Here is a 1,153,433-nt window from a genome sequence, read left to right on the forward strand (position 1 = left end):
TTTCGTTTATACCTGTTTCTACCAACGTAGATTAACTTTAATCTCGGTTAAAATTAAACTATATTTATAGAAACGATCATTAGAGCTTCAACTTTAACGTTTATTGAAACGCGCAATCTGTATTGAAAAATCATGACAAACGGATGTAATAAATATCGATTTTACAACGTTGATTCGCATTACAAAGTGTGTGTTGCAAATCCCGGAATCGTGTTCGTGCTTCTCCGTACACTAGGATCACATCCGCGGGTGCGTCTTCAGAGAGACGGCCGGACGGCCGCGGCGGCGAGGATCAAAAGACGCCGCCACGCGCGGGCGGTCGTCGTAGAAATGCCACTGTCTCGCTTTATCATCTGCCGGCGGTCTATCCGTTCATCTCCACGCACGCACGGTGCACGGATGCACGCATGTACGTCACGAGCGACAGTTGCCGTATTATGCATTTGCCTGTGCGTATACGGCGGTGAGTCATTAATGCGACAAGCGTCGACGGTTCGCACCTGTATCGGAAACGGCACGTCACGTATTGACTATCGCTCGAAGAAATATCAGGAAGTGAGAATGCTTTCGATGCCTTTTCGAGAGAATCTCCCCACATTGTATCATATACGATTTCTTTCGTTTCTTGCTCGTTAACTACTGTGAGCCTTTGCTTCGTAAGATACACATTACTTTGAGTTACCTGAATAGCAAATCTATAATAAACAGCTGTAAATCTACAATATAATAAACGGCTGTAATTTTAAGTCTTTAATGGTGTTCAAATGAGATATTATAGATTCTAAGATTTACTTAGGAAAATTATTCATAGAAATCATAAGTGAAAGTAGCGGGAGATTTAAGCATATCCATAATAATAGACCTTCGCAGTTTATATCGCACAGTCGGCTTAAACAATTAGATTCCCGTTACCGAGATAAATCTCGATTTTCAGCGCTTAAGTGACAGCGATGACCATTAATCTACTCGATCGGTGGAATCACGACACCGATCTCTTCCGAGCTTCTAACGAGCGGGCATAATGCCAGCCTTTGCTTGCGAGGAGTCATTCGTACTCTCACCTTATTCCATAGAAAAGAGACTTTGAATAAATATCGTTTCTTTTGCACATAGCACTTAAATATCTTATTGTTATATTAGTCTATAATAAATATAATCAATGAAAATTTAATTCCAACTAGTAATTTTTCAGCTATTTTATGAAGTATATACAGATTTTTTAATTTATCTTTTCATCCCTATTCGATTTATATATTCTTTTTTAATTATAATTCAATATAAATTGAATATAAATAAAGTTTCGTTCTATAACTATGGAACATAAATTTCTAATTCTCTCGATCATCAGCATCGCATGTAACTTCGCACATGCAATTATAGATACACGTTCTCAATGCACATACATGTGTCGCACACCAGAAAGCGAAAAGAAAGGGCAGATCTGGAGGGTAGTTGTGTGATATCTGCGAGACGGCTGGCTGACCAGCCAGCCCTGTGTATAACACCGATAACAGGCGACTGACTATTACAAACCCTCGGTTTTCGCTCTTAAAAATATCCCCTGTTCTCCCCTCACAAGTATTCTCCACCTAATTCGAAAATTTTCTACAAGATTAATCATCTTCTTTTCTCCCTTAATTTATTCATCTACATTTGCTTGCAATTGATATTCAGAATCTAAATATAAAAAGGAAAAAATATATGAGAAAGAATCAAACAATTTACAAATCTTTTTTTTAAATTATTCACCGTTTTTGTGAACAAGTATCTATTTTTCTTACGTAATATTATTGCAGTTTATGTCACTAATATTAAATAATTTTAATAATAGAAAGCTTGAAAATTGAAAATAAATATTATGTACGATACAAAAACTGTGCCGCATTAATAACAAAACTTATAGTTAAAAGTTGCCGTAATGTTATCATCAAGCGCTGGTGTACGAGGGAAATTTGCTCCTTCCATTAACGTTTTAGTTTACGCAAGGCCGTGGTTTCTTTACGACTGTCCTGCACACGTCGATAGCGCAATCCTACGTCCCGGAGAAAAAAAATTCCCAACATCCCGGACTTTACGATCCTCAACATGTCGTATAAGCGTGCCGTAGCTCGACCACGATGGCGTGTCGTGGGGATAAGTTAAGGGTGGAACAGACATTCGTGCATCCAACGCAGAGACTAACAACACTAACACGTAACCAAAGCAATTATTACTTCGACGATATATAACATCACAATGTGTAGCCGATGGTTAAGTTGTCATTTTGATTTTAAGACAGAATTATTGTTTTTATAACCAACCACTGTTGGTGATTGTCGACGTTGTAACGATCGTGGACCGGTGTTTCTGTTGCGACCTGACGACTTCCATCCGACGCGACGAATCGTTATCGCCAAGATTGTGCGACGACGTCGCTTCTAGGTTTATAGAGGATCATTGTGGGTAATAATAGATTTTCAACCCGTTCTTACCTTTACGAGACCCTTACATGACCACCGCGCCTATCTGTTGTATATATACATGTGAGATAAAGCGAATGTAAGCACGAATCAGATTTGAAATCGTTATGCTTTTTGCGATTAAATTTCTCTAAATGTGTGCTCTCCGACCGGACACGCGCGATCTGGGTGGTAGCGACGAGTATATGTAGTATGAACAGGTATCGATCGCGCATACCTTGGACATTGTCGATGGGTATAGCGTTTCTTAACCCACGGTGGTTTCTCCCCACGACTAATGCAATTTCAAGAAAACATGTATACTTCTATTTGTATACTGCTTTGAAAAATTATTACGAAAGATATAATAATATATACTTGTAAGAATGTAAAAAAAAAAAAGAAATAAAAAGATATATAGTATTATATATAAAAATAGTTCCTATATACAAATGCTTCTCATAATGATAGTTTCTTTCCTCAAAAGAAACATGCTTTAATTAATTTAATCTAAGTTGCTGTTAATTTAAATAATTTAGAATTTAACAAGCAATTACTAATTTCTTACAAACTAATCTCTAACAAACTATTTTAACTCTTGCACTTTGTTCTTGCAATATTAAAACAATATTAAGCAAATATTATTTAAATCATTGTTAAATGTATTATGCATAATTTGCATAATTCCAATACAAGAAATTAAATTGATATTTGAGAAAGCTTTGATTGCTCCGTAAAAAACTGCTGCGAGTAATTATTTAGATTTTGAAATTGACTACATAATACATTCGTAATAGAACGTATGTAGGTTATATGGACGAATATACCGTATATATGCACTAGTACGCGTTCAAGTGTACGTAGAAATCTGTCCTACTACTCGTCTCGATGGGCGGAGCACGTAGTAAAGACTTTGCATACTCAATGAACATCCCTGGTGGAGGCGGCAGTTTGCATACGGTTACGGTGGTGCAGCCTCTCCATTGGTCCAGAAACATCTCGCTGCATCTCCCTACCGCTACCAGCACGCTATCTTTCTCTCCCACTACTTCGCCCCTTCTCTCGCTTATCTCATCCAGCGTCTTGGTCCAGCGCGTTCGCGGCTTCAGCGTACAAGTAGCGATAGATTGGATCCAATCTCACGGGATACATTTCATACAACAGTCAACTATTGCAATACAGGACGACTTTTTGCATTACGACTACGAAACTCTCAGTTGCATCAATTTTATTCGATGTATTGTATTATTGAATATATGTATTTTGTTACGTTTAGAATTCTTATATCAATTATATTTATCAATCATATATGCATAAAAAAACATGAAAATTATTTATATATAAATATTTCTTACACATATATAATTAACTATTAATTTTTATATTACTAAGTCCTTGAATTTTATAAAAATTTTTGGACATGTTCTAAAATATTCTTTATATGTAAAAAAATTGCTCAATATTTTAAATATATTGATAACTAATGATAATTCTACTGTGATATTCAGTTCAATGTTTGAATGGGTGCATTGGGTAGATGTCTGATTCAGATCACGATGTGTCCATGACCGTCGCTACGAGACGGCAGATAACATGTCATCGAAACGAGCCGACCGAGAGAAGAAGGCGGGATACCGGGATAAATACGAAATCGATGATAAACTGGCCAGTCCGTCGAGGCTAGCTCGAGGTAGGGGTAGAACGACACCTCCTTAGAGTCGGAATAGCCCTGTATATACAACGACCTATCGTGGCTCGTACGGGTTCTCAAGCTACTTTTTGTTTCCCACGGTTCTGGATCTCTTCGCTATCGCAGCTTCTACATTCCACGGGACAAGTGCACGGACTACGTGCGTGCAACTACGTAGAACAATCTAAGCAAGCGGAACTGCGAATGGACTCGAATCGTCCGAAATATCGCACGCATCACACTTCTTTCTCTTTAGATCGATGCGATTTAGATTAATGCATTTTATTGTGTCTCGCGCAAATGGTATTTTAGAAAATAGTTCAGCCACACAAACACACACACATACACACACACACACACACACACAGAACAATAAAAACACATATATACCGCAGAAAATAATTAATTACACAAATGTAATGTAGACCCATTACATCTAAAATCTATTCTATTTAAAAAAAATATTACTTTTTAATAATAAAATTGTGTGTGTGTGTGTGTGTGAGAGAGAGAGAGAGAGAGAGAGAGAGAGAGAGAGAGAGAGAGAGAGAGAGAGAGAGAGAGAGAGAGAGAGAGAGTACAAAGGACATAATAAATAAATTATTGTGTCGTATTGACAAGTTAAATTAATCATAATAAAGATAAACGACAGGATGTCACCAAAATTAATTAATTTATCAATTATAGTCGGAGATGTTCACAATAGCATTTGTCGAAATGACGATTGACAGCTAATTACTCTTATGTATCCTATGTAAGCTCCTTGATAATTACTCAACGTAATTCACTTTCTTTAACCAATTCAAGTGATTGCGTGACTTTTAAACATCTTTTAAGCAATCTAACAAAAAGAGAATCTAGGTAGACCATAAATCAATTTATCCCCTAAGCTTCAGTTTGATCATCTTCGGCGCCACTATTCGTGTAATTTGATTGTTTCATAGCATTCAATAGAAAATTCTTTTATAATATTTTGTATCTTTTTTGATAATAATTTACAGTTTTTGTACAAATGTCTTTACTTACGATAGAATTATGTTTCGAAACTTTGATTGTAAATTAAAAATAATAATTACATAATATACAAAATTTATTGTTTTTTTCTCTTTTAATATAACAATGCATTATTATCCATTCTGAACCTAAATAATTTCAAAGTTACATAAAAAAGTAAATTAATACTCGTTTTCACTAATGAAAAATTAATTCTAATCTTACATCATCTTTTTCTAATATGTAATTCTTAGTGAGATCATAAATTCGAACATTCGTAAACTGAAGTAGTTACTTGTATTTTTTAATACATTTTTTTAATTTCATCAACATTATACATTCGCATTTATTTTTTATAATTTTTTTCTATACTACGATCTTATCAAATTGAAAGTTAAATTATTAATATATAGTTTCGTTTGATCAAAACATTGTCTTAAAGAGGTCAACAACTCTTTACCTTGTACACATCATAATTCATTAAAATTAAAATTAAAACTGAATGAAATTATAATAAGGAAGAGTAGGAAAAGGAATAAATACAAGATAAAGAAGAATAGAATTGCAAGAATAGAAGAAGAAAAGTCAAACCCCTGATGTATCAGTGGGGAACTACTAAGCGAAAAAAGGGACCCAGCTCTGGGTCCCTTACTTTACAATTAAGAAGATCCACGATCCCAGTCGCCTTCCCTCCACAACCTACGGGACATATTAAATAATTTATAATTGTTTTGCTCGGTGATACATGTCGGCGAGTCGTTTACACAGTGAGATACAGCGCAACTTTTTGCGGATGCATCCCGGGAGCACACTGACAATGATAGATTGTTCGATCCGCGATTATGAAGTCACGATGCCTTATGGCGTCCTTCGTGTTATCACACATCATTGGACCGTTTCAAACTGTGTACTTTCCGATATTGTATTTGCATTAAAGAATTTGTATTAAAGAACAAATTTACAAATAAAATAAAAATTATACGAATACACACTAAGTAAGAAATGAAGTCTACAACGATCAAAGTAGAATCTTAAAATACTTTAAATAATTCCATTTGAATTTATATCATATTTCTAGTCTCTTGAATTGCGCGCCGAATTGGTTTTTCAGACTTACAATTAGAAACGAAACTATTATAGTAACATCACAAATTAAATTGACAAGCAATTTAATAATTTGATGCTCAATTGGCATCATTTTAAAGAGATCTTCATGCATAGAAAATCTTTAAATAAAATATCTCTAATAAAAATTATATTATATTCTGATGTGCGTATACAAAGAGAGAGTTCTTGGATTATATAACAAAACAACACCGATTCTTAATTTTATTTGTATCAATTTGAATCAAAGAACCAATTTCTTTTAATTAATCGCGCGATAATTAAGTCTTCATGAAACACGAGGTATGTACAAATTCGCTTCGATTAAAGAGAGCAACTTATCATTTTCTTTGTCTTTTTTCCTCTTTTTCTCTTCCAGCAAACATATTGAAAGATCTTTGTAAGACGATGCAGCGATGTGAACATTCTCGCAGTAATCATGCGCGCAGCTCGTTAGACGCATTCCTAGCTATCTAGTTAACACGATATGATGTAACTGTTGTCGGATCTGACGCAATATGTTCTGAAGGACCAGAGGATGCAATAAAACGATCGCGAAAGTTTTAAACTTAATGAAACGCTTGAATGGAGAAGGAAAGAATTTCAACTATCAGCTTATCTCAAAATATTCTACACCAAATATTCTACACCAAATGTGATCAATATTTATCAAAAAATCAGTCATATCCATAAATCATTGTTCATTAGAATTAGAACAAACATGTACGGAAGCAATGTATAGAGGAAATGAGGCGGTTACAGAATAAGTGGAAGTTGGAATACCACGATATCTTGTTTGCGCTGCACATTCTGGGAGCGACTTTTTCACAGTCCACTTACAATTAGACGTTATACACTGATCATTAGTGTTTACTGCTTTGTCGTAAAAGCTGCATTTATACAAGTAGCAAACAATTTTTTAAATATGTATTCTTTAGATAATTTTGAAAAGTATGTATTAATATTTTAACTTCAGTTAGCCTGGAAATTTGAATGTTAAGCTCTCATAAAATGATGTAATTCAATTAAACATTTGGCACAAATGCGTCTGACGTATAAAATTATCTGGTTAATATAATAATTCAAAAAATTTGATCTACAGTATAATTGATATCGTTCTTTGATTAACAAACTTGTGTCACAAAAATAATTATACATGAATATCTATAACTGAGCTATCTCAGTACAACAAAATTATGTTCCACAATCTCCTTCCTTTTTTCTTATTACATTACTTTGTTAATTTTTTATTGGAAATTTTCACTAGTAAAAGATGTTCGCGTCCTTTCGATATATTCGCAGAATCTAAGGAAGGATCTTTTTCTTGCCGGCCATGCGCGGTGGTACAAAGGATCCCAAGATCGAACGCCATACAAATTCAAAGTGCTCCTGTGACGCGAGCGCGTCTCTCTCCTTTTTCCGCTCCGCGTCACGACATCGATCTATTTATTTGCCCGTCGTGTATGGGATTCGTCGGTAGGTGAGAGACCAACTAAAATTCCAGCGGCGTGTCGGTCCATACATATCGATGAGAAACGAACGCTGTTTAAGTAGCGATCGAAGCGTCGCGTCGGTGTCGTTCGTACAAGTTAAAGGACGTGTCCGGAGAGAATAGCGGGCAAGAAGGATCGATTTCTTCGAGCAAGAAAGACGACGGGGGAGAAGGAGATCGCGGCAGTCTTCTGCGTCAAGGATGACGTATGGCCCGGCTATCAGCTGTGCCTCTTTCTACCGCAACACTTGCTAAGCCGGCATAGTTGGTATTGTTCTTTAATTTTGTTGTATAATCCAAAAACTATACGCACATCAAAACTAACAGTATAATTTTTATTTCATACTCTCTAAATTCAATTCTTCTTTCAAGTGAAATCTCATTCTGAAGAGTGAAAATTGAGCGGCTCAATTTTCAATCTTTAAGAGCGAGAGATTTCGCTCTTCAGAGTGACAGTTGTAAATTTATTATTTGAAAATCTACGAATATATAATCTTTAACATTAATTAACATTAATCGATTAAAGTTGATTAAAAAATAAAAATTCTCGTAGACCTTCAAATAATAAATTTATAAACATCTAAAATAATTATGCTATTAGTTTGATGTGCGTTTGATTTAATCTAATCAGATTGAATCAAGATATTATTTACAAATATACAGAGATCAGTAAAAATTCCAAACATGATGGTAGAAATCGAGTCCAAGTCTGTTATTATTGACTGAAGGATAGAAAAATGTACATGTTTTCTTGTACATGCACATATAATACTCGTATACTCGCATACAGACACAGTATCTCCACAACCAATACGACGTGCAGGATCCTTGGTAGCGGATCGTAAAATTATGCAGCAGCCGACGTCGGCGGACAGAGGGGACACCTGACAACCCGTTTAACCTCGTGGTCGTCTCTTGTTTATGATAAAAAGAGGAAGAACCCAACAGTATGGCGCGTCCGCGGATTATTAAAGATGGCGACTGAACGTCGCGCGTACTCGCCGCGTTTCTTGCCGGACTAGAACGGCAATACGCACCATATTTAAATGCATCTTATGTACTTTTGCGACCAACAGCTTTTTATTATAAAAATAGACGAAAAAAGGAAAGAAATTGAAATAAAAACGATTTAAAATTGAAGATATCCGAATATCTATGTTTAAATATCTAACAATATCGTAGCCATCGGAACCAATTTACTTGGAACGCGTTTACTTTACGCGTGTCATTTTTGTAGTATGTCATTCTTGTCGTTCGGGGACTGGCGTATCAACTTGGATGTCTAGCGTTGTCATCCAACGGACAAGATACTTGAGCAAAGAAAGAAAGAGAGAAAGGGGACGAAAGCGAATGAAGAGGAAGTGGCATTCGGTTGTCCTCGTGCCTGACGTGCCTGCTGACGTCTCGTCGGCTTGAAACGCATGCACGTCCGACGTCCAACGTCCAATGTATATAATTTATGAAGTATCTGCATTCTCCTCAAAGATAAATCAAGTCGCCACCCCGATAGAATCCGCGGACATTTCAGATGACCGACGATTCAGTAGCACATTGCTCATATGTGTGAATATTGCTAGTACTATCTAAAATCTTTGGAATCTAATTCTAAAGAGTGACAAAGAGTAACAATTTAGCCAGTATTGAAAAGAATGGCTCAATTGTCAATTTTTAAGGGTGAGATTTTACTCTTTAGAATTAGATTCCACTCCAAAGATTTTTAATGCCGGTTATAAAGACGATTATATTACTCCTAGGATGAAAATGACATCGACTGAATTGTCATTTCAATCGCTATCTATTTAAAAGATAAATTTTAGATCTCTCAATTTTTCAACCAATAACTCGCCCTATTACGCCCTATTAAAGTATGATTTGTTATACATTTCCGTACAGTACAGATCATTCCAGAAATATTGCAGCAACGTTTCACCAATGTTACAATAACACTGAAAATGTTGCAGCAATGTTACTGCAAATCTCTGTGCTATATGAGAAATGAGCTATTTGTGAAATGACTACAAATTCAAAATAATTCATTAGCAAAAATTTAACAATTCTTCGTCATTCCAGTTTTCGCTGAATCAGCTGAAGAGATTCATGTTGGCTTTGGCATGACGAGCCGACGCAATGGCGACTACTATAATTGAGCTACAAATTCCGCGGTGATCAACTGGTTGCGCCGCGTCTCATACGAAATCAGCCTGTTTCAGGTCGATGGCAGTCGATAACAATCGCGAGGACTGCGAGGCTACCATCGAGATACCCAGGACGATTCAAACGCACCGCCGTCCCGACATTCTCAAGGGGCAAAAACATAGCTCGTGCGTGTTCACGTACGAGCATGCAACGTCGCGCAACAAGGTGCATCTGATATGTATTCATACTCTTGATGCCGTTCGAGAAGTTAAGGATTTAATTGTAAGAAAAAATTAGAAGCATTGCTTCAGTTGCTAAAAAAATACGTCTCGTCTACTATTATTTTTAAAATTATAAGACCAATGATCTCGTTTTTTTTATGTAAAAGTATTATATTGTACTTACAAATAATATAAATAATTCAGCAAAATATAGAAGTTTAAATTAAGAATTTGTGCACGGAGAGAATTTTCTTTTAAAATTTACCCTAAAAATATGGTAGTTGTGGTGCAATGCAATATTTTAAAGATTTTTATCATGCACTTCGGTAAAATTAATCAAATTTATTTTATACTTTATTGTAGTTTTATTAATGAATGAGAGAGATTTACATTAAAATTGTTCGAAATGCAATGTTGTCCTACGATTATCATATTTTCAGGGGTAAACTCTAGAAGAAAAAATTCTCTCCGTGTGAGATAAAGATTCTAAAAATTTCATCTTATAATTCTCTTAAGCTAATGAAAGTTTCTAAATGACAAAGACTATCATTAATAATTCCCTTTATCACTCCTATTTCTTCTGTCACGACGACCAGATTGGAGTTACGAGCGGCAAATCGCAAATGACCTCCGTCATGCACCAGTTAATCGTCCCCGCGCGACGAATCGTTGACAACGAGCGGAATCAGCCAGCGGCAGGTGAAAATCAGCTGCGTTTCAGCTGGGAGAGAAAGACAGAGGCGCCTTTGACAGCGCGCCGACTTGATAGAGCGGAAAGGTAACGGCCGCGAGGATCGCAAAACGCACGCGTTGCGTCCCGATACGGCCATTTCTGTCGCGACTGAATCGAGAAGCGCCGATGGAAAATACCGAGCATAGCTATGAATCCGACTGCAATGATGACGACGAAGTCGTCGACGACCATGAGCGGGCTTATAACTGCCACTGTACCTCGTCACATCTAAGGATGCAAGCGGCTCGTTGTGACCACGAGTTCCCTCGGCTGGTCAGCATCAGCCTGGACCGACCGGCCAGCCATGAGTGAGTTGAGTTGATACGATTGTTTTTACGGGCGCGCCCAATGCGCAAGAAACTGTCCTTCAGCAGTGACGCTCACTGCCGCGCCTTCGTCATTTAAATTTGCAGGGACGATCGTTTTTTCTGCCACGAAAAATACTTGCTAATGCTTGAATGGCAGATGATAAATTTTAAGTCTTTTTATCCGTTACGCGACGAAATTTAATAATTTATGCTATTCATTGATTTAACAGCATTGCGTTGATGAGGATGATTAGAATTTTTTAGATATATTATTTATATAGTAAATCTTTAAAATTGACATGTTACTTGAAAATACGCGACTTTGATCATTTATATTAAAGAAAATTAAAAGAAGTAACCTGTTTATACAATCATTCATTAGAAATAAGAATCGGAATATTTTATCTCGAGTAAATATTAAGTATTATAAAAAATTATAGGAAAATAAATCTTTAGGTATTTATCTTTTCTCTGCAGAAGCAATTATGCGAACCACTGGGGGCGAGTTGGCGGGAACGCAGCTGCTACTCTGCCGGTGGATGTCTTTGAGTGCTTCGTTGGCTTCTTGAATTGCATTCACATATTTATGCGCGCTATGTAATGTTCTCATACTTTTTTTCTTTTTTGAGACTTTGACTTTAATGGCAGCTAGGTGTAATTCAAAATACATTCGTTATCTGCGAATATCAAAAGGTTTTGCTTTTCGATATATTATTGTACATTGTTGATTTTTGCGACATTAATTAATTCATCTGGTATTACATTTTCAGAACTAAATTTAAATTTGATAAATGTTAAATAAAATAATGTTTTACAAAATATTGCAATCGTAATTGTATCAGTTTGATACTTTAATGTGATAAAATAATGTATGTCTTTAAATCAGGCACAGTCCTTGTTATTATCTCTGTTAAATGTGCAAAAGAACATCGATATTTTTGTTGATAAATTGTTGAAACGATTTAAATTATAACTTTGGATTGATTAATCCTTGATCCGTTGTATCATAATACAGACACGTCTAGTTACATGCATGGTCGAACGAGCGGAAGAAAAGACTCTCTTCGCGAATACAGGCAATGTCTTCCGTAGAAGAAGCAACGAACTCAGGAACCCAAGTGCGAACGGAATGCAGTCCAATCCATTCGCGGAATCTGATCTTGCTTTAGTAAATCGCAACCGCGGAAAAAGCGCGCCGAATAATGCGGTCCCGCGCGATCGACGACGACGAAATTGTCGCACGATCGTCGGTTTTCGGACGGTTCTCAAGTCTCTCTCTCTCTCTCTCTCTCTCTCTCTCTCTCTCTTTCTCTCTCTTTTCTCTCTTTCAAACAGATCGTCACCTCAGCGAGCGAATCGGAAGGCAAACAAGGAACGGACCGATAATGTGATTCCAGAGCCACAGCAAATTCGCGATTGCGGTTTGTGCTGTGGTTTTTCGGCTTTTTTCTTCGAATCTCGGAGATTGATATTAATATAACCATCGCAAATTTGCATAGGCGTAAGATCCATCCGTATAATACCGTTTGTTTTTGTGAAATATACAAAAACAATGGATTTGCTGAAGTAAAATTTAGACACAAATCTAAAAATATAATAATTTTATTATATTTTATCAAAATAATTTAGTATGTAAGACACTCAAGCTCAATGATGAGCAACGCTGCAAAAAGTTTTGATATTTTAGATTTAAATTTTAAAAAAGTTCAAAATTTTAAGTAACCAGCTTGAGCATCCTACATAATTATTTTGATGATCTACAAAATTACTTTCAGATCTATATCTAATAATAGCTACATTTTCAATTACTTCAGCAAGACCATTCTTTGCGTGTGTAGAAATAGTAAACTAAGCAGATTACATCTTCTATAGACATAAGACACAAATCAAACAGCTTTTAGCGCTAAAATCGCTGTGACCGAGTGACATACTTAGCATTTATCCTGCAGTGCTATGTTTGATCTTTTTCGATCCATCAAAGTGTGACTCTAGACAGGTTCGGTTGGAGTTTCCGCGATGCCCACACGTTTTCACGTCATCACTAATCATCGCGAAGTAGTGTGACACCAGTTATAACAAGCTTTTAGAATTTTTCCCGGATACAATAGTTAGCCGACTTCGACGGGCGAGAAGAAAAATATGAGCTAGCTTGATCGCGATTTTCCCTCGTTCATCATGGGCGTTCTTCGTTCCACGTTCAACCTGTATCCTACGACGACGACGATAGGGTGAACCGCATACCTACAACGCGAACAATTTGTAGCCGAGCAAGACAAAAAGTGACCAATTAAGAGAAACTCTCGTGAGCGGAGCGGTCCTTCGCGGTGTCAACGTGTACGTCTTAAATGCGTGTGTATCTCTGTGTACGCAAACACACATCGAGATGGACCGTGGTTCACAAGCTCTCGACTCTCTCCGAGATTTTTAATGAGGCTCCGCCTGACGCTTAGACCACGAATTATTCTGTCACGGTGCATTAATGTCACCTATTTTCTTCATTGCAATTGTCGCTTTAGTTACGAGCTGCTAATGAGCCGTGTACTACGATTGGCTTCGTTAAATTTCGCGATCGTAAAAATGACGACTTCATGCCGAGCTACGCACTACCGCAGACGCTTGTTAGTTTATAAGAAATGCGATGGATGTAATGGATGCGATTACGCGCAACGCAGTTAGTTGTTAGTGTTATGTAACGATCAGTTGACCCACTTATTTTCGTGAAGCAAATTAAGCTACTAAACTATTCTACATTATAAATTGTTCGATTAAGAGCAAAAATAATATGTAAATCTCATACACCTTACATTGCTCTTAAGTCTAATTTATCATTCATTATTATTGACTTTAATAATATTTATTTTATTTTAACATGTATTCAGTAATGTTAAAAATATCTTATCTTGTTTTAACAAAGTGCTAAGTGATATCAAAAATATTACAGAAAAGATTTATCATCACGATTAAATACGTGGTATAATTGGTTATGCATTAAATTTTAACAAGCACGTGCTGGATCTAAATTTAAACATTCCCAATTGCGTATCGTTTCCATTTCCGCGCTACGATGCACCCATCGTGCGATAAATTCTCGCCGATTTCACAGCTCCTTGAAGCAGAGCGTTTTCCTTTTTTCTTCGTCGATGCGGTAACCGGTGCGTTGTTCTCGAGGCCCCACCGATGTCGTGGTATTTTATTTTTACTCCCGCCGTTTGGCGGACGTGCACATTTGCATGGTGCAATATCGTACGTTCTTAGGCGGCCAATTACGCGAGTCGATTCTGGGTCCGATAGGAAGTCGTGTCGGGCCCTACCGAACCAGACGCCACACGGATATCCCGACATAGCTGCGTCCAACGTTCCCCTTTTCATGATACATTGCGAGTGCGCACGCTAACCGGCGATGCTCCATATGTTGCCGCGGCCCTATGGGCCTGCATGGCTGAGGTGAGGCCCAGAACGGAAAGGTTAACACCGAGGGACCGAAGGAAACGCGTTCCGCGCGATCATTAGCATAAGCAGGATGTTTTCATGGCGCACGCGAGTCTATTCTATAAGCTTATGCTTATATCATATGTTACATCGTGTATAATTAGCGTCTGACAACTTCTCCCTAGAACTGCTTAAATCACTGATAACAGTGTTAAATGTAATAATTTTATACATAATAAATTTTTACATTTAAAACTGTTAAAAAATTAATTATATATATTATATTCGTATATCACACATAATAGACGCTTAATTATGCGAAAAATATATTAATATAAGATTTCGATGATATTTTGCATCTCTACATATATCATTCAATTACATACGTTGCTAATCTTTTTTATTTACTACGAATGCATGCTCTTTACCCGTTGAGAAGGAAACGAGATCCCGCAAAAATATTGTTGAAGGAAGGAAGTATACACAATCCCGTGAGATCATCAGCATCGGCAGGAAACGCAAGTTTCATGGCACACGCGAACCGTACTGGCATTCGCTTTAATAATATAAATATGAGCTACGCGAAAGTATCTTAATCGGCTAAATATACATCGAGGGATGTATATAAATTTTGTATCCTTACATCTCATCTTGCTATAATATTATCGGTACGAAAAACACCCAAAAAGTAAATGCAAAAGGACATGATATCCGTGTATATATGTGCGAAATTATTTTATATCAATAAAAATAATTATTATGTATGCGATATAAATCTTCATAATACATTTGGAATAATATACCACAGTTGTGAACATGATGTTTGCGAATCAGTTCACTGCATAAGAAAACAATTTTGTTATTGCGGATAGACGAAGAAGAGGTCTCGTGTCGTTAATTCGTTCGCAAAGCCGTGAACGGGCAGACTAATTGAAAACGGAGCACGCGCATATCTAAGCTCAAATATGAAAATAAACTGTTCACAAGTCTTTAACATTAGTTATAATCTGCAGTTTTTGTATTCTTTTAGATTCTTATAGAATTTTTCTTAAAGAAGAATTAAATGAAAAAAATTATTTTGATGACGTATTTTAAATATTTAGCTAGATACTAATTTAAAAATAATTTTGTTGAACCATCAAAATAAATAATTACGCGCGTAAGAAATTCAAGCATAACGAACAATGTTACAAAAAGTTTTGATATTCTAGTTGAAGCATCTTAATTATTTTGATAGTCCAACCTGATTATTTTCAAATCTATATCTAAATTTTTAGATGTTTCAGGAAATCCGTCCTTTCCTTTCATGTATCATCAGAAAAGTAATTATATAGGAAGCATTTTAGGAAGAATTATCATTAATTACAACGATAACTTATGAATAATCCGTTTAATAAATACTAAAAATCAAAGTATGCGATAGACTCTGCGTAGCAAAGTCACGTGAATCAGACAGCTACGATAGGAAGGTTGATGATCCATACTTTCGAGAGGATCTAAAATCGCTATTACAGTCAACGAGGTGCTTCAGGTGCTTGCCGTTTCACGGCAGGAGTAAACGGTCGTCCGGTTCAGGCACACGCACAACGCGCACGTAAGGGGCCAACGTAACGTGACGCGTAGATAAGATCCTCGAAACGAGGAGTGGTGAGAAGGATATCGTGGCGATAGTAGCAGGCGAAACGTATGCAGGAACACGTAAAGTTAACTCGAGCGAGCCTACCGATCGACCGACCGGCCAGCTAGATCTCTCTGAGAACTGGCGGGTGTAATTGGCCGGGGCCGGAGAGATCCTATCAGTATACAGAATCGAGATCCTCGCACCCGCGACTACGGACACGCTGCGATCGCACGACCGCACCCGGTATGCGCACTTGCAGCCTCGCGGTACAGCACAGGTGAGCACAGGTGAGCACAGATTCAGAGCAGGCGTTTGAAACGTTCGGAAAGAAATGATATATAATATCGCTCGTTTGATGAGCCAACAGAATTATTTTCAGATCAATATCTGAAGCTCTAGCTAAATTTTTAGATACTTCAACAAATCCGTCTTTTCAGTGTACAACAGTGACTCAGAAATTGTTATTTTTTTTTTTTAATTAATTGCGGAAAATAAATAAAAACATAAAAAATATATATACTTTTATTACTCTACAGTTATTATACTAAAATTACATTTTAAAGTTAATATTTCAAAATTTTAATCATTCAAAACGTTCAAATTTATTTTCTGAAAAACTTCGTTTTCAGAGTTGTATCATTGTTGTCGCAAATGAGTGATATATATGTGATCAAAGTTTTGATTTGGTATTACTGTTTTTATGGATTTAATTTTCCCGAATCCATAAAAATCCATAAAAGAGGGAAAAATTGCATCTTGAAGCATTCTCATAAAAAGAGAAAATTTTTACTGTTTTAGAAAGAATGCTGCTCTTTAAAAGAAAATTTACGATTATAGGCAATACCGTAGACATCGCATTAAAACAGAGAGTGTATAATATATACGTGAACTTACAACGTAAACCTACTATCTAGAGTAAACTTTTCGCCGTGAAATAGGGCGCGGTCCTGATATCGGCCGATAGATATTCACGTTAGGAAAGTCGTAACTACTTCGGATTTCAATACCACCCAACGAATAAACTGGTTCTACGCCACGCCAACACAATAGCAGTATCGCGTGCGATGGGTCAATGAGGTGCTTGTTATGGCAAACGCGAAAATACTTTACATACACCGTAAATGTTCCTCGATCAGGCATGCGCGATGAAAATCAGAAAATGTGCAGATTTATAAGTGGAAGCGAGACCGATAACATGTAACACCCACTACGATAACACAATGCTTTGATTAGCTTTTAATGCATATTTCAAATCAAATTTCTCAACTTACTACACATATAAACCAGGATGAATGAAAACTCCTTTCTCTCAGTAATCTAAACTAATTAATTTTATGCTGCATGAAAAAATTTCATTGGTTACGTTCAGTAGAAAAGTAGCTTTGCAACTGTTGTAAGATTCTTTAATATGATTGATTTATATATTTAAATCCAGTGAGGAATTAAAGAGAAGACCAATCATATATATATATTAAAGAATTTTACAACAGTAATTTTGTATTATAGTTGCAAAGCTTCTTCTGTTAAACGCAATCATTTTGCATTTGTGTTGTCGAATTGACAAAAAAAACTTTAATTGCTCAATAAATCCTTTCGTAAAACAAAAAATTAAATAGAATATAATTAATAAAATAATATATTAATATTATTAGGTAAACTACTCTGATATATTGAAAAAAATTTACCAAATTTTAATAAATATTTGTTTGAATAATATTAACTGAATTTATTTACAGCAAATAAATATTTATCAATAAAAAAAATAACACTTAAATTAATAGTTTCGTATCAAATAAATATATGTTCATATTGTTCACATTTAAAAGTAAATACAATATTTAGTTGGTATTGTGTGTTGAAACAAATATTTAATTATTAAAATTTAGTGAATTTTTTTCAGCGTATTTAGAAATGGCAAAGGTGAAAAAGCGACGATGTCTTGATGACTTCAAATGCAATTGTAAAGCTTCGGAGGCAAATTGAATTGGGCCAAGTCGATGCCACGGAATTTTCACACGTAGTCGCATCAAACTGCGTCTCTCTCTCTCCATCTATTCCATATCGCGAGCAAATGCCGCGAGTTCGTGCGAGTCTCACCGCGAAGTTACCGGTGCAACCCTATATTACGAATGTTTGTCGATGAGCGATAAACGTACGCATCGTAATTATGCACGTAATTCACTTAATTTGACGTTTCTCCTTCGTTATACGGGACGTGCGTGTTCCCTGAAGTAACGAACTTTATTGGTAAGAGCGATTTATCATTCCCTCCGATCTCGCACGATTTCTGCCTGCTTCTGCGAGAAGTGGCATATACTGTTTATACGGAAACGAGAGAAGCGCGCGCCTAGCGATTTGCCTGGCGATTCGCTAGTCTTAAATATCGATAAAACTTGTTTATAGTTAAAATAACGATATTGATATTTTCCTAACGATTAGCAAATTAGCATCGGCAAAATCGCGTAGTGATACTAACTAATCACATAAATAAACGACTCACACCTAGATGGAAAATATTATCTTATCTTATAGGCAATAAAGAACGTATCCACTTAGAAGATACGCAATTGTACGCGGGCAAATGATACGGCGCACTCGATTAATAGGTATTACTTTCTAATGGGCATTACTATATTCCCGCCGATTCCCGCGGTTCTACGACCAACTAGTATCTGTTTAAGAGTTAATAATCCTTGACGAGATTACAAAGCCCGCTGCTTATCGGACATCAGCAGGAGAACACCAATAGTATTACAATTGTAATGCACGTTATTTCTTCGGTTCGGCGAGGCTGCATATCGCGCAAGGTGTTATTTATATGCGCGCCGTGGCGGATGAGCGTCCGATAATGCAGCACGCAAATATTGCATCGAGACTTGATTCATGCTGCACGGCTTTATCACGCGCTGATATTTCTTTCTACATAGGCGTACTTTTCATTCTATTAAGTATAGTCGTTAGTACATCGATATAAAGATAGAAGATATATATATATATATATATATATATATATATATATATAAAAGTAATAATAAGATATAAAGATTTAATGAGATATGCGAACATGCTAATCATAAATCAGATTTTTATCCAATACCCATATATTTTCATTATTTAAAAAATAATTAAACCTAAGGAAAGGAAATCCTCTTTCTAATACACATTTTTATAAGAATATTAAAAAAATTTTTAAATAATATTAAAGTTGAATTTTACTCTAGTCCATTTTTTATATACAATGCTTTTGCATTGCGATACATTGCTGAAACACGTCACGAAGATTTCGCATAGTCCGGAGTTGGTAAAGAAATCTTGCTGCGGATGAGCGTTAGTCACGATGTATTCGTGCGTGTGCAAATGCACGCACACGCACGCGTTTATACCTATCTACCTGTGCACCCGCACTGACAGCCCATTCCCGCGGGCAAAGTTCAATGTTAGGGGCTCCTTGTTGTTTTATGTACCGGATTACGCCTCGCCTGCTTCGGAAGTCGCAATCTCTCTAGAGGCCTACGAAGCTACTGGCGAAAGAGAGTGCATTCGCTATGATCACGAAGGCTTTCCCAAGCCAATGGAATAGTATTTTTGTTACTTTGCATTATATTAATTACTCACTTATTTAACATAATCCCAGTTATTAATTATAATTATGAAACTCTCGATGAACAACGTAAAAAAGCGCATTGCATCTATATTACTTTTCGGTACGTTATATTATTATAAATAACGCATTTTAAAATTGTAAATCAAGTACACAAATTTTCACGTCTTGCTGAAGTATCTAAAAAATTAGCTACGTACACATAATCCAAAATAATTATGTGGGACGCTTAAATTCTCTCTGATAATCAAAACTTTTTGTAGCACTTCCTACATAATTATTTTCAGATTTATATTTAACTATACTTTTAAATATTTCAGCAAAATCGTTCTTTCCATACTTAAAGACTTAAATATACAGGTGAAAATGCTTTTCTCGCGGTTTTATGAGATGATGTTTCATAAACGATGAATTTTGCATCGAAGAAGACAAAGAAGCAAAGAGAGCCGACTATCATTTCTCACGCGGCTGAGTCCTTTCCCCTTGGAAGACACGACGGGCGTAACTCATCTACGCGTCGAATTCGATTGCGAATTTATTCGCAATCATCGCGCCTTTCGACTACCGGCCTCTCGTCGAACGAACGCTTGATCCTCGCAGGTGTTAACGTAGCGGGAGACGTCGCAGTAACGAGGATCGAATGGATTACACGTGCGCGTAATGATGCCGCTGTCGCGGACGGTTGGGTTCTTCTCTCAACGGGACGCGACGGGATGGGACGGGATGGGACGGGACGCGACGCGACGCGACGCGACGCGGCGGTAGCGCGACCGGTAGCCACACGCTAGAATTGAACCCTATCAGCCGAGGGAACCCCGCGGACGAACCGCGAACGAAATGGCCTGCGACGCGAGGTTAATAGAGATCGCGTCAGTCTACCTCTCCCTGACCGTCTACATGTATAATATTCCATGGAGTTAACTGATAGGTCGACGCTGCGTTACTACAGGATTCCTTCACGGCTTACAAGATATTCCCCTTGTGAACGAGTCATTATACTGGATGAGACTAATTATTACACGATATTGCCAAGTGCATCGTAATGCATTTCGACTTTTTTTACGTTTTTTTTTTCTAGAAAGTGCAGTAGAATTACGAAGACCATATCATATTAATTTTCTTTCGCGAGGCATCAGTTTTCGAATTTAAAAGTTTAAAAACAAGTTGAGACTTTTAAGAAGAAAAATTGTCGAGAATTATTAGTATTTATTGGACAAGGTAAAATTGTATTCTGTACTCCAATTCTTATCTGTCAAAGATATCGGTGAATTGCGTTGAGTTAATCCAATCGATCGATGATTTACTTGGATAGGATAGGATGAATCACATAGACAATAACGATGTTTCCGACAATATTGTTGACTACTCACCTGCAAACATCCGTATTAAACGATTTAGCGCGATGTAAGGATAATACAAGTACGATGGGTCGTTGCAATTTGACGGAATTCGAACTATATTGCGCTTTCTTCCTCATCTTTCCCCTGGATCGTTAAGCAGTGAATTATCCATTAATCTAATCGAATCGATCATAACGAGCTTTAATGCGAAATCGAATTTACGGACGATTGGTAACGGTAACGAAATTATCCTGTCCACACCGATGATTGCTAATTGGTTTCCAATTATGCGTTTTCTTCGATCGTATTTTATAAATCATTCTTAACAATTATCAAGAATTTTTTTTCAAGTATACTTATAATTTTTATTAAGCACAGAAAACTATATCTTATTAATGAAATATCTTGAAGGAATACCGTAACAAGAGATTTTTGCAAATAAATAAACCACAATTTGTAACAGGAGTAAACACGAATATCTACATCTATCTAATTTTTTTATAAGCTTGACAAGTTTTGATAAGTTTAATAAATATATCGTTTTCAGTTGACTTTTGAACTACTATAAAATGCAATTTTAAATTTAATACAAACTTTATACAGATCTAATAAAAACTTTTAATAATTCTAAACGATATTTGCTTCTATTTATTCTTACACGAGCTGATTCTCTCTCCTATTTCTTTTATTTTTCTTTGATTCCGTTCGAGTCCGCTCGTTCCCAACTAGCTTATTATCATTATTTTGTGATAAAGATACGAAATTATCCAGACGTTCCACTACACTTATCCTCTCAAGGAAGAAAAGGTGAAGAAGAAGGAGAAAGATAGGGAATATATATCTAAGTGCTGGGTATGATACTGATGCCGATACCTAATAGATCGGGATCCAATCGAATATCATGGCTAACGAGCTGTCACGCCTGCCTGAACACGCTCTCTCGAAATCATCATCTTCCTCGTGAACGAGATCCTTCACCTTACGCCCTTTCTTACTCGTTTGATGCACCACGTTATTTGTTAAGTACATACAGTTGTTTATAAAATACAATTATATTTCTACGAGTTCTACATATTTTTTTCGTATAAATATTGAATAACTGAGCCGTCACTTCGTTATAATTATATCAATTTTTTTAGTCAGTTTTTTAATATCATTCTTTACATCAATTTTTAATAGCAACATTTGTACATAGATATATGTATTTTGTTGTTAACAAAGTAAAAATCTAGCTTCTTTGAGAATTGTTGCTTTTAAATTAATTATTAGAAATACAATACCTCCGAAACTTATTAATATTAATTAACAAATTTCAGATTAACTGAATAATCAATATGTAAATTACAGAAGAGTCAAAGAAATGAACAAGTTGAAAAGATGCACCTCAGTGAAATGAATACCGACGCATTCAGCTGCTGCAAGAAAATTGTGATAGTTCGCGATCTTAAACGTGATGCAAAAACGTCTTTGTCGACTTTGGTGTTAAAGATCCTTGGCGGAGGTGGGACGACCAGGATAGCTAACGACGTGGGAACAGACCTGAGAACTACCTTCCATCAACCTACCGAGCAATCCGCGAAACCTTTTCATCCTTCCACCGCTTCGTTCTAGCTAAGGTGACATGATTGCGCTTATTGGCGCGAGATTCCACCAACGGTTTTACTCGAGTTTACTCTCTCGTCCGCTCTTCGGCTTGATTGGGTCTGGTGCTCTTGCGTACAGTGAAGATGTCGTTCCTTGGAAAGAATAATGAAGACCAAGTACATCAAGAACAGAAAAATCAAAATCTCTGTCTATATTGAACGTACGTTAATTAGAATAATGACCAACAAATAATAATTAACGTGCTATACAAAATCTTTAATAATTAAAGATTGTTTCTTCAGAGTTTTGATTAAAGAGTTTTATTTTAAAAAATAAATGAAGACAATAGAATGAATTTGGATTTGCAATAGCACGGTAGATACTGTCCAAGAGTCATTGAAGATAACGGCTGAAATTGCCATATATTAGCAAGAGATTGAATTGATTTGAAGTGCGTGAAATCAACGCAAAAAAATTACTTTCAAAATGAAGATCACAGTTTACGTAGACCCGCTTAGCGAAGAATGATTTCGCAGAAAACCGAAGATTAGTGTTAATTCTACAATAGTTGCGCGCTTCTTGTCGGCGACCGTGGTTGATACTGTAAAAGCAGGTAAGATAGCTGCGGAACGTCGCAGTACAACGGCAATACCGTTTATATACAACAGACGGTGTAGGTCCCGTGCCGTTCGCGGTCGGGTCACCGTATACGGCGGAATATTACCGTCATTAATCAACGACAGACCGACGCTGAGGTGACGACAGTCTGACAGTTCTCTCCCGCGGCGCACGCCTCTTTGCGCCCGCGCTTCGCAGGGAATTCCACGTGTTCTCGCGGAAAGAGGCGGATTCTTTGACCAAAGAAAAAAGATAAACGAAAAAGAGTAGCAATTGCACCGTAGGAACAGATACCGGCATTGTACAGCTACGCGATGCCGCGAGACGAACAAAACGCGGAGGTGAAACTGCACTCGTCCTCGGCGCGAGAGATTGGTCTCACTGGTGAAAAACGAGATTTACAAATTGCCGCACTTTTACACAGTGATTTCATTTGACACATTTCACTGCGTGAAAAACGTCGCGATTATGGTCGCAATGATTTTCAACGGATGCGAAAAAATTCTTAGCTAGGTGATAAATTCAATAATTGCTGTTTAATTTCTAACGTAGCATAAATTGCTCGGTAACGCACGACTCTCTAAATTCTTTGGAATGGAATCTAATTCTAAAGAATGAAAATTGAGCCAAAATTGAGTCTTGAAAAAGAGTGGCTCAATTTTCAATCTTTAAAGCCCAGTTTCACAACTCACGGTTAACTCTTAACCGAGATTCAACTTATTCATTGTCTCTTTTCAATTCTAGAATTGGAAAGAGATGAGAAACAAGTTGAACCTAGGCCTAAGAGTGAGATTTCTCTCTTTAAAATAAAATTTACTTAAAAAATTTTAGAGAGCAATTAAGCAACATTACATCAATATTAGAACTTCCCACTCGAAAATATAAGTGTAATATAGCACATATTATACAGTTACATTATGGATTAAGATATTATAACATTATGATGCTATTATTAGTTAGTGCAGATAACTGGAGACATTGTTCGCAAGTATTTCATTTTTATATACATACCAAACGTTCTCTGTCTACAAATAAAAATTTCAAATCTTAAAATTATGTTTACAATTAATAGATTAATGAAACAAAATTTTAAGGGAACTAGGAAACTAGGAAAAATTTACAGTTACCAATATTTTAATTATTTTAGTATATTTCTAACACAATATTATTCCAACGTATTTATATTCTCGGCTGCACTTGAATAAAATCATAAGTTACAGCCATGAATCTTCGAAACGACCAACATGCCTTTTATCTCACGACGACCGGAGGGTTCACGGTGGGCACCTTCGAAAAACAGTTCACCGACGCGGAAGATCGGAGACAATGCCCGTCGCAATAACTTGCCATAGCTTGCGAGATGTGTTTTTAATTCCGCATAAGTCTGCTCAGTCCGGTCGATGGCAGGGGTTGGTTTTCCCCGGGGAGAAGACGTTATTAGCAGGGGCATTAATCAGAGCACGCCTAGCCAGTCTAGTCCAGCGATAAGAGAGAAAGAGAAAGACAGGAAGAGGCCGATGAAAGGAGAGCGAGTTGAGATATGAAACGAAGGAAAACTTAGCAAAGAGCCACCTTCTCCTCCCTATCCAGTCTTTACCTTGGACTGGCTTTCTCTTCTTCCGCTGTTTCTTCTGCCCTCTCCTCTCTCTTCCTCTTTCTTTCTCCATCATCTTCTCTTCACCATCGGAAGATCCAGAGGAGAAGGGCAGCGCCTCGACGTGGCTCACAGATGAACCGTTTTAATGAAAAGATGGCGTCTTGGCGAGGGTAGGAGGGAAAAGGAAGGGCGGCCTGGGGAGGAAGCGAGAGGAAGGGCCGGCAGCGGAGGAAGAGGGTTGCTTTAGTTCGCTCATCAGAAACCACTGCATGAGTCGAGGCTCAAATGAAATTGCCGCTATAAAAATGATGCCCGTGTATATGCCCCGGGTATTAGGTAGCCGGAAAGGCCGCGGGTATAAAGCCTCCTCAGGATTCGTTCGACGCGGTATATGATACACGATACGTCTTTTCCGCATAACATTTTTTAAAGTCTTTTCTTAATTAATCCAGTTCACAATATCGATTAATAAAGCGCGCAATAATAATCTAATTAATTTTATGGAAGTTATCTATAGGAATAATGCATTAATAATTTCTAGTAGGCGGTTTGCTTTAATTGTTTTCACAATGTCTATATATAAGATTCAACAAATGAGTCTTCTACGGTATAAAATAAGCAGAAAATACGCATCAAAGGAATACGAAAAAAATATATATATAAAATTTGCATTTTTCTAAATGGATGACTTTTCACAATGTTGACGATATATACCAGTAACTCGTGATCCGATTTTGCTTTATATACAAGATCGCGTTGATTTCCGGAGGATCGCTGATCCCGACGCGTGATATCAAACGGAGGAAGATTTTCTGGTGGTGGCGACGCCACCTGCGGCAACCACGGTGGTGGCACCCATACACCGACACCCCCCGGGAGAAGAAAGAGCGCGCCTTCATTTTTCTTTTACATTCGCGAGCGCGGAAAGAAAAATCACCGGTTCTCATTACGCTCGACACGTAGGCAGCTTTATGAGTCTCTCCCCTGGTCCCTCGACCTTCGCCATATCTCCTCCGACGTTCTCCACGACCCCTCCCCCTGCTCTCTCCTTCGTCTTCCACCCGTTCCCGAGTCCCTTCCTTCGCTACCCTCCACCCCTCGACGAGCGGCGCGAGAAGAAGATATTATTTATTTCGTAAATTAACTCCGGCCAAGGTGAACGTGACTGGAAAATCTTTCGTAGTTCTACACCGAGTTTCGCCGCTTTTATTAATCGGCACCATTCGCCGGGCTAAGAACGGCTTACTCCCGTTCGCACCCTAGAAATATCCCTTGTCTCGACGTTACATAATTAAGAGTACGACGAATAATCTTGTATCCGACGATGCACTTGATGACAAAACAGATAATAGTTGATTTTTAATAAATTCTAAGATGCAATTTGTCCTTTTATGCAAGATTGATAATTTATTGTACAGAGTAAGGTGGTACAATTTCGAGAACATAGTACAATTCGAAGGTCTGAACGAAATTTCGAGGTTCAAGTTTGGTAACTTTGATCTCGTTGAGGGTAAGTACTAAAGGGTACCATCAATTGCAAACAGAAAGAACCAAACTTAAATCTCGAAAAATGGATTCAAATATATCGTTCAGAATTGTAGGTGTGTTCATAATCGAAATTGTATCACCTTAAGCTAATGTTGATTCAATGATCGTTATATTTTCTGAGAAATTAAAAAAAAACAGAAATGTTTTCGCTTCTCTTTTACTGTCCAGAAAACAGAAACAGAAAACAGAAAACAGAAAATAATAAAGCTTAAGCTCTTTCCTCCGCGATTTTCCTATAATTATTCCTCTGTTTCTCGCCTATCTATTCACCCCTCGTCGTGATTCGACGTGGCATATTGCGTGCGTGACGTGCGAGCCAAAGATTGGTCCGCCATTCCTCATTTATATTTCGCTGATTGCCGTTATTCCTTCCGATTCATTAACTTCGACCGCCTACGTGAGCTTATCGCTCCCAAAGAGCAAGACGGTAACAGAGAAAAATCGAGGTAAGAAGCGAATAACCGCCGCGAGAAGAGATGGTACGTAACTTAATTATCGATATAGGCGAAGAAGAATAAAGGAATAAATGACGAGGAGAAGATATAGCCGCGATTCGTAACGTCGCGAAGAGCCGCGTCAGTGTGAGAATATTAGTCGCGCGCATTGCGCTGCAATTAAAAACGATAATAATCGGCGGAACGAGCATCGCGCAGCAATAGTTTACCACGTCTCACGTTAATCACAGTTAAACACATTAGTTACAAGTATTCACTCGGGCGCACTGTGTGTCTTGTACAACTATTAATCCTTATCGCACGTGATCGTGAATTGTATCAGATATTCCGAACGTACGCACAGCACGTTATTACTTTAACTTATCAGCTGAAATGATACGCGTCGCTTCAACCCATAAATCTCTTGTTTGCTCGAGTAACAGATATGTGATTACACGTGAATTTTTATTCTCCCCGCGGTAATGTGAGAAATACGATTTCAAATTACATTTGTAAAACGCAGTACATTGCTTAAATGAGAAATCGAAAAAACAATACGATTTCCATTTCATTATCTCAATCAATATGACCTTTTGTTTAAAATCTAATATATTCTATTTAATAAAATCTAATGTTAAAATTATGTATTTAATTATGTTAAGTCCACTTTAAACGATGTATAATTCGCGACAGATTCTCTATTTATTAATTTTAATATTCTTTCGTTGCGTTTCTCTCGAGACGCAGCAGAAAATTAATGTTAAAAAATTGAAATCATTTAATAAAAAAAACAAAATTATAACAGTAGAGCGTAAAGAAAAGGATATCACTGAACGTCTTGTACTATTGTGATAAAAATCACAGCTAGTAGAGAGAGGAGGGAGGGAAAGAAGGAGAGAGAGAGAGAAGAGAGAGTTTACGATCAGCCTTTAAATTGTCGATATCTAACCGTTCGTGAGAGGAACCGACGAGAGAGGCTCGAGGGACGCAAGGCGACTAGCGACGTTTTATATATGCGATGCTTATCTACGGGACAGAATGTAGCGCGTTCGCTGTCATTGGCCATATCGTTCGCCTTTTGTTTCACTTATTTTTTTATCGTGATCTAAGCGCACGTGCAGATACACGCGTGGTTGAAATCTTCCAGCCGTTTATCATTTCATTTTTTTTCTTACTTAATTTAGAACGCGAATTGCTTGATATAACCAAGGGAAATAATTGGAATGAATTTACATAAAAGTATCATTTTTCTCACAAAAGTCACGGGTAATTATTCGGCTGGAAAGAGAATTGCACGAATTGATATGATTCCACAGAATGAATTAACATATCGCCACCGAAGGGAGACGGGGGGAGGGGGAGAAGGGGAACAACCATGCAGGGGCAATATAATCACGGACCGTTCATTGGGATCAGCGCTGTTATTACTGTCTGAGCCGTGAAAAATGGTTTCCCCAAACAAATTTCTGGGAGGAAAGGCCGGCCCGATTAGGTTTAGCTCCTACGTCGTTGTCTCGTCATAATTATCGTGTTATCTTAAATGCGGTGTCCGGCAATTATGACGAGCCAGCCGGCAGCGGTCACCCCTGGAAGTGGGCCGACGATGATACCCCCGCATCCTAGAGATCCTACATATCCTCGTAGATATTCGGGAAATTGTTGGGCCGCGAAACAGCCTGCGGAGCTATCCTGTACAAATCATTCCTCGACCTCGGCCTATACTTATAGACACGAGTCGCTATGCTCTTGCGACGTATACAAATCATTCTCTCGGCCTGTACTTTTTAAGACAGCCGTCAAGAGAACGATAAAAGTCGGCGGTCCCTCGGCAGAAGGAGCGCCCTGAGCTAGTCCAGTGGCCTCAAAGACGCGTGGGGGAGAACTGGTTATTAAGCCAAGACGTGCATTGGCAACTACGACAAGCGAGGGCAATGCGATTCTTAGAACACGACATCAAAACTATGCATTCTTATGTCGCGACCTGCCATCAAATGAATTGCCACGGATTAGCGCAATGAGATTAATTTCGAGGAAAATTCAATTTTACCCTGTAAACGTATTGTCGCTACAAGGAAAAAGTTCAACGAGAGAGTAAAAAAATGCAAGACAAATATAAAAAATTAAATTTTTTTAATATACGTTTAATCCGGGAATAATCACCTGGGGTTTTATCCCAACGGTGAAAAAATTTGTTGTAAAAGATTGTTAATGTTCAACATATTTTTTTCTTTTTCAACAACTACTCTTTACGAAATTTCTTAAATATGCAATTCCATCGTAAAAGAATCGTCATTAATTAAAATATTTATTTTTGAAGAAATATTATTATCATGCTTTTTTTTTATTTCATTTGTATTTGTTTGATTTCAATTTTTTTACTTTTTTCAGAAAACTGTGAATAAACCCATAATGTCTTCAAATATTTATAAATCGAAAAAAAAAACAATAATTTACAATATATTATTAATAATAGTGTTTTTCATTTAAAAAACTACTTCTGTGTTAATCTTAGTAAACATCCAAAGGCTGAAAAATTGAACAAATATCATTGCTTGAAAATTATTGCTTTTAAATTTAAAAGAGAAAGTATTTTCCAATGATATAATAACTGCAGACTCGTCAATCTCAACCAATTTAAAAATAGACAAGATGCGAAATTGCATGGCGCAACATGTTTGCAGATTCGCAATTGCAAATGCCACGTATACCGAGGATAAGTGAACGTAGTCCAAGTACACATCTAATTCGCCGAATAACGGAACGGCCAATTTTCGCTGACGATCATCGATATGTTCGTCGTTGCTGCCCTTTGATGGGCTGTTCTTGTCTATCCCCTCATCTGCCTGTCCTTACCTTACGAAAGAACTCCCCTTTGTTGTACTTCATTAATCGAGTAGGTAAAATCGTAAGAATTTATTATTTACGTCATTGTTCTCAAAATACGCAAATATAAATATTTCATTGTTAATTATAATATACGTCGATAGAATAAATATTAAACTCAGACTAATTCAATAATCTTTGTATCTTCTATTATATAGAGAATTAATAAGAAAATTATTGCCATCATAAATCTCTTTTTCCACGCATTTTTCTCACATAAAACATATTCTAAAAAAGTAATGTTAAATAATACAGTAAATTAAAGCCTTTTCAAAATACTCCTCTTTAACGATAGATACTTGTAACAAGATATAATACTTTGGCAGTAAAAAGTATAAAATTGATGGATACTATGTTTCCTAGTCACGTCACTGCGGGATGCTATTACCCGCGGCATAGGAAGTTTAATAATGCTGGCTGGAATTTTACAACTAGCAAATACGCCAAGTAAGAACATGCAACCGCGGCAAGCAGCAGTGGAACATTGAATTGCAAATATGATAATTTAATAACGTTAACGGCTCTGCGCCGACCCTCGTAGGGGTAAAAGGGAAACGGCGATGGTAATGCTTATTATTTCTTCAACTCTGAAAACGTGCGCTTCTTCTGACTCTCAAGATTTATAGTTCGGGATCATGATCGACGGGATCAAGATAGCCTCGATTTATTTATCGCATGAGAGTTGCGAGTCGCTTCTGCATTATTATCCGTGCCAGTATGTTTAGATCGAATTGTAATTCGTTGCAATGTGATATTTCAAGTCTCAATGATAGATTGCTCTGCTCTTCTTCTTAATGAGACTGTGAGACGCATAACTAATTTCAAATGCTACAACCTACATTTCTAAAGTGTATAAAGAAAATGTTAACTTGAATTTCAAATAGCCTGCATTAGAAATTTCTACTTTTCCGCTTATCTCACTTAAATATCAACATATCGCCAACGAAAAGGACGGTTTTGTTCAAATGTCTAAAAATGTAGCTATAATACATTGAGAGACTGATTGAAAATGGATGAACCAGAAAATTCTGATTTATCAACTAGAATTCTGATTATCTCAACGAAAATATTATAATAGATTCTGCCAGAAAATTTTGATTTATCCATTTTCAACCAAAATTCTAATTAATGAAACCAGACTTTTTCCGGAGATCCAGATTTGAATGAATTTTGTTGGACCACAAAAATAATTACATTAAGGACACTTAAACTTGTTGTTAAAATGTCAAAACTTTTTATATTATTATTCATTATGCTTGAGATTTCTAATTTATTTTAATTTATTTTAATAGTCCAACAAAATTATTTTCAGATCTGACTAAATTTTTAGATTTTATTAAGACTGTCATGAAATTAAATACTAAGTATAAACATATTCAAGCCTTATAGGCCAACCATTATAGGCTTGAATATGGCTTATACTTTGTATTAAATTTTTAGACTTAGTTATTATACTTTAGCAATCATTCTTTTCGTGCAATTTTTGCGTTCAACAAATCAAAATGTACAAATCATCTCAACAATCGTACATATATATATATATATATATATATATATATATCTCATCACGTTATCAACGCACTGCGCCGAGCTTGCGAATTCAGCGAATTATATATTCGTACGTCGAGAACCAATAATTCGATCCGAGAGAGCATTTCACCGAGGAGAGGCAACTGGCAACGGTAACGATCCCGAGTGATGCGAGATGAACCCCGGCTGCCGTGGTGATTCAGGACGATCCTGCTTATTAAGTGGAGGCGAGTCCAGGGACGTAGAGGTCCCGGTGTATTATGTTCTCGGCGAGAGTGGCGGCGGATGAGCAGATGGAGATAGGTAGGTATACACTGAACCCCGTCCGCGCGCGCGGCTCACCCGGACGCTCCACAAACCGCTATTATTTATATTAAGTTTAATGCAACTACGTGACTGAATCCTCTTCGGCCAGGCCGCCCCGCGTGGCCCCCCCGTATCATTAGTATACGCCTATTATTGCATTACTCCGCGGTCGGGCCGACGCGCGGCCGAGTATTACAACGAGATGTGAGCACAACCGAGTAGACGATGACCGCGCGCCGCTACGAAAAACCGGACTCTCTCTCCCTCTCTCTCTCTCTCTCTCTCTTGTGTAGCATTACGATCGGGAGGAGCAATCGCGCGATCCTATCGATGGAATTCGCTGCGTTCCTATTCGTGGATACCCATTCTCTGTTATGCTAATGACGATATAGGATGACGCGTCGAACAAATCGAAACATTCATTCTCACCTTACACCCATTCTCCTCTCCTTTCTTTTTCTTTTTACGGGATATAACATTATTTTTTGCCAAGGTTTTTGCTAGCTTCTCATTTTTAAGATTAAAATCGATCACTCTGATTACTTTAAAATTCTACATAGTATACTAAATGATACTGTAGTTGATATTCATAATTCTTCGGTTCTTATATTTAAGACCGCCTTAAGTATAATCTTAAAATATCATAAGTCAATCACCAGCCGGTGTTCAATCTTATTTAAGACGATTTCAAGTCTTGATATGGACAAGCCTTAAAACATTACTTAAGACAGTTTTAAAATAAGAATAAATTATGAATACCAGACAGAATGTATTAGCACTTTGGAGTATATCAAAATTTAAATATCGCTACTTATAGTCATAGTTGATTCTTATTTTAAGACCATCTTAAATAAGATACTTACTTGAGATGATCTTAAAGTAAGAACCAACTGTAAATAGCCCGCCCATATGATACTAAATATAAATGCAGGTACAGAGCTATACAAGTTTTACATTCACAAGGTGCAAATTGTACGTTTCAAACTAAAGACGTATATGATTTTCGCTTATTTCTTCTGTTCTCAGCTTCGCGAATTAACCTCGTCTAAGCAGGTAATAATAAAGAAAATTTGTATGCCTACAGCGAATCTCAAATTGCCTATCATCTTCTTGTTAACATGGCGTGAGTACCACTAGTTTTATTAAATGCAGATTGTACAATCTGTCCGATTACGAATTCATTGTACTTTTGTTCGAGTACTTGAAATGTCTTTAATCGTGTGAGCTTTGTAATATACACCGCGAGAATATGAGTAGCATTTATACGATAGAAATTATACAGCATGTTGTAAAATTGCGCGTTGTAAAGTCGAGGCGTTGATATCTACGAAAATCAACAAGGATAAAAATTATTCATATTTAACAATGTAACTATTCTATTATTATTTAATGAGAAATATTTTAGTAGAAAAATATAAAAAATATATATCGTAAAATTAATTCTAGTTTCTCTATGTTGTCAACTTATTTACATGGACATGTACTATATGTAACTTATATTTATTGTGTTATCATACTATCATGTGTCAAATTACAGGTAATACGTTATCTCAACATGAAGAGCGCGATTTTATTCAGCTTTCGTGAATTCATAATAGCTAGGATGCTCAGATTCGCGGTATCAAGTTTCACTGGACAGGATCGCAATAAGATCGGTTCATCATCGCAACCAAGATCATCTCGCGTGCTTTACTTCGCAAACAATAGCTCGTTCCGCGTACGATTGAGCGAGATCCAGAACTTCGTTGGAAACCGAATCTTACATTCTCACAAAATTGTAAAACGCATCAATTTTCTTTATAATTATTATAATAATCTCACTCGGAGCAGAAAACATATGCGATGCACTTGAAACACTTAATTGAATATTCGTGCTTAAAATGTAGATCAAAATTAAAAAGCTAAATAATAAATAAAATATAAATTGTAAAAGAAAAAACTATATAAAATTTTTATTTTACCGTCTGCTACGAATATATTGCTCATAAAATTAAAGATTCTGCATATGCGAGAATTAATCGTTTATATGAAATTGATGAAATAATTATTTCATTTAAATACATCACGAATATCACAATCGTGAATCAGGCATTTTCGTGATACTCGGTCGTTTACTGTAGTCGAATTCCACCTGAATCTCGTTAACACCCGAGGCATTGTATTCCGCGTCGTTCTGGACGATGTTTACGTGACTGGAACGGTTTTCATTGTGCAGTTACACCTCGCGCGAGACTTAAAAAACATCCCTGACCTCGTCCAGGTGTTCCTGGAACCACCAGCAGCTTTTACGAGCCACGTAAGTCACGGCGTGATCGTTTTCCTGGGGGATCAACGTGCGACTTCGCGTCATTCATGGAATATTTCTGTCGTATCCGCGATAAAATACTCTTCATTTTAAGATGCAGTTATACGTCCAGAAATCCTTTATGCACGAAAACTCAAAGAATACAAAGAATAACTCCAATACAATTTTACGTGATGCAAAATACAATTTCAAAATATTAAAATGCAGTATTTTGCGAGTTCAAAATAAAAGTACATTCAAGTACTAGTAATGTTTCAATTCAAATAATTCTGTATAAGAATATGCTATGATATATTTATAGAAACGATTTGTGTAACAATGTCTAAGTCTTACACAATTTTTATATAATTCATCATATCGCAAGACCACCCATGTAACACCGATTCAAGGTCATTTTAAGAATCTCTTTCGTCTCGGTGAGCGAAGCCTGGCAGGGATTCGTGAGAAGACGCGGTTCTTTTGGCCGGTGGGTAATTTAGCGTGCGTATACTGACGAATTTATGAATGGCGGAAAATATTTGAATGTTGCCAGGAGGGACGGCTCGCGTCTAGCCGCTTGCCCAGCCAGAGATATTTAGGCTGAGAGATTTAGAACTAGTCTAGGCCGACTCGAGTCTCGCCGGGATGTAAATCATCCGAAGATCTCTAGCGCCACCCCTATAATCACTCGGTCTTAGTTATGCCGCTTCCTCGACTGGGGATCTCTCAACAAATTTGCGTCGACTTGCTCGTCGAAAGTTTTCGGTACCGCTTTCGTACGCTGGACCTCCTTCGAGATTGTTTCAATATTTATGACTCGCGCGTGATCAAATATTTCCTAAATTACTTCAACAAATATTAATTTTGACCTATTTACAAAAAATTATACGTAATTTAAACTTCTTTTAATAGCAAACGCCCCCTTTCAAATTTATTACCAGTTTACTCTCTTTTACTCTCTTTTCGCAATAAATCTTGCGAGAATAATTTTGTAACATAACACTTGTGTATTTTTGCCTTTATATCTTCGTCTCAATATAGGTTACTATTAATTATGCAAACTTTCGAGCAACTGATCATAAACGATTTTGCGTAATAATTCGGCCAAACGCACCGTTTTAAAGGCGCAGGGTGCGAAGGCTGTCGGTAAAATGGGCGAAGGAAGGGCTTCGAACTGGGTTAGCCAAATTACAGCTTCCATGTCAGGTGGGGTGATTGATGCTGCTGCCCCCAGAAACCGCCGTGGCGTTTTCCAGGAAATTAAGTAGGGCCGAAAGATCAGAGGCTGCCGGGCGCGGATTAGAGAAGGACTAAACGAAGCGTTTGTGGGATCTTAAAAGATTCGAGGCTGAGTGCATTTTAGCGCGTCTTTAACGTAAAGTGATTACTGTTAACTAAAGTATACGCAAATAGGGCGCTAATAATGCCATAATGCATTTTTCCTCAAAAACGCGAAATAAATCTTAAGATTTTATGACAACCAACAGACTTGGTTTTGTTACAATTTCTTGTTTCGTCAATCATATATAATTTTCAATGTTTAATTTATCTCTCACATATTAAATAAATATAAAAACTATGTGTCTTTCCAATAAAATATAAAACAATTTTCAAAAGTAATAAATTTCATTTGTCCTTCAATCATTCGTGCCCGATACTTGCAACCATGTTTCCTATCTAAGATGTTATCGATAGCAATATAATAGCACAGATAACGGTTTATTCGAGTCGCAGGATACCGACAATGTAAATCGTGCGTCATGAATAATATTCAGGTCGCTCGTGATGAACGATGTGCTCGGTTGAGAACCCTTCCCCTTTCCTGCCCGAGATTCATGAGCGCTTCTGAAAGTTCTAAAAGTGCAACGTGCCTGGGCCTGATGCACCGTCCCGACGCCGCGGTCCCGCCGAGAATCGTGATGCAATAAAATAGCGCCACCCACCGGGCCGTCGCTATCTGCCGAGGATCTCCGTAATGCCTCACTTCGGGGCCCATGGCTTGCACGGTGTCCTGAAAAGACGCAGGTCTCGGCCTATGGAGGGCAAGGGTGCATAATGAACTCGTTAATTAACTATCAGGAAGTTGGATCGAATCTGATAAGAATCCCTGCCACACGACGCGCCTTTCTATGTCCCTGCTGGAACACCAGCAGCATGTTCCGGTATTTTACTGGTTCTCCAGTCTTCAAATGCTACGCCTGATATTTTTCCAATAGTTTACAGTTAATAAGAAGTTTATAGCTGAGATAATTTGATTTCTGCACGAAATAACGATTTTGCTGAAGTATCTAAAAATATAGCTAAATAGAAATTTAAAAATAATTTTATTGTATCGTAAAAATAATTGTATAGAACATTTAAAATAATGAGCAATGTTACAAAAAATTTTGACACTTTAGCAATCAGCTTGAGTATCCTATATAATTATTTTGAGATATAATTACAAAATTATTTTGTAACTGAATTTTTAGATATTTTAGCAAAACTGTTTTTTTTTTCTGTGCGGAGATGGTAAAATATATCGATTGTTGCAAGAAAAATTAATTAGGTTCCTTTTAAACTTTGTAATAATGTTACATATATTTAATTTCAATATCTTCGAAAAGAAAAGAAAGCGAATTAAAATAGCTATATTTGTGATCTTATCAGAACGTTTCTGCAAAATAATAATATACGCGATATTATTACTTTTTGTATTTTTCATTTTATTTATTTCCATTTTTATAATACTTTTATTTAATTCTTTATTATTATGATTCAATTCTTGATTAATTTTTTTGATATAACATGCGATAGCTGTTATATTATCTAGTAATATTATATTATTTAGGAAAGCTTTTACCACGTTATTTCACGTTAATAATAATATATTATTAATATTAATGATATGATATAGTATAATTAATTATACCACATAATATTATTTTACATAACGTTATTTTACATAAATAATAATATACTATCATTACTTATTATACTACTTATCGTTTATCTCTTATATATTACACATTGTTACATTTGCGCCCACAACATTTAACGCGGCAATTCTCTGTTGCGTTTGTTGCATCAATACTTAGTAACACTTGACGAGTTATGCGCATTTTTAAATTGCGGTTCTACCTATACGGACTATAATTATCCCCACGATAACATATTCGTACCGCGTTGAACGTTCCATCCTAAGCACCGTATCATCCGGTTGAAGATGTAGGTAGCGTGGAAGGGAAATTGGAAAATCAATTCGCGTAGTCCATCTATTTTACAATGTACAGTTCTAGTATATGCATTCGCGTATTAATATTTACATTTGCTATTCATTAATTATTATACGCAACGGAAAGTTAGCGTATCGCGGAAATGTAAAAGATCTATGTATCATAACTTTTAATGAGCGGCAGATCCCGACACCGAAATCGTTTAAAAAAAAAACCGTAAACGATGTAACGAACGATGACGTGAGCGCCAAGAAAAACGTAATAAACGCCGTTCTGCTTAATCATCGCATTGCTCATGCAAACGATGATCGTCCATTACGACGCAACCGACTTTCGTGACAAGATCTACGTGTAAGATATGTGATGGCAATAAACCGATTGAGTGATTGCAAATGTTATTCAGAAAGAATTTAATATTCTCGATCTCGTGATTAAAGTAGTCGACAATTTCTCATGTTACGACTGATCGTACCATTCCGAAAACTCACAAAGCATCAAGTTTATCGTTCGGGAACTCGATCAAATTCGCGCATCATTGGGGCCATTATTTCGAAAGTGTTTGATCTTCATTACTCGCGAATTAATGGAACGACTTTGGTGTCCAAGGTCGAATGTTCAAAATCGGAGGAAGCGGTCGATAAATCAAGCGGGACGCATTTAAAAGCGCATCAAAGCGTCCACTCCTCCTTTCCCCGCTCCCTTCATACAGCTGATTGATATGCATTTAATAATAGAGATTCGGCGCCGCGAAAGGCGCTCTCATCTAGGAAGTTTATGGGTATTATGAGAATATATTAGCCTTTCTCCTACTCTTTTTCTATCGCTCTCTTACTCAACAGTTCTATGCGTGTGTGTGTCTACACTCTATCTTATTTCAATCTCTTCAGATCGGCACGACAAAGAAAAACGATCATATAATTGACACCAGAGCAACGGAAGATGTTAAAAAAGAGGTAGATTTTTGCCTAAAAAGATGTAAGGAAAGAAATAGTGTTTTTTTTTTATATATTCATTTTGCCCTCCCAAATATAATAAAGTAATTAAAATTTTAAAGATGGCAAATTTTAATATTCTTATTCAATTTTCAAAGTAATCCTCAAACAAGCTTTTTTCCCTGTTACAAACTTTTAATAATTTTATCGTATTCAGAAAGTAAAAATTTCTAAAAAATATTATTTCTTTTACTTTTACCTTTTTGAACGAAAATTGACTCTTTTAAATTCAATTTTTAAAATTCGATTGAAAATGAATGGCGATGTTCCACGTCGCGATAAAAGTTATTCTTAGCTGAGTCGTTCGTTTAAATTACGAGAATTTGCTAAATACATCCACTATTCATGTCACGTAAAATTGCATTAAAAAATGCATAATATATGAAAATCGTATAAGCATTGATATAACAGGCGAATTATTGCGAAAATTTAATTGTATCATTAGTTAAATTGTTAATCTCCTAATAACAAAGCATTTATGTATTTTAAAAAATGATTACTTTTTTAAAAGAATATTACTTAAAATGAAATGTGATTATATAAATAAAATTTTTATTTAATATTTGTATGTACTTGCAAGATGACTTGTCTTTCGCGGTGAATTATTATTACGGATAGAATTGAAGAGAGATTCTTGGGAAGAATAGCAATGTTTGTGATTATGTGACGGCAAATGGAAATAGAAATTGAAACGAATGCAACCTCGACGTTCTTCCGCAAATCTACGGCGAATCAACTGAAGAAGCGGCTGGCTGTATCGAAACGCGTTACGAGAAATTCTACCACCAACGAAGATATAATTCGAATTAAAATAAAATATAAACTCACCGATACGATGCGCAGCAGCGGAGTTGTATTATATTACGTCGATCTGTAAAATATAAATACATATAAATTATAGTAGTGTGTAATATTATTTATACTGAAAAAATTATTACGTTTTCTCGAACTGACTATTACGTTCTATACAATCTGTATACGCTATATTAGTCTTTTTCATGTTAAATACTTAATAAAAAAATTATACAATTTAAAAAAAATTCAATAATTAATAACAGTTCCAATAATTATATAAATTAAATAATATAATATAGGACTACGAACCAACTCGAGATAATTTTGTGAGTAACATTATTATTATAACCAATCTAAAAACATACAGGCGTTTCGATCTCTATCGGGTCCTTCTCAATGTTAAAAAATAAATTTTAATGTTATCGGTAACTGCGCAAGATGTTCAATATATAAAAATCGTATGTATATTCGCATGTTGGAAAGAATAATTATGACAAGATACAGCCTAGATTCAATCAGCTTCCCATCGGAACTTGTTAGTCTATTCCAGAAGTCACATAATCGTATGAAGTCTATAATACCATAAACTTCCTCTCAAATTTACAATAGGTCGGTCCGTTTGTACGTTTTTAAGTTGCTTACAATAATAATGTTACTCACACATTATCCTGAGTTAGTTCTTAGCTCTATATTATATTGTTTTATTTCAAAAAAATATTTTTCTTAACTATAATAATCTTTTAGTTAATTAGAGAGAAGCAAAAATTTAATTTCTGAATAATTTAAATAATGTGCATTTCAAGCATTCCAAAATTATTTACATGTCTATAAATATTTCATTGTAAAATTACGTAAAATAAAACTCATAAAGTATTTATTAATGCTAATCGATAATATTTTATGTAAATTATATTATGTATTAAATTGAAACGCATATCACACTGAACCTGATCCCATCGCTGGGATGAACGATTTAAGTCTACTAGTCATAAATAAATAATAAATTACTTACACCTTGGTTGTTCCGCTGTTACCCGATGCCTCCCTAGGCCTCCTCCTCCTCTCAGGATAGGTTATTGTATATTCCTCAACGGCACACACACTCACACACATACACATACACATACACATCACATACACATCACATTCACATACACATACACATACACATACACATACACATACACATACACACAGAACACTCGCGATAATATATGATTAATTACTGTATACGAACTAATAATCAAAATCGAACACGATAATCGCACGGCACTCCCGATGTTAGTCGGACGCGATGCGTCCATTTTGTCGAATTACGATGGAAGTAACACGCACGATCAAATTACACGCACAAGTCGCGATTTACTCGACACTCGCGTCAATTCGCAACTCAGGATGCATTCCACTTGGCATTCACAACGCTCGCGAGCATCATTTCATTCCCGTTGTCAAATGTTAAACAAAAACGAAATGATATGCACGAGAGCGTTGCGAACGTGAAATGGAAGGACACTCGACTAACGGACAAATCTTGAACGCTTGCGATTCCCAATCCGCGCCAACTTCACTTCGCTATGCCAAGCTTGACCGATTAAATTATATAGGGCGCGGCCAGAAATTAGGTTTACCGACCGCTCGAACGATCAGTTTCGATCGAATATATTTCGCTACTTGTAGATTCTTGTGAATAACTAATATACTGAATTTACGTCACGCGAAAACATCGAAATATAGCGTTAATTATGATTCTATTACCTCTTTTTTTCACTCGACTATTACTCGACTCGACCTGCGTTGATCCGCCCGAAACGCACGGCGTATTAATTGTTGCCAACTGCAGAATTTTATATTTTTGAAGTATTTCAACGACTGCGTTCAGCAAAAAAAAAGGCAGCTTTGCAACTGTCGTGAGGTTCTTTAATATGATTGGTTTAAACATTCAATCCAGTGAGGAATTAAGGGCACAATCATGCATATTAAAGAATTTTACATCAGCAAAGCTGTTTTTTCTGCTGAATACAATCCTAATAAAATATAAACGAGGGTCAATTGCATAGTTCATTAAGACACGACGAATCGTTCGAAAAAATACAATATTCATAAATACCCGCATAATATATTCTAAATGCAACAATCCTGCGAAATATTCACATATTATTGATGAATGGTTAAATCAAATTTTATATCAAACTTTAGAAGTAACTACGACTTGTACTTTCACGACAAAATAACTAATTGCAAGTAACTTTTGTAATCTTATTCCCTATCGCTTCGAGTTTTATTGTAAATGGATAAATCGCGCAAAATATCTTTTCCGACAAATAGTCGTAGCGAAAGTTAATCAACTGAGCAGGTAGATAAACGCTAATTGCAGTAATCATACGGAATAATCGCGTTCGGTGTTCCGCAGTATCTGTTACGATCACGGCTCGAAGGTAAATGCGACATACACAGAACGGCTCGCGCCGCTGCCTAACTGCTCGAGTCTCGCCATGCGAATGACGTACAATGACGTAGCGAGCCAGCGAGGTGACCTTTTGTAAACATCGCGCTCGGTAGTCTCTGTACGCTGCGCCGTAGTTGTATCAAAAACAAAAAACCGTCGCACATTCCAAGAAATACACGTTATATTATAACGTGTAACGTTTCTTTTGTAGAAGTATTTTGCTTTTCGATCTATAGAGACCTATTTCTCGCGATACCGTGACTGTGGTTGTGATAAAAATGTATTGCTTGATAAATATTCTGCTTCTTGTTTTCCTAATTTGTAATGAATAAATTATTATATCGCACATCAAATATAATTGATCGATAATGAATAAATTATTATGTCGTGTATGTCTAAATCTAATTATTTTTATTTAATCTATAAAAAGTATTTTTGCTTTAATCGAATGTAATCGTGTAAATTAACATATATTTGTTTAATATTAAACAAAGTGTCTTTTAAAATTATAATGTGAATACACAACAAGTAAGAAAGAAAAATCTTAAATAGTCGAACTGGATCTTTGGTGCTTAAACAATTCGATATTTTATATACATACATATGTTCAATTCTATAAATTATGTGTTAAATTTAATTTTCAGTTTTGAAATGTAATCCAAACAGAATTAAACCAGTAATATTACATATTATATTAAAAAACAATTGCAATGAATAAATTATTATATCACATATCTCAAATCTAATTGAAATCGAATACGATGTTCGAATATTCGATCGCTTTTCTAATTAATATAAATTAATAAATTGTTATGTCGTATATGTATAAATCTAATTATGTTTATTTAATCTATAAAAAGTACTTTTGCTTTAATCAAACGTGTAAATTAATATACATTTATTCAATATTAGCAAAGTCTTTTGTGAATAAATAAGTAGGAAATAAAAATCTTAAATAGTCAAATTGAATCTTTAGTAAATAATTCGGTATTTTATATACATACATAACAATTCTACAAATTATGCGTTAAATTTAATTTTCAGTTTTGAAATATAATCCAAACAGAGCTAAAGCAGTAATATCACACATTAAATTAAAAAGCAATTAATATGTTATATTTATTGTTATATCTCTCACATCTTTCTTTTTATTTTCACTTGATGTGTCTATTTAGTGCATGTGATTCTTTGATGCCTTTACGAAGATGACTTTATGAAGTACTAAAAAAAATCAATGTTTAAATTATATTGAAATTATTTTTATACGTAGAAAATTTATTTTTTACAAACAATAGTAAAATGAACGAACGAGTGAAAGAGGAAGAGAAGAGAGAGAAGATAGAAAGAGAAAGAGTGTGTACGAGAGTGTGAGACAAAGAAGAACCCACATCTCAATTAATTATAATCTCTATAAGATATTAATTATAATCTCTATCCTGTTGATACAGCTCAGTTTGTGGTAAATTTTTATTCGTGGATATTTCCGACACCGGTATCGCCTTTGCCTATCTCAAATGTCTTTCTCGTCCTTTTTTTCATTCTTTTCATATTTCTACTTTATATTCAAAAATACGGAAATTATGATATATATTATAAATACAATTGTTTATATTGTTTGACAAATAAAATAAGGAATTGTGTTATAAAATCGTTATCTTATAGTTTCACAGAATTTTATTTAACTCACATATTCATAAAATAATTTTATATAATACATACAATACTCTTTCGTTATTGTAAAGTGTAAAATTCTTGTTACTTGAGGTGATTAATATTTTATGCTATTTTCTGTACGATATTTCGCAGGATGATTCAAGGAAGACCTTGGACAAAGAAAAAGTAGGCCCGGCAAACCTTGTAGCCTAATTGCTGCCACGTCATTTGCATAGTTATGCAAATTGTAGGCAAGACAGTAAAGCGCGTGTTTCCCCACCACTTTTCGCCTATTTACTTTGCGAGGCGGAACATAGGAAGTATTGCCAGACAATGAAATTGGCAGTGAAAGTTTACGACATTATCGCGACGTACATGGTGCGACTAAATAAAAAAGATCACACGTTTGTGCCATTTGTCTTACGTAGTTAAACGGTGCAATAAAAAGCTATCTCAACGTGTAATCTATAATTGCACGATTAGAAATGGTTTACGCAACAATTATTCATATGTTCATAAATTTTATTATTCATTAAAGGTGAGATTCTATTTTAAAATCTTTCCTTGGTAAGTTTTATTATTTCATTGATTTGAAAATAATAAGTTATACGAGCTGAATATTTATTGCTAGAAATTTATATGATGATTGTAATAAACAATGAAATATGATAGAGATATTTTGATCTCTATCTGGTCATTTTCAATGTTAGTCAAAACAAATAATTTTGAATGATGCTTAACACGAATATCAAATGATAGTTTAAAATATAAAAATTATATCATTATACTAAAATAGTCATAAATTCTGCTGAAGTGTTACAAAATCTCGTAAGCTTCAATAAGTAGATCACAAAAGTATAAGTCATATATAAATTAAATAAATGCAGATTATATGTTCATTCATATTAAATCAAATCAAAGTATGATATTCATTCTTTTGTTAAATTGTAGTTGAAAAAGAGTCAACATAATCCTGACATAAATATTAACAAAAATGTTCAAATGTAGACAGTTTCATTATGATTATCAAATAATTTATCATTTCATTGTACCCTTTCAAAAATAACTCATTCAGCATCACTATAATGGCTTTTCTGTTCAGTAAAGAAATTAATTTTAATTATCTTTAAACTAAATACGGTGTACGAAAATAATAATATTGAGACGTACTAAAATATTTCCTTAACTACGAGTGTATTACGAAATAACAAAGAACATTGCTATCGACTCGTTTGTCAGGAATAAGGCACGTTTATTTCAGTCATCGTCGAAACCGAACGTTGTGCATGCAAATCCGTTTAAATGTCGTCGTGGTGCCTGAATGGAAATGAACTCTCTCGCTGCGTGCTGGGCGCGAATATATTATTACGCATTCAAGACGTAATTCGTTGAAAGTCGTAGTGATCATCACCTGCTGGGCGCGATCGATGGCCAAACGATCGTTCATGCATTCGTGCACGACCGGTGCAATCGACCTCTCGCTAAGGTAAGCGATGTATTTTTGGTATTAATAGGAAGTGCCGGAAATAACAACTTTATCGATCTGAGGAATTATTTAATATAGATTTAATATATTTATAAAATAAATCGCATTCTATGATAGTATTTTACTTCAGGAAATAGTTAAGATTGCAAAAAATAAAGCATTAACCATAACAAGATTCTAAGTAACGGACATGTTACGTGTTAATGACATCGAAAAGCAGCCAGCCATTATCTTATTATTTTCTGTGCAAGAGAATTCTACCAATTATCATGTTACATGCGAATTTAACTCAACACATATATATTTAATTGCGATAACTGTTATACATTCCACTAAATAAGCCATATTGCTAATGACGTGTGCATGACGAGTTAAAACTGCGTACATTAGATATAAATCAAATAAAAATATATCTGGAATAAAAGGAGAAGGAGAATAGAATCGGTGAGATCTTCCCAAGCAGGGAAAGCCCCGGAAAAAAAAGGAAGAAAACGAGAGTACTCCGCGCGACCGGAGTTTCTTCCCTCGTTCCACGACGGAATCTATTCATAGACGTGAGCCGGAATAAATAAATAAATTGGTTTTTATTTACGTGCGCTATTGACGTGCGAAAGCCCTCGCGCTTCTTTATATTATGTGCATGTACGTGCATTTTGATGTGCGCGATCGTAACTCCGACCGAACTTCAGGAATTTCTTTATCGTAGAGAATTCTTCCGTGATTTTTACATAATTGTTATAAGTAGAAATATTTGCAAATTATTAATGCCATAATTATTTACGCTCGTTGGCTTACTTTGTTTTTTTTTTACTACTTTTATTTAAAAGCTAGAGAAACGTTGAGAAAAATTACAAATAAAGAACGATAATATTGTGAATTGTTTTTGCAATTTCAAAATTTCTTCTTTTTTTTTTCTTGGAACTGCCGTAAATTATAAAAGCAATTTCACTCGGATTGGTTCATATTAATTATAGTTACAGCTTTAAAAAGAAGATATGCGTGTTTTACGAGCGATTTTATGTAGGTATTTCTCTTCAAGTATGCATTTTCCGGCACACAACCATTTCATCTAACAATAAATAATTGCATTAGTTGTTTCTTACATTGAGTTTCCGCATGGAAGGTTGCCAGTTGATTTTCATGTAGATAATGACGGTGTGAAAAAAAATAGATAATTGTTATAATCGTTATAATTAACATAATTGTATATATCTATATTGTTTACTTCCGATTCTATGGTTTGTTTGTTGATTACGTTCCGTAAATCAACATTTCGATCTCATGAATTTAAATGGTTCGGTTAAATGATATGAGCTTTTTCTTCGTATAATACTCATATTTAACGCTTCGAGGAAGTCGAACATTAATTTATATTTTTTTACATTAATAAAAAATGATTGCAAATCGAGTTGATTTTGCAAATCGAGATACTTCAATGACTTAATTAAAATGATAGAAGTGCGTGCTTTAGAATATAATTTTTTTGTAAACGTTATAATTACTTTAGTTAGAAACTATTTCTTTGTTATTATTATTTAATAACCTTTTTGGTTATTGATGAATTAAGTATCTAAGTTAAATGAGCGATACCGTGTTTATATACTTATTAGACACTTTTGAGAAGAACTTAACTTAAATTTTGAATTGAATATAGCTACAATCAAAATTAAAAAATTACCAGTTAAAATTAAAAAAAAAATTATACATTAAAAATTGGAGAAAAGATTCAAGACTTATTTCTTAATCTTTAAATACTTTTTTGGGAAATTATTTTATCCAATACTTTTTCCCATTGCTTTTTATTAATAAAATTGTTTGATATTTACTTGAATAAATCGTTATGTTTTATAATATCCAATGTTTTAACTAAAACATAATTTTTTATGGTATATTAATTTTTATGAAAGTTGTAAGCAATAGAATTGAGTTGGATGACGTACACCAATGTGTTATCTCCCCTTAATAATTAATCTAATAACTTTGAATTTGATTGGACTCATTACGCGCACTGGTATACATATTAAAGTCATTGTATCTAATTTTAATATAAAACTGATATGCAAATATCTTGAATTGAATGATACAATTGAAACATCCAATACATGTTTTATGAAACAGCACAATAAAGTACATCGAGGACTTGAGGTTTAATATACAATTGTATCAAATATGCATTTGTGTATGACGGCTTTAATGTGCATTAGTGCCTCCAATCGAATTCGCTATACGTTTAACAAATGTATAAGTTTCAATCGAATTAACACGATTACGACACGATTAGTCTAATTCGCAATGTATTGCGTCGTACGCCAACGTTCGTTCCTGCTTAGGATAAATACCACTACCGATTGCTACGGGCCGATATATCCGTGCTCGGAATGCCACGTAAACGCATTAGGAAACGGCTTTCAGCTTTTATTTGCATCGCAGGCATACTGGGTGGTATTTGTATATCGGCATCGTGGCTTATTACGCATATTGATCGTCCGAGAGACATTTATCGGGGTATCCAGCGAGTGCAGGGCACGTACACGCACCCCAACCGCATCTAGAGCAATCGAAACATTAACGCGTCAAGATGCGTTCGCTGTGAACATAAAATGAAATTCCGTTATTCCTGAAAACTTTCATTCAAACGCGAAATGTAACAGGCCATTAATATATCTAAAGTAAGAAACGTAGACCTTTGCATAACGCATAATGCGTAAAGCATAAAAAAATCTCAACCAGAGTTTTTTATTTCATAGAAAGAAATGCGAGAGAAAAAATTTATTACGAACGTTAATCCTGTGCAAATTTCACTTGCAATTATAGAGATCGCAAAATAATTATTTATTTATAATATTTTAATATTATTATTATAATATATTATTATTTAATATTAATATTATTTTTTTTTGTATTTACTACAAAAATTATTTGCAACAAATGCAAGATTTTTGGCAAGTATACAGATTTGTTTGCTATAAACAGCAAACAAATTTGACAATTAAATTTTGCAAGCACTTTGTGTTTATAACAAAATCTTTCTTTTTTTGTAAAGAAAATTAAGAACTATGATTAATTGATTTATTTTTTATGTGTTATGCAAGACTCTAAATTGCGGAATAAAAATAATGGCTTTTTGGGAACGAGGAAACGCTATATCGTCTGACGAAGAACGCTATGAAGTTTGAGCATGATTTTTAGCAATTCGTGCGAACCTGTGAACTTGGCGAGTATTCCGATGTTGCTTCTCCTAATAAGAATAATTCCTAGCCTCCCAAGTAATTTCTTCACTTCATGTCTGCACGGATACGTACGTACGTACGTACGTTATAATTGAGAAAATTCGAAAGGAGGGAAGTGGTTTCCAAGAAAACATTCTTGCTATCGGTAGGATCATGAGCAATGTTAATAAGCTGCGCGGTATGGTGAGTACACAAAGAGTTACTCGCTCGGAATTGCGTGTTACCATTTCGTCCCTCGTCCGGCGTACATTTATTTAAATAATTAAGCGCGAATTTTACATCCTTCGTAGTATAAACGGTAATGAGGTTCAGGTAGGAATCGTGACTTCTTATCGTTGAAAGTACAGATCCCGCCATTTCCAAGTAAATTTTTAATGAGCAAATATATGTACAACAAATCAGTTGATTATTTGTTTTTGTAATTTTTTAATTATCTGTGCTTTAAAAAATTACTTAAAAATTACTTAAAATTCTTCGCGCGTTTCTTTAAATTAAAGTTGAAATCATCATTTTACACAGAACTACTCTGAGAAAAGTGTCCTGTATTTATGACTGTAATTACATGATGAAATAATTATGATTAAGAGCTCTAATTTAATTTTAGAAATTATAGTAATTTGCAAAGTTAACTATATATATTTTCTTAGTATATAAAACTATATATAATACAATTATTATTATTACATTATAATATAGAAAATAACTATAAAAGTGGAACTTTTAACCATAATTAATTTATCGTGCAATTATAGTGATAGATACAAAATATTCTTTTTTTCAATGCATCATTTATCTCCTTTTATTGATACTAAAAGTATCAAACGGACATTATTGACCGTTTTTTATTATTTATAAATTAATATTATGTTTATTATATAAAAGATAGAATTCCGAAATTTTTTAATTTTTCAAAATGTTGTAATTATCCTAAAACAGATAAAAATAATATAATTAAAGAGGCGACAGAGATTTTCTAAATGTCATAATACAACATCCCATCGAAATACTTTGTATGCGCGTCATATTGCCTTGTTCCTGTGGTGAGGTCAGTTCTTTTGATTAAGCGGTATAAGGTTGACTAAAGAAAGAAGGTGGGGACGAGTGCGTTTGCATGCGATCGAGCATTCTGAGAAATTCTCGCATCGTTCGCGTATATACGCGTATGCGTGTACGTACGTACGGATGTCGTGAATCTATGCATATATATCGCCCGGCAAAATCAGTTGGCAGCTTCTTACGAGAGACAGGTAAGCACGCGCGTATAATACGGAGTGTATTCACCTGGCCGCGTCGTTACCTGACACATACATCGTGGGTAATCGCTGAGAAATTACAAGCTTATTGCTGCTCCTTTTTGCGCTACAAACAGTCGCCTACTTTTTTCGCGCCTTGATTTCGTCCCTGATACCAGCTATTATCATCGCCACCTCGCGTTTTCACAATATAAAGTTGACAAAATTAAAAGAACTCGACGTTACATTTTAACACTAGAATTACCAGCGTTTCTTAGGATATACATTAAAAGCATTAGGCAAGTAAATTATTTTAAAAAGAAAGTGAGAAAGTATTTTGTTAGTATAAAAAACATAATTGTAACATTTTGAACAATTAAAAAAGGAATTCTATATCTTTTATATAATAAACATAATGTTATTATAAACAATAAAAACGATCGATCGATAAGAAGGATTGCTTGATAGTTTTAGTATCAATAAAAGGTAGAAAAGAAGGAAACGAGATAAATAGAATTAATAAAAGTAGGACGAAGAGAAACCAAGTTTAAAATATTTTTTTAAATACGTTATCTTGATTGATAAGTGAAATGAATGATTATGATATTTTTTAAATAGCAAATGGAAAGAACGGTTTAAAAATTTAGCTAGATTTGAAAATTATTTTCTGAAGATTGTTGAAATAATTATTATTAGGAACTTAAAACTGATTGCTGGAATATCAATATTTCTTGCACATTGCTCATGCTTGATCGTTTTACACAGCGTTTTATTATAATTTAATTTTGATAAAAAAAAAATTATTTTTAAATCTATATTTAGTTAAATTTTTAGATATTTCAGCAAAATCGTTTCCGTGTATTACCTACAAAAAATGATTGATTCTATCAGTGTTAGTGTAAAAGATTGTTGTCTTGAAGTAAATTGAACTACATACATCAAGTCACACTGTGAAATCTTACAAAATTGAAAAATACGTTTCCAGTTGTCGCACACGAGCGTTTCAAGCGACGCGCAACTCCGAAGCGCCTTACGGAATCAGAGAGTGTAAGCAGACTGTTACTGACAGAATAGGGTAATTTGGGGTTGGTACGTTCGCCGAATGTGGAACGAGGGCCGTCATCGTGTCTTCCTCGAATGTCGAGTTAAATCGTGTCTCTTTGCCTTTGCACCAGAATTCCGCACGCCCAATTTCATCATCGGTAAAGAACCAGTACAATGTTACGCGTTCGCATTTCTACGTTAAAATAACTGCGTTCACGGTATATTCGTGTTCATATATCACATCCATATAAAATTACATTATTTAAAATTACATTTATTGTATCATATGACACATTGTTTTATGTACCTTTTAATTACCGATCGTTGTTAATCAGGAAGAAACTTTTACGCCTATTGTTTGTAATTGTATATACTAAACTGGACTCTAATGGGTCGAAAAACGTTTATAGATTATTAATGTACTATTGTATAAATTAAAGTGCACACTATCATTCAGTGTTGGCTCTTATAAGCACATTTAATTCTGATTTGAATTTTAAAATATACTTTATCACACTCTAAAAATATCGATATGGAGTTTAATACCCATGCAATGTCTAATTAATAATTAATAATTAGTAATTGAGGGGATGGGCGAAATAAAGAGCTTATTACAAAATCTTGATATTAATAAAAATTAAAATAACTTTCTAATTTTTTTATTATATACATAAATGGATACAATATTAAATGAATTTATGTAATATTTTTAAGAAGTTGCATGTTATAAATCTTCTCTATTAATCAATATTACATCATCAATATTACATGAAAAAGCTAATTGGCGGAAAAGGGGCCTAAGTAGAATTGTGCTTTTATTCCGTCCATCCCTTCAATTGATTTAATTAATAATAAATAATTCTAATTAATAATAAATCTAATTAATAATTAATAATAATTTTCACTGTGCCGAATGTGTCAATATTTTACTTCTGGTGTTTATGAATGTTAATTGAGTGAGGATTCAGTGAGAATGGACAGCGGTATTTTGTAAAGTGGACATATTTGGAGGTAAATTTTTCTCCAAATTAGTGTATAAATGTCTTCGCTTAGACAGCATTGTGCGACGTGCGTCGGCGTGTATGCAGACGCATCATATAAATGCGTATCGGGCTGCGCGCTTAATGGCAGTCGGCGTGAGTGCCGCGATGAATATACGGCCGCGGCCCACACAAGCCGCGAGAGCGGACACTTGCCGCAATTTTATCGTCGGGAAAGAAGCCACCGTACATAAACGATTGGCCGCTGTGCACTCGCTTGCCGACTTCGTACGCACCTGGCTGCGAACGTTCGGCTGTAAGTACGATAGTCACTGTTTCTTCATGAAGAACCGGAGGAACGGAAGAGGGTGACTAATGCCCTGCCGTGAAGCAAACGGAGATCAGATTCATTTGCAATTTCCAATTGAATTTCACCGGGGAAGTAAGCGGTTCTCTCGGAAATGTTGATCGATGCGCGAACATGTTTTATGTATCTTTTACGTTGTTGCAACAGTGATCACTCATCGAGTAATGCAAATCCAATAATATATATCTTTATTTTTTTTTCTCTATTTGTTAAATAAGTAAATCTAAAAATATATAGTACGCATATGAAAGCAAATAGATTAGGAGAAAGTAAGAGTATTGAAAATGTAATCCTCTCACGTATTGTTCTATCCTGATTGCAGCTTCAATGTAATAACAAAGCGCTGATTAAAATTACGGAATTATAATAACAAGCAATCGAGAGCTACACGGTGAGTGCAAAAATTTTTATACATTTTTGGGGAAATTTTTATAAAAAAAAGTTGATTATAAAAAGTAAATATTAATTTTATGTAATGAATCTGTTCTATTCGAATTTAAACAAAAGAGCTTCGCGTGTTCTTGGTTTTATACTCAGAAACTGTATGAATATTTTTAGTGAATCTACATTATAATTTTTCATTTTCAATTAATCTAGGATAATGTATATTTTAATGACTACACAGTTTTTTAGATGAAATAATTTTGAGAAATAGACAACTTATTTAATTCGTTTTTTATTAATAAATTGCAAATTAATTTATTTTTTAAAAGAATTTTTCTGTATGAATACTTTTTGCACTCATTGTAAATATATATCTTATCTTCATCTGTAAATTAACACCCAGTGTGTATGTTAACTTTTCTGTGTGTGTGTGTGTGTGTGTGTGTGTGTGTGTGTGTATGTGTAACTCATATAAAGCAAACACCTGCAGTACCATTCAAATAATTACTTGTACATCATAAAATTTAATAATCAATTATAACAGTTATCAGTTGCGCGACGAAACACGACATACATACGTAAACTATTTCAAAAAGTAAAAAATATAGATACTTCTAGCAATACATTCGTATTTCATGCCGAATATACATCGAAATAATCCTACGAAAAAGACATTGCACGTTCGTAATACGTTACACATTTTTTAAATGTGCGATGATTTTTTTCGGTACAAAAATGACGCAGTGTATTAAGCCTACGTTAATTGCAAGCTGATCGCAAGTTTGTTGCGACAGCCAATCTGAAGCTTGTATTTTGAAATCAACTTGCAACTAATGTAGAAACGGTTTTACAGCGCGCTATGTTTTTATAAAAGGTCACCACGCTCTTATTCGTAACGGCGTAGTGGCGCGTCCCGGCCGGCGAAATTCTTCGATCGCGGGGTGCGCGGCGTAATACATGGATCAACTCTTCGATTGAGCGGATCGAGCGGATCGAGCAGCGTTCATGACAGGTACGAAAGGATCGAATCAGTTATAATTAATACCGTATCGTGGAATTTTTAATCGCGTAGCATAAATTCAGACTTTGTGTATATCGGTTATTCGTTAGATTGCCGTGGCGAGATGTGTGTGATCGAAATTGATCGTACAAGCGGGCGGTAAACCTAACCTAATCCTAATTAATTCCCGATATGTATGTACATAGCCATAGGTACGATGAAAATTTCATTGCATATGTTTTGAAACGTTTGATTGATCAGTCGGAGAAAAGAATTGTATCTACTAATTGACTAATCAAAGAATGCTTTAAGGCATTCATAATTTGTAGCATCACGTTGACCGTTCTAATCCTAATCGATTGAGCTTTTCATGAGTGAAGTTGGCTACGTTAGAATTAATTTTGAATATGGCGGAAGAAATCATGATTCGGATGTGTGTTGTTTAATGTAAGTTTATGTGCAGATCGCGGTTTCGTGTGATTTCGTTTATTTTGTTACGCAGTTCCACCGTAACACGATAAAATGCGTATGTGACGCCGGGAGTCGTACAAAGTGCCGAACGATTACTGTATTCTGATGATTACGTGCGTAATATAATTAACTATACCACCGCAGGTGTTGTTGCTATATGTGTGAGTGACATCAAGGATTCTAACTTGAGAGGAGGAGGCGGTCTAGGAGCCATCGAGCATTAACGGAGCAATCATGTGTAAGTAATTTATATTATTTATTTATGACTAGTGAGATTAATTGTTTATTCTAACGGTACGGTTTGTTTTCATTGTGCATTTTAATTTTATCTTAATATATAATTTCATAAAACATTGTTGATAACAAGAAATGACAGAAAGTCTTTGGGACTGTCAAGCTGAATCTCAAGTGCTTAAATAATTCTATGTAAATTTACTAGGATATACTATTTACTTAATTTATTATATAGTATATACCTAAATATATTATTTAAATTGTTGATTAGCTTACTAGATACGTTACGAACTTATTTTACATTATTTAATGCTGAAATAAAATATTTATAATGTTTAATATTTATAGATATATAAATAATTTTGGAATGCTTGAAATGCATAATTATTTAAATGCAAAATTATTTAGAGTCAGAAATTAAATTTTTGTGTTATTTCTAATTAAGATATTGTAGTTAAAAAAAATTTTTTTTTGAAAATTGTATAATTTTTTTATTTACACAATCTCTTTCTATAATTTATATGTATTTATTTTACAGATCGCCGTATAATATAATACAACTCCACTGCTGCGCATCGTATCGGTGAGTTTATATTTTATTTTAATTTGAATTATATCTTCGTTGGTGGTAGAATTTCCTGTAATGCGTTTCGACACACCTGCTTCTTCAGTCGATTCGCTGTAGGTTTGAGGAGAGTTCGAGGTTGCATTCGTTCCGCTCGCTGTTTCCACTCGCCTTGGCATTATCGAAAACATTGCTGTTCTCCCCGAGAATCGCTGAACAATTCACCGCTAAAGTCAATTCATCTTGCGAATACAGAATGGGGGCTTGCAATAAAAATTTCAGTTATTATTCGAGATTGTGATTTATATGATAGCTTTTCGACAAATTTGGATTAAATGCTTAGTTACTCTTTAAAACTTTTACAGTAAATTTCACTCTGAAGAATAAAATCTCACTCTTATGCCCGTTCTAACTATGTAGATTAATTTTAATCTCTTCAATTTACTTTTCATTTTTTTTTCTAATTTCAATAGATGAAGAGTTAGTTGAATAGAAATTAAAATGAAACTGCATTGATAGAAAAGGCATTAAAGATGATAAAGAACTGCATTGAAAATTGAGTAACTACTCTTTTCAAGACTGATTCAATTTTTATTCTTCAGGTCCGATTTTTCATTTTCTGATTAATTCATAATTAAGCTTGATCTGATTCTTTATCCAATGGGCTTCATCTATGAGAATGTCATGGATGAAATCTATTGGGTAAAACATCAGGTTAAACTTAATCATAAATCAATCAGATAATGGAAAAATTAGATCTTAGAGTGAGATTCTCCACCCCAAAGAATTTAAGAGTCATAATAATAGATTATAAAAATAAGAATTAATAACTAGACGCAATATTTGTCAATTATACTGATGCAACGCACGTATGTATGCATATGATTGCCACACATCATACGTATCCTCGCATAATCACGCATCATAGTAGATGGATGCGTTTCACAGGTCTTCGTAATCCGGACGAATGAGTCGGATGAAAGCAGCCTTCAACGGCGAGATCACGTTGGGTTACCATTTTTATTTCCCATAGACTCCGCCGGACCCTCAAGAACTGTTCCAGGCACGTGCGCGACCGTGACGCAATCGGACAATGACGAGAGAAGACCGGAGAGTTAACGACGCTCCAATCGCGTGAAATGTATGTGTTACGATGAATTTGCTCTCGAGTGTCAATCGAGTGATCACTTTTTTTTGTAGTACCGATATGCAAAGGAAATAGTGTATAGATATATGAAAAATTATTCAGAGAAAGAAAAAAGATTAGGTTAATATTTAGGACAATATTTAGATTATTATTTAAAAGTTAATATTTAAATAAGATATCAAAGTTTTGGAAATTTTAATTCTTTATTTAAACATTTAATTATTTTTTTAATTATTTTTATTTCTTTAAATGTCAAGTGGATGCTTCAGAAGGATGATTATTTCTATTTAAAGACGAGAAATAAATTGATTAAATAGTAGAATATTACAAAATGAATCAAATATAAATAAATTGCTTATATGAGCTTTTAATATTCAGTTGCTATATATATATATATATAAAATATATTTATAAAATAATAAAATATAATTTGCAAACAATTAGAATGTACTTATTAATGAAACTGCAAACATTTCGTTTGAGTTCTGTTCAGGATATTATGTAATTATTCGGAAAGAATTTCGATCGATGTTATTCAATTATTCTCTAGATTTCTACTGTTTTCTGGAGAAAATAATTTCAATTGGAAACCATATTTCGATTTGTTCCATGACAAGTATCTAGTACGAAAGTCAAATATATTTTATAGCAAAATGAAATTTTAAAGTTTCATTAAGTCGTTACATCACAATTCGGTACTTATAAAATACATTAACGTTTAAAGAAGGCTTGCTGCTTGTTTCTTTGGCAAATTTCAGAAATGTGCGTTTTGATTGTCAAATTTATAACCGCTATTTATATACGATGTACTTTTATAATGGCCGTATAATCTACAGGTAGCAAAGATTACTGACGGTGCGGCACGGTAATGTCACAAAACCGGTGGCTTTACGATTCATTAAAATACCATTTCTTATGCAGCGCACCTAATTACCCGTTGAAAAAATATTGTAGCAACACCCTTTTACTCTCCTTGTTTTCCGTCTCTTCTCGATGTATCCCTTTCTCTCTCTCTCTCTCTCTCTCTCTCGCTTATATCGTGCGAAAACGCATCGTCCGGCCAGCTGGTTCATCGTAATGGTTCATATTATGGTAATGTAAGGCTTGAATCCCGTGTGGTTAACTGTAAAGCCGTAAACGAGTCTCATGCCGCCTATGAATAACGTGAAAAGCTCCAGCGATATAATATGTTTGAAGAACAATACCGACATGTCATTATAAATCATGTCGGCAGCTTTTCACGAAAATTTTTCTTATCTTTAGTGTCACCGCCATTACCGCCACCGCCATATTAATTCGTCATTGTTATGAGACGAGAGCTTAAGATACTCTTCGCGTATGCATAGAATTCTTGAACATATTCGAAGAGCTGAAGTGTTAACACTTAACCTTCCTTCTGCAATGTAAAATTCTCTCTCTTCGTCCGCAATCTGAGTCTTCGAACTTTAGCGCAGGTTTATATATCGTTCCAGACTGTAAATCTGAAAAATTCTTGTATAATTTTGCTGAAATGTCTGAAAAAAAATTAACTTAATTAAACTGAAAAAAAATTTACTAAATCTTAATTTCTTTGAATAGTATTAAATAAACGTTTACTCATAGAAAATAAATATTTATTCTATAAAAAAAATGATAGTTAAGTTAATAGATTTGTATCCCAAATAAATATATGTTTACGTTTAGTAAATATTTACTTAGAATTATTTAAACAAATATTTATTAAAATTTAGTATTCTTTTTCAATTATATAAATACAGATTTGAAAATAATTTTGGACCATACAAATTATTATATAGAAATCTCAAGGATGATAAGAAATATTACAAAAAATTTTGAGCAATTAATTTAAACAAAATTATTTTCAGATCTGTATTTAGGTGATAGCTAAATTTTTAGATACTTCAACAAAATTATTCTTCCCGTATATGAAGCAATAATGAGTTTTCGTTATAAAAGTTGGATTGTATTTTACTTACTTTTTGTAGATTAAAATATGTCTATCTTTTTTATTGACAAAATTGACAAAAAAAAAACTGCATTTAAAATCCAACATTATTGATGGAGAGTTAAAAAGGGGTGCGTTCCAATCTCGCCGCGTTCATTTTCACGACGGGAGCATCTATTTTTCGCGGGCGATCTGTAAGATCGCATTATTTCCGAGGTATCTGCAATTAATTCCGGAATGAGAAACGGTGGCGAAGTTGTTTCACACCGGTCCCGATCGGCTTCCAAATACCGATACCCGATCCGCGTTAGCTTCTTTCGTCACGCTCGCGAACAAAAAAGCGTGGCCGCCCCGATGGCAGAGATACTATAAGGCCGGGTGCGCAAACGCGTACGCTCATCCGCCGGATGAATTTTCGAGGTGCTCGCTCGCAATTACAGTCGGTATATCGCGAGTAATAAAGAACGATGGCTAACTCGTTGCACGATCGACTACCGAGTATCGCGTTAGTCCCTTTTAGTCACGGTCCGTAGAGAGAAAAGTGCGACGGCGTGCCGCCGGGCTAATAAAATTCCCGTCGGTGCATAACTTGCAAATTCGTGGTGTTAGCCGAAGATAAACGGCCGTTCATTCTCGCCGTTTTCAAACGCCAAGAGACGCGCTAGGCTCGTTTTTACGATCGCAGCAAATTCCCCTAGCTTCATGGCTACGACGATTATTTTTCAGAAAAAAAGGATAGAGGAAACAATATTTTATTCTCTCTGAATAATAATCATTTATTTATATGGACGCAAACTATTGTATTATTAAATATAAGTAAAATGTCTGTATGAGCCTCCACTTATTTTTATTGTTATTTGTGTGTAAATTATGTATCTATATTTATATAGCGATTAGATAAATATAATTTGCGTATAATTGGAATGTACTTACTAACAAATTTGATTCTGGATTTAAATTTTCTTTAGTGCGAAAGTAATAGTTGTATTTAGTTGCAAATTGTATCTTATCGCCTTATAAATATATTATTTATGCAATTAACAATCACGAAGATTCATAGACATCTTGCCTATATTTGATTTATTTCTTGAAGCCACAGAATTATTTCTATGATATTGTACTTTTATTCTTGTAATAAGTATATCTCTGTTTTTCCTATATCAAACTTTGCAAGAAACGAGTATAAATATTTTATTAAAATGATAATTGTTTAAATTATTTTATTTTATTTTCTTTTTACGATTATGCTTATAAGTGCATATCGAGGTGACGCGTGATTAACAAGTAGAGAAAATATGACAAACATGAATCTCGGTTTCGTAAATACGCTTCTGGTCTCTCCATCGCGAGTTATATGGTCCTCGTAACTGTAGCTCATTTTATACCTGCTTGCAAAAATAGAATAAGAAAAATGGAGAAAGAGAGATAGGAAGAAGGCGAGACAAAGCGGGAATAAGATACAGGGTAAACGGGAAGGGAGAAAGAACTCCGAGGACAAACGGAGAAGACGAGGAGCGAGTGCTCGTCGAACTCGATGCGTGGCAGATTTGGTTCTCCAATCTTCGGACCCGAACACTTTCAGGCTCACCCTCTTCGGCCTCTTCAGACTCGGCCGCCGCCGCGCATCGAACTGTCCGTGCAAATTTCAATTTTAACTGCTAATCTGCCAGCTAATAGCCCCCTGCTCCTCGTCCTCCTCCTTCTCTCCCGCGTTTCTTCTCCATCGGCAACTTCCATTTCAATGCCGATTCTTTCCAATCCTGCAAGTGCTCCTCTGCCGTTTTAACTTTGAAATTTAGCACTTTGCCCTCACATCATGTTAAATACAATACATGTAAATTTATATGTGTACCCAATGCTTTTATTCTTTTTAAATGTTTATTTGATTTGATTATGTTCTATAATTCTATATTTTGTTGCTATAATATTGTATTTTCTTTCTTCTCTCCTGAAACAGGATGTCCACATAGGAGACTCTGTACAGATTCTTCTCTGAATATAATAAATTTCATTTTTTCCGTCTTTCTCTCATCTCTTGTTCGGTTTTTCATTCTTGCGAAAATCGATTGTACTAGATACCGATTGAAGGGGCTAATCGCCCATCAATTTTAACCGCTGATCCGATCGTTAAATGGCTAGTCCGTTAGTTCTACGTTTCAGTCATCTTCGCTCTTATTCTTGCATTCTGTTCCGTTCGGTCAGTAAATATATTATTTTTGTATATTTGGCCTTTATGCGTAGCGACGCACAATTCTCGGATAAACCGTAGTAATCATTCACGGAATATAGGGGACCGCAGTTCACTGCTGAGATAATTACATGTCTCGGGAAAGTCGAACAAATGTCGACATCGCCGGTTATATAAAGGGAATCAAAACCGTTAAAATCGGGATTCTGTAACGTATAAATTATTCCAAAAATTCATGAGCTAATTCTTAAATACATTAAAGATGCTATATTTTTTTAATATAAAAAATTTGAAATTTATTAAAAATATATGTAGAAAGTATTATAGATAATTCTACGTTGTTTTAACTCTCCTTTACAGGAAAGCCACTGTAATGCTGAAACAGTGTCATATTTCAAAGCAAGGAATACACAATGAGACAAATTTTATTCAAAAAAAAATTGTAAGATTTAAAAAATAAATTCCCATTCTTTGAAGATTAATAGAAGTATAATGCAATAATTCGGGGAAAAGTGAAAAGCGATAAATAAAAAGGACGTTAACTAATAGACAATGTTCACTTATTATCTCCAATTTTTTTAAATGATTCTTTTCAAAACAGCATAAACATCTCAATATATCTGCCTGCATAAACATCCCCTCATTTCTCATCTTGTTAATAACGCGAAGATTAATATTACTCTTTATGAAAGACGTCGGCACTCGTGCAATCATCAGTCTCTTAACTTAACCGTGGATCGAGGCTTCCGTTTATTCTCTCTGTCTTTCTCTCTCGCTTCTAACTCTTCTTTTCTTGTCGTCTCTCTTTCCTTATTCGTAGCTGCAACGATGATTTATTGCAATATTTTGACGTGAAATATATATAGGAAAGATGAATTGACAGGCGACTCTTTATGGCCAAAAGTTTGCCACCCTCCTTGCCAACAACCCCTCTAGACACAGCCGACAGTTACCCCCACCATCATCGTCAGAGTCAGCAAATGCTACGGGCGATTAGCTATTTTTTCAAATTTGGATATTAATCATGTTACGATGGAACAAGGGTCGTAAAGTTATGTCTAAGAAAGTAGGAGGCGATTTTCAAAAAAACAATTTAAATATTTTTATACAGGAAAGATATAATTAATTGTATCGTAAAATTAAGTAACTTTGATCCAAATGTTCAGATAGCATGACACACGTCAAAATCGGGACATAAGACGTCTTAAGAAAGTTTTAACGATATCTGGCCAAAGTTACTTCATTTTACGGTATCGTTATTATATTGCATTATAATCAATATAATAATGTAACATTATAATTAATTTAGATATAGTGTTATGATATGTTACCTATTATTATTCCGATTACAAACATTTTAAAAGTAAGATATTTTTCCTTTATTGAAATTATAATTGAAAAGTTATAGATATACAAAGGTGAAAAATTCAAACGGGGAGAGAGCAATTTTCGCATCGATCGACGACCCTTCGCGCTATTCTCTCATTACGTGCAGCTTATGCGTCTTACGCGAAGCACGCCTACGCATCTCTTCAGCTAATCATCCAATAAAACAACATTTAGTCCGCGCTGTCAGTACCCACGTTCGCGTGCATTCGACACTGAGGGAGGTTCGTTGTACAGAGGTCGCGAAGTCGCAATGCTATTAATGCATTATACTTGGGCGGTGCATTGTATTCAGATAGTCAAAGAATTCTGATATCGTACGTTCCGCTACCTAGATACCACTGAGCAAGCCAGCGATGCGTACCCTCATTTGACATTCATAGGAGTGTAGGAATGTGATCGTGCCTGTGCATTACAGCCACGATATGCATGCGCATACCATGGTTCAAATGTTCTGCTATTATTGATACGGAAACTTATATATAAATAGCTATACTTGGAATAATTATTATACGTATATTTGTATAGTAGAAAGTAAATATTAAACAGGAGGAAAAACTATAACCTTTTTAATAGTAAGGTCACAAATGTGACTGCATTTGATTTCGTCAAAATGGTTTTCGTTTTTTTACTGCAATTATTTCTGTTTATAAATTTTATTAAATTTTTTGTTTGAAAATTGTAAGATTCATTCAAAAATATTATTGAGCACCAATATCCATTTTGACTTAATATTTTTTTGCTTGCAAAGTCTTATTTCTTTTTTTATCTATAAATAAACAGAGGAAGAATTTTCGTATTATTATTTATTTATATAATATACTCCGAAATTTTAGCATTACAAGATTAATTGATATGAATATATTAGTTAAATAATATGAAATATAGCCTGCTTAATTTATTCGAAATTGCTGTCATTGATCGTTAACCATGTAATTGTATCATAATTTTTTAATATAATACATGATTTTTAAATATAATATATAACGAAACACATTTTTCGTGCACGAAAAATCATTCATCATTCTTTGATATTTTCTTTAATCTTATTACTCCATACAAAAACTGATTATTACAATGTTTTTCTCTGTGCAATTATTCTCCGATTTTGTAATTTCTACAAAAAATACCAGAGAGAAAGATCACTTTCTGAACTATCCTATGAAGCATCCGTCAGCTGATGCGTTTCCGTTGTAAGCTGAAAAACTGGTGGGATGGTCTCGATAAGGCATCGAGTAATTACATTTGTCACGTTCTTACGTTTTAATCAAGCGAAATCGATGAGGAACGAATGGATGAAAAGACAGGATCACTACTGCGTAGCGTTATCGTGATAAGGGAAAAAAAGACGATAAGAAAAGTGGAGCGAAATAGGCGTGCAGCCCTACGCAACTTTGATTTCGTGAGATCGGGGGACTCGAATGTGCGCTCAGTGCATTATCTTATTCGACATTTTGGAAATTACAGGCCAAATGTGCCTGGCCAACTGTCAGCTCGTAAAGTTGGAAAGAGAAAACGGGAAAAGGCCAGAGTGTGAGAGAGACAGGAAAAGAAAGGGAACGCGTGTAGGGGACAAAGGAAAAGCAAAAAATAGTATTGAAATGACCGGCAACCAGCTATGCTTTGTGTTAGATATGTAGATGCGTCGCCTAAAAAAAACCTATTAGTTTTTTTTTTGGGCTTTTGTTAGGAAAATCAATATTTGCATAAAATTACGACTAGTTTAAGAATCCGTGACAAATGGATGGAATGATAGATGCTTCCTAGTTTGCATTTCACAATTTTTGTACGATAACGCAGGCGAATACAAAACGATTGCAATTTTCATGGCATTTAATTTTCACTGCTTTAACAATAGGATTTGTTCGAAAATTATTTAATCAATTCTTTGTTAAATAATTTTCTTATTTTATAACAATTATTATATATTCCGGAATATTTTCATACATAAAACTTAACAAGTTTTTTCTTATATAATAATATTAATACTTATCGTCTTTATAAATTCGTGCATGAAATTTATTTTACTTCGAATTAATATACACTTTTACATCTTTTGCTTGCTGTTTCTGAGGCATGGTGTAAAATAATTATAGTGGTAACGTGTGGTAACATGACTTCTAGAATCATTTCGAACAGAATTGACGATGTCAATGTAACTTTACTGGCGCCATTCGTGGCGAGTTTAAAAAATCTGATTATTATTTTACTTAGAATGTTAGCGGGAATCGTTCATATCTTGACAAGCGTGCTTTATATCTCCTGCTTAATGCTAGCACGACACGCGAAGAGAATTATCCATATGCTTGTTTTGTTTCGTACCGACTCTCATTTCATGGAACGATGTGTGACTAGTAATTCTCTTATGAAATCGTATCGATATAATTATCTATTGTTTTTTCTTACATTTATCATTATTTTTAAAGATTTTGAGTAACTTTTCCTTCTTTCCACCTCTAAATCGATGAATACGATTGCTGTCTTGTTCCTAAAATATTGAATCATCGACTTATGTATATTCTTTAATACTTTTATACAACACGCGAGCTAGAAAAAAAAATCCTGCTTTTAAACTTAAAACGGCATGTATTAATGCTTAAAAGGGCCATGTATTTAAAAGTTAGTTAAATTTAATTCTGCCGTGTGTATTACATTTATTGCTATATCTTAAGCCGTGCCATATCCTTTACGATACATTATAATTTATGGATAACTCGTTGCAATAAAGTTCCAACTGCAGAACGACTCATACCAGAAAACGATTATTTCATTTACGCGGCTCTCGTCCATGGCGGGCTCGTAAAAAACGAAATTAAAATAAGAAATCGGTCCCTTTATGGCGCTCGGTGAACATCGATCGCGTTATATTATCATGTTGCGAAAGAAAGAGAGAAAAAGAGAGAGAAGAGAGAGAGGCGATGAGAGCCTCTTGCGCGTTGAACTTCGTTCCTCTGAGAAGATATGCGGCCCGGTTCTCTTTCTCCGACCGTGCTTTTGCCTCGCTAATGTGGAAACTCGAGGACTTTAAGTGGCTCAACTAGACGACGCCTCTTTGATGTTCACCGCACGCTGCGGTGCGTATACTCTCGTGCCACGCAACTGCGTAACACTTCGCGTATGATTCCTTCGTCGGTCGCAACTATCTGTATCAGTGATGGATGTTAGAGCACTAGGGACCCCAAACGAAATGATTTATATGGGTTTTTCTTGTTAGGTAGATTAATATATGCAGGTTGCTGAAATTTAATACCTATTTATAGTTATAAATTTTTATGAAATGAATAGTTGTAAACAAATAGAACGATTTATCATTGGCGGATCCATAGTAGAACTATGGAGTCTTCTTTTTTAAAAATATTTATGCAAAATGTTATATATTTTTTTATATTTCACAAATATATTTCATGAAATGTTTAATCCAATTTTTATTCCAAAAATATTTTTTTAATTTAAGAAACTTCTATAGGTATAAAAAATATACATAGATTCAATTATATTATTCTTTTTTTTTCATTAAATTGTAAGTAAAAGATTTTATGAATTATACATTTAAATAATACTTTTTCAGTTTAATGTCAATAATAATTTAAATATTCTATCTTTCCATATTTGACTTTAAAAAAATTTCGTTTATTGCCAATGGTATCTATCTTGACAAATTTTGTCAATTCGCATTGGATTGACCAATGCGAATTATTCTTATTAGCGACCGGGGGCTTCAGATGATTGTCTAGTTTAATGAATCCGTCACTGGTCGGTATTATCGCACAACTCGTATAACACAACGAAGTCTTTCCTCTCTTCCCTTCCTATGAACAAGTCGTACACGCACGCGACTGTATGCCATTCCTCCAACGCCACTTACCATTTTTTCCACGAATCTCGTTACCATGACCGGCAAGAACGGCAAGAACCCGGTGAGGGGTTGCTTCAATAACGCCCCGTCGTTTAATTAACATCACTTTGTAGTCGATCGTGAGACGCGCATCCGTTGCGCACGCTTGTGATGCCTTTAATTGTTGCTGTAACATCAATACGTTTACTATATCAAAGTTGCCATGTGTGTGTTTTACAAATTTTATGAATTTTATATAACTTTATTAATAGAGAATTATGATTATATATTTTTCTGCATGCTGTTATTATTCTTATATTTTCTTCTTTTTTGACTATTTAAAATTTAATTTTTCTTCCGTCATTTTTTTTCAAGCATTCGCTGCATTTATTCAAAAATTAAAAAAAATAGTTAATTATATATTTTAATTGTAATTAACTACTTTTTTTAATTTTTGAATAAATGCAGCGAATGCTTGAAAAAAAATGACGGAAAGAAAAATTAAATTTTAAATAGTCAAAAAAGAAGAAAATGTAAGAATAATAACAGCACGCAGAAAAATATATAATCATAATTCTCTATTGATAAAGTAGTTATATATAAAAAAAGTAGCTTTGCAACTGTTGTAAAATTCTTTAATATGATGGGTTTTGCCCTTAGTGGATCTAAATGTATTATATAAACCAATCATATTAGAGAATTTTACAACAGTTGCAAAGCTGCTTTTTCTGCTGAACACAGCCATTGAATTGATATATTTATGATCGTTGATGTACACAGAGAACAGAAATATATTTCGCATTTATATTTAAACAAGTTTCGACAATTTATAAAATTCTGGAATTTTTTTGATATGCGTTTGACATTCTCTGTTGTCACCTGATTTTCGATAACGATCGCGAAACGCGCTTTGACGTTGAAATTAATCCTTCCGGCCATTAAAGTGCAACTCGTTAACTGTGACAGTGGCTGGCAGCTGGATTGAATTGAGGCGCGTGCTATATTACGCTTGATATCGCTGTGAAACTCAACACCGCCGGCTCAGACCTCGACCTCTTAGGTCGCGTCGCTGTTGCTACCGCTTTGGGTCTATTACCAACGAAATAGTATATCGCCAAATACCGGTATTTCATTCATCCATCTCTGATTTATTTCCAAAATATTTTACGTTGTCTTCTATGTAATTGTTATGCTATTCATTTTGCTACAACGATGTAAGTAAAAAATTGCTATTTTTTAGTCGATTGCAAGAAAAGAATGGAAATATAAAGAGAAAAAGAAGCAACGTATTTGAAAAGAACATACTTTTATTCTTCTACAATCAGTTAGGTATTATATTAAAATTACATTTAAAAATTAATATTCCAAAATTTTAACGATTTAAAACGATTTAAGCTCATTTTCTGGAAAGCTTTTTAAGTTGTCAAATGTTGTAGCAAATAAAACGATATCTTTTCATTTCGAGCATTACTGAAATTAGGTACTGTTTGAGGTTTCACTGAAATATTTTTCAGCTGATATTTTAATATCTTAAAATGTTTTGATAATAGTGATTCTTCCGTGAATAAACATATTTCTTTTGAAATAATTATTAATTGTACGATTAATATACGTTCAAAGTTTGAACAACGGGATCGCTTTGTGATAAACATTTTTGTTTGACTAATGTAGTCACGCATTCATGCCACGATCTTCGGTTGTAGATTTCGTTTTTTATTGTAATATAATGCAATATTTAGGTACCAGTTGATATAACGGCATTATATTCGCGTTCTTCGCTATTCAGGACAAAATTGAGAGATTATGTAAGAACGGCGCTCCGCATGTCTCTTCGATCGTTCTCACGCCTTTACGCGCGCGTCGAGCGTAAAACGTGCATGCACCCACGCAGCCGCGCGAGCTCGTGTACAATTACCTTAATCCGGTGAATATTCCGACAGATAAAAGGGCCGCATGCACAGAAGAGGGGCCGCGGGGAGGGGGAAGGGGGATTGAAGAGAAAGAGGGAACGAACGTTGGACAATTGGCAAATCGCGAGACCGAGCAAGAAGTCACTTTGTGCTCGCGTCCGCGAAACATTATGCCACAGGAATGCGACCCTACTCATTATGCAGCCTTCGAGATGAAATTTGTTTTATGTCGGATATAATGAGACAAGCCTTTTGTGAAATCATTAAGTTAGCATCGCTGGAATTTACTTTTTTAGAACCGCATAACAAAATTCGACAGATTGCAATATCTTTTTATTTCGTTAGAAAGTTCTTTTGAATTGTTATAAGTAAAACACAGAGAAAATGTTTGATATAAATAGTTATTACTTTGTCGATATGTGAATTACAAATCTTTCTTATTTTTTAATGAAAAAATTGCATTGTTCTGATCAAATATTGTAACAAAAAAATTGACTAGAATAACAATTTTTTAATTAAAAAAATAAGAATGTTTTTATATAATTCACGTATCATCAAAATAACGGTTAGTCATACCAAACATTTCTCCCAGTGCATGAAATATGATACTCTGTTTAATTACAATTTACTCAGTGAAGTAGGATAAGATATACTCTTACTCAGATTAATTAGTTTCTTCTCTTATGAGTTAGTAGAAATTATATCGATTAAAATTTTCTTTTATATCTTAATTTTGTTATAACTTTACGAAAAAAACGGTTTTGAAAGTATCTGGAAATTTAACTAGATACATCTGAAAATAATTTTGTTTGTTATCATCAATTATATAGAACGCTTAAACTTTGATAACAATACTGTAAAAAGTTTTAATATTCTAGCAATTAGTTCAAGCATTCTGTATAATTATTTTGATTGATTCCAAACGACATTATTTTTAGATTTATATATAAAATTTTAATTTTTTAGATATTTTAACAAAACCATTTTTTTCAAGTTTGTATTAAATATGTATTAAGAATTTTTATAGAATTTCTCAAGATAGAATTATTCGATACTGCATTAATGTGCATTAATACTATGTTTATTTAACGAGTATAAATTATAAATTTACAAGTCTACGGTCTATCGCAGTCATGTGCGCTGCGAGAAACGCATATATCCCGAGAGTGAGATAATTTTTGTAATCATAAAATGGTAAGTAGATCATCGCGTGCTGCGCTCGTAGCTAGTGTTGCAGCTCTAAGCGCGGCATCCTCTTATTGTTGCAGTCTTACGTTCGCGCGGCATGGTAAATGAGCGTGTCCAAGCTTTCGTGCTGCCATCAGCAGCAGTGGTGACTACGCCACTGGCCCTGTCGATCCACTTTGTGTGATGTATATAATACTGCACCGCGCGCGCTATCCTGGAGGTGCAGCCATAACGTCACTCTCCCGAATTCGTCCCGAGGCCGGCCTTGATCCGTTAATTACCACAAAAGAACCCGCTTATTTTGTAATCGCGCTCCCTCGCACATGCGTAATATGCCAGGAAAATTACTGCGTTCGTTCCTTCTCCGTAGTCTTTCGTATCGTCGTCACGCGCGCTCGGCATCGCGCGAGTGCATGACCGACCGGCTGCGCCGAGAATTGAGAGTTCCGTTTCCTTTAATGCGAAACTTCCGCAAAGCGAGGATAATCCGCTGGTATGGACCAGTTCGGTGGCGAACGATACTATGTAAGTCGTGCTGAGGTTGCTTGAGAAGCGAATAAACATTTGAATTGTTATATTGAATTGCTTTCTCAAAACCAATTTACTTTTTTATGCAAGTAATGAATATTATTCTGAATTCTTCCTCGTACAGATTGAGATTTTTATTGTATAATTGGAACTGCAATATGATAGACAAAATTTATTTATGTTAAATCGATCTGTGTGATAGGGTATTTCTTATAATATTTTTGACTGATTTTAAATCTATTTGCCTTTATAGGAACAGGATTTTTTAATAACATGTATTTGAAAATTCCTCTACTTTTTGATCTGTTTTGTTTAGACATAGTAAATAAATAATTTATAGCGAATAGCTGAGAATTTAACATGATTTTCTTTCATTTGATAAAAAAATAAATTATTTTAAATAAGAAAGAAATTATATAACGAATTGTTGTTGGCAAAATGTATAAGATTAAAAAAAATGTATCAATTATAAAAAAAAGCAGCCCGCAGAATAAATTTTGATCTCATTTTTAGAAATCAGCATAAAAAATACATAAGAATCAGTTAAAATTATCCATTTAACAAAATCATTGTCCACTGTGCAATTTATAATTTATATTATATTCAAAATTAGGAGTTATTAGAATGCTTCAAATTTTCTTTTAGTTTCGAGTTATCCTATCTATTTAATTTATCCGTCATGAATAATTAATGCAATAATTGTTGCAAATCGCTCTTGCATTCAAGCCAAAGCATCACTCGAGATCAAAAGGAGATCAAGAATTTGACAGAGGTAAATAAAGAACCTCCACCCTCGCAATTGATGGAACGGCGGCATTTATCGTCCCTTCGTGTAAACCGTGTTGTATGTTAAGAGCAGAGCGTTCCGGGATATTTTCGAATGTGGAAGGGTGGCTGACCGTGTTTCGGTGGAACGAGAGGTGGGCCATCCGGAAAATAGAAGTCGGAGGTGTCCAAAAGGGGCCTTAAAATTGCGAGAGACGATGTGGCGGCCACGGGTCGGTTTTCTTTGATCTCCCTATATGTATACTAGAGCTTCGAAACCGAAATCTCATTATTTTCTCCGCGGGTTGAAAATCTGTACCTGATACATCCCGTGGCCTTCTTGATTTCACGCCCGTGGCGCCGTACAGATTAATCGTTTTCCGAAATAACGCCCACAAAGTTTTCCACGTGTCAGCGCGATCGAACGTTCTCCGCGGTGACTCTTCGAAATCATGCTGATTTCTTTAAACTCCATGGATTTGTTTAAACTCCATGTTTTTTGGACAGACGAATGAGTTTTTTTCTGATAATTAAAAACCTAGTAGTAGTTGACCATTGTTGAAACTGCCTAATTATACATATTTATTTTTATGATTGACAATAAATATAAGAGTATTCTTTTTTAAAAATCTCTAAAGCTTAATAATAATATAATAATAATTTTTAATTAAATTATTTTTTAAATGTAATCTTTAATATAATTAAAAATTATTAAGTTTTAATTAAAAATATTCTATATATTATATTTATTTCGAATCATAAAAATAAATCTGTGTTTAATTGGCAATTTCAACAATGGATTACATTAATTGTGAAACGAAGGATTATAAGGTATATTTTGTGAAAATTAAATAAAAATATTAAATGTAATTATTAATCCTTACCCTACAAGACGGGTCATTAGTGATCTGAGTGATTCCTGTTCGTGTAAATTTCTTTGAGTCTTTTGGTAATTATAAATTATACTACATCTTATTATTTTCCAAAATGAAGTTCCAATATTTATTCTAGAAAGTATGTTGGTGAATTTTTAGAAATTTTTTCATTCTGAATAGGTGAAAAAAACGGACGGATTCTAGTGGCATAAATTATACCTTTGTAGGGTAAGAGTTAATAGTAAATTTTTATTTTGCTTTTTATCTATTGTTTGTTCAATACTACGATATCTAGGAAAAGATACAAATTCTTACGTATATTTATTGTCAGTACGTTAAAAAATCGGTTTCGAAAAAGGTTTCACAAATTTCTTTTATGTAAAAAACTTAAAGTCATTCTTTATTCATAAGGTTACTTTTTCCTAAATTTATTAGGTGAACCGTAATTAAAAATCTAGATTATGCATGAAGTTAGAAAAAAGAAAGCGCTGCCAACAATACCAAGTTTTTAAATCACAAATAAAAATCTAATTTATTCAAATTTGGTCTTAAAGCCAAAAGAGGGACATGTAATTTTTTTGTATAATAAATCCAAGTAATGGCAAATAACAATGCTAGTCAGTACAATACCTTGGACATTTTTATTCATAGTACATTGTGATTTATTTTTTTGTATTTTAAATTACGACTTTCTGTACCTATGAATCCACCAATGAGATAGAGAGTAAGAAAGAAAAAAACAACTTCTGATTCAGAGAAAATAGTACGCCACTAAAGTTCTGTCTGGCTCTCTCAAAAACTTCTCCGCGTGAGAAGTGCCGAGAACAATCGTGCCAGAGTTCGTCACGAGTTTTCATGAGTACGTGAAGAATTTAAAAAGTACCATTGCGCTCACACATAGAAATAAAATTAGCCCGTCCGCGCATGGAGAGGATTCATTGAATTCGAGACGATAAAACGAAGCTACGACGCAGAGCGTTGCAGATTATAATGCCGACAAGTGTTTTTCTTTTCATGTATTAGGTGTTATAGATTTAATGATGTCGGAACAAATTTATATTGCGAAAGACTTGACCCGTGACACTACTAGCCCAGTTTATTGCGCGTCTATCGTGAATTCAGTAAAAAAATTTGTTTGGCCCACCTGGCCTTTCTAAGACTCTCACTGTGCACACTAAGGGGTGGTTAAAATGTTCGTGGATAAAAAGGAATTTTTTCGTTTTCTGGTGTGCGAACACTCGACTGGGATCAAACCCTCTAATTTTGGTTGTAATGGCTCGTCTTTATTGCTACTGGAGGGTGGACCCTTGCCGAGGAGTCTAAGGAAACTCGTAGGGAGTTATAGAAGGATCTCACGCGGCGAGCTTCAGATAAGTCTCGAATATCGGTTGTTTTCTTTTTGGAGATTTTTAAGAGTCGAAATTGCTGTAACGGCGTAAACAAGGAAGTGCATTTCAACCGGTGTCATTCACTCTGTTGAATAGAATTGTTTAGGTAGCTACACTTCAAATAATGAAAAACGTTTCTTGGTCTACAGATGTTACACAATGCGACAAATTTTAATATTCCATATGAAATATATAGTACATTAAATTCAACATTTTCGAAATATTCACAAATTGCGACATATTAAAATATTAATAATATAAGTTAAAATATAAAGAAATTAAAAAAATATTTATATTAAAGATATATGTTGATTTTATAATACAACATAGAAAATACGGTTATGGTTGTCACGACCAAAAAGTTGTCTATGAATACATTTTTTGGTTATAAGAACTATAGTATGATTATGATAGCCGTAGAGATTGGCATATCTTAACGGTTATGGATATAAAAATACGTCCATCTTACGGTTACACTGAAAAAAAAATCTTAAAGAAATATCTCTTTGTTCATATTCAAAAAAATTATTTCTTTGGATCTCTCAATGAAAATTTATTTCAAAATACAATATCTTATTTCTTTGAAAGTACTATATCTTATTTTTAAAGAAATTTTCATTGATTTAAAGAAATAATTTTTTTGAATACGAGAACAAAGAGATATTGCTTTGAAATTAAGATTTTTTTTCAATGTGCAATTAACAAATGTATTGATAAGCGAGAATTATCATTATTTCTGGTGACAATTGTAATATTTTTTCTGTGAAGTTTTTTTATGTATAAAATATATGTATGTATACATAGATGTTTCTACACATTTTCCGTCCATATATCTAGAATATGCTAGCTTTAGTTACAACTTGTTAATCCAAGTGAATTGTATTTCTTTTTTTGCAAACCTGCCAAGTTACGTTATAAAAGTTATAAACACAATTTTGTGAGGGGGGGCGGGAGAGGGAGAGAGAGAGAGAGAGAGAGAGAGAGAGAGAGAGAGAGAGAGATAATTTATAATATATATATATATATATATATACTTTGATTATAAAGTGCATCATATGTTATATTAAAATAAATTGATTTTCAAATAAAAATTCAATAATTTACAAGAAATGATGCGAAATTGATGATTTTGGAAAAAAATCACCTGTGAATTAGCGTTTATATGGATCCACCTGTCAATGATGAATCGGTGGCAAGAATCAACCCTTCACCATTGTGAAGTGCACATTATCGGACAGGTATCTATCTATTTCCATATATAGACTCTCGTATTGAATATAAAAAAGGGGCAACTTGACACCTGCTGTCTGTAGATGGGTCATGCAAATACTTGTACATGATGAATAAAAAAGAGGGTTCGTAGCAAAGGGAAAGGGTTCACGCTGCCTTATTCAGATTAGGGGCCCGCCTATGGCATTTGAATGCGACCCTTCAGTAATGCCACTTGATCCTCTTGATTTTACACAGCAAGTGTTTTCACCCTTCATCGCCAGACGGAACCTCCACCCAGGGAGCGATCCTTCCAATCCGGAACGGACCGGCGTGCCACGGTACTTTAATAATTCATGTTAATAATAAAAGACAATCGACGCGACATTATAGAATAGATATGTCATCGACATAACATTATTGTGACATTACAAATATATTTCGAGAATAATTCTCTTCTTTCTTCCTTGGAGCTCTTGCAAGTTTTCTCGTCAAACATTTTGTTTTAGCATTTCGCCAAGCATTATTAATAATTACACACATATAAACTAAACATTTTAAGCTAGATATACCCATAAATTTCTGAAAAATTTTATTTGCACGCATTTATAATAACTGGTTATTAGAATCAAAGCGCGTACGTATTATTCGCGCCTCTCTCGTGACTTCGTGTCGGTAGGGGCGTCATTAAAATCAATACCGGTTCGCTCTCTCCTCTCCGCTTCTTTCTCTTTCGTTTTCCTCACTATCGTCGTCCTTGTTCTCTTATCATTACTGTCCTTGTTGCACTACGAATGCGAGGGTGGAATCGAGGTAGGGGTTGCCCCTTCCTATGTATCCGGTCTGGCATGCGAAGCGAAGGACGAAGCCGTTGGTGGGGAATAGGACGAAAGAACGAGAGAGTTGGCAGGAGAGAAAAAGCACGAGGAAGACGAAACTTTGGGGAGCAAAGGGGGAGGATAGCACGATAAGAGGAAGGCTGCGTTTGTGATGTGAGGTACGTGGTACATGCGATAAAGAGTGGGGGATAGCGTTCCCATGGCCAATAAGAACCTCTTTAAAGCGCCCTTTTTGCACGGGACTGCGCATGCCGGATTCAAATCTGGGCGAGCTAGGTATCGAGTGGAAGGTAGGGGTGGAAGTGAAGCGACAATGGTAGTGGTGGAAGAGACGTAGTAGTAGTGACGATAGCGGTAGTGGTGGATGTCGGCTGTATGGAAATATGATAGCGCGATAAGAAAAAGAAGAAAGGCAATGACGCCTATGTGTGTGCAACGCGAAGGGGATAGGCGTGGGTAGGGGGAGTGCTATGGTTCTCGCGACCAATAAAAGGGCCAGTTTAAAGCGCCTTATTTTTTGCACTGGCACTGCGCATGCTGAATTCAAATCTTGGGAGTGGTGAGGCTGGATGGATTTGTATGGAAATATGATAGGTGAGAGGTACCCTCGAGTCGACATGGCGGCCGATAGAAAGGTTTATTAAACTAGGTTTATTCCACTTTCTCGTCAATATTTCCGCGACGTATTTTTATAATATTATCGCTTCTATAATTGCAATTAATATTTCAAGTAAATAGAAAGTGCATTAAATCTGTGAAAAAAACTGATTGAAATATTCTGTTATTGATTTACAGAAAAATGTGATAGATAAAGTAAATCATTCGAAGGATATATCAAGCATAATGTACGCGTATTATCGATTATAATATTATATTATTTTGAAGAGTAGAGTATATCATTTCTATTATAGGTTTATTTATTTTCAATTATCCAAAGAAATTATGGCAATACGAACTTTAGATTTCAATATAAATTTTGTATGTATTCATTTGCTGGAACTTACGTCAGTGACAGAAACATTCAGTAAGCACAATAATCACGTTCGTTTTTATAATGTATAATAATCACATTGTTTGGTAGATCGCTTTCTTGCAATCTCAACCTGTAACTGTACCCACCTGCTGCCATACCTATCTCACCGGTGTCAATCGAACCGTAATGCTACGAGCTCTCAATCCCCGGGTATATCAATCCTAAAGATCTCTAAAGAAGAAATCTCAATACATTTATCATCAGCTCATCAGTTCATGCAAGTTTTTAATATATTTTTAAATATTAGTTAAATAATTATGAAATCAAATAATCGATTCTTTTTATTTTGAATCTTAAGAATAATTTATTCACACACATATACATAGAATTATTTGCGAAATAATTTAATGAACACTGATTTTTAGAATTTGAAGTATTAAACTAATTACTTTGAGAAAGGTCATTTATATGATATCTAATTTGAAATATGCAAAATACTTTGTAAAACACTTGACTTCCGACGAATAATCACAGTAGTCGAAAAGAACAGGAATTTGCGTGGGTGGTCCAGCGTGAGAGGCTTCTTGCGAATTCTCCTCTAACTAATTCCATCTCCGACTCTTCTTTACGTACATGCTGACCGCACTATCTTACACTATCTGCGGTTGTACATCGTGTGCGTCCACGTGATATTTCCAAGATGTTTAAACGGATATACCGCATACGGTGCATTTTCACGTTCAGCGCATTTGGTTACCCTCAGTCTCGTCTGGTTCCCATTAGAGAAAACCGCGAAGAAGCATGCGAATCGAACCGGTCCGGTGCAACTCGCCACCGGATTGGCTAGCTTCGGAATCAAGCCGAGTTTAATTCTTAAGCATTGGTCACGGAACGGGTCTTTAAGTATCAAGGTCTAATCGTCATCATCTCCAACGGGTAGGGCAGGTTGCTCGGCGATTGGTTGTAAGAGTTGCATATGCAAATTCGTTTGCTTGTTCTCTCTCTCTTTCTCTCTCTCACACTCTTATTTCTTTCTCTTTCCTTTCTCTCTCTTCGACTTTGCGAACAGCAGCCGATGTACGCGAGATGAAAAAGGCGCGCTCGCGTTCGCGCGAGTTCCGCGGCCGGAGAACTCGCCTCTGGCTTGCCGGGCGGAGCCGCGTGCAATCCGCGTTTTCATGCGATTGGAGGCGGCGTTCCCCACCGACGCGTCGACTGCCCCCACTTCGGCTATCATGCAGACTGTGTTGGACTCGGCCACGCTTTTCGTTCCATACTCGGCTCTCTTTGTCCCGCTCTTGGTTGCTCGAGGCCGCTGATGTTCTTTCCTTGTTGCTCTCCCGGCTTCTCCTCTTCCTTCTCTGAGACCTAACAACTCCCCCACTTTTGGTTACTCCGTTCTACAACCGTGTTCGCCGTGGCCGGTAGGCGGCCAAGCGAACGTACATGAGTCCTCTAGTGTAGCTGCACACATGCACGCGACAGCATCTGACCGCTGTACCACCAGCCGCCGCCGCCGCAGCCGCAGCCGTAGCTACCGCCGTCGTAGCGCGTCGCGTAAACTCTCGTCCAAGTGTGTCTTTGATCACGCCGAACGAGAAGGACGCGTCGACAGGTTGACCTGACTCATCTTGTTGATAGGTCGCAGGTAGTTACTGTCATTGGCACTCTTTAACCGCATTGTCATCGGTCGATTTGATACGCTGCGTCGTAACAAATCGACGCTAATCATCGCACGTGTTATTTAGGATGACGTGATTATCTAATAAATAAGATACGACGAAGAGTGGTAAATTAGTGTAGTGACTTGGCTGAGCTAGTTGAAATCTCGTTCATTGATGATGTTGGCGAGATAGTGTTCGTTGGTGAGTTCATCAGCAAGTGCTCTTATCTCTGGCATCAATGACACTTGCAAATTATACTGCCGTAAAGACTTCTTGCTGATCCGAGTGTTTGAAATGAATACGTGTCGTCTGTAAAGACAACTCGGATTGAACTTCAGTGAAAACGATTGACTGTTTGAGCCAGTGACATTAGTGCCGGTGCTTTATGTGTTTTGCGGCTAATATTTTAATAGTCATCTGACAGAAGCGATGCGATCAAGAGACCTATTATAATGATACGTTTGTGATGAAGATAAAGATTGTTCTTGTAAATAACAACGATAATCAGGCCTTAGGTATTTTATGCGGTAAACAATTCGTGCATTGGATAGTTACACCTTAAACTGGAGTACATCGCTATCACAAGAACGTGAACGTGACTGTGAGACTTCTGAATGAGTGTAGTGCATTCTTAAAAGTACTGTGTTTTCAAGAACTCGAAGACATTGACTGGATCTCACGCATAGGAAATTATGTTGACTAGCACGCAGTGAATGTCTTTCGGTCTTAAGGTGTGATTTCTGTGTTAAGACCATTAGAAACAAGCAATCGTGGATGTTTTTTAGTTAATCGATTGAATTGAATTCAAGTACAGTATTTTTGAGACGGTATTTCGTCTTCAAAGCGTTCTACGAGCGATGATAGTCGACGCAAGCCGCTAAGTTAGCAGCGAACGACCTCCCACTGTGTGGTTCGGTGCGATTCCTTCGTCGAGAGCAGAAACCAGCAGGTGACCACGTTGGATCTCGCGGCGTTGACTGCCTACGGGGGCGTTTCGGGACCCAGGGTCGCGGTGGCGGGCACCGGGGTCCTTGCGCTGCCCCGCTTGATACCCGACAAGGGTTTATCATCGCCCGGAGGCCAGTCGAAGTCAAAGTCCGCAGGGCTGGCGGGTCTCGACAGCGAGGCGGTGCGCCGGTGGGTCGCGGAGGCCTCGCGAACCGTCCGGCAGTTCCCGCACCCGGTGGTCGTGCCTGTGAGTTCTCCGCAACATCAACAGCAGCAGCAGCAGCAGCAGCAGCAGCAGCAGCAGCAGCAGCAGCAGCAGCAGCAGCAGCAGCAACATCATCGTCAGCCACAACAGCAGCATCAGCACCATCATCATACTACCCACAGGCAACGTCAGGAACCCAGCCCACCGTCGGTGGGACTGTCCCCCTTCGTTCTACCAGTATCGATGACGCAAACTCCCAGTATGCGTCTGCTGGAAAATAACAACTTGGTCGAAGTTGCCATGGCCCAGCAGCAACAACAACAGTCTCAGCAGGCGACACAGAAACAGAAGCAGACAAGTCCCACAAATAATAACACCATAGAAGCTTGGAGATCGATTCAAGGCGGGCATCAGTGGTGGAGTCCGCCCAGTAGTATTCAACAGGAACAGCAGCAGCAACAGCAAGTACCGTCGATCGCACAGGTTTCTCAACCGCAAAGTCTGGTGGCCGGATCGGTATGTGGTCAGGTGCAGAAGCATCAGCCGCAAGTGCAATCGGAAATCGATCAGCCGCTCGACTTCTCTGTTGGCTCTTTGCAGCAGCAGAGGCTGCATTCGCGCGTGAGGACTATGCACGAGAGACTTCAGGGTAGGATGCATGACAACAACAACGGAACGAGCGGCCAGAAAATCACCAGGGGAGACGTTAGCAGGCGAAGCTATAGTCCCAGTGAAGCTAGTACTAGCAGCAGCGAAGACGAGGGTGTCTCTACCGGCGGCAGTCCTACGGGACCTCTTCGAGGTGCTTCGGGTGAGTGTCAATTAAATTACACATTTCGTTAGAGTCTGAGATATATATTCAGAGTCACCATGATTCGTTAATTTGTGATTATGAAGCTTAATATATGAAAGAAGGAAAGGGAGAAATTACTCCATTAATTCTCTTTTTTTCGCTTACGTGTTTATTAATTTTAAATTTATATAACAGCTATTTATAAAATTTTTATGCATTTATGTCATTAATTCTTTCAATTAATTATTTCCGGAAACTTTTAAAACAACAATAACCAACAATAACAACAACAATAACAACCATTAATAAATCAGCATAACATAATCGTTATATTAATAAGAATTGAACAATTGATATTGTCTCTTTCAGTAAACGTAGATTAAATTTTATTTATTATTTTTTTTCTCTCTTTTTTCCTTTTTTTGTCTCTCTCAAAAACAATTATTTTATTATTAAATGCAAGTGATAGCATATCGATGAAGACGAATATAAGCGAATATCTCTCTATCGCAATATAAGCAAGTATCTCTTTATCGCAATTTCTCGGTTCACTCAATTAACAGAGAATATTGCGCGACAGTTAAACAGTTTGCCATTATCAATACTGAATCGCGGACGTATGTTAAACAATCAGAATTATCTGATTAAATGTAGATTAATATGTTCATATATCACTACAAACAACGGCAAGAATCAAGCATTTTGTGGAAAACGTTATGTTTGTCAGCTGCCAGTGCAATCTGTGTTGCATTCTCGACGCCCCCGCGTTGCATTGTTGCTTTTCATGGAAACATTGTGCATCGTAGCATTGTATCGGGTCATGTGGTCCCTTCAATCGCGAGAAACGATTTATCTGAAACGACCGGATTTTGCATTAATGCATCTCGTTCATGCTATTCTGTGCACGGAACGCGTGCCAGTTGAACTTGGGGGATTAAATTTACGTTCAGAGGGTGAATTTATTTTAAATGGAAGAATCGCGACGTGTGCTTGTATTTTTCACGAGAATAGACTATTGTTCATGACGCTATTTTCAACATCTGGAATGATACATGATCATCTGATATTTTATTTATTGCTTCTAAAAATAACGCACAATAATCTTGTGTTAATGTATAAAATACTTAGATATTGTATAGATTATTATGAAAATGTTACGACGTTCTCATCGTCATCATGACGATGACTAATCGGTACTGATTACGATTAACGATCCGCTATCTTGTCAACGCGTATTTGTAAATTTTGTTTGAGTGCTAGCTATGCTAAGACCGAATTTAAGAATCGGTATCGAGCATTAACAGATAACTGAGTCACCATCAATCGCTTTAACGATAATTTTCATGCCGAGACATCGATAGTGTAATTTCAACCAATGTTGCTCGCGTCAATTATTATTTATGATATATACTTCTTCACCTCGTCTTTGGACGTTATTAATTAGGTGCAAAGTTACACACGCGGGCTTATTAATAATCGCGGTGCACGCGCCACACGTTTCTGCTTTCAATTCAGAATTACCGGTTTCTGATAAACGTGCGATTTACGGCTATACACATGTCGTATGTAACGTATCTCTTTCGTCAACAATCGCAACGTACAGATAAAATCTTGAGTCGCACCAGTATCGCGAGATAATACATATAATTAATAGTTGCTGGTTGGTATTATAATAGACGCATGTTGTGTTCTATGAAAGTGTTTTGCTAAAAACTAACTCTAGTTTTCAAAGAATTTATAAAGATCGGTAAGAAACACATGTTTTGAATCATTAATTTATATTATTATTGCTTACATTTTTATAATGATATTGTCGTAACAGTGTAGTTACTTGTCAATAAAATTCATTAGGAATTGCGTTAATAATACAGGTAATCACGATAAGAAAGAAAAAAAATATTGATCAAGGTGAATAGGCGTTAGATTCTGTCGAGAGAACATAATATAATTTTTACACAGCTGTCTCTATTAACTGCGATATGCGACGCGATAAATTGAAAATTAATAACGTTGAAGATGTTGTTAATGTACGTTGATTAGCTGCGATAAGCATTAGATCAGAGGGATAAGCAGAAAAATTACAAACCAATTGATACTATTGATAAAAATGCGTATCGCTTTAGCCGGCCCGGTGTTGTCAATCTATGGCAATTACGTGACGTCTATATATTCCTCGTATTGAAGCACCTGATATCGAAGTTATATGATAAGTTCTTCCTCTACATAGTTGCACTAAAATTAAATAAAAGTGCAATGGTAAATACAGTGCTGCGTATGTAGGAAAGAAAAAAGACCGTTATCGTATCAGTCGATAACGTCTTAGCTCTAATACTTGTTTGAATAAATATTCCACGTAGCCGCGTGATTGCATGGTTATTTTCGGCATACGTTGAAATCATGACGCAAAAATCTCGCTTACTAAGTTATAAATTGATCAACATATTTTTATCTTCGCCAGTCGATCGACAAATATTCGTCTCGTGTAAAGAGAACAATCATTAAATAAAATATCGATTGTAATTATCAATTATTGATTGTTGATAATTATCAATTATCGCCATAAGGGACATTTAAGAATCGATTAATTGTGTTGAATAAAAATAAGTTTAATTAACCTGAAATGAATATAATAATCAAACTTTGTTGAAATACGTTTGATCATAATTTTGGTTAAAATAATTATTTATTATTTTATAATTAATTAATTATATTATATTAGATAATCAAATTTAAGATTATTTAGTTAAAATAATTAAATAAATTTGATTGCATGAATTCTGATAAAAAATAACAAAATTTTTGATAAAAATATCACATTATTTAATTTTCGATTTAATTAATCAGAAATTGTGATAATCAGAAATTCTATTTATAATAGTTCTATCAATACTTCTTTAACCATATGTATCACATTAATCTAACAGCATTTTTTTCTTATAATTATAATGACTATAAACTTAGATATTATATATGCATTTACCAAAAATTTATCTAAATGTTTTGATTCTCTGAACGCAAATATTGGTAATAATCAAAAATTCTGTTTATCTCTATCAAAATTTGCTTAATTAAACATATCTTGGTAATACAATCACGATTATTTTTTTCCGTATGATATAACTGTTTTGGTAATACTTAAGAATTTACATGCATAATAAGAGAGGATTATTCAAAAAATTAATATTTCTAAGAATTATAAATTATTTTGATTATATCTATTTCCATTTAATAGTATTCATAATCAACGATGATGATTCCGCATCTCGTCCCTGATGAAAGTACGCGCAGAATATGGGCAGTCCCAGGTACACGTTTCACAGGGCTCAAAGGACCTGTTCCCTGCTAGTCCGGGTGTATTACGATGTAACCTGATACACGTTTGATTCTATGTTATTTACGAGCAGGTGTATCGGCGCAACAATGTTTATCGGCGTAATTAGATTCTATACCTACGTAATCTTTATCACACGTCGATGAGTTGTGGCACAGCGAAAATCATGCTTTCAGAATGCGCACGATGATAATAATTTTCTCGAACACCTCGTCTACATTGATTTCGATTGTCACGCCTTCGAACTGCTTATTGATCAGTGAGCGGCAAGATGCATGATTTCCTACAAACTTATTAAATATTTATAATATGAAAAGTATTTGATAATAAGCTAATTTAAACATACATTTTTATATGCCCAAAAAAATTAAATTATTTTGTATTAAGTTTATATAATTAAAATACTTATTATACAAAATGTAAATTTGAAAATGTATGTACATTCAGATTGAAATAATTTTCGATTATCTGGTCACATAGTTTATTAATAAAGTTAACATATTTACAATTATACTGATAATATCATATCAGTATAATTAAAATAATTACATTTTTTCATTGAATATTTTAGACATATTTTAATATAATAATAATTAATCATCCGTTTCCGTTTATTTGTGATTAATTTAATCTAAAGTTACATTTTTGTTTGATGTAGAGCAAACGTTGATAACAATTCGCAATTACCGATTAGAATCTTCATTGAATTTATCTTTTTCATCATGATGATCATTTCTAACTATCTCCAAGAATCATCCTGTTCCTTCCTTCATTAACATTTTCTGTGATTCGTCCAAGTTCATTCGAGTGCCGTCGGATTACTCGCGTGCGGAAAATTAGACGGCCTTCCGATTTGTAAGAGTACTCACGAGGTACACGCTGATCCCTCTCGTGCTACTCGCTTCATGATCAGTGATCTTCGAGCTTTGAATGTGTCGACGGAAATTCTGCGAAGTCCATTCTCGTTTTTCTAAAATAAAACCCAAGTCTTCGAAGGATCTCGTTATTTAGGTAGTCATTTTCCTCTTGATGTGTTTGAAAGTTTCTTTGCTTTAGGTTGTGTTCAAAATTCGCTGCCAGCGCTAAAAATTTATAATTTATATTACTATAAATTGTACTATAATATAATTTACATTACTATAAAGTGTACTATAAATTTCCAACATTAACAGTGAATTTTGAAACACAGTTTTAAGCACATAGCGTAGAGAAAAATATAAGATATAAGCAGTAAGAGTATCAATCAATCATAGTACACCGTTAGATATCAAAGGAGTAATGGCAATAATGCTATGAGTTAAATAATACTTTTAATATTTTTAACTTCCATATGAATGTAAATTAATTCATTTCTATGGTTGAAATCCTTAATTTCAAAGTAAATCACATTTATATTACCGAATGCAGTTAATAAATTAATAGTAAACTAACTTTGAATCATTTAACATATCTCTTTAGTTAAATTTTTTAACCTTGTTGTTTCAGTTAAAAGTAACGCTATATTAAATAGGAACGATGACGAAGACATAAAAATGATTAAAAATCGCTCAAATTGGGTACAGATATTATAAATTTATAATAGTGTGAAAATGTAGACAGTAACATAAATAGTAGCAAATCTAAAATATTGATTTGTTTATCACTTGTGCTTTATTATTTACGTTTTTTTTTTGTATGCCACTGAATAGCATTTATTTTTTAATTATGTTCATTCCTTACAACGTTTATTCTAAAAATCAATATCTGTTCGCTCATGCGAACTTAAATATTGACAAATGACATTTGACTATTCGCGTTGATACGTCTGCGACAGTTGCTGTCGTAGCTCAAGATTATTTAATTGGTCGAGATTATTAATCAAATCGTTAGCAAGATGCACTAATTAATTATTCTATTATATGTTGAGTCGCAGCGTCCAATTAGAAAAGTATCTGATCGGATGCGCGTCTTATTTTTATTCTGTTTTATGCTGGTACCTGCGCATGTCATTAACTTGTATGATTTGCTGCATAAAATCGTATCGATAAAAAAAAAACGTATATCGATATGACCGATGCAGCGATGAAGCGCCGTATCAGCTAACATTTCGTTGGGATCTGTTCGACGTCGGCAATCGATGACGGATAAAATCGCATTTATTGACTCGCGCCAGATTAATCGCGACCGAATAATATATTTATCTTTACTGCCCGGAATCTCTACGGTCGTACGAGTGAAACGTCTTTTATCGATCACCGATCTCTCGCTCGCGTCACTCGAGAAACGAAGGCTTGGCTCGAAGATAAAAAGCCGACGTGTTAAAGAGGCGGCCGGAAGCGCGTACCTTGCACGGCTAATACGCACAATGACTATGAATACATAAAGACACGTTATCAAATGGGATTTGTTCAGTGGATAACGCAGTCAAGGCAAAAGTTGCGTGTATCATAAAAAAAAAAGTTAGTACTCAACAGTGACACCTTAAATTTGTGTGACACCTTAAATTGTTTTTTATTTCCATAATTTCTCCAGAAAATTACATAAGGAAAAGGCCATTCTTAAATCAATCATAATATGCTCATATATAAGCAAAAATATTCCTAATTAGAATATTTTGCTTAAAAAATTTTACTCTTGACTTTCGAATTTGTATTATCTGTGTGATGCAAGATTTTTTATTAAACAAATTTTGAATTGAGTGTAATACTTGCATCAACACAAATTCAATCGAATCAAGACTAAAATCTTTAAAGCAAGCATCTTACAATAATAATATTTTGCTTATAAATGAACATATTATGATGATTTAAGAATAGTCTTTTTTTCATGTAACATTAGTAAAGTATATTAATGCTAGCAAATGATAATGTAGATAATCTTTTATGTCTATTAATTTTTTTTATGTTTATTATGATTGCTACTAGTGATTATTTGTATGCTTTTCTTAAGGCAATTATGACAATTATGTCTTATATTAGAATTTTTTGTAGACATCATTATAAAATCTTGCTGCTACGTTATATGGATACAATTAGTCACTTTGAATATGCAAATAGTTACACGGTTATATCATTTATCGTATTTTTTAATCGTAACCCGGAATTCCAGGAAACATGAAGTAATGGCGGATATGACTGATCATACCGAAAAATCTTGACATCGTACGCTGAAGCATGCTTTGCTTACAACAGAAAGCTTTTGTCGCAATAGGTATTCTGAGAATTTGTATATGATGAATTTAATTAATCTATAATTGGCATTCTGTCAGAATTCATGTAATCGCGAGTTTCATGGTGATCAATTCTAAATAATTGTAAAGAAAGGAACGTGCAAATACTAGCGATGTTCTATATACCTCTCATAGTTTATTAGAATCGCCTCAATTACACACAAGATTTCTAGAATTTCTAGGATTCTTTATAGAAGAACTCAGACTCTATCAATTATATTGAAATTTTGAAAAAGGGTGCTAACTTCATAGATGCCATTAGCGATTTCAGAATTACCATCGTTCCCTCGTGAAGATTGTCTAGAATAATCATTGATGTGCGTGCACATGACTGCTATGGTCGAATATGTGATGATACGATGATATGATTTTAATGAAAAACTCGCGCTGTTCCTAGAAGAAGCCGGAAGCGCCCAAACCGTTTGCGTTGCGTCATCAGCAGCATGGCATGATGCTTATTTGCATTGTCCGTCGGGTTTCCGATTATACCCTATACGACCCTCGAATTAAGGCCCCGGCCCCGTAACCTGCCCGAAACGCTTCAGGCTAATACACCAAATCCCGATTATTACGTTGAGACATACACAGTGCGCCTTCCGAAGACGATCGTCGACACGTGACTTGCTGGAGATCCCGTCACTTGAATGGACCATTGGAAAAGTACTGCCGGTTTTTAACACACAAACTTCACGCTACTTGCGTTTGTATCTTCCGATAAACTTGATGAATTGACCGCAAATTTCTATAACATCCGTTAACGTGAATAATATTTTTTTTTTTTAAAGAAAAGTCTTTTTGATATGAGAAAGAGAGTTTTAAAAGAGACACGAGAGAATTTTTTTTATTGAAACTAAAATTATTTTGCGCGTATGAACTTGACAATTATTTCTAAATAAATCACTATTTGAATTTAAAGTAATAAATTGATTAAAATCGCAATGAACTTATTGTATTTTTAACAACGACGATTTGGACGCATAACGCGATCATTGCTCTAAAAATCTTACCTGTTACCTTGAAAGGTACACGGACTCGTCGCACGGAAAAGCTTGAGATACGTGACTCGTACGAGTCGAGTGGGTGGTGGGCATAGGGAGGTCAGTTCGCGGGAATGGGAAATAGCAGTGCGGGGATTCGTAGTAGATAGGCAGAGGTAGTAAGGAAGGTACCTATAGAGCTCATGGCAGGTAAAGCCAATGGATAAATCTCACCTTGGATAGGTCAGGTTGGGTCGGGAGGATTCTGTCGAGAAGGACCGTGCAAGGGTCACGTGGCTACTCCTACCTCTTTCTTTCTTCGCTTTGTGTCTCCTTCCTCCCTTTCTCTTTCATTGTCGTTTAGTGCTCCTTTTCTAGGATACGCGAAACCCGTAGGCTTTCTAACCCTTACTGAAGATGCATTTCGGCCCTGGCGCGACACGCGTGCGGTGTGATACGTGCACGTGTGCGGGACAGCCGGGTGTGTTCATGTACACGCGACGACAAATCACTCGTGCGACGTGACACGCGCCAGACTTTCTCGCCTTATTTTAGGCCTAGGAAATATCGAGATTTTTTTCTGTGTAAGATATCTTAAATCTACATTTTCAGTTTTTGTTTATGAACTCTTTCTTCAACCAAAACGTTGAGGAAAAACCTAAGTTTTCAAGATAAATCTTATTTTTAATTTGAAGTGTGATACTAATAAGTAATATTGTATTTAAAGTGATGCGAGTATAAGCAATGTTGTATCTTGTGATTTAACTACCAAGATCTTTACTAAAGATTAGTAGAGTAACGAAAAATATATTAATAAATTAAAAAAAATCCAAAGATCAAGAAACTTGTGATAACTTAATATTGTTTTGTCAAGATACTTTGTATTTAAGATCAATAGATTAACAAAATATATTTTAATGACTTAAAAAACTCCAATTCCAATATTAAGAAAAAATTTGTGATATATTTTTTCGTGTATTCAGTCATACTGCTAAAAAAATAACAAAGTTACATGAAGGACACGCGAATGTGGCGTCGATGGATATGTCTCGCTCGCAACTCGATGCGATCGTAATCACCACTAATCCCTGTCCCGCGTTTTACCGATGCCACGCCATAACTCTTCGTTACAACGCAATGCTGGACGCGACATGCAAATTATGACTCGCATCGTTACTACGTTCCGCGGGGCGATCGATATGATCTCTCCCGTCGATGACGGATGTACTGGACGGATGCGGCTGCTCGTCAAGAGCTCGAGTAGAGGTGCACGGACGACCTTGCCGTCTCTCGGAAAAGGAAACGTACTTCTCATAATGAAACCTATCATGGCACGTACGCTGCATAGCGAGATAATGCGCCAAGCAGGCTGTACCGACACGTAGAGACACTACACACGCTCTGTAGTTTTAAACTTCGTATTCACACGTACTCATATTCAAAGATTACCTAGCTTTTTGTAGTTGAAAACTATGAGGCGCGATGTTTATCGTGTATAGTTATAGACTTCTTAAAATTTGCTTATAGTTGATAAAATTCAAGATCTGTTTTCTATGGGAACGAAAATTTAAATTTTGTCTTTGATACATAGAAAGAACAATTTTGTTGAAGTATCTAAAAATTTAGCTACACACAGATCTGAAAATAATTTTGTTGGATACTCAGAATAATTATGTAGTTCAAACTGATTGCAGCGTGGCTCATCATTTTTTATATTCCTATATAATTATTTTACTAAGCTAACAAAATTATTTTCAGATATGTGTTTAGTTAAATTTTTAGATACTTCAGCAAAATCATTCTTTCCCTGTATAGATTTCACTGTAAAATATTACCTAAAATTCAGATAAAAGCTGAAGGTTTCTACAATCACAATGTGAATTTTCGGTTATTGTCTGAGTTTTAATAATTGTTATCTGAAATTAATCATAGTGTTAATTTTTAGCCACATTCTTCGGAATTTCTACCTAGTAGTTGTCTGTATATCTAACATGTCTGAAATATTATTTTTCTGAATTTCTAACCTGTTGCCTGAATATTTCTGTAGTGTCTGAACATTTAGATATGCCTAAAGATATGGCTTTTAGATATGCCTAAAAATTCAGATAATATTCTGTCCGAAAATTCAGACAATGTGACTAAAAAAACTTCACTTTTTATCTGAATTTTAAGCATTTTTTTGTAATGTTGATTACAAAAAACAAGAATTTGTTTATAATGTAATTTGTAGTAATACTAAAGTTTATATAGCAATACTATAAATATAAAATACAAAATTAAGTCTTCAATAATTATGAAATAATAGAGTGTAAAAAATCTGTACAAAAATATTTTATATTTTTTATATATTTTTAGATTGATTAGTTTAGTAGCTTTATTAAAATTAAAGTAACAAAGAAAGTCAATAAAGTCCGTTATTGATATCGCTTTTTATCCGAATTTTAAGAATACGTTTTTTTTACGAATTAATTTCAATAACGTTTCTCAACATCGCAAGATTGTAACGTGTACGCGCGTTGCGTCTCGCTCGAAGGATCACGGCAGATGCGTTTGCACCTAGCAAGCTGGATAAATGATGGAAATCACCATATTCATTGCATTTGTCGGCGTACCGTTGCTGAGCCATACCATATTTGGCGGTTGCGTATGCTAATTCACCGTCGCGGACGATTGGCAGTCTAGGTTGAAGCAGCGGTACGTATACGAGTTAAAAGGACAAGCTGTATAATCCCGCGATCTTGTTGATTCGTCTTCTCTCGAGTGAATTTATTCCTCCAACAAAATCGACCGTCTCGGATTGAAAACGCGCGACAAAGTGTCCATCTTGAAATGTTAGAATTGTTAACGAGAAACGGTGAGCCATAGTTAGAATCGTTATAAGAGAAAATTCTGCAAAAGGGAACGCGATGCATGTCCTTCGTCGCGATGATCCCAGCAAAAGTAATGAAATAACGACGTTACTCACCTCAATATGCATCGGATTGATCCAACGGAAAATGGTCTCTCTCATGATTATTGATTATGACTTGTGCGATTTGCACGATGCAGCGTCGTGTATTGTACGATATGTGCGGTAGCTGAGAGATGCGTGAATCAGAATAATACACGCGCAGATTGCGCCAGCTTCTGTGATTTACCCCACGGGAAGTCGGATCGTTCTGGATCATCGGCAAGGAATGTAAGGACGACACGCGAGAACGTCGATTGCCGGATTCCAATAGGATTGTGAAAGTACTCGGTCCACGTCATTATGGATTCTTTGCGACTTACGAAAATCCGAGATAATCGATTCTCCCTCTCTCTCTCTTTCTCTCTCACACTTACGAAACTTTGCAATCGTGTGAATGAAGTCTTTATGTATTATAGAACTTCTTAAACTGAAGTAATAGTTAAGACAGCTAAATTTACAAGAGATGGCTGAAGGAAATAAAAATAAAATTGCAAGAGGTGGAGAGGGGGGGAGAGAAAGGAAATAGGGAGGGAGAGATTACGATAGATAGACATACATGGAAAGGTTTTGCTGAAGTATCTAAAAGTTTAGATACTGATCTGAATAATTTTATTGGACCATCAAAATAATTATGTAGGATACTCAAGTTGGTGATTAGAATGTCAAAACTTTTTGCAGCGTTGCTTATTATGCTTGAAATTCTTACGTAATTATTTTGATAGTTGAACAAAATTATTTCCAGATCTTTATCCAATCAAATTTTTAGATACTTCAGCAAAATCGTTCTTTCCATGCAATCGTTCTTTCCTTTTAATACATCTTTTTACTTGATTGTTACATTGAAAATGATTCACGATGCCTGTTTATTCTAAACTTGTGATTGATTATGGGATAGAATAATTTACCTTTCAAAATATTGCGATTACAAAGAGACCGTTCCTACCGAATGTTATACAATTGAGGCTCATAAAAGAACCGATCAAACATGCTTTTGAAAAATACGAGAATATCATGCCGGTAAGCCCATTTAAACCGACATTCAGCTTGCTTAAATTACTTCGCCAGTCATTGCGGTTCCCGCATCCTGCTGCAATTTTGACCTGCATGCCGCTTAGAATTTCATACGGTTCGCATGCCATATGTTCGTATGCAAATTGTTCCTTTTCTATTCAGTAAATTTCGGTACAGATAATCATAATATCGTCGATTTGATCGGCTAAATTAGACGCATTAAGCATATCGAAGCCAATTAAGGATTTCACATTAAACTTAGAGTTGCGTTATTCGACGAATATAAAATTACAATCCCAATAATAGTTTCAACAAGATAAAATTTATATTCTCACTTATGTATCCACCAACGCATTTAATTTGACGCGATTCTTTGCGTGGAAATCTTCCGACTTTTCTCTGTACGTTGAGTAAAATCTGCATAATTCGCGAGCAACATTGTGTAAAAACGCGTGCGTAAATTAATTGGCACCTAAGAATCCGGCACGCATCGACGGCATTTTAATTGCGTCATTGTCTCGTGAGATGTTTTTGCGCGATTAGTATATAATTTGAATAATCAAAAGGAAATTTTACGCGCAATAAGATGAATGGACGATTTATCGGTGCATATTTATCGCATAATGCATCGATTTGCGATTTAAACGGGATTGAGGGAATTTTTTATGCAACAGTATAACTGTATCTGTGATTTTGCATTCTATTGCACTCGCATATAATTTTATTATAGGTGCATATTCTATGTGCATATTCTAATTTGCATTTTACTAATGACTTTTTATTCTCTTATTACTAATAAAGTATTTTTATTCTCATTGTTTCTTTATAATTTCATTGTTGTTTCTAACCATTTGATGTAGTAAAGTAATCTATGTTAATATATAAGTCTAATAATGCATGTAAATTTTAAATGTTAATATTAACTTTAGAAAATAAATAGAAGATATAGAAAATGTTAAATTTGAAAAAAATTTACATAATGAGTATATCTATTTTCTTACAATAATTATTAAAGTAACTGTACTCAATATGATCTATAACTTGCTGTTTGTAGGTAGTTACATGGATATTCAAATCTTTACTATATTCATGTAAATATTGAAAATATCTCCATATTTTCAATTAATGTTCAGAAATATTTCCTATTTTCAATTCAATCACGTTTTTAGTGTTGGGTTTAACAAAAATCACAACGCTTAGGCTATGAGAAAATATTGCTGAGAAAAAAGTTTTTGGTATTTGTGACTAATTTCATGTTAAAATATTATGATTATGAATTACATTTTTACACACAGTTACTAATATTAATAATATAATTATTATAGTTCTATACCAAAAAGAATATATATAATTATTCCTAAAAATGGTTATAAAATTATATTAAGAAATAAGAAAAGAATATATTATACTTATTAAGAAATTATATATATTAAGAAAAAAATATATATTATCTTCAAAAACAATTAAAATTATAGTTGTTTTCGGAGACAACCGTATATTCTTTTTGGCTTATTTATTAAACTATAATATAATTATTATTGTTGATATTATAACAGTAATAACTATAAAAATGAAACTAAAAAGTAATAACTATAAAAGTAATAACTATAAAAATGAAACTTCTAACCTAATATTTCGTGCAATTATAGTCGCAATATCAAAAACTTTTTGCTCAATGTACGTACAGTTCATCTTTTAATTTTGACGATTGTTACATTTATTTGGAGTAAAATTTTATTGGGAATGCAATGCTATCTAATGATCTCTGGAAGAAGACGCGCGGGAGGTCGTTTTAAATTTCGCACTATTATGTGAGTCAGCAACAGGGTGATAGTAACATAGTCAGAGACGGGATGGGTCGTTTTAAGTAAAGATAATGACAATGTACACAGGAACATGCGTGCCTAATGCCGACACACGTCCCCGTGGCTACTTGCCGCTTCCTGCCTCATGTATTCAAATTAAACCACGTAACATCGTCATGGAGCTTGTATAATGGTAATGATGATGGTAAATGAGAACCATGGACGCCTTCGTTCATCGCCGCCAGATCTCGGGAAAGCACTATGATTTCACGAGTCGCATGACGATGCACAGTCTTTGGACGTCGCGATAATTTGCAGCATTCTGCCGCCGCATTCACGGATAATAATTCATTCTGGAAATTATGCGAAAAATTACATATTTCTTCAATTATAATAACCAATCCATCAACATCGCGATAATTAATCGTGAAATTATTTCTTGATAAAAAGTATGGTATTTTTGAGGCGATTTCAAACAAAGAACAAGATTAATGTATTCAATTATTATCAATGCCGTAGCAATGAAACGAGGAAGAGATCATTGTCCCGCTTAAAGAAACTAATCTGTCCTCGGGATCGTTTCGTGATTCCTTCGAATCTGCTTTCTTTGTGCCGTCTCGTTTTTTTCCTCACGTTGAGTCTAATAACCTCTTCCGGACCTACATCTCGTGTTTCCTCGAAGGTTTCGTTTCACGAGCGACATAATTAGCTAGGAGACGCTTAATGTAATTTTAATAACTAGATAAATAAACATAAGCATATAAACAAGGCGTAATTTGAATCCGGATGTGCCAACGATGAGCGGCTTCGATAAAGCACAACGTTAATGTCTCACATAGAGAGATACTGCATACTTCGTCCTGTCCTTGTCGCATGAATTGTGCTTGGTCTCGCCTCTCATGCCGTTGCGTGTGATGCGTGCGTGCGTACGTGCGTGCGTGCGTGCGTGCATGGTCATGTTATTTCGTAGTTTATGCAACGTATGTTAATTCGACGTAGCCGCGTCGACCGTTCCCTAAATAATGAATAATCAGAATCACAGACCTGTTGGCTGCGTTAGCTAAACTTTACAATACATCTGTTAGGCATAATAGTCTCTTTTAGAATTGTGTAGCTAATTTATTAAATGTCTATTAATTACAATATTTGAGACTTTTAAAATTAAATATCATAAATATTTCTAAAAAAAATAAAATAATTGCATGTATATATTATATGTATAATATTTTTATTCTATCTATTGTTATCAACTTAAAAGCTATAATTTTTTATTACAATAACAGCGTAACTTATTAGATTGCTTTACTATCGATTTTTTTCTTCAACGTACCTGCAATAATTTTATCATTAATTCCTAGTTTCGTAGAAGGAGTCAGGTGAGAGAAGAGATAATCAGGTTTTTTCACATCTACTTTTTCTTCATTATTCTATTTATAACGTACTGATTACAATATACAAACAATTAGATATTCAGATCATCTTCCCTTACATACAACCTATTATAGCATTTATGACGCTCTCTTGGATGTTTCAACTGAAATTAAACACGTTGTGTTTAATTATATTAAAATACTTCTAATGGTTATGCACGAAGTTCTTATGGAAGCAGGTGTTGAAAAATGGATGTAAAAAGTTATCTTTCTTTCATCTGACATATCTGAAACGATCTAAGGAATAGAGGAGCGAGAGAAAATTCTTACGTATCCTCTAATAATCTAATAAGTTTTTTTTAATATACGAGAATATTTAATTATTATCGTGCCACTTTAAATATCACAAACATCATTCTTAATTTTAATTTATTGCTAATTTTGGTCTTCCGAAAAGGATCGTCATGAATTTTTATGGGCCTGCACTCAAGGTTTTTAAACTGTTTTCGTTGTAGTTAATAAATCGCCTGTCGTCATGCAACGCGTACAAATTTGCAGCAAAGTTACGAGCAGAGATATCGTCACGTTAACTCGCGCAGCCGCTACGAAGATTGATGGAACGCAAGTCGCGGGCACGATCGCGGCCATGAGAATGATCTTACACCCTTGTCAGCGTTATCTAGATAGAGACTCAAATTCGTCATTCAGTTAAACGTATCACTATTAATTAATCATACTATCCCATGTGGCGCTCCAATTTGAAACGAGGCAATCGCTATTAGTAAATATCTTACGACCTAACGATTTACTGATCATAATAATGCAAATTCTTGGCCTCTTACCAAGTGTAATTGCAGTGTAAGCACAAATTAGCACATCTAACAAAATGTGTAACCAATTAGCCGCGTTGTATGAATCAATGCACTCCATCGTGATCACGATCTAAGCCGTACGCAATTTAAATGTTTAAAAATCTCTACCGCTTTCTTTTTACATGATGTTATAAATAAAAAGCGATGATGATATAACTATTAATCTGAAAATCTTTGTCCTGATTAAGTTTTTTGAACGGTTTGTATATAATATATTTTGAGGAAAATATTAAATGGGATTGGAAAATATACGAGTACATGTATTTAACTAAAATATATTGCAAAATATTTTTATATAGTTACAACTTCATATGCATTATACTTTGTAATGAAAGTTGTACGGATGCGTTTATTTATCTATCGCCATCGGTTAGTGATAATGGCAGCACACGCATGTCGACACCTTTGTCAGCCGTTATTATACGATGAGAATGCATATTTATTAGCGAGTAAAACATTCTTATTAATTGGCAATATGTCTGCGTCACGCATGACCTGATTAAATGTACCTTTAACTAATTGCAAGCTTTTAATCCTTAAGGCAATATGTATATGTAGATACGATTACTATATTATCGTACATGTATACTTAACTACATACATTCAATATGAACGTAATTTCTCTATAATGATCTAAATGCTCATTGATTGGCTTAATGTACGTATATTTTAAGATTACATAAAAAGTGTTGTTCATAAAATATCCTAATATGAATATAAATTCTTTCTTTATAAGAATGACGTTCTTTTTCTATGAGAATAAGAATAAACGCTATGTTTTCAATTGTAACTTAAATCGCGCGGCAGATAAATTTAAGGAAAGAGATTAAGGTTTTACTAAATCTTCAATTTAAGTATATATTTAAGTATATATTTAAGTGTGTGTGCGTGTGCGTGTGCGCGCGCGCGCGCGCGTGTGTGTGTGTGTGCGTGTGCGTGTGTGTGTGTATACATACTTCTAATTATTTTAACTCTGATTTTCTAATCAATGTGTTATTAACGAAAAAAACGTTGGAAAAAAATTAATTCTTTTTTCTGTTTATTTAATGGAGGAATTTCTTTGATTCTAAAATATTTGATAGATACATATATAATATATTTATATATTAAACCTACTCACGTATGCTTTCGATGTTCAAGACGAAAGAACAAACCCTTCCAAGTCGACCATTGTTTACGGCTTTAATTAGTTCGCTAATGTGACCGGGATAAAACCATCAGTCTCTTATCTGATATGTTTCCGGCGAATCATGGGAATTATTTCCGTACATGCAAATACCAACGAAAAGGCAAATCGAGTTGCGCTTCCGGAACGATCTCATCGTGTGATAAAAACGGCCACGTGTGACTAAGAATAGATTACTTTATTTATTATACATGATATTTTTATATATAAAAATTGCTTAAAATAGGGAATATTTTTTCGGGAAGGAGATATCTAAGATATATCATTATTTTTAAATATTACCCTTCTTATAAAAATTACGTTTTATTGAAAAAAGAGATCACGTGCTTTTAAAAACAATCATTATTCGAAATATCTTTTTTATTCAATCTAATTTAAAAATTTCCTGTTTTTGACATTACGTCATATGTTAAAATTATTACAGTCAAGCGTGACATTATCTTCTACAATTATCTCTCTTAGCCACGATATCTCGAGCCAACTATATTTACAAGCGATCTACTTGTAAATGATACGGATCAACGTTCTAAAATCGGTCATGTTATAACTTTAATCGTGTGGATAAGTAAAACGCGAGCCATTAGAGGTGCTTATATTCTTTCACACTTGCGATTACAAAGTGCCTAATTACATGTATCTGCAAACGAGAGCTAAATGTATTTGAGGTATTTTATATACTTACAGGAAACTCACACGAGATGAATAACTTCCAATCACAACTAACGATCGCTAATGGCACGTAATTGTCACGGAAAATCGAATGTTAATTATATTTGAAGAGAACAAAACTCAGTAATTACAATGGTGCGAGCGCACGAAACGCGAGGACGTTCCTCTGGGCGATGATCACATTTAAGGATATCTCACGTATGTGATGGTACATATTAGGCGACTTAACGAGTCAAGCGTGCTTAACGGCGCGTTGAGCAGTTCCTCGGGATTAACTGGCCGTGCCTAAACGCGTTAATATATTATTGTACCGGGCGCGTACAGAGAAAGACAGAGGTAATTAACCCTCGCAGCCTCGTAAGCAACCATATTTTAAGGTCCACTTGCACGTGTCTCTCTGGTGACTTCTTAATCGTCCGTACGACTTCATCACGTCGGTGATTTCATTCCGACATTCTCTTTCTTTTTCCTTTTTAATTGCTCCGGGTGCGAGTTCGCGGTCGTTAGCTTACCGAGAGCAAGGATCAAATTGTGCCGCGTTCCGAATTTTCCACTTGTGCGATTTGAGTAAAAGTATATGTTCGTTTTAATTTCGATAGTGTTTGATTGTTTATTCACTAAACAAGAATACTGCGTTGATAAAGGAATGTAGTAAATACATATTTTCTTATTTACTTGTACGAGAACTATCTGATTAATTGAACGATAACATTTCAAATTAATTAATGACATTGGTATCTCTTAATTGTTCGGGAAAAGTCACTGGAATGTGCTTATATTCCAGTGATAAAATATGAATCGTTATGAAATATTGTTTTCCCTTTGGATAATGTTTAACACATTTTCTTTTTTAAATATTTTGTACGAACCTTTAAATATTCCAATAAAAACCTGCAAATAAAAAAAGATTGTTTTAAAATATTTATTTTTTAGAAATGTTATTATAATAAATTGCTTAATATGCTTATTTAATATTTTGTTTGATTTCTGCGTACTTTTTTCAGAAAATTTTGATTAAATTCATATCCACAGTATTCCCAAATATTAATAAAATGGAAAACAGTCACAATAATATACAATATATTAATAATTATTATAATGATTAATATTAATAATAATGATTTTAACTGGGATGTAAAAATATCTTAGTAAAAATAATCAAATAGTGACTTCTGAGTTAATCCTTTCGAAGTGATGAAAAAAATCGGTATTTAGTTTCCTGCGAGGTTTCATGGCATTTACGTCTATTTGTTAAATGGTATGAATTCTATGTGGGTGATTCATAATTGCATGCGTACATTGTGTGTGTGTGAGTGAGAATAGTTAAGGGTAGAGTATTCCAAAGTGGACAATTACAGAATTTTCACGAAAAAGAATAACTTAACAGAACAATGAAAAATAACGAAAAAATACTTGGAATACTTTTTCGTGAAAATCAAAATTATTCCTTAACATATTTCATTTATAATTCTATTTTCATATTTTATTATACAGAAATTAAAATGATTGATTATATATTTGTCATAATGTTTTTTGTTAAATATGTAACTCTTTTTATAAGATATTATAATATTATTACACTTTTCTAACGTTGTACATTGTTTTATTATCGAATTAAAATGAACAAATGATTTAACTGTTATTGGATGAAAAATTCAATAATACTTAAATCATGTGTATAATGAATTTGAATTTGATTAGCTTAATTTAAATTCATTAAAAATCATTGTTAGAGAGAGAGAGAGAGAGAGAGAGAGAGAGAGAGAGAGAGAAAGAGAGAGAAAGAGAGAGTCACGCTAATCAGCGGAACATTAATCAATGCTATTAAAATTACTTTTGGTGTTCAGCGTAGCATAGAATTTTGCAATTGCATAAGCAAATATCTCTATAAAATTTCTATTGTGTACAAATCTAAAATGCAGAAACAGAATTTCTTTCCGCGTAGTTCTGAAAATCATATTGTATTATAAATTCCGCCGTCAATTTATTCGGTGTCGTAATAGTCAAACGGACTCTCGGACTTCTCGATCGGTTTTTTTCTTTTTTTTTTCTCGATGCTTGATCCCAGCTGTAACTATCATCAACATCGAGATTCTACTGAATCTTAATATCGATTTATCGATCGTCGACTTCCGCGAAATATCATAAACCTCCGCCCGTTAAAGAGGCGCGGTTAGGACCGTTCGCCGATTTGCGCGATGCAGGAAAACCGCGTACATCCTTTTTTCGTTTGCGTTCGTTCTCATTGCGCCGTGAATTACCGCGGCTTCTCGCGCAACAGAGAGGAAATTAATCCCAAGAACACGGCTTTTTGTCGATGTGAACACCCAAGTGGCCACGACGTGTTCTAAACGTGCAAGGTACGGACGAGGCAATTTGCGTCACTTTAGTGTGTTGATATCCTTTCATTGACTTTTACTTATACCTAAAATAGAAGGAGTGAAAGAGAAAGTTTGAATTTATCGTAAAGTAAATTTTAACAAATTTATGAAGCAATATTAAAAAATTGAAATAAAAAATAGAGTGATAAATCTGTATTATCCGATGGATTTAAATAGTGTGACGATTAGAATTGATACTATTTGTCATCGTGAAATGCGAGCTAATACATTCTTACGGAGTAATATTCTTTTTTTTTATATCCCTAACCTAATTAGGCTGGCTAGCACGTTCATACTGTTTTCTCTTTCATTTCATACTCAAGATTGAATTTGAATTAACGATTTTCGCTATCGGTATGCAACTTTGACAGCGTAATGTCGGAGAAAGCTGTTTCAATCTAAGGAACGACAGCCAGGATGACAGTGTATTAGTAAAAACGGCGGTAAGAGGTTCAGAGATGCTACAAACAGGCCCCCCACGTAAAGGAGGGCCCGATTCGACAGGGATAAAAATGCTGTAACGCGCGCACAAGACCCGACTTGGTGGTTCAGCGGCCAGTTTACGAGTCGCTGCGAACACGGTCGTAAAGTTTACCATTGCGCGCATAAACCGGCGCGATAATGATTACTACTTCCGCGCGATGTGTCCCTCTCCGCCGAGAGGAAGTCGACGTTTCGCGGATCGCCGTATCTCATGATCGGCCGTCGTTCAAGCTTTTGTTCGCGTCCGAAGCAGGCGGGCCCCATTGTCCAACTTCTCTCTTCGATGTTCTCTCAAAGCCCTCGCTACCTAAACTCTCTCTCGGCACGAAATGCGTGCCTACCACCGCGGTCGCTTACTTTTTTGCCCACGTAACTCTCATTTTGATCAATTTGAGTTTTTTGTCGGGGCGGCAACCGTTGACTTTACTACCGAGACCTCATCTCCACTCTTCGCCCGCTCTTCGTCCCGTCCTTTCTTCGTCTTCCTTTCGATTCTCTCTCTCTCTCTCTCTCTTGTGTTTCCCTTCTCTCTTTTTCCCTCGTCTTTCTCACTCCCGCTCGTTGATTACCTTTCTCGGCCATCATCCGTCTCTTTCTCTCATACGCACGCATGCATTAAATCTCATCTTTTGTCCCACGTGCTCCTTCCATCGGCATAGTGATTCACTCGCTCGCTCATGTTGAGCTTCCGTGACGTCCGGAATCGTCGCTAGACAGAGAAGGATACAGTGACGGATTGTTAGCCGGGGGCGGATCTGATAGTTGGCACTCTTCTTCTGTCCTTAGAACCGCGGCGGAAGTGCCTCATACTTGCCGTAAGTTTCGTGTTTCATGTGTCTATAAATGAACGAATCGCGACGATTTCGTCTTCCGGTCAAATATTGCTTTAGCCGAGATGATTTAATATTAATCATTAATTTAAAAACTGATCGATTCGCCGATTTAATAATATTTAAAGCTGTCTGTTAAATTTATATACATATAATAGAAACATACATGTAGGGCGATATAGGGAAAACGCGAGATAAAATCTACCTACTGGTAATAAGATTATATTTCTTGTTGATTAATGTCTTGTAAATTACATATAAATTGCGAAGCGCGTTGCTTTTGCTTTTAAATGTTCAGCAAACTGGTCGAATGATGCCTCTCGTCTGGCTAATCGTAGAATCGTACGTGACCGATCAAATGATCTTGTCGATTCGTGCTGTAAAGCATACCGTGAACGGAATCGTGAAGACCGACGCGCGTTGGACATTCTCTATTCGCTACGGTCAGATACAGAAGAACACGTGTTTCGTGTACGTTGCTACCATCATACGTGAAAGAATAGTTAACAGATTTCCCTGAGTCAATCATTTTTTTTTTCGTTTGTTAATATTGTATTTGTGCGGTTCAAGATGTAATTTAATTTATATTTACATGTTATATTTATAAAGTATAAATTTTCTAAGTTCAATATAAAACATATTTTCCTTATTTAAATATATGTGGCATTTATGTTTATTAATGTGAGATTTGTAATTTTCCCGAAGCTCTTTTTTATTCAAATGAATGTCCGCATCGCAAATTATTCAGAATGCTTAATAGTTTTGCGACATATTTGCTCTGTGGAAGAAAATACGATATACAAGATCGCCGAAACGAGACTTTCCCATTATCCAGTGAGAGAATAGACGCTGGCCTCGAAGCAACTGCAATAAGTCACGGAAAAGAGTAGTCGATGCTCCCGGAAGTAGAGTTGGCGGCGAATGAGCTAACGGATGGACACCGCGGACTATTATTTAACTCTAATTGATGATAGCTCGCAAACTGTTCCACATTGATGGTCATCGATAATCGCTAATGATTCCGATCTCTAGCGCACTGCTGAGGGGCACCGCGAAATAATCCTCTCGTTACTCTTTATCTCTATCGTACGCGTGAGCATTCGAGGCACACGCAAGTGTGCGATGATCGATATTTCGCATGAGAAGTATTGATATTCGGCATAGATATTTCTCTGTTCCTTTAACGGTATCGAATTTAGGCTTCTCACGTCTCTCACGACCTAGTTTAGAAATGTATGGGTTCATTATAATATCCAGTACAAAAGAGCAATCGCTTTCTTTTTACGTATATTTATGTTATATTATTATATTCATTTATTATTAAACTTATAACTTTTTAATAATATTTTATAATGCTTTAATTTATTAAATTTAACTTTTTTAATTTATTACAATATAAATTTAATTCTATTATGTATTCTCTAAATTTCTCGGAATGAAATCTCATTCCAAAAAAGTTAAAATACTGCTATTATTGAAAAAGAACGAAAAATTTGTAATTTTGAATAAGAATGGCAGATTTTAATTTTTTTTTTTTTTAATGAGATGATCACATTTTTGCAATGAAATATACTCAAAGAAAGAAATGAGATTTTTTCTTTTGGAATGAATCTCGCCTCTAAAAGAATGAAATTTGCCATTCTTATTCAAGAAGGGAAATTTTTCACTCTTTTTCAATAGTGGCAGTATTTTAACTCTTTTGTAGTAAGATTTCATTCTAAGAAATTTAAAGAGAATGGAAGATATTTTAAATTTTAATATGTATAGAGAAACAAACTTTTTTTTATTACTAAATTTTTTTTTACTATTAACATTAAAAAAACAAAACAAATATATTAACACGAGTAAGATATTAATACTTAAAGATATTAATACTTAGCGACACAAATCAAATATTAAAATACTTTCGAATGCCGTATGCGTGTCCGTATAGCGGCTTGCGCGTTTTATAAGTATGAGGTATGAGACGTCTTGTAACTCGCCACTCGTCGAATAGTGCAAGTAATCGGTTAATCGATAGATGGTCGCGCGATATGTCGCCATGAGAAGTGGAATTCGCATCGGGCAAACGAGATTGTTACGTTGTTTCTGCTATTTCGTGCGCGGGTGGGGAAAGGTGAATGACGTGTTACGGAGGTAGTTAACGGAAGAGTCCTCAGGGCTACGTATGTACATACGTACGTTCAGACTTAGTGATCTTTCTCTCTCACGATGAGAACGGAAAAAAAAGGATGAACGTCGGTGGTACAAACGCACCCGCGGTGATGATTAACAGCCGGGCCCAGCGCATATCTCCGGGGCCTGACCGGAGAGGGTAATCGATTAATACACGATATCGAGCCCGTGCGTCTCTCGCGGCCATTGTTTGTTGTTAATTACACTGATACATCTAATCGACAAGCGAGGATCGGACTCGACTATGATTCGGCGATTTGACCGGTCGCGGATGCGAGCACGAGCTCTCCGACCCGGTTCTCTGAGATGTAAATGTTCCTTTAATGCAGATATCGACGTCGCTGTACCGCGACGTCGAGATACCGGGCCAACGGCGGCATTGTTTGGTAACATTGTAATGTTGCACCGTTCGTTTATCTGTGGCCGGCATCGAATCCGGCATTCTAATTAATACAAGTCGACGCGTCACGGCGACCGGTTTCATTACGGACACGGTACGAAGCTGAGAGTCCGCGTTATGACATTTATATGCGAACATATACTTCGTACTAATACAACGTGTGCCAATTTAATCAGACAGTTCGTTAATTTTTTTTTAATTAGACCAAGAATTATTATAGTCATGAGAATCTTGTAGATTACATTGAGATTATTGACATTATTAATTAATTTAATCCACTATATATATATATATATATATATATACACCTTATAAAAAGTTTTTCGCGATTTGAATATAAAATTTCTACAGGAAATTATGTTTTTATAAAAATGACAAATATATTGTATTATTTGTCTGATCAGATATAAATACGTAAACATGATTATCATACATGTATTTAATATGTCAAATTTTTCATAATATTTAATAAATGTACCTTTATACATAGTTGATATAATCCAGTTTTTATGTTATAAAAGACCAAAAAAGAATAGTAAATTGCGTAAAATATATTAACGCATATTAAACAATATTAATATTCTCGAGTGTACGAAAGTATAATAATATATTAGTTATATATGCACTCAAAGAAAAGATTGCTTCGATTTAAAGAAATTTTCTTTGCTATATGATTAAAGAAAAAATTTCTTTGATTTGCGAACAAATTTCTTTGATTTAAACATTATCTTTTAAAATCAAATAAAATTTCTTTAAATCAAATAAATTTTATTTGATTTTAAAAAATAATGTTTAAATCAAAGAAATTTTTTCTTTAATCATATAGCAAAGAAAATTTCTTTAAAGCAACCTTTTCTCTGGGCATGTTTAAATGAAAATATTGATGAAGGCTATTGTCGATAATGTACAGAAGTTATTATTGATAAATGTTTAGATTGATAACATACATGCTGTTGATAAAACTCAATCAGTTAAGTTTAGTATTGCTGAAATAGTGCTGCTGGAAATACTCTCGGCAGTGACTTTATCTTCGAACTTATGATTTCGAATCAATGGAAAAAAATGATTTCATTCAATTGTTGAATGAATGCATTAGTAAGTAAAGCCACGTATGTTTTTTGCATATATTTGTTGTATAATTAACTTTTCTCTTATTGCTATTTTCTTGTCGATTTATCACAAAAATTATTAATACGTATGTGTAAAATTTAATTTAATTGTCAAATCGCATATGATTGTATAATATTGTGATTTTATGTATAAAATATTATAGATAGTGTCCTACAAAGTATACGCGAAAAAAGAAACAATCATAGTCGAATTAACAAGATATGTTTAATTAAGTAAATTTTGGTAGAAGTAAACTCTCCCTCTCTCTCTGAATTTCCTTGTTATTAAAATCAAATATTTTAGTATGCAACCAGAACATTTAGATGTGATATCGGTTAGACTTGGTTAGTCTGTATATATCAACCGAAAGTTATTATTTTCATTAGAATGCACGCGACCAATATGTGTAGTTACAGTAATCAAAATATTTTAATCAAAATTATGAATCCTTTATATATATCCCCAAATAATAGTCTGGTTATTATATACGTATTTCAGATTAATTCAATCATATTTTCATAAAGCACAATGAATTCATTTTAACATCCGGTTCGTCTCCCACCTGCTCGAAGTTAGTTGTTAAATCGCCGGTTAATTGCGCGCGGCCGTTCGCAAGAACGAGCCATGTTTCGCCGATGATGCGTGGCCGGGTTCCAAGTGTCGCGTTAATTACTGAACGTTAGGCAAGCTCCTCCCTCCCGACACGTATAGGTAGATGGATGGATTACTTAACACTTGTCACGCCTCGCTAATTAACATTCAGTCATCTCCCTCTCGGAAGTGCTTCCCCTGTCCCTCCTCGCCGCAACGATGACGACGCGACAGGTGGAAAGTCGTTTAATATTTATCGACCATCGCTCCCGACCCCGTTGGCACCTTTAGGGCTCGATACACGCACCCGGCCACGGCCCCGGCCCCGGTCACAGCTCAATCAGAATTCGTGATGGCGCGCGACGCTTCATGGAAAATATTAGAATACGACGTCGTGATCGCCGATTAACGACGGATAAATGGACGGGTGCGGAGTATTTTTTTTTCTTTCTTTCTTTTCTCATTCGCGACTGTCAATGATGCAGGGTATCGACAGGTTCTACGGAATTTCAGATGCAGGACGTTTCGTCCCATTGAATGTAATCTGCGCATTCGATCGCGACCGGGTGTCGTCGGAGATGTGCACATTGTTGAATGCAGGCGTGCGTATATATGATAACTAATGAAACTTAACACATTCAATGCCGTGGCATTGCTTAGCTGACTCTAATATTGACGATGAGATTCTTGGAAGACCGTCACGAGAGATGTTTTATTGGTTGGAATTTTTGTTGGCTGCTTATCTGGATGAGAAACGCGCATGGTCGATGCAGATGAGGCAAATCGAGTGCATCTTATTTTAGCAAATAAGTGTGTGCGTGTAAATGCAATACTATCGTACCCATCAAGAACGTCTATTAGTATAAAGATAATAACAGTAAATTATTTCCAAGTTCTCCATCTATTAGATCGCAAGTTATCTTAATTCCATTGCTGACTTAATTCAGTGCAATTTTGCTTGTAATTAAAGTTACGAGAAAAATGTTTCAATCAAATAAGTAAGGAAAAGATCAATGTGGTCGAGGCTCTTAGTGTTCAATAATATTTTTATATGTAAATTATAAATACATTTTTTAAGGTTTTAGACTTTTTTGGTTTCTTATGTTTTGATTAACTTGTGATTAAATTTAACCTGATAATTAAAAAATTATTTGTAGTGAGTAACTTTTACAGTTACCACAAAATCAGTAGTTTTATGATTAATCATAGCTAGAGAAACAATTTTTAAATTATTATCAAGTTAAGAGAGGTTAAAATTAAACCACAAGTTAACCAGAAAATGGAAAACCACGCCTCAGTTATGTAAACTGCGCACTGCTTACTGCCGACTTGAAACGCAATCCTAAACTGAGACTAAAATAATATCACAATTAAATTGTGATCGAAAAATGTTTTGAATATATACCATTTTTTTTTATGTAATAAAATGGATTTAACAATGTAACAATTTCCATGTTAAGATGCGAAAATTGTGCATATAGAGAAATCGCATTTCCATAAAATAATGATAGTTCGGTCACACGTTACTAAATTTGCTTGTAGAGTTGAGAGGTTAATTAACAAACTTGAGCAACATTTGATATGGTCAATGTTTGAATGGTTGACAGCCTGGGAAGACCGTGTCCCATTGGCGCTAATGTTGAGGCTAATGACTGTAGAAGTCGATGTCATAATTGAGAGGAAAAAAGATAATGCTGGTGTATCCTACATGAAGAACGACATTAGAAGAACGGTTATGACATAATTACGCAAATACATCGTCTCATTTCACGCGTCATTCATTTACTTTATCCTTTACTTCGGCCGGAAATTAATGGTTACACGTTTATGATTTTATAATCAAATATATTTAAAATATAATGACAATAGAATTGGCACACCTGCTAAGTTAGAATTCAATTTTCGTAATTCTTTTGTAAATTCTCCTTTCCTATAATTCCACTGTACAAACAAATTTGTCCGTCTAGTTATCTAGTTAGATGAAGTCTATCATTTACTCATAATGATAACTAGGCGCAGAAAAACTTGTTTATATGGAATTAGGAAAGGAGTTATTTAGCTTGCCATTGAGTTTACAAAATAATTATGAAAAGCGGATTCAGAGGATGACATAGTGGGAGATTTCAATGATCCCGATCGATCACGGTACGTACGCCACTGCGACGCGATATCTAATGAGGCTATTAACACGCTCCGCGCCGTCGAGGAAACTTGGACGAGCGTGCGTTTATGACAGCCGATGACCTACCTAGCGGCTTCCATTAGAGCCGCGTACGAGCGCCTTGAGTGAGACATTTACCGGCTCCCGCCGAGCCGATCCCTCGGCTTTAGCAGGTGCCCGGCCGCCGAGGTACCATTTAAAACTTCCTCGCTTTTACGCACTGTAGGCTGTACGCGCGACGCGTGCCTCCAGGCATCCCGATCCGATCCCGGGCTCAAGACGTACGCGACGACGCTATTAGCCAGCTTGGCGCATTAGCGGGCAATGCGCGTGAGGATTACCGACGTTACGTAAGTTCCCCATTACAGTGCGAATTATAAGCGACTCTCGGCGGCCGGTTAGAAATCACTTACGGCGATCGGTTCACGGTGGTACTCGCGGATTGGATAAATTATCGCGGGAATGTTCTCTCTGAACGTATGCAAATTATGAGCGAGAAGAAAAAAAAGATAGCCTGTTCGCTTGAATAGATCCGCCGTCGCGATTGCGTCGAGATTGCGTCGATTATATCGGGTATGAATCACGATCGCGTTGCACACACAATCGTCATGGATGAACGAGTGTGTCGATGTGCGTAGCGCTAACCTGTGTCATTGAGCGGATGAGAATTAAAAATCAACTGCAAAATTATCCGCGGAGGCTTCCTCTATGCGACGTGACGCGTGTAATTTAATACACATTGTTTCCTTCGATGTGAATTCACTCTCGACTCTCGAGGCTCCCGATATGTACGTGTGTACGTGTATTTAGCCTTGTTGACTGGACAATCCTTGCGAAATGAGATAGAGATAGAGTTATTACTCTGCCGACAGTAATAGATAATTATTCGAAATCATGACAATTGGAAACCACGATGATAGTTCCGCGTGTATCAACGCATCGTATAATAGATCATCAGGTTTACATCTATCATGAATATTATTATCGTAATGAAACAAAGCTACTATGGATAGTTTTTTTTTTCTCAGACACTAAGTAATTCCAGAATGTTATTTTCACAAGTTCTTTTTTATATCAGTTTGATTTTATCCTGTCTTACATTATATCATTTATCATACGTAATTAATAATCGCGATACACTCTCTATGGAAATACAAATTATGCGATGTTCTATCTTGATCGCAGCGGGTGACTGAGAGACCCAAAAGGCTGGCTAATATCAAATACGAATAATTAATCGCCCCACTTACGGTTGCAGAGCTATGGCTAATCAAATGCGAATGCTTTCTGTTGCAGATTCGTGCGAACCCGTTGCGGAGCGACCTTACGGTGAGTGACTCACGATCTCAATTTCCCAGAGATTACAAGACCGTACTTATGCCACGGTAAAAATCGTCGCGGAACCTTCTATTCAGTATCTTCCGTGAAAAAAATATCCTCCCTATTACGCAGTCTGTGCGCTTCGAAACGCGTTGACTCGACTCGCGCAATTCGCTTCCATTCAGTGCCTCATTCGCCGTTGATTTCATACAGCATTGCGAAACGCGATGTAACGCCGCTGGGTGCCTGTTCTCTCTCTCTCTCTCTCTCTCTCTCTCTCTCTCTCTCTCTCTCTCTCTCTCTCTCTCTCTCTCTCTCTCTCTCTCTCTCTCTTTTTACAACGCACACTGGCCCGATCGTGTACCTATGCAAACGCGTAAATTAGATCGAATTCTCGGAATAATTACTTCAAACGGAAAGTGTTGGCTAGTTTTATATCGTAGATACACCAAACCAAAGCAAAAAGCGGCTCGACTTTCAATCATAACAAGATATACTTACATTTTCATAGAAATTGTGAGAATTTGCTTGACCAATTTTTCATACATTTACATATATTATATAATGTATTAAGTTTTTTAAAATAATAATCAGCTAATTTTTATAGCCATGTTCTGATGTACATCAGTAGTGAAAATCTATAGTATGTAACGCGAATTATAGATTTTTAATAATAGCAGTGTATATTGGAACACTGCTTGTATAATAACGTTATTTGTTAGCAGATTAAAAAGCCAATTTTTAATATATTTTTTGTATCTCTTCGTGAACTTAATTCTCGACTCTACAAGACTGACGTTCTTCTCTCTTTTAGTACCTTCCTGCGTCAACACTTTCATATTCGAGTTCAATGACGGCGAATCCGACAAGCGAATCCAACGACGGTCGGAAAGACGTTTCGAAAAGCCGTTCATCTCTGGGCGTGATATCAAGTCAGGGGCTGTTAGGAGAGCATAAAAAGCCGCGTTGCATCCGGTCGCATCTCCTCTATGCCAGAAGTCGTAAAATTCAGCGTTATGCGATTCGGGGCCTGTGTTTTGTCCCCCTTTCGAGATTATGATTATCCCAGCAGTGGCGGCAGCCACCGTGGCTAATATCACGCAATAAGCACGCCGGAGCCCAAGAAAGCAACAGTCTATCCTTCTCTCTTCCTCTTTTGCCTTCTCTTGCTCTCTTTCCCGCTCTGTCTCTGCCTTTGGCTTCGTCCGTCTTCCTCTCTTAACCTTCTCTTCTTCTGTTTTCTTCCTCCGGTATATAATATGTGCCACCAAACCTGATGGTGTAAACGGTCATCCAGTGGAAACACGTGGATGGTCCAGGAGGCCATCAAACGAACCGCGTAGCTTTGCGAGAGCATTCTAACTTTCCTGAAGCGACTCCATCTTCACGGTCTATCGTACGTTTGAGAACACCGAGTCGCGGTAGTTGACTAGGTGTTGCGTTGCTAATGGTGGCGGAATGCCCTGAGGACTGTTGGATCGTTCATATCTTAGTAGGCACTGAATATTCTTTGATAACAAAACCACTTCTCTTCTATTTATTACAACTTTTCCTTTTAACTTCTCTTTAAAAGAAGAAATCTTATCTTTAGATGAAATCAAGAATTATTCACAGAGCAAAGTATTTCTTGTATTACTTGAGCGAACGTTGAAGAATTCTTGTTTCAGCGGGTAGTCGAGATATTTGAGATTTTCGGGGGTTGTCGAATCAACAGGTTTCGGTTATGAGAGTGTAAAGCGTTTTGAATCTGACCCCTCGAGGGGCATGAATCCTCGGGCGCGAATCTCGATGTAGGAGAGAAAAAAAAGGGCGAATCTTGTCCGTGGGGGGTCGTGTCAGGCGCGGTTGCTCTCCCGATCGGTGAAATTGCGCGCGTGTGTTACGCGCGCGTATGTATTAAATGGGGGTAGTCCGCCGACCCCACGCTACGGGGGTGGCTGACAGGCCGATTAGGGCAAGATGGGAGAGAAGCCGAGGGCCCCCACGGAAAACTTAAAATAACATCGCTCGATCATCCGGGTGTCTTCGCAGACAGCCGACGACGCCGTGCTCCGCCATTCAAACGTTTACCATCCCGTCACCTTCCGCTGCTTCCTGCTTTACCCTAATCTTCGCCTGTGAGTGTTCTATGTCGCGAACCAACCTGTTCTCGTTTAAATCAAGTTATATATTTACATGTTTACAACACATGTACAATAATCACCTTTCATTAAAAGGTTGCATTACATCAAAGGAAGTTAGTCATCTAGAATTAGTATTTTAAAGTCTATATAAATTACTTATAAATTCATAAATTCTGTCATTTATCTTGCAATTTATTTATGGAACAAAATTAAATATTTTGAACATTTTTATAATTAAAATACGAGTGTTCTTATTTATTTTTTATAAGTGCACAATTTATTTATGTCGATTTTAATTCTTTTATTTGAATGTGTATAGGTATATATGCGCGATAGATCTTTAATATTGTTGAGAGAAAAAATTTTAAGTGAAACTTAGATATAGCATAAGAGAAAGATATCGTCGCAAGATTTTTAAGTTGCTTTGCCAGGGAAATTTACGAAACAGTCAGAGGTTGAGCACCTCTTCGATGCTCATTACAGAGCGTCCCGCCCCCGGCGGCGGATAATCAGGGTGTATGGGGGAATGAGGGGGGCGGGGGCGGCGGGTGACCTCGCCCGGGGCCTTTACTCTCCTCTTCTTCGCCCTGCCACTTCCACGTCTCTTTACTCTGTTCTTCCTACCTGACGGAGTATGCCTTTCTCTCTCCTTCCTCCTCTCTATTCTCTTATCTCTTTTCCTCTCGACGGTATCCAAGTCCTTTCCTTTCGACGCTTTCGTCTACCAACTACCTGCGAAGGTGACGGAGCAGCAGCTCAGCTTTACGAATTGCGATCTCGCCGGTACTTTGCATTTGGTGTACATTGCTATCATCCTCATTGCTTTACCCTCTGTCGTTCCTTTTCCAAATTAAGTTCTCTAAATTTTATCTGAATGTATTTCATGGCAATGTCTGAATTATTCTATTTAATATCTTGCATGAATAACAAACAGAAATATTTATATTATTTTTTTAAAAATAATTTATAAATTTCAATCAATTTTTGATAGCATATTGGATAATCTGTAACCTAAAAATTTTACTTATAACTAACTGATACTCATTTATTTTTATATTATGAATATTATATTATGAAAATTTATATTATCACGAAATGATTTTATAAATATGATACTTGTATTAGAATATCCACGATATTGACTTCGATATTTCTGAGATAAGATTAATCAATAGCGCGAGAGAGAAAGAGAGCCACCGGCTATTTGGCTGCGAATAATAATGATTATGGGCAGGTACTCTTCGCGAACAGGAAATGGCGTTGGTGAACGTCGGTGGAGGTAGAAGGTACAGTTTTTTGATTCGTCGGTTCGCCTGGGACGACAGCAAACCGTGTGGTTGCCTTCCTTTTTTGTGCTTCATTATCTATGCAGAGACTAGTGAAGAGAGCGCGGACAGATGGGACAGAAGAGAAGGAAGGAGAAAGGTCTGGGGTCAGGATTCACAAAGAATTGAGAGTTTCGGGACACGCCGCTGAATAATTGGAATCCAAACAGGGGACTCCACTCAGTGCTCCATGCGGATTCTCAACCTGTGGATCTACTGTTATTCTTAGAAAGAATTTGTCCGCGTAAGGATTAACGTTACGGCACACGTGATAGTTTCGATGCATCGAAAAACTTGTATCGTATGAAAGAGTCTCGTAATCTGAACTCGATCTAACTTGCAAAGAGCACACGAGAACGGACCCTCTCTACAGAGGGAAATATTACGGTTCTCGTAAACGCGATCAAAGAAATTTCTTCCGCGAACACGATAATTCCACGAGTACTGGTAGGAGCTGCTCTCGTCTCTGCTCGAGCTTCTCAAAAACTGTATGCACGCTTCTCGAGCGCGTTTCCAAGAAATTTTATATAACCAACCGTCATTGCCTATTCACAGTACTTGTTCTCTCAGGTTATGTCCAGTACGCAATGTACGCTCTTTTCGCCGTTACGTATTGGAATGTGACGGTACTACGATGATGCTCAATCGCCCGTTTATCCCGTTACGAGATTTTTTCTTTCCCTCGCGAACGCATCAGCCACTGGCCTGTGTCTCAAACTCGTTCGATGGGTGTGCAAGAAAATGTTGATGCCACTCGTCTTCGAGACCCCTCACGCATCCTTTTTCTCTAAAATGGTCAAGAAGGCTCAACGGGCCGGGGAGGTAACATGCGGTCGAGATTCTGCCCCGTTTAGGGATTGACGAGATTCACCGTAAATTACTGATCTCGATGACTGGTGAAAGATGGCTTTACACATTAACTCCTTTTTTTTAAGGAAATGGAAAATCGATTAATGTTCCCAATATTTTAAAAAATAATTATTCATCATTGTGTCATTAACTCTCCATCTGCATATTATATTTTTACTTCCTCTGTCTAGCCGAAGTTTCCTTTACTGTTCTAGGTTTTCAAAAAATGTGAAAAATTTCAGGGTTAAATTTCAACATCTCTATTTACATTATCAATTTTTAACAAGATATTTTAGGAGTATATTTTAGGAGATATTTTAGTAGTAACCGGATTCCACTTTCCTTCATTTCGGAGAAATTTGAGAAAAAGCAGATTGCAGACGGAGGATTAATGAATATAATGAATTTTTTTTATCTTGAAAATAAATTAAGAATAATATTTCGCCGACCGAATCACGTTTTACATTCGAGAAGATATGTGAGGTTTGAAAACTTGCACAATAACTTGCTTCAAAATGGCCTCGTTCATAATTTCCTCGTAATTATCCCCTCTTATCTGTGCGTGCAAATTTGCATATGCGACCGCAGTTAAGCACACAGTACACGTTATTCAATCTCTCAGATAGCGGCGAAGGAATGTAAGAATTTCCGGAATCTGTTAACGAATGCATATGTGAATATGAGAGACGGCGTCATCATTCGTTTTATCGGACCTATCTTTGGGGCGAGATGTCCATTCACCTTCATCACCTCATGTCAGAAAACGCATTGTGACGTAGTTCATGGGCAACATCCAACACCTGCGGACGATGTTGGGTCTGCCCTCACTTTGCCGCGAAAACGGTGGCGCCATTCAGGCAATCCTCCCATTAAAGAATCCAGACGATCCCTCCTGAAAAAAAGGCAAAAAGGACAAGGAAAAGATGATTCGACAGCCGCATTAATTCCCACAGTAATAATTGTCTATGTCCTACGCAAATTCCTAGATTGCTGCATTTCCTGGAAACAGGCTGACAGAAGCATAGATGTACGCATCCGCGCTAATTATTTTTTCCATTTCCGCGAGAAAGAAAAAAAAGGCAGGATAAAGAAAGTGCGATTAGAGAGCTAGACGAACAGAGATGCTTTTTTTTCTTTGAATATTGTTGATGGAACGGCGTCACCGTTTTATCCGTGAACTAGCGTCCGTCCAGTTCGATAGAAGAAGCTTTATCGCGCAAAATTGACTGTTCGGAAGTGAGGGCAAAATTTTAGTTCGTTCGATCGATTCAGGATTGCACGACATTACGTATATGTCTTTCTCGAGTGTGCGAGGAAATTGAAGCTTCAACTGAATCTCACGATATACCTAGAGCGCTAATATTTAATTTAATCTTTTTTTAACGCAAATTGCACTGTATAAATTGAATTAATAATTTAATTAATAATTTCTAATACAAGAAAAGAAAGCAGCTTTCTTTAACACATTTTTCGGCTGAATCTACCGCTAGAAAAATTCCATCAGATCGAGTTTTTAAGATGCATTGAGAGAAATGTTTTGCATGATATATGACTTACAAAAGTTTTTTTACCTTTTAAAAATTTTGATAATGTGTAATGAAAATTTTTGAACTTAACTATATATTGGAGAAAATGTTTTCTCTTAATATTTTAAAAACGGACCCGATGCAAATATTTTGATGACAGATTCGGGCTCAATGTTGAAAATTATCCTAAAAACAATCTTGCATAAAACCTCATAAATTATAATATCATTATAAAATCAAGCCTATCGTCATCTTTTCCGATTATTGTTAACAATTTCATTCACATAAGATGATGTATTAGAAAGGAATAATTATCGGACAAATTTAATTTTTTTTTGGGGGGCCTAAATCGATCTAATGCGTGACTGTATCGAAGAATTCTTCATTTAGATCTATTATTCTTCATTCGATTCCGGATCGCGTTCGACTACATCGCGGCGCGGCTCTAAAAGCATTCGGATTCATGAATGAACTATGTGGCGAGCGGACGACGGCCCGACGGTAGCACTATTATTTAGCATAGCCACTTTTTCGGGTCGTCGTCGCTCTTCGCGGCGGCGCGGCGGCGGCGGCGACGTTGTCTCTTTTGTATCGTGGCGAGCCGCGAGCGATGACGCTGCAAAGACGGGCGCGTTCCGATTCCCAGTGGATCTGGAGCAGGTTCGTTTCTTCTCGAAGATCCTCCAACGTAACTAATGGACGCCACTTCGCCTCGCTAGGACACTTTATTATCGTAATTCGACTTCTATTAGCGCGCCGGCTGAAATTGTTCGCCATGTCGACGGGACTTCGCACGTCGAGTGCTTCAAAACTACGTCAGCTGTATAAATTCACACTCTGACTTATGCATTAAGTTATTTGCGTAGTCACGAGCATATGCAGAAATGTTCCTCCTGCAGGGATATATTCGAAACATACATTTCCAATCGTCTTGTATGTTTTATTATATCATGTGCTTTATATTTTAAGAGTCCCGTAATTTTACGTTTGAAATGTTTTTTATACGTTTTTATTAAACTCCATCTCACTAAGTACAAATAATGTAGCACAGCAAGCATTGCTTATAGTGAGTATTGCTCACCACGTTGGTGAAATGCTTTCTTGAACTAATTTTCCTACAGAAAAACAGTTTTATTTAAATATTTAAAAACTTAGGTAGATAAAAAAATCTGAAAATAATTTTGTTCATCATCATTCATCAAAATAACTGTATAGGACACTCAAACTATGTAGTTGTTAAAATGTCAAAACTTTTTGTAGCCTTACTCAATATATTTGAGATTCCTACATAATTATTTCGATGATTCAACAAAATTATTTTCTGATTCGTATTTAGTTACATTTTTAGATACGTCAGCAAAATCATTCTTTCTATGCATATTCCCGCTAAATAAATGAATTAAATATATGAAATACATAGATATGTATTTTGCAGTATTTGCATATTGTAAAATCGTTTTTACAATCTTTTAAACGTTCTTATTTTTTGGATGCAGGTACATCAAAAACGAATAACAAGAGAATTACTCCTGCCTATAGCTCTGGTGCACGGCGAGTCTAATCGCGGCCTGATAAAAGGCAAAGCACAAGCGAACGTCGTAGAGCTGCCCAGAAGCAATCAAGCGAACAATGACACCGACATTGGAGGCAACTTCACGCGCCGAGTCGCAATGCGGTGGACATTGTGCGTAGGATTAGCTTCCGGTCTGACCTCTCTCTCTTTGTGGGACCCAGGTGGAGTAGGGACCCAAGTACGTTGAGTCCCGTTGAGGCGCGAAAAGTGAGAGAATCGAAAAGAGTGACCGCTGCACGACGACGCGAAAGTCGTTACAGGCCCTTCAATGCACCCGGTGGACTTGCATCGGAAAGTCTCGCGGCGTTCGCGCCCGCTGTGTTTTGCCGCGTTATTGCGCCGGATGACCGTATTTACGACTTGCTGGAAGTGCCGTAAAAAAGTGAACGTGGCTTGACGGCGGCAGGCCCTCCCCGCTCACGTGAGAACTCTCGTAGGGCCTGCACTCGTGGACGCGCTTTCCCTTCTTTCTTCTTTCTGCTCCTCTCCTCTCGATCTCCTTCCTTTTACACGATCGTCACACCCGACGCCTTATTAAATTCGCAACAAAAAGTTCATCGCACCACCGCCGAGCCGAACCCTTAACTGATTCCTTCGCCGAGCTTCTACGCGACCTCCTTTCTGACCGTTTTTTTTTATCGCCCCTTTGCATCCCTTTCGCACGTTTCTTCTGCTCGACATCTTCTTCATTCTTGCCCAGTTTTTGCCACAATCATACGATACAGACACGTCTTCCTGCGGCTAAGTGCAAATATCTCGCTCATAAATTCTAATTAATTCCAGCAAATACTGAATACAACTGCCATATAACATAGATGAAAATAGAGTAAAAAAACGTATGCATATATGTTATGTAATAATTATCTATTGGGATCGATTTCTTTTACAAAACGAAAGATATTTTTGCAAGGAAAGAACGATTTTGCTGAATTATCTAAAAAATTAGTCAGCTATTCTACTTTTAGAATGAATTTTATTCTGAAGAATGAAAGTTCACTCTTTAGAGCGTGATTCTCCAAAGAATTTAGAGAGCGATCTGAAAACAATTTTGTTGAACCATCAAAATAATTAGCAGGAATTATAAGCATAATGAACAATGCTGTAAAAGGTTTGATATTCCAGAAACTAATTTTAGCGCCGAACAAAATTATTTTCAGGTCTATACTAAATTTCGAGATACTCAGCAAAATCATCTTTCCTGTGTGGACGTATTCGATATATTGAATTCTCACTGCAGATGCGTTGAAAAATTAGTTCGAGGAGGCGTTTCACCAACGTGATGAGCAATACCCACTGTGAGCGATGCTCGCCGCGCTATACTATTCGCACTTAGTGAGGTGGAGTTTATGAACATAAATTACGACGCGAACGGGGCTTTAAAGTGCTTGGTCGGCGCGGCATCGGTCGACGCCGCCGATGCCGCCGATGCCGCGGCATTGCCGACGTGTTGCGGTTTTCGGGCGATCCGATCCCGAACCGCAGAATGGTCGATTACCGGGTTCGGTCATCCGGCAAACGACTATTAATGATATTTCGTGTCGGATCTGCATGCTCCGACCTCGGCAAAGGGAGCCGACCGTACCCGAACTTTCCGTGCATTACCGGCGAGATTTTTACGCGTGTTCCGCATGTCCGAACGGAATAGCGATCGTAACGGGGAGAGGGAGTCCCTCAACATTTCGAGGCCCACGTCTCAATATAATGCGATAATAACGCAATAGAGGATTGAACCAAGGTACCTTTCGTCGCGGCATCTCTTTCCGTACGCGGGACCACCTCGTCTTCCTTCTGCCGGCATTCTCTTCTTCCGCAGAAGAATATCGCTCCACCTCCGCGCGGGTGAGAGGTGCAGAACATTTACCGACCTGCCGGCTATTTATTGAGGCAGAGATTCTCAATATATTCGAGTCGACGTTGTTCTTTGTGCCAACATATTTATTGTATTCCTAAAATGATTACATTTTCGAATACCAGTTTTTCTAACAAAAGGAAAAGAAAAAATAGGCTTTTCATCATCCTCTAACATACCTTAAATATTTATTTAATGTATAATAGAAAGTAAAAATTCTGAACGATGCTATGTCTTTTCATACAATTTTATTTTATTAAAATGAAAATAGTTTTTTGACTCTCAGAATATATAATAAATATAAACAAGGTGCCTGTACTTACTAATAAAGGAATGAACTTATTAATAAAGTTAACTGTTTCGGCTCTGGATTTGAGTGCGGAAGTTGAGGTTTTTCAAGTTTGCCATCATTCATAATCCATTCGATATATAGTTCAGATACCTTCGGTATCTTTCAGAAAGTGAGAGAAAGTAAAAGAAAGAAGGAAATAAAGAAATACAATAGATAACTATCCGCTTTTGCCTAAACTATTATTATAGGATCTCTAGTTACAATCAGTTATATATTATGTTCTTGTATTAAATTGTAATTGAACAACTTGAGAATTATCTAACGCGATTTCACATTATCGATCAGAAGACTCAAATTCATTCGCGATGGTGAAACGGCAGGTCACTTGCAGTTATGCGAAACAACGTGCCACCATATAACGAACTTTTCCGCGTGTTAGCGGTTTCTCACGGTGCCGGAGCGCGCGTACTTTAGTTTTTTTCTCGTAGCATACACTTGGACGATTCCTTTTACTTGCTCGCCGTTTAATTCGAGTACCGGTACTCCGGACACCGCGCAATAAAGCTACGCGGGAACGAGGTGGGTGGATTGCGTAATGCAGTTTTAAGTAACGATCAGATGCGATTCTCTTCGGCAGGCCTGTGCGTCACAAATGCGAAATGCAGGACCCGTCAGGATTAAAAATCGGCTTTGGCTTTAACGGCGGATCGCACGAACGCGAAGGCAGATACACAAATCAGGCCGTAAAGCCGATCAATTAAACGGCAGGCCGCCGATCTGCCGCGCATTATAACCGGTAATTATCTGTAATTAAATATTGGCCGCGGCCGCCCAACCGAACATTTCGAGGGGTGTGTTCGGATCCGTACTCATCTTCTCCGTCCTGTTGCCCACCTCATCTTCTTGCTCGATCGCCGCTTCTTTCTTTCTTCGCCCCGCTCTTTTACGCACCACCCTCGTTCCTCGCTCTTTACAAAAGGAGCACCTTGCGTCGCGACGCAAGTCGCGATTTCGGGTAAGAAAGATCGAGATGCTTTTTTTTTACGTCGCGATGAAAATATCTTTCAATCTCAATCAGCATGTCTTGTCTTCAGATAAGAAACGGAAAAATTATTATATATTTCAATTACAATAATTATATCTCTGCTTACATTAACAAACATTAACAAACATTAAACATTTTTTAATTCTAAACAAACATTATTTATGTTAATTAATGTCCGTATGGGGAAAACAAATTTGCAAACAGTCTGTTCCGACATTGTTTTAATAATTTATTCTGTAAGGAATTAATACTTTTAATTGCACATCTGATTGTAACATATCACTTGCGGTACATTAAATCCTGAGAATCGTACATTGTTATAATGTATCTATGTCAATTATATTTGATCATCCGCTCTTCTTTTATGAGAATAATTTGTGGTTTCTGTTTCGTGCGCGGATAGTCACAGCGATATATAAATAAAAGATGGCCTTCACACAAGGAAACCGTGCTCTCTGGCGCCGGAAAGCAAGTGATGCTCGCGTTTCCTTAATTGCGAGACTTCTACGAACTTGTTAAAATTACGGCGACGCTTCTCGTCAGCGGAGGAAAGATAATGATAGTGCCGAATGGCGTGTCTGAAATTTATGTGGACGCAAGAAGGTGGGTGGTTGCAGCCACCGGTAGGTAGGTAGGTAGACCAAACGTTTGTTCGTTTCTCGAGGGAACTTCTGCATCCAGACACGAAACTTCGTTCATTGATTTATTCCCTGACGTTCTGCCGAATAGAAAATTGTTTGGCCTCTAATTAAAGGACGCGGGAAAAGCGCCGACAAATGATATACGAGATATTTTTTTTTCTTCGCAACGATTGTCCTGTATTAATTAGATACAGGGAAAATGCGTAAATTAAAATATATCTTTGATGCTAATAATGTTAATTATGCTCGCTTTCGCTGGTAGGAAAAATATTCTTCTTTAGCGGGGAGACAGCCGGAGCATTCTGTCGGCGTTGGCATTCCATTTCGGAGCCGAAGTCTCCGTTTAGGCATCGCATGACGTTCGTCTATTTATCAAGCAGTATCATCATTCGCCTTTCTCTACCGCGATGCCGCCCCCTACGGCGATTTAATCTAATTTGTATCGCCCTTTGTTAATCGCGGCCGCGTCGTTAATTCGTTCGGGCCCGCAAACTGGGGCCCCATCGCCGCCCAAATAAACTACCGTACGTCCACGCTCCGTCCAGAGTCGTCATAATAAACGTAAAGGGGACAAAGGGGACAAGTATCATTTTTTTTTCTTTAAAGAAGCGGAACGCGCGGCATGGTCCGAAAGGATAATACTGAAGGGTAACATCGAGCAAGGAAATTGCAATATAAGAGGATCATCAGACGGACGATCGCTAAGCCATCATAATTATTAAAACATGTATAAATATTTTAATTCTGCAAAATTTTTATTTGTTCGTTTAACAATTAGAAAAAATATTGCAAATATTTAATTTTCTGTATTTATTTCCGGAAGGAATGGTTTCACTCAAAATATCTAAAAATGTAGCTGTACAGATCTGGAATTAAATTTTATACTAATAATTATGTAGGATGCTTGAGCTGGTTGCTGGAATATCAAAAGGACTTTTTGCTTATTATACTTTAGTGTCCTACGTAATTTTGATAGTTTTTGGACAAAATTATTTTCAGTTTCTAGCTAAATTTGCAGATATAAAATTATTCTTTCTGTGTATTGCAATCTGATTTAATTTTCTATATTTATTTATTACTACGAGCTGCCACTGAGCTTTCATCTGGGTTATATACTGAAGACTAGCACGATATGAGGGTTGCAGATTTCCAGGCACATATTAAGCAGGATTATTTATTGACTCGGCGTGCGAGCCCTTGATTTGATTTAACAAACAGCGCGCGGTAACAAATTGATAAGCGGTTGCGGTCGGCGAAGATCAGAGGCTCGGTGCCGGTAAGAGAAAGGGGTGAAGGGGGTTGTATTTCATGAAGGTTCGGGTCAGGGCCGAACGAACATATCGCGGATATAGCGCGTCTTTATCCGTCTCTTTTCCTTTCTTTCTTTCCCTTCCTCTAGTCTTCGTGAGAGGACGCCATTAGCATAGGGGGACCCCCCACGGCGAGTGCAGGGCCCGCTGGGCCCTGCACCGGTACACATTATATAGGTGAGGCTTGATATATAAACTGACTTCATTGATTTATGGATCGAACGATTCCTTTAATTATAATACGATATTTATTCAGATGAGCCGTGTGGCCGCTCGGAGTCACGCTGCTATATGATAATACGCGCTTTCTGCTATAGTTGCCGGGTTCTTACCTCCCACTATTGACTCTTTTTTACTGGATTCGTTCGACTTTTTCTCCTTCGATAATCTCTATCTTTTCTTTGCTCTATACTGCCGATAGCACGTTAACTCTATAGCAGCTGTATCAGCGAAGACCAAGGTACATAAAAGCGCGCTTAGAGCTGCGGCATGATATGTTCATAGTTAAAAATAGCGTAGATATATAGGATTTATTTATCCAAAATATCAATAACTTAATAATTTTCGAAATCTTTTAATATTGAAATTAAAATGTCGATTTTCCGTTGCTGTTGATGTATCAGCGTAAAACTCTAATAGTGTCTCTGAGGTCTTAACACAGATTGTACGTGCAAAATGTACTTTGCAATTCTGAATAAGATACATATATTAGAATGTGTGTATTTGTATATTTGTGACTACAATGGGTCCATTTCCATTGTATCGGGTCACGATTAAGACCATGCTGATTTCTAGTACTCACGTAACACTCGGAAGAAACAGTACTGTCCTCCTTACTAGACGAGTAAGAAGAATTGAAATATATTCCCTTATTACGAACGTATATATTTCGGCCGTAGTTGATATTAGAAGACAAAAATGAAAAGTCGAAACGGCGATCGGTGTGATGAGGCGATTAGCGATCTGAAGGAGTAAAGGATGGAAAGAGAAGAATGGAGAGGATGGTAGCGGGCGAGGATGAATCCGAATCGTGTTCCCACACGTGGAGGCCGGGCGTACGATCGGTTCAACTCGGTAAAACACGTGTAGATAATTACCGACATGCGGTATGAACTCGTGATATTAATCACGATTAAGCCGATTCCGAGGCGTCCTGGTGCACGCCACACGCTACGTGGATCCAGTTTCGCGAGACTCCTTTTGTTCCTTTTCTACTGCGATTTCTTGTTCTCCACCCACGCAAAGTCGATCATTACTCTTTTCTTCTGTGCATTATCATCACATTTAATTATATGTATATATGCATGAAAATTTATATACATTATTACACACAAGCGATAGTTTTTATAAAAATGATAAAATAACATATTAACGTTATAGCTGCATATATATTATTTTCCCAAATTGATATTTATAAAGTTTATTCAGATTTTATCAACGATTAATTTTATCATTTTGGTTTCGCTAATCTTTTCAATTTTTTCTTTTTTGTATTAGATATACAATTCAAAATATTGAAAGTGATAATTTATAAAATAATTTTTTATTAATCGAAAACAAGGACAGAAAATGATCAAATTGGCACCTTTGATGATTCTTGTAAAGTCACCGGCAGTTCTAGTGTTAAAGTCTATATAAATCAAAATTTTTATTATCATTTTTATTCTAAAACATGATTCATGAAATATCAAAAACTTTTAAAATTTTTCATTCATATTATTATTAGGTACACATCATTTCTAAGATTGAAAACTCGCAGTGCTTTAGGAATCATCTCTGTCACGTTTGTTTCTTGCTTACGACCCGTTCGGATTTCTCATGTGTTACCTTGACATATTTAAGATTTGCACTGCCATACTTCTGTCTTCTCATATCTCCTTTCCTTTTTTTTTGCTTCTCTACGTACACGCACGTGTGCATACGAAACCCGCGGTATAAATCAAATGCAATTCCGCGCATTCCTTCCGTGGCTAAGGATCGATTGGCATTTCGGATTGCGATACGATTCTCAGAGGATGACAATGGTAGATATTTTAATCGTAGTCTTCAAACGTGGATCATTCTATCTTTTTTTCTCCATACGTCCAATTATCTTCAAGCTAAATATACAAGTTTTCAGACATACGTTACGTAATTTATTCCCAAGAATAAAATTAAAAAAATTTTTTTAGAGTTCACCGGTTCCATGATATCCTTCTATTACTTTTTCTATTAACAATGTCCCTGGACTAGTTTGACTAAACGTACGTTCCAACAATAAAGCGTGAAGAAAGTCGGGAAGAAACGAAGGGTGAATAGGTACTTATTACGTGTGGTCACGTGTGCATAATTAGAGGCAAACCGATAACGGCTCGCAACGCTTGTCAAGCAGTTAAGTGTTACCCGAGGCCGTGGCCAGGTGGACTAATGATCTCCTGGGGCATCCTCGGCGTATCCTCGGCGCATCTTCATCCCTTCTCTCTCTTTCTCTCTCTCTCTCTCTCTCTCTTCTTCATCCTCTCCTCTCTATCTCGTCTTCTTCATCCATTCACGACGATGCGGGACGCATTATCATTGCGCTCATTGTTACCACTCCTCGCGATACGACTTCATCTCCCTGCCATGCGGCCAATGCTACTACCACTCAAGCGCCTGTCAGTACCGTCTGATTACCGTGATAATCTGCAGGAACGGCAACGGCTTTCGGCCGCGGATATGAAATCATTACTGCGCCATACAGCGTAAGATACACGCACGCTCTCGCTGGCAATTTCGATTTCGTTGGTAATTGAACCGTGGAAATTATCCAGGAGCGTTCTGTACAATCCGGCATTTCCATGTATCTCCTTCGGAGAGCAGATGCTTACATACATGTGTGTTCGACTTCATAAATTAGATTATCACTGACTATTAATTGTTTACCAGTGTTATTTGTAATCACAGCGAACGAGAAGAGTGTTAAAAAATATACTCCAATGACTTTTCGTAAATTATTCTTAACACTATATAGAAGTACCAACATTTCTTATTCACTAAAAAGACCAAGTGATTAAAATAAAAGGTGATAAAGAACCAAATACTTTTTCAGTATAAAAAAACTTATTAAAAAGCTTCGAAACATGTCAGAATTCTATCTTTTATACAAGAAATATAATATTAATCTCTAAAAAATAGAAACGGTCAATAATAACCGCTCGGTACTTCTAGTGTTAACTAGAATGCTATCGTACATAAATCTTACGTGTAAATAAGCGAGGTCATCAGCGCTAAGCTATGTCTTCAATGGTCATCAAGAGGTCCAATCTAGAGCCCTGCTAGAGAATAAGTCAAGCGGGAACAAGCTTTTAAAAATTCAATCCGTTACATATCAATTTGAATTCTTTAGTAATCAGTATTACAGCAGAGAATCTGATAAGTAGTTTCAATTTTTTGACAGTTTTGTGTACTTTATTGATAACTATTATTAGAAGATATTGAACTACATTCTTTATGTCTATTATTTTAAGATTAAATTTGATGATGTGTTATTATTATTATTTAATTATTATTATTTTTTTCTCTTAATAATTATATTATTTGTGATTGTAAAAGTCTAAATTATAAATATTTTGTCATTAAAATGTATGAAAATTTTGTATTATTATATATTATTATAATTAAGAGCCTATTTCATACATAAAATTTACTATTGTCAGTACTACGAGTATAATTAATTTATTGTTGTCAATAACAATACTGTATAATTCAATGTCGATAGCATTCTAGGATTAATTCACGCAGTCATATTTCGCGAAGAAACTCGCGAAGAAACACTTCTCGACCCTTCATTATTGCGTTCAGCGGTATCATCGACATCGTTTAACATCTCTTTGCGAAAAGAAAAAGGAAAGAAATATTAGAGAACATCGTGAGCGATTTTTAGCGTCTTCCTCTCTGTTTCCCGCCGCGCGTGAATCGCGGGGAATTAACCGAACGCACGCGATACCAGCGTGTATGCCGCGATATCGTAATCCACGCTGCAGTGCTGCAGAACCGCCGACGCAGCGTTACGTGCGTCTCGCTTCGCTCGCCGGCCGTGTTTCTTCGTCGCTTGCTCTCGGATCGCACTCGTCATGCACTTTTCGCCATTCTGCGAGTCCTAACAAGGATTCGAGTGTAGAATTGAAACCGATACCGCGTAAGATAGCTTCTTCGTGTCTCTGCCGAGCGAAACGTCTTTTAACTTTAGCATTTTTTACAAGGAATCGATCGTTGTGCTGAATTACACGAAGATGTTTATATATTATTATGTTTTCTCTATTATGTTGTTCAGATTAGTTTCATAACATCTGATATATATATATATAATTACTTTTAGATTATTTACTTGAATTAAACAATACGCGGATCGAACTATTTTGCTGAAATATGTGAAAACTGAAGTAAATAATCTGAAAATAATTTCATTGGATCATCAAAAGAATGATATTACGAAACTCGAGCATGATGAGCAATGAATTTTGATATTCTAACAAAGTTATTCTCAGATCCGTAAATTTGTAGATACTTCAGCAAAATTTTTCGTTCTTTTTAAATATGCTCACTTTATATGTAATTTATTATTCTATAAACGAGCATAAGAACGAAAACTCCATATTTTCATGTTTTCCGATTATAATAATGACGAAGAAAAAATAATGGCGAAGTCTCGAAAATAATCACGCGGGTATCGAAATGAAAGATATTGTATTAACAAGGGCGGTTGCAGCATTCTTTAGAAAGGTATACGATACTGATTGATATGTTTGCGGGGCGGTTACCACGTGGTTAGACAGTGAAGCCACTACATCCACTCTTACCTGATGATTTAAGGGCCATATATTACAAGTGGGCTCTTGGCACCACTTGTAGTACTACTCGCGCTTCGGTACCTGTATTATTGAGACGTCCTTCTGTGTGTAGGAGAGACAGAAGGGACGAAACATCAACAATATAATCTCTTTCGCGATTAAACATTAATTGTGGACATCGAGATTTTTGCTCTACACTAGAAAAAAAATTTTGTTCAGTCAACTTTAGTTAAGAAAAAATTTTATTTAATTGAATTTAACCGTAATCTGCTTAACATTGAACAGCTTAAGCAGACTACGATTGAATTCGATTAAATAAAATTTGTTGAATTAAACAAATCTGCAAACAACTAAATGTGTTTAGTTAGTTGAACAAATTTTTTTTTTTCAGTGTATTCTCTATATTCTTATTTAATAATAATGAATTCATAAGTTTTAATTCATAAGTTCTTGTAAAATTTATACGAACACGTACATAAATAAAATTACGGAATAAGATTACAAATTGTTCAAGAACAATCTTAACTTCGATAGCCTTTCGAGTTTTATAATAACAAAAACAAAATTTTCATTAAACTTGCTGTTTATATTTTATCTATTATTTATATATTAGGTGTTGGAATTAATTCGTAGCGTTTTACAAGTGATGGGAAGTACTTTCATTAATGTATTTTTTAATGCTCATGTGAAATAAATAACATTCTTTCATTAAAAACGCTACGAATTAATTCCAACACCTAATATATAGTATTTATATTTCTTAACTTGGCATTAGTATATGAATCAGTAGATTTAGATTATATTACTTCCGCAAAAACTAGATTATTTTTAACTGCAAGTCTTGATTTGCGTTTTTTGACCATGATTAAGCGTAAAGTCCGGCCAATTGCTCATTACGCGCCATCTTTGATAATGCCGCGCATAAAAGATCATTAACGTACGTCTCGTTAAATATAAGAGTGAGCGTATTAAGAATCAGAAACAGGTAATGGTTGTTATTGCAATAATGCAATTTTTCAAGCTACGAGTGCAACCATCGCCAAGCCCAACAAATTATCTCTCGGATTGTATAAAACCACCGTCATTATATACTTATATACTTAATAAATAAATAGCTGTTTTCTTATTCTAAAATTATCTCTTAAAAAAGAATATTAGTTACAATTAATTTGTATGGAAAACAAAGTATATTTATAATAAACGTATATTAAAATAAATATTATTTGTGTAAATATTACACAAATAAACTTAATACATTTGATTTGATGTATTAAGATGTAAATTGTTATTATTTATGTACTTGACTTATGTAATTAGGTACAAAGATGAATTATCTCAAATTTCACAAGGAAACAGATCTAAGGTAGCGGTGACTTTTATGATACCGAGTGAGCATTCGACGCTTTGCAATGGTGCGTGCAACATAAACGTAAAACGCTACGTAAAAGCCTCGTATTTTCTGTTGGGCAGCGATTTAAGTGCATTGTTAAAAAGTGAGAGCGATTTATTTGACGAAAATGAGGTCGCGTGACCAACGTTCGAAGACATTATCGCGACCATGACGTAGTCCAATTAAGAAGGTGCTGACTCGTTTCGCGGAAACGAATAAACAGGTAATAAAGCAGCATCATCAACTTACCTTGGCAAATAAACACGGCGGGTATGCGAGTTGGCATGCAAAGCCCAAAGAGTCGTCGAACCCCGCTGTTTTTTCGCGCAACACCGGAAAACAATAAAACTCACGCACATCTTGCATATGTTATTATATACATGCAGCAACTATATATTGATATTTTTATAATTGTTGACCTCGCATCTAATTCTAACATATTCTACATCGAAGTCTTAAAATACTAACTGACAGCGATTCAGTCGTGCAGCAGAACGCTTCAACAGATCCAATTCATGTATGATTATATCAGCTAAACCTTTCCATTTAATATTCGCTCAGTTATTTCTGAACGAAGAATCAAAGAAGGATTTCGCTGTCAACCTGGACTGCATTCAAAAACACTATCCAAATTTCAAGTATTATTTTATTCTTGTCATTCACCGAATATTAAACAAGGATAAAGTGACACTCGCAGGCAAGTAATGTTTTTGAATGCAGCACTGTAATAAAAATATGTATAATAATATAAGAATTATTTAGATGTCTATTTTAAACGCATTCCTTCGAACGCATCATGAAATCGTCACAGACTTTGATAAAGATAATAACCGAAGTAGCCATACAATTCTGGAGGTGGCAACGACCTCAAGATCAAATCGTATTTCCGACAAATCACGAGATCGGCGAGGAATCGATGAGGAAAGCCGCCGCCGCCGCCACGAGGCTATTTCGAGCGCGTATAACGTACGAACACTGGTACCCCTGCGGAGGTATCGACGTAAAGGTCGTGACGCTCGCGAAGGTTATGACACTCGTAGGAGGACAGACGAGGTTGGGAACGTAGGTTGTTCGCTCCCGGAGGTTGATGGATGATCTCGGGTGTCGGAGATATGAGGCCGCGATTGGCCGGCCATAAAGCAGGACGGGGAGCACCTATACGGATCCTTCTTCGTGTCTTCACTCGCGATCGCATAATCCGTCCACCTTCGCGGGAGTCCTCGATCAGCCTTTATCGTTTGCCCCCATCCCCTTCCCCCCTATTCGATTGTGAGTTGATCTGCCGGCGATTTGTTCTACGCAATTCATTCCCGTGGACATCGGCGAGGCCGATGAAAAAAAGATCGCACATCCGTGAGAATATCGCTATCTATGTTTGCGATTGGTTATACATAGAAGGGTTTTGCTGAAGTATTTAAAAATTTAGCTGCTATATTAGATCTGAAAATCAATTTTGTCGGATTTTCAAAGTAATTATGTGGGATGCTTAAACTAGTTTCTAAAATGTCAAAACTTTTTGCTACATTTCTTATCATGAGCTTGAGTTTCCTAAATCATTATTTTGATATCTAACTTATTTGCAGATCTACCTAAGTTTTTAAATTTTTCAGCAAAATCGTTTTTTCCGTATACATAAAAATCTAAAGATTTAGTAGATTTGATTCTTTGAATTGATATCGTAACTAAATTGACAAAATCATTCATATTCACGAGGCTTACGTGAATAGGCGAGAATACTTGTTAATTAATTAATTGCCGGCTTGCATTTATTATGTTATCTGATATTTTCTCGATCTGAATATGTGATCGCGCGATTTAATCTGTCTGGATTCCGGAGATCGGCCCTGTGCTCGCAATGATTATGATGAACTGATGCAAAGTGCGAACAAATTCGATCATATTGTTAACTGATTATTGTATTATCTTCCCGGTTTTCATATTCGTATGATTACACGAGTGATGGGTTCGAGAACCTACCTTGTAGCAGAATAAATCATGTTACGTGGGTGGTCATGGTCGCTTCTGTGATCACCGATCATTTCTCGATATATTCGATCGAGGCGGTATCTTATGTTTCTTCGTTTATCGCTACATCACGTTAATACGAACGATAAACATAACTTTTGATACAACTAGTTTGATGATGATTCATCATCTTAATAATGATCACCATGTATATATTAATTCGTATAGGTCAATGATCAGTACTAGTCTTGTGCCCGTTTCTATCACAATATAGTTTAATCTTAATTTAACTTTTTATCTTTTTCTATTTCAATAATTTCAATAATTAGAAAAGAATAAGTTGAACCAGGGTTAAAGTTAATCTATTGGATAGAAATGCATTCTGACTTAGACTTTCTTTTTAGAGTTATAGTATTTAATTATGACATTAATTTGCTCGACATACATAACAAGCGATTTAAGAAATTAATCTATTGATTATGTAATGTATATCTCTCAGATTGCACTGCGTATTATTGCTGACTGCAGTGTAATTAAAATAGAATATTACAATTGTAATTGCAACAAAATATTAAGTTGCAATAACTAATTTCTAAGAGTAGCTTTATTATTCTTATTGCACAATATCTCGATGTTCATTATTCAACATCTCGTGCAATTATTGGCTTACTAGTTATAATACGAATCCAGCATGCAGATTTATAGTGTATCCACGTTAATTATAAGTAACGTCTCCGCGGTAAGAGAAAGGGTACAAAGTTTCACGACTTGTGGAATACGCTGCAATTTCTTATGTAAAAAAACATACTTATAAGCCACATCGGTTAGACATCGCCTGTGGATAATTAACACCTTCGCGGATTGTACGTGACGTTTGCAAGCAAAGTGCACAAAATCGTTATGTAACGCTGTTACGTTACGACGCGACTTTTATGTTGCATGCTAATTAGAACGGGCACCGCTTATTATATAGAAATTTACGAGGGAAATCCCTGATGGAAGTCGGGGAAGTTTCGCAAACTCACAAAACGTAATATTTCACGCTAAGCTCTCTCAATTAATTAGCGGATTTGCATAATTAATTAATCAAAAGTCTATCCGATGCCGACACGCGTAACACTTCCTGATAATGAGTGTACTTTGCATAATATCCATTGATTTCATTATGACGCATTACAAAACACTAGACGAGATTAGCGTGTGATAAGCAGATTTCCGAATCTTGGGCAACAACTAACTTTCTCATATTCCGTTTAAAACAATCCGTTAATCAGAAATTATGACCGATTGCTAAACATGCTTGCTCTAATTATTAGTTTAATTTTAATTTCGTATTATTCATTATTTTACATCACATGGTAGATGCAGAAAATAGATGAGTTTTGTTTAGGTCTATCAAAACCTAATGCTAAATCGAAGGTTCAGGAAGTTTGCAAGGTATTCTTGTTTCTCGAGCGTGTGATAAAATAACTAGAATAAATAGCGGATACACGAGGCAGGATCAACGATGGAAGGATGAAACGTAGGACGTAGGACGAGGCCGGAAAGGACATCACGTGCGGGACTGTTGGCAGTTGCTTTCTCTGATCGCCTTTCTTTTTTCCTCCTTGCTCCATTTTTTTCCTGCTCGCTCTCGCATGAACTCGCAATCTTTCTTCTCTTTCGCTGCGCGCAAAGTTCAACGCGAGCAAACAACTTCGGAATTCGCTGGTCTGATGAAGAGGTCTCGTTTGTTTAGTCCCTATATTCCACCATTTCTCTCATTCGTGCCATTTCTGCGATATTTCAATTCGCAATATAATGATATATGCTCAATATCGCATATCGTTCGCATAAACGTAAATCTGAAAATATTTATCTCTATATTTGTTATTGTATTTTTTCTTTTGATATATATCAGATTTTGAATATTTGTTCTTTATAAGTATAACTTTTATGCTGTGAAATCAACGTTTGCAGGAAGCATTTTTAAGGTATGGATAAAAAGATCCGGAAAATATAAGATATCTTATCGAATATTACAGTGCAGTGGATGTAATATATGTGTATTTCGCGCGCTCAAATTCAGGATTGGCAAATTCCGACGATCCGATTCCGCTGTGTACGTCCGGCTTCCAGGGCATGCCGAAATTTCTAGCGGAAATGAAAGAGGCGAAGGAAGCGAAGGACAGGAACGAGGAACGCTCTGCTGGGCTCCCGGGAGACCTGCCACGAGCAAAAGGTCACGTTATTTTCCATCTGAGCTGCTATCCGCGAGGCGAGCTCCTTCGAATAATTCCGTGGGAGAGAAGTCGGTCCGAATAAACGGAAATTTTCCCTTTAAAATGCGGAATGGCTGAGTGAAGCCGGTGGTCGATATAACGGGAGGGCGGCCGCCCACCACCTTCTTTCGAGGACCCTCTTCCATTGAGTCTCGCAAATAGCTCTCGTTCCTGAAAGACCTCTTGCCTTCTCTTCCTCCTGCTGTATCTCGCGTACGCACGTACACGTCGCGTCTGTTTCCATCTTGTGAAAATTCGTTTCGCATGGCGACGACTGCTGTTATCGTAAGTTACACTAATTCTGATGTAACGATACAATCTATCACTATCATAAATAATATTGAGGAGAGCACAGAAATTTATAAAGTGTTTAGAAAGTTTTTGTATATAACAAATATCTTTTAGAACACTTCAGTACATTATCTTCAAATTACGCTTATATCATCGTAATTCATTCAGGCTTCTGTTCACTTATTACCACTATTTCAGATTGTGACATTAGAAGAGAGAAAATATATGATAAAAATTTTTGTAAATATTAATATATTATGGAAATATGTTTCAATAAAACAATACCAATAAAACCGACAGAAAACTTTTTTTTTATCAATGCGCACCTCGCCCTGATGAAATAAAAGTTCACGAAATATTGACATTAACAATGGATGAAAACATGGCGATAACCCGCAAACCCTTTAGTGTCTTTGAAAACATTTTTTGTGTTATTAATTAATAAATTATCATATATCTGGAAATAAACTATGCATAATCAAACAAGCTATATTTACAATCATAACTAAACTGCGGATATTTTTGCAAAATACTTAACTATCTGTATATTACCATCAGACAGTTTTAGCAGTCAATCGTTGTTTGTTAAAGAGTTTATTAAGAAGTAAAGTAAAAAGATTGAGATTCTATAAATATGCAATTTATAAATCTATAAATATGCAATTTATGCAAAATATGCATTTTATGCAAAATATTCAGTTATTTTGCATAAATATCCGCAGTCTAGTCATAACAAACTGTTAGATTAACTTGTAAAAGACATCTGGCGAAGGTGTCGAATTTGCACCAGGCATTTTTAATGATATCTTCTGAAAATTATTATAAAAACGAAATTAAAGTACCTATGTAACCTATGTTTTTTAATGTAAAATTTTCTAACCAATTGATTGATAATATTAAATTTTCAAAAAAAACAAAACGTTATTTATTCAAAATGCGTGGTAAGCCCAATCAATTTTCTCGAATATCCACAAGTTGGAAATTTTGCTGGTGCGAATTCGCAGCCAGATGTCATTTACGGATTAATAACATATATAGAAATAAATATGATTTAATTTCATTTAAAAACAAGAAAATAGTTTTTAATATATTTTAGAAGTCTATTCTATCGATTGCAAATGTTGTTTTGTTAAAATATTTCTATGCACATATTTGCAAGAAATTTTATTGTGTATTTTCTCGCTTCTGATGTCATAATCTGATAAATAGTGATGACTGGACAGAAGCTGTAAAATTTAAAAATATAAATTAAGAAATAATTATATTGAAAATTATGTTTAAGTACACTTTGATGTTTTTACGTTCATACACGCGATTTTAATCGTCTTCAGATTTTTCTTTAATAAATATATTTTGCTCTCAATCTTGTCGCACAAAATTTCCGCACGTATCCAAGATTGTATCCAAGAGGAAGGAAAGGAAAGCGCGCCGTGTATTTGCTTGGAATAAGCCAGAACCCAATTCAATTACACGTCGTGGCCGCACTCGAGAGGGTTGGTGGCAGTCTGGCGAGAAAGGAGGTTCCACAGTTTTCTGACAACTCCTGTAACAGAGAGACGAGGTCAGTCTCGTGCAACATGTTTGAAATGATGCCAATGACTATTAGAATCAGATGCCAAAAAGAGACATCTTTCTTTCTAGAAAAAAATTATATGTAATACATGATGTAAAATATATCCACGATCAAAAAAGGTTTAATTAAGCATACATAAATGAGATATTTTATCTTTGCGCAAAAGAGAACATATCTTTTTTCAAATTATTTTTAAAATGTTAAAAATTTTCTTTAAATATAATTTTACTCAACAATTTTTTAAATAATTTTTTATATATAAATTAGAATTCTACTACTAGTCTGCTTTTGGCTTAAAAAGAAAAATTTTCTACATTTTGTAAGAGATCGATCAAAAATCTCATTCCTTATCTTCATTTTGTTGTTAAGAATGGACCTTTTGCGCAAATACGAATGATCAAGAAATTGCCCATTTGCCGGTAGCTCGAAATATTTTGAAGTAATATTTACCTTCAAATCATTTACCATGGAAATACCGAGAGTAAAGAGAAAGAAGCTAAAAGAAATGCATAGGAAGGGGGCGCGAAAAGTGGAGACAATCCCTTTATTAGATTATCGGACGAGTGTCGCAGCATGGGCACTCTTTGAGTTCTCGACGACGACCCTCCGGGCTTATTGTCTCGTTTCTACGGGCCTTACCCTCGGCCCTCATCCGTGGGCTACGCCCACGTCCGAATCTATTTATTTACGCACTTTTAAAGCGCCACCACCCTGCACTCAAAGACTCCGTAAATTGGCTGGAAATTGATTTCACCGACATCACTCGACGCTTCCTTGTTTGGGAAAAAGCGGGAAAAGCCGGACTTTGTAAGTAATTGAGTGGGGATGAACTTAATTGTTCGATTTAATTTTACAGAAACATTTCAAGAAGAGTACTATATATTTTTTGATAAGGAAAACTACTCTATATATTATATTTTTATATAGTAACGTACAGTTTCTGGTTTGTAAGAATTACGATGACGAGGCCCGGTAATGATGGAACAGCTGCATAGAGCGCATCCATTGTTCGACGTGAATTCACCCTAACTGAATTTTGAAAAGTCACATTTACGTTTGCCGATCGCAGCACGTGCTGTGTCGATTGCGTTGATTTTTTTAGACATGGAAAGGGACCGAATTTATCACCGTTGTGTAGCATAAAAATGTTTTCATTATCTCCATACACATTTTTTTAAATATTACTCCACTTACAATTCTGTTCGAGTCTCATGCTAATCAAAATTTTAAAAAACTTTGTAAATTTTAATAAATTTTATCGAATTGTACTAATCTTTTCATAAAATTAATTGGTACTTCTTTTATGCAACAATCTTTCAAAAGAGCTTAATTTCCGATAACTTCCGATAACTGTAAATAATTTAAATACTTTTTATGACTATTCTCTAAAAATTGATTGTTATCCTAAAATTAATTTTGTATGTATTTACAATCAATCTCATAAAGACTTGTTCAAATCGTTGCACATGACGCATCGCGTTGCATCGAAAACGCGGAACAAATCCTCGACGGGATCCACGATCTCACATCCCGCGTCTTTGATCCAGCTAGTCTTTAACGCAACAGTTTCGTATAAAGAATGATGCGGGAAGGAAAGCGGGACGTCTTCGAGTCCTTGATCCTGGCTTAGACGCGACGCACCATACCAAGGGAGGAAAACGTGAATTAGGGGTGGTTTATTTTTTTTTTGTGAGGCAAACCAAGAGCCGCTCGTGCATACGTGGCATATATGCACACATATACATAGCCATGGAAAAGGCGGGGGATGACGAGTGAATGACAGGACAATGAGCCCGGTCTGATGCACGCGAATGCTTTATGACGATTCAATATGTACGTCGAGAGGGAGCGGTCGCTAGGTTGCATTTTCAATGCATCGGGAATCTATGGAAGGCTCGAATTTCTCTGTCCATACACGGAAAGATTCCTATACGTCGGCATGGTTTGATAGAGCGATCGAGGGATCGATATTTAAATTCATCATGATATGTTCCGTGATTTTGGACGGTATATGATCGCCTCTTCCGGAAGTGCCGATCTCGATTAGGTTTTCGATTTCTCTCGTATTTGTAATGCTCGTGCTCGACGTATTCCTAATTAACTGTTCCTCCTTTTTTATTTATTATTATTATAGAGTAATAGAAAAGTTTAGCCACAAAGTTTTGTTTATCAAATCATTACAAATAACAAGTTGATGTTATTTATCGTCATTTTGACGCCAGCTTGTTATCTAAGTGATAACTCATATTTAAAAAAGTTAGGATATTAATTACATCTTAAAAATTAGACTGCACTATAAAATTGTCGTCGATAAGTGAACTGAAGATCTATTGGCTGCTTGCTAAAATTTATTAATAAAAAGATGTGCAGTCATTTTTTGTTATCTTGACATATGTATATTTTTATATACGAGAAAAGTACGTCTGGACGTCTACTGGAATATTACAAAGCTAATAAAATATGTTATTTTCGAAAAAATTAACGCATTTAACTTTCCCGAAATAGAATTTACGAAATTTATCTCTTTCAACTTGTCTAAATTTTTTAGTGGCAGCTAATTATTATTGAGGGTGGCAATTATGGAATTCTATAAAATAATTGCAAATTTCTCTCCGTATTGTGTCTTTGAAGTAATTACAGTGAGCTTATCCCAGGCTCGATCTTGCTACTCGCGTTGTTTCCGTATTTGCTGTCATGATAATCATGGTAATAATCTCACGGCGTAATTAACTGACACTGCACCAAATGTGCGTCTAATTATAATACAGGTATATAATATAGCGCTGCGCCAGGGACAATTTTGAATTCACAATACGTAGTTCCTCGTCGCGTACAATGTGCTACTGATCGCTATCATGCCCGCGATTGCACGCGAATGAACATATGAATATGTAGTTTATACATGCGCGAATCTAAACGTCAGTGGTTCGCAAAATTGTTTACCGTAATGTTACTTTACAATTCAACCGTACCGAAACCTTCAGACACATCTATTTGCTCTTCAACTTCCTCCAATTTCTTCTATATTTATTAAACATTTTGAAGTCGCAATTCTTGATTCCTGTCTTGATTTCTTTTTCTCACAACAAGATTTTATCACTTAGATTTTTTTCATTGCACAAAATTCACAATACACTAAATTACTAAAAAGACAATTCGCTAATAAAAATTATGTAAAGCTTACATTTTTTATTACAAAATTAAAATTTCTCTACATAGATGCTTATATACACTCTGTTTCGTGCAATCATCACGAAGCTACTGCTTCACTTCCAAACATTTTTATTTTCTGAGAAAAGAACCCTTTTCGGGGTATGAACTGCGCATTAATCGATCGAATGAGCATAGGGTCAGATCGAGCAACGATGAAGGAAGATTCTAAAAGCAGTGCCGGGGTAAAGAGAGAGGGGACGAAGATGTAAAAGAAAAAAAAAAATCAGTTTCCAAGATCGGGGCAACGCGATGCATTCATCGCAGTATCTTCCCATGACCCAGAAATCGGGAATTCTAAAGAATCGTCGGATTTGCGTTCAAAAAACAGACGGTTTTACCCGTTGCGGACCCTCCTTAGCCTCCCCCTTTCGAACTTTTTACAGTGAATAGCTTCTTCTCCCGCTTTTTTTCTCTCCACGGTACCCTGCGATTTACGAAAATCCAGTGAATATGCAGGATATGCATCATCCCCGCTTCTCCAATTTGCCCCTTCGTGCCATGTGCGCGTATGTGTGTACGATCATCGAGCGGTGATCTTCCGAAATCACGAGAAAATTTACCTGCATCCCGCTATACTTTCGCGACGGCCCCGTAGCTTCTCGTCACTTTTTTCAAATAGGGGTTGCTGCTTGCGAGAAGAAAAAACGGCCGCATAGTGTCGGATTTCATCCCGAAATAACGCTTTTTCACACAGTTTTTGCGCGTTTGGCCTAGCAGGGGGTTCGAATGACGAAAAAGGGGGTTGTGCGCCTTTTAAAACGTTGCGATGTTACGAGATAGCACATTTTTAAAACGTAACGAAAATTCTCATACCCGACTCATCCTCCTAAAATTTTATTCAGCTCATGAATTATTCATAAATTGACATTATCACTTTTTTCTTTCTTTTAAGTCTAAGAAATCATTTTAATCAAAGTAGAATAACTTACAAAATTTTATTAAAAGAGTAATATTTTCCGACAATTTTTCAAATATTATCGGATCTGTTTAAATTTTTCTTTGTCGAATCAATTTTGAATCTATCATATGAAAAAGATTTTAATCAAATAAAAGCTACTATTCGCAGTAATGCAAGATTAGAGCAATCGTATACCAATACCCCTGAGAGGTTTCTATTTTTTTGTTTCTTTGTTCCGCTGTGGCCACACTGTAATCGCTACATAAAACTTTCGTTCACCCTCCGCTTAGCTGATATATCAGTTAGTAACACAAGACGGACGATACTAAAGAATCTAAACTTGAATAGGGAAAAAAATTAGAAACACTGAATCAATTTTCCAATATCGATATGATATCGCTAATTTAGTTCAAGCTAATCTGAAACCCGATAATTTTATTTGTTGAACTATAATCATTAATCATTCAATATCAATAATCGATTATAGATAAGAAAGTGTCAAAATAGATATTGAAATTGAGATTAATAGACTATAAATAAATGTATAATATGTACATAAAATATTGATTTTTCGAATAGACCGAAGGTGAAGAAGTGTAAATTGTAGATGTATAAGTAGGATAAATAGGATGTGAGTTTATCTTCGGATAGTGTAGAGAGAGGCCTAACATTATCTATTTCACTTAGAATCCAGAAACTGCTCAGATAATATGCATAAATATTTTGAGGCATATAGGTATATTCAAAAAACATCATAAACATATCTTTTAAAGATTGCATGTTGCCTGGGTTGTTGTATCATCATAAGTATACGATATTCAGATATCATAAATTTTTTGTTCGATTACAGATGTCAAATAAAATTTTAAAAAATTGTTTATTTTATTTTGAAGTAACAATTATTCCCTATATATAACTGTACGAAAATTAGAAAAATAACGTCTCTCTCTCTCTCTCTCTCTCTTTCCCCTTTCATCATTGAGATTATGCGTGAGCTTATTTTTGGAGCGTATTGCTTTTCTTGGAATTGATTCGAGTTAATCTTATTGATTATTAAACATACATTGACTGTAAAACCGTTAGACATTATCTTGTGAAAGCCAACTGGATGATTCATTGAAAAAACGACGCGCATATTACAAAATCAACGAATGCCTTAATTATCTTAAAAATCTTCAAACTTCCGACCAATTGATAGTAACACGATAATACGAAAGCATGATAAAAAGCGTGATAGAATATTTCTTGTTTCAATATTTGTCAATACTTGTTAGATATTATATTTACGCTTAACTGTTTGAATTTTAGAATGTCTAAGGCGTGGCTTAATTATCATATTCGAAATCTCGCGTGTGTAAATGAATAACTAACACAGCGCGTTTCAGGAATCTTTTATTCATTGTGATATAACGTTAACGTCACGCCAATTACCTTTCGGATTGGACGACAGACTAGCACAGCATATACAGAATATGGAAGGAATAATCATTTCGGAATCGAATAATTAATGTTACATATATTTAATCGTATGTATATATATTAAAATTAAATCGAAATTAGAACAAATGCTTGTTGGAGAACATTTAATCAATAAGTAAACGTATGAAACACATCTTATGAGGATGAGAAATTCTGAAGAAAAAAAGATCTTGTTTCCGCGACTGCGCTCATGCAAATAAACGGAAGCATCTCACGCACAGAGAGAAAGTGCTTTAAGAAAAGCGAATAATTTGCCAGGAAATGTTGAGTTTTCTTGTGCTCTTATCATTCATATTATACATATAATGAAAATCACGCTGTTAATGCTAATCAACTATACACGGAAAATCCTATGCATTATTATTATTAAATTTAATCACTAACGCGATTTTAATGTGACTCGTACACGGAAAGGACGATTTTGAGGACGATTTCTAAAAATTTAGCTATATACAGATTTGAAACTAATTTTATACGATCATTAAAATAATTATATTGGATACTCAAACTAGTTGCTAGAATGTTAAAATTTCTTGCAGCATTGCTCATCATGTTTGAGATTCCCATATAATGATTTCGATGGTTCAACAAAATTATTTTCAGATTTAGCTAGATGTTTAGATACTTTAGCAAAATCATTCTTTTCGTATAACTCCGTATAGAAGCGGTTGACTTACAGCCGGCAAATCACGTGTCCGATACTCTTATTCCACATATGCTTTTTAAAGATTGATCAAAGAGTTAAAAGTTTTGAGTGAAAAAGTATGAGATTGTCATAATATGTAATCCGTTTCAAGAACAATAAACTAATACATACTTGTACACTAATACAATGTTATCTGCCGTCGCGAACTAACACATAAAAGACTTAACGCTGCGGAAATGTACGAGAAACGAGAGAGTTCTCAGTTCAGTGTTCGTAGTACCGTCTTCAGGATCACCAGGAGGAGGACTCGTTGGACATCTCAGAAACGTCCTCTTCCATTCGGTCATTTCTTCGCCTCCTTCTTTCTGTCGACCGCGGGCCGTGAGAAAAGTCCGTCCTCCCTCGATCGACATCGGGTCGCTGCTCGCCACCCCTCTTCTCCCCCTCCCCCCTCTTCGTAGTCCCGCCGCCCCGTTCGTTGCAAAAGTGCAACAGGACGATCGAGAGAAGTCGTCTCGTATCGGGAGAGAAGAGAACGGCCCCGCAATGGCAATGCGAGCGACTGGTCGGCTACCAGTTTTTGCGACGATTCCGCGATGCCCTCGTATACGGGCACGCACATTTATATGTGCGTGTACGCATGCTCTTACATATCGACGCGCGCCTACACGCGAGGCGCATTACGCATGCACGCCGCCGTTGCGCGGAGATGCACCGCGCGCGCCGCAAGTCGCGCTCTCTCGCGCTCACACGCACGCACGCACGCACGTACGCATATGAGTGCGTTGGGAGAGACGGTAGACGCGATACAGCGAATGCATTCGCGGAGAGAGCGCGGTTGCATTGGCGGCACAGCCAACCAATCGGGTTATCGAGCGACGAATTCACCCCTCCCGATCGCCGAGCTGAGCTTCTTCGAGGCGGGCAGTTTGCTTTAAGGATCTCCGCGTTGGCTTTTTTTTTTCATCTTCTTGTTCCCTCTCCCTCTTTTCTTCTTCTTCCTCTCGTCCTTCGGTTTCCCTTCATGCTCGTCCATCAGTCCGTCCGTTCGCTTTTGCCTCTTCGTTGTCGCCTCCTTTTCTACGCGACCCGTAGCGTCTGCCTCTTGGAGACGCAGCTGCTCTCGCGGCCGGAGATCGAGCGGATCGAAAGATAGCTAAAGGGAATATTAACAGTGATAAAGGGAGGGGAGGGAGGGCTAAAAAATATTATGGAGATTTATATGAAAATTTTTTGATTCTACGATAAATTAAATTATTTTAGAAATGTAAATTTTATTCACACGGTCTTGCGGCATGAAAAGAGCAGATGCACATCGCATTTTCTTTCTTACCCACCGTAATTTTTAAAATTCTAAATTATGAATTATATTAAATCATTCCGTAGCCAACAAATTGCTTATGCATCTTATCGTATCGTCATTGTAGTCAAATCTCTCTCTCTCTCTTATTCATTGCACTATTCTTTGCTTACTTTTCGTTATTACAATTTATTTTTGTTTTACCATTATTTTTTTGAATTTTATATATTGTATTTTTCCTATTTTTCTTCTGCTTACTTTTTTTAAAGAGCTTGCTCCAGAACAATAATAAATGCTTTTAGCTCTCTCTTTAAAATGCATTTTGATATTCGCGGAAAGTCGAATGCAGCCAATAATGGAAATATCAGAAAATATTGCGCATTTGACTTACAAATTATCCTCCGATGCACTTACTCCGTCGCGCCGGCATACGATGGGCGTTTATCGCGTTTATCATTACATTCGCTCATTCTTCGTGCGATCTTCTTCACGTGGTATCGCAAAGTATCGATTCCATCGAAAGCGCGCAGGGGTATATCGGTGCCACTGATTAATATGCCGCACAATCGCGATCCGTGTACCGTCCGACTAAGGAAAAGCGCACGCGGAACGATATACAGGCACCGGCGGAGAGATTAATTAGCCACCGGACGAAAAAGAGAGAAAAATCGAGGGAGGCTCGAGATGATCGTCGGCGATTGGTCGAACGGAGGAATTTAATAAAGTCCCCACCCAGAATGAGAGGTATATCTCGTAGGGCGCTATCGACGATTCCCACGTGCACTCGCAATTATTCACCGTGAATGCATAATAAATGCATCGCGAATACACGGCCTACCATCTACCCGCGGAACATGATTTGATCTCGAGGGCGCGCTCACGCATGTATACGGACTGTGCGCCGTAAGTGAAACTCAGCGTCCGGCGTTTGAGCTCACGCGGCGCGTCTCGACCGAAACAGAATATCCACGGTATTACCATAGTTAATCACCAGGACTCTCGTTACTCATTAAACGGTCATTTCGTTGTGCATCGTACGCGATGCCGCGCGCCGCTGCCAATTAGACTGGTGAAGGCTGCAGAGCGATAGTGAATTTCCACGAACACGGCTTGCTCGCTAGACCGCCGAAGGAAAAAGCGTGAAAATTCCAACGCCCTTAATTAGCATTCGCTTTGATAATTGTTTATTCTTAGATTGGGACGTTGCGTTTCTCCGAGACGTCTTGGAAGTACTCGAGTTCGATGAACATAACTTGGGCAATTATGAACAATTATACATTATATTTTATGAGAGACATACATATATAATCAAAAAAGAATTTAAAATTGGTATCTCGAGGAAGCTCAAAAGAAAAGAATTTCCATGTACAGCACGTTAAATATTGTATGTTATGCAAATTGGTATATTATGCGATCGAAACGCTTAAGAAAGAAGGGTACAATATAAAGTTTTATATAATATTGTAACATACGTTATAATGTATTAACTGATGCATTAACTATTTATGATGTATTATATTTCTGTCATTCCGCTGTTAATAAGTTCCAATTTCTCAGCAGGAAGCGTCCATTGCTGCTGATTATCAAGATTGAAATTCCAAATATCTACCGAATTATCATAGCTAATTACTCAGTGGTAATGATTGCAATTCTCATTACTCGTTAATAGTTGTTTCGATCTCCACTGTTGTGCGCTGCCGGATACATACGAATACATATAAGTACTTACCAATTAGAACTAATGAATGTTAAATGTTCTTGACTCTCCAGAAACGCGCTGCGTTTCCTGTTTCATTTGGATAAATAAATATGTATCGCGAGTATTCCTTGATGTGCAATTCTATAACGCTGATTTGCAATATTGTTTTGAAATATGAATGACGTGTAAAATAATAACTATACAAAATACGATACGAATAGAATCGAGCACGTTTGGTTCTGAACTGTAATTTTCAGAATGGTTACAAAAAGGAAAGCGAGCTATCTAACGATCGAAAGTCAAATAGACAGTTTCTAACACAAATCACTTCCCAATACTCCTAGGAATCACCCGCAACGAGGGGTAGCTTTGCCGCCATCCGACATAGCCTATTAAAAAAAAAAAAAGTATCGTAACGGTAGAGTAACATAGCGGGTCGCTACGTAGCCCTTTTCGTCGCAGACTCGCTAAGCGTCGTTAAAGCGTAGCCGTGTACAGAGGGGGTTAGGAAAAAAGTTTAAAATGTTTGAGGAAGGGGTGGTTGATCGCCCCTCCTCACCGCGCGTGCACTCTACGAAAGGTGCCGTCGGCAGGGGTTGTGTTCCTGTAGATTCTTTGGAAACGCGTGCTACGTCCGTGCCACGCATATACATAGCGTTCATGTGTGTGCGTCTCTATGTGTGTGTGCACGCGAATGTGTAGCTCTCACGCACTCACGCACGCGCTTGAGGATCCGAGGGCTCGTGTCTCCTGCACAGGCAAAGATTCGAACGCGCAGTAAACGCAGATGCAACGGCAGGAGCGACGCCAGCCGGTGGCTGAAGGGGAAGGGATGAACGGATGGATAGACGCCGACGACGTGTGTCTGCCATTGTGATTTTAAAATCGCTACCCCGACCACCGTCCGCCCCTATCCCTCGTTAAAGCTCCACCTATATCTCGGAGTTTCGAGGTTTTCACCCCTTCGAGTGGTCGCGTCAATGACGGTAGGTCTGCTCCGAGCGAATGCGTTGCGTAGACTTTTTATCTATTAGATCCGATTGTCGAATTCCTTTTCTTATTGCGTGATACTTTTTGTAAGCGTTGGATAGTCTAATGATTTGTTTTATTTAAATTTTAGTTTCACATATTAAATGTTTTTAGTAGAATGAGAATGATTTTCCAATCTCTTTGGAAATGGAATATTTTCTTAAATATTTATGTATTTGCGTAATTTTTTTTAAATTATTAAATATTTAATATAGCCTGCTACATTAAAGTGCTAATATTTATACAGGAGAACTCTTGTGTTTCTCATTCAGCTGCGGGAACGTAAAAGCGCACGTTTTTAAAAACTTCATTTTCTTAAGTCTATTTGATCGGTGCGTAAGGGATATTTGACATACAATATCGTTTTCGATTCACTGAGTTATTATACTCAGCTGTGCTTACAGAATTCTGCGTATAGTCGAACAGCAAAAAATTCTGCTTTTCTACGTAATACAATACAATTTCGAGTATAATTAATAATTAGCTTTTGATAATTGATAATACCTATCTCCACTTATTTGGCTACTTCCATCGTTATTTATCCGATATCAAAGCACAGGATTGCACACTTCCACCCCTCCGATTGTAAACTTTACTCAAAATGGCGGCCCGTGTCGCGAGTTACATGCAGATTGGCTGGGTGTCGGTGGAAAGGAGTTATGCCGTAGGGTGGTATCCGACATCCCTCGTTCGCGGGGCGGTTTCGCGCTTGCGCTTACAACCCTTGCCGCGTTTCTTCAGCCCCTTCTGCCTCGGCGGCTTCTTTATTATTCACGTTTTTTATTGGACGAGGCGAGGCCATCTATAGGTCGCGTAACGTAATGGCGGTCGGCTGAGAAAGATAAATATGAATTATAAAATCTTGTTTTGCGATTAATTTTGATAGCATTTTACTCTCGAGCAGAATTATCATTTAGTATCTGTTTACTCATTGAGAATTCTGATATTGAATTGTAAAAGAGTTGAGGAAAGATAGTAGTTATCTATGTTTTTTATTAAGATGGTATATTAATCTTGAATTAGTCAATAAATCTCTCGATATGTTAAGCAAGGGTGTGAATTTAGGGACACTCAAGCTTATGCGAGTGTCAAGATACCCAGAGTGCACGGTAGGGGGGTAGAGGGTCAGCTTTATCGATCGTTGTTCCGACAAGGGCAACCAGCAAGAAACAGGGAAACTCTCGACGCGAACGTTGCTCCTTTGTCTTTTTCTTTCATGAGCAACGAATTTTCATCAAGTCTGGGAAAACAAGGAATTAAAAGATAATTAAATGTAAAAGAAAGAATAGGAAAATAATTGTGCGTTAAAGAATACTAAGAGAAATTCTTTTATACCGTGTATATTATTCGCTGCGATAATTGTCAATAATTTTAAGAGATTATAAGTGGTAGTTACCTGTAATGTCATTAAGTAATACTGGTTTATACTGGACTTTACTCTGATTCGTAATTTTATCACAAGTGTGCGTCAACGGGATTGAAATGAAAAATTTCACGCCTACAAGTGTATGGTTTATTCAGTTTGTTGATAATATATGACGTAGAGATTTCTTATTTTTTAGAATATTTTTACAAATCGTGTATTAGTATTATATATTTGAAGAGTGCGATAAAGCTGTTCATAAGTTGTTGATATAGATAAGAATATTTTATTAGCTATGAAATCAACATAAATTTTCCACACTATTATAGATAAGAATAAAAACAAAAATATAAGAACAAATTAAGTAGTCTTAAGTAAAAATTTATAACATTATTTGTTATTAGTATTGAAGTAAATATTCAATTAAGTATTATTAGTATTGTATTTTATAACTTTATAACTACTTAAAAAAAATACGTACGTTATTATTTTATTTACATGACTTATTGATTTACTTAATCATATTGACAGATAATACAATATTAGTAATATTATGAAAGAGTTAATCTCGATCGATGAGGAAAGACATCATTTTGATGGTTAGTATTATATGATTTATATTATGATGTTGTTTCGTATAATCTGATAATGACCGATTAAAAGTCATTCACACCTGTTTTAGTTAAGAATCGAGACGCTCTTTAGACTTTACCCTTCTCTTATTTTGCATTATCGCAGCATACTTGAGTGATTTATCGATAGTTTTTCTATAATCCTACTTTGTTTTCTTTAATTAATTTATATTTAACAGTTACAGATAGAATGTGAGATAATAAGATAAATGTTTTTATATTCTTGTGCGTATAATATAATTAGTGATACGCATAAAGTAGAGTAAATATTTTATTAAATCCATATCTTTGAAGTTTCTATTTTGTATTATATTTGACATTGGTAATATATATAAGAGAGTGCTTATATAAAAGTGCTTTGATTAGAAATGTATTTAGCTTGAACGAAATATTCTTGTTAAATAATTTTCTATGGAAAAAGAAACCAAAGGACACAGAAATAAGATAATCGTGCAATTACTTTCGGTATTCGTCGTTACAAATCGGTCGGTCGATTTTAATCCGTACGTTCGAGCTGAAAATCGGAGACCTACGGACGGTCGGCGATTTATTTATTGGAGAAAGGGCTCTGGGGCCGGCTCTCGCTCGTCCTCTCGTTCTCTCGACGCTTCTTCTGTCCTAAGCAGGATTCAATTTGGCCACTGCCCACGGTTCTACCTTCAAAGAGGAATCACCATTGCTTTCGTGTATGGCTGAACGGTCCTCGACGTGCGCGGGACTGGTCGGCGGCCTCTAGCATTAATCTTATATCGAACGCTTTATCCGCGTTCACTTCCTCGTCCCGCTTCTTCGTCTCCCCAGCCACCGCCCTCTCCATCGTCGACCTCCTCAACCCTTGGACGAGCAGGAATTTTCAATTCTTTCGAGAGAAAAGCAGTTTGCTCGGGGCGTGTTGTTCTTCCGTGCTACTGGCCGGTACCCGGAAGCTGAAATCAGCAAAGGTGGCTCTATCGTCTTTTGTTGGAAAAGGAGATGGAAATATGTGATTGGATAAAAATATTTTAGACATTGAAATTAATAATTTTTTCAGAAAAATTTTGAATATTTTATATTTTCTAATTTATGTCACTGATGTGATATAGAGTTTACAGTTTGATGAATATTTGTGTATTTAAACGTTTAATTTTCTGTCTAATATATAAAACTGTTTTCTATTGCGGCATTCCCAATTTTCGATATCCCTGTTCGCGCGACATGCGATTAATCGTACGCAGGAATGGTAGGACGTGGAAAACGAGCGGCTTCGTCGACGCCGCAGTCAAGAACGGAGCTGCTAGCAGGACATTGGCCAGGACGAATAAGTAATGTAGAGGTCCATTATGCCGAAACGGTGAAGGGTCTCCGGTCGGGGTCAGCCAATCCCCTGGAGGGCCGTTAAAGTGAAATACTCCCGAATGCAAGGTGGCTGCCCGTCTTGCCTTCTTCGACGGTCCTGCCATGAGGCTCACCTCGTCCCTCTTCTCTGGCAACCCCACCAGACGCACCCTCCTATCCTCCCGAAACCTAACCCGTAGGAGTTCGTCTGTAGGTAAATCGTTGTTATCTGGACAGTGATAAACCCGTGAATGGAGTTCGCGCCGAGTTGGACGAATGGACGAGGGAGAATGCAAAGGATGAAGAGGGGGAAGGTTCTCTGCAAGGCTTACGAGGGGTAGAAGGAGCGAATCGCGGAATGGATGGTTCTGTTTATGCGGACTGATTTCTGTTCGGACATAGCTACGACCCTTATTGCGAGAAAGAAAGGAAGGGTACTTTAGGGACGCGTAGATGAGACTGATGAACGAAGCATCTATAGTCGGATGAGAGATTAGTCGTGCTTTTTTTTTTATTTTCTATTTATTCTTCGTCAAGAAATTATTTAAATGCGTTTTTCTTTGTATTTTAATTCAAAAAGACATTCGATTTTTGCAGATTCGCATAATTGAATTTTCCACAAACTCGCGTGTAATTTTACGTCAAGTTCACTAGCCCTTTAGGGTATACTGACTTTGATTGTCTCTGTGGGGTTGAGTAAAATCTGGGAACCATGCAAACACCACGAGATTAAAGAAAGCCTCTATACTATGGTTGAATCGTAGCCTCAGGCAAGCTATCCTTGTGGAAATGACACTGAGGCGACTCTTAATATCTTTCTCTGAAAGTTCGTAACCGACTAATGGATCATTTAATTAAAATTTGATATTATCTTGACATAGAGAGAATGTTGGCTAAACTTAACGAAATGTTATAATTATTATTGAAAAAGTTTTGAAACAATGATACTTTTATATAACTAATAATTATTAGTAGTAAATATAATATTGTGATATTGCTACATTTTGGACGAAAGATTTTTGCAATTTATCATTTCTGGAAAAACGAATCTTTTTTTGTATTCGCTCATGCGACTCATTGGAAAAGCAGGAATACTGGACAATGGTCGTTCTAGCGGGGTAGATGGAGGTCAGCGGCCATTCTCTGATGATATTGATTAGCCGACGCCCTTAGTTAGCGCCGGCTACACTTTCTTCAGCCCCACCGCTTTTCCCGCCTCTCTTTTTCCTCTCGATAGGAAGAACGTCCTTTCTTTCTTTCGCGAAACCACGGGCTCCAGTTACCACCCTCGTTCTATCTTCGCCGCTTTCCTGCATTCTGCTGTGAACCACCCGTCACTCCCTATTCTCCTATCGTCTTCTAGTTACTGTATTTCTGTCTCTGGAGTAACGCGTTTCTCCGATTATCGTTAAGAGGTAGAGAGAACGAAGAAAGGTTAGTATTCGGTTAGGAGAGAGGTGATGGGGAGTGCGAGAAAAAGCAGAAGAGTAGGGGAGAGAGGTGATGGGGAAAAGCGAGCTAAGTATTTCGGGCTAAATCATTCGTCAAGCAAATAATACCGAGTCTGAGTCACGTCGCACGCATGCGGGGGCGATACGGTATTCGCGTGTTCCATAAATCCGAGATCTCTGCCAGCTACGGGGTGCTCGAAAAGATACGGCATATCCGAGACTTTGCACGCAACATAACATTCGTGAGGCATAATAATAAATTTATTTATGTGTGAACGCCGATATAGTTTAAATCCGAAAAGTGGATTTAATAAATTTCTTATGAATACAATTCTCATAATATTTGATTGATTATTTACATATTAATATTTTAAAAAGATTTTTATATTTAACAGTTGCTAAATGCGAGCACTAATTGTTGTTAAAATGAATTATATATTATCGACAGCTTAATAAACATTTTTTGTTAATCTCGTTAAATTTTGTCTTTTGATGGCACTGATAAATATTTATATGTTTCGTTCGCATTTATAGACACTTGGATGTATCTCATACATCGCCCTTACAAATTTGGGAAGGAAGAGCTCGGTATGCCCCCGTGTAATTAGACACTGCAGTCTGGAACAACATCCAGAGCCAGGCATTGTTCCCAGAAATTAAGGGAAACGGGGGAAAACCGGGAAAACTGGTAGGAATAGGGGATTCGGAGGGTCGCTAATTACGACGGTTTCTATCCGGGGGAGAGAAGCCATTTTCTGCACACGCATAGTCGTTCCGGTGTGCGTTATATTAATACACGCACGAGGCATAGAATTTATCTCGAGAGCCTCTTTTGCAATTTGATCTTCCATCGTTGATATTGCTGTAGCAAGGGAGATCGTGCATACTTTTCTCTCGTTTATGAAAGACAGTATATGTGCGTGCGTAGCATTGATTTCAGTATTAAAAATGTTGAGAAAATATTAAATGTTTTGCATTTTATATATTTATATTTCAAGACGGTAATCATTATTTTAAATTTTGTGTTTCTTCATCATTGTATTTTTATATCTAACTTTACATGACTTTACTTGCGTAGGTAAAGTCTGGATAGGTGACAATGATGTCTCGTGGCGAACAGACCAGTCTTTCAAGAGGACATCACCTTTAAATCCCTGTGCCACAACGACTACCCCGACGACGACAAGCGGTGGGCCACTGACACATCCCCACCTGTCGCCACCCGTAGCTGCCCCTGTTACCACCCCCGATCACAGAAGCCCCAGTAGCATGCATGCGAAGCTTGGCATCTCACCCGGTAAGTGAAAGCCCAGCGGAACGAATTTCTACATAATATAGAGAAATATTTTGTCTTGTGAGGGCAATTATAGAAAAATGTTTAATTAAGCGTGCAATGTGTGATCATGCAGCATTAAAAATATTTTTTTCCTCGTTTCTTTTAATTTTTTGTTTTTATTTTAATTATATAACGTCATGCTAATCTCGAAAAAATGTCGAATTCGTAAAACATGCATCTTCATGATTCATTCATGGATGCAATCTTCAAGTCTTGCTACAAATGCTTTGAAATATTTGATTGATTAGAAAAAAGAATGTTACTAATTTTGATCAATCAAAGAATGCTTCAAAGTATTTGTAATATTACATTGATCGTATTCTTTGAAAAATCTAACTTGTGTTATCAGTTTCGACAATCGTGGGTTAGATTTAAAGTAGTCCTAAAACGAAGCTCTTTAAATAATGCAATAAGCTTGATGTCATTTTGTCGGACAATGGCGGGAGTTTCTTTTGAAAGATTCAGTAAAATTGCCTTGCAGGTGCTTCACGACAACTGCTCCACCAATCACGACTCGGAAATTCGCGACGCTTGTCGTGCTCTGCTTCTCGTAATTCGCCGACGATAATGATACTAGAACGATTTACAACTTTACATGTCACATTGAAACAAAGTTACGAGCAATCTGGAACTGTATACAACATCACAGCATTACGTTTAGACATAACAGTTTCACGATATAAAATATAGTTTAAACTTAAACTTGTTCTATTTCAACACTGTATTATAACTTTATGCAACTATTTATGACAAAATCCTAAATGATTACTATTCTTTATATGCAAATCAACTTGAAGTTGACATCTGTGTTATTATCTTATTTCTGATCAATTACGCGAATTTGTATTTAAAGGATGGAAAAGCATCAAATTATTTTTTTCTGAAATATGGAAGATAATATAGTAATGATGAGTATTATGTATTTAAATAATTTTTTTTACATGTTATACAAAGATTTAAAGATTTAAAGGATGCACAAGAGATAAGAAGGCAGCAGTATTCTTATCGTTTTGAAATAGGAGCATTTAATACTGCAATTGTTTATTTTCTTTATATCGAGGAATATATAAAGACCGAGATTAAAGGCCGAGGACTAGCGAAACCACGATGGTTCTTTTCATTTGCCTAAATAAACATAGCTTGAACAATGCAAGGGCGATTGTACTAGGGCCCGAAGTTCATCGGTTATACGATCAGGCCCTAGACAGTCGAAGGGAGCACTTTTCGTCTTTCTAGAAGAAACAGGGGGATTACGATCTTGCGGGAGGGAGAAGGAAGTACTCGGCGTGGCATGTTTAATGCATCGCTCAACATTTCCATGTCAAACATCGCTTTGACTCGCGGAATTTAAAATCGTCTCGTTGCTGCGCGCACACATACTCGCGATTATGTGTGTGTGCGAGAGAGCGATGATGGGGAAACTATTCATCTTTATTTACTGGATAACCGTTGCACTCGACGAGGTGCGCAAAGTCCATGGTGCGGTCGATAAGGGTCGAAGCTTGAACTTAAAAGCTATGGGGGTGAAACTGGAGACTGAATGAGATTCCATTTTACAAGGTAAATGACGTTTCGGCGGCGTGTCAGGCTTCATAAGATACGTTTTACAACTTAAAAGGATGTTAAAGCCAAATTTCTTTTCTTTATTACTTTAAAATGTAAAAATAGTAGAACTAAATTATTTATTATTATTTTATAATCTTAAATTTTTATATAATTTTTTATGTAATTGATGCAGCTATTTTTGAAAGCAAAATAAAAATTTATGAAACTTTGTGAATTTCTCGTTGTTAATGAAGAAGTTAATGATTGAATGAAGGTAAAATAACAAATAATTAATATAAGAAGAGAGGAAATTTATTTGAAAATATACATATGTACATTGTCATAAAATTGATTCAATAAAATAACTGATACAATAACAAAAAAACAGTTTAAAATCGCGTTTATAAAAATGCCTACAAAAACAATGATATTGATAAAACTTATGATGTTAAGACACTAATTCTTTAAATATTATAAATGATCATAAAATCTTGTTTTACTGCGAAGTCAAATTTAATGAAGCAGTCTCATTACAACTTACGGTACTTTAAGAAAGGAGCAATTTCTCAGTCAGATTAAACCAAAGGCGATTCCGTTACGAATACATCACTACGTGGCAACGTCTAATTAAATTCTAGTGTAACACGAATCCTACAATACGCATGCATAAGTTGTCTGCGAGATAAAACTTAGCAATAGAATTATTATAATTTCTTTTTATTATATTATGCGGAAATAATTTATTTCCAGAAGCAAGCAATTTATCTTTTTCTATCTTCATACATTATAATTTATAGCGGTCTTTATAGCTTTTTTCACAATTGTTGTTATCAGCGTCGAGCATGGTGTCGACTTTAAGGAAGGAAAGATATTTCCCCTCCCTAACGTAGGGTTTTTTCCGAAGCTATTTGCCTCGCAAAGCCGCTCTGGCCTAGCTGCCAAGTGTGTTTATTCGGTATATCAATAAGAACGAAGTGGGCGAGAGCGAGGACGTGGTCCCCCGAGGTCCTCGTTCTTACGTGGCGGCGATCGGTGGCGGCTCTTTCTGGACAGCTTGATAACATTATGTCGCCTACGTCGACATATGCACTGGCTAGTTTTTAAAGAACGAGGACCACGAGGGCTCCCTAAAATATTACGGGCTCGTGAACACACTCTCGTAAAGACACATGTGTTACAACGATGTGTTACAACGATCCTTTCGTCTGAAAACGGGAACCCTTAAACTTAAGTTTAATACAATGTACCTAAAAAAATAGTATCGATTGATAAATCACTCATTTATATTTACAAGCTGATATCACATTTGTCAGTATCATTCTTTGAATTTTTTTTTATTTTTAAGTGCAATGTAATGAAATTTTAATTTGTAAAGTAGAGCGCAGGTTTTTTTTAAAATATAAAAATTATAATCTACATATCTTACTTAATCAACGAATTTACAATTAAATATTAATTACTGAATATATTGAATTAAATACCACAATTATTAATTCGTGAAAGAATCATATAAATGAGATATGACATATATTATATTCAGAACGATACATACATATCGAAAAGATTAGCTAATAGAAGGGGATAAAGAGAAATGGACTAACAAGTACCTGTTAGAAAGTAATCTTTGAAGTTGCGTGACGCACTCTATTCTCGCGCAAATTATACTTGTCGTTTACAGAAGGATTCTCTTTTGTCGGACTTCAAGAATCGTATTCCTCCCTTGGGACTATCACTCTTCTGTGTGCTCTTTGGATCGCTCTCTTTCCTCCAAAATATGTAAATGCCGTTTATTCGATCAATCCCAACGAATTATTTTTACATCTCTAAATACTATTATATTTGAAGTACAAAACATTTAAAATGAATAATTAATCCTCAATTATTGAATATGTATGTTGAATTATACTTATTTTTTCTAAAATAGAGAGAGAGAGAGAATAGACAGTTCTTTATCCTATCCTTTTTACAAATGTTTGTTAGCCAAAAAACAATGACAAAGCGTTTATTCTAAACTTTGTTGAAACACGCAATATATTCATGATTGAAATTTTTTAGGAATTAATTTTGTTTTTTGAAAAATGTCAAGCATAATTGCATTTATACCTTTATTTTTCTGCAGAATATAAAATATCGAGTGATGTCCATATGCGGACCAATAACTAAGGCTACGTATCGTTGGTGTACGAACGCCATTCGTGTGGAGGTTGGGGACGCGCAGGCGAGAAAGGGTGGCTTGAAATATTGGCTACATAGATTTCAACCATTATTGCCGCGTGTAAAACACGGCGACATTTGGCGTTAAATCGATCAGGATGTGCTATAGCGTCGTATGAGCATCGTTTCTTCTCGCTTGGCGAATAAATACGCCGACCGATTGTAAAATGCAGCATAAACTCTTTTCAACGAGACTGCCCGAGTGCATTTTTATTACGTACGATATCTTTACATTTGCACAGTTGTTTTAAGTTTTATTGACTCATTTCGAAAAGCTTCTCAGGTGTTACGTCATTTGTCAAGTCATAGTATTTTATATCTTTGCTTAATTTTTCTTTAATTGACAACTTTTGCATAAAATATTTATTTCAATATGATTAACTATCTGTATTTTTCTGATTAGAATAGACTTAAAAATGATTTTTCTGTATATATAGAAATAATAATTTTTATTTATTCAACATTGGAATTCTTTTATCTACGTATTTCTCTTGTCCATAAGATTTTTTTAGCGATGCGATATTCATATTTTACCATTTCTGTATCAATCAATACGTGTAGAAAGATATGCGATTTATCTTCATGCAGTTTAAGGGACTAGATTTACAGTAATCGAGAGATTGCACACTGGTTGTTTTAAGTAACTAAACGAAGTTTAGTTTCAGTGACTGAACTTATTTCAAACTGACGAATATCTATTCTTTTAATTTAATCCTTTGTTTTTCTTATAATAAGTAAACATTTGTTTACGGTAAATGAATATTTATTCAGTAAAAAAAATAACAGTTAAATCAAATTAATGATTTATGTATTAAATAAATATATGTTTACATTTAGTAAATATTTATGTAAAACTTATTAAAACAAATATTTATTAAAATTTAGTATTTTTTTCAGTGTGTACAGTTTTAATTAAATATACAATTTATGTTTTATTGTTCGTATAACGATCTATTTGGAGAAATCATTCATCCATTCAGTAAAAACACGCACGTTTAACCGTTTACTGAGAACGAACAAATGTGCAGCGCGATGTAATTGCAATGATTACAAAGTAGGGAACATTTGTGCCTTCGTTGCATTTGCCGAAAAGCAGGTGTACCGCAAATTAGCATCGGGCTGTAAACACTTCATTCACAAACGATTCATTGTTCCGGCGGTCCGACGGTGGTAATTGAAGAGCCAATTAACTCGCGTTAAAGTCAACCGCTCCGATCAAAATCCATTCGTGGCTGAGTGCCTTCGCGCCGGAAGTGTTCATTTGTCATCGCGTTCAGGTGTTTCGTGCTCTTCCAAATTCATTACGATGTACATGCATTGTGTGTGGCTCGTCAACCTGTTAAAGGGTTCATTAAATCGTAGTGATGTTTATGTCAGTACGTGGAGTGTAAAGGTCAAATTGGCATGCAAAATTCAAAAAATTATTCACTCAGTTATTTACAAATTACTAGAATCTTTATTATAGCTCTTACACATCCCAAACGCAACGAATAAATTTTGCGTTCCGAAGATACGTAATGAACGGCGGATCGAACATCGAGAATACACTACGTTAAAAGGATGCCTCGCGTGGCTAAAAAGGTACCAATTAGCTGCGAAATTTATAATAATACGCGATTTGCCATAATTAATCGACTACGCGCGCGCACTCGACCTCTCGCGTGCAACGCAACACACACACACACACACACATATATAATACACATGCAGATGTATCTAATATACACACATAAACGCGCACAAACGGTCGTGCACTTTTTCAGATTATAATTTTAGATAGGCTGGTTCTCTCAGTTCCTCGCTGACGCAAATGGCGGCGTGTAGGCAAATTGAGGTGAGATTGGAGGTCAGGATTGCTAACCGGCCGTTACTGCATCGCGTTATTCACATTGCCGTGGACGGCACAGAAGCGATTTGCAAGTTAGTTGCTATCTGTGCACGATCTAAATCTAGGAAGGGCGATGCGTGAAAACGAGAATTAAGAGGATCTTACCGATTACACACACACACACACACATATACATACGCGCGCTTGCGAGCAGCAAAGCTACATCGCTGACTTGTTGCGGGAAACTACCACGATCGAGACGCGGTAAATTTCTTCCGACGCGACGGTAGCTTGGTGGATTAGATCCAATCTAGTATATCCTAGAAAGTAACAGTGATAAAGCCAGAATAGCGATTTTGTGCACACCATTGATACGTGTTGAGTTTTACTGTCGATTATCGCAATCTCTTCAGTATAAAAATTTCGAAAAATTTACTACTTGATCTATTATGTAATCAAAGTTAATCTAGTAACAGATTCAAGATTTTTATATACCATGTCATTTTCCTTTATCCTAGTCAGAGCTTGTAATATTCTATATTACGAGAAACTGTATTTGCTTGATCAATTGTGTGAAAGTTGCAATGAGAAGCGAGGGTCTATTACGTAGATCCCTGTATCTAGTTCTGGGATTAACTATGTACTTAACGAACAGTAATTTTGTAATAACTCCATTGTGATTACGAAAAGCCCATTAGGAGATCATTACGAGAAAATTCGATCTTGTATTCTGTGTGAAAACGCCAACATTATTGTGAGCAGTCATGTATCTCTCTGTATAAACTCAGAACCCACTACTATCGTCTAAAAGGAAACATATCTAACCAAACGTCTAATTAGAGACACGTACCTGGGATATTCGGTACGGTTAGTCTCCATCGACAGTCGATAATTCTTCTCGTTTGATAATAAACGAGCCATGGGTATTTTCTTCGAAGCGAGAGATAATATTTGTGTCATCCATCAATGTCATTGACACCAGGATCAGGGAAATATTAATAACGCTCGCAAGCCAATAAGTGCAAACTGTGCACAGAGAGAATCGCAGAGAAGCGGACCGCATCTCTTGCGATCTTCTTTGTCGATCTCTTATTTTAGCTGTGAGAGAGAAAGAGAGAGAGAGAGAGAGAGAGAGAGAGAGAGAGAGAGAGAGAGAGAGAGACCGCCGTTATCTTTCGCCAGCTGCACGTGAATACGTAACGACTTGAGCACTTCGCTCTCACGTGCTTCTTCATCTTCCGAGGGATTCGCGGTCTGAGAGGAGTCGAGGGAACGATTAAGATAAACCAAACCACTAATTAAGGGGGAGAGGCCAGGTAAGAGCTCTACGCCATGTTCTAGGCCACGCATCTCATACGTTCAAGCGTGTAACAGCTTCTTCGCGCAATCAGCCAACCCGCTCAGCCAAATGTCAACTGACGTCTCTCTCGCGTATACGCGGTCGTCCGTTTGCATCTCACCGAGATCGATGCGCCACGATAAGTATCGCACGGATGAATGCCTCATGCGAAAAAAATATTTGCGATTAGCGCGGAACTGTTACACTGTGCATAAGACCGCACAGCCGCTCGAGATTGGAACGCGAGCGATTTTGATGTGGCAGGCATCTGGGATATACGATGGAAATTAACAGACTTTATAACTTTCAGAATATTATGAAGGTAATATTATTCTTTGATGGAAGAACGTATAATATGCGGCGTTAGGTGGAACATTTAAAATGAATGTAGAGATACGCGTGTAGATTTTATGCAAAATTTCTTTAGTATCATAAATTCTGACATTTCAAGTTTTTTTAATAAAAAAAAGGTAACTGTATTCAATATAATCTAAATATAATTTACATTGCGATTATGCTGAATCCAATATTGAAAACTGGTGAGGAGAGAATAGTAAACATTTTGAAACATTAATTGAAAATATAAGGCTTTTTTAATATTTATTTGAGTGCACTGAAAATTTAATTATCCATGTAATTACCTAGCAACAGAAAGTAAGCCATATTGAATATAGATACTCGATCACATGTCTATCGAGGAGGAGGGTTGAAAGGTTCAATCTTCACCCCAAAATTTACAATTAAAAGTTATGATTGACAAAACGTAACACTTTTCCTATTTAAAATCAGGAATAAGAAGAAGACATTCTAAGCTATAGAATAAAACAATTTATTAAAAATCCTCCCGAAAAAAATCCTAACATAGCCCACACTGTATACTCTTTTATCTTACCTAATAAAATCAAATCTTTCTGAGAAAAGCACACATGCGAATTAATAAAATTCTGAATTATTCCAATTTTTCTTACACCAATTCATGCATCGCGCCATTTCGAAGGCGTATAAAATTCTCGACATCACCCGGTATGTGAATTCGCGCGAAGCATCGCGTAATACCAAGGGATCACGGTGGACCAGCTAACGTGATTATTATAAAGTCAATACGTTGCTAACTCATCAGCCGGCTCCGCCCTCTAACAGCCCGGTAATATGCACCGGCCAAGAAGTCAGTTACGCTCTATCAGTGCTCGCTCTCGCTCCCTCTCGCCATCTCCTCTTATCGCGTCTCTCGCGTACCTCGTCCCTCGCGTCTCCCTCTCGAGCGCGCAGCCTCCCTTAAACATAAGTGTGTCTACCTACGTGGATAGGTAAGTGCCTACCTACGCGTGTAACCTACCGACATACGTGCGGCACATCCTTCCCTCTCGCCTCATTGCCGTCTCCCTTTCTTCCTCTCTCGTTGTTTCTCTCCGCCCGGCCGGCCGGCCGGCCGGCCGCACTACCTGCACACGTGCAATACAGCGTTCCGCTGTACAGTCCGCCGGTATCTGCCGGATCTGAACGAGCTGCACGAAATCGCTGCCTGCAATTATCCCTGAGAAATATATTACTTAAAGGAGCGCTGCGCGCCATAAGAAAACGAGCCGGCGCAACTATTTTCCGTAGTCGCGATCTCAGCTGCCTTACGTACACGTAGATACGCGTCGAACATTATCGGGATTCATTGCGCCGATTTTTGAGAAAATCGCGAGGAAATGCGGCCCGCAATTTACTCTCTCCGAGAGCTGTGTTATTTCAGAATGGTTCGTTACGAGACGAGTATAATGGAAGTTTCGCGCGAAGCGATTGCTTTTATTACAAAGGGATCGCGTTGTCAGGGTTGTTTTGAGAGATTTCTTTTTTTTTGCGTATTTATTATAATTGAATGGAAATCGTTATTACATCTATAGAACGACGAAAATTTTTATATATAATTATTTTTGTTTAAATTATTATATTTATTTATTTGGATTTCAAAAAAATACAGACTCTTAATTAAAAGAATATTCTTTCGGGTTTCTTTATCACAATGTCATATTTTTGTTGTGGATTATTATCACGATATCCGAGCGTGTTCCTATTAACTTTCGCGCGGCAGGCGAGAAGCTCAGCATGTAATTTCTAGGAGCATGCTCATTACTCTGGAATAGTTCGTTACAAGTGAATTATGAAAGCGAGGTAAATCATGGTTAACTTTGTCGAACAAGCAAGAATCTTCTTAACTACATTTCGATTATTTTCGTCAATATTTCGTTACTTATCATACATCTCTTACTTATCGTACACATCGAAAAAATTCTACCATAACCAGACTTTCAATAAATTTATTATTTGATGCCCAATACTTTAATATAAAATATACATTAAGAAAATTAAAGAAAATATAAGGCCTATAATTTCTAACGTAATATAGAAAGTTGTGGTCAATCAATAAGAGGACTAGCAGCCAAAAACGATAAATGTATTAAATAATTTATTATACATTAGTATATATAATAATATATTACAATATATTATATATATTACATTATATATTATTATATTATATATTACATTATTATTATACATTGTTAATTATTATACATTTAAAGGTATCCTAATGTGAAGTAAATTACTAACATTTTGTAATTTTAAAATATCTTTAAATTAAAACAGAATTGCACAATTCTCGTACACGATTAAAGTATGCATAAAATAAACGCAAATACAGATAAAGAGTAGTAAAGATGAATAATATTGCATGTTAGCATTAAGTGCCGGATCTTGCAAATGATGGCACTGTAATATGTTAGATAAGAATAGATGTACGCGTTTGAGTGAGACAGATAATATAAGAATATAAGAAAGTAAATTAAAGATACTGTTATCAATATTTATAGTTTGGAAAAATCTATTTATCGACATCGTTGGAGTTCGGCCTTTGCTTTAGGATCTTCTTAATTAGAAAAACCGTATTAAATATAGATGAATTGATTCAAGGGCTGAAAAATTCTGGATAAAATATCATCGATCGATGTTAGAGCGGCGTCAGCAGTTTGCGAGATTAATATTACGGAATTACCTGTGCATTCTTTCTTAGGAGAAGGCATAGCGCCGCGTGCATCGGTGATCTATGAAAATTATCGATACTTATCGCGCCGCGGTTACTCGCGCATGATAAATGCACGCACTAACGCACGTTCGCGCGAGAGAAGGAGGGAGAGTACTGGCGAGTCCGCGAGGAGTAACCGATAACGTAATACGGGAAAAGGGAAAAGCAAAAGGTGCGTACCCACCTCGCCGAGGTATCTGTTACATGCCTTATGGACAGCGCGGAACGCGTTATTACAGTCGGGAGGCGGTACGGGAGGAATCGCGCCTTTTTTTCTCGGCGAGCGAGTTCAAGGTCAGGGTTGGGCCCGGGTCGTTTCATTCATTCGTGTGAAAAGTACGCGTGTGGAGTCGGCGCGCACTCGCGCCGCGAGTACATACGCAGGTAGGTCTTAATCCAGTGTCTCGATCTCTCGAACATGGTTACGGAGCCGTAGATGCGTGATTGCTTTTAGATCGAGTGTGTGCATAGCGACGCGTTTCCCCTCCACGCATCTGAAAGTAATTCGCGATATTGTATCGGATGAAGTATGTATTCAGAGACTGAACGGGCTTCTATCCTCGGCGAGCGTAACTGCTCGTTAAGCTTAAATACTTGGTGGAGAAGTAGCTGTTGATACAGTCATTTTAAATTGCTTTCATTCGCGAATTTTCCCCTCGCAGGAACGAGTGCATACAGATCTCGTTTCTGTATATGGACCTTGAAGGGACGTATAAACCGCGATGTCGCGTTGGTGACGTGTAAGGCCGAGTTGTAATGATGTCGTTACGTCATCGGCGAGCGTAGGTGCTCAAGAAATGCGTCCCGAGGTGAAGTCGTTAAGGCGCGACTTAAACTGAGACTTCTCCGTTGAAGGCACGGCCGAGTGTTCACACGTCCCGGGTGCGTCTCGACTGATTTTCGTTTTCGAGGCTAATTTCGGAGGGAACGTGGACGATCGGTTTCTTCACCGCGGCACGTGAGGATGCCCTTTGGCATGCGTGTGTATGCATGCATGCAACATGCACGTTGCAATGCGAGCACGCGTAGCGCGCGTGCACACACACATGCGTGTCTATGTATGCGCGTCTCGTGGGTTTGGGGTCAGAGGTTAAGCGGCGTGATTGAGTCTTGCTTACAAGGAGCCGCCCTTCGTTGCTCCTCTCGGGCCCTACCTCCTGGGGAAGGAAACCATAATGCAATTTAAGCCATAATACTTGACTTTAAATTGAAAAGATTGCCCGAGGGATGCGAGGGAGCCGGGCGGTGCTTGTCGTCGTGTCTGGTAGTGGTGGTGGTGGTGATGCCGGTGATGGTGACCGGGCTTGGAGAATGAGGCGGAGAGGTGACCAGAGTGGAGTCCACGAAGGTCGTCGTAGCACCTTGCGCGCATTTACGTCGATGGGACATAACGCGGTTGCACGTGTCGAGCGACGTAATCTTGCACGGGATGCAACGGGATGTAACGTAGATAAACGATCGGCACCGATATCACGCCTACAACTGCGCTAAACGCCCAGCCATACGACCTTTGAGCCGTCCTCTCGCCATCTATGTCTATTTCGATCACCGCGTCTCGCCTCTGATAGCGATTAGCAAGAATCGCTACCTTCGTATCTATTCTTCCTATCGATTTTCTCGCCTGGCTTGCTTGTCGCTCATCACATCGAGAAAATCATGCGTCGTGTGCTATAATCGAAATGTGTATAATCTGGTGATGATGCTTCATTCTCGAATGCACGTAATACAAACTTGTAGTTAGGTAGTACAAAAGTTAATCGAATTATGTATTATGCATTGTTAAATATTAAAGTATTAAATTTGAATTAATTCTTTAAATTAAATTGTTATGTTTAATAACAATCATATCTAATCAACATATTTCTATCGTCTTACTTAATTCCAAACGGAATTTTAAAATAAACAATTCATACTAATATATGTATATTCACTAAATAATAAATTAAATTTAAGTCAAATCAATACATTTTCTTTAATCGTTCAACCGTTTAATTCCATTGCAGTGGTTCTACAAAAATGATGAAAAATAATTCAAATCAAGTATAATTTAACATTATGAATTTAACAATGCAGTAACATTGAAAAAAAGCTTTGCTATTTACGACGCAAAAGTTTTTTGTCAATATTTATCTAAATTGTAATTCTAAAGCAGCACAGACTGTGCATAGGAATAAATCGCGATGTAAAGAGTTAGAACGTGATCGGCACCCTAGACAGGTGTTAAGTTAAGACTGCAATCAGCGGACGGGCTGGGTATAAGGTTGCCAGTCTCGGTGTGGCTCAAACGGAAAGCAGTTTTCCCAATTGGCGAGTTTCTCCACGCGGTCGTGCTGACCAGCGGCCATCTGTCGGTCCGTACCAGTGCTGATGTCCTATTCCCCCTGCCTCGTCCCGACATCGTCTCTTCTCCTTCACTCGGTCCGCCCTGCACGCTCTCTGGCTTACATTTCCAATCAATAACCGATTGAACAAACCCCACCCCACTCTACTCCACCCCCATCTGCCTTCCCCAACGAATTCCAACGAACTAACAGCCAGCCAATTCCGCGTTTCGCAGTACAGATGCCAAGTTTATCGTCATTCGTAATCGCGAGCAATTGTTTGGTACAATGCGAAAAGAATAAAACTCATTTTAATTTTGAAAAGTTACAGAAATGACGACTTCTTACACAAACAAAATGGTTTTGCTAGTATCTATAAATTTAGTTAGACATAGATTTAAAAATAAATTTTGTTGTATTTTATATATATATATATATATATATATATATCTATATATATATATATATATATATATATATATATATATATCAAAATAATTATGTAGAACGTTTTAACTGATAAAACATCAACATTTTTTGCACTACTCATCATGCTTGAATTTTCTACACAAATATTTTGGTGAACTAACAAAATTATTTTCAGATCTATGTTTGCTAAATTTTTAAGTATATATTTTAGCAAAATCTGTATACAGTGTTTTATTACCAATTATGAATGATCAGTATTGAGGATATTCTTCAGAATGAAATAAAGAAATAATATAATTAATTACAAATATATATTTAAAATCAGTTATTATTCTGTATGTGGCTTTGAACGCAACAAGGGAAGGAAGAATGCTAAAATGTAATAAAAGTGAGTAAAGGCACCCTCGGACTTTTGCAAACCCGAGTAGGCGAATTTCTTTCGCCAAAGAGATTCAATTAACTGATAGTTTAATCTGCCCACGAAAATCGTATTTTTCCTGCTTTTTGTTTCGCGCGCGGCGTTCGAGTGTCAGAGGGAGGCTCCACGATGACCTGGCGCACGATAATTACTAGCGAGAAGTCTCTCGACCAGTTTCTTTAAGAAAAGAAACGCGCGGCGGCTACAGGGTGTTCCTGCGGGACGGTCGAGGTGGAGGAGAGCCCTTCTCTTCATCGGGAACGCGAGATGATAAATCAGATAGGTGGCGGCAGCTGGTCCCCGGGAAATTGCCTCCCCATTGTACAAGGGACGTGTTATTTTGGAAAATCATCTCTCGGCTCTTTGCCTGCTAATTTCGCCGTGCCCTACGCTCGAAATTACTACCTACTTCCTGGGTCGCGGACCCGAAGTCGGTGAACGCGAAGTCGGCCTGGGCATATGGAATGCGGTTTATGCGCTCAACCTATTGGCTCCTACTGAAACTCGTTTCGGTAACGCATTAATCGGAAATGCATGTGCATTTCGTCGATTTCATCTTTGATGATGTCTATTCGGAGATACCTGACTTTCTTCAAAAGTTTCTTGGTGATATTAAGAGATATGTAGGAAACACTATTGTACACAGTATATAACAATTTTAGTGTTTTTCTTGTAAATTATACGCATATAATTTTACGCCAAATTGAATGAAGTTATTTTAATGTTTTTCGTCTATTGATCTTTTCTGAATATAAATATTCAGCTAATTTGTGTACGCCGATACGAAACAGTTAGTCACGATTTAGAGAATTATGTTGTACAATTATACACACACAAACACTAGAAAAATATTTTTTTGAAAAACGAGATAGAAAAAGAAAAATTATTTTAATTTTATTGCTATTTTAGTTATTACCTATTTAAACAATTTTTTTATTCAAATTATCTTGATCTTTCGAGAAATATAAAATTGTAGAAATTTTTTTTTAAGTAAAACATGCTGATGGTCTAATAAAAGTATAAAGATACCGACAAAACTGTTTATTGCATTTTCCAAATATAGAATGCATAGATATGTAAATACGTGTTCCATAGGTCATCAATAGAAGAGATATAAAAAAACCTTGAAAGTCTAGGAATGTTGAAGCACGTATCGGAAACGTGGGACTGAATTTGAGAAGATTCTTAAGAACCTTTTCAGATTTGCCAGCGGTCTGGCATTAGTATGTCGGAAAATATTCTGTTTCACAGCGAGGACACTGACAACAAGCTGTTAGTTCTAGTAATTTTAAGAAACGAGAGAATTTCTTTGACCTTTCTTCGAATAGTTTCACGGAATAATTAAAAATAATTTAAAACGATTATTTATTTTAAACAATAACACTGACGGAATTGTAATTTTGTTGCTGATATTGAAGCAACATAAAAATAGAATTATTAAAGTTGGGATAGAGATGCACATTTTCCATGTTAATTTAATACAAAAATTAATATAAAACATTAGAATAGATACACATATATTTACCCATTTCAGTGCACATTGCGATTTTTTCTCTTTACCTTCTAGTTCTATTTTAAATTTATCATAATGAGATGTATAAACTGCCCCAAACGAATCATCGAAAAGGCGACCTTTGACCCGACTGACCCTTGATGGTCACGACACACGCGACATATGAGCAATATCATTATACAACGTACAACGACACAGTCTACTGCACCCTAGACCGATCTAGCTTGACCCCCGATCTCTCGCTTTGTCGCTGGACAATACGGTTCCTCCCTTAGAATATGCTCATACCACTAACATTGACTACAACTATGTGTTATTACTCTAAAAATGTTTTAAATTTTTCAATAAAATCTTTAAGAGGAAAAAATAAGATCATATTTTTTCTTTTGTAATAATTTAATTTGAAAGCATTGTCTGTCAACATAGTATATCTTACTCTACGATAATCAATTATACCGAAAGTTCTCTGTAAATCACATGAGGTACATATGTCATTTCCGTTCTTAAATAGCATTATTCCCAGCATTCGAATATGGTATTAACGAGTTTTCTGAAAACATTCAATCGCTTCTAATTGGCGGATGCGACTGGATTGCGCGTGGCGGCGTCACGTCAAATCCCTTGTTCGTAGAGTCCCAGAACGTTTCCCGCCCGGAAATTTGTCCAGCCTGCCCATTATCGTGCGTACAATTAAAGCCAATAATTCACCGCGCGGCGATGGGGAAAAGCGGGATTGCACGGACCGATCTGGCACGGGTCAAATCGAATGAAAGGACAAAGTGTCCGCGCTCCACATTTTCGAGTGTGTCCATTTCCCCGGTCGAACCCACACCGTCGATCACGGCTGCGACGGTGAGACCGCTATCGTGGCCCTACACGCGTAGGTAACAATAATGGCCACTGACCATCGGCCATCCCTGAATATTCCGCCCCACTCTACGATGATTCAATCTGACAATGGCCCATTCCTCCGGACAATGCTCTGGTCAAATGCACTGCTGTCGGCGAGAAGGGGTGGTTGCAAAATAGGGGCGCTCAGCGACCTCTGACTCTTCCCCCTCGGAAAAGCGTGGGTGAGATCCTCCCGCTTTTCAATCGACGAGACAGTTTTCGTGCGGGTGCCTTTTCCCGTGCTTCTCTCGACATCAGAATGCGCAGCAGAGTGATTTTTGATGTTAAAGTTTTGATATTGAGATATTATTGACATTTTGATATTAATATTTCTATATCACTTTAACTTAACCTTGTATCTATAATTTGCGATGATTGTTATTGATTAAAGATACTTGAAGAAGGACGTATATTGAAAGAGCAATTTTGTTGAAGAATCTAAAAATTTATTTAGATACAGATCTGAAAAATTTTGCTAAATCATCAAAACAATTATGTAGGACGACAAAATTGATTGCTAGAATATTAAAACATTTTACAGCATTGCTCATCATGTTTATTTTGATGGTGCAACAAAATTATTTTCAGATCTGTATCTAGCCAAATTTTTAGATTTTTTAATTATTCTTTTAGTGTACCAATGAAATTCCTGAAAAGTAAATATAGATCTGTAAGTTTCTTGAATCTATGAAAAAGCTACATATAATTAAGTATATTTATAAGACTTTATTCTCGAGCGCATAATTTTTCGATTATACAATTTAATAACGATTGGCGAACATACCTGATGTCTAAAAAAAATGGGGTTAAAAATATTTAAAAAATCCATTAGTCACACATTGATCAGACGGTATAGAGAATAAAACATAGAAATACACATCGCGATATCTGCTGATACACATTGCGCGCCAGAAACGTGATAAGCTTTCTCATTCGAGTAATTACTGTTTTTGTATACTCTTTTGCAGATTTACCGCACATGCGTTAAAACGAATAGCGCGAATGCACTCTCAGCTTGATGCACGAGTCTGCCATTACACGCACTCAAGCGTATGAATAATGAGGGATGGGCGTTTAATTATTATACTCATCGTAACGTATAATATACGGTGCATCGGAGCGATATCTTTTACTTGTATGCACGGTATACGCAGATATATTTTCTCGGATCAATTATTTTCACGCGCCACTATGCGCGATCATACCGGCAGGTAGTGGGCCTCGCTTTTTTCGTGTATTTTTATTTTCCCTTAGGGAAAAATCGAATACATCACTTATGTATCTCGAAGTATCGGCGTGATAGTCATCCACAACGAAAAATTTCGTTAACATACTTAACTTGTTCGGACTGAAACACGGATCTCTAAGTTCTGCGTGTCAACAAAGACGATTCATCATTCACCAATGGACCATGTTTGGGACAGATTGTAGCGGACCCCAGCTGGCCGCGTCTGTTTCCCTATTTATACAATTCCTCCCTCGTTATACATCTCTTTCTCTTTCTCTCATCCTTTTCAAAATGTATACATTTTCTCGCTGGACTTACTTTCCTCATTACTATCCAATAATATACTGCAATATATTCCAAAATTTATTTGAGGAAATTCTTAGATATATAATAAAATATATATTATATCATGATAATTATATATTTTATAAATTTTATAATGTAAATTTATTACAGTTGATTTTTATGGTTATCTTAGCCATTTAAAATTAAATAAGCTCGAAAAATTGACAAATTATTAATTTAAATATTATAAATTAATTGAATGCATTTTTTTATACTTAAATCTTCATAATCAATCTAATTCATGATATTCTTCGAAATTTATATCATATATAGAGAGAACTAAAAAATTTATATAATAATGCTTTGGCAAAAAGATAACAATAAATTACAACAATTGGAATCAAAGAGGAAACCATAACTCGATTACAATCAAGCGGCGCATTTAGAATGATGAAGGCGCCTGTAGGTATTCGTTATCGAGTCAGACCGGCAATAATTAAGGCAATTGATTAATTAACCAAATTAGATAATCTGCAGATCGATCTGGATGTAAAAGTAATTGAGCACCGATGCATCATTCTTTTTATGCAGGCAGACGTTTTATTTATATCGTAACCCACATAAGACCATTTCCAGTTAATCAATCGACATTTACAATCATTATTAGTAGCATAGTGCAGTTGAATAAAATTTATTTTGGATGTATCGTGCTCAGAAAAATTAATTATGCCATCGTGTTACGTGGTATACTTAATGTTATGATAGTGAAATTTTGTATTTTCTTTGAAAGATGAGGCAGCAATCTGTTTAAAAAGAACGTATTTCTAAGATTAAGTAAGAATATTCTTAAGAATGAATTTCTAAGAATATTTTTAGAAACAATTCTTAAATATTTCACTTCTTTTTAAACGTTTCGAACATATTTTTCTATCAACGTTGAATTTGAAATATTTGTATAAATATAACATAAATAATTGATAGTATTTTTTTTGTCTTTTATTGTGAAGAAGTATTGTTTCTTTCTTTTCTGTTTTAAAATAAATCTATTTATCAAAATTTATCACATAATAATAAGCGTTTCAATCTTTTTCTATTTTCCTTTTATGACTTTGTGAATGTTGAAAGGATCAAAAGAGCCAAAAAAGAAATATGTTAATATTTCTTTTGTTTCTTTCAGGGTTAGAAACTTTCAACATCGACACAGAAAATAAAATAATCTATACACAAAATAACGTGTTGTTACAAGTAAACATTATTATGTACATAAGTGATTCTTTAACAGTATTTTTAACAGCACTCAAGAAACTATACAAAATTTGTAAAACAAAATATAATATTATTAATTAATAAATAAGAATTAGAGAATGGGAGGAGAGAGAGAGAGAGAGAGAGAGAGAGAGACGAGGGAAGGGAAAAAAGAAAATAAAATTAATTATAACTTATGTAAAATATTATTTATAATAAATAATTAAAAATTAATACGATTGAAAGAGAAATATGTATGTAAAGTATTTATCCAATTGTGGATTTCAAAGAAGCATTTCCGAAATAACTTCGTAAATTACTAGTTGGCAAAATTAAAAGCTCGCGTCTGTCGATACGCACCGTCAAAGAAGAGAGATAGGAGAGACGTTTCTATAATTCAGTGCGGTACCTATCGAAACGTTGGTTGAGCGGGATCGGGGATCAGGGGTGGATAATGTATGTACCCTTGGCCGTGCGATAGGAAGGCCGTGCGGGTGTTCGGAAAGCACGTAGGGGATCTATATCTCTCTCTTTCTCTCTTCTTTCCGCTCTTTTTCTTCCTCTCACTCTTTTTCTCCTTCTTTCTCTTTTTCTCTCACTTTGACGCTTTTGAGGGCATGCGGGGGTGTACTTCCTGAGAGAACTCCAGATGGGGGAAGAGAGGCAGTGCTGACCATTGCGAATGGACAGCCTTGGCTCTCACCAGTAGGAACGTTGCGTCCGGCAAGTTAACTTGGAGTAACTCTGAAAGAAAAGAACTAAAAATGTTCCCCGCTCTTGCTCTCATAATGAGAGTTAACGGAGAAGCACATGACGATTCTAAGATAGTATATAGAATTAACAAATCTTGATAAAACCTTTTCGATCCTAAATATTGCGTCCGAATTGTGCAAATGCAATGTGTTGAACAAGGTGTTAAATTTATCTGAAATATTGTATTTTCAGTTTTTTTTTACTTGAAAATCAAATTGAGACGTTAACTGATCGATCTATATTTCTATGTTTTCTTCGAGTTAATTAAACTAAATAATTTCTATTAATTGTATAACGAGCAAAGAAAGTGTTGTTGACGAACAAGTGATAGGCAAGAAAGTGTTGCTAATTCCAAAAGGGGAAACTTGAAAGGATGATATTTCTGATGATATTTTCTGTGATTTTACACTTTTGGATTCTGGAGGAATATGCGCAACAAAAGAAAGAGCTGGAATATCTTCCGGAGGATAAGTACGAATATTTTAATAAAAATATTTAAGTTATTTAGAAAAGTTGTTTTACATATGATTTTATGTTTTAAAATATCATTAATTTTAATTGAAATCCAGCATCTTGTATAGCTAAATTATTATGAATTTACATTTCACATAAATTTTTTATTTTATGGGATATTTTATATACAATCATCTTTGAAATCTAAACTTTACATATTTGTTTTTTATTCGTCAATTACTTGTAATTTCACGTTGATTATCCCGAGCAACACTACCAGCATAATTCAAATTGTCTCGTCAATTTCGAATTTTAACGACAAAAATTATCTCCCGCATGCATCGTTTTTTTAAATTAGCCACCATGCCTTTTCACACGAAATTTTAAAGTATAAAAAATTTCTATTATTCAACCCCAATGCCCACATTATAACGTTCATCTGGTCGCCTTACTGAATCATCTTTTCGCTTTTCTATTTTACTATGCAGCATCGTTTTCGCACGATCCCCAACGCGAACATATATTATGCAAGTCGCATTCTCATTGGTTCTGCGACCCGATAAAATTTCGTCGCTTAATGTCCATAGTATATGTTTCAGTATCTTTGTAATAATGTTCTCCTTTGCAATGTTAACGTGTATCTGCAACCCAGCTTAAAACTAAACGTTGTACAGGTGATCAGTTTGATACTTTTAAACTGAGATAAAAGGAATTAATTTTGTGACATTATCATTGCGTATGGTCAATAATTATGCCGCGGTAGGAGATTTAAAATGTAAAACCAACCCTCTTTCTGTGATTAGAGCAGCGTGCGGCGATTGGGGTTGCTTTTAGTTCGTGGGGGTATGACCACGCTATTTTAAAGGTATGGTCCCCCTCTACGTTTTTGCTCCAAACTCCGGTCACCCTATTCGCTTTGGACAATCTGTAGATGCACTTGAATTACTCGAGTTCTCGTCACTCTCGCCTATTCACAATAGGCGATCGTCCCATGCGATAGTTCTTTTCACGAACATTCCTCATCTTGTCGTTGTATATTATGTCAGATACTTAGATGATTTAATTTTATGCCTTGCAAAAGATGAAGAATAAGCGAAAATCTTTTTTATCGGTAAATTGAATTGATATTCGCTTCTGCTCTAGGAATTTTGAGATAAGTAAATAGTCTACGAATTTAAAATTTTAATAAAACGTTAATGAAGAGATGGACCACATTTGTTTCTATAGAGGATAGGCTTAAAAATTCAATAGGACTATATCGTGAGAAGTCGAATGACAATCACGCTTTGCATTATCGATCAATATTTTATGTCTATCAGATGAAAGAAGATTATAAAAATGAAATCGAAGTGCATATCTTGTAGCTTGAGATAACCTAGGAGATTCTATGCATAAGTTTGTAAATCTTTAATTCTTAAACAAACATATATTTATTAAACAAAATTATTGCTATGTAGTTTAATTAAGGAATATTATTTGCTTAAGGTATTTTTTTTTGATTTTGTTCTTTATCTTTTATGCAACTTATTTTAAATTTTTTAGCGATAATAAATTTATCATTTATATTTGGCATACGAAATTATGCAACGTTGATGAATTTAACATATTTTTAGACCTTTTCATATTTATTAAACATTTTTATTTTGTATTGTACATTATTACAATTTTATTTTATTTTATTTATTTAATACTTTTAAATTTATCTAAAATCTTTATTATATTTTATCTAAAGATCTTTTTCATGACATAAAAGTTATTTTAATAAGATCGAAGTTAATTTGGTCAGAAAATATATTCGTGACAACATGCGAAGTTCGTCTCTTTTCCTTTACAGTGCATGTAGCTTCTTCGCGATCTGGGGAGAGCGGTTTATCAGATCGTTATCAGGGGATCTGACCGCGTTCTTGCTTCTGGGCCAGTCACGATCAGGGCCCGATCGCTCCCCTCGCCTCACTTCTCTCGTTCTTACTTTGTACAGCACCTTAATTAAGCGTTATGAGTTGAACTCCTCGTTAACGAAAGACTATATTCTCTGTGTATGCCTCGGACAGGTATGTAGTTAGTTACAAAGCTAGTGTACATCATGAATAAACTTGACGCACTGTATCTAAGATATTAAACAAGTTTTGTTAACAAGTTGTTGCCATATACAATATATAGCCAATTTAATATCACGTTGACGTAGTCGCAGATTAGGAAATATGCACAGAATTTAATACTATCGCTACAGAAAGAACGAATAGCGATGGGCAGTTTTCTCTGCGAAGGTACAGATTAAGAGGGAACTGAAGCCGCTTAATTTCCTGCCTTCTCTTCCGCCGCGATGCCCCGCACCCTGAAAATAATATTTCTCCGTTCGGCCGTCAGTAGCAAGATGGCGTTCTCGAATTAATTAATTACATCCCCGCCGGCGTGCTGGTACCTAACTCGATTTCGCGCAATTGAGTTGTTCCTTTCCAGGCGTGATGCCCGGCCCACCGTCTTACCTTCGTTCTCCACCCGTTTTCCTCTTTCACGTCGAGTTATTATCGATATTTGCACGCTACGATAATTATTGGCCAATTCCATTCGCGGCTTTATCCTTCGCATTCTTTTATTGCAAAATCCTAACATTTATTCTTTTCGTCTTTCTTACTCGGCATTATCCAGAAATGTTATCGCACAGTGAAAATTAATGTGATTATAATTTTTTCTTTACAAAAGTATTACATCTTGGGAGGTTTTACAGTAAATTACATATTTTAAGACGTTTGTAAAATACGTAGAAATTTGGTTAAAATGATTTTTATCAATCTTTCAATTTTCACGAAAAGAATGATTTTATTAAAGTATTTAAAATTTTAACTATAGCTAAATTTCTGTATCTATAGATACAAAACTGAAGATAATTTTGTCGATCGAAATAATTATGTAGATTAATTACGTTAAAAGAAGATGATATTATAGATTGGATTGTGTTTTAATTCTTTTTTGACAAATTTAAATTTATCTACCAAAACTGACAATTAAAAATTCATGCTTTTAAAGTCTAACGTTGCAAAAAGTTTTAACATTTTAGCCACCAGTTAGAGCGTTCAACATAATTATTTTAATGATCCAAGTAAAATTCTTTTCAAATCTGTCTCTAACTAAATTTTTAGATGCTTTAGCAAAATCATTCTTCTCATGTAATATTAAATTTTTATTGTAAGTCTCAGTTTATATATACATAATTTTACTTAATGCGTTACTAAAGGATATTGTAGTAGTCGCCATTGATGCTGACCGACAGCAGTTTAACAAAGTTAAAAGTTATTTCAGTTGAATCACCATTCACGGATAGTAGCGACCGAACTAATCGGTGTGAACGCGGCAAGAAAATTGCCGCACACGATGTCTAAATAAAAGTCCCGGTGGAAAAATCAGTCCTTATTACCTAATGACCAGTCCTCCCTCCCGTTCTCTATCGCCATGAAGAGATATGTTGCACGTACGTGCTCGTTACATGTATATCACGAGTTCCACCGTGTCGTGTGTGCGATCACCTCGATGGTCGTTAACTGTAGCCTGGGAAAAGCACACGATATGAACGCGCGTGAATGCGCGGAATATGTCCGCCGTGGATACACGCGAATCCAACGATGACTATCTTTTTTTCACGTCTTCTCTTCCGCGGAGCGCACTGCCTTTACCGGTGTATTGCAAACCGTGCTACAATTATGGTTACCTTTATTGCGATTTGTCATGGTACACGCGGCTCTTCCTGGGTATATAGGTTTTTAGAAACACATATTTTTCCAAAGTTTTCTTAATTACTCATATCTCTAATTCCTGCGTGTTTTGTTATAACATTTCAATTACATTAAAAACAGTGAGGAGTAGCTTTTTATATAATGCCATCATGGAATTCTGTTTTTCCAAAGTTGCTAAGGCCGAGTCTTACGCACCAGCTTCCGGCCAACGCCAGGAACACTCTCGGCAGTTATAATGTATGGTGCGGATTAGTACTGGCTCTCTTATTGTTTTCCACTCTTGCGAGAAGAACGAACACTCCTCCGCCGTTACCCCAACCTATCCTATTCCGCGTTTCCGACCACCCCCGAAGGAACCATCTCCATCGTGCTACGCCCACGCTCGCCCTTAGTTATAACTTAATTACAAGAAAAGCTGCTCGCAGAGCGCCGGCGAAACCTCCGGTTCGAAGCGATATATATTAGATTTTCTGTCATTAGAAACTTCTTGCCCCAGGAAATTATATCCCGGTCCGAGGATGGGGATGGTGAGGAATAGACGAGACGCGGATAGAAGAGGGAAAGACTGGTGAGAGAAACGATGGCGGGATATTCGATTTCTTTTGTTACCGCGCGGGAGACAAGGCGGGGTGGCGAGCTTCCGCGCGCGCGGACTTCCGGTCGATGGAACAATTAACGGCCGAGACACAAGGCTCTTCTGGATCGGAAACTTCCAGATATTTCAGTGCCTACGTGCCTTACGTGAGAGATAGAAGTGCTCGAGCGAGTTATGAGCACGAGCTTTGAAAATCAATGGCGTACGAATAGTTTTTGTTTGCGAGATATCTATTTATCATTTATTTGTTACATTACACGAAAATGACGTTAAAGTATCTAAAAATTTAACTCGATACAGATCCAGAAATAATTTTGTTGAATCAAAATGATGTGTACGCTTAAATATACTATCAAATTTAATCTAAGTTGCCACTACTCTTACTCAATACATCGTTATTTTATAAAACACTGAATAAATTTATCAAATTTATCCAGTGCTTTAGTATAAAAAATAAATATATATATATATATTGAATTAGATTAAATTTAACACTATATGTAAATTTAATAGTGTAAGACGCTTAAACTGATTACTAGAATATCGAAACCTTTTGCAGCATTGCTCATTATACTTAAAATTTTTACGCAACTACTTTGGTCCAATGAAATTATTTGCAAATCTAAATTTTTTAATACTTCGTTCTTTTTATGAATTTACATATAATATATAATTTTATTAAAAATCTCGTGAAAATGATCGTTTTTCTCTTTTTGTCTTTTAGCTTCTATTATTTTTAAATGAGAGTAAAGTTAATAATTAAATACAATCCATTTATTCTAACACAAATTACATAGTAGAGAATGAAATGGTATTTATGGTTATTGAAGACATTCGATATGCTATTCTAATAGCAGTCAAAATCAATGGAGAGTAAATAAGTTATTTTGTTTTCAAAATTTATTAATTTGTACTATGCTGTACAAAATAAATGCAAATGAATCTTTATATGAAAGGAGACAATGGATCAAAATTCTTTATTCTCAAGAACTGGCGCCAGAGATCTGGGTGGATCAAAGGGGAACAGCGATACTGACCGATACCGCGCGGCGACGCGACGATATTCAAGATGTTAATTGCCGACAAACCTCTCTAATTACCGCGTAATTATGAGCAGCAGCGTGCGCGAGAAAGGCTTGTATACGCACACAGGATCTCCCGCATATCGCGCTTAATTGTCAGGACTATACGGGGATTATTCCTCGGCTCGGCTATTGCGCCAATTAAGGCGAATTTCTGTCGCTATTATTTTTTAATGGTTTATACACGCGCTCCGCGCGTCTTTGCATTCAATGAATATTTCATTCATGCGGACGATCTACTTAATCAGTAAGATCGGTACGAGCGGCCATTAATTAAAATCGATCAGCTGAACAGATCGGTTTGATGAACTTGCGATATTCACAGTGCTGGTGTACGGATCTCGATGAAATGCAAAATACTTGACAACGATTAATAATCTTAATAACGACATTGATATGGTAATGATGATGATAAAGATAACGAAAAAGTCGTTTTATCACTTCGGCTATTTCGCGCTTTAGTTCGACTTATTTTGCAAATATTAATATATATAAATATAAATAACAAATATAAATAATATTTATAAGACGATAAGATATAATTCGTAACTAATTAGAATGTATTTATTAACGAAGTTAATATTCTGCAAACGTTTTGACTTTGTATTTAAATTCTCTTCAATTTGGTCATATTTGTTATATCCTTGGAGTCATAAAATTATTTTTGTTTTAATAAAATATTAATATAAAATATTTTGATCATGCTATAATGTTAATTGAAAATATTAAACGTTCTTTCTAATCTAATTATAAATTTTATTATAAAATAATATTTTCGAATGAGATCATTCAGGAATATGAAATCTTCCTGAAAGTAAAATATGTAGACAAAACGTCTTAATGCATCGAACTTTTTTTGATATTACACCGCGAGATCTAATTTAAAGCTCATTAATCACAATCTGTCACAATTCACGGCGATTTACAACTGCTATCAGAATACCGTGACGCATCGAATTTCCTTGAGTCTGCATGACGAGGATTAGCCACGTACTATGTAATCTCAGACTTATTATCGTTTTTATCATATTGTTAAAGACGATATATACTTGTTCTCCCAATTATTCAAATATCTATGCATAATGTACTATAATCAGGATATAGACGTTTGATAACAGTTATATTAGAATTTATGTAACACAGAAAATAATATTATGAAAAATATTTAAATGATTTGTTGACGTATGCGAATTTCTCAATTCATTTCTACCATTTTCTCAATGTAGATTAATTTTAATTTCGGTTTAACTTATTTTTTATCTTCCGACTCCAAGAATTAAAAAAGATAAAGGATAAATTAAACCGACATTAAAGTTAATCTATATTGGTTCACAGAAAGGATGATTTTGCTGAAGTATAATATAAAAAAAATTTAGCTTAGATGCAGATCTAAAAATAATTTTGTTAAACAGTCAAAATAATTATTGTTACGTCTAATGTTGTTGTTGAGATTTTCTCCGTTTTTGAGTCAATGTATTTAAACAATTTACTCGAGGATCGAAGATTAAGTTGTGCGGTTAAGGATGCGGTTCACTGGGAAGATTCATATATGTATATGTACTTGTATATAACCGATTAGAGATTTAGAGATTCCGTCGATAGATTCGATTCAATATTTTCGTTTGTTGAAATAAGTAAATGCTATAAGTAAAACAATGAAAAGGGAAAGTGAGATTCTGGTGGAGCGCGAGGATAGTTCTCACCTTGATTGTACTGTAACTGTAGCTGTAACTGTAATTAAGTAACTAACTGACTGACTCTCTGAATAACACACATCGACTATTTCTATTTCTGTCTTTGACAGCTCCTTTTATATTCTGAAAATGAGTGTGGGAGTGTTCTTTCAGAACTAATCGACACTCAAAAAGTTTTGGTAAAACCTATACTCGCGCTTTCCTTGAGATAAGGCAGCAAGGCTTCGCGTAAGTCTTACTCCCCACTCTACAAGTTTATTCTTAATAAGTAATAGTTGAGTTTTAACAATTTGTAATAAAAATTCGGTTTTCCTTAATATTCTTTATGCGAGGCGAATTCGCTACATTCATGTTTAAAATTAATTTAACTTTATTAGAAAAAGAAAAAGGGAAAAAAGATATTCGTTCTCGCACTCAGGAAGATTTCTATTTTACTGCTAATTACTTAATCGTTAAACGCTAATATAATATACATTATTATTAATGTTAATGTACGCTTTTATATTTGTTATTTTATAGGAGGGCTTCTTTGAGAAAGATCATGTGATATTCTTAGATATTCTTTAGAATAATCTGTAGATAATTTGTATGACGCATAAAAATATATAACGTGATCTATCTGTTAGTTTGAATATTTAAATAAAGAAACTGAATATACCCTATAATGTATATTATAAAAGAGAAAAGGAATTTTCGGTTTCAAAATAAAGATAAAATAGGGAAATATTATCCTAGCGATAAGATAAAAAATAAAGTATAAATCGTATATCTATGAAGAATATCTATAAAGAATGAATGAATTTTATCATTATGTAGCACGTTCAAATTGATTGCTATTATTGATACCGTCTTTGCAGATGTAGAATTGCTCATTATGCTTGAGATTCTTTTACTAATTATATTTTGATGATCTAACAAAACTGTTTTCCGATCTGCAAAATCTAGCTTTTAGAATTTTTACATACTTTATTAAAATCGTTTTTTCGTAGGAAGGAGTCAATGAGTTTATATAAAGGGATTTCTCCAGAGGAGTTCAATATTAGTACGCTCTTCGCTCTAATGAAGTAAACGGCAAGGTTCACGAAATGTTACATTAGCAATGAGATCACGACACAGTGATAATTCGCAAACCTTTTAGTATTTCTAAATGAGTCAACATCAATGAACTTTTAAGTAGTTGGGATGCTGAGAATAACCCAAACAAATTTTATTTTTATACTTATCTATTCAATTAGTACATATAGAATTACAATTATAATACTATAAATTTACGTTATTTATATCTTTATAAGACGGATAAATGTAAAAATGATTTAAGACTTTTGGGCAATACTTTTTTTTTTCCAGAACAAGGTTTTTAAAATAACTATGCGTGAGGTGCTGCAGCCACCTATCTATTTAAAGGTTAGGGAAAATTTTCTATTTCGTAAATGAATCAAGCTCGGTATCGATCTTTCGTTCGAACGATTCTCGCTATCGCCCTCGATGCTTCGAATACTTCACCGTCTTCGTCGTTGCTCCCAGCCAAGGAGTTTCTGTGCAGAATAAGTCGGCTCCATTACTTCGCCGCGTGAAGCACTTTTCTCTCCCCTTCCTCTGCTCGGATACAGTCCATGCTCTCCCCTCGAATCCATGGAAAACCACCCCCACGGGCGACATGTTGGTATATGCGTCCCTGTTAATGGCTTCTCGTTCTCCAGCGTACGTGCAAAGAAACGGGCGCGGCGTGGACATGTCTGTGCACTATCACGGTAATTCGAACGAAAAGACGATAATATATGTGAAGTACGTCGTGAATTGATTATTGTAAGAATTTTTCATGAAAAATCTCATTAGCATCAAGTGACTTGTGATCACTTAAATCTATGGAATGCTAATTCTATCAGCATTAATCAGCGGAATAATTTTTGAACTTGAATTAAATAGAAAACTAATTATTTACTAATAATTCGGTCTGTTATTGATTTTTTTCCGATTGAGTGCACTCAGATCCTCGTTGGAAACAAGATCGTGCACGAGAAGACAACACGCTTGGAAGAATAGCTCGAGGGATAAAGCGCAATAAAAAGGGGTTGGGAATCCTTTATGCATTCGAGGTGCGGCACGCGACACCCCAACCCTTCTAAGTCGCGATAGACTCATCAATTTCAAATCATTTCTCTCCCGCGCGGAAGATCATTCTCCTCTTTTTCTCCTATATCGTCTCGTTTACTCGCGACACCCCGTAGCTGTTACGCACCACCGTCCATCATCTGCCAAAGGGCGCGAGTACATCCCCTGCTAACCCCTCTTTTTTTTTTCATGTTACTAACAATCCGACGAACGGCAATTATTTCGGAATCTATCAGTTCCTCCGGATTAAATTCAAGAACGATTATCGTATGGGCCGATGATCGATCGAGTATGCGTCTACTGTGGCTGTTTTAGACACAAATGTTACTACATATGAAAAAAAAAAAACGATTTTTGAAAGATCTAAAGTTTTGTTGGACCATTACAATAATTTTTGGAAACTCAAAAATGATGGATGATGCTGTAAAACAACAAAATTTTCAGATCTATATCCAGTAAAATTTTAGATCGTTCTTTTCGTGTAATGGCATACATATTGCGCAGTGACAGCACGTATTGTATAATGTGTCGTGTAATTACGTAATCAATAATAATACACTTTTAATTATGTAAGCTGATTATGTAATTACAAATAATGCGTTAATTTAGTCCTAAGAAGCGGAGAAATGCGTTCGGCACACGCAATACCCGCATAGTGCGCTTGATGTTTCATGGAATTCGAGATATACGAATATTACGACGGATCTCACGGATCATTGACGCAAATTCTCGGAAAAAGAGTAATCGGTTACTTTATGCGATGATTATTATCGTTGTTATGCATAAAACGCTTGTGGATAGGCTGCTCGACCGCGTTACAGCAAATGAGAAATACGAAAAAAAGAAGGAAAAGAAAGTACTATTGTCCGCTTCGCAGAAACGTCCAATGCGTCCACGTTTCTTATTCGATTGTATCGTAATTTGCAAGTATTAACAATATTTATTTATTTATTATTTACATGATTATTATAATACATTATATTGAGTTATTATATTATATATAATTTATTAATAAATGTAATTACTTTGCATTGTCTACAATGCTATTATTATATATATTTAGTTTTATTTGGAAAGCATATTAATTATATACAATTCACTTTAAGATTTAACGCAAAAATCTTTATTTTTATATTAAATTTTAAAGTATGGATTGTATATTAAAACGCGCTGCATTTAATGCAAACAATAGCTGAAATTTCGAAAATTTCAATATTACCTAATCTGTCATCGAAAACAAATTTGTGTGGTATACTTTGAATTTTAAACTATACTCTTGAAATAGTATTTGGAAATTGTTCTAAGGTGTTGCAATCGCGTGTAGAAGACATCAGCACTTAAGTGTCTCGCATAACTACATTCGTTTTTAACGGCTTCTGCTTTCGACTTACCGAGATATCATTAAATGTGTGTCCTGAAAGCGTCCAGCCACTAAGGGGGACGTAAAAGGGAAAGAGAAATAGAGATAGAAAGAGAAAGAGCGACGTTCCAACCCTTCCGCTCGGGTGGAGCAACTCTCATAATAAGAGAGAAGGTTCGCAACCACCACCACCACCATCACCACCACCACCCCCACCGGTCTCAGTCGGCGGGGGTTCGTTGGACAAGGCGGTCGCCATGGAAACGGAAGATCAAGTGGGTTACCAGCGTGGCTCGCCGGCGGAGTGCGACGGGGTGGCTGTGTGCCGGGGTGGGTTGATTTCTTCATAACGGCCGCCATTATCGCGCCCTCCGACCGTGCCTCTCGCTTCCTCATTATGTCCCGGGGCGGAGAGGAATATTCTTGTTTCAAAAATAATCGCCGCCGACCAGTTCGCGAATGGCGCCGTTTGTAATTGGAAAAAGTCTCGGCTCGCGTACACGAACTTCCTTCTCCTTTTCATCCTCTCTCTCTTTCTCTCACTCTCACCCCTTTTTTTACGACGTTTCTCAGCCGGTTTCTTTTCTCTTCCGCCCGGAAAGTTTCGAATTTAAAGTCCCACCTAACCCGCGGATTTTTCCGGTACGCGCGTAAAACCTGTTCTCGTGGTTCTTTCGATGTGTGTGTCTACGTGTATATGTCGGTGTAGGATATTATGGAAGTTGATAGTTATGTAATCGTGTTTTTGCGAACTGCTGCGCAAGGCCTTTTCGATAGGCATTTCTGAAGTTTTTCTCCTTCTTTCCGATAATGTAAATACTTTAATATCCGCGAAACTCGAAGTTTTCCAATTACAGCCTATTTCCATGTCAATGCATACTTCCGTTTTAAAAATATTTTAATTCTACAGGACTATGATAATAAAAATATTTATATATTCATTTATATAAGCATTAAAATCCATTTTGAAAATAGCTTTTTTTCTCTTTTATTTGTATTTAAACATTTTTCGATTTATTTCGTTTAATATCGTTTAAAAATATTTGTCGTCTGATTTTCTTCTCCAATAACAATGTTAAATTGAAGATTTTGTCACAAGCGGGTATGGTCGTAATATAGTCGCCCAATCAGCTTCCGGTGCGAGTGTTCCGCCGCGATTTCTCATCACTATTCACGCGCATTGCAGGACGGCGTATGATTTTCCGTGGTGGCTGGGTATATGGGTATCAGCCGTGGCGGTTGATCGGTCGACCAGAACGTGGTTTCCATATCGGTTATCGGCGTCGGGGTGGCGGTGCATACATATCGTCCGAGCGCGGGTTCTCAAAAATTGATGAGAGGGCTGGATCGCCGCCACGCGAGAACTAGATGTATCCAGGTGCCGCATCTTGTATTCATGGTAGTTCGCGTGGGAAAGTAAAGGCGAGCAGAACCAGTGAACCGAGGAAAAAAAAATGGAAAATCAAGTATCGCTACACAGACAGATCATCGTAAGGACACCGCGAAAAATTGAGTCACTAACACTACATTCATTCGCACGAAGATGATTTCTGGCAATCCTTCTTCATCGCTTTGCGCGCGTATAACGATATTACGCAATACAAGAATACGCTCATAATAATTTACACGAATCCGTGTGAATTTAGGTCAATTAAAAGAATGTAAAAAAAAATACATTTGTTCAGAACATTTTGAATAATATTGTATGCATCGAAAGAAAGAATCTAGCTGTAGCTTCCAAATGGAATAATTTCAAAATGTTTAGATAATATAAAAATCAATTAGTTTTAACTTTACAAATGTTAGTACCGTTTGATAATAATCACTAAATATTTGTAAAAATAAAATTATGGTCATATTATCTAAATATTTGGTTGAAGTTATTTTACTCAACATTTGATAATTTTTATAACCAAACTTTTTTTTTTCAATATACTTCGAATGACAGAATTTTACATTGATAAAATAGTAAATTATTCTTATTTTAGATAATAAATTATTCTTATTTTATATATGGAAAAAGATTTATTTGGACTTGAATTCGGACATCTATATGCTACGATATAAATCATAAAAAAAGAATTTCATATGCATCATTATCATTGCATTACTATTTACTATATGACACATACAAAATGACTATCTTAGCTTAATATAAGGTATGTTAGTACGCAATGTAGTTATCTTGTACTAAAAATTTGAAATATTCATAAATAAACACAAGTCCTTTCTTTGTAGGAATTTAAAGTTTAAAGTACAAACATTACAATGTTATGAATCAATCGAAAATGTCAATAACGCATTGTTACTACCATCGCATGGATATTTAAAGCATATGTGGTATCTATACTTTGAACTTTAAACCTTAAATTATTTAAATGACTTATTAAGTGTGTAAGTTGCCTAATTGAAATAGAATTTTATTTTGTAAATTCTTTTAAGATTCTTCTAAGACTCTTATTCCGTTTTATTTTAAAGATCGATATATCGGTTGCAATATATGGCCATACGTGACGAGATTGGCGTAGTCGTGGCATAGCGTCCCTGTCGGAAAGCCGCATCCATTAAAGCGAGGGGCTGGAGTGTGGTTAAACTACCGCAAAGCACCGAAATGTCAGCATTAATATTGCAACCGTCTCTTGCAACCGCCTGCTGGCGGTCGCTTCTATGCTTATTATACTTATTGTATCGTGCTATCGAGCTTAAATATTAAAATCTCGTTTCCGTCCATGATACGTATACCTACATGGATGCACAGAATTGATCGAATTTTATGAATTAATCGATTAACCGAAGGCATGGAATTTTATATTGTTGAGTAATTATTCAACTTCTATGAAATAGTTGTATCGAAATGATTTGAAATTGTTGCTTTGAAATTATTTTTAACCTACGTACAACTTTCCCAAATTTTAATTCAATAAGTGTATGTTTGAATTTTTAATAAGCAAGCTCGGTATTCATTTTTGCGTCGCTCATTGTTTATTAAAGTCCACGCGGTCTAGCTGATTGCGATAAAGGAAAAGGAAGAGATCGATCCATGCAATCGATAACCGGCCTTTGGCGAAACGAGATCGTAATCGCGAGATAATAGTGGTCTCGACACGCTTCCGTCTTCGTGGTCGTATGTCGATTGATGAAAGCACCTATCCGCGGTATTGAAGTTATCGGCACAGGTGTCACGTATACATATACGTTAAATGGGGGCTGCTGATTGGTGTGCGCTTTATACAAGAAGGTATAAGCCTGCCCTTTATGAATACCAAGATGTATCCGGGACGGTAGCCGCAAACACGCGATTCCGGCTGGCGTGGACGTGTCGAATTAATAAGTGAAAAAGTGAGGTCCGACAACGCCGTGACGTACTTCAGAATTGATGTCTGGAAATCTCGACGCAAATAGTTGAGTGAATTGACTGCTTCGGACAAATAGAGAATAAAAGAGAGGAATTTTTTTTATTCGTATTTTAGGACGAATTTTTTAAATTATGTGTAAGAATGCAAAATTAATAATAAGAACTTTATAATGCGAAAGGTGAAACATGAGAGTGTTAGTGTTAATAAGAAAATGTATATTTATTGAAAAAAATGTTGTGATTGAACTAACAAAAGAACTGAACAAGAGTGGCATTTAAGTGAGACCGAACATTTCTGGTTGTGATAATCTGTCTTCATCAAAATATTGCTCTTTTGTTGATTTGATTAGAACATTTTTCTCAGTATTAGAATAATGCGTTGCTATCTATTGTATTTCTTCATCTATTGTATTTCTGCTATGTGAGAAAGATTGCACTGAGAAAAATTTCTGTTGGAAAATAGACGAACCAAAAGATTCTGATCATGTAATATCAATTAAAAAATTCTGATTACCTCAACTATAATTATAATAGATTTAATCAGAAAATTCTGATTTGTTTATTTTTAACCAGAATCCCAATTAATTTAATCAATTTTTTTTTCTAATGAGAGTTGCATTGAAACAAGAATTTATCAGTTACCATTTGACACTCAATGTTTCATGAAGATTTCACTGAGGCTGATTTTACAAGGTAAAATTATATACGCTGATTAATAAATAATATGAACGCATAATTTTTATTTTACGGTATGACAGCAAACAGAGAAGGAAAGAGAAAGCGACATGGGGTTATAGTCGTTCGCGTGATATGTGCAACGGGGCAAAAAGTGCATGTGCAAACCGTAACTTCTTTACGGCCCTCCGGAGAGTCGTCGAACGACGAAGGTGCATCGTATTTATCCGCGTTCATTCCTATTTAAAGGAATGGGTGGGCGTCCTTTCGACAGCCGGTATTTCATTTTGATAAATCGTCGCGTTCGCTGATGTCTACCATTAAACAAGAATTTTGTGAGGCTTCTGTATAAAAGAGTTACATGGATGAATGATTTTGCAGAAGAATCTGAACATTTAGTTAGATATAGATCTGAAAATAATTTTGTTTGACCATCAAAAAATAATTGCATAATATATATACTTCAAGCACTTTCTTACGCTTGAATTAAATTCAAGCAACGAAAAACAACTACAAAAAGTTTTAACATTCTAGTACTCAGTTTGAATTACTACATAACTATTTCAATGGTCCAACAAAATTATTTTCAGATCTGTATTTAACTAAATTTTTAAACATTTTAGCAAAATCATTCTTTCCATACACGCGAACGCGAAAAGATTGTCTTGATAAATATTAAAATATGTTGAAAAATCTATGTATATATTTTTTTTAATTTTTATGCGCTAAAAAAGTTTTGAAAATTAATGCGCATAAGTACGATTGATAGAATTAAACGCGCGTTGTCGCTCATGAAAAAGGATCTTGTCATCGATGTTCTCTAATATCGGTCGAACAATCGATCGTACCCCGCTACTGAATTATGCATCGTATCTTCCCTTCTTTTTTTTCTACAAAATTGTAAGAAAGATTGCCTCAGGCATTATTACATGCATGCATAAGAGAGAAGAGCTCGAGCTCTGGCTTATAAGGTCGCTCTTTATATTTAATTAATTAATGTAAACGCGTACTAGTTTCTAGGAGTCCTTCGCTCGATAATGAAAACGGTTTTGTTAAGGAACATTGTTTAATTTTATTATAGCGACCTGAATAACTTTAATGAAACATATTATCGTCGATTAAGCAGATATTGGTGGAAGATATAAATATACAATTTGAAATAGAGCATAGGAAATATTTTATCTAATTGTCATATTAATACGCGCATCTTGAATTAAGGACAAAGGAAAAATTAAATGCAAATTACCGATCAATATTAAATTCATTATATGAATAATTCACTGAGTGATCTTCCAATATGTACGATGATATGTACGAAATGCGAGAATCAAGACTGAAATCTTTCCCATCCTTTTTACTTCTACGTAACGTCTACGTACTACTGTATGTAGTCGTTACTCTCGTTATTATTTTCCACGTAGTGATCACGTATATCCGCCCATATTTGTGGTGGGTTATCCGGTGAGAGCATGTATTGAAATGTCGTTGCGGGCAAATAAGACGGAGAAAAGGAAAGGTGGGATTATCTGAATACAGTCGTTTCAGGGGTGAGTTGCGACCCCCTAGGGGGTAGTAGGTGGTCGCCCCTGGGGTCTGCCGGACCCCCACGAACTCGTCCCTCTCGTCGTGTGACGTACGGTGGTCATCCTCGCCCCGAATTACCACCATCTTCTCTTTCTCGTCCTCCTTGGAAAAAGGTCTGTCAAATAGATTATTTGAATATCGATCGATCGCATTTACGGCAGGATAATGGCGAGCCGCCCTATTTTCGAGAAATTGTGATCAGCGCAATTTCCTATGCGTCATGATCGCTCGAGTTTTAGCATAATTCGGCCCGCAGCCTGATTGATAAATGCGATGTACTCTGATACTATCTGAACCATTCAGTTCTCTTGATCTCCCGGTTTTAATCAAGACAAATGTAGGTTTCTATCGAATAGAATAGAACTGTGACATAATACATTTATCAGATCATTGAGGAATATTGAGAAACATTCACTGTCTTTAATAGAAAAGGCAGCTTTCCAACTGTTGTAAAATTTCTTAATATGACTTATACATTTAGTATAATTTTTATTATGTACACATTTATTGATTCCATTAAGAAAATAAATGCAAGAATGAATTATATTAAAGACTCTAAATGCAATTATTGTTTAATAATTAGCAGACATAATTTAATGTAAAAATAGTCTAACATTTATATATTAATTTAGATATTAGTTCTATTTGAAATTTAATCTTTCTTATTAATTTTATTAAAACAATAATATGAACGTCATAACAAATATTATTTGAATATGTATAACAACACCGAGGATTGTTTCTCTTGTATATTATATATATATTTCTCTCTCTCTCTCTCTCTCTCTCGCTATTCTTTTATAATTATATGTACTAAAATTAATTTGAAGAAGACGACAAGGCTGCAGTTTGCAAATATAAATCAATGTCTTCGTCATTGTTTCTTCTGATGAAGAAGCGTGCTATTATCCCCAAAGGAGTAGGTTATAAGTAACCTTAATGTAATTAAAATAAAACTACAATGTTTGCCGATTCGATCAAAGCAAAAAGTATTCGCGCATGTATCGCTCACGGAAAACGAATGATTTTCCCGATCGGCTTATAGTATGGCGTCACTAACGAGGGTTTGGTTGCGCTTTTTGTTTCAGGTAGCGACGCACTCGGTCGAATCGATAAGGAGCCAACCTCGCCGGAATCCATACAAGGTGAGTTTGCAGAGTTGCTTCGTATATTCTTGATACGATTAACGTACGATGCCATTTAATCTTCGTTTACGGTAGACATAAATTTCGTACAGAAATAATACAGCGATAGAATGATACGCGCAAAAAAAGAACGCCTCGTCATGATAATGAACCCGCACCGCCAGTTTTTTAATGTACTTTTATCTGAGACACTATCGTAATCAACAATGTCACTTGAGTTGTCAATCTTAATCAGATTTTATTTTTATAAAACCTTATTTAGATCTGTTATTTATGTAATTTTTACTCGTACAGTGAAATCCAAAACTTATATATATGAAAAAATAGGCTTTTGAAAGTTATAAAAATATATTATTGTATATATAATATAATAATATTTGATAGAATAAAGTGACACAATTTCAAGTATAATATAATTTTGAACGAAATAAGATTTGAATTCAATTTTTGAAGTTTAAGTTTCATTTTTCCTATTTGGTGGTTCAGTACCTTCTATACAATGAGAACAAGGTTATCAAACTTAAACTTTGTATTTGGGTTTAAATTTTATTTTATTCAGAATTGTATCATGTTTGAAATTGTACCACTTTATTCTAATATTTGTAATATTTATGATAATAAAATAAAAAATGTTTATAAAATAAGATATAGATAATCGATTATTTTACAAAAGGTCTTCCATGTCGGAAACATTAGCTAATTTTTTTTCACGTAAAATATATCATAAAACCAATTACGTTCGGCAAATGCCGCTTACACGCAGCAGTTTATCATTTGCCTCGAGGAATTCTTCCGTGTCATATAATCGGCCTTTTAACTTTGGAGAATCGTGTGCATCCATTAGATTTTTCGTTAGGATCATAAAAGAATCACTAAAATATCTAAAAATCCTTTGCGGACGGTCGACTGAATCGTCAATGATTTTCAGAAAAATTTAGTCCCTTTTTTGGGATCCTTTTACGATTTTGACGAAGCGGAACGACTTAGACGAATTTTGAAGTGCTAAAATTGCAAATGGCAACTTGACTCACGCGACACCTACTAAACATAACAGAAAGGGAAGCGCGCGTGTAAATTTTTAGCGTTATATTATCATATCGTGGGAAAGTTTCGGAGCTGCGTGACCATTGTCAGTAAATTGAAATTAGAGGAAACCAATTGGGAATATTATTCTGTAATTTGTCTGTAGATTCCATAGCACGGAAAATTTATATAACTATTTACCAATTATCATAAATTTATTTCATGTTTACGATTTTTTATAATTAGACATATGTTCTATTATAAAGCTCACATTCACTCAGTAAACATGAAAATATTAGAGCATAGTATAATAAATACACTGTTATAATCTAACAGACGACCTTTAGTCCTTTAGATTCTTGCGTGTTTAGCAAAACAAACTTTTATATAACAGACCTAATAAGGAGAATTGTTAATTCCATGAACGTGCGTTTCGAGAACGACGGGACCAACTCGAAGGGTGTCACGCGTCACGAGATCTGACATAGCGTGTATCGTTCTTCGCAGAAAGCGCGATAATGAGGGAGATGACAGAACGTAATGGATGCCGCCAAACGACTGCATCTGCAAAACTAAGAAACTTATTTGACGTGCGTAATAACGCAATCCTGCGAACATGCTTATAATAGTTATAATTATCGGTACATAGTGGCCATGCGACATCTTTTTTATAGTTTCAATATTAATCTGTTATTACATTTAAAAATAATATTGACAGAAGTATTACGTATTGTTCTTAACATCAATGTTGTATTTTATATAAATATTACAATTGTAATATTGTATAATACATTGAGACCATTAATACATTATTGACCGGACGTTTTATGCAAACATTAACGTCTATGGCCGACTATTTTTTTTATAAAATTTCATTTATAATATATAAAATATCAGAAAGAAGCAAATCACGACAAAAAATGAAGACTAAACACAATCACTAATTTTATAATAAAACATTAAGATCCCCCGATATTTATAGTCTGTTCTTATATTTAAGATCGCTTTAAGTATAGTCTTAAGATGTCATAAATCAATTCAAACAGAATCATATTGACATCTCTTTAAGGTCTTGAAATAAAAACAGATTATGAATAATAATTTTAAACTCTAACAACGATTTAGCAAACAACCCGGCTTGTTCAAAACTTAGAGAGCTAAACGCTCCCATTTCTCCAATGTCTCGTTGAATGAGATAAATAGAAAACAAAAAAGATAGAACAGGCAGTCATTTGACAGAGAGAACTCTAGCATCTATTCTTTTTATTTTCCTTTTCGCTCAACGAGACGACAGAGAGAGAGGGAAACGTTCAGTTTTCAAGTTTTGGACAAGTCTGATTTAATACATATGTTTCTTTAGAAAGAACAGCTCACACAAGTGAACTTGTTTTAGTTTTGAGTGAACGGTTGTAACAGTTGTTCAGTCAACAAAACGCTAACTGATACGTCCATGTTCAATAATGTGTTAATTGTGTAATTAATTGTGTAATTGAGATAAATGAAGACTATGCGGTGTCATCAAAGAAATAAACATGATACGGGTTAAAGCTCGATCTCGTCGATGGCACATCGAGCTATCCTCTCAAGATAAAATAAAACGAACGAATGGACAGAAACTAACAAAGGTGTAGAGCTAGCTGACAAAAAATCTGTGGTTGGACCGGCCTCTCGGAAATGCCGAACCGGTCGTAAACAGAGGGGCTCGCGCCCCTTCGCGAACGGTGCTCCTCGTAGAAGTATCACAACGAAAGGAGCGGACCAAGTTCGAGCCAAGAAAGAAAGAAAAAGAAACGATTGGTAAATAGAAGCGAGGTACGAGGGGCGAGAACGGGATCCGATAGGACTTGACCGGTGGTAGCGAGCGGGATGGGGTGAAGGACACCGTCACCGACCTGTGTTTTACTTTATAGCATTTAGTCCGTTGTTTGTCTTATTGCTATTAGTCTCCGTCAATTAGTAATTGCATTTTTAATGTCGATTCTGTGAATCGGGTCCACCAGTCCGACGCGGTGAGCAGCACGGGGGCCCCAACCTTGGTGGTTCTCAAGCGGGCCCGGGCGAACGGCTTAGTGGGGAGAAATCGTGCTCTTTCCTTGTGTCGGTCGGTAGGCACCGGACGCTGCTGTCAAGAGGGGGGCATGTCATTAGGAGTCATTAATATCGCGGACCTCTGTAATTTGACACACTTCCGATCGCCTAGCGCCACCACTACCATCGCCACCACCCGCTTCATTTTTCTCTACCTCCACGTCTTCCGAACGCATTTCGCGACCATTCGCCCCGCGGCCACCTCATCGGCTTCTCCTTGTCTTCCTTTTTGCGCTTCCCTGCGAATCACCATGTCAGGAACGATGAAACTGCCGACGAAACGTCGTATACTCTGCGGCATGTTGTTATTCGTGTCATTTCGCGTGATAGTCAGGGGTTATTATTCTCACGAAAGAAATAATCGCATGTTTGTCTCAGATTTTGTTGAATTTCGGAGAGATGTCGCGAGAGTTTAAAATATATATATACGGAAAGAACAGTTTTATTGAAGTACCTAGAAATTTAGCAAAATACAAAATGATTTTATTGGACTATTAAAATTATGTAAATAGAAACATTATGTAGTAGCTTAAACGTTTGATGATTATACTGCAAAAAGTTTTAGCATTCTAGTAATCCTACATAATTATTATAAATAAAATTATTTTCAGATACTTATATCTAGTTAAATTTTCAGATGCTTCAACAAGGATATTCTTTCCGAATTTAGAACATAATTTTTAGAAATAATATGTAATATATTATAATATTTAAATCTAATTATTGATACAACTAAATTTATAATGATAATATTTTAATTACGCTATTAAGAATTCTTCAATAACAAATGAATGATATATCAATATTAATTAATCTAAAAAATAGTTTGTCGCTTGTTGCATGCTTGATTATCGATGTTAGATCGTTTATGCGCTTATATTATACTTGAGGCGCAATTACCTCTTATTAAGCCGTCAAAGCGAATCGAGACTTAGTGCTCGAAGCCGATACGTGTCCGATTATGAAATCGTTCTCGAGCGGATGCAATCGCTTGGTAATGCAGCCGCGATTAATATGATCCGCGGATGCTAATCGAGATTCTAATCGTTTATTCTCGCATCGTACCCGCACACCTGTTCGACCGATATGGCTAGACTAGGGATTCTTTTAACACAGACTTCTCCGAGATCTTTCGAGCAGTCATGTTACTTATCATACTTTCTAATGTTGCTAGTACAAGCTTTTTATTTTCATAACAAAATGATGTCAGCTGCCATTAATTACAAGTAAAAAAAATCATAAATGTCACTTTGAACTGTGAAATCAAAGAGAGAGCAAACAGTCACAATACTTATTTTATTTGATTTGTTATTTGTGACAACAAATGGCAACAATGTTGCTTTTTTGTGAATGGTAAAAGAAAAACATTGGATTTTGCATTTTTTCTAAATATTCTTTTATACTATGATTTTTTTAATTGCATCTTAAATCTTATGAAAATACTAATATATATATTTTTTAATTAAAGCACGTTAAATATTAATAGTCGTTTCTTACAAATAATTCAAGATTACAGTCATCGTTTTTATATCCTGTGAGTAATTGTAAGAATGATCGATCGAAGCGCATCGCTAGCTTTACATTTGAAGAATCGTCTTTGCGTTTGCATCTCGAATCAAAGTAAACGACAAAAGTCGATGACGATGGAAATCCTGAAGAACTGGACGAGGATCGATTTCGCTTGGCATGCAAACGATTCCTGCGATAAACTCGTCTGAAGACTGTTCACTCATGCAGGCACGGACGATAGTACATCTTCTTGGTGACTTTGTTATTCAAATCGTTCGTCGGGCCAAGGCTCGATCGTGGAAAATCGCTTTTGAATGTTAAAATACTTTTCCGATTTCTACGAAGGAAGTTCTATTCTTCACACCTTGGCCCAAAACCGCCAATTGTCACGTCAGTCACGCATTAACTTGTGAAAATTCATCTGTCTGCAACTTTTTCCGTTTTTCTCTTTTGTTCTTTATTTATTTTGGAAATCATCAACATTTATAATTACTTAGTGAAAAAGTAATAATTCTTATTAATCCTATTGATTAATTTTGTTTTATGTAAGGTCTTCTTATTAACATAAAATTAAATTACCAAAAATTTTCTTTTTTATTATAGCTTATAATTATATTTTTATTTGCTATTAATATTGATTGGTAAATTGAAAATAAATTTGATGAATTGGAATGATAATTTCTAATCTCTTGGAATGATAAGAATTCACTTCTTTGTTTAAAGAAAATTGTGCTCGATGCTAAGACTGTACTGATCTTTATAACTTGATCGAACTAGTTCACTTTGTTATTCGAATCGGAGGGATGAAACGAGAGTCTTCCTTTGAATATAAAGAAGCCCTTCTTTTCGAGCTTTTCAGGATTCATGCGTCACGATCGCAGCTAGACGGAGCAAATTCAAATTCCGCGATGGGATTTCTTGGGGATTTTCAGATTTTTATCGTTGGTATATCCACCGGTGAATGTCTTGCAAACGGAGTATGCTAATTCTGCTGGAATGCTGACTGCGGTGTTGACTTCTTTCTACTTGCTCACATTGTTTTTCTAATTGAAAATGAACGAACCAGTAAAATTCCGATCATATTAATCAGAACTTCGGTTATCATAATTGGATATCTAGTTATCTTAAATAGATTTAAAATCAGAAAATTCTGATTTATCTATTTTCAATTGGAAATTTTTCTCAATGAAGATATTTGACTCACGCGGCTTAGAAAATTTTGTCATTTATTTTTATTTCAAGTTCTATACTTCATTATATATTCTCGGAATTATAAATTGCAACTTTAATTAATTTTAATAGACTATTTTTTAAAATCTGGAATGTTATATCGATATATAACAGAAAAATATCTTCAAAGTATTCTACGTATAAAAATACGCGGCAAGTTCGTGCGAGACGCCAGTTGTGATACCTGTATGCACCGTGAGAAGTCTAATCGCGTAAATGGAAATGAAAACAAGTACAACGATCCTTTCTAAGAATGAAGGATCGTGGGCTGAAGATGTGAGCGGAACCGCGGACGAAGAACCGAGAAGATTCGCGATTCCTCTTTCGCGAAGCGAACGAGCTCGGCGAGATGTTTTCTCCCTTGGCCGGTGCGCATTTCTCACGAGTCGAGGACGACTTCCGTCCTCCGTTCTTGTTGCCTCCTAGAGAACGAGCAAACGGTCCGATTCGATCGCGCGGAGAGATTAATTCGCTCGCCCACACTCCGAAAATTAAGTAAGTGCCGCGGAGAAGCAGCCGTGAGAAATTGTACAGTCGACAGAGAGGCGAGACGTTATTTATGAAAATAGCGTTGATCGACGGGTGGGTGTCGGCGCAATTGTCGTTACACGCGGCGCTAGAAAGGGAACCAAAGAAAGAGGCTAGCAATTAGCAATTTAACCAATAACTCTGCAATTGGTGATTCCATTAATGGGACGGCCGTTCCCACAAGAAGACGCAACATTTTTCATTGTTTTTCTGGCGCGGGGCTGCTCCTCTTTCACGGAGCCGTGTAATTGCCTCGTGAACGTATAATTATTGCATTAACGATTAATCTCTCTCTCCTGCAGTTACTCGATCATCGATAGGGCCTGCTTGGCGCTCGATTGATTTCGTGCGGTACGATATGTAACTCTGAAGTTGAGTCATTTTATTTTTCAAACTATTCAGGTAGCTTTACGCACTTTCTTTTGTACACTCAGAGAAAAGTTTCTCCGATTAAAAAAAATTTAAGTCAAAGAAAAATTTGTGCATTGCATATATGGTTAAAGAAAAACTTCTTTGATTTGAATATTATTTACGATACAATACAGATATAATACTGTAAGAAATTCTAACAATATTTACATGCTATTACGTACAAAAAAATATGTTTAAATTGAGGAAATCATTTTTCTTTTGTCGATTTTTTGACTTCTGGGTTAAGATTTATTCTGAATTTTTTAATTAAAAAGGAAGAGTCGTAAAAAAAGCGTAAAATTTGTTTCGATACATCTTTTTTTAGTACAAATGAAAGAAGAATGAAAGGAATGTAAATGTAAAAAATTTTACAACTTGCAATTTAAAAGTGAAAGTGGAACACAATGAGAAAAGAAAGAAAATTCTAAAATACTTCTTTTTAATCTGTCTTAAGAGTCTCAATGATTGAAACAGAATCTAAATTAGTGATGTAGGCATAACATAGAAAATATCATACTCTTTGGAAAGTCATTGTCTCTGTTATTTGTGGCAGTAGGCAAGAGACAATTAAAACAGTCGAAAGCTACGCGTGACTACAGAAAATAAACCGTTAATAAATTCGTGCTGTGCCAGTGGGCGGACAAATTGACTGCCGATAGCGCGCAGGCTATATCCCACACGGTCGATTATACATTAATTAAACAATCAATATTTATTAAGCTTATTATTGGACATGATCGCGCGAGCCCGAGCATTAATTCGATTGTGCGTACGCGCAGTGAGGTCAGGCGTATTTCGTTTAATAGGCGCCGTATTGTTCATAACGACGCAATAAATATGGACACGGGCAAATGAAGACGATAAATTATCGAACGCCCCCGTTGTCAGCACCGGGTGTCTCCCGTTTGTCTTTCTAGCCTTTCTACTTTGCTCTCTCAATTATCGCAGATGTTAAAATAAAATTTGTTCTCAAAGAATACAAATTTTGTTTGTTGTAAAGTATTATTTGATTATTATCTGTTACTATATTCTTGTGAAATTGAAATAATAGGATTTAAAAGAAGAAAAGCAAATTTATTTGAGCATAATATTAAAACATATTCAAGTAAAATAATATTGTTTTCTAACGGTTTTATAAATATTCATTATATTCAAATATTCATTAAACAATTTTGCATTATTTGCAAAGATTTTTGTTAAATTTATAAATATATATAAAATTTATAAAATTTATAAAATAATGGGTCGTAAAAAATAAATACGGTGAAATTGAGACTCCCTACAAAATACCGGAAGTAACAACTTAACTACTGGATGACCATTTAAACGCGGTTTCAACCCCTCGATATAATCTACGATTCTCAACCCCAGCCTTGCTTCCGCCTTTCCTTCCTTACCGCTTATTATAATCAATTAGCGCCATGTTATCTACCAGCACGCAATTGTACAGATTGTCGATACGTATACACCCGCTGTCGAGGGGTGCAACCCTCGTAGTTTTTTATATACACCATACATTCGCGGGGGTGGGCCTGCAACAGGCTGATGAGTAGCAAGATCTTTTTAGGATCCCTGTTTTTTACTTGTCTTCCTTTTTTATACGTAATGCAATGTATGTTAGCATGCTTGTAAAACGCTCTATGTATAAATTTTTTTAGATTATATTGAGCATCGTCATTTATTGCAGACGATATTGTATTGTTCTTAAAAGCAGATTAAAGATCTTAATACGATATGGAGGGTGAAGAGAAGTTCATAAATTACTTCATACTCTCGATATTTTTGTAACCTTGTATTCACATGGGATCTCAGAGTAGTTTCTATCAATGGCGGAATTAATGATATTGTAAGAAAGACCAGCCTCTCCCTTTTCCCCCGAGAATAACGCAACGATGGACGGATTAAATTGCGCGAGAAATACGAGACGTGCGCGTTTATCTTAAGCATCGAATTGTATGAGTCAGCTGACACACGGGAACTCAGTCTGTGTAAGCTACGGTATGTACGATTCGTCGCCTGTAGGTTTCTCGTTTACTCGCGGTAAGGGTGTATGCACCGGCAAACAGGAAAGAGTGCGTACAAGGGAGCAGGAAAAAGAAAGGTGAGAAAGAGACAAAGAGAGTGACGAAGGCAGCGCCTATCGCTCTTTCCGCGTCTTTCCTCGAAGATCTTTTACGCTTCTGCAGAAATCCGATAGCCCTGTCAGCCATTAAGCCAGAGTCGTGCCCGGTGAAAGGTTGGTAGGGAAGGCGAAGGGCGAGAACGGAGTCGGTAACAATCGGGGAGGAAAGAGAGAGGGAAGTTCTCTCTCTCCTCGTCAGCGCGTGGAGGAAAGGGGGTGGTAAAGTACAGAGGGGCTCCGGAAAAGGGAGAAAAAGGCACACCTCTGTGTGTGCAAGAGGCTGCCTCCTCTACGCAGAACCTCGCGATCATCTCAGTAAGGATATAACGCGAATGCGTTAACGTCGACACAGGTATTGCCGTGTAACCGTTAAAAGATGGGTTCGATTTACCCCTCGGACATTATCGAGCGATTTTTTAATCTTTCGACATTCTTCGCTCATTGTCTCGTCCACGTTTCAAATATATAGTTACACAATGACTGCGTTCAGCAGAGAAAGCAGCATTCTCAGATATGATTGGTTTAGATTCAGTGAGGAACTAAGGGCAAGAGATCAATCATATTGAAGAATTTTACAACAGTTGCAAAGCTGCTTTTTCTACTGAACGCAGCCAATTATAACAGTTCATTGAAAAATAATATAAAATAATAACAATAATATAAAAAGAATATAAATTTGATAATTTACAATACTTATACATTGTTAAATATTAAAAGAGCAATGGTTACCTGATCTCCTGAGTTGAAAATAATATTTTTTTATTTTTTACTTTTATGTGTGTCAAATGTAAATAAATTAAATTTGAACAAATAATAAATTAACTTGAATTTAATTATTTTCTAGAGTTGAATCGTTTAACTTCATTGTTTTAGTTAAATTAACAACATATTGAGTAAAGCAGTGATGATCTATAGAAATGATTAAAAATAACTGAAATTAGATATAGAAATGATTAAAAATAGCTCAAATTGGATATAATTTGGCATTATGAATTTAACAGTGTAACTCGTAGTCATAAATCGTAGCAATAAATCAAAATAACATTGACGATGTCACCAAATTTCAGCACATAACTCATCCATGTCAAATTCGATGCAATAATTGATATGGAAATAATTTCTATAAAATCGGAAACGAATCCTTAACTTTATCACGAACATATACGAAGAAATGAGGCTACAGCAGGAACACTATAGCTTTCAACAACTGGAACGTTGGTCGTTTAACCGAGAGAAACGGTCAATGAGACGATTCTATTGCCAAGTAATTGTCATTTCGTAGAGGAACAGCGGTCGCGTCTAGACGTCGGTAATTGTGACAAAAGGACAAAAGACGATACGCGCAGGTAAACGTCACCGTTATATTCTTACCAAGATGATCACCTTCGAAGCAACCGGAGTCTGCGGTCTTCGTCGTCAAAGTGGCGAGACCCCGGAATAATTAAATCTATTACGACCGCCTAATTCTGATCACCGTAGGGACCAAAACTCATAATTAGTTTAATCGTTCAGCCAAGCGACTTTCGCTAACAAAGAGATGATGAGTAAAAAAGTAATAAAAAGAGAGATTGTTATAAATATTCAAGATGGGAAGGAGAATGTATATCCGTCTGGGAAAAAATGGATACATATTCTCTCATTAGTCTATTGTACTAATGTTATATAAATTTCAGAGTTTATTATTTACATACATATAACTATATCGACTCCCATTATACTAATTTATATCAAGAAACGGATTTATTTGCGAATGTAATGAAAACTTGAATGTAGGTTAATATTAATAGATTTACGATGTATTAGTCTCACAAAGCAATTTTCTCCGTTCTAATTTTTATTCCCAACGTTTCGGAGCGGAACTGTTTTAACAACAGGCGTAATTATACGTGATATACATTGGTATTCTTCAGCAACGGAGTGTGACAGATGAAAATAGACTTCAAGAAGTATAATCTTAAATCAATGATGATAAAGCACATTTTTCATTTTTTATCCTATCGCTCTCTCAATTATTCCCACAGGAGAGAGACTGACCTCTTAATACATTATTATTACTATCTTTAGTACACACGATGATTTTCCAGTCCTTTACTATACACGATGAGTCATTCACAGGATTAGTAAAAAACATATTTTAAACGTGTTTTAAACAGTTTAAAACATACTTAATTAATGTTTTTAATATGTTTTAAATATGTTTTTTTTATAGTACTATTTAAAGCATATTTGAAATATTAAAAACATATTTAAAAAAAAACACAATATGTTTTATTGGGAGGGAAAAAAACCCATTAGTCTTTACCACACACAACCCTAATTCGTATTCTAGATTAAGATTTTTATCACTTTAATAAATATACCTACAAAAAATATTAAGTCATTTTTTTTACATATACTTTAACTTTAGAAAGTATTTATAAGATTGTGTTTTTAATAAAGTTATATATAAATGTTACAACTAATTATTTGATGTTTCTAGTTTTTTTTTAAGAAAAGAAATGTGCAGAACATGAATAATCCAATTTGTTTGTTGAACCAATGTTTACACTAAAAATACATCACTCGTTCAAAATTGTGTCCGCTCTCACGCAAAGTTGTATTAAATTCGATCAAGTGAGGAGTAATTCTCAACAAATGGCACTGTCTTTTATTCTGAAAAAAACTGGCATTGTTTTCAGAAAAGACGCAGAATGTGCGCGGCCACGTCGACGTGAGCAACGATCGGCATGAGATTATTAAAGAGAAACTTCTGCGGGAGCTTGATAAGCTTGGGGTATTTCACACTCGGCCAGATCTTGTATCGCGCGGGGTGTTAATGTAGCGTTATTTAACTCGGTTAGATGGTCTCCCCTCGACTGGACGGTCGCCCGTTTCGCGGAGAACCCCTGGAAAAATCTGGGGGTGCTCGTCGTCCCGTGAAAACACCGCGGGGCAGTGACACGCATAAAATAGCCAACTATTCCGCTTAAAGCACGTCAGGTGGTAGGTGATCACGTGTTGAAAGTTGCTCTTCGTTCATCGTTTGTTTATCGCAGTTTACATATAGTTTACATATAGGGGTTGTGAGAAATTTATATAATTTTATTTAATTTGGACGTCGAATAAGTATATAAAAGTATAAATAATTAATTATTCTATTTTATATATATATATATATATATATTTATATTTATATTTTTTATTTATCTATATATTATTTATATATTAGGTGTTGGAATTAATTCGTAGCGTTTTTAATGAAAGAATGTTATTTATTTCACATGAGTATTAAAAAATACATTAATGAAAGTACTTCCCATCACTTGTAAAACGCTACGAATTAATTCCAACACCTAATACGTAGTGCAATAAATTATGTGAATATTATAAGAAAATAAACATCACCTAACACTAGAACTGCGGCTGTGTTATTTTTAAACCATTTGATATATTCTTCTTTTCAAATTAATTCGAATTTGCACGTGGAGTTTTAAATTTTGTTGATTTTTCATAAATAATCATAATTAATTACAAGTAATTTTACTTTTATGCTGACAACTCTCTCGTAAAAAAACTAGATTTACCTTGAATCGCAATTAAGTTAATTTAGACTCATAGTTCTATTATTAATTAATATATGAATCAAATAAAGGTTACTTGTATATTAATTAAGTGATGTTTATCTTGTCTGAACATTCATCGCACACTTTCCACGTCACGTACCTATATTAAATATATCAAATATTAGATAAAATTGCTTCTTGACATCGCTAAGATAATTTTTTTCCCTGAACGTAATTTTATGTGAAAATGTAATGCATCGAACACGACTTATAAATTTACTATCTGGGGAGCGTGGCGATCGGTGCTACTTTAAGGACGTCGATAAATTCTCATTCTCACAGAAGATGAATATCGATTCGGTAGGTAGCACGTGCCAAAAGGCAATATCTGGTGAATATGTTAAGGAAGTCGCATACATCGGGGTCAGTACAGCGTGAAAATAGAATGTAAAGTGCTTGCAGGCCTTCCCGCTTATGCTGACCGGCCGCGGGGCGGCCTTAGGCGCAATAGGGTGGTTTCCACAGGGGGTTGGTTTGACGTGTATGACGTGCCGGCCACGTGACCAGCTTGCCAAGCTCGACAATCACTGCCCTGGACTACGCAGGGCGAATCTTAAATATGGGATATTTAAATATCTAACCTCGACGTTGCCTACTCGCTCTTTTTTTTTCGAAGAACTGACAAAGGTTTGCTGTTCTCATGATTAATGATAATTTCGCGATCATGTAATAAAATTTACATTAAAATGGGATTGAAAGTAAAGTAACATAGAATACTGTAACTGTATTCCGGAAAGAAAACTGCAATTTCCTGCGCGCTTAGTAATATCTATCACCCCAATCTTCAGCGATTTAAAATTCTATTGTCCAGCTCTTTGCCCTCGGAAAAGAGATCTAGAAATCAAATTTCGCCCAATACGCAGGAAAGTTGCTCGTAAGAGAGTGGGAGTGGTTGGTCAGCATGCAGGTCTACCGCACCATACATCACTGCCAGTCGAGCGACAAAGGGTGCCAATGCGAAATAGTGTCGAGGTATCGTCGCGAAACTTTCCCTCTTCGGTAACGTTCTTCTTTATATGCATAGTTTCATTTCCTTATCGGAAATTTACAGCGAACATAGTGAAGGCGAAATGATTTCCCGTTCGCGTTCTCACCACTATTTCTATGAGATCCCTAATTATAATTCGTTTTTACTTGCTATAAAAATTATAGTGCAATTTTATTCGTTAAACATTATCAAATGTATTCCTCTGAAGCTTTTGAAATATTCATCAAATTCTCTTTTCTGAGTTACTTTTTTTCTTAAATGCAAAATTAAATCCTTTTTTTTTTTTACAAATTTAGGATTGTAAAATTCTTAAATTATTTAAACTCTTAAAATGTTCAGTATTTAGATCAATTGCCGAAACATTCTATCTATCTGCATCTGAAGGACGGCTGCGTTTGATCGAGTAGCACGTGTCGAAGGGCCCGCACATTGCCTCTGTCTAACGGTATGGCCGCGTTGATGATGACGAGCGATGACGGCAGCAGCCTAACTGTTATCCGGTCGACTGTTTACTGATCCCCGCATCTGCCGCGCGATCGGCTATTTCGTTTTCATCGCGCTGTAACCGCGGTTAATGGCGCCATGCGTCCGAGCATCTCTCGCTGCTTACCTGACCCTTAATTTGGGGTTTCGCCGGTATAAGCTCTGGGCAACAATGATCATCGAATTTCGTCGATCAATAGCTTCGGGCCCAAACTCACCGTGGCCTCCGAAAACAGACGGAATAAATTAAGTTCCATTCGCCGGCGGAATCCGTAATACCCATTTAGAGATTCGTTGCGCGCGTGATGTTGACAATTTTCTCACATAGATCGTATGGTTGATTAGAAAATGGATCGAAATTTAATTCTAAAAGATCAGTCTTTTACGCGCCATAATAGAATCAGCTTTAATATCATCGTTGGCTTTATTTTTAACAAAAATTCTACAATTGTTTAGATGAAATTAATGTCATGATAAGAATTTAAAAAACAAATATTAAAGAATAAATTATATTAAGCTCAAATAGATTAAAAATTCGTCTAAAATTCATCCAAAAATTGGCAGTTGCAGCCAATTAAAAATGCTATGCCATATTTTACCATCTAATTTGTAGCAGCCAATCTTTTCTTTCAGTGTACATAAGAATATAATCATGACACATTATCTCGCATTTAATGCTTAAGAATTCGAGTACAGAAGTATCCGTACATCTTGTCGCTCCTTGTTCGGGACACATATGTGCGCGTGCGTAAAAAAGACACGGGAGAAAAGGGGGAGGAAGAGAGGAGAATGCAGCCACGTGCCTCCGGTAGCACGCGACCAACCTAACGGTTTTAGACTCACCCCACACACGTCGAGCTCGGAAACCAGTCCACCCCTTCTCTCGTCACCCTTGCCGAGCCGCCGGGCAATGCCGGTTCAAAACACGCCAGACGAAACACTGTTATTCTATTGGCCCTGGTATCTATCCCCCTATGGTGCCCTCCCCTTTGATACGCTTCTCTCGTCGTCTACACTCTCGTCGCGGTAACTGCAGCGATTTTCGTCAACAACATCCGGACAATACTTATGCGACTCGTAGACTTTCCCCGCTAGGAATTCTGGCAGATTCTCAATCATGATTTTTACACACGAAACTTGTCTGAGAAAATATTTTTGGGGCAATATACTGTGTAATCTCTTTTATGATCATCTTTTACCTCTTGATAATTTATGAGATCTTAGAATATTTCATATAATCGGAGGATATTAGTTTGTCATATACTTGACACTATTCTGTTCTTTATAAAGAATTCCTGAATCACAATACGTCACCTTTAGCTATATTTTTTTACATGAAACAGTCGTAAAGCTTCGCAGTGTTAAAATGCTTCAAGGTAACGATGTAGAAACCGATCGGATCTGATCTGTTATGTCGGACGTTTCCTCGCGGTAGTCTCGGGGTCCTGCTCTGAATGAAAATCGGGGCCCGGCCAAGCATAATCGAATGACGTAAGGCCCTAATAAAATCGTAAGTCGGTTGACAGGCGGTGCATATACCTCGGGAATAATACCCGGGGAATTTCCTCCCCCGTAACCCGGGCCGGGTTGCATTGTCGTTGCCTTACGTAAGAATGGCGACGAAGAAACGACGCGGAGGGCAGATGCTGCTTAGACATTCGGTCGCGTTGCTACACGACCGAGAAAGAAGAACGGCTGGGAGGAGAGGAACCCGGCTCTAATGCGATCTGCCATCTTAGAGGGGTGTGCGTCTTGCTGAGATGCGAGTAAATCGGGGAAAAAGGAACTCTATAACGATGAGAAACGTCTACTTGCTGTCGTCGCCGTTTCAGAAAATGTGCAAGTAATTGCGACATTTGCGACATACGGATAGGAAAAAGTTGATATGATATCGGATATCAAACTGTTGTTAAATTTTAAGTTATATTAAAATGAGAAAGTGCTATAATATAATTATAGTAGAAATATTTCACATTAATTAAATTTGAAATCTTGTCTAATTAATGCTGGGCATTGCAAATCCAAGTAATAAGTGTCTTCATATATGTGTGTGATTTAAAATTTTCTATGTAAAACATTAACATTATGAAGGCTATTCATTTAGTAACACAAGTCAGCAAATATTCTATTTTTCTTAGCATTCAGTGAGTAGTAAAAATAGAACGAAATTTGTATTGTGTCATTAAATGGAAGGCATACAACACATTTAAATGTGTAAATTCATTTTCATTGCAGTACAGTGTGTTATTTTTACATGAAAAATTAAAACACACACACACACACATATAAATGCACTTATTACACATTTAGAGTGTGATCTATTTTTAACGGATTTTATTGAATTTTCCAATCGGAAAATTCTCTTTTTTTATCGATCGAACAGAACTGACGTGCAATGGTGTGGCAAACTTGGCATTAATGCATAAAAGTTCATGTCAACTCGACCCTGACAGTAAAAGTTCTACGAATCACGATTCCGATATGCCGTAAATTAATTCTTAAGAAATCATTCGCCATCATGAACAAGTGGTTATACCAATTATTATAAGAGTTCTTAGATTGATGAAAACAATGAATCCAAGAATATATGAAAAACTTGACAATTTTTAGGGCCAAGAAAGGTCGCTTCTGCAGAAGAACATTATTTTTCATTTGACAATCGTTTACAATTAAAAAGAAATAAAAGTTATAATCGAATTTGTGTATGATTTTATTAATAAGTCTTGGAAAAATCGCGAAAGGTTATGAAGAAAACTGATCGATTATAAGACTACCATGGAACAAGAAGAAACAATACAAAGAAGTAAAAGGGCAGGAAATCAAGTAAATCGCCGACGAGATGATCGCGAATTCGCGGGTGGATCGGCAATGTAAAAGAGAGGGCGAGGGGGATTAAACGGGGAGAGAATGCGGGACGCAACCGCGAAATCGGACCGAGCCGTGAAAATAACGATTTCTCTTTTGTGACGCGTTCCGTATACGTTAAAGCGAGAAGGACCGGCTTCAGTAGGAGGGATTCATCATCGGGCCCGCGTGACTCGCCGATATTTTTCCCGGGACGCGGCTCGAAGAATCGATATTTTATGTAGATCGCGCGGAAAGAGCAGCACGCCCTCATCGTCGGTGGCTATTCTCGCCCTGGCGAACAAAAACACTTTGAGTCAGAGAACGAGCGGAAGAACGAGAATGAAGGAAATAGAAGAAAAAGGGACGAAGAGAATCTCTGGAAGGGAAGATGAACAGAGAGTAAGAGAGAGAGAGAGAAAAGAGATTGCCGTTTAGGAAGGGATTCTGGTTGCACGGTGGTGTGGCCAGAATTCATCCAGAAAATGGAACTTTTTCATGGCGATTCCTCGCTCGCGAACGGAGAAAGCGTCTGTCGCTATTCATCGGCCGAGTCCGCCAATTTAGATGGGAATGTATACGCTACTGTTCGGTAAAATCGAAACATGATAGAATCGATCCAGGTTGCTTGACTCTAATATCAGATTTGTGATAAATGATTCTCGAATTCATTGATTAAATATGTATTAAGAACTCGCGCAATTTGGAAAAAGAAATTAATGCAATTCGTAAAAGTAAAGTTGGATTCTGGCATGTTGGCAAAAAGTAGTAATAACACTTTAAATTATTAATAAGTGTTGCAGTTATAATTACATTAACGTTAATTAATAATAATTGAGTTAAAAGTCATGTCAACCGAATCTAGAATTTATCATGGTTCTGATTTTACCAAATGTTACTTACATGCTTTTACACATTCGTTCGGACTTTGACTTCGACGAATTAGTTCTGGGAAACTTTTGTTATATTCTGATGTATGCAATATTCATGAGAAGCGGTATATAATTCAGACATTGATTTAGATGGATCTCAGAGAACATCGCTCACATTGTGTTACTTCGTATTGTGTGTATTTCTTGTATTATAATTTAGAGTAACTAGGAAATGTTCATGTTAAAACACGTAACAGGACGAAAGACTTGTTCTGGTAGAAATTATCTTCCTTACAGTATATTCGCAACGTTTAATTTCACGAGTAAATGCGATGTTTGCATTTTATTAATTCAAAATACCATATATTTATAAAATTATATATATTTCTAAACTTATTTGTATCAATATACAAAGGACATCACACATTTAAATTAATAATAAATTAGTCCCAATAAGTTGTCGAGTTCATGATTTTTTCAGTCTAACTTTCCGATTCAATAAACAGGAGATTAATCGTCACTAGGAGATTAATTTCTTTGCTATTTTCTTTTCAGACATAAGTTTTGCCAAAAATCGCCTAATCTTCAGTAGCTTTCAGGTGCGCTATTGTGCATCGTTTTATCACCTGACGGACGTGACTCGCACGCGGTGAACACTCCTGATCTTGGAGGTTGCTCGTGCTCGGGTCATCGGCCACGTAGTTTTTCGCCGTAAGTCACGCGAGGAGTTCTCTTAAGGGACGAAGGCGAAGGTCGCCATCGCAACCTCGCATCTTCGACCTCTCGTAAGAGCAGCACGTATAACACGAGGGCTGCATCCACAGCTGCATCTCCCCACCGACGCCGCCCGTGTGTATCATCGCTTGCGTTCGTCCTACTCCGCTCGACGACGATGTTTTCGACGTCGCATTCGTACGAGTGTGCGTGGGTGATGGATAGACGGTTACCGTGTCACTCGTGCAAAGCGCTAAACGGACTTGAATGGCTCGAAATTGCATGGGCGACTGCATTGTGACCGCGTCGACGGCACAATGGACGGCCGTGCGATGAGCGCGCGAGTGTGCGTACGTCGATGTGTATGCAGATGCGGCACAAAGAAACGTCGAGGATCCATCGGGAGATAACGATCTTCCAGATGAGCGACATTCTTTCGTACAGCTCGATATCGAATCGATGCCGGCTCGAGATCGGCGGGTGGATCGGCGATCCGAATGGCCGGTCCTTTCATCCGATTGTAGAGTCGCAGGTGTGAATTTGCTGGTAGTTTGAAACTAATAGCGAAGTCGTTATACTTTATTTGTTAATCGCGAGAGGAATGGCATCAAAGATATTTGCAAAAGAGATAAAGAGAGATAGAGGAAGTTAGAGTTCTTAATAAGAACGGTTTTGTTGAAGTATCTGAAAATTTAACTAGATACCGATCTGAAAATAATTTTGTTGGACCATAAAAATAATTATGTAAAAACTGATTGTTAGATTAACGAAGCTTTTTGCAATATTAACATCTATATCAAATATATAATTATTTTGATGGTTACCTATATAATTATTTTGATGGTTCAACGAAATTATTTTCAAATCTGCATCTAACTAAACTTTTGAATAATTTAATTTTGCTCTAGTAAAATCGTTCTTTATGTATGCTCCGTAACATTTTTTTAAACTGTAATAGCTTTCCAAAATCCTTTTATATAGAATGTGTTCTTTGTATCTAAAGATCTATCTCTTTCTAACGCGATGGCGCACGAGACTTTATGAAATAAAAATCCGTTAGCGTTCACATTCACGTCTCTGTTCTTCATCTCTCTCTTTCGTACAGATACGAGTAACGTGTCTATCCTACAAAATTTATCGTGACTATCCGTTGAATTTTTTTTTTAAACTATCGCCTGTGATTCGTCGAGAGCGAAGCGTCAGTTATTCGCGTACTGGAAAAAAAAACCGAAAAAACCGTCGCTTCCTGTCGCATTACCTCCCCTTCTTTCTTCTTCTGTCTCTAAATACATGTGCGTTTGTATGTGATTTTGCACGCGTGTATGTTGGAAAGAAGTAAAACCAATCGGCGGTAGTTTCATCCGCGAATCACTCTCTCTTTTTCTGTTATCAAAGACGTTACACCTGGTACATAATACCGACCGCCATCTTTAACGCGTCGTTCGTCGTAACGTACAAAGGAGAGCAAGGGTAAAATCGAAACTGGCAGAAATCACCCCAAAAATCTTGGACCCCTTCTTCTATCTCCCCACTACCAGCACTGTCTTTACCGTTTGCGAGGAGTCTGCGGAGGGGCTCACAGATTCTCACGGAAAAAAAGCGTAATTTTCGATGAAAAAAGGGAAGGGACGATGCAAATTCATGGGTGAAAAAGGAAAGCCTCGTGTGAGTCGCGTATGTACCTGCCGTAATATCCTGCGCGTTAGAAAGAACGAGGAGTAGTAGATACGGGGAGTAATGGGTCGCGCGAACGAAGGAAGAAGGGCCCAAGATACACCCAGATGGGGTAGAAACGTGCCGAACGGAGCGAAATTTTATAGAGAATCCGCTCCAATGTTGTGCGCCAGTTTCCTGAAGGTATCCTACCTGACCTGTTGCGTCTTTTTTCTCCCTTTTTTTTTTACGATTTCGGGGGAATCCTCCCGTCAGGTAACGCAGATGGAGAAGCGAAAATCGGGTCGGGGCCCCCGAAAAGTGACGCCGCGTTCTAGCAGGATATTCACTGGATTTTGAATTCCTTCACTCTTCTTCTTCTATACGTTCCTATAACGATCGTTCCCGTAGCCCCAGTAGCACCTCGATGGACCCGAAGGATCTAGTCCCCCACCTGCGTTGCAGCGGAGCGTTTTTACAACGTTCTCGCGAGCGTTTATCTCCATTTTTGGTTTCTCTTCTCCAACTTTTATCCTGGAATCGGGAGTCGATGGGAAAGTACCACGAGAAAAGTGGCTCCAAATGGCTAAGCGACTTCTACTTTTTGGCATTGCTGACCCTCGTCCCCCCTCGACATTGTCTCTCCGCGGTTTTCGACTTTTCCCACAAGAATGTGAGGGAATAGCTTCTTTCCTCGTCTTTAGTTGCGGCTGATTGCTCGCTTCAGTTTACGTGTTTTTACGTTTACCTCGTAAACGCGAAGGATCGTTACAAAGTCTATAAAAGAGTAATGTGTAGATGTAATGTGTAGATAATGTTGTCGAAACGATGATGAAAAATATTAAGATCCATAGTGTCATTAATAAATATAATTTATCAAATTTAATTTAGTATAATTTACGAATTCTGTAAATATCAGGAGACATGATAATATTAAATCAATCATTTGTTAAATTGATTCTCACGATTATATTATATTGCGTACCTATATAATTTTTATGATTACATGATAATGTTTGCACATTTATAGAAATGTGCTGAGAGATTACGTTTATGTAACTTCATTACTTATTATGTAAATTTAATAATATCTGTAAATAATTTCTAGCTTCTTTCTTTCCAATTCGACGATCTATATACCTAATGACTTTCTTTTTAATCTATGATTATCACAAATTTCTTAAAATTCCATAACTTTTCTTTGATTTCTAGACAAAATTTCATCCTGATGAAATTTTTCCTGATTTTAACATATAATAACAATGTAAATTATTATTAATATTGCTGACACTGTTTGCATTTTTAATTGTTAAGTTGCTAGTATTTGAAAACTGCGTAGATGTGATATACATATATTAAACTTTGTTAAAGAATTTTTATTTTTCAAAAAATTTTGCAAAATTCTCTTTTTCCTAATTTTCTGATCATTTTCAATTCCCTGACAATTCCTTAATTTCTTCAGTTTTGTGGCAAGTCTGTAATCGATTATACATATATCTACATCTAATATATTTTTTATAACTTGCACAAGTTCTTTTGCGATCAATTAATGTAAAGTTTGTATGAAACGAAATCCTAAAGTTTATTGCTTCCGATAATGTCCATAGAATCTCATTGCTGCGACAGCAGCCCTGAACGCGACATACGTTGAATGCTATAAATCCCCTTTCAAAATAGTATATCGGCGTATCGAAATAATTATTAAAAATCGCGCGAGCCAATCGTGGTGTATAAGCCCGTGTTCTCCGAATCAGCGAATCGGTTCCATGCCATTATTCGACAACCCCGGCGCGAACGAGATGAAGGAGGCTCTTAGTAAAGGGGTGGCGAGGGAGAAAGTAGACATAAGATACGATGATGGATGCTCACGAAGGGTTGCTGCTGTACTGTAGTAGGGGGGGAGGACACACCGAAAGGGCAAAAGGGTTCTCCTCGACCAATCGGCCTGACGTAACTGATGAGATCGACCAATCCCGGGGCCCAACAGGGTCATGTAGTAGTGGGGAAGATTGGTGCGCCTTTAGGGGTACGGTTTCGTTGCGTCATTCTGACATTCGCTCTGTATCAGTTCGTCGACGAAGATCAACAGTGACTTCTAGGACTCGAAACGATCTCCGACAAACCAGTTTCTTCGAAACCGTTTTTTTTTTTATGGGTCCTTAAACTCGCGTCAATCGCTGTGCGATCCGCATAAATATTAATGAGGTGTTAACGATAATTAAATTTCAAAGACGTCCGTTCCAATTATCGCAAACTTAATTATTTTCTCAATCAATCGTCAGTTAACATTGCGCGAAGAAACGTGAACAATCGGTGCGTTTTTTTTTTATCGGAGTGCACAGCTTTTTTTGTCTCATGTCTTCCGAAGCGCAATGGGATCGCGCCGATCGATAGATCAACGTGGGATCGCCGAGTGCGATCCCCTTCGCGCGAGAAATCGTTCGCCGTGCTGGACCTCGAGAAGCGTCCCAATGTAGGGACGACGAACGAAACGGACGAAGCTATGATGGTCTTCCTGGAAGAGTCCAGGATGATCTTCGCGGATATGCGTCTTCATGCCACCAGCACGCCGACCAGCATCCCCACGCGATATCATCATCATCAGAAGTATAGAGCGCAGAACAATAACGATTGTACGACAATAGCGCAAATTCTTTTCTGACGAATTTGATAATAAACTACGGAGTTAAAAATATAAATATTTTAAATTCTGAGTCTTGCAACGTCAATGTTACGCTACATCTTGAGTGCTTAATAAGAGTAAAAACAGAGATTTAATTTTAAAGATTTATCAGGTATAAAAAATTTAAACAAAAAAAATTTAGATCGAACAAATATTTAAATCAAAGTTGTTATTTGTTGCAGATGCAGATTTGCATGGGGATGTCGATGGTCCTGAACTTAGCGGAGATGACAGGAGTATCGCAAGTGACATCCAAGATGCTACTGAGGCGCATCTTGATAATGACTCCATGGACTCGGACAGGGAAGCTCTCAATCTGGTAAATAAATTTTGATCTAACTCTATTTTGATTTATTCTTTTCGTATATTTTTTTTATATTCGCGATTATAATATTTTTTTAATTGGTGTTGAAATTGAATTATTTTGTTAACGAAGATTTCTCTTGTTCCTGTTCAAGTTAATATTTTATAAATGATGTAAAATATATTATTCAATACTTTATGAATATATGATTGTGATTAGAAGACAAAAAGATATTGACTATATGTTTGTCATGTATTATTGCGCGTTATTAATAATTATCAGAAATGCATACAGAGTGCTGAAAGCGCTTTTAGTGCCGCGAGCAAAATATACGAGTATAATTCGCAAATAATTTGCACGGCATCTTGCGTGCATGAAGTTGCAGACTGCTTGTATAATACGCGCGAAATTAGTCGCTCTTCGTGTCAATGGTTCTATTAACATCGACACGTCTGATATATGTTCTTAAAATTAATAACGAATGACAAACATTTTTACGATTTCAATAAATGATTATTATTCATATACACGTTATTGTTAAAAAATGTAAAAACGTGTAGCATCTTCGGTTCGTTTATTCAATCAACATAAAACATTTTTATGAACAAATATTTTAAAAAGTTACATACTAATATAGTGAATGAAGTAATCCGTGTGTGTGTGTGTGTGTGTATATATATATATATATATATATATATATATATATATATATTTAATTAAAAAGGTTATATCAAATATTTTTCTTATAAATAAAAATATTTTTTTTTAATACATAAATAATCAAATCAAATAAAAAATATTTTATATGTAAATAAATAATATTTTTTATTTATTTCCGTTTGTTTTTGGAAATAGTGCATGTAATATTTTTATGAGAATCTCTCTTTCGATTAATCAATCTTGTATTTTGTTTATGCTGTTATTATTGATAATTAAATGTCTTCGTACTAAACTTGTTAATAATATTTACAAAAGATGATTTTCTTCAATAACTTAACTCTTCAATGGTATTTTCTCTACTTATTTTGACGAAAGCGTGCTTTGTCATGTCACCCATTGTCATCTGTTGCCTGTGTGCGTTGCTTAAATGTATCAACAACGTTACCAATCCCATTTGCGAGCATAATATCAAGCGTGCTTTCTTTCGAGAGGAACGTTCCCGGACCGTGTCTTCAATTTTTTTTTTCGTACAGGACGCTCTTGACGGGCGTAAAAAGCGCTCGCGATCAATATTTGACAAATAAATAAAGGAAGCCACTAGCGAGATGGACGACAAGAAGGGACGACGTAGGGAGAGTAGGTTTTATAAAACACAAAAGCGCAGGATGGACCGTAGTGACCAATATCCTGACCTGGCCGAGTGTAAACATAGCTTTGTTCGACGGCGAATTTACTCTGTAATATTAGGGAGGGTGGCCCTCCTCGCGCACGGCCCGACTGATTCTTCGTGTTCTCGGTCCCACGTTACAGCGTGAAATGTCGTAGCCCGCATTTTAGGGGAATCAAAGATTGTCACTTGATAATATGAAACGATAAACTATTTAGTTGTTGGACACCAAAAATTGTGCATAGCATCTGACTAAAGTTTCTCAGAAAAGATTTCTCTAACGAAACAAAGAGTATTCTTGACATACTTTAGCTTTATGCAATATAAAAATAATACAATATTAAAATTAGATCAATATTTCCTATTCTTTTTCCTCAAATTAAATAAAGATTCTCTATATAATTAAATAAGTCCTTATATCGATCCTATTTTGTGATAGATTGAATATTATAGCATTGAATTCGGAAATATTTTCTATGGATATAGTAACGACTATTGATTGGCGTAATATTGACTCTTAAAATTGGACAGGATGTTTACTGAAATTTTGTAAAAACGTTTCCTGCGAATTCCCGGATTTTTCAAATTATTTTTATTCAAAATTCCAAGTAATATTAGATAATTTTTTAATGCAAACAATTTTGAAATAAATTGAAATGCAAGCAACACAAACAATTATACATATCGAAAATTAATAGAAGAAGATTTTCACGAAATTACATGTATCTATTATTTGTTATAATCAAAGTTGCGAAAGAGGATAATATATAGCGAAGACTCACTACGATATAATATCAGTAAGCTATTCTCTTTTGCTGAGTATATTTTACTGTTACTCTGACTTTTTAAATAAAAATTTTATTGTATATTTTACTGTCGCTCTGATTTTTTTAAAATAAAAACTCGCGAGAATGTTTATGTGAATATTTATATATACGCGAACGTGTATGCTATTATATAACGTATGAAAAGAAGAGCATAAAAAAATTTTTTATGCTCTTCTTTTCATACGTTTTGAATTATAAACCACGTTCGTTTTTATGATGTATTTTCAATATTTTAAAATTGAAAATGAGTGTTGAGCGTCAGTATGAAAAGGCACTTTTAATTTCAAAGTTAAAAAAGAAATTGCCTAAAAATCGTTTTTTTTTTCAGGTATTTTAGATAGTAAACATCCTGTGGAAATATATCTTCTAGATTTCATTCAGAAACATTACTTGAATACCCACGTGTATCGTCCTTGTTGTTCACCCATGTTAAACAAGGATAAGACGATACATGGGAGCACTTAGGTGATGTTTCTGAACGAAATCTAGAAGATATATTTCCACAAAATGTTTACTACCTGAAAAAAAACGATTTTTAGGGAATTTCTTTTAGTTCTAGAAGTCCTAAAAAATAAATATATGTATATCTTAAAATATATCTACTAATTACACATTTTTCACACAATTTTTGTTGTATATTTTTAGTTAAATTTACATTAGATTTATTAACACAAAAAAGGTCGAATTGATATAAATTTGAGATGTTGCTTCAGGTCACGGATGTCTCGCAACGCAACAGTAGCAGCGGTACTAGTGGCAGTGCGTCCTCACCGAGTTCCGGAATCAGCAGCCAGCTCACCGGCAGTCACCAACAGCAGCACACGTCCGGCCAACAAAACAATAGCAATTCTGCTCTGGCGACCGCTCAATTGCTCAGCCAGCAATTGCTGATGCATGGTGCATTAGGGACCCAGGATCTCCAAGCGCTCGCTTCGACGTTGCAACATCATCAACTACAGTCGCTACAACAACAACTACAGCAATTCGCCATGTTTCAGGCCAATCCAGCTGCGGGACAGCTTCCACCGTTCTTCTTGCAAAATCAGGTGGGTGATGAACAATGAAATTTATTCTATATAGATCAGAATCTATTAAAAAATAATATTTCCGATTTTCGAGTCGTTTTATCGATAACTACTTTGCCGAATTACTTATCTACTTAAATCACAAATTGCATTTCGTATCATTGTGATTCGTCAGCGGGATCGGATCCGATTGAAGCGGATCGTCAAAGCAGCGACGTTCGGCAGTGCTATCTGATCAGGGTGCAGATCAAGCGAGAGCGAACGTCTTATTCTTCACGTATTCGCGATTCGACGTCGAGATAGCTGTCTGGCAACGGCACAAAGGAAATCGGGGTGCTACCTCCTCGTTTAGGCTTGCTCTCACCGATGCAAATGTATACGAACAGCGCCTTGCAACCGCATCACAGCTGAATTTCGCGCTCCATTACATCGCATTAAAGTCTTCTTAAACGAGTAGTCATCGAAATAATCCCGACGCAATCTCTAATGGAATTTGCGGTGTCCGTTTATTTAGTCCCATTATACGTATCTATTGCTTCGCATTGATGAAAGCAAAAAGTGGAATGCAATGCAATGTAATTTATCGCAAAAGTAATGCTAGTAAAAGCTGAAAAATCTTAGATATAAAATCTGTTGTGCAAAGATAAAAAAGATATTACTGAGGAATCTGAATTTTAAAATACACCCGATAGCATCATAATAATATAACAATACAGAAAACGCTTACAAAACGAATAATAATTGAAGATTCCCCGGAAAAAAGCATACAAAGCGATTTCCTGATTTTCCTCGATAAATATCACGTTTCGAGTATGCCTTAAAACCCGCGCCTGACGATCGCCGAAAAAGAAGCGACATATTTATCAGTCGTCTCGCAGCACGCATTCCTCCTCCGATGAAAGAAGCGTTCCACGATTTTCTCACTATTTGTTCGTTGGATCTTTCGGATCGACAGAAGGTGGAGGAATCGATCTACGATATCCGGGGATACGTTGAAAAACGATCCCGCTTCCTGGATGCGCTCCCTCTCCCTCTTTTTCTCATTTGTGCGGCTCTTCTCGCGAGCGATCTGAATGGACCGGGCTTTGCATTTACGAAAAAAAAAAAAATGTCTATAGAATCCATCACGACGTGCGCGTACAACTATAGTCTCCGGGAAAAATCAACAAAACGACTTCGAGGTTTAGCACACTTAATGGGCAGCGGCGTTCGCATGTATTATATATTTATTGTGCACGCACACGTACATGTGTATTTGCACATAGGGCCCTAGATATTTCCCGTCTGTATCAGAAGGTACCGCACGATGCAACAAGGTGGGCTTAGAGCCCTTCGGCACCTTGCCCCGGGGCGCCTTTTGTTACCTCACACGTGGCCAGGATGTTTCCTTTTTTCACCGCGCTCCTTCTCTTTCTTAGCTACAGAAGGACCTTCCTTCTCCGTGTGTTCTTCCTTTCTTTTTTTATTCGTATGCAGCATTAAGACAGGCACACGACCTTCTCCATTCGAGAAAGCGCTGCGCCGAGTACAACCTGCCCCTTTCAACCCCTTCGCGGGCGGTTACGCGTGTGCGCCACGTGAGGACTTTTATGGCTTATCTGCCGCAACAAAGGTTCAATTTCTTCATTCAGAGATCGTTTAGGGATCTTTTTCTACCTTCATTTTAATTACTGTAAAACGATCTTTTTTACTCTGAATAATTGTAAAATATTTAAAATCATTTTTAGATATAGAATAACATGTATTTATTTTTGACATGAAATTTTTTATATGAAAATTTGAAGGATTTTTCGAGTAAATTAAAGTAAAAAGATGTAATATATTTAGATACACATACAGGTTACAAAATATTTTTTATACTTGTTAAGTTTCGCAAAAGTTACCTGCATGCCTTAATTTTTCTATCAATTGTTCCTCTCAGTAGAAAAATGCTTGATTATTTGTAGCATTTCTGTAAATATTTTTAAATCTGTGTCCTGTCTCTTAAGTACTAAGAGATCAACTCCGCTTAAAGTTAAACACAACTGTCTTTCGTAGACGATAAACCTGTCGCGGTTGATCCCGCACGTGGCTCAACTCGAGGCATTTCCGTAGGGTGTCTTCGCGGCCACAATGCGCATAAACTAACTGCTCGTATGCCAGCGACACGCGACCAACCCTGAACCCTTTCCGACCCGGGATACCGTACCCTTCATTCTCATAATCGAGTATCGCATGGCTAAGGAATAGATGAAGATAATCGATCGGACTGATTCAACCCTTGGAATATATTTTTCATACCTGTACACGCGCTCAACACGTGTCGCGTTTCATAAAAACACTAAGACATTTATTTTCGAGATTGACGGGCGCAAAATTAGCTATAAGTAACGGTACGTAGCTGTATTTTTGAATCACAATGCTCGTTTACAGAAATTTAGGACTATAGAGATGTGACGAATCAATTAAAAGCTGTATTTCATTTTGAAATGCATTTTAAAGATACCGTGGAAATGAATTTCTATTTTGAATAGAAATGAAATGCAGGTGACCATTATTGATTTTTACCAATGGTCGTCAACGTCTTGCAGGGGCTGTTGCAGAGCGGTGGCTACCCAACAAGACCGAGTCATCCGCGCTCACAGTCCATGCAGGTACGATTTAGGAGAGAGTTGTATCCAGGCATTGTTGATTGCAAAATTTATTTACGGACGAAAGCATGAACATTATTTTGTAATAATAAGGGTTAAAATTCCTTTAGAAGTGATAAGAGCATATTATAGAGATATCTAGATCACTTTTAAAAGGCTCGATACAACTTTAATTTGCATGTTTAAAACGACGATTATTATCCTTAAACATCTCGTGTGTATTTTTGAATAATTTAAAATTGATAAGAAAAACTATAATTGTTAGGTGCAAGCGGCAGCGCAGTTGCTACAGAAGCAGCAAGTTCTTCAAAATAGCGGCAATTTAGTCGGGCGAAGTTTGGCGCAAAGATCATCGCCACCACCGAGCACACCGCCAGCAATAAAACCGACGAGATTAGAACCTTCGCCGGAGGAAACAACGGACCTCGAAGAGTTAGAACAATTCGCCAAAACCTTCAAACAAAGACGGATCAAGCTTGGTTTTACTCAAGGAGACGTCGGACTCGCCATGGGCAAACTTTACGGCAACGATTTTTCCCAAACTACGATCTCCAGGTAAACATATTTTTTGTGTAAGCTTTAATTAAATAAATATAATTTTCAAATGAATATAAACGCTGTAATAATGTTTAAAAAATATTTTTATTCGGAGTTTTTGAGTTGTTTTCTTTTTCAGACTATTAAGCTTATATATTGTTTAAATTATTTCTTTTATATATAATAGAAATGGCATATAAAACAAAAGTAGTTTACTTACATCATTTTAAAGTTAATGAAATAAATGATTACTGACACTAAGCTGAGCAAAATCAATGGTTATGCAGGTTTGAAGCACTGAATCTTTCCTTCAAAAATATGTGCAAGCTGAAACCACTGTTACAAAAGTGGTTAGAGGATGCCGATAATTCATTGAACAATCCTAACTCTCTGTCGAATCCACTTACGACACCGGAAGCAATTGGCAGACGGCGGAAGAAGAGAACGTCGATAGAGACCAGCGTAAGAGTGGCTCTCGAAAAGTCTTTTATCCAAAACCCAAAGCCCACGTCCGAGGAGATAACCATACTGGCGGATAGTCTTGCGATGGAGAAAGAAGTAGTTCGTGTGTGGTTTTGTAATAGGTAAATATTAAAATTGTTAAGATATACACATAGCCGTATCCAGAATTTTTTTAGAGACGATTTGAGTCAATGTATATCATATAAGTAGTAATTTTTTGCGTTAATGAGTTGCTTTTTTTTTAAATATTTTAGAGTTTGAAATGTTTCTTTTTCAAAATTTATTTTGAATTAGAAAAAATAGATCAATCATAACTTTTAATCATAAATTTTAAGAGAAAATTTAATCTCCCCTCTCTCCCAGATACATTCATAAAATATACATAGTTGGATATACACAGAAAGATCTTTATTTTTTTTCTTTATGACGATAATAGATTGTGAATTTTGCATTAGTTTTCTTTCTCTTCAAGCAATATGTAATTATATTTCAGGAGGCAGAAGGAAAAGAGGATCAATCCGCCAACAGCTGCAATGGGCAGTCCAACAATGACATCGCCTGCACCTTCGGTATATTCCCTCGCCAATTCTATCTCTGGCAGTCCTTTAGCGCTTACAACGCATTCCTCCAGCTCTGGCCACTCGCATCCTCATCCAACACCCATACCTCTCGCTTTAGTGACTTCGTCAGGCGGCAATTATCATCCGCTGAACAACAAGTCCCACGAGTGACACCAGCAAGTGACCCATCAAGGGAACACTCTCTACCATCAACATCATCAGCAATCACACCAACAGCAACAACATCATCATCAGCAACAAGCACGACGCTTGTGCAATCTACCAGAATTCTATCATTAGCCATGATTTGATTTCTCGAAGCTATTAATCGAGGTAATATTCGGAATATCGGATCTCAATGATCTCTAAGTCTGCTTATTTTTTGTTTATTGGCATTGAGTTAATTGATTCATTCATGACTTCCTCTTTAATCCCGTTTTATATTTTAATATTTTGACTGCGAAAAGAAAGTCAAGAATAGACAAGTTAACTCGGCATTTAATTTTTACAGCTAATATCACTGATGAGACTATCAAATGAAATTCAATAATAGCATCAAGAAATAAAAAATTCATGAAGAAATCACAAAGGAACCCAAAGAAAGATGTAATCAATTTTATAGACAATTAATTGAGGAGTGATTGAACGAGAGGATGTAAATTAAATGAAATATAAATAAGAGAAATCTAAATCCATGTTGATGATTAAATCCCGCAGTTGTAAGCATTTAAAGGGTATACGAAGACACGCTGCGTATTATATACAGTATGAATATTAATATGCATTTTTAAGTATACGGAAAATTAATAACTAATTCGGTTGAATGTATTAGTGTGCACTAGTTCACATTAAAGACTATTGTAAAAAAAATTGATAAACACGTAAACATAGTATACATAAACAGTTAAACTAGCTAAATGTTCAGCATAAGTTATATTTTTATGTCATATGCTGTACATTTCATCAATCGAAAATGTTTATGTTTATTATATTTACACACCTAAATATATAACATATTTCTTAATCAGTAATAGTGCAAATTAATATATTCAACCGCGTACAAATTTGTTATATAAGTTTTTTATCTGTACATGAAGCAATGAGAGATTATTGTATTATTATTAGGACAATTTTTTTAATGGAATAGCTTTAATTTTACGTAATTTTATACGTTTCAAGCGTATAAAGTGAATCATATTGGAATGTATTGTTTTTCTTTCTCATTTGAAAACTATTCAATGGCGAAGAAATTGCATTATCTGCGAAATGAACTGACTTTAACACTAGAAGTATCGAGGTCATCTATCTATCGGTCATTTATCTTCCTATATTTTATGGATAATTTAGATTAATATTATCAAGAGACACGGTAATATTTCTAAAGGCTCTAAAAGTGTAATAACGTCTAGCGATAGCACGAGACCAATCGTGTATTGTTATGCGAGCCGTCAAGTTTTTGAATAAAGCGTTATTAGATTTCAATAAGAGAATCGATTATATTCTTTGTATATTCAATATTTTGCACTCAGGTTGTATATTTTTTATGTAACAGATAAGATTTTGAAATTTTTTCTTTTACTTATCGATAATTATGTCTTTCATATTGATGAATATTTGGTTCTTTATCATTTTCCCAGACAACAAAAAGTCGAATCAGAAGACGTTTTTTTGCGTCTAAAAGACTACTTAAAAACGTGCTTCATAATTTTAGACTTTGTATTGTTTGGATTCTTTATTTTCATAGTAATTTATTAGGTGTAGTAAAAAGAAATCCATTATTTTTCCAATAGATGGCTTTATTAGTAATCTGTATCTCGTCTACACGTGATACAGATATATATATATATATATATATATATATATATATATATATATATATATATATTTAATTCTTTTAGTGAGTAAGAAAAATATTCGTCGATACTTCTAGTGTCAATGCTTGTAAATCGTGTGTTATCAATAATAGAAAGTTTTACAATTTCTAATTGCAACCTGATTGGTGTTCATAAAAATAGATCAAATTATATAAACACATATTCTACATATGTTTATATTAACATTTTTATAAATTACTCCTGATATATTTCAATTATTATTTCAAAAGATGATTGATGATTTTTTATTAACAATTTTTTTTAATATCTTTGCATATACTAATTTACAAAAATTAGTCATTGACGAGGAAATACTTATCACTTATTATTTTTTATAAATTCAATTTGGTTGCAGCATTATCGAAAATTATAACGAACGAGTTATATCGAACACTAACTTCATTAATCTATTTACACATATGTTTGAATGATTCAGATCGCAATAAATGATGCAGAAAAAATTATTTCACTCATTTTTTTTTCTTTAGTGTTGATATCTTTTTTTGAAAATAATTTTATTCGAGGATGTCTTTACTTCCCTGCGACAAACCGAGCTATAGCGTCTCAATGATAAAATAGCGAGATCCGACAATACAATTGTACATACATAGATATACGTAGGCGTGTCTGTCATCGTATCGTACATATCTGTGTCACAGGGCTGTATATATTATACGATTTAAGTCCATCAAATGTTACCGAGGATGCGATGCAAGACGATCACATCTCCCGGCGTCGCTCTCCCGCGTGCGTAGCAACGTTTAGCACTTGCATCCTTGATGAAAAAACTTTTGACAGTCACGAGCGATTAGTTAGCAGTAGTTAGAAATACTGTATATAATGCGGTACCTAGATAATACGTAATGTATATATGATCACGTACATTAAATGGCGAGCTATATAAAGCGTATACACTCGTATATCGAGATAGACGCAGTGGAGATTCAGACGCTTCCGATTTTTACGTTGTAGTTCTTATTCGTTATATTCTTATTCGTAAAAGTACACAGCATGATATGTCATGTATTTTTTAATACCAGTGATTTAATATATTTTAATATATATTTTTCGTTGTATATAGGCTTCTATTGGTATATTAGGTAGAAACTTTTTGCTCTCCGCTGTGACTCGATTTACGCTCGCTATGATCAAATCCGTTTCCCGCGAATACTTTCGGTGATTAATTAAGGGCTATGATTTTAGATTATAGGCCAGGAAACGTGATATACCAATCATATACTTATTCCTGAAACTCATGCGTGTGTATAGATTTCATTATCAACGTGAAAAATTTACGTAAGAATGTATACATATATAAATATATATAAATACAGTAATTTTATTGTAATATCACGTAAGTTGTCGACTGTGCATCATAGTATATACAAAATCTTTACGTGCATCTGCGTATACATATGCACATATAAATATAAATAAATGTATAAACGGACGTTGTATATAGTAAAGATTTAATAGGACAAGATTTAATAGCAACATGTACTATTATCATCATTATCATTGTCATCATTATCATCATATTATTGAGATTGGTATGTAGTCAATACGTGCTACTGTTGTTAATGTCGCTTGTCGTGTACATTACCATACGACTTTTTATGTATCTGACAATGTTTTACGTTTCTAACTGTACGTAGTTACACTAGGAAAGCTCATGCTGTCATTACATGATTCAATAATTTGCACGGTGCCACCGTATTGTTACGTTGCGCTACAAAATAATTTGAAATGTAACAACAGTATTTTGATATATGTGGGAAACTTTAATTGCGTAATTTTCTTTTAAATTATTTTAATGAGTCCAATCACGGAAGATTAATATTGCATACACGCGTTAGAAAATTTCTTTACAGTGAGAGTCGGACTAAACTGTTAGATCACGAACAAGTAACATCCGATAGCTTCCTATCGTCTCATTTCATACTTCATCTCATTTCTATCTTTAAACCTGAACTCCCAGAGTCGTGGACCAAGCTGTAGCGAAAACACATTCTCGACAAAAACATGCGCACGAGACAGAAAAGCGAATTATAGTAAGATAAAGGGAGAAACGCGAATAAAAAGAGTTCCTAAGGTCGCACATCCGTTGACAGGTACGCGGACGACGATGAGTGAAAAGAAAATAGGGAGGTAGAGAATACAATACCTCGGAAAGAAATTGAAAAAAGAAGACAGTTAAGTAAAGAGAGTCATAAAGGCGGGGAGAAGGTTATCGATTTTTGTTCGTCAGCAATTTGTAAATAATTAATATGATAATGATATAGAGATACGATCCCCACTCCTCTCTCCTCGCTACGGCATCATCGTCGGCTAATTATCGTTCGATATGTTGTAATGCGTTTAATAGACGTAATGCGCAAACGGATAGACATTTTATTGTATTAGTTACATCCATCAATTATTATTAGTTATTATTATTTCATTATATATATTTTAACTTTTATTATTTGAGAATAAAAGTGCTAGAGAGCTTTCAGTTACAGCAGCATTTTTTTGTTTGATTTTCTGTAGTTCCTCGCTCCTTCATTCCTTCCAAGTTACGATTTTAGTTTATGTTTGTAAAAAAAAAGATATATAGGAAGATATTTTTTATGATATGGATCACTTTCGAGATGACAGATATATCTATATATCTTAATTTTGAGAATTTTTTTTTTTATTGTTACATTTGCAATGTCGCGTTAGAAATGTATTTTTCTCCTACCGTCCTGTCATTTTCATCTGTGTGTGTATATATTAACTGTATATACGATTTAGTAGTGAATAGTAATACTCGATTTGCTATATATAAATGCGTTAAAGCCAATCTACGATCAGACGGGATAAGAAGCAGGATTAAATACAGGATTAAGATGTGAAGTAATTCTTAATTATTCAAACATTTTTGGCAATGCCAAAAATCATAATTACCGGCTATAAATGAGTAAAATTTATTTGTATAACAATTTGTGAATTATTCAAGCAACATATTTTGAATTACTAAATTAACTTTGCGTAGAATCATTTTTTATAAAGCGCGCATTAAATTTAAACGAACAGAAATTATACGATCTTTTGCTTTTTATTTCCATCTGCGTCATAATTGGCTTAAGGCTATTCTAGATGTTCTCAGTAATTAGGAGAAAACGAAGCTACAAAGCTCCAGGTATACAATTAGTCGACTACTTGTAGAAGAATTTATACTTTCGACGCAAGACGCGCAATTGGATACTTTAAGTTTAGAGCTAAATTACGAAAAGTTGAGTTAAAGCTTGATTTTAAGAAACATTAAGAAGAGTACAATTAATCTTTCTGGAATTAGTCAAATTATGCGTAAATATTTGCGGAGTGTACTTAAAGTGTCTGTACTTTAATCGAAAATAATTTTACTTGTGAAATTGGATAGTAGAAAATCGTGCGAATTTTTCAATTTATAGCATTTTGCATCTTAATTTGAAGTATCCAATTTTTCGACGTCTTCGTGGAAAATTATAGAATTATCATAGGTTTTATTAACGTTCGATGTGTAATATGTTATCACGAGGCGCATAATCGTGTAAGGGTAATACGCGAAGAGCACGGTATGACAGTTCTTAAAACGTTACGACGATCGGAAACCCGTTCAAATAAGAACGATAAATCGTTTAAATATTTTGTACTAAGAATTATCGGAGCGATCATGAACGACGGTGTCGCGATTCGTAAATTTTTCCGTCGACGGACTGTAATAATTATAGACAAATTTCCTGCTAATGCATGTCTGCAGCTATCTCCTCTCATCTTTTGATGAAAGGATGATTTTTGCGGGACTGAAAGAGAAAAAGAAAGAAAGAGAGAGAGAGAGGAGAGAGCGAATGAGAGGGAGAGAATGAAAATGAGAGGAAGAGCGAATGTATAAATAAAATCATATCAATCATAAATAGTTCGTGTTATCTAGATATACTACGATTATTACAATTATTATTTATCACAGTATAATTATAGTGAAGGATATTGTAATTGTATAATAAACTGGATCATAGATAATCTTTGTTGTTCCATGATTTCAAGATGTGTGTGGAAAAGTTCGATTATATATTTTCTAATCCTACATTCAATTGATTTTGAAAATTAATTTTAATAATGTTACAGCAAGATTTAGTACCACAACTTATAAAATATTATTTGTTTCAAAGGTATGTTATAATAAAGTTATAATGCAAGAATGAGAAATAAAATGCTTTGTGAAATATAAGAAATAAACATGTGATTATTATATAAATTTTTTTGTAAAATAGTTTCGTGAAACAATAAATTATTATATTTTAAGTTTTAACAATAAAAATAAGTAAGAATACATTTATTATATATTGAGTTATTATATATTGATGCTTTCCATTTAGCGGCATAAATTTTAAAGGTAAATATATGTAATAAAACATTATAAAGTGGAACAATTATTAAAAGTATATAATGATATAATTATACATATAGAAACTAATCAAATAATTACATTGACTGATAATAAGTTAAATATACTTTGGTAGTAGATAGTAGTATTTTACCGTCTGTGAGTATATATAAATTGAATAAAATTTATACAGTCAAATTGAAGACCAGCTGTAGATGCATTACCTGCCAAATACGTATGGAAATATCCGTAGTTATAGTTCAAGATGCACGTTTTATGTATAGAGGCACTAGTCCATAACCTATAAACGTAGTTTATAACCTAACCTAACCTTTACTAGAGAGATATCTATCAAAAGATTTTTATCTGAAAATACAATAATTAAGTGGGTCATATCATCCTTTTGGTTAATTTCTTCATCTCTAGACTATGGTTTATCTATGGCTGGCTCGGGACAAATTTTCGCGATTATCAATAAGGCTCCAGAGATCAGGGAATAATTGAAGAACGGTGACATTATCGATAATTAATATAAAGGAAGATACAAATTTTTGAGGGTTTCGTAACCACTTAGTGATTGTTTTATTTTTATATTTTTTATGTATTTTTCTTCGTTGAAATCGAAAATAATTATTATAATAATAATTTTGCTTACTTTTGAATTTCACACCAGTTCTATTCAGTTCTTCCTCCACTTTCTTTACGTAAAGATTGTGGGGATTTTTACCAAGTTATTTTTTTTTAGAGAATTGTAGGGATTTTTTTATGGCACGGATAAATTCCCTATCATAAAAAAATTCCTACAATTCTCTAAAAAAAAATAACTTGGTAGGAAACTAGGAATAAATGGTAGTTTCGTTTTGACATCACTGCTCGACTGTTCTCAAGTTTCAGAAATCAACACGACTGCTATACATAACCTAAAAGGTTACACATGTTATTGTGAATAACTGTGAACTTTTTAAACGTCGGAAATCCATCCAAGAAATCAAGAAGAAAAACTTAAAAGGAAAAGTTAAAGGCATATTAATTTCCTTTATTCGAAAAAATACTTCAAAAGAAAAAAATCAAACGCATTTACACTAGTGATTGGATTCTCGATCATCCTTTGAATCGCATGAGAATGAGTAGCTCGAAGAAATCGGAAAAAACCGGACCGATCGACAATGCGTGGTCGTTGAAAATACCAGAATTTAAAGAAGAGGATAATCCACATCGTCTTCTCGTGGAGAGCTCATTTGCGACTATGTTTCCAAAATACCGCGAGCAATATTTGAAGGAACATTGGCCTCTGATTCAAAAAGCGTTAGATGAGTACCACATCAAGGCTGAGCTGGATCTCATTGAAGGAAGCATGACAGTGAAGACTACCAGGAAGACTTGGGATCCATACATCATCATCAAAGCACGTGATGTGATCAAGCTCATGGCTCGTTCGGTTCCCTTTGAGCAGGCTGTTAAAGTTCTCCAGGATGACATCACTGCAGATATCATAAAAATATCCTCTTTTGTTAGAAACAAGGAGAAGTTTGTCAAGAGGAGACAAAGACTTATTGGACCAAATGGATGTAATTTGAAATCCATTGAACTGCTAACTAATTGTTACGTCGTGGTTCAGGGCCAAACTGTTTCGGCACTGGGACCTTATAAAGGTGTACAGCAAGTGAGAAAAATAGTACAAGATACTATGAAGAATGTTCATCCAGTTTATAGCCTCAAGACATTGATGCTTAAACGAGAACTTTCTAAAAATCCAAAATTAAAGGATGAGAATTGGGAACGATATCTTCCCAAGTATACCAGCAAGAATATAAGTAAGCGCAAAGAACCAAAGAAGAAGAAGGAGAAGAAACCATACACTCCATTCCCACCGCCTCAACAAGAAAGTAAAATTGATAAGGCAATGGCGTCTGGTGAATACTTCTTGAAGGAGGAACAAAAGAGGGCAAAGAGAAAGAAGGAACTGGAAGCGAAACACGAAGAGGCAACCAAGAAGAGGCAGGAACGTAGAGCACAAGCATTTGTACCGCCTGAAGAAAAACCTGTTGAAAGTGAAACTGGAAAGACTAATATAGATATTGCTGAAATAAAAAGGAAAGTTCAACAAAGATTGAAAAAGCATAATACAAAATAATGTGTTTTTTTAAACATTAATGATACAGTATGATGTATAAAGTAATATAAGAAATTAAATTTTGTCACACAAATATAAATTTACGGAAATACCCCGTTATTTTATTAAAAAAACTCATTTTTATATAATTATTGTATTATCGCATTCTTAACATGTATATAATTATTTTACATTTGCAAAATATATATATAGAGCAGAGGAAATTTCAATTTAACATTTTGAAGACAAATATACCTAGAATTTTTCAATATTTTTTCTTGCTAAATCTTTTACAGAATATATTCTGCATATTTTAAAATATATGAAACAGAATTTTAAAGGATAATTTCGAAAATTATTTACCATACTTTTCTGTTTCTTTTTCTACTTTCAATTCTGCTTAGTTTTGATGAGGATATTTTATCCCAAGTATATAACATCTTCAATATGCACCTTGCGTGATTCAATGCAAACGCCATTTCAAATCCTACAGCAAAATTATTGTAATTTGAAAATAGCGGATGCCGAACTGACGCTTGTTTCTTGATATCTAAAATTGTTCTTATCAGATAAAATATTGCATTAACGCATTGTATTTATATATGACAAGGATGTAAATGCTCGTTCAATGTACAGCGTTCTTATTTTATCGACACCACAATTTCGCTTCTCGAGTATAAATTTTCATATTACTGGACACATGAATATTAACATTGATTGGTTATCCGCTATATATATATATATATATATATATATATATATATATATATATATATATACTTAAAATTATAAGATCGAGAGTCGCCCAGTATTTTACATTTTTATCGATCTTGGAAGTACGCGACATTCATTAAGTTGTTCTTATATATATATATATTGTAAATATATGTATATATAATTTTTATTTACAGATACACGAAATACGATTGTATGTGGCGATTCTTTTTTTTACGAGAAATGCATGGAAGCGATATATAAGTATTCACATTAATAGCGAAAGAAGCTATTCGAAATATAGCCTTGTCCAAAAATATTAAGCATCTATATATTTTTTTTATTTATATATACATAAGTTTAAAGGATTCTCGAAACAAAAGTAATTTACAGTAAAAATCATAAATCCATTTTTTAAATTAAAACTTTAAATAATGATTAATAAGCTTAATATTTTTGGTTAAGGCTGTAAGTAGGACGGGAGGGAGATAATGAAATATACATAATTATTTACAATGATTCTTAACAATTCTTACGGATTATATGAAATATAATTAAGTATCAAGGATGTCTGCATTTTTATCCAGGCGTGCACACAATTCGATATCCTATATTGTTTTCCGCATATTTTTTTATATATAATAAATCAAATTAAATAAAATTTTTGTCTTGATAAAAATGATATTAACAACTATGAGTTTGAAAGCGCAATTTTATTTAGCAGTTAACGCCGAAAGCACTGTAACTTTCTCTAATTGTCAGATTTAATTGCCAAGGCATTTGATATTAAAAGTTAAATATTCCGTTAATTAAGCTTGAAATTATTTCTCTATTGAGCGAAGTCCGTCTTAAAATTATCTGGAAACAAAGTTTCTACGTACGCAGCTGAAGCTAGGTACGGCAAAATCCTTTAATTCCAATGTTAACTAACTCCGTAATTATACCTCCTTTTCAATCTCGCACTAAAGGAAAGTTGACTTAGTCGGAATCCTTCAAAGAATCTGCAGTTGAAAGGAAACGCGATAATGATACACATATAGAGATATCCCGTGTACATATTTACTATCTATATATATATATATATATCGGTGTCAGCTGATGATTAAAGAAAGACACTCTAAAGACATTCTTATTGCAATAATAAAACAATAAAAATCAGTAAATTTTCTTGACATTTTGATTTTTAGAGGCGACTCGAGATTATTATAATATCGCAATCGTTTAATTAGGGCGCGACCAATTTCATTGATCATATTATATCTACATGAAAAGTATATTATCATTCTACGCATACAATATCGATATCAAAAGAATGTCTTAACAGATGATTTTGCTATAACAGCTAGCGTAGATATAATATGGATGCCCGTGTGTATTATACAAAAGTTTATATATGATATTATTCATCTCACTTCGCGATATTTATAGTCTCAGCGCGAAGAGACGGCAGTAAGACATTATCGTCGGAAAGTATAAGTGTACAAAAGACTGTGTCTGCTAATATGTATTGCTATAATTAGTTACGTTATCAGCTTCGATCTTGATTTTCACTTAACATGTTGTAGACGAGTAATAGATTCATATGAAGCTGCAATTTTATTTTAGATTCGGTTTATTTATTCTCTTAGGAAAGAATTTTCGATTTTATAATTTAATTTTTACCAAAAAATCGAACTTCTAATATTGGCTGTGATTAAAGTAAGCGTTAAATTCCAACGTTGGAAAAAGATATTTAAGTTGGAAGATTTGAGAATTAATACACACACACACACACATGCTTTTAAAAAGTAGAAATTCACATTTTTGAAATGGTATTATTGAGCTACAATATGTTAAGTATTCACATACATCCCGCGATTTTCATTTATTCGCACAACCAAGTAAATATACAGTTAGTTACAAAAATAAATCTCTTTTTTACGCATGCTTTTAAAGGGAAAGCATTTTGTCCATCGCGATTTGTTGTTTGATTGAGAAGAAGAATATTCGCGGATTTTTAGATGCGCCGTGTATATTAAGATTAGGTAAAAAAAATACGCATTGTATTGAACCTAGCATGATTTTGGGCCCGATCAAAATAGCGATTTCAATCGCTGAGAAGCTTCTGTGCTTCAGTACAATTGCAAAGCGTCTTTCAAATTCTTTAAGTATTAAATACAGAAATTATGTGTACTTCATTAAAATTTATTAAAATTAAATATTTTTAATTAAACGGTGTGGTGTACATCAATAACGCAATATAATTATAATTGGTTCTGCGCGTATATTCCCGATTAAATAGCGAAAAACTTCTCCGCGCGATTTGCATAAAAGCGTAATCTCAAAATGGTATTTGTGATAAAACTATCAATTACTTAAAATAAATAAGGCCAAGTGTAAAAGCTTTGGCTTATTTATTTAAAAAATTGCACGTAAATAAATATATAAAAAAAGAACCTCGATTAGACACTCGAGTACGTAACCGTATTAAAAATAACTCGATATCATCGATAGACTTTATTAAATCTTTTTTTATAGATTTAATAAAAAACATACACACGAAAGACTTTGTCAGCTTAGATTGCACTGAAAAATCAATTGAATGTTAAAATTCTGTTTTGAATGCCCGAATTTCTACTCAACTTCTTTATTCCATGAATCCTCTCTTGTTATTTTTTATTATACTATATAAAAAAAAGAAGAGATAATTCGATTTTTGTATTATTCTTTTATCACTCCTTCAGTAATGATTAAATTTCATTAATTTCCATTAAAAGCATTAATACCGTTTTATAGATTTGTTTTCAATCCATTCTTTCAATTTCTAATTTAGTTGAAAATTAATGATATAATAATTCTAAATTGAATTATTACATAATTCAATTGAATATATAAATTTTATCAGCAAAAATTCTAAGAAAACTCTGTGTATAAGTACTTATGTCTATATTGTGTATGAATTTTGAGAAAATATTATTTTTGAATTGAAGAATTATTCACCCACATGTAATACTTTATATTTCTTTCAATCTTTGTGTAATCTCTTAGAGAAATGAATCATCTGGTAATTATAAAATATAAGGTATTTCATCGCGTATGCACAATTATTTTTTAAAAGTTCAGTTTTTATAACACCTTGTACTTTAAAATTAGAAATTTTTGTGCCTTATAGATTTCTTTGAAGCTAAAAATGTTAAGAATGGCTATATGATTTTCGTTTGTTTAAATCAATCGTACAATGTACAAAGTACCGCAATTTATAAATTCGATATTTGAAACAGTATGCATAATCGGATTGCAGTACCAAAATCTTACACAACTTCCATTTGCATCACCGTTCATACACACGCTTCCATATTTTTTATATATTATATTATAAATAATTTTACACTTATACATCGATCGCGAGACATCATCCTATCAGGTTAATCGTCATTGTAAAAGTAGGATGACCTAGTGTCTAAGAAAACGATTGGAAGCGATAGAATTCTTATAGATGTAGAAACTAAAGATTGTTGATTAGAGTCACATATATCAAGCAGTCTTAAAACAGTTTTTTCACTTTCTTTTGCGAAATTATTTTCGTTTTGGTTAGCGTGTACCACTTTTTGTAGCATCAATAGAGGGAAAAATTCCTTCTATTCTCCTCAAATTTCTTCTGTATATATCCAAATGTATCATCATCCGAGCCTTAACTCACGAACGTAGAAGTCAGGTGGTAAAATAGGATTCTTCATCGATACCACATAAAAGAGATCGTGAAGAGCCATAATTGCGGTTCACGAAGATTACGTCGTTACGATAAGTAACTGAATCGATGCGATCCGCTCGCACGCAATCAGTCCCAATATAATGCACTTTTGACATGGAATTTCATTATACGGTGATCACATCATGACGTGTAGTGATAAGAGAGAGTCTGCGGGTGAACGTGTTCACCGCAACCATATCAGCTAGTGATTGTGATTGTAGAGATGCCACCTCTGCGTTTCTGCGTTCGAATCGCACTTCTCCGCCGTGATACCACGTTGCGCGTGATATCGCGAATCCACGCACACGGGGATTCTAGTATGGCGTATCAGACCACCCTCCATGTGCCGCCACTTCTGGTTTTCGCTGCCATCACAGATTTGCATTAGCAGCGTCGTACCTTTGGCGTACACTGGTAAAGTCAGGCAGAGATCGTGATGCTTGATCAAGCCATCCTTCGTGAGGCCCCATTCCTGCGAAACGTGTTGGTTTTGTAAAATAATGTTTAATTACTTAATAGGCAAACTGTTAGAATGCCAGCAAATCGGCAGCAAATTCAAAAAATGCGGAAAAATTCAGCATTTGGTACCATTTATGTCCATATTAAGCTCGTGTTTTGCCAGTAGAGCCTGTCGACATACAACTTGACAGCAGAACTTGACAGCAACTTGGCGACAGAAATTAAACAGAATCTATCGAATGCAAGTTCTACTCGATTTCTGCTATCAATCTGTATGCTCAGTTTCTATTACCAATTTCAAGTCATGTAAATAAATTCTGTTATACCTATTCATTGTGGCATTCTATTCAGCATCCAATATAACAGCGTCAAATTTATAATCTTTCCGCTGACAAAATTTATCAGCAGACGTTTTGCAAAATTTGTTCAAGCACACTTGACTGACTGGATCTCAATTATCATTCAATCTCATTTAATCTAATTAAAAAATACTCACCTGGTTACCACCAGTATCATGACAAGGATAAAGACCGACGTTTCCATCGAGAAGATGGCCCATGCTGTCTAGACAAGCGGTACCCTGTTTCAGAGATCCTCCTGGACCACCCTCACTCGTAGGTATAACTAATTCAGGGTATACGTTCTTCAGATACCAACTGAAAGGCTTGCAATGTAGTTTTCGTTTCAGTTCCATTCTATCCTGTATGCTGAAAGATACAATTGTTCATGATTAACATAATTTTGTATCCTCCAAATAAACACTCTATATTGTCTTTAACAAATATGCCTAGACTACAATTTAAAATTAAAAAAAATAATTGTTATGCATATCCATGTGTTCGATCTATCACAAACTTTAATGTGGCGTTAAACAATAGTTACGATTAAATGGAGGAAAATCAGCTAGAGTATTGCTTAAAGTTTAATTGAGACGTCAGTGCGCATCCAGACTTACTTTCCATAAGGGATGTTTCGTGCTAACGGTACAGCATTGTAGTAGAACTGCTTGTAGTCGTCCATCCATACTTCGGCGGCGCGCCTCGTGTTTCGAGCAAACACGTTTCCGCTGCCTCCGGGGAACGAGTAAGGATGACGTTTACGAAATACATGGCCCACACGTGAGCACGGGATAATCTCCAAGCTGCCACCGCATTGCCACACACGGAACGATATTTCTGAAAGAAAGTTACAAGTGCACGCAGTAAGTACAAATGTTCAACGTGAGAACAAAGATGCCAAGAATATAGAAAGAAAAAATGCATAAACTTCCTTCTCATATTGCCTCATATTATTCCTTTCGTGGATCGTCTTGTGTTACAGATTAAATATTAAAAGAATGTTAAAAAAATATCTATCATTTCTATGTAAAATAACAATTATATTATATTCTATATAAAATAAAGAGTTATACTATTTTATATTTCATATAGAACATTTCAAAAGTGGTTGATTCTAACAAAAATCTATATAAAATTACATTTTAAAATATTTATTTGCAAAGGTTTGCTAGCTATTGAAAAATACTATTTTAATGTAGAGGTTTCATCAAAGTTATGCTAAACTGAAATAGCGTTAGACTTTTCCAAAGAAACTCAACAATTTCTCTTCTGTCCGAAATGGGGTCGCAGTTATTTCTAACTTCACACTTCCGACATATATTGGTTTGCTTGCCGTGTTTTCCACAAAGTTCTTACAAACTCCACACAAGATGGTAGTTTCTGTCAAAGAGTTCGTTTCCTTCGTATTTGAAAAGTATAATAATAGATACAACACTTCTCTGACAATTTTCAAATAAAAAGTTTTGTGACACACATTAATTTTGTATTTTAAATGTATTATATTTTAATTAAACGTTTAAATATAAATCTTATTTAAAATTTAATTTTACAGAATAAATTTTAATATAAAATTATCTCTTAAATTGATTTTTTATAAAAAATAAAATTAAATAAAAAATTTTTATTATGCGCTATGAATAGAAATTATATTGAGGAAGCAACAGCAATTCTCTGCGAACTTTTGAACTGAATTATTTTCAAGCATTTATTTGCACAGCTGTCTGATGCAGTGATGAATGAGCTAATATTTACACTGGTATGATGCTTTTTAATAAAATTTAATGGGAAGCACTCATTAAAACTTGTTGAAAAATTATAACTTTCGACTGTATTGATCCAATAAAAAGTTTATTCTGCTGCAAAATATTTATCATGAGTTGCACGTGCCTTGTAACAAAGTTTTTGTAAAAGTACATTGACCACAATGTAATATCTTTCAAAGCATATTTACAATTTTGTTTTAAAATAAAATAATATTACCTTTAGAAAATGGGTATGAATATAAATATACATATAGTGCTGATGCAAAAATATTCAGACAAAATATTTTTGCATATTCTGTAAAAGAACAATGCGGTTGAAAGAATTTAATTATACACAAGAATGTGCGTGTAATTCTGTGAAATTTCCAAATACTTTGTACATAAAACTGTAAATAGTCCTACCGAGATTTTCACCGCCCCAAACATCCATCTGAGTATCGTATTTGCCGAGTTTCTCAAAGTACGCTTTGTTGATCACAAACAGTCCGCCAGCAATCATAGGGGTTCTAATGGCTTGTGTCGGATCCTTTTGTCTCGCCTGTCGTTCCGTCTGGCTGAGATATTCCCATTTAAAGACTAAACTCCAATCGAAACCACCCCTAAGATCGGCGGAAGCTCCTAGAAACGAGATAAAATTGTCTTTCGTTTAGATATTTCAAATTATTACAGCATGAAAGTATAAATTATCATTATACACGCAGAAAAATGATTGAGAAATTTTTATTTTACAAGACTAGTAAAATTTTTCTGGCTATTTATTTTTGATGAATTTATGACAAATTTCACTTGCCTGAAAGTAAAAATATCGAAAGTAAAAAGTTACAGTTATACATTACAATTATAGTAAATCATTCAAGTGATTATTACCTTACAATAAAGTAAACCATGCTATTCTCAAGACTGTACAAACAATTCTCAAAATTTATTTTACGAAATGTAAAAAGTACCTTATAATATGGCTATACGACGATTACTGATTTACCAGAAAAGTAAAATAAATTTTACATAAGTGGCGTCCCTGTATGGCGTCCCTATATGGATCTGCCAATTCCATAAACTTTACTAAAATTTTATATGCATGTTATTTTACATTTTTCTCCATGTATAAAAAACATATGCAATTTTAGAGAATGTCGATTTCCATTGGTACTTACCGATATATTGGAAAGTATCCATGCTGATTACATCGATCACAGGACATACCACTCGGGTTGGGTCTTCAGCTACCCTTTCCAAAAGTGGTTCGAGCCAATCGGCGTTGCATTCACAATGCGAGTCTAAAAATGTTAGCACACTCGCGGTAGCTGCATCCGCACCACGAACACGCGATCTCATTAGGCCTTCTCTTTTCTCATTTCGGATTACACGAACTTTATGGATTCGCGATAACTCCTCGCCATCCTCGGCTGCAAACAAATCACTCAATCTTTATTCTATATTCTTGCTGTATAACATTTTTAATTTTACATTAATTTAACTCATCTTGCATTTCATTGTAAAATATTTATTGTTCTGAAAATGTTGTCATCTATTTATTACTCAATCAAAGCATCCAAATAATTCTTTATTAGCAAATATTAACTTCAAATTGAAAGTACAATATTAAGCATGTAAAAGAATTCAAATTTCAAAATCATTATTTAATGACACTTTGTTTAGAGCGGTAAACGTTATAAATGATGAAATAGTCACAAGTTATCTTTTAATGACATTAAACATGATATGAAATGTAATATTGAACAATTTTCTGAAATTGTGTTTAACATTACATTAAACATAATTACGTATAAATATACATATAATTAACATTTTAATTACATCAAATTATGTTAAATATTGTATGCAGTATTATCTTCATAGCGGTTTGATTCGCGAGTAATTCACTCACTCCTAATTTTGTATATCAGATTTTATTACAATTCATTTCATATTATATTTATTGTACATTATAGTTTATGAATTAAGTAAAGAATTTAAAAACTGTTTAGAAGTAAATAATTTTACATTTTTCGAAAATTAAAACTAATAAATTAATATATAAAACTACTTACGATGATCACTGAAATCGTCCACCAAAATGATTTCCTTGATTAAATGTTCGGGACTTCTGTTCAGCACACTAAAAGCAAAAGTAAAAACTTTCAATTTAAAGTTAAATATTAATTTTTTCAATACATTTACCAATACTGCTATGCCATTTTAACCTTTTTATTATTTTATAATTTCATAAATTTTGCGAATAGCAAATTAAATATGAGAAATGATACGCAGCAACGCTTTATCATTTTTTTCATTATGTACATTTTATGTTAATTACGAAAATATTTTAAATGTTAATATTGACGTAAGATCAATTTTTAACATAATATACTTTTTCTTGAGATTTAATTTAAAAGCCCGATATGCCATTTCTTTGCTGAATTACTATCATTCACTTCTATATAAATTTTTCCGGTCGATTAACGTCGAATAAACTGAGATTAAGAGAAGAACAGAAGCTTCGGGAATTGTCCCATTGAATCTTTTATCAAAGTTTCGAAGACTTAGTGCACCACTTGTCCCTTGTTTGAACGTTCTTGTATTGCCCCGTCCTATTCTGAGTTTAGAGTTAAGAGGATTGTGTGTCGCAAATAATTAGAGTTCTTTCCACTAATTAAAATTATATTCACATATATTGATGAAAAAAGTTTAACTTTATGATATTATTTCTTAAATTAATCGTGAATGTCAATAATTTTACCGTGATTGTATCGATAAAATAATAAAATATTATTTTATAAATTTCTTCTCAGTATTGTTAAAATATATCGTATAAATCGCTCTTAAAGTTTGAAAAAAAACTTTGACAAGATGTGAAATCGACCACGCAGAATTTCACACGTCGCATCGAGATGGTGGTGAAATGTGGCCTCGTCGTGGTAATTAAGACTTCCTTTTAATTTCATCGACCCAACGCGATAGGGCCGATATATTTTCTTGACGCCATGTTACGGACTTAAATAAATTTTCCGACTCTTGCCTGCTTCCTTCTTCCGGTTCGACGAGAGAACTTCGAGCAACTTTTGCACGAAGGTTACCTCCGGCGAGTAATGTGGCTCGTACTTTCCTTCAGCGGGATGTCGCGTAGTAAAAAAAATACTTTAATTAATACAAGGAATTATGAAAAAAATGTAGAGATTTATGTCTCTGAATAGACGATAAATAATACTAATAAAATGGACAGAATCAGTTAAAAGTACAAAACAAAATATTTTAATCGCTGAAGAATAAAATTGGAAGTACTGCATTTTGCAGAAAACCAGCAAGAATTAAAACCATAAATTTCTGAAAAAAAATCTACTATTCTTTTCATTTCATTTCTTCTTTATTACATAAAAAATGCGAGATGCTTTAGAAAAATATAAATACAAGTTGAAAGTCTCATTTGTAATTTCAACAAATTAAAAATTTACTGTTGAAATAAAATTAATTAAATCATCATTAGTCAACTTTTATATTATCCGTCAGAACAAAGAAGCAAAATGATATTTCTTCGTATTCTGACATTCTTCTTACATCGAAGATCTTTCGAATTCTTCGGTTCGTCACGTCCTTGTGTACGAGCGCATAATAAACATGAGGAATAAAACGATGGAACGACGATTAGAAAATTCCATTGCTATCGCCCACTTTCGAATTGAGAATCCTCACGCGCTTCCCGCAACGGGAAGTTGCTGCATCGTTGATGCATCGAGAATTGAAGATCGCCATGCCGTACGTACCAACTATCTGTACGCGTGAGAATTTGCTCATGGACAATTACTTTACATTTGATTGCAGAGATATTCGCATATTAAATATATACTTTATTCGCAGAATTTATTTCATCCTTTTGTTTTTACAAAATGATTAAATAATCGTTATTTATTTTATATAATTATTTTCTATTTTATACTTATCCATTTGCAACAAAAAAGAAATAAATGTGCAAATTTCTTTATCTATTTACGTACAAAATATATAAAATAATAAGCTAAAAAATGAGATTAGATTTAAATGTTGAGCGTGATTGTTTACATTTTACATAAAACAAAGTTGTTTCTAACTTACCTGACGACAGTTCTGAGTAGTGTAGATCGTGCCTCGTTGTGGAAAGTAATTATAACGGAAGTCGGTGGCAGATCCTGTCTCCATTGTTTCATCCTACACCTGTAACGAGAAAATAGCATAATTATAGTAGTTGTCTGGATATCATAGATAAACGTACAGATAAAAATAGATTTAGATATAAATTAAGATTAATGAATAAATAACAAAACTCTATTTATCACATTCATATTATTTGCGTAACACAGATGCTGTTCTTTAATCTTTCAATACAGATTTATTGAATATACAAACAACAATAAATACAGACAATCATTAATCGCGTATAAAATAAAAATGACAAGCAATTTCTAGAATAAAATTGTAAAAATCTGTAATTTTGTCGTGAGATTAACGTTATGTTGTCTGGCAAATGGCCAACGTTTCCATTATCGCGAGACATAACTGATTTTTCAATGCAATATTAGAACCAGCAATATCGTTTAATCCTCAAACTGCTTCAGTAGACCATGTTTTTGCGCGCTAACGTGCTTATCGATATGTTCTACGAAATTGTCTTTCAATTTTATGATTAACAACAGATAACGTATTAGTAACGTATCAATATTAGCTATTCGATTAATGTAACGAGTTATCAGTAAACATTGATTGCTTATCAGTGTTTATACATGCATTAATTTCATGCGAAGTTTACATAAAATCAAATGACTATTCCCGGGTTAACGATTAATTAAAATACAATACAGTATTTGAAAAATATTGAAATTTCATATTTGCTCTTATTTTTTTATACTTTTCATCAATAAGGCTGTAATAGAAATAGAAAGAAAAAAAATTGAAATATGATAGACGTGGACTTAAGAAGTGACTTAACTGTTAGACGTTACGTTTGAGCAGAAGAAAAAAGAAGCAGAAGAAGAAAGAACCAAAAGGACGATCCCATTTGGGGTACTGAGCTGGCGCGCAGAGAGGGTACATAAACGCGGCCAGACGACCAGAACGATCCCAATATGTCAGCCCCTCTTTGCCGAGATAAACTCGCGGGACGTGCGTTGAATGCAGTTACCTCAGTGCATAGGTGCGCGAATGCACTTTTTCGCGCCGTCGCGCGTCAAACGAGATCGCGAAAATTTTGTACCACCGTCAGAAGCTACCACCTCGTATGCGAGACATCGCCGTTGGATGGGAAGATGACCGGTAAACACGTGACTGCGATTTATCCATCCCCAAAGAGAGTCAGATACGGGCTTTTTGAAATAAACCAACGCGACACTTTGTGTGTTGCAAGAAAAATACTATTATTTTGCACTGTGTAGAGTGGCATTAAGATTTCTTAGCTATAAATTATTTTATTGATCTCAACCTTCTGTCTGTAATCAGGATCTTTTTTATCTGGTCTCAGTTTTTTTTAATGTTCTGGATTAGATTTTTAAAAAATGTGGAAAAATTTAGAATTATTTTTCAATGTCTCTATTACGAGATATTTTAGAAGATTCATTCCTTCTTTATTTCGGAGAAACTTGAATAAAATTTTCTCAGAACAGATTCAAATTGCAGACGGAGAGTTAATCAGCTTTCACTATAAATAATTTTCACTGTAATCTAATTAGCCATATTTAACAAGTAATTAGTACAGTTTTTAATTTATAGCAAACCATTTTTACCGCTGTTGTCAATTATCACTTCACTGAATTACAAGTCAAAGTTTTATTCATCGTTATACTTTTATTCAAGTGTAATCAAGCGACTCGAGTGACGGACAAGTTCAGTAATAAGTAATTTAGATATTCATCACCGTAGTTATCCTCTTTCAGACGCCTCCGCTTCGTCGCTTCGCTTTCCGAGACGGTGCAGGAATCGACAAATTAATTCGGGAGACCATAATTTCACATTAAAGTCAGTTAGTCTCTACGGCGTCATGTTTGCCGACAACAAAATTGTGCGCGCGAGCCTTAAAGCAACTCCGGCAGATGAGACGAATCATCCGGACGGTTTAATTCGAAACTTCAATTTGGGATCCACTCCACGCTATTATTCGCTAAAGTAGATAACGCACGGCCCCGTCTGTGCGATTTTATTGAACACTCGATCGCATATACGGTGTTTCACGAGCACATATGTATGTACATGCTTGCGAATTGACCATTGTCAGAGAATGCGTCCTACAAGAAAGAAAGAGAAAAAGAAAGAGAATGGAATGCATCTGTGAAAGCAGTACGGAGTTGCAATTAAAATAAATCGATAGTAGTTATTATCCTGTAAAAAATGACTAATCTGAAGCAATAATATCGATTCTCCAGATAAATTTATATAATGCACGATCATTTTTCAAAATAATTCTTAACAGCAGGGTGTATTGAGATTATTTTTGTTGGGAACTTGAATCTATTGGATATAAATAAAGAAGTTTACGTTCTATATTAGCTTTATACCAAACGCAATAAATTTTTATTACAAAAGTTATAGAAATATAATATTCTAATTTATTATTAGAAATATAATATTATAATTTATTATAATTTATAATCTTGTATTTCTTGCACTCTATTAGAATACTTACAGATTAAGATGTTTGTGCAAAAATGGCAACTGTGAGCGTAAAGAAAAAGACAAAAAAACGCATAAAGGACGCAAAACGAAATTAGGACGTAACATTTCGGCAGTCTACGGAAGTAGAGCCTTTTTTCCTCGAGAAACCTTCGTACGTTGCTCGCTTCGTGAGCGAACTCGCACGGAACTGGATATTAAATTTTTAATCCATCACCGAAGTGAGAACGAATATTCAGGGAATAAAAAAGCAGCACTAAAAATGCGACAATTGAGTTTCTGATTCCAATTCGATTTTAGTGATTATTTAAGTGTAAGTTATTTTCGTCGTGATCTCTTCTTTTATAAAACAGCTGCATATTAATCCTAGTAGACGAAGATGAAATATACACACATCGGAAAATAATATATGATTTATATTATTTAAAGCTTTTAAGTGCAATATTATTATTTTAATATAACGTAGCATCAAAATAGTTACTACTAAAAGGGATTATAGAGATTAACGAAAAGACATTATAAATAATTAAACATTTAATATTGATGTACTATTCCTAGATAGACAAAAATCGTTGAATTCTTAATTTAATCCTCCGTCTAATATGAACACGATTAAATTAAGTAAGCTTATTATTTATTGTGACAATAATATTGTGACAATAAATCATAATAGGCAAAATAGAAAACGTTGCACTGATCAATGTCAAATGAAAATTAATATATTAGTATACAAATACGTGATCTATTACTAACGTTGCAAATAAGTATTATATAAAAAGTATAATTTTGGATCATTATAATTTTGTTGGAAACTCAAACTGATTATTAAAATATTTTTTGCATCATTGCTCATTATTTGATATTTTCCACATAACATAATTATTTTGATAGTCTAACAAAATTATTTTCAGATCTATATCCAGTAAAATTTTAGATCTTTCAGCAAAATCACTCTTTTTGTGATGGAGAATATTGAAATATAAAATTGTATACGTGCAATCTTATGTGCAATTTCAGGGATTTTTAATCGTCCTTTTTTCATCGTTCATTATAAACTCTGCTGAATTCGCACTGATTTCATCGCAAATTCGATGTGTTACATTTACAGATATTCTTTTTAATACGTAGATAGAAGTTTAATGGGGCGACACATTAATCGCGCGTGATTTTGTGTCGCATTGCAAAACGCATTGAGCGGCTTGGCGAATCGCGCAAATCGCGTTATCGCCAAAAATCATGTTACTCCTGGACATTGCGCGCTTCCGAATCGTGTTTTGTCCGTGCGATGAACGTTAATTTCGGAAAATGCAAAAAGCATTCCCATGCTAGCTGCAAAAGCGCGTTACCGATGGGATTGCATCCTATGAAATCAGAGTGCATCGCGCCCTGGTTTACAGATCTGTTTGGTGTCACGAAAAACGAGGAGATGTAGGAGAAAGAGGAGAAGGAGAAGGAAGAGGTGGTACGCCGCACAAAGTTTCAGACGATACATTGTTGTTGGCTACAGTTTTAACGCCGCTCCTAATGGATTACACACGTCTTATGGACAGCGTAAAATGACAAACATTTTATACAGCACTCGCAAGAACGCACACTCCTCCTTTTTTTCAACTACACTTTGTACGATGAGTTCCTGAAGAAGATATGGACCATATACCATATTGAGAGAGAAGACATACATGAATGAAAAATACGATCAAGACGGTTCTTCGTGCCTAATAATATTTCTTATAAATATGGACCAGGATATGAAACAAAAGCAAACTAAATATGTCGATAAAATAATCCATTAATGACATCCTTTAACATTGTCAACGTTTCTCGAAGATTTGTTTTGCTCCATTTCGCGACAATCATTTCTGAAAGTGCCGAATATAGATTTCCTCTGTTTCTGGAAATTCTGGGCTCAATAAGTCTCGATTCTCGTGACGTATTGAAGACATCGCTGATTGCTTTTCCATTTGCGGGTGACGGGCTCGAAATACGCGGCGTAACTCCCGTGAGTGCGAACCACCCAAAGCTAACGAGTTGCTCGTCGTCGTTCTCTGTCATAGGAGACCACTCCTGCATTGTACGACACGCTCGAGCGGATTGTGCCGGTACGCAAATATTATTTTAACGAAGTTACGGGGCTATCGAACCCATTGGCGGTCCGGTCACGCGAGTGTTAGTATCGATTTTCTCTTTCGTTCGTATGAATAGTCTGTACAGCAGCCGTTTTTAAAACACAGACGCACTTACGAGAAAACATTCTGCACATCCGTTTTTCGGACAGTTTCTGAAAACATTGCGCAGTAAAATAAAAGATATTCGATTTTTTTATATACATACTTTATTTGTATAACTTTTATGGGTTGGAAAAACACTCGACGCCAACATGACATGTATGACATATGCAAAACTTGACGTTTTAAATGCTTTTATAGATTTTTTAGGAAGCGTCGACACAAATCTTTTTCCCTTTGTTTCAAAAAAATTTGTAAAACGTGTAGTACGGCTTAATTTTTACATTTTTGAAATGCGCAAACTTAAGAAGGATGTAAAATACGGTAATTAAAATAATTCATTTCATTAAATGCAGTAATCTAGGTTAAACAAATTTTCAATTTGCCATTTGCTAAACAATATTACAATTTTATGAGACATATCATGTTGACAATATAAATCGATAATACAAAATAAAACTGATAATATTGAATCTGGCATTTAATCAGAATTCGGCAACAAACATATATCATTTAATTGAGCGTGATAGCGTCGATACGTGTCAATTCACAGCAGTGTCGTTAACGCGATCGGAATAATACGAGCGGAAGGGATTAATTTGCAGCAACTGATCAGTCGTTTAAATTCATGTATCAGATTATGAGTTCGAGACTTCGAAATGCGCACAAAACGAGTATAAACGTAATCATTTTGGTGGTAATTGAATGTTTAATCACACTGCGTGAATGTGTATGCCTCGTCGGTCAGGTGTCACAATAATCGATTTTGTTGGTAATTACGAAGGATTGGGTGCTTCGATATACATAATTGACCTCATAATTTAAAAGAATAGTTCTGGAAAAATGCAGAATCGTCGTTGCCAATTAACTTCACATATGAGTACGAATCATAATTACCCAGTGGACGCGTAATAGCATTATGCAATTCTGTTTTATATATATTAACGCATATCCAACTTCACGTCGAAACCAACGAATAATGTTTGCGACCCATAGTGGTAACTACATTTTGTTGCAATAGATTGTACTCGTAATTGCTTTTTAAGTAATCAAGTTTTCCATAACATGTTTTTTTCAATTTTTGCGATACACATTGCTGTGTTGAAAAGTGGATTTCACAAAAGCCTCTTAATACCAAAAGCTGTTATCGTACTTCAAAACCATATGTTTATATATCGTGCCATTTTATATAAAATGTAAATTTTGTCATTCACGGTGAATTTTTTTATTATTTTATTATTTTTCTATATTAGTTAATTTGTTTTTTTTTTAAACGATCATATACATGATCGTTAGTTAAGCTTTTTACCTTACGAAAAGTTTATGCCCTCATTCCTCTTGTATGCGTAGCGACTCTAATGCAGAATTAGAGCGCACACTTTAACTGGCGGAGATCATAAATTTCACCGATGTTATCGAGGAAAATTTAGAGACACTATAAAACCTCGTCGAACGTAGACGTATGCATATATGCGAATATATCGGTATGGCAAGTTTAGTAGCACATTAATCTGTCTACGATATTCGAAACACTTAAACACAGTGATAGGATAAGGACTTTAAGTTTTGAATTATTTGCAAAATTCTTTTTCCCTTTCTTTTTTTATATAAATCCAATGTCTCTCTCTCTCTCTCTCTCTCTCTCTCTCTTTCTGCGTAGATTAAGAGATATCTAGATTTATATAAATTAATACATGTGATGTAAAAAAAAAAACAAAAATTTAAAAGTATTAATTAGCAATCGAATTAAATCCTGTTTGTTGCGTGATTACTAGTATGAGTGATTTACGATTGTTCGTAACTCTTTCTTTGGTTGTGATACATGACCGTAAAAACCCAATCCACTCAGTTTTCATCAAGAATTCATCGGAACATCGATCTTTCTCACAGTTTCACAGTTGTAGCCGAATTGATCTAGCAAACATAAATGCAATGAGGATTTAATGCTAATCTATAAGTTCTTTTTTATATAATTATAATTTAATTTTTTATTTTAAAAAGTTTCCAAAATATGCGAATTCTTTAAAACATTGTCAAGTATAAAAAATTTTTGACAACACACATAAAATAAAATATTATTTTATAATAAAACAAATAGTCATTTTATGCACAAAAAAAATAAATTAACTAAAAACTAATTAATTAAAAACTAAATTAAATTTTATATTAAAAATAACAAGTATAGAATAAGACCCTTTCGCAAAAGAGATTATGTTGTCAAATCTCATATTCCTCGCAGTACAGGAAATGATTAATTAACTACAGAATTGAACAAGACAGTTTCGAGAAATCGCTTAATGAAGCTGCAGAAGAGCATCGCATTGCTCTCGGTTCGCCGAATTGGCTAGTAAAGTGATGCGAGCCGTCCTTAAACCTGTCCATCCGGACGCGTCAGTATCATTATTCAAGTCCTGCCCGGGTAGACTCTCCTCCGGAAGGCTTTGAGACGAAGAGGAAGGTACGGGTCGATGCGCACAGGTGGATGCGAGACACAATGAGGACTGGAGTCACTACTCCGCTGGACTAGCTACTATATATCGTGGTTTCACGATGGAACTCGAAACTTCCCTCGTTCTGGCCGTCGTGGAACTAGCTACTTAAGGTAACGGGAGTTCCGGCGGACGATCCTCGAAGGATCAACACGATCTAACTTTCTGACCGGCGGAATGTACTGTATTATACGAAGAGAGGAGAACGAGCTGCGTGTTTCATGAGCAATTATGCAATTCTTTCATGTTTCAGCTCCTTGATCCTCAAACTATTTACAGTTTTAGTATAAGGAAACTAGCTTCGAGTGAGGAGATTATCCCAATTAGAGGAATCACATAAGTGGTGAATTCCTCTGCGATTAAACAATGCTACATTCCGTTTCCAGAAGAGAAATAATTCTATACATCAAGAAAGGCTAAAATGTACGTCATGATGTAAGAAATAAATCTTATCTTTAAAGATTATAAAACAGTCAATTAAGTAATATAAATGGAGGCCTGAATTGTTTCTTTAAGTATGCAGGAAGCAATTTATTTTATTGTAAATCACGAAGAGATCCAATTGATATCCTGGAGAATGATTGATGCTATTTTTATTTTAAATTTTTATATCGCTTTGAAAGAATAATTTGTCTCATCGAAATGAGCTTTTCAGGAAGAAAACATAGACTAATTACTCTTTTAGCAAGAAAAAAAGAGACTAATTACGTTTTACACATGAAAGAGTATCGTGATCATACGGTAATAATACGGATGAACAAATTATTAAGGTTTCACCTGATGGTAAATTACATCTGTCGTTACACTTTACATTCATCGCTTCCGGCAAGACGGTATATCGGCGTTTGGCCCCGCAGGGAGAAGAGTCGCGATCACATCAAAACTAGTCAAGAATAACGGACAGACCTGCTAAACATTCGGGACGTCGAGCAATACACAAACACTCTCTTTCTCCCAGCTATTGCATCCTTTCTCTGATAAATTGGAGGGGAAGATTGACATCGCATTTTCTCCTTCGGGACATGGAGAAAAGAAGATAGAAGCAGGTAAAAGCGGCAAACATTAGCGGACAAATCGATGGATTAAGGTCGATCCCCAGGCGGTGCATTAGAAACCATAGAGTTTCGCTTTGACTTTTACGCTATCTATCTCTTTCTACATGTTCTCCTTCTCTCTCTCTCTCTCTCTCTCTCTCTCGCTGTCCTTATTTCTTGCTAATTACGACGTATGAGCTCTCTCGGCGAATCGTATAGTCTACTGAGTCACGAATCGAGTTACTGATAATGACCCATCAATTACATATATCTTCAATTAAAACAGTTGCTTTCAAATCTTCTTCACTTACGGCATTCGAATTAATCATTTCGCGAATTACAATACTTATTCCATATAATGTATGCAGGATATTAAATATAACTATTTTTTTTTATTTTTTCTTCATTTATATCAATTTATGCTTAGTAAATTATAAGTTTCAAAAAACAAAAAAAAAGGAAAAGAAACATGGAATAAATACCGAAGTCAAAATTTTAATGATTAAAATTCTTATGTCTATTTTTATGAATAAATTAAAAAAGATGTGTCACAACACAAAATATTATCAAAACTATAAAAAAAATTAGATAAATAATAGATTGTTCTATTATTACGTTTGAGCATCTGAGTAAATTTGAGCACAATTCTTTTATATTAATTAAAAATTTATTTAATTTTTTTGTTTGTCTCGATTCTAAAATTATGTTTTGTAAATTTGATGAAGAAATAGATTTTTTTTTTTAATCAAATTTGTTACATATGTTAATAAAATTCTAAATATTTGTGCAGAAGTTGTATTGTGGATCCACTTACTCGCTTAAAAATTATTTATCTAAAACTGCAGCAAAATATGACAATGAGCTGTATAAGCTATTAAGTCAAATAATTTGTTTTGTTTTTTATAGGTGGTTGCAGGGTGTATTTTTGATTGGCGGATATTGGCTTTTTCGGTTAATTTTTGCCTGGCATTAAACAGTCATAATATCCTTAATTTTAATATCAATTCAATTCACTCTTGAGTTACCAACTTGCTATTGTGGTTACTTACACAATTAACATCTTCATTAATACATGCAAAATATTGTTTATCAACGCAGTGGATAGAAATTTTACGCTGAAAAGATTGACATCATGTAGCATCGTGCTATCGAGCGTCAAGTCACGCGGAGCAACATCTCGGGAATCGGAAAACGTGGCTTTCCATCATTCACCTGTCCAACCAGCCGCGACACGCGCGCACGGCCGACACACATTTATCTCCACCCCCGTTGTTAAAGCGTTCTCCACGAGTGGCAAAATAACCGAGCGGGTCGAAAGAGTGCGATGGCGGTCCATTGTTATTCACGGATATCCGCGGCGAACGCACGACGCAGATAAAAGAAGAGCCGGAAACTACGGCTCTGCGTCTAACTCTGTGTTCCACCGCTCTGGACGACGGCTACTCGATGGATTATAAATTGCTAGCCGAGAGCGGGAATTATGGCCAGTCCGAGAGCGTGGTCGCCAACTTTTCGTGCGACCGTGCGATTTACGATGCCGTGTTTTCCCAGTAACGTTTTAGGTGTTCTCCAAAAGTAGCTGTTAGGAACTGGCTGTGCAAAAATGTGCGTTTGCACCTCTTTGTGTTTTTAGGAGAAGAGAAAGACATTCTGTTACAATACGTCATTTTGATAACATCTAAAGAGTCAAAAGAATCTTTCTCTCTCTCTCTCTCTCTCATGGCGGAGACTGCATGATCATCGGATAGAGGCTTTACTTGGGTAACGTGAATTCGCCGATCCTGCGGTGAAGTTTTCTGACCGCAACGTGTTTGAACATGGCATTTCAACACTTCAATTGTCAGCTGTGATCCTATCGGAGGCAAACTGTCCTTACAGGGACAGTTCGAATTTCCAGCTCGTTCTTACGCGGCGAATACGCAGCTATCTAGCGATTTCGTGGCTTTCTACAGTTCGACGCTAACCAAAACTTTGTTCACACGAGTGCAAAAACACTTTTCTCTTAGTCACGAATGGCTCTTGTGCATCACGTAGAATGTATCGGATCTGGATAATCCTATTGACACGAATAAAGCCTTGCGTTCACGATGCTAAAAATTATTTCGAGATTTTCCGAACAGAGAAAAAATTAACAAATTACATTTAAACAATTCGATCACTTAATCAATGCGATTGATCAATTCTTTTCTAATTGAAATCTCGGTCTGATTTCTAGCATCGCGAGCACAAGGCTTAACACATACAAATATCGATTTCCGTGGGCTTTCGGTGAATGCTCCCAGTACAAGCAATGTCCAGGAACTTGCGTGGTTGGTAAGTGCTCCGACAGCTACTAAATTGAGTTAGGGATACGCTTGTTCGCGCAAGAGAAGCGATAGCCGACTAAATTTGACAGTATCCTATGATTGTTCCTACACAAATAGGAGGTTCCTATTCCACAAATTTCCCAAGGAAATATAAACGAATTACATGCGCATGTAAAGAATTTCGGCCATTCTTTTTGTTAAATTTATTACAATGTTAGAAGGATAATCATTCTGCTATAGTACAATCGTATTCACAATGGTATCCTGTTTACATTTTTCACGATGCATATATTTCTAAATATTTCAATGGAATAATTATTTGAGAACAATGAGTATATTATTCTTTTATTCAAAAGTAGATATATAGTATAACTAAAAAGAAATGAAGTTGTCAAAAAAAGGGGAAAATTATTTTTCAGCTTAATAGAAAATTATTAATTAATAAAATAATATCGACAAAAGAAATATAGTCCTACAAACATGATCAAATGTGATTTTATTATTTTCATATCACAACCTTTAAAAATCTAACCTTTTTGAGTTGTAACAATTTTGATATCTTTTACAAAATTATAATAAATCCAGAATAATCATCAAAAGTGGCATAACTCGAAATATCATTAATATTTTATATTTATTTTGATCAGCTAAAGTGACTAAATTCAAAATAAAACAATTTCATTCTTCAAAATTATCATAATTCTAAATGTTCTTTGTAAAAAACTCCCTTTTTTATTTATAAAAACAACAACTCAAAATATCACTCTTGTAAGAGGTATTATAATCTCTTTAAGAACCTGGAGGACATAAATGCTATTTAGCGGGCGGACTGTGAAGTAAATTACTTTTCATAATTGATAGAGTAATCTTACTCTTAATCCATTTATAATAATAACTATAAAATCATATTTTTTATTTGTTATTTTTGAAATAAGGGAGAGAGGGAGGGAGAGAGAGAGAGGGGGGAGAGAAAGAGAGAAAGAGAGGGGGGGGGAGAGATTATCTATATACACTTTTTAATGAGATTTTGTATTGCAAAAAAAAATGAGTAATTACAATTCATGTCGAGAGATCGTCTTGCTGGTGATATTAATGTATAAAGGGGCACGTAACTATTTTATTATATTATTACTTAGTGATAAGCAGGATAGGAGAAGTTATCACAGATTATCCTCTATATACTCGCGATGTTATGCAAATTATCAAACCCTCCCGGCAAACTCCCAGGCGCCAAGTTAGAGGCTTCCGTCTTCCATTCCCGAATGCACCCGCTGTATCCACATACGTCTTTGTATATCTACACGCTTATATACACATCTACCGTCTCAAACTCCTTTATTTTGTGTAACTTTCATGTTCTCGTTCATAAGTCAAGATAGCTACAGAATATATTACATCGCCATTATTTATTAATTAATAAGTAGATGTATGTAACAGATATGCAATATGAATGAGCGCGCGTGTTAATAAATATTATTATTCTATCTATATTTGAAATACAATGTACGACTTGATTAATGATCGGGGGTAAATAATATTTTGCGAATGTAATAATAATATCGAAGGCAGAGTCGAGTTACTGCGAGCTCTGATACGCTAATGCAGCGGACTGTAATTTTCCAGGATCCGAACCTGAAATGTATCTGCATACGCTGTTTCTATCCGGACAAAATTCCACCCCCGGAAGATCCCTCTCGCGACAGTTCGAGATCACCGCAGAAAATATCCGGTTTCACTTTATTATTCTTTATTCCACTAGAAAATACCTCGGTCTTCTATTTTCGCGTGACGGCACCACCGCAAACAGCCTCGCAGCCCGAGAATGCCCCTGGGAGAAATGGCAACGTGAAACTACCCTATTAACATTTTTTCGGTATAATACTGCTGGAATAACCAGGAGAGCTTTTCGCGGCTTTAAATTTCTGGAAATAGCGTGTAATAAGAAAAAGGAAAGTCTTCTAAGACAATATCTTCTTTTCGCATAAATTGGCATTAATTGTACGCTGATGCATATAATTTCACGCAAATCCATCTCGTGATCGATTGTGTGCGTTCCAAATCGTTGAATAATAATTTTATTTTTTTTTTCATAATTTATAGAACATTTCACGGATCTATCATCGGGTAATTAAATGCAGGATCATTATTATCCACAAATGCATTTGATCGTGCATATGTAAATGTTCGCAACGTATTTATTTGAAGTACAATCAACATTATTGTTCAAAGTAAGTAAATAGCGAGCTATTTTTCTAGAATTTTCACAGTACCATTTGTGACGGATATTTTCCGTTGCGGCACTGAACGTAAAACTATGGAAACGCGGGGAAATTGGCCGAAGGCTCCAGTTTCGTTGTACTCACGTATATACACGTACATACAATGCGATAAACAAAAGAATAGCGCGCGCGCACCGTCCTGGAAATATATGTTTAAAGGAAGAAGACCAGGGTGTCTGTACGAGGAGAAAGAAGAAAGAGAGAACGAGAGAAGAAGGGGATGTCTCTATGGGATTCTAGTGTGGCGAAAGTAATGCGGCTATAACTTACACGTACTCCCCCCTTGGTTTTCACATTCATGACAAGGCTTTGGATACGGGCGAAATAAGCTTCCTCTTTCTTGCTTGCCCCTCGTGTCACTCTCCGTTTCCGCATGTTTGTATGGCCTCTCTGCCGATATAAACACGATTTCTCCGCAAAAGCTTATGATGAGATTTATTAAACTGATATTTCCCTTTTCGCGCATTTACGCGCGTAATGAGACTGCGAGATAGTCTTTAAACTTTCTAGCAGCAGCTTCAACGACAGTCGTTTAACCCTAATCTTGGCACTTAGCTAAATATTTTCTCTCTCTAACTATATTGTAATAAAAATGCATGTGCATAAACTGTTTACGTAACGATAAGCAAACGTAACTGAAGTGTGTAATAAAAAGTTTTATTATAAATTTTAAAAACGAAAAATGTATTTATAAATTTGCGTATAAATATTATTAAGTGTCAAGATCCGTTTAAATAGGACTTTTTCTATTATTTGATATATTTTTATCGGTTAAATTTTCATTTATAATTATAAATTTTCATTTGTTTTTGATTATTTCTTAGATACATAAGTTTGAAATGATTGTACTCTACTGATGATGTGGAAAATACGAAAACACAAAAAAGAAAGCAGCCAGATCAAGCGCGCATGATTCTCGATTTTCGAGGATATTAATTTAAGCGTCAGAAATATTTGACAAATCTTCGATGAACAACCTTGTTGGGAATGCCGTGAGGGATGCCACTTCATCAAAGTCAATATGACATCGAGGACAGTCAACTGACCTGCGCAATTCGAAGTCATATAAACTGCTTGATTTAATGCCACTTTGTCAGATTGCTGCCAAAAAGCTGTCAATTAAAATCTGATTCGCAAAAATAAGACCATGATTGCAAAATTAAAAATGTAATTTAAATTTACGTACGTATTGTAAGATTAACAAATAATCGTCTTATTTCCTTTACAATTAGCAGAATTGTGACGTGTTTGTTATAGATGAGATGATTAGCTTTAAAATACGTATTATCACATTTTATTCAATTCCACAATATTTCAAATTATATATCGGATGTTTACCGTAATTTATACTTCCATTGATGGCGTTAAAATAGGTAATAAAAATGCCAGTTGCAGTCGACATAAATTTGTTTGAGTCCAAGCTATACATCGAGATGGGTATATTCATATTACGAAGTAATTTCGGTCTTCTCTTATAATGCTCTGATTTTGTAACTACGATACATTTTACATATTACGATATTTACGCGATGCAAATTTACCGCGAATTTATATATTTACATTTTTAAGCTACAGCCATGCGTTATACATTTATAGCGTAATTTAATCTGCTCTACGCTATGAGTTTTGCGAATAATTTTTATTAAATCAAATTTTATCAAGTTTTAAATTTTGACGCGATATTACTCTAGCATTTTATTGTTCAAAATGCTATGTTACACTCTTTATTGTTTATAATCCAAAAAGTAATATATAATTTTACATGTTTGTCGATCCTTGAAATTATTAATCTAAAGGTTAATTAGTTCAAGAACTAAATTCTGCCTTCTCAGCAGTGGGTTCAATTGTTAGCTCATAGCATGATCGAAAACCGTATTTCACGGAGATCAAGAACGATCGCTGAGTTGTATAGGAGCAGGTCAACATTTGACTTGGCAGAGTTGAGTTGCTACCGCAGCAGGTCGGAGACTTTTGTTTAACAAGAATAAAGGATTTTGATTGTTTCCCCGCCAATGTTACTCACGAACAAAAGTTACTTTCGCAGAATTTTATCTCTTTTTTTATTTTACGTGAAACATGAAATATAACAATAATAAAGTATGACAAACTTCCGAATTATTTGACGTTAATTTTATGTATCAAATATTTAAACAAGATATAAAATAAGTAAACCAATAAATAATAACGACTAGCAAGCAAACGGAATAAAATCGATTCTTATACACTTCATTGAAAGATTCAATTAGTATGTTCACTTGGAATGGATAATAATTTCACACAAAACTCGTAATTGCTTTGTGTGAAATTATTATTCATTCGGAAAAGAAGGAAAAATATATGATATACCATTCATTATTCTCTTATTTTTATCAGAAATATTTAAGTGTGTTATTTTTAAATGTAAATAATATTTGTTTGAAATTAATATTTTGTTAATGATTATTAAATTGTTTTATTATTACAACTCCGCACGTAAAGTGGACGCATAAATATGATGTACTAAAATAAAAAGCTTCAATGAGAATATAGTTATATTAACTGTAAATGTAATCAATTCAATTCTGCAGCTATCTCTGCTGATTTTGATAACAATTGATATCGATAATCTTGATATTATTTGTAATATACCATTATCAAGATCAACATTTAAAATTCAATGTACATACATGTTTTTCGCAATTGAAAAATTTATAGGTTTTGTATTTTTTAACATTATATATGGGAACATTATATATGGCTTTATTTGGGAATTTTATTATTTGATAGATACAATCGGTACGGTCTCAGCGATATTGTAAAATGCAACCAATTCGGAGTATGTTGGAAAATTGCATTATATTCGTGACAATGCGATAAGGATAATTTCACGTCAATATGGATTGTTCGGATTTCTCTCAGCGGAAATTTCATATTGCCATAACGCATGAGAGACGATTTAGGTTTTCGTATCGTTAGTGTGTATTGTGGAAACGGTTAACAACGATTTTTAAATAAAAATTATTTTACATTAAAAAACAAATCCTTTGCGAAAAAGTCAAAATAAAGCTTTTCAAGTACGTGCTGTTATCATATCATTGTGTACGTAATGTTATATATTTTTTCCTCTTCCCTGAATGTAAATACATATAAAAAATCCATGAATAAAGAGAATGCTAGTTTCAACAGACCATTTATGTAGAATATGTAGATGATGCCGATATTCTGTTCTCTGCGTAGAGTAGCGCAACGTGGTAAATTATGCAAATAAGAAAAAGCGATTTTGCTGTTGGTTCGCTGGTTCTGTGCATCGCATTGTATATCGCCTATCCGTCATCGGCTATGACAGTGTGTCCACACATCGACAATGCCGTCCGATGCGCAGCCGTAGAAAATTCGAAAACTTCGTTTTTGCTCGAATACACGTTTGATGGTGCCGCTACCGAATTTGTCTGTCCTTTAATCTCGTTAAGCTGGATTTATTGGCCAGCATTGGAACGCGGTACAATTGCCAAATTACTCTCGCATGATTTTAATGCCTTTTAACACTCTCGTCATGAAAGTTATAGTCTTTAGGTCTCTATTGTTTCAAATGCGTGCAAATCGAATATGCAGAAAGGCATGTAACAGAAAAATAAAATTTTGTGAGAGACGAAATTGTGCAGTTTGATATAAAATTTAGTTTGAAAGCACATTTTGCGATACGTTTCTCGAATAAATGTCTTATAAATTGAGAACCGATGGAGCTTTATAAATATCCATTGTGTGTACAGCTGCTATCTAATCTGGATATTTATCATATATCTTATAACGTTGCAAATCCGTAAGATCGCCGGCGGTGAAATATCCACAAGCAGTTATTTTTCGCGACTTAGTTTCGTGATTTCAATTCGCACCCAGCGTCGAGATAGTGCACCAACCTATAGGAGAATGTAAATAAAGCTGAGTGGTCGCAGAAGAGATGCAGAGTGACTTTTTTTCTTCTCATCGTACCTTTCCTTTCTCTTTCCCGCCTGTAATCCAGCGAAAGGATTGCATTCGCTTACGGCTCGTCGTAGCAGCATTTCTATTTTCTCCGCAATTTGGGATGGCGCGATGAAAGAGAGAGAGAGAGAGAGAGAGAGAGAGAGAGAGAGAGAGAGAAAGACTGCGAAATAAAGAGAACAACGGTTGTCGCTCTGACCAGAGAAATTGAAAACCTAATTTCGTATAAGTTTTGAGAGAGGCGTTGTTTCATTTCTCTCTGGGTGTCCTCCTTTAAGCTCGTAATTTCTGCGAAGCTGCCACAATTGCACCCTTCCGGCCACGTTCGTTTTTCCCATTTCACCGTCTCATTCTCGTCTTCTTACGTATTTCATCTCATTCGCCGTCTGGATTTAAACAACCGCGGTGAACATTACATTAATTATACGAACGAACTGCGGCAAGGGATATGTAGTGTGACTTTTATTGCATCGTTACGACGACGCTCGCATCCAAGAAAAGGGAGACATAAACATCACTGGGTTATGAATAGACAATGATAATGTTTCGTATACCATGAATTTCTTTCTCAACGACCACTTATCTATTGTTTCTGCCACTTGAATCAATTTATATTTGTTCCATGCATCGTACACAAAAAGAACAGTTATGCTAAAAAAAATTTATTAAATCTTAATATATATTTCTTTAAATAATACTAAAAAAACATTTACTTACGGTAAATAAATATTTACTCAATAAAAAAATGATAGTTGAATCAATAAATATAAATATATACATTTACATTTAGTAAATGTTTACTTAGAGCTGTTCAAATAAATATTTATTAAAATTTAGTTTTTTTCTCAGTGTGAAATAAAAATTAGTCGGGTATAAATCTAAAAAGAATTTTGTTTGGATCATCAAAATAATAATTATGCAGGACACCCGAATTGGATGCTAGAATTGGATGTTAAAACTTTTTGCAACATTGTCATTAACGCTTAAACGTTCTACACACATTATTTTGATGACTCAACAAAATTATTTTCAGATTTATATCCAGTTAAATTTTTACTTCAGTAAAATCGTTTTTTCTATGAATACATTATGCAAACCTACTTATATACTTTTAGCCTCCCAAACTAGAAAATCACATTGAATCGATCATTTTCAAAAAAATATGCAATTAGATATGTGATCCATCAGATCGCATTAAATCGTTCTAGATAATAAAAGATCGTCGATATATGAAAGTTTTACATTGATATTGATTTTGCGATGCAAATGAAATGAATCTCACCATATAATGATCCCTTCAAATGCTATATATGCCATTAGTAATGAGTTAATAACCTTCGTATACCTTAACGACGAGTGAATATGATATATGATGACATATCACGTTGCTATTTGATGCTTTCTCGTGGACCAATATGAGAATCGATGAATATAGAAAGGTTCATCTCGCATTGATTAATGCCGCGTAGTTATGCTCGTCATAAAGCTACGCAATGGAATTACACGTCGGAGATTACGGGGCTATCAGTCAAATTTACTCCACACGTTTCCTACATATCGCAACGAAATATCTAGCGTTTTCTAGACGGGAAGCATTTTACGAGGAACGTGCGCCGCAGTTCGTCTGCCCGTGCGGAGTTCACGTATTTCCACTAAAACGAGAGGATGAGGCAAAAAGATCTTCTGAAATCGACGAGATAGAATCGTGATCGGGGGTGGACGCAGTAGTCGGCGGAATAAGATGCGACTCTCTTACGTGGGATCTCACGTGAAGCTCCTTACGTGAGGGAAGATTGAGTCACGTTGCGGACACGAAGCGAGACCGAGATAAATGAGAGTCGTCCGAGAGATCGGCGCATTAAGAAGACACACGGTACATAGATAACGTGCACACGTGAGAGAACTTTCCCTCGGTTCAGCAGGAAGAGCATCAGTGCGTGCACGTATATTGGAAAATGTATAGTACAAAAAAAGTTTTAAATATCTGGTTAATACGCGTACAACAAAGTTTCTTTAAACTATTTAAACTTGTTGAGAAAAAATTGATCCAGATGTGATACAGATACTCAATTTTATATTCAGAATTTTTTATACGCAAAAAGAATTGTTACACACTCTGATTTCTTACAGTGAAATCTCACTCAAAGAGAATGAAAATACAACCATCCTTGAAAAAAAATTGAAAATATTTCACTTCTTGAAAAAGAGTGACAATTTTCACTCTTTTTGGAATAAGATTTCACTCCTTTGAAATGAAAAGTTGTTTTTTTATTTTTTTGGAGTGAAATTTTACTGCAAGAAATTTAGAGCGCAATTATAAGAATTATTAACAATCTTGTATAGAATTTATGTATAATAGATATTGTTATTATTTTATGTTATTTTTGTGGGGAGAGAGAGAGAGAGAGAGAGAGAGAGAGAGAGAGAGAGAGAGAGAGAGAGAGAGATTCACGTTGATTTTATCTCCACCGTGGGAATGGAGAAATGGAGTGTGTTCTCAGTTAATTGCATGCGAGAGAGAGATCCCGAACTTGATGTGTAATAATTATGGACGATTTACCTTGCATCGAGTTCCGTATCTTCCTCATGCAATTAAAAAGTGTGGGAGAGAAACGATGTGCTCTTATCTAATTGCGCCAAGAAAATGTCGGACTTAACGTTTAGTAATTGGCGGCATAACATATACAAATCACATCTTTTGCGATTGAACAACTGGAAAAATCTCGCGTGTCAGAAGTGCATAAAGAACGAATAATAGTTCAAATGTTACGAAAGCTTTCACCGTGCATCGATCAGTAATCATGCGTTGAGTGGCATGCTAGATAGATTCGATTTAAATCATAATAAAAGTCTAATAGAGAAATAAAATAATGAATATTGCGTAAATTAATGATATTAAAGACAAAAAATTTTTCTGAAGTATCTAAAAATTTAGATACAAATCGAAAAATAATTTTATTAAACCATTAAAATTACGTAAAAATTTCAGGCATGATGAGCAATGCCGCAAAAACTTTTGACGTTCTAGTAACCAGTTTGAGCGTTCTATATAATTATTTTAATGATCCAACAAAATTATTTTTAAATCTATGTCTAGTTAAACTTTAGATACTTCCATCCTTCTGTATACAATAGCAATTTTTACACTTGTGATAATTAAAAAGAGACAAAGTTTAAAAACACAGTTATTCTTTGTTTATGCAATATACCTTCGTTAAAAATATTTATTTAATTGAGTCTAAAATATGCAATATAAAAGAGAAAATGCTCGAACACCATAAATAATAGTTCAAATTCTGCGTCCACGAAATGTACAATGAAAAGTGATGTATCGTGACTCGTATATAAATTTTCGGTCGATAACCTGCAAAGCAGCCGCAATTATGCTTAAATTATATTCATTTTGTATAAGCCGAAAACTTTTCTCAATTATAAATCACTATAAAAGCGCAATGGCTCTGCGACTTCACGCGCGGTTGTTGAATTGGCATTTCGAGACGCGAGCCACAGAATTTATTCAAAGCGACCGGCAAAAAGGGCGTTTAGCAATTCTTAATGTGAAACAAAGTACCTCGTTCTGAGCACGAGAAATCGCTCGTCTTTTAAGCGAGCGACTGGATCTTAAGGATTACCGTGCGGAAAGACGACGGAATAATTGAGTCGCGTAACTTTTTTTCTTCCGTGCAAGTTTTTTACGGCGATGATATAGCGAGATAGAGGCTCTCTGGAGAAAATTAAAGTCGCTGCATGGCGAAAAGGGAAAACGAGGAAAAAGCAGATTGCATCCCAGGAAGCAGAGTTTATATACTTATTACATGTATGCGGTATATCCAGTAACTTAATATGATATGACTTAAGTGTATGCAGTAATTTAGATGTTAAATGATGTGAGTTAATTTTTAAGTAAGTAGATGATTAAAAAATGCAAGTAGGTAGGTGAGATTTTTAGAAGAAAATTGAAAATTGAGCCTTTTTCTGAAGGCTGACTTATTTTTCACTCTTTAGAATAAGATTCTACTCAAAAAGAATTTAAAGAGAGGAAAAGACAATTTTCTTGAAGTATCTAAAACTATATACGTAGAGATAAAAATAAGTTGTACTATTAAAATCATTATGTAGAACACTCGAACTGATCACTAGAATGTCAGAACTTTTTACAGGATTTTTCATTATGCTTGAGATTCTTATACAGTTATTTTAATAGTTCAAAATTATTTTCCGATCTGTATCTAACTAAATTTTCAGAACAAAAATAATTTTCAGAACAAAAATAATTTTCATATATTTTTATAGTTGTATTTTTTATTAATATATCATGCAGTTAAATTTACATTATATCCTTATGAGATAGAATATTTAAAAAATGAACTTTAAGACTTCTGGACATTTATACAAAACTTTCAATTTTTCTTTTTCAAAAAAAGATTTTTTTTAAATTTTGCTTGAAGTGCTGCGGCTGCACCATCTATTCGCGTAAAAATTAATATTAACTCTGGAGATGTGGATGGCAAAAGAAATTTGTGTAAGATAAATACATTAAATTTTTAAATAAGAAAACTGTTGCTTTTAAATTAATATTACTTTAAAAAGATTATTAATTCTATCTCAAATCGGATCTTTATTTAATTTAACTTGTTATCGCATTGAATAACTTTTTTATTTTTTGCTCATTGTTGATATTTTATTTTGAAAAAATTTGACATATTAATATCAAAATTTCGCAAATCTCAAACGACAGCAATCAGATCTGCAAATTGCGAAAGCGGAGAGTTAATAGTTAATATCGGGTTAACAATAGTCATTATTGCGTGTATACAGAAAAATGAAGGCCATTGTAAATTATCAGCGGAAAAGTAATCTCTTGCATAATTACGAGAAGGGGCATTAATTGGACCGCGTAATCGTTTTTCACCGCTTTCACTCTAGTGTCATATGCTCTCGTGTTGCGGAAGACTGTTGTATATATAAAGAAAGGTGTTATCTCTTTCTTTCTCTCTCTCTATCTTCCAGAGATAAAAAAAAATGGAAAATGTGGAAGAGAAAGGGTGACGAGCCTTGAAAAAAATGGTCGTTATAACACGAAGTGGCAGCTGTGCGCGTTTAAGTATTCACACGACTGGCCCTACCGGCGCGAACGTAGCTGTTGAAAAAAAAGACGAAAAACGACGAGCAACTTTTTGATTTTAAAAGCGGTTTATGTATTATTCAGCAGAAACCGAACTGTAGCAATTCAGCTTGTGGATCCAGAAAGGATGGAGAGATGGCTATTTTGTGGGCGGAGGAGAAAAAAGAAATTAGAGCGCCGCAACCTAGGAGGTCCTCATACAGAAACGATTAATTAGCGCTAATTGACCCGGCCGAATTTAAGGTAATTGAGGTCTTTTTTCGTCCAACCCAAATCGATAGTCCTGAATAAAGAACACCGCGCTGTTATGAGTTCAATAATTATCGCGGCGAAAGTGCGATTTAAAGTTCCTCCACTGACCGCAATTTCGTTACGAATCATCCATTCACCGAGAAATGCACCTTAATTTTTCGAGTTCCAAATGTAATGACACGAATGGGGAAACTTCTGCTTATGAACGTTTAGAGAGAAAGTAGGAAACTGTTTTAACATCTTTTGAAGAATTTTTGAAAAACACTTCTAAAATCTTTTTATTTCTTTACTTTAAATTTATACTAATGTCTTCGTTCAAAAAGCCAAGGATTTATTAGTAACTTTTTAATACTCGTAAAATATTAATTCCTTAATATTCCTTAATTCGTTTTTAACGAGTTTGCGTTCATACTTGAAATGAATTGAAATGACAGAATCGGATGATACTTCAGAATTATTTAAATCCGATATACATATAATCAAGCTATGCAGAGAAGCATATCGGCAAATTTCCGTAGCAATATCAATGTTACTGAGATTCAACGAATTTCAATCATTAAATATGTGGCTCGCCGAGCTCTTTGGGTAAATCAATCTGATTCATCATAATGTTTAACACATAAATGTTGAAAGTAATCACTGTATAATAAATGTGGTCGTTAACTGCTATTTTCCGCAAATGATAATGCTGAAACATATATAGATACGATATTAAAAAGCAATAATAGTTATTTCATGCGTGTATAATTGAATGCTCTCTCTTTTATTACAATTTAAATGCGTAAATAAGTTTCTTATTATCTTAAATTAGAAAGTTTTAATATAATATAACGTAAATATAACGTATTTTTAATATGCAATTTTAGAAATCATTGCTTTAGATAAGTCATTTTTCAAATTATATTATATTAATAAATGACATATTAAGTGAAAATGGAGAAATTCATAAGTGATGAGAATCGTATCCGGTCAAAACGGATCTTAGTGCCTAATAACATATATTCATATTATGTATTACTATAATTTGTATAATTTTACAATAGTTGAACTCGAAAATGTAAAAATTTATTTAGTTTATATTAATAATATTAATAAAACTTAATTATATGTTAAAGATTAATTTTAACTATTATATATAACGAATTTTATTTGATGGTCTTGCTACGAAGAATTAGTTAGCAAAAGTCGAATCAAACTATTAATGCGTTCTAAGACAGTTTATATATTAATAAATTTCACAGAAGTCACGATATGCAAGAACTAAAGTTTTTAATCTATTTTTACCACGCAAAACAGCGGTTTCATCGATTCAATGAGGAAAGATCGCGTTATTTGCATCAGTAAGACGAACGAGATCCCGTCTTCGCGCTATTTTAGATTGTCTGCCTCTCGTAGATCAAATCGTGAAACTTCTCCATCAGCCTTAATGGCCCGCGTGGGATCTCGGATCGAGACATTCCTTCGTGTCCCGTAGACGGTAGCTAACGGGAGAGAAACACGAGCGATGGCCGCGCGCAAGTGAGCTTCTTTCACCTGGGCGTCTTAAAAAAGTTCGATCGCACACTTTCCCCGAGAGAACCCGATCTATTGCCGTTCCGTTTCCGGTATATCTGTGGGAACGCATCATCCTCGCGGGAAAACGCGCGGGCATTGATCGCGCGCGATTCAGAATTGAGGCGACGATCGTAATGATTGCGGGATGATGTACCATTAATTGCCATATGCGTCGCTCATTAAGGTTCACGCCTATACAACTAGAATAATTATTATTCGTATTACAAACTCACGTATATAATGCATGTTTGTGTGCGTACATCTATACATCTCGTCGATCTATTTAATATGTTGTGTTAAATACACTTTAATATATAATACGTATTGTCATTAATATACTCTAAATCTATAGTGTCAATTTTAACCTAATTTAAGTCGCTATTACTTCTATTCAATATATTTTATACTAAAATGATGGATAAAATAACGATTTGAGTAAAAGCAGTGGCAACTTAAATTAAATTAAAATTGATAAATTAAATATAACAGTCCATAAATTTAACAGTCTATTGTCTTTAAAAAAATGAAATGAATAAATGTCATAATAAATGAAATTTATAACTAATACTTACACGTTTAATCCCATCTTTCTAAGTTCTTTAGACATAAGAAAGAACTCGCACAAATTCCTTTGGAATTTATAGCGAAGGCAAATCTATCGTTTCTTTACTTCGATCTCATTTAATTTTCCCTTTCTTCTTCGTCCCTTTCTTATTCGATTTTCCTTCTATCAAAGTCTCGTCTCGATAGTTTCAATGCCCTTGCACATTCCTCCAGAGGACATTATAGTCTATATTGAAATTGCAAGTGTGATACAGATTTCGAAAGATCATGCGATTCTTATTATTTCATAATAATGTGTTACACACTTTTTATATCTTTAGCAATTATTATTTAGTGGTAATAATTGTAGTAATATTTGATAACGTAAAAAAAAAAATATATTTACAAGGTCTTGTTGAAGTACCTAAAAATTTAACTAGATAGAGACTTAAATATAATTTTATTGAATTATCAAAATAATTAAAAGAATATTCAAATTGATCGATAGAATATCAAAAGTTTTTAAAGCAATGCTTATTATGCATAAATTTCCCACATAATTATTTTTATGGTCTAACAAAATTATTTTCATATCTGTATTTACTCAAATTTTTAACAGCAAAATCGTTCTTTCCGTGTAATATTCTTAAAATATTATTTTCTTCAAACTCTCTCACGTCTTTAATATTAATAATAGTTTAATTAATGCACCGCAACAGAAAATGGATATACGATTTAAATGGACAATTAAGAGCATCCGATTGCTGTACGAGATACAACGTCGAGAAAGGAGAAATGACGATGAAAGGAAGGAAGAAGGAAGATACACGCCGTAGAATGGTAGTCTGATGGCAAGCTGAATCTGGAGACGAGTTAGTCTGAAAGAGAAGCTAGGATGCAAACAGATGTGCAAACAACTTAAATGGAAGGCAAACACAATTATCCCGCAGCAGTAACCGGAGATTAGTTTTCCAGGTGCGAACCGACGTACTCGCATGTACGTAGCGTGTGCGCACATTTATTTTCGCGCGTGTAAACTAAGTAAGCGAGCTGTAATGCTAGGACGAGACAAGAAGCGCGGCATTACACGCGTCTGATTGGATATCTCGTGATGAGTGTGTTGTTGTTTCTACCGAGAAATTTCCAACGAGATTCTGCGATAAATCTGTACCGCGTGTGAGAGTAGAGCTGCGCTTTTACGTCATCGTACGACGTATGAGAAATTCGAGCAATAAGAAATGACGAAGAGTAAGCTCAATTTGTTTGTCGATATAAAATTCCGTGGAGAGAAATAAAATTGTTTCAATCAAATGAATTTTGTACACAATTGTAACACAGCTATTTAATCGTATACATTTTCAAAGAGGATAACAAGAAGAACCGATAGGAGATGACGGATATGCGGAAAACTCGCTGCTAGCTTTTCCATTATCCGGCTTTAGTCTCGCCGAGATGGGTGCCATGTCGACGAGATCCTCTCACCGGAAAACTGAAAAGGAAGGCTCCATCTACTTCCGCACCGGCGAGGAAACGCGAGGTCAATATAACAGATTTCCGGAGTTAAGCGGACCACTAATTCCTTTTCTTTCTCTTTTCTTTTCTCCCCGGTGTGCCTCTACTCATTCTAACTCGTAAGTTCCAACCGGCATGCCGCTGGAGCGCGCTATTTACGAGCGGCTTCTCCTAATTACCCGCAGTTCCCAACGTTAACAGCGAGTCCTTCGTAATGACTGGTTCCTCTGTGCCACGACGGAGTTTTCCGGTTCACCCCAATGGCAAGTGGTGGCAAGAAATGGGTGCTGAGAAACTTTCCATTACGGCGACGTAAACGTCGCAAATCTAGTTGCGTTTGACTATTTTAAGATCTGCATCCATCATTAACTCGAAAATAGTCACCTGAGGTGCTTTTATATCTCAGCGACGAAAAAATGTGAATTATTGTAAAATGGATACTGTTTTCCTCTTTCTCAAAACATTTTCTATCTTTTTTAATAACTACTTTTTATAAACCTTTAAATATTCCATTGAAATTTCGTAATGCAAAATTTAATATTAATTAAATTTTTATTTTTTTTAAATAAAGATGTTATAATAAGCTTAGCTCAATGTGCTTACTCCGTTCAATATTTATTTGATTATTGCTTACTTTCTTCAGAAAATTGTGAGTAAATTTATATCCATAAATATTCTCAAATGCTAATAAATTAAAAAATAATCAATAATATACAATATTGTTAATTATCTTGAGTAATTTTAATTGATGCATTGTATAAAAACACTATAGGTTGTTATATTAAAAAAATGAGATGACTTCCCGAGTTAATTATAGGAAAAACATCGAATATTATTCAATACGTTATGGTTAATTAAATATTATATATTAATATTTAATATAAAAAAATATATATTTTGAAAAACAGTAAAATTGACATTATAAATATTATAAAATAAATTGATTCAACAGAAAAATTAAATCAATCTATATAAAAATTTATTAAATTATATCATTGAACAAATTTCATTGATATACATTTTTATAAATAGGATAAGTGTTGAATACTGAAATACTAAGGCAGATGTCACGATAAACGTTATTCGTAAGGTGTCGTTGAATGAAATGTCGGAATAAGAAGATTTAGTAAAGATCACGTATCTGGATATATACGTATATGTACATGCCTTGGAGGTAGAAATTTCCATATTATGTGTAACGCAAAGATATATGACGTAAAGAGGAATGCTAGGATATCGCCGCGCATTATTCATATAAAATATCACGCTACACATAGAATCGTAGACATTATGAAATGAGATTTGGAAGGTATTCTGGACTCTGAAAAAGATGGTTACATCTTCCTATGCTCATATCAAAAGAAGAAATATATCTTTTATTCTTTCTGACATTCCTCCTTCAAAGAAGCTGCACTTGAATTCACTTTGCAAATAAGATGTATATATACATAGTAAAGATCTGTATAGAAATTATTTACATTTCTTAAGATACAGAGCATTAATTTGTCAAAAAATCATCAATTTATACAAAAGAAGATATATGATGTCAAAATAATTAAGTAAATATTTTCTTTATTAATCTAGCCCACTCTATATAAATTAATAAATAATTAAGAATTACTTTTACGTTTAATGTACACCATTCTTCTTCTTATTCTCTATTAATACTTAATTGTAATTAACGGCAACTTCTTTAATTAAATCTTTGATACTTAAATACTAGTTCTGTGATTTAATTAAGATCATGAACTATGTAAAGCTGAGCGTGGAAACGAGAATTTACAGAATCATACTAACTGATATTCTTTGGGGAGGTCAGTGGATACGCGTCGTAAACGCGGTGAAGTTACAAAATGGAATCCAACTCGAGTCCCAAGTGATTATAAGAAAGCTTCCACGTTGTATGACCATGGTTATTGTAAAAGTAGCTACCAGCGTTTATACAGGAAATTGCCAGGAAGCAAAGGATATAGATACCCCTTGGGATATTTCCAGTCGTAGAGACCAATTCGTATGGCGACAGAACTAACTGTTGCAATGTCGGAGAATACGATGTTAAGAACTAAAAGATACGCTTGTTGGAAACAATGTTTCTCAATTGAAAAATATAGCTAGATCGCATCTACCTTCTGATTCACTTCTGCGTAAAAGATTAATAAAGAAAAGATTATTATCTTACGAACTGATCGTATTAATTTTGTTATTTTAAGCAATATTAATTATTTTTAATAAATATATGAAGAATTTTACAGTACAGGCTAATAATAAATAAATTAAAAAGAGGTTTAATAATAATAAATAAACCGTTGCAATAGATGTAACAAAGAAGTGCAGCGAAAAAATTTGAAAAAGATGAATTGTTTGATTTGTTCTATATTACTAAATTTTGACACTTTTATAGTCTGATTTGATTAATTTTTTGGCTTAGAAAAGGTCTTTGGATATCTATTGTCAAAAACGGAATTATTTGAAAAAATTAAGTCGTAAAAATTATTAATTAAAATTATTAATTATAATTTCAAGAAATTATGTAGGCGAACAAACGGATGCATAGCTAGACCAACATTGTGAAACTATGTGATATTTGCTATGTTATATTACTTGATAAATAAAAATTTATAGTTTATTGATTCTAATTTGACTCTCTCTCTCTCTCTCATTTAAAAATCAGTTTCAGAGTACGGCAGTCCAATTAATCTTCACATAAATCGATATGGTTATTACATATGTATGTATAAGCAATGATGAAGTATACAATGATCAAAATGAAATTTTTTATTGTGTTAAAACCTTTTTTTTCTCCGCAAACCATAGTATAAAAAAACGATAATTGAATGAAAATCTAGAAACGCCTTCAATATGCGAAAAATACCATATCATAACAGCATTAATGTAACGTTGGAATGGTACGATCACTAGAAACGTTTCCACAGTGATTCTCGCACAGATGGGAAAAAAATGTGTAGAAATCCAATAATGAACCCGGGTTATCCGATAGTTTCCATGAGAGCATTTTTAATATCTTCCGTCAAATTTTCAGCGCAGTAGAAATGGTTGCCGCCGATCTCTGATATCACTCGATATTCTATCGCGCGATGGAATCGCAGAAGCGCTCATTTCCGCGCGAGAGATTTTTAAATAATTTTTACTAACGCGTTCTCTGGGAACTTTTCATGATGAAAATCAATGACGTAATCGCCGCACGATATTACCGATGGTACTTCAATAAAATGTCGTTTTCCTGAACGTATAACGTAAATGATTTTCAGTCCGTAAAAAGACTCACTTGACGAGAACGAGAAAGTTGGCTGTTTATTGCTGCCAAATTGATGGTCAAATTGATCGCGGAAATACTTATTTTTAAAATGCTTTTAAGATATTTTAAAGTAAAATAGTAGTTCCTCTTTTGTACACTAAAGGGACATAAAGAGCGTCAGTAGGTGCAATGGTAAAAAAAAAGAATCGCAAAGACGAAGAGACGTGAAGAGGGTCATTCTCAAGTGTACTGAGGACTCTGTCTTTACCGATAATAAAGTTTACGAGGATACTGGTAGATCTATTGTTCAAACCTTTAGAAAATTGATAGCTCTTTAAATTATTTTTATTAAAGGTATTTTCAGTATTCCCGATTTGCGGTTATCAAAGGAAAAATTAAGTTAAATTGATTTTTTTGATGATTTATCAGGCACTCTCTCATAAATTTATAGAATTTTATTAACAATTGTATTGAATTTTATACTATTTTAAAATTTATTGATATAATTTATAATATATTAGTAAAGTGTTACAGCTACAAATCTTTATTTCATAAAAAAAACGTGAATATGTTTTAATAAGAATTATAACGTAAAACAAGATTGTGTGTTATTAAAAAAATATTTTATATTTTCTATTAAGTTATTTTATATAAAAAGTATGCAGTTAATGCTTTGTAGAGTTTATATTATGCAGTAAAAGGAATGGCAAATGAAATAGACAGTATTGTGACATATTTTGTCGACTATATAAAATTAGTATAAATGGTAAAGTTCCAGTAAAGGGACAACGTCGTCCGATAGAAAAAAACTCCATCGAATTTACTGTCTGAGCGTGACAGTCACTGTATCGGACAGTTGTAGCAGTCGTTGCGGAAGTCGTGCGTCGGACTCTATATTGTGGAAGGCGAATCAGCGTTGGAGAGCTTCCGTGGCACGCCAATACCGTCACCGCACACCAAAGTGGTTATAGAATTTTTCAGTTGAAAAATCCGTTTATCCCGGACTCCGCCTTATCTGAAAATGGTGCCTTAAGACGATATTCGCTACAATTCTTCTGAAACGTAAAGCGCGCAAACGGTCTGACCTGGAGTAGTGACTTACACACATCCAGTATTCATCTGGACATCTGTACACGCGCGGATTTTCTTCGACGGAATTATTTTGTTTTACGTTAACATTTTCGTAAGAGACAAAATTGTAAAACAAAGACTCGAGGCCATGTAAATCGGAAGGATATAATAGAAACGTTTTTAGATGAAATCTATACATGTTCGTATTTCTGATTAGACATTTACATACAATATATAAATATTTACTCAATAAAAAAGTAGTAAAATTAAATTAATGATTTTTATATTAAATGAATATATGTTTATATATTTAGTAAATATTTATTTAAAAATATTCAAACACATATTTATTAAAATTTAGTATTTTTTTCAGTGTACAATAGGTATAATATATTTTTAAGCTCGTATAGTTATGTATCATACAGACGCTGTCAGCAAAATTTCTTATTTCATAATAGATCATAGATAATAACGACAGAGAGGATGAGAACGCATTAAATTTTTATTGGTCTCGTGTACATGATAAAGGTACGATACGACGATTTTAAGCGTAGCAGAAACGCGCTCGGAAATAAAGTTGGAGTTTATGAAACGGCCGCAATCGCGACGCCCGCGAATCCCGGCGCATTCGAGTATCGCTCGAGAAGTCGGAATCGCCGGCAAAATTGTTTCTATCGGCGTCGATATCGCGGAACGAGCACTTTCCCACAAGCTCGAAATGGCGGCGGAGTTTTTCGACTGAGAAATCGGTTTCCTCGTGATGCCACGTTATCGCGGAGAAAGGAGGAAGAACGCGGAGATTCGTTTCGCGGACCATACTCCTGCGGGCACGTTGTGTTTTCGCACACTCTGTTGTAAGCGAACATCCCGAGCTTGTTTCGGGATGAACGGAATCTCGCACCATTCTGCACCGTGTCATACATTTGCCAAGCGATGCGGTTATGCAAGTGCTGACGCAGACGGTAACACTTCGTACGGTTAGATAGAGACGAAACTTCATTGTGTCAGCCAAGTGCATCGGACAAGATAGCATCTTTTGTCGCGGATCTGAGAATTTTCATAGCCTGCTGACGTGATTCGACTTTCTCCGCCACACGAAGCTCTCACAGCATCTGCGAGACTCGGGAAAATTCGTTTTCGAGAAATTCTGCACTTCAATCGCAATTTGTCCGGATACTTTTAGCAAAATGCATGAGTGTCGCGAGGATATTAAAGTTGACTGTATTGGTGGCATCGACAGACGGGGGTCAAATCCTTTGTCGTTATTATATAATTTAGGAATGAGAGCAAAATATATAAAAGGCAGTAACATCAAACGATATCATACAGCCACGTATCTTTCTTTATAAGAAATAATTGAAATTGATTTCCGGCGAATCGGGTTTTATAAATATTAACGAATTTCCACAGTTATAAAATTAAAAAATAAAGGTCAGCAAAGTAATTTGAATTGCAGAGTCGTCAAAACAAGTCCATTGATACGAATATACCAGAAAGATCGGATTCATCGCAAAGTTCGCTCGTGCATGGCCAGCCATTGTGCAATTCAGGATGGATTGGGCAAGATAATGTCCTTTGTCGTACCATCGACGATATCAGCAGCATAGTGAATCGATCCCATTCGCCTTTTTCAAGTAAAGCTCCCTGAGACACCGCCAGATTTACTTGAATAACTTCAAGTATGAACTTTATCCTCGTGGGTGCAGTGACGTAACTTGGCTGTAGTGTCCTCGTTGCGAAGTACTCTTGAGGCATCATTTTTTTTTGCTGAATTGCACAAAAAATCGTAAAATAAAACGCGTTAATTAGCAGATTAATTTTATCAAGTAACTTTTTCTATCGTGTAACGAACGACGAACAGGTATTTCCACTTTTCACCACTCTAACGTGTCAATAGAATAGGGTCTCTTGAAAAAGAAGCGGCGCGTTGAAGTTGTTGCATAATGCACTCGTTTCACTGCAATGCATTCGGGAACATCGCAAACGGAGGAATTAAATATTTCTATGCCTGCAACGGCAAAGAAACGGGCAACGGATCGATAATGCAGGAGACATAAAACAGCCGGTGCGCAAAATGAGGACCAGAGAACCAGCAGGTTGGCCGTTGCCCGGCCATACATCAAACGACAACGCATATCTGGCCCTAGGAGATCTCATAATAGAGTACAAAGCTGCCCTCGTTATAATTCATGACCGCGTACTGAGGTATCCTGGGGCTGACCGAATTATTACTTCATAAGAATAGGGAGGAACGACGACAAGACGCACTGCTAGATTCTCTGGAACTACATCGCGTACAATCAATCTTGCATTGTATGTACGTAGCACATTTTATAAAAGATTTTATCAAATCTGAATAACAAATAATAAGGATTTCCATTTACGTAAACTATACATTGATAAGTTACAATATGTGTAGTTTACGTAACACATGATTTTCGTTAAAATTAATTAGTGTTATATTAAACATATCTTTAATGCATGCTTTTTTTCATTTAATCGCAAATGAATAATATTAATTGAAAATATCCATTAATTTTGGCATACATTTGATCTTTCAAAAGTAAAATGTGATATGTGACTGATTATTTTACATCAGTTTACTACTTTGATTACTTTGTAATAAGAATTAATTTATGATTAATTAATCAAATTAGTCTACAGTTAGTCATTAATCAAATTACAGTTACATACATAAATCAAATAATTTGTAGAGTTAATTATGTAAATGCTTTATGAAATCATTGTGATATACGGAGAAATTATAATATTATTACATCAAATAAAATTCTTAATATTAATATGTATGATCCGAAATTATTGTTGAAGTAAATTTATTTGCAGCAAAATATGCAACGAAGCATATTGATTATAATTCAATTATGTGTAAAACACATTTCAACAAGTTTCATTCAAGTAAAACATAAATACACAAAAGAATTAATCTGTTAAATTTTTTAAGTAAATATATGGAAAATTTTAAATTTTGTTTCATACTGCAGAATAATTTTCTGCAATTTCTAAAACTGTCGATAAATCGATTCTTTTCTATGTCAAGTAGATCGCACGTGTTTATTGAGCCAGGAAGTAGTAACTGCGAGTACGATCAGACTGCGTGCAAGTAGCGAAATCTTGTTACGTCAGCCAGAAGATACAGGCAAATAGATAGTTGCATCGCTCCCCCGAAATACATCCGCAACTCCGTAACGTTTATTTTCTCCTATAATTTTTCTCCTGACATTTTGTTCTATGGAAGTTGGTATTTTCGACGTGGCCATAATTCTTCGCATGACGACAGCCCAAAGTCGAAATAAAAATCTCAAATCTTATAAAATATATGTGTTATTTTTGGAAAAATAATACTGGCAACTGTCTATGTGTAAGATATATTATTTTAATTTTGTGTAAAACTAAATAAACCAATTGCTGATTGTAATTTACGTAGCTAATGCCACTCTATGCTCGCATATGATAACACAGGACCACAAAAAAATTTTCGGAGACAAACTTAAACCAGAGTAGATATTTTTTACAAATTTTGAATAATACTTAACATTAAAAAAGCAATTTTTTTGTTTCTTATACTATATTTAACTTATCAAAATATATTTAAATCAGTGTCGCAACCGCATTTTAATGTAATATTTACTTTTGCTCTTTCCTCAAAGTTTTAATTTTCACGGATTTTTTATTTTTCTCGACTATGTAAAAAACTGAATGTGATGGAGCGGTTTAGGAATTTAGATACAACCAAAATCTATAAAAAAATACCTATTCTGGTTTGAGTTTCTCTCCAAAATTTTTTTTATTCCTGTGTAATTTTCAATATGTAAATCTTATTCTCAATATGCAAATCCTGCAAGATTTTCTTTGTAGACCTCTTTAAAGTTCAATCACAATGGTGGATTTACAAACATATATCACACGTAAATCTCTCCCAGGATCCTTATCTCGACACTCGCAGCGCATTGATATGTTTAATATATATCGATGGGCATACCGAGTTTCGTGATGTATGCGGCATGCAAATAACGTAGATCTTCTAGTATCGGTAAATATAATGGAAATTACAAGAGGAAGCAATCGATAACGAATATCGTGTTTGCGGAACACTATGGTGACTTTGTAAGTTCAATTCGTACGCGCGCAGTAGTTCAATGTTTGAACGATGGTCGGAGAGTCAAATATTATGCACTATGTAGCAATGAGCGCCATGATCGAATGAATTTCTCGATGACTTTCTGTGGTCAAACATACATTTCTGATGAGAATTTTAAGTGTGTAATAAACGGCTTTGTGCAGAGAGCGATAAAGTCCGGCAAAGCTGGCCTCTGATTAATCAATACAATCCGTTCGCGTTACAATCTCATTCAATGGAGATCATATAACATTTACTGTTTCTGGTATCGGCTATTGAATTTCTTGATTGCTGCTTAAAGGACAGTACAAGCGAATGTGAGTGGATAAATATCTATTTTTATCCTCCGTTACGTCATTTTTAAAAATATTATTTATACACATAACGATAACATAATTTTTACTAATAAATTTTGTAAACTTTCTCTTTGAATGCGAGCAAACGTACATGTATTTATTTTCAATACTTCTAATACAAAAATATCCATGACGGATATTACATATATAATCTCATCAGTCACCGTTTATATAGACCTCAGACATCGCGTTGATTCTCTCGTGATTCATGAGGTCATGCACCAACGCAACTAACAGAATCTCCGCATTGCCCCGTCAGGAATCAAGGCGATTACTTGCCCAGCACGCGTGTGCCAAGGAGAAAACGAAGTTTACGTCACGGATCGTATCCGATAACTCATGCGGATCCGAATTCGTCCCGACAGCATGTTATACAGAATTAATCAAACGGACGTAAACTGATACGAATTCCCTTTTGCTTTGAAGCAAAATTAATGACATCTTGCATAATATCATCTATAGTTAGGTACGAACAAATTAACATAGATAGTAAATTATAATCATTGAGAAAACTTTGCATTTAAGGAACTTCGCAGATAAAAAATACGACATGATCGCATATAATGAAAAAGAAAAATGCAGAAACTTATTAGTTAGATCTGGTGATAAAGGCAAGAAGCCTCTTCAGGGTAAGATTGCCTGAGAAAGAGTGCAAATGCATTTTAAATGCGATGATACAAACACTTGGCCTTTCGATAAACATGCGTTTGATATCAAAGTACAATAAAAACATCTAGTTTTCAATTTAAAGTTTCTGATTTTGCTATGGATTCTGAGATCAATGATCCGTGAGAAGTGAGAAAATAAATACATAATGGAAATTCTTGCAAAATATATTAAAATAAAAATAATGTTCAACACAAAACAATATTTGCATTTGATAGAGTACTCTTATAAAATATATCGAAAACTCTCCTTTTACTTCAAAATACAATAGAATAAAATTATATTTATCTCAATTCGAAAGCTCATATAACTTGTTTCGTTATCTGGTTAGGCATAATTCAATTTCAAATATATAGTTATTTATTGAATCACAAAGAAAATTTTTATATATTTTATCTGTCGATTGCAAATGTTTTTTTTATAAAAAAATACATTTAATATTGTTTGCAAAAATTTTCTTTATACATTTTTCTCGTTTCTAACATCACAATCTAAGCTCTGCAAAAGTATGCAGGAATCTTATTAGCTATATAATATAATAATTTTTTTTTCTAAAAAACATGTATTAAGAAACCGCAAATATCATAATATCATAAATATAAGAATAATTATTTTTATTTAAAAATAATTATACAAAAAAAAATTAAAAGATAAACTTGGGATTAACATTTAGAATATTTCAATAATCCTATAATGAGAATTAGGATATTAATCGTGTATTTAGTAACAATACGATATTATTTATTGTGAAGTATATTGTGGCAGATTCAATATTAGCTGCATTGATAATGAATTAATTAGTTATGGAATTGGATCATAGTAGTATAGTTTCTCTGATCAAGATACGTCGATCCGTATAATATACTGTGACAATGAAATAATTATACTAATTTGCGATTATATTCCGGATATACGATTGTTATCGTACGTGAATAATTAATTATAAATTCTATCGTTTCAAAGTTCGTTTGAACAAAGATATTTCCACAACAAAACTGTTTAAAGTCCTTTTTGATTAATTAATCTTGACTTCATATGTTGCCAAGTGTACTTCGTTATACTATTGTCAACCATATATAGAGACTGAAATTTCGAATGGATAGTACTTTCATACGCTCAACGAAAGCGATGAGAGTCAGCCTATGTTTTATTAGCGGTATATTGGACGCATAAGGTAACAAGAGCAGGCAATACTATTAAGTGCGAGAACCACCCATAAAAAACTTTGCAAACTTAATTCTATTGCTTCCCCAATTTCCGTCGTCCCACTGCTTCTTCCTTGCGGGTTAACCGTTAGAATCGAGTCGAAACTCTTTCACGACCTTCGTCTTAGCAAAAAGTACCATCTCTTTTTCATCTAAAACGCATAACTTCGCCCCGGCTTTGACTTCCTGTATTTTCATGACGTCACATCTATCTGCCAAGCAAGGAAGCGCAAAAATTCATCTTGCGCAGAATGCGTTGCAGAGCATGTTCCTGCGCCGATTTTCCTGAAGCAGGATTTACCTCATAGCGTGATATGTACAGATTCACAATATTTTTCTATCCATTCGCAGAGACATTTTTCATCATGTTTTTCAGAATAATACACACAGAACTAACTTTACGAAGAATATCAGCGATATAACATTTGCAATAAAAGAGCTTTTCATCTTTATAGTCGATATAAAATATGACATTTCATCTTTCTAGTAGAAAACATAGAAAATGCACAATTTTGATTATACTAATTATTAATTGTAGAAAGAAGACAGTAATGCTACATCTGAAAATTTTCATAAATTATTTGTTTGAATAGTACCAGCTAAATATTTATTAAATATAAAGATATATATTTATTTTTTTTTTACAAGAACCATTAATTTGATTAACAATCATTTTTTTATTGAGTAAATATTTATTTACAATACTATAAGTAAATGTTTAGTTGGCACTATTCAAATAAATATTTATTAAAATTTAGTATTTTTTTTCAATATATAAATCTCGATATCCGTTTTATATTTTAAAAGGTGCTGTATATTTATTATATATGTGTAAAAATACGCGAATCATATGCCATAATATCCACATAATATGCACTTAACTAATTACATTTTAATAAAGCATACACGGCAATGAGAAAATTAATGTACACATGGAAATGCGATTTATTGCAAATAACATCATGATACTAATTACCAATATATTATACCGATACATTACAGAGATAACCGATTAATCTTTCTGACAAACAATCGATCCTCGCATGATTTTCAGCGACAAGATATAACAGCAGATATCGCGACAACTATAATTTATATTCATTGCAAACATTATACAATGACCGTAAACAGGGGAAATGTACATACCCATAGTTTCACGCGAAACTTTATACATGGATGAGTTTCGGGCGGCTAACAACGTTTGACATGTAACAACGGTACCAACGATCTATGTGTATCAGTAAGAATTTATGATCGCGGCTTTATCGCTTTTCTTGGGAGCAACTCAAACTCCTTGATGGTTTGAATGTATTGGAACTTCATGCTGCCTTTTGAATTTTTCATGATATAAAAAGAAGTATATGTGTGTTCGTGCATGTGTGCGAGTATTATGTCGGAGCGTACGAGAATAGATTGCGCCTAGGTGGATCAGAAGAATTACAACAGGTATATATTTTGCGATTCTATCGTGCAGAGGAATTGTCAATTACAGTTTTACATTCGAGCCTGTGCAAAAAATGTTTTGATGTTACGCGTTTATGTATTTGAATGCATTTACATATTACATTTATAATGCAATATAAAAGATTGATTTAAAATGTAGAATTTCAAATTCCCGAATATTTAATATTTCGCGATATATACATATATATATATGTGTGCTATTACTTTTTCCAATGAAAGTAAGTACCTGATAGGTGAAACGAATGTCAGATTGATGCCAGATTCGCTTCACAGGAAATTACTGGAAATATTCACGGTAGCATATGCAGAAATGGATTTCTTGTACTTTGATCATGCATATGTTAACAAAAAAGCGTATAAAAATATGTTTCTTCTTTAATAAATTAAAAAAGCCTGTTTATAATAAAATAGAAATGTTTAGATATTCGCTACGAGAAATTACGTATAATCTGTTTCCTTTCATCATCAATTTTCTAGGATAATTGAATGAAAGTCTTCACAAATGACTACGTACGACTATCTTATTGTACTTAGACTGGAAGAAATATTACTTCTCAGTATTTGCGAGATCTTGCTGCTTTTCTTCGGCGGAATAACTGCTGTTTGGCGGCCTGAATGTATGGCAGCTTGTCATGATACCGCATGAATTTCCAGCGGTACGCCGCGATCTTACCGATCATTTGCGAGGAATAATATCCGCCGAGAGAATCACGTAGCTGCCAATAGTAGTGTATAAACGGGATGATCGACCGACAGGCCAATTTCTGCGTTCTTTTATTTCTTTTTGCCGTCTTCTTGCTCATCCCGAAATGCTTGTCTTGTGAGGAGACTGTCTGACAGTAAATCATATTCACTGACTGTACTGATACATTATTTAAAAAATGAAAAACTTATTCCGCCGCCTTTCACGAATACACGAATCGAGAATTTATTTCACGAGACAATTTTAATTCTGAGCAACTGTCTTCGATGAGTCTCCGACGATTTTATCAATGAATAATGCGAAGCGAATGAATATTGCGATGGATTGAGAGACAAGCGACAATAAACCTCGATCATCTTTTATTATTTTATTTAATTCTGTTAAGCTTATTTTTTACACACATAATATAGCTTTGCTTTTTAAAATAAATAATTCGTATATTGCTCATTTGCTACAACAACACATGGAAAAAAATGAATAGTCTTATAAGTCTAATAGTAAAACTATTCTGGCTATTTTTGTCGAACTTATACTTACTTGCAAACAAACTTTACTTGGCTAAAAATAAAAAATACCGTAAAAAGATAAAAAGTATGTTACAATTATAATAAATCCATTCAAATGATTTTAAATAAATCATATTTTTCTTAAGATTAAAAGTATGGACAACTCTCAAAACTTTATATTTACACTTGTATTTTTTACTGCGCAGTAAATCTTGTTAGCGCAAAGGCAAAAAATACTCGTTGATAAAATACATTTTATTAAAATGTATGATTAATATGTATATAATGAGATGTATATAATAATTTATAGATTAAGAAATAGTAACAAATTATAGTAGTATAAAATTTACTTTATAATATGGTTGTATGACAATCGTTCATTTATCAGAAAAATAAAGTAACTTTAAATGGCTGTTTGTCCCTATATATATCTGTCAATTCCATAAAATTTACTAGAATTCTAGAGCATATTTACATTTTTCTCCTCAAAAAGCAAAGATTTTCAGAAAATATTTCAAATAATTAAAATTTTGTTATAATAACTTTAAAATGTAATTTTAATATAATTGATTGAAAAACTCAACTAAAAGAACAAAAATATGTTTTTTATGTTCCTTTTTTTTCTTTATATTTATGTTCTCTTTCTGTAAGTAACTAAAAAATAATAATTTTTTAGATATGTCGTTATAATAAAATGAGCAATATATATGCTATATACATGCAAATAAATTAGCAATATATATATATTGTTGTTATGATATATATATACATGTAATCTATACACCTATACAGGATCTAATCTATAATATGTACATCCAATCATGTGTCTAATTATGTCTAATGTACATGTTCAATATTTAACATATTAACATATGTTTAATAGTTTAGTACTTGTTTAATAATAATGATAATATTTGAAGATACACAATACATTCGGATAACGTGTAAAACACAAATATAATACATTGACAAACGTTATATAATAAACTACTTACATGGCGCTACGTGTATCAGGTATATCACGATTGCTCGGAAGACCGTCGGAGGCTTCCTGATTGAATTTATTCCTCGCGTATGGGTCCTCGCCTGCACGTAGACCACCTCTTGAAACGTACCTGTTGCACAAAGAAAATTATTGCCGTTGAATTTCTTGTTATTTTTTCTAAAATCTTCCGTCAAACCTGATATTCAGGTTTATGTATGTTTATCGTGTCGAAATAATCGCGTAAAACGCGACGTCCATCGTAACGAATATAACGGCACGTCAGTTATAATAGCGGATAGCAATGTCGATGAATGACGTGGATAATGAAACATTCCAATGTAATATAGCAATAACACGCGGATATGTCCAAACAATGCGCGATATGTTGCAATTTCTAGTCTGTGAAAAGTTAATGGATCGTTGCAAAAGAGTCCCGAAGATAACAGATAATGTTTGTGTTGAACGTGCGAAATAATTAATGCCAATGTTCCAACTTCGGACAGAAGTCGGAAGTCTCGCTGCAGCCGAATCAATATTACACTCGCAAATGCGTTCTGGAATGTCTAAGAGCGTTCGAGCCGACACTGAAAATACGCTCGCGAGTAAATGATGTTCGAGGTGCATATCGCGGAGCTAATAATAGCGAAGGAAGATCGACGTCCAGACTCACCCCTGTTCGTCAAAGTAATTCCACGTCACTCTCGGATCCGGAGTCGGTGCTGGTAGAAGCTCGGATGACATTACAATGGCCGTACCGTCTGGATCCATGTAGCCGCCGGAATTTCCGCTGGCGGAAAGCGCCAGAGACGCGGGTTCTTTCAGCCGTAAGGCTCTGTTTTCATTCTGCTGAAAGAAAACATTATTTTCAATTAGAACTTGTCACATTCGAATTACTATAGACGTCGCGTAGCTATTAAAAATTACAGTTTAATAGGTTTTTCAGAACTTTCAATAATTCCTAACTGATCTAGAGTTGTTGCATCAACTAATCGTATAATAATCGAATGCGTCTTGAGGGATGCATACTGGAAATTTGCATTCAATAAACGTTCTATAAATAAATTTTCATTAATTTAGGAAATTCCACTCTACGCTCTTCAGATTGTACTATCGATACGTTCGAAATACGGTTAACTATATTTCGCAATATAATACAGTTAGATGCATCTCCATTCTCGTTGAACACATCCTGCCGTCTAAGCAATTTCGAGATCGACGGGACAGGACGACCCTTTGTAACACAACCTCGACTCCTTGCTTGGACCACTTGGCTTCGGCGCAGGAGTGAATTGTAAGGCAAGACGGTCTGCGTATTGACACATCATCGATATATCGCCATATTGATTTCGAGTCGCTATGGAGTTACGAAGGTCTTCGTATCGCAGTTGCATTGTGCCTTTGCCAGTGGATGTGTATTGTAACGTCGCGATATATAGGTCATTGAACTTCGCTCATCAGATTTCCAGGGACGCACCCCGCGCGGATTCGTTCCCTCGCGATACCGGAGATTTTCCGCGACATTTCTGGAGATAACAGCGAACATTTTCACGGGCATGACGCAGGCACGTACGAGACTTGCGGGGTTACGTGAACAAACTTAAAATCGCCCTCGTGTTTCCGGGAGAAAATGTAAACGTGGCGATCGGCAAACCGCTACCGCGGTACACCGACCGCTTTCAGTCGGATTACTTTCGGTCGAACACTCGTAGCTTAACAATGGACGTTTGTAGAATATTCGAATAGACGATAACCAGCTCGCTTGTTATTCAACAAGTTTTTTTTCGAATACACGCTATATTAATTTATTTTTAAACAAAATCTATTGTCTAGAATTTTAATGATATATTGAAAACGTTTCGTGATTGTGCAGTATTCAAAGGACTGAACTGCGCGATTAAACAACGGAGGTTGTCGGATCAATTGTCGAATAGCAGAATGGACGCAGCAGCCGGAGAAGCGGTAAGCGCCTTGAGACCTATAGAGAGTAAGCGTGATAAGTGCGTTTTGCACTAGAACCATTAATGCATTGCATTGTACGCTGAAGCGGGCGAGCAACCGTTAATTTCACCGCGATTCTTCTCCGTCGGAAGCACCTCCCCCGACTACAATCCAAATGGCAGTATTTTCCGCGAGCACGGATCGTTAACCTTACGACGTCGATCTCACGCGCGAAAACATCCAACAAAAGGAGGGCGAATAAAGCGAAGAAGTATAAAACGTTGGGCGTGACAGCCGATGAGGCGCCGCTGAAATGAGGATGAGTTAGAGGGTAGGGAATCTAGCGTATCGAGGCAATGCATCCGTGATGAAATATTAATTCACGGGTCACGGATCGAATTACAACCGGAAGCACACTTGGATGGTCAGTCTGCGGCAAGCTGTTGCATCCGGTTCCACAGCGGTTGAGTCCACGTGACGTCAAAGGTGACCCGCGTGTTGTTGCATAAAACTCGCATGAAGTGTCCTCATATGATCCAGTCTCCAGTCGGGTTTTAAGCGAAAGTGTGAATCAATATTTTCAAATGAATCAATTGTTTTCATTTATATTCTTTTCATCTTTTGTCATGCAATCGAATTCTTAAAAGCAAAAAGAAGATTTTATATATCTAATTAATTTTAATTGACAAGGATTTATATAATCGCGCAATTGCGTAACCGAATTCAATTAACTGTGACTTCAGTTTATATGTTATAGTTATGTAATTATCGCGTCACACCGAAATTGACAAATTCATGCCAGCGACGTATTGGCACTATTAGGATTGCCAGTAATATTGGATTCCGGTAAAGGCAATCTAATAACGTTGTACAGGTTTAACCGTGCATGTAACGTAATACTATAATACTATAAAGACATCCTATTGAGATGATTTAGAATTTAATGTTTTTGGTTTAAAAGTTTGCATTCAATCGGGAAAATCATAATGCAAAATGTTCCTTTTAATATAATGTATGTAGAAGAATGATGCGTATAATTGGATAATTTTTACTCGCAATTACATTTTGATGTGTACATATATTGTATATGTATATTTAAATTAATTACATTCAGTAATTTACAGTTTTTAAATTTAATAATTTGAGTAAAGTATTATTGAATTAACTGAAGGCAAAACTAACTTCTGCGGAATTTCTCGAAAAATAAAAATATTGACATTGCAATTATGTACATACATTGTTCTGCGCACATCTCTTGTTTTATTTTTATGTTATGAAGTGCTCCGATTATACAGTGAACTAGACAGACTTCTACAACTAAGTCTGTGTTATAAACAAAATATCATAAATTTAAAAAATGTATATTTATATATATCGCGAGATTGTTTTTTATTCTCTTTTCCGTATTTTCAGAACGAATTGTTCTTTTGTCTTTACAAGCACAACTGTTAGCGTCGTGGAGGTACTATTTCTTGTTGCGGGACAAAACGATGAACGTGACTCCCATAAAATTCATTGCACATGCACCGATGCAATGATACGCGAAACCGGAAACGCCTTCTGGTGCATAACGGTCGGACAATAGCTATACGCGATCACACGCTTGTCGCAAACAAATTCGCGGTGGAAATATAAAAAAATGATATAGAAACACATAATAAAAAGAAGAAGCGACAAACAGGGCATATCGAATTAAGGCGGATTCGCGGATCGCTGCGGCTTCGAATAATAATTAATTAGACTTGATTTATACCATTTCCCAGTGTAACAACACTACTTGCCGTCGCAGAGTCGCATATAGTTTAACGGTTACTTGATTACTTGGTTCTTTTATATTCTGTCGTCGGGAAATGTACTGCATGCAATGTACATTAAACATTCTCATTTTATTCGGAGGGAATTCTCTGGAGATTAAGAGAGTTTAAGAAGCAGCTTGGAAAGCAACAAGAAGACACTTTCTTCCTCGCCTCTCCGTTAAAGAAACCAAGTTAAAACTTAGCCAGTTAGCATCCGATAATGCTATTTACGCGCGTAATTGCCGCGAAACTTCGTAGCGTCCGTTGTTGATCGACTTACGTCGATTTGCACGCGCGCCCTTTAGAGCTTCTTTAAATATGCATTTGCTAGAGAATGCCATGATTTGCGTACCGCACGTTAATTTGTCATTGTCACGACACTTTCCCAACTTGAGTGCGATGTACTTAGATATAGTTCGCTAAAGTTATGTTCTGAGATCAACAGGCAATTAACGTCGATAACATGATGCTAAGTTTCACGCGTTTTTATCAGTTTGAGATTATCAATCAATTTACGTTGGAATTTTTAATACATAACAATGCAAAGATCTTCTTTATCTTATTTTTCAGCTAATCAATATGTTACAGATTTTGTGCGCGTTACTTCTTCTATTTAAAAATAAAATACAATATGTTATCGATACATTTATCTCTTGTCATTAATTACAAACCGGTCTTTCTCGAAATATTAAGTGCGCAGAAAGGTTTTATCGACATTCGAAGAGAAGGACAACCGCCGATTTTATGTTTGAGTGAGGTAATAGCGAATATGTCATTCCCCATTATTGTTCTGTATTATCTTGCCGAATAACCGAAATCGATCGACGCAATATTGCCAAGGTACGTGATTTCACGATTATTATCGACGAGGGTGGCATTATTAATGCGGTTATTGCCATGGAGCATGTGTACGCTGTAATGTAAGCCAGTTACTGACATATTATTATTAGGCAGCTTTGATATGAGCATATAAATTGATGAAAAGGGCTTCATCACATCGCGAATGATAATCAGGCATAAGCGCAAAGTCACAGAATTATTTATTTATAAATGTTTGATTAATTGCGATTTAGATATGTAATATTTCAATTTATAAATTGTTCTTTGGCGAAGATAATTATATCATTGTGGGAACTACATCATTTTAATTGTAAAATAATTTGAAGAATATGTGACATGTCATGTCATTTTGCACAAATAAAACTAAATCTCTAAAAAGATTTTATGTGTCTTTTGACATCATTTTTGTATGTCTAATATAATTTAATTTCTTAACTTAAAAGTAAAATTTCTGATATTTGTAACTATTTAATATTTGTGTGTAATAATTATATGTTAGCCTATGAATTACAATTATATATTACTGTTATAATTATTACTGTTATGATGTTAGTAATAATAACTGTATGTATAGTTCCATCAATAATTATATAATTGACATTAAAAGATTATAAATTAGAATTATTGTTACCAAACAAAAACAGTTGCAATTATTTTATTTTAATTATGATTTGTATTTTCAAATATACAATATATGTATATATATTTGTTGATAGAATTATACTACATAATCTTTACTATATCATAGCAGTGATAATCATAATTATGGTCAACATATAATTATAGTCACAAATATCAAACACTTTTCTTTCAATTTAGAAAGAGTGATATTTACAAAAATACAAGTAGATAGCTACAAGTTAATTATTAGTGAAGAAAGAACAGTTGTAATATGCAAATGAGCGATGTGAACATCATAAAACGAAGATACATCTTCTTACATTCTTAATTACAGCGTACCATTTTTACATTTCTATTAATCATACTTTAAGTTTTATCATATTTATTATACTATACAATATATAATATAGCTATTGCTCTTCGCTGTTTTGCTATTTATATATTCATATCAAAAAATCGAAGTGCTCGAAGACAGTCTTTTTACAATCTATTATATTTATCGAAGATCAAGATGAAAATTTCAAGAGACAGCAATACATTTCCTCATGGTTACTTTGTTTATAAGAAAAGATAGCTTATATCTCGGCTTATATTATTCACAAGATAGCTTGTCCGATTCGCTTGTCTGATACACTTCATTTCCCGAAAACATTTTAACCGATGCCATTTTCTTTTATGTAATCCTAATATACACTATATCTAATACTATATAAAATAGACGTATTAAAACTAAAAAACGCAAAAAATAGATCATTTCTTATTATAAATAAATAAAATTATTCAAATTTAAAATTACATTTATGCTGTTCAATAATAATAATAATGTAAAATATTATATTATTTCGTCTCTCAATGAAAAAGCTGAATTCGTTATAATTTAATTACAACTTATGTTGTAAATAATATTTTAATAGATATAAATAATTATATTTATTTATAACGCAAAACCTTTTAAATTACGTATATCAGTTTTTGCGCATTATTATTTTGAGATGATATCAGTCGTCTTTGTTTTTCAAGATAAGGAAAATGTTTTATACTACTGATTCAAATGGATCGAATACGGTCGCCTATTTACGTGCAAGGAAGATAAAACTGATAACAAACAGTCCACTCGAAAAAGAAGAAGGTTCTGTCTACGTGCCGTCCACGTGAAAATATGGACTGTAGGAGTTCGACAGCAACTGTTTCTTTCTCAATACACGCCCTATCGTAATTTTGTCAAGGGCGTGGAATTTTCTGCAATTTCCATCTCTGGAGGGGTGCTCGTCGACAGGCATTTCGAATCGACGGAGTGCGAAGAAAAGGAAGGGTGGAGAATAGCAGGACAGCAAGGGAAACGCGGGAATACACGACAGAGAGAACACTGGACCCGTCCGATATGTTTTCGCTGAGTTATGAGTAGATTTGCATATAGAAACTGTCCGTGGCGGCGGAAACGGATTTGCCCGCAAGACAAAGTAGGAGAGATGACACTTGGACACGACTGAACACGACATCGGTATTAAATTTGCGGTGTTGGCCGATCTGAGATCTCGGGATTAAATATTGTTACGTAAAGGATCACGAAGAAAAAGATCTGTTCCCGAATCCTGCAATGACAATTCACTAAATTCTTGGCGTGAATGAAGGAATATAGGCAAGAAGATTGCGTATAGAACTAGACTATCTATTCTCATGTCTGTTAATCTTATTTAGAATATGTAGCTGGATGAAGCTGGTTAAAGTAAGAAAGTTTAATATGGTTGGGAAAGTATTTTAAGAAAGACGGAAACTCGGCAGAAAGAGAGTAGATGTACCGAATACTTGATTATTCTTCTCGGCCAATTTTTAACACGTAATGATAATATCAATCTGAAAATAAGAGACTTGACGCAAACTCGAGATAACGATATGTAAATATGCATTTTGCGAGCGGAGTCTAGTTTTTAACGCGAATTTAACGCAGATCGAATATACGTGTATTTGGTTTTCAGTGAATCAGTCAACGTTATGCGCGTCGGCAATTAAGAAGAGTGTATTAACGTGTGTTATTGTTACAAAGGGTTAATTTTGCAGCAAATTCGACTGGTCCAAATCTAGTTATTCGATGGCTCATTTCAGTCCTTCATGGACCGACTATCCTGTATACACTGAGCTCTTGCGGTTAATGGTCGGCTCATCCCATGTCACCTGTGGCAGTTCGGACGATTGCAGAGTGGACCGTGGGCTTTCACGTAATTTAATGTTTCCGCAGCAATTTACTTGTCATCGTAATGTAGATTTCTGCCTTAATCGAATCTAAGATGCATTTCATTTTGTCGCGTTACATTTTGCCATAAAAAGAATGTATGTTGAAGAAAACAGACGAATATAATTAATCCTCCGCCAAACATGAATTTTAGCTCTTTTATCAACAACAGAGGTCTTCGAAATATAGAAAAAATTGTTTATTGTTCCGGAATATATAAAAATCTGAAAAAATTCTGGTACTTGTCAAAAATTTTAATAATGATTTTTTTATCATCATTGGATTGTATTTTAATTAAGTATTTGTACAGATTTAAATTTATCTACTAAAATTTACATTGAAAATATCGACGGTGCATTTAAAGATCCCATTTGTCGGCGGACGGTTAAATATTTTTTTTTCACTTCAATTTCTTTTTTTCCCTATTTTACAGTTTGAATGTATGTACATTTATCTGTTTCACTCATTGTCAGTTCTACGTAAATATTAATTGAAATACAAAATTTTATGATATACTAAAGGAAAAGTATTTAGTATTTGTGGACTAATTGCATAGTAAAATAATTATAGTTAGAAGCTCTATTTTTATGGTTATTACCATAATGTTATATAGTAATAATAATCACATAACATAGTTCTCTGAAATATGAAAAAAATATACTACAAATTATGATAATTTCAAATATTTAATATAACCAAGATATAAATGTAAATAAAATAAAAATATATAATATATAAAATATATAATAAAATAAATTATGGTAATTGTAACCATTTTTTTTTCTCTTGTTAGTATAGGATAATTTTAATCAAAGCTGTCAACACGTTAATATAATTTTGCACTAACATACGTCATAAACGTCATTTCAGTAAAGATAATCTTCAACGCTTTAATTTTGTACATGTGATATGTAGACTTCGCCGAGTATAAATTACAACTTTACGACTGCATATTCGCAAATGATATTACCGTTTTGCCAATAATCGTAACAACTTCAATATGCTGCTTCGCACGAAAGAATGAATGTAGATAACAATAAAATCGTTGAAAACATGAAATATTGAATTACGGAAGTTATAGCATTTAAATCATAGAGATCGATGGCGCATATATTGCAACATAATCCTTTGTTAATAATAAATTTGTTTGGCATATTGCCGCGCATAACAGAAATTTATTTATAATTATTAGTCCTTCCTCTTCTCCCGCGCGTTTATTTTTTGATACCATCTGCATATTGTACGGATTCCGTAATCAAATTCTCCGTTAAAATTCAAAATCGAGGACCATCGACCGTAAGCAAACTAATAATAAACATTTATTTATAAAATGTATAGCCAGATGAATATTTATTCATTGAATAATTTATACACACACACACAACTTGATATAACTCTTTAAAATAAAAAATTGATGCTACAGCGACACTGATATAAATTTAGTTATTTGATCTACTATATATTTGGTCCAATTATTTCCATTCGTAAATATAATATCTTTCGTGTATTTTAAAAAATAATATCAAAACTGTAGTTAAATTTACTATAAAAAAAAATCAATAAAACGTTAAAGTTCTTATTTTCTGCTTCTTATTTCCTGCAAAAGAAGAAATTTTTCTATGTGTACAATCTAATCGCGCGAGTTTTCTCCATCTTCGAGGGATGCGTAAGTCTATACAGAGTGCCTCAATTCTGGTACACAATACGTCCTCGATCGTGCTCGAGTACACGACGAATGAAGAGAGGATGGAATACGAAGATGGGATGGGGAAGTAAGACGCAAGGAGCTCCGGTAAGACGGGAGGAATTGCTTAATCTTTCATCAATTCCCTTAATTAACTGGCAACAATAGCAGCTGCCTCTTCGATCCTTTCTACGAAAGGAAGGCCGACATTCTGCGGGATGTACTGCCGACAGTGAAATTCGATGTCATGTACAGAAGACTATTTGTTCGTGGAGACTTCGATTATCTTCTGCATTATTTGAAATAAAAGAAATTCTCTTTTCTCTTTCTTTCCCTTTTCTTATTCTTCTTGTGCACCATATTGAGTGAAAAAAGTGTTAGCCATAATAAAGTACATCATTGCTAGTCTTATGAGTCAATTTTAAACTATTTTACAGAAAATTTGATAAAAGCAATAATGATGTCAATAATATTAACTATTTGTACAATTTAATTTTTTTTCTATTTAAAAAATTTGGGGGATACATTACTTATCGTTTATCGACAGCTATGGTGTAGAGTAAACTGAGATTGCGGCGCTCACAAAATTTCTCTCGAAACAAAACCCATTGTGCGCGAGGCAAAGACGAAGAATCCAGTGCGAGCATTAGTGTCCTCGATACCGACTCGATGCCACCAACTGGCAGCGAAAGGGTTGAGTAAACCAGTCCCAATAGATACGGGAACAATAGTAAGAACCCAATGAAATGACTGTCATTTCCACCCTCGGCCTCCTTTGGCCATCGCTAGAAGGCTGAAGCGACCTCGACACTTAACGAAATTCTTATCGATCTTCCTGTTCGCTCGGATGTGAACAACCGTACCGCGATGCGCACCGCGATGGAGAGAAACCGAGGATATAACTTGCTCCATCGTTTCCTTTTATTTTTCGACCTCTCGCTCTCTTTCTCTCTCTATTCGCCTTTCTCTCACACCGTATGAAACTGCACGTAATGGTATCGTGGAATCACGTTTGCTAACTCGCGGTCTGGAACCCTTGAGAAACGGTGAATTTTTTTTCAGACACAACCAGGTCAGCGAAAGATAACTCACAAAGTTCGGCGATTTTTTATCTGCCGCAGCAGCATAAAATGAATTTTTTTTCTGCAGATGATTTCTGCGATGGACGATAAAAAGCTCAAGCCTAAAACATTGCATTTTAATAAAGTTAGACATTTAATTAATGTTTCTTGATGATTCCTTTCGAGTAAGTTCGTTTTAATGAAATATTGGAATATTTCATGATGTATTATATATGTATGAAGTTATTTTTCGTTTATAAATCCGAAAAATCAATTCCGTGCATAATTCAAAAGACGATAAATATAAATTCACACGAAATTATTCAAAATACTTAAGATTTAGTTTCGTCTGTTATAAGTGCGTTCTTATTTATTATGCATTCATGGTCCTAATAAATCGTTTATATAATTATTTTCCTTTTATTTGAGATTTATAAATATATAAATGTATGTTTTAATTAAAGCGTCACTCTTTGATTAAACACAAACTGTCTCTTATAATTTTTACAGTAATTAACCTTCAAAGAACAAGAGTCAGTTTTAAAATTTTACAGCTTTTTATTTTTAGAAAGGCACCGTTTCAGCATTACTATAGTGATTTCCTCGTTCTGTAAAGAATAAGTATATCAATTAAATCCTATTAACTAAACTATGACAAGATCAAGGCTTCATGTATAATATATACAAGAACTATTCCTGATTCTTTATTTAATAATAAAAGGCAGTATCACATTTGATGTTGATTAAAATTTCGCGAAACGTGCACGCACAGTATAGATCCTATTTTTAATATCAGATTCAGATATGCGGATCCAGGTAGAGAGTGCCACTCGTGTAATCCACGTGGTTGCAGTTGCGTCTAGCGTGACCTGTATGCTAAGCTTCACGTCTACAGAACCACATGCATCACGCTGATATAGGAGACATTAATGCCACGTCGTACGAGGTACACGTGCCATCCCGTTTCAAACCGTGCGGTCGTCAACCTGGATTCTTCATCTTTATCTCCGGTAGAATTCCATTTATCTCCGTTACCATGTAGTTTTGCGAAGTGCGCCCGGAATATTTCGTAGCGCGACGACTATCTCATTATCCATGAATGCTCGATGTAACAAGTTACTCATCGACCGTAAAGGATATATTTATGATCTTATGTCATGATAAATTATGTGGTATCTTCCTTTTCGAGATAACAATTTTATGACATGTTTATCGCGAGTTATAATGATACAACGTTCATTTCGTATTTGCATCAATGTCCAGCATCCTTATATCATCTTATATAATGAATTATATTGTATGTTATTACATTATATTGTAGATGAAATATATAAAATTAGACAGTACTTATTAATAAAGTTAAATAATTACTGTGGATCATAAGACTTATTTGTTATTAAATATGTAATAAAAATATTTGCAAAGTAATAATTGAGTGTAAAATCTCAATCTTTTTTCTTAAGTGTGATACATATGTACATAAATCACATGTCAATATAAGAAGAAACGCATTGTATAAAGATAGAAAATGTGAAATACAATACGCATCGATAGCTCATAGCAAGGAACGGCAAGTCGATACCAGACGAAGAGGCGTGAGGAGCTCGAAACCAGAAGAGCTTTTCCGTGTCCTCAGCAGTCCTCTCTAATGTAAATTTACTGTCGGGCTGTTACTCTTAGCAGTTTCTTTCTTGAGGAATGTACTTTTGCATCGCGCGGTGGCCCAATCGCACTTTTTAATCGGCGTGCCGCGTCGTCGCCGTGAAGTATGAGCGTATTTATGAGGTCATAAAGATCGAAGATGAGAGAACAGCCACGGTTGCCAGAAGATATTCATTTTTTTAGCTAAGAAAAAAAAGAGAAAGAGTTTCTCTTCTCTGACGGCCGTCGCTTATCATTGGAATCGTGAATCTGCTGACAAGATCATGAGTCTGCTGATAATATCGTGCTTCCATCATGAGAAGCATATATCGAATAGAAATAAGATACAAATCTTATATATAATGTTCATAAGCGTTGATATTAGACTCACTATAAAGTATTTTAATAATATGTACACACATATATAGATTTGTACATTTAATTAAATAAATAAAAACATATAAACCTATAAATATGCGTGGTATAAAAAATTTTTATGTTAATACTAAAAAAACTGACTATTATAAAAATGGAAATTTTGTTTCTTAAATCAAATCTGTATTAAAAAAAAATAATTAAAAACTTAATTCTATTGTCTGAATTGATGTCTGTTTTCCCAATCACTAAATTCAACTTATTAATTGTTTTCAATTAATTGTACACGCGCATTAAAAAAAATCATTAAGTGAAATGTTTGAACGCAAATTACGTATGGCGTGAAAGTGATGTGTTCTGATGGAAATTGATTTTTACGCCGTGCAGAGACGTGACGCGTTATTTCTCGCATGTTCACGCATGAATCGATAACAGTGTAATTTATCAACGAATGGAAGAGAGTCGTCAAGCGATCGACACACGTTATACTCGATGGCCGCGATAGCGGCGAACGTGTTATGTGTCGATCGCTTTATGACCTTTATGACAGTACACAGTCTGCCAATTCAAGGAAGAAATGTGATGAAAAAAGAAGAAGGTTTATAAAAATTAATAATACGATTTTATGAAAACGCTATGATTATAGGAAAGATTACTTTCTATAAGAAAAATGAAATGTTCTCGCAAGTCTATACTATAAAGATGATTTTTGAAACAGTTGGTATTACTCCTAGTTTCTAATGCATCTTCGATATTAAATTTTATATTATCAATTCTTTTGATTTTATGTATACTACATAAAAAATAATATCCTATTTGTGTGTGTGAATAATTATTTTAAGAATGACACAAACTATGAGACTAAATTTTAGAGATTAATTACTTTACTAAAGAATTATTTTCTTCCAAGTTTTGTAAGTTAACAACATCTTTAATATAAATGATATAGTAAATGTAACATTAATGCATCAAACCTTCTAAAATATAATATTGTTAGAATTGATGTATTTTCTCACATTGAAAATTCTTCTGTAGCACTTGACAAAAATATGTGCATATATCATCTTTCCCTAAAGTTGCGACGCATACAAATTTCTCAGAACGTTTTATTGCTGCAAAGGCAAATGAGGCACAAAAATTTCCCTCACTTAACTATATTTGTTGGACTTGCAATTTACGCTGATTGCAGCGTGTGCTGGTTTGCAACTTTTTTTTCACAACTACCCCAGTCTACGTGAAGACGAATCTTGCGATGCGTGTTCGCATAAAGTCACGCACGAGTCGCACGTCCTGAGAAGCATGGCAAGGATGGGTAAAAGCGATTGCAAGAAAGTGCGACGAGGCGAAGATTAAGAGCACCCATGGGACGAATAAAATGGAGGGGAAAGAAACGGGAGGCTGCAGACGGAAAGGACGTTTCGTCGCGCGTTTCGCTTACATAATATCTCTCGTCGACTTTGAGTTCACCAGAGGAAGAGAGACAGTCTTCTCGACTCCACTTGAGTAGACAGCAGATTCACAACAAGAATAACGGAGTGTAGTGTATTTACAAGTACAGCCATGGTAAAAAATATTAGACACTTTATTACTCATTATTTAAAGTTTACGTTGAAAAATTGATTTATGGCGTTTGCTGTAAAATTATTTTTGTTTCAAGAATCCTTTAAACTTATATATTATATGATGCCGGTAACAAGTAACAATGCAAGTAAAAGAATTTCAGATAAGTGAAAAAAAAAATGCTTGATATTTTTTGCCAAGGCTGTATGCTCCTCAAAGTTTATCTTCGTTATCGATAAGATTAACGAAGCGTCATCATCGATAGCGATCTACAAATGAAGTTCATTATAAGAATTTATCGAAGATTGCCATTCTTTTCAATCATACGCATAATACTTCTATCAGTTTGAAATATCAATATATTTAATAAAAACATTGAATATTTTATAATTTTATATTATATTGAATAAAATATAATAAAAAATAATAAAAACGTCATAAAAAATTATATGCGTGCAGGTGGTTGTAAATATTGATTCGATGATCGCTTCTAAAAAATTTATGCAATGATATATTTATGATGTAAATTTGCGTGTTCGTTCATATGTAAATATACGACAACTATTAGGTGTTGGAATTAATTCGTAGCGTTTTACAAGTGATGGGAAGTACTTTCATTAATGTATTTTTTAATGCTCATGTGAAATAAATAACATTCTTTCATTAAAAAACGCTACGAATTAATTCCAACACCTAATATTTATTCCTCATTTTATTATCTTTTCTACCTCCTACCAATTTACTATAGATGGGAGAATTAAATTTATCCTTTAAGTGAGTTTGTGCGAGGTTAAGGAGATTTCCCTCATTTTCCACTCGGCACAGAAGTATTTTTACATCCTGACGTCGAGTTCCTTTAATTCCAGCTCGAGATTGAATTAATCGAACGGTGGGATTGCCGGAAGTAATAGCTGCGTCGTCGTAGGATTCGTAAAGACCACGTCATGTCGGCTCGATTCGGAATTCGTGAACCAACAGAAGATTTCCACGACGGCGTTTCTAGGCGGAAGTGAATAAGATTCCTGAACGAGGAACAATGCAATTTATTGATGCACGACAGGGAGATTAACGATAAGTTTTCTGAAACGTATTTTGAAAGCAGTCGTTAATCGAATTTGCATTATTCAGTAGCAAAAATATTAAGATACATAACGTTTTAAAAACTATTATGAATACAAAGACATTTGCTGCTTATATCTTAAGCAGTTTTTTAAAATTTCGATTAGATATCCAATTTCCTGTTACTTGAGAAATAATTACATTTTGATTATTACGTTTTCATCAAAATTATCAAGAATAATTTGTATCAATAATTTTGGGAGAGAAAGACATTAACGTGCATTATCCGCAAAAATATTTAGTTAAAAAAACATACGTACATGCGAAAATTATTCAGAAAAAGATTTACATTAAATAGTAAAAGCTTTGTTTTGAATTTATTCTTGATTGAGACTTAAATTGAAAAGAAAGCATTAATTAGCTAGTAAAGAAGATACAATAAAAAGAATTAATAAATACAATCGATATAAGGCAACGTGATTAATTAATACGAGAATATAGTTTTTGCAGTAAAAATGCTTTTTGTTATATTGTTTGTCAGTATAAACTCCGTTGTTTTTAATCGAAATCTAGAATGAGGTCGAACCAATATTATGGTAGAATGGATAATGGGGCACGTTTTTAATTTAAGATGGAAACAATTTTTTCTGTGAAATTTTTACGGCATACGCGTGCAAAGTCGCTGCACATTCCACGAAAAATGATTCTCACAACGCTTGGGAATCGGAGTAGGTATCGCTGCTGGCGTGCTAGTAACCATAACGCTTTTTTTTTTCAATTTACAATTTCATCCCCTCAGTTTTACGGCGGCGTAAAGCGTTCATAAATTTTGCGAGACGTATCCATCGTCCGCTATGACCACTAGCACGATTTTTCCTTCGCGATAAACAACTTCGGTATGAAACACTGGACAAGTAATTAATGACAGGATACGTCGTAAGCTGTAGAGCTGTTGATCTAATTTTAACTTGTCACAGTCGCGTTATCGTACGATGTAATTTGTTGGAAAAGTTACAGAAATGTAGAATACTGCGATAAAAAATATCCACTTTCAGAAAAGTTTTTTCAGCCGACAGCAATGTTTTATGACATATATATATATATAATAATTAGATTCTGTAATTGGAAAAGGAAATGAATTATTCTATTTGCTTGTAGTACGTGCTGGAGTTTCAGTTCTCAATTAAAAGAAAAAATTATATTAACTTTTAAGTAGGTAGGAGATTTAAATAGATGCAAGGTAGAGTGCTCTGAACATCTAAAAAGAATTTTAATTTTACACTTTTACAGTTATATTTTTACTAATATATTATGTTATAGTTAAATTTACTTTATATAGTTATATTCTTATAAAATAGAGGAATGTAAAAATAATGAAAGGCTTCTAGGCATCTAGATAATTTCTTTTTCCTTCTTCTCAGAACAAGGTTTTAAAGAAAAATTATTCTCTTAGAATACTGTGACCATTCTACGCGATTTGCTTAAAGATTCAATAATGTAAAGGAAAAAAATGATTATTCCTCGTATTTTTCTTGAAAGTTAATGTTTTGTTTCCAATGAATTGGTTCCGAATATTAGACAATTTGACGAAATGATAAAAAAATGAAAGAAAACGTTAATGTTAGTTGCGTGACGGAAAGCCATACGGTAGTCACTGAATGATTCGATCGCTCATGCGCTGGAATGCCCGTCATTAGGGTGATAATGGTATGGAACAAGGCGATTTCGTGAGATATTAGCATTCTGAGCTGGCCGAGATTGTCGATCGGTCTAGACGCGAAATGACACCCTGGATTCACCACAAGGACCGCATCGATTGACTCGGCATTTCCCTAAAGATCAATTTCCGATCAATTCATAACGGAAATTATGCGTCATGGATATTACGTAAAGTCACAGCGATATTACTGAAGGCTCGGTGGTGTCATGTCTTGGGTCACAGCGTGAACGAATTTTTAAAGGGAATCCGCTGCTTCAACTGTACGAAGCACGTACTTTATGGTTCACCTTCAAGGAAAGAACAATTTTGTTCAAATATTTAAATATTTAGCTAGATCTGAAAATAATTTTGTCAAAATATTTATATAGGAAATTTAAACGTGATAAGCAATACTGCAAAAAATTTAGATATTGTAACAATCAATTTGAGCGTCATTTTGACTATATTATTTTAATAGTTCAAAATTATTTCTATATCTGTATCTACACTCAGAGAAAAGATTGCTTTGATTTGAAGAAATTTTCTTTGCTGTACGGTTAAAGAAAAAATTTCTTTAATTTGTGAAAAAATTTCTTTGATTTAAACATTATTTTTTTAAATCAAATTTAATTTAAATTCCAAGAAATGACGTTCAAATCATGATTTCTTGGATTTGAACATAATTCCTTTAAATCAAATAAATTTTATTTGATTTTAAAAAATAATTTAAATAAAAAAAATTTTTTCACAAATCAAAGAAATTTTTTCTTTAACCATATAGCAAAGAAAATTTTTTTAAATCGAAGCAACCTTTTCTCTGGCTGTAGCTAATTTTTAGATATTATATTTCAGAAAATTGTTCTTTTTCGTATATTTTAATGTTACTGTGGAAAAACATCAGAAAAAAAATTTTGACATTAAAGAGCTGAAAAAGTAGTAAAGGATAAACAAAAGGACAGACAAAAAAATATTTCGAATAAAACTGAATTATACTAACAGCACTTTGAATTATGTTATTGTTATATTATTATATATCATTCATGTTAAGGAGATTCTCTTTCAAGGAAAGACTTCTATGAAGGCTAATATCGTTCATCGATAGAGATTATCTGATTTATACAGGTGCCATGTACCTAATCCCGAATCGGCGTTCCGAACAACCGGGCCGGTTTATACGTAACGCATCTGTCGCGCTGGATTGGATCCGATTAATTAATTTCCGATAACGATTAAACGCGTTGCGGCAAGGTGTGTTGAAGTATTTGTCAATGTTAAATAGGCACTCACTTATTTAAAGTGACGTTATGTCCGACGAGCAAACGTAGTCTGGTAGTGCCCGATTGTTGTTGGCGTAGGTCAGCTTTAAGCCCTGCACATACGTAGATATGTACGTGCGCTTTCCGGACTAACCAAGGATCACTGGGGGAGGAGATGTAAGACGATTAATTCCGGTGAAATTGAATCGCTGGCGCTAATTCCCAAAAGACTCGTATTCCCGTCGAAAGTACGAGCGAGAGCTTCGAGAAACGTCACGGGCGAGAATCGTATCCGCCATGACTTTCGAAAGTTTGCATGAGCATTAATTTCAGTCGGCCAAATGCCGACTTAATTTCTCCGAACATGAAGCAACTGACTCGCAAGATTGAAATCGGTCAGAATTCAGTTCGAATGATTTTAACTTTCACGAAAAGCGCCAAGAGTAAATAATTATTCTTCGCCACACAGTTATTTTGCTATCTCCTGTATTTCTATTAAACAAATATTAATGTTGAGTCGTAAAGTAAATTTTGAAAACATAAAGTTCAAAGTAACTGTATAATAATAACGTGAGGAAGAGAAGTGTCTCATATGTAATCAAATATAACATTCGCTAACGAGATTCGCGTTCTCTCGTTTCATTAAACATTATCGCGCGTCTTCTCTTAGTTTCAACATGCGTAAACGATATCTCCTGCAGAATCCAGAACTTAATTAAAGTAATCATCGTTGGCTAAACATCCAATGGTTCTACTGCAATGAAATGCCTGCAGTTCACGAATACGCTGAAGTGAACAAAGGAAAACCGTGTATATTTACTCAGAGCACGTAACGGCGATCAAAGAAGACTACCTTTCCAAGAGTTAATAAAAACTATACTTGTAAGAAATTGTACTTGTAAAAAAACTATTAAGGAATAATATAAAACTTATGTATTAGCTGACGGATTCAATATTAATAATCTTTTAACAAGAGATCGACGACGAAGTCATAAAGAAGACGTATGTTCGTAATTTGATCGAGATCAACAAGCGGAATCTACTCGATTCGCCGAGTATCAGAGTCCTTTGAGACTCGCCTTGATTGGCTTTCAGTCCGAGTCTCGGCACGTTACGATATCTCCCAGTTGCAGCTTTCAAACGAACATCCACAAGCGGAGGTTCACGTTTGGCCTTAGGATCGACTCGCGTGATCATGATCAATAGACAGACGTCGAACGTCCTTGTATATGACCGCGTTCAGCAAGCGGGCCGCCGATTGCTCGAAACTTGGAATTGGGACAGACATATTGATATCTGCCGACGAGCAAGCTGCACGCCTACGTGCATAAGCCCGCTGAACTGGCAACCAAATCGTTTCAGCGCATCCGGCGCAGCAACTGCAAGGAGCTGGCCGACATACGCAGAGTGTTCAGAGAGTAAGGAAAGATCCTTTCAGTTTAAGTGACAGTCGTTTAAAAATGGAAAGAATGTTTTGTTAAAGTTATACGTAAAATTTAGCTAGATGCAAGTCTAAAAAGAATTTTGCTTGGACAATCCAAATAATTATGTGAAATACTCAAATTGGTTGCTAGAATGTCAAAACTTCTTGCAGCATTGTCATCAATGTTTAAGCGCTCTACACAATTATTTTAATGCTCAAACAAAATTATTTTTAGATCTATATCTAGCTAAATTTTTAGATACTTCTACAAAATTATTTTTTCCATTTTTTTAAAGACTTCCACTTATAAAATTTATATATCACAGGCAAGCTGCAAAATGTATTTAAATTATTATGAAATATTTGAAGAATTTATTAAAAATTTTAATAAAAGAAATATGTATTCGCTATTATAATCCTTCAACATCTTATACATTCATATCGTCAAATATTTTGTTTAGTATTAAAAAATGTTGAAGACAGTTAATGGAGAAGTCTTTGTCTAATATATTAATAGTTAATGATTACCATTTTGCAGAAAGTTCGACTTCTCCCATTCAGATATTCTATATATGGTATGAAATACAAGGAAGCAACCGGTTGGTAGATCCTAGATATAATCGACTATATATCGAATTGATCGTACATACATTCGCAAATCCGACGCCATTACATTGATGTGCGGGGACTCTGTCATTCGCAAAGTGATACCTCACGTCACGGCCGGTCTTGTCGACGCCTCGTGAGATCGTCAGCAATGCGAGAGCGCGATATCCCGAGGTGCCGAGATACCGTAATGCGGAAGTCCGAGACCATTCCGCGACGTCAGTTATCCGATGTCCCGCGTCTGTAAGATAAGCATGGTAGATTGTTCCGCGGATTTTTCGCGAATAAAATGCTTTTCATGAGATTGCACGGAAGCGACACGACGTGTAATAAAGATGCGTCGATAAATCTGAGTACTTCTGAGGGAGAGAAGTGTACGTCAAAAGTTCACCGATTGTAAATTAGCAAAGATTCGATACAAAGGTGTGTATTTGAAGAGCCTAATAGCGGAATTGAAAATTTACAACATTATCATTAAAATTTATATTTTCAATATTATTTACTGATATATATATTTAAGTAATATATTAAAAAGAATTTTTTTCATTTATAAATTAATGAATAAAGAAAGAAATAAATAAATAAACAAAATCCTTTTATTCTGGTGAAAATATTTTACCTCAAATACATGAAACTTTCGGCTCTTATAACAATAATTAGTTTCAATCATTTTTAATAATTTCAAAGATTAATTAATCCCAAAATAAATAATTTTAATAATTACTGGTTTGTTGGAAATAATTTTATATTCATCTACAAATTATAGATGACTACCATTGTATCCAAAAAAGTTTAAATAATGAAATAAATTTTTTCCTCAAATAATGAAAAATTATTTAATTATGTAGGAGTAGAAGAAACATTAAAAAATCATGAGTGACAGAGCAATCTCTATTTTTTTTTTTTCGTTTTGGTGCACTTTTGAAAGTGGCAGTCAGTTAGATGAGATCTAGCGAGGATGCGAGCAGATGAGTAGGAAGCAGACTGGAAATGTGAGCTGCCTTAACTACCTTCAAGGTAGTTAAGAACAGAGACGAGCCTCGAGATTCGTAACTTTCGATCAGATTCAGAGTTGTCGACGCTTGGCCTGAGTGTGTACGTTTGTAACAGTACGTATATATATGTGCCTACACCGCATTCACTCACGTTGTCCAAACCGCTAATTGAGTAGAATTGAGGTCGCGAACGGATGATAAAGTACCAACTTAATCGATAATTTTAATAAATTCGCGGAAATTGCAATCACAATCGTGCAATTATGAAAGTATTTCTAGTTAAGCCAAAAGAGTGCAAAGAGCGTAACACTGAAAATGGCGTATCAAAGTTGTCGAATTTTTTTTTATTATTAATCTTGGCATTAATTTTAATATCTTGGGTTATATATGTAATCAATACATAATAAATTTTTGTATTACGATAATATTTCAAACAATCATAATTACGATATCTCTTCTCATGGCAGTAAACTTTAAATCTGTCATGCCGATCCGACGTAAATTGAAGCGAAGCTGACTAACGCTACAAAGAAGAGGAATCTCATGACAGAAATTTACGAGACGTGCCTTATTGAATTATCGTCGTCGCTACGAATTCTTCGACGTGTCTTGAACGACGGAAGAATTCGCTGCGACGTGGAGCTTCGAAAATCAGTTCAAGTTTTTATCAACAGGATTGATGAGATACGAGAAGATCAGCTGTCACGTTTAGGAAAGTAACAGAAGCGCATTTTTCTGATTCGAAGAACACAGATGAGAATGGGTCAGATAAATTGATAAATAAGAAAAATCTTATCACCATCAAGACAAGTGAGGAACGTGTATAGGAATAAAAATTGAACAGATGATGGGATAAAAAATGCGCTATCTTTAATTAAATTGAGACGCATAGACTTTTATTACCTATAATTTATATTTTTATCATTTTTTATACCGTATAGGTACAATATTACTTAACTCTTCGTCGACTTTATGAAAGTTTACTTTTCATCAGTAATCTAGATTTTTTAACTTCAGAACGCATTTTAATGTTGTTCTGTGTATAAAAATGGACTATATAAAAATCTGAAAAAATTTATGCATACTTGTAGAAGCTTGAACAACTAGTTTTTATTATAGAAGTCGGATTATATTTTACTTATTTTTTACAGATTTAAATTCATCTATCAGAATTCATAATCAAAATATCGAGACTGTATCTTCAAACTTCAACTTAACTGATAAAGAGTCAAATTTGCTGAATTAAGTCCTTTCGAGCAAGAATTAATACATTTATCGTATTGTATATATATATATATATATATATATATATATATATAAAACTTCAAATTTATAATTTTTTTTTTTGAAACTTGATTGAACACAATCGACTATAAAGCGTCCATACAACTGGAATATATTAAACATCTGTGTGTGTGTGTGTGTATCTCTTCAACTTTGTTCCTATAAAATAACCTATGCAATTCTACTTGGTGGAAGCATTTCGGTAGCCTCGGTAGAGTCGGCGGGACGTTAAACTTCTTAACAGCAGTACTTTATCGCGTCATCGATAAATTCTAAACATCCACGTAAAAGAATTCGGAAGTTGCACGCGCCAACAAGCCTTTCGACTGAAGATGCACGCGTGCGAAAGAGTAGAACTTCGCAACTAGTTTTTCGCGAGTTCGAAGGTAGCGTGCCGAGGAGAAAGTTGCGAAGAGCTTCAGCATTTTCGAGAAGCGCGAATCCCTCGTCGCCGAATTGCTTTCGAATGTCTGCCATTTCTCGTACTTCTCTCCCGTTTCGCGAGCAGGCACCGTCATTACTGCTTAACGAGAATTAACGGCCGTTCTCTTCCCTATTCTATCGATCCCATCGCGTTACAAGACGCGCTAAATACGCTTTCTATAGCCGGATGCTCAATTAAGGATAATGCATGACTAAATTCGCTAAAGTCATCTCCGTATCGGTAATACGGAAATCTTGAAATTATTTTCGTCGTTTATCCAGCTCGAGCATGAGATTAATTAATTAGAAGCTCTTTAACTATTATAAATAGAGCTTCATCAATAATAAGTTTTTCATTCTACAAAAAATATTTAAATATAAAAAATTATATCACACAAAATATCAATTACGTATTTTAAAGTTCGTTCGATTAATCGTGCTATAGAAGCAATCGTTTCAAAGATACATTTAAGTTTATAAATAGTTTAACTAAATATAAGGAAATTTATTTAATATCAATCGTGAGTATATTGATTTAACTTAAAGGAGTGTATTGAATAAACTTTAGTACTTCTCCGCAGTTTTAAACGCACAGGCCGAGTGGCACTTGATGATGAATGGATGCTCAAAAACAGCCAACTAAAATGAGAGAACTACGAGAAGTGGCAGAGAAACTGATAGAGAATTATAGGGGATGCATCCTTGGCTATGTCGTTCGTATCTATTACCGAATTTTCAAAGAGTTTCACTTACAAGTTCCTTCCTTTATTTGACTTTGATGATAACATGAAGTATAGATATGATATAAATATCTGAAATAGTTTTTATTATATTTAGGTTTAGATATTGAAATAAACATTAATTAAGCTTCTATTTAATCGGAAATTTCATTATATTCTTAATTATTTTCTAAATTGCAAGAGTAATAAATATGTCAATGCAATTACAACTTCTTGCATATTTAAATGTAATTTACATTTGCAAAAATGATTAAATCTTTGAGAACATTTATTTACGATTTATATTTTATTCAACTAAAGATCACATGTATTACAAAATTAATTTAGCTTAAATAAATTGAAATTGCAGAGACAATTAAGGAGATATGCATACTTAATGTTTTTTGTTAATTTTAATGCATTCCAATTTTTTAAGTAATGAGGCAAAATTAGTTTTGTGGGAAAGCATAGAGTAGATGAAATATGATTCGATCATCACAACGTTCGCTCTCTTGAAAATGAACAAAATGGTAATTGCCTGGCTAAAGCAGAAATATTCATGAATTAGTAAATTAATGAAGCACTTCGTCATCGTGCAGTCGCAGTATCGATGGTTTAATATGTTCGCGATAAGTAACGCTAAGGGATGGAGCTGTTAAAAGCATCCATAAGATAATTCAATATTTTGTCTTTCAAACTAGTATACGATAAATTATCGTAATAAAATTCTTATGCTTGAACCCTCCATTTTGTGACACTGTTACGAATTTGTATGGTTTTATCGATATGGTACGAACAATACAAGTAGGAAGTGATTAAAAATAATTCAAAATTATAATTCGATATTATTATATTTTAGATTCACTATCAATTATATTTAGGATTCATAATACTACGGAAAATGTGTAAGATTTTACATCGTAATGCCTTCTAGTTACTTTCATTATTCACTTTCTTGATTAAACAATTTTCGTTGATTAAACAATTTTGATTTTTCTACTAATTGTTCTATCATGTTATATCAACAATTGATACACAAAAATCAAATTTTCAAAAATAGTTAAACTGCTCGAATATGTATTAGTAACGAAGTAAATAAACAAAATATTGATGGTCAGATGTCGATACGTTAATTTTCAATAACGTTGACAAAATCTCAAAATTTTATCTTAAAAATTACAGATCATGGAAAAATGTCCAATCGAATTTTTATTAAAGAAAACTGAATGTATAGATTGATTAAATAATTCGATACAATGAATATAATACCTATCGTAGGGGCTTTAACTAACGTGATTAACATCGCGTACCGTATTGACGAAGAGATCAATAACATTTAACATTTTATGAAAGAGGGCGATAAATTCTACGGGTGATCGATCTTCGGTAAATGCACAATAACGTTCACAATTCGGTCTCCACCACGATTTACAATGTGTCGCACTCTTTTTGACTGCCTGTCGAGACATCGCTTGCATGCAAACGCACATCATGTACAGCCGCACATTACAAAAGCCTGGTGTAGATAGCATTGACATGTATTCACCTGTATTCACTGATATGGAGTACAATTTCGTCATTCAAGATTCGTTACCAAACATATTTTATCAAATGTATATCTGCAAAGGATCTGATATAATAACCTTTTAATCACTACAATTTTGAGAAATTAATTAATACACAGGAAACATTAGAAAAAATATTAAAAAATTTCTAATTATCTACATTTAAGTAAATTCACAAATAGCCTCGTTTTTATTACAAAGATTGAGATCATTTTTAAATTTTTTCCAACACAAAATTATAAACTTTTTTCAATAAAATTTTCATGAAATTGAAAAATGAAAAGGATAATGAAAATTATTTAGAAACTTTTTAAAAAATAGAAGTTGCATATATATAATGAAAATATAATAGATTGCGTCTAACAAAGAAGCGTTGCAAATTGACGATCTCTTAAGTCTTCTCATTTATAACACACTTTGATCCTCGTAGCACCCCTCAAGTTACCCTGTCAGTGACCTGAAAACCAGGCTTTGTTAGTAACGAAGGTACAAAGCGTGACAGGAAGTCGAAAGGAAGTTGACTCTCTGAGACTTGATGCATATCCGTAGAAGACATTTGTAACACCTCTCCAGCAAAATTAAACACGACTTAGAACGGATATCCTTTGCATGCTTCGCGCGTTTGCAATGACGCAAAAATAGTGAAAATTTAAAGTATTAAAAACAATTCTGCTTTTATTAAGAAACGAATTGTATATCTGAAGCTAATAGGTTTTAATATTTTTATTGCATATATCGGATCGCACGTTATTGCATAAGTAATATATAATCCGATTGTTATGATAATTTATGTATAATAACGTAACTCACTAATTATGAAATTGGCTTTCTTGAAATATAATTAATTAAAAATACATTTAATTAGAAATACATTTAATTGAAAAAATTAATACTTAAAATGTTTTTATTTTAATGTTAAAATTTATTTTATTAAATAAAATATTAGTATAATCCATAAATTAAGTAGGAAACATTATCTTCAAAATTTCGTAATTAAGTTATGTGCAGCAAAGCAATGACAAAAGTCAGCTGTAGTTTCAAGCGTCTGCAATGACAAGAGATATCTTCTCAGGCGTCGTTACAAGTACTGACGTGCACATTGGTGCGTGTCAAGGATATTTGCAATTTGAGTGTCGCGTTTGTGACATCTTATTTGCATATAAGAATATATACTGTTGGTATTCTACAAAGCATCTAAATCTGTTCAAAAGCAAAACGTTTATGACAATCACATATTTTGGATGTACTATTATTTCATCACTGTGCCTCCAATTTGAGTATTTAATTATCAATATCATTAAACACTCTCTCGTTTGTTATTATTATTAATTTTGATTAAACAATTTTTTTTAATATGCATCAAGCAATCCGTAATATTTCTCAATTTTCGGAAGTTATATAAAATTATATTTATGTCGTTGATTTCCGCATTATTAGCCCCCATAAGTTACATTAAAATGTACTTCTTTTCTGTTCCTCTTTTTCACCATTGTACGCCAGACGCGATATTATTTCGCGTAGATCACGGCCTGGGATTACGCCCTCCCTTGATCCCTTTGACAAGTTTATGTGAGACAGAACGTCAGAAAAAAAGTTCTTTATAATTCCTTTAAATCCAATTTATGAACTGGTAACGCCACTACGAATGAGGACAATACATTCATTAAGTTTGCAGATTTTTTTCGATCCCGATAAAACTCCATCCTTTTGTCGCGTCGAATTTGCATCTACACTTTTTTCTTACTGCAATATGAAATTTAATATGCTTTCTGCAAAAACTAGAATGTTTATTAACTTTTTAATTACAATATGTGCATCATGTTATATTTCTTTAATTTTAGAATTCTATTGATATGTAAATTTTACATACAAGTGAGCGAGGTCATTGAGGACTAAGGTAAGCCCTCCGTGGTTAGCACGGAGTATTAGTACTTTCAAATGTATATATGCTAAAAGCTAACAAGGGAACCTCTCGATGTATACAACTTTGATTTTAATAAAACTTTTATATATAGATATATAGAAATTATATAAATAAATTATTTTAGAAAATATGAGTACGAGCAGAAAAATGATTTTAAAATGTGAAATCACTCTCTAAAGCGGTTTTTAGCTTTTTTTTCGTAATATTTCAAATTATTCAAGATATCAAAGAATATTTAATACAAAAGTCTTATAATAAAATTGACTCCATTTATCTGTCAATAATATTTTTAAAAAATAATTTTGAAAATCTGAATTTTGAAAAAAATATTGTTTGAAAATATTATTGACGTAAATAAATAGAGGAAATTTTATGTGATTTATTTCTTTGTAGGTATTCATAAAATTTACATATCAATAGCAATACTGATCACGATATACCGTATCACTCAATAGCGATAGCGTTTTTATGATTAAAAACTAGATTATAAGTATCTAAACAATAATCTGGATACGTATTTTATCAATAGCAAACTACTTCATTTTTCTTCTGACAATCTTCAGTATTGCTCTATAAAAATAATTTTCGCCGCACCGCGTCCATTTCCGAGCAGCTATTCGGATTGCCCACTCAGACTGGTCGCAAAACAAACCACCAGCCGCGAGATCCTCAAGTGACCTGCTCGCAATGACGACAGGACGATATATCTCAACGGGATTTTTCTTTTCGCGCGCGATGAACGCTTATTCCCATACGTACTCTTTTCGCTCGATTTAAAGTTATTAACTCGCTTGTATCATATTAAAGCCTGTCTTTCTTTTCCTGGGGCGGATGTATTTCCGCCCCGTTTCCCATCTCGCATTTCTGATATATCGTTTTCTGGAAAGTCGCGGGGAATTACGGGGTTGCGCGGGAATGGCAGTTAAGAAGGAGGACAGGAGATCGCGGGAGCCGACACAGGGATGCCTTTTCTAATTTCCTCGAGAAGATAAATTCGGTGCCGCGAAACGAAAGTCGTCTGTGCATGGGCACACGTGCGCTTCAGTAGTCGTGTATACGCGCGGCTTGCACGTTTGCTGGCGCTATAAATGTAGTCGGAGAAAGAAACGAAGATCTGATTCGATTCATGGCTTGCACGCTCTGGTATTTTCTTAATACACAGGCGACACGTGACATATTGTGACGTTGGAAAATAATTGAAGCTCGACCCAGCCGCTCCACGCGCTAGAAGCTCGACTGTAAATGTAATGCTGGAATACGGAGCGGAACTCGCAAGCGGTAAATCTATGTTGTACTCGACATTCTTACATTTGTCGATTTTCAATTTCTTGCCTTCTTCAAGCAAGAAGTTTCCCTTCCCACGCCTTCGATTTTCATATCTGTCGAAATATTCAATGTACGATGGGAAAACGAACTATCGACCCATGTTGGAATATTCAAATAAAATGATAAAAAATAGAAGCTGTACTAAGAAATCAAAGACTGGAAAAATTCATAACAACGTAATTTTTCCAAAGTAATATTAAAATTGCCGATGATGTCATTTTAACTTCGCTAATCATGTAAATTTTTTGTTTTTTTGTATATATTAAATATACAGTACTGAATATTGAAAATATGTGAATGTACGATTCAAATAATTTTATAATAATAAAAAAAACAATACAAAAAAATTTTAACAAAGATATGAAATTAATGAATTGACACTTTTAACAATTCTAGCGGGATACCATTGGTGATTCTAGCTTAAGAGGTAACATTCAATTTTTATTTCAAAATATAATAACATATAATAGTAACAACATTCAAAATATCTGCTGCGAAATACGTAGCTTTTCGTTTGTAAGTGCCCAATTACGATTGAGAATAATCATAAGAAAATTTACAAAGAAAAGAAAATCTGCTGAATAGCGAGAAGAATAAGCGAGCGACGAACGAATACAGAATAACGATATATTTCGGTGACGACAGTTCGATTACTTCTCGCACCTTGCGGTTCACGATATTACGTGCTCGTATTTTAACCGACTCATTATCATAGGATAGTTAATGGCCAACCATTTGGCACTGCACATTAGAATGGCAACGATAAGGCTCTCGCGTGCGATGTGGGCGTATTACTCGACTTGTACTACTGGAGTTTAGCTTCAGTAGTTACTGACACACCTATGGCATCGTTCAAGGTACTGACGTTTGCGAGAAGTTTAATATTATCTCAACTTTAAGGTTGAAATGAAAAAGGCATCTTATATTCTAGAAATTAAATTAATAAAAAAAATCAAGTTTATTTTAAATAAGATAGAGCGGGGCTTTTTCATCCATTTCTCACGGTAACGTTTATGTTTCTGGACAGAACATAATGATTATTTAAAGATTGTTCCCTCAAAGAACAATCATAATTGTAATTATAAACACGTCACTGCAAAGAGATATTGTTTGGTATCGTAAATTTTTGTATTAGGTACTTTAAAGTTGAAACCGGAGTAACCTCGCCATATCTTATTAATTTTTGTTGACATCTCTAATAATTTTATTAAAGTTACTTTGCAGGGTTAACATAAAATAAAGTTAAGCGCATTAAATCATAATTTAAGGTATACACGCATTGTTGAATGAGTCGAGTTTAATGAGTTTATTTCCTGTTGACACGTTAGCATAAAGCACGTATTCGCATGTATGTATGCAGCAACGCACGAAACATCGAAGTTTCCTAATTAACCACAACTTTTCGTAATTACGTTCCGTTCTGCATATACCAGAAGGAACAATAAAATATTTGAAACTTAGCGATGTTTCGTATTCTCTTTGAAATTTGCGACATCATCATTTCTGTTTATATATCATTAAAATGAAATCTCTAATGCAATGCACATATTTTGTACTGTAATGCTTCAAATGTTGAAGTAGCATGATATGTTGTTAAATTCATAATGTCGAATTACACTCAATTTCAGTTGTTTTTAATGATTTTCAAGTTGCTCCTATTTGATATGTCGTTAATTTAACTAAACAATGAAGTTAAATAATTTAATTTAAAAAATGTATTAAATATTTGATTCAAATTTAGTTTAGGGATTGTTTACTTTAAAATAAATCACAATACATTTTGACACATATATATAGAGAAGTTAAAAATAATATGTTATTTAACTGAAGAAAATTGAGTTATTGTTCCTTTGACATCAAACAATGTAGGATTTCAATTTCCCGAGATATCATTACAACATGCACAATTTGGAATACGATGACATGTTGATTCATTTCAGTTGAATTAGAAGCAATTACGGCGCACATTAGTATTACCGCTCAAAGCCAAAATAGGAAGATTATCAGCGACGCACAACGCGTTAATTGATAGGCGCATTTCGCATTTGATAATCACCCGCGAATTCCGTTTGCGGTAAGCCTCAATCTAAATCCTATAACAAACGGATCTCTGCTGCCTGACATTGCCGTTCAAATTTGCCCTACCCCCCATTGGATTATCGGTATTCAATGGAACGTGAGGCATTTAATGTCTCGCAGATAGGACAAGGCACATAAGGGCTACTTTTAGATATCGACTTGTCTGAAAATATACCGGAACTTGGAAACTAGTGGCAAAACTCATTATACCAGTAGCATTCAATATTTTACTCGACAGTTTTTAGATTGACACGGTTTTTATTAAATATTGGGATCGATTTCACTCATAAAGAAAAACAACCAATTTTTTATATAATGTACGTTATTTCAATTTGAATATTAATATTTCAATCAATTTGAATATGAAGTAATAGAAAAGTCTACAATATGATTCAATAATATATAAAAAATATCACAAGCGCGATTTGTAAATCCGAATCTTAATCCCGTAAAATATAATCCCAAAGATAAATCATTCTTAATTTTAAGATTACATTACACATAAAATTTTATCTTCTTATTATTTCATTCAACAATAATAAACAATAATAAAATTCAACAATAATAAAAATAAACTTGGCAATTGAAATAAAACAATTTTTAAATCAAATTTTAAATTTAAATAAAATTTATCACTTTAAAGTAATAAATTCTAGAGATAAATTTACCGAAACTGAAATAGAATAATACAATCTTGGTGACAAACGATTTAACGAACAAATCTCAGTGATCTGCAAACTGTGCAAGATACTGGAGTTGTGTACTAGTCGCAGTTTATCGGGAACGAGTATGTTGCTTAGTCTGAATTGTTTCGAGGCAAACTGCGTTGCTCATAGTTACGTGTATACAGCCGGTGCACGATTATGCGATTTCGTGGTTCCGATATAGTCCCAACGTTATGACGTTACATTCCGAATGTAATAGCATCAAATACAATTGCTCCGATTTAACTGTATCGCATAGAGCTTTCAACACTTACTGATCCAGTATCTTTGCTGTACGATAAATATTTCATGGAAACGATCTAAATTATACAGCAAATATAAGTTATAAATTAGAAATCGTAATAGTTTAAAAAAATTTTATACGAAAATTTTATACGAATATGACGTAAAACTAATTAAAAAATTATTAATTATTGCTTATGCGTGTAGCATTATATTAGTAGTTATTAATTATGCCAACCTAGTATAGCAGTTATTATTATGTAACAAACTCTTCTTGTGATTTACGTTCAATGTTGCAATAACATTTAATTTCACTTCGCCGAAGAGAATAACAACAAAAACTTGTTAACATTTGCATACCGTCACTTTCTGTAGAATACGCTTCATATTTTTAACAGAATTCAACTCGCACGTAATGAAAATTACGCGATTACGTTCTGTAACCCTTTTCTTTAGAGATCCTGTGCCTGACAGCTACAATTTACTATGGAACATTCGTAGAGGAGAAACGCGAGGGAATAAGGGATGAAATAAAGAGCAATGCTTTAAAAGCCGGTAAACGTGACGCTTTCAAGCTGTATGCGCGCCCATCAAGGTTTATTTCTCGTTTTCATCGTACACGTTTTCGTGTAAAGTCGACACGTGGAGAAGTAAAACCTAAAACACAAAATGTTGGTGACACTTCGTCACTTTTAATCTCATTCCAATCTGTGATAAAATAAACAAATATATATACGAGATAAATAAATAATATGCATAATCTCTCTAACAGAATCAATATTCAATGTGCAATTGTTTATAATACAATAATTTTCATGTTGCAATCTAAAAATATAATACATTTAAAAAATTGTCTATATTGCATCCTTTTTTCTTTATAAAATATTGTGTTGTTTTATTAGGTGTTGGAATTAATTCGTAGCGTTTTTTAATGAAAGAATGTTATTTATTTCACATGAGCATTAAAAAATACATTAATGAAAGTACTTCCCATCACTTGTAAAACGCTACGAATTAATTCCAACACCTAATAAAATAATTATTAAAAGCACAGTTCTGTTGACTGAGTTTTATATATTTTTTCACTTGTATTTTCATATCAGTATAGATACAATGAAGCAATAAAACATAAAAGAATAAAAAAGTTTTGGTCTTTGCTGTTACACTGATCCACTGATCCTCGTTTCGCGTCATGGTGTAGAAAATGGCGTGTGACGACGGCGACGGTGTGAAAACGACGAGAGATGGCTATGGAGGGTGCGCGATCAACTGACAAATGTCTACGAACCGCAAACAACGAAGGTGTAGGGTTAGGTGTTAGGGACGTCCTAACTTTTCTTTACATCGACGTTTTTTCCCCGGTAAAGGGTACAGTTCGCGCCGAGCTCAATGTTCCAAAACGACAAATGCAGCGGTAAAACTTTACGGGTGAGCGAGCGACATTTATAGTTCGTTCGTCGGACAATGCCGCTCAAAATCAGTCATTTAAACGCCGTTGTAAATTATTCATGGCATAAAAGCTCTGTTTAATTTACGACGGATCAACCTGCGGTACAAGACAAAATCGTAAACGACTAATGCCCTGACGACTACGTGCTCTGCATTGAATATCACGTATAATCTCCGTGTTTTGAATTCGATGATTTTAGAGCAGTTTAAGTTACGTGTGAAAATTAAATTATCACGGATTTTAATATATTATTAAAATAATTAATAAGTCAAGAACTTTTTTAAACGGTTATAGTTATTTATAACATAAAATTTGTTTTTAATTAAATAAGTACAATGCTATAAAGTTCTTCAAACGTTTCGACTTACAAAGTCTACCTCAGTGAAATGCATAACAATATATTTTATATAATCCCTTACAAAGTCAACTTACAATAACACAATAATAAAAATTATCGCTCTAAGCTAATTTTATATATCTTATTTCTTCATTTAGATATTACGGATCGAAATAGGTATCTAGTTTGAAGTTCAAATTATAAAAGTGTGTTTTACTAATCCTCAGTTATTATCGAAAAATCCAGCTCAGTCAACGATTTCATATAAAATATACGACAGTGAGAAATTCGAGAAACAATTGAGAATTTCTTCAACGATTGTTCTAATATATTCTGAATAATAAATGTCAATTTATAATTAAATGATTAGTATCAATTAATTGAATAATAATGAGAAATTATGTTTAAATTTACGTTAATTTATATAAAATAATTTATTAAATTAAATCAAAGCAAAAGACTATGTCATCGTGTATAATAAAACAGCTCTTGCTTGTTAGACATTTTAAAATAGATTGATATTATAGGTCAGAGAATGTATATCGTTAAGTCATGACATAAACAAGTATGTTCGAAAATGTTACAATCTTAATTAGCGTATGTCGTCAAATATGTTAAAATAAGATCCAACAACTCAGTATCCTTTATTAAATTTATACTTTTTTACCCTTTTATGCGAGTCATTTCTCGATCGGACTGTCGTATATTTTTTATGAAAGCGTTGACTGAGCTAGATTTCCGATAACAACCGAGGATTAGCAATACACACTTTTATTATTTGGACTTTAAACTTCTGACTAGATACTTATTTCGATCCATAACATCTAAATGAAGAAATAAGTATGTAAGAGCCTAGAGAGATAATTTTTATTATTGTATTATTATAAGTTCATTGACTTTGTAAGGGGTTATATAAAAATGTTGTCATGTATTTCATTGAGGAAGACTTTGTGAGTCGAAACGTTTGAAGAACTTTATAGTATTGTACTTATTTAAATAAACGAATTTTATTGAATAACTATAATTGCTCGTTTAAAAAGGCCATGACTTATTAATTATATCACGTGTACATGTACGTGATTCTATTTTTCTATACATTATTAAAATAATTGAATAAATTGAATATTAACATTTTATGAAAATTAATATCATCAAGTAATAAAACAAATAAATTAAAATTATTTTAAGAAACTTTTTTATACATTATCTTATTATTTCTAGATAAATTTTTTATTAAATAATTTTTTTTTTAATTAATAGAAAGTAATATATATAATATATATAATTATTTTTGCTTAAAAAAATTACAATTTACGTCTCAATGGTTTTTATTTAAAAAATATCGCAAATGTTCTGCGAATAGTTAACGTTGTCGTCTTAGCGTAAAAAATTCAGCATTACCATTTTATCGGCATATATATATATATACATATATATATATATATATATATATATATATATATATATATATATATATATTCAGACTGGCGAGGAATTCTTTGGTACGCGCCTACGACACAAAAGCGATTTTGATTCCTAGCGAAGAGAAGTTTAAAGGCAAAATCGCGTATGTCGAGATTGTCGAGGAGCAAAAGGAAGGAAATATTCCGATTGTCGATGAAGGTGGCGCGGTGGATTCAGAGGATAGAAAACGTCCGGCTACCCCACGGAATGTTCTGGAATAAATTCTCGCATTCCAGTGTTGGCAAACGTGTTGGCAGAGGTCGAGAGGTGGTCGTCCAATCGAACAGACCGTTGCCCGCCATCCTCTGGCCTTTAACCCCCGAGAGTCGACCGATGCCGAAGGGTGGTTGCAATAAGGGATGACATTCTCTTACGTCTGGAACAAAGGATGGGCACGCCACGCCGTCCAAATGTCAGGAAGTTCCATTATGCCTTGCAGAAACCTTGTCTAGCGAAGCGTATATAATAAACGACAACGTAATTGTGAAGCGCATGCACTCGCGCGCAACAATACGGAACTTACAGAATTTTTATTTTAACAAAAGGACTAAAATATCGATTTAAAAAAAAATGGATATTATTAATGTTTCATTTAATCACTGAATTAAATCGTTTCTCACAAAATCCGATGAACTGTACATTTCGCAACATCCGCAATTATTCATTATCGATACGGGAAATTTATTGAATATTTAGCGGGGGCTTTTTAATTAAATAATCAAGCGGAATTTCGAATATCAGTAATATTTTACGAACAGAGATGTTTTATGAATTTCAATGAGTATCCGGCTAGGAAGCTAAAATATTGTCGCACACAATGATTTGTATTACATTTTACAAACAGATCATTATTAAATTTTTATGACGTTTTTATACATATACATATAACTTACATTACTCCATTGTATTTTAAATCTTGTTAAGCATTTCTCTGTGTATAATTAAAAAATTAGAATGAAACGATGAATCTAAATCCTCTGTACCGAGTAAATGCGATGTTCCAGTTATTACTTTTTCGCGCAAAAGAAGTGGGAGAAGGGTTGTAAATTGCTAAATATTAAAAAAATATGCTGCGATATTTAAGGAATATTCCCGGCGGTAGTATCCGGCGGGAGAAAATCTCGCGAGAAATTACGCTCGTAGCGGAAAGATAAGTAAAAGTTGTTTTTGAAATAAGACTTACGAGGCCTCCGGTTGTTAACGGCAGAAAGTGTTCAATTAATCATTAATATTGCCGTCGCGGCGGTGGCCGCCGCGCGGATACTGGCGCCTCCGTTAAGTAATGACATAATTTGCAGCTGCATAAACAAGGCTTACTGTGATTTAGATGCGCGCGGTTTTGCAAGCGAAATACGTGCGTTCTCGCTATACGCCGGAAATGCATTGCGGTGCGCTATATGGAAACGCGTGGAAATAATATAATCTCATCGTAAATTGATTTGAATAATACTCTGCAAAATGCGGTGTGTTTTGTAGCATTTTATTTTTATAAACATTCAATAATGTTTGTTTTCGCGTTCGTAATATAATACGTTAATTTTACACAAACCAAATGTATAAAAATTTTCGCGACATTTAATTATTTACAATCCTGAGGCTCGTAAAATACAATATTATTTTAAATAAATTATTTTATCTTTTCTATCGCTTTAATGTGAGAGTGAGAGAGACAAACATCTAAAGAAAAAATTAAATATAATAAAGCTAACAATTATAGAAATGTTATTCAAAAGAGATACTCCAGTTATTTGTCTTTAAACTATAATAATTGACTTTCATATATTATTGATATAAACTGCAATTTTGAATAAAAAACAAACGTTCGAAGCTATGCCACTACATGAGGCAATGTTGAACCGGGTTTTGTTTTTGTTTAAAATTATAGTTTATATTAATAAAATATACAAATTATTATATTCTTATATTGTATACTTTAAAATCAATATCCTTTGAATATATATAAAAAATTGTACAATTAATAATCATCGGCTTTTAACTTTTCCTTTAGATATTCGTAGTTTTTCATTCCTACGTTTAAAATATATAATAAAATTTATCTTGCAATTAAGTAGCATTCTAAAGTCACAGATTATAGCGTAATACTAAGTGCATATCAAACTATCGGAGAATGCGAGAAGTGAGTTATAATCATTACTCTAATAGGTATATCTACTGCAATAGTTCACATTTATCCCGTGTTCGCAATTCCTGCACTCTCTTGTACTCTTTCAATTTGCATGGAAATAAATAACACACAATTCTTGTTCTTAGTAATTGCTGCGTGTGTTCCTCTATTTATACATCTTGTTTCTGTAAATGTATTACTACGCGGAAGCACTATATATCTATGCTGCAACATGGATGCGAATTCAATCACCATCTGTGTCCGCTCTTTCATCGTACATCTCATTTTTTTCCCCAGAAAAATCCTGCAAAAAGACTTTTCCGCGCAACGCGCAAACATGTAGATCAGTCCGTTCAACGAATAAAATGCGAGTTTGACTTACGGTCGGAAACCGCGCAGAACGCAATCGGGGGTGAGGAGGTGGCAAAGGCAAGAGGGATGGATAAAAAGAAAACAGAAAACACTCGTTCCTTCGGAACTCCCGCTTCCTACGAATTCGACAATCCGTTTCCCGGGCTCTAACGAGCGCCAATATTTGTATCCGTAAATCACGTCCCAATATTTGCTTCTGTGCTAGCAGCAACATTCGCCCTCTCCAGAAAGTTTTTCGCGTTTTCTCTATCTCAACTTTTACTCTTTTTCATCTATAATAATTCTAAATGTCAATAACATGTTTATTTCTAAATTTATTTATTTTTATTACGCCTCGACGTATTCTTGTGTTTTCGTATTTGCTTTTCACATTCGTAACAATTTTATTAATTTTCTGTACATTAATTTTACAGTGAACTACTTTTACAAATTATGTTAATTTTTTATTTTCATTTTTTTAATTTTTTAATATTATTATTTTAATGTTATTTGATTCAGATTAATCAGAATAACTAATTAAGTTTCCTTCCTTTTTTTTTCGCTTCATATTTTTCATCGGAAGCTGCTTAATCAATTAGATATGCATGTAGGTACTTGGAATTGGAGTCGCGTGCCGCGCTATCTACGCCAACAAAAAATCTGAATAATTTTTCATGCAAAACGCTGAACAACGGAAAAAGTTGACCCCGTAGGATGGAGGCAGAAAAGATGGGAAGAGAGATGAAATTCCGTACGGTCAAAGACGAACTTGGAGAAGAAGGAAGGGGATGGCATTATTAATTATTCTTGGCGTAGTTTGGACTTCGGAGAATGAAACAAGGGACTCGTCTTAGATTATCGCCCCGACTGCCGACGAGACTTCTATCCTACGATCTTCTTTTTGCCATTCTCGGGCTTAATTAACTTCGAATCGCGAGACTAAGGAACGAGGAAGCGAGAAGGTAGATGGAGGATGCGGGGGGGGGGGAGGGGGAGTTATGAAATTTCGATGACGTCGCGTCTACCGACGATTTCTCGAAACCTAAAGGGCAAGGCCCTTCATCTATCGTCACGAGATAGGCTTTAATGGTCGATTGAACGTAGAATGGCTGATTACATTAGGGATGGCAATTACAGATCGAAAGTTTTCGAGGATGCGCGTCTTATCTGCAAGCCGATGAGGGGAATGGAATTCGCCTTTGTCCGCTTCACGGCTATTGAAATCTTTTAATTACCTACTTAAGATCAACGATGATCGCGATGGCTAATTATGAATCTCCTCCATGACGTGTCTTACCTGAAACACAAGAAATAGTTTCGGTCAATGGAAATTGATTTTAAATATTTAGTGGAAGAAAAATTATGTTATCTCAATGCGCGCTTTGAAAAGTTTCAAAAGCGCAGGGTGTAAAATATTTATTGAAAGATATTTTTAATAATGCCAACGTTTAGTATGGTGGTATTGTTCAGTAAGTTATTCGTAACGTTTCGATTATTATTATTGTCAAAGGTTTTATAAATTTTTATATTTCTTCAAAGCATATACTAGGCATATGCTTCTCCCAATCGTATAAAGGCTGGGGGAAGAGAAACGTTTATTGTTACTGTTGAATAAATAGCATAAAGTTTAACACAGTCACGTGCACATATTCGATTTAACAATTTCGCTCAACATGTCAAGTGACTGCTGTAAAAGTGTAAAATCAAGTTTGTACAACTCGAAGAGTTTATACATGCTATTTATTTTATTATCTATCAATTCTGTATGATACATTTTCGAATTGCACGCGTAGAATTTTCATAAAGCGTTCTTGACGATAATATCTGATTTTCATTTTTCGTTCCATCATACAAATATATTAAAATTATCAATATTTCCTTTATAATTACATACATATATTTAAAAAATAATTGCAAATATTATATAACCGTATTAAAAAATAATTATTCATCATTGTAGAGTTAATTATAAACAGAATACAGACAAAAATGAATATAATTGATAGCGATCTCAGTCCTATCGATGTGTTAAATCCCCTATTAACAGAAATAATATAATATATTTATAAGGTGATAAATGGAAATTAAGTCAAAATGGAGATACAAACAAGAGGACGATACGGTCGGGTAAGATTGCTCGAACTTAAGGTACGGAGTGGTATATATACGTAATACCCTCTGGGGTTTAATAAACCCACGAGTGCTCGTCTCTTGATTTCTCATGCGCTACTGTGGAATAATTACTTCAAGAAAATTATAAAGGCGGAAAATTATAAAGCTTCCATATTTGGCGATAGGATATTTTTCAACATTATAACTCTACAAAATAGATAATAAAATGAATATTGAAGGTATTCTACATAGAACAGGTAAAATAATTTCTATTTTTCTGTCAACTAAATATAAAAATTTTTTTATGAATTTAAATATAAATATATTTTTTGAGATATTTTATTATATTTTTTATGTGAGACTAATTATATATTATTGATTATCTAGATATAGAATATCAATTCTAATTCACGCATTCCTATTATTATTTAAAAAATATATATTAAAAATACATATTAAAAAAAAATCGCTATATAAAATATTGAGAATTTTTATTAACTTTTACATGTAATTGGCATAAATATAAATTTAAATACATCAATACGCATTCATGAATTCTAGTATAATATAAATGCATATAATAAGTACAATATAAATGCATACTCACGATGTTTAAGATACTATGATTTCACTTTCTTAGATTTTAATTAAAAAATCTGAAATCTCGTTGTAATCCTTCTCTAGTAATCCACATCAAAGTGCAAAGCTTGTCACGGGGAATAAGAAAAAAATGGGAAAAAAGGTAAAAATAATATCCGCCTCTCTCTAGCGCAATCAACAGGAAATCTTTGTGTCCTTTCTATATTCAAGAGCGTAGTTTGAAAATGACAGATGAGGGTAGCTTTGAAGTTCTTAACAGGGAGATTTTTACAAATCATCGATGTCGAGTTAATCTGACTTTGAGCAGCTCCAAAAGAAAGAAAATTGTGAAAAAGAAAGGTAAAGAGAGAGATCAACTGTATAAGGCTTTGGATGTAATTGAACTGTGCAGAATTAAACGCACTCCAGGTCATTTTAAAACCATATCCACTCGCGAGAAAGATGCCAAAAAAAGTATAATCTTTCCACGACTTCTTCACTGAGTGAACGTAAGCGTTTTCTCTTTCACGATGTGTATCGTCACGATGTCCGATCGACATTTCCGCTATTGGTCGCGTAAACTGCTTCGATGCAACATAGCTTGATAGCGCACCATTTGTGAGATCGATGTTCTGCTCTAAAAAACGTAGAAATCAACCTCGCGTATAAAGCACGAATCATTCTTTACATAATGTAATAAATATAACCGACTTCTATCATGGATACATTTAATTTATGCTAAACCGTGTAACCTTTGCGTGTTAATTATATAAATTAAAGCTGTTGTAGGTAATAAAAATAATGTAAATATGGTCGACATGGCAGAGAAAAACTCCGCAGTACTTATAAGTTAATTTTCACTTGCATATTATTATATGTGTGTCAGTTAAAACAATTTCACATATGAGGAAATTATATTCATAAAATTTAGTTGAGAAATAATGTTTTAGAGTTATAGTTATTATATGTGTATAATAGCAAGAATAGTTTGCGTTGTTTATACAAAATTATCTTTCTCAATAATAAAATAATTCACAATAATTATAATTTATAATTGTTTCAGGGTTTTGTTTATAATTGTTTTATAAAACAATGTTTATCAACAATGTATGTGCTATGTATTAAAAATCATTATGCTCTGAAATTTCGAGAACACGCTGTCTCGATGTTTCTGGATTACCATAACATAATGCAAGCGTTACCGTCTTCTTGCTCATTTTCTTCGCAGTTAATTTAATCGTTCCCACAGAAGATTCCAAGCTATTCTCACGTAATAGTTCAGTTCTCGTGAAAACGGCCGTTTCAAAAAGAAATACGACGCCAGTCGTGAGAAACGTCTTCCCATTTTACGAGCATTCGGGAGACCTTTGATCGTGTCTCCTAGACCTCGATAATGCATTTGCTTGCTGCCGACACGACACTTCGCATCCATGTATTTTCAATGAATAAGGAAAATAGGAAGATCTTCGCGGAACGGAACGCATCTAATGTCCCAACTATTTTCAGTCAGAAAATAGTTTGATAAGCATTTCTAACTTCAACAAGGTTTTAAGACTATATAAATGCCACAAAAAATATCAATAAGTTTCTATTGATTTCAGTATCAAACTGATAGGGAACAATCTACACGATTCTATTCATTTCCAACGTCAGAGATGCCTATTTTTACGTTCTCATATTTTTATTTCCTCGATCGTATTCTTTGAAACTCAAAATGCGTTGTTGCGACTTGAGACAAAGTCTAAATAAACGAGATTAGATCCATAGAACAATGCTTTGTCGAAGGCTCGACGTTGAACTAAGAATTCGATGTTGAGAGTTATCTTCAATTAAGTACTGACTTCGGATGATTAAATTAATGTTATGTAATTGTAAAAGAATTCGTGTACGTCAAAAGAGAATGACTTTATTGTGAGTATATACGATATAGTACTGTAAAATTATTTTTATGTAAATATTAATTAATTTATGTTCTTTTAAAACAATATATGTATTAATGAATTAATCAATTAATTGATTTTGAAATGGTTCAAAAAATTTACCGTAAAAATTAATTTTTTTTTCATCATCTTTACTAAGATAAAAAGACATGTCTGTAAATGGACGACACTGTTTGATCTTAAAGCCAGCTGCTCGAGTGAAGTCAAACTCAGCTTAGAGTACCTTGCGGGTGGCAAACTTGAGCAAGAGAGAACCTTCCACTTAGTAAGCATGCCAAAAGAAACTTCGTCACGGACGTCGAAGTTTTTCTAACAGAGTGGAAGGCAAAATGACGTAAAATTTCTTGGTTACAAGTTTTACGATTAATATGATTTTTTTTTAATATTAATGCTTTCCTTTTTCTTCTAACTAAATTAAAGAATTAACTGTATTAAAAAATGTTCATGTATTATTTTAATATTTTGATTTCAATTTTAGCAAAAAAATCTCAATTTACATTTCCCATGGAGTATATTTAAAATTTTCAATTATATTCTATTTTATCATAAAATACATTTTACAATTATTTAAATAATAATTCTCAGAAAGTTAAAAATTTATAAAAGTAATATAAAAATACTGTTAAAACAGAACAAAAACTAAAGAAAAGTTGAGACAAGGACGTCATCTATTACTACTTTTTATTTGACTGGAAGGATTCGGTTTATCTGCAGTGCAATCAACGGAGACGACAGCGAGTATCTCTTTTGGAATTAAAACTTCAGAAAAGATATCTTTCTAAATGTTTCGTAATCTTTGCCAACGGTAAGAATTTTGTTGAATTATAGAATACTTTGTTTTTATTTTAAATTATATTTAAGTGTTCGTACAGATAAAATTCAAGATTTCCATTTCGCTGATATTGAAATATAATAAATAAAACTATAATAATAAAAAACTACTATACTATACTATAATAAAAAACTATAATAATAATAACATATAAAAACTAATAAATAATTCTCTATTACATTATTTTAAATATTATATAATGTTGAGGAAAGTAGTTCATTAATAAAACTTAACTTGGAAACTCTATTAATAATAATAAGATATAAATATAAAATATAAATAATAAGATATAAAAAGCTCGAATGACGTATTTTATTAACATCATTCGTACTTAATAACAAATCAGAATCGTGAGGGTAACGTGAAAAAATGTTTGAGGAGATTGTGAGATTTGGCGTGAGTTAATTTGTTCCCTCAGCTCTCATCCTACTCTTGCGAATAATTGTTGGAATGCGTGCAGCTTACAGACTGAAAGTGCACGGAAAAATGGGGCGTCCTCGCTCCTTGCGGTTAGTGCATCCCTCCCTGAACTCGTTGTAACGCGGATATAAAGCTACCTCTTTAATCTCCGCCGTCGCACGGAGTCAGGGGTATACTTTATAGGGCGTTTATTGTCGGAAATGACACGCGCACTGTTAGGACACGTAACTCCCTTGTCGCAGATCTGTAATACGCTTACATACGCATATGTTCACGTCACAAATTTTACGGTAAGTCGACTGTCGTTCACGCAAAAGGTCCTGCGAAAAATTTATCCCACAGGGAGTAAACCGCCAACTTTTTCCGCAGCTGTGGCGGAACTGCAAAGTTTTGCAAAAGTGTAGAAAGTAGCGGACACAAAAAGGAATGAACGGATGAATTCTAAAAAGAGGATTGCGCACTTCAGGGTGGTTTCGAAAGGGCCAATATTGTGGCCTTCGTTTTTATTATAATATTTTTATTGCACCAAGTTGGAAAGCAAATTATGTAGATGTACCGAAACTCTAAAATATTTTGCTTTCTAATTTATACATATAGAGAAAGAAATTCTTGAATTGTACCTCATCGTTTATGTTAATATGAAATATATGTGATATGGCATAATGCCCTTTTCTACAGTTTAGGTAATCTGTGATTCGCTATATGTTTATGTCACTAACCATACAGATTATCATTTGCGTGAATATCAATAATCGATTTTTAATACGCGATTAATGATTAAACGTATATGCGATCTATGACCGCATAATTTTGTGTATAGTTCGAACATATAATTAATATAGGAAGCGTTATGCATGATTAGAGAGGAATACATGCCTCGATAATAAAATTTTAGGCACACAGGTGCATACTTGCGGTGGAGTTTAATCATGCATGGTAGTCGCGCTATAAAAACAACGCCATACGGTGCATGAAACTACAATTGCAGAAATGCAGTGGCATACACATTCACCCGCAAACAGACACTCACACAGGTTATTGGTCCTTTAAGGATAAACTTTATGTACAGAATTTTATTCCGACGTGCGGGAAACACTATAAAAATACTGTAACATATTGTGAGCTTCTTTTTGTTGAGACATGGTTTAAATTTATAACTAAAAGAGAAGAGAATTTTTTAAAATGAAGATAATAAATATCTACGAATTACGCGACTTTGTATATTCAGAAATCTTTCGCCGCGGGGGAAATACCTAGAAAATCTTATTTCGTATAAGACGTCCGATCGATATTTACAAGAAGTAGCGGCAGTGCCTTACTGTAAGCGAGAAGAATTTTTTCCAGGCATTCAATTTGTATGCGTAATTAATTTTCTTATAAAATATTTGCAATATCGGTGGAACGTGATTATCATAAGTCCTTCGGTTTGGAGAATTTGAAAAATTTCGGAACGTTCGTCTTTTTAAATTTCAGCCACGAATCATGCGGAAGGCGAAGAGATCGTCCTGAGAATTAACGAGATGGGCGGTGGATTTCTCGAGGAAAATTTTATTACGTGCCAGTGCTGTAATATGTCTCACTTCGTTGAACGCCGCGATGTTCTTGTGTCAGGTATGGTTGCTGTTTAAGTACTTATTTAAGCAGGTCTGTATTAATATCACAAGTTTAATTAATATCTGTAAAGCTGTGTAGTTGTAAATATATTTTGTTAAAACCAGTGCCTTGATACCAGGTAATAAGTATTAATCTAGTAGTATATATTAGCGCAGGGTAAATATTGACGTAATATTCGTACTTGGAAAAGCAGAGAAATTCATCAAACAGTAGAATATGTATTCTAGATCTAAATTTGATCTAAATGGATCGGGATATAATTTAATAACGCAAAATGAAAGTTGTACCAGGGTGCTTTCCCTTGTGATCGATTTATCTTCGTGTCATAGATCGACGCGCATTGTCGAACAGCACGATTCCCGTGGGACATACTGTAGAATAGAGGCGGTAAACGAGTCGAAATTTTTCACGGTCAATGGACACCTTTTTCCAAACGGGCGCGGCAAATGGCACGCTAACGATCGCCAGTAGAATCGAATCGGGGATGCGAACAGCTTTGTCATTTAGCTACTACGATAGTGAAAATGGGAATCGCTTAGTTTTAGGAAAACTTAACCAGTCGACGGTCCAACGCACAGAGTGATCCATTATTTTCTGCTTACAGATTCCACGTGTATCGCGATGTTCGAAAATTTGACTAGAGAATATCAAGAAGATATAAATTGTTTGTGAGTTTGTAAATTTGAAGCTTTTTCTTTATATAAATTCTTTTATTATAATTCAATTATTTGATTATAAATAATTTTTTCATTTATTACGAACACAAATAATATAAGTATATTATTGTAAGTATTTTTTAAAGATATGTATTACTGCGCAATATTTTTTCTCCATATTTTCGTGAACGTTAAAATATTTTAAATATCATATTTTGTTTGACCTAGTTTGACTGAACCTACTTTATCTACTTGGCTTTCTAAATAATAGGATTAAATTATAAATTTTATTACTCGATTCTTTTAAATGTGATTCCTCTCATGAAACATTATATTTTATTATTTTATCATTTTTCATCATATAAAAAAATTATAAAATTATATTCATATGCAGAGTTAGTATCAATTTAAATGTTAATCCTAGTTCTTACATTTTCAATATGATATATATATATATATATATATATATATATATATATATATTTAATGCATATAATAGCTTATCATTTTTTTTTAAGCAATCATGGATTTTGACATCAAAAGGCTTGTTAGGCACGTGAAAAAAGGCTGCGTTTTCCAATGCAAGAAATCGAATGAGTAAAAACTAAAAAGTTATATAAAAAGGAAAAGATTGGGGTGGCAAACATGATAACAATGTGCCTTTTATTCGTCAGAATGGTTCTGTGCGAAAGCTGCAATATCCGAATAATCCGTGGGATGCACGCAGCCAGTCGAAGCGCAGGAGGATAGAAAACACGGCGATGGGGATGAAAGTTACCGTGGATACGCGTGTTCCTCCCTTGCGAGGGGACACGAACGTGCGGTCGACATAGAGGGGTTGTGTCGGGACGAGTTAGCGAATGTAGGGGACAATCGACCGACTTTGGCAGACATCGCAAAATTTCAATGGACACATTGGCCCAGAAAACCGATTGCAGTCCATCTCCCCATTTCACTTTTGTTGTTTTTTTTCACTCTCGTGTTTTAAAAAGCTGGAAGGTCGGGATTTTTAGCCCATACGCGACACGTTGTTGCGGCTCGAAGAGACCCTCTACTAAATGAGTTCCGCTTTGATAATGATTGTAAACAGCTATGTTTTACAAACTTAATTGTTTAAAAAATGTCTACTCAGCTGTATTTTAAAATAAATTGTTATACTGGATCCATTCAATTATATCTCTTTAAAGCTGATGGTGAGTCTATAGAATTCTCAATTATATTCCTTATGTTACATCGACAACTTTGAATTATTGTTATCAAAATAAACTTCGTATTTATTCTTTTTCATAAGATTGTATGTCATTTTATGTCCTTAAATTACTTATTGCATTTAAGTCAATTTAAATGAAATCCAGCGTTAGTAACCGCACAAAAAGTTTTGCTGAAGTCTAAAAATTTAGTCAGATCTGAAAATAATTTTGTTAGACCATCGAAATAATTATGTTGAACCTAGTTGCTCGAATGTAAAAACTTTTTGCAATATCGCTCATTATGCTTGAGATTCCCACGTAATTATATTAATACTGCAACAAAATTATTTTCAGATTTATATTTAACTAAATTTTTAGATACTTCAACAGATAAATACTTCAGCAAAATCATTCTTTTCGTGTGTTATAGATTTTAACGTCAATTCTGGTGGGTTAAACGTTCAAAGAACACAACATATAGAAACGCACACATGAATACAAAAACTTTTCCTCTCCCTATCCTCTAGAGAGATCTAACAGTTTCTATTTCATCGTATACTATTATTCATAATCGAGGCGCTACATAACACTCGTAGCTGTTTATTTATTCAAGACAACTGTCAATAATTATATATGAATATCCTCTCATACGTCAATTCTTACTCTGCTGGGACGTCATTGCATGCTTCGATGCCACTTATGTAATCACTATGCATCGTCGCATTACCATACAAATATGCTCGCGAATATACGTCGGGATAAGAGAGATTCCGTGTCTCTTTGCGTTCAATCACTCAAAATGATCCTGGCTGCTTCGTCAAACTGTCACATCGTCGTATCTACATGACAACCAGTACGGTACACGTCGGACGCGCGTGTTTGCAGTGTAAACGACTTATCTGCTTATGTGCTATTGACATCGTCAAGTGGCTCTGGCAAACATGTACTGGCATAGTCCATACGGAAATTTGCATTCGACACCTTAAAGATTTGCGGAGCAAAAGTCGACGAAGGTAAAGTCGCTTGCCGATGCAGCTTTAACACCGTGAAATTTTTCGGAAATAGCGAAAAAAAGCAATATGTCGAATAAAAAGGCTGTAATAATATTAGAGTAAATAATATCTGATAAATAAATTTTTCTATATATATACTAGATATAAGATTTTATAATAAGATTCTATACTTATACTAATTCTATAGATATAATTTTTCTTTCTAAATATTTAAGTTCTTGCAATTTTCTTCAATATTGAACTGATTTTCTTTGTAAAATAATTTTTACCTTTGTGCGTTAGAAACTAATTTTAGGATGGTAATTAGTGTAATCTTATTAATTTACAATTCAGAGCTTAATTTCGAGCACAATTTCAATATAATGCATACACCAAAATCTATACTAATAATAAGCGAAAAATCTTGTAGAATATACTTATTTTATATAGGTCATAACGGTAAATTGCTTCATTGAGGATCAAGCATTGATCAAAACAATTTGCATTGCAACCTAATTAGTTTTGTTACTTTGTTCAATCCTTGTTAATCCGTAATGTTTTTGGTTTGATAGTATTACAAGAATCGAGCTCGACTGGAAAAATTTCTCAAACAAGAAATTGAGTTTATAGAATAATTCATACGTAGAAAATATTCGCGAGAGAAATGAAGATTTACGAAACACGCTAATATCGTGCCAAAATGGAAAGGATACGTTCGAATGGCGACTGATATTGGAATAATATGTAATTCCAAATCGATGATCATGTTCATCAAGAGAGACGGGTATAGTTACATATGACATTGATGACACGTTTTCCTATCTCCAAAATTGATAGCGATAACTGTCAATGAGGTAATCTCCCAAAATTGGGAATTATCGAATACGAGCATTATCCATCAACAACTGACGATGAACATAATCGGTACGCTGGGAGCGATTCTCAAATACTAAATCGAAAATTCAAATACATGCAAGCAACAATACATGTATACAACAATAAACATTAATATATTAGCATAATATCAATCACACAAACAACATTCATACTCTCTAAATTTTAGAATGGAATCTCATTCTAAAGAATGAAAAGTAAGTCAGTTTCGAAAAAGAGTGAGACTCGATTTTCAATTAAAAGAGATCTCATTCTTCAGAATAAGATTCGTTCTAAAAATTTTAGAAAGTAGAATATAATCCTAATCCAAACTGTATGAAGAATCTAAAAAAAAAAACATAATTTTTTAAAATATAGGTTTACTCAATTTTCTTCAAATTTTAATTTCGCTATTACAGAAAAAATATTTTTTAAAAAAGTTTTGAATATAAAGATCGTTCGATACAAAGCATTATTACAGAAAAACTAACCCACATTGTAATCACAGGCACTGGATCATTTACTGTTAACACTATTATTTGTCAAAGTTAAACTGGTGACGAATAACGAAAAACTATTAAAACAAGCTGCGACCGCACAGAGTGAGGGAGAGTGGACTACTAAAACCGACTGCTACCGCAGACTACAGAGAGAGAGTGGACAGATGTAAAAATTGGCTGGTAACCGCAGGTCGACCCGAGACGTTACTGCCTGTCAAAACTGACCACGACCGCAGGCGGTGAAAGACGTTACAATTTGTCAGAGATGATCGTGACCGCGAATAGTGCGAGATGCAACCATTCGTCAAAACCGACTGTTGTCAGACCGATGATGAAATATACTACTAAAACCACATTATCTCCATATAGTTCTGAACATGTTATATAATTAGATCAATTTTGTGAAGGTTGAATTATATTTACAAACAAGTAATTTTCATTCTCCGTATATACGTATCAATCAAACTTGCACTTGTGTTTAGCTCTGATGTCTACATTTAAATAAGATTAATTTTATAATATTGAAAAAGTGCTCAACAAAAGTTTCTACAAACGACTCACTAAATCGTATTTGCTGTCTACAAATGCAATAGCCGGAACGGAATATTAATGATCACCGGAAAATATATTCTGTGACTCCGACAACGTCGAACTAAGATGATAAATTGTTACGAGTCCGGGATTATTAATCCTTGACAGTCGGGTATTATTACTTATCACAGTTTTAAAACTGTAATAAGTGTATCATTCCTATTTCGCAAATATATTAGAGAATATAAATGTTGTTGTATTCTCAAATGAATATAAAATAGGGTAGACCGGGATTAATAGACTCATTTTTTAGTTTCGAATTTTTACAGACGAAATTAAGAGCTTATCGAAAAAATGAATTCTACTACATACATTTGACTATCTAATAATATTTTAATAAGAGGAAACTGATAACTAATATAAAAAAAATGCATTTTTCTAATGCATTCCATCTGATTCAACTAGCCTCGGGACCGGGGTAATTCGATTAATAAGATTATTAAATTAAAGATCAATATATTTCAAGCTACATCTTTGGTTACATATTAATAAAAATATATTTTAAACACAAACATTCACTTCGCAGGGCAAAACAATGCTTCTTTTTGCAAAATTTGTTTATTTCGTGAAAAAACACGTCGCCTAGTTTTCAAAATTGGACATGAGGGAGCTAAACTTATAACATTTACCACTGAAGAAAATCTCTTTAAAGAAATAAAATTTTGAGTAAGTACTATAAGAGTCGTCACTAAATCAGTCATATAGTTCCATGTTGTGGTTAGTCTACTATCCCCATCCGTTCATTTTTTAGAAACATTAACAATATACAATAACAAAGACACATAAACGAAAAAAATCTGTTGGACTTCATTAAGTAAGAACTACACTTACTATCTATAAGTAAAAATCAAATATCTCAGACAATCATATACGATTGTAAAATAAAACTTTAAGAATAAAAATATTTACTTAGGTGTACGATTTTTTAAAATTGTGCCATAACTTCTATCATAGAAGTGTTCGGACAAGATGATACAACAGATTTAGCGGCAATCGTTGCTGCGTGCTCAGACATGTTTACGCGTGTTTCGTTATTTTATTTTTAATGTAGCCTCGATTATTCTACTTACCCCTATAGTCTACTGACCCCGGTCTCCCCTATTGTTTTAAAAATTGGAATATTTTAAAAATTGATTATGCGATGACACATTATTTAAAAGCAAGTTGTCCAATTTTTTAAGTTAAGCTCACATGCTGAGTAAGTACAATCAATTAATTAAGTTCCTATCATCCATACTTTTACGGTGAGTAATTTCGGCGATTGCTAAAAGTAACTCCAACGTGTCTTTTTGCCCGTAGTCAGCGATAGTAGTTTAACGGCAACGAAGCGGCTTGAATACGGCCATTGTGTGTCTCGGGCAGTGCACGCCAACGAAATGCACGAAAGAGGACGAAAGGCAAAAAGAGCGGGCTATGTTAACGGGATAAAGGTTTGGGCGGGTAAGAGACGAAGGACGACGATGCAAAAGCCACAGCGTGCGAGGGTAGCCCGCGGGAATGTTTCACAGGAAGAGTAACTTCGTTAAAACACTAGCCGACACTCGCCTTTATTAACGCCCGCGTAGCGACTCTTTCAAAGCTGACCGAAGTGCAAACTTCATGAAATCTGGGACAATAAGCCCGTCTGTCGGTTGTTGCCTTCGTTCCAACACTTATCCGAAGATCGTTGAAGTGGTTTTCTCCTATTGTCCACTTTAGAAAACGAATACAAATTGTGTCTTGCTACTGCAGTTTTTTTATTCAGTTTTATTTAGTTTTTCATTATAATATCCTGAAAGAATATATTGCAACAATATGGTATTTTTTTTACGTTGTTTAAGAATATTAATTTTAGTATAAATGAAAATTATCTTTTTCATATTTAATCTTATTATTATGTAATAGTAATAGTTAATTAACTCCTCAAAAACAAAATTGATGTGCTACTTTTTAAAATCTGACAAAATTAAGAAAGTACTTTTGTATGTGTAAGCTTGAATGAATTTCGTCAAGATTATCTCTTATTCAAAAAATAAGTAATGCTAATCAGATATTTGTTGTTTACTTTTACTTAAAAAAATTTTGTAATATAGTTATATATAAAATAAAAATACATTTCTAGCTATATGTAAATAAACTCAAGAGAGTATAAATTTTATTTCTATATTTAATTTTTAATATTAAATTAATATTAAAGACGTATTAAATAAATTTTAGCATTACACGTTTCTTTTCATATTTTATCTCCGGATGTATCACTGACATCATACATCTAATTTAGCTAATTTGCCATCAAATTTAAATTTTTACACCAATTCAAGTTTTCGCTCAAAACAAACACGTATCGATGACATACGATTGCAATGTACCTGACGAACATTTCGGAGATGCAACGGTGAACCACGACAATCCATCAATGTCCAAAGCAAAAGATAAAGTGAGACCAGTTTTCTAGGTACGTACATTTATCAAAAATGCCCCAGACCTGCTGTGAAAATATTTTGCTATTAATATTAATGCACTCCGCTCTTGCCACGAAATCTATAACGCGAATTTTCAAAAGAGTGGGAGACATAGTAGACACAGAAAACGCATCTGGATTTAGAGCAATCCCTCGCTATCGATTTATTTTGCTGTCAGATTAGTGGAGCAAAGCGGATTATTTTTGAAAAGGAAGGAACTTTGAAGAGGAGCAAATATATAAAAAATATAAACGATACAAACGTATAATATAAACGTTTAAAATAATCTTACACTTGAAAATTATTGTAGTTTAGATTATAGAATTATAAAAGGTAATTAGTGAGATAAATTAAAAATCCGGATATATAAAAAGCGATAATGTGGTCCTTCATTATATAAATGTTAATCTTTGATGGAATAAATTTCAAACATGAATTCCTTTCAATAAAGCTTACTTGTTGAAAAAAGTTCATGTTACTAAATGAAATGTGCACGAAAGGTCGTATCACTAAATGAAACGTACATAAATTGCATACTTTTTATCCTGCGACAATCATATGTTGTAAGCGTCCGATAAAAATTCAAAGTATAATAATTGATTACTTCAATTTGCATAAATAGAATGCGTGCTTAGAGACATTTAGATTTAGTCTCTTACATTATGCTAATGTTGCAATCAGAAGAAAAATTTTACTGCATAAATTTATGCAGGATAAATAAAAATGTAGGCATTGCAAAAATAAACGTCACGTTCTTCAAAAAGGAATAAAAATAAAGCATATTTTTTCTTCTCACAGTTTGAAAACGTTTTGCATTCGTATTTCTCAAATAATAATAGTATAAAATGAAATTGCATTCCGTTGTCGTTTGATATTTCAACAAAACGATACTCGAACTTCGCGAAATGGATTACAAAATTGTAAGCTAAATATTGCATCGCGGTTAAGCGTGGTGGTTAATTTTACGACAAATATTAAATGACGAGATTCTCGCGCAACGTGTGGCGACTCAACGAATCGGATGTAATTTAACCATCCTTGTGTGCTACACATGTAGTCCAAAATAAATTTAGCATTTTGTTGTATCTAATTATCCGATTACAGTAGCTGTGTCTCCGCCCTGCGACAATTTCATTCCGTATTATCATCTATAGTTGTAAGTGCTTTTAAACTAAAATTGTTCTAAATATATTCCTGCATCTCGTCTCATCTAATCATATTCAAATATATGCAACAAGTACAAATTAAGGATATTTTAAAGATGTTAATTTATAAATTTAAAGATATTTTATGTAGAAAATAAAACAAAATAAAATAAATTTAAATATTCACGCTCAATTAATTAAATTTAATAAAATGAAAGAAAGGGCTTAGAGCTTTAATAAATAGATGTTAGTTGCTATATTTTAAAACATTCACTTACAAAATAAATGTTTCGACCTTACATTAGGTCATTTTCAATGTTCGATTAAAAGTAAAGTAATCGTTTTTACTTTTAATCAAGCATTGAAAATGACCTAATGTAAGGTCGAAACGTTTGTTTTGTAAGTTAATATTTGAAAATATAATAACTAACATCTAGCTCTCTTGCTCTAAGTCTTTTCTTTCATTTTACAAAATAAAATGTTAGGCACGGTATAGAATTAATCTGATGTAAAAAATTCATTTGACGTAAAAGATTTGGAAACAGTAGTTTCATCATTCTGATCGCCATAATGTTAATTCGCATCGGTGGCGTTTTCGAGGAATTTTCCAGATTTGGGAATGTCATCGACGGGATGAGGGAGGGTTGAGGGGGAGGGATAGGGACGCAGGGAACGTGTCAGCTCGTGGAGCTCGGCAGGAATTCTGTTAATTGAACGCCCGGCGGATCCCAGGCGCGGTTGCGAGCGGTCGCATTCGACGCTCGGATAACTGCCGGATCCAACTTTAATCAAATTACATCCGTGACTCGCTGTTTTCGCTATGCTAGAACCGCCACTGATCGCAGCTCTTCCCTCCCGCACGGGTTGCGCGACGTGCGCGATGACGGAGAGATAGAACGGGGTTTTTTAATTAAAAATTTACTCCCAACGATGTTCTCCCTTAACGATGGATCGTTCATCCGCGATTCGGTCAATCGATCGTTATGTCAGCATAATACATAAATAAATTTAAATGCATCAAAAATACATTCTTCATCTGCATTCAATTAAATTGAAATTATAAAATTTCAATGACGTAAATATGATATAATGTAGGTAATATATCGTAACAGAGAGAGATGTAATAGAAATTTTTCTTAATAAATTCCTTTTAATAACGCATGATATTTGCCCTTTAATATTGTTCTTCTCTAGACTTTTGAAGACGAGTGCATCGGAGCTGTTTTGACTTATTATGCTGATAAGGGCAAACTTCATTTAACTTGTATATTTAATAATATAATTAATAATCCTGTAATTAATAATCCTTTGACAAAAGAGTTTATATCATATCTTCTGTCTAAATCTGAATCAGTGGATAATCCTAAGATCAATCCTATGTATGCTACTGATAATCAATAATATAAAAGGTGGAATCTCTAACTTAGCTACCTTGCTTCAGTATATAAATTGAATATATATAATGATATTGAAAGATTGGAACTGACGTGCAAATATAAGTATTTTAATTATATACTGCTCAAACTTTCTTTTGAATTTCTCTTGGTTGAATTTCATTCATTACCCAGTATGTCACTGAATAATCAATAAATTATTCACTGATTCAGATTTAAAGAGTTATTATATTTTAATGACATTTACTTTATAATGATACATATTATATCATCTAATAATCTAATTTTTCAATGGGTAAAAACTTATTAATTAAACTTTGTAAAGAGATTTTACATTAAAAAACATCATTTTAACAAAAAATATCTTTATATAATAGGCCGAATAAACAATTCATTTTTCTCATTCAGCGACTATAAAATCATGGCCTTGTATGAAATCTTTACATGTTTAATATTATCGAGACACCGACTGAGGGAAGTGACTGAATACAAAAGCGGGTTTACGCAAGCGAGTATCAAATTTTAAGAGGTGGTTACTAAGACAGAAGAGCCTTAGTGAGGAGTCTCGCAAGAAGAGCGTAGTACAGGAATCCGGTAATGTGACACTGTTCTGATTACATCGCCGAGGTATCTTTTGTCAAAGGTGCAAGAAATGAATTGCGGGATAAAGTCTGCTTCCCGCTGACTTTAAAGTGCTGGTAACTAACTAAAGCGCGTACATCAGCTTTCGTGAGCTCGAGTTTTTATTTCTCGTTGGTGGAAAACGCGGTGTGTTTTGTCCGCGAAAAATGTGACCCGGAACAATTGACATTGTAACCCTGCCAGTTTGTACCGTGGGCCGCAATTTATGAAGTTGGACTAATCCGCGAGCAGCTTTTCCTGGCATTAATAACGTGGCGGCGGCCGCGATTTTTCTCCGCCTACAATGGCCTCGTTCGGCCATTGTCCACACCTCCTCAATAACGAATATTCATCGATGCTTTCATTCATGATCTATTCATCCAAAGTATCCCTTTGTTCCAGCACGTAATGAATGCATAATGAATGGGGATAGAGCCAATAAAAAAAAATCTTCGTATTCTTATAACAACGTCACATACCAACGTTATTTCGAATTCCATTGCATATGCAAATCTGAAAAGACGATGCTAATTACTCTCGAACAAATGATGTGTAGGACGGATCTTGGCATCGCAAGATACATACAAATATCGATTGGCTCACTTATGCCATGTACATATAACCTTATGTATTGCATCTAATCACCGCGATGACCAGACGAACGCGGTGAAAAGGCGAATGAGTTAATTGCAATTAGTTACGTTGCGTGGTTGAGTACGTATTGGGGTAGAAGGATGAGGGAGAGGGATGAGATGGTAACTTTGTTAATTGCATTCCACCTAATTGACAGAAGCCAAAGTTGGTGGGGATCCGACACACGTGAGAGAAAGTGAGATGATTGTCTCTATAAACTTGCCATATCATCAACGAGTCGAGACAATGTCGTCGTATCGATCATCGTCTCCTTTAACGATTTGCAGCAATCATTGTAGATCGTAATGATTGGGTATCTCCGTTAATCACGAAATATCACTTAGTTCCTAATACTACTTAAAGTTATCGTGGTGATAGATCTCTAACGACGTAAAGAAGGATAAGCATTCGCTATGCTAACCGCGAAATAATATCGAATAACAATATGAGATAAATAAAATCTATTAAGATCATCTTTTATGCAGACACGACACATTTTGCATAGGTAATAATAAGATGGTAGTTGCGTTTGGAGTAAATGATGAACGAGCGAGCATCGCATATTTTGCGATATACAAAAAGTCAACTATAAATGTACAATTAAATTTCGAATGAAACATTACATACCGTGTGATACCATACGAATATGACTACGTTGCATTATTGGAATAGCTTGAAGTCCTCTTACAAGCGTAATAAAAGACGAGTCTTGCATAGTTTCAACGTGACGCGGATTGTCCTTAATTTTCTCGAATTCCAGTTAAACATGAGAGGATAAAATTCGAAATAAGATACGTGACAAACATGTATGTAAGCCAAAATATTATCCTGTTTTATTGCAATATTATTGCAAATTATCTTCATAACAAATTAATGGAAAGTAATAATATAAATGGCGGGTTAATAAAAATCTTTTTTATTAATTTAAATACAGCTAGTAATTACTGTCAACAAATGGATCTATATTATAAGTTTAAAATTTATTATAGTACAATTAATCGACGATGATTTAATAACGTTAAATGACCACGCCGGCAAATAATAATTATACGCACTTCGGCGTCCGGTTTGTCGATAACTGATGATCAATCCCGTATTTACCGTTTCTCATTCCAATGTGTACGATATATTTGGACAACCACGAAACGCACGGCGTATCACACTCTCATAGTAGGTTGAAGCTGAATCGGTTTCGAAACATTGTTCGGATAGTTTGGAGCGTTTGCTAGGGTGACAAGTCTCGCGCCTCGACGAATAGTTTAGTACTTGCAGTAGTTATACGTTCGTTATGCTATTAGCGTTTTCAGTTGTCGAAAACCAAGAAGTGAATGCGAGTTCGAAACAGTGCTCAACACAATGGACTTTTTGTTACTTTTGTCTATAGGATATGCACATAATTGGATTACTTCTGATTTATACGTGTTTTAGGAAATCTGGAAATCGAATAAAATCTCGTATAATAAATAATTTAAAAAGAAGAAAAAGCAAATGTATCCTTCTTGTTTTACTGTTGTATTTTCTGTAATTAAGTTGTAATTAAGAAAAGCTATTTAATAATTATTTAAGATTATGGGATTTAATGATACAGCATCACGCGTACGATATGCAAAATCTTGCTATCACAGCTTGAATCTAGATTACTTTGAACTTTCATCGTCGTTATCCATCTTCAGATATGCGAGAATTTAACTTTCTTCAAGAGTACTCCACACGTCTGGGAGAAATAACTTGTGGTGTACCTCTATTTCTATTATATGAAGCTACATTGCGGGCATGATAAAATGTTGCTTTCTACGGAAGCATGTGAGATGACACTCTCGTGAATTCTCGTAAATTGTCACATGCTGTGGCACATTGCGTATAACCCGCTTATTCGTTTATGTTTCTCTGTTAGTATTAAGGAAACGTATCGCAAATCAGAAGCGAATGCATTAAAATGACTAAAACAAGAAAATGTATCAACCCTCGCGTGCCACTTTCGAAGTTTAATAAAGTTTTAATTAAATATTTCAGAACATTGAGAAAGTCGCGCAATTCTCCTCGATTACATATTCTTCGGCGAAGTTATAATATTAATTTATCTCAGGGAAAATTTTATTGCGTTTCTTCTTTAGGGGAAACTCCTTATTTTTAATATTAAATTTCGTACAATAGTTATTTAGCAGCATTGGTAGTCGCACGACTCCAGCTGCAGTGAGATTCGTTAGCGAAATTCTAAATGAGTCGACGACTGTTTACGTCGAGACTGATTTATGTACCTCGCACAGTCGAGATAGTCATCGTAATTTATATTCTGTATAAGTCCGCATGCGAAATCGAACGTGAATGGAGCTTCCGAGAAGCAACGAAACATTTTCCGAGCGCCGACTAAATTCAGCTGGTTACACCTTAGACGAACCGCAATTTTTGAATGAATATTTCCATATACATTTTTTCCCTCAAACGCACAATTTGCAATTCTACAGGTATTTTCTATCACAACGTTATTCAAAGATAGAGAATTGTGTGAATATTGCGCGAATTGTTATCCGTGCATATGTGCATATGCATAGTATTGTAGTTTTTGCATTAATATGAATTATAATATATAGCTACGATTTTTAGTTTTAATAAAAAATCTATATACGCGTACTATATATATATATATAGAAAATACTTTCTTCAATAAATTAATTTCGACCAAATTATTGATAAGAATTAATGACGTCACATAATAATCAAAATTAAATTATTATAATATTAAATGCAATACAACGATCATATATTTGTAATATAAAAAAAATTTAAGACGTCTGATTCTTTATTTCTACACTTGACTGCACTAGAACTTTCATTTCAGCTTTCGCCAAATATCGAAAATATCTCACTTTTTTAGTTTCAAAAATGTGTAACTAGTTCAGTTATAGGAAACAGACTTTAAATCACCATCACAAATTCATGTTGCTGAAAAACAGATAAAAGTTGCATCGTTGCGAAAGTGGTGGCTTAAATGAATTCAATAATCAACTCAGGAGGAGGACAGTTGCGGCCCTGAGTGGCCCGTAACATCCTTTCACTTGCGTTTAACCTCATCTGACAGAAGAGCAAGCATGCGAGCATACCATGGAATAAATCAGTTCCTGGTTTTAAGATAACGGAATTTTTTTTGGACTATTCCTTTCACAATACGCTTTGATGAAAATTGTCGCCGATAATGTCGATTCTTCTGTAATAAATTTAAAATCGAACCTGTCGATCTTACTTAACGGGTACCTGTCCATAAATCTAGCGACCAAGTCGATATTTCCGAGGACGGATAAGAATACATTAGTTGGGCGACATGATTTACTGGCCTAATTTAGTGCGCTTCCGAAAACGTGAAGCAATTTGCATTCGTACAATTTAAAATTCTAATTAAAATTAATTCTATTCAACATAGCAACAAAAAATGGTAAAAATACATTTTACGAGAGAGCGATTGAATAAGTAGAAGAAACAATACTTTAAAATTATGTAAGAAAGAATCAATCGTAATAAATTTGCAGTAAAATTTTTTATACATTCGATATACAATATCCATTTTAATAGCTCAAATTATTATTATACGTATATTCATGAGAATACAACCACACGGATTCAGTATAAAATGTCAAGAACTTTAATAACAATAATAACCTTATATCTCTGTCACCAAGAGAAAGGAGTCTGTGTGGAATTTAACATTAATAAAAGAAAAGAGAGTTATGAGATATAAAAATAATTATACAAAATCTAAAAAACTGAATATATATATATGTAACTGTAGCAATTATTTTCTAATGCATAAAAAAAATTTCGTGCAAATAGGAAGAATTGTGGCTGTAAAACGTTCAAATAGGAACGTATTGGATTTTCGATTCGCAAGTGCCATCGTGCTCTTCGAGATTGAGAAATACTTTTATATGGAAAACATGCGCGAGATATTGCCTGCATATGCATGTATATGTGTGTACGCGTGCATATATTCACCGTGACTTTCGTGACGATTTTTCAATTGATTTGTCGACGGTGATGGCGCAAATGTTACGCCGTATGTTCCCTTCGTCACGTTGCGCCGCTCCGTGCCGTATCGATGTCTGTTTCTACTATGAGTCGTACGGATAAACAGGACGGCATTGTCATAATGGCGCAATGTCATTTTTCGGATTCTTTTAAAAATTAAAAGGTTATTTAATATTTTTAGCACGATATAAGACGTTTTATATTTTTTCATGAGACATTTTATAATCGCAACTTTTTTCAAATTTTAAATGGATAAAGATGAATGTTGACTGATCAACAATTTTATTGATAATTTTTTACAGATAATTTTGATTGATTTTAATAAATTTTTTAATGCTGATGCTGAAAATAAAATTAAAACTTATTCTATGGACTCCAATTTTTTATAACTGACATATTGATATTTCTTTTTAAAAGCTTATACATTTTGCTGACAGCAGCTCGTTGTATGAAGTCTTTTCTTAATTAAAATTTAAAAAAATTTTTTAATCAAAATTTTTTAATTAAGATTTTTTGTTTGAAGTCTTTTATAATAAAAAATCACATGAATGTCAAATTCAGTAGCTATTTTTCTTTATAAATTATTTATTTATGTTTAAACAAAAGAGATAAAAGTCGAATTTTTTAAAATGCATGCTATAAAAACCTTGCTCTCTTCATACATTTGACAAATAGATTTAAAATATTTTGTCGACCAGCGTAATTAGCTGGTCGAATTCTATAATTATTAACAAATAATAATAGAATTTGTTTTAAGATAATATATAGAAAACTAATAAAAATATCGACAAATTTTTTGTCTTATTTACATTAAACGAAAAATTTATGACAATAGTTTCTGCATTTCCGGTCTATATTAGAAAAGCAACATTGGTTACAATCTATTTAATGAGATAAATGATATAAGTATGTAAAATAAATTCGTATCTGACAAGTTTTACTCTCAAGTACGTGGAACATTATAGTAGAAGTGGAGCATCTAATTTTAACCATCTTGATACTTTAACCGTCTGAACTCACACTGTCAAATCGGTAATATACCGTTAGTGCCTTATTGCGGTACATAGAATTACTAAACGTTTTTATTACGCTTACTTGTCTTGGCGATAGTCTCGCTATTACAGCTGGCCTCCAATTCCAACTTTATCCTCGGCGTTATTCGCGCGCCGCGTATACATAGTCATACATTCGCTTATATCGCTTTGCAAATATACGCGCGCAAAACACTTGTGTGCACGGAGGAAAATCTATGACTGTTCGCGACAAGATGAAAATATCAAAATACAGAGGATCTCGACCCGCGTGTGCCGCATTGAGAATCCAGGAATAATGCACCTCCTCCCTCATATAAGCTCGATGCTTTGAGCAAAACTCGAGGTATACGCATTTGGTAGCTCGTGAGAAAAACACGACGGAGCAGATAAAAAGAAGAGCCTTCACATAATAGAGGGCTCCTCTTGCGCTCTTTATGCTGCATGAAAATTTCATTCAAGCACATCGCAGCAATACAGCACACCATAAAACTGCGTCTTCTTTTCGCGGCTTTCAGCGACACTCTATTATACCGATGATAAAGACAGGGTAAAAGTACAGAGAAGAGACAGTTGATTTACTTCGTTTGCGATTTTTAATATTGGGAAGAACAGAAAGAAACCACTTATAATAAATTTTTTTAAAGCTAATCCAGAAATCACTGAAACTGTTTGGAATTGCACAAATAGACTTTGGATATTATGTATCATTAATATGACTGAAATGTTGTAGAAAGATATCAAAATTACAAATTGTGTTCTAATAATTATTGCGTAAAGTAGCGGTGTTAATAGCTTCTTATACGTTTCCCTTGTGAGCAGAGCAATTTCGTTTCCGTGCTATTTAATCTGCAATGTAACGGCAGAAGTCAGTAAAAAGGAAAATAATAGCAGAATGGAATGTATTACGTTGCCCTGGATGCTTCTCGACGAGGATCTCTGCACTGCATCGAGATCTTAAAAAGTGGACCAATCAAACGGGAACTTCAAGCGCTTGATATCGCGTGCAGCAATTAACTTTATACTGCCAGTGTTTATGCGATCGTTATGAGCATTTTCCATTAATCTCCTCAAAAAGATGCTGCAGACGTCATATAATTTCGCGTTCCAACTTTACACAAACAATACAATTAAGATTACATTCAGATAGAATATGTAATTAATAAAATACCTTTGTATCTAAATATCAAATACAAAATACTTGCTTATTTATGTGTTTTTCTAGAATTTTAGATAACTGTCATTATTCAAAAAAATTGAGTGTAAGACGATTAATTAATAATAACATATAATGTAAAAAAAAATAATCGTAATTTTCATTTATAGTTTCAAACAGATATTAATTCAAATCATTAGAATGAGAACACATTCACTGTCAATTCCATTTTCACGTTTATCTCGTTATTTAGGTTGTACGTTATGAAGTTTGCGCACTTCAATGAAACATTCCACTTGTGGAACCGCAATACTTAACGTAATAAACTCGGTAGTCGAGGGTATATAGAGGGACCGTGTTAGTCGAGAGGCTCGATTAGAAATGTCGATTGAGTAACTTTTAACTCGTTAAGTAACCTTATCTGGAGAGTGGACTCAATTGAGTGTCCACCTTTCACGGATTGCTATACGTTTCCCTTAGCGGAGAAGCAACGTAAACGCACGTAAAAGCAACAAAGTGTGAATTGACTAGCACTTATTACGCGTCAAATAAATGTCAATACATCTTGATAAGAAATATTGCAATCAATATTCTAATTACTAATATCATAGGTACAATACAAATTTTAAATATTTTTTAAACTTTCTTTTTTGTTAATACACATGTTTATATACTTAAATGAATCATATAGTTTCGCGTATATATTTACTAAAATATTGATGAAGATTTCGCTTATAATCGACTCATCATTAATAAAGTCCATCGGCAAAAAAGAGCGAATCTTAATTCAATTTTTTTTATCTTTTCCCGTTTATCTAATCCTGTAAAACATTGCTTATTAAATAATGATAAAAGATCGAAGTTTATGCTTTTATATTCAGTCTGTTACATTAGTGTTTTTCTAAATTGCAATTTAAACTTGTTATGTCAAAAATATCATAAATTTTATTATATTTTAGTAAAATGATAAGAGAAGCATAAATAATCTTATTTAAATAGATAAATATTTAAATTGAATCACATGCAATGTTTACTACGCATAAAATTGAAAGTGGTATAAGTCCTGCTTGCAGCTAAACTCGATAAATTACGATAGATTATGCGCACGACGTCATTACACACATTACATATAATACTATTATTTTTAAATACTATTATTTTTAAAATGCAACAAAAATATTTATAATAAATAATGGATTTTATAACTATATGGCATTTATTTTAATTAAAAAATACTTTGCCTCTCTCTCTCTCTCTCTCTTTATCACTTATTTTCTTTCTCCGCTCGTACACGTGTATGTGTGAAGCTACAGTTTAGTTAAATAATGTCACGATTTATGCCTCCTAAATGAGGAGAACATCTTGTCGCTGCGACTTGATTTAATCTCGTACGAGGTGATGCATCACGGACTAGTGAGAAATCAGTGTCGAGTCCTAAAAGCGTAGTCACTCTTATCCATCGTCGCCGCGTAATCTGCTAAAAGCGTATCAACGGAGAAACGCGCTTTATGAACGTTTCGCAGTGTTAGACAGTCTTCCCTGGCACTCGTCGAAAAGTGAAATGAAATTTGGCGACGCGAATAGGTATTGATGGGACGTAGAATTGAACGCGACATTGTGCTTTAGGTATGTTGTGCAGTGCGCATCCTATTTTATTAAAGCTTCATGTTATAAACTGAAATTACAGAAGATATCGTCTCATCGATAGTAATCTTCGTCTATCGCTATCGATATCCACAGGTGTCAGATATACGAAAGCGCACCAGACAGGTTTCCTAGCGGAAATGTTGCGAGGTGTAAATAATGTACCGTACTGTGTAATGTATAATCGGTGCAGCTTCTCCACGCATCGTGAGAAATGCGGCAGTGAAAGGATCGTTCTTTCGCAGCAACATTCGATTTGCTGAGAGCTTGATCATATTCTGCTTAAACGTCTCCAGTGAAAGGGGATCCTTTTACAGTTAAAATCGTGGGACTTTGAAATTTATTTTCACTGCGAGGCGATTGTGTTTAGTGGTCCTGAACGAAACAGCCATTGGCCGTTACCTTTTTGTCTAAGGTCAGATCGATTTAAAGCGACCACAAATTGTCTTCCGTATTTTTAGCGACGAAAGTTCTTGAATTATACGATAAATAGAAATAGATTACCTGTGATGTTTCTAAATAGAATTTCTTTTTATTTTGTGCTGCTTATTATTATCTTTAATCTCTTGCAGTATTAAAATAAAATATATTAAAATAAAATATCTTTAAATTCCTTTAATGATTACGTATGTGATTATTGTAGAAATGTAAAATTAAGTATTATTTTTTTGTCCGTATTTTCTCCAACCTCAATTGTTAACATTACTTTTATGTAAATCAATTATTTTACGATGTACGAGAATATATTTTAGCACTAAAAAAATATTTTCCTGCTTAAAAGCAAATTCTCGTAGTAAAATAGATCGTTCACGATTGCTTCATCTCTTATCCGTCCTCATATTTCGTAATCAATCACTTTAAGCAATTTCGCAAGCACAGGGCACGATCGTACAATATCGTGTCGCTCTGAATTCCCCGGTACCACGAGATTAAACCGCTAAATACACAGCAAACAATCGTTTGCGGCTCGTCAACGGCGAGGAAGCTCGTTTTTCTTATCCTAGAGGTGAAAATGTAATGTCGTCGCGAGGATATCGAGTGTTAAATTATGCCAGCGCCGCGGCGAGCAGTCCATTCCGTAATATAATCGCGCATAAGCCGGTCGTCTCGCCCGAGAGAGAAAAAAAAGAGAGAAGGAAAAAGGAAACGGAAAACGGCGGAAAAGCGCAAAAAAAGGAGCAAAAACTCGTCCTGCGTGTCGATTAAAAGAATAGCGGAGCGAAGTATTTCTTTAATAATGTCGGAAAAGGAAGGTGTGCGAGCTCTCTCTCGTCTCTCTTCTCTCCCGCGATGCAGATGGTGCTGCAAAATTGATTTTTAAACGAGACTACGAGGCCAGTGTCCGAGGAGCGCGCTATAAATTGCATCGGAAAATTGCGCGCACTTGGATCAATGAAGAGACGATATGAACTTTCATCGAGATATTTACCGTTAAGTAACCCTTTCGCCAAAGCTGACATTCCGACGAAATCACGAAGAGTATTGCGAGGAGAGTAGCTCATCATAAATTGCTTAATTATTATGCTTTTCAACGTGTACGATTATTGAAGAAATCAGTTTCTCCTTCAGTAAATCGTTACGTCATCCATTCGTCTTTGCTTTACATTGGGTCATTTAAAAAGTATCCGCGGTTTTTTCATTCAAAAATTGAACAAAAAACCGCGGATACTTTTTAAATGACCTAATATTTGCATCTTCCGTCAACAATTCGGGTCTTTGAGCTTCAATGTAGATTTTTATATTGTTTCTAATTGTATAAATATTTGAAAAAATTAATAAATTTAATCACTTTTGAATATATATGTTTCTTTAAAGAATATGCAAGAGTTCAGTTTCTAAAGGCACAAATGCATCACAAATCAATCAATATTTTAATCAAAAATTAACAAAAAGAAGAGCATAAAATCACAGCACAAGACATTCTTTGTGATATTTAATATATAATTATATATTTAATATATATTATATATTTATAAATATCACAAAGAATATCTTGTGCTGTGATTTTATGTTCTTCTTTTTGTTAATTTTCGATTTATAAACCACGTTTGTTATAATTATACAATTTTTTAATTCCTCTTCATAAATTCCAGACAATTAATTCACCGCAAGTCTATGCCTTCGCTAATTTCCGCTCGAGCACACAATCTTATGTGGCTCAACGGATCGATATATTGTATTGCAGAAGCAAAAACACATAGCAAAATAGCAAGTGGTCCAGTTACATTGACGCAAGGAAAAAGGATTGGCACAATCATTCGTTGAATCAGCTTGCGCGTTCTCGAGAGGAGATCAAAAGAAAAAAAAAGAGTGAAGAGACCGAGGAAGAAATAAATATTCTCCCAAGCGTAACGGCTGCTAAATGGTAAAACGTAGCTGGTCTCATGGTGGATATTCAGATTCAACGATGCACCCTTCTACCCGGATAGAAGGAGCTATTGTATGGCAGACAATCGATGGCGCTACTTATTCAGGTTTGCTCGCTCTCTCGTCACCAGGAGAAGAGAAGAGACGAAAATACGACGAGATAGCATTCAGCAAAAAAAAAGCAGTGAAGTTAAAGAAAAAGCGATAAAATGGTTCTGCCACGATAAATAATATTAATAATCTCGTGGTAACAAATGTCCATCATTCGTAAATAAATCATGTAAGTGAGCTATTTTTGGACTTCGTCAACGTTAATCTTCCTGTTTTTGTGCGTATCTCGTGATATCCAAACTCATTTTTCTTAATAATAAATATTTCTTTTTCCGAAAAAAATAAATTTCGTAACGGTGTTTCAAAAGTTTTTTTTCTAAATTTTGATGAAGTGTATCATATCGGAAATCCGAATCATGATACTGAAATCGTATCGAATACAGTATCGAATACTAATCCGTCTAATTGTGTAGATTGTGGATCGTTAATGGTGGATATTTCCAATTAGACTGCACATCATCATCGTAACTGACGCACGTGCCCATTATAGAATATAAATGAAATTACAGAATATCTGTCTGTTTGACGCGAATACAGTGAACGATTACGAGATTTAGCGCGGCCGACGGAATCGCGTAATTTCCGCGTATAACCTGCCGTGGTCGCGGATTCCGCGTGTGGCAGCTGCGTGACCCGCATACTTCACGTCACGCGTGTGACACACACGCGATTGAAATTTAATTAAATCTACATGCGTGCGAGCGAGAGAGAGAGAGAGAGAGAGAGAGAGAGAGAGAGAGAGAGAGAGAGAGAGAGAGAGAGAGAGCACGCGCTTCTGCCGTTAATTGAAAGCCAGCCTTGATTAATATAAATTAAAACAGCTTGACATAAAGACTCTCTTCAATTCGATCTCATCAGGAACGATACGATCGCAAGGAAGTCGCAAAACTTCAAAATACTTCGAAGACTCGTGACAAAGTACCGAAGTCATGAGATACTATCCGGCACAAGTGAGATTAAATTATTTACTAATTTCTTACTTCGTAACTGTGTAAAAGAACGCTATTCAAATACCTTCGTTCATTTCTCAGTATCTGCGCGGATAGAAAAATTTTCGTGCTTTTTCCGTTGCGGATTATCTCGTGTAAATTAAATTTATAAGAATATCCCGCTCGTTTCTCCCAGCTACCTTTACGAGAAGAATATCCCGCATGACGCGAAATCGATGAGAAGTATGGTTATTGAATTACGAGAGTACCGCCAATTTCACGAGCTTACGACTGTAACTGATTGCAGTAGCCGAAGGAAGATGGGATCTTCTTTCTCTCTCTCTTTATGTCTGGCTACAACTTGTATCGGACAGTTGAGGCAGTGAGGCGCCTCGTATTCTCTACAAGCTTCTATCTATTTTCTACCTATTTTCATGGTAGTCGTACAACACGTGATGCGAAACCGATGAAGGAAACGAGATTGGAATTAATAATAATCTCTGTGTATCATTCAACTACAATCGATACTTCATCCGGAAGTGACTTGACAAACAGATTTTCTATGTAACAACAAATAAAGATGTGTGTCTACCTGTCTGACTTCTGTCATTTCCTGCCGATTTCAAATACTAAAAACTTCGCGTCAACATCTTCCAATTTTGATCAAGACAATCATGTAGAAAGTAAATAAGGTGTAGCTAGGGAACTATTTCTCCGTCAAGGAATAAATTTCTAATACTCTCCAGCTCTCTCGAGAAATGATTGCAAGCAACGCGAATTAAGTGGCACACGTCCTTAATTCCGCATAATAGTTTTCAAGCAGATTTCATTGGACGTTGTCACAGAGCGATTGCCCAAATATCTCAGAAATTTCATGTTTCAAAAAAACGAATTTCACGTCGCTTTATAAAAAATTATATGTTGATGAGGAAAAACGAGTCTCGTGTCCTCTCTTTTTTTTTTCTCTTGGGCACGAAGAATTTAGTAGGCGTTTACGGACTTTGTAGGATGTGAGGTATCCTAGTTGCGTTAATAATCTTTAAGATTATGGGTCACGCTTGGCCTTGTTCAGAACTCGTCGGCCTTGACGCGATCTTGCATTCCCGTGCACGCCCGCTGCACTAGGTGGGGTGCTGGCCACTTTCGCGCCGTATTGTACGCGACGAAATCAGTAGACTAGACACGGAGATGGAAACGCTGTTGCATAACGTTGACAGCTCGGCTCTATAACAATTATGAACGTAATGTAATAATGGCAACGGAACGTCGCACTTGTCGGTCGAATGATTAGATTGTCATCGCAATTTCAAGCTGATTGAGTGGATAATCGTATCTCTATTGAAATTTTCTCACAATGATTTATTTAGGAATGATTTATATTGTATTATTGAAATGAACGTAATCTAGATATAATCCAATTTGTTTAATCCAATTTGACTGAAAGCTTCACTTTTGAATCAATTTACGGTATGCGTTTACATTTTGACCATTTTATTTGAGGATTCTTTTTAAGAAAAAGATATAACTATACGTAATAAATATCAAGCACAGAACAAAAGAAAAAATATTAAGGAAAAATAAAGAATATTATTTCTTATTTAATCACATAAAAAATATAACATTTAGTTTTATTATCATTATTACGCGTTGCAAAATTTAATGATCGTTTTTAATCGCATTACACTTTAAGTGATACTTTCGTCACTTCCTCGTATATACCAGAAATCTATTTTATTCATGACACCTCCACAAATTATCATCCTAAAACTTTTGCGCTCAGCCACCGGTCGGGCCATCGCGCCATCCGCTTCATAAATACTTTTAAGCTTAACAATTATTAATTACAGTAGCTTAAGCAATTAACTCGACGGACTAATTGCAATCGTAAATCCCTCCGGATGCGCGACGACGCGGATCCTCGTCGGTATTTCCGAAGGGCGTCGCCGTAGCTCCCGACACTCGCATAATTATTATGGCCTGTTGCAGCGCGTGTGCATATAGTATCGGCGACAAGCAAGAAAGAGAGAGAGACAAGTGCAGAGAGAGAGAACAAAAGAAAGAGAGAGATAGGAAGAGAGAGGATGCACTGATGCGGCATTTAGGGGAGGTTTTTACAACGTTTCAGGGTCGCTAATGGCCCGCGTACAGGCTGCCTGTGCTCGCGAGACCATTAATCAAAAGCCGAGAAAATATCTTGCGCTTAAAGTGCGCGGCGCACGCCGTCGGCGCTGATATGCACGAGGCTGCATGAGTAATGCGCATAAATATGCGGCCCGGGGGTAAAAGCTGAGGCTATACACGCGTACCACCCCCGTTCGGACCCACATGCATACGCGTGCGTCCACGCTTACGTATGTGCGATTACACGACGGGATCCCTGGTGGGATCCCTTGTAAGCATTCACAAAGCTATTATACGTTCTACCGTGGAATGAAATGCGAAATATGTTTGCTAATCTCTGTCTTCGCATATTAATATTGTTTAACAAAGTTTACATATGTGTATTGTAATACACTCGGAGAAAAATATAGTTTTGACAACTACTTAATTAACAATCTAATAATTTAAGTACTTGCAATTAGTTCTACAAAGTAAAAACTAGAGTAGTATTGAATACTAGATTTTTATAGTACAATAATACAATATTTTTTTATAGTATTCGGTACTATTTTAGTTCTTATTACTTTTTAAAACTAGTTACGAGTATTTTAAAATTTTAGAGTTGTACTTTATAGTTGCCATAACTATTTTTTTTCTCTCAGGGTATACTTCATAAAATATGATAAACATTGATCGATAAACGTACAATCTCTTCATGAATTTTACGTCATTACTGTTAATAATTAATTAATTATTTTTATTTATAGTGTACAGTGGTAATATAATATAACCGCGGATTTTATACCCATATAGACTAGTACTCAATACGATCTACTCGCTATTTATGAGTAATTACATGGTAAATTTAACAGATAGCATTAGTAAGTTATGCAAGCTGTCCATCTGACTCGATTGCATCAGTTTATTGCTCAATTTGTTCATTCTGTTATTATCAGTAAAGCAAAATGCAGAACATTATGGTTGTGATGTAACATTTCGTACGTAAATAATTACTTTCTACAACTATCAAGAGATAGTTATTATTATATAAATTTTCATAGTTCATGTTATTGTAGCTTTGTATTTAAACTTTGCAACATTATATTAGTATTTATTTTTTGTCATAATTTATTTCGTTTATAATAAAAAAAATAAAATTTCTTGTTAGGTAGACTATACTATTTTTTCTTAAAATCTTCATGTAAATATTTGAAAAGTCTAATATTTTTTTTAATGTTCAGGAATTTTCAATATTCAATTTTTAAATTTGGAGCAAAAAAAATGAGAAAATAATAAAAGCTTAGGTAGACTATACAGGGCCTGGTTACTTTACATTTTCAGATTTACGGTTTAAAAATTGTTGGTTAGGCGTAATCGATTCAGATTGCCCGTGCAATAAAGGTAGTTGCTGTGGCTGCACTTACTGCATTTCGTTAGAGCATTGCATACGTAAGTCTTACCGAATAATTTAAAATCGCATTAGTTAGAATCTTAAAACGTTATTGCATGTTATGCGTTATTTATTACGGTCGAGTTCATGGACGAAGGGATTGCTAGTCGTTGAAGCATTAAGGCCTCGAATAATGTGCGCGACGATTAATCAAAGTACACGAATATTTGCACAAAACGGTACATAATCAAGGTATGATGGAATGATCCAAGTCCGGCAGATATCTCGCAGATAAGTAATCTGGGTCGTAATGCTTTCACATTTTGATTATATGTAAATTACTTCAGATTGGCGACCGCAAGCTCGGAGAAAGACACGTGCGTGTATAACTTATACTCGTAATACATGCGTTTCTGCGATTATGCAAATGAACTAAGTCGGTCGGCGTTATACACGGAAGACCATAAAATCGACTGTCAATAAAAATCTCGATAAGTTTGACGTTGTACCGTAGAATTCATTATATCATATATTTCACACATAATATATATAACTGTGCGTATACAAATTGCTTCGAAAAATTCTAAGGCAAAAAAATGTACTTTTACAATGACACGTACTTTTATTCGGAGTTTTACTCGGCAATAAGAAGTAATAAAAATGTTTTGTAAATCACTCTGATATTGCCGTTGACGTTAAATAGCCCCCTGTCGCGAATGCTGCGCATAGCAGTGCAATTATAGAGGCGATAAGCCGGTGGTACTCGCGGAGAGTCGCACGGTACGCGTCCGAAGTGTGCAACATGCAAATTTTTATGTCGGACGGAAGCGAAAAGCGCGATTACCCCCCGCCACGAATAATCGAAATGCTAAAAGCGTGTTGCGCCGCACGAACATCCGCGTACGGTAGAGGTAACATTCTCGCTACCTGCCGCGTCGTATCATTATTTCCGAGTTTACATTCTTGCGTACACGAGGAGGCCCCTCGCGAATACGGCCGCATGTAATTACGATAAGCGATAATATACATGTGCGCGCGTGCCTTTTCAAAGGTTTTAACGACGGCCCGACGAATCGCTGCAGTGCGGTTGCCGCATTGGCCGGTCTGCTTGGATACCAGAACCACCGCCTCCAGCCACCGATCGATCAGCGAATTCCGTTCATTTGACTCTTCTGGTGTCGTTTTAAGGTGTTACCGAGCATCCCTTACCGATTTGCATCAATTCATACCTGGTTTTGCTGTGCAAAAGTCTCATTGGTGTTGGAAGTTATTGAAGTAAATCATTAAAATTATGATGGTGTAAATAAAATATTATACGTGAATTTAAACTTGTACATTTAGAAAAAAATTACTAATATATTTCTTTGTCAGTACTAACTACACGTGTTTAAATAGATTAACTTGATCATTTAAAAACATGGTAGTTAAATCAATCAAATTAACGATTCTTGTATCAAAATAAATGTATGTTTAGTAAATATTTAGTTAGAATTATATTATTCAAACAAATTTTTATTAAAATTTAGTATTTACATTTCTTTTATAGAAATAAACAATAAATTGAAAAAATTCCAATAAGAGAACTGAATGAATGTGTGTATATGAATGCGTTTATTAAATAGATAGCATAGATAGCATAGAAATAGATTTTCCAATCTAGTTTGGATTTTCCTCAATATATAAATTGAACATATATTCATAATTAAATAAATATAACACAGTTTATGTAATATATTTGATCATTTGTAGCAGGATATGCAAGAATTTGTTAAGATACTTTTACCTGACAATATGTATTTTTTTGGGCAAATATATTTTATGATTAAATCAATTATCTAATTATATACCTCATTTTTAAGTTATTACGGCAGTTCTCATTAGATTTATTGTATAAAAAAAGATGTATGCACATGTGTACTTATGTTGCTTTATCATTCAATTTATACAATATATTAAGGTAAATCCAAATTAGAGTGAAACGTTTGCGTCTATGTAATAAATATCTATACATTTAATAAATGCGTTTATACACACGCTCATGTTGGCTATTATTGGAATTTTTTAAATTCATAAAAAAATAAAACGTATAAATAAATAACAATAAATAACAATAAAGTGTCTGGTGGTTTTTAGAGGTAAATATGTATTTATAGTTTACGCTTTTGCAGCCGTATTTTGAATTGAAAGCTGATTCCGCTTAAAAATTCCACTTAACGAACGACTCGTCCTCAATTAGCAATTAACGAAACAAGTGTCCGTATTCACCTACGGGAAGAGCAAACACGAGAGAACGATGGCAAAAATAGTTATTTAGAGCGTTCTAGGTATTAACCAGCTTGAATTCGCTCGCCACGTTAATACCAGATTATTTCTATTACACGGTTTACACGGCTTCCGCTTAAGTTGAACAAACGGTTGAGCTCTAATTATTACAGTTGGGATGCGACCTAGGAGAATAGACAGCGGTTTCTTATTTTTACTTTCTCTTTCTCTCTTCGCGTGTTTGCTTTCTCTCACGTATATAAACGAGCATTTCTCTCTCTTGATATAATAGTACGAGATTCTCGCGGGAAAACAAACATAAAACGGCACTATCCATATAGTAGATGTCCAAGAGACGTTCTGAAGAGCATTCTGAGGATGTCCAAATGTTCTGAGAACGTTCGCAGGAATATATCTCTGGGGTAAAAATGTGTGCTGTATGGATAAGCAAGAATATATAAAACATTCTATGAATTAAAGAGTTTGTAGGTAGATTTGAGAGAAATGTTCCATTTTGTTCTCTCATTTGTTCCTCTTTCATATATTTTACTCTTGTCTTATTTAAAGTAAAATTAACACATTCCTCAAAGTATGTATAAAAAAAAGCGAAGCATGTTCTGTATACATCAATTTTCATTAACCTTTCATTAAAGTACATATTTCTTCTTTTCCTCGTCGTTATCTATTAAATACCACGTCACGCGGAAAAAGAAGATAAGAGTTTCTTGTGCGATAGAAAAATCTCATACGATATAAGAAGCGGCAATTAATTACATTTCCATTTGTCATGTCGGAGCTGTTTGAGAATGGTTCATGAACGTATACTCCAGAACGTAACGTACAGAAGTATAAACGTATCAAAGCATGAATGTGGCTTCGAGCAACGAGGAAATTAATGACCTTTCAGGTCCATCTTCGGTGATGCATGACCGTTCTCCTCGTTAGAGATTAGAGGAATCACGGCGGAGGAATCACGAAGGTAAGTTTCAGCCGGATAAAGGTCGACCTCCAATTATCGCTGTAAGAAAACGGGAGAATACAACTTAGACGAATCATGCCTTATGGCCTTTACTTTTTTCCCTTTCGTACTTTCTTCTCTTCTTATCTCCTAGTAATCTGAATTTAATTACCTTCGTCCAGAAACGTGGACGAAATAAACAAAAAATAATAGATTGATGAAAAACTCGTGGACATTGCCATCATTATTGTTAGGATTTGATTAAACTGGCTCTCTTTCTAATGTGGACAGTGCCTCGCGCGAGCGCGAGGATACTTTTAAGTGGAAAATGGAAATATAATTATGATTGAGAAGGAAACGTGTGGCATGGGAAACGGCAATTTCCTATACTTTAACTGCAATTACCTACTTCCTCGGTTCACACCAACGATGTATCGATCGAAATAAACTTGTTATAAAAGAATATAATGAGCACGGAGTCTTTTTAATCGATCCATTTAAATGCGGTTCATTTAAATGCGATTTAAATCATAGTTGAAGTGCGATCAAGATTGCAGACTAAATAATGTTATCTACACCTTTTAATGACCCTAATTAAGTTTCTAAGTTATGTCTAATGGTTCACTTTTTTCTATTAGCATTCGTATGTTGCACAAGCTGTAAAAATAAATTTCACGATAAAGTACAATGACTTATATCCGCATTAATTAAATTCACCGCAATGTTCAATAAAAGTTGCATAATTATAGTGAAAATGAAGGACGTATGGTCATTATCTTTATTTTAAGCCGTTTACATATTTGTTTTAATTCAATTGCGCAATTCGTTCGTTAATAATTATGAAACTGGAATAACAAATGATTTGCAATCAAATTTTCCGTGTGCGCTATAATATTATATCAATATGCACAACAACGGACGCATCATATATTATCATAGCAATTTTCTTTCTGTTCAGTCATTTTTCTCGATTTTCTTTCCATTTATTGCATCTAACGTTTCCGCCGCCGTAAGATCTGCAGGTACCACTTGGGATTACATGCTATATGCTAATGCCTAGTCTCCGTGGCTACACTTTCTAATTATCGCAGTTCATTCGTAACATCCTGTTACAACGTGGTGCAAGTACCACGCTGGAAACGTGATAATTGCACTGGTAATGATAATTACTGCACGCAGTCGTGGCCTTGCTAATGGTTCGATGAGGAAGAAATGAAATTCTTCGCGCGCGCATATTTTTTTCCTCTCAGTGAATATGATAAAAAAATATACGCTCGTCACTGAATATTTTCAGCTAAGTTAATGTAGTTTAGTTTTTGAATTCATTATTTATAATATCTGTGTGATTTATCATACTTTGTAAACTGGATATAATAAAATAAATGATTAAAAATAGAAGAATTAGCGAAACGATATTGCTTTCAGAATACGCGACACATCTTCCTAATTTTTCTAATAAATTCTAATTTTCTCTGGCAGATTGGAAAATTTATCGAATATTTGCAGGCAGATCCATTATTTTTTGATAATTAACACAATTCATGCTTAAAGCGAGATGTACTTTTAGGAAGTAATGTAAATTAAAGAAGAAAAGATAAAGATCAAGTTTGCCGCGATAATTGATAGCATTACTTCGAACACGTATGCGAGCACGTTCCTTTCACAATGCTTACTAACGCTCAGTCCTTGCCGAATAAAACAGGACAGCCGAAGTTACATAGTCCTCGGGGAGTAATGCAAAGCAGGATAATCTCCGGGTGAGACTACAACGAGTTTATAGCGCACGTTTAATCAGTGATGTTAGTTATAGATAGTGAGGTAATTACGATACATACGATTTATGTAATCATTGACTGGATTATTCAGTGAATAGTTTATGGTACATTAAGTGCTCGTTACGAAGAAAATTGTTCGCTTACGGGACATTGATATCGAATTAAATACATGAAAAAATAGGAAAACAGAACTTAATTAATTAATTAATTTTATTTTTAAGCACAACACGATTATATTGAAATTATATTTGTACGATTATATTGAAATTATGATAATAACTTAAATAACTTATTTTTAGAAAATCCGTTTCTAAAAATATCACAAGATCTCTGTAACATATACACTATTAAATCTATAGTGTAAAATTTAAATCGTCACTGTTCCTAATCAATATATCATTGTTTTATGTTAAAACAATGGCTGCTTTCAGCAGAGAAAACTAATCAGTTAATGTTTAATAATTCTTTAATACGATTGGTTCCTACACTAAGATTTAGCGAAAAACTAAAGTTAAAAATCAATTATTAAAAAATCACTCAGCGCTAACTAATTAATTTTCTTTACTGAACGCAGCCAGTAAAGTTGAATAGTTTAAAACAATTTAAAATTCGATTAAATTTGACACTATATAGTGTAAAATTTATTCATTGTTTTAGTTTAAAATAACGATATTGAGGAGCAGTGACAACTCAAATTAGATTAAATTTGACACTATAAATTAACAGTGATAGAAGAATTATATAAAATAAGACAGACAATTATAAAGACCTTTTATACAAATATTTATGGAAATAATTAGGTAAACATTTGTTTATTAAAGTTATCGTTCTAACAATAAATAAGCACTTGAATTTGTCCCAAAATACAATCAGAGATCGATCAACCAACAGATAACTTTGAGCAATATATGGACATACTATGTACGATTCTCCAATTCCATTAACACAGTTTGGAGTATTGGACTAGCCAAATCAACTGTACCGCCCTAATTAATCGAGTCAGTCGAATTAATTCGATCTTCCTCAAGCGAATTGAATACGATTAAAGTGATCGTCACATTATCTCAAGGAAGATTCTTCTAATTTATTTATAAATCATAGAATTTGCTTAAAATAAGCAATAATCTGTGCGTATGCAAAATTCGCGTGTAAAATAAAAATTAATCAAATGTTCGCAAATATTAAAATATTTGTCTTGAAAATTTTATCTCTCTCGAAAAAAAAACAACTTCCAAAATCAGTTATCGCGTTAATTAAAAAAAACCACTCAACTTTAATTATTTCTCACTTAATTTCAAATTCCATGTTAATGAAATATTAATTTGAAGCTTAATTACTATGATACTCAGTAGTGGAATACTTTAATATTATCCAATTCTATTTTCATTGAGAAAAGTTTTAATCTTAAATTCATGACAAAATGCATTCCTGCGGTACGATGCAAGTCTTACGAAAGCTATACTGTACTGCTATTTAACGTTTTATTTCGCGACAAAGACGTCAGACGCGTTTAAAATTTGTGTCGTTTTCACTTCGAAAGAACAATGAGCCCTCGTTCTTTCTTCGCGCGTATTACATAAGAGAGCTCTTTCTCTTCCGCCCTGAATGAACGCGTAGCATTGCGAGCACGTTAATGTAATCGTCGGAATCGAGTCACGACGCCAAATTACTTTCGAGGAATACGTCCATGCTTCCGCGATTTCTCGCGAGATATCCTCGTGCTCGTTAATCTCGGATGTATCCGGTGAAATTTGGCGAATCTCAACGCTATTCAACATCGCCTGCTCCGCGTTGTAACTGTTGTCGAGTTTCGTTACGATTCATCATCATAAATCACGCTCGGCCCAGCTAGACAAGATTGGGGATTGCAATTAATACCGCATAGTTACGCGTGTAGATATCTTTCTTGAAATCCTTGCAATTTCATCCAAATATTATAATTGGATATGTCAAGCGAATAATGGTATCGCGATGTCGCTGGAAATTGTGATTACGAGCTTCAAATCCACGTTTTCAAATCCACGTTTTCAAATCCTCTTTTTTTACATCAAAACCCATCGCCTATAAGAATTAAAAGCGTTTGCTCATCATATTTGATAAATAGTACGCTCTACAATTTGATAATCGCTCGTATAAAAATCTGGAGATAATGAAATCAATTAACTATATCGTTTTCAAAAGAAAGCTTTGAAATAGTAACTTGGTACTCGCGTCTCGCTCCGTCTTTTCCATTAAATTTTTCCCCTACTCTTTTTTTTCATTCGTTTTTCCTAATTCCGTTCGTTGCCTTTTTGTGTTTTCCCAATGCTTTTTTCCAAGCCCATTTCAGTTTCTTTACTTAAGAACGCGAATCTAAGTTCCACGAAGCGAAAGCAGCGTGGGATTTTCGCGGAATTATTGGTTCATGAACTCGATGAGAGTTTGTTCGTGAAACACGATTGGCCATACTTTCTCTGCTTTATTTTTGCCGAATTGATTGAATGAGTCCATCGAACGTGTATCAGATCTAATCTGCTGATCACACATTTCAGCATCACACATTTTGCTAACATAACAATTCTATTGGCTGTGCTCAGCAGAAAAAGCAGTTTTGCAATTGTTGTAAAATTCTTTAATATAATTGGTCTTAACTTGTCATCGGACTTAAATGTGTAAATAATTATATTAAGAAATCTTACAAGCGTTACTTTTTCTGCTGAACGCAGCCATCGATTGCGCGCGTTAATCACTTTTCTACAAGTGACGAAAGATCCACATCGCGGGCTGGTTTACGTTCATATCTCACACTCAGACAACTCTGCGAAATAATATTCCCAGGTCACGCAGCGGCGATAAACGCGAAAGCGAAATGCCGATCGCAATCTACAAGACCGTCGTGAAACGTTAGATTTATGTGTAGCGTGGAGACGCAGCAACCAAACTTTCGCAAGAATATGCTACGTACTTGCGATGTGTCTTGCTTAACTTACATAATTATTCAAGCGTTAAAAGCAATATATTCTTTACCATAAGCATCTATACAGACTACACAAAATATCCAATTCGCCTGGAATAAAAGCGAAGCGTGCGGATGAAAAATCAGTGGGAAATTGAAAAAGTAGCACGTTCTCGAGTCATAGTGTCATGCATTTTCTCTATATGGCTGCAATCTATTGCCACCGTACTTCGCTACGCTGTCGGAAATCAGTATTTCTCAGTTTCTCGGTATGAAATTTGTGCAAGTACATCTCCTTTCACTTTAATGTCTATATAAAAAAAAGTTATGAGTGAAAAACTTTAGAAATTTAAAATAGAATTTTTTTTCTTTTTTCTTTTTTCTTTTTATACAAATGCCATGTTAATAATAAAAACATTAATGCTCTTAATTGCAACAACCGTGTATAAACAAACAATATTTTAATAGAAATTAAATGCTTATAAGAGAAATTAAATGTCTCGAAGCTGGATCTTTAATCTTTCTTAAATAATTCAATGTGAATTATATGTATATATATGTATATGCATATATATATATATATATATATATATATATATATATATATATATACTGTATCATAGTAATTCAAACTGCGCGTGGAATTGGTTTTCCAGATTTATAAACGCAATTAAACTACTGTAATAATATTACAAATTAAATTAAATTGGTAAGCAATTCTTAATAATTTGATGCTCCATCAGACATTATATTAGAAAGATGTTAATGCTAAAAAACTGTAAATAAATTTATTGCGAAAAATATTACCTCGGCCAAAAGTTACCCGGATCTCTTGTATTCCGTACGAGCGTCCTAAGTCTTTAAACTACTGAGGCTGTAAATATTTTAGTACTTTAGTATATGCAATATGTAATAATGAAGAGATTACAAATGCTTTGAAAACAAGCTTGTGTATACACTCATTCTTTTTTGTAATCACGGACAAGTTGGCAACTGTGCGTTGTATAGGATTTCACTTTTTAATATCAGTAAAAGCGTAAAGCGTATGAAAAAAAGTCAAATGTATTTTGAAATGGTAATTTTCCATTTTTATTTCTCTCTACATGGCAGCTTGTCCCAGCGACAATGTGCCTCGCGGAAGTTAATTATTTTTCAATTTGCACACGGAGTTATTTTCTATATTAAACGCGGATTAAAAGAGCGTGCGAGTTAGAGCGAAACAAAATTCCGCAGTAATTTAATGTCTGTCCGCGACAGAAATGACATATTTTCTATGCCAGCAGAAGTCGCATGGGGCCTATGTAACACAAAGACCGTGAAAAGCCTGCGTAATTTCATCACGTAACAAGGCTGACGGCAAAAAAATTGGCGCATTTCCCAACTTTGGCGACGAATGTGTGGACGATATTGCCGTGACCAGACGCGGAAACTGTGCTCCCGCGTGCCACGTAATTACGATAGGAAATCGACGTGCCATCTGTAGAATGGGGCTTGTTTGTTTGCAATCCCGGTTGGCTTCTTTGCGGATACCGTAAATCGGATTATTATCGGGGTCCACAGGGTTCACATTGGACAGGGAAATTGAATCAACGTGTAAATTGAACCAACTGAGAGGATGAATGTGATTATTGTACGGACTCGCACTCCTACAGGAGATTTTCAAATGTAACGTAAAACGCAAAATAACTTACCAATATCAAGTTACGGATTTTGTCGGAATCATCGGTAGAAAGATAAAAACTAACCGCTAGACCATTCACTCACCTGTGAAAATAAAAGAAACTCATTATTATGATTATTATATATCACAATTATTACTATCAGAAAAAAATGATTAAGTTAAATGATTAAAGTAAAAATTTAGGTAGACAAAAATCTAAAAAGAATTTTGTTGGTCTGTCAAAATAATCGTATAGAAAATAATTGTATAGAAAACTCGGGTATAATGAGCAATGCTGCAAAAAAGTTTCAACATTTTTAACAATCAGTTTGAGCATATTTTACATAATTATTTTAATAATCCAACAAAATTATTTTCAGACCTATATCTAGGTAAATTTTTAGATACTTCAGCAAAATTTTCTTTCCGTGTAAATTTTTGTTCTTATTTCACATTTTTTCTTCTCGGAATTATGAATGAATCATTTCTATAAACCGAAATATTTTGCAGCTTTATTAGATCATTTTTTTATGTAGAGAAATAATTAAATATCATAACTCGTAATTATTATCGAACCGCACTGACCGGCAAATGAAATAGTGATAAGCGAAAAAAAACAAAAGATATGAGAAGATGAGTAGCGAATTAAGTGGGAGAATTCCCTTGACACAGAAGGTTGATGGGCACTCAGCGATTGATCGTTGGTTCCGTGTGAACGGACCTTCAAGAGCAACGTGCTACGTGAATCCCTCTTGATGCGTCTGCGATTGAGACGTCTCCTCCCTTTTTGGATCCCTCGTTAAACCAACCTAATCTACCCTTCTCGTGGCGTGCCTGCCAGCATCATCTCTCCGCTCGAGACTCGCACTCGTTTTCTTTCGCACTCGTCAATTCCACGCACGCGTTCTTATATATATTATCCAAAAACTTCGCTTCAAATGTGAGTCAACTTCTAAACACTGGTTTAAGAGTATCCCATAATTAACAAACACATAATATTATTTTTTTATAGAACTCAAAGCTGATTTCCTCTAAAAACATTAAAACCTTTTTTCATATTGCACTTCAGATATAGATCAGTATAGATTTTTTTTAATACTATGCGGTGTCTATATTATTTCATCGTGTTGGTATTACCGTGTTAATGTTAATATTAACACCACTTAGAATAAAAAACTTTTTAATTAAAAGAACTTAATAAGTTAATAATTATAACGATCACCTACTATATCTCGTAACAACGTTGAGAGTTATAATTTATAATTGCAAATTTATAATTGCTTTACATGGCAATGTTAAGACTACAAATTTACTTTTGGTAAACTTCTTTGTGATAGTATCTTCATGTGTAAAACATGGTGATAAGACGAGGTGACGGACACAGACCACAAGGACTTGCGAGGGAGACTGACATATCCCGTTACAAGGTAAATGGGATTCCAGTCTCGCGTTCAAACTACACTAAGGAGACTCAGACTAAAGGTCGCCAATGGATCAAACTAATTTCGTCTACTTTTGGAATTTGAAACTTTAATCAGATAGACGAAGCTGAACGCCTACTTAATTTAGCGTTACAGGTTCCGGACTTAACGCTCCGAAATTTGCTCTACATTTAGTAATATCACTGTACTAGTGATTGATGCAGAGGCCTGATCGGGAAACTTTTCGTGAAAGAGAAATCGTACGGAGGAAGTTTCACCACCATATCCAATTCCGTTTTCCCTGGGGTGTCATTTAATCGATCAGACCAATGGATGGAACAAACTTAGAACGTACGTATAGCGAAAACGCTCTCATCACAAAACGATGTAGGACGTGAAATATATTACGGATATTTAATGTATAAACAAATATAGGTATTTCAATCTGTCCATATTTAAGCATTTTTTATTAGAACAGAAGCTATGTGTGCATAAAATTTAAGACCGGTATTTATAGTCGGCACTTATTGCAAAACTAATTTAAGTAATGTTTTAAAATACTAGTACACTCTGTAATTTGATATCTTAAGAATGTACTTAAAAACAGTTTTAAATATAAGAAGCGACTATGAATACCGGCCTAAGTATGTTCTAAAATATTTAACACTATGTTACTCTAGTCAGAACTTTAGAAAAAATAATAATTTCTTGAACATTAAAAAATTCATAAGACTATTTATTTATAAAAATTTTGTTGGTGTGCGTACTCTTATATAAGCTGAAGCGTATATAAAACTTTTTAATTTCAGCCAGAAATTGTAGCTTTGTGACAAACTAATAACGTTGCTTCTAGTATCCTGGATATGCAATAATGCGACGCATTCCGCTACTCTGATAACTTTGAAACTTGCAACCTTCCCAAAAAAAAAAAGAAAAATATTATCAAATTTTGTCTCCCTACGCTCGTCGCAAGAGAATACGGCGGAAATAAAACGTTTGATCCCCGAAAATCTGAACGATATTATTTCCGAAACATAAATTTCGACAGAGACAGACGGTACGGCAATCCATCCAGAAGAAACTCGAATTCTTCTACAAGCAATTTTGGCTCCCTTGACGTCGCGTATATACGGAAGGAAAGAAATGCGCCTTTGCGACTTTGCGTCTCGACGCGTACAGACGGAAGTAAAGAGAGGAAACACCACACCGCAGTAGAGCGGTTAAGCCTCGGAAAATTGAGTGCGCCTCCCGAAAGAGATGCCGCGAGGTGGCTTCAAAACTTTCGTCCCTCGCACCCATGACCCTTTCATCCTTCGAAGGGCGCTTATTCTTCTTCCGTCTTCCTCGACCGAGACGAAAAGTCTTCACAAAGTTTCAGTACAACTATCCCCGGTGAACTTTCGTGAACCCTCAACCTAATGCCTTCAGGATTATGTTTCTTCGTTGCTTCATGTTTTCATGAACTTTCTCCACCGTGCGTTTGTTTTACATGATAAGACTGGAGGCTCATTAACATGTTAAAGAGACAGCATGTTGATGTATTTATTAATTATACCGATTAAAAAAAAAACAAAATAAAACGAGACTTAAATAGATAAAAATCAATTAATAGATCAGGGATTATGAGTGTAGCTAGATGTAAAATTTAGCAATGAACATCTAGCCTAATCTATTAATTAATTTATATTGATTGATCTATTGTAGGATGATTCACTATTGTCAATTTTTACGTTACATTTATTTTGTGGAGTATCGCTATTAACAATGTACCTCGTCACAAGAGTCGTGTAAATAATACTCGTATCTCCACTGGGAAATTTTTCAGGCTACGAAAAAAAAAAAAAAAAAATTAAACTCAGCTAGAGGGAAGAAGAAGATTTAACCACTCAACTCGCAGAGTCGCACTCCCGCGGGCACGCTTTGTAAATTGCGCGAGAACACTCGTGAAATGATCAGAATAAAAATAAAAATTCGTCGTAGTTCCAACATCATAACTGCACCGCTATCGGTCGCATACAATGAGGTTGAACGACAAATTGATGACATACCGACTAGATATTTGTAGAATAAAAGATTCTTAAAGCAAATAATAAGGAAACATAACGGGTAAAAAATAATGCAAGTTATTGGCGTGATGCAGAAGCGTAAGCAGGTAAAAAAATACGAAATAAGAAAAGAAAGTAAGGATATGTGTATATCTCATTTGTAAGCCTTATTTATTCGTTGCATGTCGACCTCCATTCATTGACGATGCAGGTAAGAAAGTGTCGGAAAAAACAAGTAATAACGAGACTGAGATAAAGACCAGTGATTACGTGTGGCCGTGCTCCACATTACCAGATATGACGTTTATTTTCAACTGATGTATGCTAATATATTCTCCACGGGACGTCCGTTAATTATTCGCTATGTAGTAGATTCTATATAACGCGTTTTATTAACGCGGCACAAAGGTTTATATATGCGCTCTATTTAGAAGAAGGTACACGATAGGGCGTCTAAGAATAGTATTTTCTTTCTCGATTATATCCGTATAAGTCCACTCGAGTAAACGTATAGTATGTATAGTATGTACTATTGATATTTTTACGCAGAAAAAAAAAGCTGAAAAGCTTGATTGCTTCAGCAAATCATTACAGTCGTAATATACGGAATCAGTTTTCTATGTTGAAGTAACAAAATTGACAGCACTAGCGATTTGTTAAACCAAACCTTTTTAGACGTTGAACTCGCGCAGTAAGCTTTAGCTTTGCTGTACCATTCAACCTATTTTTTTTTCCATGTATGGGCAAATTTAAAAATCCGTTCCTTTGTAAAATTGTGAAAAAAGAAACGCATTGTAAGTGTACGCTTTGAGAGCATTCTTCCTGCACAATCCGCTTTTCGTGCTCCCTAACAAAGAGATCGGTGTAGAATCAAATACTCTTTCGTAAGTTTGTTATATTTCTCTCCTTTTTGTGTTCATTCGCGCATGGAGAAGGGGAGAATGTCGTACAAGCCGTTTTAATGAATACTTCAAGCGATTCCACGAAATTAGTTTCTGCTGGATCCGTTCTTCATGACTGAAACCGTCGTCGGTAGCAATCCCGCAGTGTGACGTAACATTGTAAGAGGATCCTAAGAGAGCTCCGTGTTTTACGGAGGCAAATACACGCGACCGAGCCGCGACAAGTATAAATATTCGAGCTATGAATGTGCGCGATTGCAATTACCGTGCGACAAAGCAATTTTCGCAGTGGCACTGCATTTCGGGTCGCGTGAATTCCCGACGGTAGTATATCGGCTTGTCACCCCGATGATAATACAAAGTAGACGTTTCATAAACAAGCTTTTTTGCCTCGTTTTCATACGACATATTTGCGACACTGTTGCGCGAGCATGTGTTTCACGTAAATTCAAATAAAATATTTGACGAGTATCGAAATTAATCCCGTTTTCATTATTTTCGAATAACTGTGCGATAATAAGAACAGTTATTATCAAAAATGTTATAAAATGTTTTACTTTTAAAAGGATATTATTTTTTATTAAAATTATACATATTATACAATATTAAACGTCGTTTTGATAACTACTGCATAATTTAATAAAATTTTTATTTTTAAATGCAAAATTCCTATTAACATAAATTAAAAATTAAAATGTAATATTTTATCTTATACTTATTTCATTAAAATTTAAAACATTACTTAATATTTTACGTATTATATAATCATTTTATAATACACAGGATGACAAGATAGTTTGGTCATAAAGTTTTATGTTTATGAAATCATTGCCCAGATAGCAAAACATCATTCGTCATATTTTGATGTTAAAATGACATTAAAGATGTCATTGTAACATCATTCTGATGTCACTTTACTTTGCACATTTACAAAAAAAGAATTCTGTTACGTCTTATTAAATACCAAAAAGACTTTGCATCAAAAGATCTTCATCGGTTAGTGAACTGAAGATCTATTGGCTGCTTGGGAAAATTTATCCGTAGAAATATGCACAGCCATCGTTAATGTGAAATGCTATAAAGCTTATATTAAAGCTTATATCAAAACTGAAAATGACTATTTGTTAATATTAATTATTTGTGATATTTAATAAAATTTAACTAACAACCCAACATTTTTTTGCAAATATACATTACTAATGATTGGAAAAACGCAAAACTTTGTGACCAAAATTCCCTGTCACTTTGTATATAATTATATATAATCAAAAATCTTTGAAATTTTATTTTAAAAAAGAAATTACAGACTTTTTTCAAGACGAATATTCTATTCGTTCATATTTTTTCTAGCTTTTCATAGGTAACAATTACATAATGTCATCTAAAAATGATTGACGGAATGCTGAGGCTGTCTTTCCTGCGGGCCATTATTTTCCGTAAGGCTCGAAATCTCAAGGGTTACGCTTCGACGGCAAACACGGTCCACCGGCCATAATTGAACTTTGCCTTTTAACGAGATAACTATAAGTAACTGTGGGCAGAGTTCAGAGAGTAAAAGAGAGAAAGAGAAAGGAGAAGGGAAGAGAGGAGAGGAGAGAAGAGAGAAGAGGGAGGAGAGAGAGAGAGAGAGAGAGAGAGAGAGAGAAAGCGAAAGCCTCCGGGAGGCACGTAATCCAAGAAGCACAAAGCACTCTACTTAGGAACCGTACTGCCCGTCTCGATTCTCCATAGGGAACGAGTGTTCCTTTGACGACAGGCGAGGCTTTGAGGTGTCACGATGGAAGTTGTTTTACTACGATCCTGAGCGAGTGAAACTTCCGGTACTCATCAACCGTCCGCCCGATATCTGCGGTGGATTCGACTGGGACAATCGACGTGATCCAGTTCACTCGACATCTCTCCTAAGCCTCTTCGGAAGGGAAATTGCTCTGATTGCGTACACTCGAAACCGCAATGCCGCATGAGATCCGCACGTATCGCTTTCGTGATTCACGAGATTACATTACGGATTTATTCCCGTCTAAAGCACGGTATCTCAGTATCTTGCATTGCGTAACTGTAATCTGTCCCTTATATTCATGCTTAATATCATTTTATCTAATAGCAAGTTTAACATAATTATTGTAATAATAAATAAAAAAAACATTAATTGCTAACTAATATTAATAGTAAAATAACTAAATATCATAAAATATGAACTTGCTCGTTTACTTATTTTAATTATATCGCACGTTAAATAGCATTATCGCTTCTGTTTCTATGGCATTTCACTTTACGCATTTATCTGTCAGCAAATATCGCAACTCAAGTGAAATATTATAGATAATAATGTCATAATCGTGCACTTTATACAGTTATAAGCGTAATGCTCGCGGCATTAAAACTGAATGCAATCCACGGCTCATCACGCACGAGGGAGCACAAGAACTTTCCAATTCCTGCAAGAGAAGAGAAAGACGTGTTATATTTCAGCAGCTAGCAATTAACGCACATCGCCTAATGAAACGTAATCCGTAAAATCGCACATTCTCGCGTTGTTATCACGCCTAGTATATAGTGAAAGAGATAATGGTTGCAATTTTTGATAGAAAGTTACCCATCGTTGCAGATCACGCGCACTATTAAGATCGCATACATACGCGATCACCCACTTTCGAGCATGTTTACTAATGCTCTCTGGTGAAAGAGAAATCGATATATACCGCAAGATGTGCGGTGTACGATCCGCGTGAAGTAAACTCTAAAGAGTAACTGGCTACGTGGAATGGCCAATGTGTAAAGTTCTTCTTAGGTATACCTATCGAAAGTTAGATTACTTTCGTGTAACTTACGGGCAATGCGGACCACGGTTAGTTCTTCTTCGGCTGATATCAAGCTCGGGTTCTGCGACAGTGCTTAAGAGCAAAGAGATAAAAAAAAAAACGATAATCAAAAACAGGTGCGAATTATAATAGACATGGAGTAATGAATGATATAATTTGTATAATAATTTGCAATATAAAACAAATTATGTCAAAAGCTTAAAGCGTTAAAGTTGAAAATTAAGTTTGAAAAGTTTTTATTTTTTCAAAATTAGATTTGATACTATTTTTTTAAAATAATTTATGAGTGTCCAGAATTCTTTAATATCTAATCTAAAAAATTGTATTACAAAATCTTTGGATTTTTTAAAATTTAATTTAGTGTGCCCAATAATGAAGTTTTTTTTAGATAAAATCGTTTAAAATTTAAGGATACTTGAAAATATCTAAAAAAAAAATACGAAAGAGTAAAGCTAAATATCACTTAATATCTTTTATAATTGTACACGTTTCAAATTTTTTTACAATATTATTCAATGTTAAAGCAATAGTATTTTTAGAAAAAAATACAAAAAATTCAACAAAACCGTGATCAAATTTTAAATCATCGTTGTACGCAAATATAAACTTAATACAATAAAATTTCACTCTTGCTAAAATTGCTAGTCGCGCTCGTTCGCCCAGAGCATTTTCAGCCCAGCAATTTCGATGCAATTGCAGAAATTGAAGCAAACTTTTCTCATCAGCCACTTAGATCACACTCTGATTGGAAAACTAAATGGATCCGATTCTCGAATTGCTCTTTTGTTTACGATAATTCGCGATTTTTGCCACCATTCCAAACCATATAGACATTCGAAGGAAATCAAGAAATATGAATTTCTAGGAACATCACGTTCAAACCCGCATGGGAAAAAAATATAAAATAATACGTGCTAGAATTCTAATAAAATGGAATTAGCAGGTCCATGGTAGGGACAAGCGCCCACTTATGTAAAATTTACTTAAATTTTCTGATAAATGAGCAATCATCCTGCATATTAAAAGGTACTTTTCACATTTTGTAAAGTAAATCTATAAATTGTCGTACATTTCAATAAAATTTACTTTATCGACGAGTATTTTTTGTCTCAGCGCTGACAAAATTTACTTTATTGTGCGGTAAAAAATACAAATGTGTAAAGTCTTGAGAGTTGTTCGTGCTTATCAGTCTTGAGAATAATGATTTACTTTACTGTAAGATAATAACTACTTAAATAGATTTACTATAATCGTAATGTATTTTTTACTTTACGTTTCCAATATTTTTACTTTCAAGCAAGTAAAGTTTGTCATAAGTTCGACAAAAATAGTCAGAATATTTTTACTAGTCTTTTAAGATAAGAATTACTCAACCATTTTTCTCTGTGCGTCTTTCGTTCACGAGGAAACAATTTCCTGGCATTTGTCAGACAGAGGATTAAGAATAAACTCATCCTCAACCTTGAAACGGATAAAAGAAAACGGATATCCTGAGGATAAGCACTAGAAAATGGGAGAATGGAAACTTATTCCTTGTTTCGATTCTATGAACAAGCCAATTACAATCATTTAACATTTGAGCAGTGAACGTGTATTATTTTGTACATTTTCAGCATTAAATCTAAACATTTCTATTTAAATGAAATAAATATAGATAGAGATTGTCTAACTTCTGCTTACGATAGACATCGCAATAAATTTAAAATATATGGAATTAAAACAAAATATGTATAACTTTGCGTACAACATTAATGTGTAACATTTAGACGTCGTGTTTAATTCAATTTAAATTTAAATAACCGGAATTAGAAATGCAGTTTTTGACTGCCTCACACGAAATTACTGCAATTTAAATGATTACCGTTGGGTGATACGCCACTTACTAATTTTCGCGAGCACAGCATTTGCCTTCGTGCACAAATGGCGCATTTAATGATACTGTTCATCGTGATTGCTCATATCCATTCATCATACAAACGTACGTAATTTCGTGCGCGGAACACCGCTAACATACCTGTTATACAGTGTAATCACTATAAGTAATAAAATCGTATTGAGAAATCGAGAAATTGTTAAAAATAAACAGCGGACGGACTGTAAATATATTCTTTCTGCTGTGTGCGATTTTTTCCTCGATCAAGCGAATTCCATTTCGAAAGTCCTACCATCCGTAAGGAGAACATCGCACGTGCTTCCCATCGATAAACCTGACATTGGTCGGATCGGGTAAATGCCGTAAAGCGCGATGGCGAGCGTTTCGGCGAGTCGGACATCCGCTCGGCGAGTTCCGAAGATGCCCGCCGTTTTTGCGGAGAAGCTCGGAATATAGCGGCGGCGGCGGCAGTGTGAGTGCCTTATGTACCACGGGGAATCCCTCGGTTTTAACGGCATTGGCCGGAAGATTGCCAGGCGCCGTAATTGGACGAGCGCGACCGCCATTTCCGGTCCAATAACTACCACAGTTATGACGAGACGGTTGGCTGGGAACTCTCGAAGCCGGAGATAAGAAGAACCAGCAAGATATGTACTCCAGTTGCCAGGCATCGTCTCTTCTCCAACGTCGTTAGAGCACACGACATAAGCCGGCGATGCGAATGCACCTGCGCCGTTCGCGAAGTATCTCCGAGAATTGCATCGGATGTTATCTCGTAACGAATGCTTATTACTATACAATAAACGCCTCGGGCAATGCATACGATAAGCTTTCGCTCGATACAATATCAGTCCTTTAAAAATTAAGATAATCTGTAATTCGCAATCAAATTATCTTTTCTTCGCAAATAAATTTGAAATTCGGAGAAGAGACTCCGTTCCAGCCATTCGAATTAAACGAAATTTAGTATCACGGTGAGAAATTTAGTATCAGGTCGCGGTGAGATCACGACTTATATTTGCTCCCACGTATTTTCAATCAGACCGGTTGGCAGTCAACCTCGCAGATACAAGTGAGAAGATACGAGGGAAACCTGGTTCCGGTCGAGAAAGCGTTGAATCTCGTTACCTCGTCGTGATTTTCCTGATCGTTCGCCAGAGATTCGCGACACGAATGATTACGGTGGAACCAATCAGGTTTCTTCAGATGGCGTCTACGAGTATACGACAGGCAATAACAATCAGCATCGATGAAATGACTCGATCCTTTATTATCACGCGCGCGTGTATATGCGCGTATGTACATACATGTAGGTACATCGCATATCGAAACGACGACATTTGAGCATCTTCACTAAGACCGCATATGCGTGCAAAAATCAGAATCGTCTTTTGGTATCAAAAAACTAAGCGTCATCTTATAATAATAATAATTATTATTATACTGAAAGAATGATTTTGTTAAAGTATCTAAAAAATTACATTAAAAGAGCAATTTGCTGAGGAATCTAAAAACTTGATACAGATACAAATCTGAAAATAATTTTGCAGGAATCTTGATGAGCAATGTTGCATGTATCTAGCTAAATTTTTAAATTCTTCAGCAAAATTGCTCTTTCAATGTAGCTGTATAAATCTAAAAATAATTTTGTTGGGCCATTAAAATAATTAGATAGAAAACTCAAGCTGATGAGTAATACTGTAAAAAGTTTTAACGTTCTAGCAATCAGTTTGAGCGTTCTACATAATTATTTTGACAACAAAATGATTTTCAGACCTGTATATGTATAGTTAAATTTTTAAATATTTCAGCAAAATCGTCTTTTTCGTATACCCTATCTATTTCCAACTTAAATATTAACTTCTTGTGTTGCATGTATTATATAGTGTATTATCAACGGATAATTTATGCCTTCGTAACTTTACCTTAGGTTCTTTAATTAATTTGGCATAGCAGGAGCATCAAATAATTTTAATGAACAGGGCAACGTATCAAAGACGTCAAGATCCCGCTATAAATTCATACTGATTTTCGCAGAAAATTGCTTCTCCATCAATGGAATTTTTATTCTGACGATAATTGCATACAGCTTTTTTCGAACGCGTGCAATTTCACCATTAACCCGTTTCATCGTCATATACGAGAATTTTTTTATTACTTTTATAGAGCTCATATAAATTCTTCACACATTTATGAAAATGTCGTATGTTAAAATTAAATGAAAATCATTTGAAGTAAATGAAAATAATAGTCATATAAATAGTTCATCATTGTTTCTAAATTAGTAATAAATTATCAATTTTACAAGATTTCTGAAATAATAGCTAAAAATTTTTTATCCTTAAAAAGATAATTATATTATATTATTTATATAATAATCTTTTAATAATATTCTATTTAATAATAATCTTTTATTTATATAAAGAAGTAAGAATAAAATTTTCAAAGTTAATTCTAAAATTAAATATGCATTTAATTTCTGCAATATATGCAAAACAATATTTTTTTATATAAATACGATAAAATATTATAAACTTATAAAATTATATTATTGTTCAATTAATCCTTATAAAATAAAATAACGATAGGGATTACGTATAAATTTGTTGGCTAAACATATCGATAAGCGTAATGGATATTATGCAATCACTTACAAAATAAATTATTCGAAATAATCAGGACCAAATTTATCGTAAATATAACTACTTTGTAAAGATCAAAAATTATATTTCATTTATAATTTAATGTCTGCTTAAACAGAACATTCGTATTATCGATATAAATAAAAGTGCTCTAACATCATCGAATTCTTGACAAAGCTATTGTATGTCGTAACTATGGAACAATAACAAATTATTGAGACATTTTATTCTTACGCGGCGATTATCTAGATTCGACGGGGAATCGAAAGCGATAGACTCTATCGCGTACCAGATATTCTCGCAATGGCTAAAACGAGGGATAATGGTGAAACTTCGCCCATCAAATTTGGCTAACTCTCGAAGGAATTCGCTGGATAATGTTCTGGAACAATGTGACAGATTGCTACCGAAACACTTCCGAGCAGAGATAAATTGTTTATCTATTAGTTTCATGAAATATCTGCCTCGGCAGAAAACAATTATATTACAAGCAGAGTTTAACAAACAGATTCAGAAACTTGGTTAAATGGTAAAATCATAACAGCTACCTACTATATGTATATATAATTATATCAACAAAAATTCTTAACTAAAAATGAGATATTCGAAAAATTTTATGAAATGTTTAGTAAAGATTTACAAATGAATTTATCACGTTTCGTTTTATATTCAATTCTTTACGAAATTTTTCAGTTACGAATTGAATAAACGATCAATTTAAGAGACTGTAAAGGCGCTGTTAGTTTAAAAACATTTTAACTTTTCAATTGTTCGATGATGAGAGGGGTGGCTGTAAATTCTTGATCAGTCACAAAAGAACTATCTTTTCGCACTGACAAAACACTGAGAAAGGTCGAGAACCTTCTCCCTTTCTCGTCCATGGACAAGGGGATTCTGTGGAACTTCGTGTACCATCGACAAGATTCCAGACACTCAAACTTCACTCGTGTCGAGGATCTATTATTGGATTCTCATTCTGACTGTCCCGAACGCCTTGGTCCTGCAGAAACTTCGAAGCTACTTGAAGCGGTGATTGTAAATCGGATTCTCTCCGTGACATTGCATGTCCAAAGAAACACTTTGACAGAATTCGTAACTTGCCATTGACATGGCCAACGATCATCAATATAACATATTAAGACTATTACGCTAACATTGCTCGCACAGTTCAGACGATCAATTAAGAAAACCATCTATCTCTGTTTACGCATACAACTATAGTGAAACTCACTTATATATTTAATTATCTTTCGAATTTTAATCTTTAATATGCACGATTAAATTATTCGTAACATTAATTTTCTTTAAAGTAATAAAAACCTCTATTTAAATAATAATTTCTAGTCTTTCTTTTTTTTTTTTAATACAACTTTATGAATATTTCGTATAGATGTTAAGATATATGTAACAACACGAAAAGAACATTGCTAAAATATTTAATTTAACTATATATAGATCTGAAAATAAATTTTATTGGACCGTCAAAATGATTATGTGGACGCTCAAGCTGATTGCTTGAAGAATAACAAAATTTTTTTAAATACCATTGCAAGTATCATCGTGCTTAAGTTTTAATAAAATTATTTTCAGATTTGTATCTAGCTAAATTTTTAGATATTTTAACAAAACCGATCTTTCTGCAATTAATTGCTTAATAATTTTTATACAATTGTAAAAATGATGAAAATTATCCTTAGACACAAATGTATGTAGTAAAGGATTGAAAAATCATCGTGTGTATTAAGTGTTAATTGTGGATCTCTTTAAGATAAAATAAGATAAAAATAAATAATTACAAAACTTATTATTATATTACTTTATCTTTCATCACATAAATCTTTTAAAATTATACGATAAAAATACTTGTCATTTGCTTTAGAAGGAATAAATTCAGACGGAGGGTTAAGAATGCATTAGTCAGCCATAAAATCTTCCGTCGACTTAACTAGGACAGGCGGCAGACATTGACATGATATCGATGAGTATATTAAAATCGTTACGTTAGAAGATAAAATTTCCTCGAGACTATTAAGGCCGCGCATTGTCGATAAGGGGTAACCGTATTCGACAGATCGCCGAATGGCCATAGAATGTCGTTCCTTGACGTCCCTCTTTTTCCGGAGTTACCATCATCATCGTCAAGAAAAGCGAGATTCCTGCTGAAGTATTCTACGCATCTATTCTCATTCTTTGACGAGAGGCCGGAACACGTCGTTATCGTTAACTTGCACCGTTTTCGTGGTAATAGCGTCGCGATAAATGCTAACTGCGATTCTACGAAGAATGCCTTAGGAGGATCATTTTCATGAGCGCACGTGGTTTTATCGAGATACTGATTAGGTAAGAAGCCACAAATCAATGCATTGCGGAAATTTTGCTCTAATACTTTCTATAAGCTATTTTGAATAAAATATCAACTACTTCGAGAGCATTTGAGCATACCTATATAAGCAATGATGAATTAATGTTTAGCGCAATCTTTAGATTCTCTTAACTAATTTTAGATTCTTTTAACTAATTTTTCGAAATTTCAATATTACATATAAAATTCGAATACTGTATTACGCGATAAATCTCTATTTAAAATGTAATTCCTTACATCGTTGGATTTCGTTGGAAAATATAAAGGTCATAAAAGTTAAATATTTTAAAGATAATAAATTAATTTAATCTACAATATTAAATATTAATAATTATTTTAAAAGATTATTTATATAATATTATTATTATTTTTTGTGTAATAAAAATTTTTTCAAATTCTCCGAAAATATTATTTATATATATAATTACTATGATCAAAAGCAATGAAAAATGAAGTGATGCGTCATTTGATACAAAAAATCGTATCGATTCATTCATTCGTTATCAAACGAACAGTCGGATACGATATTTGAAAACTTTTATGCTCTAGCAGAGCTGCTATCGCACAGTGACTTTTGGTAACCACAAAATATTACCTAAAAGGATTTCACGCTTTTATGAGTACGATGATGATCGGGTACATCCGTAGTCATCCATTCTATAACACCAGAGTCACAAGATCGATGAAACGTTAACACCAACCGGACACGAAACTGTGATTTAGTTACGGAAAGTTTCATGTTATCAAACCCGCAATGCATCAATTATTCGATTAACTGTTGGCAGCCGTCACTACATTTTTTTAACTTTCAATATGTCTCATTTTTCGTTTCTTTTTGTGGTCTGTCAATTTTTATTTTTAACTTCTCTTTTTTCTTTTTTAAAATTAAATTAAAATTTTCTCCGAGTCAAATAATAGGTATTATAAAAACAAAAGATTCATGGGAAATATTTCTTCGAATTTTTTCAGATGTTTGTTAGAATTATCTAAAAATAATTGAATTCTACAAAAAAACCAATTAAATATATATAAAGTACATACATTGTTAGATATCAAAGGAAAAATGGTAATCCAATCCCTTGGATTAAATAAGATTTTATTTTCAACTCTACGTGTATCAAAATATAAATCAACCAATTTCTGTAATTGAATTGCTTTCAAATTAAATGACATCTATATTAAAGTATGTACTCTTCGTAAATATTGAACTAAATTTAAGTCAAATTTAATACAAACTTGAGTTAAATTGTTTAACCCTATTGTTGTAATTAAATTAACGGCATACTAAATAGGAGCAATAACTAAGAAATGATAAAAAATAATTCAAATTGGATATAATAACAGTACTCTAAATTTAACAGTACGAGAGAACGTCTGACATTTACATAGAAAGAAAGAGTACGGCGTGAAAATTAATTAATCTCCATCTCCATGCATCTACTCATAATAAGTCCGTCTTCCGGTGCTTAATCTCCCGGAATCTTCCCACGCTTTCTTTTCGCGCGCTATCGTCCCTGACATTCGACAACGAAGTACCCTGTCACGATACTCGAACAATATCCCGACAATGCTGCAGTTTTGATATTCCACTTCATGTGTGAGTTATAAGTGGAAAGAGAGAGAGAAATAGAACAGAGAAACCATGCGACCCCGTTTTGCGGCGCTTTTGAAATTATTAATGCCAATTCCAGTCCCTCGACGACCACTCACGAGCAGACCACGAATTTTTTAAAGCAACCACCGTTTCCTGCGAGTTTCTATCTTCCGACTATGTAAAATATTTCTGATCGTTTGTAGGGAAATCCTCAGCGAGCGGTGAACTCGTTCCTTTTACCAGGAAAGATGTAAAATTCTACACCCAGACGTCTTAACAGAATTCCATTTCCGACGTGTGCACTCGCGGAAATTATACTCCCCGTTAGAATCGTCGCAATCGCGAAAACATAGTCTGTAAATTTCAGCAAATCGACCGTGACAGCACGCCCTTTCTCGCCTTTTTCTGTATTCCAATCGGCTTATCGTTCGAAATCTTATCTAAAATACGTTCACATCGGAGTCACGATCGAAAAGACATCGTGAGACCAAAAGTTTAGACATTTCGGGATCGAGGAACCGATATCGAGGGTCACGTTTTCGGCGACACGTCGTGTTTGCGTCCCCGGATTCCCGAAACGGAATTTTCACAGATCGATCCGAGGGAATCGGTGAGACGCGATGATAAATCATGGCCAAGCTTCGCTAACGGTCGCTTGAAACACGAACCACGCGTAACCGTCTCGCGTGACGCGTACATCGAATGTACAATTCAACATGTACTGAGCGAAACGCACGTACATGACGTGCCATTAACTATTCTAGCAACGAGACGTATCGCGATCACAAAATCAAGTTTGTTTTCAATGAACTGATTAACTTGGAAAAATAATTTCCGAAATTTTTCCGTCTGTTTTCGCAAATGATCCATTGATTCTGAGAGATTGCAGTGACACTAGCAATATTACTCTGGAGACGAAATAAGAGTCTGGATTCAGTGTTTTCATGAGACAAATAGCGACAGAGGGTATAAAGTAGATCACGTAAAGCTTATATATAGAAGCCTATATTATATCTGCAATAAAAGACCTGTTCCTTTTATCTGAACTTCTTGCACGATTTACTTTTTTCCTTTTCTCTCTTAACGTTAAAAAAAAAGAGAAAAGATGAACCGTTCAAGAAGTTCAGCTAAAAAGAACAGGCATAAAGAGTCAAATATTGCCGCTATTTGTCTCGAGTGTCAACTTTATTCCTTTTTTGAAATCAGTAATAATCAGTAAAATAATCAGTATTTTGATATTAATTCTATTATTTCTTGAATAACGTATAGATGTGTAATTTTGATAAATGATCTGTATCACAGTGCAATAAAATGTATCGCATTCCTTGCGATCCAACATACCATCAATATGCATTTTACAAACGGTTCACGTAAACGTGATAATTTATCGTTTGCAGGAAACTTGTCATTTTTGCAAAACAAACATTTACGCACATCAGATATCTGAAATTGCGTAATTTTTAATAACGAATTGAAGCGCATGCTTTCGTTATCGATCACATTAATAATAAAGCAGAATTACGTAAGCAGTATAATGATATTTAGACGCATTAACACGTATATATCACGCGCATTTCGCAACGTCAGCTGTTATCGGGTGAGATCCAGTTCTCCGCACACGCTCTCCGCGTCACGATTCCCAAATCCTTGGAAAGTTTCGAGTAAGCGTCCTCGAGATTATTCCGGATTCTACCGTCAGATGTGTGTAGTTTTACGCGACATCTTGCGCAAACTCTGATATCGAATTCATAGGGAATTCCAATTTCTTTTCAAAAGCACGATGCCCCTTGGAAAGATGCGGAAACGGAAAATGACATGGTGAACTTAAACGGAAATGCGGAACTACGAGACGAGACTCAACGCGAGTTGATCGAAATGGCGTACAGATGCCACATGCGAGATCATCTTCCGAGGCAAGGGATTGCGTGTGCGTGCATACGTAACGTACGAGTGGGATACGTGGATTCAATCTAAATTTTCAGTGAATAGCAAATACGATATTGCAGCCACGATTTATACTTTCCCATTCATTGAATAAATATTAGTTGAAAGTCTAGCCTCACATCGCAGACGAAAAACTCGTAACATCAAATTGTCCTTTAATGATGTTTTCGTGAAAAACGATTTATCTTCAAATTCATTAAAGTTGCAGGGCCACCCTCTACAGACCTAATTTATCAAAGCCAATGTATCACCCTACAGTTAACCACTTAACTCGGTAATAATTTATCATAAACAGGCAGCTCCGAAAGGACTTTAAAATCTTTTTTATCGTCATGAGCGCCTTCAATTTCCTTATTATAATCAGTTCGTTATGACACTAGTCACTTTATACTCGCTATATGCTGCACTTTCCATGCTTCCGGTTTTCTCACATACAATATAGTGATAGTATAAAGGAATCCTAATGCGTAAAACGTGTCCACGAACGAATGTGGATGAGAGAAAGTCCAGACGACCGGCCAGAAGACTCATAGTAAATGATTTACCAATTTAAAGGTAATTTTGCTCGTGCAACATTTAGCAATTCGCGTTTAATTATTCATCGATTGCCGTGTACTGGAAGACAATCTGTTTAAAGTGTAATACTTTTCTTATCAGTCAGTTGTTCGTTCAAATTGTTCTTCGCTTGCTTTTCATTTATTCCGAATATGATTTCTTTTTTTTTTTAATTTTAATATAAAATTACGCAGAAAGAGAAAGCGAAAAGAAAGAAAAGAGATCAACAGAATCGATTTAATTTTTTCTAATCCAACAATACTATTTTAAATTATTGCGAATACACGTCAGAAGATTCATCGCCCAATAATAAATATTCACATAAAACGAAGACAGTTTTTAAATCGACGACGAATTTTTTCGAAAGTAGCAATTTAAAGTGATTTGTGACAAACGAATATGTCATTATAAATATACGTATTTCAAAATATAATGAAAATTACATCATCCTGGATGCTAGTAATAACAATTTTTTCTTAGGAAAAGTAACAAAACCGATTTCCACAGAACTCAGTTTCAAACTACTAGATCTGGAGCATATAATTTAGAGAGAAATAACAAGCTGAGAAAAAGTAAAATGACTACGTAATACGTGTTATTTAAAAATGAATGTCCTTGACACGTTTTACAATGCGTGCGATATAAAGACAGTAAAAAATCGTCGTTATTTAAAATCCTATTATTATTAATAATATTATTTAAAAGTATTAATTTTGTGAAAGTACGATATCATTCCCTTTAAAAGTGACATAAAATGAAAAAAAATTGAATTTTTCAGAAAAGAAGAGAAACTATTTTTCAACTTAATAGAAGAATTAATTAAATAATATTGGGAAAAAGCTTATACTCTTAGAGGCATGATTAAATGTAATTTTTGTTATTTTTGTTTCACAATTCTTTATACAAAAATCATCCTTTTTATGATGATTTTGATATCGCACGAAATTGTAATAAATCCGAAATAATTCATTAAAAATAATATAATACTACATTTACTTAACTAAATTAGCTAAAAAAAATGATTAAATCCAAAATAGAAATGTCTTCTTCAAACGTCTTCAAACAAGACTCTCTTGGTAATCTCTCACTATTCTTTATAGAAGATTCTTCTTTTTATTTACAAAAATGATATAAAATTCATTCTTGTAAAAGCTATTACGATTTCTTTGAAAATCGTAAGAACGATGCAAGTGCCATTAAGCGAACGGACTGAAATTAAATTACTTTATTTTTTATAATTAATACAGTAATCTTTACTTATTCATTTTTTATTTTTACCTAACTCATTCATAATAATAACTCGAAAATCACATTTTTTTGAGTTATATCACTTTTAAAATAAAGGAATAATACTTAATTGTATATAAGGAGCGATAATTCTTTTAAATTCTATTTTCTACAATTTCTGGCTTTTTAACCAATAAATAAAGTACTATATTTTTTATTCTTTTTTTTTAAATCACTATTGGAGCAAAGATTGGCGAATTTGAGTGAAAGATCGCTATATCGTAGTTGGCAAGCGCGGTCAGTGGTCCGACAAATTTACCGCTGATTAATTTCGACTCGTTCGAGACATATGCTCGAAATTCCCATTGAATTCAGGCTGTCGCGGCATGCTGTAACCGAGCGTGTCCGAAAAATGAATTACTCTCGACATCGATGCGTCATATTGTCGTTTATTCGACGCTGCGGACGTGAAAAAAATAAAGTGCAGCTTGACGTGATAGGGAAGGGCGATAACTACCGTTGGCTGTCGGCAGCTCGTAAAACTGATTATTAATATTTTATTTCCGATCCGCGCATCTCGTCACGCTTGCAGACGCGTATTGGAAAACGTATCAAAAGCATATCGCAGATATACACATACTTTTTGCACGTACGTATATATCTAATGGCAATAATCCGTATCTATAATCTGTAGAACCTTTTAAACTTTCTTTATGCTCGTAATCATATAAATTAAAAATAATTTATAATAAATAGATATAAACGCTGATAAAACGGAGAGGCAATCATGGTTAAAATGTTATTTTGCACTTATCAAAAAGACTTATCAAAGAGGTATCAAAGTTCATTTATCTAACACATGAGACAATAACCGCGCAAACATCTTGCGTAGGCAGTACAGAGAGATTACGTCAATATAATTTTGTAGTTTCTACAGCAGAATCTTGTATATATATATATATATATATATATATATATATATATATATATATATATAGGCATATATGGTTGAATATACGTATTTCATAGAAATAACTAAATTTAAAATAATTGACAAAAATAAATTATTGACACGCGACATTATTTATAAAATTATGAAGAATAATGCACGCACGTGTTCTATCGATCATTCATTAATCAAGTCCAACAAGATATATCACTAAAAGAAAGATCAAATTTTAATTGAGAACTGGAATTCTAAATCGCGCTGGAAAAGAGTCAAATTGAATAAACATCTCTTCGGAGATCAAAAGGATATGATATTAAGAGATATTGCAAAGTTGAACTAACTTCCACTCATATCATGTAAAACAGACTTATGAAAAAAACATTAATTTCTATATTACGGTCTGTCAGAGAGTTTGTAATAAAATCTTTTATAATAGACTTAGATCTAGAATTCAGATTCTTCGCAACTTTTCTTTTCGAAATATGCTGACTTTAATCAAATATATTTCCAATTCTTTATATTTCGGAAAGATATATTTTCTGATAATTAAAAATTATTAAAAAAGCATTGTTCGATAAACAAATTTTGATGCATAATAATAATAAAGCATTCTATTTCTTATGAGATAATATTGTACAACAACTGAATTGGAAATTGGTGTCAGTAGTTTCCATTATTTCCAAATAATTATATTTACTGTAAATTTGTCTAATCGAACATTAAACGAATTATTGTATTCTGTCAAAATAAACAAAATAAAAAACAAATATCTGTGTTAATTATACATTAAAATATTTAGTTGCAAAATATAAAATTGACATTAACTCATAAATTAATTACCATTGTAGAAATACAATCCAGAATTGATTTACGATAAACGTATTACTGAAACGTTATTATGTATTATGTACAGCACTTCAATAACGTTGACTGTTAAACATAGCACAACGATAAAATCCTTTTAATTAAAATACAAAAGATCAAGTGTATGCTACGTTGCAATGGAGTTACTCGATAGAAAGTTGATAATAAGGACATGATTGAAATGTCAAAGTAGCTCGTTAACTCGCTGAACATACCTAATTACAACAAAGTGTCAATATGGCAGAAAATGTTTTTTATGGATTGTTGCGCATGATTCAAAGAAACTAATTTTCAATAGCATCTACTACTGACATCCATGTTCTTTTATAGCTGCTATGAATTAACTCTATGTATCTTTCCTTCAATATTCAACTCGTACACGGTCAAATTATGCAAATAGTGACTTATATGCTTCTCTATATTCCGCTACTCTTTAAATATAAAGTTTCTTTTTACCAGTCATGTTGGAATTACACGAGTAAAACGTGTGTCAGACCAGTGGCACGCGTCTGTCAAATGTAATAATTTTTATGCAAAAGATATCCTTCCTTCAGTTCTTTGTTAAAATTTGTGAATTTTTCATTTCGGTGTATAAATTAAAAAAAAAAAGAAAAAGACAGCAGTGATGCTCTCGCAAAGGGAAACTCTTGGTATTAATTTTAGAATTTTATATATATACTATACAATAGATTTAACTAGAAAATTATAATTTGTTCGCATTTTCAACGGAATTCAAATTACTGCAACCAGACTCTTTTTCCAGTATATATATATATAAGTATATATATTGTACATACGCAAGCGACCGAACGAACTAAAACGAATAAAAAGCCGCAGAATCGCAAAAAGTAAGTAATCTGACTTCCCAACTGTGCTTCCGCAATGAGAGTAAAGTATCGAAGATTTGGAAATAATGGGAAGAGAGAACGCGCGGATCGATGACCGCAAGAATGACCATTTCAGTACGTACTTTTGTCGAAAAAAAAAAAGACAAATCATGACGAAGACAAAAACACCAGATTCAAGCATCACTCAATCATTTAAAATCTCAATCTTTATATCGATAAAATACAGTACACGCGGAATATTTTCGAGCAAGCGACAAATGTTAGGAACTGACGTATGATATGTCAAATATAATGCATTTCGCACGACACTAAATATTCTGTACGTATAATAGACGTAATCATGTATATAATAAATCAAAGTAAATTGTCCGTTGCTCAATTCGAAATTCCCGACATCCGTTAGCACACGATATTCATTTCTGACGAACTAAAGCTGGTATTCATAGTCGGATCTTATAATTAAGACCGTCTTAAGCACAGTCTTAAGATGTCATAAGCTAATCTCAGAACAGTATTAGCATTTTATGACATTATTTAAGACAATCTTGAAATAAGAACCGATGAATACCGATCTAAAAGGCAAAATCGCAGAGCTTAAGTTATTTGATGAGAACGGCTCGCTGGTCACTCGTTGAGTATTTTTCGAGAAGAGAGACTAGTCGCGACGTAAATGCGAGAGAGGTCGAACGAATCATTTTCGAATCATTTTCGAAATCTTAATCTTTATATTAACAGAATACAATTATATCGTATCAAATATAAATAATAAAAAACAAATAAACCGAAGCGATCATCCGTTATTCAATTCAACACTCCCGACACTAACATATTCGATATTTACTTCCGACTAAAGTACATTTGTACTAATGTAGATTAACTCCATCAGTTCGACTTACTCTTCATCTTTTTTTTAATTCTTAGAACTGGAAAAAGATGAAGAATTAGTTGAACTGAGATTACAGTTAATCTACATTGATAGAAACAGGGATTAAAGATTGCGGAGCGTAAGTTGATGGAACGATTTATTCGATGCCACTTCGATGCAAGTACGCCTTCCGAAAAAGAAATTAGCCAACGTACTTAGGTAAAACACAAGCGAGACTTGGGCATTACTTCTAAAAATTTAGTTTTTCTAAGGATAAAACAAAAAATAAATCGGGCAAGCAATGAACATTGAAAACATGAAAAATCAAACGCGATATGATATACGCGATAATGTGAAGTATTTCGAAGAACTAACTTACGTCTATTTCGAATGTTCGTGCTTTAGAAAATTCCATTCTATCTTTATCTCTCATTATACGTGTTGAAGGAAGATAGAATAAAGCTAAAGTTTACAGCACGTAAGCACTCACCAAATACAGGGCAAATAGAAAAAAATACAGACTTATGAATCATAAATCCATCACTGCGATAAGATTGAGATATGAAAAACTTAAAAAGAATGGCTGTGTTCAACAGAAAAAAACTGATTAGTCAGCTCAATGATTCTTTGATATTAGACTTTTTATTACACTTAGATTCAGCGAAAAACTAAAGGCAAGAACCAATCATATTAAAGAATCACTAAGCATCCAGTTCTCCCTGAACGCAATCAATGAGAAGAAAGAATGGTTCATCGATTATCTTAGCGCAAGCGCGACTTTTGAAAAAAATAGACTAGTGATATAATCATAATATATATATAAACATAAGAGGAAACTTAAATGAGGCTTTTAAGATCTTATGGACTTTTTACAAACTGGTATTCATCACTTATATCATACGAATGGTAGATAAGTCAGAATTAAGTAATCACTTTTAGGAATCATACATCTTAGGAAACTTGAATCCAGAATAAATCGTATTAGATCATTGCATCGTAATATTTAGCCACTCTAATTATGTCAGGCAGTTCTGATCAATTCTCTTGATAAAGATGGCAGACACATAAGTATTGCTTTCTTTCTTCGTATATTAATGGTCAACCTTCGTATATTAATGATATATTAATGGAATATTAATGGTATATTAATGGTCAACCTTCGTATATTAATGGTCATTACATAATCTAAGTTTTAAATCATAAAAAACGGAATTTGGCCATTTTCTCTCAGTCACTGACTTATTATTGCCTTATAACACGCTATTAACTCGCTTTTGATTTCTGACTTATTTCTGATTAACAGTTTATTGTAGAAAATCTATCAATCTTTGTAAGAATAAAACAGAAAAACAAATTATTTTCGAGCAAATAATGTTGCGAAATTAAATGCGATATGCTGAATGTGACGCATTTTGAGGAAGTTAATAGAAAAAAAATGTAGAATCATGAATCACATAAATTCATCACTGTTTCCGCGATAGAACTGACAATGAGATACTGAAAATTTAGAAACACTGAGAAGAGGAAACTTGCGGACTATCTTGGTGTCAAGTTAATAGGTGCGCGCAATTTACTGCGAACACTTTGCCGTCCTCTATCACAATTCGAAGCTCTTTCTTTTATTCGCAGTTCTGGTTTCTTTGGGGAGGTCGGCGACGTCGCTACTGACGTCGACAATAAAACACATTCTGACGGTCGTCGTTACTCGCTGCCCCGTTGCTGCCGACAGTGATAATAAATTTTCTCGTTGTAACCGAGAGAAGCTGTATTGGCGTCACACTGCGTAGCGCAACGTGCGTTGTCGGTTACAACGATAAAACCATTGTAAATGCGCAATATATCTGGTGAAATGTCTTTCACCGTTGCACAACTCATTGCAGATCGAACGGAAACGAGAGAACAGAATTTTGATGTAAAGAGACTCACATTGTATAAATATAATTAAATTACTATACAGAATCGCATTATTAAATATTACAATCAAATGTAATAAAGAAAATAGAATATATATTAGGTGTTGGAATTAATTCGTAGCGTTTTTTAATGAAAGAATGTTATTTATTTCACATGAGCATTAAAAAATACATTAATGAAAGTACTTCCCATCACTTGTAAAACGCTACGAATTAATTCCAACACCTAATATATTTATCCTATAAATATCTACTAAATAATATCCATTAATTTTTGGAACAAATAATTTTCTTTAAAAACTGAATTTAAAAAATGATAGAAAACAAATTAGAAAAAATATAATTACTTTAATATAAAGTTATTAATAATTTTTATAAATAGACAAAAGATTCAAGTTACCTTTTATGAAAGAAGTTTTAAAAAATTATCACTTCTTGCTTAAGATTTTCCTATGAACATTTTTTCTTTATAAATTCAATAAGAAACACTTTTTTAATATTTAATCAATAAATAGCTCCAAAACGCTCAAAGCACTCCTGGACAAACTTCCTCTACCGTGTTCCTTCTAAAAAGTTCTTCCCTCATCAGGTTCTCGTAAAAGAAAATAGACCTCCGTGCGCCAAGAGGACCGACCTTTCGCGATATTTTGAGTTTCTTTCAAGTTTCGAGCGTGATAGAGAACGTAGATGAGTTTAAAGATTTCCACAGAATCCCCAAAAGGAAACAGAAACCGCTCGTTAGGATGACCCATTCAGGGAGCTTTAAACATCATTATCGGCTCCTCGTTCGACAGGTTCGGGAACTGCGAAACGAACGACGCGAGGACGAAGAAGCGGGGAAACTTTTCGTGTCGAGCTCCTTTTACGACGGAAACTTTCCGTAGACTCTCGCGGTTGGCGATTGCAAGTCATTCATTCTGGTCTGTTCTCGCGTTCGTGCGAGGTCTAACAAATTTTAACTTCTATAACGAGAAATAATGGTCCTATCGGTACAAGTGGAACCGGTTGAACCCAATTTACATAGTGATGTATAACTTTCGGCCGCCACGGTAAATCTACTTTTAACATTGCACCGACTATCTGAGTATTTCCGGTAGCCCTTCTTGTAAAGATATTATAAATCATTATCATCTTATTGTTATTTTTAATTTTCATTCCTCATTTTTGTATCATTTTCTTACTTCAAAAGTAACACAACTAAAAAAAACGTGATTTTATTATTACTATAAATGAGTTAGGTAAACATTATCCTGGGTATCAAAAATAAACTAACTTAACTTCATGAAAAATTGTTAAAATATAAAAAATGATATTTGGGAAACGAAAATGATATTTGAAGAATGTACATTCTTTTTGCCGATATAGATAATTTGATCAATCAATAAATTTCTGTGAAGATGAGAAACTAAGAAACAGTTTTTCCCTTTTCCAAAAATTTCGTTTTTTAAGGTATGTCAACTTTAAAGTATGAGAATGATATCTACAGGGTGGGCCATCTATTGGTACGTTTTTGAATTTCGTCGTATGGCAACACCGAACGAGCTACAGACCCGAAATTTTGACAGTTTATTAGTCATACCGTCCGCGGCACGAAACAACATGTTTTCTCTTGAAGAGCGTTTTGAAATTTTAAAAACTTATTTTCAAAGTCAGTGCTGTGTCGCCGAAACTGTACGAATTTTGAAAAGAAATATGGGTCGTGATAGAGCACCCACCGAAGGAGCTATACGCAAATTGGTGAGGAAAGTTCGTGAGAAAGGGATGTTAGTGGATGACATTATATTACGACTGTTTTGAGTGAAATTGGCGCCGAGGTAGTCCAAAATGTCATTAATAATTGGGGTGACCGAATGGCATACTGTAAGGCCAGTAGAGGGAGCCACATGAACGAAATCGTTTTTCATTCTTGACGCGGATACTTTTAGCTTCACAACAACAAAAAAATTAATAAAAAATATCAATGTATGCTCATTTGATCGCATTTTTAAAAACGTACCAATAGATGGCCCAGCCTGTATATTAGTTTTTGACATAATGATAACAGTCGCCCACCCTTAATATGATACATTAAAAATGCGACCAACCTTTACTGCACATTGCAAAATATATTAATGTGTCTTTTGCACGAAAACTTACGTAATGTATTAGATATGAATATTAATTCTTACGTGAAACTTTCAGCGCACTTCACATGAGTATTAAATCGACCCTGGAGTATCTTATGCATAAAGATGATAACCTCCGACATGCCGCTATCTCTCTAAGTATGCAAAGTAATTCGGGAAAATTTTAACCTCTCTTTCACCTCGAAGAAATGGGCGGAATTTTAGAGAAATCAAATACTCACAATCAGAGAGAATAGAGAAGTGAAAGTGTCTTATGAGCATTTCGAAAAATATGGAATTCCAATAGATTAGATAAAACTTTATTTTTCTACGAGATTCCAGAAAAAAATTATTTATACTTTGAATAATAACACAACTTTCGAGTGGCACTAAAATAAAATTTCTGCATAATGTTGCTTTTTTAAACGCATAACAGACAAAGAGAACTTAAAAGGATGAAGTTACTAATGAACTAATTTCTGTATTAATACGGTACATGTATGAGATGCGCTGTAACATATTCACCGACTACGCCCGGGAAAATACTACAATAAATGGCGAGTCAAGATGCAAACAGGTGTGAATGTTTGCAATTAGCAAACATCACCCGTCGAGGCAGAAAGTTCGTTGACGATTCGCGTAACATCCGGTGATTGCTGCCGGAAGTCGAAATTCGCGTCTGCAAAGCCTTCTAGGGAATAGAGACCTGGCACCGACAGTCTCCGCTGCTCGTCCTAGCCGCAGTCAGTGTTGTACTTCCGAAACAATTGCGGATCTTCCGCAGAGTCACGATAAACCGGAGAGGCACGATACCAACCTGCCGCAGAAACTGTGCAACTGCAAGCTACGTGATCTTCTATCGAAATCCAGACGAGAGCTAAATCTAACGATTAAACCAGGCGACGTAGCGTCAAGTTACACTCGCGAACGTTATAACAATTAGCTTAACAGTATTACAAGATGTGAAGGGAAACAGTGACCAATCCATTCGGTTCGAATCCCAAGATAATATTTTTCGCAAGAAGTTATTTACAGGTTTTAAGATAGTTATTAACATCAAATTATTAACAGCTGTCTAAGCTGTGAACACAAATTAAATTGACAAGTAGCTTGCTAAATTGCTTGTCAATTTAATTTGTAACATTACTTTAATTTCGATTTAAAATGTATTTCAAGACGCGACAAATAATCGCACAGTTTGCTTGAAATAAAAATTGTATTAATTCACAAGAAATAATATTACGCACGAAGAACCACCTTGACCAAATATGACATTTTTCACTCATAAATGCAAAAATTGAATTGATCGAAGTTCATAAATGAAAACGTAATGATTCTCTTTCAGAGATATCTGTTTTACATTATGTAATAATACTGCGCATTAACAAAATTTAATCAACGAGTGATTTTAATAAAGGCCTATGAAAAGAATGGTTTTGCTAAAGTAAAAAATTTTAATTAGATACAGATCTAAAAATAATTTCGTCGGATAAAATAATTATGTAGAACTGGTTGTTGGAATATCAGAATTTTTGCAGCATTGCTCATCATGCTTCTGTGAATTTCCTACATTATAATTATTTTAATGATCCAATAAAATTATTCTCACATATACCTATTTAAATTTTTAGATACTTCAGTAAAATCGATCATTTCGCGTAATAAATGACAATATTGATAGTAGTTGGCATTTCGTGTAAAGATACTTCTAATGACAGGTTTAACAGAGAAATTTATATGAGGTATGCGAAAATATCAGCTATAGCCAAAGAAACATGCTACTTTGACATGCAAGGCTTCTGTAATAATTAAAGTGCGTTCCACGCTGCCAAAGCGACCCGTAGTAATTACGACAAACTCGAGGGTCATTTTGCTACGAGAGCTCACGGTGCTTCGTTAACGTTATGATCAAAAGCATTGCGTTGCTCAATTAATAATTCACAACGCAACGCTCAGGTAACATGTGATATAATAATAACGTCCGTCCCATTGCGTTATACAAAATATTAGCCAGAATGAAAAACGAGTCTCGGTGGACAATTGCATCGTGCAGATCGATTAAATATCAACAGTTTGAAATTATATTTTATCACGTCAAAGCGACGCCCATTAATCGCAATATACTCAACGGTCATTTCGCGGGGAATCTTATTAGCGTTTCGCTAGGTTTATGGCTGAAAGCATTTTGTTTGTTAGTTTGCAACGCATACGTAATATCAGGCACGCGCGTCAGCTAAACACTTCGCATGAAATTCTAACATTAATTGGCACGTGCACTGTAGTATGCTTCACGCCTGTTGGAGCACGTTGTTAAATAGCTCGATTAAACTAGATGATCGAATAATAGTTGTTTCATCATCATCTCGAGTATACGTTTCTTCCACAAAACATCTTGTGTACATTTTAATTATATAATAATTTAATTACGCGATATCTTTGATGCAATTGCAATAGTTATTTTGCGACGATCCGTAAAATGCAACAAATAGCAAATTGCGAAGGAACGAATAACTGTAGAGATAATCAACTTTTTCAATTTTCAATTGGACGACGACAAACAGAACATTTTAAAAGCTTTACTTGTAAACTGAACAAGACCAGCATACAAAGTAGAAATCGAAATTCGTCATGTGCTGTCCAAACGCAGTTTTGCCAACGAGCAAATGTATTTGCGTCCCAGCAATAACACTTGATTCAACTGAGCGACACGATAACTAATAGATAATAGCAACAGAAATAATTAAGTCACTTTGTGAATGAGCTGAGTATCAAAGTTTTTGATAATTGATTTTTAACTCATTTGAGGTAGTTGAGATACTGCATTTGCGATTTTATAATACTAATTCTATTGAAATTTTATACAAAATTTTTATTATAAAAAACAATAATGACAAATATGAGGAAAATAAGTCGTACTTTAAAGAACTACTTGAATGATATGAGAAATTATGTGCTAATAATTTATCATTTGTTATAAGAAAATAATTAAAAAAATGACAAATACGAATTATTTGGAAAATTCTCACCCAGAGAGGACAAACCGTTTTGTGTTATATAAGATTCTATTAGCTGCGTTCCAGCTCTGAGAAGTGTATGTCAAGTACAGAAGACCAAAATCTCTCAGCAACTTCGACTGCAAACTGACATCGGAACTTATCTCGGTCTGGTAATCAAGAACTTGTATGTAACACGTGTTCTTACCTACAGGCATCTAGTTAACGGATGCATTCATGTTTGCGAATGTTGAGTGCCTTTTGAATGCGTCTCGCTGCTTATTAACCGTAGTTAATTTCAGGATGCCATTCATGATAATCTCATACAACTAATTCTTGTAGTTGATTCAATATAATTACTATCTGAAGGGAAATAATATTCATGACGAATGAATTAAATATCACATATAAGTGTGTAGCAATAAAAAAAAAATAAATCAGCAATATTGCAAAAAGACAGAATAATGAAAAAAAAACGTGCGTATAAATCAATCATTGCGTTATAATAGTGCTTTTCATTGTAGCCTCGAGACAAGAACTAATTTTCTCAAGCAGCAATAGTGGCAGTTGCTGTGTCTTTCATCTTAACATTTTTCATTTGGATCAAAAAAAGGCGTCGGAAGTACACGTCAACTACAAGAACCGTGGAAATATCGAAGTTACTTCAGCTTCAGCTTCGTATTCTATACAGAGCCATGCGAAACTCGCGTTGGAAACCGAGAAGTACGTACATAGTACGTGTACAATTCGGACTACCTGTCCACACTCGAGTGGCTCGGAAATGAGTTCCGCGGCGTTAACCGCGATCTTGACCGCGGCACGAAAGCGCGGTATTACTACAATACTGTGGTAGACAGACGAGAAAATGACCAAACAACATGTCAAATTAACAAAACTCTAATCTACACGTTCTGCTGACTTTTATCAGGAGCAAAGAAATATCGTATAATAATGTTAAGAGAAAATTATAAATATTTTGTAATTAATCTTGTTACATTCTTTTTTAATTAACCTTGGTGTAATTGTTGTAATATAAATTTATTTTTACAAATAAAAAAATTGAAATCTCCCATGTTTGGAAATCTTCCACTATTAATCCTTAGTACATAACTGAATATAACTGTGTATAATAAAGGAACGGAAATCATCGTGTGTATCAAAGATTAACAAAATTTTTCTTACAAATTTAACATGAGTTTATAATAATTTCTTATTCACACACAAATCTGTCATAGAGATATTATTTTATAAGATAATTTGCCACATGTGCAATTCCCCTCGAAATCGTTATTCATATAACGATTTGCAAATTTACGCAAACCATTCGACCGAGTTTATCGCTACCGATTTATCAATAAACCGCCTCGCTGCTCTATTTAAAGAGAATAGAAGCATACAGAGTTTCAATTCCCAGAACTTCTATTTAACGGGATATTACACTGCATACGCGTGAAACAGCAAAGTTATCTTATTATGCATATAAGCCACAACGTTAAGCGTAAGTCGTGCTTTGTTATCTGTAAATAAACCTGAAATATGTTGGAAGCAGAGTACGACTTGACGAAGAAAAGAGAGAAGATAACGCGTATACTATGCGCTATCGTAATTTACATCGCACATTTAAATATACCAAAGTTGTCGGAATAAATGAACGTTTATCGTTGTGACCCCGGAAGAATATCCCATAGGATTTGTTAATGTTATGAATGGCACGATAAATTCTCTGTCGCGATAACGGTTCGATGAACGCGATACCGTATTTTAAAACGTTACAAATTCGTCTGGGATATTTATGTTCCGTCATTCGTTTATTCTATTGATCAAAAATAGTATACCTACTGAATTTTTTGCAAAACTAAATAACATGAGAATGCAATAAATTATTACAAAAGTTATTTAAAAGCGTTTAATTAATTATTTTTTTAAACAATTGCTGCTTCAAAATATAGAGAATAAAATGTTTGGAATATTAAGCAAAAAATCTTATTTTTGAATTTTTCATCATTAAATAAAACAATTAAACGAGCGCGCAGCTTGTGTGTGTGGTGTGTGTGTGTGTGTGTGTGTGTGTGTGTGTGTGTGTGTGTGTGTGTATCGTGAGACAATAACAATGGGACTGGTCATAGCAGGGTTAAAATAATAGGTATGCGATTATTGTCCCGCAAGGAACAACTGTATATCTGTTATATAGCATTCAAGTTCCGTGAAGGAATACTGACCGAACTTAATGGTTACCTGAATAATAACGGCGGAAACGATGGCAGATCCCACAATAATTGTAATAGATACTTGTATAATCATCACATAAAATCTACTTGTTTTAAAAACTAGATCGTTACATATGATGAAACATATTTTAATAATAATCTTGTAATCCTAATCTAATAATTTTGCAATATATCCTCCACACATTATATATATAATTGTGCAATATTTGCTACCACAATTATATTTCTCTTTGTGCGCAATTTGTTTGTGAATATTTGAATGTTATTAAATAAATATATTCTAATAAATTATCGCTAAAGCATTTTTAAATATTCAACGAGATGTGTGATATTTATTATCTATTAGAGAATTAATCATTGATAGATATTCTGTTAAATCATGTGTAAATGATTTTGCAATCTACACATAAGTTTAATATTTCGTTTTATCATAGAAACATTGCTATAAAAATAATTTATTATTTCATATTTTATTAATTTTTTAAAATCTTTATTTATTTACGAATTTGTATATTAATATAATTAATCAAAATTCTAATTTCGAATTAAAATAATAATTGTCTAAATAACACACAATATGATACATATTTATATATAATTTGTGTTTTATATATATATTTTTTATAATCTTAAAAATCTAGAAATTTGTGTTTGCTTCATTTGTAAAAAATTCTCTTCTATCACGAATCACAATCTATAATGCTGTAACACTACAATACGGTATCAGTGATATATCCCGTCCATTTGCAGTTCGATCTAATCGTATTTCAATTCCTTCCATCGAATCGGCCAGAATGCCCGACGTAAGCTAGTGCGAAATGCAACTCGTAGCTACCATAAACTACAGGAAAGAACAGAAAATCGAACAGCCACTCAGACGATCGGATATTACTCGTCGAATGCCATACAGGTATTCTACACGTAACCGCAATATAACGATGATCTTCTCTTTACAAAGCTTCATTACGACACACTATCATGCATAATTAATCAGCGTCTATAGTGCCTGATGCATAGGATAATCCATTTAAAACGCAGATCGATTACAGGCATTATATTGATAGAATAAAGGGAAAGTCTCTTAAGCATTTTCAATATAATTAACAGCAAGAATTATTTTTAACGTGCGATCTATAATATATATATGTGTATGTATATATGTATATATAGGTATATCTTATTTCTATGTTTGTAATATGTAGAGCAAAGCATTTATAACAAATCGTCGGAATATGTTAAACTAGATCCGATAAACAAAAATGTTTTAGACAAACAAAGTTGTAATTTAAAGGAGGACAAATATTGATAAAGTTGATATTGATTAATATTTAAAAAATAATGTAAAAAAATAGTTTTATATGAAGGTTATTTTTTAAAATAAAAATATGATTTTTTTTATATAATATGACTCTTCTATATAATTATTCTTTATATAAAAATACTAAAGTAGAGATATCGAAAAATCAATAGTTATGAGATAGTATATACTTTATTCAATGAAATATTTTGACATGAAATATAAAATATCTTGTAAACTATTCATTTTTTGATGATTTAATAATTCATTCACATAATTCCACTTTAAAAAATGGTCATAAGTTTTATATGATCATAAAAAAGAGATTATTTCGAAAATTAATTTTATCATTATTTATTTCCTTTCAAACCATACAATTTCGTTTAAAATATTTTTACCAACCGAGTTCAGTTTTTGACATATTCCAGCGATTATATACTTCACCCTGTATATATTTATATTATGGCATATATATCTCTAATACTGTTCCTGATCTGTTCTATGAGCCTTTAGTATTTAGCCTTTAATATTATATCAAATTACATAGTTGCGTTTAATAAAGCTTTGTTAAAAGTTCGTATTTTTCGTATTACAAAATTTTCTCACGATGATTTGCCGCAATTTTCCTAACAAAATACCTCGCGCCTCATTTCTTCAAATTTTAACTACGACTTCTCTTACAATTTCTGTAATAGAATTGCCTTTTATAGTACGTGTCAGTTCACCAGCTAGTGCTGGAGCCAGGATAATAAACACCCATTACCGGGTAACTCACTCAATATTGCAGCTTACCGTGAACCTCCGGATCGGTTACGTAGTGCCCGAATACGCTGTAATACAATGACGCATTCATTTCTAATAACGCGTCTAAATTACTATCGGCTTTCAAAATTTGGTATCGAATGCCGTATACTTTACGCCAATACGAGTTCAGTATTGCAGCGATATGGATAGGATCAATGTAGCGTTTGGGAGTCGTGTCGGGGATGAACGGAGTTCTTAACATAAGCCGAGAGAAATCATGGTATTACGCGTTCCAAGCGCCGGCTTGTCCAAAGCTTAAGCTAGTCGCCAGGATGAGCGTGAAACTTTTAGCTATGATCGAAACTAATGGTTGATCAATTACAGTGTTTAAACATGACGTTTCCTAAAGAAACACGACATGTTACATTTGCGCGTTTATCTTCTCAAATAAAAAAATTTTTTTGCGTTATGTTACTTTCTTTAACGTTATTTATTAAAATTATAAAACTACATTTTTTCATTCTTGATTTGTAAATATTATATTTATATTAAAATTTTCATACTAATTTATATTATTAGATAACTATTCAACACTTTATTTTACCGAGATTGTCACTCATGCGATTTTTTTCTGACAGGATTACAGCGAGATTGTGTAATTGCAATTATGTTTTTCTACAGCGTTAACAATCGTTAACGATCTTGCAGCAATTAGGTTTTTTCGTAACTTCAATGAATAATTCATGAGTGCCCTGTTGTACTGAACAGTTGTTTTATAGCATTACACTCGATGTATGTATAGCAGGCGCTTAAATTAGTCATGATAATGCAAATTACGATAAATTTTCAAAAAATCATAGCATAGTGAAGTGAAACAAGCAATTTAATTTTAAAAAATTATAAAATTAAGTATCTCGAAATTGTTTCGCTATTGCAACAATAGCTATTGCAATAAATAAACCATTATAATTAATTAATTCGAATGCTTTGATTCTTGTTGCGCACAAAATTGCAGTTCGAAATTCTGTTTTTTTATTGTCGCAGCATGATATTTTTCGCTCGTGTAAATTTCTGTGTAATGTTTTCTGCTCGACTACTTCTTGAATGAACGCGGAAATCATCCTACCGAGAATTCAGAATACGCAACCGATGAGAGTACTGAGCGGAAGTACGAGATCCCTGGATTTCGGAAGCGCCAATATATAGATGTGTACATAACAGTAGGCACTACTTCGTAGCTCGACCTGTCTAAGCAACATACATCGGCGAATGGAATTTAGATCGAATCTGATCCTACTCGTGAAAAAGTTCAATCTAACTATGCCCCGAATAATTTTCTTAATAAAATTCAATTTATTTTTGTTATTAAAATGGCATTTTTGAAAACAAATTTCACGGTCTAATGTAACTTTCAGATTTGTAATATGATATTGTTGTATAATTATAATAATCTTTTCAAAGAATTCGTTGCAAAAATTTTTTAATAAAGATTCACGCACAATATTAATAACTTTTTATAATGTAATTAAACAGCGTAAATTTTATTTGCTAATATTAAAGAAATGATTCTTTAATATTACTCACGATATTACAATTCTAAGAGAATAAATACTTCGTGCATTGCTTTGTGCAACCGTGCTTGCTCTACAAAACCTACTAAATTCTGCAGAGGAAGACTAAAAACTCCGCAGAGAAAACACAATATTAAAATACTCGGCACGGAGGATCGAGGAGAAAAAGGAAACTATGCACAAAGGATTAAATCCAGCACAGACGCGTTCAACGTGCGATTTTTATTCCTCATCGAGGGCGCCGCAGTTTTATTCTGAAGCGTAACTCGCTTCGCAGCTGAACATGTCTTGTACATCTCGGGAGCAGGAGCTCCGACCCGGTGGTAGTTTATCACAAATCAATCGCTTGTATCCGGAGCGTAAAATGAATTTCCACTCGCGATCGTTAAATCTCTTCAGGATTATTGCATTTGGAGTTTGCTGTTTCTTGCTCAGAATTCTGACATCTACGAACAATCAACGTACATGTGCACCCGCATATAACGCATAGAACACACAGCGATTCAAGAGGAATCAGTATCTTTCGAAACACTCCGTGTTATACGTACTAAAGGCTTCAGATGTATCCTTCCGTCTCTTTATTCATGTTCTCGTTAATCATGTAATTATGTTGGGGATGATAGGTGCAATTAGCTGCAACGCCGATTGCTCAAATCGACGGATACATAAGCCGTGGTGAGATTTAGACGCACGCGTGTATGTAACAAGCATGTACACAGTGTCGTGTAGGTAATACAGACAATGTACATGTACGAGCAAGTGGATAGCGAACAGATTCGTTACAGCTATATCTATATAAGATTAAATTGCTCTTGTGCAATTTTGACAAGGAATTGAGCAACGCACTGATGACAAGTGCATTTATTCAATCTCTAATTACATCGGAATTTTTACGGGAAGTAAAAATTTTAATAATAATTATTAAATATTATTGAATATAAAAACACAAATAAAAAACGTCCAAATATCACATTGAAAAATAATAATAAAAAATAATAATAAGTAATAATAAAAATATAATAAAAAATAAATTATAATAATAAATAATAAATTTAAAGAGAAAAAATTCTCTGTTTGTTAAATTATATACATAAAATTATAATTACGATCAAACTTTGTGCACATATTACACTGATTTATAATAAATAAATGTTATACTCTCTTCTCTCTTCTCTTCTCTTTAATTTTACGTTTTTAAATAAATGAATATTATTAGGTGTTGGAATTAATTCGTAGCGTTTTTTAATGAAAGAATGTTATTTATTTCACATGAGCATTAAAAAATACATTAATGAAAGTACTTCCCATCACTTGTAAAACGCTACGAATTAATTCCAACACCTAATAGTATTTATGTAGCACTATTTTTCAGAATATCATATCGATTGAATTGAATCAAATGGATTCGTGTAATTAGAAGAAAAGTAATTACAAGGGGTGTCGAACGAAATCATCAGAGCCGCGTCATCGCGGCAATCGATTTAGGATCGCGCAGGTGATCGCCGAAGAGATTTAATCCCCGTTTCTAAGATTTAATTATCGCGATCGTGGATAATTTGCACTCTGAAATAATAAGGTTCGAGGTTTCTCATTACCAGAAGGCGCGAGGACTCGCTTCGAGTCTCGTTAAGGCCTTTAAAAGAACGGGAAGGCGGAAAACTTCGAAGATCTCCTCGAGGGTGAGCCGAGGGTGAGTTCGCTGTCTGCCACCCACCGCTCGGTCATCCCACACCACCTCGTTATGGTATTATGAGGAGAACGCAGCTGAGCATGAAGCGGGCGACGAGGAAAAAAGGAACGGAGAGAAGAAAAGAAATGGGAGGAATGGAAAAGCCCTTAACCGAGGCATCCTACGATTTAAGTGCCGCGGCGGTACAAAACGCGCGAAATAAAGATTTTTATCGCGTCCGCCTCCGCAGACATCGAACTTTAAAAAGGATTTGTAATTTCTGGGAGATCCCGTTAACGCGCCTCTCAATGCACCCGACCGTTCGTACGGTCTTTATTAATCTCTTCTTTCCGACACCGAGATATCCATTAGCGATTCTGTGAGATGACGTGATTTACTCTTTATGCCACTGATTAGCCTTTGAGGATCATCTTCTTGTTCGTCGTTCCTATGCTATTAAAACGATTAGATGATATCCCATCTTTGCTTTACAAGTAACACAACGAAAAAAATTAAATTTTTCAGAAAAAAAGGTAAAACTATTTTTTCAATTTAATAGAAAATTATTGACTAACCAAATAATATCAACAAAAAAATATATTCTTAATATGATCAAGTATCATTTGTCAGTTTTGTTTCACAACACTTAAAAAGCTACCTTTGTTGAGTTGTAAAGATTTTTTTTTGATCACTCTTTTTTAATTGTGACGATTTTGATGATTTTTTTTCTGAAGTTAAGTTTATTTACTTTTGATGATTGATACAAAAATTTAACTTATTTTTGGTAATATTACGTTTCAACTTTCTCGAGTTGAGTCACTTTTAAAGTAAAGGAGCAATACGTATTTTAATATTAATCGTATAGACTTGCGCGCTATTTCATACATAAATTTGTAGAATATTGTAGTATACAGATATTTCCTTATAAATATTTCATTCAATACTTCAATTTATCTAACCAATAACTTATCATCTCATTCGAAATTCGTTTAAGAGAAAAGATAATGTCAGTCTATAAGAAAGTGTCTTGTTTTAAACAATAGTTCTGTCATAGACAATGAAAAATTGTGTTTATCAAGGTGCTGTTTGCTTTTTGCTGTACACCTCGCACGTAGATAGTTCAAACATTCGAAGTGTCACGGAATATTTGAATTTGAAATGAGTTCTTCCACGGACAACTTCGGAAGCTCTCGGTATATACTCGGTAGTATACTCAGATATACTGGAAAAATCTCATACACCGCAGAGCTTCAAAAATAAAAAGAAGATTTCTAAAGTTTCGATATGCAAACGACGCGCATTAAATATTGTGGAGTTACGAGATACTTGCTAAGAGACTTTTTAAGAAATAAATCAGAAGTTTGTGCCACAATAATATGTATTCTAAGCGTATTTCTTCAATTTTTAATTAAAACCGTAAAAGTTTACACACGAATTTACTTTTTCGCATTCAAAAAGTGAACTCCATTAGAAACATGTTGTCGAAAGTCCACAAGACTGAAACCTATTGATTCCAACCAAGTTATCGGTTTTTCAAGAGAGAAAATCCACTACTTCGAGATTCCAGCGATTGCAAACTACAACGATTTCATTTAATCACTCTTTTTAGAATTGCGATTAAATTACAATCCAACAACGCATGTCGAGAAAAGATCGTGGCAAATATACTAATTACAAAATGTAAAGAGAGGGACTGCTACAAACCGACATGAAATTTTTTTGAACGTGTTTAACAGATTATTTCCTAAGTAATTGCGTGCTAAAAATAATTTAACAGATAACTTGAATGTTTTATATTAAACATCCAGTTTTGAATTTATGATTGAATACATGCAGTCAAATATATTCGAACGATAGCTAAATTTTCAATCAAGGCGTGAAATATGAATGCATCTCGGCGAGCAAGCAAAGGTTAACAGCCTAACGATGAAAGAAGTTAACGAGATCGCGGAACCCATTTCATAAGCCAAGAAACGCGCGCGTGATCGGAATCTCGATGCGCTCAATGTGAACGCTTGCGAACACCTTCACCGTTCCCGATTGCATCCTGATCTTAATAAGACAACGCAGGTTAAGCCAAGTCCGGAAGATTTCACGTACCTCGTGAGGATTCACGTTTAGCACCGTTTCGATCAACGACAAAAAGGACACATCCTCGCCAGGAGACAAACATGGTAATTCTACGCTTCCCAAGAATGGAACACTTCCGTCTACAATGGAAATAAACGCCCACGGAGAAAGATACATTCTAATTTGCATGCGTGCAGTTTCGCCAAGTGCCCGAGTAATACGGAGATACCTCTAAAGGTCTTGATGTTATTCCAAGATACATGCAAGTTTGAACTTAACCGAGCATGGGCGCGTGCCCACGGGGTAAAGCAAATAATTACACGGACTGGAGAAATGTCAGGCATGACGGATCACTAAGAAACCACGTCGGACCTGCGCCAGCGTGCATACCGGTAGTGTGATAAGCAATGGTGAACCCGATAATTAGTACACGGAAGTTTGACCATTGTTACGCGAGCCTGCGTCACGCGATCTATAGCAGTTGTTAGTTATCAATACGATCTTGATTCGGTAAATAAAATTGGGTTGAAATAAATTTTTTGAGATAAACTTTCAAGTAATGATAAAACATAGAGAAAAAAGATTGTAAATATAACTTTCCGGTATATACAGTACAAAACTCTAGATCTAAAATCTATTACATTGAAAAAGATTAGCTGCTGCAGCAAACTAGATGGTAAAATATGGCACAGTAATTTTAATTGGTTGGAACAGCCAATTTTTGGTTGCTGCAATCAATTGCTGGTTGTATTAGCCTATCTGCAATGTCAGTATAGAATTTCGATTGGCTAACGCAACCAAAAATTGATTGCTACAGACAATTAAAAATGCTATGCCATATTTAATCATCTAATTTGCAGCAGCGACTAATCTTTTCTTTCGATGTAGATCTAGGTCAAAATTATACTAGTCATAAATCAATAAATCATAAGTAATAATTCATTGAAAGTCTCGATTATTGCTATTATTGAAAGTTTTCTCGGAAAACTTTCCTTTGTTCAGTTTAAACCAACTAATCGAATAACACTTCGGGTGTAAGAGACGAGAACTTACAAGTACTACTAATTGCTTCTAATGTTTATTTGTTTGTTTTTCAATTCTCGACGTTTATGGCCATTAAACTTTGGATTTACGGTTTAGCTCTTTCTGTGCGCACTTTAAGCGGTTAAATGATATACAAACAGACCCGTTTAGATATAATTATAACCTTAAAAATGATAAATCATCATTTGCTTGCCATAATATAAAAAGATTATTAATATATAAATACAATTAAATTTTTATTAGTTCAATATACACTCTAAACTAAAATATACAGTACGGATTTAAATCTCTTATATCAACATCGTCATAGTGTGGATTTAAAACCCCTGGTGTTAAATCCACATCATATTAATATTAATATTAACACAGTGAGAATTATATGTAGGCATATCCTTTTTTTAGATTATATTTTTTAGATTGTATGTTAAAATTGTAATTAAATCTTTGTTAGCTTATATAAGTTTGTTGATATAAGTTTGTTGCTCCAATGTATACAATACCGATACAAAAAAATTATAATATTTATGTATGTCATAATAATGAATATCTTCATATTTTTCACGTAAGATATGTCAAGTCCCAGAAGCATTCGAGCGCACTAGTAAATGACGCATCCCTATCGTTCGCGTTCCAGCAGCCGATTTCTCGCTCTCCCGAAGCTATATAACGAGAATGACAAACGAGGCTATTGGAAGCACTCGTCGCGTTTCGTATGGCTGCGTCGTGTCTAAATATATTCAGCAGTTCGCGCGTTCTTCCCCGATGGCGAAGAGATGGAACAAACACGCAGATGTATGCAAATGTATCTCTCGGCATACATCTCGACTGTGTAGCGTGTGGACAGTAGATAACAGTAAAATTACAGTTGTAATACAAGACCTGAGAATGAATTTTGGAAATCTAAAAATTCATTAATGTTTATATCTAGTCTAGAGCTAAATTCGTTGTCGAATTAAAAAAAAAAAGCATTTTTCTGCATATTGCAGCATGAATGAACACATTCGAGAATCTACTGTTAAATATTTTAAAGACAAGCTCTGATAAATTTATAGATAAATAACAGTAATTTATAAATAATAGTGTATCATATATACGCATATTTTCAGCTGAGTTTATTGCTATAAAATATAATCAATAAATTCTAATCTTCGAGAAAAGATTGCGTGAAAATTTATTTTCCAATTAATTGTTAATTGCGATTCCTTAAGAGTAAACAGAATAGCTGCGTTCAGCAGAGAAAATTAATAAGTTAGCGCTTAGTAATTTTTTAATATGATTGATTCCTACATAATCTATAGCAAAGAATTAAAGGCAAGAAAGCACTAACCGATTAATTTTCTCTACTGAACGCAGCTATTCTGTTTACTGTTAAGGAATCGCAATTAACAATTAATTGGAAAATAAATTTTCATGCAATCTTTTCTCGAAGATAGTGAAAAGAATTATAAAGATTAGTAAATAATCATCAGAAAAATCGTAAAAATATCACGTAAAAAAACAACCCAAAGTATAACAAAATTCTTTTTCCTTTTTGTGAGGTATATAAAAACTATGACAGCACGATCAAATGCAAGTAAAAATACTGTTTGTCTGTCGCTGGCAGATTGTTTAAATTTTAAATGATAAAAAAACTCTGGAATTTCCATACTTTTTTTTTATCAAATGTGATATTTTAATACGTGAACAAAGAAATTAAAGTATAACTAAAATAATTAAAATTAAATTTGAGGTCTTGTTACAACACAAATATTATAACTTCATAATGTAATATTTATTTTTAAAAATGTTATATATATATCTGTATATTTCTTAAAACTTTTCAAACTATTTATTTAAATTATTCTTTTGAAATATATCAAATTACAGCACACAGTTTGTGTTCTGCTATATTTTTCGTCATTAGTGAAAATTCGCCAATTAACATATTTCAAATGGAACTTTATATGTTGTTAATGGGCATTCTCATTCAATACTATTTACTTGTCTGTTTCATGCGCGATTCAGCTCGTGCGCAGGTAAACACGTTTCACAGACCTCTAACGAAGAACACGAGCCAGGTTGTGTACTTAACTGATTAACAGAGTCGAGCTTGTAAAGTGCGCTTAAAGCCGAACACACGTCTTTCATTCTACAGTGTGTAAAGCTGTCCTCGTTCCTTACTATTACTGCTACTATATTTTGCTCCTTTTGTTCATTACAACTGTTACGTAATTTAATTAATGTTGCCGCGTTAATATTAATCTTACAATTATAATTTCTCCTCTAGAAATTATATGTACTTCTACACTTAAAAAAATATATATGTGTAATTATAAAATTATATTATTTCATTATTACTAAATATGTTTACCCTAATATTAAGAAACAGTAGCAGATTTGTTATTATGATACAGATATGTTATTACTTACAATCCTATTAGCAAAGATACTAAACAGTAATTATAAAATTGCTATTTAATAGTATAATGATAATCTTTGAATGCATTGTACACATCTATTCATAATGCAAGTGTAGTTATTAATTGTTCTTATGATCGCGCGTATGACTGTCAACATCTTCGCTCGTCACGCTATTGTGCTACTTCACAAATGCATAGTAATTTGTTAAGAGGAAGAGAGAAAGAGAATGCACAGTCACGCGACATTATAATCTTATAGTATAGTAGCAAATTATATTTGCGTGTAATGATATTCTTAAAAGAGCAAATTTAAAAATAAAAATATTGGAATATTTATTGTAATAAGTACTTTTTTAATTTTAATAAAATAATATATACTAAATAAATTTTATACTCATTTAAAAATCAAGTAAATATGTAAGCAATAAACTTAATGTTCTTATTGCTCCACAACTTTTATTATAATTCATGATAAAATATTGTTCGGAAGAGATTTGATTAATGTGAACACCAATTCGTGCTGGCTTAGCATGCAATAATGATCATGTTCTATCCACGAGTTAGATACTCAGGACTGATGTTATATTCGAAAGCATCATTAATATGTCAGTAATGTGTATATATACACGTATACACAAAGCTCTAAAGCAAGAGAAACTATTATGCTTGTCACATTCAACGAGGAGCCAACGGCCGCAACAACGAGTTAGTCAATTGCATCTTTTATAACAAGCCTGGCATTATGATGATGCTGTAATGATCATTAATTCGTTTACAATCGGAAACACCTGCTAATATTTGTGCTTCAAAGACTCAACGTGCGCAGGAAATTGGGAACCGCGAGTTAGCAACTCAGTTAGAGTAAGCAGTTAAACGTCAAATTAGTTTACATAGCGAATTGTATCCCTTCACATCGAAATTCTGTTGTTATTCTGTTACGATGCTCGATTTTGGTATTGTATAATAACAAAATCGCAAATACGTAACACATTAAAAAATAAAACGTACAATAAAGTCATCACGTGTAAAATTGTATCACTTTGATTTTATAGAAATTTTAGTTCTTCTTATTACTTCCATATTTAAAAAAGCATAAAATGATTGACTCTGACACATTTATAATCATAAATAATTACATTAAATAGTCCAATAAAAATACTGTAATTTTATGTAAATAAATTATCATTACAGAGAGAGATTTGTTTGATCATAATAAATTATATGAATTACATATAAATTTTCGCGTTCATATTTGTCGTTTCATTTTGATTCGTTTGAGTTATTCGCAATCATAGAACGCGTTCCATGAAAAGAAAAAGAAATCACGCAAAAGAATGCTTAATTCTTTCTGCTCGATGTATTCCTTTCCTGTTGTCCGATCCGTCACGCGGCGTTTACCACTGATCTCGTTAAAATTTGAAGTCAACCCGAACGTCCTGTGCAAGCGAAGCTCGTATCGGTTTTTCCCTGTCACCGACCTGGCGAATAAGTGCGATAAATTTTTCACGTTCGCGAAACATGGAAATGAGCCATCCTCGCGCGGTAGCGTAATAATAAAGACAGAAGGTTATCTTCGAAACTTCAACAAGCGCTGAAATCAGAGGTTTGCGTGTCCTGAATTTTCATCAGCATAGAGATCTCTCTCCGTGTCGCGTGACGAACCGTTTGCACAATGAAGCGTAATAAAAATATGTCTTCCATAAAAGGAATGTAAAAAATTTTACAAGATATGGACAGCAAAATGGTCATAACGTGTCGCTTTATGTACGGTAATATTAAATAGTTCAGCCTTGATCAAACTGACACCACGTAATATCGATGTACTTTTACAATATACGATATCAAAGCGCGATAAAAAAAATCATATGCTTTAAAAAAAAAAAGAAAAAAATAAGCAGCAATAAAGAGTAAACTCTACGTCATACATGTTGCTGTTTATTCCTACATTTTTATTTACTTTTATGTTTTTGATAAAAAATTTTAATTTTTTGCAGTATGCGGAGTTTATGAAATATTGCTATATATAGTTAATCTTGGATAATAGTAAAAAATTGCGTGTATATCACATTTTGGAGTTTCCAATATCCCTCCCTGTATTTCGAGATTATAGTTGCAAACGTTCGCGTCGTTGACAGGACTGATGCACACTTCCCGTTGACGTAAAGCACGAAGATAGCGAGACAGACAGATAAGAAGAGCGAAGAAAGATGAGGCGCTCACGTAATACCGACCCGGCGTCAATGCTTCGACATGATCAATCGCCCCCACGTACCGAGTAGAAAACGTGATCCAGGAACAATATTGCGGCGGTGTTCCTACTTCGACCTCGCAATTTCCCACTCCTTGGTGGTGCTCATCGCCCGTCCGTACCCTGGATTCGTTCCTCCTAGAAGAATTCTGCGTCGCTCCGTTCCGTTGAGATGGAATCCTTATGAAAAATCACCGGGAAAACTTATGCCTCCTACCATCTCCTTAGCAAACCGAGAAAACCTGAGAAATAACTTCGAGTTGTGGATCTCGCGGTTTCCGATGATGTAACGAACTTGATGTTTGCGATAAGAAAGAAAGGAGAGAGAGAGAGAGAGAGAGAGAGAGAGAGAGAGAGAGAGAGAGAGAGAGAGAGAGAGAGAATTGTAACAATTATTTATCAAAAAGTAATAGAGCTAATGGGAATCAGCGCTGTATAATGTGCAAATTATTTATAAAAACGTTTTTTAATAGCTTAAATATGACCTTAAAATACAAAAAATACGTTTCAATTAAACTTGCATCGGAAAAAAGTGTTAGCAAATATTTTTTGTATTTTTTTTTACTTTCAGAAGAAGAGAGCTTCACTCTCGCACGAGTTGCATGACTTTACACTTCTCGGCACTCTTTCATTCTCAACGTCGTTGGCTTTTGTCGATCTCTCATCTGATTCGATATAATCTACCTGCTGTCGCTCAATTATGCGTTCAATCTCTCATCATTGGTAGTCAACTTGACAATGTTCCATGTCTACCACATATATGATGCTGTTATCAGGCGTATAATCGTTTGTTTATAAACTAACGCATACGATATAGATCATTTACACATAGACCCCATGCGTTATCAACCGTAGTAATGTAAACAAGTCATTGCATTAATACGGTTTGCTTGTATAACAGAGATGGAATTAATTTGCGGGAAAGCTCGAATACTAATACGAGAGAAGCTAATTAGAAATTTATGAACGTACGATAATCAATTATTTCTTTTGTAGGAAAATATTAGCAACGTAAACAAATCAAGAGAGAGAGAGAGAGAGAGAGAGAGAGAGAGAGAGAGAGAGAGTTGTTTTCAGCAGATGATCTTCACCTAAATCAACATTCCGAAGTAGAAGAGAGTCGAACGAAAAGGTCCTTCTGCTTTAGGTCCATTCGAAATAAGGGAAACGAGTGTAAGATAGTCGAGGCATGACGAGTTTTAAATTTCCCTCGTCGTTCCGCGGTCGGGTATCAGCTGGAGGGTCGTAATGCCAGCAAAAATCCAATATCGCATTCAATAAGCCGCGCCACACGAAAGAGATTCAACCGCCTCCGAGCCTCGGGATGCTGTATGATAAAATCACGAGAGCATCTTCGACGCCTTCCCTGATGACTTTTACTGGTCCAGAAAGATTTTTCATTGTCCTCCGTGAATTGACTGGGTTATTTTGTCGGCGAAATGGCTCATCAAATACCGAAAGCCACGGGACTTCGGTATCACACGATGGACGATTTTATTTCAACGGAAACGAACGACGATGACGACTACGTAGTCGTACGCGTAACGGAAATAACGCGGAAACCACAAACAATGGTGAAGGGAAATTGAGAAGAGAATTGAAGAGGCCATTCCCGTTCCTGGCTCGATATTTCTGAAAACGATTTATTGAAAATGTTTTTTCTGCGAAAAGTTTTTTCAAGTTTTCATATAGTGACCATCATAGAATTTGTATATAGTCATAAATACTGAATCAATGCGGGAAATTTTTTTGTCTAAATACCAGAGATCACAATAAAAATTGCCAATCCTTCTGTGTCGTTGTAGTAAATTATCAAAAAGGATTTTATTCCATTAATCTATATCTTCCTTTCCTATTTCTCTTTCCGTTCTATCCTCTTATTCAAAATGTTATTTCATTGCTAATTATATAATTTTATCTTTTGAATAAATACAGAATGCGCTAGATAATCACTAATATCAGTCCTAAGTATGTCTGGTCATGATGAAACATGAAGTCGCTATCTAGCTAATTTTGTTTTAGTGTATAAATTCAATATATATGTGATATTGGAAGATTGAAACTGATGTGCACATATTTTAATAATGCTCAAACTTTTTTCTTTTTTAGTTGAATCTCATTCCATGTATGCCACTGAGTAATGAGTGATTATCCATTGATTTAGATTAAATTTAGATTTAAAGAATAAGTTAAAAAATCAAAAATTATTATAAAACGAGGCATAGCACTGAAAATACGTCGGTGTGTCAATACATCGCGCACATTAGATTAGTAAATTGACAGGTAGAGAGATCAACCGCTTGTAATCGACTGCACATATCAATTAGCTCATATCCATTTACGAAGTTTAAAGAGCCCCCTTCTCGATAACGCACAGTAATAGAGCAGTAAAACCAGGGTCGAGATTATTGCGCGATATTTGGTAGTCAGCCATCATTAGGATAGTCATTGGCAATCACTGACAGTCATATGTAGCTATGTTATTATATTATGACTATAATAAACTTAGATAATTAAATGTCTATATTACGTGTTATTCATATATTCAACGCACATGATATATATAAATATTACAAAGGTATTTGCATCCAATAAATTCACATAACCAAATAAAATATGTATATACAGACATTTCGTGCCTTTTCTTTGCTAATTTATTGCTATGTTGCTCCACTTGTTTCGTTAAAAAAGAGACATTTTAAAAGCATTTATGTCAATCGACTTCGGAAGTTCAGAAAGAGCAATTGCAAGAGAACTAATACTTGTGAACCACTATTACTGCAATTCCAACAATAATTGAAGAATACAAGTAAACTATATCACATACAACCTATATGTCTGAGTTAAAAAGTCGTTACTTCTATCCAATAACGCGTAGAAATGCCAGATAGTTTTCAACGAGGCCGTCTTAACGTGTTATAGTACAAAGTCACTTAAGAGTTGAAATTACGTTCAGATCTCTGTACTTGAGACAAGCTCCCGGCTGTTATCTTACAAGAGAAGTACGTCTTATTCTTGGTTATCGATCGAGAAACCATTACTCATCTACGTTGTCGAAGACAAGAGAAAAAAGGGCTGAGAAAAACGAGCGTGAGGATATAACCTGAGGCTCGATCCATCCGTACAAGCAAGAAGAAAGCGTTCTATCCTGTGTTCCGTATCGTATAACTACTACTACGCGAAGTATTGTGTCTCGTCAATGAAATCGATTCGATTTGATTTTCCCGTGCAACGGCAGCGCGACTCCTCTTGCTTCGTCGGCCATGAATGAAGGAGCAGCTCGCTCGCTCGCGCTTTGTCATATTTTACGCGCCCATGCTCTTGTGACTCCGCTTCACCGAGTCTTGATGCCAAGAATACAGAAGCAAAAAAGTCAAAATGAAATTTCTGCACACCCAAGCGAGCCGTACAAAGGGTTCATTGTGCGTCATACGCGTGCCCCGCTGCACTGCATGCGCATCGGAGCAGAAATTGTGTTAAAGGAGAAAAAGTTATCTTCGGTTCTTGAGAAAGCGGCGGCAAGAGATTTGAAATATCGACTATACGCGCCATCCACGAAGTGTTTGTTTGAGATATCGACTGCGTTTGGCGCGGAAAATATCTGCACAGTTTCATATTTTCAATTTTGTTTTCCGCTATTGGTGCGCATTACTTTTGAAAAGAAAGAATTTGAAAAAAGCAAAGCAACGTAAGCATTCATTTTCTGAAATCGAAGTGCATTTTGTTGTTCTGATATACACTTTTTATTCGAAGAAAATCTTTGCAAGAGAAACAATTTATATAAATTTGGTTTTCTTTCCTTTTAACACGAAAGTATCCTGCCATAGATATTTAATTTCACGAAATGTTTATTCTCTAGAATTGATGCAATAAACAGATCAAATACCGAAGTTCAAATAACGAATATACATCATATGTATTTGATGAAAGCTACTGCTTTAATGTGCTATGTTCAAGACACGTCTCTCCATTAATAGAAGCATCAATGTCGGACACAACATGTTACGTGCAATGTCTGATGATAAAATGGTGCATACATGTCTAACGTAAATATTGGTAATCGATTTTCACCAAAACGTTTGAAGCGAATATATTTTCATAAAATCGTGTATTAGAACACGAACGTTTTCTCCACCATATGGCGCCGCTCATGCAGTTCTACTGAGTTTCCGAAATTTTGCTTGCTTGCTCCCCTTTTATTTTTGCTTTTGCACGAATTGCAGGGTTACGGGAAGTAATGGACGGCAAAAGATGAGGCCATAGCGAAATAAGGCGATCACTATGCATTCGACGCCCGGTAGCAGCGGCTGTCTCCCAAACGAGGGACATTGAAGAGGATGCTGTCGGGAATGTACAGCGGTGTATCACAAAGTTACTTGATTTCATCAGTCACAATGTCCTTCTTTAATAAGAATTTCAGACAGCACGTCTTGTGCGTTAAATTGATAGTATTCAAGAATCAAACCATTAACTCTTTTGAAGATTATTCAGGTAAGATAAGAATAATATTTTCGTGTAGCAGAAATTTCTGTCTTCTTTATAAAACTAATATTAATATTACAGCAGTTCATTAACCAGCAGCATATCTCCTACATTTCTCATATTAAATGCCATATTTTTCTTATCATGTAACGCGTAATCAAATATCGGTCGCTCGTAGCACGGCATACTGATGCGATAGCATATACAAGATATACAAAACTGGACTGTAGGTAGCAATAAATGGTCGCCGGATGCTACCGGCATTTCTCTTTATTTCAGCATCAGCGATCGGCCAATGGCGAGCACCGTGAGGAATTGTGTCAGCTTGCCCGAAGTTAAAACGGCCCTTCCAGATGCGGAAACTCGTTTGGCGAAGAAGCAATGTTTCGCTTCACGACTGGCCACGGACGCAAGAAATAAATGACAGTTTCTTTTGCGACTTCAAAAAAAATTCACGCCAAAACGCTTGGGTTATATGTGTAAAAATATATGCTATTGAAAAACTTCTATTGTCGATGAAATTTTTCAAATATAAGATTTATGTAAAAAAAACAAAGATCAGCAGATTACCTATATTATGCAAATATATATTGTGCGAATAATATTTCTAATATTTATGAGATAAAGAAGATATTATACATATAGCATCAGGATTTCGGGTTATAACGTGCTAATCCAATGGAGAACAAAACTGACAACCGAATAACTGAAATAAATCATAAATCTTGGCAATCTTTCAAATTGTTTGATATAAAAAAATTTGTATATAGAGAAGATCAGACATATAAGACGTATATTCTATAAATTTAAGATATTATGTAAATTTTAATATATAGTAAAAAATAATATAGCTATATATGAATATCTTTAATTAAATGTGATATATTCCCTTCATCCTATATCTGCCTATAAAGCCTTCAATTTATGTTCCCGATAGAACAAACTTTTCTATGTTTCCTTTTGACAAAGAATAACGTACAGCGAGATAAATGGAAGTGATCCGCGTATTTCATACGGAGAGACGTGATCGTACTATGTAATTGAAGCGACAGTCAAAATACAGAATTATACGTAGCAAACTGAATATTATGAAGAGGAAAATAAAATATATGAAAACGCGAGGAATATATGAAAACGTGAGGATTATTGTATTAATTTTAGTGGACTATAAGAATCAGTCAGATAACTATGAAAGAGTCAGATTCGACTCGCTATCTATTTTTTTCTAAACGATCGTCATTGCGATATGATAAATTGTAACAAACTACTACTGAAAGTTATACGTAAAAAGAAATATATGTAGTCAGACGCTCTATGTATAATGAAAGCATTTTTCGTTATACATTTCCAACATCGTATAATAGATCAAAGTTATTTTTTCACTTCGCAATTAACAGATGTATTGAAACCAGCAAATTAAAACTTTTCTACGGCGCTAATATTTTTGCTAATTAAAAGCTGTATATATTGGCAGGATTGATACTCCATGACTATCAATGTTGACAGCAATACCTGTCTGTCCCATGGCATTAGATCGAAATTTATCACGCGATAGAACGCGACGCGGCAAAAATCGTTCTTGCCTTTTTTCCATCAAGCTTCTCACGTAACACCGCAACTCGAGCGCACGATAATTATCGCCGCGGCCACTCGCGCTCGCGCGACATGTCGAGCGAAATCAATTAACGGGGATGGGTGGTGACCGGGACCATCGATCGATGAAACAAGTCGCGAGATCGATTGTATCGTGTGTCGCGATCGAGTAATTAATGACTCGCGGCACCGCGATTAAACCTCCCGCGTTCACAGTCACCATGAATTACGGATGTTCGACGCGACTTGGCGAGGACGGAAAAAGCGGAGAGATATCCCAGAGGGGATGAAACTCTTATTAGAGCGACACATGTCACATCGCTGCAAATAAAATCTGCAAACTCAATTATGACTCTATTCATAGAAATATTGGAGAACACAATCATATTATATACCTATATATATATATAAAAGATAAGCATTAAACAATTAATTCTACTTAAACAATATGATTACTTAAGGATGATGTACTGTATGTATTTTTAATAAAATGAAAAAATTATGATAATTTACCAATTTTTCTACATTATATTTGAAAGTAAAAAATTTGATGACAAAAGAACTTGGATCAAAAATTATTTCAGTAAGTAGACATATTTTCAAAAAATAATTAATATAAAATAAGAAAATTTACGTAAAGTATAAATTTCCAATTCCAGTCATATTTTTTGCAGATATACTTGATATATTTTTACGTAATTTTAATATTTTTAAAATTACTCATTACTTACATAAAACGATATATGTTTCAACGTATCTTGTACTGTAAGAATTAATATATTTTTTATTGTTTCATAAACAATTACTCTTTCGTTAAACAAAAAAAAGATATTATCTAATTGCAGGCACAATCAGTAAACTTTAATATTCTGCACAATCAGTGATATGCCATTACAAATCGTTGTAATTTGCAAACGAGTCTTTAAAGCTGCGCAATTTCAACTATATATCTTGAGTAAAAGAAATGCGTCGCGCTTAAAGAGGGTGAGATACCATTCTTTCGTGGTGTCTATCAGAAGCAAGCACAGTCGGCTTACTGCCCTTCGTATTATAGCTCTTATACGTAAAAGTGGTTAACTTCTGTCGCTCTTTTCTTCCCCGCTTTATCTGGAAAGCAGTTCTCGCAAAAATACGGACAGTTTCGCACGATTTCGCGAAACGTTGAAATCCCGTCATCTTCATTAAAACGATCTTTCCCTTTTAATGCGCGACTGCCGTTCGTTTTCAATTTAAATTCTATTACCCGGCGACTTATTCGTGAAGGTGGGATTGCAAAGCTTGCGAAAGAGTTCCTTTTACTTTCCATATTTAATGTAACGTGACGGAAAGTGTTTGAGAAAATAAAAATTTATTCCAAATTAAATTATTCTAAAAAATTTCTGTTTCCTTCTCCTCTTAGATTTTCTTACTTATTTTTTAGCAATCATATCTTCAATAATATATTAGGAACGTATATACATATATCACATTCAATCTATTATATTTTATATTTTATAATACTTTGACGATTTCATTACAACAAAAAATAATTTGTATTAAATTTATAAAAATAATAAAATAAATCATATTTAAACCAATCTTGCCGCATTAAAAACCGGCGAGAATATCTAAAAAAAAACTGTACACATTTCTGTCTTCCTTTTTTTATCAACAACGTTAAAGTCATAGGGCAAACTGCGGATTACAACAAAAACGAAAAATACCATGATGAAACTAACTTCAGTTTGTTCGCTACTCATCGGAGAAAGAAGTATATGTACGAAACTCATTAACGAGCCTGACCTCAGGCTTATAATAATTTACATTCCTATTAATTTTATGAGATGTTCTATTTTTTCTTTATTATTACATGTTTGTCAACTTTCATTAAATTTTTTACAAAGCACACAATAATTTAATTCAATGAAACTTTCAATAATTTAGCAATTGTTTTTATATTTAATGCATCACCTTTTAATTTTCATAACAATAGTTTATCACGTCCGTATGATATATATGACATATGTTTCCTAAATAGATCGTGATTACATTCATCGACATGTCAAAGTAATATAATAAAACAATAGAATATAATGCCGAATTTGTTTCGCAATTTCCAGATTTCGTAATTTAGCCCAGTTGTTCCACGATCTATATTCCGTTTTGGGAATAACGTTTTCAAAATATTTTTCACGCGTATTTACCAGAATTTCATATTTGGTCAGCATGATTACAATCATGATTATAATATCTAAAATTGTTTATTTAAAATTTCATGCATTAATATTTTGTTGTATAATTAAATAGTAACATTGTACAATTGTTAGCACGATTCAATAGTGTACCTTTTATTCAAACTATTGGATCGAAAAAGTCATCGGAGTTCGCCGCGCCTTATGCTTCTGTATGTGCGCATTCAAAAGATCTCCCTGGACACCGTTTTTATTCCGCGCAATCTTACGAGTTCACTAGGCAAGTGGAACGAGCTGTCTTCAATTTCTTGAAATTCAAGAATCTCGAACAAATGCGAGCACACGTAGCAACCGTAGAGAATTCTAAATAAAGGTAGTACAGACGTTGCATCGTATCGCTCGAGAGATCGAGATAGTACCAGCTCTTTCCTCTTAGAAAGATTCTAGCAAAAGGCACACTCGTATCTATTGCAGATCAAAAAAGAACATCAAGGATAGATTTAAGTTTCACGTCGTGAATAAGCAAGTGTATGAAAAGATCCAATTTTATAAGCTTTGTATTACCTTTTTATTATACCTACATAACTTTAAAGGATCATCTTGATGTATCGAAAGCTTCGTTCTGTGTAGTTTTATGCTTATTTTCATAAATTTCTCATTATAATAAATAAAATTAGATTTGTCATAATGTGGAAGTATGACTTGTACATACATCTTTCATATCATTACAAAAAGCAAGAATAAGGTCGAAGACTTTCCTGCGCATTCATTTCTCTTAATCTTACACTGGCATTAATGGAATTCCACAGTGAACATTATTTGGCTGCTGGTTCTTTTTTTTTTTTTTTTTTTCAAAGAACGCTACAATCAAGGACATAATCTTTACTTTCTATCAATCTATATTCAGAACACCGAGATAGAATGTTAATGAGTATAATGACTATCGCACCGCTCGTTCCAATTCCTCGATCGCTCCCAATTGAATTTCACGCAAGTGAATGCCGTATCATCGTCTCTGACCAGATCTCTCATTTTACGTAAACATGCTTGCGTGTGTACATGTATATATCTTACACGACATGTGCGTGCGAAATCTGGAGACTTCTCGGGGCGCGTAACCCTGAAGTGGGTCGTCCGCGACCCTGAACCGGAACTAAGAACGAAAGTGATGCTTGTCGACTTGAATCTTAAACCCGTTTTACGCCTCCACATCGTTATCTTGCCGCAATGTCGAAATTGTGCAATCACGATCGCGAAAGCACGCCGATAGAATATTCATAGAGCTATCGAAACCGCACAGAAAAGACAGAGAAAGTGGACCGCAAACTGTTCGAAAAATCCCATGCTGAAATAGATTGATTGAAACGGTATTCTTTTTCACATTTCGATTAGCTGTTCGGTTTTGGTTTATAGTTCAGTTTTATATCTACAAAACGATTGTGATCAAACAAAAAACATGAGTGATCGTTTATAATTTTGGCAGCTTAATATTATAAGGTGTACGTCGAATTTTGAGAATTAGCGAAGTCAAATTTTTTGCAAAGACTTTACTCGTGATTTAGGAAGAAATTCCAGGAAGTTTACGGTTATAATGAATGGATATTAGAGCCACGAAGAAAAAGTGCTGTTACAAAATTAATATCTATCGACGAAACTATAACATTGAAATAAATTGATAAATGAGAAGAGTTAATATGCGTTCTACTCAAATATCGTAAAATATACCTGCCAGAAAGAATTTAATAACTAAAATCTAAATTGTATTTGTAGTTTTAAATGTACAGAAAATAGTCCACTTATGGCATTTATCATTTCGATCAGTAACAAACAGTAACAGTATGTGAGATGACTAAAGTTTAAAGTTGAGTAATTTTGCATCAATCAATCCGTGTGCGTAACAAATCGAAGAAAGTACATAAATGCATTAGAGAAAGAGTAGAAACCGCGAATAACGTGATCACCCGCGTCATTTTCTCGTAGACTCATTCCCGTATATAGTACTAGGAAAGAAAGTAAATCATTTACCGCATGAAATGCAAAGCTTCTTCATTAGACCACAGCGAGTTCTACATGATTTATAAAGGTGCGTATAAAAGTCATATAAAACTAGAAATCATGAGAGATGTGTCCTTCCCAAATTAATTTGCAGCCAATAAAGTTGAGTAATTAACGCATTTTGTCTATATAGTTAATTGTCTATACGCTTAATTAATGTCGGCTTTCTCTAAGAGAATGTATTTGTAAAGAAATTTAATGGCTGGCTTTTGTGAAATCACAAAGGAATTATAAATACTTTTTAGTAAATTTTTATTTCTTCTACTTAAAAAGAAGATTATATTGAATTATTTTCAATAATTTTATTTTTTGCTATCACAGAGATAATTATACATACGTGAAGGTTTTACAATACAAAATCGTAAAAAATATGTGAAAAGAATATAATTTGGCGAACATCCATTAATAAACATATATTATATGTGTATAAATACAAATTAGCATCTGTCCAGGACTGAGAGTTTATGTTTACGATCTTAGTATCTTTAATATCATAAAGGTATATTTTAAACAAAATATGCCAAAATTATTAATATATATTTTAATTCCAGATTTTTAAATTTTCGTAATATAGGTCTCTAATTATAATCTTTTCTTTAAACGGCTAATATTACGGCTAATTTTATAAAAGTTGGGAAAGATAAATTAATATAGTAACTTCTTTTTATATCCTTAGAGAAGACAAGGATCTTAGCACACTCTTCACAAAAATGACGGTAAGAAAGCAAATCGTCGTCGCGTAAAATGTGAAACTATGTGTCTCTCTTATGCTTCGTTGTGACGAATTTCACGGGACATAAAATACTGCTGAGCAGCGGCAAATAGTAAAGAATAAGAAAAGAGATCCTGCAATGAGGGTAGTCTAAGATGTAAGACGAATCAATTTAAACAGTTCAGAAAAAATAAAATTTAAAAGATTCTCTACAATCAACATTTCTGTACCGATTAGTAAAAATTAAAATATTAATATTTATTTGAAGATATAATCTCTTTATCCAATTATAAATATATGTTATTAATTCTCAATATCATTGATAAACGCAATAATATTGTATTAAAATTATATTAAAGTAATGAATCGATATTTTATTCTAATTATTAACTTGCATAAACCAGAGCAATCATTAATTAAATTGTGCTAAGTCACATATTTTTATAAAAACATGAACAATTCAAATATGAATTATTGATTTTTTTCATGCACGGAGAGAATTTTTTCTTAGAGTTTACCCTGAAAATATGATAGTCATGGGACATTGCATTTCCAAGAATTTTAATGTAAATCTCTCTTATTTATTATTAAAACTACAATAAAGTATAAAATAAAATTGTTTTTCGATTTATTAATATCTGAGAACATTATGGATTTGAACAATTTGAGCATAAAGGCAATTTGATATTTTAATTATTAATTATTAATTATGGATTTATTTATAATTTTCTGGAAAAAATAAGTTGGAATCAAACAAAATATTATAAACGGAATAAGAATGTTAAGTAGTAATTTGTTATAAAGGTATTTTTTTAAATAAATATATATTTTCGTCAGATTATTTAAAAAATCGTAAAGAATAGTTATAACAAAAAAAAATGAAAAATTATTAGAAAATAAGGAAAATATTAAATAATAAAGTATTACATAATTAATATATATTATTAGATATTATAAATATTAGATAATAAATTATTAAATAATAAAGAAAAATGTATGTTAACATATTCATTTTATAACACTTCACATTTTTTTCGTCACTGTTTTCTAAAAATACCCCACGTAACTATTCGCTGTTAAATGTAACTGATAAATAAAATATAGGAAAATTCATTGCAGCGAGAATTCAATGTCGAAGAAAAGACGGGTAGATAAAAATGTCTGTGACAATTACGGTAAAATTTGCCTTAAATAAATGCAGTGATGCGTATAATTAAGAGCAGCAACCATTGCCTCTTCGAAAATGTATGTCTCGGCGTATTTTCTGACACACCAGTTTCCGGAGAAATCGCTCGAAAAAAACGTGATAGTGGGTAAAGAGAAAGAACAAGATCCGACAGAGATTGGCTGCTTGCACTCAGAGCTCATACATCTTGCTCGTAGCAAGATTCCACCTCCCTTTCCGGCACCGCTAACGTTAACTCGGGAAGAAGAAATGGGAAGTTGTACATATATCTCCCTCTCCTCGCAGATATCCCACCGAAAATTAATTGCATGTTGCGCGGAACGTAATTAGTAATTTTGTTCTAATTAGGGGAAATTACTCCCGAGAGTGCACAGAGGAAGGAGCCCTCGTTGTTATTTATACAACGAGCCGCGAACTGTACAAATGCGAAATTGAAGATTTGCTGTAATTAGTTTTCAATGAGAGAGAGTTGAACTTCACAAATAGAGAATTGTATTAAAATGATAATTATTGCAACTATGATGTATACTCGGTAATCATAATTGAATAATAATTATCATTAAAAAGAAAATCCCTGTAACGATTCAACATAATAACATGAAACTTATTACCTTTACAATTAAAAGATTTCATTACAAAGATAAATCGATTCAGAAACTTAAACAGAAATTAAATTAGAACTAATAAATTAGCATAGATACATTAAATTTTTTAATGCATCTCCCCCGTGAAAGAATAAATAGATTGTATCAACTGCATATACAACTTGATTACTTGGCTTATAAAGGCGTTTGGTTTTTCTTACTTTACAAAAAGAAAGTGTCAAGTTTGACACAATTTTTCTGCATATTTACGAAAGAACAGTGGCCTAATGTTTCCAGCACGACTTTGAATAAAAAGACGCCCCGCCGTTCTATGATTTATAGAACGTGGATGACGCTTGTAAAGCGACCATTGTTCGATCCTTTTTACAACGACAGTTCCCCGCGCAATTGTTCCAGGACGAAGGGTGCATACTATTTTGAACGTAGCCTGTCAACGACCGAAAATCAGCGAAGAGAATGGAAAGGGTGCTGATAAATGACTAGTACAAATGCGTACGGCGCGTTCGCGGCTATATAAAGACGCATTACTTCTTGAATTATGCTGCTAATTAAAGATAATTGCCCGCGGTTGGATAATTATAACGTGTTTCTAAATCTATATGTTCTGCATAAGAGTAGTCTATAATCATCTTTAAAAATATTAAATAGAAAAGACTGTGGAAGCAAATAAAATCATTAGAAAAACAGTTAAAAATCTTTTTATTATATATTTAAATGTAATAAATGAAATGCCACGATTATTATGTAATTTTTCTTAATTTTTTTTTTCTTTCCTAGGAACTTAATATCTGTAATTATGGATTTAATATCTGTAAATTAAATTCTCTCGTAAGCAAAGTACTTATTTAAAGTATTTATTCAAGTATAATGTAACTAATACATTAATGTATAACACAAGTAATTTGTTGATATTCAATAAATATTTATATTTAGAAATGTCATAATCAAGATCCATTAACTTGTGAAGCGGAACAAGTTGCGAAGCAAATAAATCCAACGGAAAAGAAGAAAAAATTCCACATTTTCAGCTTTGGAGCTTCGTTGCGCTTTAATTAAACAAACTACGGGAGAATATATATTACTAGTAATGTATACGTTTGGCTTTGTTTTTTAATCTGCGTGTATGAATCTCGAATGTCTCCAGCTCGCTCTGATAAATGCACACAAAACCACATCAGTATGTACACGGTACACATAGAAAAGGCGTACAAGTACGATCGTGCGCGATTCGTAGCCAAAACGGAATGGGAAAGTGCATTTACAAGAAGCTTCGGCGACGATCACGTTGAATTTTAATTAGATCGCTAACAGGCATTTGATTCAGTGGCTAATTTAAACTTTTGTATTTCGTTCAGAACGTCGCTTGAAATCTCTCAAGAGGAATACCGCCATGTCGTCGTGCCAATGCGGAAAAAATAAACGATCGAGAGAGGGAAATTGAGTCGCAACGACAATATAGCCTCTCGGGAAGAGATATTATTCTACGATGGCAAAAACATCGATCAGCCAATTTCCGAGGATATCGTTACGCATAAGCCCTGGTCCGGGGGTTGAAGCATTTTTCTCTCTTTTTATAAGCGCGCGCGCGCATTGCACTGATGCACATTTTGCGAAAGCATATACAAAGCGTGGTTGCGTACAGAGCGACACACACATACATACATAGAGCGTTGGCTTAACAAAGGCCGGCGCGATAAATCTCTTGGTTACGAGGGGGGTTAAAAATTAACCCGCTTGATGCTATCCGGCAACGCCTACCGCGTCTCGGCTATTTGTCATGATCTACGGTTTATTGTCCGAAAGGAATTTTCCCGGCAAGGAAACTACGCGGTGGACGGGGTGTGCACCGTGCATAAACTCGCGTGGAATACACGCGAAGGTTCCGTCGCGGAATTTCCAAAATTCCTTGGTGAATGATAATGATAACATTGGATTCCGATTCGAAAAATTCAGTTTATCTTATGATATTCATATAATAATTTCTTCTTATATATTTCCGAAACAACACATTTTTCGTATATTTCTGATACACATGGAAAAACAATCATGGTTGGAATTAACAAGGTAAGTAAATTTTGCAAGTAAACAGAAATTCTGATTGTTATAATCAAATATTTAACGCAATCAGACGCATAAAGGAATATTGATGAAAATAAACAAAATTTCTGATTATTATCGATAAATAATCTGATATTTCAAAAGTTTTATTATTTTTACTAGAATTCATGCAATCAAATATATCTGGTTACCACAAACAAAATGTATGCAATTAAATTTGTCTGGTTAAACTTGTCTGATTATATAGGTCTGGTTAATCAAAATTATGGATCGTACATATTTCACCAAATAGTCTGATTATTACATATATTTCAGGTTAATTCAACCAAATTCTTTTTTCGTTAATTCTTTTTTCCAGTGCAGCATATTTCTTATTATGTTTATACTACAGCACATCTGCAGAATAAACATACAACTCGAATTTTTTATAAAAATTTTCACTCGTGTAAGCAAGAATCAGACTGTTAAAATATTTTTTTCAAAAATCTTGAATGCGTACTAATTAAAATTTCTTATATTTCTATTTATCCACAAAAAATTGCGTCCTTTTTGAGTTTCACCGCAAGCGTTTGTTTTCAGACACAAGCGAGTCGTATATCAAAACTACCATCCTCAACATCACTAGCTTTTTGACGTTTTTTTTCATTTCATCGCGCAAGCACCATGAAAAGCTGTGCGTTAAAAATAATAAAAAGAGAATCTACCGCACAGAGTGGTGCCGTCTACGAAGCGTTCTATCTCGAGACCTCTCCAGACCGGAAATACTCCAAACTCCTCGATCTTTTTAACGAGAAAGGACTCCCTCGATTCAAAATTACTCGGAAACGGCTCATAAAATTTGGAATCTTTTTTCCCGACTACCACATAGAGGCAAGAGATCCTATTTAATCGTGATTAACGTACATAAGAGATGAAATAAAATTAAAAGGAATAAATACTGCGCACTGCAGTAATTCTATACGTTTTCAGAGATAGCTACACATTTACACTAATCTACAGACCACTATGTGGTATCTCTCTTCTCAACCCTTTTCGAGTTTTATCTGAGACCATCTTTCTCATTTTATTTGTACTTTGCAACATCTTCTGTCACGACCTTGTTACTATTTGCTGAAACCACCTTGTTACTATTTGCTGAAACCACGTCTGCGTAACGATAGAAAACTCACGACAAGTGTTCGAAGAGTAGTAATGATAATTTGGAGAATACAGTTGCGTAGACGTCAGCCAAATATTTTATCAAGCGAAATATTTTTTCGGGGAATATCGCGTTAACTGCACGAGTGCCGAATGGTCGAGCTGGGATAACAGCGAAAGCCATTACGCATTCGTGTAGTTGAAGAAGAAAAAAACATGTAGTATATACACATCATACAGCATAACACGTTGCATATATCATATAGTTGTTTCAGAAGTTAGACTCGTCAGACTGTTGTACGCAAGTGTGACTTTAAACATAGGAAACATTTCGTAAGTCGTAGAAACAACTGAAAAGTTGGAATTCTTATTAATATAATATAAATAAAATGATATCAATTCTTTTCTATTTTTTTCTTGATTAGCTTTGTTGATTTGATAATTCCCTCTTTTTCTTACTTATTATAAATCGTTTTTATAATCATTAGTCTATTGAGAAATATAGTTGCAAATATTCAACTTAAATGTCACAAATTTTTTAAAAATATTTTGTACGCGATTGTTATATTTTTTTGGTATATAATAAAAGTATATATATATATATTTGTATGACAGAGTAAAAAATATTTTTCACGATAGAAAATCAACGGGTTGAAAGCACGAGAGTTTTCTTCCTTTCAAAAAGCATACATACGTGCAAACCATAAAAATCCAAGCGGGTATAATATCCTTAACAAAAAAATAACAAATCCGTGAAACATTGCGCGAATAATCCTATAAAAATTGAAACTGCATATAAAATAAAAATTAATAAAATATTTTTATTTTCCATTTTATGATGTTTATTATTTTAATTACAAAGTTTTAATTTCTCCAATTATCAATGTGTATTCTATCAATACCTTTATTTATTTTCTTCAATTCGTAATAATAATCAATTGGTAATTAATTAAAAAAAAATTGTTATAAAAAAATAATATAATATAGATATCTTGTTATTATTTTTTAATAAGTTTTATCTTCACATTCATTCCATCATCGTGCATCACAGTATATTGCATTTATCATTTTTATATTTTCTTTTTATTTTCCATCGTATTTGGGACGATAAAATATAAATTGTGACAAACAGGGATTTGGCGCGTAAATCACACTCACTTTCGCGATTTGAATCATACGGAAAAAGGGAAAAAGCAGATGATGCGGGTACCCATGCCGTTCGTGTCTGTGAATACAACCTGCTCATTACGCGGCATGTTTACGCGTGTGCACTAACGCTTTAACACTATAATATAATCGCCGAGCGGTGAATCCCACGGGAAAGCGCGAAAACACCGTGGGGCAAATCTCATCCGCGTGGCCGGACCAATTACGCTGAAACGTTGCCACAATGCTATGCTACGAAATGTACACCCACGAATATCATGCCCAGAATTATAGCAGGTATTAAGAGCATTAGGTAGCTATTGTCGCGTGGGCGTGCAACGTGCCGTACCAAATGCCCGTGTAATTGTTCACCGTCGAATGATCAGGGATCGTCGAAGCTGGCCTGAAACTTAACCATGTTGTCATATAGGTATACGTTTTAAGCAGCGATATGCGCATCAAATTTCGCTTAAATGAAAGTGAGCAAGACTTGTATATTTATAATTAAAACATTTATATGCAATACGATGAAAGATGACAACATAAAAGTTAAAAATATATAGTAAATTGAAGTTATACATATAATAAAAATCATAATTGCATTTTTCCGTTATACAATGAGAGAAAATTGAAGCGCACATTATTACAATAAACTTCATAAATGTTAAAAAACTGTACATTTAACAGTTGCACATACTAATTAGAATAATTTCTATGTAAATTATATAAAGACAAATTATATATTTTGCATTATATTCGTTATTAAAACCGGATGAATAAGAGCTGAAGAAGATATTAAACTCTTAACTTTATTCTCCTTCAAGAAAATATTAATATATGACTGTACTTTCAACTTGGCTCATAATTTAATTCGCACCGGTACTCATTGCCCTGCTGTGCCGAACTTTTTCTTACGTTTCCCATTTAATTACGCTTCTATTACAACGGTGCGGCCAGTGTTAAGCCGATCATCGTAATAATGCCGGAAAAGGTAGTTTGATAAAAGGATGTATGGCAAAAGCCGATGAAAGTTTAGAACAGTATTTTCTCCTCATCGTATCAGTTATAGTCCCTTGGAAAATTTCATTTTGGTAGCAATCACAACAAATCGGCTTTACGTTTATGCTTGAAAGAACACTAATATACATATATCCCAGTGCCATCAGTATTTGCACGAACGGAAAAGACTCGTTCTTTGCAAATAACATTTTTTTAAGATAATAAGCCGCTTAACTGGACAGCGTTATACGATAATATCTACAGAAAGATTGTTTAAAATATTTGATAATTAAAATAAAAATTAAAGCAAACGAAATGCAGCTAAAAATTAAAAGACAGAAAAATTTTATGAATTAATGAAAAATAATTTTTCTAATCTCTCTCTAATTGCTTTTAAATATACGTGTCTTAAAATAAATATTAAGCTCCTCTCTTATTATTCTTATAATTTTTTTATAATATTGATTTCTAACTATAGCATATTGCACGCAAGCGAGATAAAATTCTTCTTTAAGAACACGTGCTGTGTTATAAATGGAGAGTCGCCGGAAGGAAGGGCGTTTGCACCGAGTAAAATAGTTTAGTTATGCGAAGGAGAGTTCAGTGAGTACCGTCGAGCGAAAGAATCGAGAAAAAATATATTTGCCTTAGCGAGAACTCGTGAGGCAATGCAGAATTCTGAGGAGTAGCAAAGAAACAGTTCGCAAAGCAAATGAGTTACTTAACGAAGGCTCAAAAACTTCTTGAGAGCCACACAAATATTCAGAAAGAAAGAATTAATTCAGACTACTTCTACCTTGCAATAGCATTTTCTCTTAAAACTTGAATTTAAAAACACATATTCATGCAATCATAAATGAACATTATGTAATCAGAACTCAGCTAATTTTTTTCACAATTTAAATCAGAATGATTTCTACCGATTTAAAAACAACTGTTTTAGTAAAACAATGTTTTACTACATCACATTAAATTTAATTTTTTCGTTTAAAATCAAAAATAATCAGATTAATTCACTTCATATCTATAATAAGATATAATATGTGATCATATTTTATGCTACAATCAATTCTTTCTTTAATTGCATGGTATTGTAGTTTCTTATCGAATGGCAAGCAAGTTCAGGCGATTTTGAGTGAAAATATCAGATTAACTGTAATTCATCACGCAGAAAAAATAAATGGCGCTTTGTGAAACTTCACGACAACGCTTATCAGCATATCACGCATTAAAATTACCGACTCATACGTATTCCCCAAAAAATCTGTGCTAATATAGGGCCGAGTTCACGTCGGCAGACAGGTATGCGGCAGCTGGCAGAAAGAAGAAAAGTACAATTAAACCATTCGTCGGCGCGCACGTTTTGCTTTAATTAGTCCAGATTTCTCTTAGCCTCGCGAAGAATACTAAAGCGGCTTCAACCCCTTTGTCTGGCGACCTAATAAAGTCCTTGGCACATTTATTTCAGAGAATGTCTTCTGCTTAAGAATCAGCCGTTACATCATGCCTTCATGCACTTGATACGTGTGACTTGTCTCAAACAAATCTAAGACACGATTTCACGATATTAAAGAACAAATCAGCTCTGAACGCTAGCAAACTTATTTATATCAAGAAACAATTCTTCTTATTTCATTTATTCTTTTTTAATAATATATCATTTATAATACAAAATTCAACAATACAATATTCTTACAATTATTTTTGATAAATCAAATTCAATAAAATAATTCTCGTCGTTCAAATATACTTAACAATACTTTTAATATATTTATAAATGTGTTTTTTCATAGCAGTTATTGCGATTACGCAATATAATTATTTTATCTAACAATGAAATATTTTCAAATATTTAAATGCTTTACAAAAATGCAATTTAAAGGAAATCAAATATCTTTCCAATTCATCTTTCTTCTTGCATCAGCAACTATTTCTATTACAATAAAACATATAAAAATAATTATTATTTGTTTTATAGCAAGACGCGATCAAATTTTTCAAATAACTTCGAGAAACAGAAGTAAAAAAATTTTGTCTGAAGAGTTATATAATTAAATTTATTGAAAAATTATTCAAGCATAAAATGGATGCGAAGTGAAAAGTGTTGTATGAAATTGTTTACGTTTCCAAGAAGAAAATTTCCGTCATAAAGTTTGCCAACATTCGTTAGCTACTCGATGAGAAAAGCAAATAAACTCCACAACGCTTTCTTTTGCTTTACTCATCTTTTATGACGCCCTTACTTGTTAGAGAAAAAGGAGAGTCGAAGCAGGGTGCCAAGACGTAAAGGACTCTTTTTCCTCTCTCGTTTCACTAATATCATCCACAGACATGCTGAATAACGGATGAAAGATAACTCAAGAATAACTGACAATCATTATTTAGTAGTTTAACTAGTCAAAGTGCGTAATATTCTTTAGGCAAACAATTCTTCTTGAAAAAAATTAAGTGTCAAATAGATACTTAGAAAATCTTACTTATAGCGTAAACAATAATTGTCTTTGCTTCTTTTTTTATCGAAAACATAACTTCTTCAAGAATTAATACTTCAAAAGAGCGTTATATATCCTTAGTGGAATGTTTTTGGCATGACAGTATAAAAGGTTTCAAAAAGAAAGGCAAAGGTTTCAGAAGATAATTTAGTACAACGCGGTGCTTAATATGAGAGTTACGTTCTGGCGATTTATCGATATAGCCTATTTTATAGCCTAACGCGATGAGGAAGGATGATGGCGTTGAAACGGATGAAGTGCAGAGTGACATTTCGGAAATTAACGATTTCTAGTTGCTGACAAAGCCGGATTTATGACCGAGCCTGTGCGCGTAGAGTATCGAATCGGTCGCTTTAATGAACCTCCGGGCAATCCTCCGTTTAACCCTCGTGTCGCGTACATACGTGCGTTTCAGCCCCAGGACTCAGCACTGCAACGCGATACCGATTTCTGACAAGCAAGCGGATGCGTACAATTTCACCGAAATGCATTTCAGCGTGCGGAAATTATGACAGCTACGAATTTTCGTATTTTATTGCATGTACAAAATATTTTTTGATCAAAATCAAATTTGTTAAAATTCTTATTATTTTTCTCGATTTCGTAAACATAAACATAAAGTAATTCTAAAAGTACTTTCTTCTAGCAGATGATATGACTCAGCGTTAAAAATCCGAAATGATAATTCAATATTTAAAAACATTAACAGTTTCGTAAAGGAACCTGAGTTTGTCATTTTCCTTAAAAAATAGTTATAATAATAATTATTATAATAGTCTCTCTCACTATTATAATTAGACACGATGTATGGTTCAAAAAACAAATATAATATAAAAAAATATATGAATAAAGAAATGTATATAATATATATATATATGTGTGTGTAAAGATAAAATAAAAATAATGCAATTTATAATAGAATAACAAAACGATAGTAATTGATGTTATATAATTAAATATTAATATTAAATATTTTCACATATTATTATATTGTTTATAGAACATTAAATATTTCAACATTTATATTTCGTAAGTTCCTATACAGAGACTTCCTTCAAACTTCCGCCACTGATGCTCTATATGCGGAAACCTCGACACTCCAACGTCCACAGTTTCGCATAAAGTCGTGCAATTTCCGGTTACTTAGCCAGGCGGTGTGTTTTCGTGATGGGGCGCAATGGAAAAAGGATCACGTGGACGGACGGACGAATTCACGTATATACGCATTCTGCATCGCTTTATAGAACGCCACGGAAATCTGCTGGAAACGTACAGCTTGATGCAAGAGAGAGAACGACGCGCTCGCACGGACCAGTGCATGCATATGCAGATTTGCGGCGCTTCGAGGACCACCTTGTTACCGCCGACCGACCGACAGACCAGACTGGTGCAAAGGCCGTAGGAGAATCCCGCATGCCGGTTATAGACATTAACTAAATATTTGCCCGAGCCACAAGCAGAGAATCGCTGCGCGAGAACGTCTAGGATTAACCTCAGGCGATGGTACGTTAACGCGATGTAGGAGGAAGGAGATTGCTTGTACGCTAGATGCAAAGAGAACAAGACGGACGGTAAGGGAACTTACTCAGAGGATGACAAGCCGACCGGAAAAGCAGAGGCTTGATTCGAAATTCAAGGATGAAATGCTAATCTCACGCGATTGCACGTCTAAGGCAACCTGGACTGCGATTAAAAGGAAAACAGGGATGCAAGACATAATTGTTACACCTATGATTTTAGAAGATTATTCAATCTTTTAATGGCCTGTATAAGTACTTTTCCATGAAGATTGAATTAAAAATCATAATGCAAATGTATAGAATAATTTTCAGGTCTGTCACAATAGTTTTCAAATTGTATGCGAAAAAAACTAGATCTATTATTTATTACTGATTTTTTATATTTTAGATATTCATTTTGTACACTATAGTAATCAGATAATATTGTGATAAATTAGCCAATAAAATAAAATTTTATACATGAATAATTTAAAAAATGAAATCAGAATAAATAAAATAATAAATATATAAATAGATTATGACAGATTAGAACAAAAATTACGACAAAAAGTACAAATAATAATGATCGATGCGTTTCTTTCATTAAACAAATTAGTTAGAATGTATTATGTAACTCGGCATATTTATAACATACTGTAAGATAACGGAATTCTGAATAAATTTGTATCTTGTATCAATTATTAATAAATTATTACATGGCTTTTTACTGACAATTCGTGTATCATTCTACACTTCCAATCTGAAAATCGACACATTCAGCGAAGAAATTATTAATCGTGTGACGCGGAATATTCTGATTCAAGCAACGTTATAACCATTCTCGTGAAACAATAAAATCTCATGAAACAATAATGTACAATTCATAATCGCTGTCGCTTCAATTCCTACTTCAACTAATTAAACCACGCGAAATAATTCTCAATAAATAACCACCGTTCGATATGCTTATATACATTAGTTGTGAGGGTTAGTTAATTGTACAAGCTAATGATCGTTAATTGTTCAATGCAAATAGTCGCGATCGCGACTCGAATAGTAATGCGACGACACACGGAGAGGCACGTGCCACTATCTGCTTGTTCGAATTTCATTGCATGAATGATAGCGCACTAACCACATGTTTACAAAGCTACAACAAACAAGGATGCAGAGATAAAAGCAAAATAGAGAGTTTTACACAAAGTAGTTTGCAATTTTTTTTAATGTTTAACTTAATATTCTATTTTCTGACCAAAACAAAGATGAACTTTATTCTTTAGTTTAGATTTGATTGTATGTGATTTATATTCTCGTTTCTATCGATGTGGAATAATTTTAATCACGATTCAACTTGTTCTTCATCTTTCTCTAATTGTTATAAAATAGAAAGAGATAAAGAGTTAGTTAAATCAAAATTAAAATTAAATTACATTGACAGAAACGGGCATTAATCATTTTTTCCAAGTGACACAATTAATCAATTATTTGTTCTCTCAGTAAAAGAGGGATTAATTTACTGTAAAGGTAAACGATAAAAATTTGTTATTAGCAATTAAATCAATATCAGCTAATTGCAAAAACATATATGCAATATTTACAAAATCAATCGAGTAAAATCCTTTAGACTGTGAAAATGAAAAATAACAAATAACAGATCAATACATATGTAAATGTAATTATTGAACGCTACTCGAAAACGAACTTTACATGATATAACTTTGTTCGGTCATTTTCAAATTAAATTATAAAATATATACACATATTAAAATATTATGATGTGTGTGAAATATTTTATATAATTTATGTTTACATATCTTAAATTACGTGAAAATCAATAATTGCAACCTTTTTATATATTCCCAATACTTTATAATTCTATAAATATTATATGTATGTTAATTTATAAACGGATACATACAAATTATTAAAGTAATGATCAAATCAATAAAATCGATTTCTAATAACAGGGCATATTCATAACTTCGTTAAATAACAAATCTGTTTACTAAAGTATCACTGAACGCTTATATCAATGACTATCTTGTTATCTACCGTTGTCGCAATTGTGACAGATCGATCGAATGGCTATTAAACATAAAAGCGAATTTAAACGACTGGATGCAATTGTTTAACCATTTGCAAATAACAAATGATCGTAGATTTGCTAAAACTAAAGATTGATTATATAACAGTAGTTATTCATAATAAATATGACAAATATATAATTGTATGATAAATACATATCGTTAATTTCTGATTTTCAAATTAAGAAATGAGATAAATAATGAAAAATATATTTTCCGCTTTTCAATAAAACAATATGAGATTTCCTGTTCGCCAGTATTTTCAACGAAGTAATTCCAGAAAAGTCTCTCTTTCTGTCTGATTGAAAGAGAACGTTATCCGGATAAGGTTTAAAAATTCCCAGAAAATCCCGGGATTTTACGATTTGATTCGCCACGGAATATGGATCGTTTTATTTATTTTTTTTTTGTTTCACTTTTGACAACCGACCATGGATGTCATTCCACCGGGCGGGAATATCTGGCATACCCGATATCGCGACGGCATGCGAATAGTGCGGATGCACGTGCGTGTCGTAAGACACGTGCACGCATACCAGCGACGGTGTCGACCACGCTCACGCGAGAATCGGGTCACCGGAGAATGGCACCCATTTCAAACCGGTCCTCAAGAGCAAATCACCCCTATTTTACGGACACCCGCGTGCACGCACACGCAGCTGTACACGCGATCGAGGCGACCATTGTATACCCATGGAGCGAGAATTTACAATTATTACCGACCATATGACTGTACGATTTTATGTAGCACCGGCGTGGCGACTCTTGACAAATCTTGAATAATCGGTTGAACAAGTTCATGGCCTGAATGTCGTTACCAAATATATCGCGTTATTCTTTTTCACTATCGTGATAAAAAATTTATTTTAAAAAATGTTACACAATCTATATACAATCGCAAGAAATTCAGAACATATTCGACTTGTTAGAAGGTTAAAACTTTATAGATTCTTTATTGAAATAAATGTATTCTTTATTGTAAAATTTTTCATTGAATAACGTTTATAATGTGTCGATTTTCAAACAACGGAAATCATCAAGTGGGTGTCGATATCTGTATTACATTTCACGTCTGTATATAACTGACTTTCGCTGGCGCGTTTTGCTTATTGCAAACTCTGATGTCTGTACTTATATATATATATATATATATATATATATATATATATATATATATATATACATATATATATATATATATATATGTCCGTGAAAATGACGTGCACGTATGTTCATGAGTTACGCGTATGCATTTTCAGCTCATAAATAAGATACATTCTCGTTGAAAGCTTCGCTGATAATCGCTTATATATTTTAACGGAATACTGGCACACGTTGCTATTGATTAAGATAAAAAGTATATACTTCAATATGTATTTAACATACCTAATGTCCAACACAATTAGTTTCGTCAATATTTCCATATAATTTTTCTCCCGACTTTGTTATTTCTATGATTAATGAATTGAATTTTAAAACGTCGATTTTTTTATGCTATTACAAATTAGTTTGATATTAAAAAGTTTTCTGCAAGATAATTAAAAGGTTTATTTAAATGTACATATTTCGGCAGAAAGTATTTTTAAATTGTTAGAAATTAATTCATTAATATGAACAAATTCAACTATAAATGTGCTAACTACAAATATTATATATGATTTTCAGCATTTTATTATAAATTCATTTAGTAATATGTGTGTGGAACTTATTATCGATTAAATTATATGTATCTATTAGTGAGAGGATAAAATAATTTACCTTGTTTTCGATTATTAAATAAGTGGAGCAAAACACAAGTTATAATCTGAACATTTCCAATATCGGAAGCCAATTATTGAATATCAATTTGTTGCACGATAATAAATAATATGGCTAAAAAACCAGATTATTGCTCGATATCGTGAATAAATAGCACGAATAAATACCAATTAACTGAAATCTACACAAAACGTCGATAAAACCGATAAATGAGCTCGCCTGATTAGCTGCGGTAAAATTTGTCAATTACTGTTTAATCTGACATGCAACGTGCTTCCATATTTCATAGCTGGAAAATACGGGCCCATCAATGTAATAAAATAAGAAAGCTTAACTTGTGTGCGCCTACATATAAAATAATCATAAAATTTAACGATTCATGTATAAAAATTTCGAGTCTAAAAATTTTGTAACAACACTCTTTTCATTTTTACGAATTTTAGTGAAAATGAGAATATAATGCAATTGCAAACTGATAAGAATATAATGTAATCATAAAACTGATAAGATTAATGTAATTCTCTTGTCTTCTTGCATATTTGAGCTCATTTATTACATTATGCGCCAGAATGTAACGCTGATAATTGGACAAATCAAATTACTCATGTGCTCTACATTTACTCATCGTGATAATTAACATCTCCTGTCGAGACGGTAATGTAATATAGAGGATGTAGTATGCAACGCGAACAAAGCGTGAGAACGTATGCGAGTATGTCTTCTCAATTTACAAGCTAGAGGAAGAAAAGCGACAATAATATCATTATATAATAGTTACAGCAATTTGTTTGTCGACATTAGTCTCTCTCATTTATGTATCATGTCTTCTTAATAAAATGAACATAACTGTCTTTATAATATTATAATAATAATAATGTCTTCTCTTTGATATGCAAATTTTCTGAGACGCGCGATCAATAATATTGAAACTGTACAGCTGAAGAAACGACAATGTTCCATACTTTTATTCTTTCGCGAAGTAAAGTAAAAGGGTCTATTTGCATGAAAGATCGAAAAGGGAGAAAAGAGCGATATGACCTTCGTGACGAACTTATTCGAAAATGCGCCATTTCGTTCAAGTACTGCAGTGCGTTTTATCGAAGCGACGATGATTTGATCGCTTCTTTATGCCACGTTTTAGATATAAAGTAGTACCATATTTGACAGAAATCCTTTTCTTCAGTGAGTTATTTTAGTAAAAAAAAAAATAGAAATTTAAAATACCCATTGAAACAAACACGTTTTTTTTAATAGTTTGATTATATTTTTAATATTACTATGTATGAAATGTAGTATAATTAAATAATATTTGTATAAAATATAACATGAACTTAGAATAAAATAAAGTTCTTGAACCGGCATGCTGGATCTTTAGTGCTTAAATAATTTAAGGTGAATTTTATACATATAAAAGCACTAAAGATCCGGCATGACGTTTAAGTCTTTCATTTCCTAGTTATTGTGTATTCACATTGTGATCTTAAAAGATAAATAAATAAAAAAATAAAGAAAGGAAATGATGTATCAACAGCATCATCTTAATTCAAAATAATTTGGTTAATTCAATAATAAACACTATTAATGAAACAAATATTTATGCTCTTGTTTTAATAAAATTGTATTTATTTCATTAATACTGTTATTAAATCAACAAGATTATTTTCAATTAAAATAATGCTGTTGTAACAACATCGTTAGATGAAGAGTGCTGAGCAAGTGCTAAGGAAAAGTATGATGGCTAGTCCATTGTATGAGATAATCGACAAACATCGAGCCGTAATTTGACATGAGCACAGCACTACTATTCACGGGATAAAGCACAGTTTCGCGACAATGCGTAAAACGGACGTTTCGGAATGGCACTCTCACTTGAGCAACGCTCGTGATAGGAGCAGCTACGCGTGACACGAGAAACAACGATGATTTAATCAACTCCGCTACGAAAGCAGCACTTGGCTTCGATTGTGGCTCCCGTGCTTAACGACCGAATCGTTTCCTGCAGGTTAACGCGATTAGTACGCCCCATTAGCACGTTCGCGTTGCGATTACGGGACGAGTCAGGTCAGTCATTGAACATGGTCTTGAATCCACTCTCCCTACGAGACACTCAATTTTAACGGTTGAAAAATCGGTTCCCAACTGAGAAAAGATGACAACCGTGAAGCGACTTCGCTCAGTGAATTTTACTGCGCCATGCGATAAGTGTGCGGAGACACGGATTCCTCCGTCGCCGATTTTCGCGGTAAATGGCGGTGGCAAAATTTATAGCCTTCGAGAATAGTCCGTCCCTTTAGACGACGAGATTTCGACGATTCTGCGATTTCGCGTTAGTGTTCAGTGAATGGAACATCGTACGAATAACGTGTTACACGATATTATTTGACCATTTTAATTTATTTCATTTTACACCAATATCATTTATTTAAAAGCTGATGGCATGTCGGATTCTCGCGATGCGTTGAATGCTCGATTATATCGATTCGTTTCAAGTGATTAGCGGCAGTTAATGAACATCAGTATCGGAAGTATCACGATTTGCAGATAAGCAAGCGGCCTCCATCATTCAGGAAATGTAAATGCTCACAGTTGCAAAGTGAAATCAATAGTAACATCGGCCACTTGCTGATGAATGTCTCTCAAACTTCTTAACATGCTGTACGCGATCGTGCAAGTAAATCACGATTTCACCGGTAGCATCACGTACGATGCACTTGCCCAAACGCGCCCGCCAGACTGTGGTTAATGCGTAAATGTGTGGCACGTAATGTCATATTGATACGCGACTCTAATGATAACGCTTAGCGGTTAAAGGTCAACCAGTTCACCAAACATCAGGGTTTACCACTTATATATCACCGAATTTGCTTTTTCGCTTAATTCAAACATTAATTGCTGCAGTAATTATTTATTCGTAAAAATTAGAAAGAGGGATAGATAATCTCAATTGCTTTTTCTCGAGACTGATGTTATTAATTAATAAAAATGCAAATAATATTTCTCTTATTTGAGATAGTTGATAAGAGATATGATAGGATAAGAAATTTTTTAAAGATGTGATAAACTTTGTAAATAAAAAATGTAATATATTATCTACTAATCAAGAATGTTTATTTATTTAGTATAGTTATATATATTTTATCATAAATTTGTAACTGATAAATTATTTTCACAAAATAATTCGTTAAACATAAATAAAATTGTAAAATTAGAACAAATGCGATTCATTTTAACAAATAAAAATATTATCAAAATTTGATAAACTTATAAATTGTTTAATATCTAAGAATTCAATTAAAAAATTTGTTTACAGTGTGTTTTCTCACAATTGCGTTAAAACTACGGAAAGAAAGTTAGTAAGAAACGATTACACTGGTCGACAATTCTGAGATAATATTACTGGTAAACAATAATATTGTTTAGTGAGAGATAGTACTATTCAACGAGACGCTCTGATTGTAAGATGGAAAGAAACAGAACAATTCTCAAGAAAAATAGAAAATCCGTATGAAACTTACAATGCCTCGATTGATCTTCCGTAGTTTTTTAACAACAAACAGCCCTAGGAAAACAACCCTGCACCATTCGTTTATATTATCTACTCGTTATTCGCGTTTTATTCTTCTTAATGCTATTCATATTTAAGATAAATGGATGTAACTATGCTAAAATCCGACCAACGTCAATTTTCCGGAAGACCGAATAAACCTACATATTTTGTTTGACGAAAAATACATAAATAATATTACTTCTAATATAAAATTTAATTCACTTTTTATTATACATATAAAAGCTCTTTAAATTTGTCTTTGAATGAATAAGATAAATAATTGTATCTTGATTTTGATCTATTCACCACGAGCTGAAAATACATACGTCACAAGTCTCAACGTTCTCGAAACAGAATGGCTTGATGTTTACGATTAAATGCAACTCGACGCGTATCACGTCGCGTATCACGAGTAGCTCGGACATTATGCCAGCTGCCGCACTGCGTATATGCTTGTATGTGGTATGGCTGTCTTCACGTGTCATGAATGAAACAACCGTACGCTCTCGTAATTACCTCATTTTTCATGTAGTAGATTAAATTCCACGGGTCAAGTAATTTTTATGTATTTGGAAAATACAAGAAAATAAACCTGTTGTCGTACTTTGTTTTTTACATTTTTAACCCTAGAATGCTGTCGTTATTGAGTACAGTATTGTTATATCGATATGTAAATTTTACGTACTGGAAATAAATCACTCTTAATTAATGTAACATAAGTTTTTCGTACACTTCACATTTTTAATGGCAAATATTTATAATTTAGACTACTATTTATAAATACAAATAAGTATTAGCTTAAAGAAAGAATAAGCACACTGTCAATTCAATCTCGAAATGATATGGAATATATAGTCTAACTTTGTGTGTGTTTCCTTATTCGTTTAAATAAAATATTTAGATAATAACAAAACTGCTTAAGAATTTATTACGCTCTGTTGTAATATCGATCACCAGAAGAGCCAAGCCGGTATGTAATGGACGGAATTTTTAAAAAGCTTATTTCCGCATATCCCAGCTTTCAGCATGGTAGATTAGACTTCCTAATGATCACTAAAAGCATAACTTAGTGCTCAATAACCTCGTTCACTTATACGTAAAATTTACGTATCGATAATATTCTAGAAACTTCATAATTTCGGAGGAAATACACCGGAGGAATTAAGGATTATGTATAAGTTAAGTTTTCATGGGTATCTGAAAGTTTGCTATTTCTCTCTCTCTCTAGGAAAATGATCTACTAGACCGCATATGGCATCGCAGACAATGACTATAAATAAGTGCTCGTGAGATTTTATGGTTAATTTGATGCTTGCAGAAACCGAACACGGCAGGACAATATCGATGGCCACGCGCATATATACGTGTGGGCGTACAAGTCCATTCAGCAATGACGAACATATACGTCAATCGCTGAATCGCGTCCCAAGATAAATGGTTGTGCGTGTTAATATGATTTTGTCACGAACAGGCATCCGCCGCCATCGTGAGTGCAAAAGGGATCACGATTCTTGGGGTGATCGACCGCGGTCTTGGCTGATGTACAAGTAAAATACCACAGCCCAGAAGTAGCCTCTGACAATGTATGCCAAATTTTGGTGAGCACGCTTTTGGCAAACAAAATAGAATTTCTCAATAAAATTAGTATAAGTTTATTGACTCTCAACTATCCAAGCAGAAATGCTTGCATATGTCTCATTATCAGTCTAATAATTATTTTGTGTCATAACTTTACTCACTTTTTCATATTTTATGTGCAATATTATATGAGAGAAATCTGGAAAAGCTTACAAAACCGATGTAATCGTTTCGTACATGGTCTTGAAATTTAGAAGAAGAGTTTGAAGAGACGACGTGTTCTCTTATAGATTAAGTAATTTGGAGCAACTTCTCATAATTATGTAACTCGCTGGTGCAAATTGAGGCATAACTTCGCATACTTAATTGTAGCTCTAATCTATTCTAATCTAATCCAAGTCGCTCTCGCACAATTTCGAGTTATGGATGGGAGAACGGCTTGTAAATTAGCGCGTATAAATTTCATTATATAAGCGACACAATACTAATTATTCGTACGACAGTTCCAGATTCAGTTGACAAATTGCGACCCAAATTTTGCATCAGTGTAACGACTGCGATTTATACTCTAATCGAAATATATATCTAACATACGTATATATATTTAATATCATAAAACAAAAACATTTAAGTATGTGACATCGCAATACGAGAAGTATATTTTATGTACTTTTATAACAAATGGTTATACTGGCGTTATAATAAATAATAATTTCATAAACAAATTACCTCGTTATAGAAAATATTATACATCTATATATATATATATATATATATATATATATATATATATATATATAAAATTAGTGTGCAGTTTTAATCAAATATTTAATCCATTTATATATAAAATATATCGAATATTTTGCTGAAGTTCAACGAGCTGATAGCGACAAAAAATCCGCAATAATCCGAGTTTGTCCGATGAAGTGTCCGCATTTTTATGTTGGAATACAAACGTGTACAACTGCTCGTGTCGCACGCGATCACGCGAGAGTAGCCAATCGAAACGGATACCGTGGCAGAGGCCACCGCACTCCGTCATTATTCACATCATATTAAGCATTTATTATGTTTAACGTTACGTTTACCGCGAGCTTCATTCGCTTCTCCAATTCGATGTAACATGTGAATGCATCGCTTGACCACATCAGATACTAAGGTACCAGAATTGCGACCATGCATTTATATTGAATAATGTTCTATGCAACAAACTTCAAAGGTTATTAATTAATTCGATTATTAAACCTTTTGTTTTGATACTACAATCCTTTTGTTCAATTCCACCTTATTCAGCATATTATTAGTATTTATGCATATTATAAATTTGTGCATCAAATATCTCGCATTTACAATCGCGATTTAATTGAAGCTCTTACAGTTTGTCTTATAACTCATCCATTCATGTTTATTGATAATTTAATTTTACATCACGAAAGAAAGACAAATATTTAATATATATAACGTGAAATTTAATAAATCATCCTATCGAGTGCGTTAAAATCTGAAAATATTCTACAATAGTCGCACAATATTTCAATCAGATTTCATGGAGGTAATCGTATTGCACAATCAACTGAGCTTATTCTCAATTAATCTTTCATCAAAATGTATAGAACTGATATTTATAATCGATTCTTATACTTGCACTGTAAAAATTAAATATTAATTTTAACTTAAAGACTTATAATGAACTTTCTGAGACATGCAAAAATATTAACATTAACGTTTTATAAAGAAAAATATTAATTATTACATGTCTCAGAAAATTCACTGTACGTCTTTAAGTTAAAATTAATATTTTATTTTTACAGTGTAAGACTGTCTTATACTAAGATTGTCTTAAGATGTCATAAACAAATCAGAGAAAACATTACTTACGATTATTATCTTAAAACAAGAACTGACTATAAATATCAGTCTCGGACTGTCAAACTGTATTTTAAGATAAGTTTAAGAGTATCTTATCAATACACTTTTAAATGCAGTATTCAACAATGTAATGAACAGACCTGAAAGAACAGAAAGCTCAAGTTGAATTACAGTTCAGTTGTAATGTAATTTGATTATCGACAAATAAAAGCACTGAACATCGAAGGACGGAGATAATTGATTTTTTTCCCCTATGCTGCGCATTCTGTGATATTATTCCACGCGGAACATGTGGAAGGTGATACCGTAATGCGAGCATGGGGCCGACATATGTCGCTTGGGATTTAAAGTAGAACGAAGCTTATTTTCATATAAATAAGAACACACGTAGAACGTTAGAAAAATTTTGTCTAATCTTTTCTAGAAAGAGAAACTCAATTGAAACTCATTCACAATTAATATGCGACGGCACATAATTAACACAGTCTATTATTTTCCGAAAAAGAGATATTGCAATAATATATAATTAATTTGTTTTTTTTCCGTATGTTGTTTCGAATTAAAAGCAGAATACAACTGAATAAATGTTAGAAATCATTTTTATTCTTGAAAGTACGATAAAAACTGCAACAAAGTTTACGCAACCGTGCTCGCTCGGCGCATGATATGTTTAAACTGCACATGTTAAAAGTCTGGAGATGAAAATCCCAGAAGCGTAAATACAAAATCCTTTTAAAAATTACACGCAAACCGCAATGAAAAATTTAATGAAAATATACATATATTTTTTAATGTCGTAACATGCAATTAGTTTTTTTATTTCACAAATAAGCGTTTTTCTCTTTTTTCTCACCTTTTCACAAATTAGTTACACAAAATTAAATATGCTAAAATTTATCCATAAAATGTATTCGAATCATCCATGCGTATATTTGAAGATTTGAAAAAAAATTTGAAATGAAACATTTGAACGGTAGATAATCTACGCGCTATTAAAAAATTCAAATTTATCTTTCGTCATGTAGTATTTTTGGGAAGCCAATTTACTGTATTATACTACCAACACATTTTAATTGCAATATTTAAAAAAATAACTGCTCTTCTTTATTGTGCGCACATTAAATAACATTCAATAACACAAAAGTAACAGAAACTTCAACACGCAAAACGGAAGCCTCGCTTACACTCTGAAGTTGCGTGCGGAAAGCGGAATTCGATCGTTGCGAACGTTACGTCGACAACCAATAATTCGATCATCACGCTCGCGCTGATCCAAAATTTCTCGTCACAACGATCAGCTGATAGTGAATGATACCTTACCTTGGTGTCCCTGGATGTGTGGTAATAGTAAACAAAGGCGAACATCCACGCGCATGACAGGAGTAACGCGATCTTGACATTCCGCCGCATGACTGCTCTAGTTCGTACTTATTTCGCGTCACACGTTTCCGGTCCGCCCGGTCGATGCCCGATGATGCGTCTTCTAGCCGCAAACCGCAAACCTCGTCCTTCTTTCTCTCACGAAACAGAGCACGCACACCCGCGACGAGAGCGCAGTGCAATATCACGGAACACCACTAATCCACACGTACCGGCAGCCGAAGCCATACTGCCGAGACGCTGAGAGGCACCGAAGCTGTCCGAATACGGCGACTATTGCGCTTAACGGCAGGTTGCTCGACCGTCGCCATCTGTTGGCGGTGTACTGAACTCGGTTACGCCTATGCTCTAAAAGGCGCCAAATTTCGGAGGAATTAATAATTGTTTGAATTAATAAATTGGAAGAAAAAAATTTAATTTAATTTTTAATCTTATTCTACTCAAATCGAATTTTAATATTTTTTTAATATAGAAAACAATTGACTTCTAAATAAAAAAATAATGTATTAACAAGGTACCGACTTTGATCTCTTTTTTAATAAAAATTGACTGATATATAAATGACATGATCGAATAAATTAAAAGAAAAAATGAAATTTGATTTTCAGTCTCATTTCACTTGAATATTTTTTATATAAAAATAATTAGGCTTTTAAATAAAAGAATAATTTGTTAACAAGTACTAACTTTGATCTTTTTCTAATGAAAATTGATTGATATGTGAATAATACAAATAACGGAGAAAAAGAAACAGAGAGAGAAAGAGAGAGAGAGAGAAAGAGAGAGAGAGAGAGAGAAAGAAAGAGAGAGAGTGAGAAAAAGAAAAAGAGAACAATATTTGATCAAGATTTTAATGCTTAAGAATATTTTTTCGTGAATTTTACAATATGTGCTAATTGTAATTGTATAAAACATAATCAAATCAAAATTAAATTAATATGCAATATCACAAATTAAATGAAAAATATAGAATTAAAATTTTTTTCCATGATTAAAATGCACATGCTAATGTATCTGGCTTTATATTTTGTGTTCAAAGTAGAAAAAAATTTAATGCAGATTTTTAATGCAGATTTCTATATCTATTTTTATTTCAATTATAGCGACTAATGCTATCAATTTATCAAAACATTTACTTCATGGAAAGATTATGTAGGTTATATGCTTGAAATAAAGGGAGTCAGATAAAATTAAAAGGGAGTCAGGTAAAATTAAAAAATAAATATATAAATCGTTAAAATTAAGTTTAGAAGCTCAAAAACATTTTAGTATATTTATTTGTCGATGCTTGTAAATCATAAGTCTGTTCTTTTTCATAAGGCTGAACTTTTACACCAGTTCGTCTTTCTTCCTTTTCTTTCTAGAAGGAAAAGTTCAGCCAAAAAGAACAGGTCCCATGTTTGCATTGTAAACCGTACGTATGTAAGTCACATTTGAGCAGTAAAACAGGACAACACCAACACCCCTTTAAAGAAAACTCTAAAAATTTATTGCAAAAAATATTTTAATCAATTTGATCGTTAAAACGTATGTAATTAGATGATTAAAGAAAATCAAAGTAGGTTAATTACTTAAATTTCAGAAAAAAAATAGAAACTGTAGAATTTTATTCAAGATATATATATTCAAATATATCCATGTATATAATATATTAATTTATAAATTTATGTACTTTTCATCATTTTTAATAAAGTATATTTATTAGAATAATTTTTAATATAATAGAAAAACAAGAATGAAGAGGGAAAATAAAATTCAAATAAAATTCGAAGTCTATATAATAAGATAATAACTCATCATTAATAATATAATCAGTCTATTAGATATTATTGAGTCTGTTGAAAAATGAATTAATTACAAATATCAAGAAATAAAGAATTATATTATCATTATTTTAGATAGTATATATTATTATATAGTACTATTGTTATGGAAACATGCATATTGTTAAAAAGTTAATGATGTTATATTAGAACGTTAGGTTGTAATATAAAACTAAACACAGAAATTTTATAATATAGAAATACATTACTCTACATAAAATTATATATGTATATATATATTTATATGATTATATTTATATAATTATACAAACAATTCGAGTAATAATTAATATGCACGCTAAAAGTTGAATAAAATAAATTAAATTCCAATAAATTGATTATTAGACGAATGTTGTACATAATAAACGATATATAAATAATTTTATATGTCATAATTGTTTATTGCGGGTTATGATTTGTTTCTTATATTATATATCTTTTGCTTGGTATATATAATTTATAGCAGTTGTAAACCGATATTGGGTGGATTTCGATAAACCTCTCAAATACGCCCATTCGGAGCTGCAGACGCCCGTGATGCCGATCTTACGGATCAGTCTGTTATGACCTGTCTTTTCAGTAAAAGTTCCGTGAGAATCCAACAACATATAACAGAATAATATTTGGTTTACTGAGTTTTAAGCTGCTGTTGATATGGCTTTAGCATCGATGTGGTTCCTGTTATTATACCTTTATTTATGCGACGCATGGATGGATGAGAGGTATATTTCTTAATTAAAATATAACATATATTTTCCTCGTCCAATATTATTTTGCATTTGTATAATATTAAATATCGAACGAAATTGAAAAAAGTTACATATTTAATATTTTATACACAATTGATAAATATATTTCTTGAAAATATAAGGATCAATAGAATATGTGATAAAAAAATACTTAAGATATAATCGAATAAAAAATGCTTGATGTTAAACTTCATTAATATTCTATAAATTTTTTTCCGCAATTAGACTTTCATATATAAATAATTTGCTCAAAATTTAGACCTGTTTTGGAGTCACGAGATGGACATCTCATAATCTCCAGCGCGAAGGACAGAAACATAACGCTGAAGATGATAGGGGATGGTTACATGAACGTCAATGAAATCAATCTTCTTCACGTAGCCTCAGCGGTAATGAATAAATATTTGTATATAAATCCAGCAATTGAGACAATTAGTTTAATGGATTATGTGTGTGTGTGTGTGTGTGTGTGTGTGTGTGTGTGTGTGATACATTTCAGGCGCAAAATGCGACGCGGGTCATCGACAGGTGGCGGATGGGATATTTGGCTGAGATGGAGAATTCGCTTCACCAACTAACGACTATAGTGACGGGCACTACAGGTTTACAGAGAAGAGTTGCTCTGCTTGAGAGAAGTATCGACATGAACAATACAATTCGCACAGAAAACAGATCACGTATATATATACCGGTAAGAATGCACAATATTGAATGAACAGCTTGCGATGATATATTTTTCTATATCCCAGTATCAAATTATATCAATATGTCAATAAAAAAAAACGTAAGTCATTTATGTTTAGAAATAAGAGAGATTGTATAATAATAATGTATCTATAAATAACACTTCAATAATTTTTATAACGTTCAGTTATTATTCATTTCTTATTAGTTTATAATTTAGCGTTTTAAATAGAGACATAAAGTTGTATTAATTGTGTTTTTATAAAAATAAAAAAATTTGAATTAAATGTGGAATTAAATGTATTAAGTTGTTCTTTAAATAATATCTTTTTAGAATTTTAATTCATTGGCTTTAGCCAGAAGCAGCAGCATTCGTCGTATCAACGTCCGAGTACGTAATACGTGAATCTATTTATAGTGAATGATACATACGAATAAAAATCTGTATAATAAAACTAAAAATAAATAAAATGTTTTAAGCTTAAAGCATTAGAAGACTCACTGAGAGCTATGCAAACATTACTCCGAGAAAATGAATGCCAAAGTAACCCGTGTCAAAATGGTGGTACTTGTGAAGATCTCTATGATGCCTATCAATGTCATTGTCCATCAAACTGGGAGGTATGTAAGCGTAGTACTTTGACGAAAATAATATTTTGTGAGAATAATTACGATTATTTCAGGGCCCAAATTGTATGACGGATGTCAATGAGTGCGCAAGATTTCTTGGTACGGATCTCGGATGTCAAAATGGAGCAACCTGTCGTAATTTGCCTGGGTCTTATCGGTATGCAATATTAAATTTTATTACCTTTCTATTACAGCAAGTAGAAAAATATACTTTCGTTTAATTACTGATATTTTACAAATTTACAACTGACCAAGTTTTAAATCTTTTTTTTAATTTAAAAAGATATGTTTTTTTTATTTAATTTACAAAACTATAAAATATTTTGTAAAAATAGTTTCAGTAATTTTAAATTCCAATTTAAATTAATTCTATTATAAATTTCTATTTTTTTAAATAATTTTAATGAACTTCGCAAGTAGCCTTGATATGATTTCTTGGATATACTGTGCAAAATATGTCTGTATATACCTAATATTGATTCGGATATTAGATGCGACTGCTTGCCGGGATGGTTTGGCCTTCATTGCACGCAGAAAACATCGATATGTAATACGGAAAATTCCGAAGCTCTTTGTGGCGAGCATGGTGTATGCGTTGGCAAAAGCGGTTCTTCACTTGGATATATATGCATTTGTGATCAAGTACGTTCTACTTTTTTTTCATAAACTCTAGTCGTAAATTATTCAGCTAAATAAGACTTACGCACAACCTGCTTTTGTAACTTATTTATAGCAAAAGCGCTTCTTTTTTTTTATCGTATCACCCTTTAGGGATGGGAAAGTGACGGTACAAGTCCAGCTTGCACCAAAGATGTAGACGAATGTGCAGCAGCTCATCCACCTTGCTCCGTAAATCCACCGGTACCATGTCGTAATACTCGCGGTTCATTCACTTGCGGTGCATGCCCGCATGGCTATAGCGGCAATGGTTATTATTGCACTGACATTGATGAGTGTCTTATTAACAATGGCGGCTGCAGTACCTCGCCTTATGTACAATGCATAAACACAATGGTAATATATTACATATTAACATAGGTAATATATTTACATAGCATAAAGTAAAGTTATGTTTGTATCATATTGGAGATTGAGACTGAGATTGGGATTAAATTTGAATTTGACCAATCAAAGCAAAGCTTATTAAACTTGATACTGATTTTCTTTCTTCAGATTGATTAATTTCAAATTAATTTCAATTTAATACAAGTTTTACATTTATATAAAAAAAAACGTTATGGTCTTAATAATGTCTCTTATTATTTTTGTATCATAAAAATAGATTTTTTAATTAAAAGTAAATATATGAAGATAAAATATAGTGAATAGAATAACGCGTTACAATTCGCTGTGTTTTATTTTATTACAACGATTTTAATTATAGGGTTCTAGAACATGTGGGGCTTGTCCTCCAGGATACCGTGGCGACGGCGTGAGTTGCATTTTTGTCGGTGGTTGTGCCATCAACAACGGTGGATGCCATCCATTAGCTACCTGTACTGAGAATCCATCGCTTACAAGTTCTTACGTGCTATGCCGTTGCCCACCGGATTACGTCGGAAATGGAATGGGACCAAACGGTTGCCAATTAGCTGATGTATCACTTAATACAGCGTGTTCTAGCAACCCCTGCGTTCATGGTACATGCGTGCCAAACGGTGCAAATGGCTTCACTTGCAGATGCAACTCGGGATACTCAGGTATGTGTATTAGGAATGAAAATGAGAGAGACGGGGGGAAATAGATTCGTGAACCAAGTCGTGTATAAATCGTAACGCTCTAGTTCTCATACGTGACGAATAATAAGATATAGAATAAAAAGGTTGAATGCTCAATAATCGTAATGTTAATTTTAAGTAAAAATTATATTAACTGAAGTTTAAATTTATAAAAAAGTATTCATTCTCGAATTTTTAATTTATTCTTAACAAAAATTAAAAACAGTGAGAATTACACGTATCGAGAGAAAAAATAATGCAACTATTATAATTATAATTTATAATTATTTTCGATGCCAATCATTTTTTTGTACAAATATAAATGTAATTATTATTAATATTATAATAGTAATAATGGAACTCGTACAAATATTAAACACTTCTGTTTCAGTGCATGCGATATATATGTATATCACTGCGTTTTTTATTAATTTTTAGGACTTACATGTAGTATACCGATCGATCTATGCACGCCAAATCCTTGTCGAAATAGTGGAATTTGCACTGTTTTAAACGGACAAGCGACATGTCAGTGTACTACTAGCTTCACAGGAAACAGGTGTGAAACGCCACGACAAGCGTGTGGCGGTGTGTTACGGAATCCCATGGGAACACTTCAATTTCCCATGGGCGGTAGCACTTACCAGCATGGATTGAGTTGCGCCTGGGTATTAATAACAGAACCCTCGAAGGTTCTGAATGTCACCTTTACGTCTTTTAATCTTGAGCAATCTACAGACTGTAAATTTGACTTTCTACAGGTGCGATTTGCATATTTAAAAAATGTGATTAAAAAATCATATATGCGATTCTTTCATTAAAAGTTTGTAAGAACTATTAGTTTTATAAATTCTTGTAAAATTTTTATTTTTCTTTATAGTATAATACTGTAATTTGTATAGTCTCTTAAAATGTATGTATTTTTTAAATCCATATTAAGGAGTTGTATATTTTTTAGTGCTCTCTAATACTGTTTAAATTTCTGTATTCTTAAATTTAAAAATGGAAAGAATTGAAATATGAAGAATAATAGAAATAAGAAAATCATTCTCTTTATAACAAGCGTATATACACTTTTAGATTCACGATGGCAGAAATGCTGGTAGTCAAATGATTAATAGATTTTGCGGTCACACGTTGCCTAATGAAAATGGGACAATCATCTCGTCTCACAACACTCTCTATTTGTGGTTCCATTCGGACAATAGTATATCTCACAACGGATTTACTTTCCGTTGGAAGAGCATCGAGCCTATTTGTGGAGGTGTTTTAGAAAATAATTACGGCACCATTACGTCTCCAGGTTCACCTGGAAGATATCCTCCAAACAGAGATTGTTTCTGGTCAATCATTGTTGCTGCTTCAAAAAGAATTCAATTTCATTTTGGTCAGCTGATGCTCGAGCAAAATTGTAACGACTATGTGGAAGTAAATACTTCATGAGTTAATTATGATCTATATAAATATTTTATATTATTAAATTTTCTAAATCATACAATAATTATCTATGCTTTAGTATTCATTATCGATTTTGATTCTATATCTGGCGTTATATAGATTACCGGTGCAGAAGAGGAACGTTTAGAACTTTTTTGCAATCACACTCGTCCATCGCCTCTGATTACACCAAGTTCTGAAGCGATGGTTCATTTTCATTCTGACGGTTTTAATCAAGATGCTGGCTTCCAAATTCATTATTCGATAATTGAAGGTATACTGCAATGAGAGACAGCTTGTTTATACGATTTATAAGTGTATCAATTAATTACGTTATTTATTTAAAACAATTGGTTTAGAAATCTTATAATTTTATATAAATTATATTAAATATATGGTTCAAATAATTTGCAATATTTAGGTATTCCTGGTTGTGGTGGAATTTTCACCAGTGCCACTGGACTAATCAATTCACCAGGGCACTCATCGTTGTATCAGCCAAATATGGAATGTGAATGGAAGATACAATTGCCGGCAGGCGAACGAATCCGAGCATCATGGCTGAGATTTGATCTCGAAACTTCCTCCAGTTGTCAATTTGACTTTGTCGAGGTGATCTCTCCAGCTTTTATTATTATTGTTTCACAGAAAGAATGAAAATGTTAATCTTTGTACTTTTCCAGATTTACGATGGACCTAACATGCTTTCTCAGTTACTCGGTAGATATTGCGGCTCGGACTTGCCGCCAGCGATCAAGTCAAATTCAAACAGTTTAGTTGTAGTGTTCAAATCTGATTGGTCTTACGAAGGAGAAGGTTTCACACTATCGTACGAAACTTTATGCGGTGGCGAATTCCATGCAGATACTGGAATTATCAAATCGCCCTTCTATCCAAATCCTTATCATCATTCAAGAACGTGTATTTATGAAATCATACAACCATCTGACAAAGGAATCGTATTAACTGTAGAAGATATGGACATCGAAGGTAGAGATCAGAACTGTTATTACGATTACGTCGAAATTTTCGACGGTGATAATGAAAATGCAACGCAACTTGCCACATTATGTGGCGATGAGGAAAACATGCCCAATACTCCTTACTATTCCACGCACAATTTTATGTACATAAAGTTTTCCACCGATAGCAACATCAATGGTCGAGGTTTTAAACTGAACTACACAACAATTAATCGTAGTAAGTAAGATCTCTTTGCTGCGGCAAATTATTGTATAAATGTAAGGTTTGATGTGAACGTGATTGATTCATTTTACGTACAGAACAATTTAATTTTTGTGCAAAAATAGACAATAATAAAATAAACATTAACGTCATTGTTTTTATTAAGGATGTGGCGGATTGCTAAAAGAGCCAAACGGTGTGATTCAGCCTCCCCATCAAAATGGAAGTTACTTCGATAACGAGGAGTGTATCTGGACTATTCAAGCACCGCCAGGATATATAATACAACTCAATTGGATGTCGTTCAATTTAGAATACCATAATGATTGTGTCAATGATTACGTCAAAATTTATGAAAACTATACCTCGCGTGACGAAAACATAATAGCCACGTATGATTACTAATCTCTTTTATTTTTAACGATTTATTATATAAACAAAGATGATATTAGTACTCCAATCATTTGAATTACCAAAAAGCTATTAATTATACTATTTAATATCTATTAATTTTATACATATTATAATATTAACGTATTGAAATTATATTTTCACATACATAATTTAACTTTTTTGATTCATTATTAGCTTTTTGAATATATCACAATTATATGTTTCAGATATTGTGGTAGCACCAAACCACCCGAAATAACGTCGCAAGATCATACACTTACCATACTTTTCCATACTGATATAACTATTACAAACGAAGGATTTGTTGCTTCATATATTTTCATGGATACGTCGAAGGTTTGCGGTGGTCATTATTCAAAGTCAAACGGCATTATTAGATCGCCAAATTATCCCGATTATTATCCGAACAAAAAGGATTGTGTTTGGATTATTGAAGCGCAAAACCGACACAGAATTATTCTCACCATCAATCATTTTGAATTAGAAAGACAATCATCTTGCTCATTTGATTATTTAGAAATTAGGTAATAATCTTAAATTTAATTGTATTACTTTTTCAAATTGCCATTTTATGTTTCTCATATTTTAGGAATGGTGGATATGACTCAGCGCCTTTAATTGGCAAATTCTGTGGCACGGACATACCTACTGAAATACCGAGTCAAGCAAATCAAATGTATATTAGATTTGTTTCGGATTTCTCGAGATCAATGGCAGGTTTTGAAATACAGTGGGATAGCACCACTCAAGGTATAAACATACAGAAAATTCTAATTACGTTCTCTATTTTTTCAATTCTTATATTTATGTATTTGTCTTCAGGATGTGGTAGCTCAATAACCGCGGTAACTGGAGATATTATATCTCCAAATTATCCTGAACCTTATACAATGAACGCAGATTGTTATTGGAAGATCGCTGTGGCAGCAGGTAGTTTAGTGCAGATTATAATAGTGGATCTCGATCTTGAACATCATCAGAAATGCCGATATGACTTTATCGAAATATATGAAGGCATCAATCATCTCACAAATGGAAGACGTTATTGCGGCATCACGTATCCGAAACTTATTCAATCCAAATCCAATCAAATGACCATTCGGTTCCGTAGCGACTACAGCAATGCCGGCCGCGGTTTCCATCTGAAATACGAAACGCGTACGTATTATATGTATTATTAAATCAAAATGTTAATTAAAACTTTAATATTACCAGTATTATCTTTAAAAATTATAAATTACAATTATTTAAAAAAATGTGTTACATAGGTTAGTAGAAATTTTCACTTTTTTACTTTTAAACATTTATAAACCTCTTTCTTATGTATTATTAAATATTACTCTTATTGTATGTTATTATTATATATTATTATTGTTCTTTTTTTTTAATTTGAAACTTTTTGGTCATATTTTTTAAGAATTTGAAAATTAATATTTATTTTTAATTACTTATTGTAGAACTATTTTTTACTGTTGAATTGTTATTTTTATGATACAGAATGCCAAAACAAATTACGCGGTTATTACGGTGTGATAGAGTCACCGAATTTCCCCAATAAATATGAGCACTCGACAAACTGCAGTTGGATCATTGAGGCACCAATTGGTAACACGATTAATTTGACTTTCTCGCACTTTGATCTCGAGGGAAAAATAGAACAGTCGCAGTGCATATATGACTATCTCCAAATCATGGAAGGCGACGATGACATTCCCAACAACATGCTGGGTCTATTCTGTGGGACTATCGATCTCCCAATGAAAATTAATTCAATACAACATCAAGTGTTCGTAACGTTTGTTACGGACTCCTTTATTGCTTACAATGGTTTCAGGCTTGAATGGAAGGTGCATGGTTGTGGCGGGCATTTGACTAAACCCTATGATAGTTTTACATCGCCTGGATATCCGTCAGCTTATCCTATGAATGTTGATTGTGAATGGCTGATCGAAGTAGATTACATGCTCAGTATCGAGCTCACATTTTACGAAGTAGGTATAATCTAAAAAAGTATTTGCAAAGATATATATATTATACAAAAATTAATACAAAAGAAGTGCTAATGTGAAGATGCTGTAATGTAAAAATGGAAACATTTGTCTCTCAGGTTAATACTGAGAAACGTAAAGGTTGTTATTTTGATAAAGTCCAAATTTATGAGGGCGAAGATGCAGATGCGCCAAAACTGACTGAGCTTTGTTATTCGGAGAAGCCAGTAATATACACTAGTCATGGAAACAAAATGTTTGTCAAGTTTCACTCGGACTCATCATACGCTAGTCGAGGATTTAATGCTAGTTACAGGACAGTTCCTATTATATGTGGTGGTAAATTTACAACAATTTCTGGCATCATTCATTCAGCTAATTATCCGCAGAATTATCCGCATATTGTGAATTGCGAATGGCTGTTAGAAGTCGACAACAACCATCTAGTAAATCTCACGTTTTTGGACTTTGATGTTGAGAACAGTAAAAATTGCAGTGATGATTTCGTTAAGGTACGCTATAATTTTTAAATTATATCACTTGTAAGAATATAATTTTAATTAATTTTTTAATTAATTTTACTAACAAATATTAACAGTCTTACCTCGTATTTTTGTAGATTTTTGATGGCTCAACGAAAAATGACCCATTATTGGGAACCCATTGCGGCAATCAGCTACCACCGGTCTACGTTTCGAGTAGTAATCAAATGTTAGTAGTCATGCAAAGCGATAGTATAATTTCAGCCAAAGGTTTCAAAGCTCAATACAGTAGAGCCTGCGGTGCTCGTATAATTGTGAAAGATCACGGTTTTCTCACACCCGCGACGGGCAATAGTGATATACATGATGAGAACACTAATTGTACATGGACATTGATAGCTGAAAATCCAGGTAATTAAACTTTGTTTTAATTCATATTTCGCCCATAGATATTTACATTTGTTTTTATTTTTTTTTTTTAACGATTCTACTCTTTATATTTTGTACTTTATTGCAGGCGATCATGTAACTATTACTTTTACACATATGGAGATGGACCCAACTGATGCTTTGACTCGATATGAATCACAATATCACGATTCAAGTCCATGTTTTTGGCTCTCCCTCCAGGTATATGAGGGTGAGAGCACAGATGGACCATCTCTAGGAAAATGGTGCAACAATGTCGCACCACCGCCCATTACGAGTACCGGAAATTCACTTACTCTGCGTACTGTTTTCTATGAGTTCATAGGTCACTTTGTCGCTATGTACTCCGTCCTGAATACAGGTAAACTGGATTAAAATATATAAAAGATGCACGTTTATTAAAAAATGTCTTTAATTCCATTTGTATTTTTTAGCATGCGGAGGAAACTACACATCCCAACAAGGAATAATTACCTCGCCTAGTTATCCAAATAGTTATCCCCTGAACGCAGAATGCGTTTGGATTCTGAATACGTCCCCCGGTAATAGGATTACCCTCATGTTCTCCGAGTTCGATATCGAGTCGAGCGAAAATTGCGATCTGGACTATGTCGAGGTACGGGAAGACAGTGGAATAGGAAAGCTCATTAGTGTTTCTTGTGGCAAAGATGCCGCGGAAATTACATCTTCCAGCAAACTATGGATCAAGTTTAAGAGCGATGATTCAGGCACTGCTAAGGGTTTCAAGGCTGAATACAATATCATCGGAGGGAACGAATTGGAAGGACCTACAGGACGCATTACCTCGCCATTGTATCCGTTACCGTATAGACAACCTGCTGCGTTCTCATGGCGCATCACTGTTGAAATGGATTGGCTTGTACGTCTTGTATTCACAGATTTACACATAGAAAACGTTGGTCAATATTGTTTCTCGCATATTAATGTAAGTATCTTTGTCAAAGATGTTACAAAATATAAATAACTACAATTTAAGGATAAACATATAATATAATATGATTCATGTATAAATATAGTTATGTGTATATTTAACAATATATCAACAATATATATTATATGCGCATATTGTTATTATTATAACGCATATTGTTATATGCGTTATATACATTAAATTAATAATAAATATTGATACTTAATAGGTTTTTGTAGTATTTATATAGGTTTTTGTAATTAACGAAATATTCATGTGCCATTTTAATTATTAAGCAGTTTTATCCATTTTTCATTAGATATATGATGGATATGATAATGAAGCACCACTTCTATTTAAAATGTGCGGCTACACTTTGCCAGAACCAATAGATTCATCCAGCAATGTGATTTATATTACGATGACGTCAGAGTTTGTCAGATTGGGACATTGGTTTGATCTCACATGGCTTCAAATAATAAGAAATAGTTCCGAACAGACGACTAACAAGGAAATTAGATGTAAGATTCAATTTTTATATACTTTGTTGTTATAAAAAATAAATATATTTAAATAATGTAATTTTTTATGATTACTTAATATTAACTTAATATTAATACGAAAGCTAATTTGAATGCTATTATGTATCCATTTTTAATTAAATAACTTCTATAATATAAATGTGTGAGAATATATATCGAATGTAGTAAATAACACATAAATAAATTATGCTGATGTTAAATATACATACATATATATATATATATGTGTGTGTGTGTGTGTGTGTATGTGTGTGTGTGTGTATGTATATGTATATGTATACACACACACACACTCACACACATAATATATATATAATACATTTAATTACAATTTATTTTATTTACCTGCAGTATCAGAATGCAACAAGGAAATAGCTCTAATGGGTGACCGCAACAGTACATATTCCTTCAGTTCTCCTGGTTGGCCGACTGGCTATGCTGCCAATTTGCATTGCAATTGGGTCTTCACATCGCCACCTGGAACACATTTAGTATTGAGAATAATGACTATGGATTTGGAAGAAACTAGCAATTGCGAGGCGGATTCGGTTTCTGTTTATTCGGGAAATGCATTGACATCGACAACTGATGCTCATTTGGAAAGTAAATTGTGCTTGGCTAACTCCAGTGCGTCTTTGATCAGCGGGAGCAATGTGATGACTGTGAAATTCGAGTCGGACGTGTTCGACAATAAAACTGGTTTCAGCGCATATGTATATCGAGGTTGCAAATACCCTATTAATCTATTAATAAAATCATAATTTTGATTATAAATATACGTAAACGTTCTCATTGATGTTTATAGATTGTGGAGGTCAATTAAGTGGACGGCCCAATGGCGTAATTCAATATGACAATTCTTCTTTTGTAAGGTCAATTCGCACGTGGCACTTTACCTGTGAGTGGACTGTGACAGTGAAACCCGGCAGAACTATCAAAGTTCAGATTGAGGAAATGTCAATACAAGAAATGCCTGATCATACATGCAGTGATAATTATTTACTGGTTAGTACTTTATATTAGCAGACTTTAGAATCAATATAATTATAAACAAAAAAATAATTACGAAAAAAAGAGAGAAAATTTAAAATTAAAATTAAAAAAGATAATTTATATGTATATAATTTTAGTTAAAAAATGGAGAAGGAATGCTTTCGCCTTTGTTAGGCACCGGAAAGTATTGTGGTAAAGTATTACCAGCGGAGCTAGAAACTACCGGAAATCGTTTTTATATTAAGGCTACGGGTGTTGGTCTTAATTTTGGCTTTAAGCTCACTTACAGGTGATTTTTACATAATACATAATATATAATTTTTTAAATTGACATTTGTTTAATTTGCTGAAACATTAATTTATTTTCTATATTTTAGAGAAGTAAGCATGAGCTGTGGCGGCGACTTTATTTTATCAAACAAACAGAAGAAATGGGAGATAACATCGCCCAACTATCCAAACATCCCTCCAACTTATAGCGAATGTATTTGGAAAGCTACTGCTCCAGCTGGCGAAAGGCTCACTATCCATTTCTTGGATAGATTTGATTTGAGTCAGTCCGAGAAGTAAGATACGATCATTGCAAAAAAATAAAACAAATTTCTGAAAAAAATATTAAAAATACATTTTAGTAAATACATTTACTAAAATATTGTTTCTATACATACCATATAACAATTTCTTTTTAGTTGCGAGAGAGAATACGTTGAAGTAAGAGATGGTGGAACCGATGGCTCGCAACTCATGGGAACATTTTGTAAAGACGTAGCACCTAGTAGTATGAGTACTAATGGCAATATGATATATGTCCACTTTTATACAGATGTGCCAGAACCTAAGAATGGTTTCAAAGCTGTAATTACTTTAGGAGGTAAGTAAAACGAATATTTTATATAAGTTTATTTTAATATTAAAACTGATTATAAATAGTTAACTTTTATTAAATAAAAAAATATATATTTATATTATATAATATAATAATAATAATTTTATATTAAGAATAGAAATATTTCATAAAGTATACGTATTTGTATAGAGGTTTGTGGTGGAATTTTGCGTGCTACTAAAGGCACTATTAAATCTCCGAATTATCCGCATTCGTATCCTACAAACATAAACTGCACGTGGTTGATAGTAGCGCCGACGGATCATAACTTGAAATTAGAATTTCGCGATATACAGCTTCCTGGCTTACGTCAATGCCGTCTCACTGATCATGTTAAAATTGGAGAAAAGCTCGTAGAAAATAATACCAGTAAGTAATGACTGGCAACGATTGATTTGGTATAAGCTTTTCCATTATTATGATGTGACTGAATGAAAATATTTTTCCATAGCTTCAATAATTGGTTCTTATTGCGGTCTTCATAAACCGGACGTAATCGAATCATCATCAAACGAAGTGTATGTGTACTTCCAAAGTAATAACTTAGCGTTCGTTAGTTATAAAGGCTTCAATCTAAACTTCACTGCTAGCCAAGAAAGTTAGTAAAACAAAATTATATATTAAACTATATATTTAAATATGTCTTATTGCACATCACAATTTGCACGTTATTTATATAGTTTTGACTTACATAAAAATATTTTAATTATATATTATCTATTTATATAGCTTGCGGTGGTTCAATAACCGCACTAAATGGAATAATTAAATCACCTGGATATCCTAATCCACGCACAAAGTCAAGGTAAATTTCTTTTTAATAAAATTTTTAAACAATTAGTAGAATATTTTATTTATTGAATTTATTTATATGTATTATAAAAAATAACGTATCAATAATGTATTTAAATTATTTTACATTTAATATTTAGATATAAAAATTATAAATTAATTAATTATTTAAGTGAGCATGATAATAATATAGTACATATATTTTTTGTATATTTAACATTGGAGCAATATTTATACAATCTTTACCTAAATATTGATAATATTTAGATAAAGATTATACGAATTAATAATACCATAGGTATTGCGATTGGCGAATTACGTTACCGATGGATTATCAAGTTGTGGTGAATATTATGGATATAGATGTTGTTAACGATCCTGGACCATCACACGTGGGATATGCACTCACGGTAAGTAATATCACGTCAATAAGATATAAACAATATTTATTCCGGCAAAGGAATACATAATGAAATTTTCCTTTCCTGCAGTTTTATAACGATTTCCGCTTTAAATCGAGGATTAGGATCTTAGGACAAGGGAGAACAAATATAGAGGAGATAAGAAGTTCCAGTAATACTATGATTATCAGTTATTGGTCCTCCGCCGGACATCGAGGTTTCAAGCTTCGATATAGAGCTGAAGCTCCGGCTCGTAAGTTTCAAAAGCTATACTATCATTTCCATATCCATATATTTTATGTAACAATGCAATTTAAATAGAAATACATTTTCAAACTATATTTAATTTAGTATACCAACTTTTATTTAGTTAAAACGTACAATGAAAAAAAGATTTTAACTAATTTTTATTGTAGCTTGTGGTGGAAGTCTGAGAGCAATTGAAGGCAATATAACAGGTCCTACAAGTCCACCTTTTAATCAATCTTCATATGTTTGCAACTGGAAATTGGAACCACCCGAAAATATGATCAGTTCTGTTGGGGATAGTCGCTTGACATTGACAATAAAAGTCACCGGTATTTTGGGCGGACCTGAGCATTCTCAAATTATTAGAAGAAGTTGCATTTATCCTCAATATATTGAAATTCATGGTAAAATAAAAAACACTAATATAATTCGTTATTCTTGCTCATTGATAACAATTTTTAGAAACAATACATAAAAATATTTTAATAAAATAAATTACAAAGCATGTAAATTACAAAGCAATTAATATCTATTATAAATCGTGAATAAATAAAATATTAACGTTAAATATTGTGTAGGTATTGGAATAATTTGTGGAAATATAACAGAACCGAGATATTTGAGAAGTCCAAAATTAATAAACGAATTAACGGTAATGTGTTCTTAATATTTATCTTATCACTCATATGTATATAATGGATAAATAGTTTCAAGAATCTCTACACAAATTAAAGTTATTTGTATTTGTATTAAACGTAAAAAAATAATTTTATTATTTCAACTTTTAGATAATGAATGGTACTTATGGAAAACGTATGGATTTCAATTTACAATATCAATGGCAACCTTGTGGTGGTGTTTTGCGAGAATCAAGATACACTGTCAGATCACCAACGAATATTTCCTATCCGATAAATTGCGTTTGGCATGTAGATTATCCTGAAGGAGAAACGATCAAACTCTCTTTCAAAAAACTTGAGCTTGAAAGTAACTGTAACAGGAATTACCTTATTATCAAGTAAGATACTTTTGCTCAAATTGGAAATTGTAGAGTTTATACAAAAATATTATTAAATCATAATCTGCTTTGATTGGCCTTCTTCACTCATTTATGTTGAAGATGTTTTGTATTATATATCAAATTATTTTTTATTTAATGTATATTTATCGTTCATCATCAGGAATGGCGGAGCGACAGCACCACAGATCGCAAAGTACTGTCTTCATACCACAAGTGAACTTCAAAAATATAACATTAATAGTATATCGAATCAGCTATGGATAGAATATTTTGCATCTGAGGGTACAGGCAGCTTCGAGTTTGATGTAATGGTTGCCAGTACAGGCTGCGGTGGAGCTTTACGTGGTCGCAGTCGCGAAATCGCGTCTCCAGAGTAATTATCTTAAGATAATAGAAACTATAATAACACAATTTTCAAAAAAGATGATTTATTATAGACGATTAATTTCCGCTTCCCAATTTCAGATTTCCCAAACAATATCCAAACAACGGCGAATGTACATGGGAAATAATAGGTGAAAATGGCTATCACTTAGGTTTAACTTTCGTCGATCGGTTTAGCCTGGAAACTAGTCCCAATTGTGAGAAAGATTATGTGCAGGTCTGTGATTATTATCATACTTATGATAAACATTAAATATTTATTTAAATTAATTTGCTTTGTAATTTGTTTTATTCACTACAATAACATTCACAATGACATAAAAAATATGAATATAGAGAGCATTGTAAATTAAAGAAATAATAATAATAACGTTACAGATATTTGATTGGATCGGAGAAGAAGGAAATTATAACAATGGTGAATGGAAGAGTCTCGGAAAAGTTTGCGGCAGGAATACACCTGCGCCCTTTAACTCGACATCGAATCGCATGAAGGTGATTTTCCATTCGAATGAGGCAATACAATCGGACGGTTTTCATGCCATCTGGAGTGAGAATTGCGGCGGTGTTTTTGAAGCAACTGAGAAAGTTAATATCATTCAATCGCCATCGTATCCAAATTTCTATCCATCTAGCATTGTCTGTAATTACACCATTGTTGCGCCAAATGATGACATTGTCATCGAGTTTACTGATTTCCAACTCGAACGCGGTAAGTTTTAATAGTCATCACTATCTTTTCAGATCCTGTGAAATACTAAATAGTATCCTTTTTATAATTATTATATCTCCATGGAACTTTTAAAAGTTTTAATATTCTCTATATATTATAATATATACAGGACATATATGATAAACTTCCGTTATTTTTAAATAATAAGAAATAAAAATAAATACGTATATATACTTTTAACTTTTTTATTGTAACGAACAACTAGAAAAGAAATTTTTACAAAAAATTGTCAAACTCCCACATGTTATCAAACTTTCACGCGCCTTTAGCGCGAAGAATATATCGAGTTTTCGGTATTTCACTTCACCAGATGCGCTGCAGCATGTCGTTAGTCATTGTAACAATAGCGGTCGCAATTCGATTGCATAAGGCATTCACGTTTGGCATTTTGGTGGAGAAAACTATATCTTTGATATACCTCTAGAAAAAAATTTAAAGAAAAGATATCAGGAGAATTAGTGGTCAGGAAATGGAACTCTTTTGTCTAATCCAAATATAAACTTGATACAATAAACAAAAAGAAATTTACGTTACCTGATTTTTAAAGCAATATTAAAACCCCGGAAATTCATAGTGTATACCCTGCAAGCATAATGTAATGCCAGATTTTTTTCATAAAACTACGACAATATATGTTCGTGACATAAATTAATTTTATTATCTCTAAAGCTTTAAAATAAAAAATATAATGAAAATTACAAAATTAACAAAAATTACTTTTAACAGCTCGTGGAGATTGTCGTTTTGACAATGTCACTACCATATCGGAAAGTATGTATATGGCAGAGGAGGTAGAAACTTATTGCGGTAACAGCAAACCACCACTTTTAAGATCCATGTCACGAATAGAGATTATCTTCATGACGGACAAATATGTGCAGCGGAGCGGTTTTCAATTTAAATATTTCCTCAATAGTAAGTCTCTTCGAAGTTTCTTGTATATTAATGACAATTGCGAAAATTAAAATATAAACAATGATATAATTGTTAGAAAATATGATAAAAAAATATACAGATTTGATATATTGAGGAAAATTATAAGACAATTAAAGAAAAAAAAAATGAAAAATCATAATAAAACCGTTGTAACTAACAGGATGTGGTGGTATTATCACAAAACCCACTGAGCTTAAGCCTTTGATGCATGGAGAAGAATACTTTGGACGTATGAATTGCACTTGGGTCATTAAAGCGCCTCAAGGCAAGAGTGTACTTGTGCGCTTCGAGAAGTTTATTCTAGAGTTCAGCACAAAGTAAGCTTTTCACAAATCTATATTAAGTGAGTTTCTATTAAAAATTTTATTAAACTTTTATCATTAATTTGCAGTTGTTATTTCGATAACGTCGCTGTTTATGAAGGTGATTTTGTTAATCCGGACAAACGAACTGCTCTGGTTTGCGGTAACTTGACTGATAATTTACCAACATTTAAATCCGAGTCTAATTCCATGGTCGTTAACTTTAATGCCGATAGTTCAAGGCATTTCGAAGGTTTTACAGCCAAGGTACAAAGTCTGTTGTATTAAATATCACTCCAAAGTTATGTTTGATTTAATAATAACAGAATATTATAATAATAACAGTAGCCTTTTCATACAATTATCTACTGTCTCTTTTACAATGCACTTTATTGACATATTTTCAATTAAATTAAAAATTATAACTATAATTATAACTGTAATAATAATAATAATGAGCTTTTTTAGGTGCTATTCACGACAAGTCCAGCCAGCGGTTGCGGAGGATTAATCAATTTAACTTCGATTCAATCTGAATCGTTTAGAACTCAACAGGAGGCAACTTATCAACCATTCGAAGAATGCCACTGGACTGTAGTGACATCTTCAGCCAAAAGTATATTGTTTACAATTAATAGCATTGATATCAAGAACTCAATTAATAATATTACTCAACGTGATAAATGCAGCGGTGATTATCTCGAGGTAAATATTTGCGCCTACGTCTGATACGTCTACGTCTGATAGAATTTTTTTTACAAATACTGATAATAAGATTTTATTATACTTTAATGTGAAAAAAGAATAGACGGAAAATATTAGTTCATAAAATTACGATTATATTAACATATAAGAATAATGTGCATTTTATTGTTCTCAGGTTCGAGATGGCGGTGGACCTTATGCCGATCTTATTGGTCAATTTTGCGGCAATTCAGTGCCATCTCCCATGATATCTACTTCAAACAAATTATGGATTAGATTTTATACTGACGGTGTTACTGAAGGTGCCGGTGCAATAGCCACATTGAATATTGTCGATTGTAAGAAATTTTATACTTTATCAATTGTCCTAATATCACTATATTGTATAAAACAAAATGTACCTGAATGTATCTGTTTTTACGATAAATTTTATTTGTATATCTACAAATTCATGTCTCTTTTTTATTGAAATTTTTGTAAAACACTTTTAACAAATTTAAAACATAAATGTTACAAGGATAAAACTTTCTTGAATTTTTATTTAAATTTTACTTTATCAATGTTCTTTCTTTGATGACTTTTTTTGTGTGACTTTCTTGCAGCATTGTGCAGCTTAAGTACTCGATTAGTAAACGAAACAATTCATGTACTTACTTCGCCGGATTATCCAAACACACATTTAAGTGGAACACTATGTCGTTGGACTTTGCAATTTGCCGATAGATACAGTGATAGAATGCGAATCCGATTTATAGATTTTGATTTGGCGGATTCCAACAAGTGTGAAGATGAATATTTAGAAATTACTGAGGAAAAGGTAAATACTGATATAAGTAATATTTACTATTAATATTATATATTAAAATAATTATTCTAATGATTGATAATAATATCATTTTAAAAATATAATTACTCTTAATATTAAAAAATAAATATTTCTACAAATAATACAAAATTAAACTGTCATCTTTTTTTAACAAACAGAAATATATAAATGAAGGATTCGGGACAAACTTTATTTATAGTGGCGAAAGAAGCCACCCAATTACCGTCGAGATGGTAAGTTTTCTGCATTAGGAACTAGTGCGTTTCATTTTGCTAGTAATCCACCATTTATATTACACACATAAAATATCTTATTTTATGTTATCTTTTAGGGTAGCCGGTTACCTTTCGCCTCATACAGATATTGTGGCAGCGAATTACCACACGATTATTACAGGTATCTAAACTTATCTCCATTAGTTCATTACAATGATTTTTAAGAATTATTTCAAACTGAATGTTCTCTCTTACAGTTACAGCGACAAGGTTAAAATAACATTTAGATCAATGTCCAACAATCACAAAGGCTTTAAGCTGGAATACAGTACAGCGAATTGCGATCGAAATTACACGAGCGAGCAGGGACGAATCCTTCATAATGGATTTACAAGCTGCTGGATCACAATCACCGTTCCAGCAAATCGTACCATTTCTTTGTACTTCAATCATTTCAGCATTTACGACTTAGAGCAGTGCACGCGCAATGCGTTGCAAGTACGTTCCTTTGCACTTGCTAAGGAAAACGCGTTTGAGAGGATACAGAAATTATTCAATTTACTTTGAAAACCCGAGTGACGTAAAACGTGTATTGATACGCGTTGTAAGTTCAAGTTTCTAAATAGATTTATATATTTCAGGTACGCGAGGGTGACTCAAGTGGACCGCTTATAACGACGCTGTGCAGCACGGCAATGCCAAGCCCGATTTTCAGTTCTGGCAACAAACTCACTTTGCACTCCTGGACCGAGAGCGCCAGCTCTTATCAAAGTTATGACATCATTTACACGACCACGGATGCAGGTAGGACGCGTTCGTGGCAGCGTGCACAAGTCCTCTCTCATTGCATCCGATTAATGTACGCTACCAGATGCGGAGAAATTATAACGCGCGGGAGATGATTTACGACACTGCGGCGCCTCGAGATACGCGCCATGTGAAATGTTGCGGTTTATTTTCGCGGGAGACCGCACGAAAATCCGATTGCGATCTCGCGGCATTGCTTCAGACACCGCGCGAGTTATAATATAACACAAACGAAATGTACACGCAGATCGGCCCGCAGCGTCGTTTTCATATAAAACATCTCAAAATCAAAATTGCGCAGGTCGAGGTTGCGGCGGTCGTATATTCAATTATGGTGGCAGATTCACCTCGCCATTGTATCCCCGTACGTATCGCAACAATACCGTATGCACTTGGGACGTGAGCGTACCGCAAGGTTTTAAGATCATTCTTCAATTCCTTGTCTTCGACATCGGCACGAAGAAGAACTGCAGCAACAATAATCTCAAAGTTTACGATGTCGTCCCTAGCGGAGAACTTTTACATAGCACGTATTGCGGTGGAGTGAGTGATTTCGTAAAATAATACAATACATTTTCAAATATCACTATCGACAGATTCTATCACAGATTCTTTCACTGAAAGAACTGATTAGAGAATTTTTTTATGAGAATCTGTTATGCATAATAACTACGATTTTTTTATTTTTAATTATATTTTAAATTATATTTCAAATGTTTCTTAAAATCTTATTTTCATAAGATATATAATTAAATATATTCTTACAATGTATTTAGTTATATAAAATTAAATATATTTTAATTACGCAAGTATAATTAAAGATATTTTTTGTATAGGATGATCCAGCGAGACTTGAGGCTGATACCAATCGAGTTCTTGTTAAATATACTTCGACAGTGAACAATATTGGATCAGGATGGGTAATTGTATTCATGGCACAATCAACTGGTAAGCATAAACGTTTGCCTTTGCACGATGAGATATTTAAATTCTTTTATGGAAACCACAAGTCACATAGATATGAGGTAAAAGATAATAATTACGAATTATGTTTTCAGTGCATCCCATCGACGTAATAGAAAATTTATAAGGGAGACATCAAGACTGCAAAAAGTAATGTTTTTAAATTTAGTGGAAGATATTCTAAAATTTATGTATATTTACTATAGATATATGAAATTAATAAATTTGCCCGCTATAGAAAGCATTATATTCGAAATCTTCATAATATAATATTATTATTAATATATAAATATTTATTTAAAACCTTCATAATAATATTATTATTAATACATGAACAATATTATAATATTATCATTAATATATGAATGTTATTATTTTAATGCTACACAATCTTCGTCATCCATAGATCGTATACCTGGATATGCCCTTCCTTGTAGACAGAGACAGTAAATGACAGATTGTATTTTCTCTCCTTCGTTGTACCAAATGTACGACGAGCATGCTCGAACAAGACATGTTCTCTGACGTACAAGACATGTTCAACAGTTTCAAATGTGTCATGCAGTGTCATTTTAATCTACAGATTTTAAATCAATAACTTTAGCAAAAATGATAAAACAATGTGATGTGTATTGGAGTAAAAATGACAATCTTTCCTTTAATTTATAAGTACTTAACTTATGATTTCGCTGATAAAAAAATTTTATTTAAATTATTTCACGTTTCGGAACACTTTTTTTAAACAAAATTTTAATATAATTTCAAAAAATTTAATTAAATTTGAAAATATCACACACTTTTTTAGCTTTTATCAATTGATTATCTATATGCTTCATCATTGCGCCGATGTTTGCGCAGTGATTTCATTTTAACAGAAGGATAGAAGATTATATTTTCTCGCTTTATCAACTTAGTTCTCTGAGTCAGAAGGCGTATCCAGATACGTGAGATCTATGTCATCGTTAGTTGGAATTGAAAGATTTTCTTTATATTCGTTCTCATTTGTTTCAATTTCATTTACATTGTCTTCCTCTATAATAAAATTTTCTTTCACTGGCTCTTCCTCAGTTTCTTCTTCTTCTTGCACTATTTCACGCTTTTTTTTATTTTTCTTGCACTCCTTTGATGTTTCCTGAGCTTTATCTTTTTTTGTTTTATCGACAGTTTCTTCTTTCCCGGAATCTGCAGATATTACATCAGCTTCCTCTTCTTCTTGCACTACTTCACGCTTCTTTCTATTTTTCTTGCTTCTCGTCGATGTTTCCTGAACTTCCTGTTTATCCTTTGTCTTGCTCAGAATTTTTTCTTGCTCGGAATCTGTAGATGTTACATCAGCTTCGACTTCTTCCTTTTTTCCTTTAGATTCTGTGTTCTTAGATACTTCTACCTTTCTCTTTTTCTTATCGTGTTTTGTCTTCCTTTCGTTTTTGTGAACAGCATCGTTAACTTGTTCAGAATTATCTGATTTGGAGTGCTTTGTTTTCCTTCTTGAAACATCATTATTTGGATTTTCTTCTATATTTTCTACTTCCTCATTATTTTTCGATTTCTTCTTATGTTTCTCCTCTTTTAAGCTTTTCTTCGATTTTTGATGGATTTCAGATCTTTGAGGATCTTCAAGTAATGTTTCGGGTTCTTTCGATCGCTCTTTAGCATTTTTGTCTTTCTTATTTTGCGTTCCTGTTTTATCTTTCAAGTATTTTAATTTCTTTTCGATATTTCTATTTCCTTCTTCATTTATCACTTCACCATTTTCTTGACGTTTGGTCCGCTTGTTTTTCCATTTCTGTTCTGGCTTATAAGAATTTTTCTCATGTAAATGTTTTTCGGAAGAGTCTTCGTTGTTTCGTTCTGAGCTATTTTTCCTTTTCTTCTGCTCTTTCACATGTTTATCTCTTTTCTTGGACTGTTTATCTCTAAAAAATATTTCAATTATATAGAAATTTAATTATACAGAAATTATATAGAAATCAATATTTCTATTAAAAATGCAAATTTAAAATAAATAAATAACAAACATTAATCGAAATGGCTAATTTAAAACTAATGATTTATTTATTTAAATGTTTGTTTAGACGTAAATTTATGCATTTATAAAGCTTATTCAAAAGTGATAATTAAATTTACTACACTGAGAAAATAAAATAAAAATGTTGAATATATGATGAGAATTTAAATAAATGTTCCTACTCTGTTCATCGTTGCTTACTTTGTACGATATTCTACATCGACCTTCCTCTCTTTTTCACCATCGTTTCTTGATTCCACATCCTTACTCAATTTTTTTGCAGAAGTTTCCGCAACGAGTATTGCGACTAACAAGAATGCAGTCAATAATATCCACAATCTGCACAGACAAATTTAGTCTTATTTCATATTCTTATCAGTAATTTTGAGACGTGAGAGATTAAAAATTAATTCTGTCTGTTCTAATTTATTTTTCGTAAACAAACAAAAATTAAACATTTTGTTCTGAATTAAATATAATTAACAGCTCTATACAATGATTAATTTATACTTTTTCGTAAAATTTGAAAATATTTTAAAATCTAGTTGTGTATAGTTTGAAAAATCATAAAAGATCGTCACATAAAGAGCAAGTTAAATGTCTGTTTCATTATTGAATTAGTTTTCAAAAAACTTTTTTCTTACCTCATTGTGGTAATTGTCTGTATTTGATCGCACTTTGATTTTCTTCCCGCACGTATCACGGTCTAGCATAACACTATCTCTGCTCAGGTATTACTTGCCCCTTATATCTCATATGTTGTGTATCAAAGATATCTTGATAAATATAACGAATGTGGTACACGTCAATGATTTTGCGAATTCGATATCACGTGTTATCTGTATGAAATCTTCTGAGAAGGAGAATATTTTAACGTTAACGCGCAGCGAGATTCAAATACGAATATAACACTTTGATTAAGTTCGCATATAATCGCAGACATGACCTGAGTGTTTTAAAATGCTAAGAGATGATAAGTACTATTTTCTCACATATCTATACTTCCATTAGATATATATATTTTCATGTAATACATCTAACTTTCATAGTTAGAATTGTATATAATTCATATTTCAATCGCGGTGGATCTTCTGCGGATATCTAATCTAATGTTAACAGCAAAATCGGCTGATAGTACGCAGCTTCTGACGTTAATAAGTACTCAATGCACACGACAGTAAAGGTAATAAACAACTTTTATGTGCTCATTTACGAGAAGCCTTGATAAAATTGTAATTTAAAAAATATCTTATGACGTCTGTAAATGAATTAATACTGATAAATTTGAGTGTATGATAGTTATAATACTCTCTTAACAAAAGCTACATAATTTGATAATGCTTTTTTTAATGATAAATTTCAAGTGTTACAAATATAAAATACAATAATCCTATAATCTCTTTCCTTTCTTATTAAAAATTGTGTGCCTTTTTTTAAATATCTGTCTTAAAATTACATCGCATCGTAAATTGTTAACTGGTTTTTTTGTCGAAATTATTATTTCAAATAAATAATGAGCAATAGTTATAACACACTTCTAAACAACAACGTATAATATACTTTTTAAATTTTCTCATTACCAAATTTACTATAAAATTTCTAGTAATATAATTATAAGATCTCTTTGTTTCTTTTCTGTTCTTAATAAAATTATATTTCAGTTTTATCAAAATTATAAATAAATTAAATATATGCATAGAGTTAAAGTAAATATATAACAAAAAAAGGAATATACAATATATAAGAATCTATAAAAAAAATATCTTAAAAAAAAACCTTAATTTTGAAAAATAAACATTAATTAACAATTTATTAACAAAAAATAAAATTGTACATTTCTCAAAATCATTTTATCTAACAACATGTGTAATAATGAAAATGTATTATCTTAAAAATAAGCGAAAATAAAAAATTATATTATTTGAACGGAACAAATATTTGTAGTCAAGAAATTTAACTTTTAAGATCATGAAACGCAAACTTCTTTTATTTATATTAGGATAAAACATACTCGTTGTATAAAATTGTTATTTAATATTTATTTTTTACAAATAAAGGTTTTTCTAAATAAAAAATTGCTTTAACGAATACTTTTTGTACCTACTGTATATTCAAAATAAAATTTCAAGTATTAAATCGTTCCAATTATAGACGTGTTATTACCTGTTTTCACTTTTTATATCTTTATAATATCTCTGAAATCGTGTGCTGTTTTGTTATTCATTCACTTATTTATCAAGCAGATGACGTCTTATAACGACGATTTAAATTCACAGATTCGAAACTGAAATTCTCGGCATTCTCACTTTAGTAATTCTTAAATAGTGCAATCAATCTTGCGTCTTTGTTTTGTATAAACTGAAATATACGTCTTATTTCTAAGAAGAAATTGTCAAATTTAACAAAATATCCTCAACTATTCTACTGGATACATATAAAAATTTAAATAATATAGTCACTACATTTTTGAACATTTTTAGTTGGACAACAAAATGAATTTTACAAAACTCGAAATGGGCCACGTGAGAGTATAGTTCATTCATGGAAATTAGGTACCATTTATTATCGAAAGACAGTAATTAATTACTTATTTGGAGCACTAAAAATCCTCCATGAATAACAGAGCCTTTAATATTAAAAATACATAATTAATTACTGTTTTTTAGTATTGGCCAGTATATTATTTCTGTAAAAACGGATAGCATAGAGAGTCATAAAAGAATTCTATTTTTCATGATTCACCATTTACAAAATGAATTTCTGTTTCGTTCCATTTCTGTTCTAAAAGTATTGAACGAGAATCAATATTTCGCTTTTATGTTGCCAATTGTGAGTTCTTTTTCACATATTCAAAATATATCTATTTTTTTTCCAATCAATCCCTTTCTATTTCTTAATTTTATATGTACTTTATTGTATAAGAATAAATCATATTTTGCTTTTTATACAAATTAACCATTACTCTTATTACAAGTAGCATTTACACAAATATCCATATAAAAATACATATTTATGAATTCTTTTCTAATTCGTTAAATAGATTACGCTAATTTATAATTACCATGCAATATTGCAATGTTTCAGCAATCTTTCTGTGCTGTATGGGAAGGCGAATACTTTCCGAATTTAAAATGGATCAATTGTGGAGCTATTTGAGAAAAGAAGAATTGAGAAGGAATAGAATATTCGGAGAGAGTTAATTTCTTGGAAAAATATTTTTGGAAACGACGAAATAAATCGACGGTTGATGCGCGACCTTGTTTGTTTTTTTTTACGGCGTACGTGAGCGCGGGGTACTGCGTGACGTCACACCGAGCCGTGACTGACGACTCTACCATTTGCGCGGCGTAGCTCGAGCGGGTAGGTAACGACGCATATCGCTCCGTGAATTATTAATTCCCTTCAAATATCACTCGTGATCATTGGCTACGAACAATGTTCTTATTCTCAAGACGATTACGAGGACGATTAGATCCCCACGGCGAACGATCGTATGCGTATTGAGGTGAGGTATTTTTCGTCATTCGATCATAAAGCAATCTTGATGAAAATAAAAATCGGAACATAAATCGGATGTAATGGAAGAGCAACAGAAGCGTGAACGAAACTTCTAGAAGGCGAAAATTGGAACAATGAAATGTAAAAGAAGCATTTATACTTCTTTTACATTTTGATGTTTCAATTTTCGCTTCCTAGAAGTTTCGTTTATGCTTTTGTCACTCTCCCATTGCATTCGACTTACGCTCTGATTTTTATTTTCATCAGGGAATCAAAGGGGATAGATTATAGAAACGTTGAATCATTGTTTCGCGATCATATCTGTATTCTGTGGGCAATAATCGTGTCTTTGCGGTACGCAGAATTATCTAAATTCCAGAGTATCTCGCGTTGTGCCAATAGAACTGCGAATTTCGACCGTTGGCCAGCTCTGTAACCGACCGTTAAATTGACTCGCGTGAAGTTAGCTATAGGTGCCTTTGAATTCGTCGGCCATTTGCTAAACGCCGCAAGTGTGAAACGGATCGGCTCCGAATTAAGGCTCCCATATTCCTGTAACTTTTAACGACCGTAACGATATCGTTGTATTGTTACACAGTTTTTTTACTCTGTATAAAATCTGCGCAACGAGACAATTGTATGATATCGGATTATATATCTTCCATTTAGTGATACAAGTCAATTCTATCTTTCTTTGCATGAATAACAAAACAACGATATTTTTATTGATTTTGTCGTTAAAGTGGCACCCATTGTTATTGCCATTAAGGCCTCTATCCTGTAATTTTTAAAAGCAGATAACGATATCATTACGTAAGTAAAGAAATTACGCAATAACGATTCTGTCATTAAGAGTTACAGAATATAGCCTAAAATAAAGAGTTACGGAATAGCCTAAAGTGACGTGCCGTGCAGTTTAATTAGCCGCAGTTGATCTGCCATTTCGATAATTCTCCATTATGCAACGTGAATTCGGAGTGCCGCGGTAACTCGAAAGCATAGAATTCTACACCGCTCGATGCTCTTCTACTAATTCCATTCCACTAATTTACGAGACGTCGCGAACTGATAATAGCTTCATACGATCCCATATTTTACCGCGTCACTTTTCCGTCGTGACACAGATATGCGCGTCGCGTGTCATCAATTTGGAAGTGTCGTACCGTACGATTATCGTATTTTGCTAATTAATATATGCCATCGTACGTAATTAACTATAATTCGCGAGTGAGTGTTGTGTGAATATTACGAATCTGAAGAAACAGGAGAGTTTGAGAGGAGGACGAGGCCCGGGGAGGCATTGGGCAACTATAGGGTGAGTAATTTATGTATTGCTGTTCTTTTTAACTGAATTTCTTTAATCTTAGATAGTTCACGTTTTCTCTTTTCCTCTACATGAAAAGAAAAAAAGGAAAGATGAATCGTGTAAGAAAAAGACCTAATAATTCATTATTTTTTATTTTGGTTAAAAATAACAGGCCTTATCATTTTGCTTTTAAATTGTAATTATTTGCATTAGAGCATTATTGTAGTAATATTTCGCATAATATTTCGATATCAATTATTTTAGGCGTTGTGATAATTTGGACAAATTTGTATCTTACAGATCGACGTGGTAATGAAATGCAGTTACAACTCTGCCGCTGCGCATCGTACCTGTAAGTCAAGTTTCTTTTCATTTTATTTGAATCTGAAGGAATGGATCAAAAGAGAAAATGTATGACAAATAAATATAGCCATCTCTTGCGGATTCATTGCTTCAAAATTGATTGATATATTTAATTCTGGAATATGTGACATCGTTCATGGTTCGATTTATGGTACATAGGAAAATGCACAATAATGAGATTATAACATAGAACTCGAAATATCATTTATTCTCATAAATTCTATGACAGAATATCTTTTATGATAGAATATGTAGAAGATATATTAGACTGTTAAAAATTCATAGAACAAATTATGGATATAAATAAGAGGAAAGATAAAAAATATTTTACAAATAAATCAAACTTGGTGATTAATGCTAAAGTGATTAATGCTAAAATAATTTTTGCAAGAAATTGTTTTTAAATTTGATGAATATTATCTGATATTATCATCTTTTATGTTTTTTAACTAAGCTTTCAAGATTTTTTTGAGATTTATAAAAATTCTAGATATATTAAATTTAATTAAATCTTTAAGTTGATTAATGAAAGCATGAAGAGAAAAAAAAGTAAAATTCAATTATAATATATTTTTACAATATAATACTTTTACTTTAAGCTTTTCGTGGTATCTAAATACACTTCATAAATGGTAAAGAAAATGAAAGAAAAAAATTATTAGATTGTTTAGATGTGGCTTATTTTATTTTCTTTTTTTCTTCTCAAAAATTTCAGTTGAATATGAGATTTGTGTTTGATTTTTATATATTGTCTCTCTTCCAGAGTTAAATATTTATAAACTGATGCACACATAAGAAAGAGAGTATATAAACATTTTAAATAAATATATGGCATACAAAAGTAAATAGAATAACTGAAAATTTTTAAATACAAATATTCCAGATAATTTAATAAAATTAGCATTATCTACTAATTCTATAGATAAGAAACAAGCTAATGATTAATTGCATTCATTCCTATAATGTGCTACATTTCGTCTTTTTCTCTTTTTTGTAATATGTTTATCCACATATTTATTGATAACTTGATTTTGTATTATTTAAAATGATGTGAGACTAAATATATTTGGTCACCGCATAGAAAAATTATTTTACATTAAGGAAATTATTTATTACATTAAGGACAAAAATAATTATGTAACTAACTTCGTGAATAAGAAATCTGTTGCATTTACGCTTAGCAGAAATGAAATTTATTCTTTTCATTTATCACTGTTTAATAATAGCAAACCAGTTTCTAACAAAACAATATTTATGTTATGTTATCAAATTTAAGCTATGTAGTATCGAGTATCATCAATTGTATTCAGTGGACATTATATTTATCTAAATTTAGAAAATTGAATATATACAACGCGTAATATAATCATTTTGCAATTTAAAACAGAAATGGGATGGTTCAAAGCACAATAAAAATGCAACAATTAATAAAATTATATATGCTCATGTATTTTGAATTAAATCGCATATTTGCATTGTTTAATATTTGTTAAACTCTCACGGGGAATTCAACATTTTTTATCGCATAATACAGTATTGTACTATTAGTATACCTATAAATTGTGCACAGTATACTATTGCTAATCTATTATATTTCTTTCTCCTGGTCCTTTACTTTATAAGAAAATGCTAAAATTTCATGAATTTCATATGTTAGTTATGATGATAAATGAATAAAAAAGAAAAATTAACGTGTTATACTGTTGGCATTATTTCGTTACACATTAATTGAAAATGCTTTCATAAATATTTTTTAAAATATATTTTATGTCAGAGATTGCGTTTATACATAGGATATGAAATAAGAAATGAACTGATTATGTTAAAGAAAATAGAATAAATTTTTCTCTCTCCTCTAATTATTTTTTATCAAGATTATTTATTTAATGTACTATAGTATTTTTGAAATAGTAGATACATTTAATAAACTTTATATTAAACGAAACATATGTAATTTAAAAGTAAAACATATATTTTTTAAAATTATTTCTAATTTCACTAATCATTTATGATACATATTTCAGACAATAAAAACAAAAGCATTTTCTTTTATGTGTAATATTCAGTTTCTACAAGTATATTATACACGATAAAGATATCGTAAACGTATACGTGTATAAATATTACGTAGACACAATCACAAAAATTATATATTTACGTATTAATATATTTGAATTATCAACATATAAAATATCTTATTTGCGAATAATAAGATAAAATTAGAAAATCAAATTGATTTTGATGAAAGCTATTTAAATATTAAATTTGTAGCATTCTCACTATTTTCTAGAATATGTGCATATACACGATGACTAACGAAATCGTTGCATATAATACATTTATAAATATAAAAATTTGTAGAGAAATAAAAAATAATCGGCAATATAATTTTTTAAATCGTTTATAGAGTTGATATTTATTAATATTTATTAATATTTATCTTAATATTATATGAAATTAGGCTCTTAAAAATTTATTCGCTTCATATGATTTTCATGACATTATGCAATAAATATTCTTTTGCATTCCTCACGATATAATGGCAAGTTAGAATAATTTTACAAAAGTGAACATTTTGTTAGGTGTTACGTAAAAATCTACACTAATTTGTAAAATCTAATATATTATTAGATGTATCAAGAATGCGTTCAAAAACACTATATGAGTGTTTTCGAATATAATTTTATTCTTATTTAAAATTTTCGATGAACAACAAGGATAAGATGATACTCTGATAGTATTTTCGAATGCAGCAAGAAAATTCTATTGGAATTTTATTAAACTTTAAAATCTATACGTACCACAAGGCACTGATAGTAAAAAGTATAAGTGCCAATAAAAATAATCTTAATTCATGATTTTATTTAATTCTCTCTAATGGATGATCATTAAAACTGTATTCTATTCTAGAATTATATTATAATAAAAGCTTAGTAAGTGTATATTTTAAGTATCTCTTTTTAAACTTGATAAGTACTTATTATTCTCGCATATTTTAACTATATACAAGCGCATATATATATATATATATATATATATATATATGTGTGTGTGTGTGTGTGTGTGTGTGTGTATGTGTGTGTGTGTGTGTGTTTGTATATATGTTTAAACTATTAAAGAGTTTTACACTACCGTCAAAAAGTTTCCGGACATGAAACTTACAATTGCATAATATTTAGGTCATCGTAACTCAGTAAAGAATCATCACAGCCAAAAAAAATAAAAAAACATTTTAAAGCTAAACATTTTGAAACTTATATTTTAACACGCTTTTGACTGCTTTTCAAAAAAATTTTTTCTTTACAGTTCTGTGTAATAAATATCACGTTGTTGTATTTTTTAAAACGTACATTTAACAGTGCGCAATTTGATAGTTTTTTTTTTCAAAAAGTTCAATATTTTCGAAAAACAGTACAAAGATTTATCTCCAAAATGCTTTTTTAAAAATTTTCTTATGATTTTTCTTGATTAATTACGCAATATTGAAGCTATATTGCTAAACCAATGATGAAATTTGATAAAAAATAATCACTAAAAAAATTTTATCTTTTCAATTCTGTAGAATTAAATTTAAAAACGATCAGAAGCTTATTAAAGTACAAATTTCGAGCTTCAAAATACTTCTTTAATTTTTTACGATAGTATTTCACCAAATTTTAATGTTGGTTGTAAGCTATGTAGGTTTAACTTTAGTAACGCGTAATTCAGTCAAGAAAAATCATAAGAAAAATTTTAAAAAAGCATTTTGGAAATAATCTTTATACTGTTTTTCGAAAATATTGAACTTTTTGAAAAAAAGAAACTTCATCAAACTACGCATTGTTAAACGTACGTAATTTTAAGAAATACAACAACGTGATATTTATTAAGATACAGAATTGTAAAGATAAAATTTTTTTTGAAAAGTAATCAAAAGTATGCTGAAGTATAAGTTTCAAACTTTAAAATGCTTTTTATTTTTTTGCCTGCGATGATTTTTTACCAAGTTACGATGACCTGAATATTATGCAATTTTAAGTTCCATGTTCGGAAACTTTTCGACAGTAGTGTATATATAAAATTATCATTGCTCTGGAACGTACGCACACAACTAAAGAAAACTAAGTAACTGTTTAGCACTCTTGTGAGATCCATTCTCATGAATCATTCTTAAGTCACTGAGGAATATTATATGTTATTTGTCACTAAAAGAAATTTGTGAGATTTCACATTGAATTCTATTCGGGTGAATAAAATATGTGCTTTCTTAAGATCGTCAATAATAAAATAAAAAGATTGCTTTAAGCTTGAGCGATGATAATACGCAAAATCAATTGCGTGTGGTCCACATCTAAATATCTGGAGATTAGCGTTGTTAAGAAAACACTCCACATCTTATTACCCGATTAGGATTGCGCAACACATGTGATATCTTACAAATGTGCTCTACTTATTATCAATTATTTCTTTGAACATTTGTGCACAATCTATAACATGGTACAATTTCCAACATTATTCAATTTTAAACAAAATAAAATCTGATTTTTAAGATTCAAATATGCTAATCCTCTCTTTGTGTGGAGGGTACTGAACGGTACTAAAGATTTTTATCAAATAAGAAAAAAATCAAACTTTGAAAATTGGATTTAAATCTTATTTCGTTTAGAATTGTACGATGTTCGAAATTGTATCATTTTATCTTATATGAATATACTATTATCAGTATAACTGCATAATCTGTGTTAAATCTGATTTGAAACATTTTGTCATGTACCTGAGGTAATCATTTCATAAAAATATTTTTCTTCATTATACATAATACCCTGACAACTATATAATTTCTTTCATATCAACAATCAGATCTATTTACAATGATAGAACGGTATTGAAAATAGGTATTTTTCGTACATATATTCGACTGTATTTTGCGTGTTAAAAGACTTAAGTTTCAATATAAGGAATGGCAACAGCAGGAAAGTAAGAAACCGAAATAAAGATACATCGCGCTTATTCTGACGGATTCTTTCGGCTCGGAACAATCTTGCTCTTTTTCTTTGACGAATCATTTAATAGGCATTCTTCTTGAATAGATTGAGGATATTTTTGATCAGGATAGTTCCACGCCTGTATATCCGCTGTACCAAATATTTGATAGGCAATATATGTACTGCAAGATACACCCGCAGTAACGGCAAATACTCTTCTCCACGAATCGAGAGATTGCTGCAGAAAACGTAACGTTATTTTAATTTTTTAGAAAGAGATAGAGATAGAGAAAAATAAAAGAAGAAAATATAAACGCTTACGCTTTCTTGTGTGAGCAGACCAGCTGCTATAGGAGATAGGAAACTGGCGGTCATGTGAATTGTCTGCGCGAACGCTAACACTGGTCCTGAAAATAATAAATATTGATTTATAAATTCATATTTCTTACAAATAAATATATTCGTACTAAAAATACGCGCACTGACCAGCAAAATTGGGTGCGATGTCGACGATGTTGGCCATTGCGCCCGCGTAACCGGCTGTTATGAGAGTAACAGCTATAAACCACACGATCAAAACCAGGATAACATCGCAGCCCAAGTATCCAATTAAGACCACAAGAATTCCGGGAACCACTTGAGCTATAAGCAAAAAAAAAATCAATTGCTTCAATTTATCTTCCAAGTATTGATCAATTTAAGGAAAGTCACAAATGAACTCACATAGTGCAGTAAATATCTTGCGCACAGTGATTAAAGTCATGATTTGCCGCGTGACTAGGAGATCCGCAATGTAGCAGAATACAACGGAGCTTAAGTAGCTACAGATAAATGGTGCACCTGACAGAATACCATTCTAAACGAGTTAATAACGTTTATTATTATGTGCGTTAGCCATTATATATTGAAAAAATTTAAAAAAGAATATTTTCAAATGACATACCGTTTGTATACTGAATCCTAATACCGTTTTCATATACATCGGGCCGGGAATGATAAAGACATAATGTATCCATATTCTTCCGAAGGTTGTAATACCGATAGCCCACGCTGACCAAGACGTGAGTATAGATTTCCAAGGAACGGGCAGATCCTTTAAGAGAAAAAAATATATGTAATTACATGCGTTCTAAGAGAAGATATTTTTTAAATGCGTTTTCACTATGGTATACTAAACTTCTTTTCCAATATTTTTCTATTGCTTATAACTTTTTTTTATTAATAAAAATACATTTGCCTGGAACCGTTATGTTTCTTAATGTCTAGCGTTTCGATTAAAAAGAATTTTTTTATAATATAATCATTTTATAATATATTCATTTTTATGAAAGTTATAAGCAATTGAATTGGATTGGGTATGCTGTACTATTAGTGTAGTGTACATTTGTTCCCGAAGTGAGGGATGTTTAGGAGTTAATAATCATAGTTACTATGAATCACTTTACCTCGTCTGCTCCGATAACTTGATTTCTAACGCATTCCTGAATGTATTGAAGTTCCGGCTTAGATATTCGAGGATGCAAAGCAGGTGTGTCGAAGGCGCAAAGATACCAAAAGATACACCAGACGAGACTGATAGTGCCAGTCGTGTAGAACACAATCCTCCATCCGAAGTGAGCGATGATGAACGCGCACAACGGATAGGTCAATCCAATGCCGATGCTGAACCCTGAATATAGACAATCTAGATGTTAGGAATAGCTCACCCTACGATCCCGGAAGGAAGCTGAAACATGATGCTTGTCGAATGGTCTTCATCTTGATTTGTTACGATTCATGTGTGGTGATGATCACTCTTCAGTTGAGGTGTATCGTATCTCACTCTGTAAAGCGATTCAAGTAAAGACTTAGTACGCAGGGACGATGATAGGGCATGATGAAGCTGTTAATAGTGGGACAATGAAACTTCTTTGTCTGCAAATAATAAAAGTTTAAACTCGTTCTACCTGCAAAATAAGTGTCACTCTTCTTACGCAGAGAATCACAAAAAATATATCATATCATTGAAAAAATGAAGTTATACGCGTATAAGTCAAGAAGAAAATGCAGATCTTTATTTCCATAATAGCATTTCTTTTGTTGCTGCCTTATGTTATTATAAATGCATTCGTGTAAAAATTTACGTACGTTCATAATTAATTTTTTTTTAATATCATAAAATATTATACTCAAAATGGTCAAATGACATTTGTTTAATGATCACTTTAAACGATTTATAATTCATGTCAGAATTTGAGATATTTTTTATAATTTTATATGCCATATATAATACGAAAAAGAAACATTTACAGAATTAGAATACAATAAATAAAATATATATTAAAAAATACACAGCATATAAAATCAAACTAATTTATTCTTAATCATTATACTTAAATCAGACGCGAATTATAGACCGTGCAAAACGCATTGAAAGATATATGAAATAATATTCGATATTTTGTGCTGATAGAAATAAAGTCTAATAAAAGATAGCTTAGGTGTAATAGTTTAGAGAGTAGAAAAAAATTAACGCGCCACAGTGTAAATAAAACAAATGTACAAAATGAAACTTGTGGTCCGTCTCTGGAAAAGTTTGAGTGAGAAAGATGATTAGATTTATTAATTGCGCGCGCGCGCACGTACTGCAGATAAATGAATGTAGTCAAAAGATAAAATTTGTACATATAAGAAAGACAAGTATATAGAGACCATATACATGTTCGACGAGTCCGGCTGATTCTACCAGCTGGAAGTATACTCGGCCTTTCTCATGCTGTTGAGCGGTCGCTGTTGAGTATACCCCTCGGTCCGGCGAATGCAACCTCGTGGAGATGAACTATTTCGGGATCATTAACAAGTGATCAATTCTGGCGCAGATCGATGCGCAACATTTATAGAGAATTATTTTCATTTTAGCAAGAGATTATTTTCTTGATCCGGAATTTTGACTGAAACAATAATATAGTAGTTTCTCATTCGAACTTCCGTATTCCATTCTGAAAGAAGCGTGCATTAGTATTCACGTGAACACAATCGAAAGAAATATGCGAGTTTTACGGCATTATATACTTGCGACTGTAATATGAGGCTACGCGCATAGTTTTCGCCTAATTTTGGATCGAACGTATCGAAGTTTCACTGTAACACACGAAAATCTCTGTTAGCCGGTAATTTGTAACGTACCTTGAAAGGAAGACATGAAGCGTGAGCGTTCCACGGGTGGAATCCAGTGTCCGATTACGGCGTACATCGCGGGCCACGTGAGTCCCTATTTTCAACAAAAAAAAATCAACATAAGTCACAAAAATCTTTTTTTGCTATCCTAATCAATAGATAAATTTCAATAATATTTAAAAGATTGTTCTGTCCAAAAGATTTGAAATGTCTTTTAGTCTTTATGATATTCTTTAAATATTTATCTTGTCTAGATATAAAGTTCATCATATAAAGGATTAAAATTATATATATAAATAATATATGGCAAATTAGGTGCAACGTTTCACATATATTGTAGCTTATAATATGGCGAACAAAAATATTACATACGCATGACTCAAAGCATGGATAATTCTTGAATTATGGTGTATCAAAGGTAATTATGATGCTCCGCGAGCACCAGTTTTACTCTTTTACTACACCATAAAAACTCTGTTATTCAATTTTGATCTTTTGATCACACATATTATAAGTTCATCATATGTAAAAACTAATTCATTTCACTGGGACCTAATTTTCCGTTTAATTATAGTGCGGGGTTTTTTATTCGATGATTAGTGACTTACACTGGCAAAGCCCTGTATACTACGTAACGCTATTATAGCCCCATAATGGATCTCTGCGGCAGTCGGCATAAGCAGACTGCAGACGGCAGTGATGGCTTGAGATCCGCCGAATATGATTTTAGTTCCGAAATACTGAGTGAGAACACCGCCGAGCATTTGCGAAAGTATATAACACCAATAAAAGGAACTAAGAATGGTTGATTGAATAGTTGGACTCCACTCGAACTCGCCAGCGTCCTGTTTGTAAGAATGAAGATATGATATTATAGTGCAGTATATGCGCAAATTGCGACAAGTTTGAATTAAGAAGATTAGCTTTCATCGGATTGAAAAATGGGGAGGGAAGGTTAAATTTATTAAAATTTATTGAGAGTCCAAGGAAGTGTTTAATAAGTATTAGTTTCAAGTTTTCTTTGTCACAAATTGTTCGTTGTTTTCCTAAAAATTATAATTCTAAAAAAATAGAATAGGGAAAGATTTATAGTTTTTAAGAAAAAATAAATAAGCGGTATAATTTTTAATTTAATAAAATTTTTCTTATTTTGATGATTGTTTTTCCTCTTTATTAATAATAAAAATTTTTAGTAACTCATTAATTTTACTAGCTTGAATTATCTTATAAAACAGGTGATGAAATTATTTCCATAGCAAAAAAAGTTATGGTAATATGACACAATAAAATCAAGGTGATGCGCAATTGTCCGCTTTGTCACAGATTGATATCGTTATGACATTAGTATGAAACTGTGATAAAGATTGTCACCTCACTGTGATATTGTTATGACGTACAGATTAAGATAATGTGATATCACACACTATGAGTTTTTAATACACAATGACATTATAATTTATTTATGATTATTGTGAGTGAATGTGATATTTTTTTGTTATGGTATATAATAACATAATTTGCTTTTAGAATCACTTACTTAATTTGCTATTGAATTTTTTTTGCTATCGAATAACTTTGCTTCGTTTTTTTATTAAAACGTGTATGCTGAATATTCTTTAAAGAAATTTTTCTTGGTTTGACGTCAATACGTGAAATACATTTGTATTATATTTACATTATATATTACGACACACAAAGTATCAATATCGCATTCATTGTATTCAAAGAGATTATCCCGATTTAATTTTGCCAGTCCACTATACAATAAAGTATTCCAATTAAAATAAACCTGTCTGCGACTGAATATTTACTAATATAAGTGCATTCAAACCTCTTCAGACCTGATTTTAATGGAATTATATTAAAAAAACGTTTTTAAAATTCAATTCAAGGGAAGTTTATTAAGTAATTTATACTAAACAATTAATTTTTTCAAAATTTTAACTATTTTTTAAACATATATATTCTTATGGACAGCTGCTCAAAGATGAGGTCGACAGAATTAAATAATTTTAAAACATTTTCAAATTTGATATCCATTATAACATATATAGGATTTGAAGGAATTAAGCAATTTAATAAAAAAGATTTGTATAAAAAAAATTTTTCTCTGCGTAGATTGAAAAGTTCCTTTTTTGTCAGGGAAATAAAAAAATTGTTATTTTGAGGATCTGACAAAATGAATGATACATAGATAAAGAAAGAAATAATGCGCTGTGCATTATGTAATCGTACCTCTGGTCTGATTACAGTAGTGTTCTCTAAATATGATGTATTTGATATTGTGTAGCACTGAGATGTTACCACGGCGGTTTCATTGTCTGATGTTGACGGCAACTTCGCCATAGCCACCATAGCGATATTAATGTCCGTTCTCATCATGAAAGATACGAGGAATCCGGAAAACGAAAGCATGTACAGCACGACACGTGCTGGAATCATATCTGCAATAAAATCAATGCAATCTGGTTATTAAGAATCATATAAACCATATCGACTTGCAGTAGAAACTTGTAGTGATAATACAAATTGTCATTTTTTTCTTCCTTTTTTTCCAAACAAAAAATTGTTTTGTCATGTTGGTATATTACAAAGAATATTACCTCCCAATTTTCGTAAACTGCACGGTGACTGTTCCGTGTACATATCGGATCCTCGGATCATATCCTCATATCTGTAAAATAAAATTACTACTATGATATGCAATATTTTTTGAAGTAAAAGTCGTATTTTTCAAATAAAATTTTCAATTTTTTTTAGCTTATAAAGGAAGGATTAAGTAGCATTCGGATTTCACCTAATTTTAAATAAGTTTGGTATTTTCCCCTCACTAATTTATAAACAAATGGCACAACACAATATTCAAGTATTTGCGAAGAATTTGAAAGTTTTAAAATTTTTTATTGAATTACGAATCGATATTGTACGTACGGTTGCAGAAATTAATGTCAAAATATTAAAATGTTTTAATTATAAAACGACAATTTTTTTATTACATGCGTTACTTAATCATTTACTTAAATGCAAATTCTATAAGAATTTACATAAAAAATACACGAGAAACTTTTGATGCAAATTTCTTATGCATACTTAAATATTATTTATCGCTTGCTCATGAATATGAGAGAGCGAGAGAGAGTACTAATCATATTTAAAGTTAATAATCATATTTAAAGGCTAAATCTGTGTGTACATTACTTGACCGTTCTCGGGTTAGAGAATAATTTAATATCTGTGAGTGAAGTAAAAAACTAAAATTTGATAAAATAATCGTAACAAGTTTCTTAAAAATACAAAGTAGTATCGAGTACTTATCTATTTAAAATGTTAATAAAAATAAAAAACTATTTAAAACGGATACGTACAACAATTACAAATAAAAAACAATTACGAATAAAAACAAGAATATATTTAAAATCTGGTTTTTCACCTTTGAGATTCTTCCATTCCTTGCGTGGAGCTTTTGATATTTGAACAGAGAAAAAACGAATCTGTTGTACATAAAGATCACCTTGGACTCTGCAAAATAGAGAGAATTGATCTAATTTAATAATTATCACTTTATAAAAATGAGTTTTTTAAATTTTGGGACATGTCGGTTTATGAGTTTTCATGGTATTTGAACTATTGCATCAAGGTCATAATTTATGCGAACAGAATGAAATTCCAACACGAAACTCATATCAACATTCTTTTATCGGACAAAACACCTCTACAAAAATTTATTTATAAATGTGCTGTTCCATTAAGAATTCGAAAAAATTAATTATAAAAAATAATTACTCTCTTTTGACTTTACAGAGCTTTCTACACGATAGTTTTTCTCTTTTAATTATTAAAAGCGCAAATCGTGGTTTTGTTACGATATTAATAAACTATAAGCAATAGTATAATTTCCATTATTTTTTTCGTGCCAATTTTTGTTACATACATGAAGCTTTTGTATTTTATGGAATATGCATAAATAGTTTTGTATCATTTATTTAGTTTAACGTGAGTTAAATTTATTCTACAATTGCGCAATTGTAAGTGATCGTAGTTGTAAAAATTCATCAATTACAATTGAATATGAGAAGAATATTTGACTGTGATTGATCAATTCTTACAACTACAACCATTAACAATTACACTTACGCAATTGTAGAATAGGTTTTACTGCGATTATTTAAATTACAATATAACGCAATTCCAACTAATAGCGAATTCGATTCGACGTACTCAGTAAGTACTCAGAGTGCACTTAAAGCCGTTATATATTAAAGCCATCGTACACAAGTAAAGATATGTGTTTAATACAAATTTAAAAACGAATTAAACTGTGAAATTCTCAATACATTTTATTGTGCTATTATAAGTAAAATCTATATTTTATAATTCAAAATATTTGCATTTTATTTTTATCCAGATTAATATGCACACTAAAAAAAAATAAAATGTTAATTTAAAATTAAAGACGTATATTGCACTTTCTGAAGCATGCAAAAATGTTAAAATTTTTGTAATTTAACATTTTTACATACCTCACAAAGTTCATTATACTTTATTCTTTAAGTTAAAATTAACACTTCATTTTTTACAGTGCACACTAATGTGCAAACTAATGCATGCAACCGAATTCGTTATAAATATATACAATGTCATATGATAAAATTATCACATTTTTTTCTTTTTACAAAACAAATTCCATACTTATCAAAACAGCTAGAAAAATGCTATTATTAGGTGTTGGAATTAATTCGTAGCGTTTTACAAGTGATGGGAAGTACTTTCATTAATGTATTTTTTAATGCTCATGTGAAATAAATAACATTCTTTCATTAAAAAACGCTACGAATTAATTCCAACACCTAATATATTTTCAATAAGTTTAAATTAGATATCAAAACATCGTTTAAAATATTTTGCGCACAATGAATTGTATTTAATAAATTTCTATACCAATTCTATATTTCTAATAATCTTTAAATAACATGTTTAATTATTCTTTTCCGCTATTTAGATAAAGCACAAGAATAATTAAAATTGTATGTAAAATTATATACTTCCGCAAAAACAAAAATTGTTGAAACAGTCATTTATACATATATATATAGAATTGAAGGACAGCTTAAGTAAAAAAAGAATACAATTATTTTTTCTTGAAAAAAAAAAAAATAAATTGCACTTAGAAAATTTGTGTTAAGTTTAACACGTATTTCGTACAGCCCATTCATATTTCTATTTTATTTTTACATAAGGTGAATATTTCATTAAAGTAATACAAATCTTATGTAAAAGAATTAACACAAAAATGTAAAACTGATAATTTGTAAGTAAATTGTAGAACTATATTTTTCAGTAAAATTAACACTTTGATATATTAAATTAACACGTGTATTTATTTATTTAACCTTGACTTTACATTTTGAAATATATTATTTTCCTGTTATTTGTTTATTTGTTCTTAAATTGTATTCTTTTGATATTAAGAAATGTTAAATATCATAATGTAATATAAAATCTACATTAACAAATAACATAATCACATTATGTTAAATTAGCACTCGGATATGTTAAATACTTATTTCTGAAAAATAAATAAATAAATAAAATCTCTAAAAAATATAAATTATATAAATTATAAAACTATATAAACAATACTAAACAAAGAGTATCTAGGACCGTACATGTGAACGCATAACAGGAAAAAAAAACCTTTAACAGTCAAGTTGAGTCTTAAGTGCTTAAATAATTCTATATAAATTTATATACTACTTATGTAATCATTTAAATTGTGCGCCAAATTGATTTTTCGGTTTTGAAATGCAAATCAATTGAACTATTAGGTATTGGAATTAATTCGTAGCGTTTTACAAGTGATGGGAAGTACTTTCATTAATGTATTTTTTAATGCTCATGTGAAATAAATAACATTCTTTCATTAAAAAACGCTACGAATTAATTCCAACACCTAATACAATAGTAATACTCCACAAATTAAATTGCTTAGCAATTTACTAATTTGATGCAGACATTTGATAAAGATCTTATTAATGCTGGAAAATATATTAAAATTTGTAAATAATTTTATTACAAAAAATATAAAATTATATTAGGTGTTGGAATTAATTCGTAGCGTTTTTAAATGAAAGAATGTTATTTATTTCACATGAGCATTAAAAAATACATTAATGAAAGTACTTCCCATCACTTGTAAAACGCTACGAATTAATTCCAACACCTAATATAATATTGAGTTAAAAATTTAATTCAAAATTTTAACAAAACTTAAGTAGACCGGTAATACTTAGTGTTTTTGATTGTGTGTACAAACTTATCAGGAATACAGAAAGAAGATGTATTGAAAAACATACCTATAAAAAATACTAAAGTCGACACAGAAAAACGAAGTTTGACCGATGAGACTAATAATGGAAATGAAATTGAAAAACATACAAAAGCAAGGTGACAAAAGCAAAGCAAATAAATGAAAAAAGGGGGGATTAATATGTAGAGGGAGAATGTATAGGATGTTGGGAAAAATTAGGTAGGAAACAAAAAGTTAAGGAGGGATAGGGAGGGATGACTTAAACAGTAATTCCTTGTGATTTTGCTAAACTCATTTTTGTTTCCTTATATGCACCATTTCAGAAATTAATCTTTTATTATAACTTGATTCGTTGTTTGAAATCTGCAAGTCATTATACTTGAAACCGTGATTAGTTGTAAAACTGCGGCTGAATACAACAGGAGAACCACTTTTCTTTTTGAACGTTAACAATGTGCTTATGGACTTTAGTTTTAACATATATCATAATAATGACATGAAATTTTGTACGCTATATATTGAGTTGATTGTGAGATATAGGCTATTCATAGTCGATTTTTATATTTGAAACTGTCCAAATATAATTTTAAAATGTCATCAATCAGAGAGCCGTATTAGCATCTTAAGACTTTGCTTAAGATGGTCTTAACATAAGAACTGATTATATATTGGCCACAAATTCTAAGACAGCCTTATCAATTTTTATGTATTTTTTGAGGATAAGTAGAAAACTTTCTGAGATGATATCGATATAAAGAACAGTGACGTGTTTCTCTTTAATGATGGAACAATTATCTACCGGAGAAAATGGATTTCCGTATAAATCCAATTACAAATTAATTTTTTTAATAACAAATTTATTTAAAAAAAAATTACAAAAAAGGAATGAAATGTATAAAAAAGCATAAATTTATCAACAAAAATTTTAGCAGATAATTATGCAAGAATTCATCATAGTCAAAAAAATAATTTGAGCATTGTATACAGATAAAACCTATTTCATATATATATTTATTCTCTATAAAATATATAATCTTATTAACAGAAAAATTTTAGACTAGATTTAAGATTTCAGATTTAAGTTGCAGCTATGGTGCTTTTTTTATTTTATTTGCATTCAGTGTTTCAAAGTATCGAATAATTCACTGAGTAATAACATTAGGTCTGTTCGCATTACTTGAAAAAAATCCTTCAAAATTTTTAAACCTAAAATGAGACAGATATTTGAAGAGAGAAAGAGCGAAGATACTGAGTTCATAAAGTACAAATAACGCGAATAAAAAATAAATCTTTTATGTTATGATGATAAATGTGCATAAAGTAAAAAATATATATAGCTAAAGTTTACATAGTATTTTTACGTGATGAATGAAGCATTTTTATATGAAAATTATCTACATTCAGTTTAATAGAACTTTTTATCTTATAAGAAAGTTATATAAAATCATCATAACGTTATCTTCATTTTTCCAGAAAGAAATGGAACGCTCTCGGAATATAAGTGATGAGACATTGTATAAAATAAAAAAATTGATATAATACACTTTAACTTCTGAATGAAGAATGAATAAAACAATGTTATTATTAAGGATATTATGTTATATTAATATTTTAACGATAAAGAACTTATATCATTAAAATGATATTATATTAAATATTCATGAAAATAAATTATTATTACATTTTTTATTTTCCGTGTGAAAAGAAGTACGCTAGTATGACAATGCGCGAACAGTTTTTTTTCCAAGTAATTATACGCATCGTTAGCTTCAATATCGAAGAATCATGTCGATGAAGTGATGTTGAAAAGTTAGTATAAATTCATATAGTTCGATGTGAGAGGGAATGTAAGAATATTTGCTAGCGAATGAAGAAATTTGCATCATATTAGCATATTTTCTCGTTTTCCGACAGTCATGTTGAGTGAGAAACGACTTCGATATATCGATGCATCACAACTGATAAGAGCTAGCAAAGTATAATAAATCATAAGTTACAAATGAATAAATTCATGAAAAATATAAAAAAATATCACATTGGCCTCTGTTCAAAATGTCACTTACGTCGAAGATAAAGTTCCGAGATATGTAGAGGAATTACGACTTTACGAAATGCAACAGGCGCGACTCGAAGCGTGTGGTGAACGGAAGAAATCGCGATACGCGATTGACATGATTGCAGACAGAACGAAGTGTCGACACTGAAAGGCGACCGAACCAAGGCGTCGAATATCTTCATTGACCCCACCATTGCGCCGGTTTTCGTTCTTATAATACGAGAACAATGTATGGAATATTATATTACTATACTAGGGCTAAAACATGTGACATTTTTTAATAGTCGATTATTACTGACAGTCACATGCTATAGTCGAAGTTTTAAATGAATGATTCATCTGTTCTTTATCGATGAATTGGTGTATACCAATACAATAAGTTAAAGTAAAACAAATATAAATAGTGTTTCATGTGCACTAGTTTAGAGAAACAAATTAATTAATATCTTTTTATTATTTAATATAAATCTAAATATATCTTCTTCTTCATTATTTATTATATTTTAGTTAATTATGTAAATATTTTTTATTTCCATTTTTCCAGTCTACGTATAACTGATTAGTCATATCTTTTCTTATGTAATGAATGTATTTAATAAACCTGTTTTTTATTGATTAAATAATTCGTAATTAAAAAACAGATTTATTCAATATATTCATTACATAAAAAGAAAATATGAATAATGAGTTATATATGTATAGACTAGAAAAATAAAAAATATTTACTTAATTATTTTTTATAATTAACTAAAAATAATAAATAAGGAAGAAGATATTTAGATTTATAATAAAAAGATATTAATTATTTTGTTATGGAAACATTAGCTCCACTTGATTATTTTTAAAGCAAATATGATAAAGAAGTAACGCTGATGTAATCATTGACTTAATAAATTATCATATTCCCATTATAATCAAATCTGTAAGATGTAATTAACTGAGAAATAACTATTGTTTCCTTACAAGAATGAATCTTTGAAATGATCATGTTATATAATAATATCGAATAATACGTTAAATGGATATAATTCAAGAATGCGTTATATCATCAGTAATAGATTTAATTAAGTGTATCATTAACAATAGATTTAACAACTCGTGCATTTTCCTGTATTGGCGAATATATCAGCAATGATATTTCAGTTCAAGGAAAAACATTTTCTTTTATATTACTAGCCTTTGCGCATCATAAATATTTCATCATTTTTTCCACACAACTGTCAATACAAAGCACACGCATACTCATGAATTATTTCACGCTCTCGGTTGTAATATTTTTAAGTATATTCTGCGGTGAAATATAAAGACCGTTCTTTGCTCGATCGATAGTTTGTGTTGTATTATGACGAGAAATGATAACGTGTAATATCTGTTTATATTTGACCTTACAAGTTCCAAGGGTCTCTTGAAGTATGGATTATTTTTCCGATGATATATGAGTTAATAAAATATGTATAAATTTATAGTCCAAATGGAGTTGAAGACCTCACAATTGTGAAGTAACATTTTATTCGATCATTATTATCATAACGAAGAAATTTTTTTTTTTCGCTCGCAATATTGAGTTTAATTATCTCTTAGTTGACCTTATTAGGTTCACAAATAAGACAGATCATACAATTCGATCAATCAAATACTCCGAGCAAATATAAAAGTGATGTGCGTCATAACAGTTACGTACATAACATTCATAAATGTGTATAGAATTTTGCTTCCGTTTGTAAAAAATAAAGTGTCATATTTTATGTATTATCAAAATGTAGTTTACTTTAGTTTATCAGCTAAACATAATACAAATTATTACGTTTAGATAATAAATATAATACTTTGTATTACGTTTGTTGTGTACAAAGCAAAGTATCGAATAGGAAAAATGATAATACAGTGCCAAAGAAAATTAAAAACAATAAATATATTATTTAATATATGTTTAGAATATATGTTTAATATATATATGTTAAAAATATATGTTTATTTTAAAAACTAGAATTGTTTGAATAGCAAGAAAAGTAAAATAATATAGTGAATTTAATTTAATATATTACGATAGTTGTAATTATGTGCCACAAATATATATCAAGACAAAACGATTTCTCACATCTTTACAATTTTCTGGTTGTGCAACATAATTAAAGAAACGTACTAATTACTGTAAGAAACCTTAAGAGTCTGAATTCAATTTTAATTAACTTCGGTTAAGAGACATAGATGGTTTCTGATGTCTAGTAACATACATATGTAACTTCTTAAAGCTGAGCATTGACAAGTTCATTATTACTGTTACTATTTGTTTAGTATAAATTATGATGATGTGTATGTGATGGTCTGTTTCGTATGTTTAATAATAATGGAACTGCAATTCTTAACAAGAAAAGTATACTACTATATTATATTGTTCTAAGTTCCTAAATTTCTAGAAAATTTTCTTCACAGATTGATATGCTTAATGTGATTACCATTCATTTGGTAGATGACTTATAATGATTTTTGGTAGCCAATCCCTAATGATGATTAAAAAGAACTGCAGTTGGTTTCTTCGCTGATGAATATTTTAATGTATGATGCTAAAAGAACTCTTCTAAATCATGTTATTTATGATGATCAATTTTTGAAGAAATTTCAATTTTTTTTATACATTAAAGTCACACACCATTAAATCACCTTCAACTCGTTCCTGTCCAAAGTAAACAGATTGATTATACTCATAAGTTTTTACATACAGTAGAAATATAAATATTTTTTAACTAAATAGAAATTTATTTCTGTGCATTGCTGAAAAGAAAATTTCTCAGTCATTTTGGACAATACATTAAAATCTCAATATTTAAAATAAAATAAGTCTTGAAACATCTGTCATGAATGTTACGTATTATTTTCATCCGTGCTACACGATGTTCTTGCAATTAGTCATATCATAATTGAAGGTTACTCGAACGATATGACTTTGCACAAATCGCGCAATTCTATAGAATTAGGTTAACATAGGTTCGATAACTACCGTTTGAAGAAGTATAATATAGATAACATTGGTGTGAATGATGGACACTGGCTGATTTGAGGTTAAACACGCTGATTTCTGAAAACGTGCTAAAAAGCACGTGGCCTATCATAACTGCCTTCGAAAGCAGTGAGTCACAAGGATTGCATAAATCGAAGGACAGCCGATGGGGACTCACTTTAGCAACGTTTCTGCGTTCAGCGGATGTCTCGTGTAGCGTGGATGCTCTCTTGCGCGGCATTTTCATCCACGCGGCGGCACACGCGACAATATCGGCGCGTGTTCACCCACGTTGCCTGAGAGAAGCGCGTTGCTTCACGATAAGTCAAAAAAGTGGAGACGACGAAGGCAGGTATGACAAAAGTGAGACAAGGAGAGGCGAACCAAACCGAAGCGCGAGCACCGGTAGAATGCGGGGAACGCCGCACCAAATGTACGACTGCTGCCAGCTGCCGACGCAAGCGTTACGTCGGCTTGCGTCGGCTCCTTTGATGACGATAACTACTGTCGTGATCACGTGACTCAAGAACGAGCGGTGCCCAACTGCCCAGGCGATCGATGGAGGTTTACTGCGCCGACGCGATGCAGTATAATATACTATTACGCGTGAAATGCAACGTAACACTTTAAAGTGCTGAGAAGATAGAAAAACTATCTTCTTGAATAACTTCACTCAGCACGATTTACAGGCAAAAAGATTTCAACTTGATCAAATGCAATACTATGCTTGTTGTTAGTCAAAGTATAATCTAACCAGGGCTTGGGCATGTATTTGAAATACTTTTATTTGAAAAACAGTATTTGTAAGACAATTATATTTTGTATGGTATTTCATGAGAATATATAAAAATATTTTATATTTTAGTATTAATATTGAAAGATTGAAAATATTTTATATTTCAAAGTCGTAAAATCAATCTCATTATTGCACAACCACATTATTACAAAATACAAAAACTTTTAATCTTTTGATTTTAAATACAAAATACGCAATACTTTCATATGCTTCGCTGAAATACAAAATACATTTATACTGCACATACTGTGTTTTAAATAAAAGTATTTCAAATACATATCCAGTCCTGAATAATCTAACAGTAAGTATAGTGTATTTCCATTCGCTATAAATTATAGAAGAGAATTGAAAGACACTTACAATAGTTCAATCAAGAGATGAATCTTTACTTAAGATGGGCAGATCCTTGTTAAGATAATTATAAGCAAGAGCACGACATGTTTTAATATAAAAAGATGATTGGTTTTGAAGATGAAATTTAGAATTGCTGTGGAAAGGATAACAACTAGCTGAAAGAGAGTCTCAATATTTAAGAAGAAAGGGATTCGTTACATAGGATTCCTATCACAGTTGTGGTGGATGATTTCGGGGAGAAGTTTAGACACTCTGTTTTTATTTTTACAAAATTGCAATACAGATAATGGGATAAAGAATTTATTATAAAGGAATATAGGAATATAAGATTAGACATTATTTGTTAAAGAATTATTTTAAAAAAGTTATTTATATCTAATATTCAAGAATATTAGAAATTTTTAAAATTCTGCGAAAGTAGTTGCCGCGTAACATAACGTACGATGAACAAGTTAGATATGATCCCTATGACTCATTTACGAGACTGGTATCACACCCTTATGTGTGCCATTATTAAATTATTTCTTTATTAATAAGTCTTTAGGAATTGGTGTTCCCTGATATTTAAATATTTATTTGTTAAAACGTATTTTATGAGATATGTATTAATGATTGAAAAAATAATTTGATATTTATTTTGCGTATTTGAATGGTTTGTAATATTGGAAGATTTTATTCTTATTTTTATTGTATATTTTAAGATAGAATATTAATTCTTTTATACATATTGTAACATAAAGGCTTAAAATCTATTCATAATAATCGCAATTGTAAAATAGCGCGCAAAAGTTTGTTGTTAAACATTAATAACGCGGATGTTTAGTTAGTTCGAAAAGAGAGAAAAATTGATATAGAAAAAGAAATCGAACATGAAATAATATAAGTGAAAGTAAGTAAACCTAATATCTCTCTAAAAACAAAAGTAAAAATAGACTGATATTAAAATTAAAAAGAAAAAAAAATTGTAAAATATTTCTACTGTGATACTGTATAGAAATCGTTGCCATTTTTCATATTGAATTCTATTTGAATCGACTTTTCTTACGTCGCATAATGTAAACACAACTTCGTGCGAATAACTACTTTTTGGCGACGTAAGAAAATTCATGTAAATGTTGTCGAACTCATTAATTAATGCCATCATTCATAATATGAATCAAGGAAACTCTTCAATTCAGCCGAAAAAGAAGATTTCAAAAAATTCCTTGATCCTGTCACATGACAACAATTGCAAGTAGGTTATTTTATGATGTTATGGTTATAGTGACGAAAAATATGCATTTTTTTTAACAATATATCAAGAAATAATAATATAATATTTTGCTAGATTAAAAGCATTATCTTCGTCAACATGTATATCAGATTTTACAATGACGGATTTAAAGACAGATCTATCGGAAGACAACAAAATTATGCTTGGTTATGGAAAATCTACTCACACTAATAAAATGGTAGCTGTGTAACATTTATATCATAGACATAAAATATTAGACAAAATATGTTATGTCAAATTATATAATACGTTCGGATATCAGGTTTCCAATGCAAATGTTTCCGCAAGAAAATTGTGGAACAATTCGTTCAAGATGACCAGAAATTCCATTGCTATAGATGACGTAATCGAAGAAGGTTTTGTACTTAAAAATTGTGTACTTTATAGAATTTTGTATAATGTAGAATAATATTTTGATAATATAGAACTACTGGTTGGGAAGAAATTAAATTAAAAGTTGGCTAGAATATTTTAATACATAACAAAATTTATTATAGTAGTTTTAAACAGAATGTTATATTAAGCATTTAAAGCAATTGTAGATTTTGGCGTTACATATCCGTTATTGCGTAATGTATTGATTTCAGAAAGTGAGCTCATTGGCATGTTGACGAAACAGTTGCATTTAGCTGAGTCACAAATGCGAAAAATGCAATCTGTTTTGATGAAAGCCGAGGAAGGCTTGCGAACTAAGGATCAGGAAGTTGGACGCTTAAAGCGGAAGGTTCTCTGTACGCTTTTTTTAATCTAAGAATGTAGTATTATCATTATATTCATAGTTAGTTTGGCAGAATTAATTTTCAAGTTGTGTATTTGCATTGCGTGTTTATTACATTTAGTTATTTTACAACATCGAATACATTTCTTCATGTATTCTATTTATATTTTTCTGTACTTTTGAATGATTTTTACAATTTTTTTTATGATATATTATTTTGGTAGATTAAAGAATGGGAAGCTAAGTACAAAAGTCAGGAACTGCTGCGAAAGAAGGAGCAACGAAGTCAAGCTAAGAATTCTGAATATTTTTATCAACGATGTCTAATGCTAGAACATAAAATTAGCGAAATGGAGGTTTAAATTTATATTTCAAATATGTTTGTTTGACGTATTTAAAACATAAATAAAAATTAGCAATTATGTCGTTTTGCAGAAGTTCTTGGCTGATTATGGATTAATATGGGTGGGTGATGCCAAAAATATGATAAACGTAGATAGTAGCAAGTAATTAAAATAAATATTTTATTACTACTAACTAGAAATAAAAATAACAATTCTAATAATTAGTAATAACTTCGTTATAGTAATTATATCAACATGTGCTATGAACAATTAGTTACGAATATCGATCAATTGAATCTAACTGCGGGAAAGGGTGAAGTTCACATTCATCATAATGAGAAAGGAGGAGGAGCGACATTCAAAGTAATGCTCTAGTTTCATAATACGTACTTTTATAGCATGTAAATATAATATAGCTTATAATATAGCTAAATATAATATAGCTTTCATAGCATGTAAATAGAATATTACTTGCAAGACTCCATGAAATCCATGAAATTACGTGAACTTTTTTTTATATACGTCACAAATATATCAAAGATATTAATTACTGATTAATTGAAATTAATATATTTGCTAATTAGTAATTATTTATATCGTCAATCAGCATTTTTTAATGCATTTTAACTAAAGACTCTTTCCTGCATGGCATTGAAATTTTATAAAAATGGTATGTGCATCAATGGAAGACCATTGCGATCTTATCATGATTCGACTGCAGTCTCGTTTATCCGTGATATTCTGGACGGATATTTTCCATCTGAATTGCAACAAGAATATCCCGATGGAGTGCCCTTTGTGGTAAATGTAGAATAATAGAATAGAATTTTAAGATATACGAGATATTTTCCGCATTTTTTTAGAATCTTTTTTAGAATCTGTGAGATTAACAAAAATTTGGTTAGAGAGAGAGAGAGAGAGAGAGAGAGAGAGAGAGAGAGAGAGAGAGAGAGAGAGAGAGAGAGAGAGAGAGAGAGAGAGAGAGAGAGAGAGAGAGAGAGAGAGAGAGAGAGAGAGAGAGAGAGAGAGAGAGAGAGAGAGAGAGAGAGAGAGAGAGAGAGAGAGAGAGAGTCTATTATTTTTTCCAATTAATATTTTGACTTACGCTTGTAGATAGAAGATCATAGAACAGAATTTTATATAGATGATTCTAATAATTTTCCTGGTCAAGGATATCGTTTGGGAAAGCAATCTTCAGTGGATAACTTGTTATCGACAAATTTACGCAGATCAAATAATTTCCAAAGATATGCTCGTGCAAACCCTTCACCGAAAGATAACACTTCCGAGAACATTCCGTTTTTATCATTTGCAAACCGGTATTATCACTGCTTATTTAAAACACACGCAAATATTTAAGTACTTACAATATTGTAATATGCACTCTTTGACAAAAAGGTTTAAATCTATATATAACTTTTTTTTTTATCAAAGAATGTATATTAAATTATAGTAAGTCTAAACCAGTGCTTTTTTGTTAAAAAAAAATATATATATATAATATATAATATATATGTATATTCCAGCAAATTAATCTTATAATTAATCTCATAATTATGAAGAAATTAGTAGCTAACTATAATTATGTAATTGTTAAAAATTTTATAATGCATCTTCATATCGCCCTATTAGTTCATTGGATTCCAGAATTTCTTCAGAATCGCCTTCTGTCGATATATATTCTTTGAGATCGCAGATTTTGGCTTCGCATAATAATATTTGTTCTAGTTCTCACATTCAGTCTCACGTTAACGCTGAATTAGCACGAAGTAACTTTTCTCGACGAGAAAAAGTAAATCATTCATTAAATTTTCCGAATTTAATATTATAATATGAATAAATTATATATTGTATATATACTATTGTTTTGGAAAAGAGAGAATTGGCTACAAAAAACATAGAATATGATATGTCGATGAGTGAACAATCATCCAAGTCGAAAGATACCTTAAGATCCACAAGCAGCAGGACGAAACACCATAGCTTTTCTGATAGATCGTCATCAAGGTTTTCTCATATGAAGTAATCCTTATTCATTTATGTATTGAAATTAAATACTGAAATTAAATTTTCCAATAGGTCACAAATTATTGATAATCGCTTTCGGTTACGTTCGAAATCTGCTAGTTCGTCCGCAGGGCGATTAGGTATAAGCATACCTACGCAAAATGCATCGGCATTACGGTCGAAAGCATTAAGCACAGCAGAAGTTAATAATATTGGTGAGATTACCAATCCTGTACCTGAATATTTCGCGACGAAATATCCTCGGGGTTCAAAATCGGCTACTTGTGCAAAAAAGAATACAGTGAGAAATATATTCAGATATCAACAGAAAAAGACAAGATACATTATGTACCTAAAAGTCATGTCCAATCATGATCTACTTAAAAATCCATGTTTTACTATTTCAGCCTCCAATATTACGTCAGGTTAATGAAGCGACTGGAAAATCTAACGAGTTGCGATTGAAAGTTAGATCATTGACTGGTAGTACTATATATTTGGTACACGTGTTAGCCGACGAATCGGTGGCGAAATTATATGAATTACTTGATAGAGCTATACAAACAACCGGGTATAGAGGGTATAAAGTAGTATTAAGCGGGTGAGGAAATATCTGATTCTTTATAGACTATTTTTTTAATTTACGAAATATTTTTACTTTACACAAATTATTTAATCTTTATCTATTTTTGCTTTCAACTTTACAATTAATATTATTGCTTAAAGATATTCGCCGAAGAGATTGCAACGTATAAGTACATCCTTAAAAGAAAACGGAATTAATAGAGATTGTGTTCTCCATCTTGTGAATGATTGAATGTTTGTTGAAAGTAGATTTTATATTTCTATATGTTGTGTAAAGACAAGTATGTATAAACCGTAAAAATTTAGAATCTTTAATATATAAATTTGCAAATAAAACAAACGTATAGACAATTTATATATTGCATTCTATGTTTTTGAACTTTCTATGGAAGTAATGTACTAAATAATTAATCACAAATTAAATATCAAAAAATTAATAAAATAACAAAGAAGTACAAATATGATTATTATCAAAAATAGATAATTGGTTTTTATTACTTTTAAATACTATATTTTCAATTAATTCAATATAGATTTATCAATAATATAATTTATTAGGTGTTGGAATTAATTCGTAGCGTTTTACAAGTGATGGGAAGTACTTTCATTAATGTATTTTTTAATGCTCATGTGAAATAAATAACATTCTTTCATTAAAAAACGCTACGAATTAATTCCAACACCTAATATATAATAAACGATTACTTTAATGAGATAAATAATAGATAGAGCTTTAAAAATTATAGTAAATATCGAATGATGAAACAGGTTTTATCTTAGTACGATACATACTCTGATATTGATTATTTGTTAGCTTAGTTTGCACACAAAGTGTATAAGGAGCAGAACAGATGCACCTTCGTAATAGTTAAACTTAGACTATTGTTCCATGGTTTAGGTTTGTAATTACACAGTAGATTAATTTACGATTTTGTTACCAGTTATGTATGCGAGAACACACAAAGATTTAAAGATGAAAGTACTTAATATTATATTTTTTAAAATCTTTTTTTTTCATTATGAATGATAATTATTTAAAATTTTATTCTATGATATTTTATAGAATATTATTAAACGTGTATTTAATATTTCGATATTAAATTAATTTCAAATTTATTAATTTATATACAAAATGAAAATGTTGCAGAATTAAAAGTTTCAAAAATAATTGTAATAATTTTATAATCAGTAAATTATTTTCATTACATTATTATTCATCTGATTGTGTTATTTTGAAATTTGAATCGAAGAAATATCTATATAAATCTTTAGAAAGCAATATTTTGTATGCAAAACCATTTTTTCTTATTTTGTTGCATTTTTACTAAATAAATATAATAATAAAATATAATATGTTTTTATCAACTGTTTCTGCTAATATATACTAAGATTTTCTTGCTTTTATTAATATCAAATCTATTCGTTCCATGTGCATTTAGATTTACACTCGGATTTACACGTATATTAACAAAATACGTAATTAGATGTTCAAGGGATTAAGTAACATATACTGGGTAGTATGAGTACATTGCGTACGTCAGGAAAATTATGGAATTTCCTATCATCATCAACGCAAATCACGCCCCGATAGCTCCGAGCTCTATCAATCAACGGGATATGACTCGCGTAGATTTATCTATGAGCTTCCGTCGACGGATCTGTCAGCGGATGCTTTTCGATCAGATATTGCGGTGGAACGGTTAATAAGAGGTCCTGTTTGTCAATCGATATCCAAACTAGATGACACTCCCCTAGGAAATTTCTGGCATATTTCGCTCGTAAATTTCATAAGCACTAAACGACCCGAGCTTCGCTTAAAAGTATAATTATTAAAAAAATAAAGTACGCAATCAACTCGATTGAACGTGTAAAATATAAAATCAAAGGGAAATCTTGCTTTTGTGTATCAAATTTTATGCCATTTTCTTGTTACATTAAATTAAAAATTAAGTAAAGTTCTCAGACTGTAGAATAGTAATATCTCTGTCAACCTAACAAGAATAAATGTGCAGAATCGAAAAACATTTACTGAACTATAATATTTAATGCTCATTTTATGTTGATTTGTGCTACAAAATATAATTTTGTACTACATGCCATTTAGAAGATACTCGTGGCACTGCTAGCTTAAAATTAAGTTAGAATCACAAGATAAAAAGAAAAAAAATAGTAAATATAATTTGTATTGATTTGAGTTATAAAACATAATTTTATATTATATCACACACTAGATAGAAGAAATTCGTGGTTTCGAGAAGGTGAGGCGGAACACACTACCTCCACGCATATACTTTTTAATGCAAAGTGAGGTTTCCACATGGGGTTACAACTTTCCACGTGAAGCGAGGTTTCACATAGGTTTACAACTTTCCACGAAGCAAAGTTCCATATAGGTTTACAACTTTCATATCAAGTTAGCAAAACCACGAGTTTCTTCTAAATGGCACGTGGTATAAAAAATTATATTTCATAGCACAGATTAGCCCAAAATTATCACTAAATAATTCAACGGATTTTTTTCGATTTTATTCATTTGATTCTGCTAACTTGATAGAAATAATGATAACATATACATGTAATAGTGATATATGTTTTTATTTCGAAACACTTGTTTTTGCAGTACCAAATAAAGTTATGTTATTATGTAGCTATAAAGTGATATGTGAAGAGCAGTTTATATCGGATAAAAAATTGATATCTTGTTGCTTAACTTTTATTTTTTTTGTGATATTTTATTTTTTACTTTTTGTAATATTTTTAAGCAGTGTTATCACATGATTTCACATTTCCAATTAACTTTGCATATAAATTTACCTCGTTTTATTTCAATTTGTGTTATTGCTATAATAAATCTTGTTTTACTTGTGATTTGTTAACGAACCGACTAAAGAGGAGTGATTGTGTCAAGATAAAGAAAAGCAAGGACATCTATTTTAAAACATTGGACATTAATGGATCTTTCCATTGGTTTTAGTTGTTTTAAGAGATAAAAAATAAAAAGAAAACGAAAAGAAAAGGAAAAAGACAATGAAGCAAAAGAATTATTTGTTCTAGAGTCTCGTTAAGTAATATTAAAATTTTTTTGTTTGAATCTCGTTCGTTCAATAAATTTGTCTAATATATTTTGTAACTTTAATACATACCGAGAATTAGAGATGCAATTTAGACGACAGATATGAGTGTAATTTTATTATAATACAAATATAAAAATTAAAAGAAAATTAAATTTTATTAGGAAAATTAGGAAAAGGTCAAGCAATAGAAGTATTAATATATTAAACATTAAACAAATTTATTTTTATTTATTAATTGTGTCTCCATGAAGTACATTCACCGAGAAATATTTCGAGGAATCGACTATAAAATTCCGTGTAATGGTTAGCTGCTCCGGAAAGTTATCAAAGCTTCACTTCAGATGATTGCGTTCCATGTATCTTCCTCACATTTTTTCACTATTCTCAAATGTCGGGGAATGACCTGGATTTTAGTGTACTCTCTTTGATGCACATGACTAAACGAATGCAATTTTCGATGGCGTAGCTGTAACGTCATTTTAGTCTTTTTCTAACAATTTAACGTACGAAATGCATGCGATGGAAATGTAAAATTAAAGATATAATATTTCTGAAATTTATTTATTTAACAGTATTTTCCTCTTTTTATGTTGCATGACATACATTGCGATTTTGAAAAATGATTGCAAATATAATATAACAAATTAATGTGGCTTCATAAATTTTCTAATAATCATAAGATATGTAGAATTCATTAATTATTATAAATATTTGTTATTTATGAGAATAATATTATAGTAAACGATAAAAATTACTAATTTTTCATTCGATAGATTCGGTAATGGTTAAGTTTTTTGCTATGAAAGAATTTAATATTTATGTTACGAAATAACTCAGACAATTGAAATTAAAATAAAAAATTTTTATATAACTGAATGAATCTTTTTGAGCGAAATGCTAGAGCTTATTCTATTCGTGATTTCTGCTCGAGTTATTGTTTTGTTGGATAAATTGAATCTTTGACTTGATTAGAGAATTTGGGAGATGCACAGTCGCTCAGTCGTGCGTATTTCACCGATTGCTAGCTTTATCTGCTTTGTTCTATAGATATCGGATTAGATACGATTACGGATTTGCGATGTAACAATTTCCTCGAAATCCATTGAATATAGTTGCTCTGTCCCGCAAGTCGTTGAGAGCCATTGGATACGCTTTTGGGCCATCTAAACGGTACTTGTCGAGAATTGCAAATCAAATTAGCATAAACTTTGTAGTGATAGTGGTGGATGATTGATGAAAAATAGGAATATTCTCTGAAATATTTTATTCAAGCGTTACTTGTGATTGACAAAACGTTTGTATTGACTTTTTGTTTTGTCCGTGAAATGTTGTGCTGACAGAATCATTTGATGAAGTAGGTACAACTGTAGAATTAGGCATATACTTGCATAAACATTCGGCGGATATTCTTCCGAAAGATTGGTAGCTACATTTACTGTTTATAAAAAACCTATATAAAGAGACAATCAAAAGCTGTCATATCATTGTGCGATAACGGAATAAATTGAATTGTATAAATAAAAGAATTTGCGAAAAAAGTAAAAATAAAACATGTTCCATTGAAAAATACACTAAAAAAAGGAAAAAAATGAATTGAACATATTAGCTTTGCAGTTTTTCAGTTTGTTATCTATTAATGTTGTCATGTGAAAACATTTTTTTCTCAAAAATCATGCTTTTATAAAATAATATTAAAAACTACAGGATTTTAAAAGTTTAATTTTTTTTTTTTTTTTTAGTGTAAAGACATTGTCAATTTTACGTCCCTTTTTATGTTTAATGTTTCAATAATGAATTATTTTTATTTAAAAAAAAGTTTATCTTCAGCGCTAACCACGGAAATTTTACATTACTATAATAATAGCATTGAGGTAAGAAATATGTTTTATGTTCATAATTTTATATACAGATTTAAATTTTTACGATCGTCGACAAAATTTATTTCCTGTATTACTAAAAACTGTACAATCAGTATTCAAATTTTTTATATTTCGATGTAGAGAAAGTACCCAATTGTTCTCGCTGATGATAAACATTCATAAACATCCCTTTTATATAACTAGACTTTGATCATTTACGCGCCGATAAATCATTGCCAGCTTCTACCTTGAGCAGTTGCTTTAAATTTTTAGATCATTTGTTTTTTTTTCATTTTCATGCAACAAAAAAATAAAGCTTAATTTTGTCAAAAAACGTAATAATCGTAGATATAGTATAACAATAGTCAACTGTTTTTGGAAGTTTCAGAAAATTCTCACGAAGATGAGAATATAGAAATATCTCTTATGCAAGAATGGAAGTAGTGTGTCGTGATTTTCTTGTTGCACACATTTTGATATAGATTTGCTCCACTGAAAATTTATATATTATTCACACATATATACATATACAATCGTCGCCTTTTTTTGCTAATAAATTCCATGATGAATATTTAACGGTCTCGATGATTTTGACTTTTGCTCTTTAATTGTATGTTGTGTGCAATGTGTATTGTGACCGTATAAATGATGGAATTAAGACTGTGTGTCGCGAATTATTTGTTATAAATGGCAGTACAGATTGTTTATTTTTGTGTTTTTTATCTCTCCTTTTTTTTATTTTTTTCGTAATGTTAAACGTACACACTCGCAGAATTGTTCTCACTCTTTCTTTTCCAACAACAGTTAGTAACGTATCAATAAATTCGCTGAACGATGTTCTCTTCAACAAATAGCGGTACACGTAATAATATGTTCACAATACGGAACGTCGCAATGTATAGCTAAAAATTGTCAAACAGTTAATTGGGTTACCTCTTTTACTTTTTCGTGAAAAACACTGTACACGCGCCAGTATAATAATAAACTATTCGATTGTGTCAAAATATGACTAGGTCTTTTGTTGCATTTGCACGCTTCACGGATTTCCTGTTTATCGCACACGCGCGTAATATGTATACACACACACACACACACACATATGTCAACGCATACATACATATACAGATTTATACATACATTAAGTGTATTTATAAATTACACATATATAAAAGATTTAGAAATCTTTTTTCAACAATTAGCGTACTATCTTATTTATAATACAATAAGGAAGAGTTTGATGCCAGTGATCGTATTCTTTTACTCATCATTTGAAGTATCTTACGACTCAATTTCTGCTTGATTTTTCAAATTTTATAGAACTGCTAATATTTTTTTTAAGATTAATTTTACATTAACATACTTATTCACTACTTTCCATGTAACAAAAGAAATTTCATATATTATGTGTCAAATGCATACGTATATTAATTATTATTAAAGATTTGTTGGATTTTGTTATAACATAAAATTAAAGATCGTTATTCATAGTCGATAATTATATGACAAATAATCATTAACAGACAATCATTTACAGATCATGAATCATAAAAATAGTAGCAGATTTTTCAAATATAGATTCACATAAAACAGAAATTTTTTTGAAATATTGATCTAATAATTGAATAACGATTTATAAATATGAATCTATAATTAATTATCTATAATTAATTCTGGATCAAATATCGGAAATTATTTACGAATTATATTTGCCATGAATCCCAGCCTAAATGTTCGTATTTGTCTAATTAAATAAATAATTTCTGAAATAAACAACAATATGTAAAATATATTTTTTATTAATTTCGAATCTTGTATTTCTTATTAATTATATTTTATATATTATAAATTTAGAAATAACATTTAAATTATTAGTTAATTTTGTAAATTTCTTTGTAACAATAAGCAGTTCTTGTATTCACTTTTTGTAATTTGATTTTTGTACCTGCATGTTTTTATTCGAAATTATTGGACGCATGAAATTTGTTTAGGCTAAATCCGGCAGTGGTTACTAATTTGGTCCAAATCATATATGATACAGCCATCCATGTTTAGTTATACATGCAATTTTTTATTCAGCCGTTTATAGCGTACGATCAATTTATTTGTCTATTGGTTCTTTCTGTCTTGCATTTTTGAGTGAAAGATCTAATTTTTCGTGAATATTATAATTGCTGCAAAATTGCGGTCCGAAATTATTGTCACTGGAAATTGTATTCCAATAGACATTGGCATCGCATTAACGTGCAACTATGTCAGCGATCTTGCCATTGACGCTCTCTCGTATTCACACATAAAGTTGTGTAAAATCGGAATGAATATTATGACTGTATTCTGTATTTTCGTACATTAATTACATATTACTGCCGAGTTGAAAGAGAATGAGAGAATGTTTATTTAGATATTTTGCAATGGATAATTTGATGTTTTATAATTTATTGGTTCCCGCGAATAGATTTCAGTCTACGAATCGCGACATGAATGGAATACAATTTTATATGTGAAAACCAGTCGATTTAACAAGCTTCATCAATTTTCTAAATCCGCTTCGATATGTTTAACTTGAAATTCGGCTATAATATCAGTTCGTGTTCCGTCGTGGTGTCGCGAACGGTTTCTGGTCTGTTCGGTCGGATACTTTGAACAAATATCCGGTTTTCCACTCGATTTTACCGTTGCCTCGGGGAATTTCGAAACACCGGCAATTCCTGGTCAACTGGCATTGCGCGTGATATTTCATTTTCCATGCAGTTCTCATTATTCCGATTGATCCGTGACATTCACGCACTGACACTTTTTAATTTGATATCTCAATTTTGGCTTCAATTTGTTGATCAAATATATGGTCGGTCAGACGCATGAGGAACACGCATTGTTTGCGAATAGCATTCCGTTGTCTTTATAGACCGGTAAATTTGATAGTTTCCAGGATCCATTCATTCGATGCTGCCTAGACAAACAGTTACACATGAGTAACTAGGTAGTTTCCATCCATTATCCCGATTAGATACACATCCTTGCATTAACATCGCTTTTCTCGATACCTTCGGTATCGGGCATACAAGGGAGGATCATATGTGCCAGCATATAATCTTGATTTTACTCAATCTTCAAATATCGAGCTAGTTGTATCACACGTCTATTTATCATAGTCCCATTGAAACAATAGGAGAACGCATCTTGCAGGAAATACTAATTCTAATCATGACATTCTCGTTCAATTGACCTCAGTCTCAGGTTCTCGTTTGCATGCTCTCGATCGATGATTTGCCGTCGTCGTCGGAGCGGGATGGCCCTCGTTGCGGTTTACCAACCCACCCCGGCGACTATATGTGCTATAAGCACGTCTCTTTCTGATCTGTAATGTTGACGACCACGGAGGCCTGCGTGGGTAGTTCCTTTTGGACAGGTACACCTGTTGGCACCTCTTCAAGTATTGGTCAAAGGGTCGTGGTTCTCGAGACAGTTGCCGAGGGTGGCGGTGGCGGCGGGGGCGGCGGAGAAATTACTACGTCTGGTTCACCCGCTAGATCGCAGTCGAATCTCCAGAGAATATTCTCAGGGTGGTCACCTCCTAATACAGTACAATAGTTTATAATTCATTGAATAAAGATAGATTAAAAAATAGACTTTAAAATATAGATTCTAGAGTCAATATGTGGATTAATATATTATTATATTAATATATATACAATTATTTTATACCTTTTAGGATACATTTATAATACCTATATACATATATAAATTTATTATTGCTAATAATAATAATAAAAATGAAGAAAGATATTTAAAACATAACGCAAAAAAACATAAAAGTTTTACAATAATAATTTCATTTTGTAACAAAGACATTATTTTTTTCCATATTTAATATTTTTGGATAAATTGTTAATATTCTTTCGATTTCGCTGCTTTGTAACTATAAAGATATTGCAAATTAATTATACGGAAAGAAGAATTTTATTGAAGTATCTAAAAATTTATCTAGATATAGATTTGAAAATGATTTTGTTGGACCATCAAAATGTAGAAATTTTAAACATTACTGCAAAAAGTTTTGACATTTTAACAATTTACTTGAGCGTCTTGCATAATTATTTTAATGATCCAACAAAATTATTTTCGGATCTGTATCTAGGTAAATTTTTAGATACTTAAGCAAAAGCGTGATATCTTTTCCGTGATATGCGAACGTATATAACAATAATGATCAATACATCACTTGACTTAGTGAACATAATAGGACGGGACAATCTCGTGGCAGATAGATGGTTGTACCTTGACCCAAGATGATGCCCGAAGAGCCCCGTCTCTGTCTCGGCGGAGGTGCTTGGTGTTTGTGCGAGTGATGGCTGTGAAGATGTGAATGTGAGTGGCAGTGCGTGTGACGCGTGTGCGTGGGGGTAGCTTTGCACGGTGGCGGTTGCTGTTGTTGTGATTGCTGCTGCTGTTGTTGCTGCTGTTGAGGACGAAGATGAGGACGAAGCCTGTGCTAGGTGTTCCCGCCATGGGACACTTGATCGAAGCTCAATGATTTCTTCATCTCCGTCATCGACAACGCACCACCCTCCTGCTGAGAGATAAATAAGCGCAAGTGTTAGCTATATCAGGTTGACTAACAGAGAACAGAGTTTGGCGATGAGACAAGTGAACAGAGTTATTAAAAAGTTGTGTAAGAAGTTGTTAAAAGTTTTTAAAGATAGGCAGGAAGATTATCATTGGGCCTCCGTGCGCCAACGTTGATAACTATATTTTTAGAGTTGTGTTTGAAACGACCAGCACGTGCTTCGCGAAACGATCTTTTTTTACGGGAATTCCGGGATATGGTAGTGCCGATATGGCTTTCGGATCACGTTTTCAGAATGGAGCGAGGCGTTCACAATATACACGCAGACATATTGCTGGTTAAAAGACTGCTATATGAAGGTGAAGCTTGCGGTTAATAAAACGAATTTTTCTGCGAATAGTCTAGATTCTAGGCAGATCGATCTTACGTAAATAATTAAAAATGACTAGTCTGCATTAATACAATTCAACACTGAAGAATTTTAATAATAATACGAACAAGATAGTTAATATCAAATACATTTTAATTTGACATTTTATTTGATTTTTTTTTCTTTGCGTTTGTATAAAATATATATGTGTAGATGTTAAATATGTTAAATATATTATATAAATTTTACTTGAATGGGGAATGATCTATTGTACTTATTGTATAAATCAGCGCGAGAATCATGGTTTGAGAAATGATAATGTGACAGATAATGAACAGAGAGTACTCGAATAGTGTAGACGGAATAATGCGGTCAATGTGGTTTATTGGAATTCAGAATTTGCGCGGAATTTGCTGGAATACAATTGCATTTTCTCAACAATACGGATGTCCCTATTTATAGCGTGTATTACGCATCGACAAATGGTACATTAACATTGAGTTAATTGCTGTTGGATAGTATAGAAGTATATGTTACGATACAATACATTCGAAGCGGATACAATACATTTTAAATCGTAAATACTTTACGGATTTTCGATCGTATATGGGAAATTGTGCATCATTTTTTTGTTTTAAAGTAATCATTCCTTTATCTCGAAAAGAACGAGTGCTGACAATGATTGAAGAGTTTGAATGGTTATAGGGTCGATTCTGCAGTCTATCACTTTACATTATCGTAGCAGTATTTGGCAGGTGGCATTTCAAAAGATACATCACGTATTTTCATTCAAGAGAACTAGAATTTGAAGTAACAGTTATATTTGACTTTGAACTGGTCGTTCAGCTTTGATGGAATTTAAATGAGTTTTTAATTATATCACAGTGCGATTGTAATTAATTTTAAAGCAGCTGAAAAAGTCTGTATGATGAAAGAGACATGATATGACGGAAAGAGGTAAAACGAGAGAACGAGAGAAAAACACGTCGCTTTTATCACATGGAAATTTTTTTCCAACAGCGTCAGTGATTCATAAATTTGTGAATGCTAATGAAAAGTGTTAATTCGTATCATCTCTATGATACAAAGTGATTTAAGTGCTTAGTCTTTAGAATATGCATGTAATTCTTTTAAAATTTTCTAGCAAATTTATGATTTTTTTTCTAATTTGAAAATATTTTACAAATGATAAAGAGATCTTTCTGTATGTAAAATAATAATTTTTACTCAAATCATGTTATTATTAATTTTAGAAATTATACGATAATTTATTAAATTTATTCGTTTTTGATTTATTGATAATTCTGAATTTATACGTAGAATAAATAATTTTTTTATTTCAAAATATATATTATAATTTAAAGTTTTTTATTCAATGGATTTGGTATACATAAAGAAAAAAAAATAATTAAGAGAGTAAGTTTAAAAAAATTACTTCCGTATTATGAACTTTTTTCGCACATCACTTGTTCATTTAGATAATGAAGTATTTTATTCTTTGAACATTTTTTAGAACTTATATTTTTAAGGTTAATATTTATAGAATACTCTTGTATGTGTTTTTGTATGAAATATTCCTGATAGGTTTGCATTGAAAGATGGCTCTCTATAAAAGTGTAACCTACATACGTTCCTCTCAAGTTTTCAAGAACATGATCGGCTCATACGTTCAACGAAAAAGATAAATATACGATATTGATTTTACTCATCATGTAATATTTGCATCATGAGACTAAACCATTCTCTATAGAAATTTCATTAAATATCGCTCGAAGGTATAACGCGCAATAAAGCGCACACTGTTATTGTTGCAAGTTTATGCATGCAATTATGTCTAACGTACAATACTGCAATTGTAAGCGTGTATGACATAATCCTGCATTGTGTGTGTGTATGTGTGTGTGTGTGTGTGTGTGTGTGTGTGTGTGTGTGTGTGTGTGTGTGTGTGTGCAGGCAGTTCATTAACTGCGAAACATAAAACGTGCGCAAACGAAAAAATATTTTATAATGAATTATACGCTTCATAATGTGCACTCGCGCCGTGAAGTAACCAATCTAAAATCAATACTTAACAGCTATCGTAAAAAAAAAGAAAAAAACGTATACATTGTCACAACACTTTACAAATAGACGTGGGGTGTACAATAAATTCGTGCGAAATCCGCGTGGGAGACAACTGGCTTTTATAATACTCCCTTGTCAAATGATGTGCGGAATCTTTCTCGAATATCCATTATTTCTCTGAATTCGAGTTTCTATAATATAAAAACGAGAAATGTTTAGAAAAAAGAGGGGCTTTTGGAAACTGTACTCTCAGCACGGTAATACGAATCGCGAATCTTCGACCAATATCACATGCATATTGATTCTCAGGAATAGTTTCTAACACAAAGACGAGAAAAATCCAGAATCCACGTAATTGGCTCTGTTCGACGAAATTGAATTACCGTGGAATGAGTATCGCTCCGCGCGACCAACAATCGGCTCTCCTCGGAAAGCTCTCGAGTAATCTGTTGCCACGTTTCTATCTCTGCTGATTGTTTTGCCACTTTTTTCTTTGAATATGTACGCCAATGATAATTTGTTCAAGTCCGTTGCAAGTGTCTGAGCAGAATTCTTAATTGTGTCGCGCGATGCAAGTTGTTTAAGTCGTCGTTATTATTTTGAAATTTAATTGAAGATAGGAAAATATCGAACATACAGTTTGCAAACTGTACTATAGTATCCTCGAAGAGATGCCGATTGCAAAACTTGATCGCGTGCCCGTCATGTGGGACAAGACTTACACCATTTAATCGCGGAATCTCGATGCTCGGTATGTAGGTCGTCTCCTCGTGTTCGGAGGAGCAGAGTCGCGTCCTTCTCCTGGAAGAGCGCGGGCTGCAACGGCCGCATAGCCCGGCGGCCGCGGAATTGCGCGATTTCGCAGCGGGCCTCTGCCTGGAGCCGCAGCGGACGGCAAATCGCAATTCCGAGGCCATCTCGGCGCAGAGAGACTGTCGAGCGGTTAAATGATGGTCGATGCGTAGTAGATGCATGTGCGTGTTTACCATCCGAGAAGTAATCGTTGACGATGCAGCAGATGCCGATACGACAGGTACAACATACACCAAGAGACAATACACGAAACGATCATACGAGACCTGAATGCATGCAAGGCTGACTTCTCCGTCGCGTGAAGCCGTCTGTTCATCAAGACGTTCTTTCGAATAAATGCTTGCCACGGATATATATTGCATTAACATTCAGTCTATATGCATTTAACTTACATAAATCAAATTGACGTTAAGGTCACCGTAAATGAGAAGGCAGATATTTGATTTAAATGTACGAAAGGAATAGAAAGATTCAGGCAGGATTAACTTTGCAGCTATATGAATTAAATTCCTTGTGTGATTATTCTTCTTGCACTATTGTATTTTTTTCATTCAACTAGAATTTTATTCATTATATTTTGTATGCATTCTGCCTTTTATCGCTTAGTGTAAAGCAATGCAATAATAATAATGCAAGGTACTGAGAAAAACGTATTAAATTTTAATACCTATTTGTAGCTAAATATAAACATACATTTATTTGTACCATAATTATTAATTTGATTTAATTATAATTTTTTTATTTAGTAAATATTTATTTATTGTAAATAAATATTAAGTTAGTACTATTACTATCATAATACTATTCAAACGAATATTTGTTAAAATTTAGTATATTTTTTCTCAGTGTATAGAAAATAATAAGTCGAGAAAATCATCACGAAAGTCAAAAAGATGACAGAATTTTGAATTAATGGTAAGATTCAAACGAACCTCGTCCATCCATGAGAAAGTACAACTCATGCAACATGTTCACATAAAATTCTATATCGGCATCTCTTTTAACTTACCCTGTCCGATTGGGCATTCTTTTTGGAGTTCCAACAGAACTCGAGGATTGCCACCAGGATCGCTAGTGCCAAACCGCAGAGCAGTACAACGAAGACACCGCCTGAAATGACAAAACCGAAAGCTCATTATTTTAATGTCGGCGGAGCCGCACGTTTTTCTCTAATTTTACCGCAAACGAGACGCCGTTGGCAGCCACGAAGTACGATGGGGCGTGTTTGTACCCCATCTCTCGAACTTTCTTCGTGACTTCTTCATCCTTTCCCCTCCTCTACCACCCTTTGTAGCACTGGTTTGGTCGAGGAGCAAAGAAAAGAGAAAAGAAATACGGCGAAAGAAAAAAGGCTCCGCAGCGGCGGCCGCGGAAAATCGTGCGCGCAATATCTAAGCGGAGCGTGCACTTTCAAATCGATCGCATTATACTTTTTGGTCTGTTTCATGGGGAAACTTCGCGATGGAGTATTCGCGGGTAACGACCGTGAGTAGGGCGTGCATGGAAACGTATATACTGATAAATGGCGAGGTGCTTGTATTTATTGCGATGCAAGAGTCGTGCGAAAACAGTGAACTCTGGAAGGATATTTACGCTTGGTACGAAGTTTAGCTTACCTCTGATAAAAACGAAAGGATAGGAAGTATGCGAAAGTTCAAGAGAACGTTGCATTTGAAATTAATGGCTGTTTCCACAATGATTCGTGAGATTATTCGCAAAACCGGAACTTTCTTGAACACGAGTCATGAACTAATATATGCTAGTTGCTTATGAGTTGCTACATTCCACTTGCCTTATTTCTTCAAGTAGAATTCAATATTTCGTATAATTATCGACTAAAATAATATTTGAACAAATTTTTAAAGAGTTCAGAAAAATTGTTCCATATTTATTCCGTATTTTATTTAGGAGCTAATAAAAATTTAATGAGTAAATTTAATGAGTGAATATAACGGGATTTAAAATTTGAGATTAGCAAAAATAAAATTTGAGCAAACTGCTTTGGTAAACACTTTTTCGCCAATATTTCTTCGTACGTAATCAAAGATGAGTTTCCACTTTATTGGTCGAAAATACGGTATACGGAATCCATACATCGAATCGGTTTCCATGCAGTCAGCAAATTTACCTTCTGGGAACTTCTCAATTTCTCGAGTTGAGTTATTAGTAATTGATCACCGTCTGCAGTTATTCTCTATAATACATACTATAATTTTTACTAAAGATCATCCTTTTATGTAATTAAATTTATGAGATGTTAATTATTTTCAAATAATTATAATTAAATTATTTTTAATTATACGTAAAAAACAACCAATTATTTTAATTTATATAAAATAATTATTAAACCTGACAACAATAAAATAGAGAAAAATTTGTGGAATACATTTGCTTATGCTGCTCTGGCAAACATTTTTTACCATGAAACTTTTAGCTATATATTTCAAGACGAAAGAATGGGGAACAAAGTATGGAGGATGGAGAACGCTTTTGAACAGGCTAAAAAGTGTCCACTTATCGTTGACGGCAAGACAACCGAGCCGGGATCTCGGGGGGGATGCAAAGTAGATTTGCATAACTACACCGACGTGATTTATGATGACAGTCCGGACGTTTCACCGGAAAGACGAAAGTTTCTCGCGCGGGAGCCTGGATATCACCGGTGTTTCACGCCTATTTCGCAAAACGATATCAAGAGCTAGGTCCGGAAAGAGGTCGTGCGACATTGTGCGCCTACAGGCTGATCCAAGTTTCGCGGCGGGAAGTTCTGTTCACCGAGCTACAGGATATATGCCTAAGTTTTCCGTGAGACGGGACGGACTTTTGCCAAAACACTTAGGCACGAACCGAGAATTATTCAGAGCTCACCGTTCTCCGAGAGATTCTCACGCTAATTCGAAAACTCCGCAGAGTTAGCGATATTCTAAGGCAAATGAGTAAAGAGAATGCAAGGTCGCGCTAAGTGGATTCAAGCGAATTTCCGATATTATCGTCTTAATACTATTAGAATACGTTTATCTTTTGCTTCATTGGTCAGTGAATACAATATACATAATCTTAAATGCAGCAACGATATTGTATGACGGAATATATTTTTTATATAGTAAATGATTGGTTAACTTTGATTGTATTTTATTTCAGTTTATTTTTATTTATACTTTATACGTTTATTTTTATTTAGATCACAGGGAATCCTTAGCTTGTTTTCCTGCTTCTTTTTTGTTCTTTTTTATTTTAATTTGAGAAAATATAAATTGAAGTTGAAACAACTAACGTTAATGAAACTTATTTGATGTTCTATATTTGATGTTCTATTTTATATTCAATCTCTTTTTCTTCCTTTTTTATTTTTATATATCACAGACACTATGATTAAAATTAACGATTATTAAAACATAATTAAAATCCTTTATTAATAATTAATATATTAGGTGTTGGAATTAATTCGTAGCGTTTTTAATGAAAGAATGTTATTTATTTCACATGAGCATTAAAAAATACATTAATGAAAGTACTTCCCATCACTTGTAAAACGCTACGAATTAATTCCAACACCTAATATAATAGATAATTTTTGTTAAATTACTTATCTAACATTATTTACAAGAAATTATAATTATTAATAAACTCTGTTATTTAATTTTAACTATATTATCAATTTTAATTTTGATGATAAATTTTATCATTAAATTTTTTATCAAAAATGCTTTAAAACGTTTATTATAATCAAATTAAATATTCATTTTAAATAATTCACAAGAATTCAGAGACTAGTTCCATGAAAAGATTCTCTACATTTTTTAAAGCTTCCGACAAAGTGAAAAAGCCCATTTAATTTTACATTTCTGTCTCAATTACTTTAAGACTACTGAAAGCTTTTTTCCTCGAGATGGTACTACTTATTCTTATAAAAATAGCACGATAAAGGTCAGTCGACAACGACCGCTTTTCTTATGGCAAATAATCAAGAGACATTGAAAAGAACAGAAAAATAGCAATTCAACTATAATTTCGCGAGATTTTTGCATCTCACTTGAGACAGCTCGTTCTTTTTATCTGTCTTGTCGAGTACATTTACACCGTCGGTAAAATGGGTACTTATCCAAGTTACAAGGCGGTAAAGAAACGATGACGAGGAAAGGGAGGCAAAGTAGGTAGATAGCCCGAGAGTTTCTGCGAGCGAAAGAAAAAAAGAAAAGAGCTGAATCAAAGTAGGGGGGAGGGGGGAGAAAGAAGAAAACTTGTTGTGACTTCCATAAAAATTCGGAAGCGGTTTCCGAAGAGTTCGAAGAAAAATTCATCCGCGAACTTTATGCAAGATTCCGCAAGATTCCGTCGCGCTTGAAAACCTTCTCTTTTCTTAAATATTCACTTTGTCCACTTCGTGGATTCAACCAAATCTCATTGTCCTTTATAGTAAAAAATTAACTTTTTGACACTGAAGACAACTATAATATTTATGCGCGATATTTCTGTCTATCGATATTTATTTATTTTAACATCTAATAAGTTTAGCTTTAAAGACTTTATGTATGCACGTACAAAAAAAATATTAAATCCACAAATTGTTCGAAAATGAATAGATAATTGACTTTTTATAATATTTTATTTAAAATCTTTTAATGCGTAATGCGACTTATGTTTATAATTTATTTCTTATCATTTTCTTTATAAGTTTTCTTTATAAATCTCTAAAGCTAGTTGTTAGTTTTTTATTTTTGGATTTAGTTTTTTTTAATACATTAGTGATTTATACTGCTGTACAACGACATGTTTACAACTTTTTTAAATGTAAAAGCAAATAGAATAGTAAAAGTGACTGAAACTTAAATAGACACATAGGAAGAACACGCGGAAGTTATGACCATTACAAATACATCCCTTTTGTATACGAATATGCATATAATACGAAATGTCACTAATGCCGCAGCTGTGACGAAGATTTATACGTTAACATGCAAATATAACTGATAGGTTCCATAATCCAAATTTGTTGTGCTATAATTAATGTACGTATAGTTAATGTACGTTATGAATGAAATACAGCTTCACAAATTCGTTTTGCTAATATATTATTGAATATACTCATGCATGCGTATCGGTAAACATGATAACTTAATTGATTAAGCAGTTATTCAAACATCGTGAAAGCAATCATTTTCGTCATTCAATTTCATGAAAATTAATGCGGAAGCCTTTGATATACTGTGTTATGTAATCCGTTAATGAAAATGGCTATCTTGATATTATTTATATAGTCTGATGTAAACATTCATTTTAGATATGATTTAAGAATAAAAGAATTTTCTTATTCTCCTTAGCTGGTTCAATCTTTTCTATTGTTTCTGTCTACATTGTAAAAAATAAAATGTTAATTTTAACTTAAAGACGTTTAGTGGACTTTCTAAGCATGCAAAAATTTTAAAATTAATATTTTTGCATATCTCAGAAAGTCACTAAACATCTTTAAGTTAAAATTAACATTTTATTTTTTACAGTATATAATTTCGATTGATAAAAAATATGATTGGCTATATAAACATACCAATATTTTCAACTCCAAGGGCATTAGCTTTGCTCTCTTTATTCTTGTCATCTCTGTTGCATACGTCACCCGTATTCTTCCACCATTTATCATAGAGGATCTGTATTACACCTTTTTCCTGCAGTTCCAGTATAACTAGAGATATTTTATCCCTCCAGGGCGAACCTGCATATAAAAAGCCTTCGTTAGGCTGGCCAAGGGCTTCGCAATTTCTGCTTCTACAGCATAATCTCGAACGTAACTTTGCCATTGCACGTTTTGCACGTTAGATATATGTCGAATATATTATTAAATAATATACGTATGTTAAATATGCGGTTTAATCTCATAGAACATCTTCAAATTTTTTCCCGTTTCAAGGAAATATATAATCTTTTTGGTAAAATTATTTGACTGCTACAAGCTACATATTTCATGAACAAAAACTGCGTACTTTTGAACTATTCGTTCTGTGCCGGCTAAGAAAGCCAATTTTTCTTTAGCAGAAATTTAATTGGATACCATCCATTTCAGAAACTTCTTACCTTTCAATATTAAATACGTTGGCAATTACTCTTTTCAAATATGACTTTTATTTATTGCTATCTTTATTCATATTTACCTTTTGGAGTAGCAATTCCATATCCTTTGCTATCTAACAATCCCCCTATTTGTGTTAGATTACAATCGCGTTGAACTGCGTAATCGAGCATAGTCGACTCCATTAAAAATGCGTAGTCGCCTTCCAGAACTCTCTTCACTCCTTCTTCGTAGGTTTGAACGAACACAGATGGACTCTTCGATTCCATAAATCTCCACATCTTTTGATAGATCCCAATTTTTGAATCCTGTGATTAAATTATTTAATGCACAATGAGAACGATTTTTCAGAAGTATCTAAAAATTTAACTATGATACAGAGTTTATTGGATTATGAAAATAATTATATAGCTCCAGCATACTAAGCAATACTGCAAAAAGTTTTAACATTCTAGCAGCTTGGACGTTCTGCATAGTTTGACAATTTTACAAAATTATTTTCGTGTATCTGGTTAAATTTTTAGATACTTTAATAAAATCATTCTTTCTTTCTATATGCAAATTTAATTGTGTGATGCTTTGTGTTCAGTTTGTGTTTTGTACTCCACAGTTAATTTTAATCGAAAATTGAAGTTGAACATGAATTCCTGAAATCGTGAAAAACGAAAAAGTTAATGTTAAAATTGAAAGAATCTGCTTTTATCTGTGAATTAATATCAAATGTTTTTATTGAGCAAATGGTTCAGCTTCAACATTGTCAATATTAAAATTAAATTCAGGAATTTTTTGTTCATTACTAGCCAACTAATTTGCTCATTTTTCTGAAGGAAAAACGTTTCACTCAGAGAGAATGGAGTTTACAAAAAACGATATTTTTGTTTAACGATGTTTTCTGTTAAAATTTTACAGTATGATATACGATATTTCTAAATGCATATCACAAATTGATCAACCATTAGTACGACATCAGCAGATTTATTTGATATATATATATATATATACATTCTTTTTATTTCAGAGAGCGAATTCATATAATGAATTAAATAATTCATTATATGTATTTTTACGTGTATCTTTAATATTTTATTAAATATTAATTAAAAGATCAGAGATCACGTTATCTATTATAACTTATTATTCTAACACCAATATTATATTTTGAAAATTTTTATATAAATGATTTTTTAAAAATTATACTATAAACAAGGAGTACGAAAATTGTAATATTATGATATTGAAAATACATAAAAGAAAATTGTTAATACTTAAATACATTGTAATAATCATATATATTGACATTTTAAAATATACTATTAAGTTGCACAGAAAATGTAAAAGCAATTCTTTTTCTGTAATTTTCTGCACTTACTCTGAAGAACGTCTTCGTACTTCCGCCCTCTAAAGTGCCATAAGATATCTCGGTTTGTTCCGCGAGATCAGCGACATTCTCGATCGGCGTTATCATCCTCTCCACCGTTAGAAAAGCAGCCAGATTTGCAGTATAAGAGGAGATGATGATTAGCGTGAAGAACCACCAAATGCCGCCTACTATTCTCGTACTAGTTGCCTGATAATGAGGATTTATTTCGTATTCATTTTGAATAATCTTAATAAATTTTTTATTTAGCAAATTTATGGATGTTCTAATTTGACGACCAAATTATCAGATAATACCAAATTATCTGGGAATTAATTTCAAATTATTTTCTGCTTTGCAAATGTTATCAATTTAATCCGTATCATTCCTTTATAAAACTGCATTATGGAAACACTAGTTTATTAGTCAATTGAAGAATTTAGAAGTATAAACATAAATTATTGCGAATAAATGTACTGATTAATTTTAATAATCTCTTTAACTTCTTATAATTTTAGAAATGTATACGAAAAAATCATTTCGCTGAAATATCTAAAGATGTAGGTACAAATCTGAAAATAATTTTGTTGGATTATCGAAATAATTGTAGGAATTTTAAGCATGATAAACAATGCTATAAAAGACATTCTACAGTTTGAACGTTTTACATAATTATTTTGATAGTCCAACAAAATTATTTTTAAATCTGTATATAGCTAAATTTTTGGGTACTTCAGCAAAATTATTCTTTCCGTGTAAAGTTTTTTTATAATGGTATCAATATACAGTTTAATGCGTTTTCGAACAATCAAGTGATATGTATTTTCTATGTGTTCTTAAAATAACGGAGATTGTTTAATTCAATCAATCAAGTCAGTAGTTCGAAATCAAATTGTTGCAAACATATAAGAGAAGCATCCATTTAAAATTTAGGATTTCTCACGTGTAAATCTTTTGATACATTTACACTGTGAGGTAGATATTTTTTCTTCTGTTGCGAAGGATTGTAAGGAGATTCAAAAGATCGATTGAAAACGCATTAGGACGTATCAAGGTGATGAGGTCAACAATAATTCTCGAAAAATTTCTCGTAGCATTCGAAGAATGCAATACGGGATCTCGTTTAGATATCTCGGGATATTTCGAGCCATTAATGGCGAGGCCAACGTGAAAACGATCGCCGAATGTAGAACACCCATGAATGATTTTCTCATTCTCGTATTACGCAGCATCTGCCGCTCGGGAATTGAGCGAATGGATTTAATTCTACTGCGCGGTAATATCCCGCGAAAGAGTTTGTACGGTGTAATCCACGTATTCACGTTGTGTAATGAATGTGTATAATTCATATGTCGAATATAATTTCATGTTTTATGAGTGACTTTATGTGGAATGGCTCTTTTGGCGACGCGTTAAAAAAAACAAGTTTTCTTATCTATCGAGTTTAGTTTAAATCGATGAGAGAACAATTTTTTGCGCGTGCATAATATTACGCGCACATTAATATTATTTGCAATATTACACTCGCTCTGAATGCTCAAACCGCGATTCTCGGCGCATCTGGCTGACATGAAACATAATTTCCCGACACTCGAGACAGTCGCAACGACAACCCCGCATGTACATACGTGCCACCAGAGTCAATTGGCATTATATGATATACTATAGATATTTCTATGTGAGATTCTACTCTTTAGCTGTTTCATATATGTAGAAGTTTTTAATTTCTCTTATTTGTTAAATAGATTTTTCAAAGTTTTACGTGTGTAAGCATGCAATGTAGCGATCTAAGATTTATTTCAACATTTGTTAAGCGTATAATGTATAGTTATACAACGAGAAATTGATTTAGCTCAAGAAATCAATTATAACAGTTGATCTAAGTCATACATGCTTAGCATTGTCTTAAATCGGATTCACAGACTAAGTAAACGAGAGCGAATAAACATGAATAATTTAATACTCGCGATACTATCGAAATAAATCATTCGCATTTGTTTGTGCTCATGTTTGCTTGATCTGAATCCAGCTTTATATGTATATTTCCACATCTTTAAAATACTATTATTTTGTTCGCTTTTCATTTGGAATGTATTTTAAAATTCATACGTCATGGGATATGAGCGAAAAACTGTGTTCGATACGTATAAAAAAACAATGTGATATTTCGTGATTTATAAGTTTAAAAAAACTGACATTACGTCGCAATGATTTAACGACATGACAAACGGATATATCTGCAAGATAATGTTTTGTTAACGAAGTTATTATTCGTATTAAAGTTGATGTATATACTTAGTCATGATGTATTTATTTAGTCATCTTTTCTACTTATGTAATGTATTCACATTATTAAGTCCTAATTTTATTTTTTTAACCAAAATAGTTAACTCGTTCAAAAATAGAATTTATACTTGAATCAGATAATTAATTGCGAATAATTGATAATCTCATGTAGGAATGTGATAGGAAATTAATCATCTATTTGATTAAACATTACATCTCAGCATTAGTATCTTCTGTTATTTCTAAATTTTTGATAGTCTAATCTGATGATATCTCGCAACAGGTATATCAAATACAATATATGATGCGTATGTAGTTCGTATTTGAGTAATTGCTTTTGCCAGTGATAATAGAAATGGATGACGAAGATGCGGAAGATCATGAGGTATCACGAGGAACATTATCAGGCGAGATACTGTTGAGGACATGTAATTGTTTTCACGTGCATCGCAGCTTAGTGTAAACAAAACCTCCTTTCTACCATGCCGTTGGCATTGTCGGAGAAACAACACTAACTCAAATCTCACTGTGAAACCTAACCTCGCGAATTTCCATGCTCTATAACAAATGATCACATAAGCAGCATGCATTTATGCCGCTGTATTTCTAGAAAGTTTTCAAGAGAAGCAATTAGCATTTAATACAGATAAATATTGCAATGCAATATCTATTTTTTTTATAGAATTAGTATTATAAAAGACAATTAAAACGATTAATATGATATGTAATAAACATGTATACGTCTTTAAAAAATAATTCATAAAATACGATTTGCAAATGTATTTGTAACAAGAAATACATTTTTAATTCGCTATTTATTATTTTAAATATTTTGTTACAATTTAATAATAGTAGATTGATAAGAATTACAATAGATCCGGAATGTTCTTTCTATCAGTTCTGCTTTTTAGTGACATATTTTCTTGCTTTTATGTGACATGAAATATGGAGCAAGTAAGTTCAGAAAACACCGTTCGATGCTGCAGGAAGAATATCCGCAGCAGTCATTCGTGTCATAAAAGTGAAGAATCGAACGTTGAATTTACTACCAAGAATTTACCAAAAGCAACTTTTATCTCACGCTTCTTGCATATAAAGTTCATTGCTCTTTAATCCATTTTAGTATTACATAGAACTAAAATCTCAAGGGACATTTATTTATTATTTAATTATTGTTACAAAACGTTATGTACTTTTATGTTAAAAATAGGAGGAAAATTATTTCAATGTAAATTATACGCCTTAATTACGAATATACAAAGTATTATATAGAATAACATCATATAAAACAATAATGTGACTTGTAAAATAAAAAACTAATTTGAAAACTACTGCAAAAAAATGAGTCGGTTGATATTTTAGTTAATTACTAAAACAATAAAAAATTGCTATAATAACAAAGACATAATTGAAAAGCATTTTGACTTATATGTGCATGCAGGGCTGATATTCGTTTTTTTAATTAACTTTTTTTATATTCACATTCATGTGGATTGTACATATAATAATTTTATAAACTAGTTTACTCTTAAGTTTTGTTTTCATTGACCGAAAATCTAAGCTTGAATACAATCAATATTTATTTAATAATTCATGTGCTTGTAAAGGTTGTATTTATTAATTTATTATCTTTGGAATTAATAATTTGTTAACACATATTTGATTATTATATAACGTGATAAATTATATTATTTAACAGATTTTTAAATATTTACACAATGCAACTAATAATTGTGTTGCAAGTAAAATAAGATAAAATTTTAAGAAAAAAGCTTTACTTGAGCAAGCTCCATTTTTTTTAATCTTTGTAAGTACGGCAAAAAAAAAAGAAAAGTATGGCGTGAATAATGACGTAGTTTCTTTCCCTCCGAATGCTTCCATTGTCCACAATAGCAATGCCGGTGCCGTCCCGAGTTCATATCTCGCGGATACTTTTCTCGCGATTGACGGAACTCTATACAATATTGCACGTATTATTCGACAACTAGAAACCAATTGCGCACTATTCTGCACCGCTGACATTCTTCATTCCATTCCCATCGTATTATACGCAGTGGAAGTAAAAAATCAAATATTGAAAAAATTTCTTGGAGCAGATTTATATGAAGACGAAGAATATTATAATTTTTTATAAGAGATATCTTATAACCAGCATGTATTACTTTAATAACGCATTCTGGATATTAATAAAATTAAAAGATAAAATAATGATTATAATAGTATTTGAATTATAAAGATCAAAGTTGACTAAAGATATTGTATAGAATTCATATACAGTGCTTTCATTTTGTTTGTTATTTATGATTAATTTTTCCAATTTATATTAGTGTTTTTATTTTAAACTAGTAATTGTGAAATATTTATCAGTTGAAAAGGAGAATGTTAAAAAGAGATCAATTTCTATCTAAAATAGTATAAATAAAAGGAATAGTGTTTTTTGTAAATTTTTATTTTGTTGATACGATAAAGTTATTAAAGAATTCGTGACATTTGAGGAACATCACGAAAATTAACCAAAACTATTGAAATTTATATAAATATATTATGTTCGTATCGTTTGTGAGAGTTGTTCAATTTTGTTGCTGAATAGACAAATTTTATATAGATTATTTAACAGTTAATTTTTAACATCTAAAATACGCTATAATACTGTTATAATTTATGAAAGATGTACGTTACATAATATCTTATTAAGGGTACCTAATTATAATCTGTGTATTTATCATTACGCGAAATGTAGTTATTTCTTTTGCTAAAATTAATATGCTTTTTTATATTGCTGTTTTGTAAAAATAGTAAATTTATTGTGATTGCTATATGCATTTCATGTATTTAAAGTCTCTCTTAGTTTTAAATTCGATGCTATTTATCTTCCATAATTGTTACGTATAGCGTACTTATATGGTGCCTTTGTGCATCTGACATTTATTTGTTTTTCGTGGAGTACACGTTGAATTTCGCGTTTTATGCAAGTAAAACCACTTAAAAATTTAAGTGAGATTTGCTACATTTTATACGCGTAAAATACGACAGCATATTTATAAAACGGACATAAAATGTTTTTATTAAAACTTATTTTTGCAAAAGCAAGAATTTTTTAAAAGCAAAAATTAATAATGTACATATTCTTTTTATCACACACTAACAATAAGGTATAGATCAGTTTCAATTTTTCATTCACGTAATTTTCTAAATTAAAGTAAGATATTTGGAATTAATAGTAATTTTGTAATGATGGAAAGTTTACTTCTAAGAAAATATAAAATACGGGTTCTTTGAGATATCAGAACAAATTTCTCTTAGCTTTATTATTTAGGTCGTATATTTTTTATTTTCCGCAAAATATTCCCAAATCTAATAAAGTTCTCTCCCTGTTCGGGGCATACTTAGTACATAACTGAACTACAGCGAGTAATTTCCAAGCGTACGTATATATGTGATGGCTAAAAAGAAGAAAACTGCTTTCAGTAGAATTGACTTGCGCGGGTTAAGTATAGATGCGAAAAAAATGGACCGATAATGCGAATGGAAGGTTGTGGCGTTGTAATTATATATACGTGTGTGTGTGTGTGTGTGTGTATGTGTGTGTATATATATATATGTGTATGTATGTATATTATATACTGTATATAGTATATCATATTTCATATATATATATATATATATATATATATATATATATATATACTCATACTTCATGAATAAATTTAATAATCGATTTTTCATTGATGTGTTAATATCCTCGATAATTAAAAGAAAAGAAAAAGAAATAAGAACATTAACTCGCAGAAAAAATGTAGATGGTAATAATTATTTACTACTTTATAATATATTTATTAAACATGAATTAAATATAAATATTTATATTAAATATGTGTGTTATATATGTGTATTTTGAATAGATTAAATATTTTATAGAAAAGTATGTGGCATTATTATGTGTACTCTTGACAAACTTTGTATCTTTTACCTCGTTAAATATTTATATTTATTATCAACGTTAAATATTTGCATTAAATTTTTCAAGCTATAATTTTTTAATGCGTCAAATGAATATTTACAGATAAAAATTATTTCATAAAAAGAAAATTCCTATAAATTGTTGTAAAAATTTCTGAATCAACATTCAGAACATTACAGTATAGAAAAATTACCTATTTTACTTTTCGATTCGAAATTTACGTGAGTCGCGGTAAAGTAATTACCATTTTCTGATTTTGCTAATGTTCTGCTTAAGTGAATGTTTTATCGCCGTAAAAATTTTAAACGAGTGTTTAAAGTATATTACGCTTTTTAATCATACGGTCTTTTTTAATTAGTGCAGTAAAAGTTAGTCGTTGAAGTAAGTATTTTTAATATGAATTTCTAGAAATCCAACAAGTTCTGCTAAGAATATTCATAAATGCACATATGTTAATAAAAAAAAGGAATGTTTCTTGACACGCGTTTGACTCCGTGGTGGCACGTTTACCTTAGGGTTGAGGTCGCTGCCCTGTTGCATAAGTGTGCCGACTGTAAACCAAAAACTGTTGGCCAGGCTGAACTCGTTGACAGTTCTCAGTAGAGGAATGTCGTCGCTGTCCGGATCCAAGGCGCTCACGTGACTGCCCTGGTGACAATGTGATGAGCCCCCCGTCGAGTGGTGCAGTTTTAAAAATAATTATACTAATTCTACTTAACTTATACTTCTTACATGCATTGTATATTTTTTAATATTTTTTTTTCTACACTATGCAGACATGGGTAATGTTATGAAGGACTGAAAATATAGATGTGGAATAACTCTGAATTTTTTTTTTTTTAGTAAACAGTATTTTCTTTAAGAAATACAGTTTTTCTTTTTTACAAAATATCTGTTTTCTTGCGTTATTAACGAAGAATGCTACATTAAAACATATGTAATTTCACATTCATATTAATTAATTGTTCTTTCTTTATCTAATATTTATATATCTTGTAATATGAACTCAGGAAATACAAATAAAAAATAAGCTTTGTTACAAAATTATATGAAAAGTATTATGAAACACTTAAAGTAACAATTTTTTAAATGATTGAAGAATAGTAGATACCTATTTTATTTTAATTAAAATATAAAATTACATAATATTTAAAAAAGCACTCTGCATTTTGTAATTTAAATACAGTCCATCGATCGCACCACTCGACGTGAGCCTACCTGCAAAGGACATTTGCAGCTTGGACAGGGAGACGGCTCCACCCACTCGAAGGGCGAGAATCTTGCCACTATCCATATCGTTAAGGACACCACCACGTAAGCGCCTAGCAAGAACAACCAGATCTCCATGGCGAGGGGAGTCATGAACGAGAAGAGCCGCGGTGGCGTGCGTTTGGTTACCTGAAGCATTGACGTTTGTTGTTACTAATCTTCGAGAATTGATCTGATCGACCTGATACGATATCGAAGATAAGATGTAACTTCATGAATGCAACAGTGCATTCTTCATGTCCAACCATCATATCGCGTTCCTTGCTGAAAAATAATTTGAAGACGCGAGATATAACTCTCGCATCGCTTCCTTGCACAACATTCAGTCTCTCAACGTCGAAAGACGATTCTTTATTTCGACGGAATTACGGAAGCGTATTATTCTCCGGCGCGCGTCGAGCAGAACACAATGGCGGTGCACTCTGAGTGCAATCGCCGTATGTGCTGCTTCTTTATTTTTTAACGAGAGATCGCTAACGTCGCAGGAAGTAATTGAGATTGGATTGTAAGACGCATAGTCCATTGATAAAAATGTAATCAGGTAGCGTATTCTAAATAATTTACTTTGAAAATGTTAATCTCTATCTTCATGTTAATCTTTGATTATATACAGAAGATTGATTGTATATTCTTTCTTCAATGATTAATGCAAATTAGAATAATGCATTACGAGCTTTAGCTCTGAAAACGAAATGGGAAAGGGGGGAGATGCGATAAATGCTTTAAAAGCAGATAAAAGATTTTACGATATAGTAACAATATCGCTCCAAGATTTGCTCGCAGATTATTTTACTCGCAGTGAGCATCCCTGTAATATTGCAAATATATGACTCGCAACATAAACAGATATAAACGAATTGACGTGTGCCCTGCAAACAGACATCTACTGTTTGCACTCTAGCGAGATGATGGATTTATGTGCGCCTCGTGAACGGGTACTGTGCAGCGTTCGGGGGCGGTGAACGTGAGAGAAACGGGCGGGCATGTCGGATGAAGGATGTCCCGACGGTGCGGGCGGTGAGTACGCGAAGGAAAACGGTAGAAGTAGTCCAAGTGGTGGAGCACCTCGTTGAGTGTACCTTAGGGTTGAGCCCGCTGCCCTGTCTGAGGAAGGTACCGGTGATGAACCAGAAACTGTTGCTGACGGTAAACTGGTTCTCTACCACGTCGCTCTCGGCCACACACGGATGCGGATTGTTCCACTCGTACGGGCTGAAGCGTGCCATCACGAAGAGGGTGAAGCTCACTAACATGTAGGCGGCGAGCACGTAGAGCCAGATCTCGACCGCCAGCGGATTCATGAAGGAGAAAAGCCGTGTCGGCTGACTGGACGGCACCTAAATTACGTCACGCTACGATTTTAATTAAAACGGATCTCGTTTCGTGGTGCGACGCGACGCGACGCGACGCGACGCGGCACGGTACGGCGCGGCGCTGCAGGCCGAGTCAACTTTTACGGCAATCCAGGATATTCAAAGGCTCTTTTCGCGCGTGCACGTTGAAGAAAGAGAATTTGTGAGACATGCAGATTATTTGATAAATTAATTTCTCGTATTTCTCATATTTAATTAAACGAATTAAAATCTCCTTGAATTATAATACATAAATACGTCTTGCGTATTTGTGACTGATATTATCGTAGAATAATTAACGTATCTATTGTGTTTCTCTCATTATTTAGTATAATAACGTGCTCGTATGAAAATCACTTTTGTTAATATGCTAATGCAATATGCATATTCTGAAATATAATCAAGAATTAAATATTAGAGACATAAATACGTACTTTGATGGAGGGATAATAAAATATTAACATTATGTCGCATACAAATGTAATTTTAAAAGAAATCGACAGCACGGTGTTAACTCACCTTAAATAAAATTCCAATTCCGAGATTCATAAACGGCTTTGTGAAGTCTATTACGCTTTCTCTAGCATAATTAATCGTCATGGAAGCAACTGCCAGATCCGCTCTCTGAAAGAATTAAGTACTCAACAGAGTTAAGAGAATTCAATTTCTTTGATAAAGTTGAAGTCGAAGTCATATAAAAATAGAGATGCTTATAACATCATGAAAGACAGTAGGAATTAATAATCACACAAAGAACTTTTATTAAAGAAATATTTCCCGTTCACATTTCATAGAATGCTTTCTCTTAAACAGATAAAAATAATTAATACGTATCGCGTAACATTTACATCAAGCAAATGTATTTCTTAACACATAAATGTATCGTGAATGAGAGGAATAAAAATTACTGATAAGTTTTCGTTTACTCTGCGAAATCGTGCATGAATTCTTTACGAACGTGCGAGCGTTGCGGACTATGAGACATCATTTATGTCATCCTCTTGACCTTAGAATATCCACCTACGGTTTCGTAGGTTTCCAGGTTAAGGCATCGTCCCTTTTCACAAGAAGCAAATTGCTTTGCATGTTTTATAAACTGCTGATCTTCGGTATTCAGAGAGTACGCTGAAACGACTATTGCGAACTTTGTGCATGTTTTCTCCGTCTCTTTGCATCTCATGTTTTAAATTAACGTTAGCAAATTTTTAATAATAATTTTTAATAACAATTATGGTTTTTTCACGATATATTGTAATGATTAATTTTCGAGAAAACTAAAGTCCTATATTAAATTATTTTTTTTTCCTCGCTTCTTTTTTCCTTATTATGCTTTTAAATGCGATATAAATAAAAAAAAATTTTTAGTTGCTAAAGAAATGATTAATATATGTAAAAATATTAAAATAAAAAGTTTTATAGCTCCAATAAATAAAAAGTAAGTAAATTATATGAGTCTCCGAGGTTGTTAATATATTAATAATATACAATATTTATAAAATGATAGAATATAATTAGCAAACAATTAGAATGTATTTATATTTGAAATAGAAATATCTTTATTACTTTATACCTTACATTTCTTATGCATAACAAAATGTTGCAGAATATATAGATATATTTATATCAAAGGCTAAATAGTTTATGTATCACAGTCACTAAAATTGGTTGTAGAATGTCAAAAGCTTTTAGCAATCGTGTAAATGTATATGCAATATGTATGTGATATTATCAGCAACAAATGCTTGAATTATCTATTGAGTAAAAACAAAACATTATCTCAGAGAGAGACGCTTGTTACATGCGTGCGATAAAATCAATTCAGCTAACTGCATATGCGCAGTAATAATAATATATGTATAAAATAAAATAATTATTCGTATAAAAATTAATATGCTTTGGGAAACGGTATATCCATTTACTTTGTCCATGATTAAAATATCATTGCAGATATTAATTTTTTATTTGGCTGCTAATGATTCTTTTTTAATATAATATATTGTATATATATACATATCAATATATCAATACTTGAATTGTACTATCGTCAAAAATTGTCAGTATTTTTAGAACCACAAAACTCGATTCAGATTTACTCTTATCAATAATATTTTTGCATAGTAACTATATGTGCGACTTTTCCACGAATAATATACGATTTTGTTTTTAAATATGCATAAGTCTGTTTTATATATCGCGCTCTGGTGCTTTCATTTTGTTTCGATAAAATTTCAAGTTCTATAAGTATTCTTTTTTTCAATTTCTGCTTTCTAATGCATTAATGTTTACGGGATAATATTTCCATTTTTCCTTAAAAATTCGCGAGTGAACATGTATTTTCTCTTCCTGTTAATATCGGCTACATAGATGCGATCGCGAGGAAACAGGAAACAGTACGAGTGGAGAACTACTTCTCCCCTAGTAACGGAAAGACAATATTTACCTTACTCTGGATATATACAAGCGCAGAAAAGTCAGAATTTTAATCAAAATTTAAAGAGAAATTGTTGATATTAGAAAAAGTTTAAAGATTTTTTGTTCTAAATGTTTTATTTTAATTATTAATAGATTTTTTGTTAATACAGGAAGTTAAAAATAAGTAATAAAAAATTGGAATAACAGAAAAATGAATAAAATAATGATTAGTAGTTTTATTTTTTTATGTATATATATTATTGATTATAAAATAATCAATAAATGAGGGTTTCATAAATTTTGATGTATTAAGTTACATTATCTGAAGCAAATATTAATGGTAAATTTTTATAATGTAGATGTTTATTAAATAATGTGAAGTTAATAATATTTTGAAAACATAAATATTATTAAATAAATATTTGTATGTCTTGTATTGAGAATTCGATTGCAAATTTGCATTTTTGTAGGCATTTCATTTGTAGATATCTCATTGTCCCAGTGGAATCAAACTTCGAATGAAGTTTAATTATATAATACATGTAAAACATTTTTTTTTAACTGAAATCTTTTCTAACTGATTAAAAATGAAGCGTACACCTGCTGAAATATTGACGCAGTGTTAATTTGCAGATTTATATGTATATCACGTTTCAATTTAATAATTGTGATATTGTAACAATTAACAGTAAATTTCAATTTATTGTGTAAATTATGCGAACATTGCGTATGCGCCTACTCGATCATGCAGACAATAATGGATTGGCGGCACAGATTAAATTCGAAAGATGCTCGGAAGTGCATGTATAAAACTTTGACTTTAATAACTGCACAATTTTACAATTCAAATGACAAAGTGCAACATCTGCGAGCTGATCTATGAATCGAAATATTAAATATTGTCGTTTGCTCATGGGAAAAATAGTTAATCCAGATGATTCTTGTATCCGACTACAAGCGTAATGAAATTCCTCGTGGGATGGATTTATTGCGACACGTCTGCGGAAATTTACTTTGCTTTGCATATAAAATCGGCCTCTTGGGTCGCGTATACCCATTCTCGTCTACCTCGATATTTCTCCTAATATACTATGTTTGTGCAATTTCAACAACATTATTAACACATTGCAATCGAAATTAGTTTCGATAAAGAAAATAATATTTAATATTATGTTCATATTTTCATTAATACAATAATCATATTTTTTAAATTAATAATAATTTGAAAAATGAGGTTTACTAGCTTATTATACGATTATTCGTTGTTTCTATTATTTAAAATAATTTAGATACTATATCAGATTCACAATAATATAGAAATGCAGATGTTTAATTAATTTACATCTTAATTACTTTTTATCTCGTGATATTCATTAAATTTTTTCTCGATTCGCGCAACATGTTGTTGATAATTCAATTTTTTAATTTTAATTTAGCGCATGTTAATACCAAGTTATCTCATTTATCGTATAACGTTTATTTTATTTCTTATAATGTTGTCATCGTGCAAATTATTGAAGGAAAACACAGTCTGTGTACTCTGTCTTACCTTATCCATTAGTTCACGCACGATTCCGTTCCACTCTTTCGTCTCGGGATCGTACACTCCATACATGTGATCGGGCACCAATTTGATTGCATATTGGAAACCGACTTGGTTGGCGATCGACTTGAGCAAATCGATGCAGAAGCCTTCGAACCTCGCGTTACCAGTCAAATTCTTATTTTCTTTTACCATGACGTAGGGTCTTTCCTGTGGAAGATTGGATCCCATTGATAGATCGTAGAATTGTGCTCATCGTGACAGGGGAAAGGCAAAGGCAAATCCTTAAAAATTCTTATTTCCGCGTGAGATGGTTATATAAAAAAAAAAAGGTGGGAAAGAAGCCGCCGTTCCATGCAAATATATAGCATTTTGATCGCTTGCCCCTCAAATATTTCCTTTTTGCAACACAGACATGAATTTTTTATTTTTCCGAGAATACACAATAACACCGATAAAACGTTCCTTCAACCAAGATTTTTCCTTAATATGACAATTCGCGATTCTGCTATTTTTTCTTTTTAATATTCTCTCTAAAGCGTCTCTGAATTTTTTTCCTTACGAAAACGTTACGTTACGTTACATTATATTTTTTCCTTACGAAACGATAAGATAGTAATGAATCAAATTACGTATTTGAATATTTAACATAATGATAAAGATAGAAACGAGAGTTTAGAAATCAAGTTTTCTAATTTCTATATATGGTATTATTTGTCTCATTATTTTAAGATCAATTTAATATGAACATACCGAGTAATTTAACATACTTTTGTGACTCATAAATTGTTAGATATTATTTATAAGTACATATTGAAGATGCTATGTGGCTTAAATGTGTGGACACTATCTCTACGCGGCATAACAAACTTACCCGACCCCATTTAGAGCTGCTTTCATAGCTCCATACGATCCATACACTTGCAGTATCCTGCTTAATGATTAATTCTAACGCTACGAGGTCGCAAACGTGACTAAATTGGATACAAGGTATCATTACCTCTCTCGTCATCACCACGAGCGTAATGTTGGTCGTCGTGGTCTCGTAAAAGGCGTCTAGATCCGTGACATTAATACCAGACCCGGATTTCCACTCGCCGACTTTAACAAGCTCCTCTTTTTTTAGTTTTAAGAGATCCAACTTGAAATTGTTTCTCTTTCCTTCATTAAATTCAATATGTCCGGTTAATCCATGTAAGCCTGCCTGCAACAGAAACACTCGTATAAATCTAAATCCGTGTCGATTAGGTTTATTCATTAGTTTGTTGTAATAAGTAATAAATGATTGACATCCTTCATTTTATGTATTACAAATGTGTTACTATTAATATTTTTAATTACTGCAGAAGTATCATTTAAGCTTCTCTCCATAGAGCAAAAATGTAGCGGTTAATTTTTTATTTTTAAGGATTTTTTATTTTTATGATAATGTATGTAGCTCGTATAATTCTTCAAAACTTTGTATCTCTACTATTTAAAAATAGATAGGATGTGAGAAAAATTGCACTTTTATGGTAAATAGTGGTCTCTCATGAAGAAGATAACAATATTTCGAAGTCAAATTTTAATATGCTAAACGTTACGAAATTAAATATTACCATCCAAATTATCATTAAATAAAATACGAACATCGAAAAATAATAAAACTTTTATACGCAACATTATACTCATAACTGTTTAATAACGAACAGCCGGATTTACTATTCGTTAAATCATGTGCGCGTCTGATTCTGATTAAATTTATTTTTCCTCCGTGTCCAGTAGCTCACAGACACGCACACACGTATACACGATTCATTGCTGACGGCCTACATTTCCGGTGCATACAGTTGGCGAAATTTTTCGCATTAATTACCGTTTGCAGTCTACCGGCGGTTTGCGCATAGTTTATTTGATTTATCTTTTTCCTTTTTCAGTATATGTTAGTTTGTCGAGTTGATAGAATATTCATCCAAAATGTGCTTCTTTTTAAACTTGATCACTTATTCTATCAGTACAGTAAGATAAATCCTACATTGAAAGAAAAATTTTTTGATATTTGTGTTTAATCATAATTATAGTTATTATTGTTATAACAATAGTAACAACTGTATAAAATAAAATATACACTATCAACAAATATATGTATACATATAGCTGGAATCGATTAACATTAATTATAGCAGTAATAAACGTAATGATAGTAATATATAATTATCTATAGTCACAAATACACAAAATTTATCTTAGTATCTGTATAATTTTTGAATTTTTATGTAAATATTTTTATTACATTATTAATCAACAGTATACTCAATATAATTAACAGTATTCTCAACTTAGTATTCTCATGATATTATTTAATAAAATATTATTGTTCGTTGTCTTTTTAATGCATGAATATTTGAATATCGAAGCCTGATGCATGCTCATATAACTTTGTGGACGCATCTCGTGTTTCATTCTATTTGTAATATGAATTTAATCGGAAATGATAACTGTGTGGAATGCGAGTGAGTTTATTATATTAAAATGATCGATATCTCATCTACATTAAAAGAACGGATTATTCGAACGGATTTTTATATGAATATCTCGTTCATATTGCTCAATCCACTACACAATAAGAATAAATTCCTTAAAAAAGGAAAATTTAATTCCATTAAAGGAAAATTTAATTGTTATATACAGATTTTTATATTTTTTTTGAGAGACCTCACAGATAAAAAAGACTGTTACTGAAAAATTTTAACAAATATATACATATATAATTTTTCTATTTTTTAAACATAAATATGTTATTAACGGTCCATGAAAATCACTATAACTGTGAAAAGTTATTACATTATTTGAATTATCTTAGCCAAGAAAAAAGCTTTTAAATCGAGTTACAAAGTTTTACAAATTTGGCGCAGTTGTTAACACGATTTGGTAAAAGCCGGTGCATGTACAAAAATACAATGGTTTTCACTCGTCCGTGCTTGAGGTAGTTATCTCCAACGTATTTTTACAACCTTTATGATTCCATGAAACGTATTGTCAAATTATTTCGGAAAAAAGAAATCTTCTTTCATCAACCCGACAGCTGACGCGAGAATTTTAGCAGTGATTCTACGGTCAGGATTTTTATCGGGCTGTCAGCAGCGATATTGCGAATCGTACGCTGATCAATAAATCTCCGTCGTGATATCTCGTCAGTCGACATCGACGAGCCGGTTCGCAAAATCAAAAATACGCCGATGTTCGCGAAACAAATGGTAAGCGCGCCGGAAGTAACCTGGGCACCGCCACATGTATTTTCGGTACTCGACGTGCTCTCCATCCGACGAATACGCACGTTAATTACGCTATGCGTGCGTCGATGCATCACGCGTGTAAAACCATTACACACGCGTACATTGTACACAACAGAAAACGCAGCTCAGGATATTTTGCGGAAGCATGTCGCTATGTACGAATAGTTTAAAAAAAAAGGTAATAAAACGCGAAACTATCATTTGTAAAGGATTGATACGGAATATCCGGATTGTTTACAAAATAAAATTTTGTAAAAATAGTGTAGGGGAAGTTGCTGCGGTTGCTTGAATTGTTTTATATATATATATATATTAGGTGTTGGAATTAATTCGTAGCGTTTTTAATGAAAGAATGTTATTTATTTCACATGAGCATTAAAAAATACATTAATGAAAGTACTTCCCATCACTTGTAAAACGCTACGAATTAATTCCAACACCTAATATATATATATATATATGTGTGTGTGTGTGTATATGTATATATAAATATAAAATATTGATGAATGAAATATAGGTATATCTATATTTTATTACTTAATATAAGTAACGTTTAATAACATCAATAAAAAATAAATGAGTAATATAGACAAAAATTTAACAGATTACATCTTATTTTTATTTTAGAGGAGTATAATTATTATGTATTTCTTTGCAAATCGGGATTCTTAATTGCTGTCTTATACTTCGCCAAAATTACTGTATTTCATGTTATGTAGTTGTACAGTATTTGTCTATGAAAACTAGTACTAGCATTCCTCGCTAACTTGCATTCATGTGGGTACACGATGGTGAATTGTATTCCCGTCGTCAGCACACATAAATCCATTTGCTAGCGTTCAGTAACGAAGTTGCGTTGTTTCTACGTCCAGTTGATATCAAAACATATTAGAAATAAGACATTGTTATTATCATTGTTACATTGAAATAAAGAGCATTTCTATGATAGTTATTTTTACAGCACGCGTAATATTAAACACATATATTGCACTTGGCTGTTAATTATAATTTTGTTTTATCATAAGAATATTGAATTTCGATAAATTATTTAAACCTGTAGAATAAATAGTCAAGAGGGTAAGTTTTACATAATTTATAATAATTAATTCAGCATTTTTATATGTATTTTAAATTGGAGAACGACATAAATTTTAATAGAATTTAAAATTGAATATGTATACAAAATTGAATTAAACTTCTGAATTTTACATAGCCATTATTAAATAATTTAAATATTGTTTAGTAACGTACGTTGATAATTTTAATTAAAACAGAATAAAACGCATGACGTATTATTACTTTTTACGCAATACATTTGTAAAAAATAAACAATATTTTTTTGTTTTAATAAATATATTTTACTTATTTAGAATTTTTCTACATTTTACGTATATTTTAGTAAACTTATGCATATTTTAATTGTTATTAGATTAAAATCTATTTGTTAGCTAAAATATGTTAAAATATGTAAATATATGTTTTTAAAAATATGTAAAACGTAGAAAAAAATTTAATTGCGGCTGATTAATTATTTTATACTTTGGATAAATCAATTGTTTCTTATTCACGCACATTTGCTTCCCTTGTGTTCTCATACATGTTTCCACACCTTTAGAGTGTGGAAATAGAAGTGTATCTGAATAGGCAAAGCTGCAAAAACCGCCTATACTTGCGGAGGTACATTAATCTTGCCGCTTTTATAACGAGTTTTACCTTTCAGTACTCAGCTCAAGTTGCTTAAACGATGTAAGGTTTGGGAAGATTTTTAAGCGTAAATTAATATGTGAAATTTGTCAGAATTATAAAATAATTAATATCATACACATATATTATTACATTTTACGGAAAACTAAAATTATATTACAGTCACATGATGTATAAATAAACGTGTGTGTGTGTGTGTGTGTGCATGTATATAATATATGTTACATGGAAAAAGAATGTTGGTGATAAAAAATTTAAATCGACAGTTAATTTTTTTGTAATAAAATTATTAAACGGTTTCCTGTTTAAATACTATGATGGTAATACTGGCTTAAAATGTTAAGCTAGTCATTATCCGCTCAACATTACCTAGAAATACGTTCGCATTGATAATTTACCAGATCGCTCATTTATTTACACAGTTTATTCACAGAACGGCAGAAATGGCGGACACGATTATTTCGTTAATAGGATATGGTCACGTCGGAAGCTGCCAGTTTACCGTCGCACAGGATTTAAATGCATACGCGGAATGTAACCGCGATAGTGTAGTCGCGCACGGTATATACTATCTCTTCGCAGCACGCTATTTATTTCGGATTTAACATGAAAGGAACGTCGATAACCGATACGGTGCAGCGACGTTTCGGAAAGTACCCCAGCCACGAGACGAGAACGCGTTGATATTTACGAACAAGTAGATACTACGTGAAAGGAATAGAGTAAGCAAACTTACCAGGAACTTTCATAATTTCTATGGCAAAGTTCTTTTTCTCTTTTTTTCTTTTTTCTTCTTTTTCTTTTATTTTGAACCTATTTTTATTGCCTGATAACATTGTACGTCTTAACCGAAACGCAGTGCATCCAGATAATAAAAAGATAGTAAGAGACTAAACGATACTCAAGATACAGTTTATATCGCCATATATCACACGTTTCCTTGTCGCTGACAATTGTCGAAGATATACTGCTAAAAATCTGTGACTGTATAGCGACAAAATTTTGAAAAATTGTCACGACTTATCGATGTAGCCTTCTTTCATTTTCGCACGTTTTCGATTATTCCGGAGATTCCTGGACTTTTCTACAAACTTTTAATTTTCTTTGCCATCATAGAAAAAGGGAAACTTTATAATACCGCGTAAGAAAAAATGTTACAGGAATTATTTACAACACAATTAGAAGCCGTCTTTGTGTAAACTTATATAAATTTCTGTGACACATGAAACGGTGCGCATCGTTATGCTTCCCATTCCGATAATGCAACTGTTTTTTAAAACTCGATGTTATGAACTTAAAATATCGGATTTATATTGATACGTTAAACGTAATATCGTTTGTAAAACACTCTGCGAAAGATAATACCAGATTAAAAAGAAAATTTAATAATTTTCTCGAAAAGATATTTAAAATTATTGTGATTTTATTAATACTCTTAATTCTATTATTTTACGTAATAAATATTATATATATTTTACATAATACATTCAATAATATAATATTAATGAAAATGCTTTTGTAGTTTATTACATCTTTTCATCAAAATGTTACGGTTGCTATGTACTTTGTACTTGAGTTAATGTTGTTTACGCATTATTGTATAAGCAGATAGCTGTGAAAGAGATATCAGTCTTTTTGAAAATAATTTCGCAATATGGCAAGCATTATTTATTATATATTTCTATCATTTATCGGAAAGGAGGATGTTTATTTTCCATGATGTCCATTAGTTTGGTCCGAGGGGATAATTACTTAATGTAATCATGAGACACAGTCCTTGTGAAAATAATTATAAAATTCATATAAAATCTTTATGTATAATCTGATAATTACATATGCAATCACGAGAAGTCATTGTGTATAATATTAAATAAAATCGTATATTTTATCAAATGACTTCATATGCGTGAAAAAAAATTATTTGTAATCAGATGAAATGATATGAAATCAAATAAAATCATGTAATCTGTGGGACAACATTTCAATTAGTGGTTGAATTATCTTCTCGGTTCAGCCCTCGCCGTTACACAGTAAACTATAATATCATTTTATAAAGTTTATAATATAATTGAAGGTGTACACATATATTTTTAATAGAGAAAAGTTTCTTATTATAAGTATACCATAGAATTTTAGTCTTAATAAAAAAAATAATCACATCAATGTTGGGAAAGATATCTACATTGGCACGCTTTAGTACCTATAACAGCTTTTTGTAGATCTTTTAATGAAAGCAATATGGACAATACGGTGGAAAATCAACGTTTCAATTCCGTTTTAGTTTAATTAAGCCAAGTAATCTTTATTTACTTTTAATTGAATAAAGAGTAGTATTGAATCGCTTTTCCTCCCTGCATCACTATCAAAACGCGATTTCTGCTTTCCCTCAACAATCACTTCACCGTAAAAGTTCAAGGACTTTCTTGTTTAAAGATTTAAAAGTCTCGTATCTTGTAATATTCCAATTTACGAATTTCAAATAAATCTCTGCAAATATAAAGAGAGATCCCTCTTTGTCCAGATTTTTAATTTATGCATAACGTCTGGATTTTTTATTCGCTGATATAATATTCCAAAAAATTTAAGAATTTCTCGACTGATAAGAAAATATTCAGATACGAAGCTTTAAGCTCTGCTTAATTTGTCATTGTCGCATCTAATAGGGAAGTCCTGTGTCGGTAGCACTCGGGTAATAAAACTTAGTGTTACACGCTGGATCTAAGTCATGGGCAGCACGTACGCGCGAGTTTACGTACGTGTCTCTCGTATGACGCGGTCGTGCATTCGGGATGGTCGCCATGCATGGAAAGCGCAACCATAGTGGCTAAAGGAGGAGAAAGCCCCGAGGTGAGGCTTTCGGGACGTAGCTATTTGCTAAATACGTTGTTCAATTATTCATGTGTCAACGTTGCTTTCCTTCCATTGCCTTCTGCATATATGTTTGCGGTTTATCACTGGACGACTACGAATCTCTGAGAGGCAACGAAGAGCAATTCTCGATCATCAAGATAGTAGCAATTTTTTATTGTTTCCTTTCGTCTCAGTGAATCGTAACTTTCCGTGATGTTGTAATAAAAGATGTGTGGCAATTTTGAACTTTAACACGTGTATTTTAATACTTTGGCTGGACTATAATTCTTTAAATTTGTAAATTATAAGAAAGAGACTTGTTTTATTCGTGTAAATATTGTGTAAATATTACGTTTATTTCTGCATCTTTAGATTTTTATGAATTATGAATTTTTGTCATTTGTGAGCCAAAAGATTATTATTGAATTTTAAAAGCTTAAAGAGATCTTAAAAGCAAAATGGAGTATAAGTAGCTTTAATAGTTCCTTAAGTACTGCATATATGTAAGTAGAGTTTAAATTACTTTAGAGCGTTAAGTCACGTTTAGTCAATCAATCTGTGACAGAAAAAAAAGATATTTGATGAAACTCTTGAAAAAGCATTTTACTAAGAAATCAGTATATCCTTGTAAACTTTTTTAACATTAACATTAATTAGAAATCTGTAAGATAAAATTTAATAAGAAGTAATAAATTAATAATTAATAAATTAAATTGAATTTTTTAAACTAACAAATTAACAAATTTTAACTATTTATAGGTTGAATTACAACTCTTAAAATTATAAAATTTCATTATAAAATTGTATTATTATATTATGTATATTCCTTTTTTACTTTTGCTACAATTATTCAGTGACTCGCAGTTAGTAAAAATAGCTGTGCAATTAAAAGATTTAATTCATCGTTCTCTATTTTTGAAAGGATTAGAAATATTTTTCTTGCGTAAAACAACACTACCTTTAAAGCTTGCAATGCATGTTTTCGTTTAATTATTCTAACCATGCAATACATTGTACTTGACTTAATGTAAAAATTTTGAGAAAAATATATTTTTTTCTTTGATAATGCAAATTTGGCTATTATCAATTATATATATAATTTTGATTAAAAAGAAGACTCGAATAAATATTTGTTGTTTATACATTTCGGATTGAAATCAAATAACGTGGAAAATAATTCGGAATTTCCGTATTTATCTTCAAAAATATCAAAATATAAAGACTATGCAACTATGTGCATAGCACATCATGATCGATTATTTTGCTGTTTTGTTTGCGGATTATTAACGTTAAAAATTGAATTCAAAATTTTTTTAGTAATATTGATGCTGTTTGAAATATTAATTTAAATATTAATAAGTAGTTATTAGTAATTTTATATTAATAAGTCCATTTTATTTATGATAAAATTTTCAGTTGATATTTAGATTAAGATTTTCTTTACAAACTTATAATATATATTTTTACCTTTAATTTTTTGTATAAATTAAAAGTATTAACTATAGCCAAGTTGGTAGGAGAAACTACATTTCATTAAGCGAAGTATAACACAAAAGTCCATTATTTTTCAATAAATAGATTTTGTGTATCTGCAGTAAAATTTTCAATTATTTTATTACATGTTTTCTCTCTCTCTCTCTCTTTTCTAAAGAAAAGAATTTAAGATATTTCTCTGAAATAATTGCATATGAAAACTTGCGTCACTAGCATTAGTTGTCTGCCTAACGGCTCGCTTGAAAATTCACAGAACGTACGTACGGCATTAATATAGTTGTAGAGTGATAAACCGTCGTCCCATGGTTCCTCTTTCTCACAGGACAGATTTGCTGGTCTTAAATCGTGACTACGGTCGAGAGCTGCCAAACCGTGCGCGAAAACCTGCACGCTATCGTACACCAAAGCTGGTTCTGCCTGAAACATACGTTTCCTTTTGACGAGAGTTTGTGTTTTGTGAATTGAACGAAAAACTTTAGTTTCAACTTTCGAATTGTTACATGGACAAAACTTTTGCCAGCACCTACTGATGCAAATATAGATTGGGCTAAATTGTGATTAAATTTTAATTAGACTCATTTTTAATTCTGTAGCTTAATGATTGGCCGATTATTATTCATACTTGTTAGAAATCAAAAATTCTGTTTCATTTTACAGTCAAAGTTCTTGTAAGATAGAATATTAAATGTATTCGATATGAAACACTGATCTTATTTAAAATAAATTATACAAAAATTTGCTTTTTGTAATTTAAAATTATAAATCGATATATTTTCAATTTAATAATTGTTGAATTTAAAATTTGGTAATATTTTGAAACAGCTTTAGTGAGAAAAAAATTTACGAAGGAACAAATTTAAATATATCGATTTTCTCATATTAATATATTAAGGAGGGAACTCTGGGGAGTAAACTCTGGGAAGTAAACTTAGCTATTTCAGCAGATGGTTGGCCATCTTCGAAGTCCTTGAGAGAAAACCGTGCTTAGTGCACTCAATTGATCCGAATTAATGACATTGCGGCGCTGGCCGCGAGCGAAACTCACTTAATTACTGAAGGGCTGACAAAGCTCGAACTGGACAGAGCTCTGCTGACCAATTCGGTCTATTCGACTTTTCAATTCCCTTTGCTTTTAGTCTATATTTGTTCGAAGCTAGTTTGTACCATATAAATTCATCTACTATTTTGTACTCACACAATTAATTGTTATTGCAAATCTTGGAAATATTATGCTCTTAAATAATATTCCGTAGCACTCACTTGAATCTTAAGTCTGTTTTAAATAATGTATATTTTATGTCAGATTGGAGAGAATAATGTTTTATTTTTAATTTTACGAATGAGTTTATTTTCAAAATTTTATAAAAATCTCTGTAACGCGTTGTATTATATTATAATAATATAACAATAAGTTAGTGAAGAAAGTATTTTAATTCTTTGTTGCATTGAAATTTCCACCAACCTGAATGACTCCCGTTTTGTTCAGAATGGCATGTCCAATCGCTGGTTGGAAACGTTCCATTTGCTTGAGTATTTCAGCAACTTTAGACTCTTCGAGATCCACTAAACGAAAGGCCGTCATGTTCACGCTATTATATTTGAAATCTTCTAGATCAAACGTTTCTATATCCTGTAAAAATAAATGTAGAAAAATGATTTGTTTATTTTATCCAATTAAATTCAATGTATATCCGTAAACTTAACTTTAATATATTTTATAATATCTTTATATTTTAATGCTAACTAACTGAATTTTCGACAACAAGTTGCGTTAATATATAATAAAATTCAATAAATACACAGTTAATTATGTTAAAATTAATGACACATTATTTTTAACATCAATAATTTCTATTAATTAGATTTAATAGATTAATAAGTAATAGATATTTTATAACAATTAAATTTTAATCTCAAGTATATATCGAACACACTGTGCTAGTTATTAGTAATATTTTGTAAAAATTGTAAAAAAGGAATTTCTTGTTTTATATCTAGATCAATTTAACTTCTGTAAATACATAAAGCTATCAATTTATTCACCATCTTTAAATGATAAGGAATTCGACCGGACACGAGATATTTAAGAAAATGTAACTGGGATAAATTTTTTCCCGCTCGCGGCATAGTTATGGGGCAAGTCGACTAAATTGAAGAAAAATGAGGCAGTTCCAGCGATTTCCGTCATCGTCGTAATTGCAATCGTTATAGCGTAACCAATCTCAACCAGTCTTGCCTAGGAAGCCTCGAGAGGGTATGATTTATAATTATACGGTGCTGCAGCGTTTACGACGTAGATCGTTAAAGTAAATAACGCGACTTCTCCATAGGGTCATTCACCGACAACTACATAGCTGCATAACATAGTCGATCATGGCAGATAAAGCTTCGTTCTTAAGCAGTTTCTTTTTTGTCCCTTTGATTTTATGTCTGTTACTCTTTTTTTTAATCCCATTTTTTAATCCCACCTCGCTGTGTATCCGACAAGGATTGAAAAGTTAATTTTTAAAAATAACTAATTGTCCTTACTCGTTACCGAGTAAAAAACCAGTTAACATTACTGTTATTTAAAAAGTAACGATTTGATTGATATTCATGAAATTTGTTATTCTTATGCTGTTCTGTGATTGGTTTATGGCATTCTAAGATGTTATAAACCAATCATAGAACCGTATTAACATCTTAAATTACTTAAAACGATCTTGATGTAAGAACAAATTATGAATTGAAGATTGAAGATTAAATATACAAAAATTATGTTATAAATATTTGAAATATAAAAAGTAATGATAAAAGTAATTGTAAAATTCATTACCGTTACCAAAAAAAATGTAACTACCATTACAGTTATTAAAAAAAAGAAGGTAACATTGCTATTAATCTATTATCAAGAAAGTAACTGTAACGGTAAATAACATTACAAGTACCGAGTTATTTTCAATCCCAAGTATCTGATCTACCTCTTGAATCACGGTACCATTTACTGCTGCGAGAAAGTTACGTAACATCTTCTGAAAATGATTTATTTAGAAACGCGCGGATGTACTCACTCCTTGTACAAGTCTAATGGGGGATTCGCATCCCAGGAGTGCATTAAACCTTTTTGCGAGATTGCACGTGGCAGTGGATATTTACTGAATTATTTGATCATAACGGAGCGTATTTTTTATTCCATTAAATTAATTGATTGTTTATTAGAATATATTTCAAAGTTTCTTTGAGTTCAACAATCATGTTTTATCATTATTCTATAATTGTTATAGCATTTGTATAGTACGTATATATTGTTTTGTGTAGCTTCATTTAGCTTAAACTATCTGCAATTTTAATAAATTTGATTAACTCGCGTTCATGAATTGCTATATATAGATTATTATTTGCTTCAAGATGAGAGTACGAATTTTTATTATACATGTACAAAATTATTTATATTATCTTAAACACGGTTGAGTTTCCGATTTTTGTTTACTAAGATTTTTTTACTCTTGTCAGTATGATATATATTATTTACAATATAAATGGTTTCTTTAACATATCCTATATATTTATTCTATTTTAAATCTATAATATAAATATTATATTATTAAATATTTCTACAATATAAATATTATATTAGGTGTTGGAATTAATTCGTAGCGTTTTTTAATGAAAGAATGTTATTTATTTCACATGAGCATTAAAAAATACATTAATGAAAGTACTTCCCATCACTTGTAAAACGCTACGAATTAATTCCAACACCTAATATAAAAAGATATTAGATTAGTTAGGATTCCTACACTACGCAATTGTTAACCGCTAATAATTGCTCGCAAGAAATGAACTCTGCAAATAACTCTACTGTATGCAATATTGTTTCACAATTAGATGCATACATATGTACATACGTATCTTTCAACATACATATATGACATATCCCATGCTATTGCCTACTAATGGAATATAGGACAATCGATATTTGATTAACGATAAACGCGTTCGTGATATGAGTTTCCGTACTATAATTATCTTGTTGCTAATATATATATTGATCTCTGACTAATAAACTAACTAAATGCCTGAATGTAACAGTTGTATCAACGGTAATATTTTGTTGTTCATTCCTCCCCCTCCCCCGTGTTTGTATTTATTAGTAGTACGAATTAGCCCATTTCCTGCAATTAAGAATTGATTAATGGAAGTCAGTTAAATCGAATATATTGCTGAAATCATTTTATGATGTAAACATCACAGTCGGATGCGTTGTAATCATTAATTAATCTTGACATATTTGTAGAAAAAATTACAGTATCTAACAGGAATTCGGTTCCGTGTACTGCTCCGTTGTTACGAACCGCAAAATTCGAAGGGAACATTTGCGAGACATGTATCACGCGTGTATGCATGTACGGAATGCATGTGTATACACATACGAGTGCAAATGCATCAAGCAAGAATGTACAGTTCTCCGTCCTTCAGCGAATGTACACAGTCTGCAGCTTGTGTTTGTACATTATACTTGGGCTAGCCGCGGGGTTTGTATGCGCTGTTAGCTCCATTTAAGATAGAAATTTACGCTGAATGAGACGACGGATTGGAATTTCGCTTGTGCGACTCAAAAGGTTGGGAGGTGATATGTCAAAGAAGAGCGTACTGGCCAAGAGAGAAACGCGTGGCGACACGAGCTTTCTGTGATCATCAGAGGAATACATGATATATGCGCCGCCTTGCTCATCCGTGGGAGGTCTAATTCCTACCACTGTCTATGTTCTAGGACGAATATGAGATAATACACATAATAAGCTGCACGGAATGTACAAAGAGAAGTGGGATCGACAGGAGCGCGAAATATGCCGGTTATGAAGATGATGAATGGTACACAGAGTCTCGTCTACAATATTCCCATATGCGTCTAAAAGAGATACTTTTTTTTACATGTTATGCTATATTACATGCCCAATAAATGGCATGTCGAGTGAAATAAATCTTCAAAATATACAAGTGCCATTATGATCATTTAGCTCATAATCAATGAGCTGTTCAATGATTCTATAGTAATACATTTAATTAAACTTGATGTTTCATTATAATCGACAGATGTGCAAGATTTATTAATTACTTATTAAAATTACATTAATTCAATATTTAAACGCAGATTGAATCGAGTTTCGAACCTAAATGTAATTCTGATTATATTAATATGAGAATTGAATTGATAATGAAATTATATAAAGAAAGCATAATAATTTAGTTTGTATTTTTATATTAGAATATGAGAGAGTCTATTTTATTGAGAGGATATTAACAATTGAGATTAAAATTTTTATTAAATTGATATTATAACAATATTGCCGAGCAAAAATAGAATAATCTTATAAGTGAAAAAAGACTGAGAAAAATAGATCAAGTAAAAGAAAGAATCTTATTTTCGATTGAAACGAATGTGTTTAATAATATTCATATGCAAATTTATGAATACATCTTTCAGTTCTGCAAATTGCTCTTCGATTCGGTTTATCGGACGCAATCATAAACTGAAGCTGGAAATAACATATTACATTGGTCATCTATTTTAATAATGGTGCTAATAAGCATTTTTTAGACATTTCAAAGAACTTATTATTGCAAAAAATATCGCCTCAGCAAGGATTTAAATCTGAAACTCCTTACTTTCCGGGACGTTTCGGCCGAAAATAGGATTCTTTTTATTACAAAAATAATTTTAATGTTATTATAAGAAAATTTGCTTTAGCTAAGGATTTTATGCACACAAGCTTAATCTGAATAATTTTAATATGCATTTAAATGTTTTCTTCTTTTGTCTTTGACGAAACTGAATATGAAGATGTACTTACAAAGGTTGTGAACATGTAGTGGTATCTGTAGTCATTCATTTGCAGTTGCAATATCTGTAAGAAATTAAAAAAAAAATTATATTTAAGAGATCTCTCTTCCAATTAATATAAATTATACTTCATCGTGTCATATATAAATATATATTACGATGCCATTAAAAGTAAATTTATCTTGCCATATTTTACTCCTATAATACTGTTTCGTAGTACCAATATTTTGACAATGTGGTTTTGTGGCGTTTTGGATATAGATCTGCACACATACTTTATGTATACATTCCGCGCTATCAGTATATATTGCAGTATGAACATTTGCACAACAAATATTATATTGCATATTGTCATTTCACTACACACGTATATTGATATTGCACCCTTTGTAGTTCGATAATTCGTCGTTTTTCATTTTTCGCGGTAAGGCCACGGCCATATGTATAAATCGATCGAGCTGAGATGGAAGCGAGTCAGATAAAAGAGGTCTTGCGCGGATCTTTCCGTGGAAAAACCTCTTCGTGGAAAGGAAAAGCGGATGGGACGAAGCGGGCGTGCGAGGTTAAAAGGATATACGAGACCCGTTGCATGAAAGCATGGACGTTTTTTGATTACTCGACCGGTTGAGGGTTATCCTTAGAAATTCCCGAAGGACGTAACATGCAAATAACGGGTTTGCTTCGACCGCATCTGAAGCAAGATTGCTTTCCGGAGTACCGCTGACAAGATTGTGGAAAGGAACAAAATCTAATCCCTCTTGCTTTCAATGTATTTACAGTCTTAATCTTTAGATTGCGAATAAGTTTTTCTACATTTCCTGGATTTGAATACTTTTCTATAATGCACAATTGTTTTACTTTTCGTTTTATATTTGATTGTAATTATCTGATAATCTCGTAATTACTTCTTTGTTCATAGCAATTTGCTACATGCGTATAAAATGATTTTTTTGTTTACTTTATACACTTTGCTAATTAATTATATGCTATTTAATTTATTACAGTAAATTCTAACATTCTATCCTTTTTATATCAACATTATTTATATGGAGGTCTGCATATAATTGCATTACATATATTATGCAGGCTCAATTGAATGTAATTTTATTTTGTATTTATGTTACACAATTCATTGTAAATTAAACACTGAATAATTTATGCGCTGTTGTCTCATGTTTGTTATGTACATAAATTACGGGAAGTCGCGTCTTTTCTTGTATCTGTGAAGTTAACACGGTATTTTATTAATTTTCAAAAAATAATGATTTGGTAGTACTTTCCACTATTCTACTGTTTGTTCAAAAATAACAAAATGTTCCGTATTTTTAATATCAAAAAATGAAAAATAAAGAAATGCCTTGATAATTTTACGTTCTAGCATGGCATAACTTCCTTTAAAGTACTAGATACCATCGAATATTTTATTCTTCTATTAAATTTTGAAAGAACAATAGAAAGTGCCACCGGAATAATCATTATTTTTTGAAAATTAATAAAATGCCGTGCTGATTTCACAGACACATTTTTCTCATGATATTGATTGTCCTAAGTTATAACGAACAAATTTTATCGTTTTTTGCAATATTATCTTCACAACTGAGAAACGAGTCGATAACGCGTGTTTCAATAGTGAACAACCGAGGCGTGTATTTCCGACACGTTGATCACTCGCCCGATTATGCAAATTTTTCTATTTGTCGGCCGTGCACGCAACAGCATTTCCAAAAGTATCGGGAAAAACATCGAGTGCTTTTATCACTTCAAGCGAGCGTGAAAATGGCATACGATTTTCATGAATTATTTTCACCTTGTTTTGTTACCACTAACAAGTCGTGCGATTTAATTTCACGATTTGCTGATTTGCGTCATGTGTTTGCAAATAGATGGTTAAATATTACGAAGCCATTGTCATCGTGAGTGTCCACGAATATAGTGGTCTATATAACTCAAAAAATTATTACGTCATTGAATATAAATAATAAATAAACTGTATAATATAAAATATAAAAAGACATTAAATATGTTAAAAGTTTCTACATCTTACAAGCATGAATTGATATTTGTTATTTATTAATTATTTTCAAAGCATTTAAAAAGAATTTATTAAATATTTCAGTAATCTATTAGATATTTTCATAATGTCGTTAATTTTTATTATCGTCGCTGTTATGAATATTATATATTTTACATAATACAAATATTACTCAAAATTTCTAAAAGTTGCTTTATCTGTTATAATATAATTCAATATATAATAATTTAAATATGAGAGATTTTTAAAATATAAATTATAAATATAAAATATAAATTAAATATAAAATATAAATTAAAATATAAAATATAAATTTATTCTACTTTTCGATCTACTTATATTATATTGTATATCGCTTTAGGATACATTAAGAACATTTTTTGAACACTGCATTTTCATTTTGAATCTAAAACTAGAAGGCAACAAGAAGTGTTGTTTTAGAAAGAAAAACTGCAACGTACAGTCACCATTAATCCCTATTGCAAAAGTCCTTTTAATCTCCGAGCAACCGAGTCCCTTTGCATGATTCTGGAAAGTTATTTATGAGTTGCGATGCGCCCCGTGTACAGATTTCTGCTTGTTTTCTCTTTTTCTTTCATTTTACATCCAGTAAACAACATGTTTTCCGTCTATACAACCGCCATAAGCTGTATTTTTTACTTATTTTCAATGCGATTCTAACGAGTCCATCGATATCTAAAAGAGATTTGGACAGATATTAAATTAAAGTTGGACAGGTATTAAATTTTCTCACAGAGAAAGAACAATTATTCATAATTACATGTGCATCACGTCACTTATATCAGATGCATTGATGACAGTTTTCTGCGCGAATTTCTCCTCTGATTTTTTTTTTTTCAAATAAATACTAATAATTCGGAAAAGAACAAAATATTTCGCTGATGAATTCTAATATTTCTTCTTTCATGAAACAAGTCTGGGAACATTTTGTTAACATGCATTAGTTTTGTTTATTTCAGATTTTCATATTTATAACAAGATACATGTTCAAATTTTGCAAGGAAAAGGGGAAAGTAATAAAATATAGAAAGACATACAAAATAAATATATTTATAAAATAAGTTGTGACTATAATAACATAAATCTGGTAAAGATTTTATATTTGAATGATTTAGGTTTGCAACTCTTTTATAATATTTCGTATTTTATTGCAAAAATATAGTATCTATCCGAATAAAGCAACTTGTCAGATTTATCATGCAAGAGATTAACGGTGTGAAAAAATATAGCAAGAGGGATATATGTGCGGAGGGGGGAGATACGTTCGTACTCTGATTTTCAAAATGTAATTTTAACATGATGAAAAAAAGGCGATGAATGTACAATATAAATGGAGATTGTTGGAATCTTTTTGGAGGTGCATGAACGATATCAGTATTTAAACATTCAGATTTTGTGAAATGATGCCAAATATCGAAACATTTAAAACTCACCGCTCGGAAGAATTGCTGCATGTGCGCCGGATCTGTGTCAACAATCAACTTGAAGATCTCTTTGTGTCTGACCTCCCGCAGGACCTGCCTGTAGGATGCAGGGCCCGCCTGACGAATGTACATTTCAGTTCTCACGGATGGCGGGGATTTTACGAGATCCTGCAGTTTGAACAGCCCTGCAAAAACAGAAGAGAGGTATTTTTTCGCGGCAAATTGGTCCTCGGCGTAATGCCAAGTTTTATCATTGCGCGTGCTTGTTATTTCTTTTAATCCTTTCCTTTATGAAACATTTAAAGTTACGTCACAACAAATATTTTTAATTGATTGGCATTGCTTGTTGCAATTATCTCAAATATCTACGTGAACTCACGATTTATCTTGTCAATTTTATATCGTGTATTAAACAGAAACAAAATGAAAGTACTTTTTCATGAGTTAGGACAAAGTTTTTCAACCGGTGTGCTACGGCTGACTAACCGCAAATAGTTTTCAAATATGCTGTGAAAATTTTAGCGAAGGTAAAAAAAGTGGAAAAATTAAAATTTATAAAAAAGTGAGTAAGACGCAAAGTATATTTTAAAAATTGAGATAATGACCTAAATTATATTTTGTTTACTTTTATTTTAATCATAATAATATCGCAATAAAATTACAAAAAATTTGAAACAATCAAATAAAAAATAATAATATTAGAATTTCACTGTTTATTATTGAATATCGTATTGATGATATCTGATAAAAGACATATGATATACGTTAAAGCTTGTACACCTAATGTACCTCGTCAAAGTTATGTAATATGCCTCGAATTGAAAAACGTTGAATTACTGCAGTAATGAAACATTTTAATTATTTCTGAAATTAACATTTTTTATTCCTTTTTATTTGTCAATTATTTTAACAGAGATGGAAATAGCAGGTTTATTTTCAAATTATACTGTTAGCGAGAAATGAATAAAATAATACGAAACAATGGTATAAAAATTCGAGAACATTTCGCAAAGCGTAATAAATGAAACAACCAATTTTCTGGAATGGTAATAGAAGTCTTCCACAATCCTCCATTCGTACAATGTAATCTAATCAACATCTAGATTCTTATGATACGTGTTATTTTTACGTAATAGGTATGGGTTGAGACATAATGTAAGAATGGGTTTTTGCATGACAGAAATGGATGAGTTGATAAAATACTCATCGTTTGCCATCTGTGGCAAAAGAACAATGTGGGAACATAAACTTGTTAATTTGATTTACAGAGAGAGATTTGCGATTAAACTATCAAGACCGTGACTTTGGTAGCAAACTTTTCATAACTACTTTTACAGCGTTAAGAGGGTTTGCGAAGATGTAGCTAAAAAGGTATCACGACTTTCACAATTTACTTCCATCCGATTGTTCTTCGACTACTTCTTAAGTTGCTGTCGACTCGAGATTTCCGTCGCGTGCACGGAATCCATTACATACGTATACGGTTACGTTCGCCCGCGGTTCATTTTCTGCGTCAATTCGATCGACATTAATTAATTTTAATCACAATTTGATTCTTATCCTTTTTTTTTGTTTTAATTAAGAGAAAAAAGTATTATTAATATACAATAACTTATTGTTACAATAATAATTTATTAAAAATTAATTAGTTATATAGTATTTGAATAATTTAATTGATAAATTAATTTATGGCTTCATAAGAAAAAAAACGCTGTAGAAGAATGAGAAAAATATTATCGTTGATATTATCGTCGATTTATTGTTAATGTATTCAGCACATTAGACCCTTTCAATTTCCAAGCGGCATGTTTTCTCTGGACTTTACTCAAAGATACAAATCTGATAAAGTCGCAAGATCTTCAGTGCAATCCTACTTTTCCGTATTTCTGAAAGAGACTTCTTGGACAGATAGGTGCCTCCAACTTTGAGCTTGCTAATTACTTCTTCGTAATGATTGCAACGAATAGAGCGACGGCAGGAAGAAGATCGATAAACAGCTAAAGGATGGTGAAAGAGAAGCAGAAGAAGATAAATTTTCTGGCGCGTTAACGAGCGCAGCTCGCAGGAGAGCTGGCACTTTCCGCAAAATGTAAAAATGAAAAATGGTAAACTTCACTTTCGGAACAAATCGAGCAATTACGGCCGCTTGCATACTTCTACGCTTGTACACAAGATGCTTTTAGACTCAAGAACTTAATTTCACTGACAGTTTTTTTTTTATTTATTAAGGCGTTGAATTTTCCCGTGTTGAACCAGATTCTCTGACAATTTTCTGACATTAATAACTTGCTTATTATAAGCGATTGAAAGTAAAGTAAATTTTACGAGACTCTTGATATATAGTAAATAACTTTGTAACAAGTTTATTAAATAATAGAATTATGTTTACGTGTATTTAAATAAAGTTTATTGAGTTAAATTTCTGTAAACAACTTGGAGTGAGAGAATGGAAATATCTTAAATAATAAAGGGTTGTAATGAAGATCAAGGTTTTCTTAGAGTATTTGATATATAAAGGACTACCACGAGCATTCCTGACTAAGAAACGTGTAAAAGGGAAAGTAGGAAAATTGCACAGGGTAGTCTGGTTTACAAAATTAACTCAGTAGATAGCAGTAACTATATACAGTGTTATATCTGGAAATTTATGATGGCATTATACGATACAGAGAGAAACAGTTCAGGAAAAATGTACACTAGTTTTGCGTTCTCTCATCTTATCATTTTGATGATATAAACGAACGTTTATGTGCGAGATTTCTTGACCTCGTTGAAGTCATAGATACAACACCAATGCAGATAGTGCCAAATACTCATTTCTGTGTAAATTTTTTATGAAACGATATAATTTTATTATACGAGTATTCTCTCATTATTATTGAAAAACTGAAATCTATAAATTATTTCAAAATGTTCAGAGAATAAATAGAGACTTTTAATAAATAAATTTGATAATTCCGTTGAAAAACATTTAATCTCTTTGAGAACTTTTGAAAATTTTTTAAAAATTGTGTTAAATATTTAAGCATTTTTTAATGATGAGTAATATTATTAAATTTGACAATTTAATTTATTAGACGTTAAATTTTTTTTTTTAGGAAACAGGGAGGCCAGTCTAAATGAGTACTCAGTTATGCGCGTTGCTTATTCGATTAAAGCTGATAATTAATTATTCGAAAATAAAAGTAACTAATAGTTTCATACATCGCGCTATTACATATTTCTGTCTCAAAATCACGTTTCGCTCGTTGGCTCAAGCGTCTCGTCGTCACGTTAAACGATTCATTATTTTATGCCGAAAAACGAAACTTTTCATACTCGATAAAGTTTTAACGAACTGCGAAACTATTTCTCCTATGACTATGAATAACTAAATGACAACGAGTGACGCAGGGGGCTTGCCAAATTTGTAAAGTGCTCGAGAGGTTTATTCAAAATCTCGCAGCGATTCTCATTATACTTGAAGCTCGCTAATTAAACTTATTAAACTATAATTATCGTTTGAAAATTTACAAATCACTACGTTCACTGAAACTTCAAGTCGTATCATTCCCAATTGACGTTGACTGCTTAATATTTAATGGTGTTTAAGTGAGCGACTGTCTTTGCATGTTGAAGTTTTAACGAACTCGTGAGACGCGAATTTTCTCGACTAATGAATATTTAGGTGATACCAGGTTGGGGATGTTACATTTCTCCTAGCGAGTTATAGTTGAAACGTTTTCGACACGCGTCGCTTTTACGACGGGGAATTTTGAAACTCCTTGTCTTATCCCCTTGTCATGGATTTATGGTAGGCCATAGAAATCAAGGGGGCAAAAAGTGCGTTCTTTCCGTTTCCTCTCTCGTTTTATCGCTAACGGCAGCGTCCTACTTTGTGCTCCTGTTATACGCCAAGTTACATCGTCCAATCAAGAGCGGCAGTTTAGAGAAGATAAGGTCGGAGACCTCCCACTTTTTCCTTCGCAAGAACTATAAGCGAAAGGACTCGTTTCGTAAATATGCGATAAATTTGCGATATCTAGAATTATTAACTTTAAAAATGTTAAGAATGGGGAATAAAATTTTGTTAGTGCGTTCAACCGAATTCGCTGTAAGATCCATGGCTTGAATAGCAATTACCAATGAAACAAACAGCGACTCTTTGGATACGTCAAATCGATAAGTTGTATAAGTGGGAGAAATTCTCCTTTTCATTTCCAAATTCTGATAATACAAATCGTGATGCTTTATAAATAATTACTTGACCATGACGATTGCGGTTTCTCCGTCGAGGCAAATAAATGTAAAGGCTTTTCCCGGATAGACGGATATGGATGAAAGAAATATGGGTGAATTCATACATTTTCCCGGCGATAGTTAAAATATACTAATGCGATTCGAAAAGAATGGAGATGACAGGTGACTTTGGCGTGGATATTATGCGTCAACGCCGCGTCGGAATTTCGATGAGTTGCCGCGAGTGATGCCAGCCCGTCGCGGAATGGAAATGGGCGCCAAGAGGAGCCGCGACCGAGGGGTTAAGTTGATGGCAAAAAGTGGCGAGGGAGTGACAGAGAGCAATCTCGTGAGCGGTCGTCGCGAGTTTACGTCGTCGTATGTAAACGCGTTACTTCTGCGTGCGAGTGACAAGCCGACATTTTGGACGGTAGCGGGATTCCACTTCCGGTGTCTGATTCCGACGTTCTATTTGCATAGAGACGCATCGCCGACATTGCGGAGGAACCAAAAATAAAATGAAATAAAATGAAATAAAATAAAATAAAACGCATCTGCGTAATGAACGCGTCGACGGTGTTAACGAGATCGCCTGTTCCGTATATCCATGGAGTAGTTTCCATGGAATAGTTGTTGTTATACATATACGAAGTCCGCTGGTCGCGGTAAAATGAGTTCCATGCGGTCGGGAAATCTTTTTAACTTGGATGTCGTGTGTAGCATTGTTCGCATGTTCGTGCTCACAGTCCATTGCATACCGCGTTCCATTAGAACCATTCTTACCGTTCTGTACGGAAAAATATATACCGATTTAATCCTGTACCATCCGAGTTGATTACTGCGCGATATATAACAAATTAACATTACATTGTGAAAATAAGATTAAAAAATGTAGATATTAATGCGAAGAGAGAGAGAGAGAGAGAGAGAGAGAGAGAGAGAGAGAGGATAAACTCTTGTAAAAATATTCTTGCTAATAAGATACATTGAACATTTATATGAGTTTGTGAGGATTTCAAAGATTACCGCGACAATTTTATTGTTCTTCACTTACCATAATCTTCTTCATAGATAATAGCCACTCTAGTCCAATTTAGAAAGGAAATAAGGTCCTTGAATGCTGTGTTAAGATGATCTTGTGCGGGATATAAGTTAATGCTGAACTCTTTGAAAGTGGGCTCGAAATCGACCCTCGCTTCAAGGTGAGGAACGTCCAATGCTTCGCATATACTTTGTATATGAGCACCTAAAAGTGGGTCAGACGGTCCGAAGATGCCTTGTACCGATCTGGATAGTTGCTTGCAGGCTGCAATGAAAATTAAAAGACTTGAGCAATTTAATAGCAAAATATGTACTGACAATAATTACTATTTATATTATAAATTAATTTATATTTATAACTTTTGCCTATAAAAGTTTAGTTGTTTTATTGAAAGTTTAGAACTCTTGTAAAAATTTTGATCGGTTTTTTTTAAATGAAATATTATAAACGTATTTAGAAATATTATATTTTTTATAAATTTATATATTTAGAAAAATAAACGCAGGATCTCTTTTATAAGTATTTCACTGATGTGTTAAATACTGTGGATGTGGTGTAATATATATATAATATTGTAAGATGAGCGAGGAAGACGTCAATGGGAGCATGAGAGTGTGCTAAAACGGAGATTGGAGAATGGAGACTGGCTTTGACATATCAATTTCATATTTCTAGATGAAGCGTACTTGGAAGTTCTGTATCAGCGAAAGCTGCAGTAAATTGTCGACAGACTCTTTTGATCCTCGCTACTGTTCTTTCGTAATCTTGTATAATAAATTACTATTACAAAACAGCTTTAGAATTTTGAAAGACTTTAACGGAATTTTGAAAGACTTTAACGGAATTTTGAAAGAATCAATAATAAACTCTGAAATGTTTCCTTTATTGAATTCAATAAAAATCACTATAACATAAAAATTTTAGTAATTTGCGCAATTATGTAAAAGATCGTAAATAATAAAAGAGAATAAAAATATGACAAATTGGATTTTTACAAATCATAAAGAATTCTTTTTCAATAAGTTTTAATTTTCAGGTAATTTTCAGTTGTAAAATGTAATGTAACTGTGTAAATGAGAAATTTTCTTTCTACCTTGTTTATTAATTGCACATTTTATTAATTTTTTACCTTTGTAAACTCGATTGTGAAATTTATTAATTTATAATTATAAATAAACGGTAGTTTTAATTGAGGTAATTAACTTACAAAGGACACACACACACACACACACACACAAAATAGATAGGTTGCCCATAACAAATCGATAACTTGTTATATTACTTACGTTATGCGTTTATTTATTTAAAAAATTAACATATCAGTACCTTAATGAAAATGGATTGATGAAGTCAGTTTAAAAGCAAAATGCAGAAATAGAATCGAATAATATGATTGAAATGTAATATATAATAATGGTCAATATGTGATATATTGGATGATTTTATCGGAAATAAATGTAATATATGTTTTGCAATCTTTCGATGTACGCGTTTTCTAGTGAGCAGACAGGGAATTGATACATTCTTTTAAAGGCTCAGTTTTCTTATCTATTATCCTTGAAGGAAAAGCCCTCCGGACTACAGCTTTATTTTTCCTTACATCGCAAATTATTCGTGGCACGCTTGTGAGAAGTGCATTGAAGGATGGATAAGTTTGATTTTGGTAGTATTATGACTAAGAATTCTCGCTGGCTGAGTTTTATCGCTATCTTGAATTCAGCGTTTCTTTATTTCCATTGTGGAAATTATGGTTTGCGACTATATTGAATTTCACGTATGCTGCATCACGTAAGCAGTATTTGTTCTCACGAAATTAACTTTTCCATTTGTGCATTTGTCTATATCAAATTACTTATTATTCGATAATATTCTTGATAATTACAATATTTTGTATTTTATCTATTATGTGATTATAATTTATTATTAAAAATATCTAGTTAACTTGGATAATAATTAATTAAAAAGAATGTATTTCAAGGAAATAATAACGGAATGAGAAATACTTTTTGTATAGCAACAGCGTTAGAAGGTTCAAATAAAATGGATTCGTGATTTCCTTTGGTGAAAGAAATCATGGTTTCTTTTGTTGAAAGAATCCAGTATAATTGTAATGAAATACTTTGGGAAAGAATACTAACGATTTTGATTAAATATTCTCAATTGTTCTCTTACATAAAAAAGATTATCATAGCATTATTGTTTAGAGACACGTTGATACAATAATTTTATATAGTCTACTTTTACTATCTATTTATTTTGAATTAATTCGCCTTTGATATAAAGCGTATCTGAGACGATTACTCAGTAACAAAGAATATTATATTATACTTGCTGTGTGCTCGCTTAGCTGAGATTTTCGCTAATTTGTTCCTTTATAATTCTTTTGTATTCTTATAATACTTTTGTACCATACATATTCGCCTAATTAAATTGTCTACACAAAAAACATTTTCTACTATTTTAAAACTTGCCTTTATTAAAATTTTTGTGTTTTTAACATGTTATTTGGATATTTTCTGTTAAATTAATATTTAATTGTTCTTAAAATAAGACAATTTATGATTATTTATTAAGTGAATAAATAATTATAAAAAAAGATAATGTAATTTTAAAACGTAAATTCGAAAAGAAATGAATATTTAACAAATAATAAATTTTTTTAAAGTTAATTTTATTAAAGAAATATGTTCCCACAGTTTGTTTTTAAATTGTATTAAAATGTTACATTTTTTATGTTAATTTTTACATAGTATTATGTTTATATTATTTTTTATCTTATGTCAAATTAACATAAAAATTCGGCTGGGATACATGAAAATGTGTTCAATTTAACATTTTCCAATTGTTCTAAGATTTGTAAAAAGGCGCAAATATATGACACATCATTTTTTTGGAATGCACATTTCATTGTTATGAAATTATCTTATCATGCTATTTTATCGTTGATTAAGTCGAGCCGAAGTAAATAAGAATCGTCACCTCGTTATATCGCAGTTTTGTTTAACGAACCGATATTTATCCTTTTTACGTTTAATGAGTGCGACAGTTTCCGCACAAAGAGCGTCGGTGCTTTCTTATAATTTTTATGAGCTTAATATAATACACGATGCGCGATCGCAATTTTACGAATTATCGCAATTAAGATGATGATATTGCTATATATAGTTTAAAAAATATGCTTTTTTTTAAATTACTACAGACATTTAATTTATTAAATCAGTAATCATTTGGAATAATTAGCTTTATTCGAAATTAATGGAATTTATTAGAGTAAATCTTTGTGTTCAATTAATTACTCGGAACAAAGAATACAAATTATAGTTTTAAATAAAAAAAGTATAAATAAAATATATTATTACATAAGATTTTTTTGCATAACTGACAGAATGAAAAAAAAGCATTTTTTTATTTTATTATATGATATTTTAAATCAAATCTGCAAAGATGTAATTAATGCAAACGCTATGTAATTGCGATACACTCTTTGTGATCATCGTTGTAATACGGTTAAAGGATGATCCGGTAAACGTTTTCGTTTTTCATCGCTAAAAGTTGCATAAGCAACTGTGTATTCGCATGCTCGCGAAGTTATCTCATACAGATATATGGCAGCTTGAATTATTAGGATTAAGCCGACTGACAATGACGAGCTGCAAATCTCTTTAAAAAGCCATTGCGAAGTCGTTAGGGGAATAGAAGAGGACGGCGGACGGGTAGGATGAGATTGTCTATTAGAATTACGAATGCAATGTGCGAACGGAGTTTTCCCATAGACACTGGGAAATAAAATCCTGCAAAATAATCGCTTCGTCATTTGGTTAGCTGCACGCCATTTCTGGCCGTAGCTCTCGTAAACGGAACTTGCCATTAAAGTGTTCCGCCTCGGTGGTTCGGGTCGCTGCTCCTTAAAGTTATCCAATCAATTTCCCTGGTTTAGATCTCTTCCGATTTCTATCTTCCTTTGTTTTCTATTTTCGCAGTGAACGAATTACACCTACGACGTAAACTTGAAAAGAAATTTGTGTGATGTCCTATTTCCATGCGAGCTCGAGGAAATGAAATTTTTTTTTTTTTTTTTGCGAAATTATTAAAGTAGTATACAGTTTTTTATCATCGAGAGAGTAACTTACTTTATTCTTTACAATGTAAGAGCATGAAACGAACTTTATGTCATGTATCCGTGATGTTAGGAAGAAGAAAACTTCTTTTAACGTAGCAAAAGCATGAACTTTTACTTTAAAACTTCTTGTTATTAACTGTTTTCGATAACAACTCTATGTTTCTCTCTAACGACTTAATAAAATTTCATAAAAGTAAATTAAATTTTATTAGATGCTGCCTTTTTATATTTTTCTTTTTTAAAAATACTTATTGATTGATTTTCCGATAAAATTTCTGTTGAAACAAACAAAATAAATGAAATACTTTAACTAAGATAAAGGTAGCAATAAAATATATTTATTTAGTTGTGTTTAATGTATTGTGTCTTACTTCGTGTCTTACTTTATTATAGAAGAAGAAAAATTGTTTGCTCTCATCTTTTCTTCGAGAAATACAATATTATGCTCTTCTGATAATTGCTTTACCAATTGACATGCATATAATGCGTTCTTCCGACAGTAAGATGTCACAATACCTTGTAATCCGTACTAGATGCCCTGAAAAATTCATACAGGATTTTCTCTCGAGTTGAGTATTTCGTCGCGAATTCAATTTTCTATCGAGGCTTTGTTCTTCGTTTCTCGTCCTGGAGAGCTCCGACATAACTGTGCGGAAAATAAAGAATCCTTATGTAACAATTTTCCACAGAATAACAAAAGAATCCTGCGTTGATTCTCTAAAATGCAACTTGTCTATATTTGATGATAAAATTTCTCTCTTCGATAAGCCCGACTATACGAGGAGGATTGTTTAATTTATGATTTAAATATTCTGTGAATGAAAAGAAAGAGAAAAAGAATAACGTATATTGTTGTTTCTCCCCTTCCCCCCCCCCAAAAAAAATTATTTTTTAGTCGTTAAACGTATTGAGGAAAAATGATATTTTAATTTTTCCATTCAGGTTTCATGATACATAAATATTCGATTCTGGCTCGGTAGGAGACGATTTTGCGCATGATAGAGCAGAGCGGAGTTTCAAATCCGTTTGAAAACTTTTGCATGAAGAAATACAGATCGTGGACACATTAGGCGAAGATAACACAAACGGCGCGAGCATCAGCCGCGATTACTTTTAGGCGAAATGCATCACGGCATAGTAGGCGCGAGTCAACTGAATTCGCGCGTACGCAACATTAAACTCGCGTAGAGATGCGCAAAAATGAGAAAATATATACAGGCACCTATCCCGGGTGACATGGGAAATTTATCGCGGGGTGAGCCAGTTTACAAAAGAAATGTTGCAAAAGTTGCGCCGTTCGACACGGTTCAACCCCGTCCGAGAGAGGAAACGCAGTAGTCAGGACGACCGGAAGGGATGCGGAGAAATCTTTCCAACCATGGATATCATTTTAAGCACGCCGGAGGAAAAAAATACATGGATTCTTGTTATACATAATGGGATTCTATAGGCATATTTATGGCCAAATACTTTCCGCTTGAGAAAATTCAAGAGGGTGCAAATGATCGCAAGATTCCCCTCGATGTTTTGAGAAAAAGCGCTGATAAATGTATACTTCATTTATATGTTACTTGGATATATATTTGGCTATTTACAGATGAGGCTTGAATAGTTTCCTTATAGCAGAATTTCATGAAATTTATATTTATATATCTCTATTCATTATTTTCGTATTTGCCTTGGGCACCACCCTAGTTGTTATATGTATAGCCATTTATTGTTCTATTCTGTAAAAAAGACTCTTAAGATATATGTTTTAGTGAACTTGGAATTGGCGACATAAACACGAATCTCATTCTTTTACCTCGCTTGTTTAGTAAGTTGAAAATCTTCGCCACGCACGATTTAAGAAGAAAATTAGATGTGCTCTCTTTATTAGTTACATGCTTGCATTTAATCATTGTACCATATTCGCACATATATAAGGTTTTTCCAACTTACACAGAATCTTCTTTATATAAAGAAACTTTTGCCTCACTGAACGTCGATTGTACGCATCCTCGTCGCATCATACTAGAATTTTATTAAATCGTGAGTATATTTATTTCTTTCGGATAATAACAAAATGGCTTCTTTATTGTGTTCTTTATTGTTTGCCAAAGATAACTTGAGAATCGTGGGGTTAAACCAAACAAATGGAATCTCTACGCAGTGTAGAATTTTGTAAGAAAACACATTTCGAAGAGACATTGCCCCATAGCGAATTCATAACTGGTCGAGCTCGTCGCACTGAGATTTATCCGCCGCGCTTGCGATTGCGCGAGAGACATTGTTATGGTTTCGGCTCTCGGAGTCGATCCGGTTTCGTGTTATTTTACATAAATCTGAAGCTACATCATGTCGCGTGCGACGTTCTCGCGCTGTAATTCACTATAGCCGATCGCTAACTGAATTGCTTTCACTAGGCTTCCTGCCAACTTTTAAGCTCGCGTGTCAAAAGCGCTCCAATGACAGGAGATTCACGTCATACTCTAACTACCAGTCTTTTGAGCATATTAAAATGAAGGCTAAATTAATTAATTAGCTGGTTTTAGCTAGTATGTCACTGTTCACAATCACTAGCTGACACGTGCTAGCGAAGCAGGTATATATTTTACATTGTATAAATTGCACGGAGTAAATATCTTTTAGTCTATATTCGTATACTCTCGCATTTAATACTGCACGTAAAATATGAATTCAGGTTTATTTTACACTAGTTGAAGTATTCTTGTAAATACATCATTTTAAATTCAATGAATAACATGCTCTGCATTCTATATATTATATAGAATAATTCTATTTTTTATAGATATTTTGCAAACTTAATTAAAAACGCACAAATTTCAAAGTAATTCAGAGAACAAGTTTTTCATATAACAATTTAATAGAATTGCTATACATATTTTTAACAACATAATTAATAGAAATTTCATTCATCGACGTTTTTATTTATATTTCTGATTTTTATTTCGCAATATGTTTTCAAGTATTAGTCTAATTTTTTAAATAATCTATTTTCATATCTTCAAGTGTATAGTTTGTTGAATAAGCGACGCGAAGCAATTATTTAAAAAGTGACATGGTTTTTTTTTAGTAGATATGACGCAACTAAGTCCAAATTATCAATCATTCGGGATATGTTACATCAACCATACTTTTTTTAATGTTTAAATTTTTTTAGAAAATAAATAAAAATCATAATAAAATTAAAAAACAGTAATAAAATTGAAAATTTAAAATTATGAATTACTTAAGATGTGTTATTTTAATGTGACATATCTTAATATAAATCTAAATATTAATATTTATTATACATATTTTTGATCAAACCGATGATATTATGCAATTGATATTGCTAAGTTCAATTGATGTCTGAATTTAAAATATCTTTCTCTTCAAATAATTTTTAAGAACTGTTTTTTCATGAAAAAATTATTGACGGATTTTTTTCTTATCATTACACAATTATAGTCAAAATTAGTAGATATATTTTTAATTACACATTATTTACAAAAAAAAAGAATAAAAGTAAATTGATTAAAAAATAAGAAGATTGTGATATTGTAAAGCTGTTACGTTACAATTAATTACTATCAACTATATTAATTGTATATTTGCGATGCTATCAATCATTGTCGCCTTCCAAATTATCGCTGTCGTGTATCTTGTAGGTGCAACTTATAAACAATAATTTAACGATATAAGAAAATCACGTCTGTCATTTTACCTAATTGTTACTACAATATTTTACTTTTTATGATTATGATTTGATTTTAGTTATTTTACATTAATTATGAATTTTTATTAGCGATATAACGATATTACAATCTATTACATAGATAGTATATCATTAATAAAGAATTTTCTCATTTATTAAATTTATTTAAGAGGAAAATAATATTTGGAAGCACTCTTAATTTACCTAGATAACAAATTCATGCCTTCTCAATATTACGACGCATTTATATGTTCTCATAGAATAAAGAGGGGTAAATTGAATAAGTTAAAAAATTTTCGAAATTAAAAAAAAATTAAACTCACTTTTAAATAAACTCACACAGTGTATTTAATCAAATATACAAAACGTATGCCGTATAAAGTTTAGTTACCTTATATGTTGACAAAAGCGAAGATTTTAAATCTGACTTGAAACTTTTTTTTAGGAAAAAATAAAATGAAACTTTATAATGTAAAAAGTTGAAATTAATACATTCTAGAACAACGACCACAAATAAATTGCTTCTTTCCTTCAGCTTTAATATAATGTTTATACAACTACACTTTATATTTTTTTTTAACAGCATTTTTCGTAATTAACAAGCGTGAAATTGTAATTATCCAAAATGCTCCGCTATATCTTACAGAAATTATTGATTGCAAGATACAGACACTCTGGAGAAAGACGAATAATAGATGATTAACTATTTAATAATTAGTTCTTTCAAGATAACACGCAATAGATGATTCAAATAATATTTATTTGCCATTCAAATATATATAATATTTAAGATAATCTCTCAGAATAATACTGTTTATATACTTTTACGAGGTTATATTGATTATTTTCCTACCTTTCTTGGACGTGCGAAACGAATCGTCCTTAGGCACATATTGAATATCGTAAACCAATGTCGTGTTCGCCAATAGAGTCTTATCCTTGTTGATTTTGTAAATGGCGTATTTGAATGCCAACTCCGACGGACTATCCTTCTGATCCTCGGTGAAGATCGCTCCTGCAACAATTTAATAATATCTTTTTTAAACATTAAAGTTTTTATCTTCGAAACTATACAATATTATAGTCATGGATTATTGATGTTAGATACCATCCAAACAATTTGTGCACTGATAAAATATTATTTTCAACAATGCCATAATAAATATAATATTGAAACGTAAACTTCTCTTTTTTTAGGAAGATACAAATATAAGATTTGTTCCAGAAATTTATTTCAGAATTATTGTAAGAATTTTATTTCTCTGTTCAAAGGGATTAGGAGATGATAAAATTTATTTAAACATGTATTTTTGATATAGCAAATAAATTTTGTGGTTAATTAATTATATTTTTTATTAATTTATTATAATTAATATTACATATCATCCAGAGGAAAATGAAATTAAATTTGATCAAAGTGATTTTATTTGCAATTTAATTCTCTTATAATTGGATTTTTTATCTCACAACTTTTGGTAGCTGAATAACAAATTTTAATACATTTATTAATTGCTTATCATTTTACTAGTGACAAGAAAATATAGAAATTTATTTCAGAATTATGTTATACTTGAATCGTGAATAAAATTCCCGGGGGAAATGCGTCTATATCAGAAGCAGAGATGAAACTGGTAACACAGACAAATCCGAAAAGAAAATTCCGGCATCACTAAAAGAAACTGAATTCATTGAAACTTATAACCGAGTTCGTGAACTTGCAATAACGATCTCTTCTGTATCTGTCGTACATATCTACCTACATATACAATGGTAAGGTACTACGCGATTCGCCCCTAAATTTAATTAATGACTTTACCACGGCATAGCTCACTTCGAATGCGAGTTTTAATTAAATTCGAATAATTACCGCGGCCAAAACCACGGTCGCGGTATCAGGAAGTACTTCAGCAGAAACGTTCTCGTATAGTAAAGCGTTGACTTTGCGTCAAAAATAATCAACACTGAAAATTGCGTTTATGCAATCAACAAAACTTGTTTGAAATAAGCTAACAGATAGCTTAGATTGATAAAACATTCAATTGATGAAAAAAAAATTCAATTGATTCAAAATTAAATATCCATGTAAATATTATATTTTCATCCTATTAGATGAATTGTTTTCAAAATAAATATATATAGGAAATATTGGTTAACAAATGCGAATTAATAAAAAAATATTTTTAATTGCTTATGAGGAACAATATTTGTCTCTAAAGTTGCTTGTTTTTCTTTTTTTTCGCAGTAATGATATGTTCGGCGAATAGAATGATCGAAGCTTTTTTTATTTTTACCATTACATCTACAAATCGAATAATTATGCTTTTTAATATTTTCCTGTGCTGAAAACTAATATTTTCGTAAAAATACTCAAGAAATAACATGGAATCGTAATTGACTAATTTTTATTTTGTATTACCCTTTACATGAAATTCCAGGAAATCTTCAGTCGTTTAAAAGCAGCTTAAATAAAGGAGCTTTACTGCTAAAAAATCACTTAACTAATAAATGCATTGGTACGTCGGTTTTCCGTTCTTTACATTACTACCGTTTTCATGACCCCGATAATTAACTTTACTTCCTTTTTTGTTCGTAAATTCATCAAATGAAATTCTTTTTAAAATGATACCATTTTCTACATCAGCTTTATTGCAACTAATCCATTTTGAAGTAATCCGACCGTTAATCTCCAAAAGCACTCTTCGTTCAGTAACTTCAATTTTCCAGCTCTATCTGACAACACGTTGCCACTGCAACCTTTGTGGTTTTTACACGAGAGATCAATTTTTCTTTTATGAAAAGGATCATGTATTTTTTTTTTTATAAAAGAAATCTGATCATTAATTATATTAATATTTTATTAAAGATATTTTTCATGCTTTGAATATATTAAAAATTCGTTGTTTATAATAATTTACATAAAATGAATTATTTATTCAATGTACGTATTACTAACTTAAAGTTACGTAAAGTTAACAATTCAATTTAAAGTCTAATTATTAGTTTGTTAAATAGATTAGTAGAAGTTTACGTAATGATGCAATTCTAGAATAATTGTCCTAATTAGAAACGTTTACCTCTTGTTAAATCAGATTCCTTCTAATTATCTCTCTTATCTCATCAAACTTTCAAATATAGCGTATATAATATTGTTTTGCAAAATTTAATGTTATCTTAGATTTAATTCTATATATTATTCAATAATATGAGAAACTTGCATTAAATCATAACTTGTGGACATGTAAATTTATCTTCGTTATGTTCGTAGAATTCTCTAAGGAATTAAACTCTTTCGTCAAATCAATCTTCGTCACTCGCTTGGAAGGAAATCAACGATTCCATGTAGCCAATTAATTTAAACGATGTCACTGATAGAAGCTATTTTATGTGAATTTAGTTTGAATATTTTTAATCTTTGGGAATTTATTCTGTCTGGATATTTTACGTGAATGTTCACTTTGAATATTTTTAGTCTTTGTGGATTTATTCTGTCCAGATATTTGATTATAGATGATTTAAAATTATTACATAGGATATGAATTTGACATTACAATAAAAGAATTCTTTGAATTCTCTTGCTACGATGTAGCATTTTATATTAATCGATTATTCTCATTATATCTATTTAAAAACTTTTGCATTAATAATTCTTATGATACTTATAATTCTTATAATTTGTTAATCTGCAAATCATTTTGAAAGATAATGTGTAATATACAAATAATTTATTAAATATTTATAATAATATATATTTATAATAATATATATATTAATATATATTTATAATAATATAATCATAATCATTTAATAAATTTATTTGTTTTATGTGAAACATTGAATTATGCATATAATTTGTTGCATTTATTTTGTTAATAATATTTTAGCAACATTTGGTCGAAGTTTATATAATAAGTAGATATACTAGCATATAACTACGCAGCAGGTGTTAATCTAGTCATATCTGGATTCTCTCTTCAACTACATATACTAATCATGCCTACTCTACTCAATAGTTGCATTGTTCTCTCGGGTGTCGCTGAATACACGGATAGCCTTCATATTTCGATGACGATTTCACCGTTAGGAGCGATCAACATGAATAGCTCTCTTGGTGATTGTTTTGTCTCTTCCTGTGCTAAACATTTTTCTTTCATTTCTTTTATTTTTTTTTTATAACAATTGCCGCTTGCGTTGCAAAATTGATTCATAAAGTGTAAGAATATAGCTACAATATATACAAAAGGTATATATATATATATATATATATATATATATATATATATATATATATATATATATATATATACCTTTTGTATATATTGTAGCTATATTCTTACATTTTGTATATATGTACATTTTGTATATATGTATATATATATATATATATTAGGTATTGGAATTAATTCGTAGCGTTTTACAAGTGATGGGAAGTACTTTCATTAATGTATTTTTTAATGCTCATGTGAAATAAATAACATTCTTTCATTAAAAAACGCTACGAATTAATTCCAACACCTAATATATATATATATATATAATTTACATATCTTCTTTTAAAAAAAATATAGATATTTTGACAAAAATTTCAAGCTTATGTTTTTCTTTTACAGTGCATGAAGTCATCATATTTTAATACATAATGATTGTAATAAATATTAATTATGCAGTTGTTCAATTCTATATGCTTTGCTAATATAATTTATTGAAATTAATTGGAAATATATAAAAGAGAATTTATTCACGATAAATATTTTGTAAAGTATTTAAATATTTTGAGACGCAATTGTGTGATTATTCTGATAATTAGCAATGATTCGTTATTTATTAACATTTGCGATAATGATTCGTAAATGGATTAAGGCAATAAGCATTTATCGAGGCAATAAGCATTATCAGGCTTTCGTATGAATTCATACGAATAGATATCCGAATGATAGGATAACGATTGTCGTTATATTATGCGATAATAGCGAATCCATTTTTCTTTATTGGCTTTAAAAAATTATATCTTTTTTATTTTATTTTATTTATTAAATTTTATATTATTTTATATTTAATTTTTGTTCTCCATTTAATTCTGTATTTAATTCTAATTTAATTCGTTCACTAATTTTCAATTAAGAGCATGAAGTAATGATGTGATATAAACTATATATAAACGCTAAATGACAAACATTAAAAAATATTTGATAATGGCTCATTTATCAAAAGTTTCTTTCTGAAAAGTAAAGAAAGGAATATTCGGCATTTATTTATGTCTCTTCATATAGGAAATATTTCATGGAAATGACAACTCAGTTAGAGCATGTGGCTTTGGCGTCTGTTTATGCGGCATATAGCACACAGTGTTTACAGTCGGTCGTCGTGCCATCATTCGTACGGTAGTACTCGAAAGAGCAGACAGTATAACGCTAACCACTCTGTGTATTTCGCATTTCATCTCGAGACGCAATTGCGACAAGTATGAAATGCCAAAAGCATTCCCTACGAATAAATACGTTATTAACAGCACGCGCAATTAATTATCAATTCCTGTAATTGATAATTTATAAGCGCATCGAGATGACGTCTACTGTTGAAAATATACATTTTAATATCGGATTTAATTAACAAATACATCGATCATTTATTAATCTTACATTTATTTGAGATTCATCCATTGGGTATAAATGAAATTATAATTCATAACTTTTGGTTGTATTTCGTTACAAAATTACATGTAATCATCAGGGATTGCTATGGGATCGTAATTAATCATGTCCTTTCAAATTGTATCCTTATAACGAATAAATCTGAATATTTAAATATTTTTTCAGGATTAAATATTATACAAGATAATACAAAAATAAGATTGCTTTTCAAATACAAGTACTTGTATGTTATGTACAGATAACATGGAACATATTTCATAGTCACACATATATTTTAAATTAATATATTTAATAAAAACCACAGATAATTATGTAATTATTATTATGTAGTTATATTATTTGTGTTTAATTTTTGATAGACTGTTCATACAAATTTATTAATAACTGCCTTCTTTAAAACACAAAAATAAAATATTGTAAAATATTTTATTGCCTTTGTTGTAAATTATTGTAAATTATCCCAGAATTACATATGAGTTATATTAAAATATTCAATAATATATGTCTTTCTCTTAATATATTTTTCTTAATGTATATTCGAAATAATTTATATAGTTTATATAGGAAATCATAATAGTAAGATATTTATTATTATAATTATAATAATAAGATATTAATGTATCATATTGTTATTATTATTTATATTATGAAAGCTACAGATAGAAACATGTGTTATGAATATATATAAAATTCATACCAATAGCAATATTGCTTATTGTATGAAAAGCTCATTATTGCGTTATCTCGAAAAACGCAGTCATCCTTTGCGAATAATTAATTTCATAATAAATAATTTATATACATCAAAGTAATATCTGTTTGTCGAAAAATATTTCATGCGATTTCTTTATGTAAAGTAAAAATCGGAGTAACTTATACGGAAATTAAAACTTATTTCTCTGGAACAAATCATTCGAATCTTTATTCGTTAAATATTTCGTATAATAAAATCGATTGGTCGATATGGTTTCAGCACAAGTAGTCATGCCGCTCCATGTATTATCTTTCGAAATGATTATATCTCGCGATAATTCTCACGACAAGAAGCAATTATTCATCATATCTTAATTACTTTCAACTTCGAGAGTAATATGTCGTGTGATCAACCTAACTAACTCCGTTTTCGTCTTTTTGTATAGAATGAGTGCACCGGACTTGGTAACTTAATCTCAGAATGAGAGGAAAAGAGGAGCAGGAGAAATAGGAAGAGGACATCTAGAAAAGGCATTGGATGACAATGAAGAAATCTTGGAGTAAATAATCATAATTTGCATATTATTTATTATATATCAATCATCGACTTAGTTACTTATTTAATTTATTTAGATTAAAACAATTATTTTGACTAAATTTTGTTCAAGTAATCATTAAACTTAATTTACAATAATAGAAATTTATCAAAACCAATTTGGAATGCAAGAAATATTTAGATTAAATGCATTGAAACATTTTAAATATTTCGTAACGAGAACGACTATAATATACGGCTTCAATCCTTTACGTTCGCGTCAACATTCAAACGAGAAAGCGGCGCCGCGGCAATCACGATCGTTCCTCGCGAGACACGATCGCAGCTAACTTCACGTCGTAAACGATTCGCATCATGGCGGCAGTTACTTGGCGCAACGTAGTCCTGCAAAGAAAGCATCGGAGTGATACGGTATTTACGGAATTATAGAGAACAGAATATTTGGTATGTATATTTACTACTTCGTTACGCGTATTGTAGACGTTTCTGGGTAAACGTTATCAGCCGGTATGCGGCCTTGGCGTTTGTTTATTTGTCGCACGGCGCGTCATACGGCTGTTTACGCGGGATCGCCGCGCAGTCATTCGATATGGCGACATTCGGGCTGCGTCCCACTTGCTGTTCACAGTGCTCTTGGAATTATTTCATCCTTGTTATCAAATATTAAATAAAGACAAATGATGCCCATAAGCGCCAAATGGAACGCATCCTCGGACAGTAGGTAATGCCGCCGGCACGAAACCTCTTCGTGTATTTCGCGTTACTTTTTGAAAAGCGATCGGAACAATTATGAACAACTACTGGACACGAGCATTCTCTACGAATAATTGTGCAATTAGCAACACACGTGAGCAATCAACTCCCATGATTGATGTGATTCACAAGTGTATTGAGGCAACATTTCTTTCTTTTTTCATAGTTTGATTAGTAAGCGTTTCGGATATTTGTTACAATTTCCTTTCTTTTCTTTCTCTCTCTCTCTCTTTCTCTCTCTCGTCTTTTGTTTTCTCTTCTCTCTACTCTCTTTTTATTTGTGCTGATATTCGTTCCTTCCGTTAATTCGCGAGACGTTGTGAAAGCAAAATATAATAGACTACATTCAGCAGAAAAAGCAGCTTTGCAACTGTTATAAAATTCTTTAATATGATTGGTTTTACTTTTAGTTCACTGAATTTAAATATATAATATAAATCTATCATTAAAAAATTTTACAATAGTTGCAAAGCTGCTTTCTTTGTTGAATATAGTCATTGTGTTTTATGACTATTGTATTTTTTCTTCGCGTTATTTTTCTCAAAATAACGTTTGATTATTGAGAATATATACAAATAATTTGAAGTACCATGAAATTCTAATTAATCATATTTTTATGAATTATGAATATATTATAGTTATGTATAAGATGAAAAAAATCTAGGCATAAACAAAATTTAGGTGAAGTATGTGTAAGCCAAACCTGGATGAAATTGGCATCAGGGACGGATTTATCAGGCAAAATATAAAATTGTTTAATTAGTATTCTTTTATGCAATTATTAAAATTCTATAATTAGTGCAGTACATACAGTAGTCTTGCTTAATAATTTCTTATTATCATGCATCTTTCGTAACATGATATGATTGATGCATATGTCTTAAGCAGCTCCTAGAATCTATATCATTTTGTACAATATATTATTGATGCCCCTTTTAAACAATTTAAAACAGTAGATGCTCTGGAAGCTCAATATAGTCTCCTAGATGATCGTAGATGAGCAATAATATTGATCGTCTAGAGGCTTAACATGAATAATGTTGTTTATTGACAATTGTGACGATTATCCGATAATAGACATTTATTTCCTTTTTACCGATTTCTAGTGAAATGGAGTTAAAACCGATACGACAAGAAACAACAAAAGGTCCAATCTAACTAAAAAAGCATAATTAAGTAGAATGCCAATATCGACAATGGCTACAAAATACATAAAATAATATATGTAATATAATATCTTTTATCTCTCTAAATTTTTTGGAATAGAATCTCACTCTAAAGAGTGAAAACTGAGCAAGTCTTAAAAAACAGAACTCAATTTTCAATATTTTGTAAGAATGAGATTTCATTCTTCAGAGCGAGAGTCACTGTAAAAGTTTTAAAAAGTACATTTATTTTATTTATAATGAGAGAAGAATTATTATATTACGTTCGATCAAACATAATTGAAAATTAAAAGATTTCGTCAGATTAAATTTTAATCATTCTCGGATTAAAATCTTAAGCGGTCATTAGACCGCTCCCAGATTTCTGGATTAGTCCATCTAATATCTGGATGTCTTCATCTGAGAAGTTATCATAAATTACATGTCGTAATTAATCACGATTACATAGGTCGTTACATCAGAGACACGAATTTGTAATAAACTTACGTATATTTTATCATTTATTTTCCAAAGTATTGAAAAGTACTTAAAAATTGCATGGATAAAAAATTAAATTTATTTTTACAAAAATAAATATAGCTAGGAACAATGTGTAGTATGTTATTTTTAATTATAAATTATAAATTAAATTAAATTATATGATTTATTAACAGCACACGGTATTCTTGTAAGTTTTTTTGTTTTATAAGACGGAAAGCTCTTTTATTTTATCAGCCCTCATGATTAACTTTTGTGATTAATATATCATAAGAGTATCTAGATAACTTGAGTACTATTGAAATAATTATTATGCATTTTGTATTTATTTAGATAATAAGAATTGAACGGATTATGATGTGATAAGAATTCTTGTTTATATATATATATATATATATATATATATATATATATATAGTTTTATGGTATCTATGGATAATAATTAACCACATCTAAATCTAAATATTTCTTACGTTGCGCCTAAAAGTTTCCGCTGATTTAAATATCATTTTGCCTATCAATTTAAGTATAAATGACTATTATTTTCGGATTGAAAATGCAGAATAATATTTTTTATAATTATTTTTTTCAGATTCTTCTGACCCACCATCGCTGATTTAATTAAACAAATGAACCGCAGCTGATTTGTCGCGTACATTTGTTTTCGGGAGTGCCGTTTAAATTATCGGACTAGTGGATATTTTTTTTAAAGTTTATTTGTTTAAATCCGCGTTCGAAGTGGAGGAATCACATCTTCGACGTCTTGACGATATCTATAGAATCGCATTGAGGCATTGCTGGATGGTCACAATCATTACAACAATATTCTCACACCAAGTGCTTCGGGCACGAGGTGATGCTAGCCGCGTAATGTCATGTACTTTGCAATGTTACGCGGTTTAGCAATTTATTGTTGCTGTTGACTGATTGAGAACACGCTGTCTGTTGGCAAACGGTTCGGTCCTAAACGGTACGAGTCCGACCAATTGACTTGGGTTCGTCTCTGGGTTGTCCATTTCTCTGATCTTGTTTACCTATGTCAACCAACACTCTCAAAGCATATTGAATCGCGTTTAATCTGACTTGGTCAGAGCCTAGCGGTCGGTTTATTTTGTGACGAGGAGTTGGATCCCATTTCTTGAATTGTCTAGGTTAGACATTAGCAATGGGACTTTCTCTTAGAGACTCTCGTCACGTCTACCCTGCTTCATCGATATCGCTTGTAGTACAGCTCACTTGAACTGTAGCTAGGGTGTATGCTTAAGTTAATTTTAAACACGATTTGTGAATACAGATGACGAATTCAATATAATCGATTCCGTTTTCTTCCGCGCGAATCTTAACCTTTTGTTTGAAAATTATTGTATTTGTCCTGCATATACTCGGCGACTCGAGGATCTGATTCCATCGAACTGAAAATTCTAACATTTTATAAACTTGAAATGTCATAGTATCGTGCGAAAGACTTTTATTAATAATTAATCCGCGTGCGATTGTAGTGTACGTATTATACGCGAGTGTGTTTTGTGAGTGTCCTGTATGAGAGGAGAAGGAGACAACTCAATCTTGAGAGGAGGAGGAGGTCTGAAAGAGGCGTCGGGTACCGGCGGAGCAATCTTGGGGTGAATACAATTTCTTACTTACATACAATTAATTGTTTACTTGAATTGTTTTATCTTAATTTAGAATTTGTCTTGATTTTCAAATAATGATTAGAGAAAAAGATAGAATTTCAAATTTTATAAAAGTTTGTTCTTATAGAGATTTTTTTTTTAAGTATGTGATTAGCAAACATTTAATTGAAAAATAAATGAAAAGTTTAATGCATAAAAAAGTTTAATGATGAAATATTAGTTATTTGAACGTTGTTTTAATTAAAATTTTATATGTTTATGTTACAGTATCATCGTAGGGCTAATAACTCATCGTAGAGCTAAATGGCTGATAACTTCGCCCGTTGCGCATCGGTGAGTGAAAGCAAATTTTTTTTCATTAAGGTCATGGATCTACGATAATCTGAGATATATATTAAATTCATTCAGATACATAAATTATCAAATTATAATAAAATTAGTACAGATTAATATTACATCTTATAGAGAGATCCATTGCCTTAAAATGTATAAATGTAATATCTTAAATTAGTTTGAGATAAATATTTAATTTTGGAATCTCTTATTATTTTATCACAATTATTTACTACGCTTGATATATTCGCACATATGCACGAAGCTTATAAAATAAAGTTTATTGAGTTGCGTCAAATTATATTGATGTTTATTACGTTTTGCACTCTTTTGGTATCTTTAAAATTATAAATATAGGAAAATAAAATTAAATAATAGATCAAATAAGAAATAGTTTTTAAATGTATAATTTTATTCAGTTTTTATCAATAGAATTTTGTTATCAATATAAATTAATGATTTATTTCTTTATTTTTTTATCTCTTTTTCGAATAATAAAATCTTAGATTCTTATAAATAATATTAGGTGTTGGAATTAATTCGTAGCGTTTTACAAGTGATGGGAAGTACTTTCATTAATGTATTTTTTAATGCTCATGTGAAATAAATAACATTCTTTCATTAAAAAACGCTACGAATTAATTCCAACACCTAATAAAAATAAAAATAAAAAAACAAGATAGTTATATTTTGTATTGAAGAATTATCTTACAATTTGATACAAAAAATTATGGAAGAAGCTCTGGAACTATTATTATTCTTTTTCTGTTCTTTTTAATTTTTTAATTCCAAGATTAAATATTAAATATTAAATGTACAAATTGGTTTAGGAAAGCATTATATATATCCACTATTCATACAAAAATTTTTTTAGTATATTGTATATATGTGTGAGAGGAATTTATTATCTCTTTTCCGGATCTCGTGCCATTTATTATCCTATTTTTTATCTGAGTTGCTTTTGGTGAGATTCGGTGGACATTACATTGCGTGGATTATGAACAGCGTTATATGCGAAATCATATTCGAGTAACAATAATAACGGATTTAGAGTCTTTAATTCACTTTGCAATTTTTATTATCTTTAAATATTCACTTTCCGTTTATATCGAAACATTTAATTCTTGATATTTATGAAATACATTTTAGTATTTGTAATCGAGTTCGTTCTTTTTTTCAAGCCTAAATATAGTGTTGATTGTAATAGAAATTCGTGTAAAACAAAAAAACGCGAAGTAGTTGATTAAAATTCTCGTTTATTCTAATATGATTCATGCACTTAATATTTTCGATTAACTAACAATAAGACAATTTGTACGAATTAATATTCTTATTTAATTAATTATTTATTGCGAAGCATCGTGGTATGATCGACGCATATGTATAACGATCGAGCATACATGGAAAAATCGATTTTGTTGAAGTAACTAAAAATTAGTTAAATATACATATCTAAAAATAATTTCGTTGGATCATTAAAATAATTACGTAATAATCAAGCATGATGGGTAATGCAAAACGAGTTGATTCTAACAAGTAATTCAAGCGTTCTACATAATTATTTTAATGGTCTAAAATAAAATTATTTTTTAGATCTGTATCTGACTAAATATTTAGATACTTCATCAAAATCTGCTTTTTTGAACATATTATCTATTATAGCCGACAATGATAAACCAGTAATAATAGATCGATAATGATAGTCTGTGATAGAAAAGTTTAACGGATAAACGGAGTTCTTCTCCTTTATCTTTGGCTGAAAAGCTAGAATGTGCGATTAGGAATAATATCAACAAAAAGATAGGGTCAATTGAAGAATCTTTGTACAGCAGTATAAATAAAATCTATATATTCCATAAATAACCAATATTATCTAATATATAGTATATAAAACACAAAGATTACATAAGCAATTTTGTTATACGTGCGCTGGCACGTAATTAAAGACAATATAATATACTAACTTATATACCTATTATTCTTAAATTAATATTCTAATTTACGTAATATATCCCTTACATTTTGAATGATTACGCAAATTATTGATTCTGTTGAATCAGTCAGCGTTTTAAAACGTCTTATAAGTAGCGTCATGTATCTGCGTATGTACGTATTCATATTATAATTGGTACACTAGATACAGATAATAAGCATATTTTTTTTTTTTATAATTTGAATAGATAGACGTATACTATCATCCGGGTAGGTACACATATTATATTTCGGATAGGTAGGGCAGCTATCATTTTTCTCGGGTGGATAGAGTAAAGTTATCATAAGTTTCTGCTACCTTTTCAAGTTTGGAAAGATAATAGAAAGATTATACAATATTTTTATCTTAAATTTATTTTAAAAAGTCGATACAAGGCCGAAAATTATATTAAAGTTAATAAAAACCAAATAAACGTTAATGTAAATTAAAATTATTTATATAATAAATGTAATACAAAAATTAAATTAAATTATGTAATATTATTAAATCTATAGTGTCAATTTAGCTTAATTTAACTCGCCATTGTTGCTACTCAATGTATCGTTATTTTATACTAAAACAATATAATTAAATTTGGCACAATATACTATCAAATTTAACCATTATTTTAGTATAAAATAACGACATATTGAGCAGCAACGCAATGGCGACTTAAAATAGATTAAATTACATTATAGATTTAACAATGTATATTCAAATTACGTAATAAAAGTTACTATAAGGATGAATTAATTAACAATGATGCAAAAGAAAATGATGAGATAAATACAGCATATTTAATGAATGTTTGTTCTTAATTTTTTAATTTTAATTTTTAATGTTAAAAAGTTGTTAATAAGGGAAGTTCTTAATCAAACCATTTTATGTGTGTTTAAAAAATTATTTCACTTTTAACAACAATTATTTACTTTTGATATACATATAATAAAAAAAGATTTTTTTTATAAGAATGTGAGATTTGGATGTGAAATCAACGATCAAATATTGATTCTTCATTTCTTAAATTAAATTTGTTTTGAGATATTATTAAACCAAAAATATTTGACGAAGTTATTGTAAAATTCGATTCACTTGGATTCGATTCACTCGGCAATTGTAAAATTCACAAAGTAGGATATATTATTGTGTTTCCAATTTAAACATATTTATGAATTTCACAAATTTCAATATTTATATATTCAATATTTGACGAATGATATTGCATTTTATAATTAACATTTATTAAATGCATGACGCAATATCACTTATATTCTTTCCATGATCTTGTCTCAATGAAAAGTCTCAATGAAAAGTAATGTCTTATCGCTGTCCTTCATGTCAGGTGGACGCTAGCAAATGCTTGTTTCGTACCAGCGGGAAATCGTAATGTTCTTCATCATGAAGAGTTATTTCTTGTCCATGAGATCCATCCATGACACCTAGTTTCGTTGAAAGCTAGAAATTACTGTTGCATGGCAAAAATTAAACCTGAATTTCTCAGAGGTTCCCGGCAGTAATGGTTTTAGCAGTGAGTCAACGACGATCGCCATACATTTTCTAAAGACAAGTTATACAAAGATAGTTATATTCCGAGAGAAGATTTTTTTCCTCTTTAAATATTCTCTCCTATAAGTATTAATTTTAACATTTATGTTATTTTAGTAACAAAAAGATGGTACAATAGATATAAATATAGAGAGTTATAGAATAATTTGAATAAAATGAGTAAATTTAAATTTAAATTAATTGACAGAAAATGCAATTACAAATAAATATATTTTTCAATTTTTAGTTTTTTTTAAGAAACCATTTTTAGGAGATCCGCTATCGAGAGGACGTTAAGACGACATCAAGAAGACATCGAGATTAGCTCTTAAATAATTTAACTATTCTGTAGTGTAAAATATATGCGCAAACTGTATTATTTAACAATTAAAATTCTAGATTTTATTGATTTATAATTTTGTGAAAAAGATTCTTACTTTTCTTTTTAATAACTGCATGAATATAATTAATTAAAAATATGCAGATACATAAAGAATTCGGGACAAGTCGAATAGGTACTCCGATATTAGTAGAATAGACAATTCAACTTATTATTTGATATGTAGATAAATTTTACTTGAATGTTTTTCTAAATGTGAATTTTAAATAAAAATTTTATAAGTTTTTCGTTACTAAGTATATTTTAAGTAATACATACATTATAATTTTAAAATTCTACTATTTTCGGATTCGACTCTCCCGAATAGACCCAAGAATATCGCTTGTATTTGCATATAATTAATTACAATAAAGGCGCATGTATTTTACAATATTATAATTAAATATATTTATTTGTAGTCATTTCTTTTTAAAAATCCTGGCCATGTAATAAGAGGAATGTATTTTCTAATAGATAATGGGAAAACATTTTTTTTGCACAAATTTTAATATTGTGTCTTAAAGAATACATAATAATTGAATACGGATTAAAATTACTGCGAAAATATTCGGAAATTGGATAATATGTGTATTATGTAAAAATTAAAAAAAAAAGATTGTTGACTTGCTGCCGTAATCATGCATCGGGAACAATCTAGAAAATTCAGGATTTGTTCCCTCCTGTAGCGGGCTCTCTGATATTCAACGGGTCGTTTAACTTTCCTTCGTGAATCGATTTCACAGAACTCGACATAGAAGCAAGGCACATTAAAGTCGCTCTTCACTTTGTGAACGTGGGTTCTTCATTGTGTTGATTATTAACATACTACTCGACGCGGACTTTGATCTAGCCAAATTGTTGAATCAATTAACCTTCCTTTAAACGCGTGGTAATTTTAGTAGTTTTGTAGTTTTGTTAAAACTTAAAAGAATTAGGTAGTAAATATTATTAAAATTAATGAATACAGCGTATAATTAATAATAATTTGTTGATTATAGACATAGTAAAAAAAGATTAATTTTCTTTTATCACATTTCGGTCGTTTTCGTGTAATTTTATATATTATTAATTTATTATATATTTTAATATTACTAATTTTTATTTTTTAAATATATAGAATGATTTCTATATTTAAAGTATATTATATTTAAGAAAAAAGGATCACTTTAGAAATTGATTTATTTTCGCCAATTGGAAACTTTTGGCTTAAACAGAAATGGTAGCCTGGTTTAAAAAAATTTAATGATTTAGCTAATACAATTAATTGCAATAAAAATGGGACATCGTATACAAAAATATAAAATTATTAATGTCACTTTTTTTGCTGATATGAGAAATATACTAAAGATTTCCATTAACAAAAAAAATATAATTGTTCTGCTGATAACTATTCCAACATGTTCGTATTTAATCAGTTTTTAATTTAACTAATATTAATATTTATTTTATTATTTATTTAAACAAATTTTATTTTGATTTATTAAAGTTACAATTTTATTTTTCTTGAAAAATTTTTGGCATAAATATAATAAATAATAAATAATAAAGTTAATTAATATTTAACGCATAGTTGCGAACTCGATTGCGAATATAGCGCTAGAAAGCTAAGGAAATATATAAAAAATATAGTTGACTTATCGATATCATGATACAAGATATATTTCAGTTTAAAGAGAGAGATTTAATACTTTGATTATTCTTGTCGTTTAATATTAGATTGAAATTTTATATACACAATTGTACGATATAGTTAATAATTATTTCATTCCATATACCACTAAATTGCATATAAAACAAGCGCTCTGCTCTGTTAAGATATTAATAAACTTTATTAAATTTAGTGATATTAAATTTCCATTAATCGCTATTATTATTAACGAAAATGTTTTTTAGATGAAATATAAATAGAATAATTGAAAAATTAAATAATTAATACAATTAAAATTTCATTTGCGCATTATACCGAATTTATTTCAATATAAAATTACCATAAACTTATTTAGTCTATTAATATCATAATAATTTATAATATTGTAAAATAATGAAGAACGGAAACAATTATGATAAATAATAATTTTGACAAAGTACTTAGCGTGCATTATTTTTTAATTACGTATTATATAATTCCATGAACAACACAAACTATAATGTAATTAAGGAAGATAACAGTAATTATTGAAATTAACAACAGCTTACGTATTAGATTAAATGAGTATTTTATTTTTTCGTCTAATTAAGTATAAAGGAAATATAAACCATGATAAAAGATACACTAAAACTTGTAAGATCTACTTTATTCGCGACTGTTAGGTACAACAAAATGGAAGAGGTTAATATATTCGCACGAATTAATATAGATGTAATATGACACTAATCAAATTAAGCAGATCTTGATTGTCTTGATGCAGTTAATCACAATAAGTTGTCATGAACATTCCGACAATTTCTGTAAACATCGAGCCATTCTATAAACATTAACATACTGTAATTTTATATTATTAACGCCCATCATTAGCAACTCCATAATACTTGCGGTGAACGTTACAGGCAATCCATTTCGCTATTATTTCATCTAATGGATAAAATTTTAATATATTTACAATATTTATGATATATGTACAATATTTAATTTATAATCCATTTTCGTAATTGTTTGTTCAACTGTTTGATTTTACTGTTCTCTTTGTATGCACGTATTTTTTTTTATAATATAAATTTCGATTAAGGATATTTTGACTTACAGTACTAGCTAAAAATATCATCTAAAAAAATCAGCCAAAAAAGAAAAAATTAGTCAATCTCAATAAAACAAATTTTAAATTATAAAAAGATACATCTTGAAAATAACTTTAAAAAATAAAATAACGAATTATTTTAATGGCTTATACAGTGCAGTTATTACATTTTGCTTAATTTTAGATAGATAACTTTTAAATGAGTAAGTGGATTCAACAGAACTTTTGCACGAATATTTATTAAAGTTTTATTAGTACATATTTATTAGTATATAAATTATTTATTAGTATATAAGTTTTATTAGTATATATTTATTAGTATATAACAAAATTGATTTAATTTGTAACTTCCTCATCAAATTGGATATTATAAAATGCTATTTCACATAAGAATTAAGCAAACAAAAAAATTAATTAACTTATCAAATGTAATAATAGAACAATTTATGAAATTTTTATAATTTTTGTAATGCTCTGAAATATGACTACATACGGTCTTAAATATTGAACGTATGTGCTACGTATTGTACTATAATTTTGGTTAGATAATATTTATGAGTGATCATTTTAGAAACTCTGCATACGTGATAAGTTAAAAGCATTTAACGTTTATCATAAGAAGCAGTGAATGATTTATTGCTTGATAGAAAGTTATGATTTCTAATGTTCTTTGAAATAGCTTTTATATATATAATTTATCTTAATTATTATGATAAACGAGTTAATTAAATTTTCAATTTGGAGAAGTTGGAAATATATCTTCTCATACTCGCTATTCATATCCCTTTTCACTAAATTATTAACGTTGCTATGATTTCCGCTCCTCTGGTGAGACTTCTCTAGAAGTTGATGATGCAGACTCACCCGTCTGCAGTTTCGTTTATAGTACAGCTATTATCTTTCGTTATCGCTGCTCATTGATCCGATGCGGCGAACTTAGTAAACTTCGGATAGCTGTCTACACCCACGTCGATCAGGCAAATCGGTAGAGTGCTAGCATTCAGAGGAGTGACTTCGTCTCTCCACCCATTTTCGGTGGTAGGTTGGAGTCAGTTCTGGCTAGTGAGGGTGATATGGCGCCTCCTCTTGGTAACGCAGTCGAGCACTTGATTAAATTTGTTTGCTCAACATCTCTCTTAGCGTACATTCCATTCCACAGATAGAATGCGTAAAGCTGACTATTAAAATAGACGATGTTGATTTCGTGGTAACAATAAATGTACGTCCGATTACTTGCACGTTACCGATTTATTTTGACAGATTTTCTATAAAGTAGAGTGATCTATAAACTTAAATATCTATTACACGCGCACACACGCACACACACAAAGAACGCTTTTGTTCTAATATCTAAAAATTTAGTGAGATACAAATCTAAAAATTTTGTAGGACATTTAAATTGATTGTTAAATTGTACATTTTACTTGAGCGTCCTTTATAATTATTTTAATAAATTTAGCAAAATTATTTTCAGATTTATATCTAGTTAAATTTTCTAATATTTTAGCAAACATTGTTTTCTCGTAATATATCATATTATTTATTTATTACATGTTTTGTGTAAGAAACAAGAACATTTTGATTTAATCATGGCTTTTACAAATAAATATACTTAATCGTTTTATCATTAAATATTTTAAAAATATTTTCAAGCTCTATACTATTTATATAAAATAATCTTGTAATACTTTTGCAATTATGGAAATAGTGAGATATAGGATACTCGTATATCTGAATTTTCCTGTAATGCGATTAATTGTACAAGAAATATAATAAAATGTACACGTATATTTTAAATGTTATTTATCAACTTCATTGTATTTCCTCCGCTCACTGAAGCCATTCATGCCACTCAGAATATTATGCGCATAAGAACAAAAGCTCTTCAACTCGAACCTTTCTTCATTTAGCTTTCCATGAGACAGCGAAAAATCTCGGTAGCGTTTGTAACGAGTAATATCTACAGATTCATCTCTTTACGAAAAAGTAATTCGTACTGAAATGTGCGCAAATAAAAAGTAATCCTTTAATTCAATTAGTAGCTGAAAGAATTCAGCAATTCTTTTATTTCTGAAATAAATTAAGTTTTTCTTTATTAAAATAATATTGTATGTTCATTTTTTTTATTAAAACTAATGCTAGAAAATACAAAAAAGTTGTGTGCATTAGGAAAGTGAATTAATAAGATTATATTTTTGCTTACGTAACTAACTATTTGTTTTTAAAGGGTTAAGCAATTATTTGCTATGTTGCTAGTAAATATTTTATCTTTCTCAGTTCTATTTATTTTTCTAATTATTCTGTGGTGTACTGGTATTCTTAGTACAAAATATTCTTAACGAAAACGTGTTTCTTCGTTATGCTGATAGAATATATCTTTGTTTCGATCAAATTAAATCAGTATTAAATTGTCCAAGAGTGGCCAAATAGACAACAATAAATAATATGAAAGTTTTATTAAAATTTCACGAAATAAAAGTTTTTATTAAAAATTTATCAAAACATTTTTACTCCGATTATCTAAATGTTTTTCATAAATTAAAAACTGGATTTTTATTTGTATACAAATTTTTATTTTTAAATATTGAGTTAAAGATTTATTTTTAAATAAATGTAGAGTGAATAGATTGTTCAATTATTAGTTTGTAAACCTGAAAGTTAAAGAAGTTAAAAGTAAATGAAACATTTTCTGCTATCCGTTACTGCTCGGAGCGAGTTTGAGATGCATTTATCAATGTTCAGTTGCCGGAGATGAAGTTCAGCGAAGACTTCCTCTTTCACGTTTGGTCAGTCATATGCTTTTAGCCGCCGAACACATAATCGCAATTGACTTTGAAGTGCGATGATTTACAGTTGATGTCCATTCTTGATGGAAAAAGATATTGACTAAATAGGACGTTAACTCGATTGCTATATAGAGAGAGAGAGAGAGAGAAGGAGAGTGAGAGAAAGAGTGTGTATTACGAGTGTAAATTTAATCTTTAAATCTCAGTTCTTCTTTTTATTAAATAAGTCTTCTCTTAAATAATAAATATATATCGAATATAATAAGAAAATGTTTTTATTTTTTACCTAATATTAAATATTTCTACATAAATAAGTTAAAAGTTAAATAATAAATAGAAAGATACTCTTTTTATTATTTTATATCGTACGTTTTTTTATAAAATGAAGAATTCTTTATTTTGTATAGTGGAGTTTGATCTTTAAATTTAAATTCAATGAAGTAAAATATTTTTTAAGTTTAAAGTATCAGATAATCGCGCGAGATTCACAATTCCAGCATTAATGAGACCGCATTTATTTATTATCGATTATTTAGATCGGAACAAAAACGAGCAACTCAGATACCAACTGTTTGGTGAGACAATACCTTGAGCATCGACAATTGGTGCGGTGTATCCATGGAAATAATTCTCCGGGAGAAACCCTTGTATAACGAGATCTGAATTATCGCAGTCCCGACGTAGCGCCCAGGGGAAATACGGGACGCAACCGGAACCGATAATACACGTCCGGTATAAACGCGGGTAGATATACCCACGTCGTTTCGTATCGGCGGCGGACCGTCCGCGTACGCGAATTTATCACCGAATCGACGGGTTATTGTTCGATGGATTAGTAACTTACATCATCACGTTACATACTATGCGAACACCTAAATCGATATCCGCTATCTATTAATGTAATTTAAGCCCGATTTAGACGGTGCCTACTATAATCTGAGATCGAATTACTTGATCAGAAGCTTAATGCGGTATTGTATTGATTTTGAGAGTTAATTTCAGAATTTAGACTCTACAATTACTACGTTAACCAAAACATAAGCCTCTTGATCATTTATGCTCCTTATTATTCCTTTACTTCAAAAGTGACACAACTAAAAAATATAATTTTCACCGTGAATAAATTAGGTAAAAAGATTACTCTGTTAATCAGTTAATGATTAAACTAGCTTAATTTTCAATATTCGCCAAATATCACTTGTGTTGTTGTTAAAGTTTTTAAGGAGGTCGTAATATCTTCTACACGAATGGTACATTTTGAGTTGCGTCGCTTTGTCAATAAAAAGGAAAATTTTTTCTGCTCTCAGAGAACATTTAGAATTAAAAAACAGTTTTGATCGAAATTTAAAGAAATTGTTTTATTTTAAATTTAGTAGCTTTTAGTTGATCGAGGTAAACATAAAATATTGGTAATATTTCGAATTATGTCATTTATTTCTAAGAGTTTTTAAGATATTATAGTCTTTTTGCTGATATTATTTGTTTAGTCAATAATTTTCTATTAAGTTGAAAAAAAAGGTTTTTCTCCTTTTCTGAAAAACTTCAGTTGTTGAGTTATGCACTTTTATCGTAAATGATCGATGTATGAGGTAGAAATTTGCAATTTTGTCATGAAATTGAAGAAATCGCCGCGAAGAAGACACAAATGGCATCGAATGGCTAGCAATTGCAACGAAATTCAACTGTGTGACAACAGAACTTAGCGATCACGGGAAACGCGCTAATTAATGCGCGTGATTACTCCAAGACGCGCCGGAAAATTGTCAGATCTCGTATGACTAATGAGCGACTAAGTAGCTCAAGATGATCGCGCGCGGAACTAACCTCCGGAGAAGGCAGAACGAAGTGCAATGGCATAGCGATAAGAAGTTCTCATCCGCGTTAAACTTGTTAGCCCCCGTTTTCTCGGTGCAATCGCGATTCTCGCCCGTTGCACGGGATTATCGTGCAGTGGCAAAACCGCCTACGAGGTTAATTATTCACATTTATGATGGTTTATTAACGCTTCCGCATGATAGCGTCGCCCGTTAGTTTAGCCAACTCATGAATTCCGGGTTTTTGGTTGGAAGTGATTTTTTATTCCAAGCTCAAAGAAAGAACAAAAGAGCGCTACATTAAAGTAACTGAAGTAAAAATTTAAATTTTTTAAATTTAATTCATGTGCATTTTAATAAGTAATTCACACTAAACAATTAATTTTTTTTTAAGTTTTGACTATTTTTTCAATATATACATTATTATGTACATCAGATCTCAAATGATGTCGATAGAATCAAATAATTTCAACGAATAATGTACTCAAATTTTTGATGTACATTATACGGAATCTGAAAGGGTTAATAATATCGAAAATATTGATTTATATTAGCTGCATTCAGCAGAGAAAACTGATCAGTGAATGCTCAGTAATTCTTTAATATGATTGGTTTCTACATTTTTTTCTAGATTTAGCAAAGAAGCAAAGGCAAGAATCCAATCATTTTAAAGAATTACTAAGCGTTCACTGATTAGTTTTTTCTAATTAGTTTCTTGGACGTAATCAGTGAAAATTGTTTTTATTAAAAGTATTGTACAAAATAATGCAACGTTAGCATTATACGTCGCAATTTGGAAGATTAATTTAGTTAATTGCAGAGTGCATGATCAAATCAAGTGAGATAATTCCGACCACGTTTTGCTCACAAGAAGGTGTGCGACGCGGCTTGAGTCTAGGAAAAATTTAATCCGGAATTAACTGGGATCTTTATTAGCGACACGTGCAAAGCGACGATAAGATCCCATCCTTCAGTCGTTACGCGACAAAAAGATAATGTGGTACCTTCCACGATTAGCATTCGCTTAGTGAATGTAAGAGCAGTATTTTCGGCTGCAATTAACGTCCTGCCAATTTGCGGAATTGGTCCGCGTTTTCGCTTGTACGTAGACGCTGACAAATTAATACATTTTCTTAAGTTTTCAATGGCGCCTCTCTCGGGACTGAGGTGAAAAAAGTCCTGAGAACTCTCTGTCCTCTCTGTTCTAGATGTGCGACGTGAAGCTCTTCAGAGAGGCAACTTCAATAATTGCGACCGTAACTTATCATTGTCTTTAATTCGACTGCCTTCCTCCTCAGCTTCTTCGACTCCTCCGACGATCCGCAGGCAAGATTCCGTTCGCGAAACTTTCTTGTTCCTTGATTACGTTCTCTCCTTCTCTTTCTCCTCCGTGTTTTTGCGCGCGTACAACTTGTGCGCACCGGAAGCGAAGTAGTCTCCAAATAGAATACAGCGCGTCTCTTCATAGAGATATAATTATTTGTTTGTCCACAGAGTCACGTCGTCGACGTTACGTCGGTTGTTACCACACCTACCAAGTTATATTACACTTCACAGACCTCGTTAATCTCTTGCGCTTAAGGCTAAAATAGCAGAACGGTTTTCATAGGATCACAATTAAAACTTTAGTGTTGTCTTTGAGATATTTATCTTTTTGGAATTCTTATCTTCAGGTTTTTAGTTAGCCCGAAATTACATTCTTCCTTCTTGATATACCTACATTGTAGTATTTCGCCGAGTATGCTCGTTAATGAAAGTTATACTGTAACCAATCAATATTAACTTATTTGTATCCTAATGGACTTTAAAGTATTCATTGTTTATTATCGGACTTTATCGTAAATTTTTTCAAGATAACACCCTATCGTACGTCGCACTATAATGATCATTTTATATTTATATTTATCTGAGGACTGCAGTTGCAGATCTACGATGCGTTTATGTATTCCTTCAGCATTCGCGTCTCAGTGATGACCGATAAAAATGTCCATTTGGAAGCTTACGAGCATTTCGTCCGACAGTTTGTATCGAATAAGAACTGCTGTATGATGTATGCGTCGCTTAAAGTAGTCGTACGTATCAGCTTCACGTATGGGATGCGAATCCAGCATGTACTATGCACTGAAAATGCCAGCACCGCAATATTGGCGCGGCGGTTATATCGGGGAAGGCGGTCAGTGCGGCGCATCCACCAAGATTTATACGCGAAATTGTGAATTTGGTTCCGCGAGGATGCTCTGCGGATAATAGTGCATGTATCATAGGCTACAACTTTTACAGCGTCATACGTTTATCTTTATGACAATGCACAACCTATTCCGTCCGTATTTGTTGTATCTTTCTATTTCATGCTGCGCGATTTCAATTGAGAAACAATGCTCGTGATCTAATGTGATTTTGAGTATTTTGCGATGACTCGTGCAACTCGAAACGTTTAGCTGTGTATAAAATAAATTTATCACCTGTGTAAATTTACTCGACTGTTAATCCTCTAACATTGGATGTGATCTACTGGACGCTCGCAACGTTCATGGAATCATTTCATCCTTGTTCATAAAATTAAACAAGGACAAATGATGCTCGCGAGCATTGTAAGCGCTAAATGGAACGTATAGAGAGCCTGAGTACCGTCACTGATCACATGACCATTGCAGCTATTCTGTGATGGGTCTGTGTGTTTCTTGTTCTCATGAACCATTGATTACGTTCAGCAGACTCAACAATTGAGTGAGCTTTTTGCTATTGTCGTATTCTTCTAAAAGTTTGATGTAAAAGTCTGATTGAATGGTCTAGAAAAAGACAATACAGCGAGCGCTTATTGTTGATTATGCTGAACGCAATCATATAATGTAAAGAACTTGTATTCTTAATAAGCGCCAACTGATCACGTCATTCTCTATATTATTGGATGAAATAATTTTTGCTCAGAGTGTGATTAGTTGGCACCTCTCTTCTAGGTTTTCTATTTTACGGTACGATAGATTTTTAGTATCTTATCAAAATAGGAATATCGAATGCGGTCTAATGCTTTGTTTTGTTCATTTTTTATTTAATCGATAGATATTAAAATAGATAAATAATAACATGAAATTTCTTCCTCTGTTTGGCTGAAAAAAAATACAATATTTACTTATACATTAAAGAAATAAAATTTTCGAACTGAAAATAATTGCGATAAAATAAAAATGCAGTGATTGACTAATTCGTCACATCTAACATATCTATCTCTCTCATTAGAGGATTAATCTCATATCTAGAACAAGTACAAGTTCTATGTGAATCTTCACGATTGTTAATTTTATGTAAATTATATGTATATTTATTAGGTGTTGGAATTAATTCGTAGCGTTTTTAATGAAAGAATGTTATTTATTTCACATGAGCATTAAAAAATACATTAATGAAAGTACTTCCCATCACTTGTAAAACGCTACGAATTAATTCCAACACCTAATATAATATGCGAGCGATTGGAATATACTTACGAAGTTAATTAACTGCAGACGTTTCGTTTCAGGCGCTACGCTTTGAGCGCTATAAGCTTCATTCTATCTTCCTTGTAAATGAACGCTTGTAATGAGCGGTAAGGATAGAGCGAAGCTTATAGCGCGTGAACGTTCAAAGCTAACGCAGCCTGAAGAAGTAGTTTTAGTTCTCCTTGTGTTGTTAGAAGGTCGAGTACAAATTGAAATGAATTTAGTTTGTACTCAACCTTATCAATTATTTAGAGTCAAATGTCTGCAGTGAATTTTATTTTGGTAAGTACATTCCAATTGTTTATGAATTATATCTTATAAATATATAATTTATATACTAATAACCACTTATACATACACAGACATTTATTTTGTATTAAATTTATTCTTGTTGCCACATATAAATTTATTTTAATTTAATCTCATATCTCAAGCAGACCAAGTTATATATAACGATAACATCAAAATGATATTATAATGATTGAAAAATGACTTTTAGTGCTTATTTTGGAGTCATTTTGACATTATTTTGACTTCATGCATGATGATTCGTGTTCTGCTTGAAATTGTACCTAAAATGAATTTGAATTATTTTCCATTATCGAATTTGATTTGATCATCGCACTGTGCTTGTGATCGGGAACAAAGACTGTGGTGTACACAGGCTTTGACACCGGAATGAGTGCGATTCTAGAGGAAGAGCGATTCAGTTACGATAATAGTAATGACCATTCTTCGCCCATTTCGTATCGTATCTCGAGGCTCCAAAGTGGTATTTACACGAGGCGCATTATTTGGCCAAGTACACTAGCTTTGTGCTATCATCCGCTTTTAGTTACATTCTGTCTAGTTACATTCCTTCGCTTCTATGTTTGTACGGCTCATTTCTACTCAAATGCATCATTACGAAAACGCTGGTTGTTTCGGCTCATCGTCACGTCTCTCCCTTTCTCAGTACGTATGTTGAAGGCTTTTGAGAGTTTAGCAGGTATATGTCGTTTCGTCTTCTCTTCTGCATGTCTGTCGCGAAAAGACAATCGCTTTTGCTCATTAAAAATAACGTAATTATCATTATAATTTTGCATATATTCACGACTTATCTTTCCTGTTTCTACCACGCGCGTACAATCGAATATATTTTGAGAAATTCCCAAGCTAATAAAATTCGCCGGTCGCTTTCTGCGGATTTTCAGACGTAAGCTCTGAGATCAAAAGACGACGAAAAGGATTATCTCTTTATCTGAATTTGACTAATTCTCTTTCTACTTGAATAATTATCTCTTTGTTTTATTTAAAACGATTATTTTTAAAATAATATTCTGGTTTTTTAAAATAAAGTCTCGATTAAATTTTTCAATGTTATATTTATGTAATTGCATATTCTACATATTTAATTACTATAAATATTTTATTATCCTGTTTAACTAAATACATAAAATTTTTATATGTCTTTTGTATGATATTTTTATAAATATGCGCTATATCCATTAATCGATGAGGTCGATGAACTCACTCTTTCCTTTTTCGCGCAGCGTAACGTTATAAAAGAGTCGATAAAAAAACAAATGAAAAAAGTATTCATCGATAATCGGAAATTAATGTTCAAGAAATTTTCTATACACAGCTGCAGCTGCTGTTATTATTCATACTTTTTTAATCTTTTAATACATGCAAATCAGAGTCAGTTGTGTTCTATACGTGTGCTAAGATAAGCACACTGTGTTTTCTTTTTATTTCAATAATATATTTTTATTGAAAGTTAGAAAGGTAAAAAATAACTTCGAGCTATAAAATACAAGGTAGGTAGTCGACATGAAGTGTTATAAGCTATTTTCTCAAGAAGTGTTAGCGAATACTTTTTTTTGATATCTTGAAGTTCGTTGAGACTATTTATAAGACAAATGGGGTACCGTTGTCAGAACTTCCGGATGAATTCCCCTCGTTTTTTTCAATAGGGTGACATACATTTTTTACGTTCAATATATGATATAATGTGAACTATAACATATATAAAATATCAACAGCAATAGCTTATATAATGAATTACGGTACATTGTATATATATTGATTTATCTGATTAATATAACACAACACGCATTCTTTTTGCTATTGGCAAAAAAAAGTATTTTTGTCAGAACCTTTGGCTGTTCATGCACGATGATATGGATCGACTGTCGGATCATGAAGCATTATTGGGCAACGATAGGCAAAGAGGCAAAGAGGTACATCCATGGATACGATACGCATAGCGGTGAGATGCAAATACGGATGCAAATATGGAATAAGACAAAGGCGACGCCGCGCAGCTATAGGTATATAAAATACCATTTTATCGGTTTTCATCGTTCTGGCCTCCGCGCTCTTTTGGAATTCATACCTGCGTTCCCCGTCGGATTTCCTCGATCCTTCCTTCCTTCCGCATCCGTGACGCCAAGAAACTCAAATTTCCGTTTACCTTCTCTTGCCACGGTTCGGATCTTTTGCGTTTGAAGAATCCCTTTCGCGCTCCATGCGCGTGCCTCTCATATCTGACACGTGGCACGTGGTGAAGGGGCACGTATTTTCAATGCACCTTCCATCTTTGGCATAGGATTATTGCAAAAGTTCAACCAGCAAGAACCCGCGAAAACTTTCGAATTTCGAGAGTATAATGTTGCAAAAGCTTAGGATTCTAAAAATTTCTAAGAATCATAGAACGAAAATAGAGAGAAAAACTTAATAAACTTGAAGTTTAAAAAAAAACGTAGGAATTTATATAAAAAAAACTAATATTCCCGGAAAATTCTTGATAACTATTCTCGAAAATTGGAAAAAATCATGTTGTTTTATTTTTTAGAATAATCAATATCTAATAATATTTCGTAACATAAATTATACGAGGTATAAATATAAATTAAACGAATAGAATTTTTGAAAAATATAAATGTTTTCTTACGTTTTTTTATTCATACTACACATTTCGTGATTATTTTCTTCATCTAGTTTCGCATGAAAACGTCGAGTTTTGCAGCATTACTCTAAGATTCTGATAAGAAAGGACTATGCCCAATTTGGGTCCCGGCTAAACAGCATTGAGACCTAGCTAGGATTGTAGTGCATAAAAAAAGGATTAAAAAATTCCATATGCACAATTTTGTAAAATAAGTCCCTTGAGTGCTACAGCTGTTCATTATTCGTTTAAACTACTAAATTTTATTAACTTAAAACATTTCGAATTATATAAAGCATCCAAAATTTTAATTCATAAAATCATGACGGTTTCAAGTAGAAAAAATTGTGTTTTGTATTTACTATCATCTTATTCTCAAATAAGAGGAATATTCAATTGCAACTTTTACATATAAGAATATTACAAATTGTAATCTATATCATCCACATGACCTTCAGGGAACACTGATTGAAACCATATATCATTTGCCCGGTTTTACAGTAAGCATCGAAATACTTGTATAGACCTTAGCTATTAGCTATAGCTAATTGTCTTATCACACGCTTTTGCACAGTCAGTATGGCCAACGCATGTTTTATAAAAAAATTATAAACAAAGTGGCGTCTTCCTCCTTGTGGCTCTCTCTCTGCTCGAATCTTCCCTCAAATTATATGATTGCTACACATAAACATAATTGATACTTTAATATTTCTATTTATGCAATTTAATTACGAATATGCAATTACGAAAAATAATTTAATATGAATGAATTGCATCGATGAATGCATAATCAAAATTTTTCTAAATTTTGTATAACTTGTTTCAAGAAAAGTAATCTTACGCATTTGATTCCGTACTCTCTCTCTCTTTCTCTCTCTCTCTCTCTCTCTCTCTCTCTCTCTCTCTCTCTCTCTCTCTCTCTCTTTTAAATGACTTCTTACAATTTTCCGTTCCTTTGAATGCTTTCACTTCGTTTCTGTCTACAAGTTGTCATCAAGGATAAATAAAATCGAGAAAATAAGAGGGTACTAATTACTACAGAGCTTAGAAAGGTCCTATCTAAAGTATTTTTCATTTTCAAACTAATGACTAGACTCAAATAACACATTGAGAAGATCTAGTATATTTGATAAGAATAAGAAACGAGAGAAAATGATGCAAATAATTTAAATGAATAATTTCTTGTTAATATTGATGACTTAGTACAGTGAAATCTTAAGGATTTGAAGAAAATTGAAGAATTTATGTTATCTAACAAAATCCTGAGAACTATTAAAAGTTAAAATAACATTTATAGAAAATGTGTATACGTAGAACAAAACGATAAAGAAATATTTTCGCTGATGTAAAAAGAGATATTGGTTATTATTTAATGATAATTTATGTTATGCTTAAATATAGCAATTATGTGATATGACTGGTAATAGGGTCTGATAATAACATTTGATATAACATAACGCATTATCAAATGTTAACTCAGGCAATTATGCATCATTATATCATGTGCCAATTTGTGTAATGATGTAGTGAGTCGCGTAATGAGTAGCATCTCTCCATTAAAGTTGCTCGGTTCGATTTTCTATTCCGCGCGTTACCGTATCGTGAGTTTCATTGCTGAAATTTCGTTTCGTGATGAGGATTTCCGCTTTTGATCAAACAGACTATCGTCAGAAACTGCTTTTATACATTAGCTTAATTATTTGCTTGTATGAGTATACAAACAAGTTATACATATACACATTATACGCAATAGCACGTTTATCTGGGATTTTAGAACTGTGAAGTTCTAAGGCGCTTAAGCGTCTGAAGTGTCACAGCTTTAATAAATTAGAAAATTAGGTAATTTAAATGATTACGTCTGTGCGATTTTGCTAATCGTTGAAATTATAGATAGCGATTATCGTTAACAGAACATGTACTTGGCGAGTCGCTTTCTCAACAAGATATGATTAATGATATGATTAACATAATATTTATTATCAGTAAGATTAATATCTTATCGATGTATTTATAAATCTAGTTATGATCAGAGTATGTAAAGAGTTGTATTTATTAAAGTGGAGAGAGAAGGTGCTAAATTTAATATTAACACCAACATAATATGGATTTCAATCTTCTTGTGTTTCAACATCATCATAGTGTGGATTTAAAACCCACGGTGTTAAATCCACGTCATTTGTTGTTAATATTAACATTGATACAATGAAAGTTATAGAGACACCGTTATTTTTTACAGTGAAATAAAAGAATTACTGGAACTGCGTTTGCAGCTTTGCGAGCAAATTTAAGTTCCGTAAAATGATTTAAAAAATTAATTTCTATGAAATATTTTTAAATTTTTCTGTGTATATTCAGGAACTAAACGAGTGACGCATACAAATATTGTATGCGTACGTTTCAAATAACTAAGTAAATTGGCTGAATATTTTACTACTCCAAGGAACGAATTTGCATTACGTTGCGTAAAAATATGTATCTTAGAAACTAATTATTTCACAAATTTTATATTTATTTGCGATACTTTTTATACATTTTAAAACATTGATTCATATAAAATTGATTTATATAAAACTGTACGAAATTATTTATAACAATCAAATATTTTCTCTTCCTTGGCTATTTGCAAGAGAGAATTGAAAATATTTTTTATTATTCTGAAAATGGAAATAAATGGAGATAAATTTCGCGAAACAGATGTATTGGACGAAACATAGTAAAACTATTTAAATAGAAAAAAATCTGTTAGCAATAGATTTACTATCTGTTACTAAATAGAAAAAAATTGGTTATCAATTCATGGGATAAAATATATATAAAATAAAACAGACAAAAAGAGTTCTAACTAACTCTGTTAAAATTTTAACAAAAAAATTCAGTTGAAATTTGAATTGGAATTATATATAAACGTTCAGTGACCTCAAATAGATTTAGAATAATTGTAACTTATATTATAACATGTTTCCGAGAAAAAAAAGAAAATATATAATAAATAAGAAAATTTCAAAGATAGATAGATATATGTCAGCTGTCGGTAGCCCAGTTACGACAGTTGGACGTTTTACGTGGCTTCGACATCAATGTATCGATTGGAAATGAACCGTATAAGCGTAGGAGGGAGGAATCGTCAAATCTTCCTTACTCCACATGACAACTGGATATTCTCAAACAGAGTAAGTTAGAACATCGCACTTTGATAGTCGAGTACTTGCGTAACCTCGGAAGCGCACGTCAGGCGAATCGCCTGCGAAACGAGAATGTAAGGATCGTTCCCGTTTTCGTACGCTCGCTCTATTCTTGCTCGATTCTCGCACGGCTTTAAGGGACACGAGAAATACGGGCGACTCTGGGATCCCCAGGCTTAGTATAATCGCGAAAATGGAGCGCCGTGTTCGCGCGATATTTCTTTTCTTTCTTCTCTTTGTCTCTGCCACAAGCCGATCCCTGCGCGCGACGGTCTGGCTAACGCGTACGCAACCATTTCTAAAATTTAGAATTACAAGAGCGACGACGATGATGACGACGACGACACATGTATGACTCGCATGACTCACCCGCACAATTGAACGCATAGGTAGTAAAAGATATGGCCGTTTCAAAAAGATCTCCTAATGTTTTAGCCAATGTGTGCTACGTGAGTCGCATACTCGATTATATGATCTTTATTTTATATTCTTGAGAGTTCTGGAATCCGATTTCTTATATAACGAGGTCTTGAAAAATATAATAACATTGAAAATGTATAATGTAATCGACCTGTAAAACGGCAGATGCCCGTTGATTCGGATGAGTTATATTTTATTTAATGGCTTTATTATTCGCTAAATTATATAGTGTTATTATAATTTAACTTTCATCAGCGATAATACTGAATTATGCAGGATTCATATGTATTAGAAATAAATGTGAACGTCTTGATATCGAACATTATATCTTATATATTATGTTTTGCTAGCATGTAAACATTATTTAATAAATATATCTAATCAAAACGTAAGTTATCTCTTTAACATTAAAAGTATTGATCGTTATTAATCTATTTTTTATTTTTTTATTTTTTAGATTAATATTATATTTCTAGCATAAAAGATAGGATTCTAAAATTTTTTGATTTTTCAATAATTATGCTCTTTATATGATGAAATATTAGATTTTTCATCACCTTTTTACTTTTACAGTAATTTATTCACTCGCTCCTTTTTCTAGTGTTGATATTATTTCACATTTATTTTTAATGTATATGAATTCTGCATAATTCACAATCAGTATTATTCGCGATAGAAGTTAAATTTTGTAGTAACACACTACATAATTTAACGTAATGATGTCATTAAATAAAAATATGACTCCTCTGATTTAACGTACAGTTTTACTGTGCGATTTCGTTATACATTTTCAATATCAATCTAGAAATGCGTTGATGTATGATTTAATCCATTTGATGGAAGTTACGCAGAACGGGCAGGAAAAATTCACAGTATGGAATAATAAAGTCATGGAAGTAAAATCCATGCAAACTCTCAATAAGTTTTCGATAATTAAATTGAACATTCAGTTTTAACCGGCAACTTATATTCTATTTTTACAAGTTATATAACATTTTACGTAACGATTGCATTTGGATTTATATATATATTTATGTTATGTTATATTTTTTATATTTATTATTTGTTATTTTATTATATTTATTTATATTTATATCAATATTTATCATGGGACATAGTATGGTTATATCTATTATTGCATAACTTTTGTCGCACTAAATTGTCCTTACTTAAACGATCATCATCGTGAAAGCAAATCGAATTACCACTCTTATCAACATATTGATATAAATGTAGAATATTGCACCACTTCATGCTGAATTAGATTTGCTATGCAGCTTGTCGTCCATGTAATTGCAAAAGTGTTTGCACAATGACGTTTGCTGTGTGCGACAAAAATCCGTCCGTATGAAACGTTAACAAAACGTTGAGAATTTCCGCAAAAAGCGTTAATTACACACGTCTAATTTCTTATTTAACAGCACTTCCTAGTGGCTTGGATAAATCCGCGGTCGAACGTTGATAAATATAACATACTCACACGGGGAATTGCATGCTGCTCCTAGCACAGTGGAAACTATCGGTAGGGTCAGACACGAGTGAAGCCGGGGAAGCCTTTCATCGGTGCGATTAGTTAAGTCGACGTCCACCTACATAAAGCGTTCCATGGTAGATCGAAGCTTTCAGTGGTACGACTCGAATTTCTGTTAGACGAAACGTGACTCGTTATTTTTGTTCAACGAAATATTGCACCACTTACACCGAATATTGTGTTACAGTTGACAGTGTATGTATCGTTCTCACTTACAAGACTTAGCTGAGAATTCAGGAATCAATATAAACAATATGTTTATTAACAGCATCAGAATCATATCGTATATTATTATTAATTAATCGTATTAATTATGTGTAGTTGAATTAATTTGAATTGATAAAGATAAGATGAATAATTCGTGCGTTGCAATAATATTAATCCGCTTCTCTGCACATATACTTTTTCTCTTGGCAATATAAATTCACGCTGGTAAAAACGGGGAATAGGCGGAAAAAACGAGATAGGTCGTTATCGTGTCCAGAGATTCGCTTCACCAAGCGAATAGCGCGTGCACATAGAATAATGCATGAGACGGAAACAAATAATCGAAGTCTGAACACGCGTTGCGGAAGAACACTTGCGCGAGTGAGCAAGTATATAGTTCATCAAATGTGTGCAGCTTAATCACGTAAATGTGCAACCGCTATTACGTTGCTTGCTCGTTTTTATTTATAATTTATTTTATACCGAACATAAAAAGTCCATAAATGCGAGAGAAACAATTTTAATAACATTTTTTATTTATAACGTATTCTATTAATATTTTAATCATATAAAATATTGCTGGAAGATAGATTTGGTCAGTGCTTGCAATCATTTTCACCATTTATTGGACACGAAACAAATATTTTTATTGGATTTTATTTTGTGCAAAACGTTAGAGTGTCGTAGTTCTGAAATAGCTATAGTCAGCAACAATAAATATTTCGCCTGTTTTTCCACAACAAATATTCAAACACCTGTCTCCGACAGGTTTACTGAGCGACATTCTAGGCCGGTGTTATCTAAAAATATCTCTACATTGTACTTTTGTTTTCATCTGTCTTATTCAGTTATACAATTTAATTTCTCTGATTGCATGTAAAAATAGTAAGGTAATATGGAATATTTAGAGACAATAAAAAAATGTTCTTTTTTTCTTTTATAAATTGATCCACTTTCTTCGCGTAGTTTATTTATAATCTTTTTTTATAGCAAAGAAGGAACTTGTGGAAAAGTTTCTTTCTCTTTTTTATTTTATTCCAGTATATTTTTCTATGAATAATATTATAGATTACAATACTAGATAAATTGTATTATAGAATTTGTCTTTCAAGTTTCTGTTCTTCTCTCAAATAGAACACTTTGCATAAATTGTGCATTGGAAAAAGAGTACGGTTGTGCATTAATTATAATTCTGATTGAAAATAGACAAATCAGAATTTTTGGATGAATTTATTATAATTCCATTTAAGAAAATTAGAATTCTAGTTGATATAATCAGAATCTCTTGGTACATTCATTTTCAACCGGAATTTTTCTTGTATGGAGAATATTTGATGAATTATAAGAAAATTCCTTTAGAATCTTTAGAATATCAGGTTTCCCGAATGTCGAGATTTCTCTAAACGGTTCCGTACCAAACTGACTTCGTACTCACGTGTGGATGTACGATTCATTCGTACGCAAAGCCGTACAAGATGCGCGGCAAGTTACTTGAAGTAACTCGCATTACGAGACCGCACTCTCAAGAGTACTCTGTCCAAGTCCAGTCGGTTTCGCATGTAACGGTAACGTACGAACTATCCTGGGATCTTGGTATGCGCCTTAGGAATTTAAGCCGGAAATGGTAAGGGTCCCTGTAACAGGAGCACCTGTCAGTTGCAGTCGCCGCCGGCGGGGCGAACAGGCTCGAAGTGCATTCGAATTCTGGATGCAGTTGCGACGACGATGAGTGGAAGAGTCGGATCGACGAAACGGTCCCTTTGCCAATTTACGTTCTCGAGGACGCGTCCTTGTTAGATCGCATTGCTAGAATTTAAGCCCCTTACACGTAAATGGATATACATCAGAGATGAGAATTAGACGCTCAGTCAGCTCTAGTTGGACTACATTGATTATGTGCCATTGTCTCAACCACATCTCGAAACTGAGCTATCCATTTGTCTGTCTTTTTCTCACGACTCTGTCGGATAGGTATCTCATTTATTATCAGCAACGGTTTCCAGCCATTGTATTTCGCTCTTTTTACTAAATGTATTTGATTACGTGTGCCACAATCAATTACATTTATTATAGAGCTTTATTTTATGAGCTTCTTTTGTTGTAATCTAATTTTCTAAAAATATATGTTTAATTGAATACTAATAAATTTATGTACGTTATATTATGAACGTTATAGGTTTACAATTACGTATTGCATATTATCTATTAATTATTATCGCACAGAAAGTAGTAAATAATATTGACTATGATGAAATGCACAGAAATAATTATTCTTTTATTAAATTAATCTTTTATTCCACAAAATTGATTCAGGTGACCCTTTTGTCGATTGATTATTATCTTAAAATAAATTTGTTTCGGTTTTCAGCGATATTCTTGTTTTGTTTGATTATATAGTAACACTATTATACTCGATTTATTAGGCAATTCTATTGCATAAATGTAATTCAATCTGTCATTTCCGTTTGCTTTGGAAATTCAGCGCATTGATAATTCTATAAATTGATTTTATGGTCATTATTTTGTAAAGATTTGAATTGTAAACAAAAGAACAAACTAAATACGCATTCATACGCAACATGCATATATGGGTGATACAAAAAGGAAACAAAAACGAAATGGCTAATGTAAAAAATTCAAAAATTTATTTAAAGCTGTTACAGTTTGAAGAATTAAAAGAAATGTATTTTAATAAACAATTAGTTTTTATTTAAAATTTAAAAAAAACTTTTTATCGATTAAAATGTTAAAATTACATTAAAAAATAAGGATTTCTAGATTCAGATATATACACTTTATATATGCATCGTATTTGTAACGAATAAATGGCGACTGGAATTCTCGAAACGATGATCTTTTCCACTCCATGGATAATTTCCTGACAAGAAATTATATTATCTCGTCATACTTTCATCACCGATGTCTAAAAGCTTATTCTAGAGATGTCTGACTCATTCGTGATTCAAGAGAAGGCTTTAATACAATTTTGTTCTACCGCGATTTCAAGCTGGCACGTTTCGTGCCCAAATGTTTTCATTGTTTCCTTCTTTGTCTGTGACGTTAAATGACGTTTATGTAAATTATGGCAATATTTTTGAGAAAATATTTAATTAAAATTTTATGTGTTTTTAAACAACGAAAATGCTTTTGCTCTGTACGAATTTTTACTCCGTAAATTTTAAATATTACAAAATTGCATTTATCTTTAATTTGATCATAAATACATATATACATATATTTTTGCATTATGAATGCATTATTTATTTTATTATCTGATATTATATGATATTTTCATGGAAATATTTTCAGTTTACATTAGTAATTGAAACAGAATATAATTTTTCATTAATTATGAATCTTATTGATTATATATTTATTTACATTATTGTGACAAGTTACATATTGCTACACAATATTGCACATATGCATATTTAAATTTAAAATATAATAAACTTACTGCTTTATTTTTCGAAACTTTTTTGTTTAGCTGTTTATCTGTTCAAAACAATATTAGAGTCGTAATTTACATAATTGTTTAACAACGAGCGAATGTTTCGTTTAAATACGCTATGTTATTACGCGATTATATTCTGTTCAATACAATATGACAGAGCGACAGTAATATGAAATTCTAGTGCTACGTTGTATAAGTGAATCCCAATTTCCGCAACGACCTCGTGTGCTATTAGGCGCGAGTGCATCGTGTTAACGAAACCATGCGGAAGTTCGTGCCAAATTTTGCCATTTGTTACGCGACGGATGTCTATCGCATTATCGAAGAGATAAAAGAAAACAGAGCAAGAAATAAGGTCATGCTTGCGTGCGTTTACATTGAATCTTTTATTCATTGTCGGTGTAATACACTATTAAATCTATAGTATCAAGTTTAACCTAATTTATTATAAATCGTATCTAAAATTAACACAAAAATATTATTCACAAAATTATTTAAGGATTAAAGATTCAGCTCCGACCGTTAGGCATTTAATTTCTAGTTTATCGATTGTATTCACAAAAATATTAATTTTAATATTTTTACATGTCTCAGAAAGTCCACTCTATGTCTTATGTTAAAATTAATATTTTATTTTTTACAGTGTATTATGTCAATTTGATACTATATAGCATCAAATTGATACTATACAGTGTCAAATTCAACCGTTGTTTTAGTATGAAATAACGATATATTGAGTAGAAGCAGTGACGGCTCAAATCAGATTAAATTTGACACTATAGATTTAACAGTGTACGTTATCGCTAACTGTCTTGAGATCAAACATGGTTGTCTTGCGTCACAAGCCATGAGTTGAAAGCAGAATCACGACTAAAAATGCCACGTAGATGGTATCAGTCATGATCCACGCTGAATAATGCACACGACGAGCGGGAGAGATGTTACTTGAGAGCGCGTTTGATGGAACTCGCGGTCGTTTCCGGCACTTTGACCGCACCGGAAAACTGCGTAAGCGTGCATAAAACGTGCCGTGAGAGCACCAACGTTGGTTTAGGATCACGTCAGTTTTACAGGCCTGTTTACCGCGTCTTCACCGAGAAATTCAACCATGCCTTAAAGTTTAGATAGTAGGTGTCCGCCGTGATACGTCCGGGATCTCCTTAGGGGATTTTCGATGCGGCACTGTTGAATCTCTCCCGGAAGCTGGTTGCAATCAGTGTGTTACAAAAGCACGCTGTCGGAAGCTTCAAACATACCCGAAGGAACGTTTATAATGCATCGGTATTTGTACGCGTAGCGATTATGTTTAAACTGAAGATATTTTATTCATATAAAATATTTAAATTAAGATTAAAATTAATTTTTTTATTTAATGTTAATTGATTTTGCATTAAACTTTAGAAAATGGGCAGATTTATTTTTCAAATCTTAGAGCTCTTTAAAGTAAGATTTATTATAATTCATTATATTCCTTCTCTCAAATACTGTTTTAGACCTACTATAGTGATTTTCCAGCCGTTACGTAATGCTAATATTTAAAAACGGACAAATCTACATTGAGAGAAAATGTATTTTAATAAATATTAATAAATATTTTAATAAATATTTATTTAAATAATGTCAACTAAACAGTTACTTACAATAAATAAATATTTATTCAATTCAGAAATAATTGTTGAATTAAATTGATGATTCTTGTATCAAGTAAATCTTTATATTTAGTTGATATTATTTAAGCATAAATGATTCATTAAAATTTAGTATATTTTATTTTAGTGTATTAAAAGATTTGTTATAAAGAGTTTTTGTGCGATCACTGAAATTCAAATTTGGTATCCGAAATTTGAAATTCGAAATAGCAGTTTGGCAAACGAAAAAATAAATAATTTTCGTGAAATTAATTAATATTTTTGATGTTGAAAGATAATATTTTTGATGTTGAAAAATAATAATCGAAAAGTATATATAAAGTTTGGAGAATATGTGAAATAAATTGAATAAGATATTATATGTATAAACTAGCCATGAGAAAAATGCGGATAAAATTATTAATCTATAAAAATAAGACAAAAGAAATTTTATTTGCGATTATACAGGGTTGGCCATATTCGACGGAAAGATGTTTTTTTTTTCAATCATGGGAAACGTCGTTACTCGATCTAACATCTCTGTCAAAAGTTACAGTGTTGCCAGATCTTTCCATCGAATATGGCCAACCCTGTATATAATATTGGTAGTTATGTAATGGTTAATTTTAGTTTGGCAGGACAAATATTAATACGGGCAAACATAGAAATTACAACAGCAACACTATAATGTCGCTCCCGTGCTGCGAAAGTTAAGCTGTATATTAATTAATTACATAAACGTATAATTAATTTGCTTTTAAAAATATTATGAAAAATATATACACAGTGAATATATATTTTTTACATTCAATTACAGAAAAAGGATTTATATATATAAATATATTAATTTAATTTTAATTGATTCGACTTGCTGTAGATATACCTAATAATACATAAAGAGAGAGAGAGAGAGAGAGAGGGGGGAGCATATAAATCACATTATTATTACCTGAAAATGAAAGGTTTGATTCCCTATAGACAAAGTTCATTTCTGTTAAAGTTCTATATCTGTCGATTCACATTTGCTGAGATGACTGATTCACACAGTCATTTGCGCTTAATAAATCCGAGCTCAATACACTGTAGATACTCATGTACACATCATATACATTTATATGTAGATATTTTTATATTTGGGGCGATAGTACAATAAATTTTTTAGGAGAAAGTGGAAACAAGTTACAACTTAATAAATAATAATCGGAACGATAAAGAAAAAATTCATATACATGTTGAATGTGGGAGAGAAAGTTTTTCTATTTATATTATTTAATTTAAAAAAATTTAAACAGTGTTGCATAATAAATAATGATAACTGTCATATTACACTACGTAATAAAATTTTAATGAGCGAATATTTTACTGCGTATTAGACGAAATTTATTTATCATTTTATTGTGCAAAGTAATATTATATGTTATATAAATCTGTAATTTCTATACATTTTTATTTTACCATTTTATTTTGTATACTATTATATAAATACGTGTTCGTTCATATATGTGATTAATTTTTTCTACTCATTTCACTTATTACTACTTACTTATTTTTAGGTAAATATATTCGATTACTTGATAATTTGTGTAGTTGTTCTAGTAGTTGTCAGAGAGCTACAACAATCAAATCATTTCTGAATCATTTCTAAGCTACGACAATCAAATCATCCGATAATAAGTATGACAATGTTGATTAAATACTTCGAAAAATTGTAAGTATATGATGTATTTCTCTTTTAACTTTTTCTCTCGGTTATAGTGGGCTATTTGTATTCCACTTGCAAACATTATTCAACTTGCAAACGCAAAGTTTAAATTCCACTTGAAAAATTATATGTAATGTTATCTACTTTGTAATTTATGCGCGGAAATAAAGTGGAATGAAACTTTTGACAATTATAATTAGGAAATACTTAATCTTTTTTTTTTTGAAAAAGTGTATTAGTTGTTATGTGATTAAATACAATTAGTTTTTATTACGATAATGATTTTAGACGAATGAATGAAACGTTATAATTTATATTCTTTAAATGAAAATATATACTCGTTTGTCATCGTTATAGTTTGGAATTGTTAGAAAAGATGAAATTGGCGTATCGAAAGGTAGACACGGACAGACAGTTACCGGACGCGTCACTCTAAATACTGCTGGTTTTGTACATCAATTTAAAATAAAGACGGTTGTATAACGCGAGTTGACTCCAAATTATTTTGACAATGAGAGATCTTATCTCGGGTGCATCGGCTGCGGAATTCCTGGCACTATACGCATCATTATTAAACATTTATTTCATATATATTTTACTTTATCAGTTTTTATAATTATCAAAAAATTTACAGGTAATTACATTTAATTAAAAAATTTTTTTGTGAATTTTGAGAGCGCATAAATAGCGCATTATTATATAATTTATTCATTAAGATTTGGTTAAGTGGGGGGAGGGGGAGAGGCAGCTAGGCAGACAATTGCATAGAAAAAAAATAAATATTAGATTATCGTAAGTTTACTATTTTTCTTAATTTGCTTGTACCGAGTTTATATAATAATAAAAAAAAAGTAATGTGATATATTAAGTATACTTATGCATTTTTATTTCTGAATGCTTATCTTTATATTGCGCATATTATATTATTATAACTTTTGGAATTGTGTATTATTTGCTGGTCTGTTAGACATTGATTAATCACTCATTGGACACAATAATCTGTAGATCAATATCTTTGGTTATTTGTATATTTGTTTAGCCTATAAATATCCTAGTAATGGAACTACTCATATATCTAATTGTTGTAAAATGTTTGGGAATACTTACGTCAGTTATTATGTAGCATCTTGATGAGACATTAATCGTAAAAAATTTTTAAATTGAACTGAAAATTGGTTTAACAGATATGGGTAGTTAAAATAATTGTAGTTTAAAAACATTAGCTCATATGCTTTGACGTATGAATTTTTATTAGTCTAATAATTTAATTAAAACTTTGTATCCCTGGAGGTTTTGCTGGCTGTAACGAATTTGAAATTAATTTTTGGAACTTTAAAATGGCCGATTTAACATAGCGGATCATATATCATGTTTAAAAAAATGTTTTTCATTTTTATGAGAAATTAAATTACATTTATAGAAGTTTTTTTTTGCGTAGCTGATTATAAATCTGAAGTCAGATCTTTAGAAAAAAATGACTGACTCAGTATGGTGAACGAAAATTAAAAAACTTTTCCGTTTTTATGAAGATCAATATTCAGTCTATTAAAGTTGGCCGACTAAATAATTTTTATCAAATATTTCTACTATTTCTGTGGTTTATATTGTGCTGATTGAAAATCTCAATTCAGATTATAACAAATAAAAATAAATGAAGGTTGCATGCTCGGTCCACAATATATGGTTGCCGATATTAATTATTTTCATTTGTTATATTTAAAAAAAACTTTTTTACATAACTTGAAGAAATATGTATGACGAAAGTTTTATGCTTTTATGCAGTAAAATGACCTTACTTATATACCTTATTTATATTACCTATATTACCTACATACCTATAGGAGTAAAAAATTTTCGATTATTGGATCACAATGATCCCGTTTTCTACTTTTAAAGCAGACGTTTATTAATGTTATTAGAGGAAGCTTTATTTTGCATGAAATTAAGAATTTTCTGTTAAATTCCAGAAACTGTTTCGTGTTGTAGCGTGATTTCCACTGAAATGTAATGAGATACGACGAAAGTCCGCGTGATAGATCTATCAATACAATTTAATTAACAGAATGGCGTTGTTACATCGAGGAGTTAATTTTGGATACGCTAAGCCAGTGCAATAGTTTGGTCGTCCGATCAATTAAGCATGTGATCTGCATTTTCTTCATGTCTACAGATATCCTACTGTCGCTCGCGCGAATGTCCCGAGAGTCCAATAATGAAATAAACATGGGCGCTGTACACAGCGAGTAATTTAATTCTACATGTGTTTGACCACGTGTTGGTTCGCACTGATGCCTAATGCCAATAAATTGTCTATAAAGCGTATGGCAAGATAAAATGTTGACATCCATACCTGCTTGAAGTGCAAATTGAAACATTATATGACTATTGTCGCGCAATTAAAATAACGCGACGTCATATACGTAACAATTATTCGCTCATTTCACGTTTAAATGATCGATCCTCATCATTCGCATAAAACACACCAGAATCCATTATTTCGACGTTGCTTGCACATCACTTTAATTTCAAGTAAATTTTTGCAAAAATTCAAATACATAATTTGACCCAGAATTTATTAGAACAAAGACTATTTTTAAGTATTCTCAAAAATAGTCTAAAAATTAAATTCTAAAATTGTATTTTTTCTTTTTTATCTCACGTAATTAATACTTTGTTTTAATTAATATATTTGTTTTAATTAATAATTACAACTAAAAATCAGATCGCTTTAAAATTATAATTTACCTTCTTGAAGGTATTAAAAGATTTATTATGCGTAACAAAAGAATTTTCACCTTCGCGAAACGAAATGTCACATTTGCTCGACTAGACACGAGCCATAGCTGACATTGCATATAGTATGAGGAGCGTCATGTAACACTTTAAACACTCACGTAGCACTTGACAAGCAACGCCAGTTACCTTTTGTAACTCGCTTGACTTTAACGTAACTTGAGAACTTTTGACGTATTCTGTTAATTAACGATGCAATTTGTAATCCATCATTGCGGCCAACAGCAAATACAGTTTTCTAATGTGGAGTTTTTTTTGTTAAAAGTTTCTTTAAAAATTTTATATATTTAATTACTGCATATACAAGATGTTTTTAGAAACATTGCGATTCCTTCATAGACGCTCTTCCTCGCAAAATTCTGTCAGATTGGAAAGAATTTTTAAATTTTAAAATTTCTCTTTATTCGTGAAAGTATTTGTGTGTACAATTTTTGGTCTTTTGAAAAAATGGTTACTTAACGTCGAGTAACTTGTAGGACGACAGCACGCGGGCTCGGATATATTGGATATTCATATGTAATGATTCGTGTATACCTAATCTAACGGTATGTAGCCATTGGTGATCAATGCAATCGCGGCGGTACTGCCTGTGTTTGCGAAACGCATACCACCTCTAACCATCTAATTTATTCATATGTAATTATCCAGACTACTACATCTTATTCGCGTACCTTGGATAACGTCGTAAATATATTTACACGTATACGTGAGATGTTATGATTGGGATGAACGTGAGACCTACGACGATCTCCAATTCTCATGACATCACGGAAATTCTCGATTAACGATACGTCCGTTCGATATTTCAAAGGAACTGCTAATTCACGATTCGGATTGCACACGCCTCGTACGATCGATCTGAGGAAAGTGTATAATAACGCGAATTAAAGTAAGCGTATTATTATCTCAATCGAGTATTATTAACTGTAATCTCGATAAAATTTAAACACATAAAGTAAAATTTAAAATTAATGTAAACTTAGGTTGCCTAATATTGAATTCGATTGGACGCACTCGGTACGTTATAGTATATTAAAGCTGTTGTACATAAATTGTCATAAAAATGTTTAATATAAACAGTATAGAAACAGGTTAAACCGTTTATAAATTATAAAATCCTCAGTACATTTTATTGTGCTATTAAATAAAATATGTATTTTATAATTTGAAGATATTTTATAACTTGCATTTTACCTTTACATTTTTAATATGCATTAGTCCAATTGGTGTAAGTTCAAATAAATGCAGTCTTTTGATTTTGCACTATAAAGTGACTTTTTATAGGACTTAGATCAATATTGATGATGAATTGATTATGATTATGATCAATCTTATTTCACAAGAAGTAATTGATTGCATAACATTATTGATTATTTGGAGGCTCAAATAGTCTTCGGATAATCTATATTATTTAATATTAATTATTGTACAATAATATTCATCATAATCATAATCATTTGATCGACAATAATATTTATGCCCTAAAAGTCACTTTATGGTACATATGATCAATCTACATTTTACTCCGGTTTATTTTGTATGAGATACGTCACGCTTATACATTAATTTCTTTATTCGGATGGTTTAAAAATAAATTAATTTTTTTTGCTAAATGAAATATAAAAACAAAATAAAAATAACCAATGAAATAATGTCAAATGAAAAATAAAAACAAAATAAAAATAACGATATATTTATAGAAATCCCGCAAATTATACTGTTACTGAATTAATCACGGACATTGAAATGGGACATTAAGATACTCAACTGTTGAGACATATGGAAACCATAATGACCGCAACGGTAGCAAACAATTAATTCTGTTCACAACAGAAAGATCACCACAGGAATAATTAATCCCACTTTCAGAGAACGGACCGCAATGCTCATTTGTGTAGAAAGGAACGTCCAAGGTATCAATAGAATCATTAGAAAGAGAGAGGGGGGGAGGAAGAAAGAGAGGGAGAGAGAGAGAGAAAGAGAACGAACCGGTTGTTCATGAGAGAAGACAAATGTCGTGCCTCTTTCGGCAGACTGAAACAATTTCAGCCATTTGTCTATCAATGACTACATCCGGTGCTGTATGCACATTCTCGTAATTCTTTCGTCCACGATCTCGCATTCCGTTTTCGCCGAGGTTTTCGCTTTCTTTCATTTTTACATTTTACTGAAACTGGCCCCGTACCAACTGAATAGCGCATATCCGGCGCATATCTCGCGCTTAGGAACAGGCCGATTATCTGCTAGATATAACTAACGGCTGCGGTCGTAGATGCAAAAGTCAATTCGTCCGCATATTTCCGCGCTATGCGAATAGGTTAGCACTGTGACTTGTACTCCGACTGCGGTTTTACCAGCGCGACACGATGGCTCCTTTTCTTGAAATTCTCTCCACGGTGCACTATGCAAACGGGCTGATGTAAGCACAGCTTGCCAGATAAGTTCGCTATATTACAAACGTATTTCTTTCTGTTCTGATATATATCTCAACTGGACTGATAATTTAATAACGTATACGCCTGTACTTTCCATTCCCTCTGTAATATACATAGTTATATATATGAGAAGAATTATATATATTAGGTGTTGGAATTAATTCGTAGCGTTTTTTAATGAAAGAATGTTATTTATTTCACATGAGCATTAAAAAATACATTAATGAAAATACTTCCCATCACTTGTAAAACGCTACGAATTAATTCCAACACCTAATATTTGCAATGAAAATATTTTTTATGATTAAAAATGGATCGATTACATTCATCGTAGCGTTAAAAGTTTACATGGAAATAATGTAACCGAGAATATAATTGAAATGTGAACCTTTCCGTAATTTTCATACGATCGATTGAATGAAGAAATGTTACTGTGTAATTAATTGCGTGACAGATAATACACCATGTATTTCATTTAATGCAGTATACGGCATGATGGTAGAATGCATTCTATAATTTAGTTTGCTTTGTCAGCCTCTGTTGCCTTCATATGTTGTTGTAAAGAGAAAATCCTATGAGCGTAACGTTTCATCGGACAGAAGTAGAACAGAGTTCTGTATTACAGCAACTTTGTTTTAACGTTTATCAATATTAGAGAAATACACAGATTCAAAAAATCTGAAAATGTCATGTTATTAACATGTATCTCTTGTATTTTTCTCGAACTGTGTATACGTTTTCTTTTTTTCAATCTATTTTTCAACTTTTGTGTATTATTTATTTAAACATACGAAGTAGATAACGCTGAAACATGAAAAGCATATACCTTAAAATTATTATGTAAATTTTGAAGTAACGTCTGATTAATACTACGGAGAATTTCCATATTTTATTTTTTGCATATTAATTATTACGTATTGCTTTGAAATAAGAAATATTACGTCGCACATCATTGGGTAGCTTTTACATTAAAAGAATTGAGTGCTTTATGTTCAGAACTCAATAATAGACTGCTACAGTTCCTTTATTATAGAAATGAACGCGATGGTATTTCTCATATCTATTTCCAACGAGACTCTCTTTTTATATCATATTTACTGAGACTGCCAATTATATCGTATTGCTTCATCTTTTTTTTATTTTCGACATACAGACGGTTTTTAATTTATAGTACGTCACAAACGTTATAAAATTACAAGCTAGCCTGGATTCATGGATATAAATTATTTTTCACCGTCGACCATTGCGAACACCGAAAGCGTAAGGATCGCAATAAATCATCCGGTTTGGAAGTAACTGCCCGATTAATTGAACACAGTTGATTCCGGTGTAAATTCGGTGCCAGCCGTTTGACAGGTTCGCATGACCTACACTTGTCTCGTGGTTTTATCGTGCACGATATATGGATTGGTCGCGAGATCGCTGTTCGTCGGGATAACGTCGATAAAGCGGAATTGTCGGCCGAATAGGAAAGGGCAGCTCGATCGTTTCTAGAAAGAAAAAAATGGCCCATTACTTCCTCGATTCATGACGGCGTGCGGCGGCGGAACCATGCTTCTCGATCTTTTACGGGCCGCTTACTCTCTCTACAACTGTCGAGCCTACGACTTATTGCCAATTTTGCAAGCAATGGTGTAGTCTCCATTTGCTTGACACTATTCTGGATGACTTATGATTACTATTTGTCTCTTTCTTTCTCTTATTTATTTTATTATTTACTTTATCACTATTGCACAACAATTGAATATTTTCTTTTAATTTATTATAATTTTCGTGAACTTTTTGATGGAACTTAACAATGGAAAATAATACTTGATTACTTGGACACGACATAACATTTTAGATTTTTTAAATTGTTTATTTTTCTTATATAAAACAGAGTATAAAATACCCGCGTTTGAAAACTTGGCAAAAATAAAGTCCAAAGTCATTGTCTTGTTACGCTGTTGTTTGTAAGATACGATCCAATAAGCGATAAGCATTTAGAACTCTTTAACAGTTCACATAGGATGATGTCACCCCTGAAAAAGGCCGATAAATCAAGTCAACTGTAGAGAATGGATTTCTGATAGCGACGTTGATGGATAGGATTTGGAGTTGATGACGTGTATTACACGACGGTTTCAGTTACACGATAGACATGAGTACACACGTGTTGCCTAGAGTAATCTGGGAAAGCCATTCAATTCCAAGTGCGTCTATATGAAAATCATCTGGCTTGATTATACATATTGAAATTTAGATAATAATAAAATAAGAATTCTTGGTAATTAAATTATCAATATTTTTTCATAAATAGATACATCTCTCACCAATTTAAAACAAAAAAAAATATAACATTAGAGTCTTTTTATAAAGTCTTTTTATAAATATTCTGATTTTAAACAAAAGAGATTTTGAAAGAAAGGGACCTTTAACAGAAAAAGAAAAATACAATGAGAGGCTAGAGATTTTTAACTAAGATAGAGATTCTTTAACTTTTCATAAAATCAAGAATGCATGCTACTATTCCGTCCAGACGTATTTCTTCACCGATTTCCATTGATCAAATCCACTTTCAATACTGGAAGTTTCGACTTCACTTTGACGGATTTTGATTAGCTCGAGCGACCGGTTTTCTGTAACACACCTGGAGCAGCCGCGGGCCATTGGAAAAATAACATTCGCTCGGTGCAACGTTGTGTCGTTCCCGCGACAGCTTTCGTTTCATTTAACGAAATTTAGCCAGAACGTGACACCGGTACATCGCGTCGCGCGCGGGTTACATTTCGCGTTGGTTCTGCGCGTCCTGAATTCACAAATCCCCTTCGACGATCTCTTATTTCATTGACAGAGAAACAGTAGGTTTATCCCTCCTGTATGTGTGATGTAGAATCGCCAAGATTTAATCAGTTGGACGGATTCGTGTCGAGCTGTCTCTCCGACGCGATCTCCGAGACGGAGATGTATAAGGAGCCGGGAATTGGTTTACACTACTCGGCGGGTACAAACGTTGAATGAACGCCGCCGTCAGCGGGGAAAAGGCCGAGGGACAGGGAATCTTGCCGCCGCCTCCTTAAAATTCGTTGAGCGCAAAGAGGGAGCTCGCTAGTCTGACCCCCTTCTTCTTTATCTACTTGGCTTTGCCTCTTGAAGGCCGCCAAGAGCTGTAGCGGAAGGAATTGAATTGATACTGAGAAATCGTATTCGAGATGGTAGCCTGAGAGTGGAAACAATAGCCAAGATACACTTCCGATTACATTCAATTACTTAACGTCCGGTGGATCTCTGTTTTCTCTTCTTACAAGATGCAATTCCATTGCATACGTCGAACGGATCGCTTTAGCTTCATCAATATTATTCATTCTATCGACTTATGCATCATAAAATTTAAATTGCAATATATTAATATTAAATCACGTTTGTGGGCTCATCAATGCGAAACGGAACAATCCTTCAAAGTTTTATGTATGAAATAAAATGTGGCTTTTATGAACGATAGTACACAATTTTACATCAATCTTATATCGATAATTCGATATAAGATTGGAATGTCTATAAAACGATGATCACTTATTGGTCTGTTTTAAGTCTTTTATCAAGACGACAACTCTTGAGATGAGAGTACATTCTTTTGTATTATCTCAAAGTAAGCCACTGTGCGAGAAATGAGACCTTTCTGTTCTTAAGATAAAAGAAATTCGTGCGAGCTTGACCTATAACATCTTTCTTTGATCAAACTTCAGCGAAACTAAATTCTCAGCCAAATAACAAAACAATATATAAGTTGTTACCAAAGGTATTACCAACTAGAATACAAAAATTTTTTTAACTTCTAGAGTTTCTAGAGTTTTGAATCGCAAATATCTAAGTTCCTAAAAATCGACAAAGTATGACGAAGATTTAAGTGATATGATTCAGAATTCTGAGTATTACAATTTTTTAAATTAAAATTGTATTTATTATATTTTTTCTTTCTTTTTTTTTAAATTATGATTATGAGCAAAATTCTGATTTAGAAAGAAAAAAATTAATATTTATTGCTACAACATACTCAATCTTAAATCTTATATTAGAATCGTTACTATTATAGGCAATAATACGCGAAACGAACATATTATACTTATTATACTCATTTATTAATCAACAGACCAGAAGTAAATTTAATTTTTCTATTATATATGATTAACCTTCCATATTCTCGTGTAATTTATTCGCGAGATGTAATATCTAATTTCTATGTCATTAAAGGGGTTGTAATTAAAAAGTTCAAATGCAAATTTTTTCGTCTTATGCAAATTTATGCTGAAGAAGATCGAAAGCGTAAATTCCTTGAATTGAAAGGATCGTACCTGTGGGAAATAAAGCGTCGTTTGATATTCAGTCTGGAGGGCATAGAGTCCTTGAGATTTCATAAGCAATCTTAGCATACCTCTTTGCAATATCTTCCAATAATATCTGCGAGATTCTCTTTATTGGGTTTTAGCGAAGCTAATGAAATTTGTGAATCAATGGAGAAAGACTTTGATGTATCTAATGCTGATTTATTATCTTATTCGCAGTCTATATACATAATTATATACATAGAAAATTTGTAGACTGATAGAAATGAAGTGAAAATTCTATTTTGTTAAAAGTTTAAGAAAATGCACGTTATTTAGAAAATAATTTGCATAATTTACAGTTATTTATTTTTAGAAAGTAAATATTGATATGCGAAATTGCTTAATTTCACGTAGATAATGATTTCATTACTATTTGATTATTATTCTAATAACAGAAAATAACGAGTTAATGTAAAGGTAATGTGTAAAGGTAATGTAATTATACAGTTGTCGAAGATATTGTCGAAATCTGATTGTATTACACAGTGTGTAACGAACCGGCTTAAATTGGGACGACTACAATGACCCTTTGGGAGTAAGTGAATAGCTTTGGGCAGTTCGCATGCTGTTTATCAAGGCTCAAGTGGAGCGTTCATCGATTTACCAAACGGATCGGCAGTATTCACGGTACATTAGGCTAACTGTAGAAACCACGTGTGATTCCGCAGAGAGTAAGAGACCTAATTACAACTGCGTTGCGTCTCAAATCATGATTTACACCTCGCTTCAACACCGTGTTTCATGTATGCATCATTAGTGGGAGGTATCCTGTAATAGAATAAAAATCTAAGGAGAATAAAAAATTCCCTTTGTTGGAATTATTTAAATCGAAATTTTTACACTTACGTGATCGCGTTGAATTCGCAAATAGATATTTATTTGCTCATAATAAAGATTAAAGTGAACGATCAAAGCAAATATCAAGAAATTAAGTGAATTGTACACATTACAAAAACATTACAAAATATTAACGTATATAAATGTGCACATAATTACAGTAGAATACGTATATTCCTTTTTTTTTTGCATATAAAGCATATTTTATGCAAAATATAGAGAATTCCAGTATTTATATCACGGGATTTACGCTGCAAAAGTAAAAAAAGTAGAAAAAATAGAGATAATTTGCACTCCGTTATACGTTTTTATGTTACATTAGTAAATACTGTATTATAATTTTAGTTTTAGCGTTAATATTATATAATAAAATTATAATTGTCAATTGAATTTTATTTGTTAACGTAGTAATCAAATCATTGTAGTAAATTGAAATATTTTTTATAACTAAAAATATATCGTAAATAAGAATACCATCTTGAACATTAAAGATTTTTTTATATTAAAAAACATATCTAGATTTTATTAGTTGCTTTAATTATCGCTTCAATTTAATCGCTTTAATTATGTACACCGAAAAGAATTCACTATAATTTTACTTTTGATACGGAAGATAAATTTATGGCATGTTATATAACTATTACATTTATTGATAGGTTTACAAAATTGTTTAGAAAGAGAGAGAGAGAGAGAGAGAGAGAGAGAGAGAGAGAGAGAGACATGTTTCAAGTTATCTCGCTTTTTCTAAACTGATAATTTTATAGGAATACGCAATCTATTCTTATTACGTCTATGCACTAAGAGAAAGGATTTTGTTAATTTAACAAGCCATCAGTACCTTTAACCGGTGATCGGTAAATATATGATAACAAATTTTGTTGTTGTGGGTGGTTATTGCTAGTCTGCTATACCAACCAATATTATTAGTAATAGAAACAAACTATATAGAATCTAACCTATCTTGTGGATAAACTTTAGACTCATTTACATAGAATTCGTAGATGATCGTGAAGTCGTAGGAAACCGACCAAACACAGTCTAATATAATCTAATATATTTAAATACTTGACTAGAATTGGTCAATTTCTTATGATTTGAGATCTTGCAACCATCTACGACTTTTATATATATAAAAGCCTTTTATTTACTAGTTATTGATTATTTGTTACACAGACGAATTAATTTACAATCGTAACAAATCGATCGTTTTTTTAGGAACGAATCAAGGGAAACAAATATCACATTTGCTTTCCCTTGATTTGTTCCTATAACAAAATCATTTCTCTCAGTGTGGTTATATCGTTTCAGTACAAAACGCTGGCACAGGCGAATGTAAAATAAGAATAATATAATCTGACATCTGCAAATTCTGACATTCTCTCTCTCTCTCTCTCTCTCTCTCTCTCTCCTTTTGATAATTTTTAAAATAAACATGTGGAACATTACGATTACATAATGCATTACAATATTTAGCTTTGTACGGATGTATAATACAGAGAGCACATAAAATGTATAAAAAATATATGAACATTTTTACAAATTTCTACATTTACAGATGTTTAAATATGTCCGTTGGTCCTCTCTCAATTAGAAAAATTTAAACTTTACTCAGAGTATTACAACGTTAACGCCATATTTTCCAACTCCACCGTAGGTTAAAATGATCGTAGGTGACCATAGATGTCCGGTCGTTCTAGTTCTTGCTGTACTATAATTATTACCGTCGTGATGTATTGCGGCAGCCAATGCGGGCACTAGTTCCGTTTCGAGAGTTCTTGTCACACCTGCCGATGTGTGCTTCTACAAGCATAAGTTTTTTTGGCGTTGCTCGTTACGTCAGAAAAATTGCATTCCTCTTTTTCGTCCATTACGGTCGCTTTCTAAGCGCGTTTCGGCGCAAATAGGAATGTTGTACGTTCATTACTCTTCTCGTTAAGCGTTCTTACGTGCTATTTGAGGTAAAGACAATATATTATTTGGGCTACTGTGTTCCTAAAGCTCTGCTTCTTATAACTACTGCGCAATGGAGTAATCTGAGACGTTCATTAGTCGTTTTTGATGATGCACGAAAATTTAACCGCACAATTTAAAACTTACACATGTACATTGCACATACGCTAATTTAATGCTTTAACTTTTAGCTTTTAAGTAGGGTAAGATAGCCACAGCACCCCAGGTAGTTTTCCTTAAAACTTTGTTCTGGAAAATAAAAAATATTGCTCAGAAACTTCCATTAAGTTCTTTATTTTTACATACCTCTATCTCACAGTATAACTAATGTAAACTTAACGTAACATAATATGCTAGTAAAAAATTTAATTAAGGAATTAAATATTTTTGGAGTGTTCTGAACTCTCTTACTAACCTATATCGTGTATTATTAAATTACCTACTTACTTAAAAGTTAAAAGAGTGTGTTATAATTATTTCTTATACTTTTATTACATATTTATATTATAATAATAGAAACAATAGATTTCTCATTATTTATTATTGCAAATTCTTAAGATACGTTTAGATCGAACACTAAGCCGAAATTGAGTCACAAGCATTTCGGTGAACGTTTTATTGAACATTTTAGTAAACATTTTATTGCCGAGCTGTGATCACATGCTTACTGAAATGTTCGTGTACGGAGAGAATTTTTTCTTAACGTTTACTCTAAAAATATGGTAGTTCTGGAACAACATTGTATTTCAAAGAATTTTATGTAAATTTTTCTCATTCATTAATAAAACTACAATAAAATATAAAATAAGTTTGACTAATTTTACTGAAGTGCATAGTAAAAATCTTTAAAATATTGTATTATTTACAATTACTATGTTTTCAGGGTGAAAAAGATTTAAAAGATAATTCTCTCCGTTTAAGATTTGGTTTGATAATCTGGACATACTTTTATTTCTCCTTAATATTGACATCGTGTATTTATTAAACTAATGATTCGAAGTATACATAAATCCGTGACAAACCGAGCAGTACTTCCACAAAATTATTTTAACATTTATAAACGTTGTTGGAATATCGCGCCAGGAAAATATCAAATTTATTTTAAAATATCAAATTTATTTTACACATTTCACTTAGACGGGTATTAATTGATCAAATTACACACACTGTAAATCCCTCAAAACTATGCGGATAGTCCACAGTTTCGCGGAAACTTGATCTCATGCGTTGCGCAACTGGCAACTTTGGTCGGGAAGTTACTTTCTCGTAATACGCGCTCGTGGGGTCGTCCAACTCCGCACTCGGAAAATCGAATCGTTCCGAGACGATATGTTTACGTGAGTGTCGAGTCTCGAGGCGCCGAAAACGACTGCGGCGTAATATAAAGTTCCGAGATGGATGTCGATAGTTGTCTTTTGATTAAAGAACTTTCCTCGCAAATTCAGATAGATAGGTATTTAACGTTCTCCAGGACGAATTTAGTATTAAACGTAAAAATCCTAAATTATTTCATGTAACGTGAATTACAAAACAGAGCACATAATTAATAATAAATTAATTTGGACCACTATATGAATAAATCAAATTAAATAAAAAAAGAGCCAATATGATTGAGATCAGATTTAGCCTAATAATATTTTTAAATGTAAATTCTAAATATTTCGGATATAAATAGTGGCGTTTGTAGCTTGAAACGCCATCATAAATTGAAGCTGAAATAATAATCGTAATTAAATTGATTATTGATTTGATAATAATGCTATATCTTAAGACAGACTGTAAAGAACTTATTGCGAAAAATATCCTGGCTAAGATAATATTTTTTCTCAATAAGTTCTTTACGAATGTCTTACGAAGTTCTTTACTAATATCGTTATGAAATTAATTTTATGATATTATTTCAGTTTAAAATTATATTTAAAGTTTGACACACCACTACAGTAAGGATAATTTATATAATTGAAAGATATATTTAGAATGTGTATATAAAAACGCCATGCTCTAGCTTTGATCGTATTGGCCTTTCTCTTACTTATTTGATTGACGTAATTTTTATGTTAAATATCACGATGAAAACTTCAACACGAATTTTTTAAAATTTATGTATTGATTTTATGCCGGTTTATACGGCTTTCCATCACGGTCGAGGTAGGATGCATCTACGGTTGACTTAAGTAATAAATGCGGCCGAGCTCTGTCGGATGCAAGCCGCGCATATACTTGTATTCGCTATATTGTGGCGAACAATTGTGGTGTTATATCAGTGACCAAGAATACGAGACCTCGGGCCCTTCGCATGAAATACGAGCGGCGTCTCAACAAAATACGGACCAAAGAAGGATTTCCCAAAACTTTCCCTGCTGCAGTATGCACTGTGAGTGCATGTAACAAACGAGAACATTATAACTTTTAATAGTCCGACATTTACATCAAAACAGATTACTGCAATCTGTTATACTGTTGGTTCGTAATCCTCTAGTGCGTTCAGATAATTTTGAAATTCACCTCCCGATTGTTAGCTTCACTTACACGCGTAGTTCGCTGTGCCCATTCTAAGGATGTAAATAGGATTAATTTTCCTATTATCGCTGCTATTAAACCATTTATATATACCTCATCGCGTCTCTCGAGTCCCACACTTGTGTTTGTGCTCGCCATTCGTCCGCATTCCTGTGTTTTAGAGTATAAGTAATCAGCATCGCGATAACTCGAATCCTGAGTACACTCGGGCATTGTATACCAAGAAGCGGCAGCGGTAGCTTCGCCCGTGAGGATACATTACCGGAGATTATGGCGCCGCGAATACTAAATCTTCGAGAGAACGGCGAGCGGCTCAAACCGCGCTAACGAGAATCGTGATTTACGCGACGCTGACAGTTTTCGTCTCCTCCATGTCCTCCTCCTCCTTCTTTTTCCTCGGTATTATACGTTCATTCCTTGTATATCGTCGTGTATTATTCGCCTGTAGTGCCGATGTACACACGAACAAAGGATAAGATTTGATAAGCGCATTCACCTCTCCGCAATCGAATGAAGAAACAACAGAAGTCATCGACGTTACGAAACTCTGTTCCTGAACAAGCTTGAAACGTGTCGTGCATTCGAGAGCGTGCGAGGTCCAAGCGGACGAAGTTCGAGCATGAAGAACGTCGAGAACTCAAGATGGAGGTGCAAGGGTGAACTAGTGGAGTTAAAAAGTCACGTCAACCATCCGGGAAATTGCAGGATTTGTCGGACCAGGTCCGTGAAGACTATGGCGCTGCTTGCGAACCGAAAGAGGAGACAATTGGGAAAGATTGGAGACAATTTCGAAGTTCCGGATGAAGCTCACCACCGCGCCGCGCGTGGCCCTGCCTCGGTCATTCCCTGAGTTACTGTCCTCAGGGAGTACGACGATTACATGAACCACCCTACTCTAGCAATCAACACTCTCGCGCCTTCTTGAGCGCTTCTAACGTGTTGCATCGAAATATGCAAATATTTCTATAATGAGAGTCGATAAAAAAATATACATGATAGATTATCGGAATCGTAAAAAGATGCTAAACAAGTAACATTCTTCTTTGAGAGAAAATATGATTAAATACGATTAAAAATAATTTGACTTTTCAATTTTTGATTTTTAATTCGAATAAAATATTATTAAATTACTAAAATGTCCTAAAACCGTGATTTGTACATACAATATATAAATAAATAATGAAAGAGCGCGTAGACATTATTAAATTTTCTTATACAGACCAAGTTTTGCGATTGAAAATCGAGCGAACAGTTTATCAAATAAAAGGATGTGATCCCTTGAATGGAGTCATCAACCGACAAAAGGTTATTAATTAATTATGAATTTGTAAGATAATTAATATTCATATCTGTTCTATTGTTTTGAAACTTTATTAAAGTACGGGAAGATAAATAAAAAAGCTAAGGACATCCAATGAGTAACTTTAATGTAACGTGCATATAATTTCTCAAAACTATTCACATAGTGTGACATTTACGAGAACGTATACATTGTAGCTAATAATAAATGGAAGATAACATCGTGTGTTACTCGACAACGAGCTTAACGAGTTATAACTGCAGTATTATATATTTGCTCCGACTAATCAACTAATCATTTTACAAAGCATACCCTATCAGTTAATTAACGAGTTGAGAGATAACCGGAGCAGAGGGAGAAACAAGAACCTCAAGAGATGTACCATTAATCCATGTTCTAATTCACGGACCAACTTAAATCAGTCGATGTACAATATATTCACGGTTGACCTACCTTTACATCGAACTCGAGGATTGTACACCAGAGGAAAATACTAATTCCTTGAGCATGCGCTTCGCGTAATTATATCATGGCTTTGGTATAAATCCCCGCGAGTTAAATGTTCGCGACAGAAAGTCCGATAAAACCGAACATTTTTTTATTTCGATAAACGAATTGTTTATGAAGTTATGAGGCATATATCTTTTCGTATTCTACTGAAAGCTTGATAACCAGCTTTGACCATAACGAGTGATACTGTGATATCACTGTCTCAGGACAATTTTATACACGAAGTACTGTAATTTAATATCCGTCATGGATGTTGTATGAAGTTGGAAAAGGTTCCTTGTTTTAATTACGGGATAAATTGTATCACAGATCCTTTCTTACGACAATATGCTTTTACATTGTTTGTACATTATTCTGTGAATTGTAATTAAATCCAACTTGCTTCTATAGATATTACGCAGCAAATTACTTTTATATATTGTTCTTGAGTATATCTATTGTTATACATATATAAAATGTATTTTTACAATACTATTTTAATATCAGAGATAATCTTTTTATATTATCGCATCGTATTATTTATTAGTGAAATTAACTGGTGAAATTAACTTATATTCTATTACTCGGCGAAATAAAATTACAGCTATAATTTTTTAGTTAACACATTACAGTTTACATTACAGTTTATTTTTACGGATCGGTTATAAGACAGTTTTTGCCGATAAATATTTTAATCTCTAAAATAAGACATAAATAATATAGATAAATTAAAATAGCACAACCTTTGTCTTTAACTTTGCAATGTACAACATCAATTATCGTTAATTATATCCATAGAGAATATATCCAAGAATAGAAATATTGGAAGTAATGGGACTAATATGCATGTTATTAGGGATATACTCGGAGGAATACAATAAACCTCTCAAGTAATGGTCCACTTGTGGCAGAATTTCTGAAATAATAAGCGTTTACCCATGCGAAGTCTCGTTCCCGAGCCAAGCTTCATCACGACTGTTTAACACGGCCGGCAAACTTCGCTGGACTATCAGAGGATTAGCGCAACCGTGAACCTGAATCTCATAATGGGCTAATATCAGTCTGTACAAGCTATGCAAATGAAATATCGGTTCAGAGACTCAATGTTCTAACTCGAGGAAATTTCCTGCCGCGAAATCACCGGTAACGGGGCACGAGGGCATCGAGAGCAGCAGGAAGCCGGAGAAGAGCGAGGCAAGCGGGTGGGATTAACGTTGCGGCCATCTTTAGGACAGGTCCAATGACCCGACGGTATCACCATCGGGATTAATCGTGATTGATTTAGGTAAGGCAAGTGCAATCGGAAAGCGGTGGTTCATACAGTTCATACTACGCACTGAAGAACCCTTGCCGCACATGGAATATTAATTCTCTCAGGTTGTCTCGACTACCTTCCCTTTTCTTCCTCGTTTCCCTCTCACTGCTGATTCGTATTTCGTAAAAATATCTGTTTGTTGTATTATTTTTGATACCAAGATAGAAAAATTTCTTGAAAAATATTATTTCTAGAAATAATTTTTAAAGAGAGAATGCTATCTAAAAATTTTGTTTCTTTCAAATACACGAATCTAATTTATCATTTAACGAATTTTAGTAGGAAGCCTATAAAAATTTTTATGTAAATTTGAATTTATGATAAAAACATAAATTCAAATTTTATGATAAAAACATAAATTCAAATTTTTTATATGAAAACATACATAGAAAGTTAAATTTATTTCAAGCACTTGTAGAAAAGTTATTTGTAACGTTCTGTAATTAGTACATTAATTATACACTTAACACTAATTGTGAATGTTTGATTTTTATTTTATATTTATCGTGCGATTATCAAAAGCGATTTTGATATTAAGCAAGTGAAATCCATTAGCTGTATTTAATGTAAAATGCATAACGGTAGTATTACTCTGTCTCTGCCTCTTCTCTCTTTCTCTCTATCCTTATCTCTCAATATATCTCAAGCATCTCATGGGATTTAGACGAATTGCCGCGGTGCGGAATCGTTCCGGTCATCGATTGGCAATAATTTTCTGCAGAATTGGGGCGTTAATTCGAAATCACTGTCCGCAAGACAAGGATTTCCGTGATCCGATTTGTGTTATCTCTCCTCGAAGTTTCCCCTCGAAATCTAGCGCATTGGTTAGCCTTCGACTGTCCTTCAATTTGCAGTAATTATCCGCGTTTTGGACGCAGGTCATTCATTACTATTCATCAAGCAGGCGTGATTTATTGCTTATCAGTGCCTGTACATGTTTATGTAAATTAGTAAATCTATATCACGGGAGAATATAGTCTGTGAGAATAGAAAAGTATATAAGTTACATTAAATACATTCGAAAATGTATCACAAAAATAAATATTTATAATAATTAATCTTTAATAATTAATTAATCTTTCATATTTCAATACTTAACAGTTGATAATAACTAACATAATATTTGAATATCTTGAAGTAACAAGAACTGAAATATAGATAATAATATTTATGTGAAGATATGTATATATTTAAGGAGAATTACAAATAGATTTTTATGGGAATTTTTTTCTTATAATTCTAATTTGCGAAAGACTTAACTCATGCTCAAAGTAAAATGCAGATAGATAATTTTTCTGTTTTATTATACATGACAAGGAAGCACAGATTTTAGTTGACCAAAATAACTTGTTATTATCTACGTTAGCATAGTTCCCTCGAGCCATAAACCGGATTTGGACTTCCTGCGCAAGTACAAGCACTAGCTCGCAGGCACTAGAGAGCCTTTCATGCGTTGCGAAACTTGCGCGAGTTGTAATTCTAAACTTTTCGTGTCACTAGAGACGGTGCGAAACGCAGTGGAAACGGATATCTTCCTAGTAAGTTACATCGCATTATTTTCACATCACACATTCGCGTATTAATAGATCGCTGACACCGCAATGCTTTTTTGTATCGAACGAAAGAATATGACGCGACAGTAATATGAGAAATAAAATGAGAATACAATTCAGAATTCCTGATATTTCATATACAGTTTACACACATTAATAGCTTTATTTTTTTAGTTACATTTAATAAAATTTTGCTTCTGTTATTTTATAATAAAATATTTTTTATGGAATAATATGTTTTATATACCTACAGTTTTTTATGACAGTTGCTTATTGAGATGTATTAATAAATAGTCGTACACGTAATAAGGAGAGTATAACCACTTGCCTCCGGCCTCATTATTAAGTCCATAAACATCGTTAGGATCGATCTGTGCATTGTGCTATGCCTAAGTTGATTCCAGTAATTTACAATGCTGCCACGCTATAATGGATGTATACGAAATATTTTAGATCTACGATTCAATTTTAGTAATAGTTTCTTTGATCAAATGTTTTTGATAAAATTACAATAATTTCTATGTAACGAAAACGCTCATTGATTTTTAAATCTTGGAAAAACAATTAAGCATTCGAGATTGTCTTTTGCAAATTAAGCATTCGAGATTGACTTTTGGTAATAATTCTGTGCACGATTCCTATATGGGGTATCATATTAATCAGAAATTTATCAAATTAACGGTGTTCTTACATGACGTATTTATATGCGGAGGTATCTATTCGATTTTATGAAAATCTATTCACCATTTGTCTATATAGCTATTTGGATGATGAGAGCGACAATTTTTTCAGATCTTTGTCGCGATTTAATGACTTACATAAAAGATCCATTTAACTAACCATTAAACTAATCGTTATCTTCATTTTCACATTCCTTTCTATTTCTTTCTTCTCTTTATCGAGATCTGAACTTGCAACTTTGATACGATTTCTTATTACTTTATTTTCTCTATAGAAGATCATAAAAATGTAATTATGAGAAAATGAGCAATCTTACGACATATCTTCATTTTTTATTATTACCTGTTCATATTTAGAGATTCTCTCTTTCTTTTCTTTCTCTATCTATCTGTCTATTTAGATAAAATTTTTTAGATAAAATTGTACTGATTTATATTATATATTAAAAGATGCAAAGAAAAAAGACATTTAAAATAATTTCGATTTATAATATTTATTCCAATAGAAATAAATAATTTGCACGGACTAGATATTTCATTAAATATATTTCCGAAGTATAATAACCGCTCATTTTCAATTTTATTCCGTGTTTCGATCACACAAATTTATAGTTTCATAAAATATTTATGTTCAATTAGTGGAATATAATAGATGACTCGTAAGAAAAGCGCGCACCATCTGCACCAGCTACCATCCACATTAACGCATGAAAGTTCGTAATTACATTCCTTTAGAATACTCTGTGTGCAGTGAAAAAAATTCCTAGTTTCTATCGTCCGTTTGACTTTGTTCGATTGGCGTACGCCACGTGGAAATTCAAAGCAAGGCCCTCGGCGGCGAGTCGATCGATTGGCAGTACAGTCAAATCGGTTCCTATCAAGAGAAACGATTAAACTTTTGCTGCTAATTAATCGGAGCCATGGAGCTTGTAGCTTCACCGCAAGCGAAACCTATGCCAAGCCGAGTAAATAACTTCCGCTCTAACGACGAGCCGAGAAAAGACGTGAGGGTTGCGAGGGCAACTAACATCGTCAGAGCCACTTTTTACATGGCTATTCTTTTTACGGTTCTCTTTACGGCTCTTTCATTTCCGCCGTCAGCCAAGAACGGAGATACTCTCTCCTCTCTTCTTTCTCTTTCTAGCCGAATACAGTACTGTAGGCTTTCTTTCTTCTCCTTTGTGTACGAAAAAGAGAGAAGATTTCTTTGTTATCTCGGTCGATTATTCAGCACCTCCGTGAGACGCTGATGACGGTCCGACATAACGTCGTGTTCTGTCCCGTCGACCAGGAATTCACTCAAGAGCGACGAAAACTTTAGCAGTTTTAAATCTGAAACAATTCGTATGTGTCATTTGTCTTGATTGTGTTATTCGTGACGTGCAAGCTTGGCCCAAACAAGTTCGTGCAGAGAAGACAACGCTATAACTTTACTTCTGCATTTACTCTTGGAACGAATCCACAAGTTGTGAAAGCTCTGTCAACTGTTGGCACACTACGTATCTACATATATATATTGAGTAATTTGCAGTTGCCATTTGGATTTTTAAATTTAGAATAAATACAAAGAGTCAATGAGAAATCAAAATCAATTATATATATATATATATATATATATATATATATTCTATAAATAAAAGGTGTAATTATTTCTCGTGAAAGTTCCATAATTACATTTCGTAAATGTATTAAGTGGTCAACTGCAATTCCATTAATTTCATGAAATTTTAGAATGTATTACTGCACGCATGTTCCATACTGGTAATTTATTGAATTCCAATCGGGGCAATGTCGATTTCGAAATTCAATGGAAGATATGTTTAAACGAAAGATATGCGGACGTGTTCATTAATTAAACAATGTAATTATTTAATATGATGCGTTGGTTTCATCCGTTAAATGATTATTGTAATCACTTGTTGCGAAGATTACACCTGTTTACAACTGTATATTAACATTAGAGCCACTGATAATCCCATTTTAGATGCTCTGCTAATCACTTTAATTTATTTTGTATTAGATAGATTCAGAATATTAAAAATATAAAACAAATAATTGTAACGATACAAATAATGTCAAAATAATTTTGTACATATTAATAAAAAACAAGGATAGGAAATTATTAAATTTATTAAATTTAATTATTAAATTTATTAAATTATTAAATATATTAAATTTTTAATTATTATAATTTTATTATGTCGATTATTTTATTATGGCAATTTTAGCGTTAATATATGTATATTTCTGATAGCTTCGGAAACTACGCGATGTAAAGGAAAAAAAGTATTATATCTTAAAATACTTTTTGAAGATATATTCCATCACATGTTTCAGACATTTTTATTGTAATAAACGACGATGAAGTGCTACATTATCGTTTAGTAACAAGTCATGATAAAGTTAATATAATTTCGCAACACTTTTGTAAAATACACGTGATTGAGATAGATAAGTAAACATTTTTCCCTCGCACCTCTTGCGTGACGCAATGGTTTTATAATGTCTAAGAAATGATTTATGATTTCCTTCTGCGATTATTTAGGTTCCCAATTTCTCTACCTCCGATTGCGTTCCATTTTCTCTCTACACAACTTGTGCATCTTGCATTTTATCCGTGTCACCGGAAGGATTTATCGATCTATAAATCCTTAAATCAATGCACAAATATCGCGCGTGGTATCTTTCTGAAATTCGCTGTTGATAATAGAATCTGTTTCGCCAACTGCGCTGCAAGAAAGGTCCTTTTTTTACGGTTACATCGCAAAAATTCTTTGAATATTCTTTTTCATAAAATTCTCGTTGTTACTAAACTTCACGACGGATATTCATGGCTTAAGTTAACTCCATTCGTTTCTGCATTTCTTCTCACTCTTTTCACAATTTATCCAATGTCATTTATCTCGCGTGGCTGCGCCACGTGCATTTTTCTTAGGATATACACTTACATCGTATTATTTTATTTTAGTTAACGTTTCGTAGATAATAAATTCATGTAATTATTGAAAGTATCGGAGTGTACGACGAATGCTGTTAACTCATTCTACTATGCCATTCACGATGCAATGCGTTTGTAATGTTCGATCGGACGAGCATTCAATCGATTGTGCACTGAAAATATTGTAAAACTATTGTTAGTATTCCATTTTACAAAGCCATTTTTCGCGGGTTATTTGTTTAGATACAGTTGTTATGCACAAGTTTAATCGAGTGTACAATTTTACGCAGCGGCGTAATACGTAACATTGTGCATTTCTATCAGATACTTGTCGGTACATTGAAGTGAGATAATGTTCTCCTTCATCTATATAGTATTCTGTACTATGTATTTATTTATGTGCATACACAATACTTACCGTTCCACATACTACCCATGGGTGCGATAAAACAATTTTATGAATCGACGAGGGTTCATGCCGTACGGAAAGAGCATACGTCGGATAACGGAGATAAAATATAAATTATGAAACCTATCTCTAACAACGATAACTGTTTGAACGAATAGCGTTCTTGCTTCTGACGAAAACGCGCAAAATAAGGTAAAATGACTGCGATATCGAACGATGAATATGCCATGCTATATTTTTAAAACATAACATTATGTTATGACTCATTGTCGATGATTATCTTTCTTTTATATTTGTTATCTTCGTATTCTTTAATTTACGAGTCATTCTGAGGAATGAGAAGAATTAATTTTCAATAAATCGATATTAGAAATATAAGAATAGAATTTCAGGGGTATATTACATGTTCGCCTTTTTATCCGTTTTACATTAATTTTACGCCTATCAAATACCGATTAAACTATTATTTCAAAATATCTTAAATTTTTTAAATAACATCGAAATTTCACTTTCACCAAATATTTGGTGTGAAAACGTACACAACTCTTTTTGAGGAATAAACACACATTTAATGAGAACAAACTTCTTGAAATTTTTTTGAGTGTCCACTTTCTCTGTTATTGGGCTGTTATAAATCTACTCGGAATGTAGCTACTTCTCAAAGGTTCCTATTTGTATGCAAAATTTTGTCTTCCCACTAGAGCTTTCTGAAAGTGGGTCGCGAACTTTACATAGTGAATAACTCTTTCTTTTTTTATTCAATAAATGCGTATTGGATTCTTCCGCAATTATTTAGATGTATTTATTTTACCGGTTTTGTGATTTTAGGGAGAAATTATCACAATTTTATGATATTGAGAGAAAGAGATAGATACATGGAAAAAAAATATTTACTAATATTTTAGGACAATCCTCTAAGAATATAAAAATTACAAGTAAAAAGAAAATAAGAGAGAGAGAGAGAGAGAGAGAGAGAGAGAGAGAGAGAGAGAGAGAGTATGCAAACAAGAATTACATATATTGTTTATGATAAAATGCTTCTGTTCATTAATTATTAATACTTATTTTCTATTTTCTTAACTTGATTATTTATCTTAACTCAATTATTTTACCAAACTGAAATAGGATTATTTTTCAACCAGTTTAGATCATACGAATAATAATTTGAAGTATTTATTCGTTGTTTGCTCATTTTGTTTGTCGTTTGTGGCTGATGCAAATTTGCATTATATGAATCGAAATACAACGGAAACGCGGATGACGTATGTTTACTCTTTCTATCGATAATATCGCTGAATCTCGTTGTAACTATTGATTCATTAATCTTTTCTTTGAAACATGACCTTTGACCAATAGAATGGGAGAGCTAATAGCGAGGGTGTAAATTTAATTCCCGCAGGGAATGGAATGACTGATCCCCTCATAGTCATTTGAGTTTAGCGAACGCATGGATCCGAGCTCAATACGCTATGGGCATCACATACATATACATTACATATTATGGACCACGTACATTTACATACACGCATTTTGATAATGTAATGAACATTTGAGAGGACGTAGAAGCAAATTACAATCTAATTAAAAAATAATAAGAGGAATATGTGAGACTAAAAATGAGACTTGTCATATTTAATGCAGATAAAGATAAGAATAGTGAGAGCTAAAGCTTGTCTTTTATTTATATCTTTTAATTTAAAAAATATAAATTTAAGCTAATTAGTTTTGACTTCGACTTTAATATATTTTAATAACTCTAAATGATTTTGATTATCTGTTCAGATACTCGAATGAGGCTTAATGGATTAAAATATCTCGCGGTACTTTTAATTTTACTGTTTTTGACGATTACATGAAAAAAAAATTTTTCTCTTGAGTCTTGAAATCTTAGCATATTTTATATTCTTTTAGATACTTATTTTAAATTACAATACTTTATAATATCGATATAAAATCAAAACATGTTTTATAATTTGTAAATTATAAATTATTAAAAATATCTAGGTCTAATGTAATAATTTTTGTTTGTTTTTACAATTAGAGATTTTAAAACATACACAATAGGTCTGTCATTAAAAGCAGCTTCCTGTTAAGTTGCAATCGTATGCAAACGCTGAAAAAAGCACCACGAGTGCAAAAAACAAGCGAAATAACCCAGAAAACACTTGGTCGCGTTTGGTGGATTTATAACGGAGATAGTATAGGAAAGAAGGTGGACTCTTAAATGCGTTCACGGTCTACGAATTTCACTATCTCTGCTGACGATTACATAGTCGGGAGTTGAGATTCTTTTATCCTTAAGCCGGCAAAGAAGAATGCACTCGTTTCGTTCCCACGCGAAGACTGATCGCGCGCTTTAAGATCTCGCGGCCGATCTCGGTTTTTAAGTACAAAACTTTTCGCGGGATGAAAATGAAATAAAAAGAAATTAAATTGAGTTTTAGCGAAATAAAGAAAATTATTATTCTCTTTCTATTAGTGCAATTTCCAACAGAATTGTTTTTTTTTTTTTACAATGGCTGTCTAGAATGCAAAAAAAATTGTCATTCGAATAAAAATGTGTTAAAGCTGAGGAATATATGCATGTATGTATGTAGGTAAAACGGAGGGATATATGCAGCGTAGGTTGCATAATAGGAGTGAATATTTATCGTCGTACAACGGAAATAACGTCGTAAATGCAAACGAATTTTATCTACAATTATAATGTCTTGAGAACAATCGAAGAGTCTTTTTATCTTGTAGTACGATTTAGACGAGACAGATTTATTTCAAGAGAATAATTTATTTTTAATAAATATTTATTTTAAGTATTAATAATTATCTCTAAACTAACGGCACCTTATGAAATATTATTTATAATCAAATATTATAATCAAATTGTTCTCATTAGTTTGTGTACCTTTAATTATAATGAGAAGTACTATGATCTCTCAAGCGCTATCTCGGAAACTGGAAGTATGAGATAATTGTTTTTGATACAATGACAATATGGAGTTTCTTTTATTGAGACAAAATAAAAAATGAAGCAGAAAAATGTGTTTGGTGTGAGAGAAACACGATCCTTTTTTTTTACTTTACTTCCTGAAAGGTGTTACTGCCAACTTAGAAGGACCTTTTATTGGGTTTGAGATTACCTCAGGTTGCTTTCAGAGTTTACTTTTTCCTCCTTCAAACACTTCATTTTCCACTAGACGACCAAAACTGTCAAAGTGTCTACTTGAAAGCAAGATTTAATTTCATAACATAATTGTTAATAATTAAACTTTATTTGTTTACGCTTTATTAGTATTATAAATGCTTAACGTTTGTTTTGGAAAATAAAGAAGAGCGTTTTTTTGATATATTTATGAAACTGTATTAATTTAATTAATCTTATATGTATATAAAAATTTATATTTTAAAGTTATAATTATGTAATTTCTATTAATACTATTCGATTACGTAATCATTAATTAGACTATAAGAATTAATAAAAGGTGCGAAATTTGGAGATGATTTACATTTTATATTATCTTCATTAGTTACCTAGATATTTTGAAGATAATAATTTTCCTTAAATCGTGAGAAATACTTTATTTTCTTTCAGAACAAAATTTCTTGACGATTATGTATACGATAAGTACATTTGATCAATGTAAGAAATGATTTAAATAATTAGAACGAAAACTATGACAACCATGAAAGTGAAATGAGTAATTAATGAAAGAAATATGAAAGTATGACTTGTGTCGATAGTGTCGCACGTGGAGTTACTTTTTCTTTCTAAACATATCTATATTCACAAAATCACTTATTCGAAGTATTGCCCTCTCAATTTTTAAAAAGAGGAGAGTTATATTTCGTATAATTTTTATTTCTTTAAAATTTTCGAAAATTTAATGTTTTTTAAGAAAGAATCTAATTTTAATTAAATTATTTACTTTGTATGAATGTTAAAGTTTAATACAATATGAAATTAGTTTTATGTAAGATTGAAATTATTTATTATTTTAAAACAATTTTAAAACTTGCTTTTGTTGCTTTTGCTTACATAAAAATAATGCCTCCGGAAAGCTTTTCTATAGGTCGCAGACTTAAGTCAGGGATAACAAGCAACATAACGACGTGTCACTCTGATGCCAATTTTATATTACGTTGACAAGCCAACGATACTAACAAGAAATGAAAATATAACATGACAGTTCATCTTATACTGTCAATATCATGCATTCCATCGAATTGGAAAGTTTGCTTATAATACAAACACGTTAAGAATATTGTAACTATTATGTGATGTAGATTGTAGAAAAATAAATTGTTTTTTATTATAGATACAAATCTAGTAGAATTTAGTTAGAACATTTATAATAATTTTTTTAGTCAGTATATAAGAAGAAAGGAAATAAAAAAATGCATATATATATAAGAAGAAAAAAAATTAAATTGCATATAAAATTTTTTTTTTAAATATATTTTATACATATAAACGAAGTGCATTAAATATAAAATACAAATTTTCCGTTTGCGTAATCTGTAAGAATTACAGTGTAATGATCTGGAATACTTAATATTTACGTTATCAATTTGCATAAGCCCTTTCTAAATTACAGCACATTTATAATACAACAAAATATATTACTTTATAATTTTCCAAGATTTAAGTTTTTCTGCAATATTAATTCAATTAATTTGTAGATTGGTATGTTCCACAAATATATATATATATATGTATATATGTGTGTATGTGTGTATATATGTGTGTGTGTGTGTATGTATATATATTTAAATGAATTGCACTTTTATAAAATTCAGCGTGAGTGATACATAAAATTGTGTAACGTAGGTACGTGAAACATTTGATTTTTATTTTTTGCACTACTGCACGCATATGTTCATGTTACGCGTTTTGAAATATTCAGTGACATGTGGATCGCTGTCTGCCTCATGTCTCTTTACTAGTATTCCAGAATATAGACTCATTCGATCGTCATTTGTATGTCGCAAACAATAGAAAAACATCAATCTATAAATTCTATATTGATGCCAATAACTCTTCAAAATGTACCATTAAAATTTTGTTAATTATTTTTGACAATCAAATAAGTTTGTTATAAAATCGTTGCTTTTAAAATTTTTACAACTATATGCAAGTGAACATTAAAGTTTTTTTTATTTTTTTACTTTATTGCTATAATAAATTTAATATTGAAATTTTGTGACAAATAAATATCTTATTTTTAGTAATAAAAATTTGTTCAGGTTATATCTCAATAATATTTAATTTATTAAAGAATTTCTTTTATTTAGAGAATAATAGTATTCTTTCTCAATATTTTCACTTCGTAAATCGCTTGATAATTTTCCAAACTTCGAAAATATAAAGGAAATGTAGCCGTTTATATATATTGCATTATTGTCATTCGCGTCTACGCGACAAACCGAGCGGAATTTTTTATGTTCCCCGTTGGAGCGATTTTCTCATCGCCTCTGATGACGAGGAAGTTCAAGGTTTTACGAGAGGCGGCTCAGCGTCGCGACGCTGCCAAGTCAGTGACATGACGTTACTAAGGCCAGAAAACCGTAAAATACAGAAAAGGAGAACGAATCTGGACGGTAGTCGAAAACGTGATGTAGAAATTGTCGATACCCACGAGAATTCAGCTACCAATTGAATGTGGAGGGACTCTGTGCCTCTATAACGATTTGTAAGAATAAAGCTTCTGATTGAATCGTCCGTACAATCGTCGCATCGTTCGTTGCAATCAGGAAAAAGAGAAATATTCCTCTATAAGCACCGTAAATACCATAGTGAAATATGGTTTATAATTAGGAATATCAATGAAATAATTATAATCTTTGACTGAACGGCGGATAATGAATAGAGTCATGCATAATCTTTAATTAAAAACACAATTGAGGAAAAATAATGTGTATTACCTTTAATCTACTAATATCAAAAATGCTCTCTTATGCATAATATTTATAAATTCTTTTTAAGCCACTCTAATCTTCATATTGTGTACCTATAATAAAACGCTATTTCTGTCCGTTATTTTTATATAAATTGAGGTTGCATATAATAATTTGATCAAAAATAATGAGTTCAACAAAGCATTTTGTTGATGTTTACGTTGATTTTTAACTTTTTGTACTTTAACTTGTTGATTATTACTTTTTATTATCGCTTTTTGTTATAAAGCATAATCGTATCAAGCGAGATTTATTTCGTATAAAATTATAAAAAAATTTATAATATTTCATTAACGTGATTTTAATGATGATTTTAACGTTTATTTTATTTGTTTTATCAACGAATTAAATAAAATAAATTTAAATTTTTTAGAATTTAATTTTATGTCAAAGATTTTGAATTAAAATACTATGCTATTTATATTTCTAAATATAATTTTTCGTCATTATAGTTTTTTTTAAATTGTAATTATTTTTTCTTTCTTATTTTATCGGTTTTAGGAACTAAATATTTTTACGCATAGATCATAATTTGTCACTTGCTTATGGATCGATGGGTTTTCCATTTAGCGGAACATCACGCATTTAATTAAACACAGTTATTCATTACAATTTTGAGATATAATATTCACGGTTTATTGATCAGATGGGACACGCTGCCATTAATTATGATTAATAATTATTATTGTGTCTGAGTATTGACGTCGCGATGCTGAAATATGAGAATGCGAAAAAACTTGTGTGAAAATATTTAATGCATATTTTATGTTTTAACGGATACATATGTGTTCGTAAATTGGAATTTATCCGGCATTGTGGTTCTGCCATGGCAGTGCACTGATTGCTAGGCGCACATTTTATTAAACAATCTCACTTGCTTTAATATAAATATGTATGTTTATCGATCAGCGCGTTACCGTGAATAAATTTAATTCGGGTGTATCTGTACACACCTTCGCATTCACAAGCACGGCCGATATCGAGTATCTTTATTAATACTGCATATCAAAATCGAGTTTCCAATATACCACATCCGGTTCGTAGATAACATTGTGAATAACGAACGTTCAAAATTTATTGATTTCTATGATATATACGAAATACGTTTCCGTGCTTCTTTTATTATACAGTATTGTTAGCATTCGTTCCACATAAAAAACCGTTGCTTAAAATTACAATACGTCATATGAAATTATCAAGATGTAAAAGCGCAAATGAAGGTTATTTTATACACCTTTGAATGTTGATATGAAATGTATGTTACAAATTATCAAATCACTCTTTAGCAGTTTTGCTATTTTCATCGCATAAAAAGATTATTGTATTATAAGTTCGCTTACTTTAAGAGTCCTAACTAGTCGCTACGGCCACGTTGAAATCGTGACATCATAAGTAAGAAATGACACGTTGATGTTTCATACATACCATTTGTAAATAAAAAAATTTGAATAAAACAGAGATCGCCTTAAAACATTTTTAAAAACATTTTTAAAATGGGCAGAAGCTATTCTTATCCCCCCCCCCCTCTCCTCTTGAAAAGTCAGTAAATATGCGTAAAATAGGTTTTAATCCATTTTCACTTCACATGCCTTTTACGATTGGCAGACTATTTACTGTTCATTTTTACAAGTATTTTAAAACGATCTTATTATTTTACTTTAACCAAATTCTCTTTATGTATTGATATAGCATGCAAGAAACTTCAATGTTTATGACATTATTCGTTTATGACGCCACAATTCTAATATGGCCTCAGTGACTAGTCAGGGGCTTAATAATAATTAATTGATTGTCTTGAGAATCACCAAAGAATACGCGAATTCAAAACGCGAAGTAATAAATTAACTCCGGAGCCTTAATCTCACTTGGAAAGCTACCAATCGGCTGTAACTAATTAATTATAGCGATGGGAATGCGAGACGCATAAATCGATTGTCGCAGTTCCGCACTTTCATTATTGCCTCGGTCTTTTAGTTTGCATCTAAAACTACCGCTACATCAATTTTAAGAGCTTAACTGGCGACGGCGTGTGTAATTAAAAAGTATCGGAAGCAACTCCGATGAGTAACCGATTGGAACTTCAGAAAAAACCATGAATTGCGAATATAAATAATAATATCGATGCGGCGATATTATAACTCATGAGAAATTAATCGGTAGTATTTCATTTTAAAAACGCTACTTCTCTTGAATTATATCTGATGAAGTATGCATCTTTTTAATAATTAAAAATAAGAAATATTAATGAACTATTTTGTTAATTAAGCACTTATACATACATTAATTAAGCACTTGTACATATACAATAACACGATATAAAATAATAAAGTACAATAATAACTAATTTACAACTTTTTATTTTATATTTAGTTGAGCATATTTTTAAATTTTTACTTATATATTTTATACGTATTATTATATGCAAGAAATATATATAATACGTAAATCTTTTTATAATATAACCATAAATATTATAAGCGTAGATCAACCTTAATCCAGTTGAGTGTTGATATATACGATTCGACACATAGATAAATGATATCGCTTATGTGAAACAAAGCTGAATCGTCTCAAGACACATAGCGCTGAGATAACGCGAATTTGCTGTGTGCTACTACTAGAGTTTCCCTCTGTTTAGCCGATTTTGTTGGTGCGGAAGAAAATCACCGAGAAACACGAAGCGCTAACTCAGATGTGTAAGCATCTGAGAGAAAACAATGTTAATCGCTTGAAATGTAGAAACTGTGCACACTTCGTCAATGAAAAATGCTCCATTTTTTTTCGATTGAAATAAAATAGTATCAGTAGAGAAAAGAACTCCGAGAATAAATCTAATACAAATAAAATACTTGTAGGAGCTTCGCAAATATTGATGCATGTGTGAATTAAATGTTCATAATCTATAGATATATTATAATTCGCAACTAATTGAGATGTATTATTTACTAAATTAAGATTAAATACTTAAAATTTAAGTTAAGGTAAATGCTAACGTTTTGCTTCTGGATTTGAATTCTTTTTAGTGCAAAAATCAAGTACAAACTTCATCTTTTTTACATTTCATCTTTTTTAAGGTAAATGCTAACGTTTTGCTTTTAGACTTGAATTCTCTTTAGTGCAGAAATCAAGTATAAACTACATTTCATCTTTTTTATTAAAAGTGAGTAGAACGACAAGAACAAAATACATTTAAAAGAATTATTTCGATATATAAGCAAGACAAAACATAATATACATTTATTTAACAGATCTACAAATGCGTATATAATAATGTATTTCAACTTTAATATATTTTACAGTGAATGTAGATTTATTGCAAATAATAACTGAATTTTTTATAATTTGATAACTACTACGCTTTTATTTATTTCGCCACTAAGTAAAAATGTAAAAATAATTCTTATGTGCTTGTGGCGAAACGCGCGTTCATTTTAATATGAAAGAGTTTGGAATGAACATCGTAGATTTATTGAAGAATTCTGTAATGACAACCGCACGACGGAAGCAAGAAAATCTTCGATGCAGCACGTCGCCGGAAATTTAAATTCATCTGATAGAATGTTAGAATGGAAAAAGATAGATAGATAAATAGAAAAAGAGATAGAGAGAGAGAGAGAGAGAGAAAGAAAGAAAAAGAAAAAGAAATCGCAAACTTAGTCGAAATTAAAACGTTCCTTCGTAAACGTAAAGCGTAATTTAACTTTCTGAACGGTGGATCAAAGTGATAGTCGCTCCGAGCGTCTAATTATGGATTATACGGAAGACGGAAGACAATGGGGAACAGGTGTTCACCGTGAATAATCTCGAAAGTGAACAGTTTCTTCGATTGTCTCTTATCTTTCAAGACCGGAAAAATCTACGAGCAGGATAATATTCCGATAATACGTCCAATCAGCTTGAAAAAAAGTACAGTGCAAGATGTAACTTAATAGCCGTTCCACCGATGTCTAATAGGCTCTGAGGCTCTTATTCACATTCTGTAAAAGTGCACGAGAATTTTTATTAAATTGTACGATAAATGGAGGACTAATGAATGGGATTTATAACAAAAAGTCGAATAAAAATTAAAATTAAAATATAATATTATGTTCATTTTTGTTATTGTCGATTATTTATTTCAAAATTAACTCACAGTAAAGAGAAAATAATTTATAACGCAGAGAGAGAGAGAGAGAGAGAGAGAGAGAGAGAGAGAGGGAGAGAAATATAAACTTTTGTTTTATAATATAAATATATAAGCGATAACTTATTTACAGTAATAGTAAAATAAAATTAAAATTTATCCAGAGAAGATCACAAGAAGCATTTTTATGAATATACATTTTTATATTTTATTTAATTAATATCTAAATACAGTCAAAAACATACAAGCGAATATCATACGATGAATGAGAAGTCAGGAATATATTTTACTTGGATGAAACTCTTTTTTGATAACAGCCGCGAACTATATCATCTATCATTTTTCATTATGATGAATGGTAAAGAATCCCGAAGCGTATTTCTCAGCATACGTCGATCGCCGGTCACTGATCTTAATCAACCCTGTTAAACGAAGTAAAGAAATGTCTGTCGTGGCACTTGGACGATCCGGACAAATAAAATACGGCGCAGGGTTCGACAGGCTGATCTCATCGCCGAAATGACTACTTCTTCCACACCCCGCCCGACAATATCAGCCTGCTAACCCTGTGCCCACACTTTGATGAAATTTTATCCTCCAGATTCAGGATGCATATGTCCTTATTCTCCCCTTGGTATTTATATATTACATAGTAAATAGCAGTTATGTGTTAATATTTCAGTGTATATAACACAGCCGCCGGATATTGACTCTCACATAAATTCTCGTAGGAAGCAAGAAAGGAAATAGACAGCACAATATTTTCGTACTTGCGGACGTGGAAGTCGAGACAAACGATATCTCTGAAACCGAATACGGTGAGGTTGATATTTATAGAAGTACCGTTGTGCGCGAATTTTACGGAGTTAACCGAAAAATGAGATTGGTTTGCTGTCCTTCGTCGGTGATACTTCATCGCGATTTTTCGGCAAATTTGACGCATCCCTGTGCAATTTCCGGTAGCCTATTTTTTCCGTAGCTGCAATTTTTGAACTTCTATCACTGTCAGACGAATCGCAATAGTGATTACTTTGGAGTATAATCCAGATATTTTTCGTTCGTTTTGTATATAAAATCGTTTATTCATACGCTCAATATCTATCGATATTTGCAGTTATCTCTTGCGGCAGTAAAGTACTTCCAACACAAACGTTCCACTCGGAAAACGGACGAAACTTGGTCATCTGGAGCACTTCCTCTTCGGTTGAGCACTATAGTTTGATGTATGCGACAGTCTGTTATAATTACTAGAAATTCAGGGACGCAACTGTATGACTTGCAGTTCACACGAACAACCGACCTCTTTGGTTTATCAAGGTTCTGCATATTTGTAGTATTAATATCTGCGTGATCTTCATCTTAACAATTTTGTTAACAAATCGTTAACAAATATGTAATTAATACGAAATGTTAACTTCATATTAGGCGGAATAAAAACCAGAATAATTTCACAAGGTTTTAAAACAAAATGAAAATTCAGGCTAACGTAATTTCGTTAAAAGATATTTAATTAACATATCGATTCGAAATTTGTATATAATTCGTGACAAATAGAGTACATTTATAAAAATTAATCGAATGCACTGAGAACAAAATACTGTTAATTCAATTAAAGTCTATATTACAGGCTGTCACTAACATAAGTGATTCATGTATATTTTTATTGACATAAAGGCCTTGATTATTGAAACATTAATTTATACCTTTATATCAATAAAAATATACATGAATTAATCACTTATGTAGTGACAGCCCGTAATATATAGACTTTAATTGAATCAACAGCATTTTTTTCTCAGTGTGAGTAAAGTTTTATGTAGTTTTAAAGAAAGATAAATTTATTTATATATAATTTAACAATATATCTAAACCTCAAAATTTAATAAATGTGAGTAAGGAATAAATTTACAACTACGTTGAGTGTAACGGTTTCACGTCCTGCTACATGTTATAAACGCGACTTTGTTCTTCTTTGTAATGCTGAAGACACTCGGGTCAGGCACGTAGCCAGAAACTCACAGCAAAGAAAAATGGATAGTTTTGAAAAGTAGTTGGCATTTCTACGTACTTTTTTATGAAGCAGTCTTTTCGTCGTAATCAGTAATGTTAGTTTTGTATAAGAATTTATTTATACAAAAAATTTATATAACAAAATATATAAGAAATTTATTTTATTTAGAGAAAAAATATCATATATATAGAAAGAATATTTTAATATTGTGTTTTATAAAAATTATTGCAAATAATACAGTGATTCTTAACATTTAAAGCTCAAATATATCAAATACCACACATTTTCTGAACATTTAGTAGAAAAAAATGGCTTTATATAATGAAAGAGTAACATTTATTTTTCTGTCGTAACAATTGACTTGTTTAATAGATTCAATGATCCTTTTATTCATGTTACGCCATTGAAAATTTGTACAATTGTAACAAATCCGTAAGCGCGTTTCGCAGAGATTTGCAAATCTAAGAGATTCCCCCGAGGAGGATTATGTTCGCCCGCATCTGGTTATCAAGTTAGGCTGGATTCATAGCGTTCATAGATTATCCTTCTTTTTTCGCTGATATTTTATCTCACCGCCATTTTCGCCATTTCTCAAGATCTAATGGCTTTCACAGTTTGATCAAGCTCACTACGTATATACAGACATGTGCCAGATAGACATTTCACGCAAGCGGACACGGATGTGTGTACATCATGTACACATCCGTGACTCATGGCATATCGCGAGTTTTTTCCACGTAAAAGTCAGTTTTATCGGATTTGTCGCGGGGCAGAAGTCACGGAAAAATTTTTGACGCTATATAAGATTTATGGTCTCTATCTCGAAGAGAACTCGATGAAACGACGAAAAACAATAAAATATTTATGCAAATAATAATAATAATTTTTAATAAAATTAAATCTTTAATTTAAAGTGAAAATAATTAGAATTTATATTTTATAATAATTATTTCATAATAACATCAATATTACAAAACTAATCATATTTGTAAAATAATATTGTGAATAAAACTACTTAAATTTTAAAATTAGAAATCTTTTTAGAATAACTTTTCAAAGTAAAAATTGTGCTTTAATCATAACTTAAACTTTACGTAGAAAAATTTGCACTTCATTACATATAATATCTTATCAGTACGAACCATTTGCTCGAGCATTGCCATCGGTTATCGCGATAAGCAAAAGGAGCTTAAATCACGACAAATGTTTCGATGGCTGGCGATGAAACTCTTGGCGCCATCGTAGATTTTGGCCAAGACGTCGTGACCCTTAATGTTACGAAGTAGAAGTCAAAGTATCTGCATTGGCGTAAGATACAATGTAATGCAGTACGCAATCGCAGCATGTCGCTATTAGGGGACATTTTGAATATCGCATGAAAATACACGAAATAAATGTAGGTCGTTATCGACGAAAAGCTTTTTTCCTCCTCGAAGAAAAAGTAGCGATAATTGACGAAACACATCGCAATATTTTGTTGAAATATTTTACATGATTCAAAATATATATATTATTGATTGCATATATTTATTGCTTCAGTTTTCTTATTTCACACTTTCTTATTTTAATCTCGATTGTTGAAATACATAATTGCGAAAAGTGACAAAGTTACAGAAGATTTTGTGAATTATTCAAGTTTTAATGTTACACATACACAAATGTATATTTTATAATTTGTTTTATTTGATATATTTAGATTCTCGACAAACACCGGAAATCAACGTAATTAATGTATTTGTCTTAAATTGTAATTTTTTTCATTAAATAATACAATCATATTTGTACAAAGAATTTTCTCTATCTTGTGTTTATTTATTAACATAGTGCATATTACATGCATTTTTTATTGAGAAATAATAAAGGATATCCACCTTCAGTTGTGAAATTGAAAATTTTAATATTAAATTTTAATTAAACAGAACTGTTTAATTAAATTGTTAATTTATGGATGGTCGATTCATCGTTTGTATTATCTTTAATCTTTTTCTATATTATTCCGACTTTAAAATACACGCGAATTATACCTAATTATTAATTTAATTAATATTTTAATCCATATATTTTAATCATGCAACCTATTTTGTAATCTCTTTATTGCATGTAATTTGTTTTATTACCAACAAATATCGAAAGTCGCGTTTTATCGAAAGTTATCCATTGATATTTAAATATTACTGTAAGCTATTCGATAATAAAAGAAAAGTGCTCTTACATCATGAATTAGGAAACTCTTAATAAGACTGAACTTTTAAAAATATTAATAAGCTCGACTTTTCAGTTAGAACGATCGAAATAGTTTCATTTGTAATTAAATTTGAGATTAGAGAAAACAAACTAAAATTTAAACATTAAATACAGGAATGAACATAAAACGGATCATCATTCAATTATGCAAATAAAACATACGTGAAAATAACTTAATCAAATAATGTATACAATAATATATTATATTTCTTTTTGTCTGTATAAATCGAGAGATTCGAATAATTGTCCGATTTATTCTTTGCCCAAAAGTTCAAATTCTTGCTGCAGAAAAACAAATCAGTTTTTGTTGCAAAATACTCGTCCACACCATTTATATACGCTACTACGGCTTTGAATATAGTTTTGCGCGTATCACTCGTTATAGACAACAACGCGATGCAATCAAGCGCGTACAGGATATGGATCAAGGCCCGATACTTGCTCGCCAAACATTCCAATATTGCAACTCAGCGTTTTACACTTTCGTATTGATTCTTTCACCTTTTCCGCGTTTACTTACATATACATAGCATATGTACTGTCATGTACACATTTGTATATTATCGAGGAAAAGTAAAATACAAGTCGCTACGAGATTCGATAAAAGGACAACGTCAGCAAATCATGCAAGAAGATATGGTATTTGCATGAAAACTATCGCATGTTTGATTACTGAGATTCTGGGTCAAAAACTGAATTATGCATCGTGTTGTTTTATAGAAATATTTAGTCATGCATATATTTGAATTTTCTCGTATCTTCTGTGGTTTATAAAATGTTATTTAATATGTGCATAATTGATTACATTTATTTTTATACGCTTTTTATTCTTGCTTTAGTATTATACTAAACATCTTTTTTTAATGAAATGTATTTTATAAAAATTTCTCTCTCTCTCTCTCTCTCTCTCTCTCTCTCTCTCTCTCTCTCCTGATTAATAATCTCTGTTTTCACAATTTGGAAGTTTGTCCATTAGAGTATTGTTCATTAGAGTATTGTCCATAGAATATCTATGAGAATAAGTCCTGTAATATCATTGTATCACTTGTTTCATATTCTCTTTGAGTGCAAGGGATTTGATCATAATTAGCAAATGTACCGTATGGATATTATCATTTAACTGCACAGTATTGATCGAACTCATTGCAGCTAATCGGTTATCTGCATCGCCCGATTTGTCAGTTAATATTCTTGAATAGTACACTGAGAGAAAAATATTTAATATTTGTAACTATAATTATATACTATACATATATATATATATATATATATATAAAACTATAATTATATTTGTAACTATAATTATGATTATTATTGCTATAATAATAACAATAACCCGCATAGAATATTGTTTGGGATTAGATTAAATAGAATCCAGTCGGATTTCCCAAAAAAATTATAGATTCTGGTTAGGAAATCTATGAAGATTCTGATGAAGTGTAATGTTTTGTAAACTAGATCCTAAATGGGAAATATAAACAGATACTCGAATTTTCTTCTAATGTAAAAATGTATCCTATAAATTTAATTAAACAAAAATGCGTTTTACTATGTTTAAATTTAAAAAAATGTAAGTCAAAACGAATATTCGTGTTTTCTTTATTACATTAATAAAATGATTACAATTGAATTGTTACTTTTTGTTAATTATTTATAAATAAATCATATAATACTGTCTACTAAATTAATTTTATATTAATTCATGCACTTTTCAAACAAATCAACGTATAGTACATAATTATACTAAATATATATAATGCTAATACAGTTAAAGTATAATTTAAATAATATTATTGCAATCACAATATTATTTAATTCTAAAATAAAAAACAAAAGGTAGAGTTACTAGAGGTGACAATGAGGATAAATGCGACATGCATTTGAATGAAAAACAAATTTTGGGATTATTTTTATCAAACATAAAAATTGTTGATTACTTTCAATGTATTTGATAAAAATAATCCCAAAATTTATTTTTTATTCAAATATTATTGTACGTCACATTTACTCTCACAGGCACTCCTGTTACAATTACCCCTAGTGACTCTATACAACAATATAAAAAAGAAAGTTACGTACATCATTAATCAATATTTATATATGTATACAATTTTTATTTTTTATTCTATTGCAATGTAATAAATTCCATGTTTAATAGATAATAAAAAAAAATGTGATTTTTCATTCTATTTCATATATATGTATAAAACCGCGATTTTAACTAATGATACAAAAAGAACCATGTGAATTTCTGCATTAATCTATTCCGATTCTAAATAGAAAATCCAAATTTGAGATAAAAATAGATTTCTTAATTCGCAGTGCGATTTATCTATTTGGGACAAACGTGAATTTTCCATTCTATTTCCATATAAGAATGATACAATTTATTTTGTGAAAAGAAGGAAATACGAATTTCTATATTGTTTCTATTTCGATTCTAAACCCGATAGAAAACCCAAATTTGAGATAAAAATAGATTTGCTAATTGGTATCGCGGTGCGATTTACTTATTTCTAATCAGAATCTAAGATGTTGAATCTAATAAGAATCTAAGATTTGGGAAGATTTTGGAAAATTTCTATGCGGAAACTATGTGTATAGTTCTAGCAACAAATGTATATAGTTGGCAACTTAAAATGATTACAATTATAATTATTATAACCATAATACATTAATATATACATTTGTTGCTAGAACTATACGCATAGTTACTGTTTCATTATTATTCTGTATTATTATTATAGCAATAATAATCATGATTATAATATATAATTATAGTTACAAATACCAAACATTTTTCTCTCAGTATAATAGGTATTTGTATATTATGATTTTATACTTATTTTTCTGAATTAGTTTAAGTTTTTGAATTTTTGAAGAAATGTGTGCTCTACAACTTTCATTGTTATGTGATAAATTGTTTACAAATTTTTAGCACTATATCGAGTGATACTATCTAATGTAAAAAATATAATAAAATAATTTTTTGTTGTTTTTAAATAAAAGTAAGAGATAGTATAAAATAACAACCACCTATATGTTACAAAATATATATACAGTTTCATGAAACGTCTAAATTGTGTAGGAATATTTTGTGAAATTGATTGCAATAGTTCCAAAACTTATTATAATAACCGTTTTTGTGTTCAGAAAAAGAGTAATAAAAGTAAGTTTTTAATCTGCATTTACATGCCTTAAAAATTTATTATTATTCTTGATCGTAAGAATAATAATAAATTTTTAAGGCATGTAAATGCAGATTAAAAACTTATTTTTATTACTCTTTTTCTGAACACAAAAACGGTTATTATAATAAGTTTTGGAACTATTGCAATCAATTTCACAAAATATTCCTACAAAAATTAGTTTCACAGAACATATGTTTAGATGAATTTTTCGTCTAACATAGTGCCAAATTAATGAAATTTTTATTTTTCTTTAAAATGTTCAATATCTAAACATTAAAAATTTTTTATTTTTAGCTCTGAATTTTTTTACTTTTTAATAAATGAATAATAAACTTTTTTCCAAGATTTCCTACTAGAATTGTTTACTTGTAAAGAATCTTGCATATACATATTAATTTCAATCAGTAAATAATGATTTTAAAAGTTGCAAGGTGTAGTTGTATCACAAATGTTCTAAAGTAGCATATAGTAAATGATCGCAAAATATACCGTACTAAGAAATGGTAGATAACTGCAAACGACTGCGAAAACTCTCAGTTCTCGGTTGCTGCATTTGTTTATCGTCCTCTGCGTCATTCTAGTCTATCGTAGCTCATCTCGCGACGATGATAAATACGTAAATAAAACGTGCTTGTGACATGAAGTTTACGATGCGATGTTTTACGTAAGCACCATAGATCGCAGGCCAGCAGACATTCTGCGGTCGTCTTATGATCGTGTCTCAAATTTATATTATAGCCTATATTACCTCTCGTTGCAAGAAATTGTAGGTACCATGGTCGTGAAAAAGAGTATTATGCGTACGTGCCTGCTGACATCTCGAATGCATACGCATGAATCATCATCGATCTTACTGTGTACTAAGTTATCTCGTTTCTCTGTTACGAGTAGAACGGTGCGAAAGTCTTATTGTTGCAAGCATTTGGAATAGACATTCAGGTTGAATGGAAAAATCGATACTCAGACTATTCCAGCAACTGGAGAAAGCAATGATATGACCAGAAATTTTGGAAGCAAAAGAAATTTGTGAAAAAATTTAAGATGAAATCTGAGCTTTAATTTTTGCGAGACGGACAGTAAATAATTTCTAATATTTTATCAATTATTTAAAAAGAAATAGATGCTTGTTTATATTTTTATTTAGTAAGATTAGAAAAAGCTTTTAATATCAAATTTTCTGATAGTTTTCTTGAAATAATATATATTTTTGTAAAAATTTTTAGTAATAATTTATTTTTAGTTTAATTTTATGTGACCTATTATATTTTTGAATTTTTATATTATAATACGGATATACACACACAAATAATAAGCAAAATGCTTCTTCAGAAAGTAACATTTTTTCATTTGACAGAGAAATGATGAAAAATGAGAATAAGTCAAAGCTGTTGTCTAACTTCTCTGAAAAATCTGTTAGGAAATTGATTAATTCATCATGTTTTCAAATAGTTACGTGAAGCATATTTCCGTGCAAATCGAAGAAACATTTGCTTTAAAATTCTCAGTACGGGATTATTATTTCTCTAACATACTTTGCATGTTATGCATATATGTTGCTTACTAAGTATCAAAGCAACAGATAAATATATAAAATGCAAAGATACCTTAATTGTTACATACGCGAAATATCCGAAGCACAAAATAAAGCTTAAAAATGAAGTGATCTTCTGTTACTAATATATTCGATTAATGATCTATCGAATTATCTCATTAGCTCAATAAATTTTTCACTTTTTCTTTTATCGCTTCATTGAAGCGATCGCATTGGTTATTTATTTTTTAGCGACACTTATGAGAATTAGCTTGCTGACACAAAAGTGATGCGTAAATGGGAAGAGAATTAAATACGATGAAATTATTGATAGCACGTTTTCATGCCAGGCATAGTCGCAGTACACGAACCGTTATTGTACTCCGGGGAAATTGAATGCGATGGTCGCCGAGAAAATAGGATACGGTAGAAAACTCGTTACACGACATACAAAAAGACACCTTACTAAATATTGCATGTAAACCGTGAATTTGGTCAGAATAAGACAGTAAAAATTAGTGGAAATGAGGTTTAATCGAATTTCTTATTTTTTCATTAGTTATAACGAAATTATATATAGTAATTATATATAGTAATTTATAGAAAGGGATGAGATATTTTTTACATAATATGACATTATCTACGAACGTTTTTGTTAATTTATTCAGTTTTGAAAATAAATCAAAAAAATGATCGAAAAAATGAAAGAAAATTTTGTCGCATATTAATATTTTGATGATTTGTTTCGGACTGTACGCGACCGAGCGAATTATTGTGAATTCTCAACTCTGGAAGTGCGTACGCAGCGCATTTCATAGCGAGCGAGCGATATTGTAGCGCGATCTTATCGTCGCTTCATAACGCGGATTAACTCAAACGTATCTCGTCGCATAGTACGGACGCATTAGCGTCATAAATTATGTCTTTCGATTATTCCAGTTTATGCTTATATGTACAATGGATAGTATCATCTAATTTACGTTCGCTGCTAATTATCTTTCCTCATCCTTCTCAATTCTCAGATGTTTTAAAACGTCTATGATTATTATTAGGAAGATTATTATTTCAATCTATGATTATGTTTCAAGTCCGAATCGACGCACAATCTATACAACTGATAATTGTATTTGTATATTCATATATATGAATATTACTAAACACTAAGACTATTCATAGTCAATTTTTATATTTGAGACTGTTTTAAGTATAGTCTTAAGATATCATAAGCCAATTAAAACTATATTAGCATCTTAAGACATTATACTTAAGATGATCTTGAAATAAGAATCAATCGAATACCGAAAATGACTTTCTTCTCTCTTATTTGTGTTTAAATACTTTTTCGTCTATTTCACTTAATATTGTCTGTTAGAAAGAATTTTTATCTTCTACTAAGACTCAGTAAGAAAATATCGTTCACGCGCAATTTAAATTGTATATTGGAAAATTCAGAATTGACGACTTCATTTAAATAACAAATTTCTTAAAGCAAACGTTAAAAAACGATCGTTAAAAAAATACGATCTCTTGACGAAAACTTGGCGGATAGATAATCCTGATGATCTCCTTCAGATATCTTAATTGATTTCACAGCTTTCTAGCGATTGTTCTTCCGTTTCGTAAGTGCGAAATCGAGCGTGGCCGTTGGTGAATTGAGCCCTAGCCGGAAGCATTTACGTCCGTTGAAGTTCAGACGAGAAAATTCACCCGTTGCCTCCCCATCGATTCTCGAGTTCGATTATCGACGAGCGTTCGTCCGAAGACCGGAATAGAGAAGTCAAGGGAAAAAGCACCGGAACGCATAGGACGAGGATGCGAGAATTCCGGTTCTTTATGAAAACTACTTAGCCAAACGATAGGATCTTGTAGAGTCGCTTCAAGTAATTTTCGCCAGGCTTTAATGGAAGAACCGATGCTGGCTACAGGTAAGATGCCTTATCGACTTATTCGTAGAAGCCTAATGACTTTAGCGCCACGCTATTGTTGATATCTTTCAACGTTAAAAAAATAATAAAATTGCTTTTTCGTAATTTCTTTACCATATACGTTATTCATTGTACCCAATTAGTATTATTATTGTGCATTAATTAATATTCTAATGACACGCGTTGCGATATTACCTACTGCATTTAGAGAATTTAAGCTGTGCGCTTTGTGAAAAAAATATTTTGTAAACTATATTGATTTTTCAATAGCTTTACCTTAATATTTTATATGCAGAATAATTAGAGGAATCATACTGTACAAAAAAATAATCATATGATTTCATTTAACAAATTATTATAACTTTCATATGACCTTAAAAAACTGATTAATTAAAAACTTTTTAAAAATTGATTTTACTATTATTTACACTACTTTTATTTATGTAAAAAATAAGTCTTGAAACGTTTCCGTATCTTCCACATTTTTCGAGATATTATGTTTGAAATTGTTTACTTTTTATTAGAAAGAATTTTTATCTATAATATGATATAACTTATTCCGCTTACAGGAAATTGAGCGGGCAGCATGCTTTGACGAAAAAAATTGTATCTGCCACGTTCGTTATTATCTCTTCACGTTTCAATGTGACGTGACATTCAATCTCTGAATAAATTCTCAGTGACGGATTTCAACTCCAATTTTTTAATTTCTAGCGATACGTGATAAAATACGTATTATACAATATATATTTGTGTGTGTGAATGTAGGAAAAGTATTAAATCAGTATTAACGTCTAATGTTTTATATTCGCGGAAAAGCCAGCGGGGAAACAATTTAATTATGAAATGTGTCTGCAATAAAATATCCTTTCAGTCTTATTAACTGTGCTGTGGAATTGTGTATGAAACCATTCCTGCAATATCATACTTGAAAATTTATCAGAATGTATGTTTACGAGCGATGGTGAGCAAGCATATTTGACTGCAAGCTTCCAAGCACATTATGATTCTTCCTTGCACGCGCGAGCAAGTTATAAATCTTTAATGCTGTCAACGCGATGGCGATTTACTTCCGCTCACTTCCTGCTAGAGGTTTCGTGAAGTTTATTAAGCTCGTTTATACTCGCATTTGCAGGCGTAAGTTTTTCTTCTCGCCATAAACTTACAGGCATGCACCACTCTTTGCGCTAGTACTTTTTGATTTAAAAATTTTCGTCATGTCGAGGGAGCAAAGATGATAATACTTTCGAAGTGTCTACATCTACCAAGTGGCTTTGCATTGATAATTCTCGAATATACGAGCATAACGGTGATTTATTAGCAAAACACGTGGCATAGTTGCGGAATGGATTCATGAATTTGCTATTCAAGAAATGCTTTGTATATACGTCTTGGATAAAAATAGAAGAAAAAGTAGTCATGAAATTGCAAGCTCATGTTTTTACTGCGTATTATTTTGTAGAATTCTTATTTAAAAAAAAAACTAGGAATTTTAAGGCGCCTTTCGTACCGTAAATGGTTTACGTTAACGCGAAGATATTGTGCTCCATCTTATACACAGAAAGATGATACTCGTAGTTTTTCTCAAATATTTAATTAGAACGGATCTGAAAATAATTATTAGATTATTAAAATTATTATGCAGGACGCTTAAACTGATTGCTAGTAAAAAATGTCAAAATACGAAATATTTTTTTTATAACATTGTTTATCATTTTTGAGATTACTAACATTTTATTTTTAGATCAGTATCTAATTAAATTTGTAAATATCTAATTAAATTTGTAAATACTTCAGAAAAATCAAATTTCCGTGTAAAGTTAAGTTTAAATTCGTCGTTTAATTTTCATAAATTGCATGAAATAGGACGTTTTACTTGCAAAAAGCAATGAATCGTAAATTATCGAAATTATGAATAATTCATGTGCGTTACAAAATTTATTATAGTTGCAAGGAAAGCACTTGTCGAAAAGTGCAAATCTTTCACAACGGCTGAGTTAACGTTGCATGCGCAAATCACATGTCACGCTGTTACCGTCTCTCGGAATACGAAAGCGGCTGGCATTTACGGTTCCATCGTTTCTAGCGCGGTGTTTGCCGAAGATATCTTGATCGTTATCGAGTATTCGCTCCCGTAACCTTTTCCTTTCACCGTACCGCCCGATGCCACCGAGGATTACATTAATCTGTTCGCTTTGTACACCCTGTGTGTTCGTAAAATTTGCGATCAATGAAACTTTTTACGACACTGGCTAGCGGTTAGTGAATTGATGGCTTCACTATATATGTAGTGTGATAATAAAGTTTAGTATGAGAAAATAAACACCACTAAATTAATGTATAAATGATCTTCATTATCCTTCAAAATAATCCTCCCTAAAGACAATACACTTCTGATAACGTTCAGCTTGCAGAAACTCTAATATGAAAAGTCATTTTTGAAAAGTCATATCGTTTGAAGTGTTGTTGTCACACAGTTCTAAATGTCCGAAATGTAAATCGAGTTCCTTCCTCCTCCTTTAATTTAGAGAATAAAAAGAAGTCTGTGAGAGCAAAATTGAGAGAGTAGGAAAAGTGATTTGAAGTGATAATGCAACGCCTTGTTTGAGTCAAGAACTGTCATACACGTTTTGAATCAGAACTGTGTATCAACAAGACTTACGGCGATATCCAAGAATGACTTTTCACGAAATTTTCGCAAGCTGTACAAACGTTGTCAGACGTATTGTCTTTAAGGGAGATTACTTGAGATAATAAAGATTATTTGTATATTAATTGAATGATATTTATTTTAACTTTATTGCCACGTACGTATCTGCATATTATTTACTGCACATAATGCTGGTGCCAGGAGCCAAGATGTTCTTCCTAATCCTGACAAAGAACCGAGCGTAAATGCAACGTAACGATTGTATGTTGCATTGTAGACCGCATCGACCGGATCGAAGATCATGCGCGCGAGATGTAGATGTGCACGTGATAAAATTTATAATCACGTCTGCTTTTGACGGCTGGTTTTTAGCGCGACGTTAGGTGACTTGCATTTTAATCGAATACGATGCACGAGAAGGATACGTAACACGAGAAACTCGCGTATCCCGCAGGGATGGCTGATCCGCACAGTCATTTGGGTTTAGCGAACCCACGGACCCGAGCTCAATACACTGAGAATTCTCACGTATATTAAAAATTATATATTTACATTCATATTTCCAAGTTTTGTGGGCGATAATGCACTAATTATTAGAAGAAAAATGAATGACTACGATACGACTTAAGAAGAATAGGAATAAGTATAAAAAAAAACGTATACATTTGAGAGAGAAAAATAATAATAGTAAAAATTAAAGTTCATGTTTTTACTTTTTTATTTTTTAACTCGAAGAAGCTCATACGTAATGTATCTATATTGATTGCGCAATTATTTTTAACAAGCTTCATTTTCGCGAGGTAATAGTTTTCGCTCGGGCGAGTGCTCGTTTTCCGAATGGATTATTGATAGCTTGCGGTTGTTATTCAATATTGAGATAATTACTGCATAAAATTGCATGTGCAAGTACAAGTCAATTAAGTATTAAATCTGAATAATGTTACGAAACTTTGAAAAATTAGATAGTTACTAGATAACGATTTTACTCAACAATTTTAATATAATTGTGTGTGAAATTGTTTTTTGCTTTGAAATTTGATTAAATATAATTGAAAAAATATATTTTATAAATTAACAAATCATATTTTTATAAAAATATTTCAAACGATGCAGCAATACGACAATAAAAAAACCATATATTGTGTGTGTGTTATTATATGGAAAACTAATTATTGATTAACTTTTATCTCGTCGAGAATTAATATATTGATATACATGCCTTTATTACTGTTATAATTTAAATATTTATAAATTATATATATATATATATATATATATATATATATATAGTTTGAAAGAAACAAATTAATTTTTTAATCACACAGAAAGAACTGAAAAATTTGAAAATAATCTTGTTGACTCAAAATAATTATTAAAATCATTATTTTATAAAGTGCTTAAGCTGATTGCCAGAATATCAAGTTTTTTACAGCATTGCTCAGCATTCTTGAATTTCTTACATAATTATTTTAATAGTCTAAAATTATTTTTAAATTTGTATCTAGCTACATTTTTAGAGATATTTCAGCAAAATTATTTTTTCCGTATATCATCTATTAATTTTACCATTTGTATTTCCATTGTCATTACACATCCACTTTCGAATGCACTGTGCGAGACAGATATTGTATTTCAATTAGTACTTTCCAAACACGAGGAAGATTATTGTTTGGAACAAATGAATACGCTATATCCTCTATATTTTCTTCATGATCTGGAAAAGTTTCCGCGATTCGAGACGCCAGAGCCTTCGTCCTTTGGGGACGCCTTACTTTCTTTCGGTCTCTCATTCATCTTATATATGTGGACGTTCACGTCCCATCTTGATAAGCCTGCTCGCCTTATCGCCCTCGCTTCATTCTCGCCGACATCATAGGAAATTGCGGACAAGTTTCCCCTAAGGCGGTGGCCTCACAGAGAAATTCAACCAATTAAATCGATGGAAAACTTTCCTATCGCAGGGCTTAACCGGTGAGCAAGCAACCTCAAGTCCTGCTCTTCGCGTCATGGACGCGTGTATACGTGCGTGCCTGTTCTGAACGGATGGTGTGATACGCACGGCCCGAAGTCGAAGCTCGGCATCCCACGCACGGACACCCACGCGAACGCCCCGGGAATACCTAATGAACCCTATACTGATGAAGACAGTGCACGGTGAAGATTCGATCTCTACGCGTACTTAGCGGCGGACTCTGTAATTCCAAACCGCGCGTGCATCTACTTACGCTACAGCGAAGTGTAATCAAGCGATAGAAAGTTTCGGACAAGTTTTGCGGTCCGCGTAGCGGAAGAAGCCAAAGACAATTCTCTATATGCGCCGAAGATCGTCTCCTGGAACTGATTTCCAGCTGCCGCTCTTGACAACTCCGTTGAATATAATGCGCGAGAGAATACGAAATTATTATTGTTTTGCAAGTTGTCTGAAACGTGAAATCGCGAAATAAAATTTGACTGCTAATTCTTACAAATATTATGAGTAATTCTTGTAATTTCGAAGGTGTGTTTAATATACATGATATTAGAGGAAATAATGTCTTCGAAGGTTTTTTATAAAAATATAACTTTTTCTAAATATTCAAGAATAACTCATGTATATTTAATTAAAATTTTTGAATTAAATACGAAATTAATTTCATTATTTAATTGATGGATGTATTTTTTACATGAGTAAAATAAAAATTTTTACACGAATAGTTAAACTAATTGACAACTTACAAGCGAATTATGCTGTATGTGTACTAATATACATCGTACAATATTTATGCACGAATGTTTTGTATAAATTAATGACGTGCATGATAAACCGTAAATTATATGAAAATACCGATTGAAAACGACGAGAGCATCACTGCATATTATATAACTTAATTTGAAAAAAATATTTTCAGATTTGAGAATGTTCAGTGAAAATGTTCAAAAATAAAAAAGAGATAGAAATAAGACAGATTAAATTCTTAATTATAAATTTTACATATAAAATAGCAAAATGGATTTTTAATTACAATGTTCGTTTAAAACATTTATTGCGTAAAAGGAAATAATAATTCATCTTTAATTACAATATTTTATATAAATGTGTAGTCTAAGTAATGCAAAATAATGTATTATGAGAAATGTGATTTTCAGTTATAGTAACCCATAATTAATTAATTATGAAACAATTAAGTTATACTATTATGCATGAGAAGGCATATTAAATGATGGAGCCAATTGCATTAATTATAACTCCGTGCATAAGTAATTGAAAGTTAACAGACTCGATCGATATGTACTTACCGATTCTAATGACCGGCGGAAGCGACATGGCAGTGGTGATCGAAACGACGATTATGACGAACAACAGTGCCATTGTGTCTAACGTGAAAATAATTCGCACTTGGACGACTATGACATCGTTCGTGCGGATTTTCCGTAAGTCAAAGTGCGATGAAGGAACGGAAAGGAAATCATAGATACGCGAAGTTGCTTCGATTTCACCGACACTTTAACACCAAACTACACATCTTCAGAAACTCGTTGCACATTGAATGAGATTCTTAAACGACCATCATCTTCCGTGCAGGCTTGATCTGAAAAATAAAAAGAAAAAACTCGTAATACAACATCAAAACAGATGATAATATTGAAACGCAAAACTATGAGATTGCATGATACTCATTTTAATTAAAAAAAAAATTAGAATACAGAAAATATGAGTAAAATTTAATAAATAAATTTCATTTTGTGACATTTAAAATATTATATTACCGCAACTTTTTTATTATACGATATAATAATAAAATACTTTTATTTTAATTATTTTTTAATTTTCAACTATACGCATACAAAGAAATAAATTTTTTGTAATTTTTCGTCATTACACAAGTATGCCTGCAAATCACGCAACATTACTCATATTTGTTCATTGATATAGTTTTCTGATCAAATGGACATCTGCCGGGAAAACAATGCAGGCGTAAAATAACTGACCTCATAAAATCAGGACCTGAACAAACCAGCAAAATGCAATCTGCCGGAGGCCGTGCTTTTTCGCTGGTAAATTAATTGCTTAAATGGCTAGTACGGTTTTATATGGGATCGTTTGTTGAAAGTAACAACTAGTAGGTTACGATTTATGAATTTCGTCCAAAACGAAAAATATAAGCTTGTAAATATCATTAGAAATGTGAAATTGGTTGAAATTCATAGCTAAATAAGAATTTAAATATATAGAATTTACGTATATTGTTTCTAGTCGCTTGTTTTCCTTTCTGCGTTTCAAAAGAAAATAAATATTTATTTATAATTACCTAAGAATAGTTAAAAGATAATTTTTAATTTATTTTATATTTAGTTTATAATAATTTTATATTTAAAAGATGATTTTCTAATTTAAGTTAAGCCTTCAAGTATATACAAAAAATATTAGGTCTTATTTCAAGCAATATAATCAAATTAAAGAAAAGTAATTAACAATGCACGATAGCATCACTTATATATAACACTAATAATAACTTTCTAAAAGAGAGATTGTGATTTGAAGGGCATTCTTCTTTTTAATATAATCTGTTTAGTATAATCAAAATTATGATTTAATGTAATCTGTGAACACATATCAACAATGTTAAAACATGGTTTAGTTTAGTTTTATTTAGTTATATTTAACCTCGGAGAGGCGAGAAAAGGACTAAAGTCTCTGGAGTGAAATCAGCAGGGGGCCCACGTCTCCATTCCCGGAGGTGCATTTTCCGGAGGGATAGATGGAAAAAAGAGAGTTCGACCTTCCTAGTAGATACGACCTCCATTACGCTGGTGCCGGAGATACCAAGGGAACAAGAGAGTCCCTTTATTTCCGAAGCGATTCTGAAGTTTTTGGATCTGCCACGATAATGTCTCCACGCCCGATTCTACCTCGACCTGCCGCATTGTGTTGCGCGACAGTCTCGTTCCCGTAACTTCGATCACGCTAACGCGACAGATAGAGTTCGTACTTAAAACTGTGTTACGAGAAAAATGTAGTTGAATCAAGCGCTTTCGCAGCAAGCAAACTCCCTCAATTTCAACATTCCGTGGAGCAAACTACAAGAAATACCGCAAAATAGCGACGAGAGACACAATAACGTTATAATTTCTACCGTGAAATGTTTAACGGTGGAAAATTTCGTGAATTTGCGTGCTCAACAATTTTGTATTTCATGTTCGATATATTTATTATTATTCTTTTTTCTTGATGTCTGAATGTATCTATATAGAGAAAGATTTTGCTGAAGTTTCAAAACTTTAGCTAGATACAAATCTGAAAATAATTTTGTTAGACCATCAAAATTTTTAGATAGGAGATTCAATTGATATTCTAGCAATCAGTTTGAGTATCCGATCAAAAATTTTTTGATGGTATTACTCTAAAGAATTATATTCAGTTCTGTATCTACCTAAATTTTTGAATATGTCAGCAAAATCGTTCTCTCTGTGTAGCGAGTATCATTGACATATAGTTATTATATACATATGATTATACCAGCGCACAATATCTGATTTTTTAGTCTATATTAATCTTTAATACCTTAATAATTAGATTCCTGCGCATTTCTTTTCTTTGAAATACTAAGGGCACCATGTAATTAACTCAAACGACAAAACAAGCCATTATGTGCAGTAAAGGTTTATATTAATTAATTACATACTCTATATTTAATTAGGTAAACATTTGATTAGCAAATATCGCTTACATTGTTCTCATTACTGATAAGCATATTTTAATCAACGTAAAATTATTTATTTATAATTAAGTATATAAAAATCCTCTAATAATTTCTATATACGTGTAAAAATGAGAATTGTGATAAAGAGCCTTGGAGATAAATAATCTATTATGTGTAATAAAGGGTCGGAAAATCATTATATATGTAATAATCCATTATATGTACTAAGGGTTAATATTACATACTTAATTACTTAAATATTTGATTAGCAATTCGCTTATGTTCTCATTGCTGATAAATACGTTTTAATACGTGAAATTAATTATTATTCGTGCGAAATTAATATTATTCGTGCGATAATCTATTTTGCTGTGATATCTCATTTATTTGACTAACTACAAGTTACTTCGTAACCTCTATGATTATTAATATCATAGATATAAATTTAATTACACTAGTATCTGTCGATAGACGTAGGTACATGTCGTTACATGATATAACATATAAATGTCAAATAACGCGAAATGCAAGGCTTCGATTATGCGATTCGAATTACTCGTACACTGTGCGCAAATGTGAAGAAGCCAATTAATTACATTTCCGTTATTAATATCAGTTAAATTATCGGTTAAAAATTTTTTTATCTATTGTAACATTGACCTGTTAGATTCTTTTCATGTGGTAATGATCTACGCTGTAACGTACGATGCGTAAAGTGGAAGCGGAAAGCTGACTGGGATTAGCCCTCGGTATCAATATTTGATGTTCAAAATGCTGGTCAGGAGAGTAAAGACCTCGCGCATACCACTCGTCGAATCCACCCTCGCGCGGACGACTGACTCTCAACAGAAGTTTGGTGTCGATACCGCATGCGGCTCACGCTTTTGCCATTAGAGTTAGCGTAAACGGATTTCAACTAACCCAATTTAGTCGGGGGTAACTTTGCCTCTCGCTGCGTGTTTGTTTGCTGAATGGCGCGGTTCTAAGCGCGCCGCTTGATTACGTAGGTGCGTTCGTTGCGTTTGAAATTTGCCTTTTTTCGTTCTGCCGTCTTTTCCCCGTCGGCGATTACGTGTGGCGTTCACTCTCCTTTCTCTCGCACAGTTCTCTTAGTGACTCGAGGCAGATTTTTGCCCTTAGCAAAATCGTCATCCTAATTTTTATCAAGTCAATCAAATCATGATGAAAAATATATCATAAAATTATGCACATTTTTAAAAATTTATTTTAAAGCATGTGCGTTAAAAACATGTTTCAACGAAGTATAAAAAAGATAAATGCAAATGTAATTTTTTTTGTTAATTGATGTTTATTTATTAATATTACTAATAAATGATTTATAGTAACATTTATTATTAATATTATTAATTAATAATTTATGAGTAACAATTACATACATTTAAAGAATTAAATGTATGTTCATTATAATTATGCAATTCATAATTTATAGTAACACAGTTACACATATGTTTAAGGAATTGAATATATGAAGAAAGAGAACACCCTTTTTTGCGGTAGTGAATAACATTCGCAGTGCGTTTTATCGCCGATAAAAATTGCATTACACCTGCTCTTTATAGGTTTTACGATCGAGAGGGATTAACTTGGTAGCAATGACCATGTCTATAGATCGTAAAAAATTGCTAGTAACTATAATTCTGAGGAAAAGTTTTTTCTTTTTTCTGAAGAATTTTTTTTCTTTTTCTTAGTATTATTTAATTCTACAATTTACTTTATTCTAGTTTGAGTAGAATGTTTCAAACTATTTGATATCGCGTCTTTATGTTACGTTTCTAAATAAATTCTGTATAAATCTTAAAACCGTAAATTTGTAGCTTACGGAATAATGCTGTAAGAAACTGAGTTATACTGAGTTTTACGTAAACTGCAATTCCATACATTTGTACATATATCCGTACCGTATGTTATATATTCGTATATGATGAGTAAGTTCATTGAGTTGTATACTGCGCTGTTATTTGAAAGTGCATGAAAGGAAGGTTATCAAATTATTTGAAGCATGAGGTATTTCGATTGTTTTCTTACCATAATTTTTAGAAAGTTGGATTATATTACTTCTTGTTTATATATATTTTTCTTTTTAAAATTCCAATGTATGTGTAATATGTTTACATTGCAAATGTATAAAAAGTGTTTTCAATATATGTGTATATGTATGATTAGTTTGCCGCGTAAAAATAACATATTTATTGCATATTATATCCATATTGTATGTATAATGTGTTATTTTTATACGGAAAACTAATCACATATACACACACAATATTGAAGCCATTTTTTACACGCTTATTTTTGTAGTATATATATTTTTATTATGATGTTCATGAATTGATAGTATAACTGGGAAGGAATTTTATATGAAAAAAATAGACAAAAAAAAACAAAATCTTTTCATATATAGCTTTGTTTTCGAGAATATCGGCTTTAAATATTTGCCGGATATTGATTTAATTGATAAATTAATGCACCAAAATACGTTAAAAAGCATTTATAGAGATTTACTTCAGAAAGCAGAATTGTATATTCAACAAAATGGGCAATATTTTCAACAATTTCAACAGAAAGTAATAATATTTGCCATGCGTGAATATCTTGTTTTATTGTGTATTCTCAATTACCTAATATAAATAATAAACACAAATATGAGTAGAAATAATAATCTCCCTTTTTGATTGTACCAATTTACAAACATCCTGTATAATAATACTGACAATATTAAATTACTAAATACTATAGATATTAAAAGACTAAATTCACGAATCATAACTTTACAAATGATTTCTTGCTAGAGAAATAAAAGTTATAAGAAATTGTAGATATTTATAAATGGTTGTGTACATCTCTAATAAAATTACATTCAATCATAAATTATTACAAATTTTACAAGAACAAATTCTAGAATTGCAGCATATTTTATCATAAGAATGTAAAGCATTACGGACAATTGATAAAAATTTTAAGATTTGCTTGTCAAAATTAATCAATCAACGAAAGTTTATTAAAAAACTAAAATTATCTCTGTATTAATGTTTAATACAGAGATGCAGTTCTTTGAACTGAAACTGTATGAACAAACGTGATTTTACAATACACACAAATTCAAATATAAGATCCATAACTTCGATTAATTAAACACTTCAAAATTAAATAGATAGTAAATCAATTATTAAGTCACAAATAATATTTATTATAGTTCGTAAAATCCCTATACTTATATTTAAAAAGAGTTTTAAATATACGTTATCATTTGATAGAAAATAAATCATGAAATTCAAAAAAAGATACAATATTATAAAGTATTTCTGATGTGTATACAAAATACAATTTCAACGCGAGGATTTAAATAACTTAGTTTTATTACGAAACGCGGGCACAGAGAAGGAATAGATGGGACGTAGCAGATTGATGCTACACGATACCACAACCACAACCACAATCTGGAGAGAAGTTGTGAAGCAAGTGGTATAGGAGGTGTAAAATCGACGCGCATTGTCGAAATAACGAATCACCAATCAAGCTTTAACGGCTAGTCAAGACACACGATATTTCCTGTGAAACGGATGTAAACTTCCGAACCTTCACGTTTCATTTTCTTTCGCTTCGAATGACCGCGATCGACTGTAATAAATTTCTAAAAATTATTGGAGTCTCTTATAGTCGAAGGAAATACATCGCGATACATTGCGTTGCGAATGAATGCTCGATGGGTAGTTATGTAATTAATAACACGACGGTGTCAGCAAGAATTTCATAACTTCCATATTCTCGGAGGGATTTAGGAAGAAAGTTGACGCGCCATGGTTGGGCGAGATTTAATAATCTAAGAAACGGTAAATGGTTAATCGATAATTCTACCGTCGCTCGTGTGAAATACCTTTGCAACATGTAGATAGATAAATCTACGATCGAATACGAATCAAAGAAATTAATCGTGTAGTAACATGTATGATATATTAACTGATATTAAGCTTGTTTATGACATTTCAATTTACATCTTTCATTTTTAATCTTAGAAAATGAGATTTTTCGGGCAGCTGTAATAATTTTTAGCTTTTTCCTTGAGAAATAAAGTTTTTTTAAATGCCTTATTTGTGTATAAATAAATTCTCTAGAGTATCAGTAAATAATGGCAAACCGAAAAATCACGAATTTTTCAAATATTTAACATTAATAAATTATAAAATTAATATAGAACATATATATTTTTATTTTTTATAAAAATTGATATTAATATCACCTTTGATTAAATACATGTATTTTACATGTCTTTTAGCTCTGTCTTTTAACTCTGTCTGAAGAAATTACGAAATTGAAGAGAGATAGAAATACATAGTACGAAACAGCTGCATAAAGTTGTTTGAAATAAATGCAGACTGGAAAATTATGAATGTCTAACACGTAGAGACATTTTCAGGAAATGTATGCTTTAGAAATATCAAGCTGCAAGGAAGGAAACATTTGACGAGCGCATTTCCCGTTTGTCTCGATTACTTAGAGACTAGGTGTAACCGCGCACACAGGACGCGAGTCAAGAGGAAAGATGCTTAAGGCAGGAGAAAAGAAGTTATTAGGTACGTTATCGTATTATACAATGCAATGTGCCACATTTCCACGAAACCCGCTTTACTCACGTGGAAGCCCAACGATGCTCTTCGGGAGCTTCTCTTTGCGAATAGGAAGTATGCATATGGCAAAAAAGGACACTTAGTATATCTATTTTTTAATAAAAATTAGAAGTGCGATGTAAAAAGTACACGTAGCTACATTTGCATTTGTTATTACATTTTAATAAAAACGTAGTATATTTTTCTTTATTGGAGTTACATTAATTATTACAATTTGTAATAATTATCTTTTTAGTAATAAGTTATCGGATATATAATAAAGAATATAACTAAGGAGAGAAAGATATTGATTGCTAAATAAGATATTAGGTGTTGGAATTAATTCGTAGCGTTTTACAAGTGATGGGAAGTACTTTCATTAATGTATTTTTTAATGCTCATGTGAAATAAATAACATTCTTTCATTAAAAAACGCTACGAATTAATTCCAACACCTAATAGAATTTATTTAACAAAAAGATAAAAATATAAATCACAACGACATCAGCGTTTTGTTATAAATTAATTTTTATTACTAAATTGAGCAGTCATACCTACGATTTAATTATTATAAATATTAAATCTGCAGTTTAATATTATATCAGTAACACTGATGAGGTGAGAATCTGAATTATATTGTGAATATATTAATTAGCGATGAAACCTTCTACATATATGTATAAATATATATATATATATTTATATATGTATATATGTAATGAGTATTTGCAAACTAATTAACAAGTATTACACGCGCTTTTTAATAATACTATTAATGAAAATATTCAGAAAATATTCGATAACATTTTTTTCGATAACAAAACTCATAAACAATTAAAAATAAATAATTTTAAACTATGTGAGCCATATATGAGAAATTTAATTGCTCATTCTAATATAATTATCAGTTTTGAGTTCTTAATATTTTAATTTGAAATATAATTAGCATCAATTTTAATGCCAATATAATAAAAGTAAAAACTATCATTTATGTAAAAAATTTTTAAATATATCTCTATTAAAGTTAAAATCGAGATTTACGAAGCAGTTAGCTCAAAATTGTATATATATTAAATAAAGTTCACCGTGTATGTATTAAATAAAGAACATTTTAAAGCCTTTTCTAAAATATTCCTGAAGGTTTATTTAAACTGATAATTGTATATATAATAATATTGTATTAAATAACTTAACGTATCTATATATATTAAAGTAAAAAAGGCTGTTGAAAATTGAGTAACCGTAATGCAAAAGTTATTGTACAAAAAATGAGATATTGTGAAACTCTTGGATTTTTTAATATTTTGATTATGAATTAAAATTATTTAAAACTTTAAATTATGTAAAACTAATTATGAATCCTAAAATCAAAGAAGAAAAATGGATCAAGTTACACCAAAAGTTTAAATCTTTACTATGTATTTTATTTAGGGTTATTAACTCTTTTATTTTCATTTATTATTTTTTTATTAAATTTGTTTTATCAATTTTTCCTTTATGTTTAGTATTATATTTTATTTTTATTTGAATTTAACATAAATATAAAAAAGGGAAAACATTTTTAAGTGTTGATTATTACTTTTGCAAATGAGTGACCTCAATTAAGATAAGAGGAAAAATAATTACACTTGGAATATCTTTAATGAGAACGAGTTCAATTAATTGAATAATACTGGTACATATGAGACGAAAGGAAAGGGAAAGCGAGAAAGAGGGTATAAGTAATGATGATATTTGAGCTATCGTATTCATTAATTATCGCTCGGTTGGAAATGATGTGGAATTTACGGATATTATCGCGTTTCAAAAAGGTTTCGAAAAGGTCTAATAATGTTATTAATACATCTAATTGTGTAATTGATACGTTGTGATAATAACTATGATTAATGATTATGCTGATTATTCTAATCCGTACAGATTAACAACAACTTCATTATATATTTAGCTCGATATTAAGCAAACATTTCGTAAACAACAATAAATTTAGATACGTTTAGTTTAAGAGCTATTCAAAATGCATCAGTATTTCAGTTTTTATTATAATATGTATATAGTTTTTTCTTTAATATAGTAACTTCTTTATTAAATTTCTTAATTCTTTCTCAATTATTTTACAATATATTTACAGTATATTATATTTTTTCCTTGTTGCTAAAAGTATTTTATATACAGCAAAAATTTACCGGACAATGAAATTAATTTATATAAATCCGAATAAATTTTTCTTATATTTGAATGAGTTTTATATATTAGCAAAATTTATAAAAGTAAAAGAAATAATATTAAATTGAAAGTTTCGTGTTGTATATGAATTATATAAATTATACAATACTAATTGCACAATAAATAAATAAGTTATATTTCACATATATGATCCGGTGATTATATGAAAGTTTTTTATTTATTGATACAAGAGATTATAAACAATTATTGCAATATTACTACAGTACAAATTTCCGGAAAGATAATATATCATCGATTATTCAATATGCCGCGCTTAACAATCGCTTGCGAAAGTTATAATCCTTTGGGAGTTGCGCGAATCCTTCGTATCGTGATAATATAGTCTCAAAATTTCTATGATACTCGAAATTGTACTTATGAAAATAGGTATTACAAACCGTGTTTCTGGTTATTTTGAAATATTCGGATACTCGTTAACAAGGATATGCAAGCAGACAGCAAAAGGGTTGACTGATCTTCTTTATGTGGTATTAACACTATTCATCGCGTTCATCTCTTCGTATACCACCATTTTCACATTGTGTGTGTGTGTGTGTATGTGCGTGTGTGTGTGTGTGTATCTAGGTGTGTTCATATGCGTATTTGTATGTGTATGCGCGCGCGCGCGGGTGCACATATAATGTTTCAAGAGAAAAGATTTTATTGATATAGTCTAAAGCTTATTAGTAGAAAACATTTGTACTATATCATCATACGAGCATTTTAACGAGCCTTCCTGAATGAATAATAACTAACGCGTAATCTCACATAACTTATCTATTACTCATTTTAATTAAATATATTATATTAAAGTATTATACAATTTCATTAAATAACGCCTAACATCGACATTTATATTTTAATATTTTATATTTTAAGTTTAATTTCTTAAACTCATTATTTATTTCTTCTCGAGAAGAATTGAACGAGACTAATTTTAGCTATATACTTTTATATCACTTTTTACTTAAAACTGTTGAATTTATTGACAAGATTTGTATAATTTTTTATTATTTGTATTTCGAAATGGCCCTTTGTATATTTTTTTTAAATATCTAATTTTTTTTACAATTTGAACAACAATAACTGATAACTCTTATACGAGATAACACTTACATTCGTCTATGCGATGTAGAAGATATTGATGCATCTCCCGAGACTCATCCCGTACAACATGATTGCCGACAACGATCCTCTAGAAAGATAAAAGATAAAACTCTTCTTTCGTTCACTCGACCTGGTTCAGAACAACCGTGACGCCCTTAACATTCCGACGCGTCTCCTTTAATCCTTGATATGCTCTATCATTCTCGCACTGTTTTCATAGAATTACCGTGATCTTTTTTGCTTTCTCATCACACAATTGAATTAATTGTTCTCTCCATTTTTTTAAAACCACTCATATGTTTTTGTTACCATGTCGCTATATCTCATCTTCACTTTATCATTATCCGCGTTTAAAAGAAGTAAGAATTCAAGAATGTACTTCTATGTTCAGGTCCACAATGTATAATTCCTTGATTTCTTATGTTAAAAAATCGTGAAGCTTTCTAACAGCTTGTTTGAAGTTAAAATCTTCTTCCGTGAGAGATACTGCGTTAATCATTCGTGCGATGGATCCTCTTCAAGTTTCGCGTTCACCGATCACCGTCTAACTCCCCAAAGAATTTCAAGATCGCTGATCGAGAACTGACTGATCCCATCGTCGAATAATCGAAAACATTCCCTCGAGCTCTCCGTATCCACTCGCAGGAGAACATCGAGCCTATTTCCGACGCATTGGGTCACGCGATTTTTCTCAACCGGCTTGCGAAAATTCACACGCCAAACATTCGCACGCGACGACGACGACGACGACGAGAACCTCCCCGTTTTACGTACGCGCGGTCCGACGATCGCGAGAGACGCGCGGGCACTGGCTGCGCGAGAACTTACCGCCACCCCCGGATGAATGCGCGGACAGGCAGTGCGGGGTAGTGGGTGGCCTTCGAGGGGTAGCTCGAAAGGGGTGCTTAGTGAGTGATAGAGAGAGATAGATAGAAAGAGGGAGAAGAAGGGAAGGCATAGTGGTTTGAAAGAGAAAGAGATTCGAGAGGAGAGAGAAAGATACGAGACGTGCAGAAGAAAAGGATGATGTGTGCGCACGAAATACACAGAATCCTCATTCGACATCCTGCGCGAGTGCTGAAGACAACTCCACAAAGAAACAAGCCTGCATTCATCTATCTGGGTTAGCGGATTCACGCGACCCTGACCATTTTGTCGCTTACGACACGGGCGTGTAGTCGTCAGGGAGTTACGAAGTACAACTGGAAATTCAGATAAACTGTACATTTCGAAATTGCGATAAATTTACACATGAAGTCTCGCAAGAAACTGTATTATTACGACAAAGTTTAGGAAAAGTTTAAGGAGAATTATATGGGAAGAACAATTTTGCTGAAAGATTTAAAATGATGATTTTATTGACAGATCTAAACAGAATTTTGTTGAAAATAATTATTAGGAACTAAAAAATGATAAACAATTCTACTACAAAAAATTTTGATATTCTCTAATAATCAGTTTGTTTTTTTTTTTTTAGATAAAAATTGTTTTCAACAAAATTATTTTTATCTAAAAAAATCTAATTTTTATTTTATTTTATGTATAACGTATATATATATTATCTGTTTCTTAAGATAAAAATCTTAAAACAGATTTGCGATGCACAATGAGCAATATTGAATCGATAGACTTGAAGAGCTTCATCCTCGCAATATCTTGTCTCCTCGAAGGCTCACTGCAAGAAACAGAATTGCATCTTATCTGGATTACCGAGTTTCCTCGACACTGACCACACTTTGGCTCAAAGTGTGAGATCTACTTCTTGCGGTTTCGCAGAACGATCGCAACTCCGCCAATCCAATCTGGCGCTATTACATAGGCTTTGGTGACATGGTTTAAAAATTGCTTTCTCACATAGTCTTACCACGCGAAGTACCTTTAGAAAGGAAAGATAGGAGTTGAAAGTAGGAAGAGAACAGGGCGAGAATAGTACACAGGGCATCCTCCTTTCGTTTTAAGTATATAAGGCAGTTCTGATGAAGAACCGAAATTGCTTCCCACCTGGATTACTGGCTTGTCTTCTCTGACCATGCTCCCAAATTAAGCTCGTATATTTGACAATGTTCGCGTCGTATGTTTTGCGGAAAGGAATTAAAGCTTCATCTCGCAGGATTTACGTGGGAGAAGCAGGTTTCATGTGAGAGGAATCATCTTAACCGCGCAAAGATTATTAATATTCTCTCTCTCCCTCCCCCCCTCTCTCTCTCTTTAGAGATAAATTCCTAATTATATTACAAGATATAAGAGCTATGAAAATTCTAAATATTTACATCCTTCATGCTGTTTGCAGAAGATAACGCGGTATAAAATGATGTTACTAAAACTATGAAACTTAGCGGACAAGAGCATACAGAGATTTTAAGGGGAAGAACGGAAGGAAATTCCGGAAGAGAGAGAGAGAGAGAGAGAGAGAGAGAGAGAAAGAGAGAGAGAGAGAGAGAGAACGAAGTAGGAAAGAAAATGAAGTATCTACGTTGATTTTATACGTTTTCTGGAAGAACATAGATAGAAGACTATAAAGTGAAGTGGAGTCGTCTTATCCGCGTTAGTGAACAACGACCCTGACCACTTCCTATGCAAAGAGGATTGAGATAAAGTTCGCATTCATCAACGATTTGATGTCTTCCTAAACGGCCCTTTTCTCCTCCCGTCATCAGTTACTCGGACATAAATATTCTTAAACTGTCACATTTTTTAACACGAATATTCCCGGTATTCATTTATTTCTCTCCGGGATTATACTGAATGTCACTTCCTTCAGCAGAGATTTGTTTGCACAAATATCTATAATTTTGTTATATTTCTTATTTTATATATATATATGACTAGAAATAATTAGAAATAAGATTTATTTCAATTTTTTTTTTTCAGAATTACCATACCTTTAAATATTTTAACTCTTTTTAGAACGAAAACCGGTGATTCTCTATAACAATTTTTTAATTAATAGATTATCTTTTATATATTTACTTATCAATTATTTCAGTTTCTATTTACATTTTAGCTTTTCAATTAATTTTTCCATTTTCTAGATTATCCTTCACTGTAAAATTGCTAATGTTAACATTTTTGAATGGCATTGAATATAAACGTGTGTGAAAAATGTAAATTTTTAAATTTTAAGCTGCGCTTAAAGTTATGGTTCTTGTCATGATATACAGAGTGTTCTCAACTTTAGTAATAAGAATTATGAGATGTTATAGGACGATAATATATTATGTCTTGGATCTTTATAATGGCAATGACTTTTCAAGATGTCACTACGACTTAACAAGACCCTTCTTTATCTTTTTTATTGCAATCAATTTCTTTCTTACATTACCAAGTAATTTTTCATTATTGCTTACTAAGCAATTACCATAACCTTCACTAAGAAAAATTTCTGGTAAGAAATGGACAAACCAGAAAATTCTGATCATATTAATCAGAATTCTGGTTATCTCTCAATTAGAATTATAATAGATTCAACCAGAAAATCCTAATTTGTCCATTTTCAATCAGAATTCCAATTAAAGCAAAGACTCTTCTTCACCAAACTCTTTTAAAGTGCTGTTATATAATTTTAATTATGCAAAAGACATTTGCAGAATAATAATAAATTTATCAACAATTATTGTTAAAAGTTTTTATTTTATCGATAGTATATATTGTAAAATTTTATGTACTTCCACAATTTCTGATTTATTGATTTGTACTTTCTTGTTGAATATTATGATTTAAACTAAGCTCCTTGAAGAGCAGATAAAATGTAAGAAAAAAAGAATGTTTTCATGCGGATTAAATTGAATCGAAATGTCACGGTTTACTAAAAACTAATGAATAGTTTATTTTATTTGCCCATCTATCGATCAATGCGGAAGTAAAGAAAAAAAATTTTTAATGAGTTTCTCCACCGCCGAGGATTCCTGCTGACTATTTCTTCAATATATTTTCTCCGTAGTTATCGGAAAAGACGATTAAATTAAGATGTCTGTCACAGCGGTCGCACTATATATTTCTTTATTATTGTTCTATACACATTCAGCATATAATTCTTCAGTAGAAAAATCGTTTGTTCAATTATCATCAAACGCTATCGTGTCGCGATATCTCGCCGTTCCATGGTGTCCCGATGTCTCTTTTTAGTAACGTATAGTGACACTCTGGCTGAACACCAAGAAAACTGCTGACAAAATTTTCACGAAAGCATGTAACTCAGCCGTCGTGATATCCTTTCTAATGGGATAATAAACTGTTCGTGACAACGACATAAAAAAGTAGACTTCCTACACGCAAAAAAAGGACTTAGTAATATCAACTAAATATCAGTTACTGGTTCAAACTTTGCTGTTATTGATAAAAGTTGGCTATTGAAGATAAAATACATTTGTTGTCAACATCCAATTTTATTAGTTAAAATTAAAAGCGTGCTTAACATAAGTTGTTAAGTAAGTGGCAACTTATGTTAAACACGCTTCGTCACTATCTTAGTCACGTAACTGAACATTCCATTTGCAATTCTGAGACATTGCTGATTATCATTTTATTCTAGCAGAGAATATTTTTCACTGCAGTACCTAAATTTTAGTAGTTAATAAATTAAGCTTTGACAGCAACGACAATAACTGTCCCTATTATAAAGACACGTTTTAATTGCCACAGTTCTATTTTAGCTGTGTTGATTAAATCTTTTCTCTACTTGTATTATATGTATGTGCGATAACCGTGATATATAAAAAGCGAATTTGTTATCTATTATTGATGACTGTGGTATAACAATATATTTATATAACGATCATGTAATAATAGTATAATGAATTTTATTGAGATAATGTGGTATAGATTTATTTTTTAATGTTAAAAAAAATGTATGTAATAAACAAGAAAAAGCGTTGTATTTAGTAACACGTAAAATTTAGTCATCCATTTCAATAAATATTTGCGTGACGATTTCCTCTTTAGTAAAATTAATGAAATATCAACGAACACGCGTAATTTCATCTCTTCTATTTGCTCTCTCTCTCTCTCTCTCTCTCTCTCTCTCTCTATATATATATATATATATATATATATATATACACATATATATATGTACATACCTATATGCGAAAGAACAATTTTCTTTTTATTTCATATTACAATTCGGTACGTGATGTCATACGTATAAATATAAAGAGCATATATGATAATGGTTTGGACAATAGTAAATAGCGGCATTACAAATTTGTTCGCTTTTGTATATTTCGTATTGGAGTATGTACATATTTGTAGTTTTTATTTAACAACAGTAATTAAACACAAACAATATTGCAATTTTGTAAAGCACAAACATTTATACGGAGATAACTGAAAAAATTTAAAATATTTGGAAAATAGTTTGGATCGATCCTTTATATTGAATTTGTGTTTTGAATTTTAAAAAAAATTCGTTGCTTTTTATTGCTTAATTGCCTAAGCAAGACGAATGTTCAGCAGCTCTGAAATAATCTCTATATTTTTCTGAATTTTATTTAAAATACTTTTGACTTGAACATTTGAGCGATATGTACTAATATTTTTCTACACAAATCATCCCTTTGCTACAATTGCATAAAACAATTTTCAAAGTACCACACGACCGCGATCTATTCGTATGTACCACAATAGCTGCGGATTGAATTTCAACGCAAAAGAGATAAAGTAAGTTGTTCACTGGTGCAGCGAGTGCATTGCATACGGACATGGCAGTACGCAGAAATGACTTTTTTCTTTCCAGAAAAGCTATACGGACATGTCTATACACGCTTACAATAGATAAATCAAGCACAGAGCAACTGCGACTTGACAAACGCTCTTTTTTGTAAATGAATGTCATTGTGTTTGATGCTTTTTCATGATGCTCCTCGAACTTGCGTGACAGAAATCCGCCGTCGCGGACGACAAATATCGGTCAGTAATCCTGTGTAGCATTGTGTTCTTTTCCTCTTGACTTTTTCCTCAATCAAATTATTCGAAATATAATGTCCTGGAGCTTTGTAACATACTTCTGCATCCGAACGATCGTATTTCGCATAGAATTCGGTATTCTCAACGCCAGTGTCTCGTTCGGCTGCACCTTGATTTCTTTCCACGGACAGAATTAATTACGGGCTTTGTCTTTCTCATATCTAGTTGATGCAGTGAAACCCATTGTACATATACGCGACTACGATCAAATGCGGTTCTTTCCTTATTGTATAAATTAACTGAGTTAACAAAATTATACTTCGTTTAAATGAAATTTTTTAATTTATTTTATAAGTAAAAAATTGTAAAACATGGAGAAGATCGTTTAAATTAATTAAAACGCTTGTTAAATTTGCAATGTAATCAGTAAGAAAGAGAAGATAAACGTGTAATGTTAATAAAATTTATTCATTAATGAAAATATAAGAACATTGGACTCTATTAAGTCTTCATCAGTTTTCTCTTTTCAATATAACAAAAAATGTAATTAAAATTATTTAAATTAAAATTCAGAAAAATATAATATTCATTATAGAGCTGTTAAATATTGATAAACCTATTAAGTCAAACCAAATAATATAATATAAATTAAGACAGCATCTTTCGTACAAAACAAGAACATATAATAAATATTAATTACATTATTAAGACTGTTTAAATTATGAAAGCATTTATTATTTTTTATATTATTGAATATATTATATCATACATATCATAAATATATGTGGGTGATTCAGTAAGTAACCTTAATTTTTACCACATTGATTGTTAAAAGCAAAATTAAAGTTACTTATTGATGGATCTATCATATAGTAACATTTAAATTATGATAAAAATCATCTTATATATACACTTTAAATATTTTGATTTTTAATTACAGCATCGTAATAAACAATTTGTTGCGCATTTAGAAATATATATATTTTTTTGATAAAACTTTTTTATCTCAATTGACACAATTATTTTCATAAAAATTTGATTATGGATGGTCGAGCGCATCGCATGTTGGAAAAATTTGGTCAACTCTGAATTAAATCATTTCTTTCATAACGCAATGCATGCTATGCTATGCGTGCGTGAATGATTATTTATTTTTTTATTAATCCATAACGAGATTTGATCTAAATTGTTATAAAAATTTTAGTAAAATTTGTTAGTAAAAAGTAAAATATTCTATAACGAGATTTGATCTGAATTGTTATATACTAAAATTTTAATGAAATTTGTTAGTAAAAAGTAAAATTTTAATAAAATTAATAAATTTTTTAAATAAAATAGTAAATCAGTAAATCAATATAAAGACGTTACTCGAACTTGTCTTACGCAATTTTAATTTAGTTAAATAATAATTTTAATTGATAGATTGTTTTGTTTTATTGTCACATAATAATAAATTGTATAGTCCCGTTTATTTACGATATTCATTACTTCTCGTTATTGAAAGCATTACAAATACACTTTGAACAGAGGTATCCTCCTGTGAAAGCTCACAGAGCAAACAAAATATTCTTACTGTGAAAGCATCTTTTCTTACAAAATGTTTGTTCTCCAGCGAACTCTGGAAGCGAGTTACATATATATTAAACTTGCTTGAGTCGCTGAATCGAAATTGTATGGCCCCGTTTATTTGCGGCGATATTCGAGTCCATTGTTCATAAGCTAGCGCGTATATATCGATTGCCGGTGCCTTGGATCCTCGCCAGATCGTTTGGTACCCAACGAGCCAGCCACTACGACTTTCATCCTTGACTCTTCCTCCTGTCGCTTCGCTATATAGTTTCGTCGTTCGTGATCGTTTTTCAGCTATACGCGTATCATAACCATATTGTGAAATTTATTTATTTTTAATCCACGAGATTCACTGCAAAATCTTTACGTTGATTTTCAATAAAGTAGCAATTTTATATTTTAGTATTAACTTTAAAAAATTTGTTGCAACTCTCTCTCTCTCTCTCTCTTCCTTTCTCTTTTGTAAAATTGTTGCATAATGTGTCTCCGTGTCTTTTATGAAAATTATAAAGAATTTTAGAGATAAAATTCTCTCAGAATAATCATTTTCACGTTAAATATAATTTTAGCATACTTCATTTTCTGCAGGCACACGATAAAAAAATACATTTACACGAAATAAAAGATATCTGGTTTTTTTTCTAACACATTTACGTTTTTCAATTATGTTCCGAATAATTTATTATTTGGAAATACACGAAAATTACACATTAATCGCCATACATAGTAACGCAATCTTAATGACATCTATTTTGAAATGCCACGGCAAATTTTGTACTATAAATTTCACTAAGTGATTAAAATTCAATTTTCATATTGCCAATAAACATTTAGAGCGGAGAAGGAAGTTTGTCTGCCATGTAAACTTTAAAGCAATAAAAGTCGACAGCGCGACGTTTTGTTAAATCTGATACACGATGCGAACAATTTAATAAAAGTGAACTCCTCTTGAGTTATAAAGAAAATTTTGTTGTGCAGTACAATTACTCTTTGCAAAGTCGTTTCTTTGGTCGTTTCGTTTAGATATCAAAGTAAAAATATCCAAAGCACAACTTAACCGCGAATGTTTGTAATACAATTACGAGTCTGCAAACTCTTATCTGAAATGAGAAACAACCACTATCGATCGTTCGCGACGTGATCACATGACAATAGAATATCACAAACAAATTACACTTGAATATTTAACTGGTGAATCTTTAAATAATGTCAAAGGAGCATATAAGAATTTACTTTAAATCTATTCTTTTTAACCATATTTTTTACATTTTTTTTTGCTTCTTTTTTTTCTGTTAGGGATCCGAATATTCAATATTTAAAATTCAACCGAGCGTGAGCGTGGCATGGCAGACAGCGCACTGGTCTATCATGTCAGAGGTCCCGAGTTCGATTCCAGTAGAAATCAAAATATTTACGCTCGTGTCTCGGAAAAGGCCGGCAACCTCCGGAGAGTATCTTTGCCCATAGGCATAATAACGGATCAGATAACTACTCGAGCTTGGATATGGAAATCTTGAATATATCTGTTTAGTACAAAGTTGCCACATCTTTATGCATATGAAAACATTGTACCAAATTATTATTAGATATTGATATATCCAAGATTTTTTATTTTCATAACAAAACATCAACTCATTAAACCTCGGTAGTCTAAAGGCTTTGGACGCTCGTACGAAATATAAAAGATCTAGGTTCGACTTCCGGCCGAGGTAATATTTTTCCCAATAAATTTATTTACAGTTTTTCAGCATATTAACATCTTTTTAATATGATGTCTGATTGCGCATCAAATTATTAAAATTGTCAATTTAATTCGCGATATTACTACGATAGTTTAATTGCGTTTATAAATATATTAGTTTGGAAAAAACTAATTTGGCGCGCAATCCGAATACTACAAATATGGTATATATTCAAGTACATATATATATATTAGGTGTTGGAATTAATTCGTAGCGTTTTACAAGTGATGGGAAGTACTTTCATTAATGTATTTTTTAATGCTCATGTGAAATAAATAACATTCTTTCATTAAAAACGCTACGAATTAATTCCAACACCTAATATATATATATATATATAGTATATATAATAATTCAAATTGAATTATTTAAGCATTAAAGATCTAGCTTTGACCGTTACGGTCATTACTTTTATTTCTTATTGTTCAATTTTCAAATGTACGGTTCAGTAAAATTCTTATTGTTTACAATTATTTTATTTTAAATGTCAAAGAAGAAAATATTATGAGCTTATAGGTATATGAAAATCATGGAACTGCTGGAGAGTGAAAGTATAGGATATTATTCGTATGTATCTATCACACTTATTCGTGTACAATGTGAAGAATTTAATTAAACGAAGCTGAAAAAATGTATCTATGTATGTATTCTACATCTAACATAACATTTTCTAAGCGAGTTTACATGAGTAGTTAGTTTTCTATAGATATAGATATATATTCATGATTTATAAATTCATTACATGAGTGCGCAAAACAAAATTTTATAAAAATATTTAAAGCATACATCTTCTTACTCTGCTATTAGCAAAACCATTAATTAAAGTGGCAAAAACCAGCGTTCAGAAAAACGAAGGTGATAAAAAAATAGACCTTAGAAGTAGAGAACAAGTTGAAAAGCCAGTTCATAGCACAATGACCATCTCTATCATGGCTATAATCCTTTCCTCTTTCCCTCTTTCTCTTCTGGAGAGCCCTTTTCCCTCATCCTCGCACCTCTATAGCATATCTCTGCTCCTCTTCATCTTCCTTCTCTGCTTCCTGACGATAGAAAGGTCCACTTATCATGCCAAAAATAAATCCAGCTCGGTCGGACCGGAGATAAATTCGGGCAAACGCATTGGAGCGCGAGGTGACTAACGATTACTATCATTCACTTCAGGCTTTCTTTTAAGGGCGGGCTAAGCGCGAGCCGGCACCTTCGAGGCAAGACAGATCCATCCTTAAGGCGCTGGTTCAAAATTAATTAAGCAGCGCTTATACGGCTCTGTAGTTTATCCTTCTTCCCAAACCCCAGATAGTCGGTAGCGTATCGGTTGACACGCCGAAAGCTGCTCGAGGATACAACCTCTGGATATTTCAGAATACGAACATTCATAATTAAAATTTAACACACCGGTGATTTTACATCCATCTGGATATTACCTCGCAGACGAAAACCTGAGAGATGATATTATTAAATGACAAAATCTTATATTCGCTTTGCTAAATACATAAGTCTTCCAAATTGCTTAGAGCTATTTTAAATTTTTAGAAACTTATAATTTAATAATCCATTTAAACTCGTAATACTTTAAAGACGAATTACTCTAATGTAAGCATTTAATCGATTATCATTATTTTCTCATAATATTTAAATATTTACTATTGCACAATATTTTCTGTATTTAAAAATTAAGAAAATTAATATAATGTGATAGCTGAATCAATTTATGAATTCTTGCTGTCTGTGATTTTTTATGATATCAATTTCAACGGTAAGTCGAAAAATTTTAACTGATAAAAGAAAGCTTTTTTTCTAAAAAAAAAAAAAAAACTTTATATTCTATAACGATATCGTAGTAGCTATTGTTGTTTTATTCAGAAACTGTCACATCAGAGAAAGTTTTACCAGCTTATTCCGTATCTCTCCGTATCTTTAAAGCTATTTTGTCGGAACGAATTTAATTAAAGGAGGTACAAATTTAACATTACCTACTTTGCGGATTTTATGTTGGTAATTAGAACATTTTGCACATAACGGACACATCCAATTAATGTCTTCTCTTTCGTTTTTTATTTCCAATTTGGTCATTTATTTATTTATAACTCATCTTCATAAAGTTATAAAATAGAAAATATATACGTTTGTACAAAATATATTAATAAAATTAGCAGCTTCTAATAAGAATTAATTTACGATATTATTTATATATTTGCTATAAATTTTACTTAAAATATATATATTTGTTTAAATTTCATATTAATTAATACATACATACATACACGCATATACAATTTTTCTCATGATTCATATGTATAATATATTATTACTATATAATGATCTGCAAATTAAATTAACTATACAAAAATTTGTAACTTTATGAGCATCTTTGGCGGATCGATTTTGCAAAAATGGAGTTTACTGTTTAAACACCGATAACATGTCATGGTGAGCACCATAATGGTGACCATTCGCTTCAGTTCTCCAATGCTGTGGGAATTGCTCGGGCGTGTCGGGCACTACGCCTTCACTGCAAGGTTATATATGACCCGCAACAAGCCAGAATCGCACGATAGAAAAGCGTCGTAGGTGGAAATCGATATACCGCCAACTGCAACACTCCGGTCTTGAATTTCGCGGGCGAAAGGCGAGTTGGATTTTGTCCAGTTACCAAGTCGGTCGAGACGTTTCGTTCCATTTTCGAGTCGCAAGGCCGAGACGCGATGAAAAGTACGAACAAAGCAAGAAATAGTATATTAATTAACGCGCGCAACTTTCTAGAACTTGAGCCAAATTTTATGTAATTATATATTTTTAGTGTCAGGAAATTATATGTATCGCGTTACGAAATATTATTCAAACATTGATTTCGAATGATATTATTTCGCTTAGCAAAAGGAGATATTATTACAACATATTTTATATAGTACATTAAATTCATTAAATTTTATATTCGCATTGTAATAACATTGTTATCTTTATGCATTTTTAAATAATTTCTGGATTATTTAACTTATAGTAACATTGAAAATATAGGTCGGTCATATTTTTATTACATATTTAGAACGAAAATTCAACTTTATCGATGTACTGATATTATCAATACATGAAAATTTTGATCAATTGGGTTGCATATTGTTAGCTTATTGTTATTCTGTATTGCGAGAGAATCAGAATGCAATTTAGGAACAATTTATTGTGTAAATCGATGCAAAACGGCTGCCCTATTTTCACTTTGATAGTCCATTGTCTTGATGGGAAAACGAATACTTTGCGGATGAATTGATTGCCCTTTCGTTGAATTAACAAGAATTCTTGTAACCGCTCTTTATCGTCTTTCATTAATTTGCTAATTGATAGTCACAATTTTAGCGGAATTATTGAAAGAAACACTTTAATCGAATTCTCAATTTTCTTTCTTCAGTAGAAAACAACTCAAAATTAACTTTTGGTATAAATTTTCTATAATTTATTAATACTAGTAATGTAAGTGTTTTAACCTCACTAGTTTCAAATTTAATTCTGAGTTTTAACGTAAAAATAAAATTCACATTCTTTTAATAAAAAATCTTTTGTAACTTTTTTTCATTTTTTTCTTGATACACTATATGAGTTTTAAAAAAGAAATCTCAATCTATAATAAAATTATAAAACTATCTGGACGTATAAAATCCAATTTTTCATTTATTTATTTTTTTTTTTTTTAGATAATATTACGTTTTATTATATTTGTTTTATAAAAAATAATATAATTATAACAATATAAATAGACAAATTGTATTTAATGTTATAATATTATATTTAGTAATTTTTGCGTTTTAAAAGTAAAATCACTACTGGAAAAAATAATTCAAAATAGTATAAAATGATAGCAAAAAAATTGCATAATAGATTAGGAAGAATTGCATAATTCAAGTACTGATATTTTTATTTACTGATATTTAAAAACAATTATTAAAAATATTATTCTTTTACTATAAATTTTTGGAATAAAATTGCACTGCAAAAGTTTTAAAAGTGTGCCATTCTGGCAAAAATGAATTTTTTCACTCTCAGACAATTACTTCAAGCTAGAGTCAATTTTCAATCTAGTCTCTCTCTCTCTCTCTCTCTCTCTCTCTCTCTCTCTCTCTCTCTCTCTCTCTCTCTCTTTTTCTCTCTCTCTCTCTCTCTCTCTCTCTCTGCGGAATGAATATAATTTCACTCTCCGAAAGGAGAGACTGAGATTTCACTCTGATAGAATGTTAAGGTTAACTCTCTACATTCAATCTTGACGAAATTAAGCTCATTCGACGATTCGACGTGTTTTTAAACAAAACAAATGAATTTGGCAAAAAAAAAACGTTGCTATGCCTATGCGAAGCGAGATATTAATCGTTAAAATTAATCTTATTAAATTAGAAAAGTCACACCTTGAAAGAGTGAAATGAAATTCATTGTTGCTGGACTGGCGCAACTATCACTTTTTTTTTGGAGTAAAACTCCAAAATTTCACTCTCAAAATTTAAAGTGTTGGACAATAAAAATTACTATTTATTTTATATTATTTGTTGTCATATTATTTACTTTATCAATTTTTACTTTATTTACTTTATTTATTATTTAATTTATTTTGTCTCTAATTACGAATGTGGAATTTATTTTAATTTGCTAACTAATAAAATTGTTTATTAAATTACTAATACGTATGTAAAGAGTATAATAATAATTAGAATGTAATAAGGAGACTTCCGTTGCGTGATTAATTAACTAACATTCTAAGACAGTGTAACATGGCTGAGAATATTTACTACGCATGTTCATGATTACGAGATCGTTCATTAAACTCTTTACTGTGCTTCCTGTCACTACACCATGATCTAATGTAGCCGTGGGCCGCGGGCATATTTTGATTCAAATTACTGCCATGTAATTTTTTTCGTTTTTAACTTTCATCTTTTTTTTATATTTACATTCAAATGAATAAATTTTTTCTTGTGTCATCATTCTTTGATAATATTAAAATTAATTCTACTAAATACATTTTATGTTTCAAAACATGGGTCTTGAAAAAATATTTTAAACAAAATAGATTATGTGAGAGATATGTGAATCAATTACAATTGAAAGTTTCATTTCTAAACGTCTACAACACAAAAATTACGATTTTTTTTATATCAATTCTATAACGAATTCACAAATGATTTTTTTTCTTGAGATATTTCAAAATCTAAAATGTAGTTTGAAGATTGCAAAAAGATAGTATTGATTTAACATCGTTCAGAGATTCCTCTATAACGTATGTGAAATAGTCGATCACGTTAGATGGACTTTAAGTTAAAAGGCAGTGAAAGTGTTCTTGTGAAGCATGACGAGAGTAATGACACTCACACTAACGCAGCTACACCGAGGTACACTAGGTTGAACGTATGCCGATTTGCTCGAGCTATTGGCGTACGCCATTTCTCCCCATCGTGCAGTCACTATTTCTGTTCTTCTCATTGATATGAGATAAAAAGGTAGTGATTTATGTAACGAATATATACTGTGTATGAAATCTCTCGTAATATCTATAATAATATTTATAATTGTAACAACATCTATAATAATATCTATAATTGTAACTTGCTTGTACTATTTATTATTGTAGATATTCTGAACCCATAATATGTACAATAATATCTATAATTATAATTATAATTAAATTCTATTGAAAAACAAATTAGAGAACTAGAGAACTACGGATTATCACGATTTTGTGTATAGAATCACAATGAACGTAAAGATTTGAATTTTTGGAAATTTTTATCCATGTAATTTTAATTAATATTTTAAGATTTTTTAATTAACATGTTGTCAAATTGCAATCCTGAATTCTATCATGCTGCATAATCAAATTCACTGTAGATATCTAATCAGCAATCGTTTTCGGCTTATGTTTCTAGGCCGTTTAGAAATTCGATCAGTCCATCGCGATTTTCATTAGTGAAGCCGATCTAATTTGCGGCGGCAATACTTCCTGCGAAGATGGAAACGAGAACAGGCTACAGAACGGGAAAAGGCGTAGACACGAGGTCCGGTTTATTACGAGAACTTAACGCAACGCACGCACACGCACGAGACGCGTACACATATATATACGACGAAACGACGTACATATGTGCATTTACGTGCGGCGATGCACGTAACGATCGCATTCACATGCCACGTGATTACCATTCGGCATAGAAATTTACCACACGGATCAGTCTCGTATTTGGCGTGTTTGTCACTATGTGCAATAAAGAAATATTATCGTAATTGGAATTATTCTTAAGCAGCTGGTTGCACTATTGGTTGCACACCGGTCGATTACTACAATTATTGTTAGAAATACTTTACACAGATTTTTCTTTATGATACTCGACATTGTGCTTTTGTGTTTCATAATGTGTTAAATCGTATTACTGGAAAAAGGATTCAAGTGGCCTAGTTTAGCGATATGAAAAGTGTTAAGCGGAGATAGAAGGAAGAGGAGAAAACGCGAGAAAGAGGGGTCTATAATGCGCGAATTATTCGGACAGAAGATACGACATGGACCAGCTGTTGCTTATTGCTGGTACTCGCACACGTGGTGCCGACTCGTTACGTCGCACTTGTTATAGAGCGAAATTTACCTTAAACCATGCATGAGCAATGCGAATAAATAAGCTAACAATTAGCGATAAAACTCGCAAATGATTTAAAGAATTCTCTGGCTCTTTCTTAAAATGCTCAAAAAATAATTATGCAGAGAAATTTTTATGTAGTTTAGAGAAGTAACCGAATAATTTGTAGAAATTCATAGAATTCTATTTTTTTTTTACAATTTTACGAGTGGTTACATATCTAACTTTCTTTATTTATAGAATTTTATTTTATTGCTGATAAAAACATGATTATGATATTATATCACACGATCTCTATTTCTCGTAATTATAAAACATAAAATATTACTAATGTGTTAACTATTATTAAAACATACATGTATTAAGTTTATACAAGCAATGATAATTTTATAAGAAAGAAGTTATACATCGTCTAGATCATAATTTCTAATTTAATTATGAAATTAGTGATTAACCGTGTATTAAAATGTTTAATGTGTTACATATTAATGAATAGATGTACGATAGTGAAATAATAGACATAATTTTTTTTAATTATAAATATCATTAATCTATTTATTATCAATAAACGTCAATCTATTTTGAAGAATTTTTTTTTATTATTACTATTTTTCTTCTTTGTGTGGTAAGATAAGCAAAATTGTTTAAACTTAAAGTAATCTAAGATATACAATGAATAATGGGATTATATCGAAAATAAGAAGTTTTTAAATAATGCATTTTTATCTCACACACATACACACACACAAAATGCTGTTCAAAATATATTTTATAATAAATTATTCTTGTGAAAAGCGGAAGCTGGATTATTTTTTGTATTTTTTTTCCTTTCGTTTGTGATAAAATCATGACAATAGCATATTGTTACGTATATTAAATAAGAAATTATTGAGAGAAACGATTTCATGCGCTATTGCCTCATCAAACGAATTTTAATCTTCGACTGATAAAAGAATGGAGACAACGAATATTTTATATACAATGTCATCTTCTCTCTAAAAATATAGCTGAGTATAAAGAGACGATAAGTAATTTTTTTAAGGAAATTCACTCTTTCAGTATTCTAGATTACATTTTAGATTGCCTACCAGGTTTTAACCATTTAGACGGGCCTTCTTTTGTGAATTTCTTGTCTCAGAAATTCACGAATCTTTTGTATTGATCATACCCTTTCTATTTTTTTCCTTCTTTTTTCTATGTTCATTCTGCTCTCAGTCTTCTTCTTTCATGTTCGTATCACGGAATCGTCATTTAAGGCAACTGAGATCCCTTGTACTCTCACAAGCTTTCTCGAATTGTCGCAATTTGCGACTATTTCTCTCTCATGTTCTTACATCTGTTTCTTCTTCTTCTTCTTTTTTCATGACGCCCTTACTAACTTTATGCGTCCTACAAATTTACAAACAAATGCATTGCAATGTTAAAATTCATTTATTTTGATTTTACATTGTCGCAATTTGTTATTGTACTAGCGTTTGGAAATGAACACATTTCCAAATTCAATTAGAATGATAAATATTTTTTAATCGTTTTATAATTAAAAATCTCACACACATGTACATCATCAATAATCTGTCCATATATTCTGGTTTTTGTTTCGAATTGATCTTCTATTGCCTGCAGAATCAATCCGACGTATCAATGCGCAACATAAAAAATATTGTACTCTAATTGAATTTCTATTTTCCCAAAAATAAAAGGATAGACATAAAATTATTTCATTTATTTTTTTTTACTTAATAAATAAATTAGCATTTAAATTGTTTTAGAATATTATCGTCGTTCTCTAATCTCTCACTGGTTACATTTTTGTGCCGAAATTGCGAAAGAGATTGAGTAAGGAACGGAAAATAATGAATAACGGAAAAAATGAAAATGCGTTAATTCGAGTGCGGATCTTATAGCTGGAAATATATTGGATATCGGACTGACAATATATTATTTCGTTGCATATTCAGAGGATGCCGTCACTCACGCGATTTATCCTTTCTCTCTTTTTATCCGAATCTCTGCTCCGAATATCGAAAGCTGAGAACAGAAAGGCTTAGATACCTTCGGTTCTCGTATAGGCTCCTCGCGGTGCAACCTAGAAGGGCAATTTCAACGCGTCAGAATTGAGTTATGCGGCTGTTGTTGTGTCACCACCGCTGTTACGGTATCGCAATAACCAGCTATAATATTATAATAACGCGATTATCTCGCAGTTTTAATATGTAGTTTCATTGTGATTAGCCGTATGATTAATTTGCGCGTCGAAAACGCTAAAATGACTTTCTTGGAAATTAAATTTAGTACAGACGAGAGATAGAATTGAAAAATCGAAGAGGGACACATTTTTAACATATTTTTGTATGATAAATTAAATTTAATTAAATGAAAATATATATCAAAAAAGATTTTGAATTTATCAACAGTTTACAGATTTTTATTTATTTAATCATTTAATTTGTAATATTTATATGTTGGCTGATAACTAATTCAGTCTGTATGATGACTCAGTCTATATGATTTCTCATGCACGTATAGAATTGATAGTGAAAAATTTATTTCGTCCTAATTTTTATATAATACGAACAATTAATTGTACAACTGCAGATGCAAAATTAATCACATATTACATTGCAGATGAATCGTGTGATGGAATGCATACCTCACACTTTATTCGATCCTAATACACATAGAAGAGAAATATCTCGCGAAATTGTATGATAATATATGGCGGTGGATAATGGTCTTGGATATTGAAATACCGTAAAACTTTATGCGTCTCCTTCGCATATTCTCTCCGCGCCTATCGCCAAGCGAAGCTTCTTATCATAAAGTTGCATGTTGCAATTTCGATGAACATATTATCTGCGGGAAATTTTATATAAATGTTTTAACTTCCTAAATACATTTAGCTATCATTTAAATGAAACAGTATTAGTTTCTTTTTTTACTTTATGTTTGCCAAATTTGCAAAAGTGTATATGATATCTTGTCTAATATTTAATGTGTAAAATATATCATATTTATTATAAATAATATACTATAAAACATACTATAAACATACTATAACATACTATAAAAATAAAATTAAAAAAATATATATATATAGAAGAAAGGCAGATTGTAAATAATAAAAAAATAAATTTAATTATTTAAATATAAGTATTATTAGAAAAAAATATTAGACAATATAATAAATATACTATATTATATACTAAATATATTTAATAAATATAGTATATTTATTGCATATATGGATATTAAGTAAGTATATTTATTGTGGTAAGTATATCTAATAATTTTCTTCTAGTAATATATTCAAATAATTAAATTCATATACTTCTTATACATTGTTTATGTTCTTTTTTTCTATATTTTAATTTTATTTTTATCGACCCTATTTTTGTAACTCAGTCACGCATTTGCATTTAAAAAATCACGGACATGTAAATTCCCAGGTCGCTTTGCGATAAAAAATCAACTCATTTATAATCTAAATTCAAAATTTATTTTATTGAACATGCTTAAACTTTTGCATAAGTATATTCAGCCTCAAAAATAGATTACTGTAACGTTACAATAAGCTATTTGTATGTATTTTTATTCTATTGGTACACTTTTAAACTTATTGATGTAGAATTGGAGAGAATATACGGCATTTTTCTCCTAATTTATACAATGAAATATTTTCTATCTAATATAATGAATCACTATAACACACGTCTATTTTTTTACGATCCATTTTTTTACGAGTGAGTATATATTAGATAGAAATATTTCAATTTTGAAATAAAAAAAAATATATCTTCTCTTGAATTTAATTTTATGTTGATAAGTTTGAAAAGAATACACGTAAAGTGAAAGTACAAATAGCTTATTATATTTGTTATTTACCAATCTTGTTTATTTACTAAATAATTTGACGTCAAAGAAGCTTACATATAACATAAATAAAAGGATTGTTTATTTAGTTAGATAAGTTAGTCATCTCGTAGATTTTGTATCTTTAATTTTCGAGTGAATACCTGCTCTTACAATTTACTAAGTAAAGCTAAGGAGTGCAGATCTGCCGGAACCACCGAGTCTATGAATCAAGCATGATGGCCACAGTTTGCCGAAGGAGCGAGGACGGTTTCGCTTGACGAACGTCTTAGTGTTGGTAGTATAAGCAAACGGACGTTGAAGCTCGCCGTTTACACTGGTATAAACTGTGCACCACCGTGGACGGGCACGAAAATTTCACGGATCACCAATACGATCTATCTCGAGTACTTTGCTAACATGGTACAAACGTCTTTAGCTCCTTCATTTCCAAGAGACGCTTCACACAGCATTCGGTACTCGCTTTGACGCGGTATCTATTTCCTTCTGCGACTTCTTTAAATATTTTATGATCTCTAACTTTGCCGCGGATTCATTTACTTTTGAAACCTTGATGTTCTTTTCCTTACTTGAAGTAAAGTGCGACAGTGATAAGAAAATAAATTTATTGTATATTTATAAATATTCTAATTGTAAAAAATTATTAAATAACACATATGTATATATATATATATATATATATATATATATATATACATATATTGTTTCTTGTACAAATCACACTGCACATCACAATGTGAAATCATGTTTATTAGCAAATATTCAAGGCAATTATGATATAAAAAATATCTCGTCTACCTTCGTGTTGAACGTGATAATCGTGTAAACTATGTCAAGTCAATCAACGATGCATCTCTGCTTCGCAGAGACGTGACTAAGAAATATGCAAATATCAGAGTAAATAATAGAATTAGGAGAGATGAAATTGTACAAAGTAAAATTATAATTTGCAAGAACGAAGTACTCGAATTCGTGCGTGCGTTCGTCAGCGTGTACGTCTGGAATTTAGTTAAACAATACGAAACTTTGTGAGATAAATTTCGAATTTAGAGACGTTATAAAGAGGAAACGCTGCTCGTGACCTTGCTTTGAAAAGGAAACATATTCTAGAAGCAACGTAATGTATTTTCTGCTTTGTCGCTATATAAAATCTCATGGATTAATAGACATTTAAATGGTTTTGTAGAAAAGGATTTGGATTCTGTGAATAATCTTAAGATTAAAGAGATTTATTAAGAAATTTATCCAATACTAGAAAAAAATTATATAATATTTTAATATAGATTTTTATGAGAACAGAAAAGAAAAATGCAGAAGAATACATTTTAATTCTCTTAGAGAATTACAGCTAGAAAATTTTGTTTTTATTAATTGTACAAATCGTTGTGCGCAATATAATATAAAATATTTAACATTGTCATAAGTGAAATTCATATTTATTTTTTATATTAATAAAATATCATTGATATCAAAGATATGAATTTGTTTTGCTATTAGCAATATTATTATAAATATTTTAAGAACATAGCTATTTTATATATTTCAATGAAACAATGCATAATGTTTTTTGTTTACACTGCATCACATCGATTATTATTAAATTAATATTATATAATATTATTAAATCAATGGATTTTAAACGAACAAATTTTTTAATTAGACGAATCTGTTTTTAATTTAAAAAGGATGTGCGTTACATATATTTGACATATTTTAAATTTGAACGAATTAAATTATTTTTATATTTTTTGCTAAAAGATATAAATTTTTTTCATGAAATCTTAGTTTTGTTTCTGCTTCTCTTTCTATGACAGATTTAATGATTTCTATGACGAAATTTCTTCAACGTCAAAGATTGAAAAATTGTTGAATGGCCTTATTGTAGATTTCTTTGGAATTTGCTTATATGCCCCGCGCATATTACGCGTGAAATCACGTTAGCGTAACGTTAGCTTTTATTCCGTCGCGCGCTTATTCGAACTTACAATTATATTCTATATGTCCTTATCGGCCTTTCAAATCGGTGTACTCGATACAGACACAGCTAATGCACGATAATTGCAAAATACATCGCATTCCACGACCCCACACTTAACTATGCGTATATTATACACATGCGCGCACACATGCGCATACATTAGTAAGTTAAATTAATTGCAAGTACGTTGCAATCGCTTCAGATCGACATAATATAAAATAAATGCCGTATATTAAGAAACAAAATTACGAAATGTGTAAGGTTACCCATAAATTTATAACACTGCACACTTAACGCATAATAACTACCGGCATTAATTTATTTATTCGATCTGACGATAGAAAGCATAATGCTTGTTTAAATTAATTTTTCATGTCTGTAATATATCGCGAATTTTGCACGGAAGCAATTCTCATCGATAGACAAGGGGAATGTGCGCCACCGGAAATTAATGAAGCGCGTAATTGACTAAAGTTCAGAGAAGTGAGGATTCTCTATTGTTAAAGTAGCTTCGGATTAATACTGTACACACTAAAATCCGACCGCGAAGTTTAATAATCTCGAATCTTTAATAGAACTTTATATGACACACATCTTTAAACTTGAATGCAACGCAATTAAACCGCTTACCTATTCCTGGCAATTCAGAGAGCGCGAGATACGATTTAACGGGTGGAACCGGCCGTAAATTTCCGATGAGTTGCATAATCGTTTATTTTACAACTTACTCATTAACCGAACACTAATCTTTTCGACGAAACATTAAGAAAATTCATGTATTTCGTCCGCAAAATATTTCAACTACTTTTCTCCATTGCGAATCTCGACCATTATTCTGCTGCCTTTTCATAACTTTGTCCTTAACTTCAATGCATTAACAGCGAATTCTGTTTCAAAGCGTTGTCCATTAATGTCTCAAAGTTTATATTTAACTACTTGTCTGACTAATTGTCTTTACCCGAGAGAAAAAAATCTCGTGAAACAAATCATCAAATTTTGTATAGAATTAACAACGAAATAATTGAATTAACTAAATATCCTTTGACACACTGGCATACGAATTTTATTTGATATTAGTACATCAAATTTTCTAGACTGTTTCAAAGTTTTGAAATATCTAAGTTATATAAGTAGTAAAATATGCTTTTCTTGTTAAGAATTCGTAAATAATCATTTGAAGACATTCGCAAAAATAATTAATGTCGCACAAGAGCAATTAGTACAAATAGTATTTTTTTTTAATAAAAAATTGTGCTCGCGTGCAGTATCTAAATTTTATTTTACCGTCACAGAAGTTGTATAAGTGCCGAAACAAGTTGTGCGCAATTCGTTTAATATTACCTTTCACTTGCCTTAAGAAAAGCGCGATGCACGGCTCTTTGTTTTTCCTACCGGTATCGTCAGGACTCGACAAAAAGGACTCGAGTGCTCTCCACGACTCTGCTCTTGGACATTTTTCCATCAATGAAATGAGCGTAGTCGACGAGCAGTCAAGTTCGATGATCTCAGAGACGCGGAAATGAAGTGGCGCCAACGCGGCGCGATGCCGCCAACTATGAAAATTCTCCAAGTATTCGCGAAATTTTCCGCAGATATTCGAATACTCTGAATGTTCGCGGACCAAAGAATGTTGCTAATTGATAATATAATAGTTATTTGAGATTACATACAGCTATTTATTGGGCATTAATGGGCTATAATTAATGTCGAATATACATATAATAAATGGTAAGTGCAAAATGAAAAGATAATACAAGCCTGTTTGTAGATGTAATTCGTGGATTATAAATTTTAGAAACAATTAAACAGATTAAAATTACCATTGAGCGTTAATTACTTAATAAAAAATATGTCTATTATTAATGTTTATAAAATATATAATGTATATAAAAAGAAATAGAACATGTGTATTGCATTTTCCAGTGACAATGTGCGAACTTGGAAAAATCTGAGCAAATTACAGTCTTAGTAATAATAAGCCTCGTGAAGCTAAGAATTCTTTTGGAAATGTTTTTATTCTCAGCCTTTGCGGCAAACACGCCTAGTTTGCTGATAACTTAGCATAACAAGCTGTAAAAAAGATATTTCAAAGCAAAGCGATTGGGCACACTCGTTCAGTTTTTGTTTCTGTTCTTCCAACAAATAGCATTTGAAATTTTACATAACGCATGAATTATTCAAAGAATTTTAATTGTTTACATGATCACAAAAGCTAAAAAGATATTAAATAAAAAATAAAATATAATATTATATTAAATAGTATTATAATGTAAAAATATAATATTAAATAATTTTTTGTTTTAAAATAAAATGAAGACTTTCAATAACGAAATTAATTAGAAGTGATAGTAAACTCATAAAAAAATAATAAATATTTGACTGAATTGTAATAAAATAACTAAAAAATAAAAATTTACACAAATATTTTATTATAATGTTTGTTTACTAATAAAAGGTAAGGTAAGTGCTAATGTAGAAATTCAGAAATTTAAAATGTTTTCTCAGAATATCACGAAACGTTACGTTTATGGAGCAAGAATATTGCTGATAGTATGTGTTACCAATACAGCCGCAAGCGATAAGGATCGTCGAGAAAATGCAGTTCGTTTATTTCGCACTTTTCTGTTTTTCTTCAGCTACGTCGCATCGGCGAGATCCCGATACATCTCGTTAAGGCGCATAATTAAATTTACTCCACTAGTACTTTCCCTGTGGCTCCGTGAAAAATGATAACATAATAACAGGCCAGGCTGATAACGTAATGCACTGAGGTGCTTACGCAATGAATTCCCACCTGCGTGGTGCGCCAATCGCGTTTCTCCGTGTTTCGCCATCGCGCTCGTACAGCTCATAAAAGTCAATTGAATCAAAGGAACTTGCTATTCGCACCCTCTCGCTCGTCTTTTTATTATCTTCCCTCCCGAGTATTCGTCGACGGCCAGTTAATTGAAATCGTGCGTATCGAAATGCCGGAAATATCAACGCGAAGTACATACACGCGCAAGACAGAGTGAAATTCATAACGTTACATTTGACTTTCTTTCAATCAGTATCCATATGACTAATGTGTGGAGTAAAGCTTTCACTATTACTGAGAAATACTTTAGAGACTATAGCATAGGAGAATGACAACGAATATGGTCGATTAATGAAATTGAAGTGTGTCTAAACGTCACCATCTCGGTAATTTTTAAACAACAGTTTTAATCACGAAATATATATGAAAATGCGCGAATAAAAAATATTTTTTTACTTTCTTGTTTAAACTGCAAACATTTGCTAAATGATATACGCTGTGCGGATTTAAACACGCGGATACGTTTATTCATACTTACTTACTTTTCTGCGAATTCTGCAAAAATTCCAACTCATGTTCCGCATCGGTAGAACTCGCATTCGTACAATACATGACAAAAATTTACGTTATTGTATTTACAATATAATTAATAAATTAAGTATTAAAGCTCAGTTGAGATAAATCAATACAATCAATTAATATCTATTCGAGCAAACGCTGGATAACAATGTGAAAATAATTTATTAAAATAAACATAATTATAAACGCAATAATATGTGCGTTTATAATTACGTTTATTTATACGTATTTTTATAAATTATTAGGCATTAAGTTATTGTATTTGACATTTTCTTCATTTGATTTAGATTAAATACTACATATATAATCAAAAACGTACACTCGCGGTGCTCTCCGTCTTCTTGTTGTTTTATTTTGTGCCACAAACTGCTTGATTTAATCCTTTTGATTACTTTATTTAATTACTTTACTAAATTGACGTTCTCCCGTTTGTCCATGGACGCGCTCTGCAATTTTAAACTCTTAACTTTGCTAAGTACACCTTTGGCATCACAAGGGAGCAATTACTGCACTTTTTTTTTCAAGGCCGAGCTACGTGCCAATTGAATTAGCTTGTCCCGAAAAGTATCAAATTTTTAAATGAACAATGGGCCACGTGCTTTATTTCTACATATTATCGTAACATACGTCAAATATAATTGTAATAGACATGATGTAAAAGATTATATATTTCAAACGTATGATGGGCTCTGACATATTCAAGAATTTTCTCGATTGAACCTTTCATTGCATTAATGTAAAAGAAACATGATTGACATTTCTTACTCTATCTTTTATTTTAATGACATTTATTCTTTTATAGCCATCCATTGTTTGAATTATCATTACATCATTTTTGTAATCGCAATAATTACATTATCGCGCAATAACGTTAGAAACCCGTAATACATGTGTTATTCTTTTCTTTTGTGCGATATTGCAATAAGCTCAGACGAAGGTTTACATTACGCAATCGATTTCTCGGTATATTATGTTATAATAAACCAAAGTTCAACGAGGAGAGATGCACACTCTTCTTTCCTCACCGGAAAATAACCATAGTATTATGTAAGCTATTGTCGGCATCTCCGTAACAGAAGCATCTTAAACAGATGATCGCAGGCATTCTGGCATGAAGCGTGCATGGTTAGCGTTATTTTTATTAAATCAAGTTATCTGTCATAAATGGCAATCGGCACGTGGGAACGAGAAGAAATTAATCGCCATTTCTCACGAAACAACGCGCTCGTGGTATTACCGCGGATTATGTTTCCCTTTAATTCCTGCCACTATCAAATCTCACACGTTTTAATTATTTATCATTCATCGATTGGATGTAATCTCGCAAGTTGATGTTTTATTTCAGCGATATAAGCAAGAATTATACAGAAACGCATTATTTGAACTCCAAAAAATCCCGATATAGATTTAGGACCCATGGTATGAAATCCACATCATGTTAATATTAACACCAATATAATGAGCATTATATAGACACTGTATGATGTTAAATCCATACCAATATTTTCTAGAGAGTAAATTATTTTTTTTTTTACAAAATGTGAAAATTGTTCAATTTCTTGCGTCAACTCGATGTCTGAAATATCTCTCCTATTTCATATTATAATTATTTTCCCTTTGTACGAAGTACAAAGTATCGTTTTAGCTACGGTGACCAATACGAGCAACTGGCGCAGTAACCATCTATCAGACGGTAGGAAATGCAGGGCTTTAGGAAGGAAAAATCTGACAGCGTATTAAAACCGCAGTTCCAGCAATCGCTGCTGTTGCATGCGTCTGGAACTATCGCATTATGCAACCGCGGATAGCATGCATCGTTGACTGCACAAGGTCCCGCGACCGGATTCTTTCGAAGAGGAGTTAATCGAGCGTGGATAAAGTAGCCCGGAGAAGAAATTATCCCAACGTCTCTGCGGAAAATGATAGAAAAAAAAAAAGGAAACCCCAATTCTCCGCTTCTCTCAGAGAGAACTCGTATCCCCTTTCCCTTCTAAAAATCTATCGGTGTCTGCCACCCTCTTTCGTCCGCATTTGCTATTTGATGCCCGCTCTTTCTATCCCTTTATTCATTTCCGTCTTTCTCCCTTGGAGAATCCCTTTCGTATCCTTTCATCCTTTCCTCTCTACGGAGCCGACGGAAATTAACGACTCGGAAATTCTAATTCAATGGCAAGGCTGCCGGCAGGACCCTAGCTCGCACCTTTCTTTCTTCCACACTTCTTGTGGTTTCCCGTTCTCTTTCTCTCTTTTTTTTTCTCCCGAGACTCATCCGGTGTTTTTGTTACACGTTTCTTCCGCCGACCCGCAAAGCCGAAAAGGTCTTTCTTCTCTGACCAGTTGAGATACAAGAGGTAGATAAAAAAGGTGCGGACTCTTCACGATTAAAATGGTAACAACTGCCTTATCGTGATAATGATGATGCAAAAGAGGAGGAAAAGTGGATGCGGATGCAATCTTTTTCTGTCAAAAGTGTTAATTTTATAGTTATAAATATAACTTAAATGAGCATAATTCCTAACAATTATTATTATCATCATTTCGGTGGAATAAATTTATTGACGTATTATATCAATGAGATTATTATTTATTACATAATTAATCATAACATAATTAATGAGGATATGTGATATTAGAATACTGATATATTAAATTTAAATAACGAAAATACTTTAACACTGCGTTCTTTGAACATGTCAGAAATGAATTTGTCGAAAATCGATTGAAAAACCAATATCGTGCAAATATAATTGATGTTCCCTACTCGCATGCCGCAGTAAATAAGTAAGATAAAACTGGAATTAAGTACGATTTCTCGAATTCAGGGGATTACTGCATCTGAATCGTGGATTTTTGGAGTCGAATTTCTAGCGTATATTGCGCTGTGCATTTTTGAAAGGCTTTAGCCTCGGATACCAATTCACGCTTTTCTGTTGTTCAGAGCACAATATTTCTGCAATAGCAGCAGTAAAGCTATCGACGATAGTTATCTTTTTATTATTTAGATGCCTTAAAAATTCGGCCATTACGTTGGTAAGGAAAAAATGTTTTGCAAACGATATTATTTTATAGAAACGTTATTTGGAATAATTGATCGTATATTTATAAATATTTATAAAATATCAATTTGTACAATAGAAACTCCATTTAGTTCAATTAAATTGATTTAGTTCAATTAAACTTAATAAATCATATATTTATTAAATAGCAAAATTTGTACATTTATATTGTATATCCTTCGACTTTCAAACTGTATGTACAATTTTGTATACAAATATTAATCAAATTAGCCATTATGATAATCGATGAATTAACGAAATTTTAATAAACAACGCTTAAAAGCAGATCGCAGAGACCCTTATTGAGAGTATTCGCTCCACGTGTGCGTAATTAAATTCCTGGTGTTTACAGCATGCCCGATTGAACTAATAATGTGATGATCAGACCGTGAAAATCCTCACGTTGTAATCAGATTAACTTTCCCGTGAATATGAAAATTCACGAAAAATACAGATAACTCGCGATCAAGTCTGCATTTGATATGTAATAGAGCTGGCACAATCACAGTATTCACAGTACCGTGAAACGTCCATGTACGACGAGAGAAGTCTGTTGTTGGATCCATGTATGAATGGATTCCGCGTTCTCGCGAATCGATGGAGCCAATGAAAAGGCTCGAAATAACGCTGGCAGCGTACTATCGTTTCGTCACCGAAACTATCGCAATGAATCGGAAATATACACGGTCCTCCATGTTTATCCCCGATGTGAGAAAGGTGCGATTTTCGTAAATCTGAATTTCCATCGAAATCCGACATCAATCTACACGGAGTGTTAATCGAGTGCGACTCCGATAAGCTTATTGCGAATGTATTTACATGGAAGTAGATAGCGGGAATGGCGAAGGAGATTATCGGTCCGATAGAAAACGTGATGGGGATAAACTGTGTTCATTGAAAATTTTGTTTACCGGATTATCGCTCGAGCGCGGCTTGTTTTACATAGCAATGTGAGTTTTACATCAAACGCATTTTATGTGGATAAAAGATGAAGAGAAGCTCTTTATTTATTTATGTTTTTTTATTTAAAAAAAATATTGAAAAATATGTATTTCGATTAATGCTGAAATAACACGACGTTACATATGGTTTGCATCCAATTTTCACACGGCGCGGCGTTGAGGAATTTGTTGGTAATCGCGCGCGTTCGCTAATAATGAAGTTATTGAACTTTGATTTCCGCTTTATAGCATTCAGTCCGATTTCACTTGTGGTCGACATACACGCTTTTATGTAATACGCGTTATGTGCACGCCGCATAAATGCAAATGTTTTATTTGCTAGCTCGCCCGATTTTATGCAACGATTTAAAGACTGTTTTATTATATATAAAAGTAATCTCTACAGTAATTTGTCCACAAAAGTACAAATTGCACTCAATTTAACATAAAAGATTGAAAGTTATTGAAATCCATGTAATTTCAGGTTTCGGATTTCGATACTGTAAATGTACAATATTTGGAACTACGTACGATACAAAGTTTTAAAAGTTATTAAAATATATGTTTGAATAATGGAGAAATTTAAAAGATTTAGGACACGTTTTAGGATACGTATATGCGCATTTCGAAATACAAAGCGAATTAAGAGGCCCGTCTGCGACGATTGTGCGTGAGAGCGAATATTTCGTGGGGAAAGCCAGGAAACTAAGCCGGCTGGACACTAGTGAAATCTCGTGTATGCACATATGTCTTTTATTTTTTTAGGTATAAATGCATCCCGACCTCGATCAGTGTTGTACGACCGACCGCATGAATTCCTCGGCTCGACTTCCGCCGCCTCGCGTGGTGTTACTACAAGTGAAGTAACTATAAGGATTTTCTCGTAACAAACCATGCGTGTGACTACGTAACTCCATCGACTTTCTGCATGCCGCATGATTATTTGGTCATTTATATCTAATTTTCATTTCTCTATCAAAATGTTTTTGGAATTTTTCTATACCATAACTAATAATATTATTGTATAAATATGTTAATTAATTTAGGCATGAAATAATTATAATTAACTTTTATATTAATTATTTAAACTCGTAAGATAATAAGAAAAGGATGTATGTGAAAGGAAACGTGAAATTGGCATTTTATACTTTGAATGTCTGTCTTTTTTATTTAATCATCAGAACACCTTCCGAAATGTATTAGAAATTCTAGAACTTCTTCTTGGGAAAGAGTTGAAACCTATCGGTTACGAAAACCTCAGAATGTATTAATCTTATAGAGATGCAATTATAAGTTGTGATTATGTTCTATGTAATGTATACGTTCCTGGTATATAGAGTTTCTGAGATGTGGCAAACTTTGAACACGTATTGATTCTTGGATCGAAATAAGTTTGTATAGGTTTAGTTTGAGAAATACATTCTATCCGAGAACATCAATATGATTGAATCACATATGTTTTTATTATTTTATAACACATATTTGCCGCTCTTTAACAAACAGTGTGAAATTAAATTTGTTTTATTAGTTTGCGTTATGATAATGATACATGTTTATTATGTAAATTGCGTTTAGATTTAAATAATATTTTGAGAGAAATAGTTTTATTTCGCAAATATTCTTATAAGTGCATCTCCTGGCGCTCATATTCTAAAACCTTTTCAATAAAATTTACATTATATATGCGCGCGTGTGTGTGCTATACAAAATATCATGTACGATTGTAGCCATTTCTTTTTCAAAAATATTCACAATAAAGATATGTTAAAATCAAGCGGTCAGAATTGAATGCGTTTCCAAAATACGAATCGCAAAACGCTGTATCGCTGTATATAATAACATTGCAGAATCCTTTTACATGTACATTTGCGGTGATACGAGCTTGGATTCGCGCATGGTGAGCACGATTGGATTTTGCTGGCTGCAAAATTCAAAACGATCTTGACAGTTTTGTAAAGCCAATTCGCCTCGTTAGTTGCAGTGAATGACAATAGTTCTTTTTTTACATTTTAAGCGGGTAATATCCATGCAATTGAGTTGCATCGATGGATTTTCATTAGAGAACCTCTCGAAATTCTTAACAGAATTTAATTTTCTATAAGTCTTGAAATTTAATGGGAATTTTTTAAATTAAAAGCGAATCTTTTTTAAAATATAGATATGACACATTTTGTTAATGAAACGTATGTCAAATTAAACAGAAGAATTTAATAAATATATATTTTAATTCTTTGTAGAATAATTTTATTAATAATTTAATTTTCATAAATTTTTTAAATATTATATTATATTTAATAATATATTTCTCTTGCTTCCCAACACATTTAAAATTAATTATATCATTAGCGCTAAAATAAATTTTACAAATTTTCTATAAAATAAATTTTTAGCATACTTAAATATATTTTTCAACATATCGTTATTTAACAAAAGAATAATTTAAAAATACATAAAGTGTAAAAAGCATTTTCACGATTAATATCGTGGTAATGGTCAAGGTGAGCGATCTCCTTGAAGAGTGAACGCAGTGAAAATGCCGCTACCGGTGTCTCGTTACAGATCAGGAGCGAAAAACGCGCAGTGCTAAGAAAGCCGCGTAACGAAGCTTCTTATGGCATATCGGAATTTTTCCGTGGCCTTCGACATGAACGATTACAATCAAACCTTCCTTTCCTTCTCGTTATTCTTGTGCCGTAATTTAACGGAATTAAAAGGAGAAACAGAAAGAGTGAGAAAAGATAAAAAGTTCTTGAACAATTGGTAAGTTTTTGCGATACAATTTACCTTCTATCATTTTATCTGCACGCAAATACTCGTGACATTTGACTTTTTCCTCAAAAACTTGAATTCTAACTCTCGATCGCCGTGCCCGACTTCTCGGATCGCAGCTACAGCCGCAGTAGCAAAGCAAGACAGTTGAGACCAGCTCCGGACTTAGGCGTGGTTCTTGCGTAACGCAAAAGCGAACGAGTAACCAGCCTGCGTTGTACGTACGTACGTGTGTGCACCGTGCACAGAGATACATCAACCTAGTGGTAACTATCTAGACGCATATGGTTTCAGCAGCGACCTATCGAAAAAAAAAAATCCATATTCACCCGCAATCAGCCTCCTAAGGACGGTCGATTCTCGTAAGCCAGTAATGGAAAGTAGAAAGCCGCGTATGACACGCGTAAATTACAGCCATCGACCTTCGATATATTAATAGCAAAAAACTGTATAATTGTTGTCGCTGAGCGAAAGTCTAGTCGCGAGTCTCTAGATTGCCAATCGGCAAAAATTGGCGCAAGAAAAGGCAACATTAGTAGATACTTGTGTGACTCGAGAGTGAATAGAGTAATTGAAATTATTAGTGAAATTCGGTTCATTCTGTAATGACAAAATAATAGCTAACTTGTTTTTGCTTTTCAGTTGCTTCCATATATCTTGATATTTATGAATAAATATCGAGAATTTGATATTTGTATTGAAGAAAAGGATACAAAATTTGATTGTATGTCCGATTTTTTGTTCGGTGCATGCATCAATGGCATCAATATTTTTGTCTTTTAAATATAATAGAATTAAAAACGCGGACATTATATATATATATATAAATATAAATTATTAATTCAAATATATTTATTATAAGAATTTAGCAATAAAAATATACCAGTTTATAGATTATTAAATAGTTACAACAATTTGACTATGATAATCAGATTAACTGTAAAATTGACTTTGCTTTTTCACAAAATATTTTAATTATACATTAAGTGCTTTTTATTTTATTTAATTCATTTCATATGTATTATGTGTGTGTGTGTATGTATATAAACAATTTCCGTATAGGGAAGTTCAGTTACGAAAGAGTTACATCCCTGTTCGCGTTGTGTGAGCACATTTTATGCATCACATAAAGCTGTCATGCAAGACCACAGATAACGTATATCAATTCTCACTAACGCAGGATATTCACGTCGTCGACGCTTGCAGTAATTCTCTCAGAAAATTTCTTGATACTTTTGTAAAGCGTGCAGGACTGGATTTATTCGTGAAAAGTCATCTTTTTATCCTCATTAACAATGTTTTGAAATTGCATATACTATAAAAAATTCTGGACACGTTCAAATCTCATTCGTCGCAAATCGTAAGGAATATGGAATTTTTTTCTGCATAATCTCTCGAATCTTTTCTAACGGAATCGTGAAACTCTCAGGGGAAATGAACACATAAATGCTTGTTTCTCTTCTGTGTTAATAAAATTCTAATTAAACGTCGGGGGTACGGATGATCGTCGCCAACTTCTTCTGTAATTGCAGTTTCGGAAATCCCCTCCGAAGAGAGATCTCGCCAGGTCTCTCTTCTGTACAATAATTGGGAAAGGAAAAAAAATACGGCGGAGGGTAATAGCCGCGTGGGACGTAATTAGGACACTTAACGTTATCATCTCGAATTCTGAACGGACGGAATACAGCTACCGTTTTCCACTTATAGGAACACGACTTGTGCAATGCGCCATCGAGCGAATTTACCTTGCTCGTTACATGCTCCGGATATTCTATAAGAAATGTTAAAAAACGGAGTTTTCCTATTTCTCGTATATATCCATTCGTGGATTATCAAATAGTTTTATTTGATTAAAAACATGGATTAGATTTTCAATACTTTTAATTTTAAATCTTCACGGTTAAATTTAATGAACTGTTTCTATTGATTATTACTAAATTATATAAGAATCTTTTTAGATTTTGAAATGATTACAAAAGATTAATATAATATTAGTAAAATATAATTATAATGTATTTCGCTATTTATAATAGTCGTTATTTTTTAAATATAATATTTTTAGGCTAAAAGTTAAAAATAATAAGTAACATGAAAAACAACGCTGGGAAGTCTTATATCAGCGTTTTATTTCTTATATCATATTTCGGACTAAAAAAAAGGCGTCTTATAAAAATCTAGGTCTTATAAAAAAGGCGTTGCTAGGAAAAAGATTAACCTTGTTTCACAGAATAAAATTTAAAATTTTCTCGACCTCTTTCAATGTATCGATCACTAGCATCGATCACCATACTTATAAAACTTTTTGCATATATGTAAATATCACATTACCCGGCTCCGTGATTCGATCATAAGAACCTGCGTCTGCGTTCTTTTTCTTTATTGCGGTTTGTCATTTCTATGCAACTTATTGTGATGTTTATTTTTATCAGTTGTAATCTATTACGACAGTTAACTATTCGCTCTTTGGATCTGTCGAAGTTTTAAATATGTAAATTTTGATGCGTCAAGATAATTTTAATTTTAATCTTTTACGATAATTACATTAAATTATAGTTGAAATTTCTGCGATTAATATTCTATATATTATGGAATTATCTGATGTATTTTCAATATCGCGTCTTTTATTTGGAAGCAAAATACATATGTTATACATATTAGGCGAGGATAATTTTCATTACATAGGAACGATGCCAGCTATACTAGATCACACCAGGGAGGAAATAGACAGATCGTCGCCACCTCGATGTAATCTTGCAGGAAACCGCCGCTGTTAATTCCGAGAGTCATTCGAAGAACATGTTAGACATCTTCTCTGTCGCAAGATAATGTTCATCCGAATCCCATCTCTTATTTCAACAGAAGTTGAATTTGATTTCTGACAAATCATTGAATCTGCTTGTATAACCACTTTCGTGGTTTATATTATCTAAATGTAATGTAATCTTTATTGTTTATATTATCTAATGTATAATTTTTAATTAGATTTTTTTAACGTGTTCACTGAAAGAGCAATTTTGCTGAAAAATCTAAAAATTTGGCTAGATCTGAAAATAATGTTGCTGGACCATTAAAATAATTTTGCAGGAATCTTAAGCATGATAAGAGACGCTGCAAAATGTTTTGATATTCTAGTAATCAATTTTGGTGTCCTATCTAATTGTTTTGATAGTCCAATAAAATTATTTTTCAATTCTATATCTAACTAAATTTTTAGATTCTTCAGCAAAATTGCTTTCAATGTCATTATGATGAACGAGTCTGGCAAATACAAATTATTTCCGTAGAAATACTCCGGATTAATTTTCTACATGATTAAAAAACTATCTATCGTCTGTATTGACTGCTCAACAAAAGTCGTAACACATAACAAAAATTAAGAATTCGTTGCATTACAATATACTACACAGCGAACGAGAAATTGATACAACAATATGCGTATATAATAATCCGCGAGATAGGTTCATGTCGGAGGTTGCACTCGAAAAGCCATGCCTTGTACATCCGACAGGCACGTAACAGGGCACTTCGGAAAAATTTACGAGCGCAGTTTTCACATTCACCGATGTCTCGTACCGGTACGCGCGTTCCACGGATTCTTCTTCGCACCTAGTCGCACGCATGTACGCACGCATGCACGTACGCACGAATGAACGAACGCTCGTTAATTTAACGGCATCTACGTGTTCATGGATAAGAAAAGGCGAAAATACGCGGCAATTAACCTGACGTTAAGATGCACACCGTGATATCGAGTTGCCTGACTTTGCCTTAGGTGCCTCGAAGAATCACGAGCGCGATCAGCGATATATCATCATTTCCGCGCGTTGGAGAAAGCGGACTTTTAAAGCGCAATCTCGTGGCGCAAAAAGAAGGCGCATGCATGCATGAAGCTTTTGCCTTTCGAGAAACATGCTGTGTCTCATGAGACTTTCAATTTTTAAACGTTTCGCAACTGCGACTTTCGACTATTGTTCTGATCTTTTTGGATAATGTGTGCGACGTTCATTGTTCTAAACAACCCAAATATTAATTTACTTTGTAACATTTACTTTGTAACGTTAACCAGCTTTAGTTTAGGATTGTGTCTCAAGATCGACAATAATCGATGCGCAGCTTATTTGAACTGGACATTGTAGAATTCACACAAGAATATTATTAGACATTGTCTTGATTGAATATGGCCTTCTTCATTTACTTGTATCTAAGTATTTTTGGATCTACGATTCATAAATATCTTTATAGCACATTTATGTTTTATAAAAATGGAGATATATTTCCATATAATAAAATTATATTATATAAAAAATATTATGTTTAGAAAATGTTTTATCTCGATTTCTTGGTTTATCGAGAAATTTCTTTCTCGATTATAAAACTATCGTGAACGTTTGTTTGCTTTCTTCCTAATTCTTATTTGTAACCATTATTTCCAGAAGATAACTTTCAACAACGCATATTATGCACCGCATTGAGCAAATTATATGTTCCGGTGAAACCGTGAAATTGCTCCCGAACTCTAACGCTAACAACTTCCTCGGTCAAAGTATAATTTTACGAAGCATTTGTTCGAAAGTCGATCGCGCGCATTAATTAATGACAGAGACAGCATCGGTACTGTTGCATAATGAAACTCAATAATTTTCATTAAACTTTGTATTTGATTTTATTATTAATAAAAAGAAATGAGAATCACAGATTGATTGCATCAACTGTTTCATATATCATAAAACTGGTACATATTCTCATCGTAGATCTAATTACGTTTGTAGACAAGATATCCTCGTAATATTACATTTTTTGAAAGTCTGATAATTCATCGTTTCATCAGATTGCTGTTTAATTTCAAAATTAACCCAAAGAGTTTTGTGCGAAGTATTGAAACTAATAATGAAATCAAAAAGTTGCTGCTGTATTTCTAATAAGTTATTAGTCGTGCATCAATAACAGAATGATCAATAACTCTATTAGCATAGTATTTTTCTGTATCTACTTCATGGTGTCTCCGCCTTTCGCCGCCTACAAATAACGAAGTAACTCTCGCGCACAATAAGTAGGGATTTAAATCTCGAATACATTTCGAAGTATTACAGTTACTTTTAATACTTATAGTCAGACAGTCATGGCTTTTAAGGATTTCCAAGAATCTAAGGAAACCACGAGAATCAAAAGAAACCCGATATAAAATCAAGATTCAGAGAGCATCAGAAAATGAATAATATAAATATTCTGGAATAAAACTGAGCATTGGAATGAAATATTAGTATTTAAAGATCTTTAACTACGAATATAAAAAAGTAGATAATAGTAGAATGAAATTTTTTTGTAGGTCGTAAATTACAAATTTAAAAAAATTTCTTAAATAGATATTAAAAAATTTCTTTTAACTTTAGATACCTTATTTTTGTCCTCTTTTTGACTGTATTTATATTACATTTTATATAGAAGCAACGTATTTTCCAGTTGTACAAAACGTCTTCCAGTTTATCTAAAATGCACATCGAGTAAAGCCAAAGAGACGGAAATGCTCCCATATATATCTCTTTTCGCCCTATATCTAACGTTTGATAATAACTTGGCAAACAGACTGATTTGGGTTAAATTTCGTATCAACGTCCGACGTACTTTTCATGCATGGCCTATGCACGTTACACGTGCCACGGTTTATGGCAAGCAAACGCTTCCGTAGACATTTCTCGTCAGGTTTGTTCACGTTGCATAGTTTAAGGTAGCACCGTGATATTTACAATCTTCAAGTAACGAATCACCCAGCCGCAGCTTCCGGTCGTGTGCAAATAGGGCAATTCTTGCGCTACTCCCGAAGGCATCACCAAGTTATAAACGCGGTAACGCCTTCGGCCTAGATTCTAGAGCATGAACTTATCGGGAGCGAGGCGGTAAGTGCGCTATCATTGCGCAAGCAGCGGCTCACAATGCCTTTAGATCGGGCAAAAAGTGCACGGTGAGCGAGCGAACGAGCGAGCCAGCAGCAGACCGGCCTATTCCGCCGATCGAATTATCAAGGGGATTGGTCGCGATCGGTCTGGTGTTACCTGGTCGTGATATAAGCGAGAGTGGTACTACAACTTTGCCGTGAAAAGGAAAACGGCTGATGAAAATCCTAGTTTTGATTGCTGCACTCTCCTATCACGCGTTGCGTATCAAGGCCAGGGTTGGATCCTTCGTGATATTATACTTAATCGTCTTAATATTATACTTAATATATTAATAATAGTTTGGATCCTTCTGAATGTCTAATCCATAATTTTTAATCTTTGATATCTCAAGAGATTAACAAATTTATAATGTAATTTTTTCACATTTACGTTATAAAATTATTACATACTTTAGACGATATAATTTTTATAAAAGTACAATAGTAGTAAGCGAAAGCGTAAAATTACGTTTTACGGTTTGTAGCCTTGAAACGCGAGGTTTTTTATAAAGTCTATAAAATTACCAATTAATATATAATGGATGATTATATATACTTGTGAGATTTATTAAATTATTTGATATATACGCCAGTCTGAAATAGGATTGTCCTTAAATACGTTATTCCTTAAATATTCCTAAAATATACATGTAAAACGATGTTTTACTAAAAAATAAAAATAACTTAAGCTATGTTTTCTTAAAATAACAAACATATTTTTCGAGTAATATTTACTCTCTGTTGTTGTAGTTTTATTACAAACAGTATAAAATAATTCGTAATTTTCACGAACGAAGTAACAATTCTGAAAATTCAACTGAGAAGAATCTTTTTTAAACTCATTGTGCATACATTCTGGGTTACTAAAATCGTGGAAAGCTGTATTAATTCTATTATAAAGTTATTTGAAAAAATAACATAATCTTATTGAAAAAAGGTAAAAAATTCCCTGAACTCTTAATAAAAATAATATGTTTTTGAAGACATTTTTAATGACTACAAAATGTAGAATCAATTTTTTTAGAAGAAAATTCAAAAGTTATCCCTCCCAATACTATCAATTTGTGATTTTATCGCTAGCATATGAGGAGATAACATTTGAAAATCTTGATAAAATATTCTTAAAATGAACTTTCTCTGATCTATGAATTTATACTGCACTAAACAATAAATTAAGAAGATAACAGAACATTTTTCATTGCCTAGTTTCGATTTCTCTTTACAAGAGAAGTTTTGTCTCAAAAAATTTTTTAGGGATTGATTATACAAAGGAACAAATTTTAATAAACTTTTTGTTTCTGAGCAAGTAAGGGATGTTTTTTTGTAGAGCTTTTAAACTGAAAACGAATAAGTTTTTAAAAGAGTCTATCAATCTTCAATTTTTTGAATCTCTGAATTTTTTGAATGTTTTAACATCAATTCGCTTTGAATACAATAATATGAATTCATAATATTACAACAATAATAAAGATCAAAGATTTTTTAACTTTGCAAATTTATATTATATAAGTATAAAAACATCTATTTATTTTCCACGTAACGTTAAATCGAAATAAAATATCTATTCCAAAATTAAATTGAAATAAAATATCTATTCCATGTATTACATGGGAAAAGAATTATTTTCAAATTGTATTTAAAAAATGAAAAATCATACCAAAACAAAATAAAATATAATATTTTAAAGCTATAAATTGATATGAGAATTGCTTTCGCGTGGCATTAATAAAAATTTAGAAAAAATTTATTGTCAACAACTGCTATCATAAAAATCCTCAAAGTCGTAATTTTGTCTTCTTTAACATTATTTTTAAATCTATAATTGATAGAATTTTTTTAAACCTTATGTCGTTTTTCAGCAACTAAAAGTACATAAGAATCACCATTTAATTTTATTGAAAAATAGAAACCTTGTTCCTCAATGTTCCTTATGTTCCTAGAGAAACCTTCCGGCACTCTTAAAAAACCCGAATTTACTAGCTCGATTCGCCGATTGGAAGAGCAGTCTCATTCCTAAGAGCAGTCTTATTCCTAAGATATCGTATAGTGAGAAAGTACTAAAAAGCTCTCTATGTCGACCGGAACCCGAACCGCCATATAATAGATATCCTGCCTAATCGCGAACATTATCGATCGTAACCAAGGTATAGGGGATACTGGTCGATCGAACATGCCGTTCATTACTTATCGCTTTTGCTTGCAACGGCAACGGCGCGATTGCAATGCGATTGGAGTTGAAAGGGAAATCGACCACATTTACGCTCACGGGCGAAAATCCATGGGAAATCTAAGCCATATAGGCGCTTGTAATGCTTGTATCTTCGACATTACGAAGCGACATTCGTCTTAATAACTCACGACGACGATATCAATTGTGATTGCATTATCACGGTAATGAATTTTCTTTTGTGAGTAACCGCCGTTGTTTTTTCTCTTTTTTTTTTAGGGGATACATCAGCGAAATGGACAATTTCCGGCAGTCTTTATGGATCGTAATGCGTAAAATATCGTCCTACTCTGGGAAGTAAAGCTGAGATTTTGTCAACGCGCGACGGAAGTAGCAAAGAATGAAAGATGCCGTCAGTGGCGGGATGGCAACTGCCGCTTTTGCGAACGCACAAATACGTCCATTATCGGCTTCTGAGCCTCATTACACTGGAAAGTATTGTTACGAAAGAAAAAGAAACGAAAGAGAAATACACTACAAGCGGCTACGAATGAATGATTTTGCGCATTTTTAAAAAGCAAATAAGCAAATAATAATTATATTTTTTTTCAAGAATCATGCATCGTAGCGTTATTTTAACAAATACAAAAGAATATTATTTATAATCGGATCATCACCGTTTTGTATTGTAATATTATAAATTATGTTCAATTAAATATACAAAAGGATACAATAAATAGAAAGAGCCTCATTTGATGTAATTTCCTATTTTGAATGCTTCATTTACTTTATAGAACGATAATATTGTACGACAAACTGTTCTCGTAGTTTCAGCAAATTGGGAACGACTCGAACACACCACGTCAAAAGTTTGTGCATGCCGGGAAAGTTTTGCGGCACTTTAAAGCGTCGCGCGGTTATGTCAGTAGAAGCGAGCAGAATGTTCCTCAACGTATCTCCCTATCTACTTGCAAGTAGTTAGAGCAATGCAATTTTTGCTTGGGATTTTATAGCTTGTAATCGTCCGGACGTTAGGACTCTAGTTAGAATAGCTATTACACGACACGAGGAATTTAGGTTTCTCGTGCTTCTGCACTGTCTACCTGCTGGATCCTGCCACTTTTGTTTCTCTCGATTGTAGCAATTATTTATCCTGTCTCGATTCATTCAGCGTAACATGTGTTTCTTCTTTAATTGAATTTGTCTATTACACGTACAAAAGTAATAAACTATTTCATTATCACATTTATGGCAGTTTTTAAATAAATCTTCTATTTTTAATGATCCAGATATTGCCTTATATTTTTAAGTACAGCTTTATATTTTTTTTAGCTATTTATGTGATGCTTAAAAATTTGTAAGATGCTCATCTTTTATAAAATTTGAGCAGCAAGCTATAGCTTTACTTAAATTATCTAATCTATTTTTATTGTCTGTGTTAGCTTTCTTTATCAAACAGAATTGACTTGTTAATCTCAAGAAAATATTTGTTATTCTTTTTAATGTAAACGTCGTATTACTATCGTTTAACATGTGAGAAGGCAGGCTAACGTGCGTTAGTGAAATTGCAATGCGGATAACTGACGTAATATTACTGTCAGCCGAAATGTACATTACTTAGCGCCGGATGCTGCGTTACAGGAAAGGCAGTTTTAATGATGCAGTAACGGCCGTCGCGGATCGTAAAACTGCGAAATTAGTTGACTACCGCAGTCGTTTCCTTACGCGGCATTACGGAGAAAATCAGATATGAACGTGGAATCTTGTGCGATCGTAAACGGGTAGGCGAGAGTGGACAACTGAGCCTGTGATTCTTAGTATACTGCAGCTCCTGTTCTACAAATAGCAATATGCGTAGGAACATACACGCGTATTCGCGTATTGCTTTACTTTATGGCGTTATTATCATGAAAAATCTATTTTTTCGCAATCGCAAAAGGCGTTCATGGACATTTTCTGTAAAAATATCCTTTCTCTAGACTTCCATTTTTTTATTTTTCTTCTTTAAAAAAAATGAAATTTTTTCTACACATTATATTGAAAACTTATGAGTTCAATCTTAAATTTTTATTGTTGTAGCATCCAACATATTCGTGCAATTTTTTTTGACAATCTTTTTATTATCTTGATTTATTGGATATTTTTGCATGGAAGGAAAAGATTTGTTAGAACAATTAAGAATTTTACTAATTCAGCAAATCTACAGCCGTAATATATGGACAGTCAATTAAAATAAAAAAATTGTACAGCTGAATAAAATCAGCAATTATAGACAATCATATTTATAATAGCAGAGCAACTTTGTCAATACAGTAAAGATTATTTTCAATGAAAAATCAATTCAATATATAGATCAAAATTTTTAACAAATATGCTATGATAGCGTATACTTTTGCTACTTATAATGAAGGAAACTTATTAGTAATTTTCTGTTGCAAAGAAAGTTGAATTAACATACTGAATTGCTTACAAATATAATTTGTTAAACCATTAAATTATTTTAGTTGTAGATGCTGACTCGCGCAGCAGGCTATACTTACACTGAAAAAAAATTTCCTGAATTATTATAAATATTTGTTTCAACAATACTAACAAAATATTTACTTACAGTAAAAATTTATTTAAAATAAAAAATTTATGCTTAACTCAAATAAATATATGTTTACATTTAACAACTATTATTATTAATATTATTGAAACAAATATTTATCAAAATTTAAAACAATAATAATCATAAACATAAAGTAACAATAAGTAAATAAATAATATTTATTAAAATTTAGTAAATTTTTTTTAGTGTAGCTTTGCTGAATCACTCAATCTATTTTTATCGTGTGATGTATCAAATAGAAAGAATATATCGTTAAATTAAGTATATATTCATTCTGCAAAGTGATTTTGATATTGTGCAGCCAGCTGTAGAAGCATGTATGTTCCGTTGGCGAGTGCACCGCATGTTCTCGAAATTTATCGGTTTCCACTGTATTTCACTGTGTCGTCTCGGGAAATGGCTTCCGCTTCACGCTCTATACGAGTCTTATCTTCGACATGAAGCGGATAAAAATGTCTAGAGACGTCCGAAGGATGAGACTTGGACATTGCCGTTAACCCTCCACTTCGATATCGTCGTCGATGCAGTACGCCCTTCTCGTTAAGAGAAAGTAAAGTTATAAAAAGTAGTTCTTATGGCGTATACGTGAGGCTAAAAAACATCTAGAAGACTATTGACATCGGACTTTTAGAAAGAGTGCATCCTCATACTGTGACACCTCAATTACAAAAATTGGATGACCGAGTTCATCTTTTAGAAAAATATCGCATTATTGATACGAAAACAATCGTTAAAAAGTGAATTTGTTAGAATTTTATTTTTCCAAGAAAGAATTACAACGATTTTTTCTATGATGATTTTACTTGTTAAAATGCTTGTTAAAATAAAAGGAATTATGAAGAATTAATTTATCACTAGAAGTATCAATGTTTCTTACTCACTAAGAAGAAGACCAAGCGAATAAATTACTGAAAATAAAGGAAGTGATGAAAAATCAAATATTCAGTATAAAGAATTATTGAACAGTCAAAGAATTTTAGAATACTGTCTTTTACACGAGAAATATAATATTAATCTAATATGAATTTAACAAATTCAAACAGTCAATAACAATCGCTCGGTATTTTTAATGTTATAGGACACTTTTTCACAATTTTTTCTTAACTTTACATATATCTTTATAATTGATGAAAATTAGTAAAAAATCAATCATGAGTAAATAAAATATTCCGGGACATTTCTTGTGTATCCTAACACGATTCCTAATTGGTACTTTCGCGCTACGTATAGACCGGAAGTGATGAGAAGCAAAACGCGAATTCGTCGTTGTTACGGTTTGCACGACCAATATACCTTCCTCGGTTATCCTGCATCAGTAATATATATGTACCAGTGTCCACACGCAACGCTATGTGCTGCTCTCATGCGTGCATATGCACGCAGCGTGCGCTTACCAGCACATAGACCAAACCGACCAGCCGGTGCAGTGTGCGGAATGCAGTTATTATTCAACGTTTACGCTCGCCTGCTCGCGAACCAAGTCACCCCGCCAGAGTCATTAATATGCGAGCAGGTATGTGAGAGAATTGTAGCGTATCCGAGCGCGGAACAGTGCCGACACCGATTTGTTAACTGATTTGTAAAAATAAAAATTGGGAACGGGCGAGCAAAGCTAGACGAGGAAAATTGGACATTGGGTTGCACTTGAATTATGCAAAATCTCGAACTAGAAAATTCAGAGGTATGAAGTTTAACGTTCGAGGTTTAACGTCCTTTTTATTGCATATCTTATAAGGAATAATATTTAAATGGCAAAAGTATTTGGTATAGGTATGAAAAACTTGAGATCAATTTTAACATGAAATAATTGTAATGTTTATATGGAAAGAGAATTCCCGTGCAGGAAGATTTTACTAAAAATTTAGCTAAATGTAGATCTGAAAATAATTTCATTTTGATTTCATCAAAATAATTATGTAGAAAATTCAAGCATGATGAGTTATGCTGCAAAAACATTTTAACGTTCTAACAACCAACTTGAGCATTCTATATAATTATTTTGATGGTCCAATAAAATTCTTTTCAGATTTGTATCCATCTAAACTTTGAAATATTTTAGTAAAACCATTCTTTTCGTGCAGGATAATCTGTAATATTACGTTGTAAAATGTACGTGATTTGCGTAATTTATTGCATAGAGCGAACGTTGTATGTGCGTGCTACATAGTATTCCCGTTAATGAAGAAATTTTTGAGAAAGTGGAAGATATATTTAACGAGGGGCGTATGATCATTATTTAACGCCATATCTATATTGTGAAGCATGTTGTTAGCTGCTATATATAGTCATAAATGGAAAATTAACGAAAACAACCGGCATTCCGACCATACCGTTGGTCGTTACACATGCCTGTACTTGAATGCTCGAGGATTTATTTCGCATGGGCGTTTAATGAGCAGAAGGAGATGACGTTTCGAATTGTTCCGTTTTTTCTACGTTTTAGCCACTCAGATGGAAACCAGAATAACGTGCTATATCCACGAGAAAGTCCCACGGACTTGGCACCTCTATTTACACGCGTAACCTCGAATGCATAATGTAATTTCACATTTATAAATGTCACACCACTGATAAGTCATCTCGTATCCATAAGATACACCCGCTTTTTTCTCGCTTGAAGAGATTGAGATATGAATGCGAGATACATATACGCGAGATGTATCGCTTCGATGAACAAACGTGCCGCCTGTAATTTGTGCCAAAGCGCAAAGTAAGAATCAGTAAGAATGAAGAATTTGGCTAACATTTAATTTGGCGTACGTTCGATAAATCCTTGCTCCACACTCGGTACTACCGCAATAATACCGCACATCAAGTGCTAAACACGTCTGGTCTTGATCTCCTGTTAGCATTAAGCGCGATCAGAGATGAGTATGCCGGAGTGCGTACCATCCGACAGATTGCAGCCTCGTTCCCATTGTGTTACCTTCGCACGTAACACGTTGGTTATAAATGGAGGCCAGTAGATCCAGAAAATCAAGTCAGGATGTGCCGGGTGAAAAATATAACGTAATCGATATTTTCCAATCGTTACAGCCCGTTCGCCAGACGATTATGGTACTTGCGGATTAATAATTGCGTAATATAACAGCTATCAATTTCTGTCTCTGCTTATGTAAACTACGCGGAGATCATAATCGCAAAGAACTCATTCCTAGCATACTTTTCTTAAATACATGCTTATCAGAAAAGACTTATTAACGCGTCGTTTCACGTACTGGTTTGCCCAAGTGATATAACCGGAACAGAGCAATTATCTGCCAATTTTATCCGTGCCCGGCATTCGCCACGTTAAAATTACGCGCTATACCCGCTGTGATTTCCTGTTTCCTCGCAAATTAATCCGGCTGACAGCGAGCGAGGCACAATGAGTGGGCCAAAACGCGGATTTCCTAATACAGTTAATGAAAGCATGCACTCCGAAAAACTTTTTCTCGCCGGCATTGCTACAACGCTCTTTCCTGCAACGTGACTATGAATTGGTAATTAGCTACTAAATTGCTTTGCGCTTTATGATCGCGTGATGTCCGCCAACTCGCGACAGCCGTATAGGTAAAAGTGTATTAATGAAACTCTTGATTTTTTCTTATAGAATCTGCATCTAAAGGTCAATGCATACATAATATAAATTTTATATTTAAAAATGAATACATGCTAGAGGGAGAGGGTAGATCCCTGATGTGCTTCGTTATATTGTATTATATATTAAAATTATATTACTTTAGGGGCAAAAAATTTTACGAGCTACATTTTAATAAGATGCGACAGATAATTATTTCTTATATGATTTTTTAAATATCAGATAATATAATATTGATTTTTATCTATTTTTAAATCTCTGTACGATTGCAATGAATTCTTGCATACTTTCATATCTGTGCTGTGCCTGATTATTAACATGTATCATTATGTTATAAATATATATATATAGAGCGATATTTAATAAGTCTTCATATAATTTATATAGCTCTATTATCTGTCAAAAAAAAACAACCAAAACTGAATTACAAAATAATAAAGCTGTTCTATATAAAGATACAGTATAGATATATAAATTATTCACTTACTGATAAATTTCACATATCTCTTAAGAAAATTTATCATCAAGATAAAATCATAAATAGAACAAAATGTATTTTTGAACATTTTGACATTAACATATTTTATTTTAATATTTCTTTTTATTAGCTTTGCAGTGTTTTTTTAATATAATCATATTATTACTTTGCTCAGAACGCAACAAGTAAATTATTTGATTGATAGTTGTAATCATAAAATAGTAAAATATTTATACATGCATCTACTAAATCTTCTGATTAATAATGAACTATTCTTTGGAAAGTATCTCGTGCGATCAAATACAGATGGATTGAAAAGATTGTTATGTTCTCATTGTTCTTTGCTTGAGCATACGCTTTTAGTTAATGAACAACTGCAAAGGTTTTTATATATTAGGTGTTGGAATTAATTCGTAGCGTTTTTTAATGAAAGAATGTTATTTATTTCACATGAGCATTAAAAAATACATTAATGAAAGTACTTCCCATCACTTGTAAAACGCTACGAATTAATTCCAACACCTAATACTTCTGGAAATGTATTAATTATTTTAGATTTTTAAATACCAATTTATATTCAAGTGGAATTTTTGAATTTCGGAAAGTTTTCCCTCTTGTAAAATTTTGTATATGGAAATCTTTCATTAGCTAATGAAATAAATATTAAACAATAAACTTCGATTTTACAAAGTAAAAATTAATTTAAAACGTATTACTGTTTCAAACAATATTTATTATATGCGAGTAAATACACGTTAAATAATACACGTTAGATAAGACGTTAAATTTTTCATAGGAAATATGATTTTCATGCAGTGACAAAATAATTTTTCAATCTTATGATAAAAATGTCTCAATTATGCCAATTAAATTCATCGACAGTATCTTCAAGAATATAGCTATAAATATCTTCTTACAAACAGACATATATATCTACGCCACTGTAAGAAAGCTAAACTTACAGATCGTATAAAAAGATAAACTGCAGCATTAATCTTAACGCTAAAGATGTCGGACAACAACTGGGCCGGGAGAATAACGACTGTTGGGTCAGGTACAAATTGTCGGCGGTTGTTACTTCGGGAGAAACGTTTAATCCAGAAGAGAACGAAACAAGGAGTCCCACGACAAAACTGGCGTCTAATGCAACTATATGCGTGAATATGCGTGACTGTGCGGCTAGTAGAACACGGAAATTATAGCCTGGTCGCCGCTGTTGCACGCCTCTACTAAGGACCGTTCTTTTCAACTACACTTTCTACGCTAGTTTTCTTTTCTTTTTTTTTACATTTGCAAAACGAGTGTACAGACTGTCGCAATATTCGCACTCATACGTCAATTTATTCCGAGTAACTGTTAGAAAAGTGTAGTTGACACGTTGACAGATCCGTCGTTATATCAGAAATTGTAAGTGTGGCTCAAAGTGTTAAACGTTATTGGGCCTCGGATTTCGTCGTCTTGTCCATTCCGATTGGAAAGCGCATCGATACGTTCGTTAAAAAATTAAATTATCAACGCTTCAGATGATTTTTTTCTCTCGCAAATTTGTCCTACACATGCAACGCGAAACCACTTTCGTCGACGACACAGATTTTTACATGTAACAACGATCTCGATTCGACGCTCTGGTCGGTCAACTGAGCTTCCATGCGGTTCTACCGTGGATACGATAGAAAAAACGAACGTAAAAAAATGGTAACAGGTAAACTTTTTGTTTTCAGCTTCTCCTGAATTTACGTTCCAATTTTGTGCGCTGTATGAAATAAAGCAAAAGGGAAACGTATATGAGACTTTTATTTGACTCAACCTAGTGCTACTACAGCGTTATGGAATTAATGTATCTCCATGTATTTTTTCTAAAATGATAGAATTTTCTTTTCTCTGATAACATGCCATCATCTTTAATTCCTAACGGTTGACTTAGTCCAGATGTAATAGGTAATAATAATCGATAAGAGTACACGGAATCATGTTCCTCATTTTTATTATTCGATCGTAGAAAGTATCAAGTGGACCTATAAATATTATTAGTAAGAATTTCTTAAGTTAAAAAAAGTCTGAATGCTTTCGTCTCACTGTTCTTCGTCTTTCTTTTATTTTAATTAATATTACGAGTTATTTACATTGCATAAAATATAGATGCATATTTATAATATATTTTGCTGAGTTTTTAATAAGTGCCGCAAGTTAAAATCACTGCGGCAGTTTATTTATACTACATTTCACTACATTTCTTTTATAGGATCAAATCATTCTTGCGCACTTTTCTTATAAAGATCTTAATTAAGATCCCTTCTAATCGATCTGCTTTTTGAGTACGCAATTTCACGAGAGCACACGCCACTATTGCTCGACGTGAACAGGAATCTGACGCAAGCAATTAATCCGGTCGATGATATCCTCGAACGAGACGTCATTCACGTGTCAAAGGAAACATCAAATCGATGGAGCAGCGACTCTAGCGGACACATTCCGATCGTCTGTAAAAATGCACAACGAAAGCGATCAGAATGCACTGTGTATTCAATACGGCGGATATTCACATACGAGCCGGCGCGTTCGAATCAATGCGCTCACGACCGAGAGCGGCTAGCAGAACACGGAAATGATGGGCAGTTCTGTGCTGAAACACGGCGATAGCCCAACACTATCCCGCTCCACCTATTGCGTAAGACTACTTTCCTAGCCTGGGCGGCGGTGTGCAGTAAAGTGCAAGAAGGCATGCGTCGCTCACGCTGATCCATCGTCTTTTGAGTCTTCCATTTTCCTTTCATTCTCAACGGAATTCTTTAATATTTCCTCAATTAAAGTTTTCTAATTACAGATTTTTTTTCCCCTTCCTGAATGAAGCTGGCTTTAAAAACTGTGATACGACTGTCTTGATGTAATATCAGCGTGTTTGCTTGTTTTCATTTTACAATAAAAAAACCTATATAACTGTATAATTATGTATTAAAATTGTATAACCGTTCAACTCGTTCGAGAATTGTGATCTGCCGCCGGCGGTAAATCGATTCGAGGTTCACTGCGGAACGCGCTTAATTTTCAGCATCGAGCGCATCCTCGCCAAGTTTGTTGGAAGTTTATACCTGCACGAAGACGTAGCGACGTTGATGATACCTGCGATACGTGACTGAAAGTGTAACAATACCGCGCTCAGTAGAGTCGCGCTGTAACGCTCGTACTTAAAACTTAAGCGCGGCTTATAAGAGTACCTCTTAACGTCAAAGAGCGCGAACGTTGTCGGTTAGGATAAAATTTAATTTGTACTTAAATTTTAAGTCGCTACTTCTGAAATGCACGCGTTAAACTCTTCTTTTTCTTCTTTTTCTTACGTTAGGCCTCTGTCTGGCCTCTGTCTGCGTTAAACTCAAATAAAATATAATTTTAAAAATACCATATTTCCGCGGAACAATTTTTGCACTGCAAATCCAAGTGTATAATAGTTAGTGTCTTCAAATAATATTGTACTATATTGTATACAAAAATAGATTTAATAATAATAATAAACTTTATTGACGTGTAAGTTATAAACATGAAACGCAATGTAAATTAAAGTTGCACCTTAAAAGATGAGAGCAATAGTATTATCAGCAATAGTACTATTCGTAAGCCTAGACCTTGTTAGAATTAATTATATTTAATTATAATTAAGTATAAACGTATAGAACGAAATATACAATTGAAAAAAATACAATTACGAATAATGACGTACACGATAGTGAGCAGAGATTTTGCATATATACAGAGTGATTATTAAATGTGATGTATGATAAATGAAAATGTAAAGTGAGATGAACGTAATGTATTAGATTATAAATTGGAAGCGATATAAAGAGAAGCAGCTCTTTTGAAAATAATGATAGACATAAAAGAACGAACGTCGCTAAGTAACGGATTAAAATATTTGAGGCGTAAGAAAAAGCAGCCTGGAATTTTGCTATAATAGGAGAAAGTCGAAAACGAAATGTACATATTTAAACGTGTAATATAGTGTTATTTTTACAAAATTAAATGACACACATATATTGGTACTTATTACACACTTGGATTTGCAGTGCGATGGAAAACCGAAAGAATACGATGCACTCTTCGATGTCACAATTGCGGTTAAAACTGTAGAATAGGAAGACATTGTTAGTGGTTTCCACTTATCGCGAAAAACATGTGTAATCGTTTAATACAATAATATAATGTTTTTGCTATCCGATAACTTTAATTCTGACTTTAACTTTCTAATATGTATTTTGATTTATAGCGGGATAGAAAGCTATCAAAGACCGAAATACGAATACGTCAAAATTAAAGCAATCGAAGTTTCCAACTTAGTCTTGAATCAATTAAAGTTAGTACATTAAAGGGGCGTTGCGCGTTAGAGTTCTGTGGTTAACCGTTCCATTACGCGTTATATTATAGGAATTGACATAAATTGCAATTATTCGTACCTCGCGCATTATGTCAACATAAAATGATATCTGGATTCGAGAGACCGAAGTTACTGACACAAACGGGAATAATCTATTTTCGATGATCACGAATTGTAGGAATGAATCCTTGTTGTATAAATTATATAGTGTAATACAGTATTTTAAAATTGTGCAGTTCATTATAAATCTGATTAAATAAACATTATCGGTAATGAATTATTTACTCTTCTGATTGTACGAGATATTTGAAAAAAAAATAAACGAGTGTATCGATAACATCTACTTAATAAATCATAGTCGTAATCATGTAATTGTAATAACTTTCCTATGTATTTAAGCGACGCAGTCTCACTTGACCTAAATGACGCAGTAAACAGCATAATTAAATATACATCGTTTTACCGCTGCTCTTTCCTTATTTCATAGCTCGTTGCGAAAGTGTTTTGCAAATTAAATACTGGAATATGGTCGGTGCCGAACGTGTAATCGCTGTTTCAGTAATACGCGCAATAACAGTAAGCAAATCGATCACCCTAATATTACATACATTCAGATGGAAATTCAACGCGCGGGTTTAAATCTAAGAACGGAATTAGATTAATCTTGATCCTCGACGCGTTATTAATTCGAATCAATTAATGAATCAATCAATGTAATTAGACTCGTGCTGAATCCACTTAGCCAATTGGACCTGAAAACGATTGGCTAACGATTGGCGATTATTGTCGCGAACTCTATCGCACCTACTAAAATCCTACTTTACTGTAAAAATAATTTGTTCCAATATGTAAGAACACAATTTCTTTGTTTTTTTAAATGTAGCCAAGCGTTGCAAGAGAGCATACAAAGTTAAGTCTATTCGATTAACAATTGTGCGACACGCTGTTACAGCATCCATGAACGCTGTTGTAAGCAAGGTGATACAGCGATTTTCCGATACGGAAAACAAGCGATCCGAATATAGCGTGTATGCACAATTGTTTTTGTGCGCTCGCCGATGAGCCATCCTTGTTTACAGTTAGCGGCAACACACCCGAGTGCTGCACCATCACATTACATAGAAGGAAGTTGCCTCATGGATCTTGTATCCACGCGCATCGCGCGCTTTGTTTCATGAATAAAATTTCTCCAATTTCACATTCTCGTGTTACGTAAAAATTGGAGTAAAAGAGCGTCGCGCATCACCGCGACGATGGTAGCGAAGTCGCGACGTCGCTTTAGAAATGCAATGTTGCGGGAGGCCCGAAAGCCGTGTGCGAGGAGCGACGTCATCACCTTAGGCGAGGAGGTATTCTTCGCGAAAATTGAACTGGCAGAGCTGGATATGTAAGAATAGAATACATAAATCTACATATACGGCAAATGCGTCGCCCGTGATGTTACAATTCTTGATTTGAATAAATAAATAATATAATATAGCTGAGGGAATGAATTGTGTGTGTGCGTAGCACTTGACACGCAAGAAAGATGTGTTATAATTAACTTTGTACAATTACTTAAGTAAAGGAAATATTAACAGAAAGTAAATTTATTTATAGGATTATTCATTTCAAATTCGTTTACTTTCTCGATTTGAAATGAAGAATAAAATAGTGATGATATAAAAAAAAATAAAGAAAAATTAGAAAAAAATTAAAAATGATAAATTTGAGAAAAAAAATTAAGGATCATACATTATTTTGAAATCTGTTGTCGCGCAAAAAAAGCATTGTGTTTAATTAATTTTATAGGAATTTCTTAATTTCTAAGTAATTTGAATTAAAATGTTACATGCATAAATATTACCTTGAAAATTATTATAATTGATTATTATGTAATAAATAATCAATAGTTCGATTAAAGATTTAATTGTTTCTGATTTGTTAATTCAAATGGACACAAATAAATGATGAAATAATCGATATAAATAAAATAAATGGTAGATTAATTTCTTATATCCAGGTAATTCTATATCGCGTATCACCATTCAAATAGAGTAAATCTCGGTGTCTCCATTTCGATTCGATTCACGGGTATATCGGATCTGCACATCGCCGAGAAAGTCGTTTTATCACAGAAGCGTATCCCTGAATATTGACCACGCGAGCCAATCGATACTCTATCGATCCGTGAAAATCGCTTAATAATTCAGAACGGTCGCGGAACTGGATTCTGGATTCCAACTCCGATAGCAAAAGCATGTAAAAGTCGAGATTGTGAAGCGCGATTGGAATTAAGCCGCGCGATTGGAATATCGCATTTAAAACGAGACAACAATTAATAATTGCTTTATATCCAGCGAAATTCCGAATGAGATCGATAGGATCAATTGATCGTGGATAACTGATAAGCGATAATTACGGATCTGTTTTTTCGATCGTTAGGAACGAAGTACGTCGGGTCACTGCGCGAGATAAGACTCGCCATCGATTAGATAATTGCTCGATTAATCGGCTAATGAGGCAATTAATGCGCGAAATGTTATCGAAGTCGACTCGTTGAAGGGTGAGACCAACAAGAGCTAAATGCGGTTGCCATGCATTGGATTTATATATTCGAAACCGGTCAAGAGTATCGAACGAGAAAAGATTGCGCGGGCGACTTTCGCGATAGCTCGACATTTTTCGCGGGCGCCAAATAATATAATGGCTTTCACTTCACGTACCGTAGAAGTCGCGGCTCGTATAATAAGCGGGGCATCACACTCGAAAACAAAAAAAATAATGAATTGGATGCAATTAGCCGCGTTTCGGCGCGCTGCACTTCAATACCTTTAAGGTTGAGATTAGCAACTGCTCATCGCTGAAGCTTACATTGTTACGTATATACGAATTATGAAAAGCGTATGCTAAAAAAAGAAAGTATATAGGAAATATGTGTAGAACGTGTGTATGTGCAATAATCTTTATAGAAATCTAATATACATGTACGCGGACGAATTACTTGTTCCTGACTACATTTAGTTCAAGAATAGTCAAGTAGGGTGTTTTTTTGTACCCCAATAACGAGAAAATATGAATTGTAAAATATTGTTTTATGTGAATATTGTTTAACATATTTTTGTTTAATAATTATTTTTTACGAACCTCTAAATACAATTCTCTCGAAAATCTGCAATAAAAATATTATAGGAATTTAAATTTTTATTTTTTAGAAACTTACTGTTATGATAAACTACATAATAAGTTTTATTTAATATATTTGTTTAATTTCTTACTGTTTTCAGAAAATTATGATTAAATCCATATAACGTTCTTAAATTAATAAATTGGAAAAGAGTTAGTAATATACAATATAAATTGTGAATGAGTTGTGAATATAGTGATTTTAATTGGAGCGTAGAAACATTCTAGGTAATTGTTTAAAAAACAATGAGGTAACTACTCTCGGAGTAAACAATTTTTTGCATGCTTATAATGCATGCATAGATTTTTATCCTATTCTTTACTTATTCAACTTTTATCCTATTCTTTACTTATTCAACTTTTTTATAATGGCGCATTTCCATCTTTTTATAAAATATAAACGATTGTGCAAATTAATACAATCAATACTTTAAATAATACTTTTATGTACGCCTCAGTGCAAAATAAATATAAGATTAACTGTAATACAGCATTTATAGATTCCTTGAAATAATAAATAATGCAATTCGAAAACGATCAAATTTGCGAATTGTCGAGTATCATCTCAGACAAACGATGATCATAATTCAAATCGTTTACGATAACAGACAACTCACCCATTTCTTACGTTTTACGATTTTATTTCCAGTATAATGTACTATAGCAGTTGGAATTAGTAGGTTGAGGTAATAAGTAACGAGCGAACTGCTGCGGCAGCGACGGTAGGCAATCTATTTAGAAAAGAATTCAGGTCTTTCTGTCTTTTTTTCTTTCTTAAGGCCATTCAGCGACCCGTAATTCTAACTCTTTAGAACGATTTAGCATTTGCGCCAAACGTGAAATTCCTGTTCGATACGAATGCCCCGTTTTCTAACATAACGAACGGGCCGTAATCGGGATCGTGCTTCGCCATTTTCGGATCTCCTTTCTTTCTTTTTTCAGACAGGACGAACTTTTCGTGTGACAGGCTCTCGTGTCCGAATGTAAACTTCAGAGTTATCGTTTCTACTTCTCGGACATTGCATGGATAGTAGTTTTCATGAATAGTAATAACTTTCAGTTATTCGAACATTGTTGGCTTCTACTTTTTCCCATCCCACAAAAAATTATTCAAATAAATATAAAAAATTAAAGTTGATCTGTCTTAAAGTGAAGACTATTGAAATAAGCGCATTATGCGGCGCTATTAATTAATCGAAGATCCGTGTCTTGACCTCGAGGTCAGGATGTCATTTTCAACGATCGTGACTCTTCATCAAATCGCCTCTTCAGATTTCGCCTCTTCAGCATTGAAAGTTGCAACAAAAATAATAACTTCAAACTGTATTAATTTATCATACACAATACTGTCAAAATTTTTATCAGTTATTAATCAGTTAACAATAGTGTAGTAACTATTACATCGTTTTAGAAAAAAAATTTGCTTGGACCAAAAGTTGTCAAAAAGAAAAATATTTGGATTTACAGTTTTCGATCTTTTCAAACATTTTCAATAATTTATCATTTTTTTCTTTATATTTACCATAACGATAAATAAAGTCACTCTAATCTTCAATTGATTTTCTTGAACACTACAGCCTCTTATAAAACTCCTCGAAACTTTGCCGACGAAGAGTACTTGTTCTATTATCTAAAAGCCTACGTGAATCCATTCCGCAATAGCAAAACAACGATTTATCACTGTCGATGGTTGCCCAATTAATTAAAGTGATGATCACTCTGTGCTATCATTCTGCTGCTATTGGCACTGCACCTGCGCCGTCTACCGTAACCGGAAAGGACTCCGCCGTCAACGTTAGCCGTGAGAGCTGTGCAACACTCGTGTATGCCGAGCACCACGCCTGCGAGAAAGAGAGTTGTATCGTAGGTGACCAGATAACCCGGGTGGTGCTCGATTGCACTTGGTGTGGCCCGTCGCATAGAAGCCGAGTGTGTAGGCCAGCACCGCCGCTGGTGGGGCAAGAGGAGTAGGAGGTTGTGGCTGTTAAACGTGGACATAGTCACCACGAATATAACCCACAACGGGCAACTTCTATCTATCGCTGCACCATAAAGGGGGGACTCCCCTTCGTCCCCTGAACCGGGTGGGACTACGCTGCCGCGGATTACAGCCGCTTGGTACGCGGTACGTGGATTATAGTTTTTCTGGAGGGAGGGTGGTGGAGCGCCTTGCTTGCTTTCGAAAGGATGGTGATTGTGGAGCGTGTCCAGAGTAGAGTTAGGCGTATATAAGGCCCGCCGGCCCGGCCCAAGTCAGTCATTCACCGGACTACCAGCCCAATACACACACCAAACATGAAGGCCTTTGTGAGTATTCGCAACGAGGGTTGGTGAGGTGTTCGCGAGGTGTTTAACTCGTAGCCGCGGTACTTCTCGCGCCCTTCGATTAGATTTTATTGAATTTTGCTACTTTTATTCTATCTTTCCTCGCGACTTTGTCCCTTTGACTATTCATTTATTCTCAAAATCACATGTTTTTTTTTTCGAAATTATTATAGTTTCTTGATTGGATACATATCTTCTTCGCCGTGAATAAACAGTGTCGATTTGAAAACTCTTTGATTCTTGGAATAACATTGAGTCCTTATAATAGAATCTCATAAAATTTTGCCCTTTCTTATAGTCACTGCGAAACTTTATCTCTGTAAGCGCTTATTTCCGTAATGTTTTGTTCTGGCGCTTCTTAATTGAAACCAAACAAGAAACTAGGTTAATGCAAGATTGCATTTGAACACGGTGACATATCTGCAAACGGAAAGTAAATACGATCGTTTTGCAAGCTCAAAAGCTCAAAAGCTTCCTTTCATAAATACATACGTCGATAATACATCTATTAATGTCTCCATTGTACTTTTTCGTTTCTTCGCTTCTTATTGAGTCCGCGATAAAACCAACGATGATTCAATGTCACGGTTAGGATATTCTCTCGCTGTTTTTCTTCATAGGCAGATAGACGCACAAACAGACGAACCAACGACTTTCATTCATAAAGCAAAGAAATCTTACCGCATCGCGAAACCGGTTGTAGGTAGTATCATCATCGTCATTGAGTGAGCGGATTAACACGCGACCGGTTCTATTCCGCGTAGACGCATCTTCATTCACGAATCTCGCGTTCTCGGGATTGCACATACCTTGCGATCACTCTTGCATCCTCCGCCGTTGCATTTCTCGTGACTTTCCCCGTCATTTCACGTCACACAATATCCATTGAATTAGAACAACACCGGAATTCTGCCTCGTACCGTCCTGCAAACGTAATGCGCATTAACTAACGTTTTATTTTTGTGATAACTGTAATTACCTATATGATCAATAACATTGTCGATAACGATATCTTAACCGTTGCGCCAGACCTCGGAATGCCTTTGCAATTTCTCAGGGCCGATGGAAATATACTCGGCGCTCAATCGTGCTAGGCGATTTTGAAATCGGCACGTTTGATCCTTTTCCGATCGCGAGGTCGCGGGAACGCTCGGTCGATCACGTCACACGAGCACGGCCGCGAGATAGTCGTTCATTCCGCGTAAACGGGATGTGAAAGTTTCGCGTAGTCGTTAGATATGCATAATTCCAGGCCACGGTGCCATTTAAGTTTGCAACGGTCTCAAACCGGGCGTGACACACGCGCCGTCTAATACCGCTCGCACGCGATCGCGAAATATCGATTACGTATACACCGATATATCTAATCAGCCGATTGCTCGACAGTTCTACGATCGCGCGAAACACTTCCTTTCTAAACGCCGCTTCCCGTATTACGAGCCGCAAGCGTTACGACTTTGAACGCCAGGTACATGACGTAACTTGTTGAGATTTGTCTTTTTTAATCTCAGAAAATTCTTACGAATTCCGAGAACTGAGATCCAATTTAATTAAAAATCACGGATTTCTTTTTTAATTATGAAAAGTTAAATCTCTTAATTTGAATAGCGAATGGTCGATTTCAGATACGCAAACTCGCGGGATTCAAATCAAGGGATTTAATTTTTTACAATTAAGAGAAATGAATATGATCGGTTATCGGTTAATTATGAATCGCGTGCAATATTTCATGTTTATTCGTTCGCGCGGATTTTATGCAATCGCGACTACTTTTTTTTTTACGGTCCGACGATACGCGTTGCGCGTGCAACGGCCTATTAACGGGTCTAGAAGAATTTTCCTAATACGGTAATCAGAAATGGTGACCAGAATAACCGACACGAAGGGTAGGGACGGCGCTATCAAGTTGATTATGAAATGTTACGGCGCGTAGTTACGGGTATCTAATCTCGTCGATTTTTCCGTTGATGCATTCGGGCGCTTTCTCATTGCGTTTTCATTCGCGTAATCGTTCCGCCTTCGCAATAAAATAGCACCAATCCAACTAGATTTCGAGATCATCTCGGCGATCTAGAAACCTCTCGCGCGCGAGATTGTTTCCGTCGTTTTGGAGTTCGCGAACCGACGTTTACGGAAATCGAAAGTGAAAGCCGCGATATTGCACAGATCTAGCAGTAGTCAGACCCGGTAATCGGCGCCAAGCCAATGGAAATCTAGATTCGTAACAGCGATAGTCCCAACGACGTGCACACGTTAACCGCTTCCGTAAATCGAAACTCGAGCTCACGCAATATTCATCGTTTAAAGCTTTCAGCAATTTTAACAGATTCAGTCGAATATCGGATTATCGTCGTGCTATCGGCGTCTTCGCTTCCAGTCACGTTGAGTGACGTCGCGTGTTTCTTTTAGATTGTGTTCGCCTGCTTAGCGGTTGCGACGGCCCGCGCTGGAATTGCGCACGGCGGATTAGGAGGAGGCTATGGCGGCTATGGCGGCTATGGTGGTGGCTATGGTGGTGCCGGTTTGGCCATCACTGGACACGGACTCCGTGGTGGTGCCGGTCTGAGTGGTGGACTCGCCGCTGGTGCTGGAACCGCTACCTCCCTCCAGGGTGGTGCCTCCAGCTTGGGATCTGGCGGTCTTGGTGCCAGCTATGCTGCTGGTGCGGCGGCGGCGGCTGGTGCTGCTGGAGTTCAGCAGATCGTCTCTGGTGGTGCGTATTTACGTACCAAATCTATATTCTATTAACTCAACAACGTAGGATATATTGATGCTGAACAATCGCTCGCTCTTCCCGCAGGAGTCATTGGTGGCAGGTCTGACATCGGACCCGCTGAGGGACCCAAGGCCAATGTAGGACCCCAGACCGGACCATCTGATCTCGTAGGACCCCAGGAGGGAGCCAAGTCCGTTGGTGGACCTCGTACTGGACCCGCCAGTCTTGTAGGACCCGCTGCCGGCCCATCCACCCTCGTTGGACCGTCCCAGGGAACCGCCACCCTCGTAGGACCATCCCAGGCTACCGCTAACCTCGTTGGACCCAGCTATGGAGGTGTTGCCTTCTTTGCCGGATCTGGTGGTATCAACGGTGATGATGGAAGCTCTGGAGTTGCTGCTGCTGCCGCGCCTGGTGGTGGACTTGGTAATACACATTTTCTATCAAATAAACAAATTACATATTTTAATCATTTCTAATTTTAAGGTCTTCCCTCATTTTTCTTTTTGCGCTCACCAAGTATTTGAGCCTCCTGCTAATGATATTTTCTTCAAAAGGTGCTGGTTTTGGCGGTGCCGGACTTGGCTTTGGCGGTGCTGGTCTTGGCGGTGCTGGAATCGCTGTCATCGGAGGTGGTGCTGGACTCGGAGGTGGTGCCCTTGGTGGCCATGATGCCGGAATTGCTGTGATCAACGGACCGTCTGGTGCCATCCATGCTGGACTCGGTGCTCACGGAGCTGTCATCCCCGCGCCCATTGGCAAGTGGTAGACGTTTTAAGACCCCAGCGATCTCGGCTCGGCGACGGCGGCAACCCACCACAGTCACTTACCGGTCTCGAACGATCCTCAAACGCGCTCAACGTCTTCTTCCCAAAGTTTCGTCCAATCTCGGAGCATGATCGGAGCACCCTTGGCGATAGTGATATGATTCAAACACTTGGAATACACACAGAACGGTCGATCGGTCGTACTTACGTACACCACGAGCCGAAAAAGCACGATCCGGAAGACAGACGGATAAGATTATAAGAGGATGGCACTGAGATTTCGGCTACACGTGATCCGCGGCCTCGAGTCATTTTTCTCCCAGTCTCGACCCGCTACAACCGGGTAAAATTTAGTCAATTACCGTTCATCACGAGACCAATGATAAAGGAAGCTCGACACGGGCCGCATTTTACCGATTTCTCGACACACGAACATCTTGCTGCTCCTCAACGAACTTTCATCCATAAATTAGCGAACGTCGTTTTTCGGACATCACAACAATACATACGATGTGCATTTCCGAGTTGCAACCGTGTGTCACAAAGCCACCCCGTGCACACGCGTATCACGCTGCACCATCATGAACCTAGCAAGTGGACAAGCTTTGGCACTTCGTCATCGGACCAACCGGATCTGTTCTGTTTTCTGAACACCTACCGTTGCTCCGGCTGAATCTTCTTCTCTTACGTCTTCCACCATCCGTAAGGCCGCCGCTCTTCACGCACATATCTATTTCTCTTTTTTTTCACGGGTCGATCGCATTATGCGCACGTTCCCGGCATGTTGTTATACTTACCGCCGCACCCCAAGCATACATATTATTATTACTCGCGTTGCACATATGTTCTTCTTATATATATATGTATACATATTATTACCTATTACTTCCGCGCATATATATATGTATATATATATATATATGAACACATTGTCCACGCGCGCACACATACACATACACTGTATTTCTATATGTGTACTCGTATATATTCACACAATTACACATATATTATATAATCGTGTTATATGTTAGTGAAAAGGAGAGACCGGTTGATTATGGTAGGTCAGCCTTTCTCATGAGTGAATGAATGTAAATAGATGGCTCGCCGCCGCCGGCCCCCGACCCCGCCCGCCCTCGTCATACCCTTTCTTTGCGATCACGACTAGCACCCCACCACCACCATAGATAGATACCACATATTTATAGCGTTTATACATTTATACAATACTTTATATAAAATAAAGCATCAGTATTTAAAACTCATTCGTGTCTATTCGCATACCTTTCACCATTTAGCAAATAGATTATATTGTCAATTATTTTTCTCTGCATTTTAGGCCGCCTTTTTTATATAGCTTTTAATCTTTAAATCTTTATTGCCTTTTTAGTATCAGCCAATTAAAATTTAATTATTTCATTTATAATTAGCATTTATAAATAATTATTATAATGACAGTAAGAGTGTGATGAACGCATACAAGAAATATATGTGAAATGCATAGCAAGAATTATTAATCATGTTAAATATATGACTTAAACTTGTTTTTTAAACAAGTTGTGTATCAATAATACGAGATTTATAATATATACATTGCTTTAGCTCTGCGAAAGCTAATATTTATATTCAACGAAATATACTAAATTATTTGTTTGAATAGTACTAAATATTTACTAAATATAAAGATAAAGATTTATATTTGGTACAAGAAACCAAATTAATTTGATTCAACTATCATTTTTTTATTGAATACATATTTATTTATTATAAGTGAATATTTAGTTGACACTATAAATATTTATTAAAATTTTTTACATTTTTTCAGTGAATCTGATAATACATGTGAATTACTGAATTTTAATTGTTACAATCCAATTAATTAATTATCTATTATTAAATCGTCTGACATGAATTATGTGAGATTTCAGTATACAAAATGATTAATTGAATTAATGCATAAGACAATGAATAAGCCAAGAAGAGAAAGAATAATGCGGACTTAGAGTAATTGATTGTTTTACTTAAGACAATTGATTCGCAACAAAGAAAAAGGTAAAAACATTTGTATAATCAACAATAATTCTTAATAATAGCTTTTAATTAATTTCTTTCATTTTGTTTTATTACATTTTTGTACATATCAACATTCCTATGCACACATCAACTGTAAACTTCGTAAAAGATGGCTATATGAGTGGTTTTGCAATTGTAAGTATTGAACTTACTTTTAATATAAATAGGAATTTATATAATGGTTAATAAGATATCATTTCCTTAGTTTGAAAGTGATACAGTTAAGATATTACATCAAATTTCCCAGAAAAGGGAATTTATGTATTTGAGTTATTACATAAATAACTTAGATAAACAGTATTCTATCAATCATGAAAGTAAACTAATCATATTAAGAATATATTCTTGTTGTCGATATTTGATCAGTCAATAATTTTCTGATAAATTAAAAATTACTTTTTTGCCTTTTCTGGGAAATTTAATTTTTTAATTATTTCACTTTCGATGTGAGGGAGCGATTAATGAAAATATGATTAATGAACATTTTAAATACATTTAATATTGAAAATTTCAAGTAATATTAATCAGAAATTTTGTATACTACTTTTTACTGAAATATAATATTATGAAAACTTTATAACCATGATTATTCAATTACATATTAATAAATTTAATTTTTTCAGATGGCTGCGGCATAACAAACGTTGTAATATGTGTACAATTTATATAACTACATGTATCGAATATCTATAATTAATACTGATTTTTATTGAGACACCGAATGAATATTGCAACCGGTTTACGAGGTTAAATGTTCTAATTGTCCAGACTTGTGCACGTAATTAATAAATTTATTCAATATAATATTCTGTAAAATATTGAAGATTATAAATGTATAATACAACTAATGAAAATTCTAATATAAATTGTTAAAAACAACAATATCAATACTAATTTAGTATTTTTATAATACGTATATATAATGTTCTTTTTTGTGGCATAAAAACAAACAGTAAGAAGTAAGAATAAGAGGAGAATAACAGGAGAAAAAATGAAAAGAATGTATAATATTCTTAATTTATGAATTATTTCAAAAGGATTAATTATTTATTAAAGAACTTGTTAACTCGTTAACATTAAAACTTTGTACTATGAATTTTCTGTTTGTATGAAAGATTTTCTTATTTTCCTTATTTGCATGTAATTGCTCTTATTAAAATGTGCTTAATTATGAAACACAGATTGTAAATTATTTAGTATTTAAAGTATGCTTTATCTTTTGTAACATCTTTTTAATAAGTTTGTTTTAAAATTTGTTAGTGAATTTTATTCTTTTTTTCTAAGTGAAAAAGTTAAATATAAAATAATAATTACACTTTACATATTATAGTAAAGGAACATAATATAAATGTATTTAGTCGTTAGCACGTTAAAGTTATTTCTCATATAGTTATTAGTCATATATTCACTATTAAGTTACCTTAATTCTGCAGAACAGAAACACTAGATCAAAAACCTTCATTTAATAAAACATTAGGTTGCAAATGGACCGCCTGTTGCGTTAACCTTCTGTAATAAAGAAATTTGTTTTGCTAATGTTCGCGTTAAAAGCCGATATGATCTATTTCAAAGTTTCACTATTTAATTTGTGCTAATAGAACCACAAAAAGATACTCGCTTGGGTTACATAAAACATTTTTTTTTTATCAATCACAGTATTTTCTTACTTGATTATATTCAATTATTCGGAGAGACATTATAATGAAATAAAATCGATAAAATTGCAAATTTATAATTACACATTAATACTACATTCCTCTTATTATCGTTTTACGCGAAATGTTCATTTATTAAAGGATAAAATACTATCTAAAGGTATAAGCTTCGTTATTTCAACAGATTAATCGACCAGACATGTCGTCTAGGTATTAGCTTTGATATGAACGAGCGCTAACGATGCCAATTAAATCAAATTAATTACAAAGTCGTCAGGCCATGCTGGCTTTCTCCATTAGAAGCGGATAATTCTCGCTTAAGCATAGAGAGCTTCTTGTGAAATTGTGAGATGAATATGATAATTTGAAAATGAATAATTATACACGAATTATGCATATATATGTACAAGATAATTTCTATTTTTTACATATAGTTCATATAAATTGAATTGATCATTCTATTGCAGTATGCTTATTAAAAAACAAAGAGATCTCACTTTGTTAAATTTGTCATAAATTCTCATATCTACAAAAGACTTATAAAATTTTTCTGAATACTGAATACATTCGACTGCTTTTACATTTTTCCTCAACGTACTACAAATAAAATAAAAAGATTAAGTGCACGTGCTAAGACATGGAATTGAATAGAATCTCTTCAGCGAAGAGAACATGGACTGGTGATGTGGCGGTGAGCATGAAATTTGAATACACTAAGATGCAGACTCTTTTTTATATTCTGATTTTTTTACCTTTTATTTTTCCACTTTATTTTGCGAGATAAAAATAGCATCGATTTCCAATCTCGCTCGACACATGGAAAAAGTCATATTTTCTCGAGATGAACACTTTGGTTTTTCAAATCTATATTCGGCGTAAAATTCAAAAATAAACATCGTAAAATTCAAATGGTACCAGTTTCTATTTTTTATAAAACACTGTGCATTGAAATTTCTAACTTATTGTTGCGGCGAATAAAAAAATTAAAACAAGTGCAAAAAACAATTTTTAACAATGTAACTTTTTCAACGATTCATCTCTCTATTTAACGATTTAACTATTTTTAACAAATCCGCAAATTGGGTTGTCTATAAAATATTGACTTTATTTGCGTAACAAAAATTGAACGGAGTAGTAAATTTAGAATGTTATTTTCTCGAAAATAAGAATTATAAAATTTTGTAAATGTTTTTTTTTTGTTTTGCGTATCATTATTTTAAACATTTATTACATTTGTCATTTCGAGACAATTGAATGTATAATAGTTAAACGAAATTTTTTAAATTAATAATAATTAATTGGATTAATAATATACGCAACAATTGCAAAAAAAAAACAAAATCATAAAGAAATAAGAACATTTTCTTATTATTTTTATTAGATATAAATAATAAAAATTTTTCCAAATTTCTCGCTCTCTCTCTCTCTCTCTCTCTCTCTCTCTCTCTCTCTTTCTCTCATAATTACATTTAACAAATATATCAGGAATATAAATTATGAAATAAAATACCAATTTAACCTGGATTGAAATAATTTCGTATGATGCATAAAGGAAAAAAAAATATGAAGGCGATTATGATATTATTGCGAAGCGTCATAAGTTGTGTCATGGAAAATGTGCGTTTCGTAACGATCGTCAAGGAATAATTAGTGGAGATGTTAGAGTGCCGGATACGAAGAGGCGCGGTCCTTTCACTCTCGGGGGTGTGCAGTGATTATTGCACGCGTTTCTCAGAAAAACCTTTTTTACAAAGCATTATAAGATTGTTCCACTTTTACGGTCAAGGTTGTTTCGCTTTTAGAGAATTTCTGATATTATATATTACAAGCCTTACACGTTCATATGGATTGTAATAAAATATAAATTTATGTTGAGTTATTGATATTTTTTTTAAGAATTTTCACACTCCAGAAGATATAAGTCAGACACATTTTCTAATACTCTTTAGATACCTACATTTGCGAGATCTTTCTAAAATTATTTTTATATATGATTATAATCGGTTTTTTTCTTTTTTCGACAAATTGAACTTTGACTAAAATAAGTTTTACACTTCCCATGATTTCACACAGAGCGGCGAGTAGGTTGCATGCTCTCATAAACATCGCAGTGCATTGCATCCGCAGACAATAACTGCAAATGTCAGTCTCACCATTAGCACTGATCACGTTCAATCGCAGCGGAGTAACCATACCTCCTTTGATCGTAAGTACGAATTTTCAGAACGTGATGTAGCGGATAAAGTCGTATTACGGCGCAACACTTTGTGAAACATTTACAGACGCGTAGTGCAACTTAAGCAGAAAAGATCATACTTAAAGGTTGAATTTTCGATTTTTTTCAAGGATGTACGCCGTTTGCCTTCTCTATTCATCTGCTAACAAATTTAAAGTATCTCTTTAATTTGCTTTCATTGCATATTTTTGCATGATCTTTAAAAATGTATTTGTGCATAGTTTTAGATTCGTATTAAACTTTATTATAGAGAGAGAGAGATAATTGTATTTTAAAGAGCAGGTTTAAATACCAAAATATTTTATGCAATAATGATGTATATGAGATTACTGTAATACTTAAGTTTACATATATATTTATAAATAATATATACTTATTTATAAATAAATATATAATTTAGATATCCAAATATTACAATATTCTCTTTTTTAATTATATTTATGTAAGCATTTTATGTTTAAGTGAACATATATATTTAATAATGGCAACATACAAGATCAATTTTAAAATCAATTGTATAAATGATGTTTTAAAAGTAAATTTTGCACTTTTACTTAATCACTTATTATAAAAAAATATTTTCTTCAGTATAGAACAGTGAATTGCAAGAGTAAACGACATAAAGTCACAAAAAAGATTTCTTTATACAAAAATCATTCTTTTCGCAAGACAATGAGTATATGGAAAAATCTCACGGTATTCAATAACTTTTATTTGAATACCATAATATTCTCGTGAAATTAGAGCATTCGAGTTCACGTCTCTTTCATCGTACCCGTTAAAGGTCGAGTGCGCGATGTCGGTTGGCTTCATCGATTATATATCGCATTGAGAAGCCCATTAATTCCTGAGAGCGCAGCTCTTTCCCAGCTAGCCTGTTCTCGACAAACACGTCGATTCACCTTGCACATCGCATAAATTGCAACCTAGAACTTCGTCATATTACTGCATTATAGCGGTATTCCTCATATCGTGTTACATATACTTATAAAATAATTATTCCCTCTATATATCAGTATGCAATTAATGTACAAAACGAGAAAGGAATTTAATTTCAGGCAATGGATAAAATTCGAAACGGTCAAAATCGTAAAAAGAATCTTTTTGTATCAAATCTTGTTATACTGAATAGTTTCATGTAACTTTTTATTCAATTTATATTGAATAACAAACTTTATTAGTGTTACGCACGTAAAGTAAACGAGTGTAATCACAAATTGCATAAAAATTTTATCTACATACTATAATATGTGGCGCATATAGCATGATTATTTGTGATTACACTTAATGCTCATAACGTGACTTTATGATCTTGAAATATATGCACATTCTCATAACGAGCACAGTTAGCATTAGCGTATGTAATCACATTTATTTTGACGTTGCCTGAAACCTCGCATAATTATAACGCTGCTGAATATGTAAGATGCATTATATTTGCAGATTAAATATGCGTAACATATGCGTAGAATCAATTCCTTGTATCATATTTTGACACATCTATATTTTTGCATCTGTTTATGATGTGTGAACTCTCTTCGACACATTTATTTCATTAATATTTACGTAAATTTTTATTACACGTAAACTTCTTATACTAGGAATTACGAGGAATTTTTGATGAGATTACAAAACCGTTTCTATGTAATCTCCGGGGTTAAGGCTCGATTACCCTTCTCCTGAATGACTCAATCGCGCGATTGACCTATGCTGCTACGTGGTCACGCAATTGAGATTTGAAATCCAAGTAGCGAATTCTTCAAAAAAGCTTATAACTCTCATCTCGATCAAAATTAAATTACTTTGCTCTCAGTATAACGGTTGAAATGATTTCTCTGATGTGTTTTATTAACTGATGCAATATGTACCTCTTTGATTTTACAGTGTAATTGATACACGTTTATGGAATACCAAGAACATAGAACAGCAATTAATTAAAATAATATACAATTGCTGCCAATTTGTTTGTAATAAAATATAAATTATGATACAATTAAAGTAATAATAAAAAAAAACAATTCAATTAAATATGTGTAATTATTATAAACAAGTTTCTTAAAGTGAACTTCATTAAAGTAATCTTCACAAAATTATATTAAAAATTATAAAATTATAAGGTATTGGACATATTTGTGTTTATTACAAAAAGATTGTTTGAATTTATCTCACGATCTAAAATTTTCTCCTTTAAAATAGCATAGAAGAGCTTCAAGCAATTTGTTTACTAAAATGTGTGATTCCTGATATCTTCCGAAAACTTACTTTCGTCACCATTTACCTTCCGCGCATAGAGATGAAAATCGATAGGTGGCAAACTTTAGACGAGAGAGAAATATTTTTCGAAGCTCCGGCGTCGAATGAACTCATTTTAACTTTTTCCCAGGGTTTCATCCGTGGAAGTCATTCGATGAGGGTGGGTGTGTCAAATGCTGATCTTGCACAATGCATGAGATTCCATTGCAAAGCGTGATTTGAAAGGATAAACCGAGTCATATACGTGAAGATTGCATGTACGGATGTTTAATACGTGCAATTATGACAAAAGAAGTGAGAACTTACTGAGATTACATATTTGTTTCTACATCTATTATCCAACTTTTTTTGCATATTAAAGAAGAGAAAGATTAAAAAAAATATATGAAAGCAACTCTGTATATATTTTCATGAAGAAGAAAAACGTAAGAGAGATTTGCAATCTCAACAGTATACAGAGTGCATATTCAGAATAAAGTATTTAAAAAGATACCTTGTTTCTTTTGATGGTGAGAACAAATATTTTTCAGAGTAAAGTTTTGTATCGACTTCAAGAAAGATAACAGAAAAAAAATTAATTACAATTTCACAACTTTATTTTTATTGATATTTTCAAAACTAAAAAGATATTCGAATGCTCTTTTAGATTATCTCAAATTTCTAGAAGTAAATGAATTATGAAATATTACATATATAAATTAGTTAAAAAATAATCTAGTCATGGAAAAAACGAGCGCTGAAGAATCTGATAAACAAATCGCATAAATTCCAAATCTCAAAGTATCGCAAGATAATTGCACGGTGTGTAACGATTGCGCTAGTCAGCAAGTCTAATACGTACAGATCAGACAAAGGAGGTTGTTTCTGAAATTTCTAAGCCAAGAGTTCCCAGCGAAGGTCACGTAAAGGGTCCATGTCCAAAGGTGGGTGGGTGTGTCGGATAGTGACCTTCTTACACAATGAACGAGAGGCTAACATCATCAACGGATATGATTTGAAGGGATCAGCGGGGGCGCGGTCGGAGATCCTAGAAGATGTATATAAAGTCTGCTGAAGTCGATTGTAGGCACATTCAAGCAATCGCCGGTCTGCACGATGAAGACCCTCGTAAGTATTCATCGTCGGAAGTGCGCGCTCCTGTCTTTCTTTCTTTTGTTATCCAAGTAATCAACGTGCCGCAATCGGACCGCTGTTCTTTCAGCGGAACGATGGAGTGACATAAAGTGACAAACGCGTTGCGAATACGTAGTTCATTCTTGTCGAAGAATTAAGCAAGCAGTACAATAATCGAATAATTTTATCGCGCGGGAGTTCCGCGATCTACTCACTTGGCATCATACAATAAATATAGCTTTAATGTTAAATTTTTTTGTGGTGTTTCCTTCCAAAATCAAATTTTTTAAATCGTTTAAGTGGAGAAACACTTGGTGCAATATTGTACCGAGCTATGTAATTTATTACTGGACTCACCTCGAATTGAAATTCTCTATCTCTAGTTCATTTCGTTTGCCCTGTGCGCCATTGTTGCTGCGTCGCCTTTGAGCGGTCACGGATATTACGGTGGCCACGGAGGTTACGGTGCTCCCGGAGCTTATGGAGCTTACGGAGGTCTAGGCTACGGCGCACATGGAGTAGCTGTTACTGGACCAATCCTTGGAGCGGCGAGTGTCACCGGTCCACATGTGGGTGCCACTGCAGTTTCTGCTCCAGCGATAGGGCCTGCTCGTTTGTCCGGATCGATGGCTGGTCCCGCTCACGTGTCGGGCGCCGTTGCTGGACCAGCTGTTGTGACTGCATCGGTCGCTGGTCCAGCGCATGTAGAAGGCTATGGTGGTCCATACGACGGTGCCTATGGTGGCTTTGGAGATGGTGCCTATGGTGGATATGGAGGTGCCTATAGTGGTAATTATGTCGGTAAGTAATTAACTAATTATATAAAATTGTCGCATGAAAGAAAAAATCTTTTAACAATAAGTAGTTACAAAAGAAAGAGAGGTTCTAAATTAGAAATAATCTAAAATAAAATAAATTAAAAAAATGTACAGTACAAAAATGTGATTTGAACAAATTGTTAAATAAATTTACATGACTATTTTATATATTTATATCTTTATAGTATATATATATATATATATATTTACATTTATAAGTTATAGGAAGAGTGCTGTAAAGTACTCTTACATAATATTATTAATACATAAGTAAAAGAACTATTTTTTAAATTTGCAAATTATTTTTATGTGGGTGCATGTGTGCATTCTTAAAAGTAATTGCACTAATTGTACTGAAAACAACAATTCTATCCGTTTTTCTAATATTATCCTATTTTCCTATATTCCTATTTTAAATATTATTTTATTTGTTTTCAGGAGGTTACGGATATGCGGCTAGTCCTGCTGCTTATGGTGGTTACGCAGGATATGCTGGCGGTCACGGAGGGCATGGGGTAGTCGTTGCTGGACCAGCTACTCATGGCGCGGTTCTAGCTGGACCTCATTCCGGAAGCGCAGCTGTTTCTGGACCGCATGCCGGTTCGGTGGTGATTGCCGGTCCTTCCGGAAAGATTACGGCCCACGGAAGCGGTTACGGTGCCGCCATCCAGGCCGGTCACGGCCACGGCCACTGGTAACGCGCGCACAACCATCTACAATAACATAAAAGAAAAGAATCTCTCTGAATTATCATCGAAAAAAAATAGAATACCGTTTCCAACTCCTCCCTGGTTTTCTAAAAGAGATCGAAGAATTATGGGGGGTATAAAATTGCTGCAACATGATGACGTTCGTCGTGCTCGATGCTCTCGGTTTATAGCGTGCGTATGGGTACTTACATCTCTTTTCTGTACGAATAAAATCCTCTTCTTTACAAAAGAAGATATTCATGTAATATAAAATAACCTAGAGAGTGTATTTATATATATGTATACATATAATGTATTGCCTCGTGTATCTCATAAATTTTGATCTCTCACATCTATCAAAAATTTACATACTGTACATTATACGTGACGTACTGTTTTTGTATTGTATATTCTTAAACGTAATTATTTGATTAACATTCTTAAAGAAATTATTAAATCGGATTGTACGATTATGAGAGTCATTGTTTCAATTAATATCTAAGAAATTCTTCGGAAAATCGTGTAGAAACTTTGTATTAAATTACTAAGATTAAAACTAAAAAGCCAGGCCAATTATCTTACACAAATTACCACGGCAATTTGATTAACTAATCTAACCTTCTCTTCTATCAGCAAAGCTGCAATTATTCATGACGAAAGCAATAAGTGATACGGCACGATTATATTTGACTTTAAGTCTTGAATAGTTGTTTGCTATTTAAGCAAACCATTACTGTTTCAATTTTTCCATTTATCATGAAAATAAATAGTGCATTGCAAGTTGACATCGTACATGAAATACACATTTATATTTCAATAAAATTAAAAAGATATACATAATTTATAAATGGTACTAAGATAAAATCGTGCTGAAGCTTTAATACTTAATTTTATCACTTGATGTTCATTTTGCGCTTATTTAATTTTAGCATGCTGTAATCTTACATTAATAATAATGAATAAGTATTATAAGTTACCTAATTAATTAGGATTGACAGAACTTCATCTTTGCTTATTTTTTTCTCACAATTCATATTTTCCGTCCAACGTAACTCACTTAATCTAAATTTCTTTTTTGCTCGCTACCTTTTATGCACTTGCACTTCGTTATTTAGCATATTTTATCGCAATTTTTGAACATAAATAAGATATGGAAATAGTGATACATTACAATCGTTCGTACTTCATACACTGATCAGAAACGCTACGCGTTTCACATCATCATTTGACTAAATAGTTATATCAGTGGCACTGATTCATATCGCTCGGTAATAAATCACTTGTGGTGTCCGTCGAGCATAATCACTAAACGCAAGGAGTTGATGAAACTGACATAGATCCAGTGTGTACTTTAATGCAACGCGTAATGATCGTTATAAAGGGTAAGGTCATCGCGTGACTCGATACAGATATGTTCGCCACTCATAAGCTGAACATGAAAAGTCACGGTCAGAGAGAAAACCAGATAGAACGTTTGTTGAGACATTAATGTAAATTAAAAATTATATTATTATCCAAGACAATTTCATTGATACGTTAAGACAAAAATCAGTTAAATTTTAATAAATATTTATTTGAATAGTACTAACTGAATATTTACTAAACATAAACAGAGTGTCCCGAAATTCGCGAATTAAAATATTACGATAAGAAAGTTTTCAAAAAATTAAGTAAAATAGTTATTTGTAAATTTTTATTTTAACATTATATGGCAATTACTTTCTCTCCAATTACAGACTATGTTTAGACGAACTACGTTGAAATGATGAAGTGCACACGCTTATTAATTTATCACACGCGCGAATGAACAGGTGGCTGTCCAAACTTAACCTTGGCTATATTTAAACCTTTATGTCTTAAAAATTACTGTTTGAAATAAACTATTAATAAAGTTATATACACATAACTTTTTCACTTAATTTTTCGAAAACTTTCTTACAATGATATTTTAATTCGCAAATTTCGGGACTGTATTTATTTGGTACAAAATCATTAATTTAATTTAACTCATTTTTTATTTAGTAAATATTTATTTACTGTAAGTAAATGTTAAATTAATATTATTCCAACATTTAATATTATTTAAATTTTGAAAATTTGGTACATTTTTTTTTAATGTAGTAATAATTTCATGTTTTTGTTTAATATAAAACTAATTTACAATATTGTGTACATCGTGATACATGATGTATATAACAATAATCTATCTGAAGATCAATGTTAAAATAATTCCTGTATTGTTAGTTTGGTGATTGCATATTTACGTATCAGAATAAAATATATAATTTTGATACGATCCATTAGTAATTTTTTGTACACTCGAAGGCCGCGTAATGAATTACGGATGAAAATATACCAAGAAGATATCGGACATAAATTTGAGTATCGGTGCATCTAGCGAGAAATTTATATAGGATTTGCACAAATTCAAGTATAAACCGCGATTTACGATATCTATTACGCGCGTAATTTATCGTGCGATTTACAATCCAGATCGTCACATGGATATATATTTAATCTTGGATTTGCTTATGTCTTCGCCTTTGTCCACCCCTTTTTTCTATAACAAATTGCTATCGGAAAATGATATACTCCATACTTTGTTCGTGCGGCGAGCACTCTCGGACGGAATATCGAGCGACTCTCGATATCTGGCCTTCGTCTTATGGGAAAATCGTGGCCCGAACCACGTCTTGGCTGAGATCTCGGCGACTACGTAATCCCGCGCGTTTCATCATCGCGATGGTAGTTGCATTGTGAGAATGCACCGAACCCTCGCAAATTCCGAAAGGTCACCCACTTGTAATCGGCCGCCCACCGTCTGCGAACGAACAGAATAAGAAATGGGTCGCGAGCAACAGGCCGCGCAGAAGACCATACTGTGTTTTCATGACAGGCCAATAACGTGCACTGTGCAAGGACGTTAATTGCTATGCGTTGACACTGGTGGGCGATAATCGATCGTGAATTAGCGGGCGTCCATAACAGCCGCATCACTCGCAGGCGGTACAAGTTAATGGGCGTTAGCAACCGTGAGAAGATATTGTTCCAATTAACACTTGAGCTTCTAAGATTCACTTAATAATATTGTGCAGCAAGTAAGATTATCGAAGAATTCTGGAAATATTATTTAAGAGGTCACATAATAATTATTACTTAATCCGAATATGAATTCTTTTAACATTTTGCTTATAAGTAGAATTTAGATACTACGAATAGTGCTGCACAAATATAAAAAAATTAAGAAAACCTAGGATCTAAGCAAAAGAGATATTTTAAATAAGCAATAATAATTTTTGTACTATTTCTAAATTATTTTATTGATTTGAGAAAATTTACATTTTATTTTATATTTGTAATGAATATTTTTTTAAATTATACGTGTTTATGTTTTTTAATATATTTTGTGATATAATAATATCGACTATATTGATAAAATAAATGTTTAATCTATTAGTTGATTAAAAGATAACATAACTAATTATTTTGCTTAAATCAAAGATAAGATAATATTTAATAATAAATTTTATCTAAATTAATGAGGTAGATAAGTTTGACACAAAGTAATTGGATAAATTATTAACTTTTCCTCTTAACGTATTTGTTACATAGTTTTACTTTATAAAAATATTTCTAAAATTAAATAATGCAGCTTGCATTTGACGAATGAAGTCTTTTGAGTCTCTGAATTTTCGTAATAAGAAATTAAGTTTGCAAGCGTATAATTCTTATAATATTTATAATTCTTATAATATTTATTTCAAAGAGAAATTTCCAAATTTTGTACACCCAATCTCTTTAAAAAATCCTTAATTAAAAAAATCCTTAATTAAATTATTTAAGTACAACTAATAAAAAACTTGTTAATATATTTAATATCTAAATAAGTAATTAAAATACTCTGTTAAATATCCGAAATTATATTTACCGAGTTGAAAGCTATCAAGAAAAGTAAACGAGTTCGTGCAATTTACATGCAGTTGAATGGACTATCATACTATATCAACTATATATCTAACAATTTTGACAAAACGTCATTGTATTCACGCTTTCTACGAACCGCATTTATAAGGGTTTGAAAACGACGGCTTCCGCGTGTAAATTCGTCTTTGTTGCCGCCATAAATCACGAGTCTTGTCGCAAGTCAGAGTTACGACCGAGACCGATCGTCGTCAGCTACCGGATAGCCGGTGGCATTCCTGTGGAGATCGATTTGGGGAGAACATAAAGCAAGAAAGCCGGATTGTTTTCTCTTGGCAAACTCATTCTCTTTCTCTCTTACCCCCTCCGCGTTATACGACAACTACGCGAAAATGGTGTGAGGCGTGGCTGATAATAATGTGATGAATAGGGCGTGTGTGAAAGATCGTTAACAAGCCGAACCATAGAGAGTCGCTGTAGATCGTGCAAGGTCGATCGATAGATCCTTCGACAGTCGTAACAGTTTTGGAACGCAGATCCGCGAGCAAAGTATTTCATTTTGAATGCCTGCGAAGAATTAAAAAAAATATATTAATTTTGGAGATTAAGAATATTAATTGAATAAATATCTAGTGAATTTTCTGTTAATTATTATGATTAAGATAGGAACAGTTTAATTACACATATTTCCGACCACGAAATTGAAAAATTTTTTTAAACTGAAAATTTTAAAATAGAGCTGCTAACGCGATAAAAATATATCTTTATACAGAAATTAATTTTTCCAAAAATAGACTTTTTTTTTATCAAATTAATTCTACATTTTGATTGATATTGCAATCGAGTATTTTCGTGAAAAATTTATGAAAATAAATCAATCTCTGCCACATGTATAGTTGACAGTTGAAAATATTGAAATGTTATCTCCCTTTTTTTTATTATCAATTTGGAAACGTTTTTTTAAACAAATTTATTATTAAAACAGCAGTAGCGCATAATGTCTCCAATAAAACTCCATAAAAAGGAAACTTTCAAATCGCGCCAAAATGTATACGCACATCAGATATATATTTGCAGATATATTATACTACCTATATTTCTCAACAGTTTCATACTCTTCGTGAAAATACTACTCACCTGAATTGTAAATATTTCAAACACCAAACGATTGTGGAAATCTCTTTAGTGGAAAGTTCCGAGCCAGAAACTATGCAGGATCATCGTTGCTTTGCCGCCTTTCGATCCCATCGATATCGAATTTTTTCCCTCTCTCATTAACGCCATGCCAATTGACCACCGCATAGCGCGTCTCCATCGATGATGATGGAGAATGCTCCGATGCAGCGACTTTCCACCAGCCATCACAGAGGAACATTGCCGTGCAAGCTGATGCTAAGTGAGCTTTTATAGCCGGGATACAACGGGCATGTGGGACGGTGAACTTGCGACGACGGGATCGAGGCGGGGCTCCATCGCTCGAATCTGTATTCGCGTCCTGGACCCGCGTGACAAGATTTTGAAAAAAAATTAAGTTAAAAGAAAGAAAGCTCGATCAATTGGATTGAAAACATACGAGGTTACGACGCAACCTCGAACCGAGTCGGTAAAAGCGACCGCGCCCAAGCGAGTAGGGGTGAACAACAATTCAAGAAGTTGATTTTATCACTTTCGCAACGTGATGTTTATTGGCGATTCGTTGTCGCGATTGTATTCACTCGGAGATGGAAGGGATCTCCTTGAATGGTATTGTAAATCAGTGCTACAATAAACTGCTCGGTATTTAATGTCATAGAGAAAATACAATCGAAGGTTGTACAGAGAAGTCTGAAATAAAAAATAGTCGATATGTAACGATGTTAAAATAATCGTTGCTGATATTGCTGAGCTGATAAAATAGAATATCTACATGTATATCACTACAAAGTCAAGATATTAGAAACTTTTTCGTAATAAAACTATTTGCAGTTGTTTTGAAATTTTTATTAACATCTAATTATTCTTATAAATATGCTTATTTGCATCAAAAATTATTAAATTGTTGATCAATTTAATAAGTAATATTACTATTCTAATTCTGCTCATGATCGCGTTTCAAGACTGAAAAAGATTTCGACGCGCAGATTGCAGAATCAAATATGTATATAAATTCACACAGAAATATTTAAGCACTAAGATTCGCTTTGGTCTAGGAATTAATCTTATTTAATCAAGGTAGTAGATTATAAATAAAATAAATCTATAAGTATAAAATATTATATTCGTAGATGAAAAAAAGAAGAAAAAGTAACACTCCGACAGGACAGAACACAGCGATCTATTGCGTTTGGCAGACGAGTAATTTGATCTCACGAACGATCAATCTGAGTCACGCGCACATTGAAAACTTTCACAATAAACGATAGGCCATCGCATTCTACAATGCTTGAAGTAGAACTCACTTGACAGTGCTCGGTGATTGATGATGTACACAGCTAAATATACCGTGATGCCAGTGATCACCATGATGAAAATGTGTAACATTGCAGCCGACCACTCATCCGAACCATTAGCTGAACAATAATCGATTAATGCTCGCGATATGCAAGCTAAGCAACTTTGATCATCCCTTTCCTTTATGTTGCGTTTCGTGTTTTGTAATTACAAACCAAACAGTTACAGAGGGTATCAGCGACAAACATGTATAGCCAAAAATTTATTCGGCCGCTCGCATTTTGGATATGCTTTGATAACTAAAATAGAGAACTAATAATACAAGCTGTAAGCACAGTAACGTATGCTTTATGGAATTAATTTACAGAATCTCTACAGGAATAATAATAATAATACAATGAATTATAGAAATTATCCAAATTATAAATTAATATAACTAAAATATACTGAAATATACTGACAAATTTTTTACAATTTATTGAAGATTAGATGTCTCGTTTGATTAAAGCGGTTCCAGAAAAATACATCGCTGGAGTCTCGCCAAATTCTACTCACAAAAATGATTCTTAACCGAGAAACTTTGAAGATCGCTGATCTACGTCGTAACATAGTGCACACAATGCATTTTCCATTTCCTTGAGAGAAAGAAATCACGATGGAGGAAATTGACGGAATGTCCAAGTTAATAAACTTCGCATTTATTATTTTTCAAACACATCGGATGCAGTTTTTTTGAATTTACCATTCTGTAGATGAAATGACGATGGAAAAGAAGAATAGTGAAAGAATTTCCGTATTGCTCGATCAACAGTCATCTTTGCGTTCGAGGCTGCGTATGACGTTCGATAATGGCTCTGCAAACGTTTCCTGGCACCACGTCTGCAATCTGCCGCGAACCTGATAATATCGTCGCGCCCGGGCACGCACACTCATATTCGACAACAATAGAAGAGCCCTCATTCCTGGCGACAATCTGTAAAGCCCGGATGACGCGTGGGCAATGCAATTGTGCCTCGCCTAGACGAATGCACAATACAATACGCAAGGTAATCATTCTAATGGCGACAGACACGTATTTGCCTACTGAGAGAAAGCAGGAAGAGGACACGCGTAAAATAAAAATCGAATCGTATTTAGTCTCAAGGTTACAGATGGCTCATGATGAGTAGCCATCTTATCTTTTTCCATGCATGATAATTAATATCTATATTTTTTGTCGTTGATGATCTTTTTTATGTAGTCTTTTTTTATCATTCATGGTGTGCGCTTTTAAAAGAAAGCAGATAGAAGATATGAAATAATAGAAGATATGAAAGTCTTTAGAAATCAATGCAAATCATTGTCCAAATACATTCTGTTATTCGCTTTAGCACAAGATATGTCAATCACACTCATGATTGTACCACTTTAGCATACTAAAAGTAAATATTGTACCAAGATATCGATTCGATCTATTGTTGTTGCTACTACTGATTGCGCGAACAGATCGAGGCAAATATAACGCACGAGACCATAAACGGATGTGTTGAAATGGAGCAGCGCGACCCTCGAGCTGCATAGCTTGACTTGGGGCGAGGTGAGACGCAAGGTGCACTCTGGTGTCACTAACACGATGACTTAATGCTGATAAATCGACGAAACGTCACCTCAGCTTGCGGAGAATGTTTGGCGTGTCCTGTGCCCCGCCCGTAGGGTTGGCGGGAGCATTGGGGCCCCTTCGGGGAGATAACATGGGAGGGGCCCCTTCGGGATCCTCGAACGACCCTATAAAAGCGTAGTGAACACCGATTGATGGCAGCCACATCCACCTCAGCCATCGAGGCAAATTTTTTTAACATTGTACCTATCAATTAATTATTCTCCTTTTCGTCATGTGCTTCCTAGTCGCGATTCTTTTCGTAGCGGCTCTATCGGTAACAACCGCGGCGCCGTCAAGTTACTTGGGTCATGGTGCCGCGTTAGCTGGACCAATCTTGGGACCTGCAGTTCTTGCAGGTCCTATTAATGGACCGTCCGCACTCGCTGGTCCAATAGTTGGACCCGCGCGCATATCTGGAGCGGTTGATGGTGGTGCTATCGTTACTGGTGCTGTTGCTGGGCCGTCAGTCGTTTCGGGTAGCATCCCTGGACAAACGGCGATTGTCGGCTCAGCTCTTGGCTATGCGGCACCAGCCTTAGGATGGCCAGCTTATGGTAAGCCATTGATTTGTTATTATCAATAATAAACATTAGTGAGCTTTGAGACGTAAAATATTAATTTTTTATTGTTAAAAAGATTCTATTTTGAAAAATCTTAAAGAATTTTAAAATATAAGTTTGATGTATATGGTAGTAGTGCGTGTTAAAACATGATTTTAATAGTTACTGTCTGCGCATTCATATTTTTTATTTGGTTCTTGTGACGGTGAAAATTATGATAACATCCACGCGTGTATCATTTCAAAAACGACTCTAAGCTAACAGAAACACAGTTTGATGCAATAAGTATAAATTAAAAAAAAACGACCAAACCTTTGTAAGTACTGTCGTTTGACAAAATATAAAAGTATACGAACATGTGGCATTAATAATAGCAAAATTAATAACAATATTGGAAGACTGATTCCTTCTGATTCCTATCATTTAGTGTTTTTTAATTAAATTTAAAATAGTTGACAGCCTATTATAGATTTTATAGATATATTTTTTTTAACATTTTTTCTGCATTCAAATTGTCTATAAATAAATAAAGGTAGCCAAATCCTTACTCCGAGAAACAGCCCCAAGCGTGCATCTTTACCGTGTGTTTAACGATTCGCTGGATAAGTTTACTGGTGGTAGTATAAGATCGTTGAACGAAGGTATCGTTGATAGAAGGTACCTAAAAGGTGTTTCGTCCGTAAAGATTATTTTGCTCCAATCGCGATCCTTATTTCCTTTTGTCCAAGCGAATCGTGTTCCATATTTTTCCGTTAGCATATACTTCTTTATTTGTTGCATTAATTATAGTATTTATAAGTTTGTTAAAAAATTGTTTTGTTTTTTCCTTAAGTTTTGAAAAAGAGGTCAAAGAGGCTAATTCTTCAAGATATCCTCGTTCATGATCTTCTTCATAGTCTTCTTCATCCTCTTGATCAATTCCTCCATTTCCATTGGATGCTCCTTTTTCATATCCTCTTTGTACTGATCTTTTATTGAATGTATCTGCAAAGTAAATCAATACTATTGATTGATGCATTTTTTATTGTAAATATATATATATTTATTAGATATACATACGTCTTTCTATTGCTTGCTTATCTATTCTTAGAACTGTCATAGATTCAGCATAATGATGCACTAGCATCATTATTAGTAAGGAAAATACGACCTGAAATTTTTAACACAGATCGTAGTTCGAAGTACGAGGGCCAAAAAGTTTTTGAATTTAGCCTTATAATTTTCTGAATCTCACTTGCAACTTATTTAGCTTTGTCAAAAATATCGAAATACTTTCTTCCTCGATTTATTGAAAGAGGGGTATCAAGTATTAACTATATGAAAGAGAATATTTCGAAGGAGACAGAAATAAGTAAGAAAATTCCAAGAAATTATAAAAACAAAAGAACTGTTTTAATTTGTTTTAATAAATTTCGACATTGTTATACGTGCAGAAATTTTAACTACAGTTAAGACACAGAAAGTTAAGCCACAGTTACTGAAAAAATTTACAATATATTTTAAGGAAGCCATTGTTAAGGATTCTTTTCAGTATCTTTCCTAGATTTTCTGATATAAACCATAAGAAATAGAGAGAAATTATTATACATTAATATATGTTAAACATTCACATATTAAACATTTCGATTTTTTAAATATTTACCTGATGTATGTTACAAAGACTACTAGCTGAGAAACGAATATTTACTGTTGTATGTTATGCGTTTGCAAAATCTATATATAGTAATGATAACATATTGCGGAAGTATAATATAAATTATATTTAGTACAGAATTTTCGATATCTAAATTACTAGGACGTTATATATATGAGTAACTGCAAAGGCGAACAATTTTTATTTTAAATATACATTCTTCCGGTATGTATATGTGATCAAATAATAATTGTACAAAGTACAATCACCAAAAATATTTGATGAATATGTCATAGGCGTTTTCAGGGAGGGGATTTTGGAGATTCAAACCACCCTCGAAATTTTTTATTAATTATTTCATTTTGAGAGGATTCCGTTAGTGTACATCCCGATAGCACACAGCCACTCACATTGGTCTGTGCCTAATAATTTTTCACTAATTTACTGATGTGAATATTTTATTTTGAATTGCATTATATTAATTAGCAAGGTACTTTATCGAATTCCTTTCTTTCATTTTTAATTGTAAAAAACATACAAGTTTACTTTTGAATTTATATGAGCTGATATTTGCTGTTACATAAAGTATTTTTTCTTCTCGTCATAAGACTATATAAGTAATTTTTAATACTTCTGTTACTTCGAGCATACAATAACAATATTAAAGAATTGGATACTTTGCTTGTAGTATCTAACTGTATTATCCTTCTTTTAAAAAAAGTCTTTAAAAAAATAAATAATAGTTGCATGATGTACAAAACATAATATTTTTCCTCTTCAAAATGAGATACAAGAAGACATTAAAGCTGTAAAAATATACAAATGAAATTCATTTTTGTCATGAATTCATTAACGTCAAAAATTGTTAAAAAACGTCACAAAATGGTGCAGCGACAGCTTTTCAGTAATAGCAAAATTCCCTTCCTTTTTTAGTCCTCAATCCGGTTGACGCATGGTACACACCCCTGGGTTGATAAAAAAATCTTCTCTGAAAAAAATTTCACGGTACAACTATAAATATATTTATATATTGGTTGTCGTTTTTCTTTCTGATTCAATGTTATCAATTCTGAAATCTTTAAAGAATGGACAAAAATATGGGCAACAGTTTTGTTTGAAATATTACTTGTACTAACTCTCTAACACTACACAGAATTTCATCGTTGTAATGATAGTCATCTCGATCAGTCCAGAACTTCAAAATCAATCTGTCTGTAATCTCAGACATAATAGCGTAATTATGCTGCATATTTTAGGAAACTATATATTTCAGAACCTCTATTTGCATCTATTGTGTGCAGTTATTGTGATTACGTAAATTTTATTCTCTGTCGTCGTCGGACTAACAGTTGAGTTTTGCAACTTTACTCGGTTTATTTGTGAATTCCGTAGCTCTAGCTGGATTTGCAAGTCCTGTGATTTCGGTCGCGAAATCTGCCATTTACAGATTTCACGACCGTAATCTGTTTTGTTACACGTTTAATAACAATTGCTATGAAGATAATGGCTTTTGAGCCTCAAGTAATTCGAAGTATTTTTTTTAAGATATAGAAATTACTTTTATTGCCAATATGAATAATTAAAAATCTCAATACATTATTTGCTGCTGCTAAATTTGCGGGAGCGGTAATTGTTCCAGCAGCTATGATTGTTGATGAAATTATGGTCAAATTCATGTGACGATACAATTACATATAATAAATATATAGACTTATTTTTACAAATAAAAATCACATTTTTTTCTGTCTCAAATGATTATTGCTTAAATGTCAACTAAACATTTAGACAACATTCTTTCATTTACAGAAACCTAAATTTAGATTGTTTTATAAACAATTTTAACTTGTATTTTATTTTGCTTTATTTTTTGTTACTATTACAGATATATTACATTTGTCGAAATTCTTTACAAGTTTCTGAAAATTATATATAATTATATAAAATTACTATTTTATGACACAAATACGTTTTACTGATTATATTTATTAAATTTTTAAAAATAATATTTTGTCTCCAAAATATATATAATAGAATAATATAAATAAAATATATAGAATTTTGGAAATACAGTTTTATTTAATATTTAATTTAGACCACGCCTCTAATTTTCAAAATCAATGTGAATAAGATTTCAAAAATTATGAAGTATTGGTACGTGTCTGAAAGACGCTTATCAATACTTTACAGTCCCTGAATTTGTTTGCATCGATGGCTTTACGTTTTCGCTCGGAGTTCAAATTGGACAGGCCTGATTTAGACGAAACTTAATTGTATGTATAGTATACAAAAATAGTAGAATTTTTGTTTATTTGACACGTTCTAGAGAATTCAGTCTTTGAAAAAAATTTTTATTTGTAATTTCTTTTAAAAAAATTTGTTTTGTAATTTCTTGACTCAAAAATATTTCGTTATAACAATAAGAGATTTAATTTGGATTTCCTTTAACAAATTATTCAAATATATTTCAAATAATTATTTTAACAATAAAATTTATTTTTGTTTCCAAAAAATATATTATTTCAATCATAACCACAGAAATGGATCAAAATAATTATTTGTTTATTCCGAATTTGCCAATTTAAATATATAAAAATGTTTATTTACTGAATCATTACATTTATGTTTAGAATATTGAAAATGCACATATCCCTCTTATTTTGTACGTATTTCAAATGAATAAATTACAGTTTTTCATATTTCTTATACAGGTTCGTATGGAGCTGTACTCTCTGGTCCTGCTGCAGGTCCAGCGGCTCTCGCTGGACCTATCGCAGCTCCAGCTCTGATCACTGGACCATCCGGTAGCATTTCTGCTGGACACAGTGGATTAGGTAATATCGTTCGTGGATATGCACCTGGACACTGGTAATTCACGTCATCTGGCAACATGAACTAGGACCTCTGCAATTGATCTCTTAGACACACAATCTCAATCACGATCTGCATCACGATCTTCGTCATTCGGCGTATTATCCATCACTGTATTTCTTATATGTGTACATAACAAAGTTTCGTATATAACGTTACATTTAATAATAATAAATGCATGGCACTCCTGGAAATTTTTTGTCTGTTGCCTTTCCTACACGCATTTGTTATAGCTGGTTTATATGTAAATATATATGTCTTCAGTAAATCAAAATCTGTAGTGTCCCTAAAGGAAAATTTTCTTTTAATGTTAAAAAGAAAAAAATTATCAAGGAATAACGTCTTCTCGTACATTCTTGTTTTATATTTTACAATAAATAATATTAATATTGATTATAAATGAGCTGATGTTAAAGAAACGATATAATATTTTCCAATTGTTTTGAGAATTTATTATACGGCAATATTAGCAAACAAATAAAATTTGAGTGAGCAGGAGCCATTGTTTTGACATGTATAACATCTACTTAGGAACTAATAGAATTTGGCGCAGTCAGTCGACAACTTCTGTTTCGCAGTCATCCATTGCAGTCATCACTAATGCCAAGGTTTCTATTGCACGATGATACTCATCCTCCTTTGATAATTTTTAGAAATTGCTTCAACGCCATATCAATCAGTCGCGTATTTTATTTCATAAAGGACATAGGCGTTTGCGCGGATATCGAAGTATTTTTTTTCGACTTGCTAGTTCAATGCGCAGTTATGCTAGAATATTTTACGCATATTGGTTTTTTAATCTCCATTTTTAATCACGATCATTTTTAATCAGACAAATGCGAGACGCTGTATCATAATAATATCAGTACATCACCGTCTGCATGCTCGTATTTTGTATTGAATTTTTGTGGCTGCGAAAATAATGACGATATTCACGCTTCCACACACGTATTTCGAAGACGACTGTACGCTTATAGAAACAAAGTTTTGTGCAACAAATATAAATTCTTAAAAAGTAGACCAGATTAAAACCTTCGCTGCAATATGTTATTATATATAAAATAGAAAAGGTATGGGATCAAATATGTGATACTTCTTAGTACACATTAATTCTAATTTTCCGGTTCTTTATTCTACGATGAATCATTTGTCCCGGGTTAATTTTCATTATTTTAATAACAAATATACAAAAATTAGTAAGCTCTTCTTATATGTACTTGTAACATCTTAGAAAGTATTTGTAAGGTTATGTATTCAAAACATTGTAAATATTATAATTAATTTCTTAATGTTCCCCTTTTTTTTGAAGAAAAGAAATATGCAGGACACGTGATCTAATTGTGTCCTGCATGTTAATATTCATAAAATTGATAAGAATATTTTGTTGATGGACTGATTCCTTTTGACACCTTTTAACTTTTTAATTGATTTTAAAAAACTTACCGCATATTGTGGATTTTAGAATAAATAATAAATTGACTCTTCTAGAAGGCAATATTATTTTTTAATTATTTTTTTCGTATTGATTTATGACCGTAATGTTGGACTCTCTGATATGTATAGTCAAATATTTGCACACTTTGCTGTTTCATATTAAAGTAACAGTGCCATTAATTTTTTGCTCAGATTGGACAATGTATTATATTATAATACTACTGCAATAGCGATGACAAGCAATTTTTGTTTTAAATGTAGATTCGTCTGTGTGTAGATTCATCTGTATGTGATAAAATAATTGTACAATTTACGTAGAAAATTCAAGGAAAATAGATATAAGAAAATTTAATTTTCTTTATTGTCGATTAGAATACTTTTGTGTATCTAATCTTATAAATATTTCTGTATATCGGTTGTTGTTTCTCTTTTTGATTTAATAAAATCAATTCTAAATTTCTGAAGAAAGAATGAAAACAAAGAAAATAATTTTATATTAAATATTTTAACTATTCTCTTATGCTACATAAATTTTTGTCATCATTCTAATGATAGTCATTTCGATCAGTTCAACCTCACTCTGTTGGTTGAAATCTTGGACATAATGACGCAAATATGTTGGATATTTCAGAAAACGGCTGTTGCAAAACCTGTTGTACCTGCGGTTGCATCAATTTTACCCTCTGTCGCCGTCGTCGAACGTGCATCGAGTTCTGCGATTGTAATCGACTTGTAATTTCCGTAACTGCAATAGTTGGGTCCATTGCAGGACCCATAACTTGCTTCAGCAGCAGTGACTGAGTCACCTACAAATTCCGCGGCCGTAATCTGATTTGTTACAGATTTTGTGGTTCTTGTTACATATAACGACTTTTAATCTTAAGTAATTCGAATATTAAATTTTTTATAGTTTATAGAAATTATTTTTGTTGCTAATATGAATAAATAGTAATCTCAAAATATTATTACGTCGTGTATTGTAGTTGAGTCTGCGAGAGCGATCGTCGCACCAGCAGTTACGATTGTTAATGGAATTATAGTCAAATTCATCTGGCGATCAAAGTACGCATTCGTAATAAATATATAAACGACTCTTACAAATAATTAAATTTTTCTGTCTCAATCGATCATTTTAAGTTGTTGTATAAATTTACACAAAACATTTTTTGTATAATTATTTGTTTATTTCAAATTTGCCAATTTAAATATATAAGAAGTTTTCTTTAAAGAATCATTACATTTATGTTTAGAACATTGAAAATGCGCATGTCCCTTATTTTGTGTGTATTTCAAATAAAGAAATTATATTCTTTATATTTCTTATACTACTATACATTCAGCGGCTCTCGTTGAATCTATCACAACTCCAATTCTGATCGCTGGCCCATTCGACAGCATTGCTGCGGTGGATATGCATGAATGATATTATCCATCATATTCTGTACACTGGTAATTCACGTCATCTGACTACATGAACTAAAGACCTCTGAAAATGATATCTTAGACACACATCTCGATTACGATCTCCATCATGATCTTTGTCATACAGCATATTTCTCATTATTATATTTCTTATATATGTGTACGTAACAAAAAGTTTCGTATAATATAACATTACATATAATAACAATAAACGTATTACACTTTTGGAACGGAATTTTTTGCTTGTTGCCTCTTCCTACAGCTCGTTTATATATAAATATATATGATACGTCCACGGTAAATTAAAATATAGTACTCCTAAAGGAAAATTTTTTTTCTAACGTTAAAAAGAAAAATGTTTATCAAGAAATTAACATTTTCTCATACATTCTCGATAAATTTAACATCTTACTATAAATTATATTAAAATTGATTAAAAACGAGTTAATGTTAAAGAAACAAGAATTTTTAGTTATGTTGACAGTTTATTATGCACCATAGGATTGTCAAACGAATAACATTTGAGTAGTCAAGAGCTATTATTTTAACATTTATAATACATTTTAAGAGCTAATAGAGTTTGACTCGGCCAGTCAACGACCTCTATTTCGCAATCCATTGTATCACCATTGATACCGAGGTCTCTATTGCGCGATGATACCTGTCCATCTCCTCCGGTAATCGTCGGAAATTGCCTCAATGCCATACCAATTACTCTCTCTAAAGGGAATAGGCGTTCGCGCAAATATTGAAGGATTTTTTTCCGTCTTGTTAGCTCAATGCGCATTTGTTTTGTGACATTTTACGCATTCCTGTCCTTTAATCTCTATTTTTAACCACATTCAGACGAAGGCAAGACGCCGTCTTATATAATATTACCAGCGCATTATCATCTGTATGCTCGTATTTAGTTCTTTTGTATTTAGTTCTTATGGCCGCGAAAGTTATGACAATGTTCATCACTATTTCAGAGGCGCACAGATTATTATTTCAGAGACGACTCTTCGCATACAGAAATATGGTTTTGTACAACAAATATAAATTCTTTAAAAACTGATCATAAGCTGTCTTATGTCAATACAGAAAGAGTATCATGTGATACTAATAATAGTAAAATAAATAATAATGTATCGTTGACTGATTCCTTTTGAAATTATTTAGTGTTTCTTAATTGAAATTGCTTAGTGTTTTTAATTTCTTATTTAAAATAGTTTACAGCGTACTGTATATTTTACAAATGAATAGTATAACATTGATCCTTTTTAGAAGACATTGTTATTTTTTAATAATTTTTATTATACTGATGTATGAATAAATATTGGACCTATTGGACTTATAATCGAATGTTGTATTTGCACTATTTTATGAAGAGACGATATCACTAATTTTTTCTGGGTTGAATAATGTATTGTAGTATCACTGCACGAAGAATATATCATTGAGATAAGTTTGGAATATCAAGCTTAAAGACATCTTGAAAAATACGCTTGGACTAATCTTAGTAATATTGATTTTTTTCGCGATTCTATATTATCTGCTTTAATATTAAATATATATATATTAATGATTATATAATTCTTGAGCATTTTTTTATGATCTATAGTTTATATGTTATAATTTAATTGTAATAATAATAAGATTTTTAAGATTAAATTTGTGAGAGATGATTAATGTTTCAGATAGATGCGTTGAAAGTCTGATAGTAATGGCGCGCAATCATATTTATGAGATAAATCTATTTAAAGAACACATATATATATATTAGCTCAACATCTAACTTTGACCATCAAGTGGCGCTTCTCATATTTAGATGAATTAATCATAATAATTAGTTTTATTATGTAAAACGAAATAAAATTAAGAAAAATATTTTGCTGCTAAATCTTTTATTTTATTTTTACAATTAGGTCGTTATTAATTTTTTTTTAAATTATTTAATTATAAGTGCATTTATATTATAAATAATCATATTTTATTTAGTGAAAGATTAATGCTTATTTTAATATTTATAGTATTTCATTAAAGAAAGATATAGATTAGAAACAAAAATAATATTTTCTTAGTTAGTTTATATTCCAAATTAGAATATAAGCTTTCTAATAATTATTTATCAAGGACTTATATATTTCTTTAGTTGTCATTTGGAAAGGCGGGTTCTTCTGGTTCTTTTCTTCTGGTTCTTATATTGTACCAGTTGGTGTCTATTTGCTCTTTAAATCATTCTTTAAATCATCTTTATCTCCTTTATCCTTTCCGTCATTTTTTACATTTGGTTTTTCTGTATTACCTGACTCACATTGTGTATCTGGTTCCATTTTTTTATGTTTTATTTCTTCATTTGACTTTGATGAGCTACATTCTGAACTTTTTCCTGAATCTTCTGGTTTTGGAGTTGATTTAATTGGATTTTTTAAACCTACAAAATAAATCAATATTAGTAATTGATATACTTTCTATTGTAAGTATACAGGATATCCTTAAATTGGAAGATAATATTATTGTAACGCGAAACTTTGTGAAAAATTAGATAATAAAAACATAAGCTATTTTTTCCGTCAAGATAATAAAAACATAAGCCATTTTATTCGTCAAGCAGTCTTTTTATGTATAACCGTTTAAAATTTTATTAATCATAAGTTAAAAAGTTTGCCCATGTGACGTTTATGATTAGTCAAACTTTAAACATTTATATTTAAAAAACTGCTTTTCGGAAAAAGTGACTTATACTTTTGTTACTTAATTGTTCATGAAGTTTAACATTTCCCTCGAATTTTGGGATACTCTGTAGATGTATATTTAATAGATATCATAGAGATATACTTTTTTTTATCTCGTCAATCTCATCTTGTGATGAAACTGTCATAGATTCAGCATAATGAAGCGCTAACATCACTATTAGTAAGGAAAATACGACCTGAAATTTTTAACACACAGCATATTTATTTCAAAAGTGTGATTTTGTTTAAAAAGTTTGTGAATTTAGCCTTTATAATTTTCTGAGGCGTATATTTACAAGGTGCGTCCCAAAATTTTCCCAACTTTTGAAATAAAACAACAACGGTTTACTTTTTTTTTCAAATTCAAATTGTTTATTCAAAGTAGTCCCCGTCGGACTCAATACAACGTTTGGCACGATCTAAAAGCATTTCAAATGAGTATTTTATGTCGTTCAAAGGTACGTCCTTCAGAATAGTGGTACAAGCCCTTTGGATGTCTTCTACGTCCACATACCGCTTTCCTTTCATGGACAAATGCATTTTGCCGAATAGGTAGAAGTCACAAGGTGCCATATCAGGCGAATACGGGGAATGGTTGATTGTTAAAATGTGATTTTTAGTCAAAAAATCAGTGACAAGTGTCGAACGGTGAGATGGCGCATTATCGTGTAACAAGCGCCAACTTCCTCCTTCGCGATATTCTGGCCGAATACGACGAATGCGGTGCACCAAACGCTTCAAAACGCTTACATAGAATATAGCATTAACTGTTTGGCCTGCTGGAACGAATTCTTTGTGCACAATACCCTTGGAATCATAAAAACTTCGATGGAATTTTCGTTAATTGTCGATTTTGGGCGACCTGTATGTGCGTCGTCATTTATGTCCTCACGACCGTTCTTGAATCGCGTATACCACTCATAAACACTGGCACGGGCTACACAATTATCACCATAAACTTGTTTCATCAAATTATGGGTTTCGGTAAATGTTTTACCAAGTTTAAAACAAAACTTAATATTGGCTCTTTGTTCGAAGTTCATTCTCGTACCGATGTATACAACATACTGACACTTGAGACGCCATAACTTCGTTTCCACTGAACCAAATGTCATGAAATTTTTACTGGAAGTCAGCTAGGGATGTACCTTTCAAACGCGCAATCGAACACACGGATGGCGCCACCCGACCTATCCCTATTGAAAAAGTTCGGAAAATTTTGGGACGCACCTTGTATAATTTAGTTAATCTTGTCGAAAATGCTCTTTGAAATGCTCTTCTCTCCTCCTCGATTAAAAGAGAGATATCGACTAAAAAGGAGAATATTTCGAAGGAGACAAAAATTAATTGTGTGTGTGTGTGTGTGTGTGTGTGTGTGTAAAGAAACTCTAAAAAATTATAAATATTCAAAAACTTTTTCAATTGACCTCGACGTTATTAATGTACAAAAATTGTAAGCGATAGTTAAACAACCATTACTGAATAAAACTTACGTATTTTAAGGAAGCCATCGTTATGGATTTCTTCAGTATCTCTTTCCTTGATATTCTAATAAAAACTATGAGAAATAGAGCAAAATTGTAATACATTATTATGTATTAAACATTTACGCGTAAACTATTGGTATAATATATTTTCAAAAATATTTACCCAATATATTCTAAGAGGATTGTAAGAAGGTAGCTCTGAAGTGTAAATAGGGATATTTACTATTGTATGGTACTCAGTTGCAAGAACTATATATACTCATGTTAACTTATTATCTATATCTTATGTAAGAGAATAACAGAGTAAATAAAAATAAATACAGAATATTCGATATCTAAATTACTAGAAAATTATATACAGAGTCACTGCAACAGCGATAACTAAATATATATTCTTCTGTGTGTGTACATGTGTGATTAAATAATTATATAATGTACGTAGGAAATTTAAGGATAAATAAAGAAAGTCTAATCTAATCTTTTCTTTATTGTTAAAAATATCTGATGAATATATCTCTACGTATTAATTGTTGTTTCTCCTTTTGATTTAATATTATTAAATATTATTTAATATTATTTAATATTATCAATTTTGAAATCTTTGTAAGAATGAACGAAAATATAGGCAACAATTTCATATTAAATATTATGTATTTTAACTATCCTCTTATTCTACACAGATTTTCGGCACTATTGTTATGATAATCATTTCGATTAATTTAGAATTTCAACGTTACTCTGTCGTTTGAAATTTCGGACATAACGTGATTGGATATTTTAGAAAATCGTATAGCCATTGTGGAACTTGTTTCACTGTGGCTGTTGTGGATGCATCAATTTTATTTACTGTCACTGTACTCGTATCAAGTACTGCGATTGTAATCATTTTGGTTGTGAAGCCCATAGCTGTGTTGGATCCATTGTAAGTGGACCTGCTTCAGTAATAGTTGGGCCATCATAGATTCTACAATCTAACTCGTTACAGGTTTTGCAATAGTTATGTCGTAAATAACGATTTTTGAATTTTGATATTTTGAAATATTAAATTTCTTATAGAAAACAGAAGTTATTTTTATTATAAATATGAATAAATAAAAATCTCAAAATGTTATTTAATTCAAATGGCTGAATTTGCCGAAGTGGTCAAATGGAATTGTTGGGATGTCGTATATATATATATATATTATTTCACCCAAAATTATTATTAAACAATTACTAATTTTTAATTTGATCTTTATAACATACATCACTCTCGGACGATTTATGACTTATTGAAAAGAAATTATAACATTTTTATGAATTTATGCAAAATTGATTTTATGATAAAATATTTTTATCATAAGATAAATGCAGATGTGACAATTTAATAATTGATTAAATAAAAAATAAATTAAAGCATATATGACTATGAGTCACAATAGCGAATTATACAATTTTAGGCAAATATTCCAAATATATTTGAAAGCGGACAAGGTAGAATATTTTGTTATATAACATTGAGTTATGACTCAACGTTATATAACAAAATATTCCATGCAGAATGGTAAAGCGCTATGCCGATCATTATTGGGACTAATAATTGGACACGCGTTCGTATTGTCAGCAAATAAAATGCACTGTGTTGCACCTATCTTTATCATCATTGTGGTTAATTGCCTGCATTTAACCACTATTTAACCAGTCGCTTATCGTTTGGCGGTGACTATTTTGTATGCGCACTGCAATTATTACTATCTACAGTTACAAACGATTGCCTTTGTCTGATGTCAAGTTCAAAATAAGACTACAACAGAGCTAGCCTGCAAAAAACTTGTTCTAACATTAATTGTTTTTTTAATATCTTTTTGCTTGCTGAGTACAAATTTATTTTTCAAATTTGGCTATCATGTCAATTTTCGAAACTAACATCAAAGAGCAAAAAACGATAATTTTGAGTTCTTATGTAGCATCGATAACAAATTTTTTTTTCAAAATTTCTAGTTAATACTCGTGAGAACACATTCGTATATAGAAAATAAATTTTGTATTTCAATTTTTTCATATCCAGTTGAAACTTGAATGATTTTGTCCATGATCATTGTATTTGTTTTGAGATGAGCTACAATTATATTGTAGATGTTCGAAAAATGGACAATATTATTTTAAAAAATAAAAATGATTTTCATATTATATTTTTTTGAAGTCTTCATCTAGAAAAAAAGGAGATCAAAATATTTCCTCGAAATCGTTTTATTTTCGTCTGAAACTGTCTTTTTGTATTATCAATAATTTTGGAGAAAATTGACTGATTAAAATGAGACACTATATACACAATTGTTATTATATTAATTATATTATTATTTTACATAAACGTATTGTAAATTATGTAACTACAGAATATTCGATATCTAAATTACTAGCAAATTATGAGTCTTCTAATAACAATAAGAAGTAACTTTCGTCTTAAGTACTACTCTTTTGTATGTACACACGTGTACAAAGAAATATGTAAATTTGCGTAAAAAATTTTAAAACTTTTTCAAAGTAATATCTTATTTCTAAGCAAATTGATAGCAAATTTAATTGTTATAGTGCGCACTAGTGCATATTGAAGTCGTTGTACACTAATTTAATCTGTGTAAAAATAAAATGCAAATATTTCGAATTATTATACAAATTTTATTTAATAGAACAATGAAATATATTGAGGATTTCATAATTTATATATATATATAAAATATGAATATAAAAATGGATTATATATATATAATATATATATATATATATATATATATATATATATATATATGTAATCCATTTTTATATTCATATTAAACACATATTTTTAAGTTTTACGACGGTTTTAATGTGTACTGAATGCGTTTAAAATTTATTACAAAATAAATATTAGGTGTTGGAATTAATTCGTAGCGTTTTACAAGTGATGGGAAGTACTTTCATTAATGTATTTTTTAATGCTCATGTGAAATAAATAACATTCTTTCATTAAAAACGCTACGAATTAATTCCAACACCTAATATTAAAATTAAATCATAATTCATACATAACTTTAATGCATAACTTGAATATTTTCATTAAAACATAATACAAAGTTCATAAAAGTTTTATATTTAATAATTATAACTTATAACTAGAAATTAGACCAATGAGAATATAATATTAAGAGAAATCATTCTATTTTTGATAAAAATAAATCTTGGCTTAAAATATTCATATGCAAATTTTTGCAAATATATTTTTGATTTTATAATCGATGTGGTTATAAAGTCGACGATTCAGTTTGTCGGACTTGAAACGCAATCGCAACCTGAAGCTGAACTATTAATATCTCAAATTATATTGAATCTCAATTTAATAATGATGCTAGGTAAGCATCTTAAAAACCTGCAAAAAATTTGTTATAAAAAATATCACCTTAACAGTGGTTAGAATCTCTTTGAAAAAATGACGTTTTCTTACTAATTACTATACACTTATTGCGATAACTATGTCTCCACGTGTTTCGGTAGAATTGGTATGACGCCTGTTCTGGACAGTCGGAAATTTAAAATTCTAGCTCAAGTGATATTTTTCACAATAAGTTCTTTGTAGATTTTTTAAGATGCTTATTAGCATTATTATTAAATTGATCAATCTAATTTGAAATATTAATATTTTAAATTCAGTTTGCGATTGTGTTTCAAGTGCGACAAATTGAATTGGCGCGCAATTTATAAAATTGAATTTATCTGCAAAAATTTGCATATGAATATTATTTATTAAACACCAAAATCTGTTTCGACCAAAAATAAAATTACTTTTCTCAATTGTTTTTTATTTAACTATCTAATACACAATCAAATTTTAAAAGTACTATTAAAAATTTTAATAATTTTTTTCAATTTGTTCATCAACTTCATTTCCAGAAATTTCTATTTAATTTTAAACACATTGCGCTTATTTTGTTGTCGCGATTAATTACTTTTAATAAGTCGCTTATCATTTGACGACTATTTTATGTTATTATCATTTGCAATTGTAGCCGATTGTCTTTATCCGGTTTGAAATGTGGCAATAATTTAACATAAGATTAAAAAATAATGATAAATTAATACTAATGGCATAACCTTTATATCGAAAACGTTCATAAGTTTTACAGTTTTATTTCTGAGATACATCACAAGTAACCTTTGTATTTAAGCTGCAATAGGGTACTTAATGAAAAGGGTCTAAATTAACTGAATATTTTATTGAATATTATCCAAAATTATTAACGCAATGTTTCGTAAACTAGTTCAATTATCTACTTAGAAGTAGAGTGATGAGAGATTAAGCCTGATTAGATAGCGAAAAAGATAACTAAAAAAATATTTTGTAGTCTATATCTAAAGAATAAATTGTGAATATAACAATATTTTTTTATATCTAGCGCAGACGTAGAATTATTTTTAGATTTTTATTTTTAGTATAGTAAATGTATATAGTTACATAGTTTATAATCTGTGGTTTATGTCGTACAAGTATAAATATTTTTGGATGTAATATATCTTTTGATAACAAATGTGTCTCATTAAAGTAATTATAATTTTATTATAATAGTTTTATATACGTGTGAAGAATAAAATAAAATTGAAAACAATGTTATACCGATTAATTTTTTATTTAAATTTTACATAAGCTTGTCTTTTACATCACTTACAATTAGTAAAATTCTCAAACATAATTTAATCATAAATGCATAGCCATTTCCATATTTTATAGTTAGATTAGTGCAGCAAAATATTTTAATACTTATAAGATTACATTAAAGGAAGATTAGACGTAAAAAGTAACATTTTATTAATTATGTATTTTATTATATTAGGTTCCGAGTCCAAGTTAGAAGAAGCTTTCTAATAATTATTCATCGATGCTTGGAAACTTGTTTTATTTTTTTTATTTTATGGTGCATTTACTGATGCATAAAGCATTCTAGGTTTAATTTCAGGTTTATCAGTTTTACTGTTAACAATTTCGTCATCAGATGGTGAAGATGTCGGTTCGAATATATTATCTGGAAGAGGCGACATTTCAGGATTCCCTATTGTAAAACAAATTACACATATATACAATATTATTAACAGTGTTCGACAGAAAAAAAAAATACTAAAACGAAGTTAATCATTTTCTAAAGTTTTTGGATGGTCAATACTAATCGGGTTTCCAAATCACATAATTTTGTGAAAAAAGGAAAGTCAATAAAATCATTTTTTGTCTCGCCCAGGATTTTCAAAAAATAATTTTTTTGTTTATAACCATTATAAATGTCACAAACAACTATTAAGTGAGAAAAAATTCGATCCATTAAGTTTAATAATAATTTAATTAATTATTAGTCTAGATACATTATTATGGTACCTACGTTCTATGGTACCTACCATCGAATTATAAACATTTATTATACAAAAAAATACTTAAAAGTCATAATTGTAATGTTTGTTTAATACGTTCAAAAAAATTTAAAATTAAAAAATATAATTAAAAAGCAGAATGAAAAAATAATAAAATAAAAAAATAGAAAATATTGAAATCTTTATAATGATTATAATCTTAACGCGATATACAGGTAGAGCATGTAGGCAATTATTAATGATCTGTTTGTTATGAGCCATATGTCAAACAATACAAAATTTTTAAAGGTTTGAAATTTCAATACTTCAATACTTCAATCTTCAAAGCTTTGAAGAATAAAAATTATATAACTATTAATTTAATGTAATTAATAATAACGAATATATTTTCATGAAAAATACATACATATATTTATGAACATGTATTGCGAGATATTTTTATATTATTTTCTAATCACACAAATATTTTTAAAGCTTCAAATGCACCTTAAATTTTGACAGTTCGAAGTGAACTTTAAAGATTTTAATTTTTTCGAAGCTTCGGAGTTGTAACAAAGTAACAGTATTAGACTTTTTAAAAATAGCTCTCTTTGCAATTTTAATTACAAATTTCTCAAAATTGTGACATGATTAAGTAATTCAATAAATAGATTTGTATTCAATATCCAAAGAATGAAAGAAAATGATCAGTCTTATTCCGATGTTCGAAAAAAATCAATTTATGTCAAATAGTGTGTATATATATATATAAAATTAACGTTTTTTATTGTAAATATATAACTGTTAAATATTGTTAAATGAAAAAACGTACCATTCTCATGGTGAGCATTACAATGCGCCAGCATCATCATTAATAAGGAAAGTACAACCTAAAATTTTTCAAACAAGTAGTTTGAAATTTATTCAAAACATTCCTGAACTTTACTTTTAAAATTTTTTTAAATTTTTTAGGGATTATTTATAATTTCAGTTTTGTCAAAAATGTTCTTTGAAATACTCTGTATTTTAGTCGATTGGGAAAGAAATGATTTGAAAGAGAACGAGAATAAATCATAATAAGAGTAAGCCCTAAAAAATTATTAGGTGTTGGAATTAATTCGTAGCGTTTTTAATGAAAGAATGTTATTTATTTCACATGAGCATTAAAAAATACATTAATGAAAGTACTTCCCATCACTTGTAAAACGCTACGAATTAATTCCAACACCTAATATAAAGATAGAGTCAAGAACTTTTTCAACAGAGACTTTGATTTTATAAACTTGCAAAAATTGTAATTACAATATAATTAGGTAATAAATAGTTAAACAACAATTATTGAATCAAACTTACGACGCATTTCAAAGAAGCCATCTTAACGAATTCGTGTCTTTCCTCGTTCTTCCTCTGAACTATACGAAATAAAGCGAAATTGTAATACATTAATATATTACAATATAATTCGAATTCATATATTAATTGGTATTTTTAAAAACAATATATTTACCTAATATATGCTAAGAAAACTCCTGACTCAGAAACGCAATAAGAAGTGAATATTTTCTATTGCACGTTATTGCTGGAAGAACTATATATACTACTGTTATCATATTAATTATATTGATTAGGCTTTTGTAAGCGTAATGAGTCATTTATGAACATTCATCAGGAAGTTCGATATCTAAATTACTAGAAAATTGAATATCTGACCTTGTAGCATTCCAGTAGCAATAATAAGCAATTTTTATTTTAACTCTTGCTTCCCTCGTCATTTTTTGTTCCTTATATCTGCAATCGAAGAATCATTCGAGTTTTATGCTTCTATTAAAAGGTTACATTGTAACAAGATGATTTAATGTTACTTAGTTTCAAGAGTTAATTATATTGATATTATTTGAATTACATAAGAGGCTTAAAGTTTCTTTTATAATAATATTTGCTTCAATATTTTAGAAGGTTGGAACATATTTTAGTATCTACATCACTTTTTTTTTTCATTATTGGAAGTGTCTTTTAGATAAACTCTATAATAGAAAGAATTGCTTATGAGAAAATCGGTGAGATTGCAACTGGCAATCCGTGGAAAATCCGCGAAAGAGGATTGAAAAAGTCACCGTGGAAATACAGTCGTCGAAGTTGTCCGTAAGCACGAGCAAACTTTATTGTACTTCATCAACCGAGTGGTCGAAGGGGAGCTTGTTACGTCGGAAGTAGTCGTCGCCGCGTGCTTGATGAGAAAAGTTTAATCTACTAGCCGTAATGCGTTTTTATGTCACTGGTAAAATATGAATCGAGTTGCATCGAACTGTTTTTGAATAATGTTGCCACCGGTCATTTTGTATTTATATATTAATAAATATACGGAGAAAATTTTGATTTAAAATTTACCTTCAAAATATGCTAGTTACAATATGGTGATACAATACAATATTTTAAAGATTTTTATCATGCACTTTAGTAAAATTAATCAAACTTATTTTGTTTAAAAGAATATATAATGTATTATTTGTAACATCCCAAATTTGACCGATTTTGGCTTTCTTTATCGTATTTGATGTATTCACATATACGATCTGCTTAAAATTCTTAATATGTTTATTTTGTATAATTTTATTGTAATTTTATTAATGAACACGAGATTTACATTAAAATTCTTGGAAATACAATGTTGTCCCATGACTATCATATTTTCAGGATAAACTTTAAGAAAACATTTTCTTCGTGATAGCAAGTTTGTATAAATGTACTTTTAATTTTTTATAAATCTTAATTTTTGTATATCTGATTCCAATAACTATTAAAAACCTAATGCAAAAGTATGCAAGCGTAGCTGTTTCACACATAAATTTATACATAATCATACATAACGTTTTTACTTTTTTACTATTGCGAGTCGTTTTTTTGTTCCGTTTTCTAAAAAAAAGGAACTGCATAATAACGCTACGTGAAATCGCATGACAACGCCAACCATCGAGCTATCCATGCACCACACGTCCGAACCGAGTTATGCAAATTCGTGTACACGCAACTCTGTATCCGTTCTCATTGGTTCGGGACGAATGCATCGTTGATATTGTTCTCAAATCACTCGATGTGCTGACATGGAACACGAGAATAAACGCGCCGTGATAGTAGCCGACGATAACACGCTCGATACGATTACGCTCTCGAAATGATACGATCCGATTGGAAATAGATTGATTTATTGTGCGTTCAGCAATACGTCTAAATTACTTGCATGATTTTGCATGAACAATACATCATATTATACACAATCACATATACAAATAATGTGTGTGTATGTGTGTGTATCTATCTTTACACCTTTTAAGCTTAAGTAATTACAGAGTAACATTATTGAATTTGTCATTCCCTAACTATTAGGTGTTGGAATTAATTCGTAGCGTTTTACAAGTGATGGGAAGTACTTTCATTAATGTATTTTTTAATGCTCATGTGAAATAAATAACATTCTTTCATTAAAAAACGCTACGAATTAATTCCAACACCTAATAATTTTTTTCTGAATATATATACAATACATTCTGTGATAGATATTTGTCGTATTATTTATATTGCCAATCATTACCAATACAATTAATTTGGCTTTTTTTATTATATATTATAAAAAGTGCCAAATTAATTATATTGATAATGATGTTGTTTTATAAAATACGAATTAAAAAATGTATAATATTTAAGAATAACAGGTGAAAGCATATATATATATATATATATATATATATATATATATATATATATATATCCGTGATAATTATTGCATAATTTTGTACAATATATTCAAGTATCCATTACGTTACTTTATAATGATTTTGAAAATTTCGACTTCCTTCAAGCCATTAGCAAAGGGAAATAAAATAAAAAATAAAAAATAAAATTAAATACAATATAATTAAATTGAATATTAATTATCATTTGTTATTAATAGTAATTTTTCCTGTGTCGTTTTACGATAATACAATAATACGGATAATACACTTAGTAGTAAAATGTTTGCAAATAGCCTACATATTGTATCCTATGTAAAAGCAATATGCATTAAATTTCTACAGTACGTGCTTTAACTGTGATTGTAATTCGAATATGGTTTGACCATGGTTGGATCATCATTGGCTCAACGGATATCGTAAATAATGACGGTGCAACTATTATATTTCATCATTATCAGATTTCTTAGTCTATGTATGTATTCATGACCGCTAACAAAAAATTTATCTTAAATTTAATCTTACCTCTCCAAAAACAACTACAGTTGTAAATGCTTGTAATAAAATGTTTATTATATTATTATTTAAATAGAAACGTGCGTAATTCGTAATGAAAAATATTATCCAACAAATGTAGAAATACTCTTAAGAAAAGAAATTCTTTTATATAGAAATAATGCTATCGAGGAGCTACTGAAATTAAACATTTGATTCTTGTTTGATGCTGCTAAATAGAAATTCCCAACATTCCGTAATCCTCTTCAACTATTAATTTGATCGTGTCGTAGAGGGAATGTGCTAACAATGAAACTTACTGAAATTGAAATTGCATTTGACTTATAAAGTGACAATTGCCACGTTAATTGTTACGTAACATTATTTTGATAATTGAGTTATCAATTACAATGGTGTTTGGAAATTATTATTACATTTCTTAAAAATTCTTTACGAGTAAGAAATCTGATCATTAAAATAAAACTATTGTATTTTTTTTAAAGCAGTGAAAAGTAAAGATAAAAGTGTCAAAACTACATATTTATTTATTCATTTATGTTTGTTTATTTATATTTATGTGACTAACTACGATTGGAACACGTGTCAGGAAGACACGAATGATTCATAGAAGATGATAAAATAGCGATACCACTGACATTGAAAATTGTTAATTACTTTCCTGTTTGTTATCTTCGGCAATATACCTAATTGTCGCAGTACTTATGTCAATTATAATTTAAATGGTCATTTATCTGCCATTTTCGTTCAAGGAACAAAATGTTAATTTTCTGTTGCACAACGCTTCTCATTAAACTAATTTATTGCTACATAATTTATATAACATTGTAACAATAAATCAAATTATTTGCATACATAATATACATAAAATAAACAGACCTTAGTACCTACGCGTTGCAGATAATTATACGGTAAATTCAATATATGGCACTAATAAGTCATACAATTTATCTGTCTAACTCGATTGCTTCAATTTTTTGCGTCATTCTATTGTCAGTAAACCAAAATGTAGTTATAATGTAATATTTCGTAGGTAAATAATTGCTTTCTATAACTACTAAGAAAGTGTTATTAATTTTCATAGTTTATATTATTGTAACTGTATATTTGTATTTTTGTCACAATGTTTTGTTTATAATTTATTAAAAAGAGGAAACTCTTTGTAAGTCCTAGCGAAAATAAAAATAGGAGCGTCGAATTTAAGGAAAAAGTAATAGAAACATCTTGGAAGCAAAAATTGAGACAACCGAACATAAAAGAAATATCTTTTTTACACTTTGTTCCAATTTTCACTTTTTAGAAATTTCGTTTACGCTTCTGTCACTCTCCTCTTACATTCGACTTACATTCTAATTATTATTTTCTCCAGAGAGATGACATTAATATTACCAATCATAGACATATTAAGTATACACATGTTGATTATAACATTTTTTCCTACTGTTATTATTTTAGACCATGGATTCCACTTCACTTGCTAAACATTGTGGACATAAGTAGATAAATTGATTGTTTATAAAACAATTCTTTGTGTATTCTTACATATCAATAAATATATCAATAAACTTATAATCTCATACAAAAGTGACATTGGATCATTTTATTTTCCATTTTTTTAATATGTTTTTACGAAAGTAAAAAACATGTACTCTTAAGCCATATTAGATACATACGTAAATGCGTATTTTCTTAAAATCTTAATCTTTTTAAAATCACTGTATTTCTATAAATATTTGGAAATGTCACATTTTTGGAAATGTCATATGTTTAGAAATATTTCCTTTTTTGAACCTGATCATTAATTTTTAATTTTGGACTTACAATCAGTAAAAAATTGGAAAACATTAGAAAGCTTAAGTAGGTAGGATATGCAAAGTCTGTTATTTTAATTTATTAAAATTAATTGCATTATTCCACGTAAATAGCACGTAAATTATATGCAAATCAATATAATACGAGCCTAACATACAAGTAATGTAAAAACTTTACACTGGAAACTTAATTTTCGACGTACTCTGCTTTTATTAAGTAAGTATATTCTTAGGCTGGTTGAATTACTTTGAGCCTTTACACGCGGTGCGAATTTAGGATTGTTCATCTCTTTCAAGTTTGAACTCTTTCTAACCGCTGTAAGTAGAAACAGCACTCCAGTATATACATTTGCGATTTTTCTTTACTATAATCTGGAATTTTATTTCTGACATATGCTAAGGCAGAATGTGCAGATTAATTTAAACATTAAGAAGAATATATTTAAATTTATCACATACGATACGTGAGATAAATAAAAAGGTACGTAAAAAAATCACTCATCATTTATCTTTAAACACTCATCATTTAATTTACCATTATATATAGAAAAGAGAGTTCATAAAAATTTTGTCGTTAAATGAGCTTGTATTAAATCATAAATAAAGAAGTATGAGTAAAGTTATTTTATAATTAGGAAGGCGTAATTTGCCTACAAAATAAGTGGTCTATAGCTCTATTTGTGCATGATCGTATTGCACAAATGACTATATGCCATTTTGTGCACTGAACCATGTATTGCGCGCGCGTACACGTGTCACATTGCGCATATGGTCATATATGATACATATGAGGAACACATTTTGGATATAATACATATTGGACATGTAAAATAAAAAAATTATACTCTCAACTTATACGCATGTATTTATGATTGCTTATTAATAAAATAATTATTTTTACATGTATTACATAAGCGATTCTGTATCTATATCTTTAATGATGACAAATATGATGAAATATATAATAAACGCAATAATATCTAATTTTTTGACAGTTCTAATCTTCTGTTCGGTTTTTGTAACATTTTTTTTAGCATGTTTATAATACAACAATTTCTATCTATTAGATAAAACAGCAGACTATGTTCGGTTATTATTGGAGTCTACGAACATAGTGTATATGCAATACTGCACATATGACAGCAATGTGCATAAGCGCAACACGATCGTCTACACGACACGATTATATGCACAAAGTTATACGTGTATAAGAGGTTTGAGATGCTTTCCAGCAAGAGACACAGATGCACAGTGTAACACAGTAAATCATTACATTTATATTGTTTGTTAATGTTAAACGAAGATGATCACTGTGACATGTCACATTGTGTCACTTGCTGGAAAGCACTATTAGTGTGCAACGTGACACATACGCATATGGTCGTGTCCAATATGCTGTGCACAATACAATCGTGCATACAATGTGTTGTGTGCGTTATAGTTGTGTGTGTGATGTACTGTATGCAATATAATTATATGCAAACGAAGCTGTAGGTAATTATTTTATAGGCAAACAGGAGCCTCCTTTTATAATTCCAAAATGATAAATCTATCGTCAATATCTATCGTTGACATAAACGGGTGACCAAAACTTAGAGAACTTGAATATTCGGATGTGTGGTTTCAACAGGATGGAGCTACGGCTCATACGGCAAGAAGGACAATGGACGTTTTAAGGGAAATGTTTCCAGGACGCGTAATCTCGTTACGTGGAGACGTTGGGTGGCCTGCGCGTTCACCCGATCTTGCCCCATGCGACTTTTTCCTTTGGGGCTACCTGAAAGCAAAGGTTTTTCAACACCACCCCCGAACCATTGACGAATTGAAAGCAGCAATACGCCAAGAAATTACAGGAATATCGCTTCAAATTATTGCTCGAGTGATGGAAACTTTTAGAAATCAGCTTCGAATGTGTATCGAAAAAAATGGTCGCCACTTGGACTTTGTAATTTTCAAAACTCAATAAAAACAAATGGCATAGCATAAATTTTCAGTTAATAAAAATAAAATCTAAATAGCATTTACAATGGCGTTTTTATTAAAGATTAAAATGTGGGAGATCATTTTGCCGGATCCTGTATTCGAAAAATATAACTCATTTATTTTTTTGTCGTTCAGATTACATATCCTATCAAACGCAAATATATTTGGTTGACGATAAATAAATGTTTAGTTGTTTTATAAAGAAATTTATTTATTTTTATAGTTATTTAAAAATAATAAATAAATTGAAATTAAAAGACACACGTATCGCAGTTAAAAGTTATACTTGTATCAAATTAATGAGATATATATATATAATTATGTCAAATTAATAATATATATCGTAAAAAAACAATATTTTATTTTTTCATTTCAAGAAACAAATATTACAACTATATTGTTTAATTAACAAACGTTGAAATTACATGTTGCTTATTTCATTCTATTATTTCGATGTACTTAATCAAACTTACTGACAGTAAGTATATTAAGGACTTTGTGTAAATCTTGTATTATATATTATGCATTAATTGTTAGATAATATAATAACTGTACAGCGTCGATATTTTACAGTGAGTTGCGAGCTTATTACATAGACGAGTACTTTGCTAATCTTCTAGATGCAGCGGAATTTGCAGCTGCAGCGGAAGCAGCACCAATACTATCACCAATGCCTTTATAATTGCCTATAGGACGTGGCGGTATTATACGGCTAGGAACAATCGGTGCTGGATTCGCAACATTCGGCCATATATTTCCATGCGTGATACGATGTAATATAGAATATTCAGGAATATTCATACGTTGATTAAAATTAGTAAGTAAGTTTTCAATATACGTTTTGAAGCCATTCAAAGTACCAGTTGCTGATGTCACAAAATTTTGAGGTAACTCACGAATGGGTATACCTGCAAATTCTGAAATACCGTTTTCGTGAAACAGTCTTGATACAATTCCTCCATGTATTATCTGTAAAAATTGTGCAAAATATTGTTAACAAATACAGCACTACATCAGAAAATCTATAAAAATATATATGATAGATGAGTCATTAAATAACTTCAAGTTTACTTTCAAAAATCTCAAGGTGGAATATATTAAGATTACTCATTAGTTCACTTATATAAGTGTTCATAAAAAAGCATTTAACGTTTATAGATAGTACATATTATACTGACAATGAGTAAAAAAAAATTATTAAGGCTTTTTTATTCTGTATAATGTGTACTGCCATATAAATCCTGAATGTTTTTTTGTAAAGTCTGTATATGTATATTTAGCATAAATTTTCTGCATATGATATTACGAACAATAATGTTCTTTTCTATTTAATATAGTTTTACAATCAACGAACAAATCGCTGTTATTATATTTTACATGATTTAAATTAAATTTAAATGTATTGAATATGTAACTTTAATTTATAATATTAATTTAATTTACAATTAATTTGTGTATTTTAAAATATTGTTTTAGACGTGATATATTTACGTACATTTGCAGAAATGAGTGTCAGGAACATCGCAGAAATGATGTGACTTCGAGCCATGATAAGAAATTGGACTCGAATAATGTGTAAATGCGAATGACTTTAGAACTGAATTGTTAATTGCACACAACTAATTTTTTTTTGTTTTAGAATACCCTTTTATATGCAGAAATGATGTATTTCTTTGCGCAAAATCCACGTCTCGACGAATCTTCAAACATTGATATGTCTCGTTTTGGCAATTATTGGTTTTGAATATGTCGCACGATTACGATTGCAGTACCAATGCGATAATATAAGCAAGATTGTCTTAATCGGTCTCACGTACGATGATCTCATATTTCGGCGTGTCCTTGAAATACGTATGAACGAAATGCAATCGAATTGAATTTAAGTAAGTTGATATATGTAAACTAAACATACCCGAATAAAAGGGAGAGAGAGAAATTCAAAAATTTAATAATAATATACATACATAATATAATTTTCGTAATTAATAGCTTTGTAAATAATTATTTATTTAATATACTTATTAATTCATTTTAAAAGAAATTGAATAAAATGGTTATAAGTTCTTCAGTGAACAATTACAGACGACGATATATTGTATTAAGAAACGTAAAGAGAGAGATAATGATTTTTAAATAATTTTTTTATTTTGGAAAGCACACCAAACAAAGTCTATGAAATTTTGATATTTAAATCGACAATACAATCTCATGACGCATATAACATACGGAAATTATTACAAATTTTAATTAAGATGAAATTACTAACTAAATTAAATATGTTGTCTTTTCTCTCTCTCTCTCTCTCTCTCTCTGTGCAATATTACAAGCATGAAATACATACATGCTTTATCGTGTTGATCAAGTGTAAAGAAACATTTCTCTTCTTCTCTTCATTTAATTTTAAATTAAAATAAATTAGAAATATAACACATATTTGTAGCGGCTCATAAATAGATACAATCTTTTATCATATTATACAAAGTTATTTATCTTTTATTAATTCGTCTTAATTATTTTAACAAAGATTGCTCATAGAAAATCATAGAGAAACAGCTTAATGTTGTTTTATGCAAATTTTATATTATTCTTGATATTTAATGTATAGGATATTTAATATTGCAAATTAAGAAAATGTCTAAAATGAAATTTTTATCAAGATAAAATTTAATCAAAAAGAAATCTATGAAATTTTTTTAGCGTTCTATGTTTCTTTAATATAATTTCTCGTATTATATCTTTTTGTTACCAACGCCATTTTATATATTTTAATATATTATTGTTTGAATACGTATAGAAAATAATTACGTCATTATAAAAAATTATAAGTAATAATTAATTATTACAAGGATGCAAGATATAATGATGTATGTGTATTAGGTGTTAAGTAATTTTTACAGAGCTACGCATTAATATGTGAGGATCTGTATGCGACGTTGCATTACGGAAATATCGAAATTCGTTTAGTCTCAAACTGCATTTGTATCATTGTCATCGAATACCTCAGTATTGTTATCGTGATAACAAGGCCATAAATGAAGGCAATAATGTGGAAAATGTCGAAATGCAACAAATGACAATCAATAGTCGAACAAAAATAATTTGATGACATGAATAACTTCTACTGTGGCTGTAAAGTCACATTAATTTGGAATCAACGATTTAATCGATTTGTTTATTCATTTTTAGTATCTTCGAGAATATTGTTTGTATAATACTATACTTATTCGCGTTTAGCAATTAATTATTGGGAAAAAATACTTTAAATACATATATTGTTTTGTTCTTTTTATGTATTTTTTTCTATCCTAAAGTATTAATATTATTAAGAATATATTCGACAAATTTTTAATCATGTATAAATACTTTTTTAAATTGAACAACAAATAATATCTATTATTTATAGCGTTTCTAAATCATTAAGCCTATTTTTCTTATTTTATTTATTATATAACAAAATTATTAACATAATTAATTATAACATAATTAATTTCGAAATATTTCATAGTATTTACTTATTCTCAAAGAGATTTATTAATCACAAATAAATTATTGAGATAAAAAAAAATAAACGTTTAAGATATATTAATAAATTTTGTTATATGAATAAAATGACAAATATAAGCTCGTTTGTAATGATTTATAAACGCTGGTTAATAACGGAATATTATTTATCATTCACAAGGTAAATAGGTTTATTTTCCGCTAATGTTTTGATACGTCCTGTATCTAAATATTGAATTGATAAAACGTTCACGTGGATGTGCAGACTCGTGATTTTTTTATCTCGCTTACAACGAGGCACGTAAAGTTAACGAGCAATTCCGTAGAACACATCGGCGTATTTTTCTCGGTGCACGCTCACAGATGCAACAAACCGCGCGGGGTAACAATGAAATACAATTAACCAGACAATTTTACGCGAGTGCGGAGAAAAACAGGAGAGGTATTTCCCGCTAGTAATCCTCATAATGGCATAACGCAACAGACCTGATGCACTTTGCTCTAATGCACTCAGCATTGCAGCCGTCAACAATGTACGGGATGGAACGCTTGAAATTAATATCTCGTTGTAGAATATCGTTGGAAATTCTGACGGACAATAATGAGAATGTTAAAATTTGTATATATTTTTTTTATATTTCCAGTCTCTAGGACGGTTTTATTCTATTTTAAACGTTATTATATAATCTAAATGTTTCTCTCTCTCTCTTTCTCTCTCTCTCTCTCTCTCTCTCTCTCTCTCTCTCTCTCTCTCTCTCTCTCTCTCTCTCTCTCTAATATTCGATAAAAAATGTATAATTCAAAATGTGTATTATTTGTACAGGATTGCGAAATTCATGCTTATATCTACTGTATTTCATTTTTGACAAGAAATGCGAATGTTTAAGAGAATTCAAGAGTGTTTATTAAAAATCTCAACTTAAGATAGGCTGCATGCGCGACTGCATGTTCTCTTTAACAAAACCTTCTGCAAGATAACGATATATTACGAAGAAGAATCGCAAGCATTCGTGAGTTTTTCAGCAGCGACGGCATCACCGATAATGTCTTTAATTTCACGCCTACATGCCGATAAACCTGACAATTTAAATGCAGCGTCAGACGAATGTCCGAATTTGGATTTATTCGTTCATAGTATCCAGCCAAAATGGATCGTCCCGTAATATGCAAACAATAGCATAAAAGATCTCGCAGCGTTCTGATATTGGAGATTTTCAGAATGAGAAGAAGAGGAAGATTCGATAACGTCATACAATTAATGTAAAATATTCTCGCCACAAAATGATTAAATCTTGACTATCTCTGACGGTAATTACGTTAATTCAATTTGTATTTAAATCTACATTTGATATCTACGAACCAATAATTTTTCATAATTGCTCACTCGAATAATTAAAGAGAAAGATAAAACATTTCAAAGGCAAATGCGTATATTATACGAATTCATCTTTTAGAAAGTAATTAATTATTTGTTTGACTTATTATCAAGACTTTCTTTGAACAATTATGTTCGCAAAAAATTATGTTTCTTAATTAAATTAAATATTCAATTTAAGACCTAATCTCTTGACGGTAATACTAACTTCAATATTAAATCAACTATCTTTAGAGGACTTTATATTATACTCGTCGAGAGACTCTTTTAATATTTGCCTTTCCGTTACGCCACTACGAAAGATATAGAAAGAATCTAAGAAGGGTCCTAATCTGATGGCAAAGGACGACGCCAGACGAAGATTAATGGTCCCATGATACTGGATCTCGCCAGACTTCTTCATACAATTTGTACGAAACTTGCGATCATATTTTTCAACTATAAAAAATATCTCGAATGTTGGAATATTATAGAATATTTAGCTGGGAACAATTTAGAAACTTTTTGAATAATTTTGATAATTTTCTGAGATACATTAAAATATTCGTATGTGCAGAGTCTCAACATTGTTTAATATTATATATTGTATCAAATGCTAATAATTTTTTTCTCTTCAAGTACTATAATATCAAGTACTATAATATCTTCATTACAAAAATTGATTTTCTGCATGTCGTAGGATTTGTTAGTTTTTGTTTCTACTTGAAATAACTTTTTTTGAATCTATTTTTACGGCAATAGGCAAGACGCAGTATCGTATTAAGATCGTTACGTATTGAGTGAACTGTAGTCCACGGCGGACAATTTTAGAGATATTTTTTTTAAGTTAAGTTTATTAAAATAATATTATTCATGATTTTTAAAGTCACTAGACAAAGAAGATGATTCATAATACACAATTCATAGCGAAGAAAGACTAAATTCGCTTTCTATTTTTCATATATTGTATCCGAAGTTAATACGAGTCGATACACTTATGACTCATAATATATTTATTATATTCTTTAATCTTTATATTTTTGTTGTGTGTTTCTTTTTGCTATTTTTATACATCAAATACATGAAGGATTTCTTAAAATAAGTATTGAAAAAATTAATTTTTAAATTGACATAATATAACTTCTGAAAAAATTTTTAGGTAACATTACATCATATAAAAACGTGCTCGAAATATTTCAGCTTATGGACGTGGATTAATGTGGCTCTGATAGACACACGAAGCATTCTAATGGTCATTCTTTTGTTTGTTGAAAATAAAACTGAGGCCAAATTGAAAAGAATGGTAGCCATTTGGACATCAAAATGTCGATAGTTACAAAGTTATTTCACATGGAGAATTTATTCTGAAAAAAAGACTTATTTATTGCGAACAAACTCCAGAAGTAAAAACACGTAACAAAAGTCTAATTATAATTAATTTTAAAAATATTACGTGAGAAAATTTTTATTTAACACATTTATATTAATAGATTTATTAATAGAATATAATTTGACAAATGTAGAAATTCGATGCATTAACATACTTTTACGTACATTAGAATATACAAAGCAGCATTTGTGTAATGTATGAAACATAAATCTCATTGAAGTCTGTTATTTCATCTTTCCAAATACAACATGATACATTGATGCAGAATAATAATATTTAAATAAATGCTGGCGGATATAAACTCTCAGTCTATTAAATTATTAAAATTGTATTAACGGAAACATTAGAGAGTTATAAGTGTCTTCAAATGCATTTATAAATTAGATGTAATAATTTCTTATTATTATCATATGTATATGTGTTATATGTTATTTGTTCTTTAAAAAAATGAGAATTGTTACAATTAAATATAATAGATATTAGAAGTAATTAATTTTTTCAAAATGAACAATAATGTAAATAATAATAAAATTTAATAAAATATAGATTAATTTATAGAATAGAAAATTTGACTGTATAGACATTTTCCATAATTTTTTACTCGTTCTATGGACATGATCATTTTATTTTTATCTTATCGATCTCAAGAGGTCCTACCATTGGTTTTCCATCTATTCTCGTTACGATCGCATCCGTTTTCCTATCATCTCTGTAATCTGCTTCTCGCATACATATCGCGTCGCCCAAGGCCATTATCAAACAGTTATCAATTTTAAATTTGATCTTTGTGACGCTCACCGTCTCGGACGATTTATGGCCCGTTGAGGAAAAACTACGACATTTACGCGAATTCGTGCAAAATTGGTTTTATAATAAAATATTTTTATCGTGAAATAAATATAGATCAGATGCGATATAATAGTTGATTAAATAGGAGATACAATATTCATAAGAGAAAAATATTATATTTAATCAAGACTTGTGATTTTATGCAATTGCCAGTTCATACAAAGTAAAAGATAAAATAGGCATGCAACTTTGTATTATCACAGAAAATTATACAATCTTAGAAAATACTTTTAGAAGCGAGTGATAAACTGTAATATTCTATTATAATGGAATATAACATTAAATTATAATTTATTCTGGAACAATAAAACATTATGTCGATCATTATTGCGAGTGAGTAATTGGATGCGTACGCGCGTTCAAATATAATTCAGCAAATAAAATGTGCTATGTTGCATCTCCCCTCCCCCCTATTTTTGACATTATCGCTGCGAATTGCCTGCACTTAACCAGTCGCTTATCGTTTGGCATTTGTTTTACATGGCCATCATTATTATTACAATCAGCAAGTATCATAGCTATTGTCTTTGCTTGGATGCAATTACCAGACGATTATACTCTTCTCGCTATATTGTATTTTCTCAACTTGAACGTAACTTTTAAAAATTTCCAAATCTCATCGTTTTTCATCTCTTTAATGTCATTTTTTAGATGTGATAGCTAATTTCGAACAATAGATTTATATTCAATAGACATAAATACATCGAAAATGATTATTTATACTTGTGAAAATGGTTTTCGACAGTGTAATTAGTGTATCTTTTGTTATAAATATGTATTTATTAGATATTTGAAAACATACTTATCATTTCTGCTACTCGTTTAATTGTAATTATTTCAGTGCCAGCATAATTATGTTTGCTAGAATCATCATTATTAAAACACTGAAAAGTGTCAACTTTTAATATTTTTAATATTTTATATCAATATGTACCAGAATATATATAGTTAAATATCTCGTAAACTACTAGTTTTCTAATATCTATCTTATTACATTTACATATAAAATTATTTGAGAAATCATATTATGTAAAAAAATTACATAATTTTATTTAAAAAGTGGAGGGGACTTTCGTATTTTTTGCCGTTTCCACCTAGAAAAAAACAATATGATCAAAATATTGTACGTCCCTCGAAACTGTTTCACTTTTGTTTGAAACATTTATCTTCTAAATTTTCAAATTATTGATTTGTCTCACTTTACGTGGGCTATCCATATACTGTTGATATCATACCTATTTATATCATAATTATATCTTACATGTGCATAAAGTAGATTATGGTTACTTAAGATAATATATAAACGCATAATATTCTATATCTAAATTATTAGAAAATTATGCTATATATGAGTCATCGCAATAGCGATAACAAACAATTTTTATCTTAAGTGTACACTTTTTTGTGCACATGTGTGCAAAGAAATACAAAATACGCCTTGAAAATTAAAAAAAAAAAGAAATAGATATTTTTTAAAAGTAAAAATCTTATTTCTGAGCAAACTAAATATTAGAATTATTTCTCTCATTTTTATATATTACAAAATTCTTAAAAATTATAAATATCTTTGCACATAATTAAATTTTAAAATAACTAATATATATAAAAAATTCTAATATTCTTTTTAGTTTTGTCATTAACTTTATTTATTTTCTAAAATTTCTATTTAATTTTAATTATTTTAAACAGGTTGTACCTATCTTTATCATCATGACTAATTATTTGCATTTAATCTACCATTTATTAAAATGGAGAAATCGTTACATAAATTAGAATTTTTTAAAATTTAAAATTTTTGTAAGGGCATATGTCAATTTTGTTCTCATATGCGGATAGAATGAATTTCAATAGAAGTATATAATGATGAAAAATTGAATTGAATTAAAAATGTGCTTTTTTAAGAATACAAAGCTTTATTCGATTATAATAAACTTATTATATTATTTTGATATTGTGATGAAGGAAAAATATTAATAAAAAAGGATATTTTTCACATGATTTGAAAAAATAAAGTTATCAAAATATCAAAATGAAAAGGCAATTACTTATACAAGCATAATCGAAAATAAAATAAAATTAAAAAGAATACACAAAAATAATTACTAATTACATTGTTCAATAAAATTTGTAATTTTTTTCTTGTAACACGAATATGAATTCCGACTTATTTTTGCCTGCTAAACGCATTGTACAAATTTGGTTAAAATTTCGAGAAAATTTTGAGAAAAATGGTATCAAAGAAATAAAAACGATAATTTTGAGATTCTCAATAGCTTTTTACAAATTAACAAAATACAGTATGATAAGAATATAATATTCTTGCTATGTTGTATTTTGTCAATTTTATCGCTTTCTAATTTAATAAGATCTGCTTATGCTAAGTATAAAGTTACTTACTTTCCATATAATACGATTAAGTTGAAATGTCTTTCTATCTTTATTCCTTAACCTTCTTCTAGTACAAATCAGTAACCAAAAAACAATAGAGCGAAATTATAATGCATTAACTTGTGTTAAACATTTATATATATATATATATATATATATATATATATATATATCTGACTTTTGAGAAACAATATTTATCAAATATATAGATATACTAAGAAGATTGTTAGCACAAAGACAGAACGAGAAAAGAATATTCTGTCGTATATACATATATGATGTAAGAACTGTATATATACTATACTATTGCTACCATACTAATTATATCATTTTCTTACGTTAATTACATACTAATTATATTATTACTAACGATAAGCATAATGTAGGAAAATATATAAGTGCGGAACGTTTAATATCTAAACAACCAGAAAATTATAGAGTAAGTCTAGTATTTAAATGAGGATTTACGCCACAGAAGTCAGAAAAAAAATAGAAAAAGAGTAATTTGCGCGCAACCACTCTGTTATATGACTTTGTGTTGTGCAAGATGTTCTAGAAATGTGAGAAGTTATTGAAATTAAGCTGTCATTTTGAAATGTATATAGAGAATAGGAGATAGAAAATATTTTTTGATCGATGACATAGTAGTTTTATTTATATATAAAGTAAATTTACAGGTATCCTTGAAGAACATATTTCTATTTCTAATATTTTATTTATTCTTTTTTAAAACATTATAATAATTTTTCAAAGAGTTATCCACTTCTTTCTCAAAATTGATTTCTTCTCAAAATTGAATAATTTACATTTTATCATATTACGAAGAAAAATAAATAAATATAGAGAATTTTAAGCTGAAATGATATTAATTGTGTACAAAGGAAAATGTCATTATGAGCCAACACAGGTTAATCATGTGTAAATTATATAAATTATTTAGAAGAATATCGTAATAAATATTTCAACTCATTATCTCGTTAAATTATTCTCTACATATTTAATGAAATCAATGATCGTTGATTCAATATTATTAAGGAAGGAAACAAAATCTTTTTCCTAACTGCAACAAGTATTGTACTTTCTAAAAATGAATCAGTAAATATTTACTGAGGCACAATAAATATTTACAGATGATTACATAAATTATAAGTGTAACACTGAAGTCATTGATTTACTTTTAGAGAGTACATCTTAAACAATAAAAAAACTTTGAAAATTTAAAGTTTACACTTTAATTTTCCTTTTGATAAAATAAAATTTTTCTTTCTATAATAATTTATTTTCAAATTAAACAATTTTTACACAAATAAAAATTTTTTTGAAAACGCTATACCTAATTATTTTTAAAAATTGTTAGAAAAATGTTTAAAATATGGATTTGAAATGGATGAATTTAAGAACTCCTACATTTTTATTACCTGGAAGCCGACTCTTCTGAACAATAGTTAAAAGAAATTTTTTTTCACTTTTAAAGTCTTTAATGTTCCTCATTTGTAAAACATTTTTTGTAATACAATTTTAATTATTTTTGCTGACAAGGAAAATGTTTAAATTTTAATTGAGCTATTACTCATTACAATAATTTTTTATTGAATTTTTTATCACTATTGAAAAATGTTAGAAAAATTTACTAAAATTTGATAGTGCATTTTTTGCGAGTGAATGCATGAATCATTACAATAATGATAACAAACAATTTTTATTTTAGTATATGCTTTTTTGTACACATATATACAAAGAAATATATGATTTGTGTAGAAAAGAATTATTATTTTTATTATAATAAAATATTCTCTTTTTTCAAAAATTAGTATAATCTTATTTCTGAGTAAAATAAACAAACATTTTCTCTTTGAAACATATTACGAAGTTTTTAAAAGTTTTATATTTAAATATGCTGGCATAAAATTAAAATTTATATAGAAAGGTACATAATTAAATATTAATAACTTTTCAATTTTCTTATTAAATTTATTTATTTCTAGCAATTTTTATGTATGTAATTGTAAAAAACGTTACGCTTATATATATCTTTACCATCATTGCAGATAATTGCTTGTATTTAATTAATCGCTTACGTTTGAGAGCGATTGTTTTATATCGCTATATCGCATCATTATAATATTTGTAATTAAAGATGATTTGTAATCGTCTTTGTCCAGATATCAGATTCAAAACTTGGCAATAATCTAACACACATTAAAAAATAATAGTAAATTTAAAAAATCGAAATCGTCAAATTGCCCATAAATTTTATAGCAATTTCTGGTATAGGTAACACTTGCATTTGATAAGGTGTTTAAAAAAAAAAGTTAAATTAACACTGAACGTTACTAATATTATCCAGAATTATCCACGTAATGTTACATGAATTAATTGGAAGTAGAGTGATGGCTAAGTTCTATTGGATAGTGAAAATACTTTCATATAATCTAGATATGAAGGACAAATTGTTGATACAACAGTATTTTTCAGGAACTTTTATATTTACTTACATCTAGAACTTTTTAAACTTTTATTATAATAAATTATATGTTATTTACATTGCACACGATTTGTGGTTTATACATGTACTTATCGCACAAGTACAAAACACAATTTTGCACATCTATCGATGATATCAAATTAATTTATGTGCACAAACAGATATATGTATGGATAATTATAATTTAATTACAATAATTTTATATGTATAGAACAAAACAAAATTCAAAATAATGTTATGTTGATTTTTTTATTTTTTTTTTTTATACAGTAAGCCCATTGCGTAATAAAGTTTCTAAACATGATATAAATGTGCACAAAAATGATCACATTTTATAATTAAAAATTAGTGTAACAGATACTTTAATACTTATAAGATTGTGTTCAGAGACAAATAGGCTAAACGTTTACTTAGTTCTAGAGTCTATAATAAAATAAGCTTTCTAATAATTATTCATTGATGTTTGAAAAACTATTCTATTATTCACGTTCGAGGTTGGGGAGCTTCTCCTGAGGGTGGTATGGGTATGGGTAAAGGTGGAAGAGTTTGTCTGGTGGACCCGTTGCCGGAAGAAGTGGACCTGGTCTCGGGAGTAGTGTTCCCTAAAGGTGGTAAAGTTGGAAGAGTTTGTCTGGTGGACCCGTTGCCGGAAGAAGTGGGCCTGGTCTCGGGAGTAGTGTTCCCTAAAGGTGGTAAAGTTGGAAGAGTTTGTCTGGTGGACCCGTTGCCGGAAGAAGTGGACCTGGTCTCGGGAGTAGTGTTCCCTAAAGGTGGTAAAGTTGGAAGAGTTTGTCTGGTGGACCCGTTGCCTTCGTTGTTTCCGTTGCCTCCATTGCCTCCGTTGCTTTCGTTGCTTTCGTTGCCTCCGTTGCCTACGTTGCCTACGTTGGCTACGTTGCCTCCGTTGTCTCCGCTGCCTACGTTGCCTCCGTTGCCTCCGTTACCTCCGTTGCCTCCATTGCCGGAAGGAAGGGACTTGTTTTCGGTACTAGATTCGTTGCTTCCGTTGCCTCCGTTGCCTCCGTTGCCTCCGTTGCCTTCGTTGCCTCCGTTACCGCCATTGCATTCGTCGTCTCCGTTATCGTCCTTGCAATCAGTAGTAGTGGGTTCGGGCTTGCATTCTTTCGGAGGCTTTTTATCAAGCATGAAATTATTAATATATCCTGACGCTTTCTCATTTTCCTCTTCACAAGGAGGCTTAATTTCTTCTTCAGGTTTACATTCCTTATCTTTCTCCTCAATTTTATCTTCTTCATCTTCTTCCTCAGATTTATCTTTCTCATCTTCCTTCTCAGGTTTACATTCTTCATCTTTTTCCTCAGATTTATCTTTCTCATCTTCCTTCTCAGGTTTACATTCTTCATCTTTTTCCTCAGATTTATCTTTCTCATCTTCCTTCTCAGGTTTACATTCTTCATCTTCTTCCTCAGATTTATCTTTCTTATCTTCCTTTTTGGGTTTACTTTCTTCAACTTTCTCTGTACATTCCTCAATCTCCTTCTCAGTAACTTCCTCAGTACATTCCTCCTCTTCAGTAACTTCCTCAGTACACTCTTCTTCAGAAGCAGGAGTTTTCTCACATTCGTCTTCATTAGTAGTAGGCATTTTTTTATAATTTAGTTCTGTAATATGAATCAGCATTAATTGTCCGACACAATTTGGTCTTTTTTGACTCATGAATATAAATAGTCGTATTCAATATATTTTTGCCTGCTGAACACGAATCCGTTATTCGAATTTCTATCATGTATAATTTTAAGAAAAATTACGCATACAAATAATCACTATCGTGTATAATTTTAAGAAAAATTATGCCAAAGATGTCAATACACAATTTTAAGAGTAGACGTTATAAGGCAGCAAATTTTTTTTCTAAATTTCGTTAGTATCAAAATCTTTTTATGATGCATTTTACTTCGTTTCAGTATAATTTTTTGTTTTAGAAATACAGTACAATTTAAAAATAGCTTTCTTCCTATATAATACACTAAAAGAGTATTTTATTCCGTCATTTTTTTTTAAATTTAAACATAATAGTCAAATTTGAACAATGAATTTGTGTTCAATAAGCAAATATACACATTATTATTCACACTTGTGTTGCACAATAGTATTCGAGCAACTTTGGTATACCCTTTACTGTATATGTATTTATTAGGTAATCGGAAATATACGTACCTTGTTCTATCATTAGCATGTCTGAAGATGGAGGAGGACGAGCTCCAACATTATTATATGCCAGCGTCATCATTAAGAAAAATGTGATCTAAAAAGGTTAATAGAAATCGTAGTATCTTCCAAGTATTTACAGATTATTATTTGAAAAAGTTGTAAGAACAATCACTGAATAAAAACTTACAATGAATTTTAAGGGAGCCATTTTTTACAGGATCTTTTTCAGGTTTTTTTTGATTTTATGATACAAATAGATGATTAAAAAGAAATAGAATGAGAGAGAAATTATAATATATTACTTTATCTTAATTCTAACTGTATACGTGTCTTGGTTTTTTAAATAATATAACTAATTTAAATAATATGTATATCTTTCTGATATATGTCAGAGAGGCTGTCAATATAAAATGTAAAGAGAAACGAATATTTACTATTGTTCAGTTGGTAAAAACTACATATATATACTGTTGCTATCATACTAATTATATATATATATATAAAATATATAAGATAATTATATACATTATCTTACGTAAATATAATGTAAACTGTATGTAAATGTAGAATATCCTATATCTAAATTGCTAGAAAATTATATGTACTTATTCAACTTTGAGTATAGAGGAGTTCTCAAGGTCAACTTAAAAATTTTTTATGGAAGTTTCCACTTTTTATCTTTTTATTCTAGCTAACATTGAGATCTTTTCAAAACATTACAATGCTAATTAACTCTTTTTGGTCAAGTTTTTTTCGAGATATGTCAAATTTCAAGTATCGCCAGCATTAGCATTATCCAATTTGGTCGACCTTGGTTCGGCTAAAATCTCTTATAAATGTTGTTTAGAGACATGACCTTAATAAAATTTCTTGAAGTCCAAAACCATTGCAGATTGTTGTTTTGAATTTTATTTTTATGTGAAAAAATAGAGCAAAATTATAACACAAAATTATAATATGTATATATGTTTTTACAAACAATATACATATTTATCTAATAGCTAAGAATACTAGAGATTACTAGCTCATAAATAAATACTTATTGTATGTTATGTTGTAAGAGAACTATCTATATATATATATATATATATATATATATGATAGCAATATATATATATATATATATATATATATATATATATATATTGCTATCATATTAATATATTATTATCTTGTGTGAATATAATATAGGCTATACAAAATTTTCGAAATCTAAATTACTAGAGAATTATATATACGAGTTATCGCATGATAAGTAATTTTTATCTCTCTTTTGTTTGTGCATATGTGAAAAATAATCTATTTTATTCAAAAAAATTCGAGAAATAGGAGAGGTGGAGTTCATTAGCACAAGAGGCATTGCGTTTTATTTATGTATTTAAAAAGAGAGAAACAATGGAAAAGTTAAAGAAAAACATTTTTCTTTATAACATAAGTACTTTTTCCTAAGTTTTTAATTAGATCAAACAAATATTACAATAAAAAAGAAATATTTGATTCAAGTGAAAATAAATAGATTTTTAAATGTATATAATTTTATATTAATATTGTTCAGGTTGAGAAAATAAATTTAACATGAATGTCGTATTGTTAGTCAAAAGAGGAATTATAATACTTTAATTAAAAGAATGGCTATGATATAGCATGTTACTATACGATATACTATTTTGAGTAATAACAATAATTTGTTATTCATAATAAAGATAGAACTGTTTCTTTTACTGTTACTGTCTATAATGATTTAGTAATGAACGTTGTAATTTATTGTAACGTTTACGATAACTAACTAAAAGATTGAGAAAATTATTTTGAAATGCAACTTGTTATTTACAGCATTACTTATTGAAAAAAATAACTCATTATTTGTAACGCGTTGTAACTTATTTAATTCGTTATAAGTAATGAATTTATTTTATTCAATAGAAATTATTTTTATTCAATAGACGCACAATGGACAAGTTACTTTTCAAAAATGACTTTTCCCTAATCTTAACTTTCAGTTAAAAATATCATTACCATCATAAAAAATTACAAGGCATTACCAAATCATTATTATAAACAGTAACTATAAGCGGTGCGTTATTTACTATTTCCTATTCCTATTAGTAAAATGAAATTTTACGTACGTTGGGATACATTGGCTTGTTTTAAGAACAATTTAAGAAAAACTTAGTTTGACTTACTATTATATCATACGCCACGCGTGTGAACATTGAATTACAACTTAACTGGACGAAACGCTTTATGTTTAATATTTTTATATTAAAGTAAGCTACAACTAAAATAATTTAAATTTTTTTTGTAATAATATTTTGCTATTTGATCATTACAAAATATCATTACAAAACTTCAAAAGATATAATCATTAATAAGAATACATGTGTGCAGTCTGTTTTTTTTATATCTATTACATTTTTATTAATTTAATGTAGAATTTATTGTATAGCAACTTACGTCGTGATATTAATTTACATCACTATCAGGATAAGTTGACTATAAGCCTGTCAGTTTATTTATTGCAAAAAACTATACAATACTATACAGTTAGAATCGTTTCTGGTATGAAAATATAGAGAAATATTTTTTTTATCATATTAATACATTTTAATCATAATAATTACAATACTTTAAAAAATTTAATGCCAAAATTGTGAAAACTATCAACAAGTTCCGATTTACAATATATATTGTTTTAATAATATATACCTTATTAAATAAATTAAAATATTACAATTATTTCTCATTGAAACATATTATGAAGTGTTCTTTTCTTAAAAGTTTGATATTAAAATTATTCTCACATAATCAAATTTTATAATATAAAGTGAAATATTAAATTTTAATAATTTTTTAAATTTTTTAATCAATTTTATTTTTAGAAATTTCTATCTAATTTCTTATATACGTTGCGTTGCATCTATTTTTGTCATCATTGCGGTTAACTACTTGTAATTAATTATTATTTAACAGTTTAGCGTTTGATGGCGATTGTTTTCCATGCCATTGCTATTATTACCATCTGCAATTGTAAATCATCTTTGCCCGGATGTCAGATTCAAAACATGATAATAATTTAAGCAATTTAAGATAAAGACGAAATAATACCGAGAGAATAGCTTCCAATACAAAACCACTAATAAATTTTACAGCGTTATCTGAATAAATTGTAGGTAACTCCTATATTCGAGCTTTGATAATATTTAATGGAAAGACATTGAACTGCTCGAAAATTAGCACAGAATATTGTTAATATTATCCAGAATTATTGATGCAACGATATATATAGATTAGTTTAAATGAAAGTAACTATAATCAATTATAATCTGATCGAACGTGTTTTCCAATTTTGTTTCAATTGATTACTTTTTCATCATAATTTTGAATAAAAATAACACATAACGAATAAATTATTCATCATTCGCCTAATTCGAATATATTAAATAATCTACTTTATTTATTATTTTTTATTTCTTATGGAAAATTTTGCTCAACACTCATATCAAAAATATCATTATCTTACGTAAGCATAATGCAGAATAATTCTAAATATGTATAAAATACTCGATATCTAAATTATTAGAAAATTATATGTATGGGTTATGCAAGATAAACAATTTTTATCTTAAATGCACACTTTTTTGTGTGACACGACAAAAAAATGTTTAATTGTGCAAAAAATTCAAGAACTTTATATGTTTTTAAAATGCATACTTCTTGCCTTATTTTTGAGCAAACTAAATAAATGTTAGAAATAGAATTATCGTTCGTTGAAGTATATTATATACGAAGTTTTTAAAGTTTTATGTTTAAATATTTTGGCACATAAAATTTTACATAAAAATATTATTAAATTTTTATGTTTTTTTTAAATTTTCTTAATAACTTTTTTCCCTTAAATTTTGTTCCAATTTTAATTCTGAGGAAATGTTATTAATTAATGCAAAAAAGAAAGAAAAAACGTATTATTAAATTCAATTTTGGAATGAAATGGATATGTTATTTAATAAAACTTTTTTCATATAATTATATATTTTATTACTTTCTATACTCATCTCAGCAATCATAGTTTCTTCTGATATTTCTTACATATTTTTTTCTAAACATATAGCATGTGATTCGTCATTTTTCTCTTTTTGTAAAAGTTGTATTTATATGGACCACCTGACCATGAATAGCTCAGTGATCTCTCTATTTACACATTAAAGTTACGTATCATAGTTTAAGGTTAAACAGTTTGCATTGCGCTTATTTTTGTCATTATCGTGCTAACTGCCTGTATTTAACTGCAATTAGCGCATATCATTTGATGATGTCTATTTTATGTGATCACCGCTATTATTATCGCCATTAGTTGTAATCACCTTGCTTGGATATCACCCAAATAACAGCAGCGCTTGCAAAACGCTAAAAAAGCGAATGAGCTTTTTTAACACTTTGTTAATGCTTTGTGAGTGCTATGTACTTGAGTAGACTCAAAATACAATAATAATTTAAGCCAATTTAAAAGTGTAGCTGAAAAAATATTAAAGACGTAGTTTTCGAAGCTACCAATAAATTTTATTAGCGATTTTCAGGATACCTTACAGAAAACTTCTGCATTCAATAAAGTATTTAATGAAAAGTTATTGAACTACCTGGAAATTAACATAGAATATTATTCAGAACTAATATTATCGGCCAGAATTATTAATGCAACGCGTGGTGTAAACTAATTTAATGGACAGTACAGTCATGAACGATCGATTCTGATTCGATCAAAATGAAAAGGATAAAAATATTCTTGTAGTCTAGATTTAAAGGATAAATTGTAGATATAACAATTTTTTAAGAAACTTTTGTAATTAATGCGGATGTAGATTTAATTTTTGCTTTTACCATGATAAATTGGACGTTATTTACACAGCTTACGATCTATGGTTTGTATTGCATACATATGAACGCAATATTGCATATTGACATATATGTTACTTAAGTAATTATATAAGTTAATAATACAATTTTATTATATGTAATTTTATTATATGTATGTGGAAAAAAATACATTTCAAAACGATATTATACTGATTAATCTTTTACTTTAGTTTTACAATTAGTCCTAATACCTAGTAAAGTTATGCTCCCAAATATGTTTTAATGTGTGTGTGTGTGTGTGTGTGTGTGTGTGTGTGTGTATGTGTGTAAGAGCACAAAAATATTTTATAATTAGTGCACAACCCCTTATTTTAATATTTATCTATAAAAGCATTAAAATATTATCTATAATAGTATTAAATAGTATCAGCATATGTATTAAAATATAAAAATATTATAATACTTATTCATAAAAATTTTAAAATGAAAAGTGTAGCGAGAATTAAATTATATGCAATTGATGCAAAAAGTAACGTTTTATTATAATTAATTAGGTTTAGAGTTCAAGTTAAAATGAGGTTTCCGATAATTATTCATTAATGCGTAATCTGTTCTATTTTTATATTTTGCATATTTGGTCTTGAAGACACACCTGGGCGTGTAATTTCTCCAGACTTTATTTCTATAAAAAATAAATCGGCTTTAATAATTAGTAGCGATCATAGCGTAGAGAGTTGAATAGTGCAACTCTGTGTACCAAAAATCTAATTCATTCAGAATACACATCAGATTTTATTTGATCATCCCTTCTTGGAAGGCAACGACAAACCACTGAGAATATCTTCGTCATAACAATTTCTTCTGATAAGCCGTTCGGATCTAGCATTAAAAACTTATGTATCAGTGGATATATATATAGAAAAAGCCACTACGTCTCTGACAAAAGATGACGGTCTGAGAAAGAAAATAATTAGTACATCTCTTATTCTAAATATTTATATATTTATTTAGTATCCAAATACGCACGAAACTGCACTATTTTCTGCTATTTGTTTAATTATAGTTCTTCTAACTGAAATTTCCTTTGGAATTGCTAGAGTAACAACAAAGGGATCTCTGCTTGGTCGTAAATAATATAATTTTCTAGTAATTTAGATATCGAATAATACATTCAGATATTTACTGTTCTCAAATAAGATAACGATGTAATTAGTATTAAAATACGACTTGAAAAAATTGACAGAGATCATTATGCTTTCTAAGTATGTATATTCAATTTGGAATCCATTTAAAAAGATTTTTTTCCTTTTTCTCTGATTTTTTAATGCAAACCGATAATCAAAAAAGGTAGAGCAAAATTACAATAAATACATTAAACGTTTTTAAAAACAATATCTGTATATATTTATATAATATATACTTGAAAGACTACTGTCTCAGAAATGCAAACGAGAATATTGACTGCTGTATATTATCTTTTTGTAAAAATTATATATACTATTGCTATCATACTAATTACATCGTTATCTTATTTGAGAACTGTAAATATCTGAATGTATTATTCGATATCTAAATTACTAGAAAATTATATTATTTACGACCAAGCAGAGATCCCTTTGTTGTTACTCTCTGCATATTAGGAATAGAGAGAAAATCAATCCCTACCGACGACGCTAGACGAGCCATTCTTTGGAATAATAGCGATTTATGTGAGTCATTTTGGGTAGCAAATGTGCCTGTGTACTTCTCTCGAATATTATCATATAACGTAATATAATAAATCCAAACCGTTATGTTTTTTAAATGGAGATTTTATTACGCTTGAGAGAGAGAGAGAGAGAGAGAGAGAGAGAGAGAGAGAGAGAGAGAGAGAGATCAGGAGACGCATGAGTTTATATATTTATTACGTCTATAGATGAATGTAACAATATATGTGAATTAGTATAATAATAATTATAAGCAAATTTTATCTTAAGTTATATATTCTTCTATGTGTAATGAAATGAATGTATAATTTACAAAAAAAAATCAAAACAATTTTATATATATATATATACATATACATGTTATAAAAATAATACTCTATTCAAAAATAAATTAGAATTATCTTTTATTAAAACATAATGAAGTTATTAAAAGTTGTACTTAAATATTTTGAGGACAATTAAATTTTAAAAGTATTATTAAGTTCTATTATTTTAACAATTGTTTACAATTATTAAATTTTTTTAGTTTTCTCATTAATTTCATTAATTTTTTTAAATGTACTTAAAGTAGATACAACTTAAATTTTTTTTAACTTTAATTGACTGTGCACACAATGATCTCAATTATTAATAATATGTATATAATGTATATTAGCAATACAATAGCATTATGATCATTCATTCATATATACAATGACATAATTATGCCTTACGACGATAAATCTATAGGTATTGGATATTGTCCAAAAATTTTCTAATGTAAAAGCTCGGTGCGATCGCGCGACATTCCACAAGACGTCTCTGTTCGACAATTTCTCGCGGTTTTTCCTCTCGTGGGATCGACGTCACACCCATTCTTTTCGATCCCTTTTCTACGTGGAAAATGTTCTAAAAATGAAATCGTAGAAAATTCATTCTTCATTCATTTCACTTTAAAATTTAGGGTTGACTTTAATAAAATAACTTTTTAATAAAATATATAAATATACATACGCAGTAAACTGAAACTTTATGAAATCAAGTTCAAACATTTACATAATATTATATATTTTTTCAATAAATCAATTACAGCTATGCATCATGTTATATCAATACAGTACAAGCTAAATAGAAAAGTTCCTCAACAAAGCGAGATTTGTAAATACCTACAAATGTAAAAGTTTTCCTTGGATCTCAGAATTTGCAGAATAGTATTAAGCATTCCAAAAGTAAAAAATTCTGGAAATGGAAAGTTCTCAACTTATGATTGTAGATGATAAATGTATATATTTTAAATACGAATGCGTATTTTAAAACTGTTATTTTTACAGACATTTTTATAAAATGTTTTAACTTTATGTGAAAGACATTGATATTCTTCTCGTTTCCCGACGTTTTCCTGCAAATGTATAATAGTAAAGTAAAATTCTTACACATATAAGAAGAAGTTGAGAGACGGCCGTCATGTCTGATGATAATAAATTCCTCTCTGTTATTCTCCGCGCGTTTGGTGGGTCACGGGCGTTTTTCACTGTCGGTGCATTTGACCGCATTCAAAGTTCTCCATAGCGTTCAGAGAGGAGTGCAATTCTCCGCCTCGTGCTGTCGATGCGAGTGCACCGAGGAATTATTTCTCCGGAATAAGGATGGGTTTCCTGCTCGGGGCTCGATGCCATTAGTAATGGTTTTAATTTGTACGGCTGAAACTTCACCCTCCGCCGGCCTCCGATCAGCGCGGAATCGATGACGAACGAGTTAGGAACGACCGCCGTGTCGCCCCGGAAATGGATTCTCCGGGGAAAATAGTACCGGATCGGATCGTTCTCACAAAAGTTGCACGGAAATCGAAGAGAATTTTATATTGTTTCTGCGCGGTATGATTGTGGGTTCATTCGAACGCGAATAATTATTCGATCCATGCACTAGGTATACGTATTTTATTTCAGATACTATTACGTAATCGCAACGTTAAGAAATGTTATATTAAAATAGTTTTTTGCGTATTTGAGAAAAAATACTTACAATTGACAGTCCTCTTTTTTGCGTTGTATATTTTTTAAATTATTTATTATTTTATATATAATATATGATATACCTTGAATGAGTCTTACAAAATATGCATTCAAAATGTACGCCAAATCTATATCGCAATTGAAAAAAAAATTATATTCTCGTTCAATATCTATGTTTCAATAACGTCGCTAAAAATGGTTTATTTTTGTAGATGATAGATTCTCCTTTCTAGGATACGCAGTAATACGTCTCACTCATTAAAGAAAGGACTTGACGAAAAGTATATTTGGCGCGAGATACTACCGCGTCTCCTGATACAGCAGAAATGTATCATAAAAAAAATAAAAAAAAAATAAATAAAAATAAAAACATAATATTAGCAACATCGAGTATACTGCCATCCTCCGGATGCGTAAGCAACTATTGCGCCATGTTCGACTGCAACTCCAGCCAAACCACTTGGAAACTCGACTTCAATCCATCATGGGGTTCATGTCTTGGCTAACTCATACTCTTAAAAAATGTAATAGACGTTCTTCTAAAACAGTTTTAATTGATTTTACTTGATATTCTTTTGAATATGTCTTAAATAAAATGAGCTTCCATATTTTTACGTTCGATAAATTCTTTGATATTTTAAGAATACAATGATAAAAATGACTATAAATTAACATAACTATATATTTTTTAATTGTATTTATTATTACATTTTAGTTTAAGCAACATCAGCTTTTGCATAATCCTTGTATAAGAACAAGTACCTTATCGTTGTGCGTTGCGTTCGTAAAAGTTGTTATCGCTAATGTTTCAACTTTCCAAAATCACCATTTATATGTGAAAGAAATGGAGTGCACGTCTGGGAACATGAAATTTATAATGAAAAGAAGTTTATGAAGCGATGCAGAGCAACGATCCCTGCGTTCGTCGCCAGCAAAATTGCCATAAAAGTCTTTTAAGTTTACGGCGCGTGTAGCCGTGCATGAGAAGCATGAAAGACCTACTAAAACAGGTAGTAGCTGGTAGAACTTAATATGGCGGCCTCCAACCCCTTTATTCTACCCTATGATGCAACTTCGCGTTTTGTAACTTTTTCTCAAGCGATGGAAGTAATGCGTTAAAATAAGATGTTTCATCTATGTTTATAAATTTTTGTATTTTTATTGTGAGTACGAAAATCTCTACTCAATAAAATTTGTATTATATTGAGAAATATATAAAGCGGTGCATATAAAAATCGTTGCACTGATTAGTAGAGTCTTTTAATTGAAAGTTAATGTTTGGTTACATTTTTGATTATTGTGTAGAATTTATCTCGATAATATACTCTTTAGAAATTTTAAAGTTTCAATGCTGAAATTCTTGTACCAAAAAGTCGCAGCAAAAAAAGAAAAAACGATTCAGTTATTGCCATGTGCTATTTTTTATTCAGAAATAACGAAAATATTAGTTATTAATTTTATTAAAAGTGCTTGTATAGTATTAATCATGATGCATTTAAAAAAAAATATATATATATATATATATGAATTAAATATTGTAATAAATATATAACAATAAATTCAGAAGAATATAACATGACTTTTTTGTTAGATCGCACGCGATCTAATAAATTATTACTAAAAATTTTGCGTCTTGTATAGTGTATTTTAGTAATTTATTAAATTGCATGCAATCATGAAAAATTATATATTCTGATTTTGTTGTTATTATATATTTATTACAACATTTAATTCGTTTCTTTTTTCATCTCTTATATTTTATTTTTTTTTAATCAAGCACATCGTGTTTGATTATGCTGTAACACTTTTAATCATGTTGTATTTTTAGTTTTATTATTAAATGATATATTTAATGATACAGTTCATATTGTATATTCATTACAATATTTAATTTGCATTCTTTCCTATCTGTAATTGTATTTCATTTCTTTTAATCAAGCATATCACGATTGGTGCTCTAAATGCACTATTAAAATATTAATATCTCTACATTATTTCTGAATTATTATAATAGCATAGCAATAACTAAATCATTCTTCTTTTCTTAATGTGACTTTTTTATGCGACTATTACTGAAACTTCAAAACTTCCAAAGAATTTATAGTCGAGAAAAACTGCAAGAAAAATCGCATCGTGTGCCTCTGGCTGAATGTTCGAAACAGCATCTCGTCGATTCGTTTCTTCGAAATGGCATCGCATTTAAAAGCGTCTTACTTCAAAACGGAGCAATGGTATTTAAAACTCGTTGCTCCGTAAAGGTAGCAAAGCGCGCGCTAATCGTTCTCACATGGTCTGTTTGTACGAGCACGTGGGCCAGCGCAAGCGTGATTGGCTGGCGAGCACGTGGCCGCTCGGCGAGAATCGGAGCTCGGGGATGTTCGGCTAACGTCGCGAGTCGACGACCGAACGGCTGAACGGCAGTCGCGCGCCGGCCTCTGTCACGGTAGGATGTGTATGTTTATGTTTCCGCGATGATAACGGTCCGCACACTACATACGGAGGTTATGTTTACGCATGTCGCAAGGACCACGCACGTCTTTGCACGCCGGTATTCCTAAAAGTCAACGTCTTCGAATGTCTCCGCGCCCCTCGAGACGTCGTCCCAACGATTTTCCAAGCGTTCCGTGAGGTTTTTCCCACTGCCGAAAGTTGCCGGACGTAAACGACAGCCGCGATGCAAAACGCGGTAAGTAGACGCCATTTTAATTACTTGATCGCTTAAAGATGAGAATAGGAAACTTTTTGAAAGCTCAAGTAAGTGGTAAACGTAAGAAGTGCGAATTGATTTGTATTTTCAATGTGATTCGGAGCGAAGCAAATGCAGTTAGTGAATTTATGCGTTACTTTTATGCGACTTATGGACTTACTTTGGATTAATCTTAGAGTTAAAAATTGATTAAATAATTTCGATGCGAGATTGAAGACACTAAATTGATCGTAAGAAATTAAATATTAAATGGATTGGTAAGCAAATTTACATGTTTATCATAAAATTGGATTGAATCTTTCAATTTTTTGACAATTTTAATCGAAATATTACATATTAAAATTTCGATATTTTTTTAAATTTAATATTTTTGAGTTTTTTAAATTGAAATTAATTTTACAAGAAGCAATGTTATATTTACTTATTTTCTATTAATTCTGAAATATTTTAAAATTTATAAACATTTCAAAAAGAAGATAAATTTCGGCAATAGTCATTCTTAGTAAAATCTAGTTTATCCAATCCATTTAAGTCACTGCAAAAACAATGCCACTCTTTGTCTTTTTTCTAATCTTCTACGACATTCTCGGGGGTGTGATTGGTGAAAACAATATACATAACTCATTTATTCCAATTTGGTAAGTGAGTTCCGTGCTACGACGCGATCCTACTCGGTTCGTTAGCAAAATCGATAACTAGCTTTTGAACCGAAACGAATTGTTCTGATAATTTAGAGTTCACTGTCTGCCATGTAACTTGTCAACAGAGTAATAATTTCCTTTTTTGCAACTTGTATTTAAATACTATTACATGATAAGGTATTTTAATTTATATTGCATCTTTTTACATAAATTATTGCTATTGATTGACGAATATGCCCAATTACGTCATCATTGAATATATTCGATATTAATATAAAATGGACATTGATTATTTTGAAGTTCGACACGATAAACCAGAAATTTATTTGAAAATTATATTTACTTATATTGCTCATAACAGTACGCTGTGGTGACAAAATACTGCAGTTGCGTTAAAAATAATCGATTCTTACGATTTCAATGACATTGATTATTATGTATACTTTTTAGATCATTCGACTCTATCGTAATTAATTGCAAATAACATAATGCGTCCCATTCTATGTAATCCAATTTATTATGTATTTTTTATAATAATTTATTTTATTATATAAATCATACGAGCCAATTTAAAATTAGAGCTACAAAGGTATGACCGAATCAGTATGATAAAATAGATGCATGTTTCATATTAGATTAAAATAACGCATTTCCGATTGCTTTAATTAGATTTCATATGTATTAAATTATACGCATTGAATTATTTAGTAATAATTATTCACTGTAGGATTTAATGAATTAAAATTCTATTTGAATATCATTAACATTATAGAAATTAATGATGAGCGGAATAAGGGCGAAGCATATTATTAATTTTTAAATTTTATAATGCAAATGAAATCGTGCGTGTATTCTCTCTCTCTCTCTCTCTCTCTCTCTCTCTCTCTCTCTCTCTCTCTCTTTTATGCATAATTTCTATTGTCGCGATTAACCACATAAGTTTAATTATTTCTTCCATAAGCTAATTCTTTAATATATAGTATCAGAAAGTAAAATATGAAACAATAATAAATTACGTACACTATTAACAATAAATATCGCGGGAATATTATATCATATTTATTATAATTCATGATAACAATGGGTCAGTATTATTCGTATATTATGTCATATATTATGTTCGTGACATAATTACAGCTTTATATGCAAGTAAATGTTGTTTATTAAAAATAATCCCGATAACTAAAGCAACATAAAATTTGTACAATTTACCAACGTTAAATATCTCAATGGAATGTGGCTTAGTTATATAATTAATATTATGGATATATTTAAGTTAAAAATTAAAGACATTGTTATAGTCATGTCTATAGATAAACCATTTAATATTAATTGGTAACTACTCTATTTAATTAATTTTATTTTGGATAAAAAGGAATATTATTTCGTAATAATTTATATTTTTGAAATACGAGTTAAAAATTTTAATGAATGGTGAATTACTTTAAATTGTTAACATTTATACATGCATTAAATATTAATTCTTACCTGTATTCCGATAATTAAACGGCCATCTATTTTTTACGACATTCGTATAAATGAATGGATTAAAGTGGAGTATGCTTTTGTATCAGCTTTGCCCTCTCGTTGATAGTAGTACGGATAATTAAATTTTATTGCATCGCGCCACGAAATGATCATACAAAGTTACGATATCGAAACATTAAACGGCAGGAAATCGAAGAAAAGGGTGCGATAGAACAGAGAAATCGAGAAAAAGGAAAGAGGAACATAGAATGCACTTTACTTGAGTTCTCGTTATACAGTTCTCGTTGTGCGAGATCGCGTTACTATAAAATCTGAGAAATTACATGTGAATTTATTAAATTTTTGAGAAATTTACTAAATTGAAAATCCTTTTTTGCGTAACTTCCTTGATTAATGTGTGTAAATAATATATTCTTTTTTTTTCAAATATATTGAGAAAAAAGATTTTATGTAAAAATTTCATATCAGTGACGATTTTATATCGGTTGTTCAATCACAAATCTTCTGTAAAACTTACCCGCATGTTCACAAAACTGCATTCTGACAAGGTATGCGAAATATTTCAATTAGAGATTCGACGAACGTTGACGATGCTCACCTATTGCTCGGTCAGATCGAAAATCGATTGATCTAAATTCGTCGTAAAATGCCACGAAGAAATGATTAAAGACGCGAAAAAAAACGAAATACGACGCCCCTTAGCAAGCGATTTCTCTCGTATAATCCACATATCGGAGGTGATGGAAATGATGGTGTTAACGAGAATTCTGGGACCAGCATAAGCCGCTTTCCTTCTATTTTCTTCCCAAGTGGGCGGGACACGATATCGCGAAGATGTTTTAGGATGACCGTAAATCACTAAAGATGGCGAACGAAGAGAAGGGAGTAGAAATATATATATTTAAAGCACTGCCTTTCTCTCCCTCCCCCTCTTTCCTTCCTCCTCCTCCTGCCCCCTCTCTCTCTCTCTCTCTCTCTCTCTCTGCGTTGTTCCACTCTTCACTAATTCTTCACCTTCTTCTCATCACCTTCATTTTTATCCTATTTGCGCGCACACTTGCATGCCGCTTTTTCTTCTATGCCATTAAGGCGTTTCTATAGCCGCGACGAATTATCGTCGAATAAAGCGGCGCGATTAAGGCAACCTGGATGCGACGTAGAGCGAATCTTTCTAAATTCCCGGAAGATTTTGGCTTAACAACTTTCTCATTCTTTCCTCAAAGGAGTCTTCTACGAGGCGACGGAACCGAGGACTTGATATATTTTCACTCCAGATGTTCGCGTTCCTTCACCTCTTCCGACGTGCTAATTGCGAGATTACAAATAGTATGTCACCTTGCGAGGAAAATGAATTAATTACTCAGCATTCCAATCACGATAACGTTTCTCTTACTTTGAATTCGTTATGTGTGTATTCTAACGTAAAAGAAATTTTTTTCACAATTTTATCTTCTTTTAATCGTATAAACTTTGAGTAATTTAATAATTGGAAATGTTAATAAGCCAGAAATATCTCAGAAATAAAAATTTTTTTAAATCAACAAAATAATCTTAATAATCTTAAATTAATTACATCTTAAAAATGGTATTTTCAATGTTCTTGCTCTCTTCAACTAGTAAAAAAAAATTATTTATCGCAACATATAGTCATATTTCTAATGAGATTTATTGCTAGCCTTAGGATGTTTTTTCTTCTGCGACTAAATGAAAGATTCACAATTACTCGGGTCGGATTTCCGCATTGGAAGATGGAAGAAATACGTCCACTTTCTCATAATAGAGTCGAATGAAAGAATTACTGTATGAGAATATCTGTGAGGAATTTGCGAGAAAGTCGCCAGACAGTCTGCGGAATTCCTCGCAGACGAATGCGCAACATTGCGAATTGAATATCGTGCCATTGTTTCTTCTAATATCACTGTGACGACAACGATATCTACGGCGGAAGTCGTGCGAGAAGTATCGCAAATTGTTCCTTGTTTTGCAAAGAAATCATGACATTGAATTAAAATCAAATAATACCGGTGGTCTCTGCCAGTGAGCGTACAGCCGGTGACAAAACATCGCAGTTATTTCGTAATTTTATTGATTCACGAGACAGCATCGGCGAGCAAGAAGTAAGAAGGGAAGTCACGCGTTGAGTAAGAAGAGAAATGCAAAGTTTGTCAAGTAAATCGTTCGGTTTTGTTTGCTCGTAAAGCATAGATGATGGATAGTATGGAAATGGAGATATTAATTTCGTTGACCTAAACTGAAAATTTGATGAAACGAGTCTAAAAAAGTTCAATTGCTTGGCTATAATAAAAAATAAATGTATGCAACGTTATAGCAACGTTATAGGTTATAATACCTTTAAATTTTTTTTATACAATAATATGTATGCATTGTATTGATTTAATGAAACATGAAAGCATTGAATGCATGTTACATTCAAAGTAGAATAAATGCATTATGTGATTCTGTGTTTTCATCGCTTGTACATTTTTATTATAAAATTTTATAAATGATTCTCGCATTTCATGTTGCATTCATATGTTGTAATGCTTATTCTTATAGAATGTTCACATAAAATATTAAATATAAACCATTATTTCAGATTATTCTCTAAACAATTATAAATTTATATTATTGTATAAATGAAGAGAAGATTTCAATACTTTAAAAATTTAATTTATAATATTTAATTTTCCTTTAAATATATTTGTTTTTTCAATGATTTGTGATGAATATTAGTGCATTAATTGCATTATTAATATTAGTTTAAAGTTTCGAACTAGAATATGCTATGAAACTCTCGTATAAAAATTAATTAGTACAAATTATTGTAATTTATATATATGATCTGATTTATTATATAAATTCCTTGAAATAATGCAAATGCTGCCAGTACATTTTCTCACTAGTCTTCCTTGTCCAAAATGTTGGGTCGCACGTATCACGTTTGCTAGAAACGTGAAGTTACACGAGTAGACATCTGCCCTCCAACTTTTTGGCCGAGCGCCACTGAAATTTAGAACATAAAATAGTATGAGTGACGATAAGTTTTCTGCGTTATGCCACACGAATTCATGAACAATACTCTGCGTATAGGCGATGTATACATTTCTCAGCAAGAATCGTTTGCCTAGTTGAAATATTATACCTAGAAACATCTCGAGCAAGAAATACCTGTCGGCGAATCGAACGTTTCAAATATTATTTATGCAAAACAGGAAATTTTTGTTTGCTGGAAAAATGCTTGGAAATCTTTTTTTTTCCTCTGTTGAAAAATGTTTTCCGCATTTGTAGTAGGATATGGCCGACTCTTATGAATTTTACGTGCAGTAAAGAGCAACATTGCGGATACATTCTATTTCCAACCTGTTTCAACGCGAACTTTTAATTAATGTACCAGTAAAAAATTCTTTTTTCTTTAAACAGAGAAACTGACTGAACTGTAATAGATACAAAACTCTCCTGTATTTGCGCACACAATTCAGATTTATTTTAAAGATATGTTATAAAGATTATAATGTATAATTGAATGTATATACATATAATACAGGTTAAAAGATATTATAATTAAAATTATTTTATGAAATTAAGCCATAATATTAATTTGCAGTGATTGCAGTAGCGGTACATTTTACGTCTGTTCGAATAATAAACATGTAGTAGCAATGAGGGGATGAGTAGGACCATCAGTTCCTATATGTTTGAGAATCAAAGAGTCATCTAAATCTAAAGGCAGTATTTGTAATCAGATTTTTAGAATCGTTTTAAATACAATATTAAAATATCATGAATCAATCAAAGGACTGCATTAGCATCTTAAAACGTTACCTAACACGATTTTAAAATAAGAACCGACCGATCGGTCTAAAGAATTCCACTACACTAAGATTACGAAATTTTTTCGTGTATATTAAATGCGCAATCGATTAAATGCGAATCGTTCTTTCACCGAGCTACACAACATATCTAATAAATATAAATAATATTCACATTTTTTTATGTATAGGTGTGCGTAGAACCGTCAAACCCTATCCATCACACAATTTGTGCGATAGTGTTTGTGTGAGAGGCCACCGAGAGGCCGCTGCGGAGGGCTTCCGAGATGAGCTATGAATCTGGGCTGCCTGGTAGCCTCTATCTTTGTTCTTCAGCTGCTTCAGCTGCCATTGGTGCTCGACGCGCTACCTTCGGTCGTCAAAATTGGTAAGTTTGCATCTCGACAACTGTTTACTTTGGACAGGATAGTTTTATTTTAAAGTACTTTTCGTACGATGACTTAACGCGACGACTCAATAAAATAATAAAAATACGGTGTCCTCTGAAATTGATGTTTTTTTATGGTATTTACTTTTAAACAAAGTGAAAACAAAAATGGTCTCGTCTAACATAAACATGTTCATGTAAATTCATCGCACGTTGATTTTACGTGGATATATATATATATATATATATATATATATATATATATATATATATATACACAGTATATATGTGTGATAAAATAAAACACTAATATTTTTTTACAGTAATATCACAAATACAGTCGTTGAATGATTAATCAGTCCATGTATATTGAAAAATATACGCCGATAAAGCTGAATTTAAATTTCACATTAAAATGAAGCTAAATTTTAAATTTAAATTATCCCGAATACAATTACGTGATTTCCTTTGGTAATTACGAAAAAAACAAAATTTTGTTCATACTTTTCGATCGAATCTTGAATTACGATCCAAAATTATTCGTTCATTGTTTACAATCGATCTGATATTATCATAATCGAAATATTATTTCTTATTCTTTTTACGGTTCAATCTGGAGTTTATACTAAGCGAGGAAAAGTTTGTCATCAAACGAGTCGGACTAGACACGTGGGTTGACATCTTTTCCTACTAACTATCCGAAGCTGAACTTATCCTTTTCCCCTGCAAGTTGCTTTCCCGAAAACTTTGACTAAGAGCCGCTTCTCAAATCAAACTTTTTTAGAAGTTACCCTCTCTCTTTCTCTGTCTTTCTCTCTCTTGAGCTACGTTTGTCGACAATGTCTCCAGCAATAATTATTGTACTCAAGATATATGTGGATCTCAAAATTTACTCTCAGTGATTTCCAGTGATTTCTACTTTGCGCTTCTTCTTTCTTTACTTTTTTTTTCATCCTTTTTTTTCAACCATAAAGACACTTCTATTAATATTGTTCATCTTAAAAAAAAAGTTGTACATCGTATATAGAAAGAGTTATATTTGACATGTTTATAATATAATACATACATTTTATAACGTATTTTATAATATATTTTATAATATAGAAGAGTTAGATACATAATAAAATATAATTATTATTTTAAAGTATCGTTAATAATTATTTTTATAATATTACAATAAATTTAATATATCTTGCATATTAATTTATAATATACATATAATTTATGTACATATAAATCTGAATCTATCAAAAATTTTACGTGTTATATCTAAATTTCTAAAAAAGAATATTTATAAATAGTTTAAATGTTGAACTATATTTATTTCAAATATAATCTCTGAGAGTGCATGATTTCTTTTTTGGCATATCATTATGTTATCGCATTTATAGATAATTTACGAAATTCAATCATGCAACATAATATTAGATGTAGTAAGTGACACTACTGGTGGCTTTCTTGTAACCAGCGTTAATACAGATACGTCAGCTACTTAGTACATCAGATTACAGGTTTATAATGGTCGAACATCCGTTATCGTGTTACTAATGAGAGTCCGTTGAGTTACTCGATGGCCCTCTTAAACTAGTATTTGGCTTATAACATTTTCAATATTTCCTACTAGATATAAAATACATGAATCAAAATTCTAACGAAACATACACATATTATTATTCAATACACAATATTAAAATTTAACTATTTATTTTATTAGTTATGTGAAATGGTAATTTTTATTTGTATATTTTATTTATTGTCTTAATATATACTGTTAAAAATTTTGTACCTAAATTATAGAAATATTATTTCACAAGCTAATATAACTTGCTTAATTTTCTGAAAAATGATATGATAATTATGCATTTAATAATTAATAATCATTTGAAATGATATTTACATAATAATATACATTATACATAGCAATATTACAGAACATTTAATTAATTTTATTCAAAATTATTAACTTTTAGATAATTATTTAATTCTGTTTAAAATATTTTTAAAAAAATGAGAAAATAGCTGATATATAGTAAAAAGAAATTGACAATCTATATATATATGTATGATATTAATATACCATTTCCTAAACGATATAGACATATTGCTGCGAAATAATTGCTAGATTTCTGGCTTAATTCCTACGGATAGCGAATAGTAATGAATTTCGTGTATTTAGTACAGTTGCTGTTAATTAATGCGTCTGGTATAAGCGGTCGCACCCGGTAGTAAATTAAATTTACTGTTAAATATGGATGTTCGGTGCAAATTATTAATATCATTGTACGAACCGTACATGCATGAGATTAAAAAAATATTGCAATGAAAAGATCATAATTACTAGTGGTTGTTTGATAGAAAAAACAATATTGCTTCAAATAAATAAATGATACATTTACTGTACTGATTACATTTTACTCGTTGACTCGTTTTACAGCTTTTTCGTGACAAATAAGTTGTCAAAAATTATTTGGTTCTTTCTCAAAATATTGAGTCTCGCAGTAATCTGATTGAAAGAGTGTTAGTATCTGAATGTGAGAAGACAAGCGGAATTCTAGTAATGGTTTCGCCGTATTCCCTGTTTTCGCGATAAAACGGTTAAATTCTCTCTCGAGTAAGCCGACAGGCCTGAAGAATTTACGCAGACAACACGTACATAACTGCACGGCGGTGTATCGTCCTGAAACACGATATTTGTCTCGCATCGTAACCTCTTGTTCCGCCTTTTCATTGAAATTGGATTTCTCGCCGTGAATGCCCTCGAGACATTCGCGCACTGCTTGTAACGTGTAGGACGTTTAGACAGTGAAACGGATACAAAGATAAAGAGATCACACGGATATAACTCGCGAAATAATGACGGAGGCAAGATAATTTCCATTCTAATTCTAACTCAAACGGTTCCTCTCTCTCATCATTACAATTGAGTCCATTCATTTCTTACAACAATATTATCGTAACAAATGAGATTCCTGATTACAAAAACAACTAGGTATAATGCAGGGAGATACATATGATTTTGTGGATGAAGTTTCCTCATGAGATGACATGATATATTTCCGTCTAACAATAAGATAAGGAAAGTATAATGTTAAAATCTAAGATTCAATTTTTATTTAATTTTTAGAATTTTATTTTAATAGTTTTATAATTTATGGAACAATTATAAAAAATATTTAAAATATTAAGGATTGAAAATCTGCAATAAATAATGTTCTTCCTGGACAATTCAATTTGGAAAAAGAATTATAAGAGTAAATTAGATTGATAAAAATAAATCAAATAAGAGAAAAAAATCCTATTTTAAAGAGAATCTTGATGCTTAATAATATTTATAATTTATATGTGTAAATTTCCAAATATATTTTTTAGTTTTATAAACTGTACGATTCGATTTGTTGAACTTGAAACTTAACAATCATAAACTGCATGAAGCTGGAAATTACATCATTAATTACATTGACTGTCAATTTAATAATGATACTAATAATCTTCTTAAAACACTGCAAAGAATTTATTGCGAAAAATATCTCAACCTTGAACTTGCAATTCCCGATCATTAAGATGTTAGTCCTGGAAAGTTGGAAACTTTAGGTTCAAACTCAGGTTATTTTTCATAATAAATTCTTTACAGTGTTTTATGATACTTACTAGCACCATTATTAAATTAACGATCAATTTATGATGTTATATTCCAATTGGAATAGATTCCAAATTGTTATTTAGTTATTTTCTAGATTTCCATTATATTTTCTAAGGAAAATGAAATAATTCCGATCGAAATCTATTCCGAACAATTCCATAATATGCATCCAGTTTATGATTGCGTTTCAAATTTGATAAATCGAATATGCGCGCAATTTGTAGAACTGAAAAATGTATTTGTGATTTTATATATAAATATTAATTATTAAATATCAAAATCCGCTTAAAAAAATATTCTCTTTCTTATTTGATTAGGAAAAGTTGACATCAGATTCATAGAGTCGCGTGTGAAAAATGATTCGTTATATTCGGGGCAGTCTGCAGTATAATAAAGTCTTTCGCAAATGAATATAGGATAATGTCCTACTTTACCATAGAACTCTTAAGTAATAAATGATACAGATGATAATTAATTGTCAACTGGTAGTTTCCTAAACCATGCTTTGCTGCCCCGCCTAATCAACGTCCGTTAATTTGATGGATAAATAAGGGTAGGGAATCTTGTTGAAAGGTTTATCACGATAAATCGTTCTGTGGACGTCCTTTACTCTTCAGTACATCTAGTTGATAAAGGACACCGCCAACATCTAAATATATGATGCTTGAATAAATCGGTTTCGCTGATTAATTAACGTCGTGCAGATTAAATAGCCTACAATTTGTTGGTGATAATGTATATTGAATATTGTTTAAGGAGAAAAAAAAATTGTTTATATATATAAAAGCTTGTCGTTTAATATTTTAATATTTATTGCTTTAATTAGTTAAAATAATGAATTTTTTTATTAATTTGTCGTGGCATATATAATTTTTTATTTAATTTTAACAATTCACGCGACTCAAAATTATTATATGAATTAACAATTTAATTTTGAGTTATTTTTTCGATTTATCTTGATCTTTGCACGAGAAATACAGAACATATATTCTACAATTTTACGTAGGAAATTATTTATAAAATTATTTATAAAATTATATATGTACGAGTATAATAACGCATAATTAATAATAAAAAATTATTTCAAAATTTTCCGTTATTTTAAACATGCAAAGTATTATTTCAACTTCATAAAAGAATTTTGTAAATTTGAAATACTGATAGTCATATTTTATGTATTCTTTACGTAACGGGCGCTAATGCAAGGAAAATATTAAATTCTAATATTCTGAAGCTAATAGTTCTGTGGGATGCAAAATCTTGATGTAGAGATTTCTTTTTCGTGGTCTCTATACAAAAGTGGTGAATCGAAGAAACGAGTTGCGCACTCGAAATGGATCGGACCATCGCACCGGCGCGAAATACGAGTAAAAAGTGCCGTACGGAAATGCAGGAAATTCACTGGTTAATCGTCCGTATTCATTCTTTCGGTAAATCTTCTAGCTCCCTTTTAAAAGGAAACGGCATCGAACTGCGAAGGGGACTTGAAGTCGTTCGTGCATGCCCACCATTCATCTGCTATGCGAGTTTCATCCATGAGGTGATTGTAACATGAAAGAAGCTCGCCTTTATATCGCGACTTACGTTCCTGCGGTACTTCGAAATCTCACTATTTAATAATCGGCTTATTAAAACGAGGTCTTTGGATGAAGCTTATTCTGAGACATCTTTTTATAATTAGTTGGTACATTACAACCGCTCGCTTTCATTCCCTCAAGCTATTAAATGAATGAAATATGGTAAAATATAAAAAAATTAAAGTATTTTATAATTGGAAACGGAAATGCAAACGCTTCGCATAATATATCTTTCGTCTTTTCTATTCTGTACGCGATATATAAAGGTATGCGTATCACGCATACTTGACTTTGTCCGTTTCATATCCCGTATTCATCAAATCTTTAAAGCATTTCTGCAACAATATCGTATCAAGGACGTTCCGGGATATCGCGTTTTGTCACGCGAGGAGGATGCCTCGGAAAATCCGGCTTTTCTCGGGCTTCCTCCTTCCTTTCCTTGTCAACGACGAGTGACGAAAGAAGAGAGTGAATAAATGGTGCCGAGTAACTTCAACAACAAAGGGAACTCCCGACTTCTTTCTTTCTTTTTGCTTTTCCTCATCGTAAATCTTGAAAGTCTTGACATTTTTTGTTCTTACTTGTGAACATCTTGCCGGTCCATAATTTCGTCACTTGTGTGTGTGTGTGTGTGTGTGTGTATGTGCCCGATTATTTTATCCCGCACAAAGATTTCAATTATCTCTCATTTTACGATCAACTATATAATGAGAAAATCTGTGAGGGAAAATCCTCAATAAAACTACGTAAATTATATTAGTCAACTTCATTTGCGGCTTGAATGAACTTGCTACTCACCTACCTTTGATTAATTGCGAAATTAAAGTTTTAAACTTTTCTCAAGCATCGATTCTCTATTTAACATTCAGAACGTAACGATAAAATAACAACATTAATTCTGAATTCTTGCATCTTGAACTCATCAAAGTATAAATTATTGTAAAATGTTTATTAACAAAATGTTGGGATTAAAAAAATATTGGGACAAAGCTATGATTTACCTTTCAGTTTTTTATTAAACAATTATTGATTTAAAAAAAAAAATTAATTAAAAGGATAAAAAATATTATCGATTAATTAAATTTATATAATGAATAAGCGAACAATATAATGTACTTTACACACACTTTATTCTTGATGCAACTTAAATGTCTATCACTGTTTAAACATTCTCTTTTCTATTTCTGATTGAACGCTACATATCAGCGTTTGCTATCTCCGGTGAAAAGTGGGGTCGACTACCCCGACTGATTGTACATGCTGTACGAAATCAGACTACAGTGGTAACGCAATAAAAGATCAGAGAGAGAGGAAGCATATATATTTCGAGAAAGAGAAGGAGAGAAAGGAAACAAATAGGCAAAGAGAAAATAACGCGAGGGAGGCGAGTAAAAGAGTAAGGGGTGAGCAAGCGAAGGGGTAGATACGACTTCGTGGCGCCGACGGATATCAGTATCTCGAGAGCTTTCCCAGATCTTGCAGCTTTTATCTTTGCCCACTCTCTCTTTCTCTCCGTCTAGTATCATCAGCATGATATCTCACCGCAACTTAGCAACGCGTTACGTACTCGTTTAGTTTGCATATTTCATCGCAGTTAAGAAAGTTAGGCGTCGAATTAATTGCCGACCGCTTGAATTGGAGCACACAAGAGGAAATCTTTAATGTTCATCCTCCGAATTCTGTTAGCTTACTTGTTATTAGAATTTATATGGAAAGTTAATCGCACATTTATTCTACAATATTGCTATGCTATACAAAACAGTTTAAATTCGTATAATATCTTTGTGAAGATATTGTTTAATTCAAAGAATTCATTAGGATTGAACTTGTCAAATATTTGAATATTTTAAAAATAAAGTCCTATTTTTTAAAAAAATACCTATATTTTTTAAAAAATTATAAAATGATAATATGAGCTTAAAATATTTTCAGCATACTAAAAACATATATTGTATTATTTTAGTATAATATACATGTATAAAACATAAGTAAAAAATAAAATGGTAATATGAGCGTAAAATGTTTTAGTATACTGAAAATATATTATTTTAGTAAAATGTATGTAAAAAATATCAGAGCTATGTTATGATAAATATTACTTAATGATAAATTTACATATTGCTAATATTGCAATGATCAATTTTTATATATTACTTTGCTTTACATTATCTAGATTCGATACATTATTAAAACTTCTCAAATAAATTTCAGATTTTAATTTATTATTGTATTTTCATTTGTCAAAAAAAATAGATGTATGTAATAAAAATATTACAGTCTCTAACGATGTTTGAAATGTTAAAATTCGTAAAAATTGTAAATCATAGTTACTCTATTTAGTCAACCATTTTATCTTCCTAAATAGTATGAAATTTAATTAAATTTATATTTATCGAACTTACATCTACAAAGATATTTGCTGATCGAAGTTTACGGTAAAAGATCTGAAAAATCATGAAAATCGCTTAGCAAATCGTGAGAGAGTCGCAACGAGTCGTCCATTCCAGGATAGTACCGAAAACGGCGTCGTAAACAGGGGAATGCTCTTAATAATTTCACGATAGTTCAGTAAGCGGGAGATTCTCCGCTCTTCCTCGTTCATGTATTTTTCCTGAGATTTTCCCCCATCTTGATCACCTTTCAATTCTTTCCTCCACTCAGCCTCCGAAACTATACTTTCTATTCCACAGCTTCTTAAACTCCGAAATTGAAACGCCCGATTCGAATCGCGACGACTGCCTGCAAACTTCCGAGACACTCATAACTCATAAGTATTTGCTCTCTCCCCAATTCATCCGTTTTCCTTGCATCCTCCGCTGTCGGTCATCTCCCTTTTTCGCCATGTGTATGTATCAGGACTAGCAAACACGAATGTTATTTTAGACTAAGTTAGTATTCTGTTAGTTAAGGATAGATGATGAATGTGCAGACTTGCATTTTGATGTAAAAGGGATCAGTTACAGGAATCTCGGCGATGTAATCAGACGTTGATTTAGTGCACTGATTCCAATTTGTTAGGTATATTTACATTTGTAACTGGCGAAACGAGAATGTTTCTTTACTTTTTCTCTAAATTATTTGTAACTCTTGAAATTCTGAAATAACGCGTGTCTATATTTGTTATTCGCATATTTATACGAACGTTAATAATCTGCTGATGCACTATGCAGTCGCAATAATACCAGTTCATTTCGATCGATTTGAGAACTGCTATCAAGTAAAAATTAATCTGTGGACCGTCGGTATTTCCGACTGAACGTAATCAAGTAAGTTTCCGTTCATATTTTCTTTTAATGAACTTCGTTCCAGACATTTGAATTCAATTGCAGGATGATTGCATGATTCCCAGATAGAGTCACTGGCGAACTTTCTCTTTTAATCGATGAGAAAATTTGAAAGAAAGTCGCTTTTGCGCTTTTGTTCGTCAATAAGGATGAAGTTTTAATCAGATAATATTTAATATTTTTTTTGATAATATTTAATACCTTTATTATCGAAGCAACAAAAATATTGAATTTATTTTGTTGTGTGATTTATATTTTATAATAACTAAATATTTTATATTAATCTTTGTAATATTAATAATATTTATGATTTTTAGAAATCTTTATCTTCACATCAGATGCTTTATGTAATGTCCCATTTCCCTGCTCTTCCTAGATAAGGAAAATAGACTGTCGCAAAGTAACGTTGCTGACGATGTCAGACATTTCCATAAACAGGTAGAGGAATCGATAAAGATACGTTAAATTTGTCGCATGCCCATCAGATTTTCTCTAGTTTTACATAACATTTTCACACGTGAACGAGTCAATAGCATACATTATATCTTAGATATTATTTTTCGAGTCATGAATTTGACATATTTTTGTCATCGTTTATTACATTTTATATATGACAGTATATACTTTTCAAAAAAAATTTATAAAAAAGTATATGTTTACTGGATCATTAATTATTAGAAAAAGTTAATCATTAAGGTAAAATCTAATAAAACTTTTTTTCTTTATTTTGAAATACAGATTTGCATTTGTATAGTCCTATAAAGTGCGCACTTATGGAATTTAATTCGAAAACTCCGAAGCGATTAAATGAAAAAAAAGCACAATGCTGAAAAAATAAAAAATGAGAAATAAGAAAATAATGTAATCTGAGAAAATAAGAAATAAGAAAATAATGTAATCTGAGAAAATAAGAAATAAGAAAATAATAAATAAAAAGAAAATAATATAATATTAATGATATAAATTATGGGAAAAGGTAGGCAAATTTGCACGTAAGTGGATTGCAAAATAGCTTGTGAACGCATCTCTAAAGAATTCGGGAATTGCACGCGCTTTCAGTCTCCCCAAGGTACTAACCAAACGAAATATTTGTCGATGCGCCAGAAAGTAGCAAAAGGAGAATCTGCAGCCGAAACTCGTTTTTCAAGACATAATCGGGTCAGGAATAAATCGAATCAATAGTACATGCATCTAGAAGATTTTAGAATACAGAGATAGTAGCAAAACTAGAACAAAAGCTATGATAACATTTTATTTATGTAATCCGGTCAGTTTTAAAATATTTTTTACCATCTTTATATCTTTTAATTATCTCTAGTTTTTCTTATAATTGCACGAACGGAACATTAAAACGAATAACGTATTATGATACTGCAAAATTTTTTCTGTAAATACCTTTTTAAGTTTATATTTCTGAAATTATGAAAAAGGAATAATAGACATTAATTAATACTTTCTACTTGCGTATACATAATTATATATACATTGTGCTATTATTTATTATTTATTAATATAACATTTTGAATTTTGCATAACAAATGTTTTTGCAAATGTCCAGTAGCTGATATATACTTCCAGTAGCTTTTATATACTTGTGTAAAGTCGCCAACTTTTCTCATAGATTTTTCCGAGTTCGATCGAGATATGCAAACAAATGAATTCTTCTTGACAGAAAAATAGTTCAGCGAACTGAAGTAATATCCTCTCTGTAACGAGGTTCGTTGCAACCGGAAAGTCAATAATAAAATATTTGACTCTTGGAAACGTCTGGCCTTGATGATGATCTTAACGATATCAAACTATATTTCAGCTCGACTGAATGTGCAAATTTGTGTTGTGACAGACGTTTTACTTCGTAATATTTTCTTGATTTATCGAATCGGAATGGATTGGGTCAATTCCCTTGTGTGTTCTTAGCCCTCGATTATCTCGATATGAATAGAGTTAAGATGCCTTGTCAGAGACTGACCTCCCGTCGATCATCTGTGATGGTCTGACTGATGGATTAGGACCATTAGTGTAATGGATATCTTTTATATATATATTAGGTGTTGGAATTAATTCGTAGCGTTTTACAAGTGATGGGAAGTACTTTCATTAATGTATTTTTTAATGCTCATGTGAAATAAATAACATTCTTTCATTAAAAAACGCTACGAATTAATTCCAACACCTAATATATATATATTTTTTTTAATGACTATATATATTTATATACCTGTACGTATATGTATTAAATTTTATTTGTCCGGTATCTTATTTAAGTAAAAAAGATGCGATTTTGAAATCATCATAATTTATAAAAAATCATGTATAAAGCATAATTTTAATCATTTGCAATTACAAATTGTCCCGATATTCAAATACTTTAAATATCAGAATGATAGTAAATTTATGTTACATTAGTAAATATTAATTACATTAATAATTGTATTTAATATGATAAAATCTTTTTTATAAAACATGTTGTTTTGTATGTTTACATATTTTTATTTCTATTTGTGATGAAATTACAGTTACATTGCGATAGGAGCCAAATATCTGAAATTCTATCTAAAATACAACCTGTCGGCTTATTCTGATCGATCACAGTATTTTCTAATGTGTTCAAACGTTATCTTTCCGTGCAGAAAAAGCTGTATTTACGCGTTGAATAGTGCTTTAATATTTTTACATGTGGGAGAGCTTAAAATTCATTTTTGAAAATTTAATTGAGAACACTTCAACTAGAAAAATTGGATGAAATTGGTTAAATTGTTTGAAAAAATTCGTGCAAAAATATAATGTCGATAGACATAAAGTGTCGATTTACATAAAATCATTATGGAAAAATACAGATAAATACATTTTAAAAAGCAATTATTTTAATACTTTACAAATTATTTATTATTGCGTATAATATAGCAATAATATTATTATGCATATATGACATCATGTTTGGGTGTAATTGCGGTGTAACAGAAACTAAATATTATGCATAGAGTGAGTTCTAAAACGTTTTGAGCACTGACCGTATTTAGGGAACTAGTTTGACGATAAAGCTTTGTTTTATCTATACGTCTGCGTTGCAACAAACTGGGAGAAGCAATGATGGAGTGCTGTCGGGGGTGTAATGAGAGCTATACACAAGGGTCATAATGCGATTACACTCGGGGCTTCAGCCAACTACCCCTGAATCCGTCAGATTTCCCAGCTAACGCTTCGCGTAGACTAAGTACCTTGTAGTAGCCACTTTCAAGTAGCCACTCTAAAGAATCATTAGTCAAGAAAATTTGTTTGTTTGTATCACATCTATATACATCACAAAAATTTGACAAATATGAACTTGAACGAGATAGAAATTAAAACTTTCTTCAAAAAGAATAACAATATGAGTTGCTTATAGATCGAAAACAGAATTGAAAGTGAGGCAAATCTGACAGACAATTTTCTTAATGCTTCCTTTTAACTTTCTTTCCCATTTGCATTTTACACGGATGGCTTGAAAAAGGAAAAAGCATGAATCAACATTTCCATTTGAAGGGTAATACTCTTCTTATAAGAGTAATCTAATTTTTTAACCAATAAGTAGTCGTACGTCTGCATCATTTACGTGTTTTCTTTGATATACTGTTGCTTTTAAAATATTAAATAAACATCAATATCTTAAATAAATTTTTTAGGATTTCGATGTTAAATAAAAAATATGAAAAGACTCTTACCCGTACGAAGAGTTTTTTATTTCTTCATTCTGAATGTGATTTTGATAGTTCTATAACGATAGTTCTACGAAATCCGAACTAAATGTTTCTGAGACAAATTAAATTCAGATAACACGAGGTATTATAATAAAAGGAACACGAATTTTTATTTCTTTGAAAGATACGTGACAGTTCAAGAAAATGCGATGTAAGCGTGACACTGGATGGCAACATCAAACTGTATCACTGCCCGCACGTAGATCCCAACTGACTTTCGTTTAAAAGAATACTAGGAAATTGTAAATATTTTCCGAGGAAGAAAGACATATCGTTCTTGGTAGATACTGTTGGAACTATTCCAATCGCCAAGTTCGAACGGTGACTTACGAATGTCTTTTTAGTCAGATTATTATTATAGATGAAAGTACATTCTATCTTTTGCTATATATTTTTTTTTATTATCGAAACTGGTAGCTCTTTGTTCTATTTTTTTTAGTGTTGTATATCTATTACTGTGGTATTTAACAATTTATTTTTATTAATGAATTGAATTTATTGGCGTTTAATGAAACCTAAATGGTTTTATTTGAGTGAACGCGACTAATGACAATATTAATCTTTTGGCGTACAATTGCTGGTGAATGAAGCCACTTAAATACACTGATAATATCAGATAAACATCCATCATTTCCATATGAAGATGAATTCATTAATATGGAATTGTTTCCATTGTTATTTGAGATAACTTGAGGACAGGCAATGTCGATAAGACTATTTACGCATCATTAAATAGAATCACATACATTATTCGAAATTTAATGTACAAATTATTACAATATAAGCAATATTCGAAATTTTTCATCACTCTCTGAAACTTTTCTATTATCTCCAGTATTAGACGAATTACATTTTTAGTGAGAACGCATATCGCTTAAATGTAAAATGTGACATTTTTCTCGGAATGACTTTCGTTGTCGCGAATATATAACACATATATCTTTATGAAATTTTTCTGAATGGACGACATAATGCATATCTAAATGTGCATATCTCCAAGCAATTTCACGCGACATTACGATCATCTCTCAACTTTCACGATTCCATCTTACGTTCCATCTTGCAATTAGTCATTTTCTATCAACGTTATTATCATCAAGTATATTTATATAGAAATTGTCTCAAAATTTTTTTTACTTTTTAATTATAATTGAATAATTTACTAGATAATTATTTAATAAAACATGATGTATGCACATAACTCTAATCGATATTTGCTCCAAAATTTCTTTAATTGTATTTATGGGTACTTTAAATTAATTTAAGTATAGATCTTTCTTTAAAGTTAACATAATTGAATAATCCCTTTATTTTAAAAGTCAAAATCTTTGGAATAAGATGTAACTTAAAAATATGTAAGATTGTAAAGAATATTTGTTATAAACAATTTTTCGTAGTCGAAAAAAATGTTCACTTACGAATATCAATTACTGAGTAGACATAATTATTTAGTAAATTATTCAATTTATCATAATAAATTATCCTTTGAGCCTTTCGTATTTAGTTTTGTATAAATAAGACTAGATTCTGGGATTCGTACACCTAATTGTTAAATTCTGCCGTCTCGATAAATATACATAAATTGTGCTGGTAAAACAATTTTATCGACGTTCCTCAAATGCTGTTTGTTTTCTCGCAAAGCGTATTAGTTCGAAGACGAGTTATTATCATCTAGGGTTACTTCGTACACATCGTACATCGACGAAGTTTGCACGCGAGACCGACCACATTAATCCGGTACCAGGCGCATATTGCATTATTCAACACTACATTCGTCCCTCCAGTTCGAAAATGTTGCCGCGTTAGTTTGCCGGCGTGATGCGTTCGATGCCATTGACAATATATAGCTTCTGACTATTGAGTCCCGATCTAAACTGCAGAATTATTCATCGAACGCTTGTTTACGCATTGTTTATCGAAACGATAATCTACAATTGTGTAATACAGGATTTATAAAGTTAAAATATGTTTTTTAATTTATAGATGTCTCGATAATTTTTTTTACGTACGTCGTTGATTAGAGCATATTTAAAAATGACGATGACATTATTGATAATCGATTAAAGCACCGTGAGACTTATGAGATAAAAAAAAAGTATAAGACACAAGCGTCCTAGATGAGATATTTATTAACTTTCATGAAAGTCTAATCTTTCGTATGTGTATCGAGGATACCGCGCAGCCCGGTATTATTCTTTTCATATATGATCGATTAATATACTTTTTTATTCCTCTTGGAAAAGGATATTGGAAATGCTAATATACGGATAAGAATTGACTTGATTATTATAGATGCTTTTTCTACTTTTTTACATTTATGTTAACTCCAATTTATAACGATACAAAAATGAAATAATCATAGAAATTTGTTTATTAAACTGTTTAATTTTTAGTAAGATACAAGTATGATAAATGTTAATTAATTAAATAATAATAAATGTATTTTTTAAATGTGTTATCCCGATATCAAATATGTAAATATTATTATAAGCTAAAATTGGGAGATATAAACCTCAAAGATTTGCAATGTCACACTTCGAGTGTAAATTTCCTTAAAAGAAGATACCTTAATATAGCATTTGATATACATTATTTTTCCTGAAAAAGTTTTTGAAAAAAAAGAAATCAATTATCATTTCTCCTTTCAGAGGAACTACCGTTTTGTATAAAAGGAGGAAGGTAGTCTTCCTATAAATGAATTACGACAATCGTCATGGTTGTCGCCATGAAGACGTCGTAGCGGCAACGCCGATTATCGACCATTAATTCAAATACCTTGCTTTCTGCTCTTGCATTAAACTAGTGATCGACTTTTCCTGCATTTCACTAAATTAACTCGTTGACATTCCGACTTCCTTCCGTTCCTCTTTCTTCTAAATTTTTTCTGTTAAGTCAACGAATGTTTCTAACGTTGGTTTTCCTTTTGTTTAAAATTAGTCATAAACAAAAATTTTGCTGAACTTACACAGAAAGTGTATTTTCAAAATTGACTAAAAAATGATATTCCGAATGATTACCGAATGATATACAATAATTAGCGCTATTATTATAATACAATAATTGAAACTTTTATTTTTGCGGTGAAAGTCTGTTTTTTTCTCTATATTTGTTAGAATATTTCCTTACTTTTGACTTATCAACGTAGATAGTATCGTTTGAATCTCAACGTTCCAATGTTCAGATTCGATTTATTTAGCTCCACCACAAAGAGAGAGTGTATCTTTGCAGGCAGTTTCTTTTAGGTGTAAGCTTGTTCTATATACAACAGATTGGAACTTACAAAACCCTGATTCTGTATTCATGGGAAGCATGAGGATTCTCTCAATCTCGACGTGGACTCGGATTTCGGAATAACACTCGCCGGAAGATCTCGAGCTTGTTCGACGAGCAACTGTGAGACCGTCGATAGAATTCGGAAGATACACTGTCGCGGTTATTGGAATGCTATTGGAAATTGTCTTGCAAATGCTGCAATATTATTACTTTAATATTGTTCTAGAAATGTGTCGCGATAAAGGCAGAGAATTTGAGCTGCATTACGGTTTTCTTACGCTGTAAAACGTTATACGATATAATTTATTAGAAATGGAACTATGGTAATTCTGTTGAATTTTCTATTTCCAAGTAGCAGTCGTTTAAGCTTCCTTTGTTATCTAATAGTTCGATCGCAAACTAAGTTCTCGCTAAATTTCATACAACTATACAAGTATAACTTCTATAATACGTATTGGCGCAGAGCGATCCAACTAGAACAATTTTAATCATATTATTGAAACAAAATTATGTTTTTAATTTATTATTAACCCTTCGATGTTACTTTAGATATGATATGCCTCATTTTTTCCAATGCTTTTGTCATTGCTTTTATTAATAAAGATGCATACATTTGCTTGATATCACTATGTTGTTTTGCCTAATATTTTGATAAAAAAATTTATTTACAATGCGTTTATTTTTATGAAAGTTACAATCGAACTGAATTGGATATGTCATATCCAAGAATATTATTATCATAGTATAACACCGAAGATGAATTAAATTTATAAACATTATAACATTTTAAATTAAATCCTAATTGTATTTAGAATTTTGAATTATATTTATAATATTTAGTATACGAATGACTGATCTGAAACTAACAATGAGTGTGGAATTAGGGAATTTTGTTAGATTTATTTTAAAATTAAGAAAAAAAAACTTTTTTAAATCATTTTACATTCTTTTTAAATTATTTAAAATTTATTTAAATTGTTCTTGTTTTTAAGTTAATATTAAATATTATGCGAAGCATAACACAGTCAAGAAATTATCGTTATTTTCTACGTGGAAAAATTCTGACGTCGGTTTTCAGAGATAGATCGATTAATTAACGAAAAATACCAAAGAGGAAATTTTATGCCGGATCGTCAATCGGGATCTATTCCAATTTGCGTAAATGTTCGAAATTCGGTATGTTCTACGGTATGTCTTTGCGTGTAGTCTGATCGATCGCGCCAGAAATTGCATTAGTAGAACAACGCCTCTCAAAGTGTGGTTCTGCGGATTACCGCAAGCCCACACGGAAACTCCACTACGAGTGAATCATCAGACACGACCATCAACAGAATAATTCGCGAATAACTACATCTCGTCAATGTTTCTTTTACATTCTGTATTCTGTTTGATCAAGCGTCTGATTCTATTCCCAAACGTATTCATCAAATTTGTAAGCCATTAAATTATAGCAATAATTACTTTAATTAATTAATTTGCATTTGTAATTAACATTAAACATTACATTTTATTACATATTTACAAAGTTGCACATAAAAAATATTTGTAACACTTAAATAATTTATCTATTTTTTTTCGTGACGAAATAAATAAAATGGTAAACGAATATAGCTGCTCATGGATAAATTCAGTAAATCGAATCATACTTTTCTTGCTATATTATATAAAATGATTGGATTTCATTTAGAAAAATTTATTAAAGAAATAATCGAACATGTAGAAACAAATTTCAGACTTGTCCTAAACAACAAACTCGAGCGTCACAAAAACAGATCGTGCATTTAATGGCGCACCAGCGTTGTTAAATTCGCTCACACCCGATTTTCTCGTGTGCGTGACGGAGTGGCTGCTGCTGCAAACGCACTTTGACTCGAAACTGCGCGGCATACTAACGAGACCAATTTCAAGTAGCACGTACACACTGACGGCTATGCGACTCTCATATGCGCATCAGTATGTAAGGGGTCCCTGCCACGTTCTTCCGGAATCGAGGGGTGGATTCCCGCTAATGAGAGACATTAGTTTAATAACTCGTTAGTGGAGAATTAGAGATAGTACCTCGAGTATGTACAGTGCGGTAAATCCTTATCTATCAACACCAACGCAGTTTTAATCGGCTTTCATACCAGTACAAGTAGATAATGAACACGTGATGACATCATTAGTAGTATACTCAACCACAAATGAAACGGGTCAGTACACTGTTAAATTATACCCAATTTGAGTTATTTTTAATTATTCCTATAGATCGCCACTGCTACCCAATATGTTGTTAATTTAACAATGGAATTAAACAATTTAAATAAAAAAAACATATTAAGATATGATTTAAATTTATTTGTATATTTATAAATTAATTAATTATTTATCAAGTGCATACATTAATATGGATGTTGTTTACTTCAAGCAATACAATCACAGAAATTAATTAACTCATATTTTAATATACATGTAAGAAATAATAAAATGTTTAATTCAAGAGATTGAGTCACCATTGTTTCTCTGACATCTAATAATGCATAATGTTATGTTTTGTGGATAAATGTAAATATTGTTCTATATTTCTCTGTTATTTTATTATTGCTGATTCTTTTTTTCTTATTTCCAGAGAATGCTAATGAAATGTATTATTTATTAGTTTAATATCTTGTTTTTGCATAGAGAATTTTACGTCCACTTTGTTAAATTAAAATTAATTATAAAATAGATAATATTCGGAACTAAATGCTAAGTTTAATCCTTGAAACAGATCTTTGAACAGGATTTTATAGAGATTATCTTGACTTTTTCACGTTTTATTCTAATTATTACTCGAGAAAAAAAATTTATAGATTATTAATGTCGTATGTAGATCTGCCTGAGATGTACCATTAATGATTACGATTCCAAATCGTAGTGGCTAAACCATGATCTCGGTCGCAAACTAGGCGTATGAACTTTGCACGACGGCGAAGGAAATCCGCACCAGAAACCACCCGGCAGTAACTCACACCGTTACGGTTTCAATCGCATCAAATTAGGGTTACGTAATTCGTCCAAAAGCGATTTTGACGGAATAAGCTGTTTCTCGATCCATTTTCAAATTTGTCTTATCTTTTAACTTTTACAGTCATATACAAGTTAATGCTAATATATTAATTATAATATATGCTAATATATATTTATTAGGTGTTGGAATTAATTCGTAGCGTTTTTTAATGAAAGAATGTTATTTATTTCACATGAGCATTAAAAAATACATTAATGAAAGTACTTCCCATCACTTGTAAAACGCTACGAATTAATTCCAACACCTAATATTATAATATATTAATTATTAATCTGCATATTATTGCCTATTAAAGTTAGATTAATTGTCTGTTAAAATTGTATTTTTATTACATTATATAAAATTTATGGAAATTACGATACAGGAGTAGATTAAATATGAACAAAACTTTTTTTGCGTGAATACAAATTAACATTGACAGTATTATAACATATTTATACCGAGTGACAGGTAAGAGTGTCTGCTCATATCCTACATAGTTCTAATCTCATAGTAGTTTTTGTAATCATTGTTACGATGTTCGAATAAATAGTATCGGATGCTATTACATACTTCAATACTCTTTAAAACTTTCAGAGTGACTCTCATTCTAAAGAGTGAAATCTCATTTAAGAATAAAAATAGGCCCAATTGAAAATTGAGTTACTTTTTTTCAAGACTAGCTCAATTTTAACAGTTTAAGTTTCCACTTCAAAAAATTTAGAGAATAGCATTTTTTCTCCCGTACATGCAGTTTACATAAAACTTTGATGATTTTAACATTTCCATTTCACAAGAAATTGATAAATAAACTTGAACGTGTTGCGTAACGGCACTCAATATTATTTATTTAGATATTGCAACAATGACTACAGAAATAATTGCTGCGAGGTTGCAACTGTGTAGGACGTATGCAAACACCTTCATCTGTCATTCGATGTAAACACGTTAATATTCACACGAAAAGAGCTTTGTTCATATTTGAATCACTCTCATATATTATAATTTTTAAACTTATACATTATAATCAATGGACAATAATGTTAGAGTGAATAATAATGAAAAACGTTCAAATATTTCTTTCAATTTCGTCGATAATCCTTGTTTGTTGCTTTATAACATAAATTATTATTATTATTAATTATTAAATTCCGCGAAGTTTTTTGCTTTACCCTCGATCACAGCAATCCCCGATTTGCCGAAGTTTTCGAAAGAGTTCTCGCAGCTTATATAATCCGTCGGTCAAATGGAAAAGTTTCAAGAAAAAAGTTTCACTTTTCGAAGACTATGCTTCTGATCTGTGCTCATCTTCTTATCTCGTCACCCTCCTTTTACTACCTTCTTACTCCGACTCTCTGAATTCACTGTGAATCGTTTCTCAATTTGACTTCTTCTTCGAAGTTTTTGCATTCCTGTTTCAGAAGAGAGTGACGCGCTTACGAAGAGTGATTTTTAAAATGCTTGAAAAGATCGCGGCATCGCTTCTCGCATCTTTTTTTTTTGTAAATCCTCTCTTCATCAGCCTCTGCCTTATTTCAATCCCTTCCTATCGTCCATATCTTAGTCTTATCTAGGAGGGTCGTTTCGTCCATTGAAATTCGAGTCTCGTCCAGAGAGGAAACCCGACGATGAAAGTTGTCTCTCTTTTCCTTCGGCGTGGAAGGACAAAGAACATAGAGCAATCGAAATTGAAGCTCGCAATGCTGATGAAGCCGAGGTTGAAGCTAAGAATGTATATCCCCACAGCGGTTGAAAATAATCTCTGAATACAGAAACGTTACGTGCGCGCGATGTTACATTAAATTATTATGTGCTGTTACATGTATGTATTTTCGACATTTTTCTCTATTAGAAAAGAGAAGAGAGAGTTTGATACAATTATATTAAAATAGTCTGCTTTCTTCTTAATATAATCGTAATATATTGTAATCTTTTAATTTTATCTTCTTAAAATTATGAAATTTTTATTATTATAATTTTTATGACATGTGTAACATACGTTGTTCTATTTTATTACAAGAAGAAATCTTCTATATTTCGGGAATAATACTATATATAGGAAAATAATCATGTGAGAACGGACGGAAAAAGAAAAATTTAATTTATCGTATTATGAACTAAAAGCAAAGTTTCATCCACATGACCAACTGATAAAAGTAGCCGAGTGAACCGAGCAACTGCTTATCGACTGCTTATCGTATAAAGAGGAAAGAAGTTGCAAGCTGAATACCATACAAATAGATTCTGCTATTCTATAACTTAATATTTATGTCCAATATCCTATTAAATCGTTTCTTTAAATCGATAAAGAAGTAATAAATAATATAATTAACAATAAGTGTAATTATAGGTAAAAGATAATAAAGTACCTCGTAGTTCTTTTTTTACGGCGAATTATTTATTAATTGAAATTATTATTGTTTAGTAAATAAAACATCATTATCATAATATTGAATATTTTATGCATATTACTTTCTATACTCTACAAAATTGAGAAAAACATCCACTATCGTAAACGGTATTGCGGTGCTTTTCACATTTGCAATGTTTTACGACTCGAGATACAAGAGTGAACGAATGAACGTAAGCACGCGTTACTCATTCGCGTAGAATGAGATGAACCCACCACATAATACAAGAAATATTGGCATCACCAAAAAAATATTACTTTTTATACGTCGACGGAGTATACTGACGTATTATCAAGCACCATTTCGCAGCGCGGCATTTAAAAGCACTCTTCCGTGCATTCTGCTCGTATTCTTTCACTCTCACGGTGCGGCAGAGAGTTCTAAAGTGAATTTAAACTAGCGACCCAACTGAACGCCGTTTTTATTAGCCGCAATTCACCGAGAATAAACACGATGAATTTCTGGATATCCCGACGCTTTTCGCCTGCGTTGTATAACTTTACAGCATCCGAGTTGCTTTTCTATAGGCGCGTAATCGCGTTAACTTCCGACGTTCGTTAATCGACTGACGATAAAAACAGCTTAATTGATTAATTGTTCGCGCCAGTTCCTTTCCAAGCAAGTCGTATGTATAAAGATGCATGAAAACACAACTGAAATCCTGCTATTAGTCTTGTATGCCTGATTTGTGCACTCTTGTTTTAGTTTGATTGACTCTTCGAGTGGAATTCTTAACTTTCCGAGGACGTTGTACTAATTACTTGTCCGATCAAGTACCTTTTCATAATCCTTAGGGATATGCGTTTGATCAGAGTTGTACGACTAAAGTTTAGCCGGAGAAAGCCTTAATAGCAGTGCGAGCTGTGTCAAACCGTATTTTCAGCACGCAGATGTAACTGCGACGCGGGTAAATTTCTTGTTCCAAAGTTTCTACAATTGCTCATCTTCTTCCTTTAATCTCACACATGCTTGTAATCACAAGGTATTATAACGAGTAGCTTTCCTCGTTAGTAGCATCACTATGTTATTGTGTTGAAATATCATATTTTTAGAGGTCTATGAGACTCAAAAGAGAAGATGAGGAAAGTTAGAAAAGTTAGAAATAGTGTCTATATATATGATCATATATTATTTTAGAGAAATTATTCGTATATATAATTTCTTCTTTATTAATTTCTTTAATACAAATAAAATATACTCTTAGAAACACCATCATAGTCAAATATCAATTTGTCATTTTCGTTTTAAAATTGTATTTTTATTTACAAAAACCATAACTCAAAATATGTCATTCTTGTGTCATAATCTCTTGGAAAACCTCGAGAACAAGTATTGTTTGGCAGATGAACTGTGAAGATAAGTTAGTTTACTTTTGATGATTGATAGATTAACCTTTTCCTCATTCACATAATAACTCGAAAATCACATTTTTTAGTTGTGCCACTTTTGATAAAGTAAGGGATCGATATTATTGTTATAATGTATAATATGTATAAAGAAAATCACATGTGATATATTATATATTGCACATCATAAAACGATTATAGTGCAAATAGGTAAAAATTAATTATGTAATGTATCAGTCGCTCTTTTTCTTTTTTTTCCGTTTTCATATCCGTTCTACGTTTTTGTCTCTTGTAAAATAAAACCGGAGAATTGCAGCTCGTGAGGTCTCTGGAGATTGTTTGGTCGTATCGTCGCACTGTATTGCCAATATTCAACAGAAAACGTTCGTATTGTCTTGTTTCTAGGAAAACGTAGGTGAAAACCGTGAACTTTATGTATTCAACTCGCGCTTCCTAATGGAAATCTCTTGCGATTTATGAGGAATTAGTGATATTAACTTGCTATATCCTCCGTAAATCTGCTACAGATCCCACGAGATTGACCAAGACCAACATGCGAATTCGTCATGGTTATATACGTGTACAAACGAATGTATACAAACGTCAAGCAGCAAATATAACTCGATGTTAATGATGTTAATTAGAGGAGTAAAACAGAGAGAGATAACCGCGTAAACAGATTATTATTGCTAAGTAATAAATACATTTATATATCTCTTTCGTTGCTTTAACATCGCTGTACTGCTCTCTTTAAAGTATTAAATTGTTAATATCATAGTTTCGAAAATCTTTTAGATAATACATTTTCATAATATATAATGTGTTCAAGCTAATATTTCTTCCCGGTTCTCTTATCGTAACAAGCTTTGAATATCACAGTGACGTCACGTCACGTGAGCGTTTCGTTGAGCATCAAGCTGTTCCAATGGTAATCTCCGGCTTTTTTTCAAAAATGTTTTCCGGGGATTTAAAGATGATGAAGAGATTCCTTGGAAAATAATACTATGCTTTGAAAATTATGGTTAAAATGATCCAAAGAAATTTGTTCGAAAAATATGACTCGAGCGTAAAAGATATACATTCCAAAACGTCTATTTTATCTATTATATGTTTTATTTTTCGTGTCTATAATTTTTATATATTTTTATCGATATATTTATTATATTTGATGAGTAAACTGTTTTATTTTTTAAAATATAGACTTAATTAAGAATGTAAATCGCCATTTTATTGTTAATAATTTATTATGTTTTTATATGCATTCGTAATCTTTAAAAACAATATTTGATAACTGAAATAATTGAATTATCTGTACTACTTGTGTAAAAATTACTGTATCTTTGTATCTTAACTGAAACAAGCGAACGTGTCGGACTAAAAAAACAATAGTAAACATATCTAGGGATTTTAGGGATTACCTATTCCTTATTTAAACACAGCTAATGGTTGAGCACAGCCCGTAGTCGATGAGATAAGAAAATACCGAAAGAAGTCGTTGAGCATTTCTGGGAGGATCAGAGTACTTAACGTGTTACGGTGAAAACGGAGAAACGGAAAAAGAATAGCAGAGAGCTACAGTAGCGAATAACACTGTGGGATGAGAGATGGAAGGCGGCTAATGCGCATCCACTCTGTTACAGATAAATGGATTAGTTAGTTACGATGCGAAACGAAAAGTAAAAGAGCGCGTCGAGCTGAGAGAACACTATCAGGAAGGGTTAAGATCTGATGAAAAACGGGGAACAAGGAGGACCGACGATTTGGCGGGACGCAAATACTAAGAGAACTCATTATCGCTTACGATGTATCCATTCATCCTGATGCTCAATTGAACATTATCTTCCTTTATCTTTGAATAAAATGATTAACTTTAACATTTTTCTAACGTCTAATTTAATGAAAAAAAAAATGTATATTTGGGATTGAATAAGATGTAATATTTTTATGATGAATCATACGATAAATGGCTAGTTGAAGCAATTAATATAATTAATTATTATAATTCAGCAATTCAGTTTTTAATTAAAAGAATCATGCATATATCTACATAAGTGGCTCTTTAAACCTTATAATAAATCTTGAATCTTATTTTTATATATTTTAATATTATAATAATACTGCAATAATATTTATTAAATTACTATAATATATTCGATATGTCTAGATACTAATTAATGTTTGCATTAATTATATTGTATATGTCATTATGTTGTACTATTAATATACTATTAATATACTATTAATATACTATTAATATACTATTAATATATTATTAATATATTATTAATATACTATTAATTTATAATTTGCAATAATTAATTGTGTTACAACATATACAATTGTAAACATGGAGTAAACAATGCGAACGATATTATTACATATTAGAATAGTTATAACACTGATAACTTCTCATTTCTTACACTTCAGTCTAATATGTACTCTCAGTGTCATATACTGAACCAAAACTGTACATAAATATAATAAAATATTTATTGAATTATGAAAAAATAATGAAAATTGGTCCAATGAATTCTCATAATAATGTAGGTTATAAAACTATTATTAGAATTTATTGCAAGAATGAATATATAGTTATTTAAATGAATCCAGTTATTGTATCAATGAATTAATTACATTCATCGGACATTGATTAATGATCATTGGACCAAAAATGACCAAAATTTTTTTCAGTGTACATAACACGTGACTATAGAAGGCATACGCTATTTAAAATAAATGTTATTATATATTTATATTTTTTATGTTAAGGAGAGAGAGAGAGAGAGAGAGAGAGAGAGAGAGAGAGAGAGAGAGAGAATATATCCTGTGGATATTTACAGAAAAAATTAAATAAAATTGACAATTATTTATCAATTATAAAAATCTTTATTCAAAAATTATTTGGTTTTAAACTGCAATAATTAACACTTATGTATTATCAATATAAATTATAATTTTAAATAAAATCCGTTTAGCATTGCTCTTTCATGCGACAAGTTTTGTCGAAACGACAAGGGTCTTTTTTGTTTAAAATTATAATTAATATTGATAATATATGAATATTAATTATTATTTTGAAGCCAAATAACTACAGCATTTTTTAACAAAGACTTCTAATTAATAAAAAAAAATCGACTTTATTAGACTTTATTAAACTTTTTCTTTAAATGTTTGCAGTTTTTCTTTTCTATATTATATTAAATATAATATATTATATTAAATATAAATGTGAATTATTGATACGTTAGTCTTGTATTATTGTCTTCTTATGAGTCAAAGTATTATCTAAATTAAACATTGTACACAGACAGTACGATAGTAATCGGTCCGCGATCTCGACTTTTGGACTTTCATCAGAAACGACCATTCGTCAAGTCAAATGTTAATTAGCAATGTTAGTCATCGCTTTTAATGTCGCTTGCCATCGTTCAACCATAAAATCGCCCTTAGTGCTAGGTCAGGAATGTGTCCTGCCGTTTTTTTATCGCGCCAAAGGACGCTCGTTAATTTTCGTAAACGACCCGGGGCACTTTGCGATGAGAGTCTGAATACCGAAAGGGAGAAGATTAATCCTCTTCAATGTCCAACATCCTTAAGTATTCTTTTCTCTCAAAGAACGAGCTAGTTGTCAATAACGAGGACGATGTGTATCCAGATTTAAGATCTCTACGGTTGTTCGATGGATTGAAAGTATATGAGACTTTCAGAAACGTGACACCTTTGAAAAATTCTTCAGAAAGGCGGCCTTTGACACACTATTGATAGCCTGGCGGCTATGTAATCGGTGTCAGTCTCATGAATAGGTGTTATTAGAATGCATTCTCTATTCAAGAGCACGTCGCTGATGTGCGTATCGTACGAAGATAATGAATCTTAAGGTATATTTTTTTAATCGCAACATCTCATTTTGTTTTTGCATTCATTGTCGGATCGATAATTAATGATTAACTTTGTTCGTTTATTTATAATGTGTAAATTCAGTATTTTTGTTTCAGTATTTAGTCAAAATTTTATACATTTTTAACAACAATATGACATTAGACCGATATGTGAATTCACTAAGAAAAATATCTTATTCAGTTTGAGCTGGATCTTAGTGTTTAATAATATTTTGGTGTTTTTTTTCTTTATCATATCTAATTTTGTAAACTGCGCGTTGAAATCATTTTCTCTCATCGTCTTAAAAAGCAATCTTAAATTGGATAGTAATATCATAAATCAAATTGCACAAGTATAATTTAATAATATTTTTGATAAACGTTAAAAAGCTATAAATAATTTATTACATAGAATATCACAATAAATGTTAATATATGTATATGTAGATAATAAATAATATATTAATATGTTTTATTATAATATATATTTTTGTACGTTGCTGTTACATTAATAAAAACATATATACTTTGTCTCAACAAATATTAATATCATCAGAATCGTAATTATATTATTGATATTTGGACACAATGTATACATGCATGCAATGTATATTATCTAACGAATATTAGAGATACATAGCATGTACATATTATACATGTATATGTATATGATATGCTTGACGTAGGCGTTATTCCACGAACCATTTGATCTTGCAATATTAATCAACGGTTAGTTGATTATATGTTGAACTTAGTGAATCAGATCAAATTGTTTTATAAAAATTAACAATATGTATAAAGTAAAATTATAAAATTAGAAAGTATTTAATTAACAATATTTCTAACAACAAATTTTTCTTATCATTAATTACAATTGTCTTACAAGTAATTGATACTGAATTATCTTTGTTACTTGTGGTTAACATTGAATAAATTTAACGTTTTAATTGAATTTGAGAAACTAGATATTACCTTAGATTTTGTCAAGGTCGACTGACACAATTTGTACATTAATATGTACAATAATATAGATGGCATTAGAGAAATTATTATCAATATGCAAACTCCGAATAACCGTTTATAGTATTAAAACTGTGCATAATCTCTGTTATATGAGATTCAGTCTCGCTCGAAGCTTACAGTTTATTAGCATAGATGGACGAACTTTGATCGTTTGAGAGTATTATCACTATGGAACGGAATGGTGTTCCACTTTAAGGATTAAAGCGATCACAATCCTGCTTACTTTCCAGGTGCTATATTCACTCATGACCAAAAGGATAGCAGCACGGAGCTGGCCTTCAAGTACGCCGTTTACAAGATCAACAAGGACAAAATTATATTGCCGAAGACCACGTTGGAGTACGATATTCAGTACGTGCCAAAAGATGATTCCTTCCATGCATCGAAAAAGGGTAAGTATTATATTAGGTGTTGGAATTAATTCGTAGCGTTTTTAATGAAAGAATGTTATTTATTTCACATGAGCATTAAAAAATACATTAATGAAAGTACTTCCCATCACTTGTAAAACGCTACGAATTAATTCCAACACCTAATAATTGCGTATTTTGCATGTTTAATAAATTTCGTATTTTCTATATACGTTTTACTTTTACTAAACTATGTAATGCCATATTATTTTATTTGCATCTCCATAATCTACGTCAGCGCAAGAAATAGCAATTTGAACTAAAACTTACGGCGCAGAAAATTCTCCGGTTTAATGAAACGACGCTGCATTACGTGCGTCTCCGTAAGAAATTTCACTGAAGTTAAAAAACATCTCACGCTCGTTAATCTCACGGTTTCCTACATGTCAAAAATGATTTATTCCTAAAAGCTCGCTCAGTTTTCACACAGTTCCACGCAAACTGCAAAATGTTTAAACGGTACATGACTCGTTTCTCAGACACAGGTTTAAAATATTAATTTATTTTAGTTTTGAGAATACTGCAATTGTGTACTTTTACTAAACTTTTTTTTTCGCGTAATATTAATACTTACTTCAAAGTACGATTGTTTCCAAAGTAACAAGTACGATTAATTAATTATGTGCAGTAAAGAGAACATTTTATATTGTGTTAAAATCGGTCTACTCAAGCTTTTATTAAAACTTTATGTTGAATTTTTAACATGTCCAGAGTATTAATTTAACATAATGTGACTATGTTATATGAATATTTTGTGTTGAATTGATATTCAACATTTTTTAGTATCAAAATAACAAAGTTTATAAATAAGTCAACAAATAACGTATTAAACGTATAAAATAATGTATTTCATTCCAAATTTTTTAAAACATAAATTTTAAGATAAAATAAATAATAAAAACATTAATTGGACATAAATATTAATTTTACAGAAAAAGTGTGTTTGCTTATAAATTGTATCAGTAGATTTTTTATGTTAATTTTTTAATATAATATTTACTTTTTAACATACTTATCGTATATTGAATTAACACAAAAAAAGTAAACCATTTGGTATATGTAAAATATGTTTTTAATACAAATTTTTAACTGATGTGTATCTTTCACATAAATACATAAACGAACACGTTTGTAAGGAACATAGCGTTACCTACGTTAAATTAAGGCAAAGAGCTTGGTTTATCGAGCAAAATCATGGTACTTAGATAGAGAACACTCTGAGGTATCCTGAATATTCTGAGAGTCCTTTTAGTCGACACTATATGCTATGTAAGGCGTTACCGTAAGCAAAATTTATCGTGTTGACGGCATGTATAAACCAGCCAAGAATAACTGGCTTGCTTGCCTCTCGTCGTTATTAAAGCAGCATACACATTATTATCCGTCTCGCGTCTGTTGCTATCGGATACTCACCATAAAGACCATTGTCTCGTTTCGTGGTACCCTTAAAAACGTACTTGTCTCTTGTCTCTGATGTACCGGAAAGATTTAAGAGACAAGATCAATTTTATCTGTTAGGTATGTTTCATGAGAATTTCTCAATATGATTCCAGCAACCGACTACTTTTTTATATAGAAATTGTCACGTCTTTATTTATTATTTTTTTATAAAATATACTCATTTTTGACGTAGTTACATTAATATTATAAAATAAAAAACTTCTATGTTTATTTTTTATACAAATGTTCGAAAATAATTTGATTTTGGAATTTACGATGAAATTTAATGTAGCTTTAAGTGATTCGTTAAAATTAAGTTATTTTTACGGCATGATTCTTAGAATCCTGAAATCAATTGAGCAAATTTGCCAATTCATTCTATTTGACAAACATTTTGTCGTGTGTTTTTAATTTTCTGCAATAATATAGCAGATTTTATTTTTTAAATTATATTACATAAAACATTTATTAATTGAGCGACTGTTATTTGTCCAAGCAGCGACATATATTATGTGCGTTGTACAAACATTATAATAATTAAGTGTGATTATAGCGTTCTAAACTTTTGTCATTGATGCAAGAAAATAGCCAACAAATTGCCCTCATTATTTTCATTCTCCGTGTCGTAAATTGCAAAGCCACTATGAAACAGTGAACGCTTTATAACACGTGAAATTATGTAGCCTGCACGATCGATAGAAAGGACTTGCCTCTAATATCTTACTGCAAAATATATATTTTTTGATATAATATTATGTTCTTTATTCCTCTATTTAAATTTCTCTTTAAATATCGAAAGTCACTATATAGATAAATTATACAATATTATAATTATAATACATAATTTATTTTAATTATAACACATAGAAAAGACTTCTTTAAAGTTTCGGCTAAAATGTTTGAAAATATTCATCAATACCTTCTCGCACATATAACTTGCGTGCAAATATTTATCTGGTAGAGATCAAGTTTTTATTTTTTTTTTACGATATACAGGGTGTCATGAATATACGGTCCCACTCGTCCCGAGCAGGTAGAGTGGACTAAATTGAATAGAAAAATCCTTTACCATTTTGTAATGCTCGCAATAATTAACGAGATATTAACGTTTAAAGATAGCCGAATACGCGCGTCCGCTCGACTTACTATTGTCCACCGAGCGCACGGCGCGCGGGCCGCCGTTAATATTTCATTAATTATTGCGAGCATTACAAAATGATAGAGGAGTTTTCAACTCAGTTTAGTCCACTCTATCTGCTCCGAACAAGTGGGGCCGTATATTCATGACACCCTGTATATGCATGCGATATTGATGTAGCAAAATTCAATGCTTACAAAAATTGTATTTTCATAATTGTATGATTATTTTTCAGCAAACTGCATGCGTTCATATAGCAATTATTTTCTTAGTAAAAATAAATTTGTATAAAATTTTAAAGTATTATTTAAATTTTATACACATTTATTTTTGCTAAGATCTTTAGAGAATATATATAATTATTTTAGAAAAAATATATAATTATTTTATCTAAATTTTAAATAACTCTCCTTTTATCTAAATTATGTAAAAGGAGAATTACTTAAAAATTACATCTGTAACAAATAAATTAAAATCCAAATTAAAACTGAGTAAAAAAATAATAATCATTACTTTAAAAAATAATTGCTATATGAATGCAGTTTGCTGAAAAACAATCATACAATTTTGAAAATATAATTTTTGTAAGCATTGAATTTTGAACCCATTATTTAATTAGATATAAAACAATTATATATTATCTAAAATAATTAGACATTTTTTTATAAAATATATAATTCTCAAATAATTCTAAAATATGTAATTCTAAAATAATATTATATATATTCTTTAAAGATCTTAGTAAAAATTAATTTGTTTAAAATTTTAAAATATTTAAATTTTATACAAATTTATTTTTGCTAAAATTTTCTTTAGAGAATATATATAATTATTTTAGAAAAAATATAGTACTTTATCTAAATTTTTAATAACTCTCCTTTAATCTAAAATCTAAATTATGTAAAAAGAGAGTTACTTAAAAATTACTTAAAAATTTTATATAAATTTATTTTCGTAAGTCTCTTTAAAAATATATATACAATAATTATTTTAGAGAAGATAATTACTTAGTTGCATGTATAATTATTTTATAGAATTACTTTATATAAATGATTTTATAGAATATAGATATTAAAGCATTTATTAACAATGATTTAAAAATAACTCATTTTTAAATTATTGTCAATAAAGATTATAAAATGGATTAAATTTAGAAAAAAAAGGTTAATCTTAAACAATAAAAAAATAAATTACCGCCAGGTTGCTCCATCAGTATCCGATGTCTCTCCCAGACCTCCACCTCCTCTCAGAATATGCACAGGACACTCGCGTAAAACACTCGCGAATACACTGTAATCGCGCACGGACTATAACTTGAGTCCAATAACTAGAACGGCACTCGCGAAACGCGCGACGCGACGAACCGGCTGCGGTTCGTTCATTTTCAAGTAAATCGGCGACGTTAGCTTCCCCGTTGGATTTTTACACGAAGAGAATGATTTTATTCAATATCTAAAAATTTATCTAGATATATACATTCAGACATATCTGAAAATTTTTAGATATTTGAGAAAAATCATTCTTTTCGTGTAAAATATCCTCTAGGTATTGAGCCCTCTCACCACGTCAAGGTGTACCCGTGAGAGGAAGATAATCTGAAAAATGTAATAAATAGCTATATTACTATGCTATTATTGCAATCGGTTAACTTTTAGAAACGAATATCACGTCTGCAATCCGTTATCATTGCGAAAAAGTCAAAGCAGATAAAAGGGCTGAATCTTTTATTTATTCATAGATAATGTCTATAAGATATGATTAGAAGAAATGTTTCTTTTATTAATTGTTCCAAAGTTACGGTTAATTTTTTAACGGATCGTAACGAAAGATGCACAAAAACAAAAATTAATTAAATTATTAAACTGTATTAATTGTATTGAAAGCAGGACTTTTTTGCATGAGAGTATTCATATGAACTTTTCTATGACTCGTGTGATACCGTTCGTACAAATAAGTAGCCGTGTCGCGTACTGCTCCTTTTCACATTTCTTTTTGAAACATATAATAATCGCAAAAAGTGCTAGGTATAATACGAAATGTTGTATTTTATGAATATTCACATAGTACGATTACTAGTATGAATAATTATTTATAAAGTATAATACAACGTTTCGTATTGTATTAGTCATTCTTCGCGAAAAAGATTTCAAAAAGTAATGTGAAAAAAAGCCGCGACACGACTACGTTGTTTGTACGAGCTTCGGTAAGGGAATAATAACTGCGCGATAACTAGGCGTAAACATGACGCGCCGTTCCGTGCCACCTCGTACCATCCCCAACCGAAGGTCACGCACCAACCGTCTAACTGTCGAAATACTAACATTAACGCCTATTACAAAATCAGTAAAATAATCTATTCACTACGTTTTAATATTCTTCGATGAATATTACACGATGCTTTATTGTACGATTTACGTTTTATTTCGTTACGCACACAACTCATCTATATTTTAGGCCGGTATTCGTAGTCAGGGCTTATATTCAAGACCGTCTTAAGTATAATTTTAAGAAGTCACGAATCAGAGATCCGTATTAACATCGTAAGACATTACTTAAGACAGTCTTGAAATAAGAACGGACTATGAATACACCGCCCTTAAATATCTAATTAATATATCTGTAAATATGTAATATATGATATTTCTATTTATATCCATTATTATATTTATATATCCATTAGTCTAAATTGTTTCATAATTCAAAAAATGTTTGCGTTTATCTTTACTTAAAGAATGTACATTATTAATCTTATTATTAATCTTTATTTGAACGTAAATCGTCAAAGAGAGTATAAAGATTGAGATATAACTCTGGTACACACCTTAGTTTTGAGCAATATTACTATTTGAGCATCCTTATGTAATTAATTAACACTTCGCGTTCGTGAATCTCTAATTTTCGTAGATTAATGCGCGAGCGCCTCACGCCACACGTCCGTCTTGCTGCGAAGTCGTCGAGCGAAAAGGATGACGATCGACCACCGCGCCGCGCCCCCCCTACGCCTTCGCTTCGCGACCCCCTTCCCCTCCCCGAGCTTTTCGCCGGGTGTTATTTAGGCGTTTGAAAAATATTGAACGGTTAGTACAATTATTCAAGTATTTTATATGATTTTGACAAACGGATATCGCCGTACATTTCGCGTTTTGCTTTGTGGCATCTCGGGCACAATCCTATATTACTTGCATGGTTCTCTTAAACGAATTAGTAATTATTCGCGTGAGATATTTTTGATATTTTCAATAATTCTCAATTTTCATAATTCTTTTTAATGATCCATTCTTCAATAAAGATTGATAAAATATTATATATATGTTCTTTATATAAAGATTAATGCAAATTTTCCTAATATCGTGAAACAATTTGTGCCGAATACAGCTTTAGCTAAGAGTACTAAACATCTTGTTAATCATTATTTAATTTTTCAGTTAATAAATTAATTTAAGACACTACTGTAACGCCGATCATGGCTCGAAAATAACATACGAATTATTTAAAATAGAAAATAAAAAATAAGGTTCAGAAATTTATTTAAAATGTAAAACCGTAGGAATGTGTGCAAAAAGCTTGTTTAAAATAAAAGATATAAAATAGTTTCCGGAAACTTATATAAAATATTAAATAAGAAATAAGTCAGAAGTGTATAGTTATTTAAAATAATGAATTAATACTAAATAACGCTTTTAATTTTTTTATTTAAATTACATACATTAATTTTCGTCGCTTTTGCAAGTAGATGAAAATTATTAAATTATTCTTATGTACATTTTGACATCTTTAGAAAGTATTTGTAAAGTTGGATATTTATAACAAATTGTATATAAATTGTTATAATTAAATATAATTAACAAAATAAGAAAATTGTATTTTTTTATACAAAAATGTAAAACTCTGAAGCAAAAATATTTAAAGGATAAATATGTTTCAATATCTTAAAATTGACATTCGAAACATTTTATAATTGGAATAATGTACATGTTTAAAAACATATATTATTATATATATTGTATATGAAACATATTTATCCTTTAGTATTAATTCATTATTTTAAATAACTATACACTTCTGACTTATTTCTTATTTAATATTTTATATAAGTTTCCGGAAACTATTTTATATCTTTTATTTTAAACAAGCTTTTTGCACACATTCCTACGGTTTTACATTTTAAATAAATTTCTGAACCTTATTTTTTATTTTCTATTTTAAATAATTCGTATGTTATTTTCGAGCCATGATCGGCGTTACAGTAGTGTCTTAAATTAATTTATTAACTGAAAAATTAAATAATGATTAACAAGATGTTTAGTACTCTTAGCTAAAGCTGTATTCGGCACAAATTGTTTCACGATATTAGGAAAATTTGCATTAATCTTTATATAAAGAACATATATATAATATTTTATCAATCTTTATTGAAGAATGGATCATTAAAAAGAATTATGAAAATTGAGAATTATTGAAAATATCAAAAATATCTCACGCGAATAATTACTAATTCGTTTAAGAGAACCATGCAAGTAATATAGGATTGTGCCCGAGATGCCACAAAGCAAAACGCGAAATGTACGGCGATATCCGTTTGTCAAAATCATATAAAATACTTGAATAATTGTACTAACCGTTCAATATTTTTCAAACGCCTAAATAACACCCGGCGAAAAGCTCGGGGAGGGGAAGGGGGTCGCGAAGCGAAGGCGTAGGGGGGGCGCGGCGCGGTGGTCGATCGTCATCCTTTTCGCTCGACGACTTCGCAGCAAGACGGACGTGTGGCGTGAGGCGCTCGCGCATTAATCTACGAAAATTAGAGATTCACGAACGCGAAGTGTTAATTAATTACATAAGGATGCTCAAATAGTAATATTGCTCAAAACTAAGGTGTGTACCAGAGTTATATCTCAATCTTTATACTCTCTTTGACGATTTACGTTCAAATAAAGATTAATAATAAGATTAATAATGTACATTCTTTAAGTAAAGATAAACGCAAACATTTTTTGAATTATGAAACAATTTAGACTAATGGATATATAAATATAATAATGGATATAAATAGAAATATCATATATTACATATTTACAGATATATATTAATTAGATATTTAAGGGCGGTGTATTCATAGTCCGTTCTTATTTCAAGACTGTCTTAAGTAATGTCTTACGATGTTAATACGGATCTCTGATTCGTGACTTCTTAAAATTATACTTAAGACGGTCTTGAATATAAGCCCTGACTACGAATACCGGCCTAAAATATAGATGAGTTGTGTGCGTAACGAAATAAAACGTAAATCGTACAATAAAGCATCGTGTAATATTCATCGAAGAATATTAAAACGTAGTGAATAGATTATTTTACTGATTTTGTAATAGGCGTTAATGTTAGTATTTCGACAGTTAGACGGTTGGTGCGTGACCTTCGGTTGGGGATGGTACGAGGTGGCACGGAACGGCGCGTCATGTTTACGCCTAGTTATCGCGCAGTTATTATTCCCTTACCGAAGCTCGTACAAACAACGTAGTCGTGTCGCGGCTTTTTTTCACATTACTTTTTGAAATCTTTTTCGCGAAGAATGACTAATACAATACGAAACGTTGTATTATACTTTATAAATAATTATTCATACTAGTAATCGTACTATGTGAATATTCATAAAATACAACATTTCGTATTATACCTAGCACTTTTTGCGATTATTATATGTTTCAAAAAGAAATGTGAAAAGGAGCAGTACGCGACACGGCTACTTATTTGTACGAACGGTATCACACGAGTCATAGAAAAGTTCATATGAATACTCTCATGCAAAAAAGTCCTGCTTTCAATACAATTAATACAGTTTAATAATTTAATTAATTTTTGTTTTTGTGCATCTTTCGTTACGATCCGTTAAAAAATTAACCGTAACTTTGGAACAAATTAATAAAAGAAACATTTCTTCTAATCATATCTTATAGACATTATCTATGAATAAATAAAAGATTCAGCCCTTTTATCTGCTTTGACTTTTTCGCAATGATAACGGATTGCAGACGTGGTATTCGTTTCTAAAAGTTAACCGATTGCAATAATAGCATAGTAATATAGCTATTTATTACATTTTTCAGATTATCTTCCTCTCACGGGTACACCTTGACGTGGTGAGAGGGCTCAATACCCAGAGGATATTTTACACAAAAAGAATGATTTTTCTCAAATATCTAAAAATTTTCAGATATGTCTGAATGTATATATCTAGATAAATTTTTAGATATTGAATAAAATCATTCTCTTCGTATAAAAATCCAACGGGGAAGCTAACGTCGCCGATTTACTTGAAAATGAACGAACCGCAGCCGGTTCGTCGCGTCGCGCGTTTCGCGAGTGCCGTTCTAGTTATTGGACTCAAGTTGTAATCCGCGCGCGATTACAGTGTATTCGCGAGTGTTTTACGCGAGTGTCCTGTGCATATTCTGAGAGGAGGTGGAGGTCTGGGAGAGACATCGGCCACTGATGGAGCAACCTGGCGGTAAATATTATTTTTTATTTGTGTAATATTAACCTTTTTTCTAAAATTTAAATCATTTTATAATCATTTTATTTGACAATAATTTAAAAATGATTATTTTTAAATCATTGTTAAATAAAATGATTTAAATAATTCTATATTTTATAAAATAATTATATAAAGTAAAATTCTATAAAATAATTATACATTCTCTAAGGTAATTATATATTCTCTAAAATAATTATTGTATATATATATTTTTTTTAAAAAAGATCTCTTCAAAGAGATCTTAGCGAAAATAAATTTGTATAAAATTTTTAAGTAATTTTTAAGTAACTCTCTTTTTACATAATTTAGATTTTAGATAAAAGGAGAGTTATTAAAAATTTAGATAAAGTACTATATTTTTTCTAAAATAATTATATATATTCTCTAAAGAAAATTTTAGCAAAAATAAATTTGTATAAAATTTAAATATTTTAAAATTTTAAACAAATTTATTTTTACTAAGCTCTTTAAAGAATATATATAATAAAATTTAGAATTATATATTTTATAAAAAAATGTATAATTATTTTAGATAATATATAATGGTTTTATATCTAATTAAATAATGGGTTCAAAATTCAATGCTTACAAAAATTATATTTTCAAAATTGTATGATTGTTTTTCAGCAAACTGCATGCGTTCATATAGCAATTATTTTTTAAAGTAATGATTATTAGTTATTTTTTTACTCAGTTTTAATTTGGATTTTAATTTATTTGTTACAGATGTAATTTTTAAGTAATTCTCCTTTTACATAATTTAGATAAAAGGAGAGTTATTTAAAATTTAGATAAAATAATTATATATTTTTTCTAAAATAATTATATATATTCTCTAAAGATCTTAGCAAAAATAAATGTGTATAAAATTTAAATAATACTTTAAAATTTTATACAAATTTATTTTTACTAAGAAAATAATTGCTATATGAACGCATGTAGTTTGCTGAAAAATAATCATACAATTATGAAAATATAATTTTTGTAAGCATTGAATTTTGAACCCATTATTTAATTATAGATATAATATAATTATGTATTATCTAAAATAATTATACATTTTTTTATAAAATATATAATTCTAAAATAATTATATATATTCTCTAAAGATCTTAGCAAAAATAGATTTGTATAAAATTTAAATAATACTTTAAAATTTTTATTTTAGGTAAGACATGATTGTTTTATATCTAATTAAATAATGGGTTCAAAATTCAATGCTTACAAAAATTATATTTTCGTAATTGTATGATTATTTTTCATGAATTATTTTTCATGAATTGTATGATTATTTTGCATGAACGCATGCACACTGCATGCGTTCATATAGCAATTATTTTTTAAATTAATTATTATAAGTTTTTTTACTCAGTTTTAATTTGGATTTTAATTTATTTGTTGCAAAAGTAATTTTTAAGTAATTCTCCTTTTACATAATTTAGATAAAAGGAGAGTTACTTAAAATTTAGATAAAAAAGTTATATATTTTTTCTAATATAATTATATACAGGGTGTCATGAATATACGGCCCCACTCGTCCCGAGCAGGTAGAGTATATTCATGACACTGTATATATATATATATATATATAAATGGCGGCAAATTAAATAATACAACTCTGAACAATACTATAATATACACATATTCAACTTTATATGAAACTTTCGTCGATAGCATCGGCTAATCTGTGCCTCGAAATTGCTATGTGGATTGAACGTATGCATTGTAGTATTGTCATCTACTGAGACACGAAACCATTTCGAGACCTGTCTGTGTTATAGCTCGCTATAGTATGCTAGTGTGCTACAATATGTACTTGTTGAGGGTTCTTTCCAGAGATTTTTAATGGATTCATTTGTTCGTGCACAATATGAAATTGTATTTGAATTTTTTATTCTGAGTTACATGTCCTGATTGTTACAACTTTCTGTTACGCACATGACGTTAAAATTGTGTTATAGAAATAAGATAAAATTTTATCTGAATGAAAATTTTGTTTCATTCAATCTTATTATCCATTTACAAAAAATATAAGGACAATATAATAATAGAGAAAAGTCGTTTGATACTGACACAGGTCTCGAAAGAAATATTCTTTTATTTTTCTCAAACATGGTACTCTATTAATGATAAAATCATTATCTGTTTAGATGATCAAAAAAGGAAAAATCCATAATTCATATATTTGTGGCTTGTTCCTATGTAAAATCAGATAAAAACGAATTTTATAAATGCGAAAATAAAATTCTTCTCTACAATTTTCTTTTGCTAATTGCATAATTAAAATAATAAGATATATTATTGATAATATTAGATCGTTTTACGATTTCAGTTTTCTAAAATTGTTTTATATTCTTTTTCTCTTATTTTTCTTATAATATTTTTCTTTAAACATAAAATTGAAGTGTAGCGTAAACCAACACACTTGTCTGTAAGACAGACCATAAGCTAACTTAATCTTTATATACTGTCGCATTATTGTGTCAAATAGCCTCGTTGAAGCTGAAGGTATTCCTATACTTACGGAAAACCTCTAAGAAAAATTGTTATGTTACGTGTTTATGTCTTGCGAAATAGTCTAAAGTATGCAACAAAAACCGTTTTACAAATAAAAAAGTTTTAGAAATTTTCATATACATTAACTTATAGATATTTCGTATAAATAATTCCAGTGAAAGAAAAGAAAAGAAATATGTGGCATTACCATTACGTCACTCTTAGAACCCATTTTAGATACACACATTTTTGTTCTTACAAAAACGTTAATTATTGCTACATTCCAAACAATATTATAAAAACTGACAGAAAATTTTTTGCATTTATTTTTCCCAAGTTTTATTTTTAGCTTTTATTAAAGAATTATGGACAAAATACAAAGAGATGTAACGATATTGGCGACTTTTCTCTATTAAATTAAAATACTTGTCCTGTTTATTAAATATTTTCAATACTCAATATTCAATATTCAATATTTTCTGAATTAGCAAGAAATGCATTTTTTGGTAATTGGAAACATTAATACATGCTCAATTCTGTGAAATCCCCAGTGTTAGCGTATGAGATGCGCCGCACAGGAAATTTGATCATCGATTTTGTAACACGCATACATATAACCGTAAAATTCTTGAATCATATTCCTCAGCAAATATATGCTTAACGCAAATAACGTATTTTGCGGCAACAACGACCGTGTTCTGCTTCGATTTCGATCGTTTCCATCTTGTCTTTACATTGCTCGTTTACATGGACACATACTTCGACTCTATTCGTATACTTATGCAAATAACACCGTGTCTTATGCAAATAAGAACTAAATGACAAGTTAAGTATCTGCCGATAGGCTCGTTTCTCGTTTGAGCATTTTACGCACGTAAATGTATATCATGTACATACAAACGTTCTCTTTCGTCTCTGGTAATGTGTGATCTTGTATTTTAAGTAGTTTCGCCAAAGATTATGCCGACCGTGTGTTGATTACATCATAAATGCGATGTAATTTAAATATAGAAATGTCTGAACGAAATTGAAAGTGAAGTGATTAATCACCGAAAGCTTCTCATTCGATTTCTACTCACAATTAGCATAATTTGTTTAATGATTTCGATTTTCGATTTAAAATTATATATGTTCAAGAAAAAGATTTTATCACCGATTTATATAAGCGATTTGATTTGCTCTTTTTAATTAACAAAATCAAGATGATGATTCCAATTATAGATCATTAAGCTATTCTGTTTTTAAATTATTCTATGTTTAATAAACCGATTTTGAATTTTGGAAAAATATTAAAAAATGTTTATGTATAAATCCCAATTATAGATATCGGCAGGTTATTTCGTATAAAATTTCTTTAATGTAAAATTATTTATATCAATAAAATATTCAAATTCACATTGTTTTATCTTATATGACATAATAATGTACTAAATACAATCTATAATTATAAGAGTATTATAATTTAAAAAATTATTTAAAAAATTATTTAAAAAATTTTTATTAAAAAACGTTCTATTTTTCTTTCTTAAATATCAGCAATGACTGACAAAAGTGCTTTCCTATCATAACAATTAAAAAAAAATTAAAAAATGCAAAACTTTTTCGTAATTTTATTTTACATATACATATATGTATATCTGTAAAATATTTAATTTTGCAAATTTGATCTATATTTTGGGATCGTCATTGTATTCTTTATTTGAAATTTTTATAAAGGAGCGATTGCTATTCATTAGTGAAAACGCTATCGAAGTTCAAAACAAACTTCATGGAACATAAACACATAATTTCTGAAGTTCTCGTCAGTTGAGAGAGACCAAGCGTTTACGCTGCGTCATGTCGCGTATTCGAGGGTTCCTCTCGAACATATCACTCCCGATTCCGCTCGCAGGTATCTTCATACCGATAGTATACTCGATTTTCGATCTTAGATGCAAGAGTTTCTCAGTCATAACTATGTACACATTTGAACTGTGCTCGAACTCCATCGTGAATTATTTTCCACATCTAAAAACTTGAATCATCGAGAAAATTGTGATCGCTGCTGTGATTGACATAAGTTAAATGCTTATGAACAAATTAATTTAATACTTACGTAAATGTTTGTGCAAATTTAAATTTATTACTGTAAATTTGAAATTAGAAAGCGGAAGAAAATTAAATTATTCCGCAACAGCTCAAATAAAATATGAATAGAAGTATCGCGCGCGTTATTTAATTTCTTCTTTGTTAAATAAAAACATAACTGTAGTCAAAACGGCAATTTATATATATAAAATATATAAAAAGGTAATCTACACGCGAACTAACAGAGGAATTGAAAATTCTCAGATAAAAATTACATAAAATTTACTTCACTGATAAGAATGAGAAAAATGTGGAACGCAAAGGAAAGCATCTGGTGACAGAGAACATCATTATCATTGAATACAAAAACTCATTTGTCACGCATAGAATTCTTAGTGAACGATATTGTTCCTGTTCATCTTTGGTACGTCATAAATGTCGAGAATAATGTCGTGAAATCTGCGAACAATGGCCGCTATGACAAATCCCTTGGATTTGACTTTCGAGTTTAATCTGAGAGTGAGTATAGTTCATCTGTTCCTGTAGCTGTCGCGAATCGTTGTCTGCTCAACAATTTGAAGTTTCATGACGCGAGAATGATTACGAGTTTCAATTGTCGCAGTATAAGGATACATACGAATATTTGTGCGCGAATATACTCAGACGGGGACTCAATTGTCAAGTTATGATTTTTCCGCGTTTCCGGTTGCTACGCCGTCGGGAAATCGTGGGAAGAGCCATTTTTGATCGACATTGTTCGCTCAGAGTTATTGGACGCATCTCAATATTTTATTTTTCTTTTCATAATCCGTCGCAAATCTTCTCCTGAATACGAAACTGGAAGATACGTTTATCGATATTGCTTTGAATTTCTCTTGCTGTCGCGGAGGCGGATTTGCCGCCGTTTGTAAATAAATCCTGGGATATAATACCGACAGCAGAATAAAAGGCTTAGGGCCATATTTCAGTCTTAATCTGCGTTTTCCGCCACGCTTCTATCGGCGATGCGTATACGTATTTGGCGTCGCCTCGCAAATCCGGGATCGTACGATTCTCTTCCCACGAAACTTCATTCTTCTATTTTGCAACACAATTATCTTCGCGCAAAAAAGAATCATCGTGTTTGTAACGTGTAAGTTTAGTTTAAGCTTGTTTTTCACTTGCCTATATATAAACATTTTATAGCTTCCAAATACCTTGTCCAATCCCCAATTTTATACACTGTCGTTTTACTTTACGGAAAGAACAATTTTGCTGAAATATTTAAAAATTTAAACACAGTTTTGAAGACAATTTCGTAGCATTGAAAAAAATGATATTATATCAACATTATTTTAATTGAAAATAATTTTACTAATTCTATAGCAGTATTAATTAAAAAGTACCAGACTCTTGTTTTAATAAAACTTTATTTGTTTCATTAATAATATTATTGAATCAACAAGATTACTTTCAATTAAAATAATACTGATATAATATCAGTTTTTCAACGTATCAAATTAATTATGGACGTTCAAGCTGGTTACTAGAACGTCAAAACTTTTGCAATATTGTCCATCATGTTTGAGATTCTTATTATATTATTTTGTAATTATTTTGTTAGTCCGTCAAAATTATTTTCAGATCCGTATCTAACTCAATTTTCAGATAAGGGAGAATAAAGTGGTGTTCATTAAGAAAATTATTAATATTTTTATCTTAAATTGAGTTTTTCTCTTTGTTACAATATAGGATCATATTGAGAACGGCTGAGCGCCGTAATCCCATTCTCTTTTACTTTAGCAAAACCATTCTTTTTATGTGTTAATTCGGCTTCATCTAATATTGCAGCACAATGTTGCGATAATAATCAAGGCTATTCTTGACACTGCTCAACTTCTATAGTGTACAAACAAGTTTACATGGCAGGGGCATTTGTGTTGACCTGATGCGAGATATTATCACCGTATTTCCGGCGGCGGAAAGCGGGAATTACGAATTTTATCGATTTCTTTAAATTTTATTTCCCTCCGTCTCTTTTGTTGTGTATCTCTCTCGATAGCCGGTTTTATCCCGAAATGCCGCAAGTTGGGAAAAAGCGCGGGTCAAACTGAAAGGGAGGGAAAGAGATGAAATCGGGGGTTGAAGGTAGAAGAAGACTGAAAAGCAGCTAAAGGCGGAGAGAGGTGCGAGTTGGCGAAATAGAGAAGAGGCTAGACGGAAGGAAAACGCAAACTGGTGCAATATACCGCGATGCATCGCAAAACCAATATCGACAGGAACGAAACAGACGTCTTGAGTTGTGCATGCGGCTGCACGCGGACGTGCGGAATATGTACGAGAAGAACGCGCCGTCTTTCGCCCCTTCCGTCGTATTCCCAACAAATTCAGTTGGAAATTTGCCGGAGAAATCTTTTTTTTTTTCGAGATAGCAAGAGCCTTGAAAGCACCGCCGCACTTTGCTGGGAGATTTAAAAGCATACAGGCGTCAGTTTGCATTCACCTAAGTTAGTAATATCATTACATATAGCTTCCACAGTAAGCGTTTCCAATTTCTCTTATGATAATATGAAAGTGCTATTTCGTCATTGGATACTTTAGAAATTATTTACTCTTCACATAAATCTCTTCGATATGTGAATAATATAGTTAACGAAATATTTATAAATGGAGAAAAAAGATGAAAGTGTACTCTATAAAAAAAAATTATGTCATATACGGAAAGAATAGTTTTAATAAAATATCTAAAAATAGCTAGGTACAGATCTGTGTGAAAATAATTTTTATGGACTATTAAAATAATTATGTAGTACACATTATGTAATACACTTTAACGTTGATGATAATGCTGCAAAGAGTTTGAACATTCTAGCAATCAATTAGAATCTTATTATAGAGTCTCATTTTAGATACTTGAGCGAAATTGTTTTTTCTGTGTATGAAAAAGAATTCGAAATTTCCAGAAAATATTTTATAAAACTTGATGATTCTAATATAATGAATAGATTAACGCTGATTCTGGATCCTTTGAATGAGTTAAGAGCGGTTGAACCTTTCGTTTTCCTTAGCTGATTAATCGAATAGCATTCAGCTTGCGCGAGAGAAGCGAGTTATAGAGAAACATTGCAGCGACAAGGATGTACGAAGATGCTTGTCAGGCTGCAAAATTGATTCAATGGCGAGCAAAGAGATTTAACGCGCAATTACTCTGATTGAACGAAGCTGATGGCTTGGGATCCGCCGGGAGAATTGCCGACATCAAAGTACAGACCGGTACTCTGCTCCTCGTTAAGGGGACTGAAAAGAGGACCAACAAACGGACATCCTTACAGCATACATATATTGTTCCGCCGAAACAATGCATCTTTGTCGCTACTTTGTGCTAAAGCTGATCTATTTGTTGAAGATTCAAAGTATCTGGCGGATATTTCGTACAAAATGAACGGATGAGATACACTGCAATATACATATATGTCGTGAAAATACATAACGTTTTGTACTGAAAGTATTAAATAAGTATAAAAATTATAGAAGAATAATGTTGATGTAAATTTTTAGTTTAGAAAATTCTTTTTAAACGAATTTTTTTTTATTCAATTTTTTTATATTTTTATGAAATTTTATAACTTTTTCAAAATTGCTTTTATCTTCCTTTATCTACTTTTAGATCTTGTGTAGATTTTTATAAGAAGTACTAATTCAAAATATTTCAAGAGGAATGCTTTTTTTATACACATTTTTACCTCGTTGCTACTAGAGATGAATCGTTTAATGGATCGTTTGCGCAGCCACCTGTTGCAGCAGTAAATTGCTCGAATTCGAATACTATTGCTAGCGAATTTTAATATATATAACTTTTCATATCACAGATATGTTTAATCAGTAAGATAAGATACATATTGATATTTTTTAATATTTGCTAAAATATACCAAAATATTTGTCAAAAATAAAAAATCTATTTTTGTATAAATGAGAAGTTGCCGAATTAATCGATTTAGCAATTCAATGAATACGAAAGTTTGATAATTCCAAATTTCGATCATTGCTCTACTTTATACGACGCAAGAAATGAGATATTAATTATTGTTATAAATAAAAGGTCTACTTATTACGAAGTCTTTATGCATATGGATATTTTTAGATATAAATACATTTTAAGAATCAAATAATTATTTATAGTTTGTTTCAAATGTATTTGCTTTATTCTAAAGTGTAGATACAGGAACCTGTATATACATTGGTACAATGGTTTACAATATTACAATTTTTTTAGCATTTTAAAATTTATTAAAATATTTTTAAGAATATATGAGGTTAGTTGTTAAACTGTTTAAAAGATATAAATTATTATGACTTGTTGTTCGCAAAAAATAAAACTTATATCTACAACTTATCTTTTAAGATAAGTATTTAAGAAGTGTATTTAACATTTGTGTCATATTTATTTTAAAATAATCTTTTCTATTATAATAATCGTCAAAATGATAAATTTAATTAAAAATGATAATTTGCAAATTTTCTTTCCGATATTGCTTGCATATCCTACATATATTAAAATTATTGCATAATCATTCATGGCAGCAACAATTTGAGTAGTTTGCATTTATAATCCCGTTAGCTTGTTCAACAAAAAATAATTTAAAATTGTATTTAATGCATGAAACAACATCCATATGTGATTTATACAATTAATTCAATTATTTATATATTTATTATGAGTAATGATAAAGATATATGTATGCATAACAAATTAAAATAATGTATAATGCATGCTGTGTAATATTAAAATAAATATTAAGGAATATAAAGAGATATTATCAATAATAACAAATAATATTAAGATTAAAAATGAATAAGTATATGTGCACGTAATATTTGCGTCTTTATTCATATTGACAATATATTAACGTCGGTGCTCTATTTACGCATATTTACTTAGAAAATTATATTTACTCCACTGCAATATTATTTGCATTAAACAAGTGAATTATGAATTACACGGTCCAGATTATCTTACAAGCTTAATGGATCAAACTCCAAATTGCACATATCCAACATCTTATTTGTTCATAATAATTAAACTTATATTTATTAAGTATGCATATTTTACTTTATCAAATTTAGCTTCATTTTTTTACATTGTGAAGAATTATTATAAATCCTAATTCTATGAATTAAGTCCAAAAAATGTTTTAATTTTAATATTCTTATTATTTTATTTTAATATTACCTCTGTTTTAAATTATTTCTTTATTTTCCAATCCAAATCGAATTATGTATCTGTAGGTATGTTAACAGAATTGAGAAGTAGCTCGTTACTTCTAACGAAGTTATAATTAAAATTATTTTTTTTTCTGTAACTTAATTTGGTTACACTTTTTAACTAGCAACTAATCTATTAGTTTTTAAATAATTATGACTGTAACGTGTTACTTTTCAGAATTGATGAACTTGTAATGATAATTATTTCGTACAAAGAACAAAAATTATAACTGCGATTAAATATTTATAAAAGTAACTTTTTCAATCCTGTGTACATATTAAATTATTATTATTATTATATATTTACTTAAAAAGTTTTCGTTTAAACATTATTTTTAATCAAAATCATCTATTATAATCGTTTATTCGATTACGACAAAATGATCTACGTCAAGGTGCCGTGATTACTATCAATTAATGTCTAAGTAGGAACTAGTAAATTGACGAGGGTCTCTGAGACGAGGGACGGTCTACATTCTGGCCAAACGTAACGCTGGCGTACTTTGAAATTTTAATGAGCCGCGTTCTCTGACCTCGTCGTTGAAGATTCGAGTGAGCGTCGTCGGTATGAGGAAGAAGGAATAGCATCTCGATACCGAAGTTGAAAGTTACTGGGGAAGGCGGTTCCTGCGAAAGTTGTGAGAAGTCAATTAGTATGGTGCTCCTTTCACGGGAATGCCCGACTCACGCGGTTGTTAAGGTTCCAGCTGCCGGTATATACGATAATCCGAAGAACTTTAAAAGAGAGAGGTTGCCGCCAATAAGGCTGCTCGTTATGCAACACGCCGGGCGTGATAAAATAATACGCTTCTGCATCACTTTCTGAGAAACTAAAGTTTAGTAACGGTATTAAGTCGCAAAAACTCTTACAAAATTAGTCTTATAGTTTTACTCTTGCAGAATTATACGGTATTTATATATTGGAGTTCTTGCGAGAGAGATACGAATGCTTAAACAAATATATTCAAGAGATCAAAGTAGATCAGAGTAGATCAAACGTTTACAATTTTTATAAAGATAGACACTGAAAAATAGCTGGAAAAACAATATACAATTAATTTGATTGTTTGTTGTAAAAATGTTAAATAAATATATTACATGGCAAAAAGATTCTCTTTGGTTCTATTTTATTAAAAAAATATATTTTCTACAAATTTATAAAGTATAGGTAGAATACAATATGTAGATAAAAAGAAAATATAACAATAATTTTTATAAAGATAGATAAAGAAAATATAACAATAATTTTTATAAAGATAGATATTGAAAAATAACTGGAAAGAGGTATACAATTAATTCTATTGTTTGCTGCAAACGTAAAATAAATATATTACGTGTAGGAAAATTCGGTTGATCCCATTTTATTAAAAAAATGTATTTTCTACAATTTAGTAAAGCACAAAATATCAGTATTCAAATAAAAAGAAAATAAAATCAGAAAACACGGATATTATTGTTACTAAACGATTGTATCGATATTAATCGATTATATCACGACAGTTCTCTCTTGGCAACGAATTGGAGACACTTTCCTTCACAGGAGCTTAAATCTACTGCGTCTCGAGAGAATGCCTTGGCAATGACCCGGCAAGACCTTTTTATGAGCACGGAATAATTATGAGTCCAAGTCCGGCTGTTCACATTTTCACGTCGCGCCCCCCTCCGTAATAATTCAGTCCTACCCTTCTCACAATTTCTCGTCAGGATTGCAGCTTTTAATATTTCTAAAATAGTCCGTCGCAATTTCAAAAGTAAAAAATAAGTTAGCGGAAGACTATTCTCAGACTTGCTCGTTAATTTTAAAATATCGTCTCTTAAGTGAGAAATCATAAAGTTAAATTAGATTGCACGTCGTATACTCTACACTAATAATTCTGATGCTTCAAACCGTAAAAGTTACAGTTTTATTGCTGATTTATATTACTAATCCGCTTAACGAGTCGATTATTAACGCCAGTTCTGCACGCATACTCATAAAATTACGTAATTACGTCGCATAAGATGCTAATCAACCTGATTACACAGTAGCGTGATAATTTAAATAGTAGTCAGTAAAGTGCTCGTAAAGCAGCCGAGAGATGTAAGAAGGGGCGTAATCGCGCTTCTTTTTTACACCCACGTTAGCACCGCGTCGTCATCACGCCAGGCTTTATCTTCAACGTTCTCGCATCATTGATTTAAACTCACCCGTCTTATCTCGCTCGCGAAATTAAGAAGAATACCGAACCAACCTCTCTCCCTCACAATCCCAGATAGCGGAGTCGCCGTTAGTCGTGCGGTTAGATTCATCAGCGTGAACGCCATTGGCACGACACAAGAGAGGGAAGATAACTCTCGTGGCCGGTGGCCAAGCTCATAACGTACCACAGCCCCTCGACAATCCCGCCAGTCGATTTTTAGTCGACGACGACAAGTAGATCGAGCGTCTCACAGACTAAATCTTCTGGCGTATATTGGGGAAAAGGAGGAACTTTGGAATAGGTATCGATGATCTTCACTGGTAGCCATTGTATGCCGCGGTGAGACTTTCCTTCCGATTTATTGTACGGAAGTTCACAGAGAAATGTACGAACTCTGAGTACGAATCCTATCTATTGTGAGGTGGACAGACATTAACCTTGATCTCAACGGATCTCCGGGATTTCATCTACCGAAGCCGAGACCATATCCTCGAATACGTATCAGGACTTATTCGTAATAGGCTTGAACTTCGAGAACCTTCACTGCGGATGATCTGGTCGTTGAAATGGAATTGAGCGATTTTCGGATGAATCTCTTAAAAGTTGAAATATGATTAATCTTTGAGCTCTCGGTAAAGCCGTCAGACGAGTGAGAGGCGACATTTTGACCCGAGTCCTCGCGTTTTAACGCCAAGCTGACTGCGGCAGGGAACTCCATTAAAAAGGGTTAACTTTCGTATTTCTCGTGCACGACGTCGACGTCAACCACAGAAACTTTTTCGACAGCTTGCTGTCGTCGTAAACAAATTCAGATACGATTGGCTGGCTGGGCGGTTGGGATAGCTGGCTCGCTTCCACCATTCGCTTTCGCCTTCTCTTATTTTCACCGCGTTTCCGGACGCCCCCTGGTCTGCGAGCCAACCCTCCCGGTTCTGCTCTGCTTTCGCGAAAATACGCATCATCCTCTCTCTTTCCTTCGTTCCCGCATTGTGATCGATTTCGCTTTCCAATTTAGTACTCGAGACTAGAGACTGCGTCCTTGAAATAAGAGCTGCCGACGTTGTTCTTCGTGCAATGATACTGAATCCGTCTAGCTGTTACAAATGTAACTTGGATTTCCGTCTTGAAACCAATATCGTCTTATCTATGGATCCCGCAGATAAAATATCTTGAGCTTATCGAGCTGAAGTTCAAATGACTTCCATGAATTCACGCGAAGATGATAAAATAGACTGTGGATATCTACAAGAATTAACGGATTAGTGAACAGACTACGCATTACTCTTCCTATCAGATAAAACCACAATTGGATAATATATTTATCGACCTAACCTTGCTTGATGAAATTAGATTTTTTTTTTCGGAGCGTCTCACCGAAACTGAGATTTGTTTGAGTCATCGAAAATTCATAGATTTTGCTCAAAGATCTGCACGCTATTTAATTGATGCTTTAAAGTCCGGGCATAATGTAATTACTAACATGAACCAAGTAGGCAAGTAGTTTCAGGCTACTCGACTATGCATAGCCTTCGAATCAATTGACGCAAGATTATACGATTGACTGTTAGTAGGGCAGTATTAAGTTAAACTCTCAATGATGAAGTGGCTGTGTAACCGAATTAAAGTGCGAAACTCAGAAACGCAACTAACGATAAGAGGAACCGCAATGAAATAAAGTGATTAGTTCGAACAGCAATCAACAACTATTTTAACGGAATAAGTTAAGAGGAAGACGTCGTCGATAAGGTGCTCATCACTTTAATGTTGTAGATATGCGATAGAAAATGTGATTGTGTAATATTACAATTAAAATTTGCTATTTTAATAACATTGCTATCAGTAATAATAATGTATATGTAATTAAATATAATTTTAATTTTAGTAATTAGTTAATACAATTTGAAGCATACAATATTATTCTTGTAATTTTTTTACATTAACACTACTCTAGGTGAAAATTCACGCACATAAAAATTTTTAAACATTTTTTTATATTTACTTTATAGATTAGAAAAATTAAATAGAAAGATATAGAAAAATTGAACTAACAAAGTAACGATCAAAAACGAGCAAAAAAATTGTTAGATTACATTAAAATAATATATATTTGAGATACAACATCAGTCAATCTCAAATATATATTATTTTTTACTTTGATATTTTGTTTTGTCAAATAATCGAGCGGTTTATTATTGTTATAATTGAACTAACTATAATTGAATCATAATTGAATTATTTTAAAAAAATACTTCAATGTTGAACAATCTTATTAATCATGTTTAAACAAAATTTTAATAACACAAAAATTGTTCTAAACTTAAATTAACACTTGGGTGAAAATTTTCTTACAGCAAAATTTCAGGGTTAATATCGTTACATGCAAGTACATTAATTAATATAACTTACGTCCATTATATAACGCGGAAAAGTCGGTTAAAAGTGTTGAGGAATAATTTGCTTTTACATTTATATATAAATTAAATTGAACGTGACCATCGATCATTCGCGTAAAATAACAAGCAATATATGTAAAATAGTATCACCAGAGCTTTTACTATAGATGAAGTTTTTAGAGAGGATAACTTTTCCACGATGTAAATCCCGGTGAATGCGAAATTGCATTTATTCCCGAGGTTGCCGTTAGATGATTTTTTGCTCATCAGTGACAAAAGCCGTGGGCTACATTGCTGTAAAAAGTGTCGAATAAAATTTCGAAATTCTGCGACGAGATCCATTCATGATCTGAACAAATTACGTTTATTTCACTCTAAAGCAGAAATGCAATCAATCAATGCAAAATATCCAGTATATTTATATTGCATTAAGATATCTTGTATGCATTCATATACATCAAATGGTTTTTGACTGAAAAATTTTTGTTCAAGAAGAAATAAGAATGTCTAAAATGTTTTTTAGAACATTTAAAATATTCTTATAAAAGTTTAACTTTCGAGAAAAGATATTTGTACATAATAATTGTTTGATGCATTTACTTAAGGAAATTTTTGGCGCAATATTAATTAATAGTATCAGCTAAAAAAATCAACCAAAGACTAATATTAGCTAATTAATATTAACTAAAAATGTTTGATCACAATCTAAAATAGAAATAAACTAATTTGGATTGTAATGCAGCGCAATGATTATATTTTATTGCAATTTTAGATAAATAACTTTTAAACATGCGAGTATATGGACAAATAAACTTTTGAGCAAATATTTATTAAAGTTTTATTAGTACACGTAAAAAATGTAATTTAATTTATAACGTGTTATTTCCTTATAAAATTAATAAATAAGTACTACAAAACATGATTTTACATAAAAATCAAGGCAAATAAATAAATTAGATAACTTTACGTCAATAAGAGAATTGGGCAAATTTTACGTAAGTACTCACATCGTCAGATGTAATAATAGAACTTTCTATTTTTATATTTTTAATAATATAAAATGTTATAAAATGTTAACAGTTTTTCATTACAAGCACATTCGTTTTGTTTTTGAAATAATGCGTTTTTGAATTATTTTGAGAGTATAGTAAAAAGAACCGCGTTTTACAATAGGTGGAATCCAGAGTGCTTTTTTCTGGAATTTATGACTCAACGGTAAATTCTTTCATAACTCAATTTTTACAAAATGTGCTCGTTTTGAAGGGAAGTGTTTTTGTATATTTTAGCAAAAATAAATACATTCTCTTTATTTTCTAAAATAACGCGCGGATGGTCTCATTGTTTGCCATTTATACCAAAAGTAATCATAAAAGTGGTAAATACTCGAGCGTCGCGAAACGTTGAAAACTGCGATTATTGCTCCATTCGGAGCGGGCAAATAATGTCGAAAATATCGCCACTCTTCCCTGTCCCAGTTTATATCTTTCGAGTGCCTCTTGGTAGGACACCGAACACGAAGGCAATAAAACGTCAGACTTATATATATCGTTTTGCCGATCGTCCATCGATCGCACGGTGTACATCGTGTGAGGAATATTCATGTTGCCGTACGTGTATGCACTGTAAATGATACAAGAAATTCTATGTGTGCGTACGGAAACAATTTTTTTCTGACGATGGAACGTCGAGTGTGATATATTCGTTCAACAAGTTCGATATTTCCGTTCGAATGACCATACATGTACTGAAACGATGTACATTCCGCAGTAGATTATGAACGACATAATGTAGCTCGTTTATTCTTTTAACCATTGTTTCTCTCACAAATATATATATAATTCTGTTTAATAACAATTTAAGAAAACAGCACGATTGTACAGTTAATTTACTCGGAAAATTGAAAATTTTAATTTAATTGTAGAAATATACGAGTAACAAAATCTGCGGAAATTCTCAAACTCTTTATATGAATTATGATACATCGATTTTCTATGTAGTGGAGAACGGCGTTACATAATATCGACGAAGCTTTTAAAATGATTGTTTCCCGATAAAAAGTTGATTGATATTATAAAATGTTTTTCCGTCCATTACAACGATCACATACATAAAAATAGGAAAAAGACGGACTAGTGGAGATTGATATTAAAACTGAGCAGTTATATTATTATTTGCAAACTGACATTGCGAATTGCATTGTTATTTTTTAAAACACAATACAGACGTCCACATTGAAAGAAAACAAAGTGTAACAAAAAACAACATGGAAGGATATCTGATGGATCGAGTATCATCGTGTTTCTTATCCATCTTTCTTTGGTTTTGATATTCCAACATCATATTCAACATTATATTCTTTCTGCCTGCAGTAGTTGTCTGCTTCTATTTTTCGACGTGCATTTTATTTCCTCGCTATTCAGCTACCCACTGACGTCCCTTTACTTTCCGCTTTCTGTCCCATCTGCTCTGATCTCTATTTCCGTCATGCCGCTAAATTCGACGTTTTTCCTTCCTTTCTTCTTAGTGAACCACTGCTGCTAGATTGAAAAAAATCGACGGATATTAAAAAATAATATTCTTTAAAAAGAGAGAGAGGGAGAGAGAGAATATTCTTTAGCTTGATAATTAATCGAATCAGGTTAAATTCAATTTGTTAAAGATTTCATTGAATGTTCCGTTTTTTAAAAGAGCGTAATATTATAGAAAAGAATTTTTTTACTGAAAATATATCGATCACAAGTAGTCAAAGAAAAATTTGTGGTTGAAAGAACATCTATTAGAACCTTTTTTAGTCAGGAAACGCATTTGTTCTGCACTAACGATCAAGAGATCTTTTCGGTTCTTATATTCCATTTTTATCGCTACAATCTTTTCGTGTACTGTTATTACTTTTATCTTATAGCGTGCATTTTGTTTCTACTGGGTGCAATTGCCCGTTTGATTCAACCATCCACCTCTTGCTAGAATAAAACACAATTAAAAGTGGAAACGAATATTTAATACACAACGAATATTTAAAAAAACAACATACTAAATATGCATGATTAAAAAAATAGAAGCGATCGAATGAACAATAGACTTATTATATACGCACTTTATATTGAAAATTAGGAAAAGAAATGCAAAGTATTTTTTTAAAAAGTGTGTAAACACATACACGTACGCGCGCGCATATATATATATATATGTATATATAGAAAAAGAGAGAGAGAGAAAGGGCACGTTTCTCGAAACTAACGATCATCCTATTAAGCAACGAATTAAACCTGTTTACTTCCGAGAGAGAGAGATTCGTTTACAGCCAACTTGATTTTTCCACGCTTTGCCCTTTGAGCGCCAGTACGAATCGACTGAAAGTTTATTTTAGCTTTAACTATTTACATCCATGTGCTTACTATGGTTTAATAATCTGTAAATTTAATGCTGAGTAGATTGAAGCAATGCAATTAAAAGTATATAGACAGAAATACCGTAAATGTTAAATTAATTATTAAACACGCAATAAATTAAATAAATTCATACATAAGTTTATACATATATAAATGAAAAAAAAAACATTTATTTTTTAATAATTTTTTTTTTTACGTTTGCAATTTTTTAGGTGCTTTTTAATTGCATTATGCCTGTCTTTAGAAAAGCATAACGTATACATATAATGTTTCCGCGATCGGACTATTTATTATTAAGATCTTACACTGAAATGACGAAAAAAGTTATTTTACAAATATATTTTTCGTGAAATGCGAATACTTCTCTGATCAAATCGACGACAAATTTTTAATTTGACATTGAAACGCTATGGAATATTAACTACCCATATTAAATTTTATTTTAATCGCTCAGTATTTTCTTCGCAGCTTTGTATTGTACTGGTCATGTCATTAAAAACCATAAAGAAACTGTAAAGAAAAGAACCATCCGGATTGTTGTAATCCGCATATAATGACGGTGATATCACTACCGTAACGTGGAATGATAATGGAACCTCGAAAACCCATTATCTCACTGCACAAGAAGCTATTACTCGCTGGCTTCCAGCTTCTCGTTGATCTTTTCCACTGTTCTCTTGTGATAATCAGAGATAACGGGACGGCTTAATCATCTATCATGAAAAGAGCATTTTTGAAACCCATTTTTGAAAGAAGCTTTACCATATTTATATTGCTAATGACTTCTATATAAACCTAAACATTTATTTATCACTGCATTACTTTATAAGATAAAAAAATTTTACCACAAAGTTTTATGTGTTCATTAAATCATTACTCAAGTAACAAACTGATTTTATTCTGACATTAAAATTTCTGATGTTATATTAACATCATGATAATAAATGACATCAGCTTGTTATCTGATAATTAACATAGAAAGCTTAATGTACCATATTAAATCTAAAAGTGACTATTTTGAATCATTATTTTTAATATTTAATAAAATATAACTAACGCTCCAAAGTTTTTTTTGTAAATATTATATACGTTATTAATATAAATTTGATAGACACGACGTTTTGTGATCAAACTTTCTTGTAACTCACTAATAAAAATTTTTGGTAATTACATGTTTACATGATTTTACAGATTTTATCCCACAACAAGATACTTGGCATGCGTCATCATTTTCAGCATTTACGCGTTTACGTTGATTGCGCATATCCTTTCTATTTGCTTCGCAATTCCTTGCAGCTTCTCACGTGACAATCGTCACGCTGCACTACGCGCCGTAACTCGCGAGCAATCCGGAAGTGCGATAGTGCTCACGTTTACCGAGATTCGCTATTCGTGGCACTTGATCTAACTAATGTTGTCTTGTTGTTTCCCAACGCGGTGGTAACTTCGAAGTTCGGCACGCTCCGAAAATCGATTTCTGTCCGCGTGCGACAACGTAAATTAACTTGGCGACAGAAACACAAGCGTGCAGGCGGGTTTGTTCCTGTGGACGGGTGAAGCAATGGCCGAGTAACTCTGGGTCGGTCGGTTGTCTAACATTGGCCGGACGTGCGGTAACACTTAGAACTTACACGAGATAACGTCGGGTGTGCTAGTACGTTTCAGGTTCGGTTATTCTATACGTACAGCAACTGATCCTTATGCTCGCGCAATAGTCTCAAAGTGGCGTAAGGGAGGGCGAATAGCACGATCGTGTCCTACACGTAGTGTAGCGTTAATGCGGCGTTACCCTCAGTTTACGGCGGTTTTCTTGGCCATGCTCTGGGGTGGATTATCGACCGTGACACGGCATTATTATGTCGGCATTAACGGTACGAGGAAAACTCGTAATTTCGAGTTAATCGCTTTCTTCTCTCTCGTCGCGAGAATGGGAGATTGGATGGAGAAACGTTAATTACGTAAAGGAAGGAAAAACTTGATTAAACTAATAGCAGCATTACACTCGCGATTTTTCTTCGGATAATTAAAATCAGCGCTTCGAAAATTCATTTTCGAGAATATCCGCTTGAATTATTGCTCGTTAATGCGGACGTAGAGTTGCCAAGTTATACTCGAATCAAATTTGTTGCCAAGTTGTTAGTAGACGTTGCTACCATCTTGCTTCCTCAAACAAATTTGCCAAAAAAGCTATTCGTGCTAAAACGCGCATATCATTTTTTGTTGCAGCGTGCCAGCAAGTCAAGCACGGCGTCCAGGCGGTCTTCGGACCTTCGGATCCGATCCTGGGTCAACATATTCATAGTATCTGCGATGCTCTCGACATTCCACACCTCGAGGCCAGGCTGGACCTGGAGACGGAAGCGAAAGAGTTCAGCATTAATCTTTATCCCGCACAAAGTCTGCTCAACACCGCTTATCAGGACATCATGGAGTTCCTTAATTGGACCAAGGTGGTGATCATCTACGAAGACGATCATGGTGAGCGATAATAAATTTATAATATGTACTTTTCCAGTAATAATAATACTATTGATTCGTGCATTTACAAGAACTGCATTCAACAAAGAAAGCAGCTTTGCAATTGTTGTTTGATATTGCTGTCAGTTCCTCACTGAATCTAAATGTAAAAACCAACCATATTATAGAATTTTACAACAGTTGCTTTCTTTGCTGCAGCCAATAATATAGTGATATAAATGTGTTAATTTGTTCGTAACTTTTTATTAATTCCTTTTTATTGTTTTGAAAAAATATATATTATCCTTAACATAATTAAATGAAATGAAAATTTATCGTTTAATTCCTTTTTTAAAGTTTATTCTTATTATTTTGCTGCTTTTCATTACAAATAATGGCTGCGTCAGCTCAATGATGCTTCGTAACTTAATATCGTAATTACTTTTACACAAATGCGAAACATTGTGTAAAAAAAATTGGAAACAAGACGGCTTAGTCGAATTTTTCAATGCTTATTGGCATGCAGAACATTTGTCAAAATTTGTTTTACGTCTACTAAAACTTCTCGGAACATTTAACGCGCGCTATTGTAACATAGGATCTCGCTAATGGCGCTGTGCGTTTTTGACTATAAATAAATGAAAACGACATAGGATTCTCATTTCTTTGGCATGAAAATAGGAAAGAAATAACACGTACTTTTACAAATTTGCCAAAAGCACGTTTTCCTTTTTATCGCATGATATACGCAGAAAATGCATATTCATAATTTTGTTGTCAGATCCAACGAATTCGCGACTACTTAACTGATTAAATGAAAATTTTATTGTTGTCTCTCAAATATTTTTGAATGTTTTGATTGCGAATTGCACTTGTTCTATAAAAATCCGAGATAAATTAAATAGAAGATATTCTCTGTTTAAGAGAACAAAAAGATTTTATGCAACCTTTGCAGTCTATGCATTAAAAATATTGTAGATGGGTATTACATGTTGAAATTCGACTGTTGAAGTTGAGTTTTTCTTGGCACAAAGCCGAGTTTAAAGTTCTTTGAAATCCGAACTAAACATATACAGCCATCTTTTACAAGAATTTGCGTATGCATGGGCAACATGTCAAAGCGATATTTCTCTTGGTGTGCTTTCGCGTAGAATTATGCTTTACTAGTAAGTTTGAGAAAGAGTACAAAGTTAGTGTACGATGGATGATTTGAAAGATCCAAGTGGGGATGAACTCGAATTGAAGCTGACGTTGAGCCCATCTTTCTCCGAGAAAGAACAGTCTCTCATTTCGGTGTGTGTGTGAGAGAGAGAGAGAGAGAGAGAGAGAGAGAGAGAGAGAGAGAGAGAGAGTCAGTTCCATATATTTAATTAATTAAATAGATCCATTTAGTTCAAAGACAAATTGCAAATATGTCCAATTTATTGATTGAGACATTTTATCCTTAAAGACATACACGGTGGCAGATTAAGATGTTCTTGAAAATTCTTCATTTTAAAATTGTCCTTTCAATTTCAGATGCTACCGCGAACATGAACTCCGAGAAGCAAATGTCATTATTTTTTACATTTTAAAATAAATTATATAATTAACAAAATATTGTATATTTTCAAAACTAGGACAAGTATTTTTTGGCATTCATGTATATCTTGTTCTTTCTTCTGAGTTTCTTTCCAAGTTTCAGATATAAATTACAGTCGCGAGATCGATATTTTCAACGCGCTCTCGTATTTCTCTCTCTGTGTGTGTGTGTGTGTGTGTGTGTGTGTATCATCAAAAATGCGCCACAAAGATGCATTAATTATATTGTTCGACAAAAAGTCGAACTTTTTTTCTTATATAAAAGTACCATAGTGTACATTATATCTCGAAGATTTTTTGTGTCAAATATGATGCTATTAGCAGAATTTGTATAACAAGTCAGGATTTTAAGATAAATGAGCTAAAAATAACAATTTTGATTATTTTAAACATTTTTTACGGCAAACTAAAACTTTGTTTCTAAAGAAAGTCTAAAAGTACAATTTAAGAGCTTTCAAATGAATTTTAGTTCATGATTGTACATTTTATTTCAATCAAGTTATAACTGTTTTAATTTTAGACTTTCTGTAATTACACAATTCAACAAAAAGCATTCTTTTTTATCTTTAAAGTGTCATAATACGTATTTCGAAAATTTTTCACGTTAAATACAATGCTATCGTTAAATTTTGCGTAACAATGGATTTTTTTTAATAAGATGTGTAATATTAAATTGGTATAGTTATTTTATTTAAAAGCAAATTTCTGTTTTGTCGCAAAAAAAACTGTTGAAAATCGACAAAAACGTCATTTTATCTCAATTTACTAAAAAAGTCTGACATGCTACACAAATTCTGCCAACGGGATCGTGTTTAACATGAAAAAAATTCCGGCATTTATACTATGACATTTTAGAAAGAATTTTGGATGTTGGACAGTATTATTTAAAGGGGAACGACTGTTAATCGTTTAAATAAATAAATCTCTAATTTGTCGAAAATAACAAGCGATGAGTAGAAAACGATTCTCCAGATAAAGATAATTACGTTGAATTAGGAACAATACCATAATACGTGAGAAGAATCGCATGACATAAACGTGCATTTTGCAACGTTGGAGTATTTCCATGACTGATTATCATAGTACGTGGGTCGTCATCGTGGTTTGCTACGTGACCTTCTGCATTGTCACCAAAATCCACTATCTACAGACATTCGTCATGTTGTAAGAGATATTTTACGTTTCATCTTCGCAAGCAGTTTTTTTGTAAATCGTAGTTGCCCGTAATTTTATCACGAAACAAATCGTTGCGATTATTGAAACATTTTGGATCTCATTCTCAAAAAATATTGCATACAAAAATTCAAAGAAATCTATAATATACATAATGTAACTAATATTTTCGTACATTTTTGTACGCAATATTCTTCTTAAATATTATTTCTGGTCAAGTAGCAGAAAAAATGTAAAATCAATGGTGACCAATAAGAAATTATTATCTCTATTTAATACACAAAGATTTTTTCATAACATTATAATAAATTAAAATAATTGATGAAACAATCTATAAGCATTGAAAATTGATCATAATAAATGTAGATAATAATTAATAGATAATAATTAATAAAAATTAAACAAAGTACAATTTTGGAGTTATGCTTTATTAATTATATTAGAATTTTATTTTAGAATTTTAATTTTGCGTGATTGCGATTTGCCATGTAGTGAATTGCGAAATGATATTGATATCATCGGAGAGAGAAACAATGAGAGAGAGAGAGAGAGAGAGAGAGAGAGAGAGAGAGAGAGAGAGAGAGAGAGAGCTAGTCAATTTATCTGCCATAAATTCAACTATATATAATATAATTACTAGACCTTTGAAGAAAATTAATATGCTATGATCTATCTTGTATATTGAATAATGCAAGAGATATTGAAATTGATAACAAAATCAATTGGATACGTTACACATGGCTCAATTTCCCGTAACGGCATTGTATTATACAGGACGGTTAAAAGCTATGTTATACGCAATCGAATGAAACATGTTATGCGCGTGGCAAAGTGAAATGAAATGACGTCATCGATAGACTAACACGTTCACCAATGGAACGGTAACATCTTAAGTTTTTCTATCCAACTTTGCTGCCTCGTCGATAATTTCATTTCCGCGTCTCTCTGCGGGATTTTCCTGGAATTTAACCACCTTTGATGAAAACATCTCCCGAGCTTAACCGTCTTCCACAACGAGCTTAGCTATTTGTGAGGAAAGTACACGTACAAGCCGATTAGAACGCCCCTGACCCCCTGCCTGTTCCCCGCTATCTCGTCCAACCCCCTTGCGCATCACGCCTCTTGCCAGAGTCGACGTGAATTCCTCGAGAGATTTACTGGGACTCCGGGATCTCCGTGTTTCCTACACTTTCAATTCCGGCGTGCTATGTACCCACGAGGTGTAAGGGATTCGGGTCGGCGAAATCGTACACGTCTCAAGCATGTTTGCCGTTAAGAGCTCGCGATTCGTTCAGCGGAATTTCATTTTATCGATGGAATCGAACATTCTCGCGGAGATGCGGTGTGACATGTCGTTGAGTGGCTCTAAATGTCTTTACCTGAAAAGTTCTCGAGTCAACTATTCTATTATACCATTGTAAAAAATCGTGGCTTGTACGCTAGATTTAGTATCACGTGAATAGAAAAAGATTAACGGATTGCAAAAGTTTCATTTAACTCCTAATTTAAATCACTTAGTTATCTTTGATGGTAGAAGAGATAGACATTAGGCAGTTTGCGAAATTGACTCATTCAATCGACGAGCAAGTGCCGTCGCTAGCTCCATGGCTATCTTGGGAGCCAGACAGCGTGGCATTAGATCTCTTTCAACTTTCGAGTAGTTTAGAGAGTCGCTGGTATCGATTCACGATTACTTTACTGGTTTTCCGTCTCGTGGAGTTTCCGCGGAAACTTCCTTAACCAGTAACAATCCGCTATCCACTTTGCGCGTTTCTTGAATCGCTGCATTCTATCTAATCAAGCGACGGATGCGTCTTCTTTCTTTGTTTTTTGCTTTGTAATTTAAATGTGCAAATTCAAGGAATACTAATTGCGCGCATAATTAGATAAAAGAATTATGAAACACATTTAATTTTTTATTTAATTCTATTTTATAGTATTGTGGATGCTCTCTCTCTCTCTCTCTCTCTCTCTCTCTCTCTCTCTCTCTCTCTCTCTCTCTCTCTCTCTCTCTCTCTCTCTCTCTCTCTCTCTCTTTCTCTTCTATGCCAAAGAATTATTGGTGTCTAAAGAATTCCATAATCGTTATTCCCTGTATGCCTTTAGATCGCCGCGGAATGTCAATTCAGAGCTTTCTCAAAAAGTTCAAACATCTTCGCCTCGTCTGCAATTTTAAACGAAAATGGAATTTCGAGTAGAACACGTACAAAGAATATCGTAATATTTCAACGAATGAGAGAATTCCCCAACGCTTCTAGTTTTCTATTTCGGGACGTCAATGACCATAAGAATTTTATACAATTAATGTTTAATATTTAACCGCTCTATTGACATATGTCATCGACACGAACATCGTCGTTCATCCGACCGCAAACAGGACGGCATTTATCCACGAATCTAATTGAGTTTCGCTTCCGCTCGCGCATGAGGAGAGATATCGCGCATTAACGCAGAACGAGCAAAATCAAGCCGCCGCATTAGAAACCTTCCGCCGTACAATAAACGCGCTCCGCATAACTCTCTGGTAGAATAAACTTTACAATGAAGTCCTGTGTCCGTGGCTGTAATATTAACGCCAAGTTCCTCACGTATACAGATATGCGCGGATGTTAATGGCGAGCGGAATTGTGACTGCGCGAACTGTTTAGTTTTGCACCTGATATAAAATACACAACGTCGCATCGACGTCACTTAGAATCATTACCTATGTAGCATGAATCTATTTCTTGTAATGGGAAGGCGTTTTTCAGAATTTATTCGGGAAGATTGGATCCGACGCTCTGATAGGTTCATTTTTTATCCAATCAATGTAGAAAATGGTAACATAAAAATAGTAACATGAAACTTCTTCCGTTTATTTACAGATGAAAAAATACACAGAGCGAAGAGAGCTGTATTTGGTCAAAACGAATGTGTGTTGATGCCTATAACATTTTTTAGTAAATCAATTACAATTTTCAATTTAAGAAAAAAAAATCATAAAGTTTACTAACTTTAGGAATATTTTGGCTGTACGTATAATATCAGCTCAGTCAAAAAATCAGCTGAAAAAATATTATCTGCTAATACCAACATTTTTAAATACATCCTGCAACTAACTGCAAAAAACAAATCATTTGATTTATAATAACTTTACGCAACAAAATATTTTGTTTTAAGTAAATAACATTCGAATTTAGAGTTGAGCTAATGGATGCAGCGAGAAGTATCATCACTTTTTCAACGTTATATCATGTCATTCTTACATTATTTTAAATAATTAAATAGCTATATTAAGCGTTAAATTACACAGCAAAAATAGCAATAATATAGAAACATTAAGTCAGCCGCACTGAGAAAGAGTTTTCCGATTGAAATAACGTCGTAATATCGCGCGAATAATATGCGATGCAATATTAAGCGAAAATTCTTCCACGCGCGCCCGTCTTTATATGAAATGAGTTACGTGCTTCAGCTCGTCAGACATTATTCAACGGAAAGTCGGCAGCAAGATTCCCGACGTCGTAATTACATTTAGAGTTCATCGAAATTACGTGAAGTGAAATCGCCCCACGTGGATTAATGTTTCACTAGTTAATTCGACGTCGGTTTTTCAATCCGCGGTATAATAAGATCAACCTTCATTCATCCCGAGATAAGTACCAAAGGATGAGAAATTTACTGTGAGGCGATGGTACTTTCCGCTTTTAGAAAAAGGAGCACGTTGAGTGGCCGAAACGGTTTCGAGTTCCCGCTTCGTACTCCCGCCAACCTGATTCCGTGTCCTTACGTCTCGAGAATCGCCAATGAACCTTCAACCTGGCCCATCACAGTCTATTGTGGAACTTCCAAGACTTCATCGAACAACCATCTCCACATCTCCTCTCGTCTTACGTTACACGTTTTACGTCTTCTCTCCCTTGCACCTTCGTCGTTCCTTACCATCCGCATTCCTCACGAAATCCTTCAGAATAATGGAGTCGCTGACGGAAGTACGAATCGTCCCCGCTGAACTCACGACCCTGCATTTTTATATTTCGATGCAGAATGATAGAAAAAAACACAAGAGAACGATTTGCGTATTTCCATTTTTCTTTACGGCAGAGCCGACATTTTTATTGGAAAATTTTTGCATCTCACAAATTTCATCGAATATCACAGATATATCACGAGACTTAAAATATAAAATGTTCAGAATATACATTTTTGACTTTAAAAACAATGACAGTTTTGCAAAACAATAGTATCAATATTTTTAATGCACACTGTTTTTTAAATAAAAGTACGAAGTTTTTACGTCATATGCATACATATATTTCTTATTTTCGACATTTTATCTGCGATATTCCGTCTAGATATTTTCTTCTTATTCTGTAGTACGCTCGCCTCGTAAAGTTCGCTAGTTCAAGCATGAAATGTCAAATCCTTTTTACGTGAGATCCGTCAAAACCAGGCGATGTGGCCTTGTATTTTTATAACCTCTGAAAGTGACAGACCAGCAGTATTCTGAGGATCTGCAAGACCTGTACGATGGAAAACTTCAAGCACCTTGTGCTTATCTTCCCTACAAATATCTATATTGAATGCCGAACGTGATCCTTAAATATTTTTTAACTTAAAAATATAAAAAAAAAATTGAGCGGTATAAAATATAAAATTTGTTTTTCTATTAAATGTCATTGTAATGTTATTAAATGTCATCGTATATTTATGAATATATCCAGCAGAAGATCGGGGGTTTAAATCTAATATTTTTCTTATTTAAAATCAGAAAGGAGACATTTTAAAATATATTTTAAAATATATATATTTTAAAGAACACTTTATTAACACAAAAATTATTGTTTACGTGATAACCTCTTTGCTCCCCGAAAAACATTTTCGATATGCATTCATACCTTACAAAATTTATCTTTGCATTAAATTGTATAAAAGATGCAATATGATATCATTATCCTACAGATTTATCAGCATAAATAATGTAATAAATACAGCGTAATATATGCATATATTATTGTTTTTTCTGATATTTTGATTCTCTTCTATTTATATTGATTATCATTATTTTTAATACAAATTTTAAAAAGGCAATCTGTGCTTCGAATACTTTAAACATGTGATCAACCGTCAATTATTTCAGTCACGTATTCTAAAGCAGAGTGATTATTATTACCAGTTCATTTCCCTCACGTATCTTGAATATTATTAAGAGATCAATAATTTTTCTCACGTATTTTCAAATTTCATTACGCAGACTTGCTCCTCTCTAATTTCACAATCACGTTCTAAATGGTTTTGCTTCTAAACACACGAACTCTGGCGAAATTCTTCACAGAATCTGAGCGTAATACTACGGTAATTACGAGGAAGTCCGAAGAATACGCAAGAAGCGTGAGTGGTGCATTCGTGAAAATTATACATGGTCGCTATCATATTTTGTGGAGATCTCTCCGCGAATATCCTACCGCAATGGTGCATTCTTTCGTACGTTTTCCCTTGTCATAATGAGAATTTTATGACCAACCCGGTCCTTTATAACGTGTCCAGTCGAGCACGTATGTTTTACACGATAACTAAACCATGGCGATGCAATGGAGGGTCGCAAAAGTGGGAATTTGCTCCCAGACGCAGCGAAAGTCTTCATGAACTTTTCATATAACTCGGCGATCGTCGAAGTTCCTCGGTATGTCGTCTTTCCGCACGAACGACTGACCGGTCCCGATGGGACGAGCAAATCTTCTGAAAACAAACCTCTTCATGATTCTTGACGTAGTTGATGAAAATCCGTCTTGTACAACATCATTTTGAAAGAAGGTCGCTAACTAATGATAGTCAATGAATTTGGAAGGACATCGTTGTTGTAAAATATAACTATACGCGAAAAAAATGCATTGTTACATCCCATTTAATTTTATTAAGGACAGTCATGCATAACAAAAAAAAAATGATATACAAGTTACATGTCAATAAAAGAATATATTTGCGAATGAAATCATCTGCAGGTTTAAAATCGTGATTTTTTATTAAAATATCTTTATAACTAAACAGATATATTCATTTTTTTCTCTTCAATTATTTATTTTATAAAACATTTTTAAAGGGCTTTATTTTAATATACAGTGTGTATTTCAATATTTTCTGTTCAAACATTCTCGACAATACGTTATAGCTACAGTTATTAAAACTATTTAATTATTTTAGAAAAATATCAAATGCGAATTTGTTTTCTGTTTTTTTATCATTTGATTTTCATTATTTGTTTTTGCTTTTGTGAAAAAATAAAAATTGAAAGTACTGAAGACTGTTTGGATTCAATTGAATTGCAAATTTAACTGTATCTAATTGAATTTGAAATTAATATATTTACACACACACACACACACACAAAATATTAGCGTCTTATCTTTATTATTTTTTATTATTATTATAGCAAAATAGTATTTGGAAATTTAAATAGAATTAAAGCATTAATAAAAATTTATTTAGTTTTGTATGTTACAGTACACTGATCGATCTTTTCTTTTTTGCTTTTTTCATTATGAAATTTTTATTTAAAAAGAATCTTGAGATTTTTAAGAGATATAACTTCCTTTAAAATGTATTGTATATAATAGTAATAAATTTGGAAGAATCAACTATATAACTTTTTGTAAGAAACTTCTTCTCAAAAGCACTTGCTATATTTTCTTCATTCTTTGTCGAAATATAATTGCAACTCCGCAAGTAAAGTTGTCCCTCTTACTTTTTTGGAATATTATTAAAAGCGTCATCAAGTATCTTTTTTACAAAAAACGCATTTATATTCTAAAGCGTTATTTCTCAAAGTACTTCCAAATCGAATCTTTCAGTTGCCATCGCTCGCTCGCACCTTCAATATTCATTCGGCCGTCCTCTTGAAATGCGCATGTTTAAGACAGCCAGCGATCCAATTATTTCGATCGTCTGTCACCACGCGATCCACTCGAAGCGAGGAACGAAAAAGGAAGAGGCAAGTAATCGTTGACAGCTTCCTTTCGTGCGCCAACTCAGCGCAATATTTCGCACTGTCGAGGCATATCGACGTTTCGAGCACGAATCGTAAGTGGTCGTCATTAGAGTGTATAAAAATCAATATGATAATTTATCTTCCATAGGAATAGACACGAACGTTTCTTCTGTAATCCTTAGAGAAATTATTGTCAAGTACCGCCACGTTTAGTTCGGCTTGTAATTTTTTCTCATCTCGCAGAATCCTTATATATATATAAGTGGTGCAACCAATTATCTTGGTAAGAGCTTTTCCATGATTTGTACGTCAGTGATATTTAGTTCTTTATTTTTCTTAGTGATTTTCTATCTTTATTTTTATTCTTTTTTATTAACGATTTTTATTATTATTATTATTGTAGGATTATCGATTGGATTTAAAAAAACGGGGTGTTTTTTCTCGATTTATGCTTAATCAATTGATTCAAATGTAACCTATATTGAAAATGTTTCAAAATGCTTGAAACTAAAAATACTGGATATTTAGCATATTAGGATCATGATATAATGGTAACTAAACAAATAATTCCATAAGTAATTACTAAAATTCATCACCTAATAGCGAAGAAATTAAAAGAGGCCATTACATCTATACTGGTCATAATCACTACCTTCTCTCTACGAATTCGCGATTAGTTGAGTATCAAACAAGTGTTATCAAGTCATTCTAGAAAGTATAACAAATACGAACATTTTAAAGTTTAATCAAACAGAAGGTAAATTTCATTTCCTACATCATCATTCTTTTCAAATACAAAAATATAAGATTATGGAGCACATTTATTATATAAATTTTATTATACGTAAACATGCAAAACATTTTTCAATGCTCGTCGTTGAAAGCCAGGATAATACTATGCCGTTAAGTTCAAAACCGCGATGCGGATCGTAGTGAGAAATTGCGTCGCATTGCGCTCATTTCCGCACATCATGTCTCGCTCTCTAGAAACGTGGTCTTCCTCGGTATTCCTTAAACACAACGTATGTTAAGTCAGGCAATGCCAATTCCCTAGTTAGTAATCTGTAAATGGTACAATTCTCTCACATTGTAGAATCGTAAACGACGTACCATCCTTCCACTTTGATGGATGTTCGTATACTCTGTTACAACGCCTTGAAACGTAACTCGCGATAACGCATTCTCTTTACGGCTTCTCGCCATGTCAATTTTAATAAAAGGTTCTGCTTTCTCTCTCTTTCTTTCTCTTCCGATTCTCTATCTCGCGTGTCGTCCGCGAAATTACGAAGAGCAGTAAAATGCTCGAAATGCTATTTTAATTAAAACCGCCATTTCAAACGACTCCCATGAAAGTTCGTTCTTGGTATACACAGAGTGTTCATAATTTAAACTGCAACGAGTCACACCACAAACCGCAAGAAATATTCAACTTATTATTTTCAATTCAAACTGTAACACTCACCAATTTCATTACCTATTTAAATTTTTCATTATCACGCCTTGCACAAAGTACTAATTTATTAATAATTATAGTTATTCTTTTTTAATCATTATGCAAAATTGGAAAAAAATTACGTTTGAAAATTTTGCAGAACAATTGTTTATGATTAAATTGAAACAAATTATAATGAAAAGTCGATGAGATATCTTGATAATATCACAATAAATATAAGTTATATAATCGATAAGTTATATAATATTTATAAAATAGATCTTTATAAATGTTATATTATATTATTACGCAAAAATAATTTTCTTATCACTGTTTTCTTTAGACACAACTTGATATGTGACGACCGCAAAGTTACATTCGGTGGTCACAGTATTGATACTTCAGTGAAACATGCACGCTTAACTTCCAGCCAGTTATTCATAGTGTTTCCCAAGATAGTCATCCGATGTTGTCCCCCGGGATACAAAATCTGCTTACATGAGAACATTGGTCTTACTCGAGTTGCTCAACACGGCTTCAATTAAACTCGGTTTCTTACTCACTCCTAGATTAATTACTGCTACCACTTGAATGTACAAGAATACAAAGTACATTTTCTTTTTTTTTCTTCCTTTCTCTTTTCTGAAAGAACAATGGTACCGAATTTCTATTTTATTTAAGTAACACGTATCCCATATCTGTACTGTCATGTATAAAATTTTTTACTTCAAATTAAATTAATGATTGATATTAATTAATTGAATCAACGATGCAAATAAAACTAATAGATTATGTGTGATTTTATTTTTTATATTATTAGAAGCATTTAAGCGAATAAATGTAAACTTTGTGTTACCTAATATATACGTTAACATGATATAATCAATATCGGCTTAGACGTCAATACACTCAAGTAAACTCGACCGCATCAATCAGCAGATCGTTTGCATGGGTGAAATTATCTCGACTTCGGCATTCCGTGCTCAATAGAAACTGACAGACCGAAACGTTGCCGCCCGTCTCCAATACGCGTCGGAATCTCAAGAGTCAAAGTTCCAGCGGGTAACTTGCAAGAGAACAGAGCCTGTGTCTCCCCGGAAGACCTGCAAGTCAGATACCTTGATTACTTAGGCGCTGGAGAGTATTGATTTCGTCGGATAGCGCGATTCACGGGTTTCCGTGTCATTAAGCGACCGACCTGATAATTCCTGCGGAGATTGTGAAACAAATGCTTCGCTCATGTTGACATCGATAATCTTCATAAATTAATTTTTTATATCTTGTGCTATTGGATCATATATCATGTAATTGAGATAAATACATATCTACTTCGGGTTTTAGGATTAATGAAGCTTCGAGAGCTGGTGAAGTCACCGAAAATCCGTGGTATAGAAGTCAGTCTCCGGCAGGCAGACCCCAACTCGTATAGGCAGGTTCTTTCTGAAATGAAGAGCAAAGAATTTCGAAATATCATCGTGGACACAAAACCCGAGCACATGCATCATTTTCTACGAATGGTAAATCACTCTGCGTATATATTACATTAACACATACCTTCTAAAAAAAATACGAATGTGTGGATTTTATATTTTGCGATGTTTATAGAATTTTTACCGTGTAAATGTGTTGATATAAACCAACATGATTTAATTTAGTTTCATGAGTATGAATTTAATATTATGGTTTAAAACTAATAGCATTAAATCTACATTGTGTTATTGTTTATATGTATTAACATCAACACGGTGAGAATTATATTTAACATTCATGATATTAAATCCACATCTAAATTTTTTAAACGTATTATGTACGTATATAAATTATTTTTTAATTATTTTACTATTATCATATTGATTTAAAGAAAATCTGCTAGTTAATTATAAAAATATTTGGATATTAAAAAATTGGGAAAGGATGTTTAAATAAATTTTTGTTGAAAAAAAATTGATTCTAAATTATTCCAAAAATTCATACGTAAAGAAATATTTCAAAGATAAAAATAATCGTAAATTTGGGCATGTTCCGATAAAAAATAGATTTATATTTTACATATAATATTTTCTATCGCAAAAGTGGTCTTGACCGTATAGTTTCACATACATTGCAGATCCTGCAGCTGCAGATGAATGATTACAAGTACCACTACCTCTTCACGACTTTCGTAAGTACCCTAGGGATATTGAAACGCACATTCAAGATCCACTTGGTCTGCGACTCGATTCGCTCGCTCGCTTTTCCACAGGATATCGAAACCTTCGATCTCGAGGACTTCAAGTACAATTTTGTCAATATCACTGCCTTTCGTTTGGTCGACGCGGACGACGTCGGTGTACGTAGTATCCTGAGGGACATGGAACGCTATCAGCCATCGGGAAACACGATTCTCAACAAATCGAGAATCATCCAGGTAAGCACACATGAATCTTCTGTTTATAGAAACTCGTGCAGTACACATATAAAGAAAGATATGACGCTTGCGAGTTTCGACTTTATAATTAAAGTTTGTAGGATGTAAAATTTGTGACACGAGGGGATTTGTGCAACATCGATTTTATACATGAAAAAAACGTTTTGCTGAAATATCTAAAAATTTAATTAGATGTAGATTTGAAAATAATTTTATTGAACTACATCAAAATACTTATGTAAAATTCCTAAATTGGTTGCTAAAATATTAAAATTTTTGGCTGTCATCAATGTTTAAGCGTTCTACATAATTTTTTTATGATTTAACAAAATTATTTTCAGATAATGTATTTAGCTAAATTTTTAGCTAAATTTCAGCAAAATCATTCTTTCCATATAGTTTAATACTTCTTCGATATATTTATAAATACAATTTCGCATTTCGTCTGTAGAAAGTTTTTCATTAATAAAAGAAAAAAATTGTGTACGCCAGAAAATTGGTAGAGGAAAGGCTTCTATTATGAAATACCGAATTCATTTTGGGTAAATGCTAGAAGTCTATGGACAGAATTTAAAAAAATAATAGGTCATTATGAAGCGAATTTAATAAGCACTAAGATAATATTATATATTATAAAATTTAATTCAAATTTCTTTTTTTTTTTTTGAAATTAAAGAAATGTAAAAAGTGAGCAAATCGCAAAATCAAAAAATTGTGCTCCTAATATGAGATGCCCTGAAAAATCGATAAAACGCAAAGTATACCAGTATTGCAACTAACAAACTTTATTTAATGTTTCTTAAATATAAACAAACACAGTCAGAATGCGCGAAAAATGAGTATGCAATACATTATATCCAGAACTCGTCTTCAGATAATTGAGCAAATCAAGCATCGCAGAAATAGGCACTCGACGTTTATTCTAATTGTCCTTTTTATGTATAATACAATAACATTTATACTTTAGCAACAATTTTCACTATGACATGGGAGCATGGATTATTTCATATTAGAAATACTTTGACTTTCTCATATTACGATTTCCACGCTTTACGATTTTGCGATCAAATCTAACTTCTGTAATTAAACAATTTAACACATTCCATATTTTTCTATTAGTACGACCTTACTCTATCACTACATGAAGAATTTATTGCCAAATATTTATTTATTAAATGATAAACAATGTTTAAAGGCTCATCTCAATGAAACTTAAAGATGTCCAAATTCTAAAATCTTTTTTTACGATGACTAGGCATGATCTAATAATGAATTTTTATTAAACAGTTTTCAATTCAAGAGCAATAAATTCATGGTGGAACCAATAGATAGCGTCTATTAGTTTAGCAGAAACGCCGCTATTTCATATTAGACGTCTATTTCATAATAGGGGACATTCTTCTATATTTATGGCAAAATTTTACGATTAGTTTCCGTATCACATTCATAAAACGTAACAGGTATATACGGATATTATTATACTTTCATATCATAATAATATTTTATCGGCCATAATTTTGATATGGTAGGTTACATTGCACCTTTGAAAGATTGGTAAGATCTCAATGAAAGATGTAAAACAATTTATCGTCACGTGGCATATACGATAGTGCACCTACAGCTTCGATGCCTGAGCGTCAACATCACTGAATGCTTTATGGAGCAATAAAATCGACTAAAAGCTATTCGAAACAACTTGTGTGTTGCCACGTCGAGTAATACCACATATGTGAGTAACAACAGCCATTGTTACCAAAGTAACAAGCATTGCTTTTCGAGGCAACAATAAAGTTGTCGAAAAATATTAAGCGGAAAAATTTTTCTCTTCTATTATACGTAACGAACTTGTGCTACGATGTTAGCATGAATGTTAAAATATATCTTCAATCACACACAGAAGAAATAGCAATCAATCAAAAATGAAAGAAATAATGAAACAAACGAACTGCAGAATTATTTTTATTTTATTACTAGCTGTGATTTGAAATATGTATAATATTCATAAAGAAGAACGCACGCATGTATATGTATTCCATCATAAAATCTACGTAAAATACTTAGATATTGTGATATTGGGAAATGGAAATTCTATTTGACTTCATACTTTTGTGCATATATTTCTCTAGACAATTCGACGGTTATATTAAATTATAGTATTTCTCGTAATACATATGGAAAAAGAAACTTTATTTGCATTTAAATTATATAACATTCCAAATTGCATAGTTATAAATTCCACCAACGGCATATGCGTTTAGATAACATATACGTGCACATCATTCGGTCAAACTTCTTCATTAACAATTTATATTCCATTAATTCTCAATTTACAAAACATTATTCGCCGTAATCAAAAACGTATCAGTATGAAACAATGAGATTTCTATCTATTTTCTAGATAATTATTCATTATCGTAACAAAGAGGAAATTATTTTTTTAATTATTTATTTTTATTATTTATAACATCAGAACAATGAATCTACATGAGAAATAGGAAACTCGAGTGAGAAAACTCGCTACTCTTTCACCTGATGATGTGTAACAGAATTATCACACATCCGCTATGCATGTAAAAATGCATGCGGCCGCAGTTGCAGCGTGTTCACGACGCGTGAAGTTTAACGCTTTTTTTCCAATTTAAATGCAGATCAGAATGTCGTCGCGACGACGACGACGACGACGACGACGATGACGACGACGAAGACGAAGACTTCGTGAAACTCCACCGTTACCGCGCCGCTACGATGGCCGCCCGTAATCGCGTTTCGTATCACGCACATGCGTGCAGGCGTGAATGCGCTGAATAGCGTGCCAATGAAGCACCGTGCGTACTCACGAAGTCGCACAGCGCGTGTATTTAAATCGAGCTTTCGCGATTCATTGAGTTGAGCATCTTTTAATTTTTCCGTATTAATTTTTTTATTAATTTCATTGTATTTATTTAATCGGGAATAATCACTTGAGATATTTTTACCCTCCGGCGGCGAGAAATTGTGAATTATTGTAAAATGAATATTATTTTATTTCTTCACATATTTTTCTTTCTTTTTTGATAATTATTCTTTAAGAATCTTTAAATATGCCATTCCATCGAAAAGCCGCAATAAAAGTGTTATATTAATAAAAAAATTTGTATTTTTTAGAAATACTCAATAAGCTATTTAACGTGCTTATTTAATTAATTTGCTCAGTTTCTACTTACTCTTGTTTTAAATTATGATTAAATTCATATCCATAATGTTTTTAAATACTAGTAAACTGGAAAACAACTGATAATATAATATATATTAATAATATTACGATTTTGATTGGGATACAAACAGCTTTTATAATCGTTTACGTAAAAAAAAAACAAACAGGTGATTACTGTCAGGTTGTCTTTAGATTTTATAAAATCTACGTCATATTGACGCTATTTTCAATCCTTAATTTGTTACTTTTGCAACTTTAGAAGATTCTTGTATCTTTACTTTTTTAAATCCTCGAGTCATTGATTTCTTGGTTTTTCACGTCTCGGGGCTTTAAGAGCTCTTGAATCTTATGTTCTTGAAATTTTTTTAGTACGTTCAATACGTTATTGATAGAAACAGATACTTTATCTAATAAACTTTTCGTTTAATTATAACATATTAAAATATCGTCTATAAAATAATAATATTTTGTTTCTCTTATAAAATTCTGTTAAAAATATATTAATCATACAATTTTTTATTGAATTAATATTTTATGTTTACACGAAATGAATCGCGTGCGATTAACATACAGATCTTTCTGTTTATTAAGTTTATACTTTTCTGATTGGTTTAATGCAAATCATCCGCGTTCTTGCATTGAAACCCGCATAAATAAATCGATTTTCCAGACGCGTGATCTTGCAATGAATTTTCACAAATATGTAGACGATTCACATCACTGAACTGAAACGTATTCGCTTCTCTCTACAAACAGCGATTTTTCTTCGATTCTTAAGCAAAGTATGTGATATTTACAATAGTGATGGAGACGTATAATAGACATGAAAACCGTTTGCGCAAAACATCTCTTCAAAACCGTTGCTAATAATTCAAATAAGATGATACTATTTCTGGAATTTCTACGCCGTGCTTTGAGCGCCTTTTTATGATTATTATTATTTTTCACAACCTCAAATTTCTTCCAGTGAGGTTGCCGTTTCAGGAACACCGAAGGATTATTTGCATGTATAACAAAACTGAAAGGACGTTCTGACGGGTCAGAAAGAAAAGTACGATCTTTTGTCCGAATGACCATCACACGAAAGGATAAAGTTAACATTTCCTCCGGAAAATATATATATTTGCTCTTTTCGAAAAATATATGCCAAGATATATCACTATAATGGAAACGGTAGAAAATATGAAAGAAAATGATCTTTTATTCGATGAATATTTGACATCGCTTTTAAAATTATATCACGTTTTTAATTCTATTAATTCTATTATAAAAAAGATGCAAAAATAATTATTCTAAGTAATAATTCATAATAAAATTATTCATGATTTATTTACAAAAACAGATGAGAATTTCTAATAAATCCGAATAAATCCGAATAAATCCTTCAATGTTTCATTTTTGAGATAATTGAAATACTCTTCCGTTCGCCGTATTTACAGCGAAGAGAGCGAATTATAAATAGACAATCTGAGATTCCAGATGCGATACTAAGATTAAAAAACTTGGCCACATTTACAATGCATGAGGGAATGTCCGGGTTTAAGCCCACGAGGAAAAGAGTTCTCTAATTACTTCCGCTACAACCGTTAACTTTTCGAGGCGGCACAATACAGAAGCGCGCATAATATTCGAATGTAATATACACTTTAAAAGTGGATTGCAAGACTTACTTACTTAAAAGCACTCAAGAAAAGCATCTTGATCCCGATAAATTACTTCTATATTTTACTCTTGCCACCGTTGCATTGCAGAAAACTTAAAGTTTTCCGCGGGAAATAGTGCTATCGGTTATCCAATTCTGGGACGTTCAGTATTCAGGACTATGACCCTATAATGGAATTTTTTGCATTTATTGTTTGTCGGAATTTTGGACGCTAAAGCCAGGATTACGAGTAATTCTGGGACGGTTTAATTGCTTACAAAAATGTTATCAGGCATGGTCGTATCGGCGGATATCAACGAAACAACTCGAATTAACGTCTGCACTACACGTCTATGCTATTACCCAGGAGCATTGCCAGAGATAAGGGAAAGTAAGATTTAAGATGTGCTCGTGAAAATTCGAGCGAAAAACAGAGTCGAAGTCCGAGAATATCGCTTGAAAAATATCAAAATACTTTATCGCAATTTAAAATATTACAATTATATAATTATAAATATAATAATAAAATCGCAATAGATTTGGACGTATATTTGTTTAATCCTTTAAACTGTTTAATTTTTAATTACTTTAAATCTTTGAAAAAAATCATTCTTTTTTTGAGTTGTGACGATTTTGATATTCTACAAAATTAATAAATCCAGAATAAAATTCCCAAAAGTGACATAACTTGAAATATCACCAATAGTTTAATAATAATGAATTAATTGACTATTCGAGTCGCGCTCGAATATTATTTGCGTAACTTTGTTAATAAAATAATACTTTATTAATATAATAATTTATTAATATAATAACTACAAACGTTTTTATAAACCAAAAATATAACCAGTAAATATAATCAATAGTAAATATAAACCAATAGTTTATATTTATCTTTATCTTTAGCTAAAATAACTAAATTCAAAATACAACCATTTCTTCTTCGAACTTTGATCATCAAAACTGTTTTAATTCAAAATTCTCTATAGATGGGGGATCCTTCTTTATTTACAAAAATGACACAATTTTAAATGTATCATTCTTATAAAAGGCATTATGTAATCTCTTCGAAAATCTTAAGAACGACATAAATACTATTTGACAGACGGACTGAAGTTAAGTTAGTTTATTTTTAATGATTGATAGAATAATTTTTACATAATTCATTCATGGTAATAACTCGAAAATTACATTTATTTTAGTTGTGTCATTTTTGAAGTAAGGGAGCGATATATACATTTTAATGAAATAAGCAATTTGATTGAATTAGATATACCACGATGTATATTAGACATTTAAAGGTTAAATTTTATTATTTTATTAATATACTACACATATACACACACACCTAATCAGTCGTATTCACGCATCATATTGTACATAAAGATGATCAATCAAAAAAAGCACAGAAGCTCTAGAGTCTGCGACTGTTGTTATTATTTTATCTTGTTAGCGAAATGGGCACAGGTGTTCGTGTTTTTCTAAGACTTCCTTTCGCTTTTAAAAACGATCTTTACACAATGTCACGCGAACAACAATTTCGTGTTTCTCAAGGTCTGTTCAACTTAATTATCAATCTCATTTCTCATTCAAAAAATTTAATTTAGTATTACACATCTTAATAATTCTTTTTATATTATCGTAATGACCTCATTATTTTTTAATACTGACACACAATTTCTAAGCAAACTGTAGAAACACGTCTTTTCAATATAATTAACATGATATGTTAAATTAACGCTTATTTTTTTCATTCATCTTTTAATTTACATTTTAAAACACATTATTTTTATATTATTTGTTCACTTACTCACAAATTATATTATTTTATCATTAAGAAATATAGAATATCAATTTAACATAAAATCTTTAAATAATATAATCGCATTATAAATTAATGATTCTGTTGAATATGTAATTTTACAAAATTTTGACAAGGACGGGAGTTAACTTTTCCAATACAAATACAAAATATTTTTTACTGTGTAATTTTATCTCTGTGCGATCAAGAATCAAAAATACTTTGAAATGTATCCTTTAAACATGAAACATAACTCATCGTTGCACTGTAAGTTTGAGAGCTTATCGACAACTTTCACGAGCTGTCTCCAGATAATACCTCCTGTTCGCTTTCAAGTGAATTGTCAAACGCCATCCTATTGTTGAAGACAACCTGTTCGCGTCGTCGTCGCGTTGTGCCCATACCTCCGGACGCAACCCGTGGTGAAATTACCTACCTAGCCTGGCGGCTTTTGTTTCGACACGATTCCGAGCGTATATCGTTGCATCCCCCGTCACTCCTCTCAGCCAGTTCCGTTGCCACCTCGACATCAACCCCCACACCCGTCAGCCATCTCCTTCCTTTTCCACGCCGCTAAACGACCGAGTTAGCTCCGACAAAGCCGCACAAAAAGCTCGGTCACAATCAACGCTTTGCGGAAGCAAAAGTGTAAAAGAAGAAAAAGGAAATAGAGCGCAGTTTAGGCATTGGAGGTCGAGAGAAAGAAATAGGCGGTTCCAGTCGCCGAGATAAGCGGATGGCATACCTGGTTAACTTTTCCTTCAGACTTACCGTGAGTCAAGCTTCGACGGGGAAAATATAGACGTGGGTGGTTACACAAGAAGCGCGATGTAAGTAAGGTACGTAAACCGAGAGGAAGAGCGAGAGATCGACTCTCACTTGACAGAGATGAGTGAGACAAGAACGCCTGGATAAGAAGAAGCTTGTTACATCAACGTGGAAACCGCAGATGCATACTGATCGTGCGTTGACTACCAGCAACGCGCTTCCTTTCCTCCTTCTCGTTCGTTTTCCTTCCTTTCTTACCTCGTTCTCTCGACGAAAGAGGTAACAACCTCACGGAGGCGAGATGGACTTTTTCAGACTCGTCCACGGTTGAAAGCGCGAAGCAGGCGGATGTGAGCCACTGATGTTACGGCGTAATGAGAAAGATCTACATCAAACCATGATGAAGAAACAGACGCTCGGTAGGATATAGACACGCCTAATTGCGCGATTCGGAAAGCTTTAACGACTTTCGTCGATAAAAAATAAGATATACAATATATTTCATGGATGTTAGTAACGTGATTTTGCAAATTTAAAGTTCGTAGAAATTTTTTTATCCGGAACTTTTTATATGAAAAAATAAAATTTTGGAACATTAATAATTTGCGTATTTTTTAAAATAATTAATATATTATACGCTGAATAAACTAATTATTTTTTTAATAAGAAACGAATTACAAAAGACATTTTTTAATTTACAGAAAAGAAAGTTTTTAATTTATTTAACGATAAATTAGATAAATATAATATTTTTTACATATGAAATTCCTACTTAAAATATAAAATTTAATTAATTTTTTAATCAAGAATTGTCATGTTCAAAATACAAGCGATTCACACAGAGTAGGATTAATTACGATAAGTAAAAATATCCTCGCTTGGTCAAGCAAATGAAAAAGCTATACATATATATTAGATTATATATTACGAATGTACATAAAATGAGTAATCATTAATTACTTAATAATTTTTACTTAATGCGGAGATTAATGAGAAAGGGAAGGAAGGACCCAGGCATCAAGATTTCTGTCTCTGTCTCATATTTCTCTTAACTCTTCTCCAATTCGCTTGGCCAATGAATCACTGAATCCCCTGCTCTGGTGGATAACCTTTGGTCTTAGTGCTATAAATCAGGCTATCTCGCACTCGAAAGGTTTTATTATTTTATTTGGCAACCGGGTTGTAGTCATACTAGGAAGGTAAGTTCTCCCGTGGCGACTGCAGCGGTCAGAAATATGGCTAGGACGACAGTGGTCTGGCTGAAACTTTTTTGAGAAAAATCTGCAGCGACGAACCGCAAGAACTAACACATGTTTTACTAATCGTGAATATCTGTCGTAAAATATTATCCATCTATTAAACTATTTTAAAATTTTTTAAAATATTTGTAATAATTTTGTTAAATAAGTTAATAAAATAAAATAAACTAAAATAAAATTCTCTTAGCTTTTAGATACTTTGTGAGGTAAAATAATTACATTTATTAAAATGTGCGAAGCAATTGCCCAGGTAATAAAAGTTAATTTTTTCTAAAATCCTTTTTGTGCTGCGATATCATGTATGAGAGCCTATGGATAAATGGAGTTGCAGTCCATAGTCATAAATTATACCCGTTGCGCGTTAAACTGTCAATATCAGGTGGATTACAAACAACCAATTTACAGCGATCGCTGCAAACAGCTTGGCGTATTATTACGAGTCATTACGAAATGTGCGGTCAACGCGAATTTTCTTCACATAAAATACAGATGTTTATTATGGCGCATTACCCAACTAATTCTCCACGCACAATTAATTGTGATTTGCAGAGAAAGAGAGAGAGAGAAAGAGAGAGAGTTCGATATAATTCTCAATGGATTAATCGAAGTTTAATACGCCATAAAGTTTTCTGTCACGATATACACATATTACTGCAATAAAGTTTTTATTAATAACAAATAAAAGATAATAAGATAGGAACAAGACCGTTTATATTAAATAACATTACAATCCGAAGCGCCACTACGGTCTAAGTATTAAGATGTTGAACTAATATATATATTATTCAAACGAATGAATTAACTTCAGAAATAATAATTACGTGTCGATATGGTTGTCGACATTAACGCAATTAATCTGAAATGTAATAATCCCCCCAAAAATTCCCCAAATTAATCTTAAAAAACTGTAATAAACTTATTGCGAAAAAATATTGCCTCGGCCGGGAGTCGAACCCGGATCTCTTGCATTCCGTGTCTCGATAGTCTAAAGGCTCAGGACGCTCGCACGGAATTCATTGGTTTACGAAATATTATACAAAATACTTTGCTGTAAAAAAATTTTATCAATATGCCTTTTCTTTTTTATAATTCTTTATTACGCATATAAAAGAGGAGGACTAATAAAAGAGAAAGACAAAATGAAAAAAGATTCAAAATAATATCTAAATTTAATCTTTTAAAAATTTAAGGTTCTTAAAATCTTTGCAATAGAGAGTTCAATGATACACATCATCGAGGATAGTTTAGAGTTGAACACAGAGTGCTGTAAGCTTAACGAATCCTGCCACAAATATCGACAGATCTTTAATAATAGGATAATAACTTCTATGCTTTGTGATAAATTATTTATTGGAATTATGATCAAGATAAGTTAAAGATTAATCCTGAGAATACAATGGATAGTCTTAGATTTAAACAAATCGGATCCCGGCCTGAGTCAGTGGCATATAGGATAAGAACCATAACCATTTCTCTTTCCGTTATCCGGCTGCACAAGAGCGGCGCTTGCCACCACGTGGAAGATTGGTTAAGCTAGCGACTTCATAAAAAAATTTCTGTTTGCCAAACAGGCCGACGGAATGGAAGAAATTCACGTCGTGGAATCCCGCGACATAAAGCAAGATTTGTTTCAGAATCCGCGCTCCGAGCGGTATTTATTTCAATTATGTCAGGCTAAAAAGAAAGCATTTATCTTCATAACGAGAATTTTTCGGAACAGGATTCTGTATAAATGGACTTAGATACTTAAAAAGATCTCCTCGAAGCCGAAATTTACGATGAGTGAAAATACGTGTAACGCTATAAATATCTATTCGTGAATTTTGAGTTTATAAATATCGTTAGATACTTATTACCGGATAAGTAACTGATGACACATTGAAGACGTAACATTATCTCATGATTAGATTTATGATTTTATATAAATTGGGATTATTTTAATATTTATAATTTTATCTAGACTATGTTCATAGCTTTCCACTCAAATGCCACCCAGGTATCATTTGTTCTTGTTTATCGAACATTAATATAACATGACACCTGGAAAATGTTCGGATGGGAATCTGATTACGCCCTAGAATAGATCTCCAAAATTATTATTAATTACAGCGGTGTTCACAGTGGCAAAAAATGTTTAACTTCCGCCAAGTTAATTTGTCATCTGCAGGCTATTCAGATTCCTCACCTGTAACATTTCTGACCCAACTGAGAAAGGTGAAGATCTCGCTTGCTAGACAGCAAGTAGTTTGACACGGCATTTCCATTTCGCTTTAAATGCTAATGAACAGGCCGATTCTGAGACCAGACCGGAGTCGTGATGTGAACCTCGTCGTTCGTCGTGAGGTCAAACGCGCGTTTCAAGAAAGAGACAGACCAGACAAATTACAGATCTTTTTGAACTAATTCTATGGCGCGATTATCCAGATAAGGATTGAATCATGGATTAGGAGACATCAAAGTTTCGGCTTCCTTGCCGAATGCACAACGACAGCTTACGAGAGCAAGTGAATGTCCAATGGCTAACCACCGATTCATCCGACCCGGACAAGACTCAAGTCTGGCACAGCCGGACGGCTGGTGTACGCGACCATGCCAGTTTCTTCATTATTCATGCGAGATTGCCAATTTCCAGAACGTCAGGATGCTCAACCGATGAAAGCTATCCGTTCAATCTCATGCGGTCGCTTGTACTGGCCGAATACGACATCGAATACAGTGTAGCGTCATCATGGCACATGTATGAGAGTTTTTTGAAAACAAATGCATTTATTGCGAAAAAAAACTTTAAAAGTTTTACTCTGATATTTGTAGAAATTTATGAAATTTATTCAAATTGAGATTTGCAACACAATGCCACAACCTTTTTTAATTACAGACCGTTTTATAAATATGGATTCTAATAGCACAATTATTGGTTAATACTTTAAATAAAATACGATTGGGAAATAGGATAATCGATAATGAAATTAATATCCATTTGGAGATACAAATAACGTTAGTAGAGGTACATGTTTTGTTTGCAACAAATATATATTCGAGCAATATATTATAATACATTGGGAACATTTTTTAAATAACTATCGCAATTTTAAAGAGCGTTTCCGTGTTTAATGTATCACAATTAGATTATCTGAATGCCAAGGGCAAATTTTATTACGCGTGGTACATGTTACCAAACGTGTGAATGCAGTTCGTGCAATTTTGTTGAGTGACATTGACGAATTTTGTCGATTATTATGCACCTAAAGAATGTGAAGCTTCAAATTGCCTCAATGCATATTCGAGTTAAATACTATTAAGCAAAGCCACGCTGCCATTCCTGTCCGTTGGTTGAACTCTGGCTAATTAAAAGCACGCTCCAATTAGCTCCGTATAACTAGAGTGTATTCACGGTGCAACAACTATCGCAACTTCCATCCAACTAAGAGATTTCTGATAATACGCGTGAGCTCGTCCACCTCATTTTCATCCCGACATGGCATAATAAGGCGTAAGCGCTGTGATAGGAAATACAGTGAACCGTACTCAATTTTAATTAAATTAAACAAATTTCCAACAAACTGGTAACGCTCAGATTAACCAATGACAAGTCCGCCATGGAAAATTTTTGTTTCTACTGCTTTTAGAATTATGCGATTCTTTGTTATAATTAATTATAGTTAACATTAAATTAAACAGGTTTTTTTTTGAAAATTTATTAAAAAGACCATCTCTTATTTCTTATTTAATTATTAATTTAAAAATAGAATTGAAATTGAGAATGATTTATTTTTTAACCTTTTTTTAATGAAAAAATACATGGAAAAGTTCTATTAATACATTTCTTTATAAATTGAAAATTAAAAATTTTAAACTCAAATAGGGATTTTACGCGTTCGCGATTGAAATTGTGTCAGTGTACTGTGAATAAAATTCTGTTAAACGGTAATCACAATAATTCACTCAATTTCGCTCAAAGAGGGTGAAATTAAATGCGTATCCCGCGCTGTAGAAAAAAGAATTAAATGCACAGCATGCGAAGCGATCATGCTCGATGTCGCTCGTTGGCGGATGTTCCGAACGATCTTTTTCGATGGGAGGGAAACGCTTTATTGGGTTGTCGGATCTCATGAGGCTCCACGATAAAATGTTTTGATATTGGTGAGAGCCGCCGCAATCGATACAATCGACGCGTACGGTTCCGTGCACCTCCGGCTACCCGGATCATCGAAGCAGGGGAAAAAAGTGATAACCGTGTCGTCTATCGCCGGCTATTAATTTCTCCCGGTTTCCGAATTCACTCGGTGCGATGGACGTGTTGAACGCAATTTTTCCGCGACGCGGACACGCACGCACGCACCTGCAGATCGCAATTGCGTTGCAGTGAGTATTCCGCGAATGTACGAATTGCGCATTTTGACGGTGAATACCGTACAGTTAACGTTGCAATCGTTTCGCGAAGCTCGCTTTAATAATATGAAGAACGGATATGTCGATACCGTCAAATGACGGTCAAATACGACATCTGTTCTCCATTGCGGGAGGAACATAATTGAGAAAAATATATTTAAACAATAGAAAAATTTTTTTAATCAAGGATACAATGAAAGGATACATTTACAATGAAAAGAAATATATTCGACATAAGTAAGCGAAGAAGGTCATGTTTGATTAAAATGGGTCTCTCTATTTAATAATATTTTTTATATAAATTTTACAATTTTTAGTTTAAGCAAACTGTGCACCTATTACTTATCGGTCGTAAAATACAATCCTAAATATAAACTCTGAAGCTAAAGTAATATTTCTAATTAAATTGATAACAATTTAATAATAGTTATATTAATGAAACTTAATGAAATACCTTTGTGAAAGAATTTATTGTGAAAAATATTGTCTTAACCAGAATTTAAACCTGGATAAATATATTCGAGTTTTAAATTATATCATATTAATATTATTAAGAAAATTCTTTGCATGTAAACAAGACTAACAATAAGTAACTCCGCGATATAAGTAATGATGAAAAAAAAATTAATAAATAGTAATTGATTCGATTATTCCAAGATTAATATTACTAAATATCTAAAAATATATTTTATTTTACATCAGCATTATTGATATTGAGACATTGGCTAATTATGCGCCGTCAAATTATAACAAATTAAACAAAATCGCATGTTTTATTCTTTTCCACCAAATACAAAAAAGTTATAATAGCTTGGTTATTCAAGGGTTATTGCGACAAGCGACTTTTGCCCCGTATTGGTTTATGAGTTTCTGTTCTATCAATACCGTTTGGTTTTGGCGATGAATCAAGCCAGTCACGTGCCATCAATTAAAACTCGTCGTTTCCAGTCCTATGTGCGATTTCATTATTTCTGCCGATCACAATTTGAAAAAATATCCGTATGTACCATTGCCCCGCATATCGTTGTTATTCTGTTTGCACGTCATTGCGTTTTGGACCATGTTGTCCGACCGAATGTGGCAACTGGGAAAATGTATTTGTACAAATTGCCATAGACGTGCGCGATTTCGTACTTGTCTGTATTTTGTACGTGATCGTCATGATACAACGGAATACAAATTCAATAACAGGACATTTTGTGCGGTTTGATTAAAGACACGTTATAAAAATGGACAAGCAGTCCAATTGAAGCTGCCAGTGTTAAATACAATCTTGAAAAAATTAACCTTTCAACTAGAAATATGCTCGATAATATAGAAAAAATATTCTTTGTATATATCGCAAATTTTCTTACATTATTTACACATGTTGCTATAAAATTACAATACAGCAGCCAGCCTTATTTTGAATTCAGTAACCTACGAGCAATCGCGAGCTTTATCGATCTCTCGCGCATCGTCGCCTCGACGCGTCGCGCTGGCCGATCAGCGAATGAGTGCAGCGATCGGAAAAATTCGGAAATTTATTCGCTCATATATAACGATCATTTTACTGACGGACGCATTATTCCACGCACACCTGATACTCCGTGTGCTGTTTGCACGACGATTCTGTGGCTTTACAACTCAATACCGCACGCATCGGATATTATTTCAATAAACAAAAACCCGTGTATGTGTTGAATCGTATTACAACAAGGATACCATTTTATCTTGCATGAATTATTCGTGTTACATGCATAATCATAGATCGGAATTTTCGCGGTATGAGATGTGTGATAATGAACGAAATTTCATAAAGTAAGGATCGTTAATTGATTGATGTGCATGTAATTTCAGTTGCCTAGAAAGCCATCAATTTGCACTAGCATTAATATCTGTCGAAATTGATGTTATCTAATGCAAGTATTAACGGAGTATAAGTAATACACATTATCCTCAGATATATTTTCATTGATAGAAACGTCTCATGATACTTCAATATGTATGCGTTTTAAAGTGACTTTTCTCATTAATGTTAATGTGTCTCATTGATAAAAGATAGAAATAATAGACAATAGAAATTGATTGAAATCTCTTTATGAAGAGATCAATATTTATATATAGTTTGCCTACGCATTAATGAAACGTTTTTCGAGTTTGATGTATAGGACTGATGTGATATGATTTTGCTTTCACCAAGATTGATAAAAATTAATATATATTGTTTCTTCATTAATTCATATAAGAGTGTGGATGTTTTCTATTTCGGATACTTATATTATAAAAACTTCAGAAATATTTTATAAAATATATCTTTTATTCTAGTTAATTAATTTAATATTAAAATAAATCCAATATTCCATTTCAAAAATATAATGAAAAAATATTAAATAGTTATTAAAAGATAGAGAAATAATATTGATTCCGAATCAACTCTTAGGGGAATTTCCAAACCACAAATCGTTTGCTTGCTCACTAGAATGCTTGTTTCTACTGAAAGAATTTTAGGAATTTCTCACCGCTGTGTAACGAATCCGGTCATTTCCTAGGCAAATCTGCAAATTTCTGGTCTTTTAGAACAACATACTCTTGCTACCGCAAAAAAAGAAATGAGAGTATAACTACCTGCAGTTAGCCCGTAAGCTATTTCAGACAGATTTCAAGTTCGCAGTAAGATGAGATTTGTGTCTACAAATAGTTTGTTGGAGCTTTATTGTTTGCCTCAGGCAGAGGTAAGACAAGCCGGATATGCTCACACCCACCTGAGTCACATCCGCTTTATCCTACTATCGTGCTTGTGCGTTGCGTATCCTGTCGCATAAATTACGTTAGCGCCAGTTCATCAACTTTCACGCGAATGAACAAACTTTCCGGCGAATTCTCATTCCAGATTATTACTGCCCCCGCACATCACCGGAGGTTTTAGCGTAATTGTAAAACCGCAACACGCTTGACATCGATAATTTGTAAACTAATATTGAACAAAATTGCATGCGTAACTTTTTACTCATCTCATATAATAGTATGAATTACTTTAAATTTTTCATTACCAAGCTTAAATATTCCATGATTAATAAGAGTAATAGTTTTAATAATTCATAAGTTAATAATTCAATTATTAATAATTCATAATTTAATAATTCAATTATTTAAACATAATGATGTAGGAATATTAAGGATGCAAACCATTATGAATTAATAGTATATTAAAATTCTCATTAAACTCCATGAAAGTAATTATAAATTCTAAAATCCCATTTTCGAAAATAATTTCTGAGAAATTGTAATTCTATCCATTGTGATTCTATCCAGTTTCTTTTAAGTTAATTAATACAGACTTTGAAGAAGTCACTGTAAAGCCAAATAATCTTAGCATAATATAAATAATAATAGCGCCACCTTTCAGTTATCTATCGGGTTCTTAATTCTCTGAGGATGCAGCAAAAGAAAGTTTTACTGTTCATCAAAAAGCTCTTCTCGGTGTTCGAAAAACCACATTATAAGGAGATATCGCTTACACGCGATCACAATGTCATTTTCTTTATTTGTATTGAAATACATTGCTCGATAATTTATCAATTATATCGAGAATATTTTCTGCCGAAGAAAAATTTTATTCTTAAAAAATTTCTATTTGAGAATCAAAATATTGTCGGAATTCTTTCATTTTATTTTTCATTTCATCGCTTCGAGCGTTGAGAACAATAGTCAGAATTTTCAAGGAGCTATCCGGAACTTTAAAGAAAATGGAAAGATCCGTGAAAAACTTTCCACTCATGGAAAACTGAGGAAATCCGAAATGAGCACATTGGAATTGGTTAAAATTTGGAAAAGTTGATTAGTCGCGGTAAATTCGCGTGTCGTCAACGTAAACACAATATTGGATCAACGTACGGGAAGGTGCGGGAACACGTCGCACTTTAGCCCATGGCAAACAGTAAAAGCTCCTCCACAACCTACTCATCCAACAGAAAGGGCGAACATATAGCGAGTGATGAAGAGACGTACAAGACTAAGCACGGGCGCCGGTCGTTTCCTGGATGCTTCCGCGTGTTTGTCCGCCTCAAATACGTGCCTTCCAGGACACAGTGTAAGGAAAGTGCAGGGAAAGGGAAGGAAATGAAGACGAGAAGCGGTCGCGGGCGGAATGGTAGCGTCGTGCTTAGCATCCTTTCACGACTCTGAAATACGAGTGAAATCAATTCGCGACGTGACTACCTCGCATTGATCGCTACCATCGGAAGCTTTCACTAAAAATGTCCCGGAAACTAACAGTCTTTCTCGCATCGTGATTGTAGTAAAATTTTTACGTTTCATGATCGGTACATTGTTAAATTTATTATGTCAAATTATACCCAACTTGAATTATTTTTAATTATTTCTATGAGTCGTCACTGCTCTTCTAATATGTCATTAATTTAACTAAAACAATGGACTTAAACAACGACTTAACTCAAGAAATGTATTAAATTTGTTTTACACAATCTCGTAGTCTTTTATGTATTAAACATATATTATGTAAAAACATACGTTAATATGAATATCATTTATTTTCGAAACTAAAAAATTCTATTACAGATTGATTTATATTTTGACACTCATAGAAGTTAAAAATAACAAAATGTTATTTAGCACAAAAAGTTGAGTTAATATTTTACTTACTATTGTTTTTTTATATCTAACAATATTAGTAATTTTTTGCTAATTATAAACTGATGCCTGCTCGAATAACTTTTTGTTTGTTGATTTTCATAAATATTATTACGAATGATTTAATTACAATGATTTTTAAACCATTTATTTGTTTATGAGTAAATCTTCAATATCATTATTTATTTTTGTTAGTAGATATTATTATTCTTCCATTGCAATGCATAACGAAATGCAGTCGTTAGAATAATAGAAATATATTATTACAATTTAGTATTCAATGTGAAAAGCATGCATTATTAATATTTCGATTTTACCGATATTGGATTTCAATATATACTACCACAATAAATACTAATAATTTCTGTGAAATACGCGAATAGATAATGAACGTAACACAGCTTTGATCGTGTTGATCGTTCTTGCGTTAAATTTACTCTTTGATAAAAAATTTATGCACAAGTCTAGACGTTAGAATCGGTTTTTTAACGGTAATATATATGGATACACGTAGAACGTCTTTCTTTTAAATCTCTCAAGAAGAATCGAAAGTTAATAATAATAATAGATTTTAAGATATGCCGAGATAATGCGTTAATAAAACATTTTTTGTAATATATTGGATATATATATTGGATGTATTAAATTTTATTTATATTTTATAACGCCAATTTCTTACATTATTATATTTGTTAACAATAATAATTTATTTTGCCATATCTGTCTATATTTAGTATCAATGTTTTTTACCATTCCCAAGATAATTTTTGTCTAGATTTATGCGTAACATATTTGTCAAAAGAATGCATTTCACTTACAAAAAGATACATGACATAATTATTATGGCAAACTTTGTAGTTAATAATAAATTGCGATATACAGTGACGAAACTAATTGTTTGGACAATGTGCCATTATATTAATAATTTTTTCAGCCTATTATTTAAACTAATATGAAAATACAATTTTTACAATTAATCATCTAAATAAATATAAACTGTTAATCTATTAATGCTATAATGCGAGCGTGGAATCATAATTTTTAACATACGGAAGACCATTCGAAAGAAATCATCGATATAAAAATGGTGCATTAGTTTTATAACTGTATATATATTTTTTGTTAAAAATGATTTTTTCCGACGACTATTGTATGTAACTATACAATTAAAGAGAAAGAGAAGGAAAAGAGAAGCAAAGCAATTCACAGTAAACATGATCAATGAATTTTCGACGAGACAAGAATAAATAACGTGTGAACGAAATTAATTCATGCAACGCCGCCATCAAATCTTCCGTAGTCTCTTCTCACTGAATATTACATTTTCCGTCGACGTTTCCGGCGAGAACGCGACGTCGTCGTGACGACTAGATTAGAACTGGCGCGTAACTTCGACACGGCAACGTACCATGAATTTCATAATTCATGGAAATAAACGCACACGTGACTAATAGCGTTACAATTAATAACCGGAGCATTTCGCTACGTGCTGCACATAACTCGCGCCCGTTTGCTTTTCGAAAATCCTTTCGCATTCTCACATTTCACTTTATGTTCAAGTAATTATATTTGTTTATCAAGTTTAATTAATTAAAATCGCTACATATTAATTTATACTAATTAACATTTCTGTCTCAAATTATTGTAATTTTACATTTTTCAATCAAATACATCATATTAAGCAAACGTTTCCAGAATATTTCTCTTACATTTATTAATGTTAATAATTGAATAACATTTTTTTTTTAGGAGTGAGGTTTATAAGTTACTTCAAGATCTTAAGCAAAATAATTCCATTAAAAAAAAACTAATTAATAGCGCTAGAAATATTCGTATTTTTAAATTACACGCTTTGTATTATCGGGTGAGCATTAGCAATGGATAAAGCTAAGATTCATATTTTTGCAGGCCGAACCAGCATTAATATATGACAGTGTACAGGTGTTCGCGGTAGGATTACGTACCTTAGAGCAATCCCATGCCTTAAGGCCCGCCAATATTTCCTGCGAGCTCGAGCACCCCTGGGATGGCGGCTTGTCTCTTACCAACTATATCAACTCGGTAAGCTTCCCTCTTTTGCATTTCTCTACACCAATATACATGTATATTACGTAAATTACATATAATATCAACTTTGAACTATTGGATTATATTTGGATTATATCGGGCAGCATATATCTAGATTACTTATATAAAACAGATAACTGAACAGCGCAATAATCATCATTAGTAGGATTAGATGACAACATGCGAAGTATACAATTTTGTATAAATATATTTAGTATCAATGTTACTATTTATTTTCATAAACTCACGTTCGAAATATTGCAGAAATTTGGATTTTTATGACATAGAATGATAGTTATTTGCGCCATAAGACCATGACGTTCTCGTCGTAAATATATCCACGGGACGTATTTTAATTTTTCATAACACCATCCCCGTATACATTCTCCACAATGTCATAGCATTGTCACTTGCCTCTCGACTTTTCTCGAGAATAGGCATTGTCGAAGGAGAGAAAATCCATGCCGGAGAGCCCCATCGTTGCTCTTTAACAACATCACTTGCCAGATTCGCCTCGAAAGACAAGGGGAAAGAAACATGCTGCGATGGCTTACCGTAAATTACGGTTGCTAAGATCTGGCAGGCATCCAAAATAAATATCCGATATAATAGCAAGTACTCGTTTCCGCTCGATTTGTACAAATATTTAACTTGACGCGGAAGAAACCATCAGATTTATATGCGTTGTATACGTACTAGGCACATGAAATTCGAATGAATTTCATTAAAAAATTTTTGTTGATCTTATTATTCATATTACTATCTTACAGTTAAAATATTGTAGAGATATATTTTTATAATTTTCAATGCGTTAATATTTTTTATACGAAACTTCGAACTTTCATCATATTTCAACTTATATTATTAGGTGTTGGAATTAATTCGTAGCGTTTTACAAGTGATGGGAAGTACTTTCATTAATGTATTTTTTAATGCTCATGTGAAATAAATAACATGCTTTCATTCAAAAACGCTACGAATTAATTCCAACACCTAATATTTTTTCGGACTGTTAATATTCTGATGAGGTGTTGCTAATAATAATAATGCTTCAAAGAGAGTATCTAGCAGCTAAATATTTGTATGAATATTTGTATGTAGGAGAAAACACGTTTCAATAAATTTCAATCAACGTTTTGAGCGCGAGCGTATGTCGCTCGTACGAGACACCGCGCTACTAGCGCAAGCGTATAGCAGCGCGACGGATAAATTGTTTAATACCATGATGGACGATTCCAAAGCTGTCACAAGCAGAAGCCACAAATCCTTCCGTGATGTTGTACTTCCCCTTTTCAACCTGTACGACATTCTTCCTGTTCCCGTGTCCGACAAGGTACGATACTCAGCTGCAGTATTTCAAGATTGATATCCACTAGAGACAGAAAGAAAATCGCGATATTGTTCTTTCATAAAATATCATACACACACGTTATGTATAAGAAATATAAAAATTATATTTTATAATTATAAGTTGCTTTTATTTTACCATTTTTTAATTTATTATTTTTCTCGAGGAAGATTTGTTATTTATTATTTTTTACATATATTATACATAATATATTTTATATAAAAGGAAAGAGAAAACAATATCTCTCAATTCTTTTTTCTTCCGTTTCTAATTGATATTAATTGTGAAATACTATGACAGAGTAGTACGTACTATACATACAACATTTCTAATTTCTTAACGTATTATTTCTTATATCTTCAAAAATTTCCAGCCAGATGGATTTTTTACGTTTTCTTTCAAAAAAAGCGAAGACCAATGGAATTTTTAGTATTGTATGTAAGAGTATGTTCTTTTAAAAGAATAGAATATAAGAAATGTAATTACTTATTATTGAAAATGTATTTCTTTAAAGTACTATTGTTCTGTCTGAAAGAATTGGTTCGGTGTTAAGAATAATGTTATGTATAGGAATAAAATTCAAATTTTTCATATTTTCTATTAATTCTTCAAATTTTTTTGTTATTATATGTTAAAGGAAAAATGCCATAAAATGAATATTTTAGCATAACAATTATATCAATATGTCTTAAAGATAGTCAATGTGAGAGAGAAAGAGAGAGAGAGAGAGAGAGAGAGAGAGAATTGTTGTCTTTAAATAAAATCTTAGACATTGATCTTTTCAATCCCTGGATCTGAATTCAATCTAGTATCTATGAGAAGAATTAAATCGTCGCAAGACTTGATAAATATGCAAATTCTAAGAAGACCGAGTTTTAACGGAAAAATGAAATCGGGTACCACATAATTATATGACGCATATTCTTCATTGTTATATATCGTTATTATTGTAAAAAACAAATTTTAGTGGCAATATTAACAAGGTTAATATCGGTAAACATTAAAACATTATGGAACAATATTAGCGGTAAAATGTTAATTAAAATATCACAAAACTAATATCATATGAATTATTGCGTTTATTTGCCTTGCAAAACATTGGTCGGATACTTTGGAACATTAAATAATTTTTTAAATAAATACATACATCCAGTAATAAATATCCAGTAATAAATAGTGTTCATTTTTATATTTTGTTAAATGATGTATCCTTATATCCAATATTAGTCAAAATTTCTTTGGTTTTTACTTTTGATTTAAAAGAAAATATGAAAAATCCATTTGAGATTTAGCATGCTGTTGTATATTTTACACAACTTTTGTGTAGAAATATTTATAGTAATTTCGCAACTGATCTCAAAAAATACACAAACGTACACCGATGGAATCTCTTTTATACACACTTTTGAGCCGGTTTCCATCACGATTCGATGACCCTTCGTTAAGTGGAAAGTCCGTGGTACTATATATCTGAACCGGCGCATAGAGTTCAATTTTCCCGAATTGTACAGAGACTTTCGTAACCCGGCGCGTACGTGACTTTCATGTTGCTTGTTAAGAAATAAAAAGTTCGTACGGTAAATGCACCGACACGAGAGACCATTGGAGAATTTGAACACGGCTGAAGCAGGAAGAGGCATGAGAAAAGTGAAAGAAACAAAGATAGATATCGAAAAGAAAGAGAGGAAAAGGGTGAAAACCAGCGTTGCGCACAGTAGGAAACTACAAGAGTAATAAAAATCGCGCTAGTATCACCTTATATATACCGAAGAAGAAAATGATAACCGTTAGTGTCTGCATGTTTTTCTCAAGGAAATATCTTTTATGAGAATTAGTTAAAGCGCTCGCGAGATAGAAGGAGGAAACTCGCGCGTGCGACGAACCCGAGATACTAAACCAACCATCGCGCCGCTTTAAGAGCAGAACAAACATTGCGTACACTACTTGCTTGTCATCCAACAAACGAAATAACATCGTATACTTGTTGGGGGCAGCAGACAATACGACCGTCCACATTTGCTTTGCAGCGTCTTCTCGCTATGTGCATTCATAATTTGTTAAGTTTACCTTCTTTAGCTTCCCTTTAGCTACTAGTCGTCGACTTTAACCGTCCTTAGCAGAGAAAGGATCTGAGGGTTAAAGCTCCTGTCCATAATATCTCGTCCTTCCGATTTCCCTCCTCTCGCTCTCGATCGAACGCGCCGATTATACCCGCGTGCGATCATTAATTAAATAGCGCCATAGAGATTCCAATATCAGTCGAAGGGCTCTAATCAACTTGGGGATATTTGTGCCATCGTTTCCTGCCGATGCTGGAATTCCTGCACGTCCAGTCCGACGTGCCGACGCAGTTTAGATTATGACACCGAATATGTCGAAAGTGAATTAATGACGCCGCGCCCAGCATTGGAATACATATCCATCTTATGATGAAGAGACCAATAAATATCATCTGATTCGCGATATGCCTCGTACGTGCGGTATACAACAATCAGCTGCACATAAATGCGATGTTATTTGCGATATTTGTACTTGCTCCTGCGATATATAGCAGAATGCAATACAAGTAACAATAGATAAACGAGCATCATTCTCTAATAATTATACGATAATATATACTGAAGATAGTATAATATATATTGAAGATGGTTGCCCTCTCTCCTTCCCCCTCTCTCCTTCCCCCTCTCTCTTTCTCAAAATAAACTGAAACGTATATCCAAATATTTGTTTAAATAAAAGAGAAGATAATATTATGGCCAATGTATATATTATGATCTCTCTTAATATCTCCACTGTTATGTAACTTATCTTTATAATTACTTATAAAATTATTTATTCAATAACTCGCTGTTATACCATGATGCTAATATACCATTATTCAATAACCAGCACTTATTATAATGCATTTTTAATTTCAAGTATTTTGAAAGGAAATTTTCTGAGGTACATTTTAGCATTTAATTACACCTACTTCTTCATTTTTCTTAAACTTGAGTGTATTTCATGAATGTATATATTTGTGTTGTTTGCTATTTAACATTTTATTTAACTGCATATTTTTTGAGTTATGCAAATTTAAACAATATCGTGGCATTTTGCTAATGTGGCCTTCTATGGGTATTACTCACGACCTCTTTTTTGAGATTTTTATATTAAAATATAATTATTTGATAATCGATTGTAGCTCTACTATTAATCTATAGTTTTTATTACGTGCTATTTTTTAGTATTGAGATTTTTAGTACTGAGCAGTTTATATGCAGAAGTTATGTGAATATATATTTATTTGCATACATTTTTAAATGTTTTACTTTTTTGTTAATTTTGCAAATATTTTCTAAACAAAATTAATTTTTTAAGGCTATTTTTATGGAAGGCTGCGTTACTATTCATGTTTTTCTTCTAATCATTACGCAATGTCGCCATGTTTTTATTAAGAGTGTCTTAAGCAATAAATATTTCATAATTTTGAGTCCAGAATCGATTCAATAACATTTTAACGAATGTAATTGTTAAATTTTAAACTTAAATATTTATTATTAACAAAGTTATTGTGTAAAATGTAACTGGAGTGCCATAAATATACCTTCTCCTCTACTAAATACATGAAATATTAAATTGATTTTAAAAATTTATTATTGCGTTCCAATTACCGCGCTGATTTCTTTTAGCCTTTTTCATTCATCATTATTTTAGATATTATTTTTACGTCTCTTTAAATTTTTTACATAAGATAAGTTCTTCATTCGCCACATCCTAATCCTGGCTCTTAAACATTGGAATTTTTTATCGATATACTAGAAATATTTAATATTTTATTAATTATGAGAGAAACTCTTTTACACTTTAATTAGATACTTTTTGACGAATTTTTTTTTATAGATATTTTCAAAAATATTTGAAGTTGTTAATTGCTTGCAAAAACATCGTAAAAAATACGTTTACTCAAATTTTGAGAAATTGAAATGTCACGTCAGAAATGAAACTTATTATTGCTAATATCATTTCTGTTTATTACACGATTTTAAATGTTCAAAAGTGGAACGTGCTTAACCTTCGTATTTACGTATAATGTCACCCTTTTTTCTCCTCTTTATCGCAAATATGACAGCGTCGTGAAACTATTTGGCGGTCTTCCGAGAGTTTTTATTGCTGAATTAGCTATTTCGCATTGTCTGCTCTTGTGCCTTTCAAGGATCTTTGTTGCATTTGTGTGGTTTTTGGCACGCACGTTATACTCTTGTTTATTTCATTGGCATTATTCTACTTTCATACCCCGATTTAGCCCGGTAGTGTCTCAACAGCAAGGGCAAACGTAAAGTGGGTCGTCAGATTAAAATCCGTCTGCTCGCCAAATTTTTAATAAATAAGGTAAATGAATATTGCGCGCGACACTGGTCGGATTGTTAAGGTGCCAAGCAATGTGACCTAAATTTTCGTAAACTCTCAAGATTCTTTTTGTGTATTTTACTTAGTGAGAAATTTATGGATTTATTCAAATATGTAATAATGTTGCAAAATCAACGATATTCTTTTAATGATACAGTCAAATCAATCTGAAGTAGATCTTTCTTTATCAAAGAAACTTATTTATTGCAACTTTTTAAATTGCTTACATTATATAATTTTCTTTTCTCTCTTCTTTAATCTTAAAAACTTTATCAATATAAAGTCCACTTGAAATTAATTGAAGAGCATAGTTTTCTTATCCATTTGATTCCTTGAAATTTAGTTCACATAATTTTTCTTCTTTAATCGAGTTGATTCGACAATTATTATTTTATCTAGTTCTTGTATCTCGATTTTACACACAAACTCATTTTTGAAAAATTATTTACGATTTGCGATTCATAAAATTAGACATGATTTATATATCTTGTAAAATTATAGTAATGAAAGTCACGCTCCTAGAAATATGTGATTCTTTTATCTTAAATAGAATATAAAGTCACAGTTTTTAGTGTGACATGACGGCACTATGTCTCTTTATATTTGTATCAAGTAAATTGGATGTATGTCACACAAAAGGCAAGATATTTCAGTGGAGGTTTCATAGCGTCACATAAAGTTTAAGAAACAAAAGTTCTCAACCTAAAAGCAAAGTAAAAAAATGGAAAGAAATTTTTAGTATAAAATTTAATTAAAATACTTTGTTGGGAGAAAAAATAAATTTTAAGATGAGGATTAATATTGAAATGAAATGGTATTTGATATAAAAATATAAATATTTGTTACAATAAATATTATGTTAGAAAATAGAAATAAAAATTACAGAGTATTATCACTTCAATACTTTTTTTATATAATAAATTTAAATAAAATTAATAATTAATTTTACTAAATTGCAGCATTGTTTTTTCAGAATTTTGTATTAATTAAAAAACTATGTATATTTAATTTTAAGTCGAATTAAAATCATATTTAATTTTTAAAATAATCTATAACTTTTCAAAAGTATCATATCAACAGTATAAATTATACTGCGAAAATTGTGTTGAATTATAAGTATACGTTTCTCGTGGTACTCGTAATTCGCGCTGCTTTATCTTCACTTTGCTAATACGATCGAATCGACACAGAAAACGAATAGGAACATATCCGCGCAATACGTTTGCGGTAAAAGTATTATACGGACCGCTGTTTGCACGAATTTCCTAATATAAATAAATATTCGCTTTATGGCGAAAATGGGATTGCGATCGTCGATAAATCAGCGTAAATTTTGTAATATCCCACAATCCTGTTGTTTATTTGCGAATATGCCAATATACGTCGCACTCTGATCTCAACAGAGAATTATATGTGCTATATTCTATAGTAAATAATAAAGCATTTATAATGAATGAAACATATGATAATATAGAGAATGTAAAAATGATTATGCGAAAATTTTTTTATTATTTAATAAAGAAATTAATAAATGTAGGTAAAGAACATAGAATTTAAAATAATAGCAGTCTAAATAATATAGTCGTGTATTGTAGTATTTTATATTTGAAATATTAAATGTAATCTTAAGTACTAAAATACAATATTAAATAGTACAAAAACTTTTATAATAAAAATCTTTTTATCTTTTATGACAAATTTATATGAAAATTTTTATACAGACATCTATTTTTATATTTTCGAAAAGCACATTGTATTTTCAATTTTCTCTTAAATTCTCTGTAACGATGTCACAAAACGCAGCCGACTGCCACCATTTTCTACAACTAATTAATGCAGCATACGATGAAAACGAAATTCTCCGCGCTCGTAACGTTCGTACCTTTACGATCCAGTGGACAGAAAATTCGTTCATGGCGGCAGAACCAGTCTGACGCGCGTTACAATTGCACGTTGGTCGGCCTTTTATTATCTTTCTCCATATATGTATATCGCTCGCATCTCTATAACTACGATTTTACCTTGAAATTGCCTTCACAACCCACCATGCAATAGTATTTCTACATTCGCAAAAAATTTTTCTTGTACCATGTATTTTTTCTATCTACGCAAAAATCTGCTTTTTACCTTATCTTGTTATACGAATCTCCAAAATATTAAACCAATTCCGTGTTATATTAGTATTAGTTGATATATTCATATATTTTCATATATTTTGTATAAATTTATTTAAAAAGATTTATATTGTCGTTAGATTATATTTATATTGTATATAGATTATATTTATATAACAGAGTAATTTGATACATAGATATCTGTTCCATTAATCATGGACCTGTAATCCGATATTTTTTTTAGATATCTTGCTTTGACAATACAAATAGTGTATCACATAGTACATTTCAACATATGGTTTCATCGTATATAATTGGGAACAAGCGAAATGCGTTTGTACAAATAACAAATCCGACAGTCGTACTGATCCATCATCCTCTTGTGCTAGTTTCATCGTAATCCTTGTCTTTGCCAATTCTCTGGTAAAAACGATATTTGAATCGTTTAAAATTTATTACTTAATTCAATTTTCATTGTTAAACTTACAATTAGAATATACTTTATATTTATGGTAATTATTATTATCACTATTTTAGCAAAATATCATTTGATTAAAAAAATCATCTACATTAAAAAATATTATAACAAATTTATAAACTGTACCTATAGATCGTTTTTTCCGAAAACGAAGAAAATAATTGTTAAAAGAATCGATTATCGATTATGAGAGAAAAAATATGTAAATTTGGAAAACAAAAATTAATTTAGCTTCATACAAAGATATTTGCTAATTAGCAAATATCTAGTATATGTAAAAAAGTTTTTCTTTTGAAAACATTGATGTTCCCCTATATATATTATTTTCTCATAATATTTTCCATTTATCTGCAATCAGATATCATATCTGATTTTTAGTATCAGTTTTTTTAAATCGGATTAGTTTTTAATCTGAACAAAGAGAAAATACACACACATTTCGCAATGATGTGAAAATTTAAAAGGATTTATTTAGAAGGTAAAAACTACATTTTTCATCTAAATAGAGTATTGGGTTTTTAAAAATTGTGTTCTGTTATGACTGAATTTGTAATTCTAGTTAATGCAAACATGACAAAGCAGCCATTATCGAGTAAATGGAATTTATTGTGCGCACAATTGATTCCAACTATTATTATACCATCGCCGAATTACCAAGCAATTGACGAGTAATTTTCGGTAATAGCAATAACCATGTCCGTTTTATCTGTCTCCTAATATTCCACATTTCTCTATGCGCACACTTGTTTAACCACATAGAGTCCATAGTTTTAATGAAAACAAAATGTGGAATGCATAGAACATCCGATGTGAGAGAAGCGTATATTATTGCGGTTATCGATTTCAGCGTATGTTAAAATGAGGTCGTTCTTTTGCTATATCTCGTGTTCCACGTCATATCAACCTCCTCCATCTTCCCCAAAACATTCACGAGCTTGTGCAATGTTTTGGATGACCGCTTACCGAAATTGTCCTCCGTTATGCTTCACTGTTATCTATCGCAATCTCACTCTCTTGTTGTCTTCTTTTTTTCCTCTTTTTATTTACTCCTATTGATTACTTGTCTTCTTTCTCTCTATGATTTTTCTAGTTTCCAGTTTTATTCGCTCAGAAATTTCAGAATCTGCATACCTCGCTTGCAAATAATTGGATATATCAATTCTTTTAGTAAGGAATTTTTATTGATTAGTAGAAAAAAATGTAAGTTTTTTTATAAACGATAAAGATTTATCGAATTTTTTGGGTGAACTTATAAGCTTATTCCGACCGTTAAGAGTCTCAAATATTTGATATACAGTGGCTGCTAAAAGTTTATAACATTAATTTTATAAATTTTTGTCATTCTCTTTTTTAATTTATATTATAAGTTAATAAAATTCTTGTTATAATCAAGTTAAGAATTACGACGTTTCAAATACTAGATAGTATATTAAGTACTTACACATATATTAGATCTTTATTTGTAAAGATTCTTTATCTGAGCAAACAATAGAATTACTTATTGGCTTTTAAGCAATGTATATGATTTTATTATTAATATTACGTTAAAAATTTTTAAAATTATTTCGTTCTATAGCGGAAACGAATGAAATAGTAAATTAATGGTTTTTGTATTCATCAAAGTGTCAATGTCTCGCGAGACAAGGAAGCCGCGTTGACGGCACAATTACTTGCACGTGAATTTAGAAGCAGTGATCTTCCTTAAGTGATTAGAATATCCATTCTTCGCGCCATTGCCCTAAGCCGGTCTGTGACGGCTCTTAAATCCTCCAGGATTTAGATAGTGCTCGCTCGGACGCACCCCAACGTGCCGGATTTGTTGGAACGCGGATACCGTCGGGTCAAATTGCTCTCATTCTACTTGCTCGTGCGTAATAGGCGGTATAACGCGATTAATATCGCTCATAAAAGCGCTTGTCGAGCGGTCTGAAGAGATTACCTACGCTGTAACGCGCTCGGTTACTTAGTACTTTGTATGTTGAACGCACTCGTCTCGAGACCATACATTATTTAATCGTTATGTACTGAGTTTATTTCACCGAGTGTCATTCACGGATATTAACTTCTAAAAGAATGAAAAGACGTAGAGTCCAGCTATAATAACGTAGTGAAACAATACACCTTTGTGTTAACGATTTACACGGATTTTCCAGTGTCGTCGTTCTACCTCGCTAAGAACGCCATAAATGTAATTAACGTGAGCGCGAACATTATTTTACGTGTTTGCGTCGTCGAGAGCAGGATTTATTTATTTTTTTTCACAACGCGAAATAATTTCTTTCAAAATTCTTTTTTTTTTCTTTAAGATTCGTAAAAAATTATGTACGTAAATTGATCAAAGAAACATGTAAGTATAGATATTAAAAATTTTTTAGATTACAATTCATTCACACGATTCAAATAATTAAGAATAAGCATATAGAAGTCTAGCTCATATGCAAGAATTAACATTTTGTACTTCTTGATTCTTTTTCAGTTAATATAGAAGATGGCCAATTTATACTATTGATGTTTTGCATACGAGCTAGACTTCTACATATTAAGAATGATGTTTTTACACGTATTTATGACTTTTGCACTCGCTTTGCAATGCTAATGACAGCTGGCGTTTTAGTTAGATAATATTTGGAGGTGCGCCAGGGTTTTCCCATTGCTCGATCACTTGCTGTTATTAACAATACCCAGCGCGTACAATAGTCGATATTCAATTCCAGGACAACTCGCGCGTACACGAACGACATCGCCGTCAAATCCTGCCGGCATATCAGAATCTATAGCGGATGTATCACGCGCAAAACGATAAAATTGCCTTTTTGCGTGACGTTCCTTAATAGATTTTTTCTGTTGACTCGGCGACATCCGCTAACGCTGTTTCTGTACTTTACGACATTCCCGACAGCTGAAACGAGTTTTTATAACGTATATACGTATGATCCAATACGTTAGCCTCTGAAAAATATTGATATATATTGGCGATTGTCGAGAAGAAAGATATGACATAATCAAGATTGAGTTTAATAGGTAAAAGAATGTACAAAATTTTCATCGCAATATGTAAATCATTTTTATTTTAATATAATTTATTTTAATTTTAATCAAATTTTATTTTTTCATGTAATAAGCAAATACTTCTTTGTTCTACTCGCAAGAGATGTATGTGACGTGTTTAATTATATTTTATTGTTAAAAAGTATATTTAAATCTTCGTCGAAAAGGTGAAATTTTCATCTTTCGAATTTTAGATTTTTAGATTAATTTGAACTGTACAAAAATCTGAACTTGAAAAAATTCTTATTTAACTAAATAATGACGATCTTATTGGTCTGAGCTGAGTCTTAATAATTAAATAATATTTCGGTGTGAATTTATATACATATCCTATTCTACAATCTGCACGTCAAAATTGTTTTTAGTTTTGAAGCGCAATTATACATCGAACTGGAGTATTAATATCACAAATTCTCACATTGAAAGCTTTAGATTTGTATTGTAATAAGTTTTTATTATCACAAAAATTAGATTGTAATTTTTATTATTATAATAGTTAGATTTTATTTACTTTTTTTTCAGATTTATAAATTTATCTAAGATTCACAATAAAAAAACTTCATTATATTTTTAAAGTCTGATCAGTAAAAAATTAAATATCGTTTTTAACAATGATATACAATTATACATGATATTCTTTTGCGAGAACAAATTCAAAGAAATGAACATTTACTCATTACTTAAAAAAATTAAATTAAATTGAAGTTAAAATGAATTACTTGTATATTAAAATGAAAACAAATTTACATATCTGCGATGGAAATTTTATACATTTTCTTATTAAAATCACAGTTCTCCGATTATGACACATATTTCTTAATTTTTTAACTACTTAACTAATGTTAATGACAGACCATTTTAATTTTGTCACAACATACTTTAAAAATTACAATTAATAACTGCAAGTTCACGTTTTCCAAGTAAGCAACGTTATTGATTGCAAGGTGCGTGAATGAGAATTCGAAAGTCGATCTCAAAAAAATATTTCTAGTTCGTACAAACGTTTCCACGAATAATATTATCAAGGATTTGTTCCTTCGAATGTGGACGGTCGTACCTTGGCAGCGAGAAATGTCCCAGGGCGAAGCTCAGAATTGCCGCGCAGTATAACCGAGTTAGTTTCTGCTCTCTAATAGGGCATTTCAGCATTCTGCTAAATCCTTGCCGGAACGGCATTATGCTTCCAACCGAGTGGCTTAATTGAACCGAACGAGAAATAATTGCTGTAGCAAAGCTCGCGCGCGAGATATGGTGTCGCGCGAATGGGAAATGCTTCCGACCGAGTCGTTTCCATTAGCAATAATCTTCCAAATCCTGCGAAGATATGGACATTAAATTATCGGGAACGAAAGGAGGACGCATCTGAAGGATTCTGAAACTACTTCGAATAGTTAAATTTAAAAAATTTCTGATAGATACGGATAATATCATAATATGATATGAAATTATATGAATATTAGTATTGTCTAATTATCCAACATGATTAAAGCAACTATTTAACAATGATGATTTCGCGATGTATCATCTACAAGCCACTACAGTATCGACATCCCGCCAATCAACGTCCTGTCTAGACGTTAATTATACTGCCAATGGAATTGACACTACGGTAATTTCTCACTGGAGATCACGTTCGCGAGACTGACATTCGCCAATAACAGTTTCTCCGCGCAAACACCGTCATTCAAGAAATTAGGGATGTAATTAGGATATTTACTTTGGGAGCGAGCAAGCGAGCACGAAGAATTATATAATAGTAAAGTGCACAACAGCAAACGAGCTTCCTCGTTTTTTATCACAACCGGAAACACAACGAGACATCGCCGTGGAGGAGGAGTCGCTGTGGGAAGCGCTTGATTAATCACAGAAGCACGAGAAGACTGAAAGCACGAAGACAAGATTACACCGTGGCGAAGACCCGCTGACTTTTCCCCTAATTAAACGTTCGCAGATAAGCCGCGCTCCTGCAGTTTATACGCTTAACACCAACGCGAGACCGTCGTCCATTGCACGAAGAGAAGCAAAAACGTGTTCTGGCAGATGTATTCAGGAAGAACAGGAAGGACGTTGTTAAATAATTTATTGTATGATTTAAAGGCTCGTTCTACCGAATACAGCCATTAACTTTTCGATTATACTCCCTGAATTATAGGCTGAAGGCAAATCGGTGCCTAATATCGCGTGACTAACGTCTAAACTATAATGATATACCACGTACGCGTCTATATAGTTGCCTTACAACCTGTTGAATACGGAATTGCTTGCGTCAAAATTTATGACATGGTAGAACTGCGTGATAAATTACCTAACCCACTTTGGAGACTCTGAAGTAGTCAATGCTTCAAGTTCACCTTTTGGTTAATGAAATGCGTTGACCTTAATTAAATTACGAATACTATGAATGAAAATTATACGTAAATCTCTGTAATATCGCAATGTGATATCAATTTCAGCCGCGTATCATCTCCGTTTTTGCGCCGGCGAGAAATACCGGCGACATACGTAGCGCACCGCAAACTTACTTCTACCTCTAAAAAAAGCGTGATTAAGGATGCTGCGGTAATTAGGTGTTCACGTTCAGGCGGTTTACCGTTTAATTCAGCCGTGGTCTTTCATACGACCGTAATGTTTTTTAAAGGTCGTTTACGGCCTTCCTGCATCCCGACGGCCATTCCCGTCAGGAACATTGAAAGTTGTCCTCCGTTGTTTCACGACTTGGTCCAAGTTCGTAGCTTTAACTGGGGCAGAGACGGGTCCATTAATTTACGGCCGTACTTTGTTATCCCTAGTTCCATTTTCAATTCCGTAAGAACCGCCGTGCGCTCGCTAGAATAAGCTGACACCGAACGACATTTTAATTAATCCATCCTTATTCGCAGGAAAAAAACGTAAAATTTGTGAATGAAGATCTTATATTAGTAAAAGCAGTGCAGATTTAATTTAAAAAATTCTAATACTTGTTACTAATAAAATTACATATTTGTGTATTGAACAAAAGACACCATGTGTACATAAAATAGTTATTGGACAGGGATTGAAAATTGAAAATATAGAGAAACCCATAACGGAACTAAAGCCTACGCGTCAATATTTCACTGTTTGCAAAATCGATATATGCAACAGAATTTATTTACTGTATTGGAGCTTTTTCTCTTAGATTGATATTCATGTGTGCGACTAAATATTGATACCGTTAAAAATGACTCTATTTTGATTGTTTGTATGGTTTCTATTTTCCCAACGTCAATATGTGAAAATATATTTCAAATATTCTGTTATTACTGTGATAGAAAGAGCTATTAGATTTTTAATTCTGTTTGTAAATATTGTAGAAAAAGTTTTGGCTTTTTGATTATGTAACAAAAAATTCACCTTTAGAGATGAAACAATTAACTTTCCATTTTTATTCGTTTTTTATAAGCGTTCAATTTTATACAGCCAAGTTCGATTGATTCCTACCTTGTCTGCGAGACAATTCTATCGTGTCTGCTATCCCATCGATCTTATTTAATTTTCAAATGGATCTGCCGGGAATCTTAAATCGCTCAAGGAGATTGAAAGTAATCCTTACAAGATCAACGAGCGTTTGCAACTCTCTTGAGCCGCTTCACTCTAGGGTTATTTGAATGATTCGAATTCGTGAAATCAAGTATTTCAAAGTGTCGAGAGAGATTCTCATCGCAGCAATTATTTTCCAATGTAACGTATTATTTGGTATCACAAACCATTGCTTTTTAAAGTAACATAAATCTTTGTTATCGAAATTTTGGCTTTATTCGATTGCACTCAATATAACGGTACTGAGAATTATTCAATAAATTACGAATTTTCCGGAGTGTGCAATGCATAATCGTATATCCGGGACATTATGGCTATATCGAAATTCGAGCATTGAATATACGAAAATCATACGCCATGTACATATCGAATAATTTGTTCCAAATGTTCCGTCACACGGAATTTAATCGTTGAACATTTTAAAAAACATATTGAAAACGAGAAGTCGTAATTGGCTCAGTTTCCAATAATGTTTATTAACTGGATAACAGTCAAATTGAATTTTATATATAATTATAAATATGTGTGTGTGTATATATATATATATATATATATATATATATATATATATAGTAAAATACTGAAATATTATTAAATTATATGTGTATTACATTTAATAATTATTAAATATATTAAATATACAATTTAATAGTTTTATATGATGCGAAATAAATTATTAAAGAAAATAGTTGTATCCCTCTGTCAAAGTAATATAATTAACACCTTAATTAAAACTCGTAATTCTGAATATCTTTTTAAAATAAATAATAATAATAAATAGTAGTAATAATAATAGATAATAATAATATAATATATTATAGATAACATGAAACGTATAGAACAAATTACTTTCAGTTCTGTACATTTCTTGAAATTTTCCTGATTTTGCAAGATCGCATGCATCTTACAATTAGCGAAGCTTTTCATCTGGAACTTTTCGCAACTGCAAATATGCACTTCATCTGTAAAACGAAGTTTGGCAAAAGAGAGAGAAAAAAGAACGAGAGAGAGAGAGAGAGAGAGAGAGAGAGAGAGAGAGAGAGAGAGAGAGAGAGAGAGAGAGAGAGAGAGAGAGAGAGAGAGAGAGAGTTACCTTGGTATGTACATCATTGAAGTATAAGTGTCTAAATTTAGCAATACGATGATTTTTCTCGCCCAGATCTTTGCCTTTAGGTCCGGAGAATTTTCAACTTTTCTTACTAGATGAATACTTGCTTACTTGCTACTTTCTGTATATCTTCGTGCAATTTTCATCTCTTTTTTCGAGATAAATATTCCTTTTCATTTCACGTACAAACAAGACAAATAAATAACGTCATACATTAAATTTTTATTAATTAAAAATGTTCTACCTTGTATTATCACGTGATATTTCGTACTTCGACCTTCAAATAGAAGAAAAAAAATCTCCTCGCGCGAAAGAAAAATAAACGATTCTCTGCAGGGTCATGACTTTTTACGGATCCAACGAGAAAGCTCAACCTGTCGTCGTGACATCGAGGAAAAGTGTTAAATTACACACACACACACACATAAATATATATATATATATATATGCGCGCGCGCGTGTGTGTATGTGTATGTGTGTGCATATACACATATATATATCGCTTTCTCTCTTATTCATATATATATATATATATATATATATATAGAGAGAGAGAGAGAGAGAGAGAGAGAGAGAGAGAGAGAGAGAATGTTTACTAACTGCCGGTCCAGCCAAGTTCGCTCTTTTCTATACTGTTATTTCTTTTTCTTGCTACTTCTTATTCTTGTCGCGATTTACGAGAGTAAGCTTTCTCTCTAAACTTTATTTTTGGGTACGGGAGAATTTAATCCATTTTCATTGCAAAAGTAAATGCATTAATCAAGCAAAGTTAAGTACAGTATTGACAATTAGAGTTGCACATATAGATGAATATGTAAAGCAATGGTTACATATTGCGTAACCTATGGTTACTGATTACTTCGAAAATGTACCGCACAACATTCCGCTTGTACGACAATAACTTCATTGTAGTAACAAAGTTCAGGCGCGAATAATTTACTAATGGGATTGTTTCGACCATTCGTGCGAATCTACAACTATTGTTCAATGAATCGCATTATAAAGGAATCGGTATATCGGGACATACAATAATTAATTACACTTACGAGCTTGTTCGTTTAATTAAATGTCAATTATGCGGTTTGCACGTATCTTAAAAGGAAACAAACATCTTGGTATAATTTATTATTATCGTCCGAATAGAATTTCTAAGATACACTAAAATTCCTTTTCCTGACGTTCTGATTTCACTGAATATAGCGTTTCCGTTTTTGCTGCTTGATATGAGATCTGTTTGCCGGTCGTGCCATCACGTGTTCTATATATGAGACTAAAATGTGCTACGAGATTCGTGCCGGTGCGACGCGTTTCGCTTTTAAGACGACTTCTCATATTCCGCTCGCGTGGCCAAGATATATGCGGCACGATGCAAGACTCGCGAAGAGCGCACAATGATAAAAGTCTTCGTCGTTGCACCACGTCCATGAAAGGAGATTTTCTCGCGGACAAAAGGAGTGTCTCCCGTAATGACAATTTATAATTATCCCGATGCTCCGACGAGCAATCGTCGGCGCAGTTGCTCCGCGACACTTCCTCGCCGCGGAAGGAAAGCACTTTCGGATTTGAGTCACGCTCGACAATCCGTGATAACTTCCGCTTTGGCTTTAATTAGACTTGCCGCAGGAATGACTGCCGGATAGCGGCTACAGGAGATACCGCGCTAAATTTACCGATCGTTCATTCCGGCTGTCCTCGCGGCCTACCTGAATTTTGATCGGCGTAACAAAGGGAATTAAAGCTGTTGGGCGAGGATTTTATGACACGCTACTTTATTAAAATAATGAGACGTTATGTGAATAGATGAAAGCCTAACCGTCTTCAAAAAATCACATTTGTCATTTAATATTTAATAAACATCCATCAGTAGACGACAAATTAAATTGGTAAAATAAATTAAACCATCATATAACTTTAAAATATATGTAACTTCCAAATCGACTTTATATTTATTTTTATTAGGCAATATGTATGATCGTACGAATTTTATATTTTCTTTATTTTTAAATCATCTAAGATTTCAGATTTTCTCCCAACAAGGTGCAATTTATTTTATTAGCAAAAAGAATTAAAATCTTAAGTCAATTAAAGAAAGAACAGCTTTGTAATACTATCTACAAGTGCATATACAAATTCAAATTTAACAATTTCAAATTTAGCAACAGTCAAATCTTTCTATTTGTCCGAAACAATTATTCTCGATAAAATATGAAAATTTACCGTATATGTATATAGAGAAATATGATGACAGTATTTATTAAATCTGTTTTATTAATTTATTATGAAGCATGTTTAAATGCGCGTGAAGCGGTATTTAGTAGTCGCGGTTTGCGAACTGTCATAACATTTTACATTTACATTCATTTATGCAATAGCATAATTTACATGTTATGAATATTTTATGAGGGCACTGGTGTAATATATTTAAAACATGCGATGTTGCTAATTTAGTACAATGTCGCTTTTCATACGTTAATTTCACACTTTATGGTTCCGCGCTGACGAAAAATCTGGTGGACAGTCAACTCGGCTGCATTCGTGGAAAATATAAAACTAATGCAAAAGAATGTGGCCAAGATAAATGTGGTGCGATGTATATACAGTTTAGTATGTTGGAGTATTAATTATGCCTCACGTAACTTTTAAGTTAACCTAGGGCACATTTTAGAAGAACATTATTTTGGTTTTGTTTTAAAAGGAAGACGAATATTATGCTATAATTATTTCTTGCCTTCTTGTTAAAAAAAAACATGGGAGCATTGTGTGGCAATAGAAATGAGAAATTTCTCTTGATGAAAGTTTCTGCTTAATGAAGTAATCAAACTTTAGGTTTAAGTTTGCTCTGCTCTATTTCATTTTCCGTTTTTCTACTCATTCTATTCTTGCATTACCTAGCAGAAATGAAACGTTATCAAAAAATTCTCCGCTCTTTTACTTCCGTATTATCATTTTTACAAATATTATTTATTCAAGCATCCCATATTTTTTATCAATAGTGTTACGAAGAATTCAGTGTTATAAAGATTAAATGTATTTTTGTTTTATTTTGCTGCGATTTTACTCGTAAGTCGGAAAAGGTGAATCGACAATTTTTACAGCCGCGAGAATAAGCTGAAATACATTTCTTTTATCCGGCATTATTTGTTTTTTGAATTTTATTGCCAGTTGCATCCTACTGTGCATAGTATATAATCCTAAGAACATCAATAAAATCTCTGTACAGTTTTTAATATTTGAAAATCTAATACAAACTGTATTAATGATGAAAAATTGGATCATAAAGAAAGTAATATTTGCAACATTATTAAGCCGTGTGCGTATATTTCTTTACGTAGCCATTTTCCAATTTTTTTCTTTTTACAGTCCGAGTACTCTTGTATTTTAATTTTTTGCGGTTCATAACAAACGTATAGGTTATATCGAACGTATAAAAAAATAAAAATATAAAAGGATGTTCCATCATTTAAGTGCATTGCTATAAAAAAATTGTGCTTCCTCGGTTTTGTAACAAAAATGTTATTCCACAGAAAGGTATGACAATAAAGATTTTTAAAATATTGTACTATATGATAAATATTCGATTTTTGAAGTGCAGGTCTTTATTGGCTGTCGGAAAACATTTATATACACAGTCTAAACCATCGTTAAATATATGAAATATTATAAAAATCGACCAACTTTTTAGATTAATTCATCAGCAAACAATAATGTTCCTTATTTTGCGAAAATTATACTTTATTTTTAACGATAATTATTACATACATAGAAATAATTTTGCTGAAGAATCTAAAAACTTAAACACAAAATAATTATGTAGGACGCTCAAGCTGTTTGCTAAGATATCAAAACTTTTAATAACATTAACTTATCATACTTGAACATCGTACATTGTCAAATTATGTATGTTATGTATATGTATGATATTCACGCTAATGTTGGCGAACGTTGATCATATCGTCTGAAGACGCCTATCTCTTTTAGAAGTTCATGATTGCATTCCATGATTTCCACTAAAACTATACGTTTCCATCTATTCCTTATCCTTTTTCCTCGCCAATATCCTGTCACTTTCTTAATATCGCCTAATGGCCTCACAGATTTCGTAGCATTTTATCGGAAGTCGGCGAATATGACCTACCGCTCATGTCTGAATAGCCTACGAGTAGCGTAAAATCTTCAAGAAGGAGCTTTAACAACTTTACGAGATTCGCGCTCACGTAAACGATAACGACTTTCTAAGTGCGAAAATTTTTAAGGCAACTAGGAAAATTTCTGAGCCCGTAATACGGCTGCTAGCCGTTAGCCAAACTATTGTATGACGAGTTTTGTCTTTGCGCTGATGTGCGCCGAAATTGAGAGATTTATACCGGCGATGCGCATCCATTGCATCGCATTTTAATGCAGTTCACAGTTTATATGGAGCTTGTAGAAAATCTTCTCGTCTCGGTTAACTTACTATTATCTCTTCGATGTTACATTAAAACAATGTACTTGGATACTCAACTAACTTGATTGTTTATAACTTTCTTAAAAATAAAAATATAGTAAAGAAGTTCTTTTTTCAATCGAAACGCTAAACATTAAAATATCAAGAAAATGTATCTATATATTGTTATTAAAAAATCAAAATTTCCAATAAAGCTGAGAACTGACACAGAAACATTAATATATTATTCGAAATTAAATATAAACGTTTCGGTTTAGATTTTTTTTTTAGCATAATACTGAGATACAAGTTAGCCACTACATCCTCAAATAGTAATTTCACTTTACAATAAACTATATATAAAATTAATTGAAAACTTACATTGATTGAAACAATTGTAGTCAAATAAAATATTATAATAAAAAACTTATATTGGTAATGTAGTAGCGATGAGATGACAAAGCAGAGCGCAAATAAAAATAGTGTGTATAATACAAGATGTGTGAGCTTATGGAAGGTCATCGAAGGATAAACGTGTTTATACACTAAAATAATAAATAAATAAAATAAATAAAACATAGAAGTATCAAGATTTTATAAAAAGTATTTAACGGATTTAAAAGGTTCATATTATTTTGTACATTTAATTTTTTTGTAAATTTATTAATGAAAAGTTATAAGCCATCCTCAGCTTTCTCTTCCTCCTTTCCTGTCTGTATCACATATGTGTATAGAAAATAAATCCTTAAAAGAAGTAGCTCAGTATCAGATTGCTTCCTGTCTTGATGAAGTGAACTGTAATATTCACGAAACTTTTCATTTGACGATGTATCAACACACGGAAAAAATCCGTAAGTTTCTTTGCGCAGTTTCCTTAAAAATTAAGCAATGGAAAAAGCATTGAAAAGCATTGAAAAAAAAGCCAAAAATATCATAATGTGTTCATAGTGGCGCTGAAGAGTTATAATAATACAACGCAGTCAAAGGTCTTATCTCAAGCACTTTATGGTAGTACCGGAATAAAGTAATTCTTCTTTCTAACCTTTCTTGCTTTTAAAATCTTTATATTGCTGCATTTAAACTTTAGATTATCTAGTTGAATCGAATTTCATTTATCAACTGAAATAAATGGGACTGAATAAATGGGATTGAATAGACAACTGTAATACTGCCACTGGAGCATTTTATGCATCATATACATGCTCTATAAAATGTTTGTTCTTTCAAGTTCAATCTGCTGAACCGTCGCGCTGAATCGAGCGCGGAATAAGGTTGATGAACTCAAGTATGTAACATATGTAAGAGAGCACTCTCACGAACGCGAATCCGCAACGGTTTTTGTTGCAGGTCGAGATGAAAGGAATCTCCGGACCTATTGAATTTAAAGAAGGCCGTAGAATTCAATTTAAATTGGATCTGCTGAAACTGAAACAACATTCACTTGTTAAGGTACGTCATGGCCTTACTCTAAGCAAAATAAGAAGCGTGTTAGAAGAATGCGAATATCAAATGAGTATATAATAAAATTATATACGAAACTAGGTCGGCGAGTGGCGTCCCGGCGCCGGCGTCAACGTTACAGACACTGCGGCCTTTTTCGAGCCTAGCATTGGGAACGTAACTCTGATTGTGATTACTATACTGGTGAGTTTTCATCAAATCTGTATTTTGTTGCGCAATAACTTTGTTCTTTCTTTTATATCTTTATATAAATCTACGCACGGCTTTATTGCAAAATTATACGACATTTGGACGCAGCTAAAAGGAATATATTCAAATATATTCATAATCATTTCTGCTTTTTAAAAAAAAAGGGAAGATATCACGCAAGGCGAGGTAGATTGCCGCATAATGCCATCTGTTTTATTGTTTCAACTCCGATACCGCCGTACCACCCATTTTGGAAGAACGAGTCGAGCGAGAAACGCGCGATAGCCGTTGAAAGTTCCTCGATATGGTCGGCGCCAACATGTCTCGTCATAAATCCGCGTTACGCTGCGGCGGTCTCAAAACGCTTTTCGTTATTCTTGCATGAATCCCGATTCGCTTGTCGACGGACGCAGGAGACGCCGTATGTGATGATGCACCACGAAAAGAACTACACCGGGAACTCGCGATTTTACGGTTTTTGCATGGATCTTCTGGCGGCGGTGGCGAGGGAGGTAGGCTTCTCGTACCGATTGGAGCTGGTGCCGGACAGGAAGTATGGCGCACGAGACCCGGAGACCGGCGAATGGAACGGCATCGTACGAGAGCTTATGCGACATGTATGATTTGGTTTGTTTGTTTCATTTCTCACATCTCCCTTTAATACACGATCCCATCCTGAACACTCGCTCACGTATATCGCTAGAGTTTCTGGAAAAATCTCTTGTTGGACTATTCACTTTGATTATTTACTTTGAATAGTCAAAGCAAGTTTTATCTTGTTACCTAAAATCACATACATATCACAAATTAGAGTAATCTCATATTGATCGTTGTATCGATAACTGCAAATTATTATTACATGGTTCGACAATATGTTTGGGCCAATTAATAGGTTGTATTACTGCGGATGTTCCCTTGTAATTCAATTATACTCTACTAATGTTTTTACGGCTTAATTTGTAATCGCATTAATGGTAGAAATGTAAATGTATTAACGTTGTTTATAAAAGTTTACTTTAGTTTGTATAAATATAAACGTAAGTAATAAGATGATCCTATCCTTCTCTGTTATCCCATATGTTTTAATTCAATATTTTGAATTTAATTATAATTTGATTTGTGCATTTAGTTGCAACAGTTCTGTGCTTGACTAGTTAAATTTATTCTCTTAATAATGATCAATTATTCTGATATTTATCATATTGTAGAATAAAAGTTGTCCTTGTAAAAATAAATCACAACGATTTGTACGTAATTTTGCACGGTTTTAACAACTCGCAAATGTCAATCAGCATAACGATTGCAAACTGTTTAGTGTAAATATCGCAAAATCATGAGATGCACTAACAATGTTAATTACATGTTTCAATTAGTATATTTATACTGAGCCTATATGTATAATCATACATGTAACGACATATAACTTCACATGAAATTTTCATTTGAAAATAATAATTATTTTTTCCAATATTATTTTTCTAATAAATGAAAGATTTTTCGATAATGTGAAAGACGAAAATGATAGCTTACATGAAATGTATCATTTAATATATGTCTATTTTGAAATAATGAAGTAGCATTCCTTGATTATTTATATTTGACAACTCGTATAACTTGAATACAAATTTCTCCTTTAAAGCAAATTTATTTAGATGAAGGAGACGACGCCGTATTGATTTATTGATGCCAAACGATATTAAACATCAAAATGAAATGAAGGATAAGTCAATAAGAGCCAATGCGAAAGTAAATGTACAATAATATTATACAATATATTTAGTCAGTTGTATAGTAAATTACATAAATAAAAACGTTTTAATTTAACACGTGTCGAAATGAAATTAAAATAAACAATGTATTAAAGTGCGAAGTATTAAAGTGCGAAACAACAGTCACAGATTAAATAAAATGGAAATTACATGTCTATGTTAAATTGAAAGTTGTATCAAAAAATAGAACTGTAATCAAAATCCAGCTTTATTTAATCTTTCACAGTGGCTATTGCTTTGTATTTCGATGCTTTATTATTTATTGCAATTTTATTTTAACCTATGTTTTCTGTCGTCTAAATATATTTTATGTACACTGAAAAGAATTCCAAAATTAGAGTCGAAACGTATGCGTTTTTATTTAATTTACTACGAGTAATAATTGATTAAATATATTGTTATTATTGCACACCGATATTCGCATCGGCTTTTATTGGCTTATCTTTCCTTTGTTTTATTTTTATTTAATCTTAACGCTATACATTTAATTTACGACTCGAGTTTACCGATATTAAATGTGATATTTATATATCACATGATAATTTAGAATTATCTATAATTAAAAATTGCAAAAGCTCTCTTTATTTAGATATAAAAATTAACGTATGATCAATGTTTCTTGTATACCGTGATTTTTTTCTTAATTAAAAGTAGGAGATAGAATGTGAAATGTAATTTATTTACGATGAATATCAGTTATGCACGAAAATAAATGGGAACTTCTCGTATGAACTAACAGTATTTTATAAATTCTGTAATATCACGATGAAATTTGGCATTTATTAAAACATACAATATTAAATTTATTAAAGCAATATACAAATTTAATGGAACTGTATGTACGTCATATTATATATAGGAGAGCAGTTTTCTGTTACGTACTTACTAAAGCAACATAAAATCGTGGAAAGATTTATAAATTTCTTACTTACTTCACTATCAATTATTTCTTATAAATTCGAAAATTTTCCTCTCTAACTACATCTGAAATCTTTAATAATTACATATTTCATCGATATTTGCGTGTGTCGCTTTGTATCTGCGGTCGCGTTGAAATTTGCCTCTTCTCTTTAAATCTTTTACGCTCTTACGGCTTTTCGCTTCACGTACTTTTTCGCTCTATTCAAAAGACTCATGCATTATTCAAAGAAGAGTTAAAAGTGGCCTTACAGCCTCCATTAAGTTGGCTTAAATTAATTTTATATCTCATTTCTGTCTTCTAGATTGCGTACGGACTTTAACACTTTCACGAGAATGTGCCATATTAAGTAATTATTCATAAATGCGCTGACCGTTTAATCCGTCTTCTCTTAATCTACTCGTATGATAAGTCAAGATTTTTCCGTGTCATGATATGTTTTTTATGTTAAAATCTATGGTAAATATTTGCTATATAATTCATCTAGCAAGAAATAATTTCACTAAGACTTTTACCTTTAACTACGCAATGCTAATTTTTCATCTTTGTTTTCGTGCGCGTATTCGCGCAGCTTATTTGGATTAAATCTTATGTTTGAATTTTTTTTCAAGCTCTTTCCATGCATATGTATACGTACATATGCATGGTAATTTTTTTACAAACGAATATAAAACCTCAAACAGCATGCATACACACACAATGCATACAAAATGAAACGTACGTCCTCGTCTCTTCCGTTTTTTTTTTCTTTGAGAATCCTCTGTCATAAAAGTAGTAATATTAAATAACGAGGATAAAAATATTAACAGCTTAAAACATTATAAAATGTGTTGTATATAAATGTTGAATCTCAACGGATTAGCACACTCCCTTTTTTCGTTTTTATTTTTTTCTAACGCTGCTTTTCAACGCGGCTTAATTAATGCGTGCCAAATGCATTCTCTATATAGGCTGCAGTATGCAGTTAATCCGGTCGAAATTCTCATATGCGGCTCGTAAATACCAAATCTACTCGACATACCCTCTAATTAAATCTCTCGCGTTTCCGCCGTGCGGCAGTCACTGGCCCCGTTTTCATCTAAAATGGCGGAAAGCTTCATGAAGTGAAGCTACTTTATTGCATTTCAAGAAGCCGATTTGAATTTAAATTTAAATCTAGACCCCGCGCATACTAGATACCTCCAACTCTCCACGTCTGAATATACGACGACCGTGCGATAACGCTCACATCTAGAGAAAAGCATCTTTTTGTCTATATTTTCACTCGTTCGTGGTGAAGATAATATTTGTCCGGTGGAACGAAAGTTCTCCCTCGTTACACGTTCGTCTCTCCCGTACGCTTGCAATTATCGGAATTCTTCGGATAATTTTTCTCGTCCTCGTTTTCCTGCATTGTTCGCCGGCGTTACTTCTAACTCGATCGATTATTCGTATCAACGTTTTATCAGATGATTTAATTCATCATTTCTGCATGCAAGAATCTACACATCTCGAACTTGATAAAAAAATTTTTTGTTTCTCATTTTTTAATGGCGATGCTGCGTGTCGTAGACTTGTTTATCATGTGTGAGAGACAAGAAAAGTTATTCACTGTTAAATTATTGTGTAAAATTAACTGTGATAGAAGTAAAGAAATCTGTTAATCAAAAATTAGATACGTATTACTAAATTTGTCACGATCGGACGATGCGTTTAATATGATTAGAAAATTATAAAAATGACACATTATCTTGAACGTTATTTTCTAGTAAAATAACGATCTAAGACGGCATTGCTCACGAGATTTATTTGGCAAGCTATCGTCTAGTTGGTATAACATCACGCATGTTAATTGGTCTTCTTGCACCTGAGTCTCCGAGGCCTACGACGTGTAGTTACGCTTACAGAGCACATCTCGTGGGAGTGTTGAACGTAATAGTCTATCGAAGAGTAATCCATTTAGCTGGTAATCAGCATCGAGAGAACCATCGAACGTCCACGTCGGGACAAGTGCATTCGCCATGCCCGGTATGTCGTCGTAAATACCAATTAAAGCTGTCCACACCGTTACAGATACATGCACGATTCGCTATCACACGAGATATCCCGATAATCTTTGGTTACCATGGCCGTAAACTTTGCGAAATTCTTAAATGTTATTTTAGAGTTCGCGAAAAAATATGGATAATTTTTAGTCGTATGCACTTCGCTGCATCACGTTTGCGATGTAACTTACAGAATATTTATGCACCGAATCTTTAAATCTTTGTGCATATTTTTATACATATATGGGATCAGAAAATTTGGCCACAATGTTTTATGTACTTATCGAATCAAAATGATAACAAATAACTTCAGCTCTCTAGGTAGTAACATTTTTTAAAAAAGATAAAGTATAGAGTGTTAGTTACATCTTATTAAATACCTTAAAGATTTTACACCAAAAAATGTTCATTGACAGTGAACTAAAAGCTACTATTAGCTGCCTGGGAGGATTTATCTGTGAAAAGAGGCGCAGCCTCATAGTTAATGCTTTTCCGAAACATCTTAAAGCTTATATCAAAGCTAAAGGTAGCTATTTTGAATATTAATTATATTTTGTTGGTATTTAATAGGATGTAACTAACTCCATACTCCTTTGTTTTAAATATAGGAGTAACTGTAAATATAGGAGTTACCGTGGCTTGTTGGCACAAGTTGACATTGTGTTCTGTATATTTAAAGCGAAAAAAACAATGGAAAACTTATCGAGTTTATCATAAAGATAACTTATACCATAACATGGTATCAATTTACTTTATTATCAAAAACTGATTACAATGCAGCATGTTTATATTTTATTTACTACAAAGAAAATATATACTGTACAGAATCGTATTTCCTGGCATGAAAATGTAGAAAACGATTTTTTATCATATTATTATATTGATTAATTGTTTAAAGTCTAATGCCGAAATTGTGAAAACTGTGTTACCGAACTCCGATCTCCCCTACTAATTTGATTTACTCACTCATTTAATACTCAAACTTTGTAATCAAACTTTTTTTGTAAGATTGTATATATTCTTACAATATAAAATATTTTTCATTTATTCAATTTACCATTCACGTCACTTAAGTAAATGAGTTTATCAGTCTCATTTGTCAGTCTAATTTTATAACACGATTATAAGAAAATGCGTTCATCTATTATTCATTAATTAAATCTGTAATGCGTATTCCTCACCGAAAGAGCTAAAGCGACGCACCAAAATTTCCCTAATCCTCTCGAATCGAGACTGAAGTTGTGAAACTTGATTTCTACTGACCCTTACCCAGAAGATTTACATCCAGTCCATATAAAATTCCCATGACGCAAACACGCGAACGCTTTATCGTTTCGCGGAGTATTGTTGTTGACCATATCGATAGTTCTGGCACGGATAGTAGCATCTTGTGAAAAAGATGCAGAATAACAAAATGGGCGGGAGAACTGGCGACTAACGTAAAGATAAGAAAGATAGAGAGAAAAGAATCGCGGGTGAAATCCTACAACAAAGGGAGACGAAGCGAAAAACGGTAGCTCCTTTTTATGATCCTCGTAGGAGCAGCCGTATGTAATGCTGAAGAGCGAGGGGAATTTCAGCGGAAACATGCGTTACGAAGGCTTCTGCATCGACTTGCTGAAGAAGATAGCGCACATGGTGGACTTCACCTACAGGATTGAACTCGTACCGGATGGCAAGTATGGCGTTTACGATTACGAGACCGGCGAGTGGAACGGGATAGTTCGCCAGCTGATGGATAAGGTGAGTGTGTGCGATACGCGTCCGTGTGCATTGCTGCAGGTCCACTCGAATTATCTCAGAGACGTACACAGCCTATTGAAACCAGAGAAAATTGAATCGTCCGCTTATATAAACTATGGCGATTGTTAGAAATAATTTTCGATTTTTCTTCTTTGAAATAATTAAAATGCTCCATGTATTTTGTATGTAAATCTCTTCCGAGTACCTTATTTATTGTTAACAAACATTCATGAAAAATTCTTGTAGTTAAGGGAACTTTCAGAAGGAGAGGATACTGGCGCATATGTTATACGACGGTATAATTTATATGTTACGGAAGCGTATATTGTGCGGTCTACTATATACTGGAGGTTGTTGATTCTCAGAGTCGTGAGACAGTTTGATAGTCAGTGATAGACGTAACAAAGGGTAGTTAAGCGAATTTCAACAGAGATAGGGACCAAGTATCGGCGTTTAAGAGGAAATGTGATTCTGGAGCGATATGGGTAATGTCGCTCGTACAAGCATTAACCTGCCAATCCCAAGAAATCCTATAGAAACATACTACATAAAACGAGGATATTGAGTTTTGGCTGTTTTTTAACAAAAATAAAAGTTCCGAAATATACAAATTATACATAATATTAAAATCTTAAGTACTTAACAATTTTTTATCAATAAATAATGATAGATTTATTGTCTTTGATACAATATATCACAACTTTTCTCATCTTCCCGATGTTTTCCTAAGATAAACGATACTTCATTGTACTTAAGTAAGTTAAATCTAATTAATATGTGTAATATCGTCAAATTTTCTCAGAAAAATGAAAAAACTTTTTAACAAAAATTTCTTGATTAATCAAATAATGTAGCGGAAAAAAAATATTCTCTTAGAAACATAATCAAATGTTTGTTTTTGTCATTTTCGTTTTAAAATCATCTTTTTTGAGTTATGGCTATATTATATGATTATCCCAAAAAATTATTTAAAATAATTTTTTATAAAAATTTAATTATAATTTACAGTAATTGCAACTATTTTTATGATAATAATATAATTAGAGTCTCATTTTCTATTACCAACTATATATATTTGTTGATAAAATTATATATACACTTATCAATTATTAACATAACAGCAGTAATAATTATAGTAATATGTAATTATAATTACGATTATCAAAAATTTTTCTCTCAATGCCGGAAATAGTCAAAACGTAACATCCTCCTTTACCTACAGTTCTCCTTTTATCATATGAATTATCGCGTCGATTACGGTTTAGGTCAAAGGTTCTCCCGTTCGCATCTCCTCATGTATATGAGCGCGCATTAATCATGCAAATTGATGGCCGCACACGCAGGATTACCTACGAACGACAACGGCGTGATATGCCGCGATGATAGAGGAAGCCATGCCATTTTGCTAGCGATAGGCCCGAGCGAATCGCCGCCGTGCACTTCGCTTGCGTTAAACGCATAGGCTTAGACGCTTTGGATGCCGCTCGCTTTTGCAATTCAAATCACGAACAGATGCAAGATGAGAGCTCGTATATATACGGGCGACACCGCGTCTCTACCAGGAAAGCGTGAAACTAGCCCGCGTATTGCCGCATCGTCGCCCGCCGACTATGTCTACATTTCAGAGGAAGGTATTATACATCGCGCGCGCACAGGCGATTGATTAAGTGCCGCATACGCGCGCAATTCTGTTCCGCAATTCTACCGAATTTCAATATTTCGCTGACGATTGTAGCAGATGCAACGGCAACTATGCACAACGCCGTGATAACAATGTCAATTGCACACACAATTCCTCGTGCCGATAGGCACCGTGCAAAGATAGCGCCGTGTAAAAGAGAGCTCGGAGTTACAGGTAATCCTGGTGTTAAATCCACGTGTAGTGTATCATCATGTATACATATATGTATATACACACAGCATTAGATTTCAGTGATCACAATAGTCTAATATATTATTTGCACCAGTAGAGAATTTGCACGTAGAATTTGAGCGTTCTTTTTCGTATATTTGTAGTTGTCCTAAGATTTTTGTAATAAAAGAGTATTCTCCCTTTAAACGAGATACAATTGATAACACTAGTTTACATGATTTTACAAGAACATATGAAGACTGTTTCTGGATAATTTTCGATACTGAGTCCAAATCTGTCATCGAAATATTTCCATCAAGTGCTGTTTTTGAGACATAAGAAAAGACTTTACTTTCAATATAGTGAAGTTTTATTGAAATTAAAACTAATGTAATCTCTTGCCAAATTTGGTGCAATATATATAAATTGATCTTTGTATTTTATAAATATTTTACAATTTCTTTCGAGAGAAAACTAAACTAAGAAAAATCCGTTTGTCCTTTTTCATGGAACACATACATTTTTTTGTCGCGGTATATTTCTTAAAGACGCACTCGTTTTTGGGAAAACTAAAGTAGGATGTAATGAGCCGAGTATTCTAGCAGCGATATCTACATTCCAGAGAACTACTTTCGCCATAAATTCCAAAGTTCTGGATTGGATTCAGTGTCCGGTTGCTGCGGAACACAAGGGCGCACTTTTATCACGAATGAATAATGTATAAACGCTGCGTATACCGTGTATGTGCGTTTACCGGAAATTGAGCGTCTGTATAGAAATAATTAATTCCACACTATATTAATGTAACGCAACGAGGAAAATTCGTGGTTTTATCAAACGGATAACAAGATACGCGGTGCTTGAATCGAAATGTTCGTAAAATGATCGTTTTAATTAAACGAAATAATATTCGTAAGTTAAATTAAGAGAGTGCTGGGCTCAAGGACTAAGGTATCGATTACGCAGACAGAATAATTACGTTCTAATTTCAGGAAAATTACAGTTATGAATGGTTTAATATCTCGGGATTCTGAATACATGAAACATAGCGATCAACGATACGATGCCACATATGGGCTGGAATTCACGGAATTATGGAGAATCGCGATATGAGAGTCCGTGAAATTTCTCATTTTCGTCGGGATTCGCAGACTGCTGAACGTTACACAGCGACCGGCGCTATGTTATCCGGACGGCAGTATTAATTTTGTCAGATGATCATTAATAATACTCACTTCGCTGCAGTCGTCACGAGCGCAATGGCGAAACCGAGGATGGAAAAATGATGATAAAAAAGGGCACGTAATATGCCTAGAAGCGGTATCGTATTTTAACGACTTATGTATAATTAACCAGATTACCCCTATCCTATTCGAGACATTCGATGCAATCAAGAATTTTAATCGATGATTAGAACTATGTTTAATTAACAATGTTTTAATTAATGTACGATATAACATGAACAAACAAGAATTCTTTCACATTAAATTCATAATATCAAATTAGACCTTTAGAAATTTCAGTTATTTAAATAATTTAATTAGGAGAAATGTATAATAAATTTGATTTTTTTTTAATTTATTATTTATTAAGTGAGTAAGCGAATATGTCAATATAGATGTTGTTTTCTTTCAAATTAATCACAGAAATGGATTGGTTTATGTATAAATTAAAAATAACAAAAGTTACAAATAATAAAATATTATTCAATTCAAGGGATTACCATTATTCCTTTAATATAATATCTAACAATATTATGCAATATTTTCTTTTACCCAGATTCTTTTGCGTTTCAGAAAAAGAGAGAGAGAGAAAGAGAGCGAGTGGTATTATTTTGAAAATATAATATAATATAATAAGAAAAACATTTCTCTTAATAAAAATAATATTTTACAACCAAATTTTTGTGTATCATGCTAATTTGTAATTTAACGCAACAAGTTTTGGAGTAGGTATTCGTTGATACGCAAAATATGTAAAATGTTACACGAGACATTAATTTCCCTCGCGTGGATTTTCTTGAAAAGAATGATATATTGATGTTTCATTTTTATCTGAACACAGTTGATAAATGGGATATCGTTTGTCGGCTGCATGGGAAAAGGTAACACGACTCAAAAATGAATGAATGAAATGAAAAACGAAGCTCGCTCGCAATATATCACTGCCGTCATCGAAATTATTAATCGGCAAAAGTGATTTTCAACAGAAGTATTAAATTAAATAAATGAGATAGATATACATACAACATATTGCGGATACATATTAATATCCGACACTCTCATGTCTCTCGGTAATTCTATGTAAATTGATATCGCCCTTTTTCTGGTACATTATCTCTGCTTGCAGCTTTAACCAGCTTCTCACATTCATATTTCTCTTCGACACGTTTGATGCGTTGTACATACACTGCATCGCTCGTACATTCATAAACGATTGACGGCACGATGCATCGCGAGTCCGCAATGGCGCCATGCTGTCATCGCGCGAGAACACGCAACAACAAATTATTGCGACCGTCATCCATGGGTCGCACGAGGCGTAACGTAAATCACGCGCGAATTAGTGACGCCGCCAATCCGAAATATCTTTCACGAGATGAACCGGTATCTCGTTTTATGCGACGTCGATGTCGACCATTTCGGCTGTCCATTGTACGTCAGATGTATCACCATTCCCATTCACGGTTTAACTATCGACAGTCGTAATACACAATAATACGTGTATAAAGTATTGAGTTTTTGCGTGAAAAGATAAAAGTGAAATTGTAATTATACAATATATTTCGTTGGAAATTAATAATGATAGCTTTTCATTCATAATCCAATCACAAAATTATTTACTATTATTAAAATTAAAATAGGATTATATAAATACATCAATTAAGTAGAAACGACATTTATATACGATTAAAGTTAGATGTGTTGGAATAATATATTTATGAGTTTTTAAATAAATTTATTTCGGATGTATGACTGCGCGCCGATTACTTTTTAATTTGGGAAGATTATTATTTTAATTTGATTGTGTTATATACAGATGTATTATATACAAAACATAGATATATTATTCCGACATCTAACTTTGACCGTAATTGGCGCTTCTCTTACTTAATTAATGTATTTACTATAAATACAGAATACAAAAGAAGATTCTGAAAATTATTAAAATACGAGAGAGAGAAAGAGATGGATAAACACATATAAATATCATTATTAATTGAATATTTTAAGATATCTTTTAAGCGCTAAGACGTTATACATGTAGTTACAACATAATAATTACATTTAGAAACAATCAAATAAAATAATAATGAAGATACTGATACAGAAAAAAATGAAAGAAAAATAAAGAGAGAAAAAAGAAAGAGATATGAATTTAGAGAATATTACACTGCTTAAAAGAAATCTGCTAAAATACTTCTTTTTAATCAGAAAAAAGATTCCAAATCTCTCCTTCATTTAGTACCCATCATTCGATTGAAAGATCTACTATGATTGAAATCCAATCTCCTAACTTTCCGGAATAAATATATGAGACGTAAAATAGATATTACGTATCATCTTGCCACATAAATCATTGCGAATATAAAAAAATTGACAAGTGCATGAATCATGTTTCGCCCACGTCGCGCAACAGAATTCTCTCTGTAACGTTTGCGTACAGAACGCTTATAGAAAATTTGTAACATAGCACATAGAGACAGAGCGCGGAGCACGTGCAGGAAGGAAAGACAGGAGATTTCCCTATCGGGCGTATTTCCATCCAGATATCCACGCTTTCTGTGTGCAGCGCAAGCCGGAAATAAATCTCGGCAGACTGCCGCCTCGTGATGCGCCACCGCGCGCACGCCAGCGAGTGCTTTCGCAGACGCTGAAGAAGCAGTTAGATATCGCGGCAAAAGTACGCACATTGAGCTCTTTCCTCGAGGTAGCTTCATTGAATCGAGGACAACGTTTTCCTCGTCGACTACTACCGAGTCAGCTATTCCATTGTCGCGCGTGTCTAAATAATCTCGAGCACCTGTCGAACGCGACCAAGTGGATAATTCGAGAGCAGCTTGGCTTCAAAAGCAGCGCTATCGAACACTGCACCTTGATTCGATAATGGAAATAAATTAGAAGTAACCTGAAAAGCACACATGTCCAAAATCAAGACGTAAGACGTCTTAAATACCTACGTCTTAAATGGGCTTTCTACAATAAGCCGTCAGTAATCACTCGTATCAATCATAACATACTAGTGGTAAATCAGAATAAGGTTCTTCATTTAGTGACACAAATCGATACAGATATTATTCCATCTTTCTTGACATTCACTGGAATAACCAAGGTAGAACGATATCTAATGGAAAGCATCCACATAAGTCATACAAAAATCTTATGAAATTTACTTCTAGAATAAAAATATCATATTAGATCGTTACGTCAAAATATATCAAAAGAGTGATAAGACGAACAATGAATTATTGTAATCTAAGTTTCAAATCGTAAGAAATGGAATTTGATCTCTGATTACTGACTTATTATCATTATGTCACATTAATGACTCACGTCTTGCGATATAATATCTAAAGGACGTTTTAATGACATCTTAAATATGTCTTTTCATTTTAGACATGTATACAAACATCTGTAAATTTTTGTTATTTGTGTCTTCGTTTCTTAATATATATATCCTTTTAATTATCTTTTCTCATTTCGCAGAGGGCTGATCTCGCTGTCGGCTCGATGACAATCAACTATGCGCGCGAGAGGGTGATCGATTTCACAAAGCCGTTCATGAATTTGGGTATCTCGATCCTGTTCAAGGTAAGCAAGAGTCGGTTTCGCCGGATAATAATTTCGATGTGCAAAACCGCGAGAATTTATCACGTTACAAAGTAGCAATTGTATTCAGCTCGTCCAGGGCATTTAAAGCTATCTTGTATAAGCCTCCCCTCTAATCTCCCGGTTCACGCGCGAAATGGCGTTATTCTGATAGCCCATATTTTTATTTCGTTCACGTCGCGCCACATTGTTGCCGTGGCGGTTCCGGCATCCAGCTTTGTTGGTCTTTCTCCTCCCACGTGTATTTTTCCGCGCAGCGCATCTGTTATTCTTATTTGCCGTTTTTTGCCGTCGTATACTCCATCTGTTGTTGTTAGACTATTTTTATTTGGCCAATACGAATGTGCCTACCCAAGAATCAAAGTTATGTCGAAAATTTTGCATCGTCGAATCATATCGATATTTTCATGTTTCATATTTTTCTTTTTTTAATTGCGCATAAAAAAGTTGATAAAAACGCGAACAAGGTAATTTTAACCAAGATGTTTTATCTAAGTTAATGCCATCCGTACGACGGTAATTCGGTCTGGTTTTGCTGGCTGACCATAACTAGTTCTTATCTACTTGCCCGTTCGGATTATTGCTAACGATTACATTTGTATAATGCCTCCACATTTTGCTAAAATAGCCAATTAATAATTGGGTGTAAATACCATTTGCGTATAAGAGATTATTATCAACTATACGTATTATATGTAGTGTAATTGCCTGTAATGGTTAAACTCAACCTAATCGAACATTGCGTTCTAAATGGTCTCTAAATAGAAATCAGATGCATATCATTTACTTTCGTTTATACACAATACATATAAATAATTTTATGATTAACTACAAGATGATGAAAGAATTTTGTCACAACATTTTGTTTTATTGAATCATTAATGTAATACATATTTATAAAAAAAAACAATGTCTGGAGCGTTATGTTTTATTAAATATCAAAAAGACGCTGTAAAAGATTTTTATCGGAAGTTTATTATATAATATGTAATAAATAACTTTTTGCATAATTATAAAGTGACAAAAATCTCGAACAAAAAGGCTTAAAAAAGCGACAGATGAAACAAATGCCGGAAAAAAAATAGTTTCGTGCTATGTCAAATTTAATCTTTATTAATACGACTCTGTTACAAGATCGTGCTATGACTGTAATATCGCACCGCTTGATGATGCATTTGCATGTACCAACATGCACATGTATGTATGTTCTCGCTTATAATACAGTGCAGCATGTGTTGCGAGGTCGCGGAAGGGGGAAGCAGACTAATTAGAACCGCTCGCAAGTGATGGCACGCAATGGTTTAATAATCGGAATGTACAATGTCATCGATCAGCTGACGTGTCGAATTAGAACCAATTAATTCGAAACTCGTTCGACGAGCTGTTTTTCATCATTTTAACCTCCCTTTTCCACTCCCTCTCTGTTATCTCTTTTTTCTCTATCTATATATCTATTCCTATTGTCTCTTCGATTCCACCTTATTATTCGTGAAGCTTTAATTATTCCCACAATGTCTGGTGCCGAGAGTTTCTCCCAACTGGTAGATTTCATTCGATCGATTCGAGCGGCAGTACTGGAATCTCCTCAAGTTTCGACTCACGCTAAATAATTCGAGATGCTGGAGTTAACTTCTCTCTCGGCCAGCTGCACTTTATACCATAACGAGTGGGATTCGCTTACTCCGAAGTTAATAATTGCGCAAGGAGCGACGTAACGATATCGAGAAGTTAATTTCTCGAGTTTTTGTAATAAAATTTTCGCGACGACGATACGATTGACGATGAGATCGCGATGTGTCGCTCCCTCCGTTCATCTCTAATTTCTCGATTTTCTGTAGAAAACCCAATCGGACGTTTGGTCTGACGAAATTTACGGAACGGCCATTTCCGATTTTCGGTAATGTTCATTTTTTCACTTTTTTATTCCTGTTTTATTCGCCCTCGACCTACTGCAGTTTTATTCTATGATATATCTATATATATTGAATTATAGTCTTGTTATCTAATCAGACTGCTGTAACAATAATAAAGTAAAAAAGTCAGCACTTTAAAATGTCATTAAAGCAATCGATAAATAATAGAAGTAACATAACTTCTCTATGAAAAATCAATAAAGTTAGTCATCCTTTCTTATAATAAAAACTCGATAAACTTTATCAAAGTTACTTGGAATTTTTTTCTCAGAAGTTTCTAAAGTGTATGCGTCATTTTTTACCAATTTTCTAATAGATATTATTTAAGGTAATAAACTGTGTAAAATGAATAAACTTTTGCCATACTCTAAAATATTTCTATTTAAAATATTTTTGTTATTTTTAAAGCGTCAAGTTAAAATATTTTATTGGTAGACACTTTAAAAATATTTTCAAGACTTTCTGAAAAACATTTTAAAATTATCTTTAATAAAACATTTTTGAGACATACATTGGGTGTTCCAAAATTCGTGATTCAAAGTATTATAGCAAGAATTTTCGAAAAATTAAATAAAAAAATTATTTGGTTTTTAAAATTTTTATTTTAAGCAATATATGCATAGTAATTTCTGAGATACAAAAATATTCAATTACAGACTATGTTTAAACGATTACCTGTGAGAATTAGTGAACATTTACTAACTCTCATTAATACTACTGCACACGCAATTTAACGTGAATACCACAAACCTTCATCGGGTATTAACTATAATATTTATTGATTATAATACATATAATGTACAATTAATACTTTGTAAATGTTGTTGAAGAGATGTAATAATGTCTTTAAGCTGTTTATACTTTAATTTATGATATTTTCGAATCATTTTATTTGGGTACATTAACCTTTCTTTATATTCTAATAGTCCAGAAAGTACTTCTTGGAAAATCGATAAAATAAAGCTTTTAAGTTCATTAGCTTTTGAGTTCCTAAGAAGAAATCTTCTAAATTTCTGTTCAAATATTATATATTAATATATAATATTTGTGTATTTTTTTTTATATGAACTCTTTCAGTTTTATTTTTCAACTGACGTGAATAATAATAATAATAATAATAATAATAATAATAATAATAATAATAATAATAATATTAATATAGTTGTCAATTGTATTATATCGTTTTAATATTTTCCAATGCCAACGTTCAAACTTTGAATGAAATTATTCGTCTTAGTTCCCGATGGCACAAGCCAACTGTTTAATGAAGATAATTAAGCAAGTCACCGTTACGCAGTCAAGCAGCAATGATGTGATGATCTTTCATCGCGATTCACTGCAAGATTAATTATAGACTGCGTATTACACTTGACAGAATCCTTGGAAGCTCTTTACTTAAATACTTCAGTTAAATAATCGATATAAATATCAATTAAAATTGATTGTAATGTATGATAAGACGATAAATTAATTACTTGAAACAGTTCCATTTTCACCATAATGGCATGAAAAACTCGATAAGTGGACCTCTTATCTTATAAATTAATTAATACGATAAAGGCTTTCTCGCCGCGTTGACGATGATACCTTAGCTTTTAATGCGGATTGAAAATTTATTTCTGCCCAAATGAGATTTTCTACCGGCAAATACAAAAGGCGCGGTCTCTTTTCGCTGATTGCATCAACGTTGATCGCGAGCGCTTTCTAATTAATGTAAGGCGATCGTTTAATTGCAATTAATGTTGTAGCTATTTCTACTCCTAAAGTTATCCTTTATCATCCCATTTATCCATCTCGATATTTATGATCTATTACGACTTGAATTATACGTTCTTGAATTATTATATATATAGTATACTACATAAGCGTACTTTTATAATGATCTTTTATTATTTCTTTTTGTCGTAACTGTAGTACTTTTTGTAGTAACACTGGCTGTGCTTTTTGCTACATTGTTTTTTCCTCGGAATCAACATTTGCTATCGAGAGCAATGTTAAATTTTACATCAACCAATTCTACTCGCACAGAGCTATACAAAACGAACGATTTAATACCATGCATTTAACTACCGATGTGTTGTGAAAAAATCGAAAAGATCGATTTCAACACATACAAATATACTGATAGTTTACTACTTCAATTGGCTATAAATTTGGCTGTATTTTTATTGATGTATTCTGTAATATTATATATTTTTTCGCGTATTTTTTTAATTTGCAATATTTACGATATATTAAATTTGACAAATTCAACTTAATATATTTAATATAATTCAACTTATATATAAATTGCCAATATGTAGTGCATTATTGTGAAAAATTTTTCCTATTATTATTGGTATAGTCTGTAAAGTGTGCACATTGTGTAAAATATCCAGATTAATTAAATATAAAAATATGACATAAAAGCTGAGCGAAAATTAGATAATATTCTCAATATAGGCAAAATAAATTTTGGATATTGCAGTAAAATAATCGATTTCACGATATTATGTTTAATACTAATTAAGATTGCTAATTAAGAATTGTTAAATTATTCGCGCAAAATTTCTTCATCATCACATATCGCTCCGATATTACGCAAAATTAATTAAGCTTAATGTTAATACATATTTCATACATATTCTCTTTCTTTCCTTTATGGATACAATAATAAGTAAAATGCATCTGACCGTTAAAATAAAATACCGGATACATTGTAAAACAAACTAAGCAGAAAATTTCCGACGATAAATTCTATTATATTTTAATTACTTAATTATTAATATTATCGTATAATTTTAACGGTTAACTTAGATAACAATGTCATTAAATAAAGCAAAGTAAAAATAGAATAATGTTCCGCGTGTGACTGCATAAAAGAATCAATTTTTCTAATATATTTTAGATAGAATTTTATTTTATTTTATTTTATTTTCGTGTGAAAAGCAGCAAGATGAAATATTCAAATTGCTTGCAGGTACCGACCCGTCACCAGGCACGGCTTTTTTCCTTTATGAATCCGTTAGCGATTGAGATCTGGCTGTACGTTCTGGCAGCGTACGTTTTAGTGTCAGTGACGATGTTCGTCGTGGCGCGATTTAGCCCCTACGAATGGAATAATCCCCATCCGTGTCATCCCGGGACGGAAATCGTCGAGAATCAGTTCTCCCTATCGAATAGCTTCTGGTTCACCATTGGAACTCTCATGCAACAGGGCAGCGATCTAAATCCCAAGGTTCGTGTTTGCGTTCGACGTGTTCCCGTTTTAATATCATAGGCATTATGCATCAATTAAATGCATACATTATGCGAAACAGATTTTCTTGTGATGTATGTAAATTATATGAGGTTGTTACATTATATAACATTATATTAGTCTTATCATAATTAGCTTTATAAACAGATTCAAAGATCTTGCTATACCGCTTTTATCTATATGTATAATAGAAAATACAAACTCGTGACTTAACTCTCGTAATAATAAATCCTTATTTTAAACGTCAGATCTTTTTATAATATTATAAATTGATAATTATTATTTAATTAAATTCCTATTCTAATTACGCGCGTTATCTTTATTTAAAGTAATTATTTGTATGAAATATCCTATTTTCCGATACTTTTCCGATAATCCTTCGTAATTTTCTCAACAAGCAACGCGAACATTCCTATTCGAGAAATTTTCAGCTTTCATTGCAGACTTTAGCTTTTGAATTAGTTTTCAAATACTAAAAATTTCCTATTCAAAATGAAACGTGTTAATTCCTGGAATGCCTAAAAGTTATAATAAAAAACACAAAAAAATAAAAGTATTGATATATTTTCAGCATAATAAGGAATTAATATTTTTACATTTGAAGGTATTATTATCAGATCTGCTATCAAACTATAAAACGATGTCGCAATATTCTAATATTGGCAATTAAAATCGCTTATCAATCAATTTTACGATACACGTCATTGTTCACGTATCATTGTTCAGCAGTAAAATTAATATGAAATTAATAGCAATAAATCATAAAGCTTAATTGTTGAATCGAAGCGGTGAATTTTGATAATGATTTTATCAGGCTACGAGCACACGTATCGTTGGTGGCATATGGTGGTTCTTCACCCTGATCATCATCTCGTCATATACCGCGAATCTAGCGGCTTTCCTTACAGTAGAAAGAATGATCACGCCTATAGAGAATGCTGAAGATCTCGCCAGTCAGACGGACATCACATACGGAACTCTCGATAGTGGAAGCACGATGACTTTCTTCAGGGTAATTAATATTTTATTATTTAATTGAAATATAAATGGTAGAATAATGGTACTATAATATCTTGCAATGTTCCTCCTGCAATGTTAAATTTATAATATCAAATTATACCCAATTTTTAATCATTTCTAATAAGTCGCCACTAGTTCTAGTCTCTCAATTAATTTAATATAATAGTTAATTTAATTAAAATAATTTGACTCAAGAAAGATATATTTTTGAATTCAAAAATTTAGTTTATTATTTACTATTATTAAGTATATATGTGTCAATATGGATGTTATTTTAAAACTAACCATGGAAATAGATTAATTTATATTTCGATACTGATAATTTCTAATTGAATCATATCAATCAGAATTCTGGTTCTATCAACTAGAATTATAATATATTCAATTATAATATATTCATCAGAAAATTCTGATTTATCTATTTTTACCAAAATTTTAATGAATACAACCACACTGTTTTTCCAGTGCATGGAAATAAAAATAATAAAATGTTATTTAATTCAAGAGATTGATCACCATTGTTTCTTTGATTACTATCGTTTTAGTAGTGTTTACAATCTGTAAATTTGAATTCAACTCAAATGATATTTTTTTTCCCTTTCACATCATCATATAATAAAAATATTTAAAAAGTATGCTGTTTTAATAGGGCTTAAGCTATAACTTGTTCAACTCGTATGTAAATCAAGCCCTATGTATTAACACTTCCACGATTATGTGAGTTCATGTCCAATTTATAGTCTGTTAATAATCAGATAATGATTGCGTGCATTACAGCCACGCAATCGATACAAAAGTAATTATTTTGCAATTATTATGATAATCGCTTCCGCTCACGCGGGAATAGAGTTTTAATCACATCGTATCTTTCACACTGGCTTACAGAAACTTTTCCGTTGGCAGTTAATTATAAAACAATATTTGAAATTAATATGCGAAATTTATGCAACGACAAATATCACGATATTGAATTATGACGATAACAAAATTCGATTTTCTGCGCTTCTCGAATTTCATTTCAAGGACTCAATGGTCGAAACGTACAAAAAGATGTGGAGGTTTATGGAGAACAAGAAGCCATCGGTATTCGTTCCAACATACGAAGAGGGTATTCAGCGGGTTCTTCAAGGCGATTATGCCTTTCTGATGGAGTCGACCATGCTGGATTACATTGTCCAGAGGGACTGCAACCTCACGCAAATTGGTGGTTTATTAGACACCAAAGGATATGGAATTGCTACACCCATGGGTAAACTATTACATTGACCAATATCTACTTTTATTAAAAAATTTCGCATATTTTTCACAATTCAATTTGTAATAGTTTATTGAGTGATAATTGAAAAAGAGATTTTGATATTTTTTAACAACAAACAAATTAATAAATGTTTTTTAATTTGGTATTTGTATAAATATTCATTTTAATTTTCAGATTATTTTCTCTGATTTATTTTCCATAAAATAAAAATGAAACTGTGTTTGTACTCGGTAGTATATTGCGCAAATAAAAAATATAATTTTAATTTATTAATTAAAATTATTATTATATTAAAATAAATCGCGTAAATTGCTTATGGGATATCTACTTAAGTGGGACCTATCTACTTAATAACATTTAAGATTCCTGAAAAATTTTGCAGGTTCGCCCTGGCGGGATAAGATATCTTTAGCAATTCTAGAATTGCAAGAGAAAGGCGAAATTCAGATTCTGTATGACAAATGGTGGAAGAGTCCCGGGGATACCTGTATGAGGACGGAAAAGGGAAAGGAGAATAAAGCCAACTCTCTAGGCGTCGACAACATAGGTGAGCGTCTTTCTCGGAGAATAGCGCGTAAACTCTGAATTATACGCATCATGAGTTTCCTCGGTAAAGTCATAACACGGAATTTCCCTCTTATAGTCGCAATAATTTTCTATTATCTTCGTGTTTATTATTTTTAAGAAAAATTATTAAATTTTTTAAAAGATACAACGCTCTTTAATCGATGAATAAAATTAATATCCTTCTAAATTTAAATATCTCTATTTCAGTAAAATTCTACGATGAATTATTCGAATTATGTGAGCGTGTAATTTAAATATTTTTTTAATTTACTTGTTTAATTCATATGTTCAAAAATATTTCTTTCTTTCTTAATATTATGCATCAATATCTTATCCGCTCGAGAATCAATGTCCTATGTTTTTGTGTCTAGGAGGAATTTTCGTAGTCTTATTGTGCGGCTTGGCATTCGCCGTGCTCATAGCGATTTTCGAATTCTGCTACAATTCCAGGAGGAATGCACCAGCGGAACGGGTGAGTGCATCGACCCTAGAAACCAATGCTGAAATTCATTTCAATAAATCGTCAGCACGTTCGCGTTGCACGACTCTACTTGTCGACGTTGCAATCCGAATTGCCGACAAATGCGATTGCGTGCGTTTAATTCTCAAGCTACTTTTGTTGCTTTATTTTTACCAACTATTAAAACCGTTAACTTTGAGAGATGTGCATGTGACCCGTATGCGTAAACGTTGCATGACATTCTCTGAACTTTGTTTCATCGCTACATCATGGATTTCGTCGTATCAGCATGAGCTCATCGTCCATTGAAGCATGCCGCTCGACTGCAAGTATCCCAAATACAGTTGCGAAAAAAGGTCCGTTCTGCTATCGAGAGAACTTCTTACGAATCCGTCTGCTTCAACATTAATCACGTTCACTAAAGTTACATTCAAATAATACGTGTATCAAAAAATGTCGATGATAATTTTCTATCGTGTATGGTTTGATATAAAATATCCCTAAAAGTTATGTTCCACAAATTTATTAATATTATATATTATATAAATTTATTATAATAGTATTATATACAAGAAGGGCAACCCAAAAGTAAGTTTCCTTATCTAAGAAAATAAAATTAAAAAAATATGAATATTAATCGGGCTCTCAAAATTAAAAAATACAATACATTAACATACAATAATGGCCAATAAGAGCATATACAGAGCGCGGAAATTGGTGCGCGAATTTCTATATAATTAAAAAAAATTTTACATAGAATATAAATGTACAATAATTGTCTATATCATATTATTCGAATTATTTGTACGTTTCGGTTTTCTTCAAACCATCACCAGCGAATCCATAAATACAGTCGTAGATCTTTACAATGTTCTCATGATAATGTTGGAATTCTAAGGTTATTAAAAACGGGAATCAAAGAACACAGAAATCACATTAATAGGATAACATTTAACGAATCAGTGATCACACAACATAGGTTGGAATACAGTCATGAGTTTGAATGGGAGGATATAAAAATCTTAGACAGAGAAAGAAAATTAAATAAGAGACTTATATCGGAAATGCTGCACATTCAATTGCAACAAAATAGCTTGAATTTACAGACAAAAAAATTACATATTACTATATTATGATTATTACTTATAATAATAATAGTCATAATTATAGTAATATATAATTATAGTTACAAATACAAAACATTTTTCTCTCAGTATATAATTATATTGGGTCATCTAAAAAATATCCGCGGTTTTTTGTCACTAGATGGTGTTGACCATCAAAACCATCTAGTGACAAAAAATCGCGGATACTTTTTAGATGACCCAATATAATAAAGATGACAATAAATAAAAAAATATTGCCAACATATTCCAATGAAACATCTCTACAATGCACAAGCTACATAATTATTTTTTTTTCCTGAGAAATTTACTTTTAGGTTGCCCTCCCCTCCCCCCCCTCCACATATACATATATAATTCTTAATCAATAATTCTTATCAAATATGTTTGAAAAAAATCAAAAAAGATCTTTTTACAAATATTAAAATTTGACATTTTGAAGTGCCTTAATACATAATAATTCTACCAAAATAAAGTCCACTTCACATTGGATTTAATATAGCATTATTATTTATCTTCGGCTATCTTATATCTATTCAATAGTTTATAGTTGAAAAAATATTAAAGAAACGATACTTTTCGCTAATTTTAGAATGTTTCCCGCATCATGATGTATTTTAATGCGCCTTTTCTGAATTTTATTTTTATTAATTAAGTCATTAAGAGTCATTCATGCGAATAATTCGTCGTTGTGCGCTGCTGATATAGCAAAGGCCTCCAGTCCCTCCGACGCCTACCTCTGGCTCTCTTCAGGGAATTTCTCAGGCTGTGCAGCAACAGCAGCAGCAGCAACAGTGCCAACAGCAACACCAGCAGCCATCAAATCAGCAAGAGTCGCTCTGCTCGGAGATGACACGCGAGCTCTGCCGCGCCTTACGCTGCCGCGCGTCGTCTCGACGACGGCGTACTTGCGACAAATGTTCTACGCACGTGATCGGCTACTCGCCGGACAATCCCACTGCCACCCCTGTAAACGGGATGAGGTCCCAGGTAACAACCGCCTCGTCGCTCATTAATTATTATTAATCAACAAGCCGACGCGCGACGCTTATTTTTTCCAACATATTAACATGAATTAAATGAGGCTATTCATTTTTCTAATTATAAAATATATATAAACATTTTTTACAAACTTTATTTGTATTACACTAAAATACCTTTTGCAGTGTTAAGATGCTATATGATCATTTCATTTGTTGGATTGAATCTTAAGACTAAGATCAAACTTAAAATAATCTTAGATATAAGATCAGATTTTAAACCTCTATGATTCTTTGATTATCTCTTCATCAAATTGATTAACTTTTACCCTTAACTTTTACCCGAAATCAATTTTATATATCGCAATTTCACTTAAGAGAGAACTCTCTTCCTCTTCGCCATATCGTTATTCAATTATATTTTATATTCAGTAGTAAGCTTTTTGTGCTTCACTTTCATTAAACTCATAATTACATTGAAGTGTTCTTTAATTAACGTGTATCTGGCAAGCGGATTTATTTCTCGTCAGGATGGGCACGAGATTTATTATCTCTTCATTTTTTCTTACGAATAATTCAGTGATGCAAGATATAGGTTTTACTGAAGAGATTAAAGGATCGACAGAATTCAATTGAATCTTAATTATAGTGCTTTAAGCAATTAATTCAATTATCTACTGAAGTTAAATCGAGAAATCGTAAAAATTCCGTAAATTGCCGACAGATAATTAACGAAAATTAAACGTTGTAAAAAATTGAGTTGCATTTAATGGTACAATAAAATACCTTTGAATAACAAGAGTGCTCATTTGAGATTTTACACATTAAAATTATGTAGAGAAAACTCAACTACAATATTATCTAAAATATTTCGATCTCCGTAAATTTCATTCAGGCGTGTTATCTGTGCAATTGCTGTGATGTTACACTCGTGTAACTATTATACAACCATTGTGTAACTTTAACTGTGTTACAGAGAAGCAACCTGGCCGTACCCGTAGTTGAACTGCCTCCACACATCCATATGCATCATCACGCACCGCCGCATGATTATGACGGCAATTAAACCGACGTCAAGACCAGCACTAGAACATTATAATCATAACCAGGAACAAGTACAAAGCTTCTCACGAAAAACACGATCGATTTGTTTATAAATTTCCGTCAACAATGTCGGAATTTATCCGGTAGACATGTTTGCACAATAAATATTCGTCGTCGACGTTCACGATTACGAAGAAAGAGCTTAAACGTATTTGTAAAGCAACGCGTGCGCCGTTTTTCCGCACATTTGATAAATTCGTCGAGAGATCGACGCTGTATACTGAACTTAATTGATAAAATATAACGTGATTCTAAAGTGATTTCTCTCATCGCGAATTTTGTACAATTAATCAATTCACGGGACACAGTATAATCGAGGCAAAGCGTTCGCCGCTTTATATTCGTCACTTTAGAAAGTATTCAAATACGTTCAAGTAACGTGATTTAATACTGTCAGGAACACCGAAGAAAAATCTTAAATTAAAAAGTTACGACCAGCTCGCATATTAATTTTCGGCTTTGCGAAAGAAAAATCTCTTCGTTATGAAGCAATCAAAATCGACGTTATCAAGATCGACGAGTTAAGTACTCAAAAAAATTAATGCTATTTTACAGCGACATTTTAACATGATAACTTTACGTAAATGGACCGTGAAATTTTTATCCTCAAAATTATGTTTTCGTTGAAAAATTATTGTACGCCAAGCGTCTTATACGAGCATCTTAAGTGCAACTTACGATGTACAAAATGAAGAGAAATATTTTTTCTCATCCTCCTCTCCTTTTGTATTGTTCCTGATGAAGGTACAATTTATTTGATAAAATAGCTTCCCCTGAGATCTTATAGTTTCTTTTTATATCGAGTCGTCGGCGAAGCAATCATCGCGAGATAGGAATCCGTGATACTCCCACGTTCCAATTCTAATTTAACCGATATCATAGTTCGATCAAAAGAGTAGTACATTGAATGACAAATGATGAAACCCGTCCTACGCTCGTAAAATTAAACCATCCGATATATATCTACAATGGCAATCACCGATATCTCTGACGAGATATCATTTGGAGTACATTCATGCTACTCTCGCACGAGATCTAACGTTCAATCCATGCACAGAACATCGTTTAAACACGCTCTGTAAATGCATTCTCTTTTTACGAGAGACTGTCTACAATGTAATTGTACACGCAAAGTATTCTGTAAATATCGTCGCGCGAAAAAAGCAGCAGTGAGATTCATAATGGGACTATTTTATGCAAATGTGGCTGAGAGTGAGTAATCGTTAGCGCTAATCGATTTGTTAGACGTTTGGTGTCATGTGTAACGTGTGCTGTAATATGCTGATAGCCGGCGAATAAATGTACGATGAGAGAGGGCGATTATTGTCTTCTTCCTGACCCTCTTCAGACTATATATATAATCGCTATTGATAGTTTTAAAAAAATAATTGAAGTTAGATGAAAAATATGTTACAACGGATTTTATTTTAATCTTGGAGACTGAAATTCCATTTCAATTTAAGAATGATGGAATTAAAATTAGTATCAGTCAGCTAATATTGCAGGAATCGTCTTCTAGTATTATAATTTCGAAGAATAGCGCGTTTCAGCGGTAAGTCGCTTTTAGTGGACAGGGCGAGGTGAAGAATCTGTTGACTTTTTTTATATAACATCATTTATTAAGAGATAAAATAAATGACAAATAACATATCTCACTTATATGAAACTATAATATTTCTTAGTGTTCATTATTCGTTATGATATAAAAGAAATCACATCATATACGACCCCCTTCCCCGGCCGCACATATGGCGGCGATCGCTCGAGTCTTACATGTATACAAAACGAAATTGACAACCTGTTTATCAAAGAATACGCAAAACAGCGAGAATTCCTAAATTAGTCTCGTAAAGAGATCGCGAGCTGGCGATGACCCATGATAAGATTAAGCTACGACCGCGAGGCTTAATCGAATCAACATGACCGAGATGTTACGGCGAGCTTCGCGAGCAAGGAATTCCTTCCCAACTCTCTCTCTCTCTCTCTCTCTCTCTCTCTCTCTCTCTCTCTTCCTCGTTGGTGAAACCGATGGATTACTATTACAAAGAGTGCTTTTTTTAGCTGCGTCTCGATCAGCTCGAAATCTGAAATTTAGAGCGTGAAATGAAAAAAAAGTGTACTTTTGTCTTTTTAGCGCTCTAGATCTAATCACAGAGATATTGATGTGCAATCGAAAAAAAATACATCTTTAATGATAATAATCCGCTGGATCATTCAAAAAGGGGAAGGGGGCCTAGTCAAATCACTTGTAATTATCACACAATCATTCCCGATAAGGTGGCATGTACTATTTTAATATGCTTTTTGTGACTTTCGGAGGTGGATTATTCTTTCGGCTGTGTACAACTCGTGCACATCTCTCTCTTTCTCTTTTCCCTTCTCTCTTTAAGAGCTTAAACTCATTCGAGACAATTGGACAATGAGTTTAGAACCAATTCAACACACACACTCACACACACACACACATGCGCGCGCGCGCGCACATATATATATGTTTCTTTTACAATTTTTTTTTATTCTTCACCGTTCACACATTAACTTGTTTTTCCTCAATTTTTTTCTTGCTCTGTACTCGTCCACCTCCAAGATTCTCACTATACACTTTACCGAGGCGTCAACTCGACTAAAAATCCCGATTTGCTCTGCCATACATATCCAAGAGAGAAACAGCAATGAATAAAAGTCGAGCGAAAGATAAAGCACGATCAAACATAGAGCACGAAGCCCAAATAATACGAACATCTCAGGAATATTTAAAATAACGAACTTTCTAGATATTTAAAATATTTAAGTAATAAATATTTAAATAATAATAATAATGATGCCGTGATACAAAGGCATCCTTGACAAATCTTGTGGACGTTTATAACGATATTTCGACATGTGAAATCAGAGATCTCGGTGCCTCACGATATCTGGCACGATGTCTGATCGCACTTTGCTTTCGCCTACTTAATCGTCATTACATAAAAATCTCGATTTCTTTCGCACCTCCTTCCTCACTCTACCTGTTTTCTCTCATTCTCTTCTTTTCTACCATGCCCCTTAGAATTATCGCGAAATTATAATCCGCTTTGATGTGTGACTCGCCGCAGCGGCATTTGCGTGCAGCTTCAATGAGAATCTCTTGCATTTCTCAATTTTCAAGAGAAAAAAATAAAGAAAGATATGGAGTAGACCGTCGTCTGTAATTGTTACAACGTCCTTTTTTTCTCTACGAACTTTGCGCGTATTGCTCCTTTCTTGCTCTCTCTCTCTCTCTCTCTCTCTCTCTCTCTCTCTCTCTCTCTCTCTCTCTCTTTCTCTCTCCCTCGATTATCATATTATGAGATCAATCCACGTATACGATTATCGCGAACATGTTGCAATTCGTTATCGTCTACTACATTGATCAATGTTTGTTATTTTCTTTCACTTTCTTTTGTCATCATAAAATAAACAGTACAAAAAAAAACGATGAAAATTGATAAAACAAAAAAATAGTTAAAGATACAACAGGATGAAATAAGAGCTTAAAAGACTGGCATGTTATTAAAAAATAAACTAGATAATAGATAGCTTTAAATAAATAATGCAAAAATGAAAGGTAAATGAAAAAGTTGCGAGACAGAAATTTAAAAAAAAAAGAGGAAAAAGGAAAAAGTTAGAAAGAACAGAAGAACATGTAGGTCCTTTCGGATTGTGTTAAATAAGTAAATTCTGAAGTAAAATCTAGTTTCTTTTTACGTAACTGAATGTATTATAAAAACATTGTTATTAGTTTTATATAAAATTCGAAAAGTTATAACATAGCTCTCGATGTGCCGATGCGATCTTCGGCGATGATATTTTTGAGAACATCGCGACTATCCTAAAACGCATAAAGTAGATATTACAGTGATTTAACGAACATTTATTCATTGGTAGTTCCGTGATGGACTGGAAAGATATATGCATCGAAATCTAAATCTAATGTTCGCTCAATACGAAATAAAAAATTACGTAAACTCATTATGAATGTCAAAAATCATGATACTTATAAACTAAACGCGCGAAGAATCTAGTTTTTCACATTTGGATATATAAGGCGATTAAATATTATAAAAGCTCTGCGAATAATACATTGTTAATCTTGTATGTTAACACATTAGATGATAATTTAGATAATATGTTATTAAAATTCAGATGATCACAACTTCTTGCATATCTCTTTGGTTTCAACTGTATTGGGCTCTCGCGTAATGAGTCTAATTCTATAAGAAATGATACAATTTAATAATTTTGATCTCTGATGATTTTATGTGACGGTATATGCATCCTTGAGAAATATAAAAAAAATTGAAGAGTTCACTAAATTTATCGATTGCAAACAAGTTCGTATAAGAGATAAATAAACAGAAATGAAAGAGAGAGGTAGCTAAAGAGAAAGAGTACCGGAATAGAGCTTAAAATGAAATACTTTAAAGAAACAAAGAGAGAGAGAGAGAGAGAGAGAGAGAGAGAGAGAGAGAGAGAGAGAGAGAGAGAAAGAAAGTGAAACTGAAAATACTGTCATTAGCATGACGAACAGCGATTTTTGTCGCAAAATCACATTCTTTCTTTGTTATTATTCGTAAACATCGGCAAGATACGTTACAAAGCGAAGAGAGAAAAAGTTCGATCGCCGAAAAATTATTGGTTCTACCGATTCGACTATTCCATTCCGGCGAGATGAACTGTAAGCGACGCAAAAATGTTTCTTTTTTTCTATTTTAAACTCTTGGTGTGATATGTGGAGACTACGCTTAAAGAAAAAAAGGAAACGCGTCGCTCTGTTGGTCGATAGGTCTCGCTGTTTACTATCCATTTGGTTCCGTATCATTCGGACGATCCATGCGTGTCTCTACGTGCGTATATGCGTTTACGCTTATGTGCATGGAATCGTACTTTGGAATTCGACTTTGTTCCACCGGAATAAATTCGCCACCGGAGTGAGAAATGTAATTCGGCATCACTTAGACTAGATAAGTCGACCAAGAATTGAAACTGGTATAATCTCAATAAATCCACATGCAGAGATAAGACTTATCTCCATGTTTACTCGCAGTTATTAAATATAGAAGTTTGTATTATAAAAATTTCTATAAAATTTTAATAAATTTTAAACAACGTATTTATAGGATCACAATAGAATTCTAATATTTCGTAGAAAAAAAATTGATTCTGTATTACGCATATTAAATAAAAATTTTAAGCATGTACATATACATATATAGGGTGATCCATTTAAATCGATCATCTGAAATATCTCGCTTATTTTTTAAAAAAATGTGTATGCAAAATGGATAATTTTTTAAATAAGCAACTATGTGTTTTCTTTCCACCAACTGATTCATCTCATTATGTTCGTAAAAGTATTAAAGTACGATTATCAAAAAATTAATAGTTTACGAATTATTTAATATTTTATGTCAATATGTGCCAGAATAAAATGAGAATTCATTTGAAACTTTTTTTTATATCATCAAAAATAAGAGAGATATTTCAGATGGTCGATTTAAGTGGACCACCCTGTATATACACACATATCTGTACATATGTACAATTTTATATAAGTATGGAATAAATCCAAATATATATATTAAATATACTCTATATTATTATATTATATATACAGTATATTTATATATATATGAAGTTATATTATTAAACATATATGACAAATAAAATTTTTTTTGTAATCCTCAGAACTCAAATAATCATAATTTACTGAAATTGCACCAATTTCAATTTTCTCGCAGGATCTTTTACTCACTGTGTGTGTGTACCATTTATAGTCGATCGTTTGCTGAATCGAGATCAAAGGATCGTTCACGGAGAACACGTTCACATTCCAAAGTACTGATTATCACGTCCTTGAACGCGCACGTAAATAAATCGATTATCTGAGGCGCGCCCGCGCATACGTACACACACGTGCACAATTATATAATAAAGAGACACCCTAATTACAAACGCTACAGGTAGAATCATCAAACTTCCAATTACGTGCGCACTTCATACGCACTTGCCACGTGCACCACTCTCTCCCTCTCGCTCTCCCTCCCTTTCTTTCGTCGAGTTAATCGTAAATATGCGTATATATGTATCTATATATATATACATATATATATATATATTCGTTTTTTTATGTGTATGTGTATACATATATATAGATATATGCGATCACAGAACACGTATATTTCGCGTGTAATAGTTTGTGCCACGTTCTTTTCGTGTGTATCATGTGTTGTACGTGTATATATATGTATAGGTGTGTATGTTGCGTGTTTGTATATATCTTAACAATCTATTATAAGAATTTGATTTGTTTAAACAGCCTCGCCTCGATCCTCTTCGTACACAACACTTTGACATCGAACAAACGGCGTCCCCGCACGATTGCAATCAATAATCGCCGAGGAAGGGACAGGGCTCCTTCATCAGCTGTGCATCGCGATTCTTATCGCTTTTTATCAAACTTTTCTCTCTCTCTCTCTCTCTCTCTCTCTCTCTCTCTCTCTCTCTCTCTCTCTCTCTCTCTCTCTCTCTTTCTCTCTCTCACTCTGTTTCTTTTCTTTCCTTTCTATATAACGTTTCATTAGAACGCTACGCCGAAGGCATCAAAATTCGTTGATAAGCGCCCTCGCGCGCGCACGTAATATCGGGCGTCGAGAAATTGGTGTTCACATGGAATCGATCAGTTCTTTCAATGGCGCACGCAAAATTCGGATAAAATCCTAAACCACCAAACTTTCTCGAAACTGATACTTCTTTCCTGCTTCTTCAAACGTAAGCCATCAGCACAAGAATCTGGATACAATAATCTTTTTTTCTTTCGAAACACCAAACGAATTTTCTTCTTGCATAAAGCTCGACGCGAACGTGGCTTTCCATCGCTAATCTCAAGGTGGAAAAGCAGCTAAGTTTAGATGGTGCATGGGTTAAAGCGAATTTGCAACGCTCTTCGCGTTCGGCTAAACAACAGCGGCGCATCATCCCTCGGTAAATAAACACAGCCAATAGGCATTTCTTCTCTCCGTGGTCGCGTGCTCGTAACATAATCTGCACGCCCATGCACGCGACTACGGATCGTCCTACAGTCTAAGGTTTGCTCGACACATGCGTATGATGAATGGTAAGTAGGTACAATTTTATGTTAGCTCTTTCACGGGTTTTTTTTTACGGTATCGTCAAAATGAAACAAAGATAAAACGCATTACATACACACATGTATGTGTGTATATATATATATATATATATATATATATATATATATATATATATACACACAGAGCGCGAAAGACAATTTCTCGGTCCGACGTTCGCGACGACGCGCGTTGCGTCGCATGCGACAATTCGACGTTCCGATAACTCGAGGTGTACGCCACAAGCATGAGAACTCGCAGAAGTCGAATCAAATCGGATCCGAGGCAAAGGATAAAATCACGACGGAATTAGAGTTAATAGATTTTCTTAATTTAGTCTTAAGATTAATTTTCCATTTCTCAATAAGCCATCCGACACAAAAAGAAGAAACGAAATATCTGCGCGGAATTTTTTCTTTTGCTTGATATATGAATGCGTGTTGCGGTGATACGTTTTCTTTAATAAATCACGCATAAGATCGCAATTGCAAACACAATAAGAATGTGTGTGTGTGTGTGTGTATGTGTGTGTGTGTGTGTGTGTGTGTGTGTGTGTGTGTGTGTGTGTATGTGTGGTGTTAAGTGTCAAGTTAAAAGCGCGACTTGAAAGCTTCTAAGGCGAGAGCAAACTTTTTTTTTTAACAGATCTGAAACGTAAACGAAACGCACAAATAACAGTCTGCTATAATGTCGAACGTAGAAAAATACGAGTGTCTATGTACAAAACAAATTATAAATCTTTCCTCTCCTTGTCATGTCTTCCTGTCTGTTCGCACAATTTCTTCCTCCGTTTTTATGATCTCTTCACAATCTTCTTTCAAACAAGTGTGAAGAAACACTCCATTCGCCATCAACTCTACTTTATTACGCGAATAGACGAAACGTGCAATCGACAATGTTCGTGAGCTGCATGAGAAACAAAGACGCGTTGGTCTCGTTGAAGCGCCATCGGAAAAATTGCGCCGAGAGCACAGCTGAATGGTCAAATATTATGATCTCCTTCTGTTTTCCCCACAATTAGCATTTTTCTTTTCTTCCTTTTGCTCTTCCACTATCGCCTTTTTCAGCACTCGCTGAAGAATCGCGATTGCTCGCTATCGCCGCAATTCACGAGTCGACGTTGAAACGGCCTCATGATAGCGCATGCATATGTGTGTGATGTTCTGTATAAGACTCGATGATATCGCGCTTGTCTGCTCCTTCTATGCCGCGCACAGGAAGTCTGCGAATTTACGGCATAGAGCATGGCGCGAGAAAACAAATCGACAAACTGCAGACTGATAGACAGCGGACAAACGAGGGAGCGACGCGGAACTTCGCTTTAGGTCATATACCGCATCACGGCACGAAGGGCATACAGCAGTTCTGCTTGCATGCGAGCCTCTAGAATCATCAGGTTCACGTGGACCTGAAAAACAAAAAAGGAAAAGACGATATTTAACAACGTTCAATAATCTTGTTTCCTCGCCTTCTGCTTATATGAGAATAAATTTTTATATTTCTTGTTCCATCATGATAAAAGTCTTATCATAGATGTTAAATAACTAATTTCAAATGCATAACGCATTTCATGCGAACTAATCTTAACTTTCTATCACGAGACAGCAGTTATTCGCAACCAAATAATCGGAATAATATCAAGTATTTTATATTTAACACGGTCAACTTTTAAATTTATCTACATAAATTATTGCTTATTTAAATTTCTATAAGATTCGTTTGAAATAGGAAATGCAACCTTATGTACTACCCGTATAATCATATATTTTAATTTAAAAAATCAAAGAAGCTAAGTGGTTTGATTAAAGTAATTTATTTTTAAAAGAATTATATTATTTATTTTTAAAAAATTATAAAGCATATATGTTCTTGTTTGTTTTTCAATTAAATTATTTTAGGCAAGTTAGATCACATATTTGAAAGATAATTCTACTTACCTTTTCACTGTGTTTGAATTCTCTCATGACGCGATCATAATCCCTCTTTGTAACGCGCTCCGGATAGCAAACGGCGCTCTTGATGAAGGTTTTGAGGCTACGCTCGAGCAATTGATTCACCTCATTGTAATCGTAATCGTCATGCCTGATGCCGAACATACACTGTATGTAGTTCCAGATCGCCCGTCTAAAGCGCGACGTATCGACCTTGTTATGCGTGCCCATGGTATAGTATGTCAAATTGTATGCGGTCTTGAATTTGTCGTCGAGAAGATTACCGACATCATTGTACAGACGATTCACCAAGGAATAACCGTGATCATCCCAGGAATAGTCCTGGACGCGGAAGGTCGGTATGTCGTTCAACTGACCGCGCTAGAAAGATGAAAAACATCGAGTCAATAAAAAAAGAAAGCACCAAGAGATAAGAAAAGTTATATTAAAATGTCTCGCGAAAGATGTATAGAGTCAAGTTAGGGAATGAAAGAATACTATCCTACGGGTAGCAACCGGCGAAGCGACTTTTTTTATTATCATTAACGCCTGGCGTAAGCGTTGTGCCCCGCCTTCGTAGCCTATCTTAAGTCAGCCAATACACAACGTAGTCGCGCGGTAAATATTCATAGTTACGCGAGCGGAGCCGTAAGCCGTACGCGCGGAGTACAGTCAGCTTAAATATTCATGGATGCTACACGCTACCTTGGAATATCGTCTTTCGGTTCTAATCCATTACACACTACCTAACTTAGGCGTACAAAAACAGCGGACGCGCGCGAGGAATCATCGCCATGTTGTTGAATAACATGAGGGTCGCACTGACGTTATCAATATAAATGGATAAACTCAATTAAGATACGTAATATCTATGGATTAACTGTTTCGCCGTTTCTAACACGGTAAAACTGACACCGAAGAAGCTCACCTTGGCGAAATCCTGATAGATGAAAGTGGGATCCTCGATGAATAGACCGATATCGGAGTCGAGGACCGAGCTGCTCCTTTGCGGCGCTGCTGCCAGCTCGGCCGATTGCGTCTCAACAGTCTCGAATCTCTTGGAAAGCTCCTCCTGCGTGATCTGATAGGACTCGGATTTTTCCGAGAGACGCTTCATACGTTCCATCAGAGTCTCCACTCCGACTTCCTGCTCGCCAACTATGCTCGGTGACGACGGCGGCGACGGTAAATTTTCTAGATCGTGACAATTTCAATTTGTAAAGTTATATAAATTTTTTGTCAACGTTATAGATATACGGAAAAGCGAACTTACACATAAAAAGGACGGTTTTGCTAAAATATCTAAAAATTTAGCTACACACAGATCTGAAAATAATTATATAAGACTCAAACTAGTTTTTAGAATATCAAAATCTTTTACAGAATTGCATAATCATTCAGGCATCATCGAGCTATCTAACTGATTGAGTCTCAAAAAAAAGAATTGACTACCTCACAGAGAAACATTATTGACACAAATACACGATGAACATTGTACACTGAATGCATCTATTTCATATTTTGTCGAAGTAGTATGTATTGAAAACGGCTAAAAAATTAGCCAAAACATGTTTGCGAGCGATTATTAAAATTTTATAACTATTTGTTCTAATTAAAAGTCAGATACTCGACTAAAGATTAGCATTGATATTTATCGTGCTTTCTACAGCGCTAATTCCCAAAACCATTAAGTTTGTTACTAGATTAATTTATTACAGAATTGTTCATCATTCTCAAGTTTCTTACGTTATTATTATTTTCATCAGCCAAAATTATTTTCAGATCTGTATCTAGAAAATTTTGGACACTTCAGCAAAATCATTCTTTCCATATAAAAATGGATAATTTTACACAATTCATAATTATCGTTAGACAAATGATATTCCATTTTGCTAGCAAAGAGTTATAATAAATATTACGTACCAGTCTTGCCATCTCCGTTGGGGATCTTTTTAGGGCTCATGAGCTTATCTTTGGCAGGTGGTATCTTACTACTATTGTCCTGGATGTTCTCCTTATAGTGATGACCAGTTACGTTATCCAATTCTTCATTAATTCCACAAGAAAATACGAAAGAGGATAACGAGTGGAAGTGGGCTAATAGAACTATCGCATGGACAACCTCCGCTAAGGACCAATTATCATCGCCCTTAGTCAATTTCTGAAAATACAAACATTTGTATTGCATCACCGATCTCGAAACATCATGTGAATTCTATGCATGAATTCGAAATTCTACGCGCTTACCTCTATGTGCGATTTATTCAGGAGCCACGGTCTATGAGCTAGGATCTTGTTGATCTCATAGAGATCTTGCAGCTTCCCCGGAATCGATCTAAGGCCTTGGAGCCATGAGGGGTCACCGCCCTGAAGAAGGAACTCTCCCTTCTGCAGGTTTATAAGGTAGCTACATTGGTGCCTACCCGCAGCCTGAAATTACATTAAGATAGATCTCCAAACCTGTTCTCGTCAATTTATCTCTCTCTCGCATCATCCGCGACGCTTAATGCCACCCTCAGACAACGTTTCTAACATAATCGTCTCTTCTACACTGAGAGATTATTATCTACTAAATCGTACATCATTAAAAGGGATCATACAAATTTTTCGATGGTTATCCGAAAGGAGCTGTAATTCTGACAAAGGAGAATCTGAAGTGAAAACGCGTTTTTAAAATATTACAAATCCTTCTTTTGTCATATTAAGAATGAAAAGCCTCAAACATCCTTTAGTCGATTCAAAAATTAACAATCAATATAAAAATTTTTAAGTCATCAGATTAATCACTTGACAGGATAGAATTGAAAAGAAGAAAAGAGAAAAATAGTTAAGTGTTATACAATATACCCATCGACTTTTTTCCAAATACATATGATATAAATGCTAAGTTCAGATTAATGTATTTTCATCACCAACTGTATATAACTGTACTGCTTACGCATCAGAAAAAGAATTAATTGATCCTGGGAAACATTGTAGTTAATACTTGACTTCATCTTTTTTACTTTTCCTGAAATCTATTATTGCTGTCAAGTAATTAATTGATTTGATGACTCAAAAATTCTTACATTCTTGTTAATGTATAAAAAAATTTTTTTCTACATTCTTTAGAGTGGAATCTCAATCTAAAGAGTAAACTTTCACTCTTAAAGATTGAAAATTTTGTTACTCTTTTTCTCAAGAGTGACAGAATTTTTATTAGAATCAGATTCCAAAGAATTTAGAGAGAGTAAGAGATCTGAAGCTAAGATTCTTAATATGAACACAAAGGACTATCATTAGCAACAAATCGTATTTTAAGAGCACGTTTCTACTTCTAGTCCTCTCATTGTGAGCAACTGACTAGTCGATTGAAAACACAATTTAAATACATATTAAAGAGACGAGATCCATATGCGCGATAAAAATATTTCAAACGAGCGTTTCAGATGTATTAAATGCCGCGTCGTGTAATAATATAATATAATTACAGCGTAATCAATGCGCACTCCGCACTACATAATAAATCAACTAATTTATGGCCGTTAAGCTTCGACGGTGCAGGCCTTGTAATCTCGATTATCACGCTTACCTCAGGCCCGTACATCACAATAAGCAGATACACAGGTCTGCAGAATTAGCTCGCAGATAATGTCCATCGATAAGATACTACCCGTAGGGTAAATAAGGGTCGAATAAAAACGACAAGCGCGCGGAGTCGACTGAAAGCAATTTTGCCCCGCGAGAAATTTCTATTCGCGTATTGAGTGCCGGATGGCATTGCCGTGCATTATTGCCGTCGATGCCGTCGTGTATTTGAGCACATGTATACGTGCGATATCGTGCATCGCGCACGATAAACGGTGGGTTTCCCGTCCCACGAAATTTTCGAGGACGAGCACCGGAGTTATTGGCTCGATTTCGTGGGGAGGCCGTAGCGGCTTGCCGTATGCATTTTTCAATAACAAATTTCGACTGGCGATAGGCGAATTGACAACGACGTGATGATGCATCGGAGCGTAAAATTGCACGAGGTCGCGGCCGCCAATATCGCGCGTTATCACGCTCACAATCATTTCCAGCACGTGACGAACAGCAACATCCGTTTCAAGGATATATGCACTATGCTCAATCCTGCATCCCCCAACGATGAATAATCCCGTGACCTTTCATAGGTTTTTCACGTTATCGATTTTATAAATTAATACCGAAGAGATTTTAACCAGAGAATTTGTTCGCAAGCGTAGTTAAGGCAATAATGAAACCATCGATATCAATGTTAAAATAAAATGCGTTGAAAGTATCATTAAAGATACACAGAAGAGTCACGAGCTCAACATTGGGCGTTTATCATTTTAAGTACGCTAATAGTCTCGTTACGATGTATTGCAATAGACGTTAACAGTGGAAAATTTAACTTAATGATGCGGTTAGTCAGTTATTCCGTTAAAAAAGGAAGTATTTTTTTGAAAATTTAATATGGGTTTTACGTAGTAAAAAAACGCTATTATTTGACGCGCTATTATTTAAATTATCTGACGTGAACTCGACGACGATCTATTTATTCCCGCGTGACTAACTTTGCAAAGCCCCGCGGGCATGAAACGCGTCAGTTTAGCACCCCTGACTCGTCATTTCGCCAACCAGGGAATCTCGCGTGGGCGTCGGATGCAGCACGATCCTGACAGAGTCGACAGAGTCGATCGATCATCGTGACAGGACATGGTAATACCATGGCTAAAGGGGCGGAAGAGCGAGCACGAGTGAAAAAAAGCGGGATTGAAGGAGAGAAACGATGGTGAAAGAGAGAGGAGAATGAGAGAACGGGTTGCGACGAGGTACGCAAACAAGACTTGTGTTTACTGCGAGAACGGTAAATCGATCGATGCGAGAGTCACGATAAGAACAGAGTTCGCTAAATACATTTTTGCCTCCCTCCAGAATTCAGCCCAGGGATCTCCCCGGGAAGTATCTTGGCGTGCTTTCCTTATTAGTAATCAATCATTAAGACTAACGCCAAATTCATCAATTACGGAAATTTGCATTACTTATCATTTCACGCAACGATCCACGAATCATTAATTATCGTGCTTTGCGCGGAGAAATTTACCGGCGGATGATACCAATCTCCATTTTTCACTCGATTATCACGCGGGGATTGGGAAGATGATAAAACACTGAAAGTAAAGGCATTATCGCGGCGACGAGAATAACAATATGTGCGAACGATGATTGGCAGAAAACGCGCGTTTATAACGTTTCAGACAGTCCGATATTGCCATATCGATGTTTCAGTATTATTTGTACAATAATTATAAATAGAATCGAGATACTTTTGCGAAAAACATTTATATTATTTCTTTCCCGAGAAATAATATACTGTTATCATAAGGTTTACGTTCCATCGTAAATTTATATTGATGCCATTCGCTCCTGATAATAACTGTAATAAGTTAATGTTTTTCTGTGCTATGCATACCGTCTTTAAAATAAATGGACGACTATTAAGCTCATTAAAATGACTGATATAATCAATCTAAAATTATTGATATAATATGGTAATCATGTTTTCGTACGTTGATAAGCAACAATATTATACCTGCATTAATTTAGAAGACATTTAAACGCAAAACCGAGACGATGTGATTCACGATAACAATGATATTTATCTTCAAAGACTCTTCAGTGTATTTCCTTTAATAATTTATTCCACGAACTGCCCGATAGCTAAATGATTAATAAAATACAACTATATAATAATACTAAAGAACAAATCAATACGGAATCAACTGTCTTTCATGATTATTTCTATTTTTAAATGAAAAATATTGAGATGAATTTTTTAAACAGCTATCCTCTATATAATGTTATTAATTTCCAGTGCAATTTTTTATAAATAATCCAAAATGATCGCAAATTACATTTCGAAGAAATGAGCACAATGTTTACTAGAAAAGCTGTTTTTCAGATACCTTATCATTTTATCATATCCGCGTGTACCGTCTAACAATTTACTTCGTCCTTGTCCGCACATCACTCCGTTTTATCGAGATAAAATATTTCTCGATCGATACACTACGATGATAGTTTGTCTATCACATCAGTCTACTGACGTACTTCTCGAGATATCAAATTAAGATTACTAAAGTTCAAGTCCCGAGATTACGTGAGAAAAGCGCGAAAGGTGCGACAGTTAAATCTAAATCGATTAATAAATTTAGATCAGTCGAATATATCACGACATTATTATTAAGTAAATATTTAATTATAACGTAAAGTTCTCGATTCGAGTTTTGAGGAAGTAATAAAGAAAATCTCTGTCTAATATGTGAATTGTTCAAATTATCAGTTGAGTATAGAATCAAGCCCGCAATGGCTCACAATGACATCCGATCACGACTGTATATCATTCAAAGGCGGAAGCTGTAACCTCGATATTGTATCCTGCAGAGATAGCAATTTTACAGTCTACAGTATGGAATTTTGTAATAAACAAAGTCGGCTGCGGCCGCAAATGCTCGTCAAACAGCCGTTAACTCGACAATTTAGAGCAAACCAGTTTGCGGAATCTGCATACCTGCTCTCGCGCTTACATCGCATATCTAACAACACTGTAGTTTCTCTGATCTTATACTTTGTATATGCATTTACGGAAATATATATTCAATCGCCAACTGTGCATTAGCTAATACGAGGTAGCCTACAGAGAAGAAGTAAGATCTTAACTTGAGATACGAGTTTCTTTGACAAGCTGTTTTAATTTTGCAAGAAATAAAAATGCGAGTTAAAAAAATGGCAAGATATATATATATATATATATAATAAACTCGCTTTAAATTCAATTGAAGGCTGATTGTAAAAAACAAACAGGTTTCTCGGGAATATCGCGGAAAAAATACTCCAATACTTGCTGAAAATATTTCTAAGTTGTAAAATATCCGATATTTCGGAGACCGATAAACATTTGGAGATGGCATAAAATATTTAACGACTTTAGAGAGCGATAAAAAAATCTTGCGATCTCAAAGATGCATGTTATTGTCATAATTCAGCATATTACGAATTCGTTCTTACGATGCAAAGTAAAACCGACAAATCAATTTTATTTTTCCATTTGTTCGCGTTATCTAGACAAGCCTGTTTCTCGCACGAATCTGTATTCTGAGCAGTAAATGATAAATGACTTATTTATTTAAAAATATGAAATATCTTGTCAAATTCTTATACGCGAACCTTCAATTCGACATTCTCCTGAGTTATTTATAGTCCATAAAATACTTCTACGCAATATAAACAAGCTTTTCATTATAAAAATTTAATCATTAATAGAAAAATGAGAAACCTAATTCAAAAATAGAACATTTATCTTACTGTACGTTTTTTTTATGTTTTAATTATGACATAACGCGATTACAATTGAAAGTATGTTTTCAAGATGATTCTTACGCGTGTATTTCTGCATGTTCGAAAGATAAGATTATATAATTTCATACAACAAATGGCATATTTTCATACTGCACAAATAGCTAAAAGTAATGCAAACGAATGCGTAGATCACCGAGTAAAGATCATAAAAGAACAGTCAATGTTATTTTTCACATCTTCACCAATTGCTTTTCACGAGAACATGTGCGGCATTACGAAACACACACGCGCTGCATTTACTCAGTTTGAGATAATCTTTGACCCGGTGACCCGCTGTCATTCGTCGAGGGTGATCAGGGAACTTAAGAGAAAAAAATAAAGACGCATCATCAACGCGAAGAAGAGCTCATGAGTAACAATTCTCTTACGCGCTATTGAATATATAAATTATATTCCATAAAACTAAGCATTTAATAAAAAAAAATTTCCAAGAGCTTTTAAAAAAAGAAACTTATTTCATCTCAAATCTTGCAAATTAATGAACTAAAGTTTGAACAAGTTAAAATTCTAAAGTTAAACGTCAGTATACATCTTTCAATCGCTCCAGTTATCTGCCATTGTCGGTTTAATTAAATGCATGTAAAAAAGCGCAATAAAAGTCGCAGGAATATATTTAACTGTAAGTTGTAAGTGAAACATGTGAGTCCCGGTGACCCTGGGATATTTTTCTAATTTTTAAATAGTGCAACGATTTGGAATAATAATTTTATGTTTCACAATCTTATATTTGTCGCAGTTTTATTTTATTCACAAGGGTAATTATTATATTTATATGAAGTTCAAGTGTTGTAATTTTTTTGCATGGTGGAAAATTTTTAAATATCTTCTAAAACCAATAATATAAAACTTTAGTGCGTCTTAAAGACCCATATACTCTTTTCTTGTGAACAATCAATTGATGAAGAATAAAAAAATTTATCTCAAGATTTACTATTACAAAATTTTTATAGAAAACAAGAAAGAAAACAAATTTACCATAATGGCAATGAGATGTCTGTAGTCATAAGGAAGTGGACCGTCACCCCGAAGAACGAATTGCTGGGTCCGAAGGAAATGTTCCAAATAGGATGGGTGCGAGGACATTACCCTCGAAACATGATCGAGCCTGTTGTTCTGTAGAAATGCATCCATCAACAGGACATGCGTCTGTAACAATCAAAATACATTGCTGTAAACAAAAAGTGTCACGCAAACATAGTAGATTAGAGGTGCACAGTAGATTAGATACGATAGCAATCAAGCAAAAGATTTCAAAATATTTAACATCAAAAATTTAAGAAAAAATTACTAGAAAATGAAGTTAATTAAAAATAATGTCGTTACACATACTCCAGATATGATAATCTGAGACTTGCTTGCTGCACTTGACACGTTATCAACATTGGATTGTTATCAATTATTGCTATAATTGGAGATTACTGAGGATGGCTTGAATATAGTCGAAACGCTCAGTTTTGTATATTATGTAATAGATACAATTGAAATATATGTGTATATGATAATCGCACCAATTACCGTGTATTAAGCTCTTAATTGCCCGTTTTTTACTCTATTTTTTATTTATTTTAATTAAAAATACTATTTTCTTAAAATGAATTTCATTTCACAAAATCTCCGATCATTGTTTGCTCTTTCTCCTCGAAACGCTAGAAATCTATTCGAACTCTACTTATCGTGGAGAGTTTTAAGGTAAAAAAGTCTGTTTTTGTATTAGTATCCACATAATAATTGACTAGATCAATCATATTGTTTGACTCTAGAGTTATTTGTTCGCTCCGACCTCGACAAGTTTTCGGCATTAGAAAGTATATAGTCACGTTTTCATCAACACGTCACATAATGATATGAATCACTTTATATGTATATATACAGGATGTTTCGGAAATCGAGATACATGTGAAAGGAATGATTCTACAAAAAATATTTCGAAAACGTAAAATAAAATTTATTTATGTAAAGCTTTGTTGTCGAAAAAATATTCATCGACTTTAAATATTCATTAGGTCCTATATCGACTTAACAGATTTCGCTGTAAGATTACTATTTCTGTTCACGTTTGTGTCTATTGTATTAGATAAAGAATATATAATAAAACAGATACTCATGCACGATTTTATTACTTTATAAACTGTTAAAAATGTTCGAAAACAAAGCTTTAGAAAAAATTTTTATTTTATGATTTAGATTTATTTTTTCATGTAGAATCACTCCTTTCTCGATTGTATCACGATTTCCGAAACACCCAATATACATGCTTATTTCTCGCACTTGCTGCGTCGATAAAGAGCATTAACCATACGGCGTTGCGTGCGTTAATCGTAATATTAATTACGTAATCGCGTTTACGACATGTGCACAGATATGAAGGAGTGGGTTTCCGGGTCATCCGAAAGCGATCCACGCAATCAGGTGTTTGCGTTGCATCATTCAACGATTCGTCTTGACTACTGTTGATTAATACATCACCGCATGCCTTTGTATACATGTCTCGTGAGAGATATGGGCACCTAGATAGATATCGGCATAAATTACAGCTCAGTACACTGGACACGCTACATAGAGTATCATGCTTAATGACCGTGTTATACTCTGTAACGTGTGATTGCTCCTTAATCGATCGAATAGAACAAACAGTAATACACCAATGTGAAATTATTATGTGTTACGTTTAAATTACAGGAAAAAGCAATCGCAAGAACCTGCTGTCAAGAAACGCATAATTGATATCTTAAAAGAAAAAACTCATGGATAATTTTTTGCACATTCTGTCAGGCGAGATTAAAAAATTCACAGATCAGACCTTGTTTATTACGATAATTTCGTATGCTTCCGGGTTTTTTTTTTTCAATATTTCCTACTGTAATTCCTAATATGCCAACATTTGTCGATATAATAATTCATCGTTGAAAGAAAAACGAATGTGACTGTACGTGAATTGAGTCACGTTTTACGACGCAATATAATTTACTAGCTTGTTAATATTTATAGTTCTTGTTTGTCAGTTTTTCTTGCAGTTATCGATATTGAAATCAACTCATCCATTATAAATATTCCGCTTGTCAAATTTATTAGCCGTGCTTCCGCTGATCGGAAGAGTTCCGGTGATCGATCGATTGCTGACGCAAACACATTTAGGATCGTTTCAACAAATACATTCAAGTAAACAGTAGGATAAACAGTTGTTCGTCATCATATTCATCATATTCATTCGCCAGTTGGTGCACGTATTATATTCGCAATTCAAAATGGCATTGGACACTTCTTGTGTGTCTGAAAGCCAATTAGTCAGTTCGAATTCTCAGTTCGAATCTCCCGCAATATTCCCACTTCCGTATACGTGTAAAAAATCCCTTCATACAACGTTCATTTGGTTTTCTTATATGTCCTGACATGTGAAAAAAAGAAAATTTCAAATGAGCTTGCAGCAACGAATTCATAATAAAATCTACGAAACCGTAAACTTCAACAGCTCGATACAGAAACTATTCAGTATTATGCAAATTAAATTGTGATTATGTATATGTGTATAAATAATATGGTGTCCCAAAATAGATGATAAATATTTTTAAAGATAGATTTTTTGCATTTTAAGATGAAAAGTTTCTAATACGGAAATGTCAAGGCTATGATCATTTTTAAGTGAGAATAGTTTAAATATTATGATAGGGATAGAATTTAGGACGTCCTATGTATGTGTGTGATGTGTGTGTGTGTGTGTGTGTGAGAATTTTTGCAGAGAAGCATAGATAACATAGATAGTATAGATAAAAGGTTTTTCTTGTTTTCCAAGAGAACCTTGCAATTCTCAACGTTTCTCATCGATAACAAGTTTACACAAATCGCATTATGTACTTTCACATATTGACTGTTTAGTCATCAAAGCATTACTAACATTTCAATGCATTATCTACGCATTATCAATATTTGAAGTATTGTGAAAAATATTTTCAGGAAATTGTCTCATCAATTTTACATTTATCAGTGATCAATATTATTCATGTAATACCTACTGAAATGAAATGATAATAAATACTAACCTAATCAATAGGTATCACTTAAATAACTACTGTTCAACTTTTGCAGTGCTACTATCGCACGCAGACTGAAAGTATGCAGTTATGACACGAGTCTACAATACAAATGCAAACACAATTTGTCCCACAATGATGTGGTCGACCTTGTAATGGGTCGCTAACCTGTGTGCACACACACAGTGCACGCACACAAACTGCGAAAGACTTTTCACTTTGGCGCCGACTTTCGCCGAGAAATATTGGAACGTCCCACACCGGACGTAACGCGTGAACGCAAGTGGGACACGTCACATTGCGCATCCTCCGTTATAACTGTCTCGCAAGGAGAAAAAAAATCCTGCTACGAGTGATAACAGAACACCGTGTATACCTGACGCAGCCGTTGTGCCTCAACTGAATGCGTTCACCTCGTCGCAACTCGAGGAATCGTTATCATTCGTAATCAGATTACAATTGAAAAACACCAGAGACGGTTGCACCAAATATATTAACATACGCTTTCTTTCAACAATCGTCGACATGGTCGATTTCACCGAGCGATACCCGACGTAAACAAGCGAAACGAAACGGGTTCGGATAAATGCGCTTACTGAGCTAAAATCATCGCCGCAAAATGATTAATCGACGGCTCAAGAGAGCGTGCCTGCGGCTGATCATTATTATTGTATGTTATTATGGAAAGGGTTTACCCAATGATAGAATACCGATTTCTGGTGCGTTGAAGTTAGCCATCAAAGTATGGTGTAACTGAATTTTGCGGAATTCCTATTCAAATAAATGTATAGAGCAGTCAAATATACATGAATTTATAATAAGGAAAAGAAACGAGAAAAGGTCTTCATCTGTAATATTATTTCTTGCGAAAATAAATATTAATTATTACTTCGTTTTGCAGAAATTATTTACTAGTACATTTAAACAGTCAAACATATATGTATATTATATGCTTTACATAAATTAATGCATAATGTTCTCATTCCAATTCTTTTTGTATATTACAAAAGAATTGTTTTGCATCTTAACAATGTTTATTGTACACGGAAAGAACGATTTTGCTGAAGTAACTAAAATTTTAGTTAGACACAAGTCTGACAATAATTTTATTGGACCATCAAAATAATTATGTAGGACGCTAAAATATCAAAACTTTTCGTAGCATTACTCGAGATTTCTATATAATTATTTTAATAGTTCAACAAAATTATTTTCAGATCTGTATTTAGCTGAATTTATACTACTTTTTAAGCTACTTCAACAAATCATCCTTTCCATGTATTTTTCTGATGTGTATTTTTCTTCCAAATTTGCGAGTTTGGAATTGAGTTTATTTTCGGCGATTGCGGAAGCAATCCCATGAGGGAGTTTCCGCCTATTTTCTGTCAACATTGCGAACTGAATCGACCGGGCGGCGACACGTGGACTCGATTATATAGACGAAAGTACACATAACATAACCGAAAGACTCATTAAGGAATGGTTCTCGAATCGACCGATCTATTATTAAATGACGACCGACGTTCGTTACCGTCGTTACCGAGAGAGGCCGACTCGGCGGAAATAACAAATTACTCAATGTCAGTTAGTCGGCGTGGTAGATCGTGAGAGTAGTTCAAGCACTCGAGAAAATTTACTTGATACTTTTCGACAGGAACTCAATGATCGTATCGCTGGAGGATATTCCTTTTCCTTCTCAAGAGAGAAGGAGATCTTCAAGAAAAATTCATAGAAAAACATCAAAATAATTGATTCACGATTCATCGCATCGAACGTCCAAAAACATACTTCAACTCACATTATACTTTATTGACTATTTTATAAACATTCTTTGCGCAATCATTGCAAGAGAGATCCACGCAAAATGATTAATATTAATACCGACGATTAATCTAACATTCATCATTTCGCTTCGTAAACATCCTCTTGATGGCTTGTTCTCGAATCGATTATTTTTCTGATCCTGCGTTACATTAGCAAGTGTAAAAAAAAAACAGCGAACAATCATTTGCGATAAGTTTCATCTACAATTGACGACAGCCATTAACCGTTAAACGCTGGATATAATACGAGAGAAGTCGTTAAGTTGTTTTCAACATCGCTCTATTTTTCGCAGCGTATTTTTTATCGCTAAATTAGCTATTAGATATACATCATATGAACTTTCAGGAACTCCGCAGAATTGCTGTATTATCCCAACCTAACACCAAAACGGTTTCATTAATGAAGTTATTTGTATGCACATAAGCTACATGAATATTATTCTTATACATTTCCTCGCAATTTTCTCGTCACGATCCAAGGTAGCTTGCGATTGAAACCGGTATAATTTCACCGAATTTAATTTTCGAGGCAACAGATAGACGGAAACGTTCCCTCTTATAGAAACGTGATAATTACCGTAAGGTTCTCTTCAGGTTCTCTTCCGCATGTCTATACAACTGTAATCAACGTTTATTACATTACAAAAATTATAACATTTTAATTCTCAAAAAATAAATAAACAATTACAATATATAAGAATATTAATCCTCCGTCTACAATAAGTATTTTTACTGCTTCCGTCCAAGTTTCTTTCAACTGTTCTAAGCTTTCAAAAAATGTGAAAAAATTCAGGGTTATTTTTTAACATCTTTATATTACAAGACATTTAAAAGATATCAGAAATATTTTAAAAGAAAAAAGATTCCTTCATCAATCAGACTCCTTTAGAAAAATAGAAAAGAGTGAAATTCCGCTTGTATCAAAAAAGATCGAAGGCAAAGAGTTAAAGAGATTTAAAAAAAAATAATCATTCAAATAATCATTCAAATAATCATTCGAGACAAAAGGAGTTGCGGACTTCACCTCGCAAAAATAACTGACTACGTCACAGACGTAGTTAGATATTACTCAATTGACTCGTACACGCTATTTGGCAAACCGTGTCTCTCACTCCTACGTGAGGCCCTCAGAAAGCGCAGCCAGCGTGGCAGGTCTCCTCTCCGTCCGAGAGCCCTTTTTCTCTTGGCGGAGACTCCTGGCGATCAGCCCGAGAATCGCCGAGACTTCGTGGCGAGCTCTTCGGAAAGGCTTCTTCAACCCTCCTTCCTTAAAGTCGAGATTTCACGTCACGCGTCGAAATTTTCCCCTCGCCAAGTACGCGCCACGTTGCGATCGGACGTCATTTATCTTGCGAATCGCGTGACTTTTCTGTACGTGACTATAGACAATAGAAAAAGAGTATCTACAATTTCTAGGAAAGGAACATCTAGGTCCGTTCTAACGTCGGATCGTGCTACGGTTCCCTAAATCGGTTCATGAATGGAAGCTGAAAGATTATGCACCGTTCCTGTATACAAAACGATATGATGATTTCCTTTCTCATGGAAATTACAGGGAAAAACATAAATTTTATATACATCACAACAAATTTCTCTCAGTTTTTCATTTGTGCACAAGTGCACGCAATTGTGCAACTATAACAATACATTTAACAAACGCAATCTCGCGAAAGCCACGAGATTTTTGCCGTTAACACGTTCGTTTTTTATTGGAATCGCGCGTCTTGACAGTCGCTTCATAATAAACAGACGATGAATGGCGATATATAAGATAGCGAATCTCCTCCTCCTCCTGCATTCATATTGTATCGTTATTGCGATATCCATACTTTATGCCCAGCGTGCCGCAACGTCGCGCCGTGTCGCCGCGTCTCTCATAACGGACGACAATGCACGATGAACGAATATTTCTTTCCATAATGATACATTAAACGCTATTGTCCATTGTCAGCCGCGACAATAATTACTGGAACAAAGCCGCGTAAATTATGTATGCGACGTACTAAGGACATATAACACGAAAATACGCGGCGGTGTTGAGACTAAAAAAATCTGGTTGAAAATTTCATCGTAACAATGGAAACGATAACAGCAGCAAGTTTGTAAGATCCGCAAAAGGAGACCATCCAAGAATTACATTTGTGAGATGCGAGATGTGTAAAACGTACACAAAAAAATTACGTATCTTATTATTTGAATGTTTACAACTTATTATAGAGCTGGAATTCAGTTCCGTCAATGTGAGTGTAAGATTAACTCTAATCTCGGTTTAACTCACGCTGTTTATCCTTTTTTTTTTCAAAAAAAAAAAGAGTACCGAGATTAAAATTAATCGTACATTAATGAAACCGGACCTTAGTTACAAGTTTAGATGGCATTGTGATGGCATAATGTCTTATTATATCGAAAGATTAAGCATTTACGTATATTATGCATTCATATATAGAGTTTCAGTAAGATAAAATGGACCTCCCGATAGATACATCTAAAAGCCGCTAAGAGCTTCGCCCGTTATGGACCGTTAAATAAGAAAAGCACAACCGTAAAGTTGGAGCTCTAGAAAAATTTTTAAGGACGTAAAAAAGTTTTCAGCGAGAAAAAGTGAAAAGGCTATGAAAGGTTTGACTTTATAATCTTGTGTAATATAAAATTGATGAAGTTAAAATACCCGATGAATATATATATATATATATATATATATATATATATTAATATATTTTATGTAGAAACTGCGGGATCGATAATACGTCCACAGCTACGGCTTACTCTTTCCGGATGGAAATATAATACGTCGTTTCGATGCAGAAGAGAGCTAAACTTCTTTAGAATTCCACGCCATTCCTCCGATAGAAATCCGAATCGCTGCTCGCGCAAGTCCCGTATGAAGATTGTTCAGTATCTTATTGGTGAAGTTCGCAGCGACACATAATGCGGAAAATTATAATTCATACGCCAAGTGTGCCGCGGTTCATATGGAAAAGTGTACACGGTGCACCGCAGCGAAATTACAGTGCAAATTGCACACGTAGAATAATAACGTTGCAGTCGAGAAAGTACGAGTTTCGTACTTCTGTTAATGCGAAATCGCATGTCGGATTAGAGAGCTTCTGTTTGTTTTTAACGACGTTAGCTCAACTCAACGATGGAAGCCCCAGAAAATGTTGGACCGTGGACCCTATTGCCCTAGGCGGTATCCCTATACGTTCTATAATTGAGGTAGTCGAGTTGGCGACGCTCGAGACGACGCAAGCATTTTGGTCGCCGGCGGCTGCATTTTCGACAGAATCTCACGGCTGCACCGCGTAAACAAGATTAGACGATGCTAATATGATTCCGTGTGGGCGCAATCTCGGGATGTACAGCGTACTCTGAGAAGAAAAGAAACAAAAGGAGGGAGATGAAAACGCGCGACGCACATTACACGCTAACGTTTTATCGCGAGATCGCGCGAATAAATACCGGCACTCGGCAGCACCAAGGATCGTATGTTTGTCATACTCCGAGCATCTCAAGAAGCGAATGACGTGCCATCGCGTATCTACACAAACACGAAGCCTTGCCAATCGCACAGTTATATTTACGCCGTCTTTTTATTCACGCGGTTATTTACCACGCGAACTTAACATTTCGCTTCGATTGCCGCAACGCGAAGCAAAGTACAGCGGAAAGTCATTGAATAATCATTAAAACTATCTTATCATATATTAAATCTATCTTAAGAACAGGTGACGATGCGAGGCAAGTTTTAAAAGGCTTGACGGCGAAAATAATGGTAATATCAATTACTAATTGGTGTACTGAGATATAATAACGCGATAACGATGCGACGTAGAGAGATTCGACGCAAATCTCAATACCAATACGCTGCAATTTGTCCAAATATGTAATAAGTGCACGACATATGTGTACGATTAGTTTTCCGTGTAAAAATAACACACGATATTGCACGATACCTACACAGAATTTACTTTAGATCTGTTTTCTATAGCTGAACTTTTAGAAGTTAAAGTGAAACAAATACATGTTTGATATTTGAAAACGAGAAAAGTTCTGTGCGGCGATAAAAAAACAAACCTATTTAACGTGTAGTACTGTGTATTTTTACACGATAAATTAAATTACATATACACGAAAAAAAAATGTACTTTTCGATAAATATTGATTTGAATAGTACTAATTCAACATTTATTTACGATAAATAAATATTTATTAAATACAACAATCATAAAAATCAACTTAATAATTTTTGTGCCAAAAAAAAATAAATACCTTAACGTTTAATACATATTCAGTACTATTCAAACAAACATTTATTAATATTTAGTACATTTTTTCTCAGCGTATGAAGATATTTATACATTGAAATCCAACGATATCACCGTGTAATATTAGTTCATGTCACGAGTGACCATTAACTTAATTTTAAAACGCTTTATATGTTATACACAGCCCTCATCCGCTTGCCTTCAATTGCCATAATTTTACCGACTATTCTATATGGTCCATTAATCAACCGCGGTTGTCAGCAGAGGCTGATCATGTACACGAATGCGGTTTGATTATTGCCCATGGGCGGGGCACAGGAGAAGAGTAATAATCTCCGTAATAACCGCAAATACTTTCAGTGTCGCGCGTCGCGAAATCGCCATGGTATTATGAAATTATTTAACGATAGCTGGCAGATGAGAATTATCTATCAGGAGACATGACGTAGCACATAAAAAAAAAAACAATCACGTCACCGAATGGGCGTATTGTCACGCTGCATGAATCATATAGTATTTTTTTAATCAAATTTCTAATCAAAAATCACGCCACCTAAATTATCTTTTGTAGCAGATATAAATAATGCAACTAGAAGACCGACGAAATAATCAATTATTTATTAGCCGTTCAATAAGTCTTTTAAAAGTCAAGTGTTTTTCGAAGTCTCTCTGATTAATCGTTGACTATAAGACAAAACAAAATTTTAAAAACACATTAACTTGTTTGATAAATCTTAGAGCGAACAGTTGTTGTCTTTAGGTTCATGAGAGTCTTATCAGAATTTAACTATTTATTGGCGTCAGTGATATCAGTTTCCGTGAAAAAATCCCCAAACGTTCTTATACTTTTCATCACGATTCGCAATTGTTAGAACTGAAAGATGTCTTTATTATACAAACAAAGTAATTATTTATTAGCCTTTCATTTACGAGCCTTTCGTTAACCGTTATAATTCGTTTATAAAAAAATTTATAAACATAAAACACATTGACTTGTTGATAAATCTTAGAGAGTGAACAGTGTTTCCTCTAGATTTATCTAAGTCTATTCAAGTCTTATCAGAATTTAACTATTTATTAGCGCGCGTCGGCGATATCAGTTTTCCGCGAAAAGTTCACAAACGTCCGTGGTACGCTTACGTTTTTCATCCAGGATCTGCAAATTGTTAAAACTGAAAGATGTCTTTATTATGCAAGTCAACGCGAGTCAACGAGTTCTTTCAAGACGGTATCCTAGGCCGCGAGCGCGCGACTGCGCTACTTACACGCCCCATTACAATTCAATGGGCGCCGAGTAACTTCGTTTAAGCGCGATAAAACGCGCCGTGGCGAACTGCGCGCCGTTTATTTTATCATCGAGTTCGCGCGACGGCGCTCCAGATCCAGGTGAACAAAGGGGCTATTAGCCTCGCGATTTATCCACGCTCCGCTTTGTTGTCCGGTAATTGACGCTGTTCCGAACGCGAACGGACTCCGTTATAGGAAACCTGTCGTCGACCCGCGCGAGCGCACGCACGTTTCATGCCGTCGCGTCGTGTCGGTTTCTGCTCTGCTTTCGAGGGTTTTCAACAGCCCTTCGCCACCCATTTCGACGCTAACGAAGTTGTTCCCAAGACAATACGGACAGAGTTATTCGCAAAATTTCGCGCAAATTGCCGCCGTAATGCCAAACTCGCGTCCATATGGCCCTCCTTTGTCCCCCTTTAGTCCTCTTACAAAGACTCGTGCAGATTTCATATTAATAGCTCCCCTCGGCATGCACGAATGCCGAGCTAATTGATATTTGGTAAAAAGTTTCTCTTTAATTACCTTATTATACATTATTTAGAGTGATTGATATAATACAAGTGTTTCCGGATATTATTTTTTTCACCTAAATAAAATTTTGTAAAAATGACGAATAAAGTGATAAAAGTGCGTGTGATAATTCATTTTACAAATGCAGGATATAATTTAAAAAAAAACTTAATAATATCACAATCGAAATTATTATATCGAGTATTACACCAGCTTCAATTATTACACGCAGTTAAGAAATATTATTTTTCTCAGTTTAAGAAACAATTTTACAAAATTAAAGTATAAAGTAACAAGAGTTCGTGTAACAATTATTTTATAAACGCAGAATATAATTTTGAAACAGCTTAATTACATTACGATCGAAAATATTACAAGTATTATCCTAATTTCAGTTATTATACCATACATGCTGTAATTGACGAATATTATTTTTCTCATAATTAAAGAGACAATTTTGCAAAATTGAAGAATAGAACGGCAAAAGAACGTGTAATAATTACGTAATTTTCGTTCATTTGTTATAACAACGGCATAACTTATCATTTTTTAGTTGCTTGAAGAAAAAAATGAAAACATAAGGAAAAACAGAAATAATGTAATGTTATTTTAATATATTATTTTATAAGCTGACAAAGATCCGATGTTGAAATATACTACTATATTTTGATTTTTTTTGGCATTAAATTCTTTTAATAATTATTTGCTAATTTAACATCACTTGTCTTTTTGTACATTTCTTGGCATTCAACTTCTCATTTAGAAATAACATACTTAAAAAATATACTTTTATTTTTCTACCATCAATTATTATATCAAATTCCAAAATTTTAATGATCCGAAACATTAAAATTCATTTTCTAGAAAACTTTGCTATTTTTAGCAAATGAACGACTGGTTTGCACAGAATATTTTCAAAAAATTTAATTATACAACACGATCGAAAATATTACACCAAGTATTACATCAGCTCCAATTATTACACGCTGTGACGACTAACGAACCTGTTTTGTAAAAAAAAAAAATCATCAAAGAGCTCGGAGCGTGCTTTTTCGCCTCGTTGTAGCGTACAACTCGCGTGCTTTCAAAAAAACAGAGATGGAAAAGTTCAAAGGGAGAACCTTAACAACGTTGTTGCTCGCCAGATGTTGACCGGACGAAAACGTAACGATCGTAAAAATCGTGCCTCGTCCACCGCGCGTCGGCCACGTCTCGTACCTACTCGAATTCGTATCTCTGCACGCGTGCTTCGAGGAGGTTTGGAAAACCTGACCCAATTTCAAAACCGGCGCCGTCAATTATCGTAACACGTGCGGCGCGTACTTCGCAACTCTCGTCACGTTGATCGGGCTAAATGCAAAGTCATAATCCCGTCACGTTTAAGTATAAGATGTAACGTTAAATCTTCGGGATCATTTACATTAAACACACAGGATTTATCGATAAGCGACACTTGCTCATTCCGGCTCACTCCGGATATGTCAGAAGATAAAGAAACGGGCGCTTTGGTGCGAAGGTGACGGAGGTGACGACGGTTACGTAATCGAAACTGAAAGTGAAGATTAGAAGTAAACACGTTGAAGTAAACCGAAAGAACATCAATGTAAGGTACTGACTGAGATTTCATCATACGAACGTAATGTTTATTCAGCGTATACTTGTTGTCGGAAGTTGTATATTTTTCCGACGGTTCGCGTCGCGCGAAGCAAGCGAGAGAGGAGAGCAGAAAACACGACAAACAGTGCGGCACGACAGGTGGGGCGGCAACGCTTGTTTAAAAGTCGATTCGATTGTTCGGTCATGCGTGCCCGGTTTCGCAAGCGGCGAGATAGAAAGATAGGCAGGAAGAGGAGGAGGAGGAAGAAAGAAAGAGAGAAAGGAGGGGGGAGGGGAGGGGGAGGGTGATTCTGACGTACCCGCTTAGGACGCATGAAATGAAAATTTTATCGATCGCCGGAGGTATCCCTAGCCCGAGCGTAAATTGTGATGCCGCTGTGCTTTATACATAGAGCGCTGCCCCGAGCTATCGCCGAGTAAATCGGGACAGTAACTCCGCGCACCGGGTACTAAGGATGAGAAAAATATGATCCCGGGCGAGCTTTATAAAATTCTCCGCATGAATATTTAATAGCGTATTTCACCACGCACACAACAGTGTGTGTGTGTGTGTGTGTGTGTGTGTGAGACGTTACATAATGAATAAAATAAAAATTTTATATCATTTTCTCTGTGGTTTTAGGCGACGAGAGAAATCGGTTGCTGCTTGTAACAATACCGAATCAACATTGCAACGAGCAATCACGATATCCCGGACGCGATGCGAGAGATAAAAATATTCTTAGAACAAGTAGGAAATTGCTAAAAAAAAAATGATTACTCAATTAATTTTTAAATAACGGTTATCTTTAACAAAGAATATTTTCTTGATAATAATCTTCAAATATACTTATTACAAATTTTAGAAAAATTCATTATTATATATTCAAAATAAGAATTTATTTTCTTTTGATGAATATTATAAAGTTGATCAAAGAAACGACTTATTATAATAAGCAAATCAAATTTGTTTTAATTTAATAATCTCAATTAAAGTATATTAAACTTATTAGAAAGTAAATTATTAAATTCAAAATATATTTAAGTACATTTGATACTTGTAACAGATTTGTGGATATATGAACTTTCGAAATACTTGAAACGCGTATTACAATACTTACGTAAAATAAATCTTTTTCTGTACGAAGAATATCCTTTATGAGTGACAATTCGAATACATATGTAAATATTTCACGATCTCAAAAAAAAATCTCATTCCATACATATATCTACACACAATGTTTCGCAGTTATTGACTACGTTTCCTTCGACACCCCATTCAGGAAAAGTTGAGCTGGCGGTGAGCAGATTATCATAATTTCCCTTGTACGGAAATACCGAAGTGACTTCGTGCTCTCAAGCTTACATTAATTGTTTGAGCCTCATTTCCATCGGACAAAATCTTTTCATTATCCCGTAGCGAGTTATAAGCGCATCGTGAAATAATTGCAAAAATAAACTTCGAAGTCGACATTACGAACGTGTGACTGCAACTGAGAGAAAATGAGAAGAAGAAGAAAAAGAAGAGAACGTGGAGACGTCCGAGAGGGATTTATGCGACGTCCACGGTCGAGAAGCCGATTATTGGGAGAAAGGCCTTGTGCTACATTGTATATCGCGTAAATCACTCCCACACGACATATATTATCGAGTAACACCAAATTTTTTCATCTTATCTTCATAATCGCGCTAGTGTTAGAAGAGAAGGTCATTCTCCTGTTACGTAACGATCGATAGAAAATATCTTATATTAAATTGAGCTTTGTGTGTTGCACTTCATACTGCGAGCAGATAAACAGCTTTGCGTTAAACAGTGACACTCACACTGAGAAAAAGAGTCTAATAATAGTTGAGTGAAACAATTTCAGTCAAATGTTCGGTTAATATAACCAAACATAATTTTACTTTTCTAAATAATTAATTTATATTATCAAAAATAATAATTACCAATCGTTTAATATTAATTAACTAAATATTTAGAAAAGTAAGTTATGTGTAATTATATGAATCGAACATTATTTAATTAAAATTATTTTACTCAACATTTGATTGTTATTGTAAAACTCCTTTTTTATTGCATTACGTATAATTTATATTAATTAAATTAGAATTTAAACTAAAATCTCTGTAATAGACCCCATTATGTGTGGCTTCTTTTATCGTTAGATAAAGGAATTGAACGTTTAGTAGAGAAAGTTTGATTGAATCGCGACTATCAGCGGCGCTTCGGCTTCAATACCTCAGCTTCTCAACGAGAGACACGCCCGATTTCATCGACCACTATGTACGTAAAACGAAATGAGGGAGCCCGACGTATCGGTTAAATTTATTCGCGCCGTTTGCGAAATCGAGCGTGAGGCGACCGCCAATGCGAACAGCGGTATTATCGTAATATCCGAAGCGAGTAAAATATGCGTGAAGTGCCGTTGAATTCGATAGGAAGCGAAACCCGAATTGACGTTATGAGAAGCGCGATATAACGTTAACTCGACGGCTAAATTGTAATCGCGTAAAATGCAAAGCAGTTCGAATGACGTTATTTTATACCGACGTGAATTTGCGTCGCGCGTATCGACAATCATCTCTACTTTCAGCGTTTATGAAATGCAGTAATTTATTTTTCGTTTACCAATAACCATAGAAATTATTAAAACGACAGGCGTTATTTATTATTCGTGTTTTATACCGAAAATCAAAGCTCGAAGAAATAAATTCGAGAGTAAAATTTTACTTTTTTTTTTTTCAACGCATCCAACGTCATCAGTGTTGCTTAATAACATCCAGTTCCTCGAGAGATCTTCCAAAGACTTTTAATGTCGTTTACATCGCGAAGAATTTAATCACGAATTATACTTATTTCGCCTTTCGAAAAGTGTTGCTTACAGCGAATTGCTGTATAGATCGAAGACTGGACATGAAGAGAGAAGTTAATGGCAGTCGATTCGTGAAATCGGGCGGCCGTTAATGACGATAATGATCGGCTATCAAAGTACGGAGAAGTATCTCCATCAAAGATATGGAGCAACGTGCCAATTACGTACGGAGGCATAAGCGAGAATTAAAGTGGCATAAAGAAGCGATGGGTTTTTTTTATTGCCGTGCTACGTGACTAAATAGGAGAAGTACACGAATAGAAGCGAGAAGAAGGAGGCAGAGAAGTGTTGTAAGAGGTGGAAGGGAATGATAGACTATGATGTCGCGGATCACCACCCACGCAGGGATTAATTGCAATCTACTGCGATACGGCTTAATTAAGATCAACAATTAAGCGGACGGTGTTGTGTGCTCACGCCCGCCGTGTCCGGCAATTGGACGTATCCAACAATTAGTGGCTGTTCTCTCTTTACCTCGTCCGACCCTCCCCCTCCCCCCCCTCCCCCGGTTTCCCATAGACGGCCGATTAGCCTGCCACACGATCCGAACGATACGAATGTATGCACCGACGTTGTATGCATAACAATGCAACTGCGATATGAGCCGGCTCGCGAGCAGATGCACAGGGTGTCCCGTATCTAAGCGATTTAAGACCACTTGCGAAGCAAGCGTTTCTCATACCGGTAATCAATTTCCCCTTCTACTCCCACCAGTCGATTTCTGGAATACGTGTACGCAGCGATTGTATCAGTGCACATATACACACACGTACTGCACGTTTCCAATTAGCCGTTATTACGAATGTGTCGGTTGTTACACCGATCGGTAAATCGAAATGTCAAAGAGATACTTCGATATTGATATCTTACCGCTGCAACGTACAAGTGCCTTGTCGCACTTAAATGAAAAAGTGGTAAGCAAGACGTTTCGTTTCAAATATTATTTAACTGCATAGAATTCCAATAAAATAACTGATTTCCTTAACAATTGATTTCAGAGTAAAAATATGAAGCAAAAAAAAAAGAAGATATTCTAATCTTGAATGTAACCTTCTTTTTTATTATAAAGAAACTAATTTTATTTGTAAATTATTAAGGATAAAAAAATTATATTTCTAATTAAAAATATCAAAATATATCAAATATATAATTTTCTTGTGTTTAGTAAAATTCAATAATATGTCTAGGATGATAATGTCGTGCAATAAATGCATGTTTCGCAATGTTTTCGGTAAGCGCTTTTCTTCAAGACGTCTCGAGTTCATAACCGATTACTCTAAAGTCTCATTTTTCAAAGCGTTCGCATCGATAGATAAGAACACAAGCAATCGCTTTATTTTATGTGACTCACGTAGTCTCCTCCAAGACCCATCATTTGGGATACTATTAGAGCGACTGAAATAGACGGATCTATCAGAGGCGAATCGACTTTACCCAAGTAAAACCCTATTCGATGTATATCGCTATAATATTATAAAGAAACTATTTTTGACAATCCTCAAAACAAATTCCCAATATACTTTTGTGTTAGCTAATGACGTATAAATTTTTGTCACTAATATATTATTAAAATATGTCACGAAAATCTTTCATGTATAATTCATCAGAAATATCAAAAATATGACTACGATCGAATTACGTCTATTTCATCCATTTGTAAGGTCGATGATCCCGCTATATAACATACAAAAAAAAAGAAGCAGATTGCACCTTGGACAACCAAGACATTCTGCGGTCATCGACATTTTCTTCGGAAACGTGTTTGCCACAATTGTGATAACGTCTACTTTTCGATGCCATTTATCGAACAGAAGCATTATATTATTGCAAGCAGTAAACATTTCATGTACCGGGTGTTTCGTGTCATAAATGTGTCGAAATTTACGTAAAAAAACGCTCGAGTTGATTTGAAATTGAATTGCGAACTATTTTATTATATGTTGTATTACATCGCAAACACGAAACACCTTATCCATAATATATCCTATTTTTGCGTTAATTTAACTACATGTTACAGTTTTTTGGAACAACTATGTATTTAAAGTTGTTTTAATCATGCAAATATAGTCAATTATGTTATTAATAATAGTTACACACTAAAGCTTTAGCTTGCTTGAAAAATTTTAGTATTTTCTTAACATATTTTTTAGCGGACTATTTTATTATTACTACATAAATAGTAAGTGAATTCAAAAAAATGGCTATTTCACTATAATTGCGATTGCATTTACTGAATAAAAATGTTCATTTTATTTACCATTTATATCTTGTTATTTTATTAGATTAATTTATTTGAAATTATCATAATTTATTATATTTTTTTTTATGTTGAGATAACATACATATGGTTATTATTACTAACATTATAACAGTAATAATCATAAAAAGAGCTTCTAGCTATAATTATTTTACTATGCAATAGAGTCACAAACATTTTTTTCTCAGTGTAGTCAACAAAAACAGCTAAAAATATGATTCTATAAATTATATTTAGAAAACTGACAATTAAATAAATATAATTTATAGAATCATATTTTTTAGGCTGCTTCGTTAGAAGATGCTTCGTCAGAAGCTAGTTTGCTAATAAAAAAAAAGCATCGTGTAAATCAGGCCTTAGCGTGAGATGAGCAGTAACGCCTCGAGTTATGGCACTTGTTTGCCTGGCCTAAAACAACACGTCTCCTCCATCTGTGAGCAAGAGTGTGCCGGCCGGTCTTATCGCATACACATGCGTGTACGCGTGTACATGCGAAATAAGGCGTGTGCGGACGCAAGACTTTACGCACAAAGTCTCTCCGGGAGTCTGGCCAACCCAATAATTTCACATAAGCCACGATTAACACAAAACACTCCGCTGAATCGCAAGGGACTAAATGGCATGAAATGATGTATTAATGCACACTTTGTGCGTAACACGCAAACAAAATGATTTATTGAACACACCTAGCTAAAAGTAGATGAGTAAATATTCGCTTTCTAAGCGAGGGGAGACGAATATACGAGATAGAATCAAAACTAGGACAGGTCTAATGTATGCGTGAATTATATGCTATACATTTTGATATTACATGTATATGAGGTGGTTCAAGAAAAAGTGCGGCCATTTCGAGCCGAGCGGATCAATTATCACCATTATGGATCGGTAGACCGATTCGCTTGATAGCGAAGGACGTGTAAAAAATATCTCTCCTCTTCGGCGAGGAAAACAACACAGCGATAAAGAAATTAATCTCGCGCGAGATTTATTGCGACCATTGTGGCGCGAAACACCGCGCTAAATCTGGAGTAATCGATGAAGAATTGTGGAGAAAGTGACGGATATTCGCGCGATTTAATGATAAACAGGATTGACTGTAGAGCTCTTTCCATTAGAAGGGATGGAAAATATGAACAGTTTTGCGGATCTCTTTGCTTTTTTATTATGAATTACCGTGAATTTATGTGAGAGTGCAATCGATAGCGACGTTTGAAAATTTTAGTCAAATTTTTAGTCAAAAATACGTCACTTTTATATATTGCATAATAAAAGATATGATTTCATTATTATTTTATTCTTATCGATAATTATTGTGTTACAAAATATTTTAATATTATATTTTATAACTTTATTGGTATCTAATTTTACGAAGTGTCCTGTGTTAAAAGAATGACGCAAGAGCAGTCGAGCAGTCGAGCAGTCGAGCAGTCTTCCTCCCCCCCCTCTCTCTCTCTCTCAATTCGAGAATCGACTTACACACACGTACGCGTGCACGCACACGAAAGTGATTTCCTTGTTATAACCCTGCGCGGACTTGTTCGAGAAGGCTAGAAATTCCGCTTGCTCGTAGATCGACGAAGGGCCCTATTCATCCTACACAGTGGCGTAGACACAAGTGTTTATTCCTCGAGGAACATCATTATCCCGAAAGAGACGATACAAAATTTGATACTGATGGATCTTTTTATTTATCTTTACGAGCATCGAAAGTCAATTTTGTATTTTTCTACCGTATATTAAAATCATTGTTCGCGATTACAGTACGTCTTAGATAACGTTAAATAAAGAAGAGCAAAACCTTTACTGCAAAATTCTTCAAAACAAACGAATGCACCAGAACAATGCACTCGTTCACACACACATATACACACACGCGCGCACATCTAACTTCGACAATTAATTTAATTGTAAACCTAGTAAGACATTGTTATTTTTGGTCACACCAGAGTCTGTGAAATCCTTTGTTACGCTACATCTCTGGACTGTAGGTCTTTTTAAATACGTATTTTTTAGCTCAAAACGTGAAATTTATTTATTTACCTTGAAGTCAAAGACAGATAAATACGAATCAAATAAATAATACTTTTAATTAATTACAATGCTTCAAAGAAATGTAAAACAGTAATGTAAAAATTGCAAGGGTCCGTTGGATCCATGAGTGGTTTGCTAGGATTAAAATAATTAATTTTAATATCCAAATAAAAAAACTTGGATAAAATTATTCCTTCTTCCGACACATATCGCCCATGTTTTTTCTCTTCACCAGTAAAAGTACAATCTTAAGGTATCATAAATAATAACCAATCAGAGGCCAGTATTCGTAATCTGTTCTTATTTCAAGATTATTTTAAGTAATGTCTTAAGACAATCTTTATTATAAGAGCCAACTACGAATACCAGAGAGCCAAAAATTAGCATCTTAAGATGTTACTTAAGACAATTTTAAAATAAGAACGAACTAAAACACGAATGCCGCCCTTAGCTACGCCATTGTCTTGAAATCGTATGGATCAGTTCGACCGTATAAACGTCATCCACCGCGAATAATCTAAAGTGCGTCTCGGCTACACGTGTCCACGTTACAACTCTCAAGGACGCCCAAATTCTATCTCTGTGCGCCATATTACGCTCGACGAATACCGATTGGCCGATTATTATCGACACGATTCCTCTCTTTCGGCCACTTAAACCTTCGACCTGGGTCGTGCCCAAGTTTTTAATCGCAATTTCGAACACTGGAACCAATCCAGGACCTATTACGTCGTATTCGTTCACTACCTATTATTTCGGAAGAGAACTATCGGATGAGGCATTATAGAACTAAAGATGTCTGGAGTAAACATTGTTTCCTATTCGCTGCGTCTTTGTGTTACTTAATAAAAAAAAAGAATTTATCATTTTATTTATTACATTTATTATTATATTTATTATTATTGCATTTATTTTATCAAAAACATTCATAAAGAAATAACTGTTCTTTGCTTTTAATCTTAGTTGCATAAAAATAAAATACATGATTCATATGGACTTTTTTAAATTTTATATTAATATAAATAAAATATTTTAATAACTCACACAGTGTAGGTTTGAAATTGATGAGAACGTGCAGATATAGCTGATCTACACAAATAAATGTGATAATAACGTCTAATATTGGCAGAGTGTTTTCAAAGTACCCAACAATATGAGCAAACAAATTAATCAGCAGGAAGCGAACATCTTTCTCTCCTTGTTGAGTCGAGTCACGCAAGTGATCTGTGCTTCGAGACATATCTACCGATATCGAGCTCTCAAGGTCATTCGGATAAAATCCGATAATTTAATTCGAACGATTTGGTCGATTTTCAGAGCTGACTACTCTTTCTCCCCCCTCCCTTTATATCCATCGTTCTTTCATGGACGCTGGACGCCATAGTTGGCTTCTCGAGGAACATATTTCAACACGAAGATACTGCTACTGAATATATAGGGTGATTCTTAATTCGTAACCAATTTGTTTTTTAACTCTTTCACGGTAGTGAAAGTATTGTTCAAGCTAAAATATCCAAATAAGATTTTTGCTTTCATAAAAATTAAAAAATGCTTTCGACAAAAATAATCCATTCGTTAAAAGAGAGAAGTCATTAAAAATTAAAGGAAGAATTTGTCTGGGAGACATCTTGTAAAAAAAAAAGACGGAGGCTGAGAAGAAGGGTGGGTGATGCCGGAGGGAAAATAAATTCAGCTGGAAAATACAAGAATGAAAATTGGAGGATAGGGGAAAGGAGGGACGGAGAGGAGGAGCGAGTTTGAACAAAGGAAACTTCGCGGGTTCGATGCCCCTTTCTTATCAGTAAATGGCACTGTTATAGTCAAGGCAGCGGGGACGGTCGCCTCATTGGTCGCCGGCGAGGTCGACGTCATCGTATCGATTGCCGGTCGCCACGTGACAGCCAGATGTTTCTCTCTCCTACGTTCTCCGTTCTCTCAGTCCGTCTTCCTCGTACTTAGGACAGCTTGTGTCCCACTGGCCGATTCGAGGCCGAAGCACACAAAGAACCTCCTCGCCTCTCGTCCCGAATCACGAATCAGGAAACACGCGAGTGTGTAGTTTTGCTCTAGCCATAAAAGTGGATATGGACGAGTCCAGAGTTCAAAATTATTGATTACAAAATAATATTTGTATAATTTGCAGGATAAAATTGAAAGGAACATTTTAGATTTCGAAAAATTATAAACAGTAAAAAATAGTTTTACGCAATCGAAGTCAGTCAAAACAAAGAGCCCCGCACTAATTGTAAGAAATATTAATTATTATCTTGATGAAATGAATTAATTTTCACATATAATGTAGTTTATAATATGATGAACAAAAGATGTCACGGATACGAGGTTCAATTATATATTTTTGAACTATGGTGTATCAAAAAGGCTCTATGGGCACAAGTTTTATATTTTTGATAACTCGAAAACTATCTGTTATTGATTGAATCTTATTCATGATATCGTTTATGCACCTTTATAAGCCACATTAAATGTAGAAATTAATTCATTTCATCGAGACCCAATTTCATACAATTAGTGCAAAGTACTTTCGGTTTCGCATTTAAACTGGTCGCACTTTCGCACGATGATTTCGCTCCACTTAGCGAAACTTATTTCTAGATTACATTGTGAAGTAATTTAAGTAATAAGTATAAGTGTAATGCGTGGAGTATGTGTGTATGTGAACAGTTTTACTGAAGTATCTAAAAATTTAGCTAAATACAAATTTGAAAATAATTTTGTTGGCTCATCAAAATAATTACGTACAACACTCAAACTGATTATTAGAATGTCCAAACTTTTTGCAGCATTGCTCATTACGCTTGAGATTCTTACGTATTATTTCGATGATCCAAAATTACTTTTAGATCTATATCTAGGTAAATTTTTTGACATTTAAGCCAAATTATTCTTTCTGTGTGCAGATGAGCCAAGTATGTCCAAGCCATAAGAAAACGCCAAAATTAGGTGGAGTTTTGTTCGAAACTTTGAATATATACTTTCCAATCTATTTACGGAGTATCGTTAACTTGACTAATACCAGCTGCAAATGTCTAATATAACCGCCAGTAAATTCTTAACGGTATATTTCCAATTTCTCGTACGCCAAACCGATATCATCAGTTTACGTAATCATTAATAATGATTTTATCGCGGCAAACTTATTGCAACGAGTTTACTCATCAGTTACAAAAAAAAGGACGAAGACTTGCGTTTGTTCGCAAAGAAAGAACCCTTCGTCTTTCATTCAGCAAAAGGCTTTTACGTCGCCATGACTAAAAAAAAAAAAAAGCAGAGAAGTCGAGAAGAATCTATCGCGGATGGGAGACGAGAAGAAGGACACGAACGAGAGGAGCGAAGGCGGCCTATGACCGGTCATAAACAACATGGAACAGAACTCGGATCTCCGAAACCAGTTCCAACGCCTGGAAAACAATTTTACGACGTCGGGGGAGCGCGGTGAGATAGGAGAAAAGGAGAGAGAAGAAAGGAGAAAGAGGAGTGAGAGGGGTGAACGGCGTTTATTTCCGCCTTAGGGAGAGCTCCAAGGACGAGTGAAGAAATATGCGTACATTAAGAAAGTAAGTTCCTGAATATGTAAACGACGAAAAATGCGAAAAATTTAGTCTCCTGCATTATAAATAGGCGTGAAAATTTCTATCAAATAGAACAAACGATTTTATTAAAGTACCTAAAAATTTAATTAGACATTTAATCTGAAAATAATTTTGTTGGACCAAAATACGTAAGAATTTCAAGCATGAGCAATACTACAAAAAATTTTAACATTTTAGCAACTAGGGACCAATATAATTATTTCAACGTTGCATCAAAATTATTTTCAAATCTGAATGTAACTGAATTTTTAAAAACATCAGCAAAACCAAGATGTACGGTGTATTTAATGAAAAGTAGAAGATTAAAATAATACGATGTAGTCTGATAACATCTGTCAATGGTAAAATCATTTTATTTCTCAACAGGGAATGCAGTTCTGTTTATCACGAACGCTTCATGTAACAACCGAGATCTTCCGATTCTCATTCGACAGACGTGAAGTGAATTTCAGAAAAAGGCTGCCGTACGGAGTAATCGTGACATATATCTCGACACAGACAAAGATAATGGAAATGCCGGCGAGAGAAGATGAGGGAAAAAAGTAAAAAAGAAGATTCGATAACCGTGTTCTCGTATCCCGGTGAGGATACGAGTCACCGCTGCCGAGACGTATACTCGTCAGGTTCGTGTTGAAGGATATGAGAAGAAAAAGGGCTAGAAGAAAGAAGGGAAAGGAAATCGAATGTGCACTCGGCAATAAAAATAGACGAGCCACGTATGATATTGTACAAAGGTAGTCGCTTAATTTCGTCCCTTATTCGCCTCTTCCGAACGAAAGTACACCGGACGTGCGCGAATTTCCAATTTCTCGCAAAAATTAAACCTGCGCGGCGTGGCGGCGTTCGATATTGCGTAACTATAGTAAGCGACCACAAGAGAAACGCTAGAAGTAAACACACGTTGACGTCCGTTATTCGTAATGGTGAGACTGCACGAAGTCATTAGGGAACTAGGTAGTCAAGTTATTTTTGTCTTCTTTTGTTAGAAAAGGTAAGGTTGGAAAAAGTAAGAGCCAGTCGCATCTATGCTTACAGTTGCGGTTACATAATAATTAGCACGTTCCAGCTACAAAGCAATCTAAATCAACAGTACTGTCGTAACCGCTAATGAATTCTTGGCGATCAACGAGTCGATTACCTTGAATTACAAATTTCGCTATTTACATTAATAAGTAAAGACAGCGGATGCATGAAATGCATCGAAAGAATAATCGAAAAGCGCTAAGTATTAAGAAAGTAAATTTAAGTTTGAATAGTTAGTTTCTTATTGCTGGCAAGATTCGTCGTCTTCGACCGAAGGAAAGGTGTCGATGGAATTGAGGAAGGTGAACATCGATAGCCTTTTCATAAGAAGCATTTCAAACACGTACCTAAAGACGCCTAAAAGGAAACATCTGATAACGCGCGTTAAAAATTTAAGAAATAAAAATCTTTATAACCCTTGAATTTTTCCTTTCTCTTCTTTCTGTATTTTATGTACAATATTTGTGGGCAAATCCATATTTTTTTTGTTTGATTTGAAAATATTCAATCAATTTATAATTTATACTTTAGCATCAAATTACTGAAACATAAATAAAAGAAAATCTCACATAAAAAATAATTCATGAACAAATTTAATAAAATTCAATAGAATGAATTTCATTAAAAGTAATTTGAATTTTTAATAAAATTAATTTAAATTAGTTTAATGAAGTGAGATTATATCGTCACGATATTTATCACAGATTCTGAGAATGTTAGGGTATTGTTCCTATTAATGTACCTTTTAGCCAACTTGCTTATTATTGAATTAATTATTAAATATTGCAGCTTTAATTTTAGTCAGTTTGCAATCAATATCGGTTTTTCGACTATTTCTTTTTCTAATAATATTTCTTTAATCTAAAAAATGTTAATACTTTATAATGTTTTTGTTAAAAATAAAAAACATGTTTTGTTCCTATTAGTGAATCCTCCAAGTAATGACCTATTAATGTATCCTCAATTTGTGTGCCTATCCACATTTGACTCATTTTAACATATAGTTACTAAAACAGGTAATAAATTTAATTGTCTAAGTTAATATTACATAAATTATTATTTTAATTATATTTATTTCGATGTACACTCATAACAACGTTCTCATCTCCAATATAGGACACATTAATAGAGACAAGCTTAAAATCTTACGGTACGTATTACTGGATTCATATAAATTCCTCATATCTTTTGAAAAATATTTAAAATACTTTAATGCTCAAAAAATAAAATATTATTTTCGGTATCGTATGCATTAATAATTTAACTTAACAAGATAAAATATTTTTTCTTATTTATTCGCTAGTTTTCTTTATGACCGATCGAAATACAAGAGCACACTAATAGGGATGGTTACCCTAATATTAAAAAATGATCGCACATGATGGACGTTCTATTGCGGAATGTATGCTCAGGGACGAGATGCTTGTTAATTTGATGTTGAGACTCGGGCTGACGGAAGAGGGATGAAGCTGACGCAAGATCGAGAATATCATCGAAAATACTATCTCGTGTTTTACTCCTACGGAGGACAAGTTATGCGAAAACACAGCTGCTTCCTGAAAGCACGTAATAGAACGCTCGCAATTTCATGGCATGCTTGGCGGCAGTCGTAAAAATAGACAAGGATGAATATTCACGCCGACTTTGTTTACGAGGAATCTCTTAGGGACTCCTAGAAAACAGTTTAAATTCGTAGCTCTAAACGAGCGGTAATTTAATAACCGTAAAGTAGCAGACTATTCTTATACTGGCTAATAATTTAATCAATGCATGCGAGACCGACAACAAAGCAGTCAAACATAGTTACAAAATAACTAGTAAAATTGCCCGCGCAATATGTGACCTCTGGAAATTATTTATATAAAAAGATAAAGATACATGAAAGAAAATAAATATTGCGGCTTGTGTTTTTCAGTTTCGCAACTCACATAATAATATTGAACTGTGTCGAGTGTCGATTATCGATTTTTTTTTACATTGTTACTACAATTGGACTTTAAAACTGGACAAAAAAAAATTATGTGAATGTAAGCGATTAAATTAGATGACTATCTGATTTGTCACCTGATTACTAAGTCATCACGATTGCTTATCAGGTGGGATATGTGATGTGGATGAGGCACGTGACAGAGACCAAAAATCGAAGACCAATTTAACCACGATAATATTATCTAAACTAGTACCACGACGTTTTCATTCGGATGGAATTAATCTTGTACAAATTAATCTGCGTACCATTTGATTAATGGACTGGAATTATCGAGATTCGAGCAAGCAAACGAGATAGAAAAACACATTTTGACTTTATTTAAGATAAATCAAACCTGAAGATTTTGCTGAAAGGTCTAAAATTTTGCTGAATATAGATCTAAAAGTAGTTTCGTTGGATCATCAAAATAATTTTATTGGAATTTTAAATTTATTACTAAAATGTCAAAGTTTTTTTTGCAGCATTATTTATCAACTTTTAGTCTCCAATAATTATTTTAATGGTTCATTAAAATTACTTTCAGATTAAATTAATTCAATTACTTTCTGTATCCTGCAAAATTTATTTAAATCTTTCAGCAAAATCGTTCTTTCCATACGTAAATATACATATGTATGATAACGATATGCTTATATCGTTATCGACGATGATACTCACACATCCCGTAAAAGCACGTTATGAGGATTATCATAAAAGTTGCGTAAAACTCGGAAGTGGTTCGTGCGCGTTCATCATCGATCGTCCGGAAATAAAAAAAATGGAGGTTACATCACACAGCAACAATGATTTTGCAGATGCGATAAAAAATTTAACTAGATACAGATCTAAAAATAATTTTGTTGAACTATTAAAATAACTATGTAGGATGCTCAAACTGTTATTATAGAATATTAAAACTAATATTACTTTTTGCAGCAATTACTCATCATACTTGAGTTATTACATAATTATTTTGATGATTCAACAATATTTATTTATCTATTTATATACATAATTTCCAGAGATCATATATTGCATGCATAATCGTACTAGTTATTTTGTAACTAGATACGTTTTTAGCCAACTTATTCTTTCCGTGTTCTTGTTCTTTCAATTCCAAATACGTAAGAGAGAATTTATAATTTTAAAAAATATATTCTTAAATTCTTTGAAGTGAAATCTTACGCTCGGTCGAAAATTGAGTATATCTTTAAAAAGAATGGCTCAATTTTCAATCTTGAAGAATGAGATTTCACTCGGAGTGAAATTCACTTAAAAAATTTTAGACAATACACATATAATATATATATGTTGAAAAACTAGGAGTCTTAAGTTTTTCAAAAAAGTGTAAAATTACGTAGGAGAAATTTTTCTAAAAAAAAACTCCCCGTTTTCCACGTTACGCTGATCAGTTTTTCTTAACATATCACATTTCAATCATCACACATTTGGTACATACCATCTAAAGTTCCTTTACACAATTATCACATTACATAAAAACATGATCAATTATCCACAAGCACAAAAAGATCTCCACTCATCAATTTCACATTCGAATTGCCATTGACTTCTCACTAGTAAAAATCACGAGAAACTGACTGCTTGATATGGAGATCAGTCCCGTTAAAAGGAAGAATTCGACTTCTAGAAAACCAAGACTTCTAGATCCCCACGAAGACTCGATGATGTTATCTCGGAGCGAGATCGGCATACGATTAATCAGGTAAGGCGGACGATGGAATAAGAGGAAAAGAGCGAATAAAACAAACGCGTAAACAGAGAGGAGGAATTATGTGCTCGTCACTCTTAAATCCCGAAGACTAACCGACCAACCGGCAACGTTGAACACGATCACGCGACTCTTGTTTACCGTTTCTATCTGTCGTTAATATATTAACATATCTTCTTTCTCTGCGACATCTTTCTTTCTCTCGCACCGGCAACCAAGCGATCGGCCGACCTCAGTCGCTCCTTCACCAGCGCGTTATTGTAGCTCTATTTCTGCCGATGAGCCGAGAAAAGTCTCGGTAACTTTTCAAATGTGTGCCGGCCGGCATGTACAGGAGGAAAGCCGAGAACAATCGAAGAGCAATCAAACTTCGCATGTTAGGCACGTTAACAAGAGGTTCGTTCACGTTGCTTGCATTTTTTGCACTCACATCTTCACTTTTCTTTCCTTTCAATGCCCTATTTATTTCATTGGCTGCGTTCAGCGGACTCAACTGTTGAGTCAGCCATTCATTATCAAAACTTTTGGGGAGTTTCAAAGCAACGCGAATAGACCTAACATTGCCAGGATTGTGTTGTAAATTTCAAGATTACGCCTACACGAATTTCCGACATATTATTTAAATAATATTTATACGAACTTTTTGGATGTAGACAATACAAACATGTAATTTGGTTTGTTCGACTTGCTTACAGTTTTTACACTCAGTATCTTCGTTTTCTCTCTTTTCAGCGTCAAGTATATGTCTCATTTTAAGTGTAAAAAGTATAAAAAATTGTAAGCAGTCGAACAGACCTATTATACAGAATTGATAATATGAAGGGTGCAAAGTTCAGCTTAAAAAAAAAACAAGTATTATTTATTATAGCTTATTAAATAACTTATTGTAACAACTATTATATTATTTCCATTATTTCTAATTTCTATCCTAACAATATATGAATCTTTTATAAGTTACATAGTTTACATAGATGATAATTTTATATATAGTTTATCATAATTTTATATATTGTTTAGGCGTAATGTGGGCTATTTATATTTTACGCGTAAACGTACAACCTACCGCCGTATTTTAACTAGACAGAATTACCCTGAAAAAAGATTTATAACGGAATTAATGCCACGCGAGAATTTTTATCGCTCATTTCAATCCAAGAACGAAGGGATATTTCTGATATTCGGTATCGCTTAGATTTAAATGTATGTATATACGTAAAGCATTCGTGTCTATCAAATTCCAGTCAGTTTGAAAAATTAAAAGAGATTAATCCGAGAGTCATTTCATTTTTTATTATAAACGATCACCTTGGATGTTTTTACATCCTAATTAAAATAATTAGTATTAACATGTTGTATATTATTAATTGATCTTCGAATCGATTAATTCGAATTCATATTCATAATCACATTATGAATATGAATTCACTTATAATTTTCTAAAAAAAAGTCTAATCAAACAAATATTAAATGGAACAAATATGTTAAAACGACAGTATTTCTAAAAAAATCAAGATTTTAATTAATATAACGCTTTCTTATCGCAAGTTTTCGAAAAAATTGCATATTTAAAGATTCATAAAAAATAATTATGTAAGAGGAAAAAAAAATATATTAAAAAAGGAAGACTTTTCATTCACATTTTCTCACCTGGGATGTAAAAACATCTCAGGTGATAATAACCGGGAGAGTCTGTTCATAATCGAAACGTCGAAACAGACGAAACGACGAATAAAGAGGTCAATTATGGGCGACGATTAATGGCTGATTAACTAATATTGTAACGGTGCGAAAAACAAAATATGTAACGATAGCATGACGAAAGAACGTGACACATTTCGTAAAGCGATAGTTTTATCATCGCTTGAGCGCGTTTATCTAGTTTTAAAGGCATTTATGTGCGACAATTACAGATATGTGTATATCGAAATATACATATACATGAACCATTTTGTACAAATATTTGAGGTAACATGCGCAAGAGACTCTTGCGGAGAGAATGCGATTAACTTTAACAACTACACTTACCACGATGGAAATTTTTATCAGCGACACAAAGTGCTTAATATATCTCGCATGGAAAGTTTCAAACCGGGAAGTTATCAAGTTGATCTATAATACGCGTTTTTTTCAGGTTTAGATAGAAAGAAACATCTCTCGATCACAGAATCTAAAAAGTATATTTATCTCTTATAACAGAATCTGGCCACGTGTGATTGTGTCAAAATCCTACAAAAGAGAAAGATATATATATGTCTAATTGAATTAATTAAAATTCTGGTTGGAAATGAATAAATCAGAATTTTTTGGAATCTACTAAAATTTAATAGAGGCGAGATAACCGGAATATATTGTTATAATCAGAATCTTCTGGTTCGTCCAGAGCTTCAACCAGACATTTTCTCATTATCAGTATACTTTCTCTCTGTAAATATTATTTTATTCTAGTATTATCTTCTTACAATATCTTATACTATGTATCACTTTTTAATTTTAATTAAAGTTATGAGACAGTATAAATTAAAATGGGATAATATTCAGTAAAAATCTTGTTTTTAGAAAGTAAACATACGTATAATTAGCAACTTATTAAAAAAAATAATAAAATTGAATAATAAATTGCATAAAAAACTGTATAATTAGCAATGTATTAAAAAAAGTAATAACTGTTTATTCCTCAAAATTATCTTACTTGAAAACATGTGTAGTAATTAAAACATAATATCTTAAAAAAAGGAGAAAAATAAAAAATTGTAATTTGACACAAAAGTATTCGTACAGTTGAGAAACTTAGCTTCTAATTATAAGACCAAGAACAAGCAAAGCTCTTTTGTTTATACAAAGACAGAATATATACTTATAAAATTATTAATTAATGTTTATTCTCAAATAAAACTTTTTTTCATAAAAATTTCCTTTGTACGAATACTTTTTGTATTCATTGTATATACAAAAAAAATTGGTCTCTCTCTCTCTCTCTATATATATGTATATATATATCTATACACACACCTATATTATTATACCTTTCTCTCTATAATTTTGACAAACTCGCTCGCGACTCCATTATAGGGTCTCAAACAGGAACTTTCCACTTGTTGCGAGCCGGCACTCGTCGCCGGCGCCGGCTTGATTGTCCGCGTCGCGTCGAGAAACGTCGACGCTCTCCTCCGATTTCCGGAGTTCGGGATAGTCTCTCGGTCTACTGCATCTACCCTGAGAGCGAGAAAAGCGTCGACGCGATGGTTCGAACGGTCGCCGGACACTCGCACGTCCATCAGGTGACAACAGCGGGTCGATACATCGACGTGCGGCGTCCGACCTCGCTGCACCAAATGGAAAATTTCCCTCGAAAAAGACGAGCGAGAGACAAAGAGAAGAACGAAAAAAAAAAAAAAGAAAAAGAAATGAAGACTCACGTCATTCGGTCCAATTTGACCCATGCTGCCCATGCTGCAGGCACCACGATCAGCGATCGTATCCGCCGACTGCGGGTCGTTTTCGTTGGCAATGGGAATCTTGAAGGCCTTTTGATAAACACACTGACCAATAAAAAAATCTCGCAGGCACACCCCGACTGACGACTGTTCCTGATCTGCTATTCTCTTTCTCTCTCTTTCGATCGATTTATTTATCCCTGGCAGATCGCGCGAGCACGACGACGAGATTTCGCCGACGTGTGCGAGATTCCGACAATTTAGCGAACAATTATCAGTATTATCACCGGCGATTTGGCGAATCGGCTTCGACGCGACACGTCCGTGGGTTGTCACTATAAGTAACGAGGAATAACGTAGCGTGGTTACGATCAGTCATAATATATCACAAAAGGGAAGCCTGGAGCTCCTCCCGGAAACTCGGAGACGACGGAGACGGTGGAGGCGCGAATAGACGGGGGAAGGGAGAAGCGCGTCAATGCGTGTAAACGTATACCGGCACAACGGCGAGAAGGTCTCGGGAAAATGCGAGAGAATCGGGTTACGCTGAGTATTATAGGCACGGGTAGTCGGTCGAACGATGCAGCGAGACGATCCACTCTAAACGAGAGCCGGTTGCTAACTGACGCCGTCGAGCGATGCCAAGCGAGTCGAACCAAACCGCGATCATCTGGCCGGCTTGCCGGGCGTCGGAAAAGCGGGAGGGGTGGTGAGAAGGGGGGAGGGAGGGGGGGGTGGTAAGGATGGTTAGATCGCCGACTACACGGACACGAAGCCGTTATACGTGGTAGGGGAACGCACGCCGGCTTTACGCGGCTGTCATTGGTCGGGACACAGGGCTGTAACTGGCTGTACACGCTTGTGAGAGTCACGTCGATCTATCGATGTCGTATTTCGAGAGCATGTGCGGGACACGAGCAGATTTTTCGGGAGTCAACTCTCCGAGTTGACTCCGGTTCTAAAAAAACTATGTCCCCCTCGTTTCTTCCGCCACGTCCTTTGCCGCTTTCTCCTTAATTAATATACACCAGGACGCTCCGTTAAATGTTAGTTGAAATGAAATGAAATGAGTTAAATCAAGTTTAGTCGCTTTCCGAGCTCTCTCTTTCTCGCTCTGTCTTTCCTTTTCTTTAAAAGAAGAAATAGGAAGGGAAGAAATCAGTAATTTCAAATGACGTTTTACGCGCTGGAAACAGAATCTGGTTGTATTAATTGAAATTCCGGTTGAATCTATTATAATTTCAGTTGAATTAACCAGAATTTTTATTAGTATGATCAGAATTTTTCTGATTCGTTCATTTCAAAACGAAAATTTTTCTCACTGAGAACTATTGATAATTATTCAGAAAGAATGATTTTGTTGAAACATCTAAAAATTTAACTAGACGCAGATTGAAAATAATTTTGAGAGCAATACAATACAATACAATAAAGTTTTAACATATAATTATAAACAACTAGTTTCCTACATGATTATTTTTTATGTCCGACAAAATTACATATATTTTTCAGATTTGTATCTACCTAGAATTTTCAGATACTTCAACGAAAGTAATTTCCTTGTCTAAAATTATGACATAATAAATTATATCATTCAATTATTTTCGTAATCTTCCATCTTCCTCTTTGTTATCTGTACAAAATCAGCTGTCTCTTTCGTCGATTACGTCACTGGGCTTCAAATAACCGCGTTTGGAAGCTTCGATTTCGTTCTGCGTTACTGAATTTTATAATCAAACTTTCCGAATTTACATCTCCTCGAACTAACAATCCCTTGGAGGAATTCAAAATTGAATTGATTGAATTGATTACAAACATTTACGTACATTCCGTAGATACGAGGTGGAAAGATCGAAGATACACCCCTGCGCGCAGGCGGCCGGTCTGATCAGCTGATGCCCTAGCAACAGTGGTACTAACCGCGCTAAATACATCAGTCGTATCTCGTTATAGGCACAAAGCGGACTTATAACAACGGCAATGACAAGAGAGAAAGAGATAGAGAGGGAGGCTGTCACGAATGATAACTATAATTTCGTCATACGATTAAACGCATAATCGTCAGTGACGCGTACCGCTATATATTACCGATTTAAGGATCGAGGAACGAGGGACGAGACGAAACTTTTTCGCTGGTGAATCGCTTGCACAATTTCTCAAGTATTTTTAATTGAATTAAGTAGAATGAATCTTTACGGAATACATTGTTTAACAAAAGCGACAAAGAGAAGATATAAAAATAAATCAACGTACGTGCTAAAAATTTATGTTAACTAAGTATGTTAATAATAATTTTTTAAATTATATAATTGATATAATAATAATATGCAAATAAATTTTAAAGATACCGATACTGTAATAATAATGCTATATTAATTCTGTTTTAATGATATTATAAATATATTAAGAAAAATAAAAATGTTTCTCCTTTTTAGGGAGAATTAAATCACGTAAAGAAAACATTGCGTGAGATTGAGAAGAATTCATTGTCATAGCTTCGTAATACATATGAGTCAAGAGTCAAATATTACTCAATTGTGCGAAAATGCTTAAAGAATGCTTTGAACAAATCAGTATAAATAATCACTTGTCTCTTTTTATAGAAATAAATATACGGATATATTTATATTAACTATATCTGTATTAATAAAATATATCTAATTAAAATACTGCATTAAACTGGGCTGATTTATTGTATTAAAATATGGAGTTGATTACGTTCTTATAAATACCATGTCTCCTCGAAGAAGTCTTTCACAAGTGTATAATCTGACCTAAATAACTCTCATAAAAGTAATTTTGTGGATTGCTGATAAACTGTCTCACACCACTGAATTTCAATATACTTGGTATGCTTTCATCACATTTTTGATATATCATAAACATATTATGATGATTTACACCACTCATTAACGAGCTCTAATCTGCAGATAATACATCTTTCTACCAAAAAAATAACTTAATCAACGATACGACTCCGTACTGACAGAACGAAATAAAAATCAGTTCTACCTTTTAACTTTTAACCTTAAGAAACAAAAGTCAAGGGATAAATAACGCATCCGAGGTCTTACTCTATGATCCTGAAATTCAATTAAGTAAAGGAAACGTATCATTTGACATAACAGTTTCTTGCGTTGTAAATGTTGGGGTCAATGACACTACTCCCTTGCCTTGGTGCAGATTGGGGGATCGCGGACGAAATGGCACCATCCAAGACCTCCGATTCCTTCTTTCTTTGTCTCAAGGATACTACAAAATGAAAGCACTGAGGGACCGACCCTTCATTTCCGCGAGAGCCCTTTAACGAGTCTTTGTTACGCACATGAAATGTCGTGGCGTGAAAGACAGAGAGCGTATGTATGTATATATACATATATATATATATATATATATATATATATATATATATACATACACACACACACACAAGAGAAAGAAAGAAGAGGGAGAGGGAGAGAGAGGGAGAGGGGTAAGGAGGGAGGGAGAGAGATGGAAAGAGAAAAAAAGAAAAGAGAAAAACGTAAAATACATCCATAATCCCTGCGATAAACTACTGCGCAGAGATTATTCGTTTTGCACGTATTTGTTACATGTAAAACGTCACGGAGCGACGTGCGCAATATTAAATCACATCCGATTCGATTGCAGCAATCAGCGATTTTATTCTCGAATAATTCCGATAAGTAGTTGCAAACATTACGCATAGTTTTCATCAGTTTGTCCCGATCGGCTTTCATCGCGAAATCGAACGTTGGAATACAAAACGCGTTATGCAGATTTGTTAAGAAGCTACGAGGGACGACAGTTAAGAAAAGGTGATATGTCCTGTGTATTAATCATCGACGATGACGAATTTTCGTGGAATTCAACACGTCGAAAAGGTTGCGCGATTTTGATATTTCCCTATTCGAATTTCGTTAGACGTTTAATCGACGAGTTGAACAGGAAGTTTGACAATTACGGTCGCGTTTATGTGTATTGGCATGTGAAATGCAACTGAACCGACTTTTCTCGCAGACGAAACGGCATGATGAAATACGGTGACGATAACAGTTTCTTCAACCTGTCTGCCGCAAAACAGGTACTGGTCTCTAAGAAACGTGTTTCGTGTGTCACGTGGATTGGCAGACAAAATGATTAGAAAGATAGAAATTAACCCATTGAAAGAAATCGACACGAAAGCGTTCCACGAATTCAGTTCTTTACAGTTGGAGTTACGCAGTCGAACTGAAGCTGCCAGAGCTTCCATCTCGAAATACAAGAAAATATGATGTGAATATCGATTAAAGATATGCAGGATGTTTGATAAATAACGATAAAACTCTCGTATAAGAATAGGGCGAACTAAACTGAGTCGAAAAGTCCTCTACCATTTTACAATTTTCGCAATAGTTAACAAGATATTAATTACTAAAAATCGCCGAATATTGATTTTCAATAATTTTTTATTCAAGTACTTTCAAGTACTTTTAACAAAGAATTTTTTCAGAATTTTTTAGTACCGTATTTTCTCATGTTGGTAAAAATAGTTGCCGATAAGAAAATGCAGTATTAAAAAGTTGGTAAAAAATTCTGAAAAAAATTCTTAGAGCTCTATGAAAAGAAAATAAATAATTTTTGTCTCTGATTTTTGGGAAGTTGATAGTACTTGAGTAAAAAATTATTGAAAATCAATATTTGGTGATTTTTAGTGATTGATATCTTGTTAACTTGCAAAAATTGTAAAATGGTAGAGAATTTTTAGACTCAATTTAGTTTGCTATGCGAGAGTTTTGTCGTTACTTATCAAACACGTATATAAATTTAAATATTAATAGATTTATAGATTTTGATTAAAAATTATAGAATTAAACTGAATACAGGAGAGACATGGACTTAACTATAAACTAAAATATCTATGTAACTTATGATGAATTGGTAATTCTTCACTTATTTCTATTTTCTTTCTACTTTTCTAGCCATTTTCCAATGATGCAATAATTTCTCAATGCAAAATTTGTATACACTAAAACATTCGTTAAAGTCATGATAAGACTTCCATTCAACGATAATTAAATATTATAAGAGTTATATATAATAGAATTAAACTAAATATATGGAGACTAGATAAATATGACTTTAATTGTAAACTAAAATATCTGATTTGTGTGATATTCGAATTGACAATTCTTCACCTTATTTCTTCTACTTTCTTTTTACTTTCCCTACCGAATTCTTCTTAAAAGGGTACAATTGCTCAATACAAAATGTGTACACGTTAAAGCATTTGAATTCGTGATAAGAATTCTGTTTAACGCTAATTAAACATCGTGAGTATTACATTGAATTAAATTAAATACAAACTAAGAGAGACATGGACTTAATTATAAACTAATCTGTCTGGCTTGTGACAATCGAATTAAAGAGTCTTCTCTCTATTTCTTTAACCTTCTTTTTCTTTCTACTTTTCTAACATTTTCCGAAGGAAGAATTATTCAATGCAAAATGTATACAAGCTAAAACATCCGTTCGAATTCGTGGTAGGAATTCCGCTTGAAGGTAATCACGTCGAGGGATCAACATTCAGGCGAATGATATTTTAGTCCGTGTGAACTCTCAGTCAATCGCGATTTCCACGAAGACGAGGAATCTCTCTCTTTTTCGCTCTCTCTCTCTCTCTCTCTCTCTCTCTCCCCCTCTCTCTCTCCCTCTCTCTTCTCGCCATGAGGTTTCTATTATTTTGTATTCCTGGGAGAAGGCGGACGCACTTTTGGTCGAGGTTAGTATTGGAAGCGCGAAGAGGTCAACGCTCGAGAAAACGCCTCTCATTACGGCACTGTCATATGATATTACCAGGCCCGTCGCTTGAATATCCCTGTTCTCCTTGTAGTCCTGGCGCGATTACTTCACATACATGTCTACCTACTTCTGTCTCTCTTTCTTACTCTACACCCTTCTGTCTATCGAGCTCGCTTGACTAATCAACCTCCTGCTTCCTCGAACGGTTGATCATGTTGCCTCTGTGCACTTACGACAATGAGTTTCGTTTTTCTCAGTCGCCCTCCAGTCGTTTTCATCGCTCAATTTCATTCCTTACGAATGACAGAGGCTCGATCCGAAGGATCTGCGCCTTTGTTTCAGTCTCTCTTGATTTCCGTTGTTATTCTGGCTTATGATATTTATTAGAACAATACTAGGTACGACGCTTAATTGAATTGTCTTCTTTTCTTTGTTACAGCGGCGCCTACGACGATTTATAAGAAGCAGAACTGATTGAAAATGTCATCTTTTATTTTTCTATGCTTTTACAACGTGATTCTTCAGCACTATTTTACAAGTTCGCAAAACTAATACATTATACGTTTATAAAACCGAATAAATATTATAGTACTCTACAGTGTTTTAAGATACTCGTTAGCATTAGTAATATTGTTTATAAAAACAGATCCATTCCTTTATCTCTTACGAATAAATATAATTGCATTAATATATTTATTTATTAGGTGTTGGAATTAATTCGTAGCGTTTTACAAGTGATGGGAAGTACTTTCATTAATGTATTTTTTAATGCTCATGTGAAATAAATAACATTCTTTCATTAAAAAACGCTACGAATTAATTCCAACACCTAATATAATATTAATGCAATAGTTAATTTGTGATAATATATACTCCAATTTCAATTTAGGACCAACAAATAATCAATGCGCAGTTTGCTTGGAAATTGTAAAATTCAAAAATATCATTAGGCATTCATCTTAACCGAAATTCTTGCCTGACGATATTCTTTATTTCATTTTCGAAGATTTCTCAGTCAATTTTCATTTAATTATTAATTAATATGATAAATAACTATTGCATTAATATTATAAATAAATATTAATGCAATTATATATTTATTCGTAAGAACGGATCTATTTTGACAAACTTACAAGATCTCCACGAACGCATCTCTATACACATCAATACGACAAAGAAAATTTGAAAACATCACCTGTCCACTCCCAGGTACAGCAACGGCTGCACCCAACGTACCAAATGATCAATACTCCCGAAAAAAGACATCTCTACCTTCCTTCTACCATCACCGCGTCGTGTTAACTGTCAGTCGTCGCTGTCCTCAGGCTGTCATAATATCGCACTATATATCGGTTTATCCCTCTGGGTCTGTCTCTCCTATAAGCTCGGTACAATCGACTCTTACTATTTCTTGCGTTCACCTTTCATCCTTTTCTTTTTCTCGCTTCATTAGTTTGCTCTAACCGTCTTTCTACTTCCATATCTTCGATGTCTGCCTTCTACATTGTCTATCTAGCTTTCTCTTGCGCTTCCTCTCTCTCTCTCTCTCTCTCTCTCTCTCTCTCTCTCTCTTTCTCTGTTACATACACAACGTTCCGTTATAACGGAGCCCGGAGCTGCTCGCTGTTTGGTGTACATGATTAGCTACTACGAAACCATCAGAAAGTTTTGTCTACCATAATTTGCGATGACTAATAACCGGTTCCACGCTCGAGTGACGAAAATTGTTTTTACCTTGCGCGACGCTCACGGAAGACGTTGATGGAAGACGTTCGCTCTGTTGATCACTAGGCTCCTTCCTAAAAAAAACCTACATTCCAAGGATATCATACATTTATTTAGGAGAATTGGAATCCCCTTGGAACAATTATCTTCAATATTAGTCTCCAATTATACTTAATTAAAGATAGCTGCCGTTAGTAATTAATATAATTTGAAAAGATCTACCACAAAAAAAGATCTACGACAAAAGGCCTTTGTCAGAAATAATATTATCGCGATAATATTATCCGAGGCTATTCTTATAACGTCTTCCATTTCTTCAGAAATTACTGAAGTATACTGTATTTGTTTTCAGCAAAAAAAAATTCCGAACGTATCGTGGAATTGTCACTTCGACACGCCAGCTATCCAAATTCTGCTTCCGCTAGAATTAACAGCAAAAACAGATAATTCAGATACAAAAGATCTTACGGAAAGGTGTGTTTTTATCAGTGTACATATGTATTCAAGTCGAACGATTTATTTTTATGTGTGTTATTCAAGCAAGAAATCCATTGTAGCATCCAGCTATTTTTTTTTCATTGCGAACGGATACCTTACATACTCGAGATGTGCCATCACATCACCAAAAAAGCTTTAAGGTCATTTAACAAGTAACCAGTGAATCATAATATGAAAATATAAAGTAATTTCGCGTTGCCAAATCACACACACACACACACACACACACACACACATCCAAGGACTTCAGAAAGATTCGAGAAAAGTTAAAGCTTATTTTTAGCAAAAATATTTTCTTATTAGATAAAAAAAAAACATTTATTTTAAAATTAGAAAAAAGCTCCATTTAAAACTTGTCTTTTAAAACTAATCTCTCAAAACTTATTTTAAAATAAGTTTTACTTTTATAAAATGAATATATAATAATCATATATGCGTGCGCGCGCAAAATTCATGAAACGGGATGACATAAATTAAATGAATGCAGCGTGAAACAAAGCATAAATGTGATTCTCTAAAAGTCAGTGGCCAGCACAGTAGGTATTATGTATTGTTATGCAAGAAGCTCGTTACCAGAGTATTTTCGCGATTCTCGTAAATGTGTCGGTATCAAAAGTGTGACTCACTGTCGTGCAGACATTGTTGTGTGACTTGCCTATATCTCTATACCCCTCCGATGTCCTTGCATGTAATATTCCGCTAAAAGATACCGATATAAATTGTTTAAGAATGTTTAGCGACAATGAGTCACGTCGTTCTACACGGCAAAACTTTGCGTAACAATGCCGGCGCGTCTGCTCCCGATCGGTATAAGCAAGGATCAAACTGCTTTGCATAAGGCCATTCGCGCAGATGTTTTTAAATGGGATCTTAAACATGATTTTTATAATGAAATGCCGCAAATTTCTGCCGCAAGATATGTGCTAACTTGAAGAATATATCGTATAAAAGTATGAAAACATTACGTGTAACATCATAAAAAGAAAGAAAGAGAAAGGGAATATGCATAATTATGTAAATTTTTTTAATATAAATATAAAATAGATCTAAATTTGCGATGAGATTTTAAATTATCATCAGCAAAACTATGGAAATATTTAATTAAATTATCTTAATTAAAACTATATTATTTAAAAGGATTTTTTTTCAAGATTACGCGAAGCATTTTACGAGCTCTAAGCTGTAACTTTTTTTAGTTTATATGTAAATCTAATCCCGCGTAGATAACGTTTTAAAAAAAAAAAGCTTTTAATGCATATGTACATTAAATTTAAGATATAACTTTGTTGGTAAAAGGAAATAAAATGGCAGAAAAACAAGAAATATTTCGCTGTTCTTAAGAACCTCTTGACCAATCCAGATTGTAACATTTTTTGTCTCCGACGTATCTTTATACTTTTTATCTTCGCGATAAACTCGCTAAAATAAAACCGTACGTTGTGGCAATATTTTTTATTGGATGAGAAAATATACGAAATGGATCGATCCTCATCAAACGGGATCATAAAAACCATCGAGAATAAAAGCTCCCTAAAATCGTTCATCCCCAACACAGTGGGTTGCGTAATTTTTACGACGCCTACTTGGCCAAGGAGCTTACATTGTAGGGAGTATCGAGTAGATCGATATATGTGCTATTCGTTCCATTGTTTGTCGGACGACTATCTTACATTAGAATTAAGGTCGGCAGCTTTTATATTTATGAGGTATTATAAGTATAATAAATCTTCTTCGTCGATGTTGAGTTAATACTTTTTATTAATTAATCCGAATATACAACGAGAAAAAAACCAATTATTGATAAAAATTTCATGCCAATTTATTTCATTGAATAGATGTTTTCTTTTCGATATGATTCTACGAAATATAAATTGGAATAGACTATTGTGCTAGATCCTATTAATATTAAAAGAAAAAGCATTAAGCAAACATGCATGTCTCTGTAATTTGAATTATTCAACGGAGACTAGAATGATTTACATTTTATCGAAACACGTGATATGGGTCAAGCAATTCATATCATGCCTTTTGTTTCGATGTCAATCAAGATATTTCGGAAATTCCATGTCACATCACGCGTTGTTATTAAATAGATGCTATAAATTATGTAGCAATAATATATTGCGTAATATAATATATAGGTAAATCATTAATGGGTAAAATGGAAAATATAGAATCAATTTCGAGAAAATCTGTACGGAAAGGACGGCTTTGTCAAAAATAATTAATCTATATAGCTAGAACTACAATATCTAGCTTAGATTTGTATCTAATCTGAAAATAATTTTGTTAGACCATCGAAATAGTTATGTAAGACGTTCAAATTAATTGCTAAAATGTCAAAACTTTTTGTACTATTGCTCATCATGCTTGAGATTTCTATACTGAGAAAAATTTTTCTTAATTTTATTAAAAATATTTATTTAGTAAATATAATATATATTATTTATTTAAATTATAAAACTTGAAATATAATTGAGAAATCATTATTTATCAATAAATAATAATTAAATTTCAATAATTATTATATTATATTATATAAAACGTTACTATAATTAAGAAATGATTTTTTTATTAGGTGTTGGAATTAATTCGTAGCGTTTTTAATGAAAGAATGTTATTTATTTCACATGAGCATTAAAAAATACATTAATGAAAGTACTTCCCATCACTTGTAAAACGCTACGAATTAATTCCAACACCTAATATAAGACAATAATATTCTTCAAATAAATAAAATTTCTTTTTAAAAAATGTGTTCACAATTCTATGCAAACATATAATTTACTAAAATTAAAGAAATTTTCTTGTTTATCAGTGTATTTTTTCTTAGTAAAATAATTTTGTATATATATATATATATATATATATATATATATATATATATACAAAATTATTTTAATAATAATCCAACAAAATTATCTTCAAATCCACATCTAGTTAAATTTTTATATAATTCAGCAAAACCATTCTTTCCGTGTAGAGATCAATGCAGCAATGTTGTAATACTGCTATTTACGTAACATACGCGACACAATAGAGTATTTATTTCGTAGATTAAGAGACTCGCAATTTGGGAAACGCTGTCATGGCGTGAAGTGTGCATATGACAGACGTGCACGTGGCGGAGACACGCGCACGAGGGAAAGCAATGCTGCAGAAGAGACCCGCCGTTTCGGGCTTTTCCGGAAGAAGTCAGAGAGATGAGAAGGAAGGAGTCGGCGCAATTTTCGACGTTGCCGGCGGAAAACGCGGTCGGTTCGTCTCTTTGTTACGGCCGCAATAACGTCATGCTGCGCCGAGAGCTCGTAGACTCACGGCCCGGCTATTTACTGGAATCGTAAAAACGCGAACAAAGGTTCGTTAGTAGCTGTGTAGTTTGCTGTCTCCTTTTACGCGTGTTACGTAAGGGTGGAGAGATAGTACGAGCAAAAGAGGGAGGTGTCGAGGGCGGTGCGACGCGACGTGGTGAACGGATCGTCGCGTTTTCATACGATGCGAGATTTCCTCGTTGAAATGAAAAAGAAATCCGGATGAATCGCCTATCTGATACCTACTCTTTTATTTACCGGGGAAAAGAGAGTCACTGCCGATAAACTCCGTAATGAGCGCGCCGCTTTGTTTCCTATCATTCAGCGAGAAAGAACGAGCGATATTGATACGTCAGATCGAAAGTTCATTTGTGAGTTCTTCAGAGAAAAATTTATTTATTTAAGAGCTTCCCGGAAAGAAAAATTTTATTTAGATTTGGTTAATGTCCAGTTTCCATCGAAGATTGTACCACTGTAGATTGATTTTAATCTCTGTACAGTTAAGTAACTCTTCATCTTTTTAAATTTTTTTGCTCTATTTTGTAATTCTTAGGCCTGAATTTTTCATTTGCTGAGTAACCTAATGATAACGAAAATTGTATTTTTCTATCTTATATAGTTAATATACACTAAACTGATAAATGATTTTCCTAAATTGATAATTTTAAATTTTTAAAAACTTTTAGAGGTGCCTTAATAATACAAAATATAATAATAAAGAACATACAGCCACAACGCAAGATGTCTTTAGCAAAAGTCATATATTTTAAAAAATTATTTAATATAATCAGACGTTTCAAGTTTTGATCGTCAGTACAATAAAAATATAAAAGATGTTACAAACATTAAGAAGAATATTAATAAATTATTCACTAGTTCAGAATTGACAGTGACAAATTTACATTTGCTTATAGAAGGAAATTTTATTACGATATAGATTCCTTGTTACTTGAAACTTTGTAAGACTTCGTATGGAAAATACGGTATTTCCAGATTCTAGTTAGATTAAAAAAGAAAAAAGAAAACAGATTTTTTATTATATATTACTTTTTGATATATTGTCGAAAATAAGTGATTATATTAAATAATTTTTTAAAATATATGATTTTCGCTAAAGATATTTTGCGGCTCCTTATTATTTATATTTTGATAATTTTAAAATTGTAATAATTATAAAATTATACTTAATAAACTGATAAATTATAATTTTATAATTTTTAAAAACAGATAAATAATTTTTTTACATAACACTACATTAGTGATTAATCATAGCTGAGAAAAATATAATTTTTACATTATCAAGTTAAGTTAAGTCTAAACCACAAATTAACCAGATAATGAAAAACCGGGTTTTAATGATAGTAACGATATCATTACATTCTCATTGCGTAGTTTTTGTACCACGTATTATAAAACTTGCACAACGATCATGTATATCATTACTATCATTAAGGCTCGATTGCATCAACGTTACTTTGACTGTGAGTGAGGCTTAAAATTCTCACTTTCTCTCTTTAATGCCGAAAGAAAGAGAGAGGAAGAGATAGAGAGAGAGTTTTAAAGTAACGTTGGTGCAACCGGAGTTGATGCCTAAGAGTTACAGAACAGTAAGTTGAATGAAAAGCAAGTTGAATTGAGATTAAAGGTAATTGATTGATGAAAATAGACATAAGAATTGTAATTCGTGGATAATTTACGGATTAAATAAAGTCTGAAAAGAAGATCAATATGATTGAACAACTTAGGTGAATCATTGTGCACACATTGCCTCATGCGTTTCACTTTGTACTATCATGGCAATAATCATTTTTTATAGCCTAAGAAGTTGCGCACGTTCGCACGACGATTTTTATTTCTCCGCTAATAACAAGTTCTATTCTCAGTCCCATTTGAGACAATGGATACTTATTTTACGCGTTTCCACGTACATAAAGGAAAGCCCGAAGAAACTGCGAGCTCGGATAAAATGTAAAATAATTACAATATATCCATAAAAAAACAATAAAATGTTCATGAAAGCGTAAAATTGACAGAATCGATGTATTTCTTGATTTCGTTAAGCAATAATTAAAATAATCCGAAAGAAAGGAAAGTCAAACTCTGTTCGTAATAATATAGAGTGCAATCGCAAGCTCATTGCAGCAACTTTACGCCGCGATGCATGGTTTAACTGCAGGTGCAACGATCTGACACATATTACTAGTATGATTCATCTATGACTAATACAAAAAGAATAAGCGATAAGTCGATTGAACGGAAAAAGACAATAGAGATCGTGTTTACGAACGCTATTTACACTCAATTTTTATGACCAATATTTGCGATAAAATTATTTATACATATCTTATCAATTCTAAAATGTCGGATTGATTGTATTCTTTCTTCACATTTTTTTTTATAGTTTTCAAAATACAAAGAGACATAAGGACTGGAACAAAATGCTGCGGCGTGAACTGATGTGAATCAAATGCGGATCTAATCGTCACGTCATAGAAGGAAGCCTACTGTATGTCGATTATGCCCATTACCGTCAGTCAAAGTGCTAAATGATGGATTCTCCTCAGTTCGCAAGACGTGAAGCATTGTTCAGAGAAAGTGTAACATCGCGTGTTACTCCGCACTGAAGATCCTGCACAGCCTTCCGTTCTCTTACACCAAGGGGGCGTAGCTCAGATGGTAGAGCGCTCGCTTAGCATGCGAGAGGTACCGGGATCGATACCCGGCGCCTCCAAAACTTTTTTTTTTTTTAATTAAAAAAGAAAAGTAAGAATCGCAAAATGTATAAAAAAATTCTATCGCATTAAAGGCAAGATTTTTTTAATATCCCTCACGAAAAAAAAAACAATTTTGCTAAAGAATCTAAAAATTAAGTTACAGTATTAAATTCATAATAGTGTCAAATTATATCCAATTTCAGTTATTTTTTAACTATTTTTATAGATCACTACTGCTCCTACTCAATATATCGTTAATTTATTATAACTACAATAAATCAACGGAGCCAAATAATTCAACTTTATAAAATGTATTTTTTATTCAAATTTAATTTATTACGTGAGTATATACGTTAATATAAATGTTGGTTATTTTGAAACTAAGAAATAGATTAATTTTCACACACACATAAAAGTTAAAAATAACAAAATGTTATTTAACTTAAGGGTTTGGGTTATCATTGCTCTCTTGATATCTAACGATGTAAATACAGATCTAAAAATAATTTTGTTGGACTATAAAAATAATTATGTAAGACGATCAAGGATGAAAGCTGTCATAACAAGCAACTTGAACGTAATCATTTTGAGAGTCTAATAAAATTACAGATCTGTATCTAACTATTATAAATTTTTATATAGATGCTTTGATAAAACCATATTTTCTGTACATTACACTATCGGATATATTTAAAACATTTTCGAGCGAGAATAATTTCCCGCTAAAATTTTTGATATTGGAGATCATCGTAACGAAGACGATAATCTGTAATCGCTCGAGTGGCACAATTCGAATTTCCTGCTGCGAAGCTAAAGAGAGGCGTGTGCACGGAGGTACCGTAGCAGAGAGATCCAGTAACGGTACAATATAATTCCACGAGATTGCGGGCATTGCCGACCACATTGCAGGTACACGACCCACGGATGTGATTTCCTCCGGCGAACTTTTCAACAATGCATGCGCCGGCCTGATAAAGCGAGAGATATCCGTGTCAACTTGATGCACCGGACCGATCGTTTTTACGAAAACGTCTCTCATGCCGAATAAATACTACATAATATCGCCATGTCTCTATTGACGACAGAAGTCGAGGATGAACGTCAAAAATAAACGTGCTTCTTGTTGCAAATTCGCGTAAAACAAATGTTATTATCTTTCGATATTTCATCTTCGTCCTACGATAATTTCCGCCTACCGCTCTTATGAAATTATCGTAATTAATAATTCTAAAAAATTTTAATTGTACATAAAATATTATGTCGTAAAAATCAAACGCAAATAGTGTGTGTATAAATAAAAAATAACGTAAATTAAAATATTGAGATGGTGTGAAGTGCGATTAAAAATAAATAAAATGAATATTTCTGAAATTGCAAAGAATTTTCAGAATTATAATTTTTTCGATGGTAGATTTATTTTTTATTCCTGCACTAAACTCCACTAGAAACTCTTTTCCTGGCTTTTGCCAAATTAAACGTATATTTATATCTCACTTAAAGTTCCAAAAGTGTATACTACAGTCACAAAAAAAACAGACCCATTAAAAAAAGATAACGAGACGCTATAAATTGCCGATCAACATGACGTTTAGTTTTATAGCTCTTTTTCAGAGAATACTCCAAGTGTACGTGACGGCGGTCACCGTGTCATTGCATAATGTTTGCCAGAATTACAAGCGTAAAGGCTTTGTCACGGTGTTTACGAGCAGCGATGGGTGATTCCGACAAAAATCACCGTCGAGAAAAAACGACCGAAGAGATTCGCGATTATTCCGATTGCAATACACGTCTCAATGCACGGGATGTCCCGATCGAAGATAATTTTTCAGTGCAGTCTAAGACAGGCTCTTAAGTAACTGCTTGCATAACATTACAAGTACACACCTCGCAAGAGCTCGCGGATATCTATAATCTGTTTACGAACGTATCGTCTCTCGACGGTTTAATTGCTGCACTTCGACTCCGATAATAAGCCGCAACATTGTTATAACACCTGATAATATAATTTGCAAACGAGCGCGAAGACGACAGGGAGTCAGGCGGCTGTTTGTGCAGCATTACTTCGGAATGCAACTGTACAAATTCCGTATGAATCTACGATCGCTCGTTTTATGCATATACCTACCCTCCATCGCGTAAATTACCTAACATTTTCAGAACTTTGATATGGACTTCAATATACTTTCTGTTTCAAGAATTTAAGAAATTCTCGCAACATTTGAACATGATTATTGAAAATGAAAAAAGTTATTTACTAATTATTAAAATTTAATTAAATATTACATTTCTGCTAATTTTGCAACTTTGTTGCATTTTAGTAATTATATTTTAAATTCATTATGAAATAAAGTTGTTCTTCAAGTGATTCCTTTCACATATTTGCAATCCTGACATTTATTCTACTATAAAAAATTTATTTTATTTTTGTATCAATTACAATTAAAAAATTACTTACATTTAAATAACCCTTTTTCTAAAACAAATTTTTTAAGTACAATCATTACTGTCAACGTATAATATATACATGTACATATAATTACATGTACGCTACGTTTTAAAAACAGTTACTGCAATGTTGCAATAATCCAAGCATTAAATATACATACTTGAGCAAAAAAAGAAGTAATCGTCCCGAAATTAAATCGTGGAAAACATGATAAGAAGCGGTTTGGTCGTAGGCCAGGCTCGACTGACGCAAATCGGACAAATTGCACGATGCTCGAAAAACAGGGAGTGTCGCGATATACTAATGTCATAACATCAGAATTCGCGATGTTCGCGAAGTGACGCCAGGTTAAAACCACAAATACGAGTCTCAAACGTTAGAAATATTTTTAAATTTTAACGTTAGAAAAAACAAAGCAATTATAAGCAATTTGAGATAAAATAACACGATGCTAACCAGCAAAATTGATAACGAGCCCTCACTAAACATTTAGTGATAAATGTAACTGTCTGATTCTCACGTCTCATGTTGTTATTGAACGCGATATTAATAGTAAACAAATAAAACAGCACGATTAGCGTTGAATATGCGTGCTCTATCATCGATTATGCGTTCATATCGATTAATGCCGTTAGACGTATTGTATAAAGCTTCTTTTTTATTTTTTAAGAATAATCCGTGAGTATTACGTAATTCCGTAAATTACCCGGAGCCATGTTTTCACTTAATACGTTTAACTCGGTATCGCCGTAGGAATCGGATAACTAAAATCGCGGGACATCCTGTGCGTGAAGATGAGAAAAAGGAAAAGCACCGTCACCGCACCTTGCAACTCGATTAACAAACGCCCTGGAGTTATCTGCACGTCGCTTCGAGGTTTCCACTCGCGCAATTCGGCGCAAACAAGCGCCTCGCGAGTCCGTAAACAGATCCGAGAAAGAAAAAGAAAAAGAAAAAGAGAGAGAGAGAGAGAGAAAAGCTTGGGGGGACAGAATGAGATACTGAGCAGTAAAACAGGAGGCGGAGAAAGAGGAGGAAAAGTTGGCAGAGGAGTTTGCGTTGTCAAGTTTTCCGGGCTTTATTTTCCGCGCTTCGTCGGCGAAACTCCCAGGAATTTCACTCGTACCATTTTCTTCCGACAATGCCGCCCTTGCCGCTTGCGCAAAAGGCTGGTTAACGAGAAAACTTGCGTTCTCTCTGGGAAAAGGGAGATGCAGGGAGAGATTCACCAACGAAATCCATGACGAGCTTTCTGTTGTTCGTGCAGTCCGTAGTTGTGCCAGTCCGCCCGAATTATCAAACAATAAAAATTATATTACGTGAAACTAAAATAAAACTAAAAATATATGACGTATTATATGGTGTGAAGAAAAATTTATTCTTTGTACAAAAATAAATCGAAAGTGTAGAATGCAGATTGCCTCAGAATTTCACTATATCTTTTTATCATGATTTCCGGAAAGTACGCTGAGAAAAAAAATTATTTATCAATAGTCAAATAGTTTTACGTTACATAAAAGATATTCGGAATTAAGGCATAATTTCCGAGATAACCGAAATAAGATTTGCGTTAAGAAAAGATCCCCGGACTGTGTTGAAAGCGTCTGAAGAAAATGGGGCAACCCTTGGCAACTCCCTAAATAAAAGCCATCCGAATCGGCAGTCGCGATATTCACGTTACGACAACGAGACGCTGTGTATCGCATCCTAATCGTCGCATTTCTTTCCCCCTCGTGCGCGCTTCATAGTTCGTATACACTTTCGCTTCCGGAAGCGCCCGCGGGGCATCATTGGCGGATCAATGGCGGGCGGCTCGTAACAGCGAACTCTCCGACTTTTATGCGCCGATAAATTAAGGGAAACTCGCCTGAGAAGAACGCGTTACAGTGTACGAGACGAGGGGGAGAAGAGTCGGATACGCATCTCTCCGTGTGTCTTTTCCGTGGAAGCGTGAAGAACGCAGGGTGACGAGAACGTCAGTCGTTGGACGTTGGGTCGTAAAACCGAAGCTGTATCAACAATGTATTTTTCTTTCCCCCTCGCCAAACGGGCCGCGCCCGGGCCGGTTCCCCTTACAGGCCAGCGCGATCAATGATCTATCGCGATCACGCAGCCGCACGCGGACGAATTTTATATCGCGATAAATTAGTCGGATTGCGCGCGCGCGCGAAGCCGAGGGTATCTGCACGAAATTAAATCGGGCCTCGTACAATATTCCGTTGAGCTATAAAACGGACGAATGTCTCAAGGGATTCATATGTATATACGTGCGTTTTATAGGCTTCTATCTAGCCGGCATATAATATAGGAGGGCACGTTAAATTATAAATTCGGTCAAACAATGGCAACAATAAAGTCGCTGAAAAATTATGTCACCCCGAATTGATGTTAGACATTTATTTCTATGCCTAATTGGATGAGACACATATACCGTTCCGTCTCGGATTCATCGGATGTTTCAGCAGATAAAAATAAAATAATACGTCGATAAACGTTGATTTGAAATATCGATAAAAGAGATGTACTCAATGAGGAAATCATACAACTCTAAAACACGATTCACATAAAAAATGACATATGACTTGCACTTGAGTAATCTTTCGTAATCGCTTAAACCATAAAATCGAACTTACTAAAAAATTTAGGAGGAGCACACAGGTCTACCACGATGCAACGATGGATCCTGTGAGATATTATCCACTCAAAAAAATCATCGTGAGACTCGAGCGACAGGGACAGATTTATTTTCCAACAGATTAGTACCTGCATTACGACAGACAGAGAGAAGAAAGGAAATCAGTCGAGGGACCGGTTAGGTAAAACCTCAGGAGCGTCCCTTCGTCAGCGACGAAGGACGAAGTCAAGCACCTTGAAGCAGGGCGAGGATGTGATGGTCGCTCATGTGTCAACGGTGTAATAAGGGTCTCCTGAAAGGGGGGACGCGTCCGAAATTGCGTACCTCGCCCTGGTAATAACATCCCAGCAGCCAACCTCGAAAAGGAATTTAATCGGTCTGCTTTCGTTTATAGTGCATAAAAACTGGAGGGAACCGGCCAGTCGTCTTACGGTCCGCATTACGCTTCCGAATGTAAACAAGAGCACGTATGCATTTTCCAACGCAGGCGGCAGGAGACACGTGATAAATAAGTTTCGTCATTGTTCCGTCAGGTCCCTCGAATTATTCTCGCTACGCATGACAGCAGGAGTAATACATCGTTTAATGCTTGACATTGACGATAGCTTCACGTAGAGTTTAGAGCGAATTTAGAGCCATCCAGCAATTTTGGAATTAATCGAGAAAATATTTTTTAAATAAAAAAGGTTTTTAAAATATATCAGATGTCAGTTTTACGTCGGTTAATTTTAATTTGTTTGCTTTATCTTATTTGCGAGATATCTCCTAGAAAAAATATTTTCTTTATTCTCCACTAAAGATAAAGGGATTAATGTTCTCTTATGTTGAATCGATTCCATTCTTATCTTCGATTCGATTTGCAGTCACTTTAAAAATTATATTTTAAAAGTACATTACATTCACTAAAATGCAATTACTTAGTCAAGGCATCCAATCATCATTATCATTAATTATACCTTGTCACCATGCATTTATGAAATTTTCACAAATGTAAAAGTGACACCGGTCGATGTGTGTGTGTGCGTGTGTGTGTGGATTGGTCTTCCCAATCTCCGCACGCAAATCCAATTAAAAATATCTGATCAATCACAAAGATAAAGTTTCGAGAAACATGAATATTTATTTTAAAGTAATTATTTTTGGTACATTTGAAGGTTTTTATCTAAAACTTTAGTTGAAACTCTCGTCTCGACAAGCTATAATTAATGGTGATTGAATGGCATAACTAATTAAATGCATTTTAGTGAAATATAATGTATTTTTAAAATATACATATAACTTTAATTTTTAATATACTCGGTTTTTCTTTCAGAAAAAATTGCTGACTACATTCTTCTGCTACTGACTGTATAAATCAACGATGACAAATAACAGAATCAACCTGCTCTATCGTGAAATTTATTCTTCTTCCTCCGAGGAAATAACACAATCCCGTAGAGTTGCTAAAAGCTCACGTTAAACAGCACGAGAGAGAGTATCCAAATAAACAGCTACCTACATCGTGAAAGAGAACTCCCCATATCAATGCGCATCGAGAAAATCCGACATCATGCTCGAGAGCACTTCCATCTCGATGTTGAATTGAACGAATGAGCGTCAACTTGAATACACGGCGTTGCGGTGTAAAAGCCGCGTGATTTCCACCTCTAGCGTAAGCGAGATGCGAGATGAAAGAGAAAGGAAAAAAATAAATTCAATGTTCGATACCGACTACCAAGCAGCCACCCTTCGTTTCCGCTCCTTTGTGCTCGGCAGAGATCGCGTTAGGCATGGTAGCGCACGACGTTCTCCTCCTCGTACGAAGAACATAAAGGGCGCTTACCAAACCCTGTAAGGGCGCGGCCTGGGTCGTGCCCTGACTGGCACATGTTACGTGGTACGCTCGGAGGGTGGCACGCAAGGAAAAATCAAGGGAGCGAAATTGTTTACAGATGAATAAGGAATCCTATCCAAGTCTCGATTGCATCGCGATAATGACGTTGGATAATAATGCAGCGGGAGCTGCATTGGCGCATGTCGTTGAGTAGTAAAGTTAACAGTATTTCAAGTATCTACACAATAATCCGTAATGAAGCGAACAGGGTTGCGACGAATGCAAATAATTTCAGGCGGCACTCTCGAAGAACGCCGACGTTCGTGTGCATTTCCGGCATTTTCGGTCTCGAATCGAGCTCTCTCTCTCTCTCAAGAGAGGTTCCGTCATCGTTTTCCTCTACTCTCTAATTATCTGAACGACTACGATTAAGGACAGTTAACCACAGACATGCCGGACCGTTCCATTCCCTTTGCCCATATCCTTCGCCGAAGCTGCAGTGAGAGAACATTATTACGAGCCAACGTAATGTCTCCAGTCTCTCCTTCAGAGTCCATCATCTATTTCTCTTCAAATTTGATCGAACGAAATTTCAATTGGATCCGTTCAATCAACTTTAGATACTGTCGTAATTAAATCTTGAATTGAAGTTCGTTCAAAAGTAAATGAAGATGAAGTTTCATCATTCATTCGCATTTCCGAGTATCTATTTATAAACTCTGAACCATTCGCAGTATAGAAACATTCGTTGATACGGAATTTCAACAAAGAAAAATGTGTTGGGCTGCGTTCCAAGAGATTGGTAACAACGCGCCGAATCCCAGACACTATAATGAGCAATTGAATCCAACACGCATATATCTGAGTGTTTATAGAATTTCAGACATGCTAATTATGTGATATCAAGGTCTCGTTGAGCAATATCCGATTCTGCGCGAAGAAGAGAAAGCAGAAGGAAACGACGGTGCAGCAGAGAGTATAGAATCATTGAAGATCGGTAAACAGCATGGTTTATCGGTAAGTCTGATGCAACGCGGAAGTACATTTCATCAGCCGCGTCAAATGGAGCGTACAACAAACACAGATAGATTACTCGGTAATTATTGTCACGTTTTTCCGACTAAAAGCCGGATAAGATCCGACGATCCATCGCTAAGACATCCTCTAAAGTCCCTTTGTTCTCAGGAACTATGATGATGACTCAGTTGAATATCAACGATAAGGACAGGCAAATTAAATTTCCTTTCATTGCGAGATAAACTCACATAAATGTATGTTTAATAATGTGTGATACATAAATGATGTACATAAATTTAATGAAAAACGGAATATGGAAGAGTCATTGTGTCGACGGATCCAATCTTTCCTATTATTCTTTTTTCAGAATATTTAATATCTATAAATGAGAAGAAATATTAAAAAGTGAATCAATTAATATTTAATAAACACCATATTACGAGAATACTGCTGCTCTCTACACGTACGTTTAGGCCACTATCTATAGGTGTCCTTGTTCAATTTATAAATTGCAGAAGGACACCTATTGTATAGATCTAAACGGTATATCTAAAGTAGACCAATGGTGGTATGCCATACTCATCCAGTTCGATTGTTTATAACTTTCATAAAAGTATACATTTTTTAAGGAAAGTTATAAAGTTATTATCTATAACTTTATAATTTATCATTTATAAGAATGCAATTTGTAATTTAATGTTTTTATATATTCTAATGAAGTTAAACATTTTTTACATAGGTATGCTCTTTAATTTATATATATACATATATAATAAAAATACCTAAAAAATGTTTTTCAATCAAAACGCGAGACATTAAAGAATATAAAAACAAATGTATCTTTATTTAAAAAAATAAAAAAGTTAAAAACAATGGAAAAGGAATGACAAGAGCATTAGAAAAAGAAAAATGAATATATCATACCGAAAAGACGTTTAAGGGGGTTAAGAAATGGGAAGCAAGATAAATGTGTTGATAGCTTATATAAAATATACGTTACAGTTTAGCGAAAGAGACCGCTTTGAATTCACCGTGCTTTATAAAGAGCACTCTTTCTTTTCTAACGGAATGTATGACAGAGAAATTTGATACTTTGGAGGATAACGATCTATTCAAAAACTTCTATTGATATAGTATTGTATATAAACTGAAATTGAACTTTCTTACTGTATTACAATATTTAATGCAATCGTTTGCAATTAAAGGATTAAACTATTTCTCATGTGTCTTATATCTACCCAATACTTCCTTTTTTTTATTCTTTAGAATAAAAAACAGTTCGGAATAAAAAGTCAATGAGAATACACGATATATTTCTTCGCTTAATCGCCGTATGCAAGAACAGTTTCTAACATAGTTTCTAAGGAAAAGAAACTTCATGAATCGTTAGAAATGTAAAATCAATTTTAAGCTGAAATTATAAATTCACAAGACCTTAAGAATATTCGTAATCGTTTTTTCCACCTCTATTCGCTTGTTTGTCTTCCTCTCTCTTTCCAGTAGCTTCCTTCAAAATCCCACCAAGTTCTTTCTATTTTGAATCTTGTATAAAAAAAAAAACGTGTTCTTGTTACTATCTTTGAAATGCATAAAACTGCAGTTAGCTAAGAGCCATATCATAAAAACAAACTGCGAAACAAGTGTAAATAAATCATTAAGACAAAAGATGATTTTCAAAGTTATCTTTAAAACATGGCTATTTTGAAGCCAGAAATAGTTTCAATGTCGAGCGCCAACATCGCCAACTGATATCTCAAAACATTTGTGATATACGCCACACGCTCGCGTAAATTTATGTTTAACAGACTTCAGTGTTTTTTTTTTTTCCCCTTAAACAAAGTGAACCTACTTAGCACCTATACCACGATAATATAATCTAATAACGGAAAAAGAATCTAGAAATGATGAACACGATCGAAATTGAATTAACGGATTGTTGTTTATTACTGACATTTACTATAATGCCGCAATTAGTAATTAACAGTCTTTTTTTTTTCTCGAGAAAAGCATAAGATTCACACACTTGTATGTGTATGCGAAGCGAAATGAGGGGCTATTGAATTAATATCGGGATAATGATTTATGCTAAATGCGCGCGTGCAACTCATTAAATCCACGCGAACAGACGGGAACCATAACGCTAATTAAATGGAGAATTCCATCGCGCTGTTGTTAGTACATACGTGTACACGCATGCACCGGCTGCACTCACATGGAACAAAGAGCCTCTGTGCAAAGCTCGGACCGGTAGCAGAAAGCAACGAGCGGGAGAGATGATGAAGTCACTCGCCAAAACCGGTCGCCGGCACCCAATAACTAAACTCGGTAGCGAGCCTTGACGGAAAACGCAATGAAATTAATAGACAATTCTATTCGTGGATCGCGCGAGCGCGCTTAGAAATCGCTTCAATCGTCAGTGCATGCAGATTATGCGCGATGAATAATCGACAAAAATATCGAAAAAAATTCATATTCCCCGTGTATATATGCGACAGCTCTGCAATAACGATAATTCGCACGATAAGTTATAAATAATTGCATCCAGCAATTGCCTCGTTATAAATTAATAGGATTATATAAGGAGAGACAGCCAAGATCACGACTGCAATCACCATCGCAGATTGGAAAACATTATATAATAAAACACATTATTCTATTTTTACATGTCACAAGTCATGCCTTTTAAATAAATTAGCACAAGTACAAATTGCATTTTATCATTATATAGTATATCGTATTCATGTTTAAATTCATAAGGCATTATTATCTTTAGATAATCTTTGTATACAATGCATGTCATTAAATATTTTTAGATATCTGTATTTAAATCGTTCGATCTTATATTTAGATTTTCTCACAAGTTCTATATGTATATACAATCGGTAAATGTAAAATTATATTAGCAATTAGTAAAAAAAACCATATTTTAAAAAAGATTTTTTATTTTCTCCCTCTATTACGTGGTTTTTCTTGGAATGGAAATGTAGAATAATTTGCTGTTAATTAAATTTACCATTAGCAAATTAAAAAAGGCTAAAATTAAAAAGTAAAAATCATCGAACAAAAGATAGGCAAATAATTAATGAATTCTGATTCCTGAACGCATTCTAAATGCTAGCATTTTCCAAGCGACCTTTATCAACTTAATCTTTCTTTCAAATTGGAAAATTTCATTTCAAATCTTTTACGCACAAAAGACAAAAAATAGCTGCTACTCTCTTTAAAACCAATATTTTAAAACATTTTACAAAGCACTTTGCACAGAATAATATTTCATTCGCGTAGAGTTTTTCAGCAATCCTAAAAAGTTTTATGCACGACGTAATAACGCATGGAAAAATCTTTGGAGCATTGCAAATTTATAACTCGCGCCGAGAATAAATTTTTAAGAGTATACATTTTCAAACTTCTCTCGTTAGAATGTATACTTCTAAATTAGCTTCTAAATTTCAGAGAAAACTGATATTCCTTTTCGCATAATGACAAATGAACATGATCGTCGTTAAAATATTCTCCCTATGATATCAGATTGCGTAAATATTCCTGTCTTCGCTACGCGTGAAGAGACGATGGGAACATCGACTTTGCCAATGAATCATCGCTATCGCGCAAGCTACTGAAATATAAAAAAAGCGACGCAACATCCGAGTGGAAGAAGATCACCGGCTTTCCCTGCCAGTTTAAAAACGTTTATTCGTGCGACACGGACCAGAAAAATAATTAATATCTCGAAGCGAATTTTCATTTCATTCGCACGGCTGTTACACACCGACGACCGCATACGAAGGTCCCCTCGTTAATAGCGGAAGTGTCAAGTCGATTAATCTTGTCGTCGTAACGCAGCCGCGACACTTCCTGCTCTCCGTCCGTGTCGATTTACAGCTTTCATTGTCGAACGAATTGGTTCTAACGTCGGAGGATGACCAACCAGATGATACGCGCAAGTGAAATATAACATGCCGGTGTGTAATATCGACCGTTCATGTTTGACAGAATAATCCATAGTTGAAAGCTACACGGACAGTGAAAGCATCATTTTACGAGGGCGTAATGGAAAATAAAATGATTAATATCTTCATAACGTGAATATGATCTGTCACTCTTATCAGTGTTAATATTTTTTACCGATAATTTTTAAAAAATAAACATTACCTATATATTATTTGTATCGACAAATGTAAGTAATAACGATGATTTTTTTAAATTTTAATTAACAAATCATGTCTAAAACGATTGATCGAACTACGATTAATACTATCTGTCTGCAATCTGAGTCTTCTCTGATACAAGTAATATTTTATCTTCAAATTTCTCCGAAATAAAGTAAGAGTCCGATTCTTCTCTCTGAAATATCTTGTTAAAAAGCTACTAGTAATGTAACAGAAATATTAAAAAGTAAGACTTTTTTTCACATTTTTTAAAAGCCTAGAATAGTAACAAAATTTAGACTGGAAGGAGAGGGTAAAAATATGATTGCAGGCAAAGACTTAAATTTGTATTGAAGGAATCTGTAATAATCGAGGTATATTCTCTATATCAGGAAAAGGATTAACATTTAAAAGCAATTACTTTTAAATGATAAGGAAACGGAACCCTGTTGCAAATTCCGGAAACACGATACAAATTTAATCCATGATTTTTCTACGGTATGATGCCAACTTTGTTAGAGTGGAACGCTGTAATGCGAGCCAAAGAGAGGCGAATGCGTTTCCCGCTGTCATTTAATTAGTCATGGCTTACACTCGCGCGGATGAGGAGCAGATAAAAACGACAAAGTTATTTGAAATCCGGCCCAACCAAGCGGACGTTAGCGAGGGTGATTAACAATATCTAATTAGAATTCTTTCCCTCTACCCGCACATGCCGCGCATCAACGATTGCGCGTTGCGTAAAAAAAAGGAGATAAGGGTAAGTAACTAATTCACGAGTATCTCCCTTTGTTTTGTAGAACATGACCGATAGTCAGCAGATAATCGTAAACAACCGCGAGTCAGAATATGTGATCGCGAAACTCGTTAATTCCGTCAAATCTACGATGTCAGTTTACATAATGCACATTTGCATATACCAGGACGAGAAGCGTAGGCTATTTTGCCGCGCAGATTTCATGTGGATTCGAATGACTCGGATCGGCGATCGATATCGCGAGAACGTATCAGTATGACGGAATATTTGTCCGCTGTTATAAAACACATCCATATGACACGTGTGTACATTAACACACTTTATTTTCCTACCTTATAACGTCTAGCGATTCGAGAAGCGATTTGCTAGAATTGAATCAATACAATCATATTGGAGCTTATCTAATTTTTGCAGACGATCAAAGTTCAATAACCATTTAGTGGTTCTACAAAATGTTTTTACAAAATCTCTAATAAAATAAATTATTAAAAAAGATATTGTCAGAATTAGACAAATGCGAAAAACTTAAAGACGCGAAATTTAATTGAATTTTTATCGCGTTCTGTAGAATTTTATAATATAACTACATATTATGCAAGTAAAGATTTAATTGTTCAGTACAAAGAATTAAAAATAAAGATAAAATCGTGAAATCAACTCTGATATATCTATGTGTAGATCGTAAAATGCTCCTCGTGTTATTATTATACAATAATAATATTTTATTAAATATTATTTCGAGAAAATAGGAGTGTTATTACATTGAGAGAAAAAAATGGTTGCAGTTATCATAACTTAATTATAATTTATAGTTTCTTGAGACAACTATATTTTTATAGTTATTTTACCCATGCAAATATAATTAACTGCGCTATTAATAATAGTCACAAACCTGAGAATCTTCAGTTTTTTTTAAACATATTTTTCAGTTATTATTACACATAAATAGTAGGATTAAAGAAAATAGTTATATTCACTACAAATCACATTTTCGAATAAAAATGTTTATTTTTATTTACCATTTATATTTTGATATTTTATTATATTAACATTCTTTTTGCAATTGTAATTTATAGTACAATTTTTTCATGTTTATAAAAACTATATATATATAAAATATATATAAAATACTAACATTATAACAGTAATTAATCATAAAAATAGAACTCTTAACCATAATTATTTTGTAATTACAATCACAAATACTAAACTTTTCTCTCAGTCTAATGTTATTAAACAAAAGCAAATCCAAAATCAGGTCAAGCACAGGCTGCTTGAAAGCACCTAAAGAAAAAAACCACTATGAACTTATGGTTAAGTTACCGACGTCTAGACGTCTAGACCATTAGCAGATTGAATCGATACAAACTATCTTGACAAGGCATTATCCAATTATTAAGTCTTGATAAGCAATGATCTCTGACAAAAAAAAAAGAAAAGGACATATATCACATTTCTACGTGGCATTCAACGGTTTTTGCCCTGTTTCATAAAATTAATAAAGAAAAAAACTGTAGCATTTTCTTAACAACGTTTTAACGAAATTAACACTTATAATGTCATTACTTTAGCAATAGTACGCTATGTTTATGCAAACGTGTCTAAGATATTCATGCTCGGAGCACTTAAAGCAAAGTAAAGAAATGTGAAGAAACCAGCGCGTCACTTACACCGGCAATATAATTATACATCGCTCCGAATGAAGGTTGAACAGTCAGATAATCGCGTCGGCATTGTACGGCGGTAATCAGCGTGTAATAATATTATACGAGCGGTTAATCGCGGAAGGGAGCCACCCACAGTCGGAACTCCTAGCAGTTAGGCCTTTGAACATTCGTCGTTAACCGCATTCCGTTTACGAACGTTTAATTGGCTCAACAAGAAAAATACTATTTATTACGTTTATATGTGCGCTTATATGTCGAATAATATTGTTTTGTAGTAACAGCAATTGATAATGATCGGCAACATTAATTAAATATTAAGAATATTTAATTAAAAAATGTAACAGCATGACACATTTTTGTATCTTGCAAAACATTTGTATTGAGATTTCTGAGAATAGTTCATTGAACTAAAATCTAATTTAGTTGTGTAAGTTTTTTATCCATATTTTAAATCAAATATTAGTTAATGCGATTAAGAACGAAACCAGCAATCGTTCTGAAATTGTCTTATCTATCCCTCAAATATCGAATGCGTAATTAACTTATCTACCTCGACGTGCTTCGTGTAACGTAATAATTACAATAAAAAATAATCAATCAATTTGTTGGCAAGTTAATACAAAGGCGAAGAAAAATCAGGAAAAATAAGCATTTATAAGTGAAAATAGGAATAATAAGAATAAAAATAAGAGAAAAAATCTTATTTTCAGTTAAATCGGATTTTGGTGCTTGATAATATTCGTATGTAAATTTGCAAATATTTGCATATAAATATTATTAAGCACAAAGACCCGACCTCCCTCGCTTTGACTGAAAATATATTTGCAAATTATACGAATAGGTAGTATTAAGCATCAAGATCCTTCAAAAGCCAAAAATAGAATTCTGTCTCCTATTTAAAAAATCAGCGTGCGTGTTTGTACATTATTAAAAAATTTCCATGGAAGACTAGTAGTAAGATAAGAAAAGTAGATGATTCGTTACTAATACTTTTTATGTAATATACATAGATATATCAATTAAATTACTCAAATAAACACGTTCAATATTTTATATCGATTTATGTAAATAATTATCAATATGTATAATTTTTGCAAACATATATATTGAAAGAAATAAAAAAATGCCGAAATACATATCGGATAAAAGATATAAGCACTATCTATTATCAAAAGAAAAATATTAATTTAATATTAGTAATTTGCGAATAGAGAAGCCCTGAGAAAGAAAATTCGAAGACGTTTCTCTTTACACAGCAACAACAACAAGAATATTTATGCACCTGCCAAGGGAATCCGCGTAAGAATTCTCTGTAAACACTCGCTGACAGACATCTGCTGCTTATTTTTCACCGCGAATTTGTGATGCTTCGCCTCTTACGTCATTGCTCATCGACGATGCTCTTCGCTTGATATATATGTACATATATACATGTATTTTGCACAAACGCTCGCCATGTTGTATACATGTACATTTCGTAACATACGTGTTCCCTCTCTCGAAGGATTTTCCATTTATTCTCGCTAACGTTCGCGTAATATCGGACGCTGTTTAAACAACGTTTACCGCGTAATTATATTACACTGGATATCCTATAAAAGGTGCATTTGATGCACCTGTTCCTCGTCGCGGAGTATGAGATTATCTTCCCTGAACGAAAATATCAAGTCATTAAACAGTCAAGAATTCAATTCATACGTGAAGCCACTTTAATATTAGTCATCGATAATTCTATGTCCCGCAGTTAACGTGGCATAAATTTTAACGAGAATTGTTCCAAGATCCATGGCGCGATAAATGGTACATAATCGTCATAAATCGTCATAAATCGTCATAAATCGTCGCTGGATGCACAACACGCGCGAAAAGTCATCGATCGTTCGCGGTAAATCGGGATTGCGTTCTCTCGCGTATGCATCGCATTTGCGCATTTGCGCGCACCGCAATGCGTGTGCCTTCAGGTCAACCGTATCTCGATGCGATTGTACATACGTTTACGTCTACTCGGCCGCAAAATTAGCCCCGCGTTCTGCCTCTCGTCCTCTATGTTACCAGGCACGCTCGAAATCATCGCACACCGTTGTTCGCCTGCCTGCTCCGGGCGTGTCGTTGTCGATGATTTGCAGCAGTCGAACGAATCTCCCGAGAGCAAGCCGTCATTTCGAGTGCTCAAAAGCGATCGTAGACTGCATCACGAATATTGAGAACTGATGTGCAACGCCTATATATCTCTGAATCAGAGTGATATATCATGCAGTAGAAAATACCCGACGGATCGTTCTTATCGATGCTAAGCTAACGCTCATTACAGTTACCTAGTTGTTAGATATGAAAGAAGCAATGATAACTCAGTCCCTTAAGTTGAACAATATTTTGTTATTTTAACTTCCAGATATGTAAAAAATAAATGTGTAAATTAATCCATTTCTGCGGTTAGTTTCATGAAAATTAATATCGTCCACATTAACGTACGTGTGTTTGCATTTAGTGAATAATAAACAAAATTTGAATTAAATACATTTTCTTGAGTTTAATTGTCTAACTCCATTGTTTTAATCAAATTAACGACATATCAGATAGGAGCAATTTGTAGAAATGATTAAAAATAACTCAAATTGGACATAAATTGATATTATAAATTTAACAATGTGCAGTACTTTTATCAACTATATAACTACACACACACACATATATATAGTCGACAACAAATTATTACAAGTTATAGTTATTTATTATCATAAAAATGGTAGCAATTAACTTATAATTCATAATTGTTTTTGTCATATAATACATGGTCATATAAAATACAGCCCCAAATATTGCCCCAAAATAATTATAAATTATAACAATTAAATTATAACAATTACAATTGTTATATTAATATAATAGAAATAATAATCATCATGGTAATTAATATAGTCATAAATACCAAAAACTTTTCTCTAAATGCATTAAATAATATATAACGGTAACTAAAGTTTAGTTACCGTTAAATATTAGTCTATTGTTAACTTATACTGCGGACAATATTATAAAAAAAAGTGAGGAGCTCTTAATCTGGCAAAAAGTACATTAAGGAAAAAAGTACTTTAATAAAGTAATTGCATCTCAAACACCTTTAATCTTTCACCTTTCGTTTCTCCAAAATAAGAAATAAAATAATAAATGTAATAAAAAAAAAGAATGCATAAGATTACTTCATATCATATGCTCAAAAAAGATAAGATATTTCTGAAACATTCTCATTTTTTGACCGGAGACTGATTGCAAAGAGATTTTCGATGTTGCACATTTTCAATTTCGAAGCTTCACATTGGCATTGTCATTCGCAAACAAACGATAAAAGCATGAGATTTTGAGATTGGACAAGCGTACGATAGTCGAAAAGACTTTCATATTCGATCGACATACTGCGACAAGCGAAAAATATTTGTCACTCTTTTATATGTCCCGTGTATAGAATATGGTCCATTGACTTCTATTCTTTATTCTTTTTGCCGATTCTCCGATATTTCCGACGTTCATAAGCTAGTAACATGATAAGATATGATGCTTGAAAATTATAGCTTGAAAAATTATGATCGAGCTAAAACTATGAAATATTTCACAAATTTCAAGATTTATAAATTAAGAAATAAAATTAACATTTTGCAACAGTTATGAATGTACTGAGAAGGAAAATTTGGTAAGTCTAAAATTAAAGAAAAAATTTGAAACTGCATAAATTTAAATTGATCTAATCACGAAAAAAATGTTTTAGATTTGATATTATTTATAAATTTGATTTATAAATTTACATTTGCTAAACTTCCTTTGTGAGTAATGCAACGATAAATATTAATATAATCTTAATAATTATTATTGGTAAACTTTGCATATTTAAAATTGACTTTAATCTTTAACTCTCTTAAGTCCGTTTTCATAATAGTTATCTAAAAATTAAAGAAAAACATTTACCAAGAGATTGATCAATAAAATTGTTTCATGAATTTTTTGGTAACTTTTAAAATTGACCTTGACCTTTGATTCTCTTAGGCCAATTTTCACAATGTACAATTACCCAAAGATTAAAAGAAAAATGATTACCAAGAGATCTTCATCAATAAAATTCATTCATGAATTTCTTGGTAACCTTTAATCTTAAGATAATCATATATTGTGAAAACGGGTCTAACAGTCAATTAACTACTTTGCCTCGGTAGAATTAAGATTCTTGGGTATTTATTACCGAAAACGGAATCTGAAAAAGTTAAACAGTTTCTGCGAAATCAAACGGACAATCGGACGGAGAAACGGCCGAACCAACAGTGTGTAATTATAAAGTAGTTTGCTATGCTGCTCTTAATAAGAGAAAATAAAATAGAAAATTGCAGATCTAAAAAACGACCTTTTATGTTATGTATTACGAGTTTTATAAACGCATCCAGATTAGAATTAACGCTTTAGCTTTTTAGCTTTTCTACATAGAGTATAGAATGAAGCAATTCTATATAACTAATAAATCACGAAAGATAATGCAAAAACGACAGTTTGCAGACGTTACGTATGAGTATTCGTTTCAGTTACTATGGAAATAAGCATACAGAATCAAGTGCGATCTTGCCATTGCGCTTCCCCGGAGAAATTTTGTCCCGGCGGAAATTTCTTCCTGCTGCACGAGATACTGCAGAGATTGCCATAAGTTCTCGATACGGCGGGCGCGAAGGCAGGTGCCGTATATAGTATCGGAAAAATACTTTGCGCAAATATACACCGAGCGGTTCGGAAAATCTGGCGCGAATGTCCCTGACGTGTCGTCGATTTAAGTTGAGTGCCCACTCGAGAATTTTACTCTCGAGTGCAACTCCCGATAATGAGAATCTCCGGTGGTGAAAAGTGAGAATCGTTTTCCAATCTATCAACCGAACAGTTTCATCCGCGTGATGGCATAATTCGATTTTTGCTTAGAGATGAATGTACTCTGAACTTTTCCACAAAAAAAAAAACACATTCCCTTTCTTTCTTCAAGAAAATCGGTCTAACTTTTCCTTGAGAATTAATTTTCTGATATGCATGGATTTATTCTGATACGATAAATGTCGCAATTATCGCCGACAATCGGACCATCAAGATTTTGATATTCGATCATAATGCGTGTTCAATCGTAATATGACAAGATGAACAGAAAGCATCTTTCCTCGTTTCAATATTCATCGCGTGAAAGTTCGACATTCAGCAGCGCCTAGGGAGATACGATTGCGACTTCGACTTGAAGTCGATGAAATTGGTCAAAGGAAATCATGAAATGTCGCAACGTATGAGAACGAATAAAATAGTGACGACAGTAGAAGTAACACGAGAAACAGACATTTCATATTGCATTGAATAATACATAATTGTACATTAATAAAAGGTTGCTATAGACACTATATACTGAAAAAAAATTGTCCATTTATAATTAATTTAGTCAAGTGGCAATTTTTCTCAGTGTATTAATAAGTCACATTCGTATTTTGACATAACATAATGTATCGATAATAATATTATGATATTATATATATATATATGTTAATATGATATTAGCATCACATGATGAGTTATCGATTGAATAGTTTAGCAGTAAATATGTTCATTCAATGATATAAGATAAGATATAAGAAAAGAGAAATTAAATGAATGTAATTAATGACATAAATTAATAACATTAAAAAAATTAATTATAAATTATAAAAGATAATATTAAGAAACAAGCTTAACGCCGATACAATCGGCGCAGTCAGATTCGGTCTGTTGATTTATGTATTTGACATTAGAGTATATATTTATGCTAACATATTAAAGATGTCAAGCAATGCATAAAGTCAAAGAGCGGATGATCTGTGTTATATCACTTCCAAACTATAAGATAAATGGTAGTTGTGTAGTCTTGACGTTTCTGAGTAATCATAAATATACTGTGCCTGGTAACAAAAACATACTTGATGACGTTGAAATATAATTAGATATCACAATATGGAAAATTGTGAAAATTTAGCATACAAATAAATATCAATGGAAGAAAAATATCAATAGAAATAAATAGCAATAGAAAAATGTGTATAATTCGAAGATTTTTTTCTAATTTTTAGATAATAACGATTTGGAATAATTTTATGTATCGCGATCTTATTTTTCACTATTTTGAATTTGAAAAATTCTTAAGAAAATTAAAACTAATAACAAAACTTTAGTAGGCTTCAAGGAATCGTATGATCTTTTAATATATAAAAAAATATATGTTGCATTATGAAAAAAATACAAAATTTGAATATTATATTTATTTAAATAGTATCAACTAAACATTTATTTACAGTAGATAAATATATATTCAACTCATAGTAAATAAATATTTACTCAATAAAAATAATAATTGAATCAAATTAATAATTTTGTATCAAATAAATATATCTTTATATTTAGTAAATATCAGTTTAGTATTTAGTAAACATCAGGCACTATTCAAACAAATTTGTTAAACAAAATTATTTGTTAAACTAAATTTGTCAAACAAAATTTAGTATATTTGTTTTCAGTATGCTGTTGCGAGTTAAATTATTATGTAATAACTTTATAACCCTATATAGTGTTTCTATCGCTTCAATTGTTTCAATGCCGAATGACGCAATCGCTTTTCGAAATATAGTTCCAAATGAAACGGGGTTGCTTGGCACTTGACCTATAAAACGCGAGCTCGATCTAGGTTACCAAGTATGATGAAAGAAAATGCGGTTTGCCAAAAGTACACATATGTAAATCGTGCAAATGCTTCCATAGTTCGTTTGAATATGACGTTCTTGTCGTATAACGATGTGATCGCCATAGATGCATCGCAAGATTACATAAAATGAAAATTTGGCTGCCCTTAGCTCGACCTCGACGTAGTAAAGAAGAAAAGACGAAGAAATAACGTACGTGCACACTTACGAAAGAAGACAGAAAAATCAGAAAGCAAAATCTTGCAAAAGAGGAAGATTTCTTTATATTAAGAAAGGAAGAATGAAAGATCAGTAGAACAAAAAGAATTATAGATACAAATAGAAGTGAGAGATGCAGAGAAGAAGATTTTTAATATAAAAATATATCAAAGTAAGGTAGGAAGAAAAAAGAGAAAAAGAAATTTGTTATATCGTATTGTGTGTGTGTGTGTGTGTGAAGCATTTCTTCTTTTTAGACGAAATACAACCACACAACGAGATGCATTTAAAAATATAACGAGTTAAAAATAATGCAAGAACAAAAAATAGAAACCAATATATTGCACAAATAAGAACGGATGAAAAGAGCTCGAGAGTTTCAAGAGCCATGGAAGGAAGAAACAAAAAAAGAAGTGAAAAAAGGAACAAGTTTAAGAGAGAGGAAAAAGAGCAAATTCTGAGATGAGAAAAAGATACGACGATGTAACATTGGAAGAGAATAAGTAGTGGCGTAAGAGTAAGAGAGAGAGAGAGAGAGAGAGAGAGAGAGAGAGAGAGAGAGAGAGAGAGAGAACAGAAGGAAGAAAGACAAACGTAGACTAACGCGAGGATAGAGCGGGGTCTAAAGCGAGGAGAGGGATTCGTATGGCTGCTGGCACCAGGCAGTCTACTACGCTCAACTCGATATTCCCTCGAGCAATGCCAGGCCTCTGCCAGAGAGCCCAAGATTACGGTTCGACACTTGACTCGCGCACGCACGAGTACTGCGTGCGTGCATGCGTTCTCAAGTCGCGCGAATCGAAGTGACGAGTGCACATGCGAATACCAAAAGAGTACTTGGCACGATCCTTGATAAGCGGATTTAACGATAGACAGAGCGATCGTAGCTTAGGACTGCAACTGTCGACGTGCTTCCGTTCAAATCGTCTTTGAAATTTTGTAATATAAACGAGTAATTGTAAAAATTGCTAAAAATTAATATTTATTATATGAAGATAATTTATTCCCTACTCTCTACTTAATTAAAGAATTACATTAATTATTTCGCTAAGTCCAAGTACAATATATTATATTTTTAAACAGAAACGATTGCCGGATCCTGTTATATTTGGAGTTTAAAATTTACTGATTATCTAAATTAAAAATCATTTAGTCGCAAGCGATTCGTGGATATTTAAAGGGACACGTTAATTTCTTCCTCAGAATGAATTAATTTCAAGAACGAAAAAAGCTTAATTCACGGAAATTAATATTGCAAATAACATTCTTTCTTGGAGACTATTAAAATATTAAATGGAGCAAGCTAATTTATTCAAGATTGCTCTGACGTTAATATACGGAATGCTCAACATTTGTATAATAAAATTATATCCTTTAGTCAATGTTTATCCATTTATATAAAAATGGATAAATTATCAAACAGTATAATATTTAATTAAATTTTCTCATCATTAATTTAATTATAATTTGTGGTATTCAATAGCATTGCATTATGTATTTATATTACATTTAATATATGCAGTGATGTCATAGCATTACTGCTTAATTAATTCACTATTCAAAGCAACATCTCGTTATGTAACAAACGAACTTTTTAGTCTGAAAAATCTTGAAGATTTCTTTTAGAAGCTTTTTCAATATTATTGCCAAGTTCTCGTGCATATACATAAAATAATTCAACTTTTATTTTTACATTTTATAAAATGCACGTCCGCAATATACTGTGTATACACATATATACTTAAAACTTTTAATTTATTCCCTCTCTAATCTGTTTCGATATAAACAGAACAACAAATATTTTGTAATCACGAGACCTATATTTCTTCATAGAAATATATATAGTTTACTTCCTTGAGTTTTTTATTGTCTTCGCAGAAGATCGCAAATTAAAATCTAATTATTATAAAAAAAACGAAAGAATATTATAAGCGATATTAAAAAATACAATAACAAAGTAACGATCAAATTATAAAATTATATCAACACCGGTAATTGCACCAGTTACGCAAAAGAGGAAAAAAATGAAGAAATCATTATAATTGTTTTCCATGAATTAGCTTTGATGAATTAACATTATTTCAACGGAGAACGATATCGTTTCGCAAAATGCGTCGGTGAGTCACGATGTTACATCATCGCTAGAATTATCGTTGTTCTCAACAATTTATCAATATCATTATACGCGATAGGAACAAAACAGTCGCATTTCGCATCGTTAACTATCCAATGCTATCGTCTACCAGAAAAGAAAGAAATTATTATGAATCTAAAGCCACATACACACAATGGAAATATTTAATATTTATTCCTGTTTCTAATATTTCTTCTATTATAAGACTCCAAATTCACAATAATTTCTTTCTTTTTCCTTTCAGGCCTGTTCAATTTGAGCTCCGGAGCCAAAATGCAAATTCATCGAAGCAAAATAATTCAATGTCAATAAGATTTTAGGAACTATAAAGTGTTGATGATAAGCGTCACTCAGATGCGTATTAACACTTTACAATCTCCGAAATCTTATCTACGTTGAATTTTTTTGCGTCGATGGCATCATATAATCAACAATGTAAAATACGACTATTTTGTTACGTTTAACTTCTAATTTTTCTAATCTTTTTTATTTCTGTCCCTAATATTTCCTACATTTTTCTCCATTGTGCGTAAAAACCTTGTATAACATTATCTTCAATATTCATTAAAGAAAGTGACCGTAAATTCCGCGCATCTACGTCACGTGACAGAATTGCTTCGTTAATTTCTAATTAAACAGGGAAATATTCCTGGACTGGTAAATCAAGACGTGCATAATGTTTCAACAAAGAGGCTTAAGAATGAACAGAGGACAAAAGAAAACAAAGAAACGAGGGAAGAAGGAAACGCTCTTCTCTCCAAACGGTCGTTAGCGCGAGGAACGCGCGCGTCGAGAGAATCGTGGAATTAAATAGAAATAGTTTCTTTCGTCCGGAAAGAGAGTAGTTAACGTTTTACGCGCGACGACTTTGGCTCTCGCCACGGCTCATAAAGTCTCCCCTCCCAAATCCTTCGGGGGATGCAGGTGTCGCCGGAAGCCGTTTTACGATTCGGCAGGAAAACGTAAATCGGAATACGACCTTCGTTACGGATCCGAGGAAACGGAATGTTGGTAGAACCGTTTCGGGGATAGAACGACCATCACGCGCCTAGTCATTCGCTCAACTCTCATTCCTGGCACAACAAAGTCGCAGACAGACAACAAAAGAAATGGGAATGAATTGTTAGGCTGGACCCTTAATTTCGCCCGACTCGTTTGATTCTTTTATCGCGAAGCCTTTCAACACAGCTCCTCAACGTTGTCATTATCTTCTATCTTGGATAAAATATATTTCGTCAAAGATGATAAAATTAATCAAGACAATGGAATCGAATGTCCGAATGTGTTCAATGGCAATTTCGAAATCGGACCAAGGATGTTCTCTCCCATGACGAGGAGTCCGACGCGTCGATACCGTTTTCCGTTTTACGACCGCAACGTTGATTCAAACGCGCTCGCTGTTGCATCGTGGCACGACATGGTCGGTGTATCGAGGCATCGAGAACGAGAACATGCTGTGCGAGCCACTGAATGCGTTCAATCGCCGGGAGTGTCTTCTGGGAATCACTCGGGATGCATTTAAATGCCCGCACGCTCGCAAATAAACAGGCACGTCCATTGAATACTGATCGCCGGCTGATATGATACCCACGCTCGAACTCCCGTGATCCTCATCACGCTGTTGTATAATAACGTAGGCGTCTTCGGTTTACCTTTAATTAGAAGAGTTGTTTATTCGCACGATCGCGGAGTTGAGAATCCGTGGGAATCGCCTATTAAATTGCAAAACTGCGTTGTTTTCATGTTTCCGCGAAAAAAAAAAACGTCATCGTGAAAACAATGATCGAATTAAAAGCGATAAACATTGCAAAAGACTAATGACTTAAAATGTTATGCAGTGTAAACTCATAAAGACGGATAATTCGATCGATATTATTTCGATCGATTCTTAAGTGAGTAGGTGGAATAGTCACAGGCATCTCAAGTGTAGTTTTCCTTAAAATCCTGTTGTGAAAAAAGAAAATAAAAACTAAGTGCCCAGAAGGCTTATTATTTTTCCTGAAAACGGGCAGATGAGAGTATAACGCAGTTGTTGGAGTGTGATCAAAAAATAATATTAATCAGTGCAGATCTTGATAGCGTGTATTTCCATACAGATGAACGTTTCGACTCTTTTTGGAATCATCATCAGCGTTAATGCAGTTCTTAGAATATATGCGACATCACTTATGCATCCACTATAGCAGCCACTATAAAAATTAAAAGACCCAAAGTGAGGTGCAATTTCTTGCAATGAATTCTTGCAGATGAATTTTCTTGCAATTTTACACAATTAATTTCATTTGAGAGATGTGATTACAGGTACAAGAACAAATAATAAAAAAAAAGTCTAAGAATTTGTGCAATACCATTATAAAACAAATATATATTGTAATAAGTCGGAGTATAAAAATAATACTAAGTTAGTCAAGACACGGCAGAGATAAGACTTTATTATTTTTACATTCCTCTATCTTATAAAAGTATAACTAACATAATAAATTTAACATAATATATTAGGTGTTGGAATTAATTCGTAGCGTTTTACAAGTGATGGGAAGTACTTTCATTAATGTATTTTTTAATGCTCATGTGAAATAAATAACATTCTTTCATTAAAAAACGCTACGAATTAATTCCAACACCTAATAGTAAAAAAGCATAATAAATGTAAATTTAATGTAAATTTACTTCAATGTAATAAATTTAACATAAATAGTAAATTTAATATAACATAGTAAAATATGCTAATAAAAAATATAACAAATTAAAATTATTTTAGCATGTTATAAATTATTAGCTTCATCTACCAACTATTATATCTTTAAACCATTTACTTGCCTAAAGGTTAATTGGCAAAATTATTTTACTCTGACAATCAATTTATTCGAATTCACAAGTTAATATATTGATTCCATCTATTTTGAAACTATTTATTTTGTTTTTTACGCGCTTAATTATACAAATGAATGTATCATATTTTTTTATTTCATAATATATTATCATACGAATTTTCTTTTATGTATTATAATTTCCAATAGAAAACATAAACCAAATAATTTCGTGATAAAATCCAAGCTTCGATATATGCGAGATATATGCGAGATGAAAGAATTTACGATGATGATTTATTTTTCCCATATTCATATTGAAATTTTTCTTGTTTTTTTACAAATCAGCAGTTCTACAGTCATTTGCTGAGCGTCGGAAAATCAAAATTACACTCGTTTCAATCCTTGCTTTTCAGTACGAGCTATTCAAGACTTTAATCCGCCACCGTAAATTCAATGCTTCCACGATAGCCCCGATCTGTTTTTCTCTTTTTCCGTCGCGACTGCAATGTACATAACTGTCGGTATATACGCTAGAATCCCCGTCTATACATATCAAATGCGCGAGCGGACATTCAGCAATGTCCATTTAAAAGAGACTCAATGTTGCTGAAACAGGCAACTTCTTACTGAAAGCCATAATTAACGAAGCGCATCAGTAACGGTAACGGATGCTGATTTAAGGTCGCGGATGGATCGTTAGCTGTCGTCTTTGCGAATGTAATCGAAATACAGAAGAGTGTAGTAATGTCAAGGAATCGCGACGCGAATGAAAAGAGACACGTCGCGTCGATTTGCGATTGGCAAACTGATATGTCAGTTGAATGGCTGAAACGATAGGAAATGATCGATCGTGTAATTTCAAGGATAACATCACGAAGCGTTTAACAGGTCTTTGCCAAGGACAATTACCTGTTAACATAATTACGGCATAATTGATACGCTCACGATTAACCTCATCGACAACAAAAACATTTGAAAAAAACAAGTCGGTATTTTTCATAAAAATCATGCCACTTCTCTCTCGAGATTTTTTTTCCGAGCGATAAAATTCTTTGCATTAAATAAAAATTATATTTGGAATACATAATGAATATATAGTTAGAACGTTTGACTTTGAGTGACGAAAACAACTTTTTCGAGAATTATGTTGTGTATCTAACACATACAGGATGTTCGATAAAGACCGTAATAAAGTTTAAACGTAGATTCTTGAGATCATTTTTAAGACGAAAATTCTAATATTAAAAGTACTCTTAAAGATTGAAAATTCAGCCACTCTTTTTCAAAACTGATTCAATTTTTACTCTTTAAAGTGAGACTCAAAAGAATTTAGAGAGAGATTTTAACATATAAAAGATATACATATCGATATATTTTCTTGGAAGTCATTTTTATCATTCAAATGTTCTAATTATTCATTTTATATATTCCAAATATAAATCTCATTTAATGCAAATAGTGTCGCTCAGAGAGAAAAAATCCTAAAAGAAAAGCGGCGTGATTTTTAAATAAAAAAAAAACTTATTTTCTTTCTGTGTAGTTGTAAGAAAAATATTTCAAAGCTAAAATAATGAACAGTATTTTTCATTATTTCCTCTCGCAAGCAATCTTCTACCTTCTTACAATTAGATGATTATAGAGCACAGATAAATAAAAAAAAAAAGAAATTCTATATTAAAAACATTATTAAAAATATTTCGAGTATTGGGAGTGTCTTGACAATAACGCGAAATTATTCGTGTTCTAAATAAAGCGAATAAATTCCGACACATTCATCTCAACGTAGAGGAACAGGAAAAACGATACGGTATCTTTTACGTAAACCGACTTCGGGAAGACGTTAATTCTCGCGGTTGGTGGGACCAGGGAAAATAGAGAAACGCGTGTAGTTGGAAAAACATCGGCAAAGGGAAAATAAACCAGTTCTAGTTTAATTCAACCGCCACTACGACGCCACATGGAGTCACGCGGTGCAGTTTGTGTATCGTGAAGGGAAGGAAAACGAGTTCACGAGAATCTCGGCTCGACGAACGGACAGAGATGTGGATGGAGAGACATGTGCACGGCATTCTCTAAGAGATAAAAAAGCCGTCAGGCAAGGGTAAGAGTGAGGGTGAGTAGCAATGGAAAAAAAACGTGGGAGTATAAGGATCGAGAAGCGATGCATTAAACAAAGGAATTAAAACATAGTCCGCATACGTGACGGAAGCGAAGTATCCCTTTTTTTTTCTGTACACACGACCTTATATTTGCAGTGGAATAAACTTATCGCGAGAAAGAATGGCTCTGTCGTTTTATCTCTTCCCGATACGACCCGCAATTCTATCCCATCCGATAGTCCTCGTAAATTTGTGTCCTTTCCGTTTTTTAAATACAAATATTAAAGAAAGAGGGAATGACAATAATTAATGTGTACAATCGGCGAGCTAAAGAAAAATATAGCTACACATCTTTTGGAATAAATTCTTATAGGAAGAACAATTTTGCTGAAGTATCTAAAATTTAGATTGATGTAGGTATACAGATCTGAAAGTAATGTTGTTGTACTACTAACATAATTATATTATAGGAAACTCAAGTATAGCAAGCAATGTTACAAAAAGTTTCGATGTTCTAACAAATAGCTTGAACGTTCCACATAATTATTTTGAGAGTAAATAAAATTATTTTTACAGACTTGTATTTAACTTTTTAAACACAAGAACATTTTTAGCAAAATCGTTCTTCTCGTGTAGTTCTCAGATTATTTACAAATCCCTGCTGAAATTAAGGAAGAATGCTATTTTAATATAATATATTATATTTAAAACATGTTCTTTAATTTTAGAACTATCGACACTGTACTAGATAGAAACACTACGAACTATTCACAAACCAATCTTGTTCAAATTTGCATCCGGATTGTATCGTCTGCAACATTCAATTAGTACTTGTGCAATGCAAATGCGGAACCTACTTGATAATTAATTAACATATACAGCAAGAAACTTAACATACAGTTACAGCCACTATCGGGAAAATCACATCGACGATGTTAGTGACGGTTTCGCGCTAACGCGCGTTGTAACAATTAATTAACGGTTAACGTTTTTGACAAGCAATAACAAAATAACGTAAATCGAGTGCTGTCGTGGACTCAATTAGCTTCGTTTCGATAACGGCTACATAAATATCGCTAATGTCTTCTAATATGCGATTTCGCGTTAAAGCGTCAGGCATCTGCCGCCAGGAAATGCTTATGAGTCTTGAATGAGTCCTTAATTGCGCGCTTACCACGTATTTATCCAGCTCTTTCTCTCAACCTCGAAATATCTGCACGAGCGTATAGTGTGTGCGAAGTATATGTTATCTATTCGAATATTCTCAGCAACTGCATGCGGGCCCTACAACACCTTGAGCGTTGCGTGAATATGAGACGCACGTGTTTGTTAATTTACATATATGTAGATTCCATTCACATGCAATGCATTTATATATACCAGCATTCTATGCAAGAGGACCGTCACAAGATAATCTCGTAAAAAAAGTCTGCGCAATTTCTCTCTTAACCGTTAAACTCATTTAAAAATTTGAAAGGAATATATCATTGAGTGAAATGTCTTTTTTATTTTCTAGAAATTGGCAAAATGCAGGCATGATATTTCCTTATCTTTAATCGATACAAAAATTCACATGTGTTTTTTTAATAATTTTACAAAATGAGATTTAAACAACTAATTTTTTTAAAACATATTACATTATCTAGTATTTTTTTTTAATGAAATAAAAAAATTATAAAAAATTACAGATTTTCAAATGTTGTATTTAAAAGTAATGCAAAAAGCTCGGCAGCGATTTAAAATCTGGATAAAATCTATTTTAATAAAAAGAAAACGTGTTTTTAAAAAATAATAAAAATAAAAATAAACAAATTTTCATTTAAACTACAAAACTGTATTATTAAATGCAAATATTGACCTTATTTAATTGCTTTATGTGCAATATTCATTTTTATACGGAAATATACATTTTTAATTCTAGTCACTCTTTACAGAGACTATACACCTGATACCATTCTGAAATTAAGTTGACATAAATTCTTTCATTATTAATAGTTTCCTTTAGATTGAGTAAATTTTTTAATTATCTTGTTCGAGTACAGATGTAGAACGAGATTGTAAAAGGATATACAGCAGGCTAATTAGATGCCGCTCTAGAAAAGAGCCACACGCATGTCCACAACGACGTGACATTAATCGAATTATAGCCGATTATAATTCGATAGTAAAACAAAAAAGATATGCTAACAAAACAGTGGCTATTAGTGTGCATCAAGCAATCTTTACGACATAATTGCGTTGAATAAATCATCGACACAATGGTTTCTCCGTTACCTAAGTGTCCTCCGTTGCTTGAAAGAAGATGGAAGCTCATGGCGAAACAAATCACTGCTTTGTAATTTACATTTTTATGTCATAAATTTTATGCTCATGTATTTTATTAACCTAAGAATGAGGTTAATAAAACTTCAAGATCTATATATATTTTAAATTTTTAAGTTGTTGAGTTAGTTTCTCACTTTTCAAAGTGTATTGTGAAAAATTGCATGTACAGTTATAATAGGTCATTTTTGGGTTCACTAATAAAGATATATATTTATGCACAAGTAAAGTCATAATTTTCAACTGAAATTATTCTTCTTTATAATAATTACAATTTGTAAATCTACAATTAAAGTTTATATTTGTAAAAATATTTACGTATTAATTTGCCAACAAATTACATACAATTTTTCTTAAGCTATGTTATTGATATGTACATGTATAAAAATACGAATATAATATGTGTAAATATTATCATTATGTTAAATAATACCATAAAAATTTGTACATTTACATATATATAAAAATTATAAAATTATATTATTGTTATTGTAATGTGTGTAAAATTTTTTTTCATCTATAAATATAATATATTAATATAAAATTTATATAAAAAATATATTTATGCAATTAGAAGATAAAAGTACCAATTTTGGTGAAAATGTACAATTTTAGATACTTCTGCTATAAATTTTTACATATATTTTAAATATGTAATTTTATATACTCTTTTTACAGTGTAGTCATTTATAAAACAGATTGAAATATACATAAATATGAATTATTTATAGCTTATTGATATTATAAACTCCGCGACAAATTTATGTGGCTATAAAATCAAAATAAAAATTAAAAATTCGGTAATAAAAAGTTCTTTCCTGAAGCAGTTATCTTTTCGTATCCTCGAAAGATCTCACTGCTATTTATGCCAAATTGCAAAATTTTATCCACCGTTTCTCTCTTGCAGCAAAATTTCGATCCTATGTTACGGAATGGCGTCAATGCTCGCTATAACCTGGCTAACGGACTGGACGGTGGTAGGCAAGTATTTCCCATACTACGGCAACAAATACAGGAGAGAGATTTCGGGAGACAAATAATGGGATCCGGAAGAGTGAAACGGCGCGAAAGACCGAATCACAGCGACAGACCTATGGGATTTCTCTTCAGAATCGTCGCTGGAATTTACCGTCAAACTCTTTGTTAGAAAATAAACTCTGGCGCCAAAATCACACAAATTGTCAAACCAACTAAATAAAAGTCTTCTTTTAATGACAACTGAGTGTATTCGATCACAATAAAAAAAACGCGAGAAAAAAAAACGCCCGAACAGGGACTCGAACCCTGGACCCTCAGATTAAAAGTCTGATGCTCTACCGACTGAGCTATCCGGGCATCGAGATAGAAGGTCTTTAAAGACTCTCACGCGATGCATTTGTCAAAAATTTTCATTCACATAAATTTAAATAGCCCAGAAAGATAACAAGTTTAATTATGTATAATTAAAAAAATGCATAGACAGGATGGTCTAAAAATAAATATTTAGTATGCACTTAAAATTATATATATATAATATATAAATTATATATATATAATATATATATATATAATATATATATATATTATATATATATAATATATATATATATATATATAAATACTATATATATAATAAATTAATAGAAACCACATTTTCAAATATATTTGTTGACAACTTTAATTTTACTAGCCTCATCCTGCTATATGTTATTCTTTTAATGCTAATAAAATATTAATTGATAGCCTAGGCTTAGAGTATAATCGTGCTGCAATCCCATGATTTATATTAATATCTTAGAGTTAGAGCAATTAGCCATTCTATGTAGCTGCAAGTAGAAGATAACGCTACACACATTCAGACAACATTTAGAAGGAGGTATTCGAGACACAACCCCGAACCTCTGTTAAATTATAAGCAACAGTAGAAGTTAATCGATCTCTCAAATTACTTCAAGGAAGTCTAACATTTCAATTTTTCAAGTTTAAATGCATTAACATTACTATTTGATTAACATTACTGTTTGATAAATTACAGTAATTCTATAAAAGAAGAGTATCCTCGTATACATGAAAATTATACTGGCAATCACTAAAATATGGACATCATTCGCAATTCAATAAAGATTAAATAAGGCCAAATCTAAGAAATTAAAACTTCTATTCACCATTATTTCACAATTACGTTGTGACATCAGAAACGAGAAAATATCTATAATAACCTGCACAATAAAAATTTTTGCAAAATATATTACGGAAATACATTTCAATAAAACAACAATCAATAGAATTGTGTGAGGCTGACTTGAAAAATATTCCGAAAATTTTTCCTCTCCTTTTTTGTTTCATAAATTAATAAATAATATATCTGGAAATAAATAATTAAAAATGAAATATTCACAGCTATGACAAACTAAAAAAATTAATATAATATATTTGAAATAAGAAAATAGTTTTCAATACTCATATTACATAAATCTATTCCATTAATTGCAAATGTTGTTTTATTGAAAAATATTTCTATATAATTTGCAAGAATTTATGCTTCCGCGCTTTTTGACGTTCCAATCTGAAAATAGTAGAGGTGAGTGAATATTCCTAATTAAAAAAGATAAAATTCTTTCATAAAAAGATAGAGATATTCGAGATATTTAAAAATTATTTTATACGTGTAATTATTTGCAATATTGTAATTTAAAAAAGGCAAGACGTTTTTGTTTGCACAGCTGAGAACGTAATGATAGCTGTAGAGCAATTTGCGAATACAGATCAAGGCCACTTTTAATTTTAAAAACCGCGTTATAATGCTGCTTCGTTTGTGAATCACTCATAAATATGCCATCACGTGTCAAAGTCCAGCATACAAATTCAAATGTGCAAACAAAGTTATTAATTTACATATCGTCAGATATTATCTTCGGTGAGATACAACAGATTCGAAATAATATTAATTGTGATTGTAAATTCATTTTTCTACAGCAAGATTTCATGATAATAAGATATTGTTTGGTAATGAAACTTTATATCAACGATCAACATTTTCCAACGAAATCTTTTCTATTAGAAAAATCTGCAAGTACAATTAGTATGGTCGATGTAATTTGATATCATCAAGCCACATGGTGAAATTATACTACATTACTAAAAAAGATAATTAAAAAAACATACATTGTTAAATATAGCGTTATCGTTTGTGTCCAACTTGTTGCAATGTGAGATCATCAAGACGCAGCAATGATCTACGATCTTGACACGAAACGTTCGCGATGATCGAGAGTTAAGCTGTAGATTATTGTCGACTAATTAAATACATATATGCTTCGTTGCGTTAGCTACTTCGCTACTTGTACAAAGGCATCTCACGATTGTTTCGCGATTCAATAGAACGTAATATACAAGAGAAACCCTTATCCTTACAACGCAATGTCTTATCTGCTGCGGTCTTTCTTTCACTAATGTTCTATAATGCGTTCACTTAATAATTAACGTGTAATCAAATTGCCAATTTGATTTACGAGGCAGGGTTTTTATGCAAACAGACGATGGATTTTTATGCAAACAGACAATGAAGACTAAATATTCTAATAATAAAGCAGTTAAAGCATTCGTATTTTCTTCTCCGTGACACTTGCGATAACCCGAGGTGTCATAGACATCAAGAAAAGACAAATGCATTAGTGACTAAAAGAATGTGACTAAAACATTTTTCTTTATCTTCGACAATATTTAAAGACACTTGCTCACTTGACGTTTTTTTAAAATAACAGAAATATTTCTGGCAATACTTTCCAATGCAATTAAAACAAGCAGTCAATTATTCGAAATAATATATGTATGTTGTTAATGTCATTATATAAGATATAATACCTTTTTACTATCTCACTTACAATTAATAAGAAAGAATTTAGTCATTGACGATTATTATTAACTTTTTGTAATCCTATATCGATTTGAAGTCGATAAAATGCATTGAGGTAGTTTGTTGTATAATTCCTCAAGCACTCAAATCTGTAACACACTTACAAACTATATTTTTATAATCTCTACAAATTTCTAAAAGTAATAAAATTTTTTTATTCATATTAAAATAAATATTAGACCAGATTAAATAAAACTGAAAACGAAATACTTTGTTTTCATTTTTCGATCGTACAAAGACATTGTGAATAAACCATAAGAGTTCTCGCAATGCAGGGTCGTTGTCCAGAACCAACACCGTAGTTTCCAACGTAATCTGGCACGAAGCCAGTGACTTCCCGATGTGTCAACTTCTCAATATTAGGAGTTACGATGCACGACAATAAACGCCCTGTTCAAAATAATTTCTCTGGAACAGCTGCAGCGATGACTAACGGTCAAATTGATCGAGGATGGACACAATGATGTTTTAGAATCTTGTTATCACAGCAAATATTATCACATGTGTACATTATGCGTATTATACGTATTTTGGAGCAAAAAATGTAACTTTGTTCATTACTTCTTAATTTAACACAACAAAAATATCTTTTTGTATTGCATCAATATGTTATAGCATTATAAATAATTGAAATTGCTTATTAAAAAACTTTGAATTTTGAAATGTTGGAAATAGTATTATTTAACATAAACAAAAAAATAATTTTTTAAATGGTAAATTAAATATGTAACGTAATAATACATGATACACGTTAAAATATTTTAATATATCAACGTATCAATGGAAAATGATGAAATAACTAATAATTATTAAGTTTATCCCACATTACTATGGTCATCCAATGCAATATTACATTAAATTCGTGTCATTTTAACGATTGCGACAATTCGTGAAATTGTCACGAGTGATAAATCCGAAAAAAATTCATAAAATCGAATAAAAACACTTCGATAATGATTATCCCAGATACAACGGTGACAAAGTCCTTAAGCTACAGTACGTGCAAAATTATGAAGAATCAACAGTTTATTTTATTCAAAACGTCTCAATGTCTCTTGATGTCTAACACGAATTAGAGTTAGTTAAATCCGTAATCTAGGAAAATGAAATTTAAATTGGATTCCATGTTTCGGTAAACTTCAGCTTACTGTCTCACTCTTTTACTCTCTTGTGCTCTATTACTCTTTTAATTTTTTGTTTAGCCAGTAGGTAAGTTACCTAATATATATTTTATTCTAAAGATGAAACAACCGGCCCTATATAAAATAAAGTTCCAAATTTATTTCATATGTTAAATTTTTTTCACATTTTTCTTGTAGTAATAATACATTATATATAAGATTATCATATTATTATTATCCAAATTTTACTCGTTTTAATAAAATGAATAAACTCAGTAAATAATAGATTGATATATGTAAATATTTCTTAATTTTTTTATTAAATGTAAAAATAAAACAGTAGATATATCATACGTGCTGTAAGATCGCTAGTTACCTACTCTCACATCATCACATCTAGGAAAACCTAGCCAAGTCGAACAAAGCTTCTGTGCGTAAGACTGAAGCTCGGTGATTAACCCAGAAAACCCAATGGTCTTTCTCGTACGTCGACCTGCGCACGGAGAGGATGAGAAGGTACGAAGGAATGAGGAGAAAGAAAAAAGTGGTCTGATGCGCCACTCTCTCTTTCTAAGAAACTCACTAGCGAGCAATTCCCTTGGAAGGATGCCAACTACATCGAATCGCAGATATAGATGGTTAATGCTACTCTCACACCAAATCTCGCGTGATATAAATTGATCGATTCGCAAAAATTGGCCTTAATCATTGGCGTGCCAAACTGAGCTCTTCTTTCATATTTTTTTCAGATAGCAATCAACTTTTGCAATTGTGGAAAAGTTAATAGTTTATCACTTAAAACCGATATGCATTCATTTAAATTTTATTTTTCAGTAATCAGTATAAAAAGAATAATTAATATACAATTTTATAACAAATATATACGCAAAAATTAAAGAAAACTCTATTTTTATATTTGCAGTTTTATTATTGTATAAATATTATAAATACAGTAAAATATTATAATATTTAACGCAGTATATCAGATTATGTCTCCTTTTTGAAATTCTCTTTTCAACGAGTAATATGTCCGTAATTTGTCTGGCTAAGCTACATTATCCGACTAATGGATAGAAGAAACATGAGACTCTTAATCTCAAGGTCGTAAGTAAACTATATATTAAGCTATACAAACACGTTTTTTTTATGAGTGGCATTTAAAGATTGGTCTACAAAACCATTCAAGGATATGATTTCATTGATAGTCATCGAGAATATTCGACTATGTAATCAGCAACAAATCCTCGCAAAAATAATTACATTTTTATACGCAATAAATATTGATTTTTGCTTATCTACAAATGTATTTTTCTGAAGTTCGCAAACACATAAAATCATTGCGCCGCAATCTTATCGTGGACGGACCAAGAACGGACGAGAAGCGTGTTGAGTGATATTATAGCAACTGTATATTTCTGAACGATATTGATACATTCGTTCATCTTGCTGTCAATTCCATCGATATCACATGTTGTTATAGCAAACTCTTTATTCCATTTATGAACTCATATATGCTTTTTCATTTTCTAGAAAAATGATACTGTTCTACAACAAAAAGTCATTGTTTTTTTCTCTTCGAAATGCCATAGTACAAATCCCGAAGATTTTTTCGCGTTGAACACGATGGTGTTGATAAAATTTACGTAGTACATCAGGGTTTTGAGTAAACTGAAGTGAAATAGTAAATTTTTTGTCATTTTCGACATTTTTTACAGCGAATCAAATGTTGTTTCTAAATGAAGTGTATGACATCTAAAAGTACAATTTAAAGCTTTTAAATAAATATTAGTTTACAATTTATTAAATTATATGTAACTATACAATACCATTATATTACAATTTTGTATAATTATATAATTGAAAAAAAAATCACTTTTTTTTCTCTCCGAAATGCCATAGTATATTTTTTCGTGCTAAGTAAAGTCATCAGAATGGGTGGGAGCACATCAAGTTCTTTGATAAATTGGGATGTAGTTGATTGAGAGACAGTAAATTGAGATTTTTGGCTCATTTCACCCCAAATTGCTACACAGAGAGAAAAATTTATTTGGACTCAAAATTCCTATTTACGTTTATTTCATTAAAACAATTTAATTTTGAATAAAAACTATTTTGTTTAATCCCCAAAATTTAGATTGAATGCGATCAATTAAATTTCTCAATTTAAAGACTCGATTTGGTTAAAAAAAAATATTCTGATGTTTTTTGATTATATTTATTAAATTGATTAACGATTATATTTATTAAATTTAAAGAAATCTTTCTCTCTGTGTACATAAATTCTGACAGTATCGTGTGATACAAAGTGAGGAAAGCATTTTTAGAATTAAATTATGATACTTTATGAGAATTCGTTGAACAATGTTATTTATCGCATCTATTTTACGTACTGTGTTCCAGATTTGTATTAAATTATTTTATATATATATATATATATATATATATATATACCTACAATTCTGTTATCGTATATAATAAAGTTTACGTGCATTGAAAGGATACGTTCTACCACCGATACGATAACCTCATGTAAAATATACTCAATATCCAGTACTATTGCGAGTTCGACATTTTCACTAGATACAGGAGAATGTTGTCGTATCTCTCGTAGACAGGGAGGATACATGGGACAGGTGCGCGTGTCGTTACAGGCGAGAAGGATGCCGAAAGCGCCGAATGAAATGTGAATCCGATGGTGCAGAATAGAACACCGGGGGTGCCAGGTGTTCGGAGAGGTTTATTTTCGATTGCAGTTTCACCAAGTACTGGTGCACCGGGGGCGGGTTACGCGGTGTCGTGTATTTTTAGTGATCGCATGGCATGCGGTACACCACCGCGACGTTTCGACACAACTCGAAATAAGATGTTTATCGAATCACTCGAACGGATCGCCTCGCGTTAAAGGACTTTTGGAAAAAGTGGACCAGCGTTGGTTAAGCGAAGACCAGCGTTGGTTACACGAAGAGCAATCGTTTTCGTTTCCATGTAAAACAAAACGCGCTGAAAATGAATGGATGTTCGCGTAAATGTAGTAAACCGTATCATTATACTTCCCTTACTTCGTAGTGTAAAACGATACGCAACGTGCGAAAAATTATCATTCTCTAAAATAGACTAGTTTATTTTTTTTAGATACAATAATTTTCGCCCTATTTCCGACTCACCTAAGAATATCACGGATTTACAAATGGTTGAAATTCGATCGATTATTTTCAGAGACTATTATATACTGTACACAAGTGTTGGCGATTATTTCGAGAAGCGGTTACGTTTCACGCGTGCTTTCAAAGACCACTTCTTTTATTAGAAACTCAACAGATCGTTGACCTTACCGAACTTAAAAATCGCACGCGTTTTCTTATCGATTAACAAGATTGCGTAACGTGAGATGTATCGCGGCGTCTCTAATCCAGTTTCAATTGTCGGCGTGACGCATCACTAGTATGCACAACCTTTTTTAACGTAAATTCTACGAGGATACGAAGTGGCAAGTCTTGATTAACCTTATCTTGCCGGAGATTAGATACTTTTCAGGCGCACATGCCGTAGCGCATTTATTGAAATGAGGTGATGGGATCGTGATTTTCTGGTAAACATCGAATGCAGAACGAGGCGCGCCTTTATTTATTCGCAAATCGATCGATCTGCTAAACCGTAGCCCTGAGAAAACCGTATGATTGAAAAAACTCACGGATAATGTGTTCATGCATCAGCCCAGGTAACATCTTAAAAAAGTTTCGTCAAAATTTGGAATTTTTCTCTTCTTGCGATTACTTTTTCTATGCAAAACAATTTTCATGAAATTTGTCTTTCCAATGTTAATTTATTTTCTAAACTTATATTTATTATACATACAAAAAATATTCTTAATCAAATAAATAAATTTTGCAATAAAATTAATATTTTATAATTTTGCAAATAGTATTAGAAAATCTTACTTCGTCGAATTCACGGTATCAAAATACGGAATTGGGTCAATGAGGCTGAAACTCAGTACATTGCAAAGCATCTCGATGAGCTACGAAGCTCACTGCGAAACTTCAAGCTGCTTATTGACTTGTTCTTTTGCTTCGTCGTGAGTTCAAGAGTACACGAGTGGCAACAGATGGCGAGGACTCAAGAAAAGTTCATCTTAAGGAACTTAGTCGAGAGTAATCCATGTGTTGATTCCGCCTCCAAGACAGAAGCGGTTTACTATTTACCCTCGTGCATTAAAGTGCAATTCGTGGACAAGCTTCTGCAAAACTTATAGCGAATTCGATTGAACACACTCAGTGCATTGATACATATTAAAGCCGTTACAAAGTGTTACAAATTGAAAGATATGTTGTTTAATATAAATATAAAAACAAGTTAAACTATCTCAATATATTTTATGTGCTGTTAAGTAAAATATTTATAATTCAAAATATTTGCATTTTATTTTTACATTCAAATTAAATCAGTATTAACGACGTTAATTTTTTAATATGTGTCAGTGCGCATATAGCTAACAAAATTCGTTATTAATTTCGAAAAATATGACAGAATACTTTTCAGAAATGAATAAAATAGAAAAATTAAAGATTATAGCGTAAATTTGAAAATTTGATGTTGTGCCATCGATCTAAAAATAGACGATCTGCGTATAAATCATTTTTATAAGTAATTTTGTATCTTCAATTTTCACTTACATTTCAAAAAACGAATTATGATTGTCAATGACATACTCGACGATAAGGGTTCTTCACGAGCGCCTCTTCAACTTTACCAATCACGCAAGTCGCGCATGATAGATTCTATGAAGAAAGTATGTGAAGAAAACGACACGTGTGTGTAACGAGTTTGTTACAACCGTTGGACAACGAACTGTGAAATACTCGTAATTCCTTTATATTTATGAGATTGTTATACAAACTACTATCTTGTAATTTTATAAGAGAATTAAATAAAGTATTATAATAGTGACATATATTATCTTTTCCTTTCAGACTCGTGAATGCGTAACTATTAACGTACCTCGAGACTTAAATAGCTCACACAAATTTAATCATAATGTACGACTGAAAAGATATCCGATGATTCTGCAAGACTCATATAATATTCTTAAATTTTTGTTTATTATTTTATATTTTTAAATGTTTAATTTAAACATTCATCTCATATTCTCAAATAATAAGATATCTGATTTTACATATTTACAGTATCAAGATAACATTTTTACGAGCTCAACAGATTGACTACAATAACTAACATGAGTTAAGTTTTGATCACAAAGTCGTTCTAGAAAAGATATCCTCCACATTATTTTGTTATTTATTTGCATGTCGCCCTACGTTTGTATGAAACGCTTCGCGAAGCGGAATCCGAGCCGCGTGTAAAATACTATGAAGCACGAGGCCGTCACATGATAAAGTAAATTGAATCGAGTGTCTACGCACGTGTGTGCAGCAATGCTGAATGTGAGTGGCGAGCAGCGGATATTTCCGAATATACCTGACCGTTCACACCTTACCTGAGTGTTCGAGAGTGCCATTTTCAAGTATCTATATCAAGAACGAGCTGCGGCAAAAATATAATAACAAGAGAGAAAGTGGATATCACTTCCAGAAGAGAAAAGAAGGCCAAATGAAAAATATGCAGGAATGGAAGATACGTTTTGCTATTCACTTTTGGAGGCACAAATATATCTAATAAAGTAAAAAGTCCATAAAAAAAAAAGAAAATGCAAATGCTAACGTTGCAAAATCAGTCGTGAAAGATTAACAAGCGTAATATTTCTGCCTTAGAGAACGGCGTAATATTCATGGTGGATGGACCGGGTGTGCTATGCTTATTTCTCCTGTTTGCTTTGGCACGAACGTCTAGCATCATCAAGTGGTTGCTCTACATTGTGAAGCGTGTTAAACCACGACGGGGATTTATACATAGCAAAAATAATGAATGTCTGCATTCGGGACGTAATACGAGACGTAAAAATCATTCGCACATCCGACGTTACATAATCCTTTGACGAGGAGAAGTGCATTAATGTAACGAATACAACTGTCTATTTTCATCTCGGTTGAAGAGTATAAGATATCAGGAGATGGACGTAACTTTCTATTTTTATTTTTTTCAGTTCGAAATGTTTTTCTTACAAAATCTTTCGAAAACGAAGAATGGCTATTGACAGAAATATATCTATCGTTAAGTCGTCTAGTACAAGATTCTTAGCAACATTCTGCATTCTCAAGAGGTCATTTACCCTTTATAATTATAACAGGTTACACGTTCTCTATTTTTAAATGGCCAAGATACATTGTGCCAGTTAATTTCCTGTCTATATATTTCACGACCGGTTCGAGTGGCCCTATTGCAAAAAACGATATGTATGGAAAGCTGATTCTTAATTAATGACACACCTAATATGCATGGAACGTAGACTGCGGCACAATCATTATTGTCGAACCTCTACCTAGCGCGAATCGGATCTCGCGATCATTCAGACAATTTTCTTCTCAGCGGCGAGTGAAAGCAACGCCGCTGGTAGCACCGAAGCCATCGTGATACTTTGCAGACAAGCACACTGCCTAGTATCCGCTTTCTTATAGGATCATATTAATTGCAAACTTGCACCCGCTAATCACTAGGAGTTTCCTCTTTCGCTCTCCTACTCGGGCGATCCCGAGAACTGCATTTAATTGCAATGACCAACGGGCGAGAGCGACGGAGATGGAGCGGAAAGGAGCATCTTGTTGTTTTTCTCGCGTACAAAATGCACGATTCCATTGTGAGCGTGGCGATTTATTCGTGCCGGTGAAAGCTAGTGTTACAGAGATAAGCGTCGCTACTAACGCGATGTTTGTCGCTTTCTATAATTACTAATTAGTTACAATAATTGATAGTCGCGTGTACTGCGGATTGATAAAGTATCGTTTTTAAATATTGATATCAGAAATTACTCATTTACTGCTAAAAAACTAAAATTAGTTCTAGGCACCCAATAATTAATTTGGTACCGTATATATTTGTTATTTGCAATTTTAAATTAACTTTTTATTTTTATTAACGAATATCTTTATTAACAAACGAATTCAGTCAATTAATATTAAAAATTACGAATTACTTAGTACTGATAATAAATCACGATGATTAGTTACACTACCGCAGTGAGCGGGGCAAGGAATTCTCACGAGAAAGTGCGTTTTTATGAATGCTTTTTATGAATGCGGTGCTCAGCAATTATAATTTGCAGTTGGCCCGACGAATCTAAGGATTCTAGAAAAGCGTTTCGCAATACGCCCCGTATAAACAAGCCAAAGATATCGCGCGATGTTAGCTCACACACAAAAGTAAAGATAGAATCTCCACTAGTGGCGTGAGTTCGCAAGTATCGTTGTAACGAACGGGCACGCCTTTATTTTTGGATTACCAGATACATCCTGATTAATGACGGCCCGGTAGTGAGTTTAGATTGCTCTCTCTCTCTCTCTCTCTCTCTCTCTCTCTCACATACACACACACACACATCAATCAAGAAATTGAAGTAAAGATGATTAAGCAAGATATCAATTTCTAGTTTGTTGTTTATCCAACTCGGTAGATTAGGTGCTTGTTTGTGCTCTATATTTTGTATTATCACTGGTATTATCATTCATTAGCGATATTTTTAATTTTTGAAAATACCAAATTTACTTTAAGAATGTAAGGCAACTGTTCCAATTATCGCGTCTGTCTCTATTAGTATGGTTTTGTATTTCGATAAGTCATAAAGAAAACTAGCACAAATAAATAAGAAAAAATATTTTTTGCTAAGTTAAATTAATAATGCATACGATACCAAAGATAATATTTTATTTTTTTAGTATTAAAGTATTTTAAATATTTTTCAAAACATATGAGGAATTTATGTGAATCCAGTAATACGTACCACAAGATTTTAAGCTTGTCCTTATTAATGTGCCCTATATGGGAGCTGAGAACGTTGTATTATAAGTGTACATTGCAATAAATATAATTGAAATAATAATTTATGTAATATATTAACTCAAAAAATTAAATTTATCTCTTGTATAACTATATGATTATAAAATGAGTCAAATGTCGATAGACACATAAATTGGGGACACATTAATAAGGCCTTCGCCGCTTGGAGGACTCATTAATAGGGACAAAAACATGTTTTTTATTTTTGTCAAAGACATTATAAAGTATTAACATTTTTTAGATTAAAGAGATATTATAAGAAAAAGAAATAATTCAAAAACCGATATTGATTGCAAGCAGATAAAATTACAATATTTAATAATTAATTCAGTAATAAGCAAGTTGGCTAAAAGGCACATTAATAGGGAGTTACCCTATGTCACGAATTACCTACCTAAAAATATAATATGTATTTTATCCTACACTGTAAAAAAAAACTTTTTTGTGTAAAAATGTTTCACTCAAGTGCTTGTTAAAATTTTGGTTTTGAATTTTTAACGTATTCAAGTGTTAATTTAATATAACGTGATTATGTTAGTTAATATTTTGTGTTAAATTAATATTAAACATTTCTTAATAACAAAATAATATAATTGATGAATAAGTGAACAAATAATATGAGTATAATATGTTTAAATTCTAAGATAAACGAATAAAATACGTGTTAATTTAACATTTCATAAATGTTAATTTACTGACAAAATATACTTTCATAGTTCATATCACATTGTTCGTATTAATTTTTTTACATACTATATTTGTTACTTTCTAACATATTCTTATGTCAGATTAACAGAAAAAATTGAGTGGAGCCTATTTGAGGCACGTGAAATGTGATAAATTTAAAATAAATTTTCCAACTGTATATTTTTTTCTACAAAATCTTTATTAAATAATACCATAAATATATTCTTGGTTTTATGCGATATTGTAATGTTCTTATCCAATTTCGATTACTTTCATTTAAAAAATGATGATTTCTAAAATAAATTCTTTATTTATTTTTTCTATTTACCTTAACAAAATAAGATATAGATAATAAAATCGAATAAAATTCATGTCTATGTGCGCATGTATCAACATGATAAATATATCTATTTCTTGCTCTATTGCATAGTAATCTTGATCTACCTTGTCCTTGCACAGTTCTTCGAGTAGTGCTCAGTATATCAGCGGTAATTGCGAGAACAAACGCATAGTCGCGTTAAATTATTGTCTCCTTAATCAAGGCGGCAAGCTTCGGGCACGAGTGTATTTGACTGCTTTACTTTACCGTGCTAATCACGCTAATTACGAACTCGAATATCTTCGCTTGCTCGCCCTCGTTAAATTGCCGACACCAAAGCCGCGAGATAAGGAAGGAAGTTGGCGAACCGACAATTCATATGGACAGACAGCTTACTGAATCTTTATCGAAAGATGAAGGTCTTATTTATGACAGATCGCAAAAATGTAATAAAAGATATTGAGATTTCTAAGAATATTTTGTAAACATTATACATTGAAAATGTATCATATCGCTCATTTGCTACAACACAATTATTGGACAAAGTTTTCCAAAAAATAAGTTTAATATTATGTCATTAAAATTTTGTGATATATTAATTTTAAAATTCAAAAAAATTCAAAAAAATTGTTATAACTGATTATAAAGGAATAAAAGTATGTTTATATATACAATTTTTTCTTTATGTTTTCACTTTTTTTTGTAACGAACTCAAAAATAATAATTTTTTAATTGTAGCAAATGAATGATAAATAATGCAGAAGAAAAATTGGGACAACTCAATTAATTTTTGTAACACGGCGTAAAATTTTGTAAATGCATTGCCTCAATTCTTCCATTCGATGATCATCATTACAAGCAACAATTGACATCTTTTGTTTCGATGGACAATAGAACAGACAACGCGATGACTGAGTCAAATGCATTTACATGATTATGCAGGCAAAAAAAATTATACTCGTCTGTCCGTCTTAACCGTATAAGGTGAACAATTCTTCATTGTATCGATGCACTGGCATATAATGAGATCCAGTCCACGCGATGGGAATGCAATATTATCGCAATATTTAGTCCGACGAGAGAAACTTTCAACACTGCGCCACAATAAAATCACAGATCACGACTGGTGAAATTAATATAATAATTCGTAAATATCTCGTTTATCTTGAAGAGCAATTTATTCGGACAGAAAATAAATAAAATTAAAAAAGTTTATAAAGTACTGTCAAAAATTTCAGTTTTTATAAAATTTCAAAGTTAATTTTTCCACAGAGACATTATTCAAGCACTCATCAATAACTCAGCTTCCACAATAAACAAAAATTTTAAAAAAATTAACAATTTTAAATTCAAATAAAAAACTGCTTTTGTATTAAAAAATAATGTTCTATCTATTGACAATCGCTCCTTGATGTAATTCAAGAATTGATGATTTATCATTGAAAACAATATTTCGCACAAACAGATAACAGGTAAAATTGATAACAAATAACAAACCTTAAATATCTTTTAATACCATTTATTTAATACCAGTCACAAAATCACCAGTAAATGATAATCGGACGAGGTTTAATTGGGTGTGAGTCGATAATCTGTATCGATAAAAATGTTGCTTTTTCAAAAAGCAAAAAGGTATAATATATTCTTGCTACAACAATTTATAACAAATGCTTTTAAAATAAAATATCTTCCATATAATAATGAATATGCACTTTTCACGAATCAAGTTTCATTATGTTCCAGGAATAAATCTGTATCACTTATCGATTGCAAGGACTTTCTATCTCGACTAGTCGCTTTCATGCCATGATAATCTCCTCGTGTAACATTAATTAAAGCTAGAGACCGGTCGGAACCTCGTATCGAATATACTTATTATACTCTATCCGGTAGGTAAAGCGCATTAATCTGATGCGTATCATTTAGTAATCTCACGCTGCAACCTGATTCAAACTTGAATTACGTTACTCATTTCAAATAGAGTCACTGAAGTTCATTGTAAAACCTTGCACACTCGCGTATGCTAGATGCATATTATTTTAATATATTTCTGCGGCCAACAATTTATGAATACGAAAATATTTTCCTATCATTATTTAAACATACAATTATATTTTCTCTTGTGAAGAAAAGAATTACATGGAAGAAACGAGCGCAGCACAGAATTTACATAAATACATTAAATCTAATAAAATACAAAACAAAATAAAAGCTGCTTAAATATCGCGATGAACAAAATAAGAAAGGTATACGATATGCTATTGTGATTTGTGCAGATATTATGCAATGGGCGAGAGGTTCCCTCACCCTCTCCTTCTCTTATACCTTCACCTTCTTGGCGAAGCAACAAGTTGTCTCGCAGCGCACAACCAGCGACGTTCTTTCCGCGAAAAACTCCGATATTTCCGACAACTCCGCTGTTCATTTATCTTATCGTGAGCGATTGCAAGACGGCGTCACCGTTGCAAAATTCGCTACACGTGTCTTTACTTAAGGTGCGCGAGTACATGCAGATTCACTTTGCATACAACGATGCAGATGCATTTCGCGATACGATACTCTCGCACGCGAACCGCAATTTGCAACCCCATAATTTGTTTCCCGCCTGTTCCTCGATTATTTTACTAAATTCTATTTTTAGAAACTACTTATTCTTGATGAAAAAAATTTGCCGGATTCAGTCAATAATTTGTAAATAATGCGACAAAGTTTCTATATGCATTTCTTCATGAAGAAAATTTTGTAATTGTTAAAACTTAATAAATTTTTTATTAATAATCTTTAAGGCTTTGTGTAACGATTTAACTCTAATCAGTATTCAGTGTATCCGAACATTTTCTTCAATCACATTGTAAAAATTGTTTATAACAAATGTCTTCCACAATCTTATATAATTTTAAGATACATAATCTTATTCCTTGGAATTTAACAATTAAAATTTAAAAAATCGTTTAATATTATGCTATGTTGATTTTAAGCAAAGATAATTAATTTAAAGTACACTATTAGACTTGTGAATATCAGTTAAATAAATTTCAAAGCAATTTAGAGAAACAAAAAATTTGAAAAAATAACTAAATATTATTGACAATTCTCATTTAATCTTTTGGATTAAAATGTCTTATGTTGATGTAAAAGTTTAAAAATATTTGAGCAATCATAGTATATAACTTAAAAGATTAATTAAATATCTATTTAATTTTAAGTATATTATAACATTCACTACTTTATTACGCAACTTATGCATTGTGAACTATTATGCAAAAGTATACAGCTGTATTATCATTTTACATAACAGTTATTGGAATTATACTTTGTACTATTGCTCAAATTTTACTCGTAATGATCGATAAATATAAAATGTCGATGTGTATTTATCACGTATCACGGCTATCACATATTTTAATAATGTATTCTAGAGATTAATTAGACTTTAAATTATAATAAAAAACTATTGAGATTGTAATAGTTTTTAACTCAGCTATCAAAATTGCCTAATCGCTATATGTCGTAAAGTTCAGCGTTCAAATTCATGCTATTTAATGTTTCTATTTAACGCTAATAAATAGATACTTGACCCATGAAAAATTATTAAACAATCATTTATATTGTATTTAATATCATATAAATAAACGCATATATTTGTATTTTTTTTTTAGATACTATACTTGACATTTTATTTCGCTTCAAGTTCGGTTTCAAATAGTCAAGTTATTACATCACATTATATAGATGCATGAAAAAAAATTTTTTTTTTCACATATCACTGCCTGTCGGTTCAGTCATTGCCGACCGAATGACAAGATGAACATGCGTACACACATGCATTATATTAAAGTTATATGCAAGTACATACATTATATTAAAAAATAAGCGCCAAACGCTTTATGTCAACAATTGATTACTGCGATGAAATAATTACCGCCTTGTAAAGTAAATATATACAGAATATTCTATCCCAACAGTTTTAACATAATTTTGAAACGTGTTATGGACGTTAAATCCGACGTTTACGTGTATGAAAAATTTAATTTATCTTGAACATGATTGAAAATTTATCTGTAATTTAATATCATAAAAATAAAATAATATATACGATACATGTGGGTTAATTTAGATGGATTCGCTAATAAGTCAAAAATTATTCTGATCTTGACACTTCAATGTTAAATTTTTGCCTCTAATTAATCTTCATAATATTCTTGAAGTATTATAAGATAATCGTGGGATTGTTTGCGAGAATGATTAATCGTAGATAAAGAGCTTCTAAAAAGAGATCATTATATAACTGCATAACGAGTTATTTGTGATGTAATCGAAAAAAGAGAAATACAAACAATAATAACAAACAACAGATATTTTTATTCCTATCTTCGCTTTATTTGATTATATTTATATGTATATGTAAAATATGAAGATATAAAATCTCATTATTTTGTATAAGAATTTTTACGTATGCTTTTTCATAAAAGAACAAAAAAATTGGATATTTGTCTAAATTTCAAAATAACTAATATGCACAAAAATTAGAACATGCACGTAATAAGATTCTCTTATAAGATTCTCGTAATAAAATTCTCTTATAAGATTCTCTTTTTGTTTTAGCAATTTCTGCCTCTATTCCGCCCAGCGGTTCGTTTTACAGAATTACGCGGCGCGCACTAGCAGACGAGAGCAAACAAACAGATAAACGAATCGTCGACTCGTTGACCTAGTTACGGCTCCTCTCGATAGATACTCATAGTTAGCCATAGTGGGAGTGACAATGAAGTCTTGCGTGACACCATTCACCGTGCGATGAAAATATCGTTAGATAAATATTCATAATGCACAAGTGTTTGTAGCCGATCGTATTTGTAGCATATTAAATAAACATTGTTAAACATCATTTATGTTGAGAACAGTTTAAATCAAATTTAAAATTGGAATTCGTGATTTTATGATAAATTATAAATATATATATTAATGTGCATACTTGTACAGCATGAGAGGAAAGAGAGAAAGAGATACTTTTCAGAATAGATATGTACGGCTCTCTTACTCCAAAAGTGAATTAAAAAATCAAATTTTCCCTAAAAAAGAGAAAATATTTTTCAACTTGAGAAAAAATTATTAACTAATTAAATGATATGATAAAAAGAATATATTTTTGATATAATCAAATATTTTTGTCATTTCTATTTCATAACCACACTTTTTGAGTTGCAACGATTTTGACAATTTTTTTTACATTGAGTTAGTTCATTTTTAATAATTGATAGAGTAATGTTTATCTAATTCAGTCATCATAATTCAAAAATTACGTTTTTTTAAGCATGAGAACATTACGTAAAATGTTATATCTGTATATTGAACATCATTATAATATTTAAATAGATACACAGTCTAAATCTTTATTAATATGCCTTTCATATATTCATTTTTAATACTTACACATTTAGTTATTAAAGTTATTCAATTTTAGTTTAATATATTATAATAACTTTAATATAATAACTTATTTTGTTTTCAATGACTGACATTATGAACAAAGCACTAACTTTATACAGTGTAAAACGATAGCAGGTTGCATAAAACTATCGCGCATTATTTACCGAATTTATGTTCAGGAAGAGGAATTGTGTATTATAAAACTCTCCGCGTGTAACGATACGGGTATTTCATTTCGCGAAGCGTAACGCTGCAATTAAATAACGCCGCATTATTGAGTTTATGTAACCGGGCCGGAACAGACCAATTAAATCTATTTGTAATATGCAAGTGATATCGCGCGCTGGTTATCATGCCGGGCCCATCGCGTAAAAGAGTCATATCAATAATAACCTAATGGTTTGCGCGAAATAAAGCGAGGAAATATCACGTAGCGGTATTCAGTGTTGATAAAACGACGATCAAGGTGAAACGGGTTCTTATATCTGATAAAATGTAAGTATATACCAGAGAAATTTCGCCCGTTTTCCTAAACGAAACGATAAATTACTACGATACGCAGTTGTAATCGAGAAAACATTATTTATGATTTCAAATTTTCGCTAAAGAGAAATTGATTTCAATTTGGTCGAAGAACCGCGGTAGCTACTTTGTACACGGAAGAAGAATATTTATCATTTAAAAAAATAACAAAGAGCAACGAGATTTGTAGCATTAAATCGTAAGTAGATAATCAACAACAACGTGTATGCGATCGTAAACCTACTGTAATAAACCCACTGTAATAAACCGACGGCAGCTACACCGCGTATTAAAAGTCGGTGAAGTGTTATGAATCTCTCGTGTGAGAGCATTCAATGCACGTAGTAAAAGAAGTACCGCGAGAACGTCAAGTATTTAATATAACACTGCGCAACAACACCTCGGCCGACCTCAAAACGCTCGCGGCCAGCAATAAAATGGCTTTTCTTGACTTTCTCATGGCATGAGTCTGACCTATGAAAACATCGGGCGGACATAAATTCTGAGATCTCAATCGCGAACAATAAATATGTACATACACACGCATAATTGATGTTATCAAAAAATGTATTTTAAAAATTACAAAAATATATTTTTACTTATATATATATATATATATATATATATACACATATTTTACTTTCAAAAATATATTTTTCGAATCTTATCTATGATTAAAGTCGATTAATTTGTGCTTTAAAATAAAGTGATTCGATAATCTTAAAAGCTAGTTTCCACCAATGTAAATAAACGTAATCTCGGTTTCAACTTTATCTTCATCCTCATTAGCAATGTGTTTTAAGTATGATTTCTTTGACGTGTAACTTTATGCATTTTGATATCTAATAGAATTCGCAAATCTCTCGCGAGGAGAAATCTTTGTATAAATTTCCGCAGTTTACAAGAAGACAAAACGCGCGTATACCATCTTCTCGAAAGCAGCGAATCTATTAATAAGAATCAATCGCGTCCATGTCTCCTTGAGACTTGCGCATGTATGCACGCTTCCTACGTACGCTCAGCATACGAAAGATAAGCCGCGATTGTCGTCGCTTCACACGTGTTCCTACCACGCACGCACGCACGCACGCACTCGCACGCATTCAGTATTTATATGCGATGGCACTTTTGATGCGTGACATCATCTTACACGACGAATCGTAGTGGCACGATCGAGCAGCAACTCTACACTTGCAATTACTATACAACATCCCAAGGTTCGTCATAAAAAACCGTCCACAGAAAAATCCATAATTCTCGCGTGTGTCTAAACGAATCCCACAACATGACTACTATGCATGTGTAACAGAAATTTCTCTTCTCTCTCTCTCACACACACATACACACACACACACAACAGATATAAAATATTCGTAGAAAAAATATTTTTTTAAAAAAACTTTATTTTTAGAAAGTTAAATATTCTCCAGCGAGAAATGCGTCATCGAATTAATGTTGAATCAATATCGATGATTTCAACACCAATTTGACGTCAATTCGATGATTTAATTGATAATCATTTCTTGCTATAATTAACAATTTATTTATAAAGAATATAATAGACTGTATGTTTCTTAAAATTATATATACCAAAAAGATGTGTATCAATTATAGAAAATATATCATCTGAAAAATAAGCGAAAATAAAAAATTGTATTGTTATGCTCAAAAAGTATTCGAGAAATTTAGCTTCTAAAATCAAGAATATATGCAAAGCTCGTTTGTTAATGTAAAAACATAATGTATTCAATAAAATTGCTAATTAATTCATTTTCTACAAATAAGACTTTTTTATAAAATATTTCCTTGTACGAATACTTTTTGCTTTCACTGTCTATATATTGTATATTGGATTAGGAAAAAAGTCTTTTTACAAGTTATCTCGGTTTTTTTTTATCGAGAAATCACAGAAGTTCTACACCAATGGAATAATAATAGTTCTACCCGAAAAATGGCAAAAGGTCGTCGATAAAAACAGCACATATTTGATTTAATAAAAGATTTGTAAACAATACAGAAAATATATTTTAATTATGCTATATGTAAAAGGACTTTTTCCCTAACAATATATAACGAGTCTAGATAGAGAATACAAATCTAAGTAGTGAATAAATAAACAATTTTAATAATTTAGTCTTCATAAATAGTCACAAAAGCGTAATACAATACAGCAGAAAAGACTCGAGATTAATTCGAAGAAATAATTCTATTTGTTTCCTCTTTTGTAAAACACAACATGCTAAAAGCCTCGAATCATGTTTTGCAGCTTCCTTCCGCGAAGAGAGGGGAGACAATGCAATAAGTCATCGAAAGAGCCACGCGTTCGTTCCGGCCACGAGATCTTTGATCCATTATTATTGCAAAGACGACTAATGAGCGCCACGCAATCATGGAGGGAAATGAAAACGAGATTTGATAAGTATAACTCGTTACTGCCGGTTTTATGATAATATTACACAGTTCTGCGGAGAACGGAGTCGATAAACAATACGAATCAGCGCAATGAGCGGGACGCGCGATAATGCACCACAGTGCGTAAAAATGGCCGGCGCGTAAGTGCGTTCACGCACCGATTTCGTTGTCGATCGTCCACCGAAGACGAGACGATAAACCGGACATATCCAGCTTCATAGTTTTCGAACTAATTAGATAATATATCCTTCTGATATAAATAACGTAACCGACATATAAAAGCAGTTTGTAAAACACGCAGTAATGTAACTGTAAAATTCTTTCGCTCTATATCGCAAGTTCGTTCATCTTTTTCTGTAATATAAAGTACCATGACGAAATTATATATTGAATCGAATTTATGCACGTTTATCTCTTTCAAGAGAAAAATATGTTTTCTAAAATAAAAGCTGTAATAAAGTATGTAGAAAATGCTTGAGAAAATTAAATTTTTATTTTTAAATTCTCTTGTATATCTTTCGTCTCATATACTCTCTAAAAGTGACTTCAATGCCACACTTTATAACTGTATAATGAAAGCGAATATTTACGATTTTTTAGTAATAATATACTGATTTACTTTTAAAACTTTAGTACAAAGATAAAGAGATTTTAAAGAAAAAACTCGCAAATGCAAGAACAAACTATTTCCTTATCTAAAAGTGACACAAAAATATTAAATTTTCCAGAAAAGAGAAAAACTTTCAACTTGACAGAGAATTATTGACTGATCAAATATTATTAGTAAAAAGAATGGATATTCTTAACATATAAATTCTAGACATTAAATGTTTTTGTCATTTTCGTTTAACAACTCTTCAAAACTCCTTTTCGAATTGTGACAATTTTAATGATTTTTCATGAAATTATATTAAATTAATTCGCTCTTAACGATTAATAATTTAATGTTTACTTAACTTATTCATAATAATAAATCAGGAATCACATTTTTTGGATTACGTCACTTTTGAAATAAGGGAGCAATATGATTCTAGTTAAATTATTACTTGATGTTATCAACATTTTCCCACAATGCTTAATGATGAAATAAAATAATAAAATATTTCAATTATATCCATAATTTTTAAATGTAAATTTCATATTAATATGGATTTTATGCAGGTAATAAATTTTCACTTAAAAAAAAAACCATTCAACAAATCGTACCTAATTAAATAATCTCGATCAAATCAGAAATACTTTCGCAAAGAATTATCACAAATGATAGATAATTTTCAAATATTTTCATTTACTGATATGATATAAAATTAACTCATTAAAATAAGAAGAGCAAAATAATTTTGCACGACGCTTACATCAAAAGTACATCGAAGAGCGCGTAGCGTAAACAGACTTCGAAGATTGCAAAGATTAAATGGAGGAAACTTCTCGCTGGTAAGTGTATACGTGTAAGTGTGCACGGTATCACGTGCAACCGCTATTATTGCTCGATAAACAATCGCGCGTATTTTCGAGAGAATAATCGCTCGCGCGTAGTGTCGTGCTAACAATATGTGAGCACACGACGAACAAAGAGGAATTATATTAGAGGCGCAATAGCACGCGCCTTTGATTTGGACACGGGCCTAAGTATTTCCGCCGGCGCGTTTATTGCGTTTCCGTCGTGCTAAATTCTCTTCGAATCGTGTTACATAAAAAAAAAGTTATCAGTAACAGTTATTAAATACAATATCTTATCCTTACAATTATAACATATACAGTAATAACATGATATTGTAAAAAGTTTTTTAATACGGTGTAATTAAAAGATTTGATAACAGTTAATTGAATAAAGTAAATTTGTAGTAGATTTTGGTAGTAAAATTTGGTTCATTGAACTAATAATCCAATTTTCATTAAACTAAATTACTCAGTAATTATTAGTAAATATTTAGTTGGTACTATTTCACCAAATTTAATAATAGTTCACAAATACTAGCAACTATTACCAAATCCTTTTTTTAGTGTACACAGCTGCATCATCTGCGGCATCTCGTTAATCATAAGAAAGTACCATCATTTCTCAAGTCAATATTGATTAAATTAGCGCGCTTGTGTGATCACTTTATGCATAATTCTTGGCCGCGATCGATTTCAGTAATATCGTTTAATGAAAGTCAATTCCTTTTCACGAAGAGAAATAGTAGAAAAAAAAATACTCGGGATTCAATCGCTTTTCATAAATGCGCATCCTCGATAACAGCTTCATTAGACAGACATCACGCCACTGATGCTATTTATAAAACTTCGCAAGTATGCAAATAGATCTGCCAACAATGAGAAAAGTGATCCTTTGGTCGGCAGTCATTTGATTATCTATTCGATTAAAAGCGATCCAATATTCATAAATCATAATCACATATTAATCCGCATCAATCTGCTGCTTAATCAGGTATAGGAACGTCCGATGAACAATTCTCGTCATATAACTGCTGATAATGGTATCCTTCACTAAACATGGAAAAAGTGGTTTCAATCGAATTAGCTGAAACTCTGACATTTTGTAAATTACAAGATGATCGAAACGTACCGTTGAAACCTATCGTCGAAAATTATAATTGTGAATAATAAATATTATTTTGCTACACTTAATTATAGCTCGTTGAATTTGTTGACCTAGGTTTACTATTTATTAATCTATTATAAGATATTCAAAAGTCTCCTTAGGAACAATCATCAAAAATAGACAGATTTTACCGACGATTTTACTGTAGCACCCTTTGATTGAGTCACATTTCCTTACTATGTCTAGGAGATATGAAGATATGTATCCATAATTTATAAAATATGATAGTTTCGATGCGAAGCCACTTTTTTCATATAATCAATGCGGGAACTCATTACTAATCGTGCACTTGTATCCTTGCTTATATTTAAAGAACAAAAGATCAACACGTGCGACACGGGACATCGTACGATAATGCTAAGTAGATGCACACTTCGGCGCTTACAGTCGCGATGATACACCGCGTATCAGTATTCAATAATTAATTAACTTCGTATCGATTTATTCTGTCACGTCAAAGCAAAAGAATTTGTGATTAATTAATGGGTTTTGTTAGAACAGTGTTTTAATTCGAATTAACTTTTAGGAAATCTCTTTCAATCAATAGCTCAAGTTCAAAAAATATGTTGTCAAAATTCATACATATTATAGTGAATGCAAAAAGTATTCATCCAGAAAGAAGATTTTTATTAAAAAACCTTATTTGTGAAAATAGATATTACAAACATAATTTACTAATAAAAATTTCTGTCTCAATATAAACGAAGAACTTTGCAAAAATAATCATGTTTATCTTATTATTACATAAAGACGATTTTACTGAATGGCTAAAAAGTTAGCTATATACAAATCTAAAAATAATTTTATTAGATCATCAAAATAGTTACGTAGAACACTCAAACTGGTTACTAGGATGTCCAAATTTTTACTCGTCATACTTGAGATTTTTATTTACATAATCATTTTAATGATCCAACAAAATTATTCTCAGATCCATATCCAGCTAAATTTCTCAACTGTATAAATATTTTTTGTGCATTCAATTTTTCATTTTCGTTTATTATTAATATAATATATTGTAATTATTACACACCTTTTTAAGTAAAATAATTTTGAGGAATTATACAATCTTATTTTATTCTTTATTAATAAATTGCTAATTAATGTTTACTTCCTAAAAATAAGACTTTTTTTAATCTCTCTTCCCTGTAAGAATACTTTATGAAATATCACTGTATATCGTTCATCTTGCTGTTATGACATTTAAAAATATCTTTATTATTTTGAGTAGTCAACGCGATGCTCTGCGTTTCTAGGTGCTGGCGTTCAATGATCACGCGCGTTTTCAGACTGCGTCGCGTGTGCATGCATAACGCATATACATAACGCATGATGCATGTATAATCATCTCTAAAAGGCGCCCAGTATCTAGTGCGAGGCACGAATCACCAGACGCGCGAATGTGCGATGAACAAACAACAACGTAGTAAATCGACACGTGGCTCAGACCGGTCGAGGTCGTTTGTACGCAGTGACGAATCATTCCGTGCCTTCGGGTTATACAGGCCCATTTCAAGCTCTCTACCAAAAATAGGACACTTCCGAAAGACTAACCATCACTACGAAATACGGCGCGCTTTCAGAGCCCTACGTTATTTTACACTGAAGATTATGTAACACACAATATTAGCTTACCGACATGATTGTTGAGTTGTTTTATTTCGAAAGTGACTAAAAAAAAATTTGATCTCCCTAAAAAGGGGAAAACTATTTTTCAATTTGACAGAAAAATATTTATTAAGAATAATATCGGCAAAAAGAATATATTTCTAGTACAAAGTTATTTTTACCAATTATTTTTGCGATTTTGATATTTTTCACAACATTAATTGTCAAACATGATCGACGTCGATAGTACAGATTTTTTAAATTCCAAATTATAAAAAAAAATGTCAATAACAGTTTTTAATTTCTTATTCACTCAAATGCATGTCTGTCCTTATCTAATATATTGCAGTGCCATCTCATGCAAGATTGAGTACTTATTGCTAGACACAATTACTGCTCTGTTTATCATTCTGAATCTTCGCTAAGAAACATATATACATGAATTAAATTATATATAATTCAAGCTATATATTTTTTATACTTTCTATCTTTTAATATTATTCATTCAAATAATTTGGGCATTGAGTATCCGTTGGAAATGCTCATAAATTATAAAGCTTTTATATCAAGCAAATTTTAATCTCGAGTGACAGCTATACGAGCCAAATAAATGAAATTTTTAATTTTAATCGATTTTATTGTAAAAATCATATCGACTCACACAGACTTTCTATTTGTACGTATATTAATTCTGTAAAAAAATTTATAATCCATAAAACCAGATCGAAAATTTTAGATGCACTGTAATTCGCGCTCCCCTTAAAAAATTCTTTTTGAATGTGACGATTCTGACATTTAACTGTTTTTTTATTTATAATGTTTCGATGATTTTTTTATGTTATGTTAATTTTACTTTGATAATTGATAGAGTACCTAATGTTTTTTTAATGTGACTCGTTCATGGTAATAACTTGAAAATCATGTTGAGTTGTGTTACTTTACTCAAAAGTAAGAGAGAGATATCTGTAACTGAATTACTGCTATATTAGATTTGCTATTGAAATGCAGCAGAATGAAGAAAAGTTATTCTTTCAGTGAAAGCTTGAAACAGCACGGAGTGAATCAGAATTTAGAGGTTCGAGAATTGCGTTAGTGCATATAGAAACGCGAATATCTCTTCGCGCGCGCGTTTCTTCTTCTGCAAAATGTCTAGTAGGCGGATCTCTCGTTATCATCACGTGTACGATCGCACGAAAGTAGTCGCAGAAACGGATAGTATGCAAATCGGAATTCGCATCTCAAATTCGCAGCATCTTTTGATTAAGACATCAGAATGCATAATGAATGTCCCAGAATCATTATCTCTTTTTTTGTTTAATAGAGAGGAGCTATTAAAATGAATAAAGAAGAAGTAACAAGAAACGCCGCATTTCCTGAATTAAATACAATTGAAGATTTGTTTCAATAATTAAGCTCCAGAAACGGATCTTACAAAAAAATTTTCTCTGCTTCCTACACGTTTAATATTATCATTGCACAAATATTTATAATAATATCGATACAGTCACGATCGAGGATAAATTTATCGACGTGTAATATCGATTTCCGAAATACCACGCGTGATTACGAGCTAAAAAAAAAAGTTATATAATAAAAATAATGACGTATTGGTCAAAAAACGGCAGATCAGGACGTTGTCCATTTTAGTCGCGAAATCGTATAGTGAGGAAACACACACGATGCTATCTTTTCGAGTGATCTACTTCGATTCCTTTTCTATGGATAGTAACTAGAGAACCTGAGAATATACAGATGAGAATGTAGCAATGATAAATTAACACTTTGCAGACATGCACATTTTACTATACATTAGTCAAATATATGCTCTTTATTATTTACGTTCTGTTGATATCGAATTCGTTGTTATTTCCGTTGATAATTTCCGATTTCAATATAATGAACGTAATAAATTATAAATAAGATTTAATCAGAAAATTCGCTTGATAAATAAATTAAAGATTAATTTATCGTAAATAAAAAATTATCTTTTTAGCGCAATTAATATTAGCACATTCTAATCTATAATATTATAATTAACACAATCTATTTATGTAAAAAAAAATCAACTAACGCTTACCTTCTTCCTAATCGCTAATCATCGACTTTAAAAGTAAAAAAAGGAGAAAGCTATAGAGTTAATATTCAGACTGCAATATTGCCGCGCGCAAGGCAAGGCATCTCTTACCTGACGTTCACGCGAGTCTCGAAATCATCGCGAAACACACAGCGAAGTGACGTGTGTACACGCGTGCATACGACTGCATATAGTTTCCCGATATACGGCCACGATGCGTGCGATAACAGGGCGTTTGACCCCAGTGTATCGCGAATTGGACTATAATCCGCTGCTGCGATGACGTAGCCACGCCACAATATTTTAACGCGCTTACACGCGTTATTTAATGTTATTGTAATATAACGTTAGGTGTGTGTAGTTACACGTGAACGTCCAGCCTTGTGTCCATCGTGGATGTGTGTGATGACAGAAGGAAAGAATATGTACGGATACCGAATAATGGATGGAGGAACAAATCGAGCTTCGACGATAGCTCGTTGTAACTTCACAAGAATACCGTTTCCGATTTTCCGTTTTACAAATTATAACTACGCAATTGTCAGAGAGGGATAGTACAAACGCAATGAGAGAAAAGTTTTGGTTATTCGTTAACTACAATATAATAACATTACGATATCATATAGTTATAGTCACTCACAAATATATATATATAATATATGTAAAACTATAATTTATATAAATTTATATATTAGGTCATTTAAGAAGTATCCGCGGTTTTTTGTTCAATTTTTGAATGAAAAAACCGCGGATACTTTTTAAATGACCCAATAAATTATAAATTATAATTGTACTAATTGCAATCGTTTTTATAGTAATAATAACTATAATTAACATGTAATATAATTACATGTTAATATCATAAATGTTATTATCATAAATATCAAAACTTTTGTTTTTTTCCCGAAAATTGTGTTTTTTTCTTTTAAATCTTAACCATCATATTTTTTATGAGATGAACAATAATTTTTATAAGACAAAGAACAATTTCTTTGACGAAACATATTTAACATTTGAAAATTGTAACATCCAACTCTTTTAATTTGCATTTTCTCTTAAAATAATTACAAAATAATTGAAAACAATAAGATCAATGATATAATTATCTGTCCATTACAAATAATATTACTTTTACTTTTATCTTTTTTGAATTCGCAGACGTGTAATTGGTATTTTTACGCACATGGAAATTTCTACTTGCAAGTTCGTGAGAGAAAATGACAACTACATTAATAAGAATGAATCACAAAAACATAAAAAAATAATATAACTGATAACAGACACATAACAATAGAGATATTAATTGGAAAAAAAGTATATAAGTAAAACCATTGCTCAAGAGAAAACCATTTAAAGTTTTCATTTTTTAAAATTACAACTCCATTAACTGATAATAAAGTTGCGGTTGTTCCTAAGTATTCTGTAAGATAAAAACTTTAGATGCAGTTTCCTTAAAGCACTGATTTTACCTGAGGCAACAGTTAACTCTAAATATTCTATGAATAAAGTATAAAGCTTTGAATTAATTTTCTTTAAAAAAGAATCTTTCCTCTTGACAGTAATAGTTATAAAAAAAAAGTGCAGCCTATGAACGGCCAAATACAATACGTATTCCAAATAAACATGATTGACCACTCTGACACAGCTGATGCGGATGATTCTAATTATGGCAGAATTACTCGAATAATTTTGCAATTCTTTTTATTTTTTCACCAGAAAGATTGACTTGCTTATCTCCACAACGAACGCTTTCACTCACACGGTCCTCATAGCTCATTCGCCTTTTTCTTATCAGGCGCAGTCGTCAATAAATCGTCGAATCCCCTCGCGTGATAAGAGCGCAATGAACGAGCCACCGGCATGCGAATGTACTTTTTCTCGCTCTCTTCCTCGTTTTTTTTTCTTTTTCTCTGTCTCTATTATTGTTTCTCTCCGCCACCAATTCGTCTTCAGCCATCTACGTCATTTTATATTTGTGCCGATGATAATAAAAAAAATTACAAAGATTTGGGACTTTCGATAAATATTTTAACACGCTTATTCCAATTACTTCTTCGCATAATACAACATAATATTTCTTCTAATATAAGAAACAATTTAACGAAGAAAAAATTTTTAGCCTACGTTTCTTCCACTTTAATGAGAGAAAATATTTTTCGATTCAAACCATTAAATTGAAAATAGAATAAATCCGAAGACTTTCTATCAATTGCGTAAGAATTTTCGAGTCACGAAAAATTACGAAATAAAAGTAAATCTATTTAAAACCGTTTACGTAATACAAACTTCAAGTCTACGTTCGTGTTACTCAAGATGAAGCGAAAAATATATTCGACAAGTTAAGAACTTCGTACTAAAATGGCTTTTCACAATCCTGTGTAACTTAATCAGGCTGTTAGTATAATGAAAGCTCAAGTTTGCGAATGATAAATAATACCAAAAGTCCAGATAAATTACTGTCATAAATTCAGATTAAGAATGAAGTTAAGAAGAAAAACTTCAAATATATATATATATATATATATATATATATATATATATATAGATGTTGATTCCAAGACGTCATACAGAAATCTGACAGGCTAGTTACATCGTGCATGAATTTATATACGTACGTGCGTGGCAGAGGGGATCTCTGGCGCGCCGTTCCTTATCATTCGTGCAAAACAAGTAAAACAATGATAACGAATTGTGCACGCGCGCCGGTCGTCAGAGGAAGGTCAGCGATGCTGAAGAAGAGGCAGCGTGCCGCTTTTAACTATGATTTTTAAAAAACAAAAAGAAAATGCTGACTGATAACTGGCCGGAGATAAATGGTATTAATGAATATTAAAAAGTTCATCTGAATACGAAACATCGCGCATTCGCGTCATAACGAAGTAGACAACGTTTTTACAATGATAAAAGATAGTTTTACAGTTATTGTGTCAATAATCAATGACTGAACTGCTTATAACCGGTTGACGCGTGCAAAAATCTAGAAATGTTTATAATAAAATACACGCATTATAGTTTACTGTAATATGTTATTATCTAATTATATGATCTAATAATTTAATCAGTCTGCAATCCAAGTCCTTTTTGACACAAACAAAATGTCACCTCAAATTTGTCCGAAATAAAGGAGGACGGAATTCCGATTTCCCCTCCTAAGATATCTTGTAATATCTCGTAAATATCTTATAATATCTATTTGATAACGTAATAGAGATGTTAAAAGTAACTAAATGTGAATTGTTTCACATTTTGTGAAAATCTAAAACAGTAAAAAAAATTGGGTTGGACAAAAAAGATTCAAGACGGAGGAAGTAAAAATATAATCTGAAATGGAGAGTTAATAAAGAATTACAGAAATCTACAAATGATATAATATAAAAATTCTTTTCAATCATATATGCTGTCAAAAAGTCACACTAATCTTTACGCGAATGGATCTCGATTCACGATAATAGCTCGCGTTCATCCGTAACTGCCTTTTAATAGAGCCATTTCCTTGGCCATGAGAAAAAGGCAACACGTGGCATCGCATTGTCACCGAAATCATTTAGAGAATCGTCAGCTGCTGACATCGCCTGCAAACGATTCCCCAATCGTTTCTGGCATCGACGGAAATCACAATGATCCCACACACCACCACGCCGCCACGTGTCACGAACGTGATCTCGCTCCTTTCGCGATTGCATCACCGATCGAGACTACCGTAGTTTCTGCGCCTGCGAAGGCGTTATAAATATCACAGAACGATTATCAGCGACGCTAAATCAACGTAATATTTCCTCTCGCGGCCGCGTTTGGAATTGTCCGCGTAAGAACGACGCTGTAAATACGAAGAGAGAAAAAAATCGATTCGAGCGAGATTGAAATACATACCACGTTGCTAATGCGGGGATTACAGGCTTCAAGACTAAAGTCAGTCTAGATAAAATCCATAATACCAAGATATAAACCCCTATGAATAATATTATTTTTCTTTTACATTATTTTATATTCTATATAGAGTAGAGATATATATTAACAGAACTAATCACATTGACTAATGTTAAATCTATCAAAACTTCTATGACGCGTTTTAAAATCTTTTCCAAAACATTTTTGTCGATCTGACTTGAAATTAGGAGCAACATATTTAATTATTAAAGTATGCCGTATAATTGCATTTTTTAATCTTTCGAAAAATTCTATGACACGTTTTTTAATTTTTTCCAAAACATTTTCTCGATAATTATTATCGGATGCTGTATAACTGACTGCAATTCTCCGTTCTTTCAAATCTATCAAAAAATTTTATGACGTTTTTAATCTTTATCAAAACATTTTGTCGAACTCTCTTGAAATTAGGAGCAGCATTTTAATTATAATTTTAAAGACGTTACTACTTCTAATTATAGCGCATCACTGACGTAATAATCTCTTTAACCTAACCAACACACCACCAAGATAACAAACACTCTTGATAGGAATAATGTGCGATGGACTAGAATATTAAACGCGAACGTCGACGCGCGCTCCGGAAACGATAAGATGAAAGTAGAATAGCAGCGTTTCATTATACCCCGGGACAATGACCTACGACAGCACAACAGCAGATTATCAACCTTAATAAGCGATAAGTAATATAAGCGCAGAGATAACAGGTGTCGACTGTAAAAATATCGAGCGACGAGAAGAGCATTTGGAAAGCAATGGGGAAGGAGGGACGAAGGCTGAGATTTTACAAGGAAACGTGTTTTGATACAAGAATAGTAAACGCAGAAGCGAATTAATCTTTATAACTGTTATAAATTAAATTGATATAATATAATTAAACACAGTACAAAACATTTTGTGTTAAAACCGATCCTTATTAACATTTTTGTATTAAATTTTTAACACATTCGAATGTTAATTTAACATAATATGATTATGTTATTCGAATATTTTATATTCAATTGATATTTAACATTTCTTATTAAAGTAATACAGTTTTATGAGTAATTGAAAATAACGTAAAAATATTGTAATTCTAAATGTAAAGATGAATGAATATACGTATTAATTTAACATATAAATCTTAATTTTATTGAAAAAATAATCTTCTACAATTTATTTCCAAAATATTCGTTTTGTGTTAATTTTTAATAATGTTTGTATTATATTCTAACATATTCATGTTAAATTAACATAAAAATTTGAACTATTTGTTAAATTCAAGACAAAATTTTCCAATTGTGCAACGTTAAATTAGTCATGAATGCTTTATCTATGTATCTATATGAATTCATCTTTTAAGAATCAGCGTAATTTTTTGCGTTTATTTTTATATGCAAATGCACGTATTAAGATGTAATAGATGTAAAGATAAATAAGAAAATGTATGCAGTAATTTTTTCTATTAAAGTTTTCCTTGAAAGGTAAAAATTCCGGTGAACTTACAAGTATATATATATATATATATACGTAACTTAGTTCCGATTAATAAGTATAAACGAACATTCGCCAATTCGCGAGAGTATTCATTACAAGGCCAACTTAGCACGTCAATGCATAATGCTGTATGAATATGAAATTAACACTGAAATATTTCAACCAAATTTTGTCTATTTTTGAAACACTTAGTCAAAAACATTCTGGTATTATATATTCAGAATCGTTGCGCTAAAATCGACGCTAAAAACAGCAATCGTATTAACACGCCGTGCTTAAGGTACGCTAATAGATATGGAAATAAATCAAGTGTTTCCCTTCGCGCGCTCGGCGTTGAAATTGTTCGGGTTTTTCGCGACCTCACGTTAATCCGTTATCGCCGACTTTCTTTATACCGGTGCTGTTTAACGATCTTGACGAGTGAAACAACTTGTCCTTGACTCGTCTCATGAAACCGGCTATTAAAAGTTTCCGTGTCTGTTCTCCCCAACGGCGTTTCTTTCACTTACGTTTCCCTCGCTTCGACCCGCTCGCGCAGCGTGCGTGCTATAATAGATTGCGCGTATATACTTCGGCGCCAAAAGGCTCGCTTCTGGCACTTTGGCGCCGTTCGAGATTTCGAAAGGAGAAAGAAAACCGACTGCCTGTCTGTCATCCAATTAATGATATAATGATTAGAATCAAACAGCTCGTTTGGATGGATTTGTACGGAATGTCATAACAATCGTATTCCGTTTCAATTGCAAAATGATTTGCAATTTTTCGTTTAGAAAAATGTAAGATACTAAGAGTTGTTTAAATTATTCAATTAGATACTGATAACTGTTTAGATTAGCGAATGAGAAAAAGAAAAGCTTTTAACTCCAAAATGCAAAAATACAACAATAAAAATATTGGGACAGACAAGACAGCAAATTACAGACGGAAGTAAAAATATGAGTATAGGAAATTAATTATTGTTCTTGACAATAATTAACTTTCCGTCTACTTATATAATTTGAGTTTTTTCTGTCCAGCTCAATTTTTTTTATTATTCTATTAGACTTTCAAAAAATGTGAAAAAATTCAAAATTATTTCTCAACACCTCTATTACATTACCGAATAGTTTTTAACTCAAACGTTAAAACAATTATTTAATGAAGATTGAAATTTGAGCAAAACTAAAAACGATTCTACAATGTACTCTTTGTTTCCTATTTCTTGCTTTTTGCTTCTTGCTTCTTCTCTCTTTACAATCCTTCCCTTTTTATCGATAATTGTATTTCTTGCTATGTGTTTCCTGTTTCTTCCGAAGTTCGTTAACTTTTATCTCAGGCGACATAAAACAAAAAACCGGATAAGCAAAGAGACAAAATGTAAAAAAATAGCAAAAAGCAAGAAACAGAAAACAAAAAGCACATTGTAAAATAATCATAAGAAAGATATTTATATAGAGAATGAAATTTCGCTTTAATCAAAAAAGATCCAGTTTGCAGACAGAAAGTTAAATAATCTCTGAAATTATATGAATAATTTAGAAAAATTTATACGAAACAATATCGAACAAATTGTTTAGAAAAATTATTATTATATCAACAATCGTATAGTTTATTCCATGAAAAGAAAAAGGCGAAGATGGAGATTCGAAGTTTATCTTCTTTATGCGGCGGATTCATCGCGTCGTCACATTACATTATCGCCGATGATGACTGTGATCGTGTTTGTCTTACTTTACAGAACCGCTCGCTTTATACGTGATTCACTGCGGACATCGCAAGTATTACAAATCGCATTTACGGCCATGGAGAGATTCGTAAAGTTTACTACATTATAAATAAACGCGAGCGAAGCGAGGGCAATTCTCGAAATTAAACTGAATGGCGGTAGATGTATATATAATGCCGGAAGTGGAATATTTCTGAAATCTTTCGTAAATTTCGGTAATATTTTTTTTAAATAAATGAAGAGACATGGAAGGAACGATGTCGTGAGATGCATAAAAATGGCTCCTTTACTTTGTATGTTTATCACGTGAAGTGGATATAAAAGTGACTGAAGAGAGAGATAAGGTATCTTCTACGTGTAAAATCTTTAAAAAGAAATAGATAGTAAAATTTAAATAAATTCGAAGAAAGTATAGAAATTAGTATAACAGCCTTCAATATAAATATAATATATTTCAGTAGTATAAATCAATATCCTCGAACCGTTTTATCTAAGTAAAATCTAAGAATAACAAAATTATCTGTACGATAAATAATAATTATGTAACAGTAATATTTTATCGAATTGTCACAAGTAAAATGTTTACAGGTAAAATTTGAATATCTCATTTAGTCATAAAATAAAATTCATAAAAATATTGAGATCCTACACAAAATATTAAAATCTGCAGTAAATAAACTTGTCTGATTGTAATGTAATTTTTACTTTTAAAAAATGTAAAGTTCAAATTATACAGCACGAATTTTATATATTGATACTTTATTTGTACACAAAATTAATAAAAGAATTAATTTCTCAATGCAATCATATTTTTCTCTTATTCCTAAGTTAATTTGTAAGTTCCTTAAATGTCTGAAGCAATTAATAAAATAATTAACATTATATCCAGAAAAACCGTTCTACAAAAAATCTAACAAAAACAGTAAGACCGTGCGAGAAATATTTTTATCTTATTATCAATTATGTCAACTCTATCCATCTACATCACTAATTAAAGATTAACATTTCAAGCAATCATCGCTGATACGCGACGTAACTGATAACCGCTGATATTGGAAACCGCACGCGAGACAGTCTGGATCTTAAGATCGAGATTTTTGGAATGATAACGATAGTACCAAAGGCTAACAATGATATCTTTTTTAAAGAGCTATTGTTGGCTAAAGTGACTAATGCGACTCGTTATGTAGTCAGTCGAGGTACAATTATCGAATTTAACCGTCAGATAGTTTATGACTTTACTAACATGAACAAATCTAATGTTCGACTTGTTGAAATTGCGATGCAGTGAGGGAATTGCAAACACAAGGTAAATACGAACTACTATTGTAGTATATTAGAGTAGTGATAACTTCTCATTTCGTGCAATTTAACGATAATCCGATATACACTTAATGCCACATGATCATTGCACGCCATTTAAGGTAAATATCATTATTTTCGATTCTGATGTACAGGAGACTGGAAGAATTGCGAATACCTATATAAAAGAAAAATTAAATAAAGCCGACGATTATTTATCAATTATAGACGTCTTCAAAGAATATTAATTTTAAATTATAATAATTAACATATTTACATATTATTAACATAGACTGTAATTTTAAACAGAAAACAATCGATTCAACATTGTATCGCGTGACGGCGGATAATTCTAAAGGTAAGTAAGGGTTTTATTTTTTGTTTAAAATTATAATTGATAATACTATAATAATATAATAATAATGAATATATAAATATTAATCACTGTTTAAAGTCAAAAATATCTTTTAAATAAAGACTTATTAATTCATAAATAATGGTCGGTTTTATTTCATTTTTCCCTTAGGTACTTACAGTTCCCCCATTCTTCCATACATCAAAGTCGACAAAATGAAATAAAAATTGTTATAATTAGTGTGACTATATTGAGATGTCCAAAAGGATGTCACATCAAGTAATCGACCGGTTCTCTAAATGCGTTCGCCGTGCGGGAAGCACTTGCCCTTTGATTTGCAAGTCTCTCGCAATGTGCCCCTCCGGCACATAAATCCCTGCTGTTGCGAACGCCACGACCGCAAAGGGTTAATTGCTATATGTAAATCACACAGAGCTACGCCACGTGTACGCGGTATACATAACACAAACATGCACACCCACAACTTCGTCCCAAACGCAGCTTTCGATCTCGTAACCCGCATCGGTTACATTATTTATCTATTGAGCGGTTACGTGAGGCGATTCAAGCGTATTTATTAATGGACGAACGACTTTCGCGCTGTAGGTTACGGAGAAATGTTAATTGAACACAATCCCGTCGACTCTACATTTGTCACCGTCGGCTTTATCCAGAAGAGTCAATCGGTGGCTTTATTTAAATCCACTGCCTTTGATTCGGGTTTCCCTTTTTGTCTCGGCTTTCCTATTCATGCGCGCGTAATCGTTAAACTCTACGCAATCCAAGCAAAGAGACACGCAAGGCGGAATCACGAATCCTGTACTGGCTGTGTGCATAATTAGAATAATTAGAGTAATCAGCGTGCTTATTATATCCTTCTGCTTGAAATAGGTCAGTCCAACTCACACACTCATAAAGAAATACAAATGACAGAAAAAAATTCCCATAAGCTTCTATGAATGTAAAGGAAAAGATGCGGCAATGAGTAGTAGTCTCTTGTAAAAATGTGAAAGAATAAAATTATTATTCTTCAAACGTAACATGAGTATCGCAGTAATGCATCGATATAATAAATATAATACATAAGATTCTTCTCCGTAGTGACGCATATTGCACGTCACAGCAAATTACCGTTTCAGGTATGTGCAGTGACGCACAATACACGTCATTGTTGCCAAGAGTATACTTTACCTCTAGCTCTTGCTCTTTATATACTCGAGAGGTTAACGACCGTTCTGGAAGCTTCATATTAAATTATCGTGTTAACCCATTTGCATTCGCAGTTAAAATTTGTATCTTGTCTGATATCAGAAATTATCAACTCTTCAAAATTATGAAAATCGTTTCTTTAATTCCATGATTTATCAACGTTCTTACGGATTATTGTATGAAAATTTTAATTAGGTACACAAATTTGACATAAGTAATTTAATTCGTCTTTATTCATCTAAGAATTGAGAAACTTTCGTTGCATATATAGTGGAGTAAATTTAAATATTCAAAGAAAATTTAAACTAAAGATTAGAAATGAGACTCAGATTATACCATAACAGATTCGCCAATTGGAGTCTTTACGAATAAATGACAATGCATGATTTTCAATTACGTACAAGAATTTTATTGAATAATTTAATTCATTTTTATTCGTTTAAAACTTTGGTATTTAACATTGAATAAAGGATGCAAATGTGCGTAAAACAGTAATTTATGTAAATCATTAAAATTCGTATCTGCGAATCATCAATCAAAATCATATTTTTATTAAAATAGTTTGGTGCCAATATTTATTTTCTTTAGCGTATAATGAAGTAAACTTAAATATTCAAAGAACTGAAAATGAAAAATGAAGCTTATAGATTACCGTAACACATTATGAAGTCCTTGAAGCGCCAATTAGCGAATCTAGGTGTAATCACCTATTATCATGGTTGCCATTCAAGATAAAATGGTATTTTTAAGCCCACGCTTCAAAGTACGTATATCACAAGAAATTAATGATTCTCTTCTATTCAATGCTGTTTCTCATCGGCTTCCGCCCAAAAAAAAATCCGCAAATATAATATTCGAAGAGTGAGGCAGAAAGAAAGATTCGCGAATCTTACTGAGATTACAGAGTTCTTGAACCTCCAATTACTGAAACTAAGCGTAACAGAATCCGCTACGGCTTTGTCATTACAGATAAACATTTCTCTGAATTATTTATACTTCAACATATCAAAATGAAAAATTAACGGTTTTGCTCGATATTTCGTTTCGACGACTTGCTTCTCGTTTATTTCGATGAGGTCTCGTCGAAATAAACGATCCAATGCGTTATCGAATGAGACATTTGCGAGATTTGCATCCGTTCTGCGAAACGTCAGCCTTGCCGAACGTGTTTCATTACGCAAATTATTTACCCTTTATTAATAGCCGCGATTTGGCAACCACTGTTGTTTATCAAGCTCGACCATATACGTCGTGTGTATGTGTGCAACATATGTACACTAGACGTGTATATGTACGTACTAGAGAATTAACGTACATATAGCGTCGTTTAGAGACGCTAATCGCCGACGTAATGCGAGTCGAGAATCCCTGATGTGATATTATTCGCGTCGCGAAATATCGCGTTACCGTAATATTAAATTTCGCGTAAAAGCTCTCGCGAGAACTATGACATAATATTTCAAAAATTTTTTGTAATGAGACAATTCGGAATTATATAAGAATTAAAAAAACCTACATACGATTGTATGTAACAATTTTTTATTATTTATTTTAGAAAGTTATTATAAGAAGTAAGAAGAGAGTAGAAATTAGATAAAAACGAATTATTAAATTGATATAAATTGTATTGTATTGTTTGAAAATAAAATTAAGGGATTCTAGATATTAAAATAAATAAAAATTATTATTTTTAAGAAAAATTGTACATAAACCTTTGTACGTATATGCGTACGCAAGTAGCAAAAGTCAATTTGCTCCACAAGTCCGACCATAAATTGTAAATAATGGTATTGTAAACGGATATCGAAAAAACGAGCGTTCCTCGCGTATATTCGAAGAGCGCTCGAAATTTGTACATAATACGCAAAAGTGAGTTTGGGAATTTCAAAACAGACATCGTTGACGCACGACAGATGTACGATGACGGTCGAGTTTTGCATTTCGATATGAGCGGAAGCTGTACTCTACGTGTATTAATGATTACTCGCTCTGTTACACAAACGATTGTTTGATGACACACATTTTATGTAAACCACTTCAATTATGTCTGTCACTCAAAAGAGATCTTTCAATAGAAGATAAATACTAGCAAAAAAATGAAAATATCTTGTTTCAAGTAATGTAATTTTTTTTAACTTTCCTCAAGTTTAATTGCAACGATCCTCGATTTGAAGTTTTTGAAAAATGATAGTCATTAATATTAACACGAAAAAAATATAAATGACTTAACACTTGAGAAAAATTATAATATAAATATAATAATTATAAATGTAAATTCAACAAAAGGACGACCGGATATTCATTTAATGATCGTATATAAATTATATCATTATCGAAGGTGATAATATTATAGGTAATGTTACGATACCATAATGAAAAGTAATCGATCTAATTACAACTACTCGCACGTCATCGTGAAGTCATTGAAGAATAATGAGCATCAATTTTGTCGGATGTTACTTTGGCAAGGATATTTTCTCCGCTGTCATAATCATCCCGGTTAATCGCGCAACTTCGAGCCCGTGCTCGGAATGGCGAATGTGTGTCTACTCGGAGGAGTCGTTAACCCAATTGATCGATCCTGCGGAGCCCATCGTCTGTACTTTCACCGAAAAACGCGAGAGCACTTTTACTCTTTCGCAGCCTCCTGAAATCATCATGGATGAAAATTAAGCTCGCGACCTCGATACTCCTGTCGCATAAACGTTAATTTAAATTTGCATGTGAATTCCATCCTGTTTACAACAAGTATCTGGCAAGCTCAACGGCGGCGACCGATCGTCACGAGTGACACAGATATTTTCTCAACCTCTAAAAGGCACCTACGGCCAAGCAAATACGACGCATATATCGCGAACCGGTATCGCTCGATCCTTCTTTCTTACAGCAAGCAATTCCACCCCGAGCGCGAAAACAAATCGTTACGCAACGCCAAGTAAAGTTATTACCGCATGAGTACTAAATCGTGGAAACAGCATAGTCAGCGAAGTGCGGTCTTCTAACTCAATAAGGAATCGATTAAGAACTGATTCCAAGCTCGGAAGACTCCGAGCTCTTTAGCAATGATTTGTTTTTCAAACGCGAACTCATGTAACTCGCGTTTGAAAACAAATCATTGCATAACAAAGACTGAAATTATTCTCACATTGACATCAAATCGACATAATGGCTTCCAAGCCAGTTCGAACCGATTCCGAGTTCGAGAGTTTAGAACCGGTATCTCCGTAGCAATTCCGTGCTCGCGATAGAAAACATATCGTTACGCAATTACAAGCAAAGTTATTATTCTCACAACATTGTTTACCTCGAATCGCAAAAAACTATTTGATTTTTTTTAACATTTAGAAATTAATTTCTATATCATGTATGCGTTTAATATTAATAATAAAAAGATTTAAATTAATAATGCAAGCAGTGCATTAAAAACGATAATGGTAGTCGATCGTTTAAATGTCACATCGTGTTACGACTATTCACGCTAAAAGTGTTGACTTGTCGCTCGCACTTAGAAATAACCGTTTGCGCAAGAACATTAGAAGTACATTAGGAAACTACAGTTTATATATGCATGTACGCGTGGCCTGTTCCTCTCAAACTTCCATAACGACTTTACTGTGCATAAAAGTGAATAACCACATCTAGCGATGCTCGAGTATAGAGTTATTAGGATACATGTATGGTTGGAACTGTTTATACAAGAGAGACGAGAAATAATGATAGAACGCTGCGCACCGTGCAGCCTTAATTCATTTAAAAATCTGTCGACGAGATTAATTGAAAAAAAAAAATCTATGAACGTTGCGTTATAAATCATAATTAAAATTGTCATAATCAACAACGTATCGTTTATTTGTTACATATGACATAACTAAAAAAATTGCCATTTTTTTAGTTGATTACAGAAAAATAATAAAGACATAAAGAAAAAAAGAACATTCTTTTATTCCTCTATAATCAGTTATTACACCAAAATTGCATTAGCATTAATATTTCAAAATTTTAATGATTCAAAACATTTAAACCCATATTATCAATTAACCTCGATCTCGCGAATATACACAGAACATTACACCATTACAGATACGCATGAAAATACTCGATTGGACAGTGAACGATCGACGACCTCATTGGCCAACGACACTTTGCACCTGCAAATGCAACAGTCACGTGCGCACAACGCGGCAGACACCAATAGAATGTTCATCTCGGACATTAACTGATCGCTAATGATACTCGATTTAATCACGAGCATATGTGCATGTATGCGTACAAATATATATTATTTATAGCCGGTATCTATCCGACGTGTAGACAGTCGACAGTCTAAATTATATCCAATACGCCATGTAAGCACCTAAATAGAAAATAATTTGTGAAGATTGCTTTTATTTAATAGCGACTTTATTTATATTCAATGCTGACTTTTAATTCAAATTAATAATAATTGGATTATTGTTCGGCTAATTAAATATCTTGTTTAATTTTATTAACAATTTATGTTTTCATCGTACTGAAAAAATGTAATAAATTTGAATAAATATTTATTCGACTAGTACTAATTTAACATTTATTTGTGATAAATAAATATTTATAAAATCGTATAAAAATGATGAATCAAATTAATGGTTCTTGTACCAAATAAATACAATATATGTTTATATTTAGTAAATATTCAGCCAATATTATTGAAATATTTATTAAAATTTAATACATTATGCTCTCATTGTCAATGCATTTATTCTAATCTTATTCTAATCTGCTAATTCGCAAATACGAATTGTATATATATGTCATGGAGAGAAAATTCGAGTTTTACTTACGGATTACCTTCTGCCATTCTCATGTAACAATGGTTGGATCATTATTTCCCTTTTCCACAAAGATCCAACAACACGCGACTACGAAATGCAATCTAATAAAGCCGCTTTATCGCCGTGTAACGCACAGTGCTTGTTGTACAATACAAAAGTCAGTGTGCAACTATGCCGGAATACGGGCTACAATTTGAATGCTGCCTGGCGTCATTTGCATGTCAAAGGAGAGTACAGTCGATTATGCTACCCGGTAGCGGACCCGCGGTAGCAGTACGATCGCACGAAGGTCGTAACCAGAACACGCGGAATTACGCACACGTGATTCTTGTATTCGACTCGTGAACGTGAACGAAACCACCCGCTGATCCGCGTCCAAATATAAACCCACGTGCCAACATATGAAAATTGGGCCTTGTACACCGGAACGGATGAATAAACGCATGCAATTTTCGACGGCGAGAAGTTCGACGACCGCTGAAATTGGATAATGAGCAATGCCGCGGTAAAATTGAAGAGAATCGTTCTTCGAGTTAAATTACGCAACACCGTAATGACGGATTACGTGGAGGAGTTGTGATGATTCTATTAGAAGAATAGGAGAGAACAAGGATTTTAATTGACGCGATTAATTTAAATTTTGACGTAGTGGTTTGTTTTTTCCTAATTCCTAGAAATTCTCTATTAGTTATGTACTTATCAATAGCCATTAACTATTACGCGCTTTTAAATTGTATTTTATAATGCGATCTTAATCATGCATTATTATATAATCATACATAAAAAATAAAAAAAGAAATGTATTATAGAAGCATGTGATATACAGTGAGTGCGAAAAGTATTCATGCAAGACGATATTTAAAAAAAAATCTTAAGATAAGACCTTTAGAAAATAAATATTAATTAGTAATTTATTAATAAAATAGATTATATATTTCTCAAAATTATTTTACTTCAAATAATGTGGAATAATTAAAATATATTATCTTAATAATAAGTAAAAATAAAAAATTGTTATTTAGAAAAATATTCGTGCAAGAAATTTACTTCTAAGATAATAAATACGGTCATTTCCGCGAAGTCTTTTGTTTATATTAAAACGTACTCATTGTTAATAAATGTTAATTATTGTTTATTTTCTATGAACAAAAAGCTTTTCTTATAAAAATCTTTCCTGTACGAATATTTCTTGCATTCACCATATATATGTAAAACACACATGTATTATGTAAAAAGAAATGTCTAAATTATAAAAAGACTGAATTGTCATTGTTTTATGTTACATATGTAACACAACGATCCAAATTCTAATAAATCGATATGGTGTCACATATAATTAGGCTATTACGTGACATTCCTCTTAGACGCCGTGTATAATTCCTCGGAACAGGTGGTCCTATCACCGATACGAGATAACTGACATTCCTCGGATATACGAACGTGACTTTGCGGAACATTCTTTTGCGAATGTCGTTTTACGTAAAAATTCAATATAAATGAAGGTTCGGGAAGATCCGAAGAATCCTCTCGAAGAAAAACAAATTCAAAGAGAGAAAAATAACAATAGATTTCACAGACTTGATATTTTACCATTCTCGACGTGGATTGATTATTTTTGCATTGATATGTCTATGCAACTTTCTTTGCACTTGCCCTTCAAATTTTTAAACGGAGATTGTTTTTGACAAGTAAAATTTATATATGTAAACAATAATCTTCAAGAATATACGATATAATGTCAAGTTTTTCAATTTCCATGCATCGCAAAATTTTCATGATATTGATTCGTAATGTATATTGAAAGAATTTGATTCCAAATATCTTTGATAAAAAAAAAACAACGAAGTATCGTTTCAAACTCAATCTTAACTTATCTAATGAGACATAAATTATCTACAGTAAGTTCTCTATAAAATATACCAACGTAATGTAAAAATAAAAGATCGAAGAATTAAGATTCAGATACCTAGTATCGTATCATGATTAATTTGAGGCGATTAATAGTGTCAACCAAAATAGATAAAGTAGACAGCAGCTAAATCAAAGTCGTGAAAATTTTTTGCATTCTCATTGTCTGCATTTGTTGACTCACCAGTTTATGATGATAGTCAATTTATGATAATAGTAAGTACATAATTTTTTGTATAAAATTAACGTTGTAATTTTTAAGCAAAACGTTCCTCTTCGTCTATATTTAAACTGCGTAGTCTATACTTAACGTACAGCTATCACCTATCGAATAATTTATTCCTATATCGTATATTCTACAATTATTGCACGTATATTGAGATTTATACCGGATTTCATCATTTTTTAACATAACAGTAAATAATAATTTTTTTATTTATAAGTGTTATATGCATTTCTCATGTAACTCACGTATTATTGCGATGCTATTTTTTCATCATGAACTCACCTTTTCATCGAGATTGTTTAGATCCGGCAACTGAAAAAGAAAACAAATTTTATTAATAAAGTAAGAAAATTATAACATATAAATACTTATCATTTTTTACATATTTGAATCAATGTATAATATTTGAAATTCAAATCAACAAAATTAAATGTCGTAAGATTAATTCACGTTCAACAAATCGTTAATCACGAGAAAAAAGAATTATCTGACTAGCCTACCAGACACGTGCTATTAAAAATTATGAATATTATTAAAATTAATGAGATTAAGGTATTAAATTTTAATTAATGTAAAATCAAAAATTGTCATTTTTAATTAAATTTTAATCAATGTAAAACCAGATCAGATATTTAATCTCACAGCCAAATGCAACACTGTCGATCAATGTAGCATGCATTCACAATCAGCATAAATTAACAATTCAGACAAATTTGATATAAATAACAAGACAACAAGAGAAATCTCGCACGAGCGAGCTATCGAGAAAAGAGGTGGCATGTGCGCCACCTACCCAAGTCATTTCGAAATGATATCTCCGGCTTTACCGACGACACAACCAGTTTACATCGATCCATGCAGTGTCCGAGAGAAATGCTTTGCCGCCGGCGAGGCGCCTGACAACGTCGGCAGATGCCGCCTAGCGTCGTAAAATTACGAGATCCCTTGCAAATTGAAGGAAATTGATGCCAATTTGTATCAATCAGCCGTCGCGGCTGGTTACATTCTCGCGAGCTCTGCACACAACGTGTTGAGATTAATTTAATACTCGATGCGTCGGACTGCTTGATTAACTTTCATGGTCGTCGTACGTGCTCCGAAAGAGAAAAGGATGCACATACCGGAGTCCTATATATAACATTTTTCGCGGAAATCGATTTATCTGACACAATACATAATACAAAAATGTAAATGCATTTCGTAACACGAGAAAAATTAATAGCACTGATTTTATCATTTATCATTTATTATTAATCGAAAGCTTTCAACAGGATTTTAAAAGAAATCAAAACATCAAAACAAATATATTTATATTAAAATAATCAAATTGCTAATCCAATGTAATATAATTAAGTCAATACTAAAATACCTACACTGAGAGAAAAGCTTTTGGGATTTGTAACTGTAATTATACATATTACATGTTATGGTTATTATTACACTGCTTATAATGTATGTTAATAATAATTATACATAGTTCTGTCAATAATTACTTATTTATACGGTATATACAACTGGCACTAAAAATGACAATAAATTAAAGTAATTAAATTACTGTAATTGCAATTATTTTTATAAATTAATATTGTTTTAAGATCTCTTAGTTATAATTCTTCGCGATTATAAAATAATCGCGGCAACCGCAATAATATTATTATAATTTGTAGTTATTTTTGACACCACTTGTATGTAAATAAAATAAAAAAAATATATATATATATATTTGTTAATAGAACATATAATTATTATTACTTACATTATAGTAATAACAACCATAATCACAAATACTAAAAACTTTTTTTTCGGTATAACATATTATAAAAACGAAAAAATTGTATTATTAAAATTTTTCCAATTTTTTTTTTTATACCGAAAGAGAAGGATAAACTACTGCTAATTTTTGTTATATATGAAATATATAATTATATATAAAATAACCGTGAGACGAAAATTTATATTGAAGTGCAGATGCCGCAGGATAAATTGATCCGTCCGGTGGATCGGATTATCGGGAGAGCTCGGCTATCGATTAAAGTTTTCAACGGTCCTTTTATGTCGTTTCCTCTCGTTCATCCGGACAATATCGAAACCGCTGACCGTCCTCGGTCAGCGGAATCCGTCGCCGCTCCAGTAAATGCGTAATCGCGCATAAATCAGAGCGCGGGGAAGGAGCGAGCGCTGCGCGATGCATATTTATGCGCCCGCAGCACCGAGAAATTAAATTCACACATTTCATCGGCCCTATAAAGCATGCGCATATTTCGTACGATAGAACGCTGAGAATGCAAGTCGCGCGAGGCGGGAACGAAAGGGACACAGGTACAGAAGAGATTCGTTCACTTTCCGTGATCTCCTCCATTGTCCGCGAGCATACTAATTGGATTGCCTTCATTAAGACATCCACGAGCGTGGGCGTTTCGTGACGGATTCATTAATGATTCAACGCGACTGCGATACAAAATTTTTGTACAGCCTATATATCTTCTCGTTACGACGTGGCATCACGACAATCCTATTTTGAATTATAACAATCGAGATAACGATTGTCTTGGTATATACTTATTCATAAGATTCAGATTATAGGAGATATGACGTGTCAAATAATTTGATCAGAACGAATAAAGTAATATTTCAAATAACGTCAAATATGAAACACTATGTTAATTTCTTTATCAATTCTATTGATATCTAATAATTATTTGCATAATCGAATTTCTTAATCTTACCAAATTAATATAAAAAGATAGTTAGATTTTATATAATCAATTTTACATATTTTTCTTATAAAATTTTAATAATTTACATAATCATATAATTATATAAATTACAATATATAATTATAAGAAACTTTATGAACTTTTAAACTTATAATTGTATAAACTTATTTTTAAACTTTAAATATACTTATAATTTTATAAACTTATAAATTTTAAAATTTGATAATATTTAGTAAATGCTTTTTGTACATTAAATAAATATAAATGTGACACAAAATGTGTTTACTAACAATAAGATCACTAGAATCTTTGCTGAGATTTCTCTTTACACGCTTCCAATTGACTCAAAATGAGCGATCGCTATTATCGATCTATTTCAATTCATTCGACATTTGTATCCATAAGTCTTCGTTTGATTCAACTACCATTGCATATATGCAAGATTGAAGATTGGGAAATAGTTTAATGAGCTGTAAATAGGTAATTGCGTGTGTGCGTCTCGCAGTGTGTTCGCGCATAGTAAATAGGTTGATGGCTACAAAGATCTATTAATGCGTACGGCTTTATTCTGGAAAATAAGTGAAAAGAGGGTGTGTCTTAAAATAAAATGGATAAATCAGGCCAATGAAGAAAAACTTGAATGAAAAATTATACGGATCAATCTTTTTTAACCATTTAGTTTCTAATAAAAATCACTGTATGCATCGATTACAGCGAAATTAAAGAATTATGTTTTAATGAGAATCTTATCTTTTCAATAAAATTATCCTTTTTAATATAATATCTCGAATCGAAGTATTTTAGAATAATTTTGAAAGATCATAATAAGACAACAAATACATTTTATATATATATATATACATATTGATTTACACAGAAAGAACGATTTTATCAAAAACGCTAGATATAGATTTGAAAATAATTTTGTAAGACGATCCAAGCTGGCTAGAATATCAAAACTTTTTGCGATATTGCTCATTATTATTGCTTGAGCGTATTACATAATTACTTGAACAAAACTATTTTCAGATTTGTATCTACTTTCAGATATTTCAGCAAATCATCCTTTCTGTGTAATAATTAAGATATATTTTAAAGATATATTTGTGACGTTTTCTGCAACAGATTTTCGAGATAATAATTTGCGGATTGTAATGAACGAGGGGAAACTGACGCGGAAATAATGGCTGTATCTTGTTTGCGTTTTATTAGCAACATAAACAAATAGCACGTTGTTGATTATACATTCTCGCGGTCTACGACGCCCCATGCATAATCGCGTTTATATACACGGTTTACTCCCAAATCTCGTATGCGCACACAATTTGTTGCAACAGCATTGTCGCCGCTTGACGATGGCACTTTACTGCGTGTATGCGATTTACACGACGAATAAACTTTGATTTACCGGCGCTATCTCGCCGAACGAAATTTCTACCTGTGCATTTACAACGAGGAGAAAAAGGGCGACGTTATTTGCTACGCTGTATAGTACCGTAATGTTGAATAATCCATCGATTAAACCCGCCTTTTTACGACTACTTAATAAAATCAACGTGGTTTCGTATTTTATCTCACGACCACCATTTCGCGAACTAAATTTTTTCTCGATATATCCTTATTCGTTTCGAGAAAACTTTTATTCGCAAACTTGAAAAATTTAATACATATTTATATATAGTCGTTGTGACAATTTCAAGCGATATGATATATAATAAAATATTATATCTATAGGTATATATATTTTATAAGTTAATGTTGCAAACGATAGTAGTTTCTTAGACATTATTCATAAGTAAACCTTCAAAACAAATCGGATAATAAAGTATACGTTCTTTGCTGATAATTCCGTGCGTCGAGTGAATCAAAGATTGATAAATATCGAAGTAATATATTAATGCAGTGATAAAGTAAATGAGTGATGTCAAAAATGTTAATTTATTATTTTATAGAGAGATACGCGTATTATTGTTGAATTTTCTAATTAATTAAATTTTACCTCTGTATCATCAAATTATAATAATATAACAATGATTTCCAGAAGTACATTCGCTGGCTTATAATCACGTTGCGTTCGTCACGAGAGTACCCTGTCTGCGAGTTTCTCTCTTATTCCGGCATTTTCGAACAGCATTGTCGATTAAATATACAAAATCTCAGCGAGCGGTTGCAATCTTCCGTGAAATTGCACGAAGTGCAGTACCGTTGGAGGTTAAAGAGGTGGGTCTGAGGGAGTCTCTTTAGTATTACCAGCCTCGTTCGAAGCAAAACCTCCTTCGCTTCAGCAATAGAATTCGCCGATACCTTTGCACGAGCGAAAAAGAGAAGAAGTAAGTTTCTCGCGCACACATAAGCTAGTAGAAACTGGCTTTTCCTTTGAGGTTCTCTCGGTTTCGCTGAACGAAAAAAATTTACCGCGAGTCCCTCTCGTCTCGTTGAAATTTATTTCAACTCGCCTCCCGCGAAGCCCTCATCCATCTTTCCGGTCCGTAAAGTAGAACTCGAGGTACGTTCCAAGGGTCTCACCGACCGACGGACGTAAACTCGTGCGAGCACGCAAGATCACGCGTAACGAATTTATGGCCACTGACAAACGGAAGACATTCACATAACGGTAGTGATGGTCCTTGAACCAATACCGGCAATAGTATACTAAAGGCCAAAGAAATATACACAGAAAATATAGACGGATTTGTGAAGAGAAGAGAGACTGAACAATTTAAATCCCTTATGTACATTTTATGTATATGATAAAAGGAAGAGATATGTATATCGAATGAATTTCAATCACTCGATATCTTATTTAAGTCATAACTGGAACATATGAATGCTGATAAGTCTAGGAATAATGTAAAACAGTGTTTTCAGCAAACAATTTTCAATACATATTTATATCTAAAGAAATGTAAACAATAAATTCTATCAATAATCTTTGATTTGCGTCTTTTAAATAATATATCACAGATTAAGAATTGATTAAACTTGAAAAATTCTTTAAAAAATAAAACTAATAATCAAAAACTTTAATTAGTAGATAGTTTAGTAAGTAGGTAAGAACTTACATGTTTCTTTAACGTTACAAAAAGATATGTTACGGATTAAAAAATACATCACGAATTATATTCAGAATTCAATAATCAGGATCAATTTTACTAGCAATTTAAATAAATTTAAATAATTTCGTGAACATATAAATTATTATACATATAATACAAAATAAGATTATTAATTTAAAATATTGTAGAGATGGTACTGTAAAATTATGGAAATAAACTTCCATTTGAAATGTAATTTTGTAAAATTTCACTCGATGTGGAAAAAGAATAAAGTTATCACGTGTACAAAATTCAATAAATTCAAGTATTAATTTAATATCTTCTAAAACACAATATCAAAATGATGACATTATGAAAATTGTGCAAAATATTATGATGACATTATGAAGTCCGCGTAACGGCACGATGGTTTTTATTGTCACATCAACGTCATCTTTAAAAGAATCTATTTCTCGCCCTTCAGACTGTTATATCATAATCGGATACTCGTGCGAGTGCTATGACTGTATGATATAACGGTGTCGGTTCACGATGAATGTTGCAGTGCATAGACGATCAGATGTTTGATGACTGATTACGTTACAGACGATTACTGTTGGCATTCTTTAACGACAGCTCATCATTAGACTTTCTTTGGAGGATGGTATCCTCCAAGAGTTCAAAGTCTCGAGAACTTTGTCTCACCAATAACGTCACTACTGCTATTGACAAGTTTATTGGCAATTTTCAAGACTTCCTTAATGTAAATTTAATGAAGCGCATATTTCGGTGGAATATCATACATAACGGATAAACTAGACTGTTGTATATCTCGCTTGTGCTGTAATCGATTACTGGATATATCGTGAGAGAAAATAATTCTGATGTATAATTAATTTATAAAGGATATAAATCTGTTATGTGTAATGCACGCGAATCAAAGAAATTCGTAAAAATTTTAAATCTTTATTCCCATTATTCTTATCTCAATATCTTTTCTATTCTTTGTTCTACTATTCCTTATTCTTTTATCTTACTCTATGATTTACAGTCATGAAAAGTTTCCGGCCAATATATAATTTTACAATCATTTTTATAAATCTGGTTTTTGGTTTTATCGTAAATTAATAAAATTCTCTTATAATAAACTTATTATACTTCTTATAATAAACTTAAAATATATTTTAAATATCAAAATATATTTAAAAAAATATAAAAAACTAATATACTTATACTAATATCTTTATAAAGATTGTTTATATGTGGTACAGCAATAAAATAATTGACTGAAAACTTTTGACAGACACTGTAAATGTATCTTCTAGCTAATTAGAAATATACATATATATCTCGTAAATAACGAAAAATAAATTGTAAAAACTGTGCTAAAATCTTTCTTTTTCCAATTATTATTATTACTTCAAGGTTCTCACATATTCAATACTGTGTTTTACATCACAAAGTGGCATTATAGAATTGAAAAGAAAAAGAAATAATGTTATATATGCGGACATAGAAATTGTGCTACAAAAAGTGACAGCTTATCCGGTATACGAGGCTGCCGCCTCTTCAGCCGTCGCTTCATGATATCGACAGAATATAAATGATAGGAATATTCCGTGCAATCAAGTTATTTCAAATTTACCGACGATTTCTGTATTGAGCAGGATATTATACCACACCCTCTTTGGCTTTATAGTTCAACTGCATGTCCACGTGGTCTTGCGAATTCGTAGCCGGCTGTTACTTGGCTCTTAATCTAAAACCTAACGATACAGCGAGGTTCATAAAACGGCTAGGATAAATCTGCAGTAGCACAGCTGCTGTATGGGACCATTAAATCTTAACAGCAGACGGTGTAATCGGCGGTTTCTGGGAATAGAGGGGAGGTGGAAGAGAAGTGAATCGCTTGTGCCACCTGTAGCAAGTGTAGGTTGAAATCAATCACCTGCCAACGGATAATTTCTAAAATTTTTTTCACTCATTATTTCATCGACTTTCTATTATACATACAAAATCTTTACAAAACTGGAATTGCATAACATTTAGCAAAATACAATCATGTTAAATTTTGTACCGTATTATATGATCGACATACATATCTTACAAGTAACTCTCGCTCAACTGTATAATTACAAAAAAAAAAATCAGTCAAATATTCTCGTTATTTATAACATTGAAAATCTTGGATAACATCCAAACATCAACATTATCTGTCTTTTTATTAAATAGTACAACTTATTCTATATATGGAAACAATAGATTTGGTGATTCAGCAAAGCTATAGATTGTTACACGAGTTTAACATCCATAGCTAAAAAGTTTCGTAGTTTAACAAAGCAGTTTTTGCAGGGTTGGCAAGTAACGCGTTATTTGTAACGTCGTTACCGTTACAAATTATTTTTTTGGTAACGCTTGAGTAACGACGTTACATTTTCTTCTGAATAATGTTCATAACGCAGTTACATTTTCGAGGTAATGGTAACAATTTCACTAGTTATTTTTATCGTTATTTTATTTCTATTTACGTTACTTTATTTCTATTACGTTAAAAGTTTTAATTGTAATTAGAGTATATATGTATACATACAGTCACAATTAATTGTCCGGACACAGATATTAAAAGTTTATTTTTCGGTACAGTGTCATCAAATAATATAATTTTTAAAGTATAATAGTATTTAGAAATAAGAATTCTCTCCAGTGATTTACTTTTATCTCTAATATTAGTCAAAATTATATTTTCAGATACATTTATAGATTTAATCAATAAAACTACAAAATAAAATTATAAAAATTGCAAACTTAATTGATCAGACAAAAATAACATTGCCATATGCTATTAAATTTAATATATTATTTAATATTATATTCTCTTCAATATTATTTTTGTTTGTCCGATTAATTAATTTCGCGATTTTTATAGTTTTGTTGATTAAGTCTATATATGTATCTAAAAATATAATTCTGACTAATATTAGAGATGAAAGTAAATCACTGGAGAGAATTCTGACTTCTATTATTTTTTAAAAAATTATTTTATTTGATAATACTGTACCGAAAAATAAATTTATATCTGTGTCCGGATATATTTTTTAATATCTGTATCCGGATAATTAGTTTCGTGACTCTGTGTGTGTGTGTGTGTGTGTGTGTGTGTGTGTGTGTGTGTATGTGTGTGCGCGCGCGAACTAATACGCATTCAGTGCACTTTAAAGCCGCTGTACAATCGACGTAAAGATGTATGTATGATTAATAAAAATATAGAAACGAAAATATACAAATCACAAAATCCTCAATATTTAATTATTTGATAAAATATACTTTAGGCATTATATCATCTCAGATATCTATCTTATTTTTACATTTAAATTACAGTTGCGTACAATGGCTTTAATGTGCACTAATAATAAATACGCACAAGTTTTGTCAATGAAAAACGATATAATATTCTATTAATGTCAAAAAAAAATAACGACTCGTTACATTTTGACGGTAACAGTAACGAATTACTTTTAATAAACTTATAAACTTTTATAAATTAATAACATGTAACGATAACGAGTTACTTTTTAGGAAAAAGAACAGTAACGGTAATAAATTATTTTTATGAGGTAATGTTGACAACCCTGTAGTTATGACTGTAAGCAATTAATATACTAAGTTAGCTAATTTTTTGCTACAATAAAAATTGCAACAAGTTTTTTTCATTACAATAGCAAACGTATGCGCCATCTTAGCTAGCATGTTTTGTTAAAAATTTTAATTTATATATTGAATTAATTTTTGTAGAAAGTTATTTTTGCTGTATCAACAAATTTGTTATGCCATTACAACAAATATAATTAACTATAATCGCTAATTTTATTCAACTGTATAATTTTGCCACTTCAACTATTCGTGTATTACAGTTGTAGACTTGCTGAATCAATAAAGTTTTTAGTTGCTTTAACAAATTTTTTTGTCATAATAAAAAATATTTAATGCTTCATATTTTTTTAATGAGTTCTGAATCTCTACCAGCTCGCCACGTTATAAAAATGACCTCGTTCATCACGTATTAAATCAGAAATCTCTTCGATTCAAATTTTTTTGCAAAAAAAATTTTATTTCGTCGTAAATTCACAGAATTTTCAATGCTATGCTATACAGAAATTGATACAAAATTTTCAACGCTATGATATACAGAAATTAATAAAGAAAGAATAAACTTTTGGATTATCATATCAATAGAATATAATTAAAAATTATATATAATCACAGCGATAAAACCTATTTATTTCTCTGCTTCGATTTATCGGTCGAACAATTAATCACGCGAGTGCAATTTTAAATGTCTTTCCTCGAATGCAATGGTCGACATTCAAGCGTGAAGAACCTTTACAATCGAAAAAATGCCCGAAAGTATTACAGTATCCATGATTATAAATACTATAACATACAATAACATCTTAACATTCCTTGAGAATATTCGACCCAAGGATTCACGTTATATCCATTGTTAACCATATACCTTGAACCATCGACGATTGGGACCACCGACGTAAGAATAGGTGAATACCAATATCCAAGTACATTCGTAGATCAGTCAAAGGGATGATATTGCCGATGCAAATCTTTCGATTGACGACGTCGCTCGATTCTCGCCGTGATCGATGATAAAAACGACACCATCTAACCTCCGATCAGGAGCCAAGGCAAGAGGATGGTGACGCAGAGCGCTGCTACGCAACTGGACAGCATTGCCAAGGGACTTGCGGCTGTTTCCATTTCCATGTTCTCCGTCACGCCATAATCTTCATCTGGCACAAATTCCCGGATTTCTACGTCACATCGGAAACATACGCGTGCGGTGCTGCTTTTGAAGTGAGATCCATCCTTGCGCAACACCTGCGCTCCCGAACCTTTGCGTTCCAGCTTCCAACCAGGCTCCTGCATCAACATCATCTTATATTCTCTCTTCAAATTCGAGTATTTCACGATCAGAGAATTACGCTTCGAAACCGCTTTGATTCTCGCTGGATTCGTAAATCAGACTCGAAGATCACGAAATTCCAATTCTCCGATATTCGCGAGACAGAAATACGCTCTCGCGGAGAAGCAGTTGGTTTAATTGGTTTCCGAAGATGCTCGTCGCTTCTATGAACAATATCTCCGCCAGCACCGTCGTTGTTTACTCGAAGATATACTGTCGATACCTGCAAAGGAAAGTTCTAGCATAAATCGGTGAATTGCGCGCCGCACCACAGGACGATGGCGATACTTTAATAACATAAAGATCGATCGCACACGATGGTTCAAAGAGGCGATCCTACGTGACGAAAAGTTTTTATTAAGTTATTATATTGTAGAGTTTCTTTTGCTTCTTATTCGATTACGTGACGGATCTTAAGATCATTGGCTGCTGGATGTTATTAAAGAAGAAGAATCTTTATTACCTTCACCACGAGAAAGAACAATTCTATTGAAGTATATAAAAAGTTCTAAAAATAGATCTGAAAATAATTTTATTAAACTATCAAAATAATTATGTATAATACTCAAACTAGTTGCTAAAATATCAAACGTTTTTGCAGTGCTGCTCATTATTATTGCTTGAATGTTCTACATAATTATTTTGGTAATCCAACAAAATTATTTTCAGATTTGTACAATAAGTATCGTTAGCTGAATTTTTAAATATTTCAATAAAAATGTTCTTTTCGTGTATTACAAGTCAAGAAGAGGACTTGGTTCACTTCTTAACCTGACATCCATCTTTTATCCTGCTATTTTTTAAAATCTAATCCCTAATACAATCTCAACCTACTTACAATATTTTCTTGTTATTCGTATCTTATATTTCTCTCTTTCTCTCTCTATCTACAACAAATCTTCACACATTTATATTTCTGCTTACTTCTCCCTTTTACATCTCTTTTTATTCTACTTATTTCATTCCTATCTGCTGGATATTATTACAAATTTAATTTCGCAATATGTGCGATAATATATTTAACTTAAACAATAATTTATATTTCATATATAATGACAATTATTGGATATTTTATGTATCCTATTTCTGGTTACTTCATGTATTACATGCACTTTTTGTTCAGACATCTGAATGCGTATACTTGTTGCAGAATTTCTAAACCTCCGCAACCACGACTTATCAAACGCGTCACGTTTTACAAATGTATTACAGTCTCGAGTAAAAAGCTAGAAACCGTTCGTCGGCGACTCATCAGCTTCCTGCTGCCAGGAACGAGTATTAATCGAAGCAACTTCGCGACAGTTTCCGGTAGTGAGATCGCGGATAATGCGCACTGTTAATATGTCCTCAGTCGATCGTCACGCTACAAACTTATATATTCACGATAACGAGCAATCTCGTAAATATATTTAAAAAATGACCAAACAATAAATTCAATATTAAAAATAAAATATAGTAAAATTGCAAATAATAATCTCCGTTTATATTTTTAATGTGTAATGGAAGCGCCTGTTTTATCCATTCGAGCAATACGAAATAAACATCATAATTACCTTAAAATAATTAGCGCTTCCATACGAGAAACACAATTTTAAGGAATAAAAGCAACATTGTAATAAATTTCTCCCATTTACGGAAGCTAATAGAGATTTATATAGTATTAACGATTTTTTTATCGTCGCACAAAAACATTATCTTGAGCTTTCCGATACTAATACAATTAATTCAATCCCATCTATTTTTACCGGACAAAACACAATGCATCCATTAAACATTTACGCAGCGTTGAAGATTAATGCGAATTAGAGAGCTGCTTAAACATAGACGAATTGTCTGTTTTATTATACAGGTATGCTTTGTTTCTATATTCAGTTTTCTGCAAAGCTCTGAAATAGTGTCGCACTGCAGGTAATTAAACTGCAATTTACCATGTCGATGATTACGGCTTGTCAAATTAAATCCGCTTGCATGTCAGGCTAAACAGGTCGGGTGACAATGCAGCCTAATTATAGACGGACGACGACTAACACTGACACGAGACATGAAATGTGATTTCGCGATTATGATTATTCAGGAAAATACGCTTGCGCGCTATTGTCTGTTATCGTGATCGTTGTCCTATTTCTACATTACAAAAACAAAACCATGTAAATCGCTCTTAATATCTCAATATGATAAATATGATAACGAATGTGAAACAAGAGAAAACGAACTTTCTATAAATACATTTGCTTTTTATGTATTCAGATCACCTGAAGAATCGGTTTTTCAATATGTAAGAACAAATTGACGTTTCGCAGAAATTTTTTTTAAACATTGCATATACGAGAGAATAAATCATCTTCACAGTTTTAGCTATTTGAGACTCTTTTACGTTTCGCAATGAAAACTCTTTTTAAAACAATCCACGGTGTAAAATATTTTTTATATTTTTTAATACAAAAATGTAGTGCTAATAAATTAATAAATTTGTTTATATCTCTTATAATTATTTATTAATATTTATTATGAAAAAGATTAAATATAAACTAGTTTTATAAAGTTAAAAATTTTTTCCCAAATTCTATATCCTCCGTTATTATCCAAACTTATACTTCAGCAATTAACAAATATCATGTCAGTGTGTATAATTCGTGTATTAAATATAAACTACAAGATAAATGTATATTAATTATAAACTACAACATAAATTCAAAGTGAATTGCATGCAACTTTATGAATAACGATATGAATTGGCATAATGAGACAATTATTACAATATTTAATACTCTTGCACCATTTTGGGAAAGTTACGCCGCAAATATCGTTCAGCTCGTCAAGTTTAATTTTTGCGCGTAGTAAAACTTTTAATTGTTTAAATTGGACGGAAATAATCGATAGCTGAAAATAATATATTTCCAAGCAGATTTTATTATCGCCACAAGTTTTTTTAATTTTCTTAGGGAAAGAGACAATAGAAAATAAAAAATAGAAAATCAAGTGCTGCAAAATAAAACTTACAACTTACAACTTATTTTTCTTGAAGTTAGTAAGACAAAGGTAATAGAATTTCTTCTTACAACTCGATCTTCTTTTATTTTACTTTGTCGCAAGAATAATAACCACTTGATTGTTGACTCTGTTTCCATTCGAAGAAAAGATTACAATGCAAAAATTATCGTACAAAGTCGATGATGTTGTTCGTGCGAATAATGGAAGGTTTATGAATACAAAGAATGGATATCATTATTGAACAAAGTTCGATTTCATTTCTATTATAGAGCGACTGTCCTTATTAATGTGCCTTTTAGCCAACTTGCTTATTATTGAATTAATTATTAAATATTATAGCTTTAATTTTATCTGCTTGCAATCAATATCAGTTTTTCAATCATTTCTTTTTCTTATAATATTACTTTAATCTAAAAAATGTTAATACTTTATAATGTTTTTAACAAAAATAAAAAACATGTTTTTGTTCCTATTAGTGAGTCCTCCAAGCGACTCTATTAATGTACCCCCCATTTGTATGCCTATCCACATTTGATTCATTTTAACATATAGTTACTAAAACAGATAATAAATTTAATTGTTTAAGTTAATATATTACATAAATCATTATTTTAATTATATTTATTTCGATATACATTCATAACACAACGTTCTTAGCTCCAATGCAGAACACATTAATAGGGACAAAGTTCAAATCTTGCGGTACATATTCACATTAATTCCTCATATCTTTTAAAAAATATTTAAAATACTTTAATATTCAAAAAATAAAATGTTATCTTATCGTATGCATTAATAATTTAACTTAACAAGAAAAAATATTTTTTCTTATTTATTCGTGCTAGTTTTCTTTATGACTTATCGAAATACAAAAGCACATTAATAAGAACAGGCACAGTAATTGTGACAAGTAATTGTTTACTCTATATTAGTTTCCTCAATATTAGTTTAATAATGTGATTGAACACAGAAAAATATTCTATTATTAAGAAAAATGATCACTCCATTAACTTCTTTCTATTAATGTTTATCCTTAACAAAAAATATATTCTTGATAATAATCTTAAAATATATTTAATATATATATATATTTATTAAATATATTTATTAAATATATTTATTATGTGTGAAAGATTAATATTCATTAATAGATATATAATTCTCATTAATAGATATATAGGTACTCAAAATAAGAATTTATTTTTTTTTAAAACTACTATAAAATTGATCAAAAAATGACTTTATATAATAAGCAAATTAATTTGTTTTAATTTAATAATCATGATTAAAATATTAAATTTATTTGGATTTTGAATATACTTTGAATAAATTTAATGTTTGTAATGAACTTGTGATAAATTTGCGAATATGAATTTTTAAAATATGTAATTATTTATTTGCATACGTATTATTTTTGCATGTACTAGTAATCAAAGACTTAATTTTAACTTTAAGGAAATGGCAATATTAATTTTTTATCGATTCACTATTCCATATCTACTATACATAAGATAAAAGATACAAAATAATTATTAGAGTCATTAGAAAAAATACAACTGGGAAAAACAAACAAATATATTCCCATGAGTAATAAGAAATCTTTGTACAAAGGATTATTTATTAAAAATATTTTGTATTATACGCAAAATATGAAACTAGAATTTTAGATTCTTCTCGAAACTTGAGTTTGGATTATGGATTCTTTTCTCAATTCAATCATTGATTGAAAACTATTTTGTTTTACATGAACATATTTGTGTGACTTCCTTCGAGATTATTCTATTCTCGATGAAAGTGCCTGCACGTCTATTCATTCAATTGTAGAGACAACTTACGATACGAACTCGAGCCAACTGAGGATAAATCTATTGAAATTCGTGTTGAGAAAACAACGCTTTAAACTTTATCGAGTTATCGTAGACCGGAAGGTTATGAGGTTATATCTACAGGAAAGTTATCATTAACATAATCAATAAGATAAGCACTGAATGCAATATACAGATAAAAGTATTGTCAAAAAATCGCTGACTTATTGCTAATAAATCATTGCTGCAATAATATATAATATTATTTATTGGAAATAAAAACGTATGAGAATTTGTGACAGAAGACAAAGAAAGATGATGTCATGTTACCTCAATAATATTTGTCATCCAAGTTGAAAAAATGCGTTGTATTTACGAACAAAGATCAAGGACAAAGTCCTCATTGTGATGCGGTAATAATTCTAAAAAAAACTTATCCAAAGTTGGAAAGCTATGCCTATTTCTCGTCGCATTTCATTTTCAAATCGCAACTTGTACTTTCTCCGAATAATAAGAGCTCGCTAAAAAAATAAAAACTTTGTTTGTAATTAATATTTTTACTATTTACGAAGATGTATGAAAAAATTCTTTATAAAGTCATAAACACATTGTGTAAAATTCAATAACTTTTTTCACAAATGACAATAACGAAATACTTCGATTTATTATCTAAAATATACGCGTACATTTATTATCTCGTGGACAGTTTATTATCTTTCATGATCACGCGGGCGAAAATGAAATCTCCAATAATATATCATATATATAACAAAGAACGTGTTATTCGTGACATTCCCAAGCACGACACAAACCAGATTGATGTGAGATATTTTATAACAAAAATTGATAAATTATCAATTGCAACCAACAGCGATATTGTAACTGGGCATTTGTTTTAGTGTTAGAAATAAAAATGAAGACAAAATTACTTCACAAGGGAATGTTTCAAATTGCAAAAGAAATAACGTTATTTAACGCTATTATTAACGCTAAAAAACTAACGTTGTGCCAGTCAAAAAAATCACACTTGAAATGGATGTTCTGGATGGCCAATCTTGGAATCCTATGAATTCTGTATCCAACTTGGGCAGAAACAATGCGTTTTTGAAAAAAAATGTTTCAAATAAAAGTTGTAAGGTTTGAAAAGAGCCATTATATGATGAGTTACTTAGATTTTGACGAGTCCAGAGCTCACTTTAGAAATAAGAAAAAATCAATCTTATTATGAATAACTCATCTTTAAATCGTACAACTTTTATTTGAAATATTTTTTCCAAAATGCATTGTTCTTGAAGTATTTTGTGTCTAAGTGAAAATGGCTAAACATGTTTCGGCCTAAATAAAAAATCCATCCAAGATTTGATCAGTCAGAATATCTTTAAAACGTGATTTTTCGATTGATAATATTAATTTTTTGATATCACTTTTACAATTTTCCCTTGTCAGCTCTACATATTATTTAGATAGTTACTGGCCATACTGATTTGTACATTCACAAAGAGCTGACTTATCCGCATAATGGAGGAAAGCCAGTAAACAATAGAGCTAAAATAGTAATAGTCGGCAAGGCCAGTTACTACTCAACCCGCACGATCAGTAACTCGACTGATCTGTTAATTAGTAGCTGATTCTCAAAGTCGTATCTGTCAACTCGGACGTTAATTTGCAATCATGTAACCAAGCAAAATATTCTATTTAAAAACAAAGAAAAAAAGAGGGCTCTAATTAATATTTTTTTCTGTATCTTCTGTATTTTTCTGTATCTAAAATTTCTATAAAGCATTATTAAAATTGCTTGTTTACCACATCTTTATGAAAGAGTACATGTAAAGAGTACATGACGTGAACTAGATCGTATAAACTAATTAAGCAGATTATCAGCTTGTTTTTATAAATAACGATTACATATTATATTATGTAATACTCCGCAATTATTTGTTAAATAAAAATCAGGATACTTAACGAAAGAATAAAAACGGAAGGCGAATACAAATGAAAATGTGAGATTTTTCGGAATAGTAATTTTCGGACCAGCCTGTAAGCGCATGGATGCTCGTATATGTCGCGGATGCGGGACGCGAAAAAGCTCACGGATCATGTCATTTGCAAAGGCTTTGTAGCCTTTTGTTCTACGAGCTGGCAAATCTCGGCGCAGCTTTGACGCTGCAATCCGGGTGAAAAGCGCCACGGTGCAGAGCGTTTCCATGCACGCGGAATTCACGGCAGTGAAAACACGTAAAAATGCCAGCCGCGCGTCATGATGGAGAAATGCGAATGAAAAACAGCGGCGTAACTGCAGTTGCGAGAGAGTTTAATTTCAAGCGATTTTTTATCCTAACGGAATTTTCATTTGGGAAATTATTCACAAAGGCATTTTTAATTTTACATATAGCACGAAAAAATTCATTAAAATTAAGAAATTTATAAGTACATCGTCAACTTAATCACATCTTTTTTTTGATACATCTTATTCTTTTTTTAATTTTTCTGTTATAATTTTCATTATATGGTTTTTTTAAATTATACATCCTGAATGCAACGGTTTATTGCGATTCTTCTGAAGAATAAGCGAAGGCCGAAAGAATGACGCATTGCGAACAAACACATTCGTTATTTTCGATTTTGTAATAGTCTGGTCGACCGAATCGACAAATCTGACGGATTCAGCGACGCCCGTACTAGCGGCCGTTCTATAATTCTTTTTATCCACCAGCCATTGTCCTTTATCCAGCGGCAAAAATCTCTATGTCCACGCTGAAAAAGGGAGTTGTCGCGCGCGTCCGGAATTCTCCGTTTTTACGGACGGACAGGAAATATCCTTCGAGAGAGACGTGAACACAACGTGCCGTTTCGTGCAAACGAAGGTACGCGATGATAAGCGCGACCTTTTTCATACAGACGGGATTATGGTATTTCCAAGTAAAAAATGCTGATTCTGGATTTACGGAAACTGTTAGTACCGATGATTATTAAAACTATTTTTATATATATAGATATCCATTATATATATAATATGCAGACTGAAAAACCATCAGAAAACCAGTTGCTTTAGCGAACTCTTAATACCATGTTAACTCAATATCAACTAGATCAGTATAAGCTAGATTATCTACTACTGTCAACATAAGAGATTAAAATAAATGACTTTGTTCGATCCCCGGCCGAAAAAATATTTTTCGAAAAAATAACAATAAGTTTTTTACAGATTTTAAAATGATTTAAGTTTGGAGGGATTATTAATATTTTAAACTGAAAGTCTGGAAATAATAGACGCACAGTCATATTTATTTTTCGATACCACCAAATAATATAATTTTTAAAGAATAATAGTATTTAGAAGTAAGCATTTGTGGGAAGTTCTCAAGTCAGAAGCCCGAAAATCGAATCCTCAGAATCATGAGAAAAAAGTCATTCTAGAAGCTTGGGAAAATATTAATCCTGAAGTTAAAAACCTTGTGGAAACAATTCCAAGCAGATTAAATGCAGTTATTGAAGCTAGGGTGGTCTCACGCGCTATTAAAACTCAATATATTATTTAATATTATATTTTCTTTAATGTTATTTTTATTTGTCCGATCAATTAATTTCCCAATTTTTATAGTTTTGTTGATTAAGTCTATATATATGTATCTAAAAATATAATTTTGACTAATATTAGAGATAAAAGTAAATCACTGGAGAGAGTTCTCACTTCTAATAATAGAAATACTATTATTCTTTAAAAATGATATTATTGGATGATACTGTACCGAAAAATAAACTTGCAATATCTGTGTCCGGACAATTAGTTTCGTGACTGTATATGTATTAGTTTAATTTTGTGACCGAAAGTGCTGTTCTCATATTTAGGTGATGTTACTCATATTAACGGTCTTGTTTCTAATCTTATTATTAAATTAACTTTTTTATTCAGATTTTATTGAGATAACCGTAGCATTAATAAATAATATGCGATGAGAAATAATCTGCTAACCAAAATACAATTTTCGAAAGTAATATTTCGAATAAACAATTAAATACGCGACGGCGTATAAAAATTACATATGTAATTATTAAACGCGTGCAATACCTGTATACTTCTTGCATTTTCTCAATGAACAAGTTAACCTATGGCACATCTGTTTCGCCACTTTTGACGCTTTCAGGAAACCGAGTTTGAACAAAAAGCACTTATCTCGTCGCTTTGTGTTCGTCCCGGCTTCATACAAAACGTACGCGCAAACGATACGGATGAATTACATAACACCTAAATACTTTGACACATAAAAACGGCGCACAAAAATGTAAACTTTTCAAGAAAAATATTTCAAAATAATTTAATTCTTAACTTTAGAAATATATGGAATTGATGCGTCATATATAAATATATGACGTAATATATATATTAAAATCTAAATCTTTTAATGTCAAAATTAAATCATGTTTTTATTTTAAATTATGTACGTCATGTTATAAAACAAGTTGATTTTAATAATTAATATTTCATAACGTACCTACACATTATCTTCCTTTCTCTCTAAAATGAAATAATATAACATTACTTTTTAATCTCCAAGTTATACGTTTTTTTTCTTCCCTTGAAAATTAATTATCACTGTAAGTAACACAACTTAAAAAAAATAATTGTCGTTCTCAGTGAATAGTGACGTCAAAACTAAATTATATAACAGATAAAGTTTACATTAATATAAACTTTAGAACCACGATGTAAATAACAAAGCCATAAAGATAAATCATTAAAAAACAGATTCGCATTCAGCATTCATTACGCAAATTTTCGACAAAGCATAGCTGAGTTTTGAAATAAATATTGAAATTGTGTCATAAAGATAATTATATTCGTCCAATTGTCATCTCACGCAGGTTCTAAAATTATCTGAATAACTTCTTAATTAAACAAAAAAACTTTTGGAAATTTAATCATACTACATTTATATTCTAAATAGTCTCAAAAATAACAAAGTTTATATATACTCAGAGAAAAAGATGTTTATATTTTTAGACATTAATTTTAAAGTTAAAACGTTTTATTTCGTATTCCTCTATTTTTTAAATACTTAAAGTTTTAAATAAATTTACAAAACAATAAAAATTATTTTTCTATACAATCTTTAATTATACAAAGTGTTTTTGAAAACATAAAAGTGTTTAATTCTTAAAAGTAGATTTTATTTGAAAGCACATAAAGATGTTTAATTTTTAAATGCGTTTTAAATTGAAAATGCCAAAATCAGTATTTTTAATAGTATTTAATTCTTAAGACGTATTTGCATTTAAATTATGCATTTCAATTAAATAATTTTATATTGCAAATCATATATATGTAATTGTGTTATTGTATATTATTCATTAGTACTAAAACATTTTTCTTGATATAAAAATACAATCATGCCTTGGGTTAATTAACAATTATTTTTATAGCAAACTATTTTTATTTCTTACTATTACATTCATACTATTGTCATTAAATAATTTTAACTGAGTTTTTTACGTAACAAGTGACGTAAATATACGTCAATAATTAGAAACATTAACCTGACGTTAAAAACAACAAAGCTGACTTCGCACATTTTTCACGTTTAATTTTGGGTTTATTGGTTTCATGCTTCAATTTTTATCGATGATCAGCTAACTCGACAAACATTTATTAGGTGTTGGAATTAATTCGTAGCGTTTTACAAGTGATGGGAAGTACTTTCATTAATGTATTTTTTAATGCTCATGTGAAATAAATAACATTCTTTCATTAAAAAACGCTACGAATTAATTCCAACACCTAATAGATTAAATCATCTATGTATGTGATTATTCAAAATTTTTGCATATTCACGCCTCTCCAGATAAATTCTCCGAATCTTATAAAAATTATATCTTTTTCCTAAAATAAAATTTGATACTTTAAATTTTTTTATATTATTTTGCACGAAATTAACAATAATCATTACTGTTAAATACATCTTACTGTACATGTGCAAGTGCATTTTACTATATGCAACATATTGTTTAAGTTTAAAATAGCTTATGGATTTAGTTATAAAAATATAATGTAAATATAATAAAAATTATTTAAAAATGCATAAATTTGCCAATGTGTAAAATACTCTTTTTAAACTCATCTTTTGTTTTAGTATAAAACACATACAAAAAGATAAAATTCTACTTCTAAGAAAAGTGATTACTCAATTTACTTTTCTTTTAAGTAACAATTATTTTTAACAAAAAATAATATTTTCTTGATAATAGTTTTAAAACATATTTATTATAAATTTAAAAAAAAACCTATTATTATCAACTTAAAACAGAAATTTATTTTCTTTCGAATATTAAAATGATAAAATTTTATCAAAAAAGAAACTTTATGTAATAAACAAATATTTCAATTTAATAATTTTGATTAAAGTATTAAACTGACAAGAATTCAGAATATATTTTAAATAAATGATGCTTATGATCAATTTTTGGTAGATTTGTGATATATAAACTTTTTTGAAACATTTGAAATAAGTAATTAATATTTTAATACAATAAGTATTTTTCTGTCTAATAGATATTTTCTATCTAGAAAACGTGAAAATAAAACTGGACATTAAATACAAAATACCCGATTATTCGCACTTGGCCGTATGAAAATGTAAATCATATCAACTCTTGCATATCAACTCTTCATTGTCTATTTTTGTTTCTATAATTGCGTGTGACGAAACTAAAGTAGGGATCGCAAACGGAATTCAGTCATGTTTCAATATGCGTATATTTAATCACAAATTTATGCGACGACATTGTGTACAGCTCGGATATGCGTTTACATAGGCGACAAGGGTCGTCACTTACCACTGCTTACAGTAACGGCGAACCAGTGAACGTTCGATATTAGCATTTTAGATGCGGCTAAGTGCACAGGATAACAATTTACGGAGTATACCAAAAGCTCGCTTCTCCCGTAACATTTAATTCAAGTACATAGCATGTAAAGCTCGAAGATTGTATACATTATGAAATAAATCTCATGTAAGCCGAAAACACCTCGGCAAAATAGCGCGTGATCCTCAATTCTGTTCAACATAGACTTCTATGTTTAAGTTTTATTCATTTAGGAAATGAGTTTCTCTCAGTGATTTGTATATTCTTAATATTGTGTGCAATTATATAATTCGAGAGTGTTGTTAGGTGAAAGTTAAAAACGTGTGAAAAAAAATGATATAGTAAAATTAAATGCAGAAAGAAACATATTTCAATCAATTTCAATCAATTTAACTTTCTCATATAAAAGATTAAATAATTATTGACCTAATTGCAAGCAATTTGACGAAAATTAAATTGTATTTCACATCTGCACATGCTTTAATTAATAAATTAAATTTTCAAGTAATTGATAGAACTCTTCGATTCAATATTTCCTATCACTTTATTTGATCAATTTAATTTCAAAGACATTAATTATCGAGACATTCCTCAACATTCTTTGTCAAACACTAATAGCAGCTGAATAAAACATTCGCTAAATATAATTCCTAAAAATAATTTCTAAACATTCTACTATTTTATGAAATATTTCAAATATTTTCTATAGAAATTCTATGAATCTTAAATAAGAGAGAGAATAATTAAAACATTAGGATATATTTAGATCTGATCTTTTAGTCCACATGCTGATTAACGATCGTGTTATTCGAACAATTCATTATAAATTCCACAACTGCGATCGAACACAACTGACAACATAATAACTGCCATGGTATTATTCATGTACATTTAATATTTTAAATTTTTCGCAAGACAGAAGCTTTTATTTCTTAGAAGCATGTTGCCGAAACGCACGAGAGCTTGTTTTCCATCGTCCGATTGACCTAGAAAAACAAATCGCACGATGCGACGCAAAATCGGAGCGCACTTTTCCGCACATTTCCGCTATCGCACTTTTCAGTACACAATCACATCCAACAGCCAATAAAACGATTTTCGGCATAGATCATTTCGTGCGCAGCTTATTTAGCATTATATTAACATAACGCGTATATATCTTTGATGTATTCGGCATATAAACTCGACAGCCGCTATTTACAATCTTAATAAATAATCTGTTATATAAATATAATAATAGTTGCATAAGGAAATAAAAATAAATAATTTTATCAGAAACCTAAATATTCTTAGCTATTTAAATGAGAGATATTCTTATTCCAACAATATTTAAATGTAAATTTGCTGATAATAATCTTTTAGCATAATAAAATAAAAGCTAAAAATAAATTTAAGAGCTGCACGTATTTCTTAATTATAAAAAGAAAATATTCTAAGTGAAATAATAAAGTCATATTTTCGCGATGCCGAAAATGTACGTATCCTATTCTAACCTTACACGTACCTGCGAGATGGAAAGAATCTCGAATCACACCTCAACTTTGGCATGTGCCGATTTTCTTCGTAACAGACAATTTTTTAATGCAAATGAAGCGAGCGAAGCCTAAAACGGAGCACGCACGTCGATGTGTAATAACGTCGCAGGCACCAGACCACGTGAAGACTCGATTCGATTACACGGCGTGTTAAATTTCTACCATCAAATATCAGCGGACTCGAGCACGAGGTACCGTCCTACCTCAACGGCGTGCGATACGAAAGTGGGAGCCTGAGAGATGCGACGCAACGTTACTACCGGCCGGCTGGCAGGCAGGCTGCGCGCGTCTGTGTGAGTACACTACGATTGACTTCGGCTGACAGAACCGGACGATGATTGGTCCAAAACTTGGTGGCTTTGCTGGACAAAGCAATTCTTTGGAATGCAACCGAACAACTTGCGAGAATTATGTCAATAAAAACACAAATAATAACACAATAATAAATTTGTTTGTCTCTTAATTTAAATACCTTCGAGACTCTATTAATTTTTATCTAATCTAAATCCGCGTTATTCCAAAATTTAATTTTCAATAATTTCATTCTGTATTTTCAATTTTTAAAAATCTACTTTTATGTGTAAAGAATGAAATGAAATTTGCGAAAATTTACTATTTCATTTATTATTTTGTTTATTATTTTATCCATCATTTTTTCTCTTATTTCTACAATTAATTGTCTTACTATTAAATATACAATACGATTTTTAATAGGATTTAGGAAATATTGAAATTAATGCGGAATTCAATTCTAAAATAAAAATAATTATTGTAGTTTTCGCTAATTTAGATTAGTATTATTAACACGCTATATTCAACACGCGATTTAAAATATATGTACTCAAGAATGTGCTATATTATTTTGTGTGCGACCTTGTTTCTAGATTTCACTTTGCTACGCGTGCCATCCGCACGCAATGCCTACTAAAACTAGTCTCTCTTCATTTAAAAATCGCTGTCACAAATTTCATTTTTTACAGATTATATAACGTATTTTACAACCCATAAAATCAATCGATTTCTCAAAAAATTTATCGCCAGTAAGAATGTTTGCTCCAATTAGACAAAAATATGAATGAATTAGAATCTTATAAATCATTTAAATTAGATGTTTATAATTAATTTCAAAAAAACTATCATAAAAAATATATAATTTCTATGACTATTATTTACCTACCTAATGTATTAAAAATATTTTAAGATTTGAAATAATTTTTAATTTTTTATTGGCATCATAATAGAAGAAAAACAGTAAATTATTTCAATCTTGTGTAACATGCAATTTTTCTTTATCTTTCTATATTATCAACAATTATATAAATTCACAAGGCCGCGATTATTTCCTAAAAAAAAATTAATAGATGCAAAAAACGCACGTTTTACAGAAGAAAAAAACAGAACCGTAATGCAAGAAATTGCTGTTGCAAAATTTGTCGAAAAAATTCTCGGTTATCAGAAAAAAAAAATCTAAACTGATGAATTGTAATCCAAATAGAACTAACTCAAAAAAGATTTCAATATAAAAAAATATTTTTTTCACATAATTACCGAACAAAGATACTTTTAATGTTCCAAGTCTTTCGACAAGATCATACTTACCATAAAGCTTTCTAGTAGTAAATTGGCTAGCCATATTTCATGGAAAAGAAAAAGAAACGATACAAAAACAGACTTTCACATTATTATATACCATTCGCATTCATCTTCTTTATACGATTTATTTTAAAGTACTGCCTCTCTCTTTTCTTCCTATAATATATTTTTATTCTTCTTAAATATAAACGTATTACTTTCTTACTCGAGGAATCGAGGATTTTTAAAATAATATAATATCTTAGAAAGATCGTAACAAGTTAAGATAACATTACCTGACAAAATATTTCATGAGATATAGACGTACAATAGCTTACATTCAATTGTACAGGAAATCATAACAAAGCCTCTATTCAATATTGATATTCCACGTAATAATATGATTTCTAGATCTTTTTGTGGATACAATTTACGTCATGTCGAATATCATTACATAAATACGAAATATTGATGTAACTTGGTCAGAAGCTGTTTTCAAACATTCCGATAACCATCACGAGTATAATTGGATGAGAAGGATAGGGCCAATTACCATGTTTGAGAAACATAACAGCAAAAGAGAATAAAAAAGATAAGACAAAGGAAGGAAGAAAAGAGAAAGAAAGAATACCTTGAAGTGGATAGAAGTAATATTCGCAGTTTGTTTTAAAGAGATCATTCGCTTTGAAATCGATTTTATCCAAGAATTGCATGACAATAGCAATTTTTGTAGTAGCATATCGTTGTCATTTATACACCAATATAGGTTTCCTTTTCATTATTTACTTATCTTATCGTACGTCCCTTTTCTTTTTTTATCTTTCTGTTCTTTACTAACTAAAGATAAGGTCATTTTATTACCGAATAATGCAAGGGAGATTGTTCGCTAGGTATACTTCAATATAGGTACCTACGAGGGTAACAAATTTCCTAATGAGGCACGAAACATGCACTTTAAGTACCATGTTTATACCAATACAGAAAATAGAGAAAAAAATGTTAAAAGAATATTTATTTAATGAAAATCATATGAAAGAAGTAATATTTAAATAATTTATTCCTTTCTTATGTTTCTACAATATTATAATTAAAATACAGCTTCATTGAAACTGATATTATTTTATTTATTTATCATATATTATTTATATGTAATGTTAAATAATTCTTCTCTCTTTATGCATCGTTTCAATAATAATAAATAGAATAATTATGATACATTTAACACACTATTTTATTAAATAATCGAAATTAAAAATTTTTCAATTATCTTCTGTATATATGTGATAAACATTAGCAAACAATCTGCCCTATACATATTCTCACGGTTGTTACCACAAACATCTAATATAGTAAGAAATTTCTCAACAAGCCAACTTAATGATTTGTGAACTTGAGAAACTATTCAACGAGAGGTATTCGCGGTGCCGTCCTGGAATTCCTTAAAATGTGAGTAAGAAGACATGAACAGTAACAAGAAATATGATAATCGAGCAAATGAAATGTTAATAAATGCATTTATGCGTCTAAATTATTTAACAAGCAAGAGACTGCGAAATAATGTAAACGTCTACGTCTGGAAAAAGCATTTTAATTTTGCACTTACTAATGTTTATTTATTTTCTTCTTAGAAAATAAATTTTTCATATTTATGATGAACATTTAATGAATGTTGAATGAATGATAAAGAGATGAATCTACTAGTTAAAAAAAAATAAAATAAAATGAGATATAAATGTCGCAAGACTTACTCACTTATCATTTAAATTTTAATCTCTCAAATAAAAAGTTTATTGCAAATTATAAAAATCTGTCTTGGCTTGATGTCTTTATTTCATAATCTGTCCTTGAGGAACTGAATAACTAATAAAATAATAGACAAATATTCGTCACTGATAAGCTATGAAATCACACAAAACTAAAAGAGCAATGATAACAAATCAGAGCAATAATAACAAAAGAGCTTAAGTGATAAGAAGTCGTAATATCGGAGGCGTGTCAGACTTCGACTAATCGATTCTATTGTGAATCGAATTCTTCGGTAAACTGACGTTCATGTTTGTCATTACGATAGAAATCAGAACTCAAACAATACCCTTCCATAAAGAGAACTTATGTTTTAGCTCGGGTCTCGGCCACCCGCAGAAAGTATAACAGCGAACATCGATACGAATGAAACACTACTCCTAATGACAAGGAGGCCAATGATACTCTTAGTGGTTTATAATCCGAAGAAATATTCTCTTGGGAATGATTAAATCAGTAACATTCACGTTATTGAGTTTGATTAACGTTTCGTCGAATTAATTTTGATTTTAATACCACAATATTTCAATACTTCAATCCATAGAAATCTAAATAAAGATTCAGTTTCCAGTTCATTCTTAACTGTAAGCTTTTAACATCAAAAATTTTAAGCAAATAAACTTCTAATCGAATTTCTGTTGCGAAAAACAATCTATGTCTCTGCTACCACAATATCAGTCTTTTATTACTAAATAGTTTCATATCTGTCTTATATATCTTACTTTTTATTAACAGACCATTTACTTGAAACTATAATTACCTCGAAAGAATTGTAAGAGCAATTGGGAAAGAAAACGTAAAAGTCATTCACTATCTCGACCGATATCGATGTCATATATTAACGTCGTCATATATTAGAATCGACATTTCTATCAAAAACGTAATAATTAAATTATGGTAGAAAGAGATTATGAAAAATTCTCTTACGATGATGATCTAAGAAATAACATAAAGCCACACGCGAAGAGGTAATCGACACGAGAGCGATAAGCATTCTAGAGAGATTGTATATTTTCTTTTCAATATCGAATTAAAAAATATTTCCTAAATCATTTACTCGATATTTTCTCAATAATATGCAATAAGTTTCTTATTAAAAACAGCAGCTCTTATGCAAATAGATTTGACTTAATTCGTTCAATTCCTTCCAAAATTTCCAGAAAATGTCATCTATAACATTTTAATGATCAATTTTAGAATAAAATTAATAAAATTATCTTTGAAAACGAGGATGAAATATGAAATTGCCGACTCACATCTTCCTAAGACTTCAATAATAGAAGGTATTCAAATGAATGCGGACACAAAAGATTCGTATCAAATGTCCTGCTCATTTTCAATTCGCTATCGAACATTTGCTCAACGTAATATTTCCATAGGTATTGCACTTGCGACGGATATTTATTTGTGCAGAGGCCTTCGGAGCAGCGCGTGGACTGCGTAAAATCGAGTGGAATTTACATGAAATATCTCACTATTCCGTCGACTGCTGGCTCTTTTTTCCGCGTTATCTCCTCGCTATTGCGTGCATCTATTTTGCGTCAATGATATCGTCGACAGCGAAAAATGGCGAGAGAGATCCGCAAGAGAGAGAGAGAGAAAGAGAGAAAGTCATTACGTACGTCCCGATAAACGCGCGTGTATAATTGTGTTATACAGCGCACTAACATCGTTACACCTTTGATAAATTATGCCGCAGCCGGGCGCAATATTTTTTTAATAAAATTACCAGCCAGAGAAAGCTCGCAAAGTGTATATCCTACGAGAGAGAGCATTGCGACGCATCGCATAAATGTCATTGAATATTTCAAACTTCGTCAGTGTTCGTTCACTAAGCTCTCTAGAGCCTTTTCACGTTGCGCCATGTATTTTGTTTACGTTACAAGTTAGCTGTTTATTACAAATTAGCTCGAGAGATGCTATCTTCCTTTACTATCTTCTAACACTCATTTTTTATCGATTATATTATCGGAGACACAATGCGTAAATTCAATATGTCATACATAATAATACTACAGTCCACAAAATTTAACTTTTCTTATGTTAAATTGATTTGTTAAGGTGTTTCTTACAGTACTTCTTGCGCTGATTTCAAATCTATTTGCCAAATTTATGAGGAGAGCAAAGTTTTTGAGTAACATATTTTTAAAAATTCCTCTCTATTTATTTCTTCTAGATATAAATAAATGATTCATATAGAATAGATTTGAATTTCATGATTTTCTGTTCATAGTGTTATAAAAAATTTTAAACAAAAATAAATTATTTTAATTAACACACATATAAATATAACTGGGTCATTTGTGTCTTGCACATTTCTTTTCTTCGAAAAACTACAACATTAAGTAATTAGTTATAACGTTTATATATAATTTTTTTAAAAAAGTACATCACCTTATAAATCCTTTCTAAAGATGTTAAAGTATTATATATAAGACACTTAATAATTTTTGTATATTTGTTAAAGTAATGAAAATTAATCGAGGACACAAATGACTTACAGTGCAGTAAAAAAATAGGAAAATCATCGTATATGTTAAGAGTTGAAAGAAAAAACTTTCTTGTAGCTGTTATTAATGAAGTGTATAAGTTTTTAAGAAGAGACATATCACAAAAAATTTAGAGCTCCTAAGATAAATTCTAATCCCATTTTCAAAATTAGCATAAAAATTAATTTACACAGCAAATTTATACATTTAACAAAATCATTGATTAGTGATCAACAGTAATACTTTATAAAATATTTTCAACTTTATAAAATATTATAACTTTACTGTTTCTAAAATAACTTATGTACCTATCTAAAATATAAAGTTTTACGTAACACTTTTCTAACTTTTTCTTTTGTTAAAGAAACATTCAGTAAGTTAGTTTCGACTAAAGGAAAACTTCTAATCAACTCTCCTCGGAAAAAAAAGATGCTACGTTAGCAATCCCGTAGAAATAAAAACGAAATGAACTGGAAATGAACTTCGGATTAAATGTCGCAACGAAAATTATAATACCGTAATTCCACGGCTTGATTTGTCATTTGCAGTTATTGTGAGCGAATTACGGTTCCGAATTCTGTAGCAACGTTTCATCGTTGCCATGGAAATTGCTTTGACGACGGTTTATTGGTTTCGCAACTAGATGTAACATAATTAAGCGGCAGCGCACATGACATGCCGATTCCGTGTTGCTGCACGTCGCGCCGAAACGAGCTGCAACTTCAAACAATGCGTATACACAACGAATAGTTACTTTGGTGGAAAAGAGAGTATCACTCTCTACTCTTAACTTTATTTCCTACGCATTGCGATAGTACGAATGAGAGCAGAAATAGAAGATAATTCGCGAACAAGATAAGATAGTCACCATTGTCGTCGCGTCCATCGCTTTTCTGCGAGATCTTTCAAAACGTCGGATCATGAAATTAAAGCAATTGCTACCTTCTATTCATAGGAACCATTACGTCAAATTGATAAATGCACGCGAGCACTGACGACAATTGACGCATTAAAGAAGACGAGGCGCGATGTCAACGACCTGTAGATAATCATATATAGATAAAGGTGATGTCAGAAATAGAAACTGTGTGAACAATATGACTAATTTTTTGTAGTACTTTAATATGTATAATTTTTCTTTACGTTAAGAAGAACAAATAATTTAACAGCTAGACATTATCAATTAATAAAAACTCAATGTTGAAAAAAAATGTTAAATATTTTATAAAAAATATATATTTTAGTTCTATATATTTTATAAAAAATATATAGAACTTTCATAAATCGTTATTTTAATAACTCCCTATTAATAATTTCTAAAATTAATGATATCCTCATTAAATCTTCAGTCACATTGAGCGATGTGTGTATATATATATATATATATATATATATATATATATATATATCTCCAATTTTATATACAACATACGTCAAAATGTCAAAACGGAATTAATTAGGAGCTAATTAATATCATTAACGGAATAAACAGTACGGTAACCCTTTACGGCAAAGGGCTCTTGCATGCTATGGGCTTTAAGACTAAGTTAAGCGAGCTGAATACCACGCTCCAATACGCAATTAATAGTCACTTATCACGAAGGAAAAAAATAATGTTTATAGAAATAAAATGAAGAACGTAATAAACTAATTTTGAATAAATTTAATTGTAGTGGCAATATAAATAATGTATTGTAGAAATAAATGCTAAACAGAAAAAATCCGTATTATTGAAAAAATTTCGTCTTTTCGAACGAAAACAAGTAATGCAATTTTAATAACCGGAAACAGAAAACAGATAATATTGGTCGTAGATATGGGATATTTGTTCATCTTCGTAAATTCATTTTATCAGCGAGATTGCGCAAATTGTGAGACGAAGGAAAACAATTGAAGATTCAATTTGAGCTTTAATGGAGCTTCTATATGAAACGTGTATGAGTTATTCGCAGTCGCTTGACCAAGGAACAATATTCATTGACCCGGTCAAGATTCCCGTTAATTTTCAATCCCTCCTTTTGTCCCTCGCATCCCACGCGTTCTATTTTTCACAAAAAAAAACTTCGAATGTTTCTGCAACATGACGTGCAAATTGGTTGTGGTGTCAGAAATTTAGGTCACATCGTATTCGGTTTCGAGAAATAGCGGCCAAATTGCGCTATGCGGCAGCTACTATCGCTTTTCCGGATAAAGTGAAACTTCGTTTATTCTCGATACACAGTACCGGTTCCCCAATACCTGGGGAACTACTATAAAGTAGAACGCGTTCGATAATATCCCTTGGAAATTGACCGGCAAGGATGTGAGATAGTTATAGAAGAGAGGATCTGATATTTCCGAGTGATTCAATAAAAGTGTCGAAATAGGACAACAAAATTTCTTATAGAAAAGCGAAAGAAATAAGAAGTAAGAAATATAATCCATAGGTTGCAACGTTATCCTTGGAATATTATAAAGAGGAAAAATAGTAACGTGATACCTCTATATATGCGTGACAAAAATACGTTCGTAATCAATATGTTGCGAAATGATTTTTACAGTTATCTTCAAATCGTCAAAGCGTCATGCATTTACATAATCTACTATGCAGTTTTTTTCCGCAATACCTATTCTTGCTCGCATTCAAGAATGCTGAGCATGATATTGCACGCATGACAAATGGATCGCGTGTCAGTTATACAAGTAAGATCTTGCACAGATCTATAGAAAATGATAAAAGTGACCGAATGACGATACATCATCGCTTCATATTTAAGTTCTCGATGATCGATAGTTATTTCGTGTTCGGTGACGCAGAGAACGTACAGCATAAAGATGACAGACGAATCAATAAGTAATAAATCACGTCAGAAAGATTTTTATGTTAAATTAAAATTATACCCGAGATATCGAATTATTCATAAGAGAGATCTTTATCATTTAATTGAAAAATTAAAAATTATAATATTTTCTTTCCAAAAAGAACCTAATGATAAATATTTCCATAACAAATACTTCATCTCCTACATGAAGTTTTTCAAACTACGTTTTTTTGCTATCTTTTAGGCAAGTTACTTTATTTCTTATATATATAATAATGTGCACATTTAATAATTTTTATATTATATACATATATAATATATAAAGAAAAATATCGTCATAAAAATATTTTTCCTGAAATAAAAAATTAATACTCTCTCAAAATTATTTTTTTAAAGTATCACGATTTTTGTACCTGAATAAAACCATCGTGTGCAATTTATTTGTAGAAAATTATATATTTGTTTACACTTACCTGATTTATTACAGAAATGGTGATAATTGCATTTCAGAGAACACATTTTAATCACTTTATAATAAAGATTGTAAAGATTACGAGATTTTATTAAAAAAAAAAAAAAAAAAATAGGTGCCGTAGTACTTTTCCTGTGTAAAAAAGAGATTAACAAGAATATTAGTTTCACACATCACATTTTCCAGAACGCACTATTTCTAATTCTGTGATGCTGCAACGATCATGATTGAACGATATTTATGAATGGCAGCATATTTTTATTTTCTTTCACACATCGAAAATATCACATATCAATAAATATATAGCACGTGCGGATAATCATACGCGCTCGATGCACGTTTATACGATAATTCGAACTGATACATTTCTTCCTTACTTAATGCAAATGTGCGCATCAGCAGATGCGGCTCATAATCTTATCTAAACTGAGATAGCATTTATTAAATACCATGAGATCGCGTAAAAAAATTCAATATTATGATCCGTAAATTATCGCATTATATAATATTATATCCGGTAATAACATAGATCGCAAGAGCCCGATCTCTCTTGAAATATAGATCGCGATAAACTTGTTTATTAGTAGCCATAATATAAATTGCAGTGCAAAATGAGTTTCGTGTTAATGTGTGCAACGCGCAGCACGTTGCGTCAGCAATTCTCGAGCGTGAAATGCGATTCGAGTGTCATTACTGAAATACATTGTAATTCATAGCAACAAAGGATTATTATTATAATAACCAACATCAATAATAATTTAGATAATTAATTAAAATTCTTTATACATCATTGAAAACTACATTTACTTTATTACCATTTTTTAAAACGCAAAAATATATTCATTATTTGAGAACGTTCCAATTTCATTAAACGACATTAATCTATATAATTGCTAATTATAACACCGTTTAGAACCGCGCGAATAATTTGATCATTGGCGCCACCTGTCAATCGATTAAAACAACCGATATATTCTTTCCTCTAATCCTACATTGATAAAATAAAAAAATTTTATTTCTTGCAAAATAAAATTAAGTGAGAAATTAAAAATAACAATATTCTTTTATTAATATTCGCAATTCTAATAAATATACTTTAAAAATTATAGAAAATAAAAAATAAAAAATTAGATAATTTAAACATTAATTATAATTTTCTTATAATTCTTTTTTTATAAATATAAATAAAAATTTTTCAAAAATAACTTATAAAAATTTTTTTCATCTCTGTAAGACTACACGTGCATCAACTCGATCGGCAATGTAGTTTTCTTCATAGACAAATCGCAAAAAATGCATTTCAGCGAACAATACCAATACTTACAAATAATTAAAATAAATTAAGGGTCACCGGGGACAAATGAGTGTTAGACCGATTTAATATCCGGTTTACATGCGCTAATCATCTGCATGGTCGACTCGTTACCGACTATTGCCAATCAGCTGGAGAAATCATTGACGCTACGAGCGTTAACACGGTGGCCCAGATTTCGCAGCAACATCAACCAATTCGTTTTTCACATCCCACTTTTTGTCGCGGCCAATCGCGAGTACAATAAACTAACCGTGCTGATCTCTAATAAAAAAAAATAATAAATGCAGAAAAACCACATTTTAATAAGAATTACCACACATTATTATCCGTATCAACAATTATTACGTTCATCGAAATCTCGTTTATCGATTTTAATCAAGAAAAGTGTTTATGACATTGTAGCAAATTAAAATAGATAGCGTAGTTAAAAATAAAATATTTCTAAATAAATTACATTAAAATAATAATAATCATAAAATTATATTATAAACATGATCTTTACGTTTATCTTTGTAAATAAGAGTGATTGTATTCTGAATAGTCTTCACCGTCGCTTTACTATCTAATAAGATGTTCACTCTTATTTATCTTAAAATACATGTTAGGCGAATGTGATATCGAATTGAAAATCACATGTTCGCACAAAATAACCGTAATGTTGAATCAATGATGAATTAAATGGTTTAATGCATCAAAACCGTATCGAAATTCCCATTAAACCACACAAATATTAATTATAATAATACTATCGTAATTCGAATCTTCGTCTCTTTTCAAAAATATAATCGAATACAAAAGAACAAGTTACGTCTCGATTAACGTTATCAAACACTCATTAGACCGGCCGTAAACACAAGCTGGCATACTAATCTACAAAAGCAATTGATGACATGCAAAGATACTTACCTCCGAGAGAGGGACGAAGGCACTAGGTCCATCGAAGGCGGGCACCGGTACTGGAAGTCCTCTCTCCTGAAAAAAAAAAAAAACAAATTTTTAATTTTATTATTTGTGTGCCTAATTTCGAACAAATTTTCAATCTTGGCTGTGTTCAATTATTCATAGTATAAAAAATCTAATAGTTCATATTACGTATATTATAGATTTTTAATACTGGCAGTGTATATCAGAACATAACACTAATCATCTGTGTATCTAATTTCATTTGGAAAAGATATAAGAGAGAAGCGCTCTACCAACAGCCCGGCTAGCTCAGTCGGTAGAGCATGAGACTCTTAATCTCAGGGTCGTGGGTTCGAGCCCCACGTTGGGCGAATTTTTTGTATAACTTTGTCTACATATCGTGAAAAATTTTTTTTAATTTTTATAAAATACTTTTTTAAATCATTGCGACAACCAATGAGATTAAAACATTTTTACAATAAAAATAATATTAGAATAAATACACATCAGCAATTCGGCGAACAATTTAATTTTCACGATGAGAAAAAATATTTATTTTTATCGTCTCCATTTCCGACTGTAATTAATTAAAATATAAATTTCTTTTTAAAAACAGCTACATTTACAGCTATATTTAAAAAAAATTGTATTTAAATTAAAAATGAAAGACTAAGAGAATCAACAACGAATGATGATCAAATAATTGCTTTAATTTAATTGCGTTATAACTGGAAGTGCTTTATATCTTCATTTAAAAAATATTTTATTAGTTAGAATAATTAATATTTGATACGAGATATGAATTTCCCGAGTGTTCGTTCATTAATAAAATTATTATATTACGACTGAAATTCGATATTTGCAAATAATATATTTTATCTTCTACGTTAGTAAAAAATAAAAGTTAGGAGAATATTTTTGTCTACTAATATTCGACCGTATGTAGAGAGGTAGAATAATTAGAGATATTTCACAAATTATACGCGATTATCGATGTCGCGATACGACGCACTGTGTTTTATGTATAAAACCTCCTTTTCTTTTCCTGACTTCCTGCCAGCTTCGTGCCTGAAAATTGTTCTACACTATGTATAAAGCTTTACACACAAGTCGTATCGATCAGCCTCGAGTGTGACAATATCAGTGAGCAGAGCGGCGGATATTATTCGTGTCTACGTGTGTAATCTACATTTTTTGTCTTGCTATTAACGGATGAAATATCCGTTTAAATTGACACGTCATCCTTTCCCATATCCATCTGTTTCGCACTTTTCAACATAATTTATTTAAGACAATAGTTTATATAAATTTGAATGTTATAGATTACGATTTGCACTACTTAATTATATTATACCAGTCGACGATTTTGTTAAATGGATAAATTTAGCTGACTCTTATATATTTTTTTATGCTGATTCTGAAAATGAAATTAGAATTATTCTAGATAGTCTAATTTTTTGTAACCGACATATTTTTGTTTAAAAATTTACATTTTACTAATAATAGCTCGTCGTATAGAATCTTTTTCTTAATTAAATTAAACAAATAAAAATTAAGCAATTAAGAGAAATAATCCTGTTTTCGATCAAAGCAGATCTGATCTTAGTGTGAAATTTAAACACTAAGATCCGCTTTGACTAAAAATAAGATTATTTCTTCCAATTCATTAATTTTTTTTGTTAGAAAGTAATTCTAACAAAAAACGTAATTCGTTTAACGAATAGAAAATCATGTTAAATTCAGTAGCTATTCTCTTTGAATAATTTATTTATGTCTCTAAGCAGAAAATATGAGTAAAAGAATTTTTAAATGCATATTATTCAAAAATTCTGCCCTTATAAATTTGACAAACTTTGAAATCAACCCAAAAAATACTATATAAAACATCCTATCAGATTAACATAAAAAAAATTTTGTCGACTAGCATTATAAGAAAATAAATAGAATTACAAATGCACCTATAAAAGTTAATAATATATCACATATACAAGTTGAAACTTTATAGTGCAGGAAATATATACACATACTTCATATCTTTTTTTCAACTTTCATAATTCACACACTAATCAAAATGACCCATATATGACATACTATTTTTAAAATTAATATTTAAAAAAACAACAAAGAAATATGATACGTTACTTTGATCTGGAAAATTCAAAAATAGCCGATTATTTTTACGGTCTATTTTCATCCTACTATCAGAGACGAATGAAGCCCGAGTATATTACTTTGCGCGCGATTTCCTTGCGAGCGTAAAGTTCGAGAAAACAAATAACACTAAAATAATCCAAAGTTGTTAGCCGGAAACATTTTTTAAAATGTCCTTTATTTTACACGGTCGCCTCGATTTTAAATATTTATGATGTGAGACCGTTTGCTTGCTTTATATACGAACTTGCAACGCATAAAATTATATCGCCAGTATTGTTAGATATTTTCTTGAATGACTGCATTGTTGCATAAATTAGATCAATTCTCGTGGTAATTCTTTCCGCGGAAAAAGATTAACTGCCGCCATAATAAGATTAATGACCGGCATAGAACTCGAAGGTACAGAAAGAGCAACTTTGCGATAGGCTAAAGTTGCTTTAACCGCGAACTGCCTAGGTACGAGATATTTTTAGGCCGCAGTTCAAACGCCTCCCCAAATAACCAGTCAAAACAAGTCCATTAATATATAGTCGGTTACTCCGGTTTATCTTTTATACATAAGTACATCCTTCGTCAGATTATTCTCACGTATTCATTTTCGAACTTATTTCAAGCTAAGATAATAATTTCATAAGGTAATCATTTTTTGTCCAGTCATCAACTACTGTCCATCTCTAATCTTATTATAGTCAAATTTTCAAGATATCTCGAAACTAATTACACTAAGGTGGGATCAAAGTACAATTTTTTCCTCCAAAGGAGTGAAATTTTGTTCCAAAAGTGATCAAACAATGATTACTTTCGATTGCAAGCCCAAATAGCTTCTTTCTAACGTGAAACTCACAATAATTTATTTATTAAGGGAATCATAAAGTAGCGGCACATTAAAAGTGGAGATACAGAGTCACAGTAGCATAAGAATCGCACTCGGTAGTTACTCTTCACGAAGGACTCGGATAAATTACCGCAAAGCTGGAGAGATAAAGCTTGAAATATTCTGGACAATCTCAATTCCGCTGCAGAATGTATACAGGGTATTTCAGAATTATTGCACTTGCTCCGCCTGAGCTAGGAGTACCGAAATTTCGAGCTAAAGAAAATGGCGATTGCTACAAAATTACATGAATAATTCTCATAAGTCTTGCTTTTATTTTCAATTTCAACAAAAATTAAAATTAATTAAGAACAAGGCTCAAACTTTTCTAAACTGAAATGGCTATAATTTTGAGAGTTAAAATAAGAATAGAATCATGTAATCGTAACTTTTTTATTTTAAATTAAATTCTTAATTTTAACAAAAAATAAAATTAATTATAAATAAGACTCGAACTTGTCTAAATTAGAAAAGCTGTAATTTTTTTAAGATTCAAACAAAAATAGAATACAATTTTATCCCTTAACTTTAAATTAATCATAATAAATAATAATTAAAATCTTAAAATCTAATAACCAATTTTTATTTGCCATAGAACTGACAATAACTTTACGTTTTTTCTTTCACAAAAATAGAGAGCTCGTCCAGCAGAGGCAGGTGTGACATTTTTTAAATATCCCGCATGCACAGTACTCTTATCTTGGTCGATTATAACGTTTTCAACTTTGCTTCGTGTTGCCTAATAAACTTGAAACACGTGGATACTCAGCGAGAAATATTCGGGCGAACATAAACTTCAGAAGAATCGTTACGAAAGAATTTCGGCCGAGTGCACGCAAGAGTGTAAACTTCACGACTATGCTAACGTCTGTTCTCCCAAGATTTCGCGAGCGAAATTTTGCACGACCATCGCCACATCTAGGCTATCCGTTATCTTTCGCATCGGTCGTTTCGCAAAGATTTTTTTTCTCTTCCGGAATGTCGGAATGTCTCTGTATGCTCTGACTCATGGCACACAGTGCGATATTTAATTCCCGTCGGAGACTACACACATAGATAATCACGGACAATAATGATAAGCCGTCTTTTACAGCTTGCTTTACTGCACCTTTTAAAATCTAAGAGATTCAACACATAAGACAAGAATAATATTTGTGTTTCATAAAAGCAAATTGAATTAACTGAAAACTAATATTAATTTCAAAATTTAAATAAAAGAAAATTAATAGATTCTAATAAAAAACAATTTTTTTTAGTAAACTTCTATTAAAAATATGACTAGACCTAGAACAACAAAAAATGATTCTTCAAAATATAATACTGTAGTATAAAATAGCTTTAACCTCGAAAGCTAATTTGAGATAGTTGCCAATTAATGTTAACGCAGATTTATTTAAACACGAAAGACGTATGTTATTTGGCGTATTAGCCAAATCCAAAATATTCCGAAATAAATCCGAAATAATTTTCACTTACCTTAACCATCTGGAGGATCTCCGCACACTTGATTCTAACGTTCTGGAAGGGGCAATTAACGCTGAGCCTCAGTATCACCGGCAGATGCAACGTCACCAGACTGAGGTACTTGTTAGCCTGTGCTTGCCTGGGTCCGTCCAAAGCGTTACCAAGATTCAGCATCCTGCCGACGTCGCCGGGTGTCACTTCAGGGCTCTCGAGCACCCGGCCGCTCTTCGAAGACACGTCCTCGTCCTGCGAGAGCGGCCTTTTGATCTGACCGGCACTAAACTTCCTCTCATCGTTCTTGCGCAAATAGTCTTGCTGCGTCCGGCGAGAATCCTCCGGTATGTCATCATAGACCGCTGTCTCGCGGTTCTCCAAGTTCATATCCTGATGGTAGAAAGGTGATAGATCGTTCTCGTTTTCGAAACCGTCGAGAGTGTTAAAGACAACCCCGTCGCTGCGCGCCGCCTCGCTGTCATTGAAAGAGACGTCGTCGTCGGTGCCGGCGTCGTAGTATCGGCGCTGTTCGTGCGTTAGCAGGTCGCCGCTGGCGACAATCTTGGCTCGGCGATTCAGATTCCGACAGTCGAATGACGCGAGGCCGCTCAGGTTGTCATCGAACTTCGGACTTTTGCCGTACACTCGGGTATCCGCATCAAGCTCGTCATCTTCCAGCTGCTTCTGCTTAGCGCCCTTCACTTTCACGTAATTGTTCTTCGTCCTGCCAGAGCAATAGTCATCGCTTGTCGATCTGTCACTCGACGATGAACCAGGATGCTTCCTCTCAGTCTCGCTGTTCGAGCCGAAGCGCGGGCATCTGCCTTCAATATTGAAACTCTTACTACCCTCGTCTGAAGACGTCGAATGACCGGACCTGCAACTCTCGACGCCGTCGCCGCTGGCGTATCGCTCGCGAAATCGCCTTTCGTTCAAAAGACGACCATCCACGCAATCGAACGAGCATTCCGGATTGTTCTCCTCGAGGAACGGAGGTGGATTGTCATTGATGCTTTGCGGAAAGAAGCCTTCCGTCCGGAACGTGTCGTGCAACAGCTGCTGCTGCTGCTGCACATTTCTCGGCGACGATCTCGTCGGCGACCGTTCGATGCTCATATCGTATCTTCAACCAAACACGAATATTATCGATTAGAGGTCAATAACGGGAGTATACACGTGTCTTGCTTGTAAATCTTTTGAGGAGACGCTATTTTTCTCGTTACTGAATAAGCCGTAATAGTAGCAATCATTTACAAAGTAATTTGAAATGACCTCGTTCAATGATGAGTTATGAACAATAAAATCAGACGAAGATAAATTGCTCGTTTTCATAAAATCACTATTGTAGTTGATAAAATCACTATTCCAGATTTGTCATGATAAACAGCAATCATCTCTGACCATCGCGAAACATTTCTTTTTGTACGTGACTTTCTCAATACAATTATTTTTAATTATGTCCATTTGTACGATTTCTAACATTATGTAATCTATTATCAACTTTCCCTCAATATTATTTAAAAGTTAGAATCATTCTGCCAGAAATGCTTTGTAATTTTAGTAAGTTGAAACGGAAACAAAGTGTATGAATTTTATTTAAAAAAAAAAAGCTGCAGGAAATTACCACAACATTTGGTCCTTGTAGTTACGCTTAAATGAATATAATATTCTTCCGTGCTTGTTATTAATCCTGATAACGTGCACATTTTAATGAACCGCCGTGATTATTTAAATACCGCGTTCGCATCGGATTTTACGTGTTGCGTGACTGAATGCTGATATTAAATCCAGGACCAATAATTTGCTGAGAGAGAGCATGGAACAAAATGTTTGCTCCGATTAAATATGTCCGCTCGATCGAAATTATGATACGCGAAACGAGATTTTAGGAAGTATTTATTACACAATATACCGCATACATTATTTGTTATTTGATAACCGTTAATTGATTAATTGTTAATCAATGGTCCAGGTAATTGATACCGGTAAACAAGCTTGTTCAACAAATTGTATAATTTTAATGCTCTTTAGCGTTATGTCCGTATTATTATTCAATAAATACGGAAAATAAAATGTTCATCGTAACATATCAATTAAATCTAAACATTTAACAATGATGTGAATAACGGCGTTTAACAGCGAATGTTTACATAGTTTCAAGATTAGAGATCGCTTTATGTAATCATGATTAAAATACTACGATTTAACACTGCCCGATCAAATTAATAATTATTATCAACAAGAATATGTAAGTTTTTTTTTAAAAACATTAAAATTCAATAAAAAATAAGCAGAAATTAATCAAATAATAATAAGTTAATCTAGGTCGCTATAACTAATCAAATAAGTAAAGGAAAAAAAACAAACAAGGCTAGATCTTGATAACTAATAATTTTTATATGTAAATTCTAAATCATTTTTCAATTATATGAACTGTCCCGCCGATTATTGTCGGTCTTGAAATGCAATCATAAACTAAAGCTGAAACAATATTATAATTAAATCAATCATCGATTTGATAAAGATACAATTAGCATTTTAAAAATTCGACAGATAGTAAGCGGCGCGCAGTATGTAAACTGGAAAATGAGATTAGAATTGACATATAAAAATATTAGGTCAAGATCTAGCCTCGATCGTATCGGTCCTTACTTACTTATTCGATTTAATCAAATTAATTATCCACTTGCACAAATTTGATTTAATCAAATTAATTATCAATTTGATATAATTATGTCCAAAATTCGCATTACTTTCATAACCAAATCTCACTACTACTCTACAATGACAAAACACTCACCTTCCGTCCTGAGAACTGGAAAATTTCCCACTCGCGGTCTTGATGTCCTCGATGTCGCCGGCGTCCTCCCAGCGATTTGGGCTGCTGACGCCACCCAGCCATCCTTCGACGGTAGTCCTGGCCGCAGCCAAGGCGATGTTCCTTGCCGCTTCGTCTCTGGCGCAGAGCGGCGCCAGGAATCTACTGACGAGTTCGACTTCGTCGCCCTTGGTAGAAGCGCCGCTGCCCGACGAACTGCTCGGTTCTCGGTACATCTCTCTTTTCCTGTATCGTTGCGCACGTTGTTTTCCTTCTACCCGATCCTTGCGGAATCCTTCTTTCGTCTTTGAAAGCAATCGCACGGAGTATCGAGGCGCCCGGGCGCTCGGCTCGATTCCCAGGATAAACAGTGTGCGATGGACCAGCGGGATATCTACACTTTTCTTCCTTCCAATTCGCCTTTTCTCTTTTTCCCAGAGAGACGGTACCTTCGCCTATTTTGCGAGCTCGTCGAGCAATCTTCTCTCGAAACAGCTACTGTAATCGTCAACTGTAAGAGGAAATAGTACCATCAAAAGACCTGTTTATTTTAATCTCGATTGCGAAGATCGTTCGCACGTGCACAGTTAGATATCAAAGGAGCAACGGTAAGCCAATCCTTCAAATTAAATAACATTTTTTTATTTTTAACTTCCATGTATATCAAAATGTAAATCAATATATTTCTGTGGATAGTTTTAAAGTAAGTAACGTTCTTATTAACATGTGCACTTAATAATAAACTAAATTAATTAAATCTAATTTAATACATTTGTTTAAATTAAATTATTTAACTCCATTGTTTTAATTAAATTAACGATATATTGAATAGGAGAAGTGGTGATCTTTAGAAATAATTAAAAATAACTCAAATTGGATATAATTTGACAATGTGAATTCAACAGTGCGGATCGACTCATTGTCCTGTGTCTACAAGCGAAACGCAACACAAACGAGAACACGGTCAATCGCTAATTACAATTATTCTGTTCGGATAATTTTCTCTTTAATTTAATTCTCTGTATCTCTCAAATCTCTTATATGTAATTTTTTTTACGAAAATAAGTATGGTATAATCTTTCGTTTCAAATCTTGTCCTTATCTGAATTTTTTAAACCAATAATGAAATCGTCGCGATAATCTCTCTAACGAATATAATCTCTCTCGAACGAATAATCATTCTAACATCACGTCTTCGCCGAATCGATCGACTCGATCGATTGTGTTGGCCGATTAAACGGCACTCCCGCGATGTTCCCGTTTCCCGAGGTTCTTTCCTTCTTTAAGCAAAGAAAGAAAGGGGATGAAGGAAAAAAGGAAGGCAGCGTGCGAGAGTAGACTATCCTCGCGTAATTACGCTCGTTTCGTCGCGTTTCGCCGTGAGAGAATCGGCCGTAAAACTCGTTTCTCGGAGGTTTTACCGAGGCGAGGTGCACCTCGGGATACGTTTCAGGGCGATAGAAAGTAGGCAGGAGGCGTCGGCTGCCGCGTCGAGGCGATCTATCGAGATTCGAGTTCAGAGAGGGCAAGACGGTGGAAATAGAGGACGATTCTCTGACGTACCTTCCACAGAGAAAACGATCGACCGAGAGAACGTTTTAGCTTGATCGGATGCGATCGCAATGCGTCTCTCCTCTTCTTTCTTCTATTTTTCTGTACCTTTTATATAGTGCTTATCTTTCTCTTCTTCTCTTTACTTTACTACCACGGTTTCTATTATACAGTTCGTTTCTTGCTTTTTTTCTGTATCAACGTAATCAGTAATCACTGACCGAGAATCACATTTTCCTTTACATTATTATCGCACACGTTATTTTACCGAACTCTTCGCAAAATTTTCTAAATAATTTTACGAATGATAGTCTACTTTCTTCCAAGGATGTTACTCTAGTCCATGAAGCACCTGAAAGTAAAAGAAAAAAAATTATAAAAAATGTAGGATAAATTATAAAGAAAATACTTCTGACCGCCTTCACGCAGAAAAATATCATTCAATTGCTAAGAAACGTGATTATGGAATTTACTTTCTTTCTTTTAAGTAACAATTATCTTTAATGAAGAATATTTTCTTGATATTAATATTGTAATACTTATTACAAATTTTAGAAAAACTCATTAATATATTAGGTGTTGGAATTAATTCGTAGCGTTTTACAAGTGATGGGAAGTACTTTCATTAATGTATTTTTTAATGCTCATGTGAAATAAATAACATTCTTTCATTAAAAACGCTACGAATTAATTCCAACACCTAATATACTAAAAACAAGAATTTTCTTTTAAAGAATATTATAAACTTGATAGAAGAAGCAACTTTATGTTTGCTTAATGAGCAAAACGAATTTGTTTTAATTTAATCTTGATTAAAGTATTAAACTTATGCAATTATTACACAGAAAGGTTTTTCTGAAGTAAAAATTTAGCTAAATACAGACCTAATAATAATTTTATTGGACCATTAATAAACCATAATGGTCCATTAATAATAATAAACCATTAATAATAATAAATTTATAAAATAATTATGTAGGATGCTCAAACTGGTTGCTAGAATGTTAAAACTTTATACAGCATTATTCATTATGCTTGAGATTCCTACGCAATTATTTTGATGATCCAACGAAATTATTTTCAGATGTATACTTAGCTACATTTTTAGATACTTCACTAAAATCTTATCGTGCAGGATTCAGAATATATTCTTAAAAAATTCGATGTTTATAAACTTTTATGATAAATTTGCGGATATATAGACTTTTGAAATAAGTAATTATAATTTGCGTACAATATGTATAATATTTTTCTGTGTGCAAGACAAAGAAAAATCTTCTCTATAGATAAAATCATTTTCCTTCAACGGATTCCGTCCTCTATAAAACAAACGTGGGTGAAACTCAGAAAGTACTGTCGCATTAAGGCGAAATGATCGACATCGATCAGAGAAAGAGGAAATGAAATTGCACGCGGCAAAAAGACAGATTATGACGTGGCAAAAGCGCACATTTCGCCGAGTGATTTCATCGTGACCGTATTGAACTTCAATTTACCGCCGCGTAACGTACTTCGATCGATCTTACGCTCTTACGCCGGATGGATGTAATACGTTAGCGACCACCTATAAGAGGCCACCTCTAATAAGGAAACACTTTTCAACGGTACGGTAATAACTGGCAGATTATCGTCCGACTGAGCATTATGCAATGGTAATGCAGTACCCGTAATTCCTGAACCTTGAGGAAATCAGTATTTAACTGTATAATCGACTCTTTCGCAATTACTCACTTTCATCTATAAAATGGACTAACTTCAACATCAATTTAATTTACAATTATTGCCACAAATACGAAAAATTATTTGTGCGCCGTGCGACACTTAATCATACGTGACACGTGTCTGAAATTATGATGGAAGTAAGCAGTTTTTTAGCGCCAAGATTTATAATCCGCTTCGTTAGCATCGCTGAATAACGTCCGATTATTCAAAGTGATCAGCTGACTTAACAGTTTACGAGTAATAATATGCTGAGTGTCCTAATCGCACGTAGGATGTGATAATCTTTCGCGATGCAAGTTAAAAATTGCATCACGACTAATTAATTATCATTTATGGATTTCAAGATTGTGCGATTAATCAATATCATAGTTCAGATAGTTTACAATTTGATTGATCGATTGTCATGAGAGAAAGTCTGGGTCAAGGTTCCGAGGTCAGGAAATAAGAAAGGTCGCGTCAGGGTAGCAATTTATCGAGGGATCACGAAGGAATGAAATATCGAAAGGAATAATAAGAAATACACTCTTACGTGGATAAGAGAATCAATACGGTAATAATACGTCAGTTAAGCTTGCGATGTAGTAATATAATATAAAAGATCGCTAATATATATACGATACAAGGGTAAAAGCGAGAAAGAAATTCGTTTCGGTCTCACGGTGCATTAGCGCGGTTGCGCAAATACATTTACGCGTTTATTTCATATACGCGCGTTTTCTTATTGCGTAAGTCGTGGAAAAGCCTCGGACGAGTTATAAGTTGTAATACTCGCGGCGATATGCCGTTAGAGAATCTCTGTGAAAAGAAAACGGTTTCTAATGTTGTTTCTATTTTTTTCAAACTTATGTTCACTTTCTTGTTTCCGATATGAAGTTGTTAATTGACGCCAGATCCATCAAGCTCTTTTTTGCCAAATCAATAAATAAGCAGATGAATAACGCGTTACAGTTATCCTTCGCGTATTGCAAAGATAATATGTCGATCAGCTAACGGAATTTTTTCAAATCTTCCGTCATCCGGGACATATATGTTAATGTGTGATTTTTGCAAACCTGTTATTGCATGATTAATGATGGTCTCAAGGTAACACTTAGGTCAAAGTATAACCTGCACAGAGTAACACTTTGCATTTAGGTTTTGATATTAACACTGCACTCTTACCGCGATCAGCGACAGTTGATTATAGCCTTTACCGCAAGACTCAGCGAATCACATACAGGAGACTTTCACAAAAAGTATACTACAAAGTCATTTTTACAACCGGCAATAAATGTAAAATATCACAATTTATGCGAATGGAAAGAATATAATTTTCTAAATTTGATCGCTCAGTTGTACGTATCCTATTTATCTCATTAATAAGTTCATATTTATATGAGAATAATGTTCAAAATATATATATATACTAGGTGGGGTGAAAAGTAACCTCCTTGGGAATGAAAAAAATTTTTTTCTTGTGCAGAATCTCGCCCAAAATATGGCGTGTTCGCTCAGTACTAATCTTTGTAGCATCTGCTAGCTCGCGCACCTTCACTTTCCGGTCAGCCAACACCATTTCATGTATTTTTTTGACATTTTCCTCGGTAACCGCATCGGAGGGCCTGCCGCTGCGGACTTCATCGGTAGTGGAGTTGCGGCCACCACGAAACTCTCGAAACCAATATTTGACGGTGTAATCTGACGGAGTATTAGCCACATAATATTTATCCAACTTTTCTTTTGTTTCCTTCGCCGTTTTGCCTCTCAAAAAATAATGTTTTATGAGAGAACGAAAATCGTTTTCGCAAACACGTCAACAACAATCAGCTCTCAAAACAAAACTAAGGGCAGTATCGCACTGCCACTTGGCATGTCTGCCTAAATATGAACTACAAGGCACCATAAACTTTTTTGCAGTAGTGGCGCATTCTGGCGGTCAAGGAGGTTACTTTTCACCCCATCTAGTATATATAAAGGATATTTTTTTTATAAAGATAGAATTAATATTTCGTTATTTGTTCTAAAAGTAAAGGAGGCAGATTGAAAGGATTTAAAGTTGTTATTGATTTTTGAAGACTAGTCAATTCCGTTTAGCCTATTTTATCAAGTTAGACGTAAAAGTTATACACATATGTATGTACATCTCAAAGATATATATTTAAGTGACTATTGTAAAAAATTTCATAATATTCAATATGTACATTCACGTATTCGATACACACATATGCACACACACACACACACACACACACACACATACGCACACGCACATATATACGTATAAGTGATTTAATTGACATATAATTGCTTCACTTTTATATAATCAAGAAAATAATGGACTTAATCAAAAGCAATCCAAACATTGATAAAAAACTAAAAAAACATGAGCTAATGTTTTTTTTCGAAAACAAAAGATTGTAAATAATAGATTTCGCACGTTAATGAAAAATAAAAGCCAGTTTAAAACTATACGATAATAACAGTATTGCATTCCTTTTTGCTACGTATGTAAAGTATTGTAAGAGAATAATTGCAACAATTATTGTATTTATCTGAGTAATCGTTCTATTCGTGGAAATTAATAGGAAGCTGCAAGGTAATCGCTTGTCATCAATAATCAGCACATAATGTAATTTTACTCAAAAAATTATTTATAAAGAAATTAATGAGATAATTAATAGATTAATGCTACTTATATTTTTCTTCCATTAACTACTCTGGACGAAAATTCAATTCATAATTAAGAATTTTTTTACATTTTCTTATATTTACTTATAAGGTTGCAAGGTATTAGGACGACTGAACTATTTTAATGTAAAAAAAAATGAAATTTAATGTTAAATAAATCTATTTAAAAACGTAATAAAATGATAAAATAAATCAAAGACAAGCAAACTACTGGATGTTTAATTAATAATACAAATTTAATATGTCAATTAAAACTGACTAAACTAACAAAAGTGAGACTAACAACGCTGACTAACGATAGCGTGACCTGAGTGTGTTCGTTTCTTCGAAAATAATTCCAAATAATTCTCTCCCTTAACTCTGATTCGTCTATCTCCTCGCTTGCAATCTTTCGTCCCGTTTCGGCTCCATTTTTACGGCCGCGATCTTCGCGACGATCTAAATATTTATAACGCTCAGAAGCCTAAATCCGCCACTCCATGTGCGCGCTTTGTTGAATTATTAATGTCGCGACTGCCGTGCTACCGCATGCCCGTGCTCACGAGTCGCTGTGCATTCACGATATACCGTATACGCTTTGTCTTTCGGGATATAAGGATGGTCAGGGCACGTCGGAGAACGTGTGAGGTGATAAAACGGTCGCACGCGGCGCGATTCGACTCGACTCGCTCGAGCGAATTAAATGGAACGAAACAGAAGCGGATTAACTAAGCGGAATAATAAACACCATTGTAATTTCATGTAGGAAGAATTTATTTTTTCGCGTCATCGAGAAGCATATTTTATTTATACGATCGGATCGATCACCGAGATGCGTACACGACCGCAAGATCATCTTCTCTCTTTGGTAATGACCGCTTATTTGCGAGCCTGGCGACGCCGACGTCGCAGATGAAATTAACTTGTGAGATGCATACGAGTAATGATGCATTCATGGGCTCTTTCTTCGTCATGAGTTCCACAAGATTATCGTATACACAGAATAAAGATTTCCCACGTTCTCTCTCATCTGTGAATTTTACGATCAATACAGTATTACATACTCTTCAAAACTCACATTCTATTTTTGTTTTTCTTTCTCCACTTATATTTGCACTCTTTTTCTATAAAAAAAATTGTATACTAAATTTTAATAAATTTCAAAAATGTAAAAAATAAATGTGGTTATAATTTCAAAAATATGAAAAGATAGAGCATAAAGAACCACAGCACAAGATGTAGTTAGTGATATTTAATTATAATATCAAATCATATCATAATATCATTTAATTATAATAATTAAATATCACTAACTACATCTTGTGCTGTGATTCTTTATGCTCTTTCTTTTCATATTTTTAATAAATTTATTTATTTGAATAATTCTAAATAGACTAATAGATTTATTAGTATCATTAATTTTTAGTATCATTAATTTAATTCATTTTTTATTAAATAAATATTTATTTATTGTAAGTAAATATTTGCTAAGTACTATTTTTTAAAATATATATTAAGATTTAGTAAAGTAGAATTAATTTTATTCTCGAATATCATTATCACTAGTAGAGGATACTCATGTTCGAGAATGAAGTCGTTCAGATCACTGACACTGTCAACATTCTACAGAAAAATTTAGTTTTGACAACTCTATCAAATTGACAACTCTAATAATTTAAGTACTTGCAACTAGTTTTACAAAATAATAAGAACTGAAATAGTACTGAATACTATATCTTTATAGTACTATACTATAAATTTTTATTTTCGGTATTACTTTAATTCATTCTTATTACTTTTTAAAACTAGTTGCAAGTATTTAAATTTTAGAGTTGTACTTTATAATTGTCACAACTATTTTTTTTCTCTCAGTGTATATATAATCAAAAATCAATATTAATCACACAGATCAACAATATTGTCAGTATTTATTGATACTGAGACAGTATTACTGACTGTGTAAGGTCCGTATTGTACGACTTTCATGAAAAGAAGTGCATATTCAGCGTTAACTATCTTGCGAAAAGTGATTCACGCTATATGAAAACGGCGCCATCAGGATTATTTTCACGAAGCGAACGTACCAACATGCTATGGCCTGGCACCAACGTGCACAGCTCTAAAAACGCGAAGGAGGTAGTGCCTGATACGATAGCGTGTCATCTGTAATCCACGCAAAACCATTCATTTCTTAACACGCGCTGTTTACTTAGTAAAAATAATATATATTTCATTTTCCAAACAAATTCTACATTTTTTTTCGTTACAAAAAGAACCTACGTATTTACGTAATTTAGATAAGTAATTTTTATCAGGTGTATACAAGTTCTCTGTATACATTTCTGAAAGTCACCTGTCTAATTCAAATAATATGAGTGACTAGATAGCTATGACTAGTATGACTCGGCTTTGTCGAAGGACGAGATCGATCGTACGATGATAACACGCCGCACAACAAAAAACTCTCTAAGTACGCGAGGCCGTTACGGGTCCGATGCCGCACAGCGGTTAGCGCGCGAATTGCAAAAGCACTGTCGATCCGGTTTTTACGGCTCTGTGACACGCGAGAGGACGCCGATAACATTCGATGAACTCGGAAGAACAAGTAAAAAGCCCTTTTGCTCGCCTCGCAAAATCGCAAACTTTTTCCCGTCGCGACGCGCAGAATCCGGTAATTTTATGATCACTTAGTTTTACACACAAATGTGTGGGCGCGATGCTGCCGCCTGAGAGATCCCATAATTTTTCTAGCTGGATTTGGGTATCACTATGCCAAACTTGAAGCTTGAAAAGCTATTTTAAAGAAGAAAATTACAAACTTTTTGCCTGCACTGAATGAGAGAGATCCAGCCAGGTTTAAATTCCTGATATTTTGCACAATTACATTCTTTAAAGAAAATATGCTTATTAGCTTCAGTAATATTAAGTTCTAGTATTAAGTGCTTGTCAATCTAATTTGTGATATTACGCACTCCAACTTTATTTTCAAGAAACTGTTTCAAGGCCGACAAATAATCGGTGCGCAATTTACTGGAACTGAAAATTGTAAAATTTTAGACAAAAATATCATTATAGGCATTAATTGTAAGACCTTGATCAAATATGGCCTTCCTCACTCATTAGTATCAGAAATTTTTGGTTCAATATAAGATATATAATAATGTAATCAAATTTTGAATTAAAAATCTATGTACAGTCGAGTACAATTAAAATGAGTAAAATAGATGCTATCATTTTCAATCCTCTGATTTACGTTGCAGGCATGAAATTTGTACATCATCCGCAAAATGGTTGCGGATGCACGTCCGAGTGGTGATGATCCATCTTTATGAATGCAACATTGATTCTCCGACACTCGAATGGAATAATAAGGTGGCAATGAATACATATGAAGGATCAAAGGCAGCGCAATCATTGAAAAATAGACGAATTATCATATATCGGCTTTTACTTCCATTACTGAAAAAAACCATGTGCATGGTCTCTGTTTGACTAACAAGTTCCTGATCTCCAAAACCGATTAAACAATGTGTACTTTAGAATAACAAATAGTTGTATCTTTAATAGCGCCTATTTTCATACCTTTTTAATAATAAAAAAATATTAACATATACTATTAAAATTAAACAATTGTAATAATTAGTTAAATTATTTATTAATAATGTTAAGAGTTTTTACACGTTTAACTTTTTATCAATTCTCTAATAAAATATGGGATTAAAATAGGACTTTGATGACACAGTCAATTTTTTTATTGTAAATTCTAATAGACAAATTTAAATTTGTAAAGAATAAAAGAAATCCAACTTCTATTAAAAACTCGTCATTAAAATTTTCACAAGTATGTAGGAATTTTTTCAAATTTTAATACAGCTCAGAACAATATAAAAATCTGCATCAAAGTTCGAAAACCTAGATTACAAATGAAGGGTGAAAATCTCATATTATTAATGAAGATAACTTTGTTAGAGGAAGTGACTAATTGTACATTTTTACGTCTCTTGAAAAACAAGCTGTGACATTTTTTTATCAATCATCACAATTTATTTCACGGCCGTTATTCTAATCATCAATCATTCGGAAAGAATCCTCGGGGCTCGTATACGAAGGCGTTGACCGATCTGTATGTACCCTAAATGCAACGTTGATTCTGTTATCCCGGTCAAACGTTGGCGGCATAACAAGTGAGAGATAGATAATGGTATTACGCGCGGCGAGGAGAGACGAGACGGAAACGAGGCTACCTCAGCTAGGAGGCCGAGATAGACGCACGTAGCGGGAGGCGGAATACGATCCTGATTGCCAAGGAGAAATCTTGCAGCGTGATCTCGCGGACGCGAGCGAGGCATAATGCGTCTTCGTCGAAGCGAACGAGAAGAGTACAAGGGTATTAAATTATAGATATGGCCCAGAATCGTGACCGGTGGCAAGTAACTATTTAAGGAAATTTCGAATTATATTATTGATATGAAAAAGATCTTGTGATTGTAGTTAGTTATAACTTTCCAGATGACTAACTCGCACGACAAACTTTGTTTTTCATTATTTAATATACTTTATTCTCTTGAATAATTTTTCTAGTAATTATTAAATTTTCTAGAGCGTCAAAGCGATAACATGAATAAATTATCAAAGTAAAAATAATTCAATTTCTTTACTATGAGATAAACAATTATGACAATTCAAAATTCTTCTAGTTGTACCACAAAATAAATGATTTAAAAAGTTAATTTTTGATTAACAAATGAAAATATGGACGTTCATTAAAGCCTTTGAAGAGCACTTGTTTACATCATCTGTCAGAAAGAATAAAGTTGGTTGTTGTTGTCAATGACATTCCGCGTACAGCCTTACACATGAATACAGTAATATGAAACTGTAGGCAAAGTAGATTAAAGATTAAAAAACAAACAAGATCCCTTCCAGTCTGTGCCTTCATGCTACTAAACAGGGAGAACACAACTCGTGATTAAGCGGCCTTTTAAACGGCAAATTCAGGTCAATATTAATAGTCATCTTGGAAAAAGATGAGAAAAATATATCACGAATAAAATATACACAGAATATTATGTCTATAACTTAATAAAGTAAAAAATGATTGCGACTGTATCTTTTAAAAAATTAAAACATCAAACAAATATTATAAAATTAATCACTGAAATATGATAAATAACAAAACTCTCTAAGATCTTTCAGTATAACTTTGTTTTTCTCTATAAAACAAAAATATAAAAATAATTGTATTATTTAATTAATAACTTACGTATGTTTATATTAAAAATATTATATTTTATTACAAAACCTTAGCATCTAAATTCTATATCTTAAGTAAAATATTAACTCATCAACATTGGCCTTAACATCATGATATATAATTCTATCATGCGATACGTTATTATATAATAACGATAAATCTTGCAACCATAATGTATAGACCATTTACGTCATGGACATAATGAAGAATAAAGATGTGATATATACATGCATGATAGGTAGTTGTGGATTGAAGCTTACTCACGCATTCGGACGATATAATGCCGCGTTTAGGCAGGCAAGGTAATTCTTGCATCCTAAAGGAGCACTCTGCGTGTCATGATTAATCGGCTAATTGACTTTTCATGAATTTTAATAAACGCAGCCGGACGAGCACTCAAGGTAGTAGTTTGTATTCATCTCGCTAATTTGTGTGCAGAGTGGATACATTGTTCGCATTAAATATATACTGTATAGAGCACTCTTTGCGCATTTTTTCTCGGATAAAAATTCTTTAGCAAACTTTTAAAACATACTATTTCCTATAGAAAATTGGACAAAACGTTCCTAGTAATTTATAAAAGTTGCGCACACATTATTAAAAAAATGTCAATTTTAATAGCTAATTGTAAAATTAAAATTCTGCGAAAATGAAATCTGCTTAAAATTAAATTAAGAACGATATCTTTCTGGACATGTATATATTCGCACATCTTTGAAAATATAAACATAACTCTTTACTTCTATACAAATATATAATAATTAAATAACTATTGACATTTTTTCTGAAATGGAATTAAATATTTTCAGTTCAATTAATATTAATTCAACTAATATTTACAATTAAGGAAATGCACGATATTTAGAATATACACTATCTATTTAATATAAAATAATTCGCGATGAACATAAATATGAATCAGCGTTTTAATCAAATATAAATAATTTAAGTGTTTTCTAAATATTCACTTCCTTACGAAATGCTATTTGCCTAAGCAAATATCGTCCTGAAATGAAATCGCGATACCGAAATATGTGTATATTCTTTTTCTTTTTGAAGAGTAATATTTCTAATTGCGTTGCCTATAAATCTTTGTGACATAGAGTTCACAGCGATGACATAATTTTGATAATATACGTTTAACCCTTTTAGACTTGATTTAAAAGAATGTTAAAAAATTTTTTTAATTCAATTCAAAGATATTTTAATAAGTAATTCATGCTAAAAAATTAATTTTTTTTCAAAAGTTTAAGAAATTAATTTTTTTCAACATTATTATATAATATATATCTGATCCCAGATAGAGCTAAATAAATTTCAACGATTAATGTCCCAAATTTATTGTAAAAAATTAATGTTCCCAAATATGTACATTGTAAAAAAGATATGTAAGAGAGAAAGGCATGAGAATTTGAAAACCTAAGTCACAACCCTAAGTTACAAACAATGACGGAAAAGTCAGCTATCTTAATCAGAAAAAACGTTTATTATTCTGTAACATTTAGTTATCAATAGAAGATCGTATGTATATAAACAAGTTGACCTGCTAAAGATATCGCGTTAAACACGTGATGTAATGTGCATGCACACGGGCGTATGTCAACTAACTCTCTCGGCAGGAGAATCGTCAAAGATCTCTTGAGTAAATCATCCAAGCAAGATGGCCCCTCCCCGTTCAGTCATCGATTGCACCGCAGAGATGTAGGAGTATGAAAGGTGCGCCGTACGTTGTTTATGCGTGAATAGCGCGTTCCGTTGTGTAATCCACATCGATGGATTTTAAGGCGCGTTCCCTTAAACCCGTGCTTTAATATATGCGTTTTGACAGATTAGAATATCAAGGTATCTTTACATCTTTAATCTTTACACAACATAACAAAATTACAAATTAAGTGACAAGAAGAAATATAAGAGAAACATATAACGCAGTGGAACGCAAGTGGCGAGGTAAAACTGCTATTACAAAGCTAGTAGATAGAATTAAAATATTTATAAATATTTTATATAGGTTATAGAATATTCTATATAGATTAAACGTAGATTAATCTTCATTTGACTTAATTAAATCCCAAGATGCCCGTCGCATTAAGAAAAAACAATAGATATAATACAAGAATTGATATAATACAAGAGAAGTAAAATTCTATATTTTTAAGCGGTTTAAATAAGGTATCATATTGTGATATATGTGTGTGGTGTGGTCATCAGAGCTAGATAAATTAAATTAATTACGATCTAATTTTGTCCCTCTTTAATCACTTTCATCATATTATTTACTTAACGATCCGACGAGAAACTTATCGTAGGTAAAGGGCCAGACTGTGTACTGTGTACAACAGTCTGCCCTATACAAACTCGTGCGCGAAGAGACAAGCCTTTTTCCCTCGGTTAAGTCAAATCGACCGAACGTGTTCATCGGTCCCTATAATCGAGTCAACGAATTTTCATACTCCCGAAGACAGAATGTCTCTACCAGACGCTAATTTCATTACACATTACTACGATAGGTGTCTTTTTTTTTTTTAGCTCACAAGCGCCGAGAATAAAGAGAAACCAAAGAAGCGAGATTAAAGGGAAAAATATGTATGAAAATGAAGAAATTAAATTGATTAACATACACCGCTATTGATGGCGATCTGAAATTCAAAGTTTGTTGAAATAGGGCATCTAACGTAATAAAAAAAAAAAAAGAACTTTCAACGAAGTTAGTGATTCAGGAATCACGAGAACGCACATAAATGCATTGAGGAAGGAGTGCACACAAAAAGTGCAAATAAATCGTTCGCTTAACTACTGTCAGTCAGTGCTTTCCGCGAGTTGGCGAGATATTTGCGGACTCCACCAAGTGAGTACGTACATATACTTTCTAATTATACGTACGATCTCATCTTCCATCTACTTTTCTCGTCGGAGAATGCGAGAACGAGAAAGAGAAATAGGTGAAAAGCAGGCGTGTCTGCGAGCGGAATCGTTAGTTCGACTTCTCTGCTGGAGATTCGTGAAAGAACGCGCCATCAGCGGAATAAAAAAACCTAGTCGATTCTACAACGCGGGAAATATGTGGTGGCTTCAATCAAGATCTAGCTCTGATTTTTCCGTAAAATATAACATGAAATGATCGTCAATCGAGTACGGTTTCGCATGTAATACCAAAGGATTATATCGACAGTCCGCAAGGAATGATGCAATATTAATTATTAGTGATTGTGGAGTTTATTTGCAACTGCAAAAATATAATAATGTAGAAACTGCATTATTATAATTAATATAACTATTATAATTAATATAATTGATATATAACAGAGAATTGTTAATTAATTAATCTAAATGACATATAATAATAATTCACTTAAATATCATACATACAGAACGTCCTGAAATTTGTGAACAAGATAACTATAGTAGTAAAGTTTTCGAAAAAGTAAGTAAGTTATTTCTATTTTAAGCAGTAATTTGTAAGATAATAAGAATTTAAATATGACCAATTATAGGCTATGTTTAAACAGTCATTTGTCGTAAGTTGTGTATACATGGTAGAAGTATTAGTTGCGTGCACTTTAGCGTGTTCACTAACATACAAATGATTGTTTAATATATATAGTCTGTAATTGATCACATTTAAACTCTTATATCTCAAATATTGTTTGAAATAAAAATGCACAAATAACTTTTTTTTTTATTTAAAATATAAAGTAAAGAATGATAATATATTAGCTTGATTATCACATGATAATATCCAGCGACCTTACGTTTGTTTATTAGTTTGTATTTTTTTTTTATTATTTTTGAGCCTACAATTGATATTTTATTCTAATTAAGCCGTTCAGAATTTGAATATTTTGTGTCTAACATTGAGAATGACTCAATTGGGGTCGAAACTCTGTGTTTGTAGCTTTATTTTTATTTAATACATATTATTTTATTTTCTTCACATCGTTTTTCTTTTAGCTCGACATAATTTTATATCTATTTTTTTATTTAATTTTTCGAGAATCTCCTAGCAAAAAGTATTTCGATTTACAAATTTCAAAACACTCTGTATGACATGGACAGAACGGTTTTATTAAAGTACCTAAAAATTTAGGAAGCTACAGAGAGAGATCTCTGAAAATATAATTTTATTAAACTATCAAAATTATTAAGTAAAACACTTAAACTGATTGCTAGAATATCAAAATTTTTTGTAGCATTTTTTATCATTTTTCCCACATAATTATTTTGATAAACATCTAACAAAATTATTTTCAAATCTGTATCTACCCAAATTTTTAAATATTTCAACTAATGTATTTCGTATATTAAGAGTCTTTATTCTAGATCGCATATGTGAGAAACACAATCAATGTGTCTCTTAAAAAAGTTCAGTCTTTATAATTCTTAGTTATAGAGAGTCTCAAGAGTTACAATCGATACATCTTAAACAGATGGACTTAAAGCCGTTTGAGATTTCCCTCTTAAGTCCTTTACTTTCTATATAATTTCTATTTACATGACGAATTAAAAAAAGTCAAACGTTTCCTGCCATCGAAACCTCGTCGAGGATAGTATCGGAAAAGCTAGTACATACGCTAGAGAGATGGAGAGCGATGTTTGCAAAAAGGACGATAGATACTACGTGTTGCTAGCTATAGCACAAGCAACTGCATAGAGTGCAATAGCGGTCGAATTGGTACACTGCTAGTGCAACAGTCTCACAGCTTCTCTATGCGCTATGCGATTCATCCGATGCATTTTCCCTCCACGATCTATCAAACTATCTCGTAGCGTCTCGCGCAAATATTCTTTCATGCGAGATTCGTTGCGTTTCTATGCAGTATTCGTGTTATTGTCGAGAAAGTACAAAAGTATATAAAGTTCACTCATTCTCTAGCAATTATACCGTGTTATCGCTTATCAAACAGATTATCAGCTAGATTGCTAATTGGAACATGAAATGGAGAGCGATGGAAAACAGGAAATATTTGAGATTTTAATAACTTACGTATGTATGCAGATAAACCGCGCGATGACGCGAAGAAATTGACAGAAAATATTTAAAACGAATGAGTGGAAATATCGTAAATACGCGATTACAGAGATTTACTTTCTTCCTCACGATAGCGCTACCGTTTAGCGCACGCGATTTGCATGGGGAATAAACGATGCATCTACGCTCCCAAGAATCTCTCGTGAGAAAGGACACGGGGGATCAACGATCGCTTGTAAACATCGAATGGCGAATCGCGGAAATTTTCGCACGACCCTGATATTTTATGACCCGCCGCGCCGCCGTTTTACGCAAAGGTAATGCCATCCATTTGTTTCTCTCCTCTTAGTATATTTTCATTATGCGACCAAGATAACAATTCCATTCAACGCAAACAGTTAAATTATACCATACATGTGGCCCAACAGATCACTCGGTATCTACGGCGATATTTTTCCCGTTTCCTTTTTAAGACCAGTCAGGTGCAATGTATCCACGTCCGCTCGTGCGAAAAATGACATGACATCTCGTAACGAGAAGCCCCGGCGTGTATAAGCACCGGGGATAATTAAGAAATCAACCGATCGTTATCGGGCATGACAACTGATAAATATGCATCGGGGACGCGCGTTATCCGCTCGCTATTGTTCCGAACGAAATGTCGCGAGTTACCTCGGAAATTGCTTAACGCCACAGTCGGCAAGTACCTACAGCGACGAATTTTATTCTGAATGCGCGCTTTCTGGAACTTTGCCTCTCGTTTCAAACCTGTTCCCAAGCATCGTTGTATATGCGGCGTTTATAACGTTACGTGAATTTCGAAAAACACGAGCTGGACGAAACGTGGAAAAAGGGAAACATCGCGGAGACGAAGATGCTCGCGCGTTCTACTCTAGTTAGTCTCATCGTTCCTCGACTGTTTCAGACGATGATTAAATCCCCGTATTTTCGCAGAAATCCCTTTTAATGAGTTTGAAAAATGTATCCATATAAAAATAAATAAATGAAAATAAATGTGGAAGTGGCATACGGCTCGCTATTTTTCAAAGCGTGTACATACAGAGCAGTGATAAAGTTAAAATAATGCGAGTGCTAACGAGCACGATAACAATGAATTACCGCTAGAATTAGCGCCATTAACGTTACGCTCTAATTGTAATGCACAAAGAAACGTATCAGTTTATTGTGTCACAGAATAATACCTTTAAAACAGCGTATAGTAAAAACTGTATTTCTTTTTCATTTATCGGCCGACACAAAGTAGGCTGTCAGCACGACAATAATAATATCACAAAAATTAAACCCAACCTAAATATTAAATATTCCACGTAATTAATGTAATATTATTGTAATTTCAAACATATCTCTCGATCTCCTCAAAATGATAATTTTCTTAAAATAATATCAGACATACATAATTATTTAAAATATATTCTCCTTTAATAAATTAAAGATTTTATTTTTGCAAGACTGATCATTGTAAATGAAAGATTAATTCCGATGAATGTCGAAAGCCGTATTGTATTCATAATCAAATTAGTTGTATCATAATGTCCGACGGCGACAAATATAGGCAGAAGGAGAGATGATAGAAAGGCGAGACCGCAGCAGAGAACCGCGGAACGCAATTCAAACCTAAGCAAAACGATTCGGCTGAGACGACGGACTTTAATCGCGTTTCAAGCGAGAATAAACGAGCTAACCTCGGTGATCTCTCGCGTGCGCCAACCGATGGGGGGCAACACACCGCGGTACGGCACGGTTCAATGACCGTAAATTTTGTTTACGAAAATCCTTTCGTGGTGAGAAGAGGCCTTGAGAGCTGGCGGGCTCGATAAGTGGGCGGCCCGTTCGCTCCTCGGCGAAACGTTAACGCGTGAATCGATATGTTTCCTTGTCAAAAGATCCGCCACCGCTGTGCCGATGGCGAAGATCCGATCGAATTGCGGACACGTTTCGTTTCACATAATCGCGGAATAGCCATAAAAAAGATATATCAACTTTATCTTTGAAATACAATGGAATCTGTACATCACGTAAATATTCAAGCGCATATTCAGTGCTTTTAATCCGAGAGTCACCTGATTTTTTTTTATTTATTCTTTTTTTTTTATGAACGAGTCACCTGAGGTATTTTTACATACGAATTAAAATCATTGTTATTATTAACAATATATTGATTATTGTTTTCTGATTTATTAATATTTGAGAACATTATGGATATGAATTTAATCATAATTTTCCGAAAAAAAAATAAATAAAAATCAAACATATATTAAAAATAAAAACTTTGATTTTCATATAACGCTTTTTTATTGGGTTTTTGATGAATTGCATATTTAAAAGTTTGTAAAAAATAGTTATTAAAAAAAAAAAAGAAAATATGTTCAGTTAAATAATATCCATACAAAACAATGTTTTAGAACAATTGACATTTTTCGCCATTGAGTTAAAAAAACATCACAGATGATCATTCTTGGGTTAAAGAAATCGTCAATAGCAATGAAAATAGAGAGATATATATCTATATGAGCGATAAATCAAAGAATTGTTTATTTTAACGTGATATCAATCTAATTTTGACGAAATAGTATGTAGCGTGTCTCAAATAATACTTGCCCGAATGGGTACTTAAAGGAGGTGCTGAATTATTACAATCACGTTTTCTCGACGTGTTCCCAGAAATGAAAGAGATTGATAAGGTGCATGAGATCGTTATCCAAGATGGCGCGAAATTTATATTGAAAGCAAGCGAAAGCGAAAGATACCTGGGGCGTTTTAATTAGAACGCGATGCAGCACGTTCGTATTTCCATACGAATATGGTAATATAGATATTACAGTTGATAACTTCATCTCTCGACGTTACTGGACTTTTACTTCGTACTTCCATATTCATTCCTTTCAATGTAACCATAGAAGTACACGAATAGATAAACCGTGAAGGTTTCTAATGCGTAAGCTATTCTCTGTAATATTACATGAGAGAGAGAGAGAAAGAGAGAGAGAGAGAGAGAGAGAGAGAGAATTTTTCGCTTGATAATAATACGCAAATAAGAAAAATGTTTTATTTCCAAGGATAATGTTTCACTCTTGATAAAAAAATGTATCACAAGTAAATCTTACATGGTATTGTTATATATAATATATTATATTATATTAATGTATCAGACGAAACTGTGGAATGTAAAATTTGATAATACAATTAGTTCTCTCATAAATAAATCACAAATTTTGTATCGCGTGCAATGATACTTAATTCCACTTTCGAATTTAGTGCATTAATTCGTTTGCATCAACAAGTGGAATAAACGATATATACGTAATAATATTGCAGAATAATCTACAAACATTACGGCCAAAATTACGCGGCAAAAATTTTTCGTAAAATATAGAATATTATAATAAAATTATAATAAAATTCTAAATTTAACGAATTAAGGACGAATTAAGGAAGGATATTTTTATCTAAATAATTTATAATATAAAAATTACACGCAAAATATGGTACAGGATTTATACACTTAGAACGCGTTCATAGTTGGCGATCATTAATCATATAAAAAAAAGCTCAGATGAAGATATTGCAACAGTTTAATTACAAAATCTAAACCTAGTCTGTTGTTGTGTGAGATACAAAATTAACTAAAGTTATAAAAATAGTATAGCACTTTCATCGTGCATCTTATTAAAATTAGTTGCACATGTGTAAGCGTTGCAGATCTTTAATTCCGACAAGCACGACACAGACTTTACAGAACTTTCTATTTGCCTTCTTAGCCGAGAGCTAATAACCAAGGCATTCACGCACGTCGATCGAGATGACGTCCGTTATCGGTTATCGGCCGTTATGTATGCTGGCGAATGTACCGATATCGATTGCACTTTTCGAATCGCGCGGAACGCGGCGATTATTCAATCTCTCGAGTGACACACGCCGTTGCACGAGCAGCGCCTCGCTGTCTGCGATGCTTACACCGGAGGTCTCCCCGCCACGGTGCTAACCCCAGCGACTCTCAACGCCGAGATTCTCAGAATGCAACCTCGCAACGCGCATAGAAATCTGGCCGCTTAGCAACAACGAAAATGCTTGCATCGCGAACGAACGAATGAACGAACGAGCGAACGCCGATCACCAACCACACGATAGATGCACCAGTGAATGACCGACCGGTTGAGCAATACTGGACAATCGATCCTTTTGCAAAACCAAGCTGAATCAGTCATTAGTCATTCGTTGTAGAAGTGAAATATTACAAGTGGTTTTTTTTATGAAAGTATCTCGTTAATATATAATTCTCATATTAATGTACAGATGAATTTTTGTAACCATTTTTTAAATTGTTTTAAAAAAATTTTCTCATATTCTAAAACTTTTTTTTTTTTTTTTTTTTTTTTAGAAATTACATACAATATTAAACACAGCTGTGTGTGTGTGTGATGTGTTTTATTTCCGTACATAAATCTATCCACTTTTTAAGAAGCTTTCTTATATTTTAAAACTTGTTTTTCAAACAATTCATTTTCAAACAAATTTCAATAATTTTTTCAAACAATATATTCGGTAATATTAAAACAACTAATATATTTTATTGCCATTTTATTCTAGATATAAAAACATAACCAGAAAAATCCGTCTTTTTATAAAATAAAATGCTTTTTAAAAAAAGTGATTCAATAATCGTCAATCATTTTACTCTGAAATGAATTTTACGTAAAAACTTTGCTGTTAGAAGACAGTAATGAGGAAAAAGTTAAAAGTGATAGAATCGTCAGTGAACGGTCAATATAAATGATCATTCTGATTTATGATTGCAACTGCGATCTCCTCTTATTAAAAAATAGACACTCTAAACTTTTTATTAGAAACTTAATGTTCTTTCTATCTTCCTGACCTTCCTGTATTAAAAGCACAGTCTTAAAATAAAAGAGCTATTGTATATGCAGTGTAGGTATATACGTATTGCATTTATAACGGCTTGTACTTGTATAAGCTATTAAATATGTCGATCTGTGTGAACTTCCATATTTTATTTATCCAAAAGTGACGCGATAAATATTATCCTACATGTTTAACATGTTTTTTATTACGGTGTCGACTGGTTTTTTATCATTTTATTGAATCATTAATTATCTCAATTATCTCTCTCTTTCCCTTTTCTGATTAAATTTAATTAATTATAAATTTATCTCATCAACGGTTATCTTCGTCACATATTTTTTAAATACTCATATATATATATATATATACATACTCTGTAAAACTTTTAGAGTGAATTGTCACTCTGACGAGTGAAATCTCACTCTTAAGGACTGAAAATTGAGCTCTTTTTCAAGACTTTAGAGATTACACTTCACAGAATTTAGAAAGTATGTATACTTTTATGACAACTTTTTAATAAAGATTATGAAAGAACTAAGAAAATTACTATAAAAAAAGTTATGACACACACTCGCGCGAAAGATTGAGGTGAATCATTATCTCGCTTCTCGCCAGTGTGATATGAATTGGTTAACGCGATAATGAACTTTAGCTAAGTTGTCCCGCGAACGAGTATTAACCCTCGACTGAAGCACTGCAATCCGCGTTACATAACCGAAGTTATCGGGTACCCGAGGGAGTCGAGAGGATATATTTCCATCACGTTGAAGGCCGACGAAGTGTTTTCCCGAAATAATATCTTATAATCCTCAAAGCGCGTGACTTGCACGAGTAATTTTCACGCCTAGATAAAATTAAATTCCAAATAACATTTTTAATTTTCTTCAATAGCTCATTAATACTGCTTTCTCTTTCACCTTTTAACGTGATGTAACAGAAAATTGAATCCACAGTACAATTCTATTTGCACGAAAAGGCCTAGAATTGAATCCCTTTTGTTGATTTTACGACTCTCGCGTGTCGTCGCGTAACACAGTTGCAGACCGGGGTGGTAGGTTTACCGGCGCGATGTAACGGCAATCAGTGCTTATCGCAGTAACGAGATTACTGAAACAGGTATATTTCCTGTGGAGAAGTTTGAATTATTTAGTATATCGACGAAGTGGCGTGAGACGTGTCATTTTGTATGAGAACCATAATTTCTACCGCGATAAGTAATCGCCGTATCTCCGGTACAAAGAAAGCAGTTTGGAAATAAACAAAAACAGTACTGCGAAAAGAATGATTTTGCTAAAAAAATCTAAAAATTTAGCAACACACAAAAATATTTAAAACGACAACAGTTACGAGCAAAGTTATAAAGATGTAAAAATGCTTAAAGCTGTATATTTTCTCATAGATACAATATGATTAATGTTTCAACTTCTTTTTCAAAATCCATATAGAATCTAAATCATATACAGGATAATTTAATGATGCAATTGCCTAAAAATTTAGCCAGATACGATCTGAAAATAATTTTGTCAGACTATCAAAATTTTTAGGTAGGACACTCAAACTGATTGCCAGAACGTCAAAAAATGTTTAAGACAAATTGAGTGTCCTAAATTGAGTATCTTAAAAATTTTGAACAAAATTATTTCTCTTGGTCTATGTCTAGAAATATTCTCAGTCAGTTCGATTAATTCTTAATTTATCTACTAGACTTTATATGTTCCTTTTCTCTCCCCTCTTTTTCTTTCGCTCAAATAGATCTAATTTAAAATAACTAACTTGATGTTGACTGAAATCGAGCACAAGTTTCATATTAAATAAAAGAACTTCGAAGCATGAACGGCAAACGTTTAGTGCTAAATGTACAGCGAGAATACCGGTCCGTACATTTTTCCTTCTTCTCCGCTAGCCGAGAGATCGGGGCCCCCATACAATCGGCGTTTTTACGAGCGAAGCGATCCACAATGCAACCGGTTGTTGCGACGATAAAACGCAGTCGAACGACGGGATCGCAACATTTTACTGCCGCCGACGGCAGCCCAATTACGATCAATTTAACTGCGCGGAGAGTTTCTTTCTGGCTGATCTACGCCGCGCGCGTAAGCTAACTCACGATACTTTAAAAACGTCGATGAAACGGATCAGTAAAGCTGATCAATTCACTTTGCTCGAGTACCGGATCTCGTCGAATATCGAATAACAAGAGAATTTCCATTTTCGAATTTAATAGTGCACGTGCATGCCAACCGGAAAAGCTATTATCAGGCTCATTTAAACTAGCTCCGCAAGTTAAATCCATTAATTTCGCGTATAATAAATAAATTACGGGCAATAAGAATTAAGGAGAATAAGATAAAATTATCGTACACTGAGAAATGTATAAAATATTTCTCTCAGTATATCCCATTGCAAAGACTCGTTAACGAATAAATAATCGAAAGCAGAGCTTCTTTATGCAATACTATGCTACAAAGTTGCTGTCTAACCTACGAGCGAGCCTTGAAACGTCAAATCGCGTGTTTGCGAGTACACGACGGCGAGCTCGCAATTTCGAGTCGTTTAGATTTCCAGAAGTATCGCAATTCCGCCAACCATCGGTCGACGTTACCGCCTTTTTTATCGCGTTTCATAGAATAGGCTTTTGTGAACATGATCGGTCGTTTATCTCGCTCGTGAGGTAGGGTAAGATTTTTGTCTAAAGACTAAATGCAAAACGCGATTAAATGTTTTGCCTCCCGAATGGATTGCGAATGTGATTATACTGAGAAAAAGGAAAAGAAAAATGTCTAGTTAAAAAGGGATAAACCAAAAATTCTGATTATATCAATCTGGTTCACTCAACTAGAATTCTAGTAGACTTAGAAAATTTTGATTCGTCCGTTTTCAAACAGAATTCTAATTAATCCAACTAAACATTTTTCTCAGTGTAACATAAATTTAAATATTATGTTAGCAAATTATTATGATAGATTATTTGATTAAAATCTACATGAAAAAAACGATTCTGTAGAAGTATCTAATAGAATTTTAGTAATCAGAAAATTTTGTGAGTAAATCTACTAAAATTCTAGTTGACCTATTCTAGTTGATGAGTAAATCTACTAAAATTCGGATTGATATAATCAGAATCTTCTGGATTTGTCCATTTTCAACCAAACATTTTCCTCAGCATTGTTTTAAAATGACGATATATTGAGTACAGGAGTAGTGGCGACTTAAATTAGATTAAACTTGACGCTAATTAACAGTGTACTTCTGGTAGCTGGTAGACCACCATAAACTATGAAAAATTAAAATATAGATAGACGAATAGATAAGCAAAATAACTGACAAGTAAACATATCTCACGGAACATATCTCTCACATTTTGTCGTTCGATGAAACTTCTTTAAACTACGCCGTGGAAACATTGACTAAAGATTCACTTTTCTCTCACTTTGCAGTGATGGCAATTAATACAGAGACGACAGCTGGAAAGCAGCTTCTGGCGAATTCGCAAGGATCACAATGCGACTTAGGCTCGTGCACCAGCTCGCGCGTGCTCTCTTTCTCTTTGCACCCCGAATTAACGTGCACTCTTTTCCCTCGCGCTCGATCGCGTCATTCGAGACGGCGCGCGTTCGCCGTCACGCGGAACGTGCCGAAGAGACGCGCCAACGAAACGGTTCGGAACTGGTTCAACGAAGTCGGCCGTTCCCGGCGGTGCGCGCGCGACGAACAATATGAACTTCTGAAGAGGGGTAGGACGAACGAGCGGGGGAGGAAGAGGAGGTGGCAGAGGCAGAAGAGCAGGAGGAGGAGAGGAGGGAAAGAGAGACGACGGCGGAGAGGCAGAATCGCGCGGAGCACGTGAAAGGTGATTTAAAGGGAAAAAGGAGGAGGTGACTGATGGAAAAGAAACGTGCGGAGAGAACGGAGGAAGAGAGAGGGAGGGAGAGAGGGAGGGAGAGAGAGGGAGGAGGAATACAGATGGAGGGGAGGAAGGAGCATGGCGAACTGGTCGCAGCCTCCGCTCGTCAGCTGGAAGCTCAGCTGCAACCGGGCGCGGTGACCTCGACGTTGGCGTTGCAACGCGCGGTGGTGGTACTTTGCGGAAAAGTCGAGTTGATTTGACGATGCGAACGATAACGGTGCCGTGACAACGTTGTCCTCGTTGCCCTTTCGCTGCGAATCCCTACGCCCTCCAGGAAGCTCTCACCTCTCACGAGGAAGGAGTTCGCGCTTTCCAATCAGATGCGATAACATGTTTAGATTATACTGCAATGTATATTGCGTAAAATCTGAAAGATAATCTCCACGTAAATTCGTATTACGTCACGAATTATGAAAGGGTTTTTTATGAAACAACAACAGTAAATATAACATCGTAAACAACAAAAACTCTCATCATTTAGATTAATTATTTTCCAAAACTCGCAAAATGAGTATTCAATATATTTTTGTAATACTGGACGGGAAGATGGAAAAATTTAGCTAAGTATAGACCTAAAAATAATTTTGTTGAATTATAATAATTACATAAACATTAATTATCAAGCATGATAAGCAACGCTGCAAAATGTTATATCATATCCTAACAATCAGCTTGAGCATCCTATATAATTATTTAATTAATGATCCAACGAAATTATTTTCTGATCTGTATCTAGCTAATGAAGGCTTCAGGAAAATCGTCTTCATGATATTTTTATATTATATCCATATCATAAATTAGAATTCTATTGTCTAGTGGAGTTATTAAAATTCTATTATCTGATACGCCTGAAGTTGAATAAAGAACGCAAGAATAAAGAATACTTTATGATACGACTGTTTCTATCATGCTTAGCTCGCGCGAAATAATTTGAATGGTTTATGCAATAATAACGCGGAATGCCCCGCATAATTAAATCTTATAATAAGGATTCAGAATTAAATTCGCGCAATGTATACGGCGTCGTTCTCGACAATGCCTCTCAAGAGTAGCATAAAGACGAGCCACTTCAGAATGAACGACATTACACGAGATTACTTTGGTCGTCGGCGAATTATTTTCTCTTATTCTCAAGCGAGAAATTCATAATGAGATTTCATGATTAGAGCGTGCGATCCGTGCTAGACAAGTAGCGAGCGATGAATATGTTTTTTTTATATTATCACGTCAACACGATTATTCTAGTTCTTCGCGATTAAATCTTGCCTCTGTTCTGATGGTCAAAATTATGCGAATGATGAATGAGTCTCTCACCTGTGCAATTATGCGCACCGTGTAATACCGATTCATGTAGTTTAAGCACGCTACTTGATGAAGTACCTTTTCGTCGTAACACTGCAAGTAATTTGATCCTCAAAATGCAATAAACGTGTATCTCTACATTTTCGATAACTATTTTACAAGACCGAACTTTTAATAATTTAACTCGATTATGTTAACATTTCATATATGGAGGATACAATAATAAGTTAACTTGAATACGTTATAATATTTCATAATCATGTTATATATACATGGAAAGAACGATTTTGTTCAAATATTCAAAAATTCAGATGAATACAGATCTGAAAATAATTTTATTAGGCCATTAAAATAATGATGTGAGAAACTCAAGCATAATGAAAAATGCTATAAAAAGTTTTAGCAATCAATTCGAGTATCCTACTTATTTTTATAGATCCAAAATTATTTTTAGATCTGTATCCAGCTAAATTTTTAGACTTTAGCAAAACCTATACCGTATAGAGGTGATTTATAATCACCTCTAGAGGTGATTTATTTATCACGTATCGATTGCTAAAAATAGATACAAATTTTCCCGCGATTGTCCATTTTGAAAGATATCAATCCGGTAGTACTGACGTCGATGGTAGACGCATCGTCGAGGTCAACACTGGGAATCAACGTTCTGCGAGAATCTCGCGAGGTGAAATCGTCGATGCACAAAGTGTCACGTACCCATATAAGAGGGAGAAGTGAGTTATTTCTGTATGCTCTTGATATTATAAACACAAAGGATAGACGATCGAGATGATAAATCTGACAAAGAAAGTCCGAAAGTGAAATTCAAAAAATTTTGAACTTTGCGTAAGTTTAAAGCAGACGGATCTAATCGCGAAACAAATTTTTGAACTACTATAATTTGGTTTTAGAGGTGCAATACTTTCTTGAATAAAATTAATTTTTACACACAAAAAATCTCAGTTTGTTATTAAGAAAAGTGATTATTTAATTTATCTTTTTTTTTTTAAGACTCAATTATCTTTAACAAAGAATATTTTTTTCTTGATAATATTTTAAAATATATTTATTACAAAAAAATTATTAATATATATTCAAAACAAGAATTTATTCTCTTTTAAAGGATAATATAAAATTGAAGGAGCGACACTTTATATAATATATAAGCAAATTAAATTTAAAGATTCTCATGGCACGATAATTACACTGGCAATTACAATAAAATTAAAATTACAAGTATTCATAATGATAATAATCATCCTAGAGAATAATTCTAATCGTCACAGAATTTGGAAGTATTTCACAGTATTTTGGAATAAATGCTCATTTTCATCAATATACAAAAAGAATTTTTCTGAAATATCTAAAAATTTATATATAGATCTGAAAATAATTTTGTTGCACCACCAAAGTAATTATGTAAAATACTCAAGATAGTTGCTAAAATGTAAAAATTATTTGCAATATTGTTCATTATGCTTGAGTGTTCTACAAATAATATGATGATCCAACAAAATTTAGATCTGAATCCAGCTAAATTTTTAGACACCTCAGCAAAATCATATTTTCCGTGTAGATTAACTTTAATCTCGATTCAACCTATTCTTCGTCTTTTCTTAATTCTTAAAATCAGAAAAAATTAACGAATCATCAAAATAATTATACATTTATTCAAAATAACTGTTAGAATACCAATTTTTTTTGCAATATTGTTTGTTATGCGTTCTACACAATTCTATTGATGGTTCAACAAAATTATTTTCAGATTTGTATCCAGCTAAATTTTTAGATACCTCAGCAAAATCATACTTTCCGTGCAGATTAACTTTAATTTTTATATAGGTTCAACCTATTTTTCGTCTTTTCCTAATTTTCAAAACTAGAAAAAATTATCAAAATAATTATATAGAATTCAAAATAACTGTTAAAATACCAATTTCTTTTGCAATATTGTTCATTATTCGTTCTACATAATTCTGTTGATGGTCCAACAAAATTATTTTCAAATTTTTATCCAGATAAATTTTTAGATACCTCAGCAAAATCATACTTTCCGTGCAGATTAACTTTAATCTCGGTTGAACTTATTCTTCATCTTTTCCTAATTTTTAGGAAACCAGAAAGGATGAAGAGTAATAAGTTGAAGTGAGATTAAAGTTAATCTACATTGGTGGAAACGGGCATTAATCACCGAGAAAACGGTCGCGAGCGAAGATTCTGGGTGATGGAATTGAGAACAAAGGAACGATGAAGTTTTTCACGAATAATCAAAAATGATCCGACGCTTTGCGTGAAAGCGTTATTCAGACAACTATTATACACTTCAAATGTGAGAACGGACAACTGTTGTCACACAAACCCGACATTAAATCGACGCAATTCGATTCATTACAGGATGCCGAGAGAGCGTTCGATTCCGCCGACCTCGGTTAGCGCTAACCCTAGTTTAAACCGAACCCTCTTCCCCTCTCCGATTCTGTCGTACCTTCGGATACGAGCGGGGGTCGCGTTGATGCGTCCGCCGTTGATCAACGGCTCTAAATCAGTAAATTGTAATTTTCCTCTATCACGCGTAAATTACATGCGGGCCACGTAATCGGCGAACAACGAATCCCAGATGAATTAGCGTTTCTAGCGATCTACCGCGGCCTGTCAACGTCAACGACGATCACGTTCGCGAAATCGAGCTACGGTAGCAGCGAACCGATCGGTCGGTCGGTCGGTCGGTCGGTGCATCAGCTGAGAGCCCAGCTGAACCCAGAGAGAGCGACCGCTGTAATAACCTCAAGCTGTCTCCCTCTTTCTCACACTTACAGCACGCACACACTCACACGTTACACGTACGCGCGTTCGTGTAAACGAGTGTACAGTCACGGGAGGGAATTTCGTAAAAAGCGCCGTCGACAGGATTAGACACCGTACCTGGTCTGTCCTGAACAACGTCCCGATGGCTCGGCGATGATTGTCCGTGTAGGCCTCGCCGGTGGTTTCCGCGAAACTTTTCGAAAGCCCACTCTCACAATGGAATCTTCCAGTAGACTGGCCGAGCCGGCGGCGGCGAGCGGAGCGGAGCCGTTCTCCCTTGCGTGCGCACCCACCGTGCGCGGCGGCCGTTCGGCTTTTTCGACGGGGGAAAAAAAGACGCGATTTCGTAACGAGTATCACCGGTGACACTGACAGAACGCGTCCCGCGTAACCGGCACGAGCACGCTGCGCGTCACCGGCACCGGCACGTATACTCGCAGTACGAAAAACGCGAACCACGGTACGTGACGCGCGCGCGAACACCGCTGATGACAGCTCGAGCTCGGCGAGCTGTCACTCCGCGGCCACGGTGAGTCGTGAGTCGTGAGTCCAACCCCGTTAGCTTCGTGTCGCTGCTGCCATCTACCGTCGTCAGACGGAAGCTCGAGACGACCCAAGGGCCGTCGCTTTCGAAATCGCCATTTGCGTCAATTGTCCTCTACCTTTATAGAAATTTAATATTAGTACCGGTCGATTAATCATTTATTTTCAGTATTAAAACTAATTGTTAATAATACTTTTAATACTCGAAATAAGCAATTAATTGGCTAGTATTACCGTCTTATACAAGAAGCAGCTTTACTATTTGAGATTCTTTAATATCTTATGACAATTGCAAAGCTGATTTTTCTAGTAGCCAAGATATCGAAAATTTAAAACTGGCGAAAAATGTGAAAAAGATTTTTTTAATGCTGGATCAATGATATATTATATTTGATAGTATTATCTTGATTTAAAAGAATTTTATGTCTTAGAAGATTTTTAAGAATTTCTTAAATTTTAAATTTATGAAGATTTCTAAAAAATAATTCTTAAACGAATTTCTTTCTTCTTCGAATTTAGGAATTGTTTTCAGAACTGATAAAAATCTTTTAAAATATTTAGAATTCCCATATATTATATAAAAAGACACATAATAAGGTATATAAAATTTTTTCAGATTTCTGTAACTTTTTAGGAAATTTCTCAAATTTTTTAATACAAATTGAAATATTTTAAAAAATGCTAAAAAAGGTCTATAATTAATCTTTTCTAGAAGAATAGACTTTCCCAGCATTTCCTAAAAAATATTTCAATTAAAAAATTTAACAAATTTTCTAAAAAAATATATAATAAAATTCTGAAAACAAATTTTAAATAATTTCAAAAAAATCTGAAATTTATATAAGACTTACTTTAAAAAATTATATGAAAAATTCTCAGAAAAATTGTTACTAGTTTAAAAAACATGATTGTTATATGTATACGAAAAATAGTTTATACAATATGCGCTGAGGAATGTAATTTTCTATTTGAGCGCGTAGATAATTACGAGGACTTGAATTTTTGGCCGTGTTCTAAAATTCATTGCCAGTATTGAAAATCTATATATCTATACACATAAAATAATAAATTTTCAGTGCTGGCAGTGAATTTTGGAACACAGCTTTCCGACACTGCTACGCTAAGTGAGAAATATGCACTTCGAGCTGCGCAAAAGAACGTAAGAATCATAATCGAGTGCCTTTGGCATAGGAATTTGTACTCACCGAAGTTATTCCCGCCTTTATATTTTAGACTCGTTGCAGCATCCGATGATCCCGATCGACGAAACGACGTCAATCACGAAGATCCGCGATAACCGATATGTTCCGGCGATAGCCCGTTGTTTTCATTGGTACTTCTGAGAACAATGTGCCCCTCCGTACATTTCCAACGGACAAAATTCACGATTAATTACGGAGCGATCGCGCTCCGTGTAACTCCGAACCGACGCGCCGCGAAAACTGTCATGGCGGCCGATTGAGCGCGCAAAGCCAGTATTTGAATATCGAGACGGTTTGAAATAAAAAACGATTAGAATTTGACTTTCTATGTGAATTTTAGTAACATATAATAATTTCAAATCGTCTCGACGACGTTCATTTCTTTTTCTTTACTTAAAATGAGACATTGAAATAATAAGAATTGTATAAATTGTTTCTCAATTTTCAAAAAGGTTTCAAAATTAAATTTTTACATATAATTAGCTCTACATTACTTGATCACATGGTATTTTTTAAGTAATATACTTACGTGAGTTATTTCTGATACCCCAAAATTATATAGTATTGGCCAAATAATCATTATTTAAAGTTTTAGCTCAAAATTTTATGGCATTTGCTGTAAGTTATCATTTCTTTAATTAAAGAATCCTTTAATGTCAGTAATCAATAGGTAACAATACAGATAAAAGAATTTAAGATAAATGGAATAAATAGATACTTAATATTTTGACCATAGCTATATTTTAATTTTTATTGTTCTCTTTAATGATTTAATAAAAATTGATAATTGAAATTAATATTTTACCCTTTGAAGTAAAATCTCATTCTTAAAGAAAACTTAAAAATTAAACTTTTTTTCAATACTGACTCAATTTTTCACTCTTTATAGTGAGATTCGATTCCAAAGAAAGTATACATTCTTTAGATAAAGATAAATAAAATAAATTTTTTTTAATTATGAAACAATTTGCGCTAGATATAATAATATGTGTAAATAACATTTACATTTCTCAAATTTGGCTGAAATATCCTCAATATTTCATGTAAGTAATAAAAGGTTAATGAAATGTTGATTAAATATGTTAAAATATCATTATATCAACTAGGAAATATAAGCAAGACTGATTAAAATAAATCATTGTTTCACTAATTTTTTATTATAACAACTTGATTTGTTTCGTACAAAAAAGGAACGTTTCCAGAACGTTTACAACAACTTTTCACCTCTCAAGCGCATACGTTCCCTTGCAGTTTTATTTAATAAATAATATTTTTATTCTTTTGTTCTATTTTTTCTACAATTCGTTCTCTTACAATTCTACCACGCACTTGACATGCGTATGTTTATTTCCTTAAAATAACGCTTCTCTCATCTCGACTGACAATCGATACTCCCATCTTTTGGACATTTCGTTTAATCATGAAATTGATATACAATACAAATATATCCTAATATAATATATCACATTGCCTAGACGATATTAATCGAAACGCGTGCAATCCTTTTCAAGGTGAATAATGTGAATAATATAATATATTTGTCGATAATGAGAATTTAGAATTAGAACCTGCTGGTGGAACATTTCTATGCCAACATTGCGCTCTATGATAACGACGACGACAGATGAACGTTATTCATTTATTCGCGGTTATTGTAACCGCTTTTTGAGTCTATGTGCAATAGCTGAGACGAGTGCGGCGCCTTTACCACTTCCATCTTCCGCATGGATTAATTTGAACTGCAATTAAAATAAATTAAAATAAATATATTATATAGTAAACATTATACAAAGGAAACTTTCATATATGATAGATAACATTAAGTTTGAAAACAGTCCAAATAGGGAGTGAAAAAGTTATTTTCTATTTCTACAAAAAGAAAATAAAAGAGTATGTTGAATTGTTAATATTAGAAACAATGCAATTTAGAACTTTAATTTTTAATATTGTCTGTAATTTAGATTTTTTTGCCACAAGCAAAATTTTATTCTCAAAATATAGAAAAACAAAATAAGATTTCCTTATTGCTAAGTTATACATTTGTCAACAAATTTCCATTTTTTCATCATTTTCTTCGAATTACAATTTTTATTAAAAAACGATTTTAACATTGGAGATAAAAAATCCAGATTGCAGACGAGGAAGGAGTAAAAATTGCAGAAGGTTAAAGACAGAACTTCGTACATTATACCCTTCACGATAAAATGCACATTTTCAAGATTTTCTTTTAATACTTATTTAAACAGCACTTTTTTCTAAACAAAGAAACAGTTTTGATGACTTACAATAAATTTTTATTTATTTAATTAAATTATTATGTACTTAATTAAATATTTATTTCCGCACTTATGCATACCTTTCGTCCTGGAGTACAAAGAAGCGAAATATACTGCTTCATCCAACCTTCTAATCGAGGATGATGCTTGTAGAGAGACCCGTCTACGGCGATTGTTACTTGTTCTTTATCGATGCGATCTATCAAGCTCGCAAGACCTTGAACAGAAATCATCGATGAGTTTAAATTTTTGCTTTACAGGCGCCGTTTAAAGCTTTATTGACATACATATCGATACTAAAAGAGCTGCACGGTTAGAGGCGACCTCACACACATATTGAACGATTCTGATGTCATCTTCGTCCGGAATGATGCCGAATTTTGCAAGAATTTCTTTTGTGTTGCTGTCGCCACCATCTAACGAATCTCTGAAATTACAAAATTAAAAATAAACATCTGTGAATTTTTTATCGTCAGATTAATGCCCGTTTTCACATAGAAAGAATGATTTTGCTGAAAGATATAAAATTTTGAATACCGATCTGAAAGTAATTTTGTCGCATCATCAAAATCATTATATTAGGAATTAAAAAACCGATAAGTAACCTTGTAAAAAATTAAAGAAAAAAATGAAGAATAAGTTAAATCGAGATTAAAATTAATTTATACTGATGCATAAAAAAATGATTTTGCGAAAGATCTAAAATTTTACTGGATATCAATTTTAAAATAATAAGTTTTGTTGGATCATCAAAATAGCAATCAGTTTGAGTTTTCAACAAAATTATTTTGATGATCCAACAAAATTTATTATTTTAAAATTGATATCCAGTAAAATTTTAGATCTTTCGCAAAATCATTTTTTATGCATCAATATAGATTAATTTTAATTTACTCTTCATTTTTTTCTAATTCTAAAAATTAAAAGTGTAAAAAAGATATAAAAATTCTTAGAATTAGAAAAAGATAAAAAAGTAAAAATTGAACCAAGATTAAAATTAATCTGCATTCATGAAAATTAATATAAGAGTGAACTTACTGCTCGATGTGCGACACCAAATCGGTGGTAAGATTACCAGGTGTTAAGAGACTGTCAGATGTAGAATCTCCTACAAACAAAAGCCTCTCTTTGGTCAACTTCGCAAGTATCACACGAACCACCTCACCGAGATATTTTCCAGCAATGTATTTTTCAAATCTAAGAAAAGGAAAAAAAGTCATAATGATGTACAAGGATCTTTTTGATATCTAAAATGTTAATTTTTTCGTGCAGAGACAAATTGATAAAAATACAATTTTATTGGAAATGATATCCACTTAATTCTGCAACAGAATAATTATAATCCAATTAAAGATAATACAAGTTTGTTCACTTACGTAAATGAATTCACGATGAGAGAATTTGCGTCGTTCTCGCGATCAAAATCTGTTTTTATGAAATCCAAGACACCATTATCGCCGAAAGCTCCCCACTCGATATCAATGATAACCTGGAGTAACGAAAATTAAATCAATATCTTGATAAATGCTTCTATGTCAAGTGTATAGAGAAAAAAAAGAAGAGACAATTAATTATAATATAATATCAGCAAATTATTAAATATAAAAATGATTTTAAATTATAAAATCAAATTTTATGGCATGCCTTTTTAAAATATATATCTTTATTTTAAATATATTCAAAGAACGCGTGATAAGCAAAGATTAGTTTGAAAATGCATCTAATATCATATATAATATATATATGTATGTTATCATGATTATCAAAAACTCACTTCTCTTTCACCGTGTCTCTCCGTCTCCCAATGCTCGACTCGATCGGCACGTTCCAGATAACAGGCATTGCTGCCGGTTCCCAGAATAAGTCCGACCGCCGTGTTATGATCTAAAGTCGATCCCTGTACCAATGTACCTGTAGTGTCGTTTAATACAGCCAAGACCTTCACCTTTGTATCGCCTCGCCGATCTAAAGCTTCTCGTAGAAGCCTCACGGCATCCTTGTTTACAGCATCGGGACAGTTGAAAGTCTTGGTCCATGTAACCAAAACACCGACATCCAGCGAGTGTTGAATCATCGGGAACGAGAAGGTAAAGCCTGCACAAACATGGGTCGCCAAGATTGAAAGTGGAAGAACATGTGGAAATTATCAAACAGACAAACGTAGATAATTATGTTGTAGATAAAGATGGTTACATTAATATATCTTTGAATCGATTTCCTGCAGCAAACAAAAGTGTTTTGTGTGATACCTCGTTGCGAGATTGTTATTTGTATATAATATTGTGTAACAATTCATGTTAATTAAAGATTTCACACGTTCAATATCCTGATACGTGTGCCGTATGCGGAACTCAATTTACCGAGAGGAAGCTCCACGTCCTGAAGACCCTGGGAAATGACGAAATCACTAACAGACTCGGCCAAATGATCAAACAAAGGGATTGCCGAGCCAACTCTTAATTCGGATCCGATGTAATATCGCTTCACTTCTTCTCGTATGGGAGCACCATGAGCCAATTCCAATAAGACCACGCGAAAATTAGTACCACCAAGGTCGAGTGCCAAGTAAAGACCTTCTTCTGCAAATATTCAAGCACACATTTTAACTGTCAGTGTTAAATCATGATAGAATAATTCTTTTTTTTTATTTTTAACTCATTCTTTCAATCCTTAACTGTCTAACTGGATTTAATTTAACATTTTTATTACTCGAAATACTTTACTATAAGTAATTTATGTATTAAAGATCTAGCTTCGATCGGTATAGGTATTGATAGTTCGTATTGATTGTATTATTATAAAATTGTAAAAATATATTCTTTTTTACAGAATGACTTTGGGTAAATCAACATATAATATTTCAATCATGATGCCATTACCTCTCTTATCTCGCATAAAAAAATTACAGATCGTGGAATACAGTAGACTTAATTCGGTAAACAAATTAAGGATTGATGATAATTATATAAAACTTCGATTGCGTGTTTTTACTGTCGATAAAGTCTTAATTCAAGATAATTAATCAGTTTCGTTTTTTCTTTTAATCTTTGTTAAATAGTAAAGCTTATAATAGAACTTAAAGTGCTTGTCAAAGTGATATCGTTATTGTTAAGCGCTTCATTAATAACCTGTTCCATCAAGTAGCTCTGGTATATAGGTGTTTTCCATCTGCAATGAGGATGGTTGCTGATGGATTCCTTTATTCATTTCCGAAATGAAAACATCTTGTATCTTCCTGGCGGTAGCTGCGGAAAGTCGCATTTTCGCCACGCGATTCTCGATCTACAAACAGTTTTTCCCCTTTGAACAATGTATTGTATATGATGTGTAAAATGTGCGTGTCAACATATTTTTATGATATCATCTTCACTATAAAAAGAAAAATTCTCGTTTATTCATAAATTCTACCGATATCTCAGCGAGAAGGTATTCCGCGGAGCTATATGAACACATGGTATTATTTACACATTGCGTTATGTATTACGCAGTTTCTAATAGGATTGTAAGCGTATAGTTTGCAGAGCAATCATACTTTATATGCTGCACGTGCAGCATATAAAAAAAAAATAAAGTAGCATATTCTCAATTAATTCCAACGATTGTTTATCATTGTTTAAGAATTTTCTCCTGACAAGATTAATTGATTACTGTCTTTTAATTACGTGTCAAAATAACTACTTATTATTATGCATGAGGATAAGAAATTAGTTTAATAAATTTGCATGAATTAACTTTCTTATGAATTAATAAGTTTCTTAAAAGGAAAGAATTCTGTATGGAGTACGCATTCTTCCAATGTTACGCTGTTTATCAAAGAAAACCGATGTAATAAATCAAGAAAATACTAAAATTTAATTTAATATTTATTTAATATTTGTATACTTTGCAAAATTTATAAAAGTAATTTCTAAATATTTTTACAGAATTTTTGCATCGTGTTATTAAAAAAAACAGTTTAAGCAATTTTATATTTAAAATTGTATTTTGCAAAATAAAAATAAATTTAATATAATCTGTGATACTCGTTTTGACTTAATTTTTGTATTAGAAGGATAAGTATTACTATTTTTGTACATAAATAATAAGTATTATGTAACCGTTGTAAATTTGAAAAATATGTCAATAATGTATCACGATCAAAGATCAATTTTCATCTCTGATTTAATAAGGAATTGCTAAATAAAGAGAAGACGTTATCTATAAATTGATAAACTACTGGTCTTGACTATAACGTCTTGAACTTTTAATAACAGGATTTCCTTTCGATAACCCTATAACTTAGAGAGTAAGATAAGTGTTGTGTGATAGACACCGCAGAATAATCCCGAAATTCTGGATCTACTACTATTTGGACTGCTTTTTGAGACTGCTTCATACACTAAACATAATAAAATTAATGGACTTCTTATATCGTACGTATAAATTTTAAATACAATATGATTATAGAAATCTCCTTAAAAAGAAGATAAAACAAAGACACAATAATTTTTTACTGAATTTTGAATATTGTTTAAAAAAATTATATTTATAAAATTTTGTTCGATTTTACATAGAAAGTAATATCTATTAATATTTTTCTGCATAAATATAATCTTACAATAGCGATGATAAGAGCGTCCTAAATTTTCTTTTTGTTCGAAAGATTGCTTTATATTTTGTATATTTCTAAGAAAAAAGATTTTATTTGTTACATATTTCTATAGTCTTTACGTCTGATATTTACAGTATCTTATCGCACACGTGATATGATTAACATAATTAAAAGGAAGAAAAGAATCTGTAGATAATCGGCTCATGTCACTAAACTCTTAATTAAAATATCGCGTGATTAATGTCACAACATCATTTAATTTGGTTCTTATGCATATTCACTATACTGTGTCTGGCTCTTATGTATATTTTGATATTGATACTTATATTACTTCTTTTGCATCAGGATTAATAAAATGTGCAAATTAAAATACAGTCTTTGACCCCATTTTTTTTTAAGTATAATTTATTTTCGATTAGATTATTTTAACTGATATATCATTATTTGTGAATTACACTCATAAATCTGTCATTGAGTAAGAAATCTATCTGCTATTTATGTGTTAAATAAAGGATTCATTAAGGATGTTTTATATATTTTTTCAAAAGAGTAACAAAATCATGAAAAAATTACAGATTATTATAAATTATCTAAATCACATTTAAAAATAATACGCCAAATTTGACGGTTTACTATCTTGATCATAAGTTATTTTAATAAAAAAAAAATAGTTGTCTTTTTTTTTAATCTGTACTCTAATAAAAATGTGTGGAAATGTATTATAAAATAAATGATAAAAATCTCAATTTTTTTAACAAAAGTACATAATGTATTCAAGATTATTTATGTATGGAGTTACATTGTAATGCATGAATTAGTTGCGCAGTGAATAAACAAAATATTATTATTTGTTCTATATCTTTGTAACTAATTAGTGAATCGCAATGATTTTCTAGTAACTTTGCATAAATTACTTCGAATATTTAAAGAACTTATACAAAAAATTTAAATTTTTATCATTAAACAATTTTTAATTTTTAACATTTTAATTTTTGACAATTTTAATTTTAAAAAATAATAACAAATAAAAAATAAATAAATGACAAAAATGTGTTACTAAATAAAAATGTAATCTCATTCACACAATTTTCATATGTATATAGTTTATTTAAAGTGTAAGAATTAAACACATTTCCAAATTTAATTTTCTTTGCAGGGACTGTACGTGTGATACATTCTTAAGGAAAGAGAAACGTTAATCAAAAACGCACATAAAAAAGTTGAATTAATAATATATCTGATATATTAGATTGCGCATTATTTTTTTCATGAATGCTTTTCTAATTTTTACACCAATTCTTACAATTTCCATAAAAAATTATGTAGTAAATATGTCGTTTGTCTCATTTGACTCATTTCGCATATTCTTATCAGGTTTTGATATAATATCAGCCTTCAACTTCATCGTACGATTAGTTTAAGAGAGCAGAAGTTCATGGAATTAAGGATTGAAGATAAGATATAATAATGTCTATGTGACACAAATGTTACGCATGAAATATAAAGTATAAAATTCATGTATGTGTTACAGATTATACTCACTTTTTGACGCCTAACATCATCAGAAAGTATCAACGGCGACACTTGAATCGCTTCGTGAAGTGCATGTTCCGCAGGAACAACCATGTTGAAAAATTATCAAAAAAATCTGAAAAAAAAAAAGAAAAACATTGATATCCTAGTTTGAAGCAGCAGCAAAGTAAAAGTTTTATTGAAAGTAATCTTTTAATTAAACGACATTAAAAATTGTTTGATTCCATCGATTAACAATCTTTATTATCTTTTTAAACTTTAAGAGAAGTCCAATAAAAAATTAATGTAAAATACAGGCATATATAGAAAAAAGCCTATATGACAAAAAAATGTTAAAAATGTAATATAATTTTATCGCCATTGTTATAAAATTATAACATATCACATAAGATTTTAACTTGTAAACAATATATAAGTTCCCGTAGTATTGTTCCAAATGAAATATCATTGCAGATATTGTTTAGACATAACATTTACTAAATCAGTTACTTACTATCGCTATTGCCACAAAAAGTACATTTACAATAAGTACATTCTTGAGTCTATCGCAAATACTATTTTATATATCAGCAAGGCCAAAAGACGATCAGTTTTATCATAACAATTGACGTACGTCAATCGCGTAACAAAAATACACACTTATAATCTAATAATATTTAAATCGAAATTAAAAATTAAGATGTTTATCGTAATAATTTATAAATTTTAAAAAATATGCAATTTAATTTAATGAAGATGTATAATATGTAATTAATTATATTTATCCCTTTTTATTCATAACTTAGCAAATTATGAAGGATATGACTGGAGCATGTGATTTCTGATAACACAGTTTATTTTACTCATAAATTTTACGTCATTTAAGATAGAGTTTTCCGCTGTAAATGTATCATTGTACGTCACTATAAATCAATTAACGTTCTGGATTAATGGGAAACCAAAAAGTGGAACGCGCATTGCATCAGCGATTGTGCACGGAAAAGTACTTAATTAGCTAAATGTTCCGTAAATTCCATTACTGACTTTTAAACACATATTATGAATTTACAAAATAACGAGGTAACAACAAATCACTACACTCTTATCTGGGTATGAAGATGTCAGAAACGCAAAAAAAAAATAAAGAAAAAAAAAGACGCTTGTTAATTAAAACTTTAAGTAGTCTATTGTATATTTCTAAAGAGTATTAAATGATAAAGTACATCAAGAATCTAGATATCGAATCAGATGTGCAGATATTTCTCTGTTAGAATAGTCTGACTTACGAACGATAACAATTATAATCGGGCTCGATTATTGGAATGGATATAATTGTGAGAGTTTGAATATCAATTTATCATATATATGTATTGTTAACGGCATGAAGTTACATTATGGGTGAGTATGTATAAACAACGTTATCAATAATCATTTATAGGTCTATATAACAACGAGGCCATAAAAGTTGAACCAGTCGTCTTTCAAGCTCGATCAACTGGTTCAGATAACTTGCCTCTCGCGTTACGGTCATTTTTCTTATTTCCGTATCTTATATACAATTCCGCAATTCCAATTTAACTTTCAAAGTGATCCGGAGAAATTCTATATTTAAAACAATATTTCGTTTCGGTATCTGTCACAATCCGGTTATTGCATATAAAGTCGTAATGTATTCACAGACTGCGATTTTCCTATATTATTTTTATATATAATATATATTGGAGTAATTAAAATAAAATATGTAAGAATAGATAAGAATTATTTTATAAAATAATCTTCTGTTTTTTTTATTTAACATAAAAATTTAATATGGAGATATTATTAATTATTCAGCAATTGATGCAAGTAATAATTCACATTAACAGACGTGTATCCTTTTGTCGATAGCAACATGATCTGGTCTTAAATCATGATGTGTAACGTTATCTAGATAAATCAGGTAAAGAAGAAACTGCGAAAAGCTGCGAGAATGTTCTTTCCGAGTTGCAAGCGAATGAAGCTCCATTGAAATCAATTGGAAGGTGCAAAACGTCAACCAAGATAATTCAGCCAGTTGACCCGTCGTAATGATTCTAATCCAGAGTGCAACACGCACATTCGTCGTTACTTCCTTGTACCAAGCACAGCATTTCACTGTCTTTCCCAGGCTCTGTGATGGATAGAAAATTTTCAACTGATGTGATTCGCAATAAGGCGCCGTTTCCTGTCAGCATCAACTATCTTATTCTTCATTTATCACACTTTGCACTGATCAGCGCATCAACGATTAAAGAATCTGACGTAAGCATAACGTTAAAGATGATAGTCTAACGCCATGAGAATAATGGAGTTGCGAGAATAAAAGATCTCGTGGAACAATTTAATTGCAATATTATTGAATATCACAGAATTTCGCAGTTATTTATCAATTTTTACAGAGTATCTATTAATTGACAAATTTAATGAATTAAATAATTTAATAACATATTCTTTAAACATTAAAATAAATCTATTTAAATAAAAATTTCTTAAAACTTTTAACATCAAATATCTTGATAATTATCTATTTTAAATCAAAATTTTAATAATATTTATGTAAAATTAATTAAATAACAAATTTCTCTTCAAAATTTCTTCAATAATGGATGCTAAATCATTTGTGTTTGTGTACGTATGTGTCTTTAAATTTTTTATAAAACAATATTATACCAATTTTCAAGTATATTGCTACATGTATATTGCTACATGTAACAAACATGTCTATTACAGGACATTCTATATTTTTTCAAGTGAAATATATGAGTATACATATTTATATTATTCAAGTAAATATTATGTTGATATAACATAAATATTCATAGTACGAGTTCTCTATGTAGTTTTACTATTATATGAAACG

General features: G+C 32.7%; 20 protein-coding genes, 11 long non-coding RNA genes and 3 other non-coding genes across 72 annotated transcripts in view; 16 read left to right on the forward strand and 18 right to left on the reverse strand.

Annotated features, from left to right (window-relative positions):
* Positions 1-21,698: 21,698 nt before the first annotated feature.
* LOC147907382 (uncharacterized) lies at positions 21,699-41,338 on the reverse strand. Its single transcript, XR_015547507.1, has 3 exons — positions 39,905-41,338; positions 38,926-38,968; positions 21,699-22,842 (listed from the first exon to the last, which is right to left on the reverse strand). It is a non-coding gene; the product is annotated as an uncharacterized LOC147907382 (long non-coding RNA).
* A 34,252-nt stretch (positions 41,339-75,590) lies between these two features.
* LOC105150448 (uncharacterized) lies at positions 75,591-216,839 on the forward strand. 3 transcript variants are annotated; one of them, XR_015547296.1, is made up of 11 exons: positions 75,591-77,788; positions 106,577-106,609; positions 147,524-147,742; positions 184,590-184,646; positions 207,579-207,715; positions 210,568-210,900; positions 213,450-213,512; positions 213,775-214,064; positions 214,334-214,630; positions 215,002-215,401; positions 215,580-216,839. XR_015547296.1 is itself a non-coding variant. In XM_087413051.1 (10 exons), exons 1-10 carry the CDS (start codon positions 77,221-77,223, stop codon positions 215,237-215,239), a joined length of 2,235 nt encoding a protein of 744 aa, XP_087269177.1. In that variant the 5' UTR covers positions 75,591-77,220; the 3' UTR covers positions 215,240-216,839. The 3 variants fall into 3 exon arrangements, 2 of the variants coding, with proteins under 2 accessions (XP_087269177.1, XP_087269178.1); XM_087413051.1 differs by having other exon boundaries at positions 215,002-216,839; XM_087413052.1 differs by lacking the exon at positions 213,450-213,512 and having other exon boundaries at positions 215,002-216,839.
* A 5,280-nt stretch (positions 216,840-222,119) lies between these two features.
* On the forward strand, positions 222,120-223,554 carry dbe (KRR1 small subunit processome component homolog dbe). Its single transcript, XM_011063552.2, has one exon. It carries the CDS (start codon positions 222,447-222,449, stop codon positions 223,461-223,463), a length of 1,017 nt encoding a protein of 338 aa, XP_011061854.1. The 5' UTR covers positions 222,120-222,446; the 3' UTR covers positions 223,464-223,554.
* On the reverse strand, positions 223,539-434,194 carry Pgant2 (polypeptide N-acetylgalactosaminyltransferase 2). 3 transcript variants are annotated; one of them, XM_087412906.1, is made up of 11 exons: positions 433,843-434,194; positions 294,542-294,738; positions 275,379-275,551; positions 274,719-274,838; positions 234,536-234,634; positions 232,498-232,565; positions 231,601-231,852; positions 230,849-231,064; positions 229,301-229,520; positions 228,842-229,052; positions 223,539-228,358 (listed from the first exon to the last, which is right to left on the reverse strand). In XM_087412906.1, the coding sequence occupies exons 1-11, from the start codon at positions 433,895-433,897 to the stop codon at positions 228,089-228,091; spliced, it is 1,881 nt and encodes a 626-aa protein (XP_087269032.1). In that variant the 5' UTR covers positions 433,898-434,194; the 3' UTR covers positions 223,539-228,088. The 3 variants fall into 3 exon arrangements, with proteins under 3 accessions (XP_087269032.1, XP_011061857.1, XP_011061855.1); XM_011063555.2 differs by lacking the exon at positions 294,542-294,738 and having other exon boundaries at positions 433,843-434,188; XM_011063553.2 differs by lacking the exon at positions 294,542-294,738 and having other exon boundaries at positions 275,379-275,554; positions 433,843-434,188.
* Positions 434,195-436,322: 2,128 nt separating this feature from the next.
* Cubn (Cubilin) lies at positions 436,323-457,360 on the forward strand. The gene is made up of 52 exons (XM_087413179.1): positions 436,323-436,447; positions 436,734-436,863; positions 436,974-437,165; positions 437,493-437,549; positions 437,639-437,779; positions 437,842-437,945; positions 438,280-438,430; positions 438,560-438,802; positions 439,173-439,488; positions 439,945-440,267; positions 440,587-440,934; positions 441,064-441,217; positions 441,365-441,555; positions 441,627-442,143; positions 442,295-442,520; positions 442,749-443,066; positions 443,132-443,700; positions 444,040-444,533; positions 444,650-445,042; positions 445,150-445,423; positions 445,530-445,802; positions 445,876-446,387; positions 446,692-446,893; positions 447,266-447,637; positions 447,720-447,919; positions 448,045-448,196; positions 448,285-448,473; positions 448,597-448,778; positions 448,944-449,162; positions 449,245-449,391; positions 449,523-449,598; positions 449,884-449,995; positions 450,077-450,239; positions 450,403-450,639; positions 450,814-450,887; positions 451,024-451,253; positions 451,417-451,629; positions 451,722-451,857; positions 452,019-452,352; positions 453,100-453,288; positions 453,470-453,626; positions 453,701-453,878; positions 454,080-454,316; positions 454,492-454,654; positions 454,919-455,133; positions 455,301-455,375; positions 455,474-455,538; positions 455,615-455,855; positions 455,999-456,161; positions 456,466-456,707; positions 457,001-457,112; positions 457,223-457,360. The coding sequence occupies exons 1-52, from the start codon at positions 436,380-436,382 to the stop codon at positions 457,252-457,254; spliced, it is 11,301 nt and encodes a 3,766-aa protein (XP_087269305.1). The 5' UTR covers positions 436,323-436,379; the 3' UTR covers positions 457,255-457,360.
* A 39-nt stretch (positions 457,361-457,399) lies between these two features.
* LOC105150506 (uncharacterized) lies at positions 457,400-460,052 on the reverse strand. The gene is made up of 3 exons (XM_011063643.2): positions 459,780-460,052; positions 459,337-459,474; positions 457,400-459,043 (listed from the first exon to the last, which is right to left on the reverse strand). Exons 1-3 carry the CDS (start codon positions 459,782-459,784, stop codon positions 458,038-458,040), a joined length of 1,149 nt encoding a protein of 382 aa, XP_011061945.1. The 5' UTR covers positions 459,785-460,052; the 3' UTR covers positions 457,400-458,037.
* A 2,399-nt stretch (positions 460,053-462,451) lies between these two features.
* LOC105150454 (uncharacterized) lies at positions 462,452-697,073 on the forward strand. Of its 8 annotated transcripts, XR_015547390.1 has the most exons (8): positions 462,649-463,948; positions 464,240-464,291; positions 561,340-561,453; positions 564,438-565,467; positions 565,747-565,812; positions 639,801-640,132; positions 686,228-686,325; positions 696,610-697,073. It is a non-coding gene; the product is annotated as an uncharacterized LOC105150454 (long non-coding RNA). The 8 variants fall into 8 exon arrangements; XR_015547391.1 differs by lacking the exons at positions 639,801-640,132; positions 696,610-697,073 and adding an exon at positions 462,452-462,640 and having other exon boundaries at positions 463,495-463,948; positions 686,228-688,859; XR_846724.2 differs by lacking the exons at positions 639,801-640,132; positions 696,610-697,073 and adding an exon at positions 462,453-462,640 and having other exon boundaries at positions 463,758-463,948; positions 686,228-688,860.
* LOC105150453 (Major Facilitator Superfamily Transporter 17) lies at positions 465,727-484,212 on the reverse strand. Of its 2 annotated transcripts, none has more exons than XM_011063567.2 (12): positions 483,962-484,212; positions 475,853-475,941; positions 475,026-475,096; positions 474,658-474,866; positions 473,031-473,267; positions 472,432-472,516; positions 470,712-470,935; positions 470,210-470,359; positions 469,990-470,122; positions 469,753-469,908; positions 469,588-469,673; positions 465,727-469,504 (listed from the first exon to the last, which is right to left on the reverse strand). In XM_011063567.2, the coding sequence occupies exons 2-12, from the start codon at positions 475,867-475,869 to the stop codon at positions 469,289-469,291; spliced, it is 1,584 nt and encodes a 527-aa protein (XP_011061869.1). In that variant the 5' UTR covers positions 475,870-475,941; positions 483,962-484,212; the 3' UTR covers positions 465,727-469,288. The 2 variants fall into 2 exon arrangements, with proteins under 2 accessions (XP_011061869.1, XP_011061870.1); XM_011063568.2 differs by lacking the exon at positions 483,962-484,212 and adding an exon at positions 480,793-481,472.
* On the forward strand, positions 484,406-493,109 carry LOC147907383 (uncharacterized). The gene is made up of 14 exons (XM_087413344.1): positions 484,406-486,167; positions 486,261-486,384; positions 486,469-486,562; positions 486,794-486,930; positions 487,149-487,280; positions 487,360-487,430; positions 487,511-487,631; positions 487,902-488,069; positions 488,382-488,587; positions 488,901-489,060; positions 489,145-489,275; positions 489,348-489,576; positions 489,683-489,876; positions 490,002-493,109. The coding sequence occupies exons 1-14, from the start codon at positions 486,046-486,048 to the stop codon at positions 490,090-490,092; spliced, it is 1,980 nt and encodes a 659-aa protein (XP_087269470.1). The 5' UTR covers positions 484,406-486,045; the 3' UTR covers positions 490,093-493,109.
* LOC105150452 (glutamate receptor ionotropic, kainate 2) lies at positions 498,226-657,429 on the reverse strand. 3 transcript variants are annotated; one of them, XM_087413339.1, is made up of 19 exons: positions 656,428-657,429; positions 646,059-646,351; positions 555,406-555,567; positions 546,745-546,996; positions 541,482-541,657; positions 538,006-538,059; positions 533,634-533,801; positions 532,436-532,588; positions 523,849-524,052; positions 522,855-523,058; positions 519,413-519,517; positions 518,621-518,878; positions 510,038-510,235; positions 508,751-508,976; positions 508,150-508,314; positions 503,614-503,714; positions 502,516-502,723; positions 499,069-499,363; positions 498,226-498,364 (listed from the first exon to the last, which is right to left on the reverse strand). In XM_087413339.1, exons 2-19 carry the CDS (start codon positions 646,129-646,131, stop codon positions 498,358-498,360), a joined length of 3,009 nt encoding a protein of 1,002 aa, XP_087269465.1. In that variant the 5' UTR covers positions 646,132-646,351; positions 656,428-657,429; the 3' UTR covers positions 498,226-498,357. The 3 variants fall into 3 exon arrangements, with proteins under 3 accessions (XP_087269465.1, XP_087269467.1, XP_087269466.1); XM_087413340.1 differs by lacking the exons at positions 498,226-498,364; positions 502,516-502,723 and having other exon boundaries at positions 499,152-499,363; XM_087413341.1 differs by lacking the exons at positions 498,226-498,364; positions 541,482-541,657; positions 546,745-546,996; ... (1 more) ...; positions 646,059-646,351; positions 656,428-657,429 and adding exons at positions 540,489-540,723; positions 540,809-540,885 and having other exon boundaries at positions 498,371-499,363.
* LOC147907384 (glutamate receptor ionotropic, kainate 2-like) lies at positions 516,507-518,458 on the reverse strand. Its single transcript, XM_087413343.1, has 2 exons — positions 517,491-518,458; positions 516,507-516,920 (listed from the first exon to the last, which is right to left on the reverse strand). The coding sequence occupies exons 1-2, from the start codon at positions 517,677-517,679 to the stop codon at positions 516,708-516,710; spliced, it is 402 nt and encodes a 133-aa protein (XP_087269469.1). The 5' UTR covers positions 517,680-518,458; the 3' UTR covers positions 516,507-516,707.
* On the reverse strand, positions 601,921-607,288 carry LOC147907385 (uncharacterized). Its single transcript, XR_015547395.1, has 2 exons — positions 603,430-607,288; positions 601,921-602,290 (listed from the first exon to the last, which is right to left on the reverse strand). It is a non-coding gene; the product is annotated as an uncharacterized LOC147907385 (long non-coding RNA).
* A 15,655-nt stretch (positions 697,074-712,728) lies between the features above and the next one.
* On the forward strand, positions 712,729-717,600 carry apd-3l (apidermin 3 like). 2 transcript variants are annotated; one of them, XM_011063571.2, is made up of 4 exons: positions 712,729-712,837; positions 715,265-715,568; positions 715,656-715,997; positions 716,129-717,600. In XM_011063571.2, the coding sequence occupies exons 1-4, from the start codon at positions 712,826-712,828 to the stop codon at positions 716,338-716,340; spliced, it is 870 nt and encodes a 289-aa protein (XP_011061873.2). In that variant the 5' UTR covers positions 712,729-712,825; the 3' UTR covers positions 716,341-717,600. The 2 variants fall into 2 exon arrangements, with proteins under 2 accessions (XP_011061873.2, XP_087269468.1); XM_087413342.1 differs by having other exon boundaries at positions 715,656-715,988.
* Positions 717,601-718,145: 545 nt separating this feature from the next.
* LOC105150456 (uncharacterized) lies at positions 718,146-727,759 on the forward strand. Its single transcript, XM_011063570.2, has 3 exons — positions 718,146-725,659; positions 726,049-726,466; positions 726,922-727,759. Exons 1-3 carry the CDS (start codon positions 725,648-725,650, stop codon positions 727,179-727,181), a joined length of 690 nt encoding a protein of 229 aa, XP_011061872.1. The 5' UTR covers positions 718,146-725,647; the 3' UTR covers positions 727,182-727,759.
* Positions 727,077-732,476, reverse strand: LOC147907386 (uncharacterized). The gene is made up of 3 exons (XR_015547394.1): positions 732,231-732,476; positions 728,150-731,660; positions 727,077-727,196 (listed from the first exon to the last, which is right to left on the reverse strand). It is a non-coding gene; the product is annotated as an uncharacterized LOC147907386 (long non-coding RNA).
* Positions 732,477-735,286: 2,810 nt separating this feature from the next.
* LOC105150459 (uncharacterized) lies at positions 735,287-740,417 on the forward strand. The gene is made up of 2 exons (XM_011063575.2): positions 735,287-735,716; positions 740,064-740,417. The coding sequence occupies exons 1-2, from the start codon at positions 735,395-735,397 to the stop codon at positions 740,222-740,224; spliced, it is 483 nt and encodes a 160-aa protein (XP_011061877.1). The 5' UTR covers positions 735,287-735,394; the 3' UTR covers positions 740,225-740,417.
* LOC147907387 (uncharacterized) lies at positions 736,155-737,122 on the reverse strand. Its single transcript, XM_087413561.1, has 2 exons — positions 736,782-737,122; positions 736,155-736,706 (listed from the first exon to the last, which is right to left on the reverse strand). Exons 1-2 carry the CDS (start codon positions 736,849-736,851, stop codon positions 736,432-736,434), a joined length of 345 nt encoding a protein of 114 aa, XP_087269687.1. The 5' UTR covers positions 736,852-737,122; the 3' UTR covers positions 736,155-736,431.
* Positions 740,418-744,948: 4,531 nt separating the features above from the next.
* Positions 744,949-747,553, reverse strand: LOC105150458 (uncharacterized). The gene is made up of 4 exons (XM_011063574.2): positions 747,447-747,553; positions 747,290-747,354; positions 745,900-745,993; positions 744,949-745,495 (listed from the first exon to the last, which is right to left on the reverse strand). The coding sequence occupies exons 2-4, from the start codon at positions 747,305-747,307 to the stop codon at positions 745,281-745,283; spliced, it is 327 nt and encodes a 108-aa protein (XP_011061876.1). The 5' UTR covers positions 747,308-747,354; positions 747,447-747,553; the 3' UTR covers positions 744,949-745,280.
* A 4,351-nt stretch (positions 747,554-751,904) lies between these two features.
* LOC147907388 (uncharacterized) lies at positions 751,905-754,226 on the reverse strand. Its single transcript, XR_015547386.1, has 4 exons — positions 754,140-754,226; positions 753,986-754,044; positions 753,465-753,522; positions 751,905-752,343 (listed from the first exon to the last, which is right to left on the reverse strand). It is a non-coding gene; the product is annotated as an uncharacterized LOC147907388 (long non-coding RNA).
* A 3,204-nt stretch (positions 754,227-757,430) lies between these two features.
* On the forward strand, positions 757,431-761,379 carry LOC147907389 (uncharacterized). 3 transcript variants are annotated; one of them, XR_015547355.1, is made up of 3 exons: positions 759,283-760,178; positions 760,315-761,145; positions 761,288-761,379. It is a non-coding gene; the product is annotated as an uncharacterized LOC147907389 (long non-coding RNA). The 3 variants fall into 3 exon arrangements; XR_015547356.1 differs by having other exon boundaries at positions 759,413-760,178; positions 760,315-760,629; XR_015547354.1 differs by lacking the exon at positions 761,288-761,379 and having other exon boundaries at positions 757,431-760,178; positions 760,315-760,704.
* LOC105150462 (uncharacterized) lies at positions 761,140-762,239 on the reverse strand. The gene is made up of 2 exons (XM_011063577.2): positions 762,163-762,239; positions 761,140-761,636 (listed from the first exon to the last, which is right to left on the reverse strand). Exons 1-2 carry the CDS (start codon positions 762,214-762,216, stop codon positions 761,256-761,258), a joined length of 435 nt encoding a protein of 144 aa, XP_011061879.1. The 5' UTR covers positions 762,217-762,239; the 3' UTR covers positions 761,140-761,255.
* LOC105150460 (uncharacterized) lies at positions 761,398-769,238 on the forward strand. 10 transcript variants are annotated; one of them, XR_015547365.1, is made up of 5 exons: positions 761,399-761,484; positions 762,171-762,550; positions 764,992-765,178; positions 765,264-765,953; positions 766,682-769,238. It is a non-coding gene; the product is annotated as an uncharacterized LOC105150460 (long non-coding RNA). The 10 variants fall into 10 exon arrangements; XR_015547366.1 differs by having other exon boundaries at positions 762,171-762,242; positions 762,307-762,550; positions 764,992-765,953; XR_015547363.1 differs by having other exon boundaries at positions 764,992-765,476; positions 765,725-765,953; positions 766,682-769,237.
* A 3,629-nt stretch (positions 769,239-772,867) lies between these two features.
* On the reverse strand, positions 772,868-775,711 carry LOC105150463 (uncharacterized). Its single transcript, XM_087413403.1, has 3 exons — positions 774,994-775,711; positions 774,813-774,900; positions 772,868-774,256 (listed from the first exon to the last, which is right to left on the reverse strand). The coding sequence occupies exons 1-3, from the start codon at positions 775,012-775,014 to the stop codon at positions 773,118-773,120; spliced, it is 1,248 nt and encodes a 415-aa protein (XP_087269529.1). The 5' UTR covers positions 775,015-775,711; the 3' UTR covers positions 772,868-773,117.
* A 10,023-nt stretch (positions 775,712-785,734) lies between these two features.
* On the forward strand, positions 785,735-930,870 carry LOC105150465 (glutamate receptor ionotropic, kainate 2). 5 transcript variants are annotated; one of them, XM_087413537.1, is made up of 20 exons: positions 785,735-786,040; positions 792,191-792,387; positions 819,815-819,976; positions 849,098-849,349; positions 861,820-861,995; positions 862,586-862,639; positions 862,721-862,885; positions 882,478-882,630; positions 904,450-904,551; positions 904,645-904,746; positions 905,166-905,369; positions 911,004-911,207; positions 917,766-917,870; positions 922,761-923,018; positions 923,854-924,051; positions 925,083-925,308; positions 925,700-925,864; positions 926,256-926,356; positions 926,633-926,700; positions 928,177-928,298. In XM_087413537.1, exons 2-19 carry the CDS (start codon positions 792,294-792,296, stop codon positions 926,651-926,653), a joined length of 2,742 nt encoding a protein of 913 aa, XP_087269663.1. In that variant the 5' UTR covers positions 785,735-786,040; positions 792,191-792,293; the 3' UTR covers positions 926,654-926,700; positions 928,177-928,298. The 5 variants fall into 5 exon arrangements, with proteins under 5 accessions (XP_087269663.1, XP_011061883.2, XP_087269662.1 ...); XM_011063581.2 differs by lacking the exon at positions 926,633-926,700 and adding an exon at positions 929,425-930,870 and having other exon boundaries at positions 785,736-786,040; positions 928,177-928,458; XM_087413536.1 differs by lacking the exons at positions 882,478-882,630; positions 926,633-926,700 and adding an exon at positions 929,425-930,870 and having other exon boundaries at positions 785,736-786,040; positions 928,177-928,458.
* Positions 855,426-861,825, reverse strand: LOC105150464 (uncharacterized). Of its 3 annotated transcripts, none has more exons than XR_015547472.1 (4): positions 861,335-861,825; positions 861,042-861,120; positions 860,157-860,968; positions 855,426-860,056 (listed from the first exon to the last, which is right to left on the reverse strand). It is a non-coding gene; the product is annotated as an uncharacterized LOC105150464 (long non-coding RNA). The 3 variants fall into 3 exon arrangements; XR_015547471.1 differs by having other exon boundaries at positions 860,133-860,968; XR_846726.2 differs by having other exon boundaries at positions 855,426-860,968.
* Positions 930,871-931,149: 279 nt separating the features above from the next.
* Sesn (Sestrin) lies at positions 931,150-1,142,440 on the reverse strand. Of its 6 annotated transcripts, XM_011063585.2 has the most exons (13): positions 1,142,180-1,142,436; positions 1,140,549-1,141,093; positions 1,112,961-1,113,300; positions 1,111,380-1,111,908; positions 1,108,598-1,109,702; positions 1,104,097-1,104,162; positions 1,069,102-1,069,131; positions 947,008-947,178; positions 940,876-941,058; positions 940,552-940,789; positions 939,557-939,822; positions 938,635-939,009; positions 931,150-938,105 (listed from the first exon to the last, which is right to left on the reverse strand). In XM_011063585.2, the coding sequence occupies exons 4-13, from the start codon at positions 1,111,631-1,111,633 to the stop codon at positions 938,019-938,021; spliced, it is 2,775 nt and encodes a 924-aa protein (XP_011061887.2). In that variant the 5' UTR covers positions 1,111,634-1,111,908; positions 1,112,961-1,113,300; positions 1,140,549-1,141,093; positions 1,142,180-1,142,436; the 3' UTR covers positions 931,150-938,018. The 6 variants fall into 6 exon arrangements, with proteins under 6 accessions (XP_011061887.2, XP_087269666.1, XP_011061889.2 ...); XM_087413540.1 differs by lacking the exon at positions 1,140,549-1,141,093 and having other exon boundaries at positions 1,142,180-1,142,440; XM_011063587.2 differs by lacking the exons at positions 1,140,549-1,141,093; positions 1,142,180-1,142,436 and adding an exon at positions 1,135,848-1,140,542.
* On the forward strand, positions 954,597-972,258 carry LOC147907390 (uncharacterized). The gene is made up of 2 exons (XR_015547475.1): positions 954,597-970,277; positions 970,680-972,258. It is a non-coding gene; the product is annotated as an uncharacterized LOC147907390 (long non-coding RNA).
* LOC147907391 (uncharacterized) lies at positions 981,966-1,024,498 on the forward strand. Its single transcript, XR_015547463.1, has 3 exons — positions 981,966-982,286; positions 992,185-1,005,316; positions 1,024,188-1,024,498. It is a non-coding gene; the product is annotated as an uncharacterized LOC147907391 (long non-coding RNA).
* Positions 992,442-992,514, forward strand: TRNAA-AGC (transfer RNA alanine (anticodon AGC)). The gene has a single exon. It is a non-coding gene; the product is annotated as a tRNA-Ala (tRNA).
* TRNAK-UUU (transfer RNA lysine (anticodon UUU)) lies at positions 1,024,543-1,024,615 on the reverse strand. The gene has a single exon. It is a non-coding gene; the product is annotated as a tRNA-Lys (tRNA).
* LOC147907394 (uncharacterized) lies at positions 1,043,880-1,067,484 on the forward strand. The gene is made up of 2 exons (XR_015547473.1): positions 1,043,880-1,044,418; positions 1,045,468-1,067,484. It is a non-coding gene; the product is annotated as an uncharacterized LOC147907394 (long non-coding RNA).
* LOC105150466 (uncharacterized) lies at positions 1,076,531-1,099,655 on the reverse strand. 2 transcript variants are annotated; one of them, XR_015547464.1, is made up of 3 exons: positions 1,097,370-1,099,655; positions 1,092,708-1,097,283; positions 1,079,520-1,079,769 (listed from the first exon to the last, which is right to left on the reverse strand). XR_015547464.1 is itself a non-coding variant. In XM_011063584.2 (2 exons), the coding sequence occupies exon 2, from the start codon at positions 1,079,516-1,079,518 to the stop codon at positions 1,079,246-1,079,248; it is 273 nt and encodes a 90-aa protein (XP_011061886.1). In that variant the 5' UTR covers positions 1,079,519-1,079,769; positions 1,092,708-1,099,039; the 3' UTR covers positions 1,076,531-1,079,245. The 2 variants fall into 2 exon arrangements, 1 of the variants encoding a protein (XP_011061886.1); XM_011063584.2 differs by having other exon boundaries at positions 1,076,531-1,079,769; positions 1,092,708-1,099,039.
* TRNAK-CUU (transfer RNA lysine (anticodon CUU)) lies at positions 1,104,392-1,104,464 on the forward strand. Its single transcript has one exon. It is a non-coding gene; the product is annotated as a tRNA-Lys (tRNA).
* An 871-nt stretch (positions 1,142,441-1,143,311) lies between the features above and the next one.
* LOC105150471 (hexokinase-2) overlaps positions 1,143,312-1,153,433 on the reverse strand; it is a 13,282-nt gene continuing 3,160 nt past the window's right edge. Inside the window, exons 2-10 of the mRNA XM_011063589.2 lie at positions 1,150,586-1,150,691; positions 1,147,581-1,147,734; positions 1,146,813-1,147,031; positions 1,146,227-1,146,546; positions 1,145,829-1,145,941; positions 1,145,491-1,145,649; positions 1,144,740-1,144,879; positions 1,144,533-1,144,669; positions 1,143,312-1,143,915 (exon numbers count right to left, since the gene is read on the reverse strand). Coding sequence (XP_011061891.1) covers positions 1,143,826-1,143,915; positions 1,144,533-1,144,669; positions 1,144,740-1,144,879; positions 1,145,491-1,145,649; positions 1,145,829-1,145,941; positions 1,146,227-1,146,546; positions 1,146,813-1,147,031; positions 1,147,581-1,147,734; positions 1,150,586-1,150,669 — 1,416 coding nt within the window. The 5' untranslated portion in view covers positions 1,150,670-1,150,691 and the 3' untranslated portion in view covers positions 1,143,312-1,143,825. The remainder of the gene's footprint in view (positions 1,143,916-1,144,532; positions 1,144,670-1,144,739; positions 1,144,880-1,145,490; positions 1,145,650-1,145,828; positions 1,145,942-1,146,226; positions 1,146,547-1,146,812; positions 1,147,032-1,147,580; positions 1,147,735-1,150,585; positions 1,150,692-1,153,433) is intronic.

Source organism: Acromyrmex echinatior, chromosome 14 (genome assembly GCF_024713525.1).
Source record: "Acromyrmex echinatior isolate Ae372 chromosome 14, ASM2471352v2, whole genome shotgun sequence".
Classification (NCBI taxonomy): domain Eukaryota; kingdom Metazoa; phylum Arthropoda; class Insecta; order Hymenoptera; family Formicidae; genus Acromyrmex; species Acromyrmex echinatior.

Bases quoted from the DNA above. Each gene is read 5' to 3' on its own strand.
- LOC105150448 (XM_087413051.1), top strand. From the start codon at position 77,221: ATGACGCAAACTCCCAGTATGCGTCTGCTGGAAAATAACAACTTGGTC. The intron at 210,901-213,449 runs GTGGGTGATGAA...AACGTCTTGCAG, and splicing joins CGTTCTTCTTGCAAAATCAG to GGGCTGTTGCAGAGCGGTGG. The intron at 213,513-213,774 runs GTACGATTTAGG...TATAATTGTTAG, and splicing joins CGCGCTCACAGTCCATGCAG to GTGCAAGCGGCAGCGCAGTT.
- dbe (XM_011063552.2), top strand. From the start codon at position 222,447: ATGAGAATGAGTAGCTCGAAGAAATCGGAAAAAACCGGACCGATCGAC.
- Pgant2 (XM_087412906.1), bottom strand. From the start codon at position 433,897: ATGCGCGTGGATGTTCGCCTTTGTTTACTATTACCACACATCCAGGGA. The intron at 294,739-433,842 runs GTAAGGTATCAT...CTTATCTTACAG, and splicing joins ACACATCCAGGGACACCAAG to ACGCGGGACATCGGATAACT. The intron at 228,359-228,841 runs GTGAGTATTTTT...CACGTTTCGCAG, and splicing joins ATGATACTGGTGGTAACCAG to GAATGGGGCCTCACGAAGGA.
- Cubn (XM_087413179.1), top strand. From the start codon at position 436,380: ATGGCTTTAGCATCGATGTGGTTCCTGTTATTATACCTTTATTTATGC. The intron at 453,289-453,469 runs GTAAGTCTCTTC...TGTAACTAACAG, and splicing joins ATTTAAATATTTCCTCAATA to GATGTGGTGGTATTATCACA. The intron at 456,708-457,000 runs GTGAGTGATTTC...TTTTTTGTATAG, and splicing joins ATAGCACGTATTGCGGTGGA to GATGATCCAGCGAGACTTGA.
- LOC105150506 (XM_011063643.2), bottom strand. The intron at 459,044-459,336 runs GTAAGCAACGAT...AATATTTTTTAG, and splicing joins GATGTAGAATATCGTACAAA to AGATAAACAGTCCAAGAAAA.
- LOC105150453 (XM_011063567.2), bottom strand. The intron at 473,268-474,657 runs GTACGATTACAT...TCTTACAAACAG, and splicing joins CTACTGTAATCAGACCAGAG to GACGCTGGCGAGTTCGAGTG. The intron at 472,517-473,030 runs GTAAGTCACTAA...TGTTGAAAATAG, and splicing joins GTATACAGGGCTTTGCCAGT to GGACTCACGTGGCCCGCGAT.
- LOC147907383 (XM_087413344.1), top strand. From the start codon at position 486,046: ATGTTGTCGAACTCATTAATTAATGCCATCATTCATAATATGAATCAA. The intron at 488,588-488,900 runs GTATTATCACTG...TCGCCCTATTAG, and splicing joins TTTTTATCATTTGCAAACCG to TTCATTGGATTCCAGAATTT. The intron at 489,577-489,682 runs GTGAGAAATATA...TTACTATTTCAG, and splicing joins CTTGTGCAAAAAAGAATACA to CCTCCAATATTACGTCAGGT.
- LOC147907384 (XM_087413343.1), bottom strand. From the start codon at position 517,679: ATGCTTCAGGTAACCAAACGCACGCCACCGCGGCTCTTCTCGTTCATG. The intron at 516,921-517,490 runs GTAGGCTCACGT...CATTGTCACCAG, and splicing joins GCTGCAAATGTCCTTTGCAG to GGCAGTCACGTGAGCGCCTT.
- LOC105150452 (XM_087413339.1), bottom strand. From the start codon at position 646,131: ATGGCACTGTTGTTCGTCATAATCGTCGTTTCGATCACCACTGCCATG. The intron at 508,315-508,750 runs GTAAATATGAAT...TTTTATATGCAG, and splicing joins TGGAATTGCTACTCCAAAAG to GTTCGCCCTGGAGGGATAAA. The intron at 503,715-508,149 runs GTATGTTTATAT...TTGTCATTTCAG, and splicing joins CCTTGGAGTTGAAAATATTG to GCGGTGTCTTCGTTGTACTG.
- apd-3l (XM_011063571.2), top strand. The intron at 715,569-715,655 runs GTGCGTATTTAC...CTCTTCCCGCAG, and splicing joins TCAGCAGATCGTCTCTGGTG to GAGTCATTGGTGGCAGGTCT. The intron at 715,998-716,128 runs GTAATACACATT...TTTCTTCAAAAG, and splicing joins CGCGCCTGGTGGTGGACTTG to GTGCTGGTTTTGGCGGTGCC.
- LOC105150456 (XM_011063570.2), top strand. The intron at 726,467-726,921 runs GTAAGTAATTAA...ATTTGTTTTCAG, and splicing joins CTATAGTGGTAATTATGTCG to GAGGTTACGGATATGCGGCT.
- LOC105150459 (XM_011063575.2), top strand. From the start codon at position 735,395: ATGTGCTTCCTAGTCGCGATTCTTTTCGTAGCGGCTCTATCGGTAACA. The intron at 735,717-740,063 runs GTAAGCCATTGA...TTTCTTATACAG, and splicing joins CTTAGGATGGCCAGCTTATG to GTTCGTATGGAGCTGTACTC.
- LOC147907387 (XM_087413561.1), bottom strand. From the start codon at position 736,851: ATGATGCTAGTGCATCATTATGCTGAATCTATGACAGTTCTAAGAATA. The intron at 736,707-736,781 runs GTATGTATATCT...TTTACTTTGCAG, and splicing joins TAAGCAAGCAATAGAAAGAC to ATACATTCAATAAAAGATCA.
- LOC105150458 (XM_011063574.2), bottom strand. The intron at 745,496-745,899 runs GTATATCTCTAT...TTTATTTTGTAG, and splicing joins GATTGACGAGATAAAAAAAA to GTTTAAAAAATCCAATTAAA.
- LOC105150462 (XM_011063577.2), bottom strand. From the start codon at position 762,216: ATGGCTCGAAGTCACATCATTTCTGCGATGTTCCTGACACTCATTTCT. The intron at 761,637-762,162 runs GTACGTAAATAT...CAATTTTTACAG, and splicing joins TGACACTCATTTCTGCAAAT to ATAATACATGGAGGAATTGT.
- LOC105150463 (XM_087413403.1), bottom strand. From the start codon at position 775,014: ATGGCTCCCTTAAAATTCATT. The intron at 774,901-774,993 runs GTAAGTTTTTAT...TAACCTTTTTAG, and splicing joins TGGCTCCCTTAAAATTCATT to ATCACATTTTTCTTAATGAT. The intron at 774,257-774,812 runs GTACGTATATTT...TTCATATTACAG, and splicing joins CATGCTAATGATAGAACAAG to AACTAAATTATAAAAAAATG.
- LOC105150465 (XM_011063581.2), top strand. From the start codon at position 792,294: ATGAATCTGGGCTGCCTGGTAGCCTCTATCTTTGTTCTTCAGCTGCTT. The intron at 882,631-904,449 runs GTAAGCTTCCCT...TTTTTGTTGCAG, and splicing joins TTACCAACTATATCAACTCG to GTCGAGATGAAAGGAATCTC. The intron at 917,871-922,760 runs GTAAGCAAGAGT...AATTGCTTGCAG, and splicing joins GTATCTCGATCCTGTTCAAG to GTACCGACCCGTCACCAGGC.
- LOC105150466 (XM_011063584.2), bottom strand. From the start codon at position 1,079,518: ATGATGTTGATGCAGGAGCCTGGTTGGAAGCTGGAACGCAAAGGTTCG.
- Sesn (XM_087413540.1), bottom strand. From the start codon at position 1,111,633: ATGTACCGAGAACCGAGCAGTTCGTCGGGCAGCGGCGCTTCTACCAAG. The intron at 1,109,703-1,111,379 runs GTGAGTGTTTTG...GTTTGGTTGAAG, and splicing joins TCCAGTTCTCAGGACGGAAG to ATACGATATGAGCATCGAAC. The intron at 941,059-947,007 runs GTAAATTTGTTT...ATGTAATTTCAG, and splicing joins GACATCTCATTGCCATTATG to GCTGCGGGTAGGCACCAATG.